Genomic DNA, 1,150,777 nt, shown 5'->3' on the forward strand with positions numbered 1-1,150,777 from the left:
TTAGAGGTCTGTTCCCGTTGTTTGTTGTTGCCTGTAGGCTTCCTGCAGCTCATCTTCCAGCTCATTGATCCTGTCTTTGGTTGCAGCCATTCTACTGTTGAGGGCACACACTGAGTTTTTTATTTCATCTACCATGACTCTTTTGTGCGGAGGTTTTCAATTTCTGCTCTTATTTTTTCCTGTATTTCTCGATTCTTCGATCCATTGTTTCTCCCATGTCCTCCTTTAATTTACTGGATATCTGTTCCACCGTTTCTTTGAGTTCACTGAACATTTTCAGTAGTTAATTTCTGAATTCTTTATTGGAGAGCTCACATTTGTGACTAACGCCTGTTGAAGCTTTTGGACTCTTTTCATCATCCTGTCCTCATGGTGGGGATTTGCAGTGTATCTTCATGTTGTTGAAGGTAAAATAACTTCAATCATGTGACCTTCCAAATAGGCCAAGCCCACTTCTACAGAGGCCACGCCCAATTCTACAGGGACCAAACCCACTACGGTTTCCTGGGAGAAGGAGAGAAACAGGGGCAACGTTGGGGACCAACAGGAAGATGCTGTGGGAGATTGGGCGGCCCAGGATCTGAGACAATGCCTGGGGCCTGGGTGCCGGGATGGTGGCATCCCAGGGTCGATTATTCACTGACCTCGCTGTGAGAAATATCGTGCTTCTCTGTTCCCCAGCATTGATTTTCATCTTTAATTTTTGTCCTGAAGAATATTCTCTAATATTTTGATAATTAGTTGATATTGATATATTGCTTAGTATTTTGAAACTCTAATTATGAAACTCACCACTAATTACTCTCTAGATGGAAATTGATGCAAGAAAGTCGTTTTGGTTTGTTTCGTTTTTCTTCACAGTGGTTATTCCATCTTGTGGTCCTTAAGAGTGTGACATTTTATTCTTTCTTCCTGCCCCAACTTTATCTCCTAAATATTTTATAGAAGCTACATGTGAAATGGAGACTTATTGGAAGAAGAAATCCACTTGCTTTTCTTGGTAACTTCTGCAAGTTATGTCTTTGTGCTTTTTTTCTGTTTCAACAATCTCTTACCCCAGCCTCATTTGGGAAATAAATCAGCATTTTAGGTGCCAATTTTTCTGTAATTGTGTGTACATTTCCATATTTTACTAGAATGCCATTGATAAATCATACACCTATTATCTTGATGGAAAAAAATGACTCCTTCTTTTATGTGTTTCTTCACAGATATAGTTAAGACTTCCTTTTAAATTGTTAAACACTACATTTTTTAAATGGGTAAAGGATATAGCATGTTCTATTAGAAAATTATGCATAAACAAGACAGCCTGAATTTAACATCAAAACAGATAAATAGATCAAGGGAACAGAATAGAAATTCAACACTACATTTTGAATTAGTGAACATTACATCTAAATTAAATTATTTAATTTAAGTTATTGAACACTACATTTAAATTATTTCCTATTTGTTTATTTTTTAGTTTTAGGGTCACAGCTATCTGTGCCCGGGGCTTCTTCCTGGCTCTGTGCTTAGGAATCACTCCTTGTGGGCTTGGAGAACCATATACAGTGCCAGGGATCAGGTGAGGGTTGGCCACCTGCAAAACAAGAGTCTCCACCTCTGTAGCATCTCTCCAGTTCTGTGCTTATATTTTTAAAACTTGTTTTACTCTTTTTATTTTCACATATGTTTGATATACACTCTGAAAACATCTGAGTTACAAAACAAAAAGACATTTAAAGTATATGTGATAAGATTTAGTTTCTGCACTGCCAGCCATAGTGCCCAAGAGAAAGAGGGGGAGGGGAGAGAGAGAGAGAGAGAGAGAGAGAGAGAGAGAGAGAGAGAGAGAGAGAGAGAAGAAAAGTGCCTGGCATAAGGTAGGCTGGGGATGAAGGGCGAGGTGGCGGGAGTGAAGCTGGGGACATAGGTGGTAAAAAAAGTACACTGATGAAGGGATGGGTGTTGAAATATTGTATGACTGACTGACACCCAGTCATGAACCACATTGTACCTGTCTCTCATGGTGTTGGGAGGATCCTCCAGGATGGGAGAAGCAAGCTGAAAGTAGACTATAGACTAAACATGATTGTCATCCATTGCCTCTCTTGCAAACCACAACACCCAAAAGGAGAGAAAGAACAAAAGGGAAAGCCCTGCCACAGAGGCAGGGTGGGATGGGGGGATGGGGGTGGGAGGGATACTGGGATCCATGGTGGTGGGAAATGGGCACTGGTGGAGGGATGGGTATTTTGGGTATAATTAAAACCCAAGCACAAAAATTTGTAAGTCTACAACTCTACCTCATGGTGTCTCACTAATAAAAATTTTTAAAATAATTAAAAAATTTAAAAAATAAATAAAAATAAAAAAGTATAAAACATTTAAAAAATAATAATTGTCCCTGATACAAAAGATAAAACAACCAGATTAACTAGTTGACATGTAGGGTCAATTTATTTTATCTATATTTGGTTACCTGACTGACTTTAGGGAACTTTATTTTCTATTTTTCTTTTTATTCAGAATAAATCTTTTTTTCAAAATAAAAAAAATGTTTTTAAGGATTATAATCATTTATAGGACATTTTAGTTAAATGGTGATCTTTTCGCCTTACTTCTAAATAATTCGAATTCTGAAGACACTCCTGTTATTCTCCATTGCTATTTTATGATCCTTGCTTTCCCACATTTCTCTAAAAGCAAAAAATTCTTTTGTAACTTATAGCCTTACATCCCCCACTCATCATGAATTCAATCATGGAAAGTTCTTCCTGTCACAAAAACATACATTTTGAATCAGTTACAATCTCTCCTCAATCCTGCTGTAACCCACGAAGAATTTAATCTACATAAAAAACAAACCATCCCATCAACATAACTCAGTTTTATTATCATTTAAAATCAAATAGCATTAATCTTGTTATTAATTATCATCTGCTGAAGGGATAAGTTAAAGGAATAACTTTGGTATTCCCGTCTACAACTGTAGCCTACCCTATTCCACTGTTATTTCTTTCACTAAACTTTTTTTTTTAATTAACTGAGAGGTATCTTTTATTGCTATACTCAGTTCCAATTGCTTAATTCCCTATTGGTTTTCTTTTTTCAACTTATGACTTAGATGCTCTGGCTGAGGGGTTGCTTGGGAAAACAGGGGTAACAGCAGAGGGGAGGTCACAGTGGTGGTGGGATTGAAGTTAAAATATCGAAGTTGAAATTTGTAACAAATACATCAATTTTGTAAACAACGGTGTTTAAATAAAGTAAAAAAAATACTATGACCGAATCATTTCAACTTGTCTTTCCTAACAACTTGAAATCTTCCTAATATATATAAATTCCAATGTCAGCCAAGCCTTTATGTCGCTTCGAATTCCCTGTTTTTGGAAAGATCACTTTCTCACTACTCACCTCTCTCTTCAACTTAACACCTTAATTTAATTCAAGTCCTCCCCAAATTTCTTGGCATGCAGACTTGTCTTCCTACTTCCTAGTGAAAAGTAAAAAGAAGTAAATTCCCTCATCTTTCTTCTTGCTTTCTTCCCATTTCACTGGAAAAGGTGTTTGTTTGTTGTTGTTTAGTTCCTAAGATGAATTCTTCCTATTTTCAGGTTTCTCCAAAGATTTGTCATCAATTTTTTTCTCTTAATTTTTAAAAATAAATATTCCTGCCACACTAGTAAAGTGCTCATATTTATTTATTTTGAATAATTACTAAAGTCATTATAAACAGAAGATTAAAGTCACATAGACTAAAGTCATATATAAATCTATACTATGTTTTTATTTTTATGTAAAATAAATTACTTTTGTCGCTAGATACAAAACATAAGATAAAATAAGATATGATCGATTCTAATTCTTTCTTGAACAAACTTCTTGGAAAAATAATGACAGCTATGGTCAATATTTCCTTCCTCACTAGTAAAATGCTCAAGTCTCATTCTTCTGAGTGACATCTGGGTTGGGTCTCTTCTGTGATCCCAAATCAGAACTCAATTATTCAGTAAGCATCATTTTATGAATGTTTCACAGATGCCTCTCAAATTTAAAAGATATAGAATGGAACCAATTTCTACCCCTTAAAAATCTTGTCTTCCTTCTTCATATTTTGCATTAATAACTAGCAATGCCTGTGTCTAATCTTCCATACTAAAAGTCAAACTAGTTTGTTTTCTTCCCAATACAATTTTGTACCAGTTTATGTTTCTTTCGGCAAATATAAGAATCTATTTTTGATTTCCTATTAATTTTCACTACCCCATCTTAATATGAAAACTTTCTTCTAGTTCTCTTTATCAAGTGGCTGTTCAATTATTTTGCAAGTCACCACTAACTCCAAAAGATAGGATCCTTAACTTGGACCTTCTCTCAGCTAAATCCATCTTCACTGATTGAATAATTCAAGTTAGGTCTATCAGATCTTTTCTCTAGAAATATGAATAATATGGAGTAGAATGACAGAGTGATCAAGAAAGAATTAGTGGAGCTGACATGCATTAATATTATCATTTTAATTAAACTTTCCATGATTTCTGTAACTCTCCTAGTTTTAGACATAGTCTTAATTATTTAACAGTTTCTTCAGTGAAGTGTTAAACTCAAAAAATTTGGACTACATTTCGCTCTGTGTTAATTTTGGCCCGTTGATTTCTGTTGCTTGAAGCCAAAACATTCTTAAACTATGCCCATGATCTAATGTTGCTATTGAAGTTGTCTCTGAAATGCAAGGTTGGTGTTTTTTTTTTTTTCACCTAAAGCCACCCTACTGAAAAGGGAATAAGCCGACTTCTCTCTCACTTCATCTCACTGTGGCCCCAGCACAGGGTCTCATGCTTGTATTCTAGAAGCATCCTGCAAGAGAAGAGGTAGAGGTGGTGAGAGTGTCATAGGAGAGTGAGTGGTGAGAGTCCCTGGCTCAAGGTATCAAATCTCAACCATTCCATGGCCAAAGATCATGGGTGATTTTTAATCAACTCTATTTTGTTTCTGAATTACTTCACAATGGTACTCCATTGACACACATGTCATACACAAGTTCTATAGTTGAACATAGAAGATTTTTCAAATATGAGCCCTCCCCTTCCTTCATAATGCCATTTCCCACTCTATTTTTTTGTATCAGGACTTCCAGCTCTTTCATTTGTGACTCTGATCTCTTCCATGTTCTACGGGCTGAACTTTTTCCATAAGTCCTGCCCTGCTCAGGAGTATACCTCTGGTGAGTTCTCTCAATTACCTCTTCTTAGTTCCTTGGATTCACTCAGTTCCTTCATCCCTCTGCCCTTAAAATACATTATATGTACTATGTGGTACAGAACAGCCCTTTGTGTAAGTGCTCACACTTTGGCAATGTAAATATTGATTTGCATACTTTTATTCTATTTGACTAGACACTCCATGGTAGTGGACCTGTCAGGTCAAGAATCTCATGTGCTCATGGAGACACAGGAATAGGAAGGAGGATGATACATATCAAAGACACTTGGAAAGGCTGGGGAATCTTGTAATCCCCTATCTCTCTCTGGAAGCTTCCTGGATGAGATACAATCAATCAGAAAAGTTTCATCGTATCGGACATCTTAATAAAATAAAAGGAAGGAGTTATGAGAATTAATAGCAATCAAAAGTAGCTTTTCTTTTATTTACAGCTGCAGGGTGAAGAACAAAGATGGAAGGGAAACGTTTATCTACATTGATGTGGAAAAAGCAAGAAAGCTAGAGCCTATGGTATGAATATGAAGGTGAGAAGGATGGGGCTGGGTCGGCAAGAGATACACTTGTGATGGTAGAATTAAAAGGCATTTCACACCTGAACCTCTCATTAAGCTTCTCCATATTAAAAGTTTGTTAATATCAATTAGTGCATTTTGTTGCTTCACTTATAAGCTATGGCTGAAATGGCTGGAGCGATAGCACAGCGGGTAGGGCGTTTGCCTTACAAGCGGCCAACATGGCCAACCTGAGTTCGATTCCTCCGCCCCTCTCGGAGAGCCCGGCAAGCTACGGAGAGTATTCGATATGCCAGACACAGTAACAACAAAGTCTCCAGTGGAGACGTTACTGGGCCCGCTCGAGCAACATCTAAAATATGTCAGAGATCATAACTAAAGACACTGAAAATAACTGATTTTCTGACCTCATTTTGAGAGTTGTGGGAGAGTGGTCATGGTTATTTATGGAATAGATCCATTGAGTGAGTCAGTCTGACTGCAATCGATTCATTTATTTATTTTTTCTGAGTGCAATTCAAAGTAAAATGTGTGGCTAAGAAGCTGAGAAATTAAGTACATTAACAGAGGTTAATTAAAATGTTAATTTTGTAACCACTAAAATTTTGGACAGACTCAAGGTTTTTAAATGTTGCCACTTGGAAAAAAAAAAAAAACTTAGATTCTCTTTCCTTTAATTACCGGCTGTTAACAGGGATGATAAAGTAAAACAAAGTTTTCTCAAAGCTCTAGATACTAAACCTATCTTAAAAGCTCATTCATCTTTTGCAAACCACAACACCCAATAAGAGAGAGAGAGAACAAAAGGGAATGCCCTGCCACAGAGGCAGGATGGGATGGGGGAGGTGGGGGGTGGGAGGGATACTGGGACCCGTGGTGGTGGGAAATGGGCACTGGTGGAGGGATGGGTATTTGATCATTGTATAATTGAAACCCAAGCACAAAAATGTGTAAGTCTGCAACTGTACGTCATGATGTCTCACTAATAAATTTTTTTTAAAAAAGCCAGATAGCCCAATTAGCTCGCTGCTGGTACTTGAATAATATTAAAACAATAATTTGTTTGTTTGCTCAAAATAAAAGCGCATTCATAGAGGCAGGGGCAGGGGTGGATCCTGAGGGGAAAGGGATGTTGGGGACATTGGTGGTGGAAAATATACACTGGTGGAGGGATGGGTGTTCGATCATTGTACGACCGAAACTCAAGCATGAAAGCTTTCTAAGTGTATCTCACAATGATTCAATAAAAGAAAACTCATTCATCTGTAAATGCCAATTTTAAAAATACTGGTTATGGGCTTGTCAGTCCGGGCTAACTAACACCTTTTTATAGGCTTAAACCTCAGAGTTGTTATGGTCACTATAATCATCATTTTAATGTTCCCTGGGATGCTGCAGATGAAAACCTGAGTCATTCTTAGTTAGTGAAAATCTTGTGTTCTATTTGATGATAAAGTGTTTTTTAAGAGCTCGGTATGAACGTGCTTCTGTATTTTAGCATCTTAATATCTACTAACTGTGAATTTGGTTTTGGCAGAACACTTTATGGCCTTTATGGATATTTTAGTAGAGACTGGTGCTTATGTAATTTGCCATTGTTTTTCCCTCTGTTACTCTTATTAACATTAATATATTGAAATGAAGCAATCATAGTATTTACAACTACTATTATATAAATTGTAAAAGGGGATTTCCAGGTAACAAGCAGAACAGTATGGGTCAATTTGACATAGAAAATTTGCTAGAATTGGTTTCTAGTGTGTTCTTTTTCTACTGAAGACTTGCAGCTGGCAGAAATAGAAATTATTTAAATCCAATAGAAACAGATTGTTATGTATTTAGAAGTCAAAAGAAAAATGGTCACATTTCGCTTACAATATTAAGTAAGAGAAGTCATCTAGCTGCTAAGAAAATGAGATATGAAGCCCTTTCTTTATAATTACTCTTTAGAATATGTTCACCCTAAATACCAGATTAGGATGAAATAGCTTGTTCTTAATGCCTTCCACCAAGATGGTGGGCCTTCTAATTGGCAGGTACTTTTTTTTCCCCTTAATTCCAAAGTCCCACAATGTCTCTGAATATCCAATATTACCTCTTCCTGGTGGTCCAGCTTTATTCTTTCTCAACTTTGATGACTAGAGCCTCAACAATTTCTCCTTTGTCGAATCATTTCACTATTTGGTGAATTGCATATAAGTAGAATTTTATGAATAGCCAGTGTAATATTGTTCTGTACCCGAGCTGGAGAGAGAGTTCAGTGGGTAGGATATTTGTTTTGCAAGTGATCAAACCAGTTTACATCCCTGACATCCCTGAGGATGAGAGTAGGGTCTTCTGAACTCTACAAGGTGTAATTCCTGAGTGCAGAGCAGGAGTTACCCCCTGAGTCCTGGGTAGCACTGCACTGTAGCACTGTCCTCCCGTTGTTCATTGATTTGCACGAGCAGGCACCAGTAATGTCTCCATTGTGAGACTTGTTAGTGTTTTTGGCATATCGAATACGCCAAAGGGAGCTTGCCAGGTTCTACTGTGCGGGCGGGATACTCTCGGTAGCTTGTCGAGCTCTCTGAGAGGGACTGAGGAATTGAACCCAGGTCAGCCCCCAGGTCAGCCGCGTGCAAGGCAAACACCCTACCCGTTGGACTAAAGCTCCAGCCCAAGTAGTGGGTATGGGGAAAAAAACTTTCTGTACTGTGGCCTATGGCCTAGTCACTGTCCTTTATATAAATTGTAAACTTCAAGAGGCAGTAATCATGCTTAATCATACTTTATACTTATACAGATTACACTCCAAGAAGTCCCTGAGCCTCTACTCAGCACAGACTTATTAACAGTATTATAGATTCCCACAGATATTCTAAAAAGGCAGGAAGAAGATTGTGAAAAGATATCCTGCGTGTTGAAATATCTCTCAAGAATAGATTAACTACTCACAAAATTTATTGGTGACATTTGACCTTGTCCAAGTTTTAAGGATGCAAAAGAATCGGGAAGTGTAGATGATGATGCAATATGTGTACCCAGGGAATATATATTTATTATATTATATGTTAATTATATGAATATTTACAAGAAGAATTTTGTATAGTTCTTCATTAGTTTTGGTCATTTTTGTATGAATATTCTGTCTTAAATATGACTTTAAAACTGCCATATATTCATTGCTATATGAAAGCACAGTTTCCTCTGACAGCTAGCTACCAGTACATTAAATTTGTAATTTGTTTCTATTTTTCCTTTCTTTTAGTCAAAACAGAGAGTTGTTTTATCTCTGTTTCTTACAACAGTTATTGTTACCATTCTTTCCCGTAACTCATACAAGAAACACCTCTAACCATAATGCCAGACAAACTACAAATACTAAAAAATAAATATGTTTAAAAAACACAACTTATTTATTTTAGATTTGGGGCCAGACCTCGTGGTGCTAAGGACTTACTCCTGACTTTGTACTCAAGGATCACTCCTGGCAAGCATCAGGGGACCATATGTGATGCTGGGGATTGGAGTTTGCCACAGGCAAAGCAAATACCTTACCCCCTATACTATCTCTCTGGCCCTAAAATAATAAATTTTTTAACTGGATTTTGTGTAAAATTTTTCAACTATATTTCAATTTAATAGGAAAACACCATTTACTCCTTTTATACATTCACTGGAACACTTGACATCCCGTTACTCATTGATTTGATCCAGCAGGTGCCAGTAAAGTCTCCATTCATCACTGTCGCGTGCTAGTGTAGCCCAATGGCGTCTACTAGCTCCAGGAACACAAAGAGCCTCAAACCCATCCTTCAGGGTCTTGATGAAGAAGTCTGACCATCTCGTAGGTGGGTGGCCACGTGATCTTTTTTAATTTTTTTAAATTTTTATTAGTGAAACACAATGAGATATAGTTGTAGACTTACAAATTTTTGTACTTGGGTTTCAGTTATACAATGATTGAGTACCCATCCCTCCACCAGTGCCCATTCTCCACCTCCAGTGCTCCCAGTATCCCTCCCAACCCCCACCCCCCATCCCACCCCACCCCTGTGGCAGGGCATTTCCTTTTGTTTTCTCTCCCTTTTAGGTGCTGTGGTTTGCAAAAGAGGCATTGAGTGGCAATCATGTTCGGTCTATAGTCTACTTTCAGCATGCATCTCTCATCCTGAGAGGATCCTCCCAATACCCTTTATTTGGTGCTCCCTTCTCTATCTGAGCTGCCTTTTCCCATAGCATGTGCGGCTGACCTCCAAGCCATGGAGTGAACCTCCTGGTACTTATCTCGGCTATTCTTGAGTGTTAGTCTCCTATTCTGTTACTTTATATTCCCCAGATGAATGCAGTCTTTCTATGTCTGTCCCTCTCTTTCTGACTCATTTCACCTAGCATGATACTTTCCATGTAGTACCACTTGTATGTAAATTTCATGACTTCATCTTTTCTAACAGCTGCATAATACTCCACTGTGTAGATGTACCAAAGTTTCTTTAACCAGTCATCTGTTCTCCGGCACTCGGAGAACAGATTTTGGCTATTGTGAATAGTGTAGCAATGAACATAGAAGTGCAAAGGTCATTTCGACTGTACTTTTTTGTGTCTCTGGGATACATTCCCAGGAATGTTATAGCTGGGTCAAATGGGAGCTCAATTTCTAATTTTTTGAGAATCGTCCATACTGTTTTCCAAAAGGGCTGAACCAATCGGCATTTCCACCAGCAGTGAAGGGGAGTCCCTTTCTCGCCACATCCACATCAACACTGGTTTGCATCTGTTCTTTTGGATGTGGGCATTAGATGATATCTCATTGTTGTTTTGGTCTGCATGCCTTGCTAAGAGAAAAATTTATAGTGTTGCAAGCATTTCTAAGTAAAGAAGAAAGGGCCTACAGAGATAACCTAACCACACAGATCAAAATCTTAGAAAAAGACCAACAAAGGAGGCAAAAATTAGCCGAAGGAAAGAAATAATAAAACTTAGAGCAGAAATTAATGACATGGAAACCAAAAAAACAATCCTAAAGGTCAGTGAAACCAAGAGCTGGTTCTTTGAGAAAATAAATAAGATTGATAAACCACTAGCAAGACTCACAAAGAAAGAGAGAGAGAACCCTAATAAGCCAAATCAGAAATGAAAAAGGCGACATCACAAAAGAAACCAAAGAAATTCAAAAAATCATCAGAGACTACTTTGAGAGTCTGTATGCCATGAAACAAGAGAACCTGGAAGAAATGGATAAATTCCTGGATTCCTATGATCTCCCAAGATTGAACCAGGAAGACTTGGGGTACCTAAATAGACCCATTAATATCAAGGAAATTGAAGCGGTAATCAATAGTCTTCCCAAAAACAAAAGCCCAGACCCAGACGGATTCACTAGTGAATTCTTCCAAACATTTAAAGAAGACCTTTTGCAGTTCTCCTCAAGCTTTTCCAGGAAATTGTAAAAACAGGAACTCTCCCAAACAGCTTCTATGAGGCACATATCTCTCTAATACCAAAAGCAAACAAAGACACCACCAACAAAGAATATTATAGGGCAATATCCCTGAGAACATGGATGCAAAGATCCTCAACAAAATATTAGGAAATAGAATCCAACAACTCATCAAAAAGATCATATGCCATGACCAAGTGGGATTCATCCCGGGGATGCAAGGATGTTTTAACATTCGGAAATCAATCAACATAATCCATCTATCAAAAAAAGTAAGGATAAAAACCATATTATCATATCAATAGACGCAGAGAAAAGTTTTGACAAGATCCAGCATCAGTTTATGATGAAAACTCTCACCAAAATGGGTTTTGAAGGAATTTTCGTCAAGATAGTCAAAGCCATCTACAACAAACCCATGGCAAGCATTATCCTCAATGGGTAAAAACTATGGGCCTTTCCTCTAAGATCAGCCATGTGATCTTTTGACTTCCCATGGAATCCAGTTGGTAATGGATCTAGTCCAGCGGCCATTTCCAAATCTCATTATGTGTTCATCCCATCTGTTTTTCGACGCCTTGACAAACAAGACAGTGTCCCTAATTCTTGATTGTCGATGAAGATTGGAACTCCAGGTTCTTTCACAATGGTGGAGAGACTTGGAACATTGTATGACTGAAACCCAATCATGAACAATTCTGTAACTGTATCACACTGTGATTCAATTAAAAAATAAAATAAATTTAAAAGAATAAATAGAAAGTGGCCTAGAATCACCACCTAGTCCCATTCTTCTCAGAAATCTCTGAAATAACTAAATATCACAATGTTAAAATAGTTAATAACTTGTTTAGGTAGAATTTAAAATTAAAATATAAAAATAAAAGTTTCAACGAGCTTTTAAATAGTCTTGTTGTCAGAGTATATTTTTTAAAAGGCACAAAAGGATGGTTGATAAAATTTTTTCAAGAATCTTACCTCCACTCTCTATGCACTAGGGCCGAGCCTCACTCATGAGTGAAAACCCTGAAAAACCCAAGTATGCGGGTCTTTTTGGACTGAAACACTGGACTCAATGGGACTGAGTATAGAACTCCCCTGCACGTATCCTCTTGGCCTTTGGTGACGCAGCAGTCACGCCCATAACCCACCTCTGGCTGGTGCCAAATAATCACATCATTGGCCACCATCCGGATCTCATGTCCTTCTCTCCCAGAAGGGAGCATAACATGACACTCGCCATAGCCATGCCGCCCACTCTGTGCCAGGCTGTTTCACTTGGAGCGGTGAGACCCCTCTCCGCCCCAAGGGACCCAGCCCTGGCAGCCAAAAACCTCCAGGACCCAACCTCCGCCCTGCTCACGGGCCACTCTCCACATGCTTGGGCTGAGCCTCACTCACAAGTGAACATATTCCTGGACCGCACAACCTCGAAACTTCATAGGACACACCCTACCCATACTCCAAGAGTACTGTACCACATTTGATAGGGTTCAAAGTAGGAGACAACTAACCTTAGAGGGAAATATACATATATATATATATATATATATATATATATATATATATCATATACAGGCTGGAGCAATAGCACAGCAGATAGGGCGTTTGCCTTGCACATGGCCAACCCAGGTTCGATTCCTCCACCCCTTATTAATTCATCCACTTTCTTAATTAGAGCCTGGCAAGCTACCAAGAGTATCTCGCTCGCATGGCAAAGCCTGCCAAGCTACCGGAGATGTATTTGACATGCCAAAAACAGTAACAAAAAGTCTCACAATTTATTGTGAAACGTTACTGGTGTCCGCTTGAGCAAATCGATGAACAATTGGAGGACTGTGAACTGTGGACTATACATACATATATATATATATATAACCACAATTCTCAATCTTTAACAACATATTAGTGATCTCTTATAGAAGGGCTTATTGGCCCATGGGTGAAATACAACATTCCTCACATTCTTTTCTCTAAGGATACTTTTTTCTAGCATTTTAGCAGATCTTCATAACAAACAAAACAAAATATATTATTTCAGTTCTGCTTTGGGGCAGGAATTGGAGTTCAGATTAGAAACATCCAAAATATGGTGGTGGGAATGTGTAATGATGGTGGAATTGGTGTTTGAATAAGGTAAAGGTAAAGGTAAAGGCCCTCCCGTTGATTGTCAATTTGCTCGAGCGGGCCCAGTAACGTCTCCATTGGAGACTTTGTTGTTACTGTGTCTGGCATATCGAATACTCTCGGTAGCTTGCCGGGCTCTCCGAGAGGGGCGGAGGAATCGAACTCGGGTCGGCCATGTTGGCCGCTTGTAAGGCAAACGCCCTACCCGCTGTGCTATCGCTCCAGCAGGTGTTTGAATATTAAATATAATTAAATATTGTAAACTATTTTATGAAATAAAAAAATTTTAAAAATGAATTATTTGAGAAACTACTAGGGCTGGAGCGATAGCACAGAGGGTAAAGCGTTTGTTTGTTGGCACGCGGCTGACATGGCCAACCCTGGTTCGATTCCTCCGCCCCTCTCGAAGAGCACAGAAAACTACCAAGAGTATCTCGCAAGCACGGCAAAGCCTGGCAAGCTCCCTGTGACATATTCAATATGCTAAAAACAGTAACAACAAGTTTCACAATTTTTTGTGAGACGTTACTGGTGCCCGCTCGAGCAAATCGATGAACAATAGGAAGACAGTGCTACAGTGCTACTAGAGCATACCCAGATTCTATAAACCAGGAATACGTGGGTACACCAGCTCTTATCTGCCGTCCTTAATCTAGACTCTCCCTCTCCTTCAGTTTGTCTAAGAAGTGAATGAGTTTTCCTTCAAGGATAAATATGTGCATTCTTTCATTACAGAGGAACTAGTTTTAAAACAATTTTGAGAAAATGGTATGTATAAGAAAATAATTAAGAAAGTGGATGAATTAATAATGAGAGTAATTCTAGCCAACTTAAATTAAATTTTATATTATTTAATACTTAATAAACACTGGGTTTATGCCAGGAATTGACAAAATGCTCTCACAAGCACTTATTTATTCGTTTATTTATTTATTTAACTGAATCACCATCACATATGCAATTGCAAAGTTGTTCTCTATTGGGTTTCAGTCATATGTTTCAACACCTGTCCCTTCATCAGTGTACATTTCCTACCACCAATGTCCCCAGTTTCCCCCCTGTCAGTCCCCTCATTCCCCCATCCCTTCACCCCTCCCCAACCCTGCCCAGCCTGCCTCTTCATCCGGAACTTTTCGTCTCCCATGCATTTGTGCTCCACGCTTTCTTTTGGGCATCATCTCTAAACAAATCCCTACCAGATGCTCACTATGTGTCGGGCATTATTATTTCTCATTTTGCCTACAAAAAAAGTCCTCTTAAAAAACATACTATCTATGTTTTCTTATGATAGAACTAACGTTTTCAAGCTTAATGAAGATTCTCAATGCCAAATAATTTTAAAATGGCAGAGGGCCAGGGAGTAGATTTAAGCAGCCTAGACTACCTGTCTGACATGCTCCAGGCCCTTTGATTAGTGCTCAGTAGAAAACAACTCCCTCCCTATCACTACCCCATAACACTACCAAGTACAGCCCTGCTGGCCACAACTTTGTAGACCTCATCAACCACTGGACCACATGCCCAAGGTCTGAGCCATCATAACTGAAGTCCATCATTGAACCATCAGTTATGGACCACTGGTTCTTTTTATTCAAGTTGTTGTGGGTTTTGTGATTATATTCACATGTCAATCAGCCTTCAACTTTGTCTTTGTATCACTTCTAGTACATCTCTTTATTTCCTCCTCACTCCATCTTTTGGTAAACTTAGTTTTGTAATAGAAGTCCAAGGGTTTATGCTTGATTTATACTCACAGACTATTGTCCATTTTCTCACTTTGTTTATATGCCATATTTAAGTGAAATCAACTGCTAATTGCCCTTCTTCCTCTAACTTGCTTTGCTTAAGCTGACACACTCTCAAGTGATATATTTTCTTATAGCCCAGTAGTATTCTTTTGTGAATATAAGTATGTTTTATGCACTTATCTGTCATTGGGCATTTGGGTAGTTTCCAGACCTTGGTTTTTATAAATAGTTCTGCATATCTATGTCTTCTTCACTCAACCAATTTCTTTGTGGGATTACTTGGTTTGTGTTGCAGTTGAGTACGATATCTTGTGAGTATTACAATGTCTTGATATTATCCCTTTGTCAGGTGTATGGTGTGCAATTATTTTATCCCATTCAGTACGGTATCTTTATATATATACATATATGTATATATACATATATATGTATGTATATATAATATAGCCATGGGTAGTATTGTTGCTTGCAGCATAGAAATGTTTTTTGAAGATGTTAATGAGAGTGATATTATGGAGAATTATTTTTGTTTTCTTCAATGTGTTTTATGGATTAGGTTCAAATAAAAATTACTGAATCCATTTTGGGTTAATCTCTGATTGTGGTATGAAGGATGGGTCCAATTTTATTTTTTTGTATAAAAATGTTTTTATAACACCATTTGTTGAAGGGGTTTTCCTTCCTTCACTTAATATACCGTTTGTCATTAATTAACTGTTCATACATCTAAGGATTTATTTCCAGAGTATCAGTTCAATTCCATTGATCTGAAAAATCTGCTTTTATTCTAGTGGCATACTGCTTTGAATACCATATGTTTAAAATATAGTTTAAAATTAAAGAATGGAATATCTCTGATCTTTGATTTTTCCCCAGAATTGCTTTGGCTTTTCAGGGAGTTTTATGATTTCCTTTTGAATTTTAGTAGTGTTTGTTCTATAAGCTTGAAGAATGTCATTGCAATTTTTATAAGACTTTCTAAATCTGTAAAACGATTTAGTTAGTATAGTTATTTTTGTTTGTTTTGGGGCCACAGTTGGCAGTGCTCAGAGCTTTTTCCTGGCTCTGCACTCAAAAATCTTTCTTATGGTCCATGGGGGATTGTATCAGGTGCCAGGGATCAAACCTGGTCAGTCACATGTAAGGCAAGTGCCCTACCTGATGTACTATTTTTCTCGTTTCCCTGTATGATTATTTTCATAATACAAATTATTCCAAATAACATGGGGTATTTTTTCCATTTTCTTGTGTTCCTCATTTATTTTAATAATGACTTACAGTTACAAATATGTTTGCCCTTCACCTCCTTTGTTAAATTGATTACCAGATTTTTTGATGTTTTGGGACACATCTTTCTGTGTGTGTGTGTGTGTGTGTGTGTGTGTGTGTGTGTGTTTCACAAAATTCATAGTTTTCTAGTTCATTGCCTGCATATAGATATCTAGGTCCTTTTTTCCCCATAAACACTGCTAAGGAACAACAACAATAAGAAATAGTGGTAACAGAGCTGAAATTCTGACTTCTGGGTCTTTAAGGTCGAAAATCAGATTCCATCCTGCTTCTTGTAAAACAACAAACCTGGAATTATGTAGTTACATTCAATGTATAACTTTGATGTCCTATTTGAAAAGAGCAAGGAGTTTAGCCAAATAAGATCTAAAGAAACAAAAAGTTGTACATTTTGGTCACATTTTCATAAACATTTCAATTATTTTCAGTTTTTTTCTCATCTCTCAGCTCTGCCTTTGCTGACAGTTGATTCTCTGATAGCAAAGGCCTTGATTTGTGGTTTAAATATTTCCTTCGTGATTGATTTAAAGCTACCATTATAATGTCACCACAAATAAAATATCTCTGCTATCTGGAGGAAAGGGAAAATATTTGTGGCTGATTGCAAACTACCAACTTTAGATTTAAACTTCTAAATTGAGGAACTCCTGAAGGAAGAAACCAACTTCGTGAATGTGCTGATGAGTTGCTTCTCTGTCCCTCTAGAACTGGTTTCGACTCTAATGCATTTGGAACCAGCAGACAGTGATAAATGATGGGAAATTAAAACAAAAGCAAGCAGTTAAGTGTTGGGGTCTCAGCAGCTAGCCTGAGACTTTGACCAAATCCCCTGCCCAGTCCTGTTTACAAAGACCAAGGGGCCCCGCCCCGCTCCAGCACTCCCCACACATGGGCACTCTGGTTGAAAATGAGGGACACGACTGTGCCCACCTACCCATATTGATAACCGGGCCCTAAGAGCAGGATATGTAAATCATTAACTGACATCTGGGTGAGCCCTGTGAGAGAAGCATGCTGTTCATGGGATTGCCCCCCCCATCCCACCCAGTGTACATATAAGAACCCCTGGGTAGGGGCCAATGAACAGAGACCTGATTGACTGCCAGACTCCATCCTCTGTGTTCTTTCTCATTTTCTTTTTTTTTTTCCTTAAATTTTTATTAGTGAAACACCATGAGGTACAGTTGTAGACTTACAAATTTTTGTGCTTGGGTTTCAGTTATACAATGATTGAATACCCATCCCTCCACCAGTGCCCTTTCTCCACCACCACCAGTCCCAGTATCCCTCCCACCCCCCCCCCCCCATCCCACCCTACCACTGTGGCAGGGCATTCCCTTTTGTTCTCTCTCTCTCTTTTGGGTCCTATGGTTTGCAAAAGAGGCATTGAGTGGCAATCATGTTTGGTCTATAGTCTACTCTCATCACGCATTTCCCATCCTGAGAGGAACCTCCCAACACCCTTTATTTGGTGCTCCATTCTCTATCTGAGCTGCCTTTTCCCCTAGCATGTGCGGCTGTCCTCAAAGCCATGGAGTAATCCTCCTGGTACTTATCTTGGCCATTCTTGGGTGTTAGTCTCCTATTTTGTTACTTTATGTTCCCCAGATGAATGAAATCTTTCTATGTCTATCCCTCTCTTTCTGACTCATTTCGCTTAACACGATACTTTCCATGTAGTACCACTTGTATGTAAATTTCATGACTTCATCCTTTCTGACAGCTACATAGTATTCCATTGTGTAGATGTACCAAAGCTTCTTTAACCAATCATCTGTTCTTGGGTACTCAGGTTTTTTCCAGATCCCAGCTATTGTAAACAGTGCTGCAATGAAAAGACAACTGCAGATGTCATTCTTTATCATGTTCTTTCTCTTCTTTCCCATTTTCTTTCTCTTCTTTATCATTTTCTCTCTTGGTGATGGCACAGCAGGAATCCTGCATTGAGCAGAGAGAAGAGGCTTCTCCCCTACCCACTCCCTCCCCTTTGGGAGTAAGTTCGGTGATTCCCCAGGGATCATACTCTAGTTTGCCGGAGTTGTCCACTGGCCAGGACACCTGGGCATTCAAGTAACTAAATATCTGTCTTTATAGATGCAGATATTTAGTTACTTGGTTACTTTATTAACATATTGGTTATACAAGAACTTACCTATTTTGAACTTAGGTTCGAAGTAGAAGTTCTTCTAAAATTGAGGAAATTCAATTAAGAAAGTAAGATTTTTGCCCAGGTAGACTTTGGCCTTTGCCTTTAAGGCAGACTGTGGTCAGTCTGCTTTCTTCTTGAAATAGTGGCAACAGGAATCTACAATGTAGGTGGGCTGGGTTGGGTCTCTCTGGGCTTTACACAGTCCCGGAAGAAAATTTCTTTTTTCTATTGTTTCTGCTCTTCCTCGCCCTGCTTGACTAAGAAGCCTCTGCATATTCACCTCTCTGTGTCCAATTTTATTCCACAGAATATTACATTACACGTAGTTGGGAAGTGCTTTGCACCATTGGTTCTTATAACCCAATTTAGACAGAGATGCCATAGTTCATATTCTGGCAGAGTGGGCACTTAGTGGCTGAGAAGTGATAAATTCTAAAAGGAAATTGTTTTGAAGGATGAGGAATTTGAAGTCTGTGATGTTTTTGGTCTTTGGGACTTATTCCAGGAAAAAAATTCTAGAGAAAAGAAGCAATTTTCCCCAGTAGAATTTTGTGATCTACCACTCAAAACCCGTGTCTGTTATCTCACATTATGAGCTGGCCACAAAACCCTTGAATTGAAAACAATGAGTTTATCCAGCTATAGAATTGAGATAGATGTTTAAGAGAAAGATTTGTGACACAGTTACTGGATATTCTGCTGCATTAATTCTCCTGTGGGCCAGCTGGAACATTTAGAACCACTTTGGCCAATAGTAGGCAGGTAAAAATAATAAAAATAGACAATAAACATATTCTCAGAAATCTGTCTACGAAGAGCTAAAATTTATAAGGTATATTCAGAGCTGGTACTTGGTAAAGTGCCATACCACCAATGGCCTGTGCATCTTGGCACAAGGTGGAAAGATCCACCACTGCCAACAACTTTCATCTCTCCCCTGCATCGGGACATGGGCAGTCCAGAGGGGTCAGCAAAAGCACACAGGCACCCTGAGGCTGTATCTGGGGGTGTTCAGGGATGATCCGGGAGCTACAGGAAACTCACCCAGAATCCATTATCTAGGTACAATGAAAATCTAAACCACTTATTCTTCACCTGGCTCAATCATGTCAGAGGCATGAATGCTTGATGTGCTGTCCCAGATAGTCTCATTAGATGGGTACTAAAACTCTTCTGGTCGTCTTGTGTTATATGTATGTCATCACTAGTCTTAATGCTGGAGTCAACATTGGAGGGGAGACTTACCCCTCCCATAATGGGCCAAGCAAGAACACTAAAACAATGAAATGTGATGACTGTGATGACTCTTATTAACCCACTCAAAGGGACCATAAGCTCTTTGAGATATGATGATCACCCTCCCATTTGCTCTGAGAGAGATCCCAAGCTGGCTCTCTACATTTCAGGGTCGAGCCTCACACATGAGTGAACCCCCAGAAAACCCAGTTATGCGGGAGTTTGTGACTGAGAACTCTGGGGTAAAGGGGACTGAGAACAGAGATCCTCTGCCCATATCCCCCTGTCTCTGACAACTCAGCAGTCATGCCCATAAGCCACCTCTGACTGGGCCCATATAATATCATCATTGGCCACCACCCTTCTCTCCTGGAAGGGAGCATAACATGACACCATACCATGACGCCGGACCCCTTGCCAGACTGTTTCACTTGGGACACACCGGAGGAAGGCGGGTGAGACCCCACCCCACCCCACCCCACCCCACCCCACCCCACCCCACCCCAAGGGACCCAGCTCCAGCAGCCAAAAACCTCCAGAACCTAACTGTCACCCTGCTCACAGCCAGTCTCAAAATGCTCGGGCCAAGCCTCAATCACAAGTGAACCTATTTCTGGACCTCTCGACCTCGACACTCCATAGGACACAGCCTACCCATACTCCAAGAGTACTGCAACACAACATTTGATGGAGTTCAAAGTAGGAGGCAACCAATCTAAAGGGAATATATTTTTACAGATACAGATATACATATATATCTGTATATATGTATATATAATGTATTACATATACATATAATGTATTACATATTACATATATAATGTATTACATATATGTATATGTAATATATGTATATACATATATTACAGATATACATATATATATTAAAAATACACAAGGCTCAACCTCTAACAGCATGTTAGTGATCTCTTGTAGAAGGGCTTATGGCCCCTGGGTGAAATACAACAATCTTCACCCTCTTTCCTCTAAGAATACTTTTTTGAAGCAGCTTCAGTGGTTTTTCATAACAAACAATACAGAATATAGTATTTTAGTTCTGCTTTGAGGATTGAGATTCGGGATATAAGCATTCAAAATATGGTGGTTAGCTTAGAGGCCAGCCGGGTATTCTAGGGGAAAGGGCAGTTCAGATAGAGAAGGGAGCAACAAATAAGGGGTGTTTGGAGGATCCTCCCAGGAGGGGAAATGCATGTCGAAAGTAGACTATGGACTGAACATGATTGCCACTCAATGCCTCTTTTGAAGACCACAACACCCAAAAGGAGAGAGAGAACACAGGGGAATGCCCTGCCACAGAAGCAGGGTGGGAGGGGGGGTGGGGGGGCATATTATCCATGGTGGTGGAAAATGGGCACTGGTGGAGGGATGGGTATTTGATCATTGTATGACCGAAACCCAAGCACAAAGATTTGTAAATCTACAACTGTACCTCATGGTGCTTCACTAATAAATAAATAAATAAATAAATATGGTGGTGGGAAGGTGTAATGGTGGTAGAATTGGTGTTTAAATATCAAATGCAATTGAATATCGTGAACTACTTTATAGGAAAAAATTATATATATATATATATATATATATATATATATATATATAAAGAACATACAAGGCTGGTTATTTACTGAGTGGGGGCTGAAGACTGTCAATGGTCAAACATCCATAGGTTCCTCTGGCATTAGGCATAAGCACATCAAAGTAAAGTTTGGCTTGAATTTGCTATGTAGAAGGGTGGGGGAAGTGTTTAGGTCGAGGATAGTCATTTGTGCTTCCTGAGAGGTTTGTGGAAATTCAGTACTACCTTCCTATCTGGATATGTTTGAAACTCCTCTTGGTTTTCAATGTCTAGTCCATTCTGGAAAAGAAACTTCAGGATTTCATCCAATTTCAGCTTTTCAATGTTTGCTCAAGTAAACCTGACTCAGGTTTAGAAAGAGAGAGAAGGTCCTGGTGAGTTTCATTTCTATTTCCATGTATTTCTCAACTCATTTCTATTTCCATGTATTTCTCAACTCCCTGAACTGCTTCTAGTTGTTGCAGGGCTGTCCTGAGAGCCGGGAAGAGAAGGAGGGAACTGTAAAGAGGAAGAATTTTGTGTCTTCCTGAGTGACAAATGATGAAATTGTTTCCATGAATTCACAGGCTTTTAAAACCCTTTTCTGGGGCTGGAGCGATAGTACAGCGAATAGAGTATTTGCCTTGCACAGGCCGACCCGGGTTCAATTCCCAGCATCCCATATGGTCCCCTGAGCACTGCCAGGAGTAATTCCTGAGTGTATAAGCCAGGAGTAACTCCTGTGAATGGCCGTGTGTGACCCAAAAATCAAAAAGATAATAAAATAAAATCCTTTTATTGGGCCTAATCCCTAGGTTAGTCATGTGCTCCCTGGGTGGCCTTTTAGAACCATATCACCCTTCCCTATCCTGTGAAGCCTCTGCCTCTGACTTGTCTTCCAGGAGTGCCTTTTCCCAGGAAGGAAGTTTCTTTAACCACATGGACAGAGACCAGTGTTTTTGCAGTTCAAGAGAGACCGGTCAGTTATCAGCATTCTTTGCTCTGTCTTGGAAGTCCCTTCTGGCAGTCATCCTTCGGGCTCCCCAGATAAGAGTCTGGCTATCTCTAAGACTCTATCTCTAAGAACTGGGCCTGGTGGGCAGGGCTGGCAGATTTTTGCAGTTTACAAAATATCCTGAGAGTGGACGTCCAGAGTCTCAGAGGCGCCCACTCCCCGGTGGAGTAAGTGACTTCCTAGAAGTACCAACTCTCTTATCCCCAAAGGCTGTTACCATTTGTAACCAGTCCTCCCTGCCCTGCACCCCCAAAATCTTCACTTCTATTCTGCTCATCATCTTTCTTTTTGTAAATATCTAAGAAGTAGAGAATTAGGGTAAAGGAGTCAGATGGTGGTTTGAAGTTGCTACAGAGCAAATTTTACCAACATGTTCTAACATCTCCCTGTACTCCGTGCAGACAATTAACAGCCTAACATAGCTCTAGAGGAGTCTCAGCCAAAATTCTAAAGCTACAGGGAATTCACAGTTCGCACCTTATCTCTTGCATTCACAATCGTTTTAAGGCAAGGCTACTCATGACATTTTCAAGGGAAAAAACCTACAAATATCGATAAGTGTAAGTTGGTAGCTGCTTTGGAAAGTCTCCTAGAAAATAATAACCAAATTTTTGGATGATAAACAGTAGAGGTTCACAACACTGAGAGAAAGATGTGTTATAAAGAAAAGGCTTATTGTTTGCATCTCCAGCGACCAGATTCAAGTGATTATATAGACTGAGAGCTAGTGACAGTCTTTACTTGGGAGCTTAGTAGAACCTTAGAAAAATCATCATCGCATTAACTTTCTTAGAGAATAGAACATTTCAGTCCAGATGCAGAAAGAAGAAAGAAAAAGAACTAGAGGGGAAAACACAGAGCCCAACATTTACCAAAAGTTCAAAGGGAAAATGCAGACCCCCCGTGAAAGTCAAGGCACTCTTTTTTTCTGTATAATTTTGTTTAATTTTTAAATTTTTTTAATGAATCACCGTGAGATGCAGTTATAGACTTACAAACTTCCGTGCTTATTTCAGTCATACAATGATCGAGTACCGATCCCTCCACCAGTGCCCATTCAGTCTCCACCACCAATGTTCCCAGTACCCCTCCCCCCTTCATCTCCCCCCTCCCCCTCCCATAGCAGGCGCATTCCTTTTCTCTCTCTCTCTCTCTCTCTGTCTCTCTCTCTGTCTCTCTCTCTCTCCTTTAAGGTGTTTTGGTCTGCAATGCAGGTATTAAGTGACCATCATGTTCGATCTATAGTCTACTTTTAGCACATATCTCTCATCCTGAGTGGGTTCTCTAAGCATTCTTTACGTGGTGGTCCCTTCTCTATCTAAGCTGCCTTTTCTCCCCAGCATGTGAGGCCAGATTCCAAGCTATCCTCCTGGTCAGTTAAGCGATTTGAAATTTTTTTCTTTTTTTGGGTCACACCCGGTGATGCACAGGGGTTAATCCTGGCTCATGCACTCAGGAATTACTTCTGGCGGTGCACGGGGCACCATGGGATGCTGGGAATTGAACCTGGGTCAGCTGCATATAAGGCAAACGACCTACCCACTCTGCTATTGCTCCAGCCCCCGCCAAGGCACTCTTAATGACAAGAGAAAGATCTAAGAGGCAATTCCATTTAGCATAATTCTTTTTTGTTGTTTATTTTGTCTGGGGCCATACCTGGAGGTGCTGCCACACCTGGTCCCGCACTAAGGGATCACTTCCGATGGTGCTTCAGAGGACTATGTGGGATGCCAGGTATGGAAGTTGGATCTGTCACATGTAAAGCAAGTGACTGAGAGCAGGACTTTTATAAAATTTACATGTATCTCCTATCTTGAATTTACTGAGAAGTGACCTTTTAGCATAAAAGCTGTTGAGCAATTTCAATTTTTTTATATTGAAAACTTTCCTTGTGTTCCATTGGTGACTGATGGTAGGGCATCTCTTCAGCGCCATCCAGATGGTGGTTTGCACTGTGGCTCCAGGGATAAAATCTGAGATGAACCATCTGGATCCCTTCACCCTCCTTCCTGGTGATGTGTTAGAAGGTACTTGGCACTGAAGACACATTTCCATGGAAGCCAAAATCATAAGGTGAGAAATGAAAGAGGTTTGGAGAGCAGTCCTTTGCTTTCAGACTAGCTTCAGGCGTTCAGGGCAGAGACCTAAGTTGGGAGGGGGCATGGAAGGGCTTGTCTGACGCACCCCACACATCTCCAAGCCTTTGGAACTAATATTTCTTTTACAAGCTGGGAATTGGCATTCCTCAGATGAAAATCTGCTGCTTGCTGTCATGAGTAGTAATATTAATTGCCATCAGAGTTGTACTAATGACGTTAGTACTAGTAATACAGGAAAGGAAAATCATGGGGCTGGAGTTCAATGTGTTAAACTTATGCTTTGCATGCAGGGGGGCCAGGGTCAACTCCCAGCCTCACAAGTTCCCTTGCTTTGCTCCAGATGCATCACCTGAGCACAGGGCTGGCCAGGAGTAGCCCCTAAGCAGCACTGTATATTGCCATCAAACAAAGAAAAGCATAAAATTAAGCATCCCCTGAGTGGCTTAGTGTGTGTGTGTGTGTGTGTGTGTGTGTGTGTGTGTGTGTGTGTGTGTGTGTGAATTCTAGCTGTGGAACAGAAAGTAAGAGTCTCTGTGTGGCACTTTCAAAGCTGTCCTACAAATCGTTCTTTCCTTTAACTCCCTCCTTTTGATAGCAAACAACTTATGCAAATCCTACATGATTTGTTGGCAGGTTGCTTTATGAATTCCAGCTGACCAGACCTTGAAAGCATCTCCCTTGCTTCCATAAGCTTTTGGGGGGGAAAGGGGCTTGGGGGTGTCTTCGATCTGGGGGTCCACTGGAAATGCTTGGTCAACTGGACAGATGGTTCACCTCAATAACCCGAGGATGTGGTGCTGCTCGGACCCTGTGGTACCAGGGAGACCCTGGCCAGCCCAGCGGTGCCCACATATGGGGAAGGGGGTCTCCAGGGCTGCACTTGGTGATCATCAGGGAACATCTATGCTGCCAGGAATCAGACTGGGGTTGATCATGCTGGTTTCCCTACCTCCTTCCCAGCCTCTCGACTGAAACTTTATTCTTAATTTTATTAGGCACCATGATTTACAATATTGAGAGTGGCAGGGTTTCGTGCAAAAAATCACTCCAACATCACACTCCCCCCCCCCGTGTCATTTTCCTTCCTCCATGTCCCAGTGCCCCGCATTCCACCCCCCACCCATGTCCTTTTGGTGATATTTAGCGTATCACCAGATTCTAGACCAGATCTCAGTTCTATTCAAGACCAGATCTCAGTTTCTGTTGTTTTTAACTTTTTGTTGTTCTTTTAACACAGCGGTAGGGCGTTTGCCTTGCACACAGCCAACATGGCTGACCCGAGTTCGATTCCTACGCCCCTCTCGGAGAGCCCGGCAAGCTACTGAGAGTATCTCGCCCCCACGGCAGAGCCTGGCAAGCTACCCAGGACATATTCAATATGCCAAACACAGTAACAACACGTGTCACAATGGAGACGTTACTGGGACCGCTCGAGCAAATCGATGAACAACGGGAGGACAGTGACAGGACAGTGACAGAGACTTTTATTCCATTATTATATACCCCACATAAAAGGAAGTGGATTCTGTGCCTGTACCTCTCTTTCTGGCTGACTTCACTTCACATGATACTCTCCAGATTCATCCACATAGGAGCAAATTGAATGATTTTATTTTTTCTTGCAGCCACGGTGCATCTGTGCCATAGTTTCTTTATCTCATCGTCTGTTCTTGGACACTTGTGGGCTGTTTTCAGGTTTTGGCTACTGAGAAGAGTGCTGCAATGAACATAGGGGTGCAGATGGCTTTTCTGAAGAGAATTTTGGGATCCTTGGGGTAAATGCCAAGATGTGCAATTGCTGAATCAGACAGGAAATCAGTTCCTAGTTTTTTGATATGTGTCTGCATTATTTTTCTAGAAAGACCGGATACATTTTGTCCACATCCCTGTCAACACTGGTTGCTTTTAGTTTTTGAGTTGTGCTCTCCCTCACTGGTGTGAGGTGATAGCTCATTGTTTTGATTTGCATTTCCCTGAGAAAGTGATGCCAAGCTTTTTCATATGCTCTTTGGCCATTTGTATCTCTTTTTTGGAGAATTTTCTGCTCATCTCTTTCTTTCATTTTCTGATGGGGTCCATTATAAACTTTTAAAGAAGGGATATGCTGATATGATACACAAAATGATGCTCAAATGCATAGTTCCGAAGCCTTTTAAAACTTTTTAGATAAAAACATCGAAACTAACATTATAATATAGATAGTAAAAGCAAAACAATGTGTTGAATACTTATTATATGCTGACACTTCCTACCCATTGTCCATTCTTATCGCACCATGTTTGATGGAGTTCAGGCAGTAAGCAAGAGATCATAGAGAGAAATATATACATGTATGTATACATATATACATATATATATATATGTATGCTTCTCAGAGTGCCCAGCAAGCTACTGAGAGTATCCTGCCCACATGAGCGAAGCCTGGCCAGCTACTCGTGTCATATTCGATATGCCGAAACCAGTAACTATAACGGGTCTCATTCCCCCGACCCTGAAATAGCCTCCAATCGTCAGGAAAGATGAGTAAGGAGAGGCTGTTAAAATCTCAGGGCTGAGATGAATAGAGATGTTACTGGTGCCCACTCGAGTAAATTGACGAACAACAGGATGACAGTGATACAGTGACGCTGATAAATGTATTATACACATTAACCGATACTGTCTAATTCTCACAGTACCTCTTTTAAGAAGCTAATGTTGCTTGTTCTAACTTGGAGGTGGGTATTGGAAGCACAGAATTCAGACACTTGCCAAAGGTGACAAAGCGAATGGTTGCTGTGGCTTGGATCCGACCCTGTGTGCCTAGACTATGCAGTGCTGGCCCCACTACTCAAGCGTCATCAGACCCCTATTGAATCCCACCCAACCTGCTGTCTTCTCTTATGCCTTCCCATGAGCTTGTTTTCCCTACCAGGAGCCATCTATACCCTTTACCCTGGAGTAAGTTGCAATGAGAGAGGCGCTAGGATTCATTCAAAGACCCTGAAGGGCTGAATCATTGCACTTCACTAAGCTGACCTGGTGCAGAGCCTTGTACAACAATTCACTAGTTGTCTGTTTCTTAACCCTTCTGAGGTTCAGTTCCTTTTTTGGTAAGCTCAGAAAATCACACCTCCATAACAGGGTTGGTGTGAACATGCAGTAACTTATCTAAAGTGCTGTAAGTACTAAGTATACTGGAAAGTAGTAAGTCTTGAATATGATGATGGTATGTCTTTCCCAAAAGTTGATTTTGATTACTGGGCTCGAGAGATAGTACAGCAGTGCTTGCCTTGCCCGTGGTCCATCTATGTTCGATCTCCAGCCCTACCAGGAGTGATCCCTGAGCAGAGTAAGCCCTGAATACCACTAGGTGAGGCCCAATAACTAAATAACAATAACTGATTCATTATTTGGTTGTATCTGCTCTGCCTTCCCTCAATCATCATGTTCTTCCTCAGGAAAGAGCTAAGTCAGACCCTGCAATAGGCACTTAGAACAACTGCTCTTGAACCTTAAGGAGATTACTGCACTGAAGTAAAAACAATCAAACTGAAATCATTACAGTGATAATAATATTGAATGCTATACTATGGGATGACAACAGAACAATTAGTTCTAGTGGCGACAAGCTAACAGTTGTGCTGTGAGACCAATCATTCTGTAAAATATCCAAATCACTTCTGAAGGGAAATAGGGCAAGACAGCCTTCAACACTAAGCAAAGTAAAACAGGGCAAACATGTTATCCGTGGCTGCCTTCCTCCTGTGCATTCCCCAGTGTGCACACAGGAACCATGAGCGGTCCAAGCCCCAACGCTGGACTGAGATTTTGGTGCCTCTCAGAGAATCTTTGACTCAAGGTTTCTGGGTGTGATTACTTAGTGATTACTTAGTGCTGGGAAGGCTCATTGTTAAGCATTTCCATTCAATTGATGGCAGAGTCTAGAAGACAAGATGGACCCAATCCCTGTCATTGAACAGCACTGGCTTTTGTCCAGGTCACTTATAATGCACGTTTATTTTTATTTAATTGTAAAGTCAATCACCACTCATGACTCAAGAACTTGGGCTGCCCCAGATTCTCTAGTAGCTGTCTCCAACCTGTTTGCAACCAGCTGCCAGCCGCAGAGCTGGCCAGGCCATGAAGGCCCAAGTGAAACCCTGCCTGCAGGAGTGCCCAAATCTTCCTGCTTTTCCACTCACTGGACTCTCCCTCCTGCAGAAGCATTGACCTATGGCCACCTCAGCTCAGCCTTACCCTGCAGAGAAGTGCCCTTATGAAACCTTCCCATAAAGGGTCAGCAGGGAGAAAATCAGAGGACATCCCACTGGGGTCTTTTGTCCTTGTACTTTTTTTGAGGGTGGTCTTGAGCTAGACCAGCTATGCACAGGTATTCTTCCTAGCTCTATAATCTGGGCTTACTCCTGGATTTGTGCTCAGGGTTCTCTCCTGGTGGGGCTTGGAAACCATATTAAGTGCTGAGAATATTTTTTTTCTTTTTGGGTCACACCCAGCGATGGATGCACAGGGGTTACTGTGTATCATGCACTCAGGAATTACTCCTGGTGGTGCTTGGGGGACCATATGGGATGCTGGGAATTGAACCTGGGTTGGCCGCGTGCAAGGCAAATGCCCTACTCACTGTGCTATTGCTCCAGCCCCAAGTGCTGGGAATTGAACTTAGGTTGGTCATATGAATGTGAGTGCCTTACCCACTAGGTTTTCTCTCTGGCCCCGTCTCTATCTCTCTTTTTTTTAGAGGTCGTAGCCTGTAATTCTTCCAGCCCAGAACTACATCCAGCAGTACTGGAGTGGTGTAGGAGTGGGGCATGTGGAGCTGGGGATCAAAATCAAAGTCTCCTTTGTGCTACCATTTGAGCTATCTCCACCGCCATTTTTTTTAAATATATCACTTAATCACATAACTTCTCGTTAGTCGTCGATTTGCTCGAGCGGGCGCCAGTAACGTCTCCATTTGTCCCTGTCGCGTGCTAGTGTAGCCCAATGGCATCTGTTCGCTCCGGGAAAATGAAGGGCCTCAAACCGATCGTTCATGATCTTGACGAAGAAGTCTGACCATCTGGTAGGTGGGTGGCCACGCGGTCTTTTGACATCCCGTGGAATCCAGTCAGTAACAGCTCTAGTCCAACGGTCATCTTTAAATCTCATTACGTGACCAGCCCATCTGATTTTTGATGACTTGGCAAACGAGACAGCGTCCCTGATTCTTGATCGTCAGTGGATGTCAGAACTCCGGATTCTTTCTCTCATTTGAGTGAAACGTGATATTCCAAGCATAGCTCTTTCTATTCTTCTTTGGGAGACCTGAATAGCATTCTCTTCCTGTTTGCGTAGGGCCCAGGTCTCTGAGGCATATGTTAATGCAGGAAGAACAGTGGAATCAAAGAGATGTGCCCGGAGCCGGAGGTTCTCTGTCCTCTTAGCTATTTCTTCGACGTTCTTGAAGGTGTTGCAAGCCGCTCTCTTCCTCCTGCACAGCTCGGGTGCCAGGTCATTTGTCATGTTGACTTCTCAACCTAGGTACACATAGCTGTTGCATTCGGAGATGGTCATTCCGTTGAGAGCAAATGGGGCATCAGGAACAAGGTTGTTTCTCATAAATATTGTTTTTGTAAGATTTAGCTGTAGTCCTACCTTTCCACACTCACGGTCAAAGTCGGCCAGCATTTGTGCCGCTTGGCTGATGTTTGGTGTTATTAAAACAATGTCATCAGCAAAGCGGAGGTGGTGTAGTTGCCGACCATCTATCTTCACTTCCATTCCTTCCCATTCCAGTCGTCGCATGATGTTCTCGAAGAGTTTCGGTGAAATGGTATCACTCTGCTGAACCCCTCTCTTGACATCAACGATCACTTCTTTGTAGAATGGTGAGATCCTGGTAGTGAATCTGCAATACAGCTCACGGAGGATCTTGATGTATTGGACTTGAATGCCCTGATTGGCTAGGGCTTCAATGACCGCTTCCGTCTCAACAGAATCAAAGGCTTTCTTTAAATCAATGAACGTTAGACAGAGCGGCATCTTGAACTCCCGAGAAACCTCAATGAGCTTGGTTATCATGTGGATATGGTCGATGGTGCTGAATCCTTTGCGTAACCAGGCTTGCTCGCATGGTTGTCCTTCATCTAGTGTTCTGCCAATCCTATTTAGGATGACTCGAGTGAACAACTTGTAGATGACAGACAATAGGCAGATCGGGCGATAGTTGCCAATGTCATGGATGTCTCCCTTCTTGAACAGTAGTACAGTCCTGCTGGTTTTCCATTGGGACGGAACCTTGCATTCAGACAGGTAGCGAGTGAAGAGCCGAGCCAGTGTATTGATGAGTACTGACGGCAGGTTCTTCAGGTGTTCAGGTCTGACCTTGTCTAGGCCGGGTGATGTTTGCTTCTTTACCGACGAAATGGTATGTTGGATTTCAGAAGGGAGAACGTTGGGAACGACATATCCATCCTGTGGAATTTGGTATGTCGGCAAGTGGACATGGCTATCGAAGAGATTTGAGTAGAAGTCATGGATAATCTTCTCCATTGCCATTCTGGAGGATGTGATGGATCCATCAGGACATCGGAGGGCAGTCATCTTGATCTTGTAGTTGGCGAAGGACAGGCGGGCGTTACGAATACTTTTCCCGGCTTCTGCCACATCTACCAGCACTTCTGCTCTTCTCTCTTTGAGGTCTTCCTTAATCGCATCTCTGCACTGCTTTGCAAGCTCGGATGTTAGCTTGCGGTTGCCTGAGGCATGCGCCAAACCACGCTGGTGAATTAGCTCAAGAGTTTTCGAAGACAGGCGTTTTTTGTGGCTATCTCTCTCTTGGTGTTCCTCGCACATTCATGGAGGTGCTGAACCAGTCGATCGTATTCCTCGTCAATGTTGTCAACAATGGCATCTTCTCATGTTGCTGCAATAGTGCCAAAGAGTTCCTAGTTGGTGGTCGTTCTGGGAGTTCTCTTTTTGAACTTTGCAGCCCTTTCTCCCCACTCTGTGAAGTTGAATTTTGCACGAAGGAGACAGTGGTCCGATCCTGTTCGGAATTTTGGGACAACAGCGACATCGGTCAGGCAAAACCGTCGATTGAATATGATGTGGTCTATTTCGTTGTGGAATCATCCACCAGAAGACTCCCATGTCCAACATTTAGATTCTGCCTTCTGGAACTGTGAGTTACCATGGATGGTTTTGGTCGACATGATGAACTCAGACAGAGCCTGGCAAGCTATCCGTTGTGTATTCAATATGCCAAAACCAGTAACTACAACTGGTCTCATTCACCTGACCCTGAAGGCTTCACCGACATGGCAGCACTGAGAAGGATGAGAAAGGAGAGGCCAATAAAATCTCAAGGCCAAAATAGGCTGCCACAACGAAGGAAGACAAAAATTATCGTCTGTACTTTCAATGCACATATGCTAGCATCAGATACATCAATCGAGGACCTGATGGTACAAGCGCGAATGATCAAGTACGACATCATTGGTCTGACCGATACGAGAAGGCACGAATCTCACCATGCCGTTTTCGACACTGGAAAAGAATTGTTCCTCGGAACATGCGATAAAAGAGGTGTCGGAGGCGTCGGTGTCCTTGTCAACACAAACTTGGCCAAGAGCATTGATTCATTTGAATGCCTAACAACCCGAATTGGACGTTTCAAAATATATATCATACACATTTCTTTTTTTTTTAATTTTTATTAGTGAGACACCATGAGATACAGTTGTAGAGTTACAAATTTTTGTGCTTGGGTTTCAATTATACAATGATCAAATACCCATCCCTCCACCAGTGCCCATTTCCCACCACCATGGATCCCAGTATCCCTCCAACCGTCCCCCCCCTGTTCCCCTCATCCCACCCTGCCTCTGTGGCAGGGCATTCCCCTCTGTTCCCTCTCTCCTTTGGGGTGTTGTGGTTTGCAAAAGAGGCATTGAGTGGCAATCTGTTTGGTCTATAGTCTACTTATTTAATTTATTTTTTTTAAAGCGATGGCCTTAGGACTCCCTTGCAGTAACTTTTTCAGTTCCCTGAGAAAGTGCTCCACAAACATGCCAGACTGAAGATCATTGAACATTACCCAGTTCCCTTGTCAGCACAGGCTCATGGAGCTTGCAGTTTCCTGCAAAAGTTGGACCTCATTTTCTGAGCTGCCCCACAATTGCAGTTTAGTCTGGCTGGCGGGATTTTAATTTTCCCCCAACTTTATCTCATTAGGGCTCTGTGAGTTACAATGTTATTTGTTCCCGAGTTCCAAATTCCACCCACCAGTTATCTCAGTTTCCCTTTCCTACCCCTCCATCCCCACCCCGGCCCCGGCCTGCCCTTTTGACAAGTATATTTTAATAAGTTTGGGTCTTGTGATTTCAGTGTGTGATTGGGATATTTAGCTCTATCATTTCTTACACCAATGTACCTGAGTCCCTCTGATCCCTGCCTCATGCTTCTCTTCTATCTCTTCTCCCCTACCCTTTACTCTATATCTTTTCTCTACTCCCAATACTCTGGGGCCAAGGATAATCTAGGCACACCCCCACCCCTCTTTAAACCATTGCATTCCCTTATCCAGTTACTCTATAAGTGATATCACCGTGTGACCCTGTGTTTACCCTTCTTCTGGTTTATTTTATTTCACATCATATCTTTCAGTCCCAGCCATGTTACAAAAAATGCATGATTTTATCATTCCTTTAAGCTTTATAATATTCCATTGGATATATATATATATTTACTGGATATAAATTCCATTGGATATATATAATATTCCATTGGATATATATTTACTATTATATATATCACATATATATATCCAAATTCTACTCAGATCTCTTCGATAGCCAAGTCCACCTGCCCACATACCAAATTCCACAGGATGGATATGTGGTTCCCAATGTTCTCCCTTCTGAAATTCGACACGCCATTTCATGGGTAAAGAAGTGAACAGCACCCGGCTCGGACAAGGTCAGACCCAAATATGTGAAGAACCTGCCATCAGTACTCATCAATACACTGGCTCGGCAGTTCACACACTACCTGTCTGAATTCAAGGTTCCATCCCAATGGAAAACTAGCAGGACTGTATTACTGTACAAGAAGGGAAACATCCACAACATTGGCAACTGTTGCCCGATCTGCCTGTTGTCTGTCTCCTACAAGTTGTTCACTCGAGTCATCCTGATTAAGATTGGCAGAACACTAGATGAAAGACAACCATGCGAGCAAGCCGGGTTCCAAAAAGGATTCAGCACAATCGACCATATCCACATGCTAACCAAGCTCACTGAGTTTTCTCAGGAGTTCAAGATGCTGCTCTGTCTAATGTTCATTGATTTAAAGAAGGCCTTTGCTTTTGTTGAGACTGAAGTGGTCATTGAAGCCCTAGCCAAACAGGGCGTTCAAACTCAATACATCAGGATCCTCCGTGAGCTGTATTATGGATTCACTACCAGGATATCACCATTCTACAAGGAAGTGATCATCCATGTCAAGAGAGGGGTTCAGCATATTGATACCATTTCACCAAAATTCTTCAGTGCCACCCTTGAGAACATCATGTGACAACTGGAATGGGAAGGAATGAAAGTGAAGATAGACGGTTGGCAACTACTCATCTCTGCTTTGTTGATGACACCGTTCTAATAATACCAATCATTAGCCAAGTGGCACAAATGCTGGCCGACTTTGACCATGAATGTGGAAAAGTCAGACTCCAGCTGAATCTCACGAAGACAATATTTATGAGAAACAGTCTCGTTCCTGATGTTCCATTCCCTCTCAACTGAATGACCATCTCCCAATGCAGCAGCTATGTGTACCTGGGTCGAGAACTCAACATGACAAACAACTGGCCACCAGAGCTGCGCAGGAGGAACAGAGTGGTGTGGAATGCCTTTAAGAGAGTCAAAGAAGTTGTTAAGAGGACCAAGAACCTCCAGCTCTGGGCACATCTCTTCGATTTCACTGTTCTTCTTGCATTAACATACGCCTCAGACACCTGGGCCCTACGAAAACAGGATGAGAACACTATTCGGGTCTCCCAAAGAGGAATCGAAAGAGCTATGCTTGAAGTATCACACTTCACTCAAGTGAGAGAAAGAATCCGGAGTTCCGAACTCCATTGACAATCAAGAATCAGGGACGCTGTCTCGTTTGCCAAGGCATCAAAAATAAGATGGGCTGGACACGTAATGAGATTTGAAGATGACCGCTGGATTGGAGTCATTACCAACTGGATTCCACGGGATGTTAAAAGATTGCGTGGCCACCCACCTATGAGATGGTCAAACTTCTTCGTCAAGACCCTGAATGATCAGTTTGAGGCTCTTCGTTTTCCTATAACGAGCAGATGCCATTGGGCTACACTAGCATGCGACAGGTATCAATGGAAATGTTACTGGCGCCCACTCTGGCAAATCGATGAGTAATGGGATGTCAAGTGATCAAGTGATATATATGTATATGTACATATATATATACACACACCTTATCTTCGTGATACACCGATCTGTTGATCTGTTATAAATCTAGGTTGATTCCAAATTTTAGCTATCATACTGAATGCTGCAATAAATAATTTTGTGCATATGTCCTTCAGATAAATAGCTAACGGAATGGAAGAAAAATATTTGCAGTCAAAATATCAGATAGAGTTGATAACCAGGATATATCAAGTACTCACAAAGATAAGCAACAAAAAATAATCCAAAAACCCCATCAAAAAAATGGGGAGAGGAAATGAAAACAGGGACTTCTCTGGCTGGTGGGATCTTCAGTAGAAAAGGTCCATTTAGGTCGTAGGAGTGCTTTTTTTCCTGCTGTCAACCACTGCTCACCCCCTGTGGGGTCCCTGACAAACATCTAATAAGGAGAAAATCGCTGAAGATCCATCCCTAAGCCTATAAAACTTACCAAACGAAGATCATTTAGAGCAATGGTTCTCAAAATTAGTTGCTCACTGGAATCATCTGGAAACGTTAAAAATACTGAAACCTGGGACAAGAGCATCCCTTGCATGACACTTGACCCAGATCCGATACTTGGAACTCATATGGTCCCCTGAACACTGCCGGAAGTGATCCTTGAGCACAAAGCTAGGAGTAAGTCTTGGGTACAAACCCCTGACCCCCTTTCCCAAAAGTACTGAAACACAATTTCAAACCTAAAGGTTATTCTATTGCTACTGTCATGGGTTGGCACTCCACCACGTTATTAGTAATATTAGAAGGACATTAGGAATTTGATTATTATTATTATTATTATTATTATTTTGGTTTGGGTGCTCAGGTGTTACTCCTGACTCTGCACTCAGAAATTACTCCTGGTAAACCTGCCAGACCATAAATGATGTTAGGGATTGAACCGGACAAGACTGCATACAAGGTAAGTTGCCTTCCTTACCTTTTGGACTATCACTCCAACCTGGACATTAGGAATTTTAAAGCTTTCCGAATGATTCAGAGAAGATGGAAAAGTTGAGAACCTCTGGCGAAGGGCAGAATTTTTCTCAGCTGAGTGTGCATATGAATCACCTTGTGGAACTTTCTCCCAGCTGAATCTGATTCAGTCCGTAGGTGGGGCCCAACATCCTGAAAAGTGACTCCTAGGTGCTTCCATGGCTCTTGGTTGGTGGATCTGGAGTTGCTGGAGTTCTAGTTCTCTCTATATTAATATGTCTGGGAGAGAAAGAAAAAGATGCCTCTCATTCTTGCCAATTTTTATATTTACATTGAGGCAGCGTTGGTTTTCTGGAGACTAATAGTATGTTTTAGGGGTACGGTGTTAGTTCACCACACCCGCCAGCTTAGTGCCAATATCCCTCCGCCATAGAACCTTCCCTTCCTCCATTTAGTGCCTGTCTTTAGAGCTGCTGTTCCTTTTCTTTATTTCTTTATAACTGTGTGTGAGTGTGATCATTGATTTTCTGTATTTTAAAGTGCTTTCATATATGTTTTCCTTAGGTAAGCAGAGTCAATAGTAATATTATGTCAATATTTATGCCCAATGGCATACCGCTAATAAAATTCTAGATCCAATTTTCATCCCTGTTCATCACAAAAAATAATCCAGATGGAAGATATATCTATTTTAGTGTTTGGACCACAGCTAGTGGTGTTAAGGGCCTGCTCCTGGCTCTGTGCTTGCGGTCACTTTTGGTGGGGTCACGATCACTACGATCACGACCATCCTGTTGTTCGTCGATTGCCTCGAGCAGGCCCCAGTAACATCTCCTTTGTCCTAGCCCTGAGATTTTTTAAAAAGTGCCATATTCAAGGCTCTTTCAGGGTTAGGAAAATGAGACCCATCATTGTTACTGGTATTTGGCATATTGGGTACTGCATGGGGAGTTTGCCAGACTCTGCCATGTGGGCAGGTTACATTCGGTAGCCTGCCAGGTTGTCCCCCAGGTTGGTGGGGTACAGGAATCAAATCCAGGTTATTCCTTCCATGCTGTATTATTCCTCTGAACCCCAGATAGAATATATTTGTCGGTATTAAAATATGATCACTTAATGGCCGACCCGAGTTCAATTCCTCCGCCCCTCTCGGAGAGCCCGGCAAGCTACCGAGAGTATTCGATATGCCAGACACAGTAACAACAAAGTCTCCAATGGAGACGATACTGGGCCCGCTCGAGCAAATCGACGATCAACGGGAGGGCCTTTACCTTTACCTTTTTAAACTAGAAAATCATTCTGACTTACTACACACACACACACACACACACACACACACACACACACACACACGAACATCTCTAAACCTAACAGGGCTTGGGTCATTGTTATTTCATAGATCACAAAGGAGCCATCTTTGGGGAAGGATTTTTCCCTTGTCTTTCTATTGCCTGTCATGTATCTCTAGATTGCCACAATCAGAGTCAGGATGGACACTTTACACTGCTGCTTGGGCCTGAGGTTGACTGAATCAAGTCCAGACTGACTCCTGATTCGGCCAAGAGCAATGCCAGAGAATTGCCTGGCTCTGAGCTGGGGTGGGTTGATGGTGTCTTCCCTGCTAAGAACCTGGAACCCCAGAACCTAATCTGGTCTGCAAGGAGAATCTTCATTCAAGGCAGAGATCTGGAGATGAGGTCAGTTCCAATATAGGGCTGCTTTAAACACAGTGTGGGGGCCCTCCTAGCAGAAAGGAGAAGAATCTCTGGGTGGAAGGTCAGGTGTGGGCAATGGGGGGGGGGGGGGGGGAGGGTCTGGAGGACAAGCCACTCACAGAGAGATGCCCCTTGAGAGACCTTAGGGAGCTGAAGGAGTAAGGAAGGATTGTCCCCTAGAACTGGGCCCATACTGGGATTGCAGTTTTCTTGCCTCAGGAAATGCAAAACAAAACATTTGCATTATTTTGGCCAAGGAGTTTATGGTGATTGTTAGGGTGGCCCTAAGACACCCTCCCAGAGCTCAGTAGTGGCCCAGGGCCTGCTGAGGTTGTGCAGTGGATGAGTGCTGTGGGCTTAGCCCAGGGACTGGACCATTCTCCTGCAAATTCGGAAACAATCAGTCTTTGACCAGAGACTTAGAAATGAACCCCCTAATGTCTCTGGGTCACAACTCAAGAAATTTTTTTCCACAAAATAAAATGTCTTGGCTAATTCCCGGGGAGATGAGGCTACAACGTCTTTGGGCATGTTCACAGTAATGGGATGAGTAGATGCTCAGGTTTAGGTCTTGGAAAACGCTTTTCTCACAAGTCTGTCTTTGCCCTTAAGGTTTTTTAGCCGGCGCTCATCGCTACAGGGCCAAGTATTGGCCTCACCTGAGCGCTTCCCATCCTATACGGAGCACTACTGCCATCTCGTGGCAGATGTGCGCCAAGACACCCATTTGTCTGCTACAGTTCCAGCTGTCACCAGCAGAGGGCAGAGATTGAAGCCGAGTCCTGGAGACAAACTTAGTTCGTCTAGGCATCTTTTAGTTAGTTGGGATGTGGAGATTTGTTTTCTCTTTTAATTTTTATTAGTGAGACACCATGAGGTACAGTTGTAGACTTACAAATTTTTGTGCTTGGGTTTCAATTATACAATGATCAAACACCCATCCCTCCACCACGGATCCCAGTATCCCTCCAACCCCCCATCCCCCCCATCCCACCCTGCCTCTGTGGCAGGGCATTTCCCTCTGTTCTCTCTCTCCTTTTGGGTGTTGTGTTTTGCAAAAGAGGCATTAAGTGGCAATCATGTTTGGTCTATAGTCTACTTTCAGCATGCTTCTCCCTTCCTGGGAGGATCCTCCAAACACCCTTTATTTGGTGCTCCCTTCTCTATCTGAGCTCCCTTTTCCACTAGCATGTGAGGATGGCCTCCAAGCCATGCTATTTGATGTGAGGGTGTATTTTACAATGATTAAGCTATTGTCCTATCATAGAAATGGGGCAGGAATTTCCATTGTTAAAGGAGCATTGTTCTTCATCTTTTCATCATTTCTAGGAGTTTCCTCTGTACTTCCCTATTTGCTCTCCAAGTTCTTCCTCCTTTTTGCTCTTTCTCAGATCATGTGGGGCAGACAGGTGGACAGGAAAGGGACCAACGCAATGGAATTCCAGGGAAATAATGTAACCAAGTGCCCTGTGGTTGCAAGAAGCCCACTTTGCAGAAACAGAAACGGAGGTCTGATAAGGCATCACCTGGCTCCAACAGGCACAGAGAAGCACCCCCCTTTCCTTCCCCTCCCCTCCTTTCAGAAGAAGCTCCAGCAGGAACAAAGGTCAGGAAAGGAATTTCAAAAGGACTATCAAACACTCCTAACTCTACACCCTTGGCAAGGGTCCCCACAACTGCCTCCAGCAACAGACTCTTAGCTATCTAGGACCCCCTGTGTGGGTCAGCTTGGGAAAAGCCCTATAAAAGCCACCTGGGCCAAAGGAAAGGAGGCATATATGCTGCTGAGCATATGTGGGACTAGGAAGTTTACCAACGGGTTGGGAGCGGTGATGGTCTTCTTTGAAATTCCTTTCCTGACTTTTGTTTCTATAGGAGCTTCTGTTGGAGGGCATTGGTCCAGCCTCCTCAGGGTCTGTTACAGTCTGGCACCAGTTCTCCATGAGGTCAGGGCTATTACTTGCCAGAAGTCATCATTGCCTTGGGAAGGGGCCTTCCCTATCTGCCTACCTACATCACTACCACTCTGGCCCCTCACTGGAGTTTTTCACGTTATGAAATAATAGTCTGAGTAAACTTTGACTTCAGTGTATATGTAGATACTTTCAGGAGAATAAGAAATTTCAAAGGAAAAAGTCCAGTAGAAATGGTAGAAATGCTAGAATGGTATTTTTGGGGGGGGGGGGGTTACACCCAGCGATGCACAGAGGTTACTCCTGGCTCTGCATTCAGGAATCACCCCTGGCAGTGCTCAGGGGACCGTATGGGTTGGTGGAAATCGAACCCGGGTTGGCCACGTGCAAGGTAAACGCCCTACTCTCTGTGCTATTGCTCCAGCCCTTAGAATGGTATTGCTAGAAAAGCTAGAAATGCTAGAAATGGTTTGGTGAATTCACTGAATTTAATTCAATTTATAATTTAAAATTAGACTCTTGCAGCAAATTATAGGAATCTCTTTTTTGATCTTGGCATCATGGAGTAATTCATATTGCAATTTTAATGATCCAAAGTATAACATTTCCAGGGCAGAAATCTCCATAACTGCATGCATAATTTGAGAAATCAAAATAGCATTTTTAATTCAATAATATAATTAGGTGAAGGGAAAAATTAAAGAAGATAGAAGCAAAATAAAAGCATTATTTTGGAATACCATAGAACAGTATGCAAAAAAAACATATTTTCTAGAGGAAACAAATGAAGCACTGAACTTTGTTTTCTACCTGAAGGAATGACGAGCATTATAACTGGAGCCATATCTGTAGTGAAAGAGGCAGCCTCAGTTTCCCCTTACCAGCTTCTGTGAGAAGACACATTTTTGACTCCCTACATTTTTAAAAAATTTTTTATAATTTTTTAAAATTTTTATTAGTGAGACACCATGAGGTACAGTTGTAGACTTACAAATTTTGTGCTTGGGTTTCAATTATACAATGATCAAATACCCATCCCTCCACCAGTGCCCATTTCCCACCACCACCGATCCCTACATTTTTAACATTCCTAGGAATCTGATTCAATAGTCACGGGTAGCTTGCCAGGCTTTGCTGTGCAACATCTTATTATCTCATTCTTGCTTTGGACAACGTGGCAGGCTACCGAATGTAACCTGTCCACACGGCAGAGTCTGGCAAACTCCCCGTGGCGTACCTAATATGCCAAATACCAGTAACAATGATGGGTCTCATTCTCCTAAACCTGAAAGAGCCTTGAATGTGGCACTTGTTAGAATCTCAGCGCTAGGATGAAGGAGACGTTACTGGTGCCTGCTCGAGGCAATCCACGAACAACAGGATGATAGTGATCCTGAGGAATCAGATAAATGAGAAGTTAATGGTTCCCAAGATTATAGATTTTGCCCCAGGTCTTAGGTACATGGAGACCAAGAGACGATGGAAAATGCCCAAGACTGAAGTAGGCGACCCCCACAAGTAGTTTATGTGAGTCAGAGAGGAGAGAGATGCCACTTTCTCCCAATTCGCCTCTCCCTCCTTGGGACACTGGCTGGGAAGCCTGGGGTTGGTCGAGTCTGCAAGGAGCCCCTGTGTGACATAGGCAGAGTCCTGCTACCCCACCCGGTGGCTGTCAAGCTACGACTGATGTTTGCTTGGTTTTCTCAGCACAGGAGTTGCTCCCCGCCACATGATTTCTTAGAGAGCCACGAACTCAGGTTGCAGTAAGGAAAGGAAAGTCAGTCCTAGACCTTACCCAGGGTTACTGGGTTCTTATCTTGCCTCGCAGATAAAGAATTTCAGAAATAGACGAGCAGTGAAGTGAAACAGATTATATTTGGAGGCTTTTAGGAAGAGAAAGGAGGGAGAGAAGGAGAGAGAGAGAGAGAGAGAGAGAGAGAGAGAGAGAGAGAGATTGCTGATAGAGGCATAGACAGACAGAGACAGAGAGACAGAAACAGAAATAAAGAGAGAAGGAGACTAACACCCAAGAATGGCCAAGATTAGTACCAGGAATTTTACTCCATGGCTTGGTGGCCAGCCACACATGCTAGGGGGAAAGGGAGCTCAGATAGAGAAGGGAGCACAAAATAAAGGGTGTTCGGAGGATCCTCCCAGGAAGGGAGAAGCATGCTGAAAGTAGACTATAGGCCAAACATGACTGCCACTCAGCGCCTCTTTTGCAAACCACAACACCCAAAAGGAGAGAGAGAACAGAAGGGAATGCCCTGCCACAGAGGCAGGGTAGGATAGGGGGATGGGGGGTGGGAGGGATACTGGGATCCTTGGTGGTGGGAAATGGGCACTGGTGGAGGGATGGGTATTTGATCATTGTATAATGGAAACCCAAGCACAAAAGTTTGTAAGTCTACAACTGTACCTCATGGTGTCTCACTAATAAAAATTTAAAAAAAAATAGAGAGAGAGAGAGAGAGAGAGAGAGAGAGAGAGAGAGAGAGAGTAATGAACTCAAGAGAGAATGAGGGCTTCTCCAATGATGGGGAGAGCACTATACACAGCATTAGGTATGAAAGCATGAAAGTACACATCTCAAAAGGGGAGATGTGGGTGCCACTTGTGCTCGGTCATGTGGGCACAGGCAGCACATGGGCTTGGGGCAGATATGCACACCCTTTCTTCATTCAAGGTAGTTTTTATAGGGGTTTTCCCAAGCCACCTATGAAGGGCTCCTAGCTAGGTTGGACTCATTGCTAGGGTGGTTGCCAAGGGGGCAGAGCTTAGGATGGTTGATGATCCTTTTTGAAAACTCCCCTTCTTGACTTTTATTCCTGCTGGACCTTTTAAAGTCAGTGGGGCCAGTCTTCTCTGGTCTGGGCTTGCTGAGTCTAAAGTTCAGATTCACGATCACGATCACGACCATCCTATTGTTCATCGATTGCCTTGAGCAGGCCCCAGTAACGTCTCGTCTCCTTCATCCTAGCCCTGAGATTTTTTAAAAAGTGCCATATCAAAGATCATTCAGGGTTAATGAGACCCATCATTGTTACTGGTATTTGGCATATTGGGTACGCCACGGGGAATTTGCCAGACTCTGCCGTGTGGGCAGGTTACATTCGGTAGCCTGCCAGTTTGTCCAAAGTAAGAATGAGATAATAAGTTAAGATTAAAAAAAGGAATTGAAGATTCTCAAGGATTTCCCTTCAGGCTATTTATTGAGGGAGGGGTCCATTCTCCTCAGTGTCTGCTTCTGAGATCTTTTGTGTCTCGCTTTCTGTATCCACAAGTGGGTCAGTTTTAGGATTATTGACTTTATTACTTCCCAGGAATTTCATTGCCCTGATGTGGGGGTAAAGGGCTTCTCTAATCTACCTCTCTACATCAAAACCAATGGCCAAATAGATCATCCAAAAGGCCAAACCACCCTGTATAATCCTTGCATGTTCTGTAAACATTCTTGTTGCTTGATAAATTCATTCATTCATTCATTCATCATCCTGTTATTCGTCGATTTCCTCGAGCAGGCCCCAGTAACGTCTCCTTCATCCTAGCCCTGAGATTATATTCAAGGCTCTTTAGGAGAATGAGACCCATCATTGTTACTGGTATTTGGCATATTTGGTACGCCACGGGAAGTTTGCCAGACTCTGCCCTGTGGGCAGGCTACATTCAATAGCCTGCAAGTTTGTCCAAAGTTCAAGATTAATAACACAGAGTTTTTCCTATTAAATACACACACACACACACACACACACACACACACACACACTGGGCTGGAGCAATAGTACAGCAGATAGGGCGTTTGACTTGCATTCGGCCAACCCGGGTTCGATTCCCAGCATCCTATAGGGTCCTTCAAGCACTGCCAGGACTAATTCCTGAGTGCAAAGCCAGGCATAACCCCTGAGCATCACCGGGTGTGACCCCAAAAGCAAAGAAAACAAACAAACAAACAAACAACAAAAAAACCACATACACACATACACTCACTCACACACACACATAAGCTCAAGTAAACAATAAGCCATATTTAACTTATGCTGTGGACATATATGGACATATTTAACTCATGTTAAATATGTTAAACATATAGGACATATTTTAGTTTATGTCCTATGCTAAATTTCTTCCCCATTGGGCAATTTATTTTCCTTTCCCTTCTCCTCTCTAATAAAACTTTCTACTTCCAACCCTCTGTCTGAGCATTTTTATTATTTAATATTTCCAGTCTTGATAATACTGAAGAACACTTGAATTGTGGAAACACACGAGACCCACATGCATCAGTAGTCCAAGATGAAATTAGGTTTTAATAGACTGAAACATAGTGACCCGGAAGAACATGAAATTCTTTTTCTATCATTCATTCTACTACCTTGTTTTTTTGTAAGCAATCTATGTTCTGTGCACTGAAGCACTAGTTTGTGTCATTGATTTTTCCTCGAATTAATCCAAAAGAATTTACAAAGAATTTCATCAAGTTCTTTCATTACATCTTTATTGGAAAAGGCATAAAAAGAAATGATGTTGGCGAATATTTAGGAGCTCCTGGTAATGTACTTTTGGGAAACAATAAAACTTAAGAAGAAATTTCCTAGACCTAATGTAGCCCGATAGTACAGCAGGTAGGGCGTTTGCCTTGCACGCAGCCAACATGGCCAACCCGAGTTCGATTCCTCTGCCCCTCTTGGAGAGCCCGGCAAGCTACCGAGAATATCTTGTCCGCATGGCAAAGCCTGGCAAGCTCCCCGTGATATATTCGTGACGTATTCAATATGCCAAACACAGTAACAACAAAGTCTCACAATGGAGATGAAACTGGACCCGCTGGAGAAAATCAATGAACAATGGAAAGACAGTGACAGTGACAGTGACAATGTAGCCCAAAGGCAAGAAGATTACATCCCTTTGACATGAAAATCCTGAGCTCTTTGGAGACGAGAAACTGAGGCACCACCCCATACATAAATCCAAGGCCCCATCCAGACAAAGGTTGATGCCACAAAAAAAGGAGAAGCTGCAGAAGCATCTAGACATTATGAATAGATCATCAATAATGCAAGGCTTTCCTGTGACAATACCCAGATGAACTTTTACGTATGCAAAAGTCCAGGAAGAAAACCAATTGGAAAAATCATATTTCACCTCCTCCTGAGAGGCATTAGAAGTTTATCTTCATGCCACGTTCTCCCGTGAACAGTAGCTCGCTTGCTTGGTCTGTGTGGATCTTTGCTTGCAGTTTTCACTCTGGTAGAAGCCTGTGCTCTCTCTTGAACTTCAGAGCATGCCACCCCTTCATCCCACTATCATCGAAAACAAATCAAAACAATTCCCCATTGTTTGACAGGTTAGACAAAGAAACACCATTTTCACTATGCATGCGTGGATAATTGATGTGCCAGTAGCATCTAAAGAAGAATTAAGCCTGGGTTATTTACCTCTGTTAAGAGAATGTCAAGAAACGACCATGATCATGACCATCCTGTTGTTCGTCGATTGCCTCAAGCAGGGCCCAGTAACGTCTCCTTCGTCCTAGCCCTGAGAATTTTTTAAAAAGTGCCATATTCAAGGCTCTTTCAGGGTTAGGAGAATGAGACCCATCATTGTTACTGGTATTTGGCATATTGGGTACGCCACGGGGAGTTTGCCTGACTCTGCCGTGTGGGCAGGTTACATTTGGTAGCCTGCCAGGTTGTCCAAAGTAAGAATGAGATAATAAGATGTCACAAGGCTGTGAATGCAGCCGTGCGCTTCCGGGAGCTGGGTTTTATAGTCTCTGGGTCTTGGCCGTTGATGGGATTACACGGCGCCAGGAAAGAGGCGGGGAATATTTCATAGGACAAAGAAGAGGGCTTACCAACCATCTTGACTCTGGGCATGAGTACAATAGCACCTCAGAAGGGTAAAAGATTTGCTTGTAGTCTCTCCACCTCTCTTCCTTCCTTCACCCCTCAACTCCCCCAGAGCCAAAGGAGCTGTTTCCAGGTCACAGAAAGAGGGAAAGCATTGATTGTTTCTCTGATTAGGGAAAGGATGGTGAACAAAGATAAGGAAAGTTTCTTGGCCTCCAGGCCTTTTTCTGCTCATAAAATAAAATGCAGTGCTCAGTCATCCAAACAGTTTCTCCTAAGGCCAGAGAATTCTAGACTTGGTAAGTTTTATTAGAAGAATCTGATTTGAGAATATTAAGAAAACCCTGTGACCCTTGGGGAGACTGATTCACAGTAGATATGAGAGTGTCTTCCTAGAGCAGAAGTCTGGGCAGCTGGGGGTGAATAGATCTCCTATAATAGCTTATATAAACCCTACAGAGCAACCAGGAAGGAGGAACAATAGATAGCACAACAGGTAGGGCGTTTGCCTTGCACATGGCTGGCCTGGGTTCAATTTCTCCATCCCTCTCTGAGAGCCGGCAAGCTACCAAGAATATCCCATCAGCATGGCAGAGCCTGGCAAGCTCCTTGTGATGTATTTGATATGCCAAAAACAGTAACAACAAGTCTCACAATGGCGATGTTACTGGTGCCCGCTCTAGCAAATCAATGAACAACGGGAGGACAGGGCTACAGTGTATTTGAAATCAAGCATTTCCTTTAGTGGTCATGATAGGCCACCAATTGCAATAGCTCGGCAACTCCTGTCACCTGGGGCCACTCTAACACTTAGTTGCAGACTCTGGAGCACTCTCATGGAGACACTTAGCTGCTTCTGTGGCTGAGGGGCCCATCTCAGAAATGCCACAGGGCTTCAAGAGGACTCAGGTAGAGCTCAGGCTTGGCTCGGGCACCTGTCGTGCCAAGAACAATCAAGTCAGCTTAATCTGAACATGCTTGTCCTTGAAGAACTTGTCCATGAATTCTGGGACTCAGGAAAGCAGGCACCTTTTAGGATATTTCACACTTGAAAGGAGAAGGACCCAAGACCCCCCCCCCCCCCACCAAATGCCAGTAAGAATGAGATCACGATCTCATTGATCACGATCATGATCGTGATCATCATGTTGTTTGTCGATTTCCTCGAGCAGGCACCAGTAAAGTCTCCTTCTTCCTATCCCTGAGATTTTAAAAGAGCCATTTCAATGCTATTTTAGGATTAGGAGAATGAGACCCATGATTGTTACTGGTATTTGGCATATTGAGTACGACACGGAAGTTTGCCAGACTCTGCCATGCGGGCAGGATACTTTTGGTAGCCTGCCAGGTTCTCCAAAGGAAAGATAATAAGATGTCGCGTGGCCAGGAATGCAGCTGTGCGCTTCCAGGAGCTGGGTTTTATAGTCTCTGTGTCTTGGCCGTTGATGGGACCAACCTGACGCTGGTGGCAGCTGGTGGGTGTGATGCCTACCTACTGGAAGATGGCGGCGGGGGGTGGGGGGGTTCTGGGTGGAGAAGGCCCAGTCCCAATCCAAGCAGGCTTGGAGACCTCAGCCCCAAGACCCTCATGCCTGGGTTTCTCTGCCAGTTCTTTCATGCATGAGGCCCGTCCGGACGTGTGGAGTGGTCCCAGCGTGGCCGTGGCTGGCTCCGGAGGTCCTCAGCTGCTGGGACTCTGCTCGGGGAGGTGGGGGGAGGGAATCTTCATAGGAAAAAAATAGCAGGAATGAGACAGTGCATTGTAAGTTCCTCCCTCCCCCCCAAAAAAAAGGTGTGATGTGCGTGCACAGAGGACTCTTGTGTTCAGAGGCCGACAGCTGCTGGTCCACGGTGGTGGTGGTGGCGGACAACAGGTAAAGGTCCGGAGGAATGGAGAAACAGGAATCGGGCCCAAGGCTGGTCAATAATCCGTTTATTTCTCTCTCCTCCCCAGTGTAGTCTGATCCCACTGTTCATGGCACAGTTGTAGTTGTAATTTTGGTTGAAGTCCTGGTCATCGCAGTTCCATCATCCTAGTCTCCTCGTGGAACTCAAAGTCCTCTCTTTTTGATATGCCCAAAACGGTAACAACAAGTCTCACAATGGCGACGTTACTGGTGCCCGCTCTACCAAATCAATGAACAATGGGAGGTCATGATAGGCAACCAATTGCAATAGCTCTGCAACTACTGTCACATGGGGCCACTCTAACACTTAGTTGCAGACTTTGTTATATCCTCTTGCTCATCTCGACATAGTCCCATAGTCCTCTGCTTCCGGTCATCATCGTCATCTGGTTCTCCGTCTAGTCCCAAAGTCTCCAAAGTCTCAGTTCTCCTCATCTTCAATGTCTTGCCGTCGACTTTCTAGTCCCTAACGTCTAATCCTCAGCATCTAGTCTTCAGCATCCAGTCCTGGGAAGTCATTAACATTTCCTTCTCAGTATCTCGTCCCCCAAATTCTAGTCTCCTCTTACCCCTTACAGCATAACTATATAGAAATCATGAAGGGTGGGGAGAAAAAGGTGGGGTTGAACATTATCATGACAACAAAGAGATGTAAAACCTCTCCTTCAGGAGATTAACTCAAGGACAAAATCTCATCTGAGTATTCAGCACTCCAGATTACTAGAAGATCTGCTCAAGGGTGGGATTCCATGCAGGGTGTATTACTTTCTCCTCTCCTGAGCTAGTAATCCATTTTAACAGTCATAGTAAATTTTCTTCTTATAATATTTGCAGGGGCTGGAGTGATAGCACAGTGGATAAGGCCTTTGCCTTGCACGTGACTGACATGGCCAACCCGGGTTTGATTCCTCCACCTCTCTAGGAGAGCCCAGCAAGCTACTGAGAGTATCTCGTCTGCAAGGCAAAGCCTGGCAAGCTTCCTGTGATGTATTCAGTATGCCAAAAATAGTAATAACAAGTCTCACAATCTGTTGTGAGACGTTAATGGTGCCCTCTTGAGCAAATCAATGAATAACGGAAGGACAACACTACAGTGCAGTGCATAATATTTCTATGCTGGAACAGTAGCACAGTGGGTAGGCCATTTGCCTTGCATGTGGCCGACCTGGGTTCGATTCCTCTGTCCCTCTCGGAGAGCCTGGCAAGCTACCAAGAGTTTCCCGCCCACACGGCAGAGCCTGGCAAGCTCCCCATGGCATATTCGATATGCCAAAAACAGTAACAACAAGTCTCACAATGGAGACATTACTGGTGTTTGCTTGAGCAAATTGATGAACAATGGGAGGACAGTGCTACAGACAGTGCCTAATAGTTCTAGCAATGTCATTTTGCTAGAAATCATCAAATCAGATGGGCTGGTCACGTAATGAGATTTAGAGATGACCACTGGACTAGAGCCGTTACCGACTAGATTCCATGGGACGTCAAAAGATTGCGTGGCTTCCCACCTACCAGATGGTCAGACTTCTTCATCAAGATCATGAACGATCAGTTTGAGGCTCTTCGTGTTCCTAGAATGAACAGACACCATTGGGCTACACTAGCATGCGACAGGGACAAATGGAGACGTTACTTGCACCTGCTCGAGCAAATCGATGATTAACGGGAAGTCAAGTGATCAAGTGATAATTGTCATTTTGTAAGAACACAGTAAGAGATATATTAAGCTTAAAGGTTGGCTCTTCCTAGGGACATCTCGCTATATATTTCATACCATAGTCCTCAGGCCAGGTTAGTCTTTCCTAACTCTAGCAAAGTCCTTATTCAATTACTTCTTTTTGGGTCATGACAGAGTTTGTCCATGACTGCACTCTTAACTTATAGTTAAGTATTATGGCTCTAGGTCTGGCCCATTTTGATGCCAGGGTAGCTCACAGCTTGCTCTGGGTCCATCCAGTCCCTTATCGGGACCCTACTCTTGGAGTGGTAGGAACTAAGGGCAACTGAGGCTTAAGTCAAGTAAATATGGATGCCCAGGAGTAAATATTATTTTGGAATCAATTAACTCCCATGTTACATAGCAGAGTCTCCTGCCCCCACTCCTGGCTGTCCTCGCCGGGATCCCTTGGAGGAGGGCAGGTTGAGTTTCCCTCCCTGTCCTGAACAGAGCTTCGGCAGCCGAAGACCTCCAGAACCAGCCATCACCATGCTGAGACCACTCTCCACACGCATGAAGGTACCAGGTACCGGCAGAGGAAAAAAGGCATGCGGGTCCTGGGGCTGAGATCTCCAAGCCTACTCGGATTGGGGCTGAGCATCCTCCACCCAGATCCTCCATCTTCCAGTAGACAGGGGTCACACCCACCATCTGACCCCCAGTGCTGTGTAATCCCATCAACGGCCAAGACCCAGAGACTATAAAACCCAGCTCCCGGAAGTGACATCTTATTATCTCATTCTTACTTTGGACAACCTGGCAGGCTACCGAATGTAACCTGCCCACATGGCAGAGTCTGGCAAACTCCTCGTGGCGTACCCAAAATGCCAAATACCAGTAACAATGATGGGTCTCATTCTCCTAATCCTGAAAGAGCCTTGAATATGGCATTTTTTAAAATCTCAGGGCTAGGAAGAAGGAGACATTACTAGGGCCTGCTTGAGGCAATCGATGAACAGCAGGATGATCGTGATCGTGATTGTGATCATTGCATAGCATATCATCAACTCTCTTCCTGTGTCTACACAAAAAGAGCATTGCTAAATAAACCATGCAAATGAATGACATAAAGGAAAAAGAAAAACAATATAGGATTATTAGTGATTGATGGGATTAGGTGTGCCTCAGTTGCACTGTTGTGGGAGTGGCTTAATAAAACTTAAGCTCCCTGTGGGAGGAGCAAGAACAACCTAAAGTTATCCAATATCATATAGACAAAAAGTTTTATTTAAGTATTCAACAGAAGTATGGGTGCTCCTAAGGGGCAATCATACCTACTGGGTTTGGGGATAAAGATTTTCAAACATGAGTTAACCAAGGCACAATTATTCATGAAGGGCTAGTTGGGGCAGTGCTGGATTCATACTGGCCTTTGGGAGGACAGACTTACTCTTACGTCACATCTATTTTAGTATCTTATACTGTAGGGCAAAATGAGTTAACCTATATTTTGGCTATAATGAAGGAAAATGGTGAAATGAGGACCAGGTACCAGTAACTGATCTAAAACTAGTTCTTTTGAAGTAAGGTTCACAGAGCTGACTGCATACTTAGCATAAGGAGAGCCTGGAATTTTTTTTTCTTTTTGGCTTACACCTGGCGATGCTTAGGGGTCACTCCTGGCTCTGCACTCAGGAATTTCCCCTAGCGGTGCTCAGGGGACCATATAGGATGCTAGGAATCAAGCCCAGTTGGCCTCATGCAAGGCAAACGCCCTACCCACTGTACTATCTCTCCAGCCCCGAGAGCCTGGAATTTAATCCCTAGCATCATGTGGTTCTCAACATTCTGCTGGCGATGGCCTCTAAACATCAGGCCAGGAACATGGCCCCCTCAAGATAAAAGATTTCTGAAAAAGATTAAAAATAAAGCACAGATCTGTCATGTATTTGACTTGGGTTAGATTCCTGGCACCAGAAATTAGTAGGTGGACTCCAGAAATTACCAGGTTCAGCTCTAAAGTTTCCCGACCTCACAGGGCACAAGCAGCCCCACAGATTCAAGCCCCTGTTTTGAACCAGGAGTTGCCAGGGGAGCTCCTGGCTCTCCTGAGCACAGCTTGAAGACAACTCCTTCCTCCACTGTCATATACATCCCCCCCAAATGTGAAGCAGCGCATTGTATAGAAATCCCATCCTTAATTATATACTCAAAAAACACTTATTTGAATACAAAACAAAAACACTGTCCTCCCGTTGTTCATCGATTTGCTCGAGTGGGCCCAGGAATGTCTCCATTGTGACACTTGTTGTTTCTGTGTTTGGCATATTGAATACGTCACGAGTAGCTTGCCAGGCTTTGCTGTGCGGGCAAGATACTCTTGGTAGCTTGCCGGGTTCTCTGAGAGGGGCAGAGGAATCGAACCCGGCTCGGCCGGGCTGGCTGTGCGCAAGGCAAATGCCCTACCGCTGTGCTATTGCTCCAGCCCTACTTGAATACAGTATATAAAATTAGTTTTCTGAGTTTTCTTCCTTCCTCCCTCCCTTCCTTCCTTCCTTCCTTCCTTCCTTCCTTCCTTCCTTCCTTCCTTCCTTCCTCTCTCCCTCCCTCCCTCCCTCCCTCCCTCCCTCCCTTCCTTCCTTCCTTCCTTCCTTCCTTCCTTCCTTCCTTCCTTCCTTCCTTTTCTTCCTTCCTTCTTTCCTTTGTTTTCCACTTTCTCTTTTCTCTCCCTCTCACTTGCTTGCTCTCTTGTTCTCTTTCTCCCTCCCTCAATCGCTCCTTCCCTCCCTCCCTCCCTCAGCCTTTCCTTTCCTTCAGCTCTTCTGTTTTTGAGCCACATTCGGTGGTGCTCAGAGGTCACTCCAAGCTGTGTGCTCAGGGATCATTCCTGGTGGTGCTTTGGGGACCAGCTGGAGTGCCAGGGATCAATCCTAGGTTGGCTACATGCAAAGCAAGTGCTTTACCCACTGTAATATGTCACTGGCTCCAGTTCCAAGTTGTATCATTATCAGAAGCTTGTAACCAAAAGAACAGTAAGGATGTAGATTCTGGACATGTTTATTCTGTCAGTAATTCTCTATGATGCCTCTCCTACCTTACTTCAAAAATACAGTAGATGTTGGATCTAATCACTGTATTTTTAAATGCATCAACAAATAATATATATATTTATTTACCTTTATTTAATTACATTGAAATTTTGTTTTTAAAATATTTAAATTCTGATGTAATTTATTTCTTTTAAATATTCTTTACTTTTAAAATAGATTATTAGCACAGCGGTAGGGTGTTTGCCTTGCACGCGGCCGGCCCTGCCGAGCTGGGTTTGATTCCTCCTCCCATCTCGAAGAGCCCAGCAAGCTGCCGAGAGTATCTTGCCCGCATGGCAAAGCCTGGCAAGCTACCCATGACGTATTCGATATGCCAAACACAGTAACAACAAGTCTCACAATGAAGACGTTACTGGGCCTGCTCGAGCAACTCAATGAACAACAGGAGGACAGTGCTACAGTGCTACAGTCCTACCTTTATGAGACACCCACGAACTCCATCAGGTACTGCGCTAATGTTTTGGAAATTTCCTTTATTGTTTAATAAAAGAATAGAACTTATCTAAAGCAGGCAAAAAAAAGTACCTAGGCTAATAGGTTGATCCTATTTATTGCTTGAATCTTGTGGATATGCAGATTCAGTAAAGAGTCGCTTTGCCAAAAAAAAAAAAAATGGATCTCAGACCTGTTAATTGGAAACATCACAGGGTTCCAGATTTAAAAGTGGGCAATAGGGCCCCGATGGTACAGTGGGTAGGATGTTTGCCTTGCACATGGTTAACCCTGGGTTCAATCCCTGACCCTTCCAGAAGTGACCCTTGAGTGCAAAGCCGGGAGTATGCCCTAAGCACTGCTGGGTGTGGCCCAAAATCTGAAAATAAACAATTAAAAGGGTGAAATACTTGAAACCTGAGAATAGATGGTGAAGGCCAAAGGAAAGTAAAAGAGAAGACTCTAGTGATTTAGTGAAAATTATTAATTGTAAAAGAAACTATCTCATTTAACTGTGTCTTACTCAGCATCTAGTATAACATCTAGTATTACAATTATGCATAGTAGATGCTGATGTACAAAAATTCATATAAAGAATAGTATCACAAGTTTTGCTGTAATAATGTTACATAACAACCAATATTCAATTCTTAATAGCTTAATGTTACATAACAACCAATATTCAATTCTTAATAGCTCATAAGAACAGTCTTGGGCTGGAGCGATAGCACAGCGGGTAGGGCGTTTGCCTTGCACGCAGCCAACATAGCCGACCGGAGTTCGATTCCTCCGCCCCTCTCGGAGAGCCCGGCAAGTTACCGAGAGTATTGGATATGCCAGACACAGTAACAACAAAGTCTCCAATGGAGACGTTACTGGGCCCGCTCGAGCAAATCGACGATCAACGGGAGGGCCTTTACCTTTACCTTTACCATAAGAACAGTCTTAAGATCAGAGTCATAGTACAACGGATTTGATTCCCGGCATCCCATATGGTTCCCCAAGCACCACCAGGAGTAATTCCTGAATGCAGAGCCAGCAGTAACCCCTGAGCATCGCTGGGTGTACCTAAAAAGAAAAAAAAAGTCTTTTTTGTCCCTAGCAGTCAGCTGGGGTAGCTGTTTCCAGCTGGAAAATGGGTTCACCTGACTCTCCTTCTAAGACCAGGTTGAATGAACAGTTCTTACCTGCAAAAGTTTCTTCCCTTAAGAACGGTCTCTGCAGTGGCACATCTATTAACTTTCCACATTAGTGAACGAATGAAGTAATGATTTATTAAATCTCTCTCTGGGGGCCAGGAGATCTGATTCCTGCTGTCCCAAGCATTGGCAGGTGTGGCCTTGTAGCCCCCCAACACTGACAGGAGGGTCCTCTTAATCCCTGGAACCATAGTACTATAGTAGTGTGGCATCATAGAGCCCTTGTTTTGTACCACCATACTGGTTGACCACAAATCAGGGGTGGCCCCTATGCCTCCTGAGTGCTAATTAGGATCTACCCTCTTCCCCAGATCTCTCTCTCTCTCTCTCTCTCTCTCTCTCTCTCGCTCTCTCTCTCTCTCTCTCACACACACACACACACACACACACACACACACACACACACACACAATAAAACCCAGCTCAAAGTCAACAGGACAGAAATATGTGTTCACTCAGCCTTGATCTTGAGGCATTACAAAGCAACAAGGCCATGTGCTGTGTTGTATATGTGTATATGTGTATAGTATATGTGTAAATGTGTATATGTGTATAATCATCTAGTCTCCAGAGCTGGAAAACTAGGATAATGAACAAAGGAGAGAAACTTTCCAAGGAAAAAAAGACCACAGGATGTAGGATAATATTGGTTTGTCGTTTCTCCCTGGCCGCAGGGAGCTGGGGTTTATTGGGTTACACTCACCACCGTGCTCCCGAGGCACTCCAATACTTGTGTGTTTGTCTTTAACCTCTTCTCTTTGCTCTGCTTCTGCAACAGGTCAATCATCTTTGTCCCCGAATCAGATTCTGTTTATTTGTATTTGTAAGTGAAATACCGCTTTTCTCCTTTCCTTATGTCCTTTTGCACAGTTTACTTCAGAGCAATGTCCATTTTGTACAGACACAGGAAGACAGTTAATACTATGCTTTTATAACTTAGGAGTTATTTGACTCCAAATAATATTCGCTCCTGGGCTTCTGTTTTCTCAATTTAAGTCTCAGTTGCCCTTACTTCCTAGCACCCTAAAAGCAGGGTCCCAACAGGGGACTGGATGGACCCCATGCAAACTGTGAGCTACCGTGGGATCGAAATGGGCCTGGCCAGAGGACCATAATACTTAACTATAAGTTAGGAGCACAGTCATGGACAAAGTCTGTCATGATCCAAAAAGTAACAACTGGATTAGGTTCCTGCTTAGTGTCAGGAAAAAATAATCTGGATCACCGTAGTCTGAGATCTATAGTGAGATAGCCTCATGAGAGCCATCTTTTAAGTTTAATGTATCTCTAACTTAATGTAACCCTCACATTTTTTTTTTTGGAAGTTAACTCTTTTTATTAGAGCAGAACTTAAAGCAAGGAGCACTTGTTTGAACTTTTGCTCAAACAAGAATCCATCTTCATTTCTTACTTTCCCTTATAAACATAGAAGCAAACTTCACTTTTTCTCAAAAGGCAAAAATCTAAATTAATCAATCTTTCTCCTAGAGCCAAGATCCAAATAAATGCTTGCTTTGCAAATAAAGGGACTGTTTGTTATTTTCTTTGCACTGGCAAAACCTGTAGTTATTACCTTTTGGACCAGAACAGATCCTAACTTTATTGCTTTCTTTTTTTTTCTTTTTTTTTTTTTCTTAAAAATTTTTTTAATAGTGAGACATCATGAGGTACAGTTGCAGACTTACACATTTTTGTGCTTGGGTTTCAATTATACAATGATCAAATACCCACCCCTCCACCAGTGCCCATTTCCCACCACCACGAATCCCAGTATCCCTCCCACCCCCCATCCCCCCTCACCCACCCTAACATTTTGTATCCATACAAAATGACTAATATTATTAAGAAGTAGAATGAAGATGTCTGTTTAAATGATTATTGGACTAAGGAAAGGAGAAGCGCACCCAATAGATAGGATTTCACCCTTAGGCGAGTCTTCTTACTGAATGAGAGTTTGTCCTGGAGGAAGATTCCCCCGAGGGAGAGACCTTACATCTGTTGAGTGTATGACCACACCTATGTGTAATTGCTACCCCAACCCCCTCTTTATTTGGGAAATAACTAAGGCAAGGGAAGGAGTGTCAGAAGAGAATGGAGACGAGATTGGAATAAACTGCAATTGAGAACAAACTGCAGCCTGGCCCTCGTTTTCGCCTTTGTCTGCCCTTCCCTATCAGCTGTCCTGGGTGGGAAAGCAGCGTGAGACCACTGAACGAAGATGGTGGGAGAGAGATAGCCGCGGTCTTCCTATTCGTTTTTTGAATACACAACAGATAGATAGAGAGAATTGATAATAATGCTGAGAAGAAGCCATCAGAATGTATTTCCATTTTTGGTGAGCATTTTTGCTAACTGGTGGGAACATAAACCACATGGTCACAGAGGAAGGGTGGCCAGATGCCATAAATAAAAAATATAGGATACCATGATAAATTTAAATTTCTAATAAATAAGGTCTAATTTTTTTTTTTTTTTTTGCTTTTTGGGTCACACCCAGCAATGCACTGGGGTTACTCCTGGCTCTGCACTCAGGAATTACTCCTGGCGGTGCTCAGGGGATCATATGGGATGCTGGGAATCGAACCCGGGTCTGCCGCGTGCAAGGCAAATGCCCTACTTGCTGTGCTATCTCTCCAGCCCCCAAGATCTAATTTTTAAATGTTGCTTCATTGCAGTAATTTAAATGGCAAGCCATCGGAATTTCACTGTCTGTCTCATATCAGGCAACCCCTATGCTGAAGTCTTGAGTGGGGTCTTGGATGCGTAACAGAAGAGTCCTCTTTGAAGTCTGGTGATAAAGAAATGGGAAGGGAGTACGTTGGCCATTCTATTTAACGAGAGAGAGAGAGAGAGAGAGAGAGAGAGAGAGAGAGAGAGAGAGAGAGAGTTCCTGTAGTTGACCCTGTAGTTGTGAAGACCTGACCCATATTATCAGAGAGCATCAAAGCTGTTTTCTCTATAGGTGGGTGTGTGGTAACATTTGGGGGAGGGCATAATGTTATAAAATACACACTTTGGGCAATGATTAGATACAATGACACTGCAATATCTCTTTGGTGATTAAAAGCAATTAACAGTGGGGCTAAGCAATAGAATAGGGTGATGGCCTTGCACGCGACTCACCAGGATTCATACCCAGCACCTCATATGTTCCCCCAAGCCTTCCCAGGAATGATCCCTGAGCACAGAGTCAGGAATAAGCACCAAACACAGCCAGATCTGGTCCAAAAACAAAACAACAAAGACTAAAGACATCAAGCTCTACCTCAATGTAAGAGGCCTTCTGAGAGTATAATAAGTATGATGTCATTCTGTGATGGCCATGCTATGGATCATGCTTGGGTCACCCACAGATGTACAGAGCTGAAGATGCCATGCCTTGAGCGGTCTCTGAGGGGGGCCATGGATGGAAGGATTCTGTGGAGGGTGGATGGAGGGAGCAATAGATGGCTGCTTGGCTCCTCCTTGGAGGAGGATGAAGAGGGACCGAATGTGCTTTGAAGAAACAATTTACAGAGCTCATGAGTGAACCAAGCTGCAAGGACTGAGTTCTCAAAGCTACTCAAATCCCATGAAAATCATTGTTGTGACTGACACTGAACTGAAGCATTTCTGCTTCGGGGCTGGAGATAAGGGGATACTTAAAAGTCAGTGCCCCCATTTCTATTGATGTGCCATGATTTACAAGTACTGTCAATGATAGGATTACAGTTTCACGCACACATCCTCCCAGTGTCACACTGTCCAGAATGCCCGTTTCCCTTCTTCAAGTCCTAAGGTTCCCCTCCACACACCTGAATCCCCCCAACGCTCATCAGCTCAATTTTGTAGATGAACTCTCTTGTTCTCTGGCCATTTGGCACTACCTCATCAAAACAGTCAATTGACACTTCAAACCAAAGGATAAACATTGATTTCAGCTACAGGTTTGTTCTACGTTCTCTATTCATTCTCTGAGAGCACTATATAATATATGCAAACTTTGATGATGCAAAGGGAGGGGCAGTCAGAAGAAAATGGACTTGAGGAAAATTTACAGGGAGTTAGAGGTCTGGAGAAATGTTATTCCACCCCTTATCTCATGGCCTCCAGGATAACAGCAGTTATATACAACCTGCAAGAACCACTGAGGTAAATGCCTTGGTGGGGGGTGGGGGGATGGTTTGGTCCTTTTCCTTCTGGTGGATTCCTCATTCTTGGGGAGCTCACACAAGCAGCAACACAGAGCAGAGGATACAGTGTTTCACCGGGTAATTTCATTTAGCTAGGACTTTGTTTTGACCCCTTGGTTTGGTAACACCTAGCTGTGCTCAGAGATCACTTCCGGTGATGCGTGGGGCACCATATGTTGTTCCTGGAATTGAATCAGGGTCAGCCAAGCAAATGCAAAGCAAACACCTTATTCTTATTCCCACTCTAGCACTAACCAACACTGTGACCTTTGTCCTGTTACACTGTTGTATTGTTGTGAGAATTTAATGTATTCCTGTAGCTGGTTGTAACAAACCAAATATTCTTTACAGGAATAATTTCTTTAATGTTTCGTCTTGATAGGGAACTCCTTTAAGATAGGATCAGTTCTGTTTTTTTTTCCACTTAATTTTATTTAGGTTTTTGGTTCACCTGGAAGTGTCCAGAGGCTACACCTGACTCTGCTCAGAATGTGCTCTCAGTGGTACTATGGGAAGTGTGGAGGGTGAGGTGCAAAGCAGGCATCTTAAGTCCTGTACTAGCTCTCTGGCCCAAGTTCTTCTTTTTATTTTAGAATTAGAAACACTGAAATTTATATTCTTCATTTTTAACATTCAAAGTACTTAATATTTACTACTCAACAAAATCCTTCGTGTTCACTCATATCTGTGGCTGCGATTTCCAGAAAGTAATTGTGAGTCAAGAAGAAACCATGAAGGACTTAGCAAAACTAGTCTTCCTCCAGCTGCTTCCTCTCCATTGTTGTAAATTATAATATTGATGTAGGATTACATTGATGATTGCTGAAATTATAATATTGATGTAGGATTACCTGATTGGGAAGGGTTTCCCCTTTTCTCTCTCTGTCTAGACCAAGGAATCTAAAGCGATATCATTTGCATCACATTTGAGTGGGAGATGAGTCCCTCTCTGAGCATGGACAATGAATAGCTCTATGATTGCCATGAATGGAACTCATCAGTAGTCAACTTCCTGTTGACCCAGACAAACACAATTTCAACCAAAACACGATGAACTCAATAGGGTAAAATTTGCCCAGCTGGAGTCGGAGTGATGGTACACGGGGTAGGGCTCTTACCTTGCATGTGGCCGACTGGGATTTCATACCAGCATCCACTATGCTACCCTGAGCCCACCAGAAGGGATTTCTGAGATAAACCCAGGAGTAAATCCTGAACACTGCTGGATGTAGCCCCCCGCCACTGCACTCCCTTCTCTCAAAATTTAGGGAATTATTTTAAATGCATTTTATAACTAATGTAGTAATAGGTCTCAAACAATTTCATTGTCTTAAATCTGAAGTTGATTTAGCTGTCCTTATTTTGCTTTACAGAGTTAAAAGAAAGTATGATCAGCAAAAAGATTCTTAGAGGATAGGAATAGATCTCAATAGTTTATTTATAACGAAGTATGAAGTTAGTGTTTACTAGGTATTTTTTTAGGATGATGACTATAAATATATATACACAATTTTGTAGCGGAAAATAATTGTGAAATTAAATGAAGATAGTGCTTTCTCCCATATTATTTTTAAGAAACTTATCCACTACATTTGAAGATACTCCTACTCATTCCCTAAGATTATATTGAAGATATAAGATAAAGAAGATTATATATAAGATATGTAAGATTATATTGAAGATGGGCTGGAGTGATAGCAGAGCGGGTAAGGCATTTGCCTTGCATACGACCGACCTGGGTTCGATTCCTCTGCCCCTCTCGGAGAGCCTAGCAAGCTACTGAGAGTATCTCACCCACACTGCAAAGCCTGGCAAGCTACCCATGACGTATTTGATATGCCACAAACAGCAGCAACAACTGTCTCGATTTGTTGTGAGACGTTACTGGTGCCCGCTCAAGCAAATTGATGAACTACGGGAGGACAGTGCTACAGTGCATATTGAAGATGACTTCATGTATTATTTGGTTTGTTAAGTTGGCCTACTAAGGAAATACTCTAAAAATCACCAGGGCTCAGAAAGGAATTGGTATAAAGAGGTTAACAGACGCAAAATTAATATTCTGATGTCACATAGCTTGAAAGGATTCGGCAACTGGACAGCAGAGTTGTCTCTTTATTAGTACACTCAAACAGCAGCAGAAAAACAACTTTCCATTTGATTCTTACTGAGATTTATTATTTTTAATGCCACTTTTCAGAAGTATAGTCATGTGCTCACTTAGACAGGCTGACAAAGTGAAAACTTATATGTGATGCGAAATACCCTTTGGGCCATTAATTAAGACATATACAGTGCAGTGACAAGTCAAAGTCAAATGCCCACAGCAGACAACAAGTCCCAGCCTCCCCTCCCCAGGATCTGGCTCCCATTTTGCACCATTACCCCACAATGGATATCTGGCAAAACATAGAACACGGATGGCTACTGACTGACATGAAAAGTAAATTTTATTAAACATGTTTACATACATGAGTTGGGAGTTCATTTAAAAGCACAGGGGAGTGTTAAGACAAGTGGTCAAAATAGAAAGGTACTACCCAATTATAATTAGTTGATTGTTGGCCACTAAGACAGAACGGAATCTAGTAGGAGTGCACCAATGCTTCAGTTCTTCCTGCTCAGCACAAGGAGCAGTAGTCAATCTGTGCCCTGTGGACTCATGGGCAGATAATTCTGGCATGTGTAAATAATAATAAATAATTCACTTGGTGCAGGCAGTATGTCTATGGATTAAAACCTAGTGTGTACACAGTGTCTACATGTGTTACAGTCCCACAGTAGGAATCTACGCCAAAATATTGATTAGGAGGAATTTGGTCCGTACTACATCACGTTTTCCAGAGGGTAAAAAATAAAGTCCATCTATAGACATTTCACCCCAGACTCACAGACTGAATCTGGCTAAAACCTGCGAAATGTCTATAACAAAAATGGATGGCTTAGATTTCTTGGTTATTTCAGTATAGTAAGTAACAAGCAAACTGTACAAGTACATGCAACATACAAGCTGGCCTATATTGAACTAACATACATTATTAAATAACCTTTTGTTTCTTTTCTTTTTCATTAATTTTTTTTTTTTACAAAAGTGCATGCAGCTTTGAACAGTTCCAAGTCATGCTGCTCTATTTGTGTAATCACAAAAGTTGAATGACTCATAAAAGGAGGAGAAACGTTATTGATGCATCTGCAGAACCTGCAGTTTGTAGCACATAGATAGGATGTCACAAGGGAAATCCAAGGCCAAGGAAAACTCAAAGGAAGAAAATGCAAATTGAAATTTGACTGGTTTATTCCCATTTCCCCCACCCCCGCCCCCCAAAGTAAGATCCTTTGCATTAAAAAAAATCAAGCTTTGTGCTTGCGTCAATCTAAACGAAATGTAAACTAAAATTTGATAAAAACATTAGTTTAGTGCAGAATATTTCAACTGGAATTTCCAGTGGAATATTGAATAGCTCATACCATGCTCTTTTCAGGGCAGATGGATGGGTCTACTCTGAGACATGGCCAAGAAGCCTGGGCATAGCTGAAAGTGTCTTAGGCTCAAAACCATTTCTAGTCACCATTTTGGGAAGTCAAAAATATACTTTATACACATGGGTGTAAACTTATATTTTGGGTGTGTATGATATGAGGAAGAAAAGGCATGACAAGGAGCGTTTCCGAGGAACAATTATGTGGTTAAATTTTAGTTTCCAGCATTCGTTGCAGATTGACTTCTTTAAAAGTCTTCCATGCAAAATATCAGGAAACAAATAAATTTGCTAGAATGCAAACAGATATGCTCTTTACTTAAAGAAGCAATTCTGTAATAATTTATTTCAGAGGGTAAATTGTTTGTTTTCCAGCTCTCCCCACATAAGACTTTGAAGAATCATAAAATGAAAGTCAATGGATCCCCTTCTGGGCCTCATCTTATCTAGTTATTGAATGCCTTGGGGAGATGTTACAGAGACTGCTTCAGCCCTTTTTGTTTCGGTGATTTGGAAAAAGAAAGGAAGGGTCTCTGTAAACATCATGAGGCCCATGAGGCCTGTCATGACACAGCCCCAAACAGGTGGAAATAATGGACACAGTAAAAACAAAAACTAACAGAAATCTCACGAAACCAAAACCTAACACACACACACAAAACACAAAAAAAGAACAAAAACTTCTTGAACACCAGGGAAATAAACACTGTTTGTGGTCTGTGAAGAAACGTGTAAAGTACAATTTTTCAGAGTGAGAGTTTCCAGTTTATTCAATTTGGAGTGTGTGTGTGTGTGTGTGTGTGTGTGTGTGTGTGTGTGTGTAGTTTCTTCTTTCGCTATCTGATAGAAGCATCAGTGACTCTCACTAGCACGTTGACTCTTTGTGTAATTCGATAGACTGCCTTGTTCTGTCATATGAAGCCAGGTTTTAAAAAACAATTGGGACATGTTATCGGAAAACTACTACAGGCAAAACACAAGTTGATTGTCTGTCTCCAACAATGCTTTTGATCATGAAATTTCTGGTTCAGATTATTATCCTGAAGGATAGTTTTATTGGGATGACTCTGGGATGAGTTCACTATGATCGGATGCAGGGAGGCCCAGTTGAACTTTCCAGAGATGATTGGGAAGCCCGGCGGGTTAGGGGAGTGAGAGTGGGATCCACCAAGGATGATGGTGGGAACAATTTGTACCATCCGATTACCATACTGGACAAATCAAGTTCTTCCAATAAGATCTGAGCCACACCCATAAAGCATTTATGGTCCATTCTGCCATAGTCGCCCCAGACAATCACCTGTAGACACAGAGGAAAACAATGTAACTTGAGCTTCTCTCACATTTGGAAGGTTGAAAGTTGCTATTTTATGCAAGTGAGACATTCAGGGAAGGAAGAAAATGAATTCAATTAACTCAAAGGAGGGGAAACAGTTAAGAAATATCTACTCTCCTTCAATAACTTACACCCATAAAATCTAAATGATGTTTTCCTATTCAAGAAGGGATCATAGCTATAGAAACGTATAAGCAAATAACTAAAAGGTAAAGGTAAAGGCCCTCCCGTTGTTCATCGATTTGCTCGAGCGGGCCCAGTAACGTCTCCATTGGAGACTTTGTTGTTACTGTGTTTGGCATATCGAATACATCACAGGTAGCTTGCCAGGCTCTGCCGTGCGGGCGAGATACTCTCGGTAGCTTGCCAGGCTCTCCAAGAGGGGCGGAGGAATCAAACTCGGGTCGGCCATGTTGGCTGCATGCAAGGTGAACGCCCTACCGCTGTGCTATCGCTCTAGCCAATAGCTACACATGTTTATTTAAATGGAGACCCAACACATGCTGTTTTGGGGCCATACCCACCAGTGCTCAAGGCTTACTCCTGGCTCTGTGCTCAGACGGGGATCAGAGGGGCCATATGTGGTGGTAGGGGTCAAACATGGGTTGGCCATGTGCAAGACAAGTGACTTACTCTCTCAGTCCCCAAAACTCAACATATTCTTTTTTAAAAAAAATTTATTTATATTTATTTTTGCTTTTTGGGTCACACCTCGTGAAGCACAGGGGTTACTCCTGGCTCTGCACTCAGGAATTACTCCTGGCATTGCTCAGGGGACCATAGGGGATGTTGGGAATCGAACCTAGGCCGGCTGTGTGCAAGGCAAATGCCCTACCTGCTGTGCTATCGCTCCAGCCCCTCAACATATTCTTTTGTAGGTACTATATAGTAAGTAATTTACAGGGCCACCAAGCTATATAAATTAAAAATTGTGTAACACAGGAAAAGAAATGAAACCTGTCAGCATCAATGGTATATACAACTGAAGTATATATAAAGAAAAAAAGGTAAAGGTAAAGGTAAAGGTAAAGGCCCTCCCGTTGATCGTCGATTTGCTCGAGCGGGCCCAGTAACGTCTCCATTGGAGACTTTGTTGTTACTGTGTCTGGCATATCGAATACTCTCGGTAGCTTGCCGGGCTCTCCGAGAGGGGCGGAGGAATCGAACTCGGGTCGGCCATGTTGGCTGCATGCAAGGCAAACGCCCTACCCGCTGTGCTATTGCTCCAGCCCTGGTTCTTTATAAAGAATAAAAAGGCTCATAATTTTTTTTCTGTATTATAGACTTGTTAATAAAGCAATAGGTTGAAAAATGACCCTAAGCTGGCACATTCTGAGTACTTGTCTGACAATTTTGATTTGACCAGATGATAAGTAAATCAGTGATTCACTGAACAAAAATCTCAATCTGGTCCAGTTCTGCTTGTAGGGGACAGGTCTTCCATTACATTTATTCCTCTGTTTTATCTTCCAATACTTTAGTCATCTGTAAAAGCTTCAGCTGCTCTCATTTACTGCACAGATAGGAAGTATAGAGCCTGTCTTTTCAATTACTGGAGAACTCTGTCAAATCACACAATCACAAAAGATTTTTGTGATTTCCAGACATAATCTCAATGAGCATAATGGTATTATTGCACATGGCAGTAAAAATGTTTTTTTTTTTTTAAAAAAAAGGCCAGAGCAATAGTACAGTGGGTAGGGTGTTTGCCCTGCATGCGGCTGACCCAGGTTCAATCCCGGCATCCTATATGGTTCTCCAGCACTGACAGGAGTGACTCCTGAGTGCAGAGTCAGGAGTTATCCCTGAGCATCTCCAGGTGTGACCCCCCAAAAAACAAAAAAAGTTAAACAAATAAATTTAAAAAGTAATTCATGTGAGCATCTAACAACGCAACTGGCATTTAGTCCAGTACTCTGCCCTTGCTGATCTTTATATACTTTTTTTATCTTTCATTCTTTTCATATCACTTGTCAGGCACAGAGTAGCTTAATAAACTGCTTGTACTATTTTTCTTGCTATCTACAATATGGGGAATTGGACAAAAGTAGTAAAGGATGTAGAAAAATAAAGATAGAAGAATAAAAATAAAATTTTCTTTTTCATTAGATGCACCATATATTTTTTAATATTATTATTTGCATTTTAAAATAATAAATCTTCGGTTTCTTTTCCTACTTGGAATGTTATACGACAGGTTTTTCTTAGTGAATTTTACTCTTTCAGTGTTCGATCAGCTTTTCAGAATTTATGGATAATGTTTGTATTACAGTGTAAAAATTGTCAAATAATACTGACCTGAAGAACTTTACCCTGTGGACTTTCATCAAAAACCAGGGACTGTTGATACAAAGGATCCAGGGTTTTTCTTGCAATCCTTGTCTTCTTTTTGGCTATACAGGCCCCATTTTCCAAAAGATACACTTTGACATATGGAGCTAAACAAAAGAAATATTACTGTGTAAGAAGTAAATCTCAAATTTTATTAGGAAATAACTTCTTACAGACACATTTGGAAAGTTTCCCATTCACTACCAAACATTTTAAATTTAAAGTACTTCATAAATTTTATTTATAAAAATTAATGTCACCACTACTTCCATATTCATCATTTCAAATAAATGTATACAAAGTAATCATAAGAGTTCGATTTTTGATTCTAGCTGGCATTACAATTCTGGATTATTACCTTAAAACTCACTACTTCCTTTTTGTGATGAGAACTAGATATTTTGGCATATGTGCAGAAAAACCTAATCTTGAGACAATCATAACAAATACATCTTACTATAACACTCGACCTAATACTTGCTGAATTAATCTCAACTCAGATCCATTTGTATAGAATAAAAAAATAAAGAAAAGCTGTCTTTTTCTATCAATGGGACACAGACTGTTCACAATTTAAATGCAGCATTTTAAATTTACAGGTAAAGGATTTTAGTTTTTGCTTCTATGAAAGTTTCTTGTCCAGGCTCAGTAAATAATATCTTTTCTTACCAGGTGTAGATTTGGAACCAGGTTTTTGTGTGAGGCTTCGTGCTCGAATCACTTCCACTTCTAACTGGCCCTTTTTATCCTCCATTCCAATCTGTATGTCCCCTGCAAGTGGAAGGGAACAGAATGTTTTATCTTTGTAGTTCTGCAGAGTGAGAAAAAAATGACACTGCTAACACACTCCAAAGAATGATCTCCGTATAAAGAATTCTCTAGAAAGAACCTTTCTTCTCCATATCCAGTTAAGGTTTTTGAAGTATCTTTCATTTTTCTGGTACTAATTAATACTTTTAGGAGAGGTGCATCATAGCTTATAAATCATTTTCTACAACAGTGACAGAGTGGACATGATGTTGTACTTAAACACTGTTTTTGTTTTTTTGTTTTTTTTTTTTTGTTGTTGTTCGTTTTTGCTTTTTGGGTCACACCCAGCAATGCACAGGGGTTACTCCTGGCTCTGTATCAGGAATTACTCCTGGCAGTGCTAGGGGAACCATATGGGATGCTGGGAATCGAATCCAGGTTGGCCAAGTACAAGGCAAACACCCTACCAGCTGTGCTACTGTTCCAGCCCCAAACAGTATTTTTTTTCTATATAATTTTTTAAATTTAATTTTTATTAGTGAAACACCATGAGGTACAGTTGTAGACTTACAATGTTCTTCCCAAACACTATTTTTAACACATGAAATGTTTATTGATTTTCTGTTGGCCACCAATGCTGTGTAAGTTTTGGGAGTTCAATTTCACATCATGCTATGTGCATGCTCTACTCTGAGCCATTCACCATTCACCAAACAGGCCCCCTTGGCTCATTTTTCCCAAACACTTCCCTGACCTCTCTGGTAACCACCGGTATTTTTCTCAGGATGGAAGAAGGTATTTTTGTTGTATTTCATTACTAGGTTTGCTTTGTTCAACTTTTCTTCCAGGTGGATGAAACCACCTGTTATTTGTTTCTGGCTTTCTGACTTCTTTCACTTAGTAAAGTAATAACCTCCAGAAGCAAAATTTCATCTTTGTTTGGGTGAAGGGGTCCCCTGGGGAACCACTCCCAGTGACTCCTGGCAAGTAGTGCAGGCCTACGGACAGGTATTTTAACTTGTTCTGTGGTGAGAAAAGAAACACACAAAAAACAAAACGAAACAAAAAAACCGACACTGATGACATACTCCAAAGTATGATCTCCCTATAAAGAATTCTCTAGAAAGAACCTCTGTTCTCCTTAATCTCCAATTAAGTTTTTTAAGTATCTTTTATTTTTCTGGTCATCTTGCCTGGGGGGTCCTAAGGGCCTTCAGAGTCACAACCGAGTCACAACCGGCACTGGCTGAGTGCCCTCTGAGTTATGCCTGTAGTGGGTGGGGCCATACAATGCTAGGTACAGAAGTTAGGGCCTCGTGCAGACAAAGGTTGTGTCCTACTCCTTTAAGCCTATTTTCTGGTCCAAGATATTTCCTTTTCCCATCTAGTACACTAGTCAGAACACCAGTCTGCCCTCTGGAAAGCAAGATGTGGCCACCTCGTAGCTTTTTGGAAAGCCAGGTATGAGCCGGTCGTGATGGGGCGACTGAAACCTCTTGGGAAGGGGGGGCGTTCCCGGCTCATCCTTCACGCCCTACCGAGGTCACGAGTTTGCCCCCATGAGTGGCTCTCTGGCACAGCCTTGGCTCCAGAAGCACAGAAACCAATCTCATAATTATCTGACTCTCGGCAGAAATACTTCCAGGCTTAATAAGTAAAACACCAGAAATCCAAGCCGCGCGGCGTCATTTGATTCTTGTGACCAGCTGTAGAAAACAAATTATTTCACAATGCCTTTTCAGCAGGTCTGATTTGGGGGTGTAAGCTCTAAATAACATTGGTGCATCTTTTGTCGAAACAATGAATCTAATCAAAGTAGATAGAGTGTTAACTAGAATTCATCTGCCTCACAGGCATTGGGAGGGTTGGGAGGGCAGGTTTATTGGGGTTCTTGGTGGTGAAAAATAAGTACTGGTGAAGGGAAATGTGTTTGATGATTGCAAGACCGAGACTTAAACCTGAAAGCTTTGTAACCTTTCCCACAGTGATTCAATAAATAAAAATAAATAAATAAATAAATAAAATAAAATAAAAAAGAACACCAGTCCACTGAGTAGCATGGTATCTTAATGAAATTGCAATTATCTGTAGATATTTCACATATCTACAGAAAGCCACCATTAAATGTTTTGGTGACTATCTAGAATTCTCATAAATCTGCTTTAAAAAACTTAAAAAGCAGTGATCCTTAGAAGGCACGAAGTTGAGAGAAAATATATGTTTATTTGGGGCTTGAGTGATAGTTCTGCAGTTTACTATCTGTCATGTCCATACATTTTTATTTTACTGGCTATTACACTCAACACTAGAAGCCAGTAGCTATTGAGAATTTTGAAATCCACTGTTACTGAAAAATACTCAAGAACTTTACTTTTGATAGTTTTATATGTAATTACTTTTCCTCTTAAGAACTTACAGAATTTTCTATTGCTCTCCGTTTTGTGAAATTGGAGGATGGCATGCCTTTATACTGAATTTCATCAAATTTCTTGAGCACTTTATGGTTTGAGCTAGAATCTTTGGTAACTCAAGGAAATATATAGGCTATATACATTTCATATTTTCCACTTATCTTTTGGTTAATTCCATATAGAATATACTTTACTATTTTAGAAGCGTTTTCTTTTCCTGGCTTTAGTGTGATTACTCAGAAGTTCTTTCATACTCCAAGCGATGAAAGTATTATTTTAAATATTTTTTAGCATCTTCTAATGTCCTTGCCCACCCTCTGTTTCGCTTTTGTAATTGAGTCTAACATTTGAGCTTACTCCTTTGTTAGCTATTGTGAGAGTCTTACATGGAGGTGTTTTGGGGCCTGGACCACTCCAGCTGGTGATCAATGGCCACTAAGTCCATTCTCAGTGCTGCTCAGAGGCCATGTAGTTCCGGGTACTGAACCCAGGGCACTGACCATGCGAGGCACGTGTTCCATCATAGAGAGTAATTTCATTAAAGTTTTTCATTTAGTTAAAAAAAACATATGAATGTGTAATTGTTTCTTGCTGTTATCCAGTATAGACTTCAGCTAGAGAGTTTTCTGATGATTCCAAGATTTATGATTAACTTTATTCATTTTACACATCTTCAGTTTGAAAACTGTCTTAGAAATCAAAATAGTTATTTCAGATCATCAAAGCCCTGAATAAAATGTCCCTTCTTACTTGTGTTACTATTATGCTACTTATTTTAAATTTTAGTAATCTTTTTCTTGAAGGAAAACAGATTTTATTTGGAGGCTTTTTGAAGGGGGGGGGGAGGGAGTGGGAGACAGTAGAGAGTAACATGCTCAAGAGACAGCAAGGGTTTCTCCAAGGCTGTAGAGGGCCCCTACATACATCCTAGCATTAGATATGGAAGCATGAAAGTACACATCTCAGCAGGGAAAAGATGTGGGTGACACATATGCTTGGCCATGTGGGCACAAGCAACACATGGGCTTGGGCAGCATATATGCCTATTTTTAAAATCTTGTTTTGGGGTCACACTGGTTGTGTGCAGGGCTTACTTCTGACTCTTTGCTCAGGGATCATTCTTGGAGGGGCTCCTGGGAGACCATATGGAGTTCCAGAGATCGATAGTTTGGCTGTGTGCAAGGCAAGAGCCGTACCTGCAGTACCACCTCCCTGGCCCCTATTAAAACTACTTTAAATGACTTGTCAAAATTAGTTTTCATTATAAAACAAATTCTTACCCATTGCAGGTGTGGCGAGGGTCTGGCGGCCAACAAGCTGGGCTGGTCCCAATCCATCAAGAAAATCACTGAACTGACTGTCTGCTCCTAGTCGCACTCCAGGGAATATTAAGCTATTAGTGAAAGGATAAAAGCAGAACATTAGCTCTCCTAGACTTCTTTCCACTGGTTTCCACTTGACCATTCTTTTTTTTTTTTTTTTTTTTTTTTTTTTTTTTATTTTTTTTTTTTAAAAATTTTTTTTTTTAAATAATTTATTTATTTATTGAATCACTGTGGGAAAAGTTACAGAGCTTTCGGGTTTAGGTCTCAGTCATGTAGATACCGAACACATTTCCCTTTACCAATACTCATTTTTAACCCCGAACCCCAATAGACCCCCACCTCCCACCCCTCCCAATTCTTATGAGGCAGATGAGTTCTAGTTAATACTCTATCTACTTTGACTAGATAGATTATTTCGATAGAAGATGCACAATTATTGTTTAGAGTTTACGACCCACCCCCCCCCCCCCCAATCAGACATGCTGAAACAGCGTTGTGAAATGATTTGCTTTCTAGAACTTGGTTTAAGAATAAAATGATGTCGCGCGGCCGCGATAGCGGCCGCGCGGTTTTGAATTTCTGCTATTTTACTTATTGACCCTGGAAGAATTTCTATTAAAAGTTAGCTAGTTAAGAGATTGATTTCTGTGCCCTGGAGTCGTGGCCGTGCCGGAGAGCCGCTCGTGGGGGGCAGCCGGCGACCTCGGTGGGGCGTGGGGGACGGCCCACAAAGCCCCCCTTCCCATGAGGTCCCCGCCGCTTCCCCGAGCCCGGCTCAAACCCGCTTTCCACAAGGCTCCCGTGCGGCCGCCATCTTTCTTTCCAGAGAGGAGCGGGCGGGCCGGTCAACGCCCTTCCCCCTCCGGGCAGGCTTGGTGGCGCGCATCAACACAAGTCCATTTGCTTTTCTGCTCCAAGCGGCTGGTTCTCTGTGCTAAGTCCTTGTGCCTCCGGGGCCGTGGCCGTGCCGGAGAGCCGCTCGTGGGGGGCAGCCGGCGACCTCGGTGGGGCGTGGGGGACGGCCCACAAAGCCCCCCTTCCCATGAGGTCCCCGCCGCTTCCCCGAGCCCGGCTCAAACCCGCTTTCCACAAGGCTCCCGTGCGGCCGCCATCTTTCTTTCCAGAGAGGAGCGGGCGGGCCGGTCAACGCCCTTCCCCCTCCGGGCAGGCTTGGTGGCGCGCATCAACACAAGTCCATTTGCTTTTCTGCTCCAAGCGGCTGGTTCTCTGTGCTAAGTCCTTGTGCCTCCGGGGCCGTGGCCGTGCCGGAGAGCCGCTCGTGGGGGGCAGCCGGCGACCTCGGTGGGGCGTGGGGGACGGCCCACAAAGCCCCCCTTCCCATGAGGTCCCCGCCGCTTCCCCGAGCCCGGCTCAAACCCGCTTTCCACAAGGCTCCCGTGCGGCCGCCATCTTTCTTTCCAGAGAGGAGCGGGCGGGCCGGTCAACGCCCTTCCCCCTCCGGGCAGGCTTGGTGGCGCGCATCAACACAAGTCCATTTGCTTTTCTGCTCCAAGCGGCTGGTTCTCTGTGCTAAGTCCTTGTGCCTCCGGGGCCGTGGCCGTGCCGGAGAGCCGCTCGTGGGGGGCAGCCGGCGACCTCGGTGGGGCGTGGGGGACGGCCCACAAAGCCCCCCTTCCCATGAGGTCCCCGCCGCTTCCCCGAGCCCGGCTCAAACCCGCTTTCCACAAGGCTCCCGTGCGGCCGCCATCTTTCTTTCCAGAGAGGAGCGGGCGGGCCGGTCAACGCCCTTCCCCCTCCGGGCAGGCTTGGTGGCGCGCATCAACACAAGTCCATTTGCTTTTCTGCTCCAAGCGGCTGGTTCTCTGTGCTAAGTCCTTGTGCCTCCGGGGCCGTGGCCGTGCCGGAGAGCCGCTCGTGGGGGGCAGCCGGCGACCTCGGTGGGGCGTGGGGGACGGCCCACAAAGCCCCCCTTCCCATGAGGTCCCCGCCGCTTCCCCGAGCCCGGCTCAAACCCGCTTTCCACAAGGCTCCCGTGCGGCCGCCATCTTTCTTTCCAGAGAGGAGCGGGCGGGCCGGTCAACGCCCTTCCCCCTCCGGGCAGGCTTGGTGGCGCGCATCAACACAAGTCCATTTGCTTTTCTGCTCCAAGCGGCTGGTTCTCTGTGCTAAGTCCTTGTGCCTCCGGGGCCGTGGCCGTGCCGGAGAGCCGCTCGTGGGGGGCAGCCGGCGACCTCGGTGGGGCGTGGGGGACGGCCCACAAAGCCCCCCTTCCCATGAGGTCCCCGCCGCTTCCCCGAGCCCGGCTCAAACCCGCTTTCCACAAGGCTCCCGTGCGGCCGCCATCTTTCTTTCCAGAGAGGAGCGGGCGGGCCGGTCAACGCCCTTCCCCCTCCGGGCAGGCTTGGTGGCGCGCATCAACACAAGTCCATTTGCTTTTCTGCTCCAAGCGGCTGGTTCTCTGTGCTAAGTCCTTGTGCCTCCGGGGCCGTGGCCGTGCCGGAGAGCCGCTCGTGGGGGGCAGCCGGCGACCTCGGTGGGGCGTGGGGGACGGCCCACAAAGCCCCCCTTCCCATGAGGTCCCCGCCGCTTCCCCGAGCCCGGCTCAAACCCGCTTTCCACAAGGCTCCCGTGCGGCCGCCATCTTTCTTTCCAGAGAGGAGCGGGCGGGCCGGTCAACGCCCTTCCCCCTCCGGGCAGGCTTGGTGGCGCGCATCAACACAAGTCCATTTGCTTTTCTGCTCCAAGCGGCTGGTTCTCTGTGCTAAGTCCTTGTGCCTCCGGGGCCGTGGCCGTGCCGGAGAGCCGCTCGTGGGGGGCAGCCGGCGACCTCGGTGGGGCGTGGGGGACGGCCCACAAAGCCCCCCTTCCCATGAGGTCCCCGCCGCTTCCCCGAGCCCGGCTCAAACCCGCTTTCCACAAGGCTCCCGTGCGGCCGCCATCTTTCTTTCCAGAGAGGAGCGGGCGGGCCGGTCAACGCCCTTCCCCCTCCGGGCAGGCTTGGTGGCGCGCATCAACACAAGTCCATTTGCTTTTCTGCTCCAAGCGGCTGGTTCTCTGTGCTAAGTCCTTGTGCCTCCGGGGCCGTGGCCGTGCCGGAGAGCCGCTCGTGGGGGGCAGCCGGCGACCTCGGTGGGGCGTGGGGGACGGCCCACAAAGCCCCCCTTCCCATGAGGTCCCCGCCGCTTCCCCGAGCCCGGCTCAAACCCGCTTTCCACAAGGCTCCCGTGCGGCCGCCATCTTTCTTTCCAGAGAGGAGCGGGCGGGCCGGTCAACGCCCTTCCCCCTCCGGGCAGGCTTGGTGGCGCGCATCAACACAAGTCCATTTGCTTTTCTGCTCCAAGCGGCTGGTTCTCTGTGCTAAGTCCTTGTGCCTCCGGGGCCGTGGCCGTGCCGGAGAGCCGCTCGTGGGGGGCAGCCGGCGACCTCGGTGGGGCGTGGGGGACGGCCCACAAAGCCCCCCTTCCCATGAGGTCCCCGCCGCTTCCCCGAGCCCGGCTCAAACCCGCTTTCCACAAGGCTCCCGTGCGGCCGCCATCTTTCTTTCCAGAGAGGAGCGGGCGGGCCGGTCAACGCCCTTCCCCCTCCGGGCAGGCTTGGTGGCGCGCATCAACACAAGTCCATTTGCTTTTCTGCTCCAAGCGGCTGGTTCTCTGTGCTAAGTCCTTGTGCCTCCGGGGCCGTGGCCGTGCCGGAGAGCCGCTCGTGGGGGGCAGCCGGCGACCTCGGTGGGGCGTGGGGGACGGCCCACAAAGCCCCCCTTCCCATGAGGTCCCCGCCGCTTCCCCGAGCCCGGCTCAAACCCGCTTTCCACAAGGCTCCCGTGCGGCCGCCATCTTTCTTTCCAGAGAGGAGCGGGCGGGCCGGTCAACGCCCTTCCCCCTCCGGGCAGGCTTGGTGGCGCGCATCAACACAAGTCCATTTGCTTTTCTGCTCCAAGCGGCTGGTTCTCTGTGCTAAGTCCTTGTGCCTCCGGGGCCGTGGCCGTGCCGGAGAGCCGCTCGTGGGGGGCAGCCGGCGACCTCGGTGGGGCGTGGGGGACGGCCCACAAAGCCCCCCTTCCCATGAGGTCCCCGCCGCTTCCCCGAGCCCGGCTCAAACCCGCTTTCCACAAGGCTCCCGTGCGGCCGCCATCTTTCTTTCCAGAGAGGAGCGGGCGGGCCGGTCAACGCCCTTCCCCCTCCGGGCAGGCTTGGTGGCGCGCATCAACACAAGTCCATTTGCTTTTCTGCTCCAAGCGGCTGGTTCTCTGTGCTAAGTCCTTGTGCCTCCGGGGCCGTGGCCGTGCCGGAGAGCCGCTCGTGGGGGGCAGCCGGCGACCTCGGTGGGGCGTGGGGGACGGCCCACAAAGCCCCCCTTCCCATGAGGTCCCCGCCGCTTCCCCGAGCCCGGCTCAAACCCGCTTTCCACAAGGCTCCCGTGCGGCCGCCATCTTTCTTTCCAGAGAGGAGCGGGCGGGCCGGTCAACGCCCTTCCCCCTCCGGGCAGGCTTGGTGGCGCGCATCAACACAAGTCCATTTGCTTTTCTGCTCCAAGCGGCTGGTTCTCTGTGCTAAGTCCTTGTGCCTCCGGGGCCGTGGCCGTGCCGGAGAGCCGCTCGTGGGGGGCAGCCGGCGACCTCGGTGGGGCGTGGGGGACGGCCCACAAAGCCCCCCTTCCCATGAGGTCCCCGCCGCTTCCCCGAGCCCGGCTCAAACCCGCTTTCCACAAGGCTCCCGTGCGGCCGCCATCTTTCTTTCCAGCTTGACCATTCTTTTTTGGAGTCATACTTATGCCAGTTTATTTACTGATTCATTGGAATGTTTCAGAAGAGAGCACATGAGGATCAGCAATAACAGAAAAAAAGGTCTAAACTCTAAACTCTCAGTTTAAGACCTGATGTTCTTCTCAGGAAAACTGTTTATATATACATATATAATATTATATATATATAGAGAGAGAGCCACACCTGGAAGTCCACAGAGTTTTCTCCTGGATCTGTGCTCAGGAATCACCCCTGGCAGTACTGGACTATACATGGCACGAGCTATCAAACTAGGGATGGTTACATGCAAGGTAAGCACCCTAACCCCTGTATTATCTTTCTCTTACTTACAGTCTTAAAATATGTTGCTTTCTGGGCACTTGAAACACCAATCTCTACATAAATGTATCTATGACATAAAACACAAGATGCTACTTTTTATATCTAGAACTCTATATATCTGAATACTCATGAGCATTCTTATGTTAATGCTGAGTTTGAAACTTACTATTTTATATAAATATTGTAGATCATATAAATTCTTACATGATTAAGTTACTGACTTTTGAATAAGTTATATTTTTATGCTATCTGACAAATTTTAGCCCAAATGGAAGCAAACTGAACTGACTGAAATTTTTCAGAATTGACTGAAATTTTTATTAGAAACGTAATGAGGAAGTTAGATCCTGACCCCTTTCCTCCCAAAGGTGATGAGTTAGAAATAACATATGGTAATCAAATATTAAAAACAAAAATAGCATTTAAGATGCTATTTTTAAGCATTTAAACACATACAACTTAGATTTCAAAATAGTTTAAGGAAAAGTAGAGAAATGGGAAATCAATTTTTACTTCTGAAGTTTATTCCAGTTATGGCGACTAGGTTAGATTACAGGACTCTCTTATAAAATAATCAATTAGCTGTGGCATTTCCACACTAACTGCGTGGCAGTGGACTATTGTGAACTCTTCTTTAGAGAAGGGAGATCACTTTCTTCGTGCTCAACTGAATTTCTTTATCCCATTGAAAAATCTGTGTTACACCCAAAAGGAGAGAGAGAACAGAGGGGAATGCCCTGCCACAGAGGCAGGGTGGGATGGGGGAAATGGGGGTGTGGGAGGGATACTGAGATCCGTGGTGGAGGGAAATGGGCACTGGTGGAGGGATGGGTATTTGATCATTGTATAATTGAAACCCAAGCACAAAAAATTTGTAAGTCTACAACTGTACCTCATGGTGTCTCACTAATAAAAAAAAAAAAGAAAGAAAAATCTGTGTTGACCATGTGCAACCACCATTCTCAGACTGTTTGTAAAAGGGTGGTTGAACATCTGGCTCTGTATGTTGGCTGCACTATGACACTATAACGCTTGCTACCCAGCCCCATGCAGCCCTGAGAGCTGACATCACTTACTTGCCCTCTGAACTGTAACTGTTGATGCTGCCATCTGTAGACTCTCGACTGGGCTGCCTGACCATCTTCCTCATTTCAGCTGCCATTCCTGTTTCTGTGCTTCTCTGTATGGTGCTTTTTAACTTCTTGTGGCCTGACTCTAATCGGAGAGAATAAAAGAAAGGCTGTTTTGTGAAAACCGTTGCCCCTGAATCCCAGCGATGCTGCAAATACATCTGTTAATTATGCATACGATGAAAAGGTTCGTTAGGACAGTAAATGTCTAAGAGAATAATCTGGTTGATGAAATATCTTGGAAAGAGTACACTGGATCATGAAAGGTAGCTTTGGAGGGGAGAGCACTGATGTTCTGGAGAACCTGAATCTGCAAGAATCAAAAACTCACTGTCTTAGCGCTACTGAAATGCTCAACATCAAATGAAAAAAAAAATGGATTTGGTACTGAATTGTGATGTGGAAACATAATGCTGACCAATTTACCAGGTTTCTCCTAATTTGTAATTCTCTAAGAATGTGGGACAGACCTAAAGACAATGGGCCATGTTCTGTAAAGGAAGAGTGGTGTCTGCAACCAAGCTTTAAAAATACCAATTATGGGGGCTGTAGCAATAGCACAGCAGGTAGGGCATTTGCCTTGCACGTGGCCAACCTGGGTTTGATTCCCAACATCCCATATGGTCACCTGAGCACTGCAGGGGTAATTCCTGAGAGCAGAGTAAGGAGTAACCCCTGTGCATCACCAGGTGTGACCACAAAAAGAAAAAAAAACAAACCCACAAAAATAACTAGTTGTGATACTGCCAAATATCAGCAACCTTCATGAAAGGAAAGAGCAATTTTTGTTTTGTTTTTGTGCCACATCTGGCAGTGCTAACAGCTTATTCCTGGTTTGTGCTCAGGGATCATTCCTGGCATGGCTCAGAGGAATATATGGGGAGCCAGAGATTGAAACAGATTTGGCCCTGGGCAGGCAAGTGCTGTACTGAAGTTCTAGCCTCAGTATTTTATTGATGATTTTAGAGCCCTGTAAGACACACTATCTCATCTGAGATGGCACACAGGTCACTCTTGTAGGTAGGAGAGGTATTGCCTTAATTCCAGGCTTCACAGCACTCTCAGGGCCTCTGGACTCAGATGCAGGACCTATGACTAACAGAGCTGCAGGATCCTTATTTGCACTGTGAAGTGTACCGAGGCATCATTTTCTTGGCTCACTTTTAACAACTTCTTTGAGCCACTTAAAAGTGCACTAACCAATGAAATAAAATGCACTAGTCAGCATTTTCTTCATGCGCATGAAAATAAATTTCCAAAATACTTACTTGATTGCATGCATGGGCCCTCTCAGAAGACTAGACAAACATATAATACCTACCATTCATTTTAGATCTACTTATTTTACATGGATTCCTGGTCTTACTTTTTTTTCTTATACCGCATCACTAATATCCATGATAATATATGAAAATGTTCTATGTAAAATAGAAACCGTATTTCCATGAAATATGGACATATAAACTTTCAATTTTCATTAAAATCCTAGATACCCTATATGAAAGACTAATTTTAATATCATTTTGGAGTGACTGCAACCCTTTGTAAATTGTCTAATAAAATACATAGTTGGTTGTACGATATGGACTCAAGACAGACTTTGTCCTCTATAAAACATCCAGGGTGACCATTGAACCATGTGAATCTAATATTGCTTCTTTGCTCGCTATCTTGTGGTGTACCAGGGCGCAGGCAGTGCCATAGAATCAGGCTTCTGTCTACCTCTCTGCCCTCAATCCACGACCACTGTCCTCCAGCCACGCTGCCTTTCTGGATTTTCCCACACGCTCCAAGAATGCTGCTTTAGGGCTTGTTGCTTTACTGTTTGCTGCTTTTGATTTTCTGGGCTTTATTCACTATTCACTACCTTCAGGTCTGAAGGTCTCTGCGACAATGTAAACTTCTCCATGTTTTTCCCTAAACTTCATCACTCACTATTTACTTGAAGAGTTTAACTTTTTTACTTTAGAGCACCACTTCATATTACTACCAAAACACTATTTGTAGTTCTTTTTCTTTGGGGGGGGTCACTCTTGGCTCTGCACATAGGAATTACCCCTGGCAGTGCTCAGGGGACCATATGGGATGCTGGGAATCAAACCTGGGTTGACTACGTGCAAGGCAAACACCCTACCTGCTGTGCTATGGCTCCAACCCCTATATGTAGTTCTTGAGGTAGAATTTAATTTATGCAAAGAGAGGGGGATTGTGAATATTGCCCTGCCTTCTCCCTAGTATCTAAAACAGTGTACAAACTCAATTAATGGACCACATCACACCTATTGTGCAATTTTCTGTTCTACTTAGTATAATTATAATAGATTAATCATGCCTATATTTATTCCTTCTTATGACTATACTGTTCCTTTTATGGCTATATGGTGTTATAATCAAACCATGTCCTCACTGATGAATTTGTGAGACATGTCCATTTTTTTATAAGATATAGATTTTTCTTTTAAAAAAAACATTTTTTTTCTTTTTTGGGTCACATCTGGCAATGTTCAGGGGTTACTCCTGGCTCTGCACTCAGGAATCACTCCTGGCAGTGCAGGGAGACCATAAGGGATGCCAGGGATTGAACCCAAGTCGGCCGCATGCAAGCCAAATGCCCTAACCACTGTGCTATCACTCTGGCCCCAAGATATAGTTTTAAGATCTGAAACACTTAGAAAGGTTAGGAATCTGTTTAATCTTGTTGCAGTTTTTACTTCTACAAACATTCAAACAGATGTATTTATACTCAAGGTTTTCCTGCTCAAGGTTTAGGGGTTTCTTTTTCCTTTCTAGTTCCTGTTTTACCCACTTATCATTTGGAACTTGTTCATGTACTGAAGACAGGAACTCCACTTAGGGACATTCTGAGTGCAGTTGAGCGTAGGTATGCCTATACTGTACTCCATTCGTTGATGAAGTTAACTGATGAAGCTGCCATTTAGAAAAACATTCATTTATGCATACATGTGACTATGTCAACATAAAGGGGTAGAAGCAAAACCCAAGATTATCAGAATGTACCAACTGCCACTGTACCCAGTGTTTACCCATGGCAGCAACAGGCAATAAAGCCAGGGGAGAACATCCAATTTTATGAATAATGATGAATATGATGGCTAGAAAATTAAGGGAAAACATTAATTGTAAATGATGAAGTAATGCTGAAAATGGAGAAGAAAGAGGTAAGTGCATCATCAGTAAAGAGGTTCAAGTGAGAATATTTCGTCATTCATCATCCATCCATCCACCCATCCATCCCATCCATCCATCCATCCATCCATCCATCCATCCATCCAATAAATATTTACTCAGTACCCACCATGTTCTAGGCACAAGTGATACACTGAAGAATGACATAATCCTGCTAACAAGGAGCTTACATTCTAATACAAACTAATTCAGTTTGAATGCATTCAAGAAAAAGACTATTAAATAAACACACAGTATACTTGCTGGTAATAAATGCTATGGGGATAAGTAGGAGGACAAAAATGTTAGAGAATGATGGGGAACAGCGGCAATAATTTTATTAAAAAATAAATTCAGGGGCTAGGAAGATAGCTCAATGGTCAGAGGTGCAGGTCCAACACATGCAAGGATCACAGTACAACTGTGGCATCATATACTTCCTTTCAGCCCTCACCCCCAGCATATATGACCTTGTTGGATCCTGTGAACCACTGTGTCTGAGCACTGACATATTGCCAGTTTGCACTGAAACGTTAGGCCCAGTTAACTGCATAAAGCTAGGAAAAGTCCTTGAACCTCCTGGAGCCCCCTACTACCTGAAAAATAAATTAAAAAGCAAAAGAAGTCAAGGCCCCATTGAACAACAGCCTGTAGGAAGGACACAATCAGAGAACAGAAAAACAGTGTCCATGGAGGGATTCTGGAGGCTTGTATGCTTGTATGTGTGTGTGTGGTGGGGAGGGGGGTGGGAGGGGAAAGGTGACAGCTGTGAGTAATGGCAGATGTCAGGACGCTATGGTCTTGTCAGTGGCACCCAGGTCTTTCCGTTGGACGCTGATGCTGGCTTCAGCCAAAGGGTTCTTTCTCCAGAGATCTGAGTTTCTCTGCTTGCCTGAAAGTCCAGGGTTATGGTGGAGAGTACGTTGCTAGGACCTTATATCTCCTGCAGTTTCTCACAAGTTTCATGCTTGTCATTCATTTCATGTTTGTTCACAAAGTGAGAATAAAAATTGAAATAATAACTACCAATTTGCATTTAAGAAATTAGATTATGCTCTCTGAAAGAATGGTTTACCTGCAGGGTGCCTCTAAATTATTCCAACAGTTTTAAACCTTAGTATATTCCCAAGTATATATTAAAATATATGTAGATATTTCCAAGTATGTATAGTTGAAAAGTACATCATTTGCAAGGTTGCTTACTGAACTTTGTATTACATGCAAACTTCATTGATTTTTGACTTTAAATCACTTTTAGTTCTAAGTTTTTTGTTTTAGTCCGTCTGAAGTTGGCAAACATGAACTAATACCTAGCTTCTTGTCTTATTTATGTAACAAGTATTCATTCATAAGGACCTTGATGAAATAAACAGTTTTATCAAAGACAAAGAAAATTACATAAACAATTTAGCTATTAATTGGCTCTACTTAAATACATAAGGGTTCTAATATCAGCTGAAATGCAAGGGTTGGAAGGAACATAGTTCTGTAGATGAAATTTGGAAATGCATAATTTATACAATAAATATTTGTCCAGAACTTAAAAGGGATTTCATCTTCCCCCTAAATTTTAGTGACATAGCAATGAACACGTTACTGGGCCCGCTCGAGCAAATCGATGATCAACCGGAGGGCCTTTACTTTGGGCTGGAGCGATAGCACAGCGGGTAGGGCGTTCGCCTTACAAGCGGCCAAGATGGCCGACCCGAGTTCGATTCCTCCGCCCCTCTCAGAGAGCCCGGCAAGCTACCGAGAGTATTCGATATGCCAGACACAGTAACAACAAAGTCTCCGATGGAGACGTTACTGGGCCCGCTCGAGCAAATCGACGATCAACGGGAGGGCCTTTACCTTTTACCTTTTAGCAATGAACACAGCAGATAAAACCTCCTGCCCTAAAGAAGCTTACATTCTAGTAAGTATGTTGTCTTGCTTTACACTATGCAATTTAACACCAGAAGATGGATTAGAAAGTTGATTTTCTGAATCTATCTTGTTACCATTCCATTATGCCACAGTTTAGGAAAATAAAACCTGACCTCTTTTCCATTTTCCAAATAAGGTATTGTTTAGCTATAAAGGTATATTCATATTTATATCCTCACTGGCTTATGTAAGTTATATTAAAAAACGTTAAAACAGATACAAATTCTATATAAGTACTAATGTATGGTTTTCATGTTTTATCACAATATCTTACACATACATAGCATATCATTACATATATGAAATATTTTGTATCAACATATTAAATATTAATTAATAAATATTAAAGTGTATGTTATGTTCATTAAAAGAGCACCATTTTAAAATGTAATGCCACATTATAATTATATCAATTGAAGAATCACTTAACCTGTGAAAGTAGAAAGGGATTTTTAAAATGATATTAAAACTGTGATTTAAAACCTGTGTCCAAGTAGTCTATAAAGATCAAAAGGGATTAGAGAACTAGTATATATAAATATATATTCACAGACATGAAAAATTAATATAATTAATATAAACCACAACATTTTGGAGAAATATTTTACCATGTTTAGAAAGAAAAACTTACAAAGAATGCTACAAAATGTTTTATATTTAATGTACAGGATATCTTTTGGTAGACACACATTATACTTAGAAACACCCTCACTGACATACTCACTCTGTAATAATTACGCATCAAGCTTCTGTAACTGAACAGTCATTGTTCTGATTGTTAGCGCTACTACAGAAATAGGCAGTATAGTACATACAACAGCAAGTAAAACAAATTAAAGTAGAGGATGATCTTAGATATTGATAATCATCACCAAAAATGTGGTTCAGGTTAGAGGAATAGCAGTGAAGATAGGAGGGTGGGCTTTGATTCTAATCTGAGTGGAGCTAGCAGGATTTTCTTTCTTTATTAGAAGTCTATATGGTACAGAAAAAAACAAAGGAATCAAGGCTTTTAGTTAGAGTTACTAGTTGAAGGATAATGTAATTTATTGGAAAGGGAGGGAAATCTATTTTTTCTTTTGTGCTTGAAGAGATTCCTGAACAACTACATAAATGGCAATGTAGGAAGTTTATATATGAATATAACAGTGCATAACAGGGTTAGAAATGGATGGGTGGGTGGATGGATTGAATGGACAGTCAGACAGAGAGACAGACAGGCAATACTGGACTGCAGATGGGATTAAAATCTATGGTATTAAATTTATAAGGAAGTGGTAAAAAAAAAGGCTAAACAGAATTGAGCACTGGGATAATGACATAATTATAAGTCTAAAGAAAGTTTGAAAGATGTTTTTATTGGACAAGGGAAAATACAATGATGGTGCAGAAATCAGTATGAAGTGTTTCAGTAAGTAAACATTTGGTGGGATGAATGCTGGGACCATTGGTGGTTGAAAATGGGCACTGGTGGAGGGATGGGTGGTGGAGGGATGGGTATTCGACCATCGTATGACTGAAATGCAAGCAAGAAAGTTTGTAAATCTGTTACTGTACCCCATGGTGATTCACTAATAAAAAAAGAGTATTACATATAACTAAAAAAATATTTTGAGCAGGAAAATTACATGTAAGTAATGACTGCCTGGTGTCATGGGATCCCTGACATGCTTTTCTTTCTCTCCAGCACTATCTCTGCAGAAGAATATCACTTATGGGAGAAGGAAAGCTGAGAGCCTAAAGAATGGGCTAGTTTGAAGAGATAACGAGATATGAATATGTAGAAATAGCTCCTCTGACTAGTTTGAAAAGGTTATTTATGAATGAGGTGAATTTAGAGAAGGACATGCAAAATTAGGGAAGCTGTTTATTTTTTAACCTGTGTAATAATAGAGCTTGTTTTTATGCAGATGAGGGTGATTAAACAGACAAGGAAAACACATCTTTAGGAACAGTATGATTTTCTGGGGAAGTAAAGATTGATAATGTTTGATAAAACATTTTCCAATTTAAGGAGCCTTCAATGGCAAAAGGACTAGTTAATTTCATCAACTGAAAACATCAGTAAAACTGTATAACCTAATTGATTCAACAATAGATCTGAAAGATAAATAAAATAAATGTCCTATAAATTCATAAAGAAAAACTATAAAGCAAAACCTTTTGATCACCCTGAAAGTAACAACTGGCATTGGTGACAGTTGCTATAAATTAACAATTTATTAAAATATATGGTGTCAAAATGCAATTATTTAAAGAAAATTTGTACCTAATATATTTTTTATTTTCATACTTATTCAATAAACTGCGTACTCATTCTTTGGGTATGAATAGGTCATTTTTGTTGTTGATTTTGGGCATCACCTGGAGATACTCAGAAATTATTCCTAGCTCTGCACTCAGGAATTATTCCTGGCAGGCTTGGGATAATAATAAGGGATTATGGATCAAACCTGTGTGTTGACATTGTGCAAAGCCTTATCCACTGTACAACTACTCCAGAGCATGAAGAGGTCTTTTAAAACATATTAAAGTATTTACACTTATTTAAGTATGAAAAGGAAAGAGTCCTACCCCCAACAATCACTGGTCTAGCATGACAGATCAACAAGTAAAAGCTGAATTGCCATAAGGAGACTTTAACTTCCCATATATTGTATTATTACATACATATGTATGTATGTACAGTTCTTAATCTTATGTAAATGGAGAAATATGGAAAGAGGAAGAAAAGGAAAAGAACAATTTTGAAACAAAAGATCTGTCTGCTTCTTATTGTGTCACAGAATGTGTTTTAAACTGCAGAGATCATGACGGAGAAATGCAAATCTCTTCCTGGCCTTTGTTTCAGTTCAGGAAGATAATTCTGGTACTTATGACAACTTGAAAATAAGATGCTTAAAATCTGACAGATTGGACTTGGTGAGATGAGAGATTGGTAATCAAGAGACCGCAATGCAAATTTTTAACAAATACAAAGTGAAGGGCTGGGGCAGGTGTGGGGGGCACGTTTAAAATTTTGTCAAGAGAAAAGCATACTGAAAGGGGCTCAGATGCTAAAAAACATTCACGAGAACTAAAACTTCCAGAATAACCAATGTTGAATGGATGATGAGTGAAAATAGTTATATGTGAAGCTACAGAAGAAAGCAATCACGTGGGGGGTCTTTGATTTCATGTTTTCAAGGTGCAAACCACGTGGGCTGCTATTCTATTATTGCTGGTCTTAATGAATTCAAGGTCTCAGTTTTTCATATAAAAATAAATTAAATTGTGTATTTATTTATTTATTTGCTTTTTGTGTCACATCCAGTGATGCTCAGGCGTTACTCCTGGCTCTGCACTCAGGAATTACTCTTGGCAGTGCTTGGGAGACCATATGAGATGCTGGGGATCAAACCCTGGTCAGCCATGTGCATGGCAAATGCCTTACCCGCTGTACTATCACTCCGGTCCCAAGTTGTGTAATATTTGTTTTTTATTGAGGCATTATTTTCTTGGCCAAACTTGGCAGTGCTCAGGGCTTACTTGGGTCTGCTCTCAGGGATCACTCCTGGTAGTGCATGGTGGACCATTTGTGGTACTGCGAATGGAATCCATGTAGGCTACCACCTGCAAAGCGAGTGCCTTGCCTGTTTTGCTATTTTTTTTTTGGCCCAACACATGTATTTTACACAATGTTCTACAGTAATGCTGTCACAGTTCTTCCATAACCAATTTTTTAAGAAAATATCCATATCTGGGGCTGTGTAGATAAATCAAAAGGCCGAAGTGCATGCTTTGCATGCGGGAGTCCCATTTGGTCTTGGCACTGCACTGTCCCTGAGCACTTTCTGTAATATCACCTGAGCACTGAACCAGGAGTAGTGCTTGAGTATTGCCAAATGTAACACAAAAACCAAAAACCAAAAAAGGGAGAAAAAAAGGAAACATGCAGTCCTTCTCCTTTGTTGATGTCAGATGCTTTTTTTTGTTTGTGGATTCTCATAGTATGGTACCTTTTTTTTTTTTTTTTTTTTTTACTTTCAGGTTTGGGGCTGGAGCGATAGCACAGCGGGTAGGGCGTTTGCCTTGCACGCAGCCAACATGGCCGACCCGAGTTCGATTCCTCCGCCCCTCTCGGAGAGCCCGGCAAGCTACCGAGAGTATCTCGCCCGCACGGCAGAGCCTGGCAAGCTCCCCGTGTCGTATTTGATATGCCAGACACAGTCACAACAAAGTCTCCAATGGAGAGGTTACTGGACCCGCTCGAGCAAATCGATGATCAACTGGAGGGCCTTTACTTTACTTTACTTACTTTACTTTCCTTACTTTACTTTCAGGTTTGAAGAAAACAAACAAAAAAGTTCCTTTTGCTTCCTGCCAAAACTTCTGAGTTTATTTCATCATGAGTCAGATAGGTACAACTTGTAAACATTTCAGCTGTCTGAAGATTGGTTTTAGAGCCTTGTGGGAGGCTTCTTTGACTTTTATGGTTTCTCATTTATTCTCTCAGTTAATCCTACAAATCACGAAGCCCAGTATTTACCTCTCCCCATTTCCCATGGAGATTTATAACGATAAAAATATAGTGTTGAAGTAGTCAAAACAGCATCATTAATAACAGTATTTTGGTAAGATGGACACACTCTTTCGACACTTTCCTTCCAGAAAATATTTCAAATCTTTCCTAGGGATGTAGTGGTCTTCTTTTTATAACACTCGCTTGGCCCCAAAAGAGGTAAAAGGTTTTCTTTTGTTGCCCTGTACTGGTATGTCTTCTAAAGATACTGCTTTAGAAAAAGGAATTCATCTGTATTGAACACTGTCCTGTTTCCAGAGCCTGTTTTAAAAAGCACATTTTTAAATCTTTGGGCCACACAAAATGGTGTTGGTGCTCAGGGCTTCCTGACTTTGCTCTCAGGGTATCGCTCCTGGTGGGGATCAGGGGATCAAATTTGGTCAGTGGTGCCCAGGGCTAGTGTCTTACTTGCTGTATTATCTCTGGATGCCTTAAGGCTCTCTGTGACTAACAGCTCTTTTCTGGTAAGAAACCTGGTTCTCTTTGGCCCAACAGTAATGCTTGCCTGTCACGTCTGTTTAGCTCACTCAGTCCTATTCAGCAAAATGTTTGCTAATATAGCACATATTTCTTTTCTGGCCCAGCTGGTGAACATGTAAGCATTGGCAAACTCAAGATGGTCTTTTAAATAATTTACATATTCAAACTAATAAGGCTGCCAGGAAATAAATCCCTGAAATATACCATATCCTATTTTGGTTACAGACATTCGTATAGATGGTGGGATTGGGGTTGGCCAACAGTAGGGTTAGGACTTATTAAGGGCTTAGGAGTTCCCCAATCCTCAAGGAGAGGTAGAGACCATATTTCTATGTAGGAAAATAAAAAATTAGAACAGACAGCCAGAGAAGTAGGACAGGGTTAAGGGGTTTGCCTTGCTGTGGCCAGCTCCAGTTCAATCCCAGGCAACAGATACTGTACTCGAAGTCCTGCCAAGAGTGATTTCTGATTACAGAGCCAGGAGTGAGACCTGAACATAGCTTGGATGTGGCTCCCAAACAACCCAAAATAACAATTTAAATGTATAACTTACAAGATAATTGCTAATGGTAGCAACAAAAATACCATTTAAGTGCATTAAGGACAGAACTAGGAATCACTCCTGGTGGTGCTCAGGTTACCATTTGGGGATGCTGGAGATGGAGCCCAGGGCAGACAGCTACATGCAAGGAAAGCGCCCTCCCTACTATCTCTCTAGTCCTGAAAAAAAATAAAAAACTTCTTTTAGAAAAAGTTTTATCTGTTTATCGAGGAATCGGAAAAGTAATTTATGGTTTAAGAGGAGAAAAAATAAGTACCAAGTTCTGTTGGTAAATTCAGGGGAGATTTTGCTGAGGAGAGAGAGAAGGCAAGAGAGTCCATATTCTCCTGAAGAAAAAAACAAACAAAAAAACCCCGAAAGAAATAAAAACAAGCAAAAAAAAAAAAAACACAGAGGAGACTGGACAGATTGTATGTGTGAAGCAAAATGCTTTGACAACTTCTCAGGCTGGCAGCTGAGCAGCAGTCATGCTTCAGAGTATGAACATAACAATTGGGAAAACAGGCAAATTAAATAAACCACTAATAAACCACTGTGATTTGGGGTTGGTCACACAGGCCTAAGGTATAAATTGGTGGGAGGATGTGAGTAACTCATGAAGAATGATGAAGAATGATACCCTGATTGCATAGGCTATCACTCTGGTACAAAAGGGTTAACTCTGTGTGTGTGTGTGTGTGTGTGTGTGTGTGTGTGTGTGTGTGAGAAACCAGGCAAAGGCCACTTGATTTATCTGCTACTGCCTGCAGTTAGAGTGAGAGTTAGCAAGACAGTGTTGCCAGGATCTACAGAACCACAGAAAATTCTTAGAAATAAAGACAGAACATTCAGTGGTGGGAATGGAGTTATAGTCCAGCAGGAAGAGTGTTTGCCTTGCATGCGGCCATCCGGGTTCAATCCCTGGCATCCCATATGGTCTCCCCAAGCACCACCAGTAGTAATTTCTGAGTGCAAGAGTGAGAAGCATCCCCTGAGCATCGCTGGGTGTGACCAAAAAAAAAAAAGCCAAAAAAAAGTGGTACAAATGGTGGTGGTGTAGTGTGTTTGTGTGTGTGTGTGTGTTTGTGTGTGTGTGTGTGTGTGTCGGAGGTGACAGAGGCGTTGTTAAAAATATTGGATCTTTGATTTTCATTCTGCAACCTTCCGCCTTAAGAAAATTAAGTGAACAAGAACTTGAACTACGCCTTATGATTGAAGCCGAGTAAGTGTGCTGGTGAAGGGACAATTTGGTGATCAATGCTTACCAATATCCAGACCAGCATTAATGATATCTTTGCAATTACAGGAAACTCAGTGAAAAACTCTGTCTGGCATAGTATTTAATGATTCTGAAGTAAAGAGTGAATGTGCTTAAGCAGATATGTAAGCATAAAAGAACGGAGAGATTAATATCCATGATGCATATTATTAAATACTGATTACACCTTCTGTGTTCCCCATGTCTAGATATTGCTTGTTCTTTTCAAGGCAGCATCTCTCTACACACAATGCCTGTCCCTACAGTTTAAGTTAGAAATGTGTTTCTAGCCACAACAAAATGCATCACTTTGGTTCAGTCACTAGCTATAGAATGTTTATGGGGGCTGGAGTAATATCACAGCAGGTAGGGCATTTGCTTTGCACGTGGCCAACCCAGCATCCCATATGGTCCCCCGAACATCGCCAGGAATATTTCCTGAGTGCATGAGCCAGGAGTAAGCCCTGTGCATCACCGGGTGTGACCCAAAAAGAAAAAAAAAGAATGTTTATCTTTTCCCCAAAATTCATTTACTGAAATTTATTATCGAGTATGATGGTATCTGGAGGTAGAACTTTTGGGAGGAGAGAATGAGGATGGAGCTGTCATGACTGGGATAAAAACATTTATAGGACCAGAGAGATAGTACAGGGAGTAGGTAAGATGCTTGCCTTGCATGTAGCTGACCCTGGCTGATCCCCAGAAACTCATACTATACCCCGAACACCACAAGGAGTGATCCTTGAGCACAGAGCCAGGAGTGAGCCCTGAGCACTTCTGGATGTGGTGCTCCCACCCTGGCCCAAACAGAAAGCACTTATAAAAGAGAAACCGAGAGCTTGCTTTCTCTTCCCACTAGGAAAGGCCACAGAAAAACAGCAGGCCCATCTATGAACCAGAAGTGTGCCTGTCCATGCCGGCACCTCAGTCTTAGAACTCTGAGCCTTCAGAGATGTGAGAAGCTAATTATCTGCTGTTTGTAACAATCAATAGCCAGTCTATGGTATTTTGCTTAAAAAAGCTCAACAGAGACATTAGCTACACCTTAAGAAATGGGAACAAATGGACACTGCCAAGATTGTGGGCTTGATAACTCCTTTCCAGAAGGAGAGCAGGGAGATAGAAGTTAAAAACAAACCTGACAGTTTTTATTTTTTTTTTCCATTAGAGCAGAAGTAAATTTTAATGATCATTAAATACCGGAGCTAATACCTGTTGAAACTTTCACAATGTTACTGCAGTAAACAATTTCAGATCGCCAATATTTAAAGTATTTAAAGATCAAAAGAATGCTAAAAATTAACACTGTACTGAAAATTCTGAATGTAACTGATGGACTGCACTGACCCATTTCAGAATAGAATAGAGCTGAAACTTAGCATCAGAGCTTTATTAAAAAAAATTTTTTTTTGAGGGGGAAGAGGGGAGCAAACCTGGCAGTACCCAGGGCTTACTCCTGCCTCTGTGCTCAGGGATCACTCTTGATGGGGCTTGGGGAACGATATGGGGTACCAGGGATCTAACCCAAGTGGCCTCATGCAAGGTGAATACCCTACTCGCTGTATTATCTTTCTGGCTCTAGCACCAGTATTTTATTTTATTTTATTTATTATTTTTTGCTTTTTTGGGTCATACCCGGCGATGCACAGGAGTTACTCCTGATTCATGCACTCAGGAATTACTCCTGGCGGTGCTCGGGGGACCATATGAGATGCTGGGAATCGAAATTAGGTCAGCTGCGTGCAAGGCAAACACCCTACCCGCTGTGCTATTGCTCCAGCCCCTACCACCAGTATTTTAAAATATGTGATTTTAACATTTACCAAATGTTTTGCTTAAAGAATTCAAAGTGAGGAAGATTAAATCCTTAGCAGTGGAGAGCTCATCCAGCAGCTTAAGGACAAAGAAGGTTTGAGCATAATCTTTTGACTCCAAAGTCTCTGGTATTATGTTAGAGGAAAATCCCATTTTGTGAAAGCAAGAAAAAACAATAAAAACAATAACTAAAAACAGCTCTCAGCGTAAAAGCAGCGGACTGTTCCTTTATTCATCAGATTGCTCCCAGAGAGAACACGTATTGTTACACGTCGCTTGTTCATACTTAAAGGTATTCAAACTCTGGGACTGAAAATAGTACAGTGGGCAGAACACTTGCTTTATACATGGCTGGCCCACATTTGATCCCTGGCACCTCAAATGGTCCCCTGTACCTACCAGGAGGGATCCCTGAGAACCCAGATATGCCCTCACAAACCCCTCAAGAAAACAACTCTAATTTTTCAAGTCTAAGTTTCAAAGAAGTTAGTACCTCTTTGCTACAAAACTTGTTATACTACAGATGGTGCAACCTGGAGGCAGCCATAAAGTATGCTCAGAATGAATAGGAACTCATCAGTCACGGTAGACAGAGTCAGGAGACATCACTCTTCTGTCTAGACACAGGGGGCTTTGGTTTGCAAATCTTACTTAAGTATTATAGTGAAAGGCTCTCAGTAATGTTTCTTGAAATAGTCTCAAAATTTACAAATGGAGAAAAGTAAATGTATATCACTGGTATACTAAATTCTAAATAAGATGACTTCTTAGATATGTTTCTTTACAAAATAAATGATAATAAGTCAGGTTCTAAATTAATCTGAGAGAAAATAAAGGAAAAAAAATTTTAATGGGTTTTGGAAACTTCATCTACTCTGAGTTAAAGGCAGAAAAACTTAAAAAATAAAAAAGATGATTCTCAGGAAGGAATAAGTGAGAGAATTAACTCAGGAATACATTAAACAATTCTGATATGAAATAACATTTAATTTTGTAAATGCTAAACACCAGGCAAATAAACACCAGTAAGTTCAATTATAGAATGAGTTACAGTATTTCTCTTTAACCTTTGCATGGTCTTCTCGAGAACACCACAATATAATATTGTTATGGAGAATGATTCTTCTGGCTTTCTTAAAACCCACTGAATAATACTTATGTTTACAATGAATTCCACTGTTTGCAAAATACTTTCAAGTTATTGATAAGGGAAGTGTAATTTTGCCTTATGAGCATCTGCAATTAACACTAAGGCAGGCAGAATAAGGTGGGGGTCTGGGTGGGGAGTGCAGATAGCAGTGAAATGATATGAAACAAATTTGCATAAGAAATCACCTATGAGACCTCTGAGCAAGCAAAGGGTGTCCCTGGTGGTTCTGGTCCCAGGCAGGGTCCGTGGAACAGCTGGGTCTCCCCTTCCTGAACACTCAGCACTGAACTAATGGCCTTGGGCAAGAATGGCTAGAGGGGTCCTTTGGCCCTCTGAACACAACTTGGATGCCCCTCCCACACAAAAGTTACCCCATTAGAGACCCACAGACCAATATACACACAGAAGGGGCGGGGCAGCTGCTTTCATATTAAAAGCACTCAAAATACCTTAGGCCAAAGTTAAACTGACAAATAGAGTTAAAAAAATTTCAAGTTTTTCATGATAAAGAAAAAATCTCTCTCCTTAGGACAAAGCACATGTACTTTCACATTTAATTTTCCCCCCCAATAAAACAAATTACTCTTATCCATCCTTCTTCCCTACAAACTAAATTCTTATCAATGTTAAACCTCTCTCCCTTTTTCTATCTTAAGAGAACAGTGTTCCTCTCCTCCTTTGCAGCATTCCTACTAAATTCCTCTCCTTTTTTTGTGTTTATTCTTTTAAATTTTACTCTATAAATAAAGAACTCCAACATTTCTTAATTTACTGTTAATATCTATGGAGAGTTATCTTCCACACAGTTTTCTTATACACATATACACAATCATACCGTTTCCCAAATCTACCGACCTAAATATCTGTCATCTATCTATTTATTTATCTTATGTACTTACTTGGTTTTGTGACAAGTTCTGTAGGTTAAAAACTGAAAGGAGGGACTGGAGGAACAGTGCAGGGGGTGGGGTGCTTGGCTGGCACACAGCTGACCCAGATTCGATCCCTGGCACCCCATATGATCCTCCAAACCCACTGGAGTATTCTTGAGTGCAGAGCCAGGAGTAAGTATGGTCCCAAAACAAAACAAACAAGCAGAAAAACAAAACCTGAAAGGAGCATGCAGTCTGGTAAGGATAGAAAACGGACAATCAATTCTAATTCGGGAAAAAAAGAAGTGTATAGTATGCCCAGGTGAATACTGGGACCAAGGATCAAGCACCTGTCTGAGTAAATTAATGAGCCTAAGTCCACAGAGAAAATTAGACTTTCAAGGTGCTTTCCTTAGTGAAAATTCTCTTTGTCTCGCTGGCAGCAATCCTCCAAACAGGAAAGAGGAGGGCTGGTATGGTTTCATTCTTAGCTCTTCCTCCTGTTTATCTTGTTTTGTTTTGGGCTACACCTTGCCACACCTTTCCCTTTGTACTCCTTCTCAGGCCTTCTTTATCTTTCAATGGACTCTTTCTCCTGCACCCTGCATTGTTTCCCTCCAGGATTTGTCTTTGAGACGGAAATTTATAGTTGTCTCTGAGGACTTCCTTAACTCTTGACCAAAACTCCTATCTTTGGACTGTAATGGTATGGGGGAATCAATCTGGGTTGATTGCATGAAAGAATATGCCTTAACCCCTGTGTTATCTCTCTTGTTCCACTCTGCTTAGTTTCAATTCTAAACTTTTAACATATTTCTGGCCACTTTCATCTAAGAAATCCTATCCTCAGTTACCTTGAAGTTTACGACACACTACTTTTATTTAGATGGTTCTAGACCCCAGTCAACTGAATCAAACAGAAATCAGGTATGGTTAGTTAGAGTCCATAAACTGTTGACTTTAAATTAGGGAGACTGTTTCAGATAATCTGGGGGAAACCAACTCAATCAGCTGAAAGGCTTTACATGCAACCACGAGGTTTCCCTGATGAAGAAGATCTAAACCCTGGACTACAGTTTTCCTCACTGGTGGCTCTCATTTCTTCTTCCCCAAGGCCTCCAATCTGGATTTCAGATTTGCTTACTTAGCCTCTTGTCACCAAACACTCAATATTTTATCTCTGTAGCCCAACACTGACTAGAAGATGCTTATAGACCCAAACTGGCTTTCTCCACATATTTTGCATTTGTGTAAAAGGCACCGTTCTTTCCCCATTACCAATGTAGGGTTGCAGTTCTTCCTAACTGCCTTATCTCCTCTCCCTATTCCTTCCTTCCTTGCTGCCATTGCTCTCTCCCTACTGAGTTTTAGTCATTTCGTTTGGCCTTTATACAACCATATCAGAATAAGCTTCATAAAGATAACAGTGCTACCCGTGACATATTCGATATGACAAAAACAGTAACAATGGGCCTCATTCCCCTGACCCTGAGAGAGCCCCCAATGCGGCAGCATGGGGAAGGATGAGTAAGGACGATCACAATCACCATCATCCTGTTGTTCGTCGATTGCCTCGAGCAGGTACCAGTAACGTCTCCTTCATCCTAGCACTGAGATTCTAAAAAGTGCCGCATTCAAGGCTCTTTCAGAGTTAGGAGAATGAGACCCATCATTGTTACTGGTATTTGGCATATTGGGTACACCATGGAGAGTTTGCCAGACTCTGCCGTGTGGGCAGGTTACATTCGGTAGCCTGCCAGGTTGTCCAAAGCAAGAATGTGAGTAAGGACAGGTTGCTAAAATCTCAGGCTCTTCATGTTCCTGTAGCAAGCAGACGCCATTGGCCTACACTAGCACGCGACAGGGACAGACGGAGATGTTACTGGCACCCGCTTGAGCAAATCGATGAACAGCAGGATGACAGTGATACAGTGAAAGATAACAGTCCCTGGCTCCAGTGTTACAGTCTCTCCCACATGTCAGCATGTCTTCCACCATGCCCCCCACTTGACTCCCACCAGCTCTGACCTACGTCCTCTCCCTATACCCCCAAACAACTGCTCCAACCAGCTGCTTACATCTTGCTTCCTCAAGTAGAGCAGACCTTTATATGCAAGATTTTCCTACCTAGTAGAGAGATGCATCTTTTCTTTGAACCTGTTCTAAACAAGTGTTAGTGGCAATGATACTGCTCTCTGAGCTCCAACTTTACTTCCTGCTATGCAAATTAGCAAGCGACTATGAACGGCTCTGAAAAAGCAGATTAATGCACTATGCAGTGAGTGAAAGCGTCCACTTATATGTAACCTTTTTATTTTAATAACATGCATCCGTGTCTCTCCCTCCAGCACTTTCCTGTCTGAGTGGTGTTCAGCTAATGTTTATCCAGTGAGCAGCTGACTGAATTTCAGTAACTAAGGCTTAAGCACTTTAACTATCTTTTCACAGAAGCCCAAAGAGGTTCCTATGACTTGGTCAATTAGGTAAAAATAAATTCTGAACCACACTGATTCTTTACTGCTGGTCTTATGTGGAGTTGAGAGTTTGATAGAGGAAAAAAAGAAACCTTTGGACTTAGGTAGAAAAAAAAATTCTTGCTGTACATTAATAATAACAAAAGATAAAAAGTCACAGACATTTTGCTCAGTTTGTGAAGCGTGAGGGCGACATAAAACAAAGAGAGATTAAGAGTCCTTAGGATAAATGACTTAAATTGGGAACTAAGAGAGGGAAAGATAGATCGCATACATATTACAGCCATTCGAAGTATATTTATACCTTCTTTCCAAGGATGAGCCCTATAATTGAAGTTAAAAAACTATTTCTCTGATAACTTATAAAACCCTTTGAATATAAAAAAGTGTCTTTTATTAGATTTTGGTTTAGGTTTTTTTAGAAGGTAAACCAAGAAGGGAACTTTCTAATAAATACTGACTTTATCTCATAAATCATACATTTAGCTCCCAGAGAAGAGTACTATTTTTTGACTATATTTATATGTTTGTCCTTTCCCATAGTGTTCTCTGAATGGCTTTGTCATAAATTCTAGTGATGACTACATTTCCAATTTGACAAGAGCACACGAATAAATAAGAAAATAAACTAGGAAGAAACTTACCAGAATATTCTTCTCCCCACAAGACTATATTAAAACACAAAATATGTCTATATTTAGAAAAGTTAAATAATTGACACTTTCTAAGTAATAAATTGAAATTATTTAATTTTTTCCCTTCTGATTTAAGAAAATAAAACATCATCTGAGAATTAAATAGTTTAAATAACTGAAGAAATATCATAAGTAGGCAGTCTCAGAGGAAAAAAAAATCACATTTGTTAAATAAAGGCATTTGTATAAATCAGCACTAGTAATTCACACAAAAATTTCTATTCTCTTGTTAGAACATATCAAGATGAGAGGCAAGGTTTTCAGGGTAAAAATAGAAAATATTTATAATTCCCAAATGCAAAGTAAATATATATTTTTTGATTTATAAAATAAATTCCATATAAATATTTGCACTTACTTGTGTGCAAAAGGCTTGTAAGGTATTCAACACAGCTGATGTAATAATAATTGTTTTAAGCAAAATTATAAATTTATTATAACAATGAAATATGTATTTCAGCACTAGTGAGTTAAAACACTGCTGCTGAATCTCAAATCCAGCTTTAAAATCCTATAGGTCTAGACACAAAGTTGTTATATCTCAACATTACTTCTTTAGTAAACTTCTAGAAGTGAAATTCTCCCATAAGGACTTTATCTTCTGCTTAAAAAATATTTTTTCCTCTGCCATTCAACTATTAGAAATCTCAAGTATATCACTACTTTTGTTTGAAAACTGTTCAACATCATTAAGTGCCTGGAACACAAATAATTGACTCTTGCTTTTGGTCTAATGAAATGTTACAAATTAAAAACATCCTATTAGGATTTAGTAAATATATTTGGAACACAGAGAGACTTACCTTGTTTATCTTGAAAAATGCAACAATCAGCATTAAATTGTTTTCTGGGAAAACTGAAATCCAAAGAAGCTTTGACCTGGTTTAAATAACTGTGCTGTCTCTGGTAGACAATCAGAGTTCTGTCTGCAAAGTCTCTCTCTCTCTCTCTCTCTCTCTCTCTCTCTCTCTCTCTCTCTCTCTCTCTCTGCCTCCCTTTCATCTCCTCTTCCCTCCCCCTCCCACCCTCCTTTCTCTCACATGCAGTTTGGTTAAATTGCTTCCGTCAAGATTTTTTTTTTGTATAGCTTACTCTAAGTCCCATAGAGTGAAAATCACCGAACATATATATTGTTTATCATCACCTAAAGTTCTAAATAGAGCGACACAGTTGCAAAATAGGAAACAAACTCTAAAATGAAAACATATTTGAATGAAAGGAAATGTTGCTTACTGACATTAAATATTACAAAGCTTCTCTAATTTTGTTACACATAATAGAGTTCAGGGGTAATAACATAATTTCCAGATTTTTTAGATAGGCAGAAAGGTCCCATAGTCCCATAGGCAGACCAGTGCACCAGGCTTTTGAGATGGAGAGAAGGGTACCCATTTGGCACTTGTAATGTACCTGTAATACACTGAAGCTCTCAAAAGGACCGCTTTCAAAGGACAATTTATGAAGCATTCATTGGACTCAACTGCTTTCTCTGCTCCCTTCACTTTCTATCCTTCTTCCAAAGGATGAAAGTTAGGGCATGAGAAGTGGTAAAACAGAGAAAAAGAGAAAGGCATGGACTTTTTTTTTGGGGGGGGGTCACACTCAGCGATGCTCAGGGGTCACTTCTGGCTCTGCACTCAGGAATTACTCCTGGTGGTGCTTGGGGGACCATATGGGATGCCGGAGATTGAACTCAGGCTGGCCGTGTGCAAGGCAAATGCCGACCTACTGTACTATCGCTCCGGCAGGTTGTGGATTACTGTTGAGACTTTTTACATATCATGCCTATGCATAGTGCCTTAAATCCATGTCTAATGATTCCTCATCAATAATTCCTCATCTTCATGCTGCTCTCAGTGTTGCTACATATTACTAGTTTGGGAACAGGGAGGCAAGAGTTAAGTAGTTCGGTGTTAAATTATCACCACCAGCAAATACTTTCTACCCACCCCAACCAAGGCCCAAGTCCTCGAAACCCTAAGGTTTCTTTAACTCTTTACAGACTTTTCATGACACCACGTTGAGGGAGGAAAAACTGCAATGCTAAGACCATTTGATCATGGAAGCATATATCCTGTAGCTCCTCCTCACTTCTACAATGACTCTGGAGAATTAAGATCTGTTCTTTCTCTTCTTCTCTCTAGAGTATGCCCAGCGCATGGAAACGCAGTAGAATCACACTTCCTGGTTAATGCAGAAACCAGTCAGGTTTATGCCCGCCGTCCAAGCACATTATTGATTCCATGACCCATTTCAGTCTCCAAGATATTCTAGTTTGGAAGGTAAGTTATACAGTTAACACATGTTTATAAGGAGCAGAACAGTACAAGTCACATAAGAGTCTATCTGTCTCTCAACAACTACACATGATATTTTGGAATTCTCATTAGACAACTAGCAAATGTAATGGCGGGACCAGTATGATAGCACAATGGGGAAGCTGCTTGCCCTGTATGCGGCTAACCCTGGGCCTATCCCCAACACCACATACGGTCCCTTGAGCCCATCTGGAGTGATTCCTGAGCTCAGAGCCAGGGTGGTCTCTAAAAAAATATAATTTATTTTAATGGCAAAGAATGAAAGCCCAACGAAGTATTGCCAAGAGATACTACGGTAGTGACTTGTCTACTGCTTATACCTTGAAATGTATATCTGGATTTCTTGCATCAGGGAACATTTGTGCAATGTGGAAGCACCTGTGTTGGCACAAACAAAGCAAGTTCATTTGGGGTCAGCGTAAAATAAAAGAACAGAGCTTTCAAATTAAAGATGGCATATGGCTAGTCTTTCATTGCCAGTATAAAGGAACTCTAGTCGCTACTTTTACTCCTTTGGCTGCAATAATTAAGAGGTGATATAGGACTCACTGCTCATGTGTGACACATCAAATCTCAAATCTCCGAGAACCTTTTCCTTAAACAAAATGCATTTTCACCCAGAGAAACTGAAACAAATCAAAAAACCAACAACATGAACATTTAACCATCAAATACATCACTTTAGAGGACCGCCTTAATCTTATGTGTTCCGTAATACCTTAAAATTGAGTCTGTAGAAATGAATGAATTAAAGGCCTTTAGAACAAAGCAAGTGTTGACTTTATTGCTAACTTTCCAAGCATCAGAGAGTGTCTGTAGAGGGTATGGATGGGAAGCGCAGTCAAATCTGTGTTCTCTGGGAAATCGGTGGGAAATATTCAAACTATGGAGCCTCCTTCAGTCACTCATTCTCTGCAGACTGAAAAGTTATGTTTGACTGCTCATTTTAACTATTTAAATAAATATTTCTTTTTCTTCCCAAGCTACGCTTCAGGGACCACTCCCAGTGATACCCAGTTCAATGTTGAGGCCTCATGATGCTGCTTGGAGTGTTCAAGGTGCTTGGTGGTGCTGGAGGTATTACTCTGGGCTTCATGCATGCGAGACATGAACTCTAGCCCTCTGAGTTATCTTCCTGACACCTGGACTAGTTTTACAGCTGCAATTATGCCTCTAGCAAAAACAAAATGTATCCTAATGACCTATTTCCTTCTCCATGTGAGAAACAAGAAGAAATTATCAGAAAGGGAATCAGAATTTGACAAAAACAAAATAGGCAAAAATGTGTTTGCATGAACACAAATAGAGGAAAACACAAACTATGCCACTGGCGATCTTGGGGCAGAGGAATGTAGGAGATGTAGAGAAGAATTTTATTAACACGAGTTTTATTAAGAAGAACTTTCACCTATGACCAGACTTAAACAGAAAGAAGGTAATGCAGGAAGTAGAGAGTTTCAGGTTCCAGAGACTGGCGAAGGGCAAAGGATTTGCGCATGTAAACCTTGAGCGAGGTACCTGGTACTTCCATGACCAGCATCTCTCAGAAGCACAAGAGCTCATGCTGAGAGGCAGTATATAATGCCGGTCACCCATCATTTCCCCTTCCCAAGTATACACACACCCTTACTAAGTACAAAATAAGATAAATCTTGGGCTAGAGCAATAGTACAGAAAGAAGAGTGTTTAACTTTCACATGGCCCGCCAGATTCTATCTCTGGCATTCTATATGATTCCCTGAGCACCACCAGGAGTAGTGAAACCAAGAGTAAGCCCTAAGAAGTACTGGGTGTGAGCCCCAAACAAAACTGCCCCAACCCCCTCAAACCAAAATAAAAAAAAAACCTTTAAAAAATAACTCAAGAACACCAGGTATGGTGTGAAAAGGAGTTTTCTAACTGAGCCATCATTGTTCACTGAAAAACTAGAAATAAAAGGCAAACAACTAGTCAAAGAGATAGACTATAAATGACCAAAAACATAACCTGAGCAAAAACATAACCAATGAGGGATGCATATTTTCTACTTCTTCTGTATGTTTTAAGTAGTGATTAATCAATAACATTTAAAAAAAATTCCAATGTAAAGGCATGTATTCCAGGATTCTTTTGAATAGCTAATAATTCAGATATTTATAGTTCAAAGTCTAAACACTTCTCATTGTTACTCATTTCTTATATTTTCTCTTGCCTTGTTCTCCTTCCCAATACTTACAAACAGGAAAAGTTCTCAATCCATCTCTTTGTTCAAAACTCTTCATTAGCATCCTACTGTTTTAAGATCAAACAAAAATCTTATCATGTTTCTTCAGCCTGAAATCTTCCTTTCTTTGGTTAACTTCCTTCTGCTAAAATTCTAAGTCTCATCCTATAAACTCAAATCCCTGGAGTAAGTCTGAGGCTACCAGTTGAGTTCAAGGACCCTTATAGGACATTCAAAGTACTCGATAACTTATCACCTTTTCATGTGCTTGATATGACCTTTCTATGTATCTTTTTCTAACATAGTAGGCTCAAGAGGGCTAGGACCATGTCTATCTTTCTTAGTAAAGACTAGCGTGTGCCTTATAATACAATGTATGTTTCAAAAAGATATTTTGAATAAATAATGGATGACTTGATCAAAGGTTTTCTGGTCTGAAATTTTATATTTTTTGGTTTCATATCTTGAGCAACTGAACTGAACAAAAATCACATTAACGCAAATTAATTAAGCATTCATTTCATTAGAAACAGAAATTTGAAGATGGAATTTTGGCAAGCGTTCAGCTGAAATAAATGGAAGTTTTGGAAAAGGCAATTTTATCATGCACCTGTTTTGTCTGGTAATTGGTTATATTAAGCAACTGAGCATAAAAGTAGGTAGGGTTAAGTAGAATATATTTATGCAGTTTGCCATATTAAAAGTCTGTCTTTGAGCCTTTTTCTCATTATATAAATATAAGCTTCAGTGTCCATTCTGTTTTTGTAGTTTTGTGCTTTCATTTTTTCAAAGTTAGCTTTTCATAAAATCCTGGCCCTTCAAAATCTAAATCTGTTTGACTTAAGGATCACAGGACCTGCTCTTTGCCCATTCAATTTCTCAAGTGGTAGAACATGCAGCTAACATGTAGAAAGCCCTGGGTCTGGTCCCTGAGCCTTGAGCACTGCTGGGGGTAGCTCTGGTGGATCCCTGCACTGTCAGGCCTACTGATGCCAGGTGTCTGAGCTTGACCAAAGGTGGTCCCTACTGTATAAACAACAACAACGAAAAAAACTGATCACTTAAAGTCTCTTGTAAATGTTGATATAGAAGGACATAATTTATATCTTGGTTAACTTTCACTATTCTTAACAATATATTTTCTGTGCTGATGGGAAGAGCTTTAAAATATTAAAACATATATTTGAAAGATAACTGTGAGGTACTTTACCTTTGTAATTTGTATTTAATGAGTATTGTTTATTTTACATCACCTTTGAAGAAATATTCTTGTCAAATAGAGAGGCACCCTTAGTTATTTTACACATTAAAGAAAGGCATGTCACTCTTTACAATAGCCAGAAACTGGAAGAAACCTGAATGCCCAAGAACAGATGACTGGTTAAAGAAACTTTGGTACATCTACACAATGGAGTACTATGTAGCTGTTAGAAAAGATGAAGTCATGAAATTTACATACAAGTGGTACAATATGGAAAGTATCATGCTAAGCGAAATGAGTCAGAAAGAGAGGGATAGACATAGAAAGATTGCATTCATCTGGGGGATATAAAGTAACAAAGTATGAGATTAATACCCAAGAATAGCTGAGATCAGCACCAGGAGGATTACTCCATAACTTAGAGGCCAGCCGGGTATCCTAGAGGAAAGGGCAGTTCAGATAGAGAAGGGAGCACCAAATAAAGGATGTTTGGAGGATCCTCCCAGGAGGGGAGATGCATGTCGAAAGTAGACTATGGACTGAACATGTTTGCCACTCAATGCCTCTTTTGCAGACCACAACACCCAAATGGAGAGAGAGAACACAGGGGATTGCCCTGCCACAGAGACAGGGGGGATGGGGGGATGGGGGTGGGAGGGATATTATCCATGGTGGTGGAAAATGGGCACTGGTGGAGGGATGGGTATCTGATCATTGTATAATTGAAACCAAAGCACAAAAAAATTGTAAATCTACAACTTAAAAATAAAATAAAGGGGGAAAAAAAAAAAGAAAGGCATGTCAAACCATAATGCCCATAAGTAGAGAGAAAGAGTAAGAGGGAAACTGTCTGCCATCGAGGCAGGTGGAAGGGTGGGACAAGGTAGGGATACTGGGAGCATTGGTGGTGGAAAATGTGCACTGGTGGAGGGATGGGTGTTTGATCACTGTATGACTAAAACACAAACATAAAAGCTTTGTAAATGTATCATACAGTGATTCAATATGAATCACAAAAACAAAAAAGAAATGTATGTCAAAATAATGTAATCAGTTTTCTTGTTCAGTGAAGGTTTTGCTGGTTCTTTGGGTATTAACATTAATTTAATGAGATTTGATATTCATGCTGCTGCCTGAAATGCTAAATATTATGGAGGGTCATTGAAGATGTACTTAACCGACTTCGTATTTGGGCAGGTCTTACTATGGAGTAGCAGGCATTGTTTTCTCATGCTCAAATTTAAAATGGATATGAAGCTCAGGGAACATAGAAAATGAGTGAAGCATTTGACCCACAGGTGACTTCTGCAATGCCTTACTTTGCATATTAATTGACAATGTCTCATCTGACCTGCTTTTAATGCTGGGGCTCTATCTTGAGCTCTGAGAGGAGTTAGTGTATTAGCTGAAGAACTATCTATGGGTTTAGGGAGCACATTAGTGAAAGCCTGATGTGCCAGAAAAATCATTGTGCCTTTCATCTTGAAGGTCCATCCTTTCTCTTTTTTTCTATGATATGAAAAAGGTGTCTATTTTTCTTTTTTGTGGGGGAAGGGTCACACATGTCAAAGCTCAGGGGTTACTCCTAGCTCTGCACTCAGGAATTACTCCTAGTGGTGGTCAGTGACAACATGGGATGTCAAGGATCAAACCTGGTGTGGCAATGTGTGAGGCAGGCATTCTGCCTGCTGTACTATTGCTGACACCACAGAAGTGTCGTTCTTGTTTGAATCTCATCCCATCTGCATCTTCAGGAACCATGTTCCACTAATTATAATGCATTTTGAGTTTTTTGCCTTAAAATCTTCCACCAGAAAATAAGTATTTTAAATATATCCCCTTCACCGACAAACTAATTGACCCCTGATCTGTATTCCTATCATATGGGACAAAATGAAGAATATTCTCCTTTATCTGTCTCCATGAAGTCTCTAGGAAGGTTTATAATTTAGCAAACACAGATTTTTTCTGAATTATCAAAGCAGCTTTTGTCACTTAGAAAGCACGAAATTTCAGCTGATAATTCTATTTTATTCATTTTCTCATAGAAATAAAATTGTGTGGGGGTGGAGAGGTTGGGCCATGAACAGCAGTGCTCAACGGTTACTCCAGCCCTGCACTCAGGGGTCGCTGCTGGCGGTATTCAGGGGACCTTACACAGTTCCAGGTATCAAGCCCATGTTGGCTATGTGCAAGGCCCTCGTGTGAGTAAAATCATAGCTAATATTTGTGCTGGAAAAAGATGCATTTAAGTGCTTTCTTTCTGGGAGATAATAATCCTCACATAAGAATTATAAAAATGTTACTCCTCTGCTTTACCTATTAGATTTAGACTTTAATTTTGTTATTGAATTATATTTTGATTCCTTTTCATTAATACTAATACAACATTTTCTTTCTTTTTTCATACAATTCCATGAAGATATCCTGGATTTCATTATTTTTTTTAATTTATTTTTTTTTCATTGGGGGCCACACCTTGTGGTATTCAGGGTTTTCTCTTGGTTCTGAGCTCAGGGATCACTCCTCGTGGTGCTTAGGGGACCATATGTGGTAACAATAAATGAATTTGGATCATATCCACTCAATACAAGAGGCTTAATCACTGTACTGTCTGTCTGGGCTGGGATCCTAGACTTTAGTTTTTCATTTTACAAAAGTATTTTTCATGTCAAGGTCACAAGTTATATTTCTTACACTGGGGTGGGGGTGGTGGGAGGGATACTGGGAACATTGGTGGTGGAGAATGGGCACTGGTGGAGGGATGGGTGGTCGATCATTGCATGACTGAAATGTAAGCACAAAAGTTTATAAGTCTGTAACTGTAACTCACAGTGATTCATTAAAAAAAAGACAAAAATATATTTATTATACTAAATATTTAGCATAGTCTGTTTCCAAAGTAGGTGATTTTTATACCTCTCTCTTTTGGGGGTCAGGGGAGGACACTGGACAAACCCAAGGCGTTAGTATCCTTGGGTGCAGTTAGAGGACATGCCCTGTTTGTTTGCTTAAAGAAGGTAGATTTCCAGAATGGCGATGAGTAATTGTGTTTCTGAAAAGAGGGTGGTTGACCAAATAAATCTGGGAACCTCTGCGGATAGTCGTGACTGCACTAAGAATCTCTGGGGCATCTGGTTTTAAGAACCTGGCTTATGTTCCTAGGGGAATTAAGCAGTGTTTTAGAACATGTTTGAAGATAAAGGAATAATGGAGTTTAGAGAAGTATTCCCTTCTACATTTCGAGAAGAATTTTACAAATTTTATAGAAAGGAACATAACTGCAAGTGGAAGGCTGAGATTGCACGTCGTCATTTTGAAGATGAAACTCAAAGCTTCAAATAATCCTCCTCCTTTGGCTCCTGTTTTAGGCTCTGTTCCCAATCCTTCTGGAGATAAGCAGTGCTTTCCTTTGCCATTAGAGGTGTTTTGGTGGAAAGGTTTGATAAACATGGAACATTTCTTTACTCTGGTAGTACAGTTCCAAATTCATAAAACAAATGATTGACTTTCACATCTTCCTAGGGCTTAGTGTTTTGAGGTTAAGTTAGTTTTTGGCTCATGCATTTCACAGTCAGGACACAGCTCTGTTCTAAAGATAGGATAGGAGTTAGCATAAAATGGATATATGTTAAAGGGTAATAACTCAACTCACTGGATTTTGAATGTCTACTGATAGGATAATGTAATAAAAGAGGCTGTGATCGCCTTCCAAATAAGATAGAAGAATTATGTCAATGATAATATCTATTCTTCTTCCTGCAAGCAAAAAATCTTTAAACAAAAGATGCACAATCTTCTGAGAATAGAAATAGTTATGGATATACCAAAAATTTCAAGTGCATTTTATCAACAAATATAAGGTTATGCTCACTATGATCATTTCAGAGAGGGATAAAAATGGATATGAAAATGGGTTTGGAACTGGCCATCATAAATATAATAGCTCACTCAACTAGTGGGGAAAGCAGAGGTTATATTCATTAAAATGTAGTACATCTGAGAAGCTGCATGTACACTGAGCTCTGGTCATACACTCTGTGTGGATAAGAGGTGAAAAAAACGAACAAACCTCTAAATTCAGCTATCAAACACTTAATTCTAATCAGCTACAGAATATTAGAAATATTATAAATTTCCTCTAGTTAAACCAGTACTAAACTAGTTACGAATACTTCTAAGCAAGTATGGGTTGCACAGTATAAAATAAATAAATAAAAAAGAAAAATAAATAAATAAATTCAAAGTACTATCCAATGTTGGAATGCCTAGCATATTTTACTTTGTGGTAAAATGGAAGAAGTAAGCACAGGTAGGTACTTATCTTCAACCCAGCTGACCGGGTTTCAAACCCAACACACCACAGAGTCCCCCTGAGACCAATGGGAAATAGCACTGAGTGTAGAGCAAAGATTAAGCCCTGAGCATAGGTGGGTATAGCCCGAAAATCAAATAAATAAAGTGAAAAAAAAAATGATATGTAGACTGTAGTAGGTAAGGCACTTGCTTGCATTGCATTGGACTAAACCAGGTTTCATTTGAGGTACCCCATAGGTGCCCTGAACCCAATAGGAGTGATTCTTGAGCTCAGAGCCAGGAGTAAACTCTGAGAACAGTGGCATGTGGCTCCAAAACAAAAATGCAAACAAAAAAAAGAAGTGCCACATAGGCATCATAAGCATTTTAAATAGAAAAAAAAATCTATTTCAGAGATTTAGAATTACATTAAAGACAGAAAAAAATTCAACAAAACAAAGGAAGTCTACCTTAAAGCTGACACCAATTTTCTGTAGTGGAAGAGATGTCCACATTTTGGGAAACAGAAAGACTTAGTGGCTAAGAAACAGAGTGCAGCTAGAGTTGAACTACTGCTCTGCCAATGACCACTTAATCTTTGTTTTAGTTTATTCACTGCTAAACATAAAAGAAATTATAATGAAGCCTGCTTCACTGGCCTGTTTTGAAGCTTAAATGAAATAGTATTGATCAAACAAACCTGGAAGAGTGATGTATAAGTATCTGTTTATTATTTACAGACTCTGATGGAACCCAGGAGTAATTGAAGACGAGAAAAGGATGGAGGATGACAAAATATGGTAATGCCTTCCCTTTCCTTTAGTTCCCTGTCCCCAGTATAATCTTCATCAACGTCTGCTGAACTCATGAATAATGAAAAAAATTAGTAAAATGTAGTACTAAAATGGGCTGGAGCGATCGCACAGCAGGTATGGCGTTTGCCTTGCACGAGGCTGACCTGGGTGGACCCCGGTTCGATTCCTCCACCTCTCTCGGAGAGCCCGACAAGGTACCGAGAGTACCATGCCCACATGGCAGAGCCTGGCAAGCTACCTGTGATGTATTCTATATGCCAAAAAACAGTAACAAGTAGTCTTACAATAGAGACGTTACTGATCCCCACTTGAGCAAATCGATGAACAATGGGAGGACTGTGCTACAGTACTAAAATAACTAAAAATGTTTTTTGTTTTCAGAAGCAAAAAACTGGTCATACCATAGGTGTGGGGAAAAAGAAACTGGATTCCAAATGTCGAAGAGGATCGGAAGATTTAAAACTGAGGTATGTCATGATAACCTTTCAATACCTGTACTGCAAACCGTAATGCCTAAAATGAGACAGAGAAAGAGGAAGAGAGAGAGAAGAGAGGTGCTTGCCATAAAGGCAGGCTGAGGTAGGGGTGGGATGGGTGGTTTGAAGGGGTGGAAGGAAACTGGGGACACTTGTGCTGAAAAATTGCACTGGTGCAGTAATGGGTGTTAGAACATTATATCACTGAAACACAATCATAAACAATTTTGTAGTGCTCTATCTCATGGCAATTCGGTCAAAAACAAAAAGTAAAACTGAGGTATGCATGAAAATCTTGGCTTCTGTTCGTGACATTGATATTCTTTCAGATTAAGATTAAGATTGACAAACCACAAATCTTATAGTAACATAATAAGGACCAATATATTTTTTTTGGAAATCTATTTAAAATTAAAACTATGAAGTGATTTCAACAGAACCAAGTCTAGGTCTACTTGTATATATAAATTTGCATTTAGTTCTCCCTGCGCCCCCAAACAGATTTCAAATTCAGAAGCGCTCATGGGACCTAGATCTTCTGCTGGCAGATCTCAGCCAGGCAACAGTCAGGTTACTGATGCTCAGAGGGCATCAAGGCTACCCAGGGTCTAGCCCAACTATGCTAGATCAGCAGTTGCCGGAGCTACAATGGCAGTTCTCATTGAGCATCAGTGCTATGGACTAACTTGAGGATTTGGACATGCTAGGCACATACATACCTTCCACTTGTTTTTATCTCCTGGCCTCACAAACTATATTTTAAATCATGTATGTGGAAGGCAGTTAGCTGTCAGTCCCTTCTCACTGTAGTTAGCAAATGCTACACCAGGGATTCTATTTCCCAGTTCCTATTCCTAGCAAGTAGGCACAGTCATGTGATTTGTTGTTATTAATTAATTTAAAAAGTTCCTGTGGAGGGATGGGTATTTGATCATTGTATAATTGAAACCCAAGCACAAAAATCTGTAAGTCTACAACTGTACCTCATGGTGTCTCACTAATAAAAATTAAAAAAAAATGAAATTCACAAAATTAACTACTTCTAATTATTACTGATTTCATGAAAACTCTGAACTTGTGAACTATTTAAAATTATAAAATAAAAAGTAAAATTAAAAAAATGAATCACATTAAAAAAAAAGTTCATGTGGCCAGTTTTGACCAAGGCATTGTGCTTTTGGCGTTTGGGCCACACCCAGTGGTGCTCAGGGCTCACTCTCGATGGTCCTCAGGGAACCAAATGACTTGTTAGGGATTGAAACCAGATCCACCATTTGTAGAGTAAGCACCCTACACACCGTACTATTCTTTGGCCCCTGACTAAAGCTCTTAAGAAATAGATAGGACTTCTTAATTCTCCTTTTATCCTTCAGTAATAAGGATGCAGATGACAAAAGGAAAAAATCTAAAGATCTTAGGAATTTGAACAAGTCCACTGGAGAGAGCTGAATGACAAGTATGGGGCCTGCTAAAACTGAAATTAACAAGAAGCCAAATTTTATTGAATATGATCCTATGTGCACTTAAAGGTCACAACATGGCATGGTCGCTAAGAGCAGAAATTCTAGCTGAATTAAATTCTACACTGAATTTAATACTATACTGAATTTTCTATATTGAATTTTCTAGTTATTGGCTGAGATACCAAACAAATTATTAATAATCTGGAGATTGGGTTTCCTATTTTAAAAGAAGATAACAATGATACTTATTTTTATGAGAAATAACAAATGCCCAAAGGCAACAGAAAGAAACTGAGACCTTGTCGGCAACCCAGCTTGCAGGGGGTGACAGGGTCAGGGACAGTAGGACAATGGAGGGAACCAGAGACTAGCGTGGAACGCGTGGTGCTGGAAAATTTCATACATAAAACCCTACCAACAACAGTGTGTAAACCAGGGTGCCCCAAATAAAAATGATATCTAGCAAAAATAGTATCTATTGTAAGCTATTGTGCTAGTGTAGTGTGGTTCACAGAATGTACTTTATAGACTTACTCTTTATTAATCTATTAAGGATTAGGTTTATCCTTGCGGAGAAATAAGTAAACAGAACAAAGCCAATTTTTAAAATAATTATACAGAGGCATTCCTCAAGATATGAATAACCTTCCTTCCTTCCTTCCTTCCTTCCTTCCTTCCTTCCTTCCTTCCTTCCTTCCTTCCTTCTTTCTTTCTTTCTTTCTTTCTTTCTTTCTTTCTCATACCCATACCCAGCGATGCTCAGAGTTTATTCCTGGCTCTGCACTCAGGAATTACTCCTGGTGGTGCTGGAGGAATCATATGGAATGCTGGGGAGTGAACTCGGGTCTGCCATATGCAAGGCAAACACCCTACCTGCTGTACGCTCCAGCCCCACGAATGACTTTTTTACAGGGTGTCTCCATCTTCTCCCCAATACTACAACCTGTTCTTGAGTTGGCATTACTAGGGGACAAAAGTATGCTATATCCCTAGACCCATATGACAATCTTTTTAAATGGTTTTACTCTCTTTTTACTCTCCTCTTGGTTCCTTAATACGCACAGTTCAGACCACTGGGACCAAAGGGGATCTCTCACATGGCCGTATCTGAGTTTTTTAGCTGCCTTCTTTCCCTTCTCTTTCCCAACTTCTCAGCTATTAGGTAAATATGTCCATTGTGCTCAGAAATCAGCCAATGGTACAGAGAAAACTGGTATCATTCCAAATATTACTACTTGGAGAGAAGATCATATTGTCTGAGGTATGAATGCTTATCCATACACTCCCTTCTTCACAGATAAACCTAAGCAGAATTTCCTAAGTCCACAGATTCCCAACAGATATTTTTTTCTTGAAATGAACAAGAAATAATATTTAATAAATTAAGTTTTCTACCTTTTAGGGCTGGAGCGACAGCACAGCGGGTAGGGCGTCTGCCTTGCATGCAGCCAACATGGCCGACCCGAGTTCGATTCCTCCGCCCCTCTCGGAGAGCCCGGCAAGCTACCGAGAGTATTCGATATGCCAAACACAGTAACAACAAAGCCTCCAATGGAGACGTTACTGGGCCCGCTCGAGCAAATCGACGATCAACGGGAGGGCCTTTACCTTTACCTTTACCTTTTTAGAGAAAATTGGCTAAAGTAATCAAATTGCTGCGGTGGCAAGAGAGTACCATGGTCTTAAAACTGGAAAGATGACTGTCACTTCTTGGGTCAACTTCCATGATAGGCCATGTGCACTGACTCTATGCAGCTGGATTGCTGGAATCAAATTTCCGTTCTGTCCTACCTTATGTGTGGGAACTGGGGAAAGTTACTTAACATTTCCATGCTTTGCTTTCCTGATGCAAAATAGTAGAGTAATAACAATGAGGCATATTTCCATATAAATAAAAATAGTGATGTGTTTTAGCTTTGACTTAGATTGTAAAATTATATGGAGAGAGAGTACAATGGGTAGGGCACCTGCCTTGCTTGCAGCCAACCTGTGTTTGAGTGCTCGCACCTCATGAGGATTACCCCTGAGCACTTCCAGGAGTAATTCCTGAATTCAGGACCAGGAGTAAACCCTGGTCATTGCCAGATACGGCTGCAGAACAACACAAAATATGCGGATACAGAGTTTATGGAGATATCACCATGAAAGCACATAATAAATTATTTTTATAGACGTGACTAATTTCTCAACACTGAAACTGGACATTCTGTGTACTTAGAAAGTACATGTTTCACAATTTCATTTATTTTAAGTTTAAAAATCACTTTTAATATTGTCTATTGTGCTCAAACTGGATCAATAGCACAGTGGGGAGGGCAGTTGCTTTCTATGTACCTGACCTGGGTTCTGTCTCTGGCACCCCCCATAGTCCCCTGAGTACTACAGGAGTGACACTTGAGCACAGAGCCAGGAGTAAAGGAGTAAGCCCTAAGCACTGTGGCTGTGGCCCCAACTCTCCCCTCCCTCCAAATACAACCCTTTAAAAATAACTATTTTGACCGATGTATCCACTTTATAATGATATTAATGACCATTTTATATTTGCCAAGTATTCCATCAGTCCTTCTACCCATGGTTCCAGATTCCCCATGCTTCCTTTCTCCTTCCTGTTCCCCTTCCCATCCATTCAGGGTCTATTGATCATATCTCAGGATCTGAGTCCATTCAGGTTCTAACAAAACTATCACAAATTCAGGTTCTTATAAAGAGCAATATTTGTTTCTCATAGTTCCTAAGGATGGGAAGTTTAAGATTATGGCACTAGCTACATTTAGAGTCTGGGAGTATCTTCGGATATCTTCACCAGGTGAAAGGTGGAAGCTGACACTCTGGGGTCCCTTGATGGGGACTAATTATTATTCAACATATACCCTCAGGAACTGAACATCCCCCCCCACCCCCAAAGGTCCCAACTCTCCAGTTATACAGGGATTACATTTCACATGAATTGGTGTGGGATGTACAGATGGTAAAGCCATTGTAAGGACTGAGGCTCTGGGGACAGACTCCTGTTCTATGACATTTACTAGCCATATCATTTTGGGCAACTGACTTAAGATCTCACAGTTTCTCTATCCCTTGGAAAGCCCACAGATAAACACTGTATTATGCCATAGCTCTCCTAATAACTTCACAGAGCAGTTGAGAGTGTTGAATGGGAATAAAATCAAGTGCTTTACACAGAACCAGTCACATGATAGAGAGTGAATATGTATTACATAAAAAAAAGTTACTTTTTTTGCACTATTGATAGTGACGGTCAGTGATAAATACCCATGAAGTAAATGACATAAACATTTTGCACCAAACAAGCACTGCTGACAGTGCTGAATGAGGAAAACAAAACAAAACAAAATGGTAGTTAATTCAAAGGAGAATAATTCTGGTTTCAGACACTACTGACCTTAATATTTAATAGTAAACAAAGAACAAAGCTCAAAACAAAGCTAATAAATTCTTTTTTTTTTACCTTGGGGAAAAGAGTATGACATGCCTGGTAATGAGTAAGACAAATATAAGTATGGCACGCTATGAAGAATGGATTCTTTTAAAAATTGAAATCTCAAGTAGAGATTTAGAACTTAAATCGCTATGCCCTCTTAAAATTGTACTCTAACATGATTGCCACTCAATGCCTCTTTTGCAGACCACAACACCCAAAAGGAGAGAGAGAACAAAGGGGAATGCCCTGCCACAGAGGCAGGGTGGGGGGGGGGGGTGGGGGGAAATGGGCACTGGTGGAGGGATGGGTATTTGATCATTGTATGACCGAAACTCAGGCACAAAGATTTGTAAATCTACAACTGTACCTCATGGTGCTTCACACACACAAAAAAAAGATCATGAACGATCGGTTTGAGGCTCTTCATATTCCTGGAGCGAACAGATGCCATTGGGCTACACTAGCACGCGACAGGGACAAATGGAGACGTTACTGGCGCCCGCTCGAGCAAATCGACGACTAACGGGAAGTTAAGTGATTAAGTGATGAATCTAATCAAAGCAGATAGAGTGTTAACTAGAATTCATCTGCTTCACAGGGACTGGGAGGGGTGGGGGTGGGGTTTTATTGGGGTTCTTCATGGTAAAAAATAAGTATTGGTAAAGGGAAATGTGTTTGATATTTGCGTGACTGAGACCTAAACCTGAAAGCTTTGTAACTTTTCCCACCGTGATTCAATAAATGAATAAATTTAATAAAAAAAATTGTACTCTATTCTATAATACTCTTTTGGATTTATAGAATGGAAAACTAATAAGACTATACTTAATTTTATAGAAATAGGAATAGAATGATTACACTCATTTGTGGAATGTAAAAAAAAAAAGTATGTGACTAATACCAAAGACAATAGAAACAAGGGCCAGGAGGACTGGTTCATAAATAACATATTAATAACATATTAATAACATATTAAACTTTCAAACTCTCTGTTTTTTGGGAGGAGAGGAGTTTTTGGACACCCTGCAGTGCTCGGGGCTTGCTCCTGGCTCTGAGCTGAGGGATTGATTCTCCTGGCTTGGGGAACTATATGAGGTACTAGGGATTATTCCAAACTGAGGCCTGCTGCACGCCAGGCAAGTGCCGTTATTAACTCCTGGACTATCTCAAACTCCTGTTTTTCAGAAAGCAGTTCTTAATTAGTGCATTACTAAATTTTCTGACAGCAATCATTGTTTGCTGGAGTGATAGCACAGCAGTAAGGCATTTGCCTTACACGTGGTTGGCTCGACCACCAGCTTCGATTCCTCCGCCCCTCTCTGAGAGCCTGGCAAGCTACCGAGAGTATCTTGCCCACACAGCAAAGCCTGGCAAGCTTCCGGTGAAGTATGCCAAACACAGTAACAACAAGTCTCACAATGGAGACGTTACTGGGCCCGCTCGAGCAAATCGATGAACAATGGGAGGACAGTGCTACAGTGCTACAGTGATCATTATTTAAAAAAAATGTACCATGATTTTTCACTCAAAATAAGGAACATATGACAGGCTTTCATGTCAACTGCAAGTTCTGTAAAATAGACAAGACAGTTCTTGTCCCGTCATGCAGCTTAGCAAATGAGCTTGCAGATTACTTGAGGGCAAGCAAAGTACTTTTTGTTCCTGTGCACCGTGAAGAGTACTCAGCGCGGTTCTAGAGGGCATTACTTTTTATCAGCATGTACGGTAGCTTTAAAGATATATAAGAAGAACAAAAAGAATAGACAATTGGCATTGCTTTGAATATTGTCACTAAGCCACGTACAGAGGAAAAAGATGTGCACCAAATTGTCAAATTACGCTATCTGGGCCAGAGAATCTAGGACATGTAGAATACGAATTAAAAAGCACAGGCAGAGGTCTTGAGGAGAAAAGTTTCTGCCTCCAGCACCACCAGCAGACAGAAGCTTATAGATCTCAATCATCACAGAACCACTTCAATTCAGGGACTCTCTATGGGATGCATAATTCTTGCCACATACGTCTTGGAAATTAAAATCAATCCTTTTTGCGTAATTTTTAGTCAGACTAAATCTGGTAAAAGTATGATTTATCAGAGTAGTTAATGCATTTAAGTGAAACATTAAAATTCAAACATTCCCCTTCCCATTTCTGTATATAGAAAGCCAAAGAACTGAACTAAAGTAAAAATTCACTTTGAAGCTACTAATTAATTTCCTATTCTGCTCTTGCTATCCATATCAGTCATCTGTATAGGCTTCTGGTCTCTATGGCAATTGGTAGCTTGGCTCAATGTCTTGCCTAAGATCACAAATTCCCCACAAAATTTTAAGTAATCCCCAGTTTCTTAGAAACTGAATAGTTGTTTGGATTAATTTCCTGAAGTAGAAATTATAAAGAACCTGGTAATTTAAGTCAGCTAGAGTTGTTTAATTATTGCATTTATTTTTCCTGTGGATTGCTAATAAACAGGCTTTCCTTTCAAAACCTTTTCATTTTTTGAGACTTTCTATTTTGAGTTTATAAGGCAGACAGATCAAAGATTTTTTTTCCCTTTCAATTTCGGAGCGATAAAATACAATTTTAAGATGAACTGTTTGAATTTCCCAATTCATACGCTTTATAATTATGCATTTCAATGCAACTATATGTTTATTTTTAAATATACAAAACTATTATATATGATTTAGAATTTAGAGTAAAACTATGTGTAATATATTTTTTTCTTTTTTGGGGTCACATCCAGTGATGCTCAGGGGTTACTCCTGACTCTGCACTCAGGAATTATCCCTGTCAGTGCTCAGGGGACCATATGGGATACTGGGAATCGAACCTGGGTTGGCTGCATGCAAGGCAAATGCCTTACCCGCTGTGCTATTGCTCCAGCCCCAAATATGTGTAATCTTATTTGCCATTTGATTTATTGTTGGATTTGTTGTCAGTTCCAAATTAAGAGCCAAACAATTGTGGCATTACCATTAACCAAAAAAACAAGGATACGGAGTTTGAATCTGAATACTCACTGTCATTTCCTCTGTAGTTAGAACATAAAGTCTGTTAAATTTCACTAAGACTATGACTACCATTGTGTGTACAACATTCTTTAGTTAGAGGAAAAGAATCCTCACAATGTAAACGGTGAGGATTATTCTTTGTAATAAGAGTAACAATGTACTGGCTTGACATCAGAGGTTTATTTTCCACCTAAGCTTCCATCAGCTGACTTGCAAAGCAGTGATGGGAGACTTATTATGCATATGGGCCCCAGTCTTTATTCCCAACAAGACAGGATTTTGGAAAATGTGAATAATTTCCATGTAAAATCTAAGTATTTCCCACAAGGTTAATAAGCAGACCTTGAGTAGAGGAAGTGAAATATGTAAGAGGGTACTAAAACTGTAATATCAATATAACTTTAAATCTTTCAGCAACTTTTGATCCACTATAATTTTATTTGACTTTTATTGTAAAGGAAAGTAAGTTATTCATGATAATAATTTATTATCAAAGTATTTTTTAATTTTTGTTGGAGGGCCACACCTAACAGCATTTAGGGCTTACGACTGGCTCTGTGCTCAGTGATCACTCCTGGCAGAGCTCTTTTGTAGTGCCAGGGATAAAACCTTGGGTTGGAAAGCTTCTTATTTGCTGTTCAATGTCTCTGGCTACTAACTCTCATGATAATGACCGTTGTTTATAGAAAGCTTAAAATGTAAAAGAAAGCATGAAGTTATCCAGTAAAATGTATCCAGTTCAATGTCGAAGGGCTTTCCAAAGTGATACATAAGCAAACAAGAGAAATAAAAGGAAAATTAGGAAGAGATAATACAATTACATCTACAAGTTAATCATGAAAAAGAAACAAAGATGCATTAGTTTCCTAGAAACAAAATGTCCAACATGGGAGGAGAAAATTATCTTCACATTTATTCATTAAGGACAGTATGCCATCCTGGAAAATCAAATATCATGAAATAATCAATTAATTACCATTGAGCTGAACCTTCTGACGATACACATCCATTCAGTAGGTGTCTATTAAGATACTTTTGCATGTAAGGCAAATACATGTTTAACTTTGAAGTTCATCTGTGGAGAAGATCTCTACAAATTTTATGGGGTGAAGAAGTACTGAAAATACCACACATGAAAGTCAAATTAGGTTTCACAGGAGTTCAAAGAACCACTTACACCATACGAGAAAGTTGGAACTTGGGAAGAAATTGAATAAAGAGAAGGATTTTGACAGAAACAAGAGCAGTCTGAAAACTGTCCAGGGGGAGGAATTGGTACCTATAAAGATACAAAGATGGAAGCACCCAGGTACCACGAAAGGAAGTACGGCTGTAGCACTAATAGAAATTAATTAATCTGGGACTCCTCCTTAGGACTATCACTTTTATACTATGGGGGCTTTTCTATCCTTTGATCCTTCCATCTATCCTTCTAAATAAAATCTTCTGAATTTGGCAAAATACATTTTTTTTTTTTTTGCTTTTTGGGTCACACCTGCCGATGCTCAGGGGTTACTCCTGGCTTTGCACTCAGGAATCACTCCTGGTGGTGCTCCGGGGACCATATGGAATGCTGGGAATAGAACCTGGGTCGGCCGCTTGCAAGGCAAACGCCCCACCCGCTGTGCTATTGCTCAAGCCCCGCAAAATAAAAAAATTTTTGATCAAATTAATGTCTACCAATTTTCTGTTATGTTGGCAATAAATAGTTTTTGAGAACTGCATAATTCAGATTGGAATGTAGAGGACTAAGAATTTTCCAAAGAAAGAAATAGAATATAGACAGATTTTTCAAAAGTTTCCTTCACTTATGAACATCTTTCTGTGCCCAGTAAAGGCACTGACTGTGCTAAATGTGTGGAATGTAACTTTCAATGAAATAGCACAGAGGAGTAGGAGAAGGAGTACAGGAGTTAAGTTGTCTAAAAAAGGCAACATTATACTCTTTTATCTCTGACATTCCCCTTCCTCCTACTGACCACAGACTCTTGGCTCCAGAAACCTTCTGAAGATCCAAGTCTCTCTGATAGCTGTCCACTTTCTTTTTCCTTCTAAATCTACACTGGCACAAACCTTCTGCAATTAGTGTGTGTCCTGAGTTGCCTTCCTAAATACACTATTATGTTCAAAGTAAAAAAAAAAAAGGTAATATTAACAAAATGAAATGAAACAAATAAACCTGATTGATTTGAAAAAGGCATACATTAGAAGACTTCTTTCCACGTATACATGCAGTTGAAAATATTATAGTGATGTGAAGAATGTAAGTCCTACTTCAGCTTCTAACAGTTCTGTGACCTTAGGCCAGTTTTTTGTCTGTTTGTTTGTTTGTTTGTTTGTTTGTTTCTGGGTTACACCGGGTGGCAGTGATCAGGCTTACTTAGTACTGGCTCTGTGCTTAGGAATCACTTCTGGTAAGGATCCGGGACCATATGGGTGCCAAGGATCAATCCACCCCCACCTCACCCCCTCATAAGATGCATGGAAAGTAAGCGCCTTACCATCTGTAATATCTCTCCAGCTACTTAGACAAGTCTTGGAACCAGTAATAGAAATAGTAATAGAAACTTATGACTATAATTTTAGGACTGGTTAAGTAAATAAGGGCAAAACAATGGAAGTTCTGACTGGCATGCATAAAATATTCACTACATCATATCTAACATGGTTGAAAATTTTTAATCATTATTAACGCAAATGCACAAAAGAGTAGATAACATTATATTAATATTTTCACAGTATATCAAAATAATCAATATTTTCATCCCTCTAAAGGGGGTACATTTATTTGTGGTCTATTTCTGCTTCTCTAAGATTAAATATCTGAAATTTTTTTACTAAATATATATTTATATACTTCTTAAAATATACTAAATATACTACGATACTAAAATAATAATCAAAAAGCCCCCAATATAAAAATATCACACTCAAACATGATGCACTACTGTAAGAAACTATGGTAAGAATAATCAGCAATTATTCTTAAATCTACTATGAGAATAATCAGAAATGTTTTTTATTTTTACTTTTATGCTCTGTTTTGCTGTCATACCTAGTGGTGCTCAGGAAAATCTTGACTCTCAGTGTTCAAGGATTTCTCCTGGTGGTGCTCAGGAAAATAGGTGGTTCCAGGTATTGAACCTGGAGCTCTTGCATGCAAATTATGCGGTGCAGTTCATAAAGCTATCTTCCGGGCCTTTATTGTTATATCCTGAGTTACTCTAAATACTTTATAACACTCATTTTGAAGTTGATTTCATGCGTAAGATGATCTTGCTATAGTTAAAAAATTATCATCACATCCAAATGCTTAAAATTGTGCTTTGAAAGAAGTATTTATTTTTTTAGTCCAAATTTTAAAATACAAATGATAAAAATTTATTAAAAATTTTTGGTCACAATTACATAAAAACATATCTACATACTAGCAAACCCCAAAATTTATAGACCAGCACTAGGAAAAGAACAAAAATAGAGCAGCTGGTGTATGTTTGAAAATACTAATCCTTATTAGGGCATCTCTTTAGAGATGAGTTACTATAGCTGAATTGAATCTCTATTAAGAGTAGTGAATTCCTACGCCAGACAGCAACAGTAAATAAAAGAACCCATGCTTACATTCATTTGATGGTTTTGCAGACTTGAGAATCATTTCTGGCACTGTGAATCTGTGCTCAGGAAACAAAGAACATGAAACATTATGTTCCTTGGAATGTTTTTCTTCAACTATTAAATGAATCAAACAAATGAAGCACAGGCAAGGATTTTAGCCTTACTTTGATCTTCAGTAGCTTTCATTTTCCAACTCTTGATGGGGGGTTGGGAGGAAGTTTTCATCCTTTGTAAGTTTTCATCCTTTCTTCTACTTATTTTTCTTCTTTTTAAAATTTGTCTCTTTCATGGTTAATAATATGAAGACAATTTTTCTTATAATGTTCAATAAACCAACTTTAACTTTTATTCCCTCAGTTTTATAGAGGAAAAAGCAGAGTATTCACAAAGAGTAGTCTTCTTAATAGAAAATATTTAAGTTAATTCAATAGGTTGGAGGAATATAAAATAAACCTAAGGGCAAATAAATGTAAGATTTTCTTTTTACCAAGGTAAATAAAGCATGAAGTTCTGAGCTGGTACTCAGTTAATTTTCACGATTTGCTTTGCATGAGCAACTCTGGGGGATGAAATTGGAAGATTAACAGGAGGATATTTTATATTTTGGACATTTTCTTGGCACAAGATTATTGTCTAAGGACAACATGAATTTTAAAATAATGCTCCTAAATTTAGATGATGTTGCAATGCATTGATAAGTAAATTAGAACTGTATATAAAAGACAAATCTTATTTAAAATCATGGGGGAACAAAAGCAAGATACATCTTTAGAAGTAGATTAGAGTGAAAGCCTTATTTTTGTAGTATTAATTTTTTGAGAGTAGAACAAAGTCAACTTTGTTGGCTTTCATTTATATTTTACCTATTGAGAAATTAGTGATATATCTTGAAAAGTTATGAACTCTTATTAAGTTATCTTAGCACCACTTATCCATAACTTTACCCAAAATTTCTTAGTCTAATTTTTGCTTACATAATTTAGTAGGGTAGTGAACTATTACATATGATTTAAACTGTACTATGGATCTTCTAGGATGTTTTGTGATTATAATGAAAGGTTTGTTTATCTTCATTAAGATTAAGCTGCCAAGGAAAAATAATATGGTTTTAATTTTTTTTAATCTAAGCTTCATCAGAATTGTGAAGAAGCAGTAGAAGACAGATAGAAGAGAGATATAAGAAGACAGGGGGTAAAGTTTCCGTTTTCTCTAATGAGAATGGCATTCATATCGGAAAGGGTTAAATTCAAAAGCAAATGGCAACTCAATACAGGCTAATTTCAAAATTAGTATAAGAATCTAGATACAACCAAGTTTTGTAAAAAAAACCTTTTAAAATTGAATCATTGTGAATAACAGAGTTGCAAAGTATTTGTCATTAAATTTCAGGTTTATAATATTCCAACACCAATCCCTTTGATCTGTAAGATTAAATGATGAAATCAGAAATCTGATGTGGACACTAGAGACTGCAGGAACTGACAGTTTTGAAAGACAAATGAACTAGAGACCTGCGAGGATAACATTGTTGACTAGCAACTGTGTTTTCTAAAGTTATCTCTCAAAGGTTTTGCATGAACCAAACCCAGCTAGGACACTGGTGCTGTTGGTAGTGCTTTCATTCATGTCAATTAATTTTTTTTACAATATTCCTCACCTTGGATCTTTCTCCATTTGTTCTGTCTCGTTTGTACTGACATCAAAAACCTCTGACTCAAGCTCCTCTGGCTTTCAGTATTCTCACTGCAATATTCCCATGGATTTTAGTCATTTGTTTTCTCTCAAACGCAGGATTAGAACCATCTTTCCTTCACTCCAAAAATAACCTTGTGTCCTTGCATTAACCCATTTCACTTGGACAGTATTGCCTAAATTAAAGTTCTTTGCATTGTATTTTTTTTAAAAAAAAAACACAGATGAAAATCATTTCTTCATCTAGAGATGCGTTTGCACACCTCATTCTGGACAAATGTTTAGACCCCCTTTATTCTGACAGACACATACTCCCTGTTTAAAGTACATCATCATTCACTCAGTCGGATGTATGATAAATACTTCGTGTTGGTACAATGAGTTAAAAAAAAAGAAGTCCTTTCAGCATACTTCTCCCATCCTGGGAGGATCCTCTCAACACCCTTAATTTGGTGCTCCCTTCTCTATCTGAGCTCCCTTTTCCCCTAGCATGTGCTTGCCACTCACTGCCTCTTTTGCAAACCACAGCACCCAAAAGGAGAGAGAGAACAAAAGGGAATGCCCTGCCACAGAGGCAGGTTGGGATGGGGGAGATGGGGGTGGGGGGGTTACTGGGACCCGTGGTGGTGGGAAATGAGCACTGGTGGAGAGATGGGTGTTTGGTCATTGTACAATTGAAACCTAAGCACAAAAATTTGTAAGTCTACAACTGTACCTCATGGTGTCTCACTAATAAAAATCTAAAAAAACAAAGTCCTAATCACACTTGATCTCTTCCTAATGCTAGAGTTCCTCAATAGTCCATACTAATTGCCTCTACTTATCCACTCTCCCAATCCCAATTTTCAGGCTTTAAGGTGGTAGGAAAAGCTCATTCTCCCCCATGATAGGTCCTTTAGCTACATCCTATAAATCCTCTCTGTAATTTCTGTCCTTCTAGCCTTTTCCACTCATGACAAAATCCCAATCTGAAATCTACTGAGGGGGACAACTAAAGTGGAGACAGATAAGAAGATAATGAAAGAGAAAAATCTGAAATAAGACTAAATGGGAACGTGGAATAAGTTCATGCTCACGGTGAGACGTGCTCTATGTTCACCCTTCACCCTTCTTCACTCAGCCATCGAATATTAAACTCAGTTCTCAAAGTCAAAGGTCTAGTCTTACTTTACAGTCTCATCAGTCTTTACAGAGGGTAGATCAGTCAGCCTCTCTTTTACAGTTCTCTTTCCCACAGGCACTCAGTTTCTCCTACTTTTTGCTCACTTAATACTCTGTGTAGAAATTATCCCATATCCCTTTCTCCATTTTCTCTGTGTCTTCTTATCAGGTATTCATGGATATGGACTATCCACTTGCTTTCTGTTGATTTTTCCTTCAATTAATCCCTTTACATCCCTTTCCACTTTGATAACTATCCGCTACCTCACCATATCTTATTTTTTCTTTTTACTATCAGATTCAATTTGGTTTCTTTGCTCTTTAGTGCACCTTGCTTCCAGTGTAAGTATTTAGACAAAATTTAGTTTCTTATAATCTCAGGATTGAAATTCTCCATCAAGAGACTGACAAAGTACCTTCAAGGGCTTTAAAGACCTGGACTCAAAAAGTTGCAATTATACATGAATATGTGATAATTAATTATATGATATTTGCTATGTCTCTACATAAATTACCATGATCCTCAATTTTCTGAAAAAGAAACTTATTGGAATTTTATTCTAAGTATATTTCCTCAACATCCCTTTTAGATACCTTTTTCTTTGGGCTGGAACAATTTATTGCAGTATACAGATGAGCTATTCACCCAATATTTTTCCTTCCATGTTCCAGAAAGTTATTATCCTTTTAATAACTCCACAAAATTATTCTATGTTTCCTGCTATAGGATATTCTGTAGGAAAACAGTGGTACCTAGAAGATAAAGTAGCTCTGTAATCATTTGTAATTGTATAAACTCTAAAACAGATAATGCTGAATGTGCATGCGGAGAAGAGAAGAAAAAAGCCTTGCAGAGATTCTAGAACAAGGACTATTAATAATCTAAGAACACTGTACTTCATAGTAGGCTAATTAAAGAGTTGTAATTGCACACATAATATTTAATACTAACTACGTGATATATGCTATGTCACTATATAAATTACTATGATCTTCAATTTGTTGAAATAAATCTTATTTCATTTTTGAAAACACTGTGGCTGTAAATAGAGAAATAGTAAAGTACTGTACTTAAAATTTATCATTCTTTAAAAAGTTGCTTAAAAGTTCTTTCTAAGTGCCTCATGTAAGGCTGCCCGTAGTACTGTCTCTCCAGCCCCAATTATATGGGTTCTTAATTACAAAAAAAAAAAAATCAAAACCCCAAACAACCATCCCCCCCCCAAAAGTCACAAAACAATATTATTAATGAAAGGAAGTGCTCCAAGTTCAGAAAGATGTAAATACTAAGCTGGTAAGTCAGGGCACCCTAGATATTTGCCATGGGAAATTAAGATTAAAGCGTATTTATTGGGTAAAGTAGAATCTGGAATCAGAGATCTGATGGTTCAATGAAGAAGCTGAAGAAAAAAAGTAAGATTTTTTAGAACAATAATTTCTAAATTTGGATATTTTGGTTATACTTCTTAATAGACAAACATTATTTTTATACATGGAAGGGGAAGAAAATCCGGCCAGGCACTGAAACCAAGAGGAGCTGTTACTGAAACTTGTCATGATTTGTCATGATTTGTCATCTGCCTTTGAAAGATCCAGAGGAATGAGACTAGGTTATCAAGTGAAAGGTAAGATTATGAGGCCAGGGAAATTAATCGGGGATCAGAGAACCTGTTTTTCAAGCACAGAGATCCTAGTTTGATGTCTGGTACCACAAGGCACCCCGAACACCACTGCATGTAGTTTTAGAAGCTTAGAGGCCCACGGGCACTGACAGGGAACTCTGGTAGCCCACAGAAACACCACATCACCATCTCTCAGCCCTGAAATGCCTGGCCTGGTGGGTTAAGTATCACTGCTTCTAAGACTCTTAAGCAATTCCTGGGACCCTCCTCCCATCCTCCATATAGGTAAAGTTATAGGTAAAAAAAAAATAGAAAATGATAGAGTTTTGCACCTGGAATATTTACAGGAGGATAGCCACAGAAACCCTCCCTTTATAGTAAACTATGTCCTGCAAAGAAAGTTTATTTCATTAAATCACTTTGGAAGAGAACTATTTTGTTATCTCCACTTTGTAATTTCATGTCCTTTTTGCTATATCTCATGGAAGTTAGTAATAATGCAACTATAGGGAAGGAAAATATCACCTAACTTCAATGATAACAGTAACTAATAAATTATTTAAACTAATGAAACAAGCTATTGCAATGACCATCAGTTTAATCTATGTCATTCAAAATTGTTGCCATCCTTGTTTACATATGTAAAAGGGAAATGGTGTTTTTCATTAAAAATATGTAATTCTTTTCATCTAGAGAAGGAACTTGCTATAGAGAAAAAAGTATAAAGTTTTTCTTTTGGGAAGGTGAGTGAATAAGTTAAACCATCAGGTAAACCTGCAGCCCAAACATGAAACACTGGTTCCCTAAAATGACGATGAAGAACATTTCAATTTTCAAGTTATTAAGTATTTCTAAATACTTTAAAAGTCTTATTCATATGTCACATCGTAATGCACTGTTGCAGTAACATTCAACTGATATGCACCATTACCAAAAAACCAAAGCAAAACAAACAATATGAATGAAAAGTGCCTCCTAAAAAAATCTGACCATCAACAAAAGAAACTCCTTCATAAGAGGCAGGTCAACACATGGGAGGCCTAGGCTGTCCTATCACAGAGACACCAACCTCCATTTGTTATGATCCTGTGATTGTCAGAGAGACAAATTTCTGTTTAGATCAATAATTATATGACCAAGATCAAAATTTAAATGTCTCAAAATGTCCTGTTGCTAAGTTTTGCATCAATATGACTACTTTCATGAAGCATTTAAAGTGCCAAGAATTTTAGCTTTCCAGAATGCCAAGGTAACTATAGGTTCTTTCCTAAAAGGTATTTGTTACTAGTTAAGTTTTTTGTTGACTTTGCTGTTAATAAACAAAAACAAAATCAATGGTTGTAACAAGAGAAATGGGCACTGGAAATTTAAATCAGTTCAATATTTCACTTACCATTAGCTTTCCACAGTACTGAGCAGTTATAAAGTACCTAACACACCAAATAAAGTATTACATAATTATGGACAGTTCTAAATTTTATAAAAAAGAAATAGCCATCTTTCCACTATATATTACATGGTCTTATATATATATGTATATATATATATATGCCTTGAGACACACAAAATTTTTAAGAGTTATAAGCAATAACAAAAAGGCGAAACTCAAATTTGTATTAAACCATTAATCTTTGTACAAATTCATTGACCCATTTTTCTAAAGTAACAGTAAGAGCTGGGCTTTTACTTTTATTGAAAACATAACAATTACAGTTCAATTTTTGTATTCATACAATACAATGAAGACTATATTTTAAGTTGCACAACTGACCTTCTTTTCTATAAAAATAGAAGCTAAATTCTGAGTAACTGTATTATGAAACATTTTGAAAGGGAGAATCCTGTTGCTTTTATTATTTATGAATCAATTTGGAACTTTAATACTTCTTTGCATTTCCTTGCATATTTGTAAACATGGTTTTGATTTTTGTCTTTTAAGAAATACTTGACCGCTTGGCAGAATGACAAAAGATACCTTGTTAGACAGCTACACAGGGGGAAAAAAATACCCCAAATAAATAAATACATGAAACAGGTTTTTAGAAAATAAAAAACAACATTTTTTTTTTGTAAAGGAGAATTATTGCACTTTACTGTTCTCTCATAAGCACAGCAGGAAAATCAGCTTCCCTTCTTAAGCAACAACTTGAAGGATTTAAGGTGAATCATTTCACTCACCTGTTTGGCTGAGTTGGGATGTACTTCTGCTTCTTCGAGACACGATGGCAACCACTTTGGCACTCAGGCTGGATCTCCTTTTCTTGCCACCTAATCCGACTGTCCCCACGGCTGTGTCTGACTGACTCCCGTCATTGTGCTCCAGTGTGTAAATCTCTCCACTCACACTGGTGCTCTTCACGATGGCTCTTCCGGAAGTTCCCATCCGTCTGCCTTGCATTTTGGGGGTAAATGAACTAGATTTACAAGGTAAAAACATATATGCATCCATAAATCACAGGCCAGCAATAACTGAAACTCTAAATCTAATTTATCTTAAAATAAACCAGGCAAATTTTAAGATGGAAGAGCCACCTGAGGAATCATCATTCTAAAGCTTGTAATATGTTTTCAGATCACATCACTTTCCTCAAATACACTTAGTAGCTGTGATTTAAAAATAATCCAATTTTAACATGGCAGAATATATCAACATTTCAAAGACAGCAGGAAGAAAGGCTTCCAATGTTCTTCATAGGATGCAGATGATAACTGGTCACCTTAAAAATAATTATTGTTAATATCAGAGAAACTTTATTTAAACCAACTGAAAAAGGAACTACACATTCTGAGGTAAAAGACTGTGAAAATGGAGAAGGAATTTATTATATGGCAAGATCTTAAAAATGAGAGAATTCATTCTAGTTTTTCTTTGGGATTCCAACTGTCAGATTGATATTTGCTATTTGGGCTTTCATGAATCTAGGAAAAACTGCTAATGAGGCCCCAAAATGAATTTCCCGTCTTCATTCTGTTTCTTCATGCAAGATCTCCTATACAAAAGAAAAAGTCATCTCATATTCGTCTTTCAGTGCTTCACTCACAAACTGAAGATTTGCCTTTTAGTTGTTATTTTCTATCAAAATCTACTTGTCTGTATCCCTAGATCATATTAGTTAATGTATATTGATCACTGTACTTCTCTCCCAAGTTAATGAAATTTTGCTAAAAATCTCAAGCTCAAAAGAAAAATATTTTACCTGTCAAAGTAAAGATAAATGAATTGGGGAGAGTTGGGAAGACAGCACAGGCAAAAAATAGGGAAGGAAAACATGTTAGGAGAGTTCTTGGTGTTTACAATTACACTGTCTATGCATTATGCATTTGTGTTGTCTGCCTTGATCCAATAAAGAGTTGGTTTAATAGTGATTTGAAATGATCCATTTAATTTTGTGTTTCCTCTGCAAAGTTTGACTTATATAATCTTTACCACCATCATGATGTCCCATCTTCTACTATAACATCTATTAACAGTGATAACATTTAACACACCAGAGTATCTAAATATGATTAGAAGTGATAAAAGAAAAAGTCTTCATATATGTATCATGTCTGAATTGATGCAATTTTTTTTTTTTCTGGAGGGGGCAGAACTAATCCAGCAGTGATCAGGTTTACTCTTGGCGGGACCCTGGGGATCAACTGTAGTGCCAAGGATCAATTCCTGGTCAGCTACATGCAAGGCGAGTGCCCTGCCTGTTTTACTATCTCTCTGCCCCCACAAATGAGTGTTTCAAGAGAAAGGAAAAGTGACATAGATTAAGTTGAGGAAAGCAGGAAGGGAAGTAAATGGAGAGTTTGGAAGCTATGGAAAAGTGGTAAGTCTGTTCAGCTATTAAGATCCACAATCCTTCATGGATTAGAAAATTGAAACCGTTTACTTTATAGTAATGATTTAAAGTTTTGAATCTGCACCTGCAGTGCTTGGTCTACATAAAAATTCCGCTGATAACAAAGTCACCACATCTTAAGCCTGCTCTTATACCTGCTTATCTTATTATTTGATTTGCATGCTTATGCTACAAAATAATCAGAAATTTCAGGGTTTGGTCAGTTTCATAGTTTATTTCATTGTCAATGTTCATCTACAATTATTTAAAAATCAAAACAAACAAGCACTGTCCTCCCGTTGTTCATCGTTTTGCTCGAGCGAGCCCAGTAACGTCTCCATTGTGACTTGTTATATTTTTTCCTAGGTTACAGAGAGGTTAGGAGTATAGAGTGGGCAAGAGTGATAGTACAAGGATTAAAGTACTCACCTTGCATGTAACCCCAGTTTCACCCTTAGCAACACTCATGCTTCCCTAGTGACTGCCAGGAGTGAACCCTGACCTGAGCACAGAACTAGGAGTAATACCTGAGCATTGCTGGGTGTGACCTACTCTACTCCCCCCAAAAAGTACAGGAAAATGTGTTTTACTATAAATTTTTCTTTAAGATGAACTAGGGAGATTAAAATATATAGACATATAATCAGAGCAATGAAATGTTCCACAAAGCTGACAAGTAAAATTCCTAAAAATAATTAGGGAAATCTGTATAGTGATCACATTTGAGGAAGTGATAAATTACCGTGAAATGGTTTTGTAAATAAATCATACAACTTTATATCAAAATATTTTGATTAGAAACAAAATCATTTCTCTATTATATGAAGCATTACTGTAGTATCTACCTTCCAAAACAATCAAGAAGACTATAATATCTAATAAGAGTAAGTTATTTTCTATTTTTCTGACTACTTAACTGAGGAAACAGGTTTGGGAGACTTAAGAGCTACATTGATATAATCAATGTGGTCATTGTATTAGTATAAGTATGATTTCTATTCTTCCTCTTTTGTTTATTTTGATTCTAGTTTCTGGAAAACGATTTGTCATTTAGCCTTTTACTTTCTATTTTGTACCAGTTATGTTAAAATTCCTACATTCAAGTTAGTATGCATCTTATTCATCACCACAGTAGCTACATATTTCCTGTTTTCTGAGTAGAAAATTTATGAATAAGAAGTAAAAAAAGTGATCAGAATACAAATAGACAATGGTATAATCATATTTAAAAAAAGTAAGACAATCCAACTTTCTTACTTAGTGTCCTATCTGATGATATTTTTGCTGAAAATATGTCCTCAAAGAGCTGTCTCATCTGAATCAGGCTTTGACCCAGCACTCAGCAAAGCTGCCTTTTATCAAAGTTCCCAGTGACTGAATGTAGCAAAATCCCATCACTCGTCAGTGATTATTATTTTTTTGACTTTATAATGTCTCATCTATTTGACATAAGAAACACTTCATTCTCATGAATTTTCCTATCTAGTATCTTTTTGGCAGAAATGTTCATGTCTATCATTACTAAATGCTGTAGTTCTTTAGTTATTTTAGTCATTTCTCTATTAAGACTAACATCTCAGATGTCTTATATATTCTGAAGTTTCACATCATATAACACACATTCCAATTGTTTCTCTTCACTTTGCCTCATCCTTAACTCTAAATTTATATATCTTGTATCAACTGACATTCCTTCTAGCATATATATAATTATTTTTAGAACCATATGCCTATGGTTCTAAGAATAATTTGTTCAGTTTAACAAAAATAACTGCTTCCTGTCCATTCATTCGAAGCACATCAAAGCATTCAAAGCAAATTATTTTTCAATGGTGCAGAACTGAAACTTGTATAATGCCATGTTACTTCAGTAAAATTATAAAAGGCACTGCTTCTTCAACCCACTGCACACAATAATGCTAAGAAAAATATTCTAAACTTGGAACTGAGAACTCTCACTTTTGAATTGAACCAAAGTTGCCTTATCTTTTCATGTTTTGCATGAATGTTAGCTAACAAGCTTACATTATGATCATTTGACTCCCTAGCCGAGAGTAAACATTTCATTTGTATTTATTCTCTTAATACTTATGATACAAACAGTTTATGGACGAAATGCTTACTATATGGGAAAAGGGTTGACTCCAAAGTTATGGTCTTATTGAGCTAAAGGATGATTGCTTTAGTTTTGATTATAAATTAAGAATCATATTCTAGCAAATATTTATTTTTCAATGATTATATCCAGATTCACATACATATATAACAAGATGAGTCTTTTTGAACCATTTTTGGAGTGAGTTAATCATTTTGCTGGTTATCATACCAAGAGTGAAAGCCTTGCCATCTGCAATTTGTTTTTCTTGTAATGATGCTTTGATTTTGAGGAGCGTGTTTTGAAAGTGTGAAGGTCTTGTTCACATGTTCCTGTAGACTCCATATTGGAGCTAATTAAAGTGTGCTGTTAAGCAGGACATATAATAGGCTTTTGAAGTCCAAGGATGCCTTTTTTCAGTATCTAGATTATTCTCAGGTGGCAAGAGCACATTACTTTTAATCTTTCAGTTATATTTGTTCTGATTCTGGTTTTATTACTGTCACTGTCACAGTCCTCCCATTGTTCATTGATTTGCTTGACTGGGCCCAGTAACGTCTCCATTTTGAGACTTGTTACTGTGTTTGGCATAATGAATACGTCATGGGTAGCTTGCCAGACTTTGCCGCAGAAAAGTAGGCGAGATACTCTTGGTAGCTTGCTGGGCTCTCCAAGAGGGGCTGAGGAATTGAACCCAGATCGGCCAGACTGGCTGCGAGCAAGGCAAACACCCTACCACTGTGCTATCTGGTTTTATATGCTTTAATTATTTCCAATTATTGGATAACTTTGCTTTGCTTGTGACAAAAAATCACATTCTTTACCAGTGGTAGCAACAATAGGGAATCTATCTGTGGCTGAAATCTTTTGGAAAGTGGGCCATAAAGATATAACGATAATTGGGTAACAGATGATGAAAAATCTGGTTTGTTAGTCTTTTGAAAACTTACTAAAAAAGACTATCGTTCAGGAAAAATGTCTTCTGCATACTGCAATGAGAACAATCTTACAGTCGTTTAAAGTCTGAGTTTGGAGATATATGCACAGCTCAATACTATACAGCTGCAAGGAATGATGAGATCATGCAGTTTTTTGCAATCTGGATGGAAATAGAATATATCGTGTTGAATGAAGAAAGCCAGAAGAACAGACGCAGGATGTGTGTGGTATATAGAATAACTGGGCAAGGGAATACAATATACTAAAGGTGGGATGCCTAGATCATCCCTGACTCCAAAGTATATGGAAGAGAGAGAAAGAAAGAAATCGAGGGGGGAATAAGAAGATGAGAATCTTAAGTAACAAGGGGGCTGAGATCAAGGGCTTCTGGTACATCAGAAATGTGGTAGGGAGTGGGATTTCTTTATACCCAAACTACAAAGTCAAAGCACTGAAAACATGAGTTCCAAACTACAACAACCAAACTTTAATATGTGCCTATCAAAGTGGCAGCCTAGGAACGGAGTGGAATTTGAGAGTACTAGTAAAGGAAATTGACACTGGTGGAATGATCGGTGCTAGAACATTATATGTCTAAAATTCAAATCTCAATGATTTTGTAAACCATGCTTCTTTAATACAACAACAAAAATATCAGTTTAAATATTTCCAGGTGATAAGCTATCTTTGGCATTCGTATTAAATTTGAGTAATAGTAAGTTTTTAAAGATCTAGACATTTCTTAAGTAGGTTAGAACATAAAATTTGAATGTAAACAAGAAATCATGTCTACTTATACACACATGTATATCCATGTCCATGCACATAAAAATGTCTCTCCCTGAGGCATTGTTCTGGTCGTCACCAAGCACCGCCCAGATGCTGGCCCAGTAGAGGAAGCCTCTGCTAGGTGTAGACCTTGGCCCTGGAGCGTAGATGGGTGTGGATCCTATTAAACAATGCCTCTAATTTATATATATTATATAGTATGCTTCACACTGTTAATTCTGAAACTTTAAGAAAATTTCTAAATATGTAGGGTATTTTATTATGTGGACTGGAGCAATAGCACGGTGGTTAGTGCATTTGCCTTGCACGCAGCTGACCCAGGTTCATTTGCTCCATCAAGCTACCGAGAGTATCTTGCCCGCACAGCAAAGCCTGGAAAGCTACCCTTGACGTATTCGATATGCCCAAAACAGTAACAACAAGTCTCACAATGGAGACATTATTGGTGCCTGCTTGAGCAAATCGATGAACAATGGGAGGACAGTGTACAGTGCTATTTTATTATGTCTGCAGTATAACTTGCTAGCGTGGTAAACTGTATTTTTTTTTTTTTTTGGCATTTTGAACTGATGCTCAGGGGTTACTCCTGGATCTGCATTCAGAAATTTCTCCTGGCAGTGCACAGAAGACCATATGGGATGCCAGGGATTGAACCTGGGTTGGCCACGTGCAAGGCAAATGTCCTACCCACTTGCCTATCATTTTGACCCAGTGAAACTGCTTTCATTTTCTACCAATGGCTATGCTCAGTTAGCTACCTCTAAGTTTTCTCAGTGAAAGACATGCTCAGGCTAAAAGTAATTATTAATATGGATAGTTAAGTCTAAATTAGAAACAGAAACCTGTAAAAATATGTGACAAATTTTCAAGGAATTAGATGTTTTTTTTTCCAAGGAAAAGAAGGAAGCCCTTTCTTATAATAACTAAATACTGGTATATGAATGAAGAGTACAAAACCACAGAATTTGTATGGATACATTAAAGTGCAGAAGGTTGAGGAAAAAATGATTTACCTGGTTTACTGTATTTGAAAAAGTAAGAGAGGAAAAGAGAATTAACTAGCTCTATTCAATTAAAATGGAAATATTCTAAAATAATAAGGCTCAGAGATATTTTATTAATAAGTTGCATATTAGTGCAATATTAAAATTTACTTTCTTGGGGCTAGAGCAAAAGTACAGTGGGAAGTATGCTTGCGTTGCATGTGGCTAAGGCTGGTTTGACCCCCAGCACCACATATGGTTCCCCAAAACCCACCAAGTATGAAACCTAAGTGCAGAGCCAAGAACAAGCCCTGAGAGCTGGTAGGTGTGGCCCTAAAAACAAAATAAATAAAATAAAATTTGCTTTCCCATTAAACCAACTCACTAATTTAGATTATTTACTTAAAACTGTCACTCTCCTTCCATTGTTCATCTATTTGCTCGAGCGGGCCCAGTAATGTCTCCATTTTGAGACTTGTTGTTACTGTGTTTGGCATATTGAATACGTCACGAGTAGCTTGCCAGGCTTTGCTGCGTGGGTGAGATATTCTCAGTAGCTTGCCGGGCTCTCTGAGAGGGGTGGAGGAATCGAACCCGGCTCGGCCGGGCTGGCTGCGTGCAAGGCAAATGCCCTACCGCTGTGCTATTGCTCCTAGTGCTTAATCAAAAATAGTAAGCTCATCATTACAATTGAGAGTTGTACTTCATAAGAACAGCTAATACAAAGATAGCACAGGCAACTGGTCTGCTATTTGTTACATGGCTTATAGAACCCTACAATTACAGGAAATAGCAAGAGTCATATCCCAGACTTGGGCAGATTTCCTGCAATGCTATACTAATAGACAACACCAAAAATACCTATTACTACATTGGCCTACATTATGAATGATACCTATGATTTAATGTGATGTATTTCATCATAAAATGGCAAAGGGAATATGATAATCTCTATATATTTAATCAAAGAAAAGATCCCATAAACTTTATGACAAATTATTAACTTACACATGTTAATGAAATGCAAATTAGATAATGATGACCATTAATTGAAAAATACATATCAGACTCATATATAGTAAACTACAAAAGAGTGTGTATCTTACAATCAGTGAACACATGTAAATGGACAATTTACAAATGCATAATATATAAAATTCATAAAACAATAATTTTTCAGAAGAATGACAAGCATTCCTTTAGAAGAAGGGTTGATAATAAAAGGGATATAATCTGAAACTTATGTCACTAGATTTCGACTCATTTTTCTAGTAAGTGACACAAAAATTTTATAGTAAGAGATAATGGAATTAAAATTCTATTTTGTTTTGCTTTTATGAGCCATAGTAGAGGTGCTCAGGGGTTACTCTTCCTATACTGAGGGATCACTCCTGGGGGTAAAAACAATTCCCAGTTTTAACTGGGATAGATAGTCAAGTCTATCCATCTGTCTGTCTGTCTGTCTGTCTGTCTGTCTGTACCTACTATCTGTATTTATCTCTGTCAGCAGAATGTAGAGGTCTAAAAAGACTCACAACAATACTAAAAAAGGCAAATAGGCTCAAAAGATGACAAAAATACACATAAATTCACACTACTGCTTATAAAAATGCTAAAAGTCAACACAAATTAGAACGTTACACTTAAGTTTGGATCAGTTATAAATGGTGATCATAAAAGGGAACGTACTGATCATCATTAAGAGAACACACTTAAGTATTTTGCTTTTATTTCCAGTAGCTAAGTTATAACTATTGATGATTGATTATTGACATGGCATCAAGTACACTAGATAGGTCTGGCATATCTCTTTTGACAATAGGCATTACATAAAACTGAAGGATACACACTAATTCACTTCCTTCAGAGACCTCTATAATTTTTGCTTTGAATCATTTCAAGATTTTTACTTGTTAATTTAGGCATCAATCATAGTTTACAGTAGTACAGAAATAATTAACAGTTTCAGAGTATTACAACTATCAATCTCTCCACCAGTTGTTTATAGATTCTTACTAAGTTTTTTAATACACACATAAACAGATTTGTGGGACGGTAAGTAATCTTCAGTTTGAGGATTTAGACTCATTTTGTTATTCTTAGGTATTTTATGTTTTTTGGTTATGTTGTGTTGCTGGTATTTATAATTTTCTTTCTTTTTCAGGGGACAAACACAGCTGTACTCAGGGCTTACTCTTGGCTCTGAACTCAGAGACCACTTCTGGTGGACTCAGGGAACCATATGTATGGCTGGGATTGAGTATGGGTTGGCTATGTCCAAGTCAAGGACTCTATCCACTGTACTATCTCTGAAGCCCCATAAATTCCATTTCTTAATGTTCACTACTGGTACCAAAAGGTAGCTGATTTTTATATCCTGAACTTAAGTAATAGTGATACATATATTAAATCTAAAAGCTGTTTTGTATATTCTTTTGGATTTTTAGAAGCATAGGTGTATAAACTGTAAATGTCATTGTAAGTCTTACATTCTTTTTTTTTAAACCTTTTTCTTTCAATATTTCCATTCTCTGAGGTCTAACACTGTGTATGCTGAGCAGAAAATATGAAATAGAATTTGTGAGCTGTCTCAGTGAATAACAGGGGGGATGTGTTCTATCCTTTACTATTAAATATGATGCCTAAATCATTACTGGAGATAATCTTTACAATTGTAACAAAATTCTCAGTGTGCTCACATATTTCATTATTTATGCGTACTGAATTTTATACAAATTGTTTTTTGCCTATATGGCAAGTTTGAGATGGTCATATGCCTTTCTTTCTTACTATAATGCATTACACAGAGGATGCAAAACTACTATAATGCATTTATTATAGAAAAATTGTTTTCATCATAATGTATTTTCATTCCCTCTCAAAATCGATCAATCTACATAGGTACTCATCTACCAACCTATGTAGATTGTCACTGTACTCCCATTGTTCATCAATTTGCTTGACAGGCCCAATAACGTGTCCATTGTGACAACTGTTACTGTGCTTGGCATATCCAATACGTCATGGGTAGCTTGCCAGGCTTTGCCGCGGGTGAGATGCTCTCGGTAGCTTGCCGGGCTCTCTGTGAGGGGAAGAGGAATCGAACTCATGTTGGCCATGTTGGCCGCTTGCAAGGCAAGCGCCCTACCCGCTATACTATCACTGTTGGGGATATTTTACCTATTTTTTAATTTTTAAATTTTACCTATTTTAAATAAGAGATTTTGGCCAGTGATTTGCCTATTAGGCTGGTTTCATCTAGGGTTAGGTGGTAATTATCCTTTTAATTCTTCGGGGGGAAAAAGACACAAGACACAGTATTTAGTCCTAAATATCTGAAATAATTTACCAGCGAATCTACCTGGATCATAAATTTTCTCTGTATGAAAGTATAAAAAATGATAGAATATCTTTTTAAAATAGAATTTACAAGAGTTTATGTTTTCTTTATGTCTGTTGTATGTGTGCTTTTAAAGGAGTTGTACATTTCATTTGGTCAGTGCTAGACACATGTATTTTGCAAAGAGCCAGATATTTTAGGTACTGTGGGATGTTTTATATCTGTTACAACTATAGAATTTTGCTAGAATGATAGGAAATAACTATACATAATATTATAATCAAATGATCATAAGTGCATTTCAATAAAGTTTTATTTAAAATGCCTGGCTTTATTTAGACCTGAAGATTATATGTGATTGGTTGTGATCTAAGTTGTAAAACTTTTTGATGTAAACTTGTTCACAATATCACTTATGTATGTGATTGGTATCAATTTTTCCTTTTATGAAGTACCTATCCATTTATCTTTAATACAATAACTGATACTTTTGGAATTAAGTATACCATTGCCCTTTATTTTTAATCATAATGCATGTTCTTCTCCTTTTTGGCTATCTAGATTAATTATGTTCCCTCCACTAACAACTGAATTATGAATTCTTCCCACATTATATTTGCAGTTACCTTAAAGATGTACCTTGGCTTACTAATTTCCTAAAAGCAGTAATTTTTATTATTTTTTAGTAATTTTTATTAATAATTTTTATTATTTTTATTATTAATTTATTTCACATAATGCAAGCTATTTCTGATAAAGCTATTGTAAACTTGCGTCCATTTACTTTCTTCATTCATAGTTTTATATATATATTTTTTACTTTCTTCATTCATACAGTTTTATATATATTTTATATGGACATATATTTTATCTATCATATGTTTTATATTTTTATTGTTATTATTAACTTCTTTCAGATTTTTTTTCTTTTCTCTCAAGTAAAGCACTTCCAAATAGGGTATCCTTCCATTAATATGAACAACAGTCAGCATCTGTTGAATGTTCTTAGTTGTTTAACAATTGAATTAATATATCCATTCACAGTCTGGCTGTTATTTTTGCTAGCTAAGCATAACATTTTAGGTTGTAAATTTCAGTTTCCCCTTACAACACTCTTTCTTTTGGCCACTGGATTGATTTTTTTTGCTCTCAGAATTTCTGCTGAGATTCCAGCTCAAGTCTTAGTGTTGAATGCTTGAAATTGATTATTTCTTTTCCCCTTGAGATTTTAAGTCTAGTTTTCATACTTTAATAATGACAGTGCTGTCTTGTGTTTCTTCACGTCTCCTACTGTTTTCAAAAAGTTTTTTTTATATGTTTATATGTAATTCATTGATTTTGGAAAATTCTCCACCAGCACTTTAGTATTTAATTATTTCTTCTGCCATTTCATCTCTTATTTGGATCCCAAATTACTTCTACAATATATCCTCTTAAAAGCATGCCCCACATGGGTTTTGATTTTTCATATACAATTTTTGTATCTTTATTTATATAATTTCTATTTAATAGCTCACTGATTCTCTGTTCTCCATTCCTAATATGCCATTACATGCACCTATATCAATTTGTGTATTATTTTTATAATTATCAGCTAATAAAAAATGAACTCCAAATTCTGCTGAAAATATACAACCTCATTTGCTTTTTTAGGACACTTTAGTCATAATATCCATGATCAATCTGTAATGACCCTTTTTATAAATTTCATTTTTTTTAGTATCTCTCACAGCGGTAGGGCGTTTGCCTTGCGTGCAGCCAGCCTGGACGAGCCGGGTTCGATTCCTCCGCCCCTCTCAGAGAGCTGGGCAAGCTACCGAGAGTATCTCGCCCTCACGGCAAAGCCTGGCAAGCTACCCATGACGTATTCAATATGCCAAACACAGTAACAACAAGTCTCAAAAAAAAAAATTGGAGACATTACTGGGCCCGCTTGAGCAAACTCAATGAACAATGGGAGGACAGTGCTTAGTATCTCTCAAATTTTAATTATATTTCAGACCTTGTGAATAAATATGTGCAGCACTGTAGCACTGTCCTCCTGTTCATCGATTTGCTCGTAGGGGCACCAGTAATGTCTCCATTGTGAGACTGTTTCTGGCATATCGAATACACCACGGGGAGATTGCCAGGCTCTGCCGTGCGTGCTGGATATTCTTGGTAGTTTGCTGGGCTCTCAGAGAGGGACGGAGGAGTCTAACCTGAGTCAGCTGCGTACAAGGCAAGCCCCCACCTGCTGTGCTATAGCCCAAATAAAGATGCGTAAAGGTTCAGAATGATCTTATCCCCTTCACCCTCCTTCCAAGACTATTCTTTTCTTTCAGATGAAATTATTTATATACAAGAAACCAAAGGTGTTTATAAAGTTCTAACTTTTTGAAACTTGAAGTAAACTGATGTCTCCTTATCATCAAGCAGGAGCTGAAATCTATGGCTCTTTATTTACTTTCACGGTCACGGTCACGGTCCTCCCATTGTTATTCATTTATTTATTGGTTTTCCCTTTTGTTTGTGGGACACATCCAGCAGAACTCAGGGCTTACTCCTAATTCTGAGCTAAGGGATCACTCCTGGCAGTGCTCAGGGAACCATATGTGGTGCTGGGAGTAAACTTGGGTCCGTTATAATTAACACAAGCATCCTACCTGATGTATTATCTTTTTTTTTTTTTTGCTTTTATGGTTCTTGATTTGTTAAGCTGCTGCTTTTTTTTTATTTTTGAGTGGTTTCTTGTGTCTTTCCCTATGCAGAAGACCATACTGTCACTGTCACTGTCACTGTCCTCCCGTTGTTCATCAATTTTCTCTCGAGCAGGCCTAGTAATGTCTCCATTGTGAGATTTGTTGTTACTGTGTTTGGCATATTGAATACGTCACGAGGAGCTTTCCAGGCTTTGCCTTATGGGCGAGATACTCTCGGTAGCTTGCTGGGCTCTCCGAGAGGGGCAGAGGAATCGAACTCGGGTGAGCCATGTTAGCTGCGTGCAAGGCAAACGCCCTACCTCTGTGCTATAGCTCCAGTATGACTAGTTGACAGTTGACTAGTATGAAGACCATACTAGTTAACAGATTACTGGAGTCTATAGTAAATTGTGTTGTCTTCTACTCATACTTCCAGAGACTCTAATGGAGACTCTCTGCTAGAATCTAACCTCAACTGCATCAAACAGTAGGGAGAAGAGATGAGCAGATTCTTCCTCAAATAAGACAGATGTCTAAAAGGCATATGAAAAATTTCTCTGTAAGGGCTCGAGCATGGAACACTCAAGTGAAGGTGAGATACTGGAATATTTTATGGATGACAACTTGTCATTAACAATATTGTAAATCACAGTGCATAAAACCGAAAAATAAACTTCTTTGCTAGAAATCACTCTACTCTGAATTTGGAGATGTGGTTCTATACAGATACAAAGTAAACTTGTGTCAATCAATATAGAATTTCAAAGACTCAATTATAAAATAAAAAGGTCACTAAAAAATGCAAGGCTGCTCTCTGATAGTACTCTCTTATCATGCTTCGCTGAACTGGAAAATAATTTTAGAGGAAACTAGGGTAAGTCTGTCACTCACTTTAAGTTATCCCTTTCTTTCTGCTTACTCTGTTACTTCTGAGTGTCTTCAATTTTTGTTTGTTCTTGCTTACATTTTGTAGGTTTATACTTGGGAAGATGAATCTGATACAAGTGAAGCTGTTATGCTTGGAATCAGGAGGACTGTGCCATCTTATTTAAAAAAACATTTTTTAGTAATGAAAGAATTATCCAGACTAATATATTATCAAAATCTTCATTTGGTTAGTGATAAAAATGGATGTATTATGATTACAGTGATTTACTTCTATGCAAACTGTATTGAATAGCTCTTGCTGTGTTGATCTCCAACATATCTTCTTGTACCATGGGACAGCAAACTTGTGACTGCCTCTCTGAGCTGATATTATTTGCTACTCCATGATATAAAATATAGTTTTAAGGAATTTCAGAGAACTTTCCCTAGGTCTTAAGAGATTCTAGATGGAGTACTGTGATTGGGCTTTTGAGAGCTGTGGTTTTTCATAGAAAAAAATATCTACACTCAAGTTGAATAAAATTACCATCCACTCTTGGCATTTGTCCTCATTTTATTCCATATTTTTCTGAAAGTTGTTTTCTACATTTTATATTTTAAGAATATGACTGACTCCAAGTTTTGTGGGGGTGAAGTTGTTAGTCTCTATAACTCCAAATTTTGTGTACTTTTCAGTTGACAATTAGAAAGCAATAAAAATATCTATTTTCTCTTTCTCCAAACTGTGACCACCAATTCTATGTAGGAAGCAAAACCAATAAGATTTTGTGACTCATTTAAACACACAATTCTCGATGGGAATAATAGGACCCCAAAGGGTGATAACTGGTTCTCACTGGAGGTAGGAGGTTTAAAGATATTAGATAATGCAATGGTATGTGGTCCTTTGAGGGGCAAAATATATAAATAAAAACAATGTATGTGTACTATTTTAATTTCACATGGAGAAGGAAATTAGGAAAGAGCATCTAAAAATTCCTTAAAGGGTTGACAATGGTAAAAAAATTGAGAAGCACCACTTTAGAAGGATGACTGGAGAAAATTAAAAATTGGGGGAGCTTTCAGTTTTTCATTTGAGGTAATCAGATGAATAATGAAGTGAAAGGGTACAATTACTTTGTTCAAAGTTGATATAACCACTATTTTGATTTTTGTTAAACAAAATGTTTTAAAGACCCTATTGAGTAGAACTAGCCAGTGAAAATATAAATCTTTATGCTTTTAATATTATAATGAAAATTAAATATATCTATGTTCATGAATGTGCACTCAGCTCAACAAAAATGGTGTACAACTTTCAGTACTATCAAAACATGAGAAAATATTTCTCATATCTTGTATGAAATAAAGCACTGCATTGTAGCACTGTCCTCCCATTGTTCACTGATTTGCTCAAGTGGGCCCAGTAACGTCTCCATTGTGAGACTTCTTGTTACTGTGTTTGGCATATCGAATATGTCACGGGTAGCTTGCCAGGCTTTGCAGTGCGGGCGAGATACTCTGGGTAGCTTGCTGGCTCTCCAAAAGGGGTGGAGGAATTGAACTGGGGTCAGTCACATGCAAGGCAAATGCTCTACCCACTGTGCTATCGCTCCAGGCCTGTATGAAATAAAATTTTATAAAAAATATTAAAATAAAGGTCACAGAATTGAAGATATACACACAAAATTATGAATATGTTTGTTCTTTTAGTTTAAAAGAAATAAAGAACACAATTATTTTGGATGATTCAATAACTTTAAAAATATTTCCACTGATTCTAGGATACTAATAAACATATCCTCTTGGGAATCCATGAAAGTGCTTTCTTAATTATATTAGATAAGTAGTATGTACTCAATTAGCAAGTACTGATTAATGCACATGTAGTTATTAAGTCTACTCTTCAGATAAAATAAAGGTAATCACACCAAATTAATTTTAAGGGAGGAGGTTTGGGCCATATCAGACCATGCTCAGGACTAAGTACTGACTCCATGTCCAGGGATCATTTAAGGCAGGCTCGAGGGACATTATGGGGTGCTGGAGATTGAACCTGGGTTGGCTGCATGCAAGGCAAATGTTCTATCCAGCTCCAACTCCCTAGTTAGTTTTTAAAAATACAGCATTGTTAAATGATTTTTTAAGTAAGCAAAAAAAAAAAAAAAGAAAAGTAAAACTCTTTAAAATGTTTACCATATGTTTTTAACTTAACTTTTACCATTAGGGAGTCTCCTTCCACCATGCCTGGCTGTCCTCACTGGGGCCCCTTGGAGGAGGGCGGGTTGAGTTTCCCTCTCCGCCCCAAGCAGAGTCCCGGCAACCGAAGACCTCTGGCACCAGCCACAGCCATGCCTAAGATCACTGTCCACATGTTCGGACAAGCCTCATGAATGAAGGAACCGGCAGAGGAACCCAGGAATGCAGGACCTGGAGCTGAGATCTCCAAGCCTGCTCAGATCAGGACTGGGTCTCCTCCACCCAGATTCCCCATCTTCCATTGTGTAGGCATTGCACCAACCAACTGCCCCCAGCGCTGTGTTATCCCATCAATGGCCAAGACTCAGAGACTATAAAACCCAGCTCCTGGAAGAGCGAGGCCGCATTTACCGTGCGGCATCTTATTATCTAGTTCTTACTCCTGGAGAACTCGGCAGGCTACCGAGAGTATCCTGACCACATGACAGAGTCTGGCAAACTCCTCGTGGTGTATTCGATATGCCAAAACCAGTAACGATGATGGGTCTCATTCCCCTGACCGTGAAAGAGCCTTGATGTGGCACTTTCTAAAATCTCAGGGCTAGGGCGAAGGAGACGTTACTGGTGCCTGCTTGAGGTAATCGATGAACAACAGGATGACAATGATACAGTAATACAGTGATACCATATGTTTTTAACATTTACCATTAGGGATATTATGTTTGTTAACTGGGGAAACTGAAGCAATGAGCTCATAATTAAAATATTTTCCTCTTAATTATCTTGAATCACATAAAGCTAAAATGCTAACAAGAATTAACATGCATTTCTGTACTCCATACTTAAGTTTACAACTAATAACAACTGTATGTAGTAGTAAAACAGAATTATTAAACCCAATATGAATGACAAACACTGCAAGTTTTCTTTTGCTTTGAAACCTGAATTTTTTTTAATATACTACAATCAAGACTGGCTTGCTATTATGCAACCTGTCAATTTATGACATCATATAAATGAAAACATAGTTAAAATTTAAATCTTTAGAATTATATAATTATGTTTTCTTGAAAATTATAGCGTCAGAATTTATTGTTATATATTTTGGCACAAAATATGCTTTAAAAGCAGAAGTACCATTTCATTTTTAATAGGAGGATATTTCATAAGTAAGTAAAGGCCCTCCCGTTGATCATCGATTTGCTCGAGCGGGCCCAGTAACGTCTCCATGGAGACTTTGTTGTTACTGTGTCTGGCATATTGAATATATCACGGGGAGCTTGCCAGGCTCTGCCGTGCGGGCGAGATACTCTCGGTAGCTTGCCGGGCTCTCTGAGAGGGGCGGAGGAATCGAACTCGGGTTGGCCATGTTGGCTGCGTGCAAGGCAAACGCCCTACCGCTGTGCTATCGCTCCAGCCCAGGATATTTCATAGGTTCTCAAATATCAATAAAATTGCTCTACTGGAATCATTCATGCCTAAAGGCCAGATATATAGTCTCTTCATTCTTTATAGTTTTCCTGTCTCAAAGATCTGTCTATGTAGAAATTCTTGGAAATAGTAAGGTTCATTAGGATGTCAATCAGCTACATGTATAAATTTTATACATTAGTATATGAACCATCAACATATATAATTAGGTCAAGAACCTCAACCTAATAAAATCAACTCCTAAAGATCAATTCTTATATTCACTCAGCATATCACAAACCACAGTTAAGTAGGAAAAATCACATATTAATAATGAAAATACAAATCTTCACATGCATTTTCCCACACTAAATGACAGTCATCTGGACTATGATACAGGTAAGGATGACCTTTAAAAGCATCACTCTATCTCATGTAACACTTTATAAATGGCATGTCATAACTGAATTAAAATTATGTAGAACTCTATACCTTCAAATAAGTCATATATACACTCATTTTATTATCACTTCTTCTATAGTATGATAGTAGTGGCTGATATAATTCTTATTTTTATGAATAATATACACACAAAATTATCACTATTATCTACATATTAATATTCAATATTCACTTAGATAATTAAGAAGGTGAATGTATGTTTTCCCCTAAACCTACAGTTTGTATTAAGTACAGTACTACTGGGCTGGAGAGACAGCACAGCAGGGAGGGCGTTTGCCTTGCATAGGGCCACCTGGGTTCGATTCCTCCATTGCTCTCGGAGAGCCTGGCTAGCTACTGAGAATAACTCGCCCACATGGCAAAGCTTGGCAAGCTACCCATGACTTACTAGATATGCCAAAAACAGTAACAACAAGTTTCACAATTTGTTGTGAGATGTTACTGGTGCCTGCTTGAGCAAATCGATGAACAAGGGGAGGACAGTGGTACAGTGCTACAGTACTACCATATAATAGACATTCAATAAGGTAACGATGAGTGAGCGACAAAATAAGTGACGAGAAATATAAATCAAGTTCTACGGAAGTTGTGCGAATTGTGAGCTTACAAAAGCTCTCAGTATTTATTAGTACTTAGCACTATAGCACTGTCCTCCCGTTGTTCAGCAATTTGCTCAAGTGGGTACCAGTAATGTCTCCACTGTGAGACTTGTTGTTACTCTTTTTGGCATATGAATATGTCACTGGGAGCTTGCCAGGCTCTGCCGTGCGGGTGGGATGCTCTCAGTAGCTTTCCGGGCTCTCTGAGAGGGACGGAGGAATCGAGCCTGGGTTGGCTAAGTGCAAGGCAAGGGATTGGTATGGGAACATTGTATGACACAAAATCAACAATGAACAACTTTGAAACTGTGAATCTCATGGTGATTCAATAAAGTAAAAAAAGACAACCTATTGAAGGGGAGAAAAATATTATTTGTGAATAATATCTGATAGGGATTAATATTTAGGATATATAAATAGCTTTAAAACTAAACTAGAACAGAATGTAATTAAATAATGGGCATTAACTCTCATGGCCGATCTTCTGTGCCATGGGTTCCCCACACAAGAGACTGAATCCACTGAAAAAACTCAGGTTTACGCAGGACCAGTGACTGAAAATGCCAGGCCTTATGGGGTCAGGACTGGGCCATCCCTTCCCATCTCCCTGCCTCTCCTGCCCTCCTAGGATCCTGGCTTTCACACCAACAAACTGCCTCCGGGTGCCATTTAAACGCATTCAAGGTCATGATCCAGAGACTCAAATGAATCTCAGAACCAAGCAGCTCGCTACAGGGGTGTTCCGGGCCCCAATTATTTAAATTTTTACAATCACAGAAGTATGTGGCCACTTCTGCAGTTGCACTATATCTCATAAAAAACATTTTTTTTTTGCTTTTTTGTTGAATCACTGTGAGATAGACCCTTACAGACATCTTATGGTATTTATAACAAGCAATACAAAATAAATGATCTAGCATCTGCCTGTGGGGCAGGTTTGAGTGGTGATAGGAAACTTCGAAATAATAGTGGTGGGAAGCTATAATGGTGGTGGGATTGGTATTGAAATATTGAATGTAATCAATTATTGTGAACAACTTTATGGAAATAAAATTAAAAAATTAAAAAAAAAAAAACAAACAAAAATGGGATGGCCCAGAACTGGAAGAGTTAGAGGAAAATTTAGGGAAAAATGCCAATGAGAATGGGGTTTATTTATTTTTCTCTTGGAGGCTACGACTGGCTATGCTCAGGACTGACTCCTGGCTCTGGGCTCCAGGATCACTCTTGGTGGTGCTTAGGGGATCATATGGGGTGTTGAGAATCAAATCCAGGCTTGCTGTGTACAAGGCATTTTACCTTTAATTAAGGCATTTACCTTGCACACAGCATTAGTACTTAAAGAAAACATATGTATTGTGTTTGAATATATTTTCAGTTCATTATTTTCTCTATATATTACTTTAATCGTGGATTTTCTGCAATATACTAATTTTTTCATATGCCACTCTATGTCCCTCAACTTTTTATATTATCCCTTGGTATGCATGTGACCCAATGTCCTTTTTCATATCTGATATACAGACCTAATCACTTCTAATATGAATAACTGTCCTATTTTATGTATAAAATTATTGTTACTATACATTAAAATGAAACTAAATTTAGTAAGGGAACTTAAGGTATATAGGAAGCACTATTTAAATTGTATATAGAGCGTACATTTTGTTTTTGTATTTTTGCTTTTTTGGATCATACCCAGCGATGCACAGGGATTACTCTTGGCTCGGCACTCAGGAATTACTCCTGGCAGTGCTCAGGGGACCATATAGGATGCTGGGAATCAAACCCGGGTTTGCCACGTGCAAGGCAAACTCCCTACTCGCTCTGCTATCTCTTCAGCCCTATACAGCATACATTTTGCATGAACCCAAATTAAACGTAATTTTTTGTCACTTCTCATTATATATTGTATTAGAATGAAACAATCCATACACAGATACAAAAAAAAAAAGAAGATTTAGCTACAATTTTTTACAAGGAAATAACACTTTCTTAAAAAAAAATTAAGGGTGAGCTTCTTTGAAGTTAAGTGATAGATAACTTTAATTCTCTTCAAAAGTGGTAAGTTCTGGAACCATAGATGTAGTATACAAGGGATAGCTTGCTCGCCTAGCATGGGGTGGACCTGGGTTCAGTCTCTGGGACCACATATGTTCCTCCAATCCCCACTGGAAGTGATCCTTGAGTACAGAGCCAGGAGTAAGCCCTAAGAACCGCTGGATGAGGTACCCACCGCAAATAAAATTAAAAAAATCATAAAATAACATAAAATGAAGCCCAAATGGTACATTCCATAATTACAGGGTAATGTTACAATGGCACTTTTCCATCAACTCTGACTAGTACAAAAACCTGAATGCAAGTTAATCATATACTCCTCAAATTGTAATGGAAAAAGGAGATTCAGAATGCAAAAAGTTAAGGACTATAGAGAACTCTGCCAATGAGTGATCTTTCCTCAAGATCTTCAGATCTTTAGATCCAAAGAGAATTCTATAATCTACATAATGTAACATTTTCCCAACCATTTATTCGTAATCAATATCTCTTCAAATATGTCTACTTCAATAATAAATTATAAGATATCATTCTTCCTGTCCTTTCCCTTTTCTAGCAAGTTTCCTTTTTTTATATCGATAATATCTTTAATTGCTGCAGGATGATATATAATGCTTCCATCATGGTGGACTATTTTAATGGGTGCATTGCATCTTTTTTTCACCTAAATGCAATATGGTAAATTGAGTATGTACCTATTTACTCTATTAGGAGAGAAGCTATCAAGGCTTTATAACATAGTGTCTCAAGACACTTAGAATATTCTTTTTTTTTCCCCTCTCATCTTTAGTTGTATTACAGAGCATCGAAGTTGCCGGTGACAGCATTAACTGCTCAATTCATCACATTAGATAGCACTGCACTGCACTGTCCTCCCGTTGTTCATCAATTTGCTCGATTTGCTCCAGCGGGCCCAGTAACATTGTGAGACTTGTTGTTACTTTGTTTGGCATATTGGATACATCATGGGAAGCTTACCAGGCTTTGCTGTGTGGGCGAGATACTCTCGGTAGCTTGCCGGGCTCTCCGAGGGGGGTGGAGGAATCGAACTTGGGCCGACCGAGTGCAAGGCAAATGCCCCATCACTGTGCTATCGCTCCAGCCCATCACATTAGATATAGCTGACAAACGGCTCTGAGCAGACTATATTTGACAAGGTTTTCTTTCTAATACAAGTCATGTCACTCCCTCATATTAGTCAGGAATCGTATGGGAGACACTTAAGTATTTCAAATTTAGGGGAGTCTATTCAGGGTTTTCTCGGCACTAATCACTAAATAGTAATGATTTCAGAAGATAAAGTATTATTTCCCTTAGTTGTAATTCAGAGAGGTGCAGTGCTAAGATTTAGGGTACGAATTTATTCATCTTTCCAAGGAGGTCAACTAGAGATCAGAGAGGTATGTGCTCCTATTCCTTGGTAGAAGGATCCATGGGGATACAATCCATACTAAAAGGCAATTCTATCAAATAATTAATAAAAGGAATTAATAGTATTGTGAGAGAAGAGTGACATATGGTACATATTTCATGTCTGTCACCATGACTGGAAAACAGAAACTTTCTAAATACATACCATACAGCAATTTGCACTGCTTGCTCATGGAAAACTGCCTCAACTTTAAATCTTCTTCATGGACGTGGACAGATTTCTACCTCCAACATATACTGTGTATCTCTACTTAAAAAATGTCTATTGTCTCCTTATTGAGACACCACAAATAGAACAGATAAAAGGGCAGCATTCATTACATTATCTGTTCTAAGCATTTGATGATGACTCCACTGTCCAGAACCTATTGCTAAATCTATACCGAGGATCTGAGAACTGATGTTCAAAGTAAGTCTGTTCCATGGGGCCATGTTTAGCCTAGTGTAAGCTATTGTTCTAAACTTACAATGGGAAAGGGAAGAGTCAAGAATTGTTATCATAGAAAAGTTCAGGCCACAGTGACCACTTAAGTAGCAATAAACATCACATTAGAACACTAGCTGGAAGGCTAGATGAATATATTTCTCATTACAGCTACAGAACATAAATGATCATTTTGGGCACAGTGGAAAAGTAGCAGAGGCTGTGCTGAGTATAATGTCCAAGAACTACAATTATACCAGCAGTGAAAGTCTCCTTCAACTCTGTAGGCATTTCTGATAATGTCTGCACTATGGTCTGCCCCAAAAGCCCAAAGCCCTGGCATATAGTCCCATAAAGACATCCAGGAGTGATCCCTGAGCACAGACCCAGGAATAAGCCCTGAGAATAGTTGCGTGTGGCCCTGAAAAAAAGACTCTTTGTCAATCTCTCTCTTTATATATGAAACAAAAATATATTAAAAATTGAAAGTATAAAAACAATTACTTTAAACATAATAAGGGTGGTTGAAATCTGGTAAATGATGTAAAGTCATGTTTGAATAGGAAGGTGAGAGTTTTAAGATAAAGGTTGATGCCAGGACAGGTTTACACAAAGAAAAACATTATTTCATCTAATTATCAGTGGGTGATTTCACAGAATCTCTGTAAGTGGCTGCCAAGTCTATCAGTTTGTCTTACTTTTCCCTCATTTTGACTCTCATTACCTGGAGACTACATCAACCGTCTCCCCCTCGTGCCTCCCTTTTGTCCGCAACTAAACTTCAGTTGGGGGATTACTTGAAAATCCTTGAGACACTTGGCTTCACAAGCCCTGTCTTACAAGATTTTTCAAAGTAAAAAAAGCTTATGACTTTGAGAATCTTATTACTTTTTAGAAAATCGGCAGATTTTTCAGAATAAAACAATTACTGTGAGGTTTAAGGAAAGATCTGTATTCTAATAACAAGATTATCCTTAGCTATTCATGACTTTGGACAAGTTCTTCAAACCTCACAGAGCCAATCTTTTAATACAGAGAGATTTTGACTTATAAGAAAGCTTTGTAAAATATCACTTGATTGCTTGACTTCCCCTTAATCATCTATTTGCTCGAGTGGATGCCAGTAACATCTCCATTTGTCCCTGTCGCATGCCAGTGTAGCCCAATGGCATATGTTCATTCTAGGAACACAAAGAGCCTCAAACAGATCATTCAGGGTCTTGACAAAGAAGTCTGACCATCTTGTAGGTGGGCGGCCATGTGGTCTTTTGACGTCCCGTGGAATGCAGTCGGTAATGGCTCTAGTCCAACGGTCATCTCCAAATCTCTTACGTTTCCAGCCCATTTGATTTTTGATGCCTTGGAAAACGAGACAGCGTCTCTGATTCTTGACCATCAACGGAGGTTGGAACTCCTGATTCTTTCTCTCATTCGAGTGAAACGTGATACTCCAAGCATAGCTCTTTCAATTCCTCTTTGGGAGACCCAAACAGCATTCTTATCCTGTTTTTGTAGGGCCCAGTTCTCTGAGGCGCATGTTAATGCAGGAAGAACAGTGGAATGAAAGAGATGTGCCTGGAGTCAGAGATTCGTCGTCCTCTTAGCTATTTCTTTGATGCTCTTGAAGGCGTTCCAAGCCACTCTCTTTCTCCTGCACAACTCAGGTGCCAGGTCATTAATCATGTTGACTTCTCGACCTAGGTACATATAACTGTTGGATTTGGAGATGGTTGTTCCATTGAGAGCAAATGGAACATCAGGAACGAGACTGCTTCTCATAAACATTGTCTTCATGAGATTCAGCTGTAGTCGGACATTTCCACACCCACAGTCGAAGTCGGCCAGCATTTGTGCCACTTGGCTGATGTTTGGTGTTATTAGAACAATGTCATCATTAAAGCGGAGGTGGTGTAGTTGCCGACTGTCTATTTTCACTCCCATTCCTTCCCATTCCAGTCGTCGCATGATGTTATTGAGGGTGGCACTGAAGAGTTTCGGTGAAATGGTACCACCCTGACGAACCCCTCTCTTGATATAGATGATCACTTCTTTGTAGAACAGTGAGATTCTGGTAGTGAATCTGCAATACAGCTCAGGGAGGATCCTGATGTATTGAGTTTGAATTCCCTGATTGGCTAGGGCTTCAATAACCACTTCAGTCTCAACAGAATCAAAGGCCTTCTTTAAATCAATGAACGTTAGACAGAGTGGCATCTTGAACTCTCGAAAAACCTCAATGAGCTTGGTTATCATGTGGATATGGTCAATCATGATGAATCCTTTGCGGAACCCAGCTTGCTCGCATGGTTGTCCTTCATGTAGTGTTCTGCCAATCCTATTCAGGATGACTCGAGTGAACAGCTTGTAAACGACATACAACAGGCAGATCAGGCGATAGCTACGAATGTCGTGGCTGTCTCCCTTCTTGTACAGTAGTACAGTCCTGCTGTTTTTCCACTGGAACAGAACCTTGCATTCAGACAGGTAGCACGTGAAGAGCCGAGCCAGTGTATTGAGTACTGACGGCCGGTTCTTCAGGTGTTCAGGTCTGACCTTGTCTGGGGCAGGTGCTGTTGGTTTCTCTACTGACGAAATGGCAGAACCTCCACTACCTCCACTACCCAGCCGCCGCCATGCTCTAGGATGCTTTCTGGACACTCTGGCTGAGACTCACACACAAGTGAATCCCCACAGAACAAGATAAGCGGAACTCTGAGACCTTGGACTCCAGGCTCAAGGGACCCGGGGACAGAGAGCCTCTGCTTGCTCCCACCAACCACAGGTGATAAAGGGATTAAAACCAGGAGCCCCACCCTACCCTACCCTAATTCCACCAACCACCAGCAACCCAGGGAATGGATTATGCACAGAAAACCCACCCTACCGGTACCAGATAAATACCTCACCGGCAGACCTTCACTACCTCCACTACCTAGCCACCACAATGCTACAGGACGCTTTCTGGACACATCATAAGACACTTAATACTCATCTTCCAGGATTGCCGCACCATATTTTATAGGGTTCAAATATGGTTTGAACCATGGGAACACGTACAAGGGTGGTGAGAGGCCACCCCAAAAGCCTCTATCCCTCTCTGAAAGCCTGGCAAGCTACCGAGAGTATTCCGCCCACCTGGCAGAGCCTGGCAAACTATTCGTTGTATATTTGATATGCCAAAATCAGTAATTACAATCGGTCTCATTGTAAAATAAAATCTTCTATAAAATAAATAGTAACTACTGAAATATTACAAGGCTCAATGTTATGGTTATGGAATTATGATCACTTGTGAGTGATGACTATTTCTTTCGTGACTTTGTGTTGGTCTAATAAAAGGTTCTTTTCCTTCCCTTGCCTTTCCAACCCTCCCCTCCCATTCCCCTCTTATTTCCTTTCCTTTCTCTCATTTCCTTTTCTTTTTTTTAGTTTCTTCCTGTTAGTAATTTGGAGAAGAATGTAGAGGAGAAGAATGTAGGAGCAGAGCCCGGGGGGGAGAGACATCAAGGAGAATAAGGGAATCAGGGAGGATTAAGGGAAATCCAGGAGAAGGAAAAGAGATTCGGGAAGGAGAGTCAGAGGAGAATGGAGACAAGATTGGAATAAAAGGCAACTGATACCAACTAACCTGGCCCTTGTTTCCTCCTTTGTCTGCCCTTGGCCATTCCAGGTGGGGAAGTGGCCCGAGACCACTGAACTTGGGTGGTGACAGAGAGCCACAGGGTTCATATTTATTTTATGAATACACAATGTCTATATTTTAGTCTATGGAACTTTTACTATGATTCTAAGTGGGACATTATGGTTTTGTGCCTTAGCTCTTCGAATCCTTCTTATATTTAAAATAATTTAATGTTCTGTTATAAACAGATGTTGAAATGAACAGACACAGAGATGCATCAGAATTCATTATATCATTATCAGTAGAAATTGCTCACATCAACTATAAAAGCATGATGCTATTATTTAACAGTAAGATAATTCACCTTTATTTTCTTCTACAGATAATTAAGGTTCAGAGAAATCCAAGAAGAACTATCTAATGTATAATTTGTCATGTACCATCCATGGTGCTATAATAACATATTTCTATGGTAGTATAAAGGTAATTGCTTCTATGTTGTACATTTATATTATGAGGCTTCCTGAAACCCCAAATTCTTTCACTATTTCTGGAAACTAGTTAAATATAAAAAATGATTTGCCCATATTAAGTCTGTTTTACTTTAAGATGGCTCTTGGGTTTCAGAGGTCTTATCACTTTCAGCTGAGTATTTGCCATGGAAGAACACAACATCATTTGTGACTGAAACACACATTTCTTAGAATGTACCTGATGTAAACTATGCTTATTATTTTGATATCACAGGGAAACAGATTGCTTCCTGTTTTGGGTAAACAAAAATGGAATATAGTCCTGCTTATCTGTTTGTGTACATTTGTACCACAAACCTACTGGAAAATAGTGAGAAAAGAAATGGCCTGTATAGTCTTAAATATTTACTATTTGACCCTTTACAGAAAGTTGAACACTGAATTAAAGAATTTATTCTGTAGATTTAATTATTCGAGAAGTAAACTTCTGCAAATGCGGCCTTAAGCAATTTATAAAACTCTGACTACAGATAAAACCTATCATCTGATACTAGACAGTAACATCCATAGCACATATTACACATTACTTAATAAACTGTCAGGCCACTCCAGTCCCAATGATTTAAAATAAATATTTCTGCTACTTGACCTAAGTCACACTTTAGCAAAAATATTCAAGAAGTAAGAGACATTTTTATATCATAGATTTGCTTTAGGTAAACAAGTATTGTGAACTCACCTCATTCTACCCCTGGGGCGCTCAGATTGCTCTGACATAAAGCTTGTGCTGCTGAGACGTGAGGCACTGCTGGTTCGGGAAATGGCGGACACATCACTGACATCACTATCTGATGATTTGGCAGAGACGTTATCACAGCTTCTGTACTGATCTTTATGTACGTTATACTATAGATCAAAAACAACAAAGTGTGAGCTCCATTGCTAGTTCGTAGAAAAGACACATACAGGGTGAAGCTAATAATTGCTCAGCCTACGCCAAATAAAAGTGTATTTGTAAAAAGAGGTGTTTAACATTGGGTTTCACATAATCCAATGTTAAAAGAAGTGGTCTACAATGTAAAAAAATCCTAAATTCTTTGAATGGCAAGAACTTATGAACAGTAAACTATAAATAAGCATATTAAAATACTTGGGCAGAAAATTCATTTAATTATTTTACATACTTTGAGTCAAGATGGCTTTAGTTTTATCTAGTATATCGGTTTTTCCTTTCTTTTGTTTTCATTATAGCCTATTTGATTTACATTTTACTATGCCCACCGAATAGATTGCTTCCATCTGTATGCATTTATTGATTTGTTTTAAGACTATTCAACTATCTCAACAAATTCTCTATATTACTATGGAGTCTTAAAATTTCTAAACACATCTCCCATAAAGAAGTTAATACTGAAGATGAGTAGCTGTGCCAAGAATAAGTAAAACAATGAAGGCAAAGACAACTAGTGACTTTAGCTTTCTTTTTATTATGTTTTAACAGGAAATTTAGAGTCAAACTACCGTTCAGTGAAATGATTTAAAGATGGCATTATAATTGCAATATGCAGACTTTTATATTTAAAAATACCTTCAAATGTGCCTTCGGTACTCATTACCTAAAAGTTTGGAACCATCAAGGTAAAAAAGATTTAAATTTACAAGTTTGGTAAAGCATAAAATCTATTCTTCTTTCTATTATACTCTTATTGCAACTGACAGCAAAAGGTCTAGCACTATATATTATATACTATTCATGTTCCATGTATTTTAATGACACATGGAGCACTGTAGCATTGTCCTTTCATTGTCCATCGATTTGCTTGAGTGGGCGCCAATAACGTCACCATTGTGAGACTTGTTGTTATTTTGTTTGGCATATCAAATACACCGCAGGGAGCTTGCCAGGCTTTGCCATGCAGGCGGGCTACTGCCAGCTCTCCCCTCTCAGAGAGCTCGGCAAGCTACCGAGAGTATCCTGCCCACACAGCAGAGCATTTAATTGTCTGCAATTGTAAATAAAATCTGAGTAATTCTCTGAGGTACTGGGAGTGAAGATAACATTCAATATGAAAGAAAATATAAGTGAAAGAAACAAATAACTAGCATCTGGGCATTTTAAGTTCTTACCAAACAATTAAGTTTTAATTGTGTTAAGGTGTGAAAATATTAAATGTCTTCAAAGCTATGAAAACACTCATCTAGCTCTGATGTCCCATGTCAAATGTTTCAATGAATCTAAGGTAATCCAAACACCATTCTAAAAATTTGAATAAACAACCATTAGTTAAAACGTACTAATAAACTGGTTGTAGAAGTAGGTCTGTAAATATACAACAAACACACAAAAAACAAACCCACATAATAATGTAACTTTTTAAAATTCTAGAAGAGATTATGTACTTGTTTAATAATGTATCACTGAAAGTAGTTGTAGCACTGTCCTCCTGTTGTTCATTGATTTGCTCGAGCAGGCACCAGTAACGTCTCCATTGTGAGACTTGTTACTGTTTTTGGCATATTGCATACATCACGGGTAGCTTGCCAGGCTTTGCTGTGCTGGTGGAATTACTCGGTAGCTTGCTGGGCTCTCCAAGAGGGACGGAGGAATTGAACCCAGGTCGGCCACGTGCAAGGCAAACGTCCTACCCGGAGCGATAGCACAGGGGTTGGAGCAACAGCGCAGCGGGTAGGGTGTTTGCCTTGCATGCAGTCCACTTGGTCAACCCTGGTTTGATTCCTCCGCCCCTCTTGGAGAGCCCGGCAAGCTACCAACAGTATCTCGCCGCACAGCAAAGCCTGGAAAGCTATCCGTGAGGTATCTGACAAGACAAACAGAGTAACAAGTCTCACAATGGAGATGTTACTGGGTCCGCTTGAGCAAATCGATGAATAAAGGGAGGAGAGTGACTGTGAAAGTAGTTTAAGCTTGAGGTATTTAAGTGTTAATTATTTGTTTCTCATGTGCATTGAACATTGAACAGTGAACTTCATTATCAAACATGAAAACAATCCCACATTTACAGAATATTTCTAAAATTAGACAGATTTTAGAATCTTTCTAAAATTTCTGAGTCAGAGCCAGCTGTGCTCTGAGCTTACTATTGGCTCTGTCTGTGCTTAGGGACCCCTTCTGGCAATACCCAACTCAAGTTGGCCTCAAGCAAGGCAAGCACCTTACCTGGTGAACCATCTCTCTGGCTGTGATATAAAATTATCTTTCCAAATAATTTTTCATAATCGTGTGATTTGTTTTTGAAAATAATGTGCTAATTTTTAACCAAAGGGATATTAAAAATACATGTCATTGTGTCCAGAACTGAGCTATTTATACAATTTTATATATTAATTAATGTGAAAATAACTTATGATGTTTTCAGATTCTGTTCTTTACGGCGTTAATAAGCTTATATGTGAGTGTATAGGAAATGAATTCTCCAAATTAAAAAGTGTTTCCTTTATAGAAACAAGTCTGAACGTTTCAATATACAGATTTTTGCTAATCTGGCATAGAGATAAATCAAGGAATATTTAAAATTTTCATTCCACATTCAATTGTTTTTTATATTTTTGGAGAAAAGATCATATCATTCTGACATGAGATTAGTTTTCTTCACATTGACTAATTTTATACTCATATTTTACAATTACTTTCACAGTTTTTCAAAAGATATTCAAAATTTAAGTAATTATTAAAATTTCATCAAGCATTATTTGCCATATTCCTTTTAGTAATTATGCATTTCAATGAAAATATATGATTGTAGTTGGCTGTTCTTCCTGGATAACAGGAAGATAAGTATATTAAAAGAAAATTCACCCTTGATCTATAAATCTTCCCCTCATATCCAAAGCACAGGACTCTATAGAATGTCTGTGAAAAAAAAAATAGCATTATGGCACATTTCAAAGATGCCAAAGAGTGTTGATTTTCAATTAAAAACAAGGTTGGTGCATATTCCTTAGAATAGATGCTAGAGTCATTCAATATTTTAAGGGAGATATCAAGTTTGAAACATTTTAGGAATTATACTATACCTTTTTGATAAAACTTGGCTCCAAATAAAATTAGTTTTCTTTGTGTTTGGCTAACCAACTTATAATACTGCAGACTTTCACCTAGGATGTATGGTTTTATCCAAGGTGCCAAATGTATAAAGATACAGAAAGTGGGTCAAAAAGAATTAAGTTCACAATTGAATAAGTGTAAATGAAAATACTGATTTTCAATGATATAAATAGTTTCCGCAACAAAAATTATAAAAGATTAGCGGGAAAAAGGCAAACAATAAGGTAGACTTTCAAGTATGTTAGAGAGTTTTGAACTAACTAAAATGATTAGTGGAAATTGCCAATTTTTTTCCTTCTGATATTTAAGATCATATGAATGTCAGAATTGTGGTGAGAATTTATCTTTTACTTTATGTAAAAATAAAACACAAAATTTTTATAGTATATTTTCTACTTCTGTTGAAAATAAGTTTTTTAAAAGATATTTCAATTATTGTTCTAGTGTCTAATTATTTTATTTGAGTAATAAAGTAAAATAAATGTATGCCATAAGAACATATTTGAAAAAATGGGTTTTTAAATTAAAGAGAATGAACAAGGAGATAATGCCTATGCAAAAGGGAAGGAAAAATATGATCAGTTGTGTAAAATTAAAATCAGGGCTTCTAAATCAAATGGTGTTAAATGGAATATTACATACATTTCAGCATTACTTACTTTCAGAATTAAGAAGTAAAACAAAGTCATACTTAAATTTCAAACAGGAGTTCGAGGGTCTATGTCTGCACAAAAAGGCTTTACGAATTTTAGAAACCACCATCTTTTTTATGAACCACACTTTTTGTAATTGTGGTAAATAAGATGTTCAGAAATTTTCAAGTTCTAAGTTTTTAGGAGCCAGACTCTGGATTATCTTAAGGAGATACATTTACTTTTTATTATCAATACATATTAAAAAATAATGGTGAGGTCTTCTAAGACACTTTATCTTGCAGAACAATCCATAAGTGATTCCGGTGTTTGATCCAGATTTCAATTATTTCACTCTTTCTGGCATACTATGTGGGTACTACCAGTCTAGTAAGATATTTCAATTTTTTTGGCCTTGCTAATTTTATTTCTTAAGTAGTTATTTGAACTCATGGGAAGCTGGGAATCACAGTGACTTGAGGCATCATCTCAGTTAGCAATTCTTGAAGCTTAGACACACATGATTCTGTGGTAGTCTTATGACAAAACCATAGTTTGGAAACACAACTATTTTTTGTTATTCTCTTAATATGCATATGACAATGCAATTAACATTTACATTTATTTAAAAAATAAGTGGGTGGGGCCAAAGAAACAGCTCCATGGGTTGAATGCATGCTTTGCATGCAGAAGGCCTGGGTTTGATTCCCCTGAGTGGACCCATGAGCACCACTGGGAGTAATCCCGGGGCACAGAGTCAGATGTGATCCCCACGCTCTGCCAGGTGTGGTTAGTCCCAACAAAAACTCAAGAACAGTAGGGTTTCATAGGTCTATGTTTCAAGCTAAAAATGCTAATGTAATTTGTATTTACATTTCAGTTTCTAAAAGGTCATTACTTCCAGATGATTTTCTTAACTTCAAATTATCACAAGGTATTAGGTCACTTTCGTAAAACTCTTATTATAGATCCTTAAATATATATTTGGCTATATGGTTAAAAATACCTCTGAAACCTCAAATCCATGCATGTTTTAATAAAAATTATTAGAAAGTGGTTGTTTATTTATAAACATCGTAGTATCCCTTTCAAAATAATAGTGAAATAAAAACGAAATATTTGTAAGCATCTGAAATTATACAGATTTTAGTTTTCAAGATTTTTGGAGTCAATTTCTACTCTTGCTGAAGACATAGCAATAAGAAATCTTACATTGCTAACATTGTGTTTTGTCAACAAATTTCAATCGTTAATATGTGCCTAAAACAATTTAAGATGATAAATCTGTATCTTATTTTAAATTCTACACTAAGAGAAAATAAAGCATTAAAATTATACATATTTTTAGTTAATGTGAATTTGACAATCATTAGTACCAAGTATATACATTTGCTTTTCAGAAAAAAAATGAGAAGCAAGCTCATGAATGCTGCTTTAATAATGTATCTTCTGAAAGCATTAAGATGTGAGTTTTTTCTGTAAATATATGCTTCTTTATATATGATACAAGGTTATCATTTGACACCTTCTCCTACATACTTTGTTTTTTTTTTTTTTGCCAGTCCTACCTGGTACATGCACTGTATATTTACTAGGTAATTACGAATCGTATTACTAGTTTTACCTTGGAGTATTGCTCGTGATCAAGTTCTTGACTAGAACCAGACCCTGCTGTCTGCTTAAATCGATGCACTTTCATTTTCATTTGTCTTGTTCGCTCCTCCACTACTAAGCTTGCTGCAAAAACACACAATGGAAGTCTATTAAAACAGATGAAGCATCTTCTGGGAACTGAACGGTTTAAAACTTCAGGGTTTTTGATATGACTTAAATGAACTTTAGAAATAATTAAAAATCAAACAAAATGCATAAAATACAATGCTAGTAGCTACTAACTCTAAAGATGAATATGACTTAAATCACACAGAATGGAGAGCACAAATGTTAGTAAGGAAAGGTAAGTACACTAGTTCTTCACCTGACATAAAATATTTTCAACCCTATTCGCATGTGGTTATGTTAAGTCAAATGCAATTGTGAAAATGTTTTCTAGTCAACTGGTTGCTGCATGTACATATATAAACAAATATGCATTCTGAACACCACACATATATGCACATGCTTACATGCATGCATACACCCACTTGACATCCTCAGCTAACAGTCACCTAAAAATTACTTTCAATGATTGCCATTTCTAAGGTATTTCTTATTAAATCATCATTAAAATCTACAGGCGGTTTTTCAAGAATATTTCTCATTTTTTAAAAGGAACTGAATAAAATGTTAGTTTTCAATTTCTGATGGCTATGTCTGCCAGAATATATAAAATTCGCAACTTCAAAAAATCTGATATGAAAAATCTGTCTTTATAGTGGCAAAGAAATTGATTCTATTTAAGCGTTTATTTATCTCTTAAGTTGCACAACTGTTTAGATGAGAAACAGTAAGTTAGACGCATTCATAAGCTTCAAGATTCTGCCTTAAACTATGTGCTTTTACAAATAAAGGAGAAAAATGAGCTAAGCTAAAAGTTGAAGCTGGGTTAAGTATTCAAAAGTTGCTATTTGCACTATCAACAATTTAAGTTTATTTTTGAGAACTTATCTTTTGCCAATCTCCCAAACTATTAGATCTCTGTACTAAGGATTATTTTATTTTGAATCTATGTGCATACACAAACATAAAGAACATTGTGTAATCAAAAGTCAGGAGTACTGTTAAAAGCTTCTAATGATTTAGATAATAATGGAAATATCAAAATTTCTAATTGACTTATAGCTGATTTCATCTCTGACAAGTAATTTATAAAGATATTTGCTGAGAAAATTTTCCACTGCAATGATTTAGACATGGCCTATAACTCTGATAAAAGATGCTGGCATTCCTTTAAAAACTAAGTCATTATCTAGCTTTTGCTGTGTGTCCAAGTAGAGAATAATATTTCAAAACATTAATACACAGTTTGAAATTTTAAAACATTTTCTAGCTATATTTGTTTAAATGTACATTTGAAGTTAAAAGTTTTAATCATACTTTTATATTAAAGTTATAGCTCTATCCCCATTTATATTCTGTAAATTAGGCAATCTTAATTTCTAGTATAACAGTTATGTGACTTAAGCGATGGCACATATGTGATTTGAAAATGTTGGCTTCAGACACAGTAAATGATGACCATTACTATGATTAAAGGATGGTTTAACAAAATTTCGAGAAAAACTCAGAAATTATTTGACAACATGTGAAGTCATGATGAGTACTATAAACCGAAAGCCACTTGAGAGAGATTAAAAATTGAGTCAAAGTTATTAAAAAATGTAAGTCATATTTAAATAAAGTCATATTCAATGTATGAAAACGTACAACTATATCTTTGCTGCCTTCTGCCTCTGGTGAGGTACCCTATGATCGCTCATTTGTTTTGAGGTGTGAGTACCACTGCACTGTCACTGTAGCACTGTCCTCCCATCGTTCATCGATTTGCTCGAGCGGGCACCAGTAACGTCTCCATTGTGAGACTTCTTGTTACTGTTTTTGGCATATCGAATATGCTCCAGGGAGCTGGCCAGGCTCTGCCACGTGGGTGGGATACTCTTGGTAGCTTGATAGGCTCTCCAAGAGGGATGGAGAAATCGAACCTGGGTCAGTCACGTGCAAGGCAAACGCCCTACCCGCTGTGCTATCGCTCCAGCCGGAAGTGTGAGTAGTCAAGTGAATTGTCGTTAGTGGTACTCTATTATTAAGCCCAAATTACCACAAACTTTCCTAGTAATAAAAACAAAATCAAATGTTAACTTCTATCAACAAATGGTATCACTTTTATTCTTAAAAAGAAAAAAAGCCGGGGCTGGAGCTATAGCACAGCTGGTACGGTGTTTGCCTTACACACAGCCAACCTAGGTTCGATTCCCAGCAACCCATATGGTCCCCCGAGCACCACCAGGAGTTAATTCTTGAGTGCATGAAGCAGGAGTAACTCTTGTGCATTGCGGGTGTGACCCAAAAAACAAAACAAAACAAAACAACCAAAAAAAAGCCTGTGACACAGATGAATGCATTGGTGTGTAACCTTCACTTTCGTTATTATATAATGCTTTTTAAAAAATGGAGGCTCAGTGCTCCTGGAGTCACTTGCAGCAATTTTCAGCTAGCCATGCCAAATAGTTCAATGCAAGGGCTTGAAGATGCTTAGGTGCTGCTTGGGCTTGGTGGTACTAGGGACCTTCTGAGCTACCCTGGTGGTGCTTCAGGTGTCCAGAGCTATGGTTATTAATGTTCAGGGAACCATGTGGTACCAGGGAGGGGGTACTTACTGGGAGCCAGGATCAGTAAACTTGGGTCAGCTGCATTCAAGATAAGAGCCCTTCCCACTGTACTATCACTCTGGCCCCTAGTATCATATAATTTTTAAGGGAATAATGTACTTAGCCCTCTGAGAAATTATTTTATAAGTGGTATTGGCCTAAATCCTCTGGATCAATTTTGGTGATCAATTTTGACTTATTTTGTTAGAACAACACCTCATCTCTCAGGCTAAGAGTTATTAAGCTTATGAAAGGCCTGCTTTTAAACTTTCATTCTACAATATCAAACTATAAATCATTAGAAGACATCTAATATCTAAAATGAATCTTCAAATGGCTTTAAATGATTTCACTTTCACCTTCAAAAACTTAACATACCACCTTTACTCTCAAAGTGAAAGTTAAAATCATTTAATCTGTCAAAGATAGAAAATCTCCAAATTAATATTACACAGAATCATAAGTAGATCCTCTTGGTTCACCACCAAATATGTAGCTTCTTTGCTCTCTCCATTGCTTGCAATCAAATTCCAAGAACAGTTGGAAAATGCAAATATATTTCCATTTAATTATGCATATCAATAGCTCAGAAAATGACACATAATTCACTTTTAAAGTATTATTTTCTGTCATGTATAGTACTGCATATTTTGAAATAACTGTTTATACAAAGTCATACTTCAGTAAAGGAATTTTTCATACACATCAGTGAAAACCCTTTAGTGTAAATGTGGAAATTAACTTTTCCACTAAATTTACTTATTCTGCATTTTATTTTTGACTGCATATTGTGGAGTAATATGGAACTATTTCTGGATTACTGGTGTATTAATCTAAATAGAAGATACATTATTGAACATAGTTTATCACAAATCTGAGCAAGAAGAATTGGATCTAGTAACATTCATGATTTATACAAAGAATAGTTAGGAATGAGTAGGTGAAGGTAAATTTAATCATTGTAACATGATCTGTTTAATAAGTTCATTTCATTTTCATTTCATCATCCTGTTATTCGTCGATTGCCTCGAGCAGGCCCCAGTAACGTCTCTTTCATCCTAGCCCTGAGATTATATTCAAGGCTATTTAGGAGAAAGAGACCCTTCATTGTTACTGGTATCTGGCATATTTGGTACGCCACGGGGAGTTTGCCAGACTCTGCAAACTATCATTAAAATATCCTAGTTACTATCATTAAAATATTAAAATAAATATTAAATATTTATTTTAAAATATTAAAAAAAATATTAAAATAAGTTACTATCATTAAAATATCCTAGTCCAGAGAATTTCTTACTTTAAAAATTTCTTACTTTAAAAAAAAACTCACTATTGATAAGTGGTAATACAGATTTGATGTTATTTTAACAATTGTAATGCAAAAAGCAAAATCAAAATAGAAAACATTTTTTTCAATTTATCCCATCCAATCTAACATGAACTTTATATTTTATGAATATTCTGACTGTACATAGAACTGTAAACTAACAAAAAAATTAAAATGTGTTGCTATTCCTTTATAAAAAGATTTTAAAAATTAAGGAATTCTGGGCTTTAAAAATATTTCCAAAGCTGAAATATCGTATTTAAATAACCAATCCCATTTTGTTTCAATAATTTCAATTAGCCTTTTAATGAAAATATAAATTTCATTTAATTCCATCACAGAAGGGTGTATTCAATAAAGACTTTAGTTATGAATGAAATAGTGATAGTAGTATAAACAATTTATCTTCCCTATCACAAGTATCTAACCAACAATGAAAAATTATTAAAAAGTTTTGGAGTTGGAATTCTCACTATATTTTCTATGAGCTGAATAATTTTTTTAAGAAAAACATATTAATCACTTAAAGACATTTATTGAATATAATCTATTTAGATCAACTTTATTTACATTATCTTTTTTTAACTGACGTTTTTTCAGACAAGTCTACTTTAGTCAAAAATCAGTTCAAGAATACATTTATAAGTTTAAATTGAAAATTAATTTTTGGGATTAAATTGAAATAAACATATGAAATAATATTTTGTCTTTTAAGTTAATTAAGAATGTTATTATAGATGAAAGGTAAGAAAAATTAAAAAGTCTTTAGTGTAGTACTATTTTCTAAGGGAAAGCATTAGATAAAAATTAAAACTACTTTCTTTTCAAATAATATAGTTTACTATGAAATTTTAATCTAGTATTAAGAAGGATCTTTAATAACTTTATGAGGCTGAAATAATTTGTAAATACTATATGCATCTATACACATTTCTGTACCACAGTTGTAAATTTATTAAGAAGGTCCTAATTAAAGAAAAATGTTAAGTAATTTTCTAAAACTCCCTACCTTAACTCAAAACTAAAATATTACCCACATTAAAATTTCTAAGTATTAATACTCATGAAATGTTACTGAAATGTTTCTTTATATGAAAATTACATATAAAGAAATTTATTCTGATCTCATTCTAGAAAGAGTTTATATTTTTCTATATGCATCTAGAAATTAACATGAATTCGAGGCTTAATACAATATTCATACAATATGCAGCTGTATCTAATAACTTCCGAGTACTCTTGGTGAGTATGAAATAGAAAAAATTTTTCAACAATAGTTGAGTATTTCGGGGCTGGAGAGATAGCACAGTGGGTAGGGCTTTTGCCTTGCACGCGGTCGACCCGGGTTCAATTCCCAGCATCCCATATGGTCCCCTGAGCACCGCCAGGAGTAGCTCCTGAGTGAGGAGCCAGGAGTAACCCCTGTGCATCGGCAGGTGTGACCCAAAATGCAAAAAAAAAAACCCAAAAACAATAGTTGAGTATTTTATTTTGTAATAACTTGTAACAGTAAGGTATTAAAGCTGATATGCAGTAACATCTGAACAGAACAATTAAGCATCTCTAGTTAATGTGCTATCATTGTTTATAAGTAGAAAAATTAATGCCTCTGTTTCATAGTTGTTTAGTAACACAAAGAGAGTTAAGTGATAAGTGGAATCCCAGTCTCCCATGCCTCAGAAAGACTAATGATAAATCACACACATTTGAATAATAAAATGTATAAAGAAATATATGAGCTAAAAACTTCAATTGAGAGTATTCACAACAATCACTGCTCTGAAGAATTTTATTTAGAAAAATATAATAGTCTTTGGAACCTTAAATACCAAAAAAAAATGCTATGAAATATAACTTAAAAGATAATGAAAGATAAAAAAGTACTTAATTATTCCTGAAAATACTAAAAACTATATCCCAAAAACAAAAATATTCTGAATAGTCTCTATTAAGTCTTTAAATGAATACAAATCAAGATGGAGAAACACAGTATAAACTTGGAAATAATGTGGTCAAATGTAAGAACCCAGACTGGGAATGAGTAGGTATAGAATACAGTCTTTGTACTATAAGCCATTATCAATAATCTGTGCTGCTATGATGAATTTCTGATACAAATAATGGAGCTTTTATTTGTGAAGTGAAGGGTTTGTTTATAATCAGTTTTGGCTGTTGTTGTTTATGATTCTGTATTATTTTAATAGAAAATGGGTAAACTATTTTAACATTTTCTCACTTTGAAAAAAGAAAAACTACAATAACTTTAATTTCTGCTTTAGTTTTTAGTTTCTGGAATATGCAAATTTACCATTTCACCAAAATGACAAATGTTAAGAGGGTAAATTCGACAGCCGCATTTCACATTTTTACAAACCAGAGTAATTTTTTCCAATTGAAAGAAGTATTACTTCTTAGTATCTCTAGTTAATGTGTTATCATTAACTATTAAGTATTAGCATCAGTTTACTAACAGTTAACTAACAATTTACTCCTTAAACATTTTGAGTCATTTGAGTGTAATTAGAAATCTGATATACTATAGAATGCCTATCAGAGCACCACATGTATATAGCATATAAACATAAATACTTAATACTTAAAATATTGATTTTAAGCGAATTATCATATTTTGGGTCATTTTGTATTTTCTAGAACAAAATACTTTGCAACATGCAATGGTAGAAGACTTTGGAACGGTTTTCCTTTGCTATTGTATGACTCCGCATATCTAAAACAAATCTAAGAATTTATAATTCCAGACATCATTTTCAATGCAAAAACTGCCAAGTTCTAAAGCAACAAATTTCTAGCCAGAAATTTGACAGGTAAGATAGGCTCTTGCCATTTTACTTTGTCCTTCTTTGGTTATTTTTGGATCAAACTTAGCACTGCTTAGGAATTATTCCTAACTCTGCACACAAGTTAAGACAAATGCCCTTTTTCTAACTGAATCACAGTGAGATACCGTTACAAATCTGTTCATGATTTGGTTTCAGTTATACAATATAGAGAACTGTCTTTATTATGAGACATTTCTTTGAATTCTGTCTTCATGAAGAACATGCTATCTATGTAACATTTCTCTGGGGGAATAACAAAATCAGACTCAGAAGGACCATGATTTTCATGGCAAGTGATCACTAAGTGTTTGTTATATTTTATATTTATATATTTTACATACATATATACAATTTTAAATTTAAGTTTATATAAATTTTATATAACATTTTTATAATTATACCCATGATAACAGAATAAAGTTGAAAGGTTTGATATGGCATAATAGACAAATTTGATGTCAACTTTTGACTTCATTCATCCTTTAAAAAAACTGTATATGTTCTGCAATTATTTAAAAATTATGTCAATATTTAGCAGGCATACAGTTTGAATGGATTTAAATCTGTCATCCTTTTTCCTCCTCATTGTCCCCTCAGATCATAGGAAGAGGAGATCATGATCTTTCTCCACTGGGGACTTACAAGTCAAAACTTGGCTGACTTTTTAAGTAAACTGAGGTTTTAAAATCCAAAAGCATTTATAAATATTATAAGTAACTACATGTGAATTGGCACAAAGAGCTCGGCCACTGTTGTACGTGGTTTCTTTCACTCTCAATCACGCCACAGTTTTCTGAATAGTCATTCGTAAATATTTAAAGCAAATCCCTGGAAGATTAATACATTTTAACTTTTCAAAAGAAAAAAATGTATTCTGGCAAGGGTTTCATCCACACCCACCAGTACTCAGGGCTTACTCCTGACTGCAGTCTAGGACCATTCAGGTTCGGTGGACCATATGTGGTGCTGGGGATGCCTGCCTTGCGTAAAAGGTTCTTAGGCACAGTACTAACGCTACAGTTTGGGACTTTCCAAATTTTAACAGTCATTAATAGGCAATCATTTGCCTGGCCTAATACACATTTACTAAGTAATAATAAAGTGTGACCCAAATTAAAATGTTATCACAAGTTCATACTGACTGAAAGTACATAAATGGCTAAGCTATTTTAGCAAAAGTCACTACATAATTTGCTCCTGTAAGTTGCCTAGGTGTAGACACTATAAAATGTATATAGGCAGTGGCTATTTACTAACTAATAAATAGTAAATGGTAAAATTTCAATACTTTACTGTTTGCTTTATATGAATTTTATGTAATTAATATTAACGTTTATATTTCCATAAATATATTTTTACACAATTTAGTATTTGAACAAGTTGCCAACATTTTATACGAGAAAAGTGCAAATAATTAATTTGAACTTATACTTTAAAATATAATTAACCGGACTTTAAATATAAATGTATTTAACTTAAATTTAGTTAACCAGTCCTTAAAGAGTCCCTTTGACCTGGTTAATTACTGAAACAGGAACACTAAATTAAACGCTATTTACTCCTTGTTGTGAGTCAGGTCATTTAATCACTTGAATTTGTTGCCTTTCATTCTCCATATGTATAAATTTCACATTTTTATATTGAAATGAATTTATGTTTGTCAGAAGATACTATGGTATGTTTTATAAAATGGTTCAAAATTGCTTCCCAAACCCCCACAGTTAATGCACTTAAACAATACTACCTAAAGGCAAATAAATTTTAAATTTATTATGACAATAACATTATTCTCACCTTGAAGTCATTTAATTTCTGGTTCTTTTTTGATCTTCTTATATCATTATTTCGATGCCCCCAAACTACATTCATGGGCTCTTTAAAACTGTCCAAGAAATGTAGCAGAGAGGGAAAAGATGTCTTACTTTTAGAAAGAATCGTTTAAATTATGCCTATAAAGCAGATTGAAGCCTATAATGATCTGGTCTCTCAGCTTTCAACATGAAAAATAATGGTGAAAGGCAGAGGATGTGGGATTAATACTTATGTTTTCTTGGTTAACTTTCCTTTGGGAGGATGTTTTGACTGCTTTTCTTTGTTCAAGAAGCACAGTGATTCAAAGGAAAAAGCCAAGAATTACAGTGTTTTTACTGAGTGTAGAGAATACCAAGTCACTTGGAGGAGATGCTCCCTGCATGGGACTCTGTAAGGTCCTGGAGCTGGACCACAGCGACAGGGGACAGCTAAAAATACAAGAGCCGTGGAGACAAAATCTTGTTCTCTCTCACAGTAAGTTTCCTTCCTTGGTGTTTGTTTTTGAATCTATCATTGTCATTTCACATAATCTTTTTGACTTTCTCTGTATGAAACGGGAATAATAAAACTTTCATTTCAGTTGTGCAGACTTTGTTACCATAATGACATGGTGACTGCTTAGACAATAGGTACTCAATAAATTTTGTTTGAGAGTTTTCAAATGGTCAAGAACAAGGACTTTGGAATATAACTAGTGTGCCAGACTGTCCTAATTCTAGCACTGCAAATCTTACATCATGGAAAGACTCCTGATCCCTAAAAAATGGACATGGATGGTTATCCTATAAATCCTACAATTCATCAAAAATGCATTTACTGGGAATCCTGGTAGGTATGACATAGTGCAGTCCTAATCTATCTAGAAATAACTTTATTCTTGGATATAATCAAACCCTCCCCCCAAAAAGGGGGGAACTATTGACAACAGTGGGGAATTGTCAGTTTGCATTTGACCTAATTCAGTAGCCTTCAGTGGCTACTCCTGGCTTAGTGCTTGGGTTTGTTCCAGGCAGTTCTCAGCAGGCCACGTGATGCCGGAGAACAAACCTGGGCCTTCTACATGCAGAGCACGGGCGTCAGTGAGGCTAGCTGTCTTTTTTGGCTTCAGCAGGGATTTTATGTGAATCTTAATTTTTCCATTGTGTGATAATATGAGCCTGATTTTTATTTAAATGAATTTCTTGAACTTGTTTCTACCACTTTCTGGGATTTTCAAACTTTTTATAGGTAAGATGGTTACCATAAATTCCAGAGGAGAGGTGGAACAATGAGAGGTACATTTGAGAATATGCCTTTGGTTGGTTTCAGCCCAATGGCCCATTCTGTGAAGCATATTCACATCCTGTACCCAAGAGACACAGGCAGAATGATAACACCTCTCAGGCCAAGACAATAGCCTCATAAAAACTAATCACCTGGCAAGTCAACAATAACACTATAATGTCGAGACTTCATATAGTCTTCAGGTTGTACAACTTTTTGTTTTAGTTTGATTAGTTAAATATAATTTGGATAGTAATAAAATACTTAACAGGGTTCCAGACAAAGAATTACTATAACTTAACTTTCATTTGGAAAATGAACTCGGTCATATTATTAACTTCCAATAAAAATTTTGAATTGTACTAAAAATTGTCTGGAAAAATGCAAGTCAAATCTTCTGAATCTAAGTACAAATGTGTCAACCGTTCTTTATTTCTATGTTTTGTTGTTTGGTTGTTTGCATAATCATCAGGGCTCAGGGCTCACTCCTGGCTCTGCACTCAGGGATCACTTCTGGTGGGCCTTAGGTCCATTGGAGTGCCAGGGATTGAACCTCATTTGGCTGCACGCGGGGCATCTGCCCTATTAGCTGAACCTATCACTGTGGCTCCCGGTGTCTTGACCATATTTATACTTGTGGACATGAAGTTGTACTTCTGGTAATAGAATTAAAAATTCAGAATGATCAAAACCTAGGTACAAAGACATCTTGATGTCACTAGATTTTTTAATTTATATATATGTAGTTGATGCTAAACATTATGTATTCTGTGTCAGAATATTTATATGATGCAACAGAATAAAATGCATTTTATACATTAAATGCAAAATAAAGTCACTGAGTATCATCTCCAATGTTCATTTTGAAAATGAGATATGTACCGTATATCTCAATACAGTAGTATGTTTTGTTTAAAATTTGTGCCTGGTAAAATAAAACATACTAAAGTATAATAAAAGGAATACAAAAGCAATCGCTCTGTTGTCTACTGCTCAGCTCATTAGAAGTGTCAATGGTCAAATTTTTTAATCACTCTAAGTTTCACCATTCATAAAATAAATGCCACTGCCAGGAATGAATGTTTAGGGTTTAAAAAGACACTGGTTTAACCGTATCTGTATCTTATATTCATAGACTGAGTAGATGTATTTTTACTGGACTGGACAGCCAGTAAGGGTAAAGATCAGCAATGTGCCAACACAGCAGGTTAAACAACTTCTCATCTATATCCCTCAGGAAGACAGATTTAATGAAAGCTATTGCAAGGTTGAGATCAAGTAGAATCACATTTACCCACTACCTTCAAGATACATAATTGCAGTGGGGCCAAATATGCTATAAGGCTACTGCTTTTCTGGAAGAAAATTCTATGGATTTTCTACTCCTCTGCAGGAATGCTACTATAAATAATAAGTAAGCATGCATCCATTTATATATTAAAGCACGGGGATGCAAACAAATAAACACATATTAAAGCAACTTATTTTCCAAGAGGAATTGTTTCTTACTGTCAGTGTGGACGAATTTTGAAGCAAAGATACTCTTAATTTTAAAGCTACCCTTTCCTATTTCATCTGAGTTTCTTACAACATAAAAATATGCGATCAAATGGCCTAAAACAACATTTAAGAGGGAAAATATATTTGTCAAATATTTTGGTTATTTCAATAAAATACATTTATTTAACTCATAACAAAAGAAAATGAATATTTAATGGTTAAAAAGATACATTTAATATTTACCTTTTTTGGTAGAGTTATATTTTTCTTGTTCTTCAATGAATTAAATGCACATAATGATGGAAACAAAAGAAAGAAATCAGCAAATTTATAGTTAGACATGGAAACATGAATCAACACAATGGCATGAATAATAAAAATGCATAACATATAATGTGATATGATAGATTGCAATGACAAACCATGAGAAAAATCTCAAATATGGCACTAAAACTAACAAAAAAAGAATGATTTCAACAATCTCAGATTAAAATAAAAACAAAAACTAGGAAATTATTATTTGTTGGCATTTGAAAGAATATTTTGTAGTATTTTCTCTTTCTCTTTTAAGAACTGCATATTTCAGCACCAATTTAAAGGTAAAGGTAAAGGCCCTCCCGTTGTTCGTCGATTTGCTCGAGCGGGCCCAGTAACGTCTCCACTGGAGACTTTGTTGTTACTGTCTTTGGCATATCGAATAGGTCACGGGGAGCTTGCCAGGCTCTGCCGTGCGGGCGAGATACTCTCGGTAGCTTGCCGGGCTCTCCGAGAAGGGCGGAGGAATCGAACTCGGGTTGGCCACGTTGGCTGCGTGCAAGGCAAACACCCTACCGCTGTGCAGCACCAATTTATTAAAGTGTTTTAATTTTAGTTCACTGTTGATTTTATTTATTTATTTTTGCTTTTTGGGTCACGCCCAGAAATGAACAGGGGTTATTCCTGGCTCTGCACTCAGGAGTTACTCCTGGTGGTGCTCAGGGGACCATACGGGATGCTGGGAATCAAACCCAGGTCGGCTGCACGCAAGGCAAATGCCCTACCCGCTGTGCTATCTCTCCAGCCCCGCCACTGTTGATTTTTGTATTCAAAAGTATTTTTAACATTTCAAACTAAACTTTCTATCATTTGCTTCATATTATTTAAAAGTCACACCTCACATAATAAACAAAAAATAAATAATTCAATTTATTATTAAGCAGTAGACATTTTCTTTTCATCATGGAAACTATGCTGTAATATTTTTTTACATAAAAAAATAAAGTCTAACTTAAGGAACTCCTTGTCCTTCTCAAATCAACTATCTTAAAATATCTCCAAGAAGATATACTCGTCTTAGACATTTTTAAAAGATCTTTACTATTCTCCACGTGAGTAAACTACTTACTGAAAAATAATGGCCAGATTGAGCATTTCAAAAGGGTGCTATCAGAGTTTAAGGTTGCAAATATAATAGCTGCATAAATAAAACACAAAAACATTTGTTTAAGAATGCTCTTTAAATATTTCCTTTTCAGAAGATCATTTTGTAGGGGGGCGGGGCTGGAGAGATATAGTACAGTGGTAAGGCGCGAGCTTTGCATGTGACTGATCCAGGTTCAATCCCCAGCACCGTATATTATCCCAAGCAACATCAGGAATAATTCCTGATCAGGAGTGTAGATTTATGTGAAAGCCCTGAGCACTGCCAGGTGTGATCCAAAACAAAACAAAACAAGGCAAACAAACAGAAAAGGATATTTGTTGAACACAGACGTCAATTAAATTGGTTTCAGAAAAAAAATATATTTTTGTGTTGTTGTTTTGCTCTACTCTTTGATCTGTGTTCTGGGATTACTCATGGTGTGGACCTACTAAAGGAACCATAAGTCACTGTCACTGTCACTGTCTCCCATTGTTCATCGACTTGCTCGAGCAGGCACAGTAATGTCTCCATTTGGCATGTTGAATACGTCACGGGTAGCTTGCCAGGTTTTTTGCCGTGTGGGCAAGATACTCTCGGTAGCTGGCCGGGCTCTCAGAGAGGGGGCAGAGGAATCGAACCTGGCCCGGCCAGGCTGGCTGCATACAAGGCAAACACCCTACCGCTGTGCTATCACTCCAACCCAAAGGAAACATAAGTGGTGGTAGGGATTGAATCTGAGCCAGTCATTTGAAAATATCCAATGAGCTGTGCTTCTTCTCTGGACTCAAAGTATACATTTTTATACAACCCATCACTTTGCTTTAGATCTTACTTATTTAATGACACATGATGTTAGGAGATAACCAGAGAAATTTTTTGAAAAACTTTGCTTTTAGTTATGCCCTACTATTTAAGTTATTCAAATTTTAATGTTACGCTTTCAGTTAATTTACCTCAAAATTTGTATTTCTCTCACTATAACCAGATCCCAAGTATAGCCTAGCACTCTAAAACTTTATATTTTAAAATACTCTGCAAAAATTAAACATGTTTACAAGTTACAATTTCTTCTCAAGTGGTATGTTTTAAAAGGACACATATTATCTTATTTCAATAAAAAATAATAAATTATTGGAATAGATAATCTGAGAAAATCTTATTATCCTGCCATGTTTTCTAAAATAATAACACAGGTAACTTCTAGACAATATGTCTGGCTAACATTAATTATGTACTGCACTTTGTATTACTATCCAGAACTAAAAGCTATGTGTAATATTTTTTCTACAAGTCAAGTGATTATCAACTTAGTTGTTTTTTTAAGAGTAAAACTATTTTTGTTAAAAATAAAAAACCTGGAAGACAAGTCCAGTGGAGGCTTACAATTTTAAATCAATTTCATTCAGCATTAATCTTCTCAGAAGATAGAACTGAAGTTTAACAAATGATACCAAGAAGAAAAAAAAACCAACATAATTCTATCATCCTAAGAACAACAATGAAACTATATTAATTTAATATATAGAATATGTCGAGCTCATGAATCAAATTAGAAGGTTAATTTTTAAAACGCATTTTAGGACACACACAGATAACTGTCTGTTCAGCTTGAAATAGTTCCAAAATAAGATGATGGTGAACATTATCATCATTTTTACTGAAATTCCAAAGCACTTGTTAACATCATAAATAGACATGTTTACATCTATAATTATATAAAAGTACTTAGATATGTTTTTGCCATATTTAAGGAGTTTTCTCTATAAGACTCAACAAATTTCAGAAACTGCAAATAACAAGAGGCATTTATTAGTATATTTGTAATATTAAATATCAATACATCCATAAATTCCATCCTCAGTCATTCCTTTCTTCCCACCTCAATTCAATCCTATGATTTTTCTGAAAGACAACTGTGAATACGAATATCATAAGTAGAAATGTTTGTGTTGACAAGAGCATGAGCTTTGTTAAAAACCAAAATCTAGCAGACAATCCAATTGATTTTGTAGAAGAAATTCTGTAGTAACAACATAACTAAAATATCACTATATTTTAAATATGCAGTGTCCTTATATACTTTGAACTTGTTCAGTATTTAAGCAACCAGAGGAAATGCAAAGAATTTCAGGAAATTATGACTTTTAAGATTTCAATCTTTAGCAAAATATGGACTGTAATACTGAGTCTTTAAAGAAACATCAGAATTTGTAGTTTAGTTGTGCAACAGGAGTTCATCAACAGATAATTTAATAAGCACAAATTTAAAGACAATTTTCTCAAGGTTATTGCTAGTATAATAATAGCAGTAATTATGACTTTTCTCTCAAAATATTCACAGAAAATTTCTGTTAAATGAATTGAAAATCCCAATTAATATTACCATTGTAGAAAAGAAAGTCAGAGATTTACACATCAGGATGTTTTCTGATTAAATGAATACACCACATAGCCCTGAACATCAAACTGCTTTATCAGGATATTTTATTTAAAAACATACAAATACAGTTTACTGTAGCAGCATTATTATATTAATAAGACGATACCTGAAATGAATGCTAATTTTTCCATTACAAAGAACTATCCTTACACACTCTGACACATCAATCCTTGAACAATTTATCTTCTTTTTTTTTTATTAATGTTAGTGTGACACACATTCATCAAAGCATTTCTTTTAAGTGAGTAAATGCATACCCAATACCCGTAATAAAGAATTAAGTACAGGTTTTGCACCAGCAACAACCAACGCTGTTAAAAAAAATACTAAAAATGTTAACTTTTTAATTATTTCGTAGGGACAATAATTTTCAAAACGTTTTAAACATAAGTTCACTCTATTTATAGTATGACCCCAAATTATGTTTTTTTCACTGAACTGAAGCTTGTGTAATAACATATACTGATAACAAATCATTCCACTTACTGTGAAAAGAACTAGCAACTTGGATCACATTAAGCAAACAGTGACTTTTTTAATCCTAGTATTTAAAGGATCTAACCCAGAGAGTTTATTGAATATAATTCTTACTGTCAAAACAATTTCATTCTTCTTCTTTCTTTCTTTCTTTCTGCATCCTTCCCCTCCCAAACACCACACACACACACACACACACACACACACACACAAACCCACACACACATGTATGCATGTTTGAAATATGAGAATTCTTAAGCAATATGAATTACTAAAAATAACCTAAAATGTTATCTTATGTCTTTTTTTTGGTAATAAAACATTAAAATATAAGTGACTACAAGTTTAAACAAAAAATACTAGTAAGGTCTTAACATAATCAAGTATTTAAATGAGGTTAAATGTGTTTTAAACTTTAGTTAAATCCATTAACTAACACAAAATATACCATATTTTACTTGACTAAAGAAAAAAATGTCATCCCTTTCACTTTTTAAAGAGTTGTCTCTAGGGCTTACTCCATTCTTTTCACTGATCATCCAAATTTCATTCATTCACTCACTTGGCACAAATGGTAGATATGCCATCACGATTAAAATTGATAGGACTAACATTCTAATAGAATTACTACGATTCAGCATACTACAAATAATTTGAAAAATACTATTTGTTTAATAGCAAGAAAGTAAAAAGAGGTACATCTCAAACCCAGAGTTTGGGGGCAATGATTTCTCTATTGGATGGCTACCTTGTTCTATACTTCCACTTCTCACTGGCACTTGTGGGAGCTGTCTTCCTCTTCGACTGCCAAAGGATGTGTCTGTGGGAGGAGACTGGGACAGACTTCCTTGTCGGTGCATCCTGTGGGCAACACACAGAGAGGGAGTATATGGCATGATGAAATTCCATAGGGCCGACAATTTTTCTTAATTCTTCCTATTATTAGATACAATTACCCTAACTGGGCAGTTGGAAGCAAAATTCAATACTTTTCATATATATATATTTATATATATGAACATACACATATATATTATCTACGAAATATTAAGAAAGGAGCTAAGAGGACATGAAAATATCTGCCACGCAGTTCTGCATGAATTCTTCAACTGAGAAGAAATAAACTCACATTTTTAAAAACTTTCTATAAAGTTGTGATTTTTGTATTAAGTTATCCTTTTTAGATAGTATGGAATCAAATATCTACTTACAGCCTCTAAGTCTAAAAATCATGGATAAAGTAGTTAAGAAAGGCTGTTGCTTAAACTGTTACTACAAAATTAATATTTAAGAATTATTTATATAAGCGCTTCAGTGACTTTATAAGTCACTAGTTCACTTAAACTTATTTTTTAAAAAGGAAAACCCTAAAAGATATTTAAAAAAATATAACTTTGGACACATTCTATCAAGTAATGCAGTGATAAAAAATTGTAATTAAAAGCTGAGAACTGCAGATACATTTGTAGTGTACTGGAGAAAGCTGGCCTTCTCTGCTGGTATTCCAACAATTTCTAAACAAAATTTTGTTTAAATCACCCTACAATTTTACTGAATGCAAATGAAATACTTTTAAAATCCATCGTATACTCCTGAAAGTTACACATTTTAATTGCAGTTCATTCCCATAATTAAATACTATATATGAATATGCCACAAACAGATGGAAGGACATAACACAGCCAATTTCAGTTTTCAATGATAGCTAATTGGCAGAGACTATCAAATACCACAGTGAAGATAGATGTAAGTAATAGAAGATGTGGAAGAGGCTTAAGTGTCACAAAGAAAGGATTAAGAGTCATGGTGTCATAATGAGTGAGAAAACTGAGTGCTTGGAAAGGCACAACACCACACCAACACCCAGAGGAAGTAGGACACGAATGCTGGGCTGGACACTGAATAGCGACCTTGTTAGAAGCGGAGAAGGTGGCGCCGACCCTCCTGGGGCAAGGTGCTGGATAGAACACAGTGTTCTGACACTAGAGTGCTCGCTCGACCTTGAGCGAGCGGGATGTTTTCCCCTAAGGACTGGCTGATCAGTCGCTCTTGGGGCTGCGTATCCCCTTCTAGAAAGACCTGGTGGGTAAACCCTAAAACATTAGGGTCAAAAAAGATCTTCAGTCAGCAGATTCACATTAAATTTGATATCAACACATTTGTCCAAGGAATACCTGGATATTTCAACTAAACAGTGATATTCAAAACCAGAGAAAAGACTGCCACACAATTACCGAGAAGAAATTCAAACCTAGACTGGCAAATTATGGCAAGTGTGTGTTCCAGGTATTCTTTTAAGGGTGAATCTAGATTCTTCCAAATGCAGTAAAAAGCTCTTGAAAGTTCCCCAAGGACAAAGATTTCAGTCTCTTGGTTTTCACTGAGCTGTAGCTCTGCTGCCAAGAAGACAACTGCAGAGAGCAAGACCTCAATAAAGACAGTCTGAGTGGATGTACTTAAAGGATAAAAGGATACTCCAAACACTTGCCTTTAGAAGAATTTATATTCTAGAGAATTATGTAAATTTTAAACTGTTTATAATTTTATTTGCCATAAGGAAATTAGACCAAATGAATAGCAAATAAATATTTTTTGAGTTAATTTAAGCAAACCAACAATTTCAAATGATCTCAGGAGATGAATACTTATCACACTGAGTACTGAGAATGGCTCGTTTAAACCACTTAACCCTGAGAATCCAAAATATCTGAAAATATATCTCTCAATATACTAATATTTATCTAAGACAGTCTTCAGTTATGGGATAACATAGAAACTGATAATTAATCATTTAAACTGACCTTACATATTAACTTGTTTATAACAGATACATGCTTTATTTTTATCATTTCAAGATGTATTTTATATAAAATGCACACTTAAAATACCTAACATTGTATTATGTATGCACAGTGACAAAAACAATGGAAAATTTTACAGTGAGAGTAAAAATTCATACTGATTACCTGTAAGTAAATCAATTACCGAAGGTTTGATCCAACCTGTATTTTAATTTGTAACTTTTTGAGTAAAATAAATTTCAGTTATAGTTACTTTGATTTAGGGTATCTCCTCTATCTCAGAATTTAAAAAAAAATGGGAGAAATGTTAGGTTCCAGAGAGAAAAGACAGAACTTTTAGGTACAATAAATGTGCGTTTTATCTTTTTGATATATGACATAATTTAACAATCCTCAAAGTAGATCCTATAACTTAGTCCTGCCACTTGAGTATTACAAATTAGAATTTAACCTGGAAATGCACCTACTGTAAGGGTCGACTCATTTTGTATTAACTTTGCATATTAACTCAGCTCTATAGAATACATTTATATGGGAAAGATTAATTCCACATAATCACGTCTTTTGAGTAATGTTTATTTTTTCTTAATCTATCATGACAATGTCTCAAGCACTTCTTATTCAAAATGCACTTCCTAGATGTAGTCTGAAAACTGAGAAAAAAAATCCACAAATTTCATGGACCTTGAAATTTTGCTAAATATTGAGTTTCCTCACTGTAATTTGTAAGCAGCGAAAAGACAACTTAAATGAGAATTGAATATGAGTAATTTAAATTCCAGGCACTATATTAAGTGACAAGATATAGAAAACCTTTCCACAAGCAAGTAAGTGACTTCCTCTGTGAACACAGATTGAAATTATTTGTCCTTGTACGCCCATCTCCCAAGTGGCTAGTTGCAGTGCCTGGAAACAGTTTAGATTGTTTGAGGTTAACCATTTAATATAAGGTTTATTTTTCTTTTGACATAAACTAAATGTCTTCAACTATAAAACGGTCCTTGTTATAGCCAAACTAAGGCAAGTATGAAAGTACAGACAGAAGCAGAGCCATAGGAAATGCCTTTGCCTTGGGGAAGAGTGGAATGTGGCAACAAGGCTGACTTAGAGGTGGAACCGAGCAGAGTGAAAATGCAGAACCTGAAGAAAGAAGAGTCAGGTTCTAGAGAGGAGAGATGATGGAGTCGACTACAGTTTGTTTCGGGCAAGAGAAGAGGAAAATTAATCAGGAAAATTAAGAAGAATGAAAGGTGGACAAAAATCCAGGCTGCGAGCCTTGATCTTTTCATTGAAATGGGATGAGCGAAGAATGTAAGGATGTAAGTGAAAGAAATCAAGACTTGCCAAGCTAAAGAATGGATCAGAGAGTAAATGAGGGATAATTAAAATAGAATTGCCAATCATTATTTAAAGATCTAAATTAATATGGAAGCTACCTTGACACACCAGGCACTGCGAATGTATATAAAAATGTACATGTGTGCATATATATGTGTGTTTCTGTGACAGATATATGTATAGATTTTGTATTCGAATTTTTCTTTCTTACTTATATCTTAACAGAATCAAAGTATCTTGCAAAAAGTGAGTTAAAATACAATGAAAAATGATTCAAACAGGCATGTAATGCTCCAAAACTTGTTTCTTTTCCAGCCTACTGTTTCTATATCATAATATGAAAACGAGTTTATATTCTTGGCTTATCATTTATAACGAGATATCAATGCATTTCCAATTTAAAATTTAGTGGAAAGATTAAAATAGAATTGTCTTCTAAGGGTTTCTAAGGGTTTGCAGAAATATAACAAAATATAATAAAAATTACATTTAATAAATTATAACAATCTAGTTAGTAATCTTTCAAAAATTTTAGACCTACAAAAATGAGCTTGCAGAGCAAAACTCTAATTCCAACATTAGTTTACAAGCATCTTTTCCTAAAATGTGCAAGTTTAAGTGACTAATCCATGCATCCTCTCTTTCCCTCATACTAGCGTATTAACTTGTGTACGAGTAAAACACATCAAACCTTAGACAATTCTATTGCTGTAACTGGAGTTCCAGCGAATTGCTTCCATGACAGCATAAAAGCAAAATTGTTTTATTTTTTTCTTGTTAAAACATGGACATGCAAATGGTAATGAAGGAGAACACTTCTAAATGGTTCCTTCTTGTTGGGGACCTATACAGGATCTTTCCAATAGCACCAATAAGATGTCAAATGTATAAGTTAGCAAATCTAAATTCTCATCTTCATGAAAACTCTCCCAGTTAGGGTTAAGAGTGTAGATTTTATAGGAGGAAAAATGACCAGAGCTGAATGCAGGGAAGTTGCCAGAGGTACATAGAGCAGGATTCACAACAGAGTGAACAGTCAGACTTTTATCTGTAGCCCTGGCTTAAATGGGTAAGCACAAAACTCAGAACTCTGCCTTCTTTCTTCAACTGGTCTCCATAGATTTCAGCATATTTTCTTACAATGTTATTCTTCAGAAAGCCTCATATTTTTGAAGCACAAATGGTCTTCAGAATTGTGCTCATTATACTACAAATCTTGTCAGAAGCCAGGGCATGCCTTTGTGTCAGGACTTCTTTGGAGAAGTTGTTCACTTCCAAAGTTCAAGAATCGGACTAGGCCCCATACTCTGACCTCAATTCACCTGTAGTTAGAACTCAACCTATGGTATCTCCCCAGGAATTGAGAGCTAATACAAACCTAGAAAATTCAAGTTAATTCTTCTGGAATATGTTTTATTAAATAATGTATTAGGTATGTTATTTATATACTAATAAAATTAACAAAGAACTTTTACTCTAACAAAAAAAACTAAATACCGTTTGTTTTCTATATTAAAACCTGCAAGCAAAATAAAGGTAAAAATTAATATAAATATAAATCCTTATGTAGCAAAAATTGTAGATGGGAGTCAATAAAATTCCATCCTAGTCCTGTTGGAGCGAGGGAGGGAGGATTTGTATTAATTTATAGATATTTTCAGTGCTGCAGGGAAACATACCCAAATTTCACTTCTTTGTAAGAGAACACCTTCAATAGAATCATTATGTAAAACAGAATCCTATTTTAAAAACTCTGTTCACTTACATATCCTAATTATAAAACTGCAAATCGGTAACTCAATGGGTAATTATTAAATAAATTAAATATGAATGGAATAAAAATCACATGAATAAAATTTAAATAATTTCAACATAATTGATACTATGTGTCTGTGAGGTAGAGACTAAAGATTTAAAACATCTAATGAATTTAAGATTTTTTTTGACTTTTTGGGTCACACCTGGTGATGTACAGGGGTTATTTCTGGCTTTGCATTCAGGAATTACTCCTGGCAGTACTTCTGGGACCATATGGGATGCTGGGAATCGAACAAGGATTGGCGACGTGCAAGACAAACACCCTACCCACTGTACTATTGCTCCAGCCCCAGAATTTAAGATATTTTTAAATACTTCAAAGATATTTCAGCTAACTGAGTTCACTGCGGACATAAAGGATAATATATATGATAATATATATATATATATGTGTGTGTATACACATACATATACATCATATACATAGATATAATCAGTATTGCATAATTATTGTTTATAGATATGTCTAAACTACTTAAATTCTAAACTACTTAAGCTCTGAGATTAATTTTCTTCCTCAAAGTAACTTCTTTGTAAATCTTTATTTTATATTCTACATATCTTAATCTGGAGCTGAACTGATAGTATAGCAGATGGAGTGCTTTCCTTGCACGTAACTGACCAAGGTTCAACATTATTTCTACAGACATTATCAAGGAATAAATTTCACCTTCCTTTTATAAACATTTCTTGATGTGAATAATATCTACTGACTTCAACACAAGTAATATACTCTTGAGTAGCTCTCTTTTTTTTGTTGCTTATTATTTTATTCTTTAAACCTAGCACACATCTTGACAATTATTGGTTAAAGGAATGAATTGCTGAATTGTACATATATAAATGTCTATATTGACCAGACCCATCCTGATAACCTAGCTGGCATCTGTTGGAACTTCCAATATACTTTCCTAGATATGGTGAAAGCAATATTTTGAACACAAAACTAACCATTTGCCTCCAGTGTTTAAAGTTCATCAAAAATCACATGGAACAAATAAAGCAGAAGATGGAATTCCTTTCCATGGTTCAAAAGTTATTTTAACACAATTGCCAAGGATTTCTCTACTCCAATTCTGTACTTCTTTCCAAAATGGGCATAATTTTTTACCAATATTAGGATATTTCGTCAAAGTGTTTTCTCCTATCATACATCTTATTTTATATCGGCTTTTATATATATATATACGGGTTATTCATGAAATATTTTCTAATCTCATAAGCAAAAGACACTTTTCCCAAGTTATACCTTGTATACGGTTCTGAAATCCCTCTCGAATGCGTTCACTGATTTACACCTGTATCACTTTACATGAGCCTAGAACTGTTAAATGACTGTAAACCATATAGCACTTAAAACATGTCTATATATATAAAAATACAAGACTTTGGAAATTCCTTGTCATTCGTATGTCAAATTAACCAATTTCTGCTTCAATATATAAGTAGTGCTATAGATCATTCTTTTTTTAAAAAAAGATATGATCAAGAGATAACATAATTGATAAATAGTGTAATTTATCATAAATAGTGTAATTTAAATATTTTCATATTTCAGATATCATAGTCACTGGTAACTGAATATTATTTTAAAAAGGCAAAGAAGCATGCCCTGATATGTATATTAAAATAAGAATGAATTTTCTTAACTAATCAGAATTAACACTAGAAAGTTATATAAATTTTCCCCCCTTAAAAGTTTAAAGAATGTCTTTAAATTATTCTTCTCTGTGGTTTATTTTCTCAGTGAGGCCAGTCTCATAAAGGATATTCTTTCCATAAATGTTAAACATCATGCTAAAATATGGTTCTATAAAATAAAGGGAAGGCACCTCTAGATTTATCAATAAACGGAAGATGGCTACACAGCACAACACCGAGCCTACCTTTCTGCATCAGAGGCAATGCCCTTCCTAGTCTGTTTTTGGATGCTAGATCTTTCAGACTTTCTGGAGTGCCTGTGGAATGAAATGTTAAAGAAACACAAAATATATGATGAATAAAGCTACAGTATATCATATAATGATAGAAACAATAGACACAAAAAATGGCAACTACTGTATGTAAATGGTTTTGTCACTTAGTACTTTATAAAATAAAAAAAAAACAAAAATAATCAGAACTGGTGCTCTGTGGAAGACACAAGTTGCTCAAAAAGAGATACAGGAGTCTGACGTTTCATTAGGCTAGATAAGCTTATAGTAGGTCCCTGACAAGCAACTTTGTCTTTCCTAATGAGTGAACAACTTGAATGTGAAATGTATTGATGACAAATAAGATAGTAGTGATTTAGGTGCTGAAAGACCACAAAGAGGTGAAATATCCTTACTATTATAAAGCAAAACTTGGTGCTACAAAGATATACTGCTCCAAAAAATTATGAAAACAGAAGAAAAATGCAATAGTAAAATATGGATGACACAAGTACATGTATTTGGAATCAATGGTTAATAATTATTTCAATTTTGTCATAATGATATTTTAAAATTACTAAGACTATGCTTCTGCAATCATGCAACATTTTCAAAATCTAACCACACGTCAAAGAGCTAACAAAGTTTTAAATGTAAGCACTGAACATCTGGGATTTGAAAGCATTATCCACTAGGAATGGCATTTACACAGAGCAGTGTTTCTCAACCTTTTTCAGATTGCGGCCACTTCTGATCTTGTTTCTTTTCTGTCTCCCCCTGACCATTATTTGACTATTTACTCTCATCCGGTGACCCCCTCCCCGATTCATAAAATTTCACTTGCTGCAGTCTTAGAAAATCCTGGGTACTAGAGGGGTCTATATGGTCCCCGATGGAGAAACACTGATTTAGAGAGAGCTTACTAGGCATACTTTTATGTCTATTTAACCTAGTATATATTTGAAATAAATATAAAACATTGTACTCAAGAAACAAACTTATTCTAAAAAAGAAACATCATAAAGAGCAATATGTTTGTTTCAATGTTCATTTTTATCTTGATAACTTATATTCTTTAACCATACTTATTTTTATTCCCTAATATTTTCTCCCTACTTTTAAGGAGACAACAGTCTATTTTTTTTCATTAATACCACCTATCCTGAATGTCCAGTACATATCACGCATGACCATATCACGCTAAACATTACACAGTTTTCATAGAACGTATAGACTTTTGGTAAAGTAGTTGCCTGATTTCTTCCCATTTCTTTTGCTACATGGCCATAGTAAGCCTTCATGCTAGTCTGGCCTACCAATTCAGGATTTCTTGCTCCCTGAAACCAAATATTTCCATGGTAACTAGAGACAACCAATTCAGACTGTATATTCTTTAGCCTGTTGTTACCCTGCTAAGGGTCAAAAATAAAAAATAATGAAATTTGGGAAGGGGGCAGGGTGGTCATGTTACTTAGTGGTTTTTGTTTGTCTGTTTGTTTGTTTTAGCATGTTGAAGGGTAACTTTATGCTAGGCACCAAAGGTGGTAGCACTGTAGCACTGTCCTCCCATTGTTCATAGATTTGCTCGAGCAGGCCCAGTAACGTCTCCATTGTGAGACTTTTTGCTACTGTGTTTGGCATATCGAATACATCACGGGTAGCTTGCCAGGCTTTGTTGTGCGGGCGAGATACTCTCTGTAGCTTGCTGGGCTCTCTGAGAGGGGTGGAGGAATCGAACCCAGCTCGAAGGGCGCGCAAGGCAAACGCCCTACCGCTGTGCTATCGCTCCAGCCCACCAAAGGTGGTAATAACTAATTTGCTTTCATGAAAATGCTTTAAGAAGTGAAGGAATCATCTTCATTTTACACGCGAGAAAAATATCAGGGCAAGACCAGAAGGTCAAAAGGAGAGCTGGCTGGTTTGAGAACCCCCGTTTGTCTGGCTGCTAAATTGTTTCTGTCAGACTTTGTGCAGCAAAGAGTAATGCAGAGATCAATTTTGATGCATAGACAATGGGTGGGTGTATTCTTTTTCAAGAGGGGAAAAGGTATGACATTTGGCATGAACCTGGGATAGCACTGAAAAATGATATCTGCCTGACATCAGGGGAAAATCCTCATCTACTTTGTTGATCCTTGGTCGGAAGAGATCAAACTGTGAGGGAGAGAAGAGAGGTACATGACACATGCTTGAGAGCAGTGGCTGGTGGTTGTTGAATGGTGGGAGTGGGAGTCTTGTTTCTGAGGAGAAGGGGAGGCAGACACATACACAACAGGAAGGAGAGGCAGAGTATAAGGTCCATGACCTTGTAGGTATCTGAGTTCCAAAGAAAGAGTCGTAAGTTATTATAAGAACTTTATGCTTGGCCTAAAGTTTTCAAGATCAAAAGTGCCTTGGAGCACAAATGTTCTTTTTCTTGTTTTTAGCAAAGCAAAAACAAAGACGATTTTTATTTATTAATTTATGCATTTATGCCTGATATTGTTATAGATGCTTCAATATGAAAATAAAAATTCCAAACGCCAATAACCTGCCTTACAGCAACTTATATTCTATTGGTAGAAAATGTTTTTAAAAGCAGCAACAACAAAAACTCTCAAACTAGTAAATTATAGAGTGTTGGAAATGCAGAAAATTCTAACAAAACTGAAAAGTAAATCAATCAAGGCAAGGAAAATGAGAAAAGTAAGTGTGAGGTGGAGTTTCTTGGTATGGTACTTAGAAGAGGACTTAATGAGTTGCTGACAATTTAGCAAAGACATTAAGTGAGGAAGTCAGCTATGTGTGTATCAAAAAAGAGGTACCCAGTGCAAAAGAAACAGCAAGCACAGGCCCTGATGTATTTAAAAAATAATAAAAAGACCACAAAGTCAGATGACAGAAGTTTGTGCAAAGGGAAAAATATGATAGGCCTCTGCAAAAAAAAAATAAAATTAACTTTGTACAATAATGTTATTGGTGGGGCTGGAGCAATAGTACAGCAGATAGGGCGTTTGCCATGCATGAGGCCGGCCAATCCAGATTCGATTCCCAGTATCCCATATGATCTCTCAAGCACCGCCAGGAGTAATTCCTGAGTGCAGAGCCAGGAGCAAACCCTGAGCACTGCTGGGTGTGACCCAAAAAGCAGTGTCACTGTCACTGTCCTCCCGTTGTTCATCGATTTTCTCGAGCGGGCCCAGTAACATCTCCATTGTGAGGCTTTGTTGTTACTGTGTTTGGCATACCGAATACGTCATGGGGAGTGAGATACTCTTGGTAGCTTGCTGGGCTTTCCGAGAGGGGCGGAGGAATCGAACCCGGCTCAGCCTGGCCAGTCGCTTGCAAGGCAAACACCCTACCCACTGTGCTATCGCTCCAGCCCTCCCCAAAAGAAAAAAAATAGTTATTGGCATTTAAAATTTTTCTCTAATAATTTTAATTTCTTTTTCAACCCAGGGCTGGAGCGATAGCACAGCGGGTAGGGCGTTCGCCTTACACGCGGCCAACATGGCCGACCCGAGTTCGATTCCTCTGCCCCTCTCGGAGAGCCCGGCAAGCTACCGAGAGTATTCGATATGCCAGACACAGTAACAACAAAGTCTCCAATGGAGACGTTACTGGGCCCACTCGAGCAAATCGATGATCAATGGGAGGGCCTTTCAACCCAGTGTACCAATTACTAACGTAATCTTTATTCTTTTGTAAAACACTCAGATCTTCTTCCTCTTTTTTCTACTAGTAGAAAACATTTTTCCTTAATAAATGTAGGGGATTTTTCTCAATTATATAACGATGATGATGATGATGATGATGATGATAATGATTATGATGGTGATGGTGATGATGATGACAATGATGTTGATGGTGGCATTAATAAAATCTGGAATATTCTAAGGATTTATATATAGTGATAGTCCAATAAGGTAAGTACTACTATTTCCCATCCCTTTATCCCCCCCACAAATAATTTTTAAGCATAAGTAGATTTTAAATTTAGATTTAGAGAGACTAATTTGCTCAAAAATAGCCAAGGAAACTCAAAGGTCCATAATCTCTAGCAGGAACATGTATCAATGTACAGCATAAAGGGTTCTAGAAAATGGAAGCTAAAAGCACATATCTAGGTTTGTGCTACATAGGTTAACCTCAATATGACCATTCTAGAAGAACAAATTTAAGCAAATTACTTCATCTCCTTGTACATCAGGGAGTTTCTTTTGCCTTCAAAGTTGCAATATTATTACTACCGCCTTGGAGGTTTATTTATTTTAAATATTTAAGCATTACTTTCTATTTTTATTTTAGTATTTGTAGCGTTAAAAACTGTACAGAACAAGAATTTGTTGTAGTTCTAGCATCTCTTAAAATACCCGGTGATAAGGGCTTTTAAGTATTATTCAAATAATAATAGTAATAACAATATCAACAATAATAAATTTGCTTATTGAAGGAAAAAGTCCAATATGCAGAAGTATCAAACTCAGGATAAGTACCTTATAACAGGTGATAAATATTTATATGAAGGTTCACACAAACCGTGCTTTAGTTTTTAACTCTTAATACCTGTTTTTCATTTCAAATGCATTATATAGCTTTTATTGAAAATCCTTCTAAAGACTTCTACACAAAATGTCTTTACACTTCTCCTGAAATTTAACATAAATTAAAATAAACCTCAAATTAAGTTTAAATGATATACAGTTAATTGTAAAAACTCAGTATAAGAAAGAATATAGAGAATATGGAAAACCTAATGTCTTTTCATCTCAAATACAAAGTCATCGTTATAAAAGTAAATTTTTTTATTTACATACTTTAGTTTTTGGGCCATACCCAGAAATATTCAGGGGTAACCCCTGGGTCTGAACTCAGGAATCATGCCTGGAGTACTCAGGGAACCATATAGGATGTATGCAAGGAAAGCGCGTTGGCCATTTTACTAATCTTTCTGGTCTTCCAGAAATTGTATTTTAAGCACAGCTATTTCTAGGAACAGAGGTGTGTGAGACATAAAACAAGAAAGGTTAGACCAATTCATCTATATTTATGAACCATCCTATTGGACCATAAAGAGATCAGAGTGATGATCAGGGGCTCACTCCTGGTTCTATGGTCGGGGGACCATATGCTGCTGGGGAGGTGGAGGCACGAAAAGCAAGTGCTTTATGGCTGTCTAGCCTGAGTGTCTTGTGTTCAAAAACGGCTTGGGTTATCACTGCAATATCAAATCTGAGCATATAAACTCTATGCATTATTTGAGAGTCTAAAATTTACATTAGGTAAAAATTTAACAAGTGTTATAAAACTCAATTTATATTAAATTGAATACATATTGCTGTGCTAATGCTCCGGCCAGCTACCGAGAGTATCTCGCCCGCACGGCAGAGCCTGGCAAGCTACCCGTGATGTGTTCGATATGCCAAACACAGTAACAACAATGGAGACAGTAGTCTCCAATGGAGACGTTACTGGGCCTGCTCGAGCAAATCGATGAACAACGGGGGGACAGTGACAGTGACAGTGAGTACATACAGAAATGAAATTTTGCATTTTTTCCAGGCTTTTAGAAAAATACAGAATACTAAGGACTGGAGCAATAGCACAGAGGGCAAGGCGTTTGCCTTGCATGCTGCTGACCCAAATTCAATTCCTCCGGTCCCTCTCAGAAAACCCGGCAAGCTAACGATAGTATCCCGCTCACAAGGCAAAGCCTGGGAAGCTCCCTGTGGCATATTCGAAATGACAAAAACAGTAACAACAAGTCTCACAGTGGAGATTTTACTGGTGCCTGCACGAGCAAATCGATGAACAATGGGACGGCAGTGCTACAGTGCTAAAGAATACAGAAAAAAAAAATACCTCCTATTTTTTTTTCTTTTAGGGTCACACCTGGCGATGCATAGGGGTTACTCCTGGCTCTGCACTCAGGAATTATCCCTGGCGGTGCTCAGGAGACCATATGGGATGCTGGGAATCGAACCCGGGTTGGCCGCATGCAAGGCAAATGCCCTACCCACTGTGCTATCGCTCCAGCCCCTACCTATTGTCTTTTGATAACACATAATCATTATTGTTGACTCAATATAGATTTATCATGATTTAACAAAGTGACTGCATAGATTTAATTTTAGATACTTAAGGGATATTAACATTTGGATAGTTTATCCACAAAGCTATCTAAACTTAAATATAAGGAAACAGAGTCATAAAAACTGGATATAAGGATTTATCCAATATAGCCCGAATTACGTGGTAGTGCACCATCATCATATCCCCAAGTACTTAGGTTCTCCTGGCGACCCCATATCCTAAGGTTCCCGACCCACTCTGCCTGCCAGTCACTTTTCATGATTTAATGTTTACTGAAGTGGATAAAAGTGAATATGGACAGAAGTGAAGAAAGCAGAATTACTGTGCTTCCAACACATCTTCTTCCTTTTAGATTTGAATGCATTTTTGTTCTATTAATTTGGGGAAGTGCTCATGGGACACAGGAGCCCAGTATCAAGTGATACTGGAATTCAGCTGTGTGGTCCTGAGAGTTAAGTGCTCTGGACCAGCACTATGATGCTGATTTGGACCACCAGTATTAGAGGCCACCTTGTAATGCTCAGGGATCAAACTCAGTATCTTTTGCATGTAATATATGACTACGGCTCTTTGAGATTTCTCCCAATTTCCTCTATTTTCATCATTTTATTATTTATTAGGAATGTTCTGATTTGTAAGACAAGAATACGAATATCTGAATTAAAAAAGCTATTAAAGAGATGTTCAATGTAAGTCATCACTACAACTATTTTATTGCTAAAGCAAGAGTAGTATCAAAGGTGGGAGTTTTACTAATTAAATCTAAATTTTGTGAAGTGCCATTTTCTATTATTCTCTTAAGTGTGAAGTTCACAAAATGAAAAGAAAGGTAATTGATAAACTCATTATTGTACTACTTTCCTTTCCTCTTCAAATATTAAATTCAATTAGAATATCCCTGAAGGCAATGGCTGATACAGCCTCAGAAAGTTATTAAAGTTCAATTAAATTTTAAAATTAATGTTAATAAATTAGCAATTCTATCTGATGCTATTTTGTAATAGATTAAAATGTAAGATGTTCTGCTTTTGGAAAAACTTAACAAAAATCCAACATATAATGCTTTAATTTAATTAAATTGAGCAAAAATAATAGGAACATAATAGGAATATCTATATATTATGGTTAACTACTTAGGTAGCTAAATGTGGAATATAAATCACTATCATCTTGATTCCTGATAAGGTTTGAAAAAAAATCTAAGTTTGTTCTGTATCTACTACATAAGAAATGTTCAAATGCAATGAAGATCGACTCACATGCTAATGATACATTGATCACTTTTACATTACTTATATTTATGAATATGATTATTGTATTAAGCAGATTATGATAGTATGGTTACATGCTATACATGCAAAGAACATTTTTGAAAAAACAACTTAGATGTTATGAAACATACCAAATATGTAATTCAAAGACGGTTCTACAGGTTGTTCTACGGGCATTCATTCTGCTCTGTGCTCAGCGACTTCTCCTGGCAATGCCCAGGGAACCATGTGTAGCATCAGGGATAGAACCCGGGTTGACCAAATAAGCACAAGCATCTTATCCTCTGTTCTATTTCTCCAATCTAATTTTTAATCTACATGGCAACTGCCAAAAATTATGCAAGTCAAGAAGTGGGTCATTTCTTTACCCACCAGAATTATATTATTGCAAAAAAGGAAATCCATTCACTTTGAGAATAAAGAATATACTTTATAAAGATTTTTTTAAGCAAGTAGCTGACACCAAGTGAAAAGTGTGGGGAACTACACAAATGTCATTATTTGCAAAAGAAATTACAGCTGCTACTTTAGCAGACAAAAATTATAAATTAATCTTAAACTTAGTGGGGTGCTTTACTTGTTGAATTCATTTAAATTTCAAAACAGAAGTTTTAACAAATATTTTAAGATTCATTTAAACCACATACCAATAAATTTTGCTAGAGGGATAGCATAGCGTGTAGGGCATTTGCCCTGCACGAGGCAGACCTAGGTTTGATTCCTTTGCCCCAGTTGGAGAGCCCAGCGTGCTACCAAGAATATTCTACTCACACGGCAAACCTGGGAAGTTCCCCGTGGCATATTAGATATGCCAAAAAAAAAAAAAACAGTAAAAATAAGTCTCACAATGGAGACATTTACTGGTGCCCATTCGAGAAAATGGATGAACAATGGGAGGACAGTGCTACAGTGCTACCAATAAATTAAATCCTTAAAAAATAGCATACATTCAGGCAAAAACATCCTCAATAAAAACGCTAGAGTCAGTGAAGTTAATTCAAGCTAACAATGTGCTGAAAGAACTTATAATGTACCAGTAAAATTATAAAGCATTTTTTTGAGGAAGCATTTACCAAAATAATTTAAATCTAAATTCACAATCAATCACGGTCCTCCCGTTGTTCATTGATTTGCTCGAGCAGGCCCAGTAACATCTCCATCATGAGACTTGTTACTGTGTTTGGCATACTGAGTACGTCACAGGTAGCTTGCCAGGCTCTGCCGAAATCTAAATTAGGTTAAGATATTGACAATTATGATGGTAATTTTTGTTAGCTTTTCACAACTGCATATGATTGATTCAAATGTGAGTACTAAACTGAACTCTGATACTTTATGAAAACATTAAACTTTTTCCTAACTTGATACTCATAAATTTTGGCAATTTTGTAGCTATATATAGAACTAAATTTGATTAATAATCATAGTGCCACGTACACACAGTTTCCCAATATCTTAGATGTTAGAATAAATGCTTCAAAATTCAATGATTAATAAAAGGTGTTGTTAATTTTAGTAATAAAATTGCAAACAAGCTTTAACCACAGACTTAAGCCAGAAAGTTTCCATCAGTTCAAATTTTATTTTTCCTCATTATTGTTTCCTAGACCTAGGTAAACCTATTTCGTTATTTCTTTTCCCAAATGAATCTAGCATTTGATTCTTGAGATCACATAGATTGTTATGGGAACATATCCAGGTGGGCACGATTTACTCCTACCCGGATACCGTATATGAACTGGGGATCAAACCAAGGTTAGCTGAAGGCAAGGCAAGTACCTTTCTGCTTTAGCCACTGTGCTATCTCTCTCGCTCTGTAAATTTGATTATTGAAAAAGTGGTTGGAGCTGGAGATATTAGTACAGGGTTAATGCACATGCCTTGCATTAGGCCAATTCTGGTTCTATCCCTGGCACTGCATATGGTTCCCTGAGCTGATCCAGGAGTGACCACTGAGCACCTACTCAGGAGCAAACCCTGAGCAAAGTCCAGTTTGGTCCATTCCCCAAAAATGTTACATTAAACTGGGTAAGTATTGAGTGAATAACCATATCCATATACACTTTAGACTGTGAGAAAGAAGAGGATTCTTTACAATTAGCTCGAGTACTCTCTTAGGCAAAATTTTACATTAATATTACTATAATCTTCAGAATATTAAATCACGGTCCAGATAAAAGACATGGAAGTCTGATCATAGAAACTGCCAACAGACTTACAAAAATTTCCTCGCTGTTAGTGACCTTATTCAATAATTAGATGCCCCAAACCCTTAGGAACAGTCAGTTATCTCTGTATATGATACCATATTTATGTCAGGTGGGAACTGGTAGAATTCTCTGAATGGAGAAGTAAAGACAAAAGAGATGAGACATAAAGTTAGTGTTGCCAAGAGGTTGTCATGATTTTAACATCAACTGATAATTTGAGTGGGACTTCCCAAGAGGTGCTCAAGGGGTCAGGAGGAGGTTACTGCCAGCTGAACCACTCTTAGCTAAAGAGGGTGGTTGAGCTGAATGCTAGGACCTGAGGATGTGGTGCCTCTAGGCATGTGGTCCCAAATATCACCAGGGTCTCCCAGGTGGTACTTGGGATCTGCAGGACTGTAACCCAGAAATGCTTGGAGAGCCCTGTGGTTCTAGATAACATGTCAGGTTGAAGGATATGAAAAGCATCCCCTAATCCATTTCTTATCTGAGAAACTGTTAATCGTACATTTTATTAAATATTATAATTAATAAGTTTCTTCTCTCTACAATTACAAATATGAATATAAAGTAATGAGAATTCTTTCAGTTGAACAAAGAAAGCATTTACAAATAAATGAGTAAGATAGTAAAATGCGTTTCCATAATTCTGTAAGAATTTTATTTAATGACCTAATTAATATTTTTGTTCCTAAAATCCACCCTTAGGGGTGGATTATAAAACCTATGAAATTAAATAACATAATTCAGCATACATTTTTAAATGATAACAAGTTTTAAACTGCTATTTGTTTCATATATAAGAATCAAAACCATTATCAGGACTTCCATTTTGTTTAATCAAAGTGAAGTAGAGATAGACATATCTATTGATTAAAAAGACTATCATAATGTCCTGTATTTGAATTCAAATCACTACAAAAGGTGAAATATATTTGATGATTTGTTTTGGAATCAATTCAAAGACATTTCAAAACTATCTTTTTTAAAAGAACATTCAGCAACTGAAAGGACTTGGTCTTTCTTAAATACTATTGTATATCTTGCCATTAAAACTTTTAGTAGCATAGTTGGGGTACAAAATAATGTTTGTTAAATGAAAGCAGTAGTAATGTAAATGTAAATTTTAAAATATAATTTGTACCATTATAATATATACTTATTTAAAAAGACTTTAAATTTATAATACTTTTAGATTAAAGATTTCATAAATTCTAAACTCCAGAAACTCTATCCTTGAAATCAGATAGGAGAAACTAGTTTTCAATTTCCAGATACACAAATATATTGATGCGCCTGAAATATAAAATGATGATAAATTCTTAAAACCTTCTTAAAATATTAATTTATAGTCTTTCCAAAGACTTAAAAATTACAGTAAGTTTTTGTGATAGTGTAGTTTTTTCCATCTGAAATTCTGAAGACATTTGACTGCTTAAAGGAAAGAAATTATGTAACTTTTAACAAAGGCAAAAAATTTTAATGATATATACACACACACTTATATTAGGAGCCTAAATGTTGGTCTGACAAGTTGTATTTCTGAGCTGCCATATGTACTTATATACTTAGTCCTGCTAATGTGATGGCTGAATTTCTGCACACACCAGGAGAAATACCTAAAACACACAAAAGCCTTTTTTCGCCAACTGGGAAAACATATTTAAAGAAATGGAGCACTAATAACAAGCGCCTTATACACAGAATTGGGCAACTACCCAACTGTGCTTTTGACACGGTATGAAATGGATTAAAAGCACTGATCCTATTTTTAAAACAGACCTTGTTTAAAGGCCTTAGCTCTTGACCGTGTTTGGTTTAAGAACACAATCCTCATAAAATATACAAAAACTAGGTGTTTATATGCTTTTTAAAAAATGCTAACATCTATAGTTCATTATTAACAGATTTACGTAGTAACAAACAAGTACATGAATAACAAAGCATATAATAATGAAAAGATTTTGTGTGATAATCTTAGTAAACTTTAAAGCACCAGAAAATATCATTTGCATATAAAAATCAGTATTTTATTTTAATACTACTTGAAAGTCAAAACACCGAAACACTCAAACAGAATTCTTTCACCAGTTTCCAAATCATTGTGCTTCAATTATACCAGTTACATGCTACCGGCATTTCATCAGACATTCTGAGGAGCTATGTAAGAAGTAGGTACATTTATGATGGCATCACAACATATCTGGCTCTGGATCCTAAAAGAAAAGAATGTCATCACCAACATTTCTCTTGATTAACCTTCACTTGATGCCTACAAGCCTCTCGAAGCCACTTGTCTGTGAGGATCATTGACTAGTACCTGTCATTCTCCGGAGATGCATGCTGGATTTGAATCCTGGGGCTAGGAGGCCGTCTCCTATCTAGGGAGGGGGACCATCTACCCCTGTTTGCCCAAATGAACAAGACAGGAAAAAAACAGGACATTTAGTAACTCCTAAAATAAAATACATGGAACAATAGGACTGGAAAAGAACCCCAAAAAGTCAAAGTCTGGATTTTTTGCTCCATAAATATTTCCTCACTTTTATAAGCTTTAGAAAGTTCAATTATGATGTTGTAAAAAAAATAAATAAATAAAACCCACCAGTGGACACAAAGACAATTTATTTGGGAATACGTTTTAAATATATCAAGTATAATTTTTAAATGGTCTTGTGTGTATAAATGCACCTGTCTACACAGAAAGAGGTAGAAAACAAATGTTTGACTTCAGCCCAGAAGTTACTGAATAAAATAAAGTGAGAAAGGTAATGTGTTTGAATTTAATACAAAGAAGAAACACTATGTAAGTAGAAGAAGATAATTCTTTGGCGTGAAAACAATGGCATGATTTAATAATTTATAAAAACTTTATAAATGTTTATAACTTTATAAAGTGGAATCTTTACCAGTCTGCTGAGTGAAAACTGCAGAGATAATTCTTAGAATTGTAAAATTGTGAGTAAAATGTCTGAAACTTATTCACATTTTGTCAAACATTTTTTTTTCCTGTGTCAATGACAAACATCTAGATTAAAAACTTATCTAGAGAGTAAGAGTTCTGGTTTTTATATAGAAGATATAATGAATTTGGATATTTAGCCCTCCTAGAGTACTGCTTTTAAATGGGCTCAGTAGGTCACACCTAGCTGTATTTAGGCCTTACTCCTGGCTGTGCTCAGGGAATCACTCCTAAAGGTGTTCAGGGAACTGTACATGGCAACATGGAACCTAGGTAAGTTGCATGCAAGGTAAGTGCTCTCCCTGCTATACCATCTCTCCAGCTCCTTTAAGGGATAAATTAAGAGCTAATTTAGCTAGAAGATTTTACTGCTGGCCAAAAAACTAATTCAAACATTTGAAAGTCATTTTGGGGGCTAATTTTAAACTGGCTTATTGGAATTATTAGACAACCTAAAAAAAAAAAAAGCATTAAATGCTTGTTAATGTGTGCCCAGGACAGCTGAAGTGAGCCGGAGCTCAGCTGAAAACCTCTGCTTAATCAATGGGCTTTGGACAAGATTTGGTGATGCAAGCAGGGCTTTGAGGAAGCTGGGGAGCAAATAAAGATATTTACCGGGAGAATTTGGGAAAAAAAGAGAAATGGATTCTTCTATGTGTTTATATGTAAGTGAAATGAAGAACACTTTTGTTGCTTAATCTAATTTGAATACTTTAAAATGTACCTTTTCACTTCACTGGCTTTTTTTTCTGCAGATACAATAAGGAAAAATATGTTTAATGTCTTAATTACAAATAGCATTTTTTATTACATTAGCTTACACTTACTCATATTTAAAATGTGTTAGTTGAAAATACAAAAATGGAATTAATTTGTTTTTTTTAAGTCATAACTACATTAAATTGAGAGAATAACAAGCAACCTTGCTTTCTGAGGCAAAATTCCAGTCCTTGTGTTTATTTTAAAACAAACAAAGAAAGAAACAAGCAAAAGAAAACAAAAAAAAGAAAAACCAAAAAAAAATGCTCTAACTATGAAACATGCAGCAAAAGCTGTGAAGGAGAAAGGTGAACATACAGAAACAAGCAACGGTGCTGCAGACTATTAAAAGATATTTTTAAAAGAAACACAGCATAATACAGATATATCTATATATTCAAAGTCCTTCTAAATATGCTGATACATAAAAATATAATAAATCTATTTACTTTTGCTCATATACTTGGATGAGATTATACCCAATAAAATTTATATCTAATTTTGTCCTGAGAATAGATATTATGTGAGTGTTAATAAGTAAATTTTGTTGAGTTTTAAACATGCTATATTTTATTTTTTTTATTAAAAAATTTTTAATAGTGAGACATCATGAGGTACAGTTGCAGACTTACACATTTTTGTGCTTGGGTTTCAATTATACAACATGCTATATTTTAGATATTTAAAATAAAAAAGATGTGTACTATCTTTATCTCACCATAAAAGAGCCAAATTTAGAATCCCCTCTCGTGAGCTGTAAACAAAGCTTAACTTTCATTTTAACTTTACAAACTATCATGACAGGTTATTAATCATGAAACTGAGCTAAGCCCTATTTCTCTTTTTAAACCAGCCTGCCTGCAAATTACGTTAGTTACAATATTAGTACTTTGATACCAATAATCACAATGTATTATTTCAGGGGTCTCTTTTTGTCCGGAGTCACCTCTTTTTCAGAATACTCTGCTGCCATGGGACTGAATATCAAACTGTGAACTCCTAAGGAAAGGGAGCTATTTTGTTTTCTTTTGTTGTTTACAGCTACAGTAGTTTAGGATAGCACGGTGAAAGCCGAATAAGTAATCAATAAATATTTGCAAACAGATAATAAGGAGATAAGACTCTATTTTGTAGTAACAGGTTAAGAAATGAGACCTTAAGAAGAAGATACAGTGGTGAATGGCCCAATGTAAGCCACAAAAGTCAAAGTAGTTCATTGGTTCTATTTTTGCAACTTTTTTTCACCTACCATTGAGACACCCTACAGCAAATATATATGTCTTAAATGTGTAGTGAAATACATACTCTGAGATGTCAACATCTTTCAATAGGGACTATCTCTTCTTAGACTGTAGCTAAGCCAAAATCAGAGATAATAAGGACACCTTAATCACTTTATAAATAGCACAAATAATTTTTGTGAACAAATAGAATAGAAACTAAATCTGAAGAAATGGGCAATGGTATATATTTTTATTTCCTGCCCTATTATTCTTTCTACTTCTTTAAAAACATTTCTTTCATATTATTTTAATTGAATTAACAAATTTGTTTCTTCTTATTCAATTAACAGCTAAGTTTTAGGAAGGCCTAAAAGATTTCTTCCCTTAGTCCTCAGTTTACATGACAGAAAAATGCAAAGTGAAACTTCTGGCTTTGGTTCACCTTGTCTCTCACTACACCTAAGAAAGAACAAATTGCTTATAGGATTGCTGACTTTCTGTTAGAGAATCGACCACAATTAACTTAGCTTTTTCTTATCAACTCTGCCCATATAATACTATCAGCAAGTATCAAATATTATAGCAAAATATGTAAAAGGCAGTCATAAGACATGAGTCCTGACACAGCAGCAGAAAATTGTGGTTCTGTCAATCTGGCTGATTCTTAGCTGAGGTAAGAGCAAGTTTGAAAAGCAAAACCGAGTTTCTACACTTCTTCATTGTATGTATGGTGATTACCATCTTCGTTTCTTCAGCTAGATTCAATTTTAGAAGAATGTAAGAGAAAGTATTTCCTTCCTTCCTTCCTTCCTTCCTTCCTTCCTTCCTTCCTTCCTTCCTTCCTTCCTTCCTTCCTTCCTTCCTTCCTTCCTTCCCCCCTCTCTCCCTCCCTCCCTGCCTCCCTCCTTCCATCCTTACTCCATTTCTTCCCATTTTTGGGTCACACCTAGCAGTGCTCAAGGTTTACTCAGGCTGTGCTCAGGTATCATTCCTGCTGTAGTGGTGTTTTTCAAAATCCTAGATTGAGAATTTACTCATGAAATATGATAATGCTATATTTACAAAACTAAGACTGCCAAAGAACATTAGAATGTTTTGTTCTTGGGGAAAAATAGGATAAAACAGTGGACAAACATACCTTTAAGTAAAATATAAGCTTTAATATTTGTAAATAATATTTGGGGTTTTACAATAAGCAAATTAAGTATAGAGTTAATAAGTATGGAGTATTATCTTTAATGGGCAAAAAGTTGAAACAAAAAATAGTAAGAGCTATTAATATGGCTTATGAGGAAAACTAATGAGGCAAAGAAAAATAATAAAACTGGAGAAGTGCTATAATCAAGGCAACATGTGTTGAAAAGTTGTTGAACTGATAGGACTTCTATATTCATTAAAAAAGAAAGGAAAGAATGACAGAAAAAAAGAGAGAAAGAAAGCAATAAAGAGAAAGAAAGAAAGGAAAGAAAAAACATAAAGTATGAAGAAAGAAAAGATAAATTTTTGTAAATTATGTGGCTGGTCATTTGTCAAATTAATCAAAGGAGAGAAAATATCAAAGAACAGATTTTTACCATACAAGTATGAGAAGATGATGGATTTTATTTAGTTACTGTGATGTACACAAGATCTGTCAACCAGTTAAAAATTTGGTTCTACACAATGCCCAAAAGGAGAGAGAGGGAAAGTGAGGGAGGGAAGGAGGGAGGGAGGGAGGGAGGGAGGGAAGGAGGAAGAGATGAAAAGTGGGGGGGGTTGAGGGGTGGAGGGTGATAGGAGGAAAGTAGGAGATACTGGTGCTGGGAATTTACACTGGTAGAGGGATGGGTATTGGATTACAATATGACTGAAATCCCATGAAGAGCATTAAGGGTATATCACACAGTAAGTCAATAAAGAACAGTTTTAAAAAAATCTGGGTCTAGCTTTCATGGGAAAGGTTTGACTTGCCGAAGTACAGTCGAGCACTGTTTTCACAAATTTTACAGTGGGAAAATTTGATAAGTATTTAATTCCAGGAAATGTATGCAGAATTATGGGATGCAAGAGTGAAATGAAAATGAAACTAGAAAACAATCTTTTTGGGGGTGGTCTAGGAAGGTTTCAAGCGAGGCAGTGTCATGAAGAGATACAGATTAGTCTGTGGAGTATATGGAGGAGTGGGGCAGTACAGGTGACAGACTGGTTATTGTTAAAATGTTGTCATGTTAAGCGAAATGAATCAGAAAGAGAGGGATAGACACAGAACGATTGCATTCATCTGAAGAACATAAAGTAACAAAATAGGAGACTAACACCCAAGAGGGGCCGAGATTAAGTACCAGGAGGTTCACTCCATGGCTTGGAGGCCAGTCACACATGCTAGGGGAAAAGGGAGCTCAGATAGAGAAGAGAGCACCAAATAAAGGGTTTTAGGAGGATCCTCCCAGGATGGGAGAAGCATGCTGAAAGGATACTATAGACCAAACATGATTGCCACTCAATGCCTCTCTTGCAAACCACAGCACCCCAAAGGAGAGAGAGAACAGAGGGGAATGCCCTGCCACAGAGGCAGGGTGGGATGGTGGGGTATGGGCGGTGGGAGGGATACTGGGATCCGTGGTGGTGGGAAATGGGCACTGGTGGAGGGATGGGTACTTGATCACTGTATAATTGAAACCCAAGCACAAAAATTTGTAAGTCTACAACTGTACCTCATGATGTCTCACTAATAAAAATTTAAAAAAATAAATAAAATAAAATTTAAAAAATTAAATACAAAAATAAATAATGTTGTCTCAGGCTACAGGTAGTAGCCAAAACAATTCATGTCAATTTTTCACATATCAGCAGATTTCAGCAGTGTTGGAAAGAACAGATATCACACTGCAGGATTTACTAGGAAGTTAAATAAAAGGAGACAGTAAGGACAGACTACTTTTAATAAGGGTATGGTTCCTATGAGAGGTCAGTGCAAAAGATCAGACACAAAAACAATTACATATCAATGGTTCTAAAAATAAATGTTTCTGGGGGTTGGAGCAATAGTACAGCGGGTAGGGTGTTTGCCTTGCACGTGGCCCACCTGGGTTAGATTCCCAGCATCCCATATGGTCCCCAAGTACCACCAGAAGTAATTCCTGAGTGCAGAGCCAGGAGGAACCCCTGTGCACCGCCGGGTGTGACTCCAAAAAGCAAAAAAAATAAAGATATAAATAAATAAAAATAAAGTTTCTAAATATTTAAGCAGTAAATTAAGTAACTCAGGAAAAGAATGGCTAAATGCCAGTTTTCAATTCATTCCTTCCCAATTTGTGAATACAAAGGAATGAATGGCCTCATGTGCTTCCTTGAAAAGAATGGAGTTGTACAACGACTTTGAAAAAGACCTTCTTATATACACTCAGTGTTATTTTCTTGGAAAAACATAAAAGTGGAACTGCTGATTCTGGACCCCTCAGGAAAAGACTGTCACCTGAACCTGGTACTCCATTATTTTTGAATCACCGTGAAGTATAATGCTGGGTGTAAATTTGCTTTGACAATTTCACCCTTGGTACTAACCCAAAACTTTATTTGTTGAAGTCATGGGGATATTTCAGAAAAGGGAAATAAGTATTATAGCAGCATACAAATGTTAATCAAATTATTTAGAATCAGTAAATTATTTATACTTAGTAGTTCACATGGCATTGAAAAGAAATATCTTTTCTTCAAGTTGAGGTAACAATGACTTACAAGAGTATAAATGTTTGTGCTTTAGGGATGATATTACCACATCACACTCACCACCAAAGAACCGTTATCCCTCTACAAATGTCTAAAGCACTGACAATTTTGAAATTCTTTTTACTCTAATACTTTAGCTACTCTAAGAAATTTACTGTAACATTTAACCGTGTCTCGTAAATCAGAGAAATCAATTAGCTTAGAAAATCTTATATGCTCCATTCTTATTAATTCCTCTGTATACTTTGTCTGGAACCTTCCATACATTTTTCAAAGAAAATAAATCTACTACCAATTTACTACCATTGACACTGTATTACTCTATTTCATCTATTGTTAATAAATGTGTGCACAAAAAACATTTTGGTAGTAATCCTTCTATAATTTTCTTGATTTCAATATATCTCCCTTTATTTACTCCTGGTAACAAAGGGATAAAAGGGATCCCAATAAAGTAAAAATACTTTTAATGCCATGTCCCTTTTATTTCTAGATTTATTTTGTTTATTTTCAGGCATACTTGGTGGTATTCACGATTTAGTCCTGGCTCTGCGCTCAGGGTATCACTACTGGTGGGATAAGGGAGGACCACCATATGTGGTGCTAAGATACAAACTCAGGTTACTGTACTGCTGTTTTATCTCTCTGGCCCCTCATTTTTAATGGAAACTTCCTTTTTATTCCATTTATAGAGACTATAGTTTTTCAATTATATTTTTTCCAGAGTATATTCACTTAAAAATTCATGATGATCAGTACTAGAATTATGGAAAAATTATCTGTCTACAGGTTGGTGTGTTTTAAAGGTATTATCTAAGAAATTCATTCACCAGCATATAGATTCGTGAATTCTATGGCTTCAGTGTAACCAGGAAACACGTGTGTGGCATAAAAACAGACCTCTGTATCCAATACCATGGCCACAGATGCAGTGAGAAAAAGACACACACACACACACAATATCTCACCAATCTGCAATTTATCCCATGTTAAAATTATATTTTGGGTCTGAGTTAAAGTATTAATATTAACATCACCTTTTAAACATGGCAACTAGAGATTTAAAATTATGCACGTCATTTGATTATATTTTAATGCACACTACTGAGAAGGATGATATTTAAAACTTTAGAGAGGTTTCACTGCTATTAAACAGGATAGACTTTCTCAAGTCAGAATATCCTACTGACTGGAGTAAGGTTAACCTTGTTTAATATCAGCCATAAACCATATTAAGAATTATTAATAACTGGAACATGCAAAAATAATTTTGTTACTGCTCATATTTCTTGGGGGATAAAATATATCAAGAGGGAATAATAAAAACAATTTCAATTGTAACTTTAGGAAAGCCTATTCTTTCATCTAAAGTTTCTATTAGGAATGTATAAAATATAAATCATATTTCATGTTTTTCCATCACAATGTTTGCATATTAAAAGAATACAATATACAAAGGAGCTTTTAAGTACAATATTATGGACTTAAGAATGCTTATGCATACCTGTATTGTTCAATATCAGAAATAAGCATCTCATGATTAAATAGATTTATTATAAAAAAACTTTGTGTGTGTGCGTGCACGCGCGCGCGTGTGTGTGTGTGTATGCATGTGTGTGTGTGTGGCTTTTTGGGGTCACACCTGATCATGCTCAGGTGTTACTCCTGGCTCTGCACTCAGGAATTACTCCTGGCGGAGCTTGGGGAAAATGGGATGCTGGGGATCGAATCCAGGTGTGCGTGTGCAAGGTAAATAGGCTACCACTGTACTACAGCTTTGGTCCCTACCATAAAGAACTTTCAGAAGTTCTGAAGAATATATGAATTATACCGATATGATGAAATATTTTATTTAGGAATTCTGAAATATTATCGACTTCACTGAATGATTTATAACCGAGAAGTAAGCAATGATTAATAACAAGAAGACTGATTACAACCAAGTATACTGGAATAGAAAGTTCCATCATAATAGAAAAATTAGTTGCCCGCAATTAAGAGACTGTCTGTGCTACTAAAATGCGAATTTTATGTTAGTTAAAAACTCCCCTCTTCCCCCTCACAAGGGATCCTTAGGTAGCGAGATTGCCTAGGAGCCGGCAGTGGTAATGGGCATAGGTTTTTAGCTCTAGTTTGTCATGGTTTGCTCTCAGCGAGTTTTCAGTTACTGGATCATCTTCTAGGCCATTTATTGCCAGGGACCCAAATATCACAGTTGTCAGGCTCTGTGAGTCTAGGTGACTCACAGTCTAGGTGAGTGCTGGAGGCACCAGAGTGTAGGTGAGTGCTGGAGGCGCCAGGGTTTGAATTCATGACTTTATGCATGTCAGGCAAGAGCTCTATGGCACGTTCTGAGCTCCTGAAGCAAAATTATGTGTGATTATGTTATGTGTATTTAAAATTAAGTGTGTTTATGCTCTATGTTGCAGCCCATAAAGAAATCTAAGGTAGACACATATTTTTTTTTTTGCTAAAATACAATATAGTGTTATTAGAGGTTCTCCGACTTTATTGGTTTAAATCCACCTTTTCTGAAATAAAGTGCCCAACATCCTTATACTTGGAAATCTAACTTCTTTATGCAGCCAAACAGATCTGAGGCTGTTACGATCTCTCACCTACCGCTGAGCTCCCAACCCCTCATCCAGTGTTTGTCTAGTCCACAAGATGGTATCAGTCACGTTGGAAAATATAATCCTTCTTATAAGAGGGCTGAGTTGATTTTAAAATCGTATAAAGACGGACAACAGAAGTATTCCATGTAAAAAGGACTCTTTCGGTTTGGGAGAAAATTGTTAGCCCTGTAAATGCAATAAGTGAAACTCAAAGGGAAGTTAATGTACCCTCCAATGGAGTTTATAAAATGATCAGCATACCGAAGGCTCCCTGAATACTGTGCAAAATAAATCATTTAAGAGCAACAGAAGGGAAGAAGCTGCAGCCAGAAGCAGTTACAAATTACATTACATCATTTGCAACAACATTCACGGAAATATGTGTATGTGTACTCTTTGGATTATCTACATACACATATCTCTCCAGAGACCTGTAGAGTAAGGGGGAATGTAGACAGTCAGCAATGTGAATATGAATGAATCAACCCATGAGACACACATGGAACAAAATGAAGTGACTGAAGAAAAGATACTAGTACAAATGACAGGAAATTAAGAAAGTCTTTATTTTATACCTTTCTCGTTCTGGTGAATGCAAACTAGTATCTGGTCTCAAGCAGTTGGTACTAGCACTCCTAGCCCTGTCAAGGGAGGGCTGCAGTTCACTAGTGCCAGTGCATTGCATCCAGTGGTAGAAGAGAAAGACAAAGGAAACAAAGGAAGACCATGTTAGAGAGTAAAGCATAAAATAATGCCCCCTTTACATAAAGTGTAGAAACACTATGATTCCGTTCATAAGGGTGTGAGAAAGCTGACAGAATGGCAGTGCGGAATTTTGTTTAGAGAATGAAACTAAACAAAGATTATGCTTGAATTGCTTTGCATAATTTTTTTTTTTAAAAAAAGGGTCTCAGCCTGGAACATGAGACTAAATCACACCTACTTATGAAAAACTAGGTAGAGAAAACACACTAAAACAAAATGCCTAAAACTTAATTACCAAGAACAGATGCCACACCAAAACAAAATGAAGGACATCAGAGGAGAAAAATTTTACAACTCAACTATTTTGGTTGAGGACACTAGACGAGGGAAGTGGAGGAACAACTTCCAATTGCTCTTACCTAACTCGTACTTCGCAGTAAGTCTCAATACTCTTGAGTTAGAGCATTTGTGATGAAGAGAAAAAAATTCTGTCTAGCCACTGATCTGGTTTTAGTATAAGTAGGCAGAATTGAGCTTTACAAATTAAAATTACGCAAAAGTAAAATAATGGCAAAATCAACCATAATTAAAATCAACAAGTAAACAACAAATAACAAAACTAGAATTCTGACATAAGGAAACAGATTTTTATATAAGAGAAATATGCAATTAATAATATTTATACTTAAAAAATATGTTATATATTAATTTAATGTTTTTCTATGTATAATTTCATGGAGAATTGCTAATTAAATGCTACACTTTAGCTATTTTTAGCAGGTAAAGGATAAGACATCTGTTTATAACCGGAACTCACTGTTAGGACTCTTATCTCTAAATATCCCAGTGAGAACATCTCTTTAATAAAGGCATCTTGTGAAGTAATATTTTAAAGTGCCTAACAAGATGTCTGCAACATGGCAAAACAAAATGCAGGAAACAGAATAATATATATGAAGCAAATATGCCTGAAAAATTAGGTAGTCTAGCTACAAATAAAGACCAAAAGAAGAAGAAAATCCTCAGAAGAAAATCAGTTTTTATTTCAAGTTAAACTTGAATTACTAAAATTATGGACTCACAGGCATCTGTCTTCATATGTATGATAAAGAGTGCAAATTGTAACTTACCTGTCTAAATTGAAAAATTATGTTAACTAAATTCTATTAATATTTAAACTCACTGTTTGATCCCTGATGTGATTTCACCTGATTTTATTGAAGCAAACCAATCACAGCCAAAGAACAAATTAAATTATATCATTTGAGGGTTAAAACGTAATTAAATGAGTTAATATTATAGTAACTGATATAAAGTTGATCAGCAGTGAAGGTATGACTTGGATCCTGACACTGAGATGAGGTAAATTAGGAAGGACGGAGAGAGATAGAGAAGCAGCTGCCGTGGAAAAATTCTTTCCACGGATCAGTTTCTCGATCTAAATGCACCCATAGGGTGAAGTGCACAAGTGAACCAAAAAGTGAACTATTATTTTGTGGGAAAAAAACAGCAACTTTATCTGAATTTCTTTGGGAGATTTTTTTTTTTTTTTGCTTTTTGGGTCACACCTGGCAATGCACAGGGGTTACTCCTGGCTTTGCACTCAGGAATTACTCCTGGCAGTGCTGGGGGACCATATGGGATGCTAGGAATTGAACCAGGGTCGGCTGCGTGCAAGGCAAACACACTCCCCGCTGTGCTATTAATCCAGTCCCCAGCTTTGGGAGATCTTAAACTGTCTACAACCACCAAAGGCAAACTACATGCAATTAACTTTTTAATAACTCAATGATGTCAACAAAGGTTTCACTAATAATTATGAAGGACCATCTTCCCTTTTTATTTAAGGTGTTGTAAAATGGAGAAGATAAAAACGTTTTGCTGAAGACAAACTAAACATCACCATGCCAGTGTTTCATTAATGTTTATGCTAATGGCCAAATCAAGGAACTCTCAGTTCCAACTTAAAAAAAAATAAATGTTTGTATCCTAATTGAAAGAACCAAGAATAAATTTTTTAGGCACTAAGGATTCAATCTACTCTATAAAAGAAAAAGATTTCTTTTGAACTCCTAAACTCCTAAACTGAGGTAAACATTTTTGTTAACAGGCTGCGATATAACTTTTCTAAGGAATTTGGACAAAACTTAACCATCTTTTTTTTTAGGAACATTTTAACAGGGGTAATCAAACACTTGGAAACAGAGGGAAAACAACATAAGATATAGTTTAAAGGCCTGCATTCTCACCATGGTTTTGCCACTTACTGTATAGAATGTGAATAATTCAGTTCAAGTGATTAAACAATGAGGGAGGTACCATCTCCCCAATTAGGGATGCTGTGAGAATTAACAGGTATAAATTATAAAAGGCATCAGTAGCCAGCTGCAACATTTTCTGTAAAACACTATCTTATCAGGTTCTGTTATAAGAAAGAATGGTTTGGTTAAATAGGGAGAAAATGGATTGACTATTATAAGACAGATTTCTTTAGTACGTATTTTAATAGGCTGTGCATATTAAATCTACAGGACAGGTCTCACCCATCTAAGAACTTTTTATAGACAAGCTATTTCAGTAGAAAATTACAGGTGGCACTGATTTAGAATCTTTGCGCTATTATTATTATAATTTCTTAGTCTTTTTCTTGGGTAAAATGAGGACAATCACTTCATATCACATTACTACTGTCAGTAACTTACGTATAGTAAATAATTAACAATGTATTTGGCACTCAATATGTTATTTTCCTTGTTTACTGTGAAAAATAAACTCTCAAATATTTTTTCTTAAAAATCCCTAAGTATCTGTATAATGGCTTTTATTTTTGCAGTGGTAACATAGGGGATTGGGCCAGATCCAGCAGTACTTGGGGGCCATATGTAGAGACAGGTATTGAACCTAAATTTGCTGTGTGTGTGTAAGACAAGCACCTTACCAACTGTACAAACTTTTGGCTCTATGAGATATTTTAAAGATAATACAAAACAAAATAATGAAACTACTTGAATATAACATTCTTGTTATTTCAAAAGAAGAAAGCAATGAAAATTAAAATATAGTCTATTTGGAGTACTAATGTGAGTATTGTAGCAATATCTACACAGTGGGTGGCACAGATCAGGTGCCTACTATAGTTTTTGTCATTATATATAAACATAACTATAAAAAAAGTTTTGAAATTTCAAAGGAATTAGTTTTATAACAAATTATTTGCCAAAAGAAAGCATGAGTAATTCAACATTACAAAGAATTTTATAGTATTTTTATAGAATTTTATAGTATTTATAATTTTATCTATTTTTTTGGCTCGAGTATTTTGTCTTCTTGTGACAGTATAAGCAAGCATGGCAGTGGATATCAATGGTATACTTTTATGCATGAAAAAGTCTAGAAAGACTCAGATTAGTAAAATCACGTTTGCAGATTACAAACAGAACCATGAGGTTCTCATGAACACAATAAATTTTGCATTTTTCTTTGTATTATAGGTAATTCAGTTATAGCTCTTTTCTTCTCTTTCTTACTTGAAAAAAATTATTGAAAATTTTATTTTTGTGTGTTGTTGCTTCACTGACTTGCAATTTTATTTTACTTTATATTAACTCCAATTTGACATTTACTAATTATATTCTATAAGCAATCAGTCAGATAATTTAGTTATAAAACCAATATGATACAATAATCATGCTCTAAATTCCAATTGAGGATAATAGTTTTCTTCCCTTCTTAGCTTGCAAAGTATTACATTGTTATCACCCTTTATAATCAATTTTATTTACATTATAGAAATTCTAATCTGGTGATGGCACTGCTAAAGGAATATGAATTTAGAGTCAATTATGTCTAAAATCTTTCCTCTTTTTTGAGAAAAAGGTAAAATCCAGTCATTAAAAACAAACTGGCAAGGACTTTATAAAAGGAAAACAACATAAACTAGAGTAGATTGCAAAAAAAATACTTAAAAATAATGCAGAATTACAATAATAAAAATAACTGTCATACAAACTGCCATACATACCAGAACACTCGTGACTAGACTGTGTGTGTGTGTGTGTGTGTGTGTGTGTGTGCTTAAAGTGAGCACTTTAAATTTTAATTACAGAAAAAAAATTTTTTTTTTAGTTTTAGGATCATGTGTGTAAAAAGTTTTAAGAGGTTCATCAGCCTCTGGATTTTGAATGTACAGAAAGAAAATTAGTTTACCTGAATTAGGGTAAGATATATGTAGACCCTTCTCTATGACTTCCATGCACAACAAAAATGTTGTTTTGGGATCACGGTGGCTCTCAGGGCTTACTCCTGGCTCTTGCTCAGGGATCACCTGTGGCCATGTTTGGGGGACAATATGCTCTGTGAGGGATTGAACCTGGGTAGGCTGCATGTAAGGCAAGCACTTTCCCTCTGAGCTATCTCTCCAGCCTACAGCAAAAAATTTGAATACTTGGGAATTCATCTGACATATTTTGAATTAAACACTAAGGGAGAGACAGAAGAATAGTGGAATGGAAAGAGTTACCACAGACAGTTACCATTACCAAATCCCTATATTTACCTGGTAGTATGTAGGCATTCTGCACTTCGTCCTCGTTTTGCTCTGGGCAGCATAAGAAGCTCACTGCACAGACAGGATGGGTGGTGAGTGAAACAGATAAATTATGAAGCATTAAATGATATGGAGTATGCCAATGGTATGCCGATGAGAACATGAAAAGGGAAGAAACCAGATTGTCTGCACTAGCATATTTGCTTGAGAGGTTAAACAAAAATAAACATGACAGTATTTTAAATAATTTAAACAATAAAGTACAAACATTATGATAAAAGTCCTGTTGCTGATTTATTACTGTACTTGAAAGTAATTTTACAGGAAAAAAGTAAAACAAAACAAAACAAAAATAAACCTACCCCAAATAAGACATAGAAATTTATTTCCAGTACTAGACACTTGGGCAATTTTAATAACTTTAAATGGTATATAAATTCATCGTTTCTGAAACTATTGTGAACCCTAATACTTTAAACTGTTAAATCACTTAAAGTCTGATAATTTTCTTAGTTTTTAAACCACTGAAAATATAGTAGCACATTTTTTATAAGACATTTACTGTTCACTCAAATTAATCAAGGATATGCATGTTTGCTGCAAAATTAATACATTTTTTGATATTCTGAAATTGAAATTTTGGCCAAGAACTCTTGTTTCCCCTTTTAAGCTAAATTCATATTGGCCTCACTGTAAGTTGACAAAGTGGCTCAAGCTTAGCAGTGTAGCATTCTGTTGCGGTATCTGTCCCAGTACGACTCCATCTCTTGAACTTCCGGACATCACCCACTTTCTATTAGATTTTAGGAGGTATAAAACTTCACCTGAGTCCTTGGTCCTTAGCTGCTCAGCAAAAGACAAACCATTCAGCACCTGTATCATCTCCCTATCACTCTCCAAAAGGTTTTCTTCTTTCCACTTTCAAAAGAGAGTATTCAACAAAATGGTAGTGTAAAATCTTAAAACAGGTAACTGAGCTTCTGATCAGACTGACAGTACAGATATGTGGTTAAGAAAGTCCACGAGCACAAAGACCAATACAATAATAATGCAGACTGTTAGAAATCGTGTCTAGGAAGGACTTATTCATAAGTAAATGCATAATTAAATGTAAGTACACATCCTTACATGAAAAGCTATATCAATATTTTATATTTTATAAAAATATAATTCATAAAGGAGTAGAATTGTAACAAAACTATTACTACTAAAATCATCACAGAAATATTAAGTCTTTAAGATGACTTACAGCCAAAAATTTTAAATCACATAAATAAAATTCGATTAGAATGAATGACATTCCAAAGACTGCAACCCACACACACACAAAATATTTGACAATTTCTTACACATGATTCTTTCAAAATTTAGGTCAGTATTCCAATCAATAACAAACTGGTCAAACATAACTTTTAATTCTGAAAAAAATGCACCTATTCTGACAACATATTGGCCAAATCTGATACACTATATTTTTATAGATCATCTAAAGAGTTCTTCCTTGAGAGAAGTTCAATTTTCAGGAGTGAATCCTTTTTGCTCTTTAGTGGAACACGCTATTATATCAATAATATGCTAAAAAATTTAAAACAATTTTATAAGTTGAGATCATAATCTGAAAAAGTACCTGTCTTGTTCTGATAAATACTGACTGTCCACATCTCTGGATCTGTGATCAGCTGGACTTCGGGAGGCATCATGGTGTCTGGTTGGAGAGCGTGACCTTCTTGTTGGATGAATTTCATCTAAACTCCTAAAATGATTACAAAAATTCCTATTCATCATATTACATCATCTTTCCAAACAGACACAGAGAGTGGGGAAGAATTGAAAGTAAGTGACAAATGGACATGGTCTGAAAAGTGTTGACATCATAACCAAGTACTGTTATATCAAAGAGTTAAAGATCTTTTTCTGTATTTTTTTTTCCACGTGTTGAATTTTTCCAGTTTTCTTTTACACCTTTATCAAAAAAGATCATAATTTTTATTTGAATATTTGATTACAATTTCATATCTATATTTCAGGGTAAGAGGAAATGAAGCACAATTACTTATGTATTATAAAATTTCCCAAATATTTAATGTGTTTTAAAGAAATAATATTAATTATCTTAAAAATATGTTTGCTTTTAACCTTATTCCCTTTGCTACTTCTTTCCACAGGTCGATTCATTATCATGCAATTTCTCCGAATAGAGAAAACTAGAAAACAGTACATTAAAAAGTTCTTATATCTATGTTTGTCATATAAACTTCTTACGTAGGAAAAATTTTCAGAGATCTAAAAAACATGATGTTTCATATAGGTGGGTCGAGAATATAAAGGCATTTTGTAAGAAATTATTAAAGACAAAATATCTTACTAAAAACGTTACATCATTTAACTCTGTCTTAGTGTAATTTACACTGCACTGTGTTAAAAAGTACTCAGAGACACAAGGCCCATTTCAAAGCCTACCTCTGTAATGGCACATTTGGTAAACGTGAACGCGGCCTTCCCTGATCATCGCCGCGATGAGGAGATACTGAACGTGAGCGGTGATGAGTTGTTCTTTGCTGTTCTGGCACAGTTAACGTTGTAGATTTACTTTCTCTAGCACTAGATCTATAACCCACTGGCAAAAGTACACACAAAAAAAGTGTTAGTATTCTTCTACAATGTAACTATTAATGAGGAAACATTAAATTATATCAAAGCAGCTATGGACCTACTAAAATTAAAGGCCATGCAACCAGTAATATTAGCATCATCTTGAAAAGTATCAATTATACATATGCAGAGTGTAAACTATGCATGCAGAAGAACGGATTGCATTATGGCTTTAAGTTACCATGGAGGCACTGAGTATAATATGAAAGTTGATGCCTCTGACATCATGAGTCTGAGATACTATTTCAATTTAAAGAATGAGTTAGTGCTTTTTCAACAACACAAATCAAGCACCTAACAGTGAAATACATTAATATGCAAGTTAATGCTTAGAAATTTAGTGTTTCTTTAAATGGTATTTCAATTTTTCTTCCAGAGAATAATTATTTTAGTGGACTATTAAGATGAGTTCACTAATAAACAAATGAATATGATGGCATACCAAATTTTTCAGAGAATAGCAGATCTCCACTACTAAAACTAACGGATTGTGGATTTTGCAAACCACTAATAATACTATAATTTTCTAATGAAAATAGAAAATGATTGGAAGTGAATATGGCAAAAACGCAGAGAAAAAATAACTCTCATAATAACCAATCAGCAATTCTACCCAAGGCACCTCAACTTAGTCCACAAATTTGTTAATATAGTGTAAGTTAATTTACTAAACAAAGTTGCAATTAAAAACTAATTCTAAAAGTTCTTTTATCCTGGAGCAAAAAAAAAGTTTATATTTTCTGTTTTGATTAAAAGTAAACAATAACCTTTAATCCACAGTAGTGATTAAAATTTGTTCACTGGGGGCTACAACAACTTTCTATTATTGAAATAAAAGCAAAAACTGATGTGCTAAAGGTAATAATATATTTACAACTATCAAAAAAGTTCATGAACGATGGAAATATTAAATTTAACAGGAATGATAATACTTTATTTACTTGAAAACTCATGTATTATTTTAAAATCTGCCATCAAACATTTTTAATAGATAAACTAATATTGGGATGGAGCTATAGCTCAGCAGGTAGGGTGTCTGCCTTGCACGCGGCCGGGCCGAACCAGGTTCGATTCCTCCGCCCCTCTCAGAGAGCCCGGCAACCTACCAAGAGTATCTTGCCCACATGGCAAAGCCTGGCAAGCTACCTGTGACATATTTAACATGCCAAAAACAGTTACAACAAGTCTCACAATTTGTTGTGAGACGTTACTCGTTACTGGTGCCCCCTCCAGCAAATTGATGAACCATGGAGGACAGTGACAGTGACAGTGAACTAATATTGCCCAACACCATATCTACTGTGATTGTAAAAAATTTATGATATAGCTTAAGAGTTTGTGTATTGTCTCAGATAAGGCATTCTCTATTAGTTGTTTTTATGTTTTTTAAGTGCTTATAGTTAAATATTTTAAATAACAGCAAGGTTAGAATAAAAATATTTGTAATAAAATGCTTTGGTGGTTCTAGCTGTTTTCAGAACCTTAGTTTCTCTAGGTGGATAAAAATTGCTAATGTCTCAAATAAGAACACAGAACTCATAGAACTGCAGTTCTAGATAAACTCAGGTGTAAAAAATTTAAGGACTGGCTATGATAGAATACTAACTAAAGCACTGACACTTCTTCAGGATACAAGCAACCAGGAATTCTACTGAACACATTATATGTAAAATCACCACTGGCGAAATTCATCTTTATGTTGGAAGCTAGGGCATTTGAGGCAAACTGGTAAGCAACCTTTCAAAGCTTATGCGGACATAGCAAAACTTACTTAATAATTTATTTCCTAATTATACTGGTTTAATATCTTTATTTTTACAAATGACTCATCTTTTTCTATTTACTTAAAGTGCATATTAGTGTGTGACTTCCTAAATATATTACATTTGTCATACATACATAGATTCAGAAGTTAACATATATTCATTTTGGATCAATAAAGAGAAAATATACAGCATCTGCTTGATTAAATACCGTAGATAATACTTGCAAAATTTTAGAATAAAATATAAATATATTTATTTGGTTCTGGTTGGAGGGCCACAGCAGGCACTGCTCACAGCTTCCTCCTCGAATTGTTCTTAGGAATAAGTCTTAGAGGGGCTTTGGGGGCAAACTATGCAGAACTAGATATTGAATCTGGGTTGGGTAGGTGCAAGCAAGAATCCTATCTGCTGTACTATGTATCGGGTCCTGTAAATGTATTTAGAATTCAATATTCTTTGGAAATGTACAAACATTAGGCCCACTGTAATGGACGTTACATTAAAAAACATTACTCCATATTGTTTAATTTCTACATGATATCTAAGAAAAAGTAACCATTTTTTGCTTACGTATTGGTGGAATTGAGCAATTCATTCGATCAGTAAGCAGCCTCATCATAAAAATTAGATTTTGATTTACTCCTGATTTTATCTTAGTTGATTTCTTATTTGATCTCATTTCTATTATTTACCAAATCTCATATTTTTACTCTTTCATTTGGTAAAACTGAGATTCTAATACACTTTGTGTGAAAGCTTCAGAAGGAATGATAATGATTTTATCATTTTATAAATAAAAATCAGCATGCTACTATTGTTTATTATTATTGAAAATTCAGTGACATCTGATTTCAAAGAGCATGACTTAATCTTACATATGTACATAGGCTTATTATTTTTAAAAATTGCTACTTTAATACAGTGATAAAATACTTTTATAAATATTAAGAAGTAAACAAAACTAATTTTAGAGAATTATTCATATTATTTTCCTACTTTTAGTGATGTTGGTTGGGCTGGAGCGATAGCACAGCAGTAGGCCTTGTGCACAACCAGCCCGGCTCAGCCGGGTTCGATTCCTCCGCCCCCCTTGAAGAGCCCAGCAAGCTACAGAGAGTATCTCACCCGCGCGGCAAAGCCTGGCAAGCTACCCATGAAGTATTCAATATGCCAAATACAGTAACAACAAGTCTCAAAATGGAGACGTTACTGGGCCCACTCGAGCAAACCGATGAACAACAGGAGGGCAATGACATTAGTTATCTTTACAATTTGTGAATTTGGCCATTAGGATGTAACCTGTACACTGATTTTATAGAAATATTTACCCACAAATTAAATGCTATTATCTGAGAAATTACAGAAATTAAGAGGATATATATCAATATTGCCTTAGTTAAATGCCTTATTAATATGTTCTTAGGTATCAATAGTTTTTCTTTAATAATAAAAGTAACTTTTTTAAGGTAATGTATTATTATGTTTTCTTAGCACAAGATTAGTGCCAAGAAAACAAGCTTTCATTTACTCTTATTTTCTGGCAAAAATCATATTTCGACTGTAAAAATGACACAAAAAAGTCTTACTAACTCAGACTATGACAAAAAATTGTCAGCTTAAAATTAATATTGAATCTTTCTAAAGCATTTACTTTTTTGAAAGATACATACGTACACAACCTAGGCAAATTTGTTGAAAGCACATCACAAAAGCATTAATAGTTAAGCCAGCCATGCCGCATGCAATTTAAAACCCTACCATGCACCTTTCTCAGTATATTCCATGGAAGGCTACATGATACTCAGAAACAGTGGATGGAAAAATCATAGACATACAATATAAAACATAAGAAAATGGAATTTTTATGTAAGGAAATTAGATGTATTCTTTGGGAATGAAATTCATATTTTCACATATGCTCACAGCACTGTGAAATGATTTGTCCTAGCTAGTTATATTTCTAAGAAAGAACCTGACTAAATGAAATAAAACGTTATTGAATGTTACTAGTTATACATTCTTAGAAATTTAGAACACCAGTCACCATGGAATAACATAATACTGATTTCTCTGTGCTATAAGTCTCCAGTTCAGTATCCTGACAAAGCCTGGAAATTGACAGTGAAAAACAAGCATATAGAAAGAAGCACATTGAAGCACGGTCATGCGCTTAACCCACGCACCTGGAGGAACTACTCCAATACCATCATCAACCTCATAATCTGAGATGTCACTATCACTGATTCGCTGAGATCCTGTACAACGGTAAGGCAAACAGATAGACCTCTGTGTCTGGTAAAGGACGTGGTCAAAATTTTCTTTGAAAGTTTATTACATTACTACTCAATACTTTGAACAATAATAATACAAAGTGAAAGTTGAGCTTTTTTTTAAGTATATGTTCTTTAAAGAAGAACTAATACTTTCTTAGCATTTTCTCCTTGTAATCCTTGAAGATTTACAAAATCAAGGGATTTTCAGAGAAAATGTGTTAACTTTTCAATTACAAAGAAAGTAATTACACTACAACTCACAGCAAAGTGCAAGTACTAATCTGTGTCTAGTTCAGTTCCCTCCTCTGCAGTTCAGGGAGGCTGCGACTGAGCCGAAAGTTCAGAGACCTTTCTTGGCTGGAGCTCTCCTGAACCCATATTATGGGAAGGGCATCAGGGCCTTTTATCAAGTATTTATAGTTAGCCTTTAAAATTAGCCACTACACTGCATTAAACATTAGTTTTGAGGAAGTGATTGATCAGCTTAGCATTAACATGAAATATTCAATTACATGAGGAAAACAATTTTGTTTCAGATTACCATAATGAAGCTTTTAAGTTTCAGTTGTTCAATTAGGTAGTCATAACTCAAAAAATAATAGATGTGTACAGAAGAAATACTATTTCCTAACCATCAGATGATTAACAACAAACATTCATCATGATTTTTTTAAAAAAATGTGTATGGATAATAATAATAATCCACAGGGAACATAAATTATTAAGACCCTACATATAGCAATCCATCAATAATGACATAAATTATTCAATTAGTCAATGTCTCAATCAGTACAGGACAGAGAATTACAATTCAGAACTTTTAAACTTTCATTCATTTCATTACAAAGTTTCATTTTGGGTGAGGAGTGGGATAAGGTTTCATTTATTCTGGATTTCTACTCATCCTCGATATTACACATACAAGTACATATCACTTATATTTGAAAATGTAGAAATAGTTTTATAAGTCATTTTAACAGATAATTTTATAAGATTTTGTTTTCTATTCTATACTTGAATGGTATATCTTGAATGTTCATCTATAAGTAGATAACTATGAATATTAATACTCATATAAAATAAAAAATAGTTTAACCTACTTTGTAGTTTTTTGCTAGAGCTTTCTCCATGAACATGTCGCCTTGGCATGAAAGGTGATGGCTGAGGAAGAGGTAGTGAAGACTCATCATGTGTCTGAAGTTTATACCAGTGGGGCTCATCATCTAAGAGTGCTGTCTCTAGTTCTATGAGGATCTGAAACGGCAGTTCTCAAATTAAATGGAACACTTCCTTCAGAACACAATGCAAAAGCATTCATGATTAATGTATCACATGAGTTTCATTAAACATACGACTTGAGTCTACAATATACGTCACCTCTCCAAGAAATTCACTCTCTTCTTCTTGGACTCTTGGTTGATCCCACACAGTTATTTCTAACATTCGTTCTCTAAAATCTCTACGATGTACATGTGAATAGACAAAAGTTTGATTCCATTTGGGTTCTAGTATTTTCTTTACTGTTTTAGTCCTCCTTTTACTTTTATCACTGAAAAATAAGAAAGTCTTGTAAGTGAAAAATCAGAAACAAGGACATGCTGCCCTCTACTGTAATATTGTTACATGGAATATTGCTACATGTATTATTGCTACAGAAATTGCATTGGTTTTAATCAAGATTTTTAATATAAAAGAAAATAAAATGTAATTGGCTTGATTTTAACATTTCTAATTTCGACTACAACGTAAGCAAAAATGTAAGTATCAAAGGTATATCCCAAATGACTTAAAACTATTAAAGGCTAATAGACATTTAAACTTAGTGATATATTTTTAAAAGTTTATCAGATTGAGAGAAATAAAAGGCTTGAAGAATTGTTGGGCATAACCATCTTTCAAGAATTACTGATATTAGTTTTACAACGCATCACTGGTATATTAAACACTTTGAAATATCAAAACATATGAGTTACATTAAACATATGCAATTTTTGGTCATTTTGAAAGCAATACATCTTTAAAATGTATATGGCACTATAAAGCAAGGAGATAAATTTTTTCTTCCATTTCTATTTTGGTATATTCCCCCAAAGCTATTTACTACCTTCTATCTGGAAGAAAATACATTTTCACATAGGGGTTCCTGGGACGCCCATCTACTCTAGGGGGCAGATCTGTTGCTTGTAGAACATTCACGATCAGTTGGTGCCCCACTTTATCATACCACAGCTTCACCTAAGAGCAAGGCAGAAATTAATAATTTGATTTGTGAAAGTCATGAGGTTTTATTAAATAAAAAAACTTTTAAAGAAAATTCTACAGAGTAACACAAATAAAATCATTTGATTTGTAAAAATCATAAGGTTTTATTAAAGAAAAAAACTTTGAAAGAGAATTCAACAGAGCAACACAAATAAATCATATGCAATTCTGAAATGAACAGCAATTTCAAAGCATAACCACCAGAAACTGGATTCTTTATGGTTTTTGTAGGTCAATAGCCAGTAGGTTTTAGGAAGCTCAGGGCCACTCATATCATGGAGATCCTTGGCCTGGTGCTGAAGGCCTAAATGTTCTGTGTTTGGGCCTTGGATCTGATCTTACTGGGGTTTGGCAAAGCTTAAGGGTGTGATGTAGTACCAGGGATTAAATTCGGCATTTTCAAGTATAAAACTATTTATCTCCCTGTCAGTTTAAATATAACTAAAAACTGACAGACTTGCAGTGTTAATTTATACTTATATTATGTCTGGCCATGAAAATAAAACCTACAAGAGTGTACTTATAAATGATGAAGGAAGAGAAAGACATCAAAATAATTATCATTGTTTTTAATGTTAAATGCAAGCCTTCGGTTATTACAAATGTCTTAATGATGATAATGTGGCTATGGGTTTTAAGTACCACATGTAGTTGAGATGGATTGTTTCAATGTTAGGAATATTATATACAAATAATGGGAAGATATCAAGGGACACATTTACTGTGAGTCTACTTTATTCCAAGAATTGCTACATGTTTGTGGATTTTTTTCATTTAATTTCGTTTTGCTTTTTTTTGTTTCTTTGTTTGGGAGCCATACTCAACGATGCTCATCATTTGCTCCTGGCTCTGTACTTGGGAATTACTCCTGGCGTTTCTTGGGGAACTGTATAGTATTCCTGGGATGGAACCTGGGTTTGACCACACATAATCCAAGTGCCCAAGTGCCCTACCCACTCTACTGTAACTCTGGTCCCATTTATTTTTTTAAAAAAAACAATTCATCTATAGGCTACTTTAATGAAAGGAAGGAAAAAGTTAAAAAGAACACAATCATAAATTGTGCCATTAAGGGAAAGAGACGTGATTTTGCTTGTGTGAGGTACAGGATTTGGTTCCTGGCATCTCCTGGTCCCCTAAGCACTGCCAGAAGTGATCAAGTATTGAGCTCGGAACAAGCCCTTGAGCACAGCTGGATATGGTACTGAAACACATATCAACAACAAAATGATCCCATCAAATTATGTGATAGATAGCTAAATGATTTTTCTACTAATATCTTATGATGTATACTTTGAATAAAGAAAAACGAGAAATGGAATACTTAAATATCTTTGGCTAACTCCTAGGAACTAAAACACTTGCAGTTAATAGAGTATGCCAGTTTCCTCAAACTGTAATTTTATGTTCCGTTCTCATTAAACAAGCTGAATTTTCTCTTTGGTTTAGTTAAGGCCAAGGCAACATTTGCAAAAACAGGCTACTGAAATGCACACATGAGGGTGGGAGAGATAAGAGCAAGGATATAATGTAGCAAGTAGGGCACAGTGCAGTAGAGCATTCTTACTCATGTCTGCCCTGGATTCAACCCCTGACAACCCATCTGCTCCCCTGAGCCTGCAAAGACTGATTCCTGAGTAGAGAGTTAAGAGAGTAAGTCCTGAGCACAGTTGCATGTGTCCCCAACCCCCAAAATAAGTAAATAAATAAAAATAAATCCATATATTAAATGCCATTGTCACAATATTAATTTCATTACTATATAAACCGACAAGTTAGTTTGGCTTTACTGCTAAGAATTCTGAGCACACTTTAACAAGTATGCATTGGAAAAATATTTAAGAATTATTTTAATAGAATAAACCATTGTGACTTTGTGATTGGTCTTTTATAGTGGGGGTGGAATAAGAATTTACACTCAAATCTGAAAGAACATGTATCTCTGTATCCAATTAAAAGTAGAAATGTGTTTTTCATGAAAACAACCTGGACTTTCATTCCTCTTAAAATATAAAGTAAGCAATATTTTGTTACATACTGGTAACAAAAAAGAGGGACTGTATAATATATTCAATTGGCTAATATAAATAAAAACTAATAGAGGTTTAAAAAATAACAGCAAGGGGTCAGGGAGTTTTTAGGGCGTCAAGAGTGAAGGCCATTCATGTTCAGGAACCACTGTTTAATCTCTGCAAAGGCTTCCAAGCACTTCCAGATATAGCCTTGGACACTGTGAATTCCCAAGCAGTGGTCCAGGGAACTGGAAGCCAAAAAAGGAAGTCACATCTGGACCAGATGTTTCAGTGACTTGGCACTGCTAATATGCCATTATTTGGGTCTAGCAGCACTGGGGTCACCGGTGTCATCCTGGCAGTGTCTAGCAAGCTTACAAACAGCATCTTTGTCTAATTGGAACCAAGAGAAAGGAAAACCGGCTCTAGAAATTCACATATCACCAATGATGCAAAATATTAACTATTTATCAAATAATTTGAAGCAAAATTTTTAGTTAGAATATAAATACTCTGTATTCATTCTACCAAAAGTATGCCTTTTAATTTAACCATAGGTCTACCTCAGGTTTTCCCATGTTACATATAAAGAAACAGGAAAACTTCGACTTCATCAGACTCGTATAAACCATACTTTCATTAAATATCCAAGAAGTTAGAAAGACTATTTTAAATTTAAGTTTCTCAGACTAAGACTGATAGGTAGGTTAAATAAATAGAATATGATGTGCTAGGTTAATTTGGTCTATTCAAACTACCTTAGATACATCTACACAGCACACCAATATAAATGATGTTATTATTTACCAGTTAATATTTAAAACAGGTGATATATTGTATAAATAATAAATCATTGTAAATAAATATATTCATAAGGAAATAATACAATCCATGAAAAATTAATAAGGCACATAATTGTATAAAATAACTAAAAATATGTCATAGATTTTTAAGAAAATTATATAGTTTTAAAAACAGGCTCCATGCAAGGAGAATATATATACTAATGGTCTCTAAGTCACACAAAAAATACATACAGAAAGTTGCCCTGGTAAGACTTGTGGGGCATCTTTTAGAGCTCCAGGACTTGTTGGAGAAATAACAGAAATAGAAGGCCTTTCCATCTTCTGAGATTCAAAGGAACTAGAACCTAAAATTGAAAAAAAAAATAGCGATTTTAGTAACATTCTCAATATTTGTATGGGGCACAAATGTTTTTATATGAAAGCTAAATACATCTTTTATTTGTAAAAAACCAAAATTCAGAATAATCAGGAATAGTAGTTCACTGTCAATGGAATGGCTGTAGAAAGTTTTTAATTGTCTTAGCTAATTACTAACTTAAAAGATATTTAAAATGATGTCAATTTTGTTTCAATTTGTACATTTCTGCAGCTTAGCTTCTTGTATAATTGTACTATGGCAAAGATGAAATGTCTGGAGTGATTTAAAATAAAAGATACCCTTTTAGTTAATTTTCCTGGTCAAGAGACTATCTATTATGAACTATCCTCACTAAATTTTACTGGCTGCATGTGTGTGTATAATTTATGAGACACATCTATCATAGATTTTAATCACTGTTTTAAAGTAAGATTTAAGTATTGATCTAACAAATTTTCTGTATGTCTCAGAATGCTGTTTCTAGAAATTCCTAAGTGCTTTATTTTTATAACGATACCACTCTTTATTCAGTCAATGAAGTCCTTCTCCACACCCTCTTACACTACAGTTCTCTTTTCACAGATCACTGTTATTGTATACTTTTAACATGGGTGTAGATATCCTGTATAATACAATTAACCCAGCAAGAGTAATCTCAAACTGATAGCCATATAAAGCTTAGTTTCACCTTACAGAGCATTGTCTCAGAATATTCAATGTACACTTTTTTTTTTGTTGTTAATCCAGTGGAGTCTACAGTAAGATTCAAGTCTATTGCAAAAAACATTTTATAAGAAACTATATTAGTGTAACTATATCTATTATATCACACTGTAGCACTGTAGCACTATCCTCCCATTGTTCATTGATTTGCTGGAGTGGGCCCAGTAACTTGATTACTTGATCACTTGACTTCCCGTTAATCATCCATTTGCTCGAGCGGGTGCCAGTAACATCTCCATTTGTTCCTGTTGCGTGCTAGTGTAGCCCAATGGCGTCTGTTTGTTCTAGGAAAATGAAGAACCTCAAACCGATCATTTAGGGTCTTAACAAAGAAGTCTGACCATCTGGTAGGTGGGTGGCCATGTGGTCTTTTGACATCCTGTGGAATCCAGTCGGTAATGGCTCTAGTCCAGCGGTCATCTCCAAGCCTCATTATGTGTGCAGCCCATCTGAATTTCGACGCCTTGGCAAACGAGACAGTGTCCCTGATTCTTGACTGTCAATGGAGATCAAAACTCTGAATTCTTTCTCTCATTTGAGTGAAACGTGATACTCCAAGCATAGCTCTTTTGATTCCTCTTTGGGAGACCCGAATAGTGTTCTCATTCTCTTTTCGTAGGGCCCAGGTCTCTGAGGCATATGTTAATGCAGGAAGAACAGTGGAATCGAAAAGATGTGCCCGGAGTCAGAGGTTCTTCATCCTCTTAGCTATTTCTTCGACGCTCTTGACCTCCACTACCTCCACTACCCAGTTGCCTCCACGCTCCAGGATGCTTTCTGGACCCCATGGCCACTTTGTGGCCATGCAACACATTATAACACACATAATACCCATCTTCCAGGATTCACGCACCATATTTGACAGGGTTCAAATACGGTTTTAACCATGTGAACACCTACAAGGTTGATTAGAGGTCATCCCCAAAAACTCTATCCCTCTCAAAAGCCTGGCAAGCTACTGAGAGTATTCCACCTGCACAGCAGAGCCTGGCAAACTATACGTTGTGTATTTGAGATGCCAAAACCAGTAATTACAATGGGTCTCATTCCCCTGACCCTGAAGGAGTCACCAATACGGCACCGTTGAGAAGGATGAGGAAGGAGAGGCTGATAAAATCTCAAGGCCGAACTAGGCTGCCAAAATGAAGACAGACAAAAATGATTGTCTGTACTTTCAATGCATGTACACTGGCATCAGGTGCATCCATCGAGGACCTGATGGTGTAAGCACAAAAGATCAAGTACGACATCATTGGTCTGACCGAGACAAGAAGGCATCAATCACACCACGCCGTTTTCAACACTGGAGAACTCTTCCTTGGAACATGCAATAAAAGAGGCGTCAGAGGCATTGGTATCCTTGTCAACAAAAACTTGGCCATGAGCATTGATTCATTTGAATGCCTAACAACCCGAATTGGAAGATTACAATTGAATAGATGTGGCTCACTGCTGCCAGTTTCTATCTTCGTTGTCTATGCACCAACATCCAATTATGATGAAGGAGAAAATGACAAGTTCTACGTGGAGCTGTAGAAGTTCTATAAAGAAGACCACACCTTCTACAAGATCATCGGTGATTTTAATGCCAAGATAGGACCGAGAAGATTAGCCGAAGAACTCCACATTGGGACCCATTGCCTAGAATGGAATGAACAGGGTGAGAGACTGAGTTCATCATGTCAACCAAGACCATCCATGGGAACTCACAATTCCAGAAGGCTGAATCTAAACGTTGGACATGGGAGTCTCCTGGTGGATGGTTCCACTACGAAATTGACCACATCCTCTTCACTCGATGGTTTTGCCTGACCAATGTCACTGTTGTCCCAAAATTCCAAACAGGATCGGACCACCGTCTCCGTGCAAAATTCTACTTCGCAGAGTTCGGAGAAAGGGCTGCAAAGTTTAAGAAGAGAACTCCCAGAATGACCACCAACCGGGAGCTCTTTGGCACTATTGTTGCAACGTGGGAAGATGCCGTCATGGACAACATTGATGAGGAATACAATCAACTGGTTCAGCACCTCCATGATTGTGCAAGGAACACCAAGAGAGAGATAGCCCCAAAAAGCGCCTGTCTTCGAAAATGCTTGCGCTTATTCACCAACGTGGTTTGGCGCATGCCTTAGGCAACTGCAAGCAAACGTCTGAGCTTGCAAAGTAGTGCAGAGATGCGACCAAGGAATACCTCAAGGAGAGAAGAGCAGAAGTGCTGGTAGATGCAGCAGAAGCTGGGAAAAGCATTCATAATGCCCGCCTGTCCTTTGCCAACTACAAGACCAAGATGACTGCCCTCCGACATCTTGATGGATCAATCACATCTTCCAGAAGGGCAATGGAGAAGATTATCCATAACTTCAACTATGATCTCTTTGATAAACACATCCACCTGCCCACATACCAAATTCCGCAGGATAGATATGTCGTTCCCAACGTTCTGCCTTCTGAAATCCGACATGCCATTCTGTCGGTAAAGAAACAAACAGCACCCGGGCCAGACAAGGTTAGACCTGAACACCTGAAGAACCTGCCATCAGTACTCATCAATATGCTGTTTCGGCTCTACACATGCTACTTGTCTGAATGCAAGGTTCCGTCCCAATGGAAAACCAGCAGGACTGTACAACTGTACAAGAAGGAAGACTTCCATGATATTGGCAAATATCGCCCGATCTGCCTGTTGTATGTCGTTTACAAGCTGTTCTCTCGAGTCATCCTGAATAGGATTGGCAAAACACTAGATGAAGGACAACCATGCAAGCAAGCCGGGTTCTGCAAAGGATTCAGCACGATCGACCATATCCACATGATAACCAAGCTCATTGAGGTTTCTCGGGAGTTCAAGATGCCACTCTGTCTAACGTTCATTGATTTAAAGAAGGCCTTTGATTCTGTTGAGACTGAAGCAGTCACTGAAGCCCTAGCCAATCAGGGCATTCAAACTCAATACATCAGGATCCTCCATGAGCTGTATTATGGATTCACTACCATTCACTAAAGGATCTCACCATTCTACAAAGAAGTGATCATCGATGTCAAGAGAGGGAGTTAGCAGGGTGATACCATTTCACCAATACTCTTCAGTGCCACCCTCAAAAACATCATGCGATGACTGGAATGGAAAGGAATGGGACTGAAGATAGACGGTCAGCAACTACACCACCTTCGCTTTGCTGATGACATCGTTCTAATAACACCAAACGTTAGCCAAGTGGAACAAATGCTGGCCAACTTCGACCATGAGTGTGGAAAAGTCGGGCTCCATCCAGCTGAATTTGACGTAGAGAATGTTTATGAGAAATGGTCTCGTTCCTGATGTTCCATTCGTTCTTAATGGAACAACCATTTCCAAATGCAACAGTTATGTGTACCTAGGTCTAGAAGTCAACATGCCGAATGACCTGGCACCTGAGTTGCACAGGAGGAAGGGAGCGGCTTGGAATGCCTTCAAGGCCCAGTAACATCTCACAACAAATTGTGAGACTTGTTGTTACTGTTTTTGGCATATGGAATACATTACGGGTAGCTTGCCAGGCTTTGCCATGCGGGTGAGATACTCTCAAGTAGCTTGAGGGGCTTTCCAAGAGGGGCTGAGGAATCCAACTTGGGTCAGCTACGTGCAAGGCAAATGCCCTACCCGCTGTGCTATCGCTCCAGCCCCTATTTTATCAAGTATTCTTAAAATAATGTTTAAGTCTCAGTAGAATACTATTTTAATCATTTATTTCTAATACTACATACTCAGTTTATTCTTATATATTATAAACATTGTAAATCATTCAACTATTCCATTAACACCTTCTTATCAGTTACAAGTTTGGACATACACACATATTAATACAAACCTAGGATCTTCTCTGGCCTATAGGCAGAATATGAAGTTATCCATTTGATATAGTAATCTGATTTCCTGTTTTCTGCTTATCCCATTCATATATATTTTAACTCTCTTAATCAAGATCCATTTTTCCCTCAAATAGACTAAGGATTTATATTTTTATAAACTATGTTAGATAATAAACTTGGTGATAAACCATAAGTATTATTAAATTCATGCTGCTTTACTGCAAAATATATTTGGCTAACTTCCATGTTCTCATCAAAGCATTCCTTCCCTGTCTATTCTTTATCGAACACATTACAATCTCTCGTATTAGGAGTGACTCTAATTGACCACTCAGATAATTCAGTAGGTAGTCTCAACGAGTTGCTAACATGATCCTATGGACATTATTTGTTTGTTTGGAGTGAAGACTTTTAACCAGTGGTTAGAGAGCTGGTGGACCACTTCTAGTGATATGTTTCTTTATAATTATTTCTTAATGGACATATTTACTTCATTAGGCTACTCACAAGAACTGAGCTAATTTCCAAAGTGAAGAATCCAATGCCACAATACATGTTTATTCACAGCTAATAGGACAATTACTTATATATGAGTTGAACTCAGGGAATATACTGAATTTTATTATTTAAAAGGGGTTATTGCTAGTAAAGACTTTGGTATAGTTACATAAGGAATATAAAAATAAAAAGCCTAAAATAGATCTTTTTATGATTTCCATATTTACTATGGTTTCTAACTTCTGATATTGTCAGAGATAACCTTAGTATGGTAATGCCAACTCAATTTGTTTGTAGCAAAATAATTTTCTAACAATTTTATCAAGTCATTTCCTTATTTATAAACAGTTAATATTCCAACACAAATCCCACCACCCTTGCACCTTCCCACCACCATTTTAAAGGCTAATTTTTACTCATAAATTTCATCCAAGATATTTTACAATAGCAAAATCATTTTTATACTCACTAGACTCCAGTGGAGGATGAGAGCTTTCAGGAATCCGTGGAATGTCACTAAAAGAAATAGGCTATAGTGAAAATTCCATTTAATAAACTATACTGCCTGAGGTTATCATTACCTCATTTTAGTGCAGCGGTTTAAAAAATTCCTTTAGATTTTTATAGGTGTGGTAATGGACAGGAATAACTATTCAGGCAAGATTAATATGCAAGAATGTCAAACACCGCACGCACACACACCCACACACATACACACAAACTGCAGTAAAATCAAGTTTTTGTATATTTAAGAGCAAAACACTTTAACATGACAACAACTGAATAATATTGTGGCTGAAACTTACCACAATATTTTTACTACCAAAACAGCAGGTTTTGGAAATTAAAAATGTTAAGGCAATATTTTACTTCACTTCTGGAAAATTAAAATGACACATTTCAGAAATCAGTAATATGCTTTGCAAACACATCTGAAAGAGTTTACTGAGTGAGAGGAATGGAGACATTTCTTGATATTAAAATAATATGGTGAATATCATGGGCAAAGCTAATAAAATAAAAAGGATGAACTGCTTAGGAAATTAAAAATGGTTCAAGCTTGCAACAAAAAAGCTGGAATATTTTATATATGTGGATATAAGTTCATATTCACATATAACCCTATATAGAGATTCAGATCTCTATACTGATATTAGCTAAATATATGGCCATTTATTACATGATTAGAAAGTGACTTGTGAGAACACCCATTCCTGTCACACTCACATATTACTCTGGATAAATATTTAACCTTGGCTTAACCATTACCCACTGTGATCTTAAAAAAATATGGACCAACTTGATTTGGGAATTACAGTTCACAGAACTACTTTATCATTGGTTTTATAAGTATTTTGAATTATTAATTTAAGGTTATTGATAATATGCAAGTATTAACATGACATTATTAAAGAAGACTGGAGTTAGTTACTAATAATTTAACTACAAGAATACTGATTAATAATTTCTATCACTTACCTTGTTACCTAACTTTAATTTTTAATTTTGGGAGAATACCAAAAATATGCTTTTTGTTTGGTATTTTTTCTTGACTTTTTATTTTTACTTTTGTCTGTAAAACAGTTCTATAGTATACCACTTTCTTCATATGAAAGGCAATATATCTGTTTTTATACCATTAAGTGTCAGATAACTAATAGTCAGTAGTGTCTAATATGATCATTTAGAGACTAAATTGTGATACCTACTACTCTAGGAATATTTTATATCTTCTCTAAATTCATGTATGTAAGTTAAAAGAATTCTAAAACAGTTTTTAGATAGCTTCTTTAAAACTCAGTCTACAAAAAAGCTAAAATGATTTATAAAAATTAGAATTTTGAATTCTAACAGAAGGCACAACTGTGGGTTTTATTTGTCAGTAAAATCAATACTTTAGAGAGTTGTTAAGTTGAAGTGATTTTGAATCAAACTGTATGTGACATTAATGCTTAAAGTACTATTTTCTGGCATAAAATTCTACCTGAAATTTTACAAGAGTCCTTTTAATTAATTCTAATGACAAGTAAGAGGATGGATTTACTTAACTAAATTTTTTATAAACATAAAGGTGAAGTATGTTGTTTTATTAGGATAAAAATGGTCATTACACCAAGATGTTTAATATAAGTGCATTTAAGTGATAATTGGAATGATCTTGAATTCATTGTGCCATTAAGCTATGAATGAATATTTGCCATTTGAAATGAATTATAGAATTACATAAAATATAATTATCAAATGTAGCTAATAATATCCATTGAAGACTGTTGTCAGTTCTCATATTATCTGAAAAGTTAACGCCACATTTGGTTTTTACTTAAAAATCTTTATTTCATATTCCTTTGAATTTAATAATCCAAGGTAGTTTTAGGATTGTGTTGTTTCATATTTTTAAATTATTTTCATAAAAGGTTGAAAACAATAAAACATTATTCCAGTCAACTTTAATTGTCTGTTAACTTTTACACATCATCACAAAAAAGTGATATTTTAATTGATTATTTTAAACTACTATATATATAAATTATTTGGTAATGTGCATATGCTATGTTTTAAATTCTAGTTTTTATACTATCGTTCATTTTACAATTCACTTACCTCTTTTCCAGCCTCACATTTACCTCAGCACTAAAAATATGTATGCCATGTTGAACTATCATAAATTACAGATTGATGTTATTTTTAAAAATCTGCATAGACTGTACAATCATTATCAAATGTCATCAAAGTACACTTAGAATTAAGCCTAAAATTTTTTATAACTGCTACTAGCTTGTAATTATATTTGTGTATATTAAAACTATTATTTGGTCTATATGATCTTATATTTTTCAGTCAGTTGAAAACTAGGATAGTTATTTTTTTTTCATGTTCTGCAATTACATATATTCAGGAGGATAACAAAAATTTAGGTTACTACCTTTTCAACATAAAACACCTTGAATTAATAGCTCTATAATATTTTAGTTTAAAAAATAGGGTAAAAAAGAGAATTATTTACAAAATTACAATCAAACATTTTTCAAGTCTAATGAGTTAGTTATAAAGTCTGTTAAAAAAATAAAGACTGAAAAAAATGATTATTCTGAACTTTTGGGGTTTGATAGAAAAAGCTAATATTATGGGGAAATCTAAAAGCAGAGAAAACATACCAGGGTTTTAAATACTTAAATTGTGCTAAAAAATGAAGTTATAATAATATGCTAATTCAAATGACTAATTAAAATGTCAAATATGGCATGCCTATTTGGCTTAACTTTTCAATTACCCATGGTTAAAGCAGGGGGAAATTATTCTGTATTATAGTAGCATATTAAAAAAAAGTGCTCATATGAAATCTTTACTGTATTATATAGTACAAAAAGTTGAGCTTATTTTCCAACCTGGGGACTAGCCCACATCTCAGTCTGAGAAGTGCACTTGATTTTTTCTGCTCCGGAGAAGCCCATATTTTCCCTGAATACATGTCTTTCTCTCTATTTTGCCCCTTACATTTGTCTAAGCAAATTTCTTTAAGTAAAACTATTATTTTTCACTAAAAACAATGTCTTAGTGATCCATTTATGGAAATACTACTTATTAAATTAAAATTAAGAAAAGTAGATAGTTCAGATGTTAAAAGAAAGTTTTAAAATATAAAATTTTATTTTTTATTTCAGTTCTGAAAAATACAAAAACACTTTCTGATATTCCAATTGTTGAATTGATCAGATTCTAAAATGTACTGAAGCAAATTCATTAATCGAGTTTTAAAAATTAATGAAAAAATCTAAAATATATGTCCATAATTGAAGAATAAACTATTCATGTTAACATGTACTGAATGAATGTATAAACTTCTTTTTGAAACCCTGTTAATACATGTAATTTACTAAACTTAAGAAGTAAGTTTTTTCAGCCTTACCCAATAGGCCTTGAAACAATAATTTCAACTTGAGGTTCTGATTTTGATTCTAAAATAATGTTGTAAACTTCTTCATTTGTAGCTCCCGGCAGGGGTTTACCATTCCATTCTAGAACTTCATCCCCTTGAATTTAAAAAAAAGGGTATTTTTTTACCTTATATATTCTGTTTATTTTCTTATCTTTTCTCTTTTTTTAACAAAGAAATGCAAAACATATACAAATAGTTTATCTGTCTAGGCTCTGCTCTCAAAAGCAAATTGCTTGCCAAATAATGTCAGCTAAATGATTCTGCTAAACACTTATTCTTTTTCTTTCTTTTTAATTTTCTTTTCCTAGAGAATATGACTGGTTAATGGAAACATTACAATATAAAACTACCTTCATCTTTTACTATAAACCAGAAATAATATAAAAATAATCTCATGCTATGGAATGGAATTAGCACAGCCTATTTGGAAACATTAAAAAATAATAGTAGCAGCATGCCCTCCATATAACAAAAGTAGGCAGCTTTGTATGTGGAAGATTTTTTCATACTATGTGTTAATACTGGTTTACTATTGGCAGAAATAGCAACTAACATTTGTTAGCATGAATTTTCCAATATAAGTCATGCTCCATTGTCTTCACCAGATGCACAACAGAATAAGAATGCATGAAAGGATTTGAATTTATACCCATAGGGTAACGCAGGTAGCTATGGCAAAGTTACAAAGCAAGCAGATGTAAAATTGTTGCATGACAGTTAACCCACTTCCAGATGTTCAAATCATACATGTTCTGTACATTATACTATTAGCACTAGCCCAAATTATAAGACATTTTTTGATTAATAAAAATATTGTAGTACTTAGACTTTTCTTGAATATTCTACACATGAGATAACAGTGTATTTTAGAGTTTTAGCCAGTATCAATTAGGAAAATACACTTTTTGCAAAAATATTCACAGTACACTTTGGTCCTATATGATTTTCTCTCCAGCACCCACTCTTAATTTCACAAAAATAAGGTTAGCTGAAATACCCTAGTCTCAGTGACAGATTGAAGTGTTATAATTTTTTACATGTTTTTTGCTTATTTTGTTCTTTTCAGTACCTATAACTGTTCAATAGCTAAGTAAAGCTGTGTTAAAGATGGATGGATTCCATCAGACATTTTAAATGCAATCACAAATGTGAAATACATTTTTACTTAGGTCTTTAAAATTTGTTTTTGCTTTGTTAAGACTATTTTAAAGTAATTTTCCCCAATTACTTGCTTTCTGAAATGTTAAAAAAAAAAGTAACCATCTCAGATTAGAAGAGATACTTAAGCTAGCAGATGCGTGGCCTTGAACTCCATCCCTGGCAACAAATGGTCCCTTAAGTGCCACTGGGTATGTTCTGGAATCCAGCAGAGTTCAGGAGACCAGACAATGGTGGACAATGGTTGTTGTGAAGCCCACAGACCTGGGGCAACACTGACCCGGGCAGGGGTTGAACTCTGCTAAGAGTGTTCTGAAACCCCTGAGAACTCTAAGTTATAACTTCTATTTTAAATTTTTTTTTGCCTGAAGTCAGAAAAAAATCAATATTAGAGGGAAGGGAATGAAAGACAGGGACGCTCCCATATTATGGGAGGGGTCTCCTAGAGAAAGGATTCATTTTTGTAAAGTGAATATTTATAAAGTTTATGATTCTAATTTCATTTGGTTATTACCAATAGTTAAATGACTTCTAATAATTTGGTCTACGAGGATAAATGGCAAAGTCTTACAAACAGGCACTGTATCAACCTCACTAGAAAAAATAATCACAAATGATAGAGCCTAGAAATATACAACTTTTGATATCAAGTTAACAATGTATATTTATTTATTAATACATAACTAATTTCTAAACCGGACGATGGTTACTTTAACAATATTTGTCTATAGATAATCTCTTCAGGCAATGATGTGCTTTATAATGATAAAATATGAAAAGGAGAGTAAGATAGTAAGATAAGAAAACAGGCAGGAGAGACTGCATTGCATGCAGACCTGGGTTCATTCCCTGCTAACACCTAGTTCCCCTTAGCACTGCCAGCAATGCAACCTTGAGCATCAAGCCAGGAGTAGCTCCTGAGCACTAGAGTATGAACCAAAAAAAGTTTTTTTAAAGCAAAAAAGGAAACTTTTTTGCTCTTAAGTTTGGTGGAAGAAAAAGAGTACAGGAACAAATAATTTTAATGAAATATATTATATGCGACCATAGGAATTTGTCTGAAGATCAGAAGTAGAGCCACATTGTAAGTTATTACTGTTCTACTAAGACTTTTAATATGAATTTTTAGGATAGAAATGACTTCAATAAGCAGAGCACAAGAGCAGGGAAATAAAACAGTAGACAAAGACAGCGATCAGGTCTTGGAGGTGAGAAATAGCTTCCTAGGAACATATATGGGTACACTGTCATATTAGAGGGTAACGTGGATGTTAATGGAAGTGACTGGAATTGTTGCAGTACAAAAACCACAGACACTGCATTAAACAATGACTGAGAAATCGTGAAGAGTCTCAATAATGAGAAGGTCTGTGCCAATTCTGTGGGTCTTTGGATGATTAAATCAATAGCAGTTAAGTGCATGGCAACAAGTGCCCAAGGGATAATGGATAAAGAGAAATTGTTAATTTGGCGATGGGAAGAATACATAATTTATATGAAAAAAAGGGTAAAAATCTCCTAAAACAAACATCTTGCAAACCAATATTTTAGTAAAAACAAATTACATTTAATAAAAAATATAATAAGAACACAGATGTTGAAGAGAAGTGATTTTAATTAAAAACAAATAGCACCAAGTAATCTTCCGTTAAGAGACAAAAAATACCGTCATTATTTTTGGTATTCTGATCTGCAAGTTCAGATTTCTATTCTTAAATGTTTTAGATTAGTGCATTTAGCAAGAGATTCTTTACTTTCTAAGGTTTATTTTTGAGTCAGTAAATAAAGACTTATTTTACTAAAATGCGATACTCCTGATGAGCGATTTGCTTCTTCACTCATAACTATCCCCTACAGAGAAACAAGTATATTCTACCTATTCACATCTTCAATGTGAAATTTTACTACACAGTGAAAGTTGGTTTTGGATTTTCCCCATAACACCTGCACAGCAAGTCCATAGTAAGGATAAAAATCTAAATGAATTTGAGTTAATGTAATAGTAACCAATTACAATAATATACAACTATGGGTCATAGATTATTTTTCTAAAGGTTTCAATAATTATAATCTTAAGTTATAAAATTGTAAAAATCTTCAGAAATATTCTTCATGCTTCCTGGGTTATGAATACTTAATTCCACAGCTCATTTACTATGTTTTAAAATTGCCTAACAAATACACAAGCAGACATTTTAGCCAAAAATTTCAACTAAACTTTAAAGTAAATTGGAAACAAATATTAGGGTAATTGTAACCAAAATTAAAAATGGAGAACTTACAAAAATAGATTATAAAGAATATTTCTATTAATATTTCTATTAATCATGGTGCAGTTAAATATATTTCTATTAATCATGGTGCAGTTAAATATATTAACTTATTTTATTAAATGCTTTAATATACAGATTAAAGTTATATAACAATATAAATTCCTAAATAACAAGAAGTAACATCTGCAGGAACACACGTCACAAATAAATGAACAAATATTTAAGTATTTAGTTTCTGTAAGAAATGTGATTATGATTATGTTTTATTGAAAACATTGTTCCAGAATATTTTTTGGGACCATTATGGAAATCTTTAATACTTACTGCTTATTTAAACTATAAATTAAAGCATTAAGTAGTGATCTATTTTAACAAGGCAAAAGTTTTACATTTTTGTGGCACCATTATAAAGTACAATGATTAGTAATTCTTCACCATTTCTCATTTATTTTTACATAAATGAAAAAGGATTTCTAATATTTATTAATGTATAGATATCTATTATTGCAATGAGTAAGTATACATGTAAGGAAAATAATCTTTATTCATGCATTAATATTAGTCATTTACTTTATAATTAAAAAAACTTACCCCCGATTCGAAAACCACCAACTCATGCACAGAGTACACAAACTATGTAGATGTTAAAAAAAAAAAGAAACATTACCTGCTCTCAAATGTCCAACTACATCCGCAAGGCTACCCTTCTTTACTTTGGTGATGAAGGCCCCCAGGCGTCCTAAGTCAGTCATCTTTCCTCCAACCACCTGAATAATTATAAATTTATAAGCTTCCAAATTCATACTGAAACTTAAGTTAGCTAGTTTGAGGAAGTGATCATATGATCTCTTATGATGAACTTATAATTAAATGCAGGGCCATTAGAAGATCTAAATACACCTTTTGTCCTTTTTTTTTTTTTAGTTGAATCACCATGAGATAGAGCACTACAAACCTGTTCATGGTTTGGTCTCAGTCACACAATGTTCCAAGATTGAAGAAGCTCACAGTGTGATTTTTGAAACAAAATGATACCTCATTATATTGAGATGACCAAACATGTGTTCCACTTCTTAGTGAAGTTTATGTCATGATTACTTAGACTGACCTAATAAGAAGGCACCGATGTAGGATAACATTGGTTTGTCCTTTCTGCCTTGCCACAAGGAGCTGAGGTTTACTGGATTACACCCAACACAGTGCTCCCATTTCTCTTTATTATTTGTAACCTCGTTCTTTGTGCTCTGCTTCCCCAACAGGTCAATCACCTTTCTCTCCTAATCAGACTCTGATAACTTGTAAATATTGCTTTTCTCTTCCCCTTAAGTTCTTTGCATAGTTTATTCAGAGCAATGTCCTTTTTGTGTAGACACAGGAAGAGTTAAAGCTATGCTTTTGTAACTCGGGAGTTAACTGACTCCAGATGATATTCACTCCTGGGCATCTGTTTTCTCAACTTAAGCCTCACTTGCCCTTACTTTCTAGCACCCAAAAAGCAGGGTCCTGGTGAGAGACTGGATGGATCCAGGGCAAGCTGTGATCTACCCTGGCATCTAAATGGGTCAGGCCAAAGTGCCACAATACTTAACTATAAGTTAAGAGCATGACCATGGACAAATTCTGTCACGATGCAAAAAGTAACAACTGAATTAGGACGCTGCTAAGGTTAGGAAAGATTAATCTGGCCTGAACACTGTAGTCTGAGATCTATAGCGAGATGCCCCCAGGAAAGCCACCCTAGCAACTCACTGTATCTCTGACTGTGTCCATACAAAATACCTAATAGTAAGAAGTAGAATTAAGATGTTAATTAAAATGTTTTAATTAAGTTATTGGACTAAGGAAAGGAGAAACATCCCTAAGTAGTATTTTGCCTTTGAGTGGAAGAAGGGATTTCATATGTTGATTGTGCTATCAGACGGGGTGTGGTGACTCCCCTCAATGCTGGGGAGTTGAGAGAGAGATTAGAGAGAGACCAAAGCAGAGAGATGGAGAGATGAGCGGGAAAGACAGAGGGAGATGAGAATGAGGGGCAGTGTGAGACTAAAATGAGGGGCTTGGTGAGACTGAAATAGGCGCTTGGGGAGAATGGAATAAACGGCAACTGATCACCAATGTGCTTGACCCTTGTTGTCTGCCCATGGTATTGGCTGTCCTGGGTGGGGGAGTGGACCGAGACCATCGGATGAAGGCAGCATGAGAGAGCCATGGGTTTTCTCAGTCGTCTGGAGATTATACACACCATGAATAATTCTTACTCATAGAAGAAAGACCCCAGGTCCTTACGACTTATGTTCAAGAGGCATGGGTTTGCATAATTTACATTAAGGTTAATTTTTTTCTTTTATTTATCCATGAAATTCATACCTACCATTTGAGTTCAAATTCTAAACATGAATAATGCTAATAATGAATGACAATATGAATTGTTATTCATATCTTTATTATTTTGAACATTTTTCAGTAGAATGTAGGTCTAAGACATAAAGACTTGGGGTGAAATCAAGAACAGTACACTTTGTGAAAGCAATTTTCTGTAGTACAAAAAGTACTAAATTTATCATTGCAACTAACTACAACTCACTTGAAATACATTTGTGTTAAGACCAACCTCTGAAAGTCAAAGCTAAATTATTAAATATTCAAAATTCACTTCGCTTTTCCGCTATTACTAAAATTAAATTACCGGAATGCCTGTACATTTAGTTTTTCCTAATGCTACAATTAAAAGAGGAAGGAATATTTTCTAAGACTATAGTTGACTCACAATTCTTAAGGATATCTGTAATAATGGATGTGATCAAAATTATTCTATAGCAAGAGAAATTAATGGCAATTATCAATAAGATTCATTGGGCCAGAACAATCATGGTACAGCAGGTAGGGTGCTTGCTCTGCATGCAGCTGACCCAGGTTCAATTCCCAGTACCCGATTTGCTCATCTGTGCACCACCAGAAGTGATTTCTGAGTAAAGAGCCAGGAGTAAGCCCTGAGCTCTGCCATGTATGACCCCCAAACCAAAAATAAGTAGGTGAGATTCATTAAATGGTTACTATTAAATACATTAACTAAAAACAAATTTAGTTGAATTAATAGTTAATAGTTTACAGAAGTCAAATTATAACACAGTTGTATAACATTTTCTAGGCAAATAATTTTAAAGTAACATTCAAATATTTAAGTATCAAGAGCAAATATAACTGTAATTTAACACACACATAACTAACAAAGCAAAAAACACATTTTTATCTCCTATGAATAAATATTTTGTCATTAGCTTTTTACTATAACTTTATAAGTGAATTAATATTTTTAAAGCTATGTCTAACTTTTTTAGGCATTACCACATATTCTATTCCACTCAAGAAACTATTTAATGTTTTATGTTGCTCTCAAGAGATGATTATAAAATTAAGAGGCCCCCATCTAACTTTACTATCATGCATTAATGTAGCACTTTATATCCAGCAAGTTTTCCTGTATTACTACATTATACTGAATGGCATACTAAATTTTATTTCAAAATATTATCATAGATTTGTAAAGAAGAAACCAAACCTTCTATAAGAAGTCAATATACTAACAAGTTACATTCCAAAAAATGATTTTATTTTGGAAAGGAAAGAAATACATTAAATACTGGTACTAGCAATGGAACAGAGTTGAATATTCTGTCACAGACTTCGAATATATAATCACTTAATCTTTGATTAAGGAGCAAAAAATGTGAAGTAAAACAAGGAAAGATTCCTCAACAAGTGGTGCTGGAAAAACTGGACAGATACCTGCAAAAGAATGAACTCTGAACTCTGTCTAATGCCAGGCACAAAAGTCAGATCAAAGTGGATTAAAGACCACAATATCAGACCTGAATCATAAGGTACATGGAGGAAAATGTGGGCAGAACCTTCCATGATGTTGAGGCTAAAAGAATCTTTAAGGATTAACCACGACCAAGCAAGTGAAAACAAACATAAAGAAATGGGACTGCATTAAACTAAGAAGTTTCTGCACCTCAAAAGAAACAATGACCAAAATACAGAGAGAGCCCACAGAATGGGAAAGAATATTTACCCATTACCCATCTGATAAGGGGTAAATATCCAGGATATACAAGACACTAGTAGAACTGTACAAGAAGAAAACCTCCAACCCCATCAAAAAATGGGAAGAAGAAATGAGCAGAAGCATCCTCAAAAAATAAATACGAATGGCCATAAAGCACATGGAAAAATGTTCTATGTTGTTAATCATCAGGGAGATGCAAATCAAAACAAAACTGACACACCATATCATACCACAGAGACTGGCACACATCAAAAAGAACAAGAGCAACCAGTGCTGGTGCAGATGTGGGGAGAAAGAGACTCTCTTTCATTGCTGGTGGGAATGTTGACTGGTCTAGCCTTTCTGGAAAACAATATAGGCATTCCTTCAAAAACTAGAAATTGAGCTTCCATATGATCCTGCAATATCACTTCTGGGAATATATCCCGAGGGTGCAAAAAAGCACAGTAGAAATGACATCTGCAGCTATTTTATGTTCATTGCAGCACTGTTCACAATAGCCAGATCCGGAAATTACCCAAGTGCCCGAGACCAGACAACTGGTTAAAGAAACTTTGGTCCATCTACACAATGGAAAACTATGCAGCTGTTAGAAAAAATGAAGTCATGAAATTTGCTTATGAGTGGATGGGCATGGTGAGTATAATGCTAGGTGAAATGAATCAGAAAGAGAGGGACGGACATAGAATAACTGCACTCATTTGTGGAATATAAAATAACATAATATGAGACTGACACCCAAGGATATACAGACAAGGGCCAGGAAGATTGCTCCATAGTTGGAAGCCTGCTCATAAGCTGAAGGAGAAGGCAGCTGGGATACATAAGGGATCACTAAGTCAATGATGGCTGGAGGGATAGTTGGGGATGGGAGATGTGTGCTGAAAATAGATAAAGGGCAAATGCGATAGCCTCTCAGTGTCTATATTGCAAACCATAATGCCCAAAGTAGAGGGAGAGTATGGTGGAAAATGTCTGCCATAGAGGTGGAGTAAGGCGGCTGATATGGGGGGGTGGATACTGGGGACACTGTATCCCACTGTATTTCGACTGTGGTGGAAAATGTGCACTGGTGGAAGAATGGGTGTTGGGTCATTGTATAACTGAAACTCAAACATGAAAGCTTTGTAACTGTATCTCAAGGTGATTCAATAAAAAAAAAAATTCTGGTACTAGAAACTTTTAAATACTAAAATGTTTAAGGAAACATACTTACTTTCAGACCCAACAATGCACCTGATTCTTTGGGCATGGTTGTTCTTTTATTAAGAATAACACGTCCAATTAATCGGTCCCCCTCTTTAGATGGTTGCCACGTTACAGGATGCTATTAAAATATAAATTAAATGTTTTAGAAGATATAGTGGTAGTTTAAAAATATAATTTTTCCTTTAGACAAATAATGCTTTAGCATGATATAATTTCTAAGTTAAAAGATATTCTAGAAAAATTTCTATTTCTAGTGGGCAATAAACTTGTCTTAAAACTTTTCTGACATCTCAATATTTTATTTACAGTAAGCAGTTATTATATTAAATATTCTAAAAGGAGTAAGAAAATAGTATTCAAAATTGTTGAGATAAAATTAATTTAAGCATTAAAATCTGCTTACATGAAGAAAAACGGTTTGGACTTTAAGGAATTTGGGAGAAGGTTTGGGAAACACTTGTCATGCCCAAAACTTACTCTTGGCTCTGTGTATGGGGATCACTTCAGGAGGTGCTCGGTGAACCCCCATGCACTGCCAGGGATCTGACAGGGGTCAACTATGTAGTATGAATTTTTAATGCTGACAACATTGCAAATAAACTCATTTCTACATAGTTATTATTTAATAATTACTTTTAGCTTAAGTTAAAATTCATTATAATTAGAGATAATTGCTTTTCTCTTCAAAACATATATTGTCTTAAATGAAATCTTTCATTTTTTCCCCCTGATAAAATCTACAATGGGGTGCTGCAAGACGCAAGATTACTACATGTCACATGCATGAAAAGCACACACACTGTTAATTCCAAAAACTTCCCAGAAAGCTTACCGAACTAATAGGGGAGGTTTCCCGGCTATGCCACGTAGCAGGATCCAACCAGTAATAATCCAAGTCACCTGCACAATAATAAAGAAGAAAAGAGTGCAATGGCTTTAAAATGGCGAATGCGTCACTTTAACTATAAATTCTTCAATCTATAAAGCCAAGTTTTACGCATATCATAAATTTGCATGCCTATTTGCCAGAAGATCAGGTCTGTATTGCAAAGGCTGTGACCTGGATTCTTGGAATAAAAGCACGTTACAAATGCATGACATCCCATGGAGCAACTACTTTTAACTTCCCAAAGATCAGTTGAGAAACACACATACAAAGTACAGAAAAGGTTTTGCTTAACGAATCCCACTTATCTCCCTGAAAGTATTATTCATATCAAGCCTCTGACTGCCTGCTATTTCATGAAGCTAACTAAAATACTATTCAGTGACCTGAGATTTGTATTATAAGGTTGTATTCCCTTTCTACTTTTGAAACAACACCATGTTTTTCAAAATGATTTTAAGCTCTCTATCTTCTCCTCATGAGCTGAACAAGACAAAATACTTTTAATGACAATCAAATATTGTTTCTTTGACTTTAATAACAATTAAATATTGTTTTGTGATTACTTCCTAATATTTTATTGAGGTATTAATTTACATATATACATATATATAACATTATATTATTTTCATTTTTAAGGATAGTGTAAGTAATCTTAAATACCAAGAATAACTTTTTCAATAAAGACAATATACAAATAACAAAGTACTCAGTTTTACTAATGTCATAAGAAGACTTTTAATCCTAACTTTTGAAGCTGGGGTGATAGTTCAGCAGATAGGCATTTTACTAGCATGGAGCCAATTCAATTCAATCCTCAGCATCCCATCTGATCCCCTGAGCCCTACCAGGAATGACCCCTGAATGCAGAACCAGAAGAAAGCTCTGAACACAGCCAGTGCATCCCCAAAACAAAACAATTTTTCAAATCCTATCTTTGTCAACATAGGGTTGTGATTTTTTAAAATTCTGACATTGTACTTATTAAGAAAGAAAACATGAGGGAAATAAGTAATAAATAATGGAGAATAGCAATACCTTCAGAAATTGCAGAGAAGGGTGAGGGTAGGAGAGTCACATGAAAATAAACAAATACTTAAATTTATCTGATAAGATGTAGTCAATGGAAACTTTTCTTTCCATAAAACTTTTTTATTGTTTCGCTTTTTGGGTCACACTCAGTGATGCTCAGGGGTTACTCCTAGCTTTGCACTCAGGAATTACTCCTTGCAGTGCTCAGGGGACCATATGAGATGCTGGGAATTGAACCTGGGTCGGCCGCATGCAAGGCAAACACCCTACCCACTGTGCTATCGCTCCGGCCCTCTTTCCATGAAACTTTACAGAAAAAAAAAAAGTTGAGAGTGAGTAAAGCAGGGTGACCAACAGTGTGAAATGCTGCTGACTTTTGGGGGAAATATGTTCGGCTTATCATAATAAAGATCTTAAAGAATTTTCCATAGATAACAGATGTGACAGATAAAATCTCTAAAATATGTATGATAGATTTACAATGTTAAAATATGCAGGGGGTGTTGGCTGGGGAGATAGCACAGCAGGTAAGGTGCTTGCTTTGCACGTGGTCAACCCAGCACCCCATACGAAATGACTTTAGCAGTGCTTGGTATAACCCAGAAGTTGTACAGAAGCCATGAAATACCAGAGATCTAACTGTTGAAATCAAACATGCAAGGTATGCTCTCCAGCCATTCAAACTATTTCCTTAGCCTTGGAAAGTCATTTTAAACTTTGTGTCTAATGATGTCTAGTATCAAAGTACATGGATTTCAACAGACAAAGTCATTTTTTAAATAACTAAATGATATAGGAGCATGGGTTTGTGTGCATGATCATATTTAAATTATAAGGGAAAAACTAGGACTGGAGACATAACACAGGTATTAAGACACTTGACCTGCAAGCACTAGATCACAGTTCAGTTCCTAGGCCTGTATATTGTCCCCTGAGTACTGCCGGATGTAATCACTCACCACAAACTCAGCAATAAGACTTGACAACTATTGTGTGTAGTCAAAAAACAAATACATAAATAATAGGGGAAGAATAAATTAAACGTCACAAATTAATTTTTTTCCTATTTACATGGTAGTTACATTTAATTGAGAGGGAAGCATACCTAATTTGCTAAGTTAACTATATCAGAACTTTTAAGTATTAGGAAATCTGACTTTTTCATCTCCAAAAGAAATGCCCAATAGTACTTAAAGAGAATTATAATAAATGGTGAGATACAAGAAAGCATAAACTAATTCCAAAACTGACACCTCTACCCAATTAGCCATGCCAAAATACTGTTCTTATATAAATTGTTGCCATTCAATAAATTTTAATTCGGAGACTAATACTGAAAAGAATTAGCCTTCCTAGAGACTTTTCAAACATCCTAAAAGTTTTTCCTATTTTATTTTGTTCATCTTCTTATAACACAAACCTGTTGGGATGAAGAAAAATTAAATGAACCCTAGCACTGTAGTATTGTCGCACTGTCCTCCCGTTGTTCATCGATTTGCTCAAGCGGGCCCAGTAACGTCTCCATTGTGAGACTTGTTACTGTGTTTGGCACATCGAATACTTCACGGGTAGCTTGCCAGGCTTTGCCGTGCGGGTGAGATACTCTCGGTAGCTTGCAGGGCTCTCTGAGAGGGGAGGAAGAATCGAACCCGGGTAAGCCAGGTTGGCTGCGTACAAAGCAAACGCCCTACCCACTGTACTACTACTGTATTATAGTAGACAAAGTAAAATACTTGATAAAAGTACACTTATCACCTTTATTGTATATCTGTACACAGGATATATACAAAACTCAACTCATTCTATAAATAGGTTTTTGAGACAAAGTTATTTTAAACATTGAGTACCATACTCAGCACACAAGTCCATAAACATTACTCTGGCTATAATTTTAAAAAGTTTAAACTCATTTTAATATTTTATAATATGTCAGAGATGGGAATTAAAATCCAAAGTATACAAAGTGAATTCTTATAATGTAACATTACACTAATAGAAAGTTAACTTCTACTAGCTTCCTCATATTTCAACAGTTCTTTTTTAGATATTTCTATGCTAACAGAATGCAAGAATCTCTGCTGCCAAGTCTAAATTATATATGATACTGGAAGTAAATTTGGAATAAATCAGTGATAATTTGCTATAAGATAAAGCTTAATTTCACATAACTTTAGCAGTCAGGGAAAAGAATACAACTCTTTTAACAATACCTGTTGTATACTCACTAAATAAAAATCAAAGACAGATGTTTTAAATTTTATATAATTGGAGTATTTAATTCTACAAATAAACACTTTATGCTTAAGTAAAGACTAATAAATTGTCATTCATGACTGAATTACTATCAAGTTCCTTCTCAGAGAAAACAATGGTTATTAAATATTTTAGTTTCCATTCAAAATCCACACCAAGGTCACTCTACTATTTAAAGGCAAATGTTGCAAAATTAAGTGAAAGATATTTGTGTCTTTGAGCACAAAGAAGGGTGAGAGTAATCTTAAAACAAATTTTCTTCACTAAGAACATCTTAAGTAATTGTAAAAGACATATATTTCGATTTATGGTTTTGGTTGAGTATACAAAATTGTCTTTCTCCCCTAAACAAGGTTTCATTCCTTGGAAGAATTTCATTATCCTCAGCCATTAGGTAATCAATGGAATGAATATGCCCTAAATCTAGTATAGAAATCTTAATTTCAAAATTCCCTTTGATTAGAAAGTGTTGGATTGTATCACAGAAATATGATTCCACTATGGTATAGAAGTGTGACAGTTCAAGTAAATAAACTATTATTTTTAGCCTAATGAAGTATCAAAGAGTGTTGTGCCCAGAAATTATTTAACTCAACAGAACTTCCAGAGTGAATCTAACTCTTGTGAGATATTAAATATTCCCTTGATGGCTTGACATACCATGTCTGTGTTTCATAACTTCAGGGCATAAGAAAGGACAATCTCATTAACATAGATCTCATAACCTAGTAGAGGTGGTACATTTATGATTGTATTTATTGTTTGCTGACTTCGATAGCTAACTTTTAGAATCACAACACTACCACCACACAATTCTACAATACATGGAACTCAAAATCAACACTTCTGGCTTAACTCTGAGCTTAATCATTCTAGTAATTCCTCCCAGCTTTAGAGACACTTAACACTTATACAACCCCTCTGTTCTTTCAAGAGTAAAGTATGACAATAAATTAGGAATTTCATAAAAATTATAAAATACTACATAAACACAAGCAGCTATTAGCTATAAACACAGACTAAACAATAACTTCAATCATATACTAAAAATAGTTCTGCAAATTCTAATATTTGCAAAAATTCAGGAAAATGGGTATTTTCAATCTTCATAATGTATCTTAAACCATCAGTGGTCAGAGAAAGGTACTATATTCTAATTTACATATTAATAATATTTTATCATTTCTGATATTTATAATTGTACTGCTTTATCTAAATATGGAAGTTTGGCATTGTAACAAAAAAGAGTGAACTCAATATTGGAGAAATGAGACTCTAATAACTTGGCTATGTTAGGCATAATACTGTGGATAACATCTCTCCATGTCTGTAAAATGTGGTTTCCTTTGTAAAATAACCATAATTAATTTTATGTTTTACAAACTTAAAAGGGTGCCTGAGTAATTTAGGGAATAGTTTCTTTTATTGTCATGCGATCTATACAATAAGGCATATAAGACCATCCCATAAGCAAAAATATTTGGACTGAGAAATAATCTGATGAAGTCACATGATACATCCTCATCTGAGCATTTTGTTATTTGTTAATATATATTATTTTGGATGATAAAATAATTTGGTGTATAAGTATAATATTAGTGACTTTATTACTCAATATTCAAAAAAGAAGTAGGCTATTTTTATTGCTTGGTGATTACTTTTTTCTTATAACTCTAGTATATCTGAAAATGTTTTTTGAAACCAGTTTGTAATATGCTTAAAATAATCTGACAAAGGGGCCAGGGAAACAGGATAGAGGTGAAGACACGTGCCTTGCATATGACAGACACCTGCTCTGATCTCCAGCACATAAGTATAGCCCAGGTATAACCCTCAGTTCCCAAGCACTCTGGGTGGCCCCAGAGAATCCCCTGAACCCTACATCCTCGAACCCTAGCACTGAACCATCAGCATTGTGGGAGCATCTGCCACTGAGAGTGGTAGACAAGGGCACGTGAACACCTGTTTAGAAACTCCCAAATAAGTTGATAAAAATCAGCTGTAGAACAAGTTTTAACAGTTATATTCTAACAGATTAAAACTGTCCCAATTTCATGGCATTTCTTCTCTTATTTTTAACTTTCTGTTGCTAACAAAATAATCTTTAAAAAATCAGGATTGATAGTCTTGAGAAATCAACTGTATTTTAAAAATGCAATGGAATCATCTTGGAAAACAAAATTGTGTGGTTACCATTTTAAAGTAGGCTAAACAACACTGATAACCAAAAGCTTCTGAAGAAAGTAAACTTTTAGTTATAAATTGACTTTATGAGATTGGAAAGCTGTATAAATTTATGTTTCAGGACTATGTGGAGTGTCAGGGTTCAGAAATGCCCTCCAAACATGATGGTGTCTGAGGACATTCCTAGCCTTTTCTTTCTCACAGAACTGCAGCTACAACACTAAGGAGTAGTCAGTCAATATATTAGACTTCTGAAAAGCTTAAACAACACACACTCATACACACACACACTCTCACTCACACACACATAATGGCATATGCCCATTTTTTCCTTAGAATAGTAAAAAAGGAGTATTTATGATACTCAGAAAATATTGAGCACACTGTATTCATTACTTGTATATAACAATAAAAATATCTGAATTAAAGTCCCTAAAGTCATTAGTGATAGGGCAAAAACCAAAAAATGATAATGGAGTGAATCATATAAGAGTCCTAATGACTGAGACTCCTTCCCCAGAATCTAAGTATAGACTAATAAAGTACCTGGGAGAACCAAACCACAAAATTAACAATCTTGGGGAAACGTTTTATCCCTCCAATACAATGACTCCTCATATATGAGAGTTTGGGAAGTGCTGTACACAGGAGGGAAATATTTCACTGCAACTTTCCAACTGACCAGGCTTCCACATTGAGACTGAGTATTCCATTCACGTGGGAGAACAGGTTGTCACGTGCAAAGCCTCGGAATAACCAGCCAGGAAACCCTGTGGAAAAAATTGGGGTTTATTTGTTTTCATTGTTAGGGGACTGGATCTTTACCATAGGCTTAAGAACTTATAGTGTTGGGCAAGTTCACAGCAGAAACATTACAAGAAAGCACTCTAGATGTAAAACTCTGATAGAGGACATCTGCTCCTCAGACCTCACACCAGATAATACTTGCAAAACAATATTAACTCGTAATAATTCAAAAAGTCAAATTTCAGCCTGCCTGAGTAGCCCAAAGAAATGGAAAGTGAAATTAAGGAGAGCATACTGTATACTAATTGATGTGATATAAATAAGAACTGTTATCAAGTGATGATAAAGACCAATTTAAGGGTGAATGGAACAAAATGCTTATAAGAGATACCATATTTATCCTTTAAAATATCTTATGAAGATGTAAGAAAAAAGGAAATAAATTTAGCAAATATTGTCTGAAAACCAAATCTCCCTAAAAGCAAAATATTTTGAATAGTTTTTTCCTTTATTTTTTTTTGTTTTATCTTCTTAAAAACATTAGTAGTACTAATGAATATTACATTTCTTTTTTAATTTGCAAATTGTTTTAACTGGCAGAATGAAAACACTAGGCATGAAAAATTTTGGAAAGACATTTTATTCCTCCACCTTTTTATGGAGAAAATTGATCAGGATCCATATTCATAACCCTTTAGAATTACAGCCACAAGAAAGTAGGTGGTAAAACACTGCAAGGTCACGAGTCTAAATTTCTGCTGCAGTGCATAAGTGGCGGAGCTTTATAAAGAAATAGCCTTTCAACTTGCACGCTAGCTCTATAGGATGGAAGAAAATTCAAGAGAAAAAAACAAAAGGGGTTGGAGAGAAAGTAACAATATTCACAAATGCATAGGCATCCTACTCATTTCATATTTTACAGCAAATGAAGGAACCGTTGGTCAAAGTTTATCTTACAGTCTCAAGAAATTCTTATCATTTTAAAAATATTTGATTTTGATAGTCCAAGACAGAGCTTCTAACAAACTCAAAATGTGTATGATTCACTTTTGCTATTAGTCAAATATTATTGAAATGTTGGTGTTGTTTACTTGATCATACAAATCCACATCTTAAGTATTTTCTGGTATATAAATGTTGAGACAAAACAGTTAAAAACTTATCCACATTAAAAAAAAAAAAAAGACCCGCCGACTTTATTTTAGGTGCCAGAGAGATACAAGGGTTAAAACTCAGGCCTTCCATGGCCTGACTTGGATTCATTCCCCAATACTATATGGTCTCCTAAGAATCTCTAAGCACTGCTCTGGAGACTCTAGAGAACCTCAGAGCCAGAGAAATACCGCATCCTTGGACCTTGAATTTCCGGTTGTTTTAAAATCGCTGGACTCATCCTAATGTCTCCGAAGACCCACTTGGGAAGCCCTCACTGCCTCCTCCCACCTCCACCAAATCTCCATTTTAGATGCATTTTTTATTACAAAACTGATTCTCAAAAAATAAAAATGGCATGTCTCACTTTTCTGTATTGAACATATGCCCTCTGCTTCCTCACAAGACCCCTCCAGAACACAATGGTCTCTTACCCACAAAGGCAGGACCATCCTGTACGCAGTGTGCTGCACATTTACAAAGATAACTCCACAATTACCTAGCTGCACTTAATTATCCTCAAAGTATACTTCAAAAAGAATATATTCAGGAATACCATGTCCCTTGATAATTTTTAACATTAAAGTGATACTATCAAGAGGTCTTTGAGGGACAAGTAGTGAACCGTGTAGATGTTTTCTAAACTAACTCGTATCTTACCCAGGCTATCATACAACCTGGACACCACTCTTGCTTACACGGTCACATTCCCCTACTAGACACCTTCAACACTGCAGTGCATAGCAGAGTCATGATGCCACTTGGGTTTCAAGGATCATGTCACCACCACCGCTGCTGCTGCTGGCATAGATTCTTTACTCTGATATCAGCATCAGAAAATTACTAGTGTACTTATTAAATTTATGGGTTTTTTTTACTTTTGTAGTTTCAAAGACAAAAATTACATGGTGGTGATTTTTCTCAAAGATGTGTCACATTATAATGTTAGAGTAAATATGAAGCCTAATTTTCTACCTTTATTTTCCTCACTCAACTTTTTTGCACATTTGAAACATTTCACCTGGTTACATTTTTATATTCTGGCAGCTATTTTAAGTCACTTTAGTGTTAGGGGGAATTTTAAAATAAGGAATTATTATAAAAATACTCAAATATGCATAAATGATAGTTTAACTGTTTTTATTAAAAATTAGATGTGTCACCTGATCACTCTGAAAATGTCTGATAGGATGGGAAAAAAACTCCACGAAATTTAAACTTTTCAACTGGTGCAGTGAACAACAAATTATCATGAACTATTTAAGAATCTTGCAAATGTACTTGTTTGTTCATTGCAGCACTCTTTACAATAGCCAGAATCTGGAAAAAACCTGAGTGCCCAAGAACAGATGACTGGTTAAAGAAACTTTGGTACATCTACACAATGGAGTACTATGTAGCTGTTAGAAAAGATGAAGTCATGAAATTCACATACAAGTGGTACTACATGGAAAGTATCATGCTAAGCAAAATGACTCAGAAAGAGCGGGATAGACACAGAAAGACTGCATTCATCTGGGGAACATAAAGCAACAAAATGGGAGACTAACACCCAGGAGAGGCCGAGTTTAGTACCAGGAATTTTGTTCCATGACTTGGAGGCCAGCCACATGTGCTAGGGGAAAAGGAAGCTCAGATAGAGAAGAGAGCACCCAATAAAGGGTGTTGTGAGAATCCTCCCAGGGTGGGAAAAGCATGCTGAAAGTAGACTAGAGACCAAACATGATTGCCACTCAATGCCTCTCTTGCAAAACACAGGACCAAAAAGAAGAGAGAGAACAAGCGGGAATACCCTGCCACAGAGGCAGGGTGGGATGGGGGGATGGGGTGGGAGGGATGCTGGGACCCGTGGTGCTGGGACCCGTGGTGGTGGAGGATGGGCGCTGGTGGAGGAATGGGTACTTGATCATTGTATAACTGAAACCCAAGCACAAAAATTTGTAAGTCTATAACTGTACTTTATGGTTTCACTTATATATATATATATATATATAGAGAGAGAGAGAGAGAGAGAGAGAAAAGAATCTTTCAAATGAATGAAAAGCAAGTGGAAAAGGCAAAAAGAAAAAAGAAAAAGACCATAAATTGAACTTCTAGCCTTCATATCTTCAAAACCCTAAGAAGATCTTCACTCATAATTGCACAATAATATTAATGGGATGGTTCTCTCTAGCATTTCCTCAAGACCACTGAAAATACATTATTAAAATAAATAAACCAGGGAAAGGGTGTTGGGTCACACTTGGTGATGCTTTTGGGCTATTCCAGGATTTGTTTTTAGGCATGAGCTCTTGTGATGGTGGTGATGGTGGTGCTTGTGAAACAACATAATTATTTTTAAATCTGTTCATGTGGCGGGCTGGAGCGATAGCACAGTGGGTAGGGTGTTTGCCTTGCACGCAGCCGACATGGCCAAACCGAGTTTGATTTCTCCGTCCTCTCGGAGAGCTCGGCAAGCTATCGAGAGTATCTCGCCCGCACGGCAAAGCCTGGCAAGCTACCCGTGATGTATTCAATATGCCAAACACAGTAACAAGAAGTCTCATGATGGAGACGTTACTGGGTCCGCTCGAGCAAATCGATGAACAACAGGAGGACAGTGCAGACAGTGCAGTGGACTTCATGTGGTTGTGTCAATAGCTTGTTTTTGCTGTTGATATATATTTTATCATATATGTATATGCTATGGTTTTTTTTAATTTACATACACACACTGGAATTTTTTAGGATTTGCTGTTACAAATAAAGCTGCTATGACTTTCCATGTATAAAAAAAGATTTAAAATGTCAATTCAGATAAGAACATTTGTAGAAATATAAATAAAATAGTACACAAAAACAAATGAAACAAACTAGTTAATAGTTTACCTGTTCTCACTGCTACTGTATCTAAATTTAACTACATAAATGAACAATATATTTCCAACTATTAAAATAAATAGGCAACAATAAAAAATGGTGTGTACCATATTAGCTTAAGAAAGCAGGATAAAATCTACTTTTATCCTTTCTGGGTTAAAATTAAAAGAATAGTAAAATATGCCATTCTTATGAGAAACATATGATTTAAAAAATGTAAATGAATAGCAATATCACAATGAACTGGCAAATATTAAGCATACACAGAAAGTCAGCAACCCAGACTGAGGGATTTGAAGCAAAACTTTTACTATTAAAAATTAAAGCATTAGTCATCAATGTAATAAAACCCAGAAACATATAGCAACTATCAAATATTAGAGTTAGTGTGTATTGAATAAGGGTTCAATGCACTCTGAATAGTGATTTGTCCTTTTAAATATTTTATCCCTTGACATATTTTAATGCAAAACCCCAAAATAAAGAGCAGGATATGTTACTTGTCCTTATTATGAGAATAGACAAACTGTCTTCTACAGAGTTTAATCAAGGCACACCCCATCCCAGGTCTCCTAATTTTATGTTTCGATATGTGACCTCCTTCTTTTACTCCATAGGGTTTCTTCTCTCCTCTCTATCTCTTCTCTTTCATATTTAATAAATAAAACTATTTTTCCTTTAAGAATATTCTTAGTAGAAAAAAAGTCTATTAATAAGAATAAGTCAAAGGGACCAAAATTATCTAATTTCTAGGGAATTCTTAAATTTGGAAATATTCAGTGAAAAAAAACCTACAGCCGTAAACTATCAGCTTTTTTACATTTGGTAACATTAAACCTAAAAAATAAAAACAGTATTTCAAACTATTTTATAGGAAGTTTTGAGTTAATTGCAAATACAGTAATACAAATAATCATGCTATATTTTCTAAAGCAAATTTTGTATCTCCAAAGCAAACTTTTCTTAATTAAGATCATGGAATGGTTTCATTCACAAAGAAAGTAAATGTCTTTAAGTATTTTTTCCCCTGTATGTGTAAACACATTAAAGAATGAAGATAATCATTATAGTATATGCTAATGGTTGTACAGTCATTTTTTAAGAGATCAACTCAGTTTAACACTAGCCCAACAAACTTTCAATTTTTATTTTTCAAAGAAATAAAAGCATTTAAAATCTTTTGCTGGCTTTTATAACTTCACCTATTACCAAAATTTCTACAGTTGTTTTAAACACTAATAGATTTATTTGATCACAAAAATGTCACACACACATACAAACAAACACATATACACTTGGTTCATCATTTCATATCCTGATCTTTGGACATACAGTAATCTTTGTTTAATAAAATTACCATCACATAATTTAGATGAAAAACATTCAGTTATTTCACAGGCATGAAAATTATACCCACTTTTATTTAGTTAGCCTTGTAAAACACCTAGTCAGGAAAGGTGGAGAATGCTGACTACACATTCCAAGATTTCCTACAGCTGACTTAAAAGATCCGAATTTAAGCAAAAACTCCAAAGACAGACACTTCTCATTACAAACCATGTTTCTCACTAATAGTCTCAAGGGTCTTATACATTTAGTACATATTTTGAGAACTTTTATAATTCTACAACAAAGGTTTTTTACAATTTTATGTTCTCAAATTAATAGTTCTGATTACAATAAAATCTCATAGACTAAAACAAATCTTACCTAGGGCTCTATATGTCTGGCCTAGAATGAGACTACCTTTAGCCAGAGAAGCACCACATTTGTTCAAAGACTTCTACTATAAGAAAATACGTTTCTGTTAAGTCCTTCTGAATAGAAACAAGCCTTAGAATACCCCAGAAATGAAAAGATGTTGGTCCAAATGAAGTACCCACTCATCTTACTGAAGGCATGAGATTATTGTAAGTAATATGTAATACTTAATATTTTAGCTATATCTAATAAACATTTTTCTTTTGGAGAGTTCAGCTTGGAGTGATTTTTACTATGATATTAAATAATATAAAATAATATAAACATTTTACTATATATGAGTAAAGTAAAAGTAAAGGCCCTCCCGTTGATCATCGATTTGCTCGAGCGGGCCCAGTAACGTCTCCATTGGAGACTTTGTTGTTACTGTGTCTGGCGTATCGAATACTCTCGGTAGCTTGCCAGGCTCTCCGAGAGGGGCGGAGGAATCGAACTCGGGTCGGCCATGTTGGCTGCGTGCAAGGCAGACGCCCTACCCGCTGTGCTATCGCTCCAGCCCGAAAGTAGTGAGTGGTCGCAAGGTCAACCATACTATATATGAAATAATATATAATTATATTTTTATATAATATAAAATATAAAATACAATAAATTATAATAATTTTTAAGCAAAAGCATTTGGAAATTAGTCTTGGAACTTACTTACGATCCATAAATAGAGACAGGATTCTTCATGTAGGCAGGACATTTTCTAACACCAAACATTTTGAATTTTAATCTTTAAGTCAACAAGATTCATAACCTAAATTATGCAACTCTTCTTTAGATGTCTGTAGTTGATATAGGGGACTAATATACCATTTCAAGCTGTTCATAAAATATTGTATGTAAGAATTTTTCTGTGGACAGTGCATTGCTTCCTTTATTGCTTTGAAGGGCTAGTAAATCATCTCTCTCCATGTTAAGAACAAACAGTTGAGAGTCTGATTGAAAGGGTGATTAAGACTGGAACTTTGAGACATCGCCTTGTTACATTACTCTTAGCTCCTTTAATTATCCCCTCCAGTGGATCTTCACAGCTCCAGCAGTGTATTCTTCATTAAAAGACCCCCATTATTTGGGGAGTGCTCCCAGGCAGTGCTCAGGGATCTTGGGGTCACTACCCGAATACTAGACCTAATGGGCTGGGAGTTCAGTGTCTGAGCTCTGCAGTGCTGGGTACCATGAAGGTAATGCAGGAAGCCAACCAGTGCCAGAAATCAAGCTTGGATGCCTGCACACGCAGGCGAGATGCCCCAAACAACACACCATCCTTTTGGCCGCTAAGGCCCCTTTTTTTAAATTTTAATGAATTTTTTTTTAATTTTTATTAGTGAAACATCATGAGGTACAGTTGTAGACTTACAAATTTTTGTGCTTGGGTTTCAACAATACAATGATCAAGTACCCATCCCTCCACTAGTACCTATTTTCCACCACCACTGATCCCAGTATCCCTCCCACTCCCCATACCCCCCATCCCACCCTGCATCTGTGCCAGGGCATTCCCTTTTGTTCTCTCTCTCCTTTGGGGTTCTGTGGTTTGCAAAAGAGGCATTGAGTGGCAATCATGTTCTGACTAAGACCCTTTTCAATGCTGGATATATAGTGCGTTAAGGAACCAGACTAGGTGAAATTTAACTCATGATTAAATATGAGGGCAGAAGTTACTTTGTGAGCTATCAAGATTCTAATGAATAAATTTTTAAGTCTTTAATATCAATAATGATAATAAAACAATATCATGCTTTATTAGCATAATACTCAAAATATGCTAATGACTCTTCCCTGATAATACCTTAAAATGATTTCAAAGAAATTGCAAAATAACAAGTTTTAAACAACTTAAGTAATCTATTCAAAAACATAATCTTGAAACAAATAAAACTTCAAAGTGGGTAAGAAAACTATTTCAATTGAAACCTGATTATAAGTCAAGATTCAAGAACAAAAGAGATCAAAACAACACTACGAGGGTAATTGTTTCATGTTACAAAAGAAACTTCAAAAGCTATTAATAAGTTTGACATATGTGACAGATGTTATACTATTGAAAACATGCTTGCCAGAACTCACCATCTATTACAACTCAATAGGCTGCTTTTCAATAGTCAGCTTTGAAATTTGTTATTAAATTTGTTATGAAAATTGTTATTAGCCTTCAGTTTGTCAAAATAATTTATCTTCCAGGTATTTAAAACTCATACAACTTGTAAATAAATCTTTGAAATAGCTAATTTAAATTAACCAGCTGCTTAACCTTTTCATGTTGCTGTCTGCTCCAAATTGACCATCTCTTCATGGGAACATAACAATTTTTTTTCTAAAAAGAAAAGTGGCCTGCCTGAAAATGATCTGCACAAAATCTAACCCCATTTCACTCGGTTACTATATAGAGGCACGACAGCAGGAACTGTAAAATCATCTTGAATAACAATATTATGTTAAAACAAGTTATTCATTATTCCAGTGATATATATTGATATCTATATCTATATCTATATATAATATATATACTTGGGTAATGGTAGGCTCCTTATTAATCTCCTTATTAATCTCCCTTATAAAATTTGTAAATACTGAAAGCTGTTCTATTTATTGTCTGGTTGTCCATAGAAGAGAAGAATATAGGCTTACTCTTCATTGATATTATTCATGAATTCCACCATTTCTCCTGCAGAATCCACCTCAAACAACATGCACAGTTAATATTTCAAAATGTGACTATTTCATTTACCTAAAGGCCTTCTAACCATATACTAGTAACCAATAGGCCCAAATAAAATCAGGCAGTTGGAAGAGTGGAGCAATCTTCATCACAATGGAAAACTCACTTAACTATGGAAGCTACTGTCCACAAACACTCATCTCTAGTGACTATAAATCAAACAGATTCGTTTCTTAGAGCTAGGTAATGAAATCGATGGCAGTGTTTTACTTTCATCCCTCACGTGCTTATGTGTGGAAGCATGCACTGCCGGAGCTTGCGTCTTCCTAGTTCGTTGGTGGGTGTTCATCGTCAAGAAGACCCAATAAATATGACCAAAGGTACAAGACTCATAACCTTTACTGACTCACAAACATTAGCCACTTTGTAAGCAGCAGTCTCAATCCCAATTTACAGTAAAATTCTTCTCTTCTCTTGAAGGAACATATTTAATTAGCCCTGACTCATGAATGTTAAAGAGTTTCTGACAGGCAGCAATCTGATTCAGATTTTCGCAAGTGGGAGGTGGCTGGCTGCTTCTTTCCCATTACCCCGGATCTTTCGGAATTCAAACTTGTCCTCAGCAGAGAGTGAAACTCTTGAAAGTCATTTGCTGAGAAGAGCAGGCAGAAGCTTTCCTCAGCTGCCCTCAGCAGTACTTGTCCCTGAGAGAGCGTGAGCGAACAGGGAGGAGAGCTCCTGTCCCTGGCAGGTTTTCAAAGAGCCCCAGCACTCCTCTGAAAGCATCCAAGGACCTTCTCAGGCTGCAGCATTCCATGTGATGTCTTTGCCCTTTGCTTAAAAGTCCAGTCTAATAGCAGGTATCCTCAGGATACCTTCAATTTCTTCAGCGCCTCCTTTGCAAAATAGAAAGGAAGCTCTTTCCCTTCCAAAACGGCTCAACTGCTGAAACATTCCAAAGGAAGGGATACTTCAGCAGAGCTTTGCTTCCCTATTTTATTAAGGCAATTGTACACCTCTTAAAATTTCCAAAGGGTTTCTTTTTACCTCATCAGGAGTCCCATCAGATAATTTTGAACATCTGAGAAAGGATATGTTAATTTCATTGAGAATAAAAGCATAATTTTTAAAAACAAACAAACCCCCGACAGAATGAACACAAGGGCCAGAAGGGGATAGTGACTCTTTTCCCCAAGGTCATACACTCAAATTTCAGGCACAAAAGTCTGCCTTTCTCTCTAAGCTTTCTGTCGACCATATCCGAACAGTTTATCCTTTAGTTCATAGCCTGACTTCTCACATCAACAAAACAGACTTTCTCAGAAAATGCTTTGAAACATGAACTGCATAGGGGCACCAGGTTCCGACAGCCTATCTAACCGCTTCAAAAGCAAACTTATCAAAAGATTGATCTTATTGGTGTTAATATTAAGCTCTTAAACCTTACCTTCTGATTTTAACAGATCTCAGTAAACAGTGAAAACAATTGCCTTTGGTCAGAGAATAAAAAGACATACTTCCTGAGTTAAGTGTACATTATTCATGTCTCATATAAAGTTAAACACTAAATTATAGGCAAGTTAATGTATTCTAGATATTTATTTAAAATATGATAATAGCATCATATAACACAACTAGCACACCACTGCATTTGATATGGTACTATACTTCCGTAATTTACATTTTCAATATAGTAAAATAGTCCTTATTCTGTACTGACAGGGGAACTCCAAATAAAACACCTTAGTACTGTATTCTTGGAAAACTGAGCATCACATTCCATTAATCTTACATTTATGCATAACAGTAATATTTTAGCTTGGTTTACCTGTTCTTGAGTACAACGTACAGAGTAGAAGAAACTGCAGAAACCCAGCAAACATAACAGCAGCATCGGAGTAGTTAAATATATGCTGCTGGCATCAAATCACTCAATTCTAGCTAGCAATGGCAGCAAATCCACAACACGATAAAAATCCACACAGAAGTGCAAGAAAAAAAATGGACTAAAATTCCCTTCAGCCTTTGCATTCGAAGTCAAAATGGAAAGAAAAATAAAAAAGCCTGCAGTGTCCAACATTATACAACAGTGACACTAAACAAGGCCATAAGTGCTGCTGTCATCAAAACAGCTCTCTGCAGTGTACAGATTCTCATTGATTACTGCATTAATCTATACTGCTCTGTGCTACTCTGAAGAGGTTGGTTCCCACTGTAGTGAACAGCAAAGCTCTGCGAGGTCCATAATTGACTATTTCCTGAAACAATTCACCCAAGACATTACCTACTGAAGGCAGAGCGAGGAAACACTGTGATCCTTTAAAACTAGCACAAGAGAAAGCTTAAAGCAGATGCCCAAAGACTTCCTCCAGTTATCCTCCCAGAGACATTTCACTGAGATATCAAGGGACTAAGATTACAAAGTCTAGCAGACCACTGCTGGCAAATACACCACAGGAAACTCACCTGAAATAATTTGGTCCCATTATCAATCACCAGCAATGCTTCTCGTAAATCCCAAGTCCCGTATCATCTGCTCTGCAATTCCCTAACTGAGATCTTACACAGTCCAATGCAACTGGCACCGGAAAGCATAAACCAGGAGTACACCGTGATTGTTGGGAACATGGACAAAAATGCTTCTTCAGGATGTTCCGGGATGGATAATGGTGGCTCATTTCCAGGGGGCAAAAGGACAATTCCAAATAGGTTTAGCCATGGGTTGGAGAAGGGAAGGTATTTTTAAAGATGCAGGTCCCTGGTGATTGGAGAATCACAATTTATAGTCCAACAGCTTTTTCTCACTGGGGCAAGGAATCATTTTGCCCTCATTAAGTCACCTAGACTTACTTTATACTATACCTTAGAACATATATTACAGAACAGCAACAACAGTGACAAATACACTAACCTGAAATGATGTCAATCACTCAATTTCATTTTTACAGTAGAAAATCAGTTCCCAGAAACAATGATGAATAATGATATACTCTCTTAATCCACTAGAGAATATCATTGAAAAGTAGCAATATGCTTCTTGTTTGAGGAAGAAAATTAAATGATCAAATAACAATTTAGAGAGAATTAAGAACTGTCTTTCATTTATCAAAAGGGTGAGCTGTGCTGCTTAAGTTTTGTATACTTGTCAAAATAATTATCTGGAAAGGAAAAACTTATGATAGCGAGTTATCACCACCAAAGCTACTATAATTATCAACTTCACAGAAACTGATTACTTTGAACACTTTCTCCTCGTAAAAAAAATTTTATTTTTACTTAAAATCTCCATTTTTTCCCTTTCCTCAAACTTCTAAATATACATTAACCCAGGTTGATTTAAAAAATGTTCAACCTGTTTCTGGGAAAAGAGAATGGAAAGTAAACATTCATTGATTACATATCATGCTAGGTAAATTTTATTCATATAATTCTCACAGACATGTAGCAAAATCATTAGACTCAAGCCCCAGCACAGAAAATTTCAGAAAAACTTATTAACATGCCCTTATTGGATAGTTAGTAAGTAAAAGAGCTGGGATTTGAACTTGGCTGTCTGATTTTAAAGCCCGTGCATGAGCCCTTTCACAGATCACAGTAGGTAGAAGCCACTGGAATTGTATTGATAGGTAACCTCAAAGCTGTGCTAGTTTTTGTTTAAAATGCTCATAAGGTGGTGTGGAGCTCTATGTCGACATAAAATTTAAAAGAACTTGCATTTATATACCTTTATTCCCCATAATTGAAACCAGAGAAGTTGAACTTATTTCATAATCACAGTTATAAGAAACCAAAAAAAACGTGAATAGCATGGTTTAGAGACAGATCTGCTAGCCCAGAAAGTACAGAAAAAGAACCAACAAAAGGATTCAATATATTCAATAATTATTTAACTCATTTCTTCTATATTAAAATATTACCATATTATTTTATCTGATTAAAATTTAGTCTATGGAATTTATAGATTTAAGTAGGGTAAAATCACTGAATTAAAATAATAAATTATTATTACTATGGCTGATTTTTGAAATATTTATTTTTTGTATTTATATACTCTTATTTTTCTCACTTGCTGCCTACTATGGGCTTCTTTCAAACTGTAAAATTATTTTCAATGTTTTTAATTTATTACATTTATTATTTTATCTCACACGTTTACATTAATTTAGCATAGTTATCATGAGTTCCCTGAACAGCACCTGAATAGGAGGACATCTGTCAACTTTAAAAGTTGTATTTATAGCAAAAGATATATGATTTACAAAGCCAAGACTCTGAAACAGTATACACTGCCTTTAAATGACAGAAGCATCCATATTCTCAAACATTGTTTCTGTCATTTCTGGGTATTACACACTTTGAGAGCCCTTCTACATTACCAAGTGTAATTCAATGAGATCACTGTCCACATATAAATAGAAAAAATATACTTCGGTTTCCAGCTATCACTCAAAATCTTATGTAACAATACTTACTTAATTAAAAACTTTATCACCCTTTCCATTAATGTGTATCTTTACTTGGGGTTGGAAATAATTTCAGAATACCACACTCATCTGTGATTCCACAGCCAGTTCAAAGACAAGCAGACTGACTTCCTTTGGAAGAACGCACAAAAAGCCTAATATCAACTGAAATTTTGAGCTTGCTTCACATAACCATTTGTTCTTGTGGATTGGTGGTAGGGGTCAGGGCTCATGCCTGTGTAAAAGTTTCAGCTCTTTCGTAAGAACCCAGAATTTATTTTTTTAATTATATAAATATCTTATTTTGAGTACTCAATACTGACTGCAAATATTCCTATATTTTTTGTTCTTTGTCAAAATGAGAAAGCAAAGCATGGAGTACATTGACTGGAAAACAAAATTCATACAGTTAAGCAAGAATAATTGTTTTCCCTTTATCTTCAGAAAACGATGATTTTATAAACCTTTAATTTTTTAACTACTACACAAAAATTAAAGATATTATCACCTTATACATATGATTATATATGCATATATGTATATGATTATCATCTTCCAATCTTTAGGGATATTGCTCAAGGGATATATTATAAACCAAATAATATTTTCAGAGAAGAGACTGAAGGTAAAGTAAGTAACTGGAAAATTTAATCTGTTATGAAGACTGAACAAGATAAGTCCATCTACATGTCACACACAGAATGGGAACATACACACACATACACACACACATATACACACAAATAGAGAGAGAGAAACTAAAAACAGACACAATGAGACGGTTAAATATACATAAATGTATTTATATTTATATATATGTAGGTATTTCTGACTGGAAAAAATACGAAGTTGCCATACTCCAAATTCACCGACTGTTGCTTACCAGTATCTTCTCGTTGGGCCTTGACTGCTGACTCTTCAGAACCGAGAGAACTCACTTCTTCCCACCCTTCTGAAGGGATGGGTATCCCAGGTGCACCCATGACACACAGCAATCTTGTCAAGAAATTCAGCCTGGGAACTTTCAGCCTCGCTTGAAACAATTCAAGCTCTTATCTAAGAAAAGTGTGAAATGGCTCTTCCACCCTCCATTATATCACTGAACAACAACAGCAAGGATTCGTGGGTCAGAAGCAAGAGGAAATGAGAACTGAAAGAAAATATTGTTGGAAGCATAAGAAAATCTCTTTGCATGAGTGACTCAGGTCAGGGCCAGCACTATGCAGCTAAGCAAAATGATTGCTCAGATGAAATACCACACACTAGGCTGAGTGGGCCTGGAGGTGTGGAGACTGGTAGCATTTACCGAAGAGAAGCATATTGGCATCTCTGTTGGGTTTTAACCAGATCCACAGGACTCAGGAAATAAGCTCTCTGCCAGATGACACTATGCTCCTAGCCATTCCTTCTGTTTACTTATTCCCCAAATTACTCTAACTAGTGTCCTTTCTCCCGCTGTGAGATTATTTGTGGAGAAGGCTAAATAAAGGATTTTTATGACAACGAAATGGCCATTAGCCCATAGGATGATTTCTTAAAACATAACTCTTCTGCTTTGCTTTGGCACTACTAAAATCAATTAAATAAAAGTGTTTCTTCTTGAAATCTGATGCATAGAAAAACTTGAACTTGAAATACTCTATTTACATTTTCCTGTTACATATTTTTAAAGATAGACTTCATCTTCCTCTTGTTCTATTTTACCAGTATATGCAAATATACAAACCCATATATATGCATGCATGTAATAATGATATTTTTTACTACTTATGTGACTCAGATATTTATAGACTATGATGAGCCATATCCTATGAAGAACTATTTATTTTTCAGACTTACAAAGAGCTATTAGATTGAATGCACTCTCCTACTTTATGGGGGGCATGAGGGTGGGGAGGAATTATACTTTTCCTCTACGATAACTATACTTTTTTTACTAAGCGAAATAAGAATGTGCAATTTCAATTTAAATGTATTTCTTTCTGCAGGTAATTATGTCTTGGGATTTTAATACAGAGAATATAATAAGCAGTAAAAATAATGTTTATCCATGTACTCCATATTAAGTGAAGCAAGTACTTCAGGATAAGTATGAGAAGTAACCAGGATAGAGGGAATTAAGAGAGAAACAATCACTTATAAAAATGATGTGGAATATATATCAAGATTCACCTGACCTGGAAAATAAATTTCCAAGTCAACAAAGATTTTTTTAAAAAAAGGTAAAATCTTAATTTTTGCTTTAAAATTCAATTTGGTGCTAACATAAAGAATAAATGTGACAGATGTTGAAATACTAATCACATAAAATTGCCTGGAAATCATTTTGTTTCTCCAAAATCCTAGTAATTGCTATAAAAGAATCTTATTTCAAATCACAAATCTTTCACTTGTGAATTCTGAAATAATGATAAATAACAATTAATTTCTAAATTTTATATAGTAGCAGCATATTATGAGAAGTGGCACTGAAATATTGTAAATATATACATTGTTTTCTAACCTTCCCCAGAGACTTTCAAAAGTAAAGCAAAAACCCCCAATAAACAAGCAAAACCCTTCTCCTCTAGCTTACTCACTTATATAATGTGCTCTGCTACCCACAAGCATATTTTATAGATCAAAAAAACAAAAGTGTATTTCCACACAGACAAATGTACCAAGTACGTTTAAATAATGAGAATGCCTAAATTATAAACTCTTGGCAAAATGTAAATAAAGCATCTGATTAAGGGGTTACAAGATTAAAGACTTCACAGATGGAAATAACTGAGTGTTACTGTTTTGATTTGTTTTTTTTTTAGTTTTGTTTTTGCTTTTTGTCTGGTGAACGACGTTACATTTTTATCAATGTATTTTCACTTAAGAGTAAATGGCAAGATAAATCCTGGGCAGAAGGAAGTAAATATTTTGGCTTTCAATCTATCTATGTGAGGCAGGGGAGGCAGAGAGATAGTAAAGTAAGTAAGGCATTTGGCTTGCATGCAGCAGATCCCAGATTGAGCCCCTGAACCCCCACATATAATTCTCCAAGCACAGCCAGGGTGACTTCTGAGCACAGAGTCAGTAACAGCCCTAGTACCACTGATTGTGGTCCACAATCAGAGCAAAAACATCTATATACACGTCAACTGTATTCTCTTAGTAAAAGCAAGATTCTTAATCTTTACAACCAGTAGTATAATACAATACAGTATTTGCAAAAGTCATGTCATAAGCTCAGGTTCAGAATCTCTGCAACTCTAACATTTTCATTGAATAAATCTAGCTTACATAAAATCTTTGAACATTTTATTTATTTACTTTTATTTGATCAGTGGTTTGGCCATACCCAACAGTAGTCAGGGATTATTCTTGGCTCTGAGCTCAAGAGTTACACCTCATGGTACTCAGACGAAATGCTAGGGACTGAACCAGGGCGAGCTACATACAAGGAAAGTACCTTAGACTCTCTATTTTCTAATGTTTATTAGTGAGACACCATGAGGTACAGTTGTACACTTACAAATTTTTGTGCTTGAGTTTCAATTATACAATGATCAAATACCCATCCCTCCACCAGTGCCCATTTCCCACCACCACGGATCCCAGTATCCCTCTCAGCCCCCATCCCCCCCATCCCACCCTGCCTCTGTGGCAGGTCATTCCCCTCTGTTCTCTCTCTCCTTTTGGTTGTTGTGGTTTGCAAAAGAGACATTGAGTAACAATCATGTTTGGTCTATAGGTCTATAGTCTACTTTCAGCATGCTTCTCCCATCCTGGGAGGATCCTCCCAATACCCTTTACTTGGTGCTCCCTTCTCTATCTGAGCTGCCTTTTCCCATAGCATGTGTGGCTGGCCTCCAAGCCATGGAATGAAGCTCCTGGTACTCATCTTGACTATTCTTGGGTGTTAGTCTGTTACTTTATATTCCACAGATGAATGCAATGTTTCTATGTCTGTCCCTCTCTTTCTGGCTTATTTCGCTTAGCATGACACTTTCCATGTAGTACCACTTGTATGTGAATTTCATGACTTCATCTTTTCTAACAGCTACATAGTACTCCATTGTGTAGATGTACCAAAGTTTCTTTAACCAATCATCTGTTCTTGGGCACTCAGGTTTTTCCCAGATTCTGGCTATTATAAAGAGTGCTGCAATGAACAAACAAGTGCAGATGTCACTTCGACTATACATTTTTGCCTCTCTGGGATATATTCCCAGGAGTGGTATTACTGAGACCCTCCATTTTGGTACCTTTAGGTTTTAAGTCTAGATTAGACTTAATTTTATTATTTTGGTTTTAATTGATCACGTGTTTATACATCCATAGATTTTTCATGTAGAAAAAAAGTCTTGTATAGTATATTAAATAGAATAAAACACTAGAATAAAACACCACAAATATTACAATTATAAATGCCATAATTTTTATACTGTAGCTGAGGAAAATGCGGCTTCAATATGTTAAGTCATCTAGTCAATGGCAGACTAAGAATCTGAATTAAAAAATAACAATAACGATGAAAACTAACATAGCTTTATATCACAATGTCCTCAGGTTTGGAAACTTTTATCTGTAACTAGTTTTTTGTGACCAGTTATTGAGACATGTCTTTATCAAGTAGAAATGCATACAGTGCATACGGTGCTGTAGGCTGCAGACCTTAAAGAGACCCCAGCGTAGGATCTGGTAAAACCCCCAACATCGCATAGAGAAGTGTTAAACATTGTCCTGGTAATAAGAAATCCTGACCAAATGTATGCAGGGCAGCAAATATATTCAGGGAATTAAGGATATAGGATCATTCTTTTAGAAGCTGCATAATGCACGTCACCATTAAAGGTGGCAAAAAAAATATTTAATGAATTTTTTTCCAATGTTTGCAGTGGTCAAACTGATTCGAGCACAGCCATTTATTATTTTTTTTGCCATTGAGTTACTAAAACTATTATTGCTTTGCAGAAACAAAATGGAAAATGCTAATTTTCTTTATTTTGATTTGTTACGATATCTCAAGGAAAAAGAGGAGGAAGGAACTATTTGGATTTCATTTTATAAATTAGGAGTTCATCAAACTGGAGAACAATCTTGTTCTGGGGAGTCTCTGCCTGTGTTACTTTATCACTGGGATGTCTGTGACTCAGGTGACACATAGCACTAACTCTGCTATCTCCTTCCTGACCTCAGTGAAATGCTTCTGTAACACAGTCTTCCATTTTTCCAATTCTATATAAACTCATTAAGACAACTGTACTGAAGGTCACCAGGATTCAATATCTTATAGTCCCCTGAGCCGCACCAGGGATGAACCCTGAAGAAAAAGCCAGAAGTAATCCCTGAGCACCGAAGCCTGATGTAGCCAAAACTTTCTCCCACCACACACAAAAAATATCATGATGATGGGCCAGAGAGATAAAGCAGCAGGTAAGGTGCTTGCCTGTCAAGCAGTTAAACAAGGTTCGATCATCAGCACTTCATATGGTACCCTGAGCCCAAATAGGAGTGATCCCTGAGTACAGAGCCAGGAGTAAGCCCTGAGTACTACAAACAAATAATCTTACTAAGGGTTCTTGATAACAACTCTCTCAATTATTGTTCTCAGATAACATTTAAAAACCTATTTACATTAAAAATGAATATAAGCTCTATCCATGTTGCTATTATTTGTTTGGCAGTGTGTTAAAAGAAAATCATTAAAAAAGAAAAAGAAATGTTAAGATTTGATCAATACAGCTTGCTTTGATCAGGGCTGACTTCTTGTGTGTTTTCTAATTGAGTCACTGTGAGTTCTGCTTACAAAGCTTTGATGTTTGAGTTTCAGTCGTACAACCATCGAGCACCCATCCCTCCACCAGTGTACATTTTCCACCACCAATGTCCCTAGTATACCTCATTCGCACTCCCTCCCCAATCTCACCTCTCAGCCTGCCTCTATGGCAATTTATCTCTTTTTCTCTCTCTACTTATGAACATTACGGGTTTGCAATACAGATACTGAGAGGCCATCATATTTGGTCCTTTATGTACTTTCAGCACACATCTCCCATTCCAGATAACCCCTTAGTGATCGGGGCTGACTTCTAAACAATGAAGTCATAGCCTTCACTCCTTAATCCAACCACATGAAGAGACTGAAGCAATACTGAGTTTAGAATAAAGTAGAGCAAGCCAGTTATGAAGCCAAATGCCAGAAAGTGGCAAGAAAGAAGCCAAAGGAGCTATAGTGGGCTAAGAAACTTTGAGAGGATCTTGTTAGGATATCACAGGAAATTTGTTTCTGTTCTAAAAAACATATTTCAAAAGGGGATATGTATATGTATACATATATACATATATGGATATATATGGTGGATATGTTGATATGTTGAAATCAGTACCAAATAATTTGAGATCCTAACTTACCCCACAGAATACTTCTTCAAGTTATACTTTCTCACAGTTCCTTCATGGTTCCTGGGTGATGCAGTAGAGTAGAGAGCCCGGCAAGCTACAGAGAGTATTTGATATGCCAGACACAGTAACAACAAAGTCTCCAATGGAGACGTTACTGGGCCCACTCGAGCAAATCGATGATCAACGGGAGGGCCTTTACTTTATTTATTTATTTATTTATTTATTTATTTATTTATTTTACTTTTTTGGGTCACACCCGGCGATGCTCAGGGGTTATTCCTGGCTCTGTACTCAGGAATTACTCCTGGCGGTGCTTGGGGGACCATATGCGATGCTGTAATTGAACCTGGGTTGGCCGCGTGCAAGGCAAATGCCCTACCCGCTGTGCTATCACTCCAGCCCCAAGCAGACAATTTTAAATAGCGCGTTTTTCAGCTCTTCAAGCCTGTGTGCATCCTTGAATATGTATCTCTTACTTGTTTTTATGTCTCTTTGTTCGCTTTTTCCATTCTGGATAAGCTCATGCTCGCTCTCTCTTGAACACATATTCCTTGCTTTATCTCCCCTCATGTCTTTCTACGTAAGTTTCATTCAATAAAAACTATCTTGCTTCACTAAAAAAAATAATAAAAGAAAGAAAGAAGATGAGTGATTTTCACAGTGCTGAGATATTTAAAGGACAATCATAATTTGACCATTTCTGGCACAAATGCTTTGCCCATTATTGCTCTTTCCTGTAAAGAATAGAAAACACATCAAAAGAAAAAGGAATCCAATAGATCAAGCTAAAATATTGCCTCTTAAGAGTGCCATTTATTTGCACTTTTATATTTATAACTTTATTTCATTGATTCTGAGAGAGGGAAAAACTCTGGAGCTCGAAGTTAAATAGGCAAGGTATAGAATGAGGGATCTTTGACCAAGGACCAAATTTACTGCAATTTCTGGCTTGAAATTATATCATAGCCTATGCTATATTTATATAGCTATACAAATTGGGTCTTAAAAACCCACATAAAGAGGAGATAGTCTTCCAAGTTCTTACAAGAAGATGTATTGGGGCAGTTTTGCTGTTGTTGTTACTTTGTGTTTTTGGCTTCACATTTTATAAGAACTATGTAAAATGTAGTATTACTCTGCCTTTCACTGTGGAGGAAGTGGCCTGAGGTTCTATAACTTATGCAAACTTCAGTCCCAACAGTCAGACTCTTGCAAATGTAAAAAAATTGCCTCTTAGGGCCCTATGCTATTTAAACCCAGAACCCAGACATTGTAAGTAATCACCTAACCAGAGATACTGCTATGTTATCCTACTCACCAAACTTAAAGATTTGGTTTTATTACTTCATTTCTGTTACTTTGATATTTCTCTTTTATGCAAACTCATATATGTTTTGTAAAAATGTTTTCTTTATCTATCATTTGCAGGCATATCTTGGAATAATGGAATTTTGATTCAAGACCACCACAATAGAGCAAATGATGCAATGGATATATTTTTAAAATGTACTACTGCATAAATGTTTGGTTTATGCAGTTTGGTTTATACTATCCTCCAGTCTATTAAATGTGCAACAGCATTTGACTTTAATACTGTACATATCTTAATTAAACATGACACAGAGACATGAAGTGAGCAAATGCTTTTGGAAAAAGTAGAGCTAACAGATTTGCTTGAGGTTGTCACAAACCTTCTATAGATATGGCAAATAGCTTTAAGTCTGATTGCTAAATTAAAGATCTATTGAAGGGATGGATTAGTCTTTTCAAGACTACTATTCAAGTAACATTAATAGTGAATAACAGTGCCAGTAATTTCCCAGTAATTACCCCAGAAATACCTAGCTCTTTATAGTCAATGGCAAGAGCCATTTCAACACTCAGCATACAGATAATTTAAAAAGACTACAGAAAGCTGTTAAGAAAAAGATGACAATTTTTTAAATAGCATAGTCAAGAAGTGCAAGTGTATTTACATGCTGCACAAGCTAATTAAAAACTGTATTGACACTTATGGTTTCCTTCATTAGTTTATTGTCCCATTTCCCTCTCCATTTATTCTCCATTTCTTGCTGTTCACTGTTTTTTCGATAAGTCAACTCAAAACCTTTAAGTAATTAAACAAAATAAAATAGAGCCCATGCTTTCCCAGAATAGGAGACTTCTATAGTCCCAAGTCAACTGAATAGCTAACCACGTCACACAAAGGTCACACTTTATCTGGTTTATCCTGCCTGTGATTAAAGATTAAAGTACCACTGTAATTCTGGTATCCCCATTCAATTAAAAAAAAATTCTTTCAGGGGCAGAGACATACTACAGGGGTTAAGTGCTTGCCTTGCAAGCAGCCAACCTGGGGTTTGATCCCTGGCACCATATACACATGGTCCTCAGAGTCTGCCAGGAATGTCCCCTGAATGCAGAGCCAGGAGTTAGCCTTGAGCATATGTGGCCAAAACAAACAAACAAAAAGTTTAAAACACTCCCTAATTCTTCTTTGAAAATTTAAACTTGTTTGAGTAATGTCTTTTTTAGGTCACAATTAGGTCAGTTAGAGATAAGAATTTCAGCCAAATTATTAAACCAGTAAGTCAAAGGCTGTACCAAGAACTATAAGATGGGAAAAATTGACCTTTTCAAACCCAATAATCCTTGGTTATATTTTTGGATACATAACTTCTTCCAAATTCTTGTTGTTACTGTGTTTGGCATATCGAATACTCTCGGTAGCTTGCCGGGCTCTCCGAGAGGGGCGGAGGAATCGAACTCGGGTTGGCCATGTTGGCCACTTGTAAGGTGAACGCCCTACCGCTGTGCTATCGCTCCAGCGCAGCGGGTAAGGCGTCTGCCTTGCACGCAGCCAACATGGCCGACCCGAGTTCGATTCCTCCGCCCCTCTTGGAGAGCCCGGCAAGCTACCGAGAGTATTCGATATGCCAGACACAGTAACAACAAAGTCTCCAATGGAGACGTTACTGGGCCCGCTCGAGCAAATCGACGATCAACGGGAGGGCCTTTTCGAGCAACTTCTTCCAACTCAAAACAGAAAAGTTTTTTACTTTCGTGAGTGAATCCACAAACAAAAAAGAGTTAACATCGGCTATGTGCAACCTACTCCAACAACTATATTTCTATACATGTAACAGTAAACCAGCCTTTCCCAAAGCAGGTGATCCTATCTGATTTGAGGCACAGGAATGATCTAGTATAGAGAGGCTGATTGTGATTGGTTTTAGTTTTCTAAAAAAGGGGACAGCCGACCAAATAAGTGAGAGCCTTTGCTGCAAAATATTATTTTAATAGGAATAAAACAGGATATAAAAATATAATTTCTCTTTTGGAATCCACAATCAATTTTCTTCAGAGAAATATTAACAATAAAGTTTGACGAGCTAGGGAGATAATACAGGAACGCAGGCATTGGCAATGCAGTCAGCCAGACCTGGTTCAATTCCCAACACCACATATTGTTCCCTTAAACTATCAGGGGTCACTGCCGAGCACAGAGCCAGAAACTGCCCCAGAACACTATCAGGTGCGAACCAACGCTCTCCCCAAAATAACATAAAATAAAGGAAATTACAGAATTCAAGAAAACAATAGGAGACGAAGTAAAGTTTGGTCTTGGTTGTAAACGAAAAACGAGAGATAAGCGGGCATATAAAAGAATGGGGTGTGACACACCAATGCTGATTGAAAAAAATGTATTATGTGTAAGAAGGGATAACATGCTAATCAATCAAAAGGATCATGGAAGGTAAGTCTGTGAGAACAATCTAGAACTACACTGTGAGGGCTAATGGAGGAGCTTAAACTGCTGAATTTCATTCTCTTGGAAATGATGGCCTAATCTGTAACTTCTACCACCAACTGAAATAACTGGCAGTTAGGATAGTAACAATTACACTTCTCCCAGTTTCATCTAATTTGCAAAATCATCCTTTTCCATCTCTGCCTCATGTGTGGGTTCCCAGAAATTATGCAGCTAGACAGAATTTACATCTACGGGTCAATCCAAACGTTAATTGAAATTATTTAGGTTAACATTCTAAAATATATGTATGCAATTATTGATTCTCCCCCCAAACCCTAAGTTGAATCATTCTGGATCATAGGTTGAGTCATTTTTGGATCCTTTATCCAGTTAAACATTTCTCCAAATAAAAATACCCACCTTTTTGGCGGGAAGGTCATATTACAAAACAAAAATTTTTAAAAAAATTATGAAACAACCAGCACTTCACATTTTATGCAGGGTATGCCCTAAAATTTAGAAATGCTCATGAAAACTAATACAGTTTAGCTTATAACTCTGGTTATAAAATGGAATGATCAGAAGAAATCCTTATAGTCATATCAATGCTCAAAACTCCATCTTGAACAATTGAAATAAAATTCTGGTCTTGGGGCTTGAAGGTTAAAATGTAATATAATCTAACATTTTCTGACTCCTCTAGTGATTAAACGTGCAAGGAATTAACCTAAAAGTTCTTAATTCATATGTACATTAAATTGCACAGGGACACTGTGCTGCATGACTAAATCAGAATCCCCAGCACTTACGTTTTTAAAAAAGCTCTCCGAAAGATTCTAAACTCTATCCATGGGACTGGATCACTGATTCTAAACTCTATCCATGGGACTGGATCACTGACAGAATACATTCCCATTCACTCACAGTGTTGCCCATTGTAAATCAGCATATGAAAGAACTGGGATTAAAACTGTTCCCTTGAGAAACTAACACCCAAGAATGGCAGAGATTAGTACCAGGAATTTTACTCCATGACTTGGGGGCCAACCACACATACTAGGGAAAAGGGAGCTCAGATAAAGAGGGGAACACCAAATAAAGGTGTTGGGAGGACCCTCCCAGGATGGGAGAAGCATGCTGAAAGTAGACTATAGACCAAAGATGATTGCCACTCAATGTTTCTTTTGCAAACCACAACACCCAAAAGGAAAGAAAGAACAGAGGGGAATGCCCTGCCATAGAGGCAGGGTGGGATTGGGGGGGGATAGGGGGTAGGAGGGATACTGGGATGCGTGGTGGTGGGAAGTGGGCACTGGTGGAGGGATGGTATTTGATCATTATATAACTGAAACCCAAGCACAAAAATGTGTAAGTCTGCGACTGTACCTCATGATGTCTCACTATTAAAAAATTTTTTTAATTAAAAAATGTTCCCTTGATAGGCAACTTCGAAATTATTTTCCTTCCACAGTTTTAAAGCATAGAGTCCACAGGACAATGGACAGACTCTCTTACTAGATTGTGACACTGGTTTTCCCTGACCAAAGTATTACCTCAACTCTAACATGAAACTTGGGAATTCTGGCTCTCTTTCTACTTCTTGTAGCATGTATTATCAAAGTATTCTCTTAGGTGTTAGTGAAATAAAAACATTTATTGAGCACTTGTTATCACATAAAATCGCACAGTGCCTTACCACAGTACTTCCTTCTGACTTCATTGAAGCTGCTTCATGTACAGTTATTATCCCTAGATCCTAAAATGATGCAACTTGGAGTTTAGAAAGGATATGGTTACAAAAATTCTGAAACCCATCCAAGGTGCTTATTCCTGGGCTGTTTCTAAAACTATGTGTCTGTGACCGTGGTAATGGATTCTCTTCAAAATGTAAGTCGTCAATAAAATTCTTGTGAAGGTAAATGTCAGACAGTTTTTATCATCTATGTATAGAAACATGTAGAGGTCATGGAGTTTCTATTTCATGAACTAAACTGTGTATTTGACAAAAACCCTTATGAAGTCTCACCCCATGAGTCTCAGAATGTTGGATAGGTATATGAAAATAAGTTATGATGAGACCATTAGGATGAGCCCTGAGTCAATATGATGGCAGTCACAGAACAAGGAAAGACAATGTGAAGACTCTCAAAATAGATGGCCATCTTAAGAGCAGAGGAAGTGAAGGCTGAAACATGCCCTCTCTCCCCTCTCTCTACATGATCCTCAGAAGAAAACCAGCATTTGACTGCACACATACTAGCCTTTAAAGTGAGAAAACACATTTCTGTTCTTATAACATCTGGGGAATCATGACAAAAATTGGTAACAGTGAAACTGTGAAAGGTTTTTGAGCACATTAAGACCAAAATATAAATGAAGGGACTGAGGATGTGGCTCAGTGGGAAGCGTTCTTGCCTTGTATGTCTGGAGCCCTATTCCACCCACTGCTATAAAAACAAATTTACAAAAACGAATTCAAATCAACCACAAAATGGATCTGAGTTGTTTCTGGCAGCACTCATCCATGTTGTTGCATTTCTTGGGTAAAGACAGTGAATGGAAAAAAAGTGTAAGTCCTGGTTTAAACCAACCATTCCATAATACCTTGTTATGGCAGCCCTGGGAAACCCAACCATTGTTACCACATCTTGGATACACCAGTCTTGGTTACCTGTTTTAAAATTTGACATGGAAACAGCTGCTTTTAAAGAGATTCAGCTGGAGTTCAGTTTGCTAGGCTGAATTAGACACTCATAGAAGATGGCTGGAGTGATAGCACAGCGGGTAGGGCAATTGCCTTACAATGTGGCAGACCCGAGTTCAATTCCTCTGGCCCTCTCAGAGAGCCCGGCAAGCTACCGAGAGTATTCTGCTGCACTGCAAAGCCTGGCAAGCGACCCGCCACGTATGTGTCTGCCCAATCAAATCGATGAACAACGGGAGGACAGTGCTACAGTGCTGCAGAAGATGGCTATAGCTATTCAATCCAGAAAAGCAGTAAGAATCTAAGTGTGCCTACAATATATTGAGAGTAAGGTAGAAGGTAATATCCGAGTATACATCATAGAAGGTGGCATCAGGGAACTCAGTATCTTGGCACCCTCCCTTTATTATCTGAGTGGGAACTAGTGGAGGCAAAGAATAAAGTTCTAGTTCTAAAGAAACCAGAGCTTTAGAAGTCAAATCAGTCACGGATTCATTTAGCAATGAAAATTAGACACATACCTGATCTCAGGAAGACATTAAGGTGTTACGATTTGAGCCAGAGTAATAATAGGTGAACTAACAACATTCTAGTATTTAGAGGGTCTAGCTTGGGTCGGAGACAAGGAGAAGTTCCAAACTCTTCCAGTTGCAAACAGAAAGTAGTTTGGGACAAAGAATGAAACTGATATGACCATCAATATTGTCTCCTTCTCTGTTCAACAGTGTGTGAAAGGAGAAATTTTTATTTGCTTCTGACGTCTGTCCGAGGTCTAAGACTGCCATTCTGCTAAACTGAACCAAAAGCAAGGACAACCTTTTCTTTCACTGGATAAAATGGGTCAAAAACACTGCAGTATGATTCTGCATTTTAAAAGGATACTGAAGAACAACTTTCTGAGATAAAGGAGGTGGCAGTGAAATCTTCAGCATCAAATTTTTCTCTTAAATACTCTAACTCATAAATGTTTACCCTTAAAGTGACCTACAGTTATACATAAGTTAAAATATTCTATATTAAAACCTTCAGCACACAGTATATATAAAATTCATATAATTTTAAATGATTTTTAAGTTTCATAAATAATATATTATTTAGTTTCCACGTTTTTTAGTTTCTCCTGATTCAAAAATAGGAATCTTTTAGCTATACCAAATGACTAATATCTCAAGCTATGGATTAATTTGGAAGAGATATTATTGAATATAATCAAGTTAGATTTATAGACTTAATTTATTTTCTTTTTATAGAATTTACTTTAGTCATAATTCCAGTTTTAGAATCAAGAAGTTATCTCAGTCATTTATATATGAGGCAAAGAATGTAACTCAAAAGAAACACATAATTTTCACTTTTCTTAATGCATATAATTAGAAATTAGGAATTAGCATGATAACTCAGACCACACAGTTTTTTACGTATTCCCAATGTCTCACTAAGATTTTAATTGCATAGATGATTAAAACAGCTAATATACATTCTTTATCTATTGTAAGAAGAAAATTGTTCTCAGACTCCCTCCAAGGTATTTAAAGGAAAGCACTTTATTTCTCTCTAGATCAGTGGTTAAGAGGGTGAACTAAATTTATTTTTATCTCAGAAATACAAGTTAGTTGTCTCACACTCCTTCTATGCTTATTCTCAAACCTGTTCTTGATAATATCAAAGAAGACCAGGCCAGGTATAACCAGTTGGTATTGGCAAATGTGTCAACCTATCTAAATGCTGACACTAGCAATTTCTTTCTTCTGCAAAGACTGAGAAGGCAAATTAAAGTACTGAGTAGAAGAAAAACTTGGTTTAAATTGAGAAGTGGAGACAGAGGTATATATGAGTGTTCACCAGACTCTAAGTGAAAATGGACCAAGGAAGAAATACACAAAAAGAAAAGGTCAAAGAAATGATGCGAGCTCTTCTGAGAGACCTAGTATGGACTAGGGTTTTTGTTTTCAAAATCCAATAGTTTTATTTGGGCTCGTAAATATATATATATGTACATATGTATATACACATATATATATATATTGCTTTTTGGGTCACACCCAGCATTTCACAGGGGTTACTCCTGGCTCATACACTCAGGAATTACTTCTGGCAGTGCTCGGGGGGCCATATGGGATGCTGGGAATCGAACCCGGGTCGGCCATGTGCAAGGCAAATGCCCTACCCTCCCTCTGTGCTATTGCTCCAGACCCACATTTCTACATTTACATACAATTAATTCTACATTTATGTTACTAAAAATTTTAACAAGACCTTACCAGTTTTACCTTTATTTAAAAATGGACAAAAAAATATAGATAAGTTCTTGTTTTACAATAAATAGAAAAATCAACATTTGGTGTTCCAAATTGAAAGTACTGAAGCCGGAAAGGCAGTACAATGTAAGGCCCTGCTCGTGGCTCACTCAGTTTGATCCCAGGCAACAAATATGGTCCCCTGAACTGTGCGAGGAATGGCCCTAAGCACAGAGCCAGTAGTCTCTGAGTACCACTGGGTGTGGCCCCCAAACAAACAAGAAAACACATAAGAAACAAATAAAGTATTATGTGAGCACTAGGCAATAAAATGCTGAACTTATAAAGAATACTTCCATTCTTACTTTTATGACAAAAAAGCATCATGAAATGCATGGATAATTTAATTATTTTTGTACACGATTGCTGCAAGCGTTCCAAACTCTTTTTGTTTCCATGTACCCATACTTTATAGTCAACAGTTCACACAGTTCACAACATGTACCATGATTTACACCCTGAAACTCTCTATATTTAGGAGGTAAACTCCAAACCAGTTATCAAGGTCCTAAGTCTTCCTTTTCAAGCAATAATTGATACAGTCATTTGCAGATTTTGTTTCTTAGATTACTCTTATGAATATGTTTCTAAATGAACCACACAAGGGCTGCAAAACAATAAATGGACATATTTATAGATTGAACTTAGAAATCCAGGGAATGCTTTGAAAGTTCAAAGGCATAATTAATTTGTTATATGTTCTCAGTTTATTCAAAATCCACAGGAAGATAACAAACAGGAAGTCTCTCCTGCTATCTAATACCGAACTCTTCTTCCAATTTATTTTGTCACATCTTTTAAAACTCTTAAACTACGTATTTCTATGATTAAAACAATAATGTCTCCATGTTTCTTCTTTAACCAACCTTCCCTTTTCTCCTCTACCTGGGCACTATTCTGGTCTCTTTCTTACTTTTACTCTTCATTACTCAATTCCTATGAAGCAAAATCTTAACCTGACCTTAACTCAATGGATTATATTAAAATTGCTTTTAAATCCACCGCTATCTTAAATGCAAAATTTATATCACAGTATTTATCCTATACTGAATATTTTATATTAGTTAATGTTTACAACCTAAGAGACAAAAGATGCGCAACTTCTGCCAGTTGGCAAGTAGCGATATGAACAACACTCACACTGAGAAATGTGAAGACAAGAAGTTGGGCTCTGCCTTTAGACAGAACTGTTAACAAGACAGAGGTCACTACAAATCCCTCTGTGTGTCTGTGGGTGTAAAATTATTCTATACACAAAGATTATAATTGATTAGAATCAATTATATATAACATACCTCATATTCAGTTTATAATCTGATTCTAAGATATCTTTTCTTTCAGATACCATATGACGTGTTATCTTTATGAGTGGATAGCACATAATAAAATCATATCACCATATACAGAGGTAATGTTTGTACAGGGCTGGGGAAACAGCTCAGAGTCAGGTTTGATCCCTGACACCATCTGGCTTGCCAAGCATGGCCAGGAACAGCCCCAAACACCCAGTCAGGAATAGTCTTTAAGCACTACAAAGTGTAGTCCACCCCCAAAGAAAATGTCTTTGAAACATGTTAAAAGTATATTTTATTCAAAATTAACTTTTTGGGGGGTGGGAGGAGTTTGGAGCACACCAGCAGACTATGGCCTTACTGCTGGCTCATCATTCAGGGATCACTCCTGACTGTCCTCGGAATACCATATGAGATGCCAGGGAACAAACCTAGGTAGGCCTTGTACAAGGCAAGTGCCCTGCTTGCTGTACCATTTCTCATACCCCACGAATGATCTTTCAAAACTTATGTATCTCAAAAGAATGAAAGCTCTATGAGCACATGGACCATATTTACCTTTTTACTAACCTCAGTATATTCACGGATAGTGCTAAATACCTATTTGCTAATAAATCTACAAAGCAACTCAACACAATAAAATAGTAAATCAGTGTTAGGAAAAGTACACAATCATTTAGTAGTTACCAACTCTATGTCACTGTTACAGTCTCTATGTTTGTACCTCTCCCAAGTGAATATATTGAAATCTTTTCAGTCAAAGAGCTTTAGGAAGAATGGGCTTCAGGGGTTACTTAGATCACTTTGAAGCCATCACAAAGGGGAGTGATACTCTTATGAAAGGAACCTTTCCCCCATGCAAGAAAACAGCAAGATGAAGACTAAGAACTGGGTTGAGAAACTTCATCAGAAGACAACCAAGCGCCTTCATCTGTACTTCCCAGTCTCCAAAAAGTAAGTAAATTTCTGTTTTTCATAAACTCTCCAGTCTTGGGTATTTTGTTGCAGCTGCCTAAATGAGCTAAAAAAGTTAGACATTGTATTAAATGTTTAATTTATATGTGTAACTGATAAATGGAAGTACGTAAATGGGATATAGTTATAAACATTATTTTTAGTTTCTCCTTTAAATTTTATTCCATGCAGATATCTTTCCTTAGCACTGAAACTCACAACATGCGTCCACTGTATCCTAATAAATCTCTTTCCAAATCATTCCTTTCCTTTTACCCTACTGGAATATATGACATAAGACTCTCTTACCTTTTCTTTTCCTTAATTGTGTGTGTGTGTTTACCCCATACAGTTAACTGGTTTTCAAACCCTAGCACTTCATGTTTCCTTGAGAACCAAAAGGAGTGATCTCTGAGCACAGAGACAGCAGTAAATCATGAGCGATGCAGAGTGGCTCCAAAGATTTCTTTATGAGGGACAGAAAGACACTACAGTGGATACTACAATGATACTACAATGGATAAGGCACAATGGATACTACAGTGGGTAAGGCACTTGCCTTGCAAGTATATGACGTGGATTCTATTCCCAGTGCCACATACAGTCTCCCAAGCACTAATATCTAGACACAGTCACCAGGACTGATGCCTGAGCACAGAGTCAGGAGGAGGAAGAGATGGTGTAGTGGTAACATAATTAGGACATTAGCCAAGAGTCTTGAACACTTTGGGTAGTTGTGGAGGCGAGATTATCAAAACTAAGTTCCAATACTATTGTAAGCAGGTGACCCAAATGATAATCATTTTTTAAACAACCAGTTTGCTAAGGTTTGCCAGATGGGGGAGGAAGGGGTGTGAGGTGGCACTGGGGCACTGACAGAGGAGTGTGTTGTGCGATGATGGGTTTCTACAACATTTCAGAACTTTGTATGTCAGAAACAGCTTTGTAAATCACGGTGCCTAAATCTTTTAAAAATCAAACCCAACAAAGCTCCTGCACTCACTCCAAATTTACAACCTTAGTTATGTTTTAAAATCCCCCATCAGAACAAACAAGAAAACCTCAAACCCATTTGATGTGAAAGTAAGTCTGAGCGCCCCAACGTGCCCCTTTCCCCCCATTCAATGAACTGGGATAGAATGTCTGGCTCTCTGCACAAATTCAAGATACACTGCAATAATGACCTGACACAATGTAATCCTTCTGAAATGAGTACAGTGAATTCGGTCACCACCCATTTCACTGTGTCCAAAGACAGAGATCTCTCTATTGACATAGCTAAGTCTGTGTCTCTACGCCTCTCTCTCTCTCCGTCTGTCTCCCCGTCCATCTGTCCGTCTCTCCGTCCGTCGATCCACCTTTTCCTCCGTCCATAGATCAGCCCACGCATCCCTCTCCACTGGCGCTGAGCCCTCTTAGGCTCTCATCTCTCTGCAACTTTCTTTTTCTTTCTTTCTTTCTTTCTTTCTTTCTTTCTTTCTTTCTTTCTTTCTTTCTTTCTTTCTTAAAACAGGACCTACTTTATTTATTACAGTCTCACCCTAAACAGAATAACAACAACAACAACAGAACGACAGCCAGTATAACTTCAGGACTTGATTCCTCTTGCCTATTCACAAACATTTGTTAGAAAAAAAAAATCGACACATGAGCACGTTATCTAGAAGAATTTTAGCAAATCGTTGCCACGAAACAACCAAGGACAGAAATTCCGTTCCAGCATCTAGTAGCATAGAATTTTTTTTCCCCCTCTGGATCTAAGACTATTTGTATAAGTCAAACCTGCAGGCAGTTTTGCCTTGATATCTATAGTCGCTCTTCTGACAAACGTTTCCAGGATCTCTGCAACTTTCTAGCAGACGGCACTGCCCCGCCAAGCGCGCGCATCGTGCCCCGGGGCAGCCCAGCACACCCGCTCCGGGGTCCCGGGGCCCGACCCACCCACCTCCCGGCGGCGGACAGCAGCATCCGGGACCGCAGCGTCCGGGACAGCAGCATCCCAGGCAGCAGCATCCCGGGTAGCAGCATCCCAGGCAGCAGCATCCCGGGTAGCAGCATCCCGGGCAGCAGCATCCCGGGACAGCAGCATCCTCGGGAGGATGCTCCCGCGGCCGGCCCCGCCCCCCGTACCTTTCTCGCTCACGCTCTCGCTCTCCAGCTCCACGTCCTCGCAGCTCGTGTACTCGGGCGTGGACACGCCCTCCTCCTCGGAGCTGCTCACCGACATCTGCCGCTTCTTGCCGCCGCGGCGGACGCGGTGCGGCTTGGGCGGCGACGGCCGCACGGACTCGGACTGGTCGGAGCTCAGCGAGTCGTTGCGCAGCATGCTCTCCGCCTTCTCGCGCTTGGCCTTGCGCAGGAGCACGGCCGAGCTGGGGTCCAGGCGGCTCTGCTTCCGCAGGGGCTCGGGGCCTTCGGCGGGGGCCGGCGGGCCCGGCCTGGGCGCCGCAGCGCTGGGGCCGGGGCCCGGCTTGGCGCCCGGCGGCGCCCTGACCTCCGCGGTCCTCTCGGCCGGGCCGCGCGGGCCGGCCTGGCTGTCGGGCGGCGCGGCGGCCGCCTCGGTGCGGGGCAGCGCCACGTCGCTGTGGCGCCGCTCGTGCCGGGCGCGGGACACCCGCGCGTGCATGCGCATCTGCTGCTCCTCGGGCGGCGGCTTCACCGGGTAGCGCGCCAGGTTCGGGTCGCTGCGGTACCGCGTCTGGTACTCCTCCTCCTTCCTCTGCTTCTCGTCCGCCGCCGCGCCGGCGTCGCGCTTCGCGGCCACGTCGGGGGAGTCCTGCGAGCGCCCCTTCTCCAGCCTCCGGCCCTCCCGCCTCTCCCGGCGCTCGCGCTCCTCCGGGGGGCCCTCGGCGGGCGGCGCGGCGGCGCCCTTGGGCGCGCGCCTCCTCTCGCTGCTCTTCGGGGCGCCTTTGCCGTCGGGTTCCGAGACCCCGGGCGTTTTCTTCCTGCGGGACACAAGGCAAGGTCAGGGAGAGCACGGGATGGGGCGCCCGAGCGAAATCCGGGCCGAACGGAGAGGCCTTCGCTTCCCAGATTTGCACTCTTTTTAGTCGTTGCATGCCCCGTCGGTAAGAGATAGATAGGGCCCCCCCCTGAAGCCTTTCTGCCCCTCATCGAGTCTCGAACTGCTCACTCCTTTGCATTCGACTCTATTCGGAGTCTTACGAACATTGCCTGTTTATTAATTTCATCATCATTATCATCATCATCATCATTATTATTTGCTTTTTGGGTCACACCCAGCCATGCACAGGGGTTACTCCTGCTTCATGCACTCAGGAATTACTCCTGGCGGTGCTCAGGGGACCATATGGGATGCTGGGAATCGAACCCCGGGAGGGCCGTGTGCAAGGCAAATGCCCTACCCGCTGTGCTATCACCCCAGCCCCAAACATTGCCTGTTTAGAATTGTTTGCTTTTGTTTCTGTTTTGCTTTTTGGAGCCCACACCTGGAGGTGCTGCTCCGGGCCTCAAGCCAGGCTCAGGACTCATTTCTGGAAATGCTGGGGGAGGGGCCGTATGCAGTGCCGGGAATCCACCAGGTTCTACCATATACAAGGTGGATACTTGAACCCTGAATACTCTCTCTGACCTCTGCATGGTTGGGATTCTTATAAATCAGTTAAGTCAACAAAAGGCCTTGTTTAACTCAAATAAGCATACAGTGTGTTAACCTCTGTGAATCAAAAACTACTTCAATGAAAAGTATAACTGTCACTGTCACAGTTCTCCCGTTGTTCATCGATTTGCTCGACCGGAACCAGTAACTCTTCATTGTGACACTTGTTACTGTGTTTGGCATATCGAATACTTCACGGGCAGCTTGCCAGGCTTTGCCGTGGGGCCAAGATACTCTCAGTAGCTTGTGGGGCTCTCTGAGAGGGGCAGAGGAATCGAACCTGGGTTGGCCAGGTCGGCCTCATGCAAGGCTATGCTATCATGCTAAGGCTATGCTATTGCTCCAACCCAATGAAAAGAAAAAAATACAATATTAAAAACTGGCTCAAAAAGAACAAATTATCAGTTCAAACTTAAATATGGCCTTGATAAGATATTTGGACCCATACACATTATCTTTTGCTATAACATAATTTTCAAGAAATGTGAATGCTATATTTCAGAAATCAAGTCTAATGATATTTCAATAGAATAAAATACTTTTGAGATCAAGTGCAATCAAACTTTTTATAGGGGGTTGATTAGAAAAAAAAAGTTACTGAACCTTAGCTCTCATTTATAGTCATTGGACAAAAATAGTAGAAGTATCGAAAATTTTGATAATAGCACAGCGGTAGGGCGTTTGCCTTGCATGCAGCCAACATGGCCGACCCAAGTTAGATTCCTCCGCCCCTCTCGGAGAGCCCGGCAAGCTACGAGAGTATCTCGCCTGCACGGCAGAGCCTGGCAAGCTCCCCGTGACGATTCGATATGCCAGACACAGTAACAACAAAGTCTCCAATGGAGACGTTACTGTTACTGGGCCCACTCGAGCAAATCGACGAACAATGGGAGGGTCTTTACCTTTACCTTTACCACTTTCTCTACCTCTTCCATCTGTCTCATTAAGTTCAAAGGAAGAATACAGTTTTGTGTTCTATTTTTCTCTTCACCCTGTCAAAGCCTCTAGCAAAATATGAAATAAAAGATGAATGTTTGACACTTGCAGATTTTTTTTCATTTAGTTGCCTTTCAATCCTTTACTGTAGACTGGAGTCCAGTACCAAAAGTAGTTGAACTGGCTAAACATTTTGACACTATAGATTTATTATACACTTAAAGGCAATCTGGTCCCAGAGACAGTACAGGGATGTTTGCCTTGCATGAGGTCAACCTAGGTTCTTTCCCTGGCACCACACTGGACACCGCCCCTCCCGTCAAGCACCGCCAGGAGTAACCCAAACATAGATCCAAGAGTAAGCCCTGAGTACAGCTGGGTGTGATCCAAAAATCAAAGTTAAAAGAAAATGTAGGCACCTGGGATTCTGTTCATCTGAATCCATAGGAGTGAGCTTTCCGGGGGAACACATTTTATTGGAGGTCCAAAGGCAGATAAAATTCACACCAAAAAAAATGGTGGGAAACTTAGAAGTTAACCGAAGGGAAATTCCTATTTTGATTTAACAAAGCAATTATGTCTACTATAATGGCATACGCCTAAAGAGGAACTGAAGGTGGTGGAGATGGGGGAAGCGAAAGGTTTTCATATGGCAGAATAAAGCAGAACAGAAGCATAACAAATTTTATTTGTGGCATTAGATTGCATGACCCTTTGAAGTAAAAGGAATTTTTCACTGGAACACATAATTTCATTTTTCCCAATGTAAATAGTTCATTATGAGCATAACTACTATCAAATAGTTTTCATAAAAACATGGTGATTACACTGCAAATACTTAGTATCTCATAAGGTATAGCTGCCCTCATTAGAAGTATACAGGAGTTTACTTTTCTTAAAATGCTCATAAATAATGCTTACCTTGCGAAGTTGATATGAGGATTAAAGGAGCACCATCTGTGAAAATGCCTTATGAAATGGTAATATTAGGTAAATTGGAGTTCCCCAGCCTCTCTTTTGTTTCACTGATGGCACCTTTATTCAACTCTATCTTTAATTATTCACTTTTCAGTAGCTCTTGATGAGTGTGTGGAAAATATGACCAATAATGTTACAATAATATAGAACTTCTATTTTTTCAGTCATACCACTGTGAAGCTGTCTAACCCTAATGCCACCTATATTTACTTTCCTCCTAATCTTCCACTCACCTATTAGTTTCCTAATTATTTATAGAATCATTAGGTAATTTATGCAATAAAAGGGCATATGTTCTCGTCAATCTCCTTAAAATTTCACATGAAATCAAATGAGATGAAATCTCATATTAAAATTAAAATCTCAGACATTCAAAACTGAAATTGAATTTTGTTTTCTTCAGGTCAAAAGAAAAATTCTTAGTTTTTCTTAGAAACTTTATAGGTTCAAATTTTCTTTCCTTCCTTCCTTCCTTCCTTCCTTCCTTCCTTCCTTCCTTCTTTCTTTCTTTCTTTCTTTCGTCTTCTTTTTTTTGGCTTTTTGGGTCACACCCGGTGATGCTGAGGGGTTACTCCTGTCTCTATACTCAAGAATTACTCCTGGCAGTGCTCAGCGGACCATATGGGATGCTGGGGATCAAACCCAGGTTGGCTGCGTGCAAGGCAAATGCTCTCTCCACTGTGTTATCACCCTATCCCCATCACATTTTCTTACTTAAAGCTATTATTTTCTGATCAATTCCAAAGAGCACCTTCAATATTTTTGTATGGTCTTCATTGTCTCATCCACGATTGTTATCTAATACTATTAACTTTACTTTCAAGGAGTTACTGTATCCTCTCTTCTCCTAAAGCAGTTTTGGTTCACTCATTAAATCATCTTTTGATATTCCCTTCTAGTCTAGCTGTTGAATGATTCTTGCCTATGCATAACACTTAGAAGGTACCTCTTCTCTGAGACTCCCAAAGAACTATATATACTTTGACTTCGATAAAAATTAGACTTTGGCACAGTTGTCCTAGAATTAGCCTTCCTTGCAATATTTTATGCTCTCCTCCTAGGATTTATGAGAAGAGGGGATCACATCCTAGTCTTCGTGCCCTCTAGATCCTGGTACAGGGAACAGACTGTTGGCTTATAGTGAATATATAGGGCTATTGGCTTGTATATAGCTTCATTCATTGAATTCCTCCCATATGGCAGCTTCTGAACACAAGTTCATATTTAATCCCTGCCACAGCACTCTTAAGAGAGTTGTTCCTCCCTAATGTAGCAAGACCTTTGATGGGAATACAACGGCAGTATAATGTTGAAGTCCTTGATCATCTTAAATAGATTATTTCCTTTGAAAATGGAATAAAAGAACCTTTCTTAGAACATATTCTCTTTCAGAGGAGTAAATAAGAGTTATACAAATAAAAGAAACCAAACTTAATCCTAATGAAATCATGTGCTCCAAACTACCAGCCTCATATGGAGAAAGGACTTGTGTTTGATAGCACTATCACCTTCTACATAGCATTCTCTGATCATAATACGTCTTTTGAATGAATGAATCATTAAATGGAGATAAGTTATCTGATTGTGTTGGTCCATACTTAAAATCTCAGTGATCTTTCATTATCCCTAGGATAAAAATTTATAATACATAAACTGTACAAAAGACCCGACCTGAGCCCTGGAACATTACGAGCTGCCTCTCCCCTTTCCTCCTCTGTATTCTTTAGCCATAAGGGTACATTCTAAGTGCTTGCCTAGACCTCTTCCCTCAAGTCATGTGCCTATGTGTGCACTGGAAGTATTCATCCTACCTTTCACCTCCTTGTTTTATTTTCTGTTCACTTTTAAGGGTTTGGCATACAAGAAATGTGCTCAAAGAAGACTTTACACACATGCCTTCTCTTAAGATACACTTTCAATTAAAAGACTAATTCTCGATGTGAACACATGATAAAATATTTTTCTCCATCCGGTGTCTACTTTTTCATAGTTTCCCTGTCAGTCATCATGTTATATAACTCTCAATGTTAGAATTTCAGGCTGGAGAGATAATTGCATGCGACCAACCCTGGTTTGACCATCAGCACCACATGTTCATAAGATCGCATGAACACTAGGGGTCACTCCTGAGCACAGAGCAAGGAACAGTCCTTGAGCACTGCAGGGTATGAGCCTAACGTGCCCCTCTCCCATCAGAAAAAAAGCTAATAAATTTTTAAAAAATAATTACAAGTACCCCTGTTAATTTCAGGTAAATTAATCAGGTGAGTCACTCATGTATTCTGGAATGACCAGAGAAGCTTTTCAACTAAGGTCTCCTAAGGAAGGATGCATTCCAGAGTGACTAGGGTGCTTATTGTACTTTCTCCCCTAGAGAGAGCCTGAGAAGTACTCCACATATTTCTCCTAAGAGCAGTAATAATCACTGCTCACTCTCAATACAAAACCTTGCCTTTGGTTTACAGGATTATTATTACCTCTCTCTGGGAGGTTCACTTCTAGACCTGGAGGCAGCCTGCTTCTGGTCGAGTCCCACTGCTGGCTGTGAGGGCTCAGCCCCTTTACTCCTGTCTGGTTGTGCGCCGCGAGGAACTGTGTCCTGCGAGGAGGCAGCCGTGCTCAGGGGTGTCTGAGACCTCGATCTCTCTTGGAGCCGTGCTTTCTTTTCTCTGGGTACCTCAGAACCAGCACCTGTAGCTGTGTCACTTAGAGTTCCATCCTGACTTGGCTGTTGAGGGCCGCTTCCAAAGAACCATGCCCCAGATTTAGTTAAGATTTCTTGTTGCTTTCGACATAAATTGCATACCCACATAACCTATTTGAAGAAGAGAAAACAATATGAATTTTCTATGCTGTTTAGAAATAACTTATCTTCTATGTATTTTAGGAAAAAGGAATAACTGCCATTTTCAATTATCTTAGTAAATTTTCTGTGAAAATTATCCTTGTGCAGTTATGGTAAAGTAGATGAACGCTTTGGTTGGGATCCATTTGAATCAAAGTACCTTGAAGTAGTAGTGAGAGTAGTGTGGTCTCTTTGGCTTGGCATTTCTAGTTCCACGATTCTGCATTTACTTTTGCCATGTAGCTAGTCTTCATATGGTGTGTGACTGACTAGGAAGCTTTTGTACATTAGTGAAAATTGTCCTAAGCAGGATGGTAAATTAATTAGAAAAATAGTAGTAGAAAAAAATCAAAGTTTTGGTAAATCTATACAATATTTGTTTACATAACCCTCACTGTGTAAGGGTTTAAAAGATATATGTTGTCTTAAAATCCATTATCAAAGCTGGTACTAAAATACTTAAAGAAAATATTTTAAATTTAGGTATAAAAGAGGTGAAGCTGTACATTTTCTTTAGTTCATTAGCCATAAGCCCACTTCAGATATATGTATGTGATAAAATTTAATTATGCATGTAACATTTATCTATGTATGGATTTACTAAAGTATATCCATCTGAAGTAGTTTACTCATATATGATTACTCCAATTAGGAGAGTTATATTGGAACAATCATTTGGAAACTATCTACTGATAAATTTATGATAGATTATTATAGAAAATAAATCTATATGGTCACCTCTTGATAATAAATACTAAGAGTGAAGATAATAGAAATAATGAATAATGATAACAGAAACTACTAGCAGCCACAGAATTGAAACGAGTGCCTGTAGTCTCATCAGCCTTTTCTTCAAATAGTAGCAGAACCTGTTTGTGTGTGTGTGTGTGTGTGTGTGCGTGTGTTATGATTTCACCTTGTTGCCTAAGTTGATTTCCGCTGAGCATATTTTTTTCATAATTCATAGCACAAAATCTGATTACCAAACTATAGGCCCTCAGTTTCACAAATACTGACTTGGTCAATTATTACTCAAAAATTTAACGATCAATAAATCCTAAAGACACACAGTAATAAAATATGGAAACAGTCAAGAAGAAACTTTTTAACTTCCAGTGGAGAAATATGCTACTCAAAAGATTCAGAGGGATTGAGTAAAATCTATTTAAAAAAAAGAAAGAAAAAATAAAACTAAAAGCCAAATTGAGAATTTAAAAAAAAAAGGTAGAAAAAGAATTATCCAAAGTGCAAATACAGCAAATAAACTTTTTAGAAGTGCCACATTCTGGGAACAAAAACGAAAATGAATTCAAATATGGGGAAAATTCAGACAGGAAAATATTGCCTATAAAATGGTTAAAATTTAGTTTGCTAAAGTTTTCTCCACTTTTTGATGTCATTAAGTACAGAATATAAGTATCAAAAAAGCAAGAAGTATAGAATGTATACAATATAGTATAACTGATGTTATATAATTCCCATTTATTAAAATGTTGTGAGATGAACGATACATTGATTAAACCTATAACCAAAAAAAGGCATTCAGCCTTATGTGCTGGGGGAAAAGTCAGTTGGGATGGAGAAGGGACTACTAAGTAAATGATGGATGGAGGGACTGCTCAAGATGGGAGATATTGGAGGGACTGCTTGGGATGGGAAATGCATGCTGACAGTAGACTAAGGACCAAACATGATTGCCTCTCAGTATCAGTATTGCAAACCACAATGCCCTAAAGTAGAGAGAATAAGAAGGAAGGTGTCTGCTGCAGAGGCAGGAGGTGGGATGAGGTGGGGGTGGGGGTGGGGGTGGCAGAGGGATACTGGGATGGTGGGGGTGGTGGGAAATGGGCACTGGTGGAAGGATGGGTGCTTGATCATTGTATGACTGAAACTTAGTCATGAAAGTTTGTAACTGTAACTCTTGGTGATTCAATTTTTAAAAAGGCATTACAGGATGTAATTCTTTCTAAGTTGCTTGCCTCCTTTTTTTATGAAGATGGCCAAGAAGAAAGCCCCTGCCCCTCCCAAAGTTGAAGCCAAAGCCAAAGCTTTGAAAGCCGAGAAAGCAGTGCTGAAAGGCGTCCACAGCCAGAAAAAGAAAAAGATTCGCACATCACCCACTTTCAGAAGACCCAAAACGCTGCGGCTGAGAAGGCAACCCAAACACCCTCAGAAGAGCACCCCCAGGAGAAACAAGCTTGACCATTAAGCTATCATCAAGTTTCTTCTGATACTGAGTCAGCCATGAAGAAAATAGAAGATAACAACACACTTGTGTTCATTGTGGATGTCAAGGCCAACAAAGCACCAGATTAAACAGGCTGTGAAGAAGCTCTATGACATTGATGTAGCCAGGGTCAACACACTGATTAGGTGAATGGTGCCCCAAGAGACAAGACACCTGGTTTTTGGGCCACATCGAGCAATGCTCAGGGCTTAATACTGGCTTTGCACTTGCATTGCTCCTGGATGGCTTGGGATACTGTATAGGGTGCCAGGGGTCAAACCCAGGTTTCCCATGTGCACTGACCATTGCTCCATTGCTCTGGCCTGAAACCTGAAGTTTCAAAATTCCTTGATGGTCTGATAGGTATTACAAGACTTGGTTAACAGGTCGATGCTGCACATGCCTTCAGTGGCTCACACGTATTTGATGTCACATTGGATAGACTTCACCACCACATATGCACAGTAGTTTGTTAAAGTGATATGGTGAATAGAAGATTGTTGTATAGTTGAATTTTTTCTTGCTGATAATTTCAAAAAAAGTTTATTGGAAGAGAGCATTTATTAAATGAAGCTATCCAATGGTGAAAAGGACAAATTGGTGCTCATTTTTCTTGGTTTCCCTATTTCTAGAAGTAAAATTACATAAAATTAAAAAAAATAAATTGCTTGCCAAATAAGGCTTTATCTTGAGCCTCATATCACAATCTACCTGATATCATAAGAAAAAGTCCTTCAGAAGTTCTAATTGATGCCTGTGGATGTGTAAAAGATAACATGGAAGGGCAGGAACTTAGAGCCAACAAGTCTATGCACAATGACGTACCCTGGCTTGGGACAGATATGTGCTTCCTCGTTGCTTGTTTGTTTAGCTGACAAACTAGTGATGGCAATAACTGAGGTTATTCGGTTTGAGAATATCAGTATGAAGCTCAAACTTTTAAAATGAAGACATAGACATGGACATCAATCCATACTTTGAATTTGTATGTATTATAATAATAAACAAGTTCACTCAAAAAAGGTTCTGTTCAAACATGTTGAGATGGTCTGGAGAAACAGTACAGAAGTTACTACACAAGACTTGCATGCAGACTAGATGGATTTTATCCCTGGTAGATGCCCCAGGCCTTCCAGGTGCAACTCTGGAGAACCACCCCCATCATCAGAGCAGGTAGGGTGGCCTAAAAAATCCTTGACCTGAGCAGTACTGCATCCTGGAATCAACACTGCATCCTAGAACTGCGCATTGAAATGCACTCTTGGTTGGTCAAGAACCACAAGGAGGCACATGCAGGACCTCCTAAACACTGCTTTAGAGACCAGCTAATTCATCCCCAAACATATTTGGAATAAACATGGATTTCCTTTCCGGCTGGAGCGATAGCACAGCGGGTAGGGCGTTTGCCTTACACGCGGCCAACATGGCCGACCCGAGTTCGATTCCTCCGCCCCTCTCGGAGAGCCCGGCAAGCTACCGAGAGTATTCGATATGCCAGACACAGTAACAACAAAGTCTCCAATGGAGACGTTACTGGGCCCGCTCGAGCAAATCGACGATCAACGGGAGGGCCTTTACCTTTACCTTTACCTTCCTTCAAAACAATCCAGAAACAAAATAAAATGTATAATAATTATATTAGTTTCAAAATGATATTCAGATGAATAAAGAAGCACCAACTATTAATTTTATTGTAAATTTGAATATTTTCTAGTGTTATGATCTTATTTTGATAACTTTGCACTTTTAAACATTAACCAAATGAATTGGTGTCATTGGCCCAAGTTTCAGCAAGCAATTGCTGAATTTGGACCAATTTCAAATTTTGAATATATGCAAAATTGCTACAAAATTAATTATGTAAAAATATACATAATATTCACTGTCACTGTCCTCCCGTTGTTCATCAATTTGCTCAAGCGGGCCCAGTAACACTGTGAGACTTGTTACTGTGTTTGGCATATCGAATACGTCACGGGTAGCTTTCCAGACTTTGCCATGTGGGTGAGATACTCTCAGTAGCTTGCCGGGCTCTCTGAGAGGGGCGGAGGAATCGAACTCGGGTCAGCTGTGTTGGCTGCATGCAAGGCAAATGCCCTACCCGCTGTGCTATCGCTCCAGCCCACATAATACTAATTACAGTTAAATTTTATAGTTGATTTAATTTTATTTCAAACTTACCATAAAGCTTACAATTAGCAGGGAAGTTATAAGTTTCTTTAGTATCTTAAAAACATTCTATATTTTAATCTGTAATGTTCTATTGTTTATATCTTTAACATGAGAAAATACTGTATAAATCCATCTTTTTCCTTTTCCCTTGTGCACCAGCTTGAGTCTGATCTTTCTAAATTCTTTATGGTGTTGCATATTCATCCTTGAGTTTAAAGCAAAATCAACTAAAAATATCTCAAGTTTTTGTTTGTTTGCTTTTGGGGCCACACCTGGTGATGCTCAAGGATTGCTCCTGGTGCTGAATTTAGGAATTACTCCTGGCAATGCTAGGGGAGACAATATGGGATACCAGGGATTGAACCTGGTTTGGCCACATGCAAGGCAAATGTGCAACCTGCTGTAATATCTCTCAATGTTCCAAAATGTCCAAGCATTTTAATTTACATACTCCTTTACATTCTATTTTACTTATATAACTCTTATCACAAAGTTTGGGCTGGAGCGATAGCACAGCGGGTAGGGCGTTTGCCTTGCATGCAGCCAACATGGCCGACCCGAGTTTGATTCCTCCGCCCCTCTCGGAGAGCCCGGCAAGCTACCGAGAGTATTCGATATGCCAGACACAGTAACAACAAAGTCTCCAATGGAGACGTTACTGGGCCCGCTAGAGCAAATCGATGATCAACGGGAGGGCCTTTACTTTACTTTTTTACCACAAAGTTTACAAACAAAAAGCATGCTTATATGCTTACATGAGATATAATAGAAAAGTATTATAATTCAGTAAATATAAAATATTAAGTAATGTATAAAAATAAAAAATAATTAAGAAACAAAAGACATATTTAAGTATCCTTTTTTGAACTTAGACTTAAGCATTATGCTTACCTAAAGCAAAAGGTAACCCAGAAATATGACAGAGAATCTTTGTTAAATTATTTCTTTTAAAGAGCAGATAAATTACCAATTTCTTTGAAAGTACTATTTATAACACACACAACTTTTATAGATTTCACGATCCATGATTAAATCACAATAAAATATTTTGGAATGTGATTTTCAAGTGCTAGTCTGCAACTATTTCCTGCTAGTTCACAGGAAAAGTGATATTGCAACTTAACACACTTATTTTCAACTGCCAGCCCACTGGTATAAAATGGTTAAAAAGCATTGCTCTAAACTAACATCAATTTAAAGTAAGTCTTACAATAACTTAACAATTGATAAATATTAAACAACTAGATAAATATTTGAGGAAAATATTATTGTGATGTAATACCACTTCTGAAACACCATGTCATCTATCAGAAATATGAAGAAGGTTTGAAATTTTTGGACACATTTGCTTTAATGGCATTTCTGATTCCACATTTTCTACAAAACAAACCCATAAAAAGTAGAGCAAGACATTTTATAAAGCCCAAAGGAATATTTTTAAGTGATATGGAAAAATTATAGCACTTTCTATTGGAAGTATATATAGAAAATGTAAGGAGGAGGTGAAGAATGAAAGGGGCAAATGAGAGGATTGCTTGATAATGATGAATTGGGCAGAAATAAAGTTATTCAAATGGAAAAAATTAAGTTACTTTCATACAAAAAATTTGTAGAGATAGACACACACATTGAAGAACTGTTACGTGTACTACTGATACGACCAAGATGATTCATGACAACAGAAGAATTCTTTTAAAATGAATTTTGTTTTTAGTCATCAGCGAGGTTCAGGAGCTACGGTATGGTCTCATAATATGGTGGAGTTGTGTGTGGAGGTTGCTGAGACTGCCCAGAAGAGAGGAATGTTGCTTCATAAAATATTTAGTCAATATTGGTGTGAACGAGACTGGCAACATTTAAGGCAAGCTCCTTATCTGCTATACTATAGCTCTGGACCACAGAAGAAAAGATAATGGGGGCTGGAGCAATAGTTCAGCAGGTAGGGCACTAGCCTTGCACATGTTTAACCTGAGTTTGATCCGATCTTCAGAAACCCATGTGGTTGCCCGAGTCCTGCAAGGAGTGATCCCTGAGTTCAGAGCAATGGGTAAATCCCAAGCATTGCCAGGTGTGCCTACTCCCATTCTAATCCCCCCCAAAGACCAATTAAAATTTTTATTTCCGCTCCAGGTGTGGTACCCAAAGTGGAATTAGCATAATAAAAGTATCACTATTGGGGCTGGAGCGATAGCACAGCGGGTAGGGCGTTTGCCTTGCACACAGCCAACATGGCCAACACAGGTTCGATTCCCAGTATCCCATATGGTCCCCTGAGCACCGCCAAGAGCAATTCCTGAGTGCATGAGCCAGGAATAACCCCTGAGCATCGCGGGGTGTGACCCAAAAAGCAAAAAAAAATATATCACTATTATTTCTGAATAATAAATGATTAATAAATTGGAGACATTGGAACCATGCTCAGGAAGTGATAAATATCTGGAATGGGTATTACTTTAGGTGACTTTTTAAAGTGGCTTGATTTTAAGGAGGATGGAGTAAAGTAGAGGGGAAATAGAATTTTAAAATTAAAGTCTAGGAAGTGATTACTTATGGGTCTGTGTTGAGGAATTGGTTGTGCTCAGGGGGCTATATGTGGTTCCAGGGACCAAACCTGGGTGGGCAATAAGCAAACAATGTGCTTTTGCCTCCTGTACTGTGTCTCTGGCCCCAATTCCTAGATTTTAATGACAGTTTTCTGTTGTGATCCTCTTTCTTATTTGAGGCTTATACAACAAATGTGCTTGTTTAATAAGTTATTTATGCCCAGTAGTTTAATATATTATTATAAAACATACAAGTATGAATTACAATCAATGAGATACAAATCAATTTCAGCTTTCTGCTCAAATAGACTATTATACACTGAGCCCTTGACTCAAACATCATAATTTATTGCTCAGACACCTTTAAAATATCAAATCCATATTCTCTCTTGTCCACTATATGCGACTATTTAATTGCAATAAAGGAATCTAAAATAGTAGGGATTATTCACACAAAAATTTGTTTTTGTCCTGCATTTAATGTCTCAGATAAAAGAACCACCATTGAGGCTAAAATCACAAAATATGTTAAGATCACAATACTAAAAGGTAAAAGTTAATCATAGAGATAAAGCTGGTAAACTATTAGTTCACAGAAAAAAAACTAGATGCTATTGAATTATTGGATGAATGAGGAAATCAAAGAAAAATTAGTTTTCTAAACAGATTGCTTGAGCAAGCCCAGTTACATTGTGAGACTTGTTACTGTGTTTAGCATATCAAATACGTCATGTCATGGGTAGCTTGCCAGGCTTTGCTGTGCTGGTGAGATATTCTCAGTAGCTAGCAGGGCTCTAGGAGAGGGGTGGAGGAATCAAAGGCAGAGGAATCTAACTGGTGTTGGCCCGGTTGGCCGCATGCAAGGCAAACACCCTACCCTCTGTGCTATCAATCTCTTTGTTCACTCATCTGTTATTGAGAACTTATGGCATTTCCAGTTACTGACTGTTAGAAATAGCAACTTAATGAATATAGGTATGTATAAATCTTTACAAATAAGCACTCTTTTGTTCTTGATAGAAATATGAAGGACATGAATATTCTTCTAGCTTAAGCTTAAGCTTCATGTTTCTACCAAGAACAAAAGAGCGCTATTTCTAATACTCAGTAACTGGAAATGCCATAAGTTCTCAATAACAGATGAGTAAATAAAGAGACTGTAAGGTTAATATACAGTGGAATGCTACCAAGTTATGAGAAACTTAGCTGAAGCTAGAGGATATCATGTTAAGAAAAAGAAAGACAAATACCAGATGACCTCACTCATATGTGGTATAAAAGTAAAGTAAGGGAATGGATAATGTCAAATGAAAACAAACCTAACTATGGTTATCAAGTGTGGGGGAACAGAGAGGAAGCGTACCATGGACAATGGTGGAGGGATACCAGCGCCTTGATGATTGAGCAGGATTTGGCAGCAATACATCCCCTAAAACTCAGAAACATTTGCATAATACTTGTAAAACCAATTTTCTTAAAGAAGAACCACTATTGTCACAGTATCCAACACATTTTCATCTACGGTTATTGCTCCTAGTAGACTTTCTCCCTATTGCTTCTTCAATGTTTCTCAATAATTTTGATTCCTAAAAATCATAACTGAAGATAAGTTCACCATTGGGCTGCCTTATTTAAGGTCACGGCTCTTTCTACCAGGATTTCTATTTTTCCTTTTATTTTTCCTTCATTACCCATTAAATTTGACAAAATCACTCCCTATATTCAAGAAATAGTTGTAATTGACCTTACTAGTATATTTTTTCTACTAATAGCTTTCTCCAATATTTTTTAGTAATAGCTGTTTCCCACATATACTCCACAGCCATATAGCTAAATATCTGGGATAAAGTCTAAAAATATCGCAATGTTCAGAAAAGATCAAATGCAACTGTACTGAAGAATTGATATCCAATAAGCATAATTATTGCATAATGCTATCAATCATTACATTTTATTAAAGTAACTTGAGAGAAAGGACATAACCAAGGGTAATGGTTATGTTGGTAAACCAAGGGTTTAAGTTGAATTCTTCTAAAATAAAAGTCTAAAATACTAAATAAATATAGCAAACAATTCATATTTATGTTGGTGTTATTTTTAGTAGAGCATATGTCTTGAGTATCTGAGGCCATACACTCTATTCCCAGTATCTCAGTAAAAAAGGGGGGAGGGAGAAGTACGTGCGCAATTTTTATGGCTTAAAAAGTTTCTTTTCTTTGTAATTGTTGTTGATATGCTCAATGATACCATTGGGAGAGGCATATTCAATGGTGCTAAGGGGCTATTCCTAGCATAGTGTTCAAATTCATTCCCAGGGGAGCTCAGGGGACCATAAAGGTTCCAAGAATTACACCAAGACCACCTGCATTGCATGCAAAGCCAAACATTAGATTTGTCTTACCAGCCAAACCCCACTCCAAACCCACGATAGTTTATTCTGGTCTATATGTTTCACGTGACACACCCAAAGTACACAAAAATATGTGTAGATTTTTTTTTATCCAAATGTTAAGCTCCACATATTAGGGTAAGACCTAGAACCTGGGAAACAAAGAGTTATTGTATTATTAAACATAAATAACTCAGACTGCAGATTCATTTCTAGCCAAATGGAATACTCTGGAACAAAGACCATAGTCTGGCCATTGAAAGAAATGTTCTTGCAGGTGCCAGGGAGATAGTATACAGAGTAAAGTACTTGCCTCGCACACATAAGTTCAATCCTCAGGACCACATGTGATTCAATAAGCTAGGAGTGATCACTGAGCACAGAGTCTTGAGTTAGTAAGCCCTGAGCATTGTGAAAAGTGGCCCCAAAACAAAAAAAGTTTTCTGACACCACTGACCAAGCAAGTGTAAACAGAGATAAATACATGGGACTATATTAAACTAAGGAGCTTCTGTACCTCAAAAGAAACAGTGACCAGAACACAAAGATAGTCGACAGAATGAGAAAGGATATTCGTCCAATACCCATCTGATAAGGGGTTAATTCAAGGATATACAAGGTACTGGTTGAACTCTACAAGAAGAAAACATCCAATTCATCAGAAAATGGCACAATGAACAGAAGCTTTCTCAAAGAAGAAATCCAAATGGCCAAAAGGCACATGCAAAAATGCTCTTCATCACTAATCATCAGGGAGATGCAGATCAAAACAACAATGAGATATCATCTCACAACCCAGAAACTGGACAAAAAGAACAAAAGCAACTGGTGTATCATGTTACGTGCAATGAGTCAGAAAGAGAGGGACAGGCATAGAAGGGATATAAAGTAACATAATGGAAGACTAAAACCTAAGGATAGTAACCATAAGAACCGAGAGGATTCCTCCACGGCTTGGAAGCTGGACTCACATGCTAGGGGAAAAGGCAGCTGAGACAGAGAAGGAACCACCAAGCAAAGGAGAGTTGGAGGGCTCGCTCAGGATGGGAGATGCGTGCTGAAAGTAGACTATAGTCTGAACATGACGGCCACTTCTTACCTGTATTGCAAACTGTAATATTCAAAAGGAAGAGAGAGAGAGAGAGAGAGAGAGAGAGAGCAAAAGGGAATGTGACTGCCACAGAGGCATTGGTGGTGGAAGAAGGGCAATGGTGGAGGGATGGTTTCTTGACTATTGTATGACTGAAATGTAATCATGAAAGTGGGTAAGTATGTAATTGTATCTCACAGTTTTTCATTTAAAATTATGGGGCTGGAGAGATAGCACAGTGGGTAGGGTGTTTGCCTTGCATGCAGCCGACCCGGGTTCGATTCCCAGCATCCCATATGGTCCCCTGAGGACCGCCAGGAGTAATTCCTGAGTGTATGAGCCAGGAATAACCCCTGTGCATCGCCGGGTGTGACCCCAAAAAATAAATAAGTAAATAAAAAGATTTCTGAACTGGACCAAAATTAAGGTTAATATAACACACCTAACTTGCATGCAGCCAATCTAGTTTTCTCCTTAGTATTCTCATATGGTAACTAGAGCACCACACCAAAGTGATATCTGAGCACAGAGGCAAGATTAGCCATGACTATATATCTGGGTATTGCTCAAAAAATTTTTTTAATACATTTAAAAGACTGAGATCATACAGAGAATATTCTTTAAGTAAAACAACAAAATTATAAAGCAGTATCCCCAAATATGGAAATAGCCTAGTTTTGTTTTTGAAATTAATCAAACCATAGATAAATATATCAACTTTATAGAAGAATATGCTTTAATATGTCTGGTAATGAAAATCCAACATCCCAAAATTTGTGAGCATCAAATAAATCATAGCTTAGTGAGAAAAAAAATATTTTTAAACACTTCACTGCAAAGGAAATAATTAGAAAATCCATGCTGACTGACATTTCATTCTTATAAAAAACTGACAAAGTTACTATAAATAAAATATAGTTAAAGAATAAAGTAATAAAGTTAAGAGTGTATGCTTAATTTACAGATACTTTTTAAATTCTTTTTCTTTGCAGGGATCAAATCCGGTTAGCCAATGTGCATGGCAAGCACATCCATTATATTCTCCTACCCCTGACTTATACTTTAACTCCATTATTATTTTTTAACATTAAGGGAGTCTGATTTTTAAATATTATAACTACCAATTATTTCAGATGTATGCAGATAATTATTTTCTATTCTAAAAATCAGTACAACAGGACCAGAGAGATACAGGTGTTAAGTCTCTTGCCTTGCACATGGCCAATGCTGGGTCAATTCCTGGCATCATATATGGTCCTTGGAGAATGTCCAGGACTGATCCCCGAGCACAGAGCCAGAAATAATTTCTGAATACAGCTAACTTTGGCCTCAAACCAAAAAACAAAGCAAAACAAACAAAAACCATGAAAGATACATTCATAATGGTCATATGCCTTAGATTTGCTGTTAGTCTTGTATTCATAATATTTGTTTTAATATTTAATTATTTTAAGAAGTGTAGATTAATGAAATATTAAAACATATAGATAAGATCATTAATTGTAAGAATTTTCACATTCACCAGTTTTTTTCCAGGATTTTTACATTAACCATTTCCCCCTTTTTCTAGTCCTAAAGAATATTTCTGATATACTTTTGAATAGCACAGCGGTAGGGCGTTCGCCTTACAAGCAGCCAACATGGCCGACCCGAGTTCGATTCCTCCGCCCCTCTCGGAGAGCCCGGCAAGCTACCGAGAGTATTCGATATGCCAGACACAGTAACAACAAAATCTCCAATGGAGACGTTACTGGGCCCGCTCGAGCAAATCGACGATCAACGGGAGGGCCTTTACCTTTACCTTTACCTATAGATTTTTGTTGTTATTGTTAAAAACTATTAAACTTTAATTCTTTAAAACCATTCATCCTAGAGCCCTCATATACTTGAGTAATTGTTGCTAATATGTTTTCCTTTAAATGTTTATCATTGTTGATGCAACATTGTTTACAATAGTGTTGATATCTATTCCTCAGTGAACAATATGACAAATATTGCCACATCTCTGACACCTCTCCAATAAAATGACAACAGTTTCCTTCCAGGGTTTCTTTCTGGGAACAACTCTTACTTCTTATACCAATTTTATATTTTGTCGTCATAGATTTTTTGTTGTTGTTGTTGTTTATACCTTGCTTTGTTTCATTATCTATAACACATGGAAAAGTACACTTCTTTGTTTTGGGGTGACACTCACTATTCTCAGGGCTCACACTGGCTCTGTGCCCAGAAGTCACTTCCGGTAGGGTTCACGGGGCCATTTGAGGTGCCGAGGATCAAACCCAGGTTGGGTGCAAGCATGGCAAGTACTCGGCCTGTTATACTACTGCTCCAGTTCCATGTAAGTGAGATTTATTTTTTTCTAAGTATACTACATGTGTGATATTCATCTTCATCCTTCTGACTTACTTTCCCTAACAATATAATTGACCTCTACAGTTAACTATTTTTCTATGCATTTTATAGCACATGCAAGACTTCAGCTTTTATGGAAGCTGAATAGTATTCCATTGTATACATATACCAAAATTTCTATTCCCATTCATTTGTTAATGAGCACTTGGGTTATTTCCAGATCTTGACTATTGTAAGCAGCATGGCGATGAACATAAATGCACTAATCTTTGAATTGCACTTATCTTATGCTTTCAACTTTTTTTTTTGTCTTTGATATTTTTTTTTTGCCTCCCTTGCATTTTGCAGGTAAACTATCCAGTATTGCTATAGGCAGCTCCTTAATTTGCAGCCATAAATTTCAAACAAAGGGGAAAGAGAAGGATTCTTAGTTAAAAAAAAAAAAGATTCTTGGTAAAAAATGTTTTGCTCCTGATCGCAAATTTGTAATGGCCCCATATATCCCTTTTAAGGAATCAAACAATATCTGAAGAGATTCTTAGAACACAAAGGTGTCATGAAACAGTATAATTGCTTACATATACAAGATTATAATTAATTCTGTATTCATTAGGTGAGTTAGATTCTCAACAGTGTCCTCCTATGTCACTTTGATACTTTATCAATGTGGTATTTTGATGCTGGTCTTTTTGCATTTGTAAATGTGGATGTTCTGTCAGTTTTTATTCCAGACTCAGGATTTATTCCAGACTCTGTGCTCAGAGATCACTTCTGGCAGGCACAGGCGACCATATGAGTTACTGGGGATTGAACATGGGTCTACTGAATACAAGACAAGTGCCTTCCTGCCATTTCCCCCTTTTACAAGTATCTCTGCATTTTCATACGGTTTCTTAAGTTCTCCAAAATCTTCATTCTTGTAATTTGACAGTCAATCTATTTGAGTTTCATTGATATTACAATCTATGTTAAATTTCATATATATCACTGTTTTTTCCCGAAATAGTTATTTTAAATTTAAGTTCATGACACACACTTCTATGTTATCAAAACTAGTATCTGGAGATTTTTTTTTCTCATTCATTTATTTTGTCATGGATTTAAAACGTTTGACATTTGCTTTGTTTTCCCCATAGGGGGTGCAAGCGCTCTAGTTCCATAATTCTGTTTTGTTTGACAACTATGTGTGCAAGGAAAAGTGGTCTAATTAATGCAGGTTTTCTTACAATGACTAAAAAGGAGTATAAAATTCCATTGCTGTCTTCTCTCTTATTCAGTTCCTATTACTTTGGAACTTTATAAAGTCAAAGGTGTTAGAGCCCTCCTCAGGCCCAATCATAGTTATCTGTGATGTCAATTGCTTTCTTTGAAGACAGACAACAACAACAAAAGTGGAGAGGGTACAATGCCTACCACAGTATGCCATGTAAAATCATTAGGATTTACTGTTTGGTCACAGCTTCCAGATTCTAGCATCTATATGGTGGATCTTTCTGTTTTCTCTGAAGGCATCCTGAATGTCCTGACATTCTGAAAACATAGTTATTACCAAAGTCCTGGAAATTTTCCTGCTTGGCTGTAAATCTGGAGTGCATCACTGTGACTACAGTTTCCTTACCTTTCTCAATTGTGTCAACAGTAAAACTTTTGGTTTTCTACCTTCAAGAATAGGGAAATAGATCAAAGGGCTAGAGAGCATGCTTTGGATGCAGGATGTCAAGGTTCAATCCCTGACACTACAAGGTCACCTGAACTTCACCAGGATCATCCCCAAGCACTGAACCAGTATTAGGGGCTAAGCACTATCCATTAAGAAAAGAATGCAGGTGTATGGATTTACCACATAACCCATGATGGTTAGAAATAGCAAAGTTCATAAAAAAATGTTGTTTGTTATTGGATGTGCTTAAAGAGCATTACCTACTAATGCTCTTTGTTCTGTCATTATGTTTTGGCATGCGCCAAACTAATTTTAATTAGATTCATGACTATACTTTTACCCATAAATAAGTTCAACTGAAATAAATACAAGAATAATTTTGGATTTCATATTTAGGTTCCCCAAGATTGAAAAGTAAAAGGTCGCCTTAAGTAATAAAAGTATAGGCTAGACTTGGGTCTTTCCTGCTAAGAGCATATCACCTTAATTTGAGGGCAACAGCATAGATGGAAATCTAAAAATGAATGGAAGATAAGGGAAAAATATGCCATCTGCAGGAAAAATTCCAGTAGGCGGGGGTCACACCCACCAACTGGCCCCCTGGCGCCCTGTAATCCCATCAATGGCCAAGACTCAGAGACTATAAAAACCAGCTCCCGGAAGAAGAACAGTGCAGTCTCCTGCCCCCGCGCCTGACTGTCCTCGCCGCAGGGGCCCCTTGGAGGGGAGCGGGGTTGAGCTTTCCTCCTCGCCCCGACCAGGGTTCCAGCAGCCAAAGACCTCCAGGACCAGCCACCATCATGCTGAGACCACTCTCCGCACACATGAAGGTACTGGCAGAGGGACAAAGTCACGCGGGTTCCGGGGCCGAGATCTCCAAGCCTACTCGGATTTGGGCCGAGCATCCTCCACCCAGATCCTCCAAATACCAGTAGGCGGGGGTCACACCCACCAACTGGCCCCCTGGCGCCGTGTAATCCCATCAACGGCCAAGACTCAGAGACTATAAAAACCAGCTCCTGGAACCGTGTGGCCGCGACATCCTATTATGACATCTTATTATCTCATTCTTACTTTGGACAAACTGGCAGGCTACTGAATGTAGCCTGTCCACACGGCAGAGTCTGGCAAACTCCCTGTGTCTTACCCAATATGCCAAATACCAGTAACAATGGGGCTGGAGCGATAGCACAGCGGTAGGGCGTTTGCCTTACAAGCGGCCAACATGGCCGACCCGAGTTCGATTCCTCCGCCCCTCTCGGAGAGCCCGGCAAGCTACCGAGAGCATTCGATATGCCAAACACAGTAACAACAAAGTCTCCAATGGAGACGTTACTGGGCCCGCTCGAGCAAATCGACGATCAACGGGAGGGCCAGTAACAATGATGGGTCTCATTCTCCTAAAGAGCCCTGAATATAATCTCAGGGCTAGGATGAAGGAGACGTTACTGGGGCCTGCTCGAGGCAATCGACGATTAACAATCGACTAATGAGCAAACAAAAAAGAATATATATTAAATTCTTATTTTTTCTTGTTTCAAGTTTTGTAAAAGTATTTAATTCACTTATAAACTGAGCAAGTCTGGCTATGTCAGCATGTGCTATTTTAACACATATATATTTATGATAAATTAGGGAATTATAATCAAATTTTATTTAATAGTTTACTTACAAACATGAAAAATTGTCCGGGTCTCATATTCTAAATTATAAATATAAAATAAATACCATATGTAGTTGATAATATAAATATGTGAAATAAACAAAATATAGTAAATATTATAAATATAAATTTGACTCTCAACATCCTTGTGCCCTAGTATTTCATGAAGATTAGCAACACACCCTCCAGAACTGTCATCTAAATTTCCTACTCTGGGACTGGAGAGAGAGTTCAACTGGTAGGGTTCTTGTCTTGCACATAGTTAACTGAGGTTCAATGACACTCTTTCACTGTTGCCCATTAGTCCAGACTTTCTGAAAAACAATATGGACATTCCTTCAAAAATTAGAAATTGAGCTTCCATATGACACTACAATACAACTTCTGGGAATATATCCCGAGGATGCAAAAAACCATAGTAGCAATGACATCTGTACCTATATGTTCATTGCAGCACTGTTCACAATAGCCAAAATCTGGAAACAACCCAAGTGCCCTAGAACAGATGGTTAAAGAAACTATGGCACATCTACACAATGGAATACTATGCAGCTATCAGGAGAGATGAAGTCATGAACTTTGCTTATAAATAGATAGGCATGGAGAGTATCATGCTAAACAAAATGAATCTGAAAGAGAGGCACAGACACAGAAGGACTGCACTCATTTGTGGAGTATAAAACAACATAACATGAGACTGACACCTAAGGACAGTAGATACACGGGACAGATAGATTGCCCCATAGCTTGAAGCCTGCCTCATGAGCAAAGGGGAGAAGGCAGCTGGAATAGAGAAGGAATCAGTAAGAAAAAGATGGCTAGAGGAATTGGTCGGGATGGGAGATGTGTGCAGGAAGTGGATAAAGAACCAAACATCATAACCTCTCAGTGTCTGTATTGCAAATCATAATGCTCCAAATTAGAGAGAGATTATGGGGAATCATGTCTGTCATGGATGCGGGGGGAGGGTGAAAAAGGAGGGGAATACCAGGGATTTTGGTGGTGGGGAATGTGCACTAGTGGAGGGATGGGTGTTTGAACATTGTGTGATTGTGACCCAAACATGAAGCTTGTAACTATCTCACAGTAATTCAATATAATTAAAAAAAAGAATATGCCAGTATGTCATTTGTTGTAGAAGTTTCCAAATTCTAGAAGAAAAGTGGTGGACATATACTAACGTAGGAAAGGTGTTTACTGCAATGGGAAATCAGTTAAGTTCCCTAAGTCTGGAGCCATTCTCCACTTGAATTGGTGCTTGCGCTCCAGAGGCAGTACTGATGTGGGGCTGTGCATCCCTCTAGCCTGATGGAAAGAAGCAAAATGCTGCATTCATTATCAAGGTCCTTAATTAACACCACCTCCATGCCCCGAGTCATAACCGATGACCACAGAAACTGTGAGATTCTGCACACATTTCTAGCCTCCATTATCAACTTCCTCTTAAATCAGTCCCTTCATCAAAATTTTATACTCTCCAACACTGTCTATTCCATTCAAACATCAGGGCCACTTGTCTAAGACGTTTTCAACCCAATGTATTATTTTGAAATCACTGTCAATTACCATGAGGCAAATAAAACTGATGATCATTTTCTGAATCTATGCACTTATACAATTTCATATTTTGAAATTATTAAATTAAAACATGAAGAGGATGAATTCCACATTTCATTGAAAAGATACTTTGATTCCTCCAAGAAACCACAGAATGCCATATATGCTAAAGAGAAAGAACATTTCTTTCTGCATCTTGCTTTGAGATAAATACCATATTCAAAAACATTTTATAACTAAGTTGTGACAGAAACATACTGAAACAGCTTTCAATAAAAAGGGAAAAAAATAGTACGTAAATCATCATTAGCATTTTATTTTCACAAATTTACTATATTTTAACTTATCGCAACTAGTTAGCTATTTTTGTCAAGTTATTTGATTATTGTTATAACTTGACAAAAATAGCTAACTAATCTTTAACAAAAAGAATAACGAATGAGGTGAAGCAATAAAAGCCTCTTCTAGAAATGCTGTTGGGAAAACAGATCAGTCACATATATGAATTCAGATGCCTCCCTTACACCATACACAAAAAATCACTTCAAATGGATGAAAGACATCCATGTTAGACAGGAATTCATAAATTATATCGAGGAAACATAAGTAAAACCCTTCATTAATCTAGAGGCACCTTCAATGATTCAATGCTTCTGATGGAGAGAATGAAAGCAAAGATAAACAAATGGGATTATACTAAATTAAGTAACTTCTGCAGCACAAGAAGAAATGATAAGCAGAGTTATAAAATACATTTCACTCGTCTGATAAAGGGTTAATATTCATCATATATAAAACACTTGTGAAAATAAAAATACCCCACCCCCAAACAACCGAATCAACATGGGGGGAAAGATGAAAAGACACTTCTTCAAAGAAGAAATATAGAATAACAAAACAAAAAGTGCTCTGCATATTGTATCAACAGGAAAGCACCAATCTAAACAAACGGAAACATCAAAAAGAACAAAAACAACCTCTATTTGTATGCATGTGGGGCAAAGAGAACCCGCATCCAGTGCTGATGGGAAGATGGGAATGCTGACTGGTTCAATTTCTTTGGAGAATAGTGTGAACTCTCCCACCTTGATGGGAGATGCAGGCTGAAAGTAGACTATAGACGGAACATGATGGCCACTTAAGACCTCTATTGCAAACCACAACACCCAAAAGGGGAGAGAGAGCAAAAGGGAATGCCCTGCCACAGAGGCGGGGTGCGGGGAGGGGACAGGCGGGGGGAAAGGGGGGGAAGGATGCTGGGACCATTGGTGGTGGGAAATGGGCACTGGTGGAGGGATGAGTACTCGATTAGGGTACCCATTGTATGACTGAAATGCACGCATGAATGTTTTTAAGTCTGTAACTGTACCTCATGGTGATTCACTAATAAAAAATAAATAAATAAAATTAATACTTGAAAAAAACTTAAAAATTAATCTTCAATATGACCCAGCAATTTAACTTCTTGACATCTATTCCAAGGGCCCAAACACTCTGATATGAAAAGTTATTTGCAACACTATTCACAAAAACCCAAATCCAGGAAACATGGGTTGGAGAAATATAAGAGTTAACACTCTGGCTATTCATGTGGCCAACCCAGGCACTGCATATGGTCTCCTGAGAATTGCTCAGCTTACCCCTGAGGAAATAGCCAGGAGTAAGCCCTGAGTGCCACTTGATGTTGTCCCAGAACCAAAATGATAATAATAAAGACAACGAAAGTGTAAAATCTATAAACAACCTAAGTACTCAACCGAGGAATGTATAAAGAAACTTGTTATTTATATATTAATGAAATAGTATTTGCCTATAGAAAACCTAAAACCATACAATTTGCCATTCCATGGGTGGATCTGGAGAGTCATGCTGAGTGAAATTAGTCAGGAGGAGAGGGACAGGTAGAGAATGATCTTTCTCATATATGGGATATTTAAAAAAATAGTATGGGAACAACAAGTGGAGAAAGCCAATAGGAATTCAGAACTGATCTACACAACTGAGCTTACCAGGGAGGAGGGTTGGAGGTGGGGGATGGGAGTAAAGCCACTGAAATAATGGTGGCAGAAAGCAGACATTCTGGGTGAGGGGGTGGTGTTAAAATATTGTATGCACGAAACTCTACCATTAGTTGTATTGTAAATCACGGTGCTTTAAGCAAAAAAAATAAATAAATAAAATAAAACCTATGAGAAACTAGGAAGATCTTTTTCCTTCCTTAAGTGAGGCTGGGGCGATAGCACAGCGGTAGGGCGTTTGCCTTGCACGCAGCCAACATGGCCGACCCGAGTTCGATTCCTCTGCCCCTCTCGGAGAGCCCGGCAAGCTACCGAGAGTATCTTGCCCACACGGCAGAGCCTGGCAAGCTCCCTGTAACATATTCGATGTGCCAGACACAGTAACAACAAAGTCTCCAATGGAGACGTTACTGGGCCCGCTTGAGCAAATCGATGATTAACGGGAGGGCCTTTACCTTTACCTTTACCTTAAGTGAGACATATTAAAGTTTATAAAGACGAACCAAATAGTTTGCTTTGGAAAATTGGTCTACAGAGAGAATCATATAAATGTGTTGTTTCTAGTATGTAACATCAGTCTACTTTTCATGTAATATGCTAGGTAGCTTTTTATTCCCTGCCTAACTACATATTTATTATTGCTGATGGTGAGGTTTACCAAAATGTAGTCTATTTCTAACTTTAAAAGTTTTTATACAGAGCTCTTCTGTTGTTTGTATAATACCTACTAACATAATCTTTCTTTTACTCTGTTCAATTCCCTTGAAAATCATATCATCATAAACACCTGTCATTGAAGACTATTCTTTTAAATTTTAGAGCAGAGTTAATCTCTTCCTTGCACACATAATAGGAAAATGTTATTTGACATAGATATCACATTGCAACACCTCTTAAACAATTTTCTTTTCATTACTGTTGCACATGATCTAGTGTTAAGTTCTGACTTATTTAAAAACTTAATATAAATGGTTATTCAGTTCTCTTGGAAAGTAGCTGTCATTTGTTGTTGTTTGGGGCTCATACATGGTTGGCTCAGGACTGGTTCTGAACCCAGGGATCACTCATCGTGGGCTTAGGGGACCATATAGGGTGTCAGGCATAGAACCTGGGTTAGACATATACAAAGCAAGCACCCTACTTGTTGAACTATTGTCTTGGTTCCATTTAGGATTTTATTTTTTTAATATTTTTTCTTTTTAGGTCACAGCCAACGATGCTCAGAGTTTACTCCTGGCTCTGCACTCAGGAATGCGTCCTGGTGGTGCTTGGGGGGCCATATGGGATGCTGGGGATTGAACTTGGTTTGGCTGCATGCAAAGCAAATGCCCTACCCACTGTATTATGGCTCCAACCCCTTAGCAGTCATTTTAAAGTTGAGGGACAATAGTACAATGGGTACGGCACTTTAAAGTGATCAACCTGGGCTGGATCTCTTGCACACCACCTGGTACCCTAAACCTTACCAGACGTGAACAGAATCAGGAGTAAGCTCTAAGTATAGCTGGGTGTGCCCCCACACCAAAACGAGGCATTTACTCTTAAATCCATGAAAATATATACTGATGATTTCTGTAGCACTGAACACAAAAATTAAATCTCTAGCTCTACCTTTCTAATAATTTTCACTTGCTTGTGTTTGAGTTTACATATGTTTGATTTTGTTAAGTATTTTGAATTTTTGTAATTGAAGAATATCTAAAAATTTATGGTCTACTGATCACACTCCTTTCTACATTCTTGTTTTATTCTGAAAACTTTTTTTCTCCTTAAGTGTAAATATATTTACTATTTTTCAGGTTTATTTATTTAGCCGGGAAAAGCATTTGTAATGCCCGCCCATCCTTCACCAACTACAAGACCAAGATGACTGCCATCCGACATCCTGATGGATCTATCACACCTTCCAGAAGGGCAATGGAGAAGATTATTCATGACTTCTACTCAGATCTCTTAAATAGCCACGTCCACTTGCCAACATACCACATTCCGCACGATGGATATACTGTTCCGAATGTTCTCCCTTCTGAAATTCAACACGCCATCTCGTCGGTAAAGAAACAAAGAGCACCCGAAGAGCACCCGGCCCAGACAAGGTCAGACCTGAACACCTGAAGAACCTACCATCAGTACTCATCAATACTTGCTCAGCTCTTCACACGCTACCTGTCTGAATGCAAGGTTCCATCCCAATGGAAAACCAGCAGGACCGTACTACTGTTCAAGAAGGGAGACATCCACGACATTGGCAACTATCGCCCGATCTGCCTATTGTCTGTCATCTACAAGTTGTTCACTCGAGTCATCCTGAATAGGATTGGCAGAACACTAGATGAAGGACAACCATGCGAGCAAGCAGGGTTCCGCAAAGGATTCAGCACCATCGACCATATCCACACGGTAACCAAGCTCATTGAGGTTTCTCGGGAGTTCAAGATGCCGCTCTGCTTAACGTTCATTGATTTAAAGAAGGTCTTTGATTCTGTTGAGACGGAAGCGGTCATTGAAGCCCTAGCCAATCAGGGCATTCAAGCCCAATACATCAGGATCCTCCGTGAGCTCTATTGCGGATTCACTACCAGGATCTCACCATTCTACAAAGAAGTGATCGTTGATGTCAAGAGAGGGGTGCGGCAGGGTGATACCATTTCACCGAAACTCTTCAGTGCCACCCTCGAGAACATCATGCGACGACTGGAATGGGAAGGATGGGAGTGAAGATAGATGGTCGGCAACTACACCATCTCCGCTTTGCTGATGACATTGTTTTAATAACACCAAACATCAGCCAAGCGGCACAAATGCTGGCCGACTTTGACCGTGAGTGTGGAAAGGTAGGACTACAGCTGAATCTTACGAAGACAATGTTTATGAGAAACAGCCTCGTTCTTGATGCTCCATTCACTCTCAATGGAACCACCATCTCCGAATGCAACAGTTATATATACCTAGGTCGAGAAATCAACATGATGAATGACCTGGCCCCTGAGTTACGCAGGAGGAAGAGAGCGGCTTGGAACGCCTTCAAGAGTGTTGAAGAAATAACTAAGAGGACAAAGAACCTCCAGCTACGAGCACATCTCTTTGATTCCACTGTTCTCCTGCATTAACATATGCCTCAGAGACCTGGGCCCTACGAAAATAGGATGAGAACGCTATTCGGGTCTCTCAAAGAGGAATTGAAAGAGCTATGCTTGGAATATCACACTTCACTCAAATGAGAGATAGAATCTGGAGTTCTGATCTCCGTCAACGTTCAAGAATCAGGGATGCTGTCTCATTTGCCAAGGCATCAAAAATCAGATGGGCTTGACACATAATGAGGTTTACAGACAACTGCTGGACTAGAGCCATCAATGACTGGATTCCACGGGACATCAAAAGATCGCGTGGACGCCCACCTACAAGATGGTCAGACTTCTTTATCAAGACCCTGAATGATCGGTTTGAGGCTCTGCATGCTCCTTGAACAAACAGATGCCATTGGGCTATGCTAGCACGCAACAGGGATAAATGGAGACGTTACTGGCACCCGCTCGAGTAAATCAATGAATAATGGGAGACCAAGTGATCAAGTGATTTATTTACCATTGGTTTACATACTATAAATTGGGGTTCATACATCCTTATATATATGTGTGTAGGTATTTTAATTCAGAGGCACTGGGATGGCCATGAGGTGTTTATAAGAATATATATATATGGGGGGTGTTTATATATATATAAATTATAATTATATATAAATATCCTGTTAGCTATCTTGATCCATTTTTCTTCATTATAGATTCACTATTTTAATTTTAATATATTTATATTAGAAGTTAATAAACTAATCAAACCTCATATTTTATAAGCCTTCCTTGATCTGAACTAGTTTAGTAAATCCCTCCCTCTTGTTCTCCAATTTCAACATAATAAAAATAAACAGAACATCTATGAATCTTATTCGTATTCATTTTCCTGTCCATTACTGTGTTGTCTTTGAGAGAAGGAAGAATGCCAGTACTTATTTAGAAACTAAATTAGAGAGGATTAAATAATCCAATTTTATATTTATAACTACCAAATGATATAATGAAATAAAAAATAATTAAATGAGAGTACTACTTATGAGAAGTTTATAAAGTGCATCATATTAAGCATATTATACATGGTAGGATTATTCCCAAAACACTAAGTATAGAAACATTATCCTACTTTATAAATGAGCAGTTAAGGCTCGATATGGTTGTTAACCACTTAAACTTAAAAAAATCATAGCTATTAAAGACATCTTTTGACCCTGTAATATTTTAAACATCGAGCTCTCATTTTTTGTGTGTGTGTTTTCTTAGACAATAATATCAATGGCCAAGCATACTATATCTCAAATGCCCAGCCCCAAGCAATCAACAAATGATAATAATTTAAGAATAATGAAATAAGCTATATGCAATACTAAGAATGTGTGGAAAATTAAAACTTATATACATAATGCTTTCTAGGCAAAGGTAAAAACTTACCCATAAAATGAAATATAAATAACTAGAACCATAATTAATAGATTATACCTAATAATAAAAAGTTTACTCTTTGGATAATGTGTTTTGATTAGTTCTATGTTAAATCTTTTCCATGAAGACACAAATCTTTCCAAACTATATAATGCTGAGAGTACCAGTCGTACTGCAGCACTGTCCTCCCATTTTTCTTCGATTTGCTCGAGCGGGCCCAGTAATGTCTCCATTGTGAGACTTGTTACTGTGTTTGGCATATCGAATACGTCACGGCTAGTTTGCCAGGCTCTGCTGTGCGGGTGGGATACTCTCAGTAGCTTTCCACGATAACCAGTATAGTCATTAAATTTTAGATTTATTAAAGGACTAACACATGTACACATTATACATACTTTACCAATAATTCTTAGAGTAACCTAGGTAAAGACATTACTAATTCTATAGAACCAATTAAAAGAAAAAACACGATGAGTACTAATTGCCTGTCTAGGTTAAACAGCTCATGAGTATACTAGTCTCTCAGGATCCTACGAGTATACAAGCCTGCCTAGTCTCTGGCACCCGCTCGAGTAAATCGATGAATAATGGGGGATCAGTTAATGCAGGAGAACAGTGGAATCGAAGAGATGTGCTCATAGCTCGTAGCTCTCTTTCATGCCCATGGAGGATAGCAAAAGGACCTGCACCTTTATTATGCACTAGGTATCCTGTTAAGAAACTTGCCACTTATTTATTTTATTACACGTAGGGAGATGGTTACTATTAATCGCTCCAATATGAAAAGATTTTGCTGTAGAAAAGTCACTGTCGTCCACCACCAGCAAGTGGAGAAGCCGGAATTTGAAGCCACAGCTTGACTCCCAAATGCATGTTTCTTTCTAGATCTAGAGTCATTGTAAAGAACAAATATATTTGCTTATACTGCAATCACTGAGAACTGAAAACTCTCAAGTTCAACTGAGATGTACAGACTAGCTCGACTATAAATGTCACAAACCTAAGCTGCTATAATTTTGAAACCATGTATCCATTTAACTTTTGACTTCTCTCTGAGGCTGTTAAATATTTCTCACCAGGGTGCCTGTTGAAAGGGTGTAAACCCTCTTTTTCTGTGTAATGCAATCTGACAAACTTGATAATTAACAATAAAACCCTGAGCTTAAGAGCCACAAATAAACTAAAGGCACACAAGGTCCTGTCAGAAATTAACAGTATGAGTCTAACTGACTGTGTTAGAATTACTTGTGATATTATATAATTTTAATTATTATTTTTTAGAAAAGTGAGACTGATAGAAGACTGAGACTTGTATGAATGAAGTGTTATTTTATTACTAAATAACATTTTGTGCTTAGTGTATAGTGATGTTTTATAACATTCTAATAATATGAATATATTATATTGATTGCATATAACATAATATTTATAACAAAATGATAAAAACACCATATCGGTGTAGGGTGGACCAATGCTACTCAAAATGTATTACATGGACTTGTATCACCGATGCAACTATCAGAAGCCTAAATTTCTAGGACCTACCCAAATCAACTGAACTAAAACTCCTGGGGTTCAGAAATCAGCATTTAATCTCTCAAGTGATTTGCTAGATTGGCCTAGGTTTTAAAATGCCCAGATTTGAAAAAGGTCTTCTCCAAGTGAGGCAAGGAGGAAGTCAAACTTAACTTTCAAGATTGGTGGCTTAGTGTTGTTGTTTGGGAAAGAGATAATAATAAATTTTAAAAAATTAATAATTTTAACACCTTGTCCTGGTGTTAAATAAAAATGTTTAATAATGTAAATAATATGTGTAATACAGATACATGCACAAGAACCTTATTGCAAGGTTGTATGCTCAATAAACAGGCACACTGCTATCTGCTTTCACAGCTGTGATGTTTTTAAATGATATATTTTGCAACCTAATTCTATTATTTCCGTAACTAATGCTAATTTGCTTGAATTTAAGCTATTATACATCAAGCTCATCCATTTTCTTATATAAACCACCTATGGAGCCCAAACTCTCCACTTTCATCTGTTTAGTGTAGAACTCTAAACTGCTGATACTTTCAAAATGAGGAGGAAAAATTTGCTAGTCATAATGGGTATTATCAGAGCTAGAAGATAGTTTCTTTTCATCATAAAAAGCAATAGAGCTAAAGAGAACTATACTAAGAACACTGCTTGAGTATTTGAGAAAGCAAACTGATTAAATTTCTATTTCCCTCTCAGAATACACTCTCATTTTAGACTTTGTGCTTTTGAAACTGCCAAATATCTTTTAGATGATGATGGGAACATTTTTCCTATCTGGGGTAATCTGAGTCAACATTTAAGAAAAAAGTCAGAAGGAGAAAGATATCTGAGTATCTCAGTCATATGTTAAAAACCAAAGCAAAGGCAGGTAAAACCAAACAACAACAAACCCTGAATTCTGACCACAGACTTGAAGCTATTGAGGAGGAGACAGGGAATGCAGTTCAGAGGGGATTCAAAGCCCTAGTGAACAGGGAACTGGCATTTGATGGTGAATTCGGTGTGGGAACATATATTTGGAAGAAGTGTCTGACTACAGCCTCTCGATTTGATATTTTTTGTTTTTATTTTGGGGCTGTACCTGGTAGTGCTCAGTGCTTACCCTTGGCGGTGTGCTCAGGGATCACTCCTGGTGGTGCTCCGGGACCACTGTAATAATTGGGAGCAAGCCCCATTTGGGTGCTTGTCAAGCAAGAGCCTTCTTACCTGCTGTATTATCTCCCTGGGTCTAAAATAGTTTAAATTAAGAATGAAATTGAATAAAATACTGTGTTGCAAATTTCCTTTTCAATTGATAGGAAAGATCTGATCTTTGTACCCATTTTGATGGACCTATAAGCAGTCTCTTTCAGAGCACTGGCCGTTCAAACAACTTTCCAAATAGACTTTGGGACAGAATTTTTTTTCTTTTTACTTTTTTGGCTTTGGGGGGGCTATACCCAACATTACTCATGGATTATTCCTGGATCGATGCTCAAGGAACACTCCTGGCAGGGCCCAGGGGACCTTATGGACTGAGAATAATCAAGCCCCAGGCAACCATGTGCACGGCATGCATCATACTAACCACTGTACTATTGCTCCAGCCCCACGGGGCAGAATTTTGACCTAACAAGATAAACGCCATCGTTTGGACTTTCCAAAACGTGTTTGAAAAAAATATGTTATTTGTCATAGAATGAATAGTAACTAATATAATAAACACCTTAAGATTAAAAACTGTATTGTAACAGAATCAATATTGATGCTACTGTAAGAGAATTTAGTAGACTGAATTTTGTGGATAAAACTGCACAACGTTCCTAAAACGCATGTCTTTAAGAAGCTTATTTGTCATTATGACCTACTTTGATAATCAGGCTTACCTTGGATATATCTTTTAAAAGCTGAATGTGGAAAATACACAATTTATGCCTGTTATAATAATACTGATAAAATATTAATCTAACTGAATCAAATCTCATAGTAGAGAAATAAATTTGTGTACAAAGTAAATTGTGCTTCTCTCTGGAAAATAAAGCTGGCATAAAAAATAATAAATTCAGGCAAAAAAGTCTAAAATTCTTAAACATAAATGAAATATTATTCAAATATATGAAGTGATAAAATTTATGAATTCATGACCTGCTGTGAGAGATAATAAGATAATAACAGGAAGAAAAAAATAATTTAAAATTCAAAATAGCAAGATAAAAAGAGAAGCATGATTTTATTTTCCTAGAATAACTGAAACAAATCAATGGGAATTCCTAAAAACTGAAATAAATTGGTGAAATACGTTTAAAATTCTAGATATTCTTTTTTAATTACTTTGCAAGACTCAAAATGATGACATGAAATAATGTAAGTAAAAGAGAAAAAAACTTTAGAGGCGAAATAACAGGAAGTCATACAATATCTATCCAGAAAGTATAAAAATTGTCATCTAATGCAGCACAGTGAAGATCCACACTTTGTACTGATTATTACAATTAATACACCCTTCTGGAAACTATTTGGGTGAGCAGCCCTAAAGTCATATATGCATTTATATAAAAAAGATTCTATATCTCATAACATTATCATAAGCAAATAGTTCTAAGCTATTTTTAGCAGATTACAAAAAAAGAAACTCCATACATTCATATTCAATATGCCCAAACCAGTAAATATAATGGGTCTCATTCCGCTGATCCTGAAATAGCCCCAATACGGCAATGTTAAGAAGGATGAACAAGGAGAGGCTGATAAAATCTCAGTGTTGAACTATGCTGCCAAAACGAAGAAGAACAAAAATGACTGTCTGTACTTTCAATGCACATACGCTGGCATCGGATGCATCCATCGAGGACCTGATGGTGCAAGTGCAAAAGATCAAGTATGACATCATTGGTTTGACTGAGACGAGATGGCATCAGTCACATCACGCCTATTTCGACATTGGAGAAGAAGTTCTCCTCAGAACATGTGACAAAAGAGGCATTGGTGGTGTCCGTGTCCTTGTCAACATGAACTTGGCCATGAGCATTGATTCATTCAAATGCTTAACAACCTGAATCGGAGGATTACACTTGAACAGATGTGACTGACTGCCGGCAGTTTCTATCTTCATTGTCTACACACCAACATCCAGTTATGATGGAGAAATTGAGATGTTCTACATGGAGCTAGAGAAGTTCTATAAAGAAGACCACACCTTTTACAAGATCATTGTCGGTGATTTTAATGCCAAGATAGGACTGAGAAGATCAGCTGAAGAACTCCACAGCAGGACCCATGGGCTAGAATGGAACAAACAGGGTAAGAAACTCTCTGAGATCATCATGTCAACCAAGACCATCCATGGTAACTCACAATTCCAGAAGGCCAAATCTAAATGTTGGACATGGGAGTCTCCCGGTGGACAGTTCCACAATGAAATTGACCACATCATATTCAATCAATGGTCTTGCCTGACCAATGTCACTGTTGTCCCAAAATTCCAAACGATATCGGACCACTGTCTCTCCTTCATGCAAAATTTTACTTCACAGAGCGGGAATAAAGGGCTGCAAAGTTTAAGAAGAGAACCCCCAGAATGACCACCAACTGAGAACTCTTTGGCACTATTGTGGCAACATGGGAAGATGCTGTCCTTGACAACATTGATGAGGAATATGATCGACTGGTTCAGCACCTCCATGATTGTGCGAGGAATACAGAGAGAGAGAGATAGCCACAACAAGACGTCTGTCTAAAAACTCTCAAGCTCATTTGCCAAGGTGGCTTGGTGCAAGCCTCAGGCAACCACAAGCGAACGTCCGAGCTCACAAAGCAGTGCAGAGATGCGATAAAGGAAGACCTCAAAGAGAGAAGAGCAGCAGTGCTGGCAGATGCAGCAGAAGCCGGGAAAAGCATTCATAACGCCTGCCTGTCCTTCGCCAACTACAAGACCAAGATGACTGCCCTCCGACGTCCTGATGGATCTATCACATATTCCAGAAGGGCAATGGAGAAGATTATCCATGACTTCTACTCGAATCTCTTTGATAGCCACGTCCACCTGCCCACATACCAAATTCTGCAGGATGGATATGTCGTTCCCAATGTTCTCCCTTCCGAAATCTGACACGCCATTTTGTAGGTAAAGATGCGAACAGCACCCGGCCCAGACAGGTCAGACCTGAACACCTGAAGAACCTGCTGTCAGTTTTCATCAATACACTGGCTTGGCTCTTCACACACTATCTGTCTGAATGCATGGTTCCATCCCAGTGGAAAAACAGCAGGACTGTAGTACTGTACAAGAAGGGAGACAGCCACAATATTGGCAACTATCGCCCGATCTGCCTGTTGTCTGTTGTCTACAAGCAGTTCACTTGACTCATTCTGAATAGGATTGGCAGAACACTGGATGAAGGACAACCATGTGAGCGAGCCGGGTCCAAAAAGGATTCAGCACCATCGACCATTATCCACATGATAACCAAGTTCATTGAGGTTTCTCAGGAGTTCAAGGTGCTGCTCTAACGTTCATTCATTTAAAGAAGACCTTTGATTCTGTTGAGACGGAAGCGGTCATTGAGGCCCTAGCCAAACAGGGCAATACATCAGTATCCTCCATGAGCTATATTACGGATTCACTACCAGGATCTCACCATTCAACAGGGAGGTGATCATTGACATCAAGAGAGGGGTACGGCAGGATGATACCATTTCACCGAAACTCTTCAGTGCCATCCTCGTGAACATCATGTTACGACTCGAATGGGAAGGAATGGAGTGAAGATAGATGGTCGGCAACTACACTACCTCCGCTTCGCTGATGACATCATTCTAATAACACCAAATATCAGCCAAGTGGCACAAATTCGAGCCAACTTTGACCGTAAGTGTGGAAAGGTCAGACTACTGCTGAATCTCAAGAAGACAATGTTTATGAGAAAAGGTCTTGTTCCTGACGTTCCATTCACTCTCAATGGGAAGAACATCTCTGAATGCAACAGTTATGTGTACCTAGGTCGAGAAGTAAACATGACGAAAGTCCTGGCACCTGAGTTGTGTAGGAGTAAGAGCGTGGCTTGAAATGCCTTCAAGAGCGTCGAAGACATAGCTAAGAGGACAAAGAAACTCTGTCTTCTGGCACATCTCTTTGACTCCACCATTCTTTCTGCACTAACATATGCCTCCGAGAACTGAGCCCTACAAAAAAAACAGGATGAGAATGCTATTCGGGTCTCCCAAAGAGGAACTGAAATAGCTATGCTTGGAGTATCATGCTTCACTCAAATGAGACAAAGAATCTGGAGTTCTGATCTCCATCGATGGTCAAGAATCAGGTACCCTGTCTTGTTTGCCAAGGCGTTGAAAATCAGATGGGCTGGACACATAATGAGATTTGGAGATGACCACTCGACTAGAGCCATTACTGACTGGATTCCATGGGACATCAAAAGATCGCATGGCTGCCTACCTATGAGATGGTCAGACTTCTTTGTCAGGACCCTGAACGATCAGTTTGAGACTGTGTGTTCCTAGAACGAGCAGTCACCATTGGGCTACGCTAGCATGCGACAGGAATGAATGGAGACATTACTGGTGCCCACTCGAGTAAATCGATGAGTAACATGATGTCAAGTGATCAAGTGATACATTAGGGCTGGAGCGATAGCACAGCGGGTAGGGCGTCTGCCTTGCACGCAGCCAACATGGCCGACCTGAGTTCGATTCCTCCGTCCCTCTCGGAGAGCCCGGCAAGCTACCGAGAGTATTCGATATGCCAGACACAGTAACAACAAAGTCTCCAATGGAGACTGGGCCCGCTCGAGCAAATTAATGATCAACGGGAGGGCCTTTACTTTACTTTCATTAAATAAGTGTCCAAATGTTTTGAATGTAAAAATCACAAATGCTCATCTATGTCTATCTTGTCTACTTCAAATTGAGTCACATATATGTATATATAAAAAGGAATTACTTTCATTTTATAAGTGATAAAAATATGTCCAGAAATGCTAGAATTTTGTCTCGGCCATAAAAATATAAATCAAGATTCTTCTAAAACTGAAAAAAGGTAACACCCATTTGCATCACTGTTGCCAACCTCCTATACATGATTGTCTCTTATATCCAATGTAAGTAAAAAAAAAAGTAAAGGCCCTCCCGTTGATCGTCGATTTGCTCGAGCGGGCCCAGTAACGTCTCCATTGGAGACTTTGTTGTTACTGTGTCTGGCATATCGAATACTCTCGGTAGCTTGCCGGGCTCTCCGAGAGGGGCGGAGGAATTGAACTCGGGTCGGCCATGTTGGCTGCTTGTAAGGCGAACGCCCTACCTGCTGTGCTATCGCTCCAGCCCATCCAATGTAAATCATCTAACTATCACATAGTCAATTCAGAGATATCTGCAAACTTGTAGTCACATAATAATGGGCTGATTGTGGAATACTGTTATTCCCTCTCTAGAACAGATCTAGATAAATTCTTAAACCTCCTATGAACTTGTCCTATGTTTAACCTGTTAAACATCACTCTATCACAAAGAAGTTAAATATTCATATGTATTCTGGAATAAAGAAGAATGAACAGAGCATAATAAAAGCATTCTGGAGAAATTTCAAATATGAAAGAAAATCAAAATTTTATGGTAGTAGTATAAGAAATTGGAACAATAATTATGCAATAGTACAGATTCTAATGAGTTTAATGTCACAAAGTAACCTGGGATTATCACACAAAGTGTGGAATTATTAAAAAAAAAGAATATCATACTCGCCAAGGAAATTAAGAACTCCATAATTTACATGGTACTATGGATGCGAAAGGAAGAAATATTTATACACATACATACATACAAACACTGTCCTTGCAAAACACAGAATTTATATACTTCATTTAGAAACAATATTTAAGGAGTAAAAGGAATGTCAGTAAGATGCATAATACTATTAGATATTCATATGAATATTTTCTTCCTAAATTCCACAGCTCTATTCAAATCATGCTAACTATTCTCTAGGTGCTAATCTTTTAAACAAAATATTCTAAAATAAAGAAAAACTATGGATTTTATGACAGGAAGCCTGGAAGAGTCCCCATTCTCAGAGAGACTGGAGCTTGGCATCCCTTCAGAGAATAGACATTAATTAGCTGGAAATGCCCTACACATATGGCTAAACTCTTAAGTAAAATGCTGATATCCATGCAGAAAGACTGTATAAAGGCAAACATAAAAAAAGACCAGTGAAGTCAGAATATATAAATACAGAGAAGTTTGGAGAGGAAAAGTAATTCAGAATCATGCTCTTAATAAACATCAGAAATTTTAACAGGATCCTATGAACCTGGTAGTCAAAAAAATAAAAGGAAAAGAAAACCTAAATATTCAAATACTTAAAATAGTTGCTACTACTGAAAAGCAATACTACTGAAAATCAATTACTGAAAGGAGAAAATGGCATTTGCCTTGCATGTGGCCGTCTTGGGTTCAATTCCTCTGTCCCTCTTGGAGAGCCCGGCAAGCTACCATGACTATCCCGCCCGCACTGCAGAGCCTGGCAAGCTCCCTGTGGTGTATTCAATATGCCAAAAATAGTAACAACAAGGCTCACAATGGAGACGTTACTGGTGCCCGCTCCAGCAAACAGATGAACAATGGGAGGACAATGCGATAGTGCTACTTTAAAAAAATCATGTAACTATAAAAATGATTCTAGATATTTTTGTTTGGTTTGGGGGCCACACCTGGCATTTCTCTCACTGTTTACTTCTGGCTCTGCCCTCATGAATTACTCCTAGTGGTGCTTGGAGGACCACATAGAATTTCAGGGATTGAACCCAGACAGGGTCAGTTGCATGCGAGACTAGCAATCTATCATGGTACTATCTTTCAACATCTTAGATTTTTGTTGTTGTTGTTGTGGGGATTTTTGTTTACCAGTGATGAGGAAGTCACACAGTGCTGGGGAACAAAACTCAAGACCTTGTATATACAAGACACATACACATCATTTGAGCTATATTGTAGACAAAATATTATCTTTTGTTTTTGTTTGTCTTTAAGGAAGGCACCAAGAAGAACTTTGGGTGCCTGGGTCAGCGAGGTGGGGTGAGGGTCTTGAAGACATATGGCTAACTGGGCCAGATATTTCAGTGCCCTGACCAGGAAATAGTGCTGCTCAGGACCATTGGTGCTGGGACCACCAGGGTCATATCTGAGGGTGCTTGAGAGGCCATGTGATGCCAGGGATTCTCCTTGGGTCCCTGTATGCTACCAAGAACTTCTGACCCCTGACCTCTCTCCCAGCCCACAAGGTGATTCAATTGAGGTATGATAAACATATCATCAAGGAAATAGGCTTCTGTTTAATTTTATAAGAACTTATATGTTAGATCATTTATCAATAACAATTTTATATAGATCAATAACAATTTTATAGATTTTGAAGATTAGCTACCAAGAGATACAAGTTATCAATTCTAATCATACATTTAATTTTATAAGTATACCTCTGGCTTCTTAGGATAGTATCTATTACTAATGAAAAGGTACTTCATATAAAAAAGTTGATTAATAAAATAATAATAGACATACAAGTACACAAGTATACATACATATGAATATTATTTAACTCATATAATGCATATAGTATTTAATTCACTTAATATAAATTAATAATTTCTAAGTATTCTATATTTATATATTGTATATGTAGCATATTAATGCTTATATTGTGTTAGATATGGACAAAATAATTAATTTAATATTTACATGTCATTGATAAATATTTTATCGCATACATAAACACAACACACTTACAGTAAGAGATAAAAATGAGACTAATTTCTCCACTTGTTTTACTTGGGCTGATCACAAGAATTACCAGTGAATAAAATAGGGACTCAGCAGTTTATAACTGGCAAGTCAGATTCTACATGCTATATCTTTTTGAATATCTTAAGAACTCACATTAGTAATTATACATTTTAATGATGAACAATCAAAAGGGTAATAATATAGTTACATGTGAAAAATTATATAAAAGTAAAGGAGTAAAGCTATATTGGATATCAGCGTTGTATATCTACTTATGTATATATATTGTGTATATATATACATTATATATATATATATTGCTTTTTAGGTCACACCCGGCGATGCACAGGGGTTACTCCAGGCTCTGTGCTCAGGAATTACTCCTTGCAGTGCTCATATGGACCATATGGAATGCTGGGAATCGAACCCGGGTTGGCCGCATGCATGACAAACTCCCTACCTGCTGTGCTATCACTCCAGCACCTACTTATGTATATTTAAGTAGCATATATTACTCAGAAATCTTCAAGCCCATAAAGCCTAAAATATTTACTATTTGAAATTTTACAGAAAATAGTTACCGATCTCTATAAAGGAGAGATATTTAGAAAACTTAAATAATTATCAAAATGTTATTACACAAATATCTCAAAACAGTAAAATCATGTAGTTAAGAAATCTTGGAAATTGGCATTCTGTGTTACATCAGTAACACAAAGCACAGTAAAATGGTTCCCTACTTCCAGTTTTCTTGGGCCTGACAATGGGCTTTTAACTTCTCATTCTTCTACTGTTTATGAAATCACAGTGCACATTCAGAATGAGATTTTAATATGCACATACATTTTTTTTGTTGTTATGGGGGCCACACAGGGCAATGCTTAGAGCTTCCTCCTGGCTCTGTCCTCAGGAATCACTCCTGGTGGAGCTTGGGAAAGCATACGCGTTGCCCGGGATTGATTCCAGGTTGACTTTGTGCAAGGCAGCTGCCCAGTCTGCTGTACTGCCTCTCTGGCTCTATGCATTTAACATTTCTCGATGCCTTCTGTGAGTTCCCTAACAAGAATCTTTATAATTCAAAATAGAGTAAAAGTGGATACTGACACAGCCTGTATACAAAGTTTGAGGCAAAGATTAGGCAAATTATCAACTTTCAGAAGATGACAGGATTGTGCCTAAGACTCTTTAGTTTTTACTCTAGAGTTTCTCATTATGTTGCAGGTTACCTTAGTCGTTCTCTCAGCAATGTCACAGAAATTTTGTTAAGTAGGAATAGAGCAAGGTTTATACAATTAACCAGCAAAAAACACACAATTCTATATTTGCATTTCACCATTAAGGATTAGTACTACTATACACAGTCTAATCATAAAATATAAAGCTGATGTCAGAATTTAGTGTTTCAAAGGTGATGTTTTTTGTGTGATGCAAACACAAAGAAGCTTCAAAAGAGAGTGTCTTAATACAAGTAATTAAGAATGTGAGTGATCTTCTATTTGCAGTTGCAGAAAAGTACAGATAGAACAGTACATATTAAGTATTAAAGTCACAGTTGACTAAAAAGTGAGAGATTGAATATTTTGTATATCCAACTACTTCAATATAACTGAACTAGAACTTTAACATTATGATATAAAATGTAAGAGAAATAATACCTGAAAATAATTGAGATTACAAAACACTAAAAACTTAGAATACTACATAAAATACTCAAATTTTTATTCAAATATTTTCTATTGCATTAATTCAACTCAAAGTGGGAAAAAACACTTTCTTACAGAGGAATGACAAGGCTAAATAAAGATTATTTGAAATGTTTGTAACAAATATAATCACTTTGCAAATTTAACCTGATATTATACATTATAATTGGTTCATAAAGGATAGCAGAAATACTATATGAATTATGTATCTGGGTCACATACTTCTAAAAATAAGCTCATCTAATAAAAGAATGAATTGAAAGAACAGATGAAATCAGTTTCTAATAATATCTTACTTTGTCAATAATGTATTATATATTTTATGCATGACTACAAAAATTCCAATACCCATAAGTGTTTGACTTTAGGTCAAACTTATTTGAATTCTAAAGACATGGAATTGAAACAATTTAATAGACTTTTGTTTATAGGAAAATAAACATAAGGTACAAAAAATACAAATTAGGTTACTTGCACATCTTAAATGGTTCAGAACATTAAATCCCTGCTTATACCTTTATGCACCTTCACTCTGTGGTTGGTTCACTCTGACTTGATTCATTAAGAAAACTTATGATTACCCACTTTACATCTTTTTAATTTAAGTATCTGCCAGAGCCTTGTGTTAGGAAGAAGACAGACCAACATTCTCCTCATACGATCTAAATAGAGAAGACCAATTCATAGATCACTGGACTGATCAAGGATAGTTCTATTTACTTATCCTATGAAAACGATACGTTAAAATATAAAATGGTATTTTTGAGTTTCTAAATTCATTAAGGAAAAACAGGTACACAGAAGCATTCATCACTCTTTGTATTCATTAAAAGTAAATAAGAATGTCCTCTGATTCATCCTCTATGGAAAGCAGGATAGAGATTGCGCAAGAATGCAGCAATAGAACTTCCATATCACCCAACTATTTCACTTCTTTGTATTTTCCACCCACAAACACACAAAAAACATTAATCCAATAGAATCTATGTATACCCGTGTTGATTGCATTGCTTAATACAATAGCCAGGATAAGGAAACAATCTCAATATCCAATTACAGATGAAGGGATCAAGAAGTAGTTGATTTTGAGAGAAAGTACAGGAGGAACTGCAGTTGCCTTGTATGAAGTCAACCCTGATTCAATTCCCTGCATTGCACCTGTTTTCCGGAGCACTGACAGGAGTGATCACTGAGCACAGAACCAGGAGTAAGTCCTCAGCACTACTGGGTGTGGCTCAAAATTAAAATTAAGAGAAATAAATTGTTATTTTCATATGCAAATGAATACTACACAGATATAAGAAAATACAAAAACTATTAGCAGTTTACTACAACATGGATGAAATAGGAAGGATCATGTTAATCAAAATGTGTCAGAGAGATAAGGCCAAACACAGAATCATCTCATTCATCTGTGGAAAAAAGAGACAAAAAGTAAGAACAGACATAGTACTGAACAATGTCAAACCCTTGATGTAAGAATAGAGAAACAACTACCAAATAGATGGGGAACTGGAGAAGAGGGTAAGAAAAGGAGACTAAGAGAGGTACAGACAGTGGTGGAGGCTTGTGGACACTTTAGTGGTGTGTGGTATTGTAACTTTGTGAAGACCATAAACTTAATGCTATTGTAATTTCCTAAACTATAATTTTCTTTTGTTGTTTGGGGGCCATACCTGACGATGCTCAAGGGTTACTACTGTCTCTGGACTAAGCAATTATTCCTGGGGTTGTCGGGGAGTGAACCCAGGTTGGCATGTGCAAGGATAAGCACTCTACTGTACTGTAGCTATTGGTACTATCACTCCTGATTGAAATATAATTTTTTAAAAAGTAAACAGATTTGGCTAGAGAGATAGTACAAGAGTTGAGGTGCTTGTCTTACATGCCTGTTTCAGTTCCTGGAATCACATATGGTCCTCGGATTACTACCAGAAGCGATCCTTGAGCCCTGAGTCAGGAGTAAGCCCTGAGCACAGTCGAGTGTGACTCAAAAACCAAAAAAACAAATGGTAAACGGGCTGCTGTTTCTATCAGAATACTGTGATAAATTCAGAGAATGTTCCAAGAAAAATAAACACAGCCTATTTAATGCGAGTGATTAGGAAAAAGTGACAGAGTTAAAACATATCTATAAAAAGTACAAATAAAAACACATCTACAAAAAGTACAAATAAAAATTAAGATTTAATATCCCTTTTATATTATACATAGTAGAAACCGTTTACAGTAACAGAACTTCTCTTGGAAGAAATTAATCACATGATCTTTAAAATTTAGTAGCTCAGAAGGGGTACTCTTCTAATTACATCCAATCAATATTTTGTTACTGTTGATAACTTTAATAATTTAGAGTAATAACCATATTCATTTTTAGGTCACACTTTTGTCTCCACACCAAATTCAAGTTTGTTTGTAGTTAATAATATGTATTTTCAGTGCCCATCTAGTCCAGGCATGTATACACATATGTGCAAACACAAAAACAGGAAAAATCCATACATAGAATAAATATGGTTATTGAGAGGGAAGGAAATTTTCCCAAAGCGGACAGTAGGGGAGGTGGTTGTGAATTTATATGGGCTGATTAGAGAAGATGTTTTGATAGGGTAATATCTGAGCAAAAACCAGAAGCAAATAAAGAAGTGACAATTGTGAAGCATGTTCCAAAAACTATGGTAGTACCTGTTGGTAGGTTTCTTTTTCTTTTCTTTTTTTTTTTTTTGCATGAATTAAGGACACAAAGAAAATAACAAGCAAAAAGAAGTATCAAGTGAAAAGAAGGATGCATAAAATGTTATAAGTGCATAGATCATGCTGAGTTTGGGTAGAATTGGAAGAATGTGAATTTTTACTTTGAATAATATATAAAATAATAGTAGTGTTTGGGTTAGAAATATTTTTGTTTATATTTTAAAAGTAGGTAAGGCATTTGCCTTGTACCTAGTTGACCCGGGTTTGATTCCTCCACCCCTCTTGGAGAGCCCAGCAAGCTACGGAGAGTATCACGCTGCATGGTATAGCCCGGCAAGCTTCCTGTGGGGTATTTGAAATGCCAAAAACAGTAACAACAAGTCTCACAATGGAGACTTTACTGGTGCCCATTCGAGCAAATCGATGAACAACAGGAGGACAGTACTACAGTGCTACAGTGTTATATTTTAAAATAATTTCTTTAGCTGTGATTAGCTTTGTGAAGTTAGGCGGTCTGAAAGGAGAAGCAGCTCATTAAACAATTCAGATTACATGGCACCTGGGACAAGGTTGGCAAAAGTGGAACAGTGATGAGAGACTGCAGTCTGGATATATTTTGAAGCTAGAATTAGCAGGGTTTCCTAACAGACTGATGACAAGATTTAAGAAGAAAAGAAGATAATTCAGGAGGATTCTAAGGTTTTGGGGCTGTGCTCCTTGAATTAAGGAGTTTCATTTACTGCAGTGAAGTATGTCATGAATTGAGCTAATTTAGAAGATTAAATTGGGAATTGGAATCTGTATCTATTAACAAATTTATTAAGACCTGAAAACTGAATTTATTTATTTATTAATAAATTAATGAATTTATTAACAGCCGAGACCTCCCTCGTGGTCTCCTCACCAGGTGATCCTTAGAACTCTTACCTGTGACAGATTCCTGGAATCACAGTGGAGACAAGTCCCATCAACAGGACAACTGGATGGTTAAGGAGAAAGAAACCTCAATACCAGAATCAGAGATCAGAGTTCCCAGACTTACTTGGCCAATCACAGACTTTTCAGGGAAACAGAAACAAAAACAAATTATCAGTGTTCCACTCTCCTGGAAATCTCCTTTCTTTAAGCAAACAGAAAGCATTTCCATGACTGCCTTAGGCTACTGCAACTCCTTGTAACGTTCCAGCACCTCCAGGGGGCAGTATCGCCCATGCTGGGAAACACTGCCCAAGTGTTAAGAATGGCACAGAGGGAGTGAGAAGAACAAAGGAACCCCGCTCTGAATTCCCTGCTGCTTTATGGCTTCTTTCCAACTGTATCCTTCAAACAACTGGCAGAACTAATCACAGAAAACAAAAGCTTTTTCTTTATCTCAAACTACAAGTTAGCAAAGGAATCAGCCCTCACATTCCAAAGATCAACTCATGCTTTCAATTGTACAAAGTGGGATTTTCCTGAGGGAAATGTTCCAAAGAAAGTCAATGTTCCAAAGAAATACAATATTCAATGATTAGGGGGCCACCCAGAGAAAACAGAAAACCTATGAATCACTCATTTTCTTAACAGGTTTAGAGAAAACATTTCCATCATGGAACTAGAACAATTTGAACAATTTTGACATCAGAAAATTTCCCTTTTCTGTGATGGAATCCATGGCTAAAAGACTTACTTAAAAAAAATACTGAAGTGGTGGGGTGGGACTGGAGAGATAGAGCAGGGGTTAAGGTGCTTGGGCGCCCAGCACTCCAGAAATGATTTCTGAGCACAGAGCCAAAAGTCCACCCTGAGCACTGCTAGGTGTGGTCCTCCCAAACCGGGGGTTGGAAGGTAGAGAGGGTACTAAAGAAGAGTCAGAGAGACAGGAAAAGCATAGGAAAAGATAGGAACAAATTAGAAATCAGTTTCTAATAATATCATACTTTGTCAAATAATGTATTATATATTTTATGCGGGCTGGAGCGATAGCACAGCGGGTAGGGCGTTTGCCTTGCACGCAGCCAGCATGGCCGACCAGAGTTCGATTCCTCCGCCCCTCTTGGAGAGCCCGGCAAGCTACCGAGAGTATTTGATATGCCAGACACAGTAACAACAAAGTCTCCAATGGAGACGTTACTGGGCCCGCTCGAGCAAATCGATGATCAACGGGAGGGCCTTTATTTTATTTTATGCATGACTACAAAAAATCCAATACCCATAAGTGTTTGACTGAAGAAGCTGTAGGTTTGTCTGGGTTCAGCCCTGGGTACAGGGAACTAAAACTGAAAATCTAAAACTAAAGGAAATTCTTAAGACCGAGAGTAACACTGGAGAGTAAAAGAAACTCACAGAAGTTCTAATATAAAGAAGTATATGGGTGGTCATAAAAGTAGCAACATAGCACTGTCCTGTTGTTCATCGATATGCTTGAGCGGGCACCAGTAACATCTCTATTGTGAGACTTGTGACTGTGTTTGGCATATCAAATACACCACAGGGAGTTTGCCTGCCAGGCTTTGCCGTGTGTGCGAGATATTCTCGGTAGTTTGCTGGAGTCTCTGAGAGGGACAGAGGAATCGAACCCAGGTTGGCTGCGTGCAAGGCAAACGTCCTACCTGCTGTGCTATCACTCCAGTCCGATCCTAAAAGTATAACTTCAAATTCTCTTTAAGTGATTTTATACATACTATGAACTAATAGTAATGGAATAGTGTTTGGGAACATATTGACAATGCATATATATGACATCAGAAGGTAGGTGGAAGCAGTGTTACACTAGAGTAGAAGTTTCCAAACTTATTCATTCCAACTCCCCTTCAAAGAACACAGAAAACACTCTCAGCCCCTCTACACTTCCACCTTTCTCAAACTAATAATAGAAAGTTCTTCACAACTGCACCTGAAGCTATTACCAATTCCTTGGAGAGTCCTACTACTGCCCCCACAAAATAAAAAAAAGATAAAAATCAATCCTCAGGAAGAAATGAAGAGAACCAAAAATACTAAATAAGAACATTATGTAAGATTCTATAAATATATCGTTTCTATCTCTTACTAGAATTAAGTCACTATAAATATGACCTAGATTGTAATACTGAGATGTCTCTTGGGGAGCCAAAGGGATAGTTCAGGGGTTAAGGTGCTTGCCTTGCATGAGGCCTGACTGTCAGCACCTCCCATGCCCACCCCACCCCCCGCCCACCCAGCACCACCAGGAGTGAAACCTGAGCATTGTCAGCCATAGTCCCAAAACTTACACAAATCTATAAAGTGAAAGGAATCATTGGTCACTAAAACAGAACAAAAAATATACATTCAAAGGAAAGTAACAGAGGAAAAACAAAGATAATAAGAAAACCAAAATGCTAAATAAGAGACATGAATATAACTATATCTATAATAACACTCAGTATGAATGGATTAAAATATCATCAAACACAGACTATAAGGTTGGCGTTTAGTAAGACCTAAATATTTGCTATCTATGTCAGAGATACTTTATATTCAAAGACAAAAGTAAGTTTAAAGTAAACATATAGAACAAGATATACTAAACTAGTAACCATAAAAGGTCTAGGGTCACTGTAATATATCAGATAAAATAGGCTTTATCTGTGACTAATAATAAACTTTCCACTTGTGGCTCAAAGAGAGGGAATTCATCTTCTAATCAAATTGGCTGTATAGAATCATCAGGGTATTTTGAAAGTTGAGTGGCGTATGATTGAAAATCTAATTTGCTAGTCTTCTTTTTTGAATGTCTTTTTGTTTATATGCTACTAAAAACTCACATCACTCATAAGATATCAAAAGAATATAAATACCATGTAATTCCACTCCTGAATACTTATTTGAATAACACAAAAATCTGTAATTTCAAAAGACATGCCCAGGCCAGAGAGATAGTGTGGTGGGTACGGCGTTTGCCTTGTACTCAGCCAACCCAGATTTGTCTCCCAATATCAAATACAGTTTCCGCAGTAGGCAAATACCCTTGAGAAGAGCGTCAGGAGTAAGCTCTGAGCACAACTGCGTGTGACCCCCAAACAGAAACTAAACTAACAAGAAGCTATATCTACTGCTGTATTCATTAACCCCAGTGAATGACTCCCAATAACCAAGTGACAAAAACTGAGCACATACTCATAGTCATACTGATAGTTAATGGGTAAAGAAGACGTGTATAATTATATGACAGAGCAAGGGAAATGGTTAAGGGGCTGTAGCACAGGTCATACATGGCAGAGAACTGGGTTTTATAACAAAAACTACACAGTTCCTGATCACTGCTGGGAGCACCCCTCAAGTACTGAGTTGATGCCCCTGAAAATCATTGGGTGTACAAACCAAAACATCAATGTCACAGTGCAATTCTATTCAGCTATTTTAAAAAGTGAAATATTTCCATTTTCAACATCATGAAGAGTCTTAGGAATACTAAGCTTTGTGAAATAAGTCAGATGGACAAAGACAAACACATGAGTTCACTCATATGTTGAAGACAGAGAAACAAAGCAAGCAAACAAAAGTGACCCTTAAATCTGTCACAAAAAGTTGGTTACCAGATTCAGATAAGGAAACTGATAAAACCTGGAAATGAGGTTAATTGTATGGTGTTAAATGGACACTAGACTTCTAATGGTGATCACAGCATAGAATACAAATAAAAAATTATAATGCAGTACGAACGATTGGAGCGATAGCACAGCGGGTAGGGTGTCTGCCTTGCATGCAGCTGACCTGGGATTGATTCCTCCATCCCTCTTGGAGAGCCCAGCAAGCTACTGAGAGCATTCTGCCCACATGGCAGAGCCTGGCAAGCTCCCAGTGGTATATTCTATATGACAAAAACAATAACAACAAGTCTCACAATGGAGACGTTACTGGTGCCCACTCGAGCAAGTTGATGAACAATGGGATGACAGTGCTACGAATAAAACCCATTTACAAACCAATGATAGCTGATTAAATATATATACACATATATATAAAGTATCTGGTATATTATGAAGAAACAGATTTCTAAAACTCCAAGCATTGGTTTCTGTGTTGATTTTGGACCTATGAGTGGTAAAACTGACATTGCTAGTTCTATATTTATTTAACAGTCTTTCAGTTGGTAAGAAAATATCTCAGTGTGTGTGTGTGTGTGTGTGTGTGTGTGTGTGTGTGTGTGTGAACTAATAGTGCTCAGTACTTACTCCTGGCTCTGTGATCAAGGATTATTCCTTGTGGAGCTCAGAGGACCCATACATGGTCCCTGGTTTTGAACTGGGCTTGACCTAACGGAATGCTAGTGCTTTAACCTCACTACTATCTCTTTAGCTCCCTATGCATACACTTCAAGGATTACTAGTTTACAGAGATGTTAAATACCAAATTAATTTAAATTTTAGGGACCTTACTTCTAAGAAATTTACATAGGTTAACAAATATTTATATCATGCTACATAGGATATAATTAACACCAAGGCAGAAATGTCTAATATGTATTGTAGACCATAATAACCTTTTAAAGACATACTTTAAAGTATTTTTACATAGTAATTAAGTCTTCCCAAAGTAAATATTGGAAGATAGAAAGCTTAGTTTGGTAATCTGACTTAAATAAAAAAAAACTATAAGATGCAGAGTGAGATACCTCATCACTTCATTTATGTAACAATGATGCTGTAACAATAAGAACAAGCATTGATGGGAATGTGGAAAAATTGAAACCCTCAATATGTTACGCAGCCAGTTATTAGGTAAAATGTTTTTTTTTCCAGTTCCTCAAACTGTTAAACACAGACCTACTATACAGCCCAGCTATCTCACTTTTAGGTATATAAACACAAGACTTGACAACATGCATTCACAAAAACAAAGGTATTTGTGCCTGATTTGCTTTGCTTGCATTTGGCCATACCCAACAGCTCTGAGGCACTACTCCTCTTGGGTGCTTGAAACTGTGCAGGAAGGGCCAGGCAGTCCTGGGGACAAAGCCCATCACTGCTGCATGCAAACCCCAGAAGATAACTCTCTGACCCCAGCTTTGAAAAAGGTCCTTCGCAGAGTACAGTGGTGAAGCACTTGCCTTGCATGTGGCGGATCCTGACTGATCCCAGGAGCTCCTAACTGGAGCTCCGTTAGGTATGATCCCAGAGCACTGCCATATGGGGCTCCAAATTCTGCACCCTCCACACCACACACATACACAAAGCTACTCCTCACAAAGCCAGTTTCTTACACTGTTGAGGACATTTTTTCTGTACCAGAAAGGATTTCCCTTAATCCCACTATCCATCTGTACTTAAAATGAATTTGTGAAATTACAGTCCCCTGCAACAGGTCTCATAAGAGTATTAAACAATGAGTTGTGGTAGGGGTAAAGGCAGGCCTGGATATTTCCAAATGATTGCTGAATATCTGTAAGCATTTCAAGAATGGTAATAACAAATGCAAAAAATTAAAATTCATTGCCCAAGGAAAACTGTTTGGGTCAATAAAACATTCACATCTTTCTAATTATGACATGAAATCATTGATGACATGCTATTTTACTCTTTATAAGTTCAACAAAATGAGACACACCAAGAGAAATCTAATGAACTAAATTTCTTAATGAAAGTTCTTCTCTTGATGAAGGCTAAAGTTTTCTTATTTATGGTTCTATATAGTTTTATGTTTACAAACGTTTTTATTTATATCTACGTTCTCTTTCTGAGAATCATTTCTATAGGATATGTTTGCAGAGAAATCCCTGATCAAACATCTAAGGAAAACAAAGAGAACGTGAAAGTAGGTGAAAGCAATTTCTTATAGTCATGTTTTTTCAAAAGACTGAATGCTGACATTGAGATTAAATGCTTCATTCCCTCAGGGACTAAATATGAATAAAACTCTGAAAAATTGTTCATAACAAGAATACATATTTAACACAATTCTGCAGATCAGTTTTCAATATTAATGATTTTACTAATTTTAATATTTTTAATACTAGCAAGGGATTAAACAATAAATCATAATTTTGGTATTTAAAAGTAGAGTTTGGAATATCCAAAGTCAGCAGAAACTAATAACGGGTCAGTCCGAAGCCTATCATGGGGTGGGGGGTGAGGGTGGGTTCGAGGTGTGGGGCAGACAAATACTAGGACAATGGTAGAGAGTGTGGTGCTAGAATGTTCTAGGTATGAAACAAGTAAAAAACAGTGACTAAAATAAAATATAAAAGGTAAATAAAGTAAAAGTTGAGTGTAGGGCTGGAGTAATTGTCCAATGTGTCAGACACTTGTTCTGCATGCAGCTAACTCAGGTTTGATCCCCAACACCACCTGAGCATCATCAAGAGTGACTGCTGAATAAAGAGTCAGTGGAAACTCTGAACACTTCCGCTTTGGGGTGTGGCTGGAAAACTCATAGTAATAAAATAAAGTTTAAAAAGTTGTAAAATTTGTAAAGGTGAGGTAGGTTGAGGTTTATCTTGATTTTGTTAAAAACAAATCATCTTGTAGATGAGAATTTCTGATATGGTGAGTTGTAAACTCGTTCAAACTCATGCTACTCCATTAGTGGTACGTTTTAGGGGATTTTCCTATAAAACCATGCTTTCTGGAATAGACAGATATTACAGGGTGTAAGGCACTTGCCTTACAAGGGATCAATCCTGGTTCGGTCCTCTGCTCTGCAAATGATCCTTGAGCAATACCATAAGTGCTCCCCTGAGCAGTGGTGGGTGTGTTCCCCATACTAAACAAAAACCAAAATAAAACAATCAAACTTCTATTCCTTAAGAATATCATTTATAATGGGTTATAAAAACAAGCACCAATAAAAAGCTACTTTAAACAGTGGAAGGTGGGTAGGGCTGGAACACTGGTGGAGAGTCTGTTGCTGAAACTATGGATGCATGAAACTGTTCACCATATTGCAAGTTAGGATGGCTCAAATAAAATAAATTTGAAAAAACTGAATATTACTCATAAATAAAATATCTCCTTATTAGCTTAAGGTAGAAAAGTAAGTTTTAAATTATATGTAGAAGATAGACATGTGCAGTTTTCGCATTTTGCTAAACAGAAAATGGTAGGGTTCTGGGGGGAGCGGCGGGGACCTCATGGGAAGGGGGGCTTTGTGGGCAGTCCCCCACGCCCCACCGAGGTCGCCAGCTGCCCCCCACGAGCGGCTCTCCAGCACGGCCACGGCCCCGGAGGCACAAGGACTTAGCACAGAGAACCAGCCGCTTGGAGCAGAAAAGCAAATGGACTTGTGTTGATCCGCGCCACCAAGCCTGCCCGGAGGGGGAAGGGCGTTGACCGGCCCGCCCGCTCCTCTCTGGAAAGAAAGATGGCGGCCGCACGGGAGCCTTGTGGAAAGCGGGTTTGAGCCGGGCTCGGGGGAGCGGCGGGGACCTCATGGGAAGGGGGGCTTTGTGGGCCGTCCCCCACGCCCCACCGAGGTCGCCAGCTGCCCCCCACGAGCGGCTCTCCGGCACGGCCACGACTCCAGGGCACAGAAATCAATCTCTTAACTAGCTAACTTTTAATAGAAATTCTTCCAGGGTCAATAAGTAAAGTAGCAGAAATTCAAAACCGCGAGGCCGCAATAGCGGCCGCGCGACATCATTTTATTCTTAAACCAAGTTGTAGAAAGCAAATCATTTCACAACGCTGTTTCAGCATGTCTGATTGGGGGGGGGGGGGGTCGTAAACTCTAAACAATAATTGTGCATCTTCTATCGAAATAATCTATCTAGTCAAAGTAGATAGAGTATTAACTAGAACTCATCTGCCTCACAAGAATTGGGAGGGGTGGGAGGTGGGGGTCTATTGAGGGTTCGGGGTTAAAAATGAGTATTGGTAAAGGGAAATGTGTTCGGTATCTACATGACTGAGACCTAAACCCGAAAGCTCTGTAACTTTTCCCACAGTGATTCAATAAATAAATAAATTATAAAAAAAAAAAAAAGAAAATGGTAGGGTTCTGCTTCTAAGAATATTATTGAAATTACAAACTACTCAATTTACAAACCTGACACTTTATTGTGAAAATGAAAGATTAAACAGAAGGGCAGCAAGTTAATTGTTAGCTGCTATATTACTAAACCAATCCTTCCCCTGACATTAGAAAAGATTCTGAAGAAAACTTAAGGGAAATTCTAAAAACTGAATTTGAAGGCTTCAATTCAGATGTATTACTAACAATATAACACTGATGTTTTCAGAAAAGTTGCCAAAATTCAGTATTCATTCACACAAAAGGAGAAAAACAATGTCAAATGCTACTTAAATAGGCTATTAAGATCTGTGCCGTATTACAATATAATGTAGTTACAGGGAAGAACTTCTGGTGAAGTAGATAATCATAATTTTACCTATGAGAGTAATGCTTATATACTTATATAAGATAATCTCATATTATAACCTATTATACACGTCAATTTAAAAATAATTTTATGACATATTTATAACCAGTACAGAATATTTTAACTTATTATTAGACATGGTTTAAGTTAAATGATGTTTTAAAAATGAAATACTGTCAGGCTGCAAAGTGTGTGATCATTAAAATTTTTGTTGGGCTTAGTAAAAATACTATCGATGTTAGCCATCCTTAGTTTTTCATATATATATAGAGAGAGAGAGAGAAAGAGAGAGAAAGAAAGAGAGCATTTCAGTCACATTTATTCATCAATTGCATATGCTAAGCAGAATTCATTATTATTATATTGATCAAGAAGATTACTTTTAGAACAGTTTTATTTTCCGTTATTCCTCCTCCCTTTCCACTCACATCAACACATATGGATGTGTGTGCGTGAAACACAGATTCAAATACATCTTTAATTTCTAATTCTCTGTAAAAACAAATCACAGTTCAGGAACTAGATAAAGAATTGCCATCGAGTAGTTTCATACTCAGTTTTTCTTGAACACAAATAAGACATTTAATTGAGCAGTTCCTGGTCTGTAAAGGCTTCCTCAATGAGTTGACAATTGGTTTTGGTTTTGTCTCAGAGCAGCATCCTGTGGTGTTCAGGGCTTACTCCTGGCTCTGGGCTCAGGGATCACTCCTAGTGGTACATAGGGGATCATATGGGATGCTGAGATTGCCCCAAGATCGGCCTTGTGAAAGGCAAGTGCCTTATCCACTGCACTATTCCAAAAGTTTAAAGTTAACCATTTTTAAATGAATGTATCAGAAATCATTTAAAATGTTACAACATTCATAAAATGTTATATGAATTCTAATGATTGATGAAGATGATTGTGATTATATTCACTGGTTTTTCGGCTCTATTTTTAGCCAGAAAGTCAGAAAATCTCCCTAATTTCTTACTACACAATCAGTAGTCTTAAGAAGCACAAATCACCTAACATGTTGGGGTATGCTGTGTCAAGAGAACAGGCTGGACAGTCTCGCTGCTGTGTCTTACAAGTCTGTATCATGTCAGCATTATTTCCTTAAACTTTTATCTTTAGTTTTTTAGATTTTGGGCCACTCCTGGAAGTGCTCAGGCCTTAACTTCTGGCTCTGTTCTCAGGGATCACTCCTGGTGAGTCGCGGAAGATCATCTGGGGTACAGGGATCGAACCCAGGTCTGCCGCATACCAAGCAAATACCCTTATGGTGTATTATCTCTCTGGTTCCCCAATTTTGCTTTTAAAAGAAATTAGAAATTATCTACATTTCAATCTAAGATTCAACCAAAATAAAAATGTTCATGAAATCTAACTCCCTCCCGTTGATCGTCGATTTGCTCGAGCGGGCCCAGTAACATCTCCATTGGAGACCTTGTTGTTACTGTGTCTGGCATATTGAATACTCTCCGTAGCTTGCCGGGCTCTCGGAGAGGGGCGGAGGAATCGAACTCGGGTCGGCCATAGTTGGCCGCTTGTAAGGCGAACGCCCTACCCGCTGTGCTATCGCTCCAGCCCTTAAGGTATATTATTGTCATAAGGTTTTCAAACACAGTATCTTGTTATATTAAAATAAATATCTCAAAAACTGGTCTCATGTTCCTCCAATGTTTAAGGCAAATAGAATCAGTATAAACAAATTACTCTATATAATTTGCAGCCTGACTTCTCTTTTATAGTAAGAACTGATCAAACATATAAGAAGCAAGGTTAAAAAATATTAATGTTGATTTAATACCTTGTTTACTACCTCATGTTCTTTAGGATATCACTGAAGCTTTAAAACATTTGAAAGGCAGCTGAGCTGATATGATAAAACCTAAAATTACCAATTGTCTCAGTCTCACATTGGGGAATTTATGAGTTTTGGGGGAAATTGTGACTTATACCAAATGAAAATATATAGTATGGTTATTAAGGACGAGCCGGCTGAAGTTCTATTTAGATCCTGGTTTCCTGAGTATATCCTGAGGTTTCTATAACTCAAGGCATAAAATGTCATCGTTTACCTTTAAAGATTAATTTCCACACATTGGGGAGAAGGAAAGGAAAACTTTGGCTCCATATGACAATGCTGTTACATGGGTTCTATTGAGAGAAATTGTCTTTTGACCTCTTGATTTAACTTGTATTAACTTTCTCCATTGAAACAACATATTTTATTCCTTCGACGGAAAACTTTCAAGTCACCTGCTTAAATGTCTACACAGTGCTGAAACAGATAGAGCCCACTTGAGTATATTGCTCCTGAAATTAGAAAGACTCATCATCACAACTCAGAATCTAAGATCAAAAATTACTTCATAATGATTCAAATTAAATTAAGACATCACTATTTTCATGAACTCAAACTGTTCAGACTTCCTTTAGTGTTATAAAACTCTGCAAAGTTCCTAAACCTTTATTTTTTTTTTACCGTGAGAACTGGGAGCGAGCTCTTCCTCGCATAAAATTTCTTCATGAAATATGATGATTAACAATGCTAAGTGAAACATTCGCTTAATAAAGTTCACAACATTATAATAACAAATGATAGAAAATAAATCATGGATTCTAACCACTTTGTCCTCCTTTGGGAAGCATCCACGGAAGCAGAGTAAAGAGAAAAGAAAAAGGAGAGAAACACGTTAATAAAGAGATTTTTAATGAAGCTGCTATTTTTATATTGTCAAAATAAAGTTATTTTAAAAAAGTCTATGCTTATTCTTCCCCCAAATAATTACTGCTTAATATTTCATAAAAATGCACATTCATGGGGCTGGAGAGAGAGAGTTAAATGGACCAGAAAACATGTTCTGCATATGGGGAGCCCAAGGTTCAAACCCAGGGACAGCCTGGACTTCTCAGGATCACAGGAAGAGACTCTGAACATAGAGCCATGTGTAGCCCATAAGTGCTGATGGGTGTTGCCTCGCCCCCTACAATAAACAAAAGCGCATATATGTAGATCCTGCTATGTATTATATATAAAATCAAAGTATTACATTTTTCTGAAATATTTTGAATTGAGATTACAACTCAATATCTAACTTATTTTTCACATAGAATTCTTCATTCATTATCACATTTACTTTATGGTTGAAATAACTATATCAAATGAATAAAATTTTATGAGTACAAAACAGTGCTAAATACTTAAAATGACATCTTCAATATATGTAACAATATTATTAATATTATTTCAGCCATAGAAAATATTATTTTAGCCATAAACTGGGCTGGAGCGATAGCACAGCAGTAGGGCGTTTGCCTTGCACACAGACAACATGGCCAACCCGAGTTCGATTCCTCCGCCCCTCTCGGAGAGCCTGGCAAGCTACCGAGAGTATCTCACCCGCACGGCAGAGCCTGGCAAGCTCCCCGTGACATATTCGATATGCCACACACAGTAACAACAAAGTCTCCAATGGAGACGTTACTGGGCCCGCTCGAGCAAATTGATGAACAACGGGAGGACAGTGACAGTGACAGCCATAAACTATTTTACAAGCAATATTTATTTATTAAATAAATATTAAATTTCAAATTTACTATGTCATAGAAAAAAACATTTAATATAATTTTGGGGTGGGACCTATAAATTATATTAAGTGGAGACCCATACCTGGCTGTGCTCTGAGCTTATTCCTGGCTCTAAACTCAGGGATCATTCCCAGCAGGCTTGTTGGGCTCTATGCATTTCCAGGGATCAAACTTAAGTCAGCGGCATGCAGGGCAATTGTGTTACCCACTGTACTATCTCTCTGGCACTAATTTTTAATTTTTATCGTGGGGGTGTTTGGGACACTTCTGTTTGTGCTCAGGACTAACTCTTGACTCTGTGCTGAGGGATCATGGAAGTGCTCAGAGGACCATACACACTAGTGAGAACTGCACTGGGGTTGGTCATGTGGCAGGCAATATCTAGACAACTCAGATCTTGCCTGGACAGGGTTTACTCATGGCTCTGTGCTAAGGGATATATCACTTCTGGTGAGCCTTTGGGAGGTAATAAATGGTGACAGGTATCAAATCTGGGTCAGCTCCATATATAACACCTATGCTGTCTATCTGCCATTTTTGACAAATATTTAACATAGTTATTGATTTTCTTTACATCTTTAGATTTTTTCCCCTGATAAATGTAGAATCTATTAGTATATGACTTGGAAGAACATAATTAGACATGGGTGGTACTCCAGAGAAAGGCACTCCAAATTTCTTTAAATGCATACATCTTTCTAGAGCATAAGTTTGACTACATGATTTTAATAGAACATTATTTAGCTATATTACTATTGACATGCCTTATGTCTATAGTAGGAGTTCATAATAATCAACACCTATGAACGCTAATATATGATCAACAATCAGCTGATGCACATTTCACTGGTCACAGTCAGCATCATTCCAAAATGGACATTACTAACACAGGGGTTGTAAGTACTTTTAATATTATTCCCAGTTCTAATCTGTAAGAATGCATTTTTTAAATTTAAGAAAACTAAATGAGAAAAACTTAATAGGTCTTGCATACTTTTTATGTGACAGACACTATTTTAACCCAGTGATGTTCTAAAAAGTTTTCATAGTAGCCTACAGAGATAAACTTTAAAAATAACTTTTTGAAGGAAAAAAGAAGATTAAGCAGTCATTTTAATTTCATTCTCATGATCATAATTTAATTATTATATCCAGTTGTTAAAGAAGTTACCTTCCCAGAACCACAATGATAAGAGTAGAGTTGCTATAGAGTATAAGATATAACTATTTTACAAATGCATTCTACTGGAAAAGATTTTAAAATATCTAAATTACAACTCTAATAATGCTACCAAAGAATATAATGTTGATTAGGAAGTATCAATAGTGTGCTATTTTAAATATAACATAATGAAGTTCAGTCCTGTACATGATAAAAATGCAACAAATTCTCTAAACATTTAGAAATTTTCACATATATGATTAATCTTAATTGTTCTTTATTACGTTATAAATGTTATGAAGAAAACTCTCCCAGACATCTTTATAAATAATTCTACTGTACTAACAAAGAGACTGTGGCTTACAGCATCAAAATATATTTAAAATAAATATTAAAAAAGTAACTGCACTTTATAACTAATATGCTTTATAAAATTATGAGCATATTTTTATAAAATATATTTTATGTATTTCAGTAACTAAGCCCTTGATGCATCAAAATTGCATATTTACATAGATAATTTTTTATTGTTTTTGACACACCTGATAGTTCTCAGGGCTTACTCATGGCTCTGGGCTCGGTGATCACTTCTGATGGGACTTAGAGGGGAAATAAGTGGTGATAGGTATCAAATCTGGGTCAGCTCCATGTAAAGCAAGCACCTTACACACTGTACTATTTCTCCAGTCTCAAAACTGCATACATTTTAAGCACTGATATAAATGAGTGACTCTTATTCAGGCTAAGTAAGGAAATTGCACCAAATGAGACCACCTCACGTAGAGAAGAAAGTTCAAATAAAAATAAACATATTAAAGTGTATTTTGACAGAAACCAGAGAGTGTTCTGCTATCCAAAAGTAGAATGTTCCTATTTAATAGGATCTTGACAATTTATTTGGTGGTCCAGAAAAATTTTTAAACAACTTTAAAAACTTTCCATAGAAAGTCATGGAAAGACCCCCCCCCCCGTACCCCAATTAACTGAACAGATAAACCAAATAAGGATATTCTTCTCAGAAATAAGGAGAGAACTCAAATGAGTGCACTGCATTTCTTAAATCCTGGACGCTTCAGGTTCAGCCCTACATTCCTCTGAAAATAAATGTACTCCCACAAGTTTTCAATTTTGCACACGATTCTTTATTAAACAGCATAAAGGCTAAGTATCCTTCTGTATTTTGTCTTCATCACTCCTCTGCAACTATGAACCTTCAAAAAAAAAACCAAAACAAAATGGAGGAGGACCATATTCATATGTGCCCTGGGATTTTACCTATGCATTAAGCACCCGAATGCCTGTTTGTCCTTCTCAGGAAGTAAACTGGGGCTTTGCAGGTATTTCGAGTGGCCCCACCCTCACTCTGATGGTCACTTACGTTGTTTGACCGCAGAGACACGCGGCCCCCACAGCGGGCGCAGAACTTGGTCCGGCAGTAGGAGCAGAGATGGCCACACCCATCAGCAAACTTGGTTTTATGACAGATTCCACACGTCGGGGCATCATCTTTGTGCTCGCCCTGGTAACGCCGTGCTTCTTCTCCTATTTTCCTCACTTGTTCTTTATAGCTTTCAAACTGTTGGTGCAATCTCCTGGGCAAAAAAGAAAAACGTAGCAAACTAAGTAAATGATAGAAGACAAAAACAATTTTATTTTATTTTATTTTATTTTTGCTAACTGCTCAACTGAAGGAAAACATACAAGCATAGGAGCAAATATATTATCTATTTACAGTGCTCAGGGCTTACTCCGGGCGCTGTGCACAGCATCCTTTCTGGTGGGGCTTGGGGGACTCATATGTGCTGCCAAGCACTGAACCCAAGAGGACAGTGTGCAAATGTGGCAAGCACCTTTCCTGCTATATTATCCCTCTGGTCCTACAAACGCCATTTTCCAACTGCTTTTACCACCAGAGGTAAATTATGTATTCAGATGCCCCCTAATGGATGCATACCAGATTTTTTCTTGTAGCACTAAACCTTAAATAAGCCAATTTTATAAAATAATTTTTCCTACAATGGAATTCATATACTCATTTTAAGCTCTGCTTTTTGTAGACAAAGTGACTTTCTCAGTACTTCAACTAGGAACTCAAAACTTTTGCATCTGTATGTATATAACTAATGAAATTTTTATACAAAATATTTATCTCTAATATATATTCATAAATATAGTACTCTAAAACTTTTTCTTTTATTCTAATGTAAGTTTAGCACTAATTATTATTTTGAAAACCCTGTCAAATTGACTTCAGAATACACTATTTGAGCAGGAATGCATACTTAGAAAAATACTGCTTTAAGCTAGTATGCTAACTTTGTGTTCTCCAAAAATATTTTAATTCACACCAACATTTCTGGAACTTTTTATCTGGTATCATATATCTGATTTCATACTGTATACAGAATGTTACTTGAAATGTCATATTTGACCTACATGAAACCTTGGTAACACATATTCTAATCTAAACCTTGCAGAGCACTGCTACCACTCTTTATTAATAATTTAATTCATATGATGGTGGGAAAATCAGAGTTCTTGAGGCAAACTATTCCCAAGAAGAATGTTCACATTTAGGGGCAGGAAGCATTGCTGAGAGGTCTAAAGCACCACACACTCTTCTGAGCACTGCATTGAACCTTTGGGGTCCAGGTGGTGAATAAAAACCGTGATCACTATCTCCTGTCCCCATGTTCCCTAGATCTACTTGGTAGGCTCAAAAAATTCATAGTAAATATGATTAAAGTATCCTCTCCTGACATTAGTCCAAATATCTTGATCTTAAATTACCACAAACGAACTGTTTCCTGTTCTGTATTGAATTCTATTACCCCCCGGTGAATCCCCAGTGAAAGCTTGCCGTGGTTTTGTAGATAGAAACAGACTTGTCTCAGGCCTTGCAGTAGTCATTTGACTATTTCAACAAAAGAAAAACTCCTGGGAAATAGCTAATCAAATTTATCTGTGTATCTGTGCTACTTTGCTGGATGCAGGTATTCTCCAGGAAATGCTTACATGTATACAATTGTTAATTTTGGCAGTTAGCTTGATGCTTTTACCAAAAATATCTGTGGAGACTCTCTGAAAACAGAATCCCATAATGTCCAAGCATATTAATGCTTGAAGTATAAGGATTCCATTAAAATTTCCATTTAAGAATAACAACCCTTGAGCAGAATTTTAATAATTCCTGTTAAAATTCTACATTCCTTTCCTGTTTGGCCAACTGATACTTTTTCTATTTCATTGATATTAGATACAATATTTTATCTAGCACATAACATAGTTTAGAATGTGGAATACTTCATGAACAACTTTATTTAAAAAATAAATTAAATAAACTGTACAAGTAACTTAAAAGAAAAGCAACTGGTGGATGGAGAAATCCACCTTCAAAGTGTGATATTGTATGTACCCCTTCTCTTTGTATTTCACAGACAAGACCAATTAGAACCTCAGTAATGACAGAGAAGAGATGATTAATACAGTTAAAAGTTTTTAGATGTAAATGCGCATAATTTCCTAACAGACTAAACTTATTAAACTTGACACAGAGTATTTATTTAATCTATTCAATAATGGGAGAATCTGTATTTTATGCAGATATAAACACTTTTCAATTCTGGGCTTCAGAAATATTGGAAATATTTTATTCATAAGCTAGGTTGTGGGTGTATGATATACACCTACCCTTCTTTTTTACTTTACATATATATTATGTAATACTTATACTGTGAAGTAGTTCATATCTAAAAGGAAAAAATAACTCCTTCAGTTCTATTTCACTGAAAATAGAATAATAAATTTAAAATGAAATTATTTAATATAAATAGGACTACAATTGGTCATTTTTCATGCAATTAATTTTAAAAAAGAGCATATAACTTTCTGAAATAACTAATATATTATCTCCGTTTTATTAATGCAGAAGCCATTTTTTGGTCTCAGGCTTTGTTTTTACTCTATATCAAGATATATGATTCTAAATTTATATTCCATCTTATATTACAGTTATAGAAAGTATGACACTAAATGTAGGTTCAGCTTGTGAATAAAATAGTGTTTAAATTAAGGAGAGAATTAACGACTAGATGTTGCAAATATCTGATCATGGCTAAGTGATGGAATCAAAGAAAAGAGCAAAAGCTCTACTGATAAAATCATGCCATGGAACTTTCACAGACCATTTATGCCTGCTTGGTAATACTTCCACGCACTTTTTTTCAGCTACTTTGTAGTAGTTAATTATTTCCAAACTTACTTCTTGAATTTCATGTCAGGCTATCATGTCCTACCTTAAGTTCAGAATACAATTTGCATTATTTGGGCAACCATTCTCTAAATGCTTATGCAACTCTCTGAAAACTCAGACTGCAAAAGATGAATAGTAAGGTACAATTCCTTTTCCACAAAAAGTTGTTTAAATGATATTTTTATTTTAAAAAATTGTTTTTTTGGTTGTAGCCAACACCTCGCAATGCTCAGGTGTTATTCCTTATTCCGCACTCAGGAATTACTCCTGCAGAGCTCAGGGGACCATATGGGATGCAGGGGTTTAATCTGGGTCATCTGCATGCAGGGCAAGCACCTTTCCCACTGCACTATCACTGTGGACCCAAAATGAAACTTCTTGATGGAGGTCTGAGGATGAAGATTTTAGGTACTCATTTTTTCCATAAGACAGATACCTGGCTGGGATGTTCTCCTTCAATCTCACTTAAAGTTTCAGAGAAATCCAGTCCATGAAGTAGTTCCTAAAGATGCCAGACCCTAGGGTTCTTAAGAAAGGTATGCTAAGTAATCAGGAATTGCTCTTTTGGGCTATTTATTTATTTATACTATGTGATTATGAGCTAGAGCGATAGCACAGTGGTAGGGTGTTTGCCTTGCCTGCAGCTAGCCTGGCTGAGCAGGGTTCGATTCCTCCGCCCCTCTTGAAGAGCCTGGCAAGCTACCGAGAGTATCTCGCCTGCACAGCAAAGCCTGGCAAGCTACCAGGTATTCAATATGCCAAACACAGTAACAACAAGTCTCAAAATGGAGACATTATTGGTGCCCGCTCAAGCAAATCGATAAACAATAGGAGGACAGCATTTGTTAGGACAGTGTTTTTTTGTGATTATATTTAATGTGATCATAATAGTGTTAATGCTAATGTATAATAAACATAAGTGCATCACACAACCACCAAAGTGCCCAGTACCTTCAACCACTCTCCTGGTGTCTCTTCTAGTCTGCAAATTCATTTCCTCCCAACCTCTCCCCACACTGCTTAATACTCAGTATTATTTCATCTCTGGCCACAGATTTGAAATCTCTGGACTATGTCTAATTCCTTATTTCTGTCTTTTTAGATACCACCATTGAGTGAGACCAGGTGTTTTTTTCTTCTCCCTCTTTTTGGCAACGACTTCACCTCAAGTTCATGAGACCATTCACAGATGCATCACACAGAACTCCAGGTACATCCTCCTGAACTCCAGTTCTCGGAGGTCTGTGCCATCTCACCTCCACTCTTGGACGTACTCACAGTTCCATTCTGGTATAACAGCAGTTCATACTTATACTCCTGGAGTGGGAAACCCATTAGAGTGGAAAGAGAGAAGGCAAATCCTGCTGTGTCTCTGGTCAGAAGAATTTTAGTTCTTCCAATCTCTTTATTAGTCTTCCTCTAACAGATAAAGTTCCCTTATTCTCACTGAAAACACCAATGCAACATCCTATCAAGCACTCCAATTTATTTTCCAGTGTGCTCCTTTTTACCAATAACTATAAATGAAACAAAAAAGGAAAGGATACAAGGAGGGATGGAGGAACAAAATCTACTTTTTCAGAATCTATCTACTTTGTAACTTTCTTCAATGATATAATAAACTGTCTTTTAAAAGTCAACCTCAACACTCTTTTCTCAATTCATATTCCCCTTGTTATTCTGATATCTTACACTGTCAAGATGTTGTCTTTATAATAAAATACGCCTTTAGAATCAGGATGCTGGTATTGAAACTATAAGCAGCATATTTATTTTTATCTGCTGTCTTACTGCTTTAATCCATATTAAAAAAGTGACTGTGTTCTTTCATAAATTATACAGGCAATTTTTTATTATGGTATTACAGTAAATATGGAACTGCAAATTAAAACCTTTTTGTGAATTTATTTGTGCATTTCAATTTTAGAATTAATAATATATTCTTATTGATTAACAAAGTTTTCAAGATACATAATCAAAAATCTCAAATTATTACATAGAAAAATGGAGATCTCTATAAGTATAGATGCTATCAAACTAAAACCATTAATTGATTTTGGTTTTATTTCTGGATTTGATATCTTCCATGATTTCACTGCATAATAATCACTGTATTACCTTAATGCCTATGTGCTCTATTAAAGAAACTAAGATTCAATTTGTAATCAATTTATTTGGGTGAATAAAGACACATTCTAAAAATGACTATGAATGCACAAAATGCTAAATATATTAAACATGTAGAAAATGTCTTATAAGTATAAAATAAATGATTTCAATGTGGAAATTTAGAAAGCTATTCTTATCCATTAATTAGTGTTTATCACTTACTATCATTAAAGTACACAGAATAATAATGCATGGCTTGGAAATAGCAGAATTCAGACAAATATCAGGACAGAATTTTACTTTTTCTATTTTGCTATTTTCCTTCTTTTTTTCCTTCTTTGATAAGGAAGTGGCAAGAAGCTAAAATATAATTCCATTTTTCTTCTTTATTTACTTCTGTGCACTGAAGGCTAGCCTTTCCTAGAGGAGGCAAAGATGGAAGACAGTGCTTTAAAGTTTTAAAGGTCTAAGTGGCCGATTCTGGAGGAAGCAGGGGGATCTCATGAAGTGAATGGCCAGAAACCAATTTGCACACAGCACCCTAAGGTCTATAATTTCTTGTCGATGTGCTTACATTGGCAGAAAAATGTGGGTACTGCAACTATTGAGCATGGCTTCCATTTCACTTCTCAAACTTGGCTTGGAACACATAGAACAGATCCAGGGATCTGAAGTTGGTAACATGGGGATTGAACCAAAAGAGTTCTCAGAATGAATTAAGAATCTCCCAAAGACCAGGGGTATATCACCAGGCTAGACTGTGAGTCTTGACTGTAATTAAATGTTTCTCAAACCTGATAAACTTGCTCACTAAATTCCTAACATCTCAATCGATTGTTAAAATAGTCACATTAGCCTTAACACTAAAGCAAAAAAATCTTGAAAGCATGGAATAGAAAATCTACTTTGAAATTAAGTAATATGTAAATATAATATCAGTAGTCTGTGGCAACATATACCAAATGACAAAGAATGTAAATAAACTTTAGCAGAAACTAATCTGGGATGAAATTAAGCAGGGGTTTTCTTTGGCTTAGTGGGCAAAAATATATTCTGAGATGACATGGAATTTGGAATAATTCATGAAATAAAAAATAATAAATATATTAAAATAAAATTTTACACAATAAGATACTTGGAAGTCTTAATAGAAGTACAAAAGCAAAGAAATAAGAAAACATGATGTATACAAAAAATAATTATATGAAAGCTCCCAAACTTCTCAGTAGTGTGGGATCAAATTATCTTTGCATATACTACCACCAGATAAGTATATTCATTATGTGTTGTAATGAATTATAATCCAACAATCATACGTAACTGTCAAGTGAAAACATTTGCAGTTAACAAATGGCTTCTTGGCCCCTAAATGCAACTGTTCCAATTTTAGTTAATCTGTCTTTTCATTCTACTCTGTATCAGAGGAGCAGTAAAATTCCACTACATTTCAATGGTGACTATTTTTTAATGATGCATAGAAATAGTGGTCCCTTGTATCAGAGTTAAGTTGAAGATAATAAATATCACAGTCTTTTAAGCAATAACAATATAAGCAGCGGAATTTGATGTAACAAACTCTTGGATGGGGAAAATGAATGGATTCTTAGTTTGAACTCCAGGAATGATTCCCCAAATAAAAGCAAAGAACCAGGTGAAGTTCCTCACCCAATTAAGTGCAGAGTCAAAGTCACTATCAAATGACAGGCACTAGAATCCTTCCACTTGAGCTGATAGTCTCTGACCTGGAGACCAGCATGCTGGAGCCCCATTGAATCCAGTAAAGAGAAAGTATCTCTGTGTCCTTTTGGTGTTTCTCACAAATCCTTCTCACAGATCTTCTATCTATTGTACTTTCTAGCATGGTATCAAACACCCATACTCATTATCAAACAGTACAGTCTTAACTAGCATCAATTCAAAATTTAACAGCATTTCAATCATATAATAGCCACTGCTTCAGACCCTGGGAGCACAAAGGAAACAAATGAAATATGATAAAATACTATTTCACTGTATTTTATCATAAATGGTTTTGGTAAATAGAAAATGATCCTTTTCTTCCACACATGTACATCTTTCAATTCCCTTTCATTAGAGATTTCTTTTTCTTTTCAAATCTTACTGCGATTTGACCATGATACATAAAGTGACTTATTTCATGAAATGTAACCTGAGTTATTTTGCAAAGCCAGGGAATGCTCGTTATTTACTATTATTGTTGACTTCGTAAATATGGGTTTTTTTTCTTGTTGTTCTTCTTAGTGGGACAACTGTCTTAGTTAAAATGTATTGACTTTATTTTTGTAAACTTATCCTTATTTCAAATGCAAGATGAAGAATACACAATGAAAATCTTCAAAAAGAACTGTTACTGCAAATTTATATGATTTGGGTGAAGTGAGGGTGAAAGTACACTTTTATAATAGTTACTTTCCTTTTAATATTTAATTTCCTTTTGCAGCTTGAATGATTACGAATTATTACAAAACTTTAGCAATAATTTGTTAACCTATACTTACTTGAGTTAAATTTTCACTAAATACTAAGTTTAGTAATAAAGCATTTCTAAAAGTTAACACTACTTTGAAAGAACTTTGAATTGATTTCTTCTGCAATTCTTGAGACTAAATATTGGAATTTAAGAAATCTAGTACATCTTGATGCCAAGTACCCTCATCCTTGCTAAGACTTGGGGCTACCACTTTGGAATCATAGGAGGTTTTGAAAATTATTAGATAATAACTTCTAAATTTTTATTTGAGAAAATTTAGGCTTTGCTTTAAATCCCTTACATTAAGTACTTAATCTGCTTGTGATACACAAGTTTTATATTTGTAGTTTTCCATATAAATGATTCTTCACCAGAATATACTATTTTTAATATTCTGGTGAAGATATAAAGGAACACAAAACTTGTGCTCTGTGAAGAATGTTTCCTTGGTGCTATCAAATTTAGTATGTATACTTGTTAAAAAGTCATTTCTTGGATTATACTAAAGCGCTCTAATATAGTGGCTATGGATTCATTTAGCAATATGCACTCTTAAAGAGTTAAATTACTGGTAGGGTACAGATTATCTAGTACTAAGATAGAAAACTCATACTGCCCATTTAAATTAGAAAAAAGACATTTCCCCCCACATTTTAAGAAACCTGACTTACAAAAATAATCTTTACCACAAACTACATTTTTATCATAAGTGCAAAAATGTTGGCATTATTAGTATGAAAATGATAAAAAAAATTAAAAGAGGCATGAGTGTATGGGGAGGGGCGAGGTGTGTGTGTGTGGGGAGATGGGTGGAATGGGATCATAGGCACTGTGGAGGTAGTGAAGTGAGGGAAGCAGACCATAAATGCCTGAAAGGTAATCACTAAAACTTGTAAGTCTGTAACTGCATCTCACGATGATTCATTAAAATAAAAAAATAAATAAATAAATACCATAAATTCCAACACTATTTTAAGGACATGACCTTAAGTTCAGTAAGTTTTTAAAAAGTAATACAATGTAAATATAATGTTAAATATATTTAATCTTATATAGTGTATTATTAAAAACATAATTTTATTAATCACACTTGTTACATGCAAGTACATTTAGATTTTTGAAACATTCACAGGTGGTCAGAAGAGAGTTTAATGAATAGGTGGTACACAGGAAAGTTTTAAGGCCGTGAAACTACTCTGTAAGATGCATGTATAAAGATGTTATGCATTTGTCCAACCCACATCATGTATAACACCAAGTGTGATCACTAATATATCCCAAGATTTTGGATGATAATGATGTGACACTCCAGGTTCTGATGAACTGGACTTTATCAACTGGCCACTACAGTTGGGACTGTGAACCAAGGGGAGGCTACGTGTTCATAGGGGTAGGAAATATATAAGAAACCTGTACTTTTCTTTCAGTCTTACTGATATTTTAAAACCCATCTAAAAGTTAGTCTTTGAAAGTTTACACTCAAAATGTTATAGTAAATTATATAAAATATATATGAAATTATAAAAGTTATATAATTTTGGTCAGATATAAATTTACTGAAATAGCCCAGATATTACTGAATAAGCTTTAATGACCACAGCCGAAAAAAAAAATTTTTTTTAGATTTTGTCTAAAATTCTTTCGGTGTACCTTTTATTTGCTGCAATTGTCCAGCAGATGGCAGTAGAGATTTTCATTTTTGCATTTAATTCTTTCATAGTTATTTAAACTAATTTTTCTTTAAAACATCTAATGTGTTAAAGAAAATTAGTAGAATCAGCAGGGGGTGTAGTTTATTAGAAAAAATGTGTTTTCAGAGGTGGCTGAAAATGAACAAGAGAAATTTATCAAGTGTTGCAATTTCTGTTCTTTTGTAGAACACCCTCAGCCTATATGCCCTTTCACAAATTATGTATTAAGCATTTTGTTGTATATTTATCTTTCTGGTCCTCTATTTAGTGCTGTTAAAATGCAGTTCATACAATCAGCATCCCACAGTGTTCTGAAAGCATTGAGAGATGACACTTAGGAAAACATAAGAGCATAGCTGATGATTAGCTATTAGTGTTTTATAGCCTGTTTCTTCAGTCAAGCATTTATTTTTAATTCCGTTTTCAATTTACCATAGGAGGCCACTCCTTAGTAAGCATTAAATGAAGACATCTCAGGACACAGAGGCCCACTAGAACACATTTAAATTTTTACTCGACCTTATTTCCTAACACAGATCTTCACTCTGCTCCTGAATCTTTGAGGCGTTTTATGTGCAGAAGCTTTGTGTATTAGACCCCAGAAATACTGTTTCTAGATTAAGGAATAATATCACTGCTTTCCATTATTCAAAGCATATCAGAGGTCTAACACAAAGAACCTGCCACAAGAGAGAATCATTTTAATATTTTGAACAAACAGGTCATCTCAATCATAATGTGTTGATCAGGAAAATCAAGTAAAAGGAAAAAGACCATAAATAAATTAATTAGAAAAAATTCATAGAGAAAAATAAAGTTTGTTTATTTTTGGTAGTTTTTTTGGGGGGGGGTGGCATACGCATCAGTACTCTGGATTTAGTCCTGGACCTGTGCTCAGGAATCACTCTTTACAGGTTTGGTAACCTTATGTGGTACTGGAGATCAAAGCCAACTGGTTCAGCTGCGTGAAAGGTTAATACCCTACCCACTGTGCTATTGCTTTGACCCCAAATAAAATTATTTTTTAAATGTATTCAATAGGTAGTACTGGTGCCATCTATAGGATAAAGAGGTAATTTATCAATATTAGCACTGTAGCACTGTCCTCCGATTGTTCATCGATTTGCTAGAGCGCGCACCAGTAATGTCTCCATTGTGAGACTAGTACACTTGTACATTGTGAGACTTGTATACACAAGTATGTATATATGTATATATACAAAGATATCTTTTGTATTGGGGGCACACCGAGCAGTGTTCAGGACTTACTTCTGGCTCTACACTCAGGAATTACTCCCAGTAATGCTGATGCAGGGGGATCGTATGGGGTGCTGGGAATTTAACCCTGGTTGGCCATGTGCATGGCAAGTGCCCTAATGCTCCACTAAAGTTCTGGTCCCAAATAATTAATATTTCTAAAGGACTTATGCAGTGCTGGACAATTAGTAGGCATTTTGTAAAATACTGGCTAACTTTGTCATGTCTAGAAAAAATTATAAATGAAAACCAAATAAACCGCTTGTTTTGTTCTGTTATAAGTAATACTATTTAATGCATTTCATTTCGGTAGTAGAAATTAGAATTGTAAAATAAGAGAAAGCACTATCCTGCATGAAAATAGTTATTACATTGGGAAGTGATCTTTTTCAAAGATGAATAATACAATGTACAATTTTAGGGTCTCAAACTACTTCCAATTGCTACGTTCTCATGCGAGTGTTTATGTTTCAAAAGTATTTTGATGATAAAATACATTTTTAAAACTATAAAGGTCACTTATGTGCTTTCAATTACTCCTGAAGCCTTAGGTGCAGTTTATCAAAATTGTTTGTCTTGAGGAGGTGAACATTACATTTCTAGAATGCTAGCCACCGTAGTTAGGGGTGGGCTATCAGTCTGAGAGGTGAGACAGATAAGTATTACATTCACTACTTAATCACTTACACTCAAGCCTCTGCAAAATACCAAGACAACCAAATGAAAAGATAGGAAGAATCCTTTGATGATAGCAAATTTAGATGATTTAATTTTTGTTTCATAGATTGCACTGACTTGACCTTAGTTCAGATTTAGTCTGTGGCATGTGATTTGTGACAATGTGGTTTTGAGAACTGTGTTGGTGATTCTTAGTATCAGGAGACAAAATATAAGCTCATGTAATATTGGACAATATCTTGTCCCATGTCTTCCTTCTGCTATAAAATTAAAACAAAACAAAAAAAAACAAACAAACAAGCAAACAAAAAAAAAAACCCTGTTGATTTGGAAAAACATAGGATCAGAATATTTTTGATTCTCCTATTCTCATTTGTACGGGCAAGATTCATTACTCAAATGATTAACGGATATTCAACAGTATCACTTCCATAGGATAATTGCAAAGGAAGTACTGTTTCTACTTTTTTCAGTTTGGAGGACATACTTCGTGGTGCACAGAACTAACTCTTCCTGGCTTTATGCTCAAGGATCACTCCTAGGGGCTATATGGGGTGCCAGGAATTGAATATTAGTGGTTGCATGCAATGCAAATATCTTTCCCGCTGTATTATCATGCAGCCCTTTAAATTTTTTTTTTATTAAAAAATTTTTTTAACACTCTGCCTTTCCTGGACTAATGGGAACAATTTTCTCCTCCAGGACCCAATATTTAAACCAACCAACCAACCAACCAAACAAACAAACAAACAAACAAAACCGTGGCTTAATCATCTAAGTTAGCATGTTATTTCACACCTTTACATAGACCCAATTTTTGCCATATCGTCAACATGAAGTTACAGAGGCGAGCATTCACCCATATGCCCCTTAGAGATTTAAGGGGATGAAATCTGTAGTGGGAAATATTAAAGACAGTTGGGGTGAGGGCACTGGTAATCAGTGTAGGGGAAATAATTAAACTACAAATAAATATTTCAAGCCTGTGGTAGCCCAAAAGCTTGAAGGATACCTCCCTTGAGATGCAAATCCTGAATTTTTGGGAGATGAAAAAACTGATGTCCCACCCAAGAAAGGGAACCCTCAGAAAAGGAGAATCTTAGGTTGTGTTAAGAATATGAAAGCACTTTCAAGAGTCTAAGAAAGACTTTCTCCCTCTGAGAACACCCAGATTAATTTTTATGTATGCATATAACTGCAGGCCAAGACAATTTAGAAATTGTGTATAACCCCCAGAAAGCATTCTCGTTTTCCACAAGAGAGAAGCCCATGCTCTCTTGAACATGTCTCTCTCTTTTCTTTCTTTCTTTCTTTCTTTCTTTCTTTCTTTCTTTCTTTCTTTCTTTCTTTCCTTCCTTCCTTCCTTCCTTCCTTCCTTTTCTTCTTTCTTTCTCTTTCTTTCCTTTATTTCTGTCTTTCTTTCTCTCTCACTCTTTCTCTCTCCCTTTCCCTCTCTTTCACTGGCATCTCTATAAATTTCAATAAAAGACATTTGCTTTACATACACAATAATTATAAAATAAATTTCTAGCTCATATTTTTAGCAATAGCACAAACATACCTTACAAATAACCTACTTACAAATATCCCACCCCCTGTACTAGTCTTCGGCACTTACTTCTATTTTTAAAGGCAGAGACATAGGAACCCAGGGGCATCTCGGTAAAGGAGCACCTATTCTGCAAGCGAGAGTTTGATTTTTGACACTGCCCCACATAACTGGAACAATCCTGGGGCTGCAACAGGATATGAAATCTCCAACTTACCGCAACAAAGTTTGTTTGAATCACAAGTAGAGTGTGTGATCCAGTCCTGATGAGCAACAAAGTGCATTTGTGGGACCTCTGGTCAACTCATTCACCAAAAGAAAAGGGTGGAGGGGAAGCAGAGAAATACAGCTTCCTGGATTTACTTGCACAGTACACTGAATGGCAGCTTTCAGAGAGTACAGGATTTTCTGAGTCCCTTTGGAGTATATTTCAAGGCAAGTGACAAGATGTAATTTCCTTCCCATTATATTTGCTAATGGTGACATCTGTTTTCATCCTTTAATTAAAATATAGTGTTAATATGCATTTCATACTTATCTTCTATATAACAGGTGTTGTAAATAACTTAAGGTTTTTTACACACACCAAAAGCAGAATATGAAGCAGATGATTCTATTGATTTTACAAATGTAGAATTGAAAATTCCAGAAACCATCATATGAACTCTTATAGAAATGTGGACATGTTTTCTCTCTCCATGTGACCCAGAAATCTTATCATCATTTAATCAACTCCAGACAACTTCTTCTATCCTCACTAGCTACTGCCTAGAAATAATCAATTCTATTTTTAAGACTTACCATATTCTGTTATTTTTAGATACTAAAAATGTGTCATAATCAGCTTTCACTAATCACAGTGCACACAAAACTAGAAATAGTCCATTTTACTTTTCATAATATTGCATTATCTATGAGAAACTTTGAATAATATTAAGGTACTTTGAACTGCATTTAATTCAGCAGATTATACCAGATCCCTGGACAGAATATCTTGACATTTTTGTCACTGTAATAACCCCAGAAAATTAAACACGATCTAATTACAATTCAAAATATGACCAATTGCATATAAACTGATCAAAAAGAGAATGCTTAGTTAGACCTGACTTATGGGAACATCCTACATTATCTTTGCTATTTTTCTTGAGTTTTTAAAAACTCGTCTCTGACAATGACCTTAATAACTGGGTACCATACTCCCTTGCTCAACTCAGCAACCTATGCATCAAGCTTTACAGAACTGACTATCAGTCAATATGTAGCATCCTATTGATCTGAAAGCTATTCAGGTCCACAGAGACACTTTATTGGTCCTAAGATAGAAATCCATTCCTCCTCCTTCTCTTAAAGTCTTTTACTCTTTGATCTTTATAGGGTTAAATCTAGTCATTTAATTGAAAACATTCTAGATATTTAGAATGAAGTCCACATGTCACCATCAACTGAGGACTTCTAATGTAAAGTAAAAAGTGGATAATACTGATTACTGTGATTTCAAAAGTATAAATGAGGGTCTGGAGAGATAGTAAGTGGGCAGGGCACTTTTCTTGCATGAGGCCAACTCAGGCTGAGCCCCTCCGCTCCATTGAGTAGTCAATGATCTGAGAAGTGATCATTGAGTACAGAGCCAGAAATAACCAACCCCTAAGTATCTTCCACCCAGATCCTCTGAATTCCAGTAGGCGGAGGTCACACCCACCAACTGGCCCCCTGGCGCCGTGTAATCCCAACAACGGCCAAGACTCAGAGACTATAAAAACCAGCTCCCGAAAGAGAACAGAGAGAACCGTGCAGTCTCCTGCCCCCGCGCTTGGCTGTCCTTGCCGGGGCCCCTTGGAGGGGAGTGGGTTGAGCTTTCCTCCCCGCCCCGATCAGGGCTCCGGCAGCCGAAGACCTCCAGGACCAGCCACCACCATGCTGAGACCACTCTCTGCACACCTGAAGGTACCAGCAGAGGAACAAAGGCAAGCAGGTCCCGGGGCTGAGATCTCCAAGCCTACTCGGATCGGGGCTGAGCATCCTCCACCCAGATCCTCCGAATTCCAGTAGGCGGGGGTCACACCCACCAACTGGCCCCCTAGCGCCGTGTAATTCCACCAATGGCCAAGACTCAGAGACTATAAAAACCAGCTCCCGGAAAATAGACATCTTATTATCTCATTCCTACTTTGGACAAACTGGCAGGCTACCCAATGTAACCTGCCCATATGACAGAGTCTGGCAAACTCCCTGTGGCGTACCCAATATGCCAAATACCAGTAACAATGATGGGTCTCATTCTCCTAAAGAGCCTTGAAAACAGCACTTTCTTAAAAATCTCAAGGCTAGGATGAAGGAGACGTTACTGGGGCCTGCTCGAGACAATCGACGAATAACAGGATGGTCGTGATTTGTGATTCATGAGCACTGCCAGGAGTCACTCCAAAATAAAAACAAAGAAAAATAATGTTAATGGAAGGGGAGTCAGGAAAGGCATGACTGAGATGCTAGAGTCTGAATAGAGGCCTGAAAGAGAAGGAACACAGTCAAAAAGAGCCAACTTGACCAAACGAAATGTAAGGGGAAGGCCTGCAGTGGGTGACTGAACAGAGGCCAGAGAAAGTCGGTCAGTGGGATTGGAGACAAAGGATCCCTGGCAGAGGAGGGGAGTGTTAAAATTGCTAAGGATGAGTCGGCTTTTACTCTGGGTGAAGCAACTGGAAGAGTTTGCATGAAGATGTCTGGGTTTCTGTTTGCACAGGGCCCTTCTAGCTACTATGATCTCATAGGAGTGAGTAGGTTTGAAAGAGGATTAGAGGATGGAAGTCTGGAGGTTCTCCAGGATCACAGTGAACAGAAGCACTTAGGAATTTCTTCCTTTTAACTGACTTTGAAGCTGCTTAGTCCCGTGCAGGCAGGTATGCTTTTATTTTCCTGGCTGTAACATAGCATCTTTTTCCTTCCAGAGCTGATTCTTAGTTTCCATTTTCTATTTTATGCTGTGCATCTTTTCTCATCACTAAAGATAGTTATTGCCAAAATCACACCAAAAGAGGAATGGGGAGCTTTCTTGGGATGAATGATACCCAATAAAATGGTCCCTGAAGGAACTGCCAAATAAACCGAAGATGAAGTCACAGTATGAAGACATGATCTCAGAGTTTAAAATGCAAGGATTTAATGGATGATCAAGAATGAAGACGCATACAGGACCTATCCAACTTTCAAAATCTGGCAATTACTAAATCGTTAAGGTGGCCTGAATTAATACATTATATCACTTAAAATATCAGAAATTGTATTTTGTATTCTAGTGATAGTGTGTAAGCAACATGAATATGCAGTGAAATCATGTCCTAGGTTAGTTTAGTCATTCTAGTGTAAAATGCTGGCTAAGTACGCTTAGCACAAATCATGGTAGGGATTGTGTTGAATATTTATTAGAACATAGGTTAACCAGGGATAATCTTCAACATTAAAAAAGTGTGTTTAAACTAAGTTTTATAGAAGCTGTGCTTTGATATTTGTAGAAACCTAAACTGTGATGTTCTGGAAAAAATAAAAAATAACAAAAACTTTAAACACATCAATCATTTTAGTATGAAGCACATGTGCATGTGGTGTGTGTGGTGTGTGTGTATGTGTGTGTGTGTGTGTGTGATGTGTATTAAATCTTAACAGTTGAGACAGGATATTGCAAAGCCTTGAGGTTTTCATTTTCATATGAATTCTCCTATGCAATGCTATTAATGTGTATCTTGAAGGAAGGAATGGGAAATTGGTTCAGATACCTTAAAAAATACATCTTTGTGTCACTTAATCACTTAGTCACTTAACTTCCCGTTAGTCGTCGATTTGCTCGAGCGGGCGCCAGTAACGTCTCCATTTGTCCCTGTCGCGTGCTAGTGTAGCCCAATGGCATCTCTTCGCTCCGGGAACATGGAGGGCCTCAAACCGATCGTTCATGATCTTGACAAAGAAGTCTGACCATCTGGTAGGTGGGCGGCCACGCGGTCTCTTGACATCCCGTGGAATCCAATCAGTAACAGCTCTAGTCCAACGGTCGTCTTTAAATCTCATTACGTGACCAGCCCATCTGATTTTTGACACCTTGGCATATGAGACAGCGTCCCTGATCCTTGATCGTCGACGGATGTCAGAACTCCGGATTTGTTCTCTCATTTGAGTGAAACGTGATATTCCAAGCATAGCTCTTTCTATTCTTCTTTGGGAGACCTGAATGGCGTTCTCATCTTGTTTGCGTAGGGCCCAGGTCTCTGAGGCATATGTTAATGCAGGAAGAACAGTGGAATCAAAGAGATGTGCCCGGAGCCGGAGGTTCTTCGTCCTCTTAGCTATTTCTTCGACGTTCTTGAAGGCGTTCCAAGCCGCTCTCTTCCTCCTGCGCAGCTCGGGTGCCAGGTCATTTCTCATGTTGACCTCTCGACCTAGGTACACATAGCTGTTGCATTCGGAGATGGTCGTTCCATTGAGAGCGAATGGGGCGTCAGGAACAAGGCTGTTTCTCATAAACATTGTCTTCGTAAGATTCAGCTGTAGTCCTACCTTTCCACACTCACGGTCAAAGTCGGCCAGCATTTGTGCCGCTTGGCTGATGTTTGGTGTTATTAAAACAATGTCATCAGCAAAGCGGAGGTGGTGTAGTTGCCGACCATCTATCTTCACTCCCATTCCTTCCCATTCCAGTCGTCGCATGATGTTCTCGAGGGTGGCACTGAAGAGTTTCGGTGAAATGGTATCACCCTGCCGCACCCCTCTCTTGACATCAACGATCACTTCTTTGTAGAATGGTGAGATCCTGGTAGTGAATCCGCAATACAGCTCACGGAGGATCCTGATGTATTGGGCTTGAATGCCCTGATTGGCTAGGGCTTCAATGACCGCTTCCGTCTCAACAGAATGAAAGGCCTTCTTTAAATCAATGAACGTTAAGCAGAGCGGCATCTTGAACTCCCGAGAAACCTCTTTGTATAAAGCCTTCAATCAGTTTAGTTTTGTTTAGCTTGGGTTTAATCTGCTTTAGCTTTACTTTGCTTAAGTATCAAGAGAATGCTTCTAACTAAGTAAGCAAAGGACCAAAGAAAGGCCAACGATGGCAGCCTGCCCCAACTTCGTCTGCAGGTATTGAGTCTAAACTAGCACCACTGGCTTATGACACAGAGGAGCTCAGGACTTAGATGGGGACATCAGGAAAGTGACAGCGTCTTTTTACACAATCACTGGGCATGGCTGCCACAGTCACCACCAGCTTTGTAAGGACAAACATTCTTGCCAATACAACCACAAAAATGTTCATAGCGAAAAGCAGTCTGCATGAGAGAAGGCATGTGCGGTACGAGAAATGAGATCGTGATGGAAGAAAAATAAGGAAAGTGCAGTGAGACTACAGGCAAAGGGAGAGGTAACATTTCATATTAATTACTCACATCTGAAACCTGGCGTGTACAGTATGTCTCCTGCCTAAAAATAATTTAAACAGCCTGGCTCAGAGCACCTCTAATTTGTCTCTGTGCACATCCTGCTGTTCACCTTTCTCTGGAATCTGCATTTTAGAGGCTCCTACCACCTATGCCATCGCACCTTCCCGTGTGATTAAGTTACAACATCATGGTTAAACTCCCTGAGGGCAAGTTACGAGGGCTTCCTGAAAGGAGTCTTGGGGGATACGCGAGCAGGTAGGGTGTTTGCCTTGTACATAGCTGACCTGGGTTTGATCCCAAGCATCCCAGCATCCCATATAGTCCCTCGACTACCACTAGGAGTAATTCCTGAGTGCAGAGACAGAAGTTATGCTTGCGTGTCACTAGGTTTGTCCAAAACACAAATTGAAAAAAGCAGAGAGGGGTGTTGTGCCAAGGGTGTTTTAAAAAAATGTGTATTTTGAACCACCGCCATGCTCAATGCCACTCTCCACATGCTTGTATGACCTCACCCAAGAGGGGATGAGCCTCACCCAAGACGGGATGAACCTCACTCGAGAGCAGACCAGCAGGAAAACCCAGGTATGCGGGAACCCGTGAATGAGATCCCCAAGCTCACTCGGATCAGGACTGGGCCTCCTCCCCCCCAGGTCCCCAGTTTTCCAGTATCTTGGCAGTCACACCCACAAACTGCCCCCGGTGCCATATAATCTCATCAACGGCCAAGACCCAGAGACTATAAACTAAAGTTCCTCGCAGGAAGCACCGCAGAATTTCCTGACCTCTTATACTCTACCTCACTTACTTATCAAAAGTATCACACATTTGTTTGGTTTCTAACATACTTGCTTGTATTCTCTTATATTCATGCTTAAATGGCTCCAGAATGAAACACAACAACCCTCAAACCAGAATGAAACAAAACAACCCTCAAACACTTACTTCTTATTGTGGTGGGAAGGTGCTCGTTTGTGGGACTGGTGTTTGAATACTATCTGTAATAAACTATTGTGAACTACTTTTATGAAAATAAAATATATATTAAAAAGGCATATTGAGAATTTTCAACGCCATCTCGCCTACATAGAGTATTACATTTTAAGTTTTTGGAGCTTACCCCATCTCTCCATCTTTCATGATTTCTAGTTCTGAACCATTGTACAGATTACTGAAGCTCCTGAAAGCAAAGTGTTTGTTGTCTCTCCAAAATCAGACATTAAGGCATTAACTCCCAGTATGCTGGTATTTGGAGAAGGAGCCACTGGAAGATAATTGGGGCTAGGGAGAGTTATGAGAGCAGACACACACACTCTGGGATTAGTGTCCACCTAAGAAGATAAAGAGACCCCAGAGCTCAAACTCTCAAAACAGTGAGGCACACAACGGCAGCAGACTGAGCTGAGCACAAACAGTGCTCACAAGCAGTGCTGTATATTATACACATATAATATTCTTTATTATATATAATAATATCACTGTCACTGTCCTCCCTTTGTTCATCAATTTGCTCGAGCAGGCCCAGTAAAATTGTGAGACTCATTACTGTGTTTGGCATATCGAATACATCATGGGGAGCTTTCCAGGCTTTGCCGCGTGGGCGAGATACTCTCGGTAGCTTGCCAGGCTCTCCGAGAGGGGCAGAGGAATAGAATTCGGGTCGGCCACGTTGGCTGCGTGCAAGGCAAATGCCCTACCCGCTGTGCTCCAGCCCATATAATAATATAATTTTACCATATTATACTTAATGATAGTTTAGCTTATATTTACTGGCAGAGGGACAAAGCCACGCGGGTTCCGGGGCCGAGACCTCCAAGCCTACTCGGATTGGAGTCGAGCATCTTCCACCCAGATCCTCCAAATTCCAGTAGGCGGGGGTCACACCCACCACCTGGCCCCCTGGCGCCGTGTAATCCCATCAGCGGCCAAGACTCAGAGACTACAAAATCCAGATCCCGGAACCGCGCGGCCAAATTCGCGGCTGCGCGACATCTTATCAGAACTTTTTTTTATGACATCTTATTGTCTCATTCCTACTTTGGACAAACTTGCAGGCTATCGAATGTAGCCTGCCCACAGGGCAGAGTCTGGCAAACTCCCCGTGGCGTACCAAATATGCCAAATACCAGTAACAATGATGGGTCTCATTCTCCTAAAGAGCCTTGAATATAATCTCAGAGCTAGGATGAAAGAGACGTTACTGGGGCCTGCTCGAGGCAATCGACGAATAACAGGATGATGAAATGAAAAATGAAATGAATTTAATTATATCATCATATACGATACATTGGCATACTGAATGATATACAAATTATTTTTATATTATTTTTTAAAAATTTAAAAATTTTAAAAAATTTGTCAGTAAATATTTACCATATTAAGAAATGTGGGTAATATAGTTACACATGGACAAATATGTCACTCAATTATAAGAAATTTTCATAAGTGACTCTAAAATTAGTTAACCACAATATTTGAGGGCAAGCAAGATTTTTTTCCAATTATTGGTTGGTAATCTTACTTAAAAAGAACCATTTCACTTCTAGCTTCTTTAAAAATCTAGTCTAAAATGATTAGCCTTTATGGTAGCATTTTATAAAACACACCATATTAGCTGACAAAAACGAATGTGGTCGGAGTTCTTGGTGAGTTAGAGACCAGTGATTCATTTGGATATTTGTATTGTAGGCACCCATGAAAAGAGAATTTCCAGAGAACCAATAATATGGTTCATATGGGTCTCATGAAGATCCTATTTTTATTCTTCTATTTTTAGTTAAGCAGAAAAGTAATTTTTTAACCTCATTAAGGGTGATATGCCAGACTGGAATTCCTTCACATCAGATTCCATATAAAACATTAAATATTAAATTCGCCATTATGAAAACATGACATAAAGTAACATTCTTTGTCTCAAAGAATATTATGAATTTCTACTTAACATAATTTCCGAATACACATATTTTGAAAGGATCATCTTTAATTTTAAGCTTTACTAGGATACCACTGAACAATACCACTTACACAATTTATGTCCAGAACTCAATTTGTATCCTTGGAAAATATTTACTGTTCTCAGAAAAAAATACGTGCTTTTATTACCTACAAACATCTCTAGATGAGGGTAAGTCAACAAATAAAATGCTTTATTCTAATGATGTTTAACAAGTAATTTTGGTTTTTGTCTAGCTTTTAAACAAATAAAGGTAAAAGAAATAAAAGACAATTATGAATGCCAGCCATGTAAGACATCCAATTGTGTGAATAAAAGTTCCTCACTGGTACTTTTCTCATGATCCTTCTCAGCATATCTGGAGAGGGAACAACAAAATCGTTGGCCAAGGAAGAGCATGCCACGATATACTTTTTGCTTCTCCATTTGTTAGAAAGGTTAAGTACATAGCAGTTCTTAATCTTAATTTTATTATGGACCCTTTGGCAGTCTATGAATCCCTTCTCTTATCAATATTTACAAGCATATATTGTAACATGTAAAAAGAGAAAGAGCTGGCATGATACTGTATTAGGTTGCGCACTTGCCCTGCTGTGGCTGACCAGGTTTGAGTCCCAGCACCAAATATGGTCCCCTGAACCTGTCAGGAATGATATCAGAGCACAGAGCCAGGAGTAAGCACTAAACACTGCTGGATGTGGCCCTCAAACAACTACAAAAATAAAGAAGGAAAACTGTGTTGAAAAAGTTAATGTGAATTAAAAATTATGATCTAACAGTACGTCATCAATTTAATTTATTGGACAGATTAAGGAGACTGTTTTGAAAAGCAAACAATGGATTATAATATACAGATATTATTTTATGATTAAACACAATTACTTGAAGAGTAAGACTCAAAAATTCATACAATTAGTTACAGGAAGTAACAGGAGGCCAGAAATGACTTACAGAGTAAAACCCTGAACTGAAAAAAAACTCCAGACCGCCTGCTCACTGGATTCCATCTAGGTGATCACCACTCTAGGTGACCAGGAAAACCACTCCTGTTTTGACAGTCATTTGAACTGGACACCAGAGTTAACTGACTTTCCTCTGTGAAATTCATTATGACATTTTTCAAGATTGAGAGACAATAACTATTCAGTATTTAATTTCATGTGAAAAAAATAGCTGAGAACTAAGTCTGATCATCTGGCTCTAGATATCAAAATCTATCACTTGGCATGAGAAGCATGTTTCTCTCTACTGAGTTTTTGGCTTGTATTTTTAATTCATCGCAGTGGAAAAATTCATGTTGCATTCAGTGTTTTTCTCTTTTCTCTGCGAAGCAATGAATCTCAGTTTTAACCTTCAAGTATTTGTTCTGATTCCACTGAGATAAGTGTTTAGCTCTGGCAAGGATATGATTTGCATTTTATTTGTATGAAGAGCCAATAGTGATTCGCACAAGAAGAGACGTTTAGAGAGAGACAAGAGCTGAGACACAAAGGATGAAATTTCCAGTTTAAATTCTGCAGGTGCTAAAAAACAAAAACAAAAACAAAACGGAATAAATGACAAAAATACAAACGCTGCCCAAGAAAGGAGGCCAGGTTTAAAGAGATACTGCTGTGTACTTCAGAGGATTTTCTTAAGGGATAGGACTCTAAACACCCTTCTAAAAACCTCAAAGAGTTTCTTCATTGATTTTTCCCTCTGAAAGTTTGTAAAACAATAACCAAAACCTTATGTTTTTAGTGACTAGGGACTGCACGTGGCCGACATGGCCGACCCGGGTTCGATTCCTCTGCCCCTCTCGAAGCGCCCGGCAAGCTACTAAGAGTATCTTCCCCACATGGCAAAGCCTGGCAATGTCCTCATGACGTATTTGATATGCCAAACACAGTAACAACAAGTCTCACAATTTGTTGTACGACGTTGCTGGTGCCCACTTGAGTGAATCTCTCTCTCTTTCTCTCTCTCTCTGTCTCTCTCTCTATATATGTGTGTGTGTGTGTGTGTGTGTGTGTGTGTGTGTGTGTGTGTACAGTCAGACTTCTTCGTCAAGACTCTGAACGATCAGTTTGAGGCTCTTTGTGTTCCTGGAGTAGACGCCATTGGGCCACACTAGCACATGACAGGGACAGATGGAGATGTTACTGGTACCCGCTTGAGCAAATCTACGAGTAAAGGGATGTCAAGTGATCGAGTGATATATACACAAATATATATATTTAAATATATATTTAAGGGGCTGGAGCGATAGCACAGCGGGTAGGGCGTTTGCCTTGCACGCGGCCGACCTGGGTTCAATTCCCAGCATCCCAGCACCACCAGGAGTAATTCCTGAGTGCAGAGCCAGGAGTAACCCCTGCGCATCGCCAGGTGTGAGCCAAAAAGCAATAAATAAATAAATAAATATGTATTTAAATCTTCACTTGTTTTCTTGTCAATATGAGAGAGATGCCTATTTTGTGTATAAAGTTACTTCAAACAACAAGAATAATGCAGATGTTCAATAAATATTTGTTCGATGAGTGTTGATTGAGTTACATTAAGATGGAGGGAGGCAGCTCAATAAATTTCCAATAACTTATCTTGAGGTTGAATTACCCAAGAATTAAGATATTATAGAAAGGTGCTGACATCAATTTCTTCTTATTTAGAGCCTAGAAGCAAATTGAAGGCAGTAATTTTTACTTTATTTATCTTTGCAAATCCTTGCACTGTATTGTGGCTTCTCATAGTAGGTGCTCCTTAAGCGCTGAATGATTAATGAATGAATTGCTGTACCAGCAAATCTTTTTTTTTCTTCTCCCCACCATACAACTCTCCTCCTTGACCTCTTTTAAAATTGATATTTGATCATGCAATTCTCATTACCTAGAGCTTTTATCTTCTTTTCACACCTATCCAAGTGAAATCCAATCATCAAAGCTGTGTTCAGAGCCCATCCCAACTAAAGTTTGTGCTGATCACACCCTCTGTGAATGGCTGTACAATTTTAGTTTACACCACTCATCATGATGTTTTATATGCTTATGTCTTATTTGCAAAGTTCTTTTGTTTACCCCAAAGTCACATCAGGAATTCCTTTGTATCCTTCTCAATTATAAACAGAATGTTCTACAAATTGTCAGTGTTCAACAAATGCACAATGAATATAAAAATGTATGGATGACATTACAGAATTATTCTCTGTGAAATGTAGAGTTGTGAGAGAGTTTACATGTAATTTAATCTAAACTTCCTTCTAATCCTTAAATCCCATCAACAATATCCAGAGTCAGATTTTTACTAGGCTTCAACTACACCTTTCAGGAAAATTAAAGAATCACCTTGTAAGGTACATAATTCTGTATTTGGAAATGATTGGTTTGAGAACTTGTTTATATTGAGATCAGTATGCCCGTACTCTTCACCTCATAACTAGTTTTATGACTTGGCTCATACAAAATAAACCTAATCCTTTTCCCACATGACATTCATCCAAATATTTAAAAAGTGCTGTCTGCTATGTACCCTCAGAATCTCCTCTTCCTCAGACCAGGTCATTTATCATTTGGCATGATTTTGTATCTCATTATCTAAACAATTCCCCTGAATTACTTCAGATACATACTTCGTGCTGAAGGTAGGAAACCCCAACCAGGGATACATTATTTTGGTGTAATTTTATCATTCCTTACATTATGAACTATAGATCCATTTGTAGGTCTGTATCACATTTTATTTTAAATAGTCACAACTATACAACTCTCAGCTATTGGAACTTACTATCAACGGAAACTCCTATGTCATTTTTATCTGTCCAAAAGTCAAATAGCCCATATGTTTGTGAGTTGCTTTTCTGGGGGGTGGGGGCGTGGGGGATGAGATTTAGGTAAATATGTAGAACCTTAGAATCTCATTATATTTTATTTAGTAGATTTGGCCAATCTTCCCATTGCACAAATATTCTTTAGACTATAATATTTCTTCTAATACTATTTCTCCCAAATCCATATCTCAAGAAATAGGTAATGAGTGTTCTCTGTCCATCACTATCCTTTTCTCATAAAGGGCAAGATAGCAAATACTTAAATTTTATAGGTTATACAATCACTGTCTTGACAATTCAACCTTGATGCTGTAGCAAGAAAGGCATCACAGATAATACAAAACAAAGGCAGATAGCTGTGTTTCAGTGAAATTGTATTTGTACACAATAAAGTATAAATCAGTAGTTTTTAACCTTTCTCTGCCTGTGTTAAAGCCCTGGTCTCTAGACTGGTAGTGGAGAAAGTATGATTTAAATTTCATGTGATCTCTGTTTATTGCAAAACATTATTCTTCTTTTGACTTTCTTCAATCATAAAGAGATAAAAGGTGGAGACTGGATTTTTGGTTATGTGTATCTAATTTTAAAATAGATACACGGATCTAAATCATTATAGGCTTTGGTCAAAGTCTCTTGACATAAACCAAGAAATTCACCTGCAAGTAATTTCTTTTTAAGTAGGACATAGTAATAAAACAGACTAAAGAACATTTATAATTACAAAAGTTAGTGGTCTACACAACAAAAACATTTTTCTGTGGATCAGAAGATAATTCATAAATGTGTATGTTGAGAGGCTGAAGTGATAGCACAGCGGGTAGGGCATTTGCTTTGTATGCAGCTGACCCGGATTTGATTTTTCTTGGAGAGCCCAGCAAGCTACCGAGAGTATCCTGCCCGCATGGCACAGCCTTGCAAGCTACCCGTGGCTTATTTGGTATGCCAAAAACTGTAACAAGAAGTCTCACAATGGAGACGTTACTGGTGACTGCTCGAGCAAATCCATGAACAGTGGGAGGACAGTGCTACAGTGCAGTGTATATTGAAAGTCACATTTTTTGGTTAACAAGAATTTTTTATTCTTTTGAAGCACATCTTCATTGTTTTTATGATGTAATTCTATTAGTCTGGTAGTAGACAAGGCCAATATAATAAAGTCCCTCGGTACCTGTTCCAATAAATCTACTTATAGTTATATTTGTCAAAATTATTTGCTAGGCTCTGCCCTGCGGGCAAAGTACTCTAGGTAGCTTGCCGGGCTCTCTGAGAGGGGCGGAGGAATCGAACTCGGGTCGGCCATGTTGGCCGCGTGCAAGGCAAACGCCCTACTGCTGCAGCACAGCTCGGAGAGCCTGGCAAGCTCCCCGTGACGTATTCGATATGCCAAACACAGTAACAAGAAAATCTCCAATGGAGACGTTACTGGGCCCGCTCGAGCAAATCGATGAACAACAGGAGGACAGTGGCAGTGACAGACGTATGCAGATATAAAATAAAAATAATGGGCAAGACCCAAAACAAAAACAGAAGCAAGAAAACTGAGGTGGATAGGACAGGCTCAAGTTGTCCAATAAATTTAAAATAAACCTACCAATCCCATACCTCAGTTTACTAGTGAGAACTGGAAATTGTGAGACTAGTTCTACGTTGAAGGTAATATTAGAATACCTACTACCTTCTCTTAGGAACATCGGGAGAATTAATATTTTGAGACACAATCAACGAGCATAAAATCATAAAGTAGACTGTCTCATTGCTATTTTCAGCAAATGAAGTGTTGCTTTGTGCTGAAAATCAATATCACATAGTACAATGAATAATGTACTTGCCTTCTATTTTCTGACACTTTTTCTATCAATGTGATTTCCTGAGGCCCAGCCAGGAGTAATCCCTGAGAGCCAGGAGTAAACCCTGAGCGCCAATGGGTGTGTCCCCTGAACAAACAAATATCAAAACCAAAGAAACGAACAAACACACAAAAGTGTGTTTTTGAGAAATCCTAAAAAAACACGCTTCTCACATGTCCTCTGTCCACAGTACTAACCTGCAAATATATACCTTATAATTACTCCTCAAATAATTTATTTCAGTGTTTTTTTTTTTAACCATAACTTTCCAGTTTGTCTTCTCTACCTCTTCAAACCACTAAAGACCTCTATTAGAGAATGCAGTTAGGAATCCTGGTTTTCTAGCTGCATTCTCCCTCCCTGCTGCTACAAAAAAGCTGCTGCTATTCCAAATTCCTGCACCCTAGTAGCTCTGAATGCAGTCAAGTGCCAAAAATACTGGTGGCCTCTATTAAAGCAAGAAAATCAGCAGCAAAAAAATACCAGGTGTCACTTCTTGTTTCTCCCCAACTCAATACAGAATTGAATTCCTACTTGGATAGAAGAAAGTAGGATTCAATTCTTTGGTTATATACAACTACTATTGACCTCCACTGTACTTCATAATCACCTTATTTAAAGACATGTATGATCTAATGTTGTCTGAACTACTTTTCATATTTTCCATTATTTTTGTATTTTGTTCTGCTTTTGCTTGTTACAGCTTTACTTCCATTACTTCATCGGCTCTAGTATCCCATATATGCACCCCAGGTACTGTCTTTTATTGTTTATTACTGATGACACTACTGCAAACCTGTTAACTACCTTCAACTGCAATCTTTTAGTTTCTTCCAACATTTTCTTTCTCTACTGCCCTTAGTCTCTGTCAATGTTAGTTGCCTTCCTTCCTACACCTATTTCTGCCTTTGAGAACAATTTTGCAGTTAAACAATTAGTGCCCACGAATAAAGAAAAGAGGGGCTGGAGTGATAACACAGCAGGTAGGGTGTTTTCCTTGCACGCCGCCGACCTGAGTTCGATTCCCAGCATCCCATATGGTCCCCCGAGCACTGCCAGGAATAATTCCTGAGTGCATGATCCAGGAATAACCCCTGAGCAATGCTGGGTGTGACCCAAAAAGAAAAAAAAAGAATAAAGAAAGTATTTACTCTCCTTAAGCGAGGTAGATTTTTTACCTTGTAGTGAAGTAAAATATTTTTACTGAAGGAAATTTAGAGTAATGTCTAGAAGGGAGAGAAAGAGAGAGACGTGTTCAAGAGATCACAGACTTCTCCACAGGGAAAAAATCCAAGCATGATAGATTTTTGTGAGCAAAGTCAATTTAGTTCGGCTGGCATAAGAACTACCAAATTGTAGAAACTGAAAATGAGTAAAAGTAAAAAAAAGGTAAACTTACAGAGGTTAAAAGCGAAAACGAGTTAAGCTGATTTCTGGGTAGTGGTTTGAGAAGCAGATGGAGCATAAAAGAATAGCACTTGATGTTAGAACAAATATGGCTCTTACATACTAGATTACATGAATCAAATAGGTTTAGGGATGTGTTTTTTACTTTATAAACCTGGACAGTTTGTAGTAAAACAATAGGCAAACTATCACCAAGATTTGATGTTAGTCAAATCAAGGATTATCAGAATTGGTGGCCTTTCATCTAATCATACTCTCAATGATCACAAGGCATAGGAACAAATATTTGGGCCAAATTCCTCTAAGAATTATGTCATTCTTAGCAAGTTTTCACCCTTCCAATTTCCATTTTCTTCCATTTGTTAAATGGAAATATTGATCTAATAGTTTTTTTGAAGAATATATGAATAAAGTTAAGTAAAAGTTTCCTTACCCACATTAATAAATAATAGGGAAAATTCTGATTTTCTAATGTCTGAGGAGAGAAAGATAAACAGATAATGGCTAACATTTCTTAAGTAAGCATGCTGTAGGCTATATATATGTGTATATATATATATCTTCATTCATTTATCTTTTGACAAGTTGATATTGAATATATTCTATGGAAAAGGTGAGTTATTGGCCCTAGGGATATAGTATTAAAGAAGACAAGTTCCTGCATTCAATGCGTATACATTCCGGTAGAACACATGGAGTAAGTCAACAAATCAACACATCGCATAATAAATAGAGCCTGATGAAAATGAATAGCAGCAAGGAGCCTTGTGTGGCAGAGGAAGCATGAGGAAGGCACATGAATCTAAACATATGGCAGCAGTCAGTTCCTGTAAGGTCATACAACTGATGATAAATTGCATGGATTTTATTCTTGGTGTGGTGGTGATCTAGTAGTATTTTAAGCAGGGGAAAACATGTTCTGTTGGGAAGATTTACAGAATCATACTGTTTACAGTTAAAAGAGAAAAAAATCTGGGTAGGATCCAGGATAAGGGTAAGAAGACCACTTAGAGAATTTTTGTGATTGCTTTTGTAAAAATGATTGTAGCATATAGCATGAATAAAGACTGGAATGATAGCATACTTTCTGTGGTGACCAGAATGCGTTCTATGTAGATGTTGACTGATAATGAGAGACAAATTACACATGCTTTGTTACAAATCACTGTTACTTGAAAAAAAAAAGAAAGAAAAAAAGGAAAATTGTCAAATTTATGACTTATTATAAAGGGAGAATTCAGAATTTGTAATGGATTAGTTGAAACATGAAAAAATAAGACTCAAGGATGGGTCCAAAGTTTATGATCAAGGCAAATAGATAATTTTAGGAATTAGAGAATCAGGATGCAACTCCTTTGACGGAGAAGGGTCAAGAACAGAATTGAGGGTATGGTAAGTTTGAAATGTCTACAAGGTATCTGAGGGAAGATGCTAAATATGGTTATTTTTTAAGTTTATAAACCTCAGTGGAGTTGTTGAGGCCAGAGATAAAAATCTATAGTTTTCTTAAGTAATAACATAGCTCTAACTCTTAGTAGCTATTATTTTTATTTTATATAGAAATGAAACAGCATTAGAGTAACTTCATAATTCTTTTCTAAGCATAGAATCTAAATTGTTGGACTCACATAAAGAGTAGCTAAGGTGATAAATCTAATAGGAAAAAACCTGAAAATACATAGTGTCAAAACAAACTTGATTACTGGCTGATTTTCAAACAGAGCATTAATTATAATACTTAATGACTTCAAGAAAAATATTCCAGTTTTAATAGTGAGCAAACTGCAAGGAGATAACTCATTAAGTCAGAGAGACATAATAGGCCCAATCTGCCAACAATTATACCTAGAAAGTAATGAATAAAATTAAAGAGACTCTATAGTTTTTTTTTTCTTTTTCTTTTTGAGTCAAACCTGGTGATGTTCAGGGGTTACTCCTGGCTCATGCTCTCAGGAATTACTCCTGGTGGTGCTCAAAGGACCATATGGGAAGCTGGGAATCGAACCTGGTTCGGCCGCGTGCAAGGCAAATGCCCAACCCGCTATGCTATGGCTCCCGAGACTCTATAGTTTTATCTAAGCTAATGTCAGATTTAAAAGGCATGCTGAAATTAATAAATATGTAAGAAGATAATAATAGACCGTGGTCATACCCATCTGTCTTAAACTATAAAAAAGAGACTCAAGAAAAAAAACATAGTTTAAATCCTCAGTGTAATCTTAAATTTTTTACCTGCATATATACCACCCTTCAGAATGAAAATTTCCTTGTTCTTGGAATAATCTCAGAGTAATCCCAATGTAATATAAATTCAGTTATATTATCAGTACACAACCATGCTGAGACCACTCTCCACACGCATGAAGGTACCTGCAGAGGAATAAAGGCATGCGGGTCCTGGGGCTGAGATCTCCAAGCCTGCTCGGATCGGGGCTGAGCATCCTCCACCCAGATCCTCCATCTTCCAGTAGGCAGGGGTCACACCCACCAACTGGCCTCCTGGCGCCGTGTAACCCATCAACGGCCAAGACCCAGAGACTATAAAACCCAGCTCCCAGAAGAGAACAGCGCAGAGTCTCCTGCCATCGCGCCTGGCTGTCCTCACCAGGGCCCCTTGGAGGGAGCAGGTTAAGTTTCCCTCCCCGCCCCGACCAGGCCTCCGGCAGCCGAAGACTTCCAGAACCAGCCACCACCATGCTGAGACCACTCTCCACATGCATGAAGGTACCGGCAGAGGAACAAAGGCATGTGGGTCCCGGGGCTGAGATCTCCAAGCCTGCTCGGATCAGGGCTGAGCATCCCCCACCCAGATCCTCCATCTTCCAGTAGGCAGGGGTCACACCCACTAACTGCTCCCGACGCTGTGTAATCCCATGAACAGCCAAGACCCAGAGACTATAAAACCCAGCTCCTGGAAGCACGCGACCGCATTCATGGCTGCGCGACATCTTATTATCTCATTCTTACTTTAGACAAACTGGCAGGCTTCCGAATGTACCCTGCTCACACAGCAGAGTCTGGTAAACTCCCCGTGGCGTACCCAATATGCCAAATATCAGTAACAATGATGGGTCTTTCTCCTAACCCTGAAAGAGCCTTGAATATGGCACTTTTTAAAATCTCAGGGCTAGGATGAAGGAGACGTTACTGGGGCCTGCTCGAGGCAATCGAAGAACAACGGTTGGTCATGATTGTGATCGTGACCCAATTGTTCCTTTTACTCAGTTTTTGATTCTTTTCTTTCTCTCAATTTTCATCCTATTTCATTAACATTATTTATCATCACTATAAACACAGCCTGTTTGATGAAAAGTAGCTTTTACACTTGGTCATCCTTGATTTGAAGATCAGTTCTACCACTACCAGCTACGTGATAAAGGGAAAACCATGGTGCCTTTCTCTACCGTATAAAAATTCTCATCTATTTGAAGTCATGAAATTTATATATAAGTGGTACAACGTGGAAAGTATCATACTAAGCGAAATGAGTCAGAAAGAGAGGGATAGACATAGAAAGATTGCATTCATCTGGGAAATATAAAAGTTAAGGTAAAGGCCCTCCCGTTGATGGTCGATTTGCTCGAGTGGGCCCAGTAACGTCTCCATTGGAGACTTTGTTGTTACTGTGTTTGGCATATCGAATACTCTCGGTAGCTTGCTGGGCTCTCCGAGAGGGGCAGAGGAATCGAACTCGGGTCGGCCATGTTGGCCGCTTGTAAGGCGAACACCCTACCGCTGTGCTATAGCTCCAGCCCTGGGGAATACAAAGAAACAAAATATGGGATTAATACCCAAGAATAGCTGAGATCAACACCAGGAGGATTACTCCATAGATTAGAGGCCAGCCGGGCATTCTAGGGGAAAGGGCAGCTCAGATGGAGAAGGGAGCACCAAATAAAGGGTGTTTGGAGGATCTTCCCAGGAGGGGAGATACACGTTGAAGGTAGACTATGGACTGAACATGTTTGCCACTCAAAGCCTCTTTTGCAGACCACAACACCCAAAAGGAGAGAGAGAACACAGGGGATTGCCCTGACACACAGGCAGGGTGAGATGGGAGGGATGGGGGTGGGAGGGATATTATCCATGGTGGTGGAAAATGGGCACTGGTGGAGGGATAGGTATTTGATCATTGTATAATCGAAACCCAAGTACAAAAAATTGTAAATCTACAACTGTACCTCATGGTGTTTCACTAAAAATAATAAAAAAATAAATTAAAAAAATTCTCATCTATAGAATATAGATAGTAGCTGAATCGTTCTCATTGGATTATTATGAGGCTAAATAAGATAATGAAGGTAAAATCCTTGATAAGATGCCTGATCTGGGGTAAGGATTCAATAAATGTTTATCCTAAGAGTGTTACTTACTAGTATTACTATTAGTTTTGTATATAGAATTCTAAGTGACCCTTGTCTCCTTTTATCTAGAAAAGAGTCAATCAATGAAGAGATTGACATTCCTAGAAAACAAAATTACCAACAATATTCCTGGATACTTTAACTTTTTAGGATAGATTTATTAGAAGTATTTTTGAATTTTGTTAGCAAAGCTTGGCAAATTTTTCTTTCAAGTGTCTTCTGAAATAAGATGTTTGATTGAATCCTCTATAAAATAATTCCTGTTTCTGAAAATGTACTGTAATCCTTGGTGCAGATGAGAGATGAGTCTTGGTTGACAGTGGTAACCATGAGGTATATGGACTTATTTATTGGCAGACTTGGTTTTGAAGTAAGAACAGTTGAGCTCCAAAGAACTGCCTCTCCTTCCTCTTAACCAATGAAGTATTCCCTGGATCTTTTCACTGGAGTATGGTCTCTAATCACAGTTGATTGATAACTGATCATAGCAGCATATTTCTGACTTACAATATAAGCAGAGGTCTTAAACAGACTTTAAATAAATATCTCATATTACTGCTCCTATATGTGGTACAGAAATAATGTTTATATTATCAAAGAAGTGACTGTGTGATAATATGACATTTACCATGTCTACGTTAGAGCAAACACTCATCTCCAAAAGGAAACGCACTGTTAGAAACAGGAACATGCTGCAGGTGCTGAATGTCTAAAGCTCCAAACTAATCATTTTCACGTTCTTTCAAACAGCATCTCACATCTGCATTTATACAAGAGATTCCTTGGTGGTCCCTCAGAGTTCAGCCCACTCAAATCATACTTTATATCCTAGTCTCAACTGGTGGAAGAAATTACACTAACTTCATTATCACAGATATAAATAAAACTAAAATCTAGCTCTTTCATTTCGCAGATGAAACTCAGAAAAGGTGAAATACTTAAACAAAGTGACACATTCAGCTATATTGGGAACTATATTGTCACAACCTGTATTCATAGCTCGCTCTTGCTCTTCCTTTCTCTGTCTCCCTCTCTGTCTCTGTATGTCTCTCTCTTTCCTCGCTCTCTTCCCTCACCCCTTTCTCTCTTTTTCTCTTTCTATCTCTCTCTCTCTCTTGGTTCTTGGTTTTGGGGCCCAACCTGGTGGTATTCTGGGCTTCTTCCTGGCTCTGAGCTCAGAGATCACTCCTGGAGAGGCTCATGGGTTCATATAGTCTGCTGAAGATTGGCGGTGGGCAAGGCAAACACCTTGCCCTCTGCCCTCTGTACAATCTCTTCAGTCCCAACAAGAACGTACTGACCCAAGTATTAGGGTAAATAAATTGAATTTCCTTTTTGGGTGGTTTTTGTTTTCTGTTATAGACTCAAAGTCGTCTATCAAATGGAGTCTTTCCTTCATGTAAATCTTCTCTGTTTAACTTTTCCTCCCCTTTCCCTCCTTCCTTCCTTCCCTTTTCTTTTTTAGATGAATCTGCCAAACTCTTCCTATATTCTTACTACTGTTTCAGACTGACAAGTCAAATGTCTTAGGATGCTTCTTTGTTCAGAGCTTCTTATCTTTAAATTCATTTAGATATCTACATGGTAAGTACAAATAGCATGCTGCTTGATACAGTTTGATAAATTTCACCTTGGGGAAAATCAGGTGACAAGTAAGCAAAGACACTACGAAAGAAGAACAGAGGAATTTTATGGAAGCAAATGCCATGTCGGATGTGCTTATGAATTGGAGATAAAGAGAAAAGAGTGAGGAACAGTGTCTTGAGAGAAGAAAGAGCCTGTTTAAAGGCCCAATTATAAGAAAGTTCACCAAACAGAACACAGGTTGGAAAAGCTTCAGTCCAATAAAGGAAAATACTCGGCTAAGACTTTGCCTTGAGAGGAGTCATACCATATCTGACTTTAGGTAAGATATTTGGGCTTGGGGATGATGCTGAAATGGTTTAAAGTATAGGAAATCAGTTGTATAAAATAAAAGTCCAAGATTCTGTAAGGGTTCCTTTACATTGCAAATGTATCTTGGACATGGCAGATAAAAATTATGAGTTAAAAAATTATAAAATCAAGTATGAGAATAGAGGCATTGATTGTCGATTAATGTACAAAAGGTGGCAAAAATATGAGAGATGAAAGGATGCAACAAAATATTTCACATGAGGCAATAATAGGTGGACAATAAAAATTCAAGTATAAAGAAAAAGTGGGCTAAAACAGGGGCTTCAGATATAGTACAGCAGTAAGGGCACTTGTCTTGCATGCATCCCACCCAGATTTCATTTCCAGCATTCCACATGGTCCCCTGAGCATCACTGCAAGTGAGCTCTGAGCACATAGGGGTAACCTCTGAGCATTGCCGGGTGAAGTCCCCCCAAAATAGTGGGTTAAAACAATTGGAGAGGTTGGGAAGCAGTGAATGTATCTTGCATGTAAGAAAGGTATAATTCTGGAAATCACAGTCTGATGATCAAAATTATGTTCCCTGAAAAATTCATATTGAATGTCCTAAGCCTTGACTCTTCAAATGTAACAAAAGTTAGAGGCAAAATCTCTGCATAGATAAGTTGGAATTCAACAATGGGACTGGATATCTAATTCTACAGAAATACAGGAAATTTGGACAAAGACACATAGGGAGGAAAATCACTGTGAAAAAGACAGTCATATACAAGGAATGGTAGAGGCATAAGATGGATTCTTCCCTCATGAAATTTACATACAAGTGGTACTACATGGAAAGTATCATGTTAAGTGAAATGAGTCAGAAAGAGCGGGATAGACACAGAAAGATTGCATTCATCTGGGGAACATAAAGCAACAAAATGGGACACTAACACCCAGGAGTGGCTGAGATTAGTACCAGGAATTTTGCTCCATGACTTGGAGGCCAGCCACATGTGCTAGGGGAAAAGGAAGCTCAGATAGAGAAGAGAGCACCAAATAAAGGGTGTTGGGAAGATCCTCCCAGGGTGGGAGAAGCATGTTGAAAGCAGACCATAAAAAGATGGATTCTTCCCTCATGGTCCTCTTCAGAGGGAACCAAATGTGCCAACACCTAGATTTCAGAAGCATCACCTCTCGAAGCCTGAGAAACAATTTAAACCAAAAAATAGTTTAAAATGCTTACCTGTAGTACTTTATTATGGCAGTTCTAGAAAACTAAGGCAAATTTAATTTTTGTTAGTAAAATTAAGTAACACCTAGTTAAGATTAAAAAAAAGCAGGATAGTGCCAAGTCATTAAAAAATCTCAGAATACAGACTTTCATTAGAATGAAGACAAATCAGCACCTTAAATAGCGCATGATCAAAGACAGAAGGCTATTTTTCCTCTCTAGTACATACATATATGCTTTCTATTTTATTGAGCCTTTGGATCTTATGGCTTCCTTAATCAGCTTGTCACTGAGTTGCAATATCCATTAGTTCTTTTGTGGCTTAAAGACATTCTCAAGGTCCTGCTCTGATAATTTTGTGCTACTTTGGTTTCTAATTTTCTTTGTATTTTCTTTTTTTTTTTGATATCTTATATTCCATACATGAATGCAGTCATTCAATGTCTGTTCCTCTCTTTCTGACTCATTCCACTTAGTATGATACTCTCCATGACCATTCACTTTTATAAGCAAATTTCATGACTTTTTTAATACTGTTGGGTGACATGATTTTTTATTTACTGTTTTAGGTATTGACACAGATCTATTAAGATCATTCCTATATGTTGCCCTGATCACTTTAGCGTGGGAGGCACAATTTATTTCCCCTCAATCTCTCCTTCCTTCCTTCCTTCCTTGACCATATAAATCTGGAGTGTTTGGAGCTGTACCTGACTTTGTACTCAGGGGTGACTCCTGATAGTAGTCAGGGGGGCCCTCTGCGATGTTGAGATCTAACTGGTATGTTGCATGCAAGGCAAGCACCTTACCTTATCTACTATAATCCCTCTTCAGCAAGGTGAAGGGCACAGTTTCAAATTCCTACTTGCATTCCTCTGTCTGAGGGCTTTCTTTGACCTCTGAAGCCTATTCTGCTTGAGGGACAGTTAGGAAAGGAGGGGATTATTAATTCTTCTGCTCCACAAATGCTGGGGATTTGCAAACAAAAGAACCCATGTTCTTTTGTCTCATTTAATAAATCTGAGGCTTAAATTTTCACCCTTGTTCCCCGTATTTCTTTGCTGGAATTAAATTCACTCTTTGTCTTCCTTTCCTTAGATTGCTATGCTTAACTGTGCTTCCTCAAAAAGATATGTCTTAACCCCCAGTACCTTAACTGTGACCAATGTGGAAACAGGGGCTTTCCAGAGTAATCACCTTACAATGGAGTATAGTGAGCTCTAATGCAGTTTTACTTGTTTAAAAAAATAAAATTTAACCATAAAAACAAGTATGTCCAGAGGAAACATGAAGTAGAGACACAGAGAAAGGAAGGGAAGGAAGTTAAGTGAAGACAGAGGGCTAAGTGTGTGTGTGTGTGTGTGTGTGTGTGTGTGTGTGTGTATGGGTCTGGGTTCTTCTATTGTTCATCGATTTGCTCAAGCGGGCACCGGTAACATCTCACAACAAATTGTGAGACTTTGTTACTGTTTTTGGCATATTGTATATGTCACGGGTAGCTTGCCAGGCTTTGCCATGCGGGTGAGATACTCTCGGTAGCTTGCCAGGCTCTCCAAGAGAGGTGGAGGAATAGAACACGGGTTGTCCATGTGCAAGGCAAACACCCTAGCCGTTGTGCTATCACTCCAGTTCATATATATATATATATATATATATATACACATATGTATGTATGTATACATATATACACACATATATGTATAAACAGGGATTCTTCTTCTTGACATATATATCACTTAATATATATGATGATAATATAATTATTATTTGTAATAATAATGCAGACATGTAATGCGATTTGGAGACAGCCACTGGACTAGAGTCATTAAAGACTGGATTCCAAGGGCCTTCAAAAGAACACCTGGTCGCTCACCTACGACATGGTCAGACTTCTTCATCAAGACCCTGAACAAACATTTTGATGCTCTTCATGTTCCTGGAGCGAGTAGACGCCATTGGGCTACACTAGCACGTGATAGGGATGAATGGAAATGTTACTGGCACCTGCTCGAGCAAATCGATGAACAACGGGATGACAAGTGACAAGTGACACTTTATATACATATATATGGCACTTTATATATTTATATGCACACACACACACACACACATATACACAAGCCCAAAACAATCTAAGGTTAAGAGAAGCTAAGAGAAGTTATGGGACACTTCTATTCTATAATGTCTTCAAAAGGAACATGGCCCTGACAACACTTGTACAACTTGTGATCTCTAGAACTCTCCACAACATATTTCTGTTGCATCAAGAGAAGCCTTTAGGGCTTTGTGACAGCAAGCTGGGGAAACTAATGAAAATATACCTGTTTTCTGTCTTCAACACTCCCCCTACATCGCGTTCATTTACTCCCTAAGTGAACTCCTTGTACATGAATTTCTATCACAGTCTGTCAAATAAGATGTGTTTCCCTGATTAGATTATGCGTTGCTTAAAAAAAAGCATTATGCTGTTTCTAATCCTTCTAAAAACTAGCAAAATATTCCCAATACAATCAGTGCTTAAAACTTATTTAAAAAGGAAGTGATATAAAATCTGTCAGTCAATGGATGAATACAACACACACACACAAAGTGGATTATTATTTAGCAGTGGAAGAAAGGCAATCCTGCCATGTGAGTCCACAGATGAAACTCAAAGGCGCTATACCAACATAAATCAGAGAAAGACAGACATTCGAGTATCTAAATTTTACGTGTAATCTGAAAGCTGAACGTATAAATGCAGAAAATAAATTGGTGATCAGCATACAAGAGGGATATTGGAATGGATAATATAAGTAAAGATAAAAATAAAGAATAAACTAAAAGGGCAAAAAGAAGAAAAGAAGATGACAAAAAGGGGAATGAGTGATGGAGTTATAAAGGAACTGACAGCATCTAAGTATCTGCTACAAAGGTCAAAGGGAGCATTCAGGCATGGGAATGCAAATATAGAAACTTGTCTTCCACCCTCCTGAGAGAACTATAGGATATAAGATAAGGTGCTTGTCTTGCATGCAGCATAACCAGTTAGAACCCAACACCACAGGGGAGCACCCTCACATAAATTTTGGTTAATGAAAAACACATCAAATGGGATACTTAACTAAGGGTGGTTCCCGGTGACGTCACAGGACAGAAAAGTCATCCTTGGTCTCTCTTTTAATAGATAAATATCAAGAAATAATTGAGAACACAATTTTTAAAAAAACCTAGACATATTTGAATGATGTTATTAGAATTACCTAAGTTAAAATGTCATACTGTTTTTGTAGGTTACTCCTCCACTGCAGTAGTCCCTTGGGAGACTTAAAATACCAACATAAAAAATTTGCTTTTATATGCTGATGAAAGGTCAAGAATGAGTTATTGGTACAGCTCTTGCTGACATAGCTATGTTTTCCGGTCCTTAAGGTTTATTCCTAGGACTAGAGTTACTGGGTCATGTGGAGGCTCAATTGCTAGCTTTTTGAGTAATGACCATGTTGACTTTCAAAAAGACTGGATTGGTGGACATTCCCACCAAAAATGAATGGTGGGAATTCACTCCCCCACCCCCTCATCCTTGCAAACACAGGTTGCTACTGTTCTTTTTGATGAGTGCCAGTCTCATCAAAACATGAGATACCATGTTATCTCTAGTATCTCACTGTTTTGCTTTTCATTTCCCTGATGATAAGTGATATATGGCATTTTTTCAAATGCTTTTTGGTCATTTGTATTTCTTCTTTGAAAGAGAGAAGAAAGCTGAAAAAGTTTGAAGAAGAAGTTTGAAGAAGTTGCTATTCATCTCTTCTCCCCAGTTTTTTGGAAAGGGTTGGATGTTTCTTCTTGTAGAGGTTTATCAGTGCCTTATATATTTTAAATATTAACTCTTTGTCAGATTAATGTGGGCAGATAAATTTTCCCAGTCTTTGGGCTGTCATTGTATTCTGGTCATCATGTCTTTTGAGGTGCAGAAGATTCTTAGTTTGATGTATATCTGTATATCTTTGCTTCTACTTGCTTGGTCAGTGCTGATTTTCATCCTTAAAGATGACTCTAGCTTCAAAAAAACTGTCAAAACAAACCACTCTTGTGGTTCATCGATTTGCTCGAGTGGGCTCAGTAACATCTCCATTTTGAGACTTGTTGCTGTCTTTGGCATATCGGATACGTCACGGGTAGCTTGCCAGGCTTTGCTGTGCAGGCTAGATACTCTCGGTAATTTGCCGGGCTCTCCGAGAGGGGTGGAGGAATCGAATCTAGCTTGGCAGGGCTGGCTGCGTGCAAGGCAAACACCCTACAACTGTGCTATCGCTCCAGCCTTAAAAAGCATCAGGGTTCTGGCGGTGTCTGGTAAGCTACAAGAAAATCAGAATAATCCCATAACCTACAACAAGGTGAAGACATACTAAACAGACAGATTTATCAGTGGCCATAATAGAAGGTGCAGACATAAAATATATATGTAACATATTATAAATGCAGAAACGTGCTTCTGAGTTAAAAAAAAAATAGTAACGGTGAGTCTACTGAACTATGAAACCTACAAGAAATTGTTCTGGTACTTTTGATTTTTTATTTGTTTGGGGGGCCAAAATCAACTGTGCCCACAGATTACTGCTGGCTCTGTACTAAGGGATCACTCTTGGCAGAGCTAGGGGGATCACATTTGGATTGAAATCGGGTCAGCTGTGTGCAAGACAAGTGCCTATACTGCTCCACTATCCCTCCAGGGCCCCCCAAATTTTGTGATACTTTGTAAGACATATTTGAGTCAAACTTCTCAGTTAAGCTTTATATTTAATGCAACAAATCTAAAATCTCATTGCTAAGCAGTAACAATTTTTCTTATAGTTTGAAATGATTCTATTATAATATAAAATATATAATTGATATTAATAATTTCTTAGAAATATCATAGTATATAATACCATAAGAGACAAGGTACACTATGATAATTACTGGGGGAAATGATTACACAGAAGATCAAATATTTGATCAAAGACTCTAGAGCACCAAATAATCACATACCTCACAAAAATCAATATTTTAAATACACACAGTATCATCTGCCTAATTAAGTTGCAAATATAAATATCAATGTCTGAATCTCAGAGGATCTTAGTTACATTAAGAATATTGAAACAAAAAGGAAATTTCTTCATCAACAAAAGTTATTATCAATTAAATATAAGGAATTGTGCCATTTAAATGTGGAATTTCAACTGTACCATATTTGTACTATCCCTGATGGCTCAAATAAATCTTGATCACACATAATTTAAACATAAAGTAGTATACATTCAGGAAGGACCGGAGTGATAGCTCAGTGGGTAGGACGTTTGCCTTGCAAGCAGTCAACCCAGGTTCGATTCTTCCGTCCCTCTCGGAGAGCCCGGCAAGCCACGGAAAGTATCCCGCCCACATGCCAGAGCCTAGCAATCTACCCCTGGCATTTTCGATATGCCAAAAATAGTAACAAGTCTCACTTTGTGTTCCTGGAGCGGGCAGGGACCATTGGGTACTAGCATGCATCAGGGACGAATGGAGAAGTTAATTGATGAACAACAGGATGACAGTGCAACAGTGCTACATTCAGGAATTTCAAAGTCAGACTAACCAGAGCCATGAGTGTGAAGAAGGCAAGAATAATCACACATCTTAGTTGCAGGGGAAAGTGGTGATACAGAGCCTTTCAAGTGCGTCTAAAGATACAAGTTTGACATGAATATGAATGAGAATAAATGTGAGGGAGAAGAAAAGTAATAACAAAGTCACATAGCAAAGCATAATTTGTGATCTGGTAACAAAGACTAGGACAAAGTGCCTACTGTTAAATATTAGAACATCATGTCACTGTCACTGTTCTCCTATTGTTCATCAATTTGCCCAAGTGGGCCCAGTAATGTCTCCATTGTGAGACTTGTTATTACTGTGTTTGGCATATCCAATACATCACAGGTAGCTTGCCAGGCTTTGCCCTGCAGGCAAGATACTCTCGGTACCTTGTGGGGCTCTCTGAGAGGGGCGGAGGAATCGAACCCAGGTTGGCCAGGTCAGCCAAGTGCAAGGCAAATGCCCTATCTGCTGTGCTATTGCTCCAGCCCAGAACATCATGTAAGAAAAATAAACAGAATAGGAATACCACATCATAATCAATTAATGGATTGAGCTGTGGAAAATTTGAAGTCAGAGTGTGGCACACGTCATGGATGCGGTTAGAAGTTGAATCCAAGTGAAGTATGCATTGGAATTATAAGTATTTAAATCCAGGATTGGAAACTCAAGAACACCTAAGGCCTGGAAGATAATATTAAAAACAGTCTGGATGGAGACAAAATCAGTCATTGAACTTAAGTAATGTTGAAAGTCAATTATGCCAAATATTCCAAGAAAAGCGTGATATCTAAATTTTGATATGAGTGTTTCTAAAATGCAGATGCCAAATGATTTAAAAATATCATTTTGTGGATTCATTGGTAAATGACTGAAAGCTTAATTCCGTTTTATTTTTACTTACAGATTTGAATGGGACCTCTAGTTAACATAATCTTAGAGAGAGCTCAATATGAATTAATAAGACCTTCAATTAGATACTGGCAGACAATATCATATATTTAATCATCTTTCTTAAAGCTTAATCTATAGAAAAATTAGTTTATACTGCATACTAGTTAAACTTAGGTAAGTATTATTTGGAAAAAACTTTTCTAAAAATTCATGAGTGGTGGAGGAGGTGGGGGCCAAAGTTATAGTAAGTGTCTTGCAAATGGCCTACTCAGGTTCAATCACTGGCACCCCATTTGGTCTACCTGGACCAACCAGGAATAATATCTGAGTGCAGAATAATAAATAAGTTCTAAACACTTCAGATGTGGGTCCCAAACAAAATAAATAAAAACATTTAAAGCTCCTGGGGTCATGCCACTGTTATATACAATTATAAAATACACAGCTTATATGAAAAAATGGAAGCATATCAGAGACATACAGTGATAGAATATAACAGATACGGATCCTCAATGACATTCATGAAGTTAAAATTAGAAACAGGGAGGGTCTGAACAGATAGTATGGGGGAGGGTAAGGTGCGTGCTTAGTATGCATTAACTTGGGGTCTATCTCTGGCATCCATATTGTGCACTCAAATCCAATAGGATTGATTCATAATGTAGAGTCAGGAAAAAGGCCTGAGCACTGTGGGAAAGGTAAGGTACCAAAACAAATGAGAAAATTAGAAACAGTAAGTTGAGAAGTCATTATGGAGAGGAAGCATGTTGTCCAAAATATTTATAATTAATATTGATATATTGAAACATCTAATTAAATAAACATATCTCTTTTAATGAGCTTGGTTATCATGTAGATATGGTCAATGGTGCTGAGTCCTTTGCGGAACCCGGCTTGGTCGCATGGTTGTCCTTCATCTAGTGTTCTGCCAATCCTATTTAGGATGACTCGAGTGAACAGCTTGTAGATGACAGACAATAGGCAGATGGGGTGATAGTTGCCAAATGTCATAGATGTCTCCCTTCTTGTACAGTAGTACAGTCCTGCTGGTTTTCCACTGGGACGGAACCTTGCATTCAGACAGGTAGCGTGTGAAGAGCCGAGTCAGTGTATTGATGAGTACTGATGACAGGTTCTTCAGGTGTTCAGGTCTGACCTTGTCTGGGGTGGGTGCTGTTCGTTTCTTTACTGACGAAATGGTGTGTCAGATTTCGGAAGGGAGAACATTGGGAACGACATATCCATCCTGTGGAATTTGGTATGTCGGCAAGTGGACATGGCTATCGAAGAGATTTGAGTAGAAGTCATGGATAATCTTCTCCATTGCCCTTCTGGAGGATGTGATTGATCCATCAGGACATCGGAGGGCAGTCATCTTGGTCTTGTAGTTGGCGAAGGACAGGCGGGAGTTACAAATACTTTTCCTGGCTTCTGCCACATCTACCAGCACTTCTGCTCTTCTCTCTTTGAGGTCTTCCTTGATCGTATCTCTGCACTGCTTTGCGAGCTTGTACGTTTGCTTGCGGTTGCCTGAGGCATGCGCCAAACCACATTGGCGAATAAGCTCAAGAGTTTTCGAAGACAGGCATTTTTTGTGGCTATTTCTCTCTTGGTGTTTCTCGCACAATCATGGAGGTGCTAAACCAGTCGATCACATTCCTCGTCAATGTTGTCAATGATGGCATCTTCCCATGTTGCAGCAACAGTGCCAAAGAGCTCCCAGTTCGTGGTTGTTCTGGGAGTTCTCTTCTTAAACTTTGCAGCCCTTTCTCCCCACTCTGTGAAATAGAATTTTGCATGAAGGAGACGGTGGTCCGATCCTGTTTGAAATTTTGGGACAACAGTGACATCGGTCAGGCAAAACCATCAATTGAATATTATATCAATTGAATATGATGAATATGAATGAGGCTGGAGCGATAGCACAGCGGTAGGGCATTTGCCTTGCACACAGCCAACATGGCCGACCCGAGTTTGATTCCTCCGCCCCTCTCGGAGAGCCTGGCAAGCTACCGAGAGTATCTTGCCCACACGGCAGAGCCTGGCAAGCTCCCCATGAAGTATTCGATATGCCAAACACAGTAACAACAAAGTCTCCAATGGAGACGTTACTGGGCCCACTCGAGCAATTGAATATGATGTGGTCAATTTCATTGTGGAACCGTCCACTGGGAGACTCCCATGTCCTATGTTTAGATTTGGCATTCTAGAACTGTGAGTTACCATGAATGGTCTTGGTTGACTTGATGAACTCAGAGTCTCTCACCCTGTTCATTCCATTCTAGGCCAGGGGATTCCATAAAGGATTCAGCACGATCGACCATATCCACACGATAACTAAGCTCATTGAGATTTCTCAAGAGTTCAAGATGCCGCTCTGCCTAATGTTCATTAATCTAAAGAAGGCCTTTATTCTGTTGTGATGCAAGTAGTCATCAATCAGGGCATTCATACTCAATACATCAGGATCTTTCGTGAGCTCTATTACGGGTTCACTACCAGGATCTCACCATTCTACAAAGAAGTGATCATCGATGTCTTGAGAGGGGTTCAGCAGGGTGATACCATTTCACGGAAACTCTTCAGTGCCACCCTCAAGAACATCATGCGACGACTGGAATGGGAAGGAATAGGAGTGAAGATACACAGTTGGCAACTACACCACCTCCTCTTTGCAGATGACATCATTCTAATAACACCAAACAGTCAAGTGGCACAAATGCTGGCCAACTTCGACCATGAGTGTGGAAAGGTCAGACTCCAGCTGAATCTCATGAAGACAATGCTTATAAGAAACAGTCTCGTTTTTGACATTCCATTCACTCTCAACAGAATGACCATCTTTGAATGCAACAGTTATGTGTACCTAGATCAAGAAATCAACATAACAAATGACCTGGCACCTGAGTTGTGCAGGAGGAAGAGAGCAGCTTGGAACATCTTCAAGAGCATTGTAGAAATAGCTAAGAAGATGAAGAAACTCCAGCTCTGGGTACGTCTCTTTGATTCTACTATTCTTCCTGCATTAACAAATGTCTCAGAGACCTGGGCCCTATGAAAACAGGATGAGAACTCTATTCGTGTCTTCCAAAGAAAAGTCAAAAGAGTTATGCTTGGAGTATCACGTTTCAAATGAGAGAGAGAATTCAGAGTTCTGACCTCTGTCGATGGTCAAGAATCAGGGACATTGTCTCGTTTGCCAAGGTGTCGAAAATCAGATGGGCTGGACACATAATGAGATTTGGAGATGAGCACTGAACTAGAGCTGTTACTGACTAGATTCCACGGGACATCAAAAGACCACGTGGCCGCCCACCTACAAGATGGTTAGACTTCATCAAGGCCCTGAAAAATCAGTTTGAAGCTCTTCGTGTTCCTAGAATAAACAGACGCTATTGGGCTACACTAGCACATGACAGGGACGAATGAAGACGTTACTGGCACCCACTCAAGCAAATCGATGATTAAGAGGAAGTCAAGTAATCAAGTGATCTATTTTTATTCTTTAAATATCGAGTAAAACTTGTTTTTCCACATTGGTTTTAATAATATTATACAGAATAAAGAAGTCAGTTGTATTATTTTATTATTTTCAGACCAAGGGCCAGTACTGATTTATGGGTTCTGGGAAGCAAACTGATATTCCTGCAGTTCTCTTCATGTCTTCCATGTTCATGTTTAGTTTTTAAAATCTGTGCTCATAGAATCATAACACCTTTGGCAAGACTAAAATAAAGGAATCTCAGAATAAATTCGCCAGTCCTGTTGCCAACAAGGCAGGAAAGAGGTGATGGAGGGTGGGAGGTGGGAGGGGAGAACTTAGAATGGGAGACTGAAAAAAGAAGGAGACAATTGCCAACTCTCTCTTTTCTGCTTGGATTTCTAGGAGGGCAAACACATCTGATCGTGTGCCTGCAACGCATGGGTAGAACAAAATGGGTATAGTCTGATAGAAATATTCCTAGAACCTGGCATAAAACCCTTGCCCAGAAGGCCTTCCAAAATGAAGATGAGTAAATTCTATTCTGTTACTAGGTTATCAAGATGTTTGTCACATTCCATGTGTCATCCATCTGTAGTCTGAGCCTCTTGAAAAATTCTGTTTAACGCAATCAGGGTCCACTCTGAATAAAGGATTCATGCAGAAAGCCAAACTTGCCTTTGCAACGCTGCTCTAAACACAGTCTAAAGGTTTCAAGTGTGATGAATGAGAAATCTTTAAATGGAAGGCAAGATAACTTCTGGGAATTATAGTCAGGTTAGGATGAAATAACAATTTTTTTCTTATACATGTTACGAGATTGGGATTTGATTATTTTATAATATAAAGAAAGAATCACTGGTTTCCCACTAAACCTGAATATCTAATCTCAGTGAAATAAAATATTTTAGAACTTCATGAAAACTGTTTTGTAAAGAGATCTTAACTCATTTCCTTGTCATTCACATATCTGTCCTCACACTAAGTAGGTAAACCTCTGCACCGCTAAGGATGAAGCTATGATTTTCAGCAGTCTCAACAACAGCTATAGAGTCTAGTGTCTGATATATTTTACTGGGGACCAGAGTGATAGTACAGCAGGTAGGGTATTCACCATGCAGGCGGCAGACCCGGGTTCTATCCATGGCATCCCATATGATCCCGTGAGCACCGTCAGAAGTAATTCCTGAGTGCAGAGACAGAAATAACCCCTGAACATCGCTGAGTGTGATCCAAATCCATCCACCCCCAAATCCCCAAATATATTATTACCGCCATTTCATACTCCTATATTTTCATATTTTTTGGAGAGTCTGTGCTGACCATTATTTTGGAATTAAATGGCTACTCTTTTATCTCACAAATGGGATCCTGTTTAGACAATAAAATACATAATCATGGAAACTTTAACTTATAGCTGAACTCATCAGTGTAACATCATATGTCATATAATTTAAGCCTGAATTTGCTTTACTTAACATATTGGCAATGGCATTGCAATCTGAGTTAATTAAACCACAATCAAGTATGAGCCACTAGTGGCATGCACCTGTGTCAATGTGTTAAGCGTTACTAAAACTCTCCTCTAATGAAATATTTTAAGTATGTTTTCCCGGCAGAAGCTTTGTAAATTCCAATATATTTGACTTGCTTATTGGTTATATGATTAGAGGTACAGAAAACAGTAAATATAGACATTGCTGCCTTAGCATAAAGTGATTTCACCAGTTTAGGAAGACTACTTCAAATTTTTGTCTTAGAAAACATTTTGTTAGGTATATCTTTTAAAAAATATTTGCAGTCTACCTTGTACTTTTGTTATCAAAAAATATATTATGGGACCACAGAGATGAGATAACACAGGGTTTAAGAAACTACTTGCATGTAGTCAATCCTGGTTTGATTCTTGGAATCGGATATGGTTCATTGGGCACCATCAGGAATAATCCCAGAGTGTAAGCCCTGAGCACTGTTTGGAACACACACACAATATACTATGCATATGTATGTACTGTTACTTGTAACTTCTTTGCTTTAGTTTACACAAAACTAAGTTAATATAAATCAATATTTCCTACTTAACCATCTATTATATATATCCTAGCTTTTTTATGCTTATACTTTTAAATTTTTATTTCAGTACCGTGATTTGTAAAACTTACATAGCACAGTTTCAGGCATACACAACTTCACCTCTCCATCCATTCTGTGTCAATATCCCTCCACCAATTCTAGGTCCCTTTCCAACCCCTGATATATTCCCGGAAAACTAATTGTTTTTGCAAGTTATTACAGTTTGATCAGATGCTTACCATAGTTGACAATTATGGTTTGATGTAGCTGGTTAACCTCACCTCAGTACTACCAAAATGTCCAAGACTCACAACCAATGTCTTATGCTATCTCTAGTTTGCCTCATCAGTGCTCTTTCCAATTCCCCCTTACTTATCATTTTCAGTTCTGTAATCCAGTGTAAACAATTTATATACTCTTGATTATTACTTATCACTTATTTTCTTGTTTTCTGTTTAAGAGTCACTTCTATTACATTATAAAATAAAAATACTAATCAAGTAAAGTAAAGGCCCTCCCGTTGTTCATCGATTTGCTTGAGTGGGCCCAGTAACGTCTCCATTGGAGACTTTGTTGTTACTGTGTCTGGAATATCGAATACATCACGGGTGGCTTGCCAGGCTTGCTACTCTCGGTAGCTTGCCGGGCTCTCCGAGAGGGGCGGAGGAATCGAACTCGGGTCGGCCATGTTGGCTGCATGCAAGGCAAACGCCCTACCGCTGTGCTAAAAATACTAATCATTAAATTAAAAATTAATATAAATACTCAAAGTCTCCCTTTCATTCCAGAAACAATGAGCCTATTAATGATAAGGTAACAAATAACATAATTAATATTGTTGTTTTAGAATTGAGCTCCTTGGCAAAAATCTACTGAAGTCAATCATTAAAAAAAATCACATTTTTATTGTAATGGAGAAAAGAAATCACAGCAACTGTTTTAATTATGCCTTATAGTGTACAGGTTAATAACAAAATATATCTTGCCTTTGGACAAGATAATTTACCTACCTCTTAGTTTCTTCACCTTCAAATTGGTGCTAAATATATTAATTTATAAGGAAAATCCATGACTTGCAGTATAGCAGAGGTCTGTTAAATGACAACCACCCTTATTTAAAAAATAAAAAGCATTCTCTTAACATTTTCAAAGACTATACAAAAACTTGGTGAATCTCTCTTTTTTTACTTGTCGCTAAACATAAAATTTGGGAACTGGTTTATATCAGTCTGGGGCTAGAGCCACAGCACAGTGGGTAAGGAGTTTGCCTTGCACGCGGCAAACCCAGATTCGGTTCCTCTGTCCCTCTAGGAGAGCACAGCAAGCTACCAAGAGTATCCTGCTGGCATGACAGAGCCTGGCAAGCTCCCTGTGGCATATTTGATATTCCAAAAACAGCAACAACAAGTCTCACAATGGAGATGTTATTAGTGCCGGCTAGGGCAAATCAATGAACAATGGGAGGACAGCGTGGTGCAGTGCAGTTACTTTCTAGTTGTAATTGAATAAAAGGAAAGGAGCAGGAGATCAGTGTGCAGTCACAGAGGAAGTATACTTGTATAGAAAAAGGCTAAAAGTGAAAACGTTCGGGATTCCCTCAGGGAGTTTAGTCATTGTTCCTCACTGTTACACTGCGTTCTTTACCCTTCTTCTTGGATTCTGTAAAACACTCTAGTTTCTCTCATAAGCGACCCAGACTATTTTCTCCAACTTACAATGAAAAATATGCTACTACACATGAGTGCTACTGCATCAGCAGGATCTCAACTGGTAGTCCCAACAGTTGAGGATCTGAGCTAATAATGCCTCGAATGCTGTGAGGATCACACTCATCCCGAGTGAAATGAACATTTCTTTTTCTGAAAAATGCAGCTGTGCTGGATTTTGCCACATGAAATTCACCTGTACATAGCACTGTGTGTGTTTCATCAATATAAAACTGTAGAATATGGAAGAATAAAGATTGTAAAATTTTAGCAAATCATACAAGAAAAAAATAACATTATTTGATTTCCACTAATACCGAATGCTATATATTATATAGTATAAAGCATAATATTATTTTATTTCCACTAGTAGCTAATATTATAATATTATACCATACATGTATTAAAGGAATACATACATTGTTCAAATTTTTATTGGTCATTTAATAAATCTACTGATGATCACAATGGTGCGTTTTAGATTTGGAAAAACTGCTAAATGACTGCTGAATTACACAATCCAGTACAACTTCAAAGTGAAATGTTAGTTTGATAATATATACCATATATGCTAGAATAATAATTTGCTTCATAATCTTTTAATTTGGATAGAAAATAAATTTATATCAATGCATTTTACCAGGCTTGAGGTTAGGAATTGCTACTGTCCTGCTGAAACCAAGCTTTAACAAATCTTCCCAGAGTTATGACAGGATTTGTGCTAAAGAGTGTTTCCAGACTCTAAACTTTCAATATTAATAGAGAATGATGGAAGCCATTTCTACTTTCCCTATCCATTACAAAAAAGAAAAAAACTACTAAAATAGTCCCTTATTAGGAAACAAAACTAAAATTTCCGGAATTACAAAGTGGGCCTAATTGTTCATAATATATAAGCGAAGAAATAGCAAAACCCGTTTATGACCTGTGTCAGAGTAAAATAGAATAGATAACCTGTTGTATTTGACATGGTGCCCTTTTACTTTTGCTTTGATTTTCTTTGGCAATGAAGTGGAATCATTGAAGATATCACTTAGGTCAATATCCTCGAGAGTTCTATGCTTTCCTTAAGGTGTTTTATGAACTCGAGTCTTTTAACAAAATCTTTGATCCATTTTGAATCAGTTGTCAGTATGGTCTGGGACAGCCATCCAATTTCATTCCCCATCCCGCCCCAGTGGGAGAGAAACCTTGCTGAAATTCGAGTTAGCTTTTACTTTGAAAGAAGAAAGAAAAGAATTCAAAACCCTTTCCTTATAAGTTGAGGCTTCTCAATGAAAATAATTGCTGTGTGTATATTAAGATATTAAAATCTCTGTCTTAGTTGGAGATTGTGATATAAATGTAATATGTAATATGAATGAACACTTCCAAAATTTGCTCAGGATTTGTGGCAAGCTTCCCAACTTCTAATCACTAACCTTTTAGACTCTTGATATAATACTTAATGTTACTAGGATGGCTACTACTCTTATAATGAACTTGAATTGTATAATTACAATTACTCTTTACAAGGAGATTCACTGTTCTCAAAAGGAAAGTCACTTGGCTATATTTAATTTATCTACCCTTGAATTTATTCTTCCACTTAACACTAAAATAGTACATTGGGAGCTGGAAAGGTAGCACTGAGGGTAGGACACTTGTCATACATGTGGCTGACCGAGTTTTAGTCACCAGCACCCCATATGGTCCATCCCCCAAGCAAAGCCTGAAATGACACCTCAGAGCAAAGCCAGGAGTAAGTCCTGAACATAGCAGAGCGTGGCCTAAAATTAAAACAAATAAACAAATGAAAAGGACAAAAATAAGTGTGGTGAACTTTAGTAATATGCTTTATAAATATACATAGCACCTCAGCGCATCTACAGCCTGACCCAGAGACACAGCAGTGAATTCTGGAAGACAGCAGTTTGCCAGAGATCTCTCCAGACCCCACAGTGAGCCAATTCCACTGGGTGTGCCCTTCCCCGATGGCCACGAGAGTCCAGAAGCAAAACCCAGGTATGTGGGTGTAAGGACTATGACTCCCGGTCACACTGTGTTAGCGGAGACAGGCCATTCCTTCCAGTCTCCCTGCAGGCTTGGGATCCAGGCTGTCACGCCCAAGATCTGCCTCCAAGCACTATCTCAGTGCATCAACGCCCTTGATCCAGAGATTCCCAAATGAATCTCAAAATGGATTATCTCCCTACAGAGATGTCTCTGGACCCCAATCATCTACAATTTTAGAATTCCAGAAGCATGTGACCATGGCGTCTCATGATATTCATAGTAAGCAATAGAAAATAAATTAGAATAAATAAATTAGCAATAGAAAATAAATCTGCCCCTGGCAAACAGGATTGAATGGTGGTGCGAAAATTAGAAATAATGGTGGTGAGAATATGTAATGGTGGTGGGATTGGTGTTGAAATATTGAATGTAATCAATTCATGTGAACAACCTTATGTAAAAATCCAGTACAGTGCTAAGCATAATAGCTGAGATACCTAAATGAAAATCAAAATAATTGGGTAATGTTAGAATAAACTACTAAAATTAGATAGCAAAGTTGAATTATAGAAATACTAAGAACCTTTGCTTTAATCACTTTTTTTCCTGTGCTAACCAATTTCTTCCCAAACAAAGACTATAAGTCTACAAGAAAAAGTTATGACCTAAATCTTTTTAGGTTTGGAGAATGAGGCAACAGACATATTTTCTTTCATGTTGTTTGCCAACCTCATTAGTTTCCTCAGTATTGTATGGACCGAAGTGATTTTAAAGTCTTCTTCACTGCTTCAATTATACAATGACACCTTCTCCTCATACTTTCTGACTTCTTGATATAATACTTAATGTTACTAGGATGGCTACTACTCTTATAATGAACTTGAATTGTATAATTACAATTAGTTCTTGAACTAGGCTGTCTGAACAATTAAGTGTCACAACCTGTGGATTCTTCTGGACACAATTCTTCCATCTGCTGCCAAACTGTCAGAAATGGCGAGTTTACCAACTGCAAGCACTGAGCACTGGTGTTGATGGTTCCCACAGGATGAGCAAACATAGAAGGGGGGAAATGTCACTTTCCCCATCAACCCTCCACCAACCCCCCAACCCCCCACCCCCGTCACTCTCAGAACAAGAGAACTATTTTTGGCTCTTAGAAGTTGCTTCATTTCTAAGAGCTTTTTAGGTTTAGAGAATGAGGTACCTAGTCAGTATGCCTCAATTTCTTGGCCTTCTCTGTTCCACATTGTCTTTCCTCCGGCACTGTATCCTCCTATATATGTCTGACTTTTCTGAACTGAATCTGAAATTGCTCCGCTTTTAGCTCTACTCTTAGTGCTCTGTGGCAGCAATGAGTTGCTTATTTCTCTGATATCTTTTGAACTATCTTTGTCTAATTTTTGCTTGCAGCTGACCTTCATTCCTTACCTAACATGCCAGCACTTGGCCAGATGGGGGCATCAAGTTAAGGGTTCTAAGCTAATAGACACGGGGATTTATGGTGACTGACACTGGCTTCTTCTTGTCAAGCCTTTTAACTCGACCACAAAATCAAACTTCTTCATCACAAACATCTTAACCCCAATGGAAAACAAAAAAAAATTGCTCTATTCTCAGTTTGTTTTCAAGATTAAAGTTTAAAGGTAGAAGAATAACATGTGATGTGGCAATAGCATTTTCATTAGTATTTTATTATTAAATCCAATTCCCGACCAGGCTATTTTTGAGCTAAGTCATTCATGAACCACTGCCATGGTAGTGACAGTGGTAGAGACAGGCTTGCTCTGTCTCAAACTTGTTATCTTCTTTTCTTCTATATCCTTCAGAGGCAGTCAACTAAAATCTACTGCAATTCTGGAGAACCAACACAGAGGTCACATTTTGATTTAAGTCCCCAAATCAATGGGAAAGCATTCTATTTGGCATGGAAGGACAATATGTTGTCAGTTTAACGTTCACAGAAATGCTCCATGAGGCTGAATCAAGCAGAGCTGAGCTTTTGAGAGGAAAGAGGACTCATGCCAGTGGAACTGGTTATTTTTAAGTGCTTTATTAGGAAATCCTTTCATCTGAATGTGCTGCTGGAGGGCTAGAGTCCTATACTATTAACCAAAATAACTCTTGCTATGTAATATGGCAGAGATATCTTTAATAATTATTTTGTGCTTCACTGCCCACGTCTTCTACTTTAAAACAACACTATGTCTAAGACTATGAATATATTTGCACCAGTGTGGATGGATGATTAAAGATTTTAGGTGTTTTAACAAATATGCTATTTTAGCCACAGGGTGATAGACAAAAGCTGCTGGCCAAATTTCCCTAACCTCAAAAGAATCATAAAGAGAATACTTCAGATTAAATTCAATGCCAACACATAGATTATTTCTCTCATCTTTGGGAGTGCGTTTGATCCACACAATTTACAAATAAGTATTATAATTTCATACTGTTAACGTAACAGTGATATTTATAAATATAGACCTTATAGAACTTTTCCCTTCCAGCTAATAATTTCTGTCACCTGACTTTGAATTTTATCTCATTATAAAAGAATATTTTAGCGGGTGGAGTGTTAGTACAGCAGGTAGGGAGTCTGCCTTGCATGCAGCTGACCAGGCTCAATCCCTGGCATCCAATATGGTTCCCACTGCACCTCCAGGAGGAATTCCTGAGTGGAGAGCCAGAAGAAACTCCTGAGCAACACCAGATGTGTTCTAAAAAGGCAAAATAAATAAATAAATAAATTTCAGAAATATGGTAACTTATTTTTTTATGTAGTAATATGGTGTACTTGTTTTTGTTTGTTTGTTTGCATCTTGGCCACACCCAGAGATGCTCAGGGGTTACTCCTGGCTCTGCAGTCAGGAATCACTGCTGGAGTTGCTCACGGGACCGCATGGAATGCTAGGGTTCAAACTTGGGTGAGTACCTTCCCCACTTTATCATCTCACTAACTCTTGCTGTAATTCTTTTCAAGAAAAGCAAAATTTGGGGATGGAACAATAGTACAGCGGGCAGGGCAATTGCCTTGCACGCGGCCAACCCAGGTTCGATTCCCAGCATCCCATAGGGTCCCCCAAGTACCGCCAGGAGTAATTCGTGAGTGCAGAGCCAGGAGTAATGCTGGAGGATCACCGAGTGTGACCCAAAAATAAAAAAAAATTTAAAATAAAGAGAGAAAAAGAAAAGCAAAATTTTTATTGATTGAGGTCCTGTGATTCACAGTACTGTTAATGATGTTTTCTTATGCACATACTTTCAATACCACACTCATCATCAGTGTCCCCATCTCTCTCTAGCAAGGACTCCAGTGGCCCTTCCTTTCAACTCCCTGTTTCCCATCAACTCAACAGTATGCATCACTTCTCCACTGTTAGTCAATCTCATTTTTCTGAATAAATGTTTCAAATTACAGGAATTGATACAATATCCAAAAGATCTCATATTTTGTTGCCCAAACTTCCTGGTTTCTAAAACTAGAATTGGAATCACTGATAATGACACAGTGGGTATAGAAGGATGGGTGAGAGCTGGGTTCATTAATACAATTGGTCATTTTAAACCTTGGGCCCCCCTCCCAAAAGGCATCCAGCCAAAACATATAAAGAGATGGCTGGGGGCAGGAAACAGATAAACGGAAGTCCCCAGCCAGGCAATCTCTTTCTCTTCCTCCTCTCCTGCTCCTAGACAGACAGGTGTACAGCAGAGATCTCACCTGTGTACACACGGCCACAGCCGAAGACCAAGGAAAAAAACCAAGACAATAGAGAGCGTCTGGGGTATATCCTAGAGAGGCACAAAGACAAGTTACAGAGCAGCAGTCCCAGTAAGGAGATATAGGTGATAGGGTTCCAGTTGGAGATTTTGCATTAGGAAAGCATACACTGGGGTTGAGTATATGGTGAGGAAGAGGATTCAGGATGTCCTACTGGGCATTGAGGGACAGGATGTAACATCATACAGAGGTAAAAGGAGAGGCCAAGATATAGGGAAGAATCTGGACCCACTTACTTGAACTGAACTTTAAGTTCTTAAGCGTCTCAATTTTATATGCAAATCTTCCATAAATGTTTGAGAACCCACAGCTCAGGAATAAATTCACTTTTCTGCTAACAGTAACATAATACAAAGCCATTCTCCCCAACCAATGATTTTTACAATTTAGTCATTATGTCCTAAGGCCTCTTAACACTTAAAATAGTTATTCTGAAATAAAATATTCTGAAAAAAACAAATAAACAAACAGAACTACTCCAATTGAAAATCTGCTTTCTGAGTGGCAAAATAAGTTAGTTTAAAACAAAACATTAACATAAATTAACATACCAAGAAAATGTCTGTAAAGCTCATATATAATAAATGAGTTAATGTTTTAAATACATTTAGAACTTCATACAACTAAATAAAAAATATCAGATCAAAACTCAGAAGAAAAAAATCGAACAAAAATTGAAATAAACAATTCACCAAAGAATACATACAGAGAGTCAATAGACCCAGGACAAGATGTCTTTGCTTAAGGGAAATGCAAATTGACACTGAGATGTCATCTCATACCTCTCATAATCAGGTGTTACTTCTGGCTCTGCACTCAGGAATTACTCCTGGCGGTGCTCAGGGGACCATATGAGATGCTGGGAATCAAATCCGGGTCGGATGTGTGCAAGGCAAATGCCCTACCCTCTGTGCGATAGTTCCAGCCCCCATAATCACTATTATTAAAAAGACAAGAAGAAATAAGTATGGGCAAGAATATGAAGAATAAGGAACCTAATACACTATTGGGGAAACATAAGTCACGTAACAACTATGAAAAAATGGTACAGCATTTGAACATTGAAAACAGAAGATTGAAAACAGAATTACTATATAGTCTATTAATTGCAATTTGAGGGTCTTCATGCAAATAATTCAAGTATGCTAATTAAGTAAATCTCTCCACAAACATATTCACTCTAGAATTATTCACAATAGCAAACATGTGGAAACAACCTACATGTCCACCTATGAATATATGGATAAAGGTGTGTTATACATACACAGTGGAATACTACTCATCTATGAAAGGAAGATGAATACTTCCAATGTGCTGAAACATAGATATATCTTGAAAGGATTGTGCTAAGTTAAGTAAATCACATAAAAATAGACATGAAATTATTTCACTTTGAAGTGGAAGGTAAAAGAATTAAAGGGAAATAAAACAGAAAAGGAAGTTTAGATTCTTTTTGGGTGGTTACCAAAGGGAAGAGTGATGGGAATGGAATTGGCAAAGTATGTCAGTCAGGTGGTACTAGATGGACACCAGATCTATGATGGCAGAGGAGATGTGGCATATGAAAATATCAGAAGGAGCAGTTGTACCCTTGAGACATACAATATTGTAAACCAATGTTACTACTTCAGAAAGGTATTAGGGAGATTGCCCCATTGCGTTTCTCCAAAGGCTGACAAAATTTTCACCAAGAAAGTGAAAAGGGAACAGAAATGCGACGATCTGAATTATGTCATTGATGCCTGTGCCTGTGTACCACACTATCAGAGATCTATTGTCAAGTAATAAGAACTATCTTTAACAGTCAATGGTATCATTCGTTTGTAAGACAGAACTGATATGGTTCTTATAGTTCATCAGGAAGCTATATGTATGCCGCTTCAAAACTGCTACCAAAAATCAAAATGGGCCTATAAGTTAAGCCCACTTCACAGATAACTGGAATTTTAGGATTTCCATAGTGCACTTAGTTTGGTTTCAACTAAAACATATAGGGTAACTCTGATTTTAAGATGCATATATGGCACTAAGGAAAGGATCAGAAAACACAATTCAACCAGGTTGAGTATATTTCTACAGTAAGTTGAAGTCATCATATTAAATATAAGTGGCAAAAATTCTGAAGCAAATTTTAGTATTTAATCACTGTTTTTGGGTCATACCAGGCAAGGCTCAGGGAATACTCCTGGCTCTGAACTCAGGAATTGCTCCTTATAGGGTTCAGGACACCATATGAGTTACTGGGGATTGAGCCTGGGTTGGCCGCGTGTAAGGAAAACACCCTACCCATACTTCTGTTGCTCCAGCCTTGCAAATTGTATTTTCTAAGTTTGCATTTTTATAGTGTTACTTCTCCTTTTTATTCTAAAATATGTGGTTGCATTTTCAATACTCTAATTTTGCTGCTAAAACATATATCAGCCTTTCCACAATGAACACATAATACTAAGATCATAAATGACATTCAGCGTGTTAATACATAATTCAGCAACCACTTATGAAGTCTGCACTGTGAGCTATAGTCTTTTATATCCATTGTTGGCGATATTGTTAAAAAGTCCATTACCATTCTGGCAGCATCTTCCATAGCTTTTCTCGAATGAGTTGGCCCCTGCTAATTTCAGAATTCCTTGGGAATACCCTGGTGTCAAGCATTTATGGTTGCTGGGACAGTCCTCTGTCTCATGCAGTCATTTGCCTCAAACCATAACCCACATCTTTATTGAGCTAACTGTAACATTTTTCAGTCCTTATTTAAATATCACTTTCACTGAGGCTTGCCCATTTCTTACTTGAATATAGGAATACACCTTCCCTTGTATCTCTCCTTTTCTTGCCATTGTCACAGGGAGCGGGTTGAGTTTCCCTCCCCGCCCCAACCTGGACTCCGGTAGCCGAAGACCTCCAGAACCAGCCACCACCATGCTGAGACAACTCTCCACACGCATGAAGGTACCGGCAGAGGAACAAAGGCGTGCGGGTCCTGGGGCTGAGATCTCCAAGCCTACTCGGATCGGGGCTGAGCATCCTCCACCCAGATCCTCCAAATTCCAGTAGGCAGGGGTCACACCCACCAACTGGCCCCCTGGCGCCATGTAATCACATCAACGGCCAAGATCCAGAGACTATAAAACCCAGCTCCCATCTTATTATCTCATTCCTACTTTGGACAAACTGGCAGGCTACCCAATGCAACCTGCCCACACGGCAGAGTCTTGCAAACTCCCCGTGGCGTACCCAATATACCAAATACCAGTAACAATGATGGGTCTCATTCTCCTAACTCTGAGAGAGCCTTGAATCTCAGGGCTAGGACAAAGGAGACATTACAGGGGCCTGCTCGAGGCAATCGACGAATAACAGGATGGTCATTTTATAACTTATCATGCACTTATTTATTTTATTTTCTCTCTTCCAAATAGCAAGTAAGCTCCTTAAGAGTTTTTCACTGTATCACTGAGTCTAAACACACAGAGGAATGGCCCTCATAACTGATGAATGAATAATTTACTTCTGTAGAAGTAGCAGTGGGTTTGAATTCACTATTTGTCTGCTGCCACCTGGGATGATGGAAACGAAAAAGAATAAATAACTGTACAATAAATCTAAAAATGTTGACCAATAGTTTTGAGTGTATCCAACTGATATTTTTTCAGCTGTACAATACATAAGAACCAAAGAATTAATGAAATTTTCTTATTAGAATACAGATCAAAATTTATCTAATACAACGATAACATTTATGCCAAATTCGTGTTCTTTTAAGAGGTAAGTATACATTTTATGGAAGCAGAATCTGGATTACATTTGTACCATCTTTAATCTACTTCTGTTGACATTAATAAAAAAAAAAAACAGAACAACTGAAAATTAGTCCCTGCAGCTTATAGAATTCAAAGATTCTCTCCAGGAAAGTTTTCTATTGTTGTTCCATTGCCTGTTTGTCATTCCATATATTGTGTACAGGTCACTAAGTCCACACTTACAAGGTATTTAATTCAGACAATCAACAAACTGCTTAAGTCTGTATATTAGAAATTAAAACTGAATAACCAGCAAGTCCCATGTTATTATCATTCTAGAATCATTCCATCACAGAATTCCTCTTCTGTAGTATTTGCCAGGCCTTGAAAAAAAATGTGAAACTGAAAATTTCATGGGTGCATCAAGATTTTATTTGAAATTGTTGAGAACCACAATGCTGTTTCTTAGAAATACAGCTCTAGTAAGTAGTTATGTCTGATGAGCTTATTCAAACAATCTCAACACTGCAACTAGGAGCACAAATAGAAAATCAATCTTTGCAGTGAGCCGGGTCTCACAGAAAGCAATAATGCTAAAATGAAAAATCTGGAGTTGCTTGCAAAAATATCGACGGCGTCTTTATACAGGTCACTTCAAATTACAAAGCAAATAATTTTGGGCTGTATAAAAAAGTTCATTCTGGTAACTGCACATAATATTTTTCCTACAACCACAGGTGTATTTGAATAATTTAATAGAAAGTCTTTGCTTTACAGAGTCACGTGACTTCAAAACAAAATGTATTTCCTAAATCTAAGGCAGTTTTCAAAAACATGCATCTGTGTGAAGATTCAACTTACAGAACAGCTGAACTGAAGTTTAAAGTTTAAGAAAAAAGGAGCTTCAAATACTTTGACAGAGATTGTTAAGATGGCCTAAAAATATTTATTTTTATATCATCCATCCATATGAAACAAATATTGGAACAAGTAACCTACAAATGTTAACTACATTCCCTCAGAATTTTGTTTCTAATGTAGGAGTACTGCTATTTATTCAGCCACTGATTAGCTGATTGAATTGGGCATGAACTCCACCTATTCCCTCAGAATTCTATTTGCAAAAATGAAATATAAAACTTCAGTTCGCAGGGGCTGGATCAATAGTACAGCAGGTAGGGCACGTGCCTTGCACACGGCCAACCCGGGTTCGATCCCAAGCATCCCATATGATCCCTTGAGCACCACCAGGAGTAATTCCTGAGTGCAAAGCCAGGAGTAACCCTTGTGCATCATTGGGTGTGACCCCAAAAGAAAAAACTTCAGTTCTCAATACAATTAAAAGCATTCATGTGCCACTTGACTTCAGTCTCTGATTAATGATAGCAACAACAACAAAATTTTGGTCTAAGTAATAAGTGCAAATACTAGTACCGGGGTGTAAAACTCCCTTCTTCCTTCTTTCACTGTATTCATAAATTTATCTAACCCCATTCCCCGCTCATTCCTCTGGCCTGAGTGAGTAATACTTTTCCTTTTAATGGGAAATCTCTCTAAATTTGCTTGGACATGAGCCCCTGAAGCATTTTCAGTATCCTACTTCATCAGGAGTTCTCTTCCTATCTTCAAACCATTCTAGGACGTTTGTCTCCAACATCTAAACATGGTCAAGTTTCTTCCGTATCAACATCCTTTTCCAACAATAAAACTGCCATCCTATTTCATTCCCAGCCCACACTCCCTGACTCACATACTCACAAAGATGGATGAGAATAGCAGCAGCAGCACATTCCAAACATAAATGATGATTATGTAAATACAGAACCTCAGACTGAGGTTAATACCTATTTCAGATGCTTTCAGGATTTCAATTTTGAGGGTTCAAAAGACACACGTAGTGGGTCTAGGATGCGGTTTGGGGGCACAGTGCTCTGGTTTTAACCCTGTTGGCACAAAAACACCTAACTGATTGGTCAGTCATCACTGGGCTAAGTATTAAACCATTCACCTGTGAACTAAAATTGTTCATTCTGTTTCCATATTAGCAAGCAGAAATTTTTAAAGAAATTCACTTTAAAAAATTCTTCCAAGAATGACCCAATAAATAAAAAATATTTTATCCAAAGAATGAAGAAAATTAAAACTGAACCAATTATTTAATGTCATAACTAAGTTTATATTTTATTGAGGTAACATCTATTTACAGGGTTTATATGTATTAGGGGTACAATGTTAACATACCACACCCAACACCTAAGTGCCGAAACCAATTACAGTCCACTGAGCCCTTTCAGCCCATTCCTTCAACTTGGAAATCTTAATCTGTGCTCAGAATTTAGTGCTTGTTTCACTGTACATTGTCTGCTTTTATGACCTGTGGAAGAAGGGATTTTAAATTTTTAAAAAATCTTAAACATTGGTAAATAGTGTGAAACATAAGAAGGGCAAAAAGAACACAGTGTGCATAGAAAATTCAAAACAAAAACACTGTAAATGGCCATTAAACACTGGAAACTATTTTACTAATAGTGGATGAATGAATTCACCAGCAGTAAAATCACATTAACAAAAAGGTATCTCCAAACACTTTGTACCTATAAAAAAGTACTAAAGGTGGCCTGGGAGATCGAAGAGCATGTAATAATGTCTTGCATGTATCTGACCTGGATTCGCTTTTCCAGCACTTCATCTGATCCCCAAGCATCACCAGGAATGATTTCTGAGTACTGAGTCAGAAGAAAGCCTGAGCACCACTAAGTGCAGCTCAAATGCCAAAAACATTAAGTAATAAAAATATTTAGAGAAGACACAAAACTCTGTGCAACTGTGGCAATACTCTTGAAATGTGTAAACTGTCTTTTTGCATAACTATTCTGGACACATTCATCAATAGCTTTAAACTTTCACACAGTTATTTGAATTTTCTTTAATAACATTATAGTTGTTTTCCAATTTTAAGCACTGAAAGCATTCTTATCCATGAGAAAGAAGTATAATAGATTTCCCGAGGAATTAAATGATTTTCCTCTCTTCTTAGAGCTTTTAAGATATGAGAATCCACTTTCAGAATAGCTAAGAGTGTCACCGTTGTTTCATTCTCTTCTTTAGTCTGGCTTTACTAAAGTACAACAATAAACTCTGTATATAATTTGATGTGTTCTGGCAATCAATCAGGACGCTGAGTATTATGATAATCTTTGTAGGCATATATAAGTTCCTTTGTAGTCAATCCTCCCTTTCCTGGCAATTACTGCTTTTCTTAGCTTTTTTTGTCCTTCTTATACAAATGGAATCCTACAGAATGTAGAATTTTGAGTGGCTTCTTTGACTTAGCATTTTTTAAAGATTCATTCATGACATGTGTAGTTCTTACTGCTGAGTAGTACTTCATCACATAAACATGCCATAATTTGTATATTCATTTAGCAGCTGATGGGGACTGAGTTGTTTTGAGATTTTGGCTAGGATGAATAAAATTACTATGAACATTTATCTTTTGTGAGGACATGGGTTTTTATTTCTCTACGAGAAATGCATAGATATTTGATTGCTGGATGATGTGTTTTGAATTTATAATAAATGTATTTTAAATAACAAAATATTTATTTAATAAAATATTTATGGATTATAGTAAGAAATATGTATTTTACTTAATAAAAAAAAACTCCCAACTTTCCCAGAATGGCTTATCACTTTGCACTGCCACCATTAAATGGATTAATATGTTGCATTTACACAAAGTCTTTGCCCACAATTTTCTATTGATTTTTTTCAAAATTTCAGGCATTTTGCTAAATACAAAAAACACAACATTCCTAATAAAGCCAGTGGGGAGTGGGGTGGACAATGGGAAAATAGTGTAGTGGGGCACTAGTGGAGGGTTTGTTGCTGGATTTTTTTTATGCATGAAACTCACCATTATCAATATCACAAATCACAGTACCTAAATTAAAACAAAAAATAAATTTGTTTTTTGAAAGTTCACATCATTGTGGTTTTGATTTGCATTTCCCTTATAGCTAAAGATGTTACATATATTTTCAAGTACTTATCTGACATTTGCTTATCTTCTTTCAAATAATGACTGTTAAAAAAAAGTGCCCATTCTGAGGAGTTGTGTGCCATTTGCTTACTTGTTCTTTTTGACAAGCATTTTTTTCCCTTAGAAATGAGTTTAACCAGTTTTCCTTGGAGTGTTTGGTTGTTGGAAGTTATTATTTTTATAGCATCTTTCAAAGAACAGAAACTATAATCTTGGTGAAATTCGCCTTACTAATTTTTCTTTTTACAGTTTATGCTCTGTGTCTATTCCAAGAATCATTTACCTAATGAAAAGTCAAATATATTATCTCGACTCTTTTAACAGCTTTCCAGTTTCAGCTCTTTCTTTGCACATGAAGTTATTTTTTCTGTCTAGTGTTAGGTAAAATTCTATAATAATTTTAAAGCACATATTACTGTCCAGTTGTTTGAATACGATTTTTTTGTTTATTGCTGAATTAGTTTGGTAACTTTGAAGTTCCCAAACATAAATTAATGACAAAATGTACTCAAAAGACAGCATTAAATAGTATCTCACAGAAATAACAGACTACTATTTTGGCAAATGCTTTGACAAAAATTTAATAACATGTTAAATATTAATGATTTCCCTATAAGAATAAGAGCCTTTAAAAGCAAAAGACCAAAAGACCATGTACATATCTGTGGGTTTATGTGCCAAAATATATAATGAAGGTTTGGGTGTTCATTATATTATGGATAAATTAAGTTTCCTGAACATGTTTAATTAAACATAGATTTCAATAGCAATTCTGCAATTAAATGAGATTTTTTAACATGAGTTTTTAAAAATTTTATTGAGACACTGTGATTTTTATACTTGTTGGGCTTTCAGGGACAACAGTTCTTGCTTCCAGTTTCACCATCCTGTGCCTCATCATCAACACTTAACCCATATTCCCTCCCATCTCCAACCCTTGCTCCTTGTCAGTAGTATTTTTAAAAAATTTTTTTTATTGAATCATTGTGAGATATCTCCTTACAAAGCTGTTCATTATTGGATTTCAGTCATACAGTATTTCAACACCCGTCCCTCCACCAGTGTACATTTCCCAGCACCAGTGTCCCCAGGTTCCCTCCCATCACCCCCATCCCACAGCCCCTTTCTGCCTCTATGGCAGGAGCTTTTCTTCTCTGTCTGTCTCTGTCTGTCTGTCTGTCTCTCTCTCTCTGTCTCTCTCTCTCTCCTTTCGGGCATTGTGGTTTACAATATTGATACTGACAGGTTATCAAAAATATCCTTTTACCTACTTTTAAACCTCAGATCTTGTCCAACATTATCTTTCCCAGTTATTATTGTCATAGTGGTTTCTTCTCTATCTTACCTTAGTCCCCCCCACACTTGTGGTCAGTCCTGTTAACCGTTGGTTTCCCTGGCCATGGGTATTAGTCTTCTGCCAGTAGCATTTTTAAGTCTAATTGTGGTAGTGTAGGCCCCTTGCTTATGGTGGGGTGAGATCTCATGTTTTAGATACATGAATACTTCACCCTTTACACTATCTCTGTATTTCTTGCAGACTTTCTCTTCCTGCTTCCCTCTTCCATTTCCTTCTTTCTTTGACATCATTGTTTCTGTGATCTAGAGCCATCATCCCCCTCAGCCCCACCTTTGTTATGCTATTCTAGACACCACAGATTAGTGAGAGCATCCACTGTTTGACCTTGACCTTCTAACTTCACTTAACATAAGACCACTCATTTCCATTCAAGTTGAAACAAACTTCATGTTCCGCACTCAGGGATCTCTCCGACCTGTGCTCAAGAGACCATATGAAGTGCCAAGGATAGAACCAGAGTCAGTTGCATGTAAGGTGAGCACCTTATACACTGTACTATATTGCCAGCCTTTAATAAGATTTTTAACTCAGCTGTTTCTCAGAGTTCCATTAAAATGTCAAGATTAGCAGAAGTAATTATATTGGTAAATAAAGTTGGGATGTAATATATCAGTCAGAAAAGGGAAATTATTTCATATTACTTCTCCTAACATTACATTTGCTCATTTCACTGTTAAAATGAATGTTCTCAAAAGAAAAAACAATTTTAAGATCAATTATTTCTTTTTCTTTTAGGTGTTTGGGGTACATGGAGCAGTGATCAGGGTTGACTCAGAAATTACTCATGCCAGAATCAGGGAACCAAATGGGTTACCAGAGACTGAACTCAGGGTTACTCCATGCAAGACAATGTTCTACTTAACCCCTAAAGTTATATCTAATGTTCTAAAAAGCACACGTGCTTAAAAAATGAAAAGATCAATGATTAAACCATAGAATTGCATTGTGTTATCAATCATATTGAGTTTTAATACTGATGAGTTTTGATGTTCACATTCCCTTTATGCAACAGGTCTTGAAGAATTTTCTTTTGTGTGGGGAGGATTTGTGCCCCACTTGTCATTGGTGAACAGGACTTACTCCTGGCTCTGTGCTCAGAAATCATTCCTGGAGGTACTCATTCGACCATGTGTAGTGTTATGGATTGAGCAGGGGCTGGCCGTTTTCAAGACAAGCAACTTACCCAATATACTCTCTCTAAAATTTTTGATAGTATTATACTGTGTACAAGAAACATTGACAGATAATAGTTAAATATTTTAGAAAGATTTTTCCTAGATTTATATAGAGAAGATAAAAGTGACAGCTACTAAAAACTTTATTTCTTTATCATATCCCTTTCTTTCTCTTTTTTTAAGAGTGATAGTTTTGGCAGAACGGAACTTGCCTTTTCAGGAATTTCTTATTTGCATTGACAGTGATTTTGCATCCGTGATGCAAATGATCTTGCAAGTGTGTGTGTGTATGTGTGTGTGTTCTGTTCTATGATTATGGCATTACACACCAAAGATTCTAAGTTGAAACATGGCAAAAATTATAATTAGTACCAAGTGGGTGTAGTGTAAAAGCTAAAAAAGCAAAGCAGAAAAGTTGAAATCCATTTTCGTTTTCAACTCAGGTGTTATCTAAAGCTTGCTTTTGGATGATTTCTAATTATTAAATACATGTTCTCTAATTTTTCAAAATGATTAACAATGCCAAATAAAATGTTCTTTCTTCCTCTTGTATAGTAATTGCTCTTTTCTTCCTTTTCCAGTGTAGGATAATAATCTATACTTGGGGATTAGAAATAATTTAACCAAGTTTATCTCAAAGACTTTTTTTTATAATAGTCTTTCCCTTTCTCTTTCTTTTTTCCTTTGGGGCCACATGTAGAGTTCTCAAGGAACAGAACTCAGTGCCAGGAACAGAACTCAGTCCTCCTGCATGCAAAGAAATTGCTCAGACCACTGAGCTCTCTCTCTCTCTCTCTCTCTCTCTCTCTCTCTCTCTCTCTCTCTCTCTCTCTCTCGCTCCTTTCACTTTATAAAGGCTCTTAACATGCAGAACAAAGTAGGATACTTAAAACTGGTTAACAGGATTTCTCCAAGTGGTAAGTGAGAAAGACACAAAATGATGACACCAAAGGCGTGAGAGTTAGACTAAGCAGTGGAGGACATGCACAGCATATGCAAGGACCTGGCACCCCAAAGTCCCCTAAACATCACTAGATGTAGCCCTGATAGCACTCTGGGCTGCTGTATCCACTCCCAAATAGTTTGTAAAAGAGTTTCTTGCTCTTTTTTTATATTTTTTAAATTTTTTAATTAGTGAAACGTTATGAGGTACAGTTGTAGACTTACAAATTTTTGTGCTTGAGTTTCAGTTATATAATGATTGATTACCCATCCCTCTACCAGTGCCCATTCTCCACCACCAATGATCTTAGTATCCCTCCCCACCCCACCCCACCCCACCTCTGTGGCAAGGCATTCCCTTTTGTTCTCTCTCTCCTTTTGGGTACTGTGGTTTGCAAAAGACGCATTGAGTGGTCATGTTCGGTCTATAGTCTACTGTCAGCATGCTTCTCCCATCCTGGGAGGATCCTCCCAACACCCTTTACTTGGTGTTCCCTTCTCTATCTGAGCTTCCTTTTCCCCTAGTTGGTCTTCAAGCCATGGAGTGAACCTCCTGATACTTATCTTGCTTTTTTGCTAAGATAAAATATAGTGTCTCTTTTTATCAGTTTAATATCTGATACATCATCAATCAAAATAATTTCTTGAGAGGGCATTCCGTGATATTAGTGAGTGAAAGAAGTAATGTTATTTTAATATTTAAAATATTTGAAACAAAGTATAGTTTTCATAACTAGAAATCACCTAGGAACAAATTTCAAACAATGTCTGAATTGAAAACAAGTTTCAACTTTTCTACTTTGCTTTTTCAGCTTACAACACTACATTCATTTAGAGAAGGTCTGTGAACCTATTTTTTAATTATTTTACAATATGCTGCATGATAAACTTGATATGAAAGGAATGACGATTCCTAGAAATATCTTAGAGATAGACTAAATTAGAAATTAGACTTCTATTTATTTGAAATTCCTAAGCATAGAATATTAACTTCAACTGAGACAAAAAGAAATAAAATGCTTTACAGAGAAGATGAATAAAGAGTTTCATATCGTGTTGGCAATAATTTAAAAACAAGAGACAAAGGTTTGTTACTAAGGTCTCATCAAAATAAATTATAGCAAACTTATACAGTAAATGGTCTACATAAATATTAAGTATAATAGGATAGAAAATACTGACATAAAATATATTGTATATATTTTATGACATAACCTTATATGTATAGTGAAATTAAGAGTAATTTTTTATTTAGAGTTAAAAAATCCTTGTTCATAATTTATAGAATTTCATCAGAAATCTAAGCTATAACTGATAGAATGATACTTTGATAAACTTTCATGAGATATAACTATAATCTTTCTCCATTAAAGGAAAGTTCCTGATTAGTAAAATATTGTGTCTAAACTGTTGGGAATGTGCTGTGGAAAGCATAAATTGACTGTTTTTGACTATATTAACATTATAAAATATATAATCTGGTTTGACATGGTAAGAGCTTAGGAAAATTTTGATGAGAGATATAATATTGTGCATGTTGTATTAAAATATGCTTATCTTGAAAGGATGTTTCTATAATACTCAGACGCACTGTAATTATAAAGTGACAAAATATAATGTAAAAGGGATGCCTGGAAATCCCTGCTACAGGTTCTATAAATGAAAGTTTCTATCATGGACTGGAAGTTAAATACAGAGTAGTTTGAGGTTTGGGGATTTGAACATGTCAACACAATTTTTTTTTTCCTGACAGTCTGCAATTGCTTTTATCAGGATAAATCAATTAACCTTACTATGCCTTGACTTTTTTTTTTTTAATTTTTAAATGTAAAGGCCCTCCCGTTGATCGTCGATTTGCTCGAGCGGGCCCAGTAACGTCTCCATTGGAGACTTTGTTGTTACTGTGTCTGGCATATCCAATACTCTCGGTAGCTTGCCGGGCTCTCCGAGAGGGGCGGAGGAATCGAACTCGGGTCGGCCATGTTGGCCACTTGTAAGGCGAACGCCCTACCCGCTGTGCTATCGCTCCACTTTTTTAACTGTTAAAAATAAAGATATAGGGGTATGATGCCTCCAGCAGGTCAATCTGTACCTGTGAGGCGAGTGCATCAGCAGCCTGATGGCACCGTCAGACTTTCCGATACCCCAAAATTGTTGCTGTGCCTTTGGCCAGACCCCAAAAACTTGGGGCACAGTTCACCAAGAAAGTAAAAGGCCAAAAGTCAGGTATGTAGGAGACACACCCACAAACCACCTCCGGCTCAGCTATATCATTGGAAGCATGGTCTCTCTGGTTTCTGATCGAATTGCTTAACAGCCATGATCCCAGAGGATTTTGGCAGAAATGCATCCTGTTCCTGCAGTAGGTTACTGGTGCTGGGCCACTCCAGGTGGGAATAGGTTCCCTGCATTGGCCTGTTCCCCTTGGCGGCCTGGTGGCCGCCAATCTTCAGAGGCCACTGGACAAGTCAGGTTTGGGCCTGCAGTGACGAGATACGTGGGGCCTCACCAGATGGGGGTGGAACCGGCCTTTTCATCCCCATCCCAACGAGACCCCGAGTCGCCGCCTACAAACGGCCTCTCTGGCTCCTGATCAAGCTGATTAACGGCCATGATCCCAGAGACTCAGAAACAAATTTCGAAAACCAGTGACTTTTGGCAGAAATGCATCTGTACCACATACAAGGAGGCCGCCACCTCAGAGGTTATTGGAAAGCCAGGTATGAGCCGGCAGTGATGGGGAAACTGCAGTCTCATGGGAAGGGGGACAGATACCAGCCAGTCCTTCATGCCCTACCGAGGTCACGAGTTGCCCCCCACAAGCAGCTCTCCGGCACGGCCATTGCTCCAGAGGCAAAAGGACTTAGTCCAGAGCCCGACAGCTTGTGGCAGAAAAGTGAATGGTCCATGCATTAAACTAGGGCGCCATGCCTCCCCAGAAGGGAAAGGGTGTTGCTCCCTTCTTCCTTCCCCCACCCACCCTTCCAGCAGCAGGGTGGCTGCCTCCTCAGAGCTTGCAGGAAAGCCAGGTATGAGCCGGCAGTGCAGGGGCAACTGCAGTCTCTTGGGAAAGGGGGTGGTACTAGCTTGTCCTTCATGCCCTACCGAGGTCACGAGTTGCCCCCCACAAGTGGCTCTATGGCACAGCAATAACACCAGGCACACAGAAACCAATCTCATAATTATCTAGCTCTTTGCAGAAATCCAAAATCATTATATGACTCTCATAACCAGCTATAGAAAACAAAGTATTTCACAATGCCTTTTCAGCAATTCTGATTGTTTGGGGGAAAAATTCTAAACTATAATGGTTCATCTTTTGGTAAAATAATGAATGGGATCAATATAGAGAAAAGTTAAGTAGAAATCATCTGCCTCACAGGCATTGGGATGGGTGGGAGGGGGTATACTGGGGTTCTTGGTGGTGAAAAATGAGTACTGGTGAAGGGAAAGGTGTTCGATCATTGTATGACTGAGACCTAAGCCTGAAAGCTTTGTAACTTTTCCCACAGTGATTCAATAAATAAATATAAGAAGAAAAAAAATAGAGGGACTGGAGTGATACCACAGCAGGTAGGGTACGTGCCTTGCATGTGGTCGATCTGGGTTTGATTCCCAGCATCCCATATGGTCCCCTTAGCACCACCAGGAGTAATTCCTGAATGCATGAGCCAGGAATAACCCTTGTACATTGCCAGGTGTGACCCCCCACCCCCAAAAAAGAATGAACAACAGGTAATGAACCTACCTTGTATGCTGCTGACTTGGTTTTGATCCCTAGCACCACATAAGATCTCTGGAGACCCGCCAGGTGTGATCTCTGAGCATCAAGCCAGGTGTAATCCTTGAGACAATTGGATGTGCCCCGAAACAAAAATCAATTGCAACAAAAATTAACTCAAATGATTAAAGGGCCTAGAAAATACAAAAAGAGAGGTGTTCTGTGCTTTGTTTCGTGCTCAATATGAGCTCAGAGGTAATAAAAACATATAAATGTTAATGGTCCACACTCCTGGGTCATTCATGCATGTGGTCTAGTCTATTGTGGCCAGTTTCCACTTGGGTATATAAAGAGGAAATAGGTTGCAGAGAGTGGAGTCATATCATTTCAGGGAGATAGTACAATGGGTAAGGCACTTGTCTTGAATGCTGCCAACGCTGCTATATCGCCCATCACATGTGGTCCTCTGAGCACTGTCAGGAATGATCCCTGAGTGCAAAGCCAAGAGTAAGCCCTAAGCACAGGCAGGTTTGATTTAAAAAAGAGTATTTGCTGGGTACATAGCTTAGTGGTAAAGCACAAATTTACATGTATGAGATCCTAGGTTCTGATCCCCAACACCATAAATAATAATGATAATAGGAAAAAAGATATAATTTATTATGAGATGCTAATTCGCAAATAAACTTCATTAAGCCATAAAGTTAGATATCATCTGATAAAGAGAAGGCTTAATCTTATACCTCTGGTTTTGAATTAATAACTACCCTCCTTTCATTTGAAGTAATTAAATAAGTTATTATTTTGATATCATTTAGAAGATGCACAGACATCTTATTAGAATTATATGCCATACTAGTTTATTCCAAATGATTTTCCAAAATCTCTCTGAATCACCCAGAAATAAATAAAAATTCAGTAAGATCTAGTGGCATCAGTACATTCAGAAAAGGAACCAATGCAAAGACCTCCATATTACATAATAGGTTGACTTTGTCAGATACTGCCAGTATTCAGGGTATTTTTCCTAATCAGATGGCTGTGTGGTGTCTCCTTAGCACAATTTCAGTTAGAAAGACTGACAGAAGTAACAAACTACCTTTTATTACTTCCAAATTTGAAAAAAAAATGTAGACAAGCAAATGCTTAAAGTGAGTGCCCATTTACAAATACACAAATGGGGAGCAAGGAACATTCAATGTACTCCAGGCACACTGGTCTCCTGATCACTATTTGGGAGACTCCCCCAAACGTACTGTCTTCCTGTTGTTCATCGATTTGTTCAAGTGGGCCAAGTAATGTCTCCATCATGGAGACTTGTTGTTATTGTGTTTGGCATATCGAATACGTCACGGGGAGCTTGACAGGTTTTGCTGTGCAGGCAAGATACTCTCGGTAGCTTGCAGGGCTCTCCGAGAGGGGCAGAGAATCAAACTTAAGTCGGCTGGGCCGGCTGCGTGCAAGGCAAATGCCCTACCACTGTGCTATTGCTCAAGCCACCCCCCCCACCAAAGTAAATTGATTAAAAATAAATTAAAAGTATCACCACAATAAAGTAAGTTAACTATGTCAAGCCATTTTTCTTGTGATCACTTTTCAATATATACAACATTAAATCATTAGTTGCACACTCAAACTAATACTATACACAAATCATCACAATAGTAAATTAATACATAATACATAAATATTAATAGTAAATTAATGCATGGATACATAATGTAATATAGCTATATAATAACAGCAATATACTTTATATAATATAATGAGACATAAAATGGAAAATTTCACTTTTAAAATGTTACCTATTTATATATTTGTGTATACTGAATTATATTTAGGTATTATACATATTTAATATACTGGCCAAGAGATTTAAACTGTAGTTCAAGAGTTCTATGACACCACAAAAATCTCTCAGGGTTTAAGAGTTCTCACTTGTAAAAATGAGATGGAACTGAAGAGACAGTAAAGTGGGTAAGGCGATTGCCTTGCATATGGGTGACCAGGTTCAATCCCTGGCAATTCTATGATTCACTGAACTCTGCCAAGAGAGATCCTCGAATATAGAGCCAGGAGTAAGACCTGAGCACTACCAGGCATGCCGCCCCCTCAAAAAAAATAGAGAAATTAAACAAATGAGCAAAAAAGAATATAATAATATAATAAAGAATATTGGTCTAAGGGGGCTGGAGCGATAGCACAGCGGGTAGGGCGTTCGCCTTACAAGCAGCCAACATGGCCGACCCGAGTTCGATTCCTCCGCCCCTCTCGGAGAGCCCGGCAAGCTACCGAGAGTATTTGATATGCCAGACACAGTAACAACAAAGTCTCCAATGGAGACGTTACTGGGCCCGCTCGAGCAAATTGACGATCAACGGGAGGGCCTTAACTTTACTTTACTATTGGTCTAAAGCTGTCCTTGCCAGGGCCCCTTGGAGGGGGGTGGGTTGAGTTTCCCTTCCCGCCCCAAGCAGAGCTCTGGGAGCCAAAGACCTCAAGAACCAGCCACAACCAAGCTGAGACCACTCTCCACATGCATAAAGGTACCGGCAGAGGAACAAAGGCATGCGGATCCTGGGGCTGAGATCTCCAAGCATGCTCGGATCGGGGCTGAGCATCCTCCACCCAGATCCTCCATCTTCCAGTAGGCAGGGGTCACACCCACAAATTGCTCCCTGGCGCCGTGTAATCCCATCAATGGCCAAGACCCAGAAACTATAAAACCCAGCTCCCAGAAGTACATGGTGCGGCCGCAGGACATCTTATTATCTCATTCTTACTTTGGACAACCTGGCAGGCTACCGAATGTTACCTGCCCACATGGCAGAGTCTGGCAAACTCCCCGTGGCATAGCCAATATGCCAAATACCAGCAACAATGATGGGTCTCGTTCTCCTAACCCTGAAAGAGCCTTGAATATGGCACTTTTTAAAATCTCAGGGCTAGGCGAAGGAGACGTTACTGGTGCCTGCTCGAGGCAATCGACCAACAATAGGATGATCGTGATCGTGATCAGTCTAAAGCTAGGATTCAAAGTCTAAAGAGGGTTTCATTTCTAAATACCACATTATAATCTTGTTGCTCAGAAAAGACTGTGACTGTCATTTAGAATGCCCTGCTCTTGATTTCACTTTGCTCTGAGTAGCTGATGGTTGGGAACAGTAACTGAACACCTGGGTCTGTCTTCACCAGCCTTCCAATGGAATAACCAACCATGCAAAAGCGAACATGAGGAATGAGAAAATACAAGTCAGAAAAAATAAAGATAACTTAGTTTTATTCTTCATTTTGAAGAGAAAAAAATAAAATTCAAAGATATCAAGCACTTTATTTCCTATATAGTAAAACCTGGAAGTAGAAAAATCATACTTACAATATTCCTTGTGCTAGCATAAATAGTTTACGAGCAAAGCTAATTTGCGGTGCTTCTGAGTATAAAATTGGATATACTGGCTTCTATTCTTTGGTTATCAAAGTAAAGATGAAAATTTTGTTAGAGAAAGCTAGCAAAAGTGTGTTTGTAATTTATATAACCCAATATTTCCTTATTAGTGGAGTCATTAATTCTGCCTACCAACAAATGCCTTATTAATTATGTTTTTATTTTATGGTACTGTGACTGCTTTGAACCACTGAACTCATATTAAATAGATCTATTTAACATATACATGTTGTGTTAAAACTTTATTTAAGATAGTAAAATTAATTATAGCCCATTGGTATTTCTAAATAGATTTTTTTTAAAATGTAAAGTAACAGGACCAGAGATAGAGTCCAAGTGGCAGATAAAAGGCTGAGCACGTTCAAGACTCTGCATTTGATCCCCAGCACTTGGTGACCCCTCTGCCTCCCCAGTCATTGCACTGAAGGTACATGCAAGTGGTACCTATAAACGAATAACAAAATGCAAATTAAGAACTGCCAAATCGCGACATCACATAGAGTGGTTGATTTAAAAAAAAAGAATATTTTTTACTAAGCTGCTTGAGATACTGAACCATTCTGGGGATACTAAGTCAAGGAGATCTTTTTCCAAGAGGCAACTAGATGTTTCAATGTTTCACAATATAACTTAACTTGGAGATAAAGTGATCAGCTTTTCCTGAATACCAAAGATCCTGCTAAAATGTCAATATACTTTGATCAATTTATTTGCAGTTTTATCACACTGTCAAAATGAGTGTCAGGTAGAAAGGAAGATTTGCTCTTCAAAAAAATAACAAGTTTCTCTCTGAATTTGTAAGAGGAGGATATATTTGTGTCTTATTGTTTTTCTTTTCATTATTGAATTATCTCTTGGAGAGCCCGGCAAGCTACCCAAGAGTATCCCTCCCACATGGCAAAGCCTGGCAAGCTACCCATAACATACAGGATATGCCAAACACAGTAGCAACAAGTCTCACAATGGAGACGTTACTGGGCCTACTTGAGCAAATCGATGAACAATGGGAGGACAGTGCTACAGTCCTACTAAATTATAGTATATGTAATCAGTGTAATGTTTACCCTGAGAAGTTTCTCAGTATAGGTATGGGGCTAACTCACAGATATTTCTAAAAAATACTGTTTTCATTTAAATGGGAAAACATTTAATGAATAATCATATTTGGGGGTCGAAATTCCAAATTTGTTTAAAACAACATTCCTAATTAGAATAAATCATATTTCAAGTGATAAAGTGCAAGTATACTAGGTAAGGCCTAAAGAGGGACCATTTAAAACAATCATTGCATAAGAGTTCTCATTACTCTCCCAAGTCAGCCGATTGGAAAACACCTCATTATGATAAATTGAAGAAATCCCAATGCAAAGTACGTCAGAGTCTGTTATAAACCTCATTCTCAGGAGATCTCTGCAAAACACAGAGTAGCAAAAGATGCCCTAGTTATTTCCAAAGTATTTGCACTCTGAGTGCTGTTTCTTTAAGAATACTTCTTTTTCCAACACTCCTGTCATGATCGTAACTGTTGATTTGCCACAGAACTGACCTCAATATTTTCACCCTCGAGAGCCTGAATAATAAATGTTAAGCAAACACTGATTTTTAAATACCCATCTTTTCCCATTTAACCCAGAATTTACAGATGCACAAAGTTCCAATTTGAACTTCTAAATTAAAGGTGATTAGACCCTATCATGCTTTTAAGGTGACATGAGCATTTGAAGGATATTTTTACATTTAAACAGCAACTGGATTCTGAAAGACAGTTCTCCCGAGGTTTGAGTACTATCTTTTATGTGGTTCTGCTGTGACAGTGCTTAAAATTGGTCACATATTATCAAATGTCTCTTTTTAAAAAGAGACTATTAATTTTAAGAAATACCTCTATGATATACTGTGATAACGCATCTAGATTTTCAATCTTCCTTATTGAAGATTTGCATTGCAAACTTGTATTTTCAGGGTCTGGAGAGCCAACACAGGGGTTAAGACATCTGCATTATAGGGGCTTAAGCAATAGCACAGCTGGTAGGGCGTTTGCCTTGCACACTGCCAAGCTGGCATCCCATATAGTACACTGAGCACCGCTGGAGTAATTCCTGAGTGCAGAGTGAGGAGTAACCCCTGTGTATGGCCAGGTGTGACCCAAAAAGAAAAGAAAAAGACATCTGCATCACATACAGCAGATCCCAGATGAATTCAAGCACCACATGGTCCTCTGAGCACTGCAGGGGGTAATCCTGGAGGATGCCCAGCACCTTGGGAGTATGGCATGGGTAATCTCCAGCATCTGCATCACAATGCCTGAATAGAACCTCAGCTATTAGTCTTAACATGAGACCTGAGGTTCTCTTAGCTATGAATAGTTGAATTGGCCCCCAGTTAGCTGAGCAACTCTTGGGAAGACCACAAATTAAATGCAAGGGAACAAAACCTTTTATTTTTCTCTAAATCTCAAGAGGCTGAGATTCTGCTTTTCATATCAATGACAAAAGAAGTACTTCTGACATCTGTTATGCACATCAGAATTCCTTCCTTCCTTCCTTCCTTCCTTCCTTCCTTCCTTCCTTCCTTCCTTCCTTCCTTCCTTCCTTCCTTCCTTCCTTTGTGTTTGGGCGACATCTAGTTATGCTCAGGGGTTACTCCTTGCTCTACATTTAGAAATTACTCCTGGCAGTGCACAGAGGAACACAATGGATGCCAGGAATCAAATCCTGGTCAATCACAAGAAAGGTAAGTGCCCTACCCAGTGTACTATCACTCCAGCCCCAGAATGGCAATTTCTTAAGAAATGAGTAACTGTAGGTGCAGTTCAGAACATCTATACCAAGTGATGCAAAGCGCCAGAGGTAGCTAGCGGTAATGCAGCTCCAGTAAACATAAGGGAACAGCTTTATTCATTTACACTAATGGAGAACTCTCAAATCACCAACAAGAGAAACAAGAATTACTAAGGTAAAAACTGCTTCTTCTCCGAGATAATAAGAAGATAAAAGAGTCTACTATTGACTGGCCAAGTCAAGCATTGCCTTAAAATTCAAATGATCTTTTCAAATCTTGTTAATGCACTATATAATTCTGTCACTATTTATCTTTAGCCCTTTGGTATCTCTTCCTAAAATTCTACACACAGAGAGTGGTAAACTGAAATACTGTGCCTTAGCTCAGCAAAAGGCCTGGATTACATTTCTCATTATGAGAATATCAAAGTGTTTTTAGAATCACCACATCCTTTTTTATGCCTGCCTATACACGCCCCCAAATGCCACTGAATCCTGACAAGTCACTTCCTTCTCCCAATGCCACCTGCTCTCTGAACACCCACCCACAAACTGCTAAAATCCTCCTGTCACCTCAGTCACATGCCAACCTAGCACACAGCCACCCCCCACCCTTTAAATTCCAAACAGCTTTTGGATAAGGGAAATATATGTATATTTCAGATCACATAGGACCTTATGACAGCAAAGGGTTACAGGAGGCCAGAGAGGTGGGAAGTACTTTAACATACTCTACTTTGTACAAATCACAGCTGCTGTTTCTGGTTCACATGCGACGCTGATTCAGACACAGGGTCCTAGGAGAAAGTTAAGTATAAGATGTTTTTATTCATCTAAATGCAGATACATTTAGGTTATGCCCATTCACCTACCCCATTAGAAATTCACAAGCTGGCCATGTCTACCTCGAGCCTGAAAAAGTTTTGTACAAAAGTGACAACTTTAACAGCCCTTTAGGTGGTTTTAGTTCATTTGAACTTCAAAGATGCAATGGTTTTTGAAGACACATCAAAATATTACCACCCTTTAAACAAATATTTGCCCATTTATGTATGACAACTGATACAATGCTAAAGATGTGGTCAATGGTAATATGAAGACTCTATTTTTCTCTGATACCAAATTATTAGGTATTAAAATTTTACAAGATTTTACATTTCTTTCAGTGTCAGAGTTACGGAACTGGGTCTGGAACTAGATCTGATTATTTTATAGGCTTTAGGACAAGTTGTAATTACTGGTTTTGGCATATCGAGTACACAGCAGATAGCTTGCCAGGCTCTGCCGTGGGGTGGAATACTCTCGGTAGCTTGCCAGGCTCTCCAAGAGGGATAGGGGCTTTTGGGGCGGCCTCTAATCGCCCTTGTAGGTGTTCCCATGGATCAAACTATATTTGAACCCTCTAAAATATGGTGCACCAATCCTGGAAGACGGTTATTAAGTGTGTTATAATGTGTCACGTGGTGGATTTGTGACTGCATGGTCCTGGAACATGGCAGTGGCTGCGTAGTGGAGGTAGTGGAGGTAGAAGAAAATCAGATGGGCTGGACACGTAATGAGATTTGAAGACAACCGCTGGACTAGAGCCATTACTGATTGGATTCCACAAGAATTCAAAAGACTGTGTGGCCGCCCACCTACAAGATGGCCAGACATCTTCGTCAAGAACCTGAACAATCAGTTTGAGGCTCTTCATGTTCCTAGAACGAACAGACACCATTGAGCTACACTAGCACGTGACAGGGACAAATGGGGACGTTATTGGCGCCTGCTTGAGCAAATTTATGATTAACGGGAAGTCAAGTGATCAAGTGATCAAGGACAAGTTGTAAACTTTGCATTCAGGTCTTTTCAGCTGCCTTTTTTGCTTCAACACCTAGTATTATCAATGAACAGTGTGTACAGTTAGATAACACATGCAACCTAGTGAATGAATAGACATCTTCCCAGCATACATGGCATTACTAAACACCATAAAGCTACAAGCTTTTTCATTGAACTTCTTTTTCTCAACAGCCTTTGAGAAAATAAGAGATGTTTACTTAAATTTCACCTCTCAGTTGTTAAGTTGAGGCCTTCCTCAATGTGAACACGGCACATCACAGTTTAAAACTAGTCCTGCCACTCTGACTCTCTTGATTTGTAAAGACCAGAACCACATAATCACTCAATGATCACCATGGACATGCTAAGACAGTAACATTGAAGGAAATTCACTGCAACTTGTTGCCCTAACCTCTAAACAAGCTTCTACATATTTGAATATTCCAGAAAACAAATGAAAGCTTTTGTAGGCCTTTTGGGATACTTTCTTGGGTTTAAATCCATGAAATAATAATTGTCAACTTGTTAGGCTAAATTTGAAAGAGTTCAGGTCGTTTTTAATTTATTTTAATTTTATGTTTGGGGGGCCACACCCAGAAATGCTCAGGGGTTACTCCTTGCTCAGCACTCAGGAATTACTCTTGGTGGTACTCGGGACCATATGGGATGCCAAGGACTCAGCCTGGGTCAGCCACATGTAAGGCAAGCACTCTACCTGCAGTACTATTTCTCTAGCCTCGTGTTTTATTTTAAAAATAGCCTTATAATCCAGAAGTCTTTTCCATCCTAAATATCATAGTTTTCAGTGTGGTTCCTCTAGAGCAGTGGTGAGGGGATCCTTTTGCTGCTACTGGCCAGTTGGATATTTATAACACCTTTCATGGGTCATATGATGCAAGGAAAGAAGTACACACATCTCTTCTTCCAAGTACCAGGGTCAGAAAAAAGTGATTTCACAGACATTCTGTGGCCCAATCTCTATTCCAGAGTTTAATATACTGCAGAAACTAATCTGAAAATGTATTGCAAACTTTTCTGACTATAAACCCCTAATTGGAGTTATCAGAAATGTTCTGCAAAGCTACTCTTACTCTTTTCCTGAGTGAATAATTGAGTCTCTTGGGAAGTCACTGAAGTAATATGAATACTTAAAATGGGAAGTTACAGAGGAAACCTGAATATTTAAATTTTTTTTATTTTAAATCTTTAAAAGGATTGAATAACCTCACCAGTCCAGATAATAATTCCCAACTGTGGACACATTTTTTTCCCTTACAGTCTTGAAAAGATGAAAGAAAAATTTCGGCCAAATCTCACTAATATCACCAGAAGAAAAAGAAGAGGAACTTGAACAGTGTTTTTATCAGTAAGAAAATTGGAGGAGGTATTCTAACACCTTTCAATTATTAAAACAACTTACAAAATGGTTAATATTACCCTCTTAAATATTAATGAAAATCTACTTGTAAGTTAAACCTTGTCATTAGAGTTTTAATCAGATTTGTTTACTCCAACAGACACTGGAAAGTTAACGTCACCATTTAGGTTATCTGATATGTTAAAATAACAAAAGCACGAAAAGTAATAATACGTAACCTGCATTAGACCTTTGCCAAGGTACGATTTTATAAGAAATTCTTTACATATATTTTCATGCCACTTGTAGAGCAATTTCATATGGAGCTATCATTACCATGCTCCCTGTTTTATAGATAATACCATTAAGACAGAAAGGTTATTTGGTTAATGTAAACATTGCTGGGGGTGATGCAAGGATTTAAACTAAGCACTATGGTTCTTGAGTCTTAACAACTGACAGTGGATGGATGCCTGGTTAAGTATAGCAACCAATTAGTGCTACTGGAAGTTGTTAGTTGTGGTTGATAACACACAAGTAAATGCATTTTAAAAAAAGAAACTCATTTAATTGATTTCCCCCTTTTAATTACTAAATAGTTACGCATCTTAAATGTCTTATGGAAGAGAAAACAGTTGCCCTCACATTACTTCCTTATAGCACAGGACCATGAGACAGGAAATGGGAAATCCTACACAGCTATTAACTTGTTAACTTGTTAATTAGTCAATTAAGATCAAAATATGTAGCTTAGTTTTTGAACTACAAAAACCATTTAAGCTAAATGATTGTTAATATTCCTTGTAGCTCCAAATCTTACAACTCTGTGGTCTCTCTGTTCCGTTTAATTATGATTCAGATAATGAAGAACAATTTTGGAGCCTTTTTATTTAAAAGTAATGCTTTAAAAAAACTGAGTAAGAATCAGACAGCTGTTCAAGAAAAAGGCAATACCTGAGATCAAACAAAAATACTTCCAGTTACCAGTCTGAGAAACACTTTACTCAAAAATTTTAAATCTTGTATTTTGAAATTATCTCTTAATTGTGAATTAGCCTTGGATTGGAGAGAAGTAAAGTAATCTACTTTACTAAGTAGGGTAAGGTGTTTGCCTTGCATACAGTCGATTTAGGCTCCGTCCCTTATGCCAAATACAGTCCCCTAAACCTAAACAGGAGTGATCTCTGAGCACAGAGGTAGGAGTAAGCCCTGACTACTGTCAAGTGTAGCCTCCAAACAAACAAAAACCCTGCCTCACTAATTGTGAATTAGTCTTTATTATTTTTATTTTTATTTATTTTTTTAAAATTTTTATTAGTGAGACACCATGAGGTACAGTCATAGACCTACAAATTTTCATGCTTGGGTTTCAATTATACAATGATCAAATACCCATCCCTCCACCAGTGCCCATTTCCTATCACCACGGATCCCAGTATCCCTCTCACCCCCCATACCCCCCATCCCACCTTACCTCTGTAGCAGGGCATTCCCTTTTGTTCTCTCTCTCCTTTTGGGTGTTGTGGTTTGCAAAAGAGGCAATGAGTGGCAATCATGTTTGGTCTATAGTCTACTTTCAGTATGAATTAGCCTTTATTATTAATAAAAAAACATTTACCATATTCAGCAAGTAATATAGAGGACACTGAGTTAAAGTCTAATTTTATATAAGACATGCTTTTTCAGGATTTTATCATAGGATATAAGTTTTGTATATACATACGTCATTTATCTGTAATTCAAATTTAACTTATCACCTGCATTTTATATGGTAACTTTACTGAATCACTAAATTGAGGTGAAAACACTAAATCAAAATAAAATAATCAACATGTCTGAACTACTGAGTTTGCTTTTGATGCGTACTAACATAAGGTATCATTTCATTTTTATGCTTCTCAAACATTTGTGCCTATTCAATATCTAATAATCATTTCTATAAAGAATAAACTGCATTGCTGGTTACTGATCAAGCATGCTATAGAAGTAATTTATTCTAACACAACTTTTATAGGGCCAGGGTAAGTGCCCATCAGGATGAAACATATGCCTGACCTGAGCTCAATCTCCAGAACACCTCAGGGTCCCTCTGAGCACTGCCTGTGTAGCTCTGATGGTCCCTAACATCTCTGGGCTTGTGACACCACAACTCTAAGTCTAAACATGGAAGAAGCAGCTTGTATAGCTGGGCCAAGTAATATGAGAGTGAACCACATGTGCGGACATACACACACACACACACACACACACACACACACGAGTAAACTTTTGTCCTATAAATCAGCTTTCACAGAGTTGCTGTTTATAATCTCCTGAGGAATTTTAGAAAACTAATAGAAATAACGAGTGCATAAATAAAAACCCAAAGTATTCAATGTGTGTGTGATATACCAGACCTGTGATAAGAACACAGGTCTTACACATGTGCTCCATCACTGAGTCACATGTGCTCCATCACCCAGGCCTACAGTTGGTCATTTTGGAGATATTCAATGACCTGTGAAATGCATTAATGAAAAGATATATTATAAAGTCCAAAATCCTGAAGTATGCATATAAATGATAAAAATAAATCCCATAAAATTGAGTAATTAATTTAAAAATATAATCTACCTAGAATAGGGCAAACAATAGACAAAAAGAGATTTGGTGAAATAAGAGTTCAAGCCGAGATCTCCAAGCCTACTCAGATTTGGGCCAAGCATCCTCCACCCAGATCCTCCAAATTCCAGTAGGCGGGGGTCACACCCACCAACTGGCCCCCTGGCGCCGTGTAATCCCATCAACGGCCAAGACTCAGAGACTATAAAATCCAGCTCCTGGAACCGCGCGGCTGACATCCTATTATGACATCTTATTATCTCATTCCTACTTTGGACAAACTGGCAGGCTATCGAATGTAGCCTGCCCACACGGCAGAGTCTGGCAAACTCCCCATGGCATACCCAATATGCCAAATACCAGTAACAATGATGGGTCTCATTCTCCTAAAGAGCCTTGAATATAATCTCAGGGCTAGGATGAAGAAGACGTTACTGGGGCCTGCTCGAGGCAATCGACGATTAACAGGATGATTTGTGATTGATTGTGAAGAGTTCAACATCCATTCAAAGCTCCTTACTGCACAATGAAATCATCAGAATACACACAGATGTCAGAAGGATTTTAATCTAGGTGATTTGTAAATGGAAAGTAACTAGGAACCACTGAAAAAAAAAATGCTGTGAATTCAGAGTGGGTGCTGGAAAAAAAGCAACATCCAGTACCAAACAACAGGAAAGATAGATGAGAGATCTGGGAGCCTCCTGGGGCCACATACCTGAGGTGCAAGCCAGGGACATGGGAGGGGCTGCTCTTAGGAGCTAGAAGTCAGTGCCGGGATGCAGGGAGAAGTTCCGGTCAGGGTGGCTGGCTGGGGTGTGGGCGCGGGGTCCGGGAGCCTCTGAGGGTCACATACCTGAGGAGCAAACTGGGGGCATGGGAGGGGTTGCGCTCTTTTTTAAACTTCTTAATTGAATCATGTGAGAGAGACCTTTAAAAGCTGTTCATGATTGGATTTCAGTCATGCAGTATTCCAACACCCATATCTCCACCAGAGTACATTTCCCAGAACCAGTCACATGTAAATTCTTATGTCCACAGACCAACCTAGCACACATCACTCTGTATCTTTGTTTATGTTGTTCTCGCTACACTTTGAGTTTCTTCCCACCAAGTTTCTTCTAGAATGCATGCATCTTTCTACTCAATGGAATTCTTCGCACTGAATTTTCTGGAGTACATTCCTCATGTTTTCACTAAAACATAATACTTCAGACTGTGTTATCCAACATTGGCTTCTATGATCTAATTATCATATGCATGCTTATTATACCTCTTATCTCTATTACTATGACTACGAAGGGAAAGGTTTTCCTTGCTTTATAGAGAAAAGGAATATAATGCATACTCTGTTAAAGGGTAACATATAGTGTTCTATGACAATAGAATATTGCTGTGTACTTTATAAATGCTCTCAAGTCAAAAGGATTTACAAGTTGGAGGGATAGTACAGCAGGTCAGGGTGATTGGTCTGTATATAGTGAACCCAATTCAACCTTTTTGCCCTCTAGAGTATACACTAGCATTGGCAGGAGTGAGCCCTGACTCAGAGCCAGGAATAAGCTCTGAGTACTGCTCACTATGCCTCTAAAACAAAACAAATAAAAAAGCATGTAAGCAATAAATAACCAAATTGAAACAGATAAAATAGTTTATGGATTTCAGAATTTCACCACAAGTATATTGCTTTGACACACACAGAAGATTTCACTACTGCCTAGCAATAACCACTAGGATTATCAGGGCTAGAGATTTGTTTTTATTGCTTTCTGAATGTTTAGCTATATGAAACTTCTCCTGTTCAACTATTTCTTCTCCATTTTAGATTACATCAATTCAGGAAAATCTGAACTCTATAATTACTTTTCCATATTGAGGAAGATTTCCTATATTTTTAATTCCAGTTGCAAGAATAACACTTTCTTATGTAGAATCACTGGCAAATTATACTCAAATATAGATAAATTGCTATTCGAGGGCATAAATTAAAAATATTTTGTTGGGTAGATAAGTTGGGCAATAAAGAAAACTGTATGGGCTCTGATAGAAGAATCATTTAATCATTTATGTATTGCTAAATATATAGAGGAAGTGGTGGAACTAAAATTCCCACACTTCCACCAGACAGAAAAATTGGAAGTGATAGATCTTCTTTTAGCACTCCTTTTAATGGAGCCTAAGGCTGTCATGTGGTAGCTTGTTCTTATTGCTATTTATAGTTATCTGTGTAATCTCCGGTCACATGGGAGTGATTTCAGGTAAACTAAAGGTTTGCAAAGGAAAGTTCCATGATCACAAGGTATAAAATTAGGGGAAATGTCAGGGCGTGTGTTGTGCTTACTTGCCTTAATTCCAACAAAATGATCTCAAAAACTTCATATGATTTTTTTGGTAGAAAAGGCCAGTAGATAAATAACAGAATCAATGTTAAAAATGTATACAAAGTATATTGCAACTGTTTATCTTTTGCTTTTCATGCCTTCCTTCTTGACAATAGATCAGTTAGAAAAAGAGCTTGAACTAAAAGATTCTTTGATTTGAGATCTATCTTCATTTCATTTTTTTCATTTCATCATCCTGTTATTCGTCGATTGCCTCGAGCAGGCCCAGTAACGTCTCTTTCATCCTAGCCCTGAGATTATATTCAAGGCTCTTTAGGAGAATGAGACCCATCATTGTTGCTGGTATTTGGCATATTTGGTACGCCACGGGGAGTTTGCCAGACTCTGCCCTGTGGGCAGGCTACATTCGATAGCCTGCAAGTTTGTCCAAAGTAGGAATGAGACAATAAGATGTCATAAAAAAAATCTATCTTGGTGAAAAATAATGAAAATAGAGCCCGTAATCAAAATTTGGTATCACTGATATCAAATTTTCTCTATATGGTATCACTGTGTCATAAAATACAGTATGTATTTTGGATTCAAATGTTTGGTTACAAAAATTTTAAGTGTTATGGAGAATAAATAATTCATATTTAAACCATTTATATACTGATTCAAATTTATTATAATCATAAATAATTGAGTATTGTATGCTTATAACTCAGATTATAGAAATAATGGTGGATTACCAGAAAATTAGAACAAAATACCTTAAAAGGATATTTCTTTGAAATTATTATTATTTTGCTTTTTTGTGTGTCCCACCTGGCTATGCTCAGGGTTTATTCCTGCTCTGTCTCAGGAATTACTTCTGGTAGTGTTCGGGAGGCCATATAGGAAGCCGAGGATTGTACCCGGGTTGACCACATGCCAGGTAAATTCCCTACCTGCTGTACTATCTCTCTGACCCCTGAAATTATATTTCTAACACATACCTACAAATATAGCTTCACACAGCAATTATGCTACTACTAAAAGTATAATAGTTTAAGTAAAAATGAAACATTTCCAGAATTGTGCTGGAATCACATAGTCTCTACAGGCATAGAAAATGGCAAAAATATTTCTGAGTCAAGTAAAGTGATTTTGTAATCTATAAGATAACTACTCAAATTCTGGTTCTAAACCCACCAGCATCACACTACCTTGTTTGAAATGAAGAGCCTTGGAAATGTCCTCAAACTATGACATGAATCAAAATCTGCATGTTTGGGCCAGAGAAAGAGGATAGTGGGTAGGGTATTGTTTTGCCTGTGGCAAACACAGTTTCAAGCACCATATAGGATCCCTAACCATAGCCTAAAGTGATCCCTGAGTACAGAGCTAGGAGTGTAGCCTAAGCATCACTAACTGTGACCCAAAAGCCAAACCATCTCTCCTCAAAATATCTGCATGCTTATGAGAACTGTAAAAGCTTTGATTCATGATATCCTAAAATGAAAGCATGTATCCATCTATTGTAGTTTGATATCTGAAGTTTTTTAAATTGATAGGTTTATTTTAATACTCCTAGATTTCCTAAAATCTTACTAAAATATGCTTTATTAGGACAAAATCACATTATCTAGATTTTTCTCTACATGCAAGTTGACCTTAAAAAATACCAATTCTAAATCCCATTAACTCACATATTCACTTTATTTGACAATGTTAATCATCAATATATGTTCCTGGTTTGCTTAAGTATCACATCACACAACAAACTTAACTAAATTAAATTGTCTTAATAAGTTACATATTCTGACTTGTTTTATGCCTAAGAGTCATGAAAAAAAAATCTTGGAAAGAATAAAATACTGTTTGAGAAGATGAAATAAACTTTTTTTTTTATCCCTCTATATTCCACTCTAACTCTTCAAAGATTCTGGTGCTGTCTTGCTGAAAAACTATTTTTACTGTATACATGGTGGTTTACAAAATTGTTCATAATACAATTGTTATAGGCATTCAATGTTCCAAGACAAATCCTACCACTAGAGTGACCTTCCCTCCACCACAGACCCGATTTTCCCAACTACTCCTTAAGCCCCACCCCCTTTAGCAGGCACAAAATAATTTATTTTATATTACTTGGCATAACTACTTAGTTAATGGAGTTATCAAAACTTACTTCAATAATTGAAAATTTTTGAAAATTGTTATATTTTACCAGGGAGTCACTAAGTCCTTATCTGAGGGTTTAGTAAACCATTTGTTGTCAGTTGAGAATTCTGTGTTATTGCTATTCTGAACTGAGCTTAGTTGGCTTCTATGTTACTTTTCCATTGAATTGGTGCGTTCCTACTGGGATGTCAATATTGTATAATGTGGAGGAGTCTCGGCCACATATGCAGGTGAACGCTCCAGGTATTCCAGGATCTGTAGAAGTGGGCGAATGAGTTTCCAAGCTGTGGGATGTGGGTATAGGCTTCTGGGCTGGGGTGGGGAAGGGAGGTTTCCTGACAACAATGGCCCTGCCATGGGAAGACCCCAGCATTCACAGCCTGAAAACTGCTGTACCTGCAATTTTCATCAGTTTGGTGTCTCTGTAGAGATTTGTTGTGAAGCAATAGAGTTGGACCATAGTCATGGTCGCAGCTGTGGAGTGGAGTTTGCTTCCAAGCTTTGGCAGGGCAGGGACTCAGCCCATCTTCTCCCAAGGGTTCCCCAGAATTTTCAACTGGGTACCTGTACCTAGCTCGAGCAGGCCAGTAACATTGTGAGATTTTTTACTGTGTTTAGCATATCAAATACATCATGGGTGGCTTGCCAGGATTATGTGGGTGAGATACACTCGGTAGCTTGCTGGGCTCTCCAAGACGGGTGGAGAATTCAAAGGTGGAGGAATCGAACTCGGGTCAGCCAGGTTGGCCACCTTCAAGGCAAATGCCCTACCGGCTGTGCTATTGCTCCAGCCTCAGGTAGTTTAGGTTTACTGGATTGCTCCCATCACTGTGCTCCCATTCCTGTGTTTATTTGTAACTTCTTTCTTTGTGCTCTGTTGACTTGTAAATATTTTTTTCTCTTCTCCCGAAGTCCTTCGCATAGTTTATTCATTTCAATGTCCTTTTTGGACACAAGAAGACAGTATATGCTATGCTTTTGTAACATGACTCTCTGTGATACTTTCCTCCTGGGCATCTGTTCTCTCAGCCTAAGCCTCAGCTGCCCTTAATTCCTAGCACCTCCAAAGGCAGGGTCCCGACGAGGGACTGGGTGGAACCAGGGCAAGCAGTAAGCTATGTGCTACCCTGGCATCGAGATGGGCCTGGCCAAGTTGCCATAATGCTTAACTGTAAGTTTAAAGCTTGGTCATGGACAAATGCTGTCAGGATCCAAAAAGTAATAATTAGATTCGGACCCTGCTAGGGTTAGGAATGATTAATCTGACCTCAGCTCTGTAGTCTAAATCTATGGCAAGATGTTCCCAGGAGAGCTGCCCTACAAGCCTCAAAGTATCTCTTACTGTGTCCATACAAAAATAACTACTATTAAGCTGTTGATAGAGTTACTGGACTGAGGAAAGGAGAAAAACACCTTAAGAGGTAGTCTGCCTCTGGGCAGTCAGAAAGGGCTTTGGAATACCTCCAAGGTGGTGTTTCCTTTGAACCTGGTGGGCCCTCAGGAAGGGCTCTGTTCTGTTGATTTTGCTACCAGACTGGGTGCAGTGTCTGGAAAACCCAGAGTGCTGGGAAGTTGGAGAGACAAGGGAGTTGGAGTGATGAGAGAGCTGGAGAGATGAGAGAGAAAGCAGGGCAGAGAGATGAAGTGCGGAGAGACCAGCCAGGGGGACGGAGGGAGAAAAATATAGACGAAGAATACAGGAGCAGGCACATGGAGAGAGAGAGAGAGCCCAGGCTGCGAGATGGAGTGCAGAAAGATGAGAGGGAGACAGGAAACAGGAATGATGGGCAGTGTGAGACTAGAATGGGAGGCTCAGAGAGACTGGGGCAGGCACGTGAGGAGAATGGAACAAATGGCAACTGATCAATCAACCGGCTTGGCCCTTGTTTCGTCCACTTTCTGCCCCATGACCCAGGCCACCCTGGCTGGGTGAGCGGCCCAGGCCCCTCCTGAATGCGGGTGGCTAGAGGAGAGCCTTGGGGCCTCCCCTCCACTCCCCGACCCCCCCCCCCCCGCTGCCCCTATAAATATTATACAGGTACCCATCACTTTTAGTGTCTTGCCTTGCATCTGGTTCCATGATTTAGTTGTAAATTTGTATAGCTGAGATGAATTTACATGGTTGAGTTTACACAGTGGTAACTGTAGGATGTGGGTCAGGAACACAAAACTTTGTGTTTTGATAACACAAAAACTACATGAGCACTATTTATTCAACTTGCAAAAGCCACAGAGTGCTCTCGTTGTTATTCTGATTTTGACCAAAATTTTAGTGTTATTGATTCTTTCTTCCTTCGCTACACACAGAAATTGAGGTGGCAAGATCAGACCACTATTATGGGCAAGAAAAAGGTAAAACTGCTCACTAAGTTTGTTAAGAAACTTCAAGGTACATTACCGTCTTCATTATGTCTTTTTCTGCAATAACACCAAGAAGCATTTCTGGCCATAAATAAAGCTTTACTTGTCAGTAATTGATTTTGCTAATTGCAACGGAGGGAGTCCTATGAAGAAACCTGCTTAAGTGTTTACTGAATCTCTCTATTAGAATAGCCTCTTCTTTCAGAATCCAAATGACTCTAAAGAGTGTATGTGTGTGCTTCATAAGAGAAATATGCATTCTGTGTACTTTAAATCTGTATTTTAAGAAATGTCCTATTTCAATATATGCAATTTCAACTAAAATGACAGAGATCCCTGCTTTTATTTGTCTTTTTAGGAAGGGATTTGGCAGACAATTGTGTTGACTCACCACCAGTGTGATAGTGCAGGAACTAAGAAAGGAAGCATTTCATTTTCCATCATTTTGGAAATGCTATTAAGACAAGACTGTCAAACATTACTTAGTTTTCACTGTCATCCTATCTAGGAGTCTCTATAGATTCCCAAATTATAGATAAAGTTACAAATCATAAAATACTCATTCAACATTATAAGCACTGATATTTTAAAAAGACAACTCAAAGAAATATTTGCATAGATCAAGGAGAGCAATCAAATAATTGTACATGTTTTTAAGTAAATAACTGCACCATTTTGATAATCTAAATACTTAGATTTTACAATACGTTTCCTGTTAGAAACATATAGCAGAAATATTATGTCCAAGAGAATTCAAAACTTTTATCAGGGGTCTGCGGTGGTAGAGCAGAGGTTGGGATGCATTCAGGCATGTGTCCTACTTGGTGTGATTCTCAGAAACACACATTTTAATGAGCAGCAGCAGGGGTGGTTCTGGAGGCCTGTGAGCACTGCCAGGATGTCCGTGGTGATCCACAATACCACAGCTTCAACCAAACATGTTAGTGGTTAAGAACAGCCAGCCAGAGTCCCCAGAATCCCAGAGTACTGCTTGGGAGGCCGCCCTCTTCTGCCACCCATCCTCCCAGCAAATAACTGGACTGGGCTACAAGTTGTCGTTTAACAGTATCATATTTTATAATAATTAACATGTTTAGTTAGAACAAGAACAGACTTTGTGCATTCAAAATTTTATATTTTAAGCAACTGGGTGCATTCCTTTAAAATTATTTAACTTTCTAATCTGGACTCTACAGGACCCTGGAATAGAGATCCTCTGCCTGCTTCCCCCAGTCTCCAGTGACTCAGGGATCACACCCAGAAGTCACAACCTGCCAGCACCAGATAAACTCCTCATCATCCACCGTCCAGAACTCAGGATGCTCATATAAAATGAGGCTTCCAGAACCATGCCACCAGACTCTGCGCCACGCTGTAGGGTGGGTGAGAGCCCTCCCCGCCCCGGACTCAGTCCCACAGCCAACCTTCAGTACTTAACCACCGCCAAACTCCAGGTCACTTTCCAGACTACGCGGAAAACATTTCCTACCATTTTCCACCATTACTACAACATATCTGATGGGGTTCAGACAGTAGGCAACAAATCATAGAGAAAAATATATAAATATAAGCCTCTCGGAGAGCCTGACAAACTACCGAGAGTATCCTGCCCACAAAGACAGAGCCTCACAAGCTCCCCGTGGCATATTCAATATGCCAAATACGGTAAGGACAACAGGTCTCATTTCCCTGACCCTGAAAGAGCCTCCAATTGTTGGGAAAAGACAAGTAAGAAGAGGCTGCTAAAATCTCAGGGCTGGGGGGAATAGAAACATTACTGGCGCCCGCTCAAGTAATTTGACAATCAATGGGATGACAGTGATACAGTGACAGTGAATCTTGATTTTAAAGGTACACAAACTTTTAAAATTGAGATAACATTCCTATGACTCTATGTGTTTTGAGAGTTGTAATTTTATACCTCTTCAAGTTATGTGACACCCCCAGACATCATCAAAGTTCTGATATCCCTCCATAACAGTTCATTTAACCCCTCCTCTCTTCACTCTTCATCCCTTCCACTCCTGTGGGTCCATGGTTTGATTCCATTGATTCTGACTGCTTCTATGCTTGGCATCTCTCTAGTAAAGATAAGCAATTTTTGCCTTCTGCTTTTATTAAACAGGTGAATACATATGGGACTAAAAAAATTCTCTGATATATTTACTGCCTCAAAAGCACAGCAAGAGATAAAAATCAAGACCACAATAATTTATTATACCTCAAACATCTGTGAAATAAATATTTCAAAATCTAAGCTATAAGAAGGTAAATCTAGGATCATAGTATTTCTAATCTCTTCTATATTGTATAAAAAATTCACAAAAGCTGATCTAGTCATTAGATTAATTAGGGCACAAGAGGGAGTCTCAAATGATAAAGCTATCTACAAAAGAAGCTGGATCAGGAAAATTTTATATGGTATTTTAGCAAAGGAAGAAAGTGCAAATTCCTAATCATAGGATCAGTTCATTTCGAAGATGGGACTGTGGACTATAAATAATATATATTTATATTCATTTATTTTCAGGAAAAAATAACACTGCTTTCGTTTGAATTTACATTCTCTAAGGGCATTCCCAAACACTTCCTGTTAGATGTGTTCAGATGTGTTATTTCAGTCTTGCTGCCCCTTCAAAGAGGAGAGACTGCTTGCCTCAGCCACAGGTCCACGAACCTATATGGCAACGTAAGTCTTCCAGGCAAAAGGACCACAAGGTCTCTTGGCATTGATGGCCAATAAACTAGAAGAACGTCAGCTTGGTCTTAGGATATACAAGAAATGTAGAATTGTTCTTGGAAAAAGAAACAGTAGAAAATATGGGCCAATCTCTCTCTCTCTCTCCACACACACACACACACACACACACACACACACCCATATTACATAATCCTAAGGTCTGTAGACTTTCATAAATATATAATAAAACAATTATTTGTCCCTAGTCGAAAGGATCATCGAAAATAAATGGAGAAAAGTAGATCTGGGACAGAATTTTTGACATTTGGCAATACTCCCCCCAAAAAGTGTTTGTACTTAGTTGAAATGGCAATAAAGAACTAGATTTGGTAAAAGGGGTCCTAGCTAACATATCTATGCTCTCTTAGACATAATGTGTTACCTCACTGTACTAGACAAATGAGAAAATGCTGCTGCTTCATTTAGAAAATGTCTCCAGGCTGCAATATGAGTAACAACAAACCACACTTCTGATATTTACGCTCTATAAAGTCTTCTTCCACGCTGAATTGTGGATGGCCTGATAATTTTCAATTTGGAGAGTAAAAGTATTTAATTATTATAAGTCCAGTTGATAAAAACATTGTACTTTCTATCTTGATTTCTTGAATTCACAGCTTCTGTGAAAGCTAGTTGCCACTTTGTAAGGACACACAAAGCAAGTTATTTATCCACTTTGAAAGGACTAAACTTTAGTACAGCTGGAATAAATAAGGGATCATTAAGTCAATGATGGTTGGAAGAACCGTTCGGGATGGGAGATGTGTGCTGAAAGTAGATAAAGGACCAAACATGATAACCTCTAAGTATCTTTAGTGTTACAAATAACATTTTCACTAATCCATATTACCTCTAGGATATAGTACTGAAAAGAGAGTGTCCCTAGTATGTCTCTCCACTCTGTTTTACTTTTTAAGATCAGTTCATCAAAAAAAAATTTCTTTTTATCTGTATCTAGTTTGTTTTGGAAAATGTATAGAAACGTCTATTATCAGAAGAGCCTGTCTTCTGATATTTTAAATTTAGCAAAAAGTAATAAAGCAATCTCAGCTAATAAAAAATCAATTATATAAAATGTGATAAAAGCCCTCTTAAATACACATAACAAAATAGAGATTTCTACACAATATAAAGCATTTGGGATACCAGACACCTAATTGTGTAATGCTCGATTAAGTCATTAGTAAACATTTCTCTTGAAGTTAACCACAATGGATAAATACCAAAGACTAAGTTTATCTTCTATACAGTTACAAGTATGTGCTATAACATACATAGAGACAATATTTTGTGTTAGATCACCTACTTTCATAACTTTTCAATTTCCATAACTTTTCAATTTCCATACAAGCATTTCCATAAAATAATTTGGGAAAGATAACAGTGGATAATAATGATAAAGACCTATAGAACAGCCAAGATATTCCTGTTGCAGCTCCAAATCCTTCCATTTTTAATAGTAAAGAAACTGGGCAGGTAGGGCGTGTGCCTTGCATGTGGCCGACCCAGGTTCGATTCCTCCTTTCCTTTCGGACAGCCCGGCAAGCTACCGAGAGTATCCCACCTGCACAGCAGAGCCTGGCAAGCTCCCCATTGGGTATTCTATATGCCAAAAACAGTAACAACAAGTCTCACAAAGGAGACATTACTGGTGCCCGCTCGAGCAAATCAATGAACAATGGGAGGACAGTGCTACAGTGCTACAGTGGCTGAAAAAAATGTTTCAGTAAGTTATGATTAGGTTGAATATTTTCTGTAAATATTTCACCAGTATAACTTATAAACTGAAATAACCAAGAGTATCTCGCCCGCACAGCAGAGCCTGGCAAGCTACCCGTGATGTATTCGATATGCCACACACAGTAACAAGTCTCACGAAGGAGACATTACTGGGCCCGCTCGAGCAAATCAATGAACAAGGGGAGGAAAGGGCAGACAGTTTTATTTTTAACAAAAACCTGCTTCCTCTACTTGTATGACATCAAGCTGGACCGGATTATGGCAGAATTCTCAGCTGTTCCCTAATATCCATTCTTTCCTTCTTCTATAATATGGTAGTTACTTTTGCCCTGTGTAGATGACTAAAAGGAATAAAGACTGTTTCACAACTCCCTTCACACAAAGGTATTACCATATGCCCAGTTTCTAGTCAATGGGATCCAGGCAGACATTACTTACAACTTTGGGGAATTACTCTTCTAAGGACAGGGTGATCCCTGCACTCTCCCCTTCCCCCTTACGGTTGCCTGGATGTACACATAAGAAGCATACCCCAGAAGCCAACCTGGATTGTGACTGACTTTGGGAAGAAAGTTACACACAGAGTATCAGGAGAGGAGAAGCCTAAGCTCAGGAGAGTTGGCATACTCCATGTAGATTGGTTACTGAACCCTTCCTAAGCCTGAAAGAGAGAGAAACTTCGATCTTATTAAAAGGATTTTCTTTCATTCTTTCACTCTGTCAATTCTAATTCCAAATGATGCAGACTCCTTTCTTTGAACCCGAATCATCCTGTGCTGAAAACAGAGCTCACTATATGCTACTGTGATTATTATCTGTTTGTCCGAGTAAGGACAGGAACTATGTTCACCTTTGCATTCTCTCAGGACCTGGAAAATCATATAAATTAAAATACTTTGAAAGGCTTGTTACATATTTTATTGGGCATATCAGAGGCAAACCACAGTCATAAAAATCTGCTAGTTTCAACACCAGAAGCACCTACAACTGCATCCTGGAGCTTCTAGGATATTTAACAATAGTTCAAAAGTAACTTCTTTAGATATACCTATTTAAGCCTTTAATTTCAACAGAAAGGAAAACTCATTGTGTTTGTTTTGTTTTTGTTTATTTTGTTTTTTTTTTTTTAGGCCTCACCTGGTGGTGCTCAACCGCTATTCCTGGTGGTGCTCAAGGAACCATCTGGTGCTGGGAATTGAACCCAGGCCTCCCACATACAAAGCATGCATTCAGTCTACTGAATCAACTCTCCAACTCAACACTCACTGGTTTTTTTTGTTGTTGTTGTTTTAGTTGTAAATTTTTTATTAATTTTTAATAGTGAGATATCATGAGGTATAGTTGCAGACTTACCCATTTTTGTGCTTGGGTTTCTATTATACAATGATCAAATACCCATCCCTCCACCAGTCAAGACTCACTGTTTTTAAACAATGGTCTCAGTTTTAATGGCTTCTCAGTGAATAACTGAGACAGTTCCAATCCAAAGTTAGCTCTTTATGATGTCAAATGAGGTCAGACTATTAGCCTTTATATATGTGTAGACACGTTCTGATAAGTGTAGTCAAATTAGAAGTGAAGAAATAATTTACTCCATCGTATTTACAATAACTTTGACCAGAAAATGGTCTGATTGAAACATAAAATAACAGCTACACAGTAGTTAGGATAGTACCACACAGTAGGTATGCATCAACAGCACATAAAAAAAAGTCATTGCTCTCACAAGTTTCACATTTAGCTAAGTATGTCTCTGTAAAAACAAGAGGCCATGAGTTCCTTGCACTGCAGCTGATAATAATAATGATCATTGTTATGTACTATCCTTTCAGTACTTATTCAACATCATGAACCATTTGAGGAACTTTATATAAAATGATATCACTTAACTGTAACAATAGAGTTATATATATTGCCAATATCAGAAAACAAGAGAGAACTGTGAGGCTAAGTATCATTGCATAAATGCATTATCTTAGTGGTATATTTTTAAGCATTTGCTATTTGCTGGGCACTCTTCTCAGTGCATATACAGACTGTATTGTTTAAACATCATAACACTATCAATTAATAAGTGACAGGGTTGAGATTAAAAGTTTGGAGTATAAAACAACATAACATGAGGCTGACACCTAAGGACAGTAGATACACGGGCCAAGAAGATTGCTCCATAGCTGGAAGCCTGCCTCATGAGCGGAGAGGAGAATAGAGACGGGATTGCTCAGAAAATGATGGTTGGAAGAATGGGTCGGGATGGGAGAGGTGTGCTGAAAGTAGATAATAGACCAAACATGGTAACCTCTCAGTATCTGTATTGCAAATCATAATGCCCAAAAGTTAGAGAGAGAGTATGGGGAATATTGTCTGCCAAGGAGGTAGGGGGAGGGTGGGAAAAGCGGGATATACTGAGCATATTGGTGGTGGGGAATGTGCACTGGTGGAGGGATGGGTGTTTGATCACTGTGTGATTTTAATCCAAACACAAAAGCTTGTAACTATCTCACGGTGATTCAATAAAATTAAAAATAATAATAATAATAATTATAAAATAAGAGAACCTAAAAGGCTAGACAAAGAATTTCACTCTTTCCCACTGTATTATCTATTATCTTGCCTCTCCTGGAAAGTATTGGTGTAGGGCATGTAACTAAGAGTCTTACGTTCAGTATTCTGGAAAATCAATCACTGCTTTTTAAGAGACTCCCCCTCACCTGGGGAATCACACATGTATACCCTCAGCCCATTCCCAAGCAAAGCAAAACAAGGACCAAGGTTTTTCTTAAGAGAAAAGAAACACATTCACTTCAGCGGCTATGTTGGCTTAGAGGAGGCTGTCTTAGAGGTTCTCTTAGACCCCACGCAGAAACTTACATGCAAAAGAACATTCGAGAACATTTCTATTCAGCTTTCCTTGTGATTTTCCTTCTGTCCTTCATGCAGGATCAGAGATTTATCCTATATCCCATCAAAGCCATGTCTAACTTTTTAATATTTTTCTGTAACACAAGACATTTCTCATAATAAACTACTTGCATCTGATCATGTCATCTGTTTCTCCAGGAATGGGACTAGAAAGATTTAAACATTGTTATCCTGAGTCCTTGTGGAGAGACATAAGACCAAATCCTCTGGTGAGAAAGAACACCCATCTTTTAAAGGCCATCTGTACTCTGCTAACTCTTTAAATGTACCCTGACTCAAATGAGTCCTTAAACCCTACATAAGTGTATGTATCAGCCTACTCTGCAACTTCAATGTCTAATGGCCATCTTGTTTTTGATATGCCTAAAAACAAGTGTTTGGTATTTTAACCTTCCCCACTCGTTAAAAATCAGTTCCGTTGAAAGTCTGCCCTACTATAGTATTAGTAAGTTTCATTTTTCTACTTGTTTAGAAAAAAAAAATTAGTCACCTATGACTGGTACCACAACAACACTCCATATTATAATTACGAAAATATCCTTTCAACTATACTTCCATAGTACACTCAGAATCCATCAAATTCTTGAAACAGGCTGCTATGACCCTGATCAAATTCATTACCTCTCGTGATGTTACAACAGTAGTGCCAAATGATATGTCCCTGTTTCCACCAGGGCACCTTTATAACCAATTCAGCACAACAGCCATACTGATAGAATTAAAATGTACCCCAGATCATGTCACTTCTCTGGGCAAATTCCTCAATGTATTCTACATCATACAGAGCAAAAGTCAACGCTCCTTCCACGGCCTATATGAATCTGTCACTTTTGAGCCTCCTTACCCCTCAAATCTGCAATATTTGCCAATATTTGCAATATTTACCACTGATTCCACTGCAAGCACTCAGGTATTCCTGGTATACCTTGATTATTTCAGGCTAGTTTCCTCTTTGGGGAACATTTGTTGATCCCTCTAACCAGAATGACTCATATATACAATTATTTCAGTTTTTTTTTCTGAATGTTACTAAGATTTTACTCATTTACTCCATTTTTTAAACCTTACAGAAATACTCTACAGCCCCTTCTCTATCTTTTTTTTCTCCTTAGCAAATAAAAAATTAATAAGCTGTACATTTTATCTATTTGTATTACAATTTTCCATAATAGAAACTATGCAACAGGAGGGTGAAGATTTTTGTCATGCTCATTCAGTCCTGTTAACTCCAGAATCAAGAATGTTTAGAACTACAATAATAATAATAGTAAATAGCCTATGGTATGACAAAAATGAACAGATTTAGAGATAGTGTTCCTATATTTTATAATCAATAAATGTCACTTTTAAAATTCACTGAATATACACAACATGCTAATTTTTAGATCACTCAGTTTTTAATGAGTTTTCTATTTCTAGTTTTATATTAATGTTTGATTACACAAAATGACAGAATGATTCAAAGAAAGATGGAAAGGATCACATCTGTATAAGAACTGCTGTACCATCTTAAGAAGCAAAATTCAGTACTTCTATACTACCATAACAGCAGATGTACATTGTTCAGACCAATAAACCAAATTATTACAACCACTACAGCTCTGACTAGCAATATATTTCAGTCATAATGTGCTTTCATTAGAATGAAATTAAGTGTTAATAACTAAATCAAAATATTTGAATATTAACATATATCAAGGATAAAAATGGGTAATAAACACAAAGAGATGGTGATGCAGCTGCTTTCTGCCAGACGTCCTGGGGAACACATTTTGCTTTTTTCCAAATCTGTGTTACAAGCCACCATGACTACAATTTAGAGTATGATGGTATACGAGTTTTCCTCAAAAGCAATCTTTCTAAGATTCAGTGGAGTTGGTAAATAAAACAGCGGTAGGGTGTTTGCCTTGCACGCAGTCAGCCCGGCTAAGCCAGGTTCTACTCCTCCACCCCTTCTGAAGTGCCAGGCAAGCTACCAAGAGTATCTTGCCCTCGCAGCAAAGCCTGACAAGCTACCTGCAACATATTCAATATGCCAAACACAGTAACAAGTCTCACAATGGAGACGTTACTGGGCCCACTCAAGCAAATCAATGAACAATGTGAGGACAGTGACAGTGACAAGTTTGTGAATACCATTGTCACTAAAGCAAAAATTATCAAGATTCCCATTGCAACCAAAGTCCCTTCTCATTGGCTATCAAACTACCAAATATGTTTTATTCTCTTCTTAATACACTTTTAAGAGATATTTTAATTATCATCCACACAGTATCTACATCAGTATCATCAATTATCATCCACACAGTATCTACATCCACATCATCTACTTTTTGTTCACATAAATGTTTAACTGAATACTTCTTCAAAAATTTGTGTATCCTCTTCCTTTCAAATATAAACAATTAAAATAATGCCAAAGAAAGAAAAGCCTATAGAGTAGGAGAGTAAGAAATTCCGAAAATTCTAAACTCTGTAAGAGCAGAAAATGTTGGGAAAAAAATCACAATTTTATTTTTGCAAATTAATGTATTTTCAATAATCCAAGAAGCTAATATTAAGAAAAATGGCTGAATCTTGAAAAGGATGATTTGCTCTATGGCGCTTTTCCTTGTTCTGTTCCCATTCTTCTAGATCTAGCTCAAGCAGACTTCAAAGTTTAATGCCCCAGAATCAAAATATCTTTGAAACCATAAAAATAGGAGTTAATTCCTTAAGTAGATCAAAAGCAAAATAAAAATTAACATGGAATCAAGAAAAATAATAAAAATAAGAAAGAAAAGAAATGAAATAATATTAGAAAGACAATATTGCTCCAATGTCAAAAGAAGACAAACACATGGCCCCAGAAGAAAACTATGAGCCAATATGCATTATTTAGTGTTTACGCAAAAATCATCAATAAATTACTCTTTGTTGAAGCTAATCGAATTCCTTAACATATCAAATGTCTATACACCATATTCAAGTGTGCTATCAAATATATGGAAGATTGGTTTAACTCCTGAATTCATTTAATTATGTGAAATAAATTCAAGCAATATACCTATTAATTGAATAAAAACTATAATTATAACTTGTGAAATACAAAATAAAATACAAATAAATAAAAATAAATAAAATATAAGACATAACTATCAAAAAAGATAAAGCAGAGAAAGCATTTCACATTTCCAAAACATTTATGAAAAAAATTATTGAATTAGAAATACCAAGGATTTTTCTGTCTTAAGTAAATGTTATATAGGAAAAGTTTCTATCACAATTATTGGAGAGATATAGAAAAATTAGAAAACTTATTTGTTAACTGTAAGGCTAAAAATAATGGAAAGGTTCTAGAAATGTTTTTCAGGCTGTACATGTTTGACAAAGAATTTACATGTGTTTAACATAGAATTCATATATGAAACAACTATCCTGCTCCAATTTTTATAGCTATTAGAATTCCAATTTTTATAGCTATTAGAATTGAAAATATATGCTCATAAAAACAAAACAAAACAAAACAAAAAATTCCCAAAACTTGTCCATGAATGGTCTTGAGAGCCAGAACAATAAATAATACATAAAGGTGAACGATGTCGATTCCATGCCCAACACCACATATGGTACCCCAAGCCCCAGCAAGAGAAATCCCAGACCACAGAGCCAGGAGTAAACTTTGAGTATTATTGAGTTTATCCCCCAAACAAAAAGATAAACAATTTTTTTTTTAAATTCCTGTTAATATTTACAACAGTTACTTTAAAGTTTCAATGGTAAAAATAAGACAAAGTTTTAACTGATGATGAATACCTACATAATTGTGATACATTCATACAATGGAATTATAACCAGCAATAGAAACAAATACAATATTGGTACATGCCACACGCTACAACCTGAAAATAATTTAAAAAGTATTCTAATTGAAAAGCCAACCACTAATGAACATATACTGTGTTATACAATTTAAATTAAATATTCAAATTCAGAAAAACTGTAGAGAAAAAAAGTAATTAGTAGCTATGAGGATTGGGTGTAGGGCTATTTAAGAAGTAACTGCTCATTGGTTGGGGTTTTATTGGACAATGAACACCTACAACTATATATCATTGCACAACTCTAAATATTTTAACAAACAATCTCTAGCATACTTGTGAAATGTATATGATGTAAACTATATCTCAACAATGCTATTATTTAAAGCATACTATTAAGACTGGGACTTATCCCTTTTTCAAGTGAGGAGGGAATTGATAAAGAAAACAGATCTAGTTTTATAAATGTCATTGATCTTTTCTTAAGCAAACTGCTTTACTTTGTCTGAATTCTCAGAGCACTGATCAATACATTTCCATAATTATCTTACATGCCCCTGCCTCTGTCTTACCCATTAATCTACATACTGGTGAACTATATAATCTGTTTTGTTCCACCTATATAGTTATGGCACTGATAAGAGTTCATGTTCACAACAGGTATTCAAGAGAAAATTAGAGAAATGATTGAAAAAAATCAGATTTAAAAGGATTTTTTAAAAATACTATGTGTTATAAATCTGATAGTTGCTATGAAAAGATACTTATCAATTACAATGCTACTTTTCTTTTTGAGGAGGGGAGTTGTCCAAACCCAACCGTGCTTAAGGTTTGCTCCTGGCTCTCTGCCCAGGGATCTCTGTGAGGCAGTGCTGAGACTAGGAATTGAATTTTGGTTGGCTATATGCAAGGCAAGCACCTTAATCCCTGTATTATCCCTCAGGCCGACTTTGCTGCTTTTCTTGGACAAAGACCAATGTTTGATGATTTACTTGCTATCTCTGGCTAGACTCGAGTAACACTGGAATTAATTTCTAGGCATCATCTACATAGTTCTACTTGGTCCAAATCTATTATTGGCACATAAATATGTGAATAAAGATACAGTTATAGTGCTTGGAGAAACCGTAGGAGTCACTGGGATAAGATCAACCATAGTAATGTTTAAGAGATTAGAAACTGAATTAGTGATTTGCACACTATAACTCATAAAGGCATATTTAAAAAAGCATAATTGAAACAGAGGTCTCATTACTTCAAATCCAGAGCTGTATTTGCAACACATGCTCTAAGAACAAATCATCCTTGGGTTCTAGTGGCTACCAAACTCTCTCTCATAGCAGAGAATCTGTAATAATGTTACTTCATTTTCCACAGGACTCCAATTCTTTTTTTGGTTGTCTGTTTTTAATTGTTTTTAATAGCTAGTTATTGGCCTTAAAAGTTTATTTGTAGGCACAGAAGCAGGGGTGTACTGGTAATGAGCTTCCTGGAAATTACACAGCCCAGAAGTCACCCCATAGGCAAGAAGATCACATCCTTTTGAAATGCAATTCCTAGGGAAATTACACAGCCCTGAAGTCACCCATGGGCATGAAGATCACATCCCTTTAAAATGCAAATTCTGAACACTTTAGAGATACAAAAATTCAAGGCCCCACCCAGAAAAAAGTGGGACCCCTCAGAAAAGAAGTTACAGAAAGATTATAAAGGTGCTGATAAGATTATGAAAGATCCATGAACCACCCAAACCAGCTGAGTAAGTCCTGAGACAAAGATTTTAGTAATCAATCTGTGATATATATAGCAATCAATCATCAAAAATTGACTTTTATTGATTTAGTTTCTTGGAATAAGTCTGTGTAAGACTTTCCCTGTGACAAAACTCAAAACTCAACTTACTTTTTTCTTTTTTTTGCTTTTTGGGTCACACCCAGCGATGCACAGGGGTTACTCCTGGCTCTGCACTCAGGAATTACTCCTGGTGGTGCTCAGGGAACCACATCGGATGCTGGGATCGAACCCGGGTCAGCCACGTGCAAGGCAAATGCCCTACCTGCTGTGCTAAGGCTCCAGCTCCTATCTCCAGACCAAGAAAATTTGGAGGAATTGTATGTAATCGCCTCCCAAAAGCCATTCCAGCTTTTTCCACCTGAAAAAAGTCCCTGTTCTCTTTTTCACTCCCCTTCCACATCTAAGTAAATTTCTTTCAATAAAAACTACGTTGTGATCTCATAAGCCGCCAAACCTCAACAAGTGTTCCAGGTAGATCCATCTCTATGCTGAAAACTCTAAGGACTTCTCTGAAAGGGAGGGGGAGAAAAAGGAGGGATGAGCACATTCCCCTGCCTTTGGTTAAGCTAGACAGTCTCCACCTTTGACCTCTTCCAACATATATTTAAATAGGCACAGCTCCACAGTTCCTGATGTGTATAGTTGCATGACCTCCTCCAAATTTCATATCACTTAACATCCAGTAGATGCACAGCAAATTTGATGGATAAGATCTGTAGAACCCCACCAAGCTTAACGAGTGAAAGCAGTGACACAAAAGGCTCAACCACCCAAACCAGCTGAGTAAATCCTGAGACAAAGATTTTAGTAATCAATCTGTGATATATATAGCAATCAATCATCAAAAATTGACTTTTATTGATTTAGTTTCTTGGAATTCCACCTGTCATTTTATCTGTGCAAGCAATATGAAGTAAATCTGTTATGCGTCTGTTAAAGGAAGGGTCAGGCTTGGGGAGTGGGATGGAAACTCCTGACGCTGGTGGAGGGAAGGTCACATGGTTGGCGGTATTGGTGTTAGAACACTGTATGCCTGAAACAACTGTACTATGAACAACTTCATGAATCACAGTGTTCTAATAAAAAATAAACTATTTTGTTTCATGAAAGAAAAAATGTCTTGACAAAATGTTATCTTCCCCATCTGATACCTCTTGACAATACTCACTCAGTTTTTTAATTTATTGTATCCTGTGTCCTTACACGCAACTAAATATTAAAAAAATGAAGACTGATTTATATTTTAACCAAAAAAAGACCATCATTTAGTTATGCCTCCCACTAATCTACATGTCCCATGTCAGCAGAACTTAAGTCTATCTGTTTGATTTATCACTATTTTACCTATAATATAAAGCTCTGAGTGGATATTTGATAATTTTTTTTAGATGATCAGCAGAGGCCAAATGTGACCAAAAGAGTCTTGTATACCAGCACAACAGATCCTATAGCAGAGGGAACTATTAGAAGTATCTGACCTACTATTTTTTTCTACACCATAGAATTATTCTACCTCTACTTGCATAAGTGAAGAAAAATAAAATTTCCTCAAATTGAAAATGTTTTTCTAAAACCTAAAAATGAACAATTATCTCCTGGAAAAGTCACTGAACTGAGCTATTCTAGCTCCTATGTAACAGAAGAAAAAATATATGAGATGTGACCCTATTCTTCAGCTTGCTTAAAATCTAATTTAAAGTAAAGAATAACCACTGCAGGAATACAAGACTCTAAGTAAGTATCTCTATATCATATTTGATCATTTCTCTTGGAGTTCACTCAGGCAAGCTGGCAAGAGTTGTCTGAAGTTCTGTAGAGTGAGACGATCACGACCACAGCCCCTAAGGAACTTACAATCTACTGCTATAAAGGAATGGAAACAAAATATTTTCAGAAAAGTTTGATGGGGGGCGGATGAGGCTCTGCAACTATAAAATAAATATCCTATTATCATGTAAACCTCAATACACCAATTAAAAATGAAAGAAAGGAAGAAATGTTTGGGCAAGGGAGTTGAGTGATGCAGAAATACTAAGGAAAACTAAGATAAAACCACAGTTATAAGATCTTGACAATGAGATCACTGAGCACATTGGGGTATCAATAGATTTATTCCTTCCATTTCCAGCCCACCACACAATCCCCCGTAATCACTTTAAGAGCTATTTTTAAGATCTCCAGTATCTCTGCCCCTACTTCAGTCATGAGTCGTGATGCTTCTCTGATGATCTGCCCGCCCTCTAGACTGACAGCTACAGAGAAAACATGAAAGTGGATGTTTCATTAAGGGCTGGAAAGCATAACTCTGACCCTGGAGATGTGGGAGATGGAGACAGAAGTGAGACCAGCATCTCCGAGCACACAGGTTCTGCTATGAGCAAGGACAATGACTCCACTGGGTCTTTTTATCTTCATGAGATTTCTGATGTGGATTTAGCTGCTCCATTGGATGAAAGGGCAAATGACACTGCAGGTGAATCCTATTTTGTCTTGTACTCTTGACTTTCAACTCCTTCATCTGCTAACCACTCTTACCAGCCTCATCCTATTTTTGTGGCATCCTTCCTGATTCCTCCCTAGGTTACCTGTTCATATAGTCCTGCGGGGTTCACGCACTCCGAGTCATCTTTTTTCCTGAGTACAAAGCCTTTTTTGCCTTCGCTCAGTAGAATCTGATGCTTTCCACTGCCATCTCTTCAGGCAGCCACACACATTTCCCTGCCTGGGCTGATGCGCTTCTGTGCACACCACAGTAGCCTCTGTGCACTTCCACCCTAGGCAGCATTGGTCTTTTGTTTTCACCAGTCCCACTAAGGTATTTTTAAACATTTTTTCTTTAGGATGTTATTTTAAACCTATTTCTCTTTTCAAAAACTCTTCTTCCCAGACTTTGAGGGTATTCTTGCCAAGTCTGAATATAATGGTACCCGGGGTGCTAAATACCCTTCATATCCTAGATGAGTTAGGACGTTTGTTTTTGATATCATTTTACTTCTTCTCCCATGAGAACCTTAATGACAGGTGGCCTCATTGCCAAGTTCAAGAAACTTAACTTAAAAGCAGGTTGTATATTTTGATATAACAAAAAAAGTATAATATATTTTTAAATATTGGGACAAAATCCACCCAGCATTCCCCAAAACTTACTCCTGCCTCTGCTCTTAGGAATTACTCCTATGGGTTCTGGGCAACCATATGGAGTGCTGGGATTGAACCCAGGTCAGCCATGTGCAAGAGAAATACCTTACCTGCTGTATTATCTCTCAAGCTAAGAACCCTTTTAAAACATCCAGCTGATCTACATTTTCACACTTTCTTCTGTGTTCTTAATATACAACCACTTGCAAGAAAGACTGAGACTACATGTGCCAACTAGACAGACTGCTGAGGATCAGAAAATAGAACATTAAATCTAATCTTAGGACTCACTGCAGGTGCACAGTTACCTTTAAGAAATGTCTCTCAGTTTCTACTTAAAAAATTTCTCACTGCTACTTTGGTATTTTATTAGTGTGCAACATAGGCATTGAAAGATATGTGCTTTGAGTTTTTTGTAGAACTTCCATGTTGTCATTACTCACTTGTTTAGTTTGTGGTATTTTCTGCATCACATTTTGAGAAGAATAAGATCCTTCACAAATTCAGAACACCTGAGATATTTCAGGTTAGCGTCAATAAACTTCAAAGATTGCACCCTCATTAAATTTTGACCATAAATAGGGACAGAGAGATAGTACAACAGGTAGTGTTCCTGCTTAGAAAGCTGCTGACTTGAGTTCAATCTTGAGCACCACATACTGTCTCCAGAGCTCCACCAGCTAGTGATCCCTGAGCAGGACTAGGTGATAGGAAATGTGAAAATAAAGCATACAGTCAGATTACGAGGAGTCTTAAAGAAATCAGGTTTCCTCTTTAGGATGACTCAGAGTTCTGGCTTCAGAGAAATGAAGAATTGATGACTAATAGACATTGGGAAATACTAACATTGGGAAACACTATAAGCAGATATTTTAAGTTCCACCGGATGTTTTACGTTTATGATATTGAGTCAGTACACTACACGATGTATCAAATCTTTCTAGATATTTCTGTATGTGGGTACATCGCAGTGGTAGCTGAAAAACATTTAGGAAATGGGTTTCTTAATGGATGTAGAAAAACATTTAGGAAGGTTTATGGAAGGAGATCTTGAAGGATTATTGAGAAGAATCTGGTTAGTAACAGATTAGGTAACCGTAAATGTAATGATAAGAGATAATTTGATAAGGAAAAAATGATTAAAAACAGCAAATGCCCAAAGCTGAGCAAATTGTAAATACATTTAAAAAATAGCATTTGGCAACTGAAAATTTATCTGTGGCCAACGGTAGCAGGTTTTAAAGTACTGGCAAGGACAGTAGCAAAATTGCTCTAGTTATAGAAGTAGCTTCGATGAGATTAGTAGGAAGAGTGGGAGAAGACAGAACAGTGACATGAGTGTATTCCATTACACTTGTGTGGGTACCATAATGGAGGCTTGTTTGTGTAGTTGCAGAAAGGGTTAGATAAGCAAACTTATAGTGTGACTATTATCAAATAATCAGAATATAGAAAAAATTGAAAAATTGAATGTAGCAGCACCTATCATACCAAACTTAGAGATAATAAATTCATTGATCATAACTTAAACTACACTTATGCAGTGTTTTATAGATACAACACTGCATAAGTACATATATAATCAAAATATGCTTGGTAAACACAATTACATGACCTGGCTTCTTTTTCCTTTATTATAATCTTTTGTTCTGTCTTTCTGTTTCCTAAAGCTTTCCTGGCATACCAGGACTTACTCCTGGCTGTGAGCTAAGAGATCCCTCCTGATGGTAAAGTAAAGTAAAGTAAAGGCCCTCCCGTTGATCATCGATTTGCTCGAGCAGGCCCAGTAAGGTCTCCATTGGAGACTTTGTTGTTACTGTGTCTGGCATATTGAATACTCTTGGTAGCTTGTCGGGCTCTCCGAGAGGGGCGGAGGAATCGAACTCAGGTCGGCTGCGTGCAAGGCAGACGCCCTACCCGCTGTGCTATCGCTACAGGAGACTGAACTGGGGTTGGTTGTGTGTAAGACAAGAGCCTTACCTCCTGTGCTATCTTCCCAGCACCAATATGAGATTTTTCTACCTCAAACACAATGAAAAGTAATCTATAGCATGAAGAATACTTCTTCAAGCTATGTTCTAAGGATGTTTTTTTCCTTAATAGACAAATTAGAACTCTTTTGGCCACTTTAAAGAAACTATGATTTCCAAGAAATATAAAAGTGCAAGCTTATATTGGTTTTTATATACTTCCTGTCCTAATTCTCAGAAACTGAGTGAAATGAATAAAAAGAACAAACTGGACATGAAAAGTGCATCAGTGTTAAAAATAAATAGAAGCATCAACTTAATATCTCAAATTCTAAGAAGTATATGTCAGAGAGTTGGTATTTTAAAACACAATTTATTAAGATGCTGAAATTGACAAAAACTACCCTTTTTAAAGGGCAGTACTATGTGTAATGGAAAAAAAACTCAAAAGAATTTATAAGAGAAGAAGACTACCTAGTAATGCAAATTCTTTTTGAAAGAAACTTATTCCAACCAATAAACAATAATGATATATCTGGCAGAAAAAAAAATCAAGCAATCCTTACTGCAATAATGTTTGAGTAGAAGTTAAAATTTAATGCAATATAGTTTAGATGCCAGAGCTGAAAACTCAGTTATGTAAATGAGAACAGGCAGTACACTGTATTGTATTAAGGTAAAGGTAAAGGCCCTCCCGTTGATCGTCAATTTGCTCGAGCGGGCCCAGTAACGTCTCCATTGGAGACTTTGTTGTTACTGTGTCTGGCATATCGAATACTCTCGGTAGCTTGCCGGGCTCTCCGAGAGGGGTGGAGGAATCGAACTCGGGTCGGCCATGTTGGCTGCGTGCAAGGCAAACGCCCTACCCGCTGTGCTATCGCGCCAGCCCCTGTGCTATCGCTCCATGTGAATTTCCTTACTTACATAGGTTAAAATCGTATAGCAATTGAGCATTACAAATGGACTTGCTTTATCTTCTGATAATTCTATTTGCCATTTAAGTGAATATCGTTGGAGAAAGCAATGTGAAATAAACTGTTATGTGCCTGCCATGGGGGCAAATTAGGGAATGGTAGTGACCCTGGGGACATTGGTAGTAGGATTGGTGTTATGACACTATATGCCAGAAACAATGTTATTATGAAACAGCTTTGTAAACCATGGTGTGTTGATAAAAAAATTTTTTTGAAAGAAAAAAACCGAGCAATCCTACCCTCTTGATGCCACATTAGTAAATATCAATGTTTTATTAGGAATAATATATTTTTTTTTTGCTTTTTGGGTCACACCCGGAAAAGCACAGGAGTTACTCCTGGTTCATGCACTCAGGAATTACTCCTGGCGGTGCTCGGGGGACCATATGGGATGCTGGGAATCGAACCTAGGTCAGCTGCATGCAAGCAAACGCCCTACCCGCTGTGCTATTGCTCCAGCCCCCTATTAACAATAATTTTAAAAAGTTTTAATACCTGGCAGTGCCGAGCATCAAGCTGGTAGCCTTGCTGGTGTGGAGGCCTTCACACCAGCTCTCAGCTGCTCAATCATCCAATACTTTAGATGGCCTGTTTTTCAGCCATAATTCTGAACATAAACAAGCTTTCTTTCAACTGCTATAGAGTTTTATATTATTCTACACCCTCAGCAATTTCCTAAAAGAGTTAGCTAATTTTCCTGTTCTCCAGAGCACAGTGGCATGGTACCAATGACAAAAATATGTTCAAATAACAAAGAAGTGGAGACCTATTTTCTCTATTTGATTCTTAGCAACTTTGACATAGTATTAAAAATTAGTATTAATTAATTGTTCAGTCTCTAATGGCCACAACCATAATAAAGCAGCTAGGGCCTGCCTTGCTCACGGCCAACCTGGTTTAGATCCCAGCACCCCAGATGGTCACCCAAGACGTCCTGGAATAATTTCTGAGCACAGAGCCAGATGTTATCTCTTAGCATTGCTGGATATGTACCCCACTGCTCCCCACAAACCTGTTTCTCAAATAGCAGTCTAAATATTACCTAGTTTTTCTTACAAAACATGCATATTTCTAATAATGCTGCCCATCATTTCAGTTTCTCTCTTCTCTTTCACCAATCGCTCAAAGAAAACACACCTTGATTTCTGTAATGAGAAAAAATTATTTTCATGTTTGTAGTTATTATGCAATCACACCTCCTTGAAAATACCTAATTCCCCAAAGAGCTATTTAAGTTTTGCAATAATTTTAACATTCCAGCCTAATTGTTCAGGTTTTAGAGAAGAAATTAATGAGACAACCATTTAAAGCATAAGAGCTGTGTTCACACTTCATTACATATTTTAAATGGCCATTCTATTTTATGGCTTTTGCATTCCTTTTGAATTTTATCTGGCTGGCTTTTAATAACCAGGAATTTTGAATCTCTCTGCCAAGAAATCTTGCCGCACTTAAGTAACACCTAGCTTACACAATTATTATTATATCTATTTTATTTTATTCTAAAATTAAGTTGAATTTGAAAACTTGTGTCAAGGTTTAACCATTTTCTGGGGAAGTAATGGAACTCTTTATTATTACAAAAAAAGTGTATCTCCTACAATTGCATATACGTAAACTTTGCCTCACTCCAATAGTAATTAATTTAAAATACTTCAGTATTTTACTTTCTGCAGAAAGGCCATAAAAAAGACATCAGAAAAATATGTTATACTTCTCAGGAAAAAGTGATTTATTAAAACAAAATTCTGATAAAAATCATATTGCTACAAATTGATCTGTCATTCCATATGCAAGATTCAAATGTACTTATGAAATAGATCAGACACTATCTTTGATTATTACTACCTACTAATTCTTGGACTAAAAATAAATTACTTTATTAATTTTTCCTGAATAATCAAACCTAGTGCAACATTATTAGGCAGACTATGGAGACATTTCTTTTTCTGCCCAGAGAAATGTTCTTCCAACATCGGGTGGGTCTCCAAGATTATTTTGTGCTATTTTATTCCCTTTCTATCCATGCTGAAGTTTGTATCAAGCTGTGCACCTGCTCCATTACTCTGGTACCTCAGTTCAAGGACCCTAGGCTTTATTCCGATGACCAGTAGCTGATAATGAGTTTGTCAATTTCTGCCACTTAATATACAAAGTGGCAGAGAAAACACATCAATCATTGAAAAAAAGCAACTGAAGCACAAATCATTAAGTATTGGAACCTGATAATCACCCTTCCCTTCCCTTCCCTTCCCTTCCCTTCCCTTCCCTTCCCTTCCCTTCCCTTCCCTTCCCTTCCCTTCCCTCCCCTGCCCTCCCCTCCCCTCCCCTCCCCTCCCCTTCTTTACTTCTTTCTTATTTTGTTTTCTTTCCTTTAATTTAGTTTCTTTCTTTCACCATACCCTGCTGTTCACAGGGCTTTCTTTTAGCTTTGTGCTCAGGAATCAATCCTGGTGGGACTTGGTGGACCATATGTGATGCTTGTGATTGAACCTAGGTTGACTGCATACAAGAGCCTTATCCACTCTCTGAAAACCGATGGTTCTTCTTAACCCCAAGTTCCTCTGACACATTTTTTGTGTGTGTGAATATGGGTCTACAAAATAGTGCTCAGGAGACCTACAGTAATCCACAGGAGATTCTCAATGAACTGGGCCAGTTATTCAATGGCAGAGCCATGTGATGCAATGTTGTCTGGGCCCTGTGGTGCTGGTAAGAAGTGAAGTCACCTTAGTGGCACTGGGGGCCTTCAGCTGGACTCAGAAAAGCTTTGGGGATCATTTGGTGCCAGGAATCAAACCCAGGTCACATGCTCAGCATGTGCCCTAATAGCCATACTATATCTCAGCCCCTTAACCCATACTAGGATTAAGAACATAGATAGGAATGGTATTAAAAAAGAACTTTATAAATATGTATGGGATGGCTTTTACATTTACAACATACACTGGAAAAAAATTCTTTTGATTTGAAGTTGTTATGGGCTATCAATATTTTTCCTCCTTCAAGTCTCCCTGTCCCATTCAATTTATATATTAAAGCCATGACCCTTAGAGCAGTGAATTTGAAAATGGGGCTCTAAAAAAAAAGTTAAATAAGGTTTATAAGATTGAGGCTTTATAATAGGATTAGTGAGGCTCTAACAACAGATATCAGGGAGCTTCTTCCTCAAATTGCAAGTACAGACAGCAAGGAAAGCCCAAATGTGGTTAAAGTGAGAAGGGGGTCAATGGAGAGTCCAAAAAGGAGACCTTGCCAGCAACCCATCATACTAGAATCCATAATCTAGAACAGCCAGCTGCCAGCATGAATAGTTTGCTGTCCTTTAGCCCCAAGTGGTGGAGTTTAGTTAAGTTGTGCAAGCAAATTCTATAGAAGGGACTATTAAGTATACACGTGCACACATGCACAACCCACAGAGACACACACACAGACACAGACACACACACAAACACACACAGATCCCATATGGAAAATAAAGAAAACCAGAAACACAGGAACACACCTACAGTGTTATTACATTACTGAGAAAGAGGAAAGGACATAGCATTTGAGACTCTCATCCATAAAAGTACAAAATAAATAGCAGTCTAAGACAGAGATAGTTTAAAAGCTACCTCTAACTTTGGAAATTCCATGTGAAAAGTCATTTTTTAATTATTTCTTTTTCATTTTGAATAGTGCATCTTGGGTCTGAATTCAGTCTTTCAAAGTTCTGTCTCATTCTCCTGTCTCTCTCTTTTTGATAAAGAATACCTAGAAAACAGGTCTAGGGAATTTCCTGACATCATGTCTTCTTTCTTCCCAAAGGAGTGCTGAACTGTGACTCAGCCCTCTTGACACAAAAGTCTCAGTTCTATGCTACTAGAAAATTCTATATTAGCTGACTTTTTGATATGCTGACAGATCCAACATAATTCAGAATTGTTTTTGGAAAATATATATATTTCAAAATTATTTATTTGACTCTGACAGCAACAAGATTCAGCTTTGAAACACAAAAACCTAAAGGTAAAATATTAGGGACTGTACTCTTCTTCATCCCTAGACTCTAAGAGAACAAAGTGTAATGATTCAGGCTTTGGAGACAGACACATGCGAGCCAACGTAATTACAGGAGAAGCCACAGTAAATATGTGAAATATGATTAAAATGTAATCTCCATACATTCCACTGGTAAAACTGCGATGCCTATCTCTAGTTCATTTTACTTTCCTTTGTACAAAGAATAGTTGTTGATAAGCTCTTTGGTTGGTTATTGTAGCATGGTGTAGCACAGAAAACATGCTCCTTTTTTCTAAGAAAATGTTTTTCCAAACCCCACATGGTTTTAGTTTATATTTCTAAAGATCAAGTTTAAGCAATAACACTGAATTGTTCACATAAATCCTCTATATTAAAACCCGAGGAGGGATATAAAAACAAACAAATGTAGCTGGGGAAGTGTTAGTTGCTGTCTTCCAAAAGCCATTTTGATAAAACAAACGATAACCACCACTACTCATGCTCTGCTCACGAACTGAGGGTTTAATGACCTTGAATTGTAGCCACTCAGAAAATCATTTTTAGAAAACAACGTGCTTCCGAATATCTCAATGTTGACCATCAAAATTTCTTAAACATTGTTTATTCAAGGTGAAAAAATAAACTTATGAACATGTAATGAAAATAAAAACTATGTAGTGTGTTTATATGTGCAATTCCTATACAGATACACACACACATACACCAATTTAAAAAATGGCAATGCAATAGCTGTCACCACTCTATCATATAGGTGTTTAGAGAGAATCCTCTCTGTACCCAAATGGAAAAACCACAATCTGAACCTGATTATAAACTTTCAAGAGTAAGTTCACTCTTCAACTTATACAGTTTTCCTCATTAGAAGCTCCACATGATCAGCTGGACTAATTTGGGTTTGTTTTGTCCTTATAATACCAAGAGAGGAAGAAGAAACAGACCTTTTTGCACCATGATTGATTTCTACCCAGGAAGTCTTCCCATTAAAAAAAATATTTAACAAGAACTCAAGATGCCAATCACACCAAAATAGAAAAGCTCCTGTTTGTTTCTATTCTGCATGTCATGAACTTTGGGCTTGAGAACAAACAGACGTCAGCACAGACTCCACCTGGAGTTTTACCTCTTGTCACAAACTGCAAGTAAAAATTAAAATCAAGAATAAAACCACTTTGAGGGGCTATGAGGTAAGCTTATATCCAAAGCCTGTAGATAAATTATAAACATAAAAAATGGACTTCTTTATTAATGTAACTCTCAGAGTAAAGAACAGTCACATACTTGTGTATGGAGTTTGGTGGTTTGAAATATTTTCTTCATTCTGTGAAAGACTAGCAACTGGTTTGTACCTTCCACTCCATCTACAGCTTCCCTGAACTCCTACACAGATATTGTTTTTTTTTGGTTTGTGTTGAGTTTGAGGAGACGATGGAAGTGTAGGGGCTACTTCCCACTTGTTGCTTACTCAGAGCTTTCCCCAGGCAATGCTAAGGGGTCCATTGAGGTTACTGAGAATCAAACCTGGGTCTCCAGAAAGCATAGCATGAACTTCAGCCTACTGATGCACATCTCTGGTCAGAATATCTCTTTTTTTATGTAACATAAATATATTTCACCTTTTCACTTGATTACAAGGCTGAAACTCTGCTACTAAAATGAAAACCCTGGAATGCAGGTTTCAGGTCCGACATCACCTCCCATCCTCATAATACTCAGCCCTCTGTCTCACATACCATATGCATATGTGTTTACTGAGTAAATGAATGCTGAAAAAACTACATTAAGTTTTAGGGATATTTATTAGAGACATCCTTATATGCATGACCCAGAAAAACACAAAGAATCTGGATCTCAGTATGTACATATTTTTATATGGTGACTGAAATATAAACATGAACAGCTTTGTAAGGGTCTATCTCACAGTGATTAAATAAAAAAAAATTTTTTTTAAATAAGGACATGGTCAAAGAAGTGATCCAGCATTAGACATTTATTTTATGAAAGTGCATTTTATGTTCAGGGTCAACATAAAAATGTTAAAATTCAAAGGATTTAAAAAAAATTAAAGAGACATTTGATTCACATAATCTTGAGGCAACCTCAAAAATAAAGTCTGTAAGCTAAAAAATGTCATTAAAAAATAAGTTACTATTTCCCTTTTAGTATGACTTAGATAAGAGTCCCATATTTAAAAAAAAGGTGGGGGAGGGTAAGATGAGATTGGTAACTGAACCACAATAAAGACCCACAGAATTTTCTATATTTGTTTTATTTCTTTAAGTCTGATTTAAGATTGACATGGTCAAGGTGTAAATTTTAAAGATTTAAATGATCAATATGCAATATGTTGTAGAGATTTTATATGCGTAGGACAGCACTGTGTTCCTATTGTTCATCAATTTGCTCAAGTGGGCACCAGTATGTATAAAAACATACATGCATTGGACGAATCCAGTGATAACACAGGACTTACTACTGGTTCTGTGTTCAGGGGTCATTCCTGGCAGTGCTTGGGGACCATGGGCATGGCCAGATGGATTTGGACAAGCTGCAAACAAAAAAAGAACCATAACCTTTGTATTATCTCTCTGGCCCCCAGAAATAGATTTAAAAGTATCCTTATCAATACTTGCTTAAAAATGACAACATTCTGTTATACAGATAGGTTCAAAATGTTTTATCTAGAATTATTGTTGTTATTATTGCTATTACTACTATTAATATTCTTGGTAGCTTGCTGGGCTCTCCGAGAGGGTTCAATTCCTCCATCCCTCTCGGAGAGCCCAGCAAGCTACCAGGAGTATCCCGCCCGCACAGCAGAGCCTGGCAAGCTCCCTGTGGCATATTCGAAATGCCAAAAATAGTAACAATAAGTCTTACAGTGGAGATGTTACTGTTGTCCACTTGAGCAAATCGATGAAGCAACAGGAGGACAGTGCTACTGTGCAGTGCTACTGAGAGTAATTACTTTAGAGTAACACTATAAAATTTGAAATTAGTCAAATCCTCACTGCATTCTAAAAGATATGTCCGGGGTTTGCTCCTCCAACTAGCCCTTTTCCTCTCCAGCCCCCTCAGAGTGTCCCAGTCAGAATGTGTCACGGCACAATACTACCCCTCCTGGCAGGAAAACATGTCCCCTTTCCCATAAACTTCTTATTCTCTAATTCCCAGTTCCCCAAAAGTAGCCAACTCAGATCTCTATGTTAACAGCAGGCCTTCTATTATATTTTATCAGTGTGCCCTCTTCATTTAAATCTTAGGTCCACCAAGATCTTTTTTCCTTTTTTGTTTTCAGATCACAACCATGGTTGTCCGAGGACTCAAACTCCTGGCTCTGCCCTCAGGGATCAGTCCCGGCAGGGCTCAAGGGACCACGTGGAGATCAAACCCGGACTGGCTGCAATAAAAGCTAGTGCCCTGCCTACCTGCTGTCCTGTCTTTCCAGGACACCTAAGCCCCCATCACGATCATTGATAATTGGTCTATTTATTTATACTGATCTAAAAATATGTACGTCAACAGATTTATCTCTCAAACTAAAAGACAAATTCTATAAAAGAATGGGCCCCAGGGCTGGAGACATTGTACAGTAGCTTTGGCGCTTGCCTCCATTGCCGGGTTTGTTTTCCTAACCACCAGAAGTGATCTTTGAGCACAGAGACAGGAGTAAGGCACTGCAGGGTGTGGTCTCCAAGGAATGGGCGACATCTGTCTTGTTCATTATTGTATTCCTAGAACCTAACATAGGTTATTGATATGCAGTGGATGCTAAACAGGAATGAATGAAGAGCACCATTAATAAAGTACACCAACAAGGCCTAAAGGATAAGGTAGATGTTGATAGGGAAGGTTTCAAGAGTTTATTAAAGTAAAGAGTGCTATAAGGAGGGTGATATTAATTATCAACTATAAAGCTCCTTTTATGTACTAGTCATTATACTTAAGAAAAATTATTTTAATTTAGTCCTCCTAATTACAAAATGTCACTGTCCTTCCGTTGTCCATCGATTTGCTCGAGCGGGCCCAGTAACGTCTCCATTGTGAGACTTTGTTGTTATTGTGTTTGGCATATCGAATACGTCACAGGGAGCTTGCCAGGCTCTGCCGTGAGGGCGAGATACTCTCAGTAGCTTGCCGGGCTCTCTGAGAGGGGTGGAGGAATCGAACTCGGGTGGGCCATGTTGGCCGCTTGCAAGGCAAACGCCTTACTTGCTGTGCTATCACTCCAGTCCAATTACAAAATATAATGATGCATATTAGACAATTTGCAAAAGAGCAGTTCTTAAGTAAAACAGTTTCCTCATTCTCCATTCCATTTTTATAATAAATTACTGCAAACAATGTTATATGAGGGGCCAGAGATAGAACAGTGGTAAGGCACTTTCTTGCATGCAGATAACCCAAGTTCAATTGCAGGCATGTTAGATGGTACCCTAAGCCCACCAGGAGTGGTCCCTGGACTTAGAGCCAGGAGTGAGCCCTGATCACTGCAGAGCATGAGCCAAAAAATAAACCAGAAAAATAGAATAGACATCTTTCCATACTACCTTCATTATTTATAGAAACTTGTTTGTGCAGAGATTTTATTGAGCTGGTTATAAGTTTGTGTTGGCAATTCTAAAACTCAGCCAGGAATCTTTTGTTAGGCTTATACATGAGCTTTACACAACTTGCTAAATAACTGTGTAATACTTTAAAAGTCATTTACTAATGTGTGATACCATCAACAAGTCCTTTTGGTGTACATATCTATAGGAAGGCTATTACATCGCCATAGATACCCTATATGTAAATGATAAAATTGTTTAATAAAAACACATTATTGGTATGCTTTTAATACAACATATAATACTAAAAACTAATAATATAATAATAGCAGCAGTAATGGTCAATCTTGATTACAAGTTAGCAATGACCAGACATATGGCTGAATTTATTTCTCTGAACAATTCTCTAGGTTCATTCCTTGCATAGGTGAAGAGGGCAGGAGCGATAGCACAGCGGTAGGGCGTTTGCCTTGCACGCAGCCAACATGGTCGACCCGAGTTCGATTCCTCCGCCCCTCTCGGAGAGCCCGGCAAGCTACCGAGAGTATCTCGCCTGTACGGCACAAAGCCTGGCAAGCTACCTGTGATGTATTCGCTATGCCAAACACAGTAACAACAACAAAAAAGTCTCCAATGGAGACGTTACTGGGCCCGCTCAAGCAAATTGATGAACAATGGGAGGGCAGTGACAGTGACAGCTGCAAAACACCTAAAGGATTTCACAACAGAGGACCCCTTAGCAGAATAGTACCTATTATTTATTTTATTTGTAATCATTTTCCAAACAGTGAATATTAGGATGCTTTGGATGTATGTATAAATAATTTTATACATGTATCTCTACATATTTCTATGAGAAATATCCTCATACTAGAAATTATCTGGTGATTGGGCGGGTATACAGATGAAAATTTTCTCTGAGTATATGATCTGAGATATATTTATTTCAGCTTCTTGTACTCCAAAATCCGGGGAGAGTCAAAGCAGAAATTGGATGGCATTTGGGGGAAAGGAAGAAGGTAAATAAATATAAGGCAGCAGGAAATAAACTTAAGTGCCCATGTGGAAATCAAGGACTCAGATGCAATAAAGCTAGAGCACCTAGATCTAAAAGGGAATTTACTGACAAAAGGTAGAATGAATGTGGAAGAATTCAGATTTGCTGCCCTAGGAAGCAAAGAGCCACTTATAATTATTACTGTAACATTTGCAATAATGAGACAAATGATTAAGCAACCTTTCAGAATTGGGAAAAAAAAAACAGCGGTCTGCTGACCCACACATATTTGAGCTTGAGCATGGTGTTCTTTCCCAGACCATATGGACTCTGGCAGTCTTAGTTTTGTCAGGAACTCCTTGAGTAACAGAACTAGAACAACTCTGACTGTTCAAATGCAAATGCTTTCTCATCAACTCAAAATTGCTCTTATTATCAAGTTTGAGAAATATAACAACAGCAAAAGCCCTCTAAGGATACAATCAGTGACACACCACAGGCAATTTTCCAGCCCCTTCTCTCAGAGAGTAAAGTCTGAGAGGCAGCCAGGCCAATCAACTTTGAGTCCTGTCTACCAAGCCTTCTTTCCTCCCTTTTTGGATACCTTTGATTTGGGCTTAGTAGATCCTCCGGGAATGGTGATGAGAAGAAGCCACTTACTTAACTTATATAACCCCAGTTCTAACCAAACAATTGGCCCATTTAAATAGGTAAAGTTTGTAGGTTATTTGCCATCCTTTCTATTCGCAAATTTTTACCATTCTCTTTTCACTTGTGTCCATCTTGTAAATAATAATATACTCTAAGGATTTATCATTTTCTCTTCGTCAAATTCTATTTAGTGTCTCTAATCCCACCATTTTCCCTTTTTAAAGAATTCCTAAACCCATGCCATTAATCTCACCTATTTCCAGAGTATCAACATAATCACTGAGTCAAAAAATCTGACATCTTCAGACCCAATTTCTCTCCTGTGTTCTAGACACATAGTTCTGACTCCCTATTGGATATCTTCACTAAGCTGAAAATACCCTGGACCAGCAATACTACTATCTGATCGCTTATAGCTGTTATCTATTTCAGTTGTTCAGTAATCTCTCTGTAATTGTGAATGCACTATAGTATACATCATGAATGGTCAAAACACATAAAATATAACAAGTTCAAAAATGAACTAAATTATTTCACATTGCTCTGTCTTGGAATTCACCCAGGTGATGGAACTACTATAAACCAAATTACCAAAGCAAGAAACTCCAGTAATTTCTAATTTCTCCTGATTTAGCATCTATGTGCAGTGATCAAGTGTAACTGTTCTGTCTCCAGACTATTATTTATTTTCATACTTTCCTCCCCACTGGAAGGCACTTTGAGTTCCCTGGTTCACACACTGTCAATATTCATCTGACTTATTGCCTTATCATTTCATTCAGTGACTTTGCTTCTACGATTTACCTTTTCTAAATAATATTCCACCCACCATCTATGTTACAATATAACATACTAGTCTCACCATGTCACTTCAAAATTCACAAAAAATATTTCCTGATGGCCAAAAGAAATATGTAGAAATACATTCAGATATCAGAAAATATAGGATAACAGCTGAGATATTTTTTAAACATTCTGTGTGCCCAAATTTGGAGAAGAGCTGGTACCACTCTAGACAGAAGATAAAATATTGTAGAAATCATTGGAGTGGTCATGGTTGCAGTTAAAATATATGAAGATAGTTAAAAGTGAAATTTTGATGAAAACTAGTTTTTGGTTGAAGTATACCCCAAATACTGTGTCGGGCACACATATTATTTCTTTGAAATTCAAGATTTTATTTTCTAACTGTAATAGATGGTGAAAGCTACAATAAAGGCTCAAAAGTTTCAGAACTATGTATTATAGTCAAATATTAATTTTCTTAAACTAGAAAGTCTTTAGGAGAGTGTTATTAGTTACAGTGAATACTAACAGATAATTGCTAGATAACATTTGTGTCCATGTACATATAAGTATGTCACATAACAGGAAGAACATTCGACACAGAAGTGAGAGCATTAACAAAGGCATGAAAGAGTGATTTTCAGTATGTTGGTAATTATATGCTCATAAATGCACTACTATTTTTTCTAAAACTAACAATTTTTAAAGCATTGCTTTATGGAGTATGCCAAACTTTGTGGCATCCAAACTACTACCCGGGCACATTTGAAATAATAAAGCATGCCATTTTAACATAGAGCTGGTAAATATATGAACCCGTACTATTTCCATTATATAGTGTGTCAATAGTGATGGTACTATGTAAGATGTAAGTGACCCAGGAACATAATTAACTCCATAGAGCAAAATATTTGGAAAGTTTTATGCTTTGAGTTTTACAATCATTGTTTATATGGAATTGACCTACTTGTAAGTCTCTATAACTTTAATGGTATCTCAGTTTATACAACTCTTACAACATGTTGAAAACTTGACTTAATTCTGAATGAAGTGCGCTGCAATGCTGGTGCAGCTGCACAACACAGAGCAACAATTCTGTATTGGTGGCATATAAAGTGTTTATGTGAAGGAGGACAAAGGTGAATGGAGGTAAGCAGGGCAGAAGTATGTGGGCGATGGCAATGTCTGGCATCTCTTTTATTTATTTTATTTATTTTTTGTGTCACATCCAGCAATGCTCAGGAGTTATTCCTGGCTTTTGCACTCAGAAATCGCTCGAATCACTCCTGGCAGTGTTCTGGGGACCATATGGGATGCTGGGAATCGAACGCAGGTCAGCCACTTGCAAGGCAAACACCCTATCTGATGTACTATAGCTTCAGCCCCTGGAATCTCTTTTATGCACCCCACATCACTTTATATATGAATCAATGATGCAATATTATGAAGATAACCGATATGTAAGTACATTGACAAATTGCTAGACAGAAAACCATTGAAGTTGAACCTTCTAACTCAATTCAGATACTAAATTGTTGGTAGAAAATGAAGAAAGGGAGCCTATAGTGGCAGAGTTGTAAATACTATCATTTATAGGTAACCTCCTTGAATATTCTTTTCCTCAAAGTAAAAATATAGTAAATAATGCCTTCCTTCTTAAGGAACAACATTCACTGAGATTTAATATGGCAAGAATGTGTAAAACAAAACTGCCAAATGACAATATTAGTTGCAGAGTTATCCCTCATGGCTTTCGCAGAGCAGTACATTTGCTGCCTCTGAAATACATCCTTATCTCCTCAGGTGTCGCTTCTGCACTACAGTGTTTCCTTAGCTCTTCTAGTATTGCAACGATCATCTTGTTAACATTGGCTTTAAGTATTTGGGGTCATGCTTGTAACCTTTATTTCCCATTTCCCTTCTATTTAATCCAAGGATTACTATAATTTCAGAATAGAAAGATGTTCTTTAGAACTCTTTTAGCCATCTTTTCACGCTGAGAAATAAATGCATTGTGAAAAATCCAGAGGTATACTATAAACAGACTCTTCTAGAATACATTCTAGTCACATCTACTGAAATGAACAATAGTTGCAAATTAACATTTTTATGATTTCTGGTATGCTGAAAAATCATAAGCAACAGAGATATAATAGAAGTGAATACATATAAGAAAATGTAAGGAAATGCAGATGTTGAATTTAGGCTTATCTTGCTAAACAATACAGTAAACTTTTAAATAAGGATTAATAGGATAAAATAGGATTTATGGAAAAATATTAAGCAAAGATTTAGTTTGATGTAAATAATTTAATATTAGATTTACATTTGAATTTATGATTTATGTACACAATTTTTGTTCCAATTTTTGTTTAGTTGAAAACATAAAATTCTGCTTAGGAAGTCACAAAACTGCCTTTAAGTCACATCTGAACATTCAAAACAGTGTCTGGGGAGAAACTAAAAAACACATGACAAGTGACCATTTTTCTTTTTCATTTATATTGTAACATCCTTCTGGTAGAAACACTAAGTTATTACATTTTACTAGAATTGATGGTGCTAGTTTTAAAACTCACAAGTTTATTACAATAAAAAATAAATAAAACCTCAGAAATATTATGTTAATGTTTAAAAAGCCCAAGTTAATGTTTATAAAGCCCATTTATAAAATCCTTTATATCAATAGGATTACTTTTTTCTGAGCACACAATAGAGGATCTTTCCCCATAAAACTTAGCCTTTACCTTTAATATTGAAATGTATAGGAGAGAAGGTTGGGGAAAGAGAATACTGCGGATGGTTTCATTTTGCCATTTAAAGTAAAGTAAAAGTAAAGGCCCTCCCGTTGATCATCCATTTGCTCGAGCAGGCCCAGTAACGTCTCCCTTGGAGACTTTATTTTTACTGTGTTTGGCATATCGAATACATCACGGGGAGCTTGCCAGACTCTGCCGTGCGGGCGAGATACTCTCAGTAGCTTGCCGGGCTCTCCGAGAGGGGCGGAGGAATCAAACTCAGGTTGGCCATGTTGGCTGCGTGCAAGGCAAACGCCCTACCTGTGCTATCGCTCCAGCCCTATTTTGCCATTTAATTCCACCTAAGACCCACTGACCCCGCTACTGTAATAATTAGAAAAATACTGATCTAGGATCTAGGAACTGTAGCACTGTAGCACTGTCCTCCCGTTGTTCATCGATTTGCTCAAGCTGGCACCAGTAACATCTCACAACAAATTGTGAGACGTGTTACTGTTTTTGGCATATCGAATACGTCACAGGTAGCTTGCCAGGATTTTGCTGTGCGGGCGAGATACTCTCGGTAGCTTGCTGGGATCAAATCTAAGACCCAGACAAAAGTAAGTGGTAAAACATGATGTATTTTCTCAGTGAAAAGATTTAACCAAAGCTCAGGAAGGAAGAAATTCTGATGCAGTGGTTAGGCAAATGTTGGAGAAAATTGTATTTGAGCAGAGACTTGGTGAATGGGAAAATGTGATACGGAAAGGTGTCAACGTAAACACTCACGGTAGAAAAAGGAGTAGAGGACCTCTACAAGCAAGTAGGAGATAGAGGTTTTTTTTCCTAGGGAGTTGGAAGAGGGTTGGGCCACAACCAGCAATGCTCAAGGGCTTACTGCTGGCTCTATGCTCAGGGCTTACTTCTGGTGCTGCTTGAGAGTCCACACCCCAGTGTGGGGATTAAACCCAGGTCAGAAGCATGCAAGGCAAGTGTCCTATTTGCACTGTCTCTGCAATTCCAAATATGTTGTTTTGTAAACCAGATGACTAGGAGAAAAGATTAACACATGATAATACAGGCAAGCTTTAGACAATGCAAGATCCAAAATTTCTTCCTGAGGTGTTGGGCCTGATGGCTGGTCTCTGAGAGAGCAGCCGTTTGGACCAAAGCAGAGTGGAGAAACTAGACTGGAGAAAAAATAGAAGACAAAAAGATCAATTAGGCATCCAACCCCAATTAAAAGTGAAAGAAAGCCTTAAATACGATGGCAGCAAGGACGGAAACAAGGAACAGATGTGAGAGATAATTCTGAGTTAGAATTGACAGGTGATTGTGGATAGTTACACGTAGCAAAGACTACTAGTAAGGGAAATATCAGAAATGACTCCGGAAATGATCCTTCTGTATGAACTGGAGATGGGAGTGGCAGTTGAAGATGGATAAAGGTGTACTACTGTGTACATGAAAGAAAAAATGCATAACCCAAATCGAAAATAAACAGATTAGTAGTGAGCACTCATATATAAGCTACTGTGTTGGATACTATGAAGAATATCGTTAGTACTGATATCTGACTTTGTTAAAAGCAAAAAAGTAAATTCTCTCCAGCTTACCTGCAAAAGCTCTAGATTTTATTTCCACATACATATATTAAAATATAATTCAAACTTAAATTTTCTATGTGCTTCTCGTAAATATTTCCCAAGACTACCCCCTGAATTCTCATAATAAATGATATCAAAGGATCAGCCAAAGTGTTTTGACACCTCTAATACTTGGAAGATTAAGTAGATGGTGGAAATAGCTCAGACACCGGATGGAAAAGAGAATGTTTGAAAAAAATTAAAGGGACAACTGAAAAAGGCATTCATTCTCTCTTTTCTTCATATTCCCAAATCCTTCATGTTTATTGCTCTCTCAGGGAACAGAATTTATTTTGAAATTGTTCATAATTAATATTTATTATTCAAATCAAACCATACTTCAGATTTTACAAAAGAAGTTCATATCATATTCCACTGGCACAACATTACACATAATCCTAGAAAACAATACTGCAAAATGCAGTCTCTTACTTCAGTGCAGAAAAAACATAGAAAAAACAAAAAACATGTTTTTAATTAATGAAAAATTCTTTCTGAAAATCCACTAAGGCAAAGAAAACATTTCCTTTAAAATGGCGCATGATTAATTAAAGACCGAAACACCTTTAAAATATTAGTCGCTTCAAAATTTAACATCCAATTCCACTTTATGCAAGCAAAACAATGAGCTGCTTTAAACCAAAATTTAAAGCCTGCTTATTTTACACATAAAGAAGTTTATATGCAAAAATATAGATTGAATTTTTATATTCTTCTAAGTCTATCAAATTTTGTATTCTCCTTGAATTTGTTCCCACTTGAGGTGAAAACCACAAGTGAAATACCAGCATGTGATTAGCTCATTAATTATATATAATGTCAATAATGTTGACAAATTGAATGAATACTCTGTGTTGACAAATTGAATGAGTACTCTGAATTAACCCAGTAGCATTTCTGTCTTCTAACTCCTCCAGAGCATAGCTCAGGATTGAGCAAGAACAGAATAGTCACTGGATCAGTAGAATCCTTGAGAAGAATCACCAGTAGGGATTGCCTCTGAAGAAGTCTATAGGACAGGGGATGGAGAGGTAGTACAGGGCTTAAGATGCTCGCCCTAGTTTGAATCCTAGGTACCAGATATGGTTCACCCAACTATTGACAGGGCCACTCCCGAGCACAGAGCAAGGAATAGTTGGAATGGCTTCTGAACACCACTGGATAGGCTCTAGCTCCCCCAGTAAAATTTAAAATCATAGTAATAAAGTTAAAGAAAAAAGCTAAAGGAAGTTCCTGGGGTCTGACTGCCTGGTTTCACTCTCAGTGAGGAATATGTATTAGCATATTAATTTAATGCCACAGTTTGGAAAATAGGCAATGGGTGACAATCATGTTTGGTCTATAGTCTACTTTCAGCATGCTTCTCCCATCCTGGGAGGATCCTCCCAACACCCTTTATTTGGTGTTCCCTTCTCTATCTGAGCTCATGTGTAAAACAAGATAATAATGGTATATAATAAAATGTTTACCTACTAAAGTACTTTAAAACAAAATAGTATAATATATATATATATATATAATAATATACAATTTGCCATCACCATTGTTACTCTGGTTGGTAGAGGACAAGGTAAAATCTAATTAAAACACTCCTATGTCCTAGCCTTAATGATAATCCTATAGGTTTCCTTCTATATGTTGTAATGTGTAACTAACTGTTCACTCCATTGTTCTACAGAATCACATTTCCCCTAGGTCAGAAAAGATGTGAACATTTTAGAAACTGTCACTGCCTAGACCTATATGCCTTTTTCATATCCCTAGTTTTCCATTAACTCACCTTTAGTATTTCACAGCTCAAATTCTCTGACATTTTTGGGTCTGCCCTTATCTCCTACATTCACTTGTCACCAAAGTTGCTGCTTTCTCCTTCCAGAACCTTTGCTTGTTCATTTTCTTAACCACTACATTATCCTTACTATTGTTAACTACGCCTTATCTATTTTAATCATCCTAATTGGTCTCTTTTTCCTTGAGAAATGCCCTATTACAATCCAAGTATTCCTCTGACAAATCCATCATCCTGAAAACACTCCTTTCAATCTGAACCAATCCTTTTCACTGCACAGCTCTATGTTCAGACACTTAGGCTCTTCCTTTAGAGTATAACCAGCTACCCAGAGGACTTCAAGGGCATTCGTGAACTAGATTCGATCTTGATTCATAGGTTTATGGTCCCCAACTGTTGTCACACCTGCTTTTTAAAACCAGATGGTATATTCGATACCTTAACTTATCTGTTTCATTCTTATTTCTGAGCTTTAAGCCAAGTCATTTTCTTTCTTGGTCTGGGATGCCATAATCTCTACTGTAGACCTAATTACAACTTACTCTTTAAGCAAAGTTAAATTTCCTTATTTTCTCTCCAAAGCTTTTCTTGATTCTAGATATCTCACAATTATAGGTGTAAACCTCTGTTTATGCAATTTATATTATGTGTGTATACACATATATCTATATATAATATACATACATACATATATATTTCCCCTTGAGGAAACTTTACTTGCATTTTTAAAAAGTAAATCAGCAAGATAAATTTTATACCTATACAGCCACTATCTGAGCGTTCCATTCATCCAATTATCTATTCATATATTCATTTCTATAAGACTGTACTTAACACTATTTGAGGGACATTTCCTTTCTCCATACTTAAATGCAGTACAGTATTGAAACACAGCTTGTATTCAATAAATATTTTATTGAAGAACTACTGAATGATATTGGATATCTAAATTGTTAACATAAATAAGATAAAATGCCAAATATTACTAGCTCAAATAAGTTTTTCTGATCTCCCAATTTAAGATAGATTTCTCTGGATTCATGAAAATCTGTAAGTTTTGTACACATTCAGTTTCGTTTGTTGTTATAATTTTCTACTTGTCATCTTAACGGTAATATTTTCTTAGTAATTCTTAACAAATATCAAATATTTGTTGAAAATTGAGTAAAACGCACGCTACCTATATGGGTCATTTGTAAATGGTGAAAGTCTTATTTAAATTAACTAGACAAAATAAGACTTTAAAAGTCTTGTTATATGTATTTAACATTTTATGTAGTATAAAATACTATGAAATATTATAAAATATTTATTATTTGTAATAATATGTACTTAAATAAAATGAGATGTGTTTTACTTAGCGTAAAATATAACTTCTGAATTTGGCTACCTAAGACCTCATTTACATATTACTAGTGATGCTATCTAATATTATTAAAAATTACCTAAACACATTCACAAAGTTAAATGTCTGTTATAAACATAACAAGTACAGTCATATGTCTACCCAAATCATTTTTTGCTAAACAAATATTAATTGCACACTCTTCCACAAGTCTTGTGCACAATCTTTCCCTTTTATTTAATACCTTCCTTCTAATGCCTTCACAGAAGAAGCCAGTGAGTACAAACCCTCTTTTGGCTATAATCTTCCTGTTTTGCACAACAACCATCTATTTTCTTGGCACAGGCAGACCGTTCTCGTCCTGGACAAAAGATTCTGTGGAACAGCAGAGGAAAATAGCAGTGATTCACAGAATAACCAGGCAGGGCCTTGAGGCACAGTGACTTTCTAATAATAAGACTGCCAATATCTATTTCCCTTTGCATCTTCTCTACCTAGGCTCTGGAAGAGAGCTCCAACTCAGTGATATTCACATCAGTTTTGATTTATGGCATTATCACTAATCCAGCTAATCTTCAGTTTGATAGAGCACTTCTGTGGTAAAGACCAATGGTTCTACATAAAGAAGAATAGGTCAGGATAACTTGGAGAAATTTTCCAAATGCAAAAAGTCGTTATGTACAGAAGGGGGCATTTGAGACATGATATTTGAGGTACAGTGAATTCTTCTTACAGGTGGCTTGATGTAAAGCTGCCATAAGTGAGCTCAGTTCAAAGCAATTAAGATAGAAAGGACAAATTTATTATGAAATACAGAATAAGCTTTTAGTTGTAAAGCCAATAATACATAAATGCACATACACACGGCCATTTATATTTTCAACAAAGCACTGACTTTTGAAACTTATGTAATAATATGCCATGTTTAATTAAAAAGTCTTCTGGGATTTGTACAACATTCCCCCCCCCCCCAAAATACCCCTATGTACAAATACTATTTGTCTGACTGGCCTTAAATAGCTAAAAGAATGGACAACCATTAATCTGTATGGTGACTGAGGTGGTCCTAGGCTTGTGGTAAAAGTGATCAAAAACAACCTTTATTTAAAGAACAAAGGATATAAATCAGTATACATAGGACAATATCCTCTTATATTATTTACCAAAACAGAAAGCAGTCAAAGCAACATTACCAAATGAGTTAGGAAAATCAGTGTAATTAACAAGGGAAAATCAGTGTAATTAATGGCTGTCCTGGTTCCACAAGACATAATTTTTATACATATATATATATACGTGATATATATGTATACATATTTATATATATACATAGATGTGTGTATATATATATAGAAATACTGTATCTCTGGAGCAATAGCACAGAGGTAGGGCATTTGCCTTGCACGCAGCCAACATGGCTGACCCGAGTTCGATTCCTCCACCCCTCTCAGAGAGCCCGGCAAGCTACCGAGAGTATCTCGCCCACACAGCAGAGCCCGGCAAGCTCCCCGTGATGTATTCGATATGCCAAACACAGTAACAACAAAGTCTCCAATGGAGACGTTACTGGGCCCGCTCGAGCAAATCGATGATCAACGGGAGGGCCTTTACTTACTTACTTACTTTTACTGTATGTCTATTCTTAAAGAAATAAATTCTTCCAATACCCAAGAAGTTTTAAAAGACACCTTTCCTCAACATACAAGCAAAGTAAATATTAGCCTCAAAGAGTTAAAGAAAAAAAAGGAGTTTTATAAGACTAGAGACCATAGAGTATAACAGTGAAACACCTGTCTTGCACTTAACTGACCCAGCACCATATATAGTCCACTGAGTACCATTAGGAGTGATTCCAGGGTGCAAAGCCTTTAGTAAATCCTAAAGCATAAACCAGGTGTGTGGACCAAATAAACAAATAAAAAAACCAAACAAAAGATTGGGAACTAACATAATGATTTGTATAAATGAGCAAATCATCATGCATTCAATAAACCAAAGACCTATTAAGCATATAAAAATGCACACAAACTTTGTGTTTTCCATCAAAATATGCAAAATGTCCTTTTTTTCTGGTTAATTATTTCTATAACTTTGTAACTTTATTCTACTTGTTCCCTCTGTACTGCAACCAGAAAATCTATGGTCAAATTTTTCCTAAATCCCCATTGCCTTCTAAAACTTCTTTTACTCTCTTACAGTTCACTTGCCATACCACACTGAATTCTGATTGTCCTTTTATGTCACCACTGTTACTGTCCTCCCATTGTTCATTGATTTGCTTGAGTGGGCCCAGTAACATCTCCATTGTGAGTGAGACTTCTTGTTACTGTGTTTGGCATATCGAATATGTCACGGTTAGCTTGCCAGGATTTGTCGTGTGGGCGAGATAATCTCGGTCACTTGCTGGACTCTCCTAGAAAGGTGGAGGAATCGAACCTGGGCTGACCGGGTCGGCCGCATGCAGGGCAAATGCCTTACCCACTGTGCTATCACTCCAGCCCGTCCTTTTATGAGGGACAGAATTGTCATTAATACAAAAGCTTATCAGTCATCGTATATTAATACCTAAAATTCAAAGACTTGAAAGGTATCTAAGATGAAAATCTTGCTTGGTTCAAAAGTCATATCCATTGTCTTCTTCCTGACTGTTGTCTGGCTTTTAGTTCTTTAAGCATGCTACATTTAAGAGTAATAAAAGATTACCGCATTTACCATTTTCTCTGTTTTTAATTCATTTCCACTCAATCTACACAAAGCCAACTTTTCATCTAACAAGTCTCTCAATCATGTCATCTCCTCTCAGAGATTTCCTGAATTACACTCTCTCAACAGCACTCTACCTATATGCATGCAGTTCCCTATCATTTTACCCAGGTTAGTTCCTTGCTAAAAATGAATAGTTTTATCATATGTTTGTTATTTACATCAGTGTTTCTCAGCCAGGGGCCATAAACCATACCCTGCATTGTCCCATAACATGTCAAGGGGTTAGCAGTAACCCCAATACTTAATCACATAAATACTGGGTCATGAAATGAGACTAGGGGCCCACGGGCAGGACTGGGGGTTCACAATAAGAAAACAAAGACAGAAGGTGGCCACAGTCAGAAAAAGATAAAGGGTTGAAACATTGGTTTAGATCATTTCATCCCAATAAGGACAAGCCCTCTGTTTTATTCATCAAAATCCCAATGTCTAGGACTAGATGTCTTCATAGTACAGGCTGAATATGTATTTGCTAAAGGTAGTCTACCCCCACTGCAAAATAAGCAGTGAACTTGTTTCTCCCCTCCATACTCTCTTACCAGCTGAAAAAGTTCAGTTTCCCATCTATATTTTCTCATTCAAAGCTAATTTAACAGGTTTCCACTGAAAAAGCAGATCACACCTGGGCTACAACAGTGTTCAGGAATGAGAAAATACTAAGAAAATCTGTATGACATCAGGAGTGCAGAACACCACATGGCTCAGGAGAACAAAGAGACCGTATCAAGATAAATAAGAAAAGGAGAGTTAGATTCCAGCAGTCTTCCAGTTCTTCACATGCTTTTTTTTTTTGTTTGTTCCTTTATTTTTTTACTGAGCCACCATGAGATACACAGTTACAAAGCTGTTCATGTTCAGGTTTCAGTCATCCAATGTTCCAACACCTGTCCCTCCACCAGTGCACATTTCCCACCACAATGACCCCAGTTTCCCTTCCACCATCCCCTAACCATGCCTAGCCTGCCTCTATGGTAGGCACTTACTTTCTCTCATTCTCTGTCTCTCTCTGTCGCTGTATCTTTCTGTCTCTCTGTCTCTGTCTCTGTCTCTGTCTCTGTCTCTGTCTCTCTCTCTCTCTCTCTCTCTCTCTCTCTCCCCCCCCCCTTTCCTTTTGGCATAATGTTTTGTAATGCAGACACTGAGAGGTTATCATGTTTGTTCCTTTACCTCTTTTCAGAACGCAGCTCTATCCAGAGTGATCACTTCCAACTATCTTTGTCATAGTGGTTCCTTCTCTACCCCAACTGCCTTTTCCTCAAACACTTGCAGGAGGCTTCCAACCATGGACCAATCCTCCTGTTCTTGAGTATGAAGGAGGTGTTTGAGAAATGGTTATAATCTTTAATCTGCCTGTGAGGTATCTGATTTCATGTGTAACCCATTGAACTTTTGTCATCAATAATATATCAAGACAAAGAGTCTGAGCTTTACAACACAGAGTCTGAAGATCAGGTCTGGTACACAGAGCTTAAGAATAGACAGACAAACAAGGGGTTAATAATTTCATAGGAACATTTAAAAAAAATCTGATACATGGGGCTGGAGCAATAGTACAGTGGGTCGGGCTTCTGCCTTGCATGTGGCTGACCCAGATTCAATTCCCATCCTATAAGGTCTCCGGAGCACTGCCAGGAGTAACTCCTGAGTGCAAAGGCAGAAGTAACCTCTGAGCATCACCGGGTGTGACCCAACAAGCAAAATAAATAAATAAATAAAATCGGTTACCTAGCATAATAAATGATTGTGTTATACAGAGTTAGATAAATATGTAGACAGATATGTCATTTAAATGAGAAATTAAATTTTCAATTATAAATACATATGTATATTTTCTTCACAACTCCAGGAAAAGTATAAATATATGTTACATATCTCAGTTAAGTACTTGGTGCTCAAGGTCTACTACTTTAAAATTAGGTTAAATAACTGAAAGGGGTTTCCCTCCCTTCCAGCTAGGGCCTGGAGGGCTCTAAATGCTCCCTCTGCCATTTCAGCAGGCCCACCTTCATACCTCAGGTCCTCTACTGGATCCTCTAACCATCCATGAGGTTAACCTCCTGGATTACTTACGCAGAGCATTTTTGGAATAGGAAATGGATTGCCTTTCCTTCTCTCTGGGTCCTGACAGGCTTCATGCCTTTCCTCTGCCATCTCAACACAACCACTACCACATGTCCTGGCAGTGTAATGCATGACACTTCACACTGCTCACAGTTATCTTACCTGTCACGGAATACAGATGGACAGGGAAGGAAAAGAGTAACACCCCGTCTGTTTCCTGAGAGACTTGAGGGATGAAGATGCTGACTACAAAGATTCACCTTCGGCAGAGCAGAAGCAGATACACCACTAACACAATGAGGAAGGCACACGACCATGACCATCCAGTTATTCGTCGATTGCCTCGAGCAGGCCCCAGTAACGTCTCCTTCATCCTAGCCCTGAGAATTTTTAAAAAGTGCCATATTCAAGGCTCTTTCAGGGTTAGGAGAATGAGACCCATCATTATTACTAGTATTTGGCATATTGGGTATGCCACGGGGAGTTTGCCAGACGCTGCCATGTGGGCAGGTTACATTCAGTAACCTGCCAGTTTGTCTGAAGTAAGAATGAGATTCCCGGCCGCACGCTTTCGGGAGCTGGGTTTTATTGTCTCTGGGTCTTGGCCGTTCATGGGATTACACGGCGCCAAGGGGCCAGTTGGTGGGTGTGACCCCTGCCTACTGGAAGAAGGAGGATCTGGGTGGAGGATGCTCAGCCCCAATCCGAGCAGGCTTGGAGATGTCAGCCCCGGGACCCGCGTGCCTTTGCTCCTCTGCCGATACCTTCATGCGTGTGGAGAGTGGTCTCAGCATGGTGGTGGCTGGTTCTGGAGGTCTTCAGCTGCTGGAGCTCTGGTCGGGGCGGGAGGGAAACTCAACCCACTCCATCCAAGGGGCCCCGGCGAGGACAGCCAGGAACAGGGGCAGGAGACTCAAGGAAGAGAGAAGAGGAAGGCGCACAAAAGCCTAAAAATTCAGTGAGTAAAAATGACACAGAAGGCTTTACCAGTACCAACCAGCTCTGTTAACTCTGAGAGTGACTTTAGTGACAACACACTGAGGACCCTTAATGAGCTCAAAAAAGGGATGGCGCAAGTAGTCAGCAAAGAACAAGAAAGTATAAAAGCCTAATGGAAAAGGCTATAATCAGAAGCAACAGAAATGAAGAATATAGTATGTGATATAAAGATACTCAACTGGTCTGAGCAGCAGAATAATAGTAGCTAAGGAAAAGACTGAGATCTTTTGATGAGAAGAGAAGAGATGAGATGAAGGAAACTTTAAGTAAACAACAAAAGATGAAAAGAGTCTGAAAAGAAATAAGTAGCACACCAGAGAACTATGGGATGAGTTCATCAGCAACAATGTAAGAATCACTGGAGTCTCTGAAGAATTGGAAGAGAATTTTAATGAAGAACCACCAGTTACAGAAATCGTATAAAATTTCCCTAAGCTGAGGAACTGAGCTCTGAGATCCAAGAAGTGCAAAGGGTCTCAGGGAAAATAAATCTAAGGAGAAAAAAACCAAAGATTCGTTATAATCAAAATAACGAAGCCAGAGAGAGACAGAATATCAAAAGCAGCAATATTAATAAAGGAACCTACATACAAAAGAAAGCCCATTAGATTCAAAACCGATCTATCAAATGAGTCAGCAGAGAATGGTGGGATATACAGTAAAAGAAAAAATAATCAGTGAAAAGAACACCTCAATGAGAATACCCAGCTAGATTATCATTCAGATTTGAGGAAACAATACAGAGCTTCATGGACAGGCAACAATTTAGGGAATCTATTACCTTGAAACCAGTTTGGAAAAAGTATCAAAGGAGCTTCTTTAAAAAACAAGTCAAATTCCTCAGCACTTTGCTTTTGAATATGACATTCTCTCACTGAGCTTATGGTTGACCTATACTAGAGAAATGTCTGTTTGCTAAGGAACTTGTACTTTTTTTTGAAATAAATTAAAACTATAATGATATTGAATGTTCTATGATGATTCTGGTGATTGTTTTTACACTTATAGAGATTTTATAATAATCTTCATTTTAATACAGATACTATACATTATCTAAAATATTTCTATCATAAAAACATTATTAATTTTTAGAATAAAAATACTATTTAGGTCTATTCAGATTTTCCCTTAATCATTTCTTAATTCTCCTATTCTCAGTCTTGATTGTGTGTTTGTAGGATTTGTCCACTTCATAGAATTTTTTTAATGTACCAGCAAGAATTATTTATGCTATTAATTTTTTAAGTTATGTACCCATAAAATATAAATATGTACCTTGGGGGGGGGAGGGGCAGAAGTTACCCATTGATGCTCAGGAGTTACCGCTCTCTCTGTGCTCAGAAATCACTCCTTATGGGACTCAGGGGGCAATACGGGATGCTGGGGATAGAACCTGGGTTGTCTCCATGTAAGAAAAGTGCTCTGCTCTCTACACTATAACCCCAGTCCCAAGACAGATAGGTTTTGAAAACAAAATGGTTATCAACATACAATTTACAATTTATTTGCAATTGTGTGGAATTTCAGTTCAGTTTTATTTCATATTTATATATGCATTTTGCTATGTTCACAATAAAAATGAATGAGTTAAATATCAGCTACAAACATTTATATAATTTTATTCACCCAAATTCATAGATGCTGATCTGAGTCTCCTCTGTTAATTATGAATTATGAGTTAAATATGAATGAAAATTGTAGTTGCTGAAAAAAAATTCCCTTGAGATTCAAAAAAGTATTCCTATGAAAAGAATGTTTGGCTACATCTCCCTGTCAATTTTAAGCTGATTTATCTGAAGTTATGAAGAAGGGACAAGGAAAAGTGTGTGAGACACAAAGACAAACATTCCCAAGTCAAAAACTTCAACCCAGATCGCATGAAAGATGACTAGTGAGGGATGTAAATCATCATTGCTCAGAAACTTCATTATAGGAAACAGGAAGTAGAGAAGGAGGCACAATGGGCTTCTAATCCTAAAAATAAACTGAATTCTTTTCTGGAAATTAAGTTATTTCATAAATGAAGAAGATTGATAACTAATAGTGAGACATACAAACAGTAACCACAAAACAAAGAACAGCAGGTAAAAGCATCGCCATATCAAACCAAGTTTATCAATTTTTCCAAAGGTCAAACAGATAAATGAAACCCAAAAAACTTCAATAGTTGTAGAAAATTTACGTCTGCAAGAACTTTTAGACACCTTCCTTCTATTGCTCTGAAGTCAAATTCTGAGGCTATATTGGTTATTTTTATTTTTTTATTTTATTATTTTTAATTTTTATTAGTGAAACACCATCAAGTACAGTTGTAGACTTACAAATTTTTGGCTTGGGTTTCAATTATACAATGATCAAACACCCATCCCTCCGCCAGTGCCCATTTTCCAGCTGGGTAAAGTATATAATTAACATAATATATGAAATATTATTCAGCAACAATAGAATGAAATATTAACAATACATGCTACAGGATAAATTAATCTTATAGATATAATGCTATGGCATGGAAGATAAATCAGTTGCATAGAGCACACATTTTGCATGCAGGAGTTCTGCTTCAATCACCAGTACCTCACGGACCCATCTGCACTTCTAGGAGCAATCACTGTGTACCATGCCAAGATTAGACCACAACTCCAGGATCATTCAGTGTGATTCCCCAAATTATGTTAATACATTAAAATTATATTAAAACAATGACTTACAAAGACCATTACACACTGATGTTTAATAATAGTATTAGTCACAATAATCAAAACTTAACCAACCTAAAATGGACGACTAGATGAATAAGTTGTGATACTGCATATTTGATGGAATACTATTCTGCCATTACAAAGAAAAAATTGTGCCCTTTGGGACAAAATAGATAGATCTTGATGTGATTATGCTAAGTGAAATATGTCAGGAAGTAAAAAACAATTGCCAGATAATTTCACTCATACCTTGAATAAAAATAACTGAAGTAAATAAATGAAAAAGAAAATTCTAGTTTCAGTGAAAACTAAAGGAATTATCATAAGAAAAGTGAAAAGAAAACAGGAGGAATGAGTAGAATGGTCTTTTTTTGTAGTAGGATGGCACTGAAACTTCGCTATTAGCACTGGATTTATACATATGGTGGCGTGATGCTAAATCGCTGAAGTTCCATAATACTTTAAACCAATAACAAATCAATAAGTTTGAGCGACAGCACAGTGAGTGGTAGGGCCTTGCAAGCCACTGGCCTGACTGAGCCGGGTTCAATTCCTCTGCCCATCTTGGAAAGCCTGGCGATCTACCGAGAGTATTTCGCCCGCACGGCAAAGCCTGGCAAGCTGCCCATGATACGTATTTGATATGCCAAACACAGTAACAAGTCTCACAATGGAGACATTACTGGGCCCGCTCGAGCAAAATCGATGAACAATGGGAGGACTGTGGACAGGACAGTGGAAAATGATATAAATGAAACACAAATCGTCATGTAATCTATTGTTCAATTTATTTTAAATGTTGATTAGACAACTCCATATCTAGAGTAATTAAATTAGTGTCAGAATGAATAGAATGAATGAGATGTGAATTATATCTGAAAAACTTAGTACTTTTGTTTTGTTTTGTTCTGTTGACCACACGAAGCTGGTTCAGGATTTACTCCTGCTCTACTGGTGCTCAGGGGACCATGTAGATGTTGGGGATAAATTCGGGTTGGTTGCATGAAAGGCAAGTGCCCTCCCCAGTGTACTAGCTCTCTGATCCCATATATCTGGTTTCATATACCTGAACAACAAAAATGAAGCAATAAACAAAATCAGGAATAAACTGGCCTATAATTCACATAGGTCTCTTTAATTTGTTCCTTGCGTGTTAACTTTCACAGAAATACAAACATTATTTGTGAAAGCATAGCAATCATTAGCTTTCTTTGGTGCTTTGTTTTGGGCGGACACACCCAGTGTTGCCAAGGGCTTACTCCTGGCTCTGTGGTCAGGATCATTCCTGGTGGGTCTCATTGGATGACAAGTGCTGCTGGTGATGGAACTGGAGTTGGTGCTTGCAAGGCAAGCTTTATACAGATATTTAATCTTCAAATTCCGATTGTAACAATTCTGATGAGACCAACGAACAAGGTTTTTTTCAGGGCTAAGAAGGGAAGAGGTTTTCAGGACATGGAAATTTGAGTGCTAGAATGTGGGGTAAGACCAAAAAAATCCAGGATAAGTTTATCATGCATGATCTGGCATAATTTTTACTTATTACTTTGTTCTTTGCATAAATACTGTCAATTATCATTTATGCTACCTTTTAGTATTTTTCCTTTCTTTTTCCTTCCCATTCTATTTATCTGAATGACTTTTATTCTAATATAATTGCTTACAAATTAGTGTATCTACTCTGAGACTCTCATGAGTTTGGGATATGAATAGCCATTTGTCTTGTAATCCCTTTATAGCAAAAAAAAAATACACAAGTCTAATGCTAAAGTTCAACTTGCTTTATTGTCTAAACTCTCTTCTTGATTTTATCACATTCACTTAATCTTTTGAACTAGAGGAGTTAGACACTCTCTTCTTTGTTAAATCGAATGAATCACTGAACTGTATATTGAGTGCAAAACTTCCTCAAACATTTCCTAAATCCTACCTTTTTCACTTATGACCATGAATGTTGATGACTGAGACTGATAAGAATATTAAGCGTTTCTCAGGATTTTAAAATTCCCCAATCACTTCGGAAAACATAAAAACTCAATAACATTATGTCTAATCTTAAAACTCGGTATTAATAGTAAATTCAAGGAAAAAGCAAAACATGTTTGAAGTTCCTTCCTTTCTCTTCTCTCTCGGTCTCTCTTCTCCTCTCTCTCTCTCTCTGTCTCTCTCTCTCTCTCTGTCTCTGTCTCTGTCTCTCATACACTACAAAAAGACTAAATGCCCTCCCCCATATCTCCCCAAAAATACCTTCATTAACAGGTTCCAGAAATAAGTCTATACATTAAATTAACTCTAGTGTACCTTGATGCCTCAGGCCTTGGAGCAACTATTCTTTCTTTTGGTACACAGCTTCAAACTTGCCTATCCATAGAATATCCATAAAAATTAAAATTAGCTATGAAAGTCTCTCTTACTACTTCCCTGACCATACAACACTGAAAGAAAAGTTTTTCTCTTCTCAAGCATACTTCAAGTACTACACTTATCATGTAGCATTATACTTTACATGATTATAAAATTACAGGCTCTATGTGAGAAAGAACTCAAGAGAAAAATTCAGTCTCATTTATCTAAGTCTCCTGTACTTGAGAAAAAGGAATATGTCTCAATATGTTGAATTTTAGTAATATTTTGATATACTTGTTACTTTGATTAAGTGATGACCACTTACACAATATTTCTAATATACCTGAGTGATTTTTTAACAGAAATTTAGGAGACGCTTTGGATAGTTTATATACAAAATTACGAAAAATTAAGGTAGAATGACATGTGTGTTCACCGATCAAGACATAAAATAGAATATACCAAGCAATACAGGTAAACTTAGCTACTTTTCATCTACATACTACTCTCATTTGCAGTCAATTTTTTAAGTCACATACAGTTATATTTTTTCTAACTCATCTCTTGTTTATTTCCATATACATATTCCTATCAATGATCTATAACAAATACTATCAATGCCCTGAATGACCAAATCCAAAAAATATTTTTAATGTCTTAAATAACATATTTACTGTTTTTTCTACAACTACTATTTGGCATCTCCCCTGAATATGTCAACTATGTTCTGATTCTTTTGCTTTTCTTCTTTCAACCATTTTTTAACAACTGAGTTGTGGCAATCTTGTTCGTTTTGCCCATTTCTCAATAACTGGTTTTACCAAGATCTCTCTGTCATTTTTAGCCTACTATAATTCATTTAGTAATGCCATCTATTTTCCCAATTAGATGAGTGGTTCAGGATCATATACTTGATTATCTGTTTAACCTATACCTTTATATGATGAGAAGAAACAACAAAATCTTTCTATAAAAACCTGACCTCCTTATTGCCAATCTACCACTAGACCTTTTTTGCTTCTTTATTTCCAGTACTCAATTGGTGGCTTTTAGCCCCCCAGGTCCTCTTCCTAACTTCTTTTTTTTTTTTTACAAAACTTATTCAGGTAACTATCAGACATTGCACCTCTGATTTGTTATTCTGCACTTGAAAAGTTTCCTTCTTATGCCATCTGTTATCCCAGTGGTCAAGACCTTATCATTTATAGCTGGACTATTACAATATTCTTTTAATTGGTATACTTATTTCTAGTTCATCCACATACAGTTTACATTTCATCTTCCCACTTCTGCCAAAGTAATATATATAGTAATATATACATATATATTTATAAAAATACACGTATAGAACACAAATATGACTAATCCACTCTAATTAGTACACCCTACTTTAGAAAAAAATCTTTCCTGAATACATTGACATCACTGTTGATACTCTAGTGCATCCTTATAACTATTATTGGTTTATTAAATTCTGAATTATGATACATATGATTTCAGAAATCTAAGATTATGCAAAAATTCTAAACTGGATTGCACTCTGATGTCTTGTTATTTTCTATTTCAGAAATTTTTTTTAAAAAGTATGCTACCCCTTTATGACTTTCAGATCCACTAATAGATTGTGACTTATAAATTTTAAAACACTGACCTGCTTGCTAATATCTATACTTAATAATCTTCACCACTAATTTACTGTTATCCTTAATTATCAACCTTGAAATATATTTATGTGGATGACAACTCAATTCACAAACATCACTGCATGCTGAGGATCATTAGAAATAAAAATTTAACTTCAAACTTTCAATTCTCCAGGTCACCTAAAGAGAGGTTCACTATTTCAATTTGGAAAAAAAATAGTGAACAAAAGATTGTCAGAGAAAAGGATGCAAAGAGTTTACACCTAGTTGTCTGGACCAGTACACACAAAACGAGGCCAGAAAGAAAGTTCTACTAGGTCCATTATATGTTGCAACAGATTCCTACAACATAAATCTACAAACATTAAAGAAAGAAAAATAATCTAAAGTCACTGATGTTGTTGAAAAGAATAATCTCTGCCTCAAATACAGTGATTCCAATTTATCCAGAAGTGCAAAGGACAAATTAAAATAAAACATTTCTCTATGTGTATGTTATAAATAGATATATTATATTACATAGTATCATATACATACATGTATAGTATAGATTTTAAATTAGACTTTATTCCTCAATTAATTTTCCAAGAAATTGAATCCTAAAATAAGTAAAATGTTTCTTATCCCTATTAAATAAAATAAAATGTTTTCATAAGTTTCATGTATTGTCAAGAAAACTTACATCATCAGGAAAATGGCTTTATAGTAACAATGTTTCCAAAGAAACTGCCAACAATAATAAAAGTATGTTTTCAAGTTCTTTTGTCATATAAATTTAAATCATTTTCACTATGATTAAATCAAAATTATTTTTATTCCTTGGAAATTACTGATGATGTAGATGATAGTCAAGTCTGCTTACTGAGATAAATTTTATAATTTATTGACCCTATTAAAATACATTTACCAAAATTATATATCCAAAATATCCTAAATAAAAGCTCAAGTAATTTGTTGCTACAATACAACAATATAAGAATTACACTCTTTATTTTTTGTGTGTTTGTCAATGTTAAAAAAAGATTTGTCCCTGCACAAGAGCGCTGTAGTTTTCCTCACAGACCTTTTACTATTTTTTCCACTTATTTTGCTTCTACTTCAGAGAATTCTGTAAAAAAAAAAAAAAAACTACAGGACATCACCACTCATAGTGCACATACCTTGAAAAAAAGAAAAAAAGCACTTTTTTTTCTGTAAACCTTGGAAAGAGGCAGCTTTTTCCCAATAGTTACTATTTCAGCTGTAATGGTTATGCTAAGAGTATTGCTGCTGCTGAGACATTTTAAGAAAACATTTAATTTTTCTTACCAGGAACATAATTCTATGCAGAAGACTGAATATAACTTGCTACTCTGCAGAATTTTTAAGATCTTTACATTTCATTTCTTCAAAACCCACATTTGAAACTGAGAGGTGACTTTTATTTGGTTATTCTCTACTTCCTGCTTCTGCTTCAGCTGCTCTTTTAACTCTTAACTGTATCTACACTTAAGATTTCAAAAAAATAAATAAAATCTGCAGGGCAATCTACTCTTTGGGATTATACATTTCTGTCAACTAATATACTATGAGGGCTCGTGATTAACTGTCTATGCAGTTCTGTCATTCATAAGCTAGTCATTGACTTTTCTCCTATGTGCCTACCTACAGAATTCCCTTAAGTCTTAGCCTCTAACCCACATACAACCAAAATCAGAGACAGAGAGAGACCCTTTTCTTTCTAAAGTCCTAAAAAATGTGCCCCTTTCCTGAGATTCCTCTTGTTTCCAGTAAGGCATTAAAGGCACCAATTATCAAAGATATTTTTAGAGCCAGCCATGTTTCTGATAATTTTATCTGACTCCATAGTTATCTTTTATTACCCATATCCCATAGTATCCAGAGTTTCTGCTCCCATATGCAATATGAATAGTATATATGTACCCAATGATATGTGTTAGACATTTTTTTTCAGTCAATAAAACCAATGCCATACTCACGGTGGAGGTTGGTGGGGCTGGGTTTCAGCATTTCTTGGGGTTTTGCAGACAGGAGGCTTCGCCATATCCCTGACAACACACCTGGGGCGCATGATAGACAGCACAACGCACTATTAATTATAAAAGGGTAGAATACATCTGGAAATTAAACATGGTACTGAAAACACAATCTAAGAGATATTTTTCAAGCCCCTTCAGTTTAATTATTGAGGTCCTGGAAAACTTGGAAATCTTCAACTTAGGCATCCAAGAGCTAAATCAGACCCAAATAAAACCTATGCTTGTCTCTGTATTTGATTTTCCTTTTAGTACCAATAAATTGCATGTCAGCAGGTTTCCCCATGGAAGAAATGCTACTGAAAGCTTCACCATGCGAAGGCATCTGAAACTTTAAAAATAGAACAGCTGTTGTGTTGATGTGTTAAAAATTGGGCAGGATTTTCTGTGGCTTTGACTGTTTCTCTAAAATATTCAGACTCTTTTTTCCACACTATTTGTCACCATACTAGTCTTTCTCTTTATGCAAGAAGGGTCTTGAAAACCTCAAGGTATCACCTGGTTTAAAACCCTTTTCATGCTAAGAAAAGAGGAAGAGGAAGGAGAAGATGTTCTTACATATAAACATATGTCTGATACCTTCAAACTTAAAAAAATCAGTAAAAGTTCTTTGTGCCGTGAATCATTAGCATAGAATAAATGAAAGCAGTGGGTAAATTAATAATACATTGTCAAAGGGCCTCAAGAAAAGATATTATTTTTCTAATGTCCACAGTTTTACAGAGCACTGGAGAGATAACAAGGAAGAAATCAGAACATACTCCCAACTTTGACTCTACTTGGGTGATTCAAATATTGCTTCTCCTCGAAAGCTCAAAAACACACACTACTTTTTATAGGGACACATCAGTTATAAAACTGAGATCAAATTTCTAGACTTTACTCAATGGAAACACCTATTGGAACCCAAAGATTTTCACTGAATCAAGTTGAAGTTTATTTCACTTTCCAAGTTGTGGCAGATAGACCATTTTCCCATAACTACAGCTGCATGGCAAAATTCTCCACTTCTGAAAAAAATGATACAGGGAAACGTAGACACAATTCACAGAAACATGTGCATGCCCACACACATACATACACATACAGAGATAAACTTGTTCTAAAGAAGGTGAAGAAAGACTAAGAAATCAATATTTAGCAAGATGAGAAAAATAAAAGCCACCATTTCAAAGTCTTACTCAGCACTTTCTCTTCTGGGATAAAAGTTAAGGAATGCAGCATTTATCAAGAATTAATAGGAAACACTTATTAGACTGATGGATATATGAATGAGTCAAAGACAGCCGTTGGCACCAAAGGCCACAACACTGGTTAAGGAAACATTAAAGAAGGGGCCTGAGAGACGATATAGTGGGTAGGGCTCTCTCCTTGCATGCAGCCAACCTGGTTTCATCCCTGGCAAACCATATGTTCCCCCAAACACCATCAAGAGTAATTCCTGAATGCAGAGTGAGGAGTAATCCCTGAGCATTGCTGGGTGTGTCTCCAAAACAAACAAAAGAAATAATGAATAAGGCGTTTGTTAAGGAAAAGTTAGGTATTTGTGATCTCTGAAATTTTAATCTAACACGAAGTACAGTGCTCAGGAAGTTAAATTTTATAACGCTGGAAAATCGTAGCAATTCTCACTCGGATAAAAATAGTGCACACATGTTTAACCTATACGCAATGGTTTGTGAAATTAGAAATATCACCAAATTTGGGAAAATGTTTGGAGAATTAAATCTATGAGATGCCATATGCAACCTTCTGCCTTAATTCACTTCTTTTTCCCCTCTAAAGATTTTGATATTTGTACAGGTCTTTGCAATTAATCTATCAGAATTTTCCTTAAATGTGCTCTTTTAAGAGACTCTTTTCTAATAACATTATCAATGTCACCTATTAGAATGTCATTTAGCACTAAGTGTAGATATCTAAACAAAACAATTTTTCCTGAGTGTAATGTTACCACATCTATACAGAAAAGTCTTACCTAATCTCAAGTATTCAATAGTTTTGGTTTAAAATTACAATATATAGGGGCTGGAGCAATAGCACAGCGGGGAGGGCATTTGCCTTGCACGAGGCCAACCTGGGTTTGATTCCCAGCATCCCATAGTGACCCCTGGAGCACCGCCAGGGGTAATTCCTTAGTGCATGAGCCAAGAGTAATACCCCTGAGCATCACCAGGTGTGACCCCCCCAAAAAAGCCAAAAAAAATTACAACATATAATATTTTGTTGACATATGTTGTAGAATACAAACCATGCAAACCAATACAGTTAATTTGTGGGGACTCTAATATACATAAATGCATATGTGCATATATACATACATATACACGGAATTCTTAATTAGAACCTTTAGCTGGAATTTCTTCTAGATATTAGAAAAGAAACTTATACTTACAAAAAGATATATAAAATTAAACAATCTACTCTAAATTCTATATGTCCCACATAGATTAATATTTTGTAATTATGACTGAACTGTTTGCCTGGCACATCACAGTTGGAAAAGTAAACCACCCTATTCGAAACAGCTCTAAATGTGGAAGTTGTTGAGCTCATTGCTTTCTTTTATCTCCATGTATTATAATACAATTCTCTCAAAACTGAGAAGCACAATATTTTGGCATGCTGCAGCACTTTCTTTTCCTCATGTTGCAGTTCTTAAAGTTCTTTCTCTACAACTGCTCTGGTCCTCCAGTCACAGACCAGGTGACCACAACTGCGGTCCCCAAGGCGACTTCCCTGAATTACTAAGGACTGAGAGGAGTTCAGAGGATTTAACCTCCCCTTCTTTGCAAGGTCATTCATTACTCAGGGATTTAGCAGGCATGAACTCCTAACAAGTCTGCAAGCTGCATAAAAGCACTCCCTCACCACTCAAGCATCACGGAAGACTTATGCAAATGTGACATTCTGGAACCACGTCAGGGGAATGCGCCTCCTGACTCCGCCCCCAGCAGCACACACTGGGTTTTATGAATGACTGCAATCAATGCGATGAATGGCTGCCAACTGCCCACTCAGCCTCTTCTCCTCCCTGCACATACACACGGGAGAAACATGAATTGCCATCAGCCTGCCGATGAGGCCATGGAAAGGCTTTCATCTTCCCAAACAGGAACTAAATGTGCTTCCAAATACTTAAAGTATGTGAATTACAAATTCTAAAGGCCCTGATATAAAACAATTTACATAATTACTTTCTCTCTTCTGAGTTTCCATTTTGATGCCTGCACCACCACTAATCTCACCCCAAACTTCTCCATCTGCAAAAACAGAACAAAACAAAGTAAAACAAAAACTAGTTTATGAAACTTTTATCAGTTTTGGTTTCACTAAATTATTTTTGTCTTTCGTGACGAATGTTTGGCAACGAGTGGCTGTTAACTGCTTACCAAATATACTGTGACACTTTTTGATTTCTGTTCTCAATCTTTTGCTTTTTGACTTCCACTAATTCTGTCATCTGAGGACAATTACAACAAAACAATGCCGGGAGGAAAAGTATACTCCTGTTACTACTCTACATCTGTTTCTGCCATAGAATATTTTTGTTTATTAAAATTGCGAAAGTATTTTAAAAATACACAGTCTGATTAGCTGGTCACTGACTAAAGAGACATACAAGCCAGAAAAAAAATTAGACACAAGACTTCAGGGGTTCTGGAGCTAGTCATTTTCTTCCATATTTCTGATCAATGCTTTCAGACATTTTTCCATCAGGCATTAAGAAAAGTTCGTAAAATACATGTAAAAAAATTAACAATGAAGCAAAATAGTTGTATACAGAGAAATTACTCATTAAATGTGAGAGGGGGAAGGGAAAGAGAGAGGAGGTATTCAAGAGAGAGCATGGGATTCTCGTAGAGAAAACACTCGATGTTTATCTTCAGTCTTATCCTCAGCCCTGTCTTCTCTTACTTCATACAGTCAACTATCTTAGCATTTTCACTTGAATTTTTAGCAGACTTCTCAAATATCAACATTTCTATAATGGAATTCCACATCTTCCACCCCTCCCAAAACATATACAAACCTGAACTCTGAAATTTCCCATCTATATTTATTATAAATTATAAGTACATTTTTGCTTTCTCTCATACCTCTCATGGCATCCAAACCACCCAACTGGCTCTGTCTTTCAAGGCATGAGTAGAATTTGACTATCTCTTATACTGTCTGCTATTGCAACTCTGTCCCAAGCCAATATTACCTTTTAATTGGATCCCCTCAGTAAAGACTTTTAACCAACTGCCCTGTACTCAGTCTCCTCCCTTATTCATTATCAATGCAATAGCCTAAGTGATTAGTGAAAATCCATTTGATCATAACTCCTCTGCTCTAAATCACTGAAACAGTTTCTCAGTTTAGTCACCCAAAAAGAAGATGGGGAAAAAAAGCCAGAATCTTCAGAACATATTACGATGCCCCAGGATATTTGGGCATTTATCTCCCACTACTGCATCCATCCCTGATTTCTTACTTCTGCTCTATTATGCAGTAAAATGTACTATCTTCAATTGTATGCACTGATAAAGAAAAAAAGCTTTCTGCACACATGCTAAGAGCCTCAAGTAGCATCTGACAAAACAGTAGCTCAATACATATCTGTTAAATGAATAAATAAGACAGAAGGAAATAATGTTACAGATTTTAAGAAATATAAATGAATATGGTAAAAAAAGATGAATGGATCAAAAGCTTCAATATTTAGTGTGAAAATGTGATTTGGAACAGATCATCAAATAATAGTTATTTTCAAGATTATACCATTTTGTTTGAAATTTTTATTAGTGAAACACCATGAGGTACAATTGTAGACTGACAATTTTTGTGCTTGAGTTTCAGTCATACAATGTTTGAGTACCCATCCCTCCACCAGTGCCATTCTCCCCCACGAATGATCCCAATATCCCTATCACCCCTCATCCTCCGATCCCACACTACCTCTGTGGCAGGGCATTCTATTTGGTTCTTTCTCTCCTTTTGGGTGCTGTGGATTGCAAAAGAGGCACTGAGTGGCAATCATGTTCAGTCTATAGTCTACTTTCAGCACGCATCTCCCATCTTGGGAGGATCCTCCCAACACTTGGTGTTCCCTTCTCTATCTGAGCTGCCTTTTCCCTAGCATGTGCAGCTGGCCTCCAAGCCATGGAGTGAACCTCCTGCTACTTATCTTAACATATTGTTGGGTGTTGGTCTCCTATTTTGTTACTTTGTATTCCCAAGATGAATGCAATCTTTCTATGTCTGTCCCTCTCTTTCTGATTCATTCATTTTACTCAGCATGATACTTTCCATGTAGTACCACTTGTATATATATTTCATGACTTCATTTTTTCTCTTGTAGCTGTCCAGTTTTCCCAGCACAATTTGTTAAAGAGGCTTTCCTTGTTCACTTCACATTTCTTGCTCCCTAATCAAAGGTTAAATGATCATATGTTTGGGGTGAAATGTCAGTACATTCAACCCTGTTCCATTGGTCTGCAGATCTGTCTTTGTTCCAGTACCATGCCGTTTTAATTATTACTGCTTTGTAGTAAATTTTGAAGTTAGGAATTTTGATTTCTCCCATTTTCATTTTACGAAGAATTGCTTTAGCTTTTTGTTATTGTTGCATATTAATTTCAGGAGTGTTTGCTTCATTTCTTTGAAGAATGTCATGGGTATTGTTATAGGGATTACACTGAATTTGTTCAATGCTTTGGGGAGTATTGTCATTTTGACAACGTTAATTCTCCCAATCCATGAGCAGGGGATATCTTTCTAATTTCTCATGTCCTCTTTTATTTCATGAAGTAGCGATTTGTAGGTTTTTTTTGTACAGGTCTTTTATGTCCTTAGTTGAACTTATTCCTAGGTACTTGATTTTCTGGGGCACAATTGTGAATAGGATTATTTTTTTTCATGTCACTTTCTTCTCTTTCACTAATAGCATGTAGGAAAGCCATCGACATTTGGGTATTCAATTTATAGCCTGCAAGTTTACAAGTCTATTGTTTCTAGAAGTTTCTTGGTAGAGGCTTTAGGGTTAGGGTTCTCTTATCATCTGCTAATAGTGAGAGCTTGAATTCTTCTTTTCCTACCTGAATGCCCTTTAGTATATTTTTCTTGCCTAACTGCTAATGCAACTACTTCCAGTACTATATTATACAGCAGTGGCTTTGGCAGAAGAAATAGAAGAGAAAGGGCTTATAGACCTATATAGGGCTTTACACCCCAAAAGTAAGAATACACATTTTTCTCCAGTGCGCATGGAACATTTTCCAAAATAGACCATGTGCTAGGCCACAAAACATACCTCAATAGAATCAGGAAGACAGAAATAGTATCAACAATCTTTTCAGACCACGATTCACTGAAGATAGAAGTGAATCACACACACACACGGAGAACCAAATCAAACACCTGGAAAGTAAACAACTCTATGTTGAACAACGAGTGGATCAAGAAGAACTCAAGGATGAAATCAAAAGATTCCTGGAAACAAATGAGAATGAAAACATGAGCTATCAGAACCTATGGGATGCAGCTAAAGCCGTGTTAAGGGGAAAATTTATAGCTCTGTAAGCATTTCTCATGAAGGAACAAAGAGCCCACATAAACACCTTGACTTCACAGGTCAAGATCTTAGAAAAGGGCCACGAAAAGAAGCCCAATTAGGCAGAAGGAAAGAGATCATAAAACAGCAGAAATCAACGACATGCAAACCAAAAACACAATCCGAGAGAACAATGAAACAAAGAGCTGGTTCTTTGAGAAAATGAACAAGATAGATATACCACTAGCAACACTCACAAAGAAAGAGAGAGAAAACCCTAATAAACTGTATCAGAAATGAGAAGGGGGATATCACAACAGAAACCAAAGAAATTCAAAAGATCATCAGAGACTACTTTGAAAGTCTGTATGCCACAAAACATGAGAACCTAGAAGAAATGGATAGATTCCTGGATTCCTATAATCTCCCAAGGCTGAATGAGGAAGATCTAGAGTACCTGAATAGACCTATTAACATAAGGAAATTGAAACTGTAATCAAAAGTCTTCCCAAAAACAAAAGCCCAGATCCAGATGGATTCACTGGCGAATTTTTCCAAACATCTAAAGAGGACCTATTGCCAGTACTTCTCAAGCTTTTCCAGGAAATTGAAGAAACAAAAACTCTCCCAAACAGTTTCTATGAAGCCCATATCTCTCTAATACCAAAAGGAAACAAAGACACCACAAGAAAGAAAACTACAAGCCGATATCCCTGATGAACACGGATGTGAAGATTCTCAACAAAATACTACCAAATAGAATTCAACAACTTATCTAAAAGATCATACACCATGACCAAGTGGGACGCATCCCAGGGATGCCAGGGTGATTTAACATTCCTGAATCAATCAACATAATCCATCATATCAACAAAAGAAAAGATAAAACACATATTATCATATCAGTAGATACAGAGAAAGCATTTGACAAGATCCAGTACCTGTTTATGATGAAAACCTTTGCCACAATGGGTACAGAAGGGACTTTCCTCAATATAGTTAACGCCACCTACCACAAGCCTACAGCAAGCATTATCTGCAATGGAGAAAGACTGAGAGTCCTGCCTCATTGCTGCACTGTTCACAATAGCCAAGAATTGGAAAAAAATACCAAGTGCCCTAGAACAGATGACCAGTTAAAGAAACTTTGATACATCTACACAATGGAATACTATGCAGCTGTTAGAAATGATGATGTCCTGAAATTTACATACAAGTGTTTCTACATGGAAAGTATCAATCATGCTAAATGAAATGAACTAGAGAGAGAGGGACAGACATAGAAGATTGCATTCATCTGGGGAATATAACTTTACAGAATGGGAGTCGAATACCCAAGAATATTTGAGATAAGTACCAGGAGGTCTGCTCCAGGGCTTGAAGCCAGCCTCACTTGCTGGGGAAAAAGGCAGCTCAGATAGAGAAAGGAACACCAAGTAAAGGATGTTTGGAAGACTTGCTAGGGATCCGAGATGTGTGCTGAAAGTAGACTCTAGACTAAACGTGATGGCCACTCAAAACCTCTATTGTAAACTACAACACCCTAAAAGAAAGAGTGAGCAAAAGGGAATGCCCTGCCACAAAGGCAGGGTGTAGTGGGGGGATAGGGTGTGCGGGTAGGAGGGCTACTAGGATCACTGGTGGTGGATAATGGGCACTGGTGGAGGGATTGTTACTCGATCCTTGTATAACTGAAACCCAAGCACTAAAGTTTGTAAGTCTACAACTGTTCCTCATGGTCTTTCACTACAACTGTACCTCATGGTGTTTCACTAAGAAAAAAGAGTGAATAAATAAATGAGTAAATAAATCCCAATGCATCAAGCTACTGTGCACATTTAGCAACAAGTGAAAAAAAAAGTCCCATTAAATTCCAGTCTCGGGGGCTGGAGCAATAGCACAGCAGGTAGGACATTTGCCTTGCACGCGGCCAACCCAGGTTCGATTCCCAGCATCCCATATGGTCCCCTGAGCACCGCCAGGGATAATTCCTGAGCGCAGAGTCAGGAGGAACCCCTGTGCATTGCCGGATGTGACCCAAAAAGCAAAAAATAAATAAAAAAGTAAATTCCAGGCTCGTGAATACACATTTCTTTGCAGTATCTTTATCATAAAGTACTTATATACACATATATAAATGGTTTATAATTGAAGGAATACATGACTTTCCTATAGTAACAAATTATATTTTGCACCTTTTTCTCTTCAAAAATAACCACTATGGTAAATGTTATATTCATCATCCCCTTACCTTTTAGATACATACTTTCATATGTTCTCCTAAACAATATAATATACTGTTATCTCTGAATTTAATAAAAACTATCATACTGTAAGTAAAAAAATAAAAAAGTAAAAATAAAAACCCACAGAACTAAGAACTTAAATTATTTCAATGGTTAATGACAAAAGTTTCACACAGCAGAGCCCGGCAAGCTACCTGTGGCGTATTAGATCTGCCAAAAACACTAACAATAACGGTTCTCATTCCCCTGACCATGAAAGAGCCTCCAAGACGGCAGCATTGGGAAAGACGAATAAGGAAAGAGTGCTAAAATCTCATGGCTGGGATGAATGGAGATGTTACTGGCGTCCGCGTGAGTAAATCAATGAACAACGGGATGACAGTGACAGTGACAATGACAAAAGTTTAAAAGTTAAGAATTCTGGCAAACCACCTCCTAGCACTAATGTTTAGAAGATGAATGAAGAGTTGGGGAGATAGTACTAAGTTTATATGCCTTGTTATCTTAGGATCCCCAGTATCATATGGCCCTCTGAGTGCCAGACATAGCCTTGGAGATCCTCAAATATTGCTTGAGTGGCCAGGTGTTCCCCAGCATCATGTTACCTGCATTCTTGGTCCTAGTATTCAACTGCTAGTTCCACTTAGTTGAGAATCTCTGGAAATGGCCTCCAGGCAGCTTAATTAGTGCTTACGAGTCTACTCAAAATAATAGAACTAATAAAAAACAATAATAAAATTATTCAGTCCAGTATTCCAAATTGTGTGTTAATATATTATGAAGTAGCATTGTTGAGCCAAACACTCCCACATAATTGTTCTTTAGATATTATTCAAGTTATCACAAGACATATGTCCCCCCCAAAATAGAGTGGAAACATGGTGACAGGGAGGTGTCAATTAGTTAAGTTTAAAATACGGTATCACCATAAATTCAATAGGAATACTATAGATTATAAAATGTAAGGCAAATTATCTGGAAAAGTAATTTACTTCAGAAGAATGATCCAAGAAATCTAGTAAAGTTTTAAAAGATCATATGTGAAACAAATACAACACAACTAATATAAACATCTCTAATATAGTTTTCAAATATATTAATATCAATATAAGCTATGTGATCGCACAGATTTTCCAAAGTCTATGGACAGAGAGATAGTTCACGTAGTAAGACAAATGCATAGCAGAAATTAGGCCTGTGCACCACATCACTGAATCAGGTCTGCACCTCTGAAAAGAGCATAGCAGGGGTCCAAGCCTTCCTTTCCCCCGCTGCTCTGGGTATGGCTCCTGAATTTTTTGTAAATGAGCTAAATTCAAGATTTAATTTTTTTTTAAAGAATCATAGCATGCCCAATTAACAATGAGCAGATATGTATGATAACTGCAACTGAAAAGATGAGGCAGGATCACCAAGAACTCTACACCAGAGATGAAAGTGAGTGTTGGTATTTGAGAAACCATATGCACTAATCACAGGCCTCCAGGGTGTTAAAATCATCGATACATTTGGGGACCCCTCAGATCGTACACAAGGGTGATTTATTTTAAAGATATGGAAAACAGGCAAAGTAGGGTCCTAATTACATGAAAAGAGAAACCAGCTGTCCATTTTTCACCGTAAGTAATGATGGCTCCTGAAATTTGCCAAAGAGGCTAGAAAGTTATCCACAAATTAGACCAAAAGATACAGGACTTTTTTTAAAAGTGTTAATATAAAGTTTCACGACATGATTAATAATTAATCTTAAATTTTAGAAAAAGAAAATTTTCAAACACTGATTTGCTCGAGCGGGCCCAGTAACGTCTCCATTGGAGACTTTGTTGTTACTGTGTCTGGCATATCGAATACTCTCGGTAGCTTGCCGGGCACTCCGAGAGGGGCAGAGGAATCGAACTCGGGTCGGCCATGTTGGCCGCTTGTAAGGCGAACGCCCTACCCGCCGGGATAAGAAAGAAATAATAAGGAGTGAAATCCCTGGTCTTGTGGATGATTCCAACCTACCACTGAATCATCGTTGCACTGTATCTCCGGATGCTAATAGGCTAGTCTGTACAAGGCTCTAATATTGCTTCCAACATTTCAGCATTATAACCAATTAACCTCTTCTACCCAAGATACGTTTTTCTTTTTTCCATCCCTGTTTTTTTTAAATATTCTTCACACCCATGAACTGATATCTGCTAACATCACCACAGAGTGTCTTCTTACATGTTCCCACTTAACTCATGTCTGTGTAATTTCCAAAAGTGACTTGCTGCCTGAAAAACAACACAACTTCAGAAAACTCAAGAGAACTGAAATTTTCTGCTGCTGAACTTACAAAAGAGACTTTATTTCAAGGGAAGGGGTGGGGGATGGGAGGAGAGTTTCAGTTAGAAACAGGCATTTTCAGAAGGAGAAAGAATCAATACAGCAAATGTAGCAGAAGCATGTAGTAAGCTGATGCCTGAAATCATGTCTTAAGCTCTAAGAGTGAAAAAGAAATGTGCTACCTATGGAACTGCAGGAAAAAGCACCATAGGAAAATGAAACAGTGCAGACAGTTGTTGCCATTTAAAAAGCTAAATTTGGAAGAGGACTAATGAGGGAAAGATGGTCTTGTTTATACTTGAAAGCACAATCTAGTAGAGGGATTAAGCTTTAGAGAAGCAAGAGGTTAAAGATAGAAAGAAACAGGAGGGAAGGTTGGAGAAGAGGGATGGTTGGGAGAAGCACTTCAAAGAGAAGGCAATGGTACCACCATCCCTCTACAGGAGGAAATCAGGAGCATGAAGCAAACACCCAGAGAATTAGTTCCCACGTGTCCCATTTCACCTGGTCATATCTACCGTCTGTCTCCAATGCTCCTCCAAATATTCTTGATGGTTAATGCTCTGTGGGATTTGTTTTGAAAGGTTTTAGACAGCGAATATCCTCTCTCGACTTCTCATGTCTAACTCAGTTCCTAGAGGGAGAAAGTTCTCAAATATCCACTAGAGAGATAATACAGCGGGTAAGGCCCATGCCATGCTTGCAGTTACCAGGGTTCAATCTCTAGCATCCCTGAGCCCTGCCACGAGTGATCACTGAGCATAGCAGGGTCCAGCCAAGAAATATAAACCCAAAATATGCCCCATATAAAGTGATATGTGGGGCTGGAGAGATAGCACAGCGGGTAGGGCGTTTTCCTTGCACGCGGCCAACCCAGGTTCAATTCCCAGCATCCCATATGGTCCCCTGAGCACCACCAGGAGTAACTCCTGAGTGCAAAGCCAGGAGTAACCCCTGTGCACCACCAGGTGTGACCCAAAAAGCAAATAAATAAATAAATAAATAAATAAAGTGATATGCATGATATCTTTTCAGGAACAGTCTTGCAAACCACAGTGCCTAAAAGGAAACCGAGAGAGAGATAAGTGTCTACCATAGAGACAGGCTGCAGGGGTGGGCAGTGGTGGTGGAGGTTGGGGGTTTCAGACAGAAGGGAAACTGGGGATTTTGGTGATGGGAAATGTGTACTGGTGAAGGGGGATGGTGCTGGAACACAGTAGAACTGAAACTCAATTATGAAAACTTTGTAACTATATTTCAAGATGATTCAATAAAAATATTTTCAAAAAAAACACCTCTACCTATGCTAGGAGTAGAATGTGGAGGGAGCCCTTTCCTCTGAACCATAATCTACAGAAGATGTTACTCTGGAGAACTGTTCAGTATCACCCCCAGGGAAGAAGAAATTAAAAAGCAGTATCTTGTTTGCTGAGTGGGAAGAGAGACCTTTTTCAACATATATATATATTTATATAATATATTTATATATATATGTATATATTTCCTGTTTAAGTAAGCAACACTTGGGTGAAGCAGGCTCTGTTCTGATTCTAGCATTTTCTCCCCGCTTTCTCTCTCTCTCTGACAAAGATCTATTCAACTTCTTTAGGTAAACACATCTGAAACTTGTTCAGTAGATTTGATATTTTCGATATAGGTTGAGCACTTTAAAATAAAGAACAAAAGAAACAACAAAAACTCACTTGAGAATGATAAAAGGTAAAGGTAAAGGCCCTCCCGTTGATCGTCGATTTGCTCGAGCGGGCCCAGTAACGTCTCCATTGGAGACTTTGTTGTTACTGTGTCTGGCATATCGAATACTCTCGGTAGCTTGCCGGGCTTTCCGATTGAGGGAAAATAAAGTAGGAAAATGAAATAATATCTCTCTCTAGCAAAAGAAGAAACTTTATCTGGATAAGAAACTTCACTGTTCTCCCCCCGTATCCATGACAGTCCTGTGCAGAACACATACCCATCGGCCCTCATTTACAGGAGCAAAAGTTCATTGATTTCTTTTTCCACTTACAAAAACATTCAAAAGTGAATGAGAATGACAAAATCATAGGAATAATCTTATAATGGACACACAATTATTTTAAAGAGAAAATTGCTTTTTTAGTACTTATACCTTTTCACTTTTAGTATTTCCATTTCATTAATGGGTTCTAATAATCCATCCTGCTAACTTTTGAGTCTTATTTCCTGATTGAACCACTGGCATAAACTGGTGGTTATCCCCCAAATCTGTCTGAGTGATTGCATCCTCTTAACAATCACTAAATCGAATGAACTAGATGTCAGCAGTTTCTTCAACAGTAGCACCAAGTTAAACATGTACATTTACTCCCTGAAACAAAATCATGTGACTAAAACGCCTTAAAACCTTGCAACAAAATGTTGAATTTTATTAAGTATGTACATATATGTTTATATATATTAAAACTACAGTAATAAAATAGTCAATACAAAAACAAAAACAAACAAATAAAAAAAAACAGTTAACCACTATCAGCTAAATGATCCAAATGGGCCCTAGGCCCATACCTTTAGTCTGTCACCAGATCATATATTAAATATTTGCCTTGGTGCTAAATTAAAAATTTATTGGTGAACTACCATGATCTCTTCTTAGGAAAATAATTCATCATTCAAAAATTGCATGATGCCTTTAAACTATTTAGTTTTGAGCTAATTATTTTCATGTCTTTCAGATCTTAGCAAGGAAGGTGCAATCATAGTTGATTTTTTCCAGTTTTAAACATCTCATATCCCATGACAACACTTTAGTGTTATCAAAAAGTAACAGATATTAGAAAATGGTCATCTAGTCTAATATCCAGGATAGAGAATGCCATGGGGGACTAAAAAGTAAAAAAATGGTATTTGTAAAGGGTATTGTCTGCCTTTTAACAACTAATGATTTTTCTGCTTTTTATTTGTAACACAGAACCACAGCTCTTTGATAATGATTTTTGGGTAGTCCCATGAATCTAAGTGTGCCTTTTCTCCACAAAGCATTAATTCTCCTTTCTCATCAGGGAGTCAGAGAGCTAAATAATCATCTACTAAGAAGTCGATAATAGTTCCTTGGTGGGATTTAAGTGGATTTTAAATAGATAAAATAAACTGGGAAAATGAAACCTGGAAAAGCATTAATGAAATATATCAAGCATTGCATTCAATTAATTTCACTAGTTTCTCAATTGATTCACCTACTTAGAATCTGGTGAGAGAAAAATGGGAGCCAATCAGATATAAAAAATATGCTTCACATGGAGTATGTTAAAATTATAATTATAAATATTAAACTATATAAAAATATACTGCTTTTATTTAAATGCACATTGATTACATCAAGCTCACAATGCTTTCCTCCCCATAAAATATATGAATGGAACTAAATACATTTGACATTGTAATGGAAAAGTAATCCGGTAAACAGGATTTTTGCTCCTCATTGAAAGAAAGAACATTCTCTAATCTCTTTGCTGTCCCTTTTAACCTACCAGAACTATCAGGTTTCTAATGGTTTCCTACATTACCATTTCCACATTTTACCAACTTCTAGACTTCACCATCTTTCAGGTTTTAATTAAATCTTGAGCACTTTAAAATCCTTCAAAGAACTATATTTGAATGGTGAATAAAATACTGAACTCACTACTTCTCCTCCTCTGAAACTTAAGCGCCTCCCAATTCTCTACAGTGGTCAATTAAATCCTAAACTAATGTTTAAATACTGATATTATAACCTCAAATTTTTGCTAATGGCTAATAACTCAGAGTCCTCAGGATATTCCTTCGACAGTTCTCTTTAAATATTCCTTTCTTATTAGTTGAATGAGAGTGACAGCACAGGGGCTGTGGCATTTGCCTTGCACACCGCCAATCTGGGTTTGATTATTCTGTCCCTCTCAGAGAGTCCGGCAAGCTACTGAGAGCATCCCACCTGCACAGCAGAGCCTGGCAAGCTTCCCGTGGCATATTCTATATGCCAAAAACAGTAACAAGTCTCACAATGGAGACGTTACTGGTGTCAGCTTGAGCAAATCAATGAACAATGGGAGGACAGTGCTACAGTGCTTTGTCGACTACTTCCAAATTCATTTGCTTGGACAAACTATTTAAGTAGTCTATCTCAAATTCCATTTTCTCTTATTTAAAGATTGTAATTTTACAGGAGTTCCCATTCCCCCATTATAACAAATACACACAAAATGACATCTTTTGAGGATATTTCATCTGAAAGTTCCCTTACTTACTAGTGCCTCCTTTCTAGTTCTAACATAAACTTTTTACTAAATCAGGCCAATCCATTCCACATTTTTAGAATAATTTTGTCATTTCTTTCTACATTTCACCTGTCATTTTTCTTTTAGTTATTTGTTACATTTCTCTCTCCATTAACTTTTATTTCTTTCAAAATTCAAGTTGAATATAGCAAAATCTGGAAAGGTTTCTAGGCTCAGGAGTCTTATTAGTCCTTCACCAGAAGCTTCTAGAAAGTCAGCACTAATTTGGCATAAGACTTTGTTTACTGATAGTAGTTGAAGTTCAAGAAATACCTACTTTGAAAACAGGACATGAAGTGAAATATAGTTCAAAGCCACAGCTGGGAAGTCCTGCTGACTACAACATTCTTGTGCTCCATGAACAAACACATACAGGATCATTTATTAAATTGCATGGTACAAACATAACCTGAGAGCAAATCTATGCATCAATAATAAGAAAAGTAACAAGAAGAAAAACATTCATTGAGCACTTGTTATATGGTAGGAAGATCTCAAACACTTTACATGTATTAATTAATTTGATTACAAATCATAACCTTTCATGTGGGGAAGCAAGTCAGGTAATTACTTGACATAGCATTTACAATGGCTTTTCTCTTAAGTTGCCACAATTTTATTTCCAAAAGCCAAACTCTCTTCATATACCATTTTTATAGTCCAGAGGACAGTATAATGATTAAAATGCATTCTAGACGTGCATTTTAATAAATACAATCTTGTCACCACCTGGTCCCCCAAGTACCACAGGGTGCAATCCTGGAGGCGCCACCATTGCCACGGAGGTCTGGAGACTGAGAATTGTTAGGCCCTTGAATTGAACGACAGTCCTGGGTTGTAGAGAATCACTGGTAGACCTCCACTCAAATATATGTATATAAACCATTTTATGTCCCTGAAAGTGATCTGTTTTTTTTTAATATATAAAATAAATTCTCTTTGAGGCCAGAGTAAAAGTACAGCATGCCTTCCAAGCAGTCAACCTGAGTTCCCTCCCCAGTACCCCCTATGGTCCCCTGAGCCCACCAGGAGAGATCTTTGAGTGCAGAAGCCCTGAGCACTGCTGGATGTAGCCCCCAAAGAAACAAAAAATTAGTTATCTTTAAATGCAGGTTAAAGTAATAAAGTTGCCTCTTCCCTCTGTGAAGAAATGCGGTGCAAGTATATTTAATTTTTAATAATAAAATTCTAATGTACTATACTTCAAATGTATAAGTATACTGTCTCATGACTTATGTTCTCCAAGGTCTAAAATTAAGTAAATTCCATTACATATATTTCTAATGTTCATAACGCTGTCTTAGTGTCAGTTCCAAACTTCCAGCAAATCTTGCCCAAGTCTTCCTGAATATAAGGTTCACTACTACTAAAGAAAAACATCAGAGATTTTCAAGCTCTATGATAGAAATATATCACCCTTTCCATCAGTGCCACTAAGCTCTATATCATTCACACTTGTGTTACAGGGGAATTTAAAGTCATAGAGAACTCTCTAGTCTGAGATAGGTAATTTTGTTAATGGCTTCCAACCTATTTAGAAAATACTTTTAAAAATATTTAGTGAAATCTGTCTCTATGTAACTTCTACGTATTTGTACTAGGTCAGCCCCTGAAAAGTTATATGGGACCAGTCTGCTGCCTTTTAAAAAGACCATGTCTTCACAAATTTGAATTTAGTGGTGTCTGAAATTTCTTTCCACCATCTCCTCACTTCTCTTTTGTCCTGAGGCCTTCAACTATATCCCATTAGGCAAAGAATTACAGAGACCTGGCCATGAGATTGTACTTCTTTCAGTGAGTAACTCTTAAAAGTCCTTTCCTTTCATTGGCAGTTTGACTGTGTGTGGGCATGATGTAATAGCGTTCTACCCCCAAAACACACCAACATTTATATATTTATAAATCTATTTTATCTCAACTTAAAAAAACAGCAAAACCTTGATTCCCTATTTTGCAGAATATTTTTACTCTAGGTCAACAGGAAGGAATACAGACTCAAACTTTGTAACCTTAATAGTCAGGTCTTATGCAAAGGCTAACTGACTGTAGTGATATGGAATGGAAATACTATTATGAATGGCTTCCAAGCCGCTCGTATATCAGAAACATTGAGAGGTTTTAAAAAGGACAGACTCTTTGGGTCCCAGCCCAGGCCCACAGAGCTAGAGTTTGGACCCAGGAATTTTATATGATTAGCTACCCTAAGTGATACTAATATGTCCGGACAGATGCCTCGTATCTGCTGATGAAGAATGAGCCTTTCATTCTCTCCACTGACAGTCTGAGTCCTTTCCTTAAAAGAAGTTAAATCACAAGGACTCTCCAGAACACAGAAATATTATCATAGACCCTCATAAAATATCTTTCCCTGAAATGCATTTTCACGTTATGCCTTCAGCTTTTATCTCAGGTCGATACAAGAAATAGCTGTGTGGACATGTTTTCTGCCTTTACTGTAAAATACTAAGAACTTTGTGTACTGTATCAATTTGAGACCTTTCTACAAAATTGTTCCATAATTTCTTCCTCAAAATTTTGGATAAAGAAAAAATGTCATTCCTATCTACAATAAACACTTATCATTTCTTTTGTGGAAGACAGCAAGGAAACTCAAGACAAAGCTTAAGTTTATCTTAATAACTCTGTTGACAAGGGATGTATGTTTCCAGATCACATTTTCTGGTTTTAAGTGTCAATTTCCATTTATTAATGCTTTATGTTAAAATATCTTTGATAGAAGCAATAAGGACCATTGTAAGAAAAAATAAGACCTTATATTATTTATTTATTTTTGCTTTTTGGGTCACACCCAGCATTGAACAGGGGTTACTCCTGGCTCTGTACTCAGGACTCACTCCTGGTGGTGCTCTGGGGACCATATGGGATGCTGGGGATCGAACCCAGATCGGCCACATGCAAGGCAAACACCCTACCCACTATACTATCGCTCCAGCCCCAAGACCTTATTTCTTATAGGAAAATAAAGTGAAATTTTCTAAATCTTGGGAAGTCTAAATAAAACACCACAGAATCTGGTTGATAAAAAATGACAATTATTATCATTACGACATATCTCTAAAGCTGAAATAGTATACAACATAAACCTTGCCTAATATGTGTTAGATGGAAACATGTCACAGGAATTAAATAATTGCTATACAAAGAAAGGAAGGAAATAATTTTATAGTCAAGAAGTTAGGAAAACATTAAGCCAAAGAAACTGAGGAGTACTTTTATTCAAAACACTCCAGAATCCTTAAAATGTTTCTTTTCATTGCACATCTATAAAAAAGCTCAAGGGCCAGAACCATCAGAGAGAGGGGAGGGCTTTTGCCTTGCTTGCTGCCAATCTAGTTTTGATCCCCAGCATTCCATAAGATCCACCGAGCATTGCCAGGAGTGTTCCTGAGCGCAGAGTCAGGAGTAAGTCTTGAGCATCGCAGGGTATGGGCTCTGCCCTCACACAACAAAAGAAAACGGCCAAATTTAAAAAATAAAAGCTACCTCAAGTTGCTGGAGCGATAGCAGATAGCACAGTGGTAGGGCGTTTGCCTCGCAGGCAGCCAGCCTGGCCAAGCTGGGTTCGATTCCTCCGCCCCTCTTCGAGAGCCCGGCAAGCTACCGAGTATCTTGCCTGCACATCAAACCTGGCAAGCTACCCGTGACATATTCAATATGCCAAACACAGTAACAAGTCCTAAAATGGAGACGTTACTGGACCTGCTCGAGCAAATCGATGAACAATGGGAGGACAGTGGTACAGTGCTACCTCAATTTATTACAGTGCTTCCTCAAGTTATAAAACACACAACTCGTATGTGCTAGTTCTAAATTGGATTACCCACATCACATGTATCTCCAGTAACCACTGTGGTGACATAGTCCCAATCAACAGTGTCAGACCCATACCACTGGACCCATTTTGGTGTGACTATGGTTTTCCAGTACTGTTAAATGTGGCTCCTGTAAAATAATAAAATTAAAATAGGTATAATGTTGAATTCTCAAAGAGACACAGTTATCACAAATAAAATAAAAGAATAGCAATAGGTATTACTTTCAGTTGGATACCTCTTAGCCTAAAAACAATGTTATATTCATATATAACTTCCATGTAACCCCATCAACGGCCAGGATCCAGAGACTCTAAAACCAAGTTCCCGGAGAGTCTCCTGCCCCCGTGCCTGGCTGTCCTCACTGGGGCCCCTTGGAGGAGGGCAGATTGAGATTCCCTCTCCGCACTGAGCAGAGCCCCGACAGATGAAGACCTCTGGGATCCAGTCAAAGCCATGCTGAGAACACTCTCCACATGCTTGGATGAGGAACCGGCAAAGGAACCCAGGTGTGCAGGACCCGGGACTGAGATCTCCAAGCCTGCTCGGTTTGGGACTTGGCCTCTTCCACCCAGCTCCCCCACCTTCCAGTAGCTAGACAGTTACACCCACCAACTGCTGTGTAGCCCCATCAACGGCCAGGATCCAGAGACTCTAAAACCAAGCTCCTAAAAGCGCACAGCGGCATTCGTGGCTGCGCGACCTCTTATTCTCTAGTTCTCACTCTCAGAGAACCCGGCAGGCTACTAAGAGTATCATACCCACCTATATGCCTGACTAGAAACACTTGTAAAGGTGATTAGAGGCTGCCTCAAAAGCTTGCATCCCACTCAGAGAGCCTGGCAAGCTACCGAGAGTATCCTGCCCACACGGCAGAGCCTGACAAGCTAACCGTGGCATTCTCGACATGTCAAATACAGTAACAATGAATGGTCCTCATTCCCCTGATCCTGAAGGAGCCCCCAATATGTCATCAGGCTACACTAGCATGTGAGAGGGACGGATGGAGATGTTACTAGGCCCGCTCAAGCGAATCGATGAACAACGGCATGATAGTGATAGTGATAGTGATAATGATAGTGATTCATATAACCATAGGCATCTGCCTCATATGTAGGTTCTCTGAGTAAATAAAATAACTGAAAAAAAATAGTAACTGAATCTTAGAAAGGCAAGCAAGACAAGCAAAGCAATGAAGTTTTAGAGGACGTATCTTACATATACATTACACAGTTTTCATACAGATGTTTCTTAAATTATTTCATAGCTAAACATCCAATATAAATGACCAAAGGGATATACTGTAATACTGTAGCACTGTCCTCCCGTTGTTCATCTATTTGCTTGAGTGGGCACCAGTAACGTCTCCATTGTGAGACTTGTTGTTACTGTTTTTGGCATATTGAATATCTCACAGGTAGCTTGCCAGGCTTTGCCGTGCAGCCGAGATGTTCTCGGTAGCTTGCTGGGCTCACTGAGAGGGGAGGAGGAATTGAAGCCGGGTCGGCCGCATGCAAGTCAAATGCCGTACCCGCTGTGATATCGCTCCAGTCCACTGTAATAGTAGGTAAAATATTTTTATAAAAATTTAAGAATGTTTTACACAGGTAATAAGCAACGTGTACATAAACTGTAAGGGAAGAAATCCTATAAATCTCCTATTATATTAGCCTGCAACTTAAAGAGGATAAAAATGCAATCATTATTACAGGGAAGTTATATCTAGCATCCTAATATTGAGGAGGAAATGTAACAAACCCAACATTTATGTTTAGTCATGTATTCTATATACATATTTTCAGGCAAAGAACCAAACATTTTAATTTTCCTCATTTAACTGTATCTAATTTAAATAAGAAATTTAAGAAAGTCATTATATAAGTGAGAATTTTGTTTTCAATACCAATTTTATTTTGAAATATTTCTATTTTTACTTTTTTATGAAATTAAATCCTAATCATATATAAATAAAGCATTTGCAGAAAAAGTTTTCATTCAGATCATCCATAGTTTTATTGCAATGTAGGCCAAGATGAACCATGGCTTTGAAAATATTGTAGGTTTCAACATACTATTTAAAATTATTAATAACTAATCTTTTAATAATGATAAAGGTTTAAAATAATCTGAATCATCCAAAAAATTTTAATGTCTCCAGAACATTATTAAGTCATAAATACTCAAGTCACAGTTTGAGAAAATATTTGTTACATATATCACATACGAATGACTTATATAATGTACATATAGAGAGCCTGTATCCATTATACTTAAAGAATACTTATTAATCAATAAAAGCAGCACCAATCCTATGACACAATGGTCTTTTTCAAGGTTTTTATTCCATTTAAAGCACATGTCAACAAAATTACTTATAAAAATTCTCATAACTTCTTCCTGAAAAAAGTGCTCATTAGCAGTATTATTTTGTAATAATAGCCTAAAATTGGAAATAATACATGTGTTCATTTAGGGAGAAAATTTAGTAAAAGTAAGATACATCACGTAAAGGAATATATTTCTCATGTGCAAACATACTAATGAATCTCAAAAGTAGCTTACTGAACAGAGAAATCAGACAGAGATGATCTACTATGTATTAAGTTCCAGAAGTGGTAAAAAGTGATCAACAGAAATATGAATCAGAGGATAATAGCCTTTGGATGGTGTGCATATGCAAGGTGGGATGGTTAATGATAACGTTTTATATCTTGTTTTGAGATATGTCCACACAGATACATATAATTGTCAGCACTAATCAAACTACGGAATTCAGAGCTCTACATTTTATACAACACAAAAATGTTTTTTAAATGATAGTTTAAAGAAAGAAGGAACATTCTCAGAAAGGTATGTCATATTTCAAGCAAGAAAATATAATTAAATGTGATTTGGAAAACAACTTCAGTGAATAACAATGTAAATCAAACAATTAATAAAACTTTTAAAAACATACAATTTACTCCTCTACACACTGTCAGAAACAAAAAAATGAATATAAATAGCTATATGTAAAAGGTTTGTTTTATTTAGACATACTTCTCACCAAGATGAATTATACCACATATAAATAAAGCTCTTAAAGGAGCTGTTAAAACATAGTTTAGGTAAAGGACAAATTGAACTTTAAGTTTAAAACATTATCAGCTCTAAATTATATGAAGACAATTTTAAGGCATTTTTTGCTTTCATTATTTCATGCAAAATATTACTTAAGAACCTAACACATTATGGCTAAAATATGAAAATTTGTATTTTGAAAGACCTGATCTACATTTTATATAAGAATAAAGATATGCCATACACTTATGAAAAGGCAGACAATGCCTATTTTCTAAGAAATTCTGAGCAATAATTGGAATTACTTAGAGTAAATGTGCCATAAATATATCCTATTTCATTTTATGGAGCGATAGCACAGCGGGTAGGGCGTTCGCCTTACACGCGGCCAACATGGCCGACCCGAGTTCGATTCCTCCGCCCCTCTCGGAGAGCCCGGCAAGCTACCGAGAGTATTCGATATGCCAGACACAGTAACAACAAAGTCTCCAATGGAGACGTTACTGGGCCTGCTCGAGCAAATTGACGATCAACGGGAGGGCCTTTACCTTTACCTTTACCTTTGAAGATAAAAATAACGTATGTGAAAATTTTTTTAGTATTTTTTTAAATATTGAAAATGAAAAATTCATGAAGGTCATATCTAATCTTCTTTTTAAATTATATAGGAGAAAGCTAGGCATAAGTATATTTCAGACATCTAAGCCTACTATTCCACAGGTATAAATTGTTTATGACTCTAAAGGCAATATTGCAAAAAAGTATATCCCTTTAATTTCACTATATTTGGTTGAGGAAAAGCATGAAGACAGTCTCAGAGTGGTAATTCTTCCATCCTCAATAGAGCTTTTGCAGCTCAATGGTCTCAATAAAAGAGCAGGTGCACATGCTTTGGCTTTCTTCCTCATTGAGGACTCAGCCCTAAGTGATTCAAAAATCTTGGAGAGTCAGCTGAAGTCACAATGAAGTCATTTCAATAGACCCTTCTTCTAAGAGGTAAGTATGTTTTATATTTTTCAAAGAAACTAATTTTGAAAGGGAAAGGAGCTGTGGTAAGGGGAGGGTATTAAATAATGAGGAAACAGAGAGAAGTGAAAATGTTATCACACTTCCATAGACAATATATATCACTGGATTGGCTCCTCTGCCCTTAATTTTTCTCTGCTTCAGTGGATTAAATTATTGTTTAAAAACATTCATTCCAACTCTTATATCACTACTCTTTTATAACTATAATTCCTGCAAAACTGTTTTACTGGGTTTAGTTGTATCACTTGATTTTGTGCTACAGTAGACACAGTGTACTTCCCACCACTTAATTTTTCTAGTTTGACCATGTAACTTGCTTGATCCAAGAGGATGTTAACAGATGTGACATGAAAGAGCTTGGTATGGCCTTGTGAATTTTTACACCGCTGAACTGTCAAAGGAGCAAGAAAAGCCCGAGTCACAAGGTGTTTACTTGCATCCAACTTGTAGCTTGAAGCCAGACCATGTGAAGCCCCGCTCAGGTCACCTGCGTCCAGTCATCCTGAAAAGCATGAGTGTAGTGCTGGCATCTGCAAGGATGCTACAACAGTTCACAGGCAACTGAGAAATAGATGATTATACACGTTATTTCTATTCCAATTTTCTTCTTTGCTCCAGAGACAGTGTTTGGTCTCATAGGGGATATCAAGGTATACAATTTTAATACAGTCTTCTCTTTCCACACTAATCTGGGTGTTCTTATGTTATCCATGTTCCGCATATCCCAATAATTCCTAGTAGGACTTAGCACTAGGATTCTTCTCTGAAGAGAGGATCCCATTTCTCACCATCAATTCATTATACTCTTGTATTAAAGTTTCCCAAATGCTTCAATTTTCCCTGATATCAGTGGAAGCTACGTCATAAAAACAGCAATCAGAACACTAAAAATTTCTATGAAGTCCAGAACCTTGTTTTCTCTATTAACTAATTTAAATCTGGTTCCTACAAAATTGTTTTCACATTATATAAGTACTTGATGTATGTATAACTGTTAAAAAAATGAATAGATATTTTGGGCATTTTTACCACACATATAATGGATATACTAACCAGGGATCTTTAGTCTACCCACTGAAATGGCTGTTAAGAAAGAATTCTGAGTGACCACAGGGAGAAAATAAGTAAGGTCAAAAGACTTCCAGAAATGTCAAAGATTGTGCCATATAAGCTTCCCACCATACTCATGGATTAGCATGTGAAACTACATTATAAGAGTAGAAGACAGTGTCAAAACTGTTCATACCAGTATGACCAATCTGGACCTCCATCTTATCTGACCCTCTGAGACCTGGATAGAAAACAACAAAACAACTATATACCCAAATGTTACTGTTGGGGTATTGCCTTATTAGGGATCAGGAATAATATATTTATTAAAAGGCAAGTATAGTACAGCATTAAAGTTAGGAGTCAAGAGAACCATGTTCTAGGTTTACTTTGCTACTTACTAATTTAAAAAAGATAAATACACTTTTTGGTGGGGTGTGAGGTGGGGATGGGGCTTCCAAGTAGTGCTCAGAGAGCTCAGGGGCACTTTTGTTAATATTTAACTGATCACATCAATGCTAGAGGAGGTCATGCAGTGCCTAAGATCAAACTTGAGGTCCTGGGCATGCAAGGCATATGCCTCTGAGTCCTGATCTCTCTCCCAGGACCCTTCTATACCTGTTTTGATATCTATACCTATTATACGATTGTTAAGCACAGTGCACCAAACACATTTCTAAACCATGCATGGAAGGTTCTTAGGAATAATGAATCAAGTGCCATATGCACAAGATGCTTTAGCATTATCAAATTACGGTCATGGTCCTCCCTTTGTTCATCGATTTGCTCGAGCGGGCCCAGCAACGTCTCCATTGGAGACTTTGTTGTTACTGTGTTTGACATATCGAATACGTCCCGGAAAGCTTGCCGGGCTCTGCCGCGCGGGCGAGATACTCTCGGTAGCTTGCCGGGCTCTCCGAGAGGGGTGGAGGAATCGAACCCGGCTCGGCCGGGCTGGCTGCGCTCAAGGCAAATGCCCTACCGCTGTGCTATCGCTCCAGCCCTATCAAATTACATTATTCTAAAACAGTAATGATGAACCCACTTGAAATACTACATAGAAAATATATCAGAAACTTGATTTTTGTGTTTAAAATGTAATTGACTAACTGCACGGTGGCACTGTAGCACTGTCCTCCTGTTGTTCATAGATTTGCTTGAGCTGGCACTAGTAACGTCTCCATTGTGAGATTTGCTGTTACTGTTTTCGGCATATCGAATATGCCACGGGGAGCTTGCCAGGCTCTGTCCTGCGGGCGGGATACTCTCCATAGCCTGCCAGGCTCTCCGAGAGGGACAGAGGAATTGAACCCAGGTCGGCCACATGAAGGCAAACACCCTACCTGCTGTGCTGTTGCTCCAGCCCAACTACTAACTGCCTAACTATCAACTGCCTAACTACTATTACTAATGTGGTTATATGGTCATGTGTTATGGTGTTATGTGTTATGTGGTTATCGTTCCAGTAGTTTTCAATTGCCTAATTACTATTACTAATGTGATTATGTGGTCAGTGCCAAGTGATTCAGAGAACAAAAAAAAGTTACTATAATAAAAAAATTAACCAAACTTAAGCTGATATAGGTCTTAGATGGGCTGGAGCGATAGCACAGCAAATAGGGCATTTGCCTTGCACATGGCTGACCAAGGTTCAATTCCTTCATCCCTCTTGGAGAGCCTGGCAAGCTACCAAGAGTATTCTGCCCTCATGGCAGAGTCTGGCAAGCTCCCCTTGGTGTATTCAATATGCCAAAAAACAGTAACAAGTCTCACAATGGAGACATTACTGGTGCCTGCTAGAGCAAATTAGTGAACAACAGGAGGACAGTGCTACATTGCTACAGGTCTTAGATAGAAAAAACATAAAGAAAATGTCTCCACTTACTACATTATGGTAAAGATCCCTTTAAACATTCCTCTAAAGGAAAGATAATCTGAACAATTCATCATAGGTCTGGAGAAAGAACAAAACACAAACACTGCCCTAATGTTCATGCATGATTATTTTGATTTCTCACATATTCATATCTTACCAGAGTACACTACCCAGCAGTACATTTGACTTTTGCAATCTGCTTTGAAGAACTTAAATGTCAAGATTTATAGCTACTTAGATATAATTTCACATTTAAAATGTTATCTTGACTTCAAGTTTTTCTAAAGGTAGTCTAATACGATTTGTAAACATGAAAAATATGCATGCATAAAAGGTATGTTTCAGAAATTCTTCCTTTTGAGATAGTCCTTTTCTTTTTAAAGTGGATGCTTTTGTGATTTTGTCACTTTGAATCAAATGCATTGAACTATAGAACCAAAAAAACTGAATTTAAAGGTTGAAAGTGTCTATATAGAAAAAAATCCTTTAGGACAAAAATATAAGAAAAAAACATTACTTTAAAATAAGTCTTTAAACTTTCAGAAAATCACAACTCTAAAACACGTATATAAAGTAGTATGGCTATGGGGCCAAGAGATCGTACAGTGGGCACAAATTTGGCATGCAACCAACCTGGGTTGATTCCTAGCACTACATGGTCTCATGAGCATCACTAAGTACAACCCTAGAAGCCCCCAGCACTGCCAGACAGTCATATATTCCTGGCATTGTAGAGCCTAGAGGAGTGTGGCATATTCAAACCCTGGTCCTAAACTTATTATGGTCTGGTTGGGAAAGAATTACCAGTGGATGCCCCCAATCTCCTGAGCTCCACTAGGGAGGCCAAAATAAGTAAATGATAAGATAATGTGGTTATTGGTTTTGGCAGTGGTGGTTTATTTGTGATTTTATTTATCTCTGAACCATCTCTGATGTGCTCAGTAGCAACCCCAAATTAATACTTAAATCACCCCTGGTGGCAAAGTATGCACACAAGGACACTAAGTAGTCCCCCTGGACCCTAATTCACAAATTATGAAAGAGGAAAATTCTAAAATAATTCTGAGAAACTTGCAACTATAGGTTTTCTAAGAGGCTGTTGATTTTTAATTTGCATTTTGATTTAATTCATTATCACCAAATTCTAATGATCAGCTAACCAGTCTCCCCCTTTAAAAAGGCTAAATATCAAATAAGTTCTTGGTTTCTGCTTTCTAGTATGAATTTCTGAGTTGCAAAAGATCGCCTACTATCTGATGTTCTCCCTACCTAGAGATTTTCGTCAAAACTGTTTCCTTAAGCTTAAAAAAATTGATAAATGATCTACATACAATGAGACTTATTAAAGCACCCAGTGATATGTGCTTTGACAAATGTATAACTTTACTACAACCACCAAATAAAGAACCTTCCTATAACTCAAAAATCTCATCTATCTCCTTAGAGTCAATGTTCTTCTTGAATACATCGTGACACCCACTGATACCTTTTTTATCTCTATAAAAGTCAACTTTTCAGGAATGTTAAATAAATGGAAATCTAACACACAGTGTTTTTTGTCTGAATTTTCATTTTATGTAGTTTCCCTGTACCAGAATTGATTCTTTTTGATGCTTAGTAGTTCTCCATCTTAGATTTACACTAAGCCTTGATTATTCCCTCTCTAATTATAAGCCATTTTATTGTGCCCAATGTACAAATTATGAATAAAATGGTATGCATTTTTAAGATTGATTTTTTTTACTTATGTATTTTTTTTCTCCTAGGTAAAGCTTAAGAGTGGAACTACTGGGTTGTATACCAATAAATGTTAAATGTTATGAGAAACTGAGGACTCACTTCCTACGAGGGTTCCAGTTACTCACTCCTCAAATATTCATGGAAACCTTGCAATTAAACATTGTATATAATATCATTCAATGACTTGACAATTCCTATTCAGTTGAGCTAACGTTATGGAGATGGAGAGTTTAACCTACTTCTTTTCATTCTCTCCAGATCTCCATGTAATATAAATATATATATATATATATATATATATTTACTTTTGGGTTTCAGTTATACAATGATCAAGTACCCATCCCTCCACCAGTGCCCATCCTCCACCACCACGGGTCCCAGCATCCCTCCCCCTCATCCCCCCCCCCCCCCCCCCGTCCCACCCTGCCTCTGTGGCAGGGTATTCCCCTTTGTTCTCTCTCTCTTCTTTTGGGTACTGTGTTTTGCAAGAGAGGGTAGTAGATATATTTAATAGTCTCGTCTTTTAGATGAGAATACTGATGCTTAGAGTGACCAACTTTTCCATAAGGAAAGGCCATTTTGAATTGTTTCATAAAGGATACAATTCCAAAGTCCACTGCAGTCGGTAAGAAGCAATTTGTGGTTACCTATAAAATTTATTGAATGATAGATAGAGAACCCAGCATAAGGTTATCCTCTCTTACTCTGTCTCTTTTGTGGTTGGAGAGAGATGAAAGAATCGTTACATGATTCCAAGGCCTTCCTTGTTAATGTTTTATGCCCATTCCCAGGGATATAGAACGTGACATTCCCAATGAGGCACACATCCTGATAAAGAGTACAGAGAAAAATCTGCAAGTCATGTTTATTCTTCCATTCTAAATCTATATATATCCAGAATCTACATTAAGATATTGCATTGAAAGGCATAAAAATATACCCATAAGCACTTAGGTGGACACATCCTCATACTAAGGAAAAACAATGTCTTCAGCATAGTTTGAAATGCACTTTCTAATCATGAGGGATAAAGCAGGTCACAGGACAGTTTGAGGAGTATACTCAAGGCCATTCTAATTGATCCTTACCTCAACTTTGCAGGACTGGACTAGCTTATTTCTTTTATTTATGGATTTGATGAGTAAACCTGGGTTCTTATAATGTAGCACTGCAGCACTGTCCTCCCGTTGTTCATTGATTTGCTTGAGCAGGCACCAGTAACGTCTCACAACAAATTATGAGACTTGTCGTTACTGTTTTTGGCACATCGAATACGCCACAGGGAGCTTGCCAGGCTTTGCCGTGAAGGCAGAATACTCTCGGTCGCTTGTCGGGCTCTCCAAGAGGGGCAGAGGAATCGAACTTGGGTCGGCCGCACGCAAGGCAAACGCCTTACCTGCTGTGTTATCGCTCCACCCCCTTATAATATATGAAAACTAAAAATACAATATGATATAGCAAGGTCAGCACTGAAACATCTCTACATACCCCCAAGGCAGCTCTGCTCTGACTTCCTAGGGGAATTCCCAAGTCACTGCATCCTATGGTGCTCATTCCTTCCTTCTTCCTTACTTGGGGTGGGATCACCCTCTCCCTACTGCCCAAAGTTCTCACACCCCCATCAAGGAAGTAATTCTGGCTATACAGTATTACTAGTAGCAATTTAAAATGACATTTTGTTAGTTTAGGAGACACTCCTGGTGACTGTCTGGGACCCACAGAATACGAGGGATCAAACCTGTCCTTCTGAATGGCATTATGTGCTCCAGTCTGTTGAGTAGCTCTTCACCCTTACTAAAACACATTTTCACACTGATACATCAAGCAATTTATTAAGTGTTTGAAAAAAAGTCACTTAATATTTTCATAGGATTGGGGTTGGGGCGACAGAACAGAAGGTAAAGCATCTCACATACTGGGGAAAAAGGTAGCTCAGATAGAGAAGGGACCACCAAGTAAAGGGTGTTCAGTGGGCCTGTCCAGGAAGGGAGATGCGTGCCAAAAGTAGACTCTAGACCGAACATGATGGCAATTCAATACTTGTATTTCAGACCACAATAGCCTAAAGGAGAGAGAGGGTAAAAGGGAATGTGCCTGCCACAGAGGCGGGCGGGGGGGGTAGGGGGGTACGTAATGGGAGGGATACTGGTGGTAGAGAACGAGCACTGGTAAAAGAATGGGTACTTGATCACTGTATGACTAAAACGTACGCACGAAAGTTTGTAAGTCTGTAACTGTACTCCATGGTGATTCATTAAAATTTTTTTAAAAATTAATTTAAAAAAAGGGAGATAAGGCTTTTGCCCTGCACCTGGCAAAATTCTTGGCATCCCATATGGTCCCCCGAGCACCTCCAGGAGTGATTCCTGAGTCCAGAGCCAGGAGTAACCCCTGAGCATTGCCAGGTGTAATCCAAAAATCCAAAATTTATATTAATAGAGTCCTTGGGGCCAAAGAGACAGTACAGACAGTACTTGCCTTAAATGTGGCAATCCCAAATTCAATACCCAGCACCACTTATGGTGCTCTGAGTCCAACCAGCCAGGAGTGAACCCTGATTGAATATCCAAATATATATAAATACGCATACATATAATTAACTTTATATAATTTCTTGTTTTCTATCATGCATCAAAGCTAAACAAAAGCATCTGCTTCCAAGAGTTATGTGCTATAAAAATGCTTTAAGTCTATCAGTTTGAATTTTCCACTTAAGTAGATTAAGCCATTTAAGAATTCGGATTGTCAATTTTACATTTGAGAGTTGCTGCTCAAAGAATAAATCTCAACTCTAATACTCAAATACTCTATCAGAAGGCTGATGTGCACAAACAATTCGGGAACAAAATAACCATGACAGCTGCAATTTTGACTTTTCTAATAATTAACTACAGCTTTTTAGAAGGAATATTTTCTTATCATCTATTATGTACGATATGAGCTGAACAAATTTGAACTACCTTTAAATAACCAGCTTGCATTATGCTACATTCACAGGAGCAGTGATCCTTTTGACATATACAGAATCACTGCACAATTACAACTACTGATTATTAAAGTGGTGCTAATTTTTTTAGAAGTCAACATCAGTTTATTAATTAATTTATTTATTTTTGCTTTTTTGTGGTCACACCTGATGCTGCTCAGGGGTTACTCCTGGGTCTGCACTCAGGAGTTACTCCTGGCAGTGCTTCAGGGACCACATGGGATGCTGGGAATCGAACGCGGATCGGCCACGTGCAAGGCAAACTCCCTACCCGCTGTGCTATCTCTCCAGCCCCAACATCAGTTTATTTAAGAGTAAAATTATAAATACATTATAGTGAGCAGTGAAAACACAAACAAGGAATCTATGAATAAAGACGGTACACATGTGAAAGCGTATGGAACAAGTCTGAAAGAAAAGTCTACGCTTTCATTTTGTCATACATGAGTTCTAGGAGTTCTTTTCAGCAGTGTGACAAGATTAATACTTAGAGAAAGTTAAAGAGAAGTTGCTGAGGTCAATTGTTATATCATAGATAATTGAAAACAGACAGAGCAACAAATAAGAGACAAGATTAAGGTACACAAAGGATGCTTTTAACAGTGGCTGGTTCTTTACCATTTGGAAACATGTTTCCATAGAAATTGCAGCCTCTTATCCTCAAGGACTGCTGTCTGTGGTATGAAAAAATTGTCTAGAGTAAGCCAATGGGAAGTGTATTCTTACTATCATCCTGAAAATGAACACATCAGCAAGATTGCTCCTAAAGAAATCTTGTTCTGCCTGGTCAAAAATACAACAGGTTTCAATTATCTAAACAAGCTGAATGTAAACCAAATTCAAACTGTACAGTTAAAACTGGAAGGTAAAATTTTACCTCTAAGTAGTTCACGCTATTAATGAGAATTAATTATTTTTAACTCAGCAGTGGTGAATTTAAAAAAAATAGATCAAATCAATTCTAATTTAGGACAAAATTCAGTAAGTTAGAACATATAGGAAAAAACAGTATTCTATCTTAAATTTCAAATACTAATTATTAATTCTTAAATCAAGATTTTATCTCATATCTGATTTAGCACATTTACTTCTATGTACGTATTTTCCTTTTTTATCTGTCACTATCACTGTCTTCCCATTGTCCATCAATTTTGCTTGAGCAAGCCCAGTAACGTCTCCATTGTGACACTAGTTACTGTGTTTGTCATATCGAATACACCACAGGTAGCTTGCCAGGCTTTGCTGTGTGGGCGAGATAGTCTCAGTAGCTTGCTGCGCTCCTTTTTAATACACATCATTAAATATCTATGAGTAGTCTGAATATTTACACAGGTTTATACTCAGTATATTTGTACATTTTCACTTTTAATTAATGCTTCAATGTGTAAAAGAATGTTTAGATAACTAGACAATAGACACCTAATAACATCAAAGACTAAGGAAAAAATTATATAACTTATAAGATTCTAACTGTATATTATGTATTCTAGTTTTATCTTTGTTTCAATGCTGCATTTCTTTGTCATTTTTATGTTCCCTTACAAAAACAGTAGGTTAATTCTATTAATGTAGTAACAAACTAGATATTTTATAAAAATCCCTCCAGGCATCTAAAAATTCTAATTCCATTTGTTACGCTGTTACAATTAAATTAATCATAAAACTATAACTATGTCATATATATCATAAATGAAATATGTAGCATAAAAGTAATTGTACAATACAAATTTAAGATATATCCACATTCAAACTTTTTTAATCTTTTGCTGAAATATTTGCAAAGTGGATATAAACTAAAACCAATGATGGTCAATTTGAATGACATTTAATCATGTCCACCGTGTTGAGTTTTAGGTTTCATTCATAACCTATATGTGGAGTCTAGTCAAGGGAGAAGCTGTAAGTGTATTATTAATCCTTCTATTAGTGAGAAAACAGTACACACAGAATCAGTTGCCTGACTCAGCTTTGTACAGATGTGAAGTTACCTATGCTGGCTTTATGCGTAGGGAGAGAAGAAGGCTCTATGCTGTGATTAGACTACAACAAAGAATGCCATGTAGACCTGCACAACAGAAGAAACTCATCCAACCGGACACCACAGTTGTAGAGCTGTCACTCCTCAGCATTCTAAAACAGTAGCTTCCAACCACCAGTTCTTCAGAAAGATCTTTTCATTTATGAAAAGAATACTGCTGCTTAACTCCTCAGTGATTTTCAACCAGGAGTCCATGGACTGGTGCCCATCAGCAGGGGTAAAAAGGTTGAAAATCACTGTTCTAAAGTATTGTTCCACGGAGTGCCAAAAGGAAAGGAGATAACCTGCCAAGTGAGTGACTATATGTATACCAGAATCCATTTGTCATGTAATATAAGATGGCAACTGGTAGAATTGGTATCACTTTTAGAAAAGTACTGCCAAAAGTTACTGTGAGCTATCTTCTGTGACCCAGAACTCCTATTCGGCGGCAGTCTGATTTACACTTAAACTGGGACAGAACCAGGTAAAAAGCTATAAAGTAAAAGTTTTGAAAGATGAGATAATGAGTCCCTCCCCCCAAATTCCAAATTGGACAGATGGTTTGAATGAGAAGAGGCTAGATTAAGAAGCAGCTTTGGTAGAGGAATACCTGTATTAGTCTGCAACCGTGAAACTTCCTCAATAGTATTGTAGGCTATAAAATCTCAATTCAGAAACAATTTTAAAAGAAAGAAACAGCAATTTTGTTTGTGACAAATAGGTTCAAACAGACAGAGCAATATGAAGCAAAAGTCTCTTCCCCCAAAAAATGCTTACAGCGGTAGGGAATTTGCCTTGCACACAGCCAGCCCAGCCAAGCCGGGTTCGATTCCTCCGCCCCTCTCAGAGGGCCCGGCAAGGTACCAAGAGTATCTCACCCTCATGGCAAAGCCTGGCAAGCTCCCCGTTACATATTCAATATGCCAAACACAGTAACAACAAGTCTCACAATGGAGACATTACTGGACCCGCTTGAGCAAATCGATGAACAACAGGAGGACAGTGCAGTGTCACAGTGCAGTACTATTTGCTTTAGTTTTGGAGGGTTTAGGCAGTCACACCCAGAAGTGATCAGGGCTTCCTCCTGGCTCTTCACTCAGGGATCACACCTGCCAGAGCCGGTGGACCACATGGGGTACCTGCCACAGATTAAACATGGTGCCATACACAACTGTACTACTGATGCAGCCCCAAATTGGAACCTTCCCTTAAACTTGAAAGTTGGTGGCCCATATCCTATAGACAAACTATTGCCAATGCTCTGTAATAAAAACACTAGCTAAGACTTTTGACTAGGACACAAATGCATAACAGAAACTACTAACAAAAATTTTCTTCTAAACATTACTCAGACCTTTTTTCAATTCTTTTACCAAGTAGCCCCAGAATATAAGACTTCCACATTTGTGTCTGTATTACCCAACTTTGACCAGATTCCTCCTAAGTCATTGCAGTTCAACACTCTTATCCTCAGCATCTGCAAGTCCATTATAGCCCTACATGCCTTCAGGCAATGTTTCATTACCCTACACAATCACAACAAAGTGACCAAGTCTTGGATAAAGCCATCCTTATCATACTTTAACGTTTGGGGGACACAGTGGGCTGGAGCACATGCTATGAATGCAGGAGGTCAGTTCTATCTCCAGTACCAGGTGTGATCCTCCAAGCAGTGTCAAGAATAATCACCCACCCACAACACTGGGACTGGGCCCTGAGCACTGAAGGTATGGTCCAGAAACCAAAAGCAGAGTAAAACAGGTTCAAGAGGGGCCAGGAACACTGTGTAGAGAGTTGCTTCCCAGTACCATGGGCCTCCAGAGCATTGCCATGGACCAGTGTGACACTTTTGATTCCGGCACTGCAGGACCTGAGCACCAATGTAGGGAGAGAGAGAGAGAGAGAGAGAGAGAGAGAGAGAGAGAGAGAGAGAGAGAGAGAGAGAGAGGGAGAGAGAGAGAGAGAGGAGAGAGAGAGAGAGGAGAGAGAGAGAGAGCATGCCACATAGGCAGGTGGGGAAGTGGAATCTGTGTACACTGGTTGGTAGTACGAAATGGAATCTGTGTACACTGCTGGAAGGATGGGTGCTGGAACACTGTATGACTGAAACCCAACCATGAACAACGTTGTAACTGTGTATCTCAGGGTGGTTATTCAATTATTTATTTTTAATTTTTAAAAAATTTTAAAAAACCATACCCCTCCAAAAGATTATGCTTTATTGAAGTATATGTGCTTTGAAATTTTCACTAGTGTTTTTTATTGATCGATGTTCCTTATTATAAACCATTAAATATGATTGTGTTTGCTCTAAAATAAAGAAAAACTCAATCAATAAAATCATTTTTATTAAAAAAAACGCATCATGGATGAATCATTATAACTATTTAGGGAATCTGCGAAGCACCAAATTAATGATTTAATGAGCAAAATGCTCCCATTTTGAAAGGCCACAAAGCAAGGGCCAGAAGTGTGGTTCAGATGGCAGAGCACATTTCTAGCAATTTTCGGCCTTCAAAGCAACACAGGCGTGCCTCTAGAGGCCCAAGCACTGCCTGGCATGAGCAACCCCTCATTGCTGGGTACCATCAGGTTTTGTGGTACATACACACAAAGGATTCCAACTCAGCTATAGAAAAAGATGAAATTTTGCCTTCTGTTAGCCTTTGGATAGAACTGGAGGGTGTAGTTCTAAGCATAGTGAGTCTGATGGAGAAGGAAATACCAGATGATCTCACTCTTATGTGGTGTATAAATAAACAAAGAGAACTGACATGACTAATAAAAACGCAGTCAGGTTTTGCCTATATAAAACTGAGTCTACCAAGGTTTTAGTGAGGAGGTGGGGAAGCCGACAGGGAAGACCTAGTGAGAGTGGTGGAAGGATACAGGCATAGTAGTGGTGGGTGTGGGACAGTGCATGTGGGGTGACCTGAGAAAAACTGGGGACATGTGTGATGGGAAATGTCCTCTGGTGAAGGTATGGATGTTGGAACATTGTATGACTGAAACCCTATAGGGAAGAACTATATAACTGTGTATCTCATGGTGATTCTATGGAAGGAAGGAAGGGAGGAAGGAAGGAAGGAGGGAGAGAGGGAGGGAGGGAGGGAGGGAGGGAGGGAGGGAGGGAGGGAGGGAGGGAGGGAGGGAGGGAGGGAGGGATAAAAAAGCAAAAGTTCTACCTCATAGCCAGTGAGGACAAAGGGGTTTATAAGGAAACAAGATCTTCTCTCGGCTCCCCTAATTCAAAACTTCTAAGGCAGAACTTGATAGTGCCAGGAAGCTCAGTGACTCCTTGTACCATATGACAGCTGAGAGCTGACAATTAAAAAAAGGTTTAGGGAGCAGTTTCTCCTCTGGAAAGTTTGGTAATAATTCCTTAGCAAACATTAGCTCTTGGGGCTTCCTACTCTGAAAAAGTCTTGGGAAATAGACATAGTGCTGGAGAGAAGAGTAGCCACCAGGGTGCATTTTATTCCCCAATGTCAAAATAGCATTCCAGAACTTCTACAATACACCAAGCTATTTTCTAAATTCGGCTGTTCATGAGCTTAATTCCAGCTAGAAAATCTAGGACAAGCTCTATAGAGGAAACTCCTTTCCTTCTCAAGATAATTCTGCTCATTGTTCAAGCGATTTCCAAAGAGAATAACTGAACTGAATACACTGCTTTGTGTGGGTGTTTTATTGCTTAGTTTTTGATTATTTTTGCTGTAGGTGGGAGAGGAAAGCAACTGGTAAATTAATATATACAGAACCCCTCAGCTCAGACTTTATGTTATATGTTCCTTATAATTTTTTCATGAAGTTTTCCGTTATTTCTCACTTTCCATGAAATTTATGGTAGCAACAATAAGACAATTTCAAGAATAGCTCATATCTATGAAATTAAGAGGGGAAGACAGAAATCATGAGGGGGTGATTTCAGAATCATACTCTTTGACTCAACTTTAAATTTCGGAGATGTCTTCCAAAGGATAAGAGAAAATAGCCAATTTCTGTAGCAGTAGGAGGCAATTTAAACTTGTTCACTTAAACATTTTTTGTTATTATTAAGGTAGCATGCTTAGAAAACTGTCCATGTCAAAGCTTCTGGTGTACCAAATTAGTGTACCTCTATTACCACCATCCTTATGTTACTTTAGACATGTGTTCACTTTTCAATGGCATACTTGGCTAGGTTTAAGACAGGATGGATATATCGACAGAAGAAGCAAAAGAAACAAAACAGGCAAACGTGGCAACCTGCATGATGCCAACTCATCCTCCTCTCTTCCTAGTAACAGCAAGCCGGTTTGTGCCGACATTTTACCCATCCAACATGTGTATCTATATCAGTATTTCCCAAAGTGAGTAACACTGATCTTCCACCCCAAAATGGTGCTGGGATTATTGGGTTAAGAATACAACAGGAGCCGAGCAAGTGAAAACAGAGATAGATAAATGGGATTATCTTAAACTAAGAAGTTTCTGCACCTCAAAAGAAACAGTGACCAAAATACAAAGACAGTCTACAGAATGGGAAAGGATATTCGCCGAATACACATCTGACAAGGGGTTGATATCCAGGATATACAAAATACTGGTTGAACTCCACAAGAAGAAAACATCCAACCCCATCAAAAAATGGGGCGATGAAATGAACAGAATTTTTCTCAAAGAAGAAATCCAAATGGCTAAAAGGCACATGAGAAAATGCTCTACATCATTAATCATCAGGGAGATGCAGATCAAAACCACAATGAGATACCATCTCACACCTCAGAGACTGGCCCACATCCAAAAGAACAAAAGCAACCAATGCTGGCGCGGATGTGGCGAGAAAGGGACACTCCTTCACTGTTGGTGGGAATGTTGACTGGTTCAGCCCTTCTGGAAAACAGTATGGATGATGCTCAAAAAATTAGAAATTGAGCTCCCATTTGACCCAGCAATACCACTCCTGGGAATATATCCCAGAGAGGCAAAAATGTATAGTCGAAGTGACATCTGCACTTGTTTGTTCATTGTAGCACTCTTTACAACAGCCAGAAACTGGAAGAAACCTGAATGCCCAAGAACAGATGACTGGTTAAAGAAACTTTGGTACATCTACATAATGGAGTACTATGTAGCTGTTAGAAAAGATGAAGTCATGAAATTTACATACAAGTGGTACTACATGGAAAGTATCATGCTAAGCAAAATGAGTCAGAAAGAGAGGGATAGACATAGAAAGATTGCATTCATCTGGGGAATATAAAGTAACAAAATATGAGATTAATACTCAAGAATAGCTGAGATCAGCACCAGGAGGATTACTCCATAGTTTAGAGGCCAGCCGGGCATTCTAGGGGAAATGGCAGCTCAGATAGAGAAGGGAGCACCAAATAAAGGGTGTTTAGAGGATCCTCCCAGGAGGGGAGATGCATGTTGAAAGTAGACTATGGACTGAACATGTTTGCCACTCAATGCCTCTTTTGCAGACCACAACACCCAAAAGGAGAGAGAGAACACAAGGGATCGCCCTGCCACAGAGGCAGGGTGGGATGGGAGGGATGGGGGTGGGAGGGATATTATCCATGGTGGTGGGAAATGGGCACTGGTGGAGGGATGGGTATTTGATCATTGTATAATCTAAACCCAAGCACAAAAAAACGGTAAATCTACAACTGTACCTCATGGTGTTTCACTAATAATAATAAAAAAAAAATCAAAAATAAATAAATAAATAAATACGGAACCCCCCTCCAAAAAATTTTTAACTCCTAAAACTATTTATAGAGTTACTAGGTACTCATCACTGTTTTCTGTCTTTAGATTAAACTATAATTAAATATTAAAAAAAAGTCATTTAATGTTCCTGCCACAGTCTACTCATTTCAGTTCCCACTATACAACGCAGTAAACTATACGTATTTTCTTGCCTTGCTCCTTTTTGTTTTATGAATTCCTGAACATTAGTAAGGAAAGGTTCTCCATAAGAATCTTATTTTGTTTCATTTTATATTTTGTTTGTTTGGGGTCATACCTGGTAGTGCTCAGGTTTTGTCCTGAGCAGACAAACAAGCATAAATCCTAGCTTCATGCTTGAAGATCACTCCCTGTGTGGTACTCAGAGAACCAAGTGGTGCCAGAATTAGAACCCGGGTCTTCTTCATGCAAAGCATGTTCTCAAATCCTATGGACCATTTCTTGGCCCCTAGAATCTAATTTTAATTTAGAAATTTTATTTCTAAACTTCAACATTGATTTAGAATAACTTTTATTTATTTTTATTTACCCACTTTTTAGATTTATGTAAGATTAAAACAATAAACTCGAAAGGGGGGGAAAAAGGCTGAAATAAAGATTTAGAACAGAGAAGGATTCTTCTATAGTGGAGAATAAAATGGAGGTCCAAAGGGTTCCAAGAGATAGAGTTTTAGTAGTATGATTTCCAATCAGAAATCAGGTCTAAGGACTTCCTGTCTGGTGCCCTTTGCCCTACACTGTGCTGTTTGAGTGCTATAGCCACACATAACCAATTAAACAAGACTTATGCTAACTACAATTGTTTATTATTTAAGTAGATAATAGATTTGCTTCTCTCTGATCTAAAAACTTTAAAGAAACTGTGAATATGAAGGTACTTAATACTTGGATCAAAAAATTAAAAAATGGTTCCCATATTTGGAGGAAAGAATGCCATATTTTGGACAATGTGTAACTTATTTTTGTGCATCTCCTTTCTAAATATGTAAAAGCCTATTTTCTTTCTTTTTTACAAAAAACTTATTTATCCTCCCAGGATGGGAAATGAGTGATGAGAGTAGACTATAGACCAAACATGATTGCCACTCAATGTCTCTTTCACAAACCACAGCACTAAAAAGGAGAGAGATAACAAAAGGGAATGCCCTGCCACAGAGGTAGGGTGGGAAGGGAGGGATGGCGGGTAGGAGGGATACTGGGAACAGTGGTAGTGGAGAATGGGCACTGGTGGAGGGATGGGTATTCGATCACTGTATAACTGAAACCCAAGCACAAAAATTTGTAAGTCTACAACTGTACCTCATGGTGTTTCACTAATAAAATTTTTTTAAAAAAAAGAGAATACAACAGGAGCTGGGGGCTGGAGCGACAGCACAGCGGGTAGGGCGTTTGCCTTGCACACAGACGACTCAGGTTCGAGTCCCAGCATCCCATATGGTCCCCCGAGCACCACCAGGAGTGATTCCCGAGTGCAAAGCCAGGAGTAACCCCTGTGCATCGCCAGGTGCGACCCAAAAAGGAATAATAAAATAAAATAAAAAGAGTACAACAGGAGCCTCTACTGTAAATAAAGGGAACTTTCTATTTGTCTCCCAAGAAGGAGAAATTCCAAGGGGCATTCAGTTTTTTTTTAAACTTTTTTTTTTTAAAGAAGGTGGTGTTCTTATTAACTGCCATCCCCTGGTACCAAAGATAATTCAATTAGAGAACTCCACACTTTGTATCTTTTATTTTGGGGAGATTGTGGGTCACATCCGGCTGTGTTCAGGGATTACTTCTGGCTCTCTGCTCAGGAATCACAATTCTGGTGGTGCTAAAGACTGAACTGGGGTCGGCTCCGTGCAAAGACAAGTAAGTGCCTTCCTCTGTACTCTTTCTCCAACCCTCCAAAATTTGCCTTTTAAAAAGAGTTTTCCAAAGAATAAAATAGTGTGATTCTAACATTTTCTTATTTGCTTTTTTTATCACCTGACAGCACATAAATGAAAGTCTATTAGAAAAATAATACAAGGCACACAAGTACAATAAAATTATGTTTTCACGCATTTTAATTGTCACATAAATGGTCTTTTTTGGTTTATAAAATAAGATATGAAGTTAGTGGAGGAGATATCCATTTGAGCATTTCATTTGATGAAATATTCATCCCTCACTTCTGAATTTAAGAGTTTTCCAAACTAAGTCTTCATCCGAGAAGTGTAAGGACTTGAATATTTAGATAATTCATTTGTCTCACATAGAACTAAAATAAAACATTCCAAGAAATCAACCCATATTGTAATCTTATATCTATCTATGTATCTATGCATATCTTATATATAAATACCCACTAATGAATATATCATATATATAACACAAATATATAAGATATATACACACACATACATATATACATATATCCTTTCTTTTTCACCACTATAACTATACTCTTTGTTGTTTATTTGTTTTTGTGCAACACCCAGTAGTACTCAGAGCTTACTCCTGTGCTCAGGAGTAACTCCTGGTGGTGTTCAGGAGCCCATGAGTATGGATTCAGCAGTATGCAAAGAAAGTGCCTTAACCCCTGTACTAACTCTCTGGTCCCTTTGTCCTTTTATCCAACATGTTTAATTTATTATTCAGAGTGGTGTTAGCAATAATTTAAACTTATATAGCTATACATCTGATTTTAATCCCATCCATTTCTTTGGGGCAATCATGTGCATGCATGCATACAAATATAATTCTGAAGAGAAAGATTGTCTTGCTACAATCCTGGGTCACTATGGATAAGCATATGGTAGCTGAGGTATTTTGCGTTCCAATCAGTCAGAATCTCTAGTGGAAAAACACTTTAAAATATTTAAAATTATATTAAACTACAAAACCTGGCCTCAGTTGACAGGCAGCCCTAAATATTAAGAGTCAGGATCAAAGTCAGCATTATATTTTTCTTCCTCATTAAGCTGCACTAATATAATCCAACTAACATCAATTCCTCTCTTCCCCACAGTGACTAATCTATAAATCCAAGTAAAACTATCAATGCCTACTCAAAATTATTGTGATTAACAAGTTACTATATTTATCCCAAAAGGCTTTAATTAATATGATAATTAAAAGATAACTCCTAAGTGAAAAACTATTAAAGAATAATAGGAGCGATAGCACAGGGGTAGGGCTTTTGCCTTGCATGCAGTCAGCCTGGCTGAGCCAGGTTCGATTCCTCCGCCCTCTCGGAGAATCCGGCAAGCTACCAAGAGGATCTCGCCCGCACGGAAAAGCTTGGCAAGCTACCCATGACGTATTTAATATGCCTAACACAGTAACAACACGTTACTGGGCTCGCTCGAGCAAATCGATAAACAACAGGAGGACAGTGCAATGCAGTGTTATAACCTAAAACAAACAGCTTTTTTAGGAGTGTTTTAAGTGGCAAGCAAGTAAGCATTTAGGAAAGGTGACAGTACAGAATGGTATCTTTAGGTAGATAATTGTAGTATTTGAAAGCTGACAAACTGATTAATCACAACATATATTCACTGTTAATATGGTCCATTTTCATCTTGAGCTTTTATATTCAGTGCCAACAGTTTATAATCACTCTGATTCCGAACACGAAAGCACAGACAACAGCTATATGTTTTAAATGATTTTCCAAAGCAAATACTAGAAGTAATGCTGGGTCAGACTGATACAGAGCTTTTCTAGGGAACTCTTGGGATTTAATTTTAACTGTCTGAACTATGTACACAGATACTCACCCTTTTCCTCCCACATTCCAGATTTTCTGTGGTGTTGAGAGAGAACTTAAAACAGTTCTTGCCATGGAAACTTGAGGAGGTGGGGAAAGATCTTCAGGCACTTACTCAAGTACATTTTCACTTGCAATATACTCAAAAGTATCTATTTCCCTTTAATATCCAACCAGACACACAAATTGAGAAGTTTACGTTGGGTTTTAGCTTTTCAATCATGGTTCTATTATATTACTAAATAATTAAAAGTCATAGAGAAGGGTTCCCAAGATTTGAAACTGTTTTTATTAACTAACAAATTGGGACTGTTTTCAGTAACTATCAATTTCTGGAACTGGCTGGAATATAAACACATCATTGCTTATTTGGAATTATTTGAAGTAAGTACGAAGCTAAAATTCCATGAATGGTTTCTTCCTGCTCATGATAGTCTTAGATAATTCAAAGACAAATGTTTTTTCAACTTTTTTTTTGTCAAAAGACCCCATTTCAGTTCCCAATGTAACATATATGGTCAATGCAAGAGATGGAATGTATCTCCACATGTAAGTACTTTGTAAGTCAACTGCTATTAATAACTAGTGAACAATATTAGAGAATTTTCACTGTGTACCAGGCACCAGACGTGCTTGGGATCAAATCAGCCCAAAATAAAGGGAAGAGTATGAAAAATTATTTAGAATCAGAATGAGATGATAACGACAGAGTTGTAAGCACGTAGTCTTGGTAAGGTACATGAAAGGATATCTCACATAGAATAGAAGGTTCTTCTTTGGAAACAACCTTGGAACTTACCTCTCTCAATTATTCTGCCCTTCAACTCACTCTTTTGTTAATTTATTTTTGCAGGACTTGGGCTGGAGCGATAGCACAGCGGTAGGGTGTTTGCCTTGCACACAGCCAACATGGTAGACCCGAGTTCGATTCCTCCGCCCCTCTCGGAGAGCCTGGCAAGCTACCGAGAGTATCTCGCCCGCACGGCAGAGCTTGGCAAGCCACCCATGATGTATTCGATATGCCAAACACAGTAACAACAAAATCTCCAATGGAGACGTTACTGGGCCCGCTTGAGCAAATCGATGAACAATGGGAGGGTCTTTACTTTACTTTACTGGGGGAGAGGTTGGGCCACACTCTGAGGTGCTCAAAGCTTACTACTCTGTGTGGAAGAATCACTCCTGGGAATGCTGGAGGGATCATATGAGTTTAAGGTGGGTCACATGAAAGGCAAGCGCCTTACTGGCCCATCACCTCACTCTATTCTATCCTCTTTCCTTCTTCCATCTTATATCCTATTATGTCAATACTCAAGGTGCGGATAATATGCCTTTGACAGTAAGAAGAACCTATCAGTAGAATGTAAACTCTCTGACAACAGAAATTATAGCTATTTAGGTTACTGTTAATTACTGCCAAGCTACAGTAGGGGTCAGTGAATATTTGTGTATGTATATTTCCATGTTTTGAGCCAAATAACATCTTTATGTTCTCTCCCTTCAAATTAGAATCAAATATGTTAACTTCTCCCCACATTATCTTATGGATTAGAGGTCTCTCCAACTGCATTTGGAGGTCTTAGAATGATTCCTGATGATGATATATGGTCCTTCAATGCCTTAGGCCTGGACTCAGAGACACTAGGGGCTACCAGGGTTATGCTCACAGGTCACACAGTTTGCAATAATTAAACTCAGGGCCCTGAGTCTGTGCTCCAGCTATTTAGCTATCTTTCCAGCCCCTTAAATTTTTGTAATGAACATTTTTCCAATGCCTCTGCATGAAATTTTTCTCCTCTATAGTTTTTTAATTGTATGCACCATGATTTATAATAGTGCTAATGATAGTTCCATGCATACAGCATTCCAACACCACACACTTCATCTCTTAATAAATTTTTATTCTAGGGCTTATCCCCTACCATAGAACAGCATGGAAAGATAAATCTCAGAGGGTGAGAGGTAAAAATACAGTGAGTAAGCATTTGCCTTAACATGGTCAACCTAGACTCAATCTCCAGCAACCTATCAGGTCCCTGAGCCCACCAGAGTGATCCCTGGCACAGAACTACGAGTAAGCCCTGAGAACTACCAGGTGTGGCTCCCAAAATAAAAAATAAAAATAAGTCCCAGAATGACATCCATAATCATCATTAATGATAAATCCATCATTATTATTAGATGCTGATTATGTAATCGGATTATGAATGTTGAGCCTAAAATTTCTTTTTACATAGCAGAACCTAATTACTGTAAAATAAGATTGTGTTTCATTATATCAGTTAGTAAGATATTCCTGTCATCTTACTTTCTGCTCTTTCGTTTTTATAAACATATGCGAATTAGTTTTAACATAAAGTCCTTGTATTTAAATATATGACAGTAAGCAAATATTTCTCCTGAGTTTCACATGATTCCTACGAAGGGAAGCGTAGCAAGCCTCTGAGAAAATTATACAGAGATTTTTTTAAATTTTTTTTTATTAAACCACAGTGATAAACACATTTACACAGTTGTTCATAATTGGGTTTCAGTCATGTAATGCTCCAACACCAGTCCCTTCACCAGTGTACTTTTCCCAACACCAAAGGTCCCAACACCAAAGGTTCCCTCCCGCCCTCCTCCCCATTGCCTGCCACTATGGTAGGCACCTCTACCCCCACTCTCTCTCCTTCTCTCTCCCTTTCTCTTTCCATTTGGGCTTTACAGTTTGCAATACAAATAATAAAAGGTATAATTATCAGGTATATCGCTCTATCTACTTTCAAAGCTCAGTTCCTATCCAAAATGACCATTTCCAACTACAATTGTCATGCGGATCCTAAAAAATCTATTCCAAAAGTTAAAGAAAATAGGATCAACTAAAGCAATTTAATTATACAGGGATTTATTTCTGTTAAGTAGCTCCATAATCAAAAGGGTCAATATGTGTCAATCTTTGCTTTACATATGTAGTGGAAGTTGGTCTTTGTTTTTATATAACTTTTGCTTTCAATTCGTGCTGACTTAACTTTTACTGAGCTTTACCTTAAAATTATCTAAGTACTTACACCACTTTGGGCTGTGCTAACATCATTTCAATTTGTACATCTGCACAAATGTACAAAAGCTTTAAAGTGAAGGGAAAAGGTTTTTTTTTTAATTTTCATCATGAAAAAAGAAAATTTGAGTTTGCTAACAAGAAAGATTCACAGAGAACAAATACTTGGGCCTGATTCACTTAAAAACTCAGGGTCAAAGAGATAGTACAGTGGACAGGGTGCTTGCCTTGCATATGGCAAACTCAGTTTCTATCCCCAGCACCCAAAAGTCTTCAAAGGTCTGCCCAGACTAATTTCTTAGTTCAAAAGTCAGGAATAAGCTCTCAGCACCACTGGGCATAGTCCAAATACAAACAAAAACATCCGTAGACTATAACAAAAAGAAACCACAGACTAACAATCAAGGAAATTTCTATTATTGTCATGAAAATCCATAAAAGTCACTGATTAATCTCTATTATCGTTCCACTAGTAATAAGATTCTAACTCTGTAAAATGTAATAGTTACTAAATCTGGGAGACCATCACATGATAACAAGTTTCTTTGGATTTTATGTTTTACATTTGGTTGTAATAATCTTTTCTGTTAAATCATCAGGTTTTAATCTTGACATGCAAAATATTCTAATAAACTAATACTGAAGATACATTTAAATAGTCTATATTTTTACATATATACATATAAGCATGTATAGTGTATTGGTTTAGAGATATACTTAGAGGTGCTCAGAGCTTACTCCTGGTCATATGTTCAGGGACCATGCTCTGTGGGACTCAGGGGTCTATATATGAACAATGTTAAGACAAAGACAACTAAAATGTTCAGCATAAGAAATAACAAACTGGAGAATACAGAGTAAATTGCATTAAAGTACCTTGGATTTTGTGGGGAAAGGATGAAAGTAATTTATTTCAGTGCATCATTTGGTACTTGGTTTATTTCCTAGAATTCTATGCGGATACTTCTGAAACATTTCAGAAATGTTACAGTGAAATGAGGTGTATAAATAAATTAAGGCAAACATGAGCCACCCAAAAAGTATTTGGTTTTCACACAACAATATTCATATCCATTTTTGGACTACCTTTCATCCTACAGGATGGAAGGACGAGGACCCCTTCCACTTCGACCCTGATACCCCCCATCCTGCAGATGGTAAGCTAAGAGGTACCCCCTTCCCTTCCATGCTTGGGCTGGTAGGTGGGGAGTAGGGCTGAGTTCAGTACCATTTTCCCCTGGCCTTTTTTTTTTTTGCTATTTTTTTTTATTAGTGGAACACCATGAGGTACACTTGTAGATTTACAAATTTTTGTGCTTGGGTTTCGATTATATAATGATCAAGTACCCATCCCTCCACCAGTGCCCATTTTCCACCACCATGGATCCCAGTATCCCTCCCATACCCATCCATCCCCCCCATCCCACCCTGCCTCTGAGGCAGGGCATTCCCTTTTGTTCTCTCTCTCCCTTTGGGTGTTGTGGTCTGCAAAAGAGGCATTGAGTGGCAATCATGTTCAGTCCATAGTCTACTTTCAACATGTATCTCCCCTCCTGGGAGGATCCTCCAAACACCCTTTATTTGGTGCTCCCTTCTCTAACTGAGCTGCCCTTCCCCCTAGAATGCCCAGCTGGCCTCTAAGCCATGGAGTGAACCTCCTGGTATTGATCTTGGTATTCTTGGATATTAATCTCCTATTTTGTTACTTTATGTCCCCCAGATGAATGCAATCTTTTTATATCTATCCCTCTCTTTCTGACTCATTTCGCTTAGCATGATACTTTCCAAGTAGTACCACTTGTATGTAAATTTCATGACTTCATCTTTTCTAACCACTACATAGTACTCCATTGTGTAAATGTACCAAAGTTTCTTTAACCAGTCATCTGTTCCCGAGCACTCAGTTTTTTTCCAGATTCTGGCTATTGTAAAGAGTGCTGCAATGAACAAACAAGTGCAGATGTCACTTCGACCATACATCTTTGCCTCTCTGGGATATATTCCCAGGATGGCCTTTTTTTAATAGTTATCAATGAAGACTTTTACTCAAGCTTAAAGTAAAAGTAAAGGCCCTCCCGTTGATCATCGATTTGCTCGAGCGGGCCCAGTAACGTCTCCATTGGAGACTTTGTTGTTACTGTATCTGGCATATCGAATACTCTCGGTAGCTTGCCGGGCTCTCCGAGAGGGGCGGAGGAATCGAACTCGGGTCGGCCATGTTGGCTGCGTGCAAGGCAGACGCCCTACCTGCTAAAGTAAAAAGTAATTTTAGTTAAGAAAAAAATGAAGTACCAGACAAACTGTAGCATAGAGTTATTTTGACTTAGAAGTATCAAAACAGGAATTCTTGGTTCTCTTAGTAGTGGTCTCTGCAAAATGGAGCTTAAAGAAATCTTTTAAATGCCAATCTGATAAATAATTTACTTACTACAATCTATCATTTTTCTCTTACTATGAGTTCCCGGGAGAATCTGTGCTATTTTAAAGCCAATTGTGTTTTTCTTTCTTCTCCCTCTTTCTCTCAACTCTACCATCTCTCCTCTCTCCCTGCGACTATCCATCTTCCCTAACTCCTACCCCCAGTAGAAGAATCATAGCAAAGTAGCAGTTAGTAATTTATGGAGCCAGCATTGCTTAAGTATCAATAGCGTCAGCACTACAATTGAATGCAGATATGTATAGCCCTGAAAAGAAAACAGTCTGAAGTCTCATTCTCAAGGACCATACCTACCTATTACTAAAAGAGAAATAGGATGGAAGGACGAGGTATCCAAAGTGATAAAAAGTGAATTAAAAACATAAAATGCATTATTATTACTATGAAGGAGACATACCTGGAGTAATCAAAGCAGTGATAGGACCAGTCATGTGCCCAAGAAGATGCTTCATTTTTCCCTTCTACCTCCACAAACCAAATTAAATCTGAAAATAGAAACACTCAGTATTTTCTAAAAATCAGTTAGGTAGACAAGTTTTCACATCTATAAAATGCTCAATGACAGACTGCTTTATTGGAATTTTTCTTGCTTGCTCTGTATTTCACTCCAGGAAATTTTTCATTCAAAGCAACTTACTCTTTCTAAGTCAGTGCTTTTCAATATTGGCTGCACATTAGAATATTCCAGGAGGCTTTACAAAGGATGGATCACACTGCCTAGAGATTTTAATTTATTTGCTACTGCCTGGGAATCGGGATTTTAAATTGACTGCACAGTCAATGCTGAGGAACCCTGCTCTATGCTCTATGCAATACTTAGTAGAAATTCAAAAACTTGATGAAGGAAACATTTTATTATGTGTTCTATATATGCACATATTGTTAGCTGATAAGGAATATACGGAGAAAATGTCATTCATGGGTGAAACTTTAGGTCATACTTTTTCTCTAAATGTTATATCCATGTAGGCCAAGAGTGATATTATAGCAGGGAGGGATAATTGTCTTGCCTTCAGTCAACCTGGGTTCAATCCTTGGAACTCCATATGGTTCCACAAGCCCCTGAGTGATCTCTGAGAAAGAAAACAGACAAGACAGAAGTTGCTAATAAAGCACTAGTCAAAGATGGCCTGGAGAGACAACACAAGGATTCAGGCATAGGCCTAGCATGGAGCCAAAACTGGTTTGATTCCCCCAGAACCACATAACCCACAAGCATCAACTGGCTGTAGCCAGGAGGCCCTTTAGCATCACCAACATTGTCTCGGTGGTCCCTGCAACCACAGCACCTCTTATTCTCAGTACTGAATCCTAAAAGCTTGATTAGACAAGAAACACTGGGGGTGACACTGGGTCTCCTATGTAGTGCTTGAGAGGTCCCAAAATAATAATATTACAACAATAATGCATTTCAGTATTGAAATAATGTCCAGTATGAATGGAAAACAAATAATATTTCAAGACAAATTCTATTTCAGGACAGTGTGAATGAAATAATTTCTTTATTGTAATTATGTTTATATAAGGAAAATACCTATGCATTTGCTGTCATATTGGTGACGTCTTCAGGGTCAGGGGAATGAGACCCATTGTAATTACTGGTTTTGGCATACTGAATACACAATGGATAGCTTGCGAGGCTCTGCCGTGCGGGCGGAATACTCTCGGTAGCTTGCCAGGCTCTCCGAGAGGGATAGAGGCTTTTGGGGCGCTCTCTAATCACCCTTGTAGGTGTTCCCATGGTTCAAACCATATTTGAACCTTATCAAATATGGTATGGCAATTCTGGAAGATGGGTATTTATTGTCTTATAATGTGTCTGAATGGAGACGTTACTGGTGCCTGCTTGAGTAAATCGACGATTAACGGGAAGTCAAGTGATCAAGTGACCTATGCATTTGTTGATCTGTTCAATGAGCTGTCTAGAATCAACACAAACTGCAGAGTACAGGTCCGCTACGGGATACTGTTTCACTTTTCACTCATACACTCACATATAGCTCGTCTCTTTAAAATCCTGAGAATAAGGCTTCATTCAGTTTTTGGACACTTCAGATTTTTAGTTTGACAATTTCTACAGGATGCACTAACTTGTAGCTTATGAATAATATAAATTGTGTTCCATAACATCCATCATAACACAACTGTAGAAACCATCATAAGCCAATCGTTCTGAAAAGAAAAATTGGCCAAGTGGCCATTTATAAAAGCTTCATGCTAACCTGACAATGACTTTTCAGGGAGGGTGGTGGGTCATTTGTACTTTGCTGTGTTCAGTCCTACCCCCACTTCTGTGCTCAGGAGTTGTTTTCAGGCAGTTCTGAGGGAACATGCAGTGCTGGAATTGGAGCAAAGCTTGCAGCGTGCAAAGCATGCACTCCGTTCCATTGAGCTATCATTTCATCCCTGACTTGACAACTTAAACTATTATTTTCCAATGCTAGAAAATACTCTTTAATTTTCACCTACAATATGAGATTCTATGATAGTGATAGCAAAAGATTCCTCCATTGTACAAAAGTGTAAGATAAACATTAGTTTGTATATAGTCCGTTTCTTATAAATCATTGATTTTTCTAGCAATAGACAGCACCTTTACATTCCATTTAATAGTACATCTGTTGCTATACAATGAAAGAAAACCTGACTCATTATTCACACACTAGTACTCATATATACCACCAGTGCAGGCCCTAATAATTTTGCTGAATTTCATCTAACCAGCCAATTAATAACTTCAGCATTTATTCAGCCAAAACCAGTCTTTCAATTCTAATTCACTGTGACTCTTTATTCATCACAGGATACATTAATACATATTCAACATTGTTTGAGTTTATTATTTTATGCGGTTAGCTGTAATAATTTTACAAACCATTGCACAAAAGTGAACAGTAACAAGCAAGAAGACTGTGAGTCAGTCGGGTCTAAATACTCTAAATGTCTTTATCTGACTGAGAAATTTGCTGTGCTTATGTATAAAGTAGCTACCTTCTCATTTAAAAGACAAGTTGCACACATGAGATATTTGTGTCTTCTCAGTGTTCCATTTAAATTAAAAATGTATCAGGAAAGAAAACTACTGACATGCATTCATCTTAAAACTTTTTCATCCTACTTTCTTCAACACTACTTTAAATAAAGTTTGTCTTGGAATTAGAACATTTGGAGTGCCAAAATGGCAAAATGAACCTACCAATGGCTTTGTACCTAAAGCCAACAGTATAGAATGGCTTGTCACTTACTGGGTCTGTGCACATCACCCAGTTTTCTACTCTATGGAATTTAACAATACCTCTCTCATAATATCACTGTATCACATACCCAGAGCAATGAATATGATTTGTGGTGGGAGCTATAACACAGCAGGTAGGGTGTTTGCCTTGCACACAGCCAACTCGGCCGACCCCAGTTCGATTCCTCCGCCTCTCTCAGAGAGCCCAGCAAGCTACCGAGAGTATCTTGCCCGCATTGCGAAGCCTGGAAAGCTACCCGTGACATATTCTATATGCCAAACACAGTAAAAATGAGTCTCACAATGTCTTGATGCTACTGGGCCTGCTTGAGCAAATCGATGAACAACGGGAGGACAGTGCTACAGTGCGACAGTGCTAGGTTGCATTTAATTAAAGCTAACATCTTGCTTCAGTAAAGTGATGCCATGAAGTAATATTTGTAATTAAATCACTGTATAGTTAAAAGTTCACATCTAGACTAAAATAAAATTTACCAGGCCACGAATGAGTAGAAGTATCTGGGTTATTGTTATTAATTATTAAAAGGTTTGCTTTATGATCTGATTTGAGGAATATCAACTATACCCTTAAAGTACTAACAATACTGTTTTTTTTTAATTTTGCTGACAGCATAAAAATTGTTCAGGTTTGTTCAGTACTGAGCAGAGAATGACAGAACATTTAAAGGGGACTAACATGATGTATATTACTCAACAGTTGTATTTTTATTGTGTGTATTGGACCCTTTATACTTGATAAAATTGAAACTTTAATTTTCGGTCTATTATTATTAATGTAAAGCAGACAAGGAAGACATGTATCAATACATAAAAGGTAAAGGTAAAGGCCCTCCCATTGATCGTCGATTTGCTCGAGCGGGCCCAGTAACGTCTCCATTGGAGACTCCGTTGTTACTGTGTCTGGCATATCGAATACTCTCGGTAGCTTGCCGGGCTCTCCGAGCGGGACGGAGGAATCGAACTCGGGTCGGCCATGTTGGCCGCGTGTAAGGCGAATGCCCTACCACGTAACAGTTTTTAGAGGACAATCAAAACAGTCAGATTATTTTGATTATTCAAATGTTTGGATTTGAATAATCTGAAATTCATCCCTAGCAATGAGATACAGAAATAAAACAACAAAAGAGATAAGTGAAATTAAAAGAAAACCATGGACTCAGACAGTGGAAATGAGGCTACCAGAAAGAGGCAAAAGAAGGATTTGGCATGGAGACGGTCCAACAGACTGTGATACGTCTTGATTCTTTGTGTGTGTATATGTGCTTGTGTGTATGTATGTGTGGGGGTTTAAGCCTGACAACACATTTTGGAATGGTGTGACATTCATATATAGTCATGAAAGCTTACATTATGACCTCAAAAAAAAAAAACTCAGGGCTATAGCAATAGAAAGCTCAGGTACACATGTTAAGGCACATACGTTGCATGGAGCCTATGCCAGGTAAATCCGCTAAACTGGCTTGCACCACATGATCCTCTGAACACCAGTACTGTGGCCTGGGTAATCCCTACAATGGTACCAGAGGGCCTAGCAGAGCTACATCCTCTGGTCAAGAAATATTAAGAAAGAATCTCAAGACCGCTAAGCCCAGTTTGAGATGGTCACCAATTATTTTAAATAAAAATACCAAAAGAAATTTTTGATCAAAGAGATAGTACAGGAGTTGAGGCTGTTAACCTGCATGTGGTAAGTCTGGTTCAATCCCCAGAACTGCCTCTGTTCTCCTGAGCAACGCTGGGATTGATCCCTGAGCACATAGCTAGCAGAAGGCCCTGAGTACTTCTGGGCATGACCCAACAACCCAAATTGAAAAATAGATAAGAGATGATGAATAGAGACAAAAGGGATAGGGGGAGAGAGAGGGAGGAAGGGGGAAAGAGAGGAGGAAGGGGGGCAGAGGAGAGAAAGAGAGAAAGGAGATAGTACCAGATACATGATGCATGCAAAGCACATGCCTGACTCAAGTTCCAATTGAACTAATCCAAGTTCAATTTCAAGGCCAGGTAGAGCCTGAAGTTGCCAGTCACTGCACCCCCAGCACCACCAAGATGGTCTGGGTAATCATTGGCATTTCAGGAGCTGAGCAAAAGCAAATCCTTAGGCCCTTGCATTGAATTGATGGCATGGTTGGCCAAGAATAAGTGGTCGGGCTCTGCGCTGCTGAGTCCTGACTGTAAGGCCCAAATAAAGTAAAATAAAAAATAATAAATAAATTAACTGAAAAGTTTAAAAAATTGAGTCAGAACATGAAAAACTAATGTTCATGTTTAATTGGCTGAACTAATTGAGCACTTTATCAATCACGCACCTGAATAAACATCAAGCAGAATCTTAAGAAGAAGCACCAGAAGTTTTAAAATCACTGATATGAAAATATATAAAATACTTAGCAAGACAATAATGCTGATCCAAATCATAATCACTCCATTTTTATATTTTACATAAAAATGAAAAGTAGTATATCATTGGTAAAGGTAGCAATCTCAAAGAGATTTCTAAAAATATTTTCCTGTATAAAACCAAATGAGTGAAATGCTGAGACAGGACATATTTTTATATTTTATTAACAAAATAAATGATCGGCTCAAAAACTCTAAGTTCCCAAATGTCTTTGTAGGCTGAAAATAATATTTATCAAACTAGTTACTGGATCAGTAAAGTCTGTTTTCCTAAAGACAACGAAGAAAACCTGGCTCATTTTATGATGAATTTCATTTGAGACCCAGTCTAATCAACACTGAGAACATAAAATGTTCTGTATTCCTCTTCATCTTACAAGCTTTGGTCTAGTTCCCAACTCCCATCTACCTACATGGTAGAATTTATCCAGCACAAAATTAAATCTACTTTAACTCAGAAACATACAGTGATTAACAGGACAAAACTACAATCCAACAGCTTTTCAGAAAGAGAGGTAAAACTTAGTACAGGGAAAGGACTTTAAAGGAGAATGTTTACAGATGACTGATTAGCTGAGAAATTACCAATGCTGAAAAGTGCACTCAGTCTCCATTTTCTATGCAGAAAATGCTTCACAATATCTCAAGATAGTGTGATTTCCAAAGCATATTTTTAAGTAGTCACAGAACTTGTATAATTCACAGAAGGATTTTATAATTTGGTCCTGACACTTGTCCTGTGATGATGTGAGACAGAACTGTCCTTATCACAGGTGGAGAGGGCACACTAACACAACCTCCTCCATTTATTGTAATTTGAGATTTAGAAAGATGGTCCACCCTTACCACCTTGAATCTTGAATACAATCACTATCACGTTGGGCAGCCACAGATATGAAATTCTATCATTTGAAATCTCTATTGCTTTAGAAACTAGAAATGAAGGAACATATGATCCATCACTACACTTCCAGGCATTCATCTGAAGGATATAAAATTACTAAATCAAAAGATGATTTGCTTGTCAGTGACCATAGTAGCAGTATTCTCAATAGCAAAAACATGGGCTCAATCTAACATAACATTCAGCCATTCCATCCATCGATGACTAGATAATGAACCTGGGATATATATATATATATATATATATATATATATACATATATTCAATGAACACTACTGTTATATACAGAAATAAAAAAGATGAAATTGTGTGACTAGGACAGACTGTTATACCTTGAAATTTTTATGCTAAGTGGAACAAATTAGAAAGTGAAAAGTAATTTGTTGGTTTCTATCATATGTGGAATATAAGTAAACAAAGAAAATGAACTAGCTAGAGGTAAAGAGAGAGATGAAGAGATAGTACATCACACAGGGCACTTGCCTTGCATATGAGCATCCCAATTTTGATCCCCAACACCCCACATGGTCCCCTGAGTCTCGCCAGAAGTGATCCCTGAACATCATCAGGTGTGACCCCAAACACTCCTCAAACCCTGCTGGAAAAAAAAGAAAAAGACAACTTGGCAGAAATGACTAAAAAAAAAATCACTGATTTTGAAAAAATATGGTAATTATCAAATGGGAATGAAGTAAGAGGAATGGAGTGAGTGGTTCATCTGGATCATACTATCCAGATAGTATGATAGCACCTTGATAGTATGATCCAGATGAACTAGATCTCTAATGGTGGGTATGGTAAGATCATACACATATATAAACATGAACCTATACACCTGAAGTTTTGCAACATTTCAACCAAAGGCAAATCAATAAAATCTGTTTAAAAATTCTAACATCATAAAATTAAATAAAAATAAGAAGTACATTAAATGTTTAGCTATTGGGGGCTGGAGCAATAGCACAGCAGGTAGAGCATCTGCCTTGCATGCAGCCAACCTGGGTTCGATTCCCAGCATCCCATATGGACCCCTGAGCACCACAAGGAGTGATTCCTGAGTGCAGAGCCAGGAGCAACCCCTGTGCATCGCCGGGTGTGACCCAAAAAGCAATAAATAAATAAATAAATAAATAAATAAAATGTTTAGCTATTGAGTTATTGTTATTATATGCCAAGACATAAATTTATCACATTGACAGGCTTCTAAGGATGACGAGGAGTTGGATTCTTAAAGAAGAGGTGAGCAGTTATAAATGTATCGGCTGGGGTCTGGGGCTAGACCAATAATAAAGTATGAAGGGCATTTGCCTTGCCTACGGCTGACCCAGGTTCAGTGCTCAGCACCCCATAGGGCTCTCCCAGCTAAAACTGTGAATGCAGAGTCTACGCTCTAGCTGATGTGGCCCAAAAACAACAAAAGAGAAATATGTCAGAATCAGATTGCTGTTGTGGGTACTATTGAAACCTGGAAGGGTGGACTGGAAGTTGTTTGGTGGGAATAAAAAGTCTTGAGAATAGAGGGATAAAATTCTAAATAGTTCACTATTACATAAATTTTTCCCCAGGGGCAGCTCTTAATCGCCAGCAAAGTAGCACCAATATTTTTCAAGCTATTACAGCAGGCACACTTTGTGTTAGGCACATTTCCAAAGCGTATCTCATGCAATTCTTTGTCATTTAAATCCAGCTTCTTTCAAATAAATATTTGAAGGAATATAATTCAACTGAAACGAAGGAATAAAATTTTGACACATGGGATCTGGAGTGACAGTACAATGGGACAGTGGATCGGCATTTACTTGTACACGGCCTGGGTTCAATCTCTGGCACCCCATATGGTCCTCTGAGCCTGCCAGGAATGATTCCCTGAGCACAGAGCAAGGAGAAACCCCTGAACATCATTGGGTATGATGCAAAACCAAACAAAATGTACAATAAAGTCCTCCTGTTAACAGTTTTTACTTTTTCTTTACAGATAACCTTTCCTTGACATCTTTACTCAGTTTTATGTATTTTTACCATCCTTGATGACTCCTAAGTCCCATTTGCTAAATTTCAATTTGTGTGTAATACAGCTTAATCTGGATACCAAGACATATTTCAAGCTCAATATGACAAAACTGAATTGATAATTATTTTATCCTTTTCTTTTATTTTCCACTTGTATTAATATGGTCAAAACCTTGATATAATCTTGACTTTCTTCTAAATGCTATATCTGATCAGTTATCAAGTTGACTCCATTTCTCTTAGATTTCATTCATTTGTCTCAATTGTTTTCAATGTTACTATCACCATTAATACTGAGCACAGTGATTATTTGTAAGTTGTAAAACAAATATAAATTACTATCTGCTGTGCCACAATATTTTCCCCCTATACTGTCTCACTGATCTATCAACTGGATATTAGGGCGCATAAATTATCTTTGAAATATTTATCTAAAGCCTATATCTGACTATATCTTTCTCTTGGTCAAAAACTTTTGACATGTATGTCTTTAGATTTTGTTCCAATCCTGCTGCTACCTATGGAATAAAGGCCTTTACATGACATACATGACATTCAAATCCTTTTTTTTTTCTACTTTTCGGGTCACATCCAGGGATGCTCAGGGTTTACTCCTAGCTCTGCATTCAGGAATCACTCCCAGTGGTGCTTGGGTACTATATGGGATGCCAGGGATTGAACCTGGGTCGGCCACGTGCAAAGCAAATGCCCTAACTGCTGTACCATCGCTCTGACCCCAAGTCCTTTTATCTGGTAGCAATCTTTATGTGTTTTTTTTCTTTTGGTTGTGCTGGGGAAAATCTAGTCTTAACATGGGTAAGAACTGTGATTTACCACTGAATTATATCCCATGGTCTTTTCACAAATCTAAAACTTAGAATGGGTCTCATTCTCCTAAAGAGCCTTGAATATAACTCAGTACTAGGATGAAGGAGACGTTACTGGGGCCTGCTCGAGGCAATCGATGACTAACAGGATGATTTATGATTGTGATTTGTGAAACTCAGAAATACCTAAAAGTCATTGACTATCTTCTTATGCACTTTTATTTCACGGAGCATACTTCACTATAATTACAGTCGCATACACTCTCAGTGCACTTCTCTTTTTCTGCTGATTTGGCAGAACTCCAACCTTGCTTGAGGTCAACTATCTTTTCCCCCATGCTTACAACCAAAATGCTGGAAATATAATTAAAGAAATCACATACCCGTGCTAACCAATTTCAAATTAAATTAATAGCTTCAAACCTCATATAAATCCCAAATATTCCTAGCAACTATTTTTATGATAAACTTATTTACTCATTTTTTTAGAGGCTACCATTTTGAACTTTCTTCTTTTTATCTCTTATTCTCAATACTTTCTTCTTGCTCTCTGCTAATCATTGTACTTTTGGGAAGAGATATGTCAAATATAAACTTTGATATTTTCCTATAGCATTCATATCACTTGTTGTTTATACCATTTAATATACTCTTCCCAGTTAAAGTTAGATGAACCATCCTTGCTCATGTCTACAACTTCTATCCTCCTCCTTTTGGCTCAGGCTCAAACCTTTGAGGGTTTGCCTCCTCAAACCCTTTGATCCAATAATCACTCCTCTCTTACACCATGAAGATTTTTCTCTTAAACTCTCCATTGGATCATTTTCAATAGAAGAGAGACCTATGATAATGTCTTCCTTTAAAAAAAAATCTAGGGTTAGCGCAATGGAACAGCAGGTAAGGAGCTTGCCTTCCACGAAGTCAAAACAAGTTCAATCCCCAGCACCCATAAGTTCCCCTGTACACTGCCAGGAATAGTTCCTGAATGCAGAATCTGGAGTAATGCCTGAGCATCCTTGGACGTGACCCAAAAACCAAAAAATAGAGAGAAAATCCATATTCACTTCAATGACACCCATTTCTTTGCTCCTTTATATAAAAACTCTTCAAAAGAAGTATGTATCATTGAAACTTCCCATTACTTATTGAATCCACTCATGACAGTTTTAATGATACAATAAGCCTGTTCTTGACAAGTACAATACTGCTTTCCAAATTGTCCAATCCAATAAACAATTTTGTCCCTCGCTATTATTATATTTCACATAAGCATCTAGCAGGACATTTTCATGCTAAGTGTCATAATATAACTTCTTATCTTGACTTCTATGATTCCAAACATTCTGAATCTTGATATTTTATTTACCACCTCTTTACCATACCCTAGTGTAACCTATTAGAAATTTCATCAGACAATCTTCAATTCTTCTTTCTTCCCTGTCTTTAGTCTTGGTGATTGTTATCGGACTTAATGGAATTCTATAATCTTGGAATTCCAAACACATGTCCCCAAACCTATCAATTCCATGAACTCCAAATACTACCTACTTAGCATCTCCAACTCTATATCTCATTAAGGTAAAGGTAAAGGCCCTCCCGTTGATCATCGATTTGCTCGAGCGGGCCCAGTAACGTCTCCATTGGAGACTTTGTTGTTACTGTGTCTGGCATATCGAATACTCTCGGTAGCTTGCCGGGCTCTCCGAGAGGGGCGGAGGAATCGAACCTGGGTTGGCCATGTTGGCCGCTTGTAAGGTGAATGCCCTACCGCTGTGCTATCGCTCTCATTAATATCTGAAAATTAACATGTTCCAAACTAAACTCTTGATCTAATAACACCTCTTCTCCAAGTATTCACCGTCTCAGTAAATGAAACCTCAATCAATGCTAAGACACAAAACTGAAATAATTATTGACTGCTCTATTCCAGATACAGAATCCAGTCTCTAAGCAATTCCTGTCAAATTCACCTTACAATCTATCCTCAACAACCCCATTCAGTTCTCATCCAAACGTTTGTGGAAAATGACCCATGGACTCCTTCAATCCTTTCTCCAATGTATATCCTTGATTGATACATGTCCTGGCTGACTAGAAGTGACATAACAACAGTGGTAAAGAACCTTGGGTACTTTGGTGGTGGTAAAGGTATAATAATTTTTTTACCCCAAAAGCATGAATGTTAATGCTATTGTAACCTTGTGACAAGCTTCAATAAAATAAATAAATCCATTTTCTGATCATAAATAAATTCATTTTGTTATAAAATGAAAAGGAAATAAATTCTTTTTTCAAATAAATTTTTGAATAGCTTAAGGCAAAATCTAAACACTTTTTTCCCTACTGGGTGCAAGAAGTAATACAGTGATTAAGGCACATGCCTGTCATGCACCAAAACTGTATTCAATTATTTGAACCACAAGCTAGGTGTAGCCCTGAAGGCCCTTGTTCACTGTAAGTGAATTCCGGATAACCCCTGCACTACAGGAACTCAACAACTTTGAGTCCTCAGCCCTTGTACTGATGTACCACCCTGGCTGAGAATCATCAGTGATCATCATGGGTCTCCTGAGCACAGTAAGGAGGCCAAACACACACACACACACACACACACACACACACACACACTCACACACACACAGAGTCCTACCTCATTTGCCAGAAATAAATGGCATAAAGATTATAAGATTACATATAGTCTAAATTCAAAACCAACAATGATTTTAAGAAGGGGAAATTTTTAAATAAGTTCAGGTTTCCTGAAAGTCTGAAATTTTCCAATACAATTACGAATTGGTTTTGGTACCACATGAATGTCCAGAGAAACAGTGAATTTTTAGCAGGAATGTGAAAAATTAAAATTTAATTACTTTACAGTAAGAAAACAGGTTCAGCTAAGTAGTCTATTAGAAAAAAACACTGTAACATTAGAAAGTTTATAAACTCTCGCTAAATCCAACAAATGATCTTCTTGAATGCCAGTTAATGTAGGTGTACTGGAAATGACCTGATTCAAGGTAAAAGGCTCTTCCTGGAATTCATTTCAGCTTCTCAAAGCACTAACTCATAGAAATTAAAACCCTTTGAATTAGAGTAATTCTTGTTCCCCTTCTTAAATATCACAGTTTTTCTCACAATTGCTTCCCCTCACATTCATTTCTTTATTTAAATTAAGTTGATAATCTTTTCTGGGGTTTGGTTCTCTTTTTGGTATTTTTCAACTATTACCTCATAAATCCTCCAAACAATACTGAGAGAAGAGGAAACTAAAAAAAGAGACAAGTTCAATGATTGACCCAAACACTACAAACATTATCTGTAACAACACCCTGTTCTAATATGTGCAAAAACAGAAATTTCTGTGGAGCAAATCACAGTGGGGATTGCTGAGCAAGAAAAACATGTAGGGTTTAAAAACTCCTTTTTAAGAGTGTTAAACTCTAGTTGTATGCAGACAACTAGAAAAGAGCTTGGCCACCTACACAGAGCAAACATATCCTGTGGTGCTGATCTTTTACATTCACAATTGTGTGTTACAGAAACCAAAGAACTTCAACCATCACCAGAATTATTTCTTCCAAAGCAGCCTGAGAATAGTTGGAGAAAAAAATAGAAACAATGATGAAGGTATGTGATAGGGAAAAGGAAAAGTAAATAATAAGATATGGAAAGGGAAAAAATATGGTACATCTGCAACACTAGCCAAGATATATAGTAAATAAAACTGTCGATAATTATTAGGTGCACAGGGACTCAAAGTGATAGAAAAAAAAACACTGAATATTACACACACAGACACGCACACACACACACACACACACACACACACACACACACACACACACACAGGAGGTCACAGGACCAGATGCTTTATTTAGCACTATATTATATTTGGCCAGTAGCACTGAACTGTAGCACTGTCCTCCCGTTGTTCATCGATTTGCTCGGGCGGGCCCAGTAATGTCTCCATCGTGAGATTTGTTACCGTGTTTGGCATATTGAATACGTCACGGGTAGCTTGCCAGGCTTTGCCGTGCAGGCGAGATACTCTCGGTAGCTTGCTGGGCTCTCGAGAGGGGCGGAGGAATCGAACCTGGCTCGGCCAGTTTGGCCGTGTGCAAGGCAAATGCCTTACCAACAGTGCTATCGCTCCAGCCTGGTGTGGCAACAATGAAGATAAATATACAAGCACGAGGTGGCTGGCAGGGAAGTCTGCAAAGCTGGGGGCTAGGAGGGTTCTTTTCTTTTTGTTTGGGAGTGGTTGCGGTTACAATCCGCAGTGCTGAGGGAACACACCTGACTCAGAATGCTCAGGGACTGCTCCTGGCCCAGTGCTCAGAGACTGCCCGTGGTTCTGTGCTCAGGAACTGCTTCTGAGTCTGTGCTCAGGGACTGCTCCTGGCCCTGTGCTCTGAGACTGCTCCCGGCTCCGTGCTCAGGAACCACTCCTGGCTCTGTGCTCAGAGCTCACCATCAGCAGTACTCAGGGGACCATATGTAGTTTTGAGGATGGATTAGGATTGGCCCCTGAGCTATCTCTCTGGCCCTGGTTAAGGTATTGCCACAAACACACCATGGACCCCCGGGGCCCCTTTTTGAAGCTCTCTGGCCTCATGTTTCATGTGGAGGTCTTGAGCAGCAGGTAAGGGTCTGAGAGATGCGGAAACCAGATGGTTTCCCAGGAAATCAGTGGAACGGGTCAGAGGGACAGTGGTGGAAAGCTCTGTGAAGATAACCAAGTGGTGTGAGGGGTCAAAGAGGGAGGAGACGTGACTAGGAGAGGAAATGAGGAGTGAGGGAAGGGGCTGTGTGACTATAGAGAAGCATAGGGGAAATCAGGGGGTGCGGAGTGTGCAAAGGCCCTGAGATCCCAGCAGAAGGCCAGTTGATCAGGATGGCCCGCAAGGGAATGCTTAAGAGAGGGAAGAGCCATGGCAGGGCCATTTGCCCAGTGGAAACTGATATTACACTGATAAAACTAGTGTTTCTGAAACAGGAATAAACCAAGGTAGTAAAAATGCTTATATACTTAATTTTATCTAGAAAACAAATATTTGTTGAGAGCCAGGCAAGCTACCGAGAGTATCTTGCCTGCACAGCAAAGCCTGGCAAGCTACCCGTGATGTATTCGATATGCCAAGCACAGTAACAACAAAGTCTCACAACGGGGATGTTACTGGGCCCGCTCGAGAAAAATCGATGAACAATGGGAGGACAGTGACAGTGACCTTGCATTATACCTTCTCTGACTGATAGTGTAGAAAGAACACAGACATTATTGATTTTGTATGACCCTAACCCACACATGACCTGAACCGAAATAAAAAAAAAACAGGTATTAAATTTGTACCAGGTTCTATGGTTCTTAATATTTGTGCATACTTGGAAGGCTAAAAATCAGAGGCCAGTTCTAAGATGTTAGGTTTGTTGGCTGGAGAGACAATACAATGGGGAAGGCTCTTGCATTGCACTTGGCCCACGTGAGCTCAATCCCCATATCCCTACATAGGGTCCCCTGAGTCACTCCAGGAGTGAATATTGGGCACAAAAGATTGGAGTATGCTCTGAGCACTGTCAGGTGTTGTCCCAAGAACAAAACTAAATAAAGAAATACCGATCAAAGAAAGGCTAGGTTTTCTGGGGACAGAGACATAGTTCAGGAGAGAGGGTGCAGTGTACACTAAACTACCAGCTCCATTGCCCACGTAGCTCCAGAAGCCACAGAGGTCTCAGTATCACTTGGGAGGCCTTGACCAAACACTTAGTTTACCCACAATCACTGTCACTGTTCTCCCATTGCTCATCGATTTGCTCGGGAGGGCCCACTAATGTCTCCATTGTGAGACTTGTTACTGTTTTGGGCATATTGAATACGTGACAGGTAGTTTGCCAGGCTTTGCCATGCAGGCGAGATGCTCTCGGTAGCTTGCTGGGCTCTCCGAGGGGCGGAGGAATCGAACTTGGGTCAGCCAGATTGGCCACGTGCAAGGCAAACGCCCCACAATAAAGAATAAATAATAAATCATGATGCCTTAGGCAGAACACAAAGTTGTTTGACAAAATGAGATGGAACCTATAACAGTACACAGTTTTATTCACAAATTTTACAGAACACTGGTTTTATTTATAGAGCATGTTGGTTCAGGGGGATTCCAATTAAAAGAAATCACTTGCTGGATGACAAAAATATTATTGTTCTGTAACACATGATGGCCCTGGATAAAATTTTTATTTTATAGTATTTTTAAATAAACTGACTATTAGGATAAATAATGCTTTATTTTTTCCTTAGCAACCCATAATATATTTCATTTTCACTGGTCCATAGGTGTAAAATGATTGCAATATAATAAGTCTGTTACAGAGCAATAAGTCTGTATTTTGTAATCAATAAATATTAGTTAGCACATGGGCAAATCCATTTGGTTCTTGTTTTAAATATGAAAACCTAAGAACAAACTGACATCAGGATTATTAAAGGTTTTTATTTTTTTACTTTCATAACACTTTGTTTCCACCTTAGGTTCTGAGAAAAATTTCACCTTAACACTTTTATATACAGTTAAAATTCCTTACTATATCCTTTGCTCTAAAATCTATTTAAGCAGCAAAAAAGTCCTCATTTCCACTCTAAACGTTTTGTGGGCAAAGAGATCACTAACACCCAGTCAGAAGCAATATCTATTTTGACATTCAAGTTCCCTCTTAATAAACTCCAGAAAATTTGCAAGTAGCATGAAAAGAAAAGACAGACAATGTATAGAGCAGAAGCAAAACCCATCTGGTCTGCAGTGAGACCTAATGTTACCATTTCCCTAGTCACAAATAATATAAAAATAATTCTTAAAGATGAAGGGGTAAACTTAAATTCCACTTTCACCCTGAAACAGGAAAGATAAAGCACCATAAACTCGACCTGTGTTTCCTAAAAAGGGCAGTGATGGGGGCTGGAGCGATAGCACAGTGGGTAAAGCGTTTGCCTTCCACGCGGCTGAACCGGGTTCGATTCCCAGCATCCCATATGGTCCCCGAGTACCACCAGGAGTAATTCCTGAGTGCAGAGTGAGGAGCAACCCCTCAGCATCGCTGAGTGTGACCCAAAAAGAAAAATAAAAAGCAGTGAAAACAGCACACAGGTCGTCAGCTCACCTGATTCTGCACACTGTCTATCTCTGTGCCACCCTTACCTCCATTTAATGGAGATCCAGAGATATTTTTACTCAGAGACACAGATAAAATCTTTAGTTTTCACAAGCTTATTTTCTACCACACCTGAGATGCTGGGAAAGGAAACATCCCTTTCACCTCAGAGTCAACTGTGAAAACCTCAATAAGCTGGGCACGACTCAGGAGAGAACAGGTGAGGAGTGAGAGCCCAGGGTTCAGTGGAAGAACCAGAACTTCACAGACTGAGAAATGATCTCTAGATCCTAAATACCAACAACCACACGACACAAATCCATATGTCAAAATTCTTCTTATAAATGTTCTCTTTACTTTTTATCCTTTACTCCTTAAAGGGAGTTCTTGAGTCATTTCTAAGCGCCTATGAATAGTCCCTTAGCAACCATTTTAAATAGGATTAGCTGCAACTGTTCTCTATTTAAAGGTCTTATATTACGAAAACCTCAGTATACATAGAGATAGACTGGGAGAAGAATATGTTGAATATATTCTTTATGCACATAAAAATGATAAAAGGTTCACTGATTTTCCCCAAATAATATCACTGTCCCCCAAAAAATCAGTGAATGTCAAAACACACCTAGTACTCTACCAGCTAAACTCTCTTTGTCATGTTCCCCTTATATTTGATGTCAATTGGCCCATTTTTCCTATAGATTAATGAGACAAGTCTATCTACCAGGAATATTTTATCATAATTACTTGTGTGCATATATACTGAAGCAAAAGTATATTATTAAATCTGTAATAAGATCTTATATTTTTCAAATAACTATGTCTTGAAATGAATAACTGACAAAGAATTCAGAAATATGACTGCTTTACTACGGCATTCAGCAACAGGTTTTAATATGCAATAATTTAGTTAATCTATTGAAATGTTTTCAAATTTCTATAATAAAAATCAGATATAGATTAAACAAAAAATAACTGACTGAGTTCATTTCTATTAAAAAGTTCAAGCTACAAGTCAATGTAATCAATTATTTTCCATACAAAGAAAGGGGTATGAAATCTAAGATGGCATGAATTACATTTTTGATATTTGCTTTACCTATGATTTTATAAAATATTTTTCCCTTTGTTTGCAAAATAACACCAAAAACAGCAAACCCTTTATTAACATTTTCACTGGGCTCAAAAACAATAGAAGACACTTTTCTCCTTAAAATTATATTTATTCAGAAGGAGAGGGACACACATAGAATGATATGCTCACTTGTGGGGTATAAAATAACATGGGTGTAATACCATGGGCAGTAGAAACAAGGGCCAGGAGGACTCGCCTATGATTGAAATTCTGTTTCAAGTTCTTGGGGAGAAGGCAGTTGGGTCAGAGAAGGGACCTTTATGACAAAGACAGTTGGAAATGATCACTCTAGATAAGAACTGCATGCTGAAAGCAGGTAAAGGAACAAACATGATAACCATAATGCCCAAAAGGGAAAGGGAAAGAGAGAGAGAGAGAGAGAGAGAGAGAGAGAGAGAGAGAGAGAGAGAGTGTATCTGCCATAGAAAAAAGCTGGGTAGTGGGGTGGGGTGACAGGAAGGACTAGGGACATTGGTGGTGGGAAATGTACACTGGTGGAGGGATGCATGTTCAAACATAGTATGACTAAAACCAGTACCATGAACAGCCTTGTAACTGTTCTTTCAAGATGATTCAATTAAAAAAATAAAAGAAAATTGTATTTTTTCTACTAATAGATTTTAGCATGGTGGTGGCTACCACCATGCTGAGACCACTCTCCGCACACATGAAGCTACTGGCAGAGGGACAAAGCCATGCGGGTTCCGGGGCCGAGATCTCCAAGCCTATTCGGATTGGAGTCGAGCATCCTCCACCCAGATCCTCCAAATTCCAGTAGGCGGGGATCAAACCCACCACCTGGCCCCCTGGCGCCATGTAATCCCATCAATGGACAAGACTCAGAGACTATAAAATTCAGCTCCCGGGACCGCGCGGCCACAAATGCGGCCGCGTGACATCTTATCAGGACATCTTTTTATGACATCTTATTATCTCATTCCTACTTTGGACAAACTTGCAGGCTATCAAATGTAGCCTGCCCACAGGGCAGAGTCTGGCAAACTCCCGTGGCGTACCAAATATGCCAAATACCAGTAACAATGATGGGTCTCATTCTCCTAAAGAGCCTTGAATATAATCTCAGGGCTAGGATGAAAGAGACATTACTGGGGCCTGCTCGAGGCAACTGATGAATAACAGGATGATGAATGAAATGAATGAATGAATAGATTTTAATGTTTGACAATATACTTCTGTACCTAACTTAATACTAACTCAATACATATTTGCTCAATTAAATTAAAATTTTAAACTAGTGTTCATTTCTAAGGCCTTATATTTGTTTTATTAAGACCTCATGAGCACCTTTATTTACCATGAAAGAGTTTCCCTGTAATTGCAGCAAGTCATAGAACCATCATTCAAAAAGTTACAGCATTTTAAATAAACGTGGCAACATATGAAAGAAGAATCATCAAAGATAGTCATTAGAGATAAGTAAATATATTTATGAAAAATAGGAAATATAAACAGCAAGAAGTGCTACAATATTTCATTGATGTTCTAATTATTTCACAGACGAGTGTTTCAGGTTTGCTTTACTAGAGACATGATAGTACAAGAAAGAAAGAACAAGAAGGAGACAGGGATATAATTCAAAGGGCTAGAGAGGTATTGGGTTGGAACCCTAGCACTGCATGGTCCTACAAGCACTGCTGGGGGTGACTCGGCACAGCCAGCTCCAAGCCACATCACACTGCCCAGACCCAGCATCCAACTTTCAGACCTGAGACCCCAGGCCAAGTCTCGCTAGGGGTGACCTGAAAGAAACAGGGAGAAGTAAACCATTAGAGTGCTAGAGATTGTATTTTCAAATAATTCTAAAGAGCTGGAGGAACAGATTAAGCGGCTGGAGTGCAAGCTTTTAATGCAGGAGACCCTGGTTCCAAATCTGGCACCACAGGGCAAGATCTCCAGGCCAAGAGGACCTGTAGCCCTGAGCACTGCTGGGTGTGGTCCAACAATCAAGAAAAAAAAATTGTCAGTAACAAGACATATTTGGACTAAGTGAAGAATGTATTGCTTCAAACAATACAAGAACTGCCCGCACAAAACAAAACACTGACCTCCTGTTGTTCATTGAGTTTTTTGCTCGAGCGGGCCTAGTAACGTCTCCATTTTTTTGAGACTTGTTGTTACTGCGTTTGGCATATTGAATACGTCACCGGTAGCGTGCCAGGCTTTGCCGTGTGGGCGAGATACTCTCAGTAGCTTGCTGGGCTCTCCAAGAGGGGCGGAGGAATCGAACCCGGCTCAGCCGGGCTGGCTATGCACAAGGCAAACGCCCTATCGCTGTGCTATCACTCCAGCCCAAGAACTGCCCACAAATATTCTTATACTCCCTTCTTTAGAGATTATAGGAAAACACAGCAAACTGAGTCACCATTTCTAGCTACTTTATCTTTAGATTTTTTTTTTATTTTTCTAGATCTAATTACAAACAACCCTATATTCCCAATTCTCTACTGGACTCAAATAACTATTTACAGGACATGAATTTAAAATAAAAAAATGTTGTATCTATGAAAATCAATAAATACTTGAAAACATATGGTCACTTTCTGAAATTAAATATGAGAATTGTGGCATGGTAGGAAGAGAGGGTTTTCTCATTTTACTAGAAACAGTTTTGTTAGGACTCCTTTCCCCAAGCTCTCACATGGAGATATAATGAGGTCGAATGTAAGAGAACGTCAACTGTAAGAGAGACAGCAAGGCTACATTAAAGTGGAAGACCCACAAAAGTCCGTTGCCCGTGGGTCTTGCTCCAACCACCACGTGCAAACGGGGTCTCACGCTTTCGCAAATGCCCATGGATTTTTGAGACAAGTGTCCTTTAGTTTTATATCTTCAGACTGATGTGTTAAAGGAATCCAAGGTTTGAGAAGTTTTGTGAGTTTCAAAGGTATGGTGACACGATTTATGAGAACAAATTTAGCTCATGATTGTCGAGGTAATCTATTGTTAAAAACAGAAATCTTCAACAGCAGATAGTTTTTATTCCCAGTGTTAAATTCACACAAATAGAGTACGGTGTTTCCCAGAGTGGGTTATATGACTTTGTGGGGGTACTGGAATGATTCCGGAGTGTAGTAAGAGCCTAGAGTACAACTGAGGAGTGTTTTCTATATGTTTCCTGGGAGAAGAAAAGGGCAATCTGAGAACTTTTCTTTTTCTTTTTCTTTTTTTTAAAGGAGTAGTAGGCCATAAAATATTGGGAATGTATGACATTTCCTTTGTTCTTGTCTGTTGAACAAAGCAGTAATTTGCATCATTCATACATTTCACTTATGAGAATAACCATATACATATGAGAGAGACACAGATAGAAAAATCATTTTAATTCCGGACAGAAATCCATTCCAATTCTCTCCATAGAGGTAACCTAAGCATGCAACACTGCTATTTGAAGGCAATCTCAGTTATTTTATTGGATACAGGGGGGTGGGGAAATTCTCAAGAATCACTCCTGGGATGTTTGAGGGGGCATATGTGGTGCCAGAGATACAGCAATGGTGTGTCATGCACAAGGCAAGTGCTTTTTCCAGTGTATTCTCTCTGCTCCATCAAAGGAAGTCTCAGTTTTTAGATGACTCTCCACAGAAGACCTCTCCAATTAAAAGAAACTGTGGTCACTGATGAATTTGATAACATGTGACCAAATTAATTTTAATCTAACATGGTCCTGAACACACAAGCTACAACAATATGATGTTTTAAGATAGCTGCCTTGCCCAAGCTGGAGGGTATAGTAGAAATGGTGAACTTGCTTTCAATGGCAAGTCTTAGTTTTCAAGAGTAATTTAAACAATACTCAAACTTCATTTCATCCACTGTGCTTTCTTAGAATTTAAAGCCCAAATTAGACTTTACTGCATTCCTATTTTCATTCTTGCAGAGTGTTAGTGGGAAGTGCTTGGCCTAACCAGGCTCCTGGAACCAAACTGAGAGACTCTTCTCACCCTTTGGGGTTGCTAGTGCTCCCAAGGTTAGTTTTTTTTTCCATTTTCACTAGACTAAAGAATGGCAAAATATTACTTAATCTTCGCTGGGGGCACGCTTCCACTTTTTCACAAGACATCCTTTATATAGTCTAGGTGGAATTTCGCAATTCTTAGAGAAATATCCCCAACTAAATTCTTTTTCTTCCTGCATCGACATGCCATTGACAGAGTATTCCAAGGGCACTCCAAAAATGACACTGTACCAGACATAACAAAAAAGACAGCTGAGGCATCTTCGTAAGTAATCCTGAACCATGAAAGGCAGAGAATAGAGTGGAGAGGATAAGGACCTTGATAGTACCATAAAAAGTGATCAAGAAAAAAAGAGTCCAAATCAAGACGTGATAAAAGAACAGTGGAGGGGGGTCTTGCACATCACGGTGCTGGTGAAGGTACAGCAACTGCCTCTCAGAACCATTAATGTCAGTACTATTGCAACCATGGCACCGAAACTACAATCAAAACTTTATTAATAAAAAATTGATGAAAAGGAGAGAGAGAGAGCAAAAGGGAATGCCCTGCCACAGAGGCAAAGTAGGGAGGAGGGGACGGGGCGGAGGTGATGGGAGGGATGCTGGGATCATTGGTGGTAGAAAATGGGCACTGGCCGAGGGATGGGTACTTGACCATTGTATGACTGAAATGCAAGCACGAAAGTTTATAAGTCTGTAACTGTACCCCACGGTGATTCATTAATTAAAAAAAAATTTTTTAATTGATGAACTGGAGACAATGAGTTAGGGTCCATGACATGTGAGCCCCAGGTATTTGGAGCAGTAGTCTTTCACTACTGTTCATGGACTGGTGACAGGTCACAGCTATGGAAATGTTGAAAATCACTTTGGTTATCTGCTGGGCTGTGAATCAGTATGCAAGACAGATGCCAGTCGACAGGTATAAAGAAACTGAAGAACACTGACTGAGAGCATTACTGGCCTACAGCCATTGTAATTCCTCCTTCTCAGTTGTATCAAGCCAAAGCATCTCAAGGCATTGCAAATAATCCTCCACTGAACAAAATAACCACTGCTTGAAAGCAATTATTCTAGAGAAATCTTTTTGAATTAGAAATATTTTTCTTAGGGCCCGAGTGATAGTACAGTCGGTAGAACATTTGCCTTGTATATGGCCAACCCAGGTTCGATCCCCAGCATCCCATATGGTCCCCCACCAGGAGTAATTCCTGAAGGAGTAATTCCTGAGTGCAGAGTCAGCAGTAACCCCTGGGCATTGCTGGGCGTAACCCAAAAAGCCAAAAAGCAAACAAACAAAACATTTTTCCTTTCAAAAAAGAAAAGAAAAGAAAGTCCAAGTCATAAAAATGTAGACAATAATTCAAAGAGGCAATAGCCAGCACTTAGTGGAATTCTGCCAATATGGTCCCAATAAATATAAACCCTCACTTTCACAACCTAAAAAATCAATTTTAATAAATTCAATGTGTAAGAAAATGACAGCAATGATAATAGCAAATTATCAATACAGAATGTAAGATTTCATGCCTGATTTAAAAAAGAATACTATTCTAAGAGTTTGGCAAGCATAATGTGGCCCAGTATGTAGAAACCAGACACTGTGCACCAACTGGACACTAGTGACCATGCCAGACCCTGTTGTCATTCCAGGGATCCCATATCCACATGTCACCCAAATATGTCTAGTCCAAGAACACACAGTATCAATATGTTCAACAGACACAAAAGTCAATACATGAAATCTTTGGTATTATTTACCTCTCAAACCTTTTAAAACTATGCAGGGGCTGAAGCTATAGCCCAGCAGGTAGGGTGTTTGCCTTGCATGTGTCCAACCCAGGTTCGATTCGCATCATACTATATAGTCCCCCGAGCACCACCAGGAGTAATTCCTGAGTGCATGAGCCAGGAGTAAACCCTGTGCATTGCCGGGTGTGACCCAAAAAGCAAAACAAACAAAACTATGCATTTATTTTAGAAGCACAGTCCTGGAGAGATAGTAGAGAGGTTAAAGCACATGTCTCGCACATAGTCAGCCCTGGTTCAATCCTTGGCACCGCTTATGGTCCCCTGAGCACTGCCAGGAATGAGCCGTGAACACAGAGCTAGAAGTGAGCACTGAGCACAACCATGTGAGTCCCCAAAGCAAATTAATAACGATAAAGAAGTGAAAATTAAAAGCATGATAGGACATGTTCCTCTAAATCATGGACTATTAGCTTATCTCATGATATACACTTTTATTTTTTTCTCCCTTATCAAAAAATGTTACGTGCCAAGAAACACCTTTCTCTTTGATTCCCACAACTTTCAAGATAACCCTACTGAAACAAACAAACACTGTCCTCCCGTTGTTCATCGATTTGCTCAAGCGGGCCCAGTAATGTCTCCATTGTGAGACCTCTTGTTACTGTGTTTGGCATATTGAATACTCTCGGTAGCTTGCCAGGCTCTCCGAGAGGGGTGGAGGAATCGAACCCTGCTCAGCTGGGCTGGCTGCGCGCAAGGCAAACGCCCTACCACTGTGCTGTCACTCCAGCCCAACTGAAACCCTACTGAAGAAGTAAAAAATTCTTTTAATTCATAAAACTCTCTCCTTTGTTGCAGTTTAACTCTCTAAACAGACCAGTAGTTGAAATTCTCTGTACTGCCATACTATACTACAGCAAATAATCAGCATTTAGAAAGAGATAGGTTGATGCTTCATCTTGGCTTCTTTTGTGATTGGGGAGAGTGGAAAGCGTATCATCGACAATAAGGGTAGCGTGCCAGGAACTACAGTTTAGAGTTCAAATTGTGTTCAATCAGAGGCTGAGTCTATACTATTTTCTGATAAAACAACTATCAAGTTTATTATCAGCATTACCAATAACTACAAACCACTTCAAATAAATTTAAAACTAGCTCTGACATGTACATAAAAAAACAGAGTTCTGTAAAAGTTTAATACACTCTGGAGTAAGTTACAGAATCACATAATTATTGTTAATTTCACTGTACCTCTGTATTTCAAGATGCAATCCACAGCCAAATCATGATTTTAATTAAGCAATTAATGAATTAAAATGAGTTAAACATTCCTGAAACTCAGAGACCCTAGAGAGTTAGAGTAGATAAAGTAAGATCTGACAGAATCTAGGAATTCATGAACAAGTGTGTGAATTGGAATGTCACTTTTTCCCATAGCTTTCAAAAACTGAAAGACAAGAGTTCATGTATTCTAAAATTAATATCGTGAAAGGTTTGTCGTGAAACTCAATCTGTGGTTATCTACTCCATAATATTAATTAAAAAATTGAAAAAAATTCAGGAAAGGTAACTACAAAATAAACTGCATAGACAGTCTAAGTAGAATGATAAAATGTGAAATCATGGAAGTTGAGAATAAGTGATTTTTAACTTTTTCAGTCTACCCTCTAATCATCTCTTAAGGGTTTAAATACACACTCTGCAAAACAAACATTTTGTTCATTGACTTTAGCTCTGGGTCTTAATTTTGTAAACAAAAATATATGGTGGTAGAAGAAACACTGTACAATGTTAATTACCATATGAAAACATTCATTTAGACTTGAACAAAACATATTGTAACATCATGCTGAAGGGAAAATAATAGGGGGTACTCCCATTTACCAAGTTCTGTACAGCCCACACAGCATCCTCTGCCTTTTGAAAGGCGCTGTTCTGCCTCATCCATGGTTTCTGTTTTGTCTGTAATGCCTCAGAGCCTATAAGGAAATCAAATACATGTTACACAGCTCCCTCTTTATCTAAATGGCCTGGCTTCCTAGGGAGATATCAACTTTTCCAGAAGTGGGGGTCAAAGAGAGGAAGCTCACAGAAAAAAAATGCCTCTGCCCTAACTTCCCCGCTCCTGACTGGAAAAGATCTCCCTCCAACAACTCTAAGTAAGATGGTGCTGAGTTAGATTTACCCAGCGTGAGAGAGCCCAAGGGCCAAACAAGAAAAAACACTTCTCCTTGGAAATGGGAAATGACTGGCATCCTAGTAGAATAGATGCTTCATGTCTCTCATCTGGGAAAACTCCCAAATGGAGGTACTCATTGTCTTTCTTCTGTAATAAAAGAGGAATAAAAGCAAAGAAGAAAAGACAGAAGATGAGCAGACTACATTTCTGCAGAAATTACTCAGTATACTTTCCCTAAAGAAATAGAAGGCCAGAGAGATGGTTCAAAGACTTGCATGGAGCACATGATTTGCATGTGGGAGCCTTGGGTTTGATCCCCAGCACTGCACAGTCCCGCAGAACTGGCAAAAGCAAACTCTTTCCCTCCCACTCCACACCCCAGTACCATGCTAGGAGTAATCCATGAGCACCCAATATGACATATTAAAAAAAAAAAAAAAATATATATATATATATATATATATATATATATAGCACTGTAGCACTGTTCTCTTGTTGTTCATCGATTTGCTCGAGCAGGCCCAGTAACGTCTCCATTGTGAGACTTGTTGCTACTGTGTTTGGCATATCAAATATGTCATGGGGAGCTTGCCAGGCTTTGTTGTGCGGGTGGAATACTCTCGGTAGCTTGCTGGGCTCTCCGAGAGGGGTGGAGGAATAGAACCCGGCTCGGCCAAGCTGGCTGCATGCAAGGCAAATGCCCTACCATTGTGCAATCACTCTAGATAGATAGATAGATAGATAGATAGATAGATAGATAGATAGGTAGATAGATAGATAGATAGATAGGTAGGTAGGTAGGTAGATAGATAGATAGATAGATAGATAGATAGATAGATAGATAGATAGAGATAGAGATATATAAAACACTGTAACACTGTCCTTCTGTTTTTCATTTATTTCCTTGAGTGGGCACCAGTAACATCTCCATCGTGAGACTTGTTGTTACTGTTTTTGGCATATTGAATACGCCACGGGGAGCTTGTCAGGCTCTGCCATGCAGGCAGGATACTATCGGTAGCTTGCCGGGCTCTCCGAGAGGGGCTGAGGAATCGAACCCAGGTTGGCCACGTGCAAGGTAAACGCCCTACCCACTGTGCTATTGCTCCAGCCTCCCCCCCAAAAATTATATATATGTTTACATGTAATACATATGCATATCTAGTTCCCTGATATATCTTTTTTAAAAATAGGGACCAGGGAGATAGTAAAACGGCAATCTGCTTACTTGACATGCGGCATATACCGATTTGATTCCAGTTCTATAGTACAAGGGCTGAGGTGCATGCCTTGCAAACAGCCAAGTCAGATTTGATCCGTGGCACCACATATGGTCCCCTGAGTACCACCAGGAGTGATTTCTTACTCCTGGCACAGAGTCTGGAGTAAGCCCTAAGCACCATCAGGTGTAGCCCCCAAATAAACAATAATATTTTTCTTAATTATCATAATTATTCCTAACTTTGTACAAAAAGTTAACATATCAGTTGCTCATGAGTATAAGTCTACATGAACAATACATTTAAATAAGATTTTTCAAGATTAAAAAAAAAAAGGTAAAGGCCCTCCCGTTGATCATCGATTTGCTCGAGAGGCCCAGTAACGTCTCCATTGGAGACTTTGTTGTTACTGTGTCTGGCATATTGAATACTCTCGGTAGCTTGCCGGGTTCTCCAAGAGGGGCGGAGGAATCGAACTCGGGTCGGCCATGTTGGCCGCTTGTAAAGCGAACGCCCTACCCGCTGTGCTATCACTCCAGCCCAAGATTATTTTCAAGATTATCCTTTACTCTTTTATTTGGCGTTTACTATATTAACTCAAGAATGTCATTGATATAGTGCAGAAATCTGGCAATTGATTTCTGTATTTCTCTTGTATGTGTCTATTTTTTTAATTACTTCCTTTTTGAGCTAGGTATCATGATTTACAATAGTATTAGCATTATAACTCCGGGCATATAATAATATTGTACCAACCTACTTCTAGAGTGCCCGTATACCTTCACTACTGCCCCTAAGGTATTGCTACACAAAGAGTTAGACTATTTCCCATTACAGGTATTCTTTCATGCTATGAACTCAAGACAGGAAATTCTATTCCATTGAACAGACCAAATGAATTATGTATGTAAATCCCTCTGCATTCATCTGAGATTATAAACTAAGGAGATAAATCAAAATGTTTTCTCAGTAAAACAACAAATGTGAAGAATTAAATCTGGAAGCATAATGCAGGGTAAATACATTTCAAAGTGCTGATAAAATAAGGGATATTACCCTAATTCCACAGCAAAAATCACCCAACTTCTGTATTCCTAAAGCTCAGGTAACTGAATTGTGCTAAAAATCACTGCTATGAATAGGAGTATTCTGGCATAGCACAATATCAGAACTAAAGCTCAATTGTGATTCAAAATTCCTTTATATAGTATCAACACAGCCAGTACTGTACTTTTTGAGCTGGAACAGTGCTCACACAGAGTAGATGCACCTGCCTTTATACTCAAAAAGATTGTGAATACTAGGTGTAGAGTACTATTTAAATTCATACGATTATAAAATAACAATTACTATACTCAAATGTTGCTAATGCTGCCCATGTCTGCAGAGCTGAGCCAAGTGCATTATATAACCATTGTTAGCTCATTTACTCCTCCCACCCACCCCTGTTCCACAGACTTCAACAAAACCACACAGCAAATGGCTGCTCTCTGAATTCAAACAGGCCTTGCAAAATCGGGATTCCATACACAGGTAAACCTTTCTCTGCATCCCATAATGATGACTAGTGCCAGTGGTATGAGTGAGTGTTAGAGAAACTCTCATTCATTACTTGCATTCTGTATCTAGTTGTAATAATAGTTAGGCTTATTTCCCAATTCCCTGAAATATTTAGATATCGGGTTGTGCAATCTTGACATAAGCAACTTTTTCTCTATGTTCTCTTATGCAAATAGGGATGGTAGCAATAAGTAATCTCAGAGAGTCATAGGATGAATTTAAAAAGCATATGTAAAAGTACCTTCGCTAAGGTGAGAATTTGGGTCATTGATGGTAATACACTGTCATAAAGGAAACAATAAGAAAACAAAAGTAAGTACCCATAGTGAGAACACAATATGTTAAAAGTGAGAAGGGAGGAAAGTTAAGAGCAAGTCCCATATTTTTTACACAACATAACTTCAAGAAAGTTTATGTTCTCTCTCTGAGATAGAAACAATCTTCCACGAAGTGCAGGCTTGCCTAGACATCCATCTCCACAATAAAATATTTGGGTGTAAAAATATTTCATTCTGGTCTTTGGAGCATTCTCAGTTAACAATCACATTGGTAGGACTAAGACATAAAGAAATGGTTTCTTGATCTGACTGATGCTGGCAAATTCCTGGAATGTGCCGGACAATTCAGGGTGCAGGCTACCGCAAGGCCGGGATTGGGTTCTTACTGCCCAAATCAGGGCCTGCTAGATAGCAGGTCCTCAAAAATGCAGGTTAAATTTGTGAACAGACACAGCTATAAAAGGAGGGTACAGAAATAGATGAGTATTTTAGTTTTCAGTTATAGTCTGTGGCTACAGAACTCTTTTGTTCCCAGTAAGACTCACAGATCACACAATATAAAAGAGATAATGGCAGAAATCAGAGAGCAGAGACGGAGGAAGCAGTACCTCACCTCCATGTTGGTCCTACTTGCCATGTTTTCTTCTCATTGCATCAACTCTAGACCCCAGGATGCTAGGAAAACTTTAATAGGTCCACTGAGGAAAGCACTGTGCCCCCTGCACTTCTGATTAAAATCCCAGGAGTCTGAGTACTGATTTGTACACCCAAGTTCTTTCCTGCATCAAGGTACTTAAATTAGCTGGATAGCACAGTCGGTAGGGCGTTTGCCTTGCACGTGGCCGACCCGGGTTCGAGTCCTCTGTCCTTCTTGGAGAGCTCAGCAAGCTACTGAGAGTATCCCACCGACAAGGCAGAGCCTGGCAAGCTCCCTATGGTGTATTTGATATGCCAAAAACAGTAACAAGTCTCACAATGGAGACGTCACTGGTGCCCACTCGAGCAAATCGACGAACAATGGGAAGACAGTGCCACAGTGCTACCAAATTTTAATTGTTAATTTAACTTTTGAAACTATGTTCACCAAGTACTACTGCACACAGTCGCCTACATTTCCCATCCTCTCTTGCAGTTGTCTGGCCCCGGAAGCAGCCATGAACAGTAGTGAGACAGATTCATTCTACCTCCCCCATTTCTCTCTTCCCTGGCTGTGGCTTTATGTTCCAGAAATCACTCCTTCCAGATGGAAGAGAGCTACCCAGCCCACATGAAACTGTGCAAATAAGAAATAAGATTTGTTATGGTAAGCCACAAAGATGTGAAGGCTCATACTGATTTTTCTGACAAATACGTAGTTTAATGACCTATTTATTGATTGATTGTTTAATTTTTACATATAAAGTTCATTAAAATCGGTCACCAAACACAGTAGAAATGGACAAGACAGCAGTTTGGTGTTTTTCCATAGGAACGCAGTTCCACAAAGCTCGCTCACTCACAATCAAGTCATCCCCTACTTAGACCAAACACTGAAGAGACGTAAAACTCACTGCTCTGTTCCCTTCTATAACAAGGAATCCTCAAAAGTTCACTTTCAGGTAATAGTGAAGGGCAATTTTGGATACAACAGCCTAAAAAGGGAGGTGAATATTTTCCAAAGAACATATGTCATAGTTGTTCCAAAATTTATGTTACTGGGCTAAAATACCATCCTTTCATATCTTTCATACGGTATGAAATCCTAGGAGGATTTTCATGTTTACCAAAAATTGGTGTTTAGAAATAACTCAAAGTTGATCATTTAATAAAAGCTTAGCTTTCATGTTAAATGCAGAACAAAGCAATAAATCAGTTTTTAAGTGAAGTTACTACTGTCTGCATATCTTATTTCTTCACAGGCATTTTGCAAGTGGTCTATAGACAGCTTTTTAACTTAGTAGTTGGGTGATATTGTCATTCCCCAAAAGAGGTGTATAATTCTAACATTAGTAAAAACTGTCTGAAATATTCTATTTTTTATATCTTACAATATATCCTCATTATATTGGCTTCATATTTAACCTATGACTCCACTTAATTTAGAGTTATTAAGAAGCAGTTAATTTTTCCAAACCTTACATTTTACTTTTCAGCTAAAATGAACATATATCGAGACATCCCTTTGAAACTAGGAGCCTTGCCCTTCCATGTGTTGCTGATTCTTTCGGTTTTCAGCCCTCCCTTGGAAACTCTTGTGCTGTAGAAAGCCAACTTTCCCAGGGTCAGGAACCATTCCCTACAGGGAGCTTGGTGACTGGTCAAATACAGGGATTTTACAAACATTGCACAGATTCCCAGGTGTAACAAATGCCTTTCACCTGCACCGAAGTGCAGCTTTTCCCATTTTTCACCCTGTCTTTTTCCCTTCCAACATAGATGTTAGTCCTGAGATCACTCCTTAATAAAGCCCCAATAGTCTGCTCCCTAGAGGCTGCTTCAAGGGAACCTTGCCTATAACAAATCTAAATTACTGTCTAAGCATTAGAAACAGAAACAAGTCAAACTAGATTTTTTTTCCCTATCACATTGTGTGCTGGAGTGATAGCACAGCGGGTAGGGCGTTCGCCTTACAAGCGGCCAACATGGCTGACCCGAGTTCGATTCCTCCACCCCTCTCGGAGAGCCCGGCAAGCTACCGAGAGTATTCGATATGCCAGACACAGTAACAACAAAGTCTCCGATGGAGACGTTACTGGGCCCGCTCAAGCAAATCGATGATCAACGGGAGGGCCTTTACTTTAAGGGCTGGAGCGATAGCACAGCGGGTAGGGCGTCTGCCTTGCACGCGGCCAACATGGCCGACCCGAGTTCGATTCCTCCGCCCCTCTCGGAGAGCCCGGCAAGCTACCGAGAGTATTCGATATGCCAGACACAGTAACAACAAAGTCTCCAATGGAGACGTTACTGGGCCCGCTCGAGCAAATCGATGATCAACGGGAGGGCCTTTATTTTATTATCACATTGTGTGACCAAGACATTTCTTCTTGATAAAGAACCTGAAGGAAATCATGTCACTCTTTATTCTGCATCCCCAAATGCATTCAAGCTAAAATTTAAAAAATCGTGAAAAAAGGATAGAAACATGGACTGAGAAGATAAATGTGAAAAGGGGAAGGACAATTTTATGTTAATAATAGAGTGCTATAGCTATGACGATTTCATTTGCAATTTTGTAAATACATATTCCTATCTAAAAACATGAATACACATGCATGTAAAATACATTGAATACTCTGAATTTTAAATATTCTTTCTGAACATGAAATTTTAAACGCAGATTTGAAAATGACTTTGTAAGATGAGGAACAAGTACTACTATAAAGTCCCAACTGGAGTTTTGGTTAAGAAAAATAGAAACCCACTCAAAAACTAACTCATGATGACATGGCAAACCAGGGCTCATACTGACTCAGCTTGATAACTCATGATCAAAAACACTTCTCTTGGGGTTTGAACAGTAGTACAGTGTGTAGTGCATCTGCCTTAAATACAGTTTGATCCCCCAGCATCCCGTATGGTTCCCTGAGCCCTGGCAGAAGCGACCACTGAGCACGGAAGCAAGAGTAATCTCTGAGCACTGCACCACTGGATCTGACCCCAAGTCAAAACAGTAACAATTAAAAAACAAAAAACACTTCCCTGGATGCCTTATTGGCCAAAGGTTCCTAAACCACATGTTTTTGTCAGACTCTTCTATATTGACTTGTCTGGCATGTGGTAAATTTTCTGTTTTTGGTAAACTCATTATTCCTGTTTTCCACCTCAACTACTGATATCTTTCTTTCTCATTCTTAAACCTCTAGCTTCCTTTATTCTCAAAAACTAAAGACTTGACTCTACATCACAAAAAGTAAGAATTATCATCATCATCACACTAGAGATCCCTCATCTTTTCCGTCACAAATGGGTACCACTCTCTTATTCAAATCATTCAGTTCATTGTTCATTGTATTCTTTCCACCAGTGTTTCAATATTCTAAATTACATTCTATTTAAATCCGCTTTCAAAGAGGTCAATATTAAAAAAAAGAGAGATCAGCCCACCAGTCATTCCCCTCTATCTATTCCCCACTGTCTCATTTTTAAAGTTCTTAAAATATTTCTCAATATTAATATAGGCATTTATTCACCTTCCTCTTAACAGTTCCAACACCTAGTCCTGGTTGCATAATTTTATAACAAAAGCTGCAACTAAAATCACCAGTGACTATGTCACTGAATTTAATATCTATTTCCCCGTATGCATTGTATTTGATACCTTGGCAGAGTTCCTTTATTAATTCAAATATAATTTACATAAAGTGAAACACAGATTTTGAGTGTACAGCTTGATCAGTTTTGACAAAGACAAACACATGTATAATACACATACTTATCAAAATATAAAACAATTCTCTCCCTCCTGAATATTAGTTCCTGTCACTTTCCTGTCAAACCCTCACCCAAGAGACCATAAGAGAGAATACCAATCTCATCTCTAACAACATGGATTAGCATTGATAATTTTAGAGCATCATATAAATGAAGTGTACAATAAGTCCTAGTTAAGTCTGACTTTTTAATTCAGCATGGTGTTTTTTAAGATTCACTTATATTCTTCATGTCTCTGTGGTTTATTCCTGGTTATTGATGGATAGTAGTTCACTTGAATTTTATATACAATAGCTTATTGTACACCAATGACACATCTGAGATATTTCCAGTTTAGGACTACTATAAAAAAATGGCTGCAATGCACAGTCACACACAAAATTTTGTGACAACAAGCTTTTATTTTTCTTCTAAAATATCTATGAATGCAATTGCTAGGTCATAGTGTGTTTGTACCAATTTTCTAAAGTCTAGTTGCTCACAGTCTTCAGCGGCATTTTGTGTTGCTGGTCTTACTTCAAAGACCCTAGGGAGAGTAATTTATGTGCTTTAAAATTCTCTTTCCATCGTATTTAGTGTGGAAATAGTCTTTGGGTTTAATCCTACCTCCTTATTCTCTCTGATGTCTTTGTGAAGCCACTGTCCTCTCTGATCTTATAAAAGGAAAGTTTCCGTAAGGCCCATTCTAAGGATTTATATTTTTATAAACTTAATCATTTGTCAACACCCATGTTATCATTGTCACTCATGTATAAATGAGTCATAAACTTACATTTCCAACCCATTTTCTCTACTAAAGATCCTAGAGCCTACAAAGGCCAAGCAACTAAGAGTGAACTTAGTATCTCTATTTCAACCCTCTGTCTGATGCCAAAAACCTGGTCTCTAAGTCAGCTGCCAAGTCATATCTAATTCATTTTAAAATTATGACTTTTGTTTCCCAAATTAGGCTCAAACCTTAACAGTTTGTCACCTCTACTAAAGTCCTGGCTTCAAAACTTCTCACCTGTATTGTAGCAATACTCTCCCGGATAGAGCATGTAAGTCTTGGGCTATATACTATAGCCAGAATTATGCTGCTAAAATACTTGTAACTAGCAGGAAAAGAGCTCAAAAGACTGTAGCACATGGCTTGCACTGGATGCCCCCATTTTCAACAGCACCAAGCACACCCTGGTTGCCTTCCGCACTGCTTCACGGGAGCAGCACCCCATCACCAGTCCTGAACATGAAGCATCAGCCCAAAGAATTGGACTGGATAGCTTCCTCCCAAAGAAAAATACAAATAACATTATATTATGTCCCTTTGCAAAGCTTCTAGGCTCTTCAGATCAACTCAGTAGCATGACCCGGAAGAGCCTGTCGTATCCCTTTTCTGGCAACTTCTCCTAATTCTTCTCAAATAACATCTCTCCTGGCTTTATCTTGAGAGCCTGCCTCATCTTCTACCACATTCCTTCCTTCTGCATCTTCAGGCACGCTCTCGCCTTCCCACTGGAGCTTCTTTTTTTCCCTGCCTACCAAAGTACTTGCCAAATTAACGCCTACTCACCTTCAGATTTTAGGTCAGTTCTCACTGCGATTTCCACGAAAAGTTGTTCTTGACCAGCAGGATCTTAACAAAAATCCCTGATTTGCATTATCTTATCAAACATCCATGTGCTGTCCTTTGTTACTCTTATTGTAGATTTTAATTTTATATTTTACTTCATGTATATGCAAAATATAATTTGACTTTTGTAAAAACAAAGGCTTAAATATTACAGAAAGAAGGGAATACATTACATGATTCTATTCTAGAATAATGCCTAGTGTATCATAAAATTCTCAATTTATTTTTTGTCCTAAAGGAAAAAAAAGAATGGGTATCACTCACTATTTTGGGCAGGGAGGTGCTTCTTCCCAAGCAGTTCTCAGGAAAACCTGGTTCCATTCCCTGAAACTACCAGCTAGCTGTTTAGTCTTAAGATTCAATGACTGGGACAAGGGATGTGTTTGGGACCATCAGGGCCCTATCCAGTGGCACTTGGGGTGGGGACAGTCACGCAATGCCAAGGATCTAACTCAGGGTCTACCTAACCCAACAGAAGAAACCCTGCTCTTGATCTATCACCCTGACCTGGCCCTCAATCTTTTTCCTCTCAATTCTCTCAATTTTCTTTATGCTCTGGTTATTTCTTATTTTCATTTTGAAAGAGAACCTCATTAGTCATTGGCCAGTCAATGAATAAACTGGCCTTGGATCAAAGGTCTAAATTTGCCCCAATGAACCACAGTCAATATGGTTTCATATGGATACAAGACTCTTTTCGCCAAAATGTCCACTTAGGCAAAATTTATAGAAAGAGCATGGTTACAGAGAGGAAAATGAGGCATGACTAGGTAATGCAAATTCTGTTCAATGAAATCAAATTAACTTCCATCAAAAAAAACCTCACAGGAGCCAGAGAGATAGTACAGGAATTAAGGGACTTGCAGTTCAATCCGGTTCAATCCTCAGCACCAGAACCACTTAAGACCCCAAGTACAACCCCTAGAACTGATTGCTGAGCACAGAGCCAGGAGTAACCACTGAACACTTGTGGGTGTGGTGTAGACTCCCCTGTCCCCACAAAAAGACTTCGTGGAAAGAATATTCAAAGTATCCAGGGAAAAATTTATATGTGTAGGTACATGAGTGAGTTCAGAATGTTCAGGGAAGCAGATGTTAAGTTGTCATTCCCTGCCCACTTCACTAAAACTTTCCACAGGACATTGACCAAGAGTCTAGTTGAAGCCGAACTTCCAAATGAGAAGAAATCCAATAAAGCTCTTCTCACTGCAAATAGATATCAACGGACTTTTCTAAATCAAGAAATTCTATGATTTTAATATGTTTATAATTTAAAAGCATAGATAAATTACTGAACGTTGAAAAATATATTTTTCATTGATGTGTTAAAATTAAGTTACCACAATTAAGAAGTATTGATACTTAAAGGTAATTGCAGCCAATACTGTTGCAAAGAGAATCATTAAAAAAAATACTTCTTAGTCCCTGGCAGTGATCCACTTATTTTGAATAATACTCAATGTAACCAATTCAAAATCAACAAACTAATTAGAGGCTCCTTAGAGTTTCCTTTAACAGGCTGTAATTTCATAGTGTAGGCAAATCAAACCAAAATTTGTAAAAAATTAATTGCTTGAATTTGATGGTGGTTGAAATGAAACCATGTGGAGTAAGTATGACAGAAAAAGATTCTGGACCAGGAGCTAGAACTTGAATTCTTATACCTAGTTGTATCACTAATTAATAATGAAAACATGAAAGTGCCTTTGGGCCTTGGTTTTCTCTTCTTAAAAGAGTATTTGGAATAAGTCTTCATGGGCATAAATGTTTTATCTTGATTGCCAAATCTCATCAGTTGATGCCCTGGAGAACTTCTTTCGGTAAAGTTCTCTGAACATCTGACATTTATCAGTAATGTTGCTCTAGGTACAGGAAGTAGTCTGCACACTGAGTATTTGGCAGGCCTGGCATAGATGGGCTCTCAGCTCCTTCTTCATACCTCAGCTCAGTTCAGCTGCGTCAGACCTGACCAAACCTTTTGTGTCCTACACATGCAGATGGTGCAATTCAGTTTAAAAAACACATAATGAAGTCCTAATATGTGTTAGCCACAGTATTAGGCAGTAGAACTACAAGGACAACTAAAGGAAGAAAAGTTCTCTTTGAGGCATTCAATGTACTTTAAACTCAGAGACATTTCTAAATTAAAACATAATCAATAGAATATTTTATGGTCATATGCATCTGATGTAATTCTAAATATTAGAAAATGTATATCATTAAAATTGCTACTGGAATTAGTGATGTTTTAATCCAAAGAAAATGTATCTCTTAAGTATGTCTGTCTAGAGGACTGTTTTTGTTTGATTTGGTTTTTGGTTTGGGGGCCAAACCGAGCAATCCCAAGGCTCATTTCTGACACTGCGCTCAGGGGGGCTCTTTGAACTATGTGTGATGTGAGGGACTGAACCCAGATTGTTCACATGCAAGGCAAACACCTCACCCTCTGTACTATCTGACCAATCCCTAGAGGACTATTTGTTAAAATGATTCCTTTATATCTTCCCACACTGAAGTTTATACACTTTGAGGATGTGATTCTTCAATGATAAATTAAAAACACAGCATACCCTCTAAAAATTATATTTTAATGCTACCTTGAAATAGACATTCTCCAGTAGATTCTCCTCATATATTTGGGTCAACCCAGTTTCTTCAATAGCCAAAATCACTAAGCTCATTATGGATTTTAGAACTTGCTGACAGAATTCCCATGGTTAGCATAACCTTCCCACTTCATCCACCTACTCATATCCTACTAATCCATCCAGAAGCCTTAGGTGACTTCTCTCTTCATACACAGTGTTTTAAATGCCAATGCATAGAGGATAGAGCAAAAGTACAACAGGTAAGGCACTTCTTTTGCACGTGGTCGACCTGGGTTTGATCCTGGGCATTCCCTATGAACCCCTGAGTAGTGCCAGGAGTACTTTCTGAGTACAGAGCTAGGAGTAACCCCTAAGCATTGACATGTGTGGCCCACACAATCCTAAACAAATAAATAAATAAACAAATAAATAAATAAATAAATAAAATCCAGGTGCTGAGTACATGCCAGGTAATATACCTAAACAAGGAAAATAAGAAAATATGACCCTGCTCTCAGGAAACACATTGCATTGAGAGGAAACTGTCAAATATAAACAATTATGGAAACAACATACAAGGAGGCCAAATTCCAAAATAATTTTTTGAATTATGGGATGATATGCCAGATGAGGTGTCACTTGAGTTCATTTGAAAAGTTACAAAGAGGTAGACCAAAAGGAAATTCCTGACAGAGAGAACTAAATGGAACCAACAAGCTGTGAAGAACTAGTTCTGCATGATTACAAAGGGATCTACATGGACCTGTGAAAGAAAATAATTATCAGAGTACTGATTAGGAAGTGTAAACTGTATTCTGGAAGCAAAGGGTTTTTATTTAAAGGACAGAATTAGATGAATTTTAGAAAAAATTTCACAACAATAGTGTGAAGGTCAGATGGGAGGAAGTCTGGCTGAGTGACAAGGAAATGATTTAGGCAGTTGGTGCAGGCATAAAAGTAGTGACAAGAATCTACATTAAGGTAAAAGCAATGAAACTGAAAAAAAAACAGGGAAAAGTTAAATGATATGAAACAGATTAAGCCTAAAGTATCTGCAAAATAAATAAATTGAAATCACGAAGAGTTGGAGTGCATGCTTTTGGATGTGAGGGACCTGGTATCCAAGCATGCCCCCCACTCACCTCCACCAGCTAGAAGCAACCTCTGAACAATGCAAGTTATGAACCAAAGGGGGAAAGAAAAAGAAGAAAGAAAGAAAGAAAGAAAGAAAGAAAGAAAGAAAGAAAGAAAGAAAGAAAGAGAATGAAAGAAAGAGATGAAGAAAGAGAGAAAGAAAGAGAAGAAGAGAACAGGCAACGATACTGACAAAAATGGAATAGAGAAAATAATTGTGTTTAGGTAAACAATCAAGAATTGGGGCTGGAGTGATAGTAGAGCCGGTAGGGCTCTTATCTTGAATAAGACTGACCCAGGATAGATCCCTGGCACCCCGTTTGGTGACGCAAGCACTGCCAAGAGTAATCCAATGTGCAGAGCCAGGAGTAAGCCCTGAGCACCATTGGGTGTGGCCACAAAACCAAACCAAAAAATCATGAAATTTATGATGCATTACAATCAGTTTGAAGTGCCCAAAGGAAGACACCCAAGTAGAGATATTTAGCAGTTATATAATCCACAATTTTGTAAAATATTATGTTTTTATGGGTTGGAGTGATAGCACAGTGGGTAGGGCATTTGTCTTGCACACAGCCAACCTGACCGACCAGAGTTTGATTCTTCTGCCCCTCTCGGAGAGCCCAGCAAGCTACTGAGAGTATCTCACGGGCACGGTAAAGCCTGGCAAGCTACCCGTGATGTATTTGAGATGCCAAACACCGTAACAAGTGTCACAGTGGAGATGTTATTGGCGCCCACTCGAGCAAATCGATGAACAATGGGAGGACAGTGACAGTGACAGATTATGTTTTTAACACAGAAGTGATAGAAGTATGACCGAAACCATGACTTATTTTTGAAATTGATGAGAAGCGTCATCTATAAGGACTCATGGGAAAGACAAAACTGGAAAATCAAGAGAAAATAATTTAGGCACATAAACTAGAAGATAAATTAGAAGAAAACTGAATTTCAGGAATAAGGACAAGAGAAAGCTCAGAAGTCATTTAGCTCTTTTTATAATCACCACGTATTTGTATTATTTTGTGTACATATATATGTATGTGTATATTTACTTTCTTTTAAAAAAATATTAGGGGGTCATACCTTAGAGGTGTTCAGGGCTAACTCCTGGCTCTGCCCTTAGGGATCATTCCTGGTGGTACTATATGGGTACCAGGGATTGTCTAATTAGCCAGATGAAAAGCAAACACTATATTTGCTATATTATATCTCTGGCTCTATATAAATATATTTTTAATTGGTACTATCTTATCAGGTAAAGTATCTGCTTCTTGTGGCCTGGGACTTGTGTGTGTATGGTACGTGTGTATATATGCATGAGTTGGTTTTTTGTTTGTTTGTTTTGTTTTTGCTTTTTGGGTCACATCTGGCGATGCACAGGGGTTACTCCTGGCTCATGTTCTCAGGAATAACTCCTGACGGTGCTCAGGGGACCATCTGGGATACTCGGAATCGAACCCACGTCAGCCGCATGCAAGGCAAACAATGCCCTACCCACTGTGCTATTGCTCCAACTCCCATGTGCATGAGTTTTAATCACACATGGGCCTGCAAAAAATCTCAAATCATGCTGCTTTAAAAGAAAACTGGCACTAAAGAACCCCTCTGCTAATTATCAACTACAGTTTTGTTCAATAAAGACAATACTAGTCCATGCTTTTGTGTCTAAACTACAAAATCCATTCCTAATGTTCCTAGTGTGGAATAAAAATAATAGCATTAATTTTTCAGATTAGAATCATATTTTTACTCCAGTTTGTTATATATTAGGAGGTTACATGTGACTTAGAGTAAACAGATAACTGTTAATTGAGATATTCCATCCTAGTTGTAAGAGTATTTAACTGTGTCTAATTGTTTAAATATGTTTTAATAGAACCTATCATAATGATAACAAAGAATATCAAAGTAGAAACTCTTTTACAAATTTTACCAATAGAATTTTTAATTTTTCAAATAAATGAGCCATCAAACTTAAAAATCCTTTTATTTCCAATACCAGGTTAAAATATAATATATATATATATTATATATATTTTATCCAGGGGGAAAAATGGCTTGGAAAGAAGACTTAAGCTCCAATATATTACAAGACAGCAATAGCTAAGGAAGATAAATCTGCTAAGCTGTGTGAAATATAAAAGGAAAAGCCATGTGGTTACTTTACTTTTGTTTTCATTTCTTTCTACTAATACACCATAGCGTATTATCTCTCTGACCTGAATAGAACTGCTAACTATGGCTATACAGTACCTTATAATTCAAGAAACTCCATACACCAATTTATATATTCTATAGATAATTTATATACCATATGACTAATTTTTCTAAAATGTAAACCCGTAAATTGAAATGAAACAACCAGTTACCTGAATAAAGAACTTCACATTGCATTTGTTAAGAGCTATATTTAAATAACAAGAACAATAAATGTGGCATACGGTGTTGGTGCGGTGATTATTTTCAGCTTTAAAATAACTTGGTATTTTTGATTTTAAGATTAACTATCAGAAAAAGAAAAAAAGAAAAGAATTACCAATCAGAGCTAGGAAAAGATCTCAGAGGGGCAGAGTATAAGCCATGCATACAAAAGGCCCTGCGCTATCGTCTTGCCTGCGTACTGCTGAGCACAGCACTGGGGGAAACTTGGGTACCCGCTGGATTTAGCCCTGGTAGTTCCTACAGGAACATCATCAGTTGCAGCACTGCCAGGGGATTATTGCCGAGAGTGGTTCCCGGACCCCTGAGCACCACTGCGAAGATACAGAATAACTAATCACATATTGAGCAAGAATTATTTGAGCAGAGTTAGGAGAAACCAGAGATTCTTCCCCCCCCACTTTATTTTTTTTTTCATTTTTATAATTTTATTTATTGAATCACTGTGAGAGCAGTTACAAAGCTTTCGCGTCTAAGTCTCGGTCATACAATGAAACACCCGTACCTTCACCAGTGCCCATTCTCCACCCCCAACAACCCCAGTATAGCCCCATCCCACACCCTCCCCCTACCTGTGGGGCAGATGATTTCCACATTAGTCTCTCTCTACTTTGATCACATTCAATATTTTAACAACAGACCCACCTTTGTTATTTGAGATTTTACCCCAACACTCAGATCTGCTGAAAAGGCAACAGTAGACACTTTGTTTTCTATTGCTGGTTAGGTCAGGCAAATCAACATCAAGTCTAGCAAATTCAGTCAGAAAACTCAATCAAAAACTATTACTCGGGATGGGTACTCAATCATTGTATAACTGAAACCCAAGCACAAAAATTTGTATGTCTACAACTGTACCTCATGGTGTTTCACTAATAACAATTTCAAAAAAAAAACACTATTATTCTACTATTTTCCATTTTTGAACATAAATACCATGCGTGAAAGTACATTTAAAGAAACTAATTTGTTAGATATTTACAGGATAGTGGAGATACCTTAAATAATTGTTGATTCACAGGCTTCTTCTATGTAAATATAATGTAAATATAATGGCATTTACCATATAACAGCTACCTGGTTTAATGACAGGGACTTCAAGAAATATTAGTATATAATACATAAATAACCAGCATATTATTATTTTAATACCACACAAAAATATCACTTTGCTTCTTTATGGTCCATTAAAAATCAATTAATATTATAATTAAATGCATTACTTTTTAAAAATTGCATGAATTACTTTGTACAACATAACCTTATTTAAACTTCATAAAAATTATCAAGCTACAGCATTCAAAAAATATATTCAACCTTTTCTAAACTTCAGGCTGCTCCCTTGAAAGGCCCAAAGGAGAATGTGAGAAGCCCTGAGTTCAATCCCTGACACAGCATGGTCTCTTTGCTCTGTTTGGTGTAGCCCTGGTGGGCCTTGAACACTTCCATAATCTCATATTAAAAAATGAAAGAGGAAAAATTTTATAGAGTCTTTTACACAGTTGCAATTCATAGCTACTAATATTTGAGAAATGTCTTGGCATTTAAAATTTAACTGTCATAAAAAGCATAAAGTTGAAAGTCCATAAAAGAAACATCATTCTCAGCAAAAAAAAACTTTGTATTTACCAATAATTTTCAAGATTATATGTATAAACTTGCTTTTGTTAATTACTGATAACACGTACTTGATGACTATTAATTACGAGGTCTTCTAAGGATTTAAACCAATGCTTAGTGGCAAGGGAAGCATAACTTATAAAACATAAGATAACCATTTACCTTCCAGATTAAAACTCAAAATTGAAGGAAAGGGGTACTATCCATAATTACAACATGAGATGGGAATGTTGCTTTCCTCTCTATTTGTTTGGGGACCACTCCAGCAGTGCTCAGGGCTTACGACAGCTCTAAGCTCAGGAAATCACTTCTGCAGGGATTTGGGAAAAAATACGGGTGACTTAACCCACGTCAGTTACATACACAATAAGTGTCTTACCTGCTATATTCGCTCTCCAACCTCTAACATGCTGACGTTTACTGCGAAATTCTTTACAATATCCAAAGGCTACAAAAAAACACTGTGGTGCCCACTGACTGATGAGTAAATGAAGATGTGTATACATATACACCCAAGAGAATACTATTCAACAATAAAGAAAGATGAACTCCTGCTGTTTGCACTGTCATGAATGGAGCTTGCGGGTAAAATGCTAAGTGAAGTAAACACAAAGACAAGTATTGTGTGACTTTATTCCTATGTATGCTATAGAAAAAAAAAAACCCCGATGAACTAAAGAAGCTAATAATACACCTTTAGGCCTTTGGACTAAAACATAAATTACTGGCTACCAGAAAGTAAATATAAAAGCTGAAGGGCTGAGACAGAAGGAATGCCTTCATGTCAGGAAAAAAAGGTTTTCAATGTTGTACCTTTGGAAGCTCTATGGTGTGTAATGCAAAAATATGTTTGTTTTGATTTGGGGGCCATACCTAGCTGTGTTTGCTCCTGACTCTGCCCTTAAGTATGACTCCTGGTGGGCTCCAGGAGCTATATGTGATAGTGGAGATTGAACCTGAGCTGTTATGTGCAAGTGGTAAGTTCCTGACTATTGTACTATCATTCTGCACCTCCGAAAAAACTTTAAAAAGGGGACATGGAGATACTATGGCATTCCTTGTATGCTGCCAAAAAAGGTTCAATTCCTAGCAGCACCTGACTACCATTGCTGGTCTACAGTCCTGGAGGTCACTGGGAACTTCTGGGGTAGCTCTTGTGGCCCTTTTCAAAGCAAACCCTGAGAAGCATCCCTTCCTCAGGCCTAGCACTGAACTGCCATTCTGGTTGACTGCATTTTGCTGGGTGTGGGCCCTGAGTCACCTAAGCACCACCTGGGAGGGCCCAATAAGTGAAAACAAAAATTGAAAAATGAATTGAGACAGGCATGTTGATTTGTTTTTGGGCAAAGTAACATTGGAATGTCTCTGTTTTATCTTTACGTAAATGACCATGCAAATGGAAAGCTCTCACAAGATAGCAATAGAAGTAGCAAAACCTAATGTTAATTTTGTAGTATCTTCACATGAATATCTCCTCTTGCCATCTTGAGAAAACTAACCTAGATCAAATAGTATATAAAACCTGTTGTCAGTTATGAGAAAGTATATATACAAAAATCTAGGATAGCAAATACAGAATCTTAAAAATAAAATTCTTAAGGCTGGGAAAATATCTAAAGCAGTAGAACACATGTTTATGTGTCAAAAATGTTTAAAGTTTGAATTCATTCCCTGTTTTTTCCCAAGCATCACTGGGTATAGCCATGGTGTCTCCAAGCATTACCACACCAGGCCAGGCTAAGCTTTACTAGCAGTGACCTCTATTAAAGGAAATTTTTTTTTTTGCTTTTTGGGTCACACCCAGCGACTCACAGGGGTTACCCCTGGCTCTGCACTCAGGAATCACCCCTGGAGGTGCTCAGGGGACCATATGGGATGCTGGGAATTGAACCCGGGTCGGGCACGTGCAAGGCAAACGCCCTACCCGCTGTGCTATCTCTCCAGACCTAAAGGAAAATTCTTAAACACAAAGAATCTACTACATCACATTCAACTGACTTGAAAGAGAAACCATAACTTGATAAATACAGCGCACCTTATTTTGCTAATGCTTAAATGATTTATTAAATTCAGTGACAGTAAATTATTTACCTGTTTCTCTTATTATTTTACAGTAAAGATTTCAAGAATTTACCCTGATCTAATTTCTCTTTTCATTTTTGAATTCAGTTTGTGCACATTTAACTATTGGAATCTCATCATTTGGGCCACTTTGTTCTTTGTGCTAAAGATTTTTATGACCTATTTACTGAGAAAGCAAGAGGAATATGCAGAGAAGAAATATAATCTTAGATCACAAATCTGGACTCATTTTACCTTTTAGTTTTTACCCAATTCTCATTTGGGAGCTGCAGTCTTGGCCACACTGCTATCATGGTCCAGCTGATGGACCCTTCTATAAGAACTCATCTCTGGGATTCCTTTCTTACAATAACAGCAGGAAAGGATGATATTGAGATTTGCTACAGTTTTACCAAACAATAACTCTAATTGCACACATTTCATTGTTGCAGCAATCTGGACTGCTGGGGGGAAGGGAAGAAGGTTGGGCCACACTGAGGAGTTCTCGGGGCTTAATTCTGGCTCTGTATACTGGGGTCACACCTGGTGAGCAAACTGAAGTCAGCAGCATGCAAGGCAAAATAATCTATTTTAAAGGTGCCTCCATGGCGAGCAACACAGGCTAGGGGAAAAGGCAGCTCAGATAGAGAAGGAAGCACCAGATAAAGGATGTTGGGAGGATCCTCCCAGGATGGGAGAAGCATGCTGAAAGTAGACTATAGACCAAACATGATTGCCACTCAGTGCCTCTTTTGCAAACCACAGCACCCAAAAAGAGAGAGAGAACAAAAGGGAATGCCCTGCCACATAGACAGGGTTGGATGGGGGGAAGGGGGCTGGGAGGGATACTGGGATCAGTGGTGGTAGAAAATGGACACTGGTGGAGGGATGGGTACTCGATCACTGTATAATTGAAACACAAACACAAAAATTTGTAAGTCTACAACTGTACCTCATGGTGTCTCACTAATAAAATTTTTTTAAAAAAAAGGTGCCTCCACTATTTAGTTAAAGTCCCATCAATTAGAAGGACAGGCATTACAATCTTCAGTTTATACATAAAAACAAAACTTGGATGCACAAGCACTGATGTCCACTATGCTCTATCCAACTATGGGACGCTAATATCTCTTTTTATCCCTCACAATTTAATTTACTTTTTAAATGGATTTACTTATATAGAGACTATTTTTTATCAGGACTGGGTATCCTAGGAGGAACTATTTTTATTTAGCGATAGCACAGGGGGTAAGGCATTTGCCTTGCACGCGGCCGACATTGCTGACTCGGGTTCGATTCCTCCGCCCCTCTTGGAGAGCTCGGCAAGCTACCAAGAGTATCTCTCCTGCACAGCAAAGCCTGGCAAGCTACCCGTATGTATTCAATATGCCAAAAACAGTAAGAAGTCTCACTATTTGTTGTGAGACCATACTGATGCCTGCTCGAGCAAATCGATGAACAATGGGAGGACAGTGCTACAGTGCTATTATAGCTTGGGCAATATGGCTACAATATTGTTAAATAGCTTAGGCAAAAAGACTATAATAGAGTTAAAGAATTTCTAGACGCAGTTACTGCATTTAAAGTGGTGATAACTAAACCCAAATCAGACTAGAATTAGAGAAGTTTCTTTCATCAATCATAATGGATGTCTGCCATATCCAGTCCTAACATCAGAAACAATGATCTACTGCTTGCTGGTTTGATTTGGTTTGGAGGGGACTGTACCTAGTTGTATTCTGAGTTTACTCCTGACTCTGTGCTCAGAAGATCACTCCTAGCAGGTCTCAGGGGACCATGTGGGAATGCCAGGGAACAAATCTGGGTCAGCCGTATTCAAGGCAAGCACAACCTCTGCACGATCTCTCTGGCCCAGTGGATTTATTATCAACTTTAATATCAGTCTTTCAGTGCGGCATGGAGGTGGGGGTGTCAAACCCAGGTCTCAAGCATGCAAGACATCCTCCTTTGCCCCTGAGTCACAGCCTAAATTTAGTCACAGTTTGAATTGACTAGGATACTTTGTTAGAAATAGCCTACCTAATAAAGTTTGCCACAATAGGAGGGAAATGAAGTAACCTCAAGGTGGAAGAGAAGTGCTCAAGTATTAGAGAAAGCTAGGACCAACGATCAGGCAGATCAGAAAAGCCTCAGGCACAGGTGGGATTAAAGAACAACTTGCTGCCAGAACAAGAAAATGGGATTCCTGGAAAAAAAGATAGAAAATGCCAGTAGGCATGTGAAATTTTCTCCTGCTCCTTTAAGGTTTATGCTCTGGACTCCCGGATCAACTGTCAAGAGCAGGAGTCAAGCTTGAGGAAGGTATCTAGAGAGCTCTGGGGAACTCACTAATATCTAAAACACAGGACAGTATGGATTTCCCATAGTGATATAAGCCCAAGGTGGAGTAAAACAGATAAAGTAACCAGGCAAATATCTAGTGCATGCAACGCACATGTAGTCATCTTCCACAAAGTAAGCACAAGGCAAGCCACCATCCCCACAGCCTGATATGCTTAAAAATAAAAGGCTTAGAAAAATGCTGAAGATTTGGAGTTGGGGCTGGAGCAACAGCACAGAGGGTAGGGTGTTTGCCTTGCACACAGTCGACCTAGGTTCAATTCCCAGCATCCCATATGGTTCCCTGAGCACCACCAGGGGTAATTCATGAGTGCAGAGCCAGGAGTAACCCCTGTGCATCACCAGGTGTGACCCCCCAAAAGCAATAAATAAAGATATAAATATTTGGAGTCAATGGACAAGGGATTGGGATTCTTTTCTTGAAGCACATAGGAGTTAATCTAATTCCTATGTCCCTCAGGAAAATTTACTTGAGTTCTCAGAACCAACTCTAATATACACTACTTGTGTCACAGAGAAAAAATGTAAAGTTCCTTAAATATATAAAAGTGTCTTTAAAGAGAAATATAAAGTATTGACTTTACAATACATGGTACAACAACCACATTTATCTTTACATTATAGTGTAGAGTAAAATTATTTCAAGAATTCAATTTGATATCTATCCATGAAGCTTACTGTACAGATTTAACACAAATAGCTCTCTTCATTTAGCAAGCTTAGCACATAACACTCCCAAGATGCTGCTTCCATTCAGGTCAGCAGTTGCGCATAGCGCCACACTGATATTCATAATCATTTTCAGATTTGGTAATCTATTCACTTAAGCAATGGTTTACCCTCAGTTCTGGTTAAGAAATACGTAGGAAAAAAATTTTAAGTCAAGACAAGTTGGCACAAATGTGCATTAATGGTTCACTATGTCATACTTTTCATTCTCTTCAATAAATTCTCACACCTTTCATTTTTTTTTATACCTCTCTTTTATGTGTGTTCTCCTTTAGTATTTGGAAAGTTAGTGCAAGGTTTGCACAAATACTAAGATTTCTGTGAAACTTCAAGAATATCAGGATTAGCCTTACCTAAATTTAATCCTCTGAACTAAGAACATGAGACTAGAGTCTGAGAGAAATAAAGTTTTCTTAGTCTTTTCCAGCTAATACAACAGGTAGGAAAGGATCTGCTCATGTTTTGGCCACCATCTCTGAATATTACCCATTTTCAATTTCTCTACCATACATGCTTACTTCAGTAATACTGTAAGACACTATTAGGTGTAATATATGGGAGTTTTTACAATGATACAAGCATTCAACTTACATTAATAGGAACTCTATTCTCACTACTGTCCTGTCTGGGGGTTTCCTTCTGTACTTTTTCTTTCTTTTTCAGTTGGTATAGGCACTTCTCCCATAAAACATTACGTATCCATTTCTGTTCACAACGATATAATGAATTAGAAAAAAGAAATGGTAGAAAGAAAACCTGAAGTTCTAAGTTCTGGTGTTTTCTTTCTTCTCTCTTGAAGTAAAAACTATGGATACTTGAAGAAATAGAGCTTGGTCCCTATTTAAAATAGTGAAAGGTCAGAAGGAAAGTTCAATGGTGAACTTTGAAATTTGCAGGCTGAAGGCTTGGGCTCAATCCTTGGTACTACATGATCCCTCTGGTTACCATAGAGAGCAACCGTGGATCAAATTCAGAAGTAGACCCCTAAATACTTCTAGGTGTGAAATTAAAAAAGACTCAAAAAGTCAAAAAAGTCAACTACTCTATAAAACATGCGTGTCAAGAATTTGGGGGGTTTTAAGGAAAATAGAACCTCATAAAATTCCAATTTAATTTCCTTAGCCACATTTACACAATAAGGACCAATTAGGACAATAACCCCAAATCTACTAGGATCCAAAGTTAATAATATTTCCACAATACTATGATGTCTTTTATTATCTTTGAACTGGAAACCATTTTCACTTCTCATTTGACGAAAACCGTCTGAAGGGGATGGATGAACTCCAGAGTCTGATAATCTGCCTTTGATTTTCTGAATCAGTCTAATCTTTTTCAAACCACTTCTGTGAAACTAAGGAAGGAACATAAATTAAGAAAAAGGAAGAATGAAATAGAAGCTACTTGGTAGGACCATGTAGCATGCGGGGAAAACTTTAACTTAGAATGAAATGTCTAGATTTTAATCCTAGCTGGGCCATGCCATGTAAATCAGCTTAGGACATTAATGAAAATTTATGTGTAGGTTGAGAACATGAGGATTAGGTGACATAACTTACCTTATGCACAGGGTTTTGTGAAAAATCAAATACACACAATATTTAGCTCAAGCGCAGTTCAGCCGTTTGGTATTTAACTCAGTGACAAATTAGGTAAATGTCTGATAAATGCTAGTAGGTTTCTCAAATATTTAGATATGATTTTCCATTCCTATCCTCAGACCAGCCCTTTAACACTGAACTTCTATTTTTTCGTCTGCTTTAACTATTCTGCAGTTATTTTCTCTATGAAGTTTTATGAAAAATGAATAAAGTTTTATTATATCCGATGCTATATTCTATGATTTGGGGCCAGTTAATGCAGTTTTCAATTCATGTAATAGACTGGTTTATAGTGACTGATGACAATTACTTGAAGTATTTGCTGAGAAAGTTATATTTCAATAAACCTCCAGAACACACACACACACACACACACACACACACACACACACATGCACACACACTCCAAGCCCTGAAAATCTCACTAAGATAAAAGCAGGTGCCCCTCCCTTATTTGCAGATAGTTAAATCAATCAATGAAAATTATTTGTGGAAGTCAACCATTCTAATGATATGGTAATGGTATTTACAATCACATTACAATTAATGTACATTCCTAATAAAACAAATTCTTTTTTTATCATAATACTTAATTTTTTTTAAGAAAAACCCTTAATCTTGAGGTGAAACTAGCTTCACTATTTTTTCATTTATACATATGTAAAAAAATTATCAAACTCAAATGAAGTAGTAATTTACAATCAAGGCTGATGAAACTATACAAATAAAATTTTAATTGATATTTTAATTGATATGTTTCTTTAACATATTCACCCATCAGTGTTTGCTCTATTACAATCTATTTTTATACTGCTAAGAGTACATGCACAGTAGGCAGCTCAGGATAATCGTTCTGCCATGAAGACAAAAGTGAATTTTAAATCTCATTGGTCTCTTATCTGAACTTAAATGCTGTAGGCATATTATGAAAGTAGTTTCTCAAACATGCGATAAGATGGACCCAGCATTATCACCAAGCCTTAAGTCATTTGACAACTATTTCAAAACACTCTGAAAAGCATTTTCTTTTCCAATCTGTTCGTACGCAGTTTATTAAAAAAGGTTACCACCTATGACTATGTGATTAAATTTTTGCACATATGTTCCATCTAAATTGTGCTTAGGATCCCCAGTTTTTAGACATAAGGTGCCCACAAGGAAAAAGTGTGTCAGGATTCCACAACTGGGACAATATGATGTGATTACATGGCTGCAAACTTGGATTCCAAAGCACTCCCGATCTGCCACTGCACAAAAGGCACATGAGAGAAGGCTGATTGATAAAGTTAATGCAGTGGTCCGGGATTATAAGGACTGTTGTATAACAACATCACACACTGCGATATGTTGTGAATTCTTGCAATCAAAGAATACTACCTACATGCCAGTGGAACATAGTCACAGGAGCAGCAGTGGGAAAGATGCTTCAGACCTGAGCTGTTGGCCTGTGCCCCTCATTTCCATCTGTCCATAGAAGCACATGCTATCTTATGTGCTCACTTAAACAGCAGCCCTAGGATTCAGTCCTAAAACTCACGCCTCACCCACTTAAAATCTCTCACTCTCTGCCATCCCTGAAATAGTCAAAAAAAAAAAGAGGCATGATGGCCACTGTTTGCACTGTGCCCTCCTCTTCCTACTGGAACCCTGGCAAGCAGCAGCCATGAATTTCCACTGGCTGCTGAAGACCTCCATTCACCTGTCACCCGCAGACACACCGAAGGAGCAGAAGAAATCTAGAAATCCTATTCAGGAGAAAGGTGTCCAGGACAGGTGGCAGGGACCACAACCAGAAAGAACGAAAAAGACTGACAGCCAGACAGACAAACAGGAGCACCATCAGACACCATCCATTACTTCCAAACTCAGAAGAGGGGAAGCCTGCAGCACCAGGGACATCGCTGTTCCAACAGGGAAAAGGCAGCAACCGATCGAGGGGTCTGCCTCCCTCAAGCCAGTAGGCTTAAAAGTGTTGGGATTTTGCATCAGCAGGAGCAAGGAGTGCAGAAACCTGCTGATCTTTATAGAACCAGGTCAGCTCCGGCCTTCTGAGTTAACAGCCCCTTTCTGAGTCTACAGTGAAAAGGGCAGGGATGACGGACTGGATTGCTACTCTTTGGCTGGGCCCTGGCCCCTGCAGCTTTTTCGTCTGGGCGGCAGGGACACTGATGGACACCCACCCGTCTGTGAATGCTGCCTCTCTCCTGTCAGCATGGCTGCACTGGGCAGAAGCAAAGAAACTGTCCACCTTCCATGGCAGCCTCTTCCCCTCAGGAGGCAAGGCTGGGAGGCCGGCTGGGACTGCCCCCTACTTGGCTGTCACCCCTGTTCCCTCCCCTTCCTTCATCTTGGCTGTCAGTGAACTCCAGATGCAACAGGTTCCCTTGGGTTCCAAATGCCATCCCCTGCCCCACTGAACACAGCTTGGGGACTGAATGGGGCACTAAAAAAATGAGTTCCGGTTAAGGTCTCGATTTCCTCATTCCTGAGTCGAAAACTTTCCTGGATTCCTGGAGCCCTCCCAAGGCTTGAAGGCAGGGTAGGGGTCCTTGCATCTCTGCCCTCAGGGTTATGCCAAAGAGCAAGCAAAGCCCAATTTGGAAGCCTGCACCTTGCTAACAGTTCTGTGCAGGGGATGACAGGCTCGCCACACCCCCACACCAGCAGGACCGCGTCCCCAGCCCTTGGCAGAGCGAGCCCCTGGTCCAGGACACTGGTCAGAGATCTCTGGAATGGGTGGCAGGTTTTAAAGGGGGGAGGTGTCCAAAGCATCCATCCATCTCCTATAGTGCTGCTTCCACTAGGAACTGGGCAGGCTCCAGAGGTCTTGTGGAGACCAGTAAGGAGGAAACTATCATATCCTGGCCTGAGTCCCCATCAGCTCCTTCCATTATTAAAAACTTTGCATTGCCAACGGCATCGCAGACGGGGAGGAAAATGTGTCTTCACACAGGTATTCTGTGCAGAAGATTTGCGAGTCAAAGGTTAAAGAGAAACTGGGGAGGCAGGTTACCAAAGATGGCAACTGCCACATCCCCCCCAGCCCCCCGAAAACGACCCCACGGAGCACTGTGCAAGAAACGAGGGCTACAAGGAACACTAACAAATGAGCATTTTTCTTATATAAATACTGGCACCCTTCGCTGGAGTCACCCCAACCTGCTAAACAACTCCAAGAAGAGGAGAGGAGCTGCTGGCAGCAGCCACCGTGCGCCCCACCTTCTCTTCCTTCCACTCACCCGCTGCCCCCCGACCCTGCCTAGCCCAGGGCCCTTCCCCGGGGGTGGGGTCTGCCCTGCTCACCCCACCCTCCCAGTGGCCCCCGGGGGTGCACCCCACCTTGCAGCCTCTCGGGGGGGGGGGCTCGCCTGCAATCTCCTCCTTCCCCGACACCCCACTTCCCCGCATCCCCTGCTCCAGCCCAGCGCCCCCGGCCCAGCCCGGGGCCCGCCCCTCCCCCACCGCGCCCCGGGGACCGGGGAGTGGGGGGTGGCGGGGAGCGAGCGGGCTAGGGACCACCGCGGGCGGCGTTCCGAGACGCGGATGGCGCGGCCACAGGGGGGATGTCTGGGGGGTCTTACTTGAGCATGGCTTCTTCTTTTTCCTCCTCTTCCTTCTGCCGGTCCATCACTGCCATGATGATGCTTCTCTCCTCCTCGGTCAGGTGGCTCAGGTCGGGCAGCTCTTGCATGGGGGGAGGCCCCGTGGGGGGGCGAGGACCGCGGGGCCCCACGGCCGAGGACATCTTGCCGGCCTGCCCGGCCCCTGCTCGGGAGCTGGGGGCTCGCCCCGGTGGGCTTCCCCGCCCAGCCGCTGCGCCCCGGCGTTGCGCGCGCCCCCCGGCTCACAGCGGAGCAGCCCACCCGGCGGCGGCGGCGGCGGCAGCAGCAGAGCCGGGGCGAGCCAGGACCCCGTCGTGCATGGTGGTCCGCCTCCACCCAGCCCCGGCGGCCGCCTTTGTCGCGGGGGCCCTGGCGAGGCTGGGGCCGCCCGGCCGCCTCCCGCAAGCCCCGGCGTCGGCCGGCGGGGGCGGGCGGGCGCGGCGAGGGGGCGCGGGGCGGCTGGCGGGGGCGGGGCGGGGCCGGCCGCGGCGGCCGAGGCTGCTCCCGGGCGCGGCTGCCTCCAGCTTGCGGGCTGCGGGGAGGAGAGGCAGAGTTGGGCGGCCAGTTAGGCGGAGTCTCGGAGGCTGGGCTCCCCGCCGCCGCCGCCGCCGCCGGGGCCGCTGCCGCTCCCGCAGACGCTCCCGCAGACGCTCGGGCCCCGAGCCGCTCCGCCCACGGGCACCCACCCGCCCACTCCCCCGGGTCCCGGCGGCGCGTGCCCCGGCGGCTCCCCCCACGCGCGCCAACGTGCACACACGCGCACCGCGCGCTATCCCCAGGTACCCCTCACCCGTGACTCATTCCCTCCCCCCCCGCCCCATCCCCGCTCCTCCTCCTCCTCCTCCTCCTCTTCCTCCTCCTCCTCCTCCTCCTCCTCTTCCTCCTCCTCCTCCTCCTCCTCCTGGTCCCCTGGCTATGTCATCCTCCCCAGCCCTGCTTCCCCCACCCATCCCCTCTGGGTGGCATGAATCGCCCTCCTCCTCCTCTCTCCCACCTTCCTCGTGGAGCAAGGAAGATTATGTGAACCACCATGGACTCAACACCAGCGGGAAGCCCCAACACCCTCGGGATGTATTTTGCTCCCTGCTACCGTCGCCTTTCTGGTTTACTAGTGAAGTGTCGTAGTCACAGCAGTGATGTTTTCCATCATTTACACACACACACACACACACACACACACACACACACACGCACGCACACACACAGACACCAGCAGCCTGGATTTCCCAGCTCTATATTTTACGCAGCAGCGCCTTTCTTGACCCATCCTTCCTAGGACTGTTGCACGATTCACCCGATTTCCCCCTCAAGATGTCCCACCCACGACAGGACAGGGCTTTCATTTGGCATTTCCAGCTCTGAGTGCCCCCATCCCATCTGCTCTGCTACCTGCAAAGGGATTCTCTACTCCAATCCCCGTAATGATGCTTACTATCATCATGTACTCACTTCCTAACCTCCACCTCCGTAGGTACTTCTCAAGAAGCACTGATCCCAGATAGAGGAAACACCCAACCAAATTCTAGTGTAGGAAGCTTCTGCTCAATGCCTGGCCCAATGAGAGGTTACGTTGAGTTTCTCTAGCTGATAAAGGCAAAAAATAGACCGTTCTTTCAAAACAGGCTATGTCACACGCTGGGGAAAAAAAAAAAGAAACTGGAGCCTGAATTTTGTTAATATAATTACATAAGAATCAATATCGAGAAAGGTTCAGATTGAAACACTTGTTTCCTAGTGACGATCTCTCTTAGCAATGGTGATGAGAGAACTAATAATGTTCTAGACGGGATTGAGCCAGAATTTTTCCCTCCAAGCCGAACTTCCTTAAGGAAGAAGATGATATTTAGAAGTTCTGGAAAATCCCCAAATCATTGTTTAAGGGCATTTAGAGTTTACTTTATCTCCCATGGAATTTAGGTGCTGTTTTATGTGTGGACACATTTGTTTGAATACTTTGACTAACAGAAGACTAACTGCCCTTTTAAGTTCATCAACATTTCCTTTTCCACCTTAAAATCTTTCGACGATTCGAGAGAGCTAATATGCCATCTTCAATTTTTCTCCAGAATAAACCTTCCCATTTATAATTAAAACAGCATGATTTTCAAGTCCCATAGTTCCCGTCACCTGCCATTGGAAACACATTATTTTTCACCATTAGCCTTTCTGAACGGTGATATCCAGAGCGTATGAAAATTCTATTTAAACCACATTTGCTCCTACACCTTGCACTTGTGTGCCTTTATCATTGTTCCCAAGGGGTTTCTCAACAACTAATATACAAAGGGGAGCAGAAATGTAGACGATACATTCATATCATCAGGTTCCTGTCTCTATGCTAGACTATGTAGAGATGCGACAGATAAAGACCTGGTCCTCAAGATGGTTACAGTCAAGGTGCTCCTCATAAAGCACTGTACCACTGTAGAACTGTCCTCCCGTTGTTCATCGTGAGACTTGTTGTTACTGTGTTTGGCGTATTGAATACGTCACGGGTAGCTTGCCAGGCTTTGCCATGCGGACAAGATACTCTCAGTAGCCAAACAGTCATAGAGCCATGAAGACTGAAGAGAATTTAAATGCATACTGTTGTAAGAGAAACCAACCTAAAAAGGTTATATGCTATGCAATTTCAATTACATGATAATTCACGGAGTCAATATTATCAGTGATAACCACAGTTTCAGGTTAAAAAAAATTTTTGGTAATTAAGGGCTTCCATCACAAGCAACCAAAACAAAAAAGAAAAATCCATGATAAGTGGATAAGTGCCTAAAATTTTAATCTCCTTCTATCAATCTTTGTGAGATGAAATTCCTCCTCATGAAATTCTCCAAAAATAAAAATTAAGAAATCATAAATTTTTAGTAGAACCTCAAACCAAATAAGTAAATATCTTGGAGGCAGAAACCTAATGAACATTAAACGTGGTCTTTTTGCTTGTGGGGTTGCTGTAACAAAATACTACCAACTGTGATTTAAACAGAAAAAAAGCTTTTTAACAGTTATGGAGGTTAGAAATTCAAGACACAGGTAGGACTGATTTCTTCCTCATGTCGCACTAGTAGGTGTGTATATGTCTCCCTTCTCACCCTGTTTTTAGGTGACTTTTTTTTTATCCCTAGCGTTGGCGGGTGTGACCCAAAAAGAAAAAATAAAAAGAATCTGTATCCCATGGTTGGCATCTTTCCCTGTAAGGAAACCATTTCTTCTGACTTAGTACCCTACCCCTCCTGACCTTTTAACCTTAGCTATTTCCAAATGCAGTCTGACTTTAAAGTTATGGGGTGAGGATTTTAACACGCAAATGTATTGGGAAGGTGGGCACAACTGAATTCAATATAAGTGGTTTCCATTTACTTTAATGCTTTGGGAAATGGTGATTGATGTGTTTTTATCTAGATAACTTAAATAAATATGATCTGGTCTTGATCATCTTTATGTACATAGCTTCTCCCTGAACTCCACAGTGTGTGTATAAACAGTGAGTGAATAAGTGAGAAAATAAACTGACCAATAATTTTGTAGGTACCTTGATGCCAGCCATCAGTGTCTCCCTTTCTGTCAGGAATACCATCATTAAGGCAGGGTTCAAAACTAAGTTCCAAAGTCTGAAGTTAGCTGCACTTAATTAAGAAGGAAGCATCTAAAGAAGGTATACCAAAGTATATGGCAAAAATGATTATTTCCTGAAGAATCACTGCACAAATAGTGCAATATAAGTCAAATGTACGAAATACCACCGTTCTAAATAGCCATATGTCAACTTAATAATAAAATGTGCTAAGAAGCAATTACTTGCTACAGTAAAAAAGAATGTTGGCCGGAGAAATTGTGCAAGGGTTAAGGTGCTTATACCTGACCCTGATTCAAGCTGCTACTCCAAAAATGATTTCCTGACTGTGGCCAGGAGCTACCTAGGAGCATAGATACAGTACTAAGCCCTGAGCACCACTGGATGTGGTCTGAAACCCAAGTACAATAAAATAAATAGGTATGTTTTTCTTGATTTGACCTGGTCTTTTCCAAACACACACACACACACACACACACACACACACACACACACACATACACACACACAAACAAATTGTACTCTCACTTATTGGGCAAAAAAATGGCTCCAGATAAAATTTAAATACTTACTTGCAAACCTGGTATTCAAAACTGTTAATTTAGCAAACTATGAGAAGTTGAATGTGATTCACTTTGCTTAGACAGTAAATATCTAAAGTCTCTATTATAAAGTATGTATCAGAGACACATAACTTCAACATTAAAATAATATTCAAGATCCTACTCAGAAATGATTTAGACAAAGCTCTTCTAAAGTAAGCCTCTTAGTTCTTTTCATCAAATACTCGTATTAGTTTACCATCCTAACAAAGAAAAAAATGCTTACAAAAAAAAAACCATAGAAAGACACATAGAACAAAATGTCATATAAAACATGTAGAGAGCAACGCCATGCTATTCTGCCTAAAACCAAGAAATTCCAGGAACAACCAAAGGCAGAAAGATGCAAGAAAGGATTCTCCTTTAATTATTTCTAAAGAAATCTCGGCCTGCTAGCACGTCAATTTCAGACTCCTTACATTCATAACTGAAAACAGAATAAATTCTGTTCTTCTAATCATTTTGTGCTTCCTCATTACGACAGCCTTAAAAAACATAAAATAAAGTTATGTGAGTTGGAGTGAATTGATAGGCCTCATTGAATCTTAGTTTGCTCATCCATAAAATGGAAATAACAAATTCCTTGCCTTCCAGGATTTTGGTAAGGATGGAAGATTGTGGGTATGTGTAACAACTGCTTTTGCTAGCTTAGGATATGGAAGGAAATGTGCATAAAAGTAATGGCTGCAGAGGGAATTGGCACACTATGGGTCATGAGTCAAATTCAAATGAATAACTTTTTATGAATAAAATTTTACTGGAACACAGCAACTTCCATTGATTTATATATTATTTATAGTTGCCTCCCAGCTATAATGGCAGAGTAACTGCAACAGAAACCATACATCCTGCAAAGTCCTGTATCTTTTACAAAATAAAGTTTGTCAGCATCTGATCTGGAAGCTTGTCAATCAGTTGGAGGAAAGAATCATATATAAAAAAATACATTAGAATACGTGGTGCATGGTAATTGCTCTAGAAAATAATTACCAGATATAATTGAGAGTAAACGGTGACAAGAATGGCAGTCATAAAAGTCCCAAAAAGGGTCACCCTGAGAAGAGATTGGAAGAGAAAAAGAGCTAGTCTATGGACCACTCAGCAGAGTTATAAACTGAGGAAAGCACTAGTGATAAATTCCTGAGGCAGAAAAAGGCAGAACTCTGGGAGAACACAAAGTAAGTCAGAGAGGAATAATCACTGTAGAGAAGAGAATGTGGCAGGAGATACCTCTCATTGCAATTCTTTTTCCACAAGGAGGTTCTCTGTTTTATTCTTTTTGGGTCACACCAATGATGCTCAGGGGTTACTCCTGGCACTACACTCAGGAATTACTCCTGGTGGTGCTTGGGGGACCATATGGGATGCTAGGAATCGAACCTGGGTTGGCCACGCGCATGGCAAACACCCTACCCTCTGTGCTATCACTCCAGCCCCAAGGATGTGCTCTTTTATACTGGGTAATAGTCAGAAATTAAATAATTGTATTGCCCTTAAGTGGCAGCAAGGAAGAGCAGAAGTAGGAAATCTGGTTTGAGGAAATAAAAGTGGTTTGCCCTGCTATACAGTTGCATGAGCGGAGAAAAATATGTGGAGAGTCACGGTCACGGTCACGGTCCTCCCGTTCTTCATCGATTTGCTGAACGGGCCCAGTAACGTCTCCTTCGTGAGACTTGCCCAGCAACCTACCGAGAGTATCTCGCCCGCACGGCAGAGTCTGGCAAGCTACCCGTGACGTATTCAATATGCCAAACGCAGTAACAACATGTAGAGAACCCTCGATTATCTAATTAATACATATTTATATAAGAGTTAAGGTTAAAAAATAAACCTAGTTAATTTTTACTTTAAAGACTATGTCAGTAGTGCATTTATGGTCCCAATATTCTGTATATTCAAGCTATAATTATTCAAATGCTCAATTTCTAGAAAATCTCGAAATAAGTTAGGAATATTTTCAGAGAGGAATATTAAATAAATTAGGATTACACTTCACTGCCTATATACTTCTAACTAACAGGCTCAGTTTTAAATTATCACCATATGCACCTATATATTTTTCACCACCATTTTTTTTAATAACACCACTACAATTTAAAATGCTAAAATATGTTAGGTGGCCATATGTCCTGGTTTATGCAAGGCCCTCTAAAATTTTGCCTATTGCACAGTACCATTATAAACAACACCTTCTTTTACAAAAATATGTCCAATTTTGAAAAGTAAATTTTCTGAGCATGGGCCCATGATATAGTACAGTGGGTAAGGCACTTGCCTTGCATGCTGCTGACCTAAGCTCATGCCCCAGAAACATATAAGTTCCCCTGACCCTGGCAGGACCCTGAGTGCGGAGCCAGGAGTCAGCCCTAAACACTATAAACACCAACAGATGCCCTCCCCTTAAAAAAAAAAGTACATGGTCAGTCTATTTATTCATGTTCTAATAATCAGTGATTTTCAAAATACATTCCTTTCTTAGCTTCAAAGAATATTTTGGCTCTCAATAGAATTTACTGAAAGTATTTGGCTACAAGTGAATCATATTTTGGCTTAGGTGCAGCAAAATACCTATTTTAATCTGATTTTTGGAAAGGTTCCATTATTGTCATTTACTTCATAAGGAATTCGATGTTAGGAATGTCTTTGGACTAAAATATGGGACATTATCATTCTCATCTCTTCCAATGGCTCATACCAGCTGTGGGTACACTTCTTCGAGAAATTATTATTCTTAGTTATACTTTAATTGAGTTATTTCTCTTCAATACTTGTCTCCTAAATAAAGTGAGAGTTCATAACCCTCTTTGTATTCTTCTGAGTCGACCATCTTCCATATTAGCAAGATTTTGAATGTTTAATTGGCATTGTTTGAAAATAATTCCTCTATTCTGTTCCCTTCCAATTTCCCTCATTGCATTGAGTAGCTTGTTAAGAATACTTTAGTTTTTAGTCTATGCATTATAAAGAAACTTTTTAGATGTCTTCACTATTTATTGGTTCAACAAAATAGATAGTATGATGTTTTGTAAAGTTAAACATACAAATATGTTTAACAAACACACAAACACACATACACCATTTAATTATATTCTAATTAAGACATGGTAGGTGGGCACTAGAGAAAGCAGCAAACTTAAAAGTTTTTATCACCCCCAATATAAACTAAGGAATGGCAAGTTAAGGTAGAGAAATCAAACACCACCACTGGTCATATGATTTCTGATCCCTGTTGTCTTGATCATATGATTGAACTTGAATAAATTATCTAATATTTCTATACCCCAGATTTGTTATATGTACAGCTAAGAAATCCCCCTATGTTGTTTAAGATTCTAATGATTTCTAACAATATAAGGTACAAAAAAAATAAATGAACTCTAATATGAAATACTTAATTTTAAAAACTTTTTGTGAAATAAAAGTATTATGAACATAAAAATACATATACAAGGAAATCAGAATGATTAACTTGGCTGAACTGAGTAATTATAAATTTATTATTAGCATTAACCAGTAAAAAAATGGAAATTAAATCACTGTCACTGTCACTGTCCTCCCGTTGTTCATCGATTTGCTCCAGCGGGCCCAGTAACGCCTCCATTGTTACTGTGTTTTGGCATATCGAATACATCACGGGTAGCTTGCCAGGCTTCGCCATGCGGGTAAGATAGTAAATGCTCTTGGTAGCTTGCCAGGCTCTCTGAGAGGGGCGGAGGAATAGAACTCAGGTCGGCCATGCTGGCTGCTTGCAAGGCAAATGCCCTATCCGCTGTGCTATTGCTCCAGCTCGGAAATTAAATCAAAACAGGAAAATATTACATATCCATTAGAATGACTACCATAAAATAGTTATAAAATTCTAGCATTGATGAATCCTTTATACATTGTCAATGGAACCCAAAATAACATGCACCCACCATATGACTCAAAATAAATCACAATTGTAAGCATTATAAGAGAAATGAAATATCTGCTCATTTAGGGCCAGACAGATCAATCAATGGGATGACCTCTAATTTGGAATGCAAAAGGCTAAAGTTTTATCCTCAGTACCACAGTGTCCCTTGAACACAGAGCTAGGTAGTTTCTGAGCATGACCATGAATGGCCCCACAACCAAAAAATGTGAATATTTAGATATAGAAATACTCCTTAAAAAGTTATTATTTGAAAAAAGTAAAAGCATTTTATGTAACTAAAGAAATCATGTCAAATTTATACCAATAAAATACTACTAAGCAACAAAATATTGGTACGTGCAACAAACTGCATCCATCCTGAGGGGATTGTGCTGAATGAAAAGATAATTACAAACTATCACATGGAAGTACGGTTCTATTTACATAAAATTCTAGAATACATATATTATTAATAATACATATATTAAATAATAAGATATCAAAATTTAGGTCAAGACGTAGAATTTGGTTACACACATACCCATAATTATAAACAACATGTACATATGCACAATAATTTATATACAAATGGTAAAACAGTAAGGTTTAGTTAACAATATTGTACCAATGTCAAATTCCTAGCTGGGTATAATGCTGTGATTATGTAAATGTCACCATTTGAGCAAAGCTGGTTGGGTACATTGGATTATCTTTTGTGATCTTCTGTGAGTCTTAAACACTTCCAAATAAAAGTTAAAGAATCAGATTATGAAGTTGAAGATAGAGCTCAATGGATTGGACTGCTTTGCACGCTGGGGACCTGGGTTTGATCTCTGGCACTGGATGGACCCCTAAGTAATACCATAAGCGACCCTCGAGCAATAAGCCAGGAGCAGCCCCTGAGCACTTTTAGTGTGACCCTATAAACTCCAAATAATGACGTTAGACATTTTTTAAGACTTCCCACAAGTACTGTTCCCAACTATACTTCTGTTTTGTTTTTAAGCTCCACACAGCAGTGCTCAGGTTCTTCTCCTGGCTCTGAGCTCAGGGGTCACTCCTGGTAGTGTTGGGGAGACCATCTTGGGTTCCAGGGATTGAACCTGAGCGGAATAAGTGCACGGCAAGCACCCTACCAGCTATAATATTGCTCTAGTCCCATCACCTAAATCTATTTGACCCTTAAAAACTATGACTCTGGGGATCCGAATGAGTGCCAGGAGGTGACGGACGCCGGGGGTACCCCGTGGCCAGGTGTGTGGGTGCCCAACACGAGTCCTCGGGGAGCCTCAATGAGAACTCGGAGGGCACTGGAGTTGCTTTAGGTTGTAACCAGCCTTTGAAAAAGAAGAAACAAAATGGAAAAGCTATTATCCCATGATGGACGGATAGATGCACAGCAAGAGGGACTAGCTCTGGAACACGGAGCCTCCCTTTGAAGGCTTCAAGGCGATCTGGGATGCACTGGCGCATGCATTTGGAGCAATGACCATGAACTGGCCCAGGCCATCATTGATGGTGCGAACAACACTCTCAGAGTGCTATGATGAACTGGGCAATAGACACCAGCTTCCGGTGTATTGCTTGACACTGCCTATTCATCACGATTGAGGAAAAGAGCAACCTTGAGACGCTGGATATTCCCAAACTGCCTCCCAATTCTGAGTATGAATGTCAGCTCCTGCTGCAGCATGCGTTCAAGGGTGTAGAGCCCGGCAGTCAGCGGTGGTTCTACTCCAGCAGGCCTCTAACTGACAAAATGATGCTGGAGAAGTTTAAGATTTCCCCCAAGGACTATGTGGTCCAGGTGATCATCAGCCAGCCTCTGCAGAGCTCGAGCCAGATGCCAGTCGAGAACTGAGCCAGATCGCGGCTGTTCTCCGGCCTCTCCCATTCCTTTGATCGTTGTGATTCTTTCCTACTCTATGGAGTGAAATTTACTTTCACTGCCCTGATTTCCCTATGAGTGGATTTAATTCTGAGAATTACCAGTGAAAAATTCCATCGGTGATGGAGACCAACAAAAATAATTAATAAAACACAAAGAGCCTGCCTTGGAGACTCATGGGATTACAGTTTCTCATTTGAAAGAAATAGACAACCACGTATTTGAAAACACCCAGCAACTATGTCATGGCTGTGTTTAAATGATCCGAACTGTGCATAGAATGCTGCCTCCATGAAGAACAGCACTGAGCACCTTTTGAATACAAAATTGGAAAGTCAGATTTTCAATTGTCCTCAATCGCAGTGATAAAAGCTTGAGCCTTTCAGTGGAAGCTCGAGGGACCACAGAGATAGAGAACAGGGCGGGTACATCACTTGCCTTGTATGTGACCAAGCCCGATTTGATCCTGGCACCGCATTGGATCCCCTCAGTACTGCTAGGGCTACCCCCTTGAGCACAGAGCCAGATAAAGACCCCGAGTAACAGTAAAAATGGCTCCAAATCCTTTTTCCCCTGACCTCCACATTTGAAAAGAGCAGTATTTGAGGTTCATTTCTGTTCTGGTCTTAATTCTTTGCCCAGTTACTATTTGGTCATAAAGGAGTGGAGACTCAGAAATGGTGTTTCAGCCTTGCTTTCCCTGTCCCCATATGCTGTGCTTCTTATTTACATTCACAGTTGACTTTGGTGCCTTCCAGCAGTTGGTGTTGGGCACCTACCCAGAACACTAGGCAATAATTCAGTACAGGCAGCCAGATCTCTGATTTTCAGCTGACACTCAGTTGGAAAGTCTCATCCTCTTACTGCGTAGGTATTTTGAAACATCTGTAGAATAAAGCTGTCTCAAGGTCCAGATGTGAGAGTCCCTGCTAGAAACCTTCCCTAATAGACCTGCTCTGTGAGGAAGTTTTCATAGGAGTCTGGGTCCGAGAGTGCAGGAGCCAAGGGTAGCTCATCCTACTCTAAGATGCTGACCCCTTACTCCACATTTGGAGGAGAGGGCATAAGGGAGCCTATTCTGCCTGTGCCTGGGAGATTTGTGCTTACTTTAAATTCTTTTAGAGAAAAATTCAGTTTATAATCTACAATGTGAAAAGTTTACCAAGTTCACTTAAACATCAGCAGTGAAACCAAATGACACAACATTGCTTTATACTCTTTTTTTTTTTTGCTTTATACTTCAGTGTTCTCCAGTTTACTGTTACCTCTTATCAGAGTGGATGATAATTTTCCTCATATCTTTTCTAGCAAAATGGCAAATTAAGTACCAACTGCAGGGACCAGAGAGATCCTACAGTGGGGAAGGCACTTGCCTTGCATGTAGCCAACCCAGGTCCCTTCCTGACACTTTGTAAATGTCTACTACAAACCTGCCAGAAGTGATCCCTGAATGCGGAGCCAGAAGTAAAACCTGAGTACAATCGGGTGTGGTTTAAAAACCCAAACAACAACAACAACAACAACAACAACAACAACAACAACAGATCTGCAACTTAGAGAACTGAAAAATCCAGTGAGATAAGCAGATTATTTTGTACAAATACAGAGATAGAACTGCTGAAGGTTCTGTTCCAGTTCAAGTCTTTACAGAGTTGGTGCCATGGGTGGGAGGTGAGGGGTGGGGTAGCTCAGTGGTAGTTGAGCCTGTGCCCAGGGCACACTGGTTCCATAAGACCAAGTGACTGCCACATGATCTTGGTATCCCCAAGAAACCTTGGTACAGAAGTGTAGAGGCAAGAAGGCACTTCAGCTGTTCTCAGTTGGGAATGAAACTCCACACCAATTGGGACAGGAAGCACCATTATTGATATTAACAACAAAATGGAAGTGCTAATTAGTTTAAATGTAATGTTTAAAATGGTATTACATTTCCCATAGCCTGACTAGATATATCTATAATTGTAACTTAACAATGTTTCTTCTGAGAGCTCTAAGTACTCCCTTTTTTACGCAATGATTCTAAAAGATTTACACTTAATTTCAGTGCTGGTAACAGCTGCATGCATTGAGAAGGCATAGTTCTCCATTCGGAGATGGATGTCTGAGTGTATTTCAGTCGAAGGGTCCTGACACTGGGAAGTTTCTTTGTTCATTTGTCTACCCCAAGTCAGTTACCACCTCTCTTGTAGTTTGTCAGCCTAGAGGAAAAAGTTTCTATTTTTTTAAGTTTAGTGATATCATTAATCTGTATTTGGTAGGTCTCTTATGTTGAGAATTTGAGATATCTTAAGAGATTATTTCATTTTATTTTATTTTTTCTTTTTAGGTCACATTGGCAATGCACAGGGGTTACTCCTGGCTCATGCTCTCAGAATTACTCCTGAAGGTGTGCAGGGGACCACATGGGATGCTGGGAATTGAACTCAGGTCGACCGTGTGCAAGGCAAACACCCTACCCACTGTGCAATCAATCCAGCCTTGAGATGATTTTATTTTAAAGAAACATATACTTTGAATAACAATTTTTGGGGCATTTTTTACAAACCTAGGTGAGAAAAACCATGGTGCTTTTCATTGTAAATAGATTGATATAAGATTGGACCAATACTTGATGTATGCAATTTTAGTATGTAGGTGTTGTGTGTGTGTGTTTAATGTTCAATTAAAAAATTTTTGACTCTGGTAATTGTTCAACAGTTATAAAGTAAATATTGCTATAAAGTGAATCATGATTTTTTGGCATCCTAAGGCATATAACAGCTATGTTCACATTGTGCTATAGTGTACTATATGCATTATACTATGATATCAAAAGAATGCAATATCTATACTGTGAAAAAGTATTTATTTAGCTTTATTGCTAAAAGATGCTAACATTACTTGAGCCTTCAGTGAATTATAATTTTGCTGGTGTAAGGATCTTATCTTGATGTTGATGCCAGAGAGAGATCATACGGTAGTTCCTAAAAATTTAAATATCTCTGGTGATAATTCCTTAAAGTAAGACAAAAATGAAGTTAATCAATGAACTCTTCTTTTTATGAACCATTTTTTGTAGCACACACTTAATTTGATGTAGTTTATATTTTATAAAACTAAAAAAAATTGATCTAATCCTCCCAAACCTTGCTGTGACTTTGTCAATATGTTGTATTACAAATCCTTATTGCCATGTTAGAAATGTTAATCACATTTTTGTCATGAGTAGTTTCCATTTCAAGAAGCCAATTTATTGTTACATTTTGGTGCAGCAGTCTTGGTGAAGCTGAGATTTCAACCATAGACATCTTCTATTCTTACAAGTAAGTCCTAGATCTGAGCAGTATCTTTTTTTTCTATTCTCCAACATCAGAAGATCAGAATCTTCACAAAAGCTGTTAAGGAGATACACATAGTCTTTAAGTGTTGCTTAATAACCCTCAGAAATGTAGAGACTTTATCCAATGCATCAATTACACATAGCAAACATCATACAGTCCCGTGGTCTCTGTAACTATGTTTCTCTAAAAATCTCATAAATGTCTAGGACATGACTCTCATTGTTACAGCCCTTCTCTTTGGTTTTGTATCCCAACTCACTACCAGTAAAAGTTCTAGCAGGTTTACTGTTGCTGAGTGTAGGAGAGACACATATCTCACCTACTGTTACTGAACTTTTCATCGCCAGCTGGCCTGCAGGTGATTCAGCTCCAGAATCCCATTTTTGAATGTGTTTCCTTGAACCACTTCTGATAGCAACTGTTTCAGTTCAGGTTCCCAGGGAAACAGATTCTGATTCACAGATTAGCATTCAGGAGATTGGTTGTATTGCATTTTTCAGAACACCTGTGAGAAAGAAAGAAAGCATGGATGCTGTGGAAAGAAAAGCTTTAACTGCTATAAACTTGCAACAGGGAACAGTTATTGCACAAAGACCTACAAAATTAAAATGTTCTCTCCATTTACTTTTTGAAGACCACACCCAGATGATCCTCAGATATATTCCTGGCTATGTGCTCAAGGATCATTCTTGGAAGTATTTGGGGGTCCCTGCGTGGTGCTGAAGATTAAACCCAGATCATCTATGTGTAAGACAAACATTCAAACATGTTTTTCTTTTGGGGTCGTGCTTGATGATGCTAGAAGTTACTTCTTGCTCTCCACTCAGAAATTAGTCCTGATGTTACTTAGGGAACCATATGGGATGCCTAGGATTGAACTCAGATTGGCCGTGTGCAAGGCAAAAGTTTGTACTATCACTCCAGCCTGTAAGGCAAACATCTGTACTATCCCTCTGGCCCAAAATGTCTCATTTTTTTCCCGCTTTTGGGTCACACCTGGCAATGTACGGGGGTTACTGTACATTGCACTCAGGAACTAGCGCTGGCGGTGCTCAGGGAACCATATAAGGTGTTGGAATTGAACCCAGGTCAGCTGAGTGCAAGGCAAATGCCCTACCCATTGTGCTATCTCTCCAGCCACAAGGTGTCTCATTTTTATACCAATTAATAGTCTGCATCTTTCTGTACTCTTACAGATTTGACAAGCCATTGAAATGAGTTTCGTCTATACAAATATAATGAATATAGGCTCTGCCAACTTTGTTTATGTAAGGATAAATTTATATCTGTGAAATGATTGACTAGTAAGCACCTTTATGTTAAAAAGGGATATCTGTGAAACTTCGTAATGTTCACCAGTTTCAAAAATATGGGGAACTGTCTGGGACAGAGCAACAGTATAGAGGCAAGGTGTTTGCCTTGCACATGGCCTATCCAGGTTCTATTCCTTGTGTCCCACATGATTCCCCAAACCTGCCAGGAGAGATCCCTCATGCAGAGCCAGGAGTAAAACTAAGGAGTACTGAATCAAAGATCTCTGAAGTAGAGTCTATTGAAAAATAGGTGACTAAATTGGTGAATTAAGGAATAAGTCTTGGCATGTGTGTGCATGTGTGTGTGTGTGTGTGTGTCTGTGTGTGTGTGGTTAGGATTGCTCTCAAGCTGTGCTTAGGGCCATTACGTCCACTCCTCATGATACTTAACCAATCTGCCTGTGACTCAATGCTGGGTTTCAATGCTGTAATATATTTCTGACCCTGCAGTGCCATGAGGCAGCAGGAACTCCCCAGTAGTATTTGGGATCGAAATTTAAGTTTCCGGAAAGGCAATTGATATCATGACTATTAGAATGCCCTAGAATCAAATACTAGTAGGGATTTGCTGACTGATTTCATGATTAAATTATGTTTGTCTTTATTGTAATATAATTATATCCCCAAATCCTTGAGTGGAATTTTCTTCCTGAATTGTGTGGAAGAGCACCCATTCATCTTCTACATTCTTGACATCATTTAATCAAAGTAAATGAACACAAACTATCATAGCTACATTAAAATCTGTGGTAATTAAAATAGAGAAGGCACTAGTGAAAAAGAATCTGTAGTAAAAGACAGGGACTTCCAAGTAGAATGTAAACTATGCTAAAGTTCTGACACATTTTTATTGAAGTTTTCAAAGGTCTAAAAATCTGAGTAGAACAAGACATTCCAACACAGGTAATGAGCAATATGTTCTCTATCTTCTTCCACCATTGATAATATTTAATTATAGGAAAATAATATGCTCCATCCTTGGAAATATTGCTCTAGATAAAGTATAAGTGGCATAATAAGATATGAGAGGGGCCTAGAGCAGGACATATCTGTGTATTAGGTCCACACTATGATTTAACTGAGGAGAAGAATGCTAGTATGTCACACTCCACAGAAAATTGCCATTATGACCTTTATGGTTCTCAACTAAGACTATGCTGTACACACTCTTTACAATAGCCAGAATCTGGAAAAAACCTGAGTGCCCGAGAACAGATGACAGGTTAAAGAAACTTTAGTACATTTACACAGTGGAGTACTATGTAGCTGTTAGAAAAGATGAAGTCATGAAATTCACATACAAGTGGTACTACATGGAAAGTATCATGCTAAGCAAAATGAGTCAGAAAGAGAGGGATAGACAAGAAAGATCGCATTCATCTGGGGAACATAAAGTAACAAAATAGGAGACTAACACCCAAGAATAGCCGAGATTAGTACCAGGAATTTTGCTCCATGGCTTGGAGGCCAATCACACATGCGAGGGGAAAAGGGAACTCAGATAGAGAAGGGAGCACCAAATAAAGGGTGTTGGGAGGGTCCTTCCAGGATGGGAGAAGCATGCTGAAAGTAGACTATTGACCAAACATGATTGCCACTCAATGCCTCTCTTGCCTGTGGTTTACAGGACCCAAAAGGAGAGAGAGAGAACAAAAGGGAATGCCCTGCCACAGAGGCAGGGTGAGATGGGGGATGGGAGTGGGAGGAATACTGGGATCAGTGGTGGTGGATAATGGGCACTAGTGGAGGGATGGGTTCTCGATCATTGTATAACTGAAACCCAAGCACAAAAATGTATAAGTCTACAAATGTACCTCATGGTGTTTCACTAATAAAAATTATAAAAAAAAAGAAATAAGAGAGGACAAAAAAGACTATGCTGTACAAAGCTGAAAACTATATAGATTTTGAAAAATATTTTTAGAACTGGGTTCTAGAAGCTATGGAAATTGACTAAACGCTGACTTTTGGCTATCAAGTTGCCATGGAGTAAAAGATGACCATCACAACCTGATTCTGCAAGAAATGTTCTTGATCCATTTTGTCATAAGACAAGAAGGTTGCCGAAATAGTAGTTCTAGGATGTAAGTGTGAGCTATAAAAGTAATCGTTATCTATATTATTATTACACACAACAAGGAATAAGGCAAAAATATTCTTTTCAAGCAGATGGTCTCAAATCTCATTGTAAAGACTGCTTTGAGATAGCTACATGAGAATTTTTGGGGGGTTATGGTGCTGTCAGAAATTCAGGGTTATGATGCCACCAGCAGGTAAACTTGTACCTGTGGGGCAAGTGCCTCATCAGCCTGATGGTGCCTTCAGACTTACAGGTACCCCAAAGTTGCTGCTGTGCCTTTAGCCAGTCTCTAACAATTTGGGGCCAAGTTTATCAAGAAATTAAAGGGTCAAAAGTTAGTATGTAGGAGTCACACTCACAAACCACCTCTGGGCCAGCTATATAAGCTCATTTATTGGTCTTATTTCAGAGACCCATAAATCTCTAAAGAGATCAAAAGATGCAGTTAGCTGTAACGTGGAGGTAGGAGAGAACCCGTGACTGAGATCTCCAGGGCACTTGGATCGGGACTGGGTCTCCCGCTAGGTCCCCAGTTTTCCAAAACCTTGGAAGTCACAACCACAAACTACCTCTGGCACCAGAGACTACAAATTAAAGTTCCCGGAAGAGAACAACACAGAATTTCCTGGACATTATATTCTATCCATAAAAAAAAAATACAAAACAAATAGTCTAGCATTGTCTTTTCAGCAAGTTTGAGTGGTGTTGTGACTTGTGTCAAAATATTGAATGTAACCAAAGTAGAGAGAGAGTATGGGAAAAACTGTCTGCCATACAGGCAGGGGAAGGGTTGGAATTGGGCAAGGGGAGTGGGGAACACTGGAGATTTTGATGGTGGAAATTGTGCACTGGTGAAAGGATGGGTGTTTGATGATTGTATGAAAAGAGCTCAAACATGAACACTTTGTAACTGTACCTCACGTTGAGTCAAAAAGAAGGGGGGAAAGTAATAAAATCAATTGTATCACTTCTCATCCAGTTGTTCATCGATTTCAAGCTTTCAAGCTGCAGAGATAGAACTGCAGATCGGGTGACTACTCTGCATGTGTCAATCTGGGTTTGATCCCTGGTATCCTATAAGGTTCCCTCACATGCCAGTAGTGATATAGAGCTAGGAGTAATCCCGGAGCAATGCTGGGTATGGCCCCAAAACAAAGAAAGACTTTCTGAAATTAATTATAAATATCAAAATATTGATTCAAGAAGTTCAGGAAAAACAAAAAGAGAAACCAGCAACAACAAAAATTATAACTAATTATATTTACCAGGTAGAAAAAACAAAAAATCCTGAAAATTCCAGACTCGGCAACAAAAGGAAGTGACTTTACCTAAAGAAGAATAAAGATAAGAATTATAGTAAATTCTCACCAGAACAATGTAAGAAGAGAGTTGAGTGAAACATTTAAAGTGCTAAAAGATCACGATAAATCTAGAACTCTATAGGTACAAAGCACTATAGTACTGTCCTCCCATTGTTCATCAATTTGCTCCAACAGGCACCAGTAACGTCTCCATTGTGAGACTTATTGTTACTGTTTTTGGCATATCAAATACGCCATGGAAAGCTTGCCAGGCTCTGCCGTGTGGGCGGGATACTCTAGGTAACTTGCCAGGCTCTCCAAGAGGGGCAGAGGAATCGAACCACCGCAGAGGGTCCACCGCGTGCAAGGCCTCGTGCAAAGCCCTACCCGCTGTGCTATCGCTCAAGCCCTATAGGCACATATATATCATGAATTTTCAAGTGAAATAAATAAACCTGAAAATTTCATTCCCAATAAACTCAGTTCTGCAAGAAATACTCTAAGAAATACTTCCAAAATTAAAACAATTTAAATAAAATTCTCAGATTTTTCAAATGACAAAGTTTGCAAAAGATTAGAAAAGAAATCTATTAACATAAAGCAAAAAAATTTATTATTGTTACTTGGAGCAGTATCAACTGTACTCAGTACTCAGGGATTACTTCTGTCAGTGTGCTCAGAGATCACTCATGACGGTTCTTGGGAACCACTGATGGTGCCAAGAATGGAACCAGGATTGGCCATGGAAGGGAAACACCTTTCCTATTCCTGTGCTATCATTGTCCCTGTTTCATTTTATTTTAAAAAAGTAATATAAAAGATAATTGTGCAAAGTGATAATAGTAGCAATGCGTTAGGTGATTACAGCTAAAGCTGAAGTAATATTGAATAATAGCAATGTTAAAGGGGATGAGGAGGGAGGAAAGGCAGCCGTGAGGTACATGATGTACCATAGCATCATTTGACTTCAGAATTGGATTAGCCGTAAATGCATTTTCAAACTCTAGGGAAGTCATTCAAATGAAAAAAAAAATAAACATAATTAGCATTTTTAAAAAGAGAGAAAATGAAATATTTAAAACGCAATTAAACCAGGATAGGCAGAAAAATCAAAGAAAATAAAAACAAAGAACAAATTCAATATGTAGAAAATAGTTACAAATATGAGAGGTATTAATTTAAATATGCCAGTTATCATTTTAAATATGAACATTCTAAATATGCCAAATAAGTGCAGAAGATTTTCAGAATAAACAAACACCAAACCACCTTGTTTATAAAAATTCACTTTAAATACAGTCAAATAGATTAAAAGAAGCTTGAAAATGATATTCAATGCTAACACTAATCAAAAGAAAACTGTAATAGTTGGACTTCAGAGCAGTGAAATTATCAAGGATAAAGAGAGGCATGGCATAACAAGAAGATGGTGAGTTCTCCAAGAAGGAATAACAATTTCTAGACTGCATGAATCTAACATTAAAATATAGCACAATTGAATTCACAGACATTTTTTTAAAGAGAGGTAGACCAATTTCTATTAAAATCAGAGACTTCAACACAATTCTTTTTGTAATTAATATATCAAAGAGGCAGAAAATCAGTAAGGGGGTATAGTTGACGAGAACCCACTATCAATCAACTTGAACAAATTGACATCTATGGAACACTGCATCCATTAAAAGAACTATATACATTTTTCCTAGGATCCTATGGAACTTTGAATAAAACAGGCACATCTTGGACATAAACACATTTTTTTTAGGGCATGCGAAGGATTGGGTCACATTCAGCTTGTGTGTTCAGGGCTTCCTACTATCTCTGTGTTCCTGGTGATGCTGAGACATCATTTGCAGTTTTAGGATTGAACTGGATTTGGGCACCAGGGGAGGGAAGTAACCCCTGTACTTTGTCTCTGGTCCAAAACACCCCGTAATGAGTTTAACTGAACAGAAATCATACAAAGAATATATTCAAATCATAAGAGAGTTAAATGAGAAGCCGGTAATACCTAGAAAAACTACAAATATTTGGACAGTGAATAACCCCTTCTAAAGACAAAGAGAATTTTGAAGTCTCAAAATACCATATATTTTACTGATTTAAGTAAAAATAGAAATGATTTAAAATTTTAGGACACAACAAGCAGCGCTTAAAGGGTAGGTAATAGCATTTCATGTATTAGAAAAATGACCACCCCAGGATTATTAATCTGAACTTCCACTTTGTGAAACTAGAGGAAAAAGTGCAATTTAAGTCCAAGTGAAATAGGAAAGAAATGAATAATTGAGTGGAAATCAGTAAAACACAAAACGTGCAAATGTAGAGAAAACTAACAAATATGTGAGTTAATTCTTAGCAGAGATCAGTAAAAATTATTTTGAACCTCTATTCAATTTTATTAAAAATAAGAGCAAAGAAAATGTCCCCTCACACATAAAAAATGGGACTAAAAATGACCACTAATAGAAAAAGAGCTATATCATGAACATTAAAAGGATAATTCAAGCTATATAGCTCTACCTATGCTAATGCGTTTGATACAAAGGAAAGTGACCAATTACTTAATGATGACAAATAAGGACTAGAGAGATAGCACAGTGGATAAGGGACTTGCCTTTATGCAACTAGCTCAGGTTTAATTCCAGGCACCACGTCTGGTTTCCTGTGTACTGCCAGGAGTGACTCTTGGCTACAGAACCAAGAATAAGCACTAGCACAGCTGGGTGTAGCCACCCTCTACACTCTCCCCACCCAAAAAAAAAGGAAACAAAAAAATCACAAGACAAATTATCAAAACTAACACAAAGATGATTAACAATATTTATAGTCTTATGTATGTTAAATGAACCGAATCAAGAATTAATAAGTTTCCCCAAAAAAGGCATCATCAGATCCTAATGGCTTTTACTGGTAAATTATATGACCTGTTTAAGAAAGATATCATAGTAATTTCGCACAATCTATCCCCCAAAAAAGAAGGAAAGGGAATAATTTCTAATTTACTCTGTGAATCTAGAACTATACTAATACCAAACCTTAAAAACTCAGCAGAAGTCCTTACAAAACAGAAAATGTAAAGCCCACAGATTTGGTTCAATGATTCTTAAGAAAATATCAGCAAACTATAAGAGAGTATAGAAATAATTACAGCAAATGTGTTTTTTCTGGGTATGCAAGTTGAATCAATAATCAAAAATCAAATAATGGGGCTGAAGACATAGCACAGCGGGTAGGGCGTTTGCCTTGCACGTGGCCGACCCGGATTCAATTCCCAACATCCCGTATGGTCCCCTGAGCACTGCCAGGAGTAACTCCTTAGTGCAAAGGCAGGAGTAACCCCTGTGCATCGCCAGGTGTGACACAAAAAGAAAAAAAAATGGAACTATTGCATCAATAGTATAAAAGAAAAAAATCTTTTGACTGCATCATTTAGTTTTCATTCATTTCATTTCATCATCCTGTTATTCGTCGATTGCCTCGAGCAGGCCCCAGTAACGTCTCTTTCATCCTAGCCCTGAGATTATATTTAAGGCTATTTAGGAGAATGAGACCCATCATTGTTACTGGTATTTGGCATATTTGGTACGCCACGGGGAGTTTGCCAGACTCTGCCCTGTGGGCAGGCTACATTCCATAGCCTGCAAGTTTGTCCAAAATAGAAATGAGACAATAAGATGTCATAAAAAAAGTTCTGATAAGATGTCACGCGGCCGCGAATGCAGCCGCGCGGTTCCGGAATCTGGATTTTATAGTCTCTGAGTCTTGGCCGCTGATGGGATTACACGGCGCCAGGGGGCCAGGTGGTGGGTGTGACCCCCGCCTACTAGAATTTGGAGGATCTGGGTGGAAGATGCTCGACTCCAATTCGAGTAGGCTTGGAGGTCTCGGCCCCGGAACCCGCGTGGCTTTGTCCCTCTGCCAGTACCTTCATGTGTGCGGAGAGTGTTCTCAGCATGGTGGTGGCTGGTCCTGGAGGTCTTTGGCTGCCGGAGCCCTGGTCGGGGCGGGGAGGAAAGCTCAACCCGCTCCCCTCCAAGGGGCTCCGGGAAGGAACACCCAGGCGCGGGGGCAGAAGACTGCACTGTTCTCGTCCGGGATCTGGATTTTATAGTCTCTGAGTCTTGGCCGCTGATGGGATTACACGGCGCCAGGGGGCCAGGTGGTGGGTGTGACCCCCGCCTACTGGAATTTGGAGGATCTGGGTGGAAGATGCTCGACTCCAATTCGAGTAGGCTTGGAGGTCTCGGCCCCGGAACCCGCGTGGTTTGTCCCTCTGCCAGTACCTTCATGTGTGCGGAGAGTGGTCTCAGCATGGTGGTGGCTGGTCCTGGAGGTCTTTGGCTGCCGGAGCCCTGGTCGGGGCGGGGAGGGAAGCTCCCCCTGGCGCCGTGTAATCCCATCAGTGGCCAAGACTCAGAGACTATAAAATCCAGATCCCGGACGAGAACAGTGCAGTCTTCTGCCCCCGCGCCTGGGTGTTCCTTCCCAGAGCCCCTTGCGGGGGAGCGGGTTGAGCTTTCCTCCCCGCCCGGAACAGGGCTCCGGCAGCAGAAGACCTCCAGGACCAGCCACCACCATGCTGAGACCACTCTCCATACGCATGAAGGCACTGGCAGAGGGACAAAGCCATGCGGGTTCCGGGGCCGAGACCTCCAAGCCTACTCGAATTGGAGTCGAGCATCTTCCACCCAGATCCTCCAAATTCCAGTAGGCGGGGGTCACACCCACCACCTGGCCCCCTGGCGCCGTGTAATCCCATCAGCGGCCAAGACTCATCATTTAGCTAAGTATTTTAATATAATTGTCATTTTTATAATACCAAGGAAAATCTATAAAAGATATATTAATGCGCTGGAGCAATAGCACAGCAGGTAGGGAGTTTGCCTTGCATGCAGCCGACCCAGGTTCAATTCCCAGCATCCCATATTGTCCCCTGAGCACCGCCAGGAGTAACTCCTGAGTGCAGAGCCAGGAGTAACCCCTGTGCATCAATGAGTGTGACCCCAAAAAAAGCAAAAAGAAAAGACATATTAACACAGTAGACTTTTAAATATATAATGATAAACTTTATCAACCTAGGAAGAGAAGACTTTTTCAACATGATAAAGAACATCTACAAAAAAACTTACTTATAAAATATTATACTTAATGGTAGAAAGCAGGATAATTCCTTCTCCCCTATATTTGGGAACAAGGTAATAGTATCTTCATTCCTCTCCAATATCATACTGGCAATTTGATGAGTGAAAGAAGTCTATAAAATAATATGAAAGGCATATAGATTTTGAAATAAATAAAATAATTGTACATACAATTGCAAAGAAGAGTCAAAGATCTTTTGGAACTAGTAAGTGACTGTTGAAAACATGGTGGATTTCATTGCTTTTTTGAATATATGTAATGGATAAATGGAATGAAAAGCTAAAAGCTTTTATTAAATCATAAAATACCATTCACAATTTCATACAAAAGCGAGATATATGCCTGTAAAAACTTTAAAATATGTGTAGAGTCTACACGCAGAAAAAAATACATCATGCTGATGAAAGACATCAGATTAAGCAATTAGTAAATAATATATATTCATTAATAAACTCTGTATTGTCAGTCTTCTCAAATTTAGTTATATTCGATTAGATCCCAATTCATATCCCTCAAACATATTATACATATATGTATATATATATTTACAGATTCTAAAGTTTATGTGAAAAAGAGGGCTAAAATAGTTAAAGCTATTTAAAAAAAACAAAGTTGCAAGATTTTGCCCAACTTTTTAATTTATTTATTTACTTTTTGCTTTTTGGGTCACACCCAGCTATGCACAGGGGTTACTCCTGGCTCATGCACTCAGGGATTACTCCTGGTGGTGCTCAGAGGACCATATGGGATGTTGGGAATCGAACCTGGGTCGACCTTGTGCAAGGGAAATGTTCTACTCGCTGTGCTATCACTCCAGCCCCTCATTGCCCAACTTTTAAGACATCACAAGACACAATAATTAGTAGTAAAACTAATAGTAGTAAAACTACTAAAAAAATTAACAGTAAAAAAATGTTAATAGTAAAACAAAATATTTAGTTTAAAAGAATACATCATATACCTTAGAGATAGGGTATATATCATATACCTATGCTATAATCAACTGATTAGCAGCAAAGGAGTAAAGGAAACTCAATGGAAACTGTTTTTATTTAATAGCACTAGAACAAATTGGACATTCATATGCAAAAAATGATTAATATACATAGTAATTTTATACATATGCAAAAATGATTAATATACATAGTAATTTTATACTTTTAACAAATTTCAAATCAAACTTATAAGTAAATAAAAATATTTTATGTAAAACTTGAAATATTCTAGAGTGAAACATAAGGGAAGAGGTTAAACCTTGAGTTTGATGCTAAAAATTTAGAAAACATTGTTAGCATGAAATAGAGAAGGGAAGGGTCATTTATATGTCTAATATCTAGTGTCCATAGAACATAAAGACTAAATGTGAATCATTTTCAGTAAAATGGAAAAATATAGGACAATGTAAGAGGGGAAGAAAATTTAAAAAATTAAGTTTAGGTTAAGCCATACCAAGCACTGCTTTCTGCTACCTTGAAATTATTCTTTTTTTCTTCAGTAACTATGAATTCCAATCTTGACAAGGGTAACAGTTTTCAGTTAAAAATATTTCTCAAACTCTTTTGCCTCTGGGAGTGCCATGTAACCAATAAGATGAAAACAGAAGTCTAACCGAGAAATTCTCTTTTTTCTGATAAAGGGAGGGCAAGGGCCTCTGACAGCATCTCTTTTTTGTCTTGCCTACCCTCTTTCTTCTTCCCTGAATTTCTAAAATGAACAAGGACAAGATGACTAGTGTTATAAATAGGAGCTAGAATGGCCCATGCTGTGGAAGATAGAAATGAACAGGTTCTCCAGACATTACATATCTCTAAACATTATAACATCTCTAAAATTAACTTTGTGTGACAGGAAAAGAGAAGACTTAGGCCATGTAGTTATTTTTTTTTCTTAAAATCCTAATGGAAACAGGAAAAAATTACTGTTAAAGCCAATCTGATTGGCACCTTCAAAACTCTGTCCAGTGTTTTGGACAGAGAATGAGACAAATACACAAGGACTGTCCAAGCTTTAGTTCACCTGGGCAGCCTTCAGTGAGCTCTCAGGCAGGCCATTAATTTAATACACTCTCTATCACTCCCCTATTGGATCAATCTACAGTTCCCCTACAAGTCAGCCATTGTATGAGTTGGCAGAGACATTAAAGACAGTTAACAAGCTCATCAGCATTCAATAGGACATGAAGAGCAGTCTGAGGTACTGCACACAGCCAATCAGCAAGGATCGTGAAGGTACAAACCAAGAGCATCACTGTTTCCTGTTCTAGTTTGTCCATATTACGCCCTCTACATCTTGAGGACCTGAACTATTTCGTCCAGTTCTTTCCTGGGCACATTTTGACTGCTTGTTTATATTTTTATACCTAAGCTGACTTTGGAGGTAGAATTATGGAGATGATTTCCTACAACAAAACTATATGAGTTTAAGTCCTAACAAATTGGAAACATATGACTTATTCATTCACAGACCAAAGTGACTGCTTAAGCACTCAAAGGGCATTGCTCCCACCCTCCTTGGATATCTTCCAAACCAGGTGCACTACAGCTCATAATTGAAGTCAAAGCACCAAATATCATTAGACATACTTTTCATCCAGATTGTGGAAGAGTCCAAAAGTACTTTGACACTGACAGTTCAGGTCCACTTTTTTTTCCCTACCACGGTAGTTCCCACTTCTGAAAACACATTGTTTAAATTTTGTCCCTTGTTCATTTCTCTCCAGTGATGGTGAAGGAGATAATTCTCGTCACTGAACCTCCTTGTGATGAACGAGATGAAGAGAGTGGTCTGTCAGCCAAACTTCTACATCAACTAGTTTTCCTGCAACATGGGTCATCAGCACAGACTCATTACAAACACAGACCCTTCATAAGAAGACCCTATAGAGGAGTTTACATCAACTGAATTTATTCAAAATTCTTTTATGCCTGAATTTCTGGGCTCTATCAGTATCATCATCCCTCTATTTCCAGACTTGTGTCTGCAAATTTTTAAATGTTTGGGGCAGAACTAGGAGTACCTATCCGCTATATCCTCATACACTGAATGCATTTACTTGCACATAAAGAGTTGCTCTAAATATATTAAGGAATTTCTTGATTATTTTTGCAGTTTTACTTCAACCCACTGGGAATGAGAAACTAGGCAAGCTAGACATAATAAGGAACTAGGCAATAAAGACATTATGCATACCATAATTACTAATTGCATAATATTTGTTGAATAAGTAAAATTTACCTGGCATTCTAAGAGCTAGTGACACAGATATTAATGATATATGCAAAAACAATGCTTTCATGGAATATGTATCTATCTGCAGATTTGTTGTACTTATAAATCTTTCTATAGATACATATGTATAGGAGAGAGAAAATATATAAGCAGAATATATAAGCAGAATATATAGCCAGTACCGCACACCTGAAGGTACTGGCAGAGGGACAAAGCCACGCGGGTTCCGGGGCCGAGACCTCCAAGCCTACTCGAATTGGAGTCGAGCATCTTCCACCCAGATCCTCCAAATTCCAGTAGGCGGGGGTCACACCCACCACCTGGCCCCCTGGCGCCGTGTAATCCCATCAGCGGCCAAGACTCAGAGACTATAAATCCAGATCCCGGAACCGCGCGGCCGCAAAAGCGGCCGCGCGACATCTTAACAAAAGTTTTTTTTTTTTTATGACATCTTATTATCTTATTTCTACTTTGGACAAACTTGCAGGCTATCGAATGTAGCCTTCCCACAGGGCAGAGTCTGGCAAACTCCCCGTGGCGTACCAAATATGCCAAATACCAGTAACAATGATGGGTCTCATTCTCCTAAATAGCCTTGAATATAATCTCAGGGCTAGGATGAAAGAGACGTTACTGGGGCCTGCTCGAGGCAATCGACGATTAACAGGATGAAATGAATGAAATATAGCTTTGTCTATAAAAATTCTGTCTTTGAGAAAAATATTACGAAGAATAGAAAGAGGAAATGTTAAAAATAGGAATAGTGAGTGGTACAGTGTTAGATAACGTTGTTGTTGGAAAGTAAGATCTGAGAAGATAGCTTGAGAAAAATCTGGAGGATGAGAGGAAATCATGCAGAAAAACAAACATAATACATATCTTAAATCTTTGCTGAAAAAGCATGTTTTTCATCAGTGAAAAAGCTTCTTTTCGCGAAGCCTAATGATTAGACCAATATCTTTACTCTGGAAAATGCACCTGACACTGTCCTCAGCAAAATATATTTGCTATTGCATGCTTATAGTTAACATACATACCACTGTAGCAAATGAGTGAAAGAAAATAATCAGAATCAGCGAAATAAAATAAAAACTATGCTAGTGATATAGGATCATGTGTAGAAAATAAGTAAATATAAACAACCTGGGGAAAATGCAGGAGATGTTTAAGGCTACAGGTCATTTGTTTATGGGGAAAATAATATTTTCTAAAATCTTCCTCTAGCTACAAGGATGTGATCATATAGAAAGAGAACAAGCATAAAATTGTTGTCTGCTTCAATAACAAACTCTAGGAGATCCATCTGTAAGAATCACACTTTATTTAAAACTGGTAAAGTAAATGGTTACACAGCTAAGCAGAATGGAATTCCTCTGAATATAGCTTTTCTTTGTCACAACAAATAATGCAAATAAGTAGAGCCAAGCATCATCAATCCTGTGAGGTCCCCAGAGTTGTCTTCAGAGTTGCTTATTTCCAGACTTGGTCTGGTTTTGAATTTACCTTCATGTTATTTCACTACAGTCACTTATATAGTGTGCATCACACACCAGGTACTAAGTGGTTTTTTACTGCTTTATCATGGTGGTAGTGGTAGCAGAGGTAATACTGAAAATAGTCCCTTTTAAAATTAAAAAGAAAAGTTTTTTCAAAGTAATGTTTGCTTACAAGACTGCATATTTTGGGAACAGAGAGATAGGTCCGTGTTCTCAGCACAGGTTTTCAGTGTATAACGCCTTAGTTTGTTGACCTGAACCATATGGTTCTCTAAGAAACTCAGCAGGATCTATTCCCATAGTACTGCCAGGTATGGCAAGCAAATAAACAAAATCAAACAACAATAGCAACAAAACTTTATAATGTCAAGGGTAATTTAAGTTTTATTTTATTTTATGTGTATGTGGTGGGGATAGCCACAGCCGGCAATGTTCAGGAGTTACTTCTGGCTCTGTGTTCAGGAATCACCCCTGGTGACTCTCAGGGGATTATTTGGGAGAGTGAGGATTGAAGTTGGATCTGCTGCATACAAGGCAAGTTACCTTCTCACTGTGCTTTCTCTCTCTGCCCTTTTCTTTTAAGTAAGACCTATAATGAAATTCAATTGTATTTTGGGGGTAGTTTGTGTTGGACAAAAAAGAGAAAATAGACGCAAAATGATCCCACTTTAGAGCTTGGCTTCAGATTATCAGGAACAATTTCAGAAGTTCTCTAATCTCAAAATTAACCTGCCTCCCTGTCAATTCTCACATATTTTTCAATCTGATGTTAAACTTTTATTTTTCCATTATTCTAAACATCTTCCTATTAGTTTCCTACTGCTGTGACAACAAGTTACCAAAAATGGTATGACCTAAAACAACAGACTAATGTCCTCTTACAGTTCTGGAGTTCATAAATTCAGAAATGGGTTGCATGTGGCTAAATTAAGTTTTAACAAACTGCATTGGTACTGAACAGTTTAGGAGAAAATTAATTTTCTTGTCTTTTCCTACTCTTAAAGCTGCCTACATTCCTTGGTACATGATTCTATTTGAATCTGTCATTCACTTTCATTGTTACATGTATTAAACTCCTTTCTCTCTCATATGGACCATTAATGATTTTCATGTCAAAATCAATTTTTAAAAAAATTATATTTTGGGTTTGTTTTTGGCTCACACCTGGCAATGTTCAGGGCTACTCCTGGCTCAGAATTAAAGAATTACTACTGGTGATGCAAGGGGGACCATATGATATGCCAGAGATCAAACCAAGGTTGGCCACATCCAAGACACATGCCCAACCCAGTATAATATCACACCTCAATTTCTTCATAAAAAGTAGCAGTCACAGATTATAGGATTTGGGAAGTATAAATCTTATGGAGTCATTATGTGTACCACACTTTTCACCAGATATTTTCTTAGTGAAATTTTGTCTTCGGCTTTTTTAATTGATTTATAATACAGGTAATAGTATTTTTTCAGACATATATTACTATGTTACAACCAGTACTAGAGTATCAGTGTCTCTCCATAACTAAGTCTAGGTCTCCATCATCCCAATTCCCACTCCAAAATCTCCTCTTAGGAAACTCACTTCTGTAGGCAGTGTTCAAGGCATATCATTGGCAGACCTTCTTTTCTTCCTCACTATTTCAGTTTTAACTTTTTTTAACTTCTTATTTGGCATTTTGTAATATTTCCAAAAATCCTCTCTTCCCCTTTGACATTTTAGAGCATATCTTGGGATACACTACTTCTCATCCTTAGTTATGAGATTTTAGTCAATTGTTCTCCAATAAGTTTACAATTAAGGGCTCTTGACTGATGGTATTTTTAAAAAGAACATCGTGAAAAATTGTATTTGTGGTTCCTGATATATTACTATAAAATATCAGATCTATAGCTAATCACCAGCAAAGTGACTTTAGTTAAAGTTGTAAGCCAAGCAAATACATTTTGCATTTTGATCAATCATATTTTATGACTGAAATACTTAGAACAAAAGGAACACCAAAGGAACTATGTGTAGTCAAACCATGGAGACATACATACATGTGTGTATGTGCGTATACATATATATATACACATGTATATGTAAATACACACATATATGTGTATATATACATATATGTATACACATATATATATATATTCCAGTGTTTCTGAACTAAGCCTCTATGACCTCCCTGAAGTCCTCCCAGGATATTCCAGGGATGACACAGGGGAAAATAATATAAAGAGACACAGGAGAAAATAATATAAAAAAGACCCATGGTGGGGCCGGAGAGATAGGACAGTAGGTAGGAAGTTTGCCTTACATATGGCTGACCCGCCTTCCATCCCTGGCATCTCATAGGGTGCCCAGAGTACTGCCAGGAGGAATTCCTGAGCATATCTCCAGGAGTGACCCTGAACACTGCTGGGTGTGGCTCTCAAACAAAACAAAACAAAACAGAAATGGAGCCTGGTATGTGGTATCAGTCTAGTCATGGGGACCACAGCAAATAAACAAAAGGGGATCATGGTAAAAAAAAAAAGCATGCACTGATTGAGTTATAATGTACAGGAGATTGAACTCAGGACTTTGCATATGTGAGGCATGTCTTTACCACTTGAGATATATCTTAGATCAAAGAGATTCTTAGACCCTAGACTTAATCTATTAAAATTAAGGTCATACACTATACATTATTATATACCAAAGGTATGGATACTCAGTCAAAACCTGACATCAACCAGACACACTGAATAATGAAACATATCTGAAGTTTTTTATTTTTATTTTTTTAAATTTTTATTAGTGAGACACCATGAGGTACAGTTGTAGACTTACAAATTTTTGTGCTTGGGTTTCAATTATTCAATGATCAAATACCTATCCCTCCACCAGTGCCCATTTCCCACCACCATGGATCCCAGTATCCCTCCTACCACCCCATCCCCTTCATCCCACCCTGCCTCTGTGGCAGGGCATTTCCTATATCTGAAGATTTTTAGATAAATTATTTAAAAAAGTTGCACGATCTTGAATTATAAAAGTTCAGTTGTGAAATTGAACTTTTATTTATGTTTTTTTGCCAAAGCCATTTTTTAAAATTTTTATTAGTGAGACATCATAAGGTACAGTTGTAGACTTACAAATTTTTGTGCTTGGGTTTCAATTATACAATGATCAAATACCCATCCCTCCACCAGTGCCCATTTCCCACCACCACGGATCCCAGCATCTCTCCCACCCCCCCCCATCCCTCCCATCCCACCCTACCTCTGTGGCAGGGCATTCCTTTTTATTTGCTCTCTCTTATTGGATGTTGTGGTTTGCAAAAGGGGCAATGGGTGACAATCATGTTCGGTCTATAGTCTACTTTCAGCATGCTTCTCCCATCCTGGGAGGATCCTCCCAACACCCTTTATTTGGTGTTCCCTTCTCTACCTGAGCTCCCTTTTCCCCTAGCATGTGTGGCTAGCCTTTAAGCCACGGCGAAAAATTCCTGGTACTAATCTCGGCCAAGAAATTGAACTTTTAAAGTTCAAGTGAAAGTCCCTAACCTGTTTTTGCAATGATTGCTGCTGACTACTTAGGGTAGTAAGCACAGTGGCCATGGATACTCCGGCCCAGCCCTGACCAGACCAGACCCACATAACCCCAAACCGGGTCCTGTTCTCACACCAAATACTGGCCAGGAAAGCATGCACCGGGCAAGTGGGCAAGTCACAAGAGGGCTATAAACAAAAGAATGTTATGAGTGAGAGATACCTCAGGACAACAGAAACTTTGCTGCAGACTCCAGACAACGCAGGTAAATAATCATGGCTACTCACTCACTATAAGCAAAGGAAAGAGTAGGATCAGGCCTACTAGTGAGAGAAGCCCCAGAGTGGTATGAATTTCAGCCCTCAAAAATAAAGCAACAGGATCAATGAAGAAGTGAAGACACTCCCGTATCAACAGAGGTGTACCAAAATTACAAAATTTTAGGAAGAACCACAACTAAAATAGCCCTGTAGCACTGCACTGACTTCCAGTTGTTCATCAATTTGCTCGAGTGGACCCAGTAACGTCTCCATTGTGAGACTGGTTGTTACCGTGTTTAGCATATCAAAAATGTCACCGGAAGCTTGCCAGACTTTGCTGTGTGGGCGAGCGCTCCAAGAAGGGCAGAAGAACCGAACCCAGGTTGGCTGGGCCAGCCGCGTGCAAGGCAAATGCCCTACCGCTGTGCTATAGGCCTTTTAAATATGCTTAAAGAAAACTTTATTAACTTTATTTATTTGTTTATTTATTTATTTATTTTGACTTTTGATCTATACTCACTGGTGCTTAGGGCTTATTCCTGACTCTGAGCTCCAGTATCGCTCCTGGTGGGGCTCAGGGACTGTATGAGACACAGGGAATAGAGTCTTGGTTAGCCAGATGCAAGTACCCTACTCAAGTAACACTATACTCTCTCTCTGACCCATAATATAATAATGCTTAGTATGATGTGTTTTATAATAGAGAGGAGATATAAACAGCTTAAATGGCCCAAAAGTTGCAGCGGTGGTAGTCAAATAAATTATTGTAGAGCTACGTGATAAATTTTGTGTGTACAAGACGACAAAGCATATTTAGAAAAATAATAAAGTGAGGACATTTTGATATTGCCTAATAAATAGAACAGGCTATCAAAATCTCTATGTCTTTCAACAGCATTGTAAAATTTATGTGCTCTCACATATATGATACATGCATACTGCTAGCTCTGTGGGTTTTTCCCATTACTCCTTGCAGTGAAGTGGACAATAGATTCTTTTATAGTGACTGTTGGAACTATTCAAATTGTTAACCGATGGGCACAGCCCACCAATAAAATTTGAGATAGTATCTACGCTGCACCAGCATTAAAATGAACAGATGAAAATATGTGATTTTAATCAATTAGACAACCCCCTGGCAGAAACAAATGCACAACATACCCAAAAGTTCATTTTATACAATTTAAGTTCAACCAAAAAAAATATAAATAATGTAATATTTCTCCCAAAATCTCATACTCTGATCATTTTGACAAAATCTTTGATTTCCACAATTTATTTTATAATTAACAATTTATTTCACTTATTTGCATTATTTTTTCTCAATAAACAAGGTTCATTTTGCAAACCATAAGAAGTGGGGTAGGCACATTTATGTTATATATTTAACTCTACCCTGTTCATTCAATGTATGATTTTGTCCACTCCACTCTCTCTCTTTTTAATTTAACACTTTAACAAATTTAAAGCCATGATTTTTTTTGTTAGTGAAACACCATGAGGTACAGTTGTAGACTTACAATTTTTTGTGTTTGGGTTTCAGTTATACAATGATGAAGTACCCATCCCTCCACCAGTGCCCATTCTCTACCACCACTGATCCCATTATCTCTCCCACCCCCTGTCCCCCCATACCACCCTGCCTCTGTGGCAGGGCATTCCCTTTGTTCTCTCTCTCCTTTTCGGCGTTGTGGTTTGCAAAAGAGGCTTTGAGTGGCAATCATGTTTGATCTATAGTCTACTTTCAGCATGTTTCTCCCATTCTGGGTTAAAGCCATGATTTATAAAGTTACTGATAGTCTAGTTCTAGGCATACAATAATTCAACACCAATTGCCCCCCCCCCAGTGTCAACTTCCCTCCACCAATATTCTCAGATTCTCTCTTCATTCTAAACTTCACTTTATACCCACCTGTCAACTTGACAAGCACATTACAAAGTTTCAGTTGTTGCCACTTTTCTCTCATGATTTTAGCTCTGTTGAATATGTAGTTTTCTGTCTCTTTTTAAGTTCTTCAGAACCTTTATAATTACCAACTTCTCCCATGTTATTCTGTCAGTTAACCTTGTTAGTTTACTCTCCTCCAATGCATCACACCTCCCATTATTAGTATTAATAATACCTTAATAAGTCATTTTCAGTATTCTAAGAAATAAGTGGAAAATTTTAATAATAATTACCTCAGGGTGGTGATGCCACACTAATTTTTATTTTATTTTATACTGCTTGCATTTGGATTTTGCATTTTATATCGCTTATATTAATTTCCTATCACTTGTATCACTTGTCATCCCGTTGATCTTCGATTTGCTTGAGTGGGTGCCAGTAACATCTCCCTTCGTCCCTGTCACATGCTAGTGTAGCCCAATAGCGTCTGCTCGCTCCAGGAACATAAAGTGCCTCAAACCATTTGCTCAGGGTTTTGACGAAGAAGTCTAACCGTCTTGTAGGTGGGCAGCCTCGTGATCTTTTGACATCCCTTGGAATCCAGTCAGTAATGGCTCTAGTTCAGAGATCAGTAATGGCTCTGGAACAGTGGTCATCTCTAAATCAAATTATGTGTCTGGCCCACCTTATTTTCCATGCCTTGGCAAACGAGAGAGCATCCCTAATTCTTGATTGTCGAAGGAGGCCAGAACTCCAGATTTCGTCTCTCACTTGAGTGAAATGTGATACTCCAAGCATAGCTCTTTTAATTCCTCTTTGGGAGACCCAAATAGCGTTCTCATCTTGTTTTCATAGGGCAAAGGTCTCTGAGGCATATGTTAATGCAGGAAGAACAGTGGAATCGAAGAGATGTGCCCAGAGCTGGAGGTTCTTCATCCTCTTAACAACTTCTTCGACTCTCTTGAAGGAGTTCCACACCACTTTCTTTCTCCTGCACAGCTCTGGTGCCCAGATGTTCATCATGTTGCGTTTTCGACTTAGGTACACATAGCTGCTGCATTCAGAGATGTTTGTTCCATTGAGAGCAAATGGAACCTCAGGGACTAGTTCATTTTTCGTGAACATTGTCTTGGTGAGATTCAGCTGCAGTCCGACCTTTCCACACTCACAGTCGATGTCGGTCAGCATTTGTGCCGCTTGGCTAATGTTTGGTGTTATTAAATTTTAGTTTTCTATATTATATAATTTTTAACTATTTCTTGTATTTATAATCTAAAAGGTAATACCAATTTGTTTTGACCTACATGTTTTTCTTAACACTAAATTTGGAATCTACACAAATGTATATTTGTCTATGTATATGTATATATGTATATGTATACAAATGTATATACAAACATATACAAATATATACCAGTCTAGTAAAGCGCTTCTTAATCATAGCACTGTGAAAGCTCCAAATGGATAACTCTCTATTGTGCAGGGTTGTTCTGTGAATATCAGGATCTTTGAAAGCAGCTATAATCATTGCCAAGTAGCATATTCATTTTATTAAAAAAATATATTTTTATTGAGAAACTGTAATTTAGAAGTTATTCATAGCACCCAACTTTACAGTCAGTCATGATCAAATTCCATGTGCACAATTTTCTCGATCTCAATCCCATCACCACTATCAGAGATAACTCCCAATTGGGCTCTAGGGCCATGTGGGGTGCCAGGGACGAACCCAGATCAGCCGCATTGCAAGGCAAATGCCGTAACCGCTGTCCTATCACTATGACTCCAGCATTTTCACTTTTGATAATGAAAATTAACTCCACAGACTTTCAAATATTCTCCTGGGAGGAAGAGAAAGACAGACAAGATTAGCTTTGTCAGTGAACTATTTCAGTGGTTTGTTCTATGTCATTTTTGCACTATTTCTTCATATATTTTTCTTTTTAACTTCCTCATAAATGTAGAATTTGAAATCTGTTAGGCAAGACCTGGAGTTCTAGAATGTATTTATCTTTGTGAATTCAATGTTGTGTTCCTCCAACTGCCCAAAAAGCTGCAAAAATTTGTCTTAAGCAATGTTAATATTTTTCATAATCTTGAAATCTTCCCTGTGTTGTCTCATTATCTGTTTGTAATATCTGGTGAATGATGAAAATGAAATAATCTTGATAATGTAAACAGTTGATAAAATATATATATTTGTTGCAAGTCATAACTCATTGCATATAGATATGGAATTCTGATAAATCAACTTTGGTGTACAGTACTTGCTTTCATCAGTTCAGACTTCTAAAATACTATAAACTGCATAGTTATAAATAGCAAAACTTAATTTTCACAGTTCTAAAGGCTAAGAAGTCTAAGAATAAGACTCAGGAAGATAGATAATTCTTTTTGCTATGTCCTCACCAGGGGGAGGTGTGGCAGCTCTTTCAGTACTGATTCCATTCATGTCATTGTCACTAATCTTCCTCTCAAGACCTCTTCCTCAAATATTTATTTGGGGAGCTAAAATTTCAGTGTATAAATTTGGGGGGGGGGATAAACTATCATGTAATGTGTGTAATTAGCCTCAATACGAGTTTTTGTATCACTAAATTCTTTTACATAACTGTCTTTCCAATCTTTCTTCGTAGTGAAAAATTTACCTTAAGATTCTGAGATGGGAGTCAAGAGATAATATGTACAATGGTTAAGGTATTTGCCAATACGTTGGTTGACCCTCAGAAACACCATCAGAAGTGTTCTCTGAGCATAGAGCCACAAGAAAGCCCTGAGCATTGCTACACGTGGCCCAATTTCCACCCACAGCTCAAAAAGTATGAGAAAGAAAAAAATTTTGTCATCAATTTTAGGGCAATTGACAGAAAACTTTTCTTTGTTATTGGAACATTTGATTAATAACAGCATTTGTTTCTCTTCTAAATATAAATAACTGGTTTATATACTCAGATGAATCATATAAAACATAAAAATGAAAATGCTTATAAATTTAGTTTTAGCAGTTTTAAAACTCAATTGCTTGCTAAATCAATAATTCACAGTACATCTGTAATAATCGTTGCATAATGACCCACAAAAAACTATCTTCAAGTTATGCACTGATTTTAAAAATACTTTCATTATCCAATAATACAAATGCTAGGCTAAAATCACTTCCTTTGTGAATACTGAAATAACAGATGCTTTCTATAACTAAGCAAAAGCACAAAACTTGAATAATTTATCACATGTGGTACCTAATTTTCATTGCTACATTTGAGTAATGCAGAATTATGTTGGTGTCTTTGTTACCTACTGGTTTTTCTTTCCATGCCCATTCTTATAACTTCTCCTTGGCAAGAAGTTATTCTTTCTTCAATCTTTATCTTTTTTTTTCTCATCAGGCTTTATGAAATTCTACTTGTCTTCTTGCGACAGAGTTGGAGTTATTCTTCAAAGTTCACATAGTTTTCTGTATCTGCAATATCTCTTATTATTTTGTATTTTTACCAATTCTTCAAGTTTCTTTCTTCCCTGGTACCTAGCTTGTGTCTGAAGACAGAGATCCTTAAAAGCAATTATACAATGTTAAGGGGACTAAGATGTAGTGAGAAGAGTAGAACAGGTGATATAAATTGAGTATCTCCTGAAAGACAGAGACACAGAAAAGGTTTAGTAAAAGAAGGATGCATCACTTGAATTGTAATAACAGTGGCATATAAGAAAAGTTAAGATAGAACCGGCTATGGGGGCAAAGGATAGGATCTTTAGACAAAAAAGAGGTGTGGGGTCTGATAGACTAGACATAGTGGAGTATATTGGTAGTTTTGGAACTCTTTCGTTCAACCAATTCTTATTATTTTCAGGAAGTAAAGATTTGAGTCACACTTGGCTTATTCCTGACTCTGCACTAAGGCATCAATCCTGGTAGTTCTCAGGGGACCATTATATGCATATGCAGTGCAGAGATCCATCTGGGGTCAAGGCAGGTGCCATTCCCTGTACTAACTCTCCTACCCTCCTAAAGACTATTTATATCCTTGAAATCATTAGAAAATTTTATAGGGAATAGAAAATATGATTCATGTGAATCTGATTAAACAGTGTAACTTTTTTCATGTTCTCAAAAATGAGGAAAAGCAAGTAATACTTGATTTTGAGATTTAGTGCTAAAAAAGGACAAAGTAAATTCCCATTTGACAATAGAAGATAGAAAATTTCTTGAAAATAATTTATGAGAAGAGATTTGTGAAGTTATACAGGATATTTTCTGAAAATGGGAAATGCATATAACTGAAGATAGGAACAGTGTTTGAAGAAAACTGCCAAAATTACATACCATGAATGTCGGATGTTATTATTTGCGTTGAGTGTTTTCCAGTGCTACTAAGTAGCTCAGATCAGGCCTGACAAAAAAAGAGGAATTTACAGATCCAAGACTGGTGATGGTCTATCTAAGTGTAGAGTATCTCTATTCAATAAAGATTTTAAAAAAAATAAGAACCAGAGAGATAGCTTGATGAACTGAGCACATATATTGTCTTCAGGAAGCCAAGGTTTGATCCCATGCGCTGCAGTTTCCTAAGCACAATCAGGCGTGACCCAAAAACTGAAATGAAAACAACAAATAAAAGAAAAAACAAAACACAATGGATACTGACAAACATTAAAAAGGAAAGACCAATTTATTCTGGGTACTCCTTTTACCAATATTTTAATAAGAAATATAAAACAGATTATTATGTATGTATAAGTAATCATTTTTTAATGTACAGAGGGGAGAATGGATAATTATCTCCTATGTACATTATCTATCATCTCTAATCATTGAAGAGAATGTCTCTGTACATTACCATCTTTAATTGTTTGATAGACTATTAGCTATTGACCTTCGGCATTTAAAGGAAATTAAATTAACATTTTGAAGTTAATTTGTAAGAAGTATGTAAGTATGTAATCTGTAAGCATGGACAAATCTTCCCAGAAATAAATATGAATTCTATCCAAATGATGAAAAACTTAACTTAAAATTTTATCAGGAAAACCCTTCAGTTTACCAAAAATGCTTAAACGTAAAATTTTACCAGGAAAATTCTTCAGTTTAAAACTAAAAATTTTATCAGGAAACCACTTCAGTATATCAGAAACTTTTAATAAAAACAGTTTTATTTGAAAATATAATTCAGAAATTAGCTTTTAAGTTGTGCTTTTCCATGATAAAAGCAGTGAAAGACAATCTGTATATGGGTGGATATGACTATTTATTATTCATTTATTTATTTATTGTTTTTGTGTCACACCTGGTGATGCTCAGGGATTACTCCTAGCTCTGCACTCAGGAATCACTCCTGGAAGTGCTCAGGGGACCACATGAGATGCTAGGGATTGATCCAGGGTCAGCCACATGCAAGGCAAATGCCCTACTCACTGTGCTATCACTCCAGTCTCCGGATATAATTATTTATCAATAAAAGCTTATTTACACATGGTGGGGGTGGATTCACTGCAGGTAATTATTTACCAAACCTGATTGAATTAATATTTTTTTTCTTTACTTGAAATATGTACTCATTCTTTTTTGTCTGTTTCTTTGTTTTCAACCGCCCCCAGCAGTGCTCCGGACTTTATCCTGGCTCCGCTTTAGGGGATCACTACTGGTGGTACTTGGAGACTCTTTAGGGTGCCAGGGATCCAACCTGGCGCAGCTATGTGCAAGGCAAATGGCCTGCCTGGTCAGAACGACAATATAATTATAAATTTTTATGTATTTTTTTAATTTAGACTCACCTATAGAGCATGGGGTCGTAGTACAAAAGATAGGTCTCTTGCTTTGCAGGAGGCTGACTCTGTTTTGATCCCCAGCAACCATATGGTCTCCTGAGTCCTACCAGAAGTTATCCCTGAGCACAAAGCCAAGAGTAAGCCATGAATACAGCTCAGTGTGGCTTCCAAAAAAAAAGCAAACAACAAAAAATTCCTAACAATATATTATGTACTGTATTTCTCCAAATATAAAGTTAAAGGATCATATGATATAATATGATGTAACATGAATAAAAAGTATTCATAGGTGATCATTAACAAAATGCCTTTTGAAGTCCCTAAAAGTGTATCTGGAATACCTGTACCATAATTATTAGCAGATACATAAGATTTTAAATGACTAGATTCCAGATTGAGCACTTGTTCTTGGATCTATAGGAAAAAAATTGTAGAAGCAGCATGATCATAGATAGAAAGCACAATATTTCTCTAATTGTTTGGGAAATGGTCCTTAACATATAAAGACAACATAAATATGCTCATTTTCCCCCCAGAAGAGACTGGAAAGTATTATGCCCTATAGATAACTTAGATTTTTTTTTTGTATTTGATGTGTGAATAATTTACAGTTTGATAATAGTTATTTTTATATAGTTAAATAGCTGTGTCTCCAAAATCCAGTAGGCGGGGGTCACACCCACCAACTGGCCCCCTAGCGCCGTGTAATCCTATCAACAGCCAAGACTCAGAGACTATAAAACCCAGCTCCCAGAAGAGAACAGTGCAGAGTCTCCTGCCCCCGCGCCTGGCTGTCCTCGCCAGGGCCCCTTGGAGGGGAGCAGGTTGAGTTTTCCTCCCCGCCACGACCAAGGCTTATCATCTTATCATCTCATTCCTACTTTGGACAAACTGGCAGGCTACCGAATGTAACCTGCCCACATGGCAGAGTCTGGCAAACTCCCCGTGGCATACCCAATATGCCAAATACCAGTAACAATGAAGGGTCTCATTCTCCTAACTCTGAAAGAGCCTTGAATATGGCACTTTTTAAAAAAATCTCAGGGCTAAGATGAAGGAGACGTTACTGGGGCCTGCTTGAGGCAATCGATGAATAACAGGATGGTTGTGATTGATTGCTTGAAATAATTGTGTCTACTAGCATGCTTTATCATGATTAAACCCATGATATATTATAGCCACAGAAAGAGCAAGCAAACGTTAAAGCAGAAGAGAAGGTTGGTACAGCTCAAAGATTTGGTACAGCTCCAGTGCTAAAGAGCCTGGAACTGATGATAGGTGTGAAGCCCATAGGGAGTATACTCAAGAGACAGAGAGTCACAAAGCCCTGGAGGCAAAACAAAAGGGCCCTTGGGACTGTAGTTCCCGCCAACTCAGAGGAAGGCAAGTCTGGGAAAGAAGAATCCTTGGGAAAGGATGTAAGAGGCAATATTGTCAGAAGAAATGGTACTAAGAAATCAAACGTCTAAAAACACATTCCCGAAGTGCTTGTCAGTCATTCTTAATAAATAAGCTCAGGTTTGTTCTGATGCCAAATTAATTGCCATAATTTATGTCAGCACAGAATTTATTCTCACATTAATTTAATATACTGAATTTATCTCTGTGGCGAGCTTCCCTTTTTGTTCTTACATGCCATACCTTTAAAGGATTGGGAATATTGGGGCTGGAGTGATAGCACAGCAGGTAGGGCATTTGCCTTGCACGTGGCTGACCCAGGTTCGATTCCCAGCATCTGATATGGTCTCCTGCATACCAACAAGAGCAATTTCTGAGTGCATGAGCCAGGAGTAACCCCTGTGCACTGCTGGGTGTAACTAGAAAAGGGAAAAAAAGGATTGGAAATATAGTTTTCCTTTTTTTTAAAAAAAAAGAAGAATCAGAGTTGTAGTCCAGGAGGTAAGGCACTTACCTTGCATGTGGGTGAATGCAGTTTGAATGCCCAGCACCAAACACATTGCCCAAATCTTGCCAGGAGCCACAATTGAGCAGAGAATAATTTCAATGCTGTAGTTCAAAACACAAAAGAATGTACATATGTATGCACATGTATAGAGAGAGAAATAAAAGAGATGAAGATACATGTAAACCACGTCTTGATAATTTTCTTCTCTTGCATCTCACCCATTTATTTTTTTATACGTGGATATGTAAAACATAGTCACGTTGGATCAAAAAATATCCACTGTGGTGAGATCATGATGTAGGAATATGAGCAGGTGTGAGGGAGCACTGCTGGAGGTTCTGAATTCACTGGATAAATTTGCCATCTACATTCTGCTTGTTTTTCTGTCATTATAACACCTCCAAAAATGGAAAAATTCTGTTGTTTACATGGAATGATGATATTGATGTGGGTGATTGTTTTAGATACTGCAATCTTGTCAGCTATAAGAGGTGGGATACTCTAAAGAAAGCATTAATATGACAATTTATTCTCATTGATGGGGGAGAAGTGAGTAAGTTATGTGGTATGAGCCAGGAGTAACCCCTGTGCAGCGCTGGGTGTAACTAAAAAAGGCGGAAAAAGGAGGGCAGGAGAGTTAGTACAGGGAATGGCACCTGCCTTGACCCCAGATGAATCCCTGCACTGCATATGCATATAATGGTCCCCTGAGAACTACCAAGAAGGCAGGAAAAACCCTGTTCCAAGAGAACCCTAGATATTCCTATGCTTCAGTGAGGGAGAGGAGGTAGATGGAAGTTAATTAAGAAATGTTATCCTTTAATTTTTTGTTTTGTTTTTGGATGGAGCTCTCCAGCCATGTGCATAAAATGGACTCAAGATTTGTGCATGCAAATCATGTGATCCAGACCTTTGAGCTACCTCCTTGGCTCCAAATCTATTTTTTTAAAAAGAGAAAATCATACTTTACAGTCCTTTGTAATACCAATGATTAGGGAAAAAGAGACAGGGAAATATAAATTACTGGATAATTTTAAAGATTAAGATGAATAATTTCAGATATATAATGAGAAAATTAAACATCCCAATTTTAGGAGTTATAAGGTGACTTTAAGATACTAGGTACAAATTTAAAGTTGACATCAAATATCTTCTATAGCTATTTGTATATCAAAAAGTGTCTTATCATTACTACCCTAAGGATATATATAGATATAGATATAGATATAGATATAGATATAGATATAGATATAGATATACACATTAGATGATCCTCTGACCCTTTCAGGAATGATCTTGAGCACAGATCCAGGAGTAATCCCTGAGCACTTCCAAGCATTCACTTCCCCCCCAAAAGAGAAAAATCTTAAGTTTAAAAAATATTTGTTAATTTTCAAAATGATTTTGAAAATTTTTACTAAATTTCTTAAGAGGTCTTAATATTATTAATTTTACTCCAAGCCTGCTTGGGTCGGGGCTGAGTATCCTCCACCCAGATCCTCCATCTTCCATTAGGCAAGGGTCACACCCACTAACTGCCCCCCAGGGCTGTGTAATCCCATCAATGGCCAAGACCCAGAGACTATAACACCCAGCCACGGGAAACTGGGACATCTTATTATCTCGTTCTTACTTTGGACAATCTGGCAGGCTGCTGAATGTAACCTACCCACATGGCAGAGTCTGGCAAACTCCCCGTGGCATATACCCAATATGCCAAATACCAGTGACAATGATGGGTCTCATTCTCCTAACCCTGAAAGAGCCTTGAATGTGGCACTTTTTAGAATCTCAGGGTTAGGACGAAGAAGACGTTACTGGTGCCTGCATGATTCAATCAACGAACAACAGGACGATCATGATCGTGATTGTGATTTACTAAAACCACTAGAAGAACTTAGTGCCAGCTTGAGACAATGTTTGCAGAAAAAAGTTGGTTCAACAATGTTTTATGTCATTTGAAATACTGTTTTATTTTTCTGACATCTATTTCCTTCTTTTCTGTCCAAGAAGTAGCCAGCTCTTCATGTCCTTAGGAAGCTATACAATGGTAAAATTAGAAATGATGTACATTCAATAAATTTTGCTTTCCAAAATTTGAATCGCTGGGATAACTGAGAACATTTAAAGAAGATCAAAAAGAGAGAAAGGAATTTGGAAACATTGAAAAAGAGATTTCTGATTGGCAAGAGGTTGGCAAGAGGAAGAAAGAAGTAGGCAGAAGATAAAAGATAGGATATTTGAGAGTTAGTAGATAAAAGAGAGAATCCATGATTTATTTTTGAGGCAGTACTTTGTTTAGGGGGGCTTAGGGATTATTGCTATGCGTGACACTTTCTAACCTTCCATTTGAAGGACCAAGAATATGATGATAGTTGGTCCCTTTGTAGCAGAGGATCTAGAGGGCCATAGCTGTGGTTCCCAGGGATCTCCGGGCCTACATGTGGTCATTCTTGGGGAAGCATTGTGGAACTAGGGACAGAAAAGAGTTTAAGTATATATGTAGCATGCATCCTGACCTCTGAGATACTCTATGACCTTGCCAAAGAACTTTTTGGTCACCAGAAGCCTTGTATAAGATTCTGAAACCCAGAAGGCAATTACTGCATCTGAAAAAGAGGGATATCAGGGAAAGGAGGTCTCCATAGTTGCCTCCTCAATTTGAATATAGGATCATACTCTCTCTTATTCCAATCCATAGATATGCCTCGGCTTTATATGAAACCTCTGCTCCATCACTATAAGGAGACATATTGGGTTTTAAACTAGTTTGGCAAAATGGTAGTATGGGATTGTATATTAGAGTTGTAAAAAAATGAATGTGAATTGCACAGCTAAGCTAGCAGTTTGTGATTTATGCTCAACAGAAAAGCAAGTGCATACATGCCCTACTTAATTACAAAGCTGAATAATTGCTTTTGTGGGGAGTTCAATAAATTAAACTCCTGCAATATGCCCAGTAATCTTTTCCATAGAAACACACAGGTATGGCAGGAATAATCAGAAATTTCTTACCAGGTTTCAGGCCGTGAACTTCACCATCATGTTGTCAAGGTAAATAACAATTTTCTTACGAGTAATTTAAGGTTTCCAGCAATAAAACATTTTTATCTCTTGTTCATTCAACAGATATTTATTGCACACTTCTGTGTAACCAGTATTGTTAAGTTGGGAAATATCTACTTAAAAAGAAACAACAGCAAATACACAACCCAGGAAAGGGAAGACAGATTATAGCAATAAATGGAATAATAATAAGAAAAGTATAGTGCATTAGAATGTGATCAGCATTATGAATTGTGGGGAAGGTGTTTGTGAAGGATGTAATATTAAATAGGTGGCAGGGAGAAGCCATGGAGAAGGGAGTTCAGGAGGCAACCATATATCAGTCTGGGGTTGAACAGCCTTGGAAGAGGGAATAGTAGGAATAACAGCCACATAAAGCAATGTGTGCTTACGGCAAAGGGTGAAGACAGTACAGTCGTCAGTGGCCCCCACCTTTAACATCTATATCATAATCTTTAACTAACACATGTCAATGTCATGGTACACGACAAAACAAGGTTGAAGCTGGAATTAAGATACCCAGTCAGCTGACCTTGAGATGGGGAGATTACAGTGGATTGTCCAGGTACGAGAGTGCAATCACAGGAGCTCTTTAAAGTGAAATATAAGACAGAAGAGGTGTTCAAAATACTGAAGTCTTGTTTGGCTCTAGACCACTCTCCACATGCACGAAGGTACCGGCAGAAGAACAAAGGCATGTGGGTCCCAGGGCTGAGATCTTCAAGCCTGCTCGGATTGGGGCTGAGCATCTCTACCCAGATCCTCCAAATTCCAGTAGGCAGGGGTCACACCCACCAACTGGCCTCCTGGCACCATGTAATCCCATGAACGGCCAAGATCCAGAGACTATAAATCCCAGCTCCCGGAAGCGCATGGCCGCATTTGCGGTTGCGCAACATCTTATTATCTCATTCTCACTTTGGACAATCTGGCAGGCTACTGAATGTAACCTGCCCACATGGCAGAGTCTGGCAAACTCCCCGTGGCATACCCAATATGCCAAATACCAGTAACGATGATGGGTCTCATTCTCCTAACCCTGGAAGAGCCTTGAATATGGCACTTTTTAAAAAAATCTCAGGGCTAGCATGAAGGAGATGTTACTGGGGCCTGCTCGAAGCAATCGACGAACAACAGGATGGTCCTGATCGTGATTGTATGGCTCTAGACAGACATTTATTTGAAGGCTAAGGAGTAGGCCACCAGTTTGGGAGTGTGACCAACTACTTGAAGCTAGAAAATGCAGAATAGATTCTCCAGAAGGAACGTAAACCATCTGGAAGTTTGATTTTACTTCAATAAGACCTGAATAAGATGTTTGACCTAAGACCGCTCTTACAGACTCTTATATAGTAAACATGTTATCTTAAACCATCAAGTTTATCGTAGTTTTCCACAGATGCAAATAGATGATTGATATGGATAATGAAAAATAATATGAGAGAGGTAACACACATATATAGAGAGTTCGCCTGGAGAAAATTTGAACAAGCTATCTAATTTTTAGCAGTTTCTGAATAACACCTTAACCATAACATTTTAGTGCTTGATGGAATGTTAAAGTCTAACTTATTTTTTAATTTCCAATGAAAAGACTAATGTTTTCTATTGAAGATAATTGTTTTAACTTCTGAAATATCAAGAAGAGATGGAACACATTTGTTTCCACTAATATTTATATAATATATCCATTATGCAGCTGGAGCGATAGCACAGCGGGTAGGGCGCTCGCCTTACAAGCGGCCAATATGGCCGACCCGAGTTCGATTCCTCCGCCCCTCTCGGAGAGCCCGGCAAGCTACCGAGAGTATTCGATATGCCAAACACAGTAACAACAAAGTCTCCAATGGAGACGTTACTGGGCCCGCTTGAGCAAATCAACGATCAATGGGAGGGCCTAATGCAGCTGAGGAATTTTAGAAAATGCTAAAAATCTTAAAAATACAATTTGAGATATTTTTGCCTTTATAAGTTAATAGTCAATAGTTCTATGGACAAAACTTCAAATTTAAAAAAATATTTTATTATTTTAAAAAATTTTAAATTTTTTTATTTTTAAAATGTTTACTAGTGAAACATCATGAGGTACAGTTGTAGACTAACAAGTTTTTGTGCTTGGGTTTCAATTATACAATGATCAAGTACCCATCTTTCCACAGTGCACATTTCCCACCACCACGGATCCCAGTATCCCTCCCACCCCCCATTCCCTCCATCCCACCCTGCCTTTGTGGCAGGGCATTCCCTTTTGTTCTCTCTCTACAAAAATATTTTAAATTACATATAGAATTGATGATCTCTTATGATCTTTATTAAACAAAATAATGTATAATAATATGTACATTTTGTAATCATAATTTATTATAATTATATACAAATTACTATTTTTAAGTAGTGCTTTAAAATACATTTCTCTGTGTAATCCATTACTTTAATAGATATGTAAAGTTTTTAGTGATAAACTGAGGTTATGGTATTGGTTTTTAAAGAATTTGAAAGGTTTATTAAGAGCACAATTATACACAATAATCACTTAATCACTTAACTTCCCGTTAGTCGTCGATTTGCTCGAGCGGGCGCCAGTAACGTCTCCATTTGTCCCTGTCGCGTGCTAGTGTAGCCCAATGGCATCTGTTCGCTCCGGGAACATGAAGGGCCTCAAACCGATCGTTCATGATCTTGACGAAGAAGTCTGACCATCTGGTAGGTGGGCGGCCACGTGGTCTTTTGACATCCCGTGGAATCCAATCAGTAACAGCTCTAGTCCAACGGTCGTCTTTAAATCTCATTACGTGACCAGCCCATCTGATTTTCGGCACCTTGGCAAATGAGACAGCGTCTCTGATCCTTGATCTTCGAAGGATGTCAGAACTCCGAATTCTTTCTCTCATTTGAGTGAAACGTGATATTCCAAGCATAGCTCTTTCTATTCTTCTTTGGGAGACCTGAATGGCGTTCTCATCTTGTTTGCGTAGGGCCCAGGTCTCTGAGGCATATGTTAATGCAGGAAGAACAGTGGAATCAAAGAGATGTGCCCGGAGCCGGAGGTTCTTCGTCCTCTTAGCTATTTCTTCAACGTTCTTGAAGGCGTTCCAAGCCGCTCTCTTCCTCCTGCGCAGCTCGGGTGCCAGGTCATTTTTCATGTTGACCTCTCGACCTAGGTACACATAGCTGTTGCATTCGGAGATGGTCGTTCCATTGAGAGCGAATGGGGCGTCAGGAACAAGGCTGTTTCTCATAAACATTGTCTTCGTAAGATTCAGCTGTAGTCCTACCTTTCCACACTCACGGTCAAAGTCGGCCAGCATTTGTGCCGCTTGGCTGATGTTTGGTGTTATTAAAACAATGTCATCAGCAAAGCGGAGGTGGTGTAGTTGCCGACCATCTATCTTCACTCCCATTCCTTCCCATTCCAGTCGTCGCATGATGTTCTCGAGGGTGGCACTGAAGAGTTTCGGTGAAATGGTATCACCCTGCCGCACCCCTCTCTTGACATCAACAATCACTTCTTTGTAGAATGGTGAGATCCTGCTAGTGAATCCGCAATACAGCTCATGGAGGATCGTGATGTATTGGGCTTGAATGCCCTGATTGGCTAGGGCTTCAATGACCGCTTCTGTCTCAACAGAATCAAAGGCCTTCTTTAAATCAATGAACGTTAAACAGAGAGGCATCTTGAACTCCCGAGAAACCTCAATGAGCTTGGTTATCGTATGGATATGGTCGATGGTGCTGAATCCTTTGCGGAACCCTGCTTGCTCGCATGGTTGTCCTTCATCTAGTGTTCTGCCAATCCTATTTAGGATGACTCGAGTGTACAACTTGTAGATGACAGACAATATGCAGATCGGGCGATAGTTGCCAATGTCATGGATGTCTCCCTTCTTGAACAGTAGTACGGTCCTGCTGGTTTTCCATTGGGACGGAACCTTGCATTCAGACAGGTAGCGAGTGAAGAGCCGAGCCAGTGTATTGATAAGTACTGAAGGCAGGTTCTTCAGGTGTTCAGGTCTGACCTTGTCTGGGCCGGGTGCTGTTTGTTTCTTTACCGACGAAATGGCGTGTTGGATTTTGGAAGGGAGAACGTTGGGAACGACATATCCATCCTGTGGAATTTGGTATGTCGGCAAGTGGACATGGCTATCGAAGAGATTTGAGTAGAAGTCATGGATAATCTTCTCCATTGCCGTTCTGGAGGATGTGATGGATCCATCAGGACGTCGGAGGGCAGTCATCTTGGTCTTATATTATGGTAGTTAATATAAGGTTTCGATGAATAAAATAGGATACTTTATGTCTAAATATTGTATATGTAATATTTATAGATACTCAAATTTGAATTTTATTTAATTTTCATGTGCAAAAAAATTTTTACTTTTAAACAATAATGTAAATGTCTGCAAATCATTCTAAGTTTGGAAGTCAAGTATAAACAGCTGGCAGGCTGAACATGGGGCAAGGGTATGGTATTTCTAAACTTTGTTTCAAGTTTTGAACTTCAGGGCTGAAGAGATAGTATAGCTGTTAGTTTGCTTGTCTGGCATGAGGCTGATCTGAGTTCGATCCTTGTCCCATATATAGTCCCCTGAGAATTGACAGGAATAATCCCTGAACATAGAGTCAGGAGTAAGTTTGAGCACCACCAGGTGTAGACCAATAACCAAACCCAACCCATCCCTCCAAACAACAACAACAAAAATTTAACTTCAGGACATGGCAAAATTTTAGAATTATTTTACTAATTCTATATCCTGTCACAGACTTGGTCCCTGATTTAGTCTGTACCAGGTTGCTAAGCCATCTCTAATGTGTATTGCCACAAGTATTCTTCTGGTCTAAGGAACAATTTCTTAATATGGGGAAATGTATAAGAATAAACAAAAGAAAACAATTCAATATTCAGTTTTCCTGTCAATATGAATATAGGCTATGATCAGGTAGTTTTTAAATTCTATGTTAATTTAGGTCTATCATTTGGTTCAGTCTTGTATTAATACAGAATTTTACATTATCTTAAATTATCATTTCTGCTCACTATTTACATCTACTGTGTACTAGATTTCTAATGTCGTCACTTAACACATTAAACATCCTCCTAAATTTTATGTCCCAATATTGTGTTCAGATGTGCTAAACATGACGCATGTTGTTAAGGACGAAAAAAATAAATAGGCAAAGTCAAAGGCAGTTACTTGAACTCTCTAATCAAGACAAATCAGTTTCACAAGTTATTTTCAGATGTCTATAATATACTCCAGAAATACCAAATGCCTTAAATACACTCTGTTTTTAGTATTTCAAAAGTAAACAGTTAATTTATCTAATGTTTTGAGAAAATTTCCTTTTAGAAAATTTCATATTTTTACTAAGCTACTTTTTCCAAAATTTCATATTTTTACTAAGCTACTTTTTCCAAACTTTTTCCACTAAAAAAGTTTCAGAATTTTACTGCGAATATATGTTAAATTCACACTACTTCCACAAGGATTCTAGTTTTTATTTTGAAAAAAATGTTTATTGCTTATGTTCTCACTATTCTTTATTCCACAACTCCATGCTATGTAGCATTGATCAGGTAATCATATCTGCAAATGTTTTCAGTATCTTGGAATGAAAAATCATCAATTCCTGATGCTCGAACTCATTTTGAGGAGCCAGGTGCATTTTGGAGTTTAGAAATGTCAGTGGATACAGGTCAAATTTATTGGTTATCAATCTGTAATTATCTTCTTTTATTTGTCATCATTCTCAGACTGCCTTTTCCTTTCAAAGGTCTCAAAAGCTTCATTTCCTAGAATGATATCAAAAACTAAAAGGTAAATGGTCAGAGAGAAGGGACAGGTGTGAAAGCACTTGCCTTATCTGCAGCTGACCACAAATTGAATCCTGAAACTGCATATAGCCCTTTTCACAACCAAGAGTGATCCCTGAGGATCTGAGGGTGTTGCCCCATTCATTCCCTATACCCCAAAGAAAAGATCAGAATTTTCTTAAGTCTTCAAACAAGAGCAAATGTTGATTTGGGTACTGGGAAAAGAGAGCTCAGGCGCCATTGGAGGGAATGTAAATTGATATCACTATAATGTAAATGACCATGTAGGTTTCTCAAAAGATTAAAAAAAAAAAGAAGATAACCAGTGTCACTTCTGGATAGATGTCCCAAGAAAATGAAATTGGTATCAAAGAGAGATATCTATTATCACCTATCCATATGTCCACCAGAGCATTAATCACAAAGCTAAAATATAGAAACTATATATGTTAATTAACAAATAAATAGAAAGAAACCGTGCAATTGGAAATGATCTAGCTATTAGAAATAAGAAAATCCTGTCATTTGCAACAACATGGATGAAACTGGATGATGTTGGGTTTAGTAAAAAACTAAGACACAGAAAAAGAAATATTGCATAACTTTATTTATCTGCAGACACCAAGTTGAATCAGAGAGTTGGCTAATGATTAGCAGGGGCAGAGTTGAGGAAATAGAAAGCAATTAGTTAAAGGGTATAAAGTTTCAGTTATACAGAATAAGCAAGTTATAGGGATCTACCATATAAAATGATGGCTATACTTAATCCTGAATTTTATGTTTGATGAAAGTATATATGTTCTCACCACATGAAATAGTAATTATGTGAGGTAGTGGGTACATGAACTTTATTTGGTAACTATTTCACAAAGTAGACATATATTAAATCATCATATAGCATATCTTAAATAACAAAAGTTTAGTTTTTCTTCCTTTGTGTGCTATCTCAAACAAAATAGAAGTCACTTAATCACTTAATCTCCCATTAGTCGTCGATTTGATCAAGTGGGCGCCAGTAACGTCTCCATTTGTCCCTGTTGCGTGCTAGTGTAGCCCAGTGGCATCTGTTTGCTCTGGGAATATGAAGAGCCTCAAACCGATCGTTCATGATCTTGACGAAGAAGTCTGACCATCTGGTAGGTGGGCAGCCACGCGGTCTTTTGACATCCCGTGGAATCCAGTCGGTAACAGCTCTAGTCCAGCGGTCGTCTTTAAATCTCATTACATGACCAGCCCATCTGATTTTTGACACCTTGGCAAATGAGACAGCGTCCCTGTTGATTAGAGGTCACCCCAAAAGCCTCTATCCCTCTTGGAAAGACTGGCAAGCTACCGAGAGTATTCCGCCCGCACGGAAGAGCCTGGCAAGCTATCTGTTGTGTATTCGATATGCCAAAACCAGTAACTACAAAAAAAGAAGTCATCGAAGAGAAAAAAAAACTCATTTCAGTGGGATTTCAATAAAATTTCACTAAAGTACTGAATTTGACAAGATGAACATGGGATAGATCAACCTCTACTTTATCTGTGGAGATTCTGTGATAATCTCCTTGAATTCCACACTTTGAAAACATAATCCTGGTAATTTTAAGTTCAGAGAGTTGGCATGCATTATTTCCTTAAACATCAGGCTCTCTGCTTCTGGGCTAATGTGAGCATCTGAAGTTCCCGATCTGTCTCCTGACAGACTGTGGTTTAAGAAAGTGATCAAAATAGAAACCAGAAAACTTCATAAATTTAGACTAACCTCAATGAGCAGTCTCCTAAGGATTTTGATTTTTAACACCGTTATGTATAGTTATAAATCCATACTCTTTAAAATAGTTGTGTATAATCAGTATTAATGGGAATTTATGTCAATAAATTTAAGAGCACTCTATCTGAACTCACCTAAATTTTTATTATTTTTAATTAGAGTGGGATAACACTGTTTTGTCCTTCCTGCATAGCCTCAGGTAGTTAAGGTATTAGATATATTGGGTTGCTCCCATCACAGTGCTCCCATTCCTCTGCGTTTATTTGTAGCTTCTTTCTTTGTGCTCTGTTGACTTGTAAATATTGCTTTTGTATCTCTTTGTATTGTATCTCTTTTGATATACAATATCTTATTGTATCTCTTACTGTGTCCATACAAAAATAACTAGTGTCCATGCAAAAATAATCAGTATTGATATGTTGATAGAGTTATTGGACTTATGAAAAGAGAAAAAGGCCTTAGGAGGTATTTTGCCCAGGGCAGTCTGGAAGGGCTTTGGGATATCTTTAGGTGGCTTTCCCTTTGAATTTAGTGGGCCCTCAGGAAGGGCTTTCTTATGTTGATTTTGCTACCTGACTGGGGTCAGGGTCAGCCCAGAGTGTTGGGAAGTTGGAGAGGCAAGAGAGCTGGAGAGAGAGAAAGCAGGGCAGCATGATGGACCATGGAAAGTCTAGCAAGAAGGACAGAGAGAAGAATGTAGAAGAATACAGGAGCAGGCATGTAAAGAGAGAAAGAGAGAGAGAGAGAGAGACAGAGAGAGAGACAGAGAGAGAGACAGAGAGAGACAGAGAGACAGAGAAAAACAGAGAGACAGAGTCAGAGAGAGAAACAGAGAGAGAGAGAGAGAGAGAGAGGATATGGGAATGGCCTTGCTGGATGAGTCGCGGGGGGGGGGGGGGGGGGGGCTGGCCACCCTCAAAGATTTATTACAAGTTAGGGTTTTCTTGTTTGTTTGCTTGCTTTTGAGCCATATCCACTGTGCTCAGGGCTTATTTCCAGCTCAGGATTCAGGGATCAGTAATGGCAGAACTCAGAGATTATGTGACACAGAGGACTGAACCAGGTTAGCTGTGTGCAGGGGACGTGCCTCCCTTGTGCACTGTCTCTCCAACACCTCACACTCATTTAACTAAAAATAATATTGTTCAATGAAAAGCAACTTATCTGGTAAGTTAGGCTGGATGAGTTTCATTTGCTATGATATTATATACTTGAAAATAATAAAATACATTTCAAAAATATTTTAGGATTCACGTTTTTTGAAATCCCAACTCATTTTTATTTATTTATTTATTTATTATTAGTGAAGCACCATGAGTTACAGTTGTAGACTTACAAATTTTTGTGCTTGGGTTTCAGTTATACAGTGATCAAGTACCTGTCCCTCCACCAGTACCCAGTATCCCTCCCACCCCTCCCATCCCCCCAGTCCCAACCCTTAGGGCTTTCCCTTTTATTCTCTCTCTCCTTTTGGGTTCTGTGGTTTGCAAGAGAGACATTGAGTGGCAATCCTGTTTGGTCTATAGACTACTTTCAGCAGACATCTCCCACCCTGGGAGGATCCTCCCAACACCGTTTATAGAGAAGGGAGCACCAACTCATTTTTAAAAACTTACACTAGAGAAATTTTTTATTTGATTTATCTTAGAAATATTTTACTTAGGAGTGGCTTTCCAAGCACTTGTCAAATATATCAGATGGAAAAAGAATCAGAATGCATCATCACTGTCACTGTCACTGTCCTCCCGTTGTTCATCGATTTGCTCGAGCAGGCCCATTGGAGACTTTATTGTTACTGTGTTTGGCACATCGAGTACATCACAGGTAGTTTGCCATGCTCTGCCGTGCAGGCAAGATACTCTCCGTAGCTTGCTGGGCTCTCCAAGAGGGGCAGAGGAATCGAACTTGGGTTGGCCATGTTGGCTGCGTGCAAGGCAGACAGGCAGACTCACTACCGCTGTGCTATCGCTCCAGGATGCATCATATAGTCTCATATAGTCTCATTTTGCTAATACCTCCATTTCTAGTTCTTTATCTACCTTTTTATTTTTCTAGCGGTGCTCACTTTGCTAGATGAAGCCAATATGTTATTTCTCAAAATGTGTTCTAAACTCATTGACATTCTGGTTTCTAGGCTCTCCTAAAGTTAGTCTTGCAATGCTTTACTTATGTTCTCACTACCTAACATACAGATTTAGCCATTAACAACCTGAGGACTTTCTTCTGAGGATCATCTTACTTACATAAAAGTTACTGTTATATTCCACCTCTTTATCACGATCATGATCATGATCATCGTGTTGTTCATCCTGTTGTTCGTTTATTGCTTCGAGCAGGCTCCAGTAACATCTCCTTCATCCTAGCCCTGAGATTTTAAAGTGCCATATTAAAGGATCTTTCAGGGTTAGGAGATTGAGACCCATCACTGTTACCAGTATTTGGCATATTGGGTACGCCATGGGGAGTTTGCCAGACTCTGCCGTGTGGACAGGTTACATTCGGTAGGCTGCCAGGTTGTCCAAAGTAAGAGTGAGATAATAAGATGTCACGCAGCCACAAATGCGGCCGTGTGCTACCTGGAGCTGGGTTTTATAGTCTCTGGGTCTTGGCTGTTGATGGGATTACCTGGCACCAGGGTCAGTTGATGGGTGTGACCCCTGCCTACTGGACGATGGAAGATCTGGGTGGAGGATGCTCGGTCCCGATCCGAGCAGACTTGAAGATCTCAGCCCCGCGACCTGCATACCTGTGTTTTTCTGCCGGTTCCTTCATGCGTGTGGAGAGTGGTCTCAGCATGGTTGTGGCTGGTTCTGGAGGTCTTCGGTTGCTGGGGCTCTGCTCGGGGCGGGGAGGGAAACTCAACCCATCCCCCTCCAAGGGGCCCCGGCAAGGACAGCCAGGCGCAAGGGCAGGAAACACCTCTTTATACTGCTAGTTTTTCTCCAAGAGAAAATCATAAATTTATTATATAGCACATTTTTATAGATGATCTGCTTAACCACAAAAACGTGAGCTTGTTAAAAGTGAAGTCTTTGTCTTATTAACTATATGACATAGACCAGTAATGGTATTTTGTTCTGGTTAAAGGATTCCCAGAACAGTTCAATGTTGTGGTTCAGACTATTCCAAGGGCTATAAATCAAAAACATGGACTTGTAAATTTCTGATCAACTTATTTTCTCACCAAGCATATAATTCTGCAGTCATCCAAATCAATGTGGATGCTGACAGGGAAGCAGGTACTGAAATTATATTCCTTATTCCTGTGATGTTCTTACAACAGTGAAGGCTTTAAAAACCTTCAAATATATAAACATGGACTAATAGGATGAAGCAGACTGAACTTAATAAGTTGTTATTCATACTTTAGCTAAAAATATGCTGTTTCCAAGGTTCTCTACTTAAAATAAAACATCTAGAATAGGGTTTCAATAGGCTATAAGAAATTTGAAGAAAACATTTCATCATGAGGCAAAAAAAAAAAAACCCCAAAGGTTTTAAATTTAAATTCATCATTTTTTTCAACATTGTCTTCTCTTAGGGGCTGAGGAAGTAGCTTAAAGGGCTAATATGTGTGTCCGGGGTTTAGGTTCAAGGCTGTCACTGCTATGAGTGACCACCAAGGATTACACTCAGAGTCGGCCCAGAATTCTCTGATGTGGCTCTCCAAACCAAAATTCAGAAAAACAATAATACATACTTATGCAATGCAAGAAACACATCTTTCTTGTTTTCTCACTTTCTTTTTCTTTCTTAAATTGAAAGGACACACACACACACACACACACCAGATTATCTTAATTCCAGAAAGATTCTGGGGAAAGAAGGCATTAACAAATTTTTCTAGCATCAACAAAATATGGGAGGAGGAAAAGATCGCCCATACAAGTATGTAAATATCTATTAGAATATAAAAAATTCTTAAAAGCTCATTGTGAGCTCATATTCTCATACCTTAAAATCTCTGAAAGCTTCACACAAAGGAGTCCTACCCCCTTGATATCTCCTTTTCAAAGATAACTATCTGGTATGAGCAATAAAAGGATGGAAGATATAATACTTAATTTTAATAGTTAATATTGTATTATTACATCATAAACTTTCAAGTGTACAAGATTCAAATCAGAGCATGTATATACTACATTAAGGATATACCTAATTGAAGATAGAGTTTAATTTTATTTATTTATTTATTTATTTATTGAATCACTGTGGGAAATGTTACAAAGCTTTCAGGTTTAGGTCTCAGTCATGCAAGTATCAAACACATTTCCCTTTACCAATACTTATTTTTTACCACGAAGAACCCCAATAAAACCCCACCCCCCACCCCTCCCAGTGCCTGCGAGGCAGATGAATTCTAGTTAACACTCTATCTGCTTTGATTAGATTCATTGTTTTAATAAAAGATTCACCACTATTATTTAGAGTTTACCCCCCCCCCCAAATCAGACATGCTGAAAAAGCATTGTGAAGTGATTTGCTTTCTACAGCTGGGTTCAAGAATTAAATGTTGGTTTTGGATTTCTGCTATTTTACTTATTAACCCTGGAAGTATTTCTACTGAAAGTAAGATAATTAAGAAATTGGTTTCTGTGCTCTGGAGTCGTGGCCGTGCTGGAGAGCCGCTCGTGGGGGGCGACTGGTGGCCTCGGTAGGGCGTGAAAGACGGACCAGAACGCCCCCCTTCCCATGAGGTTTTAGTCGCTCCCATACCCCCAGCTCATACCTGCTGTCCACAAGGCTCCCATGCGGCCGCCATCCTTCTTTCCAGAGAAGAGAGGGCGAATGGGGCAATACCCTTTCCCCTCTGGGCAGACATGATGGCCTGGATTAACGCATAGTCCATTCACTTTTCTGCTCCAAGCTGCTGGGTTCTGCATTAAGTCCTTGTGCTTCTAGAGTTTAATTTTATCCATTGTAATGTGATTTGCTCAAGCGGGCCCAGTAACGTCACCATTGTGAGACTTGTTACTGTGTTTGGCATCCGAAGGAATCGAACCTGGATGGGTGGGGTTGGCCACTTTCAAGTCAAATGCCCTACCGCTGTGCTATGGCTCCAGCCCATCCCCGTGATAGGGCTGGAGCGATAGCACAGTGGTAAGGTGTTTGCCTTACAAGTGGCCAACATGGCCGACCTGAATTCGATTCCTCTGCCCCTCTCGGAGAGCCTGGCAAGCTACCGAGAGTATCTTGCCCGCACAGCAGAGCCTGGCAAGCTCCCCATGATGTACTCGATATGCCAAACACAATAACAATAAGTCTCATGATGGAGACGTTACTGGGCCTGCTCAAGCAAATCAATGAACAACGGGAGGACCGTGATCGTAATGTGATTACTCTTTTATTCATTTGATCCAAGCAATCTTTCTCTTCCCTCTGGTATTCATTAATTGGTTTTTGGTCTAAGAGTTTAACGTTTTATTTAGTTCATCTGTTTCCTTGATATACCACACATGAGTGAAATTAAATGATGGTTATATTTTTTCTTTGACCAATTTTACTGGACATACTACACTCTAGGTCTATTTTTATCTCAAATGGTAAGGAAATTATACTCTTACAGTCAAGTAGTATCTGCAACCTCCTGGTCCATGCATCTGTAGATGGGAATACAGGTGCTTTCCAGTTCTTAACTATTGTAAGTAAAGTTGAAACAAACATGGGGGTATACATTTCTAAAAAAAAATTGTTTTGCATTTTGAGGATAAAAACTCAAAGTGGGATAACTGGCAATATGGTATTTCCATTTTTAACCAGATTGCATTCCACAATGCATGCACTATTTAACCTTTCCACTGTCAAGTTCTTTCTCTCTACATCCTCTTCATTACTTTCTTTTCTTTTTGAAATCAGTCTTTCTGGAAGGTAATCTCTCTCTCTCTCTCTCTCTCACTCTCTCTTTTGTTTGAGGTACACTTGAAGGTTCTGTTATGCCTAATTCCTTGCTCAGGAGTAAGTTTTGGCAAGGCAAGCATTTTATCAACTATTATTTCTACAATCCAAGTTTATTATTGTTTTGATTTGAAATTCCCTAATAACAAAAGATAATGAACATCTTTATGGGCACCTATTGGTCAGCTGTAAGTCTTCTTTGGAAAAAGTGTTTGTTCAGATAATAATGTCCATTTGTAAGTGAGCTGTTTGTGTTTCTGTTGCTGAATTTTATGAGGTCCTTTAATATTTTATATATCAATTCCTTGACTGTTTTATGAAGACATCTTCATATAACCAGTTGGATGTCTTTTATTTTGAGGTAATTTTGTTTTATTCTACAGTTAAAAAATTTTCTTATCTTGTTTTCGCTTTTACTTTTTTGCATTTGAGTCAAGTACCAAAAATACACCTTCAATATAATTGTTAAGAAGAATTTAATTTATCTCTTCTTTTCTGTAGTTCATAATTTCTTAAATCAAGAATTTTAACCCATTTACAAGTTAGTTTTAAAATTAGATTTAGGTATTGAACTGCTTTCATTCTTTTGCTTGTGGTTGTAGATTTTCTCAGCACTAATTTTTGAGTGTACTTTTCTGGCTTCATTGCATGTTATTGCTTCTTCATTGTCAGTTAGTTGTCCATATATGTGGACAGATTTCTGGCTTTCAGTTTTATTCCAAAGATTAGTGTGGCTTATTTTTACCCTGAACAGTGTGATGCTTTAATTTTGTAGGATAACTTAAAGTCAGAGAGTGTAATATTTCTATTTTGTTCTGTTCTGCCTTAGTTTTAGCTATTTGGTAACTTTTGTAATACTAAATTTCATAACTTTTGTTATATTTTTGAGAAGACATTGAGGTTTTAATAGGTATTGCATCAATTTTGTATCTAACATAGGTTATATAGTAATTTCAACAATATTCATCCTTCCAATTCATAAGAATGGGCTACCATTTTTTGTGTGTGTTCTCTCTATCTTTCAAAAGTGCCTTATAGTTTTCTGTCTAGACCTGAGGTCTTCCAGCTAATTAAATTTATTTCAATTTATTTTATTCTGATACTTTTAAAAATGGGGATTCTTCCCTTGATTTTCTGTCTACCAGTTTTTAATAAAATGCAATAAATTTTTATAGATTGACACTGTTAATGTTTTCTAGTTATTTTCTAATTTACTAATTCTGATTTGTTATTTCTAGTAGCTTTGTAATAACTTTTTTTATTCCTCTATATGTTCTCATCTGGAGATAGTGCATTTTACTTCTTTCTTTCCTATTCGAATGGAATTTTTATAAGTTTCTTATAAAATTTCTCTTCTCTTGATAAGGCTTCCAGTATTATAATGAAATAGTAGAGAGTGAACAACTTTTCCTTGTTCCTGATCTTCTAGGGAAGGTTTTTATACTCTTTATAATTTGGTATGATATCAGCATGGGTCTGTCACCTATGACTTTTAAGAAGTTGAGTTACATTTCTTTTACACTCATAAAATAAAGAGATTTTATAATATAAGAGCGTTAAATCAGATCATTTACTAAATGTATCCATGGTATGATTATATGAATATTTTGTCTTTTTTGTCGATGTGGTTTATCACATGGATTAATTTGCATGCTTCAAACCATTTTTTATCCTCAGAATATATCTCATTTCACCATCGTCAATGATTCATTGAATCCATTTTTGAACTCCACCCATATTTTGTTGACATGTTTTACATCCATGTTCATCAGTGATATTGGGCCTTAACTTTTCTGTTTTGTGATATTGTTGTTTAGGTCTAAAAACTTTCAAATTGGCTTCAAAGAACATGAAGAGAGAGAGAGAGAGAAGAAAGTGTTTGGTGTAGAAGCAGGTTGAGGGGGTCTGTGGCAGGAGGGAAACTGGAGACATTGGTGGAGTGAAATGTACACTGGTGAAGGGATGGGTGTTGGAACACTGGAACATGTTATGACTGAAACTCAACCATGTCCAACATCGTAACTGTGTATTCAATAAAAAATAAACAAATACAAAACAAAAACAAATAAAGTTACTGTCAAGTAAAAAAAAAAAAAGAAGGTAATTGGAGAATAGAACTGGGAACATCACGGGTAGCTTGCCTGGCTTTGCCATGGGCGAGATATTCTCGGTACCTTGCTGGGCTCTGCAAGAAAGGCGGAGGAATCGAACCCGGGGCGGCTCAGCCAGCCGCATGCAAGGTAAATGCCTTTCCACTGTGCTATAGCACAGCGGGTAGGGCATTTGCCTTGCACGCAGCCAACATGACCAACCCGAGTTCGATTCCTCCGCCCCTCTTGGAGAGCCCGGCAAGCTACTGAGAGTATCAAGCTACCCGTGACGTATTCGATATGCCAAACACAGTAACAACAAAGTCTCACAGTCGAGATGTTACTGGGCCCGCTTGAGCAAATAGATGAACAACGGGAGGACAGTGACAGTGACAGAACTGGGAACTGAGGAGCCTGGGGGGAGTAAAAGGGGAAAATGACCTTGTGGAGGAGTCTTGAAAGACTGGTGGAGGGATTGGTATCACTGTATTACTGTCATCCCATTGTTCATCTATTTACTCTAGCGGGCACCAGTAATGTCTCCATTTGTCCTAGCCCTGAGATTTTAGCAGCCTCTCCTTATTCGTCTTTCCCAATGCTGCCATATTGGAGGCTCTTTCAGGGCTAGGGGAATGAGAGTCATTATTGTTACTGTTTTTGGCATACCGAATACCACAGTTAGCTTGCCAGGCTCTGCTGTGTGTGGGCAGGATACTCTCGGTAGCCTGCTGGGTGCTCCGAGATATATATGTATGTATATATATATGTACATATATAAATATATATGTATAAATATATATTCCCCTTTATGGTTTGTTACCTACTGGAGGAATTGGTGCACTTACAAAACAAAAGCTTTAATATATTGTAAACAGCTACCTCTAGGGGGAAAAACAGTCACAAAAGAGGTTTAGAGTTTTCCCTTAAAAATGACTAGACTCATTTTTATGAAATATATTAAGGATACACAATAATTCTTCTTCACAAATTTGGTAGTACTTACTTGTAGAGCTATCTTTTGGGATTTTGTTTTTGGGGGAAACTTTAACTTTTTAATTACTATTTCAACTCCTTGCTTGAGATAGATCTGTTGTTAAGATTTTCTGTTTTTATCTGAATTCATTTTCAGAATTTTTGCTTCTATGAGCTTATCCAGTTCTCCTAGATTATCTATTTTGTTGTAATAGACTTGTGCAAAATATTCTTTCATGTTCAATTTTAGCCTTCTCTCCCTTTCTGACTTTGTTTCTGTTTTCTCTCTTTTGTTAGTCCAGCTAGGGTATATCTAGTTTGTTAATCTTAAAGAAAACACCAATAGCCTCATTTGTGGTTTTCTTGGTGTTTTGGATCATTCTAAACTTTATTTTATTCACGTGCTATATTTATTTCCTTCCTTCTACTGACTTTTGGATTCATTTTTTCTTACTTTTGTAGTTGTTTAGGTTTAATCTTAGCAATTTTTTTACTTCTTATTTTCTAAGGAAGCTATAAACTTCCCCTTTAGAATTGCTTTTGGTTCAGCCCAGGAGTTTTAGTATTTTGTGTTTTTATTTTTATTTATCTCCAGATACTTTTTGTTTAGTTTCAATGTCTTTGCTGGCCCAGTACTTGTTTAATAGTATGCTAATTATCCTCCACAGATTTATGGTTTTCCTGTTTTTTATGTTGGTTGCTTTTTAGTTACATACCATTATGATCTGAAAAGATGTTTGATTCTATTTCATCTTCATAACTTATTAAGACTTATTTTTCTGTTCATTGACTTGTGCTGAGAATGTTTTGTGAACACTTGAAAAAATACGCATTTTGATAGTTTGGGGTGATTTATTCTAATTATCTACTAAGTCCCCCTCATCTAGTTTGTCATTTTAGGCCACTATTTTCTTACTTATATTCTGTCCAGATGATTTGTAAGTGGAGTATTAATGTTTCCTATTATTTGTGCTGCTGTCAGTATCCCCCTTTATGTCTGTTAAAATTTACTTTATACCTTTTGCTTGCTGCTTTGTTGCATGTAAATATATTAATAATTCTTATGTCTCTGCTGATTGATACACTTTTAATATCATTTTTTCTTGCCATTTTTCTGAAAGGAAGTACATTTTATCTGATAAATGTATATTGGTTCCTCCTATTTAAAGTTTTCTATTTGTTTAGAGTACAAGTTTCCACCACTTTACCATGTTTGTTTGTCTTAAAGTTTAAGTGGGTATTTTAAAACTGCATACTGAAGTTGTTTTATTTCATCTTATCACTCTATGTCTTTTCACTGATGAATTAAGCCATTTAATTTGTTATAATTACTATTAAAGGCCAATGATGTTATGTCTTTACTATTATTATATTTATTGCCTTTTTCGATTTTTTTGTGGATTTTTTTTTTCTTTAGAGTTTTTTTTCAAGATTTTTTATTAGAGAGATCAATTTTTGGCAAATTCCTTCAGCTTTTGTGTGTTTAGGAAAACCTATATTTTGCCTTGATTCTGAAGACTGTCATGCAGTTTATAGTATTCCTGGCTAGCGGGTTTTTTGGTTTGTTTGAGGGCCACACCTGGTTGATGCTCAAGACTTTCTGCTGAACTTGTGCTCAGGGATCATCCTTGCCATGCCTAGGGGACTAATGGTATGACAGTATCAAATCCAGATCAGTCACATGCAAGGCAAACACTCAAACACTCCCTTTCCCTTGAACTATCTCATCAGCGGTTTTTATTGTTGGGTCTTTGAATATGTTATTCCACTTTCTCCTGACTTGTAGAAGTTTATCTGAGGAGATTGATGAAAGTAGATGAGAGTACTTTAATAAGTTAATTATTCTCTTCCCTAACCACCTTCAATATTCATTCTTTGTCTTGCTTAATGTTCACTACCTTGAGTTTTATTATAGGTTAATTTGCAATTAGGTAACAATGTCGGCTTTATGAACTTGTCTATTGGTTTCTTTCTGGGTTTAGAAAGTTGACTTTGAGTAGTCTACCTATTCCTGTCTTCTTCTGAGATACCATCACCCATCTGCTGTCTCTCCTAATGGAGTCAGGGGTTCTCATAGTGCCGCTGCTTCTACTTGGCACGTCTTCTTTCTGTCTTTTCTACGACCTCGCAACTTTTAATCTTTAAATTCACAAATTTAATCCTCATTTGGATTAGCTATTTTCATAGTTTCCACAGCTCTCTTTATTTTGTTTAGTGAGTTCTTTACATACTAACTCTATCATATCCTTATTAAAAACTTAAATTTTATTTCTGATCTACTTAATTAATTTTTCTTATTTTTGATTTAGTTTGTATTTGATTTGTTTTATTTGTTTTCCTGAGTTTTACTATATAATGTTGGCTTGCTTTGCTAAGTTTTATTCTACCTCTAAGTTTCTTTATTATTGCAACTTTGACTTCTTTGATGGGGAAATATAATTCTCAATATCTTTGAAATTGGATTTTGATAAATTAGTTTCCACTTATGATGATATTCTCCATTGGGGTCTCAATTTGCCTTGTACTATACATATATTTTTTGTCTGCCTAAAATGCTACAAATTATTTTTGTAAATCTGTATTCATAAGTTAGAGAGCTGAACTCTTTATCTTTTACTTTCCCACCAGGTATCTCTGAGTTTCTTTGTTTAATGTTATTATTTAATTTTCTACCAACTTTTTTGTGTGTGCAGCACATATTCACAGTTGCTGAGTCAGCATGGAGAAGTGAGTCATGGCAGAGATCAATTGTTTGTAAACTGTTGGGAGTAGGAAAAACCAAGCTTGATTTTATAGCACAACTGTTGTTTCTTTTTGGGAAAGTCCCAGACCTAGTAGTCTGTTAATGAATTTCAAAATATGAGATTAATGTTCTAATAAGGGAGGTAGAATGTTTTCTAGAGTGTTTTTCTCAATTGGCCTCTTTGCTTGAATCCAAACCTGATGAAACACTCTAATGCCTCTGTTAGTAGATTTAATTTGACTTAGAGAAGTGTGAAGGGAGAGAGAGAGAGAGAGAGAGAGAGAGAGAGAGAGAGAGAGAGAGAGAGAGAGAGAGAGATGTTCAAAAGAGAACACAGGCTTTCCCCAGAGTGGAAAATGTTGATTTTTCTTTTCTTTAGTACCCTTCATATTTGTTCCTTTTATTTAATTTATTTGATATTTTATCTTGAAAACAGAAAAACCATCAAACTGGTTTTCTTCTTTCTTTTTGATTACTTAGATTTGAGTGAACAATTAAGTTATGCTTTCCTTTAAAAATCTAAGGAAAGCATTTCTTGAGTATTCTATGTAGTTGAGTGTTAAATAGTGAACCAAAATAAAATTTTGATTGATGTTATAATTGGGCTTTAGAGAGTAGGATAGAGTTCGTGAACCATATGTGTCTTCTGGGGAGACCAGAAGGCTCATCAGCACATTTATAGTCCTGTTACATGAGCTCAAGTGACACTGAGTCATGCATACATGGGTCTCAAGGCAACTATTTTCTTTATAAGTCATCTGTCTTTTTTCATTAGCTTCCAAATTCCTGGTTTCACCATAGATGATTAAAATTAAATGCTTACTCCTGGATGATTGAATGCACTACAAATAATTAAGTGCTAAATTAATTATTCTCTTATTAAAGAAGATATATAACCCTTTGTAGTAGGCAATAATCAATTAAAAACCTTGTGGGAGTTGAAATTTCATCTATGCTTTGGATAAGATGCATAATTTGAGTGGAGAGAAAGGAAAAACAGCATTTTGGGAAAATGTTGCAGCATGTACCAAATCAAAAGGGGATAAGACTGCATATTCCAACTGACAGACACAATTTGACATAAGTCAAATAATCAAGACTGTATGTCACTGTCACTGTCCTCCCATTGTTCATCAATTTGCTGGGGCGGGCCCAGTAACGTCTCCATTGTGAGACTTATTGTTACTGTGTTTAGCATATCCAATACGCTATGGGGAGCTTGCCAGGCTTTGCTGTGCGGGCCAAATACTCTCGGTAGCTTACTGGGCTCTCCAACAGGGGCAGAGGAATCGAACCCGGGTCAGCCAGGTCGGCCACGTGAAAAGCAAATGCCCTACGGCTGTGCTACCACTTCAGCCCTGTATGTATGTAGAATATATTCTGACTGTATGTAGAGTAGAATTTATTTTAGAAAGTCATGGTATAAAAGATACACTTTAGCACAAGTACACAAAGGGATAGACTTAGAATTACTATTAATTCCTTTTCTGCTTATCTCTAGCCTTCAAGTTTTTCAGAATAAAGTTATCTTTAACCATATTTTTTCCTTCTCAACTTTTGATAATTTCGTTCTCTTTGACATAGCTCTTGACATCCTATTCTCTAATTATATAAAAGGACTGTTTTTGCCCATTATCCATAATAATATACTGCTTAGTTTTGCAAGGTTGTTTAATTATAAATGTTATTTATTATTCTGAGTTGATATTTAGCTTAATATTATATTCTTGAGATTTTTCAATGTCATTACATAAAATTATAATTCATTAACCCAAATTATTCTATGAGATTTCACAATAACAATGACTACAATTTGTCCAATTTTAATTTCAATGTGATTCATTCTGTTGTTTCTTATTAGAATTTAACACCTTTTATAACAGTGTAGATTTCTGCATCTAAATATGCAGTCTCAGTGCTTATTCTGAATTATAGGTATCTAGGCCTCACACTACTGAGTTGTAGTGTTGGTTTTCATTCAATCACAGCAGTGCAGTCAAGTATATGCTGTTATATTTCAATGCTGTAAAAAACTAAGTTTGCATTTGTAATATTTAACTATGTACATGCTATTTCAAGTACCTTCGCAATATACAACTTTATTTACTATACATATACATAGTAAGTTTTAGCTTTTTGCTTTATAAATTCTCTAATATATTATAATTTTTCATTAGGTGAATTTCTGCATTCATCTGTATTGATTTTTTCTTCTTTGCACTTACTCTTTTTCTAGTTTCTTACAGATGTTTAGCTTGTTCAATTGCAATATAAATCTCTCTAACTATTATGCTAGCTAGACAGAAATATTTGGCTATTTAAGTATTTTATTATGACTATTATGCATATAATATATGTAAACATTTTCTACTTTTTATTAGTATTTCATTTTTGATTTGTAAATCATTTCAAGTATATTTGTTAATATATCTGTAGAACATTTCTAGTTATGTTTATTTAATTTATTACTGTTATTATTGCATTGTGGGCAGAGAACATGGATTATAAATATAAATTCTGTGAAATTTGTTGTGATTATCTTTGGGGCACAGAAATTAAAAAAAAATTTTAGTAATATATGTGTGCTGAAGTGGGTTATGTGTCATTCAGTTGTTATAATTCATTTTTTATTGTCTCATATCAACTTTAAGAAAAGTATACTTTGAATTCATATTTTCAAATTTTTATTTAATTAATATATCATTTTATTGGATATTTATGTCAAATCATCTTTCGTGATTGTTGACTTAGTTGTTTCTTATTGTTTTGTATAAATTTAGGCATGTTGGCACAATGGTATAGGCACTTAGAAACAATTTTATTATATATTTTGGGAATTAAATATTTGCAATTGCAATTATTTTTTGCTCTAATAATTCTTATTTTATTTCATAACCTATTTTTACTGGATGTTATTATCAATTGAAATTCCTTTCATTAATTAGTTTTTAAATTTTTCTATCACCCTGTATTTTTGTTTTCTGCTTTCTGTCTTTGAGAGGCCTCACAAACACAACTCAAGAGACCCAGGAGCATCACCTCTCTGTGATGCTCACTAAAGCTAGCTGGCTGGTTCAGTGTTCTGTTCCAGTGATGTAGTATTTTGGTGGCCCAGTTGTGCTGTGGGCCACCAAGGTCACCTGGGTAATTCTTAGGAATGTATCCTCTACAGCTATACCAGGTGCTTGAACGATGAGTGATGCTGGTTTTAAACTTAGATCTCTGCACATGCAATGCAAGTTCTTTTGACAACTGAGCTATCTAGCTAGCTCTTTCCTTTATTTCTGATCCATGTGTATTTATATCTGAATATTATAATCAGTATAACACAAGCAATATATTGTTGGTATTAAAAAATAATAATTTGGGTAGGAGTGATACTACAGTCACTTTCTGTGCAAGTGGTAAACCTGGTTTAATCCCTGGCACACCATATAGTAACCACTGCCTCCCCTCCCAGCCCACCAAGAGTGGTCCCTGAGTACAGAGACAGGAGTAAGCCCTGAACATTGTTGGGTGTCCCAAAACAAAACAAAACAAAACAAAACAAATCAAAACAATAAAACCCCAATCGACTCTTAATTATTTAAGATAAAACATTTCTACACTTTTTGTATATTTTTGTTGTTGGGGGAGGGGGAGAATGGGATGACTCCCCCAAAATTCTCAGGGAGCCCAATCCCCTTTCTGTGATTCCTATCCCAGTTGTACAGGTGAGATGATTCCGTGGTCATACCTGGAGATGTGATGCTGCTTGAACGAGAGGTATATGGGATCATAGGGCTTTACACAGCCGCGCTCAGGTGACATATGTTGCAAGGGATAGAACTCAGGGCCTAGTGTCACAATCACAAATCACAAATCATCCTGTTATTCATCGATTGCCTCGAGCAGGCCCCAGTGACGTCTCCTTCATCCTAGCCTTGAGATTATATTCAAGGCTCTTTAGGAGAATGAGATCCATCATTGTTACTGGTACTTGGCATATTGGGTACGCCACGGGGAGTTTGCCAGACTCTGCCGTGTGGGCAGGCTACATTCGGTAGCCTGCCAGTTTGTCCAAAGTAGAAATAAGATAATGAGATGTCATAATAAGATGTCGTGCAGCCGCGAATGTGGCCGCGTGGTTCCGGGAGCTGGTTTTTATGGTCTCTGAGTCTTGGCCACTGATGGGATTACTCGGCGCCAGGGGGCCAGTTGGTGGGTGTGACCCCCGACTACTGGAATTTGGAGGATCTGGGTGGAGGAAGCTTGGCCCCGATCCGAGTAGGCTTGGAGATCTCGGCCCCGGAACCCAAGTGGCTTTGTCCCTCTGCCAGTACCTTCATGTGTGTGGAGAATGGTCTCAGCATGGTGGTGGCTGGTCCTGGAGGTCTTTGGCTGCCGGAGCCCTGGTTGTATATAGTGTATATAAAGCATTTGCTTCAGTCATTTGAGCTTATTGATTTACTGTATCTGTGTTATCTCTCTTATTTTTACCTTCTTTTATTTTTTTATTTGTTATCCCTTTTGTTCTTTGTCCATATTATACAATGTACTTCACTTCCTTTTTACCAAGGATATTTCAAACTTTAACCTGCTTAAAATGTTCTTCTATTTTTTTCTCTTCTCCAAACAAGGTACCGCTTTAAAAACACCTCAAATACATTTCCAGACTTATATGATATTGATGTCATGTATTTTAATTCACAGCAGAGCGTGGCAAGCTCCCCGTGGTATATTCAATATTCCAAAAAGAGTAACAACAAGGCTCACAATGGAGACGTTACTGGTGCCCGCTTGAGCAAATTGATGAACAACGGGAGGGCAGTGATACAATGATTTAGTATTTAATTATTTGGAAGGATATGGGACTGTAAATTGGTGCTCTGGGGACCCAGAGGCCTTTTCCTGTTATTCTCAGCCAACTAAGATACATGACTCAATGCTAGGGAGACCAGAAGTTTCACTCTAAGAGTACTCAGGAGACCTTGTGGTCCCTTATTTAAACTTAATCATATTCTTTGCATTTCTTCTTTCATCTCAGACCTGCTATCTGGGGGTCCTTTAACATATTTTAGTGTTGATTTCACTTAACATTTCTTGATGATAAACTTCAGTTTTATTTTGTCAAAGATTTATACAAATAACCCTTGTTCCTGAAAGATATGCCAACTAGGTATATGAATCTGGTTGGTAAAGGTAGTCTATTAGAACACATTACTGCTTTCAATGTCTAAATGATGCTAATGAGAACATTTTTAAAAATCTGATTATTTGACAATGACTTAAAAAACTCATTTTTTTCTTCTTTTAAGATATTTTCAATTTCATAATATCATTTTAATAGTAAAGTAAAGTAAAGTAAAGGCCCTCCTGTTGATCATCGATTTGCTCGAGCGGGCCCAGTAACGTCTCCATTGGAGACTTTGTTGTTACTGTGTCTGGCATATCGAATACTCTCCGTAGGTTGCCGGGCTCTCTGAGAGGGGCGGAGGAATTGAACTCGGGTCGGCCATGTTGGCTGCGTGCAAGACAGCCGCCCTACCCACTGCTCTATACCTGGATGTTATAAATTTGTAGCTTGAGTTCATTATTAAAAACCAACTAGGTTTTTTGCTTTATTCAACTACAAGACTGGAGATAGGTAACTCTAGAAGTTGATAAGATTTCAAATTTTTTAGTAGATTCCCCTAATAATAATTGCTCCAGTTTTCAAATCATAGGCATTGCCACAAACTTCTGTGATTTTAGAAAAAAATTAGAATACATTCATTTTATACTTGACTGATCTTAGTAAAAGACAATCATCTTTTACAGCAGATAAACAAAAAGTCATTAATTTCATCTTAATCCTTTTAGAATGGCCAACATTAAAGAAAGCATCTGCTGGTATGGTTGTGGAGGAAAGGAGACACTGTGTCCCCTTGGCTGATGAGATTATAAATTTCTAGGCACAATGAAAAGTCTTGTAGCGGTTTCTTTAAAACATTAACACAAAACTATCATATGATCCAACGATTCTTTTTCTGGGGAGACATCCAAAGGAAAATAAAAACATTAATCTGAGGACATATCTGTACATTCGTGCTAATTGAAGCATATTTAAAATCAGAAACAAGCTAATTTTTCATTGATAGATGAATGAATAAAGAAACTAGGGTAAAGAATTAGGGAAATGGAATATCATTCAGTTACATAAAATTAAATTCAACATAAATGAATATATATGTATAGATTTTATACATCTATACTTTCTCACTTATATGAGATATCTCATATATATGATCCAATATATGTGAGTAAGGCCCTCCCATTGATCATCGATTTGCTCGAGCGGGCCCAGTAACGTCTCCATTGGAGACTTTGTTGTTACTGTGTCTGGCATATCGAATACGTCACGGGGAGCTTGCCAGGCTCTGCCGTGCGGGCGAAATACTCTCGGGAGCTTGCCGGGCTCTCCGAGAGGGGCGGAGGAATCGAACTCGGGTCGGCCATGTTGGCTGCATGCAAGGCAGACGCCCTACCGCTGTGCTATCGCTCAATATATGTGAGATCATATTTAAAAACCAGATTCATAAAAAAAGAAATAATACCTGTGATTATGAGAGACTGAGGGGAGACAAAATTTGAAGAAGTTCAAAACTTATAAACTTCCAACTGTAAAAAAATATAAGGGATGTACAACATGATGACTATAAATAACACTAATATCATCTATAGAAAAGTGGTTAAGAGAATAAATAATGATTTTTTTATAATAAGGATAAAAATTCCTTTATTCTTTTTTATCTTTTCTTTTTATTATGTGCCGAACATGGACTTTAACTTAATATATTATGGTTAATATTTCATTGTATGGGACTCAGACCATCATACCAAATGCTTTAAACTTAAACTGTGAAATAAGTCTATTACTTATCAATAAAATTAAGGGGAAAGTTCTTAAATTTTTATTATCTTCTAATAAATATTCACTTCATGAAATGCAGCCAAATATATTTAAAAAATACATGGGTAACAAAATATAACCAAAGTGAAAACACATCTGACAGTAATTTTGTTTAAAGATTATCTGAAGACTCAACAATCTTTCTTATTGCATTAAAATATTTATTTGCATACACATTTTAAGCTATTTTCTCTAATACTTGACTAAATAATAGAATATGTGTAATAGAGAAATGAATTCATATATTAGTTGAACAAATATTTGTTTAATGAACCAAGTTCCTTGTTGAGGGAATATATTAACGAATTTAAAAGAATAAGTCCTTATTCTTCTGGAGCTTATACTCTACCAAGCAATTGGCAACAATAATGAAGTTTGTAGCTTTTAAAATTAATGTATGCATGCATTTATTCAGTCATATCTACTCAATGGGAGAAGACCTCTATCATATTACCAAGAATACCACAATAGGGAGAATTGTTATTTACAATTTACTACTTTTAATAAACGCTGTCTTTAATTCCACTCCTAGGTATCTATTCAAAGAACACAGAAAGATGTGCACACCTCAGTTTATTGTGGCATTGTTTTCTATAACTAAGATCTGGAAGCTACTCAAGCGTTCATAGACACAGAAAGATAAGAATACAGTATAATACTCAGTTTTAGAAAAGATGAAATCTTATCTTTTGCTACAACATAGATGAAACTGGAGGGGGTGATGCTAAGTAAAATGTCAGAGAAAAAAAATAACAGAGGACTTCACTCATATGTTATATTAAGCAAAGAAAGAGATCCGGAAGTATTTAATGAAAACATACCCTTAGACTGACCATAGAATTGAAGTTCTCAAAGTGGGTGGTGGTGAGTGAAAGAATAGGACAATACATTGCACTGATGGAATATTAGCACTTAGGTGGTAGCTAGGTGTGGTATGGTAATACTGTAATCCTGAAACATATAAACATTGACACTCAGAAACAAATACAAATAAATTTAAAAACTAAAAAGTGTTTTCATAGACATGAAAATCCGTCAATCCAGTTGTAAATCAGTGGCTAGAGGCTGTTCAGTTCTTTTTCTTGAGAAGCCAACTACAACCTCTACCGCACTTTATATTTGGGTCTCAACTCCAGACTACCATATATCTACTCTAATATGCCCACGGAGTAATACTGGACATACAGTTATAGCTTTTGCATGTGGAATCTGCTAGTACCATTTGATCAACTATGCAGTATGCTGTAAAATTCCTCATTCGTTGTGTAATGTGAATAGTGATAAAATAACTTCTTGTGTGTCTTCTTTTTTCACCTGTGAGACTGTGAGACTAAATCTATTTACACTTCTTCACCGTTACATGATCACAGAAATTTTTTTTTATAGTATTTTTTTTCCCTTTATTTTATTTTATTTTTTTTAAAGTTCTAGATTTACAATTTTTTATGCTTTGGTTTCAATTATACAATGATCAGATACCCATCCCTCCACCAGTGCCCATTTTCCACCACCATGGATAATATCCCTCCCACCCCCATCCCCCCATCCCCCCTGTCTCTGTGGCAGGGCAATCCCCTGGATCACAGAAATTTTAATAAAGATGTTTACCCACAGTTATCCAATCCCTTTATTTTACTTTGAGAACAATTTCATAAATCCAGTATTTTCCATGACCCATCCTACCTGATTATGGGTGTTCTTTTCTGGGAACCTTGACAAAACTGCAAAAACTCTTTATGACTTCTCTGATTTGTGTCTGCCTTTGTCTGCCTCATCACACACTTCACTCAAAAGAGCAGAGTTAAAATTATACCAACGTTGCATTTTCCTATCATATTGAAAATCCTTCGCCTCTCTGTTACTCAGATGTAGTCTATATTCCATTAACAGTTTGAAAGTTATTCACATCTCATGTAATTGGACTTTAAAATTAAAATTCAAAGATCTGTGTCTTACCAAAGCTGCTACTGGTGTTTAAAAAATATGTTTAATTTAATTTTTGGCTCACAGAAAATGGAACTTGCTTTTACAGAATCAATAAAAACTAAAGTTTACCCCTTAAAAACCCAGCAATGCATTTCGAAAAGAAAACAAGAAATAAAATCAACAAATGTGTGTAACTTTCCCTACAGAATGGTGTGACAAGATAAAGAGGAACTTTCTATATATTCTTCCTGATAACTATGATGCTACATTTGCTCTAATCTTACAGCTCTGACATCCCAAGGTTACTTTTTAAAATTTAGAGTTTCTGCCCCTTGACAGTTTGTCTGCATTTTAAAATGTTTAGTTTTGTTAACTTTCTATAAATTTTCTCTTATCATGTAGCAAGATAAACATTGTGTTACAAATATTGTTTTGAAATGGATGCTATTCAAATGTTAAAAATTAACTTTGCAAATACTTAATTTTCACAGGATCTTGTCCTCCTTTATGTTTTTCCTGTTGTATTTAGTTACCCATCTGAAGTTTTAATTTCAGGATTATATTTAGAAAGACTAAATATTCTATGTGCTATGATGCAAGTCCATGTTCTGATTTAGGAGTTTAAAATCAGTTTTAATATCTAGTTAGGTAGTGAATTTTTTGTATGGACTTAGAAGTGAGTCATGTTGATACAGATAAACTTTGAAACATTTTGAAGTGGATTTGTGTTTTAAAGGATATATAGTTAATTAAGAGTTTCCAATTTTGCTTGTAATTGATCCATAAAGAGTGAATCTAGGGGCTGGAGCAATAACATAGCACTTTTCTTGAGTGCCCCTCACCTGGATTTGATCCCCAGTACCAATATGGTCCCCTGAGATGGTAAGCCATGATTCCTGAACACAGAGCTAGGATTAAGTGTACCTCCAGGTGTGGCCCCAAAACACACACACACACACACACACACACACACAACAAAAACACAAGAATGACTCTAAAGAATGTGTTGAATTGAAGTTAAGGGAACTTCCTTAAAACTGCACTCTTATCAGTCTTTCAGATCTTCCTTTGCTTTGGAAATTATTGCCCCACATAAGGAAAGGTGATGATGCTTTAGTGGCCTCAAAGGCATGTAGGGATGGTGACTATGGGTGAGTCTTTAACTCTCCTCTAGATACTAAGTGGATGTTATTATCTTTATGTCAGACATGCTTGAAGGAAAGACAGGAATAGTGAGTTTCTTCTGAGATAGAGATTCACTGTTGTACAATAAAAGGAATTTGAGGATATTTCTATAGACCACTTCAGCTCAGTGTTTGTTGATAGTAGAAACCGTTAAGTGAACAGTTACCAATTTTTCCAAAAGACACTTAAAATAATTTCACATTTAAAATGATGTCACATTTATATTTATATTTATCAACAAGTAATTTACTATAGAGTTGTAAATTTTTGTTTAATTCTTGTTTTCTGTTGAAAACCTTTTTCAACGAAAGGATACAACCTTATATTTTTCTCAGATTGTTTCTTTTCCATCTTAGGTTATAGAAAATCTATGACATAATAGAAAAAATAAAATATTATGTCCTAATAAATAAATAGGGCTGGAGCGATAGCACAACGGTAGGGCGTTTGCCTTGCACGCAGCCAACATGGCCGACCCGAGTTCGATTCCTCTGCCCCTCTCGGAGAGCCCGGCAAGCTACCGAGAGTATTCGATATGCCAGACACAGTAACAACAAAGTCTCCAATGGAGACGTTACTGGGCCCGCTCGAGCAAAATCAGCGAACAATGGGAGGGCCTTTACCTTTACCTTTTAATAAATAATAAAATATAGTAAAAGCTATAATAAAATAGCAGTACAGCACTGTAGCACTGTCCTCTCATTGTTTAATGATTTGCTAAAGTGGGCACCAGTAACGTCTCCATTGTGAGACTTGTTACTGTTTTCGGCATATTGAATATGCCACGGGGAGCTTGCCAGGCTCTACAAATAAAATATTATTCTACCATTATAACCGTATTTTAGGTTTTCAATATGCATCTAAGGAACTTACTTCTGGCTGTGTACTTAAGGATCACTCCTGGTAATGCTCAGGGGACCAGATGCTGTCCTGAAGCCGAGATGGCAACATGCAAGGCAAGTGCCTTACCACCTATACCACTCCTTAGGTCCATCAGTATGGATTTGTTGATCAAAAAATGTCTTCATGAAATACACCATAGCTTTTTGGTAGTGATCTTTTAGGATATTTTAGGTAGTGATATTTGAGTTTGTACTAAAACTTGTTCACTTTGCCAGTTTGTTCTTAACCTTTCCACCTTCTGTAAGTCAGAAGGAAGAAAGGACTGTTTCACAATCAATTACAATTTTTAAGCTTTTGCCACAATTTAGAATGTGAATTTCATTGACAGTTGGTTTAAATTTTATATCCTGTTCATTGCAAGTTCTCTAAAAGGTGATATCCAAAAATACGAAATTCAATAAAAGATGTGTGAAGACTAAATGCCACTTGATTTCAGTATTTACTTTGCGATGGAATTCTCACTTCATATTTCTTGAAGCAGATTCCTCTTTTCTAAATGTTGCATTCCTAAAATAAACATGTAAACAATGAAATGAAGATGACAAATGTGCAGGCTGAGAGTTTCAGGAGAAACCTTACTAAGTGGATGCTATAATTTAGAGATGAAAGACTAACCTTTAATCACTTAATTCTACTTGAAAGCCCCTAATTTTGTTTGGGGGAGGGTTTGGGCCACAAATGGTAGTGCTCAAGGAATACTCTTGGCTCTGTGCTCAGGAGTCCTTCCTGATGGTGCATAGTGGACCATAAGCAAAGCTGGAATTTGACCTATGTTAACTGCATATAAGGCAATCAATTCCTTACCTCTTATACTCTCACCCCGGCCATTTAAGCCTTTTTTCTAGTGTGAATACCTTCTTACATTATAAATTTGCACAATATGATTATTTTCAGATGCAGAGTTACTGCAGATATTGTTCAATTTCAAATCTAAAAGACTCCAGGGCCTTTACAGAGACAAGGTGGGATGGGGGGGAATGGGGGGTGCGAGGGATACTGGGACCCGTGGTGGTGGAAAATGGGCTCTGGTGGAGGGGCGGATACTTGATCATTGTATAACTGAAACCCAAGTACAAAAATTTGTAAGTTTACAACTGTACCTCATGGTGTTTCACTAATAAAATTTTTTTAAAAAGTAAGCCATTTTATCATTTAAGATATATACAATGTAGGAAAAAGAAGTGTACAAACCTACACTCACAAACACGCACACAATCTGTACTTTTAGCATAAAAGACACATTTTATTATTTCTGGGATGCAAGAAGGAAAGCCTATGAAAAAAGTGCGCTTTTAGGCACTCTTTCTCTACTTTTCTTGCCACTTTTTCCCAAACTCTGGTTACATTGAGAGCCGGAACACTTTCTCCTATTTTTGTTGTTTAGAATCAAGCCCTATATGTAAAAGTTATTTTCCTTATTTCACTCAAAGTATTTGAGAAGAACATGTAAAGGATGGCCTGGATGTGGGTGGTGGAGGAAATTAAAATTGAGGCAGCTGACAGGCCGTTGTCTGATATATGTTTTCATCTCTCTTCTAAAGCACATTCTGGATTCCAAAATTTTCCAAACATCATATTAGCAAGAAATAATTTTCCAAATTAAAACATATGTAATAGTGTGAGAACAGTGACTCCATAAATACTTGTTGAATAAGCGAATATCTGTGAAATAAATAAGTGAATAAAATATATCTAACAGGGTCATAGAGATAGTACAGTGGGTAAGGTACTTGCCTTGCTTGTGGTCAACCAAGGTTCAATCCCTGGCACCCATGCAGTTTCCCAGATCAGTCAGCAATGATCTATAATCACTGGGAATGAGCCAGGTATAAGCCCTGAGTACTTCTAGGCATATAATCACACACAAACACACACACATGTGTGCATGTGCGCACATATACATATGCACTCATATGTTTTGGGGGCCAGCAAGCAGTACTCAAAGCTTACATATATATACATTCATATGAATCTATATGAATATATTTCTTTGTATACAAAGCTCCTATTTTCCATATGTACATAGGAAGAACCTGTCTTCTATTCCTTCATTTTGGATACTCAGATGCCATCTCATCCTATCCTCTTATCACGGGTAACAGCAATAGAGTTCAAGTCTTTAGGCAGGGCTTAAAAACAAGGCCCTGATGGGTACTCGATCATTGTATAACTGAAACTCAAGCACGAAAGTTTTTAAGTCTACAACTGTACTTAGTGGTGTTTCACTAAATAAATAAATAAATATAAAAAATAAAGGCAAGGCCCTGAGTTTTTCCCAGTCTTATATAACATTCTTAGCAATTGCAGGTTTCTAGTACTCACAATATAGAAATGGAAAATAGAAACTTCAAAGAATTTTAGAAATTATCTTTTCAAGATCTCTTTTTACATATGAGTATACAGAGGACTAAGTCTCCAGTGACAGTGCTTGAAACCAATACAGCAGGCAAATGTCTCAGATAAAAGTTTTGATAGTTGTTAATGCTACGTGAAAACAAAGAGATGCAACTGAAGAACATCTTTAAAAGAGAATGGTTGCAAAATGGAATTCTGGTGTTCACTAAAACCATTTATCACTTACTAAGTTTTATTGAAGACGTGCTCTAAAAATTCAAGTCCAGTGTTTGTCAATGGATCCGATTTTGCAAAGCTGAGAGTAATTTTATGCAATAGTGATTTTATATTTATGAATAACCAGCAAGAGAGGAAAAAGGATGTTAACTTAAAGGAATAATGGTGCCTTCAGCTCACAATAACCAGTGATCGCCCATTAGGTGATTTATCATAAAGATTCTTCTTATACATCCAACACTTTATAAACATAAAACTTAACCCTTTCAAATCTATGCAAATTCTCCCTTCATTTTAGATTCTCAGATACCATTTCATCCTCTCATATTTTAATGGAATAATTAACATTAGAGTTCAATGCAAAGTCAAGTCAAAGACCATAATTTCTCTCAGACTTATATAGCATTTTTCAAAATTGCAGTTTCCTAATAAAATAGATGCTGAAAAATGCTAGCATGAATGAACACAGGGAGCACTCTCAAAACTATAAATATGATTGTTGAGAGTTTCTCTCTGAGAGATCTTTTATCTTCTATCAGAAAATTTACAGTAGATAAGAATTTGATTTCTTATCTTCATGAATTTAAGAGCTTAAACCCATCCTAGTAGTGGGATGCGATAAAACTGAGACAAAGATTGTGTAAAACTATAAATTAAATTGGAATTCTTAGAGACGTTTAAGGTAATTTTGTTTCTAAAATTACCACAGACACAAACGCACTTCTAGGAATTAGAATGTTCTGTGACTTTCATGTCTAAATAGAAGGCTAGAGGAAAAATTATGAGAGAAAAATCACATCAATGATTTACAAAGCACAGCAACTATTGCCTGATATAAAAATATAGTGGAAGTTAAAAATGTATGCCAGAGAAAGTGAGAAGACCAAGTCTTCCTATAATTTTAAAACAAACTAAATATAAAGGAGATAGGACTCTCACTTCTGACCAAGAAGAAATAAAATGGCCTGGGCCTGCTCACCCACCTGAAATACCACAGCACTGTCCTCCCTTTATTAATCGATTTTCTCGAGAGGGCACCATTAACATCTCCATTGTGAGACTTGTTCTTACTGTTTTTGGCATATCAAATACGTCACAGGTAGCTTACCAGGCTTTGCCATGTGGGTGGAATACTCTTGGTAGCTTGTTGGGCTCTCCAAGAAGGACGGAGGAATCGAACCTGGGTTGGCCACATGCAAGGCAAATGCTCTACCTCCTATGCTATCACTCCGGCCCAACCACAGCAGTAGCTGAAATATCTGAAAAAGTTCTCAAGATATTAGACACTAAACAATTAAGATAAATTATTCTTCAGATACTGAAAACACTATAATATTTTTTTCAGTTTTCCTTCTTGGGAGAGTTTTCAGAAAGTGGCGAAGGGAGCATTAACCAAAATGAACTCTTTTATTTGAAGAGTTAAATTTGAGAGTTCAGGGATCCAGTGCAGTTCCAGTTTGGTAGAGGACTGGGAAAGAGAATAGTGTACTGAGAAAGAACTCTGTCTACACAAGGTCCCTTCCAAACAGCCAGCTCGTTATTGACCAACTCATGTGCATAAGATAATTACTTTGGGGAATCACCTTAAAGAACTAAAGGGGATAGGTGACATCTAGATGCGAATATCACCTGTGTTGGTCCAAAGGTGAGAAAGCCTTATAATTGGGCAGCACTGAGGCCATAATCAGAGTGGTCCTGTCTTTTAGTGAGAAGAAATTTTCCACAGACTAACCTTTAAAATGCTGCTGTTGAACAATGTTATAAACACATCACAAAAGAATTAAGTTATATATAAATCAATAATATTCAAGAATAAATTTAAGAATATTTACAAGGACCAAAAAAGTGACTAGCCCCCAAGGTAGAGTTCACAATATCTGGCATTTAATCTAAATTTAGTGGACAAAATATGTAGCAGGGAATATAATCAATAATAAGGCTGAATGATTAATTAATTAAAACTGACTTGAAACTTACATAGATGTCATATTTAGCAGACAAGAATAGTAATATATACTAAAATATTTCATGCATTCAAAGGTTAGTAAAATGGATAATACCAAAGACAAACTTCTAGCAATGAAAACTATGATGTTATGAAGATGCATTTATAATAGACACTGATTTAAAATAACCCAATTATCTGCACCAGGTGATCATATAACTTTTGTGTGAACATATAGAGTATAAAAATTTAAAAAATCACAAGTTATTGATACATGAATTAATATAGATGAATTTTAATGCGATTAGACTGAAATAAAGAATCAAGGGATAAAATATATATTGTGTAATTTATAAAACTCTAAAAAATATCAACTAACCTATAAGGAATAACACAGTGGAAATCAATAGTTTACCAAGCATAGATAATTAGTAATGACTAGATACTGCAATTTTTCATTGCTATTTTATAAGGCCACTTAAAACTTAGGGTTGGACAACCTATTACATACAAGGTCCTAGCAGATGTAGACAAGCATAACACACATGACTAGAAATTATATGAGGAAAAATAAACTTAAAAATAACAAATATAGACTGATATTTGGAGCTATAAATACTTCCCAACTCCCTATTGCCCACTACACACACACACACGCACACACACACACACACACACACACGACCCCATCCGAAACATATATCAGGAACAAGTCTAGTTTCACAGTGACACATTCTTCTAAGTTTTAATAAAATAGGCAGGACTCATGGAACACCAGGATGAACACCAGGATGATTACATTGTAGAAAAATAAAACATTTTTTTTCATACTTAATCATTCTGGTCACAGAAGAGACTACCCTTTTGCTCGCTGACACAATAATGAGTGGGTCTGATAACTTCCCATGCATTCTGTTAGTTACACCCTTTTACTACAATGTTCTATATTATCTGTTTCCCACATTTATTATTCTCCTTTAAATTCATATTTTATTTAAACAAACTATTTCACTTCTAAAGAGCCATGCTTATTCACAATTCTATATCGTCATCTGAAATCCTTGACAAATCCTTAAGTAATTTGGATTTCAGCCTGAAGGCAATGGGAACATTTGAAGTCTATCAATCTGGGCAGTGACATAGCTAATTTGATTTTTAAATAGATTAGTCCTGCCTGGAGAGAAAGTTATTTGGCAAATGAATCTGCATCTTTATAGATATATGTGTATATATATTATATACATATATATATATATAAACTATACGTTTTGATAGCCTCTTCTGTGATAGGAAATAGGTGACCAATTTGGTAGATCATCTATTATAACAAGAAGAAAAGGACAGTTAAGTTTGAAATATGTATTTTGATGTGTGGAGAAATAACGGATCTCCTGGTTAGTAGGCTCAGAATTTTCCTGTGGCAGCAAGTTGTTAGCATTACATTTATTACATTTCAAGGAAAATTTTAGAGATTTGGAATGATTTAAAATAATAAGGCAATTCAAAATATTTAAGCATTTCACAGTGAAACAGGATTTGATTATAAATTTCTATTGGAAGCAAACCACAGTTATTCAGCAGTTAATTAAATTATTAAATAATTTATTTAATTATTAAATAATTTATTTAATTAAATTATTAAATAATTTATTTAATTATTAAATAATTTATTTAATTAAATTATTAAATAAAGTTTGAAGGAGTAGGAGTCAAGGAAAAAGATTGGGTGGAGAATAAATATGATTAATAAACTGAGATATAAAGAAATGTTGCACATATTTGCTGCTAGACCAACAAGTTGACTCGTTTTACCTCACCAATTTCATTTTCTCTGAAAATCACTGCAGTCTGGCTTTTCTCTTACACTAATTATTACAACTGCTTCATCAAACTTATGTCTCTTTATAACAGAAATCTCTCAGTCGATATTTTTCATGATCATAAAACGCTCAAATCCCTTTCCTTAACCTGAGACTCATATAAGAACATTTCATTTAGAATGTTTTATCTTATTGTAGGGGAAAAGGCGCATGCAGCTCTCTTGGCTTAATCACCAGCACCCCGTTGTTCCACAAGTATGGTTGCAGCATTCAAGGACTCTGAGCACCACTGGGTGTGTCTTTCAAGGACCCTGCATCCCTGGGGTGGCCCAGACAATCCCCAGTAACATGGAGTGTAAGCAGCACCACATCTTCTGATCCTAGAATAGACCTGCTGTCTTCTAAGAACCACCGGGAAGGCCTCCTCTCCCATTCTGATCCCCAAATAGGATGATTAATCTTAGATGTTTGAGAACCTCTCAAATTCTCCAAGCTTTGTCACTCAAACTCTTCAATTATGCTGATATTTTATTACTACTTAGTCAAATGCTACTGATGTTGGTTTATGTAATATTTGTTCTTAGGAAGATAGGGTCATACCTCTCACACCACTAAAGTATCTGAAGCCAGTTGGATTGTCACCTTCAACCTCTGAGAATGAAACAGACACATAAAGAGACAAGCACACAAGGACAGTCCAAGCTCTAAGATCCATAGGCAGTCATCATTGGTGTCAGAGGGTGGCCATTTATTCAATAGAATATCTCACTCAACATTGGCATCCAAACTGTGAGCCATTGTTTAAGTTGGCAGAGACATAAAGGACAGGTAGTAAGCTTCTCAACACTAAGTGGGTGCAAGAAGAACAGAGGCTGGAGTATTTTGCATAGCCGATAAGCAAGCACCCTTAAAGTATTAAGCCCTGATAATTTCCTATTCTATTCTTACCCATTTTGCCCTCTATATCTAGAAGACTCTGAATTATTTTATTCTATTCTTTCCTAGGTGCATTTTTGCTTGCCTTGTAATATATTCCATTTTTTTTTCTTTTAGGAGAGCAGATTTTGCTTGCCCAAATTATTTCCTAGTGGATTATCCCAACCTTGTTTTTTTTGTTTGTTTTTTTTTTGGCTTTTTTTTTTTTTAATTGGGGGAACCATCTCCTACACTGAATTTCCATGACATTCACACGATCAAAATGATTCCTCTATACCTAAACTGTTTTTTGACAATCATGTATTTTTCAGGAGTCTAAGAGTGGGAAATTATTTTTAGAGTGGGACTATAGCTCAGCAACAGAGCTCTTGCCTTGCATGTGTGAATCCCTGGATTAGATCTCTGGCACTTAAAAAAAAAATCATGGCAGAGTTATTTTAGTTGTGATTTACCAGTTCATTTGCTCTGGTTATTTATATTCCACATATGAGTAAAAATTATCCAGTAATTTTCTTTCACTTCCTTTCTTCATTTAACATAACCACCTCAAGCTCCATCTGCATCTCTAAGAATGGCCTAGCTTGGGGCCCAGCGATAGCACCGCAGTTCCGGTGTTTGCCTTGAATGCGGCCAACCTGGGTTTGATCCTCAGCATCCCATATGGTCCCCCAAGCACCGCCAGGAGAAATTCCTGAGTGAAGAGCCAGGAGAAACCCCTGAGCCTCCAGATGTGACAGGAAAAGAAATTCAAAAGAAAAAAAAATGAATGGCTTAGCTTAATATTTTTTATAGAAACTGCTATTTCATTGAGTATATATACTAAAGCTTTTCATTTTATCCAATCATATATTAACAGGCATTTATGTTGATTTCATGTTTCAGCCATCATGAATAATTTTACAATCAACATATTAGTATAATTATCCATTCTGATTACCAGTGTTTATATTAAGTCCTTAATATAAATGCTTGTTCTCCTGGATTTTAAGCTCAGAAAATAATAGCACCATTAGTCTGGGTGTCCAAGCTCAGAAATTTGGGAGATTTCCCCTCATTCTGTGTATTCAGATAGTCTCTAATTTCTGTAACTTCACTGTCACTGTCCTCCCATTGTTAATTGATTTGCTCAAGCGGGCGCATTAACATTGTGAGACTTGTTTCTGTGTTTGGCATATAGAATTCGTCACAGGTAGCTTGCCAGGCTTTGCCACGCGGGCGAGATACTCTCAGTAGCTTGCCGGGCTCTCCGAGAGGGGTGGAGGAATCGAACTCGGGTTGGCCTGGTTGTTTGCGTGCAAGACAAAGGCCCTATCCCTTGTGCTATCGCTTCAGCCCTGTAATTTATAACTCCTAAATACTCCTCACTCTAATTCTGTTCAGTAGTAATTTGATTGACATCTTGTTAACAGTGAACAGTTTACTATTTTTCTCAAAAGGCTAATTATTCTTGACCTGTAATAGCAAAATAATTGGTTTCTTTCCTCCCTTCCTAACTGTGCCTTCAGAACCTCTTTTTTCAAAACACATTTTCTATTTATTTCTCAATTTATAATGTCTAATTTTCTACTCATCTTATTTTTATGTATGCTATTGGACTGCTGATTAACCTTGATGTGTTCTTTTATAGTTCCTTTTCCCAAATATATATTTTAAGATTATATTTGCTTCCAAAGCTTTAGTCTGCTTGTCACATTGGCCTTCTCAAATAACACTGGAAATTCCAAAGCTGATATCCTTATCCTATTCTTAGAACCTACTTCTTCAACATCCATCATTTTATTATCTCTTCCCGAATGGCCTCTACAACTTTTTATTGGTTCCCTTGCCTGTGTGTAGTGTAACTAGAAAGACTTTTCTAAAATGAAAATTTGATCATGCAACTTATACTTTGTCTTTTAGTTGCATTTAGAATAGAATTCCAAATCCCAATGTACTGCTAATGTGCAGACCCTTGGAAATCTCTTGGGCCTTACTGGCTAAATATGCATAGAATCAAGATGAAGCTACAATTGGCTTACAATACTGAGATGCTGAGTGTAATTCCTGGGGAAGGAACATGGTCGTGCCACTCTTGGAAACTGCCTTTATAAAGACTTGCTGTCAAAGCAGTGTTGAGTGCTATTTTCACTTTGAAAGTTTTGTCTTGAAAACAGAAGTTCTCCTTTGATTTCTTTAGATTATTCAAACTGGTCCTAATGTAGGTCTTTTATAAAATTAAAGTGGCATTAACAGGAACTTTCTCAGAACTAAACAGTAGAAACGATAATAAATTCTTTATTATAACATTTATAATATGCTCAGCTGAATTCTTCAGGTCCTTTGCAGAGGGGAATCCCCACTGGGGTTTCCATCTTTTCTCTGAAACACCCGAATATTGAGTTTTGGATAGAGTTTTTACTGGACCCAGTTAAAGTATTGAGCTTATTGCCAATGTCAGAAGCATGTATGACAGGAGCCTTCTAATTTGTGAGAGGGAAGAGAGAATTAAGAATCTTCCTCAATAAATTGGGGGCACTGAAAAGTCTGTAACTAGATGAAAGGAAAAATTAGATTAAAACCTTTTCCTTGAATAAGTTCAACTACTCAGGCTTCACACTACAGTCACCTGCTTTAATAAGATCACACTGGGTGAGATCAGTCCTTTGAGTGGGCCTGTGTGTGAGAGGAGGAGGGGGAAAGGAAGATAAAGAAGAAAGATGCAATTTCTCTGGGACAGATTTCTGCTCTCAAATAATCTAATAACCCTTTAGGGCTGCGCCCAATTACTTCATTTTTTAAAAAAATTGAAATGTGTTTTATGGGACTTGGGGATACAGAGAATTTCCTCTGTGGCTCTGCATTTGTACTTGATACAGAATTTTTATTACAATCGGTCAATCAAATTTCTCACTAGCCACACCTTCCCTGTGTAGTCTCTTCGGATAAGACTTAGAGACCTGTTATTTCCTAAATAGTTAATTTTTCTTGTTTGACTTCTCTGTTGCACATAATGTAACTCAGGCAATCTAAGTAACAAAGGGCAGGACTTCCAGGGACTGGGACTTATTTCTCTCTGAAAATTGTGTACTAGTTCCAAATGTGTGTAAATGGAGAAGCAGGATTTAACACAGATCACTTTACCCAATAAGCAACCACAATAGAGAGATCACGAGTCCTTCTCATCATTGTATGAACTGGGTCATGAAAGCAAGGTAACAATAAGAGATTCAAAATATTAATATAATAATATTCCTTTAGAGATGATATTTAACTGTCTTTGTAGATTTTTGCTTTCCTAATTATAGAGGAAGGCCCTCCCGTTGCTCGAGGATGGGCTGGAGCGATAGCACAGCGGGTAGGGCGTTTGCCTTGCACGCAGCCAACATGGCCGACCCGAGTTCGATTCCTCCGCCCCTCTCGGAGAGCCTGGCAAGCTGCCGAGAGTATTCAATATGCCAGACACAGTAACAACAAAGTCTCCAATGGAGACGTTACTGGGCCCGCTCGAGCAAATCGATGATCAACGGGAGGGCCTCGAGCAAATTATAGAGGATAATATTAGGCTGGAGCAATGCTACAGTGTGTAAGGTGTTTGCCTTGCACACAGCCAACTCAGTAAAATCCCTGGCATTCCATATAGTTCCCTGAGCAGCTCCAGGAGTGATTCCTGAATGCAGAGCCAGAAGTAACCTCATAGCACTGGCAGTTTACTTGGTGTCACAAAATACAAATAAATAAATAAATAAATAAATAATTAAAACAATAATACCTTGAGTGAATAATACACTTCTCTTCTTTCTTTTAGAGTTGCCTGTTTGAAGAAGAAGGGAAATACATCACCATTAGAAACTTCTGAGTTCTGGATGATAAGTGAAAAGCTATTTTCCCCAGTTTTAATGGATGAGAAAAGTATATGTTTGATTCAGGTCGTCGCCATTGCTGTACAATTATAACACATTCTCTTCTTTCCCTTTCTTCTGGACATTTATTGTGAAGTGCTGAGTACACCTATCACATCTAAGTGTTATTGACAAATTTTGTTAACGCCTCACTGAGGGGTAAGTGTTTAATTTAGGACAAAAGAGGGAGCTAAGGATGATTGGATTTTTTGCCCTGATTTATGGGAGGGCTGTTTTGGGTCAGGAGGTCTTACAGTTCTCATCAGTCTGTGATTTTTATACTCTGACAATGCATACAAATATTTATGACATTTATTGCAGTGGTATTTGTTTTAAGAGAGCTTAAATGTTTCTTAATCTTAAATTTTAAAAAATGGTTATCTTTGGAAAATTAAAAGGAATGTTTAAGTGGCAGAGTTGGTATATCTCTTCTCATTAACTCAGAAACTCAGACACAATGTATTCAAAATAATCAAGTTTAGACACAAGTAGATGTTGTAGAAGGAGCAGGGAAGATGGACTTAAGCACAGAGAGTATTCTGAGTAAAAAAAATTAGAAGCAGGATAGGTGACCCATCTAATACAATGCTATATAATATCCAGGGCCGGCATTTTACAACTTCAAATAAGATGTCATAAATACTAGTGATTTGGCAGCAAGAACAGTCCCAAGAGGCCTCTTCAAGGTCTATGTAACTTCAGATCTCCTTCTGACATCACTTTCTGCCTTCCTCATTCAATTTATAGACAACAGTAAATCATCCCTCATCCCTTTCTACCCACTCCCTGCCCCAAGTAAGTAGCCCATGACCTTCTGGGTGGTGAAAAAATCTAAATCAGAGATACACATTTTTAAAAATAATAGAATTTTATCCATTTTCCGCTTAGCATTGTGTTGATAGCTTTATACGACTTATACAGTTTACAGTATTGCAAACAGATCATAGCAGTTGCCCCCAAATGAAAGACAACATGAAAGATTCAGGAAACTGCATTCTTTAGAAGATGAAAATAAAGCATATTGTTTTACACGAAGAAAAACAATACAAATAACTGATTTGATAATCCTACAAGTGACATGATAATAATATGTCGGCCGCGCGACATCTTATCATGACATCTTATTATCTCATTCCTACATTGGACAAACTGGCAGGTTACCGAATGTAGCCTGCCCACACGGCAGAGTCTGGCAAACTCCCCGTGGCGTACCCAATATGCCAAATACCAGTAACAATGATGGGTCTCATTCTCCTAAAGAGCCTTGAATATAATCTCAGGGCTAGGTTGAAGGAGACGTTACTGGGGCCTGCTTGAGGCAATCGACGAATAACAGGATGATTTGTGATTTGTGACAAGTGACATGAAACAAGGTTTTCTTTCAAACACGAAATAGAGGGTTCAATAGAGAATTAAATTATGAAGATTCACATTCTTTTATCACTTAATCACTTAACTTCCCATTAGTCGTTGATTTGCTCGAGCGGGCACTAGTAACGTCTCCATTTGTCCCTGTCGCGTGCTAGTGTAGCCCAATGGCATCTGTTCGCTCTGGGATCATGAAGAGCCTCAAACTGATCGTTCATGAGCTTCACAAAGAAGTCTGACCATCTGGTAGGTGGGCGGCCACGTGGTCTTTTGACATCCCGTGGAATCCAGTCAGTAATAGCTCTAGTCCAGCGGTCGTCTTTAAATCTCATTACGTGACCAGCCCATCTGATTTTCGACACCTTGGCAAATGAGACAGCGTCCCTGATTCTTGATCGTCGACAGATGTCGGAACTCCGGATTCTTTCTCTCATTTGAGTGAACCGTGATATTACAAGCATAGCTCTTTCTATTCTTCTTTGGGAGACCTGAATAGCATTCTCATCCTGTTTGCGTAGGGCCCAGGTCTCTGAGGCATATGTTAATGCAGGAAGAACAGTGGAATCAAAGAGATGTGCCCGGAGCCAGAGGTTCTTTGTCCTCTTAGCTATTTCTTCGACGTTCTTGAAGGCGTTCCAAGCCGCTCTCTTCCTCCTGCGCAGCTCGGGTGCCAGGCCGTTTGTCATGTTGACTTCTCGACCTAGGTACACATAGCTGTTGCATTCGGAGATGGTCGTTCCGTTGAGAGCGAATGGGGCATCAGGAACAAGTCTGTTTCTCATAAACATTGTCTTCGTAAGATTCAGCTGTAGTCCTACCTTTCCACACTCACGGTCAAAGTCGGCCAGCATTTGTGCCGCTTGGCTGATGTTTGGTGTTATTAAAACAATATCATCAGCAAAGGGGAGGTGCTGTAATTGCCGACCATCTATCTTCACTCCCATTCCTTCCCATTCCAGTCATCGCATGATGTTCTGGAGGGTGGCACTGAAGAGTTTCGGTGAAATGGTATCATATGGGAGTCTCCCGGTGGACGATTCCACAACGAAATAGACCACATCATATTCAATCAATGGTTTTGCCTGACCGATGTCGCTGTTGTCCCAAAATTTTCAATGGGATCGGACCACCGTCTCCTTCGTGCAAAATTCTACTTCACAAAGTGGGGAGAAAGGGCTGCAATGTTCAAAAAGAGAACTCCCAGTACGACCACCAACTGGGAACTCTTTGGCACTATTGCGGCAACATGGGAAGATGCCATTGTTGACAACATTGACGAGGAATAGGATCGACTGGTTTAGCACCTCCATGAATGTGCGAGGAACACCAAGAGAGAGATAGCCACAAAAAAACGCCTGTCTTCGAAAACTCTTGAGCTAATCCGCCAGCGTGGTTTGGCGCATGCCTCAGGCAACCGCAAGCTAATGTCCGAGCTTGCAAAGCAGTGCAGAGATGCGATCAAGGAAGACCTCAAAGAGAGAAGAGCAGAAGTACCGGTAGATGCTGCAGAAGCTGGGAAAAGTATTCGTTACGCCCACCTGTCCTTCGCCAACTACAAGACCAAGATGACTGCCCTCCGATGTCCTGATGCATCCATCACATCCTCCAGAACGGCAATGGAGAAGATTATCCATGACTTCTACTCAAATCTCTTCGATAACCATGTCCACTTGCCGACATATCAAATTCCACAGGATGGATATGTCGTTCCCAACATTCTCCCTTCCGAAATCCGACACGCCATTTCATCTGTAAAGAAACAAACAGCACCCGGCCCAGACAAGGTCAGACCTGAACACCTGAAGAACCTGCCGTCAGTACTCATCAATACACTGGCTCGGCTCTTCACTCGCTACCTGTCTGAATGCAAGGTTCCGTCCCAATGGACAACCAGCAGGACCGTACTACTGTTCAAGAAGGGAGACATCCATGACATTGCAACTATCGCCAGATCTGCCTATTGTCTGTCATCTACAAGTTGTTCACTCGAGTCATTCTAAATAGGATTGGCAGAACACTAGATGAAGGACAACCATGCGACCAAGCCGGGTTCCGCAAAGGATTCAGCACCATTGACCATATCCACACAATAACCAAGCTCACTGAGGTTTCTCGGGAGTTCAAGATGCCGCTCTGTTTAATGTTCATTGATTTAAAGAAGGCCTTTGATTCTGTTGAGACAAAAGCGGTCATTGAAGCCCTAGCCAATCAGGGCATTCAAGCCCAATACATCAGGATCCTCCGTGAGCTGTATTGCGGATTCACTACCAGGATCTCACCATTCTACAAAGAAGTGATTGTTGATGTCAGGAGAGGGGTTCGGCAGGGTGATACCATTTCACCAAAGATTCGCATTAGAATGTAATATATTGTACCATGCATGTTGTCACTGAGATCTTTATTTTAAAACTGAAGGAACAATTTGGATGAAATTGAAACTAACAGAAAATATAATTTATTAGCTTTAGAAAGGATAAATATAAAGTGAATGTATCAAGCTCTTAACTCCCAGCTTGCAACTGTAATCTGTTCTCGCTTCTTAGATAAAAGCCAATGAGGCCATGGGCTTCCTGCCTTCTGCCAATGATAGTGCCGTGGAAAAAAGACTTACTTCTCAAAAGCCAGCCAGATCATATGAAATATCACCTCTTTCAAAAAAGGATGCATACAAAGGCTGTTTTATAGCTTGTATTTCTATAAACAGCAGGGTACTTAAGTCTGACCCTTCCATTCTGATATAATGAATTCTCAGGAATAGCTAAACCATTAGAAGCAAAGTTACCTTTATTTCTTGTTACATAAGAAAAAATATAAAATGTTTTGGTCTTTTGCTTTCCTTTTGTATCTCAACAACTTTAGGAATTCACAGCTGGTGGATTATTTTGTTATATAAAATTGAACCTATATATATAGGTGAACCAATAAAATACCTAGAAAATAATTTTTGAAGTATTTATATGGGCTCCTAAGTACTTAAGTTTTTTTATTTCCTTAAAAAATAAGAAAATAGGGAAAGAAAGATGGCGGCCGCACGGGAGCCTTGTGGAAAGCGGGTTTGAGCCGGGCTCGGGGAAGCGGCGGGGACCTCATGGGAAGGGGGGCTTTGTGGGCCGTCCCCCACGCCCCACCGAGGTCGCCAGCTGCCCCCCACGAGCGGCTCTCCGGCACGGCCACGGCCCCGGAGGCACAAGGACTTAGCACAAAGAACCAGCCGCTTGGAGCAGAAAAGCAAATGGACTTGTGTTGATCCGCGCCACCAAGCCTGCCCGGAGGGGGAAGGGCGTTGACCGGCCCGCCCGCTCCTCTCTGGAAAGAAAGATGGCGGCCGCACGGGAGCCTTGTGGAAAGCGGGTTTGAGCCGGGCTCGGGGAAGCGGCGGGGACCTCATGGGAAGGGGGGCTTTGTGGGCCGTCCCCCACGCCCCACCGAGGTCGCCAGCTGCCCCCCACGAGCGGCTCTCCGGCACGGCCACGGCCCCGGAGGCACAAGGACTTAGCACAAAGAACCAGCCGCTTGGAGCAGAAAAGCAAATGGACTTGTGTTGATCCGCGCCACCAAGCCTGCCCGGAGGGGGAAGGGCGTTGGCCGGCCCGCCCGCTCCTCTCTGGAAAGAAAGATGGCGGCCGCACGGGAGCCTTGTGGAAAGCGGGTTTGAGCCGGGCTCGGGGAAGCGGCGGGGACCTCATGGGAAGGGGGGCTTTGTGGGCCGTCCCCCACGCCCCACCGAGGTCGCCAGCTGCCCCCCACGAGCGGCTCTCCGGCACGGCCACGGCCCCGGAGGCACAAGGACTTAGCACAAAGAACCAGCCGCTTGGAGCAGAAAAGCAAATGGACTTGTGTTGATCCGCGCCACCAAGCCTGCCCGGAGGGGGAAGGGCGTTGGCCGGCCCGCCCGCTCCTCTCTGGAAAGAAAGATGGCGGCCGCACGGGAGCCTTGTGGAAAGCGGGTTTGAGCCGGGCTCGGGGAAGCGGCGGGGACCTCATGGGAAGGGGGGCTTTGTGGGCCGTCCCCCACGCCCCACCGAGGTCGCCAGCTGCCCCCCACGAGCGGCTCTCCGGCACGGCCACGGCCCCGGAGGCACAAGGACTTAGCACAAAGAACCAGCCGCTTGGAGCAGAAAAGCAAATGGACTTGTGTTGATCCGCGCCACCAAGCCTGCCCGGAGGGGGAAGGGCGTTGACCGGCCCGCCCGCTCCTCTCTGGAAAGAAAGATGGCGGCCGCACGGGAGCCTTGTGGAAAGCGGGTTTGAGCCGGGCTCGGGGAAGCGGCGGGGACCTCATGGGAAGGGGGGCTTTGTGGGCCGTCCCCCACGCCCCACCGAGGTCGCCAGCTGCCCCCCACGAGCGGCTCTCCGGCACGGCCACGGCCCCGGAGGCACAAGGACTTAGCACAAAGAACCAGCCGCTTGGAGCAGAAAAGCAAATGGACTTGTGTTGATCCGCGCCACCAAGCCTGCCCGGAGGGGGAAGGGCGTTGACCGGCCCGCCCGCTCCTCTCTGGAAAGAAAGATGGCGGCCGCACGGGAGCCTTGTGGAAAGCGGGTTTGAGCCGGGCTCGGGGAAGCGGCGGGGACCTCATGGGAAGGGGGGCTTTGTGGGCCGTCCCCCACGCCCCACCGAGGTCGCCAGCTGCCCCCCACGAGCGGCTCTCCGGCACGGCCACGGCCCCGGAGGCACAAGGACTTAGCACAAAGAACCAGCCGCTTGGAGCAGAAAAGCAAATGGACTTGTGTTGATCCGCGCCACCAAGCCTGCCCGGAGGGGGAAGGGCGTTGACCGGCCCGCCCGCTCCTCTCTGGAAAGAAAGATGGCGGCCGCACGGGAGCCTTGTGGAAAGCGGGTTTGAGCCGGGCTCGGGGAAGCGGCGGGGACCTCATGGGAAGGGGGGCTTTGTGGGCCGTCCCCCACGCCCCACCGAGGTCGCCAGCTGCCCCCCACGAGCGGCTCTCCGGCACGGCCACGACTCCAGGGCACAGAAATCAATCTCTTAACTAGCTAACTTTTAATAGAAATTCTTCCAGGGTCAATAAGTAAAATAGCAGAAATTCAAAACCGCGCGGCCGCGATAGCGGCCGCGCGACATCATTTTATTCTTAAACCAAGTTGTAGAAAGCAAATCATTTCACAACGCTGTTTCAGCATGTCTGATGGGGGGGGGGGGTCGTAAACTCTAAACAATAATTGTGCATCTTCTATCGAAATAATCTATCTAGTCAAAGTAGATAGAGTATTAACTAGAACTCATCTGCCTCATAAGAATTGGGAGGGGTGGGAGGTGGGGGTCTATTGGGGTTCGGGGTTAAAAATGAGTATTGGTAAAGGGAAATGTGTTCGGTATCTACATGACTGAGACCTAAACCCGAAAGCTCTGTAACTTTTCCCACAGTGATTCAATAAATAAATAAAAAAAAAAAAAAATCTCAAAAAAAAAAAAAAAATAAGAAAATAATTATTACAAAAGAGCATTTGGTTCTGTTTAAAAAGGTAAAAGGTAAAGGCCCTCCCGTTGATCGTCGATTTGCTCGAGCGGGCCCAGTAACGTCTCCATTGGAGACTTTGTTGTTACTGTGTCTGGCATATCGAATACTCTCGGTAGCTTGCCAGGCTCTCCGAGAGGGGCGGAGGAATCGAACTCGGGTCGGCCATGTTGGCCACTTGTTAGGCGAACGCCCTACCCGCTGTGCTATCGCTCCAACGTTCTGTTTAATAAAACTGAATTCAGTCTTAGAATGATCTTCGAAGTGAAATCTTCATTTTACAAAGAAAACAAGTGAAAATCTAAAGAGACTAAAGTTAGGGCAGGTGATGGAGTTTCCAGACAACTGATAGAGTTGTCTATCAATTCAGTCCTCTGTCCAGTGTCCAGTATGGTGCATTTCCTAGAAATTTAGCTCTAAATTTATAGGGCTATTGGCATTGGATACTGAGAAAAGTTAATCACAGCACCATGCATGTCCTTTAGTAGATCACAGATTAGTTTAATATAATATATGTCACATGTACAAATGCAACAGATATTACTATATAATAGATATAATACATACAAGTATCCAATCTAATTGGAACTGATTTCAAATTAGAGCAATAATACCAAGATGGAAAATAGACTCCAGGTGTTGAAAACAGTATCATATTCCAGATATTAATATATGAATCTGAAATCTATACATTTTAAACCTATGCTACTTTACAGATATCAACCATAAGCCCATATTTATTGTTCTGGAATTCATCTTAACTTGTCCCTACGAGTCAATGAACATTCACAGGCCAAATTTCATCTAGATTTTCAAAGCACTTTCAATATATGAGCAGTTAGAAAAAAAACCTGTTATAACATACAATAATGCAAACTTCCCTTCACCATTACATCATGCTTTCCATATTTTTCTTTGGGAAAGAACAGATAGACAAAGAGCAGACTTCATTTCTATGCTGTCATTAGCCCTGTGTGTGACTGACCCTTGTTCCTTCCCAGGCACTGACTATTGTCTCCAGAGAACTTTCCAAGGTCACTCTGACAACACAGCGAGGAATAGCCCCAGGGAAACATTGTTGTGAGACCACCCACTCTACAAAAGAGTCCTGATGTTTGTAGGTGTTTGACAATGGCATGCTCAGTTCCATAGATTCAGCATTGTAATATTTGGTGTTGTGATATGACTACTACTTGGTATGTGATACATTAGGTTTTTAAGTTATATGTATTTGTTTTTTCAATATATTATGAAATATTCTAAGAATGATTTTAGTGACTCAAGCGTTTGACTTTAGTGACTCAAATGAGTTGTTGACACAAGCATTTCTGACTAGAATGCTTGAGAAGACTTCAGTCAGGAAGCAAACTGTGAACTAGAATTTGAAGCATATTCAGCTGCTTATGGTTTCCAGTCAATTGCATCAAAATTAAGTTAAATCTCTATAAACATGAACTTTATATAATGAGTAAATAAAATACATTATTGTATTAATTGTATAATTACAATATCATTATTACAATATCAATATTTTATATAACAAATGTTTATTCTTAATTTCCATCCTAAAGCATGACTTCCTGACATGTTTGCACAGCCTAAGGGCAGAAAAGCACATTTGAGTTATAGGAGAATATGAATAAATAGAGAATTCAGACGTAGAATAAAAAATATGAATCAGAGTACATTTGTTTCTATTTTTAATTAAAACCATAAAACAACATTGAAAGTGACCTCCTTATAATTGGTTGCTTTTTATTCATCTATTTACATATTTATTTTGTCTTCAAATAATAACTTAATTTGAAATACAGTTCTGTGTGTAAAGATTATAGTCTGCAAAAAATTAAATATGGGGGAGCAGAATGTAAATAGAGAAAACAATGTTAGAGTCTACCAACTTTAAGTTCACTAAATATTTTTTCTGATGATTATTCTGATGTCGTTCTTTGAAATCAGTTATTTTATTGGTGCATCTTGTTTTATAATAGTATTGATATTATTCTTTCATTTGCAGCGCTACTCTATCACTCCAATTTACCATGGTCACAGTCCTCCCATTGTTCATCCATTTGCTCGAGTGGGCCCAGTAACGTCTCCATTGTGAGACTTGTTACTGTGTTTGGCATATTGAGTACGTCATGGATAGCTTGCCAGGCTTTGCCGTAAGCGAAATACTCTCAGTAGCTTGCCGGGCTCTCAGAGAGAGCAGAGGAATCGAACCCAGCTCGGCCGGGCCGGTTGCGCACAAGGCAAATGCCCTACTGCTGTGCTATCGCTCCAGCCCCCCCAGTTTACCAGAATATCATTATTTCTTCACGATTCCCTAAGGCCCCTTCCCCCATGTCCAGTTCACACATTAATTGGAAATACTTCAGGGTTTGTTTTGATTGGAAATGTCTTTTTCCCTTGTTATATTTCTCTAGACTCCACACATGGGTGAGATCAAGCAGTATCATTCTTTTTTCCCTTTGATTCATTTCACTTTTTGCTATTCCCTCCAATTCTGTCCAAATTGTAGAAAACTGCAAGCTTTCACCTTTTCTCACAGCAGAGTACCATCCTATTGTGTTTATTCACAATTTCTTTATACATTCATCTGTCATTGGGCATTTGGGTTGTTTCTAGATCTTGGCTCTAGTAATTAATGTTGCAATGAACATAGGTATACATACACACATTCTTGTGAATCAGTATTTTAGTGTTTCTAAAGTAGATACCCAGAAGTGGAATCACTTAGTCTTCTGGAAGTTCTAGTCTTAATATGTTGAGAAGTATTCAACTGCTTGATTTAGGCTGAATATATCGAACAACAACAAACCCAATAACAATGAATGAGAGTTTTTTTATATTAAATGCTCTCTAGCAATATTTCTAGACTTTATTATTTATGTATTTTTTTAATGGTTTTAGGACTACACCTGACAGCACTTAGGGCTTACTCCTCACTTCTGGTAGTGTTCGGGGAACATGTACAGTGTTGGCGATTGAACCAGGGTCAGGTACTCTCAAGGCAAGTGTCTCAAGACTTGTATTATCTCTTTGGCCTCTCTAGACTTTTTATTTTTTAATTGATTTTACAACATTTTATTCACAGTAACTTATAATATGTTGATGTTGGTCTTCATGTACATTATATTCTAAGACATCCTCCTTCAGAATGTATTTCCCTCAACTCTCCACTTTTAGACTTTTTAATGCAAAACATTGATATTTATGAGAATATTATCTTTGCAATTTTGGCTCACAATTCTTTGATAAACATTGCTGATTAACACTTTATAAAATGCCTATAGGTCTTTTTGTATGTCTTTTGGGGGGCAATGCAATGTCTGCTCAGATATTTCCCTGTTTTTTGATGCAGTTTTTATTTTTACACTGTTTTTATGCTGCTAAGCTTTATGAGTGCTTCATAACTCTTGAATAGCTATTTTTCTGATATATGATGTCCAACTATTTTCTCCCACTAAATAGGGTATCTTTTTATTTTAGGCATCATTTCATTCATAGTGCAGAAACATTTTAGCTTTATTGTAGTCCTATATATATATATTTTTTTTCTTTGCTAGGGATCTCATTTCATTGAAGTTTTTCTAAGGTCAGTTTGGTGCTTTCGTCAACATTTATTTTGGATACTGGTATAAAAGAAGACACAGAGGACAAAGAAGATAAAGAAGAAAGCAGAAACATATTCTTTTTTTTTTACTGCATTGGAAGAATCAAATTTATTAAAAGAACCATCTGACTCAAAGAAATTTGTAGGTTCAACACGCTTTCCATTAAAATTCCCATGAAGCTTTTCAAGACTGTAGAAAAACAATTTCTAAAATCTGAAAAGAACTATAAAACTATAAAAGATGATAGAGCAGGGAATATGCTTTCCTTGCACACAGGCAACTCAGATTCAATCCCCAGAATCACACATGGTCCCGCCAGAAGTGGTTCCTGAGCATCCTCAGTTGTGGTCCTAAAGAAACAAACAAAAGAGCTCAAGCAATTCAGAGACCAGGAAATAAAGAATATCTATTTTCTGATTATAAAACAAAACAAAATAAAAACATTTTTTTGAGCTCACATCTAGCAATGCTCAGGGCTTACTTCGGCCTGCACTCAGTGATCACTTCTGTCAGATTTTGGAGGAACATATGGGCACTTTGGACAAACTTGCAGGCTATCGAATGTAGCCTGCCCACAGGGCAGAGTCTGGCAAACTCCCTGTGGCGTACCAAATATGCCAAATACCAGTAACAATGATGGGTCTCATTCTCCTAAAGAGCCTTGAATTTAATCTCAGGGTTAGGATGAAAGAGACGTTACTGGGGCCTGCTCGAGGCATTCGACGAATAACAGGAAGATGAAATGAAATGAAATATGGGCACTGGGCAGTTAACCTGGCTTGACCACATTGCAAGGCAAACAACTTCCCCCTTCTGCTCTAGCCCCACATTCTCTGATTTTTAACTCCATGATATAGTTTTAGTAATCAAAACTATATGTCAGTGAAGTGAAGATTGAATCTAAACCAATGAAAGAGAATTAAATTCCAAAGGTAAAACCCTCAGATGTGTGTATAATTCATTCATGATAAAGACCACACTCTCAGAAATACACAAACTTTAATTCAAAATAGATCATCTGGCATTTTATTCAATACTGTATTAATAAAGAGGACTAAATTATCTCTCTTTGATCTCAGGATTATTTTTAAGTTTTTCTTTTCTTTTTTATCCCCTGTCTTGATATTTCTGACCTCCTGCTAGCAGGTAACTCAATTCTGATTCCCGGTGCACTTTTTTGTGTGTTAATTGCATTTGAAGACTCAATAATAGTACTTGCCTCAACTCATTAAATAAATTTCAGGGATTTTGAAAAAGAAGTTCTTTTTTCTCTCACATTACTACCATTAAGACTTCACTCAGTATAATTCTCAAAGAAATTAGACAAAACACTTAAATTTTTTTCACTGGTGGAAATAAGCATAGTTATAAATATGGCAAAGTGTATAATTAATAATAAATAAAACTTGGTTAGACCTTTCCTTTTATGAGAGATAGAATATTTTATTATTTTATTCAATACCACTGTGACCAACATACTTATTAAATAATTATTTAAAGTTGTTTATTATAGAGCCCTTGGGAAGAGTTATTTTTTTTTTTTTGCTTTTTGGGTCACACCTGGCAATACACAGGGGTTACTCCTGGATTTGTACTCAGGAATTACTCCTGGTGGTGCTCAGGGGACCACATGGAATGCTGGGAATAGAACCTGGGTCAGCCGCATGCAAGGCAAATGTCCCACCCGCTGTACTATTGCTCCAGCCCCCAAAGAGTTCTTTTTTATATAGTCCTTTATAAACATTTAAGAGAAGGGTATATGTAAGTGCATAGGACATGAATTCTAACTTAAAGAAGTTTACAATTTGGTAAGAATAGCAGTTACAATGGCTGGAGCGATAGCACAGCGGGTAGGGTGTTTGCCTTGCATGCGGCCTACCTGGATTTGATTCTTCTGTCCCTCTCGGAGATCCCGGCAAGCTACCGAGAGTATCCAGCCCACATGGCAGAGCCTGGCAAGCTCCCCGTCAGGTATTCGGTATGCCAAAAACAGTAACAACAAGTCACACAATGGAGACGTTACTGGTGCCTGCTCAAACAAATCGTTGAACAATGGGAGGACAGTGCTACAGCAGTTACAAAAATAATTACAATAAAATGCCAAAAGGAGTGGAATTATAGTGTTATGAGAAGACAGATGAATATGGTTAAATTAAGGGGTGTAAGGAATATTTAACCAAGGAAAGTGCATTTGACTTCAATCTTGGGGAATGAACTCACTTAATAGCAAAGAACAAAGATGTTGAAATACAATACTTATATTTGGTGGAGCTTCAGTGGGAAGAATTAGGGTTGTAGTAGGAAATAAGTCACATTTAAATGTGACCTCTGTCCTGAGTCTTGCAGACACAAAGCAACCAGAATGAATGACCTGTTTTTTAGGGTATATAGCACACCAGGGAGTATTTATTACATTGAACCAAGCTCTGTCCTTTCCCCCAACATGCCATAAATTTCAAGCACTTGTAGAACAGGACTGTAAGCCAGAGCTCCTCTGGGGCCTCTTGTCCCCTTTCAAAAGAGCAGGATTCTTTTCCCCCCTAACTGACAAGGAAATCAAACGTTTGGTCTCAGTCTTTGGCTATAATCTCTCTGGGACATCATTACTGAAGTGGTTGGTTTTCCTGTGTGTGCTTGTTCCCCTTTAAGTATCTCAGTATAGTCTCTCAAGCTCCATCTGGAGCTACAGTGCATTTACTAATCAATTTTTCAAGCCAACCCTTAGGAAGAAGGACAGCAATAAGGAATGTGTCAGAAAGTAATCTTTTCTCATCCCCATGTCTTCTTGATTTCCATTATATTAATGATCCTGTCTGCATGATAATAATAGGATAGAGAAAATTTATAAAGGAATGTTTCTTTAAAAACACATAAGGCTAAAGTTCTTATTACTGCAAATTCTAAACCACTTGGAATCATAGTGAACAAGTGAGAGAACTTCAAAATAATAAAATAACTGTTTAGAAAGATTTGGAAAAGTCCTTACCAAATGGGAAGAATTAGGTCTAATTTCTGAGTTTAATATCAATCTTTAGTCTTAATAAGTAAAATGTTTTTTAAAAAACATTCCATCTCTACAATGATAATCATCATAGAAATATTATGAGCCAGAAAATAAATATAGAAAATAAGGAGTCTTTGTCAGTTTCTCCTGCCCCTGCACCAGGCTGTCTTCAACAGGGCCCCCTCGGAAGGGGGTGGGTTAAGTTTCCCTCCCCGCTCCAAGCAGAACCCAGACAGCCGAACCCTCCAGAACCCAGCTGCAGCCATACTCAAGGCCACTCTCCACACGCTCGGATAAGTCTCACCCATGAGGAAACTGACAGGGAAATCCAGGTATGCGGAACTGGTGGTTGAGATCTCCAAGCCTGCTCGGATCAGGACTGGGCCTCCTCCACCCAGATCCCCAGTTATCCAGTAGCTTGGCAGTCACACCCATAAAATGCCCCTGGCGCCATGTAATCTCATCAATGGCCAAGATCCAGAGACTACAGAGCAAAGCTATAGCAGGCAGTGTCCCTCTTAGAGACCCTGGTAAGCTACAGAGAGCATCCCGCCTGCACGGCAGAGACTGGCAAGCTACCTGTGACGTACTCGATATGCCAAACACAGTAACAATAATGGGCCTCATTCCCCTGACCCTGAAAAAGCCTCCAATATGACACATTGGGAAAAATGAGTAAGGAGAGGCTGCTAAAATCTCAGGGTTGGGACAAATAGAGCCGTTACTGGTACCCACTTGAGCAAACCAATGAGCAACAGGACGACAGGTGATGCAGATGAAGGAGTCTTTAAAGAGACTCTTTTAAACAATGTCAACAGAAGTAAATAAAAATAAAATTAATACTATAGTACAAAAAATTAAAATAAATTTTACCCTTTAAAATTACATTAAAATATTTCTATGTAGGTGTCTCCTCTGTGATAGGTGCTCTTAGAACTGTGAGTCCTCTCCTGTCTGGCCATAAATGCTTGATGGCTTCAGTGATAGACCTGGTAGTGTGTCCTGATGGTGCTAGAATCTACCAGGGCCAGCAGTACTTCAGGTCCATGTGGTACTAAGGATTGAACATGGGACCTTTTCATTGCTGGCATGTGTTCTAATGCTTCAAATCATATCCCCAGTTCTATATTAATGCATATTTTGGAAATTATCATCTATATACTGATTTATCATACCAAAGCATAAGTAAACTATTTAACATAATTATATAACATATAAGCAAAACAATTTTTAAAGAATAAATTTATTTTAAAGGTATTATACAATAGTATTAATTGCTATCACAGTTGTGGTTTTACTAGTCAAGGATTTTGTATTTTAAAATTCATTTGAAGATTTAAAAAAATTTCTGTGAAGTATATCAGTAAGATTTTAATTGGGATCATTTTAAATCCGTATATAGCTTTTGGTAATATAACCAATGTAAAGCTAATTGACATCTTATTGTCTCATTCCTACTTTGGACAAACTTGCAGGCTATTGAATGTAGCTTGCCCACAGGGCAGAGTCTGGCAAAATTCCCGTGGCTTACCAAATATGCCAAATACCAGTAACAATGATGGGTCTCATTCTCCTAAAGAGCCTTGAATATAATCTCAGGGCTAGGATGAAAGAGACGTTACTGGGGCCTGCTTGAGGCAATCGACGAATAACAGGATGATGAAATGAAATGAAATGAAATGAAAAGCTAATTATTTTCATCTATGAGCATGGGATGTCTTTCTTTCTCTTTGCATCTGGGATTCAAGTAGATACCACAACATTTAATTTGACTTTTTCATCTATGAGCATGGGATGTCTTTCTTTCTCTTTGCATCTGGGATTCAAGTAGATACCACAACATTTAATTTGACTTGTTACTTGGAATAACACCAGCTAGGAAAGTGTCTCACATATGAGGGAGGATTGTAAGAGAAAAAAGTGAAGAAATATTTCTGGGGGCAGAAGATGAGACTTTAGTAAAGTCTAGAGAAGAATATAATGTGAAGTTTCCAAATAAGAGCTCAAGAAAAATGCCCAAAGGAAGTTGTTCTGTTTGTTAAAATGCCACAATATGTCAGTACCCAGGAAAGGATCGCAAGCCTTATTGACTAGGGGGGGAAATGATAATTCTCCTTTTTCTCCCCTCTCACTTTGAGTCCTCCTTCAAAAACATCATAGTACACGGCAGAGGAATAACTAAAGGATGAAGGTTGAAATCCCCACTCCTTCCTATCCCTTTTTCTCTTCTACTATCTTCCACTTCTCAGATCAAACTTGGTTCTAAGGAGAGGTGATATTAGAATAGATTCTTACTAAAAGTATAACTTTTATACTTAAAAGTAATCTAAAATTATTCTAGTCAAGTAAGTGCCCAGTTATATAATGGGAATCTATTTCAAGGCAATGATGGGAAAAGAAATAAAGCTTATATTCTTGAGCTTAGCCCTTGTATAAAGTGATTAAGGTAAAACCCCTCCCTAAATTACACTCTTCTGTAAATAATTTAGGAGACTGACAAGGTTTTGCTTTCTGCACCTATTCTGCATCTTTGATTTATTTCATAACATCTTCAGGTCTTCTTGGTTCAGTCCCCTTTAACGTTGCTTCCACACAATACCTTGTCTCTTTGTGTGTTGTTTTACTTCAAACCAAAATTCAGTTTGGGAAGCAGATAGTTCTGCAATATTCTAGCTCCGTTCACCTTATTAATGACTGAAAGCCCCAGATTCCATGTGAATTGGCCTTTAAACAGAAAGAGCACAATCCTGAACTCATGCCTTCTTTATTTTTTGACCACCCAGCTTACTCTCAAATGGCCCAGACAGTCTTTTTTGTCCTTTCTTTTTGGGTCACACCTGGCTATGCACTCAGGAATTACCCCTGGCGGTGCTCAGTGAATCATATGGGATGCTGGGAATCGAACCCAGGTCGGTCTCATGCAAGGCAAACACCCTACCCACTGTATTATACTACTCCAGCCCCTGGCACAGTCTTGTCAGGTTCTCTTCCTCTGGGGCCTTCCTTTCTGTGGCAGTCCACCTCTTCAGTGGCTGCAGGTGAGTGTTCAGCCTACTTTTCTTTCCTTGCTGATTCTTTGTGTAAGCTCGTCTCACTAAATCTCTTTTCTGCCTTTACAACACCTGGAGTTTTTCCAATTATCTTGAGTATAGTGCAATTCTCAAAATCTTCTCTAGAACAAATCAATTTTCAAATCACTTTAATTTAAATAACTATTTCATGTTTCATGGCATTTTAATTTGGGTAGTATACTACAAGTTTGAGGGATGTTATGACACAAGTGTGGGCAATGATTTGCTTATATTCTATTTCATCCAGTTTTTAGAAAAAGCTCAAATTAACTGATGACTACATTCAAGTGTTACAGGAAGAGGTCCAAAAGTGCCATAGATGTGAGAACACAGTGAATATAGAATGAAATAAGAAAGGAGAAGGAAAGTAGATCTTAGATATCACAAGAACTGTTTTGGGTGTAGATAGCAATTCACATCCCTCTCTCTTTTAGAATTAGGACATTTTGCTTGTGAATTATTGTTCTAAAAATTTTGTATACACTATTTTATTTAGAATAATCAATGGAATTTTATGAATACAGTTCAGCCTTGATTAATACACAAATATCACCCATGAATTATGACAATGTGATTGAAGTTTAGAATACTCAGTCAAGGAGTAGTTTATGGTTGCAAATAATAATGGTTTCTACTTCATACTGAAAACTTACTCTAGAGAGTTTTTAATAAATGGCGAGTATATTTGGAATATACTAGGAATTGTTCATATGTGACAAAAACTCAAAATTCACCTATGCCTCTCTACAGTAGGATGAAAGAATTAGAGAGAACTAGACTATACTTCCATAATGGATACTGCACAGAAGTATGGATCTAGAAATACATGTAGCAGTATGAATGCATTGTAAACACAAAAGATTGAGTGACAAACAAATGAAAATACATATATTTTCAATATATATGCAAAATTACTGTATGCTATAATATGTCAACGATGAGACAAAACAAGAAATTTTGTCTAATAATGTTCTGTTTTTTGACTGAATATGGGTCACATAAGAGCTTTTGTTTTGAGAAATTCACTTTACATATGTGCACTTTTTACGTATGCCATATTTTAATTAAAAGTATCAATTATATTTGGCATAAAGAGTGCAACCTGTGTACCCTTCTGTAGAATACACTGCATCTCTAAAATTCTAAATTTTTCATAATCAAACAACAGAGATAAATTAAGCTAAAAGAATGCTAAATTGCATAATGATGTTTGGCTAACCCAGCACTGCATAGTGTATGAGGTCCTGAAGCAGTTTTGCTGCTCATTCCCTGCAGTTCTGGGGTCCACCATGGCTATCTGGCAGGGCTCAGAGGCCTCCAGGGCAAAGAGTTGGGGAGGAGGAGTGCTGAGGATGCAATGGACCCTAGAATCCACTGTTCTATTTCCCCAGTCAATTTAGTGTTGTTTTTTAACTTTAGGAATAAATTCACTCATTATTTGCACCAAGAGCTAGTTAGCTATAAATAATCATATAAAACAATATTTATTTTGTTCCTATGATAGTTCAGGCTCTAGAATTTTTATAGGAATTACAAGAGTTTTCTTAAAAAACAACACTATTGACCTGAAAGGTGTAGCTAGAGCAGATGAGGAAAAATATATAAATGTACTGTAATTATTAATAGACAAATGTAGGATCACGTAAAATGAATTTGAAAAACCTTTGCAAAGTAGCTCTATAAATTCTCCTTTCCACTCCTTTCCACACTGGGATGAACTCATTCTGAAAGTGCTCACTGAGTACAGAAGAGTCACAGTCCCTCTCTGATGGTTAGTAGAAGTTGAGCTTGGGATTTTCATTATTATACAACCAAGAAATGAACAAGGTGAATAAATCTAGAGTGACATAAATATCTTAACAACTAAGAGTCTGTCTACCTACATAATAATTGGTAGGGATTGAATAATTCAAATAGAGAGATATCTTAAAGGTGGAAATCATTCTGCAGATATATAACTTGGCCATTTCAGTCTTCAATTTTATTCCTTGTCTATTTCTTTTCTCTAGATGATAATTTTTCACATTTTGCCAAAATTTAAATTACTTAAAATTACAAAATTTAACTTACTTTTGTTTCCCCTTTTAAATAATGAATTCTTATTTCCTTTTTAGCAGATAAATTTGATAGATCACGGTAAAGAATATTATACATATGTGTGTATGTATGTGTGTATGTATGTATGTATATATTAAAAGTATAGAGGGGAAGCCTAAATGAGTCTTCTGTAGCCTCTCCTTGCTCCTGGTGTGCTGAGCAGCACTTGGATTGCTCACCTGTGCTGATGCTCGCTCATTGGAAGAAGAGCTTTATTTCCCTTCTATTACTCCTCCTGCTTCGGCTTCACATCTGAAACTGTGACTGAAAAGGTGTGATTATGTAAAGTCTCAAGGAACTGAGTTGCCTGGTTTTTGAGATTGTTTTATCATGAGCTGTTTCATAGTATGTATTAAATAGACATTAAGCAGCTTCATAAACTGTCTATAAAATGACACAGAGCTACAGGAAACTAGAGTTAAATGCCTTATTCAGAGGCTAGCCTAGTAAAAACTAGCATCATTAAATCCAGCACCTCTGCACCCCAAAATGAACATTTCTTTCCATTTTAAGAAAAGTTAATATCATTTGCAGCTTTCCTTTAGAATTTTCTTTGATTTATTATAATTACTATTATTATTTTAGGATGGAGTGGGGGAGGAAACACCCTGATTTTCTAGGGATTAATCTTGCCTCTGTGCTCAGGAGTCACTCCTGGCAGGTTTCAGGGGACCATAGTAGATGCTGGAGACTGAACCTACGTCAGTTGCATATGAGGCAAGTACGTACCTTATCTGCTGTACTATAGCCCTGACCCCCTAACTTGCTGTTTTTAAACTTAAAATATTAAAAATGCTTTCCAAGAAATCCATGTTGATGCTGAATTCACTTGTATCACTTGTCATCCTATTGATTGTCGATTTGCTCGAGTGGACTCAAGTAACGTCTTATTCATCCCTGTCATGTGCTAACGTACCTCAATGGCATCTGCTAACTCCAGGAATACGAAGAGCCTCAAACCATTTGTTCAGGGTTTTGACGAAGAAATCTGTCCATCTTGTAGGTGGGTGGCCATGCATCCTTTCGACGTCCTGTGGAATGTAGTCGGTAACAGCTCTCATACAGTGGTCATCTCTAAATCGCATTACGTGTTTGCCCCATCCGATTTTTGATGCCTTGTCAAACAATACAGCATCCGTGATTCTTGATTGTCGATGGAGGTCGGAACTCCAGATTCCTTCCTTCACTTGAGTGAAGCGTGATACTCCAAGGATAGCTCTTTCGATTCCTCTTTGAGATACCCGAAGAGTGTTTTCGTCCTGTTTTCATAGGGCCCAGGTCTCTGAGGCGTATGTTAGCACAGGAAAAATGGTAGAGTCTAAAATATGAGCCTGGAGCTGGAGCTTCTTCATCCTCTTAACAACTTCTTTGATGCTCTTGAAGGCACTCCTTGCCTCTCTCTTCTCCTGCACAGTTCTGGTGCCAAGTTGTTCCTCATGTTGAGTACTATACCAAGATACACATAGCTGCTGCATTCAGAGATGTTCGTTCCATTGAAAGCAAATGGAACATCAGGTACTAGTTCATTTTTCATGAACATTGTCTTGGTGAGACTCAGCTGCAGTCCGACCTTTCCACACTCACGGTAGAAGTCGGTCAGCATTTGTGCCACTTGGCTAATATTTGGTGTTATTAGAACAATATCATCAGCAAAGCAAAGGTGGCGTACTTGCTGACTGTCTATCTTTACTCCCATTTCTTGCCATTCCAGATGTTGAATGACATTCTCAAGTGTCATTCTTGAGAGTGACACTGAAGAGTTTTGCAGAAATGGTATCACCCTGCCCAACCTGTCTCTTTACATCGATGATCACTTCCTTATAGAATGTCACCATTCTACATACTGGTGGTGAATCCATAATACAGCTCGTGGAGGATCTCAATGTACTGAGTTTCAATGGCCTGTTTGGCTAGGGCTTTGATGACCGTTTCCATCTCAACAGAATCAAAGGCCTTCTTTAAATCGATGAACGTTAGACTGTGCAGCATCTTGAACTCTCACAATGAGCTTGGTCACTGTGTGGATATGGTTTGGTACCATGGCTGTCCTTCCTCTAGTGTTCTGCCTATTCTATTCAGGATGATTCCAGTGAACAACCTGTAGGCAATGGACAACAGGCAGATTGGGCAATAGTTGCTGATGTCATGCATGTCTCCCTTCTTGTACAGTAGTACAGTACTGCTGGTTGTCCACTGGGATGGAAAGTTGCATTCATAGAGGTAGCATGTGAAGAGCCAAGTCAGTGTATTGACAAGTACTGGAGGTAGATTCTTCAAGTGTTTGGGTCTGACCTTGACTAGATCGGGTGCTGTACACTTCTTTACCTACAAAATGGCGTGTCAGATTTCGGAAGGGAGAATGTTGGGAACAACATATCCATCCTGTGGAATTTGGTATGTGGGCAGGTGAACGTGGCTATCGAAGAGATCCAAGTAGGAGACGTGGATAATTTTCTCCATTTCCCTTCTGGAAGATGTGACAGATCCATCAGGACGTCGGAGGGCAGTCATCTTGGTCTTGTAGTTGGTGAAGGTCAGGCGGGCATTACAAATGCTTTTCCCGGCTTCTGATGCATCTGCCAGCACTACTGCTCTTCTCTCTGTGAGGTCTTTCATTAACCCTTTTCTGCACAGCTTTTAAAGCTCGGATGTTAGCTTGTGATTGCTTGAGGCTCACACAAACCACGTTGGCTAATGAGCTCGAGAGTTTTTGAAGACAGGCTTTTTTTTTTCTTTTTGTGCCTTTTCCACTCTCAGTGTTCCTCATGCAATAATGGAGGTGCTGAACCAGTCGATTGTTTTCCTTGTTGATGTTGTCAGTGACAGCATCTTCTCACATTGCTGCAATTGTGACAAAGAGCTCCCAGTTGGTGGTCATTCTGGGAGTTCTCTTCTTAAACTTTGCAGTCCTTTCTCTCTGCTCTGTGGAGTAGAATTTTGCATGAAGGAGACAGTGGTCCGATCCCATTTGGAATTTTGGGACAACAGCGACATCGGTCAGGTAAAAGCGACAATTGAATATGATGTGGTGAATTTCGTTGTGAAACTTTCCACTGGGAGACTCCCATGTCCAATGTTTATATTCGGCCTTCTAGCACTGTGAGTTGCCATGGATGGTCTTCATTGATATGATGAACTGAGACGGTCTCTCACCCTGTTACTTCCATTCTAGGCCAAGGGTCCCAATGTGGAGTTCATCGGGCGACCTTCTCGGTCCTATCTTGGCATGAAAATCACCAACAGTGATCTTATAGAAGGTATTGTCTTCTTTATAGAACTTCTCCAGCTCCATGTGGAACTTCTCAATTTCTTCTTCATCATAGTTAGATGCTGGTGTGTAGACCAACGAAGATAGAAACTTCTGTCAGTGAGCCACATCTATTCAAGTGTAATTGTCTGATTTGGGTTGTTAGGTATTCGAATGAATCAATGCTCATGGCCAAGTTTGTGTTGACGAGGTCACTGACACCACCGATGGCTCTCTCGTCGCATGTTCTGAGAAACAGTTCTTCACCAGTGTCGAAAATGACGTGTTGTGATTGATGCCTTCTTGTCTTGGTCAGACCAATGATGCTGTGCTTGATAATCTGTGTTTGCACCATCAGATCCTCGATGGATGTATCCGATGCCAGCATACATACATTGAAAGCGTAGACAGTCATTTTAGTCCTTCTTTGTTTGGCAGCCTAGTTCGGCCCTGAGATTTTATCAGCCTCTCTTTGTTCATCCTTCTTAACATTGCCATATTGGGGGCTATTTCAGGGTCGTGGGAATGAGGTCCATTGTATTTACTGTTTTTGGCATATCAAATACGCCACAGGTAGCTTGCCAGGCTCGGTTGTGCAGGCAGGATACTCGTGGTAGCTTGCTCAGTAGCTTGGGCTCTTTGAGAGGGATGGAGGCTTTTAGAGTGGCCTCTAAGCACCCTTAAGGTGATTCCCTGGTTCACACCGTATTTGAATCCCATAAAATATGGTGTGGAAAATGGGTATTAAGTGTCTTCTGACACATTTGGTTTGGAGCAATAGCACAGCATTTAGGGTGTTTGCTTTGCACGAGACCGACCTGGAAGACCCAGGTTTGATTCTTCCGCCCCTCTTGTAGAGTCTGGCAAGCTACCGAGAGTATCTCGCCTGCACGGCAAAGCCTGACAAACTACCTGTGACATATTCGATATGCCAAACACAGTAACAAGTGTCAGAATGGAGACATTACTGTGCCCGCTTGAACAAATCAATGAGCAACGGGAGGACAGTGACAGGGATGACACATTTTAGTAATGATATTCTCATTATTTTTGTTTCTGGGTCCCATTGAGCCTGGAGTCCAAGGTCACAAAGTTCCGCTTTACCTGGTTCTGTGGGGCTTCACTCATGCATGAGGCTCAGCCTGAGCGTCTGGAAAGCGGTCTGGAACGTGGCGGCACCTAGGTAGATGCCAATTTTTTAAATTAATATTACAGTCCCAAAAGAACAATTTCTGTGCCTTAATTTACGTCTAATCCGAGTACTGACTCATGATTGGGAAGCCAGTTGAGGCTCAGAAAACATGAAGATTAACTCAAAACACTCAAAACACTTGCAACCTCTTAATCTATCCCTTCTAATAAAAAGCTAACTCTAAATAGCAGGGAATAAGAAAGTGTCTGTAGGACCCCAGTATTAGTACAATGGTAGGGTTCTTGCAATGTATGCTGTGAAAACAGGTTTATTCCCAACATTGATTAAGGCCTGCACATTACCAGGTACGAACCACTGACCCCCAAAATAAAAGAAAACATTTACTTGTTTTTGTTTAAGTGTTTTTTTTAAATGTTAATAGTCTAACTATAATTCTAGACTAAGCTATAATTTCCAAAACTTTAATATAGAAGCAATAGCACAGTGGTAGGGCATTTGCCTTGCACGTGGCATAATTGGCTGACCTGCGTTCAATTCCTCTGCCCCTCTTGGAGAGCCCAGCAAGCTATTCAGAGTATCTCTCCCGGCACACCAAAGCCTGGCAAGCTACCCGTGACATATTGATATGCCAAACACAGTAACAAGAAGTCTCACAACGAAGATGTTACTGGGCCTGCTTGAGCAAATCAATGAAAAACGGGAGGACAGTGCTACAGTTTTACAGTGCTACTACCAATTGATTATACCCGTACAATTACAGTATGTTTGCAGGTATGTTCCCTGAAGGCTATGTCATTGTACACTGTGTTAGGTTTCTTTCAGAGTATATTTAGAGTTTATCTAGGGAAGAGACAAGGTGAATTCTTTTTTCTAGTCTATGATCTTATGAACATACAGTGCATAATAATAGTGATGTTCATATTAAGGTATAGTCATTGTCATTAGCAACCATGAAAAAGGAATCTATAAATGAATTAGAGATCATAATCAAGTCATTTCTTAAAAGAGAAATTCATAGACAATAACCTTCAGTAGTATCCAGGAATTTAGAAAGTTAACTTTAAGTGACTTTTCTCTTGAAATATTCTGACTTAGAAGAGTTTGATTAAAAGTGAAAGATGTTTTTAGGTCTTGAGTCCACACTCAGCCATGCTTGAGGGCTTTCTTCAGACTCCATCCTCAGGCAATGACTCCTTGGGGGAACTATCTGGGGTGTCAGGGACTAAATTGCATTTTTTTGAAATTTACATTTTATTTTTTTTCCAACATGGGGATTTATCAGGTTGTGTAAATACTCACTCTATCTCTGTCTTTGCCTCTCTCTCTCTCTCTGATATTATGAAAAATTATTTTAAAAATACATGCCTTCAGGTTTCAAATAAGAGGTGTATATAGTATGTTTATAGGACAAGAAGTAACACATAAATATAAATGAATTTATGAGACAGGAGAAAAGATAAAAGTTCATAGGGATAGAGCTGATTACTTATTTTAAATATGCCTTAGCTACTTCACCTTCATTTGTCATCACTCATTTTAATTACTTAATTAATTAATTCTTAATTAATTTTGCACTCAATTTCCTCATGAGATTTAGCCACTGATTATACTGCATAATTTACAACCAATTACTGTTTTAGTTATAGAACTTATCTCACCCTTGTCCACTCTGTTACTCTGTCTGGCTCTTGAACATTTGAGCATCTAGGTTTGCCTGATATAGACCTGGGTCATCATGGTTAATACATAAATGTGCAAAACATGATGTAAATAAAATATATAGACAACCCCATTTTGTATGTAAACCTATATGAAAAATAAAGAAACCCTCAGATTCCTTTTAAAAAAATAACTATTTTTCATTGAATTTATTATTTTTTAAAATTTTCATTCAGATATGGTTATAGTAGTGTTAACTTTCGGGAATTTGATGATAAAAGTCACTGCACCTTTAACACAACCAAAACCAATATTTCTACCACTTTCTTTTTGTCTTCCCTTAGTCTTTCTCCTCTCCTCTCTCTCTCCCCACACCGCTTGCAGTTTTTCTTTTAAATACCAAGATCATTAGATATTTCCTATTGCTTTATTTTGTTCCTTTATATATCCCATACACTAGCATGTGGCAGGGATGAATGGAGATGTTACTGGCACCTGCTCAAGCAGATCTATGACCAATGGGCAAGTGATACTCCATGAATGAGATTACGCAGTATCTCACTACGATCTACTTTTATTAATATTATTCGCTCGGTTGCATCCAACTTGCAGTAAGTGGCAAGATTTTATCCTTTCTTGCAACTGCATCATATTCCATTGTGTCAAATCACAAATCACAAATCATCCTGTTAATCGTCGATTGCCTCAAGCAGGCCCCAGTAACTTCTCTTTCATCCTAGCCCTGAGATTATATTCAAGGCTCTTTAGGAGAATGAGACCCATCATTATTCCATTGTGTATTACACCATATATTTTTATCCATTCATCTGATGTTGCATGCTTAAGCTGCTTTCATATCTAAACATATTGCACTTAAAGATCATTCTAATTACATTTTAGTGGTTTGAATTGTCTTCAAAATATTTTAAAAGAATTATGTACTATTTGAGTTTTTATTACACTTGCGGGCTGGAGCGATAGCACAGTGGTAGGGTGTTTGCCTTGCAAGCGGCCAACATGGCCGACCCGAGTTCGATTCCTCTGCCCCTCTTGGAGAGCCTGGCAAGCTACCGAGAGTATTTCACCTGCATGGCAGAGCCTGGCAAGCTACCCATGATGTATTCGATATGCCAAACACAGTAACAATAAGTCTCATGATGGAGATGTTACTGGGCGTGCTCGAGCAAATTGATGAACAATGGGAGAACCGTGATACCGTGATCACACTTGCAAGGTGATCATTTGTTCTACTTCAATTTCATGAATGTTGGCAGAAGACATGAGGCTACTGGCTCAGAGGCAATGGGCTCACCTAAACAACAGTAGCCAGAATAGCAGCATTTATGTTGGCTTTCAGAGCACCAGTTCACACAGTGTAGTGGGAAGACAAGCACATACAATTGGTAACCAAGTAGAAGAGAACCTTGAAGCTCTAAAATATAACTTTTTTTTATTGACTAAGGTTCTGTGGTTGGGGTGGAGCAATAGCACAGTGGGTAGGGCTGTTGTCTTGCACGCAGTTTACCCGGGTTTGATTCTTTCGCCCCTCTCGGAGAGCCTGACAATCTACTGAGGGCATCCGACCCGCACAGCAAAGCCTGGCAAGCTATCCATGATATATATGATATGCCAAAATCAGTAACAACAAGTCTCACAATGGAGATGTTCCTGGTAGCGACTCGAGCAAATCAATAAACAATGGAAGGACAGTGCTACAGTGCTAAGGTTCTGTGATTTACAATAGCATTAATGATGGCTTCCTTTGCACATAATTCCAACACCACATCCATCAACAGTGTACCCACTTCCATTGCCCGCATGAGGACCCCCAACACCCTTCTCTTTCAACCCTTCCACAATTCAATTGTGCGGATCAATTCTCCCTTTGCGTTGCCTTAGGACCTTTGTAGCTACATTGCTGTGCACCTTTAAGTGTCACATATGAGAGGTAATTATCTATCTCTTTATTTCTCACTGACTTCACTTAGCATATTATCCTCTAATCGAATCCATGTTGCTGCAGATTGCATCATTGTCTCTCTTTTTGGTCCTGGATAGTATCCCATTGTATATATATTTTACAAACTACTGATCCATTCATCCATAGTTGGGAATTTGAGTTGTTTCTGTGTCTAGGATGTTGTACTAAGAGTGGCAATGAACATAGGTTTGCACATATACTTTTTATTTATCTTGGTTTTGTTTTTGGAGGGGGCGGTAGATACAAAAAATAAATTGCTGGGTCCTATGAGAATTCTATTAATATTATTTTGAGAGAATTCCATATTGGTTTCATAGAGACTGAACAAAACTACAAACCCACCAACAGTAAATGAGGGTTCCTTTTCACCAGTGACCCCACCTAAAATAGCTGTTTCCAGACTTTTAGATATGTGTTCTCATGAAATGATATCGCATTCTTCTGATTTTTATTTGCAGAATCATGAGTGATCAAATGATAAACTCTTTCAAATCCTGTTGTTCATCTATTTGTCTTCTTTGAGAAAATGTCTGGGAACATATAAAATTTATTTTTAAGACTAATCAGGTCAGCCAATTTGCCTGGATGAAGAAATTGTTTGATTTTGACAATAACACTTACGTTTAACTTGGAGGAGGTACTACCTGTTCCTATAAAAACTGTTCTCAGTGCAAATGTTCTTGGAAAAATAGGAAGAACCAGACAAGCTAACGCTTCAGCTCACTGAACAATCAGAAATCTGAGACAACTATTAGAATTTTCTACAAACTGTGGATACAGGGTGAGAGAGATAGTGTAGTGTGTAGGACACTTGTCTTACATATGGCTAACTTGGTTTGAGCCTTGGCATCCCATTTGGTTCCTCAAGAAGCAGGAGTGAGAGTGATTCCTGAGCATAGAGCCAGGAGGAACCCCTGAGCCCTGCTAGTTATGACAAAAAAAAGAAAGAGAGAGAGAGAAAGAAAGAAAGAAAGAAAGAAAGAAAGAAAGAAAGAAGAAAGAGAAAGAAAGAAAGAAAGAAAGAAAGAAAGAAAGAAAGAAAGAAAGAAAGAAAGAAAGAGAAAAGCAATGAAAAAGATAGATAAAATACTGTAAAGTGAAAATGTTTTATCTCAGTCCTGACCGCTTTCAGTAAGGATATTCAGTAATCCTAAGTAATGTCACTGATGCGATGTTCTTTCCTGAAACAAAACAAAATTTGGAGGAGCCAAGGGATAGCTTAAAGTGTTACAGTGCATGGTTGGCAAATATGAGGCCCAGAATTTGAGCCCCGGTACTTCAAAGTTTCCCAAGCACCAGTCCTCAACCTTAGTACCACATGTTCTATTCTGCCCCTTCAGCATCCAATATCAAGTTTGGCCCTGCAGGGAGAATCCACCCCACCTCACTCAAAAAAGTAAGCCAGAAAGACTTCCCTTGCTATTGCATTAGCTGAAATTTCAGTTGAATGAGAATATTAAATCACCAATTTAACACATTGTAACGGTTGATGTGTAAAATTACCAATAGTTTTATTTATCCTTAAAATGTTCATATATCAAATTCTGGAGAAATTCTGGTAATGCAATCAATCTCCCAGCACAAGGAAATCAGTCATACGCTTTAATCTAAAGACTAAATTTGTAACAATTCAGAATAATGCAGTTTGTATTTCCAATCCCTGATGGACTTCATATACTTATGCCTCAATTGGTAATAATACAACCAAAATGATAGTGAAGATGTATAAATAGACTTGAGTTACTTCAGGGTTTTCACTGCTAGTATATGTAGCTAGTTTCTGTGTTTATAATTTTTTTCACTATAGAGATCGTTGCTAGGATTAATCTGGGAGTGGGTGGGTATTTTAAATTCCTAGAATTTGTTATGAACTGAGATATTATGGATTTCTATAAAATTTGTTCTTGTGTTTAAAGCTTATGCTATTAATTTTAGTATCTGTTACACCCCAATAATTTTTTGAAATTAGAACCTGTCATAAGTATTTGTTTGATGAACTGTGAGTGAAACTGATTCTTCCAAAATACTAGTTTCCCTGTTCTATGTGTCCTAGCACTCCTTTCCCTAATCCCATATTTGAATTATCCATACCCACAAGCAGCAGTTCTGAAAGCTTTGAGACCTTTAAATAAACATCTGAACAGATGTTCACCCCATTAATAAACAAAGATATACAAATGGAAAAAAACAGCAAGAGACACTTTTTTTTAACTCTTTGTAGTTGCATAATTGCAGGGAGTAGATTATGTCAGTATCTATTAAGGATTTGATGTGTGTGTGGGGGTAGGCTAGTGTGCTTCTTGGTTTTTTTTTTTGTTGTTGTTTGTTTGTTTTTGTGTGTAATTGTTTGTTCTTGCTTTTGTTTGCAGTACTCAAGGTTTATTCCTGAGGCTCTGGGGATAATATATAGTCCTGTGAATAGAATCAGGGTTGACTTTATGCAAAATAAGCATTTTACTCACTGGACAGTATTTCTATTTCCTTCTTTGGTATCCATAACGCATCAATAAAATAATAATATTCCTTAATATGTTATAAATGAAGTAGGAAGGAGGAACAATTGCTTTGTACAAAGTGGCTTTAATACAGAAAATAGGTAACCTTATGCACTGATTCTCAGGTAATTTTATTGCACTTTTTTTGGTTTTTGAGTGTGTGTATGTATGTGAGTGTATATGATGGTAGTGTAAAGAGCATGTATGGTCTCATTTATTGTGACAGTTCACACACTTTGTTGCATTGTTGCGGGCCACACACCCAATGCTATTGAGAGTTTTACTCAGTGATGCAGGGAACATGACAGAATTAAACTCAAAGTTTCACACACAAAATAGAAGCTTTCTATCACTAAGTCATATCCACAGTGCCTTGGGGTCTTTAATCTAATAACATGTATTAAGAATCTCTGAGGCAATGATTGCTACACTTGAAGATCATTAAGGGGTATCTAAAAATAATTTACTCTATATTGTTTGTAAAACAAACTGGCAGATGGAATTATAACAATATAGTTCAGTAAAAGAAAATTCGTGAAAATACTTATATTTTGCAATGCTGTTACTAAATTCACTGAGGATTTACTGAGCTGGTTGGTGCGAGTTGGGCCTTTGGTGATCTTGGTATTTTTTTTTGAAGTAAAACAGATTTTATTTGGAGAATTTTTGAAGGGAAGGAAGAGAAAGCAGGATAGAGTGCAGAGTAAGAGAGACAGAATAATGCACTCAAGAGAGAGCATGGGCTTCTCCAAGAGTGGAGAGCCCACTGATCTTGTTATTGCTTGTGGAGATTAGTAGGTTTCTCTGCAACTTTCCCATCAAATTGGCTGTGGTTGTATTAGGTTGTCAGTACTGTAAAATGTGGAGGTGTTGCATGTCTGCATAAGGGAGCTCAAGAGCTCTGTAGTTGGGCCATTTATATGCTAGGGATATATGATGTGGGTGTGGGCTGCTGGGCATTTTTGTAGGGCAGAGAATTGACCTGCCCCCATTCTAACAAGGCCCCAGAGTTCCAGCCTGGAGAAGGAAGATAGACTATTCTCCAGAAAGTGGAATGATTCAGTTGTTTAAAATTTCTTCGAGATTAGTTGTTCCATTAAAGCACTTAGAAATTTTGATGTTAGAGAGGCTGGAGCATTAGCACAGAAGGCAGGGCGTTTGCCTTGTATGCAGCTGACCTAGGTTTGATTCCCAGCATCCCATATGGTACCCCGAGCAGCACCGCCAGGAGTAATTCCTGAGTGCATGAACCAGGAGTAATTCCTTTGCATCGTTGGGTGTGACCCAAAAAGCAAAAAAAAAAAAAAAAAAAAAAAAAAAGAAATTTTGATGTTAGATATTAATTTCAAGATATTCAGATTATATGATGGTACCAAGGGCATTGGGATTTTTAAAGTCTCCCAAGCTGTCTAAAATTGGAATTTTGTGCATTTGTCTAAAGAAAGAGATAAAATATGGAGCAAAATAGTCAAAGAAGTTAGTCACTGATTTTATTGTTCACAAATACATTTTCTATTATCAACAACATATTTTATAATATTATATTTTATAATGAACCTTAAAATTTCATTTGGATAATGGAATATAGGTTCATACTATTATTAAAAATTACATTTTTATATCATTTGGTAGGTCAATTTTTGAGTCTACGAACACTAAAATATATTTTCATATAAATTCATGCAAGTAGTATTTCCATATACCAAAAATAATCTGAAAATAATACCATATATATGTGTGTGTATATATATACATATATATGTATACATACATATATACTACTTTCAGGAGGTTAGGTAAACCTGTATTGTAATTTTAACAGTTGATGACCCTGTTCTTAGTGGTCACCACTGAATGTCTCTTTTATCACATTTAGACTATCAGATTCATTTAACAGTGCTGGCAGTAAATTTTTGATAGTTTCTTATGCTACTTGAAATAGTGTCCCACACACTGTCCTCCCATTGTTCATCGATTTTTGCTCTAGCAGGCCCAGTAACATCTCCATTTTTGAGACTTGTTATTACTGTTTGGCATACTGAATATATCATGGGGAGCTTGCCAGGCTTTGCCATGCAGGCGAGATACTCTCTGTAGCTTAACCGGGGTCTCTGAGAGGGGTGGAGGAATCGAACCTGGCTCGAACCTGGCTCAGCCGGGCTGGCTGTGCGCAAGGCAAATGCCCTGCCACTGTGCTTTCACTCCAGGCCCTTGAAATAGTGACATGTATAAAAATACTAAAGCATTTAAAATCTACACATGTCCCAGGAGCTTTGTTGCTTATCAATATATTTGAGTGTAAATTTATTACATTACTAAAAAAGCTGGATATTGAATTTGAAGCTGTTTATCCCCTGGCCTCTACTGCTCAGAAATGCCATAAAGTCACAGAAATAGTAGCAAGTATTCATTCCTTGATTCAACTCTCAGTTCAGTCACTGAAATTAGAGATCCCTGCTAACCTAAATTCCATTCAATTTTCCAATGTTTCCAAAATTCAGGCAGACTACTTATTGAGAACTTATAAATTCTACTTAAGAAAAAAATTCATTCCAAGATTATTTCCTCTAGTGTTATTCCCAACCTAACACAAAACAGAGTTGGCACTTTCTTATTCTTGATTGCTACAAAAGACAACATTTCTAGTCACCGCAACATATTCCCCACTTTTATTTCCCATCAGTATATCCCTTTTTTGTTAATAGTGCAGATTACTCCTAGTGATAGTCAACCAACTGGACTGAATGGCTCAATGCTTGGCTCTGATCGGGAGATAGTTGCCAATGTCGTGGATGTCTCCCTTCTTGTACAGTAGTACAGTCCTGCTGGTTTTCCATTGGGACGGAACCTTGCATTCAGACAGGTAGCGTGTGAATTGCTGAGCCAGTGTATTGATGAGTACTGACGGCAGGTTCTTCAGGTGTTCTGGTGTGACCTTGTCTGGGCCAGGTGCTGTTCGCTTCTTTACCGATGAAATGGCATGTCAGATTTTGGAATGGAGAACGTTGGGAATGACATATTCATTCTCAGGAATTTGGTACCTGGGCTATCAAAGAGATCCAAGTAGAAGTCATGGATAATCTCCATTTCCCTTCTGGAAGATGTGATAGATCCATCAGGACATTGGAGGGCAGTCATCTTGGTCTTGTAGTTGGTGAAGGACAGGCGGTCATTGTGAATGCTTTTTCTGGCTTCTGCTGCATTTGCCAAAACCGCTGCTCTTCTTTCTTTGAGGTCTTCTTTTATTGCTTCTCTGCACTGCTTTACGAGCTCGGACGTTTGCTTGTGGTTGCCTGAGGCTTGCGCCAAGACACGTTGGAGAATGAGCTTGACAGCTTTCGAAGACAGGCATCTTTTTGTGGCTATCTCTCTCTTGGCGTTCCTTGCATAATCACGGAGGTGCTTAACCAGTTAATCATATTCCTCATCAACGTTGTCAATGATGGCATCTTCCCATGTTGCCGCAATAGCACCAAAGAGCTCCCAGTTGATGGTTGTTCTGGGAGTTCTCTTCTTAAACTTTGCAGGCCTTTTTCACTGCTCCATGAAGTAGAATTTTGCACAAAGAAGACGATGCTTTGATCCCGTTTGGAATTTTGGGACAACAGCGACATTGGTTAGGCAAAACCGTCCATTAAATATGATGTGTTAAATTTCTCTGTGGAACCGTCCACTGGGAGACTCTCATGTCCAACGTTTAGATTCGGTCTTTTGGAATTGTGAATTACCATGGATGGTCATGGTCATGATGAACTCAGGCAGTCTCTCCTGTTCATTCCATTCTAGGCCATGGGTTTAAATGTGGAATTCTTTGGCTGATCATCTCGGTCCTGTCTTGGCATTAAAGTCACCAATAATGATCTTGTAGAATGTATGGTCTTCTTATAGAACTTCTCCAGCTTCCTGTAGAACTTCTCAATTTATCCTTCATCATAATTGGATGTTGGTTCATAGTCAATAAAGATAGAAACTGCCAGCAGTAAGTCACATCTATTCATGTGTAATCATCTGATTCGGGTTGTTAGGCATTCAAATGAGTCAATGCTTATGGCCAAGTTCGTGTTGACAAGGACACCAACACCACCGACACCTCTTTTGTTGCATGTTCCGAGGAACAGTTCTCCTCCAGTGTTGAAAACGGTGTGATGTGATTGATGCCTTCTCATCTTGATCAGACCAATGATGTCATACTTGATCTTTTGCGCTTGTACCATCAGGCCCTCGATGGATGCATCTGATGCCAGCGTGTGTGCATTGAAAGTACAGACAGTCATTTTTGTTATTCTTCATTTTGGCTGCCTAGTTCTTCCTTGAGATTTTAGTTTTGAGGCTCTTCATGTTCTTAGATCGAGCAGACGCCATTGGGCTACACTAGCATGTGACAGGGATGAATGGAGACATTACTGGTGCCTGCTCGAGCAAATCGATGAGTAACAGGATGTCAAGTGATCAAGTGATACACTTCTTTACTTTTATTGGTTTTAATTATAAGAAAGAGAAAAACAAAATGTTTCAACTAAGTCTTACCAGTTTTCTTATAAACTAATACCTTTTTTCATCCTAACATCCTCTTGTGTTCTCCCCTCATTCTCTATGGTCTAGACAAATTAAAATGATCTTTTATTTAAACATGTCTGGTGTTTTCTATGTCCATCATTTGGGTCTTAGTACGAAAACACAACCCTACATAGTAGATACCTTTTCTCACATGCCATTAAGTATTCCATTTTAGTATACTAATATTGACTACTTTCTGAAAATACTTATTTTCTTTTAGTTTACATGTTTATTATCCTTGCCCACTTATTAATAAAGCCATAAGCTCCATAAAATCAGTGTCCTCCACAGTCAGGTTCCCTAGGAAACAAACTATGAAACTGAAATTTGTGCACAGAACATTGGGTAATGTTCTTAGAATGTTTTTGAAGGATCAAGGAAAACAAAACTTGACACAGTGAATATTTGAACTATGGTTCAAATCAAAATCAGATTCTACGGCTAGTTCTGAGGTTAGACTGAACATTCAAAAATATCTTCAATGAATATAGGAGAATCAGAACCTCTGATTACAATCTCTGCATTGGTCAGTGATTATAAACATCCCAATAATTATAAGCAATCTTCTTTCAGGAGAAGGAAAAAACTAAGGTACATGAGCAATTCTCAAAAATGAACTCTCCTCATAAAGAAATGTATACAGGATGAAAAGAGCAAAACCCTCTAGTATTCTTGTTTCTGAAATGACTATATTTTATTTAACATCCCCACAGCTTTTTGTGTATCAGATTCTTAGATGCCATTTGATTCTTGCTTCAGATTACAATAACAAGAAAAACTGAGTTTTAAAGTACTTTAAAGTTAGAGTTACTTCCTAACCTTCATTATTTATTTATAAAATGTCTGATATGTTTATAATTATTATAATATTTAATGATACAATAGTTAATGTTTATGTGTTATATACAATCTTATTTATAACAAGAGCACTGTCTTTGCTAACCAGAAGCAATTATTCAACTTATCATAGTCAGATCTAAATTTTCCATGATGCTTCTGCATCCATGCCAATATTTTCTTTACTATTTTGGTAAACAGGTTCACTAGGCCCCTTTTCATTGTGCTGACTTATGTGTGAGTTTTCAGTTCACAGAAGTTATTTCCTCTCTATTATGCCCTTAAATGAGTATTCTTGATTATCTTTATAGCAGCAATTCTGTGTTTTCCTACTAATATCAGCATTCATCTTTGCTTTCCCTATGCACGGGGGATTTTTATTCTTTCTATATTAGCACCAACTATTAAGGTTTTCTCTAAAGTGATATTTTTCTCAATATTAGCAAACAAATATTAGTTACCCAAATTTTTGCTTTGTCTCTTTTAATCACAAGGTGCTCAGAATCTACTCCCATATTCATACTGCCAGCTTCTTCAACTTTATTTTGCTTTAGTTTTGCCATTTACTAAGTATATAATCCATTTTTTTTATCTAGAAGTCTCACCACTTGCCCAGATAAGTGTATATTGTGAATTTATTGTCCTCATAGCTACTAAGTGAAATAAAAATAAATTATCCTCAATGAGACAGTGCTACAAAGTATAATAAGTCCAGAAAGGCAGAATTCTCTGCTTTGTCTGTCCGCTAATAATGAGAAGTAGCAGAGAGGTCAGTAGTCCCAAGAATTTAGAAAAAATACTAGCGTTTAGGGATTTAATATCTTCAAGATTTTTTATGCCACACTTTTTCTACCATTCAAATTTTTACCACATTGCAATCAAGATCTTGACTTTAATATAACACAACTGTTAAAATAAAAAATTTAGAAAATTCTAAAATCTTTGTTATTGATAATTATGGGCCTGAACTCACTCGCTATATCTTCTCAGCTTCTGGGCTGTAATGAATGAAAAATGTCATTATAGGTTGCAAAATACATGTGTTCACACTTTGAATTACATTGGCAATCATAGTTATCTTTTTCTTTTCTTCATTATATTTATTGAAAAGCAGAAATAGGTATTTGATTTTTAAACTATAATTGCTAGTTTCCTTTACCTCTCAAATATTTGGTATCTTGAACCTATCAATGCAGTTCTTTTTATTGGTACCTTATTCTATGTAACCATCGGAAATGTTCAGATATTTTTACATGACAGGGGGATCTCTCTGTAGATTGTCCAATTTCAAAACCTACTTCATAGGCTAATTCCCAATATCAACTAATATGTTTTATGAAATAGACTCAGAGACTTTGGATAATTATTGTCAGGACGTTGAGTGCTCTCTGGAGCAAAAATGAGATGCATCAAGATAAGTAGAACTTGGTACGAAAATAAATTGAGTTGTGCTTCATTTACGGCACAGCACAATCTACTGCGGAATGACTCTTTAGGACATTCCCAACTAAGACAATGGAGAGCATCTTAGCTCTCCTTTGAACTCTTGTCTGCATTAGTCATTGGATGTGGGCTTCCTGCAGGGCACAGATGAAATTTTAGGTAAAACTGCTCTAACCAGTGGAAATTTCTGAAGGGTACCGGTGTTAATTGTTTATTATCTGTTAATATTCCCAGTTCTGACAAGTATCCAAATAGTCAACATAGCATCCAGTATTATAACTTTCTACAACAGTCACTATGTCATCAAGCTTTTAAGGTAAGAAAAGCCAAGTGGAAATTCCTAGAAATGTCTCCTCTCCACCAATATGCTAATCCCCAAATATTATATCCACAAGAAGATTGCAGTCCAATGCCACCATCAAGGATAAGTATAATTGTCAGTAAGCACAGTGATGTTCATCAATCCTTATTTCACACCCGTGTGATACATACAGAAGTTGGAGAGTGACCATGGATTATCATAAAAGCAATCAATTTGTACTTCAGTTGCAGCTGATGTTCCAGATGTCTTATATTTGCCAGAGAGAATCAACACAACCCTTGCATTTATTATGCAGATATGACTGAGAAGATGCTTTTTCCTCTGCACAATTTTAAAAAGAAGAGCAGAAAAGAAGTACATTGCCTTTACCTAACAGAGACAAAAGTCTTTGCTGTCTTGCACTAGGACCAAATCAATCCACACAGTGAGATCTTGAACATCTTAATATTCCACCATGCCCCTCCATAATTAAAAGATTCCAATTGCACCCCCTTAGATAGTTCAGCAAGTATTTTGTCTTAGAGTGGCATATTGGTGACAAACTACATAAAAAATCGAGACAAGAATCACCACAATGAAGTAGATTGGAGAATGTTAAGATAGTCTATTTAGCATAGTATTTGCATTATACTGAAATATGTATTACATAAATAAAGCAATATGTCTAATGTGGTTTTTGTATATAGAAGACAATGTATTCTATGTTCAAATAGATGACAATGTATTCTATGTTCAAATGTGCTGACTCATCTATTAAATAACCCATATGTCTTTTAATCTGAAAGTCTTTTCAATATGACTTTTCAATATGAAAAACAAAGCAAACAAAATTTTTTAGTTTAAAATACCATGCAAAGAACAAACTTGAAAATGTAAAATTCCAGCAGACTAACTATATTTAAAATACTATCATGACCACGACCATCCTGTTGTTCGTTGATTGCCTTGAGCAGGCCCCAGTAACGTCTCCTTCGTCCTAGCCCTGAGATTTTTTAAAAGGTGCCATATTCAAGGCTCTTTCAGGGTTAGGAGAATGAGACCTATCATTGTTACTGGTATTTGGCATATTGGGTACACCACGGGGAGTTTGCCAGACTCTGCCGTGTGGGCAGGTTACATTTGGTAGCCTGCCAGTTTGTCCAAAGTAGGAATGAGATAATAAGATGTCACACGGAAGCTGGGTTTTATAGTCTCTGAGTCTTGGCCGTTGATGGGATTACACGGTACCAAGGGGCCAGTTGGTTGGTGTGACCCCTGCCTACTGGAATTAAAATGATTATAGAGGAGCAAGATATGATTTAAAAGTGTGAAGTACATACGTAGCATGCGCAAGCCACTGAGTTTGATCTTTGACACCTCATGTCATGATGATCCTTGGCGGGTTGTCCCTGAAAGCCTCCAGCATGGTCAGGCTTATAGCTCTGGCCTGGCAATGAACTATCAGACCCTTGTCCTGGGTCTGAGTTTCCAGATCTGGCCCCTTATGGTCCACCCAAGCACCAATGGGGTGGCCCCTAATAAATTAATTGCAATTATGGATATTAGGAAATGTCTCTGACCCCTTTAGTAAGTAGTTATAAAAATGTAAAAATTCTAGAGCTTTTGTCCTTTAAAATCAAATGATTACTGTCCTGCAAATATAACAACTCTTCCTGAGAAACAGTTCCTCTTACTACTAAGTCCTGGTAGAGATAAACACCTAATTATGTAGCATGAATTTATCACCATCCTCTGGATATCATATGACTCATGTAGACTAATGTTGGTCATATGCAACCATAATACATCCAAAAATAAAAAAAAGTCATACAAAAGTTTAAGCTTAGGCAGAAGACATGAGTAAATTGCACAAACAAAAATCTCAGCCTCTTTAACAAACTTCTGTTACAACTCTTTCTTCAGTATATATTATGACCCTTTGTGAGGTATTTATGGTCATTCAATGAAGAAGATAAAATAACGGTTCTAGTTATCCAGACTGTTCTATTGAAAGATTGGTGCCACGGAAGAAAAAAATGTCAATTAAAATTCTACTTATAATTGATGTGAGAGACAATAGTGGAGAGAAATATCTAAGTGAGAACATTTATAAGTGGTGTATATGGTTCTCCACAGCGTTTGAAATAAATTGCCAGAAGCACATATTTTCTTTGATTTTGGATGCTAACTAGTTATTTGACTGAATGGTCAGGGATTTTGAAAGGAGAGCATTGTAAGTATGGTGATGAGGTAATCTGGGAAATAGGTATATAGATGTACATCTCAGGATAGGCATAAAAATTGTGGACTTTTTGTCCTTATTCACTAAAAGACACATGCAATAAAGAAAGTGCTCAATGATAAGTGGGATTCATAACATATTTTGTTGTAGTCTTTTTTATCACTCAATATTTACCCAATAGGTCCAAGATATGTAACAGAATCTTCACTAAGTCTAACCTCTTCACTTCTATAGAGTCTTACCAAAATAGCAGAAATGAGAACTGGAATCCTAATATAACAACATGGGCCAGGTTATCACGCTGATAGTTGATGGCAGACTGATTATATTGAACCACTTCAAGTAGCACTGCGGTAATTCACACACATTGTAATTCTGATCTAGAAGCCAGAACAACTGTTTGGTGCCCTCTCTTCAACAGTCTAATCTCAGTCTCATCCCTTCAAATCAGAAATACCAGCATCAGATGAGTAACAACAACTTCTTGAATATGTTTCACTTCTGAGGGACTTCTCTCAGTTTCAAAACTTCACTATTCTAATCTTTTCTCCGTGGTCATTCAGCCCCAGGGGTGGTAATGGCTTTCTGAAGTTGATAATTTATAAATATTAGATATTTAATGATTCCTTCCATTAAATTTTTTGTTAGTATGACAATGGAATATCTATATCCTGTTTGGGTTCTGATTGATAAATATACCACATTTTTTTAGGTTGATATGTGAATTTACTTAACAAAAAAAAATTACATTGAAAATACCCACATGATTTGTGGCTTGAAACTCTTCTGATCTGGTATCTTTAAAATAAGAGTAAAAGCAAAACTTTTCTTTTTAAAATGGAGAAATCATGAGTTTACATAACTACACAACTTCAGAGTTACAGTTTACCAGTGTCATGTGTATAGGATTCACCCAAACCACTATTGATATTTGAGCGTCCACCAACCCCTGCTTTTGGTTCACATGCTCCCCATCTCCAATTTTTACATCTGGTAACTACTGTCATTTTCACTGAATCTAGGAATGCAGGAATGTTTGTGAATTTATTTGCCCTAGTTATTTATAAGGTAAAGGCCCTCCCGTTGATCATTGATTTGCTCGAGCGGGCCCAGTAACGTCTCCATTGGAGACTTTTGTTGTTACTGTGTCTGGCATATCGAATACACCACGGGGAGCTTGCCGGGCTCTGCCGTGTGGGCGAGATACTCTTGGTAGCTTGCCGGGCTCTCCGAGAGGGGCAGAGGAATCGAACTCGGGTCGGCCATGTTGGCCGCTTGTAAGGTGAACGCCCTACCCGCTGTGCTATCGCTCCAAACGACATATGCGTGAGATGGTCTTCCATTTCCTTGCCAAAATAATATACCATTTAGTTCATATCCTACAGCTTATTTATTCTGCTTTATATTTTGTCTATTGAAAAGAATGATGCTATGAGTATAGGGAAGCAAACACCTTTTTTAATTAGTGTTTTCATGTCCTGGTAAATACCTCTGAGGTGGAATGCCCGACACTTTCAAGTTTGCTTGTTATAATAGGCCACATAGGAGGTGAATTATTTTTTAATTTAATTTTTATAGTATTGAATTGTGAATGGATATTTTCTGAACCAGCTGCCTCCACTTCAATTCCTATGCCTCCCTTAGAATTTAGCACAGCGGTAGGGCATTTGCCTTGCACGCAGCCAACATGGCCGACCGGGGTTCGATTCCTCCGCCCCTCTCGGAGAGCCCGGCAAGCTACCGAGAGTATCTCGCCCACACGGCAGAGTCTGGCAAACTCCCCGTGACGTATTCGATATGCCAGACACAGTAACAACAAAGTCTCCAATGGAGACGCTACTGGGCCCACTCGAGCAAATCAATGATCAATGGGAGGGCCTTTACTTTACTTACTTACTTACATATACAGTACTGCAATGAACACCAGAGAACATATTATCTTTATAAATAAATGTATTTAGTTCTTGGGATATATACAATCTCTGGATCGTATGATAGTTCTACTTTTATATTTTTCAGAATTCTTCTTACTATTTTTCATAGAGTATGAACTACATAGTAATTCCTCTAACCTGAAAGAGTATTCCTTTATGAAGAGTTCTACAAAACGGCTGAACCAGTCAGCATTCCCACAATAATGAAGGAGAGTCCCTTTCTCCCCGCATCTATGCTACCACTGGTTGATCTTGTTCTTTTATATGTGTGGCAGTCTCTGTGGTGTGGGATTATATCTTGTTGTTGTTTTGATTTGCATCTCCCTCTAAAACCTAGAAATTGAGCTTCCATATGAGTCAGCAATACCACCTCTGAGAATATAATCTGGGGGCCCAAAAACACGAAGTAGAAATGTCATATATACATGCATGTTCATTGCAGCACCATTCACAATAACCAGAATATAGAAACAACCCAAGTACTGGAGAACAGATGATTGGTTAAAGAAAGCATGGTACCTCTACACAATTGAATACTATGCAGATATTAGGACAAATGAAGTCATGAAATTTGCTTTAGACAGATGGACATGGAGAGTATCATGAAGAATGAAAGGTTTCAGAAGGAGAGGGACAGACATAGAATGATTGCAGTCATTTGTGGGATGAAAAAAAATAACATGAGACAAACACCTCAGGACAGTAGAAACAAGGTTTAGGAGGATTGGTTCATGATTGGAATTCTGTTCAAGTGCTTGGGGAAAATGTAGTTTGGATAGAGAATGGACCACTATGACAAAGATAGCTGGAAATGATCACTCCGGATTAAGAACAGCATGCTGAAAGTATAAAGACATAAACATGATAAACCCTAAGCATGTGTATTGCAAAGCATAATGCCCCAAAGGAGAAGAGTAGTGGGGCTGGGGGATGGAAGAGGGAGACAGAAAGGGGGAGAGGGAAAGAGAGAGGAGAGAGAGAGAGAGAGAGAGAGAGAGAGAGAGAGAGAAGTGGGGCATGGTGGGAGGGAGAGAGAAAGAGGCAAGGGAGGTAGATGATAGATAGATAGATAGATAGATAGATAGATAGATAGATAGATAGATAGATAGACAGACACACTGACACACAGAGAGAGAGATAGACAGATCCCTTTAAGAGAGCCTGGCAAGCTACCGAGAGTATCCCGCTCGGCAAGCTCTCCATGGCATATTTGATATGTCAAAAAATGGTAAATACAATGGATCTCATTCACCTGTCCCTGAAAGAGCCACCAAAAAGGCAGTGTTAAGAAGAATGAGGAAGGAGAGGCTAATAAAATCTCAAGGCCGAACTAGGCAAAATGAAGAAGGACTAAAACAGCTGTCTGTACTTTCAATGCATGTATGCTGGCATCGGATGCATCCATCAAGGACCTGATGGTGCAAGCATGAAAGATCAAGTATGACATCATTGGTCAGTCCAAGATGAGAAGGCATTAACCACATCGTGCCATTTTCAACACTGGAGAAGAACTGTTCCTTGGAAATTGCAAAAAAGAGGCATCAGTGGTGTCGCTGTCCTTGTCAACATGAAATTGGCCATGAGCATTGATTCATTCGAATGCTTAACAATCTGAATTGGACTATTACACTTGAATAGATGTGGCTCACTGAAAGCAGTTTCTATTTTCGTTATCTACACACCGACATCCAATTAAGATGAAGGAGAAATTGAGAAGTTCCACATGGAGCTGGAGAAGTTTTATAAAGAAGACCACACCTTCTACAAGAACATTGTCGGTAATTTTAATACCAAGATAGGATCGAGAAGGTTGCCTGATGAACTCCACATAGGAACCCGAGGCCTAGAATAGAAGGAAGACAGTGAGAGACTGTCTCAATTCATCATGTTGACCAAGACCATCCATGGTAAATTATAGTTCCAGAAGGCTGAATCTAAACTTTGGACATGGGATTCTCCTGGTGAATGGTTCCAAAATGAAATTGACCACATCATATTCAATCGTTGGTTTTGCCTGACCAATGTCGCTGTTGTCCCAAAATTTCAAACGGGGTCTGACCACCATCTCCTTTTTGAAAAATTCTACTTCACAGAATGGGGAGAAAGGGCTGCAAAGTTTAAGAAGAGAACTCCGAGAATGACCACCAACTGGGAGCTCTTTGGCACGATTGCAGCAACATGGGAAGATGCCGTCCTTGACAACATTGACGAAGAATACGATCAACTGGTTCAGCTCTTCCATGACTGTGCCAGGAATGCCGATAGAGAGAGAGTTAACCACAAAAAGATACCTGTCTTCGAAAACTCTTGAGCTCATTTGCCAACGTGGCTTGGTGCGAGCCTCAGGTAACTGCAAACAAACATCCAAGCTTGCAAAGCAGTGCAGAGATGTGATAAAGGAAGACCTCAAAGAGAGAAAAGCAGCAGTGCTGACAGATGTGGCAGAAGCCAGGAAAAGCATTCACAACACCCACCTGCCCTTTGCCAACTACAAGACCAAGATGACTGCACTCCGACATCCTGATGGATTGATCACATCTTCCAGAACGGCAATGGAGAAGATTATCCATGACGTCTACTCGGATCTTTTTGATAGCCATATACACTTTCTCACATACCCAATTCTGCCGGATAGATATGTTGTTCCAAGTGTTCTTCATTCCGAAATCCAACACTCCATTTCCTTGGTAAAGAAGTGAACAGCACCTGGCCCAAACTAGGTCAGACCCGAGCACTTGAAGAATCTACTGCCATTCCTCAGTACACTGGTTCGGCTCTTTACACGCTACCTGTCTGAATGCAAGGTTATGTCCCACTGGAAAACCAGCAAGACTGTTGTACTCTACAAGAAGGGAGACATCCACAGCATTGGCAACTATTGCCCGATCAGCCTGTTTTCTGTCCTATACAAGCTGTTCACTTGAGTTATCCTGAATAGGATTGGCAGAACACTGGATGAAGGACAACCATGCAAGCAAGCCGAGTTCCAAAAAGGATTCAGCATGATCATCCATATCCACACGGTAATCAAACTCATTGAGTTTCTCAGGAGTTCAAGATGCCACTCAGTCTAACATTCATGGATTTAAAGAAGGCCTTTGATTCTGCTGAGACGGAAGCAGTCATTGAAGCCCTAGCCAAACAGGACATTCAAACTCAATACATCAGGATCGTCTGTGAACTGTATTATGGATTCACTACCAGGATCTCACCATTATACAAGGAAGGGATCATCCATGTCAAGAGAGGGGTTCAGCAGGGTGATAACATTTCACCAAAACTCTTCAGTGCCACCCCTGAGAACATCATGCGACGCCTGGAATGCGAAGGAATGGGAGTGAAGATAAATGGTCGGCAACTATACCACCTCCCCTTCGCTGATGACATCGTTCTAATAACACCAAACATTAGCCAAGTGACACAAATACTGGCTAAATTCGACTATGGGTGAGGAAAGGTCGGACTACAGCTGAATCTCATGAAGATAATGTTTATTAGAAATGGACTCGTTCCTGACATTCCATTCACTCTCAACAGAATGAACATCTCCGAATGCAACAGTTATGTGTACCTTGGTTGAGAACACAACATGATGAATAACCTGACACCTGAGTTGCACAGGAGGGAGAGAGCAGCTTGGAACCCCTTCAAGAGCATCGAAGAAATAGCTAAGAGAATGAAAAAACCTCTGACTCTGGGCACATCTCTTCGATCCACTGTTCTTCCTGCATTAATATATGCCTCAGAGACCTGGACCCTACGAAAACAGGATTAGAATGCTGTTGGAGTCTCCCAAAGAAGAATATAAAGAGTTATGCTTGAAGTATCATGCTTCACTCAAGTTTGAGAAAGAATCTGGAGTTCTCACCTCTGTCGAAGATTGAGATTCAGGGATGCTGTCTTGTTTGCCAAGGTGTCAAAAATAAGATGGACTGGACATGTAATGCAATTTGGAGACGACCGCTGGACTAGAGCTGTTACCGACTAGATTCCATGGGACGTCAAAAGAACGCCTGGCTGCCCACCTACGAGTGGAAGTCAGACTTCTTCTTCAAGACCCTGAACAATCGGTTTGAGGCTCTTTGTGTTCCTGGAGCGAGCAGATGCCATTGGGCTACACTACCACACAGCAGGGAAGAATGGAGCCGTTACTGGTGTCTGCTGGAGCAAACAGATGAGTGATGGGATGTTAAGTGTCAAGTGTCATATACATATTCATATATATATACACACATATATATATAGACAGAGAGAGAGAGAGAGAGAGAGAGAGAGAGAGAGAGAGAGAGAGAGAGAAGCAGGATGTGGGTGGGGATTGGCGGATAGAAACTGGGATTGTTCACGGTGGAAAATATACATTGGTGGAGGAATTGGTGTTGGTACATTTTGTGAGTGAACCCCACCGGATCACAAAGCATTCTGTAACTGTATATCTCATGGTGAATCAGTGAAAAATAAATTTTTAAAAGTAAGTGTTCTTAACCACTGCATCACTATCAGTTCTACTTGTTTTTGAACTTTATGATAGAGGCCATTCTCACTGACGTGATATGATTTCCCATTGCCATTTTGATTTTGATTTTTGTTACTTTAATAAGCTTGATGATTAACATTTTTTCATATAAATATTTCCAACTATATATCTTCATTGAGGAAGCATCTGTCCAGTAAATCTCTCCATTTTTAGATGGGACTACTTCTTTATTTGTTGTTGTTTGATTTTAGGAGTGCTTTATATATCTTAGATAATATTCAATTGTCAAATATATGGCCTGGAATATTCTGGTCACTCTTTTTTCTATATCTTTTATTTTAAGGATAGTTTTTTTCACAGTGCAGAAATTATTATTAATTTTTGCTTTTGTTTTATTCGCTAATAGAGTTGTCACTTCTTGGGGTATGTGGCTAAATTATTTTCTTAACACTTCATTGAAGACATATTCTTTGCTTTTCTTTATACTCTGAGCACTTTTGTCATTAATTTTCTGGACATATATCTGAGAGTTTACTTCTGGTTTTTCAATTTTATTTCACTGTCTGAGATTCTGTATTTATTCAAGTATTACTGTTTTTTAAAGCTTGGTGGATTTTATTTATTTATTTTTTGAGTCACATCAGTGGTGCTCAGAGTTTACTCCTGGCTCTGCAGTCAGGAATTCGCTTCTTGTGGTTCTGGGGGACCATATGGGATGCTGGGGGTTGAACCCGGATCAGCCGCGTGCAAGGCAAACACCTTACCTGCTGTACTTTCGCTCCAGCCCCAAGTATTACTTTTTATTGCTACCGCTTTATTGTATATGTTAGGGCTGGTTTGATAGCACAGCGGGTAGGACGTTTGCCTTGCAAGTTGCCAGCATGGCCAAGTTCGATTCCTCTGCCCCTCTCGGAGAGCCCAGCAACCTACCAAGAGTATCTCTTCTGCACAGCAAAGCCTGGCAAGCTCCCCATGACGTTTTGATATGCCAAACACAGTAACAATTATCACAGTGGAGACGTTACTGGGCCCCCTCGAGCAAATCGATGAACAACGGGAGGACAGTGATGGTGACAGGTCAGAGATAGAATCTCCATATTGTTTTCAATAGAAGTACCAATTTACATTTCTATTAACAGTGTGCAAGTTTTATTTTTGTTCACATCTTTGTAAATGCTTGTTTAAATTTTTTATATATGAAATTCTCACTAGTGTAGGATCATATCTTATTGTGATATTAACTGAATTTCTTTACTAATATAACTGAAATCTAAATACTATTGTTTAATCTACCTCAGGGCAATACTTCCACTATTCCACTTAGTCATTGTTCTTTTTTATTGTTTTATTGTGGATACAATATTGCACACTTAACTACACTTGCTCACCCTCAACCAAATTAAAAGAAAATTTTCATTCTATATAAAACCAGTATCTAGAGTCTAAAATTAGTAACAGAATTATATTTCCTTTCCTTTTGACACCATTGCTGCATGAATAAGTCAGACTCAAAATAATTCTTTATGTAGTTTCATGAATGTAGACTTTTTCAATTAATAATACTGAGAGAATATTTATTTCTTAATACATTCAGATTGTCCACACATCTAAGAATAATTTGTGATCTTCCTTTAAGTGTATTTATGGAGAAATCCAAGATCAATTTTTAGTATAGAAGTTAATATCACCCAAAAAAATTCTCCTGTGGAGGAAATACTTCCTAACAATTTGACAACACATTGCATAATTAAATGTGGCATCTTCCTGGCATATTTACCAGTTTTTAAAAACCAGAAAAAAAAACCCTTTAATTTAAAGCAGCACAATGCAAATTAAGAGAAAGCCCTACATCCTTCTGATTTCTAACCTATACAAATAAATTAGATGTTGACATTTACATAAAGCTTAATTGGACTTTTAATATGCTTTTAAATATCAAATGTAGACTTTGATATGCAAGACTTAAGGATGATCAGAATTAATGCTTCTCAATCTGGTGCAAATTGCTCACGAATATATTGAGGTAGAAATCTAGTTTTGCAGATAAAATGTGTTTTCTTCAAAGTATAAAATTTCTTCAAAACAAATATGTCTTTCATATTAAAGATTTTTCTTATCTTTTGCATAAAATAATTTCCCCTAACTTTTAATAGTAGTGTATACCAATCTTGAATTAAGAACTAACTTGTCGATATCATGAAAGTTTCTTTTATCACATGTAGTAACCGATATGAAGTTGGAGACAAAACAAATGGTGATTTTATTTATTTATTTATTTATTTATTTATTTATTTATTTATTTTGCTTTTTGGGTCACACCCAGCGATACTCAGGAGCAACTCCTGGATCTGAACTCAGGAGTAACTCCTGGCGGTGCTCAGGGGACCATATGGAATGCAGGGAACCAAACCCGGGCCGGCCCCGTGCAAAGCAAATGCCCTACCCACTGTGCTATCTCTCCAGCCCCCAAATGGTGATTTTAATTGGGAACATGTCTTAGAATTACATAGTATTACTTAGATTGTTCCTTCATTTGATCTGTTCCCCCATAATCTATTTCCTGATGGGTGAAAAACTTTCCTTTATTTTCAAATGGTTGTAATATAACAGGAAAGCAAATAATTAAAATGAAAAGACCACTCACAATAAAGGATACTTATTTTGGAACAGACAAAAGAATAAAGTTAAGGAAGAACTTTATCATCCAGTGATTTTCACGTCTGCCTCATTAGGTTTTTTCAAAAAAAGTTCTTTTGCCCATACTTGGGTTTAGTTAATTCCCATTGGCCATAATCTCAGAGATTATATGCTATTTTCTTTTTAACTTTAGCTCTTAAAGGATAATCTTGGTTTATAGGAGCTATTCATTCATAGCTACAGTCCCAATGGTAGGCTCCAGCCTTGCTATTTCCTAGCTCAAGAAGAATTACAGCATTATTTCTCTAATATTTGATTTTTCTATAGGAAATAATGGTGTAATATTGATTAAACATGACACTGACACTTGATAAAGGTTCATAGTGGAAAATGGTAAATTTTGGCATCCCCATTGCAAAATTAATGACGTACAAGCAATAAAGTTACAAAAATAACAGGAAAGATTGGACTCCACTCAATAAAAACAAGCTAAATCTAAATTTAGGTTATTTCTACATCATTAGCCAAACCTAGTCGCTGCTAGGTATCACAGCACATATGGTCTGTGAGATTCCCCACAGTTACCAGACCCCCTATTAGATGACCAGATGGACTGGATAAAATTCCAGGGAGCAAGAGGGCTGTGCTGACTTCCCATTGCCCTGCATTACAAGGTTTTTTTTTTCCACTTTTTTTTTACCAGAGTATATTTTATTTCAAAAGTAAATTTTAAAAACTTGTAATTTAATGTATTAGTTTTCTATATATTAACTTTCAGACTACATTTAAGGCTCTTTCTCTGAGTATGCCCAATGTCATTTCTTTGAACAGTCACAATAATTACAATACGCAGTAATCTAATACCAAACTACAATTGAATAATTTGAGAATTTTTATTTTAAGGTTTTTCTGCCTTCTCTTACCCGATTACACTTGCGATGGCCTGGTTTTGTACACTGTAGATGTGGTGCTTGTATGATTTTTAGAGCTGCACATGCTTGGAAGTGGTATGTAATATTTTTTGGAGAGATTACACACTTTGCTGTGGCACCAATGGTTGTCCCACAGGGTGCTCCTGGCATGTAGGACAGTGTCAAGAATGGAACTCAATGCCACCTGCTGCAAGACAGGGACTCTACCCCTGAGCTTCCTTGTCCTTTATTTTGAAGGTTTTGTTTAGGAGCTTTCTTGGGTACCTCATTTTGAAATTTTACTTTAGGAGTCAGAGTGAGATCTCAAGGTTTAAGAAACTTGTATTAAATGTGGCCAGCCCTGTTGGATCCCTGGCAGTGCATGTGGGCTCCTGAGCTCTGCCAGGAGTGATCCCTGAGTGTAGAGCCAGAAAACACTAAGTAAAGCTTGATGTAACCCAGTATTTTTTAATACAAGGCTTAATAAAAATGTGTTGTTTCTCCTTATCAAACAACCCTTTGTGAGTATTTCATTTTGTTTTGCATACATTAATGAATCAAATGAAAAATTCCTCTAAAATTTTTAGGAACTTTTATAATTTTATAGAATGTATATACAGATAGATTGATAGATTTTGCAAAGCTGTATGCATCTATAAGGGAGAGATGTGATATTATATATATATATATATGTATACTGGGTTTGCAAAGGAAAAAATAAATTAAATAATATAATTTTTATCCCTGTGCTATGTTTTAAACTTTTTAATATATTATCTTATTTAATTACTGAAAGAAAGAAAACTAAATTGAAAAATTACTCAAGGTTTGTATCGTATTTCAATATGTTATGTTTGCGCTATATATTTCTTCTTTCCAATAATATATGATGTTTCAAATAATGCATGCGGTTTTGCACTTTATTATAATTTTATAGAGGTTAAATTGGTCTTCGAATAGACACAATTGCAAGGAAAGACTGGAGAGTGAAAAGAACATAGGCATTTAAGTTATAGGATCTTGGTTTGAATCTTGCTGTGTGATTTTTGAGAAAATCACTTAACTTTTTCATCAAGAAAATAGACATATTAATGTACAGTATATGGAATTCAAATAATTTATATAAAGCTATTTTATTATTTCAAAAATATAAGCCCCTCCTTTTTATTCAGATATAATATTTGACATGATATGTCTGTTCTTGAAGAATAAGTTTATTCAAGCATGGGATAACAATTTCTGATAATTAAACATTAATTTAATATATGAATTAAATTAATATACAATAAGACACTAATTTTTGCCTGAAGAAATAAAAAAGTATTTCCAAGTAGTAACTGATTTATTAATACCCATTATTATTGTGACTATTCTAAAATGAATGATAACAACCATTATTCCCTATCTAGACCATCAAAATAGGTATTCTCAGGTCTGCTTAAACTGTGACTGAGAATGGTAAATTTCAAAGGGTTTAAGCAGGTAAGAAGTGTATTTTTTCAATAAACTTTTTTATTAAAGAATTTTAAGTATATTTTACCAATTGGTTATTAAGAGGAAATTTGCCCTGACTTGACAAGTTTAAAAAAAGGGGAAAAAAAGGATTCTGTCCCCAGATCCTGGTGAATACAGTGAATAAAAAATGCACTTATAATTGCGTTAACAAAACTTAACTGGCTGGAGCGATAGCACAGCGGGTAGGGCGTTTGCCTTGCACGCAGCCAACATGGCCGACCCGAGTTTGATTCCTCTGCCCCTCTCGGAGAGCCCGGCAAGCTACCGGGAGTATTCGATATGCCAGACACAGTAACAACAAAGTCTCCAATGGAGACGTTACTGGGCCCGCTCGAGCAAATCGATGATCAACGGGAGGGCCTTTACTTACTTTACTTTACTAAGTTGAATAAACTGGCATAGTAACATCTTCATTCACACATGATTAGATATTATTCATAGCTCCTTACCTACTATTTGTCAAATTTAGTGTTGCAGTCTCAGAGAATCATGAGTCTGACTCAGTTGCAAGCTGCCTGTGACCATGATAGCTTATGGGATTCGTGACTGGTGGAGATGCAGTCTCGATTCTATCTGTTCATAACTAGGTGGGGTGCCTGGTTTTGGTTGGTTCGCTTCTCAACTCTACTACCTAAAAAGTCGACTTACTTCCTCCATTCAGTATTTTGGAGAGTCTCTTCATCCTTTTTTATACAAAGGATCTTCCCGCTGTTTCTCTCTGGCTCAGTGAAGCATCCATGTTCTACCATAACACTGAATACTTTAGGAGAGCTAGAATGGCTCATGTCTTTCTTTAATTGTTTGCTCACTGAACTTTCTAGTTGTTATTACCCCATATTGTTGAAGAGAAGCTAAAAAAGTATATTATTCTAGTCTAAACTAAGAGTGCAAACAAGAACTAGCCCATCAAAAGTTGATAAGATAGGTTTTTCAACTTACACGTCAACTTTTATTGTGATGATCCAGTGGAAAAAAATATGGACATTTACACAAAATTAACTCTTTCTTGTTGACCTTTTCCACTTCTGGCACATTCCCCAGGTGCTAGAAAAGCCTGTTTCCTTTTAGTTTCCCAAGTAAAATTATTCTATGTGAATCCAGAGCCAACTTAAATTCTTGAGAAGTGGTAATGAAAGTAATGTCAACAATGTTTCTAAAATAATATCATGACTTAAAGTAACATCACTCTACTTTAAAAGTCCCAAACTAAACTATATATTACTTATAGTTTTCTTTTCCATCTTATTATATTTATACTTTCTCTAAAGTATAAATATATACTTTCTCTAAAGTATAAATATATATACTTTCTCTAAACAATGTTATTTCCTGAAAAATGACTCTGTGTTTACAAGGATGGCATTTATAATCATGAAATAAGAGTAAAAGAGACATACTAGTAATAAGTTTAGATATTAGCTCTGATAGATAAAGTTGATGTTGGCTTTTTATGAGTGTGGAAATCTTTTCCTTTCTTCTTATTTTTAACCTACTAGGACTAGAAAGATCAGGTTAATAGAACAAAGTTTATAGAAATTATAGAATGTTCAACATTCTATACATTTTCTTTTCCTATTACAAAATAAAAGGTCATGTTTTTTCTATAAACAGTTTAGACAATTTGCTATTTTCCAGTCACTGTGCTAGCTATTGGTAATAGAAATATACAAGACATTATCCTAGTATTCTAGCAATTTACAGCTTACTCATCAGTAGTGGGGAGAAAGCACAATTATAATAAATAAAATTGCTTTTGCAGAACCCTGATGTCATAGCACATAGTCTTTCTTAAATTTCAGTGCCTACTACTTAACAAAGTACATTTTTTTATAAATTCATTTCTGCTAAATTCATTTTAATGCTTCCAAGTGTGAACAAACCAAGAAAGAATATTTCTCAGAAATGAAAAACAGATTACTAGAACATTTTTGTTATTATTTCCAAGAGCATGGGTTGTTTCCAAGGGAATATGAGAAATATTTTTTATACTTTCTCCACTTAAAACATCTGAACACGTTACTTCTTCAAATGTATATAATTTCTGAATATGTTTATTCTGTTTTTTCAAAGTTTTGGGACTATGACCATCTAGATTTGCGTTTCTCTTACTTAGCCGACTTAAAGACAAAGGGATAATCAGAAATTGATATAGCACTTTAGAAGATCACAAATGTCTTAAAAAGAGATTCAAAGACGTGTAACCTACTTTCCAATCAGCAAGTAGGGAACCTACCCTGCAATATTAAAAACACACACTATTTGGAAGCAAATACAACTCTACTGCTTACCTATTCTTTTCTGTTAGAAAAAGTTTTACAAAACTAAGGCACATCCTTGCAAATTTTCAGCCTCATAGTCACAAGAATATTCTAAAATAAGAAATTTGCTTAGGATTCCATTTGTTTTCACACTTTCCTAATTAAAAACCTGTCCATGTACTGCAGCTAAATTTAGATGATAAACACTAATCAGGGGTATTTTAAAGTTTTCATTCTCAGCTGGAGGATTTTTTAATTTCAGTCTTATATAGGGGGAAGATCTTTGGGGACTTTTTAGCATACAATTTCAGAACATTTTTCTTTTCTATATCAGGGAAGATAAAAACAATAGAAGTAGGTTTGTATGCAATAGCAAGTTATTGTTGAGAATCTTTCTAGTCTCAAATCTTCTGGTACAGAGATTTCAGAAGGAATAAAAATGAATCAAAATTGGCAGAACATAAAGTACATAATCATGGAACCTAGGCAGCTCCAGTGAGGCACGTGGCACTTTATGAAAAAAAAAAAAGAGTTTTAACGAGAGTTTCAGCATTTTAACACAGTTGCTCCTCCAAGAAGGAAAATGAATAAGGCTCAAAGGAATCAATTCTAGCTGAAACCAGGTTACAAACCTTTGCATTCAAAGATACATAAGTGCAAACAAATAAACTCTTCCTTAAGCTATTAAGCAAATACAGAATCTAATAACTGTAGTTAAAAGCATGAAAGAATAATTAATTTGTTACTGGATAGGATTCACTTTCCTAGATTTTTTTTTTATCTCCCTACCACAGACTGTAGCATTTTAATAATTCAGCTTTTTAAACCTTTGGTAGTGTACATTTCATATGTAAATATGAGATTTTGCAGTCAAATGCTCTACCATTGATGACCTTCCAAACTGTAAAAAATTTAATAAATTCCCTTCAATATTTTTAACTATTTTTATTATTATTTAACATCTCATTATTAAATTTGTTTACAATTCTTATGACAGATTTTTTTAAAAAGATTTTATATTTTATGGGGCGATGGAATGAACAGAAACTTTCTCAAAGAAGAAATCCGAATGGCTAAAAGGCACATGAGAAAATGCTCTACATCATTAATCATCATGGAGATACAGATAAAAACAACAATGAGATATTATTTCACACCACAGAGACTGGCCCACATCCACAAGAACAAAAGCAACCTATGTTGGCGCAGATGTGGCGAGAAAGGGACCCTCCTTCACTGCTGGTGGGAATGCCGACTGGTTCAGCCCTTTTGGAAAACAGTATGGACAATTCTCAAAAAATTAGAAATTGACCTCCCATTTGACCCAGCAATGAAATTTACATACAAGTGGTACTACATGGAAAGTATCGTGTTAAGCAAAATGAGTCAGAAAGAGTGGGACAGACACAGAAAGATTGCATTCATCTGGGGAATGTAGTACTCTGCACTCTCCTCCCGTTTTTATCAATTTGCTTGAGTGGGCCCAGTAACGTCTCCATTGTGAGACTTGTTGTTACTGTTTTTGGCATATCGAATATGCCATGGGGAGCTTGCCAGGCTCTCCGAGAGGGACGGAGGAATTGAACCCCGGTCGGCCGCGTGCAAGGCAAACACTCTACCCACTGTACTATCGCTTCAGATGATTGCATTCATCTGGGGAATGTAAAATAACAAAATAGGAGACTAACACCCAAATAGCTGAGATAAGTACCATGAGGTTTACCCCATGACTTGGAGGCCGGCCGCACATGCTAGGGGAAAAGGCAGCTCAGATAGAGAAGGGAGCACCAAATAAAGGGTGTTGGGAGGATCCGCCCAGGATGAGAGATGCGTGCTGAGAGTAGACTATAGACCGAATATGATTGCCACTCAATGCCTCTTTTGCAAACCACAGCACCCAAAGGAGAGAGAGAGAGAGAACAAAAGGGAATGCCCTGCCACAGACGCAGGGGGGGAGGGGAGGGGGGGAGGGGTGGGAGGAATACTGGGATTAGTGGTGGTGGAGAATGGGCACTAGTGGAGGGATGGGTATTTGATCATTGTATAACTGAAACCCAAGCACAAAAATTTGTAAGTCTACAACCTCATGGTATTTCACTAATAAAAAAAGATTTTATATTTTATAATAGAGTTATTTTAGCAATAAGTGAATATGGGCTGGAGCGATAGCACAGCGGTAGGGCATTTGCCTTGCATGCAGCCAACATGGCCGACCCGAGTTCTATTCCTCCGCCCCTCTCGGAGAGCCCGGCAAGCTACCGAGAGTATCTCGCCCGCACGGCAGAGCCTGGCAAGCTCCCCGTGACATATTCTATATGCCAAACACAGTAACAACAAAGTCTCCAATGGAGACGTTACTGGGCCCGCTCGAGCAAATCGCTGATCAACGGGAGGGCCTTTTAGAATACGGGATATTCAAATTAAGCGGAAAGCTATACACCAAAGCCATACACCAAAATCTTACATATGTGTGTCTTTAAAATGAATTGACTGACTCCGTAAACCATGAAGAAATGAAGAAAACAGTACCTGGTTACTTAGAGATGTTAAGTCTAGGCCCAGAGAGATAACACATGTGGTAAAGATTTTTTCTTGCATATGGTCAACACTGGTGCCCCAGAATTATGAGCTCAGAATTATGCCTCAGAATTACTGAGCTCTGCCAAGGGTGATTTCTGAACACAGAGTCAGGAGTAGGGCTTGAGCATCTGAGTAGGTTTCATCATCCAAACAGTTTTTTTTTTCTTTTTGGGTCACACCCAGCGATGTACAGGGATTACTCCTGCCTTTACACTCAGGAATTACTCCTGACTGTGCTCAGGGGACCATATTGGATGCTGGCGATCAAACCCAGGTCAGCCATGTACAAGGCAAATGCCCTGCCTGCTGTACTATAACTCCACCCCCCAAACAGTTTTTTCAAAGATAGTAAGTCTATAAAATGGTTAATTAAATCTCAAAATGACTTGAGAAATCAAATTTGCTATGTCTCTGGCTGTTTGCTAAGTATCTTTTCTTTGGTTAGGTATTTAATTATTTTAGTTTAGGTGACATGTTTACAATAGTGTTACTGTTCATGGTTTCTATGTGTACTTCACACCTCTGAAATACCCAAGATAGTTCACCAGTGTCTATATATTACTTACCTCAGTATCTTTAGTTATTTATTTTAGTTTTTTTTTTAACTGAAACACTATGAGATACAATTACAGACTTATACAATTTCATAATTACGTTTCAATCATACAAGGGTTCACGTACCCATCCATTCACCAGTGCCCATTCTCTACCACCAATGTTCCCAGTATCCCTCCCGCCAACCCCACCCCATCCTCCCTGCCTCCATGGCAACCACATTCCCTTTTACTCTCTCTCACCTTTTGTGTGTTATGGTTTGCAATACAGGTACTAAGTGGCCATCATATTTAGTCTATTAGCTCAGTATCTTTAAAGGACTTGCAATTCCATTTGGCAAGATATTTTTGCATACTCATTCTAGAATTTCAAAGAATAATTTTGAGACAGATTCTCAAAGCCATTTGCTTGTTTGCCCCAACCCCCCCCCCCCCAAAAGGACATGGAAAGTTTAGTATTCAAAATAAATTCCTCCTCGGGTCACTTACATATGGTCCTGTTACTGTCACTTCCTTTTCATATACTTGAGAGAATTGCTCTGCTTCCAAACTTGTCTCTGGAGATGCCTGAGTTTCTCTCCCCCTCATCTCTGATGTCATCCCACGGCCTTCAGGATGTGAGAGAGGAAGATGAGTCAATTAAGGAGCTCCTGAATGAAACCAAAGTCACAAAAGCCACAGGAAGAGTTAAGCAGTAGAACTAGGAGGAGCTTGGTTGAGAGAAATGTCAGGAAGAATTCTCAGTCTGGTTTTTTTTTTAAATTTTTTAAAAAATTCAATTTATTCTACTCAAATATATTTTATTATGCATAAACATGTAGGAAAATTATAGAAAATATAAAGGAAATGGAAATAAATTTCCAGGCATTATCTCTCTGCTTCCACTGTAGCATTGTAGCACTGTGCTCTCGTTGTTCATCAATTTGCTCGAGTGGGCACCAGTAATGTCTCCATTGTGAGACTTGTTAGTGTTTTTGGCATATCGAATACGCTATGAGGAGCTTTCCAGGCTTTGCCTTGTGGGTGAAATACTCTCGGTAGCTTGCCAAGCTCTCCGAGAGGGATGAAGGAATCGAACCCGGGTCAGTCATGTGCAAGGCAAATGCCTTATCCGCTGTACTATCACTCCAGCCCACTTCAACTATAAGAGTTAATTAATTAACTTAACTGCCTATAGACTTTTAAAAAAATTTTATTTAATAATAGTGCTAACTCTATTTTTGACCTTAAGGCTTGTTCTCTTACATAGTGGTCTTCCTGTTGTTAACTCTTAGTTTGCTAGTCTCACAGATAGTCAACTTACTTTGCAGTCTCAGAGAACTGACTGAAATTTGAGAAACCACTGACCTGATTTTCATTTGTCTTTTTCATTTAGTACACTGATAAAAATCACAATTCACTTGACAGACAGTGGTAGTGATACAAATCTAGTATCTGCTAGATTTGTATCCAAGTATAATAAGATTCTTTAGAAGTTCAAGTATTTTACAAGCAGGAGGTCCTTTAGAGGCTCTGGGTTTGTGAACTGAAGCCCATTACAAGGTAGCCCATTTCCCTTTTTTTTGCAAGGCAGGTGAAGGAAACACATTTATATTAAATGATGCTAAATAAATCTAATCCAAATAAAGTAGGAAATGATAATCAGAAAGCTGAAGAGAAATGACCCATCTTACTTAGGAGTAATGTTTTTATTAAACTCAAGAATCATAATGTGTTTCTGCTATCAGAGTTTTCTGCTCTTGCTTTTTTTGGGGGGGAGGGTCACACCCAGCGATACTCAGGGTTTACTCTCGGCTCTGCACTCACAAATCACTCATGGCGGTACTTGGGGGACCATAGGGGATGCCAGGAATTGAACCTGGGTCGGCCACATGCAAGGCAAACGCCCTACCCGCTGTATCCCTTCCATCTCTCTGGCCTCAATATTCTGTTCTTGAACTGTAGTAAATAAGAATTATCATTTGGATTCATTTGTTGTAGACTCCACAGAGACCATTAACATTTTGGCAACAAATTAGCCAATAAATTCTCTGTTGGTTATCTTTGACCCAATTATTATTAGTTATTACTAATGGAACTATCAGGTAATTAGTTACCTAACTAGTCCAAAACAGATAAAGGTAACAGTTTCATGCTATTTCTTAAAATGAAACTACTCTATCTGAAAATATGTTGTTGTGTTAATTTGAGACTTGAAAAATGCCATCATCTAGTAGAGTACACTGTTTGCAAAAGGATAGCTTCACTGCTACCTCTGATTCCAAACACAAGACAAAGAAATACATGAGAGATGCTATTAAGAAAGTCTACATGGGTGAGGCAAAGCACCATATCCTTCACTGCATGAAGTGTGCCAAAAAAAGAGTGAGGCACTCATCCTCAGTAAAATTCCTATAGACTTTTGAAGTCTCTATAGATTCATCTGGAATGGGAAATATAAATTATTAGGAAGCAAATCTGAGCTCCTCTCTTCAGTTCCAGTGCGCTGTTCCCCTTCCATTAATGGCTTCTCTCTGCTTCTGTTTTTCTTAAAGCTCAGTTGATTTTATTCTTTATCACAGAGTTCTTCTGTCTATATAGTCTATGTCACCTTGATTGGTCTTCTGTAAAATTCTGAAGCTCATGTGAACATATTCTATTGTAGGCTATCATTTCACTCTCCTGAAACTTTCTCAAACTATCTGTACACATCTCTAACTAGATAAAAGTAACTTAAATGCAGTATGATCTAACTCAGGATTCTTCAGAATTACACTATTGGCATCTTGGGTTGGGTAATTGTTGTAGGTGTTCTGTGAATTGTAAGACATTTAGCAACATAACAATGTTGTTATACTATTAGATACAACATTCTCCTCACTAGATACCAGCAGTAGTCCCACTTGGAACAATGAAGTTCTCCAGTGGTTGCTAAATATTACCTTGAATCAGGAGGGAAGAGACGTCTCTTAGTTGAAAATTTAATTAAAACTTGATTTTATTCATTGTACTTTGCACATTAGAATAACTAAGACTAGCTGTTTACACAGATCTGCAGATAACAACTGCTTTGGTGGGTTCTAAAACCTCTGATAACACCATAAATCTATGGGAGTCTAACCTTTCTTTAGCTTATTATTGGTCAGAAGACCATAATAAATAGGCAGGTAGCCAAACATCACGAACACCTCCTCAAAACCCAGAGTGGATGATTAATACCTTGATTAGTTCTGTTTTAACTTGAAAACTCAGATGAAGGCCTTGGAAGTGTTGGTGTCGTGAGTTTTTACTGATTTTTTACTGCCGCTGGCCCTAGAAAATTCTGTTACATCAGTTCTGCTGCTTCTAATATACATCTCCCCCTTATTCCCCACTACAGAACACAGCAATGGCCTTGGTCACCAGCAATCATAGTAACCCACTGGGACCTGGAACAAAAGACTAACTAACCCTCTCTTGGTGTTGTTGGCTGTAGGGCTCAGGTGGCTGAGCCCTTCAGTTATATGTTCCAGAATTGAATCCCCATAAAATTCAATACTGACTTAAATGGTGTATCATTCACTGAGGAGCTGGTTAATGGCTGAGACCCAGGGAATTCGTTAGATGTGTTGTGAAGATCGTATGTCCCTTGTTGATCATTAAGGTCAGAGTCAGCAGGCTATTTGCTTTAACCCACTCATGAGCTCCAGGCTCTTACAGTCTCAGAATTTCTTTCCAGATCTATTCATAGTAACCTTCTGTCTGGACACCTAAAGCCTATCTTGAATACCCTTAAGAAAGTAGGTCGACTTGCTGCGTTTTAATTGTAAGGCATCTTGTGAGTCTTAGGAAAAGAAGCCAAGTAAATGCTTGTTGTTGTTAGGGTAATTATTTCCTAAAGAATGCACTCACTTTGACTTTGCCAACCAAATCACTCCACAAGACATGTAATTTAAACCTCCATTTTATCTTATTTGTCGAAATTAAGTAACAGGAGGAGAGCTTATTTTAACTGTGTCTTTAAAACAAGCTAGGCAAGAACAACTTAGAGCTTTTACATATAATTCTCACAAAGAAAAGTTTGTTTTATAAGTGTATTTATTTCAAATTATTCTAGTTATATTAAAATGGATGCACACATGAGTGTATATGGATGAGTGGTAACATAGAGCTCACTTAAAATAAGCTTCTATTGTGTTTTTCCCTAATAATGCCATATAGGGGGCTGGAGCGATAGCACAGCGGGTAGGGCATTTGCCTTGCACGCGGCTGACCAGGGTTCGATTCCCAGCATCCCATATGGTCCCCTGCGCACCGCCAGGGGTAACTCCTGAGTGCATGAGCCAGGAGGAACCCCTGTGCTTCTCCGGGTGTGACCCAAAAAGCAAAAAATAAATAAATAATGCCATTCAGAATAATGCCATTCTTTATTCAATTCAAAGAAGGAACATATGAGAACTAAACTCAAAAGAAAAAGCTCTCTCAACATTTCCTTAATCATATTGTTTCACTATTCATGTTTCATAGATCTATATATCCAAATAAAAAAATCATACACACCGTTTCCTCATAATGACACAGATATATTTTCTGTACAGCTTATTCAGTGGGTTTCTTCCAGCATAGTATGAATGTGGTGGTACGTTTCACTACTAAGGAGTGTAGTTATGCGGTCGATGTAGAAATGAGAAAGAAAAGGCAGAACGTTTTCATTAGTTTGGCATAAATTACATGGAGAAAGTTGCTGCCTAGACAGCCCAGCTACCAAGACACTGAAAACAGCAGTCAACAGCTTTTGATGTTGTGGGTAATTTTTGTCTTGCACACATCTGTAGAAATAATAAGATTTTAAAAGTTATCTATCAGGGTATTCTGCTATTTAACAAGTCTCTTAAGACTTCCTTATAGCACTGACTGCAGCTGTGACTTATGCTTGCTCTCACTCCTGAAACTTCACCTTCCTCATTGGTGAGAAAGGTGTCTTGAGGATAAAGAGAGAGGTAGAGCAAAGGAAGTGAAAGCCTAGCCTTCCTTCCTTTCAGCCTGCTATATAGCTCACAGTCCCAAGTTAGGGGTGATTGCCCCAGAGATTATTGCATATCATGTCCTGCCCCAATCTCAAATCTGTCACCGTGTAAATTTCCCTTTCCTGACATGGGCTTTCCAATATGACTCCCAGTCTATAGTCTCTAGTCAAGAAGACAGTAGCATATGTAGGGAAGTTTCCAGAGGCGTGGGCAGCATATTTCAAACTGTATTTCGTTTCTTTTATTATAGTTGTTAAGTGGTTATCACTATAATGGGGAAAAATGCCAATATTTTTTAAAGTAGGGACAAATATTGACACAGATTCCGTATCTATTCTAGGCACACAGTGCATTGTGTGGTTCTATTGAAGTACTTTTTAACCGCAAGGATTCTTAGGTTAACTTCCACCATAAATCTATCTTAGCCAGGAGAAAAAAAAATCCCAGTGTAGAATTCAAAATAGAATTCAAACTACCTTGCCATTATCCAGGGCTAGGGAGGAAAAAAAAACTGGGAAATTTCATAAATATCCTCTTATTAGGAAACGGTACAAGCAAAATAGAAAAATATTATCTCATTTAATTCAAAGAATGAATAATTCACTTTTTAGTCTTAATTTTTAAAGTCAAAGTTGTATCCTATTTTTTTAATGGAAACAGAAAATTTGGTTGCTTTTAGGTCAATATAGCTTATTTTACAAAAAAATAAGTATGTGCTACCAATTACATTGTTTATGTAGTGAAAACTGTGCTAAGGACATTGTATTAGTACATAAAAATTAGGAACTGTGCCAAAGACATTACTTAACAGTGATCAGTTAAACTATAGAGTGGTCAGTTATATTTGTACTTCAGTTGAACAATGGATACTTGAGTACAAGTATTTTCCAAATATTGTGTGGGGTATACTTAGACTGAAAAATTTGCTATCTTATTCAAATTTAATTGCTAAATATGGTAACTGCAATTACAGTAACTTATAGTTTAAAGTCACATTGTGGTAAAATTAGTTCCATAACCTTTCAGACAGAGCAGCTAGACTTTTGAAGTCTGTAGCTACTGAAAATGTATGTCTATCACATTAAAAAATTCTATTTACTAAGAGTAAAAGAAAAAGGGTCACTGAATACCTAGGTTAGGAGGGGTATATCAATATTACTTCTAGGAGCGTCATGCAACTTCTAGCACTGCAGCACTGTCCTCCCGTTCTTCATCGGTTTGCTCAAGCGGGCACCAGTAATGTCTCCATTGTGAGACTTGTTGTTATTGTTTTTGGCATATTGAGTACGCATGGGGAGCTTGCCAGGCTCTGCTGTGTGGGCGAGATACTTTCTGTGGCTTACGGAGCTTTCCGAGAGGGACGGAGAAATCAAATCCGGGTTGGCCATGTGCAAGGCAAACGCTCTACCCACTGTATACAAGCATAATGTAGGAATAACGAGATTCCCAGATAAGAAAAACTTCAAGATGTTTACAGCAACCGAACCTCACTCCAAGAAATGCTAAAAGGAGTCACACAGGAAAAGAAGAAAAGCAACAGAATATTTGCATGGAATGCTGAGAACCATTCAACTTGTGGTCAGGTAAAATTGTTTTTCAGGAACAAAATACTATAAATTTACACTGAATTCAAAAATAGACAAAAACATCACAAAAATTGAGAGCTACATAGCAACACTTGTGATCAAAAGAATTGCAAAATCCTCAACAAAATAATAGCAATCTGGTCAATAATATAGTAAAAAATCATAAACTATAAACATGTGGGGTTTATTTTAGAAAGCAAGGATGGTTTGAAATAAATAAATGTGATATAACACGTCCACTAAAGGAAAGAAAAATCATATGATCATAAAAATCATGTGATTGTATCTTAGGATAAACTGAAAGAATTAAGATCAAACATCTTTTTTCACCTGGGGAAAAAAATGGAGTGATAGCACAGCGGGTAGGGCATTTGCCTTGCACAAGGCCCACCTGGCTGACCTGGTTGAAACAGGTTCGATTCCTCTGCCCCTCTTGGAGAGCCCGACAAGCTACCGAGAGTATCTCGCCTGCACAGCAAAGTCTGGCAAGCTACCCGTGACGTATTTGATATGCCAAACACAGTAACAAGTGTCACAATGGAGATGTCACTGGGCCCGCTCGAGCAAATCGATAAACAATGGGAGGACAGTGACAGTGATAGTGATAATAAAAGGACTTGTACAAAATATCCAAAGACAACATCACACCCAACAGAGAAAACCTAAAAGTTTTCCTCTAAGATCAGGATCAAGACAAAGATAACTTTTCACGTCAATACTTTTTAATATAAAGTTAGCTAGAAAATGTAACAAAAAGATTACATAAAAGACATTCAAATTGAAAGAGAAGGAAAACTATCATCATTTGAAAATTACATCTAATATACACATAAAATCCCAAGCAATCTGGTAAAAAGCTATTATAAATAATAACTAAATACATGAAAATGAATCCATAAAAGGAGAGGCCACAAAGTTAATATGCAAAATTTGTTTGATTTCTATGATCAAATAGTGAAATAAGAGAAGAATAAATAAAAAAAAAATTTCCACTTAGAGCTTCATCAAAATTGTTCAATAACTTCAAATAAATTTAACAAAAGAGGTGAACTATTAGTACTTGGAAACTAATAAGATATTAAAAATGTGAAATAAATTAAAAGGTAATTTATATTCATGAGTTTGAAGAATTAATATTGTTAAATTGCATATATTACCTGAAGTAATATAAAGATTCAACACAGTACCTATCTAAATCAAAGCAACATTCTTCAGAGCAGAGATTACAACAAACATTATGAAATTTATTTGAAACTGCAAAAGATCTCAAATGACAAAAACATTATTGAGGAAAATAACCCAAAACTTAAATATTGTAGTCCCCGAATTCAAACTCTAACTACAAAGTAATAATAATTTGAAATGTATAGTATTAGGATGAAAATAGACACACAATCTATGAAATAGACTTGATAGCCCTCATAATAAAATCACAAATATGGGAGCAGATAGATAACTCAAGTAGTATAGCATGCCTAGTGAGTCCAAGGAGATGAATTCATCTCAACAACACAAGTATCATACAAAAAATAAAAACGTTTCTGGGCTATGTTGTGCCACACCCAGATGGGCTGATATGGTTTATGATTGGGTCATGCCCAGTTGCACATATTGGTTTATTGCTGGCATCTCAGGGACACTTATGATGGTTCTCAGAGACCATATATGGTGATGGGGATTGAACTATGCTGGCCACAGCTAAGGAAAACATTATATCTCTATACTATCTCTCTGTGACTCCATTTAAAAAAAAAAATATATATATATATATAAATTCACACACATATTAACAACTAATTTATAATAAGTCACTTTAGGACAATGGAGCAATAATCTTCTCATAAAATTCCACAACATCTCGGGATTAATGAATCAGGAGGTAGAAAACCTGAAATATCAATTACTAGCTTGGAAATTGAAGTTATAATAATTTTAAAAAATCTGTCCTGAAACTGAAGCTTGGGTTCAGATAAATTTTCTAGTAGGTTCTTGAAGACCTTCAGAAAAAAAACCTATTTTACTGAAGTTTTACAGAACGTTTTCTACCTTTTTAAAAATATTATTTATTTATTTTATTTTTTGTTTTTCCCTGGGTCGCTGGAGATTGGTGGAAGGAGGCAGAGGATCTCTGTTTCCAGGTCCCATTGAGCCTGGAATCCAAGGTCACAAAGATCTGCTTTACCTGGTTCTGTGGGGCTTTACTTATGCATGAGTGGAGAGTGGGAGAGTGGGAAAGCCAAAAACAGAAGACTGTCTGCAGAAACTCTCAAGTTCATTCACCAAGGTGGGTTGGCCCGAACCTCAGGCAATCAGAAGCTAACATCTGAGCTCACAAAGCTGTGCAGAGAGTCAATAAGGAAGACCTCAAAGAGAGAAGAGCAGCTGTGTTGGCCAAAGTGGCAGAGCTGAGAAAAGTATTTGCAATGCCAGCCTGTCCTTCGCCAACCAAAATGATTGCCCTCTGATGTCCTGATGGATTTATCACATCTTCCAGAAGGGCAATGGAAAAGATTGTCCATGACTTCTACTTGGATCTCTTCAGTAGCCATGTCTACCTGCCCACATACCAAATTCCGCAGGATGGATATGTTGTTCCCAACGTTCTCCCTTCCGAAATCTGACACTCCATTTCATTGGTAAAGAAGAGAACAGCACCTGGCCCAGACAAGGTCAGACATGAACACATGAAGAATTACTACAACCAGTAATTTTCAATACACTGGCTCAGATCTTCACATGCTACCTGTCTGAATGCAAGATTTCATCCCAATGGAAAGCCAATAGGACTGTTCTGTTGTACAATAAAGGAGACATCCGTAACATCAGTAACTATTGCTTTATCTGCCTGTTGTCAGTCGTCTACATGTTGTTTACTTGAGTCACCCTGAATAGAATAGGCAGAACACTAGACGAAGGACAACCATGTGAGCAAACTGGGTTGTGAAAAGAATTCAGCACGATTGACCATATCCACATGGTGACCAAGCTCATTGAGGTTTCACGAGAGTTCAAGATGCCACTCTGTCTAATGTTCATCAATTTAAAGAAGGTCTTTGATTCTGTTGAGACTGAAGTGGTCATTGAAGCCCTAGCCAAATAGGGCATTCAAACTCAGTACAACAGGATCCTCCATGAGCTGTGTTAGGGATTCACCACCAGGATCTCACCATTCTACAAGGAAGTGATCATCGATGTAAAGAGAGGGGATTGACAGGGAGATACCACTTCACTGAAATTCTTCAGTGCCACCCTCGAGTATGTCACATGACGACTGGAATGGGAAGAAATTGGAGTGAAGATAGATGGTCGGCAATTACACCACCTCTGCTTTGCTGATGACATCATTATAATAACACCAAACATTAGCCAAGTGGCACAAATGCTGGCCGACTTTGACCATGAGTGTGAAAAAGTTGGACTGCAGCTGAATCTCACCAAGACAATGTTCATGAAAAACGAACTAGTCCCTGAGGTTCCATTTGCTCTCAACAGAACGGAATCTTATCAAGACAATGTTCATGAAAAAAAAAGAACTAGTCCCTGAGGTTTCATTTGCTTTCAATGGAACAAACATCTCCGAATGCAGCAGCTATGTGTACCTAGGTCATGAACTCAACATGAGGAACAACTTGGCGCCAGAACTGCATAGGAGGAAGAGAGAGGCAAGGAGTGCCTTCAAGAGCATCAAAGAAGTTGTTAAGAGGACGAAGAATCTCTGGCTCCAGGCATATCTTTTTGACTCCACCGTTCTTCCTATAGTAACATACGCCTCAGAGACCTGGGCCCTATGAAAATAGGATGAGAACACTATTTGGGTGTCCCAAAGAGGAATTGAAAGAGCTATGCTTGGAATATCACATTTCACTCAAATGAGAGAATAATCCAGAGTTCCGACCTCCAACGACAATCAAGAATCAGGGATGCTGTCTCATTTTCCAAGGCGCCAAAAATCAGATGGGCCAGACACATAGTGATGACTGCTGGACTAAAGCTGTTACCGACTGGATTCCACAGGACGTCAAAAGGATGCGTGGCCGCCAACCTACAAGATGGTCAGCCTTCTTCGTCAAAACCCTGAACAAATGGTTTGAGGCTCTTTGTGTTCCTGGAGGAAACAGATGCCATTGGACGACACTAGCATGCAACAGAGACAAATGGAGACATTTCTGGCACGGCTCGAGAAAATTGAAGATCAATGGTATGACAAGTGATACAAGTGATTATTTTTATTTTTATTTTGTTGAATCACCATGAGCTACACTTACAAAGCTTTCAAGTATGATTTTCAGTACAATGATCGAACACCAATCCCTCCATCTGTGTACATTATCCACCACAATGTCCCTACTATCCCTTTCTCCCCTACACCTCCGTCTTTGGAAGACATTTCCCTTCTTATTCTCTCTCTCTTCTTATGGGCATTATGGCAATACAAATAGTGAGAGGCCATCATGTTTGGTCCTTTATCCACTTTCAACACACATCTCCCATCAGGAGCAATCCTTCTAACCATCATTGATTTAGTAATCCCTTCTCTATCCCAGGTCATAAGGCAGGCTTCCAACCATGGATGAATCTTCCTGGTCCTGTCTCTAATGTCCTTGGGTGTTAGTTTTATATTATGATATTTTATATTCCACATGAGTGCAGTTGTTCTATTTCTGTCCCTCTCTTTCTGAATCATTTCACCTGGCATGATATGCTCCATGACCATCCACTTATAAGCAAATTTCATGACTTTTTTCTTTCATAAAAGCTGCATAGTATTTCATTGTGTAGATGTACCAAAGTTTCTTTAACCAGTTGTCTGTTCTTGGGCACTCAGGTTGTTTCCAGATTCTAGCTATTGTGAACAGTGCTGCAATGAACATACAGATGCAGATGTCATTTCCATTGTGCTCTTTTGCACCCTCAGGATATATTCCCAGAAGTGGTATTGCTGGGTCATTTGGAAGCTTAGAAAGTTTCTACCTTGTTAACAAATGCAGACAGAGACATCAGAAAAAAATCAGAGTCCAATTTCCTAGATATAAGGACTCTCAGAAAAATTTTAGCAAAGAACAATACAATATATGCAAAGTGGACCAGGGCTGCAAAGATAGTTCAATATATGGTAAACAATGAACATAATATGCCACATCAATAAAAGTACAGATGATAATCGTATTATCTAAGCACAATTCAGAAAAGGCATATGCATGCCTATATTAATCACAGCAATATACACAATAACCAAAATATGGAAGCAAGCCAAATGTGTATAAACTGATAACATATATATGTACATATATATATATATATATACATACACAGTGGAATACTACACAGTTAAAAAAATATGTAATCTTAACTTTTCTACCACATTTATAGAACTTGGAAGGTGTCATGCTAATGCAAAGTATGTCCAGACAGAAACACTGTGCAATCTCACTCTCTGTGTAGTATAAAGTAAAACACTGTCAGAAATAGCTAATAGCCAATAAAACACTGTGTGGTGCTGCCAATAGTACTGAAACTTCCAAGGAGGGAGAGTGAACAAGTAACTTAAGGACAGTGTTAGAGGAATATAGACAATATTATGGTGTCTATGTATGGGCACGATGCAGTAACTTTTTAAACTCAAATATTGATAATATAGTATTCCATAAAAATGGTGTCTAATTAACAATTAAAAACATTCAACAATGTAGGAGAAGTTTAAATGTACATTTGACAAGCAGTTGATGTTTAGTATATACAAAGAACTCAAACAACAATAAAAGAACCCAACCGGCCATTCATCGCCTTCCCAAAACTGAGTATTTAAAATAGAAATCTCCAAATAAGATGACAGAATGGCATGGTCAGTGTCCATCACCTTTTGTAATTTAGTAAATGCAAATCAACCAGCATGGAGATACCATCTTACACCTGGAAGAATGACTATTTTCAAAAGTTAAAAGTATTGGAGAGAATACATAGAGAGGGGACATTTTGTACACTGTTGGTGAGAATGTAATTTGACATTGACATTGTGGAAAATAGTATGGAGATACCTAAAAAAATTTTAAAAATAGAAGTTCCATATGATAGTTACCCCTTTTACATGAAAAACAATGTGATAGTTATCCTTTTACATAAAAAACAAAAACGCTGATTTGAAGAAATACTTGAACTCCCATTTGCATCCATTTATGAATAGAAATGGATTATATTTATATCTATTTATATTCCTAATAGCCAGGATTCAAATGAACATTAAGTGCTCACTGACAAAGGAAGAGAATATGATAATATATACACACTGAAATACTATTCAGCTATTTATATAAAAACACAAACAACTGTGTCATTTGCAACCGTATGAATGGACCTAGTGGGTATCATCATTATTGAAATAAAATTGAAATGTCTATGATTTCTCTCTTGTATAGTATGTAAAGATTATTAAAAAACAGACTAAATAAAGCAAAACTGAACTTTTCAATTCTAAGACTAATTAATGTCTACCCAAAGGGTAGCTGGAGAGGAGAAAGTTGTATAAATTAGGACAAGGAGATATGTGTGTAGCAGGATAGAATTGGATTTTTGTTGGTTAAGATCATGTGATTTGCATACATGTTGAATATAATGTTGAATATAATGATTTGCATGCATGAATATACACGTTTCAGTGATGCATACCTGAAATTTTTTTATAATATTTCAATGTAGCATTATATTACCAAAATTTAAATTTTTTGTTTTTCTGGAAAAGTATTTTAATTGGAATATGTGTTTTATAATTTACTAGTAAGAAAGACTGAAGCATTGTTTCTCCAATTGGGAGCTTGGCAGTGGGAACTTAAAAATTTTTAAATATCCACTAGCTTAAATCTGCTGTTTCCTAACAGTACCCAGATGGGATCTTCTGATATTTGTCTTTGTACTCCTTTTCTAAGCTCCTATGGACTGTCTAACCCCCTACCTCAGAGTGACACATCCTTCCGTTAGCTGTATAAATAGCTCCAGCCATATTACGTCAATTCCTGCTGCTAGAAAGCTGTTTTTATCTATTATGATGATTGTGAAATTTAACTCTCAAAAGGCATTCGTACTTCAAAATTTCTGAAGAACATTTTACTGTTCTCAAATATTTACTAAACTTAGTGCACTTGCAGAATTTCTATAATTCTCTTTAAATTAGGACAATGATGATAATATTTTGCTTTGAACCAAGTTTTTATTGGTGTAATCTCATGCAATATTCTTTGCATCTTGAGAGTAAAACAACACAACGCATAATAGTATAATAAGTATCCACTTTTAGATCTTCCTGATGAGAATCTATACATTTCAACATAAACTCTCATTCTAAATACACTAATATGTTTAAAAATATTTTAAGCTGAATGAATTCAGCTTATCCTGTAAATAAATTTAGAGGATATATAAATAAAACATAACTGATGACCTTGTCAATATAAAATACAAATAAGCCTAGGCTTTGTAGTAAAAAAAGATCTAGATTGACATTATATCACCATCACTGTTGCAAGCAGAGGAAATAAGGAAACCAATTTAGACTTTTTTAAAGAGGCTTAAATTTTCCCTTCAGATTCATATATTGAGCCCCAAACTCTCAAGCTTTCCCACTATCTATTTATTTTTACATAGATAATTAAGCAATGTCACTGGTGAGCTCTAATTCAATATGAATTGTGTCCATAAGGGGGAAAAATGGAAAATAAGGACAGAATCATACAAAAGAAAGACCATGTAAAGGCGTCAGTGTTGTCTGTATTCAAGTAAGAAGAGAAGTCTCGGGGCTGTCTACTTTTTCTTTTTTGTATTTTTTTAAATAGAGGCACTTTAAAAAATGTTTATAATAATGTTTAATTCAAACAGTGTTACAAAATCAGTCCCACCACCAGTGTAAATTTTCACCAGTGTTCTCAGGTTCCCTCCCACCTGGAACCTGCCTTCTTAATAAAAATATTTTTCAGTTTTGTTGCAATTTGAGTCTTATGCTTATAGTATTTATAGCTGTGTTGTGTAGATATGTACTTATATTACATCTCTATACCAATGAAATGTTGAAGATGGCAATAAGATATCATCTAACAACAATTAAAATGGCAAAAAATGTCAAAAATGTCAACAACAGCAAAAAAATGGAAACAAACTGTGTTGGCAGAAGTCTGGTTTAAAGGAACTCTCATTCACTGCTGGGGGGAATATTATCTGGTTCAGCCACTAAGGAAATCACTAAGGAGGTTTCTCCAAGAGTTTCATGTTGAGTAAAATGAGTCAGAAGCAGAAGGATAGATATAGAATCACTGCATTCATTTGGGTGTGTGTGTGTGAGTGTGTGTGTGTGTGTGTGTGTGTGTGTGTGTGTGTAATAGTATGGGACTAATATCCAAGGTGAGGGTAAACAGGGGCCAGGAGAACAGGTCAATGGTTGGTAGCTTATCACAAGAGTGTATGTGCAGTAAAGGGCACATAAAAAGGGATATAGCTGATAACCTCTTATTATCTACATTGCAAACCATATAGCCCTAAAGGAGAGAGAGGGAGAGAGAGAGGAGAGAGAGAGAGAGAGAGAGAGAGAGAGAGAGAGAGAGAGAGAGATGAAAAATGCAGGTGTTTGCCATTGTGGTAGGACGGCAGGTGGTGGGATGGGATTTGAGGGGGGGTCTGGAGGAAAACTGGGATCATTGGGGGTGGGAAAAGTACACTGGTGAAGAGACATGTTGGAACATTCTGTCACTGTCACTGTCACTGTCCTCCGGTTGTTCATCGATTTGCTCGAGTGGGCCCAGTAACGTCTCCATTGGAGACTTTGTTGTTACTGCGTTTGGCATATCGAGTACGTCATGGGGATCTCGCCAGGCTCTGCCGAGCGGGCGAGATCCTCTTGGTAGCTTGCCGGGCTCTCCGAGAGGGGCGGAGAAATCGAACTCGGGTCGGCCATGTTGGCTGCGTGCAAGGCAAACTCCCTACCGCTTATATGACTGAAATCCAATCATGAACAACTTTGTAAATGTGTATGTCACTGTGATTCAGTTAAAAAAATAAATGGAAAAAAAAGAATGAAAAAAATACAGTCTCATGCTTTCATATGATGCAGCAATTCCACACTTTAGTATCTACCCCAAGACATACAAGCATTCATTTGAAAAGATATGCTCACTATTATCCATTGCAGCACTTACTACAATAGCCAGGATACAGAATTCACAATATTGTCCAACAGCAAGTGAGTGGATAATGGACATATGTGGCATATATATATATATATAACTGTCGCACTGTCCTCCCGTTGTTCATCGATTTGCTTGAGCGGGCCCAGTAACATCTCCATCGTGAGACTTGTTGTTACTGTGTTTGGCATATTGAATACGCCATGGGTAGCTTGCCAGGCTTTGCCATGCGAGCAAGATACTCTCAGTAGCTTGCTGAGCAATCCGAGAGGGGCAGAGGAATCGAACCTGGGTCGGCTGGGTCAGCTGTGTGCAAGGCAAATGCCCTACCCACTGTGCTATCACTCCAGCCCATATATATATATATATATATATATATATATATATACACAAAGATATATGTATATATGTGTATATGGTATATATATGATATATATGTACATATATATTCAATGGAATATATTGCAGCTACAGCAGATGATGAAATCATACAATTTGTTGCAACTTAAATGTAACTGGAGGTAACAATGTTTAGTAAATTAAGTCAGAAAAAGAAAAAATATAGGATAATCTCACTTATCTGTGATATATAGAACTACTTGACAAGAGGAGGCAAGGCATGCCATTGATTATAGAAATGAAAATGCCAGGGAAGGAGAGAAATGGAGGGGGGAACCAAGCAGTGACAATGGGGACTTAAGTGGGACAGGGCTCAGGGCCTTGGTGTAGAGTTGTGGTATATGTCACTGTCACTGTCCTCCCGTTATTCATCGATTTCCTCCAGCGGGCCCAGTAATGTCTCCATTGGAGACTTTGTTGTTACTGTGTCTGGCATATCGAATACATCATGGTAGCTTGCCAGGCTCTGCTGTGCGGGCGAGATACTCTGGGTAGCTTGCCAGGCTCTCTGAGAGGGGTGGAGGAATCAAACTCGGGTCGGCCATGTATATATCTAAATTGCCACCTTCTTGATCTTGGACCTTAAGCTTTACCAAACTGAAGATTTAAAAAATTAATTTCTATTTAGTTACTCACTTGGTTATGGAATTCCTAGAAAGCAAATATAAATATGTTACTAAATAGCTTACACAGTGGTTTCCTTTTTTAATTTAAAGTCAGATTTCCCATGGGGTTGATATAATCAATAAATAATGAAATGCCTGGTATAAAGTTTTAAAAAATTAAGTGGCTCAATAAGTATAAAACTATCTCTTTTCGGTTCACAATACGAAATAACATATTCATTAATTATCCTTACATTAATTAAGAAACTGTTAGATGCAAATGTATAAATCATTATCACATTTCCATGGCTTTTATTCTGATTGGAAATGGAAGGGAGTTTTTTGTTACTCCATTTGGTCCTTTATACACAATATTTGGTTGATCCTGCAATGAACACTTAAAATAAACTTTTAATTTTATGGCAGTTTTAAATTTATAGAAAATACAGATTGCTCGAGGGGGCCCAGTAACGTCTCCATTGGAGACTTTGTTGTTACTGTGTCTGGCATATCGAATACTCTTGGTAGCTTGCCGGGCTCTCCGAGAGGGGCGAAGGAATCGAACTCGGGTCAGCCATGTTGGCCGCGTGTAAGGCGAACGCCCTACCACTGTGCTATCGCTCAATACAGAATACAGTACATAGCATCCTCATATATACCAGACTCTATTTTGTGTAACATATCTTGACATTTTACAATAGTATGGCATTTTGTTATAATCAATATTGGTTCATTGACATTAGGTACTAATTTCTTCTTTTGCCTAATAATTTCTCACTTCCAGGATGCCATTTTGTGCCACAATGTTACATTAAGTCATCACATCCTTTAGGTTACCCTTCTTCTTTGCTGTTATCATTCTCACACTTTATTTAAAAAAAAAATTTAACTTCCCTTATTTTTAAAAATGTTGATCAGTTTTATTTAGTTACTTTGATTTTGGGGTTCTTTAAGTTTGTTTTTGTTTGTTGGTGCTTAGGGATTATTCCTAGTGTTGTGTTCACATCCTGGTAATGTTTGGGGTTTCATATATGGTACTGGGCATTTGAACTTGGATTAACCTAATTAAAGGCTAAATACTTTAACCGCTACATATCTCCGGCCTGCTTTCTTTCCTTTTGATGACCATGAAAGTTTTGAGAGATAACAATCAAGTTTATTGTTTAGATCCTCTCTATCAAAACTTGTATAATACTTTCCTTGTAATATAAACTGCAGTTTACAGATTATGGGAAAAAAGACCACAAGTTAAAATGCCGGTTTTATAAATTTTATAGATATATATTGTTAATCTCACTCAATACCATTGACACAAATCTACTAGATAAGACATTGTGTGTCATATGTATCTTCTACATTTGCTTTGTTACATATCATACCATTTGCTCCATGACTTGAAGGCCAGCCACATGCGCTAGGTGAAAAGGAAGCTCAGATAGAGAAGAGAGCACCAAATAAAGGGTGTTGTGAAGACCCTCCCAGGGTGGGAGAGACATGCTAAAAGTAGTCTATAGACCAAACATGATTGCCACTCAATGCCTCTCTGGCAAAACACAGTACCCAAAAGAAGAGAGAGAGAACAATGGGGAATGCCCTGCCACAGCGGCAGGGTGGGGGGGAGGGGGCTGGGGGTGGTGGGAGGGATGGCTAGGACCCGTGGTGGGGGAGGATGGGCACTGGTAGAGGGATGGGTACTTGATCATTGTATAACTGAAACCCAAGCACAAAAATTTATAAGTCTATAAATGTACTTCATGGTGTTTCACTAATTAAAAAAAAATGATTAAATAAAAAAAATAAAATAAAATAAAAAATAAATAAATAAATAAATAAAATTATGAGAAAAAAAGTAAAAAAAATAAGTGTGCAAGGGGATTTCTGGGCAACAAATGTAAGAGAAAAATGAGTAAGTGATAGTATATTCACATATTTGGCTTTAAGCCATTTTCGTAATTAGTGATTCAGCTGTCATGTGGTGTGCGGTTATTATAATTTGGAACTGAAGGATATTTTTCCCCCAGGAGGCCTTTCAGCGTGCACTTATCAGGAAGCATACTTTTGTTTGAATTTTGTATTTTGAACATATTTACTTCATATCTTTATGAACCATGAGGTAAGCTAAACTAAAATCTATGGAAAAGTCATCTAAATGTCAGAAAAGACTTAGACACCATCTCATAATATATATATATATATATATATATTTATTTATTTATTCTAAGTAGATTTTGTGATGGGCTGGAGTGATAGCACAGTGGGGACGGTGTTTGCCTTGCATGCAGCCGACTTGGCCAATCAGAGTTCGATTCTTCCACCCCTCTCAGAGAGCCCGGCAAGCTACCGAGAGTATCTCGCCCACACAGCAAAGAATGGCAAGCTACCCGTAACGTATTTGATATGCCATACACAGTAACAAATGTCACAATTGAGACATTACTGGGCCTGCTTGAGCAAATTGATGAACAACAGGAGGACAGTGACAGTGATGCATTAGTATAGATTCATAGACTTCTTTTTAAGACGATTTTATACAGTATTACTTCATAAGTTTCTCCAATATTTTATTTTTAAATTTATAAACTTTAAAAAAATTTATTTTTATTAAGTTGTTCACAATAATTTATTGCATTCAATATTCCAACACCAATCTTACCACTATTTCCCCTTCCCACCACCATTATTTTCCCACCACCAACCCAAAGGCAGATCCTAAATAATTTATTTTGTATTGCTTGTTATGAATAATCCACTAAAATGATACAAAAATGTTTTCTTAGAGGAATATATATGAAGATTGTTGTATCTCACCCTGGAGACATTAAGCTCTTGTATAAGAGATTACTAAGATGTTGTTACAGGTTGAGACTTCTGCAAATATTTTTTTGATCTAGTTGCCTTTTACTTTACACCACAGAAAATGTGATGTGCTGCTCCTGACACCATCAGTGACTTAGAAAATGAGGTGTCATGCGGCCACATTTACGGCTGTGCAGTTGAGGAATTCTGAAATTTTAAATACAGTGATAGTGTTGAAGTTAAATTTTTAACTGGATGGTGACTTTGGGATCTGGAGACATCTCAGCAGCTGTGGCTCTCTTCCAAGATTTATTTGTGAGTCTGGGTCATGGCTGTTAATAAGTTTATATGCCTGGGTTTTTCAGCAGATTCATACTCATGTGTGAGGCTTTTTCTGAGCATGTGAAGATTGGCCGTGATCCCCACTATTTTAAAGTAGATATTCTCGTTCATATAATTTTTACATCTAGTGATTATAAAAATATTTATATACACAAATTTGAAATTCAGTTTCCCCAAAAAGGCTAACAAATCTTCTAGATAGGAATGGAAACATGTATATATTTTTCTGCTTAAATTGTTGTAACTTTTGCCTCCGGATAGCTTCAGATGGCTCCTGTGTCTCTTTGTATTATTTCCATCATTATAGCTTTCTGAGAGGTATTGGTTATCCCAGTTCACACTTTATATACTGTGCTTTATTCACTTTATAATGGAAATTTTTCTTTTTTTGTTTTTGGGTTACACCTGGTGATGCTCAGGGGTTATTTCTGGCTCTGCAGTCAGGAATTGTTCCTAGCAATTGAGGGACCATATGGCATGCCTGGGATTGAACACAGGCCAGTTGCTTGAAAGACTAGTGCCTTACCCGCTGTACTGTACTATCTCTCTGGCCCCTATAGTCTCTTTTTATCTCTATAATGGTTACAACTAATTACACCCTTTAACCATAATTTATGCTTTTTCTTCTCTTAGTCATATACAAAATAAGTGTGTCTTCTAACCATTGGCATTTTCATTGAATGACACAAAAATTGCTAGGTAATTTTAAACAATATTTTAGTTTATTATATTCAATTTTGAGCATTCTTGGCTAGGCACTCTTAAAAATTTCAGAGATTATTTTATTCAGATTTTACTGCTTTTGTTTAATGTTTAATTTTCTGTAAAATTTTTTTTCTTTGTTGGTTATTAAAATGCATATACTGTTAAGAAATATTTTTATTCAAATATAAGAATATCAAGAATATGCATTCCTTGTCTTATTCTATTACTTAGGTGCTCTTAATTCCTAATACTAATTCTAAAATCATTATTTGAGAGGCAAATTGCAGTAATATATTGGAATATTTTATTAGTATGCTTATTTCAATTTCTGTAATAATTTCATGTGTGGAGAGAAGTTTCAAATTATTTTATAGTAAAGGTTCATTATATTACATCACTTATAAACATACAATGCATTATTTTTAATAGCTTTATAGCTGAATCTCGGTCATTTGAGCTATTTTTATTATCTATTATTTTATTTTTAATTGCATTTAAATTGAAGTAACAGTTTACAAGAATGTAAAGGCTTATATGCTTTGGGAAGTATAATATTACCATACCATGCCCACCACCAAAGTTCTCATATACTTCCTCTACAGTTCATTGGAACTGTTAAGCTCCATAAAAAAACTTCTCACTACTCTACCAGGCTTGTAATCTTAGTTCTATCATCAGAGTCTAAGTTCTTTTGTGTTGTACACTATCCATGCCTTTCCTTTTTTTTTTTTTCTTAAAACCACATATGAGTGATATTAATTGGTAATTATCTCTCTCCTCGGACTATTTCACTTAGTGTCGCTTTCTAAATTTCCATTCATTGTGGCAAATGGCAAGATTTTATCTCTTATCTCTTCCTCTTTGAAAGTCAAAACAAAACAAAACTTCCTTTACTTCACAAAACCAATGTTATTTATATTGGCAGAAGACACAAATACTTTAGCATTTAGTCAGAGAGATCTTCTATTATTTTTTACTTCATTATCTTTATAAAAATACTTTATTATATTATTGAGGTAACATGATTTACAATAGTATTAATGTTTATTATTTTACTATAAAAGTTGCATACTTGTGGCTCGAGAGATATTACGGCACAGGGCACCTGCCTTGCATGCAACTAAACTGGGTTTGAGGTTCCCTGAGCACTGCCAGAAGTGATCCCTCATTGTAGAGTCAGAATTAACTCCTGAGCACTAAGGGTTTGACCGAAATAATCATCCAAACCCCTTGCTTGGTAACTTCGATTCTGTCATCAGAATCCAAGGGTTAATTTTCATTTTTCATTCCTTTCTTCATGTTTTATATACCTAATATGAGTGATATCAGCCAAAATTTGTCCTTCTAACTCTGACACTTTCAGTTAACATGACACCCTCTAATTTCAGGGGGGGAAAGGCATGATTTCAGCTTTTCTTAGAGCTGAATGGTATTCCACCTCATATTTATGGCACATATTCAGATGTTTTAAGTTCTTTTATTTACTTCTTATACAAATATTGATGTCCATTTATCTGTTATGTCCCTGACTTTTACATTTCTATGTTTAGTCCTTAAGAAGCTAATGGGACCTAAACTGGTATAGTGAATGGCTAGTGAACATTTACTTATTGACAATACTTATATACACTACATATATACACTTTTCTTTTTTGTTCTTCGGACACCCCTGGGTGTGCTCAAGGCTTATATTTGGCAATGTTCAGACCTTATGTGGTGCCGAGTTTTGAACCCAGGTTGGCCATGTGCAGGGCAAGTGTTTTACATACCGTACTATCTCTCTAGTCCTACAAGATATTTTTAATATATTGTCTTTGAAAATAGGAAAAATTATAAAACAATAAAATTTAAGTAGACTATTTTAGACTTTATTGTATAGTTTTGCATATGAAAGTTTTATTGAATCTGGTTAACTAAATTTTGCATCAACAATTTAAATTTTTCAGTACCTTCATGAAATAAAATATGTCTACATTATATAGCATAAATTGTGACTTGACTTGGAGGATTTTGTGTAATTTAGCAGTAGATCAGCAATCAACATTTCCAGTTCCCATACACCAGTAAAAATTCATAAGTCAGATCATATGTTGTTATTTCTCTTCTCCAACACTGCAAAGGTATATGTACTAAGTCAATCAGTATAAAATGACAAGGATGATGTACACCATTTCAAAGTATTAATATTTGTTGTCAAAACATCAAACCACTGGACCAGAGAAATAATATAGTAGCTAACACTATACTTTCATGGTGCCCAGTTCAATCCTGGCACTGCAGGAGTGTTCCCTGAACACGGATCCAGGAGTAAACCCTGAACAATTCCAGGTATGTCTAAAACCTAAAACCAAACTAAAAAAACAAAACAAAGAAACAAAATGCATTCAGGTATATTTTTAAAAATTTTTGATGGAATTTAGTAGTTACTGAAGGGTTGCGTTTCATACATTCTTAACAAAAATGTACTAGAAAGGGAAAAAATAATCTTGGGTTACACCTGGCAGTGCTCAAGGCTTACAGGTCTGTGCTCAGGGATCATTCCTGGTGGGCTCAGAGCCATGTGAAGTGCCGGTGATTCAATACAAGTTGGCCACATGCTAATTAAAATATATAGCTTCATGCAGATATGCAGTGAAAAGAAGGTAAGTATATTAATAGCATTTCCAATAAATTTTGTATATTTTATGTGATGATTGAATCAAAATTTATAATGAATTTTGGATAAAATGGGTAGTGACTTAATGTTTACTTGCAATGTGGAATCTGTATGAATAAACCATAACAATGTTTCATATTACATCCTATTAAAACTGATCAGGGTATGTTGTATTTTGAGTGAATTGCTTACACATGCATGATTTTGACCTCATAGAACTCCTTTAAATTTGTTAGGGTCCTTCCATGTATAAGTGACACTTCACTAGGAGAAAGACTGCAAGAGGCTTTATCCAATTGCATGGGTAGCACTTTTATTCATTTATTCAGGTATTTATAGAACATTAGCATCTAAAAACTCAGCAATAGAAACCATTTGGTGGGGGAGCATGGCTCTCCCAGGGGTTGCTCAGGGAGGCCATAGGCTATTCCTGGTGATTCTCTGTCAACTGAGCCAGTAGTTCAATATGAGAGCTGAGGAAGTAATTGCTTAGACTCTGGGGTGCTGAGAATTACTTGGGTTATCTGGGAAGTCCTTGGGGCCTCCAAAGTACTTGCAATATTCAGGAGGAGGCCCTATGGTTTCAAGTAATGAACTAAGACAAAATGCATGGAAAGCATATGCTAACACTAACCTTTGTGCAATCCCTAAGGCTCTCAGAAAAGAACTCTTTGCCCACCTCTCTTTCTTTTCTTCTTTTTTTTAACAGTAGTCAATTTGTTTTCTATTGCTGGTTATGAATAACATATGATGTCGTGTGGCCGAAGTAGTGGCTGCGTGATTTTGAAATTCCGAAATTTTAACACTTAAATCTGGAGGGATTTCTGCCAAAACCTGCTGGGTTCCGAGATTTGTTCCAGAGTCTCTGGGATCATGGCCATTAAGCATCTTGATCAGGAGTCAGAAAGGTCATTTATGGGTGGGACTCGGGGTCTCATTGGGATGGGGAGGAAAAGGCCGGCTCCACTACCATCCCATGAGGCCCCGTGTGTCTTATCACTGAGGGCCCAAACCTGACTATCCAATGGCCTCTGGAGGATGGCAGCCACTGAGCCTTGTAGGGGAAGCGGGTGGAAGGACAGCACCCTTTCCCCCCTGGTGTGGCCTGTTGACAGAAACCTACTGCATGGTCCGGACGCATTTCTGCCAAAAGCCACTGGTTTTGAAATTTGTTTCTGAGTCTCTGGGATCATGGTTATTAAGTAGCTTGATCAGGAGCAAGAGAGGCCGTTCATGGGCGGCAATTCAGGGTCTTGTTGAGATGGGGAGGAAAGGGCCAGCTCCAACCCCATCCCGCGTGGTCCCATGTGTCTCGTCACTGTGGGCTCAAACCTGACTGTCCAGTGGCCTCTAAAGGATGACAGCCACCAGGTCTCCAGGGGTAACAGGTCAAGGCATGAAACCTATTCCCACCTGGGGTGGCCCAGTGCCGGTAACGTACTGCAGGGAATGGATGCATTTCTGCCAAAAGCCGCTGGGTTTTGAGGTTTGTTTCTGAGTCTCTGGGATTGTTGCCATTAATCAGATTGCTCAGGAGCCAGAGAGGCTGCTCACTGGCAGTGACTTGAGGTCCTGTTGGTCTGGGGATGAAAGGGCTGGCTCTACCCCCATCCCGTGAGGCCCTGCGTATCTCGTCACTGCGGGCCAAAACCTGACTGTCCAATGTCCTCTGGAGGACGGCGGCCACTGATTCGCCTAGGGGGAGCAGGCAGAGGGACAGCACACTTTCCCCCCTGGTGTGGCCTGGCGATACACAGTAGATTACTGCAGGGTCCAGATGTATTTCTGCCAAAAGTCGCTGGGTTTCAACATTTGTTTCTGAGTCTCTGGGATCATGGCCATTAAGCAGCTTGATCAGGAATCATAGAGGCTGTTTGTAAGTGGTGACTCGGGGTCTCGTTGGGGTGGGAAGAAAAGGGCCCGCTCCACCCCCATCTGGTGAGGCCCTGCATATCTCATCACTGTGGGCCCAAACCTGAAAGTCCAGTGTCCTTTGGAGGATGGCAGTCATCAGTAATCAGGCCTCCAGGGGGAACAGGCCATGGCACAAAACCTATTCCCACCTGGAGTGGCCCAGTGCCAGTAACTTACTGCAGGAACAGGACCCATTTCTGCCAAAAGCCGCTGGGTTCCGAGATTTGTTTCTGAGTCTCTGGGATCATGGCCATTAAGCAGTTCATTCAGGAACCAGAAAGACCATGCTTCCAATTATATAGCTGAGCCAAAGGTGGTTTGTGGGTGTGTCTCCCACATACGTAACTTTTGGCCATTTACTTTCTTGGTAAACTTTGTCCCAAGTTTTGGGGTTGACCAAAGACACAGCAGCAGGTTTGGGGTATCTGAAAGTCTGACGGTGCTATCAGGCTGCTGATGCACTCGCCTCACAGGTACAGATTGACCTGCTGGCGGCACCATACCTCCTACCTCTCTTTCTATTTATATTGAATGTGATCTTCTGTGTACTCTATATTTTGTTTCTTTGTTTGGTTTGCTTTGGGGTCATACCTGGAAGTCCATAGGGCTTATTCCTGGCTTTGTAGTCAGGTCTTAGTCCTGTTCTTGCTCTGGAACCCATATATGGTGCTGGGTCCTCCTTTTACAAGACAAGCACTCTACTTGCTGTACTAAAGTTCCAGCCCCAGATTTTGTATTTTTTTATTATTTATTTATTTGCTTTTTGGGTCACACCTGGCAATGCACAGGGTCCATTTCTGGCTCTGTACTCAGAAATTACTTTTGGAGGTGCTCAAGGGACCATATGGGATGCTGGGATTTGAACCTGGGTCGGCTGCATGCAGGCAAATGCCCTACCCACTGTGCTATCACTCCAGCCCCAGATTTTGTATTTTTAGTACTTTTATTTTTTTTTTTAGCAGATGCCGACATTTATTTTACTACACTTCCTATGTTCAGTAGTTTAACAGTGTATATCAAAGCTTAGTGGATATAGCAATACATACTTTGAGTTTTTTCTAAAAATATATAATTGACCTTTATAAAAATTATTCAAATATTTACAAAACAAATCAATTGGTGTCACAGGAAAAAGATGTACATTGTACCATGTTTTACTAAGTGAAATGAGTCAGAAAGAAAGGGACAGACATAGAAGGACGAAGCTCATTTGTGGAATATAAAATTACATAATATGAGATGGACACAAAGTAAGTAGACACAGGGCCAGGAATATTGCTCCACAGTTGGAAGCCTGTCTCATGAGCTATGGGAGAAGGCAGCTGGAATGAAACAGGGATCTCTAAGTCAATGATGTTTGGAGGAATCATTTGGGATGGGAGATGTGTGCTGAAAGTGGATAAGGGACCAAACATGATAACCTCTCAGTATCTGTATTGCAGACTTTAATGCCCAAAAGTAGAGAGAGAGTATGGAGGAAACTGTCTTCCAAGGAGGTAGAGGGAGGGGTGGAAAGAGAGGGGAGTATACTGTGGACATTGGTGGTGGAGAATGTGCACTGGTGGTGGGATGGGTGTTTGATCATTGCATGATTGAAACTCAAACTTGAAAGCCTGTAACTGTATCGCACAGTGATTCAATAATAAAAAAAAATTTAAAAAATTTCGTACTGTATGAGCATACCATTGTGATATTCTAGAAAAGTCCAAAGTATAGAAAAAAATGCATGCTGGAATGCACAGCTGGGGTTAAATATTCAAAGAGGCAAGATAAAGTATTTTGGAGTAATGGAGCAGTTTCATTTCTTAAAAATCACTGTAGTTGCACAACTTAGAAGTGTTGCTCAAAATTTCTAGAACTGCATACTAAAAAGGATGAATTTGGTTCACGAAAATTATCCCTAATAAACTTGATTAAAAGTGGAAAAAACAACAGTGCACCGTGTTTGTTGTCCTTAAAATACTTGAAAAAATACTTCCAAATACTTTTACAAAATATTTTCAAATACTTGAAAATTTCCTTATTGTTGGTGTTTCTTGTGGAATTTTGTATTAGTACTCAGAATCTATCATAGAGACATTTACTTCCCATTAACTAAGTAATCCTCCTGATTTCCCAGTTCCCATAAAGTTAGGGTGTCCATGTAACTTCTATTTTAGTAGATATGGCAGATGGCTTTGTTGATGGTGGGGAGGGGGCCCGCGAGTCAGTGAAGGGGACAGGAGGCATTACACCACCCCACCAATGCTAAGGGTTTACTACTGGTGGTACTCAGGGGATCAAGTGTGGTTCCAAGGTTCTAACCAGGGTTGGCTGCATACAAGGCAAATATCATAAGCTCTGTACTGTCTCTCCAACCAGATAAGCATCTTTTTAAGCCAAGACATTTTTAAATGCTTCTGCTTCTGCAAGGCACACATAGAAGCCTCAAAATGAGGTATCAAACCACACTTTGTCATAAATTTAGATTTTTTTTTTTACTTTTATTGCACATGGTAAACTGGCTTAAAAGACATTGAATAGTATAAAAACTTTTGTTTTGTCTAGTTTCTGAGTATGTATTTATTGTTCTACCATAGCTTAGTCTTTTCTGACTAATGTAAGGGCACAATTGAGAAGATTAATTCAGTAAGATTGGAAGGAGCCAAGTGTATAGTTTAATTAATGTTTTAAATCTGATAACATTTCTAATTACCAATGCATTTTCCTTCTTTTTTCTTCTTCGGAATGGAGTAGTAAATAAGACGATTTACAAATAAGATGAATCACACATCAGAATAGTATACTTTCCAGCACGAGTTAAATAGAATAATAGTAATCCTCATATAGTATCAAAAATAAAGAAGAAATTAACTCAAAACAGCAGCCTTAAAAAGCAAAGATGATATTTACAATTCTTGCTTTATAGCTATTAGTATAGCATTTTAAAAATTTCACTGACATTCCAAAATCAGAATGCCAATATTAAGAAATGATAATAATGAGAAAACCAAGCTTAATAGTCTCAAAATAATAACTCCAGAAACTTTTTCTATAATGGAATATTATGCAATTGCAAGAAACAATGAAATCACTCAACTTGCTGCAACCATGAACACATCATGTTGAGTGATTTAAGCAAGAAGGACAAACACAGGTTGATCTCACTTTTCAGCAGAATATAGAATAACTGGATGATTGAATGTAATGTCATAAAAGTGGGATGTCTAAATCACCCTTGACCCAGGAGTATAGGGAGGAGAAGGACAGAGAAAGAAAGAAATTGAAGAAAGAAACCAAGGAAGGAAGATGAGGAGAAAGGTAAGTGACAGTGGAGCAGGGGTTGGGGCCTCCTGTGCATTGGTAACATGGAAGTGGCAAACCAAAAACACCCTAACACTAAAAATATGAGATCCAAACTACAACCACCAAACTTAAAAATGTGACTTGTCAAAGTGGCAGACTTGTGTGGGCAGGAGGGATCTTAGGAACGCTGGCGGAAGGAAGTTTACATTGGTGGTGTAATTGATGATAGAATAGTATAAGTCTAAACCTCAACAAGCAATAACTGTAAATAATGATTCCTTAATTAAATTTTAAAAATTTAAGATAAATGTATTTTTCAATATAAACTGTCTATCATTATCTGATACAGAAAGCAAACCTTTTCCTTTGTTTTTGTTAAACCCAAATGCAAACTATTCCATGAAATAATTGATTAATGTCCATTGAGTAAATATGTTTTGTTCACAACCTAACTGCCTGAGAACAGATGATTGAATAACAAAATTATGGTATATCTACACAATGAAATACTATGCAGCTGTTAGGAAAAATGAAGTCATAAAATTTGCTAATAAATGGATGAACATGGAGAGTATCATGCTGAGTGAAATAAATCAGAAGGAGACAGACAGATACAGAATGCCTGTATTCATTTGTGGAATATAAAAAACATATATATATACATATATGTATATCTGTATGTATATATAAGATATGTGTATATATGCTTATATACATATGCTTGTATATGCGTATGGGCTGACGCTATAGCACAGCAGGTAGGGCGTTTGCCTGGCACACAGCCAACATGGCCGACCCGAGTTCGATTCCTCCGCCCCTCTCAGAGAGCCCAGCAAGCTACCAAGAGTATCTTGCCCACATGGCAGAGCCTGGCAAGCTGCCCGTGACGTATTTGATATGCCAAACACAGTAACAACAAGTCTCACGATGGAGACGTTATTGGGCCTGCTCGAGCAAATCGATGAACAATGGGAGGACCGGGACTGGAATATGTGTGTGTGTGTGTGTGTATATATATATATATATATATATATATATATATATATATATAGAGAGAGAGAGAGAGAGAGAGAGAGAGACTAATATTCAAGACCAGGATAAAAAGAGACTAGTAATACTGATCAATGGTTGGAAGCTTGCCACAAGAGTGTATGTAGGGCGAAGGACAGTTAAGATAGAAAAGAGGGGGTATGGTGCCGCCAGCAGGTCAATCTGTACCTGTGAGGCGAGTGCACCAGCAGCCTGATGTCACTGTCAGGCTTTCAGATACCCCAAAATTGCTGCTGTGCCTTTGGCCAGACCCCAAAAACTTGGGGAAAAGTTTACCAAGAAAGTAAAGGGCCAATAGTTAGGTATGTGGGAGACACACCCACAAACCACCTCTGACTCAGCTATATAATTGGAGGCATGGCCTCTCTAGTTCCTGATTGAACTTCTTAACAGCCATGATCCCAGAGGCTCAGAAACAAATCTCGGAACCCAAAAGCTTTTGGAAGAAATGCGTCCTGTTCCTACAGTAGGTTACTGGCTCTAGGCTACTCCAGGTGGGAATAGGTTTTGTGCCTTGGCCTGTTCCCCTTGGCGGCCTGGTGACCGTCATCCTCCAGAGGTTATTGGAAAGTCAGGTTTGGGCCTGCAGTGACGAGACACGAGGGGTCTCACCAGATGGGGGTGGAACCAGCCCTTTTCTCCCCATCCCAGTGAGAGCTCGAGTTGCCACCTACAAATGGCCTCTCTGGCTCCATACCAAGCTGATTAATGGCCATGATCCCAGAGACTCAGAAAAAAATCTCGAAACCCAGTGGCTTTTGGCAGAAATGCATCTGGACTACATATACGGCCATGGCTCCAGAGGCAAAAGGACTTAATCCAGAGCCCAGCAGCTTGCGGCTGATAAGTGAATGGACCATGTGTTAAATTATGGTGTCATGCCTCCCTGTGAGGGAAAGGGTGTTGCTCCCTTCTGCCTTTTCTCCCCCCTCTCCCCACTGGCAGCAAGGTGGCCGCCGCCTCAGAGCTTCTAGGAAAGCCAGGTATGAGCCGGCGGTGAAGGGCAACTGCAGTCTCATGGGAAGGGGGGTGGTACCAGCTCATCCTTCACGCCCTACCGATGTCCTGAGTTGCCCCCCACGAGTGACTCTCCAGCACAGCCAGAACACCAGACGCACAGAAACCAATCTCATAATGATCTGGCTCTTTGCAAAAATCCAAAATTGCGTGGCCGCAATAGTGGCCGCGCAACATTATGATTCCCGTAACCAGCTATAGAAAAGAAAGTATTTCACAATGCCTTTTCAGCAATTCTGATTGGGGGTGGGAATTCTAAACAATAATGGTGCGTCTTTTGTCGAAATGATGAATGTAATCAATGTAGAGAAGTGTTAAGTAGAAAGAATCTGCCTCACAGGCATTGGGAGGGGTGGGAGGGGGGGTATATTGGGATTCTTGGTGTTGTAAAGTGAGTACTGGTGAAGAGAAAGGTGTTTGATCATTGTATGACCGAGACTTAAACCTGAAAGCTTAGTAACTTTTCCCACAGTGATTCAATAAATAAATATAAGAAGAAAAATAAATAAATAAATAAATAAAACTATGAAAAAAATATAGAAGAGAACAACATGACAATAGTAATTGGAAATTATCATTTTGGACAGGAACTGAGTGTTCAAAGTAGGTAAAGGGATATATCTGATAGCTTTTTGTCATCTGTATTGAAAAACATAAGGTCCAAAAGGTGTGTGGGTGTGTGTGTGTGTGTGTGTGTGAGAGAGAGAGAGAGAGAGAGAAACAGAGAGAAAGACAGAGAGAGACAGAGAGAGAGAGACAGAGAGAAGAAAAGTGCCTGCCATAGAGGCAGGTGGTCGTAGAGAAAACTGGGGTCATTAGTGGTGGGAAGTGTACACTGGTGAAGGGATGGGTGTTGGAACACTATATGACTGAAACCCAATAATGACAACTTCCTAAGTGTGTATATCACTGTGATTCAAACAAAAAAAATGTTTTGCTCATATAGGAAATCTTGAAATAGTGAAGTCATTACAACCAAAATTAATAAAAAAGCATTTGATTTTGAATGTGTCTGTGTAAAATTTAAATAATTGTTGAACATTGTAGTTTTCTTATTCATAATTAAATATTTTTATAGCTTAAAGATAAGATAGTCATGTAGGCCTGAATTCTGCTATAAATGTCACCGAGCTGGAAACTGGGTAAATATAGGACTGTATTCTTTCTGAGGCTCCATAGGATATGTTCCCTGGATTCCTGCCAAAGTCAGAGACTTGACATCTCTTTGCCCTTTTCACATCTCCTTCAGACTACAGCTAGGAAAATTCTATTTTTTTTTATAAATTCATGTGGGTCTTCTGAATCTTGATGGATAATTTGGAATTATCATTCCAGGGTAAGAAAGAAAGTATAAAAAAGCAGGAAAGTTAAAAGGTACATGTGGCCACCCCATTAGATCCCAGAACTGCATAGTAACCCAAACATCACCAGAAGTAGCCCTCGAAGTCCTAAAACACTGTCAGCCTGCAGATTGTTAGCACGGCAGAGCCTGTCTAGCACATCCTTGAGATCCTTGAGCTTTCTCCCTCAACCTCTGATCTGGTTGGTCATAAATTCCTGGAAGGGACTCTGGGACTCCTGTGCATCACTTGGGAATTCCTTTTCCCCTGTTCTCAAAAGCCTGACTAATCTTGCCATTGAATGATTCCTAACTTTAATCTGCAGGGTTTATTTTGTCAGATTAGATAACAAAATCAATTTCCAGTAATTATAACATGAGCAGACTACAAATACTGTAGCACTGTAGCACTGCAGCACTGTTGTCTCGTTGTTCATCGATTTGCTTGAGCAGGCACCAGTAACGTCTCCATTGTGAGACAACTTCTTACTGTTTTATGGCATATCGAATACACCACAGGTAGCTCGCCAGGCTCTGCTGTGCCGGCAGGATACTCTCAGTAGCTTGCCGGGCTCTTGGAGAGGGGTGAGAGAATCGAACCCAGGTCAGCCGTGTGCAAGGCAAATATCCCACCCACTGTGCTATCACTCCAGCCCCCCTACAAATGCTATATTATTTTAAAAATCTGATCTGATGCATTAGAAAAAGTACTTCATTGGCTCTCACCCTCACCAACCATTACACTAGACTAGGCTTCACTTTAGGCCAACTGTGGGCAAAAATGAACTTTTCTGGACACTGTTAAGGCAGAGTATAAGTAATTATTTTCCCTGTATAAAGGTAGAGAGGTTGAACAGAAAAGTTTAATATAGATTCCTTCATGTTACTGAGGGCTGGAGCTATAGCACAGCGGGTAGGGCGTTTGCCTTGCATGCAGCCAACATAGCCAACCCAAGTTCGATTCCTCCGCTCCTCTTGGAGAGCCCGGAAAGCTACTGAGAGTGTCTCGCCCACATTGCAAAGCCTGGCAAGCTACCCGTGACGTATTTGATATGCCAAACAGAGTAACAAGTCTCACAATTTGTTGTGAGACGTTACTGGTGCCCGCTAGAGCAAATTGATGAACAACGGGAGGACAAGTGCCACAGTGCATGTTACTGAATCTGTGACCATATTCTTAACCATATGAACACAGCTCTACATTTGAGACTATATATTAAATATTATGTAACTATTTTATATTATATCTTTATATAGTAGCTATTTAGTTCATATATAATTACAGATATAATTTGTATAGCTAATTACTTACATGTTTCCCTGTTAAATATCCTTTCTGCTATTTGATTGTAGCACTGTAGCCCTGTCCTCCTGTTGTTCATCAATTTGCAGGCACCAGTAACATCTCCATTGTGAGACTTGTGGTTAACGTTTTTGGCACATTGAATACACCACAGGGAGCTTGCCAGTCTCGGCCATGCAGGCAGGATACTCTCAGTAGCTTGCTGGGCCCTCCGAGAGGGACAGAGGAATCAAACCCGGGTCAGCAGTGTGCAAGGCAAATGCCCTACATCGTGTGCTATCGCTCCAGCAATATTTGATTAATCTTATGTTATTAATCTTATATTATTTGATTAATCTTATAAATTGCACTCCTTCAGCATTCCCACTTATCACATTAAATCTCCCCATGTTCTGTTCTCTTATGGTAATATTTTGTATCAGGAGATGGAAGATGACATTAACTTGTGTACTTAAACTAATTTTGAGTGAATAATTTAAAAAATTACTTGTATAATGCTTCGTATGTACATAAGAAATAAAAAAGATGGTAGAAATTATAGAATGATGGCTACTTCATTTTATACATCATTGATGAATTATTTATTTCTCAGCTTAGTTGGACACTTTCTACAGTATGTCCTAGGAGTGCTTAAGAACCTTGGTCTTGTGACTTGGGCCAGGTAGTAAAGTAACCCACAAGGGTTACTTCAGTGACTCTGGGCTCACTGGGCCTCCTCACCACAGTGTCTAGAGACTATGCAGTGCCAGAGCTAGAACTCAGGATATTATTCCTGACCCTTAGATAAATTTCTTAACTTTATTTCCTGTATGCCTCAATTATACCTTCTGTAACAATAACTATGTCATGAGGCTGTTGTAAATATTAAAAGAGGTAACGTACTTGGAGTGGTCAGAAACATAGCTGGCATAAACCTATAGTCAACAAATCCTTATTGCTGTAGATATTTTTATTGTTCATTCTTTATTGGATAAACCAAATTTCTCAGAGAGTTATTGCATTTAGGTCTTTCAATTTTTCAACATTCATTCTCAAAGATTTTACTGAAAACCTATTTAATCTGTGCAATGCACTAGGATTAGAAACTGGAGTAAATTAGTCATTGTGCTTTCCTTCATGGAGTTTAGATTCATTTTTAAGAACTTTTTATTGAATTTCGATGAGATACACAGTTACAAAGCTGTTCATGTAATTCTTGAGCTCATAGCCTGGCATAATACCTGAGCATTGTCAGGTGTGCCCCCAATCTCCCCCCCCACACACACACACAGAAACACTCTGCAAATTATTGTAGATTGTGATAATTGCTTAGAGGAAATAAGTAGGGTAAGTGACATTAAGTATCTGGGTGGGGTTGAGAGGAGTTACAAGGTGGTCAGAAAGGGACCAGAAAGTCAGGACATTTTAGTAGCCACCCAGAAGATCAATCTGTACCAGACAAAATGAACAGCAAATGTAAACAAACCAGAAATGATTATGATCTGTTTAAGACCCAAAAGGAGTCATCTTGAATGGCCCAGTCACTGACTGAGGCAGTAGGATATGGCACAAAATTCGGGACAGGCGTCCAATTTCACAAGGTCTGAATAATCATTGAGAATATTACTCTAATAGCAACAAGGAAACATTAAATCAAGGATATTATGCTCATATATATGTATATATATGCCCATATATCACTTAATCACTTAACTTCCCGTTAGTCGTCGATTTGCTCGAGCGGGCGCCAGTAACGTCTCCATTTGTCCCTGTCGCGTGCTAGTGTAGCCCAATGGCATCTCTTCGCTCCGGGAACATGGAGGGCCTCAAACCGATCGTTCATGACCTTGACAAAGAAGTCTGACCATCTGGTAGGTGGGCGGCCACGCAGTCTCTTGACATCCCGTGGAATCCAATCAGTAACAGCTCTAGTCCAACGGTCGTCTTTAAATCTCATTACGTGACCAGCCCATCTGATTTTCGACACCTTGGCAAATGAGACAGCGTCCCTGATCCTTGATCGTCGACGCATGTCAGAACTCCGGATTCGTTCTCTCATTTGAGTGAAACGTGATATTCCAAGCATAGCTCTTTCTATTCTTCTTTGGGAGACCTGAATGGCGTCCTCATCTTGTTTGCGTAGGGCCCAGGTCTCTGAGGCATATGTTAATGCAGGAAGAACAGTGGAATCAAAGAGATGTGCCCGGAGCCGGAGGTTCTTCGTCCTCTTAGCTATTTCTTCGACGTTCTTGAAGGCGTTCCAAGCCGCTCTCTTCCTCCTGCGCAGCTCGGGTGCCAGGTCATTTGTCATGTTGACCTCTCGACCTAGGTAGACATAGCTGTTGCATTCGGAGATGGTCGTTCCATTGAGAGCGAATGGGGCGTCAGGAACAAGGCTGTTTCTCATAAACATTGTCTTCGTAAGATTCAGCTGTAGTCCTACCTTTCCACACTCACGGTCAAAGTCGGCCAGCATTTGTGCTGCTTGGCTGATGTTTGGTGTTATTAAAACAATGTCATCAGCAAAGCGGAGGTGGTGTAGTTGCCGACCATCTATCTTCACTCCCATTCCTTCCCATTCCAGTCGTCGCATGATGTTCTCGAGGGTGGCACTGAAGAGTTTTGGTGAAATGGTATCACCCTGCCGCACCCCTCTCTTGACATCAACGATCACTTCTTTGTAGAATGGTGAGATCCTGGTAGTGAATCCGCAATACAGCTCACGGAGGATCCTGATGTATTGGGCTTGAATGCCCTGATTGGCTAGGGCTTCAATGACCGCTTCCGTCTCAACAGAATCAAAGGCCTTCTTTAAATCAATGAACGTTAAGCAGAGCGGCATCTTGAACTCCCGAGAAACCTCAATGAGTTTGGTTATCGTGTGGATATGGTCGATGGTGCTGAATCCTTTGCGGAACCCTGCTTGCTCACATGGTTGTCCTTCATCTAGTGTTCTGCCAATCCTATTCAGGATGACTCGAGTGAACAACTTGTAGATGACAGACAATAGGCAGATCGGGCGATAGTTGCCAATGTCATGGATGTCTCCCTTCTTGAACAGTAGTACGGTCCTGCTGGTTTTCCATTGAGATGGAACCTTGCATTCAGACAGGTAGCGAGTGAAGAGTTCCGCTTACCTTGTTCTGTGGGTCTTCAGTTGTGCGTGGGTCTCGGCCGGAGCTGCCGCGCGGGTCCGGAAAGCGTCCTGGAGTGTGGCGACGGCTGGGTAGTGGAAGTAGTGTCCTGCCCATATATATGCGCATATATATAATATATATGTAGTAGCTGATAGCTACAGAGGAAGAAATAGATTTGGATTTGAAATATAAGAGAAGATGATTGGCAAGTATGGAATCGGAGGGACCAGAAAGGATTTCAGCACTCCTGAGGAAAGATGGTGAAGGTAAAAGGAGAGACTGACAGACTCAAGATAAACATTTGTTATAGAGTCCGACACCCAGCAGGTTGAGAGAGGAGGTGAAAATAACTTTGGAATTCACAGTGATTCAATTTAAAGAACGTATATTTCTTCAAATGTGCCAGAAAGATAGTAGAGCCAGTAGAGGCTGCCTGACTTTCATACACCAGACTTGGGAACCCCCAATAGTTCACTGAGCCCAACCATGCTTGATTCCTGAGTGCAGCTGGGTGTGACCCAAAAACAAATAAACAAACTTCTTTAAAAGAAAACTTTCAAGGGTGCTTCTTAGCTTTTTCTCATATTGGTGGTTAGATGGAAAGACATTGACTCGTTTAATGATAAAAAGGAAGGTGATTTGAAAATAGAAATGCAGTTTCATTATGGACATACTTTTGAGCTACTACATCTCATATCAATATGCTCCAGGTAGTTGAAACTTTCTGTGTGGGAAAATAATTGCCTAAAGTTTCTCTACCTTCTATTTATACTTTAATGTGATATTTCTGTCAAGTTTCACCCTGTTCTGTGATGAATTCATGGGATACTCAGGCTTACTAGTCTGAGAGAGCCCCTTGAGACCATTTTTGTAACTCAAGGCAAAACTTAATGCTTATATTACAGCTTTTGCCTCGAAAATGTTCTCTGAATAAATCTCATGATTTCTCCTTTAGTTTATAATTTTTTTAAATTTATTTATTTATTGAATCACCACGAGAGCAGTTACAAAGCTTTCGGGCTTCAGACTAAGTCATACAATAATGAAACACCAGTCCCTTGACCAGTGCCCATTTCCCACCACTAATAACCCCAGTATAACTCCCTTCCTACGCCCCTCCCAACATCTGTGTGGCAGATGATGTCCATATTACTCTGTCTCTACTTTGATTACATTCAATATTTCGACACCAGCTCCACCATTGCTATTTGAGATTTTTCCCCAACACTTAGATCTGCTGAAAAGACAACATTAGACACTTTGTCTTCTATTGCTATTCATATGAATAGCATATGATGTCCCTCAGTTGTGGTAGTGGCTGCGATTTTGGAATTCTAGAATTTTGATAATTAAATCTTGAGGGATTTCTGCCAAAAGCCACTGGATTCCAACATTTGTTTCTGAGTCTCTCGGATCATGGCCCTTCAGCAACTCAATCAGGAGCCAGGGAAGCCATTAGTGGGTGGCGATTTAAGGTCTTGTTTGAGGAGGTTGGGGGGGAAGGGCCGGACCCACCCCCATCCCGTGAGGCCCTGAGCGCCTCCTCACTGCAGGCCCAAACCTATCTGTCCATTGGTCTCTGGAAGATGGAGACCCCGAGCCACCAGGGAGAAAAGATTAACACCTTTTCCCACCAGAGATGGCCCGGGACTGGAAACCTAATTCGGGGTAGGACATATTTCTGCCAAAAGCCGCTGGATTCCAAGATTTGTTTCTGAGTCTCTGTGATCATGGCCATTCAGCAACTTGATCAGGAGCCAGAGAGGAGTGTATAATTTCTATGTTTAAAGATTCCATTGTCTATTTAAAAAGTCTGTCTTCTCTGAAGATAACCACAGTTATCTTTCCCTGATAGTTAAAGTAATTTTCTGTTGATTGCTTCCTTCTTTTAAGCAATATTATCTATGATTTTATTAACAAATACAATATTTTTAATTCTGGAATGCAAAGAAAAATTGTTCCAGAAGCAAGTTGATTGAAATTAATGGAGTTCAGGTAAGAAGCTTTAGAAATACAAATTTTCCAATTGATTTGTGCAGTTGAATGGGACACTGTGCTTTTCAGACTAGGAAATTAGGTTCTTATGATAGAGGGTTGGGAATTGTCCTTAGAGTAAATAGTCTGAGGGAGTTCCTATAATAAATTTTCTGAATATTATTCAAGAAAAGAAAAGGCAGATTGAAATAAGGAAGTCATCACTAAATCAGGGCAGAAAACCTTTCCAGAAAAACCTTGAAACCCTATGTATGTATATTCATACATACCAATATATGTCAAAGACTATGTCATAGTCAAAGACTCCTTTTGACTATGATTTATTTTATCTCATATCATGTTTTATTTTTAATAAGATTTTTTTCAAGTGCCTAAGAACTAATGCTGTTGGAACATTTATAGTTGTCACAATAGTGCCTGTGATTGACGAATAGGTGTAACAATGCCAAAGAATAGGTATACTATAAGTAGAGAAGATAATAGATATTACCTCAGGTCAGGAATGGAATGCTTCACTGAAGGACCAGGTATCAACAATTCCCTGATGCAATGAGAAGTCCATTACACAGAGAGAAGCTTCCTTTTCAATTCTTGTGTACTCCAACCCCACTTTGCTTGCTGTGGGTAGTGGTAGTAGTGCAGATGTTCACATGGATGGAAATATCTACAGATCAATCCTGAAAGCTCATACCAATATATGTTAATTTCTTTTGCCGTGCCTGAAGCCCAGACCTACAATCTAGCTGCTGAGCTAATATCAGTAATTCTCAATAATAATAATAATAATGTTATTATTATAGCTATATAATGATTTAATCTTTATCAATAATATGAGATTTTTAGTGAGGTAACAATTATTGTACTATAATAATCCATCATATAATCATATATTACTAAAGCGTAATATTTTTAAATAAGCAACTCATATTTCTTTGCTTTTGTAAAATGTTTTGTACATCTCATCCAAAATAGAAAAATTTTTCTTACTTTGTTTCAAAAAGTACTTGAATTGCTCAGTGAGATACAATGTTGCTTTATTTAGAGGGTATGGTGCCGCCAGCAGGTCAATACCTGTGTACCTGTGAGGCGAGTGCATCAGCAGCCTGATGGCACCTTCAGATTCCCAGATACCCCAAAATTGCTGCTGTGCCTTTGGCCAGACCTCAAACACTTGGGGCAAAGTTTAGCAAGAAAGTAAATGGCCAAAAGTTAGGTATGTGGGAGGCATGCGCAAACCACCTTTGGCTCAGCTATATAATTGGAGGCATGGCCTCTCTGGTTCCTGATCAAACTGCTTAATGGCCATGATCCCAGAGACTCAGAAACAAATCTCGAAACCCAGTGGCTTTTGGCAGAAATGCGTCTGTACTGCGCAGTAGGTTACTGTTGCTGGGCCATGCCAGGGGTGAAAGGATGCTGTCCCTCCCCCTGCTCCCCTTTGGTGGCTTGGTGGCCGCCATCCACCAGAGGCCATTGGACAGTCAGTTTGGGCCCTCAGTGACAAGACACGCCAGGTCTCAGGGGAAGGAGGTAGAGCCGGCCCTTTCCTCTTCACCCCAATGAGACCCCAAGTCGCCACCCACAAACAGCCTCTCTGGCTCCTGATCAAGCTACTTAATGACCATGATCTCAGAGACTCAGAAAGAAATCTTGAAACCCAACGGCTTTTGGCAGAAATTTGTCCGGACTGCGCAGTAGGTTGCTTTCGCCATGCCATTTGAGGGGGAAAGGGTGCTGCCCTTCCACAAGCTTCCCCCATGCGGTTCGGTGGCCACCATCCTCCAGAGGCCATTAGAGAGTCAGGTTTGGGTCCTCAGTGACGAGACACGCGGGGTCTCACAGATGGGGGTGGAACCGGCCCTATGCTTCCCATCCCAATGAGACCCTGAATTGCCGCCCATGAATGGTTTTTCTGGCTCCTGATCAAGCTGCTTAACGGCCATGATCCCAGAGACTCAGGAACAAATCTTGGAACCCAGCAGGTCTTGGCAGAAATTCCTCCAGATTTAGGTGTTAAAATTTTGGAATTTTAAAATTGCGGGGCCACTACTGCAGTCACATGACATCATAACATCATGTTATTCATAAGCAGCAATAGAAAACAAAATTGTCTACTGTTGCCTTTTTAGCAGATCTGAGTGTTTGGGTAAAATCCCAAATTATAATGGTGGGTCTTATGTCAAAATAAAAGGTAAAGGGTAAAGGTAAAGGCCCTTCCGTTGATCGTCGATTTGCTTGAGCGGGCCCAGTAACGTCTCCATTGGAGACTTCGTTGTTACTGTGTCTGGCATATCGAATACTCTCGGTAGCTTGCCGGGCTCTCTGAGAGGGGCGGAGGAATCGAACTCGGGTTGGCCATGTTGGCCGCTTGAAAGGCAAATGCCCTACCCGCTGTGCTATCGCTCCAGCTATTGAAGGTAATTAGAGAGAGAGAGTAATGTGGAAATCATCTGCCCCACAGGTAAGGGGATGGTGTGGGATGGGGGTATACTGGGGGTTTTGGTGGTGGAGAATGGGCACTAGTGAAGGTATGAGTGTTTCATTGTATGAATGAGACTTAAATCCAAAAGCTTTGTAACTGCTCTCATGCTGATTCAATAAATAAAATTATTAAAAATGAAAAAATAGTAAGATGGAGTTCATGCCCAATTGAATCAGCTACTCAGTGGCTGAAAAAATAGCAGTACTCCTACATAAAAAATAAATAAATAAATAAATAAAAATAAAAAAGTTAAAGTGGATTTGTATTAGATGACTTAGTAACTCCATTTGGAAGAAGTGAGTCCATATTTATATTTTCTCAGACTAATGGAAATGATAGCCTCTAGAAACTTCTATCACTGCATTCTTTTTGAGCATTAATATGCACCTTTTCCAAACTCAGCTGGAACAAACCAACTGTAGTTATTTTTGTCCCTCCAGCTTCTCAAATCAGGAGTGTTATGAATCTAGAAACTTTTGATCCTGGCATATCATTTGAACTTATAACCACCCATTTCTCCCTCCATCATTCTGAAATTTTGCTGATTTCTATTATTAAGACTTTACAGTTGATCTGGACTTTTTTTCTCAAGACACAGAGTAAAGCAAGTCTGAGTTTTATTTTTACTTTATTTTTCCAGTGGAGAAAGAGTCTAGATAAAAATTTTCAGCTAGAGGTGAAATTTTTTCCACAATAGATTGGGTAAAAAAGAATGATTGTTAGAGTTCTCATAAAAAACAGACAAGTTTTTTTAAGTCATGAACAATGTTAGTATTATAATTGATATTTCTTTTGCTTTTGTAATTTTTATTGTTCAGAAAAGATTGGCATAAGTGTTAGTGCTGAAAAATATGTTCTTTTTTAAACAGACTACTGAAGTATCTAAAAATCTAGTTGGTAACCTTTGCTAATCTCAGCCCACTTTCCCCCAAATATTTGACCTTTGATAAAGTTTCTCTCCTAAAGGTTGTCTTTATTACACTATTAACATAAAAAACAAAAACAAAAAACCTTCCAGCTCATTTTCCACTTTAGTGGTTGGCTTGCATCTCAATCTGAAATGTGTATTTTCGTACTTTTATTGTATTGTTCATATTCCACTCTTAAAATTGGCCCTCAATGAACCCCGAGTCATGTATTAAAATATTGTTTGTTGTGTTAAGGAAGGGTAAAATGAAAAAAGATAATGGGAGAATTAATCATCTCTAATCATAGATCTTTTGTATTGCATACATTTTCTGATTTTTCTACCATTTTCATTTTTAAATTTTACAAACATTGAGGCTATTATCATTTTGGGGTTGTAATAAATCCTTTGACTCTGTTTAAAATATGTCTTGACTCCAACCGTTATTTTCCACTTTCATCCTTTCCCCTTGTTACAAAACACTCTGGTGTTGCTATAATTAGTTTTCTTTCTTCCACCATATACCACCTCATTCCCTGCAATCTGTTACCTACCTGTATCACTGTATTACTGTCATCCCATAGTTCATCAATTTGCTTGAGTGGGCCCTAGTAACGTCTCCATTTGTCCAGTCCTGAGATTGTAGCAGCCTCTCCTTGCTTGTCCTTCCCAAAGGTGCCATTTTGGAGGCTCTTTCAGGGTCAGGTCATCCCCCATAATAGATTACCTACCTAAGAGTCAAAATAATCTTTTTTGAGAGGTGGACAAGGTGGTGTGGTAGTTACATTTGGTGATGTTAGGGCTTCTCCTGGCAGTGCATGGTGGAAACATATGGAATGCCTGGGATCAAAACCAGATCAGTTGCATGCAAGGCGAGTGCCCTACCCATTGTCCAGCCTGATTTTTAAAAATTATGAATTTCCATGTTTTTGTTTTATTGAATCACCATGAGATACAATTAGAAAGCTTTCATGGTTGAGTTTCAGTTATAAAATGATTGAATACCCATCCCTTTACCAGTGCACATTCTCTACCACCAATGTCCCCAGTATATGCCCCCCTCCCTCATTTCCAACCTAACCCCTCCTCTAAGGCAGACAATTTCATCCATCTTCTCTCTCTACTTTTGAGCATTATAGTTTGCAATATAGATACTGAGAGGCTATATTATACATTTGGTACCTTATCTACTTTCAGCACACATCTCTCATCCCGAACAATTTCTCCAACCACCATTGACTTAGTAATCCTTTCATTATCCCAGCTGCCTTCTCTCCAAACTCTTGGGAAAGGATTCCAACTATGGAGCAGTATTTCTGACCCTTGTGTCTACTGTCCTTAGGTGTCAGCCTCATATTATATTATCTTATAATCCACAAATGAATGCAGTCATTCTATGTCTGTCCCTCTCTTTCTGACTCATTTCACTTAGCATGATACTCTCCATGACCATCCACTTATAAGCAAATTTTATGACTTCATCTTTCTAACAGTTGCATATTATTCCATGTGTAGATGTACCAAAGTTTCTTTAACCGGTTGTCTGTTCTTGGGCACTTGGATTGTTTCTAGATTCTGGCTATTGTGAAGTGCTGCAATGAACACACAGGTGCAGATGTCATTTCTCCTGTGCTTTTTTTGCATCCTTGGGATTTATTTCTAGAAGTAGTATTGTGGGGAAATATGGAAGCTCAATTTATAGTTTTTGAAAGAAAACCCATACTGTTTTCCAAAAAGGCTTACTAGTTGGCATTCCCACCAACAGTGAAAGAGCATCCCTTTCTCCCCACGTCCATGTCAACACTGCTTGCTTTTGTTGTTTTGAAAGTGTGCCAGTCTTTGTGGTGTGAGCTAATATCTCACTATTGTTTTATTTCCATCTCCCTGATGATTAGCAATGTAGAGCATTTTTTTTCATGTGCCTTTGCCATTTGTATTTCTTTTTTAAAGAAGCTTCTATTCATTTCTTCTCCCCATTTTTTATGAAGTTGGAAGATTTTTTCTTGTATAATTCTACTAGGTTTGGTATATTGGATATTAATCCCTTATCAGATGGGTATTGGGTAAATATTCTTTCCCATTCTGTGGACTCTCTCTGTATTTTGGTCACTGTTTCTTTTGAGGTGCAGGAGCTTCTTGGTTAGATGTAGTCCCATTTGTTTATGTTTGCTTTAGCTTGCTTGGTCAGTGGTGTTTCATCCTTAAAAATGCTTTTAGCTTCAATGTCAGGGAGGGTTCTACCTACATTTTCCTCCATGTACCTTATGGACTTATGCATGATATTGAGGTCTTTAATCCACTTTGATCTGACTTTTGTGCCTGCTGTTGGACAGAGATCAGAATTCAATTTTTTTCAGGTAACTGTTCAGCTTTCCCAGCACCTCTTGTTGAAGAGGCTTTCCTTCCACTTCACATTTCTTGCTCCTTTGTCAATGATTAAGTGGTCATATATTTGGGAGTCTGTGACAGAATACTCAACTCTGTTCCATTAGTCTGAGGATCTGTTTCTAGCCCAATACCATACTGTTTTAATTACTACTGCTTTGTAGTACAGTTTGAAGTTAGGGAAGGTGATGCCACCCTTCTTTTTCCCCCAAGGATTGCTTTAGCTATTTGTGGGACTTCATTGTTCCATATGAATTTCAGGAATGTTTTGTCTATTTATCTTTGAAAAATGTTATGGGTATCCTGATAGGGACCACATTAAATCTGTATAGTGCTTTGGGGAATATTGCCATTTTTATAGTATTAATCCTCCCTATCCTGGAGCAGGGGATATGTCTTCATTTCCTCATTTCTGTTTTATTTCTTGAAGTAGTGTTTTGCAATTTTCCTTGTATAGGTCCTTCATCTCTTTAGTTAAGCTGATTTCAAGGTACTTGAATTTCTGAGGTACTATTGTGAATCAGACTGTTTTTTAAATATCTCTTTCTTCTCTTTCATTATTTGTATATAGGAAAGAAATAGACTTTTGGGTATTGATTTTGTAGCTTGCCACTTTACTATACAAACCTATTGTTTCTAGGAGATATTTTGTGAATCTTTAGGATTTTATAAGTATAGTATCATATCATACACAAATAGTGATAGCTTGACCATTTCCTTTCCTATCTGTATGCCCTTGATATCTTTTTCTTGCCTAACTGCTATGGCCAGAACTTCCAGCAATATATTGAATAGAAGTGGCAAGAGGTGGCCACCTTGTCTTGTCCCCAATCTTAGAAGGAAAGTTTTTAGTTTCTCCCCATTGAGAATGATGCTTACTGTGGGTTTGTGGCAAATAGCTTTGAATATATTGAGGAAAGTTCCTTCAATGCCCGTTTTGTTGAGATTTTTCATCATAAATGGGTGCTGGATCTTATCAAATGCTTTCTATGCATCTATTGATATGATCATATGAATTTTTAAAAATAATGTAGGAGTACTGCTATTTTTTCAGCCATTGATTAAGCTGATTGAATTGGGCATGAACTCATATAATTTTTATCTTTTCTTTTATTAATATGATGGATTATGTTGATTGACTTGCGAATATTAAACCATCCTGGCATCCCCGGAATGAATCCTACTTGGTCATGGTGTATGATCTTTTTGATTAGTCAAGTTCCCATGACTTGCAAACTTATTCATAGTTAGAGTTTAGGCATATTGTGTTCCAGCACCAATCCCATCACAAGTATTTCCATTCCGTCAATAAAGTTCCCAGATTTTGTCACACCCCCAGCCAACTTTTCCACAGCCTGTCACCTTGAAGACACCTTTTGGAGTTTAATTGTTGGTTTGAAGTGTGTGGTATTCTTTGTTTTAAAAAAATCATATTGAAATACTAACACTTTGAATTAGATTCTTTGCATTTGGAGGGTATTTTTCTATATTCCAATAGTTAAAAATCATCCCAACATTCAAACAGGTACCCGCCCAGTCCCCAGCATCAGGGACACCTTACGGGCCTCTAAAGCTAACTGGATCCACTGAGAACAGCTGGTTTTCACCCTTGGTCTGCACAGGACTGGAACTGAGGCACACTGCGTGGAAACAAAGCTGAACCGCTTGGGGCACTCTCTCCACATTCAAACAGGTACTCGCCCGGTGCCTGGCGCCAGGGACCCTTTCCGGAGCCGTGGTCACATTAGTTATTCTCCCACTACATATCCCAGAGGAACCATAAGCTACCCTCTTAGATGGAACCTTCACTGGGTTCGCTTAACCATCAGAAACACATTAGCCAATAATTCATTAAGCCCAAATCAATTCATTCGGCATCTCAAGCAGAACAGTAACAGTGAACAACAACGTAAAGGTCTAAACCACACTGGTCACAATGGGAAAGCAACGCAAAAGCCCCCCAAGCTTTCTTATTGAAGAGGCTAGCCCAGAATACACCAACAGTATTGGAGTGCTAGACAACCTCTCTGACAAGGAATTTAGATGGGAGCTACTAGGATGTTTAGGGAGCTAAAAGAAACAATGGAAAGCAATGCCAATAAAAGACAAGAGAATTTGAAGGTAGAAATGAGGAAAATGCAAACGGAAATGTCAGACCTGAAAAACCTGGTAGGAGAATTGAAAAACTCAGTGGAAGACCTCAGCAGCAGAGTAACAGCTGCTGAGAACAGAATCAGTGAGCTCGAATATGAAGTGACATGTGCACTTATTTATTCATTGCAGCACTGTTTACAATAGCCAGAATCTGAAAAATCCTGAGTGCCCAAGAACAGATGACTGGTTAAAGAAACTTTGGTACATCTACACAATGGAGTACTATGTATCTGTTAGAAAAGAAAAAGTCATGAAATTTACATACAAGTGGTACTACATGGAAAGTATCATGCTAAGCGAAATGAGTCAGAAAGAGAGGGATAGACATAGAAAGATTGCATTCATCTGGGGAACATAAAGTAACAAAATAGGAGACTAACTCCCAAGAGTGGCCGAGATTATTACCAGGAGGTTTGCTCCATGACTTGGAAGCCAGGCACACATGCTAGGGGAAAAGGGAGCTCAGATAGAGAATGGAACACCAAATAAGGGTTTGGGAGGATCCTCCCAAGATGGGAGAAGCATGCTGAAAGTAGACTATAGACCAAACATGATTGCCACTCAATGCCTCTTTTGCAAAGCACAATACCCCAAAAGAGAGAGAGAACAAAAGGGAATGCCCTGGCACAGAGGCAGGGTGAGATGGGGGGCTTAGGGGTGGGAGGGATACTGGGACCCGTGGTGGTGGAAAATGGGCACTGGTGGAAAGATGGGTATTTGATCATTGCATAATTGAAACTCAAGCACATAAATTTGTAAATCTACAACTGTACCTCATGGTGTTTCACTAATAAAAATGAAAAAAAAAATCATCCCAAGATCAAGTGCTATTATTTTTCAGAATACACCAATTAGCACCTTGAAAGCTCATGGTGTTTCTTTTTTTGGTTAATCTTGACACTATTACTTAATTTGTTCCTGTTTTATAAAATATTTTAATAAATTTCTCTTAGCACATTCTTCTTAATATTGCAGCCCTTATACAAATGTTAATAGATTTAAGAACACTCACTCATAACTCACACAGTAATGTTTTAAAATATTCATTAAAAGATGCATTTAGAAAATGATTGAAAAACAATTGTGGAGAAAGCTTTTGTTTTCCAACGAGTAGTAATTTCTCACACAAACTAGTAAAAATGACCTGCTTTTCAAATGAAAGAAAAGGTTTGAATTTTATTTACAATATTTTCATATCCCTCCTGCCCTCTCCCATCTCATTACTCATGTATCTGCTTTCTCAGGAGAACCTTCATCTTGGTCATAACTAAATGAGTTGAAATCACTCTCCAATAGAAATGTCTACAACTCTACGTAAGGAAGCATGCTCTTTGTACATTTTGTGTCTTCCTCTTGCCCCTTCTCACTTTGCTCTTTCCTCTTTTCCTCCATGTGTTGATTATTATCCTAAATTTAGTGATTACATTCCTTGAGACTTATCTTCTCACATTGCTCAAATTACATATAAATATTTCACCTCAGTTTTTGTCCTTGCATTCTCTTTATTTTCTTCTAAGATGATTTCAACTTAATAAAAGGTGATTTCAACCTAATCACACATTTACTGTTATCTGAATAATAAACAATCCCAATATTTTGAATCTTACTGTCAAATATGTTATTCTCTGGATTATGGATCACATAAACTCAACATCATTGAAAAGGATATCCTTTATCCTTTTAAATCTCTCTCTAGTTATCCAGTAACTATGGAGACCCTGGGAAATAGAAGATTATTCTTCAAGTAAGGGACAGTGGAGGCTCGAATCCTGTGTGCAGTATAGCCCAGACAAAGTCACCCACATGGACAATAGACCCATAGTCATAGGACAAATTTTATTAAGAAACGTGATGGTTAAATAGAGAGTGAGGAAATGTGCCTATATATAAAATTTTTATATACATATATATGAAAAAAATATGTATGTGCCTATATCCAAAAATCAAGACCAATTAATTCACAATGTTCTTAGAAAAGTGAGGTTCCCCTGGCAACAGCCGAGTTCTCAGAGAAGTCGGGACTTGAGGAACTCCCTCCAGCCTCAGTGACCTATAGTGGTCAAGGCGTCTTACCAGGGAGAACTCCAACATCTTTCATTCTTATTTTCTGATATTCATAATTCATTCTCTTCTATAGTTCTCCAGTTACAGAACTTGATAACCCCTGCCCCTTTATATGTGTGTGTATAAATATTTGTGTATTTATAAGTAAATTGGGAATAGCTGCTTATAAACACCAGATTGACTTTAAAATTTGTTATTTTCTAGTCAGAAATTTTGTTATGGTGTTCAAATCAAAGCAAAATTATCACACCCCAAATACAAATAAAATAGGATAAAATCTTCCTCTACACTCTAAAGGTAGATCAGAATGAAAAAATAAAGTTTATTTTTTCCCTAAGGTCTAAAATCTATATTTCTTAAACCTTTCTTTTCATCTCGTTAACTGAAACACATTTTCATATAAATTTGCCTAATTACCTTCTACCCACTGGGTTTTTTAACTTGATTACTAATCTTGTTTTGTGTTTTGAGTACAAAATCCCTGCTTATACCTCTAGAAGTGTTGAAATTTATCAGGTCATTAGAAGATAAATATCATGATTCTCCATTCACAGAGGACTGCCAGGGGGCTCAGAAAGGTTGTATTTGTTTGTGTCTTTTGTCTAAGAGTATGCACCAGAACTAGATTGCAGTGAATTCCAAATCTTGGGCAATCAGTAGCTTTGAGTATGACACAGATTTGTCTAAAACAGAACTTTTTTTTTTCTCTTAGAGGAGGGCAAGGATGAGAGGCTCATACAGTAGTTCTCAAGGACTACTTCTGGCCCTGTGCTCAAGAATGACCACTAGTAGTGCTTGAGGGACTATATGTTGTGCCGGGGATTGAGATGGGGTCTGCCGAAAGCAAGGAAAGTGCCTTAATGCCTATATTAAGTCTCTAGCCCTGGAGTAGAACACTCAAAAATAACCTTAAAAACATTCTTCCAGTCATTCAAAGCTAGGTGTTTCACAGCAACATGACAAATATTTATATAATATGCTTTATTTCTCTCAATATATGACCATGCATTTGTATAATTGCACTTTTTGTAGAATGTGTAATTTGTGGGATATTTTTCTTTGGGGTGTGTAGCAACCTTGTGTTTCTGGAGAGTGGGAGATATTAGGGTATGTTTTGAGACTGCTGTGCTTGCACTGTAATTCTTATGTCAATTATTAGTCAGATAAGAGTATATAAATTTAGAATAGAAAAAAACAATAGTCTGCAGTATTTTGACTTTGTAATTTGATCCTTCTGGACCCCAGCTTCCTCAAATATTGATATGAATAAGAAAGATGAATTTGTAATAACATAATGGTAACAACAAAACCTATAATAAATTGAGTATGTTAGGCAAAGTACAATGATAAGTCATTACACACATTATCTTGTTTAATGATCACAAAAATCTCTTGAAGAGAAAATTATTATCTCTATTTTGTACATGGTAAAGTCAACTAACTGAAAAAAATTAGTTAAATTTTTTTCTCCTTTTCTTTTATTGTTTTTGTTATTGTTGTAATGATAAAAGTTGCACACTTTCTTGCAATGCTAATGCAGAACAGGTTCTAGTTCATGCCTGAGATAGCTTTGTTGTTGTGTGTGATACCTAGGATCATACTCCATGTGGAAGTAGCATGTGGAGTGGACTGTCGGCCAGTAGGACTACCATTAAGCTCTGCCCTGCCCTGGGAGTTAAGATGACAAGACTGATAAGTATCAGAATGAGATTTGATATTGGTCTTTTCTTCCCTTTTATCTATACTCACCTCTTAGATAATAAGATGGTTGATTACTACCTTCATTATTTCTTTGGTGTCTTACAGCAAGGATGTTTTATTATTTCTTTCTATTAAACAGATATAAAATTATTTCCTGTCTTATCATTACTCACTGAAACATTCAGATCTTGTTTCCTTAATTATGAATCAATATTTGTTATTTAACTGAAAGAACTAGACAAGCGACTGATAAATGGAAGATCAGTGGAAGTTCTTAAGTTAATGCTGGATGTTCTAAATTAAAAAATCTCATTATTCAAGGAGAACTTTGTAATACAGTTTCAATTGAAGCAAAATCCTCTAGCTGTCTTATTAACAGCAACAATAAAAAATATACTCTCCACAGCTTTTGTCTCCTTTAGAAAGTTACATTTAAATATTATTTCAACTATAGAAGTGTGCAATTGAAGATAGATGCAATTGAAAGTTCTAGCTTTCTCCCTCAAATGTTTAAATACATATATTATTATTTTCAGTTGAAAAATGTAAATGTTATCTTAAACAGTTTGATCTTAAGTATATCACAAACCAATAAACCACAGTGAACATTTTTTTTTTTTTGCTTTTTGGGTCACACCCGGTGATGCACAGGGGTTACTCCTGGCTCTGCACTCAGGAGTTACTCCTGACAGTGCTCAGAGGACCATATGGGATGCTTGGAATCGAACCCAGGTTGGCTACATGCAAGGCAAATGCCCTACCCGCTGTGCTATCTCTCCAGCCCCCACAGTGAACATATTTTACTTTGATAACCAAATTGAAAGAAAACATTGTTTTTAATATTTGGGTCATTGTTTTACTTGGCTGGAATGTACATGAATATCTCAGTTGAGTCCTTTGTTTCAGAATATCTATAAGCTAGATTCAGAAGACTAAGCTGGAATGAGTCTTCTGAATCCAGTTTAGAGTTATTTTGAAATATAGGGCCCAAGATACGGAGAAAACCACTTGGAGACAATAGAGGGACGAGACAGATAGTACAGCTGGTGAAGCTTTTGCCTTGTATTTGGTCTACTAGAGCAATAGCACAGCAAGTAGGGCATTTGCCTTGCACACGGCCAACATGGCTGACCCGACTTCAATTCTTCTGCCCCTCTCAGAAAGCCCAGCAAGCTACAGAGAGCATTTCGCCTGCAAGGCAAACCCTGTCAAGCTACCTGTGACGTATTCGATATGCCAAACACAGTAACAAGTCTCACAACATCACTGGGCCTGCTCAAGCAAATCGATGAACAATGGGAGGACAGTGACAGTGACAGTGGTCTACTGGAATTCAACTTCCAGTATACATATGTCAACCCTCACCCCCCAAACCGTTCTGCTTCCCAAGCTCTGCCAGGAACAATGTTTCAGAGCCAGGAATAACCTGACCTAGTGTGGTGAAAAAAATCAAAAGGAAAGAAAAGAAAAGAAACAACAGAAAGTGGAAAATAGCCTGAAAATAAATTAACAGAGTACCAGAGAACTATAAGATCAGCCCAAGAGGGACAAGGTAAAAATCGTTGGAGTCCCTGAAGAACAGGAAGGGAAATTGGATGAAGAAACAATAGTTATAGAAATCATTGATAACATTTTCCCAGAGTTGAGGAATACAGGCACCAAGATCTAAGAGGCCCTAAAGGGTCCCATAGAAAAAAGACTCAAGTAAGAAAATTCTAAGACATATTGTTCTCAAAAGTGGCAAGATTAAATAAAAATAAATAGAAAAAAATAAACCTTACACACAAATGAAAACCCATAAAAATGGAACTCTAAGAGTCAGAAGAGTATGAAAGGATATAGTGAAAAAAAAAAAACCTCAACAAAATAAGAAACTCATTAAGAATACTCTATCCAGCCTGATTATCATTCTGTTTAGAAGGAATGATACAGCACTTCCAAGGGCAGGCTACAGTGTAGGGAATTCATAGCCTTGAAACCAGCTTTTCAAGAAACATTAAAAGAGCTTCTTTGGAGACCAGTACGAACTTCGCAACATGTGGCATTGAATATGACACTCACTAATGGTATGGTTGCCTGCTACTATATTAAGAAGGATACGATTATTCCTAACTTACTGAGGGATTTTAAACATTTTAAGTAATAAATTAACATCTTATTTACATTGGTCTATGTCTGATTGTAGACTTCACCTATTTTATGGAAACTCAAAAATCTATTAGGACAGATTATTTTTAAAGAGTTTCATTTATGATGGGGAAAACAAAATGTTTACACAATAAGATCTAGGGACAAAACAAAGCACAATGCAATATATTTATAATTATATAATTATATGCCAGAGTTAAAAAACTCAGTTATGTAACTTGAATAGGTAGTAAACTACACTGTATTAAATTGTTGGAATTTCTTTACTTACATAGGTAAAAACATAGCAATCAATTATCATGAATTGGCATATATTAATTTGTTTTCTGATTATTCCATTTTCCAGAAAAATGTAATTTTGAATTGTAGTTTATAAATCTAGAAAGAAAAAGATTGTGAAAATATTGACAATATCCTCTAGGTAATAATTTATTATTCAATTTATTTAAATTCATAATGTCATTAGAAGAACTTCCTTTGTATTTATATTGAAGGACAACCTTAAATAGTAACTAGAAAATAATTGGTTGACAAAATAGATACTTGTCTTAATATGTAAATATATGTATATACATCGTACTCTCATTAAACTCACTGTGAAGTACACCTACTGTCAGCAGATCAAGAAAATGATATAATTGCTTATTCTGCTCAAGGAAAACTGTCCATTATCTTTGTAAATACTTATAGGTTCAAAAGTTTCCTATTATGACCAAAGCTTTAGTTTAGTCCTTTAGTTCACAAGTCACTGTTTATTATAGCTTAGAATTGGCACCATAACTCCATCTGATTTCCATAAAAAGACCCACATATGAATACAAGAGCTTTTTTTTTTTCTAAGTTTAAAGGGAACATCGATCTGAAAAGGGTCTTTGCCATTCCACTGGGTGCTATTCCAATTTCTCTTCCTCTTATTAGGATTGAAAGTCATGCAACACAAAACAAAAAGTACAGAGTTTCTACTCACAGTAAAAAGATTCATGGAAAATAAAAGATGATGGAGAGGAAATATGTGCTAGGAATAGATAAATAAGAAACTAAGAGACTCAATGTTGTAGATTTTCGACAGCAACATCTACATTTTATTGCAAAAGAATTTGCTCTGGTCCCAGAGTGAGCAGTCTGGAGAACACACAGTAACTTCTTCATAACAAACAATTCTGGGATTCCTTGTGAGGAGGAAATGGAAAATGGGACAGTGAAAGAAAAATCTTAATGTGGATAGACTTCAAGTGTATCAATGTATGGGGCAGAAAAAGAGAGAAGAATCTTAGGAATGAAGAACTTTAAGATCTTTACAAGTTAAGAGAAAAGTCCTAAAGTTATCAGATGGCATAAACTTCTCATTTGGCTTTTTGGCATTTTCTGAAGGACATTCTTTGTCTTCTCTTTCACATCTTTCATTTTTCAACACGACTTTCTAAAATTTTTAATTTTAAGGAGAAAATTGGTATGTATTCCAAATGAGGTGTTTTTACATGTTAAAAAGGTGAATTCTGTCCTTGAAATATCATGTTCTGCTTAGTCTAATCAAAGACTGAATGAAATCTTTTGAAAGGAAACCACAGCAACACTCATTTTTTTCACAAAGGGGAATTCATTGCATCAGTCTTGATTCATTAAAAGAGATTGAAATTGTATCTAGTTTGTCTCTGTTGACCTTCATCTTTGAATGAGGCTTAGTAAGCGCTTATAATGAATTTCTCCTGAGATTTTTGGCATCAGTTGCAGTTTCTAGGAATTAATTTTTTAAAGGATACTTTGAGAGAATCATAAACAGAGAAAGTTCTATTTTCTCTTCCTTCGGGATATTATTGTACAATGGAATAAGCCCTGGATAATAGTCAACATTTATAATGAAGTCCTGTATCTACCACTTTTCAACTGAATCTGAGTAAGTCACTTAAGCTTTGTGCATCTTTGTGTCCTTTTGTGGGAATAAAGATAATAATACTTGTCACTTCCAAAAATAACTATCGTACAAATGATAAAGGAGTAGTACAATATTCAATTTAATTAGTATTCAGATAAATACTATTTAAAAACTGTCAAATTAGCAGCTAATATACAAATTAGCAATTTGGATAGATGTGATTTTCCTACATAACCACTTTTGAGAAGGCTCAGTGAAACTGGTAGGTACTTTAACACTTTGTTGGTAATAAAATGTCAGCCTGTACCAGGAACCTGAAAAAAAATGCTTCTGATCTGTTATTGAACATCAATGAGAGGATATGGTATACACACAAGGGATATATTATGAAGCTGTAAAGAATGATGAAATTATGAATTCACTGAAACATGGATGGAATTGGAAGATAACGTCATAAATAAAATAAGTCAGAAAAAGAAGGACAAATATAGGATGATATCCCTTATATGTGGAATTTATACAATGGTTTAAAGAGAAGGGAGGATGCCTAGATCACCTTTGGCCCAGAGTATAGGGAGGAAAAGTCAAGAAACAGAGTGAAGGGGAAGGAGAGAAGAGATAGATGAGAAGCAATCGAGGCAGGGGGCAAGGGAACTCAGACAGATTGTGGTGTTAAACCATGATAGAGTTAAATAAATATTCAAAACACAAAGTCAACAACACAGAACCATGATTTAAAACTTAATAACCAAACATAAAAGATACCTGTCAAGATGGCAGGCTGAGGCTGGGCCGGGCCAAGGGGCTTGGGGAGTGTGGTTAGAGAGGGAACCTAGGAACACTAGTCGAGGGAATTTGACATTGGTGGTGTGATCAGTGATGGAACATTGTATTTCAAAAACCCATCTATGAATAATTTTGTGACTCAGTGCTTTGATAAAATACAATTTGGGGAAAAATTGCTCCTGCAATTTGATTTAGCAAATCTCTAAGAATTTGCCTTGAAAGATTTCATTTCAAAAACACAGGTGAAACTTTATTCACTAACATCATGATAAAAAAGTATAACACTGGAGTTTTCCTTTTCCCGGATATTTTAGAAAATCCAACAATAAAACTGAGCATAAGTGTACATAACAATGAAATCTCAGAATATAATAAGCGCACACATGTTATAAAGATAGTTGTAACCTATCTTAGTAGTAGTCTCATCAGTTACTGAATATAAAATAAGGCCATATTTCTTTTTATATTCCCAATAGCATAACTCTAATTGCCACTGATAATTTTGTCAAAAGTTCTCCCTGCTTGTTTCAGGGCATTCCTAGCAGCTAGAGAATCTATCATAGCTAGAGAAGCCTCTGATAGCTCACGCAGCTCTGGTTCAACTCCTGAGTTTGATCCTGACTGCACAATCCTCTACCTGATAATAGCTATCATTACTGAAGAATTCTCCCTGACTATAGAGACCTTTCTCTCCTTTTTCCCTACAGCCTAATAACAACTGATACTTGTAGTTTCTTTAAGATGCTGAAAACAAAAAGGGTCTTGAGAGACAATACACAAGGTAAGGTGCATGCCTTGCACACAGCTGACCCACATCAAATTCCTGCACATCATATGGTCCTCTGAGCACATCATGAGTGAAACTTTGAGAGCAGAGTGAGGAGTAAATCCTGAGCACAGCTGTGTGTGGCAAGCAGAGTTTGATACTGGCACCATGAAACCCCTAAACACTTCCAGTGTGGTCCCCTCTCCCCCAGCAAAGAAGCTAGCTAGATGTGGACATGCAGCCTGGGCACTTCTGGTAATAGTAGTCAGTCATCTATGAGCTTCACGTTCCTTGTTTTCAGCGTCTTTTAAAAATTATTTTCAATTTTATTATTATTTAGGGCTGGAGCGATAGCACAGCGGGTAGGGCGTTTGCCTTGCATGCAGCCAACATGGCCGACCCGAGTTCAATTCCTCCGCCCCTCTCGGAGAGCCCGGCAAGCTACCGAGAGTATTCGATATGCCAGACACAGTAACAACAAAGTCTCCAATGGAGACGTTACTGGGCCCGCTTGAGCAAATCGACGATCAACGGGAGGGCCTTTACCTTACCTTACCTTATTATTTAGAGGAGGAGCACATCCAAGTGTACACAGAGCTTAATCCTGCGCTCGAGAGATCACTGCTAGTGGGACTTCAGGGTTTTTACAGAATGCCAAGAGTTGAACCGGGCCAGCCCCATGCAAGCCAAGTAGCCAAACCTACTATATTATCTGTCCCTTCCCAGCTGTTTTTAAATTGTATCTAAAACCATGAGTTGAGTTACACAGTTTTGCAGTGTCTCATCCATATATTTGAAAGGTATCTATTTATTAATAAAATTCTTTTTTTCTTATATCAATCTGATGTTTTGACTTTTTGTCTAAACGCTGAAGAACCAAGTAGAGTAAGACAATTTTTTTTTGTAATGCAGTATCACCTAGAGATATTAATAAGGACATAGCTTCCTAGGCTCCATACTAGGTATGCTAAAATAAAATTTCAAAAGACAAGCTTGGGACTCCGCATTTTAAGTTCAGTGGCTGCCCTGAAATATTTCTAGAACCTGCTACAGAAGGGAATCCTCAGGTGTAAAGAAAATTATACTTGCTGAAGCTTACTAGAGTCTTAAGAAATTAAGTTGACAGATGATCCTAATCAGGCATCTTTAAATTCTCTAACATAGGAATCAATATACCTATAGAAAAACAAAATTAACTACCACTCTTCCAACAGTAACGGTGACAAACCATAGTCACATTTGGAGAATGGACCCTAAAGAGGAAGGTATTTTTTCTCTATCCAAGATCCCAATTTTCTTGTAATGTGTATTCTCCAAACTACTCATTTTGCATCATATGTCACAAGTTTTTAGGTCTTTGGACTCATACAAATTGGACTTGGTTACACCACAAAATTCTACTAATAGTTTACTTACTATAGTAGCCGCTTAATATATAAAAACACACCTCGCGTGAAAGCAGAATTTGTATGCAGTGGTCCTGTGATTAGGTGCTTCTTTGATACATTCAATATGGGTGACACAAGGATTGCATTCCAACACAATTAATGGGTTAAACATAGCTTACAAGCAGTTCTCTGAAAACAGATTGTTTCAAGTGGCCTGCTCTGTAGTGGTAATTGCATTTGCATTTATTAATGATATGTAAACAAGATATGCTATAATGGAAAGGAAAATGAGAAACGGTTCTACCACACAAGATGATTCCATTTAGAACACTCACTGCCATCAGCTCTTGGCAGAAATGTCTTGTTGGCTTCATTTTGAAACAGATTGCTGGATTTTTACCATTCCAAAATTTGGGTGCCAGGTTCTATAACTAGTACATTAATGCCAATGTTTGTTAACTGACCAGAAGACAAAAACAATCAGATTTTAGTAAACTGTGTTATTAGAACAGCTCCTGCTCCTAATCTATAACTAGAAATCCTATTAACAAAAACAAAACCCCAAAAAACCCCAACAACTTCCATAGTGAATTTCTGGAGTAGAAGGTAATATATTATGCAGGTATATTTATCTAGCATTTTTTTCTAACTCGTTCTACATTCAAGTAATATTTCCTTTTCCCATTTTTAAAATAACACTGAAAATTTCTTCTACTCTTGCACAGGTTGCATTCTATCATGATCATCTGTTTAGTTGTCTGTCTCAGTTTCTTAATAATGAAGAACTGTAACTTGAGAACGGCATCTCCGGCATTACCCCTCTGACACAGTACAGTTAAATAAATGTTAGTTAAGTAAATGTATGATCAGTAAATAATAGAGTCATGCTCGTATACTTACATCTAATCAGTTTGTGTTAAGTGTGAAATGAACCATCTTTCCTACATCTAAGGTGAATAATGTCAATGGTTAAGGTTTATTCTTAATAGTTAATAATTTCAATTATTATTTTAGTGTGAAATAATACAGTGTGGGCACTCATTAAGTGTTGCAAAGTTACTTGTTTTTACACTTGTACATAGTAAAGGAGTTATACATAAACTCTTATAGAGTGTCAAGAGAGTGGGTAACAACCCACTGGTTGTTCTAGGCTGCCAAATTATCAAATCATTACCAAGCAGATTGAGAAGAGGAAAGAAAAACTAATTATGTACATATGTGGAATCTACTCAAACATTAAAGATTCCCAAAAGAATATATGTGTGTGGGGTGTGTGTGTGTGTGTGTGTGTGTGTGTGTGTGTGTGTGTGTGTGTGAGCTTAGACTTAAAAAACGGACAGGAGTCTGGGGATTTAAAGAGAAGGAAAACAGTATACAGGAAGAGCATAAAGATGACATTTGGAAAGCAAACATTGGAAAACAAACATTACTGAAAACAAACATCCTCCAAATCTCTATACAGACCTATGCCAACTAATTAATTCTCAGGTTCCAATGTAATCATTAGAGCATTTATTCAAGGATTATAACCTGGGCTTACCACTCAAAGAAAAATCTAAAGGTGTGTTCCTTTAGTCTTGAAAGAGAAATTTTGGAGTCAAGCAGTAAAGTTGCCTGATCTACGATCACCTTTTTTGAAATTTGGGGGTGAATTTTTAATTTTATTATCTTTTTATGATTGGTCGGCAAGTCTTCAGACAGAAACTTGCAGCAGATGGCTTCCTGTTTTTGGTACCCATAAGGAGAATACAGGGAATTGTTGAGTCAGTTGCACTCAGAAACCCATCCAGAAATTTGAACCTCCCTGAGACAGGCAAGATGGAGTCTGTCTGAAAGAAAAATGCATGATGATGCCCATTCTTAACATAGCCAACTCTCTCTTCAGTGACCAAGTCACAACAGACAGGTCATCTTTAAAGTAATAAAAAATACCATCATCTTGTGTAGGATAACACTGCTCTGTCCTTCCTGCATAGCCTCAGGTAGTTTAGGTTTATTGGGTTGCTCCCATCACAGTGCTCCCATTCCTCTGTGTTTATTTGTAACTTCTTTCTTTGTGCTCTGTTGACTTGTAAATATTGTTTTTCTCTTCTCCCTAAGTTCTTTGCATTTATTCAGAGCAATGTCCTTTTTGTATGGACACAAGAAGACATGCTTTTGTAATGTGACTCTCATTCCAGGGCATCTGCATTCTCAACTTAAACCTCAGTTGTCCTCACTTACTAGCGCCCCTAGAAGCAGAGTCCCGATGAGGGACTGGACGAAACCAGGGCAAGCCATAAGCTATGTGCTACTCTGGCATCGAGATGGGCCTGGCCAAAGCGCCACCATTCTTAACTATAAGTTAAGAGCTTGGTCATGGACAAATGCTGTCATGATCTAAAAGTAATAACTAGATTTGGACCCTGCTAGGGTTAGGAATGATTAATCTGGCCTGAGTGCTGTAGTCTGAGTCTGTGGCAAGATGTTCCCAGGAGAGCTGCCCTACAAGTCTCAATGTTATCTCTTACTGTGTTCATACAAAAATAGCTAGTATTGATATGTTGATAGTTATTAGACTGAGAAAAAGAGCAAAACACCTTAGGAGGTATTTTGTTCTTGGTCAGTCAGGAAGGGCTTTGGAATGCCTGTTAGGTGGTGTTCCTTTTGAACTTGGTGGGTCCTCAGGAAGGGCTATTTTTAAAAAAATTTTATTAGTGAGACACCATGAGGTACAGTTGCAGACTTACAAATTTTTGTGCTTGGGTTTCAGTTATACAATGATTGAGTACCCATCCCTCCACCAGTGCCCATTCTTCTTATGTTGAGCCTGGAGAGAGAAGAGAGTTGGAGAGAGAGGGAGAGGGGAGACAGGAGTGAAGAGAGGATTGGAATAAACTGCAACTAAGACCAACCAACCTGGCTCTCATTTCTTCCTTCGTCTGCTCTTGGCCAACAGCCATCCCGATCCAGGCCACACACAGAAGCTCAAGAGCACCGAACGCAGGCGGTGAGATAGAGCTGTCCAGAGAGCCCGCAAACACACAAACTTCAGCGTGCAGAGATTTTACAATCTCGTTACATCTAAATGTTCTCAAGAATAGCAGTTAAAATAAAAATGATGACAAGTAGAAACTAATTCATTTCTACCTGTATCCAAGAAGCTGGATATTCTAAATTAAATATATATATATATATATATATATATATATTAGATGTTTAGAATAAGGCTTTAACAATTTTTCAATATTCAGAAGTGAATTTGCCCTATGCAAACAGGATGAGAACGCTATTCGGGTCTCCCAAAGAGGAATTGAAAGAGCTATGCTTGGAGTATCACGTTTCACTCAAATGAGAGAAAGAATCCGGAGTTTCGACCTCTGTGGACGATCAGGAGTCAGGGACACTGTCTCATTAGCCCAGTCGTCAAAAATCAGATGGGCTGGTCACATAATGAGATTTAGAGACGACAGCTGGATTAGAGCCATTACCGACTGGATTCCACGGGATGTCAAAAGACCGCATGGTCGCCCACCTACCAGATGGTCAGACTTCTTCATCAAGATCATGAACGATCGGTTTGAGGCTCTTCGTGTTCCTAGTATGAACAGACGCCATTGGGCTACACTAGCACGCAACAGGGACAAATGGAGACGTTACTGGTGCCCGCTCGAGCAACTCGACAATTAACGGGAAGTCAAGTGATCAAGAGATCAAGTAAGTGATCAGAAGTGAATTAGTAGATTTTAAAGTATTTTATGTAATTCCAACAATTTATTCCTTTCTGAGGTTTATAGAACTCTTTAAACACTCTTCTTTCATAGACTATAAAATACCAAGTATAGCAGATGTGGTATGCTTGACATTTAATTAATATTAAATTAAATTTCTTCCTTGAGTACAGTGATAGATGCTTTAATACAGAAAAACTCCCCCCTTCCCGCCCAATTCTTCTGGTTTCACAACTGGAATATCTTCTCTAATAAAAGGCAGATTAATTGAAGAAAAAATATGGCATTTTTACAACAGGTACACCTTCTGTATACATGGGCAAGACTGAAAAAAGAGTAACTCACTAAAATGGCTTCTACTACTCCCTTAAATAACACCTTTAGTTAAAAGCAAGATACTGGGGAGAGACCACCTAAGGGAAATTAGCTGGAAACGTGCTATAAACCAGATTATGGTTTTTAAGCAGATTTAAGGCAAGGTCTTCATAATTTAGAGTTCTATAGGGCTGCAGAAATCAAACAGCTGGAATAGCATGCTTTGTAAGCTGGAAGTTTGTTACCCAGAAGATCTCAAGAACATCACTGGAAGCAGCGCCTGAGTGTAGGAGCACTGAGCTTGGAATATTCTCTGATTATGACTGAGTGTGACTCATCCACCCTCAAGTAAGAGTTTCTAGAGGTTTGGTTATTTCCTCTTTCTTGTCTAGTGAAGAAGACAGCTCGACAAATGGAGATTTTCCCCTAATATGACTCTTATAAAAGAAAAGCTTCTACATGGCTTTCAGAATATTTTTTTCACCAATTTTCTGTTTCTTAACAATAACCCAGTAAAAATAATTATACGTAAGAGGCATATTTTGGGGTGACAAAGTTCTGAGATTCTATTTCTATTTCTATTCAGTAGAGAAATCTTGAGTAGTGAGAATATGTATGTCTGTCATTATATCTGTGTTTTGTCGTATTACATTTTCTTTTCAAAATTACATATTTTCTTTAGGGTTTTGGGTTTAGTATCCCCAAAGAATCAAAGAAACTTTTCTCAATACACTCCAGTGTTTATGGGCCTTAGGCCATCTATTGCTGTTACATAAAGAATGCAGATTATATTTAAGTTAGGCATTAAAGGCCCTAAAAATTCAGAGTATTTGTCTTGATAAATTTTTGTTGTTGTTGTTTTTAGGACTGGAGCGATAGCACAGCAGTAGGGCGTTTGCCTTACAAGTGGCCAACATGGCCGACCCGAGTTCAATTCCTCTGCCCCTCTTGGAGAGCCCGGCAAGCTACCGAGATTATCTCGCCCACACAGCAGAGCCTGGCAAGCTACCCGTGACGGATTCGATATGCCAAACACAGTAACAACAAGTCTCATGATGGAGACGTTACTGGGCCCGCTTGAGCAAATCGATGAACAACAGGAGGACCGTGATTGTGACCGTGACCATTGTTTTTAGGGCTTTACTCTTGTAAACTAAGAAACACTCTCTGTTCTTCCCTTCTATGACCTAGAGAAAAGTTTGAGAAACATTGTCCAGGTTTATCAGTGAATGTGTTTTCTTATCTGAAAATTTTTTTTACAACCCGGCAAGCTACCGAGAGTATTCGATATACCAGACACAGTAACAACAAAGTCTCCAATGGAGACGTTACTGGGCCCGCTCGAGCAAATCGACGATCAACGGGAGGGCCTTTACCTTTACCTTTTACCTCACAAAATAAAAGGCAAAAACAAACCCTCTGTAGCATGTAAGTTCTTCCCCTTCTCTCCTTAACACTTCAAGTATCTTAACATAGATACTATGTGCCTGGTTTGCCTCATTTTACTTTAGCATCTATAGCCAGGTAAATGGTTAGGTTGTTAAAATTTGTCTTTTTCTCCAACTCAAATCTTAGTTTCTGTACATCTCCATCTTCAGAAGAACAAGGGCAAGATGCAAAAATTTACCCTTGTGCCCTGAAAAGACTACAATGATTCCTTCTAACTATCCATTGCTTTCTTTTGTGACATGCAAAATTTTTTTCTCATTTATCCTTGACTTCTGTTTCTCTGACAGTCTTTGCAATCGTTCTGCTTCCTGACCATGTTCCTAATCTTTGAACAATCCACTGCTCGGTCCTTGGCAGTGTTCCTCATGGAAAATCCCTAGAAGCCAGGATCCAGGTGCCTGAGGCGAAGAGCAGAACTGAAAGACAGAAACACAGGTAGCTAGTCAGAAACACAGGAAGCTAGTCTTGGCTCCACAGCGTATGTGTGATCTGAAATGGTAGTCAAGTAGAGAGAAATAACTGATAGAAGATGGAAATGTATGTAATTTAGATTTAAGCCTTAGGAGCAAAGCCTCACAAACAGGAAAATGAGCAGAAAGTTTGGAATAACAAACTTCGGTGGAAAAATCCTTACTTATGACTGAAGTGAGTTCTCCAAGTGCTCCTGCGTCTTAGAAACAAATCACGCAAGCGGCTTTAGACTCCCTAGATCCGAGAAGGAATCAGCGTCATTCCCCTACTGACCTAAATATGCATAAGGACTCCCTGATTGATCAGTGATAAAAAGTCCATCAACATATCCTAATTCCAGAGAACTGAATTATAACCTCACACACAGAATGTGCAATGTAATTCAATATCTTAAAATTGAACACACGTAATACTGATAGTTTCTCAGGAGTACTTTACCAATACTACTGAGGGAAATTACCTTTTCCTTTCACCAAACTGCCATAGAAAAGTTTCACTGGACAAAATTAAATGAGCAAAGAAAAATTTTCAATATTAATGCAATTAAGACAGGCCAGAATTCAGTGTGAACAAAATACTACTGAAAAATAAGGGGGCTGAGAATTTTTTATGTGGTGGTGTTATGAAGGAAGCAGAGGGAAATCAAGAAGAGCATCAGGTAAACTGGTCATTTGAAATCTTGCCTGCATGTTGTGTAGCCAATCAAATAGATAATGGGCATAGCTGGGGTAGGGGTAAAAAGGACACAGGTGAGGAAACTTTCTCTTTTACCCCTCACCTGTGCCCAGGAATAATTGCAAAAAAAAAAAAAAAAAGGAGAGGTTCTCTCATACTTGGCCAAGAGAAACAAAGCAAGAGACGAAAGCAGCAAAAAAAAAAAAAAAAAAAAAAAAAAAAAAGGGAAAGAAAAGGCAGGCTATGGAGCCTGTGTGACCCATGCAGCAAATCTCAGACCTGGATCTCTTAAATGGAGGAGAGATCATGAGGAACAATATCACTGAGAGCTGACCATAGGCAGACAAGATCATTGAGTGACAAAACCAGAACACCATACAAAAGACATTGGATAATCCAGAACTGCCTAATTAAGCCTGAAATATAAAACAACTCTTATATCAAATGCATCTGAGGAATGTGTGTTCATTTAAAAATGGTTTTCCTCAAAGATTCACAGTCAGGAGTTATGCCAGATTTGTTATCTTAGTTAGATGGAGGAATCTGTAGGTTATCTGAATTTGCTAGGTGTCTAACTCAAAAAAACAGAAAACTTCTCATAATTTCCTGTTAGGACATGGTATTGCAACTCAGAGCAAAGGACCCAAAGAAGAAACTACTGTCTCATGATACAACAATATCTGATATTTGAAAGCAAAGAATGATACTGATATTATCTTCCTTGATGATGGCTCCTGGAGCCTACTCAAATATTCTTGGCTAGCAAGAACCTGAAAGAACATTTACATATGTTTCACAGGAATGGAGAAAATATTTGCAATTACATATTATCAAAAGTGAGGGCCTTTAGAAAAGAGAGCGAGGTGACCTACATTTAAACCATCTTTGCCATAATATTCAGAGGGATACTTGTCTCTCTTTAGTCAAAGAGGATAAGTTATACCTTGTTTAAAAGAAAGGGCATTTGCATAATTCCAACCCTCAAGAAATACTTTATATAGATCAGTGTCTTAAGATCATTGTCTGCTGGAGAGATAGTTGAGGATTTAAGGTGTCCGTCTTGCACTCAGCAAGCCCTTATTTGATCCCCAACATTACATATGTTCTTTGAGCATCATCAGTTGTCCTTGAGCACAAAGCCAGTAGACATGTAGATATGTAATCTACAACATCCCCCTGCAAAAAAAAAAGAGTACTGTTAACAAAATCCCATTTGAAATTTTTATCTTCAAGTTGATTTTAAAAGAACATACTTGATTTTAATAAAGAGATACTTTTAAAATGTGCAAAAATCTTATTAAAAAATATAATTTGTGACTTTGAAACATTCCCAGGGTAATAATGTTGATTAGGGTTGAAAAGGTATTTGTTATAAGAAATAATTTTGAATAAACAAAATAATTTTTATTTGGATGTGGTTTTGTTCAATGGTTCAGGATATTTCCAATAAACAATAAATAAACATTCAATTTGGATAGGTGAAAATCTTATTTCTTCATTATTCATATTACAGTTCCCTTTCGATAAATATCTGAATTTCCTATTATAGGCAAAGGATAATACTATGTGATTCAATATACTTTAAAAAATGAAAAAGACTACTCTTTTCTCTTAAACCATATACTACTAAAGTAGATTATGCAGTTCATCAAGTAGCTGTAATAAAAGGCAGACTGAAATGGGTTGCACACACAAAAATAAAATCTTAATTTTTGTGGCATTAACTAAAGAAAAAGAGAGGGAAATGTAATTTTATCAAGTCTCTTAAAACTTCCAAGTACATTGACCAGGTATTAAAAGATAGCAGAAAACGTAAAACCCTTTCACTTCTTTTCCAACAAAAAAATGAAACATTAATAACTACAAATGTGTTTTATGAAACCACCAGTCAACCCACAGAAACAAATATACTCAAATTCTATGGCCGGGCCAGAGACATAGTATGGCAGGAAGGGTGTTTGCCTTGCACGCAACTGACAAGAGTTCTATCCCTGGAATCCCATAGGGTCTCCTGAGCACTGCCAGGAATAATTCAAGAGTGCATAACCAGGAGTATCCCCTGAGCATTGCTGGGTGTGGACCCAAAACAAACAAACAAACAAAAAAAGGAACAAAACCTATCCAGTTGCAAAGAGAGCAAGATTACATTCAGTCTCTGGCTTAATCCTATCTTTGATTAATCCTCTGTTCTTCATTTCCTTTTTCCAGAAGAATCACTTTATCTACTATGGAATCCATAAAACTATACTTGCCCTAAGCCTCAATTTGCATCATTTTTCATATCAAGAGCTATGGAGGACTAGGCTTTAGTCATGGAGAATCAAATCTAATAGTTTGAAGACAGTATCTCTGACAGAGTGCAGGTGTTTATCTCTGTACAAAACATTGTGTTGGGGAAGGAGAGGAATTTTTCTCATATCCTTCTAGGTTCTTTTCTGGCTCATCATATAATCAAATTAATATCAGACAGATTAACAAAATAAAAAAAGGAATTTTGTATACACTGGGATTCATAAGATGAGAATTCCAAGGCCATTGAATGTGGGGAGGTAACATTCTGAGCTAATGAATGGGTGCTCCTCTGGAATTACAAAGAGAAAAAAGAGCACACATGTGATGAGGAAATAGTAACCCAGATGACAAAATTCAGATGCTTAGTAGTTAGAAATTTGATCAGCATTTGACAAGTTTCTCCACAAAAGGGTTTTGTTGTTGTTGTTGTTGTTTTCCTGGCAAATGCTTTCATTTTATCCCTGATTTTAATTTTCTAGGGGATAAAGAAAGCAGTACAAGACTTCCATTATTCTAAAGGGCCTGAATTACCCTCAGCTCAAAATAATCTACATGCTTAAGTTATCTGAAACCCACATCAAATTGGTGAAGCCTTTTCTAGATATCTTGAGGAGGTCATGTGTTCACATGGAGAGGGTTAGTCTTTTCTTAGTAGAAATTAAGGATATTCAGATATGTTGAAGTATACCAGGTGAATGGGGTGAAGAATTCCCAGATAAGAGAACATAGGTTTTTATTTTTTTCCCTAATTTAGTTTTATTACAGTACTGTGAGTTACAAAGTTATTAACGTCAGTTTTTTTGACATATAATGTTTCATCACCTTATCTCACCACCAGTGTCAACTTCCCTTCATTAGTGGAGAACTTAAGTTTGATATAATTTATCTATAAGACAACTAGATTTTGGACCAAGACACAATTACTATCTTTTTTTCCCTTTTTGTGTGAATACCCCATGATGCTCAGAGGTTACTACTGGCTCTACACTCAGGAATTATTCCTGGTGGTGCTTGTGGGACCATACAGGATGCTGGGAATTAAACACAGGTCGGCCACTTAGAAGACCAACACCCTACCAGTTGTATTATCTCTCCAGTCCCACTATCTTTTATAAATCACTTCACTTAATCACTTAACTTCCCGTTAGTCGTCGATTTGCTCGAGCGGGCGCCAGTAACGTCTCCATTTATCCCTGTCGCGTGCTAGTGTAGCCCAATGGCATCTGTTCGCTCCGGGAACATGAAGGGCCTCAAACCGATCGTTCATGATCTTCAGGAAGAAGTCGGACCATCTGGTAGGTGGGCGGCCACGCAGTCTCTTGACATCCCGTGGAATCCAATCAGTAACAGCTCTAGTCCAACGGTCCTCTTTAAATCTCATTACGTGACCAGCCCATCTGATTTTCGACACCTTGGCAAATGAGACAGCGTCCCTGATCCTTGATCGTCGATGGATGTCAGAACTCCGGATTCTTTCTCTCAATTGAGTGAAACGTGATATTCCAAGCATAGCTCTTTCTATTCTTCTTTGGGAGACCTGAATGGCGTTCTCATCTTGTTTGCGTAGGGCCCAGGTCTCTGAGGCATATGTTAATGCAGGAAGAACAGTGGAATCAAAGAGATGTGCCCGGAGCCGGAGGTTCTTCGTCCTCTTAGCTTTTCTTCGACGTTCTTGAAGGCGTTCCAAGCCGCTCTCTTCCTCCTGCGCAGCTCGGGTGCCAGGTCATTTGTCATGTTGACCTCTCGACCTAGGTACACATAGCTGTTGCATTCGGAGATGGTCGTTCCATTGAGAGCGAATGGGGCATCAGGAACAAGGCTGTTTCTCATAAACATTGTCTTCGTAAGATTCAGCTGTAGTCCTACCTTTCCACACTCACGGTCAAAGTCGGCCAGCATTTGTGCCGCTTGGCTGATGTTTGGTTTTATTAAAACAATATCATCAGCAAAGCGGAGGTGGTGTAATTGCCGACCATCTATCTTCACTCCCATTCCTTCCCATTCCAGTCGTCACATGATGTTCTCGAGGGTGGCACTGAAGAGTTTCGGTGAAATGGTATCACCCTGCCGCACCCCTCTCTTGACATCAACGATCACTTCTTTGTAGAATGGTGAGATCCTGGTAGTGAATCCGCAATACAGCTCACGGAGGATCCTGATGTATTGGGCTTGAATGCCCTGATTGGCTAGGGCTTCAATGACCGCTTCCGTCTCAACAGAATCAAAGGCCTTCTTTAAATCAATGAACATTAAACAGAGCGGCATCTTGAACTCCCGAGAAAGCTCAATGAGCTTGGTTATTGTGTGGATATGGTCGATGGTGCTGAATCCTTTGCGGAACCCTGCTTGCTCGTATGGTTGTCCTTCATCTAGTGTTCTGCCAATCCTATTCAGGATGACTCGAGTGAACAACTTGTAGATGACAGACAATAGGCAGATCGGGCGATAGTTGCCAATGTCATGGATGTCTCCCTTCTTGAACAGTAGTACGGTCCTGCTGGTTTTCCATTGGGACGGAACCTTGCATTCAGACAGGTAGCGAGTGAAGAGCCGAGCCAGTGTACTGATGAGTACTGACGGCAGGTTCTTCAGGTGTTCAGGTCTGACCTTGTCTGGGCCGGGTGCTGTTTGTTTCTTTACCGACGAAATGGCGTGTCAGATTTCGGAGGGGAGAACGTTGGGAACAACATACCCATCCTGTGGAATTTGGTATGTTGGCAAGTGGACATGGCTATCGAAGAGATTTGAGTAGAAGTCATGGATAATCTTCTCCATTGCCGTTCTGGAGGATGTGATGGATCCATCAGGACGTCGGAGGGCAGTCATCTTGCTCTTATAGTTGGCGAAGGACAGGCGGGCCTTACGAATACTTTTCCCAGCTTCTGCCGCATCTACCAGTACTTCTGCTCTTCTCTCTTTGAGGTCTTCCTTGATCACATCTCTGCACTGCTTTGCAAGCTCGGACGTTAGCTTGCGGTTGCCTGAGGCATGTGCCAAACCACGCTGCCGAATTAGCTCAAGAGTTTTCGAAGATAGGCGACTTTTTGTGGCTATCTCTCTCTTGGCGTTCCTCGCACATTCATGGAGGTGCTGAACCAGTCGATCGTATTCCTCGTCAATGTTGTCAACAATGGCATCTTCCCATGTTGCCGCAATAGTACCAAAGAGTTCCCAGTTGGTGGTCATTCTGGGAGTTTTCTTTTTGAACTTTGCAGCCCTTTCTCCCCGCTCTGTGAAGTAAATAATTTTATAAATAAATTTTTTAATTTCCTCTTAGGAGGAAATAGATTCTAAAATTAGCACACACTGAAATACTACCTAAAGACAAAATTATTTTTGAATAACTTTGGTTCAATTGACTTAACAAAGAGGAAATCTTGCTATTTCACAAACAAATGATTCTTGGATTGGCTAATTCCGTAGTTCATTATATTACCCAGGGTTTTCTTTTGCTTTCTATTCTGACATCCTTGGCATATCTGACAATCTCATTCTAGTTTGTATCATTCATGTTCAGAAATGATCACACTGGGTCAGAGGGTCAATCCCTACAAGACGAACATATACAAACTTTTTTTGTTGTAGTTGCTGTTTACCTAATTAAAGGAGTGGTACAAACTTTCTCAAAACCCCCTCTTCTTCTCAGAGAATACCCTCCTCCCCAAGCTCAGACAGAAATGATGCATTAAATCATTCTAATTAAAGGGTTAACCATAAGATTACTATCACTATAGTGGGTTTATCACAATCAGAACTTACTCAGGAGTTTGTTAGGCAAAACTGGACACCATACAATATCAGGAATCTCCTAACAGAAGAAATGAATTACTTGGAACCCGTTTATAAGACTGGTTGCAGCAGCCAAAAGAGAAAAATTAATTTTTGTGTTTTTTTATGTTTGGACTGGAGTGATAACACAGCGGGTAGGGCATTTGCCTTGCATGCAGCTGGCCTGGGTTTGATTTTTCTGTCCCTCTCGGAGAGCCCAGCAAGCTACCGAGAGTATCCTGCCCACACGGCAGAGCCTGGCAAGCTCCCTGTGGTGTATTCGATATGGCAAAAACAGAAGCAACAAGTCTCACAATGGTGCCCACTTGAGCAAATCGATGAAAAATGGGATAACAGTGCTACAGTGTGTTTTATGTTTTATGAGTATCCCTAATAATAATGTTGGTGTGACTTCCCAAATCATAATAAATTAAATTAAAATAAAAAATAAAACGCACATATCACACTCTAAAAAATTGGACAGATTTGCACGTAGTTTATGCATGTGTTTGTATATGTATGTGCACATGTGTGTATGTGTGAGAAAGACAAAGAGAGACAGAGAGAGAGACAGAGTAAGACAATAAGTCCAGAATTTTAAAATTTGGAGATTATGTGCTCTTTGAGGTTGCCTGCTCTGCTGTCTCTGTTACTTCCAACTAGTCATTGATAAATTAATTTTCAACAGCTACGTTTTGCCTTTTCTGGGCCAGTCCAGCAATGTCAGATGCTGGAAATAAGTAGACAATTACGGCTCCATTCCTAATCTCTATAAATCCTAATAACTAAATGGACATGTTATCATTTTCATCCATTCACTTGATAAATCTTTCTTGGAGATCTATTATATGACAAGTACAGTCTCAGATAATGATTATAGTCAGGAACAAGAGTTCATGCCTTCATTCTAGTATGGGTTATAGGAGCAGATAATGTAGTGGGAACATTGATACCAAAAAATTTTGAAAGTCATATATACAGTTGATAATGAGGGTGTGATCACAGAAAGGTGTCAGGGAAGACTCGTGAATGAAGTGCAATTTGAGCTAAAAACTGAAAGCATTAGAGGAATTTGTCTGCAAAATATATGGAGCATACTAAAGTGCAGGTAAAAACAAAAAAAGGCAAGAAACAGAAACCCAAACTCTGAGTTTGGGAAGAGGCAGTGAATGCGGTCTTAGAGGTGGGAAGTACACATCCTAGGGAACTACAAGTGCATTGGTATAGCTTAAGTAAAGAAGTAAGTATATGGCATGTGCAGGAAACTGAGGCAGCAGAGCAAAGGTAACAATAGAAAACCATTTTAGACATTTTAAAAAATTCCACAGTGAGGCTGAAGCGATAACACAGTGGGTAGGGTGCTTGGCTTGCACACAGCAGACCTGGGTTCAATTCCCAGTGTCTCATACAGTCACCCAAGCACCACCTGGGCTAATTCCTGAGTGCAGAGTGAGGAGTAACCCCTGAGCATCACTGAGTGTGAGCCAAAAAGAAAAAAGAAAAAAAAATTTCTATAGTGGAGTATACTGATGCTCAAAAATCTATGACTCAGCTATTTTTTGCAAAAAAATTTTCAAACATAATAATCTGCAAAGTAACAATGACATGATGGGCTCATTAAAATTCAATTCTAAATATCTTTTTATCTCTAATTCAATATTCTATTTTCTAGCAGCATCAAATATCAAATATTGCTGTCCTTTGCAAGTTTTATGAAATTTTGCAACAATATTTGTTTCTTGGTGGAAAGCCTTCTAAGTGTTCAGGACCCCTGGTGATTCTCAGGCAACTAGTCCAGTTCCTGTTCTATACTAAGTAAGGCTCTGTTCAGGGATACACCTGATGGTTCTTGGAGGAACATATAGTGCTCAACTTCCCTTCACCAATGTTCCCAGATTCCCTCCTATGCACCCCCATCCTCCAAACCCACTCCAGCGTGCCCTCATGACAGGTACCTTTCGTTCTAAGTTTTGTTGTTAAAGTTTGGGTGTCTTGATGTCTGAGATGTTGACTGTGTGTTACGGAATTGGGCTCTATCATTACTTAACATCACCTTTGTACCTGATTCCTCTGACCTTGGGCCCCAATGCTTTGCATCTTTCTCTTCTCTGAACTTGGGGCTTTTATTCCATACAAGGCTTCTATTCTGACCATGCAGCTATATCCTCAGGCCTTTCTTACAGATTTTAACTCCAAAGAAGCTTATAATCTTCTATTTTCCAGCAATGACACTGAACTCGGCCTCTTCTGCTAAATTTATGTTATGATAACCCATTCAGAAAGGGTATAACCTTTCTCTTAGATTTTTATTTAAAACCTCAAATCTTGAAATACTTGGATTTATGCTACCTGATCTGCTCATTTATTATTTTTCAGAAATGTTATAATCCCAGATTATTCCTTTTTTATAACTGTCTCTTCACAAGGTTATCCTGTCTTCAATTCTTCGTTGTCTTTAACTTAAGTTGTAAAACAAATCTAAAAAATTGAAATGAATCTTTCCCATAAAAGTTTAGGTTGTTACCTAACTGAGAATTCCTGGGGCAACCAAATGACCTACCAGATCTTGATGCAGATCATAGAAATCTAGACTTTATTTCCTTTAGTATGCAATATAACAGTAACTATAATATTGTCACTCCAAACTCTGACTATGGGTACAACAGATATTCTGCCTTGGAAATTTTCAAAGTTTTAGAAAAAAAATTGCGAAGTCAGCCACCAATTTCCTTTTTGTGTCACTTGACAATCAGGCACCAACATTAATACTCAGTTATATTCAGAGATAAGTAGTTAACTATTTTATACAAAAACTCAAAATTCTGCAAGTTAATATATGTTAATAAACCAATGTTTTAAAGAGGTAAAAATAAATAGTTGCCTCAATTGTTGGCCAAAATCAAGATCAAAAAATGAGTTTAAACTGTGAACTCAAAGATATACATGTCATCAGTATCACTTCAAAGTAGCACAAACAGGACAAATATGTTTTATACAGAAGAGATAAACTCATGACTGCTTAAAATTGATTTCTAATAATGAAGGAATATTGACACTTCTGTGGTGGTCGAGCTATGGTAACTTTATAATCCTAAAGTATGTACACAATTACATTTAAATAAAGTATGAAATAAAAGTAAAAAGTAAAGGCCCTCCCGTTGATCATCGATTTGCTCGAGCGGGCCCAGTAACGTCTCCATTGGAGACGTTGTTGTTACTGTGTCTGGCATATCGAATACGTCATGGGGAGCTTGACAGGCTCTGCTGTGCGGGCGAGATACTCTCGGTAGCTTGCCGGGCTCTCCGAGAGGGGCGGAGGAATAGAACTCGGGTCGGCCATGTTGGCTGCGTGCAAGGCAGATGCCCTACCCGCTGTAACAAACTATAAAATATACCTGTATCATATCTTATTTTATTATTTTTAAAGCTGAAAATAAACTTATGTTTGAAATATGGTTGCATATTATATGTAATATTTTATAACAAATAATATTGATATTTTCAATATAATAGATATTTACATATTGCTTTTAGACTATTTTTTGACTGTTCTTTTCTTTTTTATTCATCCTTATCTTCTTTTTTAATTTTTTAAACTTTACTATTACTATTATTTTTATTAGTGAAACACCATGAGATACAGTTGTAGACTTACAAACTTTCATGCTTGGGTTTCAGTTATACAATGATTCCTCCACCCGTGCCCACTATCCCTCAAATTTTGTGGCAGGGCATTCCCTTTTGCTCTCTCATTCTCTTAGGATGTTGTGGTTTGCAACAGAGGTTATTGAGTGGCCGTCATATTTGGTCTACAATCTACTTTCAGCCTGCATCTCATATCCTGAGCAAATCCTACAAACATCCTATACTTGGTGTTTCCTTCTCTATCTGAGCTTTATTTTCCCCCAGCATGTGCTGCTGGCTTCCAAGCCATGGAGCAGACTTCCTGGTACTTATCTCAACTATTCTTGCAGTCTTTCTATGTCTGTCCCTCTCTTTCTGGCTCTTTTCACTTAGAATGATACTTTCCATGTAGTGCCACTTGTATGTAAATTTCATGACTTAGCGATAGCACAGCGGGTAGGGCATTTGCCTTACACGCGGCCAACATAGCTGACCTGAGTTCGATTCCTCCGCCCCTCTCGGAGAGCCCGGCAAGCTACCGAGAGTATTCGATATGCCAAACACAGTAACAACAAAGTCTCCAATGGAGACGTTAATCGACGATCAACAGGAGGGCCTTTACCTTTACCTTTACCTTTTTACCATCATTCCCAACAGCTGCATAGTACTCCATTGTGTAGATATACCAACGTTTCTTTAACCAATTATCTGTTCTCAGGCATTTGGGTTTTTTTTCCCCCAATTTGGCTATTATGAACAGTGCAACAATGAACATAGAAGTGCAGATGTCATTTCGACTTGCCTAATCGCTATTGCAAGTACTTCCAGTACTATATTGAACAGCAGTGGAGAGAGTGGACATTCTTGTCTCGTCCCTGATCTTAGGGGGAAGGCTCTCAGCTTTTCCCCATTGAGGATGATGCTTGCTGTAGGCTTGTAGTAGATGGCTTTAACTATATTGAGGAAAGTCCCCTCTATCTGTTAGGGTCTCTTTTAGCTGGCACTCTTCGGGCTTCTTGAATCTGGGTGCCTGCATTGTCCAGCTCTGGAACTTTTCAGCAATAATTTCTTTAATTGTGGCTTTTTCATTGGTATTGCTTCCCTGACCTTCTGGTACTCCAAGGATTCTAACGCCGTTCCTCTTGAAATCATCCCCTAAGGCTCTGATTCACTCTAGAGCTATTTTGGGGTCTCGTCCCATGGTTTGTTGTTGCCTGTAGGCTTCCTGTCCCTCATCTTCCAGCTCACTGATTCTGTCTTCAACTGTAGCCATTCTACTGTTGAGGGCACACAGTCTTTTATTTCACCTACTGAATCCTTTATTTGTGACACTTCTGTGCATAGCTTTTCAACTTTTGCTCTCATTTCTTCCTGCAATTTCTCGATTCTCTGATTCATTGTTTTTCTCCATGTCCTCCTTTAATTTACTGGTTATATGTCCCACATTTCTTTGAGTTTATTGAACATCTTCAATAGTTCATCTCTGAGTTCTTTATCGGATAGCTCACATTTGTGAGTAATGCCCTTTGAAGCTTCTGGACTCTTCTTCGTCCTCTCCTCATGGTGGGGATTTGCACTGTTTCTTCATGTTGTGATGTTATGGAGACTGAGATGTGATAAGAGATTGCTGGGCGTGGGTAATATACCTGTGGCCCCAAAATAGGCCACGCCCACATCTGTAGTTGCCACGCCCACTTCTGCAGAGTCCACGACCCCGACGAGTACCTGGGAGAGGAAAAAAGCAGTCCGGCGTTGAGGACAAACAAGATTCTCAGGGAGGATGGGCAGCCCATGGTCCGAGAGCCATCCTTATCTTCTTAACACAGCACTTATTCTAATTATATATTCAATAATTTGCAACGAAATAAGTCAATGCTAATCACTTCTAAAGAAACTTAAATATATGGCTAAAAAGTGTTTGTTTGATAGAGGACTTTGAACAGGCCAATGTGGTAGCTCAGCAATAGTGCTCATTCACTTATTTATTCGTTCATTTGTTTGTAGATTCTTGAGGGCCTGTTTTCTGTTGATTCTCTTCTAGGTGGGCTGAAGCGATAGTGCAGCGGTAGGGCGTTCACCTTACAAGCGGCCAACATGGCTGACCGGAGTTCGATTCCTCCGCCCCTCTCGGAGAGCCCGGCAAGCTACCGAGAGTATTCTATGCCAAACACAGTAACAACAAAGTCTCCAATGGAGATGTTACTGGGCCCACTCGAGCAAATCGACGATCGACGGGAGGGCCTTTACCTTTACCTTTACCTTTACCTCTTCTAGGTACAGTGGAGATGAAAATCGAGAGCATGATTCTGAAGTTAAGGTAACTTGTTGTGAGACGCACATCTAAGGTATTCTATTCTATGTTCTAAATTAAAAGTAGGAGGTATAATGTGTGATAGCGAAAACATCTGTGACTGAGGGGCAGATAGAAATGATCACTTTATTTAAGAAAATTCTAGAGACTGCTTTCAAATAAAGTGATAATGAGTATAACTAAGTTAATAATTGCTAATAGATTGAAGGTAAAACAGAGTGGCAGTGATGAAAACTGATTCTCTGGATCCTGTCAGAATCTTATTAAAATAGTGTCAGGAGAAAGACTGTAGGAATCTGTGACTAAAATGCACCTTGCTTATGTGGCTATGATTTGCAAATTAATCAATGTGACAATCTGATCAGCTTGACTCCTAAGAGGTTTATATTAGTTTCACCTGCAATCCTATACTATAGACTGTTGTTTTTCCATATTATGGGAGTTATTCATTTCTAACTTATGCAACATTTGGGCTAAAATTTTTGAAATATTCAGGTTGTTCAGGCATAGCTTATAAAAACAACCAGCGTGAATTTTAAGGAACTCTGAGATAAATTATTCAGAAGAAATTTAAAGAAATTAACAAGCGAATAAAAACACACCCATAACATTCAGTTTAGTGAAAATGATACTGAATGTGACTCACGATAACCATTAGAGATAGTTAAAGATGAAATTAATGATAGCTCTAAAATATGCAATGATCACTTAAAGGTAAGAAAATGAGTTTTGTTTCCCCAAATGCTGCAATTCAGAATAGAGTTAGAAGTTATCCGGAAGCACCATGATAATGCAGAGATGCAACATTCTTCCATATTTGATGTGAAACACTCTGATATTCTCCAGTGCCTGTGAACAATCCTCTTAATATATTTATTAGCATGATCTCTTATTTCCCAACTAATACCTAGGACCCTGCCTGTTTTCTAGTGTACAAATCAAATCACACGGTTTTAACAAATTTATTTCCTCCTCCTAAAAGTTATCATGGACACTTGTTTTACTTTGACTCCTGGAGAAAACTTTCTCCAAACTTTGAATCACACTGGTGCATCAAAGTCCAACTAATGTGCTCCTCATTTCGTAAACTAATTCACCCACTACTGCCTTACTTAGACTAACTGTCATGCAAACATGTTATACAATTCATAACAGACACTTACAAGAGGGCACACAGTTATCTAAAAATGAGGTATTCTTAGTAACCTCTAGATGTGCTAAAAACATTTGGAACAGTGGACCTGAAGGAAGAAAGGGCATTAGGAGTCTGCAAGAAAGAGAGAGCAGAGAAAATGAACTAAATCTGTTGTGGGGAGGAGGAGGAGGACAGTGGCTTACCGTGGTCCACTTCTTGTGACACAGTGATTCAGTGTGAATGCTAGAGGAGATACAATGTTGCTCAGGACCTGTGGTACCAGGAATCACCAGGGCTAGCTCTCCACTTCTCTGAGAACTCCAGGGTCACACCCTGGTCATGTACAGTTCCTCTAGGACTATATTCTGTGATGTTTGGGAGTCGGTGTATACAGAAAATCAAACCTGGGCCAGCACATGGAGGGCAGGTGTTCTAACCCCTGTACTACCTCCTTGGCACCAGTTTAAAAAAATTAATATGTGTGTGTGTTCAGAAAGTGTGGGCACTCGCTGAGTATGTTTGGTGGCCATAAACTGCTTCCCCACCCCGGTCTGCTGCCACCACCAACAGATGCAGGAAGGAGGGAACAGTGCTGCCAGGCTGGTTGGTGATCAGTTGCCATTTATTCCAATCCCCAGCTCCATACCAGGCGTATACTCCTCTCATCCTAGTCTCATACACCCCATCCAGCTTCACTCTCTCCATCCAGTTTCCCTCTGCCCATCCATTTTTCACTCTGTCCCATTCCAGTCTTATTCTGCCCTCATTCCAGTCTCCAAGCATTAGCTAAGAGCCCAACCTCCAAGGTTGGGGTATCAATTATACATATGTGAGATAGCACAATCAATATATGAAAAGACGGAGCCAGAGTGATAGGACAGCAGTTACCCTGTTTGCCTTGCAATGCAGCTGAGCAACGTGGCTGATCCAGGTTCAGTCCCTGGCACCCCATATGGCCCCAGAGCCCAGGCGGAAGTGATGTCTGATACTGGTGTGATGGGGTTGAGATATGAGGTCGGGTAAATCATACACATGGAATTTGATCATGGCTGATTGTAAAGTTGGGCACTATGAATGACTTTGTAAATTACAGTACCTCAATAAAATAATATTTAAAAAAATATGAAAAGACCTTCTTTCTGGGGAAGCTTCATCTATGACAAAGATCTCATCCTGTGAGATGATTCCACTTGAGGGCAGACTTTCATCTCAGGCATATTTCTCCTTTCCTTAGTCCATATCCATTTAAACAATCAAATTTACTTCTTAATAATCTTTCTAGTCATTTTGTATGGACATGGTAAGAGATATAGTAAGCTTTTAGGGTGACTCTCTTTGGAACATCTCACTATAGATCCCATATAGGTCTATAGGACTGTAGTCCTCATGCCAGATTAGTACTTTCTAACCCCAGCAAGGTCATTGTCCAGTCACCTCTCCTTGGGTCATGACAAATTTTTCCATAATCATGCTCTTAACTTATTATAAGTTTTATGGTGCTTGACTTGTTCTATTTTAATGGTAACTCACAGCTTTCCCTTGGGTCCATCCAAATCCTTTCATCAGAACCTTCTTTTTGGAGTGATAGAAACTAAGGGCAACTGAAGCTTAAGTTCAGTAAATATGACAGATGCCCAGGAGTAAATATTATTTGGAGTCAACTGAATCCCAATTTACAAAAGCATAGCATTAACTGTTCTCCTGTGTCTATACAAAAAAAGACATTTCCCTAAAGTAAACTGCAAAAGACATTAAAGAATGATGAATCTGACTTTAAGAGCCTGGCAAGCTATCCACTGTGTATTCGATATGCCAAAACCAGTAACTACAACTGGTCTCATTCACCTGACCCTGAAGGCTTCACCGACATGGCAGCACTGAGAAGGATGAGAAAGGAGAGGCCGACAAAATCTCAAGAAAATCAGATGGGCTGGTCACGTAATGAGATTTAAAGACGACCGTTGGACTAGAGCTGTTACTGATTGGATTCCACGGGATGTCAAGAGACCGCGTGGCCGCCCACCTACCAGATGGTCAGACTTCTTTGTCAAGATCATGAACGATCGGTTTGAGGCCCTCCATGTTTCCGGAGCGAAAAGATGCCATTGGGCTACACTAGCACGCGACAGGGACAAATGGAGACGTTACTGGCGCCCGCTCGAGCAAATCGACGACTAACGGGAAGTTAAGTTAAGTGATAAGTGAATCTGACTTTACAAGTCATAAGTTCTGATTAGGAGGAATGAGTTATTAACAGATAGGGGACACATAACACATAGAAATTAAAGATGAATACTGAGGAAATAGGAATGCTTTGGGACCTTTTTGATAGGTGTTACTCAAAAAACCTAAATTTCTTTCTCCTAGAAGGAAAGAGGACTGACCAATATTATCTAATAAATATGGTAGTTTTTAAATAAAATCTAATTTGTTTCCCCTTGGTTTACAATACTGTTTTAAATTTATAGCATCATACATCAGTGTGTATTGATATCTCACCACACTCACAACGAAAGTCTAGTGCTTTTCGCACAATCAAATCAATGACCTCTATAAAATTCTTCCATGTCCCATCCCCTTCCTCACTGATTACTGACTTTTGTTCCCAGAGTTTAAGTGTTGCTGTTGCTGTGTTAGTTCATTTGCTTTGATTATTTGTATTCCATACTCAAGCTAAAACCATCCAGAATTTCTTTCACTTTCTGACTTATTTTCTTAGCAATCATCTCACTTACCATCATGTTCCAAAAAGCTATGGTTTCATATTTTTTAAATAAATGTAGTATTTCAGTAGTAGAAGTCCAAACCACAACTTATTCATTGTCATTTTATAATCTTACAATCTGACTATTGCACATAGAGCAATTATGAATATAGAAATAGAAAATCTTTCCAACTTAGAGTTTTCAAATCTTTCAGGCAACATTTAAGAATGGTATAGTAGGGTCATATGGTACTTTTAGTTTCAATTTTAAAGTAAATCCCCAAGTGACATTCCATAGAACCTCTACCAATTTACATTCTTACCATGAGTATAATGATAGCTTCCTTTTTTTACTACATTCTAGACAGCATTTATTTTCAATATTTTTATATTGAAAGTTCTCATTAGTGTGAGATGATTCTCACGTGATTAATTTTGGGTGAGTGAAGGAATTTGGGAGAAAGGATTTGGGTCAATCCTAGCTCTGTACTCGTGAATCACTTCTGACAGGCTCAAAGGGGATGCCAGGGATCAAACCCTCATCAGGTGCATGCAAGACAAGTGCCCTACCTGCTATACTATCACTCGCCACCCCTCTCACTTGCTTTTGAGTTGCATTTCCCTAATAAAAGAGGTTGACATTATTTTTTCATATACCAGTTGATCTTTTGTGTGTCTCCATTGGACAAGTGTCTATTCAAGTAGACATCCTACCCCCCAACCCCCAATGGATTACTCTTTTTCTTATAGTGGAATTGAACAATTTCTTCATGCATTTAGGATATTAGCCACTAATAGGACATACATAAATTATTATACAAATATTTTCTCTTGTTCAGTGGACTGCCTTTTTACCCTTGTTGTGGTTTTCTTTGTTAAACTAGAGCATTCCTCCCTTGCTCTTCACTTTATTGTATTGCAGTTAGGATCAGGAGGCAACACATACTTGGTTGTGGTTCTTTCACACTAGGTCCTGGTGCACTTATTTTGGTTGCTCATGTGATTACTGTAGTCATATTCATTTCATTGTCGCAAGTGTTCAGGGTTAGCTGTGGTGCTCAGACAAGTGCTTGCCAGGCTACTTACATCTGGCCACAGTGCTCACACGTCCTTTTTTAACTTAGTGCTCTTTGGGGGAGGTCATTCTTTGGTTGTGATCTCTCATATAATTGGCTGTGTGTTGGAGGTTGCATGCTATGTTGGGGTGCTATGAGTCCTGTACTATTACTGAGAGTGTGTTCAGCACAAGTGGCCTTTATGTTGAATTATATTCCTTTAATTCCTAATATAATTTTAATTTTTATTATAAATGAGTGTTTTGTCAAGTAATTTTTCCAGCAACTACTGATATCATAGGGGCTGGAGTGATAGCACAGTGGTAGGGCGTTTGCCTTGCACGCAGTCCACATGGCCGACCCAAGTTCGATTCCTCCGCCCCTCCCGGAGAGCCCGGCAAGCTACCGAGAGTATCTCGCCTGCACGGCAGAGCCTGGCAAGCTCCCCGTGACGTATTTGATATGCCAGACACAGTAACAACAAAGTCTCCAATGGAGACGTTACTGGGCCCGCTCGAGCAAATCAACGAACAACGGGAGGGCCTTTACCTTTATCTTTTACTGATATCATCATATGATTTTGAACACTTTGTTAATGATAATATATGGTACATTAATTGACATATGTAAGTTGAGCCTGTCTTGCATCCCTGAAATGAATCCCATTTGGTGACAATGAATAATTTTTAAGTATGACTGGATTCAACTTCTCAATGTTTTATAGAGGATATTTATATTTGGTTCATCTGGGTTTTTTTGGTTGATCTATACTTTTCTTTTCTACACTACTCTTTTTATTGTCAATTAGATTGATATTGCCCTTGTGGAATGTGTTTGGAGTTGTTTCAAGTCTTCCATTTTTGGAAGAGTTTGAGAATGGTGGGTATTCAATCTTGGAAAGTTTTGTAGAATTCACTAGTAAAACAAGCTGATCTTGGGATTTTGTTCACAGGAGAGATTTTTGATAATTGTGTTTATTTCTTATTCTGTTATTGGCCTGTTCAAGTTATCTATTTTATCCTGGTTTAGTATGAGAAAACTCTTCCAACAGACATAATGGACAAATACATTACTCAAAATTTGTCCATTTCTTCTAGGTTGTATAACTTGCCTGCATGAGATATTAATGATAGTTTCTTATATTTCTAGAGTGTTCTGTACAATCCATGGAATTTTTATCTCTTTAATTGCTAATTGTTTTATCAGAGTTCTCTCTTTTTTCCTTGAATAACTTGAAAGGGGTTTATGAAATTTATTAAATTCTTTCCTGGAGTAATTATTTGTATTTTATTTAAGTACCACAATTTCCATAGTTGAGTTTTAGACATTCAATATTCCAGCACAACTGCACCACCAGTGTCAGCTTCCTTCCACCAGTGTTCCCAGATTCCCTCTCACCCCTCCATTTCTAGTTCACCATCTTGAAAAGAACGTTTTAAATTGGTTTGTCAAAGTTCAGACCTATTGTTTTCAGTGTTCTTGACTCTGGTTTGGATACAGAGCTTTCCCAGTCCTCTACTCCACCGAAGTACCCAAGTTCCCTTCATCCATGGCTCCTGTTGGTTTCCATCTGTCCCTTTATTCTTCTCCCTCTATTTCTTTCCTTCTCTGTCATTCTAATCCCTATACTCTGACTCATTACAAAGAATTTGCATTCATGCTTTTGACTTAGAACATCTGTATCAATCTGTTATGTCCAGCTAAATAATTACTTCATTTAAGGACATTAATTTCTTATCAATTTTTGCTTGGATGACCTGTCATTGTTTTAAGTGATATATTCAGATTTCCTTTGAATATTGATCTTAATATCACTATTTTTAGCATGTTAGGTGTATTTAAAACATAGTTAAATACACCTGTGTTGACTACATATAGACAGTTATATCTTAATGATTGACTGCTCCTTTAATAATTATATATAATAAGTTTGTCCTTTACCTTCAGTGGATGAAGGTCAGATCAGAAATTAGAATCCTGTCATTTCCCTATTACTGTCCTGGAATAACTTGTTTTTCATTTTGCGTTAATTTCTTCAGATTTAAGGTAAAAACTATTCTATGCATAAAATACATGGATTCTAAATTTTTTTAAAAATTCAGCCACTTTATCTTGATATTGGTGATTTCACACATAGATTGGTTATTTGTGTAGGGGATTAATTACTGCTATTTTATCTTTTTTTAAATGTTTTATATTTCTCTGATGTCTTTTTTCATGTATCACTGTTTTTATTTACACGTTTTCCCTGATAGTTTTCCTTTTCCTTCATTTTATTCTTCCAAGTCTGCTCCAGATTTTTTTGTGTGAGGTAACCACGAGAATTGCATTAATAATTATGCATCTAAGAATTTTTTGTATTTGTGTTGTCTATCATAATTTGAATGGATGTACTCAGTTTTTCCCTATTGGATTCTTCCTATTCATAATCTCTGCTCTTTAAAAATAGCCTCAGTTTTTTTTGATGAAGAATTACTTCTGCTTCTGAATATATTTTCTGAGATTCTGCACCTGCCTTTCTATAAATAATTGAAATTCTCATGCTTTGTTGAGTTTTTTCATGATAGTTTTCCCAAACTCTTTGTGCTGCTTCTTCAATCTTGCATCATTAATTTTGCCTTTTGAAGCTTCGCCCCTCTCTTTTAACATCTCCATCTTTTGTTCCCTGGTTTGACTTTTTCTAAGCATGTGCTCTTCCATTAGTGGTCACTCCAAATTTTCCTGTCCTCTAGCCAGTGAAAGTCACTAACCAACTTTTTAGTTCTATAGATATGTCCAAATATTTAATATAAAAGGAATTTTATAGTATGTCGCCTTTTGTTTTCACTCCTCTGGTTATCATATAAATCCCTGTTTATAGTAAATAGTTCTTATCATAAAATTATATTTTCAGGATGATATACTATGATATTTGTTACTAAATATTATTTATTAATATTTTATAAACTTTTACTGTCTATTCATAAGGGGCAAATGATCTTCATTTATTTGTTTTTACCATGTTTGTCCAGTTTTAATATCAAACTGATGTTCGCTTCAAAACATGACATTGGGAGTACTCCCATTTCTTCTATTTTCTAAAACTGTATAAAATTGGATTAATTTCTTCTGCAGATTTTGATAGATTTCACTGTATAGCCATCTGGACTGGGAGATTTCTCAATTTGGGAATTTGAATGGTAAGTTCTTCATCTCAGGCCTTTGCATTGAATTACATTGTCCAGTGGGCAACGTATTGTGGGGAGTGACCCCTCGGCTCCTGGGCACTGCTTGGAAGCCCCCCTCCACACCCTACATAGAAGTCCTGAGATTCTGGGAATTTACCTTCTCTTCTCTGTGAATATAGGCAATCTTTCTCCATTCAAGTATTAATTTTTCTTGAAATAGCCACTTCTCCCACTATATCGCCCCCCTCCTCAGAATGCAATAACAGTTCTGCCTCAGAAAATCAATTACTTAGGAATGGATTTAACTAAAGAAGTGAAAGACCTATACAAAAAGTACTTAAAGAAATAAGAGAACACGAGGTAATGGGGACATCTCATGCTCCTGGATTGGGAGAATTAACATCATCAAAATAGCAGTACTGCCAAAACATTATATAAGCATTATACAAATTCAATGCAGTACCTTCAAGGATATCTATGAATTTTTTTCAAAGAAATAGAACACTCCTGAAATTCATATAGAACAATAAGCTCCCACAAGTAGGCAAAGAAATCCTGTGGGAAAACAAAATGGTAGTCATCACTTTTCCCAATTTCAAGCTGTACTACAAAGCAGTAGTAATTTGGGAATTTGCAAATTTCAAATTCAGTTGTGTTAATGTTAAAAATTGTTGTGGTTTTAATATCTTTATTTATTATTTCATCTAGATATTTGGGTTTTAGATTTCAAACTATTTTTTAAAACCTTAAAATAAAAAGTTGCTTACCTGACTCCTTGGCTTTCACCATTTTCTGTGGTAGACTTGGCCTCTGCCATACAAAAACGTCAAACCAAAATCAATGTAAGGCCTCGATGTCCGACCTGAATCCATAAGTCACATAAAGAAAAATTTAGGAAGAATGGTCCATGACATTGAAGTTAGAGGCATCTTTAAGAATGTAATGCCACTGACCAAGCAAGTGGAAGTCAAGATTGACAAACTGGACTACATTAAACTAAAAAGCTTCTGCACCTCAAAGGAAATAATGACCAGAATATTTGCTCACTGCTCATCTGATAGGGGTTTGATGTTGAAGATATATAAATCACTGGCAGAATTTCCAAGGAAATATATCCAATCTCATCAAAATACAGGAAGAAGAAATAAATAGAAACCTCCTCAAAGAAGAAATACAAATGGTCTAAAGGCATAGGAAAGCATGTTCTAAATCCCTATTCATTAGGACATGCAACTCACAATAACAAATATCACTTCACACCACAGAGACTGGCATTCATTAAAAAGAACAACAAAAACCAGTGTTGGTGTGGATGTGGGGAAGGGGGATTCTTATCTCTGCTGGTTGGGAATATGACTTGGCCAGGAATTTTTGGAAGACAATATGGACATTCCTGGAAAAAAGATAATAACTATGGGATAGGGCAGTAGAACAGGAAGTAAGTCTCTTCACTTGCAAGTGACTGACTGGGGTGTGATCCTGAGCACTCTATATGTTCCTCCAAACTCACCAGAAGCGTACATCATCAGGAGTATCCTGTGGAGTATATCCAGGTGTGGCCCATCAAAGAATTAACAATAAAACACCCTACAGAATCTGGAAATTCCACTTCTGGGAATTTATCCATAGGACCCACAAACAGAGTGAAGAAAAGACATTGCAGCACTATTCACAACAGCCCAAATCTAGAAACACCATAAGTGCTCAAGAACAGATGATTGAATAACGAAGTAGTGGAACATATAGACAGTGGAATACTAGAATACTCCTCAGCCCTAAGAAAAGATGAAGTCATATATTTTGCTGTTATGTGGATGGAACTGGAGATTATCATGTTGAGGGAAAGGGACAGACATAGAATTACATCACTCATAGGCAGGATGTAAAGAAACATAGTAAGGAAATGCCCAAAAGCAATAGAAGTGAAGAGCAGGAGAACTGTTCCTTAATAGGAATTGAATGGGGATGGAGAGGAAGGATAGTACAGGAAAAAAACCACTACAACCATGATAGAGGAAAGTCATGCTGGAAGAGTGTTGGGTGCAAAAGGATGTGAAATGATATGCATGATACCCTATCTATAGCAGTATTATAAATTATAGTCCCTAAAAGGAAACATTGTCTACCATACATAGAAGCAAGAAAGTGCAAGGTTGGGGACTTTGGCGGAGGAAAGTGGGCACTGGTGGAAGAGATTGGTGTTGGGAAACACACCTAAAACTCAAGAATGAATAGCTTTGAAACATTGTAATTAATGGTAATTCAGTTGAAAAGAAAAAGGAATAATGTTATTCCAGAAAGAAAACACTATCAAATGTAGGCTTCTTAATGTTATTGGTGAAATAGATTTTCTATATTTTTTTTCTCCAACATCTCCAAATGCAGCAGCTATGTGTACCTGGGTCGAGAACTCAACATGAGGAACGACTTGGCACCAGAACTGAGCAGGAGGAAGAGAGTTGCGTGGGATGCCTTCAAGAGCATCAAAGAAGTTGTTAAGAGGACAAAGAACCTCCGGCTCCGGGCACATCTTTTCAACTCCACCATTCCTCCTGCATTAACATATGCCTCAGAGACCTGGGCCCTATGAAAACAGGATGAGAATTCTATTCGGGTCTCCCAAAGAGGAATCGAAAGAGCTATACTTGGAATATCACATTTCACTAAAGTGAGAGAAAGAATTCCAACCTCTGTCGACCATGAAGAATCAAGGACGCTGTCTCTTTTGCCAAGGCATCGAAAATCAGATAGGCCGGACACGTAACGCAATTTTATTTATTTTTTTTTAGGGGTAAAAATATGATTCATATTTGGTATGTTTTAGTTTCTTCCTTACATTCTACATTTTTCAAATCCCTTTTTGTAATGAAGTAAAAGTAATTTTTTTTATTAGTGAAACACCATGAGGTACAGTTGTAGATTTGCAAATTTTTGTGCTTGGATCTCGGTCATACCACGATCAAATACCCATCCCTCCACCAGTGCCCATTTTCCACCACCAGGATAATATCCCTCCCCCCCATCCCCCCATCCCCCCCTGCCACTGTGGCAGGGCATTCCCTTTTGTTCTCTCTCTCCTTTTGGGTGTTGTGATCAGCAAAAGAGGCATTGAGTGGCTAACATGTTCAGTCCATAGTCTACTTTCAACCTGCATCTCCCCTCCTGGGAGGATCCTCCAAACACCCTCCACTTGGTGTTCCCCTTTCTATCTGAATTGTCCTTTCCCCTAGAATACCCGGCTGGACTCTAAGTTATGGAGTAATTCTCCTGGTGTTGCTCTCAGCTATTCTTGGGTATTAATCTCATATTTTATTATTTTATATCCCCCAGATGAATGCAATCTTTCTATGTCTATCCCTCTCTTTCTGACTCATTTCGCTTAGCATGATACTTTCACGTAACGCAATTTAGAGATGACTGCTGGACTAAAGCTGTTACCGACTGGATTCCACAGGACGTCAAAAGGACACAAAGCTGCCCACCTACGAGATTGTCAGACTTCTTCGTCAAAACCCTGAACAAAAGTTTTGAGCCTCTTTGTATTCCTAGAGCAAGCAAATGCCACTGGGCTACACTAGCACGCTACAGGGACAAGTGGAGACATTACTGTGACCTGCTTGAGCAAATCGATGATCGATGCGATAACAAGTGACAAGTGATATAAGTGATTTTTTTTCTGAAAAGAAGAGATTTAAATAGATAATATCCAAGGAATTAAGAGGATTAAAATAGTTAATTTAATGGTTCTAACTTCAAATGCACATTTTACTGTGGCATCAGAACCTGTTATTCCCTAATGGACTTAACAAACCAAGCTAGAAATCATATGATGTTTGATCATCTTCCCGCCTTGTGATCTTCTTTATTATATGTGTTACCATCATTTTCTAATTATCTACTAAAGTACTTACTGAATATTTAGTTCCTTCTATTATTTTATTTTTTATTTTTTTTCCTCCCCGCCCCGACCAGGGCTCCAGCAGCCGAAGACCTCCAGGACCAGACACCACCATGCTGAGACCACTCTCCTCACACCTGAAGGTACCGGCAGAGGGACAAAGCCACGCGGATTCCGGGGCCAAGATCTCCAAGCCTACTCGGATTGGGGTCGAGCATCCTCCACCCAGATCCTCCAAATTCCAGTAGGCAGGGGTCACACCCACCAACTGGCCCCCTGGCGCCGTGTAATCCCATCAGCGGCCAAGACTCAGAGACTATAAAAACCAGCTCCCGGACATCTTATTATGACATCTCATTCCTACTTTGGACAAACTGGCAGGCTACCGAATGTAGCCTGCCCACACGGCAGAGTCTGGCAAACTCCCCGTGGAGTACCCAATATGCCAAATACCAGTAACAATGATGGGTCTCATTCTCCTAAAGCGCCTTGAATATAATCTCAGGGCTGGGAGGAAGGAGACGTTACTGGGACCTGCTCGAGGCATTCGACGAATTTTGTGATTATTTTCACTTCTCTTTCTTATTTTCTCACTATCAGAAATATCCCAGTATCTATTTCTGTATGAATTTAATTAATATCAAATACTACATACTGGACTTCGTACCGGGCTGTTTTCACTCATGGCGTCCCAGAGGAGGGTGGGTAAGAGCCCTCCCTGCCCTAAGAGACCCAGCCCCGGCAGCCAATCTCCACTACCCGACTGCCACCACACTCCAGGCCGATTTCCAGACCGCGCAGTGGCTTTGCTTATGACACATCACAAGACACTTCTTACCCATTTTCCACAACTACTGCATCATGTTTGATGAAGTTCAGACAGTAGGCAACAAATCATAAAGAGAAAAAAATATATATGTATAAATACACAAGATAGCACAGCGGTTGGGCGTTTGCCTTGCACGCAGCCAACATGGCCGACCAGAGTTCGATTCCTCCGCCCCTCTCGGAGAGTATCGAGATACCGAGATATCGAGATACCGAGAGTATCTTGCCTGCATGGCAGAGCCTGCCAAGCTCCCTGTGACGTATTCGATATGCCAGACACAGTAACAACAAAGTCTCCAATGGAGACGTTACTGGGCCCGCTCGAGCAAATCGAAGATCAACGGGAGGGCCTTTACTTTACTTACTTTACTTATATATAAATATGCCTGAGAGTCCTGCAAGCTATGAAGAGTATCCCGCCCACATTGGCCAAGCCTGGCAAACTCCCTGTGGCATATTCGATATGCCAAAACCAGTAATTATGACAGGTCTCTTTCCCCTGACCCTGAAAGAGCCTCCAATCATTGGGAAAGACGAGTAAGGAGAGGCTGCTAAAATCTCAGGGCTGAAATGAATAGAGACATTACTGGAGCCCGCTCAAGTAAATTGATGAATAATGGGATGAAAGTGACAGTGACTACATACAAATATTGTATTGATAAATAAACGCATTTTATGTAAATAGTATTGATAAATATGCTAGAAGTAATCAATCAGCCTTCTCTCAAACTCATCATCTACAATAGTCATAATTTTTTAAGGTAACTGTACATTAAAAATGTCTTTACTGAATTTTCTCTCAGATGCTTGGGAATACATATTATTTCTATAATCTCTGGATAAAATATAATTTAAAAAGAGTCCCCAGTCAGCAAAACTCACCCTGAAAAAAAATTCTTACATTTTTGTGCTATGGAAATATCAATGAATTCTATGTAACAGTTAAAATGTCTGTTTGGATAACAGTATTTTTGAACATATGAATTATATATTGCATTTTAATCAACTAAATTGGTCACATGTTATTCAAAAAGCATTCTTTTATGCTTGTCATCTCAAAATCACAGATTGTAAGCTTCCCAAGGAGAGAAGTTTCAGCCTTAAACATTCGGATCTTTTATAATGTTTAACAAGTTTATTTTGATGTAATAACCAGAGTGAAAGGAGCCTGTATGTGTGTACAGATCTTCATTGTGTAATTCAAAAATCAGAGACGTGACCCTCTTATTGGAAATGACTATTGATTTGGTTATGAGATTTACTTGATAATTTTTGCATGATAAGAGATAAATGTCCCCAAAGGACACAGCCTAAAGCAATTTTGAAAGCAGAATGAAATGTAACTGCATTTGCTGAATTGCTTTTGAATAGTAGAATATATATGAAATGAATACAAAGAAAATACTGAAGTGATGGGTTTAATATTATGGTCCTAAGAATTATTATTATGATATAAGCAAAACTAATCAATTTAGATTATGCAGTTTTGTTATTATTTTCACTTCAGGGGAATTCCTGTATCATTAAACTTAGTAATTTCTAAAGCTACTACGGGTTTCTGATTACATTGCTCACCTAATGAAACAGTAAACAGATTACCAAATTAAAAGCCCCCAGGGGGAAAAAGTAAATATTTATCTTTTTGCATTTCAAATATTTAGTCAGCAATGTTAGCTATCTGTGATAGGCTTAATAAAGTTTTATTATGCTACCAAATTTAAGTGTAAAGCATGAAATTTTTATTTGATTTTTTTCAAGATATGACATGGACAATTTTAGAACGTTTAGAAATGACGGGATGTATAAATTCAAACATTACTTTTTAAAAAATTTTTATTAGTGAAACACCATGAGGTACAGTTGTAGACTTACAAATTTTTGTGCTTGGGTTTCAGTTATACAATGATCCAGTACCCATCCCTCCACCAGTGCCCATTCTCCATCATTTACATTTTTTTAATTAACTTTTTTTTTTTTTTGGCAGATTTGGAGCCATACTTGGTGGTGCTCAAGACCTATTCTGTGCTCAAGGGACCATATGCAGTAACAAGGATCAAACTGAAGTCAGCAGTATCCAAGGTAAGCACCTCACTTCCTGTACTACCTCTCCAGCCTCTCACATACATTCTTGAGGTTCGAGGTAAAAGAAAAAACTATAATTAAACCAAAAAAAGAGGATTTTTCCCCTAAATTATCCTACATTTATGCATATTTACCCTTAAGCAAGTGAACCCATATACTGAGCTATTTTGCTGAGGCACCAACAGATCCATAAAACCCTATTAAAGGATGGGGTTCTGCTCTTTAATATATCATCCTACCAAGATTGTGTAATGTCTTTGGGAAAAAACTCATGTTTTGGAAACATGGCGCTTTGGTAAAAAATAGGTAGGTTTCTGTGAGTACAAAAGTTGACATGATTTTCAAGAGAATAAGGGATATAATTTTCAGAAACATGTCTAATAATATGCTACTATAGTTGGAAAAGAACATGAGATTAAGTTCCGATTGCAAACTGAAGAAAATTAAACTCTACAAAGTGTATCTGGTTCTCTAGAGTAATGATTTTTAAAAGGTTGAGAAACAGAAGTTAAGCTACTGAGATGTGTTTGTAGTTGTTGTTTTTGTTTATTTGTTTGTTGTTGTTGTTTTTACTCTACAGTGTACCTCACCTACTTTGATCCCCAGTATCACATGGGCTTCTGAGCATAGTTGGATGCAACCTGAAAGGCATTTGAGCATCACTTGGTGTAGACCTGAGAACTTCATGTTCTTTGGTACTGCAAAGCCTGAACAGTGACACACCCTGGAGCCCTCGTATTTTATTACTATGTTATACATATGAAACATTTGTACAAATATTCTATCTAGATTTGGTTTAGTGTGTTACCATGGCTCAATCAAGCTAGGGATGGGGAGTAGGCCCCTGGAGCCCCTGAGTACCCTTGGAAAAACTTCCCTAAAAAGTGTTGCTTATGTTTTGACCACATTAATCTACTCTGTTTGAGCAGTCTGTCAAACACAAAATATTTGTACAAATAATCATCTAGATTTGGTTTAGTCTGCTAACATTATGAGATTGTTCTGAAAATGGATTGATTCACAGTTTAGGGAGTTGCCTGAATAAAATCTGAACTGATCCCCAAACATTGAAGGAAAAGGGGGACTTAAACAAAAAGGCAGAGCGTTCCAGATTTGTAGATGGTGTTTTATTAAACAAAAGAATTAATGTAGAAGGCCTGACTTGGCAATAACAAGGAGAGTAGATTTCTACAACTGCCTATCTAAATCTTTAAAAATTATAAAGTGGACTTAATGGGATTCAGTCACGTACACAGCCCAGATGGTCTCAATAACACACTTATCAAGGTCACATCTTTGAAATCTGGCTAGAGAGAGTGGTGAGTGGAATTTATCTTTCAAGAAATGCTGGAGAAGTCACTTCGACTATACATTTTTGCCTCTCTGGGATATATTCCCAGGAGTGGTATTGCTGGGTCAAATGGGAGCTCAATTTCTAATTTTTTGAGAATCGTCCATACTGTTTTCCAGAAGGGCTGAACCAGTGGACATTCCCACCAACAGTGAAGGAGTGTCCCTTTCTCGCCACATCCACGCCAGCATCGGTTGCTTTTGTTCTTTTGAATGTGGGCCAGTCTCTGAGGTGTGAGATGGTATCTCATTGTGGTTTTGATCTGCATCTCCCTGATGATTAATGATGTAGAGCATTTTCTCATGTGCTTTTTTGCCATTCGGATTTCTTCTTTGAGAAAGTTTCTGTTCATTTCCTCACCCCATTTTTGGATGGGGTTGGATGTTTCCTGGGAATATAGCCCAGAAAGGCAAAAATGTATAGTCGAAGTGACATCTGCACTTGTTTGTTCATTGCAGCATTCTTTACAATAGCCAGAAACTGGAAGAAACCTGAATGCCCAAGAACAGATGACTGGTTAAAGAAACTTTGGTACATCTACACAATGGAGTACTATGTAGCTCTTAGAAAAGATGAAGTCATGAAATTTACATACAAGTGGTACAATATGGAAAGTATCATGCTAAGCGAAATGAGTCAGAAAGAGAGGGATAGGCATAGAAAGATTGCATTCATCTGGGGGATATAAAGTAACAAAGTATGAGATTAATACCCAAGAATAGCTGAGATCAGCACCAGGACGATTACTCCATAACTTAGAGGCCAGCGGGTATCCTAGAGGAAAGGGCAGTTCAGATAGAGAAGGGAGCACTAAATAAAGGATGTTTGGAGGATCCTCCCAGGAGGGGAGATTCATGTCGAAAGTAGACTATGGACTGAACATGTTTGCCACTCAATGCCTCTTTTGCAGACCACAACACCCAAAAGGAGAGAGAGAACACAGGGGATTGCCCTGCCACAGAGACAGGGGGGATGGGGGGATGGGGGTGGGAGGGATATTATCCATGGTGGTGGAAAATGGGCACTGGTGGAGGGATGGGTATCTGATCATTGTATAATTGAAACCAAAGCACAAAAAATTGTAAATCTACAACTGTAAAAAACAATAAAATAAAATAAAGGGGAAAAAAAAAAAAGAAATGCTGGAGAAAAGGGCAAGTAGTATTGGATCCACCTCTCAGGCAATCCAACGTGATCACATTCTCTCAGTAACCTCCTTCAACAAAATGAAAAATGTGTCGATAATGCATTGCACTTTGTTATTTTCCGCCTTAAGGATATATATATACATACATACACACATATGTATGTATGTATATATATTTTTCTAAGAGATCTCTGAAGTTCTCTTCTGATGTAAATTCGTGAATCAGGTGAATGAATAGACACTCCATGGATTTGTAAAAAATATTGGCTCTGTTTCAGCATCTTTTCTGCTTTCTATTTGTGGACTATAGAGTCTGTGAAAATGTGTGTGGTGAAAACTTAATCTTCCTTTTCGTATCCAATCCTGTGGTTTAGTTACTTAAATTTGGTATGCATTGGCAACTATTTTTTTTTAATCACTTAAGCTAAACCTATGATAGGATACCTGAGTGCCAACCATAAATAAGGGATTCCGAAATAGTGAATGCTAATTTTAGGTTCAACCAAAATAATTCTATAAATTTTATTCTTTATTTAAAAAAACCCTATAAAGAATAAAACAATATAAAAATATATGTGGAGCCAGATGAACTTATATTGTTTTCAATTCTTTGTCTCACATAAAAATATTTTGAGTAAATATTTTATATACATTATTTAACTCCACCAGCAGATAGAAGAATTCATTCTTTTTACCACATATCAGTTAGTATCAGCTTGCAAACTGCCTGAAGGGTGTGCTTATGTTATAAACTGCTACATATAAGTAGCTTGATAAACAGTAATGTTCTACACTATTTAAGCAATTTTTTCTTTCAAAAACTTTATCTTGTAACCTTGTCTATTTAATCCCATTATTTTTATTTACTCTGGAGATACAGGACTTCCAAAGTACCTTAAAGTAGAAATTTAATAAATACTTGAAATTCAGCTGACACAAAATTAAATTTTCTGTTTCCAGAAAAGTGGTAAGCCCAAAACCATTTACTTCTATGAGCTAACAAAGGGAAGAGTCTACGTATTGTAAAAAAAAAAAACCGTAATTCAATCTTTTTTTCTAATTCCTTGAGTTAAGTATTTATTTATTATTTATTGCATACAATTGGGTCAAGACATATTGTCAACAAGTACACCATCTAGTAAGAGATAATTCAAGTAAAACAATCACTTGATCACTTGACATCCCATTACTTATTGATTTGATCGAGTGGGCACCAGTAAGGTAAAGGCCCTCCCGTTGATCGTCGATTTGCTTGAGCGGGCCCAGTAACGTCTCCATTGGAGACTTTGTTGTTACTGTGTCTGGCATATCGAATACTCTCGGTAGCTTGCCGGGCTCTCCGAGAGGGGCGGAGGAATCGAACTCGGGTCGGCCATGTTGGCCGCTTGTAAGGTGAACGCCCTACCCGCTGTGCTATCACTCCAGCCCAATGTCTCTATTCATCCCTGTCGCATGCTAGTGTAGCCCAATGGCATCTGCTCACTCCAGGAACACGAAATGCTCAAACCAATTGTTCAGGGTCTTGACGAAGAAGTCTTACATCTCGTAGGTGGGCGGCTACCCGATCTTTTGACGTCCCATGAAATCCAGTTAATAACGGCTCTAGTCCAGCAATTTTCTCCAAATCGCGTTACCTGTCCAGCCCATCTGATTTTCAATGCCTTGGCAAAAGTACAACGTTCCTGACTCTCGATAGCTGATGGAGGTCGGAGCTCTGGATTTTTTCTCTCCCTTGAGTGAAGCATGATACTCCAAGCATAGTTCTTTCGATTCCTCTTTGGGAGACAGAATAGTGTGCTCATTCTTTTTTCTTAAGGCCCAGGTCTCTGAGGCATATGTTAATGCAGGAAGAACAGTGAAATCTAAAAGATGTGCCTGGAGCCAGAGGTTCTTCATCTCTTAGCTATTTCTTTGATGCTCTTGAAGGCATTACAAGCCGCACTTTTCCTCCTGCACAACTCAGGTGCCAGGTCATTCGTCATGTTGAGTTCTCAACCTAGGTACAAATAACTGTTGCATTCGAAGATGCTCTTTCTGATGAGAGTGAATGGAATGTCAGGAACGAGTCTGTTTCTCATAAACACTGTCTTTATGAGATTCAGCTGTAGTCCGACCTTTCCTCACTCATGGTCGAAGTCGGCCAGCATTTGTACCACTTGGGCTAATCTTTGGTGTTATTAGGACAATGTCATCAGCAAAGCAGAGGTGGTGTAGTTGACAACCGTCTATCTTCACTCCCATTCCTTCCCATTCCAGTTGTTGTATCATGTTCTCAAGGGTGGCACTGAAGAGTTTGGGTGAAATACTATCACCCTGCCACACCCCTCTCTTGACATGGATGATCAGTTCCTTATAGAATGATGAGATCCTGTTAATGAATCCGTAATACAGTTCACAGAGAATCCTAATGTATTGAGTTTGAATGCCCTGTTTGGCTAGGGTTTCGATGACTGCTTCTGTCTCAACAGAATCAAAGGCCTTCTTTAAATCAATGAATGTTAGACAGAGCAGCATCTTGAACTCCCGAGAAACCTCAATGAGCTTGGTTATCATGTGGATATCATGCTGAATCCTTTGTGGAATGCGGCTTGCACCCATGGTTGTCTTTTATCTACTGTTATGCCAATGCTGTTCAGGATGACTCGAATGAACATCTTGTAGACTACAAACAACAGGCAGATCGGGCGATAGTTGCTAATGTCATGAATGTACCCCTTCTTGTACAGTAGAACAGTCCTGCTGGTTTTCCATTGGGACAGAACCTTGATTCAGACAGGTGGTAGCGTGTGAAGAGCCGAGCCAGTGTATTGATGAGTACTGAGCAGGTTCTTCAGGTGTTGAGGTGTGACCTTGTCTGGGGCAGGTGCAGTTCACTTCTTTATCTATGAAAATGGCGTAATGGATTTTGGAAGGGAGAACATTGGGAACAACATATCCATCCTGCGGAATTTAGTATGTGGGCAGGTGGACGTGGCTATCAAAGAGATCCAAGTAGAAGTCATAGATAATCTTCTCCATTGCCCTTCTGGAAGATGTGATAGATCCAGCAGGACGTTGGAGGGCAGTCATCTTGGTCTTGTAGTTGGTGAAGGACAGATGGGCATTGTGAATATTTTTCCTAGCTTCTGCTGCATCTCTCTTTGGGGTCTTCCTTTATCGCTTTTTTGCACTGCTTTGTGAGCTCAGACATTCACTTGTGCTTACCTGAGGCTCATGCCAAGCTACGTTGGTCAATGAGCTCGAGAGTTTTTGAAGACAGGTGTCTTTTTGTGGCTCTCTCTCTCTCTCTCTCTCTCTCTCTCTCTCTCTCAGTGTTCTTTGCATAATCATGGAGGTGCTGAACCAGTTGATCGTATTCTTTGTCAATGTTGTCAAGGATGGCATCTTCCATTTTGCTGCAATAGTGCCAATGAGCTCCCAGTTGGTGGTCATTCTGGGAGTTCTCTTAAACTTTGCAGCCCTTTCACCCCGCTCCATGAAGTAGAATTTTGCATGAAGGAGACAGTGGTCCAGTCCCATTTGGAATTTTGGGACAACAGTGATATTGGTTAGGCAAAACCATCGATTGAATATGATTTGGTCTATTTTGTTGTGGAACCATCCACTGGGAGACTCCCATGTCCAACGTTTAGATTTAACCTTCTGGAACTGTGAGTTGCCATGGATGGTCTTGGTCGATATGATGAACTCATATAGTCTCTTATTCTCTTTGTTACATTCTAGGCTTATGTCTCAATGTGGAGTTCTTCAGCGGATATACTCGGTCCTATCTTGGCATTAAAATCACTGACAATGATCTTGTAGAAGGTGTGGTCTTCTTTAGAGAAGAAGCTGGTCTTCTCCAGCTCCATGTAGAACTTTTCAATTTCTTCTTCATCATAATTGGATATTGTTGCATAGATAAGGAAGATAGAAACTGCTGGCAGTGAGCCACATCTATTCAAGTGTAATCATTTGATTAGAGTTGTTAGGCATTCGAATGAATCAATGCTCATAGTCAAGTATGTGTTGACAAGAACAGCAACACCACCAACGCCTCTTTTGTCGCATGTTCCGAGGAACAGTTCTTCTCCAGTGTCGAAAATGGCATAATGTGGTTGATGCCTTCTCGTTTCCATCAGAATAATGATGTCGTACTTGATCTTTCACACTTGCACCATCAGGTCCTCGATGGATGCATTCGATGCCAGTGTATGTGCAGTGCATTGAAAGTACAGACAGTCATTTTAGTCCTTCTTCATTTTGGCAGTCTAGTTCAGCTTTGAGATTTTATCAGCCTCTCCTTCCTTATCCTTCTTAACACTACCTTATTGGTGGCTCTTTCAGGGGCAGGGAAATGAGACCCATTGTTTTTACTGGTTTTGGCATATCGAATATGCCACGGATGACTTGTCAGGTTCTGCCTTGCGGGTGGGATACTCTCAGTAGTTTGCCAGGCCTTCCGAGAGAGATAGAGACTTTTAGGGTGACCTGTAATGGTTCATACACTATTTGAACCCCATCAAATATGGCACGGTAATCTTGGAAGATGGGTACTAAGTGTCTTATGATGTGTCCAGAAAGCGGCCTGGAGAGTGTTGGCAGCGGGTAGTGGAGGTAGCGGAGGTAGTGAAGGTCTGCCCCTGAGGTGTTTATCTAGTACTGGTAGGGTGGGTCTTCCTGGTGTGATCCCTGGGTTGCTGGAGATTGGTGGAAACAGGCTGAGGATCTCTGTTTCTGGGTTCTGTTGAGCCTGGAGTCCAAGGTCAGAAAGTTCCACTTACTTGGTTCTGTGGGACTTCACTTGTGTGTGAGTCTCAGCCCCAGCGTCCGGAAAGTGGTCTGGAGCATATATCTCAACATAATCAATATGTTTTATCAATATAAATAGTAGTTATTTTGGAATCTGAGAGGATAGAGAAAGGATACATAATCTGCCTTCATAAATGGAAATTAGGTTAATCGATCAATGTAAACTCCTAAAAGTAGGTAATTTTTAAGTTATTAAATTTTGATCAGGAGGGCACATCTGGTGATTTATAGAGGTTACACCTGGCTCTGTGCTGAGGGGTCACACCTAGAGGTGCTCAGAGAATTATATACACTCAGAGGATCAACAGGATTTGAATTAAGATTGCGTCCACAGCTGCATACTAGATACGTACCTTAACCTTTGTACTAGCTCTCAGTCTCAAGTTATTGAGTTTGGAAGCTAGAAGAGGGAGTATAGGATAAATTTTATAAAAAAGGAAATTCCTGCAGAAACAACACCAAATGCAATATCGCTGAGGCACAGGCAAAGAACATTTGTTCAAGGAACTCCAAATAATTCAATATGGAGAGAATATGATGGAACAGGGAAATAAATAGGAAGTTTCAAAAGATAGAACTTATTTTGTCACTGTATTGATTTTGGAATCAATCCATAAGGTCCTGAAAACCGCTTAAATTTCCTAAGTACAGAAGAGACATTATCTGATTTGCACATTCTAAGAATTGCCTTACATCCTTTCTCGTAGGGAATGAGAATAAAAGAATAGTTAAAAGCTGCTGGACCACTGGGAAAGCAGAAAAGTTTCGCTCTTTGTCTTTTATTGTGAGTTTTCAGTATAATGCACTTTTCTCATCCTAAAATTTATAGGCTAATTTAAATGCCATTCCTCTTCCCCATGCTAGTAATTTAGCTACCATTCCCACCACCACCACCCGGCCTAAGCAAGGTTCCCTCTGCTTCCTTTATTATCAGCACTAATATTGGGAAGCACTCACATTGGGCTGGAGCAATAGCATAATGGGTAGGGTGTTTGCCTTGCACAGGGCCGACTTGGGTTCTATTTCTCTGTCCCTCTCAGAGAGCCCGGCAAGCTACCAAGAGTATCCGGCCCACAAGGCAGAGCCTGGAAAGCTCTTCATGGCATCTTAGATGTGCCAAAAACAGTAACAAGTTTCACAATGGTACCCGCTTGAGCAAATTGATGAATAATGATGAGAGGACAGTGCTACAGCACAATATTAGGAAGAGTGCCCCCACTTGACTCACTCAAGCTGTAAAAGCAAATTGTGGAAAAGTGTTTCCTGGAAGGAAAAGCTCATGCTTTGGTATCTTAAATCACCTCTTGGCTCTATCAACTTTCAGTGGTGTTGCCTTGAAGAGCCCCTTGTATCTCTGAGCCTTGATTTCCTTAGAAATGCCAAGCAAAATGTTGATCCAACATAACTGCAAGCATTGAGGATAGTTTAGATGAGGCCATTAATTCAAAATAAGCCCTCAATGGGAAGTACATGTATTTATTACTGAAAAAGAGAAGTAGGTGAGCAAATTCCCTATTTTTCAATTTTTCCTTTTATTTTTTGTTTTGGAGTCATACCTGGCTGTGCTGGGGGAAGGGTGCTCACATATGACTCTGGATTTAGGGATTGCTCCTGGCGATGCCTGGAGGACCATGTGGTGTCAGGGATTACACCCAGGCCTCCTGTATGCAAAGCATGTGCTCAGCCCTTAGAGCTATCTCTCTGGCCCAGCTGCTCTTTTTAAAGACAAACAGACTTTGGCAGGATCATCCAGCAGGGAACTGAGGCCTGGAACTCTCCTGTCACTCTGATTCCAGCTTATTAATGCTTCCAGTGAGCTAAGCAGATGAGCTACTCTAGAAATCTATACTAAACAGTCTTGGATTTAACTATGTAATCAACCTGACAGGGCCACAGCTAAAATAAATGTGAAATGCGGGACCAAGAGGCCTTGGGGACTGAGGAGAGCATTTTCCCTCCTCATTCCCATTCACGAAATTCTCCAAAAGAGCTGTGTCACAGACAGAGTTTGATTCTGGCTACTTATTCTAAACAGCATTTGTATTCCCTAAGTGCCAGCCTGAGCAGAGTGACTTCCAGAAAACTGAGGAAACAGAGACCAAAGCACTGACTCTTCCCAGAAAACCTTTCCAGAATTTCAGTGAATGTGAGCGCAGTGGGTTACAAGAAGGGAATCTGGTGCCTCTCCTATTTTCATACGATTATGCCACAGTCCACACCATTTCTGAATGTAATGAGAACGTAATTCACAGTTTAAGCAGAACAACCTGGATGTTCTCTTGAGAGAATTCTACCCAGGCAGTGCAGCATACGAACTTAAGGTAAAAGCAATGAATCCAGAAAAGCATTTCTGCATAACCTGCCTGCACCTTACATTCATTCAACTCTTCTTCTGTCTGTTCCTAAAGGCACAAAGATGGGAAAAGTCTCCCTTCCTGTCTACAGCTGGCAATTTTGCAGTGATCATTAGTACAACATGTTGACAATGAAAAACAGGGTCAGCGTTTCCAGAATCAGCTGTGTTTGTGCCAAAAGCAAATAGGAATTGAAATAGAAATACTGACAACAATATTATTCTTACCACACTGGGAGTGGGCTCCTCTTTGGAGCCCGAAGCTGTCATCAGACTTGCTCAATATTTTTATCTTTCTTTACCTCCAAGCACAATTATACACCAGGAGAAAAAGAGGGCGGAGATAGAACATGCAAAACTGTCATGGATTTTGGAAAGCAGCCAGCTTGACTTTAGCAGCCCAGGACTGTAGCTTCCCAAGGGGTTCGCTCTTTTTAATTACATGAAAAGCTTGGAAATTCAGCCCATGCTAATGAAAATATGAATTAGTAAAACATCTCCAGAAACCAGTTTAGAGAATCTGACCATATTTGTCAATAGTCTTTTTAAACTATCATCTTTCTGAACCAGAACATCATTTCTAAAACTATACTACCCTAAAGAAACAACTCTACATGCATAAAAATACATGCATTTACCAAAATTTATGTCATAAAGATATTTTAACTGTCCTGTCCTGTCCTCCCGTTGTTCATCGATTTGCTTGAGTGGGCCCAGTAATATCTCCATTGTGAGACTTCTTGTTACTGTGTTTGGCATATTGAATACTCTCTGTAGCTTGCCAGATTCTCTGAGAGGGGCAGAGGAATCGAACCTGGCTCGGCCAGGCTGGCTACGCACAAGGCAAATGCCCTACCGCAACAATGAAAATATTTAAGTAAATAAAAAATTAGTTAAAGAAATTGTCACTTATTCAAAAGCATGTGTTCATCTACTAGGAGTTGTGTAGCACTGTAGCATTGTCCTCGCGTTGCTCATCAATCTGCTCGAGCAGGCTCAGTAACGTCTCCATTGTGAGACTTGTTGTTACTGTGTTTGGCATGTCAAATACATCATGAGGAGCTTGCCAGGATTTGCCATGTGGGCAAGATACTCTCGGTAGCTTGCTGGGCTCTCCAAGATGGGTGGAAGAATTGAACTCGGCTCAGCTGGGCCGGCCGTGCACACGGCAAACACCCAGGAGTTTTGTAAAATTAAAATAATATATATGTAACTGTGTTGCAGTGCTAGAAGACAGGACCCTGACCAGTAGAGGAGGAGGGCTCTTGAGGTGGCTTATATGAAGTAGGGAAAAGAGAGGTGGTATTATCATAGAAATCTACTGCTTCCCTCCCTACCCACCTTGGTCATTCGTGCGAAATTCAGGAATGATGAGAGTCTGCAACGAGCCTCTACAAATCACAAAAGCTCACAGCTCACCAGCCCCATAAATGCAGCTATGAAGCTGCACCTTCGAGTCAATTTGTTCTCTCCAGCTTGGGAGATGATCCCTGACACTTTATTTCTCTGGAGCAAGGAGTTGCTCTATGCAGGAAAGAAAGAGAGTGGATCGAGGAGTTGCTCTTTGCAGGAAAGAACCTCAGTCCTGAATCTTAACAGGCTTTCTCAGTCTGTGGCTTTCCCTAACAGAAAAGAATTTCAGGAGGGGATGAGTAGAGTAGTGAAGAAAAACAAGTTTATGGGAAATAAAGGGAAGAAAGGAGAGAGGTAGATAAAGCTACGTGCACAAGAGAGAATATAGCATGCTCCAGGATAAAGAAAAGTAGCATTTTGGGAAAGGTTTAGTATGGATATTTTTCATTACTGCCTTTGTACCATTTTTTTTACTCAAGTGGGAGTTAATGGGCTTTTTCTTGGAAGAAAAGCATGGGTCCATTCTTGAGTTCCTTATCGCAGCCTTTGTCTATGCTTTCCTGGGCTTTTTCTCTCAGGAATTGATTTGTGCTTGGGCCTGGAATTCTGCATCTCAGTGGTTTACCAGGCTTCTGAGATGACCTTTGGCCTTTTTAGGTTTCAGACACTATTTTCTCAACATCCCTTATTTATGGGCCTTAAAAAACGTTTCACTGGTTCTGGAGCGATAGCACAGCGAGTAGGGCGTTTGCCTTGCACGTGGCATGCGGCCGACCCGGGTTCAATTCCCAGCATCCCATATGGTCCCCTGAGCACCGCCAGGAGTAATTCCTGAGTGCAGAGCCAGGAGTAACCCCTGTTCATCGCTGGGTGTGACCCAAAAAGCAAAATGAAACAACAAAAAAAAACAAAACCTTTTCAGATTTAAAAATAGATTTATTTGAGATTTAAAGTAAGGACAATATTTTTTTTCTGCACATATGATACATATGAAGCAAAACCAATAAGCATTTTTTTTTAAAAAATGAGCTTAATATTACCCTGAAACCAAAAACATACAGTGGCATCACTAAAAAATAAATAGATTACAGTTCACAATCCCTGATACACATAAATGTAGAAATCCTCAACAAAATCTCAGCAAAGAATTGTGTAACTTTTGGAAGAGAGAGAATTAAAATTGAAGCGAGAATGAAGCCAGTGTAATGACATAACACTAAAATGTCTTTAGAGCTAGTTTTTATTCCAATATTTCAGAGTACTGATCCAGGAGTATTAACCAAAGAAATTCAAGAGAAGGCAAATATAGCATAATAAATATGAGCAGCAAAATAATTATTTGACTTTTATTTGATGAAATTATTAGCAGTAATCTAACCATGCCCTCCTCTGGAGAAATGCACTAAATTTTGATAAGAAAGCAAATTTTAGTTTCTCAAATATAATTTCAATATCATCTATGAGTTCTTGTTTCTAATATACATCAAAAAGGGGGAAGGTCTAGAAAGTCATCATGGAAAAAAAAGCTAAAAGTGTTGTTTTTAAGACAAGGAATAGAGGCAGGAGATTTCAGGGATTAAAACATTCGCCTTATAGATCACCCGATCCACTTTGAGTCTAATTAATGGTAGATAGTAATCAAATGCTCTTCACAGGAAAAGTCTTTAAAAAGCATCCAGCATCTTTAGAAACTTAGAAGTCATCAGCATTGCTCAGAGGCAGGGATATAGTAAAAACAGTGAAGCAGCAAACACTTGTGAAGTGTCATGTGATTTCGCAGAGCCTAAGTTAGTTTGCTGAAGTAGCTGCAGGTAAGAGATTGGTGATAGTCAGAGAAGAATGTATAGTCCATGAATTTATAATACCATTTAATTTTAATCAGAAATGCAAATCTGCTAAATTCTAATGAGGTGACTATCATGAGATTAAATATTGGAACATTAAAACATTAAGTAATTTAAAAAATCATTCATTCATAATCCTTTAAAAAAAGAACATTAGACATTTTATAGTAGAAACAAAAGCATTCTGGTCTCCAGGGTGCAATTCTCGGAACAGAGGCAGAGATGCTGGAATCTAAGTGATTTGTATAGCACTGCCTGGTCTGACTGCTCCTTTCTACACACTCGCATGATTGATGTAAGAATTTCCTACGGCATGAAGCTAGAAAGCTAAAATGTTGTAATATAATGTTTCAATAGAGGGAAAATAGGAAAAGATAATGAGGATTTTCAGTTCTAGAGAAGATGGAGTAGATGCATTTTAGCTTATGCCTCTCTACTTCTTATACTTGAAAACCCCATGTGAAAAAACATAAAATCATCTGAAAGGTTAGGACAAAAGAGTTTATTTTTTTAAAAAAAAAAAAAAAGGAGTTTATAGAAGGAACTTGGGACCCAAGGAGTGATTTTGTAAGTTTTTGTATGTCTATGTTTGTTTCATATATATCCCCATGCTTAACTCTGGGAGAATTTCAAGAGATGGAATGAATAGTCACGTCACTGTCTTTCCGTTGTTCATCGATTTGCTCTAGCAGGCCCAGTAACGTCTCCATTGGAGACTTTGTTGTTACTGTGTCTGGCATATCGAATACTCTCGGTAGCTTGCCAGGCTCTCCCAGAGGGGCGGAGGAATCGAACTCGGGTTGGCCATGTTGGCTGTGTGCAAGGCAGACGCCCTACCCGCTGTGCTACCGCTTCAGCCCAATAAGTTATATAAAAATACCATTATAAATAAAATAAATACCAAATAAATAAAATACCATTTTGTTTTATTTTTTATGAGATCACTAGAAGTCACTTATATTTTTTATCAACTTTTCCAGTGAGTTATTTTACTGTGGTCATTTTTTTTTCCTTGGATACAGGAGATGAAAGTTTTTCACCGTGTAGCAAGTTTGAATATAAATTTGTATAAAATTTTATTTTCAGGTTTAAGTGTGTGCATCACTTAAATGTCAATAAAGGGAGTACAGGCAACTAATTTTGAGAATTGTTGAAGTTTTCCTTTTTAATGGTACTTACACAGAAAATTTAATTTCCAAGTATAAGCAATCCTAGCAAAGAATGACTACATAATCAATAATAATCTTTAACTCATATTACTTGCTGTGCTATGTAGAAATAAAGAAAACTATTTGAAAGAAACAAATACATTTATTTTTATGTAATCCAAGTGGGATCCAAAATAAAATGGACTAAAGAAACTTTAACACAGTCCGTACACTGAATAACCATCTCTTTAAATAGAGAAACTTCACTATTATGATTCAACAGTGATAGCTTCTAAGTCCCAGAAGCTTGCTGTGTTCAGGGAACACTGACAGCCACTTCATCACAGAGCACAGAGATAGACAGAAGGTGAGTAATCTTCATGAAAATTTCTCTCTACTAACTCCTAAATATCTGTGTCAGGAAATTCACCTTATATGTGTTAAATAACTTACTTAAAGTTTGTCCTCAGTGTAGTGTTCAGTGTGAGGACCTACAGGTGCATTGCTACTGGGGTCCCGTACTGCTGAGGATTACGGAGCCCTTCTAACAGTCCTGTGGTCTGACATGGGGTTCAGCACTCCACCAGCAGAGCTATTAGTTTCCAGAGCTGCTCCTAGCAATACCCCGGTCTTTGTGGTTCTGGAGCTTAAATCAGGGTCAAACACATGTAAAAAAAAAAAGCACCTTAATGCCTTTAGTATCTCTCTGATCCCTGGGAATATTTTCAAGAAAAATCTTTAAGACATACATTATGCTCATTGAGAATTATGCTTAATACTATCTACTGAAATTCAGTGTGAGCCCTTAACCTTGACATTGATCCCTCTTGCTTATTTGTCTCAATTCCAGGAACACTGACCACTAGGAAGCAACTTGCACTCTAGATGAACAATTTTGTTACAGGATTTGATTTCAAACTATATTTATATTCTTTAATTTTGTGCATAACATATGTAAAATATATTTATTTATATGTCTATATCAATTATTTCACATTCTCTGGTATTGTAAAATTGTATGGATTTTCTAGGGTTCTCATTCACCAGCAGAAACCCATTCTATTAGCTACTTTGTGATCACCTTTGTCCAAATATCCAGATGGCACACCAGCTTCATACTTTCACCTATCAACCAGGATTCACAATGAACAAGTTCTCAGTTGTTTTATAAATTATCCATAATCATTTACCTAATAAAAATACTACTCCTATTTTTTATCTTAAGTGCTTCTTAGCATATTGTTATCTTTATCATCTCCTATCCTTTATCTATAATAGTATAGGAGGAAAAATGCTTACCATGCATTAGACTGATCCCAGTTCTATCCCTGGAACTGCATATGGTACCCCAAGCACTATCATGGTTATTCCTGAACACAGAGCCAGAGTAGATCCCGAACACGGCAGGATGTGACTTAATCCACTGTCAGCAAATAGTTTGGTGGGCACCTTTAAAAAGTTTGAAATTGGTGAACATTAGTATTTGTACAAGTTAGCAGTTTTGGTCTGATGGGAGTAGAAAAGGGAGATTAGATATGAGAAATGCAGTACATTTTAAAAGTAGGCAGTATTGGGACTGGAGCAATAGCACAGCGGGTAGGGCACTTGCCTTGCACATGGCCAACCTGGGTTTGATTTCCAGCATCCTATATGGTACCCTGAACGCTGCCAGGAGTAATTCCTGAGTGCATGAGCCAGGAGTAACCCCTGTGCAATGCCCGGTGTGACCCAAAAAGAAAAAAAACTAGGCAGTATTGTTTTTCCTTTTTTTTCTTCTATTTTTTTTTCTTTTTCGAAATAGCCAAAATCTGGAAACAACCCTAGAACCTAAAAATACACAATTAGTCTAAGAAACTTCGGCACATCTACAAAATGGAATACTATGCAAGCTATTCGGAAAGATGAAGCCATGAAATTTGATTATAAGTGGATCGAAATGGAGAGTATCATGCTAAGTGAAATGAGTCAGTAAGAGAGGGACAGACATAAAAGGACTGCACTCATTTGTGGAGTATAAAAAAAAAAACATAAATGAGACTGACACCCAAGGATAGTAGGCACAAGGGGTAAGAAGAATGCTCCATAATTGGAAGCCTGCCTCATGAGTGAGGAGGAGACGGCAGCTGGAATAGAGAAGGGATCACTAAGAAAATGAAGGTTGGAGGGATCTACCGGGATGGGAGATGTGTCCTGAAAGTAGATAAAGGAATAAGCATGATGACTTCTCAGTATCTCTATTGCAAACCATAATGCCTAAAAGTAGAGAGAGAGTATGGGGGAAATCTTCTGCCATGAAGGCAGGGGGAGGATGTGAAAATTGAGGGGGAGGTGGTATACTGGGGAGACTGGTGGTGGGGAATGTGCACTGGTCAAGGGATGGGTGTTCGATCATTGTATGACTGTAACTCAAACATGAAAGCTTGTAGCTATATCTCATAGTGATTCAATAAAAAAAAAAGTAAGCAGTATTTAATCAGAATCCCTGAGAATGGGAAACCAGGGAAAGAACTACGAACACTAGGAAGAGAATATATTGTACCATACCATACCATACATATATCAGTAATCAGAAAGATGCCATGAGAGGTCACTTATCAGATGTAAAGGAATAAGTCATTTTATCTGAGAAAAGACGGAGAAATACCTTTCTAAAAAGTCATCGCTACATCATCACAAACGTATTTTCAGACCAAGTTCTCAGTTGTTTTATAAATTATCCATAATCATTTATCTAATAAAAATACTACTCCTATTTTTTATCTTAAGTGCTTCTTAGCATATTGTTATCTTTATCATCTCCTATCCTTTATCTATAATACTAGAATCTGAACCCCAGCAAAGCAAGTACATTGAACTATATCTCTAGGCCTTTATCTTTTTTTTAAAATGAGACCATTGGACTGAGAGATAGTACCGGGGGTAGGGCCCATGCTTTAGATACAACTGACCCCGGTTCAATCCCCAGCACCTCATCTAGGTCCCACAAGACTAGGAGTGATCTCTGGGCACAGAGCCAGAAGTAAACTCTGAGCACTTCTGAACATGGCCCCCAAGCCCCCCCAAAACTAAAATAACAATGATATTATTGCATTATTTATCTATGAATATCTTGAAATTTGGTATCTACTTTCCTATCAGTTTCTGTTTAAATACAAACGTAATGGAATATAAATTCTATTTCAAATAATTAAAAATAAATTTTCTTAATAATTTTTTAATTATTACAATTTTTAATAAAAAGTTTATTTCAGAAAGTTAAGAATCTGAAAAGGGTTCACAAGGACAATGTTTCTTGTTTCACTAAGAACCAACAACAAAATGTGCTCTGTAGTACTAATAAGGATAATTGGAATGGTAATTATTCCAGTTATTTTTTAAAATTTAAATTGTCACTTCACTGCTTATGTTATTAGAATGCCTGCCAATCTCTCTTCAAAAATGTCAAAGTCAGAGGCAAAAAAATACCTTATGAGTTGATTTGAAAAGTTATATATTTCAAAATAAGATGTGATCCTATTCATATAAGCTATAATTTTATTTATGGATTTTATATTCCACACTATTTTCAAAACACATTGATGAAAAATCATTAGTTACACATTTTAAAAATTCTTCCAGTGATATTTTAATTGTAGATTCTTGTTTCCACAATGAAAAGTTAAATCAATTTTAATTCTAACAGGTTCAGAATATGAGTTTCAAGCAAATGCAAATACATAAAATGTTTTATTAACATTCCTCAGTAGAAAATTTTCAGTAAAAACAGAAACAATGAAACTAAAATGGAAAAACTTTGAATAGAGCTAAAGTCTACACAGGCAAAAAAATTCCAAACCAACACATTCAGGTTAAGCATTTTAATTATTTTGTTAGTGTTTCCTATGTAAAATTTAAGTTCCTCAGTTCTAGCCCTCCCTGAACAATTCATGGAGATTGAAAGGAACACTGCTGCAGGTATGCAATCAACTAAAAGAAGCACAAAAATTCAGCAAGAATTTCAAATAATGTACCGCTTTTGAAGATGCTTCCAAAACAGAAAGAGCGCCACCTAGTGAATGCCTTGCCGAGTCTTTCCTACCAGTCATTCCTGACACACCATTTTATAGAATACCTATTATCCACGATTTACCAGATAAACACCTGTCTCAAGTTACCCGTGCTAATATTTTAGCACAAGTCTTCCCACTGTCCCAGTCCTTACACTTGCTGTCTGGTGTCTGAAAGTCCATGCCACATCTTCACACCTGCAGAAACTACCCATTCTTCCAGACACAGTTGCAATGCTCTCCTCAATGTTTTTTCTACATGCACTCTTTACCAGATACATTCTGCAGGCTCTGTTGTTTTATCGTATTATCTGTTATCTTTCTCTCATGTGTATGTCTAAATCCATATTCTATTCCAATTTTTAAAATATAAAAAAAAATCGCACTTGACTCCAATCTTAAGGGCAAAAAGAAAAATATGCCACGTGATAAACATCCATTTACAAGAAAGGCTATGTGTCTTTCATATTAATATTTATCCTGCTCAAATAATCTAGATCAGAGGCTTCCAACAATTTTAACACCTGTAGATTGGTGAAACAAGAGCACTATTTTTACAGGCCACTAAGAAATTTAAAGTACCATTTGTAAGAATATTTACAATCAATAATTATAATGTTTTTTAAACATGCTTAATACCCTGTATTAAGCAGCAATTGTTACCAGAACTGGCAGAAAATTTTTGTGGAACTGTGATCGAAAAACCCACTGTATACATCCCGCCCTCTTTGCAGAACCTGATAAGCTCTTCATGGCATATTTGATATGCCAAAAACAGTAATAACAAGTCTCAAGATGGAGACGTTGCTGGTGCCCGCTTGAGAATATCGATGAACAGTGGGAGGACAGTGCTACAGTGCTACTATATTTTGGAGTATGTTTTAAATTATCCAGAACATTTACGGCTCTTTCTTTGGTAACTTTCTCTTTCTTTGGTAACTTTTATTTGGTAATAAACTAATCGACTCTAGTGAAAGATATTTATCCTCAATAGATTTCTTTACTTCTAGATAAAAATGCTCTAGTTATCATAAACTTTTGACCACTTTGTAGGTCTGAAAGGAGACTCACAAGATATTCAAGAAATGTTTGTCAATCAGTTGACTGCTTTTGTTCTGAACTCTATTAGTGTAAAGTTACATTAGGAAAAAAAAAGCGACTGGAAGATCATCACTACTAGCTCAGGAGAAACCTGAGTGAGACGCTACATATAAATTCTTTATGTCACTGTTTGACATAATGCATAGAAAGTTTGGGATGAGAGGGAAGAACAAGGAAAGAGAAGTGATTCATATAAAACTTTATAAAACCTGGGACCAGAGAAAACTCGGTAGGAAGTTGAAGGCCTATGCTATCAGAGTCACAAATACAAAATCACAAATCACAAATCACAAATCATCCTGTTATTCGTCGATTGCCTCGAGCAGGCCCCAGTAACGTCTCCTTCATCCTAGCCCTGAGATTATATTCAAGGCTCTTTAGGAGAATGAGACCCATCATTGTTACTGGTATTTGGCATATTGGGTACGCCATGGGGAGTTTGCCAGACTCTGCCGTGTGGGCAGGCTACATTCGGTAGCCTGCCAGTTTGTCCAAAGTAGGAATGAGATAATAAGATGTCATAATAAGATGTCGCACGGCCTCAAACAGGCAGGAGACTCTGCGCTGTTCTCTTCTGGGAGCTGGTTTTTATAGTCTCTGAGTCTTGGCCGTTGATGGGATTACACGGCGCCAGGGGGCCAGTTGGTAGGTGTGCACAAAAATATGTAAGTCTACAACTGTACCTCATGGTGTTTCAATAATAAGCCTACTGGAATTTGGAGGATCTGGGTGGAGGATGCTCAGTCCAAATCCGAGTAGGCTTGGAGATCTCGGCCCCGGAACCCGCGTGACTTTGTCCCTCTGCCAGTACCTTCATGTGTGCGAAGAGTGGTCTCAGCATGGTGGTGGCAAATACAGACTCAAAGAATTGAATTGAATTGAATTACTGTGAGGACAGGGCATGGGCGTTCCCTAAGAGCAAACATGAACGGTGAAGTGTAATCCTAAAATGAAAGCCCCTCTCTCAGTAGGAGGGAACACCAAGTAAGATGTTAACAGGGCTAAAACCTTAGATAAGAAGAAAAATGTCTCTTTTTTCTCTTGAAAAAAAAAAGTTACTGTAGCTTAGGTAGCATGTTTGTATAATATTAATATTTATAGTCTTGATGACATTACACCTCACTACCCATTGCCCTCCACCAATGTCCTTATGTCACTCTAGTCTACCTCTTCATTTCTTTAAGCTCTCCTCTTCTGCTTGATAATCTCAGTTTTATAATCAAAGGTCAAGAGGTTTTTTTTACCATCCAAGACTACATAGTCCAATATTTATCTTTATCTCTCTGCCTTATTCCACTTAACATTATACCCCCCAGTTACATCCTACTTACAGACATCTGCAGTATTTTATTTTAATTGTAGTTACATTGTATTCTATTGTGTCTGTGCATCACATCTCCTTTATCTACTCATCATGGACATTCATAACTTGGCTATTACATCAAAACCCATAATGAATAAACATAGGTTTGTGTATATCTTTATTTAATTAATATATTTGTATTTGGAGGACATATGTCAAGGAGTGGAGACACTGAGTCGTATAAAAAATCTATTTTTTATTTCTTTTGAGAAGTCTTCGTACTGTTTTCCATAGAGATAGAATCAAATGACATTCTCTCTCGAAAGTGTAATCGAGTTCCTTTTCACCATACCCCTACTGATATAGACACTGATTGTTTCTAATCTTATGATTTGAATTAGTGAAATGGTATTTCTTTGTCATTTTATTTGCATTTCCCTGATAAAAAGTGAAAAATGAACACTTTGGCATCCATATTCCATATTCTTTGAAGAAATATCTATTCACCTTCTTTTCCCATTTTTATTGTGCTTATTTGGTTATTTTGTTATTTTCAGACTTTGTAAGTACTTAATGTATCACGGGCTATTAATCCTCTATCTGATGGATAATATGCAAATATTTTCTTCTACTTAGTAGGGTTATTTTATTTTGTCCTAATTTCTTAGTAAAATATACTCTTTAATCTTAGTTGGTAAAACATTTATACAAGAGGAAAAAATCAGCAAAAAAAGAGAATAATTTAATAATATTTAAAAAGTATATCTTTTTTTATACTTTTATACTTTATACAAGGAAAGAAACTCATTTTTGGTATGCAGAATTTCAAGACAAGGAGCAAATGTATCAATGCTTTTATCAGTAACCTTCAAACAGACAAACTCTAGCCAGATTCAATGAGTCCTCTTCAGAACCAGACCTTAACCTAGGCTCAAGTCTGTAACCTAAGGACATCCCTATACCTCCTTAAAAAGCTTATCTGGAGGGATGGATACTTGATCATTGTATAACTGAAACCCAAGAACAAAAATATGTAAGTCTACAACTGTACCTCATGGTGTTTCACTAATAAAAAATTTAAAAAAAACAATTAAAAAAATTTTAATTGTTTTTTTTGAGCTTTTTTTTTTTTTTTTTTTTTTTGTTGAGCTTTCCTCCCCGCCCTGACCAGGGCTCCGGCAGCCGAAGACCTCCAGGACCAGCCACCACCATGCTGAGACCACTCTCCGCACACATGAAGGTACTGGCAGAGGGACAAAGCCACGCGGGTTCCGGGGCCGAGATCTCCAAGCCTACTCGGATTGGGGCCGAGCATCCTCCACCCAGATCCTCCAAATTCCAGTAGGCGGGGGTCACACCCACCACCTGGCCCCCTGGCGCCGTGTAATCCCATCAGCGGCCAAGACTCAGAGACTACAAAATCCAGATCCCGGAACCGCGCGGCCGCATTCGCGGCCGCGCGACATCTTAACAGAACTTTTTTTTTATGATATCTTATTGTCTTATTCCTACTTTGGACAAACTTGTAGGCTATCGAATGTAGCCTGCCCACAGGGCAGAGTCTGGCAAACTCCCCGTGGCGTACCAAATATGCCAAATACCAGTAACAATGATGGGTCTCATTCTCCTAAATAGCCTTGAATATAATCTCAGGGCTAGGATGAAAGAGACGTTACTGGGGCCTGCTCGAGGCAATCGACGAATAACAGGATGATGAAATGAAAAAAAAAATGAAAAAATTAAAAAAATAAAAGGGCAAGTTTAAAAAACAAAAAGCTTATCTGAGAACACTCAAGTGTGTCAATAGAATTTGTTTTCTGTTTCAGCCAGCAGTAGAAGACTTCTAAACTCCCAACATCAGTGGGAGGGTAAGAACTTGACTTCTGTTTAAGCCAGTTTAAAAGCCAGAAGAAGACTGGAGTGATAGGGTAGGGCATTTGCCTTGCACATGGACGACCCGGGTTTGATTCCCAGCATCCCATAGGGTCCCCTGAGCACCGCAGGGGTAATTCCTGAATGCAGAGTGAGGAAAAACCCCTGTGCATTGCTCAGGGTGTGACCCAAAAAGAGAAAAAAAAAGAGAATTGCAAATGATCCTCCTCCCCTTCCTGCTTTTTGTACTGCTTATTTCCCTTAATTTACTGAGACCTATCCCTCCCTCTTTATTCCCATACTCTCTTTTCAGCTTTTGTTTTATTTGGGATGGTTGTTGGCCCACACCAACCAGTATTCAGGGGGCTTTATGTGTACTGGGAACCCAAGGAGGGTTGACTGCATCCAAGGCATTATTTACACTCTATGGTATCTCTACATCCCTCCCATTCTTTCATTAAAACACCCAGTTATCTCTATAAAATCAAAGCTGAGTTTACTTCACAATAAACTCTTTTTTTTAAAAATTGCAATAGTATAAAATCAGTAGAACTGATTGAAGTTTGTTCTCAAGTGTGCAGCAGCTCTGTTTATTTTTGACAGCTGCTTACAGTTTTAAAAAAATTCAACATCCAGGAAAAACCCTGCATCAAGTAATTCTGAATCTCTAGAACTGGAACTTCAGAACTGAAAAACGAGCAAACAAACAGATATCCTGTGTATTTATAGTCATCAGATGAAAGCCAGTGGTCTAGCGTAACAAACAATCCAAATAAACTGCCTGCATTACCTCAGAAGGAAAGCAAACTGCCAGGTTTTCGACCAATCAGCTACCATCTAGCTATGCTTAAGAAAAAGAACTGCTAGAGTCAGGAGGCCCAACATCAAGCTGACCAGATGACGTAGAGGAAGCTCTGGAGTGGGCAGAGAATCTAACCCAAAACAAGAGAAGCAGGTCCGGAAGCTAGCAGAGGCAAGCACAACCTCTGAGTGCTCTTTAAAGGAGCAGTTAAGAGCCAGTTGTAAGCCTGAAGTAAGGACAAAGGTTCCTATGGGCTCATGGGCACGCAACCAGATTGATTGAAACAGAGCAGTTATTGGAGCATTTACTTTCAAGTAGCATTTATCACGTGCAATGCATTTTCTTTGCCTTTGCTAGTTCTTTCTGTAAAATTCTATAACTGGAAAGAAGATCCCTTTGTTCCTATTGCTTTTATTTAACTTGGGCCTCTGGGTAGAAGAGTGGAAAGTAAAGTTGTAGGCTGAAAAGTCTATAGGAAAATGTATCTTAATACAAATAAAGATTTTCCTTTAAATGAGAATTTCTTTATTAATGAAATATAAAATGCTAATCTTTTCAAGATTCATAGTTGGTTAGTCTAATGACTGTTTAAAGAAACTTTAGAATTAAGAAAACATCAAGTAGTGTTGGGATTGGGAGTTCCCTAGCCCTGGGAGGCGCGGAGAGACCAGATAGACACAATTCCTGCAGGAGTAAAAACGGGGTTTATTTAGACCAGCATGCTGGGGCTCCGCAGCATACCCCAAAAACGGGCAGTGGTTGAGAGCCCCGAACTTCTTCAAAGGGGATCTTATATAGGCCTTCACTGGCCGTTACAGCAAAGCCCGCGCATTTCATAGCCAATAGATTTGTAACAACATATACTTTCTTAACCAATCCATTTAAAAGTACCTCACTCCTTAGCCTATAGATTCAAAGATCAGCATTTACGTACATCCATCAATTGTCAACACAAGCAAGGTTATAGCCAGAATCATTAAGCCTTAGGTAATCTCCCTTGACCATCCTCGTTTTGAGTTACCCAAGTCTGCAGGGTGCTTTAGTGAGACAATACATTCCAGGAAAGGGCAATTTCCCCCAACCACCCGCATCCTGAGTTATCCTTTACCCAAATCTGCAGGGTGCTTTACTGAGACAATACATTTCAGGGACAGTAAATACACCTGAATCCTGTCACACTTGGTTTAGAAAGAAGTTATGCCCTGTTCACTTTCCAAGTCCCCTCTCCCCCAGGTGCAAAGCAGCCAAGCAGTTTTACAGAAAGCAATGTTGCAACTTAGCTAAAGTACACAAAAATTTGATGCCCTAATATGGATTCTTTCATATCCTCCCATTGTTCATTGATTTGCTCGAGCAGGCACCAGTAACATCTCCAACAAAATGTGAGACTTGTTGTTACTGTTTTTGGCATATTGAATATGTCATGGGTAGCTTGTCAGGCTTTGCCGTGTGGGCGAGATACTCTTGGTAGCTTTTCGGGCTCTCCAAGAGGGGTGGAGGAATCAAACCTGGGTTGGATGTGTGCAAGGTTGACCCACTGTGCTATCACTCCAGCCCCAATTACATAAATAGATAAATAATTACTATTAAGCAAAATAAGTATGTACAACAAATTATATAAACTCAATCATAATATTCCAAAATAAACTCTGACATTGTCTATGAAAACTACTAAAATTTTACAAACACACATGGATACAGTCTTGAAATTAATTGCTCTCACCTTTTAACATCTTTCATCTACCTAAATGGTATTAATAATGGTATTAGGGGCTGGAACGATAGTATAGCGGCTAGGGTGTTGCTTTGCACATGGACAACCAGGGTTTGATCCCTGGCATCCCATATGGTCCCCCCAATAACCATCAGGAGTAATTCCTGAGTGCAAAGCAAGGAGTAACCCCTGAGAACTGCTGGATGTGACCCAAAAAGCCAATAATAATAATAATGGTATTGATCATTATCTACATACTTTGGAAATCTCTACTTAAATATCAAGTTTTTGTGTTTAGGAGAAAATTAATCATTGTTTTATTTAATGCAAAAGCAATATATAATAAATAAAGAAATACATTGTAGTGTCTTACAAAAAATGATCTGCAAATATGTACAACAATATGGACATATTTTATGACCATAATGAATGAGATACATGAAAATCAAAAGAGGGCATACTCTATGAGTGCATTTAAAAAATAAAAGACAAAATTTGTCTATGCCATTGAGTATCCAGACAGTATTTGGCATTGAGAGTGGGAAGGGGTTTGGGCTTCTGATAATGGTCCTTTTTCTTGATCTGGGTCCTGATTATCCAGATGTGGTCAGTTTATAAAAATGTGTTGTGCTGTATACTTCTAAAGTGCATTTTTCTATTTTCATATTATGCTTTGTGAAATGCATATTTTTAAACATCACAAAAAATGTGCCTCCCCATACCCATTTTTTAAATGTGATGGTTAAATCAGAAGCAGTATGTAAGAATGGTAGGAATTTTGTATTTGGAGTCTAGTGGTTTGTTACAGAGACCTGTGTTTCTCCAGCTGTATTGTTTAGGATATAGCACAATTTCTCTAGAATTTAAGTGCCTTACTAGTTAAATAAGAATTACAAAATCTCCACCTCAAGAGTTAATGAGAAGTATAAATCATAATTCTATATATCACGATTCTTGTAAAATAATAGTGCAGAGCCCAGGATTTGATAAATATGACCTATAGGTGGATTGTGTGTTTCTTGTACTTACAGGAAAACTTAAAACAATCTCTAATAACTATTAGAATTATAATATATTTTATTTATATTAGATTTAAATTTTCTTTTTCTTTTGTGATTTTGGGGGCTATATTTTTGTGACTTGGGGGTACATTTTTATTTAACATATACGTTATTGCTTCTATTATTACCCTTTAGCCCCAAACACTAAAATAAACTCAGTAAAAATAGTAAAGCTAGGGCTGGAGAGATAGCACAGCGGGTAGGGCGTTTGCCTTGCAATATTCCTAGCATTCCATATGGTCCCCTGAGCACTGCCAGGAGTAACTCTTGAGTGCAGAGCCAGAAGTAACCCCTGTGCATCGCCAGGTGTGACCCAAAAGGCAAAAAAAAAAAAAAAAAGTAAAGCTATCCCATTATGGAAGGAACGGAAAGTGTTCAAGTGATTTAAGGTGTAGGGCACGAGCATGTGACTCAGGCAGTAGGAACTGTGAAGAAGTCCTGGCCTAAAGCACACTCCTTCTAAATGCTTTACAATTATATGCAAATATATGCAAACACTCAAATAGCCGAACAAAATGCTTCTGCATAGACATATTCAGCAGCCCTTGGATTTCTGACTCCTACCCTTGAGAGCATGCTATGTCATTGGTATAGGATCAAGTAGGTATCCATTTCTCAGTTGCTTTCTACTTTTGTCTCTTTCAATCTGATCCACTTGGGCAAGTTATTCTACATTTATATGCCTGATTTTTTTCATTTGTAAAGAGATTATAATATCTTTCATGCCGAGTACATAGTTATAATTGCTAGGAAACATTAATATTCATTTACATAGCCTAACCATTTGATTGATAAACAGCATAAAGAAGGAATTTAATAGTAAGAAAAGTAATAACAACAAAAATAAATACATCCTTCCTACTGCTCGTAGTGACCTGACTGGCCAATCAGACAAGTGACGATGGAGCTGTACAATGTGTTTTAGGAAAGTGAAGTGAATTCTTTCCTCAACTCAGTTTCTAATGCAAATTGGCTACTATTTACGAACTACACATAACATTTCTTTCTGAAATATGATTATTTATTTTGCCAAGATCTGAAATCATACCTTGTTCATTTGTCCAACTTTGTAAATTTGAGCTTAAGAGAATGGAGAAATATAAAGACCCTGAACTGCCCTATGTTATAAACTACTGTGCTGCTCTCTGGTCTTAGATTCCTCTGGATCCACTCATTTAAATTAAGATATATTCAAGCTCTGGCACAAGCATCAATAGTGATAGGCATAAAGGAATAAACTCATTTCTCCCACCCAGTGTCCCGCACCACCAGAATAGCCCAAATAATCCACTTCACTGCAGGGTCAGTACAACAGTTTCAGGCCTTCTCACTGATCTACCAGTCCAGTTGGCTGAGAATTGCAGGTGGGGCCCTGGGTCTCCTAAGCATCAGTTAGGAAGCCCCCCAAATCACAAAAGAAAAAGAAAATTTAAAAAAATGAAACTCAGTCCTTCAGTGAAGCTCTTGGAATGAATCAGAGCATAATATTATGTCTGGTAATGATCTAGCATGAGGCAGATTTGATTTGATCAAATGCAATCTCCTAAGTCAAAAAGCCTGTGGGAACATAATAAAGGCAATAGAGTCAGCCAGTTGCATGTGTAGGAAGGGAAAATATATTAAAAAAAAAAACTTAGGGGCTTGTCAAGATTTAGATGGTAGAAAAAAGACTCAGAAGTAAAACGTGAAAGGTGAAAACTTAGGGTCCTGGAGAGATAGTACAGCAGGTAGGGTGCTTGCGTTGTAAGCAGCTAACCAGATTATATCCCCTGCATCTCATATGTTACCCTGAGCCTGCCAGGATTGATTCCTGATTGCAGAGCCAGGAGTATCTCCTGACCATTGCCAGGTGTGTCCCATCCCCCATCTTCATTTAAAAAGAAAGAGTAAACTCTAGGTGGAAAATTATAGAATTCAATTTTTGAAAGTCAATGAAAAAGAGAAACTTTAAAAAAAAAAGTTGTATGGTGTCATAAGCTACTGCAGTGGGTGGTGAGAATAGCACGTTATCCATTAGATTCGTAATGATTTATTCCTTAGTATTACAAGTGACCTTTCTGAGAGTAGGCTCTTGGAATGCTAAAGAAGGAAAAGAAAGTAGAAACTTCTGCACCTCAAAGAAAATTATGCCCTGAATGAACAAACAGTCTACAGACAGAGAATATTTTCCCACCACTAATCTGATTAAGAGTTAATATCCAAGATTTATAAAGCATTAGTAGACCTCTATATGAAAATAACCTAACACCCTCATCAAAAAAATGGGAGGAAGAGAGGACAGAAACCTGCCAGTGTTGGTGTGGATATAGGAAAGAAGGACCCTCATTTACTGCTCGTGAGAATTATCAACCGGTCAACTTTTTTGGGAAAACATTATGACACTTCTCCAAAAACTAGGAATTAAGCTTCCATATAACCCATAAGTTCTGCTTCTGGAGATCTACCCAAGGCCCCCAAAACTCTATTTCAAAATGACATTTGCACTCCTATGTCCATTGCAACACGATTCACAATTGTCAAAAATCTGTAACAATCCAAGAGACCCGAAAGAGATGAATGGATAAAGAAATGATGATAAATACACAAAATTAAATACTAATCGGCTCTAAGAAATCACGCAGTTTGCTCCTGCATGGAAGGATCTAGGGAGTATCATGCCAAGTGAAGTTAGTTAGAAGGAGGGAGACATAAACACTGAATTATCTCTCTCATATATAAAGAACAATAGTAAGGAAATAACAAAAGTCTCAAAACAATAAAAACTGAGAAGTGTCTTCAGGAAGAAGAGTGGAGGAGATGCGAGGGAGGAGGGGCACTGGGACAATGGGGGAGGGTGTGGTGCTGGAATGCTTCATGGATAAAAGCAAACTATTAAGAGTTTTGTGAATCACAGTGCATAAATAAAATAAAATTTAAATGCAAAAAAGAACTGAGATGCAAGTATATTAGGATATAAATTATTTTTCCTTTTTAATAAATTTGAGTATCAACAGAAAGAAGAGTGAAGAGGCAACAAATGAAGAGAGTTAGCTAGAGGAGTTTTAGAAATTATGGGAGAAAATTATGTTGGGGAAAATAAATTCATGGTCAGACTGTTTGGAGAGGTTCCCCTGGAAAGTACGCATTGAATTTTTGTTTTGTTTCAGGAGTGAGATTGATTGACTGATTTTTTTAGAACATCATTATGAGGTTATAAAGAAATCATTTGGGGATAAAGTGGTTGAGATTAAGTAATGAAGATATAAGCGAAGAATATGACAAGGATCTACTAGAGGAAGAGCCACCAAAGAGAAAAGCATGGACAGACATTTTCATGTTTGTGTGTGCTATTCTGTGTAACAGGAAATAAAGAGCTGATTATCTTGCCCAACTTTGATAAGAATTGATTTGCAATGAGAGAACAAGTGGGCACAATTCCCAGTGGACCTTGTGCAGTAATGTTCACCTCCAGAGAACTGAGGAAGCAAATATTAAGGATGGGGTACATATAAGAGTGGATTTAAATTAGGAAATCAGTAAAGTAGCTAGGAATACACAATGTAGGAATAGGTGGCATCAATGTGAAGAACTAGTAAAAGTATTATTAGTGGACAGACGGGGAGAGTATTAACGGAATATAAAAGAAATTTTTATTTTTTTATTCTTTTACATTTTAATTAGTGAAACACCATCAGGTACAGTTGTAGATTTACAATTTTTTGTGCTTTGGTTTGAGTTATACAATGATCAAATACCCAATCCTCTACCAGTGCCCATTCTCCACCACCACTGATCCCAGTATCCCTCCCACCCCCCCCTCCCCCTATCCCACCCTGCCTCTGTGACAGGGCATTCCCCTTTGTTCTCTCTCTAAAAGGAATTTTTAAATTGGATTTAACATGAAGTCATTTAAAGGATAAGAAGGTACTGATAGGCTACTGGTAAAAATGGGTCTTTTTATAAGAAAAGTGAAGATTCCTAGAGGAGAGGAGTAAAGTTTGCTATGAAGAAAAATAAAGTGGTGAGAGGGAGCCAGGATGTCCTGGAGGTAGAATGGGAGAAGGAGGAATGTTTTATTTCTGTTGAACAGGAGAGAACTCACTGATGAAGTGAGTTCAGATATTTGAACAGATAATCAAAGGCGGTAAATATGAACTTATCTTGGAGTGGGATACAGAAAAAGAGAATCAGCAAGTACAAGGAACTTTTGTTGATAATATGTTCTTGATGTTCTAGAAAGAACATGGTAAGATACCAGTGTTGCTGAGACAGAAGAAGGGATAAGAAAGTGGAAGGTGAGTTGATTGGGAAAGTATATATGCAGGTGAACACATAAACCTGGAATTCTGAACTGTAGCCATGAAATGTCACTGTCATTACAGATATCCTATGATAAAGTTCTAGATGAGAAGAACTAGTATTGAAGAGTAGAAGAAAAAGAAAATATATGTGAATAGAGTTAAAAAGCATCACTATTTTGAGTTCACAAGAGACAGGTGAAAATGAACCAGTAGTGAAGACTTAGTAAAGGTAAGAGGGAAATTTAGAAGTATCAAGTATCTTGGAAGAAAAATGCAGAAAATGTTCCAAGGAGAAGGAAGAAGAAAGTCATCAATTCTGTTGAACATTGCTAAAAAGATTTGGAGGCAGATATCTGAGAACTGAGGGCTGAATTTTAGCATGAGGGATCAGCAGTGTCCTCAACAACTACTAGGTATGTGCAGGGGACAGGCTCTTGGCCTAACAGTAAGGCCAAAATCATAATTATTGCTTTCCTTTAAGGTAAAAAATCTTATGGAAATATTTGCTTCCTAGTGAGAATAAAAGTGTAAAACATTATTATTTATTAGCACAGCGGGTAGGGCGTCTGCCTTGCACGCAGCCAACATGGCCGACCCGAGTTCGATTCCTCCGCCCCTCTCAGAGAGCCCGGCAAGCTACCGAGAGTATTCGATATGCCAGACACAGTAACAACAAAGTCTCCAATGGAGACGTTACTGGGCCCGCTCGAGCAAATCGATGATCAACGGGAGGGCCTCTACTTTTTAAAAACAATTTAATTAATAAAAGTGTAAAACATTATTATTCATTAAAAACAGAACCAGCCACAACCATGCTGAGACCACTCTCCACCGCATGAAGGTACCGGCAGAGGAACAAAGGCATGCGGGTCCCAGGGCTGAGATCTCCAAGCCTGCTCGGATCGGGGCTGAGCATCCTCCACCCAGATCCTCCATCCTCCAGTAGGCAGGGGTCACACCCACCAACTGACCCCCAGCGCCATGTAATCCCATCAACGGCCAAGACCCAGAGACTATAAAACCCAGCTCCCGAAAGCATCTTATTATCTCATTCTTACTTTGGACAACCTGGCAGGCTATCGAATATAACCTGCCCACACGGCAGGGTCTGGCAAACTCCCCATGGTGTACCCAATATGCCAAATACCAGTAACAATGGTGGTTCTCATTCTCCTAACCCTGAAAGAGCCTTGAATATGGTACTGTATAAAATCTCAGGGCTAGGACTAAGAGACGTTACTGGGGCCTGCTAGAGGCAATAGACGAACAACAGGATGATCATGATTGTGATCGTGAAAAACAATTTTTGGACAAGTAGAGATACTGGTATTAAAATGGAGCAGGAGCAATTCTTTTCTGGGAAACAGCAAAGTTATCGATTGAGACCAATGGTTCAGCAATGTAAATTTTTGGAAATTTTTCTTTGATGGAGTCTAGATTCTAATATATAAATATCAACACTAATAAAAAAAATCAAGTTAACTAAGAATATAAAGTGAGGAAGAGGGTTCCGGAGGGAGAAACACAGAGAGAGAAAGAGAGAGAGAGTGAGAGAGAGAATATTACTAGCACAATTTACATACAGACTTAACAAAATTCATATATTCAGATTTTTAGAATAAGATGTATCTAATTTTTTTCTAAGAAGGGTTTCTGATTTTTGTGATATGTTTATAGGTTCTGTTTTGTTAAAATACTTCTTGAATCTCTCTCTCTATATATATATAAGTTAAAAGATAATAGAGTAGTAGATAATAATAGTAGATTTGCTCGAGCAGACCCAGTAACGTCTCCACCATGAGACTTGTTGTTACTGTGTTTGACATATCGAATACGTCACGGGTAGCTTGCCAGGTTCTGCCATGCAGGCGACATACTCTCGGTAGCTTGCCGGGCTCTCTGAGAGGGGCGAAGGAATTGAACTCGGTTCAGACATGTTGGCCGCTTATAAGGCAAACGCCCTACCGCTGTGCTATTGCTCCAGCCAGCGATAGTAGATAATAGATAATAGAACAGATAATAGATAGCGATAATAGATAATAGATAATAGAACAGTCTTGCATGTGGCTAACCAGAGTTCAATTCTTGGCACCTCATGTGGTGTCTTGAGCTCTATCAAGAGTGATCCCTGAGTACAGAGCCAAGAGTAAACCCTGAGCACCAATAAATGTGATCCTGCCTCCCAAAACAAAACATAGCAAAATTTTTATAATGCACAGTAAATTAAGGTCTAAATGTTACATAGTTTAAGTGTTAGCTAAGGGTACACCATGGGGAGTTTGCCAGACCCTGCCGTCGATTTGCTCGAGCGGGCCCAGTAACGTCTCCATTGGAGACTTTGTTGTTACTGTGTCTGGCATATTGAATACTCTCGGTAGCTTGCCGGGCTCTCCGAGAGGGGTGGAGGAATCGAACTTGGGTCGGCCACGTTGGCTGCATGCAAGGCGAACGCCCTACCCGCTGTGCTAAACTATTTGGAAAACATTTCTGGATTTATTAACTGATCTGACAGAATAATATGTTATAGCACCTTAGGAAGCTTCATCTATAAAACAGGATTAAAGTAAAATGAATGGTAGCCATAGAAAATGTATGCCTATATCATAATTTTTAGAAACTGCTATTATCATATAATTTGACCAAAAGATATAATGAAGGATCTTAACACAGAAGATAATGTTAATATGTATGTACACCTTAAATTATATGACAATTTTCCTAATCAGAGACACAAATAGATGAAATCAGAGACAAAAGGCTGAAAGATCATAGAGGAATCATATACTAAGACTGAACAAAATTCCACCAAATTACCTCATTTCCATATTGCTCATCTTCATATCCTCATAATCTCTATATAACACCAGAAGTAAGGAAACAGCTTCATCTCAATGTCCTTTCAGTATCCTCTATTTGGGAAACAACAACATTCTCAATTTAAAAGAGAAATGCTTGAAAGAATTTTATTATCACAGAGCATATGTTAAAGGGTGCATTTGAAACAGAGACAACAAATTGATAACCAACTTACTTGTCTATTAACTATTGTATATAATCTTACATTGGTAACACCAAGTTCCAAACAGATAAAAGAATCATTAAATCATAGAATTAGAAATTCTGCACATAGCCATAGATGGTCAAAACTTTTCTAAAATGAGGCTCTCACTGCAACCTAAAAAAGGATGATAAGAATTTCCATTATATTTTAATTCTATTATTGTGCTTACTTCATTGTATGATAAAAATATATTGCATGTGTTTTTTTTTGCATGTGCTTTTTTATTAAGAAAAAAATTAAATGATGAAGACCATTCTTCTTATGCTTCCTACTTTCACTTCACACCCTCTGTCGCTGTCACTGTCCTCCCGGTGTTCATCGATTTGCTCGAACAGGCCCAGTAACATCTCAATTGTGACAATTGTTATTGTATTTGGCATATCGAATATGTCACGAGTAGCTTGCTAGGCTTTGCCATGTGGATGAGATACTCTTGGTAGCTTTCCGGGCTCTCCGAGAGGACAGAGGAATCGAACCCGGATCGGCCATGTTGGCTGCTTGCAAGGCAAACGCCCTACCCACTGTGCTATTGCTCCAGCCCTTCACACCCTCACGCTGATTCAAATATCTCATTAGTTTGTTTAAGAAAGTTTAAGAAGAGAACTCCCAGAATGACCACCAACTGGGAGCTCTTTGGCACTATTGCGGCAACATGGGAAGATGTCGTCAATGACAACATTGATGAGGAATATGACTGCCTGGTTCGGCACCTCCATGATTGTGTGAAGAACCCAAAGAGAGAGATAGTCACAAAAAGATGCCTGTCTCTGAAAACTCTCGAGCTCATTCACCAACGTGGCTTGGCGCAAGCCTCAGGCAACCGCAAGCAAACATCCGAGCATGCAAAGCAGTGCAGAGAAGCGATCAAGGAAGACCTCAAAGAGAGAAGAGCAGCAGTGCTGGCAGATGCGGCAGAAGCCAGGAAAAGCATTCAAAACGCCTGCCTGTCCTTTGCCAACTACAAGACAAGGTGACTGCCCTCAGAAGTCTTGATGGATCTCTCACATCTTCCAGAAGGGCAATGGAGAAGATTATCCATGACTTCTACTCGGATCTCTTCAATAGCCACGCCCACCTGCCCACATACCAAATTCCGCACTATGGATATCCCCAACGTTCTCCCTTCCAAAATCCGACATGCCATTTCATCCGTAAAGACGCAAACAGCACCTGGCCCAGACAAGGTCACACCCGAACACCTAAAGAATCTGCTGTCGGTACTCATCAATACACTCGCTTGACTCTTCACACGCTACCTGTCTGAATGCAAGATTCTGTCCCGTGGAAAACCAGCAGGACTGTACTACAGTACAAGAAGGGAGACATCCACGACATTGGCAACTATCTCCTGATCTGCCTACTGTCTGTTGTCTACAAGCTGTTCACTCGGGTCATTCTGAATATGATCGGCAGAACACTAGATGAAGGACAACCATGTGAGAAAGCCAGGGTCTGCAAAGGGTTCAGCACAATCAACCATATCTACACGGTAACCGAGCTCATTGAGGTTTCTCCTGAGTTCAAGATGATGCTCTGTCTAATATTCATTGATTTAAAGAAGGCCTTTGATGCTGTTGAGAAGAAGCAGTCATCAAAGCCCTAGCCAAACAGGGCGTTCAAACTCAATACATCAGGATCCTCCATGAGCTGAATTATGAATTTACTACCAGAATTTCACCATTCTACAAAGAAGTGATCATCCATGTCAAGAGAGGGGTTCAGCAATGTGATAGCATTTCACCGAAACTCTTCAGTGTCACCCTTGAGAACATGATACAACAACTGGAATGGGAAGTAATGGGAGTGAAGATAGACGGTCGACAACTACACCACCTCTGCTTTGCTGATGACATCATTCTAATAACACCAAACATTAGCCAAGCAGCACAAATGCTGGCCGACTTTGACCATGAGTGTGGAAAAGTCGGACTCCAGCTGAATCTCACTAAGACAATGTTTATTAGGAAAGGTCTTGTTCCTGATGTTCCATTCACTTTCAATGGAATGAATATCTCCGAATGCAACAGTTATGTGTACCTAGTTGAGAAGTCAACATAACAAATGACCTGGCACCTAAGTTGCGCAGGAGGAAGAGAGCGGCTTGGAACACCTTCAAAAGCATCAAAGAAATAGCTAAGATTGCTTTGAGACTCTTCATGTTCCTAGATCGAGTAGACGCCATTCGGCTACACTAGCATGCGACATGGACAAATGGAGATGTTACTGGCACCCGCTCGAGCAAATCGGTGAGTAATGGGATGTCAAGTGATCAAGTGATTGCTTTGTCAAGTAGTCTTCTCTTAGCAAGTCCTTATGGATTTGTTCTTGACATTCATCACACATGAATGTATGTTAGTTTTCCAATACCAGCTGAGCAAACTTGTCAAGTTATAGTTCATACAAACTGTTTTCATGTAAGAGTGTTGAACTGAATCAAGGAGAATTGATTTCTAATGGAGATAGATTCAAATAAGTCTTTCCTAGGATATAACTCAGGGAGGGTCGTGATTACTTATCAAAACACTTAAAGGACAAATATTAGCTAATTCCACACATAAGAAACTCTACTCTGAGTGAAGAATTAGAGAAAGAATTTCCAAAGCCATGTCCTGGAAGGTGGTTCAAACATTTAGAAAGGGAGAAAGTATAATCTAAATTACAGGCTGGAGCGATAGCACAGCGGTAGGGTGTTTGCCTTGCACGCAACCAACATGGCTGACCCGTGTTCGATTCCTCCGCCCCTCTCGGAGAGCCCGGCAAGCTACCGAGAGTATCTCGCCCGCGCGGCAGAGCCTGGCAAGCTCCCCGTGATGTATTCGATATGCCAGACACAGTAACAACAAAGTCTCCAATGGAAACGTTACTGGGCCCACTCGAGCAAATCAGTGAACAACGGGAGGACAGTGACAATGACAATCTAAATTAAAAAAAAATAATTGAGAGGTGACAAGTTCTAAAAATGTTCAAAAGTAAATTAACAAAAACTATCGTTTGTATCACTTGTATCACTTGTCATCTCATTGCTCAACAATTAGCTCAAGTGGGCTCTAGTAACATCTCCATTCGTCCCTGTCGTGTGCTAGTGTAGTCCACTGGCATCTGCTCATTCCAGGAACATGAAGAGCATCAAACCATTCCTTCAGGGTCTTGATAAGAAGTCCAACCATCTCATAGGTGGGAGGCCAGGCATTCTTTTCATATCCCACAGAATCCAGTTGGTAATAGCTCTAGTCCAGCGGTCGTCTCCAAATTGCTTTACGTGTCTGGCCATATGATTTTTGATGCCTTTGCAAACGAGACAGCGTCTCTGATCCTCAATCGTTGACTGAGGTAGGAACTCTGGATTCCTTCTCTCACTTGAGTGAAGCATGATACTGCAAGCATAGCTCTTTCGATTCTTCTTTAGGAGACCCAAATAGCGTTCTCATCCTGTTTTCATAGGGCCCAGGTCTCTGAGGTGTATGTTAGTGCAGGAAGAACAAAAACTAGGAATAAATATTTTTTAATAATGCTGTCATCAGGTCAGAGACATGAATGAGACCATCTTTTTAATCTCCTCTTGTTCATGCCATTATGTTGAACTAATGTATAGGATCTGATATATTCAGCACAGCGATATTTAGTAGCACAGTGGTAGGATGTTTGCCTTGCACGCAACTAACATGGCCTACCCGTGTTCGATTCCTCCGCCCCTCTCAGAGAGCCCGGCAAGTTACCAAGAGTATCTCGCCCACACGGCAGAGCCTGGCAATTCTACAACATTACAATAGTATTGCTTGCTCAAAACCCCTGAGAACTCTCATACTGGTGTCTTAGTACTTTTCATGTTTAGGCTTGAACCCACCTGAAACTAATCAGGTTAGTTTCACATCTCAGACAAGATATAGGGAGGAACCTTATCTTCAGCCCTAGTGTATCTCTTTATTCAAGTAAATTCCTAATGTCACTGCAATTTTAACATTCATTTTTGTGGATTTGCTTTTCTCATTCCCCTAGTTCCTTACAGAATACAACCTCTCTACACTATCTTTTCAGACTGAATTTTTTATTAATTTTTTATTCCCTGTGCCTATGCATGTTATGATAAGATCTCCCCAAATTCACATTGTTCCTAATTCTAGAGCAATCCTTTTTTTTTTCATTTTTTATAATTTTATTTATTGAATCACTGTGAGAGCAGTTACAAAGTTTTTGGGTCTAAGTCTCAGTCATACAATGAAACACCCGTACCTTCACCAGTGCCCTTCTCCACCACCAAAAATCCCAGTATACTCCCATCCCACACCCTCGCCCTGCCTGTGGGGCAGATGATTTTTACATTACTCTCTCTCTACTTTGATCACATTCACTATTTCGACACCAGACCCATCATTATTTGAGATTTTACCCCAACACTCAGATCTGCTGAAAAGGCAACAATAGACAATTTGTGTTCTATTGCTGGTTATGGATAACATATGATGTCGTGTGGCTGCAGTAGGGCCATGTGGTTTTGAAATTCCGAAATTTTAACACTTAAATCTGGAGGGATTTCTGCCAAAAGCCACTGGTTTTAGAGATCTGCTCCTGAGTCTCTGGGATCATGGCTGTTGAGCAGCTTGATGAGGAGCCAGGGAGGCCGTTCGTGGGCGATGACTTGGGGTCTTGTTGGGGTGGGGAGGACAGGCCCGGCTCCCCGCCCCCCCCATCCTGTGAGGCCCAACAAGTTTCGTCACTGCGGGCCCAAGCCTGACTGTCCAATGGCCTCTGGAGGATGACAGCCACCAAGTGGCCAAGAGGGAGCAGGCGGAGGGACAACACCCTTTCCTCCCTGGGGTGGCCTGGCGACAATAACGTACTGTGGAGTCCAGATGCATTTCTGCCAAAAGTCACTGGGTTTTGAGATTTGTTTCTGAGACTCTGGGATCATGGCCATTAAGCAGCTTGATCAGGAGCCAGAGAGGCCATTCGTGGGCGATGACTTAGGGTCTCATTGGGGTGGGGAGGACAAGCTCAGCTCCACCCCCATCCCGTGAGGCCCTGTGTGTCTCATCACTGGGGGCCCAAATGTGACTATCCAGTGGCCTCAGACGGATGGCGGCCACTGGGCTGCCAGGGGGGACAGGCCAAGGCACGAAACCTATTCCCACCTGGGTTGGCCCAGCACTGGTAGCCTACTGCAGAGACCAGACGCATTTCTACCTAAAGTCACTGGGTTCTGAGATTCGTTTCTGAGTCTCTGGGATCATGTCTATTTAGCAGTTCAATCAGGAACCAAAGAGGCCTTGCCTCCAATTATATAGCTGAGCCGGAGGTGATTTGTGGGTGTGTTTCCCACATACCTAACTTTTGGCCGTTTACTTTCTTGGTAAACTTTGCCCCAAGTTTTTGGGGTCTGGCCAAAGGCACAGCAGCAATTTTGGGGTATCTGGAAGTCTGAAGGCGCCATGAGGTTGCTGATGCACTCGCCTCACAGGTATAGATTGACCTGCTGGCGGCACCATACCCCCTGAGCAATCCTTTTCTTACTAAAAATATCTTCTACCCTGCTCCCCACCACTGCTGATGTTGGATTCAGACATTTACTACTGAATTTTTCTGGAGTCTTCCTGGAGCCTTCCTGGACTCTTAATTTCATCCAGGCTTCATCCAAGAAGAGGTCCATGTCCAGTCTCCTGAGGGTTGAGTATCTCTTACTGAATCAACAACCGGCTATTGAAGCCCAGGGAATTACATTAGCTGTTTTTACAGTAGTAAAAAGTTATTAGTAATATTCATAAATTTAACCCAGAATTTCTGCTTGAATCAGAAATATATTAGAAATGCCAAATTTCATTGAGTTTTCTTTAGTTACAAGTTAAATATTAGAAAAAATGAATATATGGCATAAATAAGATGTGTCAAGTAATAGTAGAAAGACTGCAATTAATCCTAACATCTTTTGCATGTTAACATCTCATTGTCAGTTACCAGTTACAATACCAGACAAAACAAAATACATACATGTTTGTGTACATATATATACCATGGCCATTCTGGTTCCAGAGGTAGTTAATGCATACTATACTACCTACTTGAAATTATTTATTTTTGGCTCAACCCTTCTCATAAAATTTTAATGTGCAGGACAACAAAATTTTGATACTTCAATTTTTGTGGTGAAAAACCATTATGAGAATCTGGAAGAGATCCATGCTAACAGGACTTATACAATACCTAAATCATGCCAGATTAAATTTTGAGCATAAGGTAGTCTCTCCGAATTTCTTGTAAGCACTGAAAATTTTCTAGTCTTTAATATTTAAGTTTTTGGCATACCTAAAATCATAATAACTTAACTTGGACTTCTAACTAGGAACGTTCAGGTTAATTTCCTGGTAACCATGACTGATTATACTCCATTGCTAGATAACTTAAAATAAAACCATATAAACATGTGAAACAGTAGTGTATAAATACCAGACAACAGAGAGCAAAAAAAAAAAAAAGAAAGAAATCTCACTAGCTAAGCCCAAGGATTTCCACAGCTTATTGCATGTACATCTTCCCAGGTCACAATGTCTACAGCCGTATGAGTGTTCTCCTGAGCTTAGAGACAGAGGTTATAGTTCAAAGAGACACAGGTGCATAGAAATTTCAGGGAAAATACTGGGTAGAATCCTAAGTAGAAAAGTTGAAGGGAGAAGTGGATAAGAGCTGGACAAAGGGTTATCCTCGAGTTCTCACCTGAGTGCTGATGGCACTGATGTTTGCGATGTGAATCAAGGAGAGAGTTGGCTGAACAATCCCACAGACCTCTCATGAAGCTATGAGTAAGTCAGACTCCCAACAGCCATAATTAAAACATAAAAACGAAGAGCCTGTAATTAAGCAGAAAATTAAGGAAAAATGTTGTCCCCGGAGTGATAAATATTAAGTCCTGTGTTCAAAAACTACTCTGAGTTCCTTTATCCAAGCTTAGAAAGATCATCATAAAAGACCAAACTACTGGAAGGTATGGTGCCACCAGCAGGTCAATATGTACCTGTGAGGCGAGTGCATCAGCAGCCTGATGGCACCGTCAGACTTTCAGATACCCCAAAATTGCTGCAAAATTGCTGCCTTTGGCCAGACCCCCAAAACTTGGGGCAAAGTTTACCAAGAAAGTAAATGGCCAAAAGTTAGGTATGTGGGAGTCACACCCACAAACCACCTCTGGCTCAGCTATATAATTGGAAGCATGGCCTCTCTGATTCCTGATCAAACTGCTTAACAGCCATGATCCCAGAGACTCAAAAACGAATCTCAGAACACAAAGGCTTTTGGCAGAAATGCGTCCTGTTCCTGCAAATAGGTTTCATGCCTTGGCCTGTTCCCCCTGGTGGCCTGGTGACCTCCATTCTCCAGAGGCCAGTGGACAGTCAGGTTTTTACCTGCAGTGACGAGACAGGTGGGGCCTCACCAGATGGGGGTGGAACCGGCCCTTTCCTTCCCTTCCCAACAAGACCTCGAGTCGCCACCTACAAATGGCCTCTCTGGCTCCTAATCAAGCTGATCCCAGAGACTCAGAAACAAATCTTGAAACCCAGCGGTTTTTGGCAGAAATGCATCTGGACCGCATAAAAGGTGGCCGCTGCCTCAGAGCTTCTTGGAAAGCCAGGTATGAGCCCGCGTTGATGGGGAAACTGCAGTCTTGTGGGAAGGGGGGCAGTACTGGCATGTCCTTCACGCCCTACCGAGGTCATGAGTTGCCCCCCACGAGTGGCTCTCTGGCATAGCCATAACACCAGACACACAGAAACCAATCTCGTAATTATCTGCCTCTTTGCAGAAATCCAGAATCGCAAGGCTGCTATTGCGGCCATGCAAGCTTATATGATTCTAATAACCAGCTATAGAAAACAAAGGACTTCACAATGCCTTTTCAGCAATTCTGATTGTTGGGGGGGGAATTCTAAATAATAATGGCGCATCTTTTGTTGAGGTAATGAATGTAATCAATGTAGAGAAGAGTTAAGTGTAAATCATCTGCCTCACAGGCATTGGGAGGAGTGGGAGGGGGGTATATTGGGGTTCTTGGTGGTGAAACATGAATACTGGTGAAGGTGTTTGATCATTGTGTGACCGAGACTTAAACCTGAAAGCTTAGTAACTTTTCACACAGTGATTCAATAAGTAAATATAAGAAGAAAAATAAATAAATAAATAAAATTATGCAAAAAAAAAAAGTAAAGTGGAGTTCAAGCCCAATTTAATCAGCTAATCAGTGGCTGAATAAAGAGCAGTACTCCTACATTAAAAAAAAGAATCATGATGTTATGAGAAAGGTGTAGGAAGAAGGAAATAGAACTTCGGGTTTCAGCTCATATTGCCATGCATAGCAGACAGGAAGTGTGTTCCTGGCCTTGAGATAGTGGTGCATCCTTAATTACAATCATAGAAAATCAGCCATAAGGTGAGTGTGATATATGTTTAGACAACATATTTTAAGCCCACACCAGTTCGGAAGGAACTTGTTCATTCATTTTCATAACTAAATGGTCTCTTCCCAACTGGCAAAATTACTCAGATCTTTAAAAATACCCCAAGATATCATCATCTCACACCACAGAGACTGGCACACATTCAAAAGAACAAAAGCAACCAGTGTTGGCATGGATGTGGGGAAAAAGGGACACTCTTTCACTGTTGGTGAGAATGCCCACTAGTCCAGCCTTTCTGGAAAACAATATGGACAGTCCTTCAAAAACTAGAAATTGAGCTTCCATATGACCTTGCGATACAACTTTTGGGAATATATCCCGAGGATGCAAAAAAGCACAGTAGAAAAGACACCTGTACCTATATGCTCATTACAGCACTGTTCACAATAGCCAAAATCTGGAACCAACCCAAGTGCCCTAGAACAGATGACTGGTTAAAGAAACTTTGGTACATCTACACAATAAAATACTATGCAGCTGTCATGAGAGATGAAGTCATTAACTTTGCTTATAAATGGATAGACATGGAGAGTATCATGCTAAGTGAAATGAGTCAGAAAGAGAGGAACAGACATAGAAGGATTGCACTCATTTGTGGAGTATAAAACAACATAACATAGGCTAACACCTAAGGACAGTAGACACACGGGACATATAGATTTCTCTGTAGCTGGAAGCCTGCCTCATGAACCAAGGGTAGAAGGCAGCTGTAATAGAGAAGGAATCACTAAGAAAAAGATGGCTGGAGGAATCGATCGGGAAAGGGGATGTGTGCAGAAAGTAGATAAAAGACCAAACATGATAAACTTTCAGTATCTGTATTGCAAACCATAATGCCCAAAAGTAGAGAGAGAGTATGGGGAATCGTGACTGCCGTGGAGGCAGGGGGAGGGTGGGAGAGGGGGATATACCGGGGATATTGGTGGTGGGGAATGTGCACTGGTAGAGGGATGGGTGTTTGATCATTGTGTGATTGTAACCCAAACATGAAAGCTTGTAACTATTTCATGGTGATTCAGTAAAATTTAAAAATAAAAATACCCCAAGGGGTGTACAATCTAATTTTTTTTCCTAAAATAGAGTTACAGTGATAACTAGGTGTTATTTGGGTGAAAGCAGTTTATGATATTCAACATTTTGCTATTTCCAAAGCACGTCACTGTCACTGTCCTCCTGTTGTTCATCGATTTGCTCGAGAGGGCCCAGTAACGTTTCTATTTTTTTGAGACTTGTTGTTACTGTGTTTGGCATATTAATACGTCATGGGTAGCTTGCCAAGCTTTGCTGTTCAGGCAAATTACTCTCGGTAGCTTGCCAGGCTCTCTGAGAGGGGCAGATTAATCGACCCCGGCTTGGTCGAACTGGCTGCACCTAAGCCAAATGCCCTACTGCTGTGCTATCACTCCAGCCCACCAAAGCATGTATCAATAGAAAAGCCAAAATCTGCAGATAGATAAGGAAATGAAGATTTTTAAAAATTGCTGATTTATTCTGGCTTTAATCCTTACCTCCTCTAACTTTGTCAGAACCCCTCAATTCACTCTACATGTCTGATATGATACTCCTTAGGTACCACTTTCTTAATTCAGAGGGCCTGTTATCTTAAAATGTGATATAATTCGTTAAAACCATGAATTGAATGCTCGGTATCTCTTGTAGATGTACCCAGACTTAGAAGTGAAGTTTCTAGGTGTTTATTTTCACTCAACTATTCACTGGTTGCATGACTTAAGGCAATCTCAGCATCCTCATGTAAGACCTGAGGAATAAAGTAGTAGTATTCGGTATGCCAAAAACAGTAACAACAAGTCTCACAATGGAGACGTTACTGGTGCCTGCTCGAGCAAATCGATGAATAAGAGGACAGCCCACCAATTTACCAAAAGTATCCGCCCACATGGGAGAGCCTGGCAAGCTCCGTGTGGCATATTCGATATGCCAAAAACAGTAACAATAACAGGTCTCATTCCCCTGACCCTGAAAGAGACTCCAATCGTTGGGAAAGACAACTAAGGAGAGTTCTGCTAAAATCTCAGGGCTGGGATGAACATAGACATTACTGATGCCTGCTTGAGTAAATCAATGAACAATGGGACGACAGTGATATACTGATACAGTGATACAGTGATATATATATATATATATATATATATATACACACACACAGCACACAGTTATTCTTATTTCTGCTTTTCTAATTTCCGTTTTTAAAATGTCCTCTGTGACACCTCTTCATTTAAGATTCATCACAAGTCCCATCTGAATTATTAAACCTTAACTATGGCAAATCTTTTTAAAAATTTTTGAAATCCATGAGTAATTATATTCTCAATGAAAATCACTTTTATATAGTTATTTTTATATATAGTTTCTTTGATATTTAGGCACTGCATTTTGTCTTCTCAGGTTTTAAATTTTTTACAATTAATTCTTTGTTTTTTATAATAGGCATATCAAAGGCCTTCTTTAAAAGAGGCCTTTGATTCTGTTGAGACAGAAGCAGTCATTGAAGCCCTAGCCAATCAGGGCATTCAAGCCCAATACATCAAGATCCTCTGTGAGCTGTATTGCGGATTCATTACCAGGATCTCACCATTCTACAAAGAAGTGATCATAGATGTCAAGAGAGGGGTTCGGCAGGGTGATACCACTTCACCGAAACTCTTCAGTGTCACCCGCAAGAGCATCGTGCGATGACTGGAATGGGAAGGAGTGGGAGTGAAGATAGATGGTCGGCAACTACACCACCTCCGCTTTGCTGATGACATTGTTCTAATAACACTAAACATTAGCCAAGCGGCACAAATGCTGGCCGACTTTGACTGTCAGTGTGGAAAGGTCGGACTACAGCTGAATCTTACGAAGACAGTGTTTATGAGAAATAGCCTCGTTCCTGACGCTCCATTCGCTCTCAACGGAACGACCATCTCCGAATGCATCAGTTATGTGTACTTAGGTCAAGAAGTCAACATGGTGAATGACCTGGCACCTGAGTTGTGCAGGAGGAATAGAGCGGCTTGGAAAGCCTTCAAGAGCGTTTGATTCCACTGTTCTTCCTGCATTAACATATGCCTCAGAGACCTGGGCCTACGAAAACAGGATGAGAACTCTATTTGGGTCTCCCAAAGAGGAATTGAAAGAGCTATGCTTGGAGTATCATGTTTCTCTCAAATGAGAGAAAGAATCTGGAGTTCTGATCTCCGTCAACGATCAAGAATCAGGGATGCTGTCTCATTTGACAAGGCGTCAAAAATCAGATGGGCTGGACATGTAATGAGATTTAGAGACAACCGCTGGACTAGAGCCATTACCAACTGGATTCCATGGGAAGTCAAAAGACCATGTGACCCCCACCTACCAGATGATCAGACTTCATCAAGATCATGAACGGTCAGTTTGAGGCTCTTCGTGTTCCTGGAACAAACAGATGCCACTGGGCTACACTAGCACATAAAAGGGACAAATGGAGGAGACTTTACTGGCGCCCACTCGAGCAAATCGATGATTAATGGGAAGTCAAGTGATCAAGTAACCAAGTGAATAGGCATATAACCTGAACTCAAAATTATGATTGATTTTTTTTTATTGAAAAATGTAAGGCATGGAAAATATACAAAGAGCTTATATGATAAGAGACTGACTCAAGCTATTGAAGAATTGAAGTTTCTACTTTTGCCTGGGTGATGTGTTGAAGAAAAGAAACCTGAGAACTGAAAACAGCCATTGCAGGTTTTCTTCTCTACTGCTAACATTTGCAAATGAAGTGTGGTAACTCTCAAAGCATTTCAGGCTTTGTCATTCAGTTTCAATTTTAATTATCTTTGTTTACCAGAGACACATGTTTAAGCAATCTCTACTTAACCTGACCCAAGAAGGACATCTAAAGACTGTAGTTTGCATTCAGCTACCAAAAATAAATAAACAAATAAAAGGCTGACTTTTAGGTAGCACTGTCAGGGTCCTCCCTTTGTTCATCGATTTGTTCAAGCGGGTCCACTAATGTCTTCATTGTGAGACTTGTTGTTACTGTGTTTGGCATATCAAATATGTCAGTCATGGGTAGCTTTCCAGGCTTTGCCGTGGGGGCGAGATACTCTCGGTAGCTTATTGGGCTCTCCAAGAGGGGCAGAGGAATCAAACCTAGGTTGGCCAGGCCAGCTGCATGCAAGGCAAACGCCCTACTGCTGTGCTATCATTCCAGCCTTTTAGGTAAGATAAACAAAGAAAATGATCCTTTTCAATCTAGCAAAAAAATCAATGAACATTATCAATTTGGCAGGAGGAACTAGGAATAGAAATGTTTTGTAAATTTTTGTCATGACATCAAGAAGCCCCCATATCCAATTAACAAATGCACAATGTTTCTTCAATAAAACATATTTTTATAGATCTGAGGTTATACAACACTGTTTCCAAGTCAATAATATTGCAATATAGAGGTCTGAGATAAGGCTATATTTTAATAAGTCCATAATCTGAACAGATTCTAAAATCAAGGAGTCATGAGATAGTGAACTACTAGATTTTATTCATTGTCTATGGATTATTTATTAATCTGCTTTGGGAATGTCCCCCAAGAATGTCTATCATTTGTACAATGAGATATTGACCAATCTATGTTCTGATCTATAATATAATTTCCTAAACATATTTGAAAGCACTGTGAGCATGTGATAGGTTGACTATTGTGTAAGAATTAGAGTTCCTTGTGTGTTGTTTTAAAAAAAGTTTGGGCTGAAGCAAGATTTAGTACTGGGGATAAGTCACTTGTGTACATGTAGCCAACCCCAGTTTGATCTCGTGCACAATATAGTCCCCCAGAATTACTGGGAATGAGTCCTCTGCACAGAATCAGGAGTAAACCTGAGAACCACCAAAAACACTGCCTGAAGTTGGCCAGAGAGATAGCTCAGTAAGCTAAGCTGGGTTAAAAGACCTGGGTGTGATCACAGCACCACATCACAGGGCACCCCAAACATAGGGCTGGGAGTAGCTTCTGAGCACAGACCCAAAAGGCCCTCCCGTTGATCATCGATTTGCTCGAGCGGGCCCAGTAACGTCTCCATTGGAGACTTTGTTGTTGCTGTGTCTGGCATATCGAATACGTCACGGGGAGCTTGCTAGGCTCTGCCGTGCGGGCGAGATACTCTCGGTAGCTTGCCGGGCTCTCCGAGAGGGGCGGAGGAATCGAACCCGGGTCGGCCATGTTGGCTGCGTGCAAGGCAAACGCCCTACCGCTGTGCTATCGCTCCAGCCCCACAGACCCAAAATAAATAAGAAAAAAAAACTGACCTTAAGAAATATTTCATAATATGTTTAATTATTTTAAATCACCATCTGTATATATATATATGTATATATATATATATATATATATATATATATATGTGAATTTTACCACAATAATGCCTATGGACTATAAAATTAACCTTGTTACCCAACCTTCTCACTTCTCTTCCCCTTCCATTCTGGTATTAAATCTATGTTTTTTTCTGTTACATTTAGTTTATTTCTTTGTTTCCTTATGACCCACATATGAATGAAATCATATGGCATTTTTTCTCCACCTGCCTTTTTTTTTAACATAACACTCCTCTATGTTCATGTATGTTATTGCAACAGCAGGATTTCATCATTTTTAATAGTTCAGTAGTATTCCATTGCATGCTGTATTACTCCTCTTGTCTGCCAATGAGTAACTTCAGTGTCACTAGTAACTGTAGTGCACATGCTTTTGAAAATAACGTTATTATTGATTTGGCTACTTTCTTAGTCCTGAGCAATGAATGATTCATTTGTGAGAGAAGTAACATTATGCCCTGCACCTCAGAACTTCAGTCCAGTCCAAGGATCAAGAGTGAAGCAACAGAAAATAACCAATTTGTGGAACTCAGCTTCCACCCTAGCAATCAGTGTCCCTTATTGTTTATCAGCTCTTTAAACGCAAATGCCTAGCAAATAAAAGAAATAGTTAGCAAAAGGGGTTATTCTATAAATCACAAAACTACTACGTCTTTTTTCTTTAATTTTTTTTTTCAGCAGTGCCAGTGATCAACCCTAGGGCATGAGGCAAGTACTCTCTCACTGAAACTTATCACTGGCCCATGTCTACTCCCTCTTAGGGTTCCATTAATGCTGAACCTTTGGTCTCTGAATCAGTGTGGTCCTTAGCCCTCTGATGGGAACACCCTTTCTTTCTTTTCCAGAAGGCTTGACTTAACACTCACCAACTCCAGTCAGCTTTCTTTGACCTACTTGCCTAAACAGACAACACACTTCTGGGTTAGACCTTTAATTTGTACTCCCTGGAAACATTCTTGCTATTGCATCTGACCTTTGATCTGAAATGATTGTTTATTGGCCAACTAACAGTAATGCTTCTTTAGTGAAATTCAGGCCTGGAGTTTTGTTTCTTATCCAGGAAGCTCTCTATACATTTTTCATGGGGAAAAAAGATGCTTTATCAATTCACTGTAGTAGGAGTCAAGAGACTACTTTGTGGATACATTTCAGATATTTGAACAAATTTTCCCAGTAAAGCTCAACCTCGATAATATTTGCATAAAAGGAAAGTTCTGAACATGAGGTGGTTCTTGGGTCAACAAATCATTGGCTTCCGGTAAGGATAACTTAAAACATATATTTTATGTGGTATTATGCAGTCCTTTGTGTATACCAGAAAAAAATCTAAGTGCTTTATAAATGTGAACTTGAATTACCCTTGTATCAAATCTTATGAGGGAAGAACTATCAATACCCCTACTGACATTTGAGAAAGTATAGGTAAGTTATGTGACACATAATAAAGGAAAAACCAAGATTTGTTCCCTGCAGGCCTAATGAAATTAGCTGTGAGTTTTCATCCTCAAAATAAGTGTAAATACTTGATATATAAGTGTAAGCCTTGATGTATAAGTCATTTCCGCCTTTTCCCCCTTGTCTACCCTTCTTAAACAGATGTCTTTTAAGCCTCACACTTTAGATAAGTATTTTATTGAATTACTTTCCTCTAAGGAGTCTGGCCTATTTTACAGAGGAAAAACAAAAACAAAAACAAGTGCTCAGTAATCCTCACAAAGTCCACTGAGGAATGTACATGGTAAGAAAAGGAAACATTTCTAAATGGTCCTTAGCTGGATTCTGACCCCCCTTAGGACAAGATTGAATAATTATTTCATTCTGTCCTGTGATTTAAAAAAGAAAATGCTCTTGTAAGTCTTGGAATAGAAGCAAAAGGATCTAAGGGCTTTCCATTTAAACCCTTTTATTTTCATTTTTTTGAAGTTCAAATCCTGTGATGATTAGTTGCAGCTGACCTTGACTCTCCACTCTGCCTGGGGAGGCATGTGTTATCATAGAAATCAGAAATCAAATGAATTAGGCTCTTTCTTCAGCTCAACACTTTAAATTGCAGCTGGCAAAACCATCTCCAGACTAGTCAGCTCCAAAAACCTTTCTTTAGCAGCCTCTGCCAGGAGTGGAACGTCTTTGCTGGTACAGCAATAGCCATATAAGAGAAGAGCGACGAAGAGGAAGCTACTGGGACTAATTGGAAACAGTGATAAAATGAATGTTATCAATTAAGTTATTACGCTCTAGAAGTGATCAATAGGAGTTAAAGAAAAAATGCCCTACCACTGTAAGGAACTGATAAGCAAGTCTCCTCAAGAGACTTTGAAAAAAAATATGCCTTGACAAACATGTAAGGAACAAGTGTATGCCCCCAAAGGCCTTTATTGCTCTCAGAGGAAAATAAGGAAATTTATACTACGAAAGAGAATTGAAAGTCTTTTACTTTGCAAATTTTTAGACATTAGGAGGCAGATTTATTCTCCAACTTCTTAGAAAAGTTCAAATAAACCAAAACAATGTATTTAAACATGCCCCACCTACTAAAGGGAAAAACCTCAGAAAACAAAATGCTGTTGTAATTAAATAGAAGAAATATATGAGATGAATCTTCTGATAGTCCCAGTTTACTGCCTGAAACAGTCCCAGATGAGTGGGAAAGGAAGGGGGAATCAAATAGAGACCAAGCAAGTTTCTTAAGACAGGGAAACTGAGGCAGTTCTCAGAGAATAGGACTGGAGAGCAGAAATAAATGCAAAGGAATAATTTTGTGTGTTTGCACAGTATCCCCTAAAGCATCCGACTGAGTACTGTTTGGTACACTAATGCAAGAAAATTACTTATTTCTTTTAAATAAGAGAATTCTAGTGAGAGAATTACTCATAAAGAATATAGGGAACATATATTATGGCTCAATCAGACTGAAATTTCTTGGGATGCTTTGTTTATTTCTTTGTTTAAGAGAAGTCGGATGATAAATTCTATAATTCTATGACACCGTATAAAATACTCAGATGAGTCTTAAGAGAGGCTGACTCTTAGCTCCTGCCTAAACATGTTCATATTCACATAACAAATATAAAGTGCAAGGCCTGAGATCAAATATTTTATAAACAATTTAATTATCTGTATTGTCTTTTGGCATTTGAGGGATGCAATTACACAGATTTCTAAGAAATATTTGCATGGATATAACATTTTTTAGCTACCAACAAGATTAAATTTATCATGCACAAAATACCAACTGATATAGATATTAATGTATTTTGAACAAGGATATTTCAAGGCATTATAAGTGTAATCCACATATAAAAGTTACAAGGAAACACAGGAAATATTTTAATTAAGGACTCAAATCAAACTTCCAGAAAATTATGATGTGTGACATAAACACTGCACTGAATGGACCTGAGTTCAAAGTAAGCATTGTAGAAGGAAAGACTAGATAATTTGAATTGATAGTAATAAAAAAATTCCTGAAATAAAAACAAAAGAAATTTTTAATAGAGTATTAGTGAGAAAAAACATTTTAATAAAAATAACTTCATGAGAGGAAAGCAAAGGGAAAAGAACGTTTTTCCAAATTTGTTGAAACCCACATATTCATTAGGTTGAATCCAAATTTATTCTCCAACTGCTTAGAAAAGTTCAAATAAACCAATACAATGTTTTTAAAGATTTCCCACCTACTAAAGGCAAAAACCTCAGAAAACAAAATGCTGTTGTAATTAAATACAAGAAATAGTAATTAATTAAATGTAATTAAATGCATGCTCCTCTCAGACGGGAGTATAACAGGAGACTCCCAGAACCATGCCATCAGACTTCGCGCCAGGCTGTGGGGCAAGTGAGAGCCCTCCACACACCAAGGGACCTGGAACAGAGATCCTCTGCCTGCTTCCCCCAGTCTCAGGTGACTCAGAGATCACACCCATAAGCCACAACCTGCTGGCACCAGATAATCTCATCGGCCACCCTCCAGAACTCATGGATGCTCCTCCCAGATGGGAGTATAAAAGAAGGCTCCCAGAACCATGCCACCAGATTCCGTGCCAGGCTGTGTGGTGGGTGAGAGCCCTCCTCACCCCAAGGGACCCAGCCCCAGAAGCTTACCTCCACTGCCCAGCCACTGCCATGCTCCAGGTCACTTTCCTGGCCTCACAAAGTGGCCGCGAGACACATTATAAGACACTTTTTAAAAAAAATTTTATTAGTGAAAGACCATGAGGTACCGTTGTAGACTTACAAACTTTTGTGCTTGGGTTTCAGTTATACAATGATCCCTTCACCAGTGCCCATTTTCCACCACCACGGGTCCCAGAATCCCTCCCACCCCACATCCCCCTTATCTCACCCTGCCTCTGTGGCAGGGCATTCTCTTTTGTTCTCTCTCTACTTTTGGGTGTTGTGGTTTGTAAAAGAGGCACTGAGTGGCAATCATGTTTTGTATAAGACACTTCTTACCCATTTCTGCCTCTCAGAGAGCCTGACAAGCAACAGAGAGCATCCCACCTGCACGGGCAGAGCCTGGCAAGCTCCCTGTGGCATATTCGATATGCCAAATACAGTAATGATAATAGTTCTTATTTCCCTGACCCTGAAAGAGCCTCCAATCGTTGGGAAAAGATGAGTAAGAAGAGGCTGCTAAAATCTCAGGGCTGGAAGGAATAGAGACATTACTGGTGCCCGCTCGAGTAATTTGACGGCCAATGGGATGACAGTGATACAGTGAATTAAATACAAGAAATTCTTCATAGAAATATGAAGAAAACTATACAACAATCACATCACAGCCAGACTGTTTAAACCAGTGATAAGATGAAATCTTTCAAAACAGAGTTACAAATGTAAGGTTAACATCACTTCTCATCAGAATAATGCAAATAAGAAAACAGAGGTCTGACATCCTTAAAAATGCCAAAAGACAATACTAAGTATTTGGTTGCCCGAAATTCTCCCAGAATTTAACACTACGAAAAGATTAAGTTTTCTTTAAAGTTAAAAAATGAAAAAAAATTGTCATCACCAGGCTTTCACTATGAGAAACATTAAAAGACAGTTCTTCGGGGAGAAGAATGATATCAAAGGAAAAATAGAAAATCCACACATATAAAAATACCAGAAATAATGAGCAGATAAAAGAGATAGAGATTTAGACATGCCTATATTTTCATGTTAATAAAATATATTTAAAGAAGAATTACCTATCAAAAATAATAATAGTTACAAAAATGCATCAAAAATAATAGCAAAACTTCTGGGGGTGTGACAGATGAAAGTACACTATTAAAAAGTTCTTATTATACTTGAAGTGGTTTAATACCTCTTGCAGGTAAATTATAGCAAATTTTAATTATCACTCTTAAAACAAGCAACAAGTAATAAATAGATAAAATAATGAAATAGGATCCTATACTTTTTAATATAATAAGATAGTTTTTTTCTTTATTTCAACACTGGTTTTACACAGTTGCTCATAATACAGTGTTAGGGTCATTTAGTATTTCAACACCAATACCACCTCCAGAATGACCTTCCTTTCACCATTGTTTTCATTTTCCCAACCATCCCTATACTTGCCCTCTTAGCAGGCACAGAATAATGTATTTCGTATTTCTTATTACAACTAAATGGCTAATAGAATTATACAAAATACTTCAGTAAAAATAAATTTGGAAAATTGTTTCATCTCACCTTGGGGTCTTTAAGTAGTTGCCTGCAAATTTACTAAGCTGTTTGTTGCTAGTTAATATCTCCTGTGATATTGTTTTTGTTTGTGGAGTTTAGCTGGCTTCAATGCCACTTTCCCATATAATTTGGTATGTTCCTACCGGACTGTTAGTAGCACTATAGCACTGTCCTGCCGTTGTTCATCAATTTGCTCAAGCGGGAACCAGTAACGTCTCCACTGTGAGATTTGTTACTGTTTTGGCATATCGAATACACCACGGGAAGCTTGCCAGGTTCTGCGGGCGGGATACTCTCGGTAGCTTGCTGGGCTCTCTGTCAGTATGGTGGAAATTAGAGATGTGTGGCTGCGTGTTCTAAGGATTTCAGTCTCTATAGAACTGGGCCAGTTTGTGAGTCCATAAGCTAGTGACTGTGGTGTGTGTGCCTGGATTCCAGGACTTTCAAAAGTATGGAAGTTGGGGGAGGCTGCTGCCCCTGCTCTGAGAAGACCCCAGAGTTCTCAGCCTGACACCAGTATACCTGAAATGTACAAGTGTCTCTGCAGATATTAATCTTGAGGCAGTGGGTTTGGGTGGCTGGCATGGTAACAGCTGTGGGATGTAGTGACACTGGCGAAGTTTTGGCAGTGGAGGGATTCTGTCCACCCCGCCTCCTGAGGGCACTGAAAGTTTTCAGCCAGAAGACTGGTGCATCCATGAATTGGAGCAGTTTGACATACAAGTCCTCAGAGATTCAGTTCTGAATCTGTAGAGCAAGGCTAGTTCGTGAGTCAACAAACTGGCGAGATTCTACACTTTGAAAAGGCAAAAACAAAAGAAATAGGAAGAAAAAGTAAAGAGACAATATGATCATAAAACAAGTATCACTGTCACTGTTGTCACTGTCCTCCCATTGTTCATCGATTTGCTCGAGAGGGTCCAGTAACATCTCCATTGGAGACTTTGTTGTTACTGTGTTTGGCATATCGAATACGTCACGGGTAGCTTGCCAGGCTCTGCCGTGCGGGCGAGATACTCTCGGTAGCTTGCCGGGCTCTCCGAGGGGCGGAGGAATCGAACTCGGGTTGGCCATGTTGGCTGCATGCAAGGAAAACGCCCTACCGCTGTGCTATCGCTCTGGGTAGGGTGTTTGCCTTGCACGCGTCCAACCCGGGTTCGATTCCCAGCATCCCATAGGGTCCCCCGAGCACCTCCAGGAGTAGCTCCTGAGTGCAGAGCCAGGAGTAACCCTTGTGCATCGCCCGGTGTGACCCCAAAAAAATGAAAAAAAAAACCCAACAGGTATCAAAATTATAAATTTAAATGAATAATCATATAAAATTAATATGACAATTCAATGTAGAGATAGTTAAGTATTATAAACAAATCCCAGATAGACTACTTATAAGAAACATGCTTAGCCATATGAAATGTTCTAAGATTGATGTAATACTATTTGTTTTTATTACCTTTGCCAAAGAAGTAAAATTGTTGAAGACACATCTGAGGTCCATATGTTTGAGAGTCATGCCTTTTTTTACTGCAATGCATTATATGACTTCTTTGAATTTTTCCTATGAAAATTTTTATAAATTGATTCTTACAATATCTAAAAACCAGAAATTGAATAAGTAGTTTAACTCAGTAGCTTGCCGGGCTCTCCGAGAGGGGCGGAGGAATCAAACTCGGGTCGGCCATGTTGGCTGCGTGCAAGGCAGACGTCCTTATGCCAGACACAGTAACAACAAAGTCTCCAATGGAGACGTTACTGGGCCCGCTCGAGCAAATCGATGATCAACGGGAGGGTCTTTACTTTACTTTACTTAGTTTAACTAAGAGTATAGTTTGGCATAAAATTTAAAAATATATTTAGACACAGAAAAGGTGCTTAATAAAATTCAGGTGATTCCTGATTAAAAAAAAAAACTTGGCAAACTAGAGATAGAAGTGAACATTAAATTTAATAAAGGTATTGATGAAGAGTCTATGACTAATATTATATTGTGGCTAATAACATAACAGTAAAAGAGTAAATTCTTTTCTCCATAATCATACACAGACAGTATATACACATTAGCCACTTTTAACATTTTTCTGGAGAGTCTAACCAGTGGAGTAAGGCAATAATAAAGGGAATTAAAAGTCAGTCATGCCAGAAAGGCAGAACTAAGCATTTTTAAAAAAAAATTGGGGGGGCCACACCCAGCAGTGCTCAGGGCTTACTCGTAGTTCTGCACTCAAGTAGCATTCCAGATTGGGCTTGGGGGACCATATGGGGTGCCAGGGTTGGAACTTGAGCTGGCCTTAGAGCTAAACTTTTTAACTCATAAACATGATGTTTTTGTGAAAAAATTAATGATATCTGATATTAGCACTGCACTGCACTGTCCTCCCATTGTTCATTGATTTGCTCAAGCGGGCACCAGTAACGTCTCCATTGTGAGGCTTGTTACTGTTTTTGGCATATCAAATATGCCATGGGGAGCTAGCCAGGTTCTGCCGTGCAGGCGGGATACTCTCGGTAGCTTGCTGGGCTCTCCGAGAGGGGCAGAGGAATCGAACCTCAGTCAGCCACATGCAAGGTAAATGCCCTACCCACTGTGCTATTGCTCCAGTACTAAAAAAGTTATTAAAACCAATAAATGAGTTTGTGTAAATTTCAAAATTCAAAACGAATATATAAACACGACTATATTTAGGTGTTTTAGCAACAAGCTATCAGAAGTTAATGTTCTAAGTCTGACTCTGGTTCCATCTCTGACACTGCATATGGTCCTATGAGCATTGTCAGGAATTACCCCTTAAACCAAGGGTCAAGAGCAATGACCCAACCCTCCCTCCTTCAATTAAAAACAATTATGATCCGTGGTGGTGGGAAATGGGCACTGGTGGAGGGATGGGTATTTTATCATTGTATAATTGAAACCCAAGCACAAAAATTTGTAAGTCTACAACTGTACCTCATGATGTCTCACTAATTAAAATTTAAAAAAATGATCTCAATGCCATCTATAACAATAAAAATAACTGTTCTTATTTTCGCTACAGATTACCGTCAATAAAAATAAGTCATTCTAATGAATTTATAATTATTTTTGCAGCAGTTGCATGAAATTTTATCAAGAAAAAGCCAAGCTTAATTATTTTTGCTTTGTTTTTTAATTTTATTTATTTTTCACAGCATTTTTTAATTGAATAGACATGAGATATACAGTTACAAAGTTATTCATGATTGAGTTTTAGTCATATAGTGTTCCAACAACCATCCTTTCACCAGGCAAATTTGCCACCACCAATGTCCCTGGTTTTCTCCCACCTGCCTCACCTTGCCCCTGCAGCCTGTCTTTATGGCAGACACTTCCTCTCTCTCCTCTCTCTTTCTCTCTCTCTCCCTCCCTCTCTCCTCTCTCTGTCTCTCTATCTCTCTTTCCTCGCTCTCTTGTATTTTCCTGTTAAGCTGTGGTTTCAGTACTGTTGGGCATCATGTATCCTGCATATCACTTTGCTTCTTATCAGTACTCAGTTTTTGTTCAGCGTGAACATTTCCAACTATCATTGTCAGAGTGGTCCCTTCTCTGTCCTTATTCACTCTCCCTCCCACTTTGTGTCAAGTTTTCTACCATTGACCAGTCCTTGTTTCTAGAGTCTTTAGGTATTATTTACATAGTATGTGAACACACAAATGAATACAACCATTCTATTTGTCCCTCTTCCTCATTTCACTCACCACGATACTCTCCATGTCTGTAATAAAACATTGGTTTGTTCTTCCTGCATTGCCATAGGGAGCTTAAGTTTATTGGGTAACTCCCATCACAGTGCTCCCATTCCTCTGTTAATTTGTAACCTCTTTGTGTTCTGCTTCCCCAACTGGTTAATTACCTGTATCTCCTTATCAGACTCTGTTAACTTGTAAATATTTCTTTTCTCTTCTCCTTACGTCTTTTGCATAGCTAATTCAGAACAATGTCCTTTTTGTATAGACACAGGAAGACAGTTAATGCTATGCTTTTGTTAGTGGAAAGACCTGCAGTCAAGTATATATAATAATATATATCATTTCTGCTTCATATGCATCAAAAAGTAAGACCAAATAAGACATTAGATATAAAAGCATTTAGAAACTCAAAAGTAAGAAAAACAACAAATTAAATTGGTAGAAATTGTTTTTCTATGTTTACTAAATTATAAGGTAATTCACTGATAACTAGATTATTTAATTCCTGTGAAACAGCAAGTATCTTGTATTTTCATGCCATCAGATTTATAAATAATTGTCATTATTTAATGGGTAAAAGTTCATGCCTTCAGCAACAGAATGATGGCATGGAGAGGTAATACAAAAGTAAAGCAATCGCCTTACACAGTCAACCCCAGTTGTATCTCTGGCACTGCATACAGTTTCCCAAATACCCCCAGAAGTCATCCCTACAGACAGGGTCAGGAATAGTCCCTGACACCACCGAGTGTTGTTCAGAAACAAAAAAATATTTAAATAATGAGTAACTTAGGCCAATAAGTTGCAGATTTTTCTTTGCTTTTAGTATAATTAATAAGCATGTTTATATAAAGAGGTGATCTCACACGTCCTTAAATTATCTGTTGGGAAAACAATCATTTCATGACACTTATGTCTATTCTTTTTATTTACTTTTGTTTTAAACATTGGTACTAAGGGGCCAGAGCGATAGCACAGTGGGTAGTGTATTTGCCTTGCACACGGCCGACCTGAGTTTGATTCTCAGCATCCCATATGGTCCTCTGAGCACTGCCAGGAGTGATTCCTGAGTGCAAAGCCAGGAGTAACCCGTAGCATCGCCAAGTGTAACCCAAAAAGCAAATAAATAAATAAACATTGGTGCTCATAATTCTTAAAATAATTTTTATATTTTGAAGACTGTTGGTAATCGGGTGACAATGAGAAAAGTTGTTCTGCAATAATATCACATAAGCACATAATTTTGATACCTGCTTTGATCAGTAGATTTAGATGCTGCCTTCTATTAAGTGACCCATAGTTCGTACATCCCAAATTAAGAAACTGTTTAGACTTTCATAAAAAATTTTCACAACTGGAGGCCATAGAATAAACCAAGTATCCCCTTGGAGGGATATTTAAAAAGCACTTTACCACATGTGCAAATTTGCTGCTTTTATTCTCACTGAAATGACATACCAGCAAACAAGCAAGCACGAAGTCATTATTCAATATGAGATAGCATTTGTAAACTGCAATGAGGTGTAAAATTAATTAAATGTGGCAGAAATTATAAATTATTGAATGTTACCTCAAAATTCTGTAAGGGAATAGACAATTTGGGGTGAGTTTGGGAATTTTTATAAACACCATTTACCATTTACAAAACTACTCCTGGAGCTTAAAATAGCAACCATCCCAAATCAGCTATTCATCATGTTTGATGAACTTATATCAAAGTCTTTCTCTTCTCTCTTTGAAAATCAGCAATAGTGTTACTTCCAAGTAATCCTCACAGCTCTTGTAAATGTTATAATTTATAATTAATTACAAATTAATTCTGCTAAGCAGATTTGTGGGCATTCCTATGGCTCCCAGCCCTATTTTTCAGATCCTGCCAGGAATTTAACTCTTCCACAATGTCAGTAATTTAAGTCTTGTCCTAAGTAAACAAAGTGAGTATGTACTAGGAGATTTTTCATAAAGTCAAAAAAAATCACTTTAATAAAAAAAATAATTTAATTGTCAATCCTTTCTATAAATTGCAGGCAAAGAAATAGGGAAGGCCTGATATTATATACTGGGAAAAAATATAGTATGGAACCTAAACCAGCTCAAACATATGCAGACACAGGATAATTCTGAGGAACTCAGCCAGAGAAAACACAGAGTTCCAACCCAGAGTATGGCTAGACTCCTTGGAAGGAAAGAGTCTCCATCTCTGAAACAAAGACTATTCTAAAAATATCAAAACACTACGAACAACTCCAAGCTCACCTCACCCTCTTTACAAATATCCTAGCCACTTCTTTAGGAAGAAGTTTGAGAGAACTGTGTATGAATTGACTTGGCAGAGGAAGAGGCATATTTTTGAGCATTTTGCCCTAAAATACATACTTTCTAGCCTTACTGGGTCTTAGCCTGTCTCCCAATCTGAGATAACACAATTCCTTTCTTTTTCCTTATGTTGCTTTTGCCTGCATCTCTCCCTGAGATTTGAATTTTCTTACTTAAGGGAACATTTTCCACAGTATCCTGTTGTAACTCTACATGGAATGTATACTTGCTTTTTACACTCTGGATTCTTCTTCTTTACTCAGGAATTACTCCTGGTAGTGCTCGCGGGACCATATGGGATGCTGGGAATTGAATGCCGCATGCAAAGCAAATGCCCTACCCGCTGTACTATTGTTCCAGCCCGCTTTTTACACTCTGGAGAGGCCCATATTCCCTCTTTATTATGTCTTGCTCTCTGATTCTCTCTCTTTATCTCTATCTTTCTCTTCCTCCCTCTTTCTTTCCCTTTCCTTATTTTCCAAATAAATTTGTTTTACTTCATTATTCGTCTTCTCCTAAGATTCTTTACTGTAAGGGAAGGTGACAGACCTAAAAACTTGGGTAAGATTTAGGACTCACTTTCCTCTCCTACAAAAAAAAATGCAGTTCCTTGCTCCAACATGGGTTCCATGGCTCCTAAAGAAATCTGTGACACAGTCCATTTCCCATGCCTGGCAGAACAAGTGGAACCCAGATGCAGTTTTATTACCACCTCATGGGGCTGATGAGACGTGAGGTCTGTACCTGCAGGAGCTCATTGTAGACATTCATCAGTCCTAAACTTCCCCAGGACCTTCAAGTAGAGAGGGAAACTGTAGATTCTTCTTGAGAAAATCTGCTTCCATCTCTCTCCTCACCACTTCACATAACCTCTCAGCGGACACTGTTTCCTGTAGCTGGGACTCAGATCTCCCACCCACAACTCATACAAACACAGTCACCAGCATAACTCAGAAACTACTCTGGGTTAATCGGGTCATTTGGTCACATGAACCTGCTTGTTTATTTTTACTTTTGTTTAATGGGGAAATGTGTCGTATGTTTCTCCCACAATTTTTTTATTATTCTTTTAAAAAAATTTTTAAATTTTTATTAGTGAGACACCATGAGGTACAGTTGTAGATTTACAAATTTTGTGCTTGGGTTTCAATTATACAACGATCAAATACTCATCCCTCCACCAGTGCCCATTTCCCACCACCACGGATCCCAGTATCCCTCCCACTCCCAATCCCCCCCCAACCCACCCTGCCTCTGTAACAGGACATTCCCCTCTGTTCTCTCTCTCTCAATTTGGGTGTTGTGGTTTGCAAAAGAGACATTGAGTGGCAATCATGTTTGGTCTATAGTCTACTTTCAGCATGCTACTCCCACAATTTTTTAAGCTAAAAAAATTGATAGCTGTTTATGGTGCAAAGGATTGTGTGATCACAGTATCTAAAACACATAATAGCCTGCTCAACTTTCTAAAGCAACTATTCCTATCTCACAAGCATTCTTTTTGTCAGATTGTTCTGGAGAGCTAGTTCTCATTTTCCTTCATCCTCATCCCTAAAAAAACGTAATTTTTTCTATATAAAACAAACCTATCTAAAGAATTATTCTCAGGCTTGCTCTTCGAGTCCATGTTCTTCCTTGAACTCCTATCTTGCTTGCTTGTCTCTGTTTCTTTTCTTGCTTATTTCCACTTTGGAGTGGTCTCTGTTCTCTCCCAAACATATACTTCTTTCTCTCTTTCTCTCCTCTCACATCATTCCAAATAAGTTTCAATTATAAATTACCTTGCCTAAAAAAGTTTCAGGACATAGTGCTTAACTCAAGCTTTCAACATAAAAAATTAAAAAAGAAACTATGCAAGATTGTTTTCATTTTGCAATTTATATAAAATTGCGTTGGAATATTTTTTTTGCTGAGCTGCATAAGGAGGACATGTTGTCATGCCATGGAATTTTATTTTTTATCAGCATTCTGATCAATACTATTTTCTTAAATCAATACTATTTACTAAAATTAAAGAATAAAGTCTTGTTATCCCATGAATACAGAGATAAACACATTTAAAAATGTTTGGTTTGGAGATGGAGTGATAGAATAGCGAGTAGGGCACTTATTTTCTATGTGAATGACCCTGGTTCAGTCCCCAGCATCCCATATGGTGCCTCAAGCACCAACAGAGGTGATCCTTGAGCATGAGAGGAATAGCCCCTGAGCATCTCTGTGTGAGGCCCCTCAAATATTTTGTTGCATTTTTTCCAGTTTTTTTCTTCAATGTATAAATATTAAAGTAATTTCAAAGTTGAGATCATACTGCATATATAGTATTTTATTTGCTTTTTTTTCCATTTTAATGCTGTGAGCATTTTACCCATGGCATTAAAACTGTCTGAGAAATGGAATACATTTTAGGCTGTCAGCATAACTGAAAACTGGTTTTTTTTTTTTGGTGTGACACATATATCTTTGCAATTGGTTTTATTTAGCATGCCTTAGGCTGGAGCGATAGCACAGTGGGTAGGGCATTTGCCTTGCATGCAGCCGACTGGGGTTTGATTCCTCCTACCCTCTTGGGAAGCCTGGCAAGCTACCAAGAGTATCCAGCCCGCATGGCAAAGCCTGGAAAGCTACCTGTGATGTATTGATATGCCACAAAACTAACAACAAGTCTCACAGTGGAGATGTTACTGGTGCTGGTTTGAGCAAATCGATGAACAACAAGAGATTAATGCTACCGTGCAGTGATACCTCAATAAAAAATTTGGTGTTACATTTAAATACCTTGCTTCACACACACGCAAAAATTTTCTCAGACATTCTCATGAGAAAAATATATGTTTAACTCCAAAACACTAATATATAATCCAGCATCCTATGCTGGGTACACTCTAGTTTTTGTCTTTATAATAACTCTAACTGAAAATAAAGAGTAAATTAAGAGTAAAAAATAAAAGAGCCAGGGAAAAAAGTCAGAATTTGGTAGCCAAGGATATTAGATCTCTAAACAATTTTTAAAACTTTAAAATTTTGCAGTAGAAACCTTGCTTTCTCTCCTTAGCCGTCATCATGATGCTTTTCCTTGATACCAAATGAACAGTTTTGATATGATTTTTAAACCACTATATAGAAAAACATTTAGCCTTAAGAGCAAGAGGCAGCTTTCTCCAAGTGGAAGAGAATCTCTTTTCCTCGTGCCACAGATGAAAACACTTAGCCTTGCATCTTTAAAGTATGTTTCTGGTTCAATAAGGAAACTTGAGGAGTGTCACAGAAGGAAAAGTGCCACTTACAGCCTAACTTGGATTTAAGCAGCCAGTTTTGAGTACCTGCCTAGCTTTAAAAAAAAATGTCCCCACAAACCCTTCTGGTACCATTCTTTCATTCTTCTAGATGGCCTTGCCTGTGCTCCTTCAGGAAACTCTTGCATGGTTAGTTTTCCTGTGTTCACACGATAACCTTGAAGTTCTATGGCCAGTGTTGCTCAAGGGCAAATCAATCCAGACACCATGTCGGTTTGGAAAGAGCTTTATTGGCAACAGAGGGGAAGGTGGGAAGATGACGTGGTGATATCCTCAAAGTAACCATCTTGTCTGCACAATCACAGAAGTGTTTTTTATAGGAAAAAAGAAGTGGGTAGCACAATTTTAGAAAGGGTGCGTTTCAGACTCTTGGGCGCCAGAGTAATCAATAAATTCCTTTGAGAGCTGATTCCCCAAGGTATGCTCCATCTCTCTGAAGAACCAAAGGTTTCAGAGTAACTGTTCAACCTCAACTTACCTCAGGTTTTGCGGGGGAAGAACAAGATAAGAACAGCTGTTCTTACGTGGAAGAGCTGGGTTGTTTTTAATTTTAACTTAATCCAGATTTTAATTTCTTTTAGGCTGGTGTCAACACCACTATAAAATGTGCAGAGAAAATGTTAATAAGTGACAGAAATCATGATTTAAGATCTATACAAAGGGATGACCAAGTGCATCCATGCTCAAGTCCTTAGACTCTAGAAATTGACTATCCTCAAAATAAACTCTCAGTCAAAAACTGAACCAGAGGCTGGTGCTATAGTGTACTGGGTAGGTATCTTGCGTAGTACTCGATGGACCCAGGCTTGAGCCCTGGCACCATTTGGTTCCCCTGTCCCTACCAGAAGTAATCCCCTAGCACAGAAACAGGTGTGGCCCCAGAAGAAAACACAATTTTAAACACAATTTAGGAGTATTGTGAAATGATTGCTGCAGGAGTAAAAAAGTAAATTGTTGAAGTACAAGGAGTTTAGGTTTATCAGGTTGCATCCATCACAGTGCTACTGAGTCACTCCCATTCCTTTGTTTTTCTGTAACCACTTCTGTGAGCTCTTCCTCAACCAGTTAATCAGCTTTTCCCCTAATCAAAATCTGTTTATTTGTAAGGCCTTATCCTTCTAGGACACTGAACTTGTATTGTAAGTTAATATTGCTTTTCTCCTCTCCTTATGTCTTTTGAATAGTTTACTTTAATGCAATGTCCTTTTTGTATAGATACAGGAAGACAATATTATGCTTTGTAAATTAGGATTTAATTGGCTTTGAATATTATTCACTCCCGGGCATCTGCTTTCTCAACTTAAGCCTCAGTTGCCCTCACTTCCTAGCACCCCAAGGGCAAGGTCCCGACATGGGACTGGATGGAACTAGGGCAAGCCGGTAAGTTATGTGCTACCCTGGCATCAAGATGGACCAGTCCAAGGTGCCACGATTCTTAACTGCAGGTTAAGAGTTTGATCACAGGCGAATGCTGTCACGATTCAAAAGTAACGACAAGACTAGGACCCTGCTAGGAATAGGAAAGATATCTGGCCTGGGCACTGTAGTCTGAGACTGAGATGGCCCTAGGTGAGCAATTCTATAAGCTGAAGGTATTTCTTACTGTGTCCATACAAAATGATTTATATTATGTATGCTTATATGTTGGTCGGACAAGGAAAGGAGAAACACACCCAGGGAATTCTGTTCTAGGGAGGGTTGATCTGCTAACTAAGAATCTGTCCTAGAAGCAGCTTTCCCATGTGTCCTGACAAGCTTGAATGAGACTGAACATTTCTCCCCTTCAACTGGCTTCAGTAAATAATTTCAGTATATTGTAAGAAGCATACGATCTGAAGAGAAACCAGGGCTGGAGCGATAGCACAGCGGTAGGGTATTCGCCTTACAAGCGGCCAACATGGCCAACCCGAGTTCGATTCCTCCGCCCCTCTCGGATTGCCAGGCAAGCTACTAAGAGTATTAGATATGCCAAATACAGTAACAACAAAGTCTCCAATGGAGATGTTACTGGGCCCGCAAATCAACGATCAACGGGAGGGCCTTTTTTTTTTTTTTTTTTTTTTTTTTGTAAGAAGCAGCTTCCCTTTTCTCACAGAAACCTAGCTGGTCTTAGATATGCAGATCTCAGGTGCTAGCCAGGCCTGATCTTTGGGATGTAGATTCCCAGCTCTAGCCAGGCTAGTTTTTGGTATGCAAAGCTCAGATACTTCTCTCTGGGATTTAGATTCCAAGCTCTAGCAGGCTGCTTTGGGATGCAAATCCAAGTGCTTGTAGCTTGTGAAAGGTTTCAGTCTTGGTTTTGTATCTTCTTTCCGGAGGCCAAATTTACTGGCCTGCAGATGTATAGAAACAATGTATGTTTTGCTGCCTCAATGTTCTTTCTGAAACTCCTTTTGATGACATCATTGTATTGAGCCCTTTAGAGGTACCATGATCTATATAAGGGAGATTTCAGGGCTCTATGAGGGAACACGTGCCTGAAAGAACGGAGGTGATGTGCTGAGAGAACCGAAGAGACAGGTCTGAGGGAATGGGGACAGAAGTTGAGAGAACAAGGGAGCATGTGCTTGAGAGATCCTGCGACCTCTATGACATACACTTCTTCCATGTAATAAACTGCTACTAAGACCAACCAGCCTGGCCCCCATTTCCTTCCTTCGCCTCCCCATCGCCATCGACCTCCCTGGAGTGGGGAAACGGCCTGAGACTACCAAACGTGGGCAGCGGGAGAGATAGGCCGCTGCCGTCCCTTTGCCCATCCTTTTGTGTGTGTTTACACAGTAAGTAAGAAGAAATGGAGGGTCTGTAATGGGGTTTTGCAAGGAAGGTTAGAGATCTGTAGAAGGGGGGAATATTATGGGCCATAATTGTTGGCAAGTGAGTTATAAGCTCTCAATATCACACTGCAAGTGCTGCAAACCCCTTTTGGTGCCCTGAGACAAAGCCTCACCTGTCCTGCTCACTGAGATCTTCCAAGACTTCAGGTTGCTGTGGTGTGAAATCCCTTAGGGTGGGGTACCCACGGAGATCTCCTACAGACTGGCAGGTCTTGAATTTTCTCTCCTCCAGCCTTTTGGAGTGGTGGCAACAAAATTTGGGCTGACAACTCTCTGGACCCCAGGGGTCTTACTGCTGAGCAGGGCTAGTTCAGAAGTTCAGTCTTTGTTCCTGTGTTGCAAATCATAATGTCCAAAAGAGTGGGGGGGGAAGAAGAGAGAGAGAGAGAAAGAAGAAGAAGAAGAAGAAGAAGAAGAAGAAGAAGAAGAAGAAGAAGAAGAAGAAGAAGAAGAAGAAGAAGAAGAAGAAGAAGAGGAAGAGGAGGAAGAGGAAAAAGAGGAGGAGGAGGAGGAAGAGGAGGAGGAGGTGGAGGAAGAGGAGGAGGAGGAGGAGGAAGAGGAAGAGGAGGAAGAGGAAGAAGAAGAAAAGGGCCTGCCATAGAGAAATTAGCCTGCCAATTCGAAATTCAAGTGGGGAAGCAGGAGGGAAACTGGGGACATTGGTGGTGGGAAATGTGCATGGCTGGAGGGAAGAGTGTTGACTGAACACTGTATGACTGAAATCCAATTGTGAGCAGCTTTGTAACTGTGTATCTCATAGGATTCATTAAAAAAAGTAAGTCAAGTTGACTCTTCAGGTTCAGGTTATATTGTAATCCCAGAGGGCCCTAAATTTGGGTTCCTGGCACTACCACGCCTCTGCTCAGAAAGCTGGTGGACCAAATCAGGTAGCTGGTGCTTGAGTTGCTGGTCACTGTGTTACATGCAGTTGGTATTTGCGTGGGAAAGCCGATTTGGAAAAATGCCTGCAACAAAAAGTCCAGAAACAATAAGTGTTGGTGAGGATGTGGCAAATCTGGAAGAGAATAAATGAGTCCCAGAGTGTAAATTGCTTTAAGAAAGTCCCTCTGTCGCCAAAAATTCTATCATTGCACAAGTCTGCACTGGAACAGTGAAGGATTCCACTGATGACTGGAGAACTCCTTACGGGATGGATGGACATCAAGTGACCAACGGCAACCAGGCTCTGAAAATATAAGTGAAGGCTAGAAAGTATAAGGTCTAATATTAAGGCATGGACTAGTCAGTTTAAATCACAAATAAATGGAGTTTAAATCAGATAACATGGAAGCCGTGAATTCATTTTATCTATTCAGCAAATCCTGGCCATGGTCTTAAAACACACACTGGGTCAGGAGGGGCTAACATGCGGGTGGGTGTGGGGGGTGAACTTCCTTTCTTCCAGTGATAATGGAACTGTAGCACTGTAGCACCGTCCTCCCGTTGTTCATCGATTTACTCGAGCGGGTACCAGTAACGTCTCACAACAAATTGTGAGACTTGTTGTTACTGTTTTTGGCATATCGAATACATCACGGGGAGCTTGCCAGGCTTTGCCATGTGGGCGAGATATTCTCAGTAGCTTGCCAGGCACTCCGAGAGGGGTGGAGGAATCGAACCCGGGTCGGCCGTGTGCAAGGCAAACACAGTCTGCAAGACAAATGCCCTATCCGCATTGCTATCACTCCAGCCCAATGGAAATGTAGAAAAGCAAATGGAGAAGATTCAGCAAAGTGCAAGCAATGTGGGTATATTCTGATGCTAAATCAGAGATGTTATTTATCACTTAATGATTCCTTCTCTGTGATTTCTAAGTCTTCTACAATGAATATGCATTGTTTTTGTAATAAAATATTTTTAAAAGCTACTTCTCATACGTATCATAATTTAGTTTATCAGAATATTTTTACATAATTACTTACTAAGAAAGTTGAGTGTTCAGGAGATGTTACCTGAGGCTCCAGTTAGATGACTTATTAAGGTCTCAGACCTGCTGCAGAAAAAAAAAATTGGAAGACACGGTGGCATGCATATAACTCTATCCTTTCTTAAGCAGGAAAGCTAAGATTAAAACCAAAGTTCTCTAAATCTCGAAATCCCTGGCCCCTCTCACCATCTGACAGTGACTACTAATAACTGCAATATGCAATCTCAAGGATCAAGGTAAGAACTGCAAGATATTCAGTCATAAAAAATGAAATGAAGAAACCTAGACAAGAAATGCAGCTTCAAAAATCTGAATCTTGCTTTCTTGCTTCTGAGTTCTTTATCATTCTTCTTTATAATTTTTTATTTATACCTTTAGCTTTCTTTTTCTATTTCTGTGTTAAAGATTTATTCTAAAGCAATATCTGGCATATAAAGTTAAAGATTAAATAATCCTAGTGAATTAAAACCATTGTTAATAATGTGAATAATACCATTTAATTTCCCACTACAGGTAGATTTTCTTAAACAGTACTATTTATGCTGGAAGCACAGTTACCAAGTTTTGGTGAACTTATTTTATATTTGTCCATAATTAAAATTTTCACTAGCCACTACAGGCCGACTAAAGAGTTCATAAGTAAGTTAGATCAGAAATCTTTGATTAGAATGTCTTTAGTGTGTATCATAGAACTCTAGATCTATGTATAAAATGCTAATCAAAAAAATGTTTGTTGTAAAATACATTTAGGAAGCATCTCATATTCTCATTCCATTTGGTCATCCACAATGAAGTTTAACTTTGAGGTCATTAACTTATTATAGAAGGAGATGAGCATAGAAAAAAAGGAAAGAAAATCTCTGCTATAGTGTTGGGAAATCTTAAGAAACCACATTCAGAAGACTGAAACTCAGTCTCTCTCGCACCTTGAACAGAAGTTAACTCAAAATGTGTTGAAGAGTTACTTGAATGTTAGGCCTGAAGAATAGACAAAACTATGTATTGTTCGTCAAGGTGCATTTGGATATTAAATTTCAGGGGCAAAGGAAACTAAAGCAAAAACAGAGCAAATGGGATTATGAAACTAAAACCTTTTGCACAGTCACATGGGTGAATCTGCAGAGTATCATGTCTAGTGAAATCAGCCAGAGGGAGAGTAACAGGCTCAGAAAGATCTCTCTCATATGTGGGACTTGAGGAATCCTTGCAAAGGAGTATCAAATGCCCAATGGCAATAGAAACGAAGAGCAGGACAATTGGTCTTCAGTTGGAATCTAGGCACTGGGCAAGGGTGAAGGGGATAATTTAGGGAAAGGATCACTTGGACAATGGGGGAGGGGGAAAGTGTCTGCCACAGAGACAGGCTGGCGGTGGGGAGGAAACTGCTAATATTGGTGGAAAGTAGTTGGCACTGGTGAAGAGATTAGTGTTGCAACAATGTACATCTGAAACTCAATCATAAATATCTTTGTAACTTTGCGATTTATGGTGATTCAATAAAAAAGCTAATTTTTTTAGAAGTTAAGATCTTTTACACAGTAAAAGAAGCTGTTGTTGGGCTGGAGCGATAGCACAGCGGGTAGGGCGTTTGCCTTGCACGCAGTCAACATGGCTGACACAGGTTCGATTCCCAGCATCCCATATGGTCCCCTGAGCACCACCAGGAGCAATTTCTGAGTGCATGAGCCAGGAGTAACCCCTGGGCATAGCCAGGTGTGACCCAGAAAGCAAAAAAAAAAAAAGCTGTTGTTACCATAAAAAGATAGTTTATTGAATGGGGGAAAATATTCACATATTTGACAAAAGACTAATATCTAAGATACACTATGAACTCAGAACACTTAACAATAAAATTCATCTTAGTTTTGTGGTCTAACTGAAGAAGAGAAAGGAGGTCAAATAAAAGTAGGGAGGAATTTCAATTTACTGTGGTGGAGAAATATTGGTACTATGGAGTTGATTGATATACATAACATAGGATTTGAAGACATGAGAAACTGTACCCTTAAAACATGTAAAGTAGTGTAATTTTATCTCAATAAAAAATTTAAAAAGTAAAACAAATTACCAATAAAAAGAATAAAAATCACTGAAAGTCCCACAGGAGACTAAATCTGGGGATCTGAGAGAAATAGTGTCTAAGGGTGAAAAAATCTCCCTAAACAAATTCAGCTCAACTGTTTCTAAATTTATTCTCTAGATACACACATTTAAACATGTTTTATACCCAGAGTTCTCTGTAATAATAGCACACTTTGGGAGATATTGCACTAGCTTTCCCAGAATTATCTCAGTGCTAGATGTTTAAAGTAAAGCATTACTCACAAGACTATCTTTACCATGTAATGTTCAGTACGAGAGGACACTTAAGGATATTCCAAGCCAGCTAGACTAGAGTGTGAGAGAAAGTGGTCATATTCAGGAAATCTGAACACTTGGCAACCTCATTTATGAATGCTACCTTCTTCTGTTAGTCCCTCTAATGTAAAAATCTTTGTATAATACGATATTTTAGGATTCTAAGTTTCCCCCTCAGAGTTATCAGCTAAAGAAAGAAGCCTGAGAAATGACTTGTGGAAGATGACTCACAGGCACTATTTGATTGATATTCTTTGCTTCTTCTTGTATATTCTCCCTTAAAATTGAAACTCTAAACAGAGTTTTGTTTTGTTTCACTTTACATTAAAAAATTCTAGTTTAAGTTCAGTTAACCCTATATTGGATTATCTATAATGTTCTTTCTGCTCTATCTACTCCCACTGTTTTATAGACACCTACTTTATTTTTTAGGTGCTGGAGCGATAGCACAGCGGTAGGGTGTTCGCCTTACAAGCGGCCAACATGGCCGACCCGAGTTCGATTCCTCCGCCCCTCTCGGAGAGTCCGGCAAGCTACCGAGAGTATTCGATATGCCAGACACAGTAACAACAAAGTCTCCAATGGAGACGTTACTGGGCCCGCTCGAGCAAATCGACGATCAACGGGAGGGCCTCGAGCATCTGCAGAGACATATTATCTAACTTGGAGAGGACCTACTGGGGGATGAGGTTGGGGGTGTGGGGTGGAGATTCACCTATTCAGCAGTTTCATCTCTCACCAGACCACTGTATTAGTTCTTTCTTTTCTCCAGTACATCGTTTATACTTGTAACACTTTCCCATTCAAAAGCCAAGTCTAATCATATCACTTTCTAAGCTAAAGTCAAGTAATATTATCAAATATTTTTACTATATTTTATATTGAACAAACTGAAATGATCAATATATTTACAAAAATGACAGTTATATTGTTCAGCACAATAAAAGGAAGTTTCCATTTTTCTATTCATTGGCTACCATATTATATCAGTATGTTGAGATCTGAAAACATATTTAAATATACTTAAAACATAGACAATGAGACATATAAAATTCAACTTATAAATAGCAATTTAAGATTTCTAGGGTATATTCTCAACTATAGCAGAAATCTAACATCTAGTTGCTTCTCATTTAAGCAAGTCTATGTGGTTTGCTCCAAAGGGAACAGTAGCTTCAACTTCTATTTTATGTACTTCTAAAACAATAAATGTTTTGCCTGTTTCAGATTTTTTGTTTATATACATGTTCTACTTTTCATTGTGTCATTAGCAAAGTAATTGTGTTTACTTTCAAAGATTCTCACTTGGTCCAAGAAAGCTTCATTTATAACTCTTATGGTGATAATCTCTCTCCTTCTCTCTCTCTATCCTGTCATTTGGGCATTTCCTTTGTACCTCTATTAAAGCACATATTAGGATCTGTCTTGAGATAGAATTATTTATGCCTGTGTCTATTTTCTACCCTAGATTATGGACCCCTTCTGATCAGGGATCATATTTTATTCATTTGTCTCACCCACATTGGGCTGAGGGCTTGCACTGTGAAAGCAATTTTCCAGGCATAAAGTAACATCAATTTGGTGATGATTGGCATCAAGCATATTTTGAATTGCATTACATTTCTTCTTAGGGTCAATATTATGCTTCTCCTGGAGCAATATTCATAAAGTTAGAAGTTATGATTCCTCTTTCAATAAGAAGTCTTGACTAGATAGTCAAAATGTGGGGCCCAGATGCATTGTCTTATTATTCTCCCCAGAACAAGTCCACTTTCCTAAGTAGTGGATTGCCTTTTTGCCATAGTTATGGTGTAAAAATAAATAAGTTACCTTTTCTAATAAGAAATTTTCTCTTTCATTGATTTTAGACAAAGGTATGAATGCATACATCTTCCAGTTATCAAAGTACCTGGGGTAGTAAAGAAGAAAGATGTGTTTGTAAAAATGCATGGTCTATGACTTATTTTTTAGTATTTTGAAAAATCAAAATGATCCATGGAAGGCTATTCCTATGAACGACTTCTGCACCCATCCCAAACCTTCTGTTCCACATACCTAAGGAAAATTAAATCTACAGAAGTAAAGAAGACTCAAAATTATGTGAAGAAAGAAAACACTTGGTTTTAAGATAATTTAGGTCAACCAACATGAAAATCGAGGGACCAATTCTAGAGGGTTTCAGAATCTATCAAATTTAGGCAACATGCTTTTCAAATTCCAAAAAAAAAAATGACAGCAGGATAAATCAAGAAAAATGGAATTAAGTATTAGACTTATGTAATGTGTTGGTAGTGTCAAGGCAGCCAGGAATGAGTTCTAACTGAAGACACTACTATGCACAGGGTCTTCCTAAAATTCAACTTTTAAGAGCCCTGGAGACCTACAGACCTGTAACCCTTTGAGAAGATAACAGAACTCTTCCTGTGGAATTTGCAGCAACTGCAAGATGTCATGTTCACCCGATAAGGAGCCAGAAGAGCAGATATGTAAAGAGTCATCATTTTGTTACACTTTTTACTTCATCAGTTATCTCAACTGTGCAAATCAAAACAAGTCACACTTGTTTAGTTATTATCTTAACTGCAGAATCAAAACCCTTTAGTGACACTCCCTTCTCCATTTCATTAACTCCCATCCCATCTTCTACCCTTTCTTAAGCTTCCCTTGCTTGTGGGCTTCATGATCAGTTGTACTATCCTTTCTCATGTGAATCTAACCATATTAATTTCAAACAAAGCCTTTGCCTGTTACAAAATGTAAAAAAGCAAAGCAAATTAGCCTTCTTGAATGCCACTCCTAAGTGGAAAATAGCAGAAAATGACTGATTTTAAAATTACAAACATATATTATATTTTATTAGCGGTAGCTCTGTATATGATGGCCAACTCTAGCCAGACTCTATGATTTCAAATATTGGCTCAACTATTCCATCGCTTAAACTCTGCATATCTCTATTTATCTATTTTTAAATTAAGAATAGTGGTGCTGCCAACTTCATTAGTTAGGATAGTAGTCGGGCTGTATGATGATAAGAGTAAAAATAACAGTGACTTCAATAAAACAAGAATATCCTTCTTGCTTTTGGAACAGTGTATACTCAAAAGGGCTCTGTGGTTCTGCAGGATTGGACTCATCTATTTCATTTTGCTCTTTTCAAACATGGCTTCCACCTCAAAGACAGTAATGTCTGCTCCAACACTTCCCATGATGGCATCAGTCTAGATAGAATAAAGGAGCTGAAGAAAGAATGATATGATTTCATTTCCTTTTTATTTTATTTTCTTTAAAAATGTTGCTAATAGACCTTCTATGCTGCCATCAAAGAGGCCTTTGGGCCACTCCCATTGCTATTAGGCCCACCAGGAAGTACAGTTTAGTTCTTTGGCAGTGATACAGTGCTACTTAACCAGTATGCACAGGGATCTAGCATGATACCAGTAGCAGTAGTAGAACCACAGGGACACACCCAGCAGTTCTTGGGACCACCTCACCCCTGCCTCCCAGAGCTGGAGGGATAGAGGTAGGATTTTGGGGTTTGAACTTGGGTCCAGTGCTTGCCAGGGATGTGTATCTGATTTCTGAGCTACTCCTGGCCTCTCTTTTAGCATTTTATTGAGATGTCCTGCTTCACAGGCCACTGAGATGTGGTCATTGACTAGGTTTCAATAGATGCCACATGTGTCCTTTCTAAAGACTCTCATTCTATGTAAACAGAATCAACATTGTTGGGAGGATCAGTAATCTTTGACAAACTAGCTGATGAAATTGTTTAGATTAAATAAAGTGAGCATACTAACTGTTCAAGTGGAAGCAAACATAAACACATAGGACTACATCAAACTAAGAAGCTTCTGCACTTCAAAAGAAATAGTGACCAAAATACAGAAAGAGCCCACAGAATTGGAAAGAATATTTACCCAAAACTGGTCTAATAATGGATTAATATCCAGGATATACAAGACACTAGTAGAATTGTACAAGAAAAAAACCTTCAACCCCATCAAAAAATATGGAGAGGAAATGAATAGAAGTTTCCTCAAAAAAGAAATACAGATGGCCAAAAGGCACATGCAAAAATGCTCCACATAGCTAGCTATCAGGGAGATGCAAATCAAAACAACAATGAGATATCTCATACCACAAAGACTGGCACACATTCAAAAGAACAAAAGGAACCAGTGCTGGCGTAGATGTGGGGGAAAAGGGACACTTTCACTTGTTGGTGGGAATGCCCACTAGTCCAGCCTTTCTATAAAACAATATGGACAGTCCTTCAAAAACTAGAAATTGAGCTTCCATATGACCCTGAGATACAACTTCTGCAACTATATCCCGAGGATGCAAAAAGCACAGTAGAAATGACACCTGTACCTATATGTTCATTGCAGCACTGTTCACAATAGCCAAAATCTGGAAAAAACCCAAGTGCCCGAGAACAGATGACTGATTAAAGAAACATTGGTACATCTACAATGGAATACTATGCAGCTGTCAGGAGAGATGAAGTCATGAACTTTGCTTATAAATGGATAAACATGGAGAGTATCATGCTAAGTGAAATGAGTCAGAAAGAGAGGGACATTGAAGGACTGCACTCATTTGTGGAGTATAAAACAACATAACATGAGGCTGACACCTAAGGATAGTAAACACACGGGACAGATAGATTGCTCCATAGCTGGAATCCTGCCTTATGAGCCAAGAGGAGAAGGCAGCTGTAATAGAAAAGGGATCACGAAGGAAAAGATGGCTGGAGGAATCGGTCGGGATAGGAGATGTGTGCAGAAAGTAGATAAAGGACCAAACATGATAAACTCTCAGTGTCTGTATTGCAAACCATAATGCCCAAAAGTAGAGAGAGAGTATGGGAAATATTGTCTGCCATGTAGGCAGGGGGCAGATTGGAAAGGGGGGGTTATATTGGGGATATTGATGATAGGGAATGTGCGCTGGTGGAGGGATGGGTGTTTGATCATTCTGTGATTGTAACCCAAACATGAAAGCTTGTAACTATCTCATGGTGATTCAGTAAAATTTAAAAATAATAAATAATAATATTAAAATAAAAAATAAAGTGAGCATAGAAAGTACTTCAAATTTAGAGTATGTACAATTCTTAATGTCTGTAATCTATGAACACAATGATAATTTTAATAGCTACTTTTATGACTATTTCTTCCTATTTTTAGATTTTATATTTGTGGACAATGAAAATCATGAAAAGTATTTAGATCCTTCAACTAAAAATAACTACTACATAAAATGCAATTTAATTTTTGAAAAATAAGTGAAAGAAAAACTCAGAGTGCTTCATCAAATGTTCAGTTATAAAAAAAACTACATAATTATAACAGCAACAATTCAGTTTATTGTTTTGTTTTGTTTGGGGGCCATACCCAGAAATTCTCAAGGGTTCCTCCGGAATCTACACTTAGGAATTACTCCTGATACCTGATTGGTATCCTTGCATGATACCAATCCAGGTGCAATCCCCCCAACAAGATAGCATGGGGGGATTGCACCTGGATTAGTATGAAGCAAGGCAAGTGTACCACACACTGTGCTATCTCTCCAGCCCTCTTTTACTCTTTAAAATTGATTTCTCATTGCTTCACAGTACTATGGAATTTTAAGAACCCACATTCATGCCTCTCTCTATATGTTCAATACCCTCCACTTCCATCGCGAAAGCTCAAGTGCAATCCTATCACCAAAAAACCACTCTTTTTCATTCTCCTATTCCCCTTCCTGTCTCTTTTGTAACCACTATAGTTTACAATTGAATCTAGAATATATTTTGGAGTTTTTTTTTTGCCTTTTCGTTTGCATTTGTTAGTAATTTTCCATATGAATAAGACCACCTAGAAATGATCTTCTGAGCTTATTTCCCTTTTTAAACTCAAGTTCATCCACTGTGGTCCAAGAGATGGTGTTTAATCCTTTTAAATGACAATATTCCTTTGAGTATATGATAAAGCTTTTTTTTATCAAATCGTTTGTTGTTGGACATTTTGGTTGATTTTGTATTTAGGCGCCCTTCCCCTAGTTACCCCGTGGGGCCCTTGACCCTGAGGACCATCACCTGGTTTGCTGGGGGATAGGGCTATCCGACAGGGAGCCGGTCAAGGGATCTGTCCACTTCCGGGGAGCGTAGCGCTGGCCACATTCCTTCCCTCTCCACATCCCGGTAGATTCTGGGCCTTTTTACTGGATTGGGTTTGCTGTTTCTCCCACCTTGGCACTGTGGGGGCAGCAGGGCTGTTCCTAGTGGTTCTGAGAAGCCGAGCTTGCAGCCGGGATGTGCCACAGCCTTGAGTGCTGAGCCTTGTCCTGCACCCGGCTGGGTGCTGCTCTGTGGCTGGGAGCCGAGCCCTGCCCCGCACCCAGATCATTCGGGCCTGCTCTGTGGCTGACAGAGGCACATCCCTGATGAGAAGCCCTAGCAGTCAGGGAGCGACAGCGTCTGCGGGGGCCTTTCTAGGGTGCAGCTCACCCGGCCTGTGTGGTCCTGGTCCCTGACTCTCCTGTCAGTGCACATGGGCCCCTGGGCTCACGGCAGTGGCCAGTTCATGTGTGTTGTTAGACAAAACTGCCCTAGCCTAGTCTAGGAAAAGAAAACCTCTCATGGGCCTTGGGGGTGAGCTCAGGCGGTACAACAGGGGACTTGGGTCAGCCCCAGCGCCAGTGGGAGTGACCCCCAGAGCACAGCCAGGTGGGACCCCAAATCTCGGCAAGTCAGGAATCTCCTACATAAGGGGACTTGCGCTCCCCTGGGCACTCGTGGTCACCACTGAGTGTGGTAAGGTGCCCGGCACTGGGCGATGCAGCTGCTCTGTGCAGTGCACCAATCCTTGAGCCTCAGCCCTGTTGGCCGAGCTTGGCCAGGACAGTGCCCAGCACTCCGCCTCACCCCCAGAAGCAGAGATCTTTGGGACTTTCTGTTTCCTTTTCTTTCTTTTTCCGTTGTTTGCAGAGTTGGGGCGGGGGGAGGGGTTGGGGTAGTATCGGGCTCACCACACCCAGTGATATCGGGTCATTCCTAGCAGTGGCGGGGGGAGAGGGACTGGATACTGTTGCAGGCAGCCAACCAAGACCAGCCACGGGCAAGGTGCCTTATCCCCTGCTCTCTCTCTCTCTGGCCTTTTGTGTTTCGTTTGTCTTCCTGTTTCCTTTCTTAATGTGAAGCCGCCACTCCTTGGTGCCAGCTGTGTTTCAGGTGTATGTGGAACCATGGGGCTGGAGCAATAGCACAGTGGGTAGGGCAATTGCCTTGCACCCGGCTGACCAGGCCCACCCAGGTTCGATTCCTCCGCCTATCTGGGAGATCCCAGCAAACTACCGAGAGTATCTCACCCGCGCAACAAAGCCTGGCAAGCTACCCGTGACATATTTGATATGCCAAACACAGTAACAATGGTCACAATGGAAACGTTACTGGGTCCGATAGAGCAAATTGATGAACAACAGGAGGACAGTGACAGTGACAGTGGAACTGTGGGGCTGGAGCGATAGCACAGAGGTAGAGCATTTGCCTTGACCAAGGCTGGCCTGCCAAGCCAGTTGGATTTTTCCACCCCTCTCGGAGATTCTGCAAGCTACTGAGAGTATCCTGTCCACACAGCAGAGCCTGGCAAGCTCCCTGTGGCGGATTCAATATGCCAAGCACAGTAACAACAAGTCACACAACGGAGATATTACTGGGCCCGCTTGAGCAAATCGATAAACAACGGAAGGACAGTGCTATAGTGCTATATTATGAATAATGCGACTATTGTTAGGCTGAAGTGGAGCCATGACAGGCTCCACTTTAAGACTGAAACTCAGCAAGCCTAAGTTCCAGTTTCCCCTATCAGAAAGTCCCGATTTTTCCGAAAACGATTCACCCTGGGCAGATAAGCTGCCCTGTGGCAACAGTCTATCGAGTCGGGGGCATGGGCAGTGGCACCCAGCCAAGTAAAGAGGGTCTAGGGAGGAGTCTTGGGACCAGACAAAGATTAAGAATTGGAAACATAATGCTGGTCCCTGAAGTCACAGGAGGGGATAGAGACAAGAATTGGAAACTTATTGCCAGTTCCTAGAAAAATGCTGTTATGTAACCTAACCCTATATAAACTGCTCAGAATTCAGAGTCCGTGTCCTTGTCAAAACTCCAGTGTTGTATGAGACCTGGACCCATTTCGAGGTAGCAATCAAGGGGCCTTACATTTGCATCCTCACTTCTGTTATGGTCAATGTGCAAGCGAAACTCCCTTCCTGGAAGAAAACACTATGAACATAGAAATGCAAAGATCATTTCAAATTGGTATTTTCATATCCTTGGAATAAATTCCAGAAGTGTTATTGCTGGATAATATGAAATTTTCTTGTGTTTTGTGTTGGGAACCCCCCCACCCCAGATGTGTTAAGATGCTGCTTACAGGTCATTTCTCAGTGATCACTACACTCAATGATCCTTATGGGACCAAGAGATATAAAACATACACAATAGACGATTGAGGTATCTCTTTATTCCTCCATTTTAATTATTAAAGGATTCTCCATACTGTTTTCCAGAGAAGTCGCCTCGTTTTATCTTCTGGTCACAGACGAAAATAGTATTTCAGAAAAAATAGAAGTTTTAAGCAATTGAATTTTTGTTATATTCAGAAAAATATTTATGCATGTATAAAAAATTTTATTTAGGGAAAATAGCTAACAATTTTTAAATCACTATTTAAAAGGAACTTTTTTTTGTCCCTTCCTCCCTCACTCTCTCCCTCCCTCCCTCCCTCCCTCCCTTCCTCTCTCCCTCCCTCTCTCCCTCTCTCCCTCCTTCCCTCCCTCCCTCCCTCCTTCCCTCCCTTTCTTTCTTTCTTTCTTTCTTTCTTTCTTTATTTCTTTCCTTCTGTCTTTCTCATTTTGGTGCCAAACCTAGTGTACTTCTTTAAGTATACAAGCTATTCCCAATCCAGTGCTCATGGGTCTCACTGGTGGTGCTCAGGGCAATGCAGTGCCAGGGATCAAACACAAGCTTCCTGAAGACAAAGTATATACTCTAGCCCATTAAGGTACCCTCCAGTTCAATATTCCAGCTCCAGGAATTATTGGGGAGCAGGAGAGGGCAAAAGAAAAACAAAATTACAAAGCTATTTTTTCTTTTACAAAATACCAAAGAATTAAGTTGTTGTGTTTGTTTGTTTGCTTGGTTTTTAATCTAGAACCATCCTCTACCTTTGTTTACCTGTTGTTTGTTTTGTTGGCTGGTTGATTGGTTTGGGGGTGGGGGGCACACCTGACTCAGGGCTTATGTCTGGCTCTCTGCCCAGGAATCACACCTAATAGTATTGGAGAACCATCTGCTGTGCCAGGGATCAAATTGCATGGTCTAGCAATTTGTAGTATAATCCAGAGTATGCCACACAAAAGTCTGTTGACACCTGTGATAACTTCTAAATGAGTAAAGATACCCTCCTAATTAAGACATGGAAACAAAAGTGAGATAAATAAAGCAATCTTCCCATCCAATGTATGTAGAAATTTTCCCCAGATCAGTTGTGCATAAAGTTGTAAGGGTGTTGGTAGAAGAACTGCTTAAGTTCTTATAGCTAACACTAACATTTTTTCTTTAATTTTTATTAGTGAAACACCATGAGGTACAGTTCTAGACTTACAAATTTTTGTGCTTGGCTTTCAATTATACAATGATCAAATACCCATCCTCCACCAGTGCACATTTCCACCACCACGGAAACCAGTATCCCTCCCACCTCTCATTCCCCCCCTCCCATCCCACCCTGCCTCTGTGGCAGGGCATTTCCATTTGTTCTTTCTCTCCTTTTGGCTATTGTGGTTTGCAAAAGAGGCATTGAGTGGCAATCATGTTTGGTCTAGAGTCTTCTTTCAGCGTGCTTCTCCCACCCTTGGAGGATCCTCCCAACACCCTTTATTTGGTGCTCCCTTCTCTATCTGAGCTGTCTTTTCCCCTAGCATGTGTGGCTGGCCTCCAAGCCATGGAACAAAACTCCTGGTACTAATCTCGGTCACTGTTGGGTGTTAGTCTCCTATTTTGTTACTTTATGTTCCCCAGATGAATGCAATCTTTCTTGTCTATCCCTCTCTTTCTGACTCATTTCGCTTAGCATGATACTTTCCATGTAATACCACTTGTATGTAAATTTCATGACTTCATCTTTTCTAACAGCTACATAGTACTCCACTGGTTAAAGTTTCTTTAACCAGTCATCTGTTCTTGGGCACTCAGGGTTTTTTTCCAGATTCTGGCTACTGTAAAGAGTGCTGCAAAGAACAAACAATTGCAGATGTCACTTCGACTATACTTTTTTGCCTCTCAGGGATATATTCCCAGGAATGGTATTGCTGGATCAATTTCTAATTTTTTGAGAATCGTTCATACTGTTTTCCAAAAGGGTTGGACCAGTCGGCATTCCCGCCAGTAGTGAAGAAGGGTCCTTTTCTCGACACATCCGCACCAGCACGGGTTGCTTTGTTCTTTTGGATGTGGGCCAGTCTCTGTGATGTGAAATGATATCTCATTGTTGTTTTGATATGCATCTCTCTCATGATTAATGATGTAGAGCATTTTCTCGTGTGCCTTTTAGCCATTTGAATTTCTTCTTTGAGAAAGTTTCTGTTCATTCCGCCACCCCATTTTTTGATGAGGTTGGATGTTTTCTTCTTGTGGAGTTCAACGAGTACTTTGTATATCCTTGATATCAGCTCCTTGTCAGATGTGTTCGGCGAATATCCTTTCCCATTCCATAGACTGTCTTTGTATTTTGGTCACTGTTTCTTTTGAGGTGCAGAAGCTTCTTAGTTTTAGATAGTCCCATTTGTCTATCTCTGTTTTCACTTGCTTGGCCAGTGGTGTGACATCTTTGAAGGTACCATTAGCTTCAATGTCATGGAGGGTTTTGCCAACTTTATCTTCAATGTGGTCTGATGTTGAGGTCTTTAATCCATTTTGATCTTACTTTTGTAATACTAACTTTTTGGACAGGGCAGGAAGCCTATGTTTTTACCCAGTGAACAAAATTTTGTATTGTCTGTTACCAGAGAGATTTCAAAGTCTTGGAGGGTAAGAGAGAACAGGGCATGAATATATTGATCAACCTGGTTTAGATATCAACTTATGGGTTATATGCTTTTTGCAAGTTTTTTAACCTCTGGGCGAACTAGAATTTGTTTATCTGAAAGATTATGGATATTATGCATTCTGTAGAGTAGCCCTGATAATTCATTAAAATAATACTTATAAATCTCTTAGATAAAAACAGTCAGGAAATGTTGATTACTTCACAATCACGATCATTCTGTTGATCGTTGATTTCCTCGAGCAGGCACCAGTAACATCTCCTTCTTCCTAGCCCTGAGATTTTAAAAGAGCCATTTCAATGCTCTTTCAGGATTAGGAGAATGAGACCCATCATTATTACTGGCATTTGGCATATTAAGTACGACACGGTAAGTTTGCCAGACTCTGCCTTGAGGGCAGGATACTTTTGGTAGCCTGCCAGATTCTCCAAAGGAAAAATAAGATGTCTCTTCCGGGAGCTGGGTTTTATAGTCTCTGCCTCTTGGCTGTTGATGGGACCAACCTGGCGCTGGCGGCAGCTGGTGGGTGTGACGCCTACCTACTGGAAGATGGGGGGGGAGGGGGGTCTGGATGGAGAAGGCCCAGTCCCAATCCAAGTAGGCTTGGAGACCTCATCCCTGGGACCCGCATGCCTGGGTTCCTCTGCCAGTTCTTTCATGCATGAGACCCATCCGGACGTGTGGAGAGTGGTCCCAGAATGGCGGTGGCTGGCTCTGGAAGTCCTCAGCTGCTGGGGCTCTGCTCGGGGTGGGGTGGGGGGAGAGAAACTCAACCCTCCCCCCTCCAAGGGGCCCCGGTGAGGACATCCAGGTGCGGGGGGCAGGAGACTCTGTGCTGTTCTCCTCCGGGAGCTGGGTTTTATAGTCTCTGCACCTTGGCCGTTGATTACTTAATTATTAATATTATCCAGTCTTTTTAAAGTTTTAAATTCTTACTTTTCGAAGGCTTTGCCAATCACAGAACTCATCTATGTTCTCTATATTATTTGATTGTCACTACAGTTCTCAATTAGGGTCTAAGCCCCCATTTTAAAAACAAGAATATTAGGACTTTGGAGGCAGTAAATAACCTACCTGAGAGGGGCAACCATCAAATCATACAATGAGGACTGGAATCAGTAACTGTGCTCTTGCGCAAAGTTAACTTCTGTCTTAATGAGAGGAACACTGGGGATACATGACCTCTGGGGAATATATGTTCAGACAGCTCCCTCCATGGAAGTGTACCTGCATCATGTCACATGACCATGACTTTCTTCCTGAGTACCCCATACTGCCAAGGGGAGTACAGAACTTGAGGTCACCTCAAAACCTCTAGCGATACAGACAAAGCAGCTACTTTGTATTTCTATTAAAAGTTCATTTTAGGAATTTGAACATTTCTATCTCAGACCATTAGTAGAAGAAAGAAGTTCACTTCCACCAGATAATGTTTATCACTCTTAACCTCAACATCTTAAAATGGGAAATTTCCTTAATATAAGCACGCTTTAAGGCCCCTCTTGGTTGATGTTCATTGGCTCTAATTCTCCACAATATAGAAATTCTGAAGGTGGCACCTAGTGGAAACTTAAATAGATCTTTCCAGGAATGAAGCTGTAAAGCATAGAGAAATCTAGTGATGCAGAGAAGGGGGCACATTTGCATAAAGACCACCTAGTGGCGAGATAGCAATTTCCAGACAGCACATTAGCTATTCTAGGAGTGAAGTGAATTTCTGAATCAGCTTAAGGCAAATGAACAACAGAAACTTAATTCCCAGGAATGAAAAGTTAACCTAATCCCCGTTTCTATGTTAGTGTCGAATATGCCTATTTGTGAAGTCATAGCGCTTTCATTTTTAAGTTCACAGAGTGGCTCTTTTCATTGCATATTTGCCTTTAGGTAACTTCATGTCATCTGTTTCTTGCAATCAAAGACTAAGAGAACAGAGACACGTAAATGATAATATGATGCCTCTGTTGGGATATTAAATCCCTGTATTTTGCCTATGAAACCATATGAAGATAGACTCAGATATGATCTCACTGAGAATGAGACAGAGTACAGAGAAAATCTGGAAAAGGTGCAGATATCTTCATCTAAGTTGTTCCTTCCCTTGAGTTATCTGAGGTACTTGCTAGCCTTGTAACAAATTCTACATCTGGAGCTTAAGCTAGCTCAAGTCTTATTGCAGTAATTTGCAATAAGATAATTAAAATAATTTATAATTACATATTTCATTAGGGTATTCAATTAGATTCACTCTGAATATGCAGATCAAATATGTATCTATGCATCTCCTATATTTATATAGACCCCTAAACAAACTGAGAAAATGGCATTAGGGTCATTTCAAAAAAATTCTGAAACTTAACCTTAAGTGGCTGGTTTTGAAAAGATGGTGAGTAGCTGTATTCAGCTAGTAATTAGGACAAAATAATTATTGGTGGGTGATAGCCTATGAATATTCTATAGTTTTGAGTGAAGAACGGAAGCATCTGGGTTAAATAATAATTGGAGAGTGACCATAAGGATAGACCCCTTCAAATATCTGACTGATTCCTCTGAAGTTCTTTATTTATACTTCAGGGTAATAAGCATTTAAAGAATTTTGCCTTCTTAGATAGTATTTGTTTACTGTCCAAGTAAATTATTCCAAAGCAAACATCTCTCTTCTCCACTTGCCTCTGGTCCCTCTCCCATCCTCTCCTATCTTGTCCTCTGTTCTCTCCCCACTTGGCTTGTCTTTCTCTCTCTCTCTCTCTCTCTCTCTCTCTCTCTCTCTCTCTCTCTCTCTCTCTCTCTCCCCCCCCCTCCCTCTTTCTCTCCTTCCCTAGAGAGGAAAATGGGCAAACATAAAGTGAGTTCACAATAGAGGTTGCCACAATGGGGTACACTGCCTCTCCTGTGGTATCAGTGCAGGTACCTTTGGTTCCCCACTATTGCGTTGTGGGGACTTGAGACTGGGGAGCGGGGAAGGTGGGGGTAGTGTCTGGGGCACTGACATAAGGTTCTTTGAAAGGAAATGAGAACTCTGTTTCTGCTGTTTCTGATTCAGTCACAGGTTCTATGTTTGAATGTACATATGTGTAAGGATATGTGTGTGTTTAACAATATCTATTTAACTATAGTAAATCAACTTTCTTGATTCACAGTTGGACATGCCATATTTGTCCAATTTCATACAATAAACTGCATTCTAAATTAGTCAATATAATATTGGCAGAATCGCCCACCCCCACACAATGCTGTCTTGACCAGGACCCCATCGGAGGGGGGCTGATTGAGTTTCCCTCCCCGCCCCAAGCAGAGCCCCAGCAGCCGAAAACTTCTAGAACCCAGCCACACCCATGCTCAAGGCCATTCTCCTCACGTTTGGATGAGCCTCACCTTGAGGGAATTGTCAGAGGAACTCAGGTATGTGGGACTCGTGGCTGAAATCTCCAAGCCTGTGAGAATTGGGACTGGGCGTCCTCCACCCAGATCCCCAGTTGGCAGCCACACCGACAAACTGCCCCCAGCGCCATGTAATCTCATCAATGGTCAATTTCCAGAGACTATAAAACAAAGCTCCCAGAAGAGAGCAACACCTGTAAAAGTGATTAGAGGCTGCCCCAAAAACCTCCATCCCTCTCGAAGAACCCGATAAGCTACCGAAAAATACCCGGCCAGCACGGCAGAACCTAACAAGCTACCTGTGGCATATTTGATATGCCAAAAGCAGTAACAATAACAGGCCTCATTCCCCTAACCCTGAAAGAGACCCCAATATGCCACTGCGCTATGCTAGCATGCGACTGGGACGAGTGGAGTCCTTACTGGTGATAGCTCGAGCGAATCAATAATCAGCAGGATGACAAGTGACAAACATTGGTTTATGTCACTATATATCAAGTAATTATTAAATTATTGCTTTTCATTCTCAAAAATGTCCCGATTTGAAAGGTGGATTACATAGCCATCCAGCACTACCCACATAATCTCAAAAGTTATCCCTAAGGAAATGAAATATTATCTGGATTGATTTTTATTTTTTAATTTGGCAACTCAAGTTACTTTGGCCATGTTACCGTTGAAACAGTAAAATTGTCACTGAAGCATTCTCCTCTCAAATTTGCTAAACTTACTACTGCGTTGATATGCACGTTGCTGATTCATTATATAGTATACTTATGCTCTTTTTTTGTCCCTTATCCTTACCCACAACATTTTTCTTCATAGATATGTTATTGACACTCCTACTCTGGAATGAAACAAAAGAGGAAAATACATCTTTAACATAAGTGATAAATAACATAGATGATGATTGCTCAAGTTTAGTATTTAAAATTTCAGATTGTTCTCAGATTTACTAAAATTTTGGCATACCAATGTCCAGGTTGTGCAGCAACAATTCTCATTTTGTGATTTAAACAGGGTTAGTATTGGTTTTCTTTCATAGATGGAAGTGGAACACACCACATTAAGTCATATATCACAGATTAATGTCAAAAGGAAAAAACAAAACCACAAAATATAGCTACAGAAATTCTAGTTTAATATATTATCCTAAATATGACATCTCATTCTTATTGTTTCTACTTTGTGTGTTTGTTTTTTGAATATTTCTGTATGGGTGCATTTTATTTGTAATAAAATTTGATTCTAAATTATTGACTTGTTCTACCTTTGGTTATAATAACGGTATTAGTAACAACAATTTGTTTGCAATTATAGGGAAAACAATGGTGAGGGGAGACAAAACTTAAAATTTTATACATAGAGGTTATGGCAGTTTGAAACTCAATCATAATTTAGATTTTTTAAAAAAAATCAGAAGAAAAGGAGGCAGAAATATTGTAAAGTAGGTAGGGTGCATGCCTTGGACATGGCTAACCTGAATTCCATGGCTAGCACTCCATATGGTCCCCCAAGCACCTCCAAAATTGATCCCTGAGTATAGAGCCAGGAGCAAGCTCTGAGAACTGCTGGGTGTTTAATGAAAACAAAAATCAAAATGAAACAAAAAAGCAAAAGTAAATGTTAACATATATAGGTAGGTATCACTGATCACTGTACTCCCGTTGTTCATCGATTTGCTCGAGGGGGCCCAGTAACGTCTCCATTGGAGAATTTGTTGTTACTGTGTTTGGCATATTGAATACATCACGGGTAGCTTGCCAGGTTCTGCCGTGCGGGCGAGATACTCTCGGTGGCTTGCAGGGCTCTCCGAGAGGGGCGGAGGAATCGAACTTGGGTCGGCCATGTTGGCTGTGTGCAAGGCAAACGCCCTACCGCTGTGCTATCGCTCCAGCCCATATATAGGTAGGTAAATAAGTATATTAGAGTATTCAAAATTTTACTTAAATCTATGATGAAAATACATTCAATTATATTATAAAAATTTCTAACACTGAAAAAGACAAATACCTAGTCACAAATTATTTTTCAAAAATAGCATACTGAAGTAAATTTAATTGAATAACAGAATTTTTCTAAAAAGTGCATAATTCATCTCCTTTAAATTACAATTATTATTTTCCTTTTTTCATTCATCCCTCCCTAAAATAATCTCAGTTCATCTTGGACAAATATATTTGTTTGGTTTGCTTGCAACTGACTGTTCAATCTCCAGTACTTCATATTGTCATTTGAGTATTGCCACAAGTAACCTTGAGCAGCACTCTACCCCCACCACCCCCACCACCAACAAACACATAAAATGCAGCTATTCATTATATTATTTAGATTATTGAGATTGTGACAGAGGATTTGTGTGAGTTCTGGCAAATTTCTCCTCCCTTTCCTAGAATCCTGAGAAGAGTGATTTCAGTGTAAAGTGCTTCAAAGAAAAGCCACCACAACAAATACAAATTTATGACTCGTTTGGCATTAATTACCAAAGAAACCAGAATTCTAGTAACACTAATAAGAATACAATAATAAATTTTTAGACAAAGGCCAGTGTTCTCTAATTCCACATATGTCAGTTTTGGATGTTATAAAATACTACCCAATTATAAAATGTTTCATTATAGTAAGCTTGCAATCTTGTTTTCTATATACTCAGTGGTGTGTAGAGGTTGTTCTTCCTATAAAATAGAGATCCAGCAACCAGTAAGCATCAATGTTTGTTTGTTTTTTTTTAAAAAACGCTATGATGTTTAATTTATAGGGAAAAAGGAAAGAAAGTCCAAATTGCAGCCTTAGGCAGACATTCTGTGGCTCAGCCATTCCACATTTTAACTAGGCTAAAATATTAAATTTTTAGGCTCAAGGGATCTATGATAGTTTAGACCCAACTGTAATATTAGTTTAACAATCAGGAAAAATAACTTTCTACCTCAAAAGCAAAATTAAAGTAACAAACATTAAACAGTATAATTGACTGAGTGTGATATCTTTCAGCTCTAATTCAAATAGAGGGTGCATTTCCCTCATCTCAAATTGCCAATAATTAAATTCATCACTTATATATTCAAATAAATATATCAACTCTTAAATAACCCCAAAATTGAAAGGCTCATAAACTGTAAAAGTGTGTTTTATTTATACACAGTATTTTTCATTTCTCTAGGTATACACAAAAATATAAATTCATTGATACACCAATTTTTGCTAGTGTGTCAATACAGTATTTACTGGTTTTGGCATATAGAATCCTCCACGAGGAGCTTCCCAGGCTCTTTTGTGTGGGCAGGATACTCTTGGTAGCTTGCCAGGCTCTCCAAGAGGGATAGAGGCTTTTAGGGCAGCCTCTAATCGCCCTTGTAGGTGTTCCCATGGTTCAAACCATATTTGAACCATATCAAATATGGTGCGGCAATCCTGGAAGATGGGTATTAAGTGTCTTATGAAGTGTTGCATGACCACAAAGCAGCCACACAGTCCAGAAAGCGTCCTGGAGCATGGCGGCAGCTGGGTAGTGGAGGTAGTGGAGATAGTGGAGGTCTGCTGGTGAGGTATTTATCTGGTATCTGGAGAGTGGGTCTTCTGTGCGTAATCCAATCCCTAAGTCGCCAGTGGTTGGTGGAAGCAGACAGGGCAGGGTAGGGTGGGGCTCCTGGTTTTACTCCCTTCCTCACCTGTGGTTGGTGGGAGCAGGCAGAGGATCTCTGTCCCCGGGTCCGTTGAGCCTGGAGTTATTACTGTACAAGCCTTTATTACTGTACAAGAAGGGAGACATCCACGACATTGGCAACTATTGCCCGATCTGCCTATTGTCTGTCATCTACAAGCTGTTCACTCAAGTCATCCTGAATAGGATTGGCAGAACACTAGATGAAGGACAACCATGCGAGCATGGCGGGTTCCTCAAAGGATTCAGCACGATTGACCATATCCACATGATAACCAAGCTCATTGAGGTTCCTCGGAAGTTCACGATGCCTCTCTGTCTAACATTCATTGCCTTTGATTCTGTTGAGACGGAAGTAGTCATTGAAGCACTAGCCAAACAGGGCGTTCAAACTCAATATATCAGGATCCTCCATGAGCTGTATTGCAGATTCACTACCAGGATCTCACCATTCTATAGGGAGGTGATCATTCATGTCAAGAGACTGGAATGGGAAGGAATGGGAGTGAAGATAGATGGTCGGCAAATACACCACCCCCGCTTTGCTGATGACATCGTTCTAATAACACCAAATAACACAAATGCTGGCTGACTTTCACCGTGAGTGTGGAAAGGTTGGACTCGAGTTGAATCTCATGAAGACAATGCTTATGAGAAAAGGTCTAGTTCCTGACATTCCATTCACTTTCAATGGAATGAACATCTCTGAATGCAACAATTATGTGTACCTCGTCGAGAAGTCAACATGACGAATGACCTGGCACCTGAGTTGGCAGGAGGAAAAGAGAGGCTTGGAACGCCTTCAAGAGCATCAAAGAAATAGCTAAGAGGACGAAGAACCTCTGCTTCTGGGCATATCAATTTGATTCCACTGTTCTTCCTTAACATATGCCTCCGAGACCTGCACCCTACGAAAATAACAGGATGAGAATGCTATTCGGGTCTCCCAAAGAGGAATCGAAAGAGCTATGCTTGGAGTATCACGCTTCACTCAAATGAGAGAAAGAATCCGGAGTTTCGACCTCCGTTGATGGTCAAGAATCAGGGACGCTGCCTTGTTTGCCAAGGCATCGAGAATCATATGGGCTGGACACATAATGAGATTTGGAGATGATCGCTGGACTATAGCCATTACCTACTGAATTCCATGGGACGTCAAAAGACTGCATGTCCACCCACCTACGAGATGGTCAGACTTCTTCATCAAGACCCTGAATGATCAGTTTTTGGCTCTTTGTGTTCCTAGAATGAGCAGATGCCATTGGGCTACACTAGCATGTGACAGGGATGAATGGAGACGTTACTGGCGCCCTCTCGAGCAAATAGATGAGTAATGGGATGTCAAGAGATCAAGTGATCAAGTGTCAATACAGTTACTGATTACAATATTTTGTGGTGGAGGAAGGTATCCAAAGGTGTTTTGGGACTCAGGAACCACTGTCAACTTACTCAGCAGACTTGAAGACACAATTGTGAGACTCCTGAGCCACACCCACTGGAGCTGCTTCTCCAGGCTATGTAGTAGTAGGACCATGCGATACCAACGGCTTATCTCTGGGTCTCACACATGTGAGGCACTGTAGTACTGTCCTGTTGTTCATCGATTTGCTCAAGTGGGCCCAGTAACATCTTCATTGTACGACTTGTTATTACTGTGTTTGGCATATCGAATATGTCATGGGTAGCTTGCCAGGCTTTGCTGTGTGGGCGAGATACTTTCAGTAGCTTTCCGGGCTCTCCAAGAGGGGCAGAGGAATCGAATCTGGCTCGGCCAGGCCGGCTGCGCGCAAGGCAAACCCTTCCACTGTGCTATTACTCCGACCCACACATGTGAGGCATGTGCCCCACAGGTACTGAGTGTTTGGTTTGGTTTGGGGTTCACAGCCATCAATGATCAGGGCTTTTTCCTGGCCTTGTGCTACAAGATCACTCCTGGCAAGGCTCCAGGGACTATAAACAGTGCCAGGGATTGAACCAGGTTTCCTGCATGCAACACAAGTGCTCTTAAACTGTTCAGATACAAGGTTCTGTTAGGATGGATGATGCAGCATTTAAATACATTGATTGCTGAAAAGGAACATAATTTAATATCCTAGAAATATTTTCAGGTTAAGATTTTTATAACTGGTACCAATTTAAAATAAAGTGCAAATTACATGAACGATAGAATACATAGTTCTCATACTAAAATAAATGGGGATTTGAACCATAGATTGTGACTTTCTTAACTGATTAGTTTCATTTTTCAGTAAGTATTATCTCCAGTGAAAAATGCAATATAGTCTGCATGAGAAAAGCTTGATTATATGGTTCCCATGTATATGCTTTTATAATTCTTTTTTAAAATTTGTTTTGATTTTAGGCCATTCCTGTAGTTACATCTGGCTCTGCACTCAAGGATCATGCCTGGTGTTGCTGAGAGACCTTATAAGACCTTATAAGATAAGATAAGATAAACAAAGGCAATGCAGCCATGTGCAAGGCAAGCCCCCTCCTCTCTGTACCATGTCCTCTGCCCCAATATTCTTATAAGTCTGACTCAAGTAAACATCAATTCATTAAGTAATATTTTACCAAAGTACCCTGTGACATAGACTTATTCCACAAATAAATTTCATTACTTCTGGACAAGGCTGTCCAGAAACAAAGCAGCCTGTGTGGTGTGAAAGCACACAGGCCAGGGGGACTTCGCAACTTTATTGAGTCATTCAATAATAAAATGGACATATACCAACACATAGGATCATTGAAAGAACTCCATTCAATAAAATAATGCTTCATTAAATGCTAACTTGTCTTGAGAAGTAAGATCTTACATATTTTTCAATACCAACACTAATAGTTATTATTTTAAATAATTATGGTAATGAAATTCAGATAATCTAGTTGACTCATAAAATTAACCATTTTACCAGGTATCTTAGTTTCTAGTCAATGATCATTCTGTTATAATGATGACTTTTACTTCTTGTTTTTATTCTTTCTTTTTTTTCCTCCACTAGAATCTTTTCTTTTTCAAGTAGGGGTATAACAAAAGCCTCAAAGCAACTGAAGCTAACAACTAATCTTTCGTAGGATGCCTAGCTCAGAGAAGAGAAAGTTGGAAGTAAAGAAATTTGGGAGGTACACTGAGAAAATATTATTTAAAAAAACTCATTTTTTGGTAAGGGTGGTCACACCCAGCAGTGCTCATTGATTACTCCTGGTTCTGCATTTAGGAATTATTGCTAGAGGTACTCAGGGGACCATGTGGAGTGTCAGGAATCAAACCTGCATTGATAGCATGCAAGATAAGCACATTACCCTCTATATTATATCTCTGACCTCCAAACTTTTTTCTTTTCAAATGAACTCCTACTCGGAATCAAAGAAAATGTGAGAAGAAGTATTTCACCTGAACTGGTCCTCTCAGCAGATTTCATGTGCTTGATATATCTGTTTTAAGAAAATGTAAGACTGAGCCAGTAATGTCTCCATTTGTCCCAGCCCTGAGATTTTAGCAGCCTCTCCTTACTCGTCTTTCCCAATGCTGCCATATTGGAGTCTCTTTCAGTGTCAGGGGAATGAGACCCTTTATTGTTACTGTTTTTGGCATATCAAATATGTCACATGTAGCTTGCCAGACTCTGTTTGAAGACTGATTTGTACAATGAACATTAAAAACCATTCTGGAGTCATTATTCAAACCCAGGACTTCGTTTTCCCCATGTATGCACCCCAGGTGTCCTCTAGGACCCTGGGCTGCCCACTATCCCTGAGTCTCTTCCTGTTCGTCCCAAATGCTGTGCCCGGTTTTCTTCTCCTCCCAAATTGTACCCCACACACACACCAGGCACTCATAGGGGGAGTGGCCTCTGCAGAAGTGGGCGTGGCCTAATTTTGGACCACAGGTAAATTACTCATACCCAGCAACCGCATGTAGCATCTCCGTCTCCATACTACCACACCAATATGAAGAAACAACGCAAATCCCTACCATGAGGAGAGGATGATGAAAAGAGTCCAGAAGCCTCATTAGGTGTTATTTACTTAAGGGAGCTCTCTGAGAAAGAGTTCAGATGGATGAAGTAATGAAGATGTTCAATGAATTCAATGAAACAGTGAGACAGATATCCAGTAAATTAAAGGAGAACATGAAAGAAACAATAGAGAAAATACAGGAAGAAATGAGAGCAAAAATTGGAAAGTTACGTACAGAAATGTTATGAATAAAAGACTTGGTAGATGAAATAAAAAAGTCAGTGTGTTCCCTCAACAGTAGAATGGCCACAGCTGAAGACAGAATCAGTGAGCTGGAAGATCAGCTTCAGGAAGTCTATAGGCAACAACAAACTATGGCAAGAGACCTTGAAATATCTCTACAGCGAATCAGTAATAGGGGATGATTCCAAGAGGAACAACATCAGAATCATTTGAGTACCAGAAGGTCAAGGAAACAGTCCCAAAGAAAAAGCCATGGTTAAACAAATTGTTGCCGAAAAGTTCCCAGAGATGGACAATGCAAGCATCCAGATTCAAGGAGCCTGAAGGGTGCCAGCTAAAAAAGACCTTGACAAAAACACTTGAGACACATCATAGTTAGAATGATGGATGCTACAGAGACACAATACTGCAAGCAGCAAGGTCAAAGAAGCAAATCACATACAAAGGAGCACCCCTTAGATTTGCAGCAGACCTATCAGAGGAAACCCTCCAAGCCCAAAGACAATGATGGGATATAGTGAAAAAACTCACTGAAATGAACGCTTCACCAAGAATACTTAATTCGGCTAAACTCTCACTCAAACTCAAAGGAATGGTACACTATTTTGTGGATAAATAACAATTCAGGAACTTCATAGACTCAAAACCAAACCTAAAAGAAGGGCTAAAGGGGATATGGTAAGACAAGACAAACCCCTACAAGCTCAACAAACCCTAACAGAAAGTTGTCACCAAACCCTAGAACAATAATCACTTTCAAAGGCAATGGTCTAAATTCACCACTTAAGACACACAGAGTGGCGAGATGGATTCAGAGACAGAACCCAACATATGGTGCCTACAAGAAAGACATCTGAACAATAAGAACAAACACAGACTCAAAGTCAAAGGATGGAGAACAACCCTGCAAGCAAACAACCCAATCAAAAAAGCTGGAGTGGCCTTATCAGTATCAAACAACATAGATTTCAGGTTGAAAAGATTAGAAGGGACAGTGAAGGCCAATTTTTATTAATCAAGGGATATGTACAGCAGGAAGAAATCACACTCCTAAACATATACGTACCCTATGAGGGACCAGCCAAATACCCAAAACAACTGCTAACAGACCTTAAGAAGGATATTATGAGCAATACAATAGTAGTTGGAGATTTCAACACCACCTTATCACCCCTAGATACATCAAGGAGATTAAAACTCAGCAAGGAAATAATGGCTCGAAGGAAGAAATAAAAGACAGATAACTAATAGATCTATACAGGATTTTATATCCCCTCCCCCCCAAAAAAGAATACACATTCTTTTCCAGTGCACATGGAACATTTTCCAGAATAGACCATGCGCTGGGTCACAAAACATACCTCAACAGAATAAGGAAGATAGACATTGTATCAAATATCTTCTTAGACCACGATGCACGGAAGATAGAAGTTAATAATGCACAGATGCAGAAAACCCAATCAAACACCTGGAAATTAAACAACTCAATGTTAAACGAGTGGGTCAGGAAAGAAATCAAGGAAGAAATCAAAAGATACCTGGAAACAAATGAGAATGTAGACACGAGCTACCAGAACCTATGGGATACAGCTAAAGCTGTATTAAGGGGCAAATGTATAGCTCTGCAAGCATTTCTCAGGAAGGAAGAAAGGGCCCACATAAACAACTTGACTTCACAGGGAATTCTCTTTTGCTCACTCTTTCATTCAGGGTCTTGTAGCCAGAAGTAAGCCCTGAGCACTGCTAGGGATGGCCCCCAAACAAAACAACAGTAAAACAATTTTAACTTTTTAAAACTATTGTTAGCTTTTAGATAACTATGATATTAGATCAGCATATCCATTCTGAATTTATTAGAATTTGTGATTTCAGATAGTTTAAAAAATTACTGTTTAATAAATGCTCGAGCGGGCCCAGTAACGTCTCCATTGGAGACTTTGTTGTTACTGTGTCTGGCATATCGAATACTCTCGGTAGCTTGCCGGGCTCTCCGAGAGGGGCGGAGGAATCGAACTCGGGTCGGCCATGTTGGCCGCTTGTAAGGCGAATGCCCTACCCGCTGTGCTATAATTGAGTATAATTCTATATTTTCTAATATGTTGGAATCTTAATTCACATCTGAGCTACCTCTGTGACCTCTGTGACCTTTTAAGCACTTGGGTTTTTTCTAAATTTTGGCTATTGTGAAGAGGGCAGCAATGAACATAGAAGTGCAGATGTCATTTCGACTATAGTTTTTGCCTCTCCAGGATCTATTCCCAAGAGTGGTATTGCTGGGTCAAATGAAAGCTCAATTTCTAATTTTTTGAGAATCGTCCAGACTGTTTTCCAAAAGTGCTGAACCAGTCGGCATTTCTACCAGCAGTGAAGGAGGGTCCCTTTCTCACCACATCCATGCCAACGCCGTTTGCTTTTGTTCTTTTGGATGTGGGCCAGTCTCTATGGTGTGAGATGATATCTCATTATTGTTTTGATCTGCATCTCCCTAAAGATTAATAATGTAGAGGATTTTCTCATGTGCCTTTTTTGCCATTCCGATTTCTTCTTTGAGAAAGTTTCTGTTCATTTCATCTCCCCATTTTTTGATGGGGTTGGATGTTTTCTTCTTGTGGAGTTCAACCAGTGCTTTGTATATCCTTGATATCAACCTTTTAAGCAAGTTAATTTACTTCCCAATACACAATTATTCTCCTTGCATTGTTTTCAAATGCATTTACTTGTTTTATGGTTTTTATCCTGACTTCTCTATGCCCCACTCTCACCCCTATAACTTCAAGAACTTTGTGGGGATAAGGCATGAGGATAAGAAAGAGTCTTGCCTTACATTGCAGAGATTTCCTGCCATAACTGGGTTTCATGCACCAGGACTTTGCTAGAGATCCTATATATGGAATACTTTCCTCTGGTCCCATTTTAGCTTCCTGTAACTTCCTTTCTATTTTCTCAGGAATGATTTTTTAACAAAACACTTGAACCAGAATACTCTTTGAGTTTGCTTCTGGGGAACAGATCTAAATTCTCAAAAATGGAGATGGCAAGATATAACCTTTTAAAAATTATTCTTAGAATATATAAATATAAGATCTAAAACCCCTGACACATAGAGGCCTTCATTAGCTGGTAAACATGATCCACTTTTTATACACTCCCTTACCCTAAATACATGTTAAAACAGAGAACTTACTGTCAAGTTAAAAAAAAATCATAACCTTTCAATTAGAAGTTGGTGGGTTCAAATCCCTATTCTATCGCTTACTAGCAATATGACAACACTACTACTTTGATATTCATGTTTTCCTGTTAAAGGGGATAATGATAATTATCTCAAATGATTGATAGAAGTGTGCTTTGGCTTATAACTGAAACAGATCTACAAAGATCTACAATGCCCCTTAATCCTTAAATCCATTTAGATGGCCTGAAATCTTTGGACTAAGGGATCTTCTTATTAGAAGTAACAAAAAAGTCCTGAATTAGTTTATTCCACAATTCAAACGTAAAGAGAATTTTAGCTCAATAGGAAAAAGTATAGTGACACAAGAAAATTTAGTGAATGTAACTCTGGGAGCCTTGAGAATACTTAAAAAAGAGGAAAAATGTAATATAATAAGTCAAACTTATTCAGCAATGGAATCTCTTTTGAGGGAACTAGTCCTACTGGAAAAAACCCACTGACTATTATTCAAAAGGTTTTGATCCAGCTGCCCTGTGTATGTTCCTACGAGTATGTCCCCATGTGTATGTCCCTAAGAGGTAAGAGTTGCCCTGGTAATTGAAGAGTCTCTCCTATTTTATAGCACTACAGTTTCAACAAATTGTGCTATTGAATCCCTAGGGTGTCTCTCAAAGGAGGTCTTTGCAGATTTGGGCTATTTTTAAATACTGCTGTAATGAACATAGCTATACATCTATCTTTTAAACTTCCTAGATCACATGGTACTTCTATTTTAAATTTTTTGAGAAATCTCCATATTATTTTTCATAAAAGCTGGACCAATTTGTATTCCTACCACAGTTGACTGAGTGTTCCTCCTTCTTCATGTTCCCACTGGCCCTTGTTGTTTCTGTAGTTTTTTATGTCGGCCATTCTCTCTGGTATGTGGTGTTATCTCATTATCATTCTGATGGACATTTCCCTTATGATAGTCAGTGTTTCTGAATGATTTTCACATGCCTATTGTCCCTTTGTATGTCTTCTTTGGAGAAATGTCTACTCAGCTGTTCTCACTATTTTTTTCATAGGATTTATGGGGTTTTTGTTGTTGTTGAGTTTTATGATTGCTTTATACATCTTTCTTGGCTATTAGCCCTTTATCAGAAGTAAGGTATATGAATATTTTTTCAATTATGTAGGATCATTTTGTGTTAATGAGCTTTTTTTTGTAGTGCAGAAGTTTTCTAGTTATAATCCCACCTCTTTCTTTTTGCTTTTTTTCCATTTGCTAATGGAGTTGAATCAGGAAGACACCATTGAAATAAGTAACTTGAAGTGTATTAACTGCATTTTCTCCTAAAAGTTTTATTGATCCCATTCAAATATCTAAGTTTTTAATCAATTTTGAATTAACTTTCATACATGTTAAGAGAGAGTGGTCCCATTTCATTTTACCATGTGACTCATCAGTTTTCCAGCACCTTTGGTTGAAGAGGCTTGCCTTCCTGTATTTTATGCTTTTGAATCCTTTGTGATCAATTAACTGTTACTGTATGGGAGGATTCATCTTAGAGCTCTCAATTCCATTTCTTTGGTCTGAGTACCTGCTTTTATTAAAGTATCACACTTTTAAAGTGCCTTTAAAATAGCAATAATTAGAGGGCTGGAGATTTAGTTTAGGAAATAAGGCACTTGCTCTACATGCAGTCGACCATGGTTTGATCACACGAATGACAAGAGTGATTCCTGAGCATCCCTGGGTGTAGCCCAAACTTCCTTTCCTCCAAAAACAAATTAAAAAGAAAAAGTTTTTCACTTTTAGAGTCTAATTTGTTATTGGTTGAAATCTAAGGAACTAGAAGCTAATATCGGGTAGCAAAAGTTATCTCTTGTGTTCCTTCTATTAGATTTGGTTTTACACTTAGTTTTATAATCTACTTTGAATAAATTTTTGTACATAGAGTAATATGAAGCATGAGTGGGGATTTATTTTTATCATATAAATACGCAGTTCTTGTTAATACCATTTGGTGAAAAGAATTCTCAATGAATTCCTTTTGCAGCCTGTAAAAATTATTCCTCCGCATTTATATAGATCTATATTTTAAGTTTTCCATTCCTCTTTATTATTCTATTGGCCCATTTTATGACAATAGTATGCTGCTTATTATTATAGCTTTATAAGCAATCTTGAAATCAGGTCATTTTAGTTCTTCAACATTATTCTCTTCCAGAATATTTGATCTTTTCTCAACCCTTTGCATTTTCATATGAATTTTACCAGTTTTTCCACTTCTTCTAAAAATAAAAACAAAACGCACTTGAGCTATTTTGATAAGAATTGAATTATATCTATAGATTACTCAGGGAGAATTAGACATGTGATACATTGTATTTTTGATGCATGGTATTTCTTTTTGTTTCTCTATTTATTTAGGTTTTGAATTTCTCTCAGCTTTGTTTTGTACTTTTTGCCATAGATTTTTGCAGAATCTTTTGTCTGGTTTATTCCTAAGTAATATAATTGACTTTTAAAATTTTTAATCTGCAACATTGAACAATGGACCTACTCTTTCTAATGATGTTTGTAAATTTTATCACATCATGCTTCATAGCACACACTTGATTGTGATGTTCACCTGGGGTTGCACATCTGGTTGTGATGCTGACATACCAGGCCACAGTTTGCTGGGGTTGTTCCCTTGAGTTGTGGTTAATTACTCACACCTGGCTGCTCCCTGGAGTTTGCATACCCTGCTGAGTCACCTGGAGTCCCAGCAATAGAACTGTAGAGACCGTGTCTGGTGCACTTCTGACAAGGCAGATGCTTTTTACCACTGGGTCATGCCCAGGCTCTATAATAGTCTCTTGTTTAATTGGTTCTTTATCATTAAAATGTTCTTCTCTATCTATGGTATTATCTGTGACTCTGAAATCCAATTTTGCTGATATTACTGTACCTAATCTTGTTTTTCTTTTCTTTTTTTTTCAGTTTTCTTTTTGTGGGCAGGAGACCTCGCCCAAGCACTACTCATCCAGGGGAATCCTCAGGGGGACTACGGAGCTTTCCCTGCAGTCTTGCCAACCAAGTCAGGAGGTGGCGCTATTCAGACCCTGAGGTGCCAAGGTTTACCTAGATCACCCTGGCATTGCTGGGAAAAACCACACATGGAGGTACTCATGGGTCCCCAAGTGATATATCCAGCATGGTACCAGCGATTGAAACAGGGTCAGTTGGTATACTCCTGGCTCTTAGGATCTCAACAGTGCAGCAGCCAGGCTTAAATGACCAAACCACCAGTATCTCTGCACATGTAGCAGAAGTAAGGAATCAAGCTTAAGAACTTCAAAGACTGGTGTTTCAAGACGATTTATGCCCTGGGCCTTGCAGTAAAATATTTTTCTTATTTTAAATGCAGTTAATTTACTTGAAAAGAAATTGGCTTGCTTTTAAAACTTTTCCACCACTTCGGGCTGCACATAAACAACTTCATCTAAAGCTAACCAGTTTTTTGCAACTCAATGAAGACCTTTGTGTATTTCAGCTATTCCACTAATTATGAAATGTTTTAGCCTGTCAGGTAAAAACTTAGGCTTTCCTGGCTTGCAAGAGCGGCAGGCTCTCTTACCTGGGCCACTAGTAGTATTCTCACTTGAATACACTTGCTGGGGACTATTCTGAACGCCCAAAGGAAATCTTCTGCAGTTCTTCTGAGTTCTTTCTCCTCACCTGCATAGCCCTCTTCTGGACCATATCACATACTCAAGTAATAGTAACTTTATTCTCTTGGGCACTCAGAATTATCTCCTTAATGCGGGAGCTACAGGTGGGTTCTGCCTGGGTTCTTCTCTCTGCACTGCAACTAGGAACACTGTCATTTCACAAACATGGAGGCAATTAAATGGCTGGTCAGACTGGTTTGCTCTCTCTTTCTCTCTCTCTATCTCTCTCTCTATCTCTCTCTCTTTCTCTCTCTCTCAGGAATCATTGTTTTACTGATTCATCTAGAAGAATTTATATATCTTGTACACTTTTGTTGTTGTTGCAGGCAAAAGAGTAAATTTGGTTACTATATGTCTTGGCCGAAAGTATGTTTTCCTTCTCATTTTTTAAGCTGGAAATGCAGTAGCTATATATATGTAGGAATAAGAAGAAAATTTCTATATTCAAACAAACCTCAAAGTTCCTCTTAGGATAATCCAAGGGTCACTTCAAGACATGCAGAGTAGGCAAATAGGAGGAGATAGCACATGACATATAATTCTGAGTCAATGAAGCAAAGGTTTTTTTTTTTTTGCTTTTTTCATTTAAACCATTCCATTTCACAGAATTAGCAGTGCCATATGGTCATAGTATCTGTTATATAAGGCTGACCTACCTTAAAATTCATGAGTCAACCTTTATTTAGAATTAAATTTTGATCCTTTGACCTTTATGAATTCTTAGCTTTAAAATGTCAAAAAGCTTCAAAAGTTTAATCAAAATAATCTCCTTCATTCTCATGGTCAAACTTTTACTGTGCCTTTTAAGACTGGATTTTTCCTTATCTTATGAACTTTCTGATATTTCTTATAGGCTAAATAAGTTTGAGATCATTGAAAAATGATTATGCATCAATTAAAGGTACTATAATGTTACATCTAAATCAATATCATCCTGCAATACCTCAACCATAGATGGAATGATCTGGGAACTAAAATTTGAATTTTTAAAAGTTGAGGGATAAAAGAAGCCCAAGTAGAAGACTGCTGATCTTTACTAAGGACTACTCCAGAGACGTGGCAGTGACAATAGAATCTTAGCAAACTGGTGAAATGAAACCCATCATGAACTGAATGAGGAGGAGACGGCAGGGTCCCAAGGGAGACTCTAAGTTAATGGTGGAGGGAAGCAGAATCTTTTATGGAGGTTGTTGGATTGGAGTGTTATAAGCATGGCGCTGTATCATTAACAGAAATGCAAATCATAGTGACAAAAATAATATTTTTTAAAAAATGATTCAGTATGAATTGTCTTTTTCTTTTTTATTAGTGAAACACCATGAGGTACAGTTGTAGACTTACAAGTTCTTGTGCTTGGGTTTCAGTTATGCAATGATCGAGTACCCATCCCACCACCAGTGCCCATTCTCCACCCCCACCAATCCCAGTATCCCTCCCACCCCTCCCATCCCCCATCCCACCCTGCCTCTGTGGCAGGGTACTCCCTTTTGTTCTATCTCTCCTTTTGGGTGCTGTGGTCTGCAGAAGAGACATTGTGTGGCAATCATGTTCTGTCTATAGACTACTTTCAGCATTCATCTCCCATCCTGGGCAGATCTTCCCAGCACCCTTTATTTGGTGCTCCCTTCTCTATATGAGCTGCCTTTGCCCCTACAGTGTGCGGCTGGCTTCTAAGCCATGGAGAGAACAACCTGATATTTATGACAGCTGCTCTTGGGTATTAGTCTCTTATTTTGTTACTTTATGTTATCCAGATGAATGCAATCTTTCTATGTCTGTCCCTCTCTTTCTGACTCATTTCGCTTAGCATGATATTTTCCATGTAGTATCACTTGTATGTAAATTTCATGACTTCATCTTTTCTAACTGCTACATAGTACTCCATTGTGTAGATGTACCAAAGTTTCTTTAACCAGTCATCTGTTCTCGGGTACTCAGTTTTTTCCATATTCTAGCTATTGTAAACAGTCAGCATGAATTGTCTTCTGGTTGTTAAATCCAGTGACATAAGTTGATGACTTAATCACTTAACTTAAGTTGATGACATGGGAATTAATTCCTGAATAGTATGAATATGAATATCATTACTTCATTCTTACTGTTGCTGAGATCTATTTTACATTATATTAAAGTGGTCCATTAGGCTTTCTTTTTATCAGGTTTAGCTTGGTTTAATCTTCTCCATCTCTACTTCTAACTTAGTATTCATATTTAAAATGGATTTTTTTGCTCTACCACGTCAATTCTCCTATGTGTTCAAGAAAAAAACTTTTATTTTTCAGCTGTGTTCAACTAAAAATATGTCTATGTTTAAGATCATAAAAAATGGCTTCCATGCTGTTTATAGATTAAAGTTTAACCTAAGGTTTTTCTCTCTGCCCATGTAGTTTCAAAGACTATTTCTACTCAGAGGCAATGAACATATATCTTAGTAAAGAGAAATTCTTTCCTTCTTGTTGGCAAGAACTAGTTTGTGCATCAAATTCACTAAATATTTATTGTCTTCAAAAGTGATTTTTTAAAGTTAATAGGATTCATCTGTATCTATAATTTTATGTTGGATTTAAATTTGTGTAAAGATGATTTTACTTAACTGTATATTTTGCTCCTATGTTTAAGAAAGCATAAAAATCTCAGGAGACTAAGTCAAACATTTCAACCTGTATTCTTTTTTATTTTTATAAAGAAAACATACAAAAATAACTTTTTAAAATTTTTATTTTATTTTGAGGGGGTTTGTTACCATCCATACCTGGCTATGCTCAGACTCACTCATGGTTCTGTGCTCAGGGGTCATTCCTGTCAGTATTCAGGGAACCAAATGTGGTGCCAAGGACTGAACCCAGGTGAGCAGAGAACAAAGACAGTGCCCTGCCCATGGTTCTATCTCTCCAGCCCCAAAATTAACTCTTTAAATGTCGCGCTTAATGAGAATAGTCTTAACAGTTTGCTTAGTCATAATTTTCTTTCAGTATATATCCAATTGTTGGTTTGATGCAGTAGAATTTTTTTCTCCCAAAAATACAATTCTACAATTTATTAAAGAAAATTCTTACATTGTGTAAGGTCGTTCTAGTTATTGATAGGGGAAAAGGAGAGGTAAACAATTGAATTAAAAATAAAAATAAAGCAACTTCTAAAATTTACACTTTTTAAATTTTAAATGATAGTTTCTCTGAATACATAGAGTAGCTAATCATCAAATGTAAGACCTCTGAAATCTTTAGAATTGGCAGAGTTTATGGGAGTTTATTGTACAAATATCAAATTTCAATTACAAATATAAATTCATAACACTGGCTTAAAACACAGAAAAAATATGTCATTTGTGACAAAATATACCATTTTCCCCATAGATCACTTAGGGCAAAATTTTATAATTATAATTTTTATTTTTTAAAAAAATTTTTCTCCTTTTCATTGATTCACCATGAGATACAGTTACAGAGCTTTCATGTTTGATTTTCGTTCATACTATCACCAAACACCCATCCCTTCACTAGTGCACACTTTCCACCACCAAAATCTCCAGTATCCCCCCTCCACTCCACCCCTTCCCCTGCCTGTGTAGCAGACAATTTGCACAATACTCTTTTTCTACTTTGGTTACATTCGCTATTTCGACACCAGTCCCACCTCTACTCAAACCTGCTGAAAAGGCAATGCAAGACCATCTGTTTCGTATTGCTTGTTATGGATAAAATATAATGTCGCACAAATGTGAGTGCAGCCAGGCACTCTAGGAATTCTAAAATTGTAATAATTAGGGTCAGGAGATATCTCTGCAGGGAGCTGCTCAGTTACGAGATTCATGTGTTTGTCTCTGAATCATGGGCGTGTGGGATCTTAAGTAGCTGGTGACTGTTTGTGGGCATCATCTCAGAGTCCCATGGGGCAGGGAGAAGAAGAACAGCAAGCTTTTCCCCTGTCCTTTGAGGCCTGACTTTTCCTACCACTTGCCACCACGTACCTGGAGCTTTCTCTGAGTTCTAGAAGATGGCTCTCACCTAAATTCCTAGGGGGCAGGTGGAGGAATGGCAACTGTTCCTCTCTGGAGTGGCCCAGTGAAAGTGGCCTATTGCAAAGTCTTGAGGTATCTCTGCTGCAAGCTGCTTGCTTTCGAGATTTGTGTGTGTATCTCTAATTATAATTTCTCATGTTTAAAAGTCCTGGATCTTATCCACAGTAGATTATTGTTTATTCTTTTAATTTTGGGAGGAGATATTGGAGAGAGGAGAGACCATACCTGATAGTGATCAGGGCTTATTCCTGGTTCACAGATCACTTTTGTTGGCTCTCTGGAAACCTTATGTGGAACTGTGAATTGCAGTGGGGTTGTCCACTTATAAGACAAGCACTCTACCTGTTGTACTATCTCATCAGTCCAACCGTTTATTTTTCAGATGCTATGAGTAGATTTAATGATACTTCATTGATCAAGTCCAAGTTTATTTACATGGTTTTACTTATAACTTATAATTTTGGTGGGGAATCTGAAGATACATTCCATTGTGATATATGATCGTCGATTTGCTCTAGCGGGCCCAGTAACGTCTCCATTGGAGACTTTGTTGTTACCTGTGTTTGGAATATCGAATACTCTGTAGCTTGCCGGGCTCTCCGAGAGGGGCGGAGGAATCGAACTCGGGTCGACCATGTTGGCCGCTTGTAAGGCGAACGCCCTGATAAATGATTATTTCTCAGCTAATCTCTCTATATGATCTTCCATTGTGCACTATTTCAAAGAAGGATTAAAAGAGAGATAATGAATACTTTTCCAGGGCTTTTCCTGGCATCCTGTTTGCTGATATCCTACTTCCATAAGTCATACAGTCAAGCTCATAGTTAACTTGGAGACTTTGTTTCTTTATCAAAATATATTTCCACATGAATCTTGTTAGCTACCAATAATAAAATAGAGCTAGGACAATAAGGTGAGCTGAAGAGTACCAGGATGTTCATTACTGGTTCTAGGTGATTTCACAGGATCTCACACCATTCCCTCTGAAAGTAGAAGATTAAATTTACCCTTGAGATAATGATGTAGTATGGCTGGAGAAAGAAAAAATACATGGATTTCAAAGAAATGAAGAGGCATTAACTGGGGAGAGGTTCTCAGATAAACAACAACAAGATGACAGAATACATATGCAGTGGGAGATTCAGTAAACAGAACCTAGGTCTAAAATACATTAGTGCTTCTTTTTCAGTATAACATCCTGAGTTCAGATAATTCTTTCAAATGTTCTATTTTATAATAGCATTTTATCCAGTTCTCATCATTACCCTGTGAGAAGAATGGATAAAGAAATGCCGCATATGCGATTCCATTCTCTCTAACCCATTTTATTGGTCTTCAATAATTTAGAATAGGAAAACTTTCATGGGATTACCCTATTCACATCTGTTCTAAAATGCATCCTGCATGAAATGTGCTAAATTTGCCTCACAGTCTCTTGCCCCCTGCTATGTATAACTTGCAAGAGGATTTTAGTAAGAAAGAAGAGTGTGTACTATAAGCCAGCTGTTGTAATTCCCAAATAGGCACTCTCTGCTTATTAAAGGATGATGAAGCAAATCAGTTTCTTGTATAGGCCAGTTTGGGTAGGAAAGTAAATTGATTCTCTCTTTACTTAAATGGAAACAAAGGATTTCTTCTCCACTGACTGCAGAAGACTTCTTTAGCACTAAGAAGACACTCAAACTTGATGTTTCAAAACAAGTAAAATAGATAAAGAATCCCTTGAAATCTGGGATAAATTAAAAGGTACTAAACCTAGATATCCCATATATATGTATATATATATATATATATATATATATATATATTCCTGATATGTCACTTACTAGTTTTGTGTCCTTAGGAAAATATTTAAACATAGTAAGCCTTAAATCATAACAATATTAAAACAGAGGTCCATGCATGCAAACTCATACTACAATTTTCTTAGGAGGAGAAAACAAGATAGTGCATATGAAAGCACTTTGAAAAGCCTTGAGCAGTGTGCTGATGTAAGGCATTATTTGGGTACTTATTAGGAGAAAAATAGAAGATTAATTCAAGACCATGCTTCATGGTTATGAAAAACACTGTACTTTACTATACTCAGTTATTTTTAAGGATCCCAATTGCCATAGGCATGAGCATTTAATCAGTCACTAGAAGAAAAAAGATTTTGCTTCAAAAAAAGCTAATAAAACAGTCATGCAATGTTTTCTTTATAATCTCCCTTCAGCATTCTCCCACCCATCCAGATTACGTATTTGGCATACTTAGTTTTTTAACTCATTGAGAATATGTATATAGATGTATATATAAGTTGATCACGGTCACGGTCCTCCCGTTGTTCATCAATTTGCTCGAGCGGGCCCAGTAACATCTCCATCATGAGACTTGTTGTTACTGTGTTTGGCATATCGAATACATCATGGGTAGCTTGCCAGGCTCTGCCATGCAGGCGAGATACTCTCGGTAGCTTGCCGGGCTCTCTGAAAGGGGCGGAGGAATCGAACTTGAGTCAGCCATGTTGGCTGCATGCAAGGCAAACGCCCTACCGCTGTGCTATCGCTCCAGCCCAAGTGTGTATATATTAAATGCAAATGGTACAATGGAAATAAATGTCCTTATCGTTTTGGGTAAAACCAAAAAGAAGAACTTAGCTCTGGGGACAATATCTGCAGTCAGATGTACAACGAATGCAGTAAAAAAAGTAGAATTTTTTTTTCTCTGTCAAAGAAAAGGCATGCTGAATCTGCATACAAGTAAATATTCTGTCCCCTAGGACTTTGTCACTTCTACTAATATACCTCACTGGTTTTGTCATTCATGCAGAATCTTTAAAAGAGTTGAAAATAGGAAATAATTGGTACAAGAATAGAAAACATAGACACTACCATAAAAGTCTTCATTTTGTAACTAGTCCACTTTACTGCTAATGTAGGCATGAAACAGCTACACAAATTTTCTTGCTTACTTAGCAATGTCCTATTTTTTTAGCTATTCTTAAAGCCTGAATAAGGACACCTTTTTTTTTTTTACAATATTATCCTTCCTGGTTCTAAAAATAGCTGACAAAAGTAATGCGATAATTCTAATATAAGAATAGCTACCACTCACTCCTGACCAATTTATATGCATTGTCTTATTACATTATACTCTTTGTGAGAATTCCAGGTAGATTTAAAAATTCTCTGTAAAAAATAAGAATAGTCAGACTCAGAAAGCTTTAATAACTTAATAAGGCAACACAACTACTAAAGGGAAAAAATAAACAATCAAAACTGTGGGGTACTGAATGAATTAATGATAAATTTGCAGATCAATGGAACAGCATCGAGTGTTCTGAAATAAGCCTTCATAAATATGGACATGTAATGTATAAAAAATGGGGTAAGTACATGAAATGAAGCAAGGAAAAATTTCTCTAATAATTGATGTTGGTAAAACTGGATAGTCATATGTGAAAATGTGAAACTGGAACCATATTTCACACCATTCACAAAACTAAACTCAAATTGAATTAAAGGCCTCAAGCTTAGAACAGAATCCATAACATACGTTGATTAAAAACAGGCAAAACTTTCCAGAAAATGGACCTTTTAGAAGTCCTCAATGATTTGACTGCAGAAACAAAACAAAAACAAATATAAATAAATGGGACGATACAAACTTTAAAAGATTCTTCACAGGCTAAAATTTTTATAAAACATATAACTACAGAATGCTAGATTATATTTGCACATAATATATCAGCGAAAATGTCATTATCCTAGATTTACAAGACACAAAGCTCAAAAAAGCAAAATCTAACAACCCCATCCAAAAAAACAGGGAGAGAACATAAACAGACACTTTCCAAAAAATAAAAAAAAAAACCATGCAGATGCTGGTGGGCATATGAAAATGTGCTTGTTGTCACTTATTATTAGAGAAATGAAAATCCAAGCAATGAGATACCATTTTACATCAGTGTGAATGGCTTAGACAAAAAAGACTGGAAGCAATCAGAGTTGGTGTTTGGTGGTGAAATGATGTATTATTGTCATTTTAATTTATATTTCCCTGATAACAAGTAAAAACGAACACTTTTTTATAAGCCTACTGGCTATCTGAATGTCTTTTTTGGGTAAGTGTTCATCCGCTCTTCCTTAATTCCACTTTCATGTATTTTTATGTATATGTAGTAATACAGCAAGTTAAAAACTATAGGCAAAGGAAATAAAAAATGAGGAAAGAGGGAAAAAAGGGAATCTTAGTATAATTGTTTTTTTCTTTATTATCGCATGGGGGATTTTTTTTTTTTGCGTTTTGGGTCACACCCGGCGATGCACAGGGGTCTCTCCTGGCTCTGCACTCAGGAATTATCCCTGACGGTGCTCAGGGAACCATATGGGATGCTGGGAATCGAACCTGGGTCTGCCGCGTGCAAGGCAAACACCCTACCTGCTGTGCTATCACTCCAGTCCCGGGGGGAAAATTTAAGTTTGATTGATTTTCCTTTATTATTCATTATAAATAATGAAGACAATTTTTTTAATCTGATTACTAGTTGTGCTTGAGTAAGATTTGAGACATTGGAGAACTTCTATGGTGGACCACTGTGTTATTCAAGCCATCACTAGCAACCACATTCCATAATGCAATTTAAATATTTTGTTAGGATTCTCAGTGGCAAGAGAAAAGAAAATTAAATCAAACCAGAAAAAGAAAGAAAAATCTGCCAGCTTGAATGGGAGGTGGTAGAGAGAAAGAAATAAAAGAATAACATTTTCCTAAAAAATTGGATAATTTATCTGCTAATATCATGAGTGTGCTAACAGCACTAATTTTGAAAGATGTACTTAATGCCAGTTCATTCCCTGCACCACATGTACCCAACTATCAACAGGTACAGCCCTGGAGTACTCAACTATCCCGGGGCATGACTATGGAGACTCCAGAGCACCACCTCGTGGCCAAGTAATCCCCAGCACTGGAGTGTCTTAGCAGCACCCATTCTTGTGGTCCTCACAATTCACCACTAGGTCAGAAAACCAAGAATTACTGAGGAAGGAAGGAAGGAAGGAAGGAAGGAAGGAAGGAAGGAAGGAAGGAAGGAAGGAAGGGAGGGAGGGAGGGAGGGAGGGAGGGAGGGAGGGAGGGAGGGAGGGAGGGAGAAGGAAGGGAGAAGGGAGGGACAGAGGGAGGGAGGGAAGGAAGGAAGGAAGGGAAAGGGAGGAAGTGGAGAAGGGAAGAAGAGGGAAGGAGGGAAGGAGGGAAGGAGGGAGGGAAGGAGGGGAAGGAGTGTAGGGAGGAAGGCAGGGAGAGAAAAGGAAGACAGAAAAGGAAGACAGAAAAGAAAGAAAGAAAGAAAGAAAGAAAGAAAGAAAGAAAGAAAGAAAGAAAGAAAGAAAGAAAGAAAGAAAAAAAGAAAGAGGGGAAGGAAGGAAGGAAGGAAGGAAGGAAGGAAGGAAGGAAGGAAGGAAGGAAGAATGGGAGGGAGGGAAAGAGAGAAAAACCCTATTTTTACAATGATAAAAATTGGCAAAATAAAATTAAACTGCTTAGAAATTGATATTTAGGGGATAAAACTAAAGGCAACAAAAGTGATTGTCATCAAAATTATTCCAGCTTTTCCCCTATACTCGAGGAAGAGAATGTTATCAGAAAAGAGGAATGTAGAAATTTCTTACTGTCAGAGTCTTACACTCCTGTGTGCTTTACAACAATTCTTTACATTCTCCCTTTATGTTTCTAAGAGCTTATATAAGAACAAAGGTGCTGACTAACAGGCCGTAGTCTGCTAATTATTGTTTTAGGACAGAAAGGAAAACTCAGAGACCATAAAATAAAGTATGAAATACTAATTTGATCTCAATACAATAAAACTGAAAGCTAAGGATAAAAAATTTAAACTTAAAAATACTTGACCAAACAACATGGAAAGTATCATGCTAAGCAAAATGAGTCAGAAAGAGAGGGATAGATATAGAAGGATTGCATTCATCTGGGGGATATAAAGTAACAAAATATGAGATTAATACCCAAGAATAGCTGAGATCAGCACCAGGAGGATTACTCCATAGCTTAGAGGCCAGCCGGGCATTCTAGGGGAAAGGGCAGCTCAGATAGAGAAGGGAGCACCAAATAAAGGGTGTTTGGAGGATCCTCCCAGGAGGGGAGATGCATGTTGAAAGTAGACTATGGACTGAACATGTTTGCCACTCAATGCCTCTTTTGCAGACCACAACACCCAAAAGGAGAGAGAGAACACAAGGGATTGCCCTGCCACAGAGGCAGGGGGGATGGGGGGGATGGGGGTGGGAGGGATATTATCCATGGTGGTGGAAAATGGGCACTGGTGGAGGGATGGGTATCTGATCATTGTATAATCGAAACCCAAGCACAAAAAATTGTAAATCTACAACTGTACCTCATGGTCTTTCACTAATAAAAAATATATATATATATAAAAATACTTCACCATGAAATTGAAGACAGTGTATAGAAAATTTTAAAAAATGAAAGAATTTGGGCTAGAGAGATAGTACAGCAGGTAGGGTGCTTGTCATACATATGGCAGACCTGGGTTCAATTCATTGCATCCCATAGACCCCCCCCCCACGCACACCCTACACACGCGCGCGCACACACACACACACACACACACATACATACACAGACACACACTGAACACCAACAGACCCACAATTAAGTCTGTGCAACACTGGATGTGACCCCAAAACCAAAAAAAAAATTACTGAATTTATGAAACTTTGTAATGAAAATACTCAATACTGGAAATTATAGAAAATAGTAAACAATGATTAGGGAATAATCCCAAACGCATACCTCATTAATAGGATAAAAAAATCTAAAACTAATTAAATTTCCCATTCAAAACACTAAGAACAAATAAGAAAATCAAATGAAGGACAAAGGTAAGAAAGCAATTATTAAAGATAAAAGCAGTAAGTCAAGAAGTAGAGGATCTGTAACAAAATAAGCCAAATTAATTAAAATTCTAGTTTTTATAGCTATTGCAAAAGTTTTGCTTTCCTCAGTGTTGGCTTGTCAGGCCTCTCCCACGTGAGACGGCCGCCTGTACCTGCAACATTATTTTCTTCTTAGAAGTAGAATTTTGTAGAAAGAGAGACAGAACCCATCCCATGGTGTCAGATCACCCCAGGGAACAGATGCTATCTTTACCTAACTTTTATACACAAAACTGAACCAATTATGTGTCTTTTCTCTGTAGAGGAATAAAGAAGATTGGTCAGCCAGCTGTTACCATCTGACCTCTCCCTGTAGGAATGAAAAGCAACATTGTTCATATGTTCATTCTCTTCCAGAAAAGAAGGGATACGGTCCAGGAAAAAAGAAAGAGCAGACATCTACTACAAAGGCTCAAAATTGTACAGTGCTTCCTAATAGCTTTCCTGAATATTTATCTTTTCTATTTTCAAAAGAAACTGTGAGAAAAGTGAAAATATAATTGAAGAATATCTTCTGCAGGTCACCTTGCGATCAGTCAAAATTCCGGTTGATTCTTCCTTTTTTAAATCCCAGAATAAATCACTAGAAAGAATCTTTAGCTGTGTGAACATGGAGGAGAAAATCCTTTTCTCTCCTTGTCTCTGCACCTTCACTTTGATGAATTTGTAGCTGATGGCAGGAATAGAGTGTTTAGAGGCTGGTCATTTCCTCATCTGCTCAAAATGTGTAAAGAAAAGAACTAAACGTGAAAACAAAGCAATTATCAATATTCATAACTATTTTTACCATACCAAAAACCTGAATGGAAATTTTCAGAAAGAAACTTAATGCCATTTCTAGATACCAGGAAACTTAGTTTGCAAACAAATATTGGAAATGAAGGACTTTTGGGCACGAAGGTACTGGTAGTTCATAGGGCAGGCATTAAATGTCCCCGCCTGAAAAACTGACATCTATGACCATTCTTAGCAAAAATGGCAATACACACAATTGCCTTAAAATTATTACTTACAGCTATGCAAGAATTTGCTATCATATATCATAAGATTCTTCTCCTTATAGGAGAACAGTATGTGAGAATGTGATCAGTATGAAAGCAAAATTAGAAAGGAAAACTTTCCCATTATTCATCTAGTAAGTCTTGGAGTTATGGGTGTTCTTGAACGAAAAACCTGGCCTGCTGGATTTTCTATTATTGAGATGTTTATACAGCAGAAAGATCTTAGATTTTATCTCAGACACATCATTCATTATACAAATATTTATTTGGTACCTGCTCTATGTCAAATAATTTTTCTAGCATCTTAGACATGTCAATGAACAAAACAAACAAAAATGTCAACAGGTGGGCAATGATCATTAAGCATGATATGTAATTCATAGACTATGTTAGAAAACAAATGATTCCCACAAAAAAAAAAAGACAAAATCTAAGGAATTGGAAGGCCCCTGTAGGAAGGATAGGGTGTGGTATTAATTTGAATTGCCAATCCTACCCAAGAAAGAATATTTGAGCAATGAAAGTAATGAAGGAATTTGCAAGTATATTTCTTGGGAAAAAACATACCATGCAAAAAAAAAAAATCAGCTAGAGCTACTACTGAAGATATAAGAATTCCAGGCACCTCTGGGGGAATTTCAGGAATGACAGGAATTAAATATAAGTGAATTATAAAGCAAATATAAACATGTGTTCAAGGGGAGATCACTCTAGGGCAAACAAGAACAATGGAGAGTTCTATATAAGAACAGAAACAGCAATGAAGTATGGAAGAAGATATCCCTTTAGATACATTTTGAACTCAGAGCAAATAAGACTTCTTGAAAGTCTGGGTACACAGGGTGTGAGAGCAACAACTGTTATAAAGAAGCACCTAGGGTTGTGGCTGCTGAATTGTAAACCTGGCCGTGCAACAGTGTCTTTGGATTTTATTTTGCCTATAACTTCCCTCCTCTCTATGTTTGGCCTAGTGGTTCCTATCACTAGTGTCACAAATCGCAATAATTTGTCCTTTTAAGAAAGTATCTATGAGGAGTTGGGAGATAGTAGAGTATGTGGAACACACACTTAGTGTTTGTCCAACCAAGGTTTGACTCCTGGCAACACAAGGTTCCCTGTATGAGTGAGTATATGCCCAAAGTTGGCCACCTCTAAAACCCTTTGCATGTGTAGTTCATTCTTTCCTGGAAGTATCCTGACATTATCACATGCTTGTATTTAACTCATTTAGAATGAAAATCCAGATCTCTTGGGAAGTTGCCCATATTGCTTTAACTATAGAGATCTAAGATTAGAGACAGATAGAGCTCTGTAGTCCTCCCTCTTAACTGTAGGGGTAACCTGAACGTACTGGTGGCAAAACAACAGGCCAATAAAAGGTTTATGAGTGAGCACTAACAGTTAATTTAAAGTTAATTCGGAGAGCCCGGCAAGCTACCGAGAGTATTGGATATGCCAGACACAGTAACAACAAAGTCTCCAATGGAGACGTTACTGGGCCCGCTCGAGCAAATCGACGATCAACGGGAGGGCCTTTATTAAAGGCCCTTTTTAGGGCCTTTAATTACATGGTGAACTAAAAGAATTTCTGGTGGTGCATTTATTGGGTAAAATGAAGAAGCAAGTGGAAAAAATTTAAGAAGTTCTATAGCATGAAAATCTGAAAATTCCCCTCCAAGGATGTTAATTATATTCAAAAAGAACATTTTACATTTATGACTACATTAAAATCAAAGTAATGTCTAATATGGTTTGAAATATAACATGTAGCAGACATTATATTATATTTAATGTTGTGTAATCTTATTTAGTCCTTGACATATCCTTCAGGACACTGCTACCTTAGCTGAGCAGGCAAGAAACCTGTATCATGAAGTTTTAGAACTCAGTTACTGCACATGCTTCTTAAGCTGCAAAATACAAGTGAAGCCAGTTTCTCTACGGGACTGGGTGCCTTTTAATCTATGTTTCATAATTGTTTACATTTGTTTGCTAGTTTAGTGAAAGGAAAATATATTATTCCATTTTAACTTATTTTGCTCTGACACTTTGACTGTTTTGTTCTCTCTCTCTGTCTCTGTCTCTATCTCTCTCTGTGAGTCTCTCTCTCTCTTTCTCACTCTCTCTCTCTCTCTCTCTCTCACACACACACACACACACACGTTTGTTTACTGATCCACTCTATGCCCTCAATGACACTTCTAGACTTCCAGGCACTGAGTTGGAAGAACACTGAAGTATCTACAGTTCCCAAAATACATTCTACAAAGCATTACAAGGACTTGCCTGAAAAAAAAAAATTGTCTCTGATCCAAATTAAGCATTCCAGTAGGAAAATATTTTAATCAAGTTTAATCTAATAGATTCTAAGAACATTTACAGAGCGTTTTACTTGAGTATTATTGTTACCACACTAAGATCAGTTCTAATAGGAAATTTTTAGGAACAACAGTATTGAGAAAAGAAATGTGTCATTTTCCTGCTTTCTCAGAAGACTCAGGAAGTTAACATTTATCCCATTAACAAGAAGTTATTGAAATATTGAGGAAACGGGAAGAATTTTTACTCTGTTTGAACTGCTGTAAGTTTGTAATGCAAGGCAGAAAAGTGAGTAATGATGCTATGTTTGTTGGAAGGACAGATCAAGCGTTAAATTTAGAATTTGAATGGGAAAGCTGTTCATGCATAATCCAGAGCAGTTTCTGGAATGTGCCTTGAAATCCTGCTGCACAGATGGCCTGCAATCCCATTATGGACCTTTGCTGAGCCTCTTCACTTCACACCCCAGTCCAGTGTATATATATATATGTGTGTGTGTGTGTGTGTGTGTGTGTGTGTGTGTGTGTGTATGTATTATATATATGTATATATTCACCCCTTTAAGAGTCATGTTTCTTGCACAGAAAAGAACCAAGCGGAGAGGGACAAGTTGGGGTGGAGAGATGAGTGAAAAAAAAATAAGAAAAGAAAAGGACCAATAAATAAGCTAATATATAAAAGGAAATTAGCCTTACTTCATTTGTTTCACATTTTCAGGAGGTGCTAGAAATGATTTTTTTTTAATAAATAAGTGTTATCTTCCTATAAGCCTGACCAAAATCAGAAATTACGCATTGTGCAGCGGGGGAACGATACCCGTTCTATAATCCTCTCCCAAATGTTACACTGAAAGTTTGGAAAGAGGGATCAAGACTTCCGGGTGATTTTCCCACAACCCTCATTTGCATAAGGAGGAACCAATCAGATTGGAGAAGTAGATAAGGAGTAATGATGTGCAATAGGAGTAAACTTGGACTATTGTATAGTTGAGTAGTAGCTGGTTGGTTAGTGTGTATAACTAACAAGAGAGGTTGTTCTTGCATTTCCGTTATTGCTGCTTCTGCTGCTGCAGTTGCTGATTCCATCCAAGTCAAACCTCAGAGATGTATCTGTGCACACCCGTTGAGCCTGAATTGTAACACAGGCGTCCATTGTGTGGGGATGCTATTCTTACTGGCCATTCACAAGAATCTGAAGTTACTAAGATCTGCTGCAACAGATCTTAAGTAAAAAAGTAGCCTAAAATCTGCCGTGAACGATTGGGTAGTCAAAGATCTGGTGAACTGTACTTTATTTATTTCAAGTAGTTGTAACTCCCCAAAAGCTGAATTAAATTAATCTCATTAATTTGATATAATAACTGAACTAGTTAATACCTGAAGGGTATTTTGTACTTTGAAAAGAACACTCAGGCTTTTTAAATTTTATGTTCAATTTGCATTTAAATATAATTATCAAAAATATAAAAATTAAATTATCTTAAATACCGGTTAAGGTTATAAATAAAATCTTTTAATGCATTAAGCAATAATTATATAGTTAATATGACTAATTCTTTTAAGTGTTTTGAAACTTCAAATCTTATGCATTCATGCGCAATTCTAGAAAAAAATCTTTTCTACACCTCAAGCTAATTTGTAAAAATTAAGACTTGGTGTATTTTTTTTCACAGAATTATTTCTTATCTATTCTTTCTTGTTTTTTTTACAACCCTTCTTTAGTTATAACTATTTTTTTAAAATCCTAACCTGCTTCCCCCTCTCCTATCAAAATCTAAGATTGAGTTTCTAGGATTTGAGTAACTGAACAATTGATTTGGGACAGGGGTGAAGAGTTTGACTGCTTCCCTAACATGAATTACACGTTCACTATTTGTGATTGAGATTTTTATTTGTCTGCTTTTTTGTTTGTTTGTTTGTTTGTTTTTGTTTTTGTTTTATTAGTGAAACACCATGAGGTACAGTTGTAGACTTACAAGTTGTTGTGCTTGGGTTTCAGTTACACAATGATAGAGTACCCATCCCACCACCAGTGCCCATTCTCCACCCCCACCAATCCAAGTATCCCTCCCAACCCCCATCCTGCATCCCACCCTGCCTCTTGCTTTTTAATGTTAAGATCCATTTTTTAGGTCACTAAGACTCTAACTTTAAGCCTTCACCTAGGATTTTATTTTTTATTTATTTATTTTTCTTTCTGGGTCACACCCGACGATGCTCAGGGGTTACTCCTGGCTTTGCACTCAGGAATTACCCCTGGCAGTGCTCAGGGGACCATATGGGATGCTGGGATTCGAACCTGGGTCGGCCGTGTGCAAGGCAAACACCATACCCGCTGTGCTATTGCTCCAGCCCCCTAGGATTTTATTTTTTAATAGAATTTTATTTTTTAACTCTTACATGACCAATACAACTCATTTTGTCATTACTCATATTGCTGTGCTGTACTGAACTTCTGTTAGAATTCTCAGAAACACATACATGCTTTATTTCACATTATCGGATCTTTCCCATTAGGTTTTACTTATCTCCCAGATTATAGAATATAAAGTCCCCCCATTCTTGATTTCTGTATATCTTGTTAGTTAGTCTATTGTTCAGCAGCTCCAATATCTATCTTTTTCTATTATATAACCCACCAGCTTTGATATGCGAAAAATCAAAATCTACCTGGTTATTCAGTATATTCACCAGTACCAGAAGGTCTTGTTTCAATGCCTACATTTCCAAAATTGTGGGGGCACAGTGATTCACTTCCTACTTACAGAAAATAAAAGTATTTCAGATATAAAGGCTATAAATGCAAATTAAATAACAAAACATACATGTCTGTGTATAATTATACCACTCCTTATCAAATCCTGTAAAATAAAATAAATACATAACATTTTTATCTTTTCTTTGTTTCATTTTTACGGCAGGGAAGAGGACCATACCCAGATGTTGTCAGAAATTACTCCTGGTTCTGTGCTCAGGGATTACTCCTAGAGGTTCTTAGAGCACTAGAAGGGTGCTGGGGATGGAACTCCAGTCAGTTATGTGCAACACAGGCAACTTATCATCTGTACTAGCTTTTTTGCCCCAAATTTTCCACTATACTCATTGTATCTTCATATTACTAGCTCTTGAATTTTCAAGAATTGTTAAAAACCATACCTTTTTCATTGATAAAATTGTTATAACTTGACCCAAAGAAGTTCTTGAAATTGCCCCTTAACTCTTTATCACTGTCCTCAACATTCTTGGAAAGATCTCTTGACTTTTAGCAGTAACATACTTTGCTCACTTTGGATTTTTAGCTTGTTGATGATGCAGAATTAACTTTTTCTTCAGCAACCCAGTAATTCACAGTGGCCATAAATATGAGACCAGCTCTCCAAAGGACTGTAGGTACAGTGTCAGGAATAGATAAATACAGTGTTGTTGATTTTAACCACTTCTCATCTGGAATTAGCCAAGACATTATTTTTTAAGAACATAAGGGTTTTTTATTTCGTTGTTTTTAATTTTAAAAAAAGTTGTTGCTGCCTTCCATTTATTAAAGACTGACTTCAAACCCAATGTGGTATTTGCATGCATTTGGTTACAGTACGCTGAGATCCTACATTAATTGCGGTGCTGGGATCTTAACAGCAGTCCAAGGGATCTAGGGAGGTACCAAGGATTAAATGTGGGGGCCTCAAGCCACTACTGAGTCAGATATCTCCTTGTCCACAGCACATCCTCCATGAAATTATTTTCTATCAAACTGGACCACTTTAGTCAGAGGCTTTTCTCTTGGCCTGCTCCCATGTCTTCCATCACGATCAGAGTTTCTGGGGTCCTGCACTCACCTACTGCTTTCGGAGATCATGCTCTTTCAAACACATTATCTGTTCAAAATGAAGTCTGACATTTCCAAGGATTATGGTTTCTTCTACCTTCTGAGTGTTCTCATGGAATAATCAAGAACTTTCCTATATGTTACTTTTAACAGTTGCACTTTTCTAAAAGACCTTTCCATTTTATCACTTTTCCTTCTCTCTGTACATTTCCTTAGTAGTAAAGTGTCTTCTGTATAAAACGAGACCTTTTCTCAAGTGACAAGGGTTTAAAGAATTGCAGAGATGCTCTTGTGCAATGCTGGTCCCTGTTTCTAGAGTTAGCATTTCTGAAGAATCCCTATTAGTAAACAGGGAAAGAAATGCAGCTCCACAGCAAGAAACTCAGTAAATGTAGGTTCTGAAAGGCAACAGCAATTCTCCTCTTAGTATTTCCCCCAGGGAACTTCTTTCCCTGAATGGAATACTTTTCCCTACTATATTAAGAGGCACTTAGTCCTTTGGCAGATCTTAGTCATGTGCTATTTCCTTGCCTAAGTAAGTAGGGTAGACCTGTCTCCTTCTTTGAGGCGTTGTTTTCTATTCAGTGCCAATATCTCCCACATCAAATATCTGGTTATATTAACGCTCTCATTGTTGTCAGTAATTTATCAAGCATATATAACAAATTTAGCCCTGCTGTGCATGATCTCAGTCTCCAACAATCAATTGCAATAAATATCACTTTCATTCTCTTTTGCAGATGAGAAAACAAACAGTTGAATTAACCTAGTTTGAAAGTAGCAAGACAGGGATTAGAATTCCGTTTTACCCCCGAGTCTAGTTTCTTTTCTCATCGTTCCTCATATCTCAACTTCACTCTGAGGGAATGTTCCTTCCAAACTGATTTTATATTCCATTAGCTTATTAGCCGAATCATCCTACAATTCGATTTAGATGCCATCCTAGCAACCCTCCACCATTTCTTCCCTTTAAATTTTTATTGACAGTAACCTAGAGACCACATGCTATCTCCAAACTATGCACATTACGTTTATACAACATAAAACACTCAACTTCTCCTATTCACCTCCGGCTTCCCTTCTGGCCTCTTATCAGTGAAATCAATTACAGCCTCATGTTCTTGCCTTTCACGTGTTGTCAAATCCATTCTCACACTATGCTCTTAGGCTAATTGTGTGAATTCCATTCCCCTGAGTTACTGGCTTTGAAAGGTTGCTGAGCAATGTCACCACCTGGCGCCAACACACACACACACACACACACACACACACACACACACACTATCTTCCTAAAATGATACCTTGGCCTCATTTTGGATTAACCCTTTCTTGCTATACTGGGAGGAATTTTTTCTTCTCTAAGTTCACTTTTCTTGTTCAGATTTGGTACTGATGCTGACTTGTTAGGAGGATGTGAACAAAAAAAGAAAAGAACATACATACAGGGAAAAAAGTTGTAATTTATATATTTAAAACATCTTTGAATATAGAGTTTTGCTATGTATTAAAAGCTGGGGAAGAAAAAGAAGACTGTAACAAAAACACAAACATACGCACATACATGTGTACATTTATAATATATATCTTACATTCTCTCGAACCAAGTCCCTAAACATCTTGAAATTTTGCACAAGCATAAATGAAATTTTATAATAAATACCATTAGGAGTATTTTGTACTTGCCTTCATTTCTCTTAATAATATTCATTAATGGATGCCTAAATTCTCACATATATCATCAGTATTAACTGACATGATTATGAATATCAAACAATAATGAAATATAAAAAAATTCTTCTGATGACATAATGGAATTTAAATGGTATTTTTAAAGCATTTCCAGCAAGCATAGTATATGTGATAGAGCAGGTCTATCATGTGTAAAGCCCAAAGTTTAATCTGCAGTACAGCATGGCCCTCTGAGCATGGCTGAGTATAGCTCAGATAATTCCAGATTACTCAGCTCCTCCTCCTCATACCCACCGTCACTGTACATTTGCATTGTTGGAAGTGGCCCCAATGAAAGAAAATATTCCCAGCACATATTAGAGAATTCTATACTGGGACTTGATTTAAAAGTCATCTAAAACAATTCCTTTCTTTGTAACACAATGGTCAATGAAAACAAATTCTGAGATTCTGCCCATAGAAGTGAGTCTGCCAAGTGCGTTTGGGTAAAGGGAAGGGGAGGACGAGAAGGGATTCAAGGACAGTGTTGGTGGGTGTGGCATCGTAATAATGTGTCCCTACAACAATACTGTTTCACATCATGGATTTAAACACACACACACACACACACACACACACACACACACACACACACACACTAAATTTTGGCGTTTGCTTATAGGAAATGATAGTATTTTAGGTAATAGCTATATAGTCAACTAGTGAAAGTAATTCTGGAGACTGACAAAATTTGGAAGCAAAGTTCAAACTCCTCCCTTGAAGGAAAGTGAAAATGGGAAAATGCCTAGCAGGATTCACTGCGTTTCTGAAACAATACTAGCGCCATCTGGTGGCCGAAATAATATGTTTAATTACCAGCAGTCGCTATATGGTTAATGAATTACACCTGAATTGAAAAATGTTTAATTGCATCCAAATATTCCCTGAATTTAGAGTTAAAAAGTAGCCTCAAAATGTTTTATATCCACCTATTATTAACTTCTTCCAAATTTTTTATTTTAGCACAGCGGTAGGGCGTTTGCCTTGCGCGCAGCCAGCCCTGCCAAGCAAGATTCGATTCCTCTGCCCCTCTCAGAGAGCTTGGCAAGCTACCGAGAGTATCTTGCCCTCACGGCAAAGCCTGGCAAGCTACCCCAAGAATTCTCACAATGGAGGCGTTACTGGGCCCGCTCAAGCAAATTAATGAACAACGGGAGAATAGTGCTACATTTTAATTTTGCCATTGAAAATGAGGTGAAAATCCATTACAAAAACTTCAAATTAGTGACTCAACTATCTTCAAAAATAAATGTGTATTTATCTGAAATTATACGAATATAAAAGTGTATTTATTTTTAACAGCAGCCGATTATCTATTATAACACATAGCACAATGGCTAGGATATGGAATCAACCTTGGTGTCCAATGAGAGATGAGTGGATAATGAAGGTGTGATTTTATATATATGTAAATACATACACATACATATATACAATGGAATACTATGCAGCTGGAAGGAATGATGAAATTATGCAGCTCACTGAAAGTTGGATGGAGCTGATATCACGTTAAGTAAAATTAATGAGAAGAACAAACACCAGGTGATCCCCTTATCTCTTGCATTCTGATACCCTATTGTAAGATGACATTGCTTTGTCTTTTCTCCCTTTTTCCACAAGGAATTTAGATTTATCAGGTTATACCCATCACAGTGCTCCTGAATCACTCCCATTCCTTCGTTTATCTGTAACCACTTCTCTCTGCTCTCCTCCCCAACCAGTTAATCAGCTTTTCCCCTAATCAGACTGTTAACTTGTAAGGTTAGATTCCTCAGAAATCTATGATTTTATATATATGAGTGAAATATTGCCTTTCTCCTCTCCTTATGACTTTTGAATAGTTTACTTTATGCAATGTCCTTTTTGTATAGATACAGAAAGACAGTTAATATTATGCTTTTGTAACTTAGGATTTAATTGACTTTGAATATTATTCACTCCCGGGCATCTGCTTTCTCGACTTAAGCCTTAGTTGCCCTTGGTTCCTAACACCCCAAAAGCAGGGTCCCAACGAGGGACTTAATGGACTCAGGGCAAGCGGTGAGCGACCCTGGCATTGAAATGAGCCAGGCCAAAGTGCCACGGTTCTTAACTATAATTTAAGAGCTTGATCATAGACAAATGCTGTCATGATCCAAAAGTAACGACGAGAGTAGGACCCTGCTAGGGATAGGAAAGACTATCTGGCCTGAGCACTGTAGGCTGAGACCGACATGGCCCTAGGAGGGCAATTCTATAAGTTTAAGGTATTTCTTATTGTACCCATACAAAATTATTTATATTATATATGCTTATATGTTTGTTAGACAAGGAGAGGAGAAACACACCCAAGAGAATCTGCTCTAGGGTGGATTGATCTGATAATGAGGATCTGTCCTAGGAGCGGATGTCCCCGAGGGAAAGAATTCTACCACTATTGATTGTGATGGCACCTATGTGTAATTGTTACCCCAACCCCTCATGCTTTGGGATAACCACAACACCCAAAAGGAGAGAGAGAACAAGAGGGAATGCCCTGCCACAGAGGCAGGGTGGGGTGGGGGATGAGAGGTGGGAGGGATACTGGGATCTGTGGTGGTGAAAAAATGGGCACTGGTGAAGGGATGGGTCTTTGATCATTGTACAACTGAAACCCAAGCACAAAAATTTGTGAATCTACAACTGTACCTCATGGTGTTTCACTAACAAAATTTTTTTTTGAAAAATGTAAACAATGGAGAATGGGCACTGGTGGAGGGATGGGTACTGGATCATTGTATAACTGAAACCCAAGCACAAAAATTTATAAGTCTACAACTGTACCTCATGGTGTTTCACTAATAAAAATTTTTTTTTAAAAAAAAAAGAGTGGGCTGGGAGATCAGAAGTCAGAATCCAGACTCCAGAGAAGGAGGATGAAGGGGGATTGAGAAAGAAAATGAAGCAATTGGGGGAGGAAGAAGCAGGAGGAGAGGCAGAGGAGAGAGACAGGAGTGGATGGAGAGAGGATTAGAATAAACTGCGACTGACGTCAACCAGCCTGGCCCTCGTTCCTTCCTTCTCCTGCCCATCGCCACCGACCTGCCAGGGGTGGGGGAAGCGGCCCGAGACACCGAAGGCTCTGTCTTCAAAGAGAGACAGAGCAACCGCCGCTGCTGTACTGCCTTTTTTTTTTTTTTAGTTTACACACCCTATTATAATCAATAATTATTTATATTTAGTTCTCACCATATTACTAACTATGCATTGGTCTTTTCTCATTGGGCTCAGACTGTTACCACTTCTTACTCTTCATTCAGTTGAGATTTGCAGAACAATCTATTAAATACATGAAAAGATTAATAATTAAATTGCATTAATCCTATAAAATAGCTAGTCTGATTACACATTTGTGTGGCTTTATAGATGTACAAGGATTTCAAATATAGAAAAAAATCAAAATATTGGAAGTAGAGTTTAATAGGTATAGAGTCTAAACCTTGACAGGATTTTTGTAAATAGGGCCCATTTGTGCATCACTATGAAAACGGTCCACAGAACTTGGTACATCAGGTATTTCTATAGTGAAACTGCCATATAAGGGAGTAAAGATCATAGAATATTTCAATGTATCTGATTAACTAGGAAGAGAAGGATCTTTTCCGCACAAGGTGAAGAGATACCTCAGCAATAAAACAAGAGCGATATTGGGAATGGCAAAATCGAATTATTGTGGCAGTTGTTTCCAAGGGAAAGCGATGTCCTCTAAGCATTCAATTGCTGTTTGTTTGTGTCTGACTTGGTCCTTCTCTACCCTTTTCAAATGCCACTCTGTGAGGGTGTGAAAATACATCAGCCTAGATATTAAGCTCTCTTATCTTGGACTATGACGATTGATTAGATTTAGAAGGGACATAAATCAAAGATTAAAAGCCTAAACCCTTTTGCTGGAATTATCTGAGAAGAAGAGATCTCTTTGCACTGGGTTTGCTGCATTACCAGAATACAAGCTTGGGTGTGCCAGTAACACTTGGCTGGTATAGAGAGAAACATGACTGAGAAAGGGGAAAATAGGAACATAGAACCAAGAAAACAAAAAAAGGAAAAAGGAAAAAGGAAAGGAAATCACTAATAACATCATTTGAGGACCTGAATTTGATCTTCAGGCACAGATGTTTGCAGTTTAAAGAAGCAGAAGACAGTAAATGCCCTAAATCCGTTTTATTCTATCACTTGTGGTCTATATAAATTCTGACTGCTGCAGCTATTGTAAGTATTTTGTCTAAGGTCATAAGTAAGTAATAATTTCCTACGTCAAAGACCAGAAATGAAGTTGTCAGGTGTGCATTAAGCACTTACTCAGTACACAGCACTCAGCCAGAGAATGAGCACTAGAATGATTAAATCTGAAAAGTGCTGTAGGGGTGCAGACGTCACTACCAGAACAGGCACTTCCACCCTTTGATGTGCAGAAACCACATTACACTGCTCTGGGTCAGGCTTTCTTAGAACACTTGGAAAAAACACTTAGCAAACGGCCCAACACTTTTATATGCTGCAGTTCCTTTCTGGCAATATCTGACCCGTTCTGTCTCCCTCTTTTACCAGTTGATGGGAGTGGGAATATTGAAGTGGAAATAAACTGCCAGAACTCAAATCTGGTTTCAGACAGATCAAAAATATGAAGGTGTCGCTGACGAAAGGCGGGAGTCTTCCCTTTCTGTCTCTCCACCAGCAGCGACCGCATGCTTGACCACCATCACAGAACTCTGTCTCCTGACACAGTTAAAGGATCCATAGAAAATCTTCACCGATGCCTGCGTTTTTGCTTTTGTATTTTTCTAGACTGCTTGTCACATGCTCCGGATCCATGAGAGATCTTGATAAAATATAAAGGCAATTTTTTTTTAAAGAAATACAATATGTGACATGGTGACAATAGCCAGAAAATTGTGTGTTCTAAGGGACATGCCACCCTCCCCACAGGTTTCTGCTTTGTTTTCTTCAGTGGGGAGAGTGACAGGCTGAGCGGCCTGGGATTTGTCAGTTTATGTCACAACCATGATATTTAAACATAGGCCTCTTTGTAGTTGTTTTCTTCCAGCCAAAGTCTCTTTGGAAATGTGCCAAATATACGTTTACTCACATAAATACAAAAGGTCACGTTCTCTCCCCTGTCTTCCTCTTTAATGCAAAATATATTTTCTTTATTTTATTTACACGAGTTAAGTTCACTCTATTTATGATGCTACTGTTTGTTGCTTAGCCGTGATTCATTTCTAATGTCAATTTTTATAGCCTAATCTGTTTTCAGACTTTAAAATTTTCTTCTACAAACCTATCACTTTCTGTCAAACTTAATTTTTCCTTTCTCTTTGTATTTATAACTAAAAACTCCATGTCAATCCTTTTTTAAAACTATAACTCCTTTGCTTGGCTGTAATTTTTTTTTGAGAAATTTGTTTAAAGTAGTGAATAATGACAAGTCTTTGATCAAATTTACATTATCTGTTATATAATCATATATTCTAAATGTAACATTTTAAATAAATCTCACAGAAGATAGATTCTTTACTTTAAGTGTTAAATATTTTATTTACTACTACTAATGCATTGTTTTTTACAATGTACTAGATTTTCATTTGTAAGAAAAAGTTTCTATATGATCTACTAATAAAACATCTTTGGGGTGTTGTTTCCGGGAATTCAGAGTTAACATTTATTCTTTAGACATATGACTAAACTAGGTCCCACTTATCAAATATTCTAAATAATAAAAATGTCACTCAAAAGTGAGCAGAATAAATTTGACCTGTTCCTCTTCTTTTCTCTCATCAGAATATCACTTTGTTGAGTCATGAGCATATCCACTTTAGACAAAGACATCAAGATTTTGTAATTCCAAAGGCTGTATTATAGGTCCAAAGAGTTTTTGTCCCCCTTTACCCCCAAAAAAAACTTTTGTGAAAAGAAAAATTAAGCTATATTTCACCTGCTAGAATTTTAAGTATACTGTAAATGGTTTAAAGTATAATATTTTAGAATTATGGTTATTTATCAGTTACACATTATCATTTGGACTATGTTAGTTAAAACCATGTGGTTTCCAGGGGCCAGAGAAAGGTAAGGGACTTGCCTTGCACAGGAAGATTTCCAGTTTGATCCCCAAACATCACATATTCCCCAAAGACTACTAGGAATGCTAACTGAGCACAGAGTTAGAAGTAAGCCCTGAGCACCACCAAAACAGAACAATAATAAATCTTTTCTATTGCCAAAAAGATTTTATGTATATATAATATGGTACATAACATTAAAATCTTTCAGGATCAGAAGACCCTGAAAGAGCCTCGAATGTGGCACTTTCTAAAATCTCAGGGCTAGGACGAAGGAGATATTACTGGTGCCTGCTTGAGGCAATCGACAAACAACATGATGGCAGTGATACAGTGATACCATTAAAATCACAAGGAGAAAGCGTAATAATCCAAATAAAATGAAATTAAGAAACAAAGTTAAGAACATCTAGTATAAACTTGGCCAGGCAAAAAAGAAGATATGATATATAATGATCATCCAACAAAGTGTAATCTTTTAAGAGAAACATTTTTCAAGCACTGATCTCAAAAGATTTTCAGAATTTATAGAAGGAAAATTAAAATAAGTTTCTCAAAAATACAAATTACATTATATATTATTATATTTCACATATTAAGTATCTACAATAGGCAAGGAACACTGAGTAAGCTCACCTCTTATGAAAAAAATAAAACACTAAAATATCACTTTAAGGTAAATTGATATTTATGTAGGTCATACAGACAATGGTCAAGAATAAAATAATAATAACTTAGAGGTTTTAAAATTGTTCTAGGAGCTGGAGAGATAGCACAGCGGGTAGGGCATTTGCCTTGCACGCGGCTGACCCAGGTTTGATTCCCAGCATCCCATATGGTCTCCTGAGCACTGCCTGGAGTAATCCCTGAGTGCATGAGCCACGAGTAACCACTGTGCATTGCCAGACGTGACCCAAAAAGCAAAACAAAAAATTATTCTAGGTTGAGTCCTAGAAATTCTGCAATGGGGTACTCAGGCTGAGTTGGTTGTCTGCCAAAGTAAGATGAGAGGAAATCATGCAGTTTGCTGCTATGTAAATGGATCAATAGAATAAGCCGTTGGGTGAAATAAACCAGAATAAGAGAAACAGACATAAATATCTCTGTCATGTGTGAAATATAAACATAGATAGGAAATATCAGATGATGGAACAACAACATAATCTAAGAATTGGTCTTAGATAATGAGCAGAGTAGAGTAGTGAGATATGGTGGAGGGAAGGGAGAGTGTTGTGATAGAGCTTGTGGATGGGTGACTAGAGGGGTGATTTTTGGATAATCACGATCATGATCACGATCATCCTGTTGTTCGTCGATTGCCTCTAGCAGGCCCCAGTAATGTCTCCTTCGTCCTCACCCTGAGCTTTTAAAGTGCCATATTCAAGGCTCTTTCAGGGTTAGGAAAATGAGACCCATCATTGTTACTGGTATTTGGCATATTGGGTACACCATGGGGAGTTTTCCAGACTCTGCCATGTGGGCAGGTTACATTCAGTAGCCTGCCAGGTTGTCCAAAGTAAGAATGAGATAATGAGATGTCACGCGGCCTCAAATGCGGCCACACACTTCCAGGAGCTGGGTTTTCTAGTCTCTGGATCTTCGCTGTTGATGGGATTACACGGCGCTGGGGGGCAGTTGGTGGGTGTGACCCCTGCCTACTGGAAGCTGGAGGATCTAGGTGGAGGATGCACAGCCCCGATCCGAGAAGGTTTGGAGATCTCAGCCCCGGGACCCGCATGCCTTTGTTCCTCTGCCAGTACTTTCATGTGTGTGGAGAGTGGTCTTAGCATGGTTGTGGCTGGTTCTGGAGGTCTTCAGCTGCTGGAGCTCTGCTCGAGGCAGGGAGGGAAACTCAATTTGGACAATGGTGGAAGGAAATGGACGGACACTCTGGTGAGGATGTAGTGTTGGAATGTTTTATACATGAAACTTTACCATTAAAGTATACCAAAATGTTATAAAGTAGCACTGTAGCACTGTCATCCCATTGTTCATCATTTGCTTGAGCAGGCACCAGTAACATCTCCATTGTGAGACTTGTTGTTACTGTTTTTGGAATATCGAATACACCACGGGGACCTTGCCAGGCTCTGCCATGCAGGCAGGATACTCTCGGTAGCTTGCCAGGCTCTCCAAGAGGGATGGAGGAATCGAACCCGGGTCAGCCGCGTGGAAGACAAATGCCCTACCCACTGTGCTATTGCTCCAGCCCCATTATAACCATGACTAAAATATCACTGTATCACTGTCATCCCGTTGTTCATCAATTTGCTCAAACAGGCACCAGTAACATTTCCATTCATCCTAGCCCTGAGATTTTAGCAGCCTCCCCTTACTCATCCTTCCCAATGGTGCCACACTGGAGGTTCTTTCAGGGTCAGGGAAATGAGACCCATCATTGTTACTGGGTTCTGGCATATCGAATATGCCAAGGGGAGCTTGCCAGGACACTCTCGGTAGTCTGCCGGGTTCTCCAGAAATGCAGACTAGACAGTAAGAGATCTAGTTAAGCTTCTGGGAGCTTGGTTTATAGTCTCTGGATCTTGGCCATTGATGGGCTTACACTGCACCGGGGCAGTTGGTGGGTGTAACTGCCTACCTGCTGGAAGATGGGGGATCTGAGTGGAGGAGGCCCAGTACCAATCCAAGCAGGCTTGGAGATCTCAGCCCTGGGTCCCGCACACCTGGTTCCTCTGCTGGTTCCTTCATGCGTGAGGCTCGTCCAAGTGTGTGGAGAGTGGTCTTGAGCAGAGGCCCAGCAGCTGAAGAGTTCCGGAACCCAGCCACAGCCATGCTCAAGACTAAAATAAAAGTTATTAAATGAAGCTTTTTTTTTTTAGGGCTGGAGCGATAGCACAGCGGTAGGGCGTTCGCCTTACAAGCGGCCAACATGGCCGACCTGAGTTCGATTCCTCCGCGCCTCTCGGAGAGCCCGGCAAGCTACCGAGAGCATCTTGCCTGCAGGTCAAAACCTTGCAAGCTACCCGTGGCGTATTCGATATACCAGACACAGTAACAAGTCTCACAATGTTACTGGGCCCGCTCAAGCAAATCGATGAACAACGGGAGGACAGTGACAGTGACAGAAGCTGTTTTTTAAAGGTATTAAAGGATGTAAAAAATTGTATCAGGAAAAGAAAAGTATTGTACCAGAGAAACTTCAGGAGGTAGTTGACAGATACAAGATAGAGGTCATGAAAAAAAAAGTTTTCCTTAGAGTTCCATCAAATCTTTGATTATTTTAAAGATTCTTACTAAAATTATTTGGATAACTAGAATTTCTATTTGACCACTGGTGATAGAAAAAAACATGTTTTTTTTTTTTTTTTGAGGACCTGACTTGCACTAGGGACAGGGATTCACCACTAAATTTTCTTTTTTTCTTTTTCTTGATTTTTGGGTCACACATACTGATGTTTAAGGGTTACTCCTGGCTCTGCACTCAGGAATTACACCTGGCAGTACTGGGGAACCATTTGGGATGCTGGGGATTGAACCCTGGCTCAGCCACGTGCAAGGCAAACGCCCTACCTGCTGTACTGTTTCTCCATCCCCCTCAAAATTATTTTTATGTGAAATTGATTCCCATTTGGAACTTTGGAGGGGAATTTTTAAAATGTAATTTGTAGTATTAAAGTCTGCATACCATCATACAGTATTCCAGTACCTGATATTACCTACATGAAGATAACATCAGATTCCACAGGTTCAGACCTCAGTATTACAATATCATGTACAAACACACACACACACACACACACACACACACACAATTAAGAGGCCAAGTGCAGGGGCTGGAGCAATAGCACAGCGGATAGGGAGTTTGCCTTGCATGCGGCCGACCCGGGTTCGATTCCCAGCATCTCATATGGTCCCTTGAGCACCGCCAGGGGTAATTCCTGAGCACAGAGCCAGGAGTAACCCCTGTGCATCGCCGGGTGTGACCCAAAAAGCAAAAAACAGAAGAGGCCAAGTGCAAATATAACTTGTGCTTCTACCAATTTGCTATAGATTGGAGTTTCCAATTTCTTACCCGTGTTCAATTAGTATACAATGAAGCTCATTAACTCAAAGAAACTTTTCTTACTATATAATTATAAAATATAATTATAATTATTATAAAAGGATATTACTTAGCTATTGCCTGGAGCGATAGCACAGCAGTAGGGCGTTTGCCTTGCACCCAGCCAACATGGCCGATCTGAGTTCGATTCCTCCGCCCCTCTCGGAGAGCCCGGCAAGCTACTGAGAGTATCTCGCCCACATGCAAGGCCTGGCAAGCTACCTGTGATGTATTCCATATACCAAAAACAGTAACAAAAAGTCTCACGATTTGTTGTGAGATGTTACTGGTGCCCGTTCGAGCAAATCGATGAACAACAGGAGGACAGTGCAGTGCAGTACTTAGCTATAGTCAGATGAAATACATGCATAAGGCAAAAACAGGGGATAGACTGTGACTTTTCCATGCAAGCTCCCGTAGCTTGTATTCACCAACCCAGACGCATTCCAAATCTTGTATTTATGGAGTTTTCATTACATGGCTGATTAAATGATTGTCTAATCATGTTTCAAACTTCAACTCTCCTCCCCTTTCAGAAAGTCACGCTGGTGGAACTGGAAGTTCTAATCCTTTAACCACATAATCAGTTCTCCTGACAACTATGGTCCATTCCACTTCCTTTCCAAATTTGTCTCACTGAAAGATATTCAAATGTGGCATGAAGGAGTTTTTAGGAATATAATGACAAAAAATGTTATTACTGCTTAATGTTATTAAAATAACTTTTATCAATTACTTTTGAACTTCTAAGGTTTCAGGAGCTCTGTGCCAAAATATGGGTTAAAGATCAAATATATTTTCTTATAATATTTTACACACCCCAAGTGTGTAGGGCTCCTATTTCAAATTTTTCTAGTAGGGGGTTGGAGACCATAAAAGTAACCTTATTTTGAAATCACAAGTGTTTCCTTTTGACCTCTGCCAGTGGAGTTTTTCAGTTTACAAATCTTATGTCCAGCTGGAAAAGGAGAGCATCTATTGGTGTTATATCAAAACTTCTCCTGAAGTAGATTTTTAATGGCACAATTTGAGTCAGGGCCTAAATGTTTCCGAGTAGGTTCTACACAATTATGATGCATACTATAGATGCCAAGCGTTCATGGGGTGTTGGAGAAAGGAAGGCACGGGAGATCTTATATGTCAATCTGACATTCCAACAAGTTCTCTAGTGAACAAAAGTAGATTTTTGAGAAGACTTTCAGATGTCAAAGTTGAGATCTCTCAGAGACAGAAATAGGTAATGATAAATGATCAAAATTCATGTTTTTCCTGAGTGCCCGAGAACAGATGACTGGTTAAAGAAACTTTGGTACATTTACACAATGGAGTACTATATAGCTGTTAGAAAAGATGAAGTCATGAAATTTACATACAAGTGTACTACATGGAAAGTATCATGTTAAGCGAAATGAGTCAGAAAGAATGGGATAGACACAGAAAGTTTGCATTCATCTGGGGAACATAAAGTAACATAATGGGAGACTAACACCCAGGAGTGACCGAGATTAGCACCAGGAATTTTGCTCCATGACTTGGAGGCCAGCCACATGTGCTAGGGGAAAAGGAAGCTCAGATAGAGAAGGGAGCACCAAATAAAGGGTGTTGGGAGGATCCTCCCAGGATGGGAGAAGCATGCTGAAAGTAGACTATAGACCAAACATGATTGCCACTCAATGCTTCTCTTGTAAACCACAGAACCCAAAAGGAGAGAGAGAGAGAGAGAGAGAGAACAAAAGAGAATAACCTGCCACAGAGGCAGAGTGAGATGGGGGGATGGGGGGTGGGAGGGAATCTGGGACCCATGATGGTGGAGGATGGACACTGGTGGAGGGATGGGTACTTTATCATTGTATAACTGAAACCCAAGCACAAAAATTTGTAAGTCTATAACTGTACCTCGTGGTGTTTCCCAAAAATAAAATCATGTTTGTGCCTGTGTTTTTTCCTACTTCTACTAATGAAAGAGACTTGTGACTGACTAGGGATCAGAGAGATAATACAATGGGTAAGGCTGACCTAAATTCAATCTTGAGCACCCCATATGAGCCCAAGTCTTGTCATGAGTGATCACTGAGCACAGAGCCAGGAGTAACGTCTGAAACTGACAGAGGTGCTAGACTTTTACATTACAAAATTAAGAGAATAGAGACTGGTGAGTGATGTAGAGCTGCTGAAAGGATTTTTGCAAAATATACTTTGAACTAACAAAATCAAGTTACTTCAAAAGCATAGCGAAGTAAAATGAGGAAAATGGGATATTATGAAGCATTCATAGAACTACACATTATTTCATTACATTTAATGACCAAAATAAAATGATATCAATCATTTCTTTTTTTTTCTTCCTGTACCACTTCTTCTTTTTATTGAATCACCATTAGATAGTTTCAAAGTTTTCACGTTTGGGTTTCAGTCATACAATGATCAAACACCCATCCCTCCACCAGTGTACTTTTTCCACCACCAATATTCCAACCATTTCAAAAGACTTCCATCTAGTAGAGTGGTAAGAGTATACTCAGACCAGACCACATTGATCAGCTTTCACCAATTTCATTGGTTAAGAGGGAAAGCTGGGTTCCTCAAACAGGACCAGGTGTAATGAACACCTAAGCAGAGACTTCTTAAACAACTGGAGATCTAGACGTACAATTCAAATGAGGGGTCAAGACTTTTAAGTAATAAAGCTAGATTTTATAGAGAGTTCAAAATAAACACTGAGAGTACACTGGCTGTGCATGTACCAAGAAAAAAACAGAGAAAATAAGCTTCATAGAAGACTGACCAGAGAGAATTACAAAGGACATAAAAAGTAGAAATATCAAAACTGTGCAGTATGTGAGAGAAGCCAAAGAAATATCAAACACAAAAAACCCTTACTCTTAATGAAGGTAATATTCCCTACCTGCAATATGGGCCCAGGGAATTTAATTCTTGAGGGTCAATCAAAAAATATTCACGTGCATGTATGTTCATAAAGATATACAGTGTCCCTGTGGTATTAAATGTTCACTGATTACAATGAGAGATACGCAGGCAGTAGTTTTTAAAAAGAGATTAAAATTTCTTGATGAGAAATCATCAAAAATATAATTTATATTAATCTACAAGTAACTAATCTCGATGGCTTCAAAGAATAACATGTATGTTGCTTCAGAACCCCTATGGGAAAAAGAGAGGCAAATTCCTTCATGAAGAACAAGGAACGGGAACATAGCAGTAGTGATTGCGACATATCTGCTCACACAGTTGCTTTCAGAAGCAGACTGACAATTTAGTGACTGGGAACAATATGGAACATTTTCTTCATGGAGCAGAGACTAGGAAATTACTACTCACAGACTTTTACAGTCTTCACCGGAAAGTCACACTCATCTCCTCTGCCCACATTCCTTTGGCTAGAACAAAACACAGTCACTACTTACATTCAAAAGGACCAAGAACCAGAGTAGGAATGTGTGGTTAGAATCAAAATGTCAGCCATAAACTTGTCATACTGGATTGAAATCCACCTTTCTATAATCACTCCCCAGTCATTCTTGTTTTCCACCTCTCCACACCTTCCTACTTTATTTCTTTTTTTAAAGGAAAGAGTAGAGAGAGAGAGAGAGAGAGAGAGAGAGAGAGAGAGAGAGAGAGAGAGAGAGAGAGAAAACCTAAATTAATATCCTCTAAATTTCTTTCACTATTCTGGGAATGAGAAAATTGAGAAGACGTTTATCAAATTATATTTCCTTCTCGAGACTACAATTTGTCAATGACCATTTTAAGGCATTCAACAGGATGACAGTTCTTAAAGGGAGTGAGTAAGGAAGTCATTTCAGATATAAGGCATTTCAGATATAAGTATACTCTTCAATGCAGTCTGATTTCTTTTGCCTCATGATTGTGTACACTGATGCTTGTAGTCAGCAAATTCCTGTGATACTTTTTATTCTGTCTGCAATAATGCAAGAAACTATTTTTATCAAATATTAGAAATAGATGAATAAAATGTATTACAATATTATCTAAATAATACACTTCAAATAGCACATTTTTATTTGTGTGCTTTTTTTGTGCAGGACAGATTTGAAAATAAGGATGCCAAACACAATAGCTATTTAAAATAAGCTGCACATTAATATAGAGTTTTATATATATATATGTGAACACATACATACGTACATATATACATTCAGCTATATATTATATGCATACACACATATCTTTATAGTAGCATCAACCTGTGTTTCTGGTGTCTGTTTTGTTGTAATTTAAGTGAAAGTGACTTCAAGGAGTTATTGAGGCATGCCCTAGGCACAATGGCTAATGAAGCAGGTGAAAATCAAGAGCCTGGCACTTTCAGCAGCAGTTAATCAGAAGACAGTACCTCATACTTTCTCTTGAATTGAGAGAGTTTGCTATTGTAAATATGGTACAATATACCTCTCCTTTCACCTCTTTCCTCCAACAAACTTTATTTCCTCATTTTCTAAATTTAAAAAAAGTGCTATGTATAAAGCATTTTGTGTCTGTGAAAATAAGCTTCTCAGAGAAAAATAATTCTCATAGAATAAAGCTTCTGGCCTCGTTTTTAGTTTTAAAGGATTTTACAAGCAGAGAAAAAAAAGAAAGAAAAGGAGGGAGTAGAGGACAAGAAACTAAACAAAACAAGCATCAAAAGACTTGCAGAGGCAACTAACAGAATTTATATGAACTAGAATCAGAAAAGAAATTCATGGTGGAGAAAACTTTCAACGTTCTTTAAAAGACTATTATTTAGAAAACTGCTGATTAGAGCAAGGCATTCCACGTTTTCCCACATCTGAGGTATAGCGAACAAAGGTAAAGTGTTCATGGGAGGAAATTGCACAATTCAGGGACAACAAATAAAGAAACGACACGGGAAAGTCAGAGTTTGCGCTAAGGGTTGTAATAGATTTAAGAAGATTTTTCAGTCATGTTATGCTGGCAAGAGTTTGAACTTGGCACTGAAGAGTCACTAAAGACTTCAGTGGAGAGCAGTGACATGATCAAAGCCAATTTTTATGACAAATATTATGACAGCATTATCTAAGATAGATTGGCTCAATAGAATTGGAAACTGAATGTACTAATCCACTGTGATATGAAAAGAGCCTGGATTAGTGAATTGAGGACAATAGTAGAGGTAAAAATGAACTAATAGTCACAAAAAATATAATCAGAACAAAAATCAAAATCTGACTGTATAATGACTGCAAATAGCAAAGATAATTAAAAAATGATTTCTTTTTAACATGGAATGTAAGATGCTGAGCAAAATATTCTTCCCTTTTGACTTATTTTAACTAAGAAGTATGTGGCAATCACAAAATTAAACTCATAGTTGAGCTGAACTAAAAGTCATAGTTAACAGGGAAGCACTTTTGAAGATTTAACCAAAAATAAGAACAATGTTCTTGCCCTAGGAAGTACATTGAGAGTAGAACTGAGTGTCTAGAAAGGGTTTCCCAGCATACGGATAATTAAGTAAATGAGGTTTTCAAACTGTATTCTTTCTTTCTCTGTTTTATCTAGGAATCAGTCATTATTAAATGCCCCTGCAAGTATGCATTTGTGAGTTATTCCAAAATATCTATTTTTATATTATTTTTTGGCCAAAACTTGAAACAGTTGGTGCGTTGCCATTAGCAACACAAAGAATACATCACTCAAGTGGCACTCATCAGACAAATCTGACTAAATGTTGGGTCATGTTTATGACCCAGGAATCCTCATTTAAGGTTCAAAACTGTGACATTCATAGCATTTTTAAAGCTATGACATTCAGAGATGTAACATGATTTCAAGGAATGTATCTGTCTTTAAATTTTTAAGTACAATTCTAAATTGTCATAATAATAAGATTTTTGACTGCATAAGTAGGAAGTCGTGGGTTTTTTTAAAAAAATTTTAATAAAAGCTGATTCCCCTTCTCGAGAGTCTGATTTAATTTGTGTGAAATGTGCCTGGGCATTACAATTTTTAAAGACTCTGATGATTCTAATATGCAGCCAAGTGGAACTCTTTCTGGAGTATACTGATGTCTTCCTGTCCGATAGCCAAGTAACTTCTCTGGCATGAACAAAAAGGAAATCTGTGGCAGTTTTTTCCTGACAATTATATGTAATTTTGACTTTAACCTGAAGGACTTATTCAGATGCCAATAAAAAAAATGACTAAAGACTGGGACATGAACTGTAAAATTCTAGAAAAACTGTAGAATGAGAACTCATTGAGAAGTTTAAGAAATCATGTTTTTCCTTACAGAGATCACAAGACAAATACTAGACATATAAAACACTCCTATTATACCTAAAAGTTTAAACTAAAAAAATTTTCTTGCAATGACAAAAGGCATATTCCTGAAATAAAAATATGCATACATAAAAATAAATACATGTCCGGTGATACTGCTACCCATAACATCCAAGCACTGTAGCACTGTAGCACTGTCGCCCCATTGTTCATTGATTTGCTCAAGCAGGCACCAGTAATATCTCCATTATGAGACTTGTTGTTATTGTTTTTGGCATTTCCAATACACGACTGGGAGCTTTCCAGACTCTGCTGTGCGGGCGGGATACTCTTGGTAGCTTTCCAGGCTCTCCGAGAGGGGCGGAGGAATCAAACCCAGGTTGGCCTCGTGCAAGGCAAATGCCCTACCCACTGTGCAATCGCTCCAGCCCATTAGAGCTTTTTAAATTTTGATCACACCCAGCATTGCTTAGGACTTACTCCTAGTTTGTGTTCTAGATTCACTCCTGCCTGAAATGAGGACCATGTCTGGTGCAGGGATAGAACTTGGGTTAATCACATGCAGAGCAAATTTCCTACCCGCTCTATTATCTCCCTATCCTCTTATTGTAGCAGTTTTAGGTTCACAGCAAAATTGAACAGAAAGTGCAGAGAGTTCCCATTTTTTATCCTCTACTGCACCTACACACAGCCCCTATTACCAACATCCTGAGAGCATACTTGCGATGATCAATGACCCTATACTGATGTGTCCTCATCACCCAAAGTGAAGAGTCCACACTAGACTTTGTTCACAGTTTCTCCTTTTCTCTTTTGATGCGGGGAGGGTCATACCGGGCTATGCTCAGGGGTTACTCCTGGCTCTGAGCTCAGGAACCACTCCAGGAGGTACTCGGGGGCCCATATGGGATGATCAGCATCGAACCCAGGTCAGCTGGGTGCAAGGCAAGTAAGTGCCTTGCCCACTGTACTATCTCTCTGTCCCTTGAGCATTCTTAATGTATCATTTTGTCCTATTTTTAACAGTATTTCGTCTTAAGAAATAAAACATAGGGTCAGGGAGACAATACAAAGCATAAGGCATTTGCCTTGTATGCAGCTGACTCAGATTCAAGTCCCAGAACTGCATATGATCCCCCAAACACCACCAGGAATGACCCCTAAGCACAGAGCTAGGAGTAAGCCTGGAGCACTGCCAACTGTGTCCCCAGAGCCAAACAAAGCAAACAAAAAATAAGTAAATAAAATGTATCCAGGTAAATCTTACTTTAACTTTCTACAACTTTCTTTTAGCTCATACATGATCATGATACAGATCCACACCCACTTCATTTTCTTTGTGCGAGTAACATTTAAGGTTGGTGTCCTTTCAGTCCATATTTTAGAAAATAACTTTATTACATATGCATACTATAATATATATATTAATTTGATGACCAAAATTTATAGTTGACAGCAGCTAAAACATTTAAAGCTGATATAAAGAACATTATATACAAATTTTTCTAATTACTTTTTTACAAATGGCCTATTTGTATGATAAGCCATGTCAATTAATATCACAAATGCGATTCTAGTTTGTCTCAACTGCTGTGCAGCATTCTACTATCTGATTACATCAATGTTATTATTTTATGATTTTTAATCTTTATACTTTTAACGCTCATATACCATACCACACACAACTTTTCTATTTGCTTTTGGGTCACACTTGTCATTGCTCTGGATTACCTCCTAGCTCTGTGCTCAGAGGTCACTCTTGGAAGGCTCCATGGACTATAATTGATGGCAGGAATTGAACCCTGGTTGTGTACAGGGCAAGTGCTCTGCCAGTTGAGTATCTCACAACTGGCCCACAAACACTTTTTTTGTTAACACTTACGCTCATGTACCAGAATTTCATGAAGTCGTGGATACCTAAGTATGGTATTATATTTGAAATAGTAAATCTTTAGAATTTCTAAAAATTGACAAATTGTCTTCCAAAGATGTTCTACCAATGTATGCTCTCATCAGTTGACATTGTTGAATTTTAAATATTGGTCTTATAATAGTTTGAGAATATGTGCTTTACTTGAATGTTAGGCTTAACATCTTTCAACATGATAACTGGCAATTCAGGTATTTTCTTCTAATATCCTATTTTTAATTTTGTTTGTGGTGACACTCGCCAAACAAAATTCTAACTTTTGACAACACATTTATAAATCTTTTCCTTCATAATTCTTACTTTTTGTATCTGCACTTACGTTTGTGTATGTTATCAGGGCAAACGTGACTGTCAAGATTTTAAACTCTTGATTAATGTGTTGAGTTGTTTTACAAAATTGAATATTAAAAGAGCATCGTTATATAAAATTGAAGGACTCACTGTATTCTTGTGCAGTTTTTTTTGGATTGGCACGATACCCAATCACAAATATCTGGATATTGTTTGCAGGTATTCCCTCCCCATGATGAAAGTGTGCAGATGTGGGTGACCAACAGGTTTAGTTGTGCTACTTGGTCACTTAGTGGCTGTGCAGTAGTAGTGTTAAATCATGTTGTTCATACACTCAGCAGGCCCCTGTGCTTGATCACTCTTCATTAGTTGTGCCCACACATGCACTTTCTGGGTTGTGGTGCTCATGCATATACTGACTGCACTGTTCCTCAGAGTCACACACTTTAGCTGTGATGCTCTCATATGAGTTTCCACTCCTGCATAGTGGTCATGCATCTTTGAGTTGCTGTACATCCTGGGGATTGCATCATTTAATTTTAGTGTTCAAACACATCTGGCTGCAAGTCATGACGAGAATCAGTTCATGGTGCCAGGAAGTACAGGCATCAGATCACAGGCACAAAAAGCAGAGCTGCCAGGACCATATTTGACATATGTACGTGGCAGAGACAATTCAACTCAGGGCCTCACCTTCGCAAGGCAGATGTTTTTACAACTGAGTCATTTCCCACCTTCCTTGTAAAGGTACTTAAAAAAAATAAAGCTGAGATGAGCAATTGAGGCAGGAGACTAAGAGTAAATAAATTAAAGTTCCCTAATGTGGGTAAACTCATCCAAAAAATTAAATGTCCTAAGTGAAAAACTTACTTTTCCCAAAGAAAGTGAAAAGTCCCCCCAGCAGATAGCCTTCAGACTTAAACTGCTAATTTAAACCTTCCTTGGACCTCTAGTTCACTGACCTACCATTCAGATTTTGGATTTGCCATACTATGCAACCACATTGAAACAATTTCTCATTATAAAAACATACATCTTATTGATTGTTTTTGCTCTGTAGAACTCTAATACAATTCTGTTAACAAGTTTTATTTTTCTGTGTAAATCATATATATATGTTTATATATGTAGCTAATGTAAAATTTTGGATTTTCTAATTATTGTCACAAAACAGTACTTTTTTAATTGCAAGTGTAGATCTAACTTTCTTCTGTGCCTTTAATCTTCATACTTGTATTTTCCTTGACTTGACAATTCATTAGGATGGATTTCTTATGAATGTATGCCCCTATTTATAAAGATTTTTGTACTCATAAAATTTATTTCTTCCCATCAATCTATTCATATTGCTCTTATTAATCAAATCATTGGCATATGCAATGATTTTGTTGTATACATTTTCTAATACAACAGTACTTATGAAATACAAAACAACTTCTGATTATTTAAAGTTTCTGGTTCAAGTACTTAAGGGGAAACTTTTATATTAATAAAAATATGCAATTATTTCCAAGTATAAAAATATTTCCCAAAATATATCTTTAAAATCAGGTTCCCCCTGATTTTCTGCTTGCTGTGGTACCATACCCAGTGAAGTTTGACTCTGTCTGAAATCACTGGGCCTCTTCTGAAATGAGAGGCAGAACCCTTCCTTTACCAGGTGGATTCCATTAACCTCCACACCCAACCTATGCTCAAATCACAGCTCCAGAAGTTCTTGGTCACTTATGCAGTCACACAACAGATATGCTTAATAAATTACATGCTACTCAGTTATTCTTCCTGTCATTTTCTAAGAATATATGAGAGTAATCTCTCTGTATCTTGCAGGGTGGTAACTACAAATACCCTCAGCACAAGAACAGTAGGGAATGGGAAAAACACAGAAAACCAATGGCAAGAGCACAGAAAAGCTCAATGAGTAAAAACAATTATCAATGAAGACACAAAAAAATCAGTAAATCACCAGTGTCTTTAGTGACACTATGATGAGGATATTCAATGAATTCAAAGAAATGATAGTACAAGTAGCAAGCAAAGCACAAGAAAGCATGCGTTAAAATGCAAAAAAAAAAAGTGACTACCGTCAGAAATAAAGAAGTGATTTTTAAAAAAAACGGTCAATAGATGCTCTCACCAGTAGAATAATAACAGCTGAGCAAAAGACCAAGAATCTCCAAGAAGAGAAGATGGAAAACAGTCTCCGGGCAGCATGCCAAGCAAGCAGCTACAGTGAACTGGAAGACGCCTCCTCTGCTAAGGTGCCCAAATGAGCAGCTATGCGAGAGGGGAATCCTGCAGTCTTAGAAGTGTATGAGAAGTAAAACTGTAACCCAGTACCTGCACCGAAGTGGGTTCCCACTCCCACAGGTACAGCATCCTAGGGTGTGGCCTCCGTGATGGCAGCTGTTCAAATGGCTGTCAGTTAATTTCTCCTTTCATAGTGCATTGGACTCATATCTCAGCCTCCATTACCTAACTCCTATGAATTTAGCCTGGCTACCCCAACCACATTAGGCCAATAATTGACTAGCTTATCCCAAATCAAAATATTTCCCAAACCTAGCAAAGTAATAGTGAACACAAGAATAGGTACAAACCTAATCTAAAAGAACACGTCACCTAAAGCTGTGCTAGAGGTCCACGTAAGTCACACTGGAGGATCAAGGAGAAAGACAATATCCTTGGAAAGGAGAGAGGAAATCACCATTCACCAAGTTCACCCGGACTACTACCTGGCAGTGAACTGGAGGGATCCACCTCCATACTACTATAGCAACAAGGGGGAACAGCACAGATCCCCACACAAGGAGTGGATGAAGAAAAGAGCCCTGAGTCCTCAACAGAGAATACCCACATATATAGTCACTCTGATAAAAATTTAGAGATGAAATGGTGAGGATGTTCAATGAGCTCAAAAAAACAGTGGAATGGACATCCAATAAATTACAGGAGGATATAAAAGAAACAGTGGAACGAACAGTCAATAAAATACAAGAAGAAATGAGAGCAGGAATAAGAAAGCTACAAACAGAAGTGTCACTAATAAAAAATTTGGTAGATGAAATTAAAAACTTCATGGGTGCTCTTAACAGTAGAATGACAACAGACAAAGACAGAATTAGTAAGCTTGATGATGAGATGCAGAAAGCATACAGGCCACAACAGAAAATATAAAGGCCCTCCCGTTGATCGTCGATTTGCTCGAGCGGGCCCAGTAACATCTCCATTGGAGACTTTGTTGTTACTGTGTTTGGCATATCGAATACTCTCAGTAGCTTGCCGGGCTCTCCCAGAGGGGCGGAGGAATCGAACTCGGGTCGGCCATGTTGACCGCTTGTAAGGCGAATGCCCTATCCGCCGTGCTATCGCTCCAGCCCTCAATATAGCTCAAGGACGAGTAAGAGACATATGGGATGAATTCAAGAGGAACCAAATAAGAATCATCGGAGTGCCAGAAGAACAGAGAGGCAATCCCAATGAGATAGTAAGAGTTAAATTTATCATTGCTGAGAAGTTCCCAGAACTGGAGAATACAGGCATCGGAATCCAAGAAGCCCGAAGGGTACCAGCTAAAAGAGACCCTAATAAAAAGACTCCAAGACATATCATCATAAAAATGATGAATACCATAGATAGAGAAAAAATACTGCAAGCAGCAAGGTCATAGAAGGAAAATGCATACAAAGGAGCATCCTTTAGATTTACAGCAGACTTATCAGATGAAACTATCTGAGCCTAAAGACAATGGTAGGGTATAGTGAAAAAACTAAATGAAATGAACGCCTTGCCAAGAATACTTTATCCAGCTGAACTCTCATTCAGACTCAAAGGAAAGATGCACTACTCTATGGATAATCAACAGTTCAGGAACGTTATAGACTCAAAACCAACCTTAAAAGAAGGACTGAAAGGGCTACTGTAAGACAAGACAAATCCCTATAAGCACAACAAACTTGACAAAAAGATGACACAAACCCCATGACAATAAACTCTCTCATTATCAATGGTCTAAATGGACCAATTAAGAAAAGTGGCAAAATTTAAAAATTAAATCCAACATTCTGCTGCCTACAAGAAACACATCTGAATAGTCAGAGCAAACACAGACTCAAAATCAAAGGATGGAAAACAATCCTTCAAGCAAACAACTCTCTCAAAATAGCCAGGATGGCCATACTTCTATACAACAACATAGATTTCAGGCTGAAAAAGATTAGAAGGGAGAGAGAAGCCTGTTTTTTAACAATGTACACCAGGAAATATGTACATCAGGAAAAAAATCACACTCCTAAACATCCTAAACATATATGCACCTAATGAGGGGCCAGCAAAATACGTAAAACAACGTCTAATAAACTTCACGTAGAACATTTGTAGCAAGACAATTGTAATTGGAGACTTTAATACTGCCTTATTACCTCTTGATATATCAACAAGACTAAAATTCATCAAGGAATTACTGGCTCTGAAGGAAGAAATGGAAGAGAGAGGGCAAATAGATGTATATAGGACTTTTCATGCCCCCCAAACTGAATTCTTTTCATCTGCAAAAAAAACCATGTTTTTCCAGTGCACATAGAACATTTTCCAAAATGGATGACAAGCTAGGACAAAAAATACCTCAATAGAAATCAAGGAAGAAATCAAAAGATTCCTGGAAACAAATGAGAATGAGGACACAAGTGACCAGAATTTGTGTGACACAGCTAAAGAAGTATTAAGGGGAAAGTTTATAGCTCTGCAAGTGTTTATCAGAAAGAAAGGGCCCACATAAATAACTTGCCTTCACAGCTTAAGATCTTAGAAAAACGAGACCAACAAAAGAAGCCCAAACCAGGCATGGGAAAAGAAATAATAAAACTTAGAGCAGAAATCAATGAGCTGGATTTCCAAAAACCAATCCAAAAGATCAATGAAACCAAGAGCTGGTTCTTTGAAAAATAATCAAGATTGATAAACCACTAGAAAGACTCACAAAAAAAGAGAGCAAGAGAACCCTAACAAATCAAATCAGAAATGAAAGAGGGACATCACAACAGACACCAAAGAAATTCAAAAGATCATCAGAGATTACTTTGAGAGTCTGTATGACATGGAACAAGAGAACCTAAGAAGAAATGGCTAACTTCCTGGATTCCTATAATCTCCCAAGGCTGAACCAAGAAGATTTAGAATACTTGAATAGACCGATCACTCTCAAGGAAATTGAAACAGTAAACAAAAGTCTTCCCCCCAATAAAAGTCCTGGTCCAGATGGATTCACTAGTGAGTTCTTCCAAACATTTAAATAGGACCAATTGCCAGTCCTTTTCAAGCTTTTCCAGGAAATTGAGGAAACAGAAACACTCCCCAACAGTTTCTATGAGGCATATATCACCCTGATACCAAAAGCAGAGACACCACAAAGAAAGAAAATGACAGACTGATATTCATGATGAACATGGATGCAATGATCATCAACAAAATATTAGCTAAGAGAATCCAACGGTTCATCAAAAAGATTATACACCTTGACCAAGTGGGATTCGTCCCGGGGATGCAAGGATGGTATAACATTTGCAAGTCAACCGATATAATTCATCATATCAATAAAAGAAAAGATAAAAACCATATGATCATATCAGTAGATGCAGAGAAAGTATTTGACAAGACCCAGCACCAGTTTATGATGAAAACTCTCAGCCAAATGGAAATTGAAGGAACTTTCCTCAGTATAGTCAAAGCCATCTACCCCAAACCCACAACAAGCATTATTCTCAGTGGAGAAAAATTAAAAGCCTTCCCTCTAAGATCAGGGGCAAGACAAGGATGCCCACTCTTGCCACTTCTATTCAATATAGTACTGGAAGTACTTGCCATAGCAGCCGGGGGTGGGGGGAGATTAAGGGCATCCCGATAGGAAAAGAAGAAATCAGTCTATCAATCTCTCACTATTTGCGGGTATTACAAAGCAGTATAATTAAAACACCATGGTATTAGAATGAAGACAGACCCGCAGACCAGTGGAATAAGGTTGAATATCCTGAAAAAAGAGGGAACTGCTAAAGCAGAAGGTGAAAAATATCCTAAAAAAATGAAAATCATACCAGAGAATAATGGGATGAGTTCAAGAGAAACAATATAAGAATCATAGTATTCCCTGAAGATCATAAAGACAAATGTGATGAAGAAATAACAGTTTAATGAATCATAAATATGAACTTCCTATAGTTGATAATTAATATCCAAGAGGTCCAATAAGTCCCAGTAAAAATAGATCAAGTTAGGAAAATATAGGAAAATAGACCAAATTAGAAAAAAATGAAATGAACACCTCACCAAGAATACTCTAGCCAGCTAGATTTTCATTTAGATTTGAAAGAACACTACAGAGTTTCATGACAGGAAACAGTTAAGGACATTTATAGCCTTGAAGCTAATTTTATAATAAGCATTAAAAGAGCTCCTTTAAAAGATAGGAGAATGCCCATGTTGTGGCATTGACTATGGCACTCACGAATGGTTCATACGGTTATCTTGAGCTAAATAAGTATTCATTTTAGTTTGATTTTTTTCTCTAAAGAATATTTATTTGTTATTATTTTGTAATAATAGTAACATTGACTTATCACATTGCATATATTTCCAGTGTATACTATCTCAAGTCAACATTTGCATGCACACACTATTTTATACTCATCCTCTGAAATTTGGGCTGGAGCAATAGCACAGCAGTAGGGCGTTTGCCTTGCATGCAGCCAACATGGCCTACCCGAGTTCCATTCCTCCACCCCTCTCGGAGAGCGCGGCAAGCTACCGAGAGTATCTCGCCTGCACGGCAGAGCCTGGCAAGCTACCCATGATGTATTCGATATGCCAAACACAGTAACAACAAAGTCTCCAATGGAGACTTTACTGGACCCGCTCGAGCAAATCGATGAACAACGGGAGGACAGTGACAGTGACAGTGCCTCTGAAATTTATATAGTATCTTCTATCATACATTTGAAGCATTTTCCCCAATTTACCCCACTCCTAATCCTCTTGACTGATGGTAATCACTATTTTCTTTTTCTAGTTTAAGAGTTTGTTTGTGTTTCATTTGTTATATCCATTGGTATTCTTTCTTCCATGCATATATAGCATTTACCCTTCTTTATTTAACATTTTACCGAGCTTATACTTTCAGGTCCGTCCATCTTTACAGATGAATAGTTTAAATATATAGTTTGAAGGAATACCAATATTCCTAAACAATCTCATGGACTGAAAATAGAAACTTGCTATTGTCCTAACTTCCACAGCAAAAAAAAAAAAAGCAGCTTTATACACATTCTATGTCAATAGCCAGTTATTTATGGGACAAAATAATTGCAGATACCAGAAGTATTTTTAAACTAGCCCCCTTTTTGCTCACATCTGTTGAATGTTCGAATGAATTTGATTTCTTTTAGAAAATGCACCTAACTGTATAGTAAGCAGCTAGGGTCTGTGTGTGTGGTTGAGGGAGACGACAGCTGACACCAAGGGATTTTTTTTTATGGGATTGTAACATAATATGGCAACAGTGACCCATGCCACTCTCTGCCTTGTGGGATAAAATGCAGTAAAACTCTTTACTAGCTTCCAAAGTATAAATAGTGTACATAATCTATGTGCTTTATCATTTTCACCTCATCATATTTTAGTCTTAAAAATACATGTAGTCTTTAAAAATGGAAACTGAGTTCCTAAGTACAGGGTTTGGTTATACAACAGTAAAATCTGTTTTTTGATATTTTCAAGAGACATATTTCACATGTGAAAGAAATATAATAATCGTTGTTCTTCATTGTTACCTTTATGAAGTCATAGCTAAGAAATTTCTCTAAAAATTTAAAATATAAGGCTCCGAAGAGGACAAAATTTTTCCACTTTTTATTAAAGCACTGTGATTTACAAAGTTATTCATAATTGAGTTTTAGACATACAATATTGCAGCACAGATCCCACCACCAGTTTTAACTTTCCTCTACCATGTTCCCAGTTCCTCTCTCATATTGCATATCTCTCCTATATCCTCCAGCCTCCTCTCTTGACGGGCAACTTTCTAAGTTTGGTTGCTAAAATTTGGGTCTCTTGATTTCAGTATTGTTCAGATATTTGGCTCCATCATTCCTTAATACCTCATGGCTATTCAGCAACATTCTACCTAATCATATCAGGTTATCCCTATACAGAATGAAAAGAAACTGACCAGGCAATAAAATAATTGGTGGGACAGACTTACTGTCAGCTACCTCTCTGGATATCACAAATACTATAGTGTTTAAAAATATCCCTAATGATCAGTGAATATGTTTGATTAATAATAGACTGGTTACTAACAGATTTGTGTGTTTTATCAATCTGTGTTCATGCACTCATTTGTGTAAAAACTGCAAGTCAGCAGTGAAAGGAACAGGGTTCCTTTCTAGCTTTGTCACTACTTGATCATGTAACCTTGGATATATGATAACCATCAGGGTTTTGTCTAAAAACAAGAAAAATACCTATCCTGACTCATTCAAATATTTCTTGTGAACATTGTATAAAAGAAACAACATGTAACTCAATTGAGATTCTATAAATTAGGGTTTTGATTTTAAAACTCCAGATTTTAAAATTATGACACATTGGAATCAAGCTCCCTCCCATTTTTTCTTTAATAAAACAAATAAGTTGAATTATATAATCTTGTATGTTCTTTCAGCCCTCAGATTCTGGAATTTTTTTTCAATTTTATTGAATCACCGTGAGAAAGTTACAAGCTTTCATGTTTGGGTTACAATCACACATTGATCAAACACCCATCCCTCCACCAGTGCACATTCCCCACCACCAATATTCCCGGCATACCCCCCCCCTTTCCCACCCTCCCCCTGCCTGCATGGCAGACAATATTTCCCATAATCTCTCTCTACTTCTGGGCATTATGGTTTGCAATACAGACACTGAGAGGTTATCGTGTTTGGTCCTTTCTGCACACATCTCCCATAGATTCTGGAATTGTTAATGGCTAAATTAACAAATTGTGGGATGTAATTTGGAGGTATATTAAGAAACTATTTTTTATCCTGTGGTTTAACTAAAGAACATCATACTCATTGCCAAGAATCAAATTGCAAGTCAACCAAATCTTTGATTTGTTTTGATAGAGGAGATGGGGCAGGCCAGTATGGTAATACCACACATTGTAAGAAAGGCATAATGGACAACTGGTATGGAAATTACTGGCAATCCTGACTTGATTCCACCACACAGCTGTTATGCTTTCTAAGGCCCTCCCTTTCAGCTGTCTAATACCTTATCACTGACCTTTCATATTTTTGACTTGAGAGCCTAGAGAATTCCAGAAAGTCTAAGAGAAAATGTTTTTCACCAAAGCCCAAGAGGGCACCCTTGCACCTATCTAGAAATGAAAGGGAACAAACTCTAGCAAAAGGTCAGCCTTACTATGTGGCACTTAAATACAGTCAGCCTCCCTTAATCCTTGCATTTACTTGTTTACCTTGGCCAAGAACAATTTTTTTTCTCTAAAATGGTAAGAAATTTCTACAGCAGATCGCTCAGTGCAAGAGAATCATGGTAACAATGCTACTTCATGAAACTTTATTGAGTCTTCACTTTTACTTTTAAACTTATTAATTATCACTCTGTAGAACTTAAGGAGTTAATACCTCCTTACTCATACTTTAGTTTGTATTTGTTTCAGCAGTATTATTTTGAAAATAAAAATTGGTAGGTTTTGTGAAAAATTTGGGCTTAACAACAATTTAACTTTTAATTTTATTGTTTTATTATAATAATCAGCATTATTTTTGTTTATCTTAATACATTTTATGTTCACTGTCAACAATATGTAGCTAACTATATATATTTGCATGTTTAACTGTACTATAGTATAAACATTATTGTTAATTTTATTGAGTCATTTCTACTACATAATTTTATCATTCATTACTATATATGTCATATATATATAAATATTTATGCTTTTGATTGTGATAAAAATACAAACGCATTAAGGAATGAAAAGTTTGTTTCTTACAGGAATGCCAGCCACATTTTCCGTGCTTCTAAAGACTGAGAAATGTCTTTAATTTGTGTTTAGAGTAAAATCTGGAATATAAAATTCTGAACAGTGATGTAACTGATATATTTGAGGAAACATCTGTAGGGAACACAAAGTGTCATTGATTTGTTTGTGGAACTGGACCATTTAAAGTTTGAAGAGCTTAATGGCTTATTTGTCAACATTCTTACCATTTGGTCAGTTTATAATGAGCTCAGTGCAAGGATATTAGCACAATTCTAGACCTAGGATCCAAAGGAAAACGTCAAGATTCCAAACAATACAAAGCAATTTGAGCCAAACTGCACTCTGTTGCATATCTTAAATTTGTTTATGCTTAATCCTTCAAAACCACCTTGAACCATGTGCTATAGTCATGGAGAGAGTGTTGAATGAAAAAAATCTGAAGGGATTAAAGAGTCATTTCCACTAGAAAGAAACACATTTTCTCAGCTGTTAGACATTCAGTGAGGAGGATTTTCCCTAAACCTTCCAGCCCTCTTTCCTTCCCTTCGCTTCCTTTTTCTAGGGAAGCAGAGTAATTTATCAGGTTAGAAATTTAATAATTGATTTGGCAGACTTAATTCCACCATCTATTGTCCTTGGGAGAGAGAGGCCCTCTCCTGTTGCATCTATAAATCCTTCCTAGCCTGATCCTGCAAATAAGGTAAGTCTCCTGGAACATCAGTTAGTAGGATTGTTTGCGTATTATGAAGTAGAAAGTATAACTTTATCATTGTTTTTGTTCCACTGTCAATCTTCATTTTATTTTTCAAGAACTTAACAATTTCTAACATATGAACTAGCACCTAATTAACAGAAATGTTTTAGCAATTTTTCACATCCCCTTCATACACGCTACACTAACCTTATGTTTGCAATTATGCAATGTTTGAACAAGCATTCATGCTAAGAAAATAGTTAAGGTTAAGACAAGATAAAATGTCTTAATGAAATTTGGATTGGAGGAACTTTCCTCAATAGAGTTAAAACCGTTTACCATGAATCTTCAACTGACATCATACTCAGTGGTGAAATACTGAAAGTATCCCTGAAAGATCAGGCACAGTAAGAAGTTGTTCACACTCACCACTATTATTCAATATAAGTACTACAAGTCCTTGTCTTAGCAATTAAGTCAGAAAGAGATACTAAGTACACATAAATTTGAAAAGAGACATTAAGTTATCATTCTTTCAGACCACAAGATGCTATACTTAGAAAATTGTAACTATTTTATCTAAAACCTCATAGAAACAAAAAAATTATACAGTAACATGGCAGACTACAAATCCACACCCAGAAATCCATAGCATTTTTTTACATAAACAATAAGAGAGAAGAGAGAAAAAAATAAAAAGTCCCATTTACAATCTCACCTAAAACAATACCTGGAAATCAACTTAATAAAAGAAATAAAAGACATATAAGAAGAAAACTATAAATGACTACTTAAAAATAGAAGAAAATATAATAATAATGAAGTAAATTATCTTGATCCTATACTACAGGCAAACAAATATAAAAGAAGAATTAAAAGAAAATGGAAGCAAATCCCCTGTTCAGCAATCAATCACAAATCACAAATCACAAATCGTCCTGTTATTCGTCGATTGCCTCAAGCAGGCCCCAGTAACGTCTCTTCATCCTAGCCCTGAGATTATATTCAAGGCTCTTTAGGAGAATGAGACCCATCATTGTTACTAGTATTTGGCATATTGGGTACGCCACGGGGAGTTTGCCAGACTCTGCCGTGTGGGCAGGTTACATTCGGTAGCCTGCCAGTTTGTCCAAAGTAGGAATGAGATACTAAGATGCTATAATATGATGTCGCGAGGCCGCGCGGTTCTGGGAGCTGGTTTTTATAGTCTCTGAGTCTTGGCCGTTGATGGGATTACACGGCGCCAGGGGGCCAGTTGGTGGGTGTGACCCCCACCTACTGGAATTTGGAGGATCTGGGTGGAGGATGCTCGGCCCCAATCCGAGTAGGCTTGGAGATTTCGGCCCTGGAACCCGCATGGCTTTGTCCCTTTGCCAGTACCTTCATGTGTGCAGAGAGTGGTCTCAGCATGGTGGTGGCTGGTCCTGGACCCCTGTTCATAGTTAGAAGAATTAATATTTCCAAAATGAGACTCCTAAGCTTTATACGGATTCAATAGTCTATAAAAATACTTAGGATGGGGCCAGAAGGACAGTAATTACAGTGGATATGGCATCCTTCATGCACACAGTCAACCCAGTTTTGATCCCTGACACTATATATATATGGTCTCCCAAGTCCTGCCAGGAGTGATTTCTGAGCACAGATCCAGGAGTAAGACCTTGAGCATCACTTGGTGTTGCCCAAAATACAAAACCAAAAAATTACTCAGGACATTTTTTAAAGACAGAGATCAAATGCTATTGAACCTTACTGGGGAATAATAAACCATGTCAAATAGTCAAAGAAGTCCTAGGATGAAAGAAAAATTATGCTGTAAGTCCAAAGTAATCATAAAAGTGTGGTACTGAATAAAGACAGTCAGACCAATGGGATATAATTAAGAGCCCAGAGACAGATCCTCAGAGTTACTGATAGCTAATCTTCAACAAAGGATCAAAGACTGTGGAAGTGGAACAAAGAAAGACTCTAAACAAAATGAGTTTGAACTCCTATCTTATACCATCAACAAAATTCAATTCGAAATAGATTTAAACTTTGATATAGACCTTAATCCATAAGTTATATTGAAGAATCCTTCATGATATTGAATGTAGAACATCTTTAAAGATTCAAAGTTATTGGCTAAACTGTAAACAAAAGCAGAGATAAACAAATAAGACTAAATCAAATTAAAAATCTTCTGAACCGCAAAAGAAAAAATTACCAGAATTAAAAGACACCACAAAAATAAGGAGCAAATGTTTGCCCACCTTTCAACTGACAGAGGGTTAGTATCAAAGTTATATGAGATCATTATAAAAAATAAGCAAAAAAGCAATCTACCCCGTGTAAAAATGGGCAGAATAATTGAACAGAAACTTCAACAAAGAAGACATGTGTATGACTAATCAGCATATGAAAAATATACAGTATCACTGATCATCACAGAAACATAAACCGAAACATTTAATGAGATATCATCTCATACCAGTGAGACGGGCACACATCAAAAAGAACAAAAACTATCTGTGTTGATGAGAATGTGGGAATAAGGGATACTTCATCCTCTGGTTAAAGGTTTTTGGGAAACCAATATGGACACTTTTCTAAAAACTGAAAATTGAATTTCCATAATAACTTCTGGGCCTCTATGCCAAGGGCCCAATACTACTCAAAAAAGTCTAGTCAGAAAGTCATTTGCACTTCTATGTTAACTGCAGCACTCTACAGCTGTAGACAAACATGAAAACAACACAAATGACAAAGAACAGATGACTCGATAAATAATCTGTAGTATTTATTGATAATGCAATATCACCTAATTGTGAGAAAAGATGATGTCATGCAATTTGCTGCTATGTGGATGGATCTAGAGGGTGTAATGCCAAGTGAAGCAATCAGAAGGAGAGGGACAGATACAGAATGATCTCTTATATGTGGAATATAAATAAGCATCAAGAAATAATAAACGGGTAGAGGCAACAGAGCCTAAGAACTGATCTATGAAACTGAGTTTATCATAAAAGGGGGAATGGGAATAGAAGGTACAGAAGGCTGAGGGGGACACTGGTGGAGATATGGCATTGGAACATTGTAAGCACAAAGTTCTATTGTTGACTATATTATACATCTGTAAATGATGGGCTTAAAGTATTAAAAATAAGATTTCTGATTATCAAATGAATTAACTACAATTATGTTTATTCATTTAGTCCAGTCATCATGGAGTGAATGGATCTAGTAATTTTTACTCATTATCTCTGTTTCTTTTACTTCTTTGCCTTCCAAATTATCTTTGGCTTTGAAATAACGGTCAAATGATACACTTCCCTCTGACTGTCACTCAATAGCTCCAAACTGCACAGGACAGAAACAGCCAGTGCAGCCTGAGGTTCCATAAAACCTTGAGAACTCCCACAATTCAAACACACAAGTGATTCCATAAAATACAGCAGTCTGTCTTTAATATTTTATTTACTATTTCGATAAATTGATTCATAGCCGAATCTTGAAAGTAGGAGACTCACACAGCTCATTGAGGGTGGACTATTTATGGCTAAAACCTTGACATGAACAAAACTATCTCATTGTATGACGTAAAATGTTAATTATTCAAAAACCACTGAATTTTTGCTATTCAATTCATGTGTAAATTTATAAGTAAATTTACCCTTTAAGTTTATGTTCTGTCAATAGCCCTGTTACAAACCTCTAAATATTTTAGCATTTCTATATCTTGAATCTAAATATATAGAAAAATATATGTAGATTATGTATAAATTGTCAGTGATCTACTTAATACTTATCTTAAATGTCTATATCAGAGTCTTTTCAGCTTCTGCAATCCACCTGGGGATTTTAAGTATGCTTTCTCAATCTTTACTTGAGAGTCACACGAGACTAGCAATTTACTTCCTAAGTACTTATGTCTTTTGAGTTTCTAATAAAACATCTTGATTATATCATTAAAACCAATGTAGCTCTCTTTTTCTTGACTTTTCAGGGTAGTACTAGAAAGAGGAATATATCTATAGTGTGTTGGTCTTCCTAAAAATCTACAAAAACATTTTAAAATTACAACAAAGATCAAGAAATTGTTTTTAGCATGATTTGTTTCAAAGGAAATGAATAGGATGTGGCACAACACAGTGCAAAGTAAAATGAAAAAGGGAAAATAAACAATGAAAGATGATCTCTACATTAACACTAAAAGTAGAAAAGAGGTGGTGAGGACTTTTAACACAATATTAGAAGAATTCCTGGGGCAAGAAAGATAGTACAGTGAATAATGCTCTACTTTTGCATGAAGCCAGTAAGTTTGCTTATTCAAGAATTCCAGATCCACCAAAAGTCCCGTCTGCATATTCTGAAGATGCCCTCTATTCTCTGTTGCACCCAGGAGCATCATCAGCTTCAAGGTTTGTAATGACACCTGGAAAGAGCTGCATCTTCATCCCTTCTCTTCATCTCCACATTGAAGGTATATTGGCAAGTATGAATCCATTGATGAATTTTACCCAAGTTGATCAATACAAGCATTGCATAAGGATAGTGGTGTCTGCTAGACCCACTTCAGCTTTTAGACTTTTTTTAGTGTTTAGGGAGAGAAATTTACCCAACAAAATTGTTTGATAGGAACACGTGTGACATGTTCTTTAGAGTTTTGTGTTTGCTATCATTGGGTTTAACTTGTGGAATTAGCAGAGTTAGCCAAATTTAATTCATGTGAAATTTTCTTTTTCAATCTCTTATCACATTTGGGAAAGCTTTCAGGACCTTTCAGATATTAAAACAACATCATTTAAATCCTCCCATTTTAAATTCTATTTTCATATTTTTCTTTCCCTGTGATTCATATTTAATATTTTACTCTGTGGGACATGTATTTCCTAAGAGGCATAGACTAAATTTTTTTCCCTTTGGTTCTCTTCCTATGAACTACTAGGTTAGGGATAAATAGTGTGGAAATCATGGATCTACATAGCTAGTGTTTATTCATGAGAGAAAGGTAACCCATCCTAAAACATACTACTCAGAGTCTTCACCAATATGACAGGAGAAATTAGAATAGATGTGCATGGTTAGATGTGGTTTATGATTTCCTAAGAGCACTGTTTAGATTTATCTTGACTTCATTCTTTACTGACGAGACACTCAGAGACAGTTAACCACATCTTCCTTTGGCTACACTGGAAATTGCCTCTAATTCCCTTTCTAAGAGGGATATTGTCTTGTCAAGTTAATAGATGCCTCTGCAGATCCCATTTTCTGCATTTCCTCTAACTTTTATGTACCATCTTATAGAACCAAAAGCATCTGTAAGGTGTTTGTGTAGAACCTAGTTTGCATTAAAAGTCTGTCCCCTTTTTATTTTCATGTATCCCAAACACTTATTGATTCAACTTCTCTAGTAAGACTTCTGCATATGGAAATCACCAGGAAATAAATTGTCATATTTTCATTCACATGTGGCCATTTAACTTTTAAGTGCACACATCAAGATCTTCTAAGATCTCCCTCACCTTCTATCTCAGGGTTTAAATAAGTTCAATTCACCACTCCTACCCTCAATAAACATTTTATCAAGAAATAGATGTCTGGTGTCTCCTTGCAATGTGCATTTTCCTCTTTAAATATCTCACCCTCTTCTCTTCTGGAAATGAGAATGAGATGTCTATGAAAATAAATGCTGCTTCATATTCTCTAGCAAAGAATGAATGTCTCTGTAAGACCATATTCCCTGCATAACTTATGGTTTCCTACCCTCTCTGGCATATAAGGACCATATATGCATGACCTGGTTTTACAATTGAAATGACTAGAGATTTCTTCACCAGTCGTCAGCTGGGGTTCTTCTACATTATGTCAATTGTATAAAGAGGACTTTGATAGACTGTTAAGATAGTCAAGGCACAGCATGAAAAGAACTTTGATTCCTAAATCACTCTGGAGATATCATTAGGAGAACAAGCATAGATTTTATGTAAGAAAATGAAGCAAATAAAATCATCCACTATTGTCTTAAAATCTATTCATTGTTTCTACACTTAGAATTACCCTAAGAAGTAACCTAAAATGTGAGAAGAAAGTAAAAGAATTTTCTGGTGGTCACTGGTCCTTATGAAGTTAACTTTTTAATGATCTCTATCACTTGATGTTCAGTCTATAGTCTATTTTCAGCATGTATCTCTCATCCTGGGAGGATCATCCCAATACTGTTTACTTGGTGCTCCCCTCTCTATCTGAGCTGCCTTCTTCCCTAGCATGTGTGGCTGGCCACCAAGCCATAGAGTGAACTTCCTGGTACTTATCTCGGCTTTCTTGGATATTAGTCTCCCAATTTCATACTTTATATTCTCCAGAAGAATGCAATCTTTCTATGTCTGTCCCGCTTTTTCTGACTTATTTGGCTTAAGATGATACTTTCCATGTAGTACCACTTTTGAGGAGGCCACACCCACTTTTGAGGATGCCACGCCCCTACGGTGAAGTCCACGCCCCCAGCCAGTCCAGTTGCTAGTCCACAAACCAGTTGGGGAGGGGCAGCAACTACTTGGGTTGGCGCTCCCTGTGGAAGTGGCTGCAGATGCCCCTGGCTGGGGACCACGTGATCTTTTGATGTCTCCTGGAATCCAGTATGCAATGGCTCTAGTCCAGCAGTTGTCTCCAAATCTCATTACGTGTTCAGCCCATCTGATTTTCGACGTCTTGGCAAATAAGACAGCATCCCTGATTCTTGACGATTGACGAAGGTCAGAACTCCAGATTCTTCGACGCTCTTGAAGGCATTCCAAGCTACTCTCTTCCTCCTGCATAATTCAGGTGCCAGGTCATTCGTCATGTTGACTTCTCGACCTAGGTACACATAACTGTTACTTTTCGAGATGTTCATTCCATTGGGAGCCAGGGATTACACACAGAAGACCCACCCTACTGGTCCCAGATAAATACCTCACCAGCAGACCTCCACGACCTCCACTACCTCCACTATCCAGCCACTGTCACGCTCCTAGACACTTTCCAGACAAATCATAAGACACTTAATATCCATCTTCCAGGATTGCTGCACCATATTTGATAGAATTCAAATATGATTTGAGCCATGGGAATACCTGCAAGGGCGATTAGAGGCCACCCTAAAGGTGTCTATCCCTCTCGGAGAGCCTGGCAAGCTACCGAGAGTATCCTGCCTGCACAGCAGAGCATGGCAAGCTATCTGTGGCATATTTGATATACCCAAACCAGTAAATACAATGGATCTCATTCCCCTGACCCTGAAAGAGCCACCAATATGGCAGCATTAAGAAGGATGAGGAAGGAGAAGCTGATAAAATCTCAAGGCCAAACTAGGCTGCCAAAACGAAGAAAGACAAAAATTACTGTCTGTACTTTCAATGATCTCTATGTATGCCTAAATTCAATGGTTAGATATTTTCTTTAAAGTATAAATTATGAACAAACTTCTTTTTACTCATATGTAAGCATTAATCATCATCACAATAAAATTACCACTTCATAGTGAAACATTACACAACATAAATTGTCTTGATCATGATATGTGTGTTAGATCATTTAATTCTCACAGCAACCACATATTGCAAATGAAGAAAGTGAAGCTCAAAGTTAACAAAATCTATTGAAGATTATATACCAGGAAATGGGCCAAGCAGGATTCAAATCCAGACTGTCTAGTTTTAAAATCCAACTTTTTAACACCTGCAGTATAGAGTCTTAAATTTCAAAATACACTCACTGATTCCAGTGATACTATTCAATATTCTCTTCCATGCACATTTTTATATGCAGCTATATAAATCATGTTTCCTCAAACAACATGAAGGAAATATATGCACTCTAAAAATACAGTAGAAAAGTTAGTTTGTCCCCATTTCTTTCGAGATCAATGTGCTCCCATTTTCCTGTGGATTAAGAGCCACTACTGCGATAAATAACAATACTTTTTGCTCTTGACATTAATGAAGCTTATGAGGTGGGAGGGGAGGGGAGGGTTGCTCATGCTTTTTATGTGTGAAGACCCAGCATGATATCCCACCCTTCTGCATGTGGCCCTGGTGACCTCCTGCAATACTGGGCCCAAGCAGCATTGCATTGTCATCTATGAGTCAATGGTTAAGCATTGAACCATCCAGCTAGATCTGCCTAGTATCAAGAGGAGTGATTCACAGTCTCCTAACATTGCCACCAACCCAAAGAAAAACTTTTGAGAATGCAGATTGGATATTTTTATTATTTATTTAGTTATTTTAGTTTTTGCTTTCTTTTGATTTTGGGGTCACACCTGGCGATGCACAAGGGTTACTCCTGGCTCATGCACTCAGGAATTAGTCCTAGAAGTGCTCGGAGGACCATATAGGATGCTGGGAATTGAACCCGCGTCTGCTGCATGCAAGGCAAATGCCCTACCCACTGTGCTATTGCTCCAGCCCCATCAGCCACCCTCCAGAATTTATGGCTGCTTCTCCCGGTCAGGAGCATAAAATGAGGTCCCCATAATCATTCCACTGGACTCCGCTCCAGACTGTTTTCACTCTGGCCACCCCAGAGGGGGGCGAGTGAGAGCCCTCTCCACCCCAAGGGACCCAGCCCCAGCAGCCGACCTCCACTACCCAACTGCCACCATGCTCCAGGCCACTTTCCACATGCTCGGGCTAAGCCTCACACATGAGTGAACATATTCCTGGACACATCATAAGATACTCCCTACCCATTTTCTATAATTACCACAACATATTTGATGGGGTTCAGACAGTAGGCAACAAATCATAGAGGGAAATATATATATATTTATATTATATTTATTTTATATTTATATTAAATATATGTCTCTTGGAGAGCCCGGCAAGCTACTGAGAGTATCCCACCTGCACGGCAGAGCCTGGTAAGCTACCTGTGGCATATTCAATATGCCAAAAACAGTAACAATAATGGGTCTCATTCCCCTGACCCTGAAAGAACCCCCAATACAGCAGCGTTGGGAAAAATGAGTAAGGAAAAGTTGCTAAAATCTCAGGGCTGGGATGAATGGAGATGTTACTGGAGACCACTCAAGTAAATCGATGAACAACAGGAGGACAATGATACAGTGATTTTAGTTTGGGGGCCACATCCGGAGGTACTCAGGGAGTACTTTTGGCACTGGGCTCAGGGAATTATACCTAGCAGGGTTTGGGGAAGCATATGGATGGATTGACAGGATTTGAATCTGAATGTGCATGTGCAGGTTCGCTGTACTATCTCACGAGCCTCAAGGTAGTTTTACGTTTTACACACACACACACACACACACACACACACACACACACACATTCATACACTTATTGTTCAGCTTGTTCTTTCACTTCTTAATAATTTTCAGCTTCACACAAAACTTGGCACAAATGAATGAAAGTAAAGGAATAAGGTAGTTTATAAATGAGGGTTGTATTTCAAGAAAACTTACATGTTACTTGAAGGTTATACTCAAGATTGGATTTATCCTCATCTCCCTCTCTGTCCTGCTCTTATGGGCTTTCCCTGTACTTTTCTCAGTGGTCTACTCATAACTTACATATTATGTACTTCTCATATCTATGTGGTACCCTGTGCTCTCCAGATCATTCTTTCTCCACATTTATTATGAATATCATTAAATGGGCCAAATCTATAAACTTTATATGCTCAGACATATGCTCTCCCTAAGAAAACTATTTATATTATGAAAATAGAATCCTAAAATGCACTCCTTCCTTTTCCATAAAAACATAATTTGTCTGATCAACATGAATTAGAAAAACTACACAACTAAAATCCTTACCTTGGAATTATGACTGGGATTTAAATCTTAAACTATAGAAAACACTGCATTCCAGAGATTGGCACACATTAAAAATAACAATAACAACTAGTGTTGGCACGAATGCAGGCAGGACGGGACCCTCCATTATTGGAGAGTCCAGCCTTTTTGGAAAACACATGAGCATTCCTCAAAAGACTAGAAATTGAGCTTTCATATGATCCAGCAATACCACTTCTGGGAATATATGCTGGGGGGTTCCCAAAAAAGCCCCAGTATAAATGGCAACTGCACTTTTATGTTCATTCCAGCACTATTCACAATAGCAGAATCTGGAAACAATCAAAGTGCCCGGTAGCAGATAACTGGTTAAAGAAACTATGGTACATCTACACAAAGGAATACTACACAGCCCCCAAGAAAAATTAAGTCATGAAATTCGCTTGTAAAAGTATCATTGAAAGTATCATGCTGAGTGAAATGAGTGAGAAGGAAAGGTACAGACTTAGAATGATTGTACTCATTGATCCATGGTTGGAAGCCTACCTCAAGGTCTGGGAGAGAAGGCAGTTGGGATAAAGAATAGACCATTATGACAATAATAGTTAAAAAAAATTTCACTCTGGATAAGAATTGTGTGCTGAAAGTAGATAAAGGAGCAAACACAATAATTTTTCAGTACCTGTACTGCGAACCATAATGCAGAGAGAAAGAGAGAGAGAGAGAGAGAGAGAGAGAGAGAGAGAGAGAGAGAGAGAGAGAGAGGAGAAGAGTGCCTGCCATTGAGATAGGATGGTGGGGTGGGGTGGCCAAAGGGAAACTGGAGACATTGGTGGGAAATGTACACGGTGGAGGAATGACAGTGTTGGAACATTGTATGACAAGCCCTATCACAAACAGCTTTGTGACTGTGTATGTCACAGTGATTCAATTGAGAAAATAAAAATTACAAAAGACAGAAAGCACTGTTTTCTGATCTTTCATTCAATACCATTATTTCATTCTAATATTCCAATTTATCATAGGACTATAGAAATACCATCTATTTATTTTTTAAAAATTTTTATTAGTGAGACACCATGAGGTACAGTTGTAGACTTACAAATTTTTGTGCTTGGGTTTCAGTTATACAATGATTGAGTACCCTTCCCTCCACCAGTGCCCATTCCCCATCTCCAGTGCTCCTGGAATCCCTCCCACCTCCCCACCTCCACATCCCACCCTACCTGTGTGGCAGGGCATTCCCTTTTGTTCTCTCCCACCTTTTGGGTGCTGTGGTTTGCAAAAGAGGCATTGAGTGACAATCGTGTTCGGTCTATAGCCTATTTTCAGCATGCATCTCTCATCCTGGGAGGATCCTCTCAACACCCTTTACTTGGTGCTCCCCTCTCTATCTGAGCTGTCTTCTCCCCCAGCATGTGCAACTGGCCTCCAAGCCATGGAGTGAACCTCCTGGTACTTATCTCAGCTTTCTTGGATATTAGTCTCCCAATTTCATACTTTATATTCTCCAGAAGAATGCAATCTTTCTATGTCTGTCCCTCTCTTTCTGACTCATTTCACTTCGCATGATACTTTCCATGTAGCACCACTTGTATGTAAATTTCATGACTTCATCATTTCTAACAGCTGCATAGTGCTCCATTGTGTAGATGTACCAAAGTTTCTTTAACCATGGCAATTGTACTTCTATGTTCATTCCAGCAATATTCACAATATTCTTTAACCAGTCATCTATTCTCGGGCACTCGGGTGTTTTCCAGATTTTGGCTATTGTGAATAGTGCAGCAATGAACATAGAAGTGCAGATGTCATTTTGACTGTACTTTTTTGCCTCTCCAGGATATATTCCCAGTAGAATACCATCTATTTCTAACTTTTTTTTTATTTTGAGTCACACCTGGCAATTCACAGGAGTTACTCCTGGCTCTGCACTCAGGAATTACTCCTGGCAGTGCTCAGGGGACCATATGGGATGCTGAAATCGAACTTGGGTCAGCCGCGTGCAAGGCAAATGCCCTACCCGCTGTGCTATTGCTCCAGCCCCTATTTCTAACTTTCAATAGTTGCTTGAATTTATATTTTAAAAGTTTATATATATGTATATTTGTTCACCTTCAGTCTACTTTTACTTAGTAAAAATTATTTTCTTGACCTCTTATAAAGAAAATTAATTTTGACTTTCTAGAAAATATCTCTATGAAGTTATAATTTCCGACTGGATTTCAGTTTCATCTAGTGGCTTCCAAGAGCTCTAACCTAATTTAGAGAACTATTTGTGGTCTATTAAACTATGTTTAAAGTTATCTCTTTGTTAATGATAAACTTTTGAACAAGGTTTTCAAACTAAGGTTGCTCAGGCATCCAGGGCCAAGTTGTGGAGATTGCCTAATAATTTAAGGATTTCTAGTATTTTACAATGTTTAATGGTTAATCTTAACTTTGGGAAAGGAGGCAATGAAAATGATTTTTTAATTCATTGCTATTACTGTGTAAGAGAGTGTTGACCCTTTTCTTCATCTCCCCAAGGTTTTTAAGTTGAATGACTTAGGAGTCTGACTAAACAGAGCAAGGGAGCAATCAAAGCTTTCTTCGTGTCTGTAACCAGAGCTGGAGTCTGCAGGCCATAGGCAACTAAGGAGAAGGAGGAGGAAGCTGAATTTTCTAGACATCACACTTTGAAAAATACCCTATTAGTATTCAAAAACTGTTGTTTAAAAAGCAGTGCTAGGGATAATGTCCTGTGTGAAAGGTGATGGTGAAAAGAGAAGAAAATTTCAATGAGGTCAGAGTTCCAAAACTGAGGAGTTAGTCTGGACAGAATGTGTAGAACAGGCATACACAGAAATTGGAAGTGAATGTAGTGACTTAAAAGAACCAAGGCCTACACTGTATTTACCGATAGATTATTGGAAGTAATAATGTCTATATAATAATAATAATCTGATGTTAATATAACATCAAAATGTTCTAAAATTATCAATTTTTTTAAAAATCTATTTTATATAAGATGTATCTAGTTGCTTTATAAGTAATATGAATGCAATAGACTAGAAAATAGAACAGTGGATATAGAACTTGCAGTAGGTCTGCAAGAATTTGATCCCCAGTACCACATATGGTCCCTTAAGCCCCATCAGAAGTGATCCCTGAGTACAGAGCTAAGAGTAAATCGTTAGCACTACTGGGGGTAGCCCAAAACCACTGTCTGTAGCACTGTCCTCCCATTGTTCATCTACTTGCTTGTGCGGGCACCAGTAACATTTCCATTGTGAGACTTGTTGTTACTGTTTTAGGCATACTGACTATGCCACGGGGAGCTTGTTAGGCTCTGTCGTGTGGGCAGGATATCCTCGGTAGCTTGCCAGGTCTCTAAGAGGGGAGGAGGAATTGAACCTGAATCAACCGCATGCGAGGTAAATGCCCTACCCCCTGTGCTATTGCTCCAGCCCAAACAAACAAACAAAAATGTTAATATTGACAGAATACTGAAAAGTAGCATTATAATTAAAGTATGAGAATACATACAAGAATATTTATATGATTTTTTTTTACTGATTTCTTTTCTTTTTTATTTTTTAATTTTTATTAGTGAGACATCATGAGGTACAATTGTAGACTTACAAATTTTTGTGCTTGGGTTTCAATTATACAATGTTCAAATACTCATCCCTCCACCAGTGCTCATTTCCCACCACCACGGATCCCTGTATCCCTCCCACCCCCCATCCTTCCCATCCCAACCTGCCTCTGTGGCAGGGCATTCCCTTTTGTTCTCTCTCTCCTTTTGGGTGTTCTGATTTTCAAAAGAGGCACTGAGTGGCAGTCATGTTTGGTCTATAGTCTACTTTCTGCATGCTTCTTCCATCCTGGGAGAATCCTCCCAACACCCTTTGTTTGGTGCTCCCTTCTCTATCTGAGCTCCAGGGGAGAGATCTTAAGGAAACTTAGAATAAAAACAGTTGCTTTCAAATTCAGGGAACATACATTCTACAGTTTATTCCTATCCCTATCCCTATATATGTATTAGATATGTAACATATGCTATACATATGTATTACTATGTACCAACATTATATGTTTCATATGTATTGTATTAGGTATTGATATTTTTAAATATCGTATAAATATTAATGTTTTAGTAAGATTTGGCTAGAGTACAATATAACCTTAAAATCAAAGTAACATAATGCAAATCTTTTCTTTCTGCTCACATCCCTGTTGGGAGGCTTCCTCCATCTTAGAAGTTTCTCACTTGGAGAACCAACCTCCCAAGGCTTTGCAAAAGAAAAGTCATTTTCTTCCTACAGAAAAGAGACTTTCTGTAGGAAAGAAGCTAGAGCAAAGACACTAGTAGCCTTGGCCCAAAGCTATCTCTAGTCCTTTTTTTCCTTAGCCCATTGACAAAGAGGCCATCTAATTCTTGTTCCCACTTTCCCTTACTAATTATGGTAAGGTGGAAACTAGAGAGAGTAGCCATGGATACTTACAAACATTGTGTTTGATATAGGGATAATTAATCAAGGAAATGACCTAGAAGCTTTTCCCAACATCATGCACATTTTCATTAGAACCTCGTACTCCTTGAAGAAGTAATCTAATCCTCTAATGGACCTCCATGCTTCAGCATTTGCCTAAAGGAATACATCTTTCAGAAAATACGTATCAAGCACTTCTAGTTTAATATTTTATAAATGTCATACATGTATGTAAAATGTCAAATATGATTAATTTTAAATGATCTTGATGGTGGCTTTAGAGGTAATACAGGGTTTCAGGAGCATATTTTACATGGAACAGACACTGGTTCAATCCCTGGCACCACAAGGTACTCTAAGTATCACTGGATGTATCCCTCAAGGCCAATGAGCACGACCAGGGTATTTCTGATAATCTTCAGTATACAAAACCAATAGCACCAAATCCTTAATATTGAAAGGGTCTGGTTGCCTGAGAATCACTGGGTGGGGCCCTCAAGTAGGAAAGCAACAGAACTTCAACTAGTTTTCACAGGCCTCTAGAGAACAACTTAGGAAGCCAAATAAATGACTAATAGAATAATTTCACTGGACATAATTATTTCTCAAGTTCTTGTGTGAATAAAGTGTTGAGAACTGTGTAGGGCTAAGCACAAACTCCCCATTAGGTCAGAATCCTAGAAGCTATAAACACAATACAACATGCCAACTAATGGTTTGCTGTATCCCATAGGCCTAAGGAATGTCATTCCTGTGACCTTGGTAGGAGCAGTGTGATACAGGGTCATTCAAAAATCACAAGGTGTACACACCCCTAACATTTTGCAACACAGCTGCCCCAAGGAAAGCCCAGGAAAAGATTCATTTTAATCTTTCTCGGAAAATTTTATTTGTATTAAGAATTGTCATTAAGGACTTCAAGGCAAAATTAAAGAGGATTAGTGTCTAAACCTTCTACTTAAGATTGGGTGAAAATGAACGAATAAAACAATTTAACTGCTAGCCTGGAAATGTGAGTAATCACAAAAATAAATTTAAAAAGAACTACAGACTCCAGTCTTTTAGAATTAATTCAAGAAAATATATTTTTAAGGACTGGAATGATAATATAGCCCTTGCCTTGCAAGCAGCAGACATGGTTTGAATTCCTGGCACCACATATGGTCCAGAAACCCTTCCAGGAGTAATCTCTGAGCACAGAGCTAGAAGCAAAATTCCCCATTTCTAGACTGCTTTCATTACTTTTCATCAGTCTGTCTTGAGTCCAGTTCTAAGGTACTATTACGAGTTTTCACAGACATGCAAGAATCTGTCCACTCAAAGAAATATTTCAATTTAACTGGTCACTTTTAGAGTCTATTGGCTAATTTGATTGTACTATCATTGTCTACATATTTTCAGAAACTTTTCTTGGGAATCATTTCAAAGTCAGCATCACATTCTTTTGAATTGTCTTAAGAGAAAGAACTAAAGTAGTCGAAGGAAGAAAACTATTTGAAGTCAACAAATATCATTTGAGCTTAAATTTGTTGCACTAGGCCAGTTATCAATCTGGTTAAAATCGGTATACAGTTTAAGAAAAAATACAGGGACGTACAATCTAAGTATAAGTATGACTTAACTTTACCCTCTATATAGTTCCAAAAGCTTGTAGGAAAAACTTAGCATCATTTACAAAAAAAATTCTGTGAAGTTCGTTCTACTTAAGCCGGTCACTCTCCCTGCAGCTAAAAAGAAGGCCTGTGACATTGTTATGTAGGAATTGTGTCCTTAATTAATGGGTGAAATTTTTCAATTAATTTTAGTACACTTTTCATACCTATGATTAGTAAGACAGAAAATCCTATATGTTCATTTAACTTTTTATTGTATGACTTGCTATATTTTAGTAGTTGTTTGTCCATTAGAAGCAATACTTGATATCTTCTATTGTTTTTTTATTTGTATATATTTTCCTAATTAATTGTGTTGTATAAAATGTGTGTTATGAGTGTTGAAACATAATATGACTGAAACCCAGTAATGATCAACTTTGTAACTGTGTATCTCACTATGATTTAATTTAATAATAAAATAAATAAATGTGCATTACATTCATAAATATATTAATCCCTATACATATATGAAAAGATACATATATTCCATATAGAAATATATATATATATATATATATATATGCCTCTTGAGAACCCAGCAAGCTATAGAGAGTATCCCGCTAGCACGAACAGAGCCTGGCAAGCTCCCCGTGGCGTAATCGATATACAAAAACCAGTAACTGTAATAGGTCTCATTCCCCTGACCCTGAAAGAGCTTCCAGCTGTTGGGAAAGATGAGTAAGGAGAGTTTGCTAAAATCTCAGGGCTGGGACAAGTAGAAACATTACTGGTGCACGCTCAAGTAAATCGATGAACAGGATGACAGTGATACAGTGACACATATATGCATATATATATATACAATAGATAAGACAAATGTTTTTTTCCTACATTTCCTACTACCTAGAGGTCATACCTTTTACAAAATATTACTAATATTTTTCTATATAATTCAGTATTTTTAATTTTATGAGGCTTTTAGTTATTTTTCATAAAATTTTCTTTAAGGGGGTAGGGTGGTTGGACTCAAGGAGTACTCTTGACTCTGTGCTCAGGGGTCTTTCCTATCAGTTGTTGAGGAGTCATATAAAGTGCTGTGAATAGAACCAGGATCATGACTGCTAGATAAGTGCCTTACCTCCTGACCTGCCTCTTTGATCCTTCAAATTATTATTTAAAGACTGGTTTTTAGAGGAAATTCTAGAAGCTTTTAGGGCCCTATAGTGGCATAAAATAATTTAAGTGACAGATCACCCTTTCAAATCAAATATCTCTTAAGTGTCACCATTTATTATTTGGAAAGAAAAATAGTTATATTTTGTAATCCTCTATTACATGGAATACAATGTTTTCTTAATTTCCTCTAATTAAGATTAGAGTTAAGACAATGTGAACTTACTATTATTGTCTACAGTCTACTGTTAAGTTTTGAAGAAATCACTGCATGGCAAACAAATAGGGATGTATATGACAGCAATTTTTCACAGGACATTTTAGAACTTGTTAGGAGAAACATTACTCCTCAAACCAAAATTGAAGTCATGAGCTCCTGCCTGATACTAATAATCGTTACTTTAGTTGAATTTATAGAATTTAGTTTAGTTGAATTTATTGTCAGTAGTTTATAGAGTTAACAGAGTTACAGAGTTCTTTACACTAAGAAATTTTTTAAATAAATTAATCACTTAAAATGTGGTTATAGGAAGGGAAATGGCAAAAGAATGTGGTGGAGGGTGAAAGGTCATCTTTTTTGTCCTCTTGTGGGAACAAAAATCTTAATTTTACTTCCTTTTCCCTCCCTCTGATTTGTATGTGGTTTAGAAAAAGGAAGTATTCGAGGAGAAATAGATTTCCTAAAGTTTTTAGAGTCTTTGACTTGGGGGACTGGATTTTTCTTTTGCTAAAACTGCTGCAACTGGATATTTATATAAAGAGCTAGGTCAAACCTAACAACTCCAGAGTTTATTATTAGATTTATGCTTGGCCAAAGGGGAAATATGGCAAATGAACCTTATGTTCTTAAATGGGCATGAAGTTTAACTCAAAATATTTTAGAAATCTGACAGGAGGCACTGAAGAACATCCGTTTTCCTGCTTATTATCAGAAATCTCCCAAGAATGACACTGTGATGAGGTGAAGACTGGTTTCTTTTCTTCCTTTAAAAGAAAATAAAAAAGAAAACAAAAGCAAAACACTTACTTTCAGTTTTAGTACTCAAAGAGTTCTACATGTTTGAAGATGTCAAAACAAAAAGACTAAGGAGAATGTAAACATAGAAATATAAATAGAAAGTCCAGTAGCTGCCAGCTCGGGTGTGGCCAAGTTGCTCTCTCGACTATGGGAGCCCCCAGCTATGGACAAAGCTCCAGCACTTGAAAGGGACTGATAGAAAGTCTAACTGAGGTGTGACCAAGTTTTAGCCATGCAAGGAATTTCCAAGATGAAGAGTATGAGGAAGAAAAGACTACACGTATCTCATTAAAACTTTTCATGTTGATCATAGACTGAAATACTGACATTTTCAACAAAATTAGTTAAAGAAACTTTTATTAAGATTCGTTCTGGGACAGGAGGTAAGCCACTTGTACCCCAGCACTGCGAGAATCTTCTGATGACCACCCGTCCTAAGCCCAGAAACAGAAGCCCTGAGCATTAGATATGACCTCAGAGCCATAAATTTAGAAGATAAAAGTAAGTGAAATAAATTGTATCTGCTTCTTTTTCTCTTTGCTTCTTTGTAAGTGGAATAAATTGTATCTGCTTCTTTTTCTCTTTTTCTCAACCCCAAAGAGGGCTGTGGCCACCCCCAGAGAGATGCAGTTTGATGTGGAAGGGCTGAAGGTTCTTTGCAAGACATCGTAGTGGTCCTTGGGCACCTCCAGACCCACACCCAGTGGTGCTCAGGGCTTACTGCTCGAGCGGGCCCAGTAACGTCTCCATTGGAGACTTTGTTGTTACTGTGTCTGGCATATCGCATACTCTCGGTAGCTTGCCGGGCTCTCCGAAAGGGATCGAACCTGGGTCGGCCATGTTGGCCGCTTGTAAGGCGAACGCCCTACCGCTGTGCTATGGCTCCAGCCCCAGGGCTTACTAGGCCTGGGAAATGCATATTGTCCTGAGGGGTGGAATTCAGGACTTCACACGTGCAAAGGATGTTCTCTTCCACTTGTGCTATCTCCCTAGTCTTGTATTTCCTTTTTAAAAATATGAGGGTTTTGTGGCGGTCAGAGAAATAATACAGCATGGTAGAATGGTTGTCTTGCTTGTGGCTGAACCCAATACAAGCCTTGCCACTTCACACAGTTCCCCATAGGAGTTGTCCCTGAGATCAGAGCCAGAACTAATCTCTGAGCAGAGCTGGATATGCCCAAACATAAAAAGAGTTTTTTTTTTTAATTGGGGGGAGTGAGGAGAAGGGTGCAGGGGAGGGGTGTCTGCTAAAGTGGTGCTCATGGTACGCAAGGCCACTCCACTAATACTTGGCTACCCCTGTGAGTGGTTCAATCCTAGGACTTAAGGATCCAGTCCAAGCCCTTCAGTGTCAGAGATCATCATGACCAGCATCCTGGTGCTTAAGGGCCTCCAGTGTCATACCCGTAGATGTTCAGGGGCCTCAGGTCTATGCGATGTTCGGAGCAATGTTCAGGCAATGAGTAGCAATGCTCTGAAGGTCCCGGGGTACTGGGTAATTCAAACTCCAGTCATGTACATTCTAGGTTTGCACCCTAACTATCTCCCAGTCATAAGAAAATTTTAAATACATCTATAATTCACAATGTCTTTTTACTTTGCATCTCTGTAGCAGAGCAATGGATTGAAGCACTGATCTCTGAAACAAATTCCTTGGGTAGAAATACTGCTGTACCAGTCCCTTAAGTTAAGTAATCAATCTGTGCTTTAAATTTCTTAATGTGCACATTGTTAATATAAAATATACCATATCTCATAAGGCAGTGTAATGATCAAGTATGCAGAGCCTGGTGCAAAGAGTTTACTAAGGACTGGTCCTGTCACACTTACTTCAGAATCCAGAAGTGAAAGACTTTTTTCTACATCGAAAATCTCTCAGAAAGAATGAAAATCCTAAGTGAAGATTTAAATATCTGTCTTATTCACTTTTCCATACTAGAAACCAATTCATTGTATTGAGAAGAGATCAACCATTTACTAAAAATAACAAATTTCCAAGATTTTTGGATTCTTTAATAAGCACTTTTTACTTTCCATAATTGGACCTAAGTTCCCAAGGAACATTTAGACAAGACAGCAGATATTTCTTCTTAGTAGTATGTCACATAAAGGGAAAATGGGGGGCCAGAAACCTAGTGCATGAGTTAAAGTGCTTGGCTTGCATGTGTTTGACTCTGGTTCTTTTCCTGGCACCACATATGGGCACCCAAGCCCTTCCAGGAGTGAGTGCTAAGAATAAATTCAAAAACCCTGAACACGTCTGATGTGGTCTAATAATAAAAAAAAATGTATATGAAATGGATGGAACTTTACAAAATAAAAGAAAGTATCTAATAGTCTTAAGTCATTGGAACTAGCCTGAAAAGAATCAGTTGAGCTTTTGCTATTTATTAAGCATAACCTCTGGGATGTTAAGATGTTTGTTTTCTTATTTGTTAAATTCGGGGTAAGGTCCACTCAGAACTTACTCCTAGCTTTATGCTCAGGGATCACTCCAAGCAAGGCTTGGAGGGCCGTATATGGTACCAGGGATGGAACCTGTCTGGGTCAGCTGCTTGCAAGGAAAACACCCCATCTGATGTTCTATAACTCTGGCCCTATGATATGTATTTTTTAATTTTTATTTTGCGTTTGGTCCACATCAGGTGGTGTGCAGGACTTATTCCTGGTTCTGTGCTTAGGACTTACTCCTGGCTCTGCTTGGAAGGACCAGTGACAGGCATCAAACTCAAGTTGACTATGTTCAAGGCAAGTGTCTCACTTTTTTTCAAAAGTCAAATCTCTTGCATGTTATATGATTTGCATGTTTATCAAAATTTATTGAAATAGGTACTATTTTGTACCCTTTAAGTGTGAAAAAAATTCTTAAAAAGGCTGTGATTGCCCGAATTAAGTCTGTGGCAAGAAAGGGTTGATTCTTTCCAGGTCAGTGTTTAGTACACCTATTGCTATAGAGCTTCTATTACCCAAACAACTATGAGTATGTATGCAAAATACAGCTCACAGCCCTGTGAGGAAAAAAGTAATACTCTCATTTTATAGCAAGTGCATCACATTAATTAAAAACAAGTAGTTTATGTGGATCATCAGAACTAACATGCTAGTTCTGTGATGGCATACTTCAAAAATTGTTATTTTCATAATTTTATAGTCACTCAATATTTTTAAGGTAAACAAAAATTCACATTTCATTTAGCTCTCTAGTTATGTAACACAACAATGAACACATAGTACCTTTTAATACTCGTTGAATGAATAAGTTCATGGGTATGTATACCACTAACCTTTCTAGAGCTTTTCATCAAAAGACAAAATGTTTTGTGAGATTATTTGCCCTATTCTCTTAAGTATGTACATAGTAAATACCATTCTAAACCCTCGGGAGAAAAGTTAATTCCTTACATACAATGAATGCCTTTGGACATTAGGGCTTAATTCCTTCTTGCAGTCTGATAGAGAAATCATACTTAGATAAATCCATGGTCTTTAAGGACTACCTCAAGTTAGTCAAATGAAAAACTACAGACTGGAAAAAATATGACTCATGGTCTGTTTTTACAAGTCTTCTGAGCTAAGAATTCTTTTGCATTCTAAAAGCATTTTAAAAATACAAAAGAGAAAATGCAGCAGACCATATGTGGCCTGCAATGACTCAAATATTTACTGACACTTTACCAAAAAAATTTGACCTGTACTTATGTCAATGTGGGTATATATCCAAGTCCATGAAGGGCATCAACTTTTTTTTTCATTTAAGTTTTTCATTGAAGAGGACACAAACTCTTCACCTATCAATCTGTAATTTGTATATGGAAACCAGAGTAACAACCTTAATACAATCATTCCCCCACCACAGGTCCCTAAAAAGAGTCATATGCTGATTATACCAAGATATGGCTCACACAGAAAGACAAAGACTTTGTATATGTAAATTCCTGAGTTCAACCCTGGCACAGTGCTTATAACATACCTTATCTGAAATGCTAGATTCACTCTGTGAGGAAATTCCTAATTCAATTCCAGTATCTAAAATGTCTGATGTACTCAGATAATCCTTCTTAACACTATCAATTGTGCCCAGAATACTCACATGCTTCACTGTCACTTAATTCTGCTACTCAATTCCTAAAATTGGCCCAGCCACTCTAGGATGCATTTCAAATCCTTTTTTTAAAACTTTATTTAAAGACCAGCATTTACAGGGTTGTTCATAATACAATTTTGGGCATTCAATGTTCCAACATCAATCCTGTGTGACCTTCCCTTCACCATTGTCCCCAGTTTTCTTACCCGCATCGCAAGTCTGCTGACTTAGCAAACACAAAATAAATTATTTTTATTTCTTGTTGCAAACAAATGATGAATAAAATTATTAAAAAACATTTCAGGAAAATAAATTTGTGGAAATTGGTATATCTCACTATGGGACCATTAAAGTCACTATCTAAGGGTTTACTACACTGGTTGTTGCTAATTGAACCTTATGTGCTCTTGTTTTTGTTCATTGAACTCAGTCGACCTCTATTTTACTTTCTCATATAATCTGCTCTGGTCTTTATTACTGGACTGCCTGAAATTCTGTGTACTTGAATTTCCAGCCTGGCATTTCTGCAGAGATTCATCCCAAAACAGTGAAATTGGACCATTTGCGTAGCTGCTGTGGGGTCTGGTTGCAACTCTGGGCCTTTGCAGGACAGGGAATTAGCCGCTTCCTTCCCAAAAACAACTCAGAATTTTCAGCCTGATGGCCAGTACACCTGTGAGTTTTAGCAGCTCATATTTTTTAATATACACTTCACTCTCTTCTCATGATTGGTTCAGAATATCTTCTATACAACTCACTTCTTTTCCAGAATTGGCTACACATCTCCAGGTCACCCAGCTCCCAAGATCACCTTATCTATACAAAGTTTAGCTTTATATAGATATGCAACAAAAGATTCCCCAAGTCTGTGCTTAGCAGGTCTTTCTTTGGACTTCTCCGCAGTGTAAGTCTGTACTCCCTTTTAATAAACTTGCTTAACTCCCACAAAAACTGTCTTGCTTTCCTGGTAAATTATTTTACAACCCCACAGCTTGCACCTAGCAGGTTGAGATTTGAATTCCTCTCACTTTGCTGTCAGCACCAGCATTAGTGGTCCGGCTCCCCACAATAACAACAACAAAGTCGATGTCTTAGAAATTGATGCCTTAGAATGACATAAGTTCCATCTCAGATCTTACGTGTGATAAAGCTGAACATGTCACAGTTCATTTCCCCATTCAGCAGAAGTGTGCACAGCAGACCCTTATCAATAATGCTTCTCAATTATCAACATATGTGTTAGTCATCTTTTGCTGCGTAACAAATGATCCCAAATTGTAGCATTGTTTATATTTTTAATCAGCAAGAACTGGTTTAGAGCATAGGTATTAATTAAGAATTTGTCTGATAGTATATAATTAAATCAGTAGCTGAATCTAGAGGTCATGTGGAATAAAATATAATTATAAAACTTACTAGTGGTTGTGGGCTGGAGCCATAGCACAGCAGTAGGGCATTTGCCTTACAAGCAGCCAACATGGCTGACCCGAGTTCGATTCCTCCACCCCTGTCGGAGAGACCGGCAAGCTATCGAGAGTATCTCGCCCGCACAGCAGAGCCCAGCAAGCTACCCATGACGTATTCGATATGCCAAAGACAGTAACAACAAGTCTCATGATGGAGACGTTACTGGGCCCACTCTAGCAAATCGATGAACAACGGGAGGACCGTGACCATGACCATGACTAGTGGTTGTGGTTGGAAGCAAGTTGTTGATACTTGTTAGCTAAGGACCACTATATGTTTGTTACCACAGGATCAATTATGAGCAGCACACAATATGGCAGCTAGTTTCATTAAATTGAAAAGGCCAGAGAATGCCAGAAAGACGGAACTCATAGTCTAATGAACTTTAAAGCATACGCCATCATATTTTGTCCATTTCTATTCTATTTCTATTATTAGAAACAAGTAACTAAGTCTGATCCATACTCAAAGGGAAGTATACTATACAATCATGAATATCAGGAGGTGGCTATCTTTGCAGTTCCTAATAGAAGGCTACCTACTATACTATACCGTGACAGTTATAGAGCAGAAGACTGCTAAAGGGAAAAGACTGGCATGGTAGGACTAGGGAGAAAGCAAAACTCAATAGAGCATACCAAATTCTTAAAGAGGATATTTTTGAACATCATAGGTATGAAAGTAAGTATAAATGAACCCATTCTTATACTATTAAAAACCATGTCTTCTGGATAAATTATTTTTTGCCTGTAAATCTGTATTTCTTTGTAAAATGAAAATAATATCTACTCTCCAGAGGAGATAAAAATATTAAATTAGGCAACATATAGAAAGCATCCAGCACAGCACTTGATATGTGCTAAAGGGTCAATAATTATAGTTATCATTACTTTCCCTCTTTTGAAATCACAAAACTCTGCACAAAGAAAATGATGGAGAAACGGCACTACAGCAAAAATCATATCTCACGTTAGTTGAGTACTTTGCACTTAACAAGGTGTTTTCACATGCTTTATTTCACTTGAATCCCATGCGTCTTATTTAGACTCCTTCATAAGATGTAAAAACTAAGCAGAAAGGATTGAATGGCTTACAGAGGATTGTGCAATAAATAACTATATCAATAAAGAATTTGGGGGGAGAAAGAAGCCAAAATCAGGTTGTCAGGTGATATCAGGACCAAGAACAGGCTGAAACCATATGTATGAAGGAAGAAGGTAGGGATTCAAATGGTCAAGAATTCAAAAGGGCCCATCTTCTAAGTGGTGGAGCAGACCAGTGAATCAGCAGCCAGGATACTAGTGTTGTCAGGGCATGCTCAGACCTGAGTTCAGAAATATGTGACAAAAGAAAATGCAATCAGGAAATAACTATGCTGTAAATGAAGAAGAGCAAATAGAAGCCCAGGAAGGAAAAACAAAGGTGATTTCTTAGCAGAAGGAAACTTTCAGGTGGAGCTTTGAGAGCCAAGTAGCAGTTAGAAGAGAGCAGGAAAGGAAAGAAGCAATTAGCTCCATGGAAGAGCACTAATGTCTGCATAGGGACATTCATAGGTTGGCTGTTTCTGATGTTAAGACTAAAAAGCTAAGAAGTCCGGTTCCTTCCTGAAGGACGCAAGGTCTGGAATAGTTTATTTTTTAGTAGGGAAACGACATGATCATATTTGAACTTTAGAAAAATCACTTGTAGTCAGAAAATGTGGTAGAACCATGGGGGATAGATTTCAAACAAAATAATTTATTCCAGAGAATAAATTCTGAGATAAGACTATACCTAATCAAAACAATCTAATTGTATGCACATTTTTTTTTACTAGATGCTTTATACCTGGTCCCATTTTTAGCCCATCATTAGTGATTCTTGTTATAGGTGAATTAAATTTAGACTGGAAACTTCTTTAATTGATATCAGGACTATGAATCTTCTTCAGAATATGAGGTATCGTGATTAACTTCACTCATTCAGTAATCTCCTTAAGACACATTGTGGTAAGATTTGATGCTCACTACTTTTTTTAATTCTTTACAGTTTGGTTTATTTTTTATTTTGCAACTGGTAACTATAAAACATTGTTTTTTATGGAAATAATAAGCCATAGAAGAATTTTTTTACTGTTTGTTAGTGGCATCTGCCAGTCTGCTTGGCAATGCATAATATCTTTCTTTCCACATGGAAATAGAAAGTTTAAATATGACTTCATTATAAAATGTATTTGGATGGAATAGAGATCTGTATCATACATACTACAAGCATAATAAAGCATAAGAAAGTTACACCTGACTCTTTTTACACATCCTTTTCGACTTCTGGTATACTAGAAAAACAGTTACAGAAATTATTAAATGTCACACAACAGCCACCTGATACTCAGAGAGTTGAATATATAATTCTCTAAACCAGAAAATAAGATTTTGTGTGTTTGTATGTAGAATGATGCAATGTTTGGAATCAAGGATACCTTCAAGTCTCACAATTTTGCTAAAAAATAAATACATTTTTTGGTTTTTCTCAATTTTCTTACATGCCATACTTCCCAAAGACTAAGATTGTTGGTGTGTAAAAATCATTAGTATTGTTCACTAAAATTGTTTGGTTCTCTTTCCAAATACATCGTAGAGTTGTAGTTTTTTTGTCCACTTAAAGTTAAAATTAATCAATGAACTGTGAGAGGAGGAGAAAGTCATATGCTAAGAAGATACAAGAAGTAATGCTTTTCTTATTTTTATGTTTTTGATAACTGAGCATGTTTAAGATGGGAAATTTTCCATCAGTCTGGATTCCAAGCGATACTGGAGTTCCACTACAGATAAGGTGGAAAGATTTCATAAACAGAAGTGGATGTGTATTCTATTGCAGTAAAACTAGCTATTTCAACTAATAAAAGCTAGACATGGTGTGGTGCCATAGGAAATGAGTCTAAATTATATAGCTGTGTCTAAGGATTAGGCAGCAAGTGAACTAGCATTTGACACTAGAATTATGGTCATGCAGGTAATATAGTAGAACAACATTTGGCAAATTATTTCCTATTATAATAAGGAGAAGAAAAAACAAGGAAACAGTGTCAGTGACATGTATTGATATAAAATATCATATTAAGTATGTTATGGACTAAACTGTACCCCCTTCCCCAATTCCTGTGTTCAAGTCCCAATCTTCAGTAACTCAAAATTAATTAAATTTTGAGACAGACTTTTAAAGAGTTGACAATATTAAATTCAGGGTCAATTAAGGGTAGGTTATAATCCAGTATCTACTAATGGTCCTATAGAGAGCAACACACAAAGGGGAAAGGCTGGGAATCTCTAGTAAGAAGGTCAGGAAGAAGGTCTCTGTAGAAGTCAAGTCTACTGACACCCCAGGCTTACCGTTCCAAACTTTAGAACTTTCCAGAACTATTTGAAAATATTGTTCCGCGGTTAGTTATTCAGTGTGAGGTACATTGTTATGACAGCTCAGCAAATCAGCACGAAGTTAGTGAAATGAAATCAGTTATTTCAGCCAAAAAAAATGTCAATATTTTCAGTTGAATCATAGAGTTCCAAGTATGCACAACCAGCTGAAGGAAAGGAGAGGAGCTTGGGAGGAAGGAAGCAAAGAAATGCTACAAGGCTAAGAAATGAATCAAGATCATTCTGTTAGCAATTTATTGATAACAAGCAATATAAAATAAATTATGTAGGCCCGCTATGGGGCCAGGCTTGAAGGGTGGTTGTGAAAACTGGAGACAGTCGTGGAGGTAAGGTGATCATGATTCTGGAACTGGTGTTGGAATACTAAGGGCTATAACAAATCATCATGAACAACTTTGCAAACCACACAGTGTTAATATAAAGTGTTTATAAAAAGTTTTTATAAATTTACATGGGCTGGAGCGATAGCACAGTGGTAGGGCGTTCGCCTTACAAGTGGCCAACATGGCCAACCTGAGTTCGATTCCTTCACCCCTCTCGGAGAACCCGACAAGCAACAAGTATCTCTCCTGCAGGCAGAGCCTGGCAAGCTCCCCGTGACGTATTCGATATGCCAAGCACAGTAACAACAAGTCTCATGATGGAGTAGTTACTGGACCCACTCGAGAAAATTGATGAACAATGGGAGGACCGTGATAGTGATAGTGATAAATTTACATAAGTGGGACTTGCCTATTTCATGTAAACTCCAAAATATATTAGCGCAGAATTTCTTTAAAAGTTTTCATAATGACAGGTAAGCCATGATCAGTAACATAAAGAGATCAAAATATGAAATAAAATTTAATGCAACATACTTTAAGCTCCAGAGTTTGACTCTTACTTGTGTCAATGAGAATGAGCATTTTATATTATTGTATTAAAGGGTTTATTTTCCTTATTTACATAGGTTAAAGTCCTATAGCAATCGCATCTTGGCTCTTACTAAATTATTTTCTGAACATTCTATTCGCCATTTCTTAAAGTTTCGTTGTGACAAGTAATTCAAGGTAGATTTGTTATGTGCCTAAGGGGGCAGGTTGTGGAGGGGAGGGAAAACGGGGACATTGGTGAGTGGAAGGTCACACTGGTGGTGTTAGAATGCTAAGTGCCTGAAATAACTGTATAATGAACAACTTTATAAATCATGGTGTTTTTAATAAAAATTAAGTTAAGAAAGAAAAAAGAAATCAAGAAAATAAATATGTGAGACAGTGGATACACACAGCCATTTGGAATCCAATATGAAGCTGCATCTTCAATACGACCAGAAGTAGATGATATGCACAAGATATTTAACTGAAGGGAATTCAATGAAGAGCCAGATACATTTCAGAGTAAGGTATCAGAACTAATTAGGTACCCAGGGACAAGCAAGACAGGAAATCTTGCTACCCTAAACCTGTAGTACTGAAGGAGTATAGAATGTGGCTGTATTCTAGGGAACCTTAGATTCACAAAGGAAAGGAGGATCCTCCCAGGATGGGAGAAGCATGCTGGAAGTAGACTATAGACCAAACATGATTGCCACTCAATGCCTCTTTTGCAAATGACAACACCCAAAAGGAGAGAGAGAACAAAAGGGTATGCCCTGCCACAGAGGCAGGGTGGGATGGGGGGGGCGGCAGGTGAAAGGGTGGGGGGAGGGATACTGGGATCCCTGGGCACTGGTGGAGGGATGGGTATTTGATCATTGCATAATTGAAACCCAAGCACAAAAATTTGTAAGTCTACAACTGTACCTCACGGTCTCTCACTAATCACGATCATGATCACGACCACCCTGTTGTTCGTCGATTGCCTCGAGCAGGTGCCAGTAACGTCTTCTTCGTCCTAGCCCTGAGATTTTTTTTTTAAAGTGCCATATTCAAGGCTTTTTCAGGGTTAGGAGAATGAGACCCATCACTGTTACTGGTATTTGGCATATTGGGTATACCACGGGGAGTTTGCCAGACTCTGCCGTGTGGGCAGGTTACATTTGGTAGCCTGCCAGTTTGTCCAAAGTAGGAATGAGATGATAAGATGTCGCGCGGCCGCAAATGCGGCCGCACACTTCCAGGAGCTGAGTGTGATAATCTCTGGATCCTGGCCGTTGTTGGAGTTACACGGCAGTTGGTGGGTGTAACTGTCTAGTTACTGGCAGATCCAGTCCCAAACCATGCAGGCTTGGAGATCTCAGCCCCGGGTCCCACACACCTGGGTTCCTCTGCCAGTCCTTTTATGCGTGAGGCTCATCCAAGTGTGTGGAGAGTGGTCCCAGCATGGCCTTGGCTGGGCCCCGGTGGTCTTCAGCTGTTGCGCCCTGGTGGAGACAGTCAGGCACAGGGTAGGAGACTCTGCCTTGTTCTCTCCCAGGAGCTGAGTGTGATAATCTCTGGATCCTGGCCATTGTTGGAGTTACACGGCAGTTGGTGGGTGTAACTGTCTAGTTACTGGCAGGTCCAGTCCCAAACCGTGCAGGCTTGGAGATCTCAGCCCCGGGTCCCACACACCTGGGTTCCTCTGCCAGTTCTTTTATGCATGAGGCTCATCCAAGTGTGTGGAGAGTGGTCCCAGCATGGCCTTGGCTGGGCCCCGGTGGTCTTCAGCTGTTGGGCCTTGGTGGAGACAGTCAGGCACCCTGTGCCTGACTCTCACTAATAAAAATTAAAAAAAAATTTAAAAAAAAGGATCCCTGGGCTACAAAGGAGCACAGCCATTGCAAAACTGTGCCACTGGTAGGTAAAAGAATTTAAAGACAGTTAAATTGCCCAGTTTCTCTCCTTTACAACATCTTCTCCGATTCCTATCTGTGTTCTATGGGCTGAATGTATCCTCCCACACAAATACAAACCTCCAAAGGTGGTGCAATTAGTAGATGGGGCATTTGGGGATTACTTACATTTTAAATGGAACCCTTACTTAAGTGAGACCCTCAAAAACTAGATTAGAGACCTCTAAAAGTTTCCACAGAACTCTCTGGCCCTTCTGTCATGCAAAGGCATAATGAATAGCTCACAATGCAAAAGAAGACCCTCCCCCTAACATTGCCTTTACTCACCAAAACCAAGAAAAATAAATGTATCTGTGTTATTAAGCTACCAATTCCCTGTATTTTATTATTGAAGCCTATACAGATCAGATGCTGTTTTTTCTTTCATTTAAATCAATAAAAAGCTATAGGAAAAGAGAACTCAAATAATGAAAGGCACAGAAGTCAGCTTAAGGTAGGGGCACACAGAAAAATAGGAGGGAGGGAGGGAAGGAGGGAGGGAAGGAGGGAGAGAGGGAAGGAGGGAGGGAAGGAGGGAGAGAGGAAAGGAGAGAGGAGTGGATCGAGGGAAGGAGGGAGGGAGGAGGGAAGGAAGGAAGAAAGGAAGGAAGGAAGGACGGAAGGAAGGATGGAAGGAAGGAAGGAAGGAAGGAAGGAAGGAAGGAAGGAAGGAAGGAAGGAAGGAAGGAAGGAAGGAAAGGAGAAAACAAAAAAGACTTCTCATTTGTGCAATGAAGGCAGGATCTCTTCTTAATGGAATGGGGAAATTTCCTTCAAAGTTTAATCTTCCCACTAGATTTACCCCTCCACTTGTTGCAAACTTTCCTTTTAACTAAAAGAGAAGATAGGAAAATCTTGAGTTTCTTAATGCTTAGTGTTTAAAAGTCAAACATAACCACATGAACTTCCCTTAATAATCATGTAGCATCTCTGATACTGTGAAGACTGAAATATGATTCTTCTAAAGGAAATAGAGGGCATGACATAAAACTTGATAATCCTGTTTAACAAATGCAAGTTGGGGCCAGAGCCATAGCACAGAGGGTAGGGTGCTTGCTTTGCACGTGCCCAAACCAAACTTAATCTCCAGTACCTCATGGTCTCCCAAGCTTCACCAGCAGTGATTCCGAAGAGCAGGGCCATCAATAAGCTCTGAGCACTGCTGAGTGTGGCCGTAAAACCAAAACCAACCAAGCAAACGACATAATTTACCTTCCTCAGGTTTTTTGCCCCCTGAGATCTCTTTTTAAAAGTCCTAGTCTGTTCCCAAAAGGTAGAGGAATATAAGCAGTCACTTTTACCTTGGCACAACCTCTGCTCAAACACTAATACCAACATCCTTATTCTCACTAAGTCTGTTGCCCAAACATTCAAACATTTTTCTTGCACGAGACCTCCTCTTTCCTGGATGGTTGGTGCTAGCAATGGTCCCTTCCTATTCAGGCAATTGTGGTATCTGCCACTTTAAGAGCCTAAGTACTAGTAACAACAGCTTTGAATTTTCAGGACCCATACATACACACTGCTGGGAAGGAAGGGGTGTAGTCCTTTCCTCATTTTGACCTTTTGGCACTTCAGATCAGACTATATAAAAGGAAGCTTTTCTAACACCCACTGCAGTAGTTAAAAGCCCAGGCCCTGGGTAGAGATTACTGTGTTTTCACTCTGCTGCTTAGTAAATAAGTGAACTGAAACATTCCCCTAACCCATCTGAGTTTCAGCTCATCATAGGAAGATTGGGGCTAGAGTATAGACTTCACCATATTGATTGTTTTGACGATTAAGTAAAACAAAACACATTAAAATGCCTACCAGAGTAATTGTTACTTAATGATTGAATATGTGTATGCTATATTTCTTGCTTTATCACAATCCCTTTATTTTTCAAAGCAAAGGATACTATAGCACTATAAGTATATATTAACCCAGAAATAGCAGGTTTTTGTGGAATTTCATAATGATCATCAATCTATCCATGAGTAAGCATTTTCCTATATTTTCTATATCAGTCTAAAAACCTCAGCTTTTTATGCAGTACTTCTTATACTAATTTCATAAGTAAAATTTAAATGTATGATTTCTAAAGCAATGCATTAAAAGCTTAAGATACCCTCTTGATGTAAATTTCTTAAAGACTCGGCTAAATTTCTTAAAGACTCGACCTTCAATTTCATTTTAACTGAAGATTCCCTCTTTCTTAGCTGCTGCCATGTGACTTCAAATCAGCACTCTGCCTCTCTAAAGTCAGATATGGCAGTTGTTCACAGATTGCTCTTAATAGCAGTGCAGTTTAGTTATGGACCTACGATTCATGAATAGGATTGAGAAGTTAAAGGCAGAAGATGAACCATAAATCCTAGGGCTTGAAGAAAGATTTAGATTATTCAAACAGATGGACCCCAGACACTCTGGATTTGATCTTCTGAGTTCCAATGATTATTCTCAGTAACAGGGAGAATTAAAATATTTGGATTTCTACAATGAATAAAGAGGTATTTTGCCCAAAATTTCTCCATTCGAGTAAAAATAGAAATATAAACAAAAGCAAAGAGACCACCAAATAGTTAAGATCCACTTGAGCAAAAATAGCCTTTTTTGGAGTTCAGCTTCATTTGCAGCAAAGCCCATTGAGGGCCTCGGTTGTTCAAAAATATGCCTTCATCTGTTTTTCTCCTTAAAAGATAAATAACAAGTGAAATCAAACCAACCAACAACAACCAATATAAAACCCATAGGAGACAAGTTATGTAATCTATACACTGAAAGACTAACCATTTTTATTCCTCATTGCAATTTGGATTGAAAGGAACACTCAGTCCTAGAACACGGTAATTCATCTCCTGTTTCTTTGTCCACAACTACAATCAGGAGATAGTTCAGAACCATTGCCAATCAGAAAACACAACAAAACCATTTTAGCTTCTCGTGTGTTTACTGGCAGATCACAGGCCACTTCCCTCGCATCTCAGACATCCTGTTAGCTCTCAGAGGCTCCACCAGGCATACCTACAGTACTTCAAAAAAGAAAGGGAATCTGAAAAGGCACCCCTTTCTGCTCCCTGAACATGTAAGAGTTGAGTTGAGTTTTTAAAATATCCTCCGCCCTTATTTGTTTCTTAATGCAGTACGAAGATGTAATTTGTATGGAAGCCAAAACTGGAGACATGCTGAATATGTGAATACCGAGGAAGTGGTTTCCTTAGCAATAACAGGCATGTGAAAGTCAAAACTTCCTTTCCTTCTCATGTGACCTTTCTTCAAAGCAATTCAGATAGAGGACAATGGAATTGAATTCCAAGCACCCACAGTGTTCATGAATTGCTAAGCAATGATTCACCAAGTACCCAAATTACTCTAGACTGCTTGAGCATTTTATTAGTGAAATTACTTTGATTTAAATTTTCCTTCCTCATTTTATGCATGTTTTCTCATTCTTACAAGACTACTTTTCCACCACTCCATGAAAATGTTGAGATACAGAGTAATCCTAAGTAGTGATTAATTGAAGCACGTTAGAATATTAGAAGCAGGATACTGTATAAACTACAAAAAATTATTGCTCCCTTTGAATACATTGCACCTACTAGACACAGAGATATTTTCTTGATAATTGAGGCTTACTATTTACTCAGAATAAGTAGTATAAATAAGTTATTATCTATTCTTTAAGTGATATTAGAAACACTCAAGTTTTTAGTCACTCTTATTACCAATTTATCTTGATCACTTATCCTAAAAAACTAGTGCTATACACATTTAATTTATTAGATTACATGTTCCAGCAGGTCCTCAATGTTGGTAATAACATTTATAAAAATATAATAATACCAATCTGAGACCTTAAAGTGTCACATGTTTGGGGCAATATTTAATTAAAGTAACACAAGACCATACAAGGAACTCTTTTTTTCTTTATAACCTTTGAATAAAATGGGTCTAAACATAACTAGCATTTTTCAATCATTTACTATCATAATTCTTAGAAGTCACTTTGCAATGAGTTTTGCTACATAGATCCAGGACCCCTCTAAGTGACCATGGTATCACACTTCCTCTATTATCCTGGTATGTCAGTAGGTTAACATGGACTTTCACATTGAGTTAAACTCAAATAGGTATAAGAGAGAGGACCTAGCAAAAAGCACCGCATAGTATTTTCTCAACAAACCAGTTTTGCTTATTCATCTGTATATGCTCTCTCCATTCTGATATTTTTCACTGATTAATTTTTCTCACAGGATCCCCTTAGCACAGGATGTAGCACCAAGGATTAAGCAAGTGTTTCTTGATTATCTCTGGTATCTTAAGCTTCTCAGCCATTTTCCAGGCCTCTTACCATTATTTTACACTGATCTGTCCCTGGTTCTAAGTGGCAACCACTAAATCTTTTAATGACCTGTAAGGTGGCAGGCAGGATGTGGGGGATGGGGGATGAAGTATGGGAACAGTGGTGGAGAGAAGTTGACACTGTTGGTTGGGATTAGTGTTGAAACATTACCTGCTAAAATTCAACTATAAATACCTTTGAAAATTGCAGTTCTTTAAATTTAAAAAAATGTATTTTAAAAAAGAGTGTTCATAGTCAAGTTGGTTCCAATTAGTATCTGCCTTCATCACAGATAAGAAATGAATCTTATTGCATTCTTCTGGGGGACATAAAGTAACAAAATATGAGATTAATACCCAAGAATAGCTGAGATCAGCACCAGGAGGATTACTCCATACCTTAGTGGCCAGTCGGGCATTCTAGAGGAAAGGGCAGCTCAGATAGAGAAGGGAACACCAAATAAAGGGTGTTTGGAGGATCCTCCCAGGAGGGGAGATGCATGTCGAAAGTGGACTATGGACTGAACATGTTTGCCACTCAATGCCTCTTTTGCAGACCACAACACCCAAAAGGAGAGAGAAAACACAGGGGATTGCCCTGCCACAGAGGCAGGGGGGGATGGGGGGATGGGGGTGGTGGGGATATTATCCATGGTGGTGGAAAATGGGCACTGGTGGAGGGATGGGTATCTGATCATTGTATAATCAAACCCAAGCACAAAAAATTGTAAATCTACAACTGTACCTCATGGTGTTTCACTAATAAAAAAAAATTAAAAAAAAAAAGAAATGAATCTTAATAAACATGTAAGCATCTGCAGAGAAATCACTTGCTGGCCACTTTTTACAGGGCTTGTGGGACTCTTTCACAGACAATCTGAGCTATCCAAACAAGCAGAGTAATTTTCCATCTCCTCAGACAAAGACACAGAGGAGATGCAAAGTTTGCAATGTTCTCATTTGCGCAGTACACACTGCACTTTGGCAGTTAGCGAGGTCAGACTTTGGGAGCTTACTTTTCAACCTCAGTGTGTGTCCCACAGTGTGTGTGCACTGGTACTCTCTGTGAGAACTAATTCTCGATTTTTAATACCTTCAATCCACTGAGCATCTCTGTCCTTATCTAACAAAGGCTGCTTCTCTGTATAGATCCTAAATCACACTGCTGATTTAACTAGTCCTGCTGCCACTGGTCTCTGTTATTAGAAAAGCATTCGATTATTTTTGGCCTGGGATTTCTAAAAGAGTAGTGTAAAAACAAAGTAAAAGCAGATAAATTTACTTTCAAGATATTTTTCATGTTTAACTCAGCTCATCAGAGAAAGGTGACTTTAGAATTTAGGAATGACCTTGTCCAAGTCACTTTGTTAACCAAAACTTTAGAACCTTAGATTAAATCTTGGGATCTTTAGCTGTGTACCAGGGAGTCTTGGAATTCTAGCCATGCTAGAGGCTAGGAACAGCTAAGAAAAGACAGACATAGTGGGTAGAATTTTAGGTGTCTGGGCTAACAGAACTTTTTACAATTTTATATTCAAATTTAACTTGTTCGAAGGTTCTTTGCCAACAAGAAGAAAGAAAACAAAGCCAAAGGCTAGATATTTTTTCAATTTCCTTTGAGCCTTGCAATTCTAAACTTTTGTAAATTCAGATTTTGATATTATAATCATGTAAGAACCAATTAGAAAATGTAAAACAACCACAAAACAGGAACTACAAAACTGTATCATGACTAAAGATTATTATCATCCTATCAGAATCTTAAAAATGTCTATATGGGTCCCACGGGGTACTAAGAAAGATGCCACAGATTATTTGTGGTGAATCTAAGGCAATTAGAAAGACAGAAAAAAAAAGTAGAAGTATGAGGTTAACTTGCTATGACTCTACCTATTATTGGAGCTGTATGGGACAAAGTCCCTAAAACCAGCAAAGTCTTTGGGGTATCTCACACTTATTTATTTGGTTCATTTTGACCTCTGGAAATGTCACAGGCATTGTTTAATGTTCAAAACAGAGATTTTAACAATGAATAATACTTGATCCTCATTGTCTTTGAAGCAAGGCTCGGAGAATCAGAGCCACAATGGTGGGGAGGAAATTCCCTCCAGCCACACACTCATCCTCTCAGTGACTTGGGGGTCATTCTCTGCACGACCTAATTTTTAAGAGATAAATTGTTTGATACCTGTTCCCATTATCCCATGTCATCAGACATGGCTGGAGGTAAAACAGCCAGTCTTTCTGGCATGGTTCTACCCCTATTAAAAAGGCTATTGTTGAACTGTTCAAATTGGGATGCTTTGATTGCTAGCACATTCAGCAGGCTGTGATTACAGTAATTACAGTCCTGTGAAGGTCAAATTGACAAAACTGAATATAAACTGGAACTGCATATAAACTGGGACAACCCACTATACTAGTTCTTTCTTCACTCTTTGGGGTTTTGTTGTTTATGTTGTTATAAGAGTTGCCAAGTGGTAAATCTGTAATAAAAAAGTAAAAGTCATTGAATTCACAAACTGGCTCGGACTATTTAGAATAACTTATTCAAAGTACTAAAGTGAATGTTGCATTTTATTTCCAGTCTTAGGTACATTTTTGGCTCCAATAACTTCCTCCCTAGACCTGGCCTTGATTTTCTGTGATTTTTCTAGGTACTTTTTAAAGCATGTCAAGAATCTTCTGTGTTTCATGAATCTTCTATTTCTCTGTTTGCAGCCATGTGATAAACATAAATGAACAGATTTTTTTTTTGTTTCTAGATGTGTTCTGTTGAGTATTATTTACCAGAAACAGTTCTCATGGAAAAAGACCCACAAAACTGTATAAAAGTAAATAGTATAATTCTTATATTTCTGTAATTGCATAAAGATTAGAATAAAACTAGTTCTCAAGTGTACTAAATATTAATAGGTCTTTATTTTCTTTGTCCTCACGATGACTTCAAGCAAAGATTTAAGCAATAGCTAAGTAAAAGTGGGGTCTATTATCATGTGGAATAGTGGAGAAAGGTGAAAAAAACAAATATAAATCCTTTCCACACAACAGATAATAGTGTTTGTGTTCTATGAAAACTTATGGGGTCAGAACTAAGGCTGTGTCTAAATGATGCTAAAATAATAGAGGCAGGTGGAAATTAACCAATTCACAAACATCCAGATACTTTATCTACTTAAAGCCAAGTATCGGAATTTTGGCTGCCTGAATTTTTTTTTCCTGCAGCTGTTTATTTTTAGGTAGACATTGTTACCTGAAAAAAGTTATAATCTCACATGTATGATTTCATTATAATCACCATGTTCAATTCTTAAAGTGACTCAGAATTACTACAAGGATAAGATAATACAAGTAATTTTTTTGATTTTCTGAAAATGATAGTTAAAGTATAATTTTAAAAAAATAAGTCATGTATCATATCTGAAACAGCCATAAAATAAATGCTTTCTTACTTTATCAATTGAGAAAAATGGTGAAATAACAAATGATTCAAAGGAAAGTTAAAAAAAAACATATATATGGAGAGAGCAAAATCGAAAATATATGCAAAATAGGCCTATCCACAGGGGAATAGTCGATTATATTTTACCAGATACAATGATTTTTTTACTTATATGGTCAAAAGTCATTTGCATTATTATCAGTTTTCTGGATCTTAGAGAGTTGCAAAATAGCTCAAAGACAATGGAAGCAAAGATAAACCAGGTCAATATAATAAACAGGATACTTTCTAGTCTTTTTCATTTGAATTTTCAGAGACTACAAAATGTTTCATATGAGATTTATTTTTTACTAATTTAAAAATGTGTGTAAACAAATAGTGCTGAGCTTTCAAGATTCTTGAAGTATTGTGAAAGGGAGGCCTACTTAAGAAAGTGCTCTGGAGGTCACTGTCACATTCCATTGTCCTCCTGTTGTTCATCAATTTGCTCCAGTGGGCCCACTAATGTCTCCATTGTGACACTTGTTACTGTGTTTGGCATATCGAATACGTCACGGGGAGCTTGCCAGGCTTTGCCATGTGGGCGAGGCACTCTCTGTAACTTGCTGGGATCTCCGAGAGGGATGGAGGAATTGAAGCTGGGTTGGCCATGTGCAAGGCAAACACCCTACCCTCTGTGCTATTGCTCCAGCCTGGAGCTATGAACTAAAATAATCATTGACGGCTGAAAGAGATTGGGCATGAAATACGAGTACATAGAATAGTACTCAAATCTAATACTCAACAGTACTCAAAATAGTACTCAAATAGTACTCACATTTGAAGAAAGCAGAGTTTAGTATGGGTAGGAGAAAAATGGAAGGAGATGGCGCTCATACTAGAAATATAGTTTGAAGCATGAATTTTACATGGTGTTCTAGTTTTTTACTTTTACTGAAAGAGCCAGGGACTCACTAAAAGGATTTGGAAAGAATCAGACAGTGTTTAACTAATTTTTGTGTTTGTTTTGGTTTTTGATTACACTCCGCAGTGCTCAGGGTATACCCCTCATTCTGTGCTCAGGGATCAATCCTGAACACAGATTACTTCGGACAAGGAACATTTGAACACTATTACAAATGCTATATTTCAACTAGCTTTTCTTCATCATAAATTTTAATATGTGATGGAAACATAATACAAACTGCCTAGAAGTTGTAAATTTGTATTCAAGGTTTTCCCTTCTACGAACAAGTTCATATGTTAAAACAACACATATTATAAATTCTGAGATCCACATCTTGACTCTATATTGTGCAATTTGACAGACAGGATCCATAATTTAGTCTTGTCATACCTTTCCCAAGTAAATATAGATCTATCACTGACATAATTACCCATCATCATTTTCTTTCAGTCATGGACTTGATGTTTTTCACCATTAGCATTTGGAGAGATTAGTATGTTTACCACAGTGAAGAGTTAGTTGGCTAGAAGTGAAAACTCAAGGAATCACTTTATTTGCTGCAGGTATGTGTCATTCCTAACCCTGAAGCTGATTCTGTTTGATTTTTAAATAGATGCCATCATCACATTGTTTATGGAAATATTCATTGCTACATTAACAAATAGTCCAAATAACAGGGCAAGGATATAAAATTTTCTGACACAATTAGGCAAAAAAAATGCTGTTTTTTCACTCCTATCACATGCAGGTACTTATTGAACCACATTCACAGTACAAGGGTGTTGAGAACTAAGCTACCTTCTCAGCAGGACTAAGCCTTGATTTTCACCTAGCACCGAACTGTCAGTCCTCTTACCATGAGTGAGCCCTGAATTCCCAAACACCACTGGGGAGAACCACCCTCCACACCTTGAAAAAAGAAGAAGCATAAATATGCAATAGAATCATCATTAATGATAGCAGGGCATGGTGCATAAAGAAAAATAGATAATCGATCTCAAGCCTTCACATAATTTTCTATTACAAATTATTTATTTATTTAGATGGGTGATGACACCAAAGCAGTGTTCAGGGGGCACCCAGACGCCCTGGTAAAACTCCTTCTAGCTTTTGGGGCCTTATGTTCAGTGGTTGACCCAACAATATAGTGCTCCTCAGACTCAGCAGTTCTGGGGTCCCCAAGGGATAACTCGGTGCTTTTCAGGCAATCAGGGCTACAACCAGAGGTGTTGGAGAAAGAAGGGTAAGCAGTGGTACCCGAAGCTAATTCTGAGTTTAACACTTGTTGTTCCAGACCTTCGAGCTAGCTCCCCTGGCCCAGCATATATTTATTTAGAAGTGGGTTTCTCTTAGTACCCAAAAGGAAAGAGAGAGACACAGAGAGACAGAGACAGAAAGAGAGTGAGAGAAGGAGGGAGAGAAGAAAAGTGCCTGCCCTAAAGACAGACCAGGCGGGGTGGGGAGGTGAGGGAGAGGAAGTCATGGAAGGAGGGAAACTGAGGACTTTAGTGATGGGAAATGTACATTGGTGAAGGGACAGGTGTTGTAAGAGTGTATGATAGAATGAACAGAAACTCAATCATGAATAACTTTGCAACTATATATCTCAAAGTGATTTAATTAAAAAAAATTTAAAGAAGACATTTTTCTCTTTACTCTCTCCAGAAGCACCCTCAGTGAAAACCCTACAGCCTCTCAGGGTTCAGCTGAAACTTGTCTTTCATGTAAATTTTTATTTGGTATCAGAGAAATCACTTAACTGAGTCTGATAATCATGCACGGGTAACTGATTTCCTAGCCACTGTTCTTGAGAAATCCCTGATGAGGAAAATACCCAAATACAGTGCAGAAAAAAATATTATGTGTATTATGCGGAGGTTGTTTTTATTTCCTTTTAAGTATTACTCCCTTTCTTGAAACAAAGCATGGGTTACTATGATATTCAATAATGTTTTCTCCTTTTTCTAAGTCCAGAGATGGTGTTCAAGACTCTGTCTTCTGGACTAGCTAATTTAAAAAAAAAAAAAAGAATATAGATCAGACAATTCCTTATGCACTATGGTAAAAGAGATAAGAAGAGAAAGAAACCAAAGCTATACACAGACTCTGGGAGTAATAAGTGAAGTTGTTTCTAAGTGAGGATTGTAAATTCCCTCTTGTATTTTACGCCTTAATCTATGCTGTATTACACATAGGGCATGGGGAATAGAGTGAAAAATGAAAAAGCAGAACAAGCAGAAGCCAGAAATTTTTTTCGCAGGAGTTGGACACTCACAAAGGATACTCAGAAAGGTTTCAGAGAGGCTAGATGTCAACAGTTAGGTATGATATGATCTCAGCTCATTGGTATGTGACTATGCAAAGAAAGTTCGATAACTGGCATAACTAGGGGCATTAAGATAACAGAGAAATTTTTGCAACCCCTCCACCACCACCAAAAGTGTAAGAGAAAACCAAAATTGCTAGTTACGTCCATCTTTCCCAAGGAACAAAGGGTTTCTCGTGAGAGTTTCATAACACTTTTGCTTTACTCCTAGATCTAGTTAAAAGACATCCAAGTCCTAAAGACGCAGAGGCCCACAGATGCTCCAGGAAAGCTCCGTGTGAGAAGGCAAATGAAGAAGAAAGGGGAGCCCAGAAACACAAGGAAACAGAGGAATCAGGGAAAAGCAGAAGCCTCCCACTGGATGATGAGACAGTTCTTCAGAACTCCCAGCAGCTTGATTAAGACCAGAGGTAAGAGTTACAGGGACAGGCTCTAAGCTGGACAGGCTAACAACCATTCGGAAAGCACAGAGAGGGAAGCAGACAAGAGGCCCATTATAGGTTGGCTGAGTGCCAGTGATGAGTACTGGGGAGAGAGTAATTTCTAGTCACCCCTACACATTGGTCTGGACATGATTCCTCTAAGCACAGACACTATCTAAAATAGAACAATTGTTAACGCAGACCTTCCCTGTGCTAAAGAATGCCTCTGAAGGTCGATTTGTGCATGATTGGTGGAAAAAATCCGACCAGTTCTACAATTTGATCCACTTCCTTTCCCCCACATGTCCTTTCCTCCCTCTCCCTCACTCCTCAAATTTCTTTGCTAGACTCAAGGAAAAGCGACGCTTCTTCAACTCTGTCAGTGCGTTCTGCAGCATGCACTCAGCTCTTTGGAATTCTGTGGGTGACAAGGTTTTTTTCCTCCATTTCATGTGCTCAGTGATGTGGAAATGGAAGAAGTATGAACTCTGACACTGTTTCTGTGAACATTTTGATGAAAGGACAAGTGATAGTCACAAATCTTAAAACAGGTGGCAGAGGAGATGAGGAAGACACCTCATTTGTTACTAGTGGCAGCTTCTTCCTGAATCATCCTCAAAATCTGGCATGTTCCCAACAGCCCAATTTGGAGAGAATCCTACTTTAATCAAGCCCCAAATAGAAAGAGCTACGTAATGGTTCATTGCATAAATGTTCATTCTCTGCCTTTCCGAAGCCAGTCTGTCCCTCTGCACCCTCGACATGGCTGCTATTTCTCTTTCATTAGATTCTTTTGAAGTGGTGGATTATTTTTTTTCTGTCTTTGAAAATTCCTTCCAGCTCATAGGTTTCAGAAGTGTGAGTGCTTTAAACTTTCCCTTCCTCTTTTGAATTAATACTGTACTCCACATTTTTTCCTTTCCATTTTGGGTGACCGACCACTGTGTTGTTTTATATTACATTTTCATTTCAGAACTGTTTGGAAATGGAACTCACGCCATGCACGTGAATATTTTGCCTCCTCTTAGCTGATTTAATCAGCATGGATACCATTATTCATGCGATTGCATGAATAATTTATTTCACTGTTTAAAAGTTTAATAAAACTTTTTTGTCTTTATCAAATTCCATGTTACTCTTTGTTCATTTTATGGCAGCAACATAATCAGAATACAAAACAGTGCATATCATAAAGCATGGACTGTATTAAAACTTGTCTGTATACCTTGTAACAATTTTACTTTACAATTTTAATCAGAATATATGATTAAATAAGATTTTATACAGGGAAAATAGACTTAACTCAATACGTTTGGACATAATTATTACTTACCTTTTAGTACCATTTATAGATGAAAACTACCAGAATCATGTTTTTACAAGTGAAATGCCTGGTCTTATTTGTATTATCCAATAGAATATGTGTTTGTATCTATGTGAATTTGTGTTTTGTGTGTCATCTTGTACCTGGAGCACAATACAGTGTAGGTGATGTATTGCTAATCCAGGGATCACTGTTATTTTTACATAAAGATACAAGCAACAAATTTGCTCATAGTTCATTTTCCCGCTGACATTCCCCACCCACTTAGTCACTTCAACTTAGTGAAATTACTCTGTAGATCAAAAGTATATTAATATTTACTTTTCTTCCTTCAATGCCATTATGACAACAATATAAGTAAGAGCCAAAAATTATACCTAAATGTTATAAAGTCATATTACTGCCAAATAGGATGCTTAAATTGTTAACATGCTCTTTTCATATAATCAGGTGATAAATTCTTAAAAGTTTGAAATTAGTGCAAAACCCATAAAAATCCAAGAAAACATTTAACTGAAAAAAAAAAAAACAAAAGCACAGATGACATAGCTATAGGGGAAAAAAGTTGATCACAGTCCAAAAATAGGCTTTTTGCTGACAAAGCTTCGTGATGTATCTTAAACTCTTGGAGAAAAGCTATGTTTTAGAAATCAGAATCTAAAAAGAAAAAAATCAGAATTAGGGAGTTCTTTAAGGGATGTAATACAAAACATATATTATGTATCATGTGACATCTCCTGCGATGGAAACCTAGAATAGTACCCTACAATAAAAGGTTTACTCCTTCTTAAAACAAAGTTACAGGTGTTCATTTTGTCAGGGTTAATTGGTTACTGTAAATATTTAATGTCAATTCAGATCAAATTTCATTCTTAAATGAATTCAGATCATTTTGTGGTGAACTATACTTTAAATTCTAAATTTCTTTTCAATTTTAGTCTCTGTGGCTTACAAAACTGTTAATTATAAGCTTATGCATTCAATATCCCAGTACCACACCCTCCGTCAGCATCTTTCCACCCCCCTTCCAAACAACCCACTCCTGTCCCCCTGCCAAATTGCCACTTTAATTTTTTGAAATTATGGATTTGTACCTGAATGTATAAATATCAATCATCATCTAAAAGTATCCACATTGTTTCTGTGCTGTACCTAAAAACATATATGACAATATGACTTATTCCAAAGAGTATGCAATCTAGTTGATGTTGTTACACTCAAGTAAACAAATGTTTGCATATTTACCCTGATTAATAAGGATAAAAAGAGAAATAACACCACATAATCAGGGAAAATTCTTAAAAAGTCATCATCTCTAATCTTATAAGAAATATTTTTATTAATGAATAGACATAATACTATCTGTACTGTCCTCCCATTGTTAATCGATATGCTCAAACGGGCCCAGTAATGTCTCCATTTTTTGAGACTTGTTGTTACTGTGTTTAGTATATTGAATATGTCACAGGTAACTTGCCAGGCTTTGCCATGTGGGCGAGATACTCTCGGTAGCTTGCCAGGCTCTCCGAGAGGGGCGGAGGAATCGAACCCAGCTTGGCCGGGCTGGCTGTGCACAAGGCAATACCGCTGTGCTATTTAGAATATTTCCAGAGTGCTGTACTTTCATGCTTACTCTAGGACCTACGCATATGCACAGAGCTGAAAAACAAAGCCACAGAAGAGCTCTTAATGCATCTGTATAGAACAGGCGTATGTTGTTTAGATTGATATTCCACTAGTCCGAGTAAGTCACATGGTAAGACCTGATATGAGGAAGCATAACTTTCCCACATATGTGGACTGTCAAAGTGCATTAAGGGAAAGGCAACAAAGTTTGACAATAGCATCTATCTCATTTGACTACCTCACTTGATTTCTTCATTCTTTGTACTATATCTTTCATTGACTATGAGCTCTTTCTCCTTTGAGTAACACAGTCTCTCTACCTGAAAAATGAAAAGGTTTTAAATCAATTTCCTCTGTGAGTGATAAGGTCATTTCTATAAAATGAGAATTTGGCTCAGGTAGACAAAATAGGAATCTGGCATGTTAGAGGTTGATGAATAGACTTGAGAGTCTAAGAAATAGCAGCTTTTGAGATGTACTGATAAACAAAAAGCAATGTGACCCTTGGCGATGGGAAGAAAGGACAAATATCAGTTTATAAGAGGTCAATAACATCAACACAATAAATAAAAAACCATTTAGACATCCTTGAATCATATTTTAAATTACTTCAAATTAAGCAGCAAAAAATAAAATGCGCCTATGTGTAGTAATTTCAGATATCTTCTTTAAAAAATAAAATCCAGGGACAGGGAGGTATTTCAAAGGGCTGGAGCACACACTTGGGTTGTGGACAACCTGTGTGTGATTCCCAGCACTGTGTAATCCCCAGAACACCTACCAGGTCCCCCTGGTGGCCCCAGCACTGTTTGGCCAGAGTAGAAACAGGTAAGGTATCACCGAAAGTAGCCCTAAACTCTCTGAGCATGCTTAAGAGACCCTCTCCCAATGAAAACAAAAATGAAATCCATTATTGTGTTAAACAACTGCACTGTAATTGTTTAGAACGTTGGTTGTCACTGCCACAAACCAGTGTCCATCCATAGGCATAGAAAATTTGAAAACCACAGATCTATCACCTAGGTTTTGCCTGCCTGTTCTAGATTCAGGATAGGCACCAGTCCACATATGTAAAACACTGAAGAATGCTGATTTAGAAGATCAAAGGCATTAAATTTATATACATAAATTATAATCAAGAAACAATTATTTCTGATCATTTTTTCTACTAGTATCATAAAATAAAATAAAAGGATATAAAACAGGGAGTTGATTATCTATTTTCTTGATCAATGTTTGATTATTTAAAGTATCAGTCTATCTGTGGAAGAGCAGTCTTGAAAAAGATTATGAAAATAACAAATATATTTTATATCTCTCTCTTTCTCTCAATTTGCTCTCCCATTTGGTCTTCCTGTGATTTGAGAATTAAAAGAAATTATAGTGCCCCCCAAATAAATATAATAAAATTATTAGTCACCAAGATGTATGAATAAAATATTGCATATTTGATGTATAAATAAGTATAGATATAAATACTTAGGAAATTGATGAATATTTACATCTGAGGCTATGTACAAAAATGTATTCATGTATTTATGAGGAAGCTATCTATAAGTTACATATTTATTAAGTTTTTATTCAGGAATAATTTAATGATAATTAGTTAAATCAATATTTAATAAGTGCTAGTCACATTCATGTGCATTTGTTATAATAATATAACAAATTCATATATTTGGACAGTATGTCGTGTGATTATGATTATGTCATATATTGATTTCATTAATACATGATAATTATTAGTTCTGTTTGTTGTTTGAAAACACCAAATATAACTGACTAAAACAGAAAGTTAATTTCTTATAAGAATAGAGGTGTTTCCACAGGACCTCATGGAATGGGAGGGGGTGGAACGGGACCTTCTCTGCCTCCATCCCCAATGGGAATGGCTTCCCCGGCTCCTGAATGGCCATGATCCCAGGGCACACAAACCAATCTCAGAACCCAGTGGCTTTTGGCAGAAATGAGTCTTGACTGTGCATTAAGCAATGGTGCAGTACCACCCCAGGTGGGAATGGGTATTGTCCCTTCCGCCTTTTTCTCTTGGAGGGCAGCATGGTGTCTGCCATCTTTCAGAGCCTATTGGACAGCCAGGTAGGAGCCAGCAGTGATGAGAAATGCGGGGCCTGACAGGATGGGGGGGTGGAACTGGCCCTTCTCTCCCACCCCTATGAGACCCCTAGTTGCCGCCCACGATCATCTCCTCCAGCTCCTGAACATCCATGATCCCAGAGGCACACAAACCAATCTCAGAACCCAGCGGTTTTGGGCAGAAATCACTCCAGACTTAATTAGTAAAATATCACGATCACGACGACCATCCTGTTGTTCGTCGATTGCCTCGAGCAGGCCCCAGTAAAGTCTCCTTCATCCTAGCCCTGAGATTTTTTTTAAAAGTGCCATATCCAAGGCTCTTTCAGGTTAGGAGAATGAGACCCATCATTGTTACTGGTATATGGCATATTGGGTACTCCACGGGAAGTTTGCCAGACTCTGCCATGTGGGAAGGTTACATTCGGTAGCCTGCCAGTTTGTCCAAAGTAGGAATGAGAGAATAAGATAATAAACCCAGTTCCGGGAGCTGGGTTTTATAGTCTCTGAGTCTTGGCCATTGAAGGGTTTACACAGCGCCAGGGGGCCAGTTGATGGGTGTGACCCCTGCCTACCGGAAGATGGAGGATCTGGGTGGAGGATGCTCAGCCCTGATCCAAGCAGGCTTGGAGATCTCAGCCCTGGGACCCACATGCCTTTGTTTCTCTGCCGGTACCTTCATGCATGTGGAGAGTGGTCTCAGCATGGTGGTGGCTGGTTCTGGAGGTCTTTGGCTGCCAGAGTCCTGGTCGTGGCGGGGAGGGAAACTCAACTCGCTCCCCTCCAAGGGGCCCCGGCAAGGACAGCCAGGCGCAGGGGCAGGAAACTCTGTAAAATATCAGAAATCTAAAATCACAGTAGCAACCATGCAACATCATATGCTTTTCATAATCAGCAATGAAAAACAAATTATCTAATGATGCCTTTTCAGCAGGTCTGATTGTTGGGGGGAAATTCCAAATAATAACGGTGGGTCTTTTGTCGAAATATTGAATGTAATTAAAGTAGAGAGAGAGTAAAGTGGAAATCATCTGCCACACAGGCAAGGGGGGGTGGCATGGGGGTTACTGGGGTTCTTGGTGGTGAAAAATGTGCAATGGTGAAGGGATGGGTGTTTGATCATTGTATGACTGAGACTTAAACCTGAAAGCTTTGTAGCTGTTCTCATGGTGATTCAATAAATTTTTTTAAAAAAGGTGTTTGTAGCAATCTCCACAAATCTTTTCACTAAATATTTTTGATAATTTTCTTTACTATTTTACTGTAACAAAATAATATAAAATAAGTTATTTTATGCTTGCTAAGAGGACTGGCTCAGTAGTGGGTGGATAACTGTTGGCAGTGGTAGAGGGAAGGTCACACTGGCAATAGGATTTGTGTTAGAACATTGCCAAAACAACTATATTATAAAAAAAACTTTGTAAATCATGGTGTTTAAATAAATTTAGAAAAAAAAGATTGTAAGTGTTTCTGGTTGGGATGTAAAAATATCAAGAGACGATTATTCCCACTCTGAAAAGAAGAGAACAAAACAGACAAATGACAGAATTATATTTTGTGTTTTTCCTAGTAGAGGGCTGAAGTTTATAAAGAAATGTAGATCTGTTAAATTCCAGAAAAGAAATAACTCTTTCTAGGAGAAAAGAAACACAAGGTTAGGGTCGTAGAAGAAATAAAGCCCCTATAGAGTTAAGGAGAAACAAGTATAGAGGTTAATAAACTTGTTACAGACAGCTGTCATTGTTATGGCAGATGAGAATACCAAGTTGGTCCCATGTGGGTCTACATCTACATCCAATCACTAGTCTTAACTCATGGGGCGCTCCATGAATATGTGTGTCATCAGTTTAAGCAGAAAAGCAGCACATGAGATCAGAGAACTATGCCTGTACTTCCGGCTTTGCAGACTATATGCAGTGATGCCCTAAAACCTGAAGGGTTTGGGAGTAGAGGGGAAGCAGAGATTTCCTCTACTATACATCAATTACAGAGCAATTAAAATCTGGGAGATGACAGTGTGGAAGCGAGAAACATCATCCCTCTCATGTCACTCAAGACCTTTACCTGAGTGTTAAGCAATGGGATGTCAAAGGCTAAGGGCAGAGAAACCAAGTAGAAAAAGAGTTAGTTAGATGCAGAACACTAGAGGCAGGAATAAAAAACCAGGAGAACACCATGGGAACGCCAAAACCTTTGAAGCATGAAAATAGAATCATTGGGCTGCAAAGTATTAAGAAATCTCCAGAACTGTGCTGGTACTCAGATAAACTAATCCCAATGCCTGTTATTAAAGATGCAATGTCTCTTAACTCTGACTAGCCAGGGTTTGTTTAATCCCTGGCATCACATATGATCTCCTTGTGCATTGCCAGGAAGTGATCCCTGAGTATAGAGCTAGACCCTCAGTACTACCTAGCGTCACCCCCAAATAAGCTAACGTTTAGTTTTAGATATAATTAAAATTTAATGATATGAGAATAGTTTTGTGATATCCATTGTACAATAAAGAGGCAGTAGAAGTTAACTCAAACATCACCAAATATTGTAATTTGAAAACCGAAAGCTTAATATGAGTTCATACTTTAAATGAATGAGAAAAGTGGTCAAAACCTGCAATACATGAGGTGATTTTATTTTAGTATTTTTGTAAATTCTCAAAAGAACAAAATAAATTCTCTGACCAGAGAGATAGTACAGGGGCTAAGTGCTTGCCTTCCATGTGGCTAAACCAGGAATAAGTCCTGAACACATCCAGGTATGGCCCCAACCATATCCCACTAAAAGAAGGGAAAATGTTGGATTTTAAAATATCTAGTATCATAAAAGGATAAGTCATTGAATTTATTTTATAGCAGCCTGGTAAAAAGGCAGAAGGAATAATTGAATTTGAACAAACATTTATTAAGCTATATACAATATAAAATGGGAAAAGAGGTTATTTTTTTAAGAAATGAAAAAATATTTTAATCTATGGTCAAGAGTATATATTTTATATTTATATAATATTGCAAACACAGATAATAATATGGATAACAAAGAAATATTACAATAACGATGATTAAAAAATCCAAAATTGATGAAAGATATCAACCTACAGAATGAAATCAAATAAAGAAAAGAAAAGCATTATGAATTTAAAGCAGAATAAAGACCAAAGATAAAAACTTAGAAGCAGATACACAAGCATATACTATATTTGGATAGAAAATAATGGTACAAATGGAAGACTTCTAATCAAAAACATTGAAGAAGGGCATGACCTTCACTCTGATGAAGGCACGACAGGTAAAGAAGTGTTCCAAAAGAAATGCAGAAAAAATTATTTTAGATGTATCAAATAATATCTAGTGAAATATAGCTTGTTCATCTCAGGTTACATTTTGTTCCATGTTCAGATGTTCAGTTTATTCAAACTTACAAAGAATCACTGTTCAAAAGAATAGTATCTGAACTTTCCTCCAGTGTTTGTATCATTTTTTCCCCTATAAGAGCTGATATACTAAAAACATATCAATATCATTGGAAACATACTAATCAAGTGGTGGAGTTTAGTTACTTATAATTAATCCTGACCTTGGTGACATTCCTGTCTTGTGAAATATGTTCCTTGCAATAGTGTTTCAAAATGCATCACAAAGATTATGCTTGAATCAAATTGTGATCATTTATTGTTAAGTGACAAACTACCTCAAAGCATGGCAGTTCAAAATGATATTATTTACTCTACTACCAAATATACCACTTATACAAAGCAAACAGGATACATTCAGCTTTGCTCCATGCAGAGTAAGGTAGGGCAGCTTACTTTAGGGTCAAACAATGCTTTTGGAAGACAGCACCATGATTGGCAAGATGGTGATAGCTGCTGGTTGCAGATTTTGTTCGAGTTTTTGGATGGGGGCTTGTTTTACTTACATAGGACTCTACATGGTTGTAGCTTGGGCTGCTTCAGAACACGATTAACTTCCCAAAGAAAAACAGACTTAAAATATAAAAATAGAGAAGCTGATAATCTCTTATGATCTGGTCACAGCAATAATCACATCATCACTTACATAGCTTGCAGGTGTTAGATTGTTGAAAATAGTCCCCAGATTCACCCCATGCCAGACACAGAAACAAATACTCCACCATTTAATGAGAAAGTGCTAAAGAAATTTAGCACAGAGGTAGGGCGTTCGTCTTACAAGCGGCCAAACATGGCTGACCCAAGTTTGATTCCTCCGCCCCTCTCGGAGAACCCGGCAAGCTACCAAGAGTATTCGATATGCCAAACACAGTAACAACAAAGTCTCCAATGGAGACGTTACTGGGCCCGCTGGAGCAAATCGACAATCAACGGGAGGGCCTTTACCTTTACCTTTACCTTTTATCCAACAATCATTCTTTACATTTTGTATCCTAATAGTATTCGATAGTTTGTAAAATACTTTCTCATATACTCATTTGATTTTTATTTGTTTGGGGCCCACTTGTGATGGTACTCAGGGGTTACTCCTGGCTCTGTACTCAGGAATTAATCCTGACACTGCTCAGGGGACCATATGGGATACCGAGGATCAAATTTGGGTAGACCACATGCAAGGCAAGTGTTTTACCTGTTTACCTGTTTACTCCAGCTCTTCATTTGATTCTTTTGAATCTATCATTCATAATGAAAGCATAGGAATATTAATTCTACTTAAGAAAATGTGGTTCAGAGACATTGACTTTGAAAACATAGTGAAGTCAGAGTCTAATCTTAAATTTTTGATCTGTCACTGTCACTGTCCTTCCATTGTTCATTGATTTGCTCGAGCGGGCCCAGTAACATCTCCATTGTGACACTTGTTAATGTGTTTGACATATTGAGTATGTCATGGGTAATGCTTGCCAGGCATTGCCGTCTGGGCAAGATACTCTCGGTAGCTTGCTGGGCTCTCCGAGAGGGGCGGAGGAATCGAACCTGGGTTGGTAAAAGCCCTACCTGCTGTGCTATCACTCCAGGCCAAATTTTTGATATCAAGTCTATATTTGTTACTATTTGCATTAAGTAGTAGGAAAGATTTTTATTTAAGACTCAAACAAATAGGAACTACAGATATCAGTGTCTTAATAGACAATGGGATTTCTCATTCTTCCCAGGATCATATCACTTTAAATTTTTATAAGATTCTCACCCTCACCAACAATGATATTGTAGAAGGTATGGTCTTCTTTATAGAACTTCTCCAGCTCCATGTAGAATTTCTCAATTTCTTCTTCATCATAATTGGATGTTGGTGCGTAGACAACGAAGATAGAAACTGCCGGCAGTGAGCCACATCTATTCAAGTGTAATCGTCAGATTCAGGTTGTTAGGCATTCAAATGAATCAATGCTTATGGCCAATTTCATGTTGACAAGGACACTGACACCACCGATGCCTCTTTTGTCAGATGTTCCAAGGAACAGTTCCACATGGTAAACAAGCTCACTGAGGTTTCATGGGAGTTCAAAATGCTGCTCTGTCTAACGTCCACTGATTTAAAGAAGGTCTTTGATTCTGTTGACACTGAAGCAGTCATCAAAACCCTAGCCAAACAGGGTGTTCAAACTCAATACATCAGGATCCTCCATGAGCTATATTACAGATTCACTACCAGAATCTCACCAACCTACAAGGAAGTGATCATCCATGTCAAAAGAGGGGTTCAGCAGGGTGATACCATTTCACCGAAACTCTTTAGTACCACTCTCAGAACATCATGCGACAACTGTAATGGGAAGGAATGAATGGGAGTGAAGATAGACAGTTGGCAACTACACCATCTCTGCTTCGCTGATGACATCGTTCTAATAATGATCAAACATTAACCAAGTGGCACAAATGTTGGCCGACTTTGACCATGAGTGTGGAAAGGTCAGACTATAGGTGAATCTCACAAAGACAATGTTTATGAGAAACAAGTCTCGTTCCTGACATTCCATTCACTCTCAACAGAACAAACATCTCTGAATGCAACAGTTATGTGTACCTAGGTCGAGAACTCAACATGACGAATGACCTGGTACCTGAGTTGGCGGGAGGAAGAGAGCAGCTTGGAACACCTTAAGAGCAATGAAGAAATAGCTAAGAGGCGAAGAACCTCTGGTTCGGGATACATCTTTTTGATTACACTGTTCTTCCTGCATTAACATATGCCTCAGAGACCTGGGCCCTATGAAAACAGGATGGGAATGCTGTTCCAGTCTCCCAAAGAGGAATCGAAAGAGCTATGCTTGGAGTATCACACTTCACTCAAATGAGAGGAAGAATCCGGAGTTCCGACCTCCACTGACGGTCAAGAATCAGGGGTGCTGTCTCGTTTGCCAAGGCATCGAAAATCAGATGGGCTGGACACCTAATGAGATTTGGAGACGACCACTGGACTAGAGCCATTACTGACTGGATTCCACGGGACACTAAAAGATCACGTGGCCGCCCACCTACGAGATGGTCAGACTTCTTCGTCAAGACCCTGATTGATCGGTTTGCTATTCTTCATGTTCCTGGAGAGAGCAGACATCATTGAGCAACATTAGCATGCGACAGGGATGGATGGAGATGTTACTGGTGCCTGCTCAAGCAAATTGATGAGTAACAGGATGTCAAGTGATCAAGTGATCAAGAGATCAAGAGATTTCACCCTCACTATTATCATCCTGAGAGGATCTGAGAATTCTTTTCCCTGTATTTCCTTGATTTGAAGGTTTTGGACATGTCTAATCTATTAATTTCAAATAGTTTTATATACTAAATCTTCACATTCTGAAAATATATTTGAAATATTTTTCTTCATAGCTAATACTGCTCTGTGTCAGCTGGAGATATTGTACCTTTTCTCTGACTTGGTTTCCTGAATTACCTTTTTCTCTACCACTCTTGTCATTTATCATTCACTATTTCATGTGACAGTTTCATTACAAATTCTCTAAAAATGGAAGAACCTGGAGGGCAGAAGCGGTGAGAAAGTACTCTTATTTATTTTTGTCTATAGTATTCATCATAGTAGTTTTTACATTGAAATTCCCAATAAATATGTTAGAAGAAATGGGCAAGAAATTGTAAGAGAGAGATGTAGTGCAAATTATTTCCATAATGATAAGCTCCTTTATTTTGTTGTTTCCAAATAAGTCTCAAACTAAACTAGGCAAGTCTTGTTCTTTGTTATCTGGGATTTAGCACACTATGCAGCAAAATTCATCCAATGATGACTTTCAAAATCTCAAAAACTTTATTTAAATTCAATTTCAGTTATTTTTTGAGGGGAGTCTTACCTGACAATGCTTGGAAGTTACTCCGACTTTGTGCTCAGGAAATGCATTAGGTGATGATCAGGGACAATGTGATGTAAGGAATTAAACATGGACTTTTTGTATGCAAAGCCTGAATGCAATCATTTGAGCTATCTTTCTAGCTCTCAATTCATTTTTTTTCTAGTAAGTTTAAGTAACTAATTAAGAAACCAATTCATAGAAACAAATGATTCATAGAAACAAATCATTAAGACTCCACATAAATAAAATGTTTTAATTTAGTTTTAGTGGAGATAATATAATTTCATGCTTTAAATTTTATGCATGTTTTCAGTTATAAAAACTCATGAATTGGTTATATGGAAATCGCTTTCGATTTCCCATGACACACATGGATAAGAACTAAAGATAATTGAGTCTTTAAGCTAAAAATCTTAAAGTAAAGTAAATTTAAAAATATGTCTTTAATTTGCTGGGAAGCCAGTATGAGAAGGCAGCTACTCCTAAAGGACTGAATTAGTTTACATTCTAGCTGCAGCATAAGAAAAACTGCCAAATCATAGTGGTGTAGCACAAGTTTGTTTCTCACTCATCAAATATATCGATATTTATAGTCAGGCAGTGACCCGGGAGCTCAGCCTCCTGCCACATCTAGCTCTTCAACACATGGCTCCCAGGGCTCATCATAAAATCATGAAAAAAACAAAAATACTGTGATAAAGGAATTGAATCCAATCTGTTGTTGTTTTTAAAAATGGTTATTACTTCCTGTGTGTCCTTAACCATTAGGCATCAAACCAACAGCTGGTTATTAATCATTAAGGATCAAAAATGAAAGATTTGGGATAAAATTAAGTTAACTATTCGTGAATATTAATAGCTGCAGTTTTGAGTTAATTATCTATTTGTCTATATGTGTATTCTTTGATTAAAAATGTAAAGCTCCACTGTAGCATGTAGCACTGTCCTCCCGTTGTTCATTGATTTGCTTGAGCAGTTGCCAGTAACGTCTCACAACAAATTGTGAGACTTGTTTTTACTGTTTTTGGCATATCGAATATGCCATGGGTAGCTTGCTAGGCTTTGCTGTGCAGACGAGATTCTCTCAGTAGCTTGCCAAGGAATTGAACCCAGGTCGGCCGCATGCAAGGCAAACGCCCTACCCTCTATGCTATGGCTTCAGCCTACAGCTCTACTAGCATCTAATTTATTTTTTTTAATGTCATTTTCAAATGAAGAACTTAAATTCATGCTGAAATCAACCTTACACTGTATTCTATGAAATGGTTATTATTTGAAGAATTAAAGATCTGATTTACTTTAAAAAGACTGCATTTAGAACAAATGTCATGTATCCCATGAAAAAAAGTAATTTGAACTTACTTTGTATTAAAGTGATGTCACTCATATGACATTTTCATTCTGATTTCAATGATATAGTAAATAGACATTATTATAGCATAAAATTATAGTTTCGAATGATTATCAGTCAAGAGTAGTATCATGACTTCATAGAATGATATATTCCCCATTCCAACCACATGTTAGTGTCAAGTTTAAAATGTGTAGGACTGGAGAGGTAATTACAGAGGTTGATATGCTTGTCTGTATTTGACCAACTCTGGTTCAATTCCTGACACCATGTGGTTCCCTGAACATCACCAGGAGTGACTTCTAAGCAAGATTAGAAGAAACTTCTGAACACCACCAACTCGGGTCCTTAAGCCCCCCAAATTAATAATAAGATACATAATTAAAATTATGTATTTTAAAACAAAAAGTCCTATGTTTTAAAATACCATAAATAAACTGTCTCAGAAAAGGAAAAGATTTAAAAAGATGAGCATGAAAATCTATAGACCTGGTACTTTCCTACTTCCAAAACTGTAGTCACTGTCACTGTCCTCCCGTTCATCAATTTGCTCGAGCGGGCCCAGTAACGTCTCCATTGGAGACTTTGTTGTTACCTACTTCCAAAACAGTCAACATAAAGTAAGATCCTGCTAAAATAATATTAGGAACTTGAACTCAGTATCAGATGAAATCAGTGTTTATGGTGAGTCTGACTTCTTTGATAAATAAGTTAAGCTTAGAATATATTATTAATATTTGCTTGTTGGTAAAGGTATTGTATCTGTGAGTCTAGTGAGGCTGCAGGAGAAGAGTCTTGTGCCTTCACAATATAAATACTTAATTGATGATTGGATACATAAAAGTCCAACAGTTATCTTGAGGGAAATCGTCACCAACCTAAACTACCAACATAAGAGTTAGTTCGTACTGCAGTGCTGGGACCAGATGGTGGCAACCACAAAACTGCTAGAAGGGAGGAAAACACTGAATGAGAGAAAATGTGAGAAAACTGTTTAGCAATCAATAATGTTTCATTAAAAACTAGTATTTACCAGTAAGTTCTAAAATATGTGAACACCTTCTAAGCCAGCCCTCAAGATGAAATTAATGTAAAACAGACTAATACATTTTTATTTTTTAATTAATTTTTATTAGTGAAACACCATGAGGTACGGTTGTAGACTTACAAATTTTTGTGCTTGGGTTTCGATTACACAATGATCAAATACCCATCCCTCCACCAGTGCCCATTTTCCACCACCATGTATCCCAGTATCCCTCCCACCCCCATCCTCCGCATCCCACCCTGCCTCTGTGGCAGGGCATTCCCTTTTGTTCTCTCTCTCCTTTTGGGTGTTGTGGTCTGCAAAAGAGGCATTGAGTGGCATACGTGTTCGGTCCATTCAGACAAATAATTTTTAAGACACATTTTACATGATAAGAATAAAAATGTGAAGACCTATTATTCATTTAAATAAGGGGTCGGCAAGCCTTTTCTTTAGTAAAATGTCAGGTAGTAAATATATTTTGTCTTCGCTGACCATACCATATCATTTGAAGCTATTCAACTCAGTTGTTATAAGGAGAAAGCAGCCAAACACAATATATAAATGAATGGATGTGATTGTGTTCCAATAAAATTTTATTTACAGAAATAATAGTGAAACACATAGGGACCAAGAACCAAGGTTTCAGATTCCTGATTTTAAAAAAACCTTGAAATTATGAAACATAAATGACATAAATATTAATAAACTGTCAGATATGAAAGTTTAAAACTATTACAACTCTTGGAATAAAAATATGTCATAATTGATACAAAACTCAAGAGTTTTCAAAGACAGGCGTCTTTTTGTGCCTCTCACTCTCTTGGCATTCTTCACACAATCATGGTGGTGCTGAACCAGTCGATCATATTTCTTGTCAATGTTGTCTTCCCATGTTGCCGCAATAGTGCCAAAGAGCTCCCAGTTGGTAGACGTTCTGGGAGTTCTCTTATTAAACTTTGCAGCCCTTTCTCCCCGCTCCATGAAGTAGAATTTTGCACAAAGAAGACTCTTGAGCTTATTCTACAATGTGGTTGGGCACAAGCCTCAGCAATAGCAAGCGAACGTCCGAGCTCGCAAAGCAGTGCAGAAAAGCAATAAAGGAAGACCTCAAAGAGAGAAGAGCAGTAGTGCTGGCAGATGCGGCAGAAGCTGGGAAACGCATTCACAATGCTCGTCTGTCCTTCACCAAGCTCGTCTGTCCTTTACCAACTACAAGACCAAGACGACTGCCCTCCGACGTCCTGATGGATCTATCACATTTTCCAAAGGGCAATGGATGTCGTTCTAATATCACCAAACATTAGCCAAGTGGCACAAATGCTGGCCGACTTTAACCATGAGTGTGAAAACGTCAGACTACAGCTGAATCTCAAAAAGACAATGTTTATGAGAAACAATCTTGTTCCTGATGTTCCATTCGCTCTCAACAGAACGAACATCTCTGAATGCAACAGTTATGTGTACCTAGGTCGAGAACTCAACTCATGATGAATGACCTGGCACCTGAGTTGCACAGGAGTAAGAGAATATCTTGGAACACCTTCAAAAGTATTGAAGAAATAGCTAAGAGGACGAAGAACCTCCGGCTCCAGGCACATCTCTTTGATTCCACTGTTCTTCCTGCATTAATATATGCCTCAGAGATCTGGGCCCTATGAAAACAGGATGAGAACTCTATTCGGGTCTCCCAAAGAGGAATCAAAAGAGCTATGCTTGGAGTATCACACTTCACTCAAATGAGAGAAAGAATCCGGAGTTCCGACCTCCATCAACGATCAAGAATCAAAGATGCACTGGTGGAGGGATGGGTACTCGATCATTGTATAACTGAAACCCAAGCACAAAAATTTGTAAGTCTACAACTGTACCTCATGGTGTTTCACTAATAAAAATTTTAAAAAAACTAAGCCAATTGAGCAAAAAACAATACAAAAAGAAGAATCAGGAAGGCTGTCTCGTTTGCCAAGGCATCGAAAATCAGATGGGCTGGACACGTAATGAGATTTGGAGACGACCACTGGACTAGAGCCATTACCAACTGGATTCCATGGGATGTCAAAAGGTCACGTGACTGCCCACCTACATGATGGTCAGACTTCTTCGTCAATACCCTTAACGATTGGTTTGAGGCTCTTCATGTTCCTAGAATGAGCAGCCACCATTGGGCTACACTAGCACGTGACAGGTACAAATGGAGATGTTACTGGTGCCCGCTCAAGCACATGGCTGAGTAACGGGATGTCAAGTGATCAAGTGATCAAGTGAAACAAAGCAGTGATCAAAGAGAACAGATAATTTTTTTAAGTGAAACACCATGAGGTATAGTTGTAGACTTACAAATTTTTGTGCTTGGGTTTCAGTCTTACAATGATCAAATACCCATCCCTCCACCAGTGCCCATTCTCCACCACCAATGATCCCAGGATCCTTCCCATCCCCCATCCCCTCCATCTCACCCTGCCTCTGTGGCAGGGCATTCCCTTTCACTCTCTCTCCTTTTGGGTGCTATGGTTTGCAAAAGAAGCATTGAGTGGCAATCATGTTTGGTCTATAGTCTACTTTCAGCATGCATCTCCATCCTGGGAGGATCCTCCCAACATGCTTTATTTGGTGCTCCCTTCTCTATCTAAGCTCCCTTTTCCCCTAGCATGTGCATCTGGCCTCCAAGCCATGGAGTGAACCACCCTCCTGGTACTTATCTTGGCTATTCTTGGGTATTAGTCTCCCAATTTGTTACTTTATATTCCCCAGATGAATGCAATCTTTCTATGTCTGTCTCTCTCTTTCTGACTCATTTCGCTTATCATGATACTTTCCATGTAGTACCACTTGGATGTGAATTTTGTGATTTCATCTTTTCTAACAGCTACATAGTACTCCATTATGTAGATGTACCAAAGTTTCTTTAACCAGTCATCTGGTGAACAGATAATTCTTTAAATAAATGAAAAAAATAGTTAAAATAATTAAAACTTCTTGTAATTTGTATATAAGAATATTGCATATGCATATACTTCAATGAGAAAATAAAGTTTTAATTACCTGAGTATGTTTAAAACTTACTAAAGAATAGGCACTAGAATAATAAGAATGCATTCTACAGCTCCCAATGAAACAGGGAAGGTAGGTAGAGCCAAAGGACCCATACACAAATATTTCATGATGTCCAGATACACTTGGAGCATTGCATTTCCCTACCCATTTGAATTGACTTCTTTTTGACACTGAGATCACCTCTATCACTTGAAGATGGAAGTTTTAAAGCTAAATGGATATTCAGAATATTGTATTTTCCAGTATCATTCTTAAAGAAACTTGTGTTGAAACGGAGTCTAAATCAGTTACAGTTTCCAAGTAAAGGAATAAGCCCACAATGATTGTATAAAACAAGTGAAGGGAGAAATGTTTTAAGTTAACAAACATTTGACTGCTATTTAATTATCCCAAGATTTTCCAGATTGTTAGAGATTTTACCACTCAAACTTAAACCATGAAAAGGGGTAATTAAAGGTAAAAAAAATGCCCTACCACTATGCTATTGCTCCAGCCCATTTAAAAAATGTATATTAAAATACTTTAGTGCTTGAACAAACCAATAGTAAGTATAGAAGATGAACAATAATCAAAAGTGTCTAAGAACAAAAATCCAGGACCAGTCTTCACTAGAGAATTTCACAAACTTTCAAAAAAAACTAATACCCACCCTCCTCAAACTCATCTGATATATTGAAGCGGGTGGAAACATTCTCAAACACGTTCTATAAGATCAATTTTACTCTAATCCCTAAACAAGAAAAAAAGATAGCCCTTGGAAAAGAAAACTATAGATAGCCTAATTAATCACTGACAAGAGTGACCTCACACAAACCCAAATGGTGGATCCTGACATTCAGATTTGAGTCATTCACTTTCATGATTGCCACAAACTTAAAGTTCTATGTAGAGAAGGGGAAATTGTATGCAGCAAAAGAGAGCAACATTTGAATATTGACAAAATAGTACAAGAATAAAGCATTTACAAGAAAAACTTAAGAAACTATAATAATAAATGGAACCCATGGTGCTTTTGCACTTTTTTTTGTCAACTTTGCTAAACTGGAAGGAGACTTTCCAGTATTCCCTTCACTGTATGTTTTCTGATTAGTTTACTTCATTAGAATCTTGCATTAAATTAGAAGGCAGAAGTTAAGGAATAGACACTTTTTGTGCTCTGTAGCTCAATTGTTGCAGAAACCAACCATCCTCCAGAGCCCAGAATCCCTCTGGGGAATTTCTGCCGGGTCTCCTCACACAGCTTCTCCTGCTTCAGCATTAGTATTCGAGTCTGTAGAGAAAATGCCTCATCTTCTCCTGCAGGTTACCAGCAAAACCAAAGACCAAGGCTTGAAGACACTGGAGGACACAATCCAACTGGTCCTCTGGGTTTCTGTCACTGCCCTCCTGTTGTTCATCGATTTGCTCAAGCAGGCCCAGTAACGTCTCTATTGTGAGATTTGTTGTTACTGTGGCATATCGAATACAAGGGTAGATTGCCAGGCTTTGCCGTGCAGGCAAGATACTCTTGGTAGCTTGCCAGGCTCTCCGAGAGGGGCAGAAGAAACGAACTCAGGTTGGCCAGGTCAGCTGTGTGCAAGGCAAATGCCCTACCCACTGTGCTATCACTAGCTTGGCTTATTCTTAATATTTCATATTGATTTTTTTCCGACTGTCCTGCTGTCCTCAGTCCCAACACCAAACAAGATGCAGTTTGAACAACAGTACTAGAGCTTGCACTTAGTCAAATATATTATACTACTGTAAACTCCAGACTGTTGCCTTTGTAACCATTAATCATGAGGGTACTGAGTCCCTGATCATGCACAAAGAGAAGAGAATTATAAAGCTATGAAATCATAAAATTATGGACAGTATTGAGAACTTCATAAAATCAATCTGTAGGGATAGCAGTTTTATTAGAAACAGGGGTAGACAAAAATTAGTAAATGTATAAAACATTTGAACAAAGTATAGTCAGTATTAGTATTTTACATCACTGTTTCACTGTCATCCCGTTGGTCGTCAAATTATTCAAGTGGGAGCCAGTAACATCCCTATTCCTCCAAGCACAAAGATTTTAGCAGCCTCCTCTTGCTCATCTTTTCCCAACGATTGGAGACTCTTTCGGGGTTAGGATAATGAGACTTAATGTCATTACTGTATTTGCCATATCAAATACATCATGGGGGGCTTGCCAGGCTCTGCCAGTGCGGGTGGATACTCTTGGTAGCTTGCTGTGTTCTCCGAGAGGCATAAATGAGTAGGAAGTGTCTAATAATGAAAGCTGCCTGGAGCGTGATGGTGATTAGGCAGTGGAAGTCGGCTGCCGGGGCTGGGTCCCTTGGGGTAGGGAGGGCTCTCACCCACCCCACAGCCTAACCCTAACCCTAACCAGTAGTAAGACCTGAATACACAACCAAGAAAAAGTTCTGAACACCAAGTGTGACCCAAAACAAAACAATATCAGAAACAAAGCAAGAAAAGTAAAAACTAAGTTCACACAACCGTTTATATACATGTATCCGTAAAGAAAAACACTAAATAAAATCCAAGTGTAACTAAATTGTCTGTGCAAATATATATATATATATATATATACATATATATATATCATGAAAATCAAGCAAGATCTTCATCTTCTATTTTATTTTAATTAATGACTGGATTTGACCAAGGGACATTGCATATTCAAACTAAAACTTTCTCAATTTTCTCATTTCTACAAATTTTATTTTATATGTATTTTTAAAAAACATAAACAGCTATCAGTTTTATATAGAAAATTATGGTTTCTTTTACTGTTGAAAATTATTTTTATAGTATTACCCAGAATTGGCTGGAGTGATAGCACAGCAGGGTAGGGTTTGCATGTGGCCGAACCAGGTTCGATTTCTCCATCCCTCTCAGAGAGCCCAGCAAGCTACCGAGAGTATCCCTCCACATGGCAGAGCCTGGCAAGCTACCTGTGGCGTATTCCTTAAGTCAAACACAGTAACAACAAGTCTCACAATGGAGACGTTACTGGTGCCCACTTGAGCAAATCAATGAACAGGACAGTGGACAGTGCAGTGCTACCCAGAATAATTCTTGTCACTTCTGAAGTATTTAAAAAATGTAAATCAAATGACATATGATGCCACAGACTACTCATGTTAATAACAATAAGTAGTGCATCAGTGTCAACCTGGGAGCACTGTTTCATGCCAAAATTAAGTACAGATAATTCTCACAGGATTTTCACGTGTGGTCTGTGAACTCAGGTGGAGAGTGGTGTTATCAGGCCCTGGATCATTTCATCAGAAGTGCACCCTTCAGTTACATTTTTCAATCCTGACCCTGCTCCTAAATTATTTCACAAAAATAATTTTTCCAGGCCAGTAGTAAGGATTTTCCCTCAATTATCTAGGGAACAGTGTATTGGGAGCCCAGGGAGTCTAAATTACTAACTTGGTTACATTCCTATTCCTGGTGCCATATGGTTCAACTATGCTAAGGGGGAAAGTAACATATGGTTTATTTCTTTCCCTAGAAATTTCGATTTAGCAGTGACATACATGGTGGCAGTTTGAAATGGAGAGCGAGTGTTTGAAGAAGCCTGAGAGACGTTGTACTATTAAATTCCATTGACATAGCAGTCCAAAAGAGGTCTCATTAAGCGCCTCCCCACTGTCATCACAGAATTAAATACAATGTCAGAGAAACTGGGGCATGGAGACAAGGGAATTCATTGGAATACAGTCACTCTTAGCATCCAATGGCATTTGTAAAGGGAAGAGATTAGTAAAAGGAAACATCAACCATAAAATTCTTAAACTTCTACTTTATTTCAGTTACATTTGAGTCAACAGTGACTAGGTTCCATGAAATGATTATGGGAATACTCTGTTCAATTCAGAAATGTTTCTGTTGAATATTTTATTGGTCATATAATTATTATAGTGTCTGTATGCTTTTAAAGCTAATAAAAGTTGTTATTTATGACAGTAGGAGAAAATTTGTTATTTGTGTGTATGTGTGTTTGAGTGTGTCTGTTTATTCATCTGACGCTCATTTATCTGACTGCTTTAGAAACAGGATTGCACTGTAGGAAGTAAGTATGAGCTGAGAACCAGACAAACCTAGTTTTAATAGATTTGCTTCTTTAATTTACTCATTGTGATGTGATAAAGCTACTTAATAAATGTTTTACCTGTAAAATAAAACTATAATATCTAGAGTAGCAGTTAATAGAATTAAGGATTGCTTAAATGTGTAAAGCACAAATAAATAATAAGTACAATAATTAAATCACATAATAAAAGATTGTTTGCTCTACTAGGGAGGATAAACTAAAATGAGTTGTCACTTTTTCAGGTGACCTGCATAAGGTTCATAAGGTTACCTGGGTACCTCCAAGTGGTCATTTCTGAGCACAGAGTCAGGAATATCTCCTAAGAACTGTTTTGTGTGGCCCAGAAAAAAAAATCAAATGTTATATTTCTATAAAACATAGACATACACGTTATTTTCTACTTGATGAATTTTTGCAGCATGAACACACCTATGTATTTAGATCCAGACTAAGAGGAAAGAAGTAACAAGTTACCCTCAAGATGGGGGTAATGATTTTCTTAACTTCTAAACAGCACAGGTTGACTGGCAGTTTATGTACTTTGCATAAGTGGAAACATAGTCTTTACTTTTTTGTGTGTCTGACAATTTTCATTTGACATAACATTTGTGAGATCCAGTCACACTGTGAAATACAGTAGTAGGTCTTTTGCTTTCATTGATACAAGCAAAAAGTTGCACAACTACACCGCAATTTTTTACTCATTTCAACATTAGAGAAATTTGGGTAGTTTTTTTATAAACATTCTACATATATAAAATTATAGTGAACTACCATATAAAACAAAGTGTCTTGAGAATAATGTGTTCACATTTTCAAGTTACTAGACACTTGCAGTTGTGATATTTTAACCTGTGTTCCCAATACAGGGTAAGAATTTGATCATTGTATAATTGAAACCCAAGCACAAAAATTTGTAAGTCTACAACTGTACCTCATGATGTCTCACAATTAAAAATTTAAATAAATAAATAAAATCTATAGTTAAAACCAAAAAAAAAAAAAAGAATCTAGACCATTGTGAAAAAATCTTTACTGAGTTAATAAAACTTCTTAGTCATCCACTAATATCAATTATCTTAATTTGGGGGGACCATATCCTTGTTGTGCCCAGGATTTTTTTCTGGCTCTTTACTCAAGGATCACTCCTAGCAGGGTTCTGTTGACCATATGGGATGATAGGGATTGAACCCTGTTTAGCTGCATTCAATCCATGTGCCCTACCTACTGTACTATTTCTTCAGCCCCCAAAGATAAATTATTAGTGAAGTTTAGCTTACAAGAAAATAGTCACAAGTTCAAAAATAGTAAGGCAGATTATGATTCTAGGTATCCCGAAAAGAAAGTCTGGAGTTAACTTTTGAAACTACTTCAAATACATAATAGCAGAGATTAAATAATTATTAGGTCCTCTGATTTCTTGGCAAACAGTAGTGTTTCTATCCTGGGCATTGGAGCTACGGTACCCAGGGTGTCTTTTCTGAGTGAAACTATCAGAGATTTCTCAGCCAAGTGAACACTGTATTTTTCTATTCTTGAATCCTGTATTCTGGGCTAAGTTTATCCTTTCCTCAGAAACTACTGGGGTTTCTAAAGAGGTTCTCAACTCTGCCAATAAGAAACAGAACTGAGTTGTTTTAACAATCTCTTTCTGCATTCCTGTACAAGTGTTGGAAATTTCCATGCTAATAGAATTGAGGCATATACACATGCTTTCTTCTTGCACTACGCCAGTCACAAACTGTTTTCCCATTGCAAGGCAAGACAAGAAACACAGAAATATATGATTTTTTAATTTACATTGTTAGCAGGAAATCAGGAAACTTCCCTGTTCTGGTGGGTTCTTGAGAATGGTTCAAAAGATTACCATACAAAACTCAGTATATTTAAGACTATAGTTTATTGTATAGATAAAGTAGATAGGTCCTTTACTTTTCCAGGTGTCCAGGCTTTTCTTTTACCCATGAACGATGTCACTAGTCCTGTCACTGATACTGCCTGGTTGCATGAACGACTTTCCTGTCTTGTTCTGCACAGTCTACTCATTTCCTGTGAACAATGGTCAGGTCCTATCCCTGTGCCACTCTCTCTCTTTTTTTTTAATTTGATCTAATCACCGTGAGATATAGTTACAAGCTTTCATGTTTGAGTTACAATCACGCAATGATCCAACACTCCACCAGTGCACATTCCCCACCACCAATCTCCCCAGTACACCCCTCCTTTCCCACCCTCCCACTGCCTCCATGGCAGACAATATTCCCCATACTCTCTCTACTTTTGGGCATTGTGGTTTGTAATACAGATACTGAGAGGTTATTGTGTTTGATCCTTTTTATCTACCGTCAGCACACATCTCCCATCCCGAACGATTCCTCCAACCATCGTTTTCTTAGTGATCCCTTCTCTATTCCAGCTTCCTTCTCCCCCTCTCCCCCCACCCCTGCTCATGAGGTTTGCCACTCTCTCTAGCCCATGTACGCTTTCCCCAGTCTCTGGCCATGGCCACATGCATGTGGGTGAGATCCCTGTGCTTTTTCCCTAGGACTGCCATCTGTTCCCTAGCACTACCTGTCATCCTGTTCCAACTTTTCTAGAAAAGGTTATGGGTGCAACTCCTCTGCTCAGTTCCTTATCAGTACTCGGGCATTTGAACCCTGCCTAAACCTGAGCTTTTCTGTCAGCCTCTGTCTGGTCCTGCGTGGCCTGCCTTCACTGTGCCTTGTTTCCAGGAGAACCATCTCACCTGATTTTGAGGGTCTGCAAAGAGAGTCCAGGGACTGCATGCTCAGAGGAGAGGGAGAGACTGAACTGGACCCAGGGGCTTCCTTTCATCGGCTGCCATATCCCCACTCCCTCCATCATCTATCCTAACTGACTACCTATTCCATGCACAGAGATTTAACACCTTAGTTCCTGCTGTATCATACTACAAATTTATAAATCACTTACTATGACCCCCAAGGTGCTAAGTAATAAGGTATAAAATACGTAAGAAGCAAATAGTCTGGCAGAAGAAATAAATAGGATGTTTCACGTCATATTATGAATCATTTGTGATGAAGGGCTGACATTTTAAAAGGGCTGACATTCAACACTCATCAGGGCTGGAGTGATAGCACAGTGGTAGGGCATTTGCCTTGCATGTGGCACCCCACCGAATCCTCTGCCCCTCTCAGAGAGCCCGGCAAGCTACTGAGAGTATCTTGCCCACACGGCAAAGCCTGGCAAGCTACCAGTGAAGTATTCGATATGCCAAACACAGTAACAACAAGTCTCACAATGGAGACGTTACTGGGCCCGCTCGAGCAAATCGATGAACAATAGAAGGTCAGTGCTTAAGTGCTCTCAAAACTCATCAAGACACAAACATAGGACAATCAAGATGTATGTTGTGTGAAGACAATGCCAATTATAAAGTCTCTAAAATGTAGCCTGACATGTCTAGTGAAGGAGCGTGTATAGACGACTATAGCTGGAACATGGATGCCCCAAATGCTAAGTGACATGCCTTGAATTTTATTCTCTGGGCCCCTCCGAGTGACAGAGCAGTTCTAAGTCGGGTTATAACATAATAAGGCTATGTTTAAGGACTCATTTCTCAGTTTTTTGGCCTACTGAAAACACAAGCCAGAGAATAAAGACAATTGTTCTTTCCTCTCCTTGTGACTTATCTCTCAACAGCCAATGACCAAAGCCCTGGCCTATAAGTTCTTCGCCCATGATTGCTCGCTCAGCGCTTATCCAGACAAGACTCGGTTAGATGTGTGGTATTGGAATACCGCAAAGTTGTCATCTCTTTAGAAACAGACAGCCAGCTGAGCCTTCGGCCTGTATATACCAAAGAACAACTGAAATAAAAAAAACTCACAAGGAGATTCACAATATGACTGGAATTTCTCTCTGCCAGCTGGCTGCTCTGACACTTGAGCTTCTTTTCATAATGTTTCCCACTTTTGAGGCTACTAAGTAAGCCAAAGAAGCAAAGGTTAAGCGGGAGGGTGGGGGCGGGGGGGGGCTGGGCAAATCCCAGTGGAGTGAAACAAATGAAGGAATGTGGAAAGATGTTTCAAAGAATCGCTTCTTTTGAATTAATCTTCATAACTATGTCCCTTTAGCACTATCTTTTTTCTTTTTCTTGAGTTTGTCCTTGAGGGGATTGGCTGTTTATTTCTCCTGTAAGAACTGAGCACTGTTCATCCACCAAGGATAAACTACTTCCAATTATTAGTGTGGCTTATAAAGCAGGGTAGAAAAGTCTCTTGGTTTACTATTTGTGAGGAGGGTGGCATAGGGGGGAAGAATGTGAGCACTGGGTTTAGACTGCTTGGGTAGGACTTGTAACTCTGTAATAGACTTACGGTAAGGTCTTGGGAATGCTTCTTATTGCCATTTTTCTCATCTGAAAACACATAGATTATGTTAACGACTCATATGGGATACTGAAGATTAAATGTTTCAATATATTTAGTAAAAAATCTGACTTCTATTAAGCACATAAATAGTATGCTTATTATTAATATTAATATTACCCTGAATTTTCCAATGTCTCTTCATATTCCTCAGTAGAAAAGTATAGTTATCCCTTAACAAAGCTTAACTATGTATGAGCCATAAATTGCTAAAATAAAAACTAAAATATTTATAAATGCAACGGTATGTCAAATATTTTTGCATATTTTTTCCTCTTTGATGATGGTAGGTCCTTCTTATACTATCATTACAGTTTTCTGGGCAAGCCCAACTTCTTTGAACAATAACAACTAATAGTTATCAAATCAAAATAATTTCATAATTTTTGAAATAATGTGTGGGAGACACACCTGGAAGTGCTCAGGACTTACTCCTGGCTCTGCACTCAGGGATCACTCATGGCAGGCTTAGCAGAACATATGGAGCTCTAGGGATTGAACCCGGGTCTGCCATTTGCAAGGCAAATGCACTATCTGCTGTACAATTGCTCCAGCCCCTCAAAGGCATTTAAGATCGTAAAATAACTATTTTCATATTAAAGACGATAGTTTTTACATATTATTGATTGTTGGGCTGGAGCGATAACACAGTGGTAGGGTGTTTGATTTGCGTGCAGCCAGCCTGGCCGAGCCGGGTTCGATTCCTCCGCCCCTCTTGGAGAGCCCAGCAAGCTACCAAGAGTATCTTGCCCGCACGCCAAAGCCTGACAAGCTACCCGTGACGTACTCAATATGCCAAACACAGTAACAATGAGTCTCAAAATGGAGATGTTGCTGGGCCCGCTCGAGCAAATCGATGAACAAGGGGAGGACAGTGTTTTGGTTTTGATTGTGGGCACTAAGCGGGAGAGCATATGTTAAGCATAAGCAAGGCTCTCGGTTCAACCTTGGCACCACATGCCCATTCCCCCAACACTGCCACTTATAAGTCACCTTGAGACTCCTAAGCTCTGCCCTCTGAGGACAGCACTGCTTGTGCCCCCGCTCCTGAAAGTTGACCCAATGCAATATTATTTATTATTGAAAAATTTAGTGTGAGAGTATCACATTTAGTTAAGTAAGCAGCCTCTTCCTACTCACTCTCACTACTTCTTAAGGTATTCTGAAAAATGGCCTTTAGAAGAGAACCAACCACCTAGCCTAGAAGGAACAGCAATGGTCACGGATGCACTTCACAGTTTTGAAAACCAACTGTAAAGGAAAAGTCTGTTCATATGCTAAGAAATTGGCGGGAGGGGGGGCAATCTATCCATCAATCATTTGATTTTGATTACACAACTCATTTGGAGAGTGACTTTCTTTTTAGATTCTAGTGCAATTCCTAGCTTTTTTTTTTTTGCCTCCTGTTGATGATCTATAAGAAAGAAATGACTTGAACTTTCCTTGTAAGAGATCGTTTAAAATATAAGACATGTTTTTGAAAACACTGCAAAGTTGCTTTAAGTTCCATAAAACAGTCAAGGACAGACCAGAGAGTGTATCATGCATATCGACAGATGGCACTCTTTGTTAGTTTCAGTAAAATCTGCATGGCCAGCTAATGGTTGTGTTATTTTGTAAAGAAGTAGGTCAGCAGGAAACACAAAGCTGAAAGAAAAAAAGAAAAGAACAAAAACCACACACATACACACACAGCCACACACACACATATACACACCATATACTCACATTTGCATGTATGTGATGATCAATTCTTTGAATTATTCATTCTCATCATTGATTGCTTAATTGAGTAATATATATACAGAATTCCAATGTGCCCTCCAGAACTTGAGATACTAAGGCAACAGCAAATCTCTCTGGCTTGGAAGAATCTATAAAAATATATACAAAGCATTCTGTTTTAGAGAGTAACTTAGCCTTCTTATAAATCTTTTCTAAACTTCTAACCAAAAATTCATTTAATGTTAAGGAAAAGAGAAAAATTCAATGCAAAGAAACCAATATATTCAGGCACAAACCAGACTCTGGAAATGTCAAACAACTTTATAAAAAGAGTAAAAATCTCTGAAAGCAGGACACGCTGGGAACGCATATTTTCGCATATTTTCATGTACTACAACTTTCTGAGTGGACAGAAGTAAGAACTGAGGTTTAGGAAGAAGATTCCATCATAAACCAATAGAACAAACAGGTAATTGATCTGTCTTATATAACATATGGCAATTGTGCTAAAAACTAACATATTGCCCTAAAGGCGAAAAAAATTACTGGTGCTAAGATATGCTTACCTGACATTTGTATAAAAAATACGATTATTCAGTAAAATGTGAAAGAGACAAAATAAACCAAAATTGAAAATAAATTTAGACTGATATTGTTAAAAGAAATGGAGATAGTAACAAACTTCTCAATTCCTACATTAAAACATATATCTTAAAGTTAATTTAGAAGGACATTTGTCATTATTCATCCAACACAAAAATATTTTCTCCATAGTATATGATCAGAAAATTTAAGACAAGATAAAAAGAGACTTGATATCCCTTTACTCATCGGGCGCCAGTAACATCTCCATTCGTCCCTGCACCATGCTAGTGTAGCCCAATGGCGTCAGCTCATTCTAGGAGCACGAACTAGAGCCTGAAACCGATCAATCAGGGTCTTGACGAAGAAATATGACCATCTCGTAGGTGTGCAGTCACATGATTTTTGATGTCCTATGGAATCCAGTCAGTAATGACTCTAGTTCAGCAGTCGTTTCCAAATCTTATTACGTGTCCAGCCCATCTGATTTTTGATGCCTTGGCAAATGAGACAGCATCCCTGATTCGTGAAGGTTGTTGGAGGTCAGAACTCTGGATTCTTTCTCTCATTTGAGTGAAGCATGATACTCCAAGCATAGCTCTTTCTATTTCTCTTTGGGAAACCCGAATAGCGTTCTCATCCTGTTTTCGTAGGGCCTAGGTCTCTGAGGCATATGTTAATACAGGAAGAACAGTGGAATCGAAGAGATTGCTCGAAGCTGGAGGTTCTTCGTCCTCTTAGTTATTTCTTTGATGCTCTTGAAGATCTTCCCAGCCGCTCTCTTCCTTCTGCGCAACTCAGGTGCCAGGTCATTCGTCATGTTGACTTCTCGACCTAGGTCCACATAACTGTTGCATTCAGAGATGTTCATCCTGTTGAGAGTGAATGGGACGTCAGGAACGAAACTGTTTCTCATAAACATTGTCTTTGTGAGATTTAGCTGTAGTCTGACCTTTCCACACTCATGGTCGAAGTCAGCCAGCATTTGTGCCACTTGGCTGATGTTTGGTGTTATTAGAACGATGTCATCAGGGAAGCAGAGGTGTGTAGTTGCCGACTGTCTATCCTCACTCCTATTCCTTCCCATTCTAGTTGTGGCATGATGTTCTCGAGGGTGGCACTGAAGAGTTTCAGTGAAATGGTATCACCCTGCCAAACCCCTCTCTTGACGTCAATGATCACCTCCCTGTAGAATGGAGAGATCCTGGTAGTGAATCTGCAACACAGCTCATGGAGGATCCTGATGTATTGAGTTTGAACGCCCTGCTTGTCTAGGGCTTCAATGATCACTTCAGTCTCAACTGAATCAAAGGCCTTCTTTATATCAATGAAGGTTAGACAGATCTGTAAGACATATGAGTGGTAAATTATATATATATATATATATATATATACATACATACATAACAGAGAAATGCAATTATTACTCAGAAATGCCACTTCTAGATATGAACATAATCTTAGAAAATTTCTTATATTAGAGTATCAGTCATTATAATTATGCTTATCATGTAATGATTTTTATCTGGGAACTGACTTTGGGTGCATACCTAGTGGTGCTAGGATCTACTCCGGGCTTTGTGCTGGGGGTTGTTCCCCATGGTACTCAGAGGACTGTGAGGTGTTACAGATCGGACCAAAGTTGTTGGCAGAAAAGACAAGTACCTAAACCCTGTTCATGTGTAAGTTTTTAATTAAAAATATTTGACAATAGCCTTAATGTTCAACAATAAAATATGAGCAAATAAGTGCATTTAAAAATATTTAAAATATTCAGTCATTGAATCAAATCCACAATCAAAATTATAAACTTTGTCATTTGACTACGGAAACCTAATCAGGATTTTTAAGGACAAACATAACGAGTATTGTGAGAAGGTAGAAGAAAATCACCAAAATCCTGAGAGAGGAGGCAATAGTCTTAGAAGACAGAAAACCAAAATTCATACCTAGAGCTACAGGTAATCTTAAAGATATGAAAGTGGGAAAAAAACACTGGACTTTATGTGATGAAAAAAGATAAAATGAATGGAAAAGAAATTCAAACCTTAATGTGAGGAAAACTGGTAAAAGACTTAAGTATTTAAGATCAAGAGTGTTTGCCATAGTCAAGGCAAAATTTCATGAAAAAAATTCAAGAAAAGGAAGTTATTTTCTGGAAATAAACTGATTCAATGGAGAAGAAAGTTTATTTTAAACATTCAGGAAGAAAAGGAATTAATGGCTTCTAATAAAATTGAGCCACATGCTATTTATAAGACTTCATTTTCCATAAACAAAATTATGGAAATCAATGCAGCAAAATCTCTTTAGGGAAAAAAATATGTGTAAAAATCTCAAGGATTATGTTTTAGGAGAATTTAACCTTCATGTATGAGAAATTCTTGGGTTTGCAAGAGCTCAGAAAATGAACTATCTATCTATTCATGTGTGGTTCTTGAAAGGTTAGTTTTACTCTGACTGACTAAGGCCAAATGAAGAATTCAAGCAGAAGCCATGGAACTAGTTCAAAAATAAGGTAACCTCAAAAACTATTGAGTCAAAAACATAGTCCAGCAGGAAAATAAAGCAGTTGCTTTGCTTGTTTGCTGACCTGAGATCGACCCCTACCACTACATACGTTTTCCTGAGTACCACCAGGAATGATTCCTGAGCAGAGAGCCAGGACTAAATCCTAAGCACCTCTGGGTGTGACCCCAAAAACCAAAGAAACAAAATCTATTTCTTTTATTATTACACAATAAAAGTCAAACACATCAAGTGTTTAATAACATCTAGATCTAAACTTGTAGATTATTGTAAGGTAAATGAAAGTAACAACTGGAAAAGAGAGATGAAAAGTGAGATAAATTATAAACAAATGGACAAACATAAATCAGACTTTCACAAAATAAAACAAAAAATGTTAATTTCAAAGAATTTAAAAGCTATTAACGGTGAACAATGGGCCACTTATACTATTAAACACAAATACTAATAGGGAAAATATTGAGAGTCAATGATACAAAGAATTTTCAAATAAGTAAGGCTATTGATAATCATAATATAGCTTGTGGTTTTCAAACAGAGATATGATTTTAAGATGATGGGTCACATAAAAAAATAACTTCAATTAAATAAAATCAATGATCTAAGTCCTTATAGACAGAAACTAAAATTTTCGAATGTCCTGAATAAACTTCAAAGAGAGTCATGAGACAGTAGCCTACAAGAGCACCTGTATTTCTGTTGTGTAAACTCTTTAGCAGAGAACATAGTATCACCAGGCCAAATTTCTCTTCCACAGAAATAGAGAAATATTAAAAGTATGTTTTAAGTCTCTAATTTTTATTATTCATTATCTAGAAATAGAAAATGAATACAGATTTTTTTATTACTGTGGTTGAAAGACTCTTAGTTGACCCTTGGTGTTCCTAGACTTTATGCCTTTGCCCATGTGAATGAGTGTGACCTATAATTTGACTCTATAATAGAATATGACAAAGGTGACAGGATATGAAAACTTTTATTGCTGTACATTATATAAGACTGTCTTAACAAATTGAAGTTAGACAGCCCTTCTCTTGAAGAAGCAAGCTGCCATTTTTTTGAGAGGGTCTATAGAGATTTTTGAGAATTGTGATAGGTTCAGGATCAGAAAATCTATGAAAATGAGCATGTCGCTGCAAATGAGCCCTACAGACCTACAGAAGTTGAATTCTGCCAACTTGATGGAGTTTCCAAGTAGTTAACAAGTTCAAACTGATCAGAGTCTCCAGTCTTTGAGGATGCCTGGGTTACATCTTCTGAGATCTGAAGCAGAAGACCTAAGGACATTATACCTAGACTAGACCCCTTGTGATATAAATTAGAAAGCTAGTGTGTGGTATTATTTATGTCCGGAACCACTAGCATTTAGTGGTGGTATTGCTGTTGTTGTTGATGTTGGTGGTGGTGGTGGTGGTGGTGGTGGTGTGCGTGTGTGTGTGTGTGTGTGTGTGTGTGTTGGGGGGAAGGAGGAAGGCAGCCTTCCAAGCAGTGCTCAGCAGCCAAGGGTGCTGTTCTATGCAACATTGCCCAGGACAAACTCTGAAGTGCTAGGGACAAGGTGCTCTGGATTAAACTCAGGTCCTTGAACATTTAAGACCTGTGACTTTGACCACTGACAGTTCACATGGGCCCTACCATGGGGTTATTTTTTTTTCATTTTTATAATTTTATTTATTGAATCACCGTGAGAACAGTTACAAAGCTTTCAGGTCTAAGTCTCGGTCATACAATGAAACACCCATACCTTCACCAGTGCCCATTCTCCACCACCAAAACCTCCAGTGTACCGCCATCCCACACCCTCACCCTACCTGTGGGGCAGATAATTTCCACATTACTCTCTCTCTACTTTGATCACATTCAATATTTTAACACCAGACCCACCATTATTATTTGAGATTTTACCCCAACCCTCAGATCTGCTTAAAAGGCAACAGTAGACAATTTGTTTTCTATTGCTGGTTATGAATAACATATGATGTGGCATGGCTGCAGTAGTGGCCATGCGATTTTGAAATTCTGAAATTTTAACACTTGAATCTGGAGGGATTTCTGCCAAAACCTGCTGGGTTCCAATATTTGCTCCTGAGTCTCTAGGATCATGGACGTTAAGCAGCTTGATCAGGAGCCAGAAAGGCCGTTCGTGGGTGATGACCAGGAGTCTCGTTGGGGTGGGGAGGACAAGACCAGCTCCACCCCATCCCGTGAGGCCCAAAATGTCTCATCACTGCAGGCCCAAACCTGCAGTCCAATGGCCTCTGGAGGATGATGGCCACCGAGCCGCCAGGGGGAAGCAGGCGGAGGGACAACACCTTTCCCCCCCTCTCTCCTCGGGGTGGCCCAGCGACAGTAACCTACTGCGTGGTCTCGATGCATTTCTGCCAAAAGCCGCTGGGTTTCGAGATTTGTTTCTGAGTCTTTGAGATCATGACCATTAAGCAGCTTGATCAGGAGCCAGAGAGGCCCTTCGTGGGCGATGACTTGGGGTCTTATTGGGTCAGGGAGGACAGGACCGGCTCCACCGCCATCCCATGAGGCCCAAAATGTCTCATTACTGCGGGCCCAAACCTGACTGTCCAATGGCCTCTGGAGGATGACAGACACCAAGCCACCAGGGGGAAGCAGGAAGAGGGACAACATCCTTTCCCCCCTGGGGTGGCCCGGCGACAGTAACCTACTGCAGGGTCCGAACACATTTCTGCCAAAAGCCACGGGGTTTCGAGATTTGTTTCTGAGTCTCCAGGATCATGACCATTAGGCAGCTTGATCAGGAGCCAGAGAGGACGTTCGTGGGCGATGGCTTGGGTTCTCGTTGGGACGGGGAGGACAGGACCCGCTCCACCCCCATCCCGTGAGGCTCAACAAGTTTCATCATTGCGGGCCCAAGCCTGACTGTCCAATGGCCTCTGGAGGATGGCGGCCACCAAGCCACCAAGGGGGAGCAGGCGGAGGGACAGCACCCTTTCCCCACCATGGGGTTATTTTTAAAGTTTAGAAAGCACCCTCCTTAAGAAGTGAAAAAGTAAAAAGATACAATTATCAAATAAATAATAGGCATTGAACTTTAATTCATTTCTTTTGGGAGGGGACCTTCCAAGTTATGCTCAGAAACCTGGAGCCCCTCCTGGATAGTCACAGCTAACTAGGCCAGCAATTCAATGTGAGGGCTGAGGATGTGGTGCTCCACAGGCCTGAGGGTCCGAGAATACCTGGATTGCACTGTCTATGCTAGGAGGTCTCCAGGGCCTCCTGATGTTAATCAGGGAAACTTGTGGAGCCTGGAATGGAAATTGTTGATGCTACAAGGTAAAACATGTACCGTAATCCTGGTACTGTATCTTCAGCATCACTCAACGATTAACTTTATAAGTTATATAAAATAATCCTAAATGTAGATTGTGAAGTGTTGAAAATTAAAAATATGAAATGTAAAAATCTTGCTAGAAAATATTAAGCCACCAGTAAGCATATATTTTATTAATATGAATAATTGATAAATTTTAATTTACTTATAAACCAAATTTTCTATCCCAAGAACAGAAATATAAGCATGTACATTATTTTCAAGATTGATACTATTTTCATAAATTTATATTATTAAACAGATTCAAATTATTCAGTGGTATATTAAATATATTATTATTATTAAAGTTAAAAATGCTATTACAAAAAATAATATTCAAAAGTTACTCAAATTAGAAGTTATAGGGGATTCATTCCAAGAATACATGCAATAAAACAACTTTGTAAAAACTGTATTCAATCAAAACTCTAGTACTGGGGATATAATTTAAATAATAAAGCATATATCTAGCACATGTAAAGCCCTGAGTTTGATGCCAACACCTAATCAACAGAGCATGCAGGCTGAGCACCCCCTGTATGATCCTGATGACTTTTGAGCACTGATGGGTGTGGCTCCCATTAAAAAGAATAAACATCATATATATTGCAAATTTTAGAAGCTTCCCGAAATAGAAAAAAAGGAAAAATGAAAGGTAAAGTTCAAAACTCATTTTAAAATAATGGCTTACTTAATTCATATTATTTATGAATTCATAAAATAATCATTTACCCTGAATATTTAAGATTTGTCTTACAAATGCATGTATAAAATTAACAAATGAATAAAGCAAGCCAAGAGCTTAAAAACAAAACCATTAACATCTCAATAGATCCAGAAAATAATTTGATAAAAATTTAATGACTATTTTAAAACTTGCTTATATTCAGAATAAAACAACTCACTGACAAAAAGGAATATATTTTTTAATTTTTTTATTGAATCACCGTGAGATAGACCCTTGCAAAGCTGTTCCATTATTGGGTTTCAGTCATACGGTGTTGTTAGAGCCCATCCCTCCACCAGTGTGAATTTCCAAGCACCAATGTCCTCAAGATTTCCTTCAACAATACCAACCCCCCCACCCCTTTTCTTTATCTATCTATCTATCTATCTATCTATCTATCTATCTATCTATCTCTCCTTTTGGACATTGTGGCTTGCAATATTGATATTGAAAGGTTATCAAGAATATCCTTTTATCTACTTTTAACACTCAGATCTTGTCCAGTATGATTATTCCCAGCTATTATTGTCATACCGATCTCTTCTCTGTCTTACTTACTCTCAGCCCCACACACACTTGTGATTACATCCTACCATTGACCAGTCCTCCTAAACCCTGTTTTCCCTGGCAATGCATAATAGTCTTCTACCATATATACATATATGTGTGTGTGTATACCATAAATGAGTGCAGTTATTCTATACCTGCCCCTCACCTTATGACTCATTTCTCTCAGCATGATACTCTTCATGTCCATTCATTTATAGGCAAATTTCATAGCTTCATTTTCCCTAACAGCTGCAACAAAAAGAATATTATCTTTAACAAATAACCAAGACCATATTTTATAACAATAAATGTGATAATCAACTTTAAGTATCATTGGTATCTGTTATTATCACTATCATTCCCAATTGTTTTAGAATTGATAGCAAAAACTGAAATATGGGAATGAGTGATAGTACAGTGGGTAGGGTGATTGCCTTTCTCATCACTGACCTGAGATTCTTCACTGTCAGCAAATACAGTTCCCAAACCTTGCCATGAGTGACCCCTGAGTGCAGAACCTGGAGTAAACTCTTAGCACAACTGTATGTGTCCCTAAACAAAAACAAAAAAGCCTCTAAAATATAAGGTGTATTGGTTAATTGAGTAAAGATACTAACAAATATATTTATTTGTAGAGCATGATAAGATTTTTGAGGGGTGGGGCATGTATGGATCATACTCAGCTGTCTCTGTGCTCAGGTATCACCCATGACTTCCCAGGTAAACATATGTGGTGCAGGGTGGGGTAGGGAGAGGCTGGCAGGGGGGCAGTAGGATTTAACCACATTTGGGGGGAACCAGTGTATAAGGTTCTTGCCTTGCATTCAGCTGACCAGGTTTGATAACAGCACCACATATGGTCACCCTACCACTGAAGGGAGTGACTCCTGATAGGAATAAGCCCTGAGCACAGTTTTCTGTATGACACAATACACCCCCCATCCTTCATAAAGAAAAACAAAAAGAAAAAATATAAGCTCAATGTAATCAATTAAAATTAAAATATTTTAGGAATGTCAATGTAAAATGGTATTTTTACATTCTAAAGTTTATTAGGAATAAACGAGGAAATTTAAAAATATATATTTGAAGGAGAGGTTGTGCCAAGGTGGCAGTGTCCACTGACTATTCCTGATCTGTACTCAGGAGTCAACTCTGGAGGTGCTTGGGGGACCATATGTGGTATCAAGGATCCACTCAGGGTCCTAGTGGCTGCAGGCATAGGCAATGCAAGTGCTTTACCTTCTGTACTGTTCTTCTGGTCAAAAACAAGACAAAATCTGTTTCCCCTAACTGTGGCGAGACATGAAAATAGATATTACAATGGATTAATATAAGTCAATTTAGTATATTAAAAAACAAAGCATTACAAGAATAAAATTCAGTGTGTATGATAAAAGTGACATGACAATTTATGAAGACATAGGAAATGCTATTTATCATGAGACAGTTTTTAATAGATGAAAACAAAATAGCTTGACAACATGTTATGAAAATGAATGGTGTGATGGCTAAATATTTTAATATTTGGTTGAAGGGTTCACACAGGAGACAAGGTGCTTGCTTTGAATGAGCTGCAGTGACAGCAACTCAGGTTCAAATCCCTGGCACAACATAACAGTACCCTGAGCACCACCAGGGGTCACTACAAAGCAGAATCAGGAGCAGTGCCTTCAGAATACCTCAGGGTGGGGCCCCCAAACAAACAAAAAACTGAAAACTGAAATTATGCACAAACACAGCGCATAAATACACAGACCTAGAAAAAAGTATAGATATGTATCATTAAAAGCAATACTGCAAAATTATTAAAATCAAATAATTTATCCACAATAAGAGGTTCAAAAATTGAAATTAAACTATATATTCTATCATTTTGAAAAATCTACTTTCGACATGCATCTCCCCTCCTGGGAGGATCCTCCAAACATCCTTTATTTGGTGCTCCCTTCTCTATCTGAATAGCCCTTTCCTCTAGGATACCCGGCTGGCCTCTAAGTTATGGAGTAATCCTCCTGGTGCTGATCTCAGCTATTCTTGGGTATTAATCTCATACTTTGTTACTTTATATCCCCCAGATGAATGCAATCTTTCTATGTCTATCCCTCTCTTTCTGACTCATTTCGCTTAGCATGATACTTTCCATATTGTACCACTTGTATGTAAATTTCATGACTTCATCTTTTCTAAGAGCTACATAGTACTCCATTGTGTAGATGTACCAAAGTTTCTTTAACCAGTCATCTGTTCTTGGGCATTCAGGTTTCTTCCAGTTTCTGGCTATTGTAAAGAGGGCTGCAATGAACAAACAAGTGCAGATGTCACTTCGACTATACATTTTTGCCTCTCTGGGATATATTCCCAAGAGTGGTATTGCTGGGTCAAATGGGAGCTCAATTTCTAATTTTTTGAGAATCGTCCATACTGTTTTCCAGAAGGGCTGAACCAGTCGACATTCCCACCAACAGTGAAGGAGTGTCCCTTTCTCGCCACATCCATGCCAGCATCGGTTGCTTTTGTTCTTTTGAATGTAGACTATGGACTGAACATGTTTGCCACTCAATGCCTCTTTTGCAGACCACAACACCCAAAAGGAGAGAGAGAACACAGGGGATTGCCCTGCCACAGAGACGGGGGGATGGGGGGATGGGGGTGGGAGGGATATTATCCATGGTGGTGGAAAATGGGCACTGGTGGAGGGATGGGTATCTGATCATTGTATAATTGAAACCAAAGCACAAAAAATTGTAAATCTACAACTTTAAAAAAAATAAAATAAAATAAAGGGGAAAAAAAAATAAAAAAAAATGTATAATTTTTATACTGGGAAAATCACTGTCACTGTCCTCTCATTCATTTGCTCAAGAGGGCCCAGTAACATTGTGAGACTTGTTACTGTGTTTGGCATATCGAATACATCACGGGGAGCTTGCCAGGCTCTGCCGTGTGGGCGAGATGCGTTCGGTAGCTTGCCGGGCTCTCCGAGAGGGGCGGAGGGATTGAACTCCAGTCGGCCATGTCTACCATGTCGGCCACGTCCAAGGCAAATGCCCTACCCTCTGTGCTATCACTCCAGACCACTGGGAAAATACTTAACATTTTTATGAAAAAAAAAAAAACCTTAATCTGTTATATATGAAAAGTTCATATAAACCTTAAAAATTTTATAGGAAACTTGGCAAATAATATAAAATACTAATTTAGGAAATAAAACCTGAAAGGAAGAGGTTTCAAGGGAGTGAAAAGGAAATGGAAGAAAATAAAAAATCAAAACGTTAAGGAAAAGAATAAAATACTCAATTTTAAATAATTGCGTTTTTAATGGCTATGTATATTTTTTATTTTCCAAATTAAAAAAATAATTCTAAAGATCAATAGTTCTTAGTGTCATATTAGAAACTGGAACTGCTTTTCAGGAAAGTAGTAAATATATATCTAGAATGAATGTCCTTAAATTCAATAATCCTACTTTTAAGCACTTATTTGATAGAAATAACCTGAGACTTCATTGCTAACTTGCATCTTAATCACTTTAATCACTTAATCCCCGTTATTCATCGATTTATTCGAGCGGGTGCCAGTAACGTCTCCATTCCTCACGGTTGCGTGCTAGCGTAGCCCAATGGTATCTGTTCGTTTTAGGAACATGTAGAGCCTCAAACCGATCATTTAGGGTCTTGACGAAGAAGTCTGACCATCTTATAGGTGGGCGTCCACGTGATCTTTTGATGTCTCGTGGAATCCAATCAGTAATGGCTCTAGTCCAGCGGTTGTCTGTAAACCTCATTACATGTCCAGCCCATCTGATTTTTGATGCCTTGGCAAATGAGACAGCGTCTCTGATTCTTGAGCGTTGACGAAGATCAGAACTCCGGATTCTATCTCTCATTTGAGTGAATCGTGATATTCCAAGCATAGTTCTTTCGATTCCTCTTTGAGAGACCCGAATAGTGTTCTCATCCTGTTTTCGTAGGGTCCAGGTCTCTGAGGCATATGTTAATGCAGGAAGAATAGTGGAATCAAAGAGATGTGCTCGTAGTTGGAGGTTCTTTGTCCTTTTGTTCTTTGTCCTTGCATCTATATTTAGTTAAATATAGTTTAAGTCACCTGGATGTTTTGAAATATCTAACATCAGTGGTGAGCAGTGTCACAAGTAATTTGCTACCACACATGATAGTTGTGTAATACTTTAATCATAATTTTATGTACTAGAGCACACTCAAGGTTATCTCTGTAGTAGTACTCATACTGGTGATGAAATATACCTCGTGGGTTGGGGGAAAAAGGGACAAGCAATGACAAATTCCCAGGGAAGTTTGCAAAAGCTAGAAGCTTCATATCTGTGTGTACATCAGAATCACTGGCTTGTGAACTGTACACACCTACGTAAGTTAGAGGAGAAAAAGTCAGAATCGCTTAGAGAATTAAATAATGTGCAGCCATTTAAAATTTTCGATACACACTAAACAATCTTGATTTGGAAGAAAGATGAAGCAGGGCTAGACATAAAGATAGCACAGAAGGTAGGTTGATTGCTTTGCATACAGCCAACCTTATTTAGCTCCCTGGCATCTCAGCCTGTCAGGAGTAACCCCCGAGCATAGAGGAAGGTGTAAGCCCTGAGCACTGTGTGTGGCAAAAAAAAAAAGAAAGACAGAAATTTGATAAATAAATTAGTGAAGTCAGCATTGGGCACACAATGACCCTACTTGTGAAAGAGATGGAAGTTGAATTGTGTTGGAAGTGGTGAGATCTGAAGGTTTCTTTTCTTTTTATACATTCCTGAATTTTCCAGGTATTAATTTATAAGCATATGTTATTTTCATGATAAGAAATTATTATTAACAACAATATTGTAAAAGAAATAAGTACTGAACACTGACAAAGTAATCCTGTAATCCTCTTTCTGTACTGCACCCTCACCAATTAAAATGTACAATATTTATTTGCAGAGGGGGATTTGTGTTTTTCAGCTTAACCTCACAGAATGAATTGTAGAAAATACCAAAAGAAAACCTCTGACAGCAGAGTAACTTGATTCTCAGCATGTCTTCATCTAACCTGCCAAAAACCAATGTTATGGCTCTTTAGGCTTGTATATTTAATTAAACACTACAACAAAATATAACCATTACACATCATTTTATCCTTCAGGATCATATACCATGTTCTTTGTGGAAAGGAGTAATAAAGACCAAATGGATATAGTTTAGTTAATAGTCTTTATTCTTATTTACAGGGAACTAAGTTAATGCCCCCCTAGGGAGAAATATAAAAAGAGTTTGCTGTGATTAAACTCGCCATGGAGCTTCATGCTCAAACCAACTAAAAACACATTTTCAAATGCCAACAAAAATGGCTCAGGGTTGTGGAGTTAACAAACACAAAATGTGGCCAAACTTCCTGTTATTGTGGCTGTTGATGATCTTCTCATAACTCCAAATACTCCACTGAGTTTGAACATCAGAGCTGGGGAAGTAACCTTATGTCCTAGCACCCCCTTTCTAATAACTCATACTTCTGAAGGTCACATAAGACATTGCCATGAGTGAATTTTGAGTTTTCATTTATTTCTTGAGAGAAGAGCACTTATTATTTATGTATGCTCTTGACATATCATTGGATTCACATTCCCAACTGTTTTTGAATTACTGTTTAAAATATTCCCTTTTTATCTAAAATATTCTTTTGAGCAATGTTATAAAAAATCATTCTCAACAAACCTTTGCTTCCCTTGAGTTGTACTGTTCTCATTCTACCTCCTCAGACACTGAACAGCCACCAGAAGTTTCTTAATTTTTTAATGTTATTTTAAGTTACCAATGTACTAAAAATATCCTCCTTGTTTTGACATGTGGGAGAAGGAAATTCTACCTCAATTTTTCATTGTCTGTAAGAAAAAATGTGAGGATCCCTTCCCTATTTTTTTAAGGTTTAACCTTGATGATTCTGGAGGTCTTTGGCTCGGGGCAGGGAGGGAAACTCAACCTGCCCCCCTCCAAGGGGCCCCGGCAAGGACAGCCAGGCGTGGGGGCAGGAGATTCTGCCTGAAGACCTCCAGAACCAGCCACAACCATGCTGAGACCACTCTCCACATGCATGAAGGTACTGGCAGAGGAACACAGGCATGCGGGTGCCGGAGGCTGAGATCTCCAAGCCTGCTGGGATTGGGGCTGAGCATCCTCCACCCAGATCCTCCATATTCCAGTAGGCAGGGGTCACACCCACCAACTGGCTCCCTGGAGCCGTGTAATTCCCCTCAACGGCCAAGACCCAGAGACTATAAAACCCAGCCCCCGGAAGTGGAGCATCTTATTATCTCATTTTTACTTTGGACAACCTGGCAGACTACCGAATGTAACCTGCCCACACAGCAGAATCTGGCAAACTCCCCGTGGCGTACCCAATATGCCAAATACCAGTAACAAGGATGGGTCTCATTCTCCCAACCCTGAAAGAACCTTGGACATGGCACTTTTTAAAATCTCAGGGCTAGGGCGAAGGAGATGTTATTGGTGCCTGCTCGAGGCAATCAACAGGATGATTGTGATCCTGATCATGAACCTTCGTGATATCATTTTGTTTCTTTCTAAGTACACTCCTAAAGCTGGGCATTTCAATCTGTGCACTTCTACACTGAGGAATGGAAGGGGCATCTGTGCATAGCAACATGTGGAGAAGGATCCTGGACTCTCTAGATGCCAGTAGCACCCCTTTCCTTCCAGATGTGAAAAACAGACCTTCAGACATTTCCAAATGTCCCCAGCAGCAGGGCTTTGGAGTGGGTGGAACAAATCACCCTTGCTTGAAAATGAATCAAAATAAAATAATCAGAGATTGCCAAGCAATCATTATTAAGAATAATCTACATATTTATCTCCTACAAAGTCTTCGAGAAAATTCTTTTAAGAAAGCTGGTACTATTTGATTCCTGACTTCACCTATGGAACCCAAGCCCTGTCAGAAATGATCCCTGGGCACAGAGCCAGGAGTAAACCCTATCAGGTGTTGCACTGAAATGATAATTAATAAATAAAATACTTGGATTACTTGCAATTCTGTTATCTCATTAGAACTTAAAACTTCTCTACACAAATAGAAACTCATAAATAACAAAATTTTTAAGCCCTTCAAAGAAAAGCAACTGACAAAAAACCCTGTAATTTAGATTTTAGAGATAGCAGTAACATTAAATGTTATTTCCCTTATTTTTATATTATTTCCTTGATTTTACTTGACCTTAAAATAATATAAATTATTCTATACAATGAATAATCAAGTAAGGCTCAAGAAAGGAAATTGTGTTAAGAAGCAGCTATTATATAATAGCTACTACAGATATTAAACAGTAGATAAGGAGATAAGGATGCTTGCCTTACACACAACCAACCTGTGGTTCAATTCCTGGTACACATATAGTCCTCTGAACCTTCCAGGAATGATACTTGAATATAAAACCAGGAACAATTAGGAATCTAATTACTAATAATTTAGCAATGAAGAAGTTTCTGTATCAGTAATATTTTGATGACTATTACCTTTTATTTGTAATTAGGTTTTTTTTTTTTTGCTTTTTGGGTCACATCCGGTGATGCTCAGGGGTTACTCCTGGCTTTGCACACAGTAATCACTCCTGGCGGTGCTCAGGGGACTGTATGGGATGCTGGGAATCGAACCCGGGTTCACCGCATGTAAGGCAAATGCCCTATCTGCTGTGCTATCGCTCCAGCCCCTGTAACTAGTTTAATTTGGAGGTTTGGGGTCACATCTAGTATTGCATGGGGATTACTCTTGGCTCTGTTCTTAGAGATAACTCCTTCAGTACTTGGGGGACCATATGAAATGCTAAGGAAGGAACCCAGATCAGGTGCATGCAAGGCAAGTGCCCTACTTGGTGTGTTATCACTGCAGTCTCTTAGTCATCTATTATTTAAAGAGTTCAGTATACTGGGGGGTGGGGGGTAGGGGGAGGGGTGTCTTCCAAGAAATATTCAGGAGACCTGAGAGCTGCTCCCTGCATTCAGGCTTTATGGCTCAATGCTGGGGTCCAATGATGGGGTGCTGCTAAGACCCAGTGACACTGGGGGCCATCAAGGCTGAACCCAGTGATACTTAGGAACCCATAAGGCACGTGGATCGATATCCAGGAGACCATGCAACACTGGGAATTGAATTTGGGACCTCACATATGCAAGTCATGTGCTTTAATCCTTTGAACTTATTTCCCTAACATGATATTTTTATTATTTTAATTGTAAATTGTTTATTGGAAATTTTTCAGAAAATATGACTCCCCCCAAGTTCAAAAAAGTAGATCACTAAATCCTGCTACCCAGAGATAACTACATAACGAGGCTGAGTTTTTTAGATTTTATTTATATTCATATAAGCTTATTCCAAAATGTATCATTAATAGATCACAATTTATAATCCATCCTATGTTAAATATAATGTTATATTTATATTAAGTGAAAAGATTTAATTTATATTAAGTGAAAAGATTACAGTGTTATACACAGTTTTCTCAAACAGCTTTTGATGGGGGGATTTCTCCCAAGTGGTGCTCAGGAACTCTCTCATCCCCCCCAATTCTCAGCAAGCAAGTAGGTGGTTCAAGGCCAGGGCCTGAGGATGTGTGCGGTACCTCACAGACCCTGAAGTTCAGTGCATTACTTGGTGCTTCCTGAGGAATGAATCAGGGTAAGCTATATGAACTTTAACCCTCATAGTATCCTCATGGCCCTTCAAGCAACTATTTTTAATTATAGCAGTATAACACAGGATGTTGTATTATCCAAGCATTGTTTTATTTTCAGCAATTCTATCAGCTACAATTTACCTTTTTAGTCCTCTAAATATAAAATAAATCTATTTATATAAATATATAATAATAAAAATCTACATTTTAGTAACAATATGAGAGGAAAAACATGCATTTCTTTTCATTCTATCCTCTATGTCTTCTTGAGATCCATCTCCAAAAATATATCATTTCTCTGAGAGGAAACGTGGAATGGAAGGAGGGAAGAAAGGAGGGAGGGAGGAAAGGAAGGGGAAAAGGATGAAGGAATAAAGGAAGAGAGGAAGGGAGGGTGGCAGGAAGGAAGGAAGGAAGGAAGGAAGGAAGGAAGGAAGGAAGGAAGGAAGGAAGGAAGGAAGGAAGGAAGGACCCAACATATTCATTGTTATCTATAATTTACCTTTTTTATTCTACATGAATTCATTAAAACAAGACGTTAACAATATAAAATACTCACAAAAGGCCACTGTGTGTTTAGATGTCATTGAATCTTTGAATTTTTGACCCTAAAAATATTCTGTGTCCCTTCTATCCTCATATTGAGAAAATATTCAGAAACTGTCTCACTCTTTGTTATTTTCAAATTGGCACTCTCTTCCTGCTACCCTGTGCTTTTTCCCTTCTCACACGAAGAAGGAAGAGTCCTTTTTGTTTCCTCCCCAGAACTCCTTACCATGGTCATGGTCACTACCTCATCTTTTGGGAAATGAAGAGCCCTGAGGGAGATGGACAAGATCTCAAATACCATAGGATTTCCAGTCAGTTATTCCCAGTAACCAAATCTGATTCTTCAATTCAAAAGAGAACTTAAGGAAACCACCAAACTATCCATTTAAAAAAAATATTGAACACAGTTCAAAGCATGAATCAAAGTGGAATGAACATTTGTAGTTAATTAGGAGAATTTGAACCTGAGGCTATGAACCCAACCTTATCTAGTGGGATACAGACACACATTTAAATCACTTCATCTTCTTTCCATTCTTTGCGAAATGGGAACAGAACCTACGCTAATAAGAACACGGGTAATCGGAATAATAGTCTAAAAACCATCGTCGATTGCCTCGAGCAGGCCCCAGTAACGTCTCCTTCATCCTAGCCCTGAGATTTTTAAGAAAGTGCTATATTCAAGGCTCTTTAGGAGAACGAGACCCATCATTGTTACTGGTATTTGGCATCTTGGGTACACCAAGGGGAGTTTGCCAGACTCTGCCGTGTGGGCAGGTTACATTTGATAGCCAAACAGTTTGGACAAACAAACTAAAAACCACGTTCAAATAAATTGGTGGTTTACATCCTTACAATAATAAGTGAGGGAGATATATAGCATGCATAATTATTAAATCATTTTTATCTTCATTTATAGGCTCAGAGGAATTTGTAGAATATTTGACTCACACTGAATTGGCACTATTCTAAAATGTCTTTGACTTGAAATATAAACCCATGCTGTTCTCTCCTCATCTAGGGGAAAAGTTATGAGGAATTAATGACATTAATTGTTTTCTGTCGGAGTTTGTTTGTTTGTTTGTTTGGGGGCCAGTCTTGGCAGTGATCATGGCTTACTCCTGGCTCTCAGCTCAGAGTGCACTTTTGGTTGACTCAGAGGATCATATGGGTGTTGGGGATCAACCCAGGTTAGTTGCATGCAAGGCAAATGCCTTATCAACTGTATTAGCTCTACAGCCCCTTATTCATATATTTATTATGAGAGAACTTTGCAAAAAATGTGATCTACATGAAATGCTTTTTTAAACTTCATAGATATTCTTTTAAAATATCACAACATAGTAAAATAAAATTTTGCCTATTAGAATTAAAACATTGGATAGTCTTAACTTCCATAATGATGCTTTAATACATCTTTTACTGGATTCTAAAAATCTATTGTATCCTTATCAACTGGCAGGCGATCCAACTTTTGGTAATTCAAACATTTTTTCAGCTTTTTCCTTTTACATGTCTAAAATCATCTACTTAAATTTATGGGGCTTTGTCCACCACAATCACTATGTTTTCTAACCCTATTTCCCACCTCCCCCATACATCCCTTTTCTTCTTCTATGGTTCCTTGTAATGATTTTTCCTCTTGCCTTTGAATATTCACAACACAGTCTGCAATTGTAGTGGATTGATTTCCCTATTAATCTAGATGAGTTGATTCTAATAGACCACCCAGGAGCATTTCATAGTGGCCCCAATACTCTTCACTAGCACAGAAAATGAATATTGACTTATATCTGAATATTTACAGCTCCCAAAGCTCAAAAATGTCAATTCTTCAAATATCCCATGCTCCAGATTTCTAATTCCTTTAGTAACTTTCCACTGAAACTTCTCCATAATTTTCATTCATTTCTCAAGCTATGAAGCTCACAATTGAACACATTTCCTATTTTCTCTCAGTGTGCTGAGTCGAACAATTTCAAAGGATACAATTATTGCATAAAAACACAAACAGGCATTTAACAAAAACCCTCCCTGTATCCAATCTGTACTAGAATCTATGGGACCCAAAAGTACAGTTGCACTTTAGCACATAAAAGACAGTCTGCATTATGAATTACATGTTCAGCAAATTAAAAAAATATTAAATATTCACTATATTTGCTTTACTAAAACCTCTATAATTAATATTTGCATTTTAGCACATTGAGTTCTTAAACCCATCCTAATAATTTGTAATTGTGGTTTTGCCATATATTGGTATACATTTACTCCCTCCCTCTAACCTTCCTTCCCTCCCTCCTTTCATATTCTGGGGTTATCAAGGTGTTTAGGGCTTACTCTGGCTCTGTGTTCAAAAGATCACTCCTGACAGGAGGGCCATATGCAGCTAACAGTGATCAAACGCAGGTCTTCCATGAGCAAGGCAAATAATTTACCTGCTGTATGGTGTAATGAACCCTACATTTAGTCTTAAATTGCTTGCTCAAACTTGTTGGCAGTATTGACACTTTTTATTAAAAATAATATTCACACTTGATATAAAAGATTAAATAAAACAATAATCTTTATATACCACTACAACCCCTAAAAAAAAGCCTTTTGAGGAGGATTGAGAAGAGTTTTGGCCTACATCCTGTTATGCTCAGGGACTATTGTTAGCTTTGTGCTAAGTGACCCCTGCTAGTGCTGGGGGACCACATGCAGTGCCTAGGATGGAACTAGGGTCTCAGCTAACGTGATGCCCTGCAAGGCAGATACTTTACCTCCTGTAGTAGCTCTTCATCAGTAAAGGAAGTATTTTAATCTTATATGCTTAAAGAAAATTAAATAATATTATTTGAAATATTACAAAATTTAAATAATGAAATAATTAAGTTATTTGTTTTTATCTTAATTAGAATATAATATCTATCTCTATGTACTTCATTCTCAGCTATGTAAAATGAGTTTCCTTACCAAAGTTCTCTCAACACTATTGTAATTTTGATAATTATTATTTTAAATATTGGTTGTGAATTAGAATCATCTACTTAAATTTATGGGGCTTTGTCCAATTTATTTTAGTGAAATAAAGTGGTTTTATTTAAATAAATTTATTTAGAGAAATAGAGGAAAAAAGAGAAGAGAGAGATAAAGAGAGAGAGAGAGAGAGAGAGAGAGAGAGAGAGAAGAGAGAACACACACTTCTTCTCCAGAGTTTAAAAGCCTTCATTTCTTGATGTTCCTACAAATGGAAAATTATTAATGCCCCTATTCAGCCCTTTTCTTGCTCCCTTATTTCACATGCCACCTTCTCTCTGTTAGCTATACCTTTAATTTTACTTTGTCAATATTTTAAGGGGTCTATTAATCATGTATCCTAATAAAAAGCTTTCATTTTTTAAGTCAGTTTTAGTTAAGTATTTTTATCACTTAGAAAAGGAACTCTCCTTTCTTCACTGACAGCCTCTTTCATACTGACATGCTGACTTGGGAAGAAAATATAAACAACTACATTGCATTAAAAAAAATCCTATTTTAAAGGATGCATGATTAGTAACTTGTAATTTATAGAAAATTAAAATGGATGACACAAAATGAAAATATGAGGTTCTAAATTGTTCTAAAATAATCTGGAGGAAAATATTGTAATTTAAAACTTTTGTAGAATATTATTTGAAAATAAGAACCTACATTTAGGAACTATTTTAGAAAATAATTGTCTAAAAGAGGCTATAAAGACTGAAAAATATAGGTGTATAGTAGTTTCATTGAAAAAATTTACTGTAATTGAAACATATTTTAGGTGTTTATCATTAAGTATAAAGAATCCTGATGGGTGATAATGGAAAATAACTATGATTTAAGCATAATTTATAATATAAACATCAATTTGTGTTTAAGTCAAATGCTCCTCATGTGAAAGCTTTGATTTTTCAGAAGAGCTATATAAGTATGTCATCTATAAATTTAACCTTAAAAATAAGTGTAGTTTATCTCACCAGAAAAATCCAAATCAAGGTGACAGTAAGATACCATCTAACACCAGTGAGAATGGCACATATAAAAAAATAATAGGAACAATATGTGTTGGTAAGGATATGGTGAAAAATGAACTCTTACCCACTGCTGATGGGAATTTTGTCTGGTACAACTCCACTAGAAAACAATATGGATAGTTCTTGGTAAACTTAAAATTGAACTGCCATATGACCAGCAATTCCAGTTTGCGGCGTCTATCCCTAGGATACAAAAATAGTCTCTCAAAAGGACATATGCACACCATTATTCATTAGTGTAGTCAGTACAATAGCTAACACATGAAATCACCTCAGTGTTCAGTGACACATGAATCAATTATGAAAATGTAGTATACAGGCTCAGTGGAATACTATGCAGCTATAAGCAATGAAATCACACAATTTGCTACAACACGGTTGGAACTAGAAGATACCATGTTAAGTGAAGTTAAGTCAGAAGAAGAAAGAGAAACACAGAATGATCTCACTTATCTGTGGAATAGAAACTACTGGATGAGGAATGTATTGTAGTAAATGGGGGGTGCTTAGATCATCCTTGAACCCAGTATTTAGAGAGGGGACAAACAAAAAAGGAAATATTCGATATGTTTTTGGCATATCGAATAAGTCACGGGTAGCTTGCCAGGCTTTGTCGTGTGGGCAGGGTACTCTTGGTAGCTTGCCAGGCTCTTCTTTGAGGGGCGGAGGAATCGAACCCAGGTCGGCCGCATGCAAGGCAAACGCACTAGTCGCTGTGCTACTATCAGTAACTTTGTAAATCATGGCTCTTTAAAAATAAATAAATAAAAATAAATCATTGTGTCATACAAGAAGTGTGTTTTCCTATCTTGTACCTTCATGTTTTTCTACCACAGTGTAAAAGGTTTTGAGATACTATACACGGTGAGTCCAATTCCTCTTTATCTTTGCAGGAAATTGCAACAAACTCCTTCACTTTATCCTCAGCACACATATTCTACTGAAGTTTTCCTGTCTCTTGATACTGTCACTGTCACTGTCCTCCCATGGTTCATCAATTTGCTCAAGAGGGCCCAGTAACATTGTGAGACTTGTTACTGTGTTTGGCATATTGAATACGTCACTGGTAGCTTGCCAGCTTTGCCGTGCGGCCAGGTTTTGCTGTGCGGGTCTCTTTATATAAAGGTTTATTTATACAAAGGTTTGTTTATGTATGGTTCAATATTTTATTCATGCATTTATATTTAATTTCAGGAAATATTTTATGTAATTTAAAACTTACACATATAAAGATAAGTTAGTCATGTATAGTTGGAAAATAATAACTAAGATAAACATATGCTTGTAAGAACATCATAATAAGGCAGGTAATAGGGGGCCTGGGAGAGATAGTGCAAGGGTTAAGGCACCCACCTTGCATATGGCTAACCCTAGTTTGATTGCCAGCACTGCAAATGATTCTCTGAGCACCACCAGGAGTGAGCCCTGAGCAGAAATCCAGAAGTAATCCATGGTCACTGCCAGGTGTGGCCTCCAAACAAACCAAAAAAAAAAAACCCCAAACAACAGGTCACAATACTTCCTAAATTAAGCTGCAATTTTAGTTTTGAGGATCCTGATAGTCAAAATGAAATCCTGATAGTCAAATGAAATTAAAAATTCCCAAGATTCTATTTCAAGGAAAATTAGCTTCCTTGTAAATCAATAACTTGGAAGAAAATTTTCACAGAAACTGTGACCCATCATACATCATCATTGGGAGTCTGGTGTACCCATTACCATGATTTCTGGAATTTTCTCTGTTATTCCACATATAGATGCACATAAAAGACTTACCATGTAAATACTTTCTCATGGAGGAAACTACTTGGTCAGATTCAAGAAAATTGAAATATTAGAAGTTTTTTAAATGGTAGTTTACAGAGATTAGAAATTGTAGTTCACAAAATAAGTATTTTCTTCGCCTGTGTAAGAAACAGAAAAAAAGTATCAATTATTTTTATCCCCATAATTAGATATTATTTCACTATTCCCAATTACATCACTTTTAAATGAGCACATTAGGTGTGTGAATTAAAGATAAGTGGGAATTCTGATTTGTCTAAGACTCATATAAATTCATTCATTGGTCAGAAACAGTAATATTAAGATGAATGTATCCTAAAGGTAAAATTACAAAGAAAGTAATATTGTAACTAGTCATAATACCACAGGCCATGTGGAAGAACTTACAAAAGTCCTTCTATGTAAAGTTTCTTATATATGAAAATATTTAAAATTTTAAAGACTGGCAGAGTCACAGAATCTTTAGCAAACTTTTTGATATACAGGAAAACTTCTGTCTGAAAGAACAGAACTAAAGCCTTTTGTGCAATAGGAAGAAGTTAATAATGAAGAAACTTTGCAATATCACTTAGTGAATGCAACTTTACCACAGTGGGAATCGTGGATATTGCCAGGACAAATGACAAAATATTTGTTCACTATAGTAAGTGCGAGAAGTCAAATAGCAGAAAATTACCAGACTGATTTTATACATCTGAATTGCATATACTTTTATATACAGTTTATACATTTGACTTGGATGTACTTAATAAAACTATCACACTAGCTTCATATTCATCATTTCCCCACAAGTTTCTGCTCAGAAAATTAAATCTTTAGTTAATTACTTGAAAACAACAACTTCTGGTTCAATTAAATATAGCAAATTTCACATCCTAGTGTTACCATATGCACATTTGTTTGAAGCAATAAACTCGTGAGCTAGATTGCATATTTTTGAACAAAGTAAATAAACTGCATTATATATGAAATATGTGGAATATCTAAAAATATACATTTGTTTTACACATTGAAAATCCATCAGAAATATTTTAAGTTAATCCTCAATAAATGTCCCCAAATCTCATGATCACATAGACATACATTTGGTAGCCATTAAAAACTTTCATATAAAACTATGTACATTGGCAGAAATAAGATATGTAAATATATATTAAAATTCACATAAGTTGGAATTATGTTTCTTGGACATTAATTTATATAAATGTATATCTTTAGTTTTCTTTCATTTTTAATGAGAACATTGATTCACATACAAAAAATTTAAAACAGAGGACTATATAAACTTGGTATTATCATCTTGCCTTCAAGGAATACAATAAGATGAATCAGTTAACAGAATTTCTCAAGCTGTTTTTATCAGGAATTCTTTTTTTTTTATGTAGGAGGACTACTATTTATTCAGCCACTGATTAGCTGATTTAATTGGGCATGAACTCCACTTACTTTTTTTTTCATTTTTTATAATTTTATTTATTGAATCACCATAAGAGCGGTTACAAAGCTTTCGGGTTTAAGTCTCAGTCATACAATGAAACACACATACCTTCACCAGTGCCCATTCTCCACCACCAAAAAGCCCAGTATACCCCTACTCCACACCCTCCCCCACCTGTGGGGCAGATGATTTCCACATTACTCTCTCTACTTTGATTATGTTCAATATTTTGACACTAGACCCACCATTATTATTTGGGATTTTACCCCAACACTCAGATCTGCCGAAAAGGCAACAGTAGAAAATTTGTTTTCCATTGCTGGTTATGAATAATATATGATGTCATATGGCTGCAGTAGTGGCCACACAATTTTGAAATTCCAAAATTTTAACAATTAAATGTGGAAGGATTTCTGTCAAAACCTGCTGGGTTCCAAGATTTGTTCCTGAGTCTCTGGGATCATGGCCGTTAAGCAGCTTAATCAGGAACCAGAGACGCCACTCGTGGGTGGCAACTCGGGGTCTTGTTTGGATGGGGAGGAAAGGGCTGGCTCCACCCCATCCTGTGAAGCCCCTCGTGTCTTGTCATTGCGGGCCCAAACCTGACTGTCCAATGGCCTCTGGAAGATGGCGGCCACTGAGCCACCTAGGGGGAGCAGGCAGAGGGACAGCACCCTTTCCCCCCTGGGGTGGCCCTGGGACAGTAATCTACTGCAGGGACCAGATGCATTTCTGCCAAAAGCCATTGGGTTTCGAGATTTGTTTCTGAGTCTCTGGGATCATGGCCATTAAGCAATCCAATCAGGAACCAGAGAGGCCATGCTTCCGATTATATAGCTGAGTCGGAGGTGGTTTGTGGGTGTGTCTCCCACATACCTAACTTTTGGCCCTTTACTTTCTTGGTAAACTTGACCCCAAATTTTGGGGGTCTGGCCAAAGGCACAGCAGCAAATTTAGGTTATCTGGAAGTCTGAAGGCGCCATCAGGCTGCTAATGCACTTGCCTCCCAGGTACTGACTGACCTGCTGGCAGCACCATACACCCTATCAGGTATTTTTTTTCTACCTATTCATATCTTCTGTCTTTACATCTTCCTGATTAATAAAAGGGGCAAAGGAAGACTGGACACAATTATTGGCTCCAGGATTCAGAACCAGGAATTTCACTCACATCTTGTTTAAGAGAAAATTAATGTGCTAAAAACATATTTTAGATTTAAAATAGACTCAGAAGAAATACTGATTGGCTGCTTTGAAGCCAGTAGCTTGATAATTGCAGAAAAGTAGAGGCTAATAACATTCAAGATCGCTATACAGTTGGAACATCATCTGTCATACAAAAAAGAAACTTGACAAAGTCCATCTTGGTTGAACCTCAGCACCCAGATGAGGCAAAAGGGCCCTAATATCAATGGTACTCCTTAATAGATTTTTTTCTCAGGATCAATCCATTACCTGAATCTCTTCGATGAAATTAGTCTTGGGGTCCTTGCAATTCCTTTAAGCTAATTTGAAAAATCACAAATTCAATCATGAGTGCAAGATCTCAGAAGGAACCTGTCACGTATATGAAAAAAAATATTTAAATGAAAAGTTTATTACTAGAAGAATAAACTGAATGTGACAGATATTTGAAGAGTAAATAATTGCAATTCAATTTTAATGTGTGCAAATGCGTCCAAGTACTATTTTCGTCATAGATGCTTCACTCTCAGTGAAGAAGAATTTATAAACCTTATATAAACAACAAAGTAGTAATCCTGTTCGTAAGAAATGAAAAATGGTTTTGGAGTACATATTAAGTTCAAGATACCGTGACCAGGGGTTGGAGCAACAGTACAGAGGGTAGGGCGTTTGCCTTGCATGTCGCTGACCGGGGTTTGAGTCCCAACATCCCATATGGTCCCCCAGCACCCGTAGGAGTAATTTCTGAGTGCATGAGCCAGGAGTAACCTCTGTGCATCGCTGGGGTGTGACCCAAAAAAGCGAAAATAAAAAGATACTGTGATCGGAAGTTCTGTTTCCTGCTACTTCTATTGAGCTATATTATACAATCCCAACTGAAGATACTGTGTGTACCGTTATTTTCCTTATTTTATTATAAAAATCAAAGTTCATAACAAAGATGACTCTCAAACAAAACTTTTATGTTTTTATTCTTGACTGCAACTGTTTTTCAGAAAGAACAAACAGAACCGTCAAGAGTAGGACCACCTACACTCTGGAGTAGGACAGACTCTAGACTGCGTTTCAGATACCTGGAGTTGGGTCACGTTGAGAAAGGGGCCTGATACCCTGGCTGAAGTTCCACCAGCCAGAGATTCGCCTGGTAAACCAAGAGATCCGAATCAAGAGTCAAGTTCTAGCAGGAAAGGCCTTAATTAGAACAGTTCCGAGTGTCCCGCTGTGTTTGTTCAGGCTCCTTTCACACACGAACTTTCGCCAGAAAACAGTTCATTAGAGCAGAAATTTTGATCCCCTACAAAAGTAGCGGCGTGCGGCGTGTGTCGCCGACTTGCGTCGATGCCTTCTAATTCTAGCAACTTTAAAAGAAATCAGCACCGGACCTCCCTCGCCCAGACTCTCAACTTGGTGACACCCTGGGGGCTGGAACTGCCTCGCGCTGGGTGCCGACCTCCAAGGTCCCACCGCCGCCGGTCTCGGGGCGGTCGGTTCCTAGTGGATCAGGGCGGGTGTGTTACCGGAGTTGCCTCCTATTGGCTGCGCTCTCGGGGACGGGCCGGCTTTCCCGACACTTGATTGGACACCACGGCCCCCTGTAGGCCGAGCTGATTGGACGGCGCCGGAGCCAGGGGGCGGGGCGGGTTCCCCTGGATTCTTGACCGAGCGCGCTCCGCAGCCGGGCTGGACGCCGGGCGCCGGAGCCCAGCTGGGCTCGCGGCGGTGGCGGGCGATCGCGAGGGTCTGTGGGTGCTGCGGGGTCGCCGGAGGAGGCCGGTGCTGGGGCTCCCGCCGCGTCTTCCCAAGGCAGTCCTGGCTTTGGGTTTTGTTTTTGCTTTATTTTTTCCGCCCCCCCTAGGCGGTGGTCGCTCCGAGACGGCATCTGTCAGTGCTCGCTCTCCGGCTGCTCCTGCCGCTTCGGCCGGGCCGGGCTCCGCTGGCGGCCGCCCAGGGGGGAGGGAAAAGCGGGACCCGGCGTGGCGAGCCCTTGGGCTGTCAGGCGAGCGGCCCGAGCGGCCAAGGGCGGCGAGAGACACAAAGAACGCGGTGAGCGGCGGTGGCGGCGACAGGGGGGCGGGGGTGGGGGCGGTGGTGGTGGTGGTTGGGGGGCGGGGGGGAAGGGGAGCGACCGATGCGGGACGGCAACTCCCCGCCGCGCCCCTAGTGCTGCCGCCTTCGCCGCCGGCTCTGGGTCCGAGGCCGCCGAGACAATGCGGCGGGGGCTCGGGCTCCGCGCGCGGGCGCTCTCCCCGGGCTCCCGACTTGACGCTGTCCCGGCTCGCCCAGCCCTCCCCACCCCCCATCCCGCGGCCCCCCTTGCAGCCCTCGGGGCTGGCCTAGTGCCCTCCCGGGGCAGGGGCGCTCCCCCCCCCTTGCACCCCCACTCCCACCCGCACCCCCACCCCCATCCCTCCACCCCGTGTTCCCGGGCCCGGGCCCGGCAGTCGGTCAGTCCGTGCAGCCGCCGAGCCTGGCAACTTGCAAGCCGGAAAAAAAGTTTGCGGCGCCTCCGCGGGGCGGCGCGGCGCCTCCCGGGCCGGGCGTCCGCGGTCCCCGCCGGTGACTTTTCTCCACTCGGCGTCAGCCCGGGCGACGGCGTGGGGGGGAGGGCCCGAGAGTGCCCACGAAACTCGGGCGCCCAGGGCTGCCCAAGGGTGAGTTGGCCCGGAGCGAGGGTCGCGATCGGGTGGGTGCGCGCTGACTTAGCGGTTTCGGGCACCTGGCGCGGGAGCGCAGGCGTGAGCCGAGCCTTGCAAATACTTTTGGTGGTGCTGGTGCTGGTTGCTGGGGGTGGGGGGTGGGGTGCGGTGGGGTGGGGTGCGGTGGGGTGGGGTGGGGGGAGAGCCGTGCAAGAGCACAGAATCAAAGGACGAGGGCTTGCGGGGGAGCTGGCATGCCTGTGGCTCGTGATGCGTAGCCGTGGGAACCCCTCCCGGCCCCGGCCGCAGGCAGGGGGGTGGCGGAACGGAGAAGGTCGCGGAGCTGGAGCTGCCTCTGCTTGACCTTGGACGAGTGACTTCACCACTCCGAGCGCCTTCCTGCGTGGGGCGGGGACGGAAAGCGCCGGACAGCTTCAGGATCGGTGATGTCGTCCAGGTTGCTTTGCTTCTTCCCGATCCTTTGCAAGACATCTCCCGGCTGGAGAATTGTCTTGGGCCTCGCCAACCGAGTGCCCGAGTTTCTGGACAGGGAGGGAGTAGGCCAGGCTAGGATCGACCGGATCCCTTTCAGCCTCCCCTTAGACGTGATTGTGAAGGTGAGGGTTTTCCAACGGTCCTATCGGGAGGTGTGTTTTTATTTGCATAGGAAAAAAAAAAATCAGAGACTCGACGCGGGTTTTTAAAGGCGCTTCTCCGGACGGGTCTGTTTGCTGCTCCCTTTTAGAATGCTTGGAACCCGGCTGGGGACTGAGAAGCAAGCTTGAGAGTAAAGTGGCAGGTGCCCCCTTGGGATCCCTTCATCCTTTCTGAACTCAGGCGAGGAGGACAAGGCTTTTATTATTCCTGGGCGAGAGTAAACAAGGGCAAGTGGTTGTTGTTGTTTCTTGTCCTACTAGAAACTTTGGTGTGGGGGCCACGGGGGGTGGGGTGGAGTGAGTGGTGGCTGCGTGGGGGGTGGGGGAGGGGAGGCTCTTAAGTTGTGGCAGAGATGAACCAGGAAACGCCTTTATATCCAAAGTCGATCGGAAACGAATGTAAATCTTCCTACAGGAACACTAACACATAGTGCCAGTACATCTTGATCTAATTTTAATGAAGGATTGAAAATAGCTACTGTGTTCAGTATCACTGACTCCTCGGCGACGCTCTTACATAATATTCTTTGTTGGGAAGTGTTAGTGGCGTGTAAAATTTTGATAAATTATTAATGGTTCGGTCTGGCAATCATGTTGAAATACAGTCCTCACAGATTGTGTTGCAACGCAGTGGAAGGGTAACTTGGGGTTGTCACGGTAAACTGTGTTTTCCAGAAACGATGAAATTAGACATGTCCCATAACCAAAATTCTCTTAACTGGTAAAGGTATACTTGTCAGTACTGTACTTGAGAAGTTATTTTGTTCTCTCAGTGCAATGAGTGCCTAGTTTTCTGAACATTCTCGAGAGTACTTCTCAGTTGTAAGTTGTTCCACTTGGGTATTTTTCTGTTCTTGTGAAGCTTATATCATAAATGTTTATCTTTTAATGTAAATGCATAAATATAGTCAACAAATATTTGTGAATAAAGTAGTCTAAGCTAAGAATAATTAAAAATTATTCTTGCCCTTCCTTAAAATTATTATTGTGCTTCAGAGTGAAGGGAAAGAATTAGAAGAAAGACTGAAGTTCTGTTATCTACCCTGAAAGTTTGTAGTTTAAAAAAATTCATATTTGGAAAGAAATAGATACAATTCACAGGGTTTCTAGGAGAACAATAGCAGTGTTGATTTGAAGTAACCTTTTATGACCTAGCTTTCTTTGGAAATAAGAACCTTTGGAAATGCCTGTCTTTTAAACAACCAATAGCTGTTTGCATTATGATTTAATGTCTAATTAAATAGCCTAATCATAACGATAACGTTGTACCTGAGTGCTGTTGGATTTTTAAGCTAACTTTTTAAATTGCATGAAACAAACCATCCAGTGAAATTCCATGAAGGAAAGTATGTCCTAAAATCCACTAAATCTGCAGGAAGAAAATCACCTCCAATCTTACACCAGACAGAAAATAAGCCCTGAAAATGATGCCTTCCAAGAAAGTTGTCATTCTAGGAAGTGCTGTGTGTGTAGAGAGCTGGTATGTGACCTGCGACACACTGAGACAGAGAGTATTTCCTGAGGGGCCTGTGTGATAGTCTCTCTGGTGACTTCATCAGATAGCAATAAGGCCTGGTAGCTTTATTGAAAATTGACCACTCAATCTAGAACCTACTGGTAATATTGGAACAGCACATTGTCTTTTTGAGTTTGTGTTCTTGAAGCAGATTTGCTGATTTAAGAGTAGCACCTGAGAGTGTAGTTAATTTTTTTAATTTAATTTTTTTAATTACCATCAGAATCTTCTGTGATACTCACAAAGTATCAGACATCTGGATACTTTCTTACACTTGAAAAAGTCAGAATGTCTTTAAACAGAAGCTCTATCTGTATTCTTAACAAGAAGCCTTTTTGCAGTGTACTGGGAGAATTAGTGTTACAAGTTTCATGCTAGTGTCTGATGGCAACTGTTGCTTTCCTCTGGGCATTTCAAAAAACTATCCTGTCCTTACTGGAATCTGTAATGATTTTCCTTGTAGAACTACACATGTTGGTTTCTAGGCTGATCCCAGGGCCAAGGAACCCTTTATGAAGTGTTTCTCCAGGGAAAGCAAGACATCACCTATGAGCGAAATCAAAGCTACAGACGGCCGAGGACACCCCTCCTATTAACGGGATATGTCGTTTTCCCCAGACTGTGTCTAACAAGGAATATACAGTTTAAAACAAGTTACTGGAAATTAATTCCTGACGGTTTGAAAGTCCAAGGGAGAACTACTACGAGAAGGCTGGATTGATAACTATTCCATCAATGCCCTTTAACACTCATATTTTTGTCTTAATGCCGATAATTATGTAGCTGAGCCCAGGGCCCCTCTGTTGTCAAAATTTCACCTACAATACTATACAATGTCATTTGTAAGCTCTGCATCTATTAAATAGCTGACACACAAGTGAGCATTTTTGTATTGAAAAAAAGGGGGCAAGAGAGTTTAAGAGACAAGGTCTAGGGGCTGGAGCAACAGCACGGCTGATAGGGAGTTTGCCTTGCACACGGCCGACCTGGGTTCTATTCCCAGCATTCCGTATAGTCCCCTAAGCACTGCCAGGAGTAATTCCTGAGTGCAGAGCAGGAGTAACACCTGGTGTGACCCAAAAACCAAACAAACAGAAAAAAGAGACAAGGCCTAAACAGACCGAGGGGTCAGCCATACCTGATTTAAATCCTAGGTAGGGCTTTGCCATTTAATGCCTTAGTGACCTCAAGCTGCATCATTGACCCTCAACTTTAATTTCCTTATTGGAAAAATGAAGGTAAGAGTAAAGCTCACAGTAAAGAACAGTTTTAAAAATTATGTAATGTAAATTATGTAGCATTTAAATTGGAGACAGATAATGATTTTTACTCAGTATATTCATATGTAGCATTTATTACAGAAGTTTAAAAAACTTTACCTTTTAGCTCTGTAGGATTTCTGTAGGATTTCTTCACAAGAGGGTCAAGAGAGGACAACAGTGAAAGAGATAAGTAGAACTGGATACAGTGGAAGGTCATACCACACTAAGAAGTAATTGTTGAGCAGAGGACAATGGGACAAAGAAAGAATCAGACAGCAGTGGGAGCTAATGGCCTGGGTTTCCTTCTGTATCTCCCTGGTTCGGTTGTTGTATGGTTTTGCCTCCTCCCTTTTTGACTTGCTTTGTTTGACACTTTATATACATTTATTCACATTAAGGAATACTGATTATGTGATCTACCAATTTCAATCCATGGTTTGCGATAATATTAATGCCCCTGCGTCTTCAGAGGGACCGCTTGTCTCCGTTGGGACCCAAGTTTTGAAGTTATTGAGAGGTAGATGATTTGCTGTCTGGCTCCAGAGAAATAGTTCAGAACTCAACTTCAGTTTATCTTTTCAGAGAAGTATATGCTGCCAAGTCATTGATAGATATTTCAGAGAGGGCCCTACCTCCAAACTTAAATTACCTTTATTTTTTAGATCTCTTAAACATTGCAGGACCTAGGGAGATAATACAAAGTTTAAGACACTTCTCTTGCATGCACCTGATATATAACTGTCCCTGGTACTGCATATGGACCCTAAGCACAGGAGTGTGCCTGAACAAAGAGCCTAGAGTAATCCCTAGAAGCCTAGAGCACAGTTGGATGTAGCCTGAACTAACTGCCCCCCCCCAATAATAATAAATTTATAATACTTAAAGTGCTTTTTCCTCACATCAACTTGACAGACTTCTATAAAACAACTCATACTGTCTCACCACTTTTATTTTCGCATACCTTTTCCTAGGCTAATCTTGGTTGTCATCGCATCAGTTTTCTTACACCAGAATTCCTCAGTTACGTTCTGTTGACCCTCCTGTCAAATTTAACCTCCTCTGCTTGGTTTAAAACCAGGTGCTATTAAAACCAGGGTCCCAACCTCCTGGTACATGACGGATTCACCTACGACTTTTCTCTAGCCCAGATTGCTTCTCTTATTCATCATGATGGCTGCTTTGAAACCTCCCACATTCTTATTCTTTAATCTCCATTACTTTTCGTGATCTGTCAAGATAGCATCTTAATCCCATATTTCTCTGAATTCCGATGATAGTCAGCTCTAAGATTTATCATAACATGGTCTGGCCTGACATCTACCAAGTGATGTGGGAATGAAGTCACTGTGCTCTACCTGTGAGTTCCTGGATAGAGGATATGGATAGAGCTTTGTGCCGTGCCAGAGGATGACTTTGTCTTATGTGGGATATAATTAGGCTTCTCACTCAATTTTTGGAGAGAAACACCAGGTATAACACTCAGCATCTTCATGCCCTGCTAAATCCTATCATTTCTAATGCTAAACTTTGTGATTTTTAATATTATATACTTTTTTTTGGCAAGTGCTCTTAGTCACAGGCATTCAGGGAAAGTTAGAAGGGCATGAATTAGCTATCAAGATAAAATGTATTAGGAACAATAAAGGTTTTCTTTGTGGATGACTTCTTTTTTTTTTTTTTTTTTTGCTTTTTTTTGGGTCACACTGGTGATGCACAAAGGTTACTCCTGGCTCCGCACTCAGGAATTAGCTCTGGCGGTGCTCAGGGAACCATATGGGATTCTGGGAATCGAACCCAGGTCGGCTGCATGAAAGGCAAACGCCCTACCTCCTGTGCTATCGCTCCAGCCCCATGTGGATTACTTCTTATGAGAGAACGAATAGGGTCAGCTATTGAAGAAAGTCTTAGTCTTAACACTGATAATTTGCTTCATTGGATACTGCTATGCAATATTATTTAAAAAAAAAGAATGTGATCATTTGAAAAACATTAAAGTAGTCAAAACTTGAGAATTGTGGATCATTTTCTATAATCTGACAAAGTTACAAGTCTGCATATTTATATGCAAATATCACATGCTCATTACATTTGTGTAAAGAAGGGTGTTCTAATTTATAAGTTGCTATTATACATTGACCAGACTTAAGAAGGGTATCTCTTTAAAGTGTGTTGACATTTAATTGACCTTTGAAAGTTCATTCTGTTAATCATACTCAAAGTACTAAAGTTATGGTTGACTGCTCTGGTGCTTTTACATTCAGTCGTGCTTAGCATATAAATTCTTCAGCATAATTGCGACTTATTTAGCAAGACTTTCTTTTCTTCTTTGAAAATGTGAGTTGTGTTTTACTTTTCCATCTTTTTTTAAAAATAAAACTTTGCCTCAGGCTGGGTAGTGCTAGAGGTTTGAATTGAAATGCTTTCCTGTCATTAGTTGTATGGGGTGTGGCATCTTAATATAGGAGTAATGGAAATTTCTTACTTAGATAAAGTTGTATTTTTCTTCTGGCTGAAATTAGAACTCTTCAAGCTACAATGAAAAAATTTAGACAAGCTTAATCATTGCCAAGTTTCAACAACCTTTTGAGAATCCTTCAGCGGTATTAGTGTAGATGGAAACTATACTAATATATTTTATTATATGAGATTTTAGAGTGTATTATTAAAATTTACTTTGTTCCATAAGTAACTATGGATACACAATTACTATTTATAGGCATTGTATCATAAAAATAAAGTCAAGTATATTTCCTATTTTTTAACATCTTATTAGAGTATCTTCAGAAATTTTAAACTTTTTCTGGCCTTAGGTTTACTAAATAATTCCGTTGTAATAATTTTTCATATAGTGAGCTATGTTATGTTTATAATCTAATATAGCGAATGACACTGAAAAATTATCCAAATTTTTATAGAAAAATAAAACATCTAATTGCTAAGTTGTGGTCATTTTTCTTTGTTAACTTATCTAAGATTCCAGTCATGTTTTTAAGAAAATGTTTTTGCCATAAAAGTAAACCACAAAACCCTAAAGGAAAGAGAGAGCAAAAGGGAATGCCCTGCCACAGAGGTGGGGCGGGGTTGGGGGGTTGGGGTGGGAGGGCTGGGAGGGCTACTGGGATCTTTGGTGGTGGAGAATGGGCACTGGTGGAGGGATGGGTACTTGATCATTGTATAACTGAAACCCAAGCACGAAAGTTTGTAAGTCTACAACTGTACCTCATGGTGTTTCACTAATTTAAATAAATAAATATTTTTTTAAAAAGTAATTTTTAAATAGAAAAACTTGTTTAAACCATTTTTATTTTTATAGGCTTGTAAATTGAAATTTGAGCTTTTCAAATGTGTAGCTCCATATCTGCAATGAATTTTTTCACATTTTAAGTATGTTTGATGTCATCATATAACATATTACAAGTATGCTAAGTAGATTTCATAAAAATCTCACTTCACTTTCCATATTGCCCTGTTTTTCCTGCCTTTGGTGGTTCCCAGTTTATAGTGTCTTTTTATGTTGTTACAGCCCTCCCTTCAAGGAAAATAAGTCCACTTAATTTTATTCTTATCACTGAACATCAAATTCTATCCTTTTCAAAGTATATACAATGAAGTGTCTAAAATAATAATATCTAAAGGATGCAAATGACTGCAGTGCTAAATAATGAGATAGAGGATACCCCCAAACAGAGTGAATGCTCACAGTTACATTTTGTAAACTTTGATTTTCATCTGACAGACAAGTTTTAGTAGTTTATTTTATCCTCAGTTCCATACATACAGTTATTATTTTACAATTGAGAAAACTAAGATGCACACAGTTTTATTTTAGATAGAAGCCGAAGTGGGTAGAGGTTGAAAATTGTAGACAGAGTCAATAACTTAGCAGTAGTGCTAAGAATCAGTAAAATATGAACAAGACTAGGTACCAGAACAGTAATACAGAGTGTGAGGCTCTACCTTGCCTGTAGCTGACCTGGGTTTGACCCATGGCATCTCATATGGTTCCCTGAGCGTTGCCATGAACAGTCTCAGAACACAGAGCCAGGACTAAGGCCTGACACAGATGGGAGCCCCCCCCCCCCCATCAGAAAGATTAGTGAAACTTTGGAAAATTGGCTATCTTGAAAGGATTGGGGAGTCACAGTGCATTTTCCTTACTTTTTTTAAACCTTTGGTCTGAAGAACCAGAATTTATGCATAGAAAGAAGAGACACTTCAGTCCAAGGTACTGATCTTTGCCTTGCCTTTCAGCTACCTGTTTCAGCCTGATGCAAAGTGCTATTCAGACTCCTTTGGACTCTCAGAGGGTTGTATGAACCTTTTATGCCTCACCTCCTCCAAGTATTTCTCATTATTCACAGAGGTGAGCTTTTCCATCCCTGCTGGATGCTTGGGTGTTGGGAAAACTGGTTAAGATTTTCTTCCCAAGCCACAACCCTAGCTCACTGCATTCTTTCTTGCCTCTTCATTTCAAAGATATTATCTAGTAATATTTCTATGTGCTATATGAAGTGTAGAGGTCGAGGTTAAGCAGCAAGATGAAGGGACAAGAGCTATCTTTTATGCTGTAGTTAGAGGCGAGAGGGTGAGAAATAGCTGAAAAGAAAGATGAAGGAAGGAGAGCAGTAAGTATCATGGAAAGAAAGAGATACGCTGGGGAGTGGGAAGAGGATGAAGAAAGTAAAGAAAGAGAATTACTGATTTGCTTTACGCCCACACCTCCTCCCCAACTTCTCAGCAACAGAGGCAATTTCACTCTCTCTTGCCTGACATGAGGTTCACCAGGGAGTTATGCACCGTGGGAGTGGAAAATTTCTCCCTTTTGCATTTTTAAAAGGGTGTGCTGCTTTGAGATGCCACTGGTATCAAAGTAATATTTGTTTATACTGGATATTTTCCTCTGTAGCCTTTGTGGATGGAGTTTGAAATACAAACAATACTGTTAGCAGAACCACAGGTACTCAGTTGCTATGTTTATTTTATTAGTTAAAAAACCGCCAGAGCTGTAGGATGGCCGAACATCTTTAGAGAATACCAGAGGCGATTTTAAGAAGTGTTTTAAAAAGGAAGAAAAAGAAATGTTAGGACTTTCCGACTTTGGGTTGTCAAATGATGTGGTAGGGTTTTGTAAATCTTTTTAATTAATGCTTTGAAAGATTCTAAATCAGGGTAATTTCTTCAATGGCATTTAACAAAATAATAATTGTTACTTATTGGCCACACCCAGTGGTACTCGGGGGCTGTTCCTGGCTCCATGCTTTGGGATCCCTCTGGCTTGGGGGACCATCCTGTTTAGCCTGAATCAGCCCATATAAGGCCAGCACCCTGCCCACTCTCCTGTCTCTGGCCCAACCCGCACCTCTACTCCACCACCCAAAATAGTTATTCATTTGCTTGAAAAGAAAGCTTAGCTTTAACTAGCTTCGGTTAAATCCCATCTGTAAAGTAAACTAAACCAAAGAAAAAAAATTTTCCTCTTGTTCGTTGAATAGAATCAATATGCTGTTTAAACATTTGAAGAATCACTAAAATTACTTTTAAGAAACAGGGTACTTTTTTCATTTTTCCGTGTTCCCCTCCTAGTCCACATTTTCCTATAATCATGGAAATTTTTATTGCCCTTCAGTTTTCTCTTCAGTTGTGTATCCCAGATTGCCACACCACGTCTTCGAAGAATTAGGCAAGAGAAATGGAACTTAGATATTTAGAGACTAATGGAAACCATTCCATGCTCTCTCAAACTCTCTTTCCTCCCCAAAGCAGAAGAAGCCCGACAGTCAGAAGTTGGTGATTTGTAAGAGTTGCTTCTAGAGCTGCTCTGTTTGGGTGACCTAAGCTTTTAACCTCCCTTCTTAATGCTTAAATCTACGAATGAAATTAGGGTCGGTCACACGGTATTTTCATCATCCCTGGTGATTCAAATTTAGCACAAACCTGCTGTGAGTACATATTAATTAGGTGAATGTAATAGGATAAAATTATAACATGGGCTCTTTAATAGCTATTCTTTGAATTGAAATGTGGTTTTTATCTTTTGAGTTTATAGTTACTTAGTTGAAAATCTAGAAAAATCCTGATGTGAGCAACTTAAGGTGCTCATAGCCCAAAACACCTTAAGTCAAACATTAACTTGTAGTCAGTAAAACTGTTCAAGCTGTATTTGATATTGAGATGCAGTGAACTGTTTCAAATTAAGTTGTTCATTCTGTAAATGCAGTGATATGGAGGTCTTACAAACTGATTTCAAGGTTGGACTCGGGCTAAAAAAGTCAGGTTATGATTTTCTGTATGGTTTGTCACAGGTATAAGGTATATAAGCCTCTTCTTTCAATTCCAATGCCAGACTGTATTAGAGATAATTAAGTTCTTCCATACAAGACTTCATAAGTCAGCTACTAACTACTGTGTCTGTAAATATACTCTCAAAGTATTTTGTAGCCCTGCTATTTTTAAAAATGTGTGGGTGTGGGAAGTGATGGTGAATGAAGTCAGGGTAATTGGTGGTTCTTTGTATGAAGAAAAATCTCACTAGTTAAGTAAAATTAGATTCCATGATCTGTGTATGTTTAATTAAAAAATTCTTCCCATCCTCACCTACTTCAGTTCCCAGACCTACCGGATATTTTCAAACAATAAAGGAATTAGAGTTATTGGGCTTTATAGCTAGATAGATTTTAGAATCTGAGGAAATTAATACCAATGAGGTCAAATGAAATCATGTAGCTAGTTTAAAAGCCCAAATGACATTTAGTAATTTAGTACCATTAGTAGACACAGTTCTGTTGGCGCTGCCCCAAGTTGTCTGTGATCCAAAGGTAATAAATAATAACGGAAAATAGCTAACGTGTGTGATACTTTCTTATATTTATCTAGGTTGCTTTCTGGAAGCATTCAGTGAGAAAATGGTTCATTAGTTTTCATTCACAGAGAAAACAGACTCGGAAATGATGAGAGATCTGTCCATGTCGTCCATCTATCAAAAGGACCCAGAGTTTTAGGTCTTTCCATCATGGCACTGGCTGATCTCAAGAGAATTCCCTAAGATGAAAAATTGTGTCTTCAAATTTTAGCTCTGACTCTAAGAATGGACCAGCTATTAACTTTTGTCTATTTCACTGATTTGTAAATGGGGGAAATACGTTTTCAGAAGAGCTGTGAGCTCTTGAATTTTGAAAGAAAGATGTTGGATTATATACTTAAAAAAAACTATAAACATTAAAAACATACTATAAACATTAAAAAAATTCACACAGTGAGTATTGAGCATCTATGGTGAAGAAGGCACATCATAGGGCTGCTTAATGTGATTAAGTAAGAATCATGGCATTCAGGGAAAGGGCTTATGCAATCATATCCTTTCAAAGATTATTTAAGTAGGAAATTGTTCCTGAGAAATGCCTAGTACTGTTTGTATTACTCTTAAGAATAGAAGGTAATCTTATGCTTTAAATGGGTAACTTTTAAAAAATATATTGAATTATTTACATTGAGGAAAAAATTTAAAATATAGGAAAAGCCATAGGCATATTCTGAATTGGTCAAGATGTTAATATTTTTATAATCCAGTTTTTTTCTTGACATTTTCCGAACTTAATGGGATAGCTAATGTTCTATTATTCCATAGCTCTGTAAGCCTGTTTTAATGGTTACATAATTTCATAATGCTCACTTTTTTAATGTGTCACATTGTTAACTATTTTTGGTGACAATGTTATATGAAATAATAAAAGATTAAAAATTAACCTTGACACCACAACTATTACTTTGCAAAGTTTTTAAAAATAAAATAACTAAGTAATAGAATACCTTCAAATCTTTAAGAATTATTTAAAAATCAAAATAGATATCAGTACAATTGTTAACTATTTATAGCTATGCTAAATTATAAGTGGATATCTCTTTTTGCCTACCCGAGTTCGATTCCTCCGCCCCTCTCGGAGAGCCCAGCAAGCTACCAAGAGTATCTCTCCCGCAGGGCAAAGCCCGGCAAGCTCCCCGTGACGTATTCAATATGCCAAACACAGTAACAAGTCTCACAATGTTACTGGGCCCGTTTGAGCAAATCAATGAACAGCGGGAGGACCATGACCGTGACCATGATCTCTTTTTAATTGTAAAGTTTGCAAACTAAGAAATATCTAAAAGACGTTTTTATTTTAGACTTGTGTTACTTTGAAATAATTTCTCAGTACTCAGAAAGTATAATACTTTTGGAAATTGAATAGCTTTGATTTTTTTTTTTTGGAAAGGCTGTTTGAATTTTGAATTCTGTCAAATAGATTCATTTGAAATTCTCCCTATGTCTTTTTGGACCTCCGTTCTGGATTTCACCAGAACAGGCAGAGTATTCTAGTTGAAAGTTGTTCTCTGAAGAGTCCTGGGGAGTGGGAGCCCTAGAGTTGGGAGAGCTGAAGCAGCAGGTGCTCTGAGTGATGCAGCCTGGGAACTGCTGACAGTGACTGTGCCACTAGGAGGGAGGGAGATTTGGTGGGAGGAGTGGGGTGGAAAGTCCCTCATTAGCCAGTAAACTGGGAAGGCCTGACCTTATGGAATCCCCCTCTGTAGTGAGAATGCCAGCCTGAATAGGAGAGGGAGTAGTGCATGCAGATGAGAGAGTAGTGTGGAGTGAAAAACCAACCAGAAAACTGATAAGCTCTCCTTCCCAGTCTGGGGATCTCTGACCCGTATTGCAGATCAGAATATTTTAAAGGAGACTTTGGCAAATAAGTATATGATGAATTAATAATTGAACCAATTGTTTATCATCAAGGATCTGGTTATTTCTGCTGTTGGACTTTTTTTTCATATTTTTATTCCAAACTTGCAATTAAGTTTTAATTGAATTATCATTAACTATCTCCACTTTGTTCAGTAGGAGTGCCCTTCCCAAGTTCAAAAATGACCGCAAAAGCCCACAATAAGCAAAATATTGGAATAGGAAATGAGTTATAGATGAGATGTCAGCTCACCAAGCCCGATATTCCCATCTGCGTGATGATAATAGTAAATGCTTTATCATACTTTGGCAGAGATAAAATGAGATCATGCAAAAACATTGCTTGGAGTGGAACAAAAATATATTCAAATGAGTGCTATAAACTTGAGTAGACAGTTTAGTTTAATTCTCAGATAATTTCTCTATGAATTTATGAGAATTTTTTTAATGAAGCAAGTTAATTTTTATTGATTCGAAAGATGTCAGGGTGGGAAAAGGAGCAAAATATGTGTTCAAGAGAAAACAGAAGCTTGAAACCTCAAGTAAGAAGCAAAGAGACAGAGAAGCAAGTGCTTTACCTGTTCAAGGGAGAACATGGGTTTGAAGAGCAAGCCATTTATTAGAATCTCAGTTTGACAAAAATATATCAATATCTAGAGTACGTTAAATTTTTACTATTTACAATGCTATAAACTCTACATCACTTAGATAATACTACACTCTCACTTCCAAATTTGAATGCCTCAATCTTCTGTATGTGCACAATCCATGAGAAAATATCTCGTACATTTTAATGGTCTTCATCCATTTTCAGGAGTTAAGTGCCAGCTAGGTCTGTTTCTGTTACTCACCAAACATTTAAGGGAATGTTGATCACCATTGTCAGGAGCAAGAAGCAAAATGAAAGTGAGAAACCTTTGAATTAGGCTGAAAACATCGTGGATGAGTAATAAAATGTAAATGGAATGAGTGAAGATGAATTGCAAAGGGATGATGAATTTCATTTGTATATTTATTTCACTTCACCTTTAGGTCCATTCTGTGTATGCAACAAATAGTAGAGAATATTTATATTTCTTGTCTCTAGAGGGAGTTTATGAAGGCAGAGAGGGGCCAAGTACTGTTGCATGCTTCTCATGGAGATGAAAAGTATAAGACTGAAGAGCAAAGTGCTAATTAGGAACAAGCTCCCTTCCTGGAGAGGGAGAATCATTATTCTTTTGTGGGGTACGTTGACGTATATGCACCAGTGCATTTCCATAGCCAAAGGATCCATCATCCTAGCACGAACCAATCAATCCAAGAAAGCTGTGTGAACTTCCATCACCTGCCAATGAGTACTTAAATTTCATCAAGTATGGGGCATTTCATTTCTATACTGTGATATCTTAAAATTTAGAGTATTTGATATGTAGGCGGAAGGAGGTGGTGGGCCTTGAGTGGCTGTAATATTTTAAGTTGTGTGCATAACGTGGAAACTGCTTGATTATAGAGTCAATAAAGAGTTTAGGGTAGCTATGGAAAAAATTTAAACTTTAGGACCAGAGCTAAACTCTCCACCATTAGAAGGAATCCTTCAAATATTTAAAGCAAAATTATACGGAGAAGATTTACAAAGCAAGGCTATAGACCTCCTGTAAAAATGCCTTTTTGGGTGGGGTGATTCCTAAGGACATTTTCTAGCAGGGCTAAGTACTTTGTATTCCTATGGTTTTAAAGTTTTGTAGTTTTCTAAAAGATCCCCATGGTTACATAAGATAAATGTGGGTTTGATATAAGATAATACTGAATTGTAGTTGTTTGTCTTTGGTTTTTACTTCACAATTTTTTTTGAGGACCACACCCAGCGGTGCTCAGGGTATATATTACTGGCTCTGGGATCAAGGAATCAGACCCCGTAGGGTTGAGTGGGCTCATCAACCATATTGGATGACTCAAATCGAACCTGTGACAGCCACTTGAAAGTCAAATATGTACTATACCACAAATGCTATGCTATTTCTCCAGCCCTTAGTTCATGGTTTTTAATGAATTTCCTGGTCTTTTTACTGGTAGTGATAAGATTTTTTTTGCATAAGTACATATATTTAGTTTTATTAATCTAGATTGTTCTTCATTAGAAAGGCAGAATATAAGTTTATGATTGAGTAAGAATTACAAAGGTGTTAGAACAAAAGGCGGTCTAGGTATGTGAGGTTAGAAGAAGGTAACCTAATAATTTTGTTGCCGTCTCATTCTGAGAATTGTTACCCTAAATGAACCAAGTACAAATATTGGAACAAATATAATTAGCAGAAAATTGACAAATAGCCTAATCAATTATAGATTTCATCAGACTGGTTTCTTCCTAAAGAGAAAGACCATTTATACAGACAGTGAAATCCTGTTCTGAAGCTTGTTAAATATTCTTCCTTTCATGAATCCCCTTAACTTAGATCTTTCAGTCTTTTATGTCCTGTTCAAAAAACTAACTTTATACTTATCTGTAGAACTCTAAACAAGGGTTGGGTTTTTTAAGTTGTGCTAAGATATAACAACTGTTCCACCCATTCACCTTATAGTTAATCAATTTGTGTGCTTCTGTGTTTCTATCATTTACTGCCTTTCCTTTCAAAGCTATTAACTAGAAGTGGTCAAATTCCTTGGCAAGTAGGAAATCTCTCACTTTGAGAAAACTCTATGGGAGTAAAAGTATTTTTGCTTTGTGAATAGATAGTGCTGTACAATGCCTTCATGGGGTGTAGGCTGGATAGTTTTAATTAAAGAGTACCCTGCGTGTCTATTTATGCTTAACTTAAAACGAAGTGGGGTCTTGGGAGGAGTTCACAAGGTTGGTAGCTGTAGCAGAATTTGGTGGATTCACTCAGGCGCTACTCAGCAGCGGTATATGGATGCCAACAACTAAGAATTTCTGGAATGTAGAATTGCACAGCACTGATAAAGTTTGCTTTGTTCCCCTGTGTGACTTGACCCATTGAGAAAATGTGGTTCCCTAGGAAGTTTTAATAGTTCAAAGTCCTTAGTTAATAAAGTAAAAGGCCACACAGCATAATTCAGCTTGTTTTCACCTGCTGCCTCAGAGATTAACTTTTTTAACCTTAATGGGATAGAGTTACCCTTTGCTTTGAAAAAAAGTAATTTACTGAGCTCTTCTCATTTGTTAGTTTTAGTACACATGACACGGTTTGTGTGGATTTTGTATTTGTTTGGGTTTGGTGTCCCAAACTACCAAGACTGAAGCAATTTCAAGAACCTTATGGTAACTTCATCTAAAAAGAAATCTGGGGAGGGGGGAAAGACACACCCACTTCTTTGTATCAACTTAATCTTTCACTGGACTGGGACTGGTTTTGAATTACTTCAGGAAAGTAGTGACTGCTAGAATTTAACCTTCAGTTTTCCCCATTTATTTTCATAAGAGAATGGGAGTGGAATTCAAAACATTCAAATTTGGAGTTAATGTGCGTCACTCTGTTGCGAGTGATAGGTTCTGTGTTTTTCCAGTGGGAAACTTTGATCCACAAACTGATATATGTCTGTTTTAGACCTGTTACTCCTTTCTTTTATTTTTTTTCTCCTGATTGTTGCTTACTCTTTTAAAAACCAGCTGACTATACAAAGTTGTCATTTGAGAGACAGATTTCAGAACAAAAAGTGTAAGAGAAAAGCAGCATGTCTTTTTTTTTAAGTCGGTTTATAATATTCTCACTAGACCTTTTATATCTTTATTGACAGTCCAAGTTAACATAGTATAGTATTTTCTCTTAAATGAGCACATTATGTTGGTCAGTCTCACTCAAAGAATTTTTAATTACATAAGGCATGTGGGTGTCATGTTAAGTAACCAGGCTTTTGTCTGTTCCCTAAAGCCAATGGTTGAAAATCATTCGCAAATGTATCCATAGTAGGTCATATAATTGTACAGAATTTTGTAACGACTAACAGTTTGAGTTTTGTAAATTTGAGTTTTGACTTTTTTTCTGAATAGCTCTGTGTGTGAATGGAGTCATGTGCAGAATTGCAGCTTGTACATCTAAGAAACACTTGCTGAAGTCCCTTCAGGTTTGCCAACAGAAGGGACCCCGTTGACAGTGAGCGACTGTAAACATCCTCGACTGGAAGCTGTGAAGCCACAGATGGGCTTTCAGTCGGATGTTTGCAGCTGCCTGTTGCCTCAAACTTCAAGGAGCTGCTTCAAGAGCAATTATCTTGCTAACTAAAACTGAATGTCTTGCTTTCTCTTGATACAGTTTTACCAAGTCTGGGTGAAAATGTCATAATTTTAAGAATTTTAAACCCTCTTAAGTTTTTTTTAAGGACTTAAGCAGGGCAGGAAGAGAGAAGTTCGAGGTATAGAAATTGCAGTGACACACGGAAAAAAGTTGCCTGAGAAAAGTAAGAACATAAAGTGTTTTTTGTTCTTAAAAAGTAAGTATATTAAATCAATACTTCAGGGAGCACCATAAATGTGATATTTTTATCCTGCTCATCTTTATTTGTCATTTCAAAATGGTTGTATTTAGAAACATTCCTAAACATTTGTATTAATGAAATCTGAGTTATTTGGAAAGGAAAAAAATCCCAAGTTTCTTATTAGTCGGATTAAATTTCTTTATTTCTTTGTAGATTCAGTCTTTAAGTGATCGTTTTCAACTTTATGAAAATTTTTAAATAAAATAGTAAACAATTACTGATTTTGTTGTTTGAGAAATAGATTTGTTCTTACCTTCGCTGATGATGCTAGCATTTTAGGAATTCATTCCCACTATCTCTGTTCAACTGAACCCCACCCCCCCGCATCAGTTTTTATTAAGTTGTCATAGTTTGGAATTTTGCCATAGCACTAATATTACTGTTTATCATATGGCCAGCAGTTCTACTTCTGAGCATCTCCCTCACAGAATTCTACAAAAACATGAATTCAGAGTCACATGCATACCCATGTTCATCGCAGCATTATGACAGTAGTCAGATCTGGAAGCAGACATGCTGCCCAACAACATGTGAGTTGATGAAGAAATTCACTCATCACTTTGTTCTTAAATAAAAAAGCCTGGGACACATTTAAAAAAAAGAAATCACGGTATATAAACAAAATTGAATACATATAGTCTATATGTAAGCTATTAAAAGAGATGAAATCTTGCAGATTTCTGCAACTTGGATGGAAAGCATCATGCTAAGAGAACTCAGCCAAAAAGAAAAAGGCAATTAAATGTTTAACTTTGTCTTTAGATGGCAGCATGTATCTCTTAATTTTTAAATCAAGTGCTATTCCTGCTTGACTTTGTCCTTGTTGTTTCGGGGCCATACCCAGCAGTACTTGGGGCTTACAACTGGCCCTGTGCTAAGGGTTTCCTTCTGGCAGTCTCAGAGTACTATATTTAGTGACCCTGTATTGAACCTAGGTAAGCTGCATTCTAGGCAAGTACCTTATCTACTGTACTATTTCTCCATCTCCAATCACATGCTAACTATATGAAAGCAATATAAGATACTCTAAACAATACTTTGTTGCAGATCTAAGTTGAGGACCTAATTTCTAACTTACTGTTTTATGAATTTCTGTCGTATGCAAAGCTTGTTTAATATGAGACCTTTAAATAGAGATAGGACACTTTAAAAAGGAGATAGAGCTAACATACTTAATTCCTAAAACAGTCGTTTTCACCATTTTTACACCTGCACATAAGTACCACGACTTGGACTGAAGGTTGAAACTAGCATTCTGAAATACTCCTCTAAACATATAGTCTGTTCATTAAGTTACAAATGATCACTTCTGCTCCAGTGATGTTGGATTATAATGAGGTTATATGAAAAAGACATAGCCATACTTATTTTTAAAATGTTGATCAAGCTACAGTTGAACTTTATGACTCACTCTGATGGAGAGATAACTGTATAGAAATGCTGTTAAATTTGGTCCAGAGGAATAGCTCAACAGCCAGAGTGCTTGTCTTGCATGCAGGATTGATCCCCAGAACCACCTGATCTCCCGAGCAGTGACAGGGGTGACCCCTAAGCTGAGTGTCTACTCTGAATACCTTCCGCAGTGATGAGGAAACCAAAACAGGAAACATAAATAAATATCCTCCTAAGAATTGCCTCTAAATTTTCATCATATGCAAAGCAATCAAGTGAGAAAAGTCAATTCGTCATGCTGAGCCTGGAGAAGTTAGTGAAGCTACCACTGAAGTGCAGGGGTGAAGTGAGTAGGGGTGAGGTTTTCCTTCCTCTAGGCTCTGTGGTGTGGAATTGCGACTGTAACAGGTTTTTAAATTGGTAAACTTCAAGCATTGTGAGCAAATATTTGTGTCTCAAGGAATTTAACCACATTTTCTAGGTTTGAAGAACTGGGTAAACTTTTTAACTACATCTTTGATCTTCACTTTAGTGTTATTTCACGTCCTCTCCTTGCCTCAGTGACTTTTATTTTCTATTTCTGAATGCTTGTTTTTCCTTCATTGAAGTAATTTATTTTGGAATATTTTGATTTACAAAAGCTAGTTTTCCTAAATACGCAAACCAAAGATTACAAACCTCCAGAAAATATTGTGGGTAGTTTCGAAATGAATGACTTATTTGTATTATGTCTAATACCCTATATATCCATTAAAAGGATGCTATCTATATGTGGAATATTCTCTGTTTGAATTTCTAAACATTTTACCAAGGTCTCTAACTTTCAGAATACAGTGATATACATTTCTGCAACTACATAATTAAGTTATGTAGGTAACAATATTAGCATAAATACTACTAATAGCTTCCATGTGATTTTTTTTCTTAATGCAGTTTTTAAAAATTTTATGTTCATATCAACCTGATAAAATATCATATATGTAGAGCATGAAATTCTTGAAATGACTCTTCAGTTACTGAGAATATATAACACCATCAAATGTGAGCTAGATTAACATGACCTGAATGTTGATGTAAAGTTTGTCATGGTGAACAAGAGAAAGCACAACACTAGAGTAATCATTGTAACTATTTTATATTTGCTTTTAAGTTCTGATCTGCCAGAATAGAAAATTGGCACATTTCCCCCCCCTCCAAAAAAAATTGTCACATCCTTAAAAGGATGAGTTCTGAAGGAAGTGTAAGAGGATCTAAAAGTGGTCATGGTGACTCATTTAAACAATACTTCCTTTTCCGGACCTTAAAACTCTGGTTTGAGCCTGCATTCCATTTTCTAGTGATCCTATCTTTAAATATTACACATGTGTGAAATCTTTACTAAACATAACTCAGACCTGGAACGCGGAGAAGACAAAAGGAGCTGTATCAAAGGCAGTCAGTCCTACATGGGAACTAGCAGCTGTACTGGCAAGACCTGTCTTCAACTCAGATTGCTATCAGTGTTGCCATGTTTTCTCTCATTAAAAATGTAGGTAAATATTATTACTGGGAGAAAAAGTCTTGAGTCGTGTCAGTTTGTGGTGGCTTAGCCCTAAGGCATAGATGCTGGTTTTTTGTTGTTGTAGTTTGTTTTTATTTTTCTGTATCAGAATTATAGCAGGGGATTGACTTTTGAAGCATTTTTCTAAAATTGTTAGTGAACCTATTTTAGCAGTCTCACTTAAATTACTTCTTTGAATGAAGCTATTTTGTTTATGCACAAAACTTATTTTGTGTATGCGTGTCATGCACAAAATAAGTATTCTAAATATATAGGAAGAATGCATTTGATAGCAAGTGCTATATTTATTGGTGTGTATTACTGTGCACCAATTACAAATCTCATCATTTATGAGATTATCATTTTTCCCCTTTATTCTTATCCCTTTAATGGTAAAAAGCCGGTAAATAAAATAGAAAAAAAATCTCATTCTCTATATGTGTTTATTAGAAAGAAGTCAATGAACTAAATATTCTTTAATAGGCTTCTTAGTTGTTATTCTCAGGCAAGTATCTTACTAAAATATAATTTTTAAATTTCCAGTATAAATGTGATAGGCAAGTTAATGTGATAATCTTTTCCTGATTTGTATAATATTATATGAGCTTAATGATGTATTACTTTGAGAGCAGAGGCTTTTAAATGCAAATTCAATCACGGTATATTAGAGATTCATTCAGTACAAACACTAAATATGGATTTACTGTCCCCAAAGATTTTTATGCCCTGCAAGGTGAGAGAAATTAATGAATAAACTCCTTCAAATACCTTGACTTTTAGTAAATTCAGCATCTCCCTATAGCCCATTTTTGAAAAATGGTACCATGAGACCTTAGGATTTGAGATATCTTACTGGAAAGTGTATTGGAAAACAAAAAATATTTTATAATGTAGTACTCTATCATAGCCTCATTATTCTTACTGTGCTTCCTTGCAAGGACTGAGCTATCTGAATTTTGAATTAGTGAGGGATTTTTAGCTAAAGAGTTGAGCTAAATATTTGAACAAATGATGTCACCAAAAAAGATGTAAAATCTAAAGAAACACATTAAGTGTTTTTGTTTATTTAAAAAGTTATCAGACCCTTTAAGAAGTACTGCTTGCAGATGATAACATTTTAAACCAGGGAGGAGGTATACCTGTGTTACAGAGGTGCCATAAGATGCTGGAGATTGAATATAGGGCTTCATACATGTTAGGCATATGTATGTTCTAACACTCGAAGCACATCTGCAGCCCATAATCAAGATCCTTATAGTCAGTAGAAAAATATTTATTTATAGGATTTGAGACCTTACAGTAGCATATTGTTGTCTTATTTCAAGGAACATGTATTCTCTTGATTGTAAATTTGTTGAAATGAGAGAATTGGTAGAAGTTGAAAATTCAGATATTAACTTTTAGTATTCTTATTTTGGACACGATAGATTTTTTTAAAGTATATATTAAGTGACTTTGTTATATTTTATACTCTTTAATTATCATGGTAGATTAAAAATTAGCTTTGTATTATATTTCAACTATGAAATACCCATGTGAAAATTTGTTTTTGATATTTTTATATTCTTACATGGCCTTCTAGGTCATTCCAAATAGATGCTTTTTTCCTAATTCTCATTTTTCTCCATTACTGAAAATCCAGTATATCTGTATTTTGCTCAAAATAAATTCTGAAAGTCAGTTATTGAATGAGAAATTAGCAAATTTTTACAAATTATTCTCAGAAAAAGTAGTATTCAGCTGTATCTTGAACATATATATATATATATATATATATATATATAGTCACTCTCACTGTCACTCTTCATCGGTGTGCTCGAGTGGGCCCAGTAACGTCTCCATTGTGACACTTGTTACTGTGTTTGGCATGTCAAATATGTCACAGGTAGCTTTCCAGGCTTTGCCGTGCAGGCGAGATACTCTCGTTTGCTTGCCGGGCTCTCTGAGAGGGGCAGAGGAATTGAACCTGTGCCAGCCGGGTCTGCCATGTGCAAGGCAAATGCCCTACCCACTGTGCTATTGCTCCAGCCCCCATATATGTATTAGATGATGTATTTACATTATTTATATGTATTGGAACTGTATACTAAATTTTTTAACTCTAGCTTTATCATCTGAGATGATCTTTTTGCTTTATCATAACTTTATACTAAATATCTGAATAATTTAAAACAAATGATTCATCATTAGAAATTTGTAATTTTTAGTTCATTTTAGTAGTATAAATTTTATTTGTCAAAATGTACCTAATTAAAGTGTGACTTATCTATTTTTATGTATGATAGAATCTCTTAAGTTCATTAGTACAAATTCACTTTTTACTAAATGTGTGGAATCTGTCAGTAGCTCACTGAAGCCCCTTTTTTAGTTCCACATCTAAGATAACCCTAAAACCATTGCTGGGAAAAGTTGTCTTTGGGGTGGTTAACACGTTACACTGCAGATTATGTTTGTTAGGGAAGAAATGGAAAATATCAGTGGTGGCAGGACAGATTGTTTTTTTCTTATGAAGAATGATTATGTCTTAGAATTTAGATACTGCTTAAGGTTTCATTACTGTAGTTGTAATGCCCGTCTGTTGTCACCAGCTTCTATGGAGGCCCTCATCATTTGTTTTTACCTCATCTGCTCTCTTCCAGCTCTTAGCTCAAATGACACTGAGTTCAATCCTTCAAACAATCTTGCTCTATTCATTTGTGTCCCGAGGCCTTTTTAACTCTTTTCTCTGTGTAGTTTGATACTCTTTTTTTTTTTAATTTTTATTAGTGAGACACCATGAGGTACAGTTGTAGACTTACAAATTTTTGTGCTTGGGTCTCAGTTATACAATGATCAAGCACCCATCCCTTCACCAGTGCCCATTTCCCACCACCACGGATCCCAGTATCCCTCCCACCCCCCATTCTCCCCATCCCACCCTGCCTCTGTGGCAGGGCATTCCCTTTTGCTCTCTCTCTCCTGTTGGGTGTCGTGGTACTCTTATTTTCACCCTCTGATGTATCTCCCACTTGTGACCATGTACACACATGAATATGCACACTCATACAGATGTTCACACACATATGCATGCATACTTTAGATCTTACTCTTAATGCCATTTTCATAGATGAGATCTTCTTGTCTTCCCTTTTCTTCATGTTATGGTCTTCATTTTTTTTCCCTCCTGAGACAGGAATTAGAAGCAGCTGATCATGTGATTCTAGGAGGAAAAGCATTCCAGACAGAGATAACAGCAAGTTCAAATGTCGAAGTTGGATCAGGCATAACGTTATAAAGTATTCTGGTTCAGAGTGAGCAGAACAGGATGTGAGGGCTAAGTAAAGGATGATATAGAGCCCCATAAGTTGTAGGTGATGAGTTTGAATTTCACTGATAGGCATTGATTGGAGCCAGTTATTAGGATATGGCCTTTGAGATTTTGACTTAGTTTCATTAAATAACAGGCCATTAATCATAGAAACATCCCTATAAAAACATGTGACATTTAATAAGGTGAATTACAACTCCCTTCAATAAGTAATGAATATCTTCTTGTATAAAGAGTGATGAAGTTGAGGGCTAAAAGGAACAAAGTTGAAATAGACTTGATCTTTCTTGTTATTCTGAGGGATGAAATAACATTAAGTACATTGATATCTGCCACCTCTCTGTGGAAAGGGTTTTGCAGGAAATAAACACTAAACACAGACCAAAAAAGCACAAACAGAATAACCTCACTCAGAAGAGCAACCCTTCCAGTTTGTATGCTGAACCAGGTTTCATGAAATAGTCATTTGTTCATACTTCTTTTGCTTAGAGCTCCAATTGGAGAATTCCTTTTATGAGATACTGTAGGAAGACAATCCGAGAAGGTGAAAGAGAAATGAAAATAGGAACCTATCTCAGAACACATTTTGCTGCTTACTCTCGGAGAAAGAACATCCACAAGAAAGTTTTTTTGAATATCTAGAAGATTAGCTCCATGTCTTTTCAAACCTTCAGATGAGCCTGGTGGTCAAGAAAATGGCAGCAAATCTGCCCTCCCACAACACCATTCTTTCTTGTGTGTCTGTGCAGGTATTAGGAGAGAGGGAAGATGGGAAGGCACTATTATGCACCTGTACTCTCCCTCCTAACAAATGTCCTCAAACAATTTTTAAGGAGGTGGAGTCTACAAGATACACATAAAATATGTACTAGTAATATATGATGTCATAAATAGTGCCGGTAGTAATGAAATGCTGATGGATGTTTGCTGAATGTAAACAATGTGTTTAGCATTATTCTAGATTGATTTCTATGAACTTCTGTGTAATCTCACTTTAGCCCTGAGAAGTACACATTAGCCATAGTTTACAGACAGGAAACTTATTTGTTTCAGATCACTTAAAGTGGCAGAGAACCTAGAGTAAACAAAATGCTGAATATCACCTAAGAAAGAACAGCCCGTGGGGTTAGAGAGATAGTACAGCATGTAGGGCATTTACCTTGCACATAGCTGCCCTGAATCCAATCCCTGACACCACATATGATCCCCCCAATCACTGCTAGCTGTAGCAGAAAGAGAGAGAGAGACAGACAGACAGACAGAACATGGACGCTGAATAATTATGGAAGGCATTTATTTGAGCTGTACTGTCCTCAGGTTGAGGACATTTTTGGAAGATGCTGAGGTGAGCCCAGAGAGGGGCCTGGCGGGTGAGACTGCAGCCTGGTTCCACAAAACCAAAATACCGTGCAGTCAGAAGTGCTGCTGTAGTGTAGAAGTTCTGAGCATGTGATGTAAAAATATCTCTTTAAGCTTATGGCAAGCCATACTTTTAAATAGTGTTGAATTATAGGATAAAGTTATTATGCAGAAATGTTTTGTTTCCCTTGAAAGCTAGAAAACAAGGGATGGCTCTTGCCGCATCTGTAAATAGGCTGCTGTTTTTCTTTCTTTTTGTGGTTGTAAAGAATCATTCATGCCAGCGTAGTTAATGAGCTTCCGCAGCTGTTAAATGCAATTATATATTCTGTTCAACTAGGGCCTTCTAATGTTGCCATTGTCTCCTGACTGTCTTGGTGTCTTCCATATACCAGAATGCTCTAATTCTCAGTTGCCTGAGTTGTCCTTAGTGTTGATTGTGAGGTGTGGGTTTGACAGACCTAGGAGGACAGACTATTATAGCAAAGGTAGTATACAAATAAGATGATACTGTTTTTCTGTATCACAGCTGCCCTCTTCACTGAAGACTATGAGAAATGCTAGAAGGGAACTATTCACAATTTTCTAAAAGGGTTTTCTAAGCAAAATTATTTTCCATAAAATTATACCCAGGCACTAACTTTCAATCTTCCAAATTGGGCACTTAACCAGCTCCATAGACAGCTGTGGCTGAGGGAATTGACTCCAACTTGGTTCTTCTCTTCCTTCACATTTCTTTGTTCCGCACCTGTCAGCAGGAGCATCTCAGTCAGGTCTTTTAGTATACATGTAAAGATGTTTCATCTCCCAATCTATTATTGCTCCACATTTAGACTTCCACATCTAATCTTCCTCAACCATTTCTCTGAAATGATTACTTTCCTCTAATTCAGTAGGTGTCAGTGCTGCTATGAGGATAGATGCTAGTCTGAAATAAAGCTAGTGCTACTTAACACAGTGCTTTTAGCTTTAGGGGCCATGGACTTGTACTCATCAACGGTGTAAGAAAGGCTGGAAACGGCTGCTCTGCTTCACATAAAAAAAGACCCTTCTGTAATGCCAAAAGGTTATTCCTCATTCTGATATTCCCACTCTGGGTCTCTGCTGTGTAGGCTACTGACCTCTCAGGATTGTGTTCTGTGGGGATCTGGCCCCCAATGTGGTGGTAGGAGTGGTTACAGTGATACTTTTTGGCAGAAAGGAAGTAATTCCAGATTGGGACTAGCTGTGCAAGACTCTCCTATTGCACAGAGGTATAAATTATAAAACTGTGCTGCTTCATGCATACTCGTCTTTCAACACACCTAATTCTCCTGTCCTCCATCGAAAGAACTTGGATTTTTATCCGTAAACATGTCTACCGTATTTTTGCAATAGGGAAAATAAAGAAAAAACATTTGCTAGGCGTTCCATGACTGTCTGCTACACACAAAAATACAGGTCGATGATCTTGGTTACCTAAAATAGTAAAAGCCAAATCCTAGTTGTGTGTTACTGTAGTCAATTAAATTCTATTTAAAAGTCAACTACAAGAGGCATACATATATGCAATTGTATATCCTTGCTTCCATTTCTTTATAAGAATATAGCTTGTATTCTTGGATTCCTTATGGCTTTTGCCTAGTGATCAGTTTTTTTGTTATCATAATCTGAGCTGTTAGCATTTAATGTGTTACATTAATGTGAGTGTTATTCTGATCAATGGTTACACCCATCAGAATTTAATACCTACTTAAATAGAACATGGATGTCCCTATACCCTTTTCACTTTTATATTTCATTGCTTTTGAAGAGTTTAATTTCAATGAAAGGTGAGGAGGGAAATATCCTCAAAAAACTGCCTAATTAAAAGAGAAAAAAATATTAGAACTTTCCATTCCTTGATCTGTTTATATTAGTAAGATGTTTGAAATATAGTCTGGAGACTCTAACTGGAGCATAACTATCTGCAGGCATATAGACCACTTCTCAAATAGTGCTTAATAACACATTTCAAAATAATCTGATACTGTCTCCTCCAAATTAATCTCTAAACTAACACTATTTTCTAGGATTTACTTGTCAGCTCAAATATGTAATACATGGTTATGCTTAAGAGCTACAGCACCAGTATTCATGCAGAAAAATCACTCTTTCCACTTGGTGGGTGTTTAAGATGAAGACTTCCCTGGCCTTGTGCAGCATGGTAGGAACATCAGCCTGCTGACTAAACAAATGTGATTGCCAGAGTGAATTGCTAAATTCCAACTGGCCTCACTTGCTAGAGAATGTCACTCCTTTTTCTCCCACACAGCTTCCTACTTTTTATTAGATGAACAGTTTTCAGCTCTTGCAAATAATTGCTGTATTTTGCTAGTCATTACTACAGCAGTTTCCCACTGTTTATATTTGAAAAACTAGCACTTGGATGAGTCCCATTGAAGCAGAAAAAATAAATATGTGTGCGCATCTGTGCAAATATTTATCTAAAATTGCATTATTAAATGTCCCAGAGAACTTTCAACCTAACCACTGTCCCTTGTATCACTTCAAGACAATCACATCATTGGGCTACTGTTACTTTACTAAACATGGGTGACTTCATTTCAGTGTTTCCTTTAGAGGACTATTTTGGAGACTCCCTTCCAATAGAGGAAGTGGGTTGATGAGGGCCAGTGTTCTCATTCCAGATCCTTCACATCTCTGAAAAGCTGCATCCTTTGTAGAAAATAGATCTGTATGTGTGCCAAAGTGTAACCCTGATGTTCACAGGGAAGGGGGAGGAGGTCACAGATTCCTTGTCTCTTTCAGCAGTAATCCTCCCATTTGGCAGGAGTTTAAGAGGAAGTATTTAACAATGGGATTTTATAAAATTCAATGTAGTAAATAATGTTTTTATATTTGAATAGATCTAAGGAAGTTTTCTTCCCTCCCACCCTCCCCACCCCCACCCCACACCAGAGGAGTGGAGGGTGTCTAAGGGTAATGCTCCCTGTAGATTTAAGGGGAGAATTTGGCTCTTTTATTGGATTTTGTGGAATAATTATTTTGAAGAATTATTGTGCCATGTTATCATTTCCATGAACGGCAATCCTCAGAAGAAAAAGCTGTAGTCTCTTAACTCCCATACTGATCTTAAATATTTTGCTTATAGGGAATTTGTGAGGAAATAACAGTCTCTCAGGAAGGTTTAGGACAGATGTTACTCAACAGCCAGAGCTCCTTTAATGTCTCCAGCCGTGCCAGAAATGATGAGGTTACTTTCTTTCACACATTTGCCCTAGGGACTGGTATTTTGTAAAAGTTTAAATGCAAATAGGTGTGTGGTAAAAATTAAAAACACGCAAAGTAGAGGAAGAGATGTTCTTGTATTCATTCTCTGCTTACTTTCAGCCACATGAAGTCTCTTTGGCAAATGCTAGACACAAGTTTCCTGGATAGAGCACACCTATGAGTTGATTGCTAACTTATGAATAAAGATAGATCCCTTTCCCTCAGGGTCCGAGGAGTTTATAGATTTGGGACAGTGTTTCTCAGCCTTTGACTGACCGTGGCCCCCATTCAAACTTGTTTACTTCCTGTGGCCACTCTTTTCTTCCAGTTGTCCCCGTATTCTGGCACTGTAGTTCGCCGTTCATGCTGTTTTCACCTGAGCTCTTCTTGGAATATCCTGGGAGTTCCTGGAGGGCATATTGTAAAACAGTAGTTTTAGGATACAAGAATCTTACTACCACAACACAGAGAAAGTTCCCAGAAGTGTTTTAGTATCTTCACAGAAGAACAAAATAATATCCCCAAGGTACCCTGTGACGTATCTATTTAAACTTCCCTTCTTATGTTTAAAACAGTTTAAAGATTTACCTGGTATAGAAGCATTATAACATCTTTAACTCTTCTTTGGAGGAGCATTAAATCACTCGATCCACATCCCTGTCAGACAGTATTCCCAGGAATTTATTATGCAGAACAGGTTTGGATACCTTCTGAGTTAGAGAATTCAAGTTATACATGAACATTCAGCATTCATCCATTCATATGCTAGATGTTTACTGGGTCTTTCCCACATAGAGACAACAGCAAAAAATAATTGGGCCTTCTATTCCATGGAGTGGCAATTGGAAAAGAGATTAAAAACCCATGTTATTGAGAGAACCGGTGATTGCATGAGAGAAACTATGTCAGTGACTACTATTAGGAGTTGTCAGAGAAGTGTACAGACATGGTCTTTTTTTGTTTAATGGGAAAATTAGGAAGGAGTTCAAAATATTCTTGGACTTGAAGGTCTAGTGTACTCTGAGCAAATGTATCAGTGTAGCAGATGCCCCCAGAAAGTTAAAGGCATATGTGAAGAATTGGGGATGTGGGGAGCAGAGTCGACTCAGGCAGACTGACTATTGGATGCTGCTAAGTCAAGAAAGAAAAGGAAAATGAACAAATTCAGGGAACATACAAAAGGGAGGGCAGAGGAAGAATCCTAATGATCCAGGAGAGGAGGGGGAAAAGGAGGAAGAAGAGAAAAACAAGGCTACAGGTGTGAGGGGAGTGGAGAAGTCAAAGAGGAGAAATTAGCAGTATCAATAGCTTGACCAAGCTGTGAAGGAAGTAGCCTTCAGGAGAGGAGAGGAGTCTCTCCAGTAAAAAGAGGAAGGAAAGTCCCCAGAACAGATTTGAACTGAAAGGCAATAATTCTGGGAACACAATGTATTTAATAAAATAGGAAATTCTATAGGATGAGCCTGAGTGGGGCAAAAGTAGGGGAGAGTTGGTAGAGGTTTAGAAAACTGCTGGGAATTTCAAAAAAGAAAGGCTGGCTATGGAAGACACCTTTTCACTAAGAACTGGCTTAGAGGTCATGAATTTGGAGACTTCTCATTCATCCACATAGAGGCAAGTTTTTTTTTCTCATTTAAATTAAGTCCAAATATAAACACAAATGAGGGAGAAGATTGTGCACTAGAAACTTCACTTCCCTGAGAAGGAAATGTGCCTTTGTTTTGGTGCGTAGTGTATTGTCTCCATGCAGAGTGACATGGTATATTCAGTTATTGGAATTTTGGCAAATTATAGGCTTGACTTATCTAGAAATAGAACTTTCTTCTCTTTTCTTTTCATCAGCAGTCCAAAGACTGGTTGTACTGTGACTGCACAATACTCAAAAGATATAGCTTGACTATGGGAAATTTAGAATGGATTATTTCTCTAAATTTTCGTGATTTTTTAAAATAAGTATTCTGAATTGACCTGTATATTTCAGTAGTTACCTGTGTACAGTAAGTTGTATCTGATTTATTTGACCCCATTAGGAATGGTTTGATCCTTATAATTGAACTGTGCAGTCTGAATTATAGTCTGTGTAAAATGAAGTAACTAAGCATACAAATGGAGTCAACAATTTAGTAGTACTGCTGTCTGCTGAGAGCAAATTTTTCATGACTTTGGCTTATGGTCATAAATATTAATTTAGGAACTGTTCATTTTTAGTGTGATCCAACTTATGATAGTTTTGGTTTATATTTGAGTACTTCTAAGTTTTGAGGAATCGTTTCCTTGATAGTAAGATGTTAATCGTTAATCGTCGATTGCCTCGAGCAGGCCCCAGTAACGTCTCTTTCATCCTAGCCCTGAAATTATATTCAGGGCTCTTTAGGAGAATGAGACCCATCATTGTTACTGGTATTTGGCATATTTGGTAGGCCACGGGGAGTTTGCCAGACTCTGCCCTGTGGGCAGGCTACATTCGACAGCCTGCAAGTTTGTCCAAAGTAGAAATGAGATAATAAGATGTCCGGGATCTGGATTTTATAGTCTCTGAGTCTTGGCCGCTGATGGGATTACACGGCAAATTGGAGTCGAGCATCTTCCACCCAGATCCTCCAAATTCCAGTAGGCGGGGGTCACACCCACCACCTGGCCCCCTGGCGCCGTGTAATCCCATCAGCGGCCAAGACTCAGAGACTATAAAATCCAGATCCCGGACGAGAGCAGTGCAGTCTCTGCCCCCGCGCCTGGGTGTTCCTTCCCGGAGTCCCTTGGAGGGGAGCGGGTTGAGCTTTCCTCCCCGCCCCGGCCAGGGCTATGGCAGCCGAAGACCTCCAGGACCAGCCACCACCATGCTGAGACCACTCTCCACACACCTGAAGGTACTGGCAGAGGGACAAAGCCACGCGGGTTCCGGGGCCGAGACCTCCAAGCCTACTCGAATTGGAGTCGAGCATCTTCCACCCAGATCCTCCAAATTCCAGTAGGCGGGGGTCACACCCACCACCTGGCCCCCTGGTGCCGTGTAATAGTAAGATGAGGGGTCGTTTATTTGATTGACTTATAATCTTGTTTAGTTTTCTGATTACGGTTCTTCCTCTGACTAGGATATGCTTTAAAAGTCAGGATTCTATGCTATGCTATACCTAAATTAAGGACAGCAGAAAAGCTGTAAATAGTTGATTTCTAAAAAAAAAGCACAGTTCTCTAATATTAGCTAAAGTCACGATATATTTTCTTTGGCAGTCATTAGTTTTCTTCAGGTTAGGTATAAGTTAATATTCCTTCCTTTAAAAAAAATAAATTGCTTCTTTTCTCCACGTTGCATTTTTTGGTCCATTATCTGAAGTTAAATAAATGTTTATATTTATTTGTAAGTCTTCAAAATACCTACAGGTTAGTAACATTTCTGTCCATAGGTAATTCCTTAGAAATATTGCTTAAGTATGGGCCAGAGGCATAGTGTAACAGGTAGGGTGGTTAGTTTGCACGAGGCTGATCTATGTTTGATCCCTGGCACCCCATACACTGTGTTAGGGTGATCCCTGAGTGTGTAGCCAGAAGGAAACCCTGGTCACCCCCAAGTGTGATCCAAAACCAACAACAAAGAAATATTGCATAAATATTCAGTTGGATTTATCCATTATTCAGTTATCCAGCATAATGACTAATTTTGTCAAATTGAGAAAGGCTTTATTCTTTAATTTAAGGATATTAATAAGAATAAAATTTTAAAAATGAGTAAGATATGCCCAAGCAATGACACAGCTCCAAGTCCTGGCTCTTAACACTCCTCCAGGTTGTGACCTATCCACCTATCAGTTTCTTTGAGGTATGGTTGTTTAACAGTTATGAATCTTTATCTTTAGTTTATTTGGTTCTAAACTAAATTTCTTCACAATGACATCTTGAGAGACTTGGTCAAATAAACTCTGCATAACACATTCCCTTCCACCCCATCTTCCTCTCCAACAATTCCATCAAAAAGAGAGGAAATTAGAATCAACAGATATGTAAATTCCTGCCTGCCTTCTCTCCCAGATCCATCTCAGAAAATATAGACAATAATTGTGGATCTAAGAGGATTTAGACATGGTTTATGCATTAGACAAATATTTATCAAGCAGCTACTCTGAACTGGACCCTAAAACGTTGAGGATACAGCTGTAACTGCATCAGCCATGGATCGCTCTCCTCCGGGAAATGTCTGTTATGGCCTCGCTGGTCTAGAAGAGGCTGTGGTGGGGTGAGAGTGTAAAGCAGCTGTTGTAAGTGATGAACAGACCAGAGCTGGGAAATAGCATGGCAGAAGTGGATGTTTTTCAAGTTACTGAGATTGTAACATAAAATGTGCTGTCAAGGTCTAGAAAGATTGGGAAACTGGTTGAACTCTGTAACAAATAAACTCCTAAGAAGTTGAAACTTGGAGCAGCTTGTTTTCTGAAACATTTGGTCTTAATAGACTTTTCACACCAGTAATTCAAGAGCATACAAGCGATGGCTTTTACACACACTGATTAACATGCTATAAAAATGGCACTGCCATCCGAAGTCAATGTCTTTGAACTTAGAACTGCCATATAAGAATTTTGATTCTTTTGCCACAGGGGGAAAAAAGATCTAGCAGAACAATGAATCAATTTTTTACTACATTGCCTAAGTCGAATGTTCTTCAGAGTGTTTTCAGAGAATTGCTTATGCAACATCCATCTCTCCCACTGTTTCTCCAGAGGGCCCATATTAATCATCTTCTAAAAGTCCTTTGTTTAGGTACATTTACACCTGGACTGATTCTTCTACAGACTTCAATATTATTCAGACCTCATGCACAGAACCCAAAAGGTGCATATGTAGAGAAATACGACAATCTTCCCAAGACCTATTTTTAGCCCGAATTCAGCTCCTTCTCCCCATTAGTGTAATAAATGCATATTATTACTTCCCCAGTTTAGTAGTTTCCCCAGAAATGACTAGAACAGCAGCGCTCATACATCTGTTGGAGGCGCCAACTTCCTTCCACCCTTTAGGGAGCCTCTAGGCCAGCTGGGATTTGTGCTCAAACCTTGAAGCTATATGCAGACCTTTCTGGTTAACCAGAGGGAAAGAAATGTTTTATTTTCCCAGGATTGCTTATCTTCCTTCTTAATATGCATGTATATTTCCTGCTAGTCTCAGGCTTCTTTCAGACTCCTGTTTCTCTATATAGTAGCTTATTGTACAAATGTGTATCATTCTCAGATGTACAAACAGACTTAACTAAATGTAGACAGATGCATGATGCCAGATATACACATGACTCACTCCTCTGCTTCATTCAGTTTCCTGGTCAAATACCACTTTAGTAAGAAAGACCTCCTCTATCACCTCTGTCTGAAATAGCTCTCCCTATGAACTGGTCACTTAATCAGCTACACTTCCTGTTGTTTATCACACATGTCAAATTCTACCTCTTTCAATCTCTTTATTCCTTAATTTTGTCTCTGTGTACACACGGTAAGATCATGCTTTATGCCCTTCAATTCTGAAAATGTGCCTGATACATAATAAACATTTCTGGTTTTGATGAAGTGCTTATTTTGAGTATTAAGAACCTTATGACGTAAAAGACAGTTGCTGTTATCTGTTTAAAAGTATATTGAGGCCGAGAGGTTGCACAGGTTCACACTCACACTACTGATAAGTAGAACCAAGATCCAACCTTAGATAAGATGTGTAAAATAGAGAAAAATTGATTTATAACTATTTATTGTATATGTTCACAGAGAAATCATAGTGAATGCTAGTCAGGAAAGGAACTGAAAAGAAGAGGGAGTGTACATATAATTAGACATCTGATTGGTCCTCCTCAACATACTTCACTTACATTAGCACACCCAATCAGTCTTAACATCCTTCATTTACAAAGGGTATAACCAGTCAGAAAAGGCTATGGGTTGGAGATACAGTGATACACATGAGGTAAGGCCGTTGTGTGAGTGAGGTTGCTGATTAGGAAGTTGGCCCATCTTCCTGTTCTGGCACATGCCACAAATAAAGAACTTTAACGCTGAAGACAGCCAGTGGTCAACCTGCTGTTCTTAATAGTATATCCACAAGAACCGAAACTTGTCAGATCTGCTGCAGTAATAAACATAACTAGCAGATCATTAACATTTATCACACGCAACTATCAGAACATGTCAGCTTTTTTTTTTAAGAATGAGCAAGGGCCAATTATCTAATGTAAATAAAGCCTGTAATTAATGTGATGGTTGTATATTAATTGCTCTAGTTTTCCTCCATAATTTTAATATAGAAAAAGAAATGACTGTACAATTTAACTTCCAATAAAATGTAACTCTTGTTCTATTCCCCTCTCTTTTGTAGAGGAAGAGAGATGATGAAGAAACAGACTTTTAAGTTTATGAACTTAAACACCACAGATGTCTCTTGCTTCCCAGGAGACACTTGGGCACTGGTAGTTAAGCTACTAGATTTGGGGCCAACTAGGGTTTTGTCTAGGCATTTGAACTTCTTTTCTCTCGAAAACTCAACATTCACATGAGTTAGAAAAGAAATTTATGTAATTCTGAGATGAGCTTTCAGATGATGAAAAGGAATTTTAGATGTGGGGGAAATCACGTGTTTGGGCTGGATGATTTGACTTTGCAAAGGTGACATTCTTTTACTGTAAGAGATTTTTACTGTATGTTTATGATAAAAAACTGAACATACTTTCAATTTTAATATAATGGATAGATTTAATCAGCATGTGTAAACACACTGAAAAAAAAAACCATAAAGATTAAGTACCATGACAACATTCCCAAATATTTTAACACTAATTTGCTTTAAAAATTTTAGCACATTTTTCCCCTTGCTCCAGTCTTCTGGGTTCTGTTTTTTATCAAAAGAAAACATTCTGTCATGTTAATATACAATAGCAGCAAAATACTGCACAGATACCACCCTCAATGCTACTGACGAGAAATTTTCAGAAATTTTCTTAAAAATACAAGGAACCCTTTATACAAGTTTCACTTAATATAATCAGCCACCTACAAACTTTTTATATACTTGCAGCTATTTTTAAAGCACACTTACTGTGTGTTGCGCAAATACATTTTATTTTAAGTACTAAAAATCATCATACCATTTATCTAAGTTTCATCATTGTAGAAGTAGGTGCTCTCATGTCCTCCCTGTCTCCTTGCAAGTTGTGAAACATTGGGAAAAAGTAATAAAAAGTTTCCAAAGAAAAATGATTACAAACTCTGCTATTTAAACACACTGATTTTCACCTATTAACCTATTACTTTAAAGTGAGTGCTTTACTTTTTTTTTGTACAGATGCAATTATGCAGTACATTATAGAAGTATGTTTTTTAAAAAATGTTACACTTGGATATCTATTAGCCACTACAATGAGTTATATTGACATTTTATACTTTAAACTATGCCTTAAATTACTGCTTAAACTTTTCATTTTGATGACTAATATTCCTTTACAGTTGTGGGCTTTTTTTTAATTTCCTTTGGATAAACTATCTTGAGCCATAGCATCAAGTCAAAAGCAAATATTTTTTTAAAGCAAATATTTTTAGCCACACATGAGTATTACAGATTTGCTGTAGTCATGCTAACTTAGTACTTACTTGAATTTTTTAATTACAGAATCTATATTTTTTGTATTTGTTATTTCATAGCCTATACAATAGCATCTGTGGAAGCCTTTCTTGAATACACTAGTGCAGACGGAAATATTGATAGGGAAGGAACAATAAAGACATTGCGTTATTTTCATAAAATTAACTTCAAATTTTAAATAGTGATTCTTTCTATATTATAGATGAAATAGAGAAAGGGTACAAAGTATCCAGATATATATGTGCCTCCTACTTTTAACAGTACATATTAATATTAAGCATTTATATTTATTCATATTTTCTTTATTTGGCTTCAGCATGTTTACATAGATACTATAAGAATTAAACCTAAGTTCATGTCTTAATTCATTTGTGATTTTGAGCAAGTTACAGCTCAAGTCTCCTCCTTTTCTATGGGTTTCTGTGTAGCATTATGATAATTAACACATAGCAGAAGGCTAGAATATGAGGAACACACAAAACAGCTTGCTACTATTGTTAAAGTAACAATCTAAAGTAATAAATGATGCCTACCCAGAAATATTAATACATGTGACTAATTCAGGTGATTCAATGAAATTAATTTTAATGAATGAATTTTCATTTTCTGTATGGGAAATGTATTTTCAGTATTGAGTAATTGATGGCTGCAAATATGCTCCATCTAGTGTGTTTCTGAAAATAAACAATAGTGGTAAAATCATGTGTTGTCATGAAGTATGTATAATGCCTCTTCATCTTCATAGAGTATTGTGTAATAGTAGTAGAATGTAGTAAACAGGATTGTTGGCCATATTATGACTTATAACTTAAAGGGCCGCACAAAGACAGAGACAGTTGCTATATTTTTCATAGGTTGACAAAGGGTTAATCAAAAGGTACTAAAATATAAAATATCAGCACATTCCATTATGGAATCACAAAACCCAACTTCGGATGTAAAATTTCTTTCTTTTTCCCTTCTCACTCCTTTCCCTTGTTCTTCCTAAATTAAGCTTAGTTTTAAAAAAAATCGATCATAATGGTCAATAGCTGAAGAAGTTAAAGTGTATGTGAAAGGAACTGTGGGTGGGACCTGCCGAAATACAAAACCACAGGTTGAATAGTAATCAAGAATTCGGGCATCCTACCATATCATGTGGTGTGAACTGTGAATTTGCTCAGATCCACATAGAAAATTCTTTTTTGCTTGGATCTGGAGGAGAGAGAATACAATGAGTGAGGCACTAACCTTGCATCCATAGAGTCAAGAGTAAGCCCTGAGCACAGCTGTGGCCCACATCTTTATCTCTTTCTTAGCTCTTGTGACCTAGAAAACTCCATTGGATCCGGGGGGCCGGGTGAGGGGGAGGAGCACTATTTCATTTCAGTATTCCATTTGTTGCACAGCAGAGACAGTGGATGTTTCTTTGCTTCTTATCTCCCACAGTTCATAAAAGCAATGTAAAATACATACCAGACAATAAAAGCTGTCCATTACTCCTTCAATATTGCTATGCAGAAGAGTATGATGATTACAGTTATTGAAATTGGAAGACTAATTAGGAGCAGTTGCTTTCCTTTTTTTTTTTTTTTTTGTATTTTTGTTTGTTTATTTGGGGGCCATGCTCAGTGGTGCTCAGGAGTTACTTTCAGCTTGAAGCTGGACAGTCACTCCCAGTAGTGCCACAGTGAGCACATAGCATTGGGGCTTGTACCCTAATCTCTTACATACATAGTGTGTACTCTATCCCATTGAACTGTCACTTTCACCCTCCTTTTTATTATTTTTTTTAAACAATATGAACACTTTTCAAAAAACTAAGAATTGGACTTATGTATGACCCAACAATCCTACCTGGCAACTATGCAAAAGCCTGAAAACTATTCAGAAATAAGTTTTCTTCTTTTGTAATAAAAACACTTAATTCTTTCTAATTCTCCCGAGTATCCTTCTAAGTCTTCATTAAGTCCCATGAGTTTAGTATTTGTGTTTTCATTTTTAATCTGTTCAAAAGATTTTAGTTCCCTATTTTTTAGATTTACCGTTTACATATACTTCGAATGTTGAAATATTTGGGAAGTTGTAGATTTTTATTTTAAAATTTAGCTTTTATAAACACAGAACATACTTTGTTTATTTTTATACCATTCAAAATTAACTGGTCTTAACTATATTCAGACATAGTTAGCACATGAACTAGTTTGATTAATGTTCTTTATATGTATACATGAAAAAAAATGTGTCTTCTATATTCTGTAGAATGTTCTATGAGTAACAATTCAGCCTATTTGTTCATAGTACTGTTTTATTATTTATAAATAAGCATAACTTACTCATAACTATAATTTTTGAGGGGTTTGTTTCATATATTTTTGTTTCATTATTAGATACATATGTGTATATAATTGTCATAAATCCTTGGTGGCTTGACTCTTTCAGAATTATAAAAGAATAATTTGACTGTAATAATAACAATCTCTTTGTCTCAGAATACTTTATGTCTTAGAAGTCTTTTTTAATCTAATTCTTAATATAACTTCTAAAGCTTATTTATATTATGCATTTCCCAACCTTTTACTTTCAGTTTCTTTGTATTTACATTTGAAGTGTATATCTTACAGATTCAGCATTTTTTTTATGACTTGGCCTGGCAATGTCTGCCTTTGTTGAGTGTTTTTATCATTTGTAGTTGAAATTAAGATTTGACACTTGCTCCCTGCTTTCTACCAATCTCATGTGTTTCTGGTTTCTTCTGCATCTTATTTTGATTTGAACAGAAGTTTTCTGATATGAAATTTTGAATTATGTTGGCAGTTTTTAGCTGTATTTCTAAAAGTTAGATCATTTACAATATGCTTCTTTCTCACAACAAACTTAGAATAATAATTGGATTAATTTTGTTAAAATCTTTATGCCTAGAAAAATACTTAGCTATATCTACATATCTATCTTGTAATGGATCTCTAAAATTAAACTGTTCATTGTTATAATTTTATTTATTGTAAGATTTTCTGAGTCTTTTTCACGTTAAGGGGTATGATGAAAGTGGAGTAGAAAGAGAATACAAAGTACCTACCAGGGAGTCCAGAAGATTTTCACTTGTTTCCTGGTTAATTTTGTCTCAGTCAAATGACAGGTTACCAAAATCATGAACTTCAGGTTTGCCTTGTAAATCACAAAATATAAAATCCTGAACTCCAAAGATTACTTCTACATTTAAAACCATTTAACATTAATTATTACTGTATTTTTTTAAATAAACGGATGGTGGTGATCTAGTTAGACTTTCATAACTGTAGTTTAACAATTGTGATAGTATATAAATTACTGGCATGGACAGCCTTATAGGACTATTCATTAGCTAGCAATGTACTTTTTTTTTTTTTTTAAAAAGGAGAATGGAGAAACAACTATCGGTGCTTTAGGTTATAGTGACACCTGGTGGTGCTGTTTCATTTTTATTTTAGACTCATTTTATCTGATTTATCTAGAATTTTTAGCAGTCGCTTTAAGCCTAGTAGGTTTCTTCCTTCCTAGTCCTATATCCCTTTTTTGTGTGTGTCAGAAACGTTGATCAGAAGTTCTATTACAAGAGTGTGGAAAAGAAATCCATGCCACTGTATAGGGGGGAAATTATTGAGGAAGCAAGAATACACTGCTTCATGCTAAAGTTGGAAATACTGAAACTCATAGCATGTTATGAAGTACTCCTGTAACAGTATATTTATTAATAATGCATCTAGCATACCCCATCAAGTACGTAATGTATCATTTTAATGTAACTGAGGCATAGGGATGGTTCTGCCACAAAGTTAACTAGCTTGATTAAATTTGTAGAGAACTCAGAATTTTAACTGAGCCCCTGTCTTTAATTTTAATAATTAAAATTTTATTCTAAATATTAAATGTGAGTAAGGATTGGAGAGAGTACAGTGGGTAGGGTGGTTTCCTTTACACATGTCAGACACAGGCTAGAACCCTAGCAGCCCATAGAGTTCCCCAAGCCCTGTCAGGAGTAATCTCTGAGCACAGAGCTAGGAGTAAGCCCTGATAATGTCCAGGTATGACAAAAGAAAAAACTGAATTTGAGTACATTGTATATAAATTACCTAAGTATGTTCATTTTTAAAATTAAATTATTGCCCATTCGGTTGATGTTTTCTCTAAGCCCAATCCTGTCCTTTAGACTTTCCCCAGAGGTGGTTAAAGCTGTCAGTTTCACATAGCTTTCTAGAACCCAAACTCTCCGACACATACATTTTTTTGTTTGATTGAGAGATGGGCAGTTGCTTACTTGCGTGTTTGCTACAAGTTATTATTTAAAGTTATTATTTGGTCAAAGTAGCTTTCTACTGAAATATACCTAGTAGAGGGAAGCATCAGAGTAGGAATTTCACCACTCTATAGCAACTACAATTATTTCCGATGTCTGTAGGAAATAGTCATTTCATAGCAAAGATGATGGCAGAGGCTGGAGAGACGATGGCTCAATGAACTAGAGCTCATGCTTTGCACAGAGAGTTCCATATTCATTCACTAGTACTGCATGGTCCCCTGAGTACTTGCAGAAGTGACCTCTGAGTATGGGCAGCCATGACCCCCAAAACCCCAAACAAAAATCCAAAATATTATCGTGATGACCATTTGAGCTTTCTAATGAATTGTCCAGTGTGTGAACACTTCCAGAATACCTCCTCTTCTGTCCCATGATCAGAACCAGAGGTATCAGACTTTTTGAACCCACATTATTGTTCTTCTCTTGGATTGGCTTGCACATATTCAACCAGGTTCAAATCCCCAGCACTGCGTTATAGCTCCCTGAGCACAACCAGAAGTGATCCCTAAGTACCGAGCAGAAGTAAGGCCCAAGCACCACTGGGTGTGGGCCTAAAAAGAAAAGCCAATATGAAAAGAGCAAACCCCCAAAATTCATTTTTGTTGTTGTTGGCTTCGGGGGCTACATATGCCTGTGTTCAGGCCTTACTCCTGGCTCTGCACTCAGGGATCATTCCTGGCAGGGCTGAGAGGACCACAAGGGATGTCTGAAATTGAATCTAGTTTGACCCAGTGCAAGGCCTTTCCTACTGCACTTGGCTAAAATGGCTAAATCTGTTGTATTTAACCTTGCTCACAGAGTATAAGTAGAGGACTCCAAAAATTACTTTTAAATGTGTTTTATTTGAATTAAATTTTTAACCACTTTAAATATCCGTATGTATGTTCATAAAACTCTTAGTCCCCATTGTTTTTTAAATGCCTACTCTTTAATGATGAAACTGTTGATAGGCGGTTAAATAATTAATTTGCCACACTATTTTTACTTCTGGCCACAGTAAATTAAAATGCTAAATGGAAATCGAATGGAAAGGAAGGGTTGAGCGCCCAAAGAATTTTTAAGCATGATTGAATAGGTTATGTAATGCTAACAACTAATTCTTTGAATCAAATTTTTAGCACTCTACCCCAAAATAACATGAACTTCTGCTTTTTCTCTCACACTTTAAAAGTTGATTAGATTTTAGATCTCAACAGGTAGATTTAGATCTCAGCAGTGAAAACTTGACAGAAGCACCTCAGGCACAACTGAAAAGCACTTCGGCGATAAACGTTTTTCCATATAAACAGGAGAAGGTTAATTTAAAATTGTTGTGGGACGCCTGCTCCAGGGGCAGGTTTGAAGAGTGGTTGGGAGAAGAGAGACAGTGGTGGAGGGAAGGTGACAATGGTGGTGCTGTTGGTGTTGGAATATTGAGTGCCTTTAACAAGTTATCATAAACAACTTTGCAAACCATGTTATTTAAATAAGGTAAAGGCCCTCCTGCTGTTTGTCGATTTGCTCGAGCGGGCCCAGTAAAGTCTCCATTGGAGACTTTGTTGTTACTGTGTTTGGCATATCGAATACGTCAATGAGGAAAAATAAGAAAAGGAAGTTAACGCTATTAGAAGAAATGGTTTGAAAACAAAACCTTGGCATTTTTTGAGTTAGACAAACCTTTTTGATTTTTATTAGCATATTTTATATATATATATATATATATATATATATTCAAAGGCGGTGTTTTCAAAAGTGAACCTTACCACACCCTGAGTGGTTCTGAAATGATCCAAGTAGTGATAGTAACCTTAGGTGCTATTAGAGGAGGGAGGGTATATTTTCTGTTAGTTAGCTTAAGGAAGATAGGTTTTCAGAGGGAAGTCTCTGGTCCTCAGGAAAATATCAAAAAAACTAATATAAGAACAATTAAAATTGCTGTAAATAAAAGATGTTTAAAATAGACTGAATGTTATCACATTTTTTTGTTTACAGTTTTATTAAATGTTTAATTAAGGTAGCTTATGATACCATTGAAGTTTTTCACAGTTGTAAAACTACTACACTATTGGATTGTGTGTGTTTTTTTAATAGTTCTTCATTGAAAATTCTCATTTAACTCATTGAAAGTCTATTTATTATGTTGTGGGAGATTTGAGTTTTGCACTCCACTGGGTTACGGAAGGCGATGGTCAACGTTCATTTCACCCAGTGAGTAAAAGGAAAACAGAACGGAAGTTGAAGAGACAAATGTATGACCTCGGTGTGCAGAAATAGCTGATAACAAAATAAGCTGATATTTAATGGATAAAAATATTTTTGAAATACAGAATTGCCAAATCTGATTAGATATAACATAGACTTTGAATAAGTATCTTATTAATTAGCACTCAAGCACCAAATTAGGAGTTTCTTGGAGACTGTTTTTATATAACAAAATTGCCCTTTGAATCAGAAGCATGACTAAAGAAAAGGAGCAGATTCCATGTTCCAGCACCAACTTCTCAGAGGTGTCTTTGGTAAAAAATCATCTTTTGTATCTAACATTACTTTAAAGACTGTTTAGTAAGGATATAACTCAAACTATAGATTGAGTCCATTATTAGTTATTATTTATAAACTAATAATAATTATTTAACAGTTGATCCCAACTGTTAGAGGCACCTTTTTTCTTTCTTGCCTATTTTCAGTTGTACTGCTGGCCAAAGAACATACTGATACCTTGACTGTCAAAGGAGGAAGGAATCTTTCCCCTCTGGGTTGAGGGAGAGTTAAGGGACCTTGGTGAGCACAGTGATCATCAGAAAGAAAGAAACCCAAGCACAAAAATTTGTAAGTCTACAACTGTACCTCATGGTGTCTCACTAATAAAAATTTTAAAAAATTTTGAAAAATGATTGATTGATTTGAGACTTGAAGAAACTTTGAACTTTTTTTTTTTCGGTGAGAAGGAGTGTTTTATGTACAGAAAGAGCAAAATGAAGATGAGGCTTACTTGTATGATTTTGTCTTTATCCTTTCAGTTTTGACAGAAATGAATATTCTTTAAACACAGATTCTTAGACTTTCCAGGCCAGGTTCACTAGAGGTTTCCTTAGTGTTTTAGTCCAAACTGTTTTCTTCACTAACTCTACATGTTCTGCATCAAAGACCTGAGTTGAAAATTGCTCCTGACTTCACCATATCCACAGTCCCACTCACTGCCTCAACCAGCCACTCACTCACACCCGTTGTTTTTCTTTCTTTCTTCTCATGTTTGTTTTTTCCCTAATTAAGGCTCATCTTCTCTCCAACACTACTTGCAAAAATCATTTTCCTATTTTGTTCCTATCAGCATGTGTACAGTGCCAGTAAAATGCAGGCATATTCATCCCACTTACCTAGTTTTAATTCTTTATCTCCAGGGTTTAGAAATAATACCTATCCTACTAAGCCTAGCATTCAAGGACCTCCATCATCACCCCTTCTGCTCTGCATCTTTGTGAACCCTTTCTTATTCAGAGAAAGCTGTGACTCTAACTCTGCTGTGTTCTGGATGTTTTAGCATGCATCATTATTGCATTTCTCTAGGGTTTTTTTTCCCCCTTTACTTCCTAGTGTAGTTTAAGCTGTGTTTCCCTTTTCCCTTCCTATCTCTTCAAAGCACCAACCAGTTCTACCTCTACCCAATTAATCTGATTCAGTCTTCAAGACAGAACCTAGATACTTATTCAGAATCATCTCTTGACTCACTACCGCACTTACATGTTTGGCAATGGTTGATGTGTGTTTGTTACAGATTAGCCTTATTTTAGTGCAAAATACCATTTATTTGTCATCATTGACAATTTATACCATTGATTATATTATAATATTCACTTAAAAATGTTGACTGAATGAATAATGGCCTCTAATATTTTAAAGCTGTATTTTCTTATCTTGGAGAGAGTGACTTTGTGATGTCCAGTATTGATGACATTTTTGAACCAAGTCATTTGTAAACCATAGATTCGGCTAACAATTGAATTTCAAGATCCATTTGAATAAATAGTTCTTTAAAAGTAACTTTAGATATCAACTTCACTCATATGTATCTTGCTAATTGCAGATTTATATCCTTCTAAATATTTGGTTTTAATCATTTTCTAATATATATAAGCAGTTTGAAGTGCAACATTCTTTACATAAAATATGTGTCCTATCACGTTTATGTTTTGCTCATTTGATTGAATTTATGATTATATAACCTACAGTCAAGATAAATAACTTTTATTAAACGTATACAGGTCTTCTGTCTACAGGCATAGTTCAATCATTGTTTTTAGTTATATGCAGGAGTGAGCTGGAACAAAGTTTTATAGTTCAGAGAATAGGAAGCTGGTTTTCACATGTCTTTCTACACGCAGAAAGAAATGATACAACCCTGTAAGGGGTGGGTGAAACTTTTGAGACTATTTTGAGGAGCCACGGGACATGAAAAATCCAGTATTAGCAGAATACATGTGTGTATATGGAAGGTAAAAACTGCAGACCCCAGGAAAATACTAGGCTGTACAGAGGAGGGAAAGAATAAGAACTGAATAGTCAGCTCGATGTCACGTGGGTGTCCCACCTTTCTTACATCCCCTGCCTCCTGAAAGAACCATGGTTGAGTTCCTCATATATTTTCTTGACCTTTTCCTGTAATATACTTCGGTACCTTGCAATGATGCTGGATTTCCTGAGACTTGTGCTGCTGACCACCAATCCTGCCCTAGAGAGCAATGAGTGACAGGTACTGTAAACATCCTACACTCTCAGCTGTGGAAAGTAAGAAAGCTGGGAGAAGGCTGTTTACTCTCTCTGCCATGGAAATCAACTAAAAAGAAACAAAATTTGGAGTGATTTTTCATATGTGTCTTGTAATCGATCCTTTCCAGTATTTATCTTTGAGATAAACTCTAAAAAGAAAATAAAGTAAACTGACTGGGTCACAGTAACAATTATAAAATATCAATTCTCTTTGAACTGATGTCATTTGAGGGGAAAAAATTACCAAATACCCAAGAAATATAAATTTGTAAGTACTTTGTAAGAAGCTATATTTTGTGGTTTGCTATAGCCTCAGCTGAAAAAGTAACACAACATCAAATGTCTGCACATTAAATTGAACAAGTCTCTATTTAATCTAAATAGGATTTCTACAGAGTTTAGCATTTTTTGGAGCCAGTGTTCTGGTATCCTGATTTTCTATTTGTCAAAGATCAAATGTAGTTTGGAGTCTCATGCTAAAGCATCATGATGATGATGAGTATGAATAATGCACAGTATTTAAAGCTAGAATATAGTTACATATCTTGAGTAAAGGTAAGAGTGTGGGGGAGGCAGATGGAATGCAAGAAGAAAATTTTAAGCAGAAAAATCTACAGAACGGCTAAGTTTAGTCTTAACCAGAAGAACCATACCCTTTCATTTATTCCATATAAGTGAATAAACCATTAAACATTTAGTCTAGAATTTGACTTACCCCCAAATTGAGCCCTCATTAAATTAAGTCTTCTTTCTGAAGAACGTATTTAAATAATCTGGTAGAATCCAATGTATATTAAAACTTAAAATATAATATACTGGGATAGAACATCCTTACATTCTAATATGCTTATATAATTAGAAAACCCTTTAGAAAGATTGCTCAGACACCACATAGTCCCCTGGACATTGCTGGGTACAGCCTGGGGGACCCCAAGCACTGCCAGGTCGACCTTGGTATCTCCTGCAGCACAGGACTCAAGCATCACCATATCCTTGGGCCCTCACATTGAGCTGCCAGCCTGATTGACTGCTTGCAAGGTCTACCCCCTTCCCTACTATTAAATTAATGACTGTTTTGCATATTAAACAATTATGGATGAAGACAATTACATGTCTTATCATGGCAGCCTTTTTCAGCATTTATACTGAAAGCTATTTATTCTACAACTTGAAAAGTGTTGGAAGAACTTTTATTTTCAGTTCCAAAAGAGAGTAGTTCTTTCAGGTATACCTACCCAAAAACAACAACAACAACAACAACAGCAGCAGCAACAACTGTGTAAGTATGATTTCTTTGGAGTGTGATCTCAAGGAAGTATTTCAACACGCAGGCCTTGCAACCATGGCTGATGATGGTGAGGAGCTTGCTGAGCAATTCCAGTCTGTTTGAGTCATACAGTCCCCCAGACACAGGTTGGTTTTTACTTTTATTCATAAGCATAATTGTTTCAAAACTATTAAAATGATTTCCTGAAACTCATTCCATTTTTAAATTTTTTTTAAATTTAAAAAAAAATTTAAAATTTTTTAAAAACTGAATTTACATACTGGCAGAGGGACAAAGTCACGCGGGTTCCGGGGCTGAGATCTCCAAGCCTACTCGGATTTGGGCCGAGCATCCTCCACCCAGATCCTCCAAATTCCAGTAGGCGGGGGTCACACCCACCAACTGGCCCCCTGGCACCGTGTAATCCCATCAACGGCCAAGACTCAGAGACTAAAAACCAGCTCCCGGAACCGAATGCGGCCGTGCGACATCCTATCATGACATCTTATTATCTCATTCCTACTTTGGACAAACTGGCAGGCTACCGAATGTAGCCTGCCCACACGGCAGAGTCTGGCAAACTCCCCGTGGCGTACCCAATATGCCAAATACCAGTAACAATGATGGGTCTCATTCTCCTAAAGAGCCTTGAATATAATCTCAGGGCAAGGATGAAGGAGACGTTACTGGGGCCTGCACGAGACAATCGACGATTAACAGGATGATGATTTGATGATGATTTTGATTTGAATTTACATGTTTTATATATATACTTTAGTTTTATTAAACATATTGTCATGTTCCACTTAGTGACAGGAATATGTTCTTAGAGATGCATATAACAATTTAATTGTGTAAATCCCAGCATAATTATACAAAATTAGTTTTAATCTAATAAAATGTATTGAATCTGCAATACTTTCCAGTTCTGGAAACTAGGGATATAGCAGTGAACACAGGGAAAAAATATAACACCTCCCCTACCCCCCCGAAAATAAAACAAAACAGAACAAAAAAACACCTCTTTACAGATAATATAATGGTTAGGACATAAAGATCTAAAATATTTCAATCAGGACCTGAAGATAGCTTAGGGTCAAGGCACACGTAATATGCATTACATGTACAGGACCCAAGTTTTGACCCCAACACTGCATGTCTTCCCCAACACCAGAGAGTGAGTCCAGCTGGGGGACCCTGGAGGCCGAAAGTGTTGCTGGTCCTGAGCAGCACTGCATCACCAGGCCCTAGCGTTGAACTCTTCAGCTTGGTTGTCCAAGTATTGCAAGGAATGGTCCTCAGGCCTGCTGAGCAATGCTTACAAATGCCCCCCAAAAACCTTTGTATTCAGTGAATGCCTTTTTTCAATATTTCAGAGCTAAATGAAAATAGTCTCTCGGGCTAGGGAAATTCTCAAAGGGATAGGGCGTGTGTTTTTTGTCTGAGAGGATAGAGTCAATCCCTGTACCGTGTGATCCTCTTGTCCTGCTGGAGAGTCCCAGGTACCACCAGCTGTGGCCCAGACACCAAAGAAAAGGGAGAGGGCTAAGCACAAAAAATACTCTGGAACATTTTTTGTGTATTTTTTTAAAATAAACTATAAATTTATATGATGCTATGGGCCTTTGTATTTAGCATTATTCTTATATGACTCATTATTAGTAATTTTTTCTTAATTAGGTAAAAAGCTATTGGGTATATATTTTCTGAGAAGATATAATATAAAAAAATGGATTTAGGGACTAAAAATATAGGATAGTGGGCAGGGCACTTGCCTTGCATGTGTCTGACCTGAGTTCTTTAGGACATACCTGGTACTGGGTATGTCCCTCCCAGTGCCTCAAGGAGTGATCCCTGAGCATCACAGGGTGTGGCTCAAATTTTTAAAAAACTGAATTTACATGTTTTATATATATACACCTTAGTTTTATTAAACGTGTCGTCATGGTCCACTTAATGAGAAGAATATGTTCTTAGAGATGCATATGACAATTTAATTGTGTAAATCCCAGCATAATTATACAAACCTAAATGATATAGTTGCTACACACAAGATTTTATGTTCTCTTTATGGACTACTATCATATATGTGATGTACCATTGACCAAAGCATCATCTGGTGATGTGTGACTTTTGTATAAGTTACATATATTATATATAACAAACACATTTTAATATTCTATTAAAATTATATTAAATGTTAAATATATGTAATGTATATTCAGATTATTGTTATATTACAGGTGGATTTCGTTCACTTGGACTTTAATCTTCAAGTTTTTAGCTCTCCATATATAATAACATATATTATTTTGTATAATTTACTTTTACTATTTTTGTTTTCCAGAAAATGCTTTAGAATAACTCACCTTAAAAACGTATTTTTTAAAGAACCTAAGTTTCAACCGAAAATTCTTTGCAAACTAATTATGTCAAAGTGCAACAGAAATAAAACTTTTAATGTATGCTTTATTTGTTGACTTTTTGTTTAAATTAGCACACACTGACAATATAAATATTTACTGCCTAATGATAATGCTTTGTTATAAACTTTGGGTTTAGATTTTCTGGATTAAATAATTTTCTTTTATCTCTTCATTTAAAAACTACAGAGAACAAGTTTATCAGAACTGTTAAATATGATAAGCAAAAATCTAACAAAAGTTGTGTAAGGTAACACATCTACCCAAATCAAATATTCCTAGGAGAAATTACAGAAGACTTAAATACACTGGGTAATATACCAAGACTGGAAAACAAGGCTCATATAAAGTGGTTACTCCTGGACAGTTGATCAAGTAGAATCAGTGTAGTCCCAGTCAGAATTAGAGCAGAGGGTGTGTGTGTGTGTGTGTGTGTGTGTGTGTGTGTGTGTGTGTGTGTTCCCAATGCTCAGGAACTATCCCTAGTTCTGCACTCAGGAATTACTCCTAGTGATGCTTGGGGACCAGAAGGGATCGAACCCAGGTTGGCCATGTGCAAGTCAAGAACCCTACCTGTAGTGTACTCTCTCTCTACCCAAATGTGTTTTGTGTGGAACAGAGAGACAGTAGGGCAAATGACCAAGTACATTGTAGAAAGGATGGCCTTTTTGAGGACCAGTACTGGTTTCATTAAATTCCTTTATTATAAATGGTTCTTTGGGGCCTCTATTTCATACCTTGCTGAAAATCCAACTCCAGTTTGATAAGAGATAGAACGATGAAGCTTCTAGAAAAATGTAGAACATATTTATGACCTAGAATGGAAAATATTTCTTTTAAAAAATTGTAATATTAGCCTGGAAGGAAAACTATAACAACATTAAAAAATACATAAAAAGCTTTTACTCATCAAAATAAATATTAAAAATATACAGAAATATTTGCAACAAATACAACTTGTACCAAGAATAGAGATTTGCTACAAATTAATGATGGCAGAAAAAGTAGGGACTTAAAATGGGAAAATGCAAATGATCAATGAATGTAAAAATTTTAATAATCTTTTCAGTTACAAAGTAAATGCAAATTGAAATCACAGCTCGGTGCTACTGGGCAAAATTGAAAACAAAATGTAATGTTGACAGGTATGGAAGAACCTACAGACAGAAGCATAAATTGCACTAATCATTTTTCTAAACAATCCGGTGCTTTCTGCTTAGACTGAATATATCCTATGTCCTAGCTCTTCTTTTCTATATTATAGAATTACATATAATGTTCTCTAAAGGATATGTAATATTATTTTCAGCAGCATTTTTTGCAATAGTTCAAAGTTGCAAACTGCCAAAATGCTCAGTAGGTTTTAGAAACTGGTGCTGTCATACAATAGAAAACCATTTTGACTGAGAATGAAAGTGAATAACTTTGCATGCAATTACAAGTGAATCTCACACGCAGATTGGAGAGAGAACACAGTGAAGTGGAGGGCACAAACTGCTTGCATGCAGGAGGCTCGAGTTTGGCTTCCAGCACTGTTGTGAAATGCCCCTGAGCACCAAATCCAGTGGAAACCTGAGCACTGTTGGGTATGCCCCTCCACCAACCAAAAACAAAAAAATAGTGAATTTCACAAGCAAATAGAAAAAAAAAATAAAGTGATAAAAAAAGAAAACAACACAACTGATTTTTCCAATTAAGGGCTAATCTATATCTTCAGTGCTAGAAGTCAGAATATTCACTTGGTGTCTAGGACTGCTGGCTGGAAATGGGCATAAGTGAGTATCGAAGCACAGTGCCAGAAATGGAACCCAGGCCGGCTGTATGCACAGAATGAACTCCAGGGCTGGAGAGGAGCACAGCAGGTAAGGCACTTGTCTTGCAAAGGGCCAACCCAGGCCGATACCCAGCACATTTTACAGTCATTTCCTGAGCACTCTCAGGAGTGATCCCTGAATGACGTAAAGCCTGAGCATCACTGCTTGTGGACCAGAAACAAAACAAAGACTAAAAAAGGAAAAGAATTCCCTCCAGCCCATGGCGCTCTCTCTCTCTCTCTCTCTCTCTCTCTCTCTCCCCCCATATAAAATTTACTTACAACTTTAGTATGAATTTCACATATACCTTCTCATGAAGTTGTAAACTGTTCATTCTCAGTCCAAATATTTTTCTATTGTGTGAACAGACAATTGACACATCCTACTCTTACACGGGTGTCAATCCATTCATTATAAGCTCTCAACCCAAAATATGTCCTCTTCTCTGATGTGGGTTATACCATTATAAAAAGTTCAGCACTGTAGCATTGTCATCCCATTGTTCATTGATTTGCTCGAGTGGACACCAGTAACGTCTCCATTGTGAGACTTTGTTACTGTTTTTGGCATATCGAATACACCACGGGAGCTTGCCAGGCTCTGCTATGCAGGCAGGATACTCTCGGTAGCTTGCCAGGCTCTCTGAGAGGGATGAAGGAATCAAACCCCAGTCGGCCATGTGCAAGGCAAACGTCCTACCTGCTGTGCTATCGCTCCAGCCTATAAAAAGTTTAATACTTGAAAAACCAAAAGATTTATCGGCTGATTTTTAGTCAAGCAGGTGTAATTCTGGTTCAAGCTGTGATGAACCATTCCTTCCCCCCAGATTACCTTTTAGAACATAGCAAAGGCACATATCTTAAGAATCGTTCTCTGAAACTGGAACATGCTTTTTCACCATTCGTAAGTTCATAGAGCAGATATTCCCTTTTCAAAACACTGCCCTATTTCAAGTGAAACTGGAGATTTTATTCTCTCCTGATACTAAAGTACCCAAAGAAAAAGGCTGATGTTGACATTCTGCTCTATTGCCATGTTGCCGCCTGTCTTCGGTTACACGTGCTTCCAGGAAAGGAGGTCACGGCCTCAAAGCTTGCCTGATTTGGGCATGAGGACTCGGGATGCTGCCAGGTTGGCTCTGTTGTCCCACAAAGTCTTCATAGCCATGCAACCTACCACCGGGCTAAAGATACAGAAACCCTGGTCAGGAGAGACGACTCAAGGGGCTGAGTGCATGTTGCGAAGCTAGGAGTGACCCCGAGCACAAAGTTAGGAGTAGCTAATGAGCACTGCCAAGTGTGGCCTCCAAACCAGGAAAACAAACAAGCAACATCAAAATATCTGTAAGCCCTTTTTACCACTGAGATGTAAAACTAAAAATAGCAAGTTTAGCACGCTTCTTTCTTTTTTTAAGTATTATTGCTGGAGTTTTATCTTTTTCTGAACATCTTGTGTGCTTATTGTGATTTTGATTTTGGAGGCCTACACCTATTAGTCACAGACGTGACTCCCAGCTCTGTGCTCAGAGTAGCTGCTGGAAGTGTTCAGGGGGCCAGCGATCAAGCTAGCCTATCACAGGTAAAGCATGTGCTCAGCCTGCTGAAGGGTTTCTCTGGCCCGTAATTTGTAGTTTCAAATGGTCTTAAAGCTTTCCACTTTTATTAAGAAAAAATATTTCATTTAGACAAAAAAATAAAATTAACTTTGATATACTCGAAATACCACTTGAGGATCTAATTTCTATTCAGCATAAACTAAAAAGCCTCAACTCCTTTGCACATCAAGTCATATATGCTAACAAATTCCATTTAATGCTTCTGAGGCAATGAGTCCCACGGGCTTTTGGAAATGCATGTTGACGGCTTTGGTTACAAGGGTAATTGGGCAAGGTCATTCATCTGAGGCTTGGGGCAGCCACACACCATAAAAAGAAAAAAGTTTTTTTTAAAAAATTTGAGTCAAAGTAATAGTTTGTCCCAAGACAAATTTGTCTATTCATAAAGATAATTTACTTTTAAAAAGGCTTTTTTGGTTTTTCTTTTTAATGTTTTTGGTTTTGGGGCCACAGCTGGTGGTACTCAAGGTTCATTTCTAGTTCTGTGCTCAGAGATCACTCCTGGCCATGCTGGAGGAACCACATATGGTACCTCGGATCAAAGCCAGGTTGACTGCGCACTAGACAAACACCCTAATCCCTGAACTAAAAACTTAATTTTTGTATGCTTTTAGTTTTGCTCTTAACATATTTTTTAGTGTAGAACTTTAAAACCTGAATTTGAAAGAGACAAATATGATGATCTGGATGCTATTCTACAATAATTATAATTAAAGAACAAAAACTATTTCTAGATTGAAAAAACAATTACCATGACCCCAATCACCATTTTGGAATGCCAAGTTTGTAAAAAAAAAAAAAAAAAAAAAAAAAAAACCAACCTTTGTCACTAAAAACCCTACTACGTCCTTAAAGTGCTTCGTTTTCAGTTCAGAGATCAAAATTAGTACCTCCCACCTTCATTTGAAAATTTGACAAAACCCAGGACCAAACTATATCATTCAGCCACTAGAAACCAGTGTTTCCAGATGTACTAAAAAGTTTTCAACACCTTAGGCTTAGCTGTTAAAAAATATTATCTTGGGCTGGAGCAATAGTACAGAGCGGAAGGTGCTTGCCTTGCATGCACCAACTCTGGTTCTGTCCTGTACCACATAGGGTCCCCAAGCACGGAGCCAGGAATAAACCTCGAGCACTGCTGGGTGTGGCAAAATAAAAAGAAACAAACTTTAAAACCATCTGAATTTTGAAATTGTTTTTTCCAGTATTCTTGGTGGCCCAATATGTGTGCGTGATAACTACCTGGTCTCTGCCTTCCTTTTGGGGATCCCTGGTCAGACATTGCTTTGGTACTGACTCGCACTACTAAACATTCCCTCAAATTCTGCCCCCCAGAGATCTACTCATCTCTGCCCAGGAATGCCATTGCACCAAAGTGGGAGGCAGGTAGATGAATCCACCTTCAGAAATCTTTTGTAGACCTGCACGTCTTGCTACACTTGGACTTCTGCATACCTTTTTATTCCAGCTCACATGATAGATTTTCATGACTTTCCATCTTTATGTAAAGTACTCAATAAGAGCTGAGAAACAATTGCTTATCCTTCTGTAGCTACCATATGATTACCACCCACTCTTACAGGTAAAGCATGTGCTCAGCCTGTTGAAGGGTCTAACATAGGCTTCTCTGTGTTCTAGAAGCCATATTAGGTGCCAAAAGCAAATAATAGCTTACCATGAACCAGGTACTATCTCTAAACATTTACTTATATTAACTGATTTTCTCATCACAGTTAAAAAATGGGTAGCAATATTATTTTTCAGATAAAGAATTGGAGGCAACTGACATTATGAAAGTTCTCCATGATTTGTTCTCCAAAGGTAACTTAAGGTTGGTATTTCATACTGGGCTGTTTGGCACCACACATTTAAACGGGCTTTTAAATATGAGGAGTGATGTACAAGTGCCCTTCAGGTTAGATTTTACTGTCTCAGTTCCTCCAAGATTGACAGAGTTCCTCTAAATGATAGAGGAGGAGATGTCATGGTCCTTTGAATTGGCCAACTCCTCTCTGTCACAAAGAAGACTATGCTTCTCCACAGCCTTTTGATGATAAGTATGACCGTTGCTCTGGTCAGTAGGCTATGAATAGAAGTGCTTGTCAATGAGCTGTGAATAAAAGTGCTTGGGAAATATTAAGTACATATATATGTATTTGATATTTATATATATCACTTCTAAATATATGTATATATATGTATACATATATATAAATATGTACATATATACATATATATATATCACTGTGCTTCATTTTTCCTTCATTTGTGAAACTTTGGTCAAAATGGAGTCTTTGTCATTGGCAGTCACCCCCACGAACCAACTCCAGCACCACCATGTAAGCTCTACTACTGGACTTGCTTCAGAGACCCATAAATAAATTTCAAAAGAAATCAAAAGCCACAGTTAATCTTGGACCTGCACATGGCTGAACAGACCAGGGTAAATTATAGCGGACTGCGTTGACCTGTGCCTGTTCAAGCAGAGCCCCCAGCAGCCACTTTCTTCTACAATCAAAATTGCTGCCACACCTCTGGCCTGAGTCCAAGGTCTCAGGATGGACCTCACCAAGATATAATCTGCTGAAAATTTTGGTGTGTGAGTTTTGTAACTGAAATCTCCAGGTTTTCTTGGGGTCGGGATTGGCTACCTTCCCCCACCTCCCATACTTGTAGAAGCCTCAGCAGTTACATCGACACCCCCAAAGCTTCCACCCAATTGAAAAGCTACTCTAGCCTTAACGTCCCAATAAAAATACCAAACAAACACCATGACTTCTTAGCACCTGTATTGCAAACCATAATGCATAAAAGGAAAAGGAGAGAGAGAGAGAGAGAGCAAGAAGGAAAGTGCCTCCCATAGAGGGAGGCTGTGGGTAGGGAGTGGAGGGTTGGGAAGTGGTAGTGGGGAAACAGGAGACGTTGGTGGTGGGAAATGAATGTACACTGTTGGAGGAATGGGTGCTGGATCATTATATGACTGAAATCCAATTATGAATAGCTTCGTAATAGTCTATCTCATGGATAATAGCTTCGTAATGGTCTATCTCACAGATATCCAATTTAAAAAAATTTTTAAAAAGTAGGTGGAGTTTATGCCCAATTCAATCACTTTAATCAATGACTGAATAAATAGCTGTACTCTACATTAAAAAAAAATAAATGGAGTTTTGTAAATCTAAATCCTTGAAAAGCTGGACTAGTAGAAATACAAAGGACATTGTCCCAATAAACCCCTGAGACTTGCATTGATAATTGAGAAGGAGGTCTTTTTGTAACTAAATATAATTTAGCCTAAATTTAATAACATGCAGAAATAATTTCTGCCTAACCCCTATCAATCTAGCAAGGCCAGGTATTTCATATATTCAGGTCTTCTGACCCAACAGTTCATATATTTTTTTCACTCATCATCTTCCTTTTTAGAATCCCATGACCTGAAAGAAACTTATACTTAGTTTTTTGTTTTTGCCTTTATATTGCTCGAGCGGGCCCAGTAACGTCTCCATTGGAGACTTTGTTGTTACTGTGTCTGGCATATCGAATACTCTCGGTATTGCCGGGCTCTCCGAGAGGGGCGGAGGAATCGAACTCGGGTCGGCCATGTTGGCCGCTTGTAAGGCGAACACCCTACCCGCTGTGCTATCGCTCCAGCCCTGAAACACAAAGTACAATTTGACATCAGTATTCCAGATTTTAAAAAGTCTTTGTCATTCTGTGATCCTTTGTTTGGTCTGGAGCCTGATATCATGATCTGCCAGACTCCTGAGAAATTTTTCTGCCTTTCAGTTCTGAGATTTGAGTTCTAGCAACACACTGTCAGCAGTAATGTTAGCAAAATAAGTGCTGACTTGTCAATCACTAAAATTTCTGACTGCATTTAGCTCTCACGGTGTGAGTTGGTATATGTTAGTCTTTTTAAAAGTTAACTGTAATATATATATGTACATATACACACAAATATAAACACATATATGTATATATACATGCATATGTGTGCATATGTATATATATTAAAAACATCCTCTCTCTTTGTAGGCAGCACCAAATTATCCAGGTTCCTATGTCTAAGTTCAGTGTTTAAGTACTTCCAAGGCCACCAGTTGAGTCTGCTAAACAACGATCATGTATCTTAAACTGCCGTGATAATAAACACGGACTCTGAACTTCTTTCCTGAGGATTTTCGTCTGGAGTCTATGTTAGTACCTGAGAACCCTTTCTTTGGCATTATTTAAGTTATCTGATGACACATAACCTAATATGAGTTTATGCACGATGAGAAAGACAAAGGCAAAAAATTCTCTTTAACAGGGTTACCATTTGAAGTGCTTGGAATTTTCTCTTTCTATGACTTGCTAACAATGTATACTGTTTGATTATTTTCCTGCAGAAACTTAAAAGTTACTATACTCATTTAATCACAAAACCTTGTCCTTTCATTACATAGCTCTATGTAACTGTTTCAAGTTTATGACAAATAATTACTGTGTGTATATTTCACCCTAACAAATATCTGTTATACTGAGCTAAGTATAAACCATCCCAATTTTGAAATTGTTTGTTCCAGTATTTTTGGTGGCCCAATATGTGAGCGTGCTGACTGCCTGGTCTCTGCTAGAATGCTATATAAAATAAATAAAATAGCTTTCTTTTTTAATCTGAAATTATTAGGGAGATTTAGAAAGTCTCAAACTGGAAGGGAGGGGAGATAGTCCAAGGGTGCAAAAGGGTCCCTCAGGCCTACTGAGCACCACTTCGGAAACTTCTCTCCCATAATAGTATGAAATGATCCTATTTACTTTCCACTCAGACTCCCTCAATCGTTGCATTTTACAAAGGTAGAGAATGAAATCAAGACCAAAAAAGACCTTGGTACAAGTATGTAACTTCATGCAGTTTTATTACTGGATTCATGTCGCCCACTATTACAGTAATATACAAACTTTAGTCACTACAATGATCTCTCTGTTTATGACTCAAAGGAAAGATTTTTTTTGAAAGGCCTTGGCATCTAATTTTTTGAGCTTTTATGCAAATAAATTTAAAGACCTGAAGTCAGTGGATAATTTCTTAGGCAAACCTACCCAAGATACTAAAACTAACTCTAGCAAAAAAACAGAAAACTAAAGCCAATTTTGTGTGTGTGTGTGTGTGTGTGTGTGTGTGTGTGTGTTATGAAGCAATATGAAAATTTTAACTTGTACTACCCTTACAATTCATTGTCTTCTTTCTTTAAAAAAATAAAAAGGCCCTTACTGCTTTTATTATCCGTCTATGCACTTTACTTTTTGACTCAGGACTTCCCATTTAAAAAAAAAATTAAATCTGGGCTTGAGCACAGTGGATACGGCGTTTGCCTTGCACATGACTGACCTGGGTTCAATTCCCAGCATCCCATATGGTCCCCCCAAGCACCGCCAGGAATAATTCCTGAGTGCAGAGCCAGGAGTAACCCCTGTGCATCGCCGAGTATGACCCAAAAAGCAAAAAAAAAAAAAAAAAAAAAAAAGGAAAGAATTTAAAGCCAATTTTTATACAACTCTTTTACAAAAAAAGTTTTCTAGGTACCTTACACCCTAACTTCTATTTCTTTTACACCCTAACTTCTTAAACTGTGGCTTTCTACTCCATATAAGGTCATACAGCTGAATAGGGGGGAAGGTCACAAAAAATTGGCAACAGTAAAAGATTTCTGAATGTAAAATGGCTAAAAATTAATTCAAATTCCATTGCATAATGAATATGAGATGTTTCTGGCAGTATTCGCCCATGTCTCATTTCTCAAAAGAAGGGTTGTGAGTGGAAAAAATTTTGGAAACATCGCTCCTCATGAATACACCAGCCCAGATTATTACCAACCCTATAAAGACCTAGCTCAAATAGTAAGAAACAAAAATTTTCAATTTCCTTTTTAATTAATTTATTGCCTTTGGGGCTCCATGCAGCTGTGCCCAAGGCTTATTCTTGGCTCAGTGCTCAGGGGTCACTCCTGTTGGGCTTTGCTTGGGGGCCCTATGAATTGAATCCCAGATGGCTGTGTCCAAAGCAAGTGCCCTAGCCACTATTCCATTTCTCCATCTCCTTAGTTTCCTTTTATGAAACTAGTATAATCTTGATATATAAACCTGATAAAGTAGCAAAGAAATTGCACGTCAATATTATTTATGGATATTAATTTTTTAACTTTATTGGATCGCCTGAGATAGTTACAAGCTTTCATGTTTGAGTTACAATCACACAATGATCCAACACCCATTCCTCCACCAGTGCACATTCCCCATTACCAATATCCCTGGTATACACCCACTTTCCCTCCATGGCAGACAATATTCCCCATACTCTCTCTCTACTTTTGGGCATTATGGTTTGCAATACAGACACTGAGAGGTCATTATGTTTGGTCCATTATCTACTTTCGGCATACATTTCCCATCCTTACTGATTCCTCCAGCCATCATTTTCTTAGTGATCCCTTCTCTATTACATCTGCTTTCTCCCCTCCTCTCATGAGGCAGGCTTCCAGCTATGGGGCAATCCTTCTGGCCCTTGTATCTACTATCCTTGGATGTCAGCCTCATGTTATGTTGTTTTATACTCCACAAATGAGTGCAGTCCTTCTATGTCTATTCCTCTCTTTCTGACTCATTTCACATAGCTACTCTCCATGTCTATCCATTTATAAGCAAATTTCATGACTTGATCTCTCCTAACAGCTGCATAGTATTCCATTGTGTAGATGTACCAATGTTTCTTTAACCAGTCATCTGTTCTCGGGCACTTGGGTTGTTTCCAGATTTTGGCTCTTGTGAACAGTGCTGCAATGAACATCTAGGTACAGATGTCATTTCTACTGTGCTTTTCTGCATCCTCGGGATATATTCCCAGAAGTGGTATGGTGGGGTCATATGGAAGCTCAATTTCTAGTTTTTGGAGGAGTGTTCATATTGTATTCCCTAGTGGGCATTCCCACCAACAGTGAAAGAATGTCTCTTTTTACCCACATCCTCGCCAGCACTGGTTGCTTTTGTTCTTTTGAATATGTGCCAGTCTCTGTGGTGGGAGATGATATCTCATTGTTTTTATTTGCATCTTGTGGAGATTAATTTTTGAAATCTAAAATATCCATGATCTTTTACATTATGAAATTAATACATATAACCAAATTAATGCTTATCTAGGATTGCAAGACTGTTAACATTAGAAAAATTAATGATTCATTCATTACTTTAATGAGTATTAAATATTTTTGTGATTGTTGAAATTCACTTTGGCAAAACTCAAAACTCATTCAAGTAAAAATTTCAGGAAAATAGTAATTCATGTCTATTTTCTTGCTTACGGGAAAAATACTACAGGCATTCCCACTAATGTAACAGGATTAGGAAGCCCACTCTCTCCTCTAGAATCTAACAACATCTGAAGGCAATAGTTAATGCAGTTAGACTAGAGAACACACACATGTGCAAGACCGAAGAAATAAACTGATCTCTATTTCACAGATGACATGGTGTATTCATGGAAAGTCCCAGAGAATCAATGATGAAATGAATTCGAGCAAAGAAGGAATTATTAAGGTAGCAGTGTATAAAATTATCACATAAATATCAATGTCATTAATGTACACAAATAATAATGAGCCTGGAGATATATCAAATGCACAAAGCCATTTACACTGTTACAAAACGAATACAATACTTAGAGGCAAACTTCAGAAGAAGTGCTCACTATCTCTATGAAGAAAGTTATAAACCACATCTATAAGACCAAAAAAGATCAACTTTTAAAAGAAGAATGATTTTCTTTATTAGCACATCTGAAATTTCACCAAGCTGTCAGTTCTCCCTATGTTGATTTACAAGTGTAATCTTACCCCAATAAGAAAAAAATCCAATGTGCTTTTTACTTAACCAGATGAGTTGATCTTACATTTCAGTTGCAAACCAAACACACAGAGCAAGGGAAGAGGAAGCAGATAAAAGAAAATGCAGACGGAAGGTTAGAAATATCCATAGCATGAGAATGGCAATTATTCTTATTTCTGTCTTGGAAAATGAAAAAAAGTTGCGAGTCAAGAAATGGAGGAAGGTCTAGGAAGCTAAGAACAACCACTGACATAGTCAGCAAAGAAGTTTAGACCCCAGTCCTACAATCTCATGCAATTGAGTACTACAAACTTAGTGAATAATCTTGGAGCTGCCTCATCCTCAGACTCTCCAAAATAGAACATCAGGTCTACAAGAGAGTATAGTGGCTTAGAGCGTCTGCCTTGCAAGTGTGTGGTCATGAGTTCAAACCCAGTAGCATGCATTGCAGAAAGCATTCCATTTAGCATGGTTTAAAAAAATAAACCCACATAACTCAAATCACTGGCTGAAAGGATTTGCAGTGGAAAAGTGCTTTAAAGATAATTAATTAGGTATATACGTCAGAGGCATAGTGAACACCATCGCAATTACCCTCAGCATGAGGACAATACATCAAAAATCAAATTGCATCATAGTAAAACTGACCCTTTTTCCTTTTTCCGGCTAGCAACCGAACATTTTTACTACCAACAGAATTTGGAGAATATGATTTACAGTTGCAGTTATGATTCTATGTTCCAACGTTATGGAATCTAGGAAGCAGGTAAACAAAGGACTCACCCAGAACTGCTGACACAGAGATTGGCTTCCCACCAGCCTAAAGGCAAGTCTGAGCTCTGAGTCCAACTAGCTGATCTTTAGAATCAGGGTCAAAAGCGTCAGGAACCAGATAGGCTTCCCATGGGGAAGTTAACAGGAGTGAGGAAAAGCAACTGAAAGCTAATCTCAGAGCTTCCGAAAAGGCAAGGGTGCATAGCTGGCAAACCCACAAAGGGCTTGTGTATTACGGTTCATTTCAAGTTCTGTGGTTAAGTTAAGAGTGACCTCTCTTTGGCAGGCCCCTCTTGCTTCACTCCACATTGTCATTTCCCATTTTTGTGTGTGCTTTCACAGTTACGTCTGCTGGATAACTCTGGTACGCAGAAGTCTGGATGAATAACTGTGTTATATTTTTTGAGGCTCCTCCAATAATAATCTTAGGCACATCATATTGGCCCTAATTTTCATAGTTACTTATCTTGCTTCTCTCTAGATGAAAGTACAAAGAAGACTCAAACATTAGGGAGAGAACACAGCATTTCTTTCCCCCCCCCTTTTTTTTTTATCTCAGAACTGCATAGTACAGGATTTTCAAGTGGCTTATGGAAAGGATTAACAATGAAGGGTGAAAAAGACAAATAGAAGCTGTTTCCATTGTAACCTCAGAAGTTCAATGAACAGACTGAAAGTTCAGTTGAGGTCCATGAAAATCTAACAGATGCCAGAAGGCCAGCAGCCAGGATTTGTGTCTTTGTGAAAGATCTGAATAGCTACTAACAGCTAGAAAAATGTTAAAACCTTGGCAGTGATGAGATAGTCCTGTGAAAAAAAGAGTGAGAAAGCGAGCAACATTTCTGAAATGATTCGATTTATGCAAGTGTAGAACAATGTTCTCTACCAATTTAAGTGCCCTAAACTCAGAGAAAAAATATATACAGACTTGAATGTAGCATTTATTTTTTAAATCAAGTGACTATTAGTGGTGGCTGAAATGAATTGACCTTAAGTAGTTTTAAGACGGAAAATTAATGTGCATAATTATTGTTAAATTTTATTGGCAACAAGAAAATCTACCAGCTTCTAAGATTCTGTTTTCAAGTTATTCATCTTAACAAGATGGATATTTTTCTAAGTATAAAATTTAATTGCATTAATAAAATTATAATTTTTATTTATTATATTTTACTTCAGAATATTAAAATTAGAATATATATTGTATTACTATTTTTAAAATACCAATAAAATTATATAAAGTAGAATAACTGAAACTACTTGAAGCCAATACCAAAAGTCAGAATTGATTTCCTAAAGTAGAACTGCATTTTTGATATGACATGTGATTGAAATATAATGAAGGCAAATATTTGGAACTTTATTTACACATGAATATAAGACATTAAAATTCTTCAAAAATGTTTAAGTAATAACTTATTTCATATTCATTATACGTAATTTTACTTTATCAGAAAGTTATTGCTTTTATTTCTGTAAGAAATTATTTTAATTTTTGAATCACTGTGAGTTAGACCCTTACAGAGCTGTTCAGGGTTAGGTTTCAGTCATACCGTGTTTCAACGCCCATCCCTGCACCAGGGTACATATCCCAGCACCAGTGTCCCTAGTGTCCCTCCCATCACCTCCTATCCTCCAGCCTGCCTCAATGGCAGGCACTTACCTTCTCTCTGTCTGTCTGTCTCTCTGCCTCTGTCACTGTCTCTCTCTCCTTTTGGGTACTGCGGTTCGCAATATAGATATGGAACAGCAATCAAGAATATTCCTTTACCTACTTTTAACACTTGTCCAGCGTGATCATTTCCAGCTGTTATTGTCATACTGGTCCCTTTTCTATTGTCCCTACCTTTTGCCCCCCACACACACAGATGCAGGCTCGGCAGTGGGAAGGGAACCTGAGGATATGAGGAATATCGACAGTCAGGTGGTGGTGTTAGAAGATTGTAAACTGGGTATCTATTCTGGGAGCAAATGTAAATCCCGGTGCTTAAGTTAAAATTGTATTTAATTTTTAAAAAAGAAAAGAAAGTATTTTAGTGAATAACTATAATTACAGCAAAAAATCAGCAGAGGGCAGTATTGTTATCTAACAAAGCAGGATCATCCTTAAAACCTTTTCAGACAATGGGAAGATTCGAATTAACAGGTACGGAGTAGTTTCTTTCCTCAATCCATAAATCAGCTATGAAACAAAATCAAAAGTTTTCTAAATTATTAAAATGTGTGGTTCTATAATTTTAAGAGTACTTCATTATAAAAAAAAAGACTCATCTTTACCTGGAAATTGCCTGGCGTATTGAATACACTTGATTTAAATCAAATCAGTGTTCTCATTATCCAGGATTCTTAAGTGGGTCTACTGACTGCTCCGAATAAAAAGAAGTAACTCTATACAACAGTTTATATTTTTAATGTTTTGGTTCAGTATCCACTAATAATTAACTTGAGATCTGGAATATATCACTTACCGGCTTCCTCCACAATCACCTTTATTCCCTTTCCCTTCCACTTTTGGTAGTTGCTGTGGCTGGCGGTCACACACAGTTGGTTGTGATGCTCACACAATTAGCTGTGTTGCAGTAGGGATCACATATTTTTTGTTGTTAATGTGCTGGAGTGATAGCACAGTGGTAGGGCATTTGCCTTGCACGCAGCCATCCTGGCCGAGCCAGGTTCGATTCCTCCGCCCCTCTCGGAGAGCCTGGCAAGCTACCGAGAGTATTCAATATGCCAAACACAGTAACAAGAAGTCTCACAATGAAGATGTTACTGGGCCCGCTCGAGCAAATCGATGATCAACGGGAGGGCCTTTACTTTACTTTACTTTAATGACTATCTGATCTCAGTTAAGATATTGTAAGTTCCCTGGATCTCTATTTTTATGTTGGAATGAAATGCTACACTAGGTGATCTGATGAAAGCACTATTATTTCTTCTTAAGTTATATATTATTCTTTCAAATTTGGCTACCTTCTGACAAGCCCTTAATAGATTTCACCTGGTTCTTAACCTTTTGGAGTAGAAAGACTCACTTAAAAATCTTACAGAAGATGTGGAGCCTAGCTCATTGGAAAATGCTTTAATGTGTATGATGTTTAGAATTAATATAATTCATTTCAGGAAGTTCAAGGAGCTTCTGAAATCAATCCATAGTCTCACGAGTGACCCACAGCTACTATGTCAAGAATTTCTGAGAGAGGCAAAAAATTATACAACTCCCACATGTCTCGAGGGTTATTCTTAGACATTGTATGTGTTCTTTTAGATCAAGACATATGAGGCTGGAGAGGGAGCTGTGCCATACCAACCAATTTTAGAGTTTATCTCATAAGTCACAGGAAGCATATTGAAGGGTTTAAACAGAGATGTGGGAAATGTGCATTTTCAAACAGAAAAAACAAAAAGCCCTGAGCATAGAAGAAAGATGGGGGGCCTTCAGGGACTGCAGCACAGTAATCAGGGTGAAACAGAGTGAGAGATTGGTTTAAAACCTTTCCAAAGGACCAGAGAAATAACTAAACACATACTTTTACATGTAGGAGGTGGCCTAGGTTTGTTCCCTGGGACTGAGTCCAAGTGGAGAGCTGGGAGTAACCCTGAGCAGCAGGTATGACACAGGAACAAAACAAAACCAAAATAAAATTTTTGCAAAATTGGAATGTTCCTTTTTTTTAAAAAAAGAGAATATCCCATTTATATCATGATCACGATCATCCTGTTGTTCGTCGATTGCCTCGAGCAGGCACCAGTCATGGCTCCTTCGTCCTAGAACTGAGATTTGAAAAAGTGCCATATTCAAGGCTGTCCCAGGTTTAGGAGAATGAGACCCATCATTGTTACTGGTATTTGGCATATTGGGTACGCCACGGGGAGTTTGCCAGACTCTGCTGTGTGGGCAGGCTACTTTCGGTAGCCTGCCAGGTTGTCCAAAGTAAGAATGAGATTATAAAATGTCATGCCACCACAAATGTGGCCGCGTCCTTCTGGGAGCTGGATTTTATAGTCTCTGGGTCTTGTAATCCCATTTATATGCTATCCAATAATAAAAGAATTTTTCAAATCAAAAGGCATTCGAAACTGGTCCATTCCCTCCATTTTTAGAACCAGCAGTGGCAGTTTGAAATCTCAGGCTTTCAAGCTCTTCTCTTCCTCCCTTCTTCACATGCTTCTGACTTTAGTTGAGAAAGGTTTTCTTCTTTGAGGAGCTCAAATAATTAGATTGGAGCCATAAGAATAATCCAGTATAATCTCCCTGTTGAGCTACAGAGCTCAATCCCTTAATCACTTATACTCAAAGATGTAATGCCAGAAGGAAGACAAGGAATTGTTCTGTAGTTAGATTTACTTATTACTCAAGGCAACAGTACCAGAAGCATTTCCTTTGAATTAATCTGCCTAGTAGAGTATTTCTAAGCCTAAAATATCTGAGGGGATGTGTCGTGCACTTCATAAACAGGTGAGCCTAGAAGTTTTTGCTCACTGTCCATATCCAGGCTCAAGCAAAGTGCTCTGTCCCTCTATTGCATTACTCTTTAGGCAGAAATGAAGAGCCATTCATCTTTTTCTTTGAGTCTACACAATATTTCGCCTTTCTCCTGTAAACAAAAAATGACAATCTAGGGTTTGGAACACGCCTTCTGTGCACGTATAAGGTCATGGGTTCAATTCCTGGTGTTGCCACATGTGAAAGTGCAATCTGGCAGCTCTTCTGCAGTCTGGGATGTATAAACATCACGTGAAGAGGTGTGACCTCTACTAAAAGATGTGTGAGATGACAGCCAGGATATGTGACCCCTACCAAGCTCCAATGTCAGCAGTGAGTGCAAGCCCCACAACTTAAAGAATAAGAACTGCACTGAACGTCGTGGCTGAGTGTGTGAACACCACAACCTGATGTATGGCTCCTTGAGAGCACAACTAACTGTACAAGCATCACAATGTGGTATAAGTGCAACTCACTGGCATTGCAACATTGTCAATGACAATGAAGGGAAGAAGATTGAAAGTGGGATTAAAGAAAATTCAAATTTCTGGACAGGGACATTTCTCACAGAACTCTAGTCCTTTGTTTTTAATTCATTTGTTTTTTCAATTTTTGAGGTTTTGGGGGCCACTTCCAGCTGTGTGTGTGGGACTATATGATACCAAGGATTGAGAATTCTTGAATGCAGAGCATACACGCCAGTCCTTTGAGCTATATCCTTCGCCCCTCTCACAGAACTTTAATGAAAGATTAATGGAAGAACATATACATGTACATGTTGTCTTTTGGAAATGTGCCAAATGTAGTTCGATATTGCCACATATTACCACATCTTATTTATTACTTTGAGAAAGGAAGATGATTGATTACAAGGTGGAAATTGAACACGCGGATGTACAGCCAAAACCCCCCAAGATCGGGGCCAGAAATCTGACAGAACCTATAGAATTAGTGAAAATATATTAGACTCCATTGTGGTCTGTTGCTTCTACTCAGAACTGGTGGGAAGTGAAACCAACAGTTCCAACTATTTATAGATCAAAACTCATATTTGTCCTTTAGAGGTCCTTCATTGTTTGACCCAACACACCTCCTAAATTCCTTCCCCACGTGTCCCCTACTACTCCACAAACTGGGTTCAGTCATTTCAGACTATTCATTACACTACATAGTTCGATGTTTCTCTGAATCTTTGCATACTGTTTTTACCTGGCTCTAAAAAGCCCTTCCATGTGACTTCTGATAAATATTCATCAATTCCCAAATTCCATCCTGAAGCCACCTTCTCTGTAACAGCCTATGAGGCCTCCTGCTTGTTTCCTTCAAATAAAGAAACTTCAGTCTCCCTCGGAGCTACATAGGGCTATAATGCTTGCCCAAGGACCCAGAAGTGAAAGTAACTCACAGTTTTCTTCTCCAGCTGTTCTGTGAGCAGCTCACAGAAGCCTGATCTATCAAGGTTCTAGCTTTTGTTTCACAAACTGAAGTAAATATTGGCACATGATGGTAAATAGATCCGTGTTTCTTAAGAAGAGAAAGAGAAAGGTATTTTAGTCAAAGACCTACTATATAGTCAGGCAGAATATGATCTTAAAATCTAATGAGCATATATATGACATATGGAAGGTGGCATTAGAAATGGAAAACAACTTCAGAGAAAAATTAATAGAGCAAATTAGGTAAATTGGTGTAAGAAACGAGGAGGGACTTTAGGATGAAGTTTTGTGGTCTTGAAAAAATGAACATAGATAGAAGATATTGGAAACATAGAAACAACAGGAAGAAAATGAATTTTTGCCTCAGGTTTCTAACTTAACATGCAGATGCAGCATACCATTCAGCTGCATAAGTCTAGCATATGCTTGTGAAAGGCAAGTGAATTATCACTGAGTTGTATCCCTGACCCTCAGAGATAAAAAAAATCCTATAAGAAAATTTCTGAGCTTAAAACACTATGGACAGGACCAAACTAGATCTTGCATTTTTGCATTTAGTTAAGAAATAAGTAAAACGGGGGGCTGGAGTGATAATACAGCAGGTGGGGCTTTTGACTTGCAAGTGACCAACCTGGATTCAATCCCTGGCATCTTTTATGGTCCCCCCAAGCACAGCAGGAGTAACAGAGCAAGGACTAACCCCTGAGTATCTCTGGGCATGGCTTAAAAACCAAAAAGAGAGAGAGAAGAAAGAAAGAAAGAAAGAAAGAAAGGAAGGAAGGAAGGAAGGAAGGAAGGAAGGAAGAAAGGAAGGAAGAAATGAAGGAAGGAAGAAGAGAGAAAAAAGAGAGAAAGAGAAAAGAAAGAAAGAAAGAAAGAAAGAAAGAAAGAAGTAAAATAGAAGACAATTAGCTAAATATACATTTTAGTGGTAGAGAATATAACTTGTATGAGTCTTGAACATATATTCCTTTCTACTTCTCTCTCTCTATATATATAAATATACATAATTCCTATGTATTTTATATATACACATATATATGGCGTTGAGTTTTCCTAGAAGTTTCAAGTTCTAAGTGAGTTCACAGCCATAGTTTGATTCACTCTCTGTGAGAGTCTGATCAATGGATGACATAGATGAAACTAGTTTTATTCTGGAGAGATAAACCAAACTAGAAATTCCATTAAGTCTGGTAGTAGTGGGAGCACTTAAGATAACTGAATGAGATAATATAATTCTAAAATGTGTGTCGATCCATATAATTCCAAAGTAATTTTGAGACAAAATAAGAAAACTCAATAATCACACTCCCAAACTCCAAACTTTTCAAATCAATAATAATAATAATAATAAAATTGGAGTAAAACCAGTCACACAGATGAATTAAATCAAATATAAAGCTGAGGAATAAACCCAGATAATCATGGATGTGAAATTTTTGACAAAGAAGTCAAGACTATAGAGGTAGAAAGAAAAGCTTCTCTAACAAATGATGCTTAGAAAACTAGACAGAAGTCAAGGAGGAAGGAAAGAAGGAAGAAGAAATGAAGAAAGGAAGGAAGGAAGGATGGGCTACATCATCATCAAAATTAACTAAAAATTGATTAAACACTTGGATATTAAATTCTAATACCATAAAATAATTAGAAGAAATAAAAGTGATATAAGTCCTCAGTGTCAGAGATACATTTGAAAATTCAATAACTGGCAAAAGAAATTAAATCATGAATAAACAAATGGAATGGCACGAATTGCAAAGTATTTACCACAAAAGAAGCTACCTCTAAAACAAAAAGACATCCTAGCAATTGGGAGAAGATATTTACTCACCATACATCAGACAAGGATTAATGTCAAAAATATGTAAAGATCTCACACAATGACTAAAAAAGCAAAGAAACCAATCTAAAAGTGATGAAAAAGCATGACTAAATACTTCTAAGAAGATGTAGGAAAAAACCCTTGGACATGTGAAAAAAATGTTTAACATGACTTTTTATTAAAGAAATGAAAATCCAGATCACAATGAGATATCACTTAGCAGTTGGGAGAATGGCCCATATAAAAACATAATAGAAACAATTGGCAAGAGTGTGAAGAGAAAGGCACCCTGTAAATTACTGATGGAACATTAATTGGTGTAGCCTCTAGCCTCTATTCAAAACCAGTATGGAAAATCTGGTGTTTTTTTGTTGTTGTTGTTTTGTTTTTTAAATGGACATACCCTGTAGCACTGTAACACAATCCTCCCATTGTTCACTGATTTGCTGGAGCAGGTACCAGTAATGTCTCCATTGTAAGACTTGTTGTTACTGTTCTTGGCATATAGAATACACCACAGGTATCTTGCCAGGCTCTGCCATGCGGGCAGAATACTCTCAGAAGCTTGCCGGGCTCTCTGAGAGGGACAAAGGAATCGAACTCAGGTCGGCCCCATGTAAGGCAAATGCCCTACCCACTGTGCTATTGCTCTAGCCTCAAGGACATACCCTAGGATTCAACAATACCATTCCTAGGTATTGTCTAAAGAATATGAGAACACTAATCAGGAAGGATTTTTTCCAACCTTATGTTCACAGCAGCATTATTCACAATAATAAAAACATGGAATCAACCTAAATGTCCATCAACAGATGATGGGATAAAGAAAGGGTGGTAGAAATACTCGATGGAATACTTACTCTCTTTCAAAAAGATGAGATCTCTTTTTTCTTGCCTTTTGGGACATAAAGGATGAAACTTGGGTTATAGTGTTAGGTTAATTAACATGAAGATGAAAGATAATTATCATAAAATTTAAATAATTGGTATATAAATCATCAAAGCAAATAAATTAGCAAAATTTAACCCTAACAAAGCTGCATCACAGTCAATGAAAACTATCGTGATGACGTGAGGAGACGATAGAGTGTAAGAAGTGAGCAGAGGGGTCTATAGGTGGTGGAACTTTGTGGTAGATCTGCCAATCTTCTACACATACAGACATGTGAAGCTTAGCCACTAAAATTATGTAAAACTATGATAAATCAATAAAATGTAGATACACTGATGATAAAAGAAGAAAAATCAGTGGAGGAATAGGATGAGAAGGCAGAGGAAACAGTACAAACAGGCCGAACAAGAACAATTCTAAGAATGGGAGGTGCCTAACGGGAAGGATATACTCTGTTTCTTTCACCTCGGACAGAGCCAGCTTACAGAATTGCAGAATATCGATGGAGCCAATGGGGAGAAGAGGGAGGATGGACAGGCAAGTCTGACCTGCTTTTTAATAAGTATGTTAGAACAGGAACAAAGGATGTTTCCATACATTCTGTAAATTGTTTCTGGAAGTGAACTACATTGTCTTTTAGTTGTATGAGGGGCTTATTCAAGTTTCATTAAAATTTCAGCTGTCCACAGCTACTAACATAAGTTTTGCTTCTTTAATTCAAGGAAGTTAAAAAAATAGAATCTGTGTCTAGACTAGGAGTTGGTGAGTGGTTTAGAGAATTTATTTGTACTCTTTTAAAATGTAGTATGATGAATCAACTGTTTGAATCAACTGTTTCTTTTTCTTTGCCTAAACAAAAACAGAAAAGACATTAAAGACACACACACACACACACACACACACACACACTTCCTTTAAATCCAGCTGAAATTGTGTGTGTTGAACTGCTCTAGAATTGGGCATGACCTGAAATGGGATCTAGTGTTCCCAGGAGCGACTAGGACATCACCTGATGCACTTTCATGGGAGAGATCTTTGTGAGTCTTTTGCAGAATTGAAAGAGGTCATAGAGTGTGTAGTTGGTAGTGATGAAGATTTAAAAAAGTGAGTCTGCATACTTGAAGTGATTGTTTCAGATTTGGCCTTTTCTTCCCATCACAGTTGAATGCAGGCTACAGCATTGTTTAATACATTGTTTAATGTTGTAAAGGGACAATGAGTGTCTGCCTTCCTCAGCAACTGAGTACACTTTATTGTCTCATCCCCTATTTATCACTGAAGAGATCTGTGGGTTTTACGTCATAGTCACTGAGACTGTTGCCTGTCTTTGTACAATGCCATGTCTTGCTTGGGAAGCTTATTACATTGAATTGAAGAACTGAGAGTTTTAATTTGATTTTAGCCAATAATATTTTAAATATATTTACTAAACTGGTTTGGAAAATTTATTATGATCTAGTTAATACTGGCTTTTCCCAAGATCAAAGATATTAATGAAATAATACAGTTAGGGTCATCTCATTCTGTCAGTGATTTCCTGGAAATTATACTTGATGAATTTCTACAGAGAAGTATTTCCTCTTCTAGGGAAGAAATAAGCTGAGGAAAAGAACTCAAAGGGGACTAATTAAATAGTAAGGAGATTTGTGCTTCTGATAAAAGCAGATGAGGCAATTCAAGCTGAAAATCAAATTTTACAAAAAAAATTGTATTGACGTGTATTATATTTATGGTTTATTTAGGTATTTTGTTTCTTAAGTACAATTGGCAAAAAAATAAATAAATTACATATATCTTAATGTCTACTCACTAGAAAGCAAACAACTAAAGGGCAGGTATTTGCATTTTGTTCACTGCTGTGTCCCAAAGAATGAATGAATTCTCTCCACACCACCCCATCAGTCCTGAGAACAGGTCTCTTTCCCAACACAGAGGAATTCTCTGTAGTGTCCCCACCAATTCCCAACTCTTTTCCCTCTGATACTCTGTTCTCCTACCCAGCGTACTTCTACTCTACCTCATTCCCTTAGGGAGTGTTCCCAGGAGAGACTAGGACATCGCTTGATGCACTTTCAGGGGAGAGAATTCTTCGTGAGTCTTTTGCAGAACTGAAAGAGGTCATAGAGTGTGTGGTTGGTGGTGATGAAGATAAAAAAAAAGCCAGACACCAAATTTTAAGATTTTTGTTGGGGGGGGGGGCTTAATATGTGGGAAGGAGAGATTTGAGGTTACACCTGACAGTTCTCCTGGTTCTGTGCACAAGGGTCACCCCCATGGGCTTGAAAGACCATTTGGGGTGTCAGGAATGGACCCTGGATTGACTTCATGTACGGCAAATGCCTTACTCCTTTACTATCTTTCTGGCCCCAGTCTTAGAACTGAAGCCACTGAAAGTACCAGCTGAATGTCAGGAAGGCTTCTGGAGGATTTTAGTCAGTATTCTGAGCTCTTCACTTAGACAGCAAGCTGTTGCTTTTATGTTAATGTTATTGTTTCAGAGAATGTAGAAGATAAAGGTTGTGGTAAAAATCGATTTCAATCTCTGTGGCTAATGTTCACTCCTCCTCATCCCCTATTGAACAGAGTGGTCTTGGATGGAGATAAGAAACCATGTCATAAATTTCTGGCTTGGAATTACTTGTTTCTGTGTAATACTTTAGTTGACAGAGTCATACTGATGAAAGAGTGGCAGCCATCAAAAAAAAAAGGAGGGAATAAAAGAACTTGCATTATTGCAACTATAATGATTTCTTATTCCCATGTGGTGACTATGAAGACCACTGGTTTGATTTGCTTTCAAAAACTCCTGTGAGGGGAGCATGCTTGACAGATAGCCGCTGTACTTTTGAACATCAAACCTCCAATTGCTGCCCCTGGGCCAAAGGCTTCCTACGTTCTCCTTTTAGTCAAAGATGGAGCAAGTTGGGTTACTTGAGGTAGATCACACTGCCCAATAAAGGACTCCACTGAAGCATACTGCTATTTCCTCCCGGTGGATCAAATACTATCTGTGCCCCCCTCCCTCCTAATCCTTCCTTCCCAGTCTGCTTCCACAGGTGTGTGGATTCATACAGACTCTGCTCTCTTCTCTTTTACTGTTCATGGGCACTTGTTCCAAAAAGAATCTCTTGCACATCTGATTCTATTTTGGCAATGCATTCTGGTTGAACTGGAGCTAATTCAGCTCCAATAGCCAATGTATCCTACTAACACACAAAATTCTTGAATACCAATTAAAAAGCAGAAACTATGACTCTGGGCTTTCAGCTTCCAGATTGGAAAAGGCCAACGTACAACTTTTGTTGTTCTAAAACCAAATTTATTCAACATCAGATGCCTCACCAGGCTGCCAAATTTCACCCTGAGATTAATGTCAAATACCTGAGGTAAACTAGGTCAGGAAGTGTAGTGCCATATCTGTCTTTCCCTTCAAGTTTGTCTCCTTTGTCTTCAAAACTGGTTAGTGGTAATATTACCAGGGCAAATGGTGACTTGAAAGGTCTAAGTATAACAGTGATACTGACCATACAGATCATCAGGCCCTGATTGAGGCAATATATTCAGTCACTGCCTTTCCCATTAGATCCCTCAAGAAACTGCCAAGAAGCTAAAAGAAGCAGGAAAAACATTAAACACAAGGCAATATCACTTTTGATGAAATTGCCAATGTTGCCCGATAAATGCGGCATGACCTTCAGTTCAAAGAGTTCTCTGGAACCATTTATGAGATACGGGGAATGCTCAGTATGTGGGCCACAGTGTCAAGACCACCATATCAGCAGAGATATCAGCAGTGGCTCAGTGGAATGCCAAGTGAGTGCAGAAAGAAATAGAAAATGCTTCAATAAAGAATCACTTGACCAAAAATAGGAAGATACTATGGTTTATTTAAACTGTCACATTCCAGATGCCTTTTTTTGGGGAATAATGCTCCCTCAAATGTAGATGGTATATACCATTTCCAGTCATGTTATGGAACCATTGAAGGAGACTCTTGACATGTGGTTTACAGTGAACTGTGGTTGTCCAGAATACTTTAAATATTTGTGTTCATGTGAGTGTGTGTGTGTGATTCTCCTTGAAAATCTAACCTTCATCACATCTGAAAATTGATCAAGGGTGGCACCTATCAATGAGCTCAGTAGTTCAAAAGCCATGTTAACAGAAAATCTGTATTCTAACATAACTTATTTTATGTCATATGGATCACACTTCCATTTTACAGCCCAAAATAAATGGACTTAGGTCATCTGTAGAACCCTTCACATTAATGCCTCCAATACAAAAGGAATCAATAAAATATCACCAGCATCACCTAATATGGAATGCTCAGAGAAAGCCTGCCCCAGTTCAAGTAGTTTTTGGCATGAGAGAAATAAGTAATTAAAAAATCAATAGGCTAATTTTTCATCTCAGGAGACTGAATCCTGGTATAGATGCTTCAGTTCTCAATCCAGGCAACACTCAAATTAATCCATTAGAAGTTCGTGAAAAGCACCTCTAGCAGCTGTTCTCAAGAAGGAAGTTTACGTCAGCACCTTCAGTTCACTTCAAGTATTCTCAGAACATTTGTGTCAGCAGCATAAATGTGGGCATGTCAGCATCTCTATTTTATACACCCCCCTCCAAAATGTGTACAATTTAATTAGACAAATGCAGGGAATGTTTTGTTGGTAGCTCAACCTGGAAGCAATGGCCTCCTGTGGGAGGCATTTCCGCTCCACCCTAGAAACTATCTAATATGTGTCAGTGAAAAAGCCAGAACTTCAAAGCTTGTTTTTACAGGAAACTATTCTGACTATTCTCAGAGAGTAATGTTTTCCATGAATCTGGTGGAATGTTTGTGGTAAGTTGGGATAAATAATTTGTCTGACACCCCCAGACATCTGTGCTTTCCTACTCCCAGCTTCAGCCAGGTGCTCTGAATTCTCGCCTGTGCTGGTTTCTCTGGCTTCTGTGCTCTATTTCAATGTGAGAACAAAAACTTCTGCAGTGCAAACTAGAAGATCAACAAAGCTTCCTGACAGTCTACTGCCAGATGCAAGACCTTCAGGAAAGAGCAAGTTCCCCTGGCTCAAGAGTAGGTTTTTGATCAATCAAAGGCATAAGGATACATACATAGAGAAAACTCTCTCCTCTGCCCTCAAGTGTGCTTTGAGTTTTTTTGACCTTAACCTTGGTAAACAAATTCTTGCTCGGTATTGTCAGTTGCTCCGTTCCTGTTAGTATTGAATGATAGTTTTAGGAATGAATTCAATTTGTTCTTGGAAAACTGAAAGGAGAGCTGGAGAATAGCACAACAGATAGGGTACAGCTGATCTAGGCTTGATCCCCAGCATCCCATATGGTCCCCTGAGCACCGCCAACAGTGATTTCTGAGTGCAGAGCTAGGATTAATCCCTGAGCATTGCCAGATATGACCCCAAAAGATAAACAAACAAAAGAAAACTGAAATAAGAGATGGGGGGTGGCGAATATCTAGCGAATAACATATAACATATATATATACATATATATTGCTTTTTTCAGTAACCACACATGAGTATCATATCCAATAAGTTTTATAAAATGTTAACAAATTGAATCTGTCACCAGAGACGTAGCTCAGAGGTAGACTGCATTCTTCATATCTGTAAAATTTTGGGTTTGATATCAACACATTTAGGAAGGAATGTAATCATTTGAAACCCGTAGTTTATTGTATGGAGTAACAAGTAGTGGGAATAAATATCAGGAGAAAGTTAAAACTCTGTTCAGGTTTTGATGCAGGAATAAAAGATTTCTTCCTGGTGATGACAACCAGATATTAACTCCTGACAAAACACAATTGATACCTCCCACTAAGTTCCTTTCTGACCACTGTTTGAATTCCTTATATACATTCCTTTCTCTTCTGGAGCCTTTTTTTCATAAAAGGACTAGTCATCTATATTTTGAAATAAAATATTTGTTCAGAAACACAAGCGCACTATTAAAGTGTTACTCTTCACTATAAAGTCATTATGTTGACCAGCTTACACTTACTGAATACCCCATAAAGTATTTTTGTATGTACTATGAAATGGGCTGGAGTGATAGCACAGCATGTAGGGCATTCATTTGCCTTGCACATGGCCAACCTGGGTTTGATTCCTCCACCCCTCTCAGAGAGCCCGACAAGCTACCGAGAGTATCTTGCCTACACGGCAAAGCCTGGCAAGCTACCCGTGACGTAGTCAATATGCCAAAAACGGTAACAACAAGTCTCACAATTTGTTGTGAGACATTACTGGTGCCCATTCTAGCAAATAGATGAACTATGGGAGGACAGTGATACAGTGCTACAGTACTATGAAATACCAATAATAAATGTTCAACCAGATGTCCATGGTCGTGATCCACAGGCTCTAAATTTAAAAATGAACAAAGGATAAAAATCTTCTCTTCTTTTGACCAATATCTATTTTACATATTAAAGATTTATCTTCATAGACATAATTCTGGAAAATTCTGAGTTATGGACATAGGGATCAGAGTAAAATATATGAGGTGTCATATGTTACGTTGTTAACATAGAGTAATATTTTTTACTTGCACTGCAACTTTTTGAAAGATCACAAATTGCTTTACTGCTGTCACTACAGAGCTACTATTCAATCTTTCTGAGGAATTATAAAGGACACACACAAAAACTCTAAAGATGAAAGAAAGGAAATTCTTTCCGTTTCTAATAAGAAGGCAAAAGAAATGTCACAGAAAATTTTGGACTCCTAGATTCGTATGTGTACCAGAGCAAATGATTAAACTAGCTTTTTAATACTGAATAAGATATATAGCATGAACACAAGTTTCTGCAGAGCACCATATTAAGATAATACAGGTATTTTTAGAAAATGATGGGGGGACAAAAGCAATTTTCATGCTAATAAGACTTCTAAGTCCAAAATGTTGAATATGCAACATTATGCCACACACTGAGTAAGAACGCATGATCTCGCCTTTTCTTTTCCATGGACTCCCCCATAAGACTGAATAAATAACTCCTATTTCCATTTCGGGCTGGAGCGATAGCACAGCGGGTAGGGCGTTCGCCTTACAAGCGGCCAACATGGCCGACCCGAGTTCGATTCCTCCGCCCCTCTTGGAGAGCCTGGCAAGCTACCGAGAGTATTCGATATGCCAGACACAGTAACAACAAAGTCTCCAATGGAGACGTTACTGGGCCCGCTCGAGCAAATCGACGATCAACGGGAGGGCCTTTACTTTACTTACTTATTTCCATTTCTGGATTCTCCTTCAGTAAAATCAGAAAGTGCTCCTTACTTGTTAATGTGAGTTGTCCTAGAGCCTTTGAGAACTTTAGGGCTGTGATCCTCAAATCCCAAGAGTGTTCTTATCCCTAATAGAAGCCAATTAAAGGCACTTCCTGGATCACATGCTAGAACCCTTGCTGAAATTAGTCCCTTTGATATAGAAACTAGAGCCTAATAAATGGTCATATCTAGAATACAAAACCCTAATCCCTATTTCCTTTGTCTTTAGCTGATTAGAGCAAGCATAGACCCTTCATTCAAATACGGCTAATGAAATTCACCTCACTGTCAGATGCACAAACCCAGGCTCCTGAGAGGAGAGACAGAAAGGCACACAAAGAATGGGAATTGTCAAACTTCGGAACCAGAAGACATTTTTTAAATTGTGAAATAATGTAATCGTCACTCTAGTCCTAAGTCAGCACTCCTAGACATCTCTATCCCTACACTTTTGAATGATTTTTCTCCCAGTGCTTAGTCCTGAGGAATCATCCTGACTTTAAAAATTCTGTCATGTTCTCATAGATAAATGACTGCATTGTAAAATCCTGTAATTACTTAAATATTTTAATTCCATACAAGAATAAAATTAACCAATATAAATTCATTTTTTAAAAAAGCAAAAATGTTCAGCAATTTTACATTTGCATGACTCCTTAAATGTCAAGTGTATTTTTAAATCATCCTTAATACAGTCAATCATGTTGAAAGTCAACATGTTAGCCCTGTCAGTGCCTGGTCAAGCCTAAAAGAATCAAGTTCTATGACTCAGGGCTAAAAGGAAAATTTTAATGCTTGAAAAGCTGTCAACTACTTCATGAGTTTTTCCATTTTATGGTTCTCATTATAGCAGTATTTATCCTTCTTAAAAATCCATCCATGACTTACTGGCAGGTATACTCCTTCAATTAAAGTTTATTCCCCTGATAATGTTTCTGAAAGTGTAATCATTTTTTCTTTAAAATGTGGAGTTATTAACACATATGAGAAAATAGGCTTTATTATCGCATTCTTTGACAGCTAGCATCATTCTGCCTGCTTTTTTTCCTCTAAGGCATCGCAACCTTTTTATGTACAGGCTGCCTGTGCATGTTTATGACATCCATCACTGAGCCATACCTGCTAGGGCAAAGATGCAGTGCCACAGGGAGGGACATCACTGGCCAAATCCATTGTAGATTATGTCAGAGTGAATGATGATGGTGGAAGCTTGAGAAGAACAGCAGAAACTGAGATTTTAGGATGTTTTGTCTAGCTAGATCAGAATTTTGCAAAGCTGTGGTATTGTTTTCTTTAACATTTTTTCATTTTCCATCTAAACCAAAATTTTATCTTTAAGGCCATATATTTCTATATCTCAATTTCCTCAACTACGAATATTTTTCACTATTTCCCTTTGCCGTCTATTTCACATACAGTTTTGGTAATTTATTCTGAAAAAAGTTCTATGTTCTTAGGAGAGGATTACAATCTTATTTTTTAAATGTAAGAATGAAAAATTCAAGTATTGGTCTATGATAACAAATAAATTGTTGTGGTGGTTCTTGATTTCAAAGAGAGTGTTTCTTTGTCTCTCTTACCTTCCTTCATATTTCACCATCAGGATGACACCACTTTGTGTGATAAATATTTCTCTTTCATTCCAAAATTTTTAGCAGTGTTGCAAGGTCTTAATGATTTGTCTCTTGTCTACTCTTGTTGGTTTGTAAGTATAATCCTTTAAAGGTCTGGGAGATAGCTCAGGTTTCAGAGGCATATGTCTTACATATACAAGGATCCAAGTTCAGTCTCTGGCACCAACTGTCATCACACCCACAGACAGGTATGGCCCCAGCCTTCAAGTACCACTGGGTCCGTGCAATGCTGTTTCTCCAAGCTGAGCATTGTACAGTCCTGCTCAGTTGACCGAATGAGTAGTGCAGAGAGTGGTCCTTAGGTTCCCTGAACACTTCTTGGTATCTTATTTCTGTACTCCTCCCCACATAGAGCATATTATACTATGTACCCCTAACAACTTCTCACTACCTTAAAATACCATGCTTACCTTGGCATAATGCACAGATGGACATGATGAAGGAAATCATTTAACTCGATAGAAAATTTATAACTACTTCAAAGTGGGGCTTTTGGCATCATCTCTACATTACATTATAGCATTATATAAATTCACTGATGGGAGGATATTCATCAGTGTGTGTGTGTGTGTGTGTGTGTGTGTGTGTGTGTGTGTGTGTGTGTGTGTGCTGAGAGTCAAAACCAGAGGCTTATACATGTCATCACCCACTTTCAGACTGTTGTCACACTGTTATGGCCCTGTTCCTGCCTAGTCCAATGCTGCCTGAATACTTAAAAAAATTTTTAAAAACTTGTGATTCCTTATGAGTAGCACGTTATATATGTGCTAATGGCTTCAATTTCTTAAATGTAAACATTTCCATTATAGAGCAACTTTCACAAGCTTGTTTTGGCAGCTCTTCAGTGTTTCATATTCCGGGGCCCTCCCTAACTAGCAGTGATCACAAACTCTGTACCATTCTTTCACATCTCTCTGCATTGGCATTCTCCATTTTCTTTATCCACTTTTGCTATTTTTATAGAGGCAGCTCCCAAAGCAAACAAGCAAAAAAGACAGGTCTCCATTATGGCCCATCACATTCTGCATTATATATTTTATACTTGCAGGTTTGTCTCTCCATACTCTATGAAGATTCAAAAGCAAAGATGTTATAGTTGTTAAATTCAAATTGCCACAGCAACAGATGTTTTTTATTTCCCTCCTAACAAGACCAGCTGGTGCCAGGGGACACTAAACACTGAAAATGTTTGCACACTTTAGAACCCTGCTTAGAGTTATATACCAATCTCAGGAGTCAGTTGCACTATTCCCATATCTTTATACCAGTTTTACTAGTTATTATAAACTTGTGATTTCATTAAAAATTAAACAAATATAAAAATAGTGCGGGCTGGAGTGATAGCACAGTGGTAGGGCTTTTGCCTTGCGCGCAACCAGCCTGGCCGAGCCAGGTTCAATTCCTCCACCCCTCTAGGAGAGCCCAGCAAGCTACCGAGAATATCTCGCCCACACTGCAAAGCCTGGCAAGCTACCTGTGGCGTATTCAATATGCCAAACACAGTAACAAGTCTCAAAAAAATGGAGACGTTCCTGGGCCCGCTTGAGCAAACTGATGAACAACGGGAGGATAGTGATTGTTTGTTTGTTTTGAAAATAGTGCAATGGAAAGAAAACTTGTATTAATGTGAACTGTATTATAGAACCACAAAATTTGGGGGGTAATAGATAAAGGCAACCCACATATACATACATGTGCACACAGACTTAAAATAAGTATGAGAAATACTATAATATACTATTGAGAAAGAATATACTAAACATCTAAGAGAATGATATGCTCAGAATGATTGTGATTACCTTAAATGTTTATATCATTATACAGAAATCATAGTTTAAATATGTGACGAATGAAAGATCTGTTATTTTTCCAAGAAGAACAAAAGAGTTCCAAATTATAGCCTTAAACAAAAAAATAATGATGCTTTTATGTAGGAAGATTTTTTTAATTAGGGACAGGGATAAAGCTCAAAGGACTAAGGTACCTGCTTGCCTACTCAGGGACAAAAGTTCCTTTACCAGCACCATGACCTTTTGAGCACCACCAGGTGTGGCCTAGGTGGCCTTGAGCACTGCTGGGAATGGCCCTAATGTGCCTCATCACTACCAGACTCAAACAACAACACATCACTGGGCATTTAGCAGGCTGAAAGCTCCCATATCTAGTAGCTATCTTTTGCATGCAGGAGAATTGGATTTGATCCCCAGCACCCATAGTGTGCTGAGCACAGCTGGGAGTGTCCGGTATGACCCCCAAACCAAAATAAACAAAAATCAAAAAGGAAAAACAAGCAAATAGATACCCAACTGTCCAACCCACAAAAAGCACCATCAGAAATGACTACCCAGATCCCTGAGTACTAATGGGAAACTTCCTCACACCTCAAAATTACAAATTAATTAAAATCATTGTTTAACAAGTATTCTTTTAAACTTTCCCCACATTCACCTGTTTTTAAACATGAACTATAAAATCTTGATTAAAGACCTAAGGAACCTTGTTTTATCCTAACCTTTGAGACTAAGGATGGGTGAAAACTCGAATATCACTGAAGTTAAGGAAAAAGGTAGTCTCTTCCTGATGATAAAATTGAAATGTAAAACTTCAGTACTGACTGTAATCCTTCTAATCAAGGATGCTGGAACAAATGGATAATTAGAAAGATAAAAAAAAATCTTCAAGTCAGATTATTTGAGTGTTGTTCCTCAGACCAGGCATTACTTTCCATTCTGGACTTAACACACAGCGTCTTTTTCTGTTTACCTCATTCTCTAAGTTGAATTCCTTTAACTTACAAGTGAAACTAAGAGTCTGATAATACAAAAAAGTAATAGTTATCACAACTTTATGTTTTAAGTTGTTAGTAGTTAATTTACTCATTATCACTGGACATCTTTGTTTTGGACATCAAAGAGCCTTTCTGAGGACAAACCTACCAAAGGCCAAGGTTTCATATACTCTATAGCCTTGATATCTGAAATAGATTATATTTATATTTATAACAGAATATGTTTGTGTTCATTATGGACTTGTGATATATATCCAAGATGGATACTAATGAAAAAATTTTCTTTTATCCTTTTGGTGACGCAGATAGCTTTTTTGGTTTGTTTTGTTTGGGGGCTGCACTAGTCGGTACCTAAGGTTTACTCTGACTCTGTGCTCAGGAATCACTCCTGGCAGGGTACCAAATCGGGTGCCAGAGATTGAACTCTGGTAAGCAGTATGGAAGGCAAACACATTATCTACTGTACTATTACTCCAACCTCAAGCAAGATAATTTGGTGGTGCGAGGGGTGTTGTTTCGGGGCCCCACCCAGCAGTGATCTGGCTCTGAACTCAGAGAGCACTCCTGATAGTGCTTGGGGGACCATACAGGATACCTGTGATCAAACCTAGGTCAGCCAGTTACAAGGTAAACGCCCTACCCTCTGTACTATCACTCCAGACAGTGAGGCAAAATAGTTTCTGTTGAACAAAATTTATTTAGATGTGAGAGGAAAGAAAGAAGAATAGGGGATTTATTGGAGTGGAAAAAGCGAAGCAAGGAGACATAAAGACAAGCAACTGAAATATATGTACTCAAGAGAGAACACAGACTTGAAGAGAACCCATGAAAAAAAAATATTTTCAAGAGAATAGCCATAATTTGTTAGTTGAATGCCAATGATAATAGTGTGTACTCTAAATCAAAATAACTATGCACTTAAATCATATTCCAAGTTTCGTCACCAAACTCAGGCTCAAAAAGAGTGCTGATTTCTTATGTTTGAATAATATATGCAGAGGACTGATTTGACTTAATTACTGATATATGACAATATCTGTAGAATTTTAATACTGACATGGGCCTGGAGTAACAAGGGCAAGAAAAGTCATGCACAGAGAAAATAAGTAATTCACTTATGGTCAGCCAGAATTCCAGGGCAGGTTTCCAGACAGGTATTGAGATATCTGATAAATCATAATCTTTTGAAGAGTGTCACAGTAATCTGATTACTACTAATAAAATCGTGATATATGGAGGTTGGGTGAGAAGGGTATCAGTCATATAATCAAGTCTCTGCTTGGCAGTCAGTAATTCACACTCCCTGGGATGTACAGAAAAATAATTGTACAAGATATGTTTTTCTTGTCACTGGGCATTCAAAAGCTGTGAACCATGTGAGTGGAAAATCCAAGACTATAATAGAACATCCAGAACATTTTTTGTTTGTATTTTGGTTTAGACTAAAATTAATTTTTTACAATTTTTTTCAGTTCCTATTAGGCTTTGACTTTTAAAATTAGGAAAGACTTTTTTCTTAAATTTCATTTTATTGTAATTGAGGTAACATTGCTTGTAATAGTGTTAATATATATATATATATATAATTTTGCCTACAAATTTACTGTACCTCCATCACTCTAAAGTGCAAAAAAAACCTTCCATCACAAGCACCATTACCTTGTTTTGTTTTTTTCAGTATCATAGAATGGGCTGTAAGCAATAGCACAGAGGGTAGGGCATTTGCTTTACATGCGGCCGACCTAGGTTTGATTCTCCATCCCTCTCAGAGATCCCAGGAAGCTACCGAGAGTATCCCGCCCCCACGGCAGAGCCTGGCAAGCTCCCCATGGCATATGTGATATGCCAAAAACAGTAATAACAAATCTCACAATGGAGATGTTACTGATGCCCACTCGAACAAATTGATGAGTAATGGGAAGACAGTGCTACCAGACAGTGCTCCATATCATAGACAAGGAAGATCATCCAACATTCATCTTTCTTTCTGACCTACTTCATTTAACATAGGATTCTCTATTTCCATCCAAGCCATAGCAAAATGACAGGTTTTATCTTTTTCTTCGTTCTGAGCAGAATTCCACTGTGTGTGTGTGTGTGTGTGTGTGTGTGTGACAATTTCCTTATTCACTCATTTGTCATTAGACATAGCAGTATGTTTTTAGATGTTGGCTACTGTAAATACTGCTGTGGTGAACACAGATGTGTATTTATCTTCAAATTAATGTTTTGTGTTCTTGGGAGAAATTCCAGGGAGATAAATTGGGGGAATCACACAATAATTCTATTTATTTTTTTATAAGCCTTCATATAATTTTCCATAGAAGTTTAACCATACAGCAGTCCTACTAACAGTAAATGAGGGCCCCTTTCCCTCTACATTCCCACCAGCACTATTTATTTCCAGACTTTTTATGTAAATTATTCTCACTAGCATGAGGTAATATCTCATAGTGGTTTTAATTTTAACTTCCCTGAAAATAAGTTATGATGAATATTTTGGTATACTTTTGACCACGCATGCACCCCAAAATTAATTCCACATCATCATTGTGCATGATTCTTTTGATGTGTTGTTGAATTCGCTTCTCTAATATTTTCTTCATCAGGACTATTGGTCTGTAACGTTCTCTTTCTAGTAATATATCTGTTTGCTTTTGTATTAGGGTAATGTTGGCCTTTATGAAAACTGTTATGAAGAATTTCTGTTTCTTTGATTTTCTGAAAAAGCTTTGAGACAATAGAGAATTTGTCCTCTTTGAACATTTGCTAGAACAAACTTATAGATTTGTCAGGACTTGGGCAGTTTTTAAAATATATTTGAATTACTGTTTCAGTTTTTTTATGAGTAATCAATCATTGTGTTCAGATTTTCTTTGCCCTCATGTTTCAGATTTGGGAGGCTATATGATTCTAAAAATTCATCCATTTTTTGTGGGTTTTCCAGTTTAGTATAAAATTGCTCATAAGTCATTTTATGATCCCTTGTATCTCCGTGGTATCTATTGTAGCTTCACCCCTTTCAAGTCTTAGGGTTTTCTCTCTATAATTTTCTCTGTTTGTCCTTGAGATCACTGATTCTACTCCTCTGCCAAGTCACGCTATTATGTTTTTAGCTCAGTTACTATACTCTTTAGCTTATTAATGTCGGAATTCTCTTTGCTTAATAATTTTTCCGAACTTATCAAAGGTCTCTTCCACTGATTACTTAATTTTATTGCAAATTGATGGGATTGTTGCGTGCAAGTCTTCTTTGGTAAGTTAAGTTCAGGTATGTTTGAAGATCTTTCAGGGTTTTTTCCTAATTCATTGATGGTGGTGAAGTCCTCCATTCCTTTATTATGTCTAGTGCTACATGAGAACTAGAGGCAATAGCTTAACCGATCTAAGTAATGATCAGGTTCAAGGCTCAAAAAAATCAAGTCAGTGCCTGTGGCTCTGAGTTTGTGTGGGCCTGGATGTCCACTGAGAAGTTTTGGCCATAAATGCCTCTGAGGCAATTACAGTACTGGGACCTAGGAAGCTTGGGCTCTGACACAGAATTTCTGCTGTCTGGCAGCAGATATGAAGTCAAACTCTGGCCAACCAGAGCAGCAAGCAGGGTTGTCTGGTTTCAGTGACATTTTCTGTTGGAACCCAGTTAGAACTTGATATTTAATTCAGTTTTGGGTGTAGATATTTGCCTTAATGATGGAAAAGTGCTAGACAAACTCCCCCAGTTGTCCATCTTCCCTCTTTGGGTGAGATCTTTAAAACATGAAATGTAAGAATTCAGACAACTATCTTTTATCCTCCCAAGAATTTTGTCAGGAATTTGCTGGAGAAAAAAAATATTACTTTTCTTTCCAGCTCAGTGTTTTTTATTTTACCTAAAACCTTAGTCCTTTAAAACATGTTTATTGTGGTCTTCTGTAATGTTTTTAAATGGCTATTTTCTTCATCTGGGGAACATAAAGTAACAAAATAGGAGACTAACACCCAAGAATGGCCGAGATTAGTACCAGGAATTTTACTCCATGGCTTGGAGGCCAACCACACATGCTAGGGGAAAAGGGAGCTCAGATAGAGAAGGGAGCACCAAATAAAGGGTGTTGGGAGGATCCTCCCAGGATGGGAGAAGCATGCTGAAAGTAGACTATAGAACAAACATGATTGTCACCCATTGCCTCTTTTGCAAACCACAACACCCAATAAGAGAGAGAGAAAAGAAAAAATATTACTTTTTTTAGCACAATACAGTCTTTTCCTTTGTCTCAGTGTGTAATCAGGAGGCAGCTAGGGAAGCCCCTTGGCTCTCTCTCTTTCTCTCTCGCTGCCTGTGTTCCGTGTTCTTGAAACGCTTTCCCTTCCCAGGACGGTCAATGCCATGGGTGGGAGGACAAAAGAGAAAATGAGGGCCAGGCTGGTTGGTGATCAGTTGCCATTTATTCCATTCTCCCCGTGTGCCTGCTCCAATCTCACTAAGCTCCGCATTCTAGTCTCACACTGCCCCTCATTCCCATCTCCTCCTGTCTCTCCCACTCATCTCTCCCTGCTCCGTCTCCCTGGTCTCTCATCTCTCACCAATTGCCCCTATTGGGGGTAGACACCACACTCCATCTGATAGCACAATCAACATATCAAAAGGCCTTCCTAATTGCCCATTAGTCTCAAGGGCTGAAATATCTACTAGGGTATTTCTCCTCTCCTTAATCTAAAAACTTAATTTGTGTCTTAATTAACATCTCAGTTCTACTTCTTAATATTAATTATTTTGTGTGGACACAGTAAAAATACATTAAGCTTGTAGGATGTCTCTCCTGGGGACATCTTGCTATAGATCTCAGACTATAGTGCTCAGGAGAGATTAATTTTTCCTAACCCTAGCAGGGTCCTAATCCAGCTGTTACTTTTTGGACCATGATAGAATTTGTCCATGACCATACTCTTAACTTATACTTAAGTATTACGGCACTTTGGCCAGACCCATTTTGATGCCAGGGAAGTTCACAGCTTGCCCTGGGCCCTTGTCAGGACCCTGCTTTTGGAGTGCTAGGAAATAAGGGCAACTGAAGCTTAAGTCGAGAGAACAGATGCCCAGGAGTGAATATTATTTGGAGTCAATTAACTCCCAAGTTACGAAAGCATAGCATTAACTGTCTTCTTGTGTCCACACAGAAAGGACATTACTCTGAATTAACTATGCAAATGACCTAAAGAGAAGAGAAAAAACAATATTTACAAGTTAAGAGAGTCTGATTGGGAGATACAGGTAATTGACCAGTTGGGGAAGCAGAGCGCCAAGGAAGAGGTTGCAAATAAATACAGAGAAATGGGAGCACTGTGATGGGAGTAACTCAGTAAACCTAAGCTCCCTGTGACAAGGCAGAAAGGACAAACCAATGTTATCCTAAATCAGTGAAAAGCTATTTACTTTTAACCGGGCTTAGAAGTTTATAAAAGAATTTCAGCTCTCCACCTTGATGTTGGCTGTGTTCTTCTTTATGTCATTGGCTTCCTTTACTTTGAGGACTTTCTTTTCTCTTTCTCTCACTCTGTCTCTCTCCTGCTCCCTGCTCTCAATTCTCCTTAGAATTAGTAGCCTTCAATAAAACTATTTTATTTCACGAAAACCCATTTTTTTCTAATTGTAATAAATTAAAAGAGTGAATTTTAAGTATATATTTATAATAGACTACGCCCTTCATCTTTGAACATCAAAAAAGAGAACTCTGACATACGCTTATTTATTGCCTGGAGGAATTAAATTTATATCAAATGATGCTTAGTTTGTGATATTTGTAGACCCTTTCTTCCTCTGTTCTTCAAAGAGTAATTGCACCAATCTAGGGGGAATTTTATTTTTAATCTTTAAAGCTTAATTTCCTCTTGCTATAGAAGAGGTTAATATCTTACCTAAACTTAGGTCTTGTGATTTGTATTAGAACATTCCAGTTAATGCCTTACTCACATACTTTGTAGGAAACAAAACGTCATTGACTTGAGCCTGCTCCTGTAAACCTCAATTTTCAAAAGCTTTCAGTGTCAATTACCTCCCACAACAAAGCAGTGCACAAACCTCTTGATAATGCTCAAAGTGTCATATCATCAATCGTAGCCCTGTTTATACTTCACAGTACAATCTAATTTCTTATAGTTACTGCTGAGAGTTAGGCTGCCTCGATCAATCGAATTTTAAAAGAAAATGAGCATCTCACAAGTAAATCTAAACATATTAAAACAAGCCTCCAATCAAAATTTTCAGCCACAATGGGGCTTCCTAATTCAGTTCATTCAATACATGCTACTCAGCAGTTTTAAGGATATATCTTCTAGAATACAGTGAGCTCCCTCCCATTAGGGGGAAAAAATAGAATAGATCGCAATTCATACAATATTAATAAGTTGCTCTATTTTACAGCTTCGTAATAAAGTTATTTATGCTGCTAGAGGCATTTCATGACATTAGCAGTGGAAAGATAGCAGGAAACAGGCAGGCCCGGCCTGTGCCATTTAGAAATGGTCACACCGCAGCACCCCTGCATGGCCGAAGGGAATGACCCTGGGATGAAATCTTTATACAGCACACAGAAAAACTTATGGGTGCTAATTCAATCTCTGCACTATCTTTTGGAACAAATGAATAGCAAAATCTGTTGTTTAAATCTGTTGCTTGGCCATGGACCAACTAGATGCCACACCATAAGTCTCTTTGCTAGATCAGATATTGTCTCTTAAATTTAAATTACACATTGCACCTAACACCTCTTATATTAGCATAAGTTGTGCTCCTAACCAGGTTATATTTTATCTATGATTACGTACTATTATTTCTTGTTTTATATTTTGCATTATGTTTCTTGTACTTTATTATCAATACTAAGAAAGCAATAATAGCATCTTATTTTCACTTTCCTATCTCCCAAAGCATACACCATAGTAGTAAGTAAAAGACCAAAGCAGAAGAAGTATTGCAAGTAAATATAGTGCCAACGTTTAGCCTGATAAATAGTTACAATATAGTCATTTTTCCATGATCAGATCTAGGATGTGCAAATGGAAGGAAATTGTAGTATAAATAATTCAAAATGGCTGATAATTGGGAAGTCATTTATACTTTACTTTGAAATGAATTGAGGCTGCCCATGACTTTACAAAATAGATTACTTATAGACTAAGTAACAATGAATGCTATGGTAAGTAAAACAATGGATTTAGCTTGGAAAATTTATCATATTTTATCTACCCAACATTCATCCCCTCTACTTTACAATATACTAATATCTTTCCAGGTGATTAGTGTCCCAATTATGTGCAATTCTGCTGGGAAAGTGACTAGGGCATCTCTATACAAAATGTGAATCAATTTCTCTATTATGTTCTGGCACAGCTGAAGATTGGTATATTGTTCACACTGGCTAACTGAACCCTGTTTCAAGAAGCTTTGTCAGGCCACAATATGCAATAGCAGACGGGGGAAAAAGACTTTTTCTGAGACTAGCCATATATGGGCTATCCATCAGAACCTGCTTGTGAGACATTCTAATGATGCCAACAGCCCATGTGTTCCAGAGTCATTATAATTCACTTTTAATAGAACTGAAAACATCATTTTCTGTTATTTGAATACCAAACACTGTAAAAATCATGTTAGGCCAGTGTCAAATGATTGATTTGTCAATATGACAAATCAATTGTATGTGTATAGCACAGCGGTAGGGCATTCGCCTTACAAGCGGCCAACAAGGCCGACCCAGGTTCGATTCCTCCGCCCCTCTCGGAGAGCCCTGCAAGCTACCGAGAGTATTTGATATGCCAGACACAGTAACAACAAAGCCTCCAATGGAGACGTTACTGGGCCCGCTCGAGCAAATCGATGATCAACGGGAGGGCCTTTACCTTACCTTAGTCTTGTGTTATGGGAATTTCCTCAGTTACAATGATACATCATATGTGATTGACTTTTGTAGGTAAAAGATGAAAGTTGACATATTATTACCTATACTGTTCTTTCTTTGCTATTTACCTCGTTGGTACATGAGATGCCCAAGAGCAACTGCATCATCTAACTATTATCACTTTACTCCCAGTGCTGAATGAATGATTGAATGAATGAATGTATGAGTATCTATAGAGAACAGCAGTATCAATGTGAAACTGGCTACATCCTGTGAGTGGAGTCCTTTAGTATTGTGCCTAAAATTGGCACACAAAACTCCAAATGTTTACGATGCTGTAGTTATTTATTCAATCATGAATTATTTAGGTAGGCCACAGCCTATGTCCTAGTCTGTCTGTCTGTCTGTCTGTCTGTCTGTCTCTCTCTCTCTCTCTCTCTCTCTCTCACTCTCTCTCTCATTACCACCTTCAGTCTTGTCTCTAACTTCATAATGTTCACCCTGGTCTTGTCTACAAGCCCCTGATTCCCAGGTCTCTCAATGGCCCACTGGTGTATCTCTGATATTCTATGGTCTATGGTCAAGCATCTCCTTGCTTCTGCTTGCTGCTCTTTGTCCCCTGGCTTTCCTTTGTTTTGTGGCCATTCATATCTGGAGGGGACTGCTGCTCTTTCACTGTCTGTAGTATACAGATGAGGATTCAAGGAGACAATACTGTCCCTCCAGGCATTAATGTAAGGGTTTTTTTTTAATCACCTTGCAGTACACAGTTACAAAGCTGTTCATGATTCCCTTTCAGTCATACAATGTTCCAACACACCCATCTCCCTCCACCATTGTACATTTCCCACCACCAATGTCACACCCAGTTTCTCTCAGCCACCCCTACCTCCAACCTGCCTCTATGGCAGGCATTTTCTTCTCTCTCTCTCTCTCTCTCTCTCTCTCTCTCTCTCTCTGCATTATGGTTTGTAATACAGATACCGAGAGGTTACCATGTTTGTTCCTTTACCTAGTTTCATCAAACAGTTCCTATCCAGAGTGATATAGTAATCATTTCCAACTATCTTTCCCCTGCAGTTCCCCAGTTTTCTGCAAAAATCATGAATTGATTGTTTATGGAGGAGGATAAGAGGGAAGAAGTTATCTTTTCTTTAACCAGGAAATGTTTAAAGAAATTCATTTGTCCTAACACCAAGTCCTTGGAGATTTCTTCTCTAGTGCCATAGTTCTATTTCAAAAAGAGGCCCTGTTCTTAAAATACCATTATATAGAACAAAATTCGGTGTGTTCTGGGTCTAGATAGAGAGTGTTATTGTTATACAGACAACACAGAAGACCAGTTGCAGGAAATAGACGATTCAGAGGAGTATATGTGTGTGCTTAGGGGGGTGGGGGGGAAGGTATGTGTATATAATTTTTTTAAAGAAGGAAATAAAACTGTTTACACAAAGGTGGATTGTCCTGCGCTAATGGGTTCTTGAGAAGTGTATGAAAGATTTACATACAAAACTTGGTAGATTAAAAGTTGCAGTTTCTTGTACAGATAAAGTAAGTAGATGGGTCCAGGTCCCTCCCAGATGTCCAGGCCTCCCTCTTATCTATGAATGGCGTCCCTGGTCCTGTTTCTGATGCTGCCCTGTCCCATGAATGACTTCCCTGCCTTGTCCCATGCAGTCTACTTGCCTCCCATGAACAATGGCCAGGTCCTGTCCCTGTGCCTCTCTCTCTCCTTTGTTCACTTTCCCCAGTCTCTGGCCACAGCCACATGCACATGGGTGAGATCGCTGTACTCTGTTCCTGTTGCTGGGCCAACAAACTGAACCCCACCAGTTTCTGTTGTCCTGTTCCATCTTTCTTAGTCTCCAGCCACAGCCATGTGTACATGAGTGATATACCTGTGCTCTACTATCTGGGTGTCCAAGTCCTGCCTGCATGAGCTTTCCTGGGCATCCGAGCCCTGCCTGCAAGGGCTTTCAAAACTGGGCATCCAAACTCTGCCTGTGTTCTACCCCTGGCTGGGCCTATACTCCCTGCCTGTACAGGGCGATGTTTCCAGACACACAGTCCTACCTGGTCCAGGAAGAGAAGAGAGGAGAGTCCAGAGTGTGCGCACTCAGGGGGAAGAAGAGAGAACAGGTCTGAGATGGGGCTAGGTCTTCCTTCTATCTGCTGCCATATCCCACCCCCCAGCCAGCCCAATATCTATTCTGATTGGCTACCTGTTCCATGGGCTGAGATTTAAAGTGACCTGGTGTTCCACACTTCAGTTCCTGCTATATCAAAACAAAATGGGGCCTCTGAATCTGGGTAAAGCTGAAACAGCTGATAGGCTCTTGAAAGTCAGGCTTTAGGCATGTACATGTATTTACAGACATATCCCCGCAACCTAGGAAACATCTACTCATGGCCCCTTCTAAGAAGGAACTGAAACAAAGCCTTGTGCCACAAATTACTGGGGAATGAAAGTCGACCAATCACAGTTCAACTAACATTTTACCTACTGTCACTGTCCTCCCGTTGTTCATCGATTTGCTCGAGCAGGCCCAGTAACGTCTCCATTGGACACTTTGTTGTTACTGTGTTTGGCATATCAAATACATCACGGGTAGCTTGCCAGGCTCTGCCGTGCAGGCGAGATACTCTCAGTAGCTTGCCAGGCTCTCCGAGAGGGGTGGAGGAATCGAACTCGGGTTGGCCATGTTGGCTGCATGCAAGGCAAACGCCCTACTGCTGTGCTATCGCTCCAGCCCAACATTTTACCTAATCTTTATATTATTATACCAATCAGGAGTTGACTGTGTTCTGGTCTAATCTGCATAATATGCACGAGTGTGAACTATCCTGACTTTTCTTCATGCATATAAATATTCAACCTTGCTTCAGGAAGTTCAAAACAAACCCATGTTTTAAGAGAGTAGAGGGATAGTATGGGGTCTAAGGTGTTTGCCTTGCATGTGGCTGAAAGACCCTGGATCAAATCCCTAACAATGCTATGGTTCTTTCATCACTGCTGGGGTGACTATTTAATACAGAACCAGAAATAATCCTGAGCACTTCTTGGTGTTGCTCAGAACCAATCATTACTCATCTTAAGCTACCAGGATTTTGTTTCTTTTTTGATAGATTGAATGTCAGTAGACAAGGATCTGGCTTACAGGTTGAGGATTGAAGGTAACGCAAAGAGCTTTGTAAATGAGGACAATGATCTTCAAACTTAATCTAAATAAATTAGGTGCCTGAACCTGCCAGGCAGAATGGTGGTACCTATCTGAAGCAGGTACGCCTTTCCATACTGGGAGTCAAGTAAGCCAATCCAAGAACAAGCTCTGATATAACTGAATCTTTTTTTAAAATTTTTATTAGTGAAACACCATGAGGTACAGTTGTAGATTTACAATTTTTTGTGCTTGGGTTTCGATTATACAATGATCAAGTACCATCCCTCCACCAGTGCCCATTTTCCACCACCATGGATCCCAGTATCCCTCCTACACACATCTCCCCATCCACCCTGCCTCTGTGGCAGGGCATTCCCTTTTGTTCTCTCTCTCCTTTTGGGTGTTGTGGTCTGCAAAAGAGGCATTGAGTGGCAATCATGTTCAGTCCATAGTCTACTTTCAACATGTATCTCCCCTCCTGGGAGGATCCTCCAAATACCCTTTATTTGGTTCTTCCTTCTCTATCTGAGCTGCCCTTTCCCCTAGAGTGCCGAGCTGGCCTCTAAGCCATGTAGTAATCCTCCTGGTACTGATCGTGGCTATTCTTGGGTATTAATCTCCTAATTTGTTACTTTATGTCCCCCAGATGAATGCAATCTTTTTATGTCTATCCCTCTCTTTCTGACTCATTTCGCTTAGCATGATACTTTCCATGTGGTACTACTTGTATGTAAAATTCATGACTTCATCTTTTCTAACAGCTACATAGTACTCCATTGTGTAGATGTACTAAAGTTTCTTTAACCAGTCATCTGTTCTTGGGCACTCAGGTTTTTTCCAGATTCTGGCTATTGTAAAGAGTGCTGCAATGAACAAACAAGTGCAGATGTCACTTCGACTGCACATTTTTGCCTCTCTGGGATATATTCCCAGGAGTGGTATTGCTGGGTCAAATGGGAGCTCAATTTCTAATTTCTTGAGAATGGTCCGTACTGTTTTCCAAAAGGGCTGAACCAGTCAGCATTTTTTAAAAGAGGTAGTCTGGTGTTGTGTCTTTGGAGCTGTCCCTCTTTTAGACCATTTCTATCTATTCTTCAGGTAATACAAAACTTTCCAGGTCATTCTAGACCTTCTCAGGATCATACTTAGGTCCCATTGAGTGTGTCCTGAAGAGGCTATCTAGTTTTACTTCATCAGTATCTCCTTTGCCACAGGTCTCAGAGTCTTTGCCAGGGTTCACAATAAGAAACGAAGGAAGGATATTGTTTGAGTATTCCTAGGAGGCCCAACCTCAAACAATCATCCAAGTAACTAGACCTCAACAAGAGTGAGGCCAGTGGAGAGACAGTTAGTTATCTAAACCGGGACTGAATATTGTGGGGGCTAAAATAAACCATAAAAGCCCCAGAAGGAAAGAGAAGGCTCATAATCTTCCAGGAAACTAGATTTTAAGGCTGCTAAATTTCCCTCTGAGACATCTTCCATGCCAGCTAAAGCCAGCCACCTGGCACTGGGAGGACTTGCTCTCAGTGGCATAGAGCATAGTCCAGATCCTGCCAAAGTAATTAACTTACATCAAAGAACTGGACTACAAATTAAAACAAGGGCATTTAAAAAGTTAAACTGTAAGTTAAATAGTACATTGATGCTGTTATTAAGTGGGTAAACTGCTTTGAAATTGATAGTGAATTGCCTTTGGGTTCATAATGGAGCTAGATTATTTCCACATGCTACTTAACAAGCATATAAAATTCAACTAATATGAAGGAAATCTATTTTTAAATGTTGGGTTATGAGGGAAAGAATGCCTTTATATTACTAAAATATGCAAAATAGAAATTTTATAGAAACTTAATATATTACCTCAGAACATTGAGTAAAACTATTCAAATAAGATACACTAATTTAAATGATAATTTGATATTTATATACATCCGGTACTTATGATATAGCCTCTTCTTTTTTGTAAGGAACCATTTTTGAGTTTAAATTATGCTAAAAACCTTCAAGCAAAAGCAGAGATTTTGAAACTCCTTGATCTGGAAATTATTTACTTTTGGGATTCATCTCTTCATCTGACACCACTGTCTTTGCACTGATTGGCCTATTCTGCTCTATTCTGTTTGGATTTGGTGATATAAACATTAAGTAAGTAAGCAACACTCAGATAACATTGTTTGCTAACAGACTCTGGAATCAGAATCAGGATTCAACCTTGTCTAGATCCCTGATTAGTTGTGTGTCATTGGGAAATCTCTTATACTTTTTGTGACTTTGCATTTTATTCTTTGCTTTGTGAAATATACTACCTACTTCAAAGATTGGGCACATTACACACTCCAAACACACACACACACATACACACACAATACATACACATACACACAACTTCATCTGAAATTTATCACTGTATCACTGTCATACCATTGTTCATTGATTTCCTCAAGCAGGCACCAGAAACGTCTCCTTCGTCCTAGCCTTGAGATTTTAGAATGTGCTGCATTCGAGGCACTTTCAGGGTCAGAGGAATGAGACCCATCATTGTTACTGGGTTTTGGCATATCAAATACTCCACGAGGAGTTTGCCAAACTCTTCCATGTGGGCAGGATACTTTCAGTAGCCTGCTGGGTTCTCCAAGAGTAAGAACTAGACAATAAGAGGTCGCGGCCTCACGCACTTCCAGGAGCTCGGTTTTATAGTCTCTGGGTCTTGGCCGTTGATGGGATAAAACAGCGCCGGGGGCAGTTGGTGGGTGTAATGCCTACCTACTGGAAGATGGGGGATCTGGGTGGAGGAGACCCAGCCCCGATCTGAGCAGGCTTGGAGATCTCAGCCCCAGGTCCCGCATGCCTGGGTTCCTTATTCACTTGACATCCCGTTACTCATTTACTTGCTCAAACAGGTGCCAATAAAATTTCCATTCGTCCCTGTCTCATACTAGTGTAGCCCAATGACGTCTGCTCATTCTAGGAACACGAAGACCCTCAAACTTATCATTCAGGGTCTTGACAAAGAAGTCTGACCATATTGTAGTAGGCAGTCACACGATCTTTTGCCGTTCTGTGGAATCCAGTCGGTAACAGCTCTAGTCCTGCGGCCGTCTCCAAATCTCATTACGTGTCCAGCCCATCTGATTTTTGACGCCTTGGAAAATGAGACAGCATCCCTGATTCTTGATCGTCGATGGAGGTCGGAACTCCGGATTCTTTCTGTCATTTGAGTGAAGTGGGTTACTCTAAGCATACCTCTTTCAATTCCTCTTTGGGAGACCCGAATAGCATTCTCATTCTGTTTTTCTAGGGCCCAAGTCTCTGAGACATATGTTAATGCAGGAAGAATAGTGGAATCAAAGAGATGTGCCCAGAGCCAGAGGTTCTTCATCCTCTTAGCTATTTCTTCAACACTCTTGAAGGTGTTCCAAGCTGCTCTCTTCCTCCTGCGCAACTCAGGTGTAAGGTCATTTGTCATGTTGAGTTCTTGATCTAGGTACACGTAACTCTTGCATTCAGAGATGTTCGTTCTGTTGAGAGCAAATGGAACGTCAGGAACGAGACCGTTTCTCATAAACATTGTCTTCGTGAGATTCAGCTGTAGACTGACTTTTCCACACTCGCGGTCAAAGTCGGCCAGTGTTTGTGCCACTTGGCTAATGTTTGGTGTTATTAGAATGATGTCATCAGCAAAGCGAAGGTGGTGTAGTTGCTGACTGTCTATCTTCACTCCCATTCCCTCCCATTCCAGTCGTCGCATGATGTTCTCAAGGGTGGCACTGAAGAGTTTCAGTGAAATGGTATCACCCTGCTGAACCCCTCTCTTGACATCAATGATCACTTCATTGTAGAATGGTGAGATCCTGGTAGTGAATCCATGGAGGATCCTGATGTATTGAGTTTGAACATCCTGTTTGGCTAGGGCTTTGATAACTACTTCTGTTTCAACAGAATCAAAGGCCTTCTTTAAATCAATGAACATTAGACAGAGCGGCATCTTGAACTCCTGAGAAACTTCAATGACCTTGGTTATCGTGTTGATATGGTCGATCGTGCTGAATCCTTTGCAGAACCCAGCTTGCTCGCATGGTTATCCTTCATCTAGTGTTCTGCCAATCCTATTCAGGGTGACTCAAGTGAACAGCTTGTAGATGACATACAACAGGCAGATTGGGCAATAGTTGCCAATATCGTGGATGTCTCCCTTCTTGTACAGTAGTATATTCCTGGTGGTTTTCCATTGGGACAGAAACTTGGATTCAGACAGGTAGCATGTGAAGACCCGAGTCAGTGTATTGATGAGTACTGACGGCAGGTTCTTCAGGTGTTTGGGTCTGACCTTGTCAGGGTCATGTGCTGTTAACTTCTTTACTGAGGAAATGGCGTGTTGGACTTTGGAAGAGAGAACGTTGGGAATGACATATCCATTGTGCAGAATTTGGTATGTGGGCAGGTAGACATGGCTATCGAAGAGATCCAAATAGAAGTCATAGATAATCTTCTTCATTGCCCTTCTGGAAGATGTGATAGATCCATCAGGATGTTGAAGAACAGTCATCTTGGTCTTATAGTTGGCAAAGCTTAGGATAGGGCATTGCAAATGCTTTTTCTGGCTTCTGCTACATCTGCCAGCACTGCTGCTCTTCTCTCTTTGAGGTCTTCCTTTATCACATCTCTGTATGGCTTTGCGAGCTTGGACATTCACCTGCGGTTGCCAGAGGCTTGCTCCAAGCCATGTTGGCAAATAAGCTCAAGAGTTTTTGAAGACAGACTTTTTTTGTGGCTATCTCTTTCTTGGCATTCCTTGCACAATCATGGAGGTGCTGAACCAGTCAATAGTATTCCTCATCAATGTTGTCAATGACGGGTTCTTCCCATGATGCCGCAATAGTGCCAAAGAGCTCCCAGTTGGTGGTCCTTCTGGGAGTTCTCTTCTTAAACTTTGCAGCCCTTTCTCCCTGCTCTGTGAAGTAAAATTTTGCATGAAGGAGATGGTGGTCCAATCCTGTTTGGAATTTTGGGACAACAGTGACATTGATCAGGCAAAACTGTGGATTGAATATGATGTGGTCAATTTCTTTGTGGAATCGTCCACCGGGAGTCTCCCATGTCCAACATTTAGATTTGACCTTCTTGAACTCTGAGTTACCATGAATGGTCTTGGTCGACATGATGAACTCAAACAGTCTCTGACTCTGTTTGTTCCATTCTAGGCCATGGGTCCTGATGTGTAAGCGAAACTCTGTGACCTTGGACTTTAGGCTTGATGGACCCAGGAACAGAGGTCCTCTGTCTGCTCGCACCAATCTCTGGTGACCAAGGGATTAAAACCAGGAGCCCCACCCTACCCTGCCCTGTCTGCTTCCACCAATGCTGGCAACCCAGGGATTCCACAAAGAAGACCCACCCTACCGGTACCAGATAAATACCTCACTGGTAGACCTCCACTACCTCCACTACCTCCACTACCTAGCCACCGCCACTCTCCAGGACACTTTCTGAACCATGCGGC

The 1,150,777-nt window shown here is 38.3% G+C and overlaps 1 protein-coding gene and 2 pseudogenes across 24 annotated transcripts; 2 read left to right on the forward strand and 1 right to left on the reverse strand.

Annotated features, from left to right (window-relative positions):
• Positions 1 to 59,824: 59,824 nt before the first annotated feature.
• RIMS1 (regulating synaptic membrane exocytosis 1) lies at positions 59,825 to 577,961 on the reverse strand. 24 transcript variants are annotated; one of them, XM_056109982.1, is made up of 32 exons: positions 577,696 to 577,961; positions 476,931 to 477,011; positions 335,918 to 336,131; positions 332,414 to 332,425; positions 281,236 to 281,573; positions 275,356 to 276,170; positions 236,695 to 236,762; positions 235,870 to 235,980; positions 231,252 to 231,351; positions 227,124 to 227,247; positions 223,686 to 223,732; positions 218,020 to 218,132; positions 214,813 to 214,943; positions 214,086 to 214,257; positions 213,809 to 213,962; positions 212,619 to 212,690; positions 208,478 to 208,634; positions 207,645 to 207,770; positions 206,027 to 206,089; positions 201,342 to 201,431; positions 191,820 to 191,903; positions 179,923 to 179,994; positions 173,990 to 174,172; positions 172,828 to 172,940; positions 156,336 to 156,448; positions 150,753 to 150,919; positions 123,990 to 124,198; positions 75,482 to 75,620; positions 69,317 to 69,429; positions 65,545 to 65,646; positions 64,843 to 64,982; positions 59,825 to 62,508 (listed from the first exon to the last, which is right to left on the reverse strand). In XM_056109982.1, the coding sequence occupies exons 1-32, from the start codon at positions 577,857 to 577,859 to the stop codon at positions 62,290 to 62,292; spliced, it is 4,806 nt and encodes a 1,601-aa protein (XP_055965957.1). In that variant the 5' UTR covers positions 577,860 to 577,961; the 3' UTR covers positions 59,825 to 62,289. The 24 variants fall into 24 exon arrangements, with proteins under 24 accessions (XP_055965957.1, XP_055965956.1, XP_055965958.1 ...); XM_056109981.1 differs by having other exon boundaries at positions 123,990 to 124,225; XM_056109983.1 differs by lacking the exon at positions 191,820 to 191,903 and having other exon boundaries at positions 123,990 to 124,225.
• Positions 402,815 to 402,919, forward strand: LOC130019572 (uncharacterized; annotated as a pseudogene).
• Positions 577,962 to 579,137: 1,176 nt separating the features above from the next.
• LOC130019321 (ubiquitin domain-containing protein 2-like) lies at positions 579,138 to 587,651 on the forward strand (annotated as a pseudogene).
• The last annotated feature ends 563,126 nt before the right edge of the window (positions 587,652 to 1,150,777 follow it).

This window comes from Sorex fumeus, unplaced genomic scaffold (assembly GCF_029834395.1).
Source record: "Sorex fumeus unplaced genomic scaffold, SorFum_2.1 ptg000008l, whole genome shotgun sequence".
Classification (NCBI taxonomy): Eukaryota; Metazoa; Chordata; class Mammalia; order Eulipotyphla; family Soricidae; genus Sorex; species Sorex fumeus.

Bases quoted from the DNA above. Each gene is read 5' to 3' on its own strand.
- RIMS1 (XM_056109981.1), bottom strand. From the start codon at position 577,859: ATGTCCTCGGCCGTGGGGCCCCGCGGTCCTCGCCCCCCCACGGGGCCT. The intron at 477,012-577,695 runs GTAAGACCCCCC...CATGCGCCCCAG, and splicing joins AAAGAAGAAGCCATGCTCAA to GTGTGTTGTCAGGGATATGG. The intron at 150,920-156,335 runs GTAAAACTAGTA...TTTGATCTATAG, and splicing joins ATCACGAGCAATACTCCAAG to TATAACGTACATAAAGATCA.